This window comes from Schistocerca gregaria, chromosome 5 (genome assembly GCF_023897955.1).
Source record: "Schistocerca gregaria isolate iqSchGreg1 chromosome 5, iqSchGreg1.2, whole genome shotgun sequence".
NCBI lineage: Eukaryota > Metazoa > Arthropoda > Insecta > Orthoptera > Acrididae > Schistocerca > Schistocerca gregaria.
Genome location: NC_064924.1, coordinates 386,634,678 through 387,788,110, shown reverse-complemented (window position 1 = coordinate 387,788,110; position 1,153,433 = coordinate 386,634,678). Strand labels below are relative to the sequence as shown.

At 41.6% G+C, this 1,153,433-nt stretch overlaps 7 protein-coding genes and 1 pseudogene across 9 annotated transcripts; 4 read left to right on the top strand and 4 right to left on the bottom strand.

Moving 5' to 3' along the window:
* Window positions 1-19,439: 19,439 nt before the first annotated feature.
* On the bottom strand, window positions 19,440-22,794 carry LOC126273142 (probable ATP-dependent RNA helicase DDX23). The gene has a single exon (XM_049976598.1). The coding sequence runs from the start codon at window positions 22,546-22,548 to the stop codon at window positions 20,107-20,109; it is 2,442 nt and encodes an 813-aa protein (XP_049832555.1). The 5' UTR covers window positions 22,549-22,794; the 3' UTR covers window positions 19,440-20,106.
* An 84,113-nt stretch (window positions 22,795-106,907) lies between these two features.
* On the top strand, window positions 106,908-163,857 carry LOC126273143 (damage-control phosphatase ARMT1-like). Its single transcript, XM_049976599.1, has 6 exons — window positions 106,908-107,859; window positions 108,847-108,952; window positions 119,603-119,832; window positions 124,715-124,880; window positions 143,582-143,753; window positions 163,119-163,857. Exons 1-6 carry the CDS (start codon window positions 107,735-107,737, stop codon window positions 163,697-163,699), a joined length of 1,380 nt encoding a protein of 459 aa, XP_049832556.1. The 5' UTR covers window positions 106,908-107,734; the 3' UTR covers window positions 163,700-163,857.
* Window positions 163,858-195,163: 31,306 nt separating this feature from the next.
* On the top strand, window positions 195,164-243,536 carry LOC126273144 (KICSTOR complex protein ITFG2-like). The gene is made up of 5 exons (XM_049976600.1): window positions 195,164-196,306; window positions 216,603-216,898; window positions 217,092-217,289; window positions 242,776-243,019; window positions 243,182-243,536. The coding sequence occupies exons 1-5, from the start codon at window positions 195,953-195,955 to the stop codon at window positions 243,317-243,319; spliced, it is 1,230 nt and encodes a 409-aa protein (XP_049832557.1). The 5' UTR covers window positions 195,164-195,952; the 3' UTR covers window positions 243,320-243,536.
* Window positions 195,387-195,878, top strand: LOC126273145 (mitochondrial inner membrane protease subunit 2). The gene has a single exon (XM_049976601.1). The coding sequence runs from the start codon at window positions 195,387-195,389 to the stop codon at window positions 195,876-195,878; it is 492 nt and encodes a 163-aa protein (XP_049832558.1).
* A 34,752-nt stretch (window positions 243,537-278,288) lies between the features above and the next one.
* LOC126273063 (atherin-like) lies at window positions 278,289-779,044 on the bottom strand. Its single transcript, XM_049976469.1, has 8 exons — window positions 778,672-779,044; window positions 752,239-752,821; window positions 738,475-738,655; window positions 360,488-360,654; window positions 353,615-353,847; window positions 344,118-344,247; window positions 291,421-291,615; window positions 278,289-278,599 (listed from the first exon to the last, which is right to left on the bottom strand). The coding sequence occupies exons 1-8, from the start codon at window positions 779,029-779,031 to the stop codon at window positions 278,472-278,474; spliced, it is 1,977 nt and encodes a 658-aa protein (XP_049832426.1). The 5' UTR covers window positions 779,032-779,044; the 3' UTR covers window positions 278,289-278,471.
* Window positions 779,045-790,414: 11,370 nt separating this feature from the next.
* On the bottom strand, window positions 790,415-801,132 carry LOC126273355 (atherin-like). Its single transcript, XM_049976904.1, has 3 exons — window positions 800,895-801,132; window positions 790,812-791,500; window positions 790,415-790,612 (listed from the first exon to the last, which is right to left on the bottom strand). The coding sequence occupies exons 1-3, from the start codon at window positions 801,130-801,132 to the stop codon at window positions 790,415-790,417; spliced, it is 1,125 nt and encodes a 374-aa protein (XP_049832861.1).
* Window positions 801,133-849,526: 48,394 nt separating this feature from the next.
* LOC126274334 (5S ribosomal RNA) lies at window positions 849,527-849,644 on the top strand (annotated as a pseudogene).
* A 121,604-nt stretch (window positions 849,645-971,248) lies between these two features.
* LOC126271940 (RNA-binding protein 25) lies at window positions 971,249-1,151,948 on the bottom strand. Of its 3 annotated transcripts, XM_049974363.1 has the most exons (19): window positions 1,151,828-1,151,948; window positions 1,141,624-1,141,818; window positions 1,135,704-1,135,807; window positions 1,102,756-1,102,856; window positions 1,102,627-1,102,670; window positions 1,097,221-1,097,476; window positions 1,096,607-1,096,744; window positions 1,093,506-1,093,703; window positions 1,073,246-1,073,340; window positions 1,069,074-1,069,154; window positions 1,037,092-1,037,330; window positions 1,035,285-1,035,624; window positions 1,017,257-1,017,423; window positions 1,016,953-1,017,103; window positions 1,006,758-1,007,166; window positions 1,006,244-1,006,393; window positions 998,904-999,061; window positions 979,469-979,615; window positions 971,249-971,655 (listed from the first exon to the last, which is right to left on the bottom strand). In XM_049974363.1, exons 3-19 carry the CDS (start codon window positions 1,135,805-1,135,807, stop codon window positions 971,563-971,565), a joined length of 2,871 nt encoding a protein of 956 aa, XP_049830320.1. In that variant the 5' UTR covers window positions 1,141,624-1,141,818; window positions 1,151,828-1,151,948; the 3' UTR covers window positions 971,249-971,562. The 3 variants fall into 3 exon arrangements, with proteins under 3 accessions (XP_049830320.1, XP_049830318.1, XP_049830321.1); XM_049974361.1 differs by lacking the exon at window positions 1,141,624-1,141,818 and having other exon boundaries at window positions 1,151,828-1,151,940; XM_049974364.1 differs by lacking the exons at window positions 1,141,624-1,141,818; window positions 1,151,828-1,151,948 and adding an exon at window positions 1,135,383-1,135,537 and having other exon boundaries at window positions 1,135,704-1,135,793.
* Between the last annotated feature and the right edge of the window lie 1,485 nt (window positions 1,151,949-1,153,433).

The following is a 1,153,433-nucleotide window of genomic DNA, read 5'->3' as shown; positions in this document are numbered from 1 at the left end:
ATGCCGATGCTGATACCCACATGACCCTCCCCCCCCTCAGGTCTCATAAGCTGTAATCCATACTGCAGGAGGGAGGGGGGTGGGGGGGGGGGCTGTGTGGCATCAATAGGTCACATCAACCACACAAATTAAAATCTTTGGAATATTAACTGCTCTGACAAGCTGCCATGTTTAGTTCAGTCTGCCTTTGTATTTGTACTTCATGCAGTGTTCATGTGTATCAGTCTTTATGGTAAAATATGTGTGTATATAGAAAACTTGGGAACTGTTTATTATGTATATTACGATCTGTATCCAGAATCCCATAAAATCAGGCACTTTGCTCATTTGTTCATGTTCAGGGTCATCTGTAAGCACTTGCAATAATTGTCAATCCTCTGCATTTCACTATAGCCATTGGAATTGTAACCTTCCTATAAAAAATGGTATTGTCCATACAAAGCCTCATGGAGCTTCTGACATGAATCATTTATATATTTTGTTAGGTGTAAATGCCATACAGCACTCCCTTCAGGTACTCCTAAAAATTTCTTCACGTCTGTCAGTTTGTCATTTAAAGAATGACATTTTGAATTCTATCTGCAAGTAAGTCTTGAATCCAATAACACATCTTGTCTGATATCTGGAAATCTCTTATTTTGTTCATTAACCCTCGAGTAGGCACACTGGTGCACAGATTGCGCCAATTTATATAATCGGCGTATCCAACGTGTTGGCAACAATGGAGACCTTTGAAACTCGACGTATTCCTTCATTATTGTTCTGAGGACTGTTATGTGCAGTGCAGTAATTGTCAGTGCTAAGGAATTTGTTAAACAGAGAATTTAGTCTAGTGCTGTCACTTCTGGTGCACTCAGTGCGCCATGCAACTGGTCATGTAAGCATTTTTTACATCTTTGAACATAGTTCAATATAAATTTTTATTGTAGGGTAAGAAAGTGCTTAACTAACAAGGAACTCAAATGGCTCTTGACTGAAGATCCAGATTTTATGAAAGATGTAGACACTACATTGGATAATGATACTGATGAGGAAGTGGAGCCAGCCGCGGTGGCCGTGCGATTCTAGGCACTTCAGTCTGGAACCGTGTGACTGCTGTGGTCGCAGGTTCGAATCCTGCCTTGGGCATGGATGTATGTGGTGTCCTTATGTTAGTTAGGTTTAAGTAGTTCTAAGTTCTAGGGGACTGATGACCTCAGATGTTGAGTCCCATAGTGCTCATAGCCACTTGAACCTTGAACCTTTTTTTGAGGAAGTGGAGTTAATTACTCGTAGTGACCATGAACAAGAGTATGAGTCAGATAAAAATGAAGACAAGAACTGTCAATCAGATTCTATTGGTGATTGGTGTATGGGAAAAGACTAAACTTCTAAATGGAGAAAAAGTACTAGCTCTGACACAAGCAAAGCGAGAAGAAAAATATTCTAAAATTTTTTATGTTAACTGAATCTTCCATTGGTTTTTGGTAGAATAACATTATAATAAATGAAAAGCACTTATTTGCTTTTGTTCTACAGTATTACTTTTATTGTGTTACCCAGTTTTCGGCTTACAAGGCCATCATCAGGCATTTGTCCATCTGACAGTGTTTGTTCTACAGTATTACCTTCATTGTGTTAACTGGTTTTCAGCTTACAAGACAATCATCAGACATTTGTCAGTCTGATGATGGCCTTGTAAGCCTAAAACCAGTTAATATAAGAAAAATTAATACTGTAGAACAAAGGCAAACTAATGCTTTTCACTTGTTGTAAAAAATTTTCCTGCACGCAAGGCTATTGCCAGGGGTGTAACAACTGAGATTTCTGGATTCCTCAAGATAATTAACATACAAATGATCAATACTACTGTGAAATATGCAAACAAATATATTGAGCTCAAACCAGAATTTTCCAAAAAGAGAGAAAGAGACAAAAAAGAATCGATGAGAAGTGAAATACTGGCACTCCTTGGGTTATTGTATCTCTTCGGAAAGAAGAAAGCTAACTTCACAGATGTGATGAAACTATGGAATACCAATGGATCAGGAATCGAAATTGGAAGAGCTGTGATAAGCTACAAGCGATTTATATTCTTGCTGCATTGTATTTGTTTTGATGATAAAAGCACAAGAGAAGAGAGGAGAAGATCTGATAATTTGGCTGCAGCACGTTCGATTCTGGATAAGTTGTAACCAATTGCAAAACTACATATAGCATCAGAGAGTCTGTAACCATTGATGAGAAACTTCAAGCTTTTTGTGGTTGTTGTGGATTTGTACAATATATCCCCCAACAAACCCACCAAATATGGCATTAAGATATTTGGGTTTTGTGATGTGAAAACTTTTTTTACAAGCAACCTTGAGGTATATAGTGGAAACAGCCTGAAGGACCTTATGCAGTCTCAAATTCAGCATTGGAAATAGTTCACAGACTTGTAAGCCATATAGAGGGATCCAACCGAAATATAACTATGGACAATTGGTGTACAAGTTTCCCCTTGGCTATGTCGCTACTAGGTGAAAGGCTTATATGTATTGGGATACTCAGAAAGAATAAATAAGAAATTCCCTTCGAATCGAGTACCTGGTTCATCCCTCTTCAGATATAGAAATGATTTGCCATTGGTTTCATATGCACCAAAGAAGAACAAGGTGGTTTTGGTGTTGTCAACTATGAATGATTCAGGTACTATTGATGAAGATTCACAAAATTCAGGGATTGTGTTAGATTACAATGCCACTAAGGGTGGCATTGGTGCAATTGACCAGATGTGTGGCACATATCTGTGACTCATATAATGAGAAGGTGGCCTTTGGTAATCTTTTTTGCTCTAATGGACATGACTGGTATCAATGTTCAGATCCTTTTTTAATCAAATGAACAAAATTGAAAGGTTGCAAGAAGAGTATTTCTGAAGAACCTGGCTTATGGCCTCATGAAACCCCATCTACTAGAAAGAGCCAAAATTCAGAGCATTCCCAAGGACATATCGTTGTTCCTTCAAAGGTACTGGACAACAGATGAGCAAGTTGAGAAGCATTCACCTAAGAAATGGGGGCACTGCATTTTGTGGAGGGGTCAAGAATATTAACACAACAACAAAGTGTGATTCTTGTAATAGTTTTGTTTGCAGGAACATACGAGTATTAGTTATGCCTGTGAAAAGTGTCAAGTTACACCTAGAGACTCAGATGAATCTTGACATCTCTTAAATTACTAAGTAGTGAACATGGCCTGTCTGTAAGCTGTTATAACATGGTTTCCAAAGGCATTCACCACAAATATGTTAAATTTCAATGCTGACAGCGAAATACAGATTTATTTATTTATTTATTTTTGTAGCACTATACCATTTATGTGTTTTGATCTATATCAACTTTTCTAAATACAGTATAATTAACAGCCATATTAAATAACAAAACATTCTTTCCCACTGTAAGAGAGCAACAGTGTATAGACATTTCTTGGCTAGATATGTAACATTATTTCTTAGTATTTTCCACTGTGCCCCTAATAAATTATTTGTATTAATTTCAGAAAAAATTGTTATTTTGATATTATTAATCTCATTTTGAGTAATACTATATCTACCCTTAAAAACTATAAACTAATTAATATCAATACTAGTGTGAGAGCATATGAAAATAACTATATAACTGAGCAACAAAAGTATATTAAAAACAAAGATTCCAAGACTTACCAAGCGGGAAAGCGCCGGCAGACAGGCACATTAACAAAACATACAAACACACACACAGAATTACTAGCTTTCACAACCGATGGTTGCTTCTTCAGGAAGGAGAGGGAAAGACGAAAGGATGTGGGTTTTAAGGGAGAGGGTAAGGAGTCATTCCAATCCCGGGAGCGGAAAGACTTCCCTTAGGGGAAAAAAAGGACAGGTGTACACTCACACACACATATCCATCCACACATACACAGACACAAGCAGACAAATATGTCTTTCCCGCTTGGTAAGTCTTGGAATCTTTGTTTTTAATATATTTTTCCCATGTGGAAGTTTCTTTCTATTTTATGAGCAACAAAAGTGGCGCACAAAATACACTGCATGATTGCTTATGCAATAAAAAAAATGCACACCTGTGGAGGGTTAAACAACAATGTCCTCTAAATGTCAAGGAACACAGCATCAACCTGGGTGCTATTGTCTGTTGGATCTGGTTTTTGCAAGATCCCTGTTTGTGGAATCCATGTCAATTTTGACAGGAGGAGTTTTTTTGCTCTCCAAAAAGAAGAACAAAAGTTAAATGAGATGTTTCAACTTTTATGGTTAAGCTCTTGGACAGAATAATAGATAATAATAAAAGATTTCCACAGGTTTGCTGGGTGTGGCCATAAGCCCAGCAAACAGTTCGGAATTCGAACACAAAAGGAAATTTGATTATAAGAAACCAACAACCTTTATTTGAGTCATAGAATGACAGTAGAACAACGACAGGGCATAATCATTTAGTAAGTTGTACAAGAGAGATGTATGGACCTGCTGAATGACATGCTATTTAAATGAGATGCAGGCATATTGATGGAGGTGTAGTAAGGTGGTGGTTATTACACAAACACTCAACAAATTTGTAGCTGTTGTAAGATCTGATGAAAAGTGATAACAGCAGCAGAGTGGAGCTCAGAAGATGCTGTGTGTTAGTGGAGTGGCAACAAGCATTAAAGGTAACATACACAGTGGTAAACAAATGAAAATATCTACCAAACTGGAAAGGCCACAAATTGTGTTTTAAGTGCTTCAGTTGCAGTGAAAGACAGGACATATTAGGAAAAACTTTCTGAGTATATGGGAAAGGAAAAAGTTTAAAGATGATGCACACATACCTGGCAGTGTTTCCACATTTACCAGTAAATTTCGTAAATATTAAATTTGATACGACGTTTGAGAGTGTAGATGCAGGAACCATAGATCACTTAATGTATGACTGTGTGTGTCTTTCAATGTGTTAGACTCTTCCAGCATTTGGCAAAGCCACATTGATAACATCATGATGAATGTTGTTACAAGAAGAAAAATTAACTCCAAAGTTTCGGTAAATCATCATAGGCACAAATATCACTTGGAAAATAAAGCTGTTATAACATTGGTTGTTGTAACCTGTTGTAACCATGACCATTCTGGTCATGGGGTGGCCAAGAATGTGCAGTGGGACCAAATGGAGAGCAACCCGTAAACAAACAAATGAACAGAGAGGACGGACAACGAACAACGATGGACGATGGAGAGAGAGACCTTATGACGACAACACACAAGAAGCATTGGAGTGATACAGACAACCAAATCAATCCAAAACGTCCACTAGTAATGAAAACAAAGAACGGTAAACATGCTGTCTATTGTTGAGACCATATGTCAAGACTCCCGCAATGATTACACTCGTTGGCTGAATGAGAGGCAGGTGCTTAAATACTCTATCAGGGGTACCACTATTGGCCGCTGGAACCACGTGTTCCACTGTGGTGCCCTCACTAAATGTGGGACAGGAGGCACACGCCACCACAGTTTAGGGCGCGATGATGCAGAGATCTCTAGGGGTCTTCGACCTCCACGACGTCTGGCGAGGATTCAAATTCCATGGCGTGCAGTACCAGATTAGTGACTATGTTGTTACAGTGAATATTAAGGAAGGTAGGAAAATATGTTTTCTTAGCAAGGGCGACAGGATACAAATGGCAGAGTATTTGAAATGTCAAAGTCAGGTACTTAGTTGTGACCATCGAGTTGTGGAATGCAAATGGATAAAATTCAAAAGCATTGTTCAATGCATCTTAGACCAATATATGCCAAATAATGTTTTAAGTGAGGTATAACATATTTTTGTTAAAATGAAAATGATTTATATGAGCTTGCTGCAGTTGAAACTCATTAAAATAGAATCACTTCAGATGGGTGGTGTACCTCTGGTACTTAACTTTTTCCTCCTCATGTCCTGTAATTCTTCACAAGAACAGAATTTTAATGTATAAGTAATCCATTCAGCTTGCTAAGTGAATTGAGTAACAGACACACATTTATTCACTGGAGCAACAAAAAATACATAACAACCAGAAAAAATGGAAGTCATATCTGATTTCAAGAATAACTGCAGGACAGGTGCACATATTTTTAGGCCTATATCTCTGATGTCAATCTGTAGGAGAATTATGGAATATCTTTTACACTCACGTGTTATGATAGTTTGGAAGAATGAAAATCTCCTCTATAAACAATGACAAGGATTATACAAATAAAGATTTTATGAAACTAAGGTTGCTTTGTCCACCCATGGGATCCAGAGCTCCATAGACATTGGAATACATGTTGATGCTGTGTTCATTGAGTACAGGAAGGTATTTGATACAGTTATGCATTGTCTTTTAGAGAACAAAATACAAGCTCACTGGGTATCGGACCATATTTATGACTGGATTCAGGACTCCCCTGCAGATAAAACGCAACATGTCACTCTTAACATTACAAAAATCAACAGATGTAAACGTGATTTCAGGACTACCCCAAGCAAGGGTGACAGAACTGTTACTGTTTACAGCATATATAAATGATCTACTGGATAACGTCAAATGTTATTTATTTATTTATTTATTTATTCGTGGTCCATAGATCCAGTATACAAGAGAATTGTATGGATACGGAACAAGTCATAATTATACATGAAAACAGTAGCCTAATTATAGATGCTAATAGATAAAATTGCAATATGTGTAAAGGAAGAAAATATGTTAACAATTGCAAGTTTAGGCAATTCCTAAAGTAAAACAGAAATATAAAACAATGCAATAATAAAATTATTCCATATTAAGTTATAATTTTTCTCGAAGTAAAGTACATTGTTATTTTGACACAGGTCATCATATTTAGTTACAAAGTGGTAACAGCAAATATTACAAGACAATGTGCCATATCTGAGTTACAATACAGGAGTGTTTATGTCAAAGAACTCATCAAGAGGGTAAAAAGTGTTCCAGAAGACATTCATTTAATTTACTTTTAAATTGTTGCATTACACTAGTAATATTTTTTATGTCCATGGGAAGTGCCTTAAACACATTTTTTCTTGAGTAGTGTACATCTTATTGCACTAGGCTCAAGTTTTTTCCATCCACATGTAAGTCTTGTTTTGATCTTGTGTCATAGTCATGATAGTCACTGTTGGTTTTGTGCACAGTTAGGTTCTTAACTAAAAAGGACATATATTGTGAGATCACTGTTGATATTTTGTGTATTTTAAAAAGATTTATGCATGAATGATTTCTACTCACTCCACTTAGAATTTAGATTGCTCTTTTCTGAGTGACAAATACTTTATTTGCCATTGGTTGATTTCCCCAAAACATTATGCCATATGACAACAATGAATGAAAATAACCAAAATAAGCAGCCTTTACAGCATCAGTATTTTCAGTCACTATTATAATATGTAGAGCATAAGTTGGTGAACTAAGTCTTTTTCTCAAGTCCAGAACATGACATAACTAATTTAATTTATTGTAAATGTGGGGGCCTAAAAATTTATAAGAATATACTTGAGGTATATCTTGATCATTACAGCTTAGACTTAAGTCTTCCTGCATGTTGTGAGACCCACGGAAATGAGTGAACTGGGTATTTTTTAAGTTGGGCCATTGCAGGTGTATCATTTATATACATTATTGAACACAAAGTTGGCAGACGTTGCAACGTCACTGCCAGGTGTTTTTTCAACTAAAAGAAATGTAGCAACTGCAAAGAAAGTAAATTTGGTAGTACCTTTTGTACAGTGTGGAAGGTCATTAATAAAAATAAGAAAGAGCAAGGGGCCCAGCACAGAAACTTGCGGCACTCCTATTTTCCAACCAAATGAGGCTATTGTGCCATCTCAATAATTAAGCTATACACTCTGCTTTCTATCGGTTAGGTATGATTAAAGCCACATTCCCATTTTGCCACTTAAACCATAATAGGCAATTTTTGAAAGGAGGATTTCATGCTTCACACGCTCAAAGGCCCTGCTTAAATCACAAAATATACCAACTGAAGCTAATCTATTGTTCAGTGCTTCTAATACATTATTAGTAAACGAAAATATAGCATCATCATTTGACAGGCTTGCTTGGAATCTGAACTGACAATGGCTAAAAGCCTTATGGATGTTCAGGTGCTCAGAAGCTGCAAGAGGCTGTTCACAGACAATGTAGTTGTCTATAAGAAGGTAGTGATGCCAGAATACTGTAGTGATTTGCAGGAAGACCTAAAGAGGATTGATGACTGGTGCAAGGACTTACAGTTAACCCTGAGAGTAAATAAATGTAACATACTAAATATACACAGGTGAAGAAGTCCGCTACTATTGGCAACAAATCACTGGAAAGAGTAGCCACCAAAAGATATCTGCAAATAACCATCCAGAGTGACCTAAAATAGAATGAACACATTAAACATATTTTGGAAAAAGTAATAGTAGGATAAGAAAATACCAGGTAAAGATTAATTGCAAGAATGTTAGGGAAATGTAATTCAACAATGAAAGAAATGGCTTGCGAAATACTTGTTCAACTGATTCTTGAGTATTGCTTATTAGTATGGGACCCTTACCATGTTGGACAAATAGAAGAAATACAACAAAGAGTGCCACATTTTGCACAGCATCATTTGTGGCAGATGCTACCCGACAGGCATTCTGCATCCCAAAAGAGATTTAATGTTGCAATTATGGAAGAGTACATTCTGGGAAAATCTAAGCAACATATAACTTTCTTCCACATACATCTCATGAAGTGACCGCAATGACACAATCAGCTAATACAGAGGTTTATTTACAAACATTGTTCCCAAGAGGAAAGAGATGCAAATTTACTGGTAGCACAAGTACGATCCACCAGGAGCAATTAATTGTGCAGATTTATGTGAATTCATGGAAAACTATTCTTCAAGAGGTTGAAGGTATTTTATGTACTTTACTTGCAAATAGACATGATTTCATATGGTTCCTTTCTGAAAGAAACTCTTACTACTGTTGAAAGTTTCCAAGAGGTACTGCAAATTGCTGACAGTAAGCATGGTCATCTCATAAATTTCTTTTGTTATGATGGTGGTCACAAAATTGACAATAAAAAGCTGCATATTATCAGAAATCTATTGATACATTATCAGTTACTGTGAATCTCTAAATAACAACTTGTAATAAATAGTAAAAAATAACCACTGCACTAAAATTCCATAATGCTCCAAACAAGGACATGTCTGTCTCATTGGTCACTATCAATGACAAGCTAGTTAGTAACAGTACTGAAACCAAATTCCTAGAACTTTGGCTGCAGAGCAATGTTAAATGGAATAAGCATATTGAATACCTTAATGCAGAACTGAGAAAGATTTGTTGCCTTCTTTGCTCACTAAAATCATGCTGAAGAGAGAAAACAGTAATGAATGCATACCATGCCAGCTTCCATTCTTGCCTTAAATGTGGAGTCACTTCCTGGGGAAAACTCTAAAGCAGATAACAGCACATTCAAACTACAAAAAAGGGCTATTAGAATCATATTTCAATGCAAACCTAAAGAGTCTTGAAAACCTCTGCTTAAGATATCTGGTATTATTCCATTACCATGTGTATACATTATGGAAACCCTTATATTCATTAAAATAAATGTAACAGGTAAGGACTGCACACAATCTGTGATATATATGACTATTTTACCAGAAAAAACTTACATATAACCCAAATTAGCACCTCTCTGTGCCAAAAAGGTCCTTTAAAAAAGGAAGTTAAACTTTATAACAAACTTACTGAAAACATAAAAGCTATTACTGAGGTCCAAACCTTTGGGAAATCTCTAAAGTCATATTTACAGCATAACTGATTTTACTCCATTGAAGAATATTTAAATCTATGAAGTGTGCTTTATACACTGAAGTGCCAAAGAAACTGGTATAGGCATGCATATTCAAATACAGAGATACATAAACAGCCACAAAACAGTGCTCCGGTTGGCAACACCTATATAAGACAACAAGTGTCTGGTGCAGTTCTTAGATTGGTTACTGCTGTTATAATGGCACATTATCAAGATTTAACTGAGCTTGAGCATGGTGCTATAGTCAGTACACGAGCGATGGGATACAGCATCTCCAAGGTATCGATGAAGTGGGGATTTCCCCGTAGGACCATTTCACGAGGGTACCATGAATGTTAGGAATCTGGTAAAATATCAAATTTCTGATATTGCTGCAGCCAGAAAACATCCTGCAAGAATGGGACAGAAGCGCAACCCTTCCACAGATTGCTGCAGATTTCAAAGCTGGGCCATCAACAAGTACCAGCATGTGAGCCATTCAATGGAACATCATCAGTATGGGCTTTCAGAGCCGAAGGCCGCTCGAGTACCGTTGATGACTGCATGACACAAAGCTTTATACTTCATGTGGACCCGTCAACACTGACATTGGACTGTTGATGACTGGAAACATGTTGCCTGGTCGGAGGAGTCTTCTTTCAAATTGTATCGAGTGGATGGATGTGAATGGGTATGGAGACAACCTCATGAATCCATGAACCCTGCATCTCAGCAGGGGACTGTTCAAGCTGGTGGAGGCTCTGTAAAGGTGTAGGGCATGTGCAGTTGTAGTGATATGGGACCCCTGATACATCTAGATATGACTCTGACAGGTGATACATACAAATGCATCCGGTCTGATCACCTGCATCCATTAATGTCCATTGTGCATTCTTACGGACTTGGTCAATTCCAGCAGGACAGTGCAACACCCTGTACATCCAGAATTACTACAGAGTGGCTTCAGCAACACTCTTCTGAGCTTAAACACTTCTGCTGGCCACAAAAGTCCCCAGACATGAACATTATTGAGTATATCTGGGATGGCTTGCAATGTGCTGTTCAGAAGAGATCTCTACCCCATTGTATTCTTATGGTTTTATGGACAGCCCTGTAGGATTCATGGTGTCAGTTCCCTCCAGCACTACTTCAGACATTAGTCGAGTCCATCCCCTGTTGTGCTGCAGCACTTCTGTGTACTTGCAGGGGCCCTACACAATATTAGGCAGGTGTACCAGTTTCTTTTGCTCTTCAGTGTAAATACTTAATGCATAAAGTTTGTTATTGAAATCTTAAATACAATGTTCAGTGAATAGCCTCAGAAAATGAAGGAGACAAGAAGTTCAAACAAACTATCTTTACTGGCATTCAAATTAGTCACCATTAGCTACAACACACTTCTTGCATTGGTTGTGAAGCTTTTGGAAACGGTCAGCAAATGCTTGTTTAGGAATCATGTGAAGCACCATGATCACACGCTGTTGGGTGCTCTCATTATTACAGCAAACTATCAACAGACCTGGTGCTACCAATACACACCTGAGACAAAGCGACAGTTGCTGGTGCAGTGTTCATCGTGTGCCTCGCTTCCCAAAAAAATTCATCTGACAAAATCCAAAATTAAGATGATGTTGATTGCCTTTTTTGACAGCAAAGACTTCAGTAATCATGAATTTGAGGGAGATGTTACCAGTTTACTAAACACTCTATGTAGGGGAGAGTAGTACTTAGTGAAACATTTTACTCAGTGGAACATCCCATTTAAGCTGCTTCTAGTCATATTTTTTTCCTTCCTGTGGATATCCCTATACGTTGACCTGTATCTGAGACACGTTTGGCTGGTGGAAAATTTGGTGAGCAGTATTCTTCTTTACATGTTATTGTATCTGTTTGGTAGTTATGAATTCCAATTAACAAATAATTATAAGTTCAATATTTTCCATAATACATGCAGATAAGAAGAACTTGGTAGTTTGTGATCATATATACAGTGTTAGCTACATACTAACCATTTTTAGATGTGGTATATGAATCTTAACTAATTTTCTTAGTTTACACTATCTTTAATATGCAGTTAAACACCCATGAAGTGTACACAGTGAAACAGTGCATACTTACGGATGCTGAGAAATTCAGGCCTATGAAAGTTCGTACAGTTGCAGAATGTTCTAGTGAAAGTTTTCTTAAGGCAATGACACCAACAAATGTAAAGTTTTAGAAGGTATGGAATTGATCCATTTAATGTCAACATCTTCAATAAGTCATATTTCTTTATGTCTGCAGTTTCAGACCCCCTCTAAATTCAGATAGTGTGCCTAATGCAGTACAGCCATTGCATTCAAAGGGAGGTGTGAGCCCTCTGAACACTTAGAAAGATGATGTGCAAAATGGTGAGTCAGTTAACCTTAGTGCCAACAAATCATACATCTTACTGAAGGTGTTTCATAATTTACCAGAAGACACACAAAACAGAGGAGCGTCATCTTGACTCGAGGACCTGAGGAGATGAATACTGAAGAAAATAACTTTTAAGAAAAGGGTAAAGTTAGATGCAAATGAGGAAAAAGTGCTTAGAGACAAACACACAGAAAGCTAAATAAAGTGAAAGTAAAAGAACTTCAGCCAAAAGTGATGAACAAGGCAATAAAGATGTCTCATCTAATGAATCCAAGGGCAGTTCATCACTAGCCAGAAGCAGAAGACACAGTCTGTATATTACATAAAGACATTGTGATGGTTCTTCCTTCAGCTTTGCCTATAGCTACCAAAAGATTATATTCTATGTCCAATCAGTTTTTGTAGACTCGATGTTCACTGAGCAAAACATATTGTAGCTTACACTTTGTAATTATATTTAACATTATAATAATGATTTGTGTGTGATATAAGCTATTCCAGTATTAATAATGAAAAAAATCATAACTGTTTCACTGAGTACTATACGTGGTACACGGCCAAACATTTGCAGCATATTCTTAAAATTGTTAGCTCACTTGTTACTTACGCACCACATTATCTTTCGTTTAGTCCAAAATGTCAGCAAAGAGTTGTCCTTTTAAATGCATACAAACATTTTGTCCCATAAGGAGTAATTTCTACAAAAGCATCAAAAATGTAATTTTTGTTTCACTGTGTACTACTCTTCCCTCCTACCCAGGTACCACACCTATCCTGTCTGAATGGAGTGGCTCCAAAATTTTATTCTACATAACATTATGGAAAGAAAGTATCCAAAATAAACCTACATAACTGTATGTGGTTGCTAACTGCAAACAACATTTCGATTGTATGTATAAAGTTGTGAACATGTGCACCCCATCAATTATCATTCTCAAAACTCTGATTCCTTCCAGTTTACTTAGCATTTGTGGGAAGTATGTCCCTGCAAAAAACTAACTCCCATGAAAAGACCCAATTTTTGTACGGGTGTTAGTGCCCCTCTCCCCATGGTTCAACTGAACATGTTAACTAACCCACACGTCAACCAATGACAAAAAAGCAAAGATATCCAGATACCACATTACAACTTCTATATCTCCATGAAAAATGGTTAAATATAAACATTTGGGCACATCTGTGAAATATTGAGTGGAATAATGTGGCACCACTGTGCTTTACAGGGACATACATTGAGTAAAACAGTATTCTTGAACAACATATCACAGCAGGCTGCCTAAAATTAAAATCCTGTGATGTTGCCATACTTTAGGCCAGTGATATTATCCCCAATACACATATTCTAATAGTACTGTGCACTAACAAAGCTAATTGCTACTACAGTGGCAATCCAGTAAGAAACAGATGAGCCCTACAGCCTCCCAGTATATGCTTAGTCTGTCTATTGCCCTCATGAATGGATAGAATCGAACTAACAGAAATTAATGAAAAATTGGCAGGGCTACATTGAATGGCATAAAAAAAAGACAGGGACAACACTGAGACATACCTGATTTTTTATGACTTGTCAGGACAAAAATGTGTGACTGTATTGTTACTCAACACAAATGATAAGTTACCAGTTCTAATAAATTTTCTGTAATAAAGGCAGTACAAAATCCAATGGAAAAATTGCAGTTTTGGGATTTCACGCGTGTGCATGCTCCTGATATCTGTCGATCTTATGGTGAACCAGCTTTTATCTATATATTCAGGCCCACATTTTACATATTAACATTCATGAAAAGCTGTCTCGCCAATTTCTTGGATATTCATTTTCATATGGGCCCAAAGCACAAAGCATAATGCTGTTGTTTAGTGCTGCTCAACTGGTTGGCAACATATTTGGTGTCTGCATCATGTAAATAGTAGAACTACTTCGTAATCGGAGGCATATTGGCAGTTTTATCCCAAGGTCAAGCCACATAACGTACTTAACGAAAATGATGATAACGAGGTCCATAAAGTGTTAAAATAGGTCACAATTGTGAGTGTATGCATCTATGACTGTTCTTTATGTTCTGATTCTAGTTTAACATCAATTACAAACTTAACAATAGTCAAAAGACACTGCACGGGCTTAAGTATGGAAATTCTGTGAATTAACATTAATAATACATGTAATCCTGAACATGAAGCAGGTACTTTTTAAGGAAATATAGGACACAGACTTGATTAAAAAACAAGTCAAACCTGCGAGACTGGTGGTTTGTCTTAGAATTTGATTTTCACAAGCAACTATTTTCCTTGAAACTTGCTGTCTGTGCTTTGGATCCATATGGTTCTCGATGCCCCAGTTGTTTGAGTCCAGAATGATAGTGTAAAAAGAAACAAAAACAATGAAAAACACAGATATAAAGTCAGGTTTTTCCGCCTTTTTGTGCCTTCACCTGTAAGTTTTCAGGTTATTTAGTACGCCAGTAAAGTCACTATAAATAACAGGATCATAACTATTACTTCTGCTCAGTCAAAATTTAATAACAATCTAGACATCCTTTAAAATATTTTGTCTAAACGATTAATGGAAAATCTCATATAAAGATGTGAAACAAATACCTAAAAATCTTTGGCTTCCCTCTGACAACCATGCTTCCATCCTTGTTACCCTCCCTGTTTTCCTTCCCCTGTTGCTTCATAACCTGGGTTGTAAGTAACTGAATCCACTTTCCCTTCTTCCCTTTCTTTCCCCTCTCTCCTCCCTGATGAAGGAACAAAGTTCCAAAAGCTAGGAACGTAAATTTTCTGCTGTTTTGTGTATCTATTGGCTGTACTGAGCTGAGGTACGCACTGGCCAGCCCCTCTATTTCTTTTTTAAAATATTTTATCTGTAAGTTCTGTATGTCCTGACATTCAACACAACCCAAAGAATGTATAATAGATTTCTTCTATAAGAGTTCAGCACCTACAGTTGGGCAACTGCAGACTGGGCCTGCCACACAGAGAGGCTGCCATGGTAATCACTTTCTCATCAGACCTTACCAGCACCCAGATTCGCTGGTGCTTAATACTATTTGGAAAAATTGTCATTGTTATTGTGCAGATATGCTGTTACTGTTCCAGTTTCATGTCGCTCATGCTTGTCTATGGGTGAGTGTATCAGATTGGCAGGGAACGAGCAGGAAATTGTAGGGGAAACTAGCACTTCTCAGTCACTATACAGAATGTTCACTACTCCTTGTTAACTAATGAGGATTCAGTGCCTACTATCCCACAGGTGTCAGGGCAAAAGTGGTTGGCTTTGTTGTTGTTACCACTTCAGAGGTGACTTTCAAGTAGCAACCAGGCTGTATGTGGACACCACAGTTGTTGCTGTGACTTCTAGCTCTGCAATTTCGTGTACAAGAGAACAGTAACAGGTCATTATAGCATCTTCCAGGGCTTCTACAACAAGAATAGGGCATCCCAAACTAGATATGAATACATGGACAATTGAGATTTGGGAGAGGCACATCTCAAATCCCCCCCCAGTCATCAGCCATATTGATTTAGGTTTCTGTGCATCCCTTGAGGCAAAGGAAGGGCCAAGTGTGGCTGGCTTCCCAATATAAATTTGTGTTCCATTGTTAATGAGCTTCAACACATGTTCAACTCTCCTTTAACAATAAAATTGTAACAGCAGAAGCTATTGTTCAGAGGATATGATGGAGCTGGTGAGAAATCATGACACAGCAGAAAAAGTGAAGTACATTGGAAAGCCTAAAAAGAAAGTGGAAATTGTCACAGTAAGCAAATCAATTGTACATACATTAATTGCACAGGGGAATGAAACTGCAGGTGAAAACTCACAGGATATTGAGCATATCCTATAGAATAAGTATAGTCAACCTCCTACTGCCTATCCTAAAATAAGTATAGTCAACCTCCTACTGCCCGATACTAGCAGTTACCAGTATCTTAAGAGTGGAGCTTCTGAGGCAGAACATTGTTTCATACTTACCAGGTGAATCCAAAGCAATAGTCAGAAACCAGAGACCTGCTCAAAAGCTTAGAAAACAGTTAAAAAACCCACTTCATCTCCAGTACAGGGATAGTGCGGTGGAATAATGAAAGGACACTAAGGATTTTTTTGGCTTGATTACTTCCTGTAGTTCTGAAGTAAGGTAGACAAACAGACAGCACGAAGTTATGGAGGTGGGCTATATAGCTGAGGAACAAGCATCAGGCTAATAGATTTGACATTTGGTACCTGCATCCTGACACCTGATTACTACTTAAGGCTCAAATAGAGGCACTAAAACACTTTCATGACCCTGTCAACCACCATCATCTGTAAGGCCTAAGAAACATGTAAAACAGAAATTACAAGGTAACAGACACTTCAAATAACATTTGACTTGTAGCAGATGGACCCACCACAAACAATGTGTACAAGATAGCAAAAAACAAAGACAGCTACTCATAAGCTACAGTGGGTACTTGGAGGCACAAATGAACTAACACATAACACCACCAAGTACAACTGCTAGCAAACTGAAACTTCCTGGCAGATTAAAACTGTGTGCCGGACTGAGACGCGAACTCGGGACCTTTGCCTTTTGCGAGCAAGTGCTCTACCATCTGAGCTACCCAAGCACGACTCACGTCCCGTCCACACAGCTTTACTCCTGCCAGTATCTCGTCTCCTGCCTTCCAAACTTTACAGAAGCTCTCCTGCGAACCTCTCGGTCCGGCACACAGTTTTAATCTGCCAGGAAGTTTCATATCAGCGCACACTCCGCTGCAGAGTGAAAATCTCATTCTGCTAGCAAACTGTTTAGACTTTTAACATATCCTAATTCATATTACCTTGCAAGAAAGGCAAGAGTGCTTACTATATGTGGTTAAGAAATGACAAATTTTTAGGTCTTCATAAGATTCCATATTCCATACATGATGCACTAATCACTTCTTTTAATCTCCAACCTTAATAAATCTACAACCAGTGCTGTCCTAAATTTGTTGTTGCCAGACTGCAAAACTGCTCAGCTAGTAGTCCCACATACACTTAAAAATCTTACTGTCCACCAAACGTCTCTTCTCATTTCACTCTTTGACATCCTAGGGAATTTTGTAGGATTTCGTATTGTTGAAGTCTTACTAAATTCCCTGCAGACAACACCATTCCACTTTAGAGCTGCTCTGCTTCCCATAGCACAATCCACCAATACCTGTGTATGGTAAACCTTCCAATATGTAGCACAATCCACCCACGGAGGGTAAACCACATACACGAGATGAGAAAACACACACACCCAAATATATGTACTGTGAACATAAGTTGGCAGACAAGGAGAAACAGTAAATGCTAACTTAACAGTAGTTCAATGTATTGGTGCAATAGATGGAGTATTTTAGTTACTTTCACTTTCCAAAAGAGATCACACTCACTTAGCCCCCCCCCCCCCCCCCCCTCCACCTCTCAGAACTGTCAATGCAATTTGGTATCAAGTAACCTCCCACAGTCCACCTGACACTTTAACTAGATGGGTGGTTAAATTGTTATAAGAAGCTTACTTTAAATGTTGTACTGTCTTCTCCTTGAGTTCTTCACTGCCTGAAGCTTGGGGATTATCAAAAATACTTTAAGGACACAGAATGAGCTGTTTTTGCAAAAGATGTAGTGTGCATTGGAGTTTTGTGTGAAAATGATATACATGGGCACCCAAAAAATGTAACTGTTACAAAACATTAAATGCCATTTAATTTCAATGGAACGAATATACGTTACAGGCCTATTTTTGAGGCAGCCTATCAGTGCAACCTCTTCTCAAGTCTGATTACCTACAAGCCTTTGGATTAAATGAATCTTTGCCATTACATATGAGTGTCTAGCCGAGCTGCGATAAAACAAAATGATATGCAAAGAAATCTTAAGCTTCAGACTGGGGCAAGGACACAAATAATTTTTATGTAAAGAAAATGCCTGCCAGATACAGAGTTTTGAGTTTGAAGATAAATGTATGCCAACACTTTATTTTCTTGAACAATGGCACGCTGCCCGTAAAACACTATTTCATCCTTTCATACAGTTACCAATTCACTAATAGTGTTGCTAAAACTGTTACACATTAACAATGCAACAGTAAAAATTATACATTAATAGTTTTGTCAACTGTTTTCTTCATGTTTTCCTACTGTGAATAAAACTGAATAGCCATTACTGGCATGGTCATATGCAATACCACAACAAAGAGAATGAAGTAAGTTCAAGACAAAGTAAAACAACTTCACACAACAATCTGCCATCAAAAAAACTAGCACCCTTGCACTGATCTGATGGCACACAAACTTGAAACATACTTCTGATAGAAGCAAATACGAAAATATTCTACGACATGGAAAATTCGAAAGACTTACATTAATATGCAGAAATAACTACCACAAAAAGCACTTTCACACCTGTTAACAAATGAATTTGAGTTAATAACATGTCTGCTAACACTCTGTCATTCAAAGCCTTTGATCTTGTTTTCCCTCACAGATAAGACAGAAAGTAACTATTAATACAAATATTTATTGGCATTAGACAAAGCTTATTTTACTGTGTACTTCCCTCAGTGATGCAAAGTAATCATGCAACTGTAATGTTTCCATAAATTCAATTAACTAATAGAAACATTAAGTACTTTTAATTTAGTACCTAATACATCTTGGCTGTTTGTTAATGTCAAGCCTTCTAACTCCTGATTATTACTGCGACAGAATATACTCCATACTGAACTTAAATGAGGGTGCAAACTTTCCTTGAAAAATAGTTCACATTCTGTATTTTAGATTCATGTATAGTAGCAACCATTCTGGATTTAATTCACCACATTATACTTAAAAAGTAACATACTGACATTAAGCATGACAGCTTTCTAATTAGGAGAAAGCCATTGCATAATACATAACTGTTGAGCAGTGTCAACATCCTGACGTCTCATTTACGGGTTATACTTTATCAGAGAAGAAAAGGAAAAGACTATAAAGTAAACAACAGATTTAATAAGTTTGCAGCATAAAATATTATATACATAGATAGCAAATACTTCCTTTACTTAAATACCTGCAGCTCTCAAAAGCACAGCAAACTAAAGAACATATCAATGGGAATAAAGTAGCACATTGAAAATCATAGGGCCTATAATCAAAATGAAGAATAATTGACACACTCTATTTATTTAACATGTTATGAAGATGGTGGTGGTGTTGAATCCAATTTAAAGTCCAGAAAAGTTGCACATTTTATTTTCAATCAAAAACAAAAAAAGGAATCCACACAACTTTATGGAACAAAAATAAAATAGTGCAGTAGAACAGTTATGAAGACTGAAACTATGTTTAACATAAATGGAGAAATATCAAAACTTGGTAGTCACAAAGGAGCTGTCCCTCTGATACTCTGGACAACTATCAACTTATTAAGAGCAGCCGGGCATTTTCCCCTTTTTGTTCACATGCACGTTAACTGAGTGTTGTTAAACTTAAAACGTATAACGCTATGAATCATTAATCCCTGTCATTTCTCCTTAAACTTAAATTTGGTTGCACAATGTTGTCATTACATGAATGTCATGCTAAATTGTAAACACACCACAAAGAACAGTATTCATCATAACTACCAAATGCCATTCGAAGATATATAAAAATATTTTCCAGTACTTTTTCAATTTAATAAGAAATCACAAAACAATAAACATCAAGTGTCTGTTGAAAACAAAAAAATAAATGATACAAAACTATTATACAACAGATGTTTTGTACAACAGTGTCATTTCTGCTGTAGTGCACAACAGACACACAAAATTATTATACAACAGAGGTTTTGTACGCTATAACACTGACACTTCCTTTGTAGCAAACACACACAACAACACAGTAGTTCACACATAATTATGCAAATATTTTTTCTTCTCTTCGTTTCTTTGTAACTACAGTTCCTGGTTTGTGTTGTGCATCTGGATGGTTTAACAATTCTGGTGGGCACGTGGATATTGGACTTGACAATATAGTCTGTTTGAGATCATAAAACAGATCAGAATCATCCTTGGTGCAGAATGATATGGCCATACCATGTTTTCCAGCACGACCTGTTCTGCCAATTCTGTGGGTATACTCCTCAATACTTTTTGCCATATCGTAATTTATAACCATTGATACATCCTTTATATCAATACCTCTTCCTGCAACATTAGTCGCAACAAGAATGTCTTTCGTGCCACTCTTAAGGCTAGCTAACGCATATTCACGTTGTTCTTGTCCTTTGCCTCCATGAAGAGTACAAGCACTGTATCCCAATTTCTCAAGACCTTTTGCCAGAACATCAGCACCCTTCTTCTGGTTGACAAAAATGATAACTGGTGGAGTTACACCACGTTCCAGTATCTCCAGCAACTTGCGGCGTTTATCGTTTTCTTGAAGTATATACACAACCTGCTCCACTCTTTCAGTTGGCTTGCCTGCAGATCCAATATATACAACTGCAGGCCTCCTCAAATAAGTCCGTGCCAATCTCTCTACGGCAGGTGGCATTGTAGCTGTAAACATAACTGTCTGCCTGTATTTCTTTTTTGTGTTATAGTTAGCCAGAAGCTTTGTTTCATCCTCAGCATCTTCTGTATCAGGTTTCAGATTTGTCACAGGCATGTAATCCAGGATTTTCTGGACATCTGGTTCAAAACCCATGTCAATCATTCGATCAGCTTCATCTAAAACAATATACGTACACTGATTCAAGACTAAATACCTGTTCTCCAAAACATCTATAAGACGTCCAGGAGTGGCAATCACTATTTCACACCCCATTCTCAATCTGAAACCTTGTTCCTCTCTTGACAAACCACCAACAACAACAACTGTACGTATACCTAACGGCTGACCAAATTTGTTAGTTTCCTCCTCAATCTGCTGGGCCAACTCACGGGTGGGTGCCAATATAATTGAGTATGGTCCTTGATCAGCATCTTCCACTCTCTCAATTTTTGGCAGAGACTGTATCCACATCAACAGTGGTATGAGGAAGGCCAAAGTTTTACCAGAACCTGTTTCTGCAACACCTATAATATCACGGTTCTGCAAGCCAATGGGAATTGCCTGCCTCTGGATAGGTGTTGGCTCATTATAACCAACTTTCTCAATAATTTGAAGTATTTCATTGGGAATTCCTGATTCCTTCCAAGTTCTAATAGGATCTGGTATATGACCACCTTTGATAGTAATGTTATAGTCCTCTCTAAATATTCGCCAGTCTCTCTCTGTCATTTCGTCTTGCGATTTTTCGGACCAATGACGGTCATCCCACTTCTGTTTCTCTTCCTTCTTTCGTAATTTTTTCAATCTTATTTTTTCTTGTTCTTTTTCTGCTTCTGTCCTGCGTTTTTCCAAAAGTTCTCCGTAAAACTTGGACTGGTCGCGCTTCTGCGCCTTTATGTCAATTCCAGCTAAATTTCCACGTCCAAAAAACTGAACTTGATGACGTTCTTTGTACAAGGGATTGTAGTCCACTGATGTGTCTTCTGATGCATCCCAATCAAACACAAACTTCCGATCATTAAGTCTCCTGACTCGTCGTTTTTTCTTGATTAGACCAAGATAACGTTCCTTGATGGCTTCGACCTCTTTCTCTTTATCTTTATTATACTGCGTGTCTTCTTCTTTATCCTTTTTTACAGGTTCATGTCGTCTATAATCCTTGGACCTATCTGAATCTTTGTCTTTTCGTTGAGTCTCAAACGACTTTACAGCTTCTTTGCCAAATTCCATGCGTTTTTTTCGCTCCTCCTCAAGTTTTTTCTTGATTGAATCCACTTCTTCTTGTCTTCGTCTTAGGGCTTCCATGGCTCTCTCTTCTTTAGTTAAAAATTTTGGCTTGCTTCTTGCTTCCTCCTCGGCCTTCTTTTTGGATAACAACTCTTCCAGCGACAATGGCTCCTTCTTCGCATCGTGTTCGTGTGATCCTTCCTCATCTTCTTCTTTAAGTTTGGAGTCATCACCATCTTTCTCTGTAGCTGACCGATCTTTGTCCGGCCGTCGTTTTGCTCGATCTTTCAGTCTGTCAGGTGATAAACTTCTCGATTTCTTGCTTCTCTCCTTTCTATCTCTATCCTTGTCTTTCACATAGCCCTTATCCTTGTCGCGTTCTCTCTCTCTTGCCCTGTCTTTTGCACGGTCCTTTTCTTTTAATCTGTCTCGATCCTTGTCTAACCTATCGGCACTGCGACTTCTACGTTCCCTGTCTTTATCTTTCCTCTCACGACTACGGCTACGCCGTTCTCTATCTTTTTCAGTTCTGTCACGACTTCGACTCCTGCGTCGCCTGTCTCTATCGTACACCATTGCACAGTGAAGTATAAATCCAATGCACTTAAAATCACGAAAAAAATCAAAGTCCCCTTGAGGCTTATCACATGTTAGCGGATATACAGCAACATCATGGAAAAACACTACCACATTAAATGTCCTATGCTCACCAATCTATTTAACAACACCACATTCAAGAACAAAACAAACTAACTTCACCATCAAACCAAAGATTAATGAATAGTGGTTCAAAGTTCTTCCTTGAGGAAGATACCTTACACCGCTGTGAACATGGAGATGTGGCTAGTAACGATAAAAGACTAACTGCTTCAAAGTTTAATGTTATCCACAAAAGAGATTGCACTACTTGGAGTAGTTGGAATGTCTTGTTTCCATTCTCTTGCATCCCAAATATTCAAAAAATTCTGCTCCTGAATAGATATAATGATCTAATATGTATACCCTTGGGGTTTTACAAAAGAGTGTGAATTATGATGTGATTTTTACCTTATATGGAAGACTATTGTAATTTTGTATACCATTGTTCGTGGTGGAGGTTTTGTTTTCTTACAGACTAGAAACGAAACTTTTGCTTTTGTTTTGAATCATGCTCATGGACATTAAAATTTTCATTTATGTTTTTTTGAAATATTTCTAAAATACAGGGTGATTAATTTAAAGTTAACCTTTCGAACTGCTGTAGAAATAACACAACTAGACAGAATGATGTCAAATTGCAACGGAATATTATCGGAGATGGGGGGAGACATATGGCAGAAGAAAAATAAATAGCTACAAAATGCAGCAGTAGATGGCGCTGTAAGCATCCTAATTTAATAGTGGTTGACTAAAACTGACAAATGAATTATACATACATACATCAATTCCGAAGACATATATTTGATGTTAAACAAACTATACTACTCAGTGTGAATGGTTGTACAGGTTGTGATGTCCGGAATTAAAAAAAAAGGGAAGTGGTAATTTTTTGTTTTTGTTTTGTTGAAAGGAAAGAAAGAAAAAAGGGTGAATAAAGGTGAAGGGAAGTGGTTCTATTTTTACTGGAATGAACTTATTGATGGACATCACAAAAATTTATTTTACCTATTTTTTTTTCAATCATCGAAGAAGACAACACAACACATATAAAAGAAATCATCACACTAATATTATCCACAGAATGATCGTTTCACAAGACACTTTCTAGCTCGACTGACTCTTAAGACTGAACAAGAATCGACTGACTCTACTCTCTCTCTGGACCACAGCCTCTTCACGTCCCTCTGGACCAGAGATTTCAACTGTGTTTAGCACGCCGATTATTTAATTAATCGTACAGCCGCTGGGCGCGCGCTTGGCGCGTCATTTAAATGGGGTTAAATGCACACCGCGAGAGGCGTGGGCTAGCGGTGTCTTACAGGTATCGCCACAAGGTCTAAAACTGTTAGTTACGTAAGCTCATCCACCATGGCAAGGTCATATTACATCAAATTTGGAAAAATCCGTTTTAATTGTCTTGAGGCCAAAAACCGCATAGAAAGCATCGCTCAAAACAGTTTTTAATGGTTCTGAGGCCGCATAAAAAGCATAAATTAGATCAGTTTTTAATTATCATGAGGTCAAAAACTGTGTAGAAAGCATCAATCAAAATCAAATCGCATCATTAATTTCCTTGTTCAATATGCTGTCCACCGTTTTCTGCAACAAGTTGAAATGGAGAAACATCATGTTCCACAACTATTCGAAATGTTTCCAGGGTCATGTTTAGAATGCGTGCCTTCAATACAGCTAAGTTTGCAATCGGTACACGGAACACAACATCTTTCAGATAGACCCACTGCTAGTAGTCACACTGATTAAGATAAGATGATTGGGATAGCCAAGCTGTAGGGAAATGGTGGCTGATAATTCTAGCATTTTCGAAATGGCGCTTCAGCAGCTGCTTAAATGGATTTATAATGTGTGGAGCTGGTCCATCTTGTATAAAAATGATCCTATCCAAGCTGTGAGAGAGCTGAAATGACGTGGTTGTGCAAAAGACACTCATAGTGCTTACCAGTGATGGAACACATACCAGGACCAGAAGCACCTGTCTCTTCGAAAACATATGGCCCCACGATAAATGATGCCGTAAACCAACGCCACACAATGACCTTTTCAGGATGAAGTGGTACTGGTTATTTTGCGTGTGCATTTTCCGTTGCCTGTATTAGACAATTCTGTGTATTGACATATCCTGTCAGATGGAATTGGGCAATGTCTGTCCACAAAATCTTCCACAGCTAATCATTGTCCACTTCCATGTGAGTAAAAAATTCTAAAGCAAAGGTCTCTCTTGTTGGCGGGTGAACAGGAAGAAACTCATGCACATGGGTCATACTGAATGGATAGCAAAGAAGTATGTTTCATAGGATTTTACGCACCTTGCCCGCGGCTATGTTCAATGTTCGGACAATTATCTATGCAGTACACGTTTGCACACCACTATTCATCTCCTCCTGCACTGCTGTGCCCACCGCTTCCACTGACGTCGAATCAATTCGTTTCCTCCCTCCACCAGGTTGCACTCCAAAAGAACCCATCTTTTCGAATTTCTGAATGATTTTCTCCAGGCCCACGGCAGAGCCCTTCAGTGTCCGGAACTTCTGCAAAGCACCATGTGCACAGTTGTCATTCATGTAATATAGCTTTACAAGAAGAGCGCGGTCATTCATTGAGACAGACATAGCGAACGTCGCAAACGCGAAAAGAGGAAAGCCGTGTACCTGGCGTGTTTATGCCAACTTCAATGGGTCGTACGCATGATAGGTTTTTTTCATTTACGTATTCTGAACATTTATTGATCAATTTTCACACTATTTTTTTATTTCTTCTGCCATACGTTTCCCCCTTCTCATATAATTTTACACTGTAATTTGATATCATTCTGACCAGTGGTGTTATTTCTACAGTGTTTTGAAAGTTTAACTTTAATTAAAATCCCCCTGTACTTACAGAGTTCTAGTTTTTACATACAGTGAAGTAGAAGGACTGATGACTTTTGAAAGAGGCGTTTGTCGAGCATATTGGATTGCTGTTACAGTTCTTTCTTTGTTAATAAGTAAGCTTAGCAAGATGGCGGCGCGTGTACAAGTGCTAAGAAAAAGCTCCGCAACTTTCGGCATTTTAGAATCAATCAAGTGTATATCGTGTGATGAAAACATGCTAAAAGGTATCAGATTAAGTTCGGAAGCACACAGATGGTATCATTTACAGTGTATAGCGCAGGTGATCACAAAAAGTAACATGTGTAACTGTGAACCTTACTGTAACGATGAAAAAGCAGCAACGGAAATGCGTTGTTTACGACCAGAAGAAAACGTGTTAAAAGTACTGGAACAGGACATCACAGCATTAAGGGCATATACCAGTAAGTTGGAACATATGGCACAGTGTTTATCAGTGTTTGCAGAATCAAAACGTAAGGACAATTACGATAGCATAGGGTGGGAGAAACACTCTCGCCAAAATCTTTCATCGAGCCAGTCCTTCCTAACCAATAAAAACAGATACGGGTGCTTAAATGCAGACAGTGAATCTATAGATGTGCATCAGCATACATTAAAGACTGTTTTAAGTGACAAATTACACGCTAAAAACCGCAATCTCGTGTTTAACTATGGGCGAGAAAAATGTTACGAGAATATAAACAAAACTCCCGTTGAAACAAGTGCTCGGGAAAATATTATCATAAGCAAAACAAAGCATGGGGTATCAAATCGTAATAGCATAGAAATTGCATTATATGCAGACAGTCACGGCAGAGGAATTACCGAAATTTTGCACAACAAGTATGGACTGAAAGTTACAGGATACATAAAACCGGGCGCTCATATGCAAGAAATCGTTAAAAATTGTATGCCAAAAATCGAAAAGAGTGCGTCACAGACCAAATGCATTATAATCCTTTGTGGTGCAAATGATGTTTATAAAAACGAATTAAAAGAGGCAACTCGCAGTTTAAGCCTTACTCTAAATCAAATACAGAACCAATCTGTTGTTGTCATGGGCATTCCACACAGGCATGATCTAACTGCATCATCCTGTGTAAACAAAGAAATACAGAAACCAAATAGGATATACAAAAAAATTTGCAAATCGGCGACAAATGCGTTCTATCTCGCCACAGATGATTTAGAAAGAGCTCATTTCACAAAGCATGGGATACACCTAAACAAAAAGGGCAAAATATATTTGAGCCAAAAAATCAAGGATTTTCTGAAAAATGCATCAAATAGTAGGACTGAGGGATCGATTCCTCTACTACCACAAGGATCAACCTCAGAACCTGCAGCTGCAGAAGCTAGATTACAAACAGAAGCAGAAGTAGCAGCAGCTGCTGTTTTGCTCGCTACAGAAGAAACAGAAGAGCCAGCAGCAGAAACTGGAACCCAAGTAGATGCAGAAAAAACAGAAACAACAGCTTTGACGACTGCAGAAGAAACAATAGAAACAGAAAAAGATGATGCAGAGAGAACAGCTACAGAAGGTGAAAAGAATGAAACGCCATCAGTGGAAGAAGACACAGCAGAAAGTAAACCAAGACCATATCCATATGTCATCACACCTCTTGTAAAAACAGGATATCAAACTACATCACAGAACAAAATTCCAGCCACTCACAAGACTACAAGATCATCATCCAGATCCGAAAACCTACAGCACACAGCCAGGATTTTCAGTGGCAACACATGAAAGGACCTCACAGATAAGATGCCAAGAAAATGCCCACTCCAAAACAAGTATCATCACAAGTGAGTTACAAAACAAAAACATAAATTCAAATTTAGTTGTATTTCATCAGAATGTACAATCATTGTCAAATAAAATAGATGATATTCAGGTATTGTTAGAAAATGAATTAAAAGATACATCATAAATGTGTCTAACAGAACACTGGTTCGATGAAAGAAAACTTCAAATGGTGGTTTTTCAAAATTATGTACAGGTAGTCATTATTGTAGAAATAACTACAAACATGATGGTAGTTGCATTTATGTAAGAAAAAATATACATTTTGAAACAATATATATCCCTGAGGAAATAGTTAAAGATAAAGATGCACATGTATCAGGAGTTGAAATACTAGATGCAAAAATAGCTGTAATTTGTTTGTATAGAGCACCAACTGGTGATATGAACAACTTGCTAAAAAGTTTAGAATCAGTGCTTAACAAGCTACTCCATAGAAACAGAAGTATAATTCTATGTGGCGACTTCAATATAGACTTTTCAAAAGAGTCCAACCAAAAAACAGATTTTCTGAGCCTCCTGTTAACCTACAACTTGCAACCTACCATAAAAACCCCAACACGGACCACAAAAAATTCCTCCTCTACAACTGACCAAATTTTTATAAATGTGCAAATAAAATTTCTCGCAGAAACACTTAACACAGGTTTTGGGGACCACACAGCACAGAAACTTACTGTTCAGCTACAAAACCAACTTAATCTAAGGACAGGCTTAACAAAAATGGGTAGATGTTACAGTGATGAGAACATAAATTACTTTTTCTGTTCATTAAGCAAAGAAAACTGGGAAGAAATATATAAATGTTCAAATACTGATGATAAATTTGAGAGCTTCATCAGGAACTTCACCTACTACTTTGAACTTTGCTTCCCCCTTAAAAAAAAGAAAATACAAGTAGAAAGTATGAAAAAAACTGGATTACCAATGAAATACGAATATCAATAAACAAGAAAAGGCTACTTCACAATTTGTCAAAAAAACACGTCTCCAGAGTTTGATACATATTTCAAAACCTACAAAAAAAATTCTCAATAGGGTTATAAAACATGCAAAAAGAATAGGAAATGACAGTTCATAAAAAAACTCTGAAAATAAAATGAAAGCCATGTGGAATGTTGTAAAGAGGGAAACAGCAGCACAACAAAATCAATTACAAAATATTAACGTCTCTGAAGGTACAGATATATTATCAGACCCCAGAAAAGTTTCAAATAAATTTAACTCTTACTTTACACAGGTAGCAGAAAATCTCGTTCAGCAAAACCTAAAATATACAAAAAGAAATAAATTCAGGTGCAACCCAAATGAAAAGTCTCTATTCCTCTATCCTACTAATGAGAAGGAAATGTTAAATATAATAAAGGAGCTCAAATCAAAACATTCATTTGGTGTAGACAATATTCCCGACTTTATCATAAAAAATGTGCACCCTCCATAGTCAAGCCTTTAGTCAACATCTGCAACTGTTCACTATCAGAAGGTGTTTTCCCCCCAAAATTAAAAATAGCTAAGGTTAAGCCCCTCCATAAAAAAGGGAAAAAACAGTTGTATCAAATTATAGACCCATATCACTCCTATCTGGCTTTTCAAAAATAATGACGAAAATTTACTACAAGAGGTTAATAAATTTTATAGAAAAAAATTATTATTTTTCAGAGCCGCAGCACGGTTTCCGTAAATCCAAATCAACTGAAAGTGCCATTTTCACATTCCTTAATGAAGCTCTAAAAGTAATTGATAATAAAGAACATATTTCTGCAGTCTTTTTAGACCTCTTAAAGGCGTTTGATGTTATAAGTCACAACATCTAGCTTACAAAACTGGAATACTTAGGAATCAGGGCACCAGCCCTTGAGTGAAAGAAGTCCTATCTACAAAACAGAGAGCAAATAGTAGAACTTGAATTCCAAGAAAAGAATAATGTTTACTCCTCTTACTCGGAAAAACTCTGTAATAAATATGGTGTACCACAAGGTTCCATACTGGGACCAGTCCAGTTTTTACTGTTTGTAAATGACCTGGAACCAACAAGCCCACATCAGAAGTATGTTAAATTTGCAGATGACACAAATGTTTTAATAAAAGGAACGACTGGCCAAGAGTTACAAGACGAAATCAAAATGTGCACCTCAGATATTTCAAATTGGTTCTCTGAAAATGGTTTAATAATAAATATCCAAAAACAGTTACTATGCATCTCCACACAGTACAGAATAAGTATCCACAAACACCACCGATTGAGTTATCCACTAAAACTCTGGAAAATGTAAGTGCTACAAAGTTCCTTGGAATATGGATCCAGCAAGATCTGAAATGGGTTGAACACACAAAGTACATAACAAATAAAATGAACACTATCTGTTATTGCATAAAAATTCTCTCAGGTTGCACGTCAAAGGAAACAGTAAAAAATGTCTACTTTGCCAAAGCAGAATCTCTTCTCCACTACGGCATAATCTTCTGGGGAAACACAGGTGCTAGCAAAAGTTGTTTCACAGCCCAAAAGAGAATTGTACGAGCTATGCAAGCCTTTGTTCAAAAAACTAAAAATACTTCTACTACCTTGTTTATACATTTTGCAAGAAATAATTTTCATTAAGAAAATGCTAGATGATACAAATCAACTTGTACTTAAAAACCAGAGTGTACACTGCCACAGTACAAGAAGAGACCAGGACATACATGTCCAACATTCGAATACAAAACTAAAACAAAATGGACCACTCCAAGCAGGGAACAAACTGTACAACAAACTACCAACTGATATAAAAACAATCAAACATATTCCAACATTTAAAACAGCTGTCCAAACCTACCTTCATCAGAAATGTTATTATAGTATTGATGAATATCTAGCAGACTAAAAATATAAATGTTTAGATCATTGTTGGAGACCTAATTTGTATATCCTTGTTAAACAATAGAATTGTATGCTTCCTGTATTGAAATCAAACAGATATATAACTCATATTATGTAAAGTATGTATGTAAATTGGAAAACATGTAAAAATTTACTATAGTATAAACATATAAATCTGTTCACTCTCTGTTTTTTTCCTAATTTGTACAGACTTGATGTTGAACAATTCGCAATGTAAATTATGTATGTATACGTGCATATTTTAGTTTATAAAATTGACTTGTCCAATATCAAAATGTACCTTGTGCAAACACGATCTAAATGGACCAATAAAAAATAGAAAATAGAATAGAATAGAATAAAATAAGTAGACCAGATGGTGTACTACCCCAAAATATAATTATGTGTAATAGGATGCTATGGAGTTTAGCAAAGTAGATAATTATGACAGTGCTAAAACTTGTTTTAATAGAGAGTAGTCATAGACTGTAACATATTCTAATTAGTGTTCCATTTATTTTGTACAGATTTGTATATCATTTGAAGTTATTTTAAAGCCATATACCTAAAACTTTCTTTGCGGAGTAGATGAAATTGTGTTTGGGTTTATTGTCACATTGGTGTTGCATGCATAGCTTTTTAAACAGAATTTTTGTATTTTTTGTGTTTATTGGTAGTTTACTCACTGTAAACCATCTATTTAGTTGTCCCTAATTTTATTTATAGCTGCTTGTTGCTGATGTGGTGTGTTTCCTATAATAAGGATGCTTGAGTCATCTGCAAAAAAAAGGATTTGTTTGTGACTTAATGTTTAGCCCTAAATCGTTTATGTACAGGGGAAAGGGAACTGTTCCAAGAGTGTATCCCTGAAGGACTCCTTTTTTTTAAAAGTTTCTGCATCTGAGAAATGTACTTTAGAATTTTCTTTAGTTTGTACGTCATTTATATATTCTTTTTCCTGTTATCAAGTACAATGTGAATCATTTTAGTGCAGTGCTTCTAATGCCATATACTTGGAGCTTGTCCAACAATATGTTGTGGTTCAGCATATCAAAGGGTTTACTTATGTCTAAAAAAATGTCAGTGGGACTTCGTTATTTGTCTACCATTTGCAAGACATTTTGTATAAAATCATAGATTGTACTAGTAGTTAATTTATTTTCATGAATATATGCTAATCATCAGTGATAACTTCGTTTTCCACTAAAAATTTCTAACCTCTCATACATAACTTTTTCTATGATTTCACAAAAGCCTGATAATACCGTAATTGGTCTATAGTTTTCTATATTTGATTTGTCTCCTTTCTTATGAATAAAAGTTGAACTGACTATATCTACAAGAGGCAGTGAATTTTTGTGATACATTGTTTTATAATACAATCAAGAATACCATTAATTGCTGATGACAACTTCTTAAGAGTTCATACAACACCAATAATTTCATCTGGCGTTGTTCCACAAACATAGATTAGAGACGAACATGACTGGACTTCGTTTTTCTGCTTCTTTCTAGCACCTATTTTGTCACTGACTATTAAATTATTGGTGAAGTCTGTATAGTAACATCTGAAAAGAGTTGCCATTGGTCGGATCAGTTAAACTCTTGTTCTCATCGTTCAGAGTAATATTTTCCTTTTTAAGGGACACTTTATTTGCTCTCTTATTTACCATACTGCTTGGCTTTTATTTGCTGGCTCTGTTATGAACCTATCATTGCCTATTTTTTGCCTGACGTATCAGTCTTTTGTAGATTTGAATGTATTTCTGAATGTAGCTGTTCAGACGCGGTGGTACGTTGTAACATTGTTGGTTAATTTGTTGTGAAGGCGGTGCTGCTATTCATGACCATGAAAGTGGGATAACAGCTGTGAGCTGTCTGGGGAAGTTAACCTTGCATTACTGAGCAACTGTTTCACCAGGTATCCAGTCTAGCTTACCAAATTCCCAACCAGACTAACATTAATTATAATCTTTTAATAGTCATACAACAACCGGTGATATACACTCCTGGAAATTGAAATAAGAACACCGTGAATTCATTGTCCCAGGAAGGGGAAACTTTATTGAAACATTCCTGGGGTCAGATACATCCCATGATCACACTGACAGAACCACAGGCACATAGACACAGGCAACAGAGCATGCACAATGTCGGCACTAGTACAGTGTATATCCACCTTTCGCAGCAATGAAGGCTGCTATTCTCCCATGGAGACGATCGTAGAGATACTGGATGTAGTCCTGTGGAACGGCTAGCCATGCCATTTCAGACTGGCGCCTCAGTTGGACCAGCGTTCGTGCTGGACGTGCAGACCGTGTGAGACGACGCTTCATCCAGTCCCAAACATGCTCAATGGGGGACAGATCCGGAGATCTTGCTGGCCAGGGTAGTTGACTTACATCTTCTAGAGCACGTTGGGTGACACGGGATAAATGCGGACGTGCATTGTCCTGTTGGAACAGCAAGTTCCCTGGCCGGTCTAGGAATGGTAGAACGATGGGTTCGATGACGGTTTGGATGTACCGTGCACTATTCAGTGTCCCCTCGACGATCACCAGAGGTGTACGGCCAGTGTAGGAGATCGCTCCCCACACCATGATGCTGGGTGTTGGCCCTGTGTGCCTCGGTCGTATGCAGTCCTGATTGTGGCGCTCACCTGCACGGCGCCAAATACGCATACGACCATAATTGGCACCAAGGCAGAAGCGACTCTCATCGCTGAAGACGACACATCTCCATTCGTCCCTCCATTCACGCCTGTCGCGACACCACTGGAGGCGGGCTGCACGATGTTGGGGCGTGAGCGGAAGACGGCGTAACGGTGTGCGGGACCGTAGCCCAGCTTCATGGAGACGGTTGCGAATGGTTCTCGCCGATACCCCAGGAGCAACAGTGTCCCTAATTTGCTGGAAAGTGGCGGTGCGGTCCCCTACGGCACTGTGTAGGATCCTACGGTCTTGGCGTGCATCCGTGCGTTGCTGCGGTCCGGTCCCAGGTCGACGGACACATGCACCTTCCGCCGACCACTGGCGACAACATCGATGTACTGTGGAGACCTCACGCCTCACGTGTTGAGCAATTCGGCGGTACGTCCACCAGGCCTCCCGCATGCCCACTATACGCCCTCGCTCAAAGTCCGTCAACTGCACATACGGTTCACGTCCACGCTGTCGCGGCATGCTGGCAGTGTTAAAGACTGCGATGGAGCTCCGTATGCCATGGGAAACTGGCTGACACTGACGGGGACGGTGCACAAATGCTGCACAGCTAGCGCCATTCGACGGCCAACACCGCGGTTCCTGGTGTGTTCGCTGTGCTGTGCGTGTGATCATTGCTTGTACAGCCCTCTCGCAGTGTCCGGAGCAAGTATGGTGGGTCTGACACACCGGTGTCAATGTGTTCTTTTTTCCATTTCCAGGAGTGTATATATATATATAAAGAGAATTTAAATAAAAAGAAATAAATCAGTTTATATTTGGAAATTTATTTTAATATTGATCATTAAAATTTCAGCATATTAAACTTGATTCATAACTAAACTGGTGCCTCATTTAGGATTGTGTAAATGTGAGTTTGTAATCTTACGGAACACATCAAATAGGGAGCCAAGTTCGGGAGACTACATACAACACTTCATTCATAAAATAACACACGAAGAACGTTGAAGCATATGCTAGAGGAAATTAACCACAACCAACCGATTCAATTTCCACCCAAAGAAATTATGTTCGTAGTGCAATCCTGTCCGTCATGTAATTACCACGCAGTGGTATACTAAATTCATACTAACTCTCTGTGAAATCTTCCCGAAAAGAATTGTTGAGGGCTACTTTGATTATTACACCACATGCTTCATGTGGTCAACTTGGTTTACACAAAGAGTGTAACTCCACAATAATTTTGATAATTAAAATAAATTAGATCGAAAAGCAATTTACAAAAAAAAAACTCGAACTGGTTACTATCGTCTAACTATTAACCTGATGGGTCAAACAATTGTATAAGTACGTGGTACAGGTCTCACAAAGTACACCACACATGGGTCGAACATAAAGAAAAGTTGCTATATTGAAAAATATTGTCAAGACAAGACGTAATAATCTCACGCACATTCACATTTAAGATTGATGATCTTAGTTAGAGTTACTGATCAACACATGGTTTCACTTTACTCACAAAGTAGTGACAAAGCAACTACTGGAATATATTCTGAAGTTCACACTCGAATTACACTGCGTTGCAATTTAAGATAACATTAGATATTTTAGAGCTAAACCTGAAATAAAGGTGATTAAATTTTCAATTAGACTGAGCTTAAGAAATCCATTGTTTTGCTGACTTAGCAGACACGTGCTTAGCCGGAGATCTTAACACTTCAGACGCTCGCCGTGGACAGACTGACCTGGCCTGCTACCAAGCGTGCTTCACAAATACAAAAACGGAAGTGACCAGAGAGGCAGCTCCCTATACCAACATGACAAGGGATGGACAGGACCATACTAAGAATAGAAACCTCTTTGCTTCTAGAAAGCATAGCTACCTATTCCGGCGTCGGTCCTACTGTTCTCTAGCAGACAGGCTTGTCTGCTACCATCAAGCATGCAACTAGAAATACATTTGCTCATTCATCCTCTCACACAGAAAGGAAGGGGGATGACAGTATCTTATCATATACAGTATATAAAAGAAAGCGGATGTAGGTTCCGTATGAGACTGTGTGACATGAATTACATATAAACTGTGTTTTAAAGTGTAGTAGTGTGACATATCGTTCTTGTTTATGTGTAAAAGTAACTCGCTCCACTACTCAGTCTCCTCACAGATAGTCAGAAACGCGACAGTAAATTTAGAAGAGGAAAGTGCTATCCGTCTGCCTGACTAGACTGTAAAATTTTTGCATTTCTCTTATGGCCGCGATCGATTCACAGGTACCGCCTCCATGTCTCACCTCCGCCACACACATCTCGCCAGCTACAATTTACATCGCTACACGAAGCAAACAGGGTAACATACTGCCACTCCAGCACTATCAAGGCATACAGATCTCAAGCGCCACTTGCCCTCAACTGCACCTATAGACAGAAACTTCAATAGATTTGATCAATCAAAGTCTGCTCAGCGTCTGATCAATTCAAATTGCGTCATCCACATTTTTAGGGTCAGAGTTAAAACGTCTTAGCCAACTCAGGATCATTGTCCAGTGTAGTCTTAAACCACCTGTTAATTGTTCATGGTATTCAATCAGTAACATGATTATCGTAATTTATGTCTTTTTTTAGAAATTGAATGTTGTTTGTACACTAAAATTATGCCAGCACAATCAATCATTTAAACAGTCCCCACCAGCATCACCTTTCAAGCCAAACACATGTTGCACAAATCAAGCATAGGCTGGACACCAGAGCTTTCATAGTGCTCCAGGGCCCTGCTCTCCAACTGCGGATCTGTGTGGCAACTATACTACAGGAATGCGTGAAAAGGCCATAGCTGCTCACAGTCAGTACAAGCTAGCTGCCCATGGTATGTGTCAACATGAAAACTTACCGATAGCAAATTCTGGCAATGTGTGTGGCAAGAACAGGTGCGAGTCAGCAGAAAACAACAGCAGTGTATCTGAACCACTGTACGTTACAGAAGCGTTTCCAGGATTCCGTTTCTGTGAACCGTGCGCCAAGTGGGACTAGCTTAACACAAACTCGTCAACGGCATGTTCATAAGTTTATTTGGCACTCTCCATTCGGTTTCGTTTTCCTTTTTATCGCATCCATGAAGTGCATGACACCCCACTATCATGAAGAAATTTCTCTCCATTCCCATCAAGTGTTCATTGTTCACCCAAAGTCATGCTCTCAGGTCATGTGCTCATCACTGAGAAGTGTTCAGGATAGTGTTCGAGTGAAACTGTTGTGCAAACACTTTACTGCGACCGCTAGTTGCAGATATTGCAATTCAGATTTCGTTTTTGTCAGTTGCTCATTTACTCTTTAGTGTCCAATAATAGCAACCTAGTGTCCAATAATAGCAACCGCCCCCCATGAACCATGGACCTTGCCATTGGTGGGGAGGCTTGCGTGCCTCAGCGATACAGATGGCCGTACCGTAGGTGCAACCACAACGGAGGGGTATCTGTTGAGAGGCCAGACAAACATGTGGTTCCTGAAGAGGGGCAGCAGCCTTTTCAGTAGTTGCAGGGGCAACAGTCTGGATGATTGACTGATCTGGCCTTGCAACATTAACCAAAACGGCCTTGCTGTGCTGGTACTGCGAACAGCTGAAAGCAAGGGGAAACTACAGCCGTAATTTATCCCGAGGACATGCAGCTTTAGTGTATGATTAAATGATGATGACGTCCTCTTGGGTAAAATATTCCGGAGGTAAAATAGTCCCCCATTCGGATCTCCGGGTGGGGACTACTCGGGAGGACGTCGTTATCAGGAGAAAGAAAACTGGCGTTCTACGGATCGGAGTGTGGAATGTCAGATCCCTTAATCGGGCAGCTAGGTTAGAAAATTTAAAAAGGGAAATGGATAGGTTAAAGTTAGATATAGTGGGAATTAGTGAAGTTCGGTGGCAGGAGGAACAAGACTTTTGGTCAGGTGAATACAGGGTTATAAATACAAAATCAAATAGGGGTAATGCAGGAGTAGGTTTAATAATGAACAGGAAAATAGGAATGCGGGTAAGCTACTACAAACAGCATAGTGAACGCATTATTGTGGCCAAGATAGACACAAAGCCCATGCCTACGACAGTAGTACAAGTTTATATGCCAACTAGCTCTGCAGATGATGAAGAAATTGATGAAATGTATGATGAGATAAAAGAAATTATTCAGGTAGTGAAGGGAGACGAAAATTTAATAGTCATGGGTGACTGGAATTCGTCAGTAGGACAAGGGAGAGAAGGAAACGTATTAGGTGAATATGGACTGGGGCAAAGAAATGAAAGAGGAAGCCGCCTGGTAGAATTTTGCACAGAGCATAACTTAATCATAGCTAACACTTGGTTCAAGAATCATAAAAGAAGGTTGTATACATGGAAGAATCCTGGAGATACTAAAAGGTATCAGATAGATTATATAATGGTAAGACATAGATTTAGGAACCAGGTTTTAAATTGTAGGACATTTCCAGGGGCAGATGTAGACTCTGACCACAATCTATTGGTTATGACCTGTAGGTTAAAACTGAAGAAGCTGCAAAAAGGTGGGAATTTAAGGACATGGGATCTGGATAAGCTGAAAGAACCAGAGGTTGTACAGAGTCTCAAGGAGAGCATAAGGGAACAATTGGCAGCAATGGGGGAAAGAAACACAGTTGAAGAAGAATGGGTAGCTCTGAGGGATGAAGTAGTGAAGGCAGCAGAGGATAAAGTAGGTAAAAAGATGAGGGTTGCTAGAAATCCTTGGGTAACAGAAGAAATATTGAATTTAATTGATGAAAGGAGAAAATATAAAATTGCAGTAAATGGAGCAAAGCGAAAAAGAATAAAAATGTCTAAAAAATGAGATCGACAGGAAGTGCAAAATGGCTAAGCAGAAATGGCTACAGAACAAATGTAAGGATGTAGAAAGTTATATCACTAGGACTAAGGAAAATTAGAGAAATCTTTGGAGAGAAAAGAACCACTTGTATGCATGTGAATAGCTCAGATGGAAAACCAATCCTAAGCAAAGAGGGGAAATCAGAAAGCTGGAAGGAATATATAGAGGGTCTGTACAAGGGAGACGTACTTGAGGGTAATATTATGGAAATGGAAGAGGGTGTAGATGAAGATGAGAAGGGAGAAATAATGGTGCATTAAAAATTTGACAAAGTACTGAAAGAATCAAGTTTAGACAAGGCCCCAGGAGTTGGCAACATTCCATTAGAGCTACTGATAGCTGTGGGAGAGTCATTCATGACAAAACTCTTCCATCTGGTGTGCGAGATGTACGAGACGGGCGTCAGAAAGGACGGTGTAATAATTCTAATTCCAAAGAAAGCAAGTGCTGACAGCTGTGAAATCAGTTTAATAAGTCACAGTTGAAAAATACTAACATGAATCCTTTACGGAAGAATGGAAAAACTGGCACAAGCCGATCTCAGGGAAGGTCAATTTGGATTCCGGAGAAATGTAGGAACATGCGAGGCCACACTGACCCTACGATTTCTCAAAGAAGTTAGGTTAAGAAAAGGCAAACCCACATTTGTAGCATTTGTAGACTTAAAGGACGCTTTTGACAATGTTGACTGGAATACTCTCTTTCAAATTCTGAAGGTGGCAGGGGTAAAATACAGGGAGCGAAAGGCTATTTACAATTTGTACAGAAAGCAGATGGCAGTTATAAGAGTCAAGGGGTATGAAAGGGAAGCAGTGGTTGGGAAAGGAGTGAGACAGGGTTGTAGCCTCTCCCCGATGTTATTCAATCTGTTTATTGAGCAAGCAGTAAAGGAAACAAAAGAAAAATTTGGAGTAGGTATTAAAATTCATGGAGAAGTAATAAAAACTTTGAGGTTCGCCGATGACATTGTAATTCTGTCAGAGACGGCAAAGGACTTGGAAGAGCAGTTGAACGCAATGGACAGTGTCTTGAAAAGAGGATATAAGATGAACATCAACAAAAGCAAAACGAGGATAATGGAATGTAGTCAAATTAAATCGGGTGATGCTGGGCGAATTAGATTAGGAAATGAGACACTTAAAGTAGTAAAGGAGTTTTGCTATTTAGGAAGTAAAATAACTGATGATGGTCGAAATAGAGAGGATATAAAATGTAGACTGGCAATGGCAAGGAAAGCGTTTCTCAAGAAGAGAAATTTGTTAACATCGAATATAGATTTATGTATCAGGAAGTCGTTTATGAAAGTATTTGTTTGGAGTGTAGCCATGTATGGAAGTGAAACATGGACAATAACTAGTTTGGACAAGAAGAGAATAGAAGCTTTCGAAATGTGGTGCTACAGAAGAATGCTGAAGATTAGATGGGTAGATCACGTAACTAATGAGGAGGTATTGAATAGGATTGGGGAGAAGAGAAGTTTGTGGCACAACTTGACTAGAAGAAGGGATCGGTTGGTAGGACATGTTTTGAGGCATCAAGGGATCACAAATTTAGCATTGGAGGGCAGCGTGAAGGGTAAAAATCGTAGAGGGAGACCAAGAGATGAATACACTAAGCAGATACAGAAGGACGTAGGTTGCAGTAGGTACTGGGAGATGAAGCAGCTTGCACAGGATAGAGTAGCATGGAGAGCTGCATCAAACCAGTCTCAGGACTGAAGACAACAACAACAACAACAATAGCAACCGAAATCGATCTGCGAAATAAAGGATTTCAATCTTCATGCCCTATGCTGCCAAGTATCCAGAATATATTGACAATAATATGGTCCTGGTGCAAACGGTTCCCAATGGAATTAGACATCAAGAATATTTATGGCAGACATGAGCTTCATCAGTTCCCTTCACCAAATCGTCAACATAGCCTATCTCCTGGAACTAGTGTGTGGGTGTAACAATAAAGGCGACTCAATGCATGACTGACACGTAAGTGGCAATACCAACATGTTTCCAACTTAACCATGTTCCTCCAAGGTCCTTTTCAACGCTTTTCTTCCCTCCAAGAAAGCAGTTTCCACGCTATTGTGTGGAACGAAATATGATTCATGAGAATAAAGTAGTCATATAGGAAGATAGGTAACTGTATTTTCAAGGCCGTTTCACTGCACACATCAGCTAATTCATTAAAATGAAGGTCGTTTTTCCCTATATATCTGAGGACATATGGAACGATTGTAAAATTTGGTGTACTGGAAGTTGAGCACAGAATAGCTTCTCTACTATGAAACATTCCACGAGCATTTTTCTTCTCCTGATATGCAGTGGCATCTTTTGTGCCAAGAGCATTGGTTCTTGTAGAGTTCATCATTCTTAAGCAGGTGTGTGTATAGCGGTATGAGAATTTGTATAATTTGCGCTTTTAATTGTTGGTCATTTATTTGTAAAATATACATTTGTAGTCGAGTCTGTAGGAGGTAACAAAGCAGTTCGGAAGTAACAGCACCAATAGGTGTGCTTCCACCATGTAGTAGTAAGGGATCTCATAACATTAAGAATCTGGTCACTGTTTTCAATTAAATCATTGATATGAGCTGCCCATGTAAGTTTGCTGCCCAGCATCATTCCTATGAGTCAGACATTTGCCCTCACCTGTCTAACTTTATCTTCCACTTGTATTAAACAGCTTCATCGTCACACTGTTTCTGATGAGCCACTGGCTTAAGTTCTTCAACAGTGACTTAAGTTTATTTACACCTTCCTGTAGTACTGCATGGAAGGTGAAAAGAAATATGTCAACTGCAGACTGAGTGATAGCAAAGGTCATACCTGTTTAAAATAAGGTTACCAAAAGAGATCCACAGAACTATTGTCCAATATCCTTGATATCCTTTTGGTGTAGAAACTTGGAATATATTATGAGCACAAACATATTGACGTATATTGAACAAAACGACTTCCTCCACGTCAACCGCATGGCTTTCGAAAACACTGATCATGTGAAACCCAACTCCGACTTTTCTCACATGATATCCTGCAGCCCATGGATCAAGGCAGTCAGGTAGGTGCAGTATTTCTCGATTTCTGAAAAGTATGAGCACACCTACGCTTATTATCAAAAGTACAATCACGGGGTATCAGACGAAATATGTGACAGGATTGAGGATCTTGATAGGAAATCTTGTTGATGTTATCTTGGAATCTTACCAACAGATGTAGAAACAACTTGAAGTTTTGATGATGAAAAAAAATTAAGAATATCTATTATGTAACAATGAATGATTGGACGAAAAAATGGGGAGAAGAAATGACTTTAAATATTTATGTTATTTACTGTCTCAGTATGAACTTTGTTGTAGAACCCCTTATTTACGTGTGGTAATAAAAATTCATTTAGACAGAATTAAGCACATTTAAAATTACGTGAACCTTAGCAACCCTCTCATGCTGATAAATTCAAACTAACTGATTAATAACATTTATTTGAAACTTATTTAAATTATTTTTTTTACATATTTCGGCCTTGGCACACATTTTCTAGATGCAGTGGGTTTTTAAATATTTACTGTATTCTTCCCCGGCGTTAGCTATGGAACACAAGACTGTCTCTGTTAGCATAAAATGGTTAAATATTGCCAAGCCGACCTGAACGTTTAATTATCATTGACAAAACACACTTCACTATACGTTTAAGTTATTTGCTTTCGAAATGGAAAGAACCAACAGATTAACAACTTCAATGTTAATTATCCGCCTATGAATGCACAAATGTAAAACCAGTAATAAATTCAGTCAGCCTCAGGATCGCTGTAAAAGAAAAATATTTCGTAATTCACTGCTAATTTTACCTGCTCCAGATTTACAGGTTTGGTTAATTTTATAGTGGAACAATTTTTTTAAATGTGCCGCCACTGCAAATCGTTCGGTCGCGGCACAGCCCAGCAACACCAATGATAATCGCTAAAAGTGTTGAAAATTCTTTAAAGAAATATTATAGATGACATGGGCAAGCTAATTTACATTAGTAATACACAATTTTGATAAATTATAATGCATTTAGGCCATGACAATAATCAAAATTACACACCTTTTCAATTTCTCTTCTAATGGCGGCTAAATATAGATACAGACAAAAGAAGTCTACTAATTCACATAATGCTACGTCACAGGTTCCTCTCTCTCTCAGCTCTAGAGGAAGACGACAAAGAATACACATTATGGAGCGCTTTTTATACTACTGCTGATTTTGAATATCTCTTTGTAATCTTACAACATTATTTTCATCTGTGGCTGTGTTTTACATTTTTTTCATCGCAAATATTAACATATTTCGTCATTACATTATGAGTATAGAAATATTACAATCACAAATACATCGAGAATATTATTACAGAAAATATTACAATAATAATCAACATCATTTACACAAAATTAAATAATATTTTTTGTTAAACAATTACAGTAGATACGGATTGCTCCATAGCGGCGTACATAGTACAATTAAATGTTATTTCATTTTATTAATAATGTGTGTGCTGCCAGGGAACGTTACATTGCCCCCTGGCAGCATTTGGCAAAGAGTTTCTATACTTTGTCACAATTGTTCCAGTAATGTTCTTTAGAATTCTGTATTTTTTTATGGAATGGCTCTTTTAACTAGTCCCAGGGTTATATATGTTCATGGCTCCCCCATTTGGGCGAAGGTAGACAGGAATCCTGGGCAAAACTGTGCCGAAGCCCAGCCATCCCAGTTAGTCCATGATTAATCTTGTCTCTTTAATAGTAATTGTTTTGAAATGATTTAGCAGTCTGTCATCAATGGTTACATAATATCACAGTCACATACAGTTCAAAGAAAGTTTGTTGTTTGAGTTTAACAAGTCGTAATTATCATTTTGCGATATACTGCAAGGTCACTTGTCCTAGGATATATCACTTCGTTTTTTGAAATCATTTAGTACAAAATTACTTTTCATAATGTTCTCACTACCTACGTGCTACAAATCCATCTGCTACACTTGTTAGTGTTCATTTTCCCTCATCTATTTACGGTTATGCATAATAAGTGTTCAATGTTTGTCAAAAACCGAGTTCATTGACATGTTACGCTGGTTGTGTAAATATTTTGGAATATGTCAATAATGCTGTAGTTGGTGAGCGGTGCGGAGTGATTGTTGAGCGGCGTTCGGCGTGGCGCGTCTGCTCCGTGTAGGTCACCGCCCCCGGTGTTGACAGCTACGGCGCGGAGAGGCGTGTGGCTGTCTGGTGTGCTGCGGCCGCTGTATGGCTGAAGTAGCCGGATGCGCGTTGTATATCAGCTCGCCCGTGTGCACATCTTTTTGGAGTGCTCCAGCAAACATGCAACAAGTTCACAAACAGTGTACTATCCTTATGGGCATTTTTCCTGCTGTGGGAAAGAACGCACACGGTTATTGTCAGTTATTATTCAGTAAGCCTTCACTAGTCTGGTTTGCACAATGTTTCGTTGTCACAGTAACGCGTTTTATGGGCACACAATATTTTTCACCATGTCATGACTTTTCATTAGTCACACGCAAGTTTTCACCTTAGAACAAAATGTATCTCTGTAGTCAATGCGCTTTCCTGACATCCCTTGACACACAAAGAATATTTTTTTTGTACACACGCACACTACAAGTTATAGTTTGACACTAGCTTGGTCCACCGTCTATTATCGGCTCACTGTTCGTGTCGTGTTAGTTCCTTGTCCATTTGTACACACGGCGATGATACAGTTTCTTATTGCTTGTTCGGAACAACCTCGTGACGTATTGCTCCAGTTTCAACAGTCACTGTCTGTCTCTGCCACACAATACTGCACTTTTGTTTAAGTTTTTTTCAGTTACAATGTCCGTTGTGCAATTTTTTGTAACAGCACATTCGTAACTTTGTTTGCTGTTTACCAAGGTGTGTGATAATTGTGTACATGGTAATAAATATTAGAATTTCGTATTAGTTTGCCCAAAAATCATCTATATTAATGTTCGAGTAGATTTTATTTGTGCATTCCAGCCGATTTCCGGCATATTGTTTAATAACTCCTTTGAAAATATGTCCCACTTTACTTGCAAGGTCCTACGTAACTACAGCGTAGTCTCTGTAAGCTAAAACTGATTTGGACTGTATCAGGTTAGTTCTTTTTTTACTGATTTAATCTGCACATGCTTCAATTGAAGCTTTTTTGTGCGTAGCTTTGCGTTACTTAATTTTGCAATAAGTTTGCCTCCCATGGTGCCCTCAGGTCACTACTGGATGCATTACTCTCTTTGATAATACTGGCTTGAAAATAAAATTTTCAGGTTCTCATATTATTAATGTTATTCCGAGACCGGACCTGTCAATCTGACAGCTACCCACACACACACACACACATATATATATATATATATATATATATATATATATATATATATATATATGTAATAGAAAAGACTGTACCAAGAAATATTTCAAGTTTGACACACATATAGAATATTATGCAGTACACAAACTAATCACTACTAAAATGTTCCTCCTGACTGATCTCTGCCACAATTTAACACTAAAAATAATTGCACTAATCAGGTTATCTGTGCAGACATTTAGAGCATGTTTAAACTAACACTAATTAAAAAGAAGACCTAACACAAATAATCATAAACAAAAGAGAAAGTCAATCATATTCTTATAACAAAATACTTCTACACTAGTACATTACCTCTACAGATCACATCATTAATGTTCATTCATTTCCAAAAGAATGGTGTACCTCTTTACATTCACATCCTTACGAGGATACAGTCCCCTTACTCTCCCTGATTGGGGGGATTTACTAAGAGATAGCTACTATTTCCTTCTTGGACCAAGGAATGGAGTATGAAGCTCGACAGTAGGTTTTGTGAGGCTCCACCTCGATATTGTATTGATATTCCTTAACAATTCCTGGTCATTCTGAAAATACATCTGCATAGTCAGATAATAACTGTACCAAATCCTGCTGTTGCATTGAGTTCAAATTTTCGGACTGTGATACTTTGTTCACAAATGCGTCCACATTTGCTTTTAATTGATCACCTTGTACGTCTGGGTAATAGAGATTTTGTCCAGAGAACGATTGTCTAAATATAGTATCTACTGACTCCTACATGTCATGTTAATAGCATTACAATTACGCCCAGGTACCTCTTCAGATCTGAGCATGGACAATTCTATCCTCCTACCCTTGTTCATCAAACTTAATTTTCCCCGAGAAAGGTCGATTACTGCGTCACTTTCTCTCAAAAAATCTACCCCCAAAATGCAGGCTACCTTTAAATCCTTTACTATCAGGAACGAGCACGCTATGGCTTCTTCCCCTATATACATCTCTACCCGTACTTCGAGTTTAATTATTTGTCGCTGTGCACTGATGGCTCCAGTGACTTTGCAATTGTTCACAGGAAAAGTCAGCATACGCATTTCTTTCCCCAGTACTCTGAATAAGTCCATACTCATGACACTGACAGTAGCACCTGTATGTACTATTGCTTGCACATCGATATTGTTAATTTTGATCTCTATTATCGCTTGTACTTTGTCTTTGTGCTCTTTTATGCACGTGGGTGGTTCAGTTATTAATTCATGTCCCATCTGTACCCCTTCATTATGCCTGAGGATACAGATTTCCGATGTTTTGTTCTGTGTCGGGCTGCTCTCGCTCCAAACCTCAGCTGTCGATGGAGAGCGTATCTCGGCTGAATCTAGTTTGTTGGATTATTACTGGTGGATGGGTGTAGCTGCTCTGTGTCGCTGACCTCCACTATGTGTAAGTTGTGTTGCGTCGGCCGCCACGGTTGCGCAATTGGTGCATTTTGTGGTGGCGGTCGGTTATTGTCATATCTTTCACTGTTTTGACGGTCCGGACTGGACCTCTGGTTCTGTGGCCAAGTTCGGTTTGCATCGTTATAGGTATTGGTGTTCCACGGCCCCCTGACATTTTTCCATCTACACTCCTGGAAATTGAAATAAGAACACCGTGAATTCATTGTCCCAGGAAGGGGAAACTTTATTGACACATTCCTGGGGTCAGATACATCCCATGATCACACTGACAGAACCACAGGCACATAGACACAGACAACAGAGCATGCACGATGTCGGCACTAGTACAGTGTATATCCACCTTTCGCAGCAATGCAGACTGCTATTCTCCCATGGAGACGATCGTAGAGATGCTGGATGTAGTCCTGTGGAACGGCTTGCCATGCCATTTCCACCTGGCGCCTCAGTTGGACCAGCGTTCGTGCTGGACGTGCAGACCGCGTGAGACGACGCTTCATCCAGTCCCAAACATGCTCAATGGGGGACAGATCCGGAGATCTTGCTGGCCAGGGTAGTTGACTTACACCTTCTAGAGCACGTTGGGTGGCACGGGATACATGCGAACGTGCATTGTCCTGTTGGAACAGCAAGTTCCCTTGCCGGTCTAGGAATGGTAGAACGATGGGTTCGATGACGGTTTGGATGTACCGTGCACTATTCAATGTCCCCTCGACGATCACCAGAGGTGTACGGCCAGTGTAGGAGATCGCTCCCCACACCATGATGCCGGGTGTTGGCCCTTTGTGCCTCGGTCGTATGCAGTCCTGATTGTGGCGCTCACTTGCACGGCGCCAAACACGCATACGACCATCATTGGCACCAAGGCAGAAGCGACTCTCATCGCTGAAGACGACACATCTCCATTCGTCCCTCCATTCACGCCTGTCGCGACACCAATGGAGGCGGGCTGCACGATGTTGGGGCGTGAGCGGAAGACGGCCTAACGGTGTGCGGGACCGTAGCCCAGCTTCATGGAGACGGTTGCGAATGGTCCTCGCCGATACCCCAGGAGCAACAGTGTCCCTAATTTGCTGGGAACTGGCGGTGCGGTCCCCTACGGCACTGTGTAGGATCCTACGGTCTTGGCGTGCATCCGTGCGTCGCTGCGGTCCGGTCCCAGGTCGACGGGCACGTGCACCTTCCGCCGACCACTGGCGACAACATCGATGTACTGTGGAGACCTCACGCCCCACGTGTTGAGCAATTCGGCGGTACGTCCACCCGGCCTCCCACATGGCCACTATATGCCCTCGCTCAAAGTCCGTCAACTGCACATACGGTTCACGTCCACGCTGTCGTGGCATGCTACCAGTGTTAAAGACTGCGATGGAGCTCCGTATGCCACGGCAAACTGGCTGACACTGACGGCGGCGGTGCACAAATGCTGCGCAGCTAGCGCCATTCGACGGCCAACACCGCGGTTCCTGGTGTGTCCGCTGTGCTGTGCATGTGATCATTGCTTGTACAGCCCTCTCGCAGTGTCCGGAGCAAGTATGGTGGGTCTGACACACCGGTGTCAATGTGTTCTTTTTTCCATTTCCAGGAGTGTATTATTGCTTGGTGGGCCTGTTTCATATCGGTCATGGAACCTCCTTTTCCGGTCATTGTTCACCGGCGGATTATTGCCGTTCCGGTCTCTACCTCTATTCCAGTTTTGTACATAATCTTGTCTCCTATTGTTACCTCCGCTGTTTCCATTATTTGGCGGAGACGTGTTATTTCGACTATTTCTGTAACCATTTCCGTTACTTCTAGCCTGTCCAGAGGCTGCCTTAACATCCTTCTGAATCAGATCAATTGAGTCCAGAACAGACAAGAAATGTTCCATGTCGTTCTCCAGTACGTGTATAAGTTTTTACTTTACGTGTATCGGCAAGTGTGATTTCAAAAGTCTGATCAAATCCCGGGATGAAATCTGCTCGGCCCAGTAACGGCTCTTATTAATGTATTTCTCAAAATATTTTCGCAAATTGCCTAATCGTGGAGAATACGGCTCTGGATTATATATACCTCTTTCCGCAATCTCTCCTGAATACATGTTGACCAATATTTGGCCAAGAATGCCTTTTCAAATTGCTCATATGTGTCGCAACTGTCAGCTGCCTCGGTTGCCCATAATGCAGCCTCTCCTTGTATGTAAGACATAACGAACTGTATTTTCTGTGTATGGCTCCAAACACTAGGCAAAATGTTTCTAAATCCCTTGATAAATACTACAGGGTGAACAGATTTCTTCTCTGTTGTAAAGATCTGGAACTGTCGGTTTTTAATCAGGCTTTCTTCAATCACTATTTTGGAGTGACATTTGTTCGTTTCGCTAACATTGATTGCCTGTTCTGTCTCGCAGTCGCAATTTTTCACTGCTATATTTATATGCCTATCATTGTTGGACCTGACTGGTGTCACACATACCTGTGCGTCGCCGTGCAACAAGCTGTTTTACAGCTCCGCAAGACGACGGTTGACATTCCGCTGCCACCGCGGAATGTCAGTGTGCACCGTCCATTTTAGGTCCTGCACATCTGCACTCGAGCCGAAGTCTTTGGCCACAATTGCGGCGTGCACTTTCTCGTCTATTGCTTAATTGAGGTCGGTGTCTTTTGCCTCCAACCAGTTCGTAAATTCCTTTTCAATTTTGTTCGGATATTTTCTGCTCTTTTGCTTGACTTCTGCCAATTTCTAATTTTTCCATCCTGTTAGCCAGTACACTGATTTCATCTACGATACTGGCGTTAGCCACCTGGATATTATCTACTCTTTCGCTCAGTTCTTGCACCGCTTTTGGTATTGTTTCATAGTTTTGTCTCAAACTAACAATCTCACTTTGCATAGCTTCCAAAGATTGCATTAACTGCAAGTCTCTCTCATGCTGGCGTCGATCACGCTCTGCTTGTTCATGCATAAACGTAGCTTGGAAATTGAACATGCGCTCGAACATAACTCTTAATGATTGCACTTCTGACACCTCACTACTCTCTGGTCCATGTCTAGTACGTGTGGGTGGCACAGTGTTTCTACTTTCAACCGAATCACTGGCTGGCAGTGGCAACATTTCTTGCACTTCTGCCCCCAGATTCTTACTTTGTACTTCCTGAACTACGCCACTAACATTACCTTGTGCCCCACTTTCTAACTTGGTATCACTGTTTGCTAACTGTTGTTCATTATCCATGTTTATATTTTTCAAACTACGCAATCTAACCATAGTCAACAAAAGAAACAAAATCTGAACAAAATATCCTAACACTCAGATTTTTCTGACATAATCACACAAGAAATGGCCATTTGTTGAAACGCACTTATATACTACGATGACTAACTACACAAATGTCCTGTTATTTAAAAAAACTAACAACAAGCACACCACTAATGGTCCGAGAACACCGCACTGAGGCTACTTTACTACCCACAGGACAACTACACTGTAGCTTTACCTTTTGGTGATCTATATGGGTGCAGCTGCCCCCTGGAATTGTGGTAAGTAATTAATTTTTTGATATAAGGAGCTCTCTTCTTCAGCTTGCCTCTGGGTATATAGTGTTCTCATGCAAAAAATCATATACAGGTATTACCACACAATATTGGTTAGGCAATACATACACTACATGAAAAAATTATTAATAGTTCTCCAACAAAGTTCGACTACAATAATTCCCTAATTATCTCATGGGTATTTTGTAGCGACTCCTTATTCGGGCCCCACGTTGGGCGCCAGTTTGATGATGAAAAAAATTAAGAATATTTATTATGTAACAATGAATGATTGGACGAAAAAATGGGGAGAAGAAATGACTTCAAATATTTATGTTATTTACTCTTTCAGTACGAACTGTGTTGTAGAACCCCTTATTTACGTGTGGTAATAAAAATTCATTTAGACAGAATTAAGCACATTTAAAATTACGTGAACCTTAGCAACCCTCTCATGCTGATAAATTCAAACTAACTGATTAATAACATTTATTTGAAACTTATTTAAATTAATTTTTTTTACATATTTCGGCCTTGGCACACATTTTCTAGATGCAGTTGGTTTTTAAATATTTACTGTATTCTTCCCCGGCGTTAGCTATGGAACACAAGACTGTCTCTGTTAGCATAAAATGGTTAAATATTGCCAAGCCGACCTGAACGTTTAATTATCATTGACAAAACACACTTCACTATATGTTTAAGTTATTTGCTTTAGAAATGGAAAGAACCAACAGATTAACAACTTCAACGTTAATTATCCACCTATGAATGCACAAATGTAAAACCAGTAATAAATTCAGTCAGCCTCAGGATCGCTGTAAAAGAAAAATATTTCGTAATTCACTGCTAATTTTACCTGCTCCAGATTTACAGGATTGGTTAACTTTATAGCAGAACAATTTTTTTAAATGTGCCGCCGCTGCAAATCGTTCGGTCGCGGCACAGCCCAGCAACACCAATGATAATCGCTAAAAGTGTTGAAAATTCTTTAAAGAAATATTATAGATGACATGGGCAAGCTAATTTACATTAGTAATACACAATTTTGATAAATTATAATGCATTTAGACCATAACAATAATCAAAATTACACACCTTTTCAATTTCTCCTCTAATGGCGGCTAAATATAGATACAGACAAAAGAAGTCTACTCATTCATATAATGCTACGTCACAGGTTCCTCTCTCTCTCTCAGCTCTAGAGGAAGACGACAAAGAATACACATTATGGAGCGCTTTTTATACTACTGCTGATTTTGAATATCTCTTTGTAATCTTACAACATTATTTTCATCTGTGGCAGTGTTTTACATTTTTTCATCGCAAATATTAACATATTTCGTCATTACATTATGAGTATAGAAATATTACAATCACAAATACATCGAGAATATTATTACAGAAAATATTACAATAATAATCAACATCATTTACACAAAATTAAATAATATTTTTTGTTAAACAATTACAGTAGATACGAATTGCTTCATAGCAGCGTACATAGTACAATTAAATGTCATTTCATTTTATTAATAGTGTGTCTGCTGCCAGGGAATGTTACATTTCTCACATGATATCCTGAAGCCTATGGATCAAGGCAGTCAGGTAGGTGCAGTATTTCTCGATTTCTGAAAAGTGTGAGCACACCTACGCTTATTATCAAAAGTACAATCATGGGGTATCAGACGAAATATGTGGCGGGATTGAGGATCTTGATAGGAAATCTTGCTGATGTTATCTTGGAATCTTACTGACAGATGTAGAAGAAACTTGAGGTGTACTCCAGTGAAGCGTGTTGGGTGCCTTAGATATTCATGTTGTATATTAACGATATTGGGGAGAATATTAATAGTAATCAAACCCTTTTCACCAATGATGCAGTTATCTACAACAAAATACAGTCTGAACGAAGCTGTAAAATATTCAATCAGATCTTTCTAAGATTTCAAAGTCGTGCAATGATTGTCAACTTGCTTCAAATGTTCAAAAATGTAAAATTGTGCACTTCAAAACACAAAAAACTTTGTATCCTATGAATATAATATCTGTGAGTCATAAATGGAATCTGTAAAATCATATAGGTGCTCTAGGTGACACATAGTGTGTGTTGGGGCTTATGGGCGCTCAACATCGAGGTCATCAGCGCCCAACACATAGTAGAGACGTGAAGTGGCATGATCACACAAGCTCAGTTGTGGTTAAAGCAGGTTATTATCCTATCATCAGGTGGTCTGTGGTCGTCCCCTCTACACTAGTGTCTATGAAATGTGGAGTTTGGAGGTCATATGGGGACTACTGTGCACTTTACGCCAGAACTGTGCCAGACTGACAGCCAGAAACTTTGTTGCAGGATTATACTTATGCTTTAAGTGGAGCTACTATGTCAACGTCCACTGTACTGTACAAAAGCTTACAATCAAACTCCAGTAAGAGAGGAGGACATACCAAAACCGGCTACCATCGCTACATTTAGGTTCTTTGAAAGTATGTACATGATCTTTGACTTATGGAATGCTGCTCAGACATGGCAGCAGTTTATCGATTCGGTTCTGCAATGCCTGTTGTTTTGCATACCTGGATGATATTCTTAACTTTCCTGCCATTGAAGTTTGCAAACGTTTAGAGCAGTAAAATGTGGTTCTGAACAGTTAAAAATGTTTCCAGAATGACATTTTCACTCTGCAGCGGAGTGTGCGCTGATATGAAACTTCCTAGCAGATTAAAACTGTGTGCCCAACCGAGACTCGAACTCGGGACCTTTGCCTTTTGCGGTCAACAGCTTTACCAACTGAGCTACCGCTTTACTTTGCAGGAAGTTTCAGTTAAAAATGTGTTTGGGCAATCTGAGATTATCTTCCTGGGCCACCAAATTTCATCTGTGGGCTCACTGCCGCCACCATAATAGATCAAAGCCATAATGCAGATACGAAAATCGAAGACCATTAAAGAATTACTCCGGTTTCTGGGATGTTGAATTTTTATGGCCAACATCTACCATATTCAGCAGAACGGTCTGCAAGTTAGACACAACACCCCAGATGTGTCGATTTATGCAATGAGCTCTAAATTTGAAGCCGCAAAACAGTCTGATGAATGTTACACCTTCTTGCACACCCCAAGCTTGATGCACTCTTAACATTAGTACTGGATATGAGACAGACAGGTTATTATTGCTGCAGTGTTGCAACAATGGTCAGATGACTCATGGCAACTGCTTACACAGTGGTCACACAAGCTGTCACCATCACAGCAGAAGTGGTGTACCTATAAGCGTGAGATTCTTGCTGTGTATGAAGCAGTTAAGTACTTTTGACCACAGTTAGAAGTAAGAGAATTCAACATCTACTGTGACCATAAACCGTTGTCATATGCCTTCAAGTGGAACAGGTATAACCACCTGGAATTCATTGCCCAAATTCAGCACAGACATCAAGTGCATATTGAGTATTGACAAATGTAATTGCTGATTACCTCTTGCATGTCAACAGTGTGTCACATACCTATGGTGCAACGTTATGAAGTGTCTCGTCACATGCATGCACCTGTCAGTGATTTCCCAGATACAGCGTTACGTTTCACGCAAATGCACATCATAGGACGACTGCTTCCATCGAAAAGCCAGTTCTACTTACTAACTACGATAGACCGTTTCACTCGTTGGCCGAAAGTCGTGCTAGTAGGCAATGTTCCAGCAGAAACATTAGCTTCAACTTTCATGTGGATGTGGTTAGCTAGGTTTGATTGTACTGTGCACATTAAAGCAACCGCAGACGACAATTTAAGTCTGATTTGTTGGTCCAGCTTGGAATAATCTGTTAATATGTGCACCATAAGATCACCTGCTATCATCAGGCGAGCAATGGCATGATCGAATGATGACAGCATTGCTTCAAAGCTACACTTATGCATCATGGCGCCAACTGGATGACCACACGTCCAACAGCTCTCCTTGGTAAGTTCCACTTACAAGCCAGGCATGAATTCCTCCATAGCAAAGCTGGTTCATGGGAAGCATTATGTCTCCTGGGAGAATTTATTGACGTGAATTTTCTGAAATCTTCATCTCAATATCACCCAGACTTAAAAATGTTTGCAGCACCACAGAGAACACATCTGCCTTCACAAAGCCTCTAGACATGGTACACCACCTAGTTATGTACATCATGAATTGGACAATTGCTCGTACATAATGCTACATATGGACTGATTGAAACCACTGTTACGCTCTCCTTACACTGTTCTGCACTGTGTCAGAAGAAAAGGTACACAAATGCTACAAGGCTAATCTGGAAAGTAGGGTAGTAGTGGGACAAAGAGAGTGTCGCCCCACTCCGCATTGTTGCAAAATTTATTCAAGATGGTGGTGTTAGATGTAGCAATATCCCAATGGTGTCATGGTGGGAAGTTCAAATTTTGACGGGAAAATAGATCAATTGGGATACCTCCACTATAATTACCCCCTTCAGCTCCTTCCTCCTTCTCCTCCCCCAGAAAATGGCGGGAAGTCCAAATTTTGTTGGAAAAAAGATCACTTGGGCACTTCTACTAACCTAAGAAAATGACGGGAAAATAAGTCACTTGGGCTACCTCCACAAACCTAAGTCATCTGACTGCCACCTCTTCTTTGGAATTGGTGGGAAAAGGAATCAACCTGTGCTAGGCTGTTGAATAGGTTGGACATAAGTCTTTATTTTGCATGCAGTCTTTATTTCAACAATCTGAGGCAGTAACTCCACCCAGTGTGTTCAACATGAATTTTGGAGTCCAACTGATCTAGTACAGATTACCGCTACCAGAGGGCGCTGTCGTCCTTCCGTGACGAAATTCAATATAGTGGTCTGTGGGGAAAATGGCTGGAAAATGACTCAGCCTGTTCTGGGCTGCTGGATAGGAAGCACTGTACTTATTTTGGAACAATATATTTAGGGATGGATTTCACGTAGTATATTTATTACACTGATTCAAAACACTCACCCTGGCGCCATTGGGGGTCACATTAAATAGTCTACAAATCTACAAACTACTCGTAAATCATCGAAATAGTCAGTACACTGATGTACAGACAAGCAAACAACTCGTAAATTGTCAAAATAATGCATGCAAAAGGCTCTGTAAACACGCTGGCTAATCGTCAACTGCCGAAATTATGTACTGCACAGCCTGCACACCTGTTCACGAAATAATGAAACCAACACTAAAACAACATGTAAATTGACAAAAGTAATGCATGTGTAACGCTGTGACAACATGCTCACAACGTTTAAATAGCTGAAAATAATGCAGTGCACAAACTCTCGTTGCATGTAAAAAACGCTTTTGAACTATCGTCAACAGCAGCATATCAGGAAACTCTCCCTACAAAGGTCCCACTGGACGGCGCGCTCATGCCGGTCACATACAGGAGACGTCTCTGGGCCACGTGCACATGTTTACCATTGCTGGCGCGATGCCTCTCTACCTGCGATCCAGCGAAGATCTAATTGCCGAGCGACTCATCATTGTAGGCGCAGATAAAAGGTTGTCAGTGTTATACTAACGTCACAGGTCTATGTAAATAATAGCCAAGTCTCTCTCTCTCTGAACGCCATTGTAAAAATCCTATGCAATGCTTCCCAGAATAGCTCAGGGTGCATTGTTCCTAGTGATCCTAATGGAACATGCAAGAGGTGTCTAGCATTGCACATGTTTACCTGCCCAGCTTGGCTGACACATCGCCACAAAATGTTCACATAGCGACTCACCATCATTGGCACAGCTAAGAGATTCTCAATGTAAAACTGGCGTTGAAGGGCTAAGTAAATAAGAGCCAAGTCTACCTCTCGGAAATAGTAAAGTGCCACAGAAATAGATAACAGTCGCTTTTGTAAGAGCTTTCGTGATCTCTCAGTTTGTCTGCACTGAAAATTTTTGCCCTAAGTGAACCTGTTTACGAAAATAGCCGACAAACTGATATTTCCACTCACAAACACTGATGTCGGTGATGTAACAGATTCCATATCATTCTTATAATTTATAAAGTCATCTAAGGTGTTTCTCACGTCTAGAGCAACAGCAAAGGTGTCTTCCACCCGTCTTTCATCTGCTACATGTGCACACCACAATCGATGTTCTCTCAACTACATAAAGGCTCGAAATGTGCAGAAGCATTCAACTGGGCAATTTACATGAGCGGGAATAATGGTGCAGTGCAAACACACTTCAATATTGAATCTTCACAAATCTCCATGTGATCACGACAGCTGTCTAACACATACTAAGTATTAGTTCGCTATTCGGCCTTCAAGAGGTCGACACGGTTAAGTTAGCTACATTCCTGCATCCCAACAGGCCACTCGATTCAGACAGAGCTTACTGTTAGCCGGAAACATGAATCATTTCCACCACAGACCACTGGCGCTGTGAGCCACGCACAATCAGACAAAATAATTAAAGGAAATGGGCCACATATATATTTTATCACTATACTTACAGTTAAATATTACGATTGCGGTCTCAATTGGACAAATTCTGCAATGGGCAAAGTATCGGAAATACACCCTGCTGACGGCTGTGGCTCTGTAAATAGAAATATCTGTTTCATTCTTTTGACTAGACATACTTTCCCCATTGCTATCACAATATTCCACGTCAACTCCATACCTTGCTTATGACTGGACACAATCATTTCTTTTTCACACATGTCAAAACACACACACATACTTTACAAGCCCGATGTTCAAGGTGAAGCTATCATGAATTCCCTTCTACTAAGTATAATACTCATCCAATAACTGATTACTGACTATACGAAATAATATCGATCAAAAATCAGCGATGGCTGACCTGTCCCATAAGTTTTTCTTGCGAATGGTACCACTGTGTCTTAGAAAGAGAGGCGTAATGGTCTTACAAACCGCCAGATGTTAAAAACACGATCGCAACAACTACTATACGTTACAGTCACAAATGATCTTGGTTCTACAGGTGCACACAAGTATCCAAGATAAAATCTATACTGGCTTTATAAATCAAGGTATGGCATTACCGGACAGTATATTATCAGACCAACAATGCAGTCACACGTTGCCGGAGATGCAACCTCGTGATAAAATCACCAACTTTAGAAAGTGATTTGGCTAAGGAACATGGTATGAAACCAGTATTTGCAACTTCCTCATGCCGCTTCTAGATATTTCTTGTATTTGTAAGGCATTTTGTCTTGATGCCACATCAGAGGTTCAGTGATATAGTCGCTGAATTATAGGCCATGGTTGAGTGAGAAGGATCCCAAACAGTAGATGGTGTGTTGATTGAGGTCGTAAGAAATGTACACTAGCTTTTCAAATCTGTAGTACCATCCTTTTGGTAGAAATGACGTCCATGATTTGGAATCAAATCTATCCCTTCAACCATGTACCTGCATTGTATCTGATGGAGAGGCCCTTTAATGATTACAGCCACTAGTGAATCATATTTCTGCCACTCCCATATCTCAAAACGAGTCACCTCTTTCGAACCTTTCTGCTACAGTAAAATTTTAGATAGCCCCTGTGCCTGTAACTGCTGACATTTCTGCAGCTTTGCGCGTGTGATCGTTCCAATTTGCGTAGGAACTGAGCAGAAGTCGCAGAGAACGGTACCTACCACCTTCTGCAACCCATGTAGAATCAGAGTGACCTGAGTTAGTGCGACACGACTGTGTTTCGACCATTCGGTGGGAAGGGCAACATGTTGTCATATCTCCACCAACAGTGTACGATGTGTAAGGCCAGTGCCAAACGAAACCTGCTCTTGCAACATGAGGTAGTATAAAAGACAGTACAGGTAGTGGGAGAAGGGCGGAGTTTCTGCTACTGCCCTGTGGTGCATCCCCAAATTACAAACAGGTACCGCTGACCAAAACAGATCCACGTTCCTCAGGGCCCATTCAAGTCTATCACCCCAACATGCTCTTTGTTTTTCTATACCATTCAACTGAGAAGAATTACCAACTATAAAAACTCCAATAACTTCATCAGATAGAGAACTCGTGGAAATTTGATAAGATTCAATATGGACGTGTGTTTGCAATGGACCATTATTCCCTCCCATGTAAAATGTCCGGTTGATCGCTTCTGCACATTTCGTGCCTTTATTTAGTTGAGAGAACATCGATTGGGGTGTGTGCATGAATCAGGTGAAAGATGGGTGGAAGACACGTTTGCTGGGGCTCTAGACGTGAGAAACACCTTAGATGACTTTGTAAATTATAAGAATGATATGGAGTATCGCGTAAATGGTATAGTATTCTGGCAAACCACGTGAAAATACATGTGTTCTTGTAATCCCAGAGTCTGGAGATGGGTGTAGAAAGCAAACAAGCAAGCAGGTTGGGGGCCAGAAACAATGGCACAGGACACGAATTGTGTGTTCACTACATCGATAAGGTACATGGAGATCGGTTTCACGCTGAAATATTCAATCTTCCATACTCAGTGGCAGAACAGTGTAATTTAGCAAGAGTCTTTCCGTATTTGACGATCTGTAGGCCACTTTTGCAGGGTTTAACTGTTAGTGCAATATGGCGATATGTACAAGATAGTTTTGCCGCTGAAAATCACGTCTGCAGAATGAAAAAGGCAGACATTGCTTCCAGAGTGGCAGCATCAGTAATTTGGTGGGTAAATTCAGTAAGATCCAATCAGAATGCTCGATTCATTCACAAGACATCCCTTGTGCTGTGATATAGGAGCCACTACTAAGCAGTGATAACGTTTGTGTTTCGGAGGTGTTTGTTGAAAGCAGGACTTAACTATTTCCAGGAAGGGTAGCACATGCCGGACGGGGTGCCACGTTAGGACTGTAACACCACAGCTCTTGTGCTGTATGGATTTATTTTGCTTTTGTTTCATTTAATATTACATCGTTACCCTTCTGTAAATGTGTTTGATTGAATAGATAACACAGAACTGTATACTCCTTTGTTTGTAAAAACTTTGATGTCTTGATTTGATGCTACGCAATGTAGTATATCTGTCATTTAAATTCTTTGCCCAATTTGGAGGGAACAAAACTTACTGTATATAATTGTGATTTTGTGTGAATAATTTTTTTAGAAATGTCAATGCGTGGAAATTTTATGTTTTATTTAATGCATTTGGTTGCTGTTATGTAAACTGCTGATCCTCACTTAGAGTTCTTAGTTAGTTTGTATATAAAAGCTGTTGCGGTTCCCCTCGGGAACGGAACTGTGTAGAGCGCGCAAATAGTGGTTGGCCCATGTAGAAAAGGTGGAACAAGAGTCAGTCAGGGACGAGCTACGAGTCGGGGACGACCTACCAAACTGTGCACTGCCATGTAAATGTTGCATATTGTGCTGGTCCTGAGAGAGGAATTTTTTCTGCTACTTTCCAATGCCTCGGATGGATGGATAAATAGCTGGAACTATTCTGGAATTTGCGTCTATCATCGCCACCAAGAAATGACAGAGTCCAGCAATTCTACCTGCAATTCCACCTACCGACATGCAATCGCCACCACATTGCGCAATCACTTGTAATTATGTAATAGGCGTATTTAAACTGTTTTAGCATGTAATTATCTGAACTGTTTCTTATTTAAATTGTTTTGTTAATTAAATTGCATTGTGTATTATTGAGAAAGAGCGGGAAACCGCGCATAGATACATTTTGAGAAAGAGCGGGAAACAGCGCGCAGTAATACATCTGTAATGGTAGCAGGGATTGTCTGCACCAAAAACCATTGTTGGCGGCGAGACCGCATTTTTGTAGCATTGAGCGTTGGAAGCGAGCAGTTGCGAGTAAGATGTGAGACGAGGCAGTCGTAGCTAGCGAGACATGAGAGGAGGTCGCTGTAAGCGAGGTATGAATTAACACTTTGAAAGAAGCGGTGTGCTCGCCAGCCACTCGCTATATGTAGCGCAATGCTAGTTTTTAAGAATTTTTGTAAAGAACTATGCCCCTTGTAATTGTTTGTCAAGATCGTTCTCAGAATATAGTTATGTAATTTTGATGGAAAATTAGGTATGTAGCGCAACGCTACTTTTTAAGAATTTTTGTAAAGAACTATACCCCTTGTAATTGTTTGTCAAGATCGTTCTCAGAATATAGTTAACTTCTACCAGATTAAATGCATTAAGAATTTTCTATCCCAAAATCATTCACGTAAATGCTTTACGGAATTTATTGTTATCTTAAAAGAAAAGTCTAAACTGAGCTTCAGCTTTTATCAAATCTAAATTAACTTCAACTTAAAGAATTCCAGTCACAAAGTATTATGAAACTCCACCAGCAGCTTATAATTATGTTAAAGAGAAGTAAGTATATTCATTCCACAGTTTGCTGTAGCAGTCAGATGGCGATCTAGTATAAATAATTAAAGGTAAGAATCAGTCTTAATAATTTCAGGTAACGACTGAGGGCCACGGCGACAACACATTTTATGTTTCGTCGTAATAATCAGCAGGTAGTCTTGACAGAGCAGCAGTTAAAAGATTTTAAGAGACGCAGCGTTCAGTCAGCAAGCAAACGTTCATCAAATATTAGACGGGAAGGTTTCACTTGGCGATATCCATTCAGTACGACATTTTAGTGAATCTACTGTGGATATGAATATACTGACTTTGATAATAGTGTGAATAAGTTACTGTTAAGTGGCGCAACGCATATACTAAAGTGTATAACTTTTATTGACAGGTCATCGGCAATTCTGTTTGCTTTATTGATTCGGCGTTGAAAAGTGTTTGTTCAGTGTTGAATCCGCTTTGAACAGTGATATATTTTGTTGCGTGTGATGATTATAGACAATGTCCCGCAGAATAATTACTCGTTCTCAAACTGATAAAACTTTTTGTTGCGTGTGATGATTATAGACAATGTCCCGCAGAATAATTACTCGTTCTCAAACTGATAAAACTGTACAAAATACTGACGAGAGATTCTTTTCTGGAATAGGCAGTAATAATACGTGTGAAAACCCTGATTCTGAAACGTTAGGTGAACAGACATTTAATAACTGTAACAATATGGAAGCGTTTAACGAACAAGTAACTTCAGAAATGCCCACAGACAATGAAACGGTAGTGCAAAATAATTTGGCATTAAATGCAACAGACGGTACACAGTCACAAATTCCGCATAGTAGACATAACAGTTTCAGTAACGAAACAACTACAATGCAGTCAGACAGAGAGACTCCATTAAGCACTGATTTAGATTCAAACGGTACACAGCTACACAACCTGCGTAGCAGATCCAACAGTTCTCATGACCAAAATTCCGAAATTACGGAAAACGTGACGCAGTCACAATCATCTGAGGATGTTCAAATGAACACAGATCTACAGCCTTTAACAACGAATACAAATACACACAGAAGTCAATCCGAAACGGATCCAATAATGGCATTTTTGCTACAAATGAGACAAGACATGAATCAAAACTTTAACAGAGGGTCACAAGAATTAGAAAAAAGGTCACAAGATCTAAAAAACGAAATTAAGGCAGAACACGCACACACAGATCAGAAATTAGACAACATGTACCAAAATCTAAAACACGAAATCAAAGTAGAAATTCAAACAGTCGCTGAAAAATGTTCACAATCAACACAAGAATTACGCGACAAAATTCAAGAAATATCCGATAACCAAGCAACATTTGCAGTTAGTATACGGGAAACAATGACAGAAAACTTTGCTAAACAAAACGCTCAGATTGATGAACGTTTTAACAATCACACAGAAAACTGTTTGATACGTCACCGTAAACTGGTGCGATCGCAGGATAAAGAACGAAAAGAATTACTACAAACAATCACTAAACAGCGTCAGGACGACAAAAAGAAAGTGTTTGCCCAGGGCAAAACATATGTAGACAATCACATACAGTCGATCTCGGAAGAAATCGAAACGGTCAAAGAAACAAATAATCAAATACAAGACAGGCTTACAGAAATCCAAACACAGACAATCGATGTGAAAACTTCTACAGACACTGAAATCCAGAATGTTAAAGATAAATTAATAGAGGACGTTCAGACACTAACTGACAAAATAGAACACATAGAAATTAACCATGACACAGAAAATTTAAAGGCAGATTTTAAGAAAGTCACCAAAAGCAACCGTAAATTACGAAACGAACTGACAGAAAAGATCAATGAACTCACTACAAGAATAGATCTTTTAGATACTAACAATGACGAGAGATCAGACGACACTGCACCAGTCCCAGTGCAACAGAACTCTAATAGTAATAACACGCCATTGACAAATATACAACAAACTATCACAGATCTAAAATCGCGTAATGATTCATTGCATCAGCAAATAAATTCTCTACAGCAAGAGATAGCGTACGCACAAGAAACCGCCGCACATAATCATTTTCAACAGAACACACACCGTTACGAAATGCCTCAGATCCATAATACATATAATGTTGGTAGACTTCAGAGAGTAAGAGATTTTACCCAGGAAGAAAGACACCCGAATCCATATTCAAGACAATACGACAACACTTACACACACAGACATGACAGTTTTGATCACAAACATTTTCTTTCAGTTAGAAAGTTTAAAACATTTAAAAACGACAGGGCGCAAATACATCCGTTGGATTTTATCCAACAGTTCAGGGGAGCACTTCCACCATCATGGCCAGTACAACATAAGTTAGAATTTATTGTCAGTTTTCTTGAAGGAGAACCAGCACGACGAATGCGACCAATTGCTAGACAATGTTTTTCCGTAGAAGCATTTGAGGAAGCATTTTTATCAGCATATTGGTCTGACACTACACAAAACAGCATCAAAGATCGGCTACTTAGTTTGCCAAACTTTGAAAATTCTACCTTTCCAACAATCACACAATTTTTCGAGTACATGGTGGAACAGAACCAGTACCTCAGCGAGCCATACAGTCAATCGGCATTAATACAGCTTTGCATTTCAAAACTGCCCAGAGCTTTGAAAGTGTCATTACTGACAGGGCAACAAAAGGACAATGTATCCGCTTTTAGAGACATCTTACAACTATTAGAAGCACACCAGGCAGACTACGCATTTGTTAACAAAAATTTTTCACGACAGAACGGAAAACAAACAAACTCAGCTACTTTTGAACAAACACGATTTGGTAATAACAATCCGAGTAAACGCTTTCGCAGCGAAAATGACAACGAAAACAGGAGTAATGAAAAACATTATACTGACACGGTAAATTTATATTCAGGACAGCAACAGAATCCGAGACTTAACACGCAACCGAATAGGTCAAATTTCCATATGAATCATCGCTCAGATAATGCGACCGGGGAAGGCCATTACGCGGGTCGACCGCAAAATGAACAAAAACAAACGTTTCTACGGGGTGCAGGTGGGCTGCCGTACAGTCACAGTTATAACGACAGGAGAAAAGAAAACGAACACAGACCGCCGAGGACGTTCCACAATGACAATTTTAACGGAAACTACAACAGGGCCCAACAGCTGCGTTACTGTATGAATGTACCAGACACCAGATTTCATCCACCAGACACTGCTAATAATCAAAACGGCAGAACTGTACAGTTGATAGAACACATACCAAACTCCCAAGCTGAAAATCACATATCGGAAGAATTATGACTAGAGAAAACCTGCAATGAATCTCTTAATGTCGATACTATGAAATCACACAGAGAAAACATAACGACCGAAAATGCCATTACATTTGACGACGTGAGAGACACATTGTTACAGGAAAAACCAATCCTACAGAAAACAATATATCACCCAATAATAGAGATAAATTTACAGTCGCACAATATTTTAGCGATAATTGATTCAGGTTCACCTATGTGCGTAATTAACGAAGACACATTTAACAGATGCAATAGCAATAATGATTACCCAGTATTTCCTTTAAACAGAACGAAGGTCATGGGAGCTTTTGCAGGAAAAGGCATTGAAGTTAAAAGACAGACACAATTAACATTTGTTTTTGCAGGGGAAACGTTCCACAGTGATTGTTGGATAGTTCCGAATTTAACAACAGACATGATATTAGGAATAAATTTTCTTGTTCAGTACGATGCGAAGATTGACTTCAAATCGTCATACCTCACACTACAAAAGGAAAACAGGGAAGTGATCGTAAGATTTCAAAACACAGTATCCTCCGAAGAACAAAATATGCACAGGATCGAGATTATTACTGATTCTCAAGATAACGATTGTTATATCGCACTATACACGAACACACTTAATAATGACTTGGTAGAGGAACAGGAGTACAATATGTTCGAGACAATTACACGCAAGGTAGACAATAGTGTAGCAAAATGCGACGCAGAACGCACAGAACTTGAAAATATTCTGGTACAACACAAAGCAGTTTTTGCCAATGTTCCAGGAACAATGACAGGATTTATGTACGAATTTCAGGTGAAACCACACGAGACTTTCAAAGCAAAGCATTATCCAATCCCACACATACACACAGAAGCAGTTAAGAAAGAATTACGAGCAATGATCGATCAAGGAATAATAGAACCAGCAGCCAGCCAATATATAAATCCACTACACATTGTTGAAAAGAAGGATGGATCACTACGTTTAGTTTTAGATTCACGTCAAGTTAATAAAATAATCATTACAGAAACCGACCGACCACAGACGTTAGAAGAGTTACTGCAAAAATTTCATGGCACCTCCATTTATACTACACTCGACCTCAAATCAGGGTTTTGGCAAATCCAACTACACCCAAATTGCCGAAAATATACGGCATTCCTTTGCTTTGGGGAATGCTATCAATTTTGTAAACTTCCGTTTGGACTAACGATTTCGTCTGCCGCCTTTATACGAGGCATGAATACTATTCTACCACAAGATCTGAAAAACAAAATTACTACATATGTCGATGACATTTTAATTGCAGCAGAAAACTGGGAACAACACAATCATACTCTTCAACAATTACTGAATACATTCGAGCAGAATGGTATAACTATAAACTTGCGTAAATCTGAATTTGGTAAAGCGTCAATAAAATTTCTAGGGCACATTATCTCACAAACAGGTATCGCACCAGACCCTGACAAATTGCAAGCACTGAAAGACATCGACGTGCCAACAAACAAAAAGGAACTTCGGAGCTTTTTAGGTCTTATCAATTATTTTAGAAAATTTATCCACTACAAAGCATTAGACACGCCCTTGCTATACCAGCTTACAAGTAAAAACACACTTTGGTCATGGAATGAAGACGTTGAAGCTGAATTCGAGAACTTGAAAGAAGCATTATTAAAAGCACCTTTGTTATCACACCCTGACCCAACACAAAACTTTTCAGTTGCAACAGATAGTTCAACCACAGCACTAGGAGTACATATTTTCCAAGAAATAAAGGAAGAAGATAAGACAGTCGTGAAACACATTGCTTTTGCAAGCAGGATACTTTCTCCAGCAGAGCGCAATTATTCTGTAACAGAATTAGAGACACTATGTGTAATTTACGCTTTTAAGCGATTCCGTCATTTTCTATATGGCCGACATACAACAATATATACCGATCACCGAGCAATCCAGTTTTTATTGTCAGCAAAACTTACGCACGATAGATTAAGCCGCTGGAAATTATACTTACAAGAGTTTGATTTTACCATTATACACATTCCAGGCACGCAGAATACTGTTGCCGACGCATTGTCGAGGTCCATTCACAATAAACGCACGGAGAAAGAAAATACCTTTTGCTACAACAACCATAGTATTATGTATATTAAACAAGTAGCTTTCGAAAACTTTATATCAGCAGCATTACAGGATATAGAGAGAGAACAGCAGAAAGATGAAACACTGAAAGAGATTGTAACGCTTTGGAAAGACAGAAGTAACGCTAAAGTCAGACTTCATTACACTGTACATCAAAATATACTCTTTATTCGATCATACCGAGACGGTAATAATTGGCTTTTATGCATTCCGGAAGGGATCGTAAATAAACTGATATGGTATACACATCTAAGTTATGGACACTACGGAGCGAGGAAATGCTTTCTGATTCTGCGACAAAATTGCCACTTTAATAACATGGAAAAACACATAAGAAAAGTAATAGCATCATGCAAGATATGTCAAAAAGCTAAATCATCAACAGTGTCACACATTCCACCATTGTATCCCATCATACCGGTTAAGTTAAGACACAAGGCAGCAGTGGATCTTTTCGGTCCAATCCCCAGAACAAATAATGGTTATAGTTATATTTTTGTAGCTGTAGAACTAACATCCAAATTTGTAACATTTTCTCCACTAAGGAAAGCAACAGCAAGAACAGTATCAAGAGCGTTTGTAAGAGATTTTCTATCAGTAGTAGGACGTGTACAGAAGGTTATTTCGGATAATGGTCCGCAGTTTAGGTCAGACGTATGGAAGAAAATGTTAGAAAGTAAGAACATAACACCTATTTACATATCAAGATATCACAGTTCTTCCAACCCATCAGAAAGAATAATGAAAGAGATCGGGAAGTTATGCAGAATTTATTGTCATAAAAGACATACAACATGGGATAAATATATTTTACAGTTTCAAGAAGTGATAAATGCAATACCCAATGAATCTACGATGCTATCACCAACCGTAATACTGACAAATAAAGACCCACCGAACAAAATTACCGAACTAATTACTTTTCCTAAGACGCGTAGGCTTCGACATTGTGAAATAATAGACACAGCATTAGCAAACACTAAAAGAGCTGCAGATCGGCGGAAGAAACAACAGAAGCAGGTAAGTCGACTACAGAAGTACGAGATTGGCGACAAAGTACTGATTCGCACTCATTTTCTTTCCAACAAAGGTAAGCACAGATGCCGTAAATTCGAACTTCTGTATGCAGGCCCTTACAGAGTTCGTAATATTCCACACGCTAATGTAGTGCATGTGGAAGCGCTACGTAAGAAGAAATCATTAGGGAATCATCATGTATCCAACGTGAAACATTTCTTGACTTAAATTTTTGCATTTCAGCTGACGAAAGGACGGCATGACACGTAAGTATGCAACAATGGTAGTTTCAGCGCGCTTCAGTAACAAACAAAGCCGCGATACGCAGCGGGCCGCTAATATTTCACCGTACCTTAAAGAACACAGCAGTACTTAATGATGCTACGCCAGCCAAGACAAATAAAAACACGAGAAACATTTCCTAACTTAAAGAGAACATGCAGACAACGACACGACGTATGAATTTGTGCACTGAGAGCTCATAAATGAAAGAAATTTTTTTTATAACGTGACATAATTACTTAAGAAAATGTCGATTTTTGCAATAGCTAAACTGATAATATAGATCGTTCATTAATCAAAGTCATGCCGTGCACTGACGATAATTAATACTGAATGTTTTATAATAAGTCATGCCGTGCACTGACGTTAATTAATGCTGAATGTTTATAACAGGTTATGCAGAGAGTTGACACAGATGCAGAAGAAGAATGTGTATGTTATGTTAGTATATAAGAAATGTATAATGTTAAGAAATAATTTTGCTAGCATGTGACACATTGCAACACTATGGATGGGGACCACACATTACAATGTCTAACCAGAATAATGTTTACCTTAATTTTCAGCTGCAAAAGAATACTTTAAATAATTTTATGACAGTAATTTTATTGTATATTATGACCTGACATTTGACGACTCATAACTGACGACTACACCCCTGAATGGAAGATAAAATTTTAGGACAGTAAGTCAAGAAATCCATTGTCAACAAAATTTATAATTAATGATGTAAGAAACTAAGATATGTAAATACAGAATAAGTAATAATGTACTTGTCTATAACAAATCTGTATACTATCAAATACTGAATAAGTAGGAACTTTTATGTCTTTTATATATGGGAATAATTTTCTGGAAGAATTCTTAAATTAAAACTACATATTGTTACAAATTACGACACAACATATTTTGTCATAGGGAAAATTATTTGGTAGTCAAATTATGGTACCAACAATGTCCGTGAACTCATTGCCAAAACAATTTTACCCGTACCTTAATTCCTGTGCATCCCCATGGTTATTGAGCACAGAATCAGTGAATTGTGAAACACGTGACTTCAACCAATGATGTTCTCGACGAGGTGTTTGCATACCTAGATGCACACCACAGCCCGATGTATGTCAATTGGTGCCTGCATACCTAGATACACACCACAGTATGATGTATGACAATAGGTGTTTGCATACCAAGATGCACACCACCAACCTTAATGGAACATTGGAGATGGAACTTAATCCTGATGTGGCTGTGGCAACTCAGGCTATTCGACGACGTACTTAGTGTTTGGGTACACTAAAACTATGGAGCAAGGCGATGATGGAACCACATGGCGAAACCTGGTGTTGTGCTATGTGAGGGAAAGGAACAGACTTTTGAGTGCATTCACAGACAGTTGCCAGTGCTTTGACCATGCTATCCAATTCCTTTTGTACCTTCCTTAATTGTGGTACTAAGAGATGCCAATTTGAATTAAATGTTTCATAATGTAAACTTTCAATTGCTTCATATGATCTGTATATTGATTTTCACATTTACTCTTATTCTTGTTGTTAAATTTAAGGGAACCAAATTTTACTTGATGTACAATTCCTACTAAAACCCTTTCTATGTACATATTCTCTTTATTAGAGATAGACAAATCATTTCGTATGACAGCATTTGTGTATACACTTTGTTCAAACTATTTTCTATAATCAAATTTTATACTTATGTTGAGTCCATATGACTCAACAACGTAGTAAAATTTTAAGAAAGCCGAGTAGCGGCATATGTAATTATGTAATAGGCGTATTTAAACTGTTTTAGCATGTAATTATCTGAACTGTTTCTTATTTAAATTGTTTTGTTAATTAAATTGCATTGTGTATTATTGAGAAAGAGCGGGAAATCGCGCATAGATACATTTTGAGAAAGAGCGGGAAACAGCGCGCAGTAATACATCTGTAATGGTAGCAGGGATTGTCTGCACCAAAAACCATTGTTGGCGGCGAGACCGCATTTTTGTAGCATTGAGCGTTGGAAGCGAGCAGTTGCGAGTAAGATGTGAGACGAGGCAGTCGTAGCTAGCGAGACATGAGAGGAGGTCGCTGTAAGCGAGGTATGAATTAACACTTTGAAAGAAGCGGTGTGCTCGCCAGCCACTCGCTATATGTAGCGCAATGCTAGTTTTTAAGAATTTTTGTAAAGTACTATGCCCCTTGTAATTGTTTGTCAAGATCGTTCTCAGAATATAGTTATGTAATTTTGATGGAAAATTAGGTATGTAGCGCAACGCTACTTTTTAAGAATTTTTGTAAAGAACTATACCCCTTGTAATTGTTTGTCAAGATCGTTCTCAGAATATAGTTAACTTCTACCAGATTAAATGCATTAAGAATTTTCTATCCCAAAATCATTCACGTAAATGCTTTACGGAATTTATTGTTATCTTAAAAGAAAAGTCTAAACTGAGCTTCAGCTTTTATCAAATCTAAATTAACTTCAACTTAAAGAATTCCAGTCACAAAGTATTATGAAACTCCACCAGCAGCTTATAATTATGTTAAAGAGAAGTAAGTATATTCATTCCACAGTTTGCTGTAGCAGTCAGATGGCGATCCAGTATAAATAATTAAAGGTAAGAATCAGTCTTAATAATTTCAGGTAACAACTGAGGGCCACGGCGACAACACATTTTATGTTTCGTCGTAATAATCAGCAGGTAGTCTTGACAGAGCAGCAGTTAAAAGATTTTAAGAGATGCAGCGTTCAGTCAGCAAGCAAACGTTCATCAAATATTAGACGGGAAGGTTTCACACTGTAATGGAGTACTATAATAATGTAAAGTGAAGGATCAGCTAAATGGATGCGTTAGTGTGCTCAAATATAAGGTAATTTATAACTGCATTTATGTACCTACCTTGATTTTTCTCCTTATCATAACACCTCTCAGGTTCCTCTCCGTTTGAACTAAAGTGATTTCCGAGTGTCCCTACTGAAAGAACATTAACAGTGTTTTTGATAATTAATGCCTCTTGAACATAAAAAAAGAAAGTTAATGAAAGTAATTTTCCTAATAAAACTGCTTATTAATGCATTGTTGCCAACTTCAAAGTAAGAGTTTGTAAGACTGAGGCTTATAAAGTTTTGCTTCGTAAATGATCTCATGACTGCCTCTTGTAAATCACAGAAGGTGAGTCAGTATCTTACATATATGTTAATTCTGTGTCTCAATGTAGTAAAAGTGGAAAACTGCAGTGTGGAACGTTATATACTCAAGTTTGCTAAGTGTTAATCTCTCTTGTATATTAGAAGTGCTTATTAATAATATAACAGGATACACGGTTTGTCTATTGGGTTAATGCTTGGTAACAAGTAACAGAAAGACCAATAATTAGGAAAACCTTAATTTCTTTAATCAAATGATAGTGAGGAGCAACCTGTAAGTGGATTCAAATTAACTTCCATTTTAAATAGTAACGTACTTAACTGAGAGAGACTTAACCTATATCCAATTAATGATTCTGCAGTTAATAGTAATAACGTTATAAAGACCATTCAGTTTGTGTAAGCCCTGAAAGTAATAGTGTGTTTCAGTATCTGTTATAATTTTGCAAATAGTTTGTGCTGCTTTAACTGTTAGTTTCAATCTTACCATACACATATGTGTCAAGAGTTCACTTCACTTGCGTGTGACAAAGTATAGGTTGTGTTTATCCATTCAAGTTACTAATAACTATTTTCTTGAACGAGAATGTTAATCATTCTCTTGCCTAGTTAGGCTGGCGACCGTTTTCTTTACCTGTTAAACAGTGCAGATAGGCAAAATTTTGTTTGTTACTGTTCAAATATTTCCGTAATTCTGACTTTCATTTCCGATAAGCCACCTCCGTTAGGTACAACACGGTCAACACAACAAAATTCCTCCCAGAGGGTAACACTGCTCTGTTGCGTTATACCATAATTGCTTTAATAATATTGTTTTATTTCACAACCTGCTTTAAGGTTATGGTACAGCAGTAGCAGACGGTAGTGTTATAGGACCATCAGGAGGAATGCATTCAGCATCAGTCTGGGCTATTTTCGTAAACAGGTTATGTTAGGAGAAGTATTTCCATGCAGACAGACTGAGAGATCACAAAAGCTCTGTACATCAATATAACGCATTGTTTCGATGATTTACGAGTAGTTGGCTGGTCTCTAGACTACTTGCTGAGTCACAAGTGCGCCAGGGTGAGTGTTTTGTATCAGCGTAATAAATAAACTACTTGAAATCCCTTCCATAAATAAATTGTATGCATTATTTCGACAGTTTTTAATCAGAAATCATGTCTGTAGAGTCTTTTACATACACTATTTTGACACTTTACGTGTTGTTTGCGTGTCTGTACATCAGAGTATTGCATTATTTCGGTAATTTACGAATAGTCTGCAGGTCTGTATTCTATGTACTGCATTATTTGGACAGTTCAGAATTAGTGAGTTTGTCTGCAGATCGTTTTACACGCGTTGTTTTGACAATTTACGAGTTGTTTTGGTGTCTGCACATCAGTTTACTGCAGTATTTCTGTGATTGATGAGTAGTTCGGACGTCTGTAGGCTATTTAGTGTGACCCCAAGCATGTCAGATCAAGTGTTTTGTATCAGTGTAATAAATATACTATGTGAAATCCATCCCTCAGTAAATCGTCCCAAAATAAATCCAGCAACCTAGAACAGGCTGCGTCCTTTTCTTGCCAATTTTCCAACACACCTCCATCTTGAATATGTCACAGAAGGTACGACAGCGCTCTCCGGTGGGGGTACTGTGTACTAGGTCAGTTGGACTCCAGACCTCATGGTGAACACCTGAATGGAGCTACTACCTCACATTGTTGAAATAAAGACTGCATGCAAAATAAAGACTTATGTCCATTATATCCAACAGCCCAGTATAGGCTGCATTTTTTCCCCACCAATTCAAAGGAAGATCTAGCTGTACGATGACTTAGGTTAGTGGAGGTAACCCAAGCTGCTTATTTTCCTGCCAATTTCTTAGATTAGTGGAGGTAGGCCAAGTGACCTTTTTTCCCACAAATTTGAACTTCCCACCATTTTATGGGTTATGGTAGGGGGGAGAGAAGTGAAAGGGTTTAGGTTAGTGGAGGGATCCCAATTGACCTATTTTCCCACCAAAATGTGAACTTCCCACCATGACTTCAATGGGACATTGCCACATCTAACACCGTCGTTTTGGATAAATTTTGTAACAATCCAGGGTCGGACGATGCTCTCTTTGTCCTGCTGCTAAGGGTTACAAAAATTTCTTGAAGTAGAGAAAATGGATTTATTTCTACAAAATTTACATGGACAATAACATAGGTCTTGCATTGTTTTTCCATGTAATCACCACTTACATGAATACATTTTGCCATATGTGGTACGAGTTTTTTGATTTCTGGTCATAGACGTCTACTGCCGCTTTTTTCAGCCAGTTCGTCACTCCGATTTTCAACTCGTCGACGTCGGAAAAGTGTTTTCCTCAAAGGAAACAGAACGTATGGTAGTCACTAGGTGTGAGATCGGGGCCTTGAGAGGGGTGGCTTAAAACATCCTAACCAAATGATGTCGACAACACCTGTGTTGCATGACCTATGTGTAGACCCACATTGTCATGATGGAGACAGACTCTCATTGCAAGCATTCCGCTACGTTTGTTTTGTATGGCTGTGCGAAATTTCTTCATGGGCTCACAATATCTTGCAGCATTTATTGTTTCACCTCTTTACAAAAAATCACCTTACAGCAACCCTTTTCTGTCCAAAAACACTGACACCATGATTTTCAGCGCTGTGTGCTGAGTTTTGAATTTTTTTCTTAGATGAAAGAGAATGAACATGGCGCCACTGCATTGATTGTCGTTTTCTCTCTGGAGTATGGTGATAAGCCAAAGTTTCATCTGCTGTCACTATAGAGTTGGAAAAAGCATCATATTCAGTCTCAAATCGGTCAAGAAATTCGCGAGCTGCACTGTGTTCATTTTGTGTGCCTAAGTAAGCATATTGGGCACCTATGCGCACACTACTTGCGATAATTTAGTCTGTCAGTTGCGATTTCATGAATAACAGTTCGTGAAATGTTTGGACAAATTGCATGCAGGTCGTCAATTGTCGAACGGCGGTCAGAAAGAAAATGTTCTTCAGTTTCCTGCACCACATCATCAGTCAGCATGCTCCCAGCCTTGTGCACACCTGACAGTAAGCCAGATGAACGTTTGCACTTGATGAAGGTCTGCAACTCTGTGATCGAGAGCTACAGCCACAAGCTACTAACTATCGACGTAGGCCTCACCATCCCCTTGAAATGAAGACTGTTATTCGCCAAGTTTTTATTAGACGCCCACTTCCTTGCTCACTATTCATTAACAGCGGATTTGAGGAAAGCAAGATTACAGAACACATTCCTTTGCAGCACAATAACCAGAATGTGGAGAAAATCTGTGTATGGCACAAGTTAGTGGATTATTGACAAAGCCAACTCCTACAACAGCCTACAGAAGAAGTCTCATATTGATTTACGGATACTGACACAGTGTAGTTGCTTCAGACACATGATTTGCATCATATTTGTATCGCATACAGCCAAATCGTTCCACAGCATTCTCGCATAATTGCCCCAGAGCGCCTAGCAAAAATGAAGGCCATATTCGAAGAAATGCTCCAAGCTGGAGCAACCTATCGTGCTCACAGCCAGTGATCTTTATCTTTGCACCTCAATCATAAGAATGACAGCTCATGGTGCCACTATGTTGATTGTGGCCCTTTAAACGCCAGGACTGTTCCACACAGGTACCCTAATCAAACGTTCAAGATTTTACGTGTTCATTAGCTGGCTCAAAACTATGCAGCATCACTGATTGTAGTAAAGCGTACAACTAAACATATATATCGCATATTATGGCATTTCAAACACGGTGGTAATTTCGCTCATTGGTCTATCTGAATTTTCATTTATGTCATTTCTTCTCAAAAATACAGCACAGCCATGCCAAAATTTTGATGATAAGGTGCTGAAAGGACCTTTTCATAGGGGTGGAGAGATGAAGGGGAGAGTGTCATGCCTATAGAAAAGTGTACATAGGAACACATTATGTTTCCAGTCGGTGTTTCAATCTAGTGACCGATTTTAGAGTCAAATGAAGGGGTATTCACTAAGACCAAAGACTCTAGATTTTTCTGTTGTTTATGTTCTTGTGGGAAATCAGTTTTTTTGTGCAGCATTTGTAAATATTTCTAGTTTTCTAGTTATACATATTAAGTGTTGTTCAACATATTAAAGCTCCTTGGAACATATTGTTAATTATTTAGTTACAGAATTTCATGATGACTGACATACTATGTACTTTTAAAACTAGTTTAAAACTAGTGTTGACGATTAAGTCACACTTTATCATTTGTGCATCATCTTGTACCTTGAAATGGGAGAATGTATTTTACTATAGAACATGTGACATTTGCAAATGTTCCTTTAATGTATCAAATATTATACTAGCCTTGAAGCAGAAATTTGTTTTAGTTTCCAATAGTTTCTGTTTCAAAATGAATTTTACTTGTAACTAGTTTTTGATAAAATTTCTCCTAAATTTGACTTCATTTGCTGTTTCTTAGCGTGTAACAGTATACTCTAGTTAAAATTACTTTGTGATTGGTGGATTTCAGTGGTGGGGGCCAGAGTTGCCAGCATGTAGCCAGTAACACATCACAAGGTGCTGCATGTACTCATATGTACAAAACATTCAAGAAATAGCCACATGTTGTGCTCAAGAAAGAACTACAATTGGACCAACACACTGAAATCTTAGTCATAAAGTAATTTTAATCGGAGCATTAATGAAGCAGTCACAATATTTTCTTCATTCGAAAAACCTTTATATTTCAATTGAATGTTTCTTCCTAGGAAGATGACCATGTTGCAATGTGGACCACTTTTTTCACATTTGGAAAAACCTTAGTTTTCTGGAATAGTTTTTGTAATTAAAGAAAAAGACAATAGCACACAAATTTGAATGATATCATTTAAAAATGGAATAAGAAATATTTTGAACTACTATTACAGGCCTGGCTACAGGCGAAAGTCTGAAAAATGTTTCAAGGTTCAACACATTGCCCTAATCGATGGGCATAAGCTACATCCATTGTAGACCTTTCTATCAGCAATCAACAGTAGTAAGTGTACAGGGGATATCTTTTAAGTTACTCTCAGTTGTCAAGTTATTTATTTTCGTCATTCTTTGACAGTCAGTGGGGGGAGATATATGATTTGTTGATTTATAACATGTGTGGATAAAACCCCTAAGTCACGTTCGCAAATTTTCTTCACTGATTACCAGTTTCAGCTCATAATTGAGTCATCCTCAGATCGATATGAAATGTTGTTCAGATTAGATTAGTTTGGATTAGGACTTGTTTCATAGATCATGAATACAACGCTTCGTAATGATGTGGAATGTGTCAGGTTAATAAAAGATGTCTGTACAAGATATAACATTACACAAAATATTACATGACAGTTACTTTTTTATGTGTGGGGTGGGGAAATTACCTACTTACTATATCCAAAAGTTCATCTAATGAGTAGAAAGAGTTGCAATTCAGAAATTCTTTTAATTTCCTTTTAAATGCTATATGTCAAACTGTCAGACTTTTGATGCTATTAGGAAAGTGACCAAAGCCATTTGTGGCAGCATAATTTACTCCCTTCTGAGCCAAAGCTAGATTTAAACTTGAGTAGTGAAGATCATTCTTTCTCCTAGTGTTGTAGCCATGTACACTGCAATTACTTCTGAATTCGTTCAGATTCTTAATAACAAATTTCATAAGTGAATGTATATATTGTGAGGCTAAAGTGAAGATCCCTAGCTCTTTAAATAAGTGTCTGTAGGATGATCTTAGATGTGCTCCAGCAATTATTCTGATTACAAGCTTTTGTGCAATGAACACTCTTTTACTCAGTGATGAGTTACCCCAGAATATGATGCCATATGAAAGCAGAGAATGAAAATAGGCGTGGTAAGCTAATTCACTGAGATGTGCATCACCAAAATTTGTAATGACCCTAATAGCATAATTAGCTGAACTCAAAAGTTTCAGCATATCTTCAGTGTGTTTTTTCCAGTTCAACCCCTCATCAATGCATACACCTAGAAATTTTGAATATTTTACCTTAGCTACCTATTTCTGGTGGAAGTCTATATTTATTAATGGTATCATTCCGTTTATATACTGTGTTTTGTCAAAGTTTAATGAGAGCCCATTTGTAGAGAACCACTTAATAATATTCTGAAAAACAATTACAACAGTTAGTTCTTGTCTGTTGGCTGTGATAGCTATCCTTGTATCATCAGCAAAAAGTACCAGCTTTGCATCTTCGTTTACATAGAATTGCAAGTCATTAATATAAATTAAGAACAGCAGAGGACCCAAGACTGAACCTTGCGGTACCCCATTCTTGATTGTTCCCCAGTTTGAGAAATCACCAGTTTTTTTGCATATTATGTGAACTGCTTATTTCAACTTTCTGCACTCTTCCAGTTAGGTATGATTTAAACCATTTGAGCACTGTCCCATTCATACCACAGTACTTGAGCTTATCTAGAAGTATTCAATGATTTACACAATCAAAAAAAAATCCCAACAGGTGACTTCCGGTTACTCAGAGCGTTTAATATTACTTTAGTGAAAGTATACATAGCATTTTCCGTTGAAAAACCTTTCTGGAAACCAAACTGACATTTTGTTACAACTTTATTTTTACAAAGCTGTGAAGCTACTGTACAATACATTACTTTTTCAAGAATTTTGGATAAGGTAGTCAGAAGAGAGACTGGGTAGTAGTTGTTGACATCAGATGTATCCCCTTTTTGATGCATTGGTTTAACAATGGCACACTTCAGTCTATCTGGGAAAATACCCTACTCCAGAGAGCTATTACATATGTGGCTAAGAATCCCACTTACGTCTTACATACATGCTTTTATTATTCTACTGGAAATGCCATCAATTCCATGTGAGCTTTTATTCTTGAGAGAGTTTATTATCTGCCTAATTTCAGAAGGAGAGGTGGGTGGAATTTCAATTGTATCAAATTGTGGGGGTAAGGCCTTTTCCATTAACTGTCTTGCTTCTTCTAATGAACATTTGGATCCCATTTTATCTACAACTTTTAAAAAATGATTATTCAAAATGTTTTCGACTTCCGGCTTGTTGTTTGTCAAGTTTCCGTTCGCTTTGATGGTAATGCTGTCGTCCTGTACTTTAGGTTGCTCAGTCTCCCTTCTAATAATATTCCGAATTGATTTGATTTTGTTATCAGAGGTGTTAATCTCAGACATGATTCTGGACTTTTTAATAACCTTTCTTAATGTAGCACAGTAAATATATAATATTTGGCTGTTTCTGGGTCATTGCTCTTTCTCCTTTTGTGGTTACAAGATATTTTTATTCCTTTAGTAAATCTAGGTTTTTACATGGTTTCTTATAAGTAGATTTAACTACTTTCTTGGGGAAACAGCTTTCAAATTCCCTTACAAGTGTATCATGAAATAAGTTATATTTTAAATTAGTGTCAGGTACCTTGTACACCTCATCCCAGTTTATCTGGTGAAGATATTCCCTGAAATATCTAATTATTGAGTCATTGATTGAACATACAACTTTGGAAGGTAGTTTTGAATTACTGAATGGATGCTCAGACAGGCATAGTATATCTATTACATTATCAGATTCAATGTCATCTAAACAAACAAGGAGCTCATTTACTTTATTCTTCAATCGCAGAATATTTTGGTGATAATGGTAACATTATTTTTTACTTTACTTTTGTGAGAATCTACTTTTTCTTTAATTCACCAATATTTTGGTTAAATACGGTAACATTATTATTTACTTTACTGTTGGAGAATCTTGTGAGTTTTGGATCTCTTTAGCACCTGCCTGCCTGAACTTCTCATTGGACACTGATATTAGTCTTAAAAAGAGGTACATCCATGAGTACTAGTGTCCCCCCTTATGGATCCCACTAACAACCCTGCCAGTTTATCCTTCCCTTTCCCGCTGAGGTCTAGGCCATGCCTTGTGAAATCCCCCTTATCAATAGCCTCGATAGCAACCAATGCAATGTCTCACAGAGTGGCCACCGTACACAACTGATCCAATTCCATATTTACCCTCCCGACAGAGCGGTTCAACTGGGGCTGATCATGCGGCATGAAAGCAGGCACCAGCCCAACATTGGTATGGGTCGTTGCAGAGGCTATTTTTACCAGGTCACACCCAGTACTGTAGCCCTGATCCCTATCAATAATGTTTCCCACTCCACCCACTATCATCACATGATCCTGCTTTGAGAAACCCTTGCACAAGGAACCTATATCCTCTACCACCTGGCTAAGACATGTACTTGGCTTGAAAAAGTTTGTGACCTGGTACCTGTCACCTAATTTTTCCTGCAAAATCTAGTCCACACCTCTTCCATGGCTGCTACCTAGCAACAGAACTCCTGCTGCGGTTGTGGTGCCAGTACCGGAAAATGAGAGAGACGATTGTACTCTTGCCATTCACCGCAATGTCTAAGTTGGTTACCTGGAAACTAAGGTTACAAGAGATTTACCTGTAGCTTTAGCATGGAATATCCATGGGGGAAGTTGGTACCGTTGTCGTGTAGTGGGAAGCCAGCGAAAGGAACAAACATTCCCAACAATCAGTAGCTCGTCGATTAGTGTTCTGGTGACTGTTAGAAATGAGTGTTCTCATTGCGCCTCCCGCCAAATGTGAAGTGCGCGCTGTAATTCGCTACCTACATGCTAAGAATATGAACGCTGTTTCATTTTTCAGTTTATGGATAGGATGTAATGTCAAGGCAGCATGTGACGAAATGGGTACGGAATTTCAATTTTGGAATGACGAAAACTAACGATGAATACAGAAGCGGAAGGCCTTCTGCTGTGACTGATGATGTGGTGCAGGAAACTGAAGAACATTTTCTTTCTGACCGCCGTTCGACAATTGACGACCTGCATGCAATTTGTCCAAACATTTCACGAACTGTTATTCATGAAATCGCAACTGACAGACTAAATTATCGCAAGTAGTGTGCGCATAGGTGCCCAATATGCTTACTTAGGCACACAAAATGAACAGTCAGTGCCGCTCGCGAATTTCTTGACCGATTTGAGACTGAATATGATGCTTTTTCCAAGTCTATAGTGATAGCAGATGAAACTTTGGCTTGTCACCCTACTCCAGAGAGAAAACGACAATCAATGCAGTGGCGCCACGTTCATTCTCTTTCAGCTAAGAAAAAAATTCAAAACTCAGCACACAGCGCTGAAAATCATGGTGTCAGTGTTTTTTGTTCAGTTTGCGATCTGTTATGCCTAATCCAGGTCACAACTGTCCTTTAGATAGGTACATAGATTTGTTCATTTTCAAGCTTGTTGTCCAACATTTCCATAATACCAACCCCAGACTGCAGGTAATACTGACATTGTAGCACTGTAGTGTGTCAGGATCTCAGCTGTTTGCTAGATCCTCCTTGTTCCTGCTGTGCAGAAAACTGTCACCAGCCATGGTAATGCAGTAGTTAGTACACTGGAGTCACATTTGCAAGGACGATGGCCCAAATCCAAGTCTAGCCATCTTGATTTAGGTTTCCTTGAGTTCTCTAAATTGTCTTAAGGCAAATAGCAGATAGGTTCCTTTAACACTGTGTGGGCAATTTTTCTCCAGCTTTCCCCTATCCCAGCTTGTCCTTTGTCTCTATTGACCTCATTGTCTACTAGATGTTAAACACTAATTTAATTTTCTTCCTTAAAGGCTGTCTGGCTACCTGTTTAACAGTAACATGTAAACTCCAAAGCCCTTCACAGCAATTGGGCAGGTGGTGTGTAGCGGTGGAGATGCCATCCTGTGTCGTCTCTTTGGGCGAATTTGGTGTCCATTGTTTAGAGTCGGCAGGTGCGTTGTCTACCAATGATGTCACAGCAACTTCTGCTAGCATCTACAATGTTGTGTATATTTTACTGGCCACTGTTAGCAATTTGTTTATTGATTGATTTTCATCCACTGCATTTACGATCATAGCCAAATATGCCACTTCAAATTGTCTGAAACTGTAATTATGTCTATCACACCTTGACGGTGATGCCAAAATTATGAAGGGATTTTGTCGCATCTTATTTCTTAATTAAGCACCTCTCTGATCCTTCGAAATGGCAATTTAGTGCAATGATTAATTAATTCAGCTTTCATAGCAGTGTAAGCCTGATGATGTGGTGGGTGCACAATAATGTCTGATGCCAACACCCACTAGTCTAAACTGCTGATCTTTAGCGTAAATTGTTCATGATCATTGGTAAATTGTTGGTGAACGAAAATATTTCCTGTGACCATGAACCAAATTTCTGGTTGGTTATGTTTGAATAGTGAGGTCCATACCTGGACATGCATTGGAGAAGAGCTTCTGGAGTTGACATAAAGGCAGTTCGTTGCTCCTTGGTGCAGTCACAACATGGAAGAATTTGCTGTTGCTTAACATCACCACCTGCCATAGCAGAAAGATCAAATACAAAATAATATGTAATTGGCATTGTTGTTTGTGCTCATTGAGCTGAAATGGGGTTGTCTACTGTTTCACTGTTTGGCTCTTTGCACTGCACTGTGTTCACTTTTTGCATTGCAGAAGGAAGAGCCTAAAATTTTGGATTTCATCGCGACATTCTCGAATCTTATCACTGATGATACTAAACTTTTATTTCAAGCCACCATATTAAACTGTCCACAACATAACCTGACCACTTCTATACTTATATCTTCATTGTTGGTATCTCCTGTTATATGGGTATTACATAAAATACATAGAAATGTAGTGTAAGGAATTACTTTTTATTTTGGGCAACACAGATACACATTCATAAGAAAAATCAGATACTCGACAACTGAGAGTAGCTTCAAAGATAACAAACTGCCAAAGTTAATTCTTGTGCCAGTTAGTTAAGTTAGTTTTTGGGTCTATCATTTCATAAATTGTTATTTTTATGATGGTGGACTATGTAGTCGTAGGGTCTATCTGCCAATTGCAAACAACTTCATTTATTTCAAAATTACTGATTCGGTTGAGAGCCCCACAGAAGAACATAAACAAAGAGATATTACATTGCTCCAAATTTCTCACTCAGAATCTTTTCTGAAAACTCCTTTTCTTTTTTCTGATTAATCACCATTTTTCATTACCTGGGAGGGGATATCGCACTTGTAAACTGTTATCTGTGGAATTCTTCAAACTCGTTACACTAGTTTAATTCAAACTACTATTTTGTACTTTGTGAAGCTTACTTTTTTTATAAAATCATTTAAAACAGAAAATTTCTCTGCTAACTTCTTCACAGTTCAGATTTTCAAACAAATTATGGGGATAGTTTTGAGATGCTTTGGGAAAGATGTAGGATACAAAAAAGGGCAAGGAAAGAGAAACATAAGGACATAAACATAATATCTGTAGCAAGTCGCTAAAAAAACACATTAATTGTTTTTTAATAGTGGCTGTTTCATATAGTTTTGTAGGAAATGTAAAAACATGTCTCTATACTAGCCTCAGTACACTTCACTACAACAATATTCAATTACCAGAGTTCCAAATCTCATTACATAATAAGCCTTACTGAAACATAATATGCAGATACATAGGCATAAAAATAAAAACATATAAATCCATGTTATGAACTGTATTTCATGCTGTACACTTTTTATAATTGTACACATTTCATTCTGATGCAGTAGTTGCGAACAATAACATTTGTATTTGTTCAGACATACACAAATACAAACAATCATGTCAATTTCAATAACACTGTCAAATTACATTTTACTGATGATCTGAGATTTTTTTTATTTTGTGGTGTGTGATGGATGGAATTCTTGGTAATATTCCCCATGATTTTCACCTAATAATTACTGAGAAACCATTTAAGACCAAGAATGTAATGGTATCTGGTATCCTTCTTGTACGCTGATATATTGTTTTTAATGCAGCTTTAGTATACGGGATCTGGGATGTCTTAACAACAACAGTGCAATGACAACAATAATGCAATTATTTCTTTATTTATTACTATCTATCTATTTATTTTCGAGTTCTGTAGATCCTTTATTTGAGTGTATCATTAGGATCTAGAATGTGTTAGATTATTACAATAATAACCATATATAAATGGCCATCAGATTTACAGTTTAAAGCACCTGTAATCAGATACATGTGGTTCAAGTGTTCAAACGACAATATTAAATTATAATAGTAATTATTGTTACACAAACAAATCATAAGACTTACATTTTAATTCATATAAAACGTACTGTCAACAGCTGATATACAGTGTTACATAGTAATTTTTATAGGAATGTTTAAAACTAAACACATTTCACTAATTGTTAGAAATCTTCAAAAAATTCCTGTGAGCAGTAGAAAGAAGCATTCAGAAGCTAAAGTTTTAGCTATTTTTTTAAATACAGTCTTATCCTCAGTGACTGATTTAACATGAACTGGAAGTTTATTGTATACTTTTATGCTTGAAAAATGTCTTCCATTCTGTACCACACTGTGATTTTTTATGTCTTTGTGAAGATCACGTTTACTTGTTGTATCATGATCATAATGTTCAGTGTTTGCCCTGTTCATTGTCTGGTCATTCTTCACAAAGCTTGTTAGTGGAAAAATATATTGGTATAGCATGGTGAGGATTTCCATCGGTTTGAATAAATTTCTGCAAGACTGTCTAGAGTGCACTCTACCATAATTTTGATAACCCTATTCTGCACAATAGAAAATATTTGATCATTACTGGTTTCCCCAGAACATGATTCCTTACATCATATGTTGATGGAAATATCCAAAATATGCAGGTTTTATTGTTCCCAAGCCACAAACAGATGAAATTGAGCAAATGGCAAATGCTGCTGAATTCAGTTTTTTTACATAGGTCAGTGATGTGAACTGACAGTATAGAGTGTTGTTAATGTGTAATCCCAGAAATTTAGAAGACTCCACTCTCAGTCTTTCTGTCTCATCACAGTTTACTAAAATATTTTCCAGTTTTTTGTTTGCTGTTTGAAACTGAATGAACTGAATCTTGTTAAGATTGAGGGGCAGGTTGTTAGAAGTGAACCAGTCTAGAGCTTGTTTGAATACAGTGATCACAGAGTTCTCTAGACTTTAGTTTGATACTTTGTCTATCATAATGGTTCTGTCATATCCAAATAGGATGGAGTGTGTTTTTGTGCCCTACACCATGTCAGATTATTGATAAAGATGAGGAAAAGTAAGGGACCAAGCACTGAGCCCTGTAGTACTCCACATTTCACAGTATCCCTGTCAGACCAGGTGGGTGCCACTGCAGAATTATTCAGTATCACCTTCTGCTTTCTGTCGCCTAGATATGAGCCCTACACCAAGTCAGATTATTGACAAAGATTAGTAAAAATAAGGGATCAAGCACTGAGCCCTGTGGTACTCCACACTACACTGTATCCTAGTCAGACCACTGCAGAATTGTTCAGTATCACCTTCTGCTTTCTGTCATCTAGATCTGATTCGAGCCACATCCCTACTTTACAACACCCCTGCTTAACTGCATAAACCATAGCAGTCAGTCTTCATAATGTACAGAGTCGAATGCTTTAGACAGATCACAAAAGATTTCAGCTGATTAAATTTTATTGTTTATGGACTCAAGCAGATGATTGAGAAATGAGAAAATGTTGTGTTCAGTTGAAATACCCTTTTGGAAACCATAGTTATTTTTATTAAGGATATTTTGTTTATTAAGATGATCCATTATTCTCCTGAACATAAGTTTCTCTAGGATTTTAGAAAGCCTTGTTAGAAATTAAATTGGCTGGAAGTTTGAAACCTCAACTTTATCACCTTTTTTGGACAGAGGCTTAACAATTGCACATTTGGGTCTGTTGGGGGCAGTATCGTGGTTTCTAGACTCATTAAATATGTGACAGAGAACTTCACAAATGAATTTGGAGTAGTGCTTCAGTATTTTATTTGACACGTTATCTGCTCTAGAAGAACGTTTATATTTCATTTGGCTTATTACTTTCTCAATCTTGTCAGTTGTAATATTAAGCATATGCATCTGACTAGTTAGTGCTGCCCAGCTTTTTGAAGAGGGGTCATGTCTTCAAGCATTGATCCTTTACAACCAGTTTGATCCTCCACTGTCACAAATGGTTGTTGAAGATATTGGGAACTATTTCACTATAATTTTCCATGTTTCCATTATGACACACTTCAATAGTGTTTGCATCTTTTGAAATTTTTCCTGTCTCCAAAAAGTGTTCAAATGTGTGTGAAATCTTATGGGACCTAACTGCTAAGGTCATTAGACCCTAAGCTTACACACTACTTAAACTAAATTATCCTAAGGACAAACACACACACCTATGCCCGAGGGAGGACTCGAACCTCCACCAGGACCAGCTACACAGTCCATGACTGCAGCGCCTTTAGACTGATAGGCTAATCCTGCACAGGTTTTCCTGTCTCCCTGTTGACCACTTTCCAAATAGTTTCTATTTCAGATTTGATAAATATGCTCTTGGATTTTTTCAAGTAGAGTCTTAAGGCTGCTACAGTATAATTTGTACCACTCTCTATCCTGAGGTTTGTTAGAATTTCTAAGTGCAACTTAAAGAATTCTCTTCGTTTTAAAGGCTGTTTTAATTCCCTTGGTGAACCACTGTTTCCTGTAGTCACTCAAATTGAATGTTTTTAAATTCTCTTAGGAAATACCTGTTTGTGAAGTTCTAAGGAATGACGAGATACGTTTGAAGTTCTCTAGCTCTATAGATACAGCAATAAGGAATAGCGCAGTAGACAGTACAGTTGAAGAGGAATGGACATCTCTAAAAAGGGCTATCACAGAAGTTTGGAAGTAAAACATAGGTACAAAGAAGGTAGCTGCAAAGAATCCATGGGTAACAGAAGAAATACTTCAATTGATTGATGAAAGGAGGAAGTACAAACACGTTCCGGGAAAATCAGGAATACAAGTCGCTGAGGAATGAAATAAATAGGAAGTGCAGGGAAGCTAAGACGAAATGGCTGCAGGAAAAATGTGAAGACATCGAAAAAGATATGATTGTCGGAAGGACAGACTCAGCATACAGGAAAGTCAAAACAACCTTTGGTGACATTAAAAGCAACAGTGGTAACATTAAGAGTGCAATGGGAATTCCACTGTTAAATGCAGAGGAGAGAGCAGATAGGTGGAAAGAATACATTGAAAGCCTCTATGAGGGTGAAGATTTGTCTGATGTGATAGAAGAAGAAACAGGAGTCGATTTAGAAGAGATAGGGGATCCAGTAGTAGAATCGGAATTTAAAAGAGCTTTGGAGAACTTACAGTCAAATAAGGCAGAAGGGATAGATAACATTGCATCAGAATTTCTAAAAACATTAGGGGAAGTGAGAACAAAACGACTATTCACGTTGGTGTGTAGAATATATGAGCCTAGCGACATATCATCTGACTTTCGGAAAGGCATCATCCACACAATTCCGAAGACGGCAAGAGCTGACAAGTGCCAGAATTATCGCACAATCAGGTTAACAGCTCATGCATCGAAGCTGCTTACAAGAATAATATACAGAAGAATGGAAAAGAAAATTGAGAATGCCCTAGGTGACGATCAGTTTGGCTTTAGGAAAAGTAAAGGCACGAGAGAGGCAATTCTGACGTTACAGCTAATAATGGAAGCAAGGCTAAGGAAAAATCAAGACACGTCCATAGGATTTGTCGACCTGGAAAAACCGTTCGACAATATAAAATGGTGCAAGCTGTTCGAGATACTGAAAAAAGTAGGGGTAAGGTATAGGGAGAGAAGGGTCATATACAATATGTACAACAACCAAGAGGGAATAATAAGAGTGGACAATCAAGAACGAAGTGCTCGTATTAAGAAGGGTGTAAGACGAGGCTGTAGCCTTTCGCCCCTACTCTTCAATCTGTACATCGAGGAAGCAATGATGGAAATAAAAGAAAGGTTCAGGAGTGGAATTAAAATACAAGGTGAAAGGATATCAATGACACGATTCGCTGATGACATTGCTATCCTGAGTGAAAGTGAAGAAGAATTAAATGATCTGCTGAACGGAATGAACAGTCTAATGAGTACACAGTATGGTTTGAGAGTAAATCGGAGAAAGACGAAGGTAATGAGAAGTAGTAGAAATGAGAACAGCATGAAACTTAACATCAGGATTGATGGTCACGAAGTCAATGAAGTTAAGGAATTCTGCTACCTAGGCAGTAAAATAACCAATGACGGACGGAGCAAGGAAGACATCAAAAGCATACTCGTTATGCCAAAAAAGGCATTTCTGGCCAAGGGAAGTCTACTAATATCAAATACCGGCCCTAATTTGAGGAAGAAATTTCTGAGGATGTAAGTCTGGAGTACAGCATTGTATGGTAGTGAAACATGGACTGTGGGAAAACCGGAACAGAAGAGAATCGAAGCATTTGAGATGTGGTGCTATAGACGAATGTTGAAAATTAGGTGGACTGATAAGGTAAGGAATGAGGAGGTTCCACGCAGAATCGGAGAGGAAATGAATATGTGGAAAACACTGATAAGGAGAAGGGACAGGATGATAGGACATCTGCTAAGACATGAGGGAATGACTTCCATGGTACTAGAGGGAGCTGTAGAGGGCAAAAACTGTAGAGGAACACAGAGATTGGAATATGTCAAGCAAATAATTGAGGACGTAGGTTGCAAGTGCTACTCTGAGATGAAGAGGTTGGCACAGGAAAGGAATTCGTGGCAGGCCACATCAAACCAGTCAGTAGACTGATGACCAACAAAAAAAGGATATACAACATAAAAATGTGTAATAAATTCATTCAGGAATTGGTTAAATTTATCATTTACATTTTAGCCTTACATCCTGTATCCCATTCCAACTGCTGCAAGTGTCTGCTGAGGAATTATAGATTCTCCCTCTTGATGATTCTAAATGATCTACTTGGTCAGAAAGGCCATTTGAGATTTGTGTTGCCCACGTGTTATCCATTCTGTTACTGTCTACAAATATATTGCCAATCAGACTTGTGCAGTCCTTTGTCACTCTTTTGGAAAGTCAACAACTGACCTCAGATTAAAATGGCTCATTACAGTCTGTTCTAGCATAATTACAGGTAAGAAAATTTACATTAGTCACCAAGCATGATAATTTCTTTGGTTTTTGAGAACAGGCTAATTAAATATGATTCTACTTGCTTCAGGAATATACTAAGCTTTCCTGTGGGAGCTCTGTAAACAGTAACCATGTAAATAGGCGGAGTATTAACATAGCGTTCAGTGCAAGAAGTCTCAAAATGTTGATGAACACTAAAATTTCTTACATCTGTAGACTTTTCCACGATGTAGTTGTATGATATCAGTCCGTTCCTTCAAATGATGTTCAGTAAAACGTAATATATGGGCATTGTTCATTGCAACATTGTCATTAATGCAAACAGACAAGTGGCTCAATTTTTTTCTTAGACCCATTATATTCTAGCGTCGTTTCCTAAATTCTTTGTTCTGATGTCACTATTTTGTTTTAAATTGTAATTAGAAAGTGTATATGTAGGTTTCTGAATATAGTTAGTTCCGAAACTGCAGCTGGGTACCAAAAATTCTGTGAAATTGTGCATTTTCTGGTTCTTGAGCTTCTTCTGCTTGCCTCTGTTACTGCTGATGATTGTGGAGAGCCATCAGGAGGGTAAGTGTATTGCACTGCTGAAGATTCGGATGGGGGGAAGGGGAAGGACTAATACCTGTGAAAGGTTTACAACCATTGATGGAAGCTCAACAGCAGATGAAGTTTCTGACACTGCTGCTGATGAATGCATGGGGATGGTAGTTATGGGTTTGATAGCTACGTTTTAAGATTCCATGGGGACTGTTGCTGCACTTGAAGTTTGTGGTAATGACCCTGTTGATTCTTCCATTGTCTGTACAGGTATGGTTGTTTCTTGCACTGCTGCCAGGGGCATCAGGTTGTTGTTTACTTTACTTGCAGACAGAACAGTTTTTATTATTTTGGCTCCATAGCTCCGTTACCCTTGTTATTTCAGTGCAGACCATAAGTTACTATATAATCTCTAACAGAGCTGTCAGCTGGTTTGAAAGTGGCATTAGGAAATCGTTTACAGATTTTTGTAATTTCCTGTTAGTGATAGTGATTACAATATTAACACATGTTTTTCTATTAAGTAAAGCCTCTTTCTTATAGCCACAACAAAGAAGGTAATATGTGGGTTGTTTCGAAGTTTATCTTTAAAAACCCTCAATGCTCACCTATGTCCCTTACAGTAAACATCGTTTGCACCTCCTATGACAGAACACTTGCTTCCATATTGCAAGGAGCTTTCACATTCTTTAGAATTTCTGATAAACGCACACCTGGTTAGACAGTTCCATTTATGTCTAGTCTTTGTTGAGCATTACGAAAAATTTTAGTGATTCATCTACCATAGCAATCTGCAAAAGGATTTTGTGATTTTTGTTCAGTATGTGGTTATATGCATGACTGACATTTTCGTCCACTTCTGTTCGAGATATCTCATTATCTACCCAATCACCAATTCTTATTGTTGTTCCTTTTCCTTCAGACTTAGAGACTTGATGTTCAAGAATATCAAATTTGTTCTCCATTGGTAACACACATTTCTCAACCCTTTGCACTAAATGAGCAGAGTTCTCGAACTTAAGATATCTTCCCTGTCAGTTTTCGTACTGCAAATGTTCTTCGATGCTGAGTTATGTTAATACTGATTTAATATTCCGCTAACAGTTTTCTGTTACTGAAACTTCTTTTCTGAGTGCTTCTACCATACGTTCTTCCAAACCAGTTTCAAGTTTCGTGTTCATGATTTTTGATGGTTACAGCCTATTAAACAGCAATCACATGAGTGATTTATCGTATTTGAATCCGCCAATAAGATAAATGAACCCAAAAATGCATCACTGGACACATGCGAAAACTTTTTGTCACTGTTTTTTTTTTTCACACACCATACAGTTTAAGTTAAGAATATTTGGAAGTTTAACAGAATGGTTTACTACTATGTCTACACGTGACATCCCAAAGTAATAACAGCAATGGGATGTCAAAAAGAATTTGTGTCTGCCTTCTCATCATAGGTCACAATGGAAGTATGGGGCCCAGGTGGGTATCAGGATTTTTGTTAGTGCAGGTTGCCTATATGAGGGAAAAGTATACAGTTGGAGGCAAACCTATTGTTCTCTTTTGCTTGAAAGGTACTTAACCTATTGTTCTGCTAAGAGGATTACCCGTCCTTTCGATTGACAGGTCCCTAACATATTACTTGGTTAAGTAGTTTTCCAAGAAACCCTTCCCACTATCCCTTTCCCTCGACCTCCCCCTCCCTCTCCTACTCCATCATCCCTCTGTGAACTCCCCTCGCCGATACAATCACAGTTTTGATATCAATTTGATTTACTAATTAATTAAATCGATCAGTTAATTAGTCTTTCCTCTCTGGGAAAACCCCCCAGCCTTCCCTCTCCCTCACATATCCGGAAATTGGCGGAAAAAGACTCAGTTCACTGGCCCTTTAGTGGGAAATTAATTGCAGTGTATGGAATATTGTTTAAACAATCCATGCATTGTGTGCAATATTGTGTATTTAAACGGTTTATGGGATGCAAGGCAGAGTGTGAAATATAGTTTATTTATTTATTTAATGATTTTGCCGGGAAATCGATTGCAATGTATGGAATACTGTTTAAACAATTGAGACAATGTGTGGAATATTGCTTATTAAAAACAATTTTTGTGATACAAGCTGGTGTGTGGAATATTTTAACAACTGCAGTGCTTTATGAAAAACCATCGCAGTTGCTTAAATATTCTCGCTACCCACGCAGGTTGTCCAGAGTTGGGATGCACCACTGCATTGCTGTCAGCTGTCAGCTCCCATCTCAAGTGGTATGTATGCATGAACAGCCTGTCAGATACCAGCTCACGGGAGCCATCCACGACACATGCACAGACACACACATGCAGTTAATAGAGTAAACGTGTTGCAACTGCAGACTATGTGATGCATTCGAGTGCATTGTTATACTATACCGTCCAACGAGAAAGATAGTGTATTTGCGCTAGATGTTGACAGGTGCAATAGATTTACAATGAATTTTAGAATATGTGGCGATAGGTGATGTCATGATCACATGGGCAGAAGTGACAAACTCGATAAAATTATGAAAACGATGTAAAATATGTATAAAATGAGGGAAAATATCCCAAAATGAGAGACAAATTGAGGGGGTACTTGTGTATCTTCTGCCTGGAAAAGGAAAATTCCTGTACATGGTTCAAAATGGCTCTGAGCACTATGCGACTTAACTTCTGAGGTCATCAGTCGCCTAGAACATAGAACTAATTAAACCTAACTAACCTAAAGACATCACACACATCCATGCCCAAGGCAGGATTCGAACCTGCGACTGTAGCAGTCACGCGGTTCCAGACTGAAGCGCCTATAACCGCACGGCCACACTGGCCGGCTCCTGTACATGGAAACGAATATGTGGCAGTCAGAAAATATGAGAAAACGTTGACATGAGAACATTGGAAATCAGGAAAACAGTCATTTTCCTTCGACAGCGATAACATGGCTCAAATATAATGTTTTAACAGCGATGACAGCTAAATGCAGAGTAATAGATTTATGTATGTCGGATCACAGGCCCAGGAGTGACCCCAATGTTATTGGCAACCACCATATAGATTTTTATAAAGTGTCCTTAGCTAAACAGCGTTGTATTAGCAACTGTGTGACTGCAATACACAACTACAGAATGGATCGTGTGCTTCACCCTGTGCAGGACAGTTTAGCTGTTTAAACCTTAACAAACAGTATTTACGATGTACTTGTTTGTACTCTTCAGCAATCACAACCGTGCGGTGTTAGCTAAGAAATACCTTGTAATTAGTTGCTGTACGCTTTTTTTATTAACATTCTACTGTATGTCTATTGAGGTAATAGCGATACACGCAGGTTGACTGCTGTCTTTGATACTTTCCTGGACAAAAAAGAGAAGCATTTGTCTCTAAACTGCCTTGCATCTGCGTTAATAGATGACAGAAAGTGGATGGTGTTATGATTGAGATGGGGTAGTAACGAGGTATGGCAGTGGTAGACTGATGATGCCTTCTGGAGAGAGGGAGAGGTTGCCTGCAGGTCATTCATCAGGCATTTAAACATTTTTTCCGTTTTTCTCTTAGAGTGCATCCGTTGTGCTGATTAACCTGCGTTCAACTCGTATAAAGCAGAGTATTCTACGTGTGACTTAGAACACTATCTGTCGGCAATCATTAATGGCATACCTATCAGCCATCAGAGGACTTCCATCTCATTTGTGATGATAAAACATGTCCACCTTACTTCGGAACCCTCCTCTAGATGAATGAAGATTTGTGCAACGTACTCCACTTCTCTGCTGAATCTTGTGCATAAAATCGAGTCTCCAGTTTCATACAGGTACAAAACGATTGTTACGATACTTTTCACGTTCGTCCTATCCTAAATGCATGTATGTGGATCATTGGGGAGAGGGCAGGTCTTAGGATATTTTAATAGGTTTTTGTATAAGATAGGCAAATATACTCACTGAAAATCAAACAGCACATGGATTTGTCAGCAATATGACCATATAAATATGGAAAAAATGAAAAATGGCATAAAATCGGTAAATTTCGAGGAAAACCTGGTATAATCACGAAAAATTGATGTGAAATACATAAAAATTTTGGGATATACGATGAAAATGTAAAACATCGAATACCTAGTAAATTAGAGAAACTGACTGAGAAAACATAAAATTAGAGAAAAATAATATGAAATGAATACTGGGTAAAATCGATAAAATTCGGTGTCCTGGAGATGTTGAGTAGACTGATGCTACATATACATGCTTAATAGTGGAGAGAGGAGGCACTCTAGAGACGTGGCGTCAAGGTGAAACAGCAATATTATCCCGCACATGAGCAATACAACCTAATATCAGACCATGATTCATGTATGCAAGATGAAGGTTACCAGGGCCAGTGGTGAACTGGGATAAGACTGTCACATCTCCTCTGGCTATGGATCGTTGTGTTTATTTCCTTGTAAGATGTCACTATTTCTTTGTATGCATTTTCGGCTGCCAATGATCATTTTAAATTCAGCTGCAAATTAAATTGAGGACAGTGTAGCAGGGAAGGTTTGTCAGAATAAATGCTAGGATATCTTTCAATATCCAACTTTTCCTAAAAATGCGAGAATGCTGTGTGACTCCTATCTGCATAGGGAACGATGGGCAGTCGTATTCATAAATTATACTCTTTGGTCAAAGTGATAGAAATATGTTGATAGGGAAAGATGTGCGGTCGTAATCATAAATTACACACTTTGGTCAAATATGTAGATCGATATAGGACTCTGTCTGGCATACTGTAGTGTATATGTTCAAGAATTAACCATTAATGTACTGGAATGTCATCTACGATCATCTGGAAACTAGTATATGGTACTCCCAAAGTAGAGGAGGGGTGGTTTAGCGATATATAGAAATTGGGAAGCATGTTGTTGTGTCATTGGTTAATGTTGAAATTGCGTAAACACTGGTAAAATTGCTAAAATTGATGGCACTATGAACTGTGATGCTTATTACAGTGAGTTATCCCATTGCAAAGGTGTCTGTTCAATCCCATCTGTCCACTGGTATGATGTTGATTACCACATCATGATTGACTGACATCACTTGTTTGGGTGCAGTGAGGATTTTGGTGGAAGCAGCACCTTCTAGGTACGACCTGCATCAAAAGGTGAATGCATATACGACTACAATATGAGGGATCAATCGAAACGGGACACTGAGACGTCAGCTAACATGTCACTGCAGAAGATGAGATTAAATGTAGAGGTCATCAATCATCTTTGTACAGTTGGCTTGTAAGTGGCGCACAATACAACAAACTCTTCAGTTTCCAAATGTTGTGATGTCTTCCCCATTTTTTGTCAATAAGAAACAACCCCTCTGGATTTTATTTCAATCAGACTGTGTGTTGTGCAAGTTCATAATTCATATCGTGTGACGTCGAGTTTAGCATCTGACACAGACCTTGGGATGGTGGCGGAAAAACAAATGTACGGCGGTGTACAAAGATGTAGTCATACACTGCTTGGATGTGTTACAGCAGAAAAAAACCGTGTATCAAACAACAGCATAGGGACCCTCTCTTGTGACTGACAGTCTGTGGGACATGGTCCTCCTACAGTGTAGGTGACAAAACTTTACACTGGTAGTAGAAGCAACTTCAATCACTAGCCTCTTGCTCGAGTAGACCAATACCTGTATCTTTAACGGAATTCTCACATATGATCGTGTTGGCACACAGGCGGTATTTGTTTCCCAATATATCAGAAGAGAATAAGATGATAATATCTTATCGACTTCTCTACCGGGTGATGTTAGTGGGGGCTTTATAGTTTGCAGCTTTGCTCTGTATTATGGTAAAAAATAACAATGATAGAGAGAATGTTTAGGTGACAAACATGAATGCACCCAGATCTCCTTTGGACTTAAGTACTTGTATGTAGTTTAGAGATGCAGTCCAGTGCAGTAGCAGAATACTCATCTTTCTTCCAGTTGCTGTATGATAAGGAGTCTTCCTAATTTTCCCAGTAATAAACACCATTGTGAGTATTCATTCTGTCTTTTCCACTACCTCGCGTTGCAGTAGAAAGCTTCATTTGGCGCTGGCCTTACACACTGTACATGGTTGGCTGAGCTATGACAACATTATCCCATTACCACTGAGCGGTTAAAACATGGTCCTGATGCATTAACACAGCTCACCCTGTTCCTTCACTGGATGCAGAAGGTGGTAGATATAGTGCTCTCTGGCTTCTTCTCAGTTCTGACTTAAGTTGGAATGATCATATGGATAAAGCTGCAGGAAAGGTAGGGCAGAGACTGAGGAACAGTTACAAGATGCAGAGGGACTTTATAAAAAAACCACTCTGGCGTTTTGATGTATGAGGTTCTTAGCAGGTAGGTTTCAAAAAGGTGACTCATTTCGAGATATGAGTGCGCCACAAATATGATCCACTAGTTGCTGCAATCATTAAAAGATGTATCCATAGGATCCAATGCAAGTACGTGGTTGAATGGAGAGACTTGACTGAAAATCACCGACAGCATTTGGAAAGCACAACACTATCAGCAACTCTCGCATGTGCCTGTAGAACCAAGACCGTTTCTTTTGCAGGGTGACAGTAACATAGTCATTTTGATCATGTCTTTAATAGTGCAGTCCTTACATGAAATGTATGTTTCCAATGGTAGAATCCTTCTGTGTTCATCTTCAAATGTCAGTCCTCAGTAGCGTTCCTTAAAAAGAATGTCGACTTCCCTCCAGAGACTGCCATATGAACTACCTGGTGAGCGTAATCTGACTGACGGAAAGAAATTAATGGCCTTGCAAAGCGAGTCTCATGATTAATTAAATTAATTATTCTATCAGTTTGAACCATGGTCCTTGCCATTGGTGGGGAGGCTTGCATGCCTCAGCAATACAGATAGCCGTACTGTAGGTGCAACCACAACAGAGGGTTATCTGTTGAGAGGCCAGACAAATGCGTGGTTCCTGAAGAGGGGCAGCAGACTTTTCAGTAGTAGCAGGGGCAACAGTCTGGGTGATTGACTGATCTGGCCTTGCAACATTAACCAAAACGGCCTTGCTGTGCTGGTACTGCGAACGGCTGAAAGCAAGGGGAAACTACAGCCGTAATTTTTCCAGAGGGCATGCAGCTTTACTGTATGGTTAAATGATGTTGGCGTCCTCGCAGATAAAATATTCCGGAGGTAAAATAGTCCCCCATTCGGATATCCGGGCGGGGACTACTCAAGAGGACGTCATTATCAGGAGAAAGAAAACTGGCGTTCTACGGATCAGACCGTGGAACGTCAGATCCCTTAATTGGGCGGGTAGGTTAGAAAATTTAAAAAGGGAAATGGATAGGTTAAAGTTAAGATATAGTGGGAATTAGTGAAGTTCGGTGGCAGGAGGAACAAGACTTCTGGTAAGGCGAATACAGGATCATAAATACAAAATGAAATAGGGGTAATGCAGGAGTAGCCTTAATAATGAATAGCAAAATAGGAGTGCGGGTAAGCTATTACAAACAGCATACTGAACGCATTATTGTGGGTAAGATAGGCATGAAGCCCACGCCTACTACAGTAGTACAAGTTTATATGTCAACTTGCACTGCAGATGATGAAGAAATTTGAGAAATGTATGATGAAATCAAAGAAATTATTCAGATAGTGAAGGGAGACGAAAATTTAATAGCGATGTGTGACTGCAATTCGGTAGTAGGAAAAGGGAGAGAAGGAAACGTAGTAGGTGAATATGGATTGAATCTAAGAAATGAAAGAGGAAGCTGCCTGGTAGAATTTTGCATGGAGCACAACTTAATCATAGCTAACACTTGGTTCAAGAATCATAAAAGAAGGCTGTATACATGGAAGAAGCCTGGAGATAATGACAGATTTCAACCAGATTATGTAATAGTAAGACAGAGATTTAGGAACCAGGTTTTAAATTGTAAGACATTTCCAGGGGCAGATGTGGACTCTGACCACAATCTATTGGTTATGAACTGTAGATTAAAACTGAAGAAACTGCAAAAAGATGGGAATTTAAGGAGATGGGACCTGGATAAACAGACTAAACCAAAGGTTATACAGAGTTTCAGGGAGAGCATAAGGGAACAATTGACAGGAATAGGGGAAAGAAATACAGTAGAAGACGAATGTGTAGCTTTGAGGTATGAAGTACTGAAGGCAGTAGAGGATCAAGAAGGTAAAAAGACGAGGGCTAGTAGAAATCCTTGGGTAACAGAAGATATATTGAATTTAATTGATGAAAGTAGAAAATATAATAATGCAGTAAATGAAGCAAGCAAAAAGGAATACAAACGTCTCAAAAATGAGATTGACAGAAAGTGCAAAAGGGCTAAGCAGGGATGGCTAGAGGATAAATGCGAGGATGTAGAGGCTTTCTCACTAAGGGTAAGATAGGTGCTGCCTACAGGAAAATTAAAGAGACCTTTGGAGAAAAGAGAACCACTTGTATGAATATCAAGAGCTCAGATGGAAACCCAGTTCTAAGCGAAGAAGGGAAAGCATAAAAGTGGAAGGAGTATATAGAGGGTCTATACAAGGGCGATGTACTTGAGAACAATATTATGGAAATGGAAGAGGATGTAGATGAAGATGAAATGGGAGATATGATACTGTGTGAAGAGTTGGACAGAGCGTTGAAAGATCTGAGTCGTAACAAGGCCCTGGGAGTTGACAACATTCCATTAGAGCTACTGACAACCTTGGGAGAGCCAGTCCTGACAAAACTCTACCATTTGGTGAGCAAGATGTATGATACAGGCGAAATACCCTCAGACTTCAAGAAGAATATAATAATTGCAATCCCAAAGAAAGCAGGTGTTGACAAATGTGAAAGTTACGGAACTATCAGTTTAATAAGCCACAGCTGCAAAAAACTAACGCGAATTCTTTACCGACGAATGGAAAAACTAGTAGAAGTCGACCTCGGGGAAGATCAGTTTGGATTCCGTAGAAATATTGGAACACATGAGGCAATACTGACCCTACGACGTATCTTAGAAGCTAGATTAAGGAAAGGCAAAACTACGTTTCTAGCATTTGTAGACTTAGAGAAAGAGTTTGACAATGTTGACTGGAATACTCTCTTTCAAATTCTGATGGTGGCAGGGGTAAAATACATGGAGCAAAAGGCGATTTACAATTTGTACATAAACCAGATGGCAGTTATAAGAGTCAAGGGTCATGTAAGGGAAGCAGTAGTTGGGAAGGGAGTGAGACAGGGTTGTAGCCTATCCCCGATATTATTCACTCTTTATATTGAGGAAGCAGTGAAGGAAACAAAAGAAAAATTCGGAGTAGGTATTAAAATACATGGAGAAGTAATATAAACTTTGAGGATTGCCGATGACATTGTAGTTCTGTCAGAGACAGCAAAGGACTTGGAAGAGCAGTTGAACGGAATGAACAGTGTCTTGAAAGGAGGATATAAGATGAACATCAACAGAAGCAAAACGAGCATAATGGAATGTAATCGATTTAAGTCAGCTGATGCTGAGGGAATTAGATTAGGAAATGAGACACTTAAAGCAGTAAAGGAGTTTTGCTACTTAGGAAGTAAAATAACTGATGATGGTCGAAATAGAGAGGATATAAAATGTAGACTGGCAATGGCAAGGAAAGCGTTTCTGAAGGAGAGAAATTTGTTAACATCGAATACAGATTTAAGTGTCAGGAAGTCATTTCTGAAAGTATTTGTATGGAATTTAGCTATGTATGGAAGTGAAGCATGGACGATAAATAGTTTGGACGAGAAAGGAATAGAAGCTTTCCAAATGTGGCACTACAGAAGAATGTTGAAGAATAGATGGGTAGATCACATAACTAATGAAGAGGTATTGAGTAGGACTGGGGAAAAGAGAAGTTTGTGGCACAACTTGACTAGAAGAAGGGATCGGTTGGTAGGACATGTTCTGAGGCATCAAGGGATCACCAATTTAATATTGGAGGGCAGTGTGGAGGGTAAAAATCGTAGAGGGAGACCAAGAGATGAATATATTAAGCAGATTCAGAAGGGTGTAGGTTGCAGTAAGTACTGGGAGATGAAGAAGCTTGCACAGGATAGAGTAGTGTGGAGAGCTGCATCAAACCAGTCTCAGGACTGAGGACCACAACAACAACAACAACATCAGTTTGATAACAATGACGTGCCACTGATGGTTGAAAGCGATGGTTTATGTACAACAGATGTGATTGTTGACTTGGAGTGTTAAACAGGCCTTTTTTCCGTTGCGACGATATCTTTTAATGATATTTGCATCTCCTACACAGGGAGGGACCACCATCGTAATAAAATCATATTTATTGCCGAATTAACAAAGTGAAATGTTGTGTAAATCTGATATTTACGAGTTCTCTGTGCTGTTACGTTAAGAGACTTCGTGTGTGGCAGGGCATTTCGTTACTTCAAGGGACTTCGAAGGTGAGGAAACGTCCAGTGATAGAGGGAGATCTTAGCACTCCTGTCATGAGCCTCTAATGAGTTTAATAATCTAGTCCTGTGAAGCATGACTCAAGAGATAAGAAAATGTTTTTCTTGCCTGATAAGAAAATACTGCGAGTAAATGTAGCCTAGGCTATACTATTATAGGATTTTCACAACCATTAATGATACTGTGTGAGAACGTGTGTATGCCTCGATTTCTTCTGTCTTCAAAAATAACTCGTACAAATGGGAGAAATCTACATTTCACATGAGAAATTCGAGTTGTATGGTCAACAACATCACTGCCTTAGATTGGGTAATGTGGATTTTTTAAACTGGTGTATCTATGTCGGGATAGAAATGGTTCAAATGGCTCTGACCACTATGCGACTTAACTTCTGAGGTCATCAGTCTCCTAGAACTTAGAACTAATTAAACCTAACGACATCTCACACATCTATGCCCGAGGCAGCATTCGAACCTGCGACCGTAACGGTCGCTCGGTTCCAGACTGTAGCGCCTAGAACCGCACAGCCACTCCGGCCGGCTCGGATAGAATTGTTCAGAGCTACTGTATATGTTCAAGCTGCAGCTGCCTGTTTTGCAGTGCACCATGGCTGGCTGCAAGGGTGGTCACGAGGCTTCGGCGACCGGAAATTGGAAATTAGCTCAGTGTGTGATGAGTACAAAGAATTCTCCAACCTGTCTGATCTTGCCAACGGCAGCGAGGGCTGGCGAAGTGACCAGTGTGCTCTGTGAGCGCGACAGAAGGGGACGTGTGTATTGCATGAGAGAAGATTCCAAATGACATTTGTTTTTACTAGACATATTGATAACATCCGAATTCCTTCCACTCTAGTCATGACCTTGTTGGCCGGGATGGTGCACTCTGGCATACATGTGCGTCCATGGCTATGGCTGTGATCGCGGCGGTAGTTTTCACCGATCCCTGAGATTTGGCGGCAGTGGCATATGAGGGGGTTTTACGCTATGTGTGGACATTGGGGGCGTGAGCGTGTGGGATGTGAGAGTGTTTCAGTGATCTGTGACATCTGGCTGTGGCAACTATAGCTACTGACTGTATCATGGTTTAAGTGTACCATGCTTAATGCATCTCAAATACATCACAGTGGATTCAGTCTTGCAGTGGTATTTGCTGTTGTCTCTATCCTGTCGTGCAGTTGGCCTTATTCCTTCTGAATGTAATGCAGAGAACCTATTTAGGAATTCGATAGTGTTTTAAAAACGAAATCTCGACTTCAAATTCCTAGTTGATAGCGCTCTCTGACATCCAGCCATGACAACTTATTACTATGGACTGTATCGCGATAAGTGTGTCATGTTTGGTGCTTCTCAATACATCACAGTGGATTCTGCCTTTCAGAGGTAATTCTTGTTGTTGTTGCTGCTTCTGTTGCTTTTACCCATCACATGGTAGACCTTTTCCTCCATCCTTCTTTGTCCTGTTGTAGCAGAGAAATTCAGTCAACTTAGGAATTCCGTAGCTCTTTAAGAAAGGCAATACACTTAGCAGACCTGTAGTGGTGGGGAACTCTATAACTGTGACAGTATAATTTCACGTCGGAATGTGAAATTTCAACTATCATTTCATACATTTCCACTTCCAATCGTGACTTGAAGTAATAATAGGTTTGGATTATTTAACGAAATTTCTCATCAAAAAGATAACACTATTGTTTATGCACACAAACTACTGGGCAGTGTCGATCTTTTTTATTTTTAGTAGTTTTTACATGTGTGAAACGAATTATTTAAATGCTAAATTAACGATTTAATTAATGATTCCTGTGGTACATCTTCTGAAGCAACGTTTGTGACATCTTCAAGATGTGATATCCCGACCCAGATTTAATCAGTTCTGAAGCAGTTTGTTAAATGCACCACAAGAAAATGCGCCAGGAAGAGTGGGGCAGGTTGGAATCCACAGCGGAGTGAAATATCCCATGCTAGTTCCTATCTCATCTGATAAGCAAACTACAGCTCTCTCTTTGTATGCAAGGATCTTTTCTTAAAGTGTATTTCCAGTCAGCCTGCTACAAGTTTTGTGACATTGTCAATTTGTGTGTGTGTGTGTGTGTGTGTGTGTGTGTGTGTGTGTGAAATAGCTACTTCATGTTCCTTACATCCCCTGCATCATGATCATGTGAGTGGAAGTTAGTTATTTATTATGTTCAGCAGTATTTCTGGGTTGATCCCCTGTCAGGTACTTGCTTTGGATAGAAGGCATCTCTTGCATGTGCTAGTATCCAACAGGTTGGTTCATGCATACAGACCACCTAATATGGAAGCCAACAGCTGACAGTGGTGCAATGATCCCATTGGTGCTTCCAAATACCTCTGATGCACCGCAACCCCAGGCACTCTGCACAGGTGGCGAGATGAGAGAAAGTTTTTCAGATACATTTAAGTGACCTGTGCATGTGTTTCCTTACATTACAAAAATGAAAATGCCTCACAATTTATTAAATATTCCATACATCACCTTGTACCCCATTAATAGTTAAAACAAATAATATTCCACATATTGTCTAAATTGTTTGAACAATATTGTATACACTGCAATCGGCTCCCTGCAAAATTCTTTAAATAAATAAATAAACTATAGTCTGTGTGCTATCTTGTATTCCATAAATTGTTTACATATACAATATCCCATAAATTGTCTAAATTGCTTAAACAATATTTCATACAGTGAAATCGATTCCCCACCAAATGGCCAATGAACTGAGTCTTTTTTCGGCATATTTCCGCGTAGGCGATGGGAGGGTGGTGATGGGGGACTTCCCAGAGGAGGACGATTTAATTAATTGATAGATTTAATTAATTAGTCAATAAAATTGATATCAACAGTGTGCTTGTATAGGCAAGACAAGTTTCTAGATGGATGAGGGAGTAGAAGGTAAAGGGGAGGAGGAGGAAGAGGGGGAAGAGGAGGGTTTCTTGGAAAACCACTTAACCAGGCAATATCCCAAGAACCTGTCAATCAAAATGACAGATCATCCTCAGGGGGTCATAATCCTCTTAGCAGAACAATAGGTTAAGGACCTGTCAATCAAAAGAGAACAATAGGTTTGCCCCTGAATGTATACTTGTCTCTGATGTAGACAACCTGCACTAACAAAACGGCCTGTTCCTGGCCTTGTCCCCTACTATGATGTAGCTCATCAGCATATACATGAAACAATTTTTTTGACATGTATTAGTTTAAAACATTACAAATAGTACAGTGAGACATCTATGGGAACACATACCATCTATCATAGTTTTTCATGCCCAGAAGCATGTAACAGAAGAGAAGGCAAAAGAAAGAAAACAATCAAACTTAAAATAAATATATTGAACATAAACTGTAATTTACATTGATAAACACCAGAAGTACAGAAATGTTCTGATAATGTATTTTATTGTTTCTTTATTTCACAAGTTGTCTTCATATTTGTCATTGGTTGTTAATGATATTATGTCGATAGACTTCTTTCATAATCAAAGACAGTTCAATGCCTCTCCCCTTCACTTTATCATATAATCTATGTGAAATGTTCATATTAACTGTTAGTTTCTTAGAGTCACTTTACGCCCAGTGTTTGACAGCTGTTGGAAAAGCACTATGTCACAACTCCACTGAAACAGATTACATTCACAATACACAGTGTTGGACTTTAATCTTCTCTGCAGCACAGTGTATATACGTGTTTACGCTATATGGCGAGTGACTTTGACACACCACCTTGGAGAGTGTTCACAGCTTCATCATCAATTACATAGTCACACTTCCATTGATAAAGTTTTATCTACAAGCCACATTTGATGAACCAGATAGTCCAAAACAATGTAAGACTGAACCAGCAGCACAGCTAGCACATACACACGTCTATTAAATGTGTCACAATGGATGTTAAAACAGCAAACTTCACAAACCCATAATACGTTTGTCATTAGGAATAGGCTGTCCTCAACAAAGATCATAACAAATCACACTTTCACTAGACTAAACACTGACTTAATACACCAAAGTGAACTTTAAGAATAAAACAAGTAAACTTATTCAAATTGTCTGCAATCACACCTCTTTTTATTCAAGTAACATATTTTCAAAATGAAGTCCCTGATTCATTACTTTTTTTGAACAGTTGAAAATCAGACCCAGAGAATAATGATTCTTTACCATTGTAACTATTGGTCCATCACATGTCACCTCTGCACTGAGCATCTTCTAAAAAATTTTAAAAAAAGTAACAGAGCACAATCACTCCTGGTCTTGACAGGGTTGTAAACAATTACTTTATTGTCCACCACTGCAGTTGACTGGTGACTTATGCATATAACTACTATTAGAAAATTTAATTGCCATGCCCCTGTAACATTATTCTAGCAGTACAGACACCTATGAAAAATTGTCAAACTTAACAATTTGTAAATTACTTAAATGTAAACAAAAACCATTCTCATCAATGTGCAAAACATTTTTTACACATTAACACAAACTTGAAAAATGTACCTGTACTATGCTACTGATTATGATAGTTCATGTGATTATGGAAAAATATTTATTTACAAGACAAGGCATGACTCATGTTCCATGTGTTTGTATCACAATACAGATATGGTCCTTTCATTTTTCTCATACTGGGAAAGCTAAGTAAATATGATCTGGATAATGGAAAAATATAATACCATATGGACTGATTTTACTAATACCAACTCTTTATTTTTTTAGTTAATTGATAACAACTTGGGATAGCTTTGAACCAAAATTAAGTCACAGGTTTTATAATCTCAGATCTCAGTAATTTTTTTTAAATATAATTTTCTTTGTGAACACACATTCACTACAGTTCACTACCTTGGATTTCTCTGATAATAAAACACATCGTCCTCTCTAAGATAGTGAGTCGTGAGCTGTGTGGTATATCCGTTTGACAACCTTTCTTTCACACTGTGTCAGAGGAATAAACTTCTCCCAATTCTGACATGTTATTGCAACAATCTAAAAAATATTTTCTATGAATTCTGTCTTTCATGTCTCTTTGTTGTCTAGTTTATAGATGAGGTTTCTTAATCCTAGTTTGTGAGGCTTGGATTTCAATTCCATATCATTCTCAGCTGTTTGGAAAGATGCAGGTCTTATGAAAGGTAATTACATCGAACGCATTTCTGTTTTTATTCCGATTGTGCAAGGAATACCGTGATGAAACACACAACACACGTTATTATACACGGTTAAAAATCTTTCGATCGCGAAGCACGCACCGCCCGCCCTCCCTTTTCCACTGGACCGCACAGGACGCTACCGCACACGCTCTCAGGAGTCGGGATGCACTGGCATCCCCCACGAAGTGACGACGCGGCCGTCAGCTGTCTAACCAATGTGCAGGTGTCAGTTCAGGTCCCGCAAGAATGAAGCGATGGCATCCCTTTGAAACATGACACCTGAGAAACACCTGTCGAAATACGTGTTCACCTAGGAGCCATTGCTGGCGTGCTGACCGCAGCGTTGCAGGTCCAGCACTGAGAGGGATGTAATAGAACAGCCCGTCCATTACTTACCAGAATAACACCGAATGCATTCTTCCGGATGGTCCTGACGAGGCACCACATATTCCCTTCCTGGAAACCGTGACATCCTGCTTGCAACATACGACTCAGAAACGGTAAACGTTCTCACCGCTAAAAGCCGTCACCATGTCTGTGCACGCTAGTGATAAAAGCATTCTTGTTGTTTGGAAAGAGAGCACTGGCTAAGCACAGACGGGAAAATCGGAACAATTACGTAAACAGAATTCGAAGCACTTTCCTACAGAAGAGAAAAATGGCTGGAATTTTCGGTGTCCTACAGCTACTGGTCTGGAGATGTCGTAATGCCATAGTGGCGGATGAGTGACGACATCCCCGCCACAGGTAGTCTGCTTCAACTTGTCTTTGAACACTTATTTTCTCAGAAGTTGTCATAGATATCTTGCCTCCATCTTGTTCGAATCAGTTTGGTGTAACTACAATTACATATTAGGATTGCTACCGCCATCTGACACCAAGCAATGTACTAAATATGTCTTCTCTTCTCGACTGTGGTTCTGGAACGAATCTCAGTATCTATAGCGCACACAAATTTTCACGCTAGAAAAAAAAAATATCTTTCATTACCTTACGACTATCGACTTACTGAGTCTATACCTCCTTCACGATAGGACACACAGTCATTTTCTCTGGACATGCCTGAACACAAGACACTGTAACTTTACACTGCAACATATATGCATTTCAGACAAACAGTGCAGATATCGTTTATATGTGTACAGCACCTGAAAAAATTATGACATGATCACATTCACACCAGCTACGTGTCTCGATTCTTTTCAGTTCTAGGAAATTATTTAACGTTTAAATTTGCCAGTCAGCACTTCCGGATGGTGATTCACCCTGTCAAGACTCTCTCAAACAAGTGTTACGAAGTACAGGAATCCAGCACTATGTGATAATGAATACCTCACCCGCGGATGTAATGCTTGGAAAGATATCACCAACGCTGGTTGGTGTATGGTAAGGACATCACTATCGATAGAACAACAAGGTAAATGCATGGGCAAGCTTAGGGTGTCGATGAGGGGACACATTGTTACACCTGTATTGCCCATCCTGTTTGTGCACTATAGCAAGTAGAAGAGATTGAGAACAATAACCGATTATAGATTAAAAGTTTATGAAAGACACTGAATAGATTTAAGTTATTGCATTTTTGTTTGTAACCCTATGTTGTACACTTGCATGTAATAGTGGATTATATACACATCAAAAAAAGTTTTGCATTACCTTGGTTCCAAGAGTTCCAGGACCTGTACAGAAAATTTGAGTAGAGATCAACATAAACATAATTTCTGCCCTTTCTATTGCTCATGAGAACCGCACATTGCATGTTGTATCACCATACTTAGAGACCTTCAGAAGTGGTGGTCCAGATTGCTGTACACACCGGTACCTCTAATACCCAGTAACACGTCCTATTTCACTGATGCATGCCTGTATTCGTCATGGCATACAATCCATAAGTTCATAAAGGCACTGTTGGTCCAGATTGTCCCACTCCTCAATGGCGATTTGGCATAGATCCCTCTGAGTAGTTGGTGGGTCACATCGTCCATAAACAACCATTTTCTGTCTATCCGAGGCATGTTCGATAGGGTTCATGTCTGGAGAACATGCTGGCCACTCTAGTCGAGTATTGCCGTTATCCTGAAGGAAGTCATTCGCAAGATGTGCACGTTAGGTGCGCGAATTGTCGTCCATGAAGACGAATGCCTCGTCAATATGCTGTCGATATGGTTGCACTATCGGTCAGAGGATGGCATTGACATCATACAGCCATTATGGTGCCTTCCATGACCACCAGCGGCGTACATCGACCGCACATAATGCCATCCCAAAACAACGGTGAAACTACACATTGGTGCACTCACTGGACAATGTGTCTAAGACGCTCAGCCTGACCGGGTTGCCTCTAAACACGTCTCTGATAATTGTCTGGTTGAAGGAATATGCGACACTTATTGGTGAAGAGAACGTGACGCAATCCTGCGTGGTGCATTTGGCATGTTGTTGGGCCCACATGTACCACGCTGGATGGTGTCTTGGTTGCAAAGATGGACCGCACCATGCATTTCAGGAGTGAAGTTGCACATCATGCAGCATATTGCAAACAGTTTTTGTCGTACCACGACGTCCTGTGTCTGCATTAAAAGCATTATTCGACATGGTGGCGTTGCTGTAAGGGTTCCTCTGCGCCATAATCTGTAGGTAGTGGTCATCCACTACAGTATTAGCCCTTGCTCGGCCTGAGCGAGGCATGTCATCGACATTTCCTGTCTCTCTGTATGTCCTCAATGTCGGAACAACATCGCTTTGGGTCACTTGGAGACTTCTGGACGCTTCCCTGGTTGAGAGCCCTTCCTGGCACAAAGTAACAAGGCGGACGCGATCAAACAGCGGTATTGACCATCTAGGCATGGTTGAACTGTGGACAACATGAGATGTGTACCTCCTTCCTGGTGGAATGACTGGATCGGATCAGCTGTTGGACCCCCTTCTAATATGCGCTGCTCAAAAATGTTTCAAATGGCTCTAAGCACTATGGGACTCAACATCTGAGGTCATCAATCCCCTAGACTTAGGACTACTTAAACCTAACTAACCCAAGGACATCGCACACATCCACGCCCGAGGCAGGATTCGAACATGCGACCGTAGCAACAGTGCGGTTCCGCATTGAAGCGCCTAGACACGCTCGTCCACAGCGGCCGGCTGGCGCTGCTCATGCATGGTTGTTTACGTCTTTGGATGGATTTAGTGACATCTCTGAACAGTCAAAGTGACTGTGTCTGTGATACGATATCGACAGTCAACGTCTGTCTTCAGGAGTTCTGGGAATCGGGGTGATGCAAAAGTTTTTTTGATGTGTGGTTTACATTCATTAAATTAACACTAATGATGGATAATTAGGTGAACATATTACTGTCTGTTAGAATGGCGTACTAAAACTAACTATCCTGTTCCTTTGTCTTCATCAGAAAGAGGCAGGCAAAAGAAAAGGAATCCACAGAAATATTATTGTTTTTTATCTGAGACCTATGTAATAGTAGGTTGTATTTATTCATTTCTAATAGCTATATTTGTGTTAAAGTTATTGATTTGATCCATAATCCCATTGAAGGCGGTAAATAAAAAGATATTACAAACCTAACTTTCCTGTCACATCTGAGGAGAACATATACAGCAGCAGTCTTGACTTGAAGCATGTCTGACTCATACACAGACTGAAGTTAATGCTTGCTGCTGCTCCCTTCAACACACAGACGAGACGGCACTTTTTAATTTTCGACTGCATTTTGACATTGTCGCTTGTCAACACTGCTGATATTGTGTACCTTTGGAAGACACTTTACTGGTACACTTTCGTGGCGTAACCAGGAGCCAGGTATCAGTAAGGCGTCACGCTTTCTGTTTCCAAATAAAATTATTGCCTACGGTAGTATCCTCTCTATACAAATTACTCTAATATCAACTTTGTCTGCCATTACAGCTGATTTATCCAAACTTGAATCTTAACTAACAGAATCTTGCAGATTCGTCGCTGTGAACTGTGTCCGTTACAACTGATTTATCCATTTCATTCCTTCAACAGTTGTTTTCACACACTTTTTTGTGTTTTAACCATTCTCTTACCAGCGGAACACAGTTGTTGCCAGCCAATATGCAATGGGCTTTTGAAGTCACTTTTTAATTTTTCTGTATTTTCATCTAATTTTATTTTAGATGCCGGGACTCTATTATCCTTAGGGGCCCGGTAGTATTGTCATAGTTGCCTCAGCCTAGCTACGCCCCTAACGGGGGTTGTTGTTGGGCATATAATGAATCATGTGTGTTATATTATGATAAAACCGTGACTGTGGGCATCACCCCTCGTCTCGAGCAAACATCAAGCTGTTATTGGTGAATGTATTCATTCAGATTAACTTCTTCACGAACCCCAGGAACGAGATGTGGGGGACCGTCCGCTGCAGTGTATGCTCATAATACTGGTTCTTGAAACCTTGTATGCAGGCTTTCGAAGGACAGCTGGGGTCTTTTTAGTTCTTTTCTATCAGGTGTTGCTTAGAGTGAACAATCTGTTGACAGGACAGTTAACTTGTTAACCTTTGTAATTTATAATTAGCTCGTAACTATTAACAGGTTCTTCTCTTTGCTGATGATAGAAAGAGTCAAGAATAGCTGCAGCTGTTTTTAGCTAGTAGTACTGGTCATTTTCTTCCTAATAATGTGCACAGTCCTTCTGCTGACTTATATTGTACCACGACCTCCTATGAAAAAGTCGTGATTGTACGTATTTCTTAAATAGGCAACTGACAACTTCCGTCGTAATTGATAGCTTGCAAAGAAGTGTAAAGATCAACCACACTTGACGTCACCTATGACCTTAACCTGAGCCCAATATAAAGCAAATCTCCCACATCATACATGCGAAATATCGCGTTTTATGATTTTTTGCTTCTATTGTTGACACTCTAAACAATAACTCGTATGGTTGCCAACCTCAGAACGTACGAAGAAATTATCCCTGAACCAAAGAATAGCGACCAGTACCAAAAAATTACGCTGCTGAAGTTGCGTCATGTTTGTTTACAATTGTGTCGTCTGCAAGTGTGAAGCTCTATATTGTTTTCCCTCCTGAGTTCATTAGTATTGTTGGCACGTGTTATTTGAGTTTCGTGTTTGTATGCCAAACAGAGTAGGCATTAGAACTAGACTTGCGCTTCGGAAGCAAAGCTGCAGATGTACGGTATCATTAATTTCGTTTTTTTCTAGACGCGTGTGATTTGATAACAAGAACGTTACATAAAGATCGAAATGCGTGCATATGCAAAGACTTTTCTCAGGTTTAGGTCGCTGGACTGATGCAGTTGTTCGAGTGGCTTTTTAACTTTTTGCATATTTGTATTTTATTTGCAATGCGTGCGAATGAAGATTGCATTGATGTGGAAACTCCACCAGGTGTGCCACTCAGCGCTCAGTATATGAGGTAAATTTAATTTACTTGTTATCTCAAAAATCGTGCATTACAGTGAGTGTGACCGTCGTTATTTAAGAGTTCTTATGTGTCCTTCCTGAAAAAAAAAAAAAAAATGCATATAAAGAATTACATATTTCTACAGAAGTCTCGAAGAAATATTTCTCTGTATTTAGTCGCGTTTTGAAAATTTCCTGTACGGTTTGGCTTGTGAGGACACAGAATAGAGATTGTGGTACCTGCTATAACTGTAAGAAAATTCGAAATCAAGTGGGTACAATCCAAACACAAAGCTTTTGGGAATGAATATTGATTGTCCAACGACGTGAAATAAACACAAGTAGATACAGACAAAGAGAATGTCATCAACCATTACACTCATATCATCAGTGTTTAACAGCCAGTACCTTGTGGTGGAGTGCCGTTTCTGTAATCACTCAATTCTGACATATGAGATTCTATGAAATGCTTAAAACATGAACACAGGGATTAAAACTAGGTGATAATTTGTCCAAGGAGATGGAAGAGAATTGTAGTAGGCCTACATATATTTGCAGTCAAAGCAGGAATTTTAAATATTATGTACTACACAGTTAAGGATTACTAACAATAAGAGGATAAAAAAAGGTGATTGCTGGTGTGTGTGTTAACCAAACTTGTTCCAAGTATGTAAAATTTAAGAGAACTACACAGTAGGTATAATTGACAGTCAAAGACATGGACCTCAGTTTTGTGATATTAAAGGCTTATGTTCTTTCTGTAATCCTGATTTTTTTACATTTTTTGTAGTTTTCGTAAATATTATAATGTAAATGCTGAGACGATTCCTCCAACAATGTCATAGCCTACAACTTGTCCTGCCCTCTGCTCGTTAGACACTCTTGTCTACATACCATATATTACTTATGTTTTCCTTGTATTAAGTTGGCAGATCCCGTATGATTGTAGAATCCTTGGACAAATACATTAGTAATACTGAATGCAATTTAAATTTTTCAGGAGTTTTGCGTATGCAACAGTGAAGGATCGGCTACCCGTTATATTGACCCAGGTCATTGATCATTTAGTGCGAGACAAGGAAGAAATCATTAAAGAACATGGAGAGGTAAAGTCCTTGAAGCAGTCTCCATTTCTTTTGTTAACATTATTTTTTTGTTATACACCAAAATTTTACCTGGATAATCATGCACTTAGCAAAATTTGTCTTTTATTTGGAAATTAGAGTAAGATCAACTAACTTAAATTCTTGAAGCTATATGACTTAAGAGCATAGCTGTGCTGTAACATTCCATGCATTTTTTTAAAGAAAAAAATGTTAATGATGTAATAATTATGGCAAAGAATGATATTCAGTGACGAAAATTTTGTGGGAATACATTATTTGTATGGAGATGACTACATCATGCTGCAATGCAGTTGTTTTGGAAAGTTTTAATCCTGGAAAAAATTGTTAGGATATAATTATCAGAAACTTCTATTTCATACATGTCTGCAGCCCCTATAAAAGACACTGTTCATATTAAGCAATAATAAGAAATTAGTTAATCAGGCAGAAACTTGTTTACTGGTCTCAAATAGGTACTAACTGAATGACAGTAGTTGCTCTGTATTGTAGGCCCATAACTTCAAAAGAAATGTTGTTAATCTAAAATAAAATGATGAAATAGGAATGAGAATGGAGTTTGCATCAAATCATTGCTGCTGATTTGCAGTCATTGGGTTGGGTTGATGTGGTCCACAACAGCTTCCCCCTCTTATATAGGGTACCTTAACATGTTGTTTGCCCTCTACAAATGCTTCTGGTGCCACGAAAGTTGTTCCCTGTTGTTCTTCCATATATTTATTTCTTCACTGATTCTGCAGAGAACCATCTCATCTCTTTTATTATCAGCTCACTTTTTCAGCATTCTTCCATAGCAGCACATCTTGAATACTTCAGTTCTCATTCTTTCTGGTGCGCCAGTTTGTGCTGTTGATTGGAAGTGTAATGTGCAGTGCTGATGAGGGCAGTAGACCGATGAGAAGAAAACAAATCAGAAAGCTAGTGGCATAAAAGGCAGATAACAATGCCCCATCATGACATATAGTATCTGCATGAGAGTGATGAATGCTAAAATAGACTCGGATAACTCCTTGTTGCAAAAGGCAACTAAAAGGAGTCCCATCGTAGGTGAGTTAACACATTGATAGCACCTGTTATCAGGACAACTAAGATGCATTCTGTGATGTGCAACACTTTCATTTCCCGTGGAGATTCCACACACCCCACATTTGTGTTGATTTATGTGGACACCCAAAGGCTACCATTATAGTAAATTTGTTATGAAGGAGATGATGGTTCATTATGTAACAGCATAATAGCCCACAGACATTGCGGTCTACTACCAATGCCCGTGCTGTAAACTCCCCATGAATGTCCATTCCGGGATGTTAGGACTCTGATGTATGGCAGATAGGCACTTTTGTAATGGGTGGCACTCATGGAGAGGGGATACAAATGAAGTGAGTAGCATCAGGGTAGTTCATCTGCAGTAAAATGAATCAGACTGTCCAGATGAGTTACTGTGTTCACATGGTCACCTCAGATAGAAAACAGAATTATAGGGTAGAGAAATATAACCCAGTAACTTTTTCGTCTTTGGGCACTAAACACCACGGAAGAGAATTTAGTAATTTACCCAATACTTATCATACCCCATAACTGGCATAAAATATTTCACAACAACGGAGCTAGATGTGAAAAACTGAGAAAAAGACACGAAACGAATCTGTTGATCAAAACACTGAACACTAAGAAATTACAGACAATTCACACCTGTGACAATCTTAGAAGGTTACTAGTCACTATCACTCCTTACAATAAACTTAATACCTTAGGGTCTCATCTTTCATTAAGACCTCAGTTTACAAACTGACAAAATAGTGCAATAATGTGGAGTGACAGGGTTATACTCAGAGTGTTGCATTTAGAGAGTATCAAAAGATAACAGAGGGTATTGCTACTTTGATCTAGACCAATACCTTTGAAGGGAATGTTATACCCAAGATGGTAAAGGTTATAGTATGTAAGGGCAACATTAAATTTCATGTTTTCACACCTGTTAAGTGCCTGAGTTTAGGATATACATCTTCCCACACAATTAATGATTGCATGTTGCAGAGCATCAACACATCAAGACAGACCTTGAGAGCAACTAGTCTGTTATACTGCCTGATAAAAAAGGCAAAGCACAGATAAGACATAGTTGGGTGTCAAAGTAACTTTGTATGCACTCATACACCATTGGTGAGTACATAAATGATTAGAATTGCAGTTCTCTGTGCGGTGTAGAACAGTCACCAGATTGCATTAGGGTTGTTTGCATGTAATGTTGTCTACAAGGGGCATAAACAGTGTCAGATATTGAGGAATCTCAGTGAAGGACATGGAGATGCTGCACACTTGGGTGAGACAGTGGTATCAACACCTGACAAAAAATGAAAGAGAGCTCATTGTAAGTGCCCATTTGGCCAGTTGATTGAATCATGCAATATCCACGTTTGTGAGGCACTCCCATGTGGCAGTGGCCCGATGTTGGACTGCATGGAAAAGTGAGGGCAAGGATACGCATCGTCAAGGTTTTGGTCAACCATGTCTGACCACCACAAGGGAGGATTTACCATACTGTGCACCAGGCACATTATAACACTTTCACTACCCCACCCACCCTCTGAGAACATGTTATAGACTTCTTCAGGTTTCTGTGTCATCCCACACCATTGGTCAGATAAGCTTTCAGGTCAATACTAGTAATGATTGAGGGATTTCTGATAGCACAATGACAAATCACAAACACCCTCATGTGTTAACACTGTAGTGTCCAAGTCCAATCATAACTTGGGCTACAGCACTGTGTTCAAAAGACCGCGCCAGAGTGTAGCTCAGGCCACAATTTTGGTGGTGTGCGAGCAACCTGTCACTTAGAAACTGGACTCGTTTCATATGAGAACAGTGTACTGACATCTCACTACCTGTCTCTGGACAGGTACTGCCTTCTGTTGTCAATTTCTAGAATTATTTTGAAAGAAACTAGCGAATTTAAAAGTTGCTGTTGTGAACGATTGAGCCGATATGTGATCACATTGCCATTATTTTGTGTAAGTTCACATTAGATGTACTCATTAGATGCCCCCCCCCCCCCCCCCCCTTCCATTGAACCATGGACCTTGACATTGGTAGAGAGGCTTGCATGCCTCAGTGATAACAGATTGCCGTACCATAGGCCCAACCTTGATGGAGGGAGGGTAGACAAATGTGTCTCTTGAAGAGGGGCAGCTGCTTTTCAGTAGGTGCAGAGGCAACAGTCTGCATGGTTCACTGATCTGGTCATGTAACATCAACCAAAACGGCCTTGCTCTGCTGGCACTACAAATGGCTGAAAGCAAGGGGAAACTACAGGCGTAACTTTTCCTGAGGGCACGCAGATGTACTCTACGGTTAAATGATGATGTCATCCTCTTGGGTAAAATATTCCAGAAGTAAAATAGTCCCCCATTTGGATTTCCGTGTGGGGACTACTCAGGAAGACGTTATCAGGAGAAACAAAACTGGTGTTCTACGGATCGGAGCATGGGATGTCAGATTCCTTCATCAGGCAGGTAGGTTAGAAAGTCTAAAAAGGGAAGTGGATGGGTTGAAGTTACATATAGTGGAAATTAGTGAAGTTCGGAGGCAGGAGGAACAGGATTTCTGCTCAGGTGAATACAGGGTTGTAAGTACAAAATCAAATAGGGCTAATGCAGGAGTAGGTTTGATAAGGAATAAAACAAAAAGGAACGTGGATAAGCTACTATGAACAGTGTGGTGAACACATTATTGTAGCCAAGATAGACACAAGGCCCACATCGACCACGGTAGTACAAGTTTATATACCAAATAGCTCCGCAGATGAGGAGGAGACTGAGGAAATGTATGATGAGATAAAATAAATTATTCAGATAGTTATGGTAGATAAAAATTTTGTAGTCACGGGGGACTGGAATTCGATAGTAGGAAAAGGAAGAGAGGGAAAAGTAGTAGGTGAATACGGACTGGTTGAAAGGAATGAAAGAGAATCTGCCCGGTAGAATTTTGCACAGAGCATAATTTAATTATAGCTAACGCTTGGTTTAAGAATCATGAAAGAAGGTTGCACATATGGAAGAGACCTGGAGACACCGGAAGGTTTCAGATTGATTATATGATGCTAAGACAGAGATTTCGGAACCAGATCTTAAATAGTAAGGCATTTCCAACAGTAGATGTCGACTCTGACTACAATTTATTGGGTATGAACTACAGATTAAAACTGAAAAATCTGCAAAATTAAGAAGATGGGACCTGGATAAATTGAAAAAATCACAGGTTGTTCAGAGTTTCAGAGGAAGCATTAGGGAGCGACTGACAAGAGATGAAATAGTGAACGTAGCAGAGGATCAAATAGGTAAAAAGATGAGTGCTAGTAGAAATCCTTGGGTAACACAAGAGATATTGAATTTTATTGATGAAAGGAGAAAATATAAAATTGCAGTAAATGGAGCAAAGCGAAAAAGAATAAAAATGTCTAAAAAATGAGATCGACAGGAAGTGCAAAATGGCTAAGCAGAAATGGCTACAGAACAAATGTAAGGATGTAGAAAGTTATATCACTAGGACTAAGGAAAATTAGAGAAATCTTTGGAGAGAAAAGAACCACTTGTATGCATGTGAATAGCTCAGATGGAAAACCAATCCTAAGCAAAGAGGGGAAATCAGAAAGCTGGAAGGAATATATAGAGGGTCTGTACAAGGGAGATGTACTTGAGGGTAATATTATGGAAATGGAAGAGGATGTAGATGAAGATGAGAAGGGAGAAATAATGGTGCATTAAAAATTTGACAAAGTACTGAAAGAATCAAGTTTAGACAAGGCCCCGGGAGTTGGCAACATTCCATTAGAGCTACTGATAGCTCTGGGAAAGTCATTCATGACAAAACTCTTCCATCTGGTGTGCGAGATGTACGAGACGGGCGTCAGAAAGGACGGTGTAATAATTCTAATTCCAAAGAAAGCAGGTGCTGACAGCTGTGAAATCAGTTTAATAAGTCACAGTTGAAAAATACTAACATGAATCCTTTACGGAAGAATGGAAAAACTGGCACAAGCCGATCTCAGGGAAGGTCAATTTGGATTCCGGAGAAATGTAGGAACATGCGAGGCCACACTGACCCTACGATTTCTCAAAGAAGTTAGGTTAAGAAAAGGCAAACCCACATTTGTAGCATTTGTAGTCTTAAAGGACGCTTTTGACAATGTTGACTGGAATACTCTCTTTCAAATTCTAAAGGTGCCAGGAGTAAAGTACAGGGAACGAAAGGCTATTTACAATTTGTACAGAAAGAGGGCAGTTACGAGAGTCGAGGGGCACAAAAGGGAGGCAGTGGTTGAGAAGTGAGTAAGACAGGGTTGTAGCCTATCCCTTAAGTTATTCAATCTGTATATTGAGTAAGCAGGCTAGGAAACCAAAGAAAAATTTGGAGTAGAAATTAAAGCCCAGGGAGAAGAAATAAAAATTTGGAGATTTGCTGATGACATTGTAATTTTGTCAGAGATAGCAAAGGACTTGGAAGAGCAGTTGAATGGAATGGACAGCGTGTTGAAAGGAGGATATAAGATGAACAACGGCCAAATCAAAATGAGGATAATGGAACGTAGCTGAGGGAATTAGATTAGGCATTGAGACACTTAAAGTAGTAGATGAGTTTTGCTATTTGAGAAACAAAATAACTAATGATGGACGAAGTACGGAGGATATAAAATGTTCACTGGCAGTAGCATGGAAAATGTGTTGAAGAAGAGAAATTTGTTAACATCGAATATAGATTTGTCAGGAAGTCCTTTCAGAAAGTACTTGTATCGAGTATAGCCATTTATGGAAGTGAAGAATGCTGAAGATTAAATGGGCACATCACATAACTAATGAGGAGGTACTGAACAGAATTGGGGAAAAGAGAAATTTGTGATACAACCTGACTATAAGAAGGGATCAGTTGGTTGGACACATTCTGCGGCATCAAGGGATCACTAATTTAGTGCTGGAGGTAAGTGTGGGGGGAAAAATTGTAGAGAGATACCAAATGATGAATACAGTAAGCAGATACAGAAGGATGTAGGTTGCAGTAGTTACTTGGAGATGAAGAGGCTTGCATAGGATAGAGAAGCTTGGAGAGCTGCATCAAACCAGTCTTTGGACTGAAGATCACAACAACTCATTAGATTTTGCATTTTGCTGTTATTCTGCTACAGATATTTCATGTTTGTTGAGTGAGTACAAGATTTTGGAAGGACAAGAAGAAGAAATCGCTCAGTCACTTATCTTGCACTTGTTTTTGGAGAGATAATCATACTTTCTGTCATCATAATTTTAAATTTGCAACCTATCAAAGAACTAATGTAAATATGAAAAAGAAATCTTGAAACTTGGTCTTTTTTGTAGTATATATTATTCTTTAAGACATGTCAATTACATATGTACCAGTAACACTTTAAATAATGGCATAAATGGCTGGTTGTTAAAATGTTAGCTCTCACGTGACAATGTTATGATATCATTTTTCAACAGAACAATGCTCATTCACACATGGCACGTGTGTCTATGAACTGTCTGCATGATGTTGGAATACTCCATGGCGAGCAAGTTACTCACATCTGTCCCTGATGGAACATTGTGTGACAATCTCAGATGTTAACTTTGTCCCAGTGCCAGTATTCAAGGTATCAAGGATCAGTTACAACAGCTTGCCTCAGGAGAGGATGCAATTGTGTTATGACACCCCTCCCACCCAAATCAGTGTAAGCATCCAGGCCAGTGAGGGTACAACATCATACTAATAAGTGGTCTTATACTGTCAAATTCTTTGTAAACTTAACTCAATATTGTAATCGCTGCAGTAACATCATAGATCCTCCCAAAGTGTGACATTTCATTTCCTCCTTTCCTGGGTGTTTCACGTTTTTGTCAGGCAGTGCAGATGTAAACTGCCCAGAAATACACCATGCTTCATTTACTGACTTGTCCAGCATTCAAGAATGAGAAAAAGATTAAGGCACACAAAATGCCTGACTGCATACCATATTATGTTACTAGAGAGCAGGACGAACTGCCATGCGCTATCAGTATGTTACCAAACTTCGATAACACAGTAGCAAAACTTAACAGGATGTAACAAAAATACACTGTCTAACATTCCCAACTATTTGACCTAGAATAGGGGTGGAATATTATTTTCAAGCAGAAGTAGGATAGTATCCGCTCAAAAAGTATTACTGAAAACACTTCCACACAAGTATTGAAATCAGGACATGCACGGGAAAATTCAACTTTACTGATGTGACTCTCACAAATATACATTCATTTTGAAAATATTAGGTATATAGTCTGTTTTTCATGTTGGTATTCTGGTTCCTGTGAGTTTATTCATCAATTATCATTTTTTTATTTATAGTTCACATTTGCTGTTTGAGTTTACATATTGTAATTTTGTCATTTGGAGATAGTGAGTGGAGCTGTAGATGCTAGAAAACGGAGTTCCAAATGGAGAATTTGGAACATTTCTGACATATTCTTCTATTTGATTTCAATAGAGGGGTGACAGCAGTGGAGGCAGCCAGAAACATTTGCCCCCTGTATGGAGTAATGGGTCATGCCATTGGACACAGCATGGCAAGAAAATGATTTTCTCATTTGAAGGTGGATTGTTTTGACATTAATGGCTCTTCACATAGGGGTGTGATACAGATTGTTTAAACCCATTAATCCACAGCGAAGCAATGAAAAATCTGGCATGGAATGTAACCATATTATGAAAAGGATAGTTGCTGCTCACCATGTAGGGAAATGCTGAGTTGCAGAAAGGCACAAAAAGCCTGACACAAAATGAGCTTTCGGTCAACAAGGCCTTTGTCAGACACACACACACACACACACACACACACACACACACACACACACACAGTCTCTGGCAGCTGAAGCCAGACTGTAGGCTTGTAGGCTTGTTCAGACTGTAAAACTGTCCTCATCGAATTTTTCAATAGAATAACAACAGTGAACACATAGTGTGTTGTGGGGCGATCACAATGCTCTAGAAATAATTCAAAAGCCAAGATGGCTTAAATACTGTGTGTGTTTTGGGGAGATCACTCTGTTGTAGAAATATTTCAAAAGCCAAGGGTTTCAACACACTAAAGGTGCCATCATTGGGTCTGAATGTTGCTTAACATGTATAAATCATTTGGATATAACGATACGTGAGGCAGACCAGCTGATATAAAATCATTGTCATGGAAATAAAAAATGGAATAGAATGACCATGAGAGCAGTTGTTTTTTAATTTTTATTTCTACTACAATGATGTTATTCAGCTGGTCTCCCTCATATATCGTTATATCCAAATGATTTATACATGTTAAGCTACATTCAGCTCCGATGATGGCACCTTTAGTGTGTTGAAACTGGTCATCTAGAAAACAGTATTTGAGCGATCTTGGCTTTGGAATTATTTCTAGAATAACAGCACTTTTCCACCAGAAGAGTAAAGGGAAATTTTTTCAGTTAACCACAATTCGTGATAAATATGTCAGTGTCATATTAGTTTTAGCCCCATACACAATGCTTGCAGAAAGTTTAGGGTCGGTATAAATACTTTTGGAGATTTAATGTTTTTATTTTGCAGCAGGGCAAAGAAAACGCTATACCTGTTCTTCCAACTACAGTGTTATCTTTCTCTAAAACTTCTGGTTCTTCAGCTATGAAATTTTTCCTTACAGCATAGCTACCACAAAAATAATACTAACACAACCTCGAGAAAATTTGTACTTATTTGCTCATCTCTCAGACTAATTTTTCCCACGTAAATTTTGGCAGTTTCATTCTATGATAGCTCCCCTTTGGCAACACTCACACCAATTCTTTTTTGAATCCACAGCCAGAACCAGATTAATTTCTGAGTAGATAGTACATATACATTGTTCACATAAATAAATTGCTTTAACAATATTATAATTAAAATTTATTTACATTGGTCAGCCAAAACATTATTACCACTGTCCACAGCGAGGTTGGATGCCGCCTGATGCATTGCGGGGGTTGTGACTTGGTAACAGAAGTATGTAAGTGAAGCAGACACGGATGGGGGATCAGCCTAGTGAAGATATGGGATCCATTCAGATAAGCAACTTTAACAAAGGGCAGATTATTATTATGTAGACCCTGTGAACAAGTATCTTGAAAATGGTGAATCTGGTTGAATGTTCATGTGCTGTTATCATTAGCATCTACAGAAAGATGTACAAGGACTACAGCTAGGCACTAAATGATTGGACGCCCATGACTCTTCGAAGGTCGTGGGGTTTTGAGGCTTTTCTGCTCTGTAAAGCAGGATAGATGGTGATCTGGTGCATTTTTGCCAAAAGAGCACAGTGCTGGTGCAGGTACAAGTGTTTCAGAGCACACCGCTCATCGTACACTGTTGAACTAAGAACTTCGCAGCAGCTCACCCCAAGTGTTCACATGTTGACCCAATGACATCATCAATTACAATTGCAGTTTACAAGGGGTCATTTAGATTCAATCGTCAATCAATGGAAACCTGTTGGCCCTTCTGGTGAATCACATTTTTGCTGGTCATCTCCACAAACATTGTTATTGAGATGAGTGGTGGCGCAAAATGTGCAGTGCACCTTGGACACAGGCTGGTGGGAGAAGTATTGTGCTATAGGAGACATTCTCCTGTGCTTGCATGAAACCTGTGGTAATAATTGAAAACACGCTGATGTCGCGAACCACCTGCATCCCTTCATGTTTGATGTCTTCCCCGACTGTGATGTCATTTTTCAGGAGTATAATTGTCTGTGTGACAGAGCCAGAACCATGCTACAGTGGTTTGGGGAGCATGAACTCATGTTGATGTCTCAGTGGCCAAATTCGCCAGATGTAAATCCTATAGAATCCATCTGGATTGCTATTGGGTGCCATCATCACATATGCAAATCAGTGGTTTGTCATTAATACGAATTACTCTGTTTAGTCATCTTTTTCATACCACCAGAAAGCTATCAACAAATTGTTGGATCACTCATACACAGAATCAGTGATGTATTTCATTCCAAAGATGGAAAAAAAAAGCTATCAAGCATGTGGTCGTGATGTTTTGGTTTATCAATGTATTTTAGTTTTGTGTAGTGCTTCTCAGTAATGAGCAAACATTTCAGATGAATGTGGTGTGAATTTGTTCATCAGCAGCTGAGTAAATTAGTAGTTGTGATATATGGTGTAGCACATGGAGAAAAAGTATTTCTTGGTATTATTAAACATTTTTATTTGAAGTGTTGGATAGCTGACACTTCAGAACACTGTACTGGTTGGAGCGCTGCACAGATGTTGGGCACTATTTATTCCTGGGATGCTAGATGGAATCCTTGTCACTCAAAATGAAACTTGATGACTCTAGTGTGCAATTGTCAGAGGAAATTAAGATGTGAAGTGAAGTTAGTTGGTTTGCCTGTCAAAAAAATGTGTGTGTGTGTGTGTGTGTGTGTGTGTGTGTGTGTGTGTGTGTGTGTGTTTCATAAGATTTAACAGCTGCTTAAATTTATTAGCCTTTGTTCTTTTAAATGGCACATAACTAGTTGCTTATATCTTAAAATAAGACATTATGAAATTGATACTTAGCAGACTAATTATCCTTATTGTGTTGCAGGTAGCAAGAGAAGAGCTAAAAACCGTCATTGGTGCATTTTCACAGTTGAAGAATGAAATTCAGACAAACAAACCACTGACACCACTTAAATCAAATAGCTCTGACATTAAAATCTGGAATTCAGTCCTGGAAGAAGAAACAAAAAATAACAAACACAAGTGGTTCAATAGTGACTGGCTATTTTCAGAATGCTATATGTACAGGAAAGTGAGAGAAATATTTGAATTAAGGTGAGACTGATGTACAGTTTTATAAATGAAAAAAAAAATGTCGAGTTCAGTCGAATAAAGAGGGTTTCTACAACCATCAGTTGAGCGTGGTTTGAAGCATTTCATTCTATGTTATGTTTATCTTTTCAGTTTTCATAGCTGTTAATCTTTTACCTGGCATTAACATATAGATACTGGAAATTAAGGGGGTAAATAGATTTAGATTACGTTTTTCAAGGTATGCACATATTGTTACATTTAATAAAATCTTGTTATATCATGATAATGCTCAGAACATGCCAGAAAAGGTATATCTGAATGTTAAAAAATGATCATTTCACTGATGGTGGAGAGAACAGCCACCATTTTTTTTTCTTTAGAGATCACAATTTTCAGACACTAGAAAAATAGCTTATTTGAAAGCCTTAGTCCTCCTCTTGAAGCAAACATTTTAGTTTTTCTGAAAAAGTTTAATATTTCAAACATTATTCATATCATAAAACTTCATTTTCTACTGAGTTCCAATATTAAAATGCTATCCTGTCAAAATTCTACTGTTATAATATTGTAGTCATGACTTTTCTGATTTCAAAATTATATGCTTTCAGTAAAGTAACATGTTAGTTTCTTAAATTTCCAAATTATAAAATGTAACTTTCCGGAATATCTTGGCTATGGATATCCCTGTGCACATTAAATCTTCCCTCTCTAAAATAGTACCTGTTATCATGAAATTTTCTAATTATATAGCTTTTGATGAAACAGATTTTCTTCACTGTTTGTTATATGTTTCAGTTTTCCTGTCTTTTATGTTAGTATGTAAAATTTAATAGTCATGTATTTTACCATGATATAGGTTTTTTAACACATACGTATATAAGTGGGTGTTGTTTACAAAGCAGCAGTTAATCAGTGTTTGGTGATGTTACCCTTAAGGAATATAACAATTCAGTCAGTCACCACCCAGTAATCAAAATGGGTACATCTGTAGTGAGTCTGCCTCAGTGCAAGCACAGTGTAATGCTCTCAGTCAATCATTGCAACAGTTGCGAACTTTGTGAAACTTTTCCTGGTTGCTGCAGCTTACCAGTATGTGTTATGTTGATGTTCATAAACACAAGAAAGCTAATCATTGAAAGTAAATTTACGGTTAATAAATGTGAAGAGAAGTGAAAAGAAAATTCTTTGGTATTCATCATCTGGATTTGCTGCACCTGCATTTGCAATGTTTGCCAATAAAATTATTGGGTATACAGTCTGCCTGTATGCAAAACACTGTTTTGTTTGTAGTACTCAAACATTTTTCAGCTGCTTCGTGTCATTGTGTTCCTTTATTCAAATCTGTGAGATGTAAGCATGTCTTAAGTGATAACAAATCTACAAAAATTAGCTCGGCAATCAAATGATGATAATATGTACCAAATAAACAAAACAGTGAATGCATAAGGAATCCAGAGAGTGAAACTTACAGTGTATTTCATTTATGGACATTGAATCAACATTCCTGACTTTTACATTAATGTAAATGAACAATTTTTCAACATATAAATAAACATAATTGAACACTTGGTTAAAACAGGGCGTAATACAGCCCGGGGCAATTGGGAAATGTAGAAAAATCTGGGAATTTTTTCATCTGTGAGAAATGAGGGAAAACACAGAATTTTTTTAGATTTCTGGGAATTTTTCATTGTTTTCTATTAAATTTTTGCAATTTTGACTGGTAAGAACTCATACTCTAACAGAGAATTTTACTTTAGCCCACTACTGCAGAATAATACTGCAGCAATAAAACATAAATGAGAGAGCAACACTGAAATAAAGCTTCAGTTGCAAAGAAAATGCATCATATACAACAAAAAAACTGTCTACACACATGCATCTGTTGTCAGCAAAATGTCACAGACGATGCAATACTTCGTAACAACAAACTGCTTTTGATGTGTCTTTCTCTTGGGGCTCGTTTTGATGAGTGTGACATCACAACTTGTTACATTTCAAAGAGTTGGTGGGAATATTTGGTGAATGGCAGTTTGAGAAGCATTACTGTCAGACTAAATTTCCTTTTAAGCAAGTCAAATTATGTTATGCCCGAGAGTGTGCGATGAATTTCTTAAATCTTGGAACATTAGACTGTCATTCAAAATTTAACACTGTGGACGAGGCACTAAGAAAAATTTTGGGCCAAAAAGACCAGTCATTTATGCCATTACTTAAAATTTTACTGGCACATTTGTCTTTCATATCTTAAAGGGTAACACATGCTAATAAAGACCAAGTTTAAAGGTTAGTTTGTCATATTTCTTTTAATTCTTCCATACTGGTAAATATTATATATGACAGCTTAGCTTTTCTTGTAACTGTATGTATGTGTATTAATTTAAGCAATTAACTTTTCTCATTTGTGTGTTTATGTTGCTTACTAATGATGTTGCTATTGGCTGATTACAACACATGTCCTTATTGCTCTGAATATCAGCTGTCATCGGCTAGTGCAGTCGCATGACATGAGCTATAATTGGCTGACAATCTAGATTTCAGCACTTAGTAAGCTATTGTACTGTATTTGGTGGAATTTGTGTTTATACAGGGTGTCCCACACAAACCTCCCTGATTTTGAGGACCCAGGAGAGAAAAACCACAGTAGATATGACAATGAAAAATGCACCATATTGTAGAGCATCGCAAAGAAGTTATATTCCCATGTTAGAAGTGCCAAGTATCGTCGACAGATGCAGCATGGTCACATGAAGTGAAAATTGTGACTCCACAGCAGTGCGCGCAAGCGGTAGTGTGGTATGCAGAAACAGAATTGCTGATTACTGTGCAAAGAAATTATCATTGTGTGTATAAATGTGATCCACCGGATGTGGAAACAGTTAAGGAATGGTATAGGAAGTTTCTGGCGACAGGAAGTGTTCTGAAACATTCTGGTAGTGCATGTTATGGAATTTCAGAAGAGACAGTGGAGGGCATCAGTCAAATGTTTGTCAGGAGCCCATGTAAGTCAGTTCGTCAAGCATCTAAGCAACTTGATATGCCTTAACCAACATTGCATCGTGTAGTTCACCAGTATCTTTGTATGTGTGTTTACAAAGTGCAAATGCTGCAACATCTGACGTCGAATGACAAACCACGCTGACCACAGTTTGCTGCAGCATATTGATATGGATGCTAGCTGCCTGGAAAGATGTTTATTCTCAGATGAGGCAACCGTTCATCTATCACGAAGAGTTGATAGACATAATGTTTGGATTTGGGGTTCGCAACACCTGCATGTTGTCATTGAACATATTCATGATAGCCCTAGACTAAACTTCTGGTGCGGGCTGATGCATGACAGGATTGTTGGACCATCCTTCTTTGCCAAACAAACAGTGAATGGGTCAGTGTATCTGGACATGTTGGAGCAGTTTGTGTACCCTCAGATACAAGATTTGCAACCCAACATTATTTTTCAACAAGATGGAGCTCCTCTGCATCGGTCAATGGCTGTTCGCAAGTTTCTGGATAGGAAATTTCCCAGTCATTGGATCGGACGTGGAGGGCCCATTGCGTGGCCACCATGTTCACCCGACATTACGCAGCTTGATTTCTTCGTATGGGGATTCATGAAGGACCACGTGTATGCAACCAAAATGGACAATATTCTTACGTTTCGACATTGTATCACTAATGCAATTGCAACAATAATGGAGGAAATGTTACAAAGAACTTAGCAAGAAATTGAATATAGGCTCGATATTCTTCGTGCTACAAATGGTTCACATGTAGAGGTGCATTGGTGATAAATAAATAAATTCTCTGAGATGCTCTACAATGTGGTGCATTTTTCATTGTCGTATGTACTGCGGTTTTCTTTTTTCCGGGTTCTTTGAAATCAGGCAGGTTTGACTGGGACACCCTGTACTTTCTCATAATACGAAAATAAGCACTGTAAATGTTGCCACAAATCAAAGATCTTTGCAAAACACGTTGTTTCTTGCACGGTTTTGTTTCCTAAAGTGCCAGGAATTTCTATGCCGGAGTAAAACCTTCATTTTTCAAAGGACTGATTAAAGTTTTACAGTGTCGAGGGAAAGCATATTGTCACTTTAAATGGAAAAAAAATGCACCTGGGAGAAAGTGTATTTTTAACTGAGAAATCCAGGAAGAATCTGGGAACTTTTTTCTTGTCCGCAAACTATACAAACATGATAGTTTCGATATTTTTTTGTAAATGGTACCAACTCTACTCTGAAACAGTAGTGCATGTATTATGTGCACTCTGTGTGCCATAATGCATACAATTATATCAAAAGAAAATTTAGTCAAAAAAAATTAAAAATTATTTACATCTATGTGATTACTGTGCATTTCACAATTGAGTACCTGGCAGAGGGTTTGCCAAACCACCTTCAAGATATTTTTCTACCATTCCACTCTCGAATAGCTACAGGAAAAACGCACTCTTAAATTTTTTTGTGTGAGCGTAGATTATAATTCCTCACTAAGTAGATAGGCTCCAACAAAATATTTTCAAACTCTGAGGAGACAGATGGTGACTGAAATTTCATGAGAAGATCCTGCTACAACAGAACAAATGTTGCCACCCCCATTCGCATATCATATCCATGGCACACTCTCCCCTAATTGTGACACACAAATTCTGGCCAGTATTTACTTCAGGTGGCAAATTGTATAGTGCTGCTGGTAGACGTATATAAAAGTATAAAGAACACATTATCTAGTTTTTGAAACTAACAGTGTCTTTGTTGGGAAGCAGAGGATGATATGTTGAAGAACTGTTAATTCTGAAAGCATGAGAGAGAGAATTACAATATTTTTTTCAATTACCTGCGAATACCTTCCAATGGACTGTGCTGTTACTGAAATGATCTTTGTGCTGAATTTTATTTTTCAGTCAGTCTCTTACTGCCTTTGATCCTTTTCGTAAATCGAAGGAATCTGGACTCCATAATTCAATCCATTCAATTGTGATTTTATCAGATCATATGAAAAAACAGTTGGAAGAAGTTGACCAGCTGAAGAGGAGTGACGTAAGACAAGCATTGCAGCGAATTGTTTATGTAAGTTGTGCAGTTGCAACTTTGTTTAGTAAGAAATGTTTAAAAATAGTATGTGGTTATATTTTGCTTACAGCTGTCGTAAGTGTTAGCTAATACTTATGTCATACATTTTAAGTCTTTTAATGAAACTCTTCCTAAAATATTTTATGTAGCCACTAATGATACCAGTAGCATGTAAAGTAGTGCACATTTGTATATCTCAACACTGAGGACGTGAGACTATTCACATTACTAACAAATTATTTGTTATGACATTTTCTTGTTTAACTGTTTTTTACCTTGACATGAGTTGTGCCATGATACATTCTGTCAAAAAAAGACCTGTGGCATTAGATGCACAGTTTACTTCATAAGTGCATTGTATCCTTGTGCTCTGCCACAAGGCAGATGGTTGAGCTCCTGCAAAGCTTCATTGTAAACAACACACTGAAATGTTTTAAACAGAGTGAGGAACTAATATAAACATACATATCTCAGATGGATTATATTTTGAAAGTAGTGACCACCAATTGTTTTACTTGCGAAGGTAAACTGTATACCCAGCCGTAGTGGGAACTAACTTAGTTGCATAGTTAGGTACAGCCATGCTTCCAATTCAAAGTAGCATTCATTGTTCCTACTCTGTGAGCACAGAGAGCAACCACAGAAAATACATTCATGGGCAGCCAGACCAACTTGCTGTTTGTCATAAATTTTGCTGACAATGAGAAGGAAGGTAAAAGGTGTGATAACGTCAACATAGAGGCCAAAGGAAGGTGTCAATTTCTGTGGCAATATAAGTATTGCAAAGAAATAATCATCTTTGCAAAAACTTTGTAGTTTTCGTCACACAGAATTGGATTTAGAGGCCAGCAAAGAAACTCTGAGAAACACTATTTGATGTATGGTATTTAATTTTAAAAGATGCTGGGATGAAGAAATCTTTACACATGTCTGAGAGAATACATAAAAAGAGTGTATTTCATTAGATTTTTTGTGAAAAAATGAAGCTTCAGAATTAAAAAGGCCAAAGGTTTATTGAAACAAACCATGGATTCAAAGCTGATAGACTGTGACTATGTGTTGGCAAAGTGAGTGTACAAATAATATTTCCTTACAACAGTGGCAATCAACATTTTATTGTTGTGAATGGATGCAATTTCAGATCATATTCACTTCTGTTCTATGCCTGTAACAGGAAAACTTCAGATTGCCATGTAGAAATGGACAGAAAAAAACTGAAAATATGTAGAGACGTTAATTAAGGACCGTCTCATGTTTTTGCATAAACAAAATTTTGTAAGAAAGTAGTTCCCCTCCTACTATCAATGCAGCATCTAGACTTTAATCCTATAGAACTGGTCTAGAATCTTGCAAAGAATAAGATTCTTAGTCTTAGGTTGGCAAGCAACAAACTGATATAAATTACTCTTGTAGTAACACTTACTTCTTTAGGCTGGGCTACTTCAGTAAATTACTTTTGTAATAATATACTCTTTTAGAGCTCAATTTCTATTTACTTCTTTTGTTGTAACTAAAGCAGTAACGTGTTTTTACTAAAGAAGAAAGCCATTTCTGCACACTGCTGGCATGTGCTTTACATTCCCTCTCGGAAAATATTGATTGTCAGCAGACATTATTTCATCACCTTATGCATAATTTATGTTCGTCGCTATAATTTTAGAAACTAGAAAGGATTATTAAATTGAATTATTAAAATTGGAAAATCTAAATGCTGTTGTACTAATTGATGATAAGGTCTGTGTATTATGAAAAAGAAATGTGTATTAATGGATGAATCTATTGTTAACCCTGTCATCTACAGCTACCAATGTCCATTGTTGGTTGGTGACACATATTCATTTAAGTGCCAGTTTGAGATACGAGCTAGCAGCAACCTGGAGGTAGCCAAGAAATGTTCAAAAACATACCAGAAAATGAAAAAGAGCAGGTTCCTGAAATAATGAAAAAGTATGATTCCAACAAACTAAATAGGAAAAAGGATGCTTGGGAAAAAATACATGTTGAATACAATGCAGAAGCTCTCACACAAAGATCACTAGAACAGCCTAAAGCAATTTGGAAGGAAATGAAAGTGAAAGCAAGGAAAGTGAAAGCTAGAAGTATACGAGAACAATTTCAAACTGGTGATGGAGTAGTTGAGACGGAGGTCAATAATATGAAAGTGAAAGCAAGGAAAGTGAAAGCTAGAAGTATACGAGAACAATTTCAAACTGGTGATGGAGTAGTTGAGACAGAGATCAATAATATAAGCCAAATGGTTGTTGGTATGATCCCACAAGTTTTCGAGGCGATAGCTGGAGTTAAGGATACAGGGTACTTTTCCGGCTCAGTGTTATGTAAAATCAACACTTATTTCTTTCAGGCACTGTTTATAATGTATATGTTTTACAGATTTTTGCTTAGGGTTATTAAAAAAGTTACAAAGAAATTGATGCAATTTTTTTTCCAAAATGCTTCCTCAAATTTAGGTACCGTTTAATCCAATGTTATACATATGAAGGAGACCAAATTTTTAGGAGATATGCATGACATGATGGCTGAGGTACTAGACCTATTTAATTCCACCTATTATGTATATTACAAGGATAAAAAATATCATCTCTTACATTTTAATATTTATAATTTTTTTCCTAAGAAAAATAATATTTTTTCTATAATTTAGTTGATTTTGCAATAAAGCTTAGGTCTAAGACATAAGTATGGCCTATTGCAAGTTACAGAAAAAAATTAGAACAATGCTTTATAAACGTTAGGAAATATTTGTACCTGAATTCTGAAAATAAAACTTGCAGGAAATTGCGAATGAAGATATGAGTGCAATTAAACTGTGCCTCAGAACTTTCCTGAATCATAGTCTTTCTGCAGCATTTCTTCATCTTCAAGCTTCCTCTTGTCATTCCTTTTAGCACTTCTTGCTTCTTTGGTGACTTGAAGAGTGACACTTTCAACTTCATGCACCCGTTGTTTGTCACACGCAAGCAATTAATCTTCCATATTAGAGCCACATTGTATGCCTCAATTTCTCAGGACTTCCACCCTTCTTATCGCTCCATCATTGAAACATATCACTGCATCTAGTGCACCAATGTATTTTGTCGTACAAAAACATTCTTGGGTATTCTTTCCCATATTCAGCAGTTGAAACTTTCATTTTTATTCTGAGTACCCCCCCCCCCCCCCCCTCACTCCCTTCCCCACCCTCCCAAATGAAGACATTTATTAAGCAAAACAGGGTCCCTCAGGTCTTTAAGAATTGCTTTCATTTCATTTATGGCAGGTCAGGAATAGATTGCTTTTGATGGTATATTTGACCACTTTCTTTTGCTTTTTGGTAACCACACCAAGAATCTGCTCCTTTAGGCCTCTTACACATGGGCAATTTTCAGTAGTGCTGCTGAGCAGCGTGTGTCTGTGCCCGCATTTTTTTTTCTCTGCTTAGCAGTGCTGCTGCTGCGCGTAATTGGCACTGTTGCTGTGTACATCCCGCTCAGTCGATAATATGGACTCGATGAAGAAGTATTGGCTCTGGCTTTGCTGATCAAAAGAAAATTCAGGTGCGAACGTCGTAAACATAAATACTGGCAACACCAAATGTGCACCATTTTTACAATATACAGACACTTCTATACTGCATACAGTGATTTAAGTGAAGACAGTGCAAAGTTCTTCAACTAATTCAGTATGTCAGTACTGACCTTTGAGGAACTACATCATTTGCTGAAAACACGTATTTCACACCAGAACACTTGCATGAAAAGCAGTATTTCTGCAGAGGAAAGGTTGGCCATCACAATAAGGAAGTACAAATAATTGATTTAAAATTGTTTTAATTTAACAATTTGTGTTACATAAAAAATAGCAATATGTGTAGACATCCTAAAACAAATCTTCCTACACTGATGATCAGAAAATTGAGATGGTGATTTCAATGACGCCCTTTGTGCTGAATGAGCCAGTTGTTCCTCATAAGTGGGCACAGAAGCAGATGAGCCATTTTCCACAAAGTGCATTCCACTTACATTTCCCTGTGATTTTCCATGAACGGTATCGTTGGTAATGTATTTTTGCAACACACTCATTAGTTCGAATTTCGCATTAAATCGGTTTTTATCAGGTGTGGCCTTGAAATGAGGTAGCAAAGACAAGAGAAATAATCTATCAAGATCTTCCTTCATCAATGTTGATTTCTTTTGAACACTTTCTGCAAGGATCCAAACAATTTCTGCTCTTCTGAAAGTTTCTTTTTTTTAGGGGGGGGGGGACACTAAAGCCTGAGACATTAGGAGATGGTTCCTTATAAGTGCTTGACTCTTCATTTGTCATATTGTCTGTCTCTTTCTCAACAGGAGGTTTAGTTCCACACACAAGTGCTAAAAATGAAAGTTGCTTGAAGGAAATGTACTGCTTTCTGGCATCTGCCACTAAACTACTCTTCACTTTTTTCTGTTTTTACAGCTCTCGAGTGTACGAATATCTTACTTTTTTCCACCTCTATTGCAGCTGTGGTGCTAAATAAAAAGATTTCTTATCCGATATCTTGTATCTTGCATCAGGAAATACATTCACAGATCTACATTACACATACAAATGTGGAGGTTCTACAATCTCAAGCATAGTAAAGGACACTTGTCAAAATATTTGGAATGTTCTGAAAGAGTCTACATTTTCGATGCTTCCTGAAGAGGACTGGTTGAATATTGCAGAAGGTTTCAAGACAAATGCAGATTTTCCAAACTGTATAGGGACAATAGATGGTCAGGGTGTATAAGACCTGGGAAAACTGGGAGGTCTGGGAAAAACCCATGAATTTTTAGAATTCTGGGACTTTTTTGTTGTTTTAGTTTTCAGTTACATTTTTGTAATTTTGACTGGTAAGAACCGATCCTCTAGAAAGTAAAGAATATCCCTGTATCACTACTGCAGAATAATATTACAGCAGTAAAACATGAATGAGAGAAAAAATAAAAGTTAAGTCGCAAAGGAAATGTGCGTATACAACAAAAAACAGAACATACAAGCATCTGCCAATAGCAAAATGTGTCAAGGGCTTTAGAAAGATTATGCAGTGCTTCGTAACAACAAATTGCCTCCGATGAGCATGATGTCACAACTGTTTACCTTAGATTCGTTTAAGCAGTTGCGAACGCGCTCTTGCGCGTACGCTGTTGAGATTCATATGAGTAGTACCTTCGCCCGCTTCTGGATACAGAAGTGTGGCTGTTAGCTGTACAAGCAGTAGCAGCGAACAGCCAGGTGCTACCCGGATAAATTTTACTAGTGCGCCCAAGCTGCTGCCAGATGCACTCATGCGCAAAAGGCCTGGATCTAGGGGGTTGAAGGGGGGGGGGGGGGGCGTTTGATATTGGTACTCCCTGAATATATTTTGTCGTGTTATAAAAAATGACCATTTATGCCAAACAGTCTTTGATGTATGTTACAATGGCTGCAATATTAGAAAGGACTATTTCATTTTATCTATCAGACAGTGACAAAATAAACGTAATCAGATTAAGAAACCACAACAGTCGTGGGTACTATTTATATTAAGAGCTTTTCAGTATTAGATAATGACATTTTGAGTTTTCATGTAGCAAAACATTTGACGAACTTTGATGAGGTAATAGATCCTTTCGCAGAAAGGAAAGCACACCATGTACAGTTGTAGCAAGATAGAGAGAAAAAATAGCTAGGACCTAAGGATTGAAGAAATGTATACTGTCTTGCGTGTTTCTTGCCTTTACTGTTTTTATGTATCCTATATTTAATTTTATGTCACACAAAACAGCAAGTTATTAGGTAATAGGCAATAAAGAGTGCAAATTTTCTGAAGAGTTATTGTTCTCCCTGTTACAAATCATGCCATCTAGAATTTATTGTGAGGTTTTTTCTAAGAGGGGTAGGTTGTCAAACCTGTCCTGAATATAGTTTGATGGCATCCATTACAAAATATACACGTTTGAATTCCACAGAACGAAATTCATTGACGTACAATAGAATAATACTCTGTGAAGGGCCATGGCGCTGCACTTTGGCACGTCTAAGACAAAATAACATGTCTTACATGCCTTCGAACATGTATGTTTTATTATCAGACTCTTCAGAAAGATGTGTGCTACAAAATGAACATATTTTTGAAAAGTCCTATCTTGAACACCCGCGAGAGGGGATAGGGGCACTTCTAGTACTGCCCCGGTTTGGAAATATCGTAAATCCGCGCAGAGCTATCTGAGTTGTAGTGGAGAGGTGGGTCGTCCCCACCTGACTCGTGTTTATGTTTAGTAATTTTGCTGTTTCCTCTCCGTTTACTGCTCTCGCGTCAAATATAAACGGAACAGATTTCTGTAGCCGGTAACTGTCAAGTGAATTAAAATACATTCACATAATGTCGGAAGGCTAAAATGTGTTATTAGTATTAATCACCTTGCAGGACAATGAACTTTTTTGTCGGTTTGCTACAGAAATTTGCCTTTTATTAATCTTTTCCGCTGAGTGTTTAATTCGACACTATTGTCTAGTTTCGACTGTTCGCAGCATTTCAAGTGCATGTTGTCAGTTTTTAGTATATATGGCATTATGCCATAATAAAGAACCAAACATGAGAAAATTTACATCCCGAAAAGCACACTGAAAAGCCTACTTCATTGTTGAGGCCTACTTCATTGGGAATCTGGACATATGAATATGCACTTTAAGCCAGATCATGCATTTTAGTGTGGTTTACAAAATTCCCATGCTTTTGGAGTATCCTCTGATGTCTTATTTCTTTTATGACATAATATAAGATCTATTAATGTTTTACATGTACAAACATATTACTTCCCACATCATCGTAGCTGTGCAAGCCCGGTGACGCCTATCTGGCGCTCTGACAACTGCTGGAACAAACCTGTTTCTAACAGGTCGCAGGAAAATATTGCGAATGGTGGTTTGAAAAGCGTTACTTTCAAAGTAAATTTCCTTTTACACAAGATGAACTATTTGCGAGAATGTATGATGCAGTTCCTAAATCAGAGCGTTTGACTCGCATTTAAAAATCAACTCTTTGATGACGAGCCAGTTAGAAAAATTTTGAGCCCACAAGATCAGACATTTATGTTGTTATTAAAAATTTTATTAGCACATTTGTGTATGTAACACGCGCAAAAAAGATCAACATTATATGTGAAAGCTTAGCTTCTCTTGCACCTCATTAATCTTTGAGACAAATATTATATATGAAAGCTTTGCTGTTCTTGTAGCAACACTATGTATATTAATTTGAACCGTAACTTTTCCTCTTTGTGTGTTCACACAACTTGACAGTGATGTAGCTATTGACTGACTGCATCACGTGTCCTATGCTCTGAATATCAACTTGTCATCGGCTGGCGAGATCACATGAGATGAGCTATGACTGGCTTACAAAGGAGCATCACAATCTCGATTTCGATGCTTCGGAAAGTAACATGCGGTGTTTAGTGGAATTCGAATTTAAATAATTGAAAATATGCAGCATACATGTTACTGCATATAAAAGATCTTTCCAAAATGTGTTTTTTCGTGTGAGTTTCGTTTTCGAAAGTGCTGGGGAATTCTACACCACTGTATAAAACCATAACCATTCAAAGGATTGATAAGTTTTACAGTTCCGACGGAAAGTATACTGTCACATAACATGGAAAAAGTGTATTTTCACCCGGGAGAAAGTGTATCTTTAACCGGGAAATCTGTGAAAAATCCAGGAATTTTTTTTCCTTGTCCACGTACAAATCATGATGGTAGACACATGCATTTGATTAAGCCCCAGCATAGTGGCTCAGTTTAACTACAAACACTTTTTCTCAATTGCGTTATTAGCAGTTTGTGATGCAAATTATAATTTTGTTTACATAGATGTCAGGTCTTACAGCAAAAGTTCAGATTCACAAATCTTTAAAAACAGTACCCTATTGAATAAGATAAGAGACCACAAACTGAAAATTCCTAGACCGACACCAATATGTGCTGGAGGAGGGCCACTGCCATTTACATTCGTTGATGATAAAACATTTGGTTTGACAGAATATACACTCCTGGAAATTGAAATAAGAACACCGTGAATTCATTGTCCCAGGAAGGGGAAACTTTATTGACACATTCCTGGGGTCAGATACATCACATGATCACACTGACAGAACCACAGGCACATAGACACAGGCAACAGAGCATGCACAATGTCGGCACTAGTACAGTGTATATCCACCTTTCGCAGCAATGCAGGCTGCTATTCTCCCATGGAGACGATCGTAGAGATGCTGGATCAAGTCCTGTGGAACGGCTTGCCATGCCATTTCCACCTGGCGCCTCAGTTGGACCAGCGTTCGTGCTGGACGTGCAGACCGCGTGAGACGACGCTTCATCCAGTCCCAAACATGCTCAATGGGGGACAGATCCGGAGATCTTGCTGGCCAGGGTTGAGCACGTTGGGTGGCACGGGATACATGCGGACGTGCATTGTCCTGTTGGAACAGCAAGTTCCCTTGCCGGTCTAGGAATGGTAGGACGATGGGTTCGATGACGGTTTGGATGTACCGTGCACTATTCAGTGTCCCCTCGACGATCACCAGAGGTGTACGGCCAGTGTAGGAGATCGCTCCCCACACCATGATGCCGGGTGTTGGCCCTGTGTGCCTCGGTCGTATGCAGTCCTGATTGTGGCGCTCACCTGCACGGCACCAAACACGCATACGACCATCATTGGCACCAAGGCAGAAGCGACTCTCATCGCTGAAGACGACACGTCTCCATTCGTCCCTCCATTCACGCCTGTCGCGACACCACTGGAGGCGGGCTTCACGATGTTGGGGCGTGAGCGGATGACGGCCTAACGGTGAGCGGGACCGTAGCCCAGCTTCATGGAGATGATTGCGAATGGTCCTCGCCGATACCCCAGGAGCAACAGTGTCCCTAATTTGCTGGGAAGTGGCGGTGCGGTCCCCTACGGCACTGCGCAGGATCCTACGGTCTTGGCGTGCATCCGTGCGTCGCTGCGGTCCGGTCCCAGGTCGACGGGCACGTGCACATTCCGCCGACCACTGGCGACAACATCGATGTACTGTGGAGACCTCACGCCTCACGTGTTGAGCAATTCGGCGGTACGTCCACCCGGCCTCCCGCATGCCCACTATATGCCCTCGCTCAAAGTCCGTCAACTGCACATACGGTTCACGTCCACTCTGTCGCGGCATGCTACCAGTGTTAAAGACTGCGATGGAGCTCCGTATGCCACGGCAAACTGGCTGACACTGACGGCGGCGGTGCATAAATGCTGTGCAGCTAGCACCATTCGACGGCCAACACCGCGGTTCCTGGTGTGTCCGCTGTGCCGTGCGTGTGATCATTGCTTGTACAGCCCTCTCGCAGTGTCCAGAGCAAGTATGGTGGGTCTGACACACCGGTGTCAATGTGTTCTTTTTTCCATTTCCAGGAGTGTATGTAAAGACCCTGTGGTGGAAATAATTTGCCAATCACCAAAAAGATATAATTATCGTTTACCACGAGTGATATGTTTCATAGAGAGTACATTTGGAATACTCAGCAACAAATGGAGAATCTTACATCGTCCACTCAATGTTTCAATTGATTTGGTCTCAGATATAATAAAAGCATGCTGCATATTACATAATTTCATTCGTCGTAGAGATGAGTATACATTCGAAGACACACTGAACATCGTTGGACTACATTGAGTCGAGGAAGCCCTAATGCCGAGAACAAGGAACAAATCAGCCGCTGTTATGAGAGATAAATTTGCTTTCTTCGCAAGTGAAGAAGGTGCAATGAGTTGGCAATTAAAGAAAATTTGATCTGGGGACTTGTAATATTTGTACATAATAATGTAACATATTGTTGATATAATTCTAAATACGTACTTTTTGGTTTTTGGGATCTGTTGTTTAATTTGCAAACCCTGGAATAAACAGGTCACACAATTCTTCCCCTGCTCTGTGTTTCACAATCCAGTTGCTGTATACACTACATCTTGAGTCCCAAATAGCAGGACGCATTTCTACCTCAGTATCAAAACTCATGGTGCTGTGAGAATGACTGATACACTAATGAAATGCCATGTGTGAAAGGTAACAGGCGTGAAAACGCCGCTGCCAGCAGTGGACAGCCACTCATGCACAGATGGTCGCGCGATTGCCCCTTGCACTGGCATACAAATTGCCATGTGTGTAAATGTCCCATCAATTTGCGTTATGGAATGCTGACTGCTACTGCCGCCTTGCTCAGCAGGGTTGTGGGAAATCGCGCGTGTGTAAGGGGCCTTAGGGCAAAGTCTGTGAATAGGATGGTCATCTGTGGACAACTTATGAAAGTAACATTGAACTCATTAATTTTATTGAAAGCTTTAGAGTCCCCATTGCCTAGGTACTTCGTATATCTAACGTTATAAATGGTACATTATTTAAAAACAAAGGTGATGTAACTTACCAAACGAAAGCGCTGGAATGTTGATAGACACACAAACATACACACAAAATTCAAGCTTTCGCAACCAACGGTTGCTTCATCAGGAAAGAGGGAAGGAGAGAGAAAGACGAAAGGATGTGGGTTTTAAGGGAGAGGGTAAGGAGTCTTTCCAATCCCGGGAGCAGAAGGACTTACCTTACGGGGAAAAAAGGACAGGTATACACTTGTGTGTGTGTGCGTGCTTGCGTGCCCACACACACACACACACACACACACACACACACACACACACACACACATATCCATTCGCACGTACACAGACACAAGCAGACATTTGTAAAGGCTTGTGTCTGTGTACGTGCGGATGGATGTGTGTGTGTGTGTGTGTGTGTGTGTGTGTGTGTGTGTGTGTGTGTGTGTACACCTGTCCTTTTTACCCCGTAAGGTAAGTCTTTCCGCTCCAGGGATTGGAATGACTCCTTACCCTCTCCCTTAAAACCCACATCCTTTCGTCTTTCCCTCTCCTTCCCTCTTTCCTGATGAAGCAACTGTTGGTTGCGAAAACTTGAATTTTGTGTGTATGCTTGTGTGTGTATCAACATGCCAGCACTTTCGTTTGGTAAGTTACATCATCTTTGTTTTTAAGTATATTTTTCCCACGTGGAATGCTTCCCTCTATTATATTCATATCTTTATAAATGGTACTTCCTATATCTAACGTTATAAATGGGCACTGACCTCTGAAATATTTTTAGAGCATCACACTCCATACCTCCACTGTAACCATTATAATTCTTAGAACACTGATGTTCAGTACATCCTTCAGTGTTACCGTGGCAGGTGTGGTAGCACTCAACATCAACATCTTTTCCATTCTCCAGAGAGGTAACACTTACAACACCATTCAATGAACGATGTCCTCGATGTTGCCATGTCCCATCAAGTGCAACGGCAGTGTCCCTTTTTCCACTAATATTTACAGTTTCTTCTACTGCATGTTTCATAGATGCTTTAGACACAACTCTCAAGGCACCTAAAAGTATTTTTATGTACTTGGAGGAGGAGGAGGAGGAGGAGGAGGAAGAAGGTCCATCAAAACTTTGAGCAGCCTTTTTTCCTTTTCCTGTTGCACGCATTGCATACACTAACTTCAGATTTGCATCATGTGAATTATGCACAATGTTCAAAGTCATTTTCAAGGTAGATTTAGTGCAGGATCTACGCAGAAATGTGACACTAAACCCTTCCTGCTACTTTATTGTTCAGTTGTTTCCAGACAGCCTACACTATCACATTGTTTACATTTTGCCGATTCCTTTATCAAAGAAGATAAGACGCCCACATCAACAACAACAAATCCACTACAAACAATTTTATTGTTAACACAAAAATTTGAATCGCCAGGAGGTGTGCCTTGTGGGAGTTTCTTCCCTGAAGAACTGATACATAGGTTACTTTCAACAGTGTGGCTTGCTTTGTTTGTGAACTGGTTACCACGGACTTTCCTTTTATTGAATTTCTTGATGCGTGGCATAGTTTGTATTTATTGCATACTAACAGATATGTACTTCCACAAATCTATTTAGTGCTTGGGCATCAAACATTCAGTAACACTCGAACTGACTGCTTCAGTGAAACAAAAGTAAATGCTAGCAAAGATAATCATTTACTGACACTAGAAACCTGTACTGTTACCAACATATACAATGTATCACACGTATAATCGCTGGAAACAGAGAGTTCACAGCTCTTTTCGAAATAATATTGGTTTGTGTAACAGAAATAAAGGGGGCATGGCGGCATACATGACGGTAACTTTAAAATTGGTATATATAGGTAATTTTTCATTTGAAACCCTATAATGTATATATCAATGTAATCAGAAGCCATAAAAAAAGTTTCGATTTTTCCACCATTTATAAGTACCCTAAATCCTTAATGACACATCTGAAGATAATGCAATACTTTCAAGCAACTTCAATAATTGCTCTGAAAGTAGCAATGAAAGTGCTGAAAGTTGATCTTCTCTGGTGGGAGCTTATCAGAGGATGCACCCAGCAAAAGTGGGAGAGAACATGTGATTGTAGTTAAGAACCGAGAGTTGTTGAAAAAAGCAGATGAAATTCAGTGCATTTAATACAAGAGGGATACAATGTAAAAATGTTATTAATAGAAAGACGAAGAGAAATCCTGGAAGAAGAGCTCAGCCTTAAAATGGAAATTATGAGTAAGTTCAGGAATGTAATGGAGAAATCTTCAGGTTTCAGTTCTTCATTCAGTGTGCTCGAGAAATTTGTTTTTTTTTTTTTTTTTTTGGAATGAATAAGAAAATATTCATATGTATAAAACATCTTTTATTTCCTTGATATTTTTTCAAATGGTTAATATGTTCTTGTTTCTTGTATGGCATAATATTTGTGTTTTATCATTTCAGCATCAGTACTAATTTTTGTTAATACCATCTTCTAATATTTAGGTAAATTTGCAATATTATAAAAAGTCTTTTTTTTTTAGAAATAATTGAAACATTGTATGACTTTGTATACTCAATTATGTAAAAAAGAAAGATAGAGAAAGAAAGAACATAATTACAAAATTACACAGAAATAAAATGAGTCACTTTTCACTCCATTAGTGACAGTCTGGTGGCATATTTATTTATTTACGAAGGAAAAATCTATACACTAACTTCTAATTTTACTAGCAATTTAGGTACAATTTTTATTAAAGTAATTAAATATAATAGACCTCCTGACAGCTGGGCCTGCAGCATCTGTTTCTGGCTGAAATGCACATTGTTCAGTGTCATTCACCTCCACAGCATCAGGATGAAACACATCTCTAACTTCTATTCCAAAGTTGTGTAGAACTGCAGCAGCCATAATAACATTCCCACACTTGTTTGGTATAAATCACATTGTTTTAGTGAGAATTTGGAAACATTTCTTGAAAACACCGAATGCTCGCTCTATTACACATCTGGTAGCAATATGGGCGTTATTGTAGCGCTTGCCTCGATATGACTGGGTGTTTGTGTTATCCTCATCATTCACAAAAGTGGCGAGATTGGGCTGAGCAAAGGTTGGGACTTTGTAACGGGTGCTGATAACCGCGCAGTTGAGTGCCCCAAAAGCCAAACATCATACTGTAGCACCATTTGGCTCCTATGTGGGCTCAGAACACAGGCATCATAAGATGTTTGGAGAGAGGATATCCACTATCTCCAAAAAGCAACCCATCGTATTGTCCATTTTCCAATTCTGCAGCAACTCCACTATTGTCACAAATGTGTGCTTCATGCATGGAACCTGGCCAATGGCTTACCACGTTCAGAATCTTCATATTGACATCACAGATGATATGTGTATTGATAGAAAATAAATTCTTGTTATTTCTGCTTGTGCTCCAGAAGGACAAAGTATGGGTATTTGTGCACAATCTATGGCCCATATGACATTTGGGAATCCATCAGTTTTATAGAATTCTTTGGTATATTTTCTTGGCTCTGTGGCATGGACACATACAGTGGCGTTAAGGCAATTACACTGTATTCACACTGTTAAAAGCTTTTCCAGCAGCAGTACGATGGATATTAGTGAGATCCCCTGCTATTATTTGATAAGTACCTATGCAAAATATTTGCAGTCCACAAAGAAGTTTCAGCCTATACAAAAATCATGGTTCCTGTAAGAATTATGCTGCAGTAATGGCTCCGAAACCACTGTCGCTATACATCACAAATGGGTCTCTTCTCTCCAATACAACCCTCATTCTTGAAATGTTCACCTCTTCCTCCATCTCCATATATTCGTTATAGCCAGGTAAACCATAGAATTCGCCGCGTAAAACACAGAACTCAAAGATCCCACATTACTCTCTTACTTTACCCTTACTACAATCTAGGAGTAAATTTTGGGATTATTTCTTCCTTAAGTTACTAACATAGTAGCATACTCTTTAATGGTGCTCTCCACCAGTAATGAAGTAGATAAATTTACATCGGAAGTAAATGGAAAAATTTACTCCAGAAGTAAGCGAAAAATTTACTCCTGGAGTAATTTATTCCTTTAGTTTAGTCTATCGACTGGAAGTCATAAATTTCCTTCTCTTTTAGTAACTTACTACTTTAGTTTTACTTACTCCTGGATGGTGCTCGCCACCCTTAACAGATCAAGCACTCACCCTCTAAACTGAATAAATAAAAGCTGATGCTTTGCTGCTAATAAATATAAGTCATGCAGCATGCAACCTGTTGCAAAACCGACAACATAATGCTATTTTGGCAACTTGTGCGTCAATCTCACAACTTTTATATTCAAGAGACATTTTATTTGGCCTCATTAGGCTGAGTTGATCTCCTTCCAGACCTTTCCACTATAATCTGGGAGACGAGTCTTTGGTACTGACCTCTCAGTAGTGTCGATCTGTTGCCTAGCGACCACAGGTAGCTAGCCAATAATGGACTGCACTCGAGCAGGTAGCAGGTGCCATGTTGCTGCTCTGCGAACCAGGCAGGCACGTGATAGGAATGTACCAGTGAGTGCCTCACATGCAATTGTGCTGTTGTTTCATTGTGTGTGTTCAGTTCATAGTTTATTATGTTTTTAGTGTTATTTGCTTCTGTTTCCTTTTAAACAATGTCTAGTGCAACAAGTAGTGCCAACCCAACAAGTGAAGTGAAATGGAGGAAGAAAAGTATGCTACACAGCCAGGTCTGCGAGTGTTTGTTGAGGGAATACTTTGTAAAAGAGAAGGAAAAAAACTGATCCCTTATTTCTTTTTGCTCATGCTGTTAAGAGCACTGCAGCAGCATTAAAAATAAGTGAGAAATTGTTCTAACAATAGGGAATGAGTAGTACAGTATAAATTGTGGTGAGAGTGGCACAACAAGGCTTAACACACCAGGAAAGAAGCGGCTGAGAAAGAAGTAAGTGACAGCTTTGGACGATTTTGAGAAAGATGCTGTTCATCATATACATAGCTATTATAAGAGAAGGAAATATCACACTCTATCTAAATTGCTATTGTCACTTCAGAAAGAAGATCTCTATAACTGAAGCTGAAAGACATAGGCTTCAGCTGTTGAGTGTTTCATGGATGCAAAATATTGGTGGGAAGAGCAGATGTAGTTGCATGGCGGTGCAGATTAGAAAGGGCAGATGAAGTTGCATTATTATGGGTGTGTGATTCGAAAAAATACTGTGGATAGATTAAACTTGGGTTGATGCCAGCCACTCATTACATAAAGGGTGGAGTGATGGAACACCCAAGGGGACCATGGCAATGCATAGAAATATAAAAGTTTCATTGGGTGACAAAAATTTTCCAACAGTAAAAAGAAATGCTGTAATGGTCATTTTTCAGATTCCAGAGCCTTTTCACACAAATATCATGACAAAAAATAATGTGGAAATTACACAAGTACTAATTTATTATATGCCGCAAAGTTATATTAAGAACTGAATAAATGCTCAAGAATTGAGCACTGAAAAGGGACACCTTTCGGTAGGAGAGCATGAAGGGGCTGAGCCACTGTGGCTGCATCGGGACAAAATTTATGGTAATATGTAGTCTTTCCAAGCAAGAAACTCTTTGACATTGGTAGGATGTGGAAAAGCCGTAATGGCATCGACATACTGGCATAAAAGCTTGATGCCAGCAGGCGAGACTTCAAAATTGAGATAGACAACAGAGTACTGAAAATACAGTGATTTTTTTCCATGTTACATTTCAAACTGGCTCCCTGCTGCACAGTGAATGAGGCACAGAGGTTCCACAAGTGTTCTTTTGTTGCAAAACTGGAAACCACAAACAATACCATTCAGGTAATTAATGCACCCTGTCATGGACGTTGTGATTTTTCCAAAAATTGTTGGATGTGAGGGATAGGAATCAGTAATAGACTGTGAAATTACACCCTTCTTGAAATCACCCCAGAGACAAAGGTTGCCACCAGGTTCTGCAAAATCACCATCGGAGTAGACCATTCACCAGAGGGGAGAGGCATTATAACACACAAAGACGTAAGTCTATTGAGTTCTAATTCTATATGCTCTCATAAAGCTATTGGGAAATGTGTGTGAGAAAAGGAGGGGGGGGGGGGGGGTTCATTGTGATGTGAGCCTTAAAATAAGTAGCACACTCCATACCTTCCAAAAACAGGGAGGAACATTCCAAGCAGAGCATGTCCAGTTGCTGGTACTGAACTGATACCAGGTGAACTTTGTCTAAAATAGGGAAGCCAAAAATTTTGAAGGCGTCTAACCCAAGTTTTCAGTATTGGCATCATCCACCACTAGAAAGGTCAAAGGCTGAACAACTGTTTTACACACTATGGGAGTATTTATTGTTTGTTGTAACTCACCAACTGACAAGAGACGGGACAACGCCAGTGATCCAAGGTCCACACAGGTTTGAGAATTTAACAAATTCACCACTACACTCTTGTCCACTTTCATTTTTAACATTTTGTCCATAACACATACTTCAATATAGAGTTAGTTTGGGGCCACCATCACTCGGGAAGCAGTTTGCATCCATGTTTATTTCTGATGAAGGAGGTTGAGAGTTGCACACAGTTGCAATATGCCCCCCCCCCTTTTTTTTTTTTTACAGTGGTTGCATGTTGACTAAGGCTTTGGGCACATGGCCCATTCATGTTGAGCATAATGATAAGGGTGCAAAGGGAGAGTAGCACACAGCCACTGTTGTGACACTAACTGCTGTTGCTGTTTAGCATGGCATTGTCCAATGCATTGTGGAGACCACAGTTGCATGGCTCTGATGTCGTCTTCTCCCCGGTGAGCTAACTGACAGCGTCCGAGGAGGTGAAGCAATGGCATCTATCTGATTTCCTGCTTCCCTACATACTTGAAAAGACTGGATAATGTTCAAAATCTCTGTGAGAGAGGGGTTTTCACATAATAGAGCATATTCATGAATTTCTGTATCAGACAACAAACTGGCAATGATAGCTAAGCCCATGAAGTTCCACTGCCCAAGCTTTGTACAGCTGATGCTGCTGCTTTTGATAACGGAAGAACTCTGCGTGAGCAGCAATAACAAGTATAGAGCAACCGACTTATTTCATCAAAAGAGGTGGTAAACTCAAGCAGGGATCCATGACAGAAAGAAAACCTTATTCACATTGGGGTTGGCAACTTGGAAATGTTCCCAAAGACATTTTTCATATGTGTCCCAGTCTTCCACATAATCATTATATGGAGCAAATGGTGGGGTTACGCCAATAGGGATGAACCCTGACACTTCAACGATGCTGCCAAATTGTTTAGTGCCACAGAGAAAGCCTGGTGCTATTGGTGAGAGCTCACTGGTGTTCAGCAAGAGATTGAAGAATATCTTCCACTTGCATAATGAACTGAGAAGCGAAACATGCAGAGTAGAATATACATAATATCAGAATTCCAACCAACAAACTTTTATTCTGTTTTCGCATGCAGGGATATACTGAGACACTGAGTGAAGTAGTACTTAGTACAAACATGCTTAACCAGGAATCACACAGTCTAACATGACTATCAGGTAAACGTTAATTTGCCCATGGGCCCCGGCATGCCGGTTTGTATATCACGGTTAGGCACACGTTGCAGCACTTGCTGCAACATATGTGCTGACATGCGGCCACCTCATTAAGCTGGCCATGGAGGCATGGGCTGTTTTAATTATACATGCTCATTGTGTAAGGTTACAACAGGTTGATTTTATCTACTGCGAGCAGTTGTCCATCATGATTTGACACTCCATTGAGGATTTGACTTGCGGTGATACACCTGCTCCTGCTTCTGTCAATGGAGATATTGTCAGTTAGACTGTTACGTGTACCTGTTGCTCAAGTGGAGTGTTCTAGTTGTCCCCTACTTTTATTTTTAGTTAAGGCATTAATACTGAAATCACTAATTATAATGAAATACTTGGTTCATTCCTCTTTAGAGGCTTTTCCTGTCAATTTTTTTGAGTTGGAGTTGTCCCTGTACATTTCATGTTTTTCTATATGGTATATTGGACCAAAAGAACACCTGAAAATGTGAAATTCTCCATTAAATGGCATGTTGTTAAATTCAGTGTGCCCTTTATTGTAGTTGTATAAACATGGTAAACTGATTTATCATCCTCAGACCTTCCACTCACTTTTGTTGCTGAGATTACTAGATAATGTTAATCATTCTTTTGTGTGTTTTTGGTATTTTGTCATTAGAGAGCCCTTTAACTATGTAATTTTTAAATTAACTTATTTTCTGCCACAGCTGAACCTCTGGGGTAATCGCTTTGACCTATCTCTGTCAAAAGGTGTTCAAATTCTCATAACAGAAAATCCTCTTACATATGCTGAAAACTTCAAAGATGATATCTTAGTAGATGAGTCTGATAAAATATGGGAAGTTTTATCTGAAGCTGATGAGCAGAATAAACTTGTAGGTGAGTTTTCATCTGAAATCATTATTTTTTAAATTTATAAAAGGAATAACAGTAAAATAAACACTCATCCAAATCATATCATAATAATTTTGAAAATAATGAGGTTTTTTTTTTTTATTAAGTGTGCCATATTACTTTCAACCTCATCAAAACTAATGTGTAAATATAGAATATTAATGTAGAGGAGGAGAGAATATCATCTCATTACCCTTCATTAAAGTTGGACCACAGGAACAAGATGGTAGATGAATGAACAAAATGAGCTGACTTCGTAGTTTTTAGATTTTTTACTCTCTTTTTTTTTCCACTGTCCAATGTCTTACAGTTTACCCCAGTTCTTTCACTATCAGCTACTAATGTCTGCTTTTTAGTAGTCCCCTTCTAATTCAGTAAATGGAGTACTGATTCTTTGTTTCTTTTAAAGACATGTAATAGCCATCTTACTGTTGTGTTTTCTGTGGTTTCCTGCTTTTAACAGAGGTTCCTTTATAAATCATGAAAGCCATGTTGTGTTTAGTTTGGACACAGTAGTAAAAAAGTGAGAAGCAGCTTGTGTTTAGTCAAAACATGAGTCGGCAAGGGGAGAGAGAACATACATAAATGAAATTGAGAGAAACAAAAAATTTTTTTTTATTTATCTGCTGATGTTTTGACTTGTTTCCTATCATCCTGCTCTTTCTATTTGTCAGCATTTTCCATACATTCCTTTTTTCGCCAATTCTGTGCAGAACCTCAATTTTTACATCGGTCCATGTAATTTTCACCAACCTGCCGCAGCACCAAATCTCAAAAGTTTAGATTTTCTGCTTTTCCAGTTTTAATACAGTCCGTAATCATGATTCACTTTCATACAATGCTGTGCTCCAAACATACGTTCTCAAAAATTTATTTCTTAAATGAGGGATGGTGTTTGATACTAAGAGACATCTTCTGGCCAGGAATGCTTTCCTTGCCTGTCCTAGTTTGCTGTGTATATCCACCTTACTGTGTCGATTACATGTTATTTTGCTTCCAACATAGCAGAATTTCTTCACATCTTGGCCACCAATTTTGATGTTAAGTTTATTGCTAATCTGATTTCTGCTACCAGTCATTACATTTGTTTTTGATTACTCTCAATCTGTATTCTGTACTCTTTAGACTGTTGATTCCATTGAAGAAGTCCTATAATTTGTCTTCACTTTCATTGAGTATAGCAATGTCATCAGCAAATCTTATCAAAAGACAAGTCATTGTTGAACATTGTTACCAAAAATCTTGTAAAGTGATGGACTGATTTACTTCATATTTTTACATGATAGTCTAATAAACATTCAGATGGATGTAGGTTATATTTTATTTGAACATCAATGTATATGTTTTCTGTTAAAACCAATTGCAATAAAGAAATTGCTATGCTGTGCTCTGAAAATAAGCAGTTTCATTTTCTTTCTCAGAGTCAGTCTTGAGTACGATAGCAGGGCATTTAAACCATTAGGCAAATCACTTCTCACATATTTATGCTTTTTCCTCATACTGTATTTTACACAAAAATTGTATACACGACAGTGTGCTGTTTTGATTTATTCCTTGCAGTTGGTTTTGGCAGAAAACAGAAAAGTTGTGGAGAGAAGTCTCTCTCATACTATTTTTTACCAGTGATCCCAAACGAATTACCCAATCATTTTAAGCAGTTCATTTCTGAATCAAGGTTTCATTTGCAATAACAATAAACAAGGCTGAAAGTCAGACAGGGGGGAAGAAGAGATGGATTGGACAGGGGGGTGGAGGAGGAAGGAAATGGACATTGAGAGGGAGAAAGAGAAGATGGGCAGAGGGGGAGGGGGGGAGATTGTGGCATATATTTAATTACTGTATACATTTAGCAGGTTCAAAGCATTGCTGGTACACTAGTATTGTACATAACACACACACACAGGAATTATGAGGTTTAGGAAAAGGAGCATAGTTTAGGAAAGTTGCTCAGAACCCCAGGTCATGGAAGACTTGCCAGTTACATTGTATTTTCAAAAATTGATTATTTCTGTTGATATCTTATTTTTCTAACAATTTCAAACGTATTGCACTGTTTTATCTTGTCGAATGCTTTCTCTAGGCTTGACTATTTTTATGCCCTTCTCCCATTACCAAGCACAATAATTTCCTCCCACACGCCTTTTTTTTTTTTTTTCAAAAGTCAAACTGATCATTGTCTAAGAACTTTACAGTTTTCTTTTCTGGTCTTCTGTATATTATTGTTATCAGCAATTCGATGAGTTGTTAAGCTGATTGTGCGGTATTTGTCGTACTTATCTGCCATGCTCTCTTCGAGATTGTGTTGATGACATTTTTCCGAAAATCTGATGGTATGTCTACAGTCTTCTAGATTCTGTATACCAACTTGAAAGGTAATTTGGTTGGCATTTCCCTCAATGATTTTAGAAATTCTGAAGGAATGATCTAAGCCTTCTGCCTTATTTGATCACACATCTACCAAAGCTATGTTACACTCTGACACTAATACTAGATCGCCTGTGACTTCTATATTGACACCCACATCATTTTCTATCAAGTCATCAGACTAGCCTTCCACCTTGTAGAGGCTACCACTGCACTCTTTCCACCTATCCAATCTCTCTTGTGTTTGACAGTGGAATTACAATGACATGTGGGATTATGATTGCAATCTTATGTTGCTGTACTTTAATGGACTGTCTACTGAGGTACTCGTTATCACAGCCTTAGATTAGTTAGTTATTTAGTTAGTTACGTATTCCATAAGTCATTTGACTGAGTATTTTATCAAAATGATGTTTACCTGATATGTATGTATATACAGAGTGATTTTTTTCCCAGCATGTACAAATTCTAGGGACTGATTGATGAGGTAATACGGAACTAAAAAGGTCTAATGAAATTATGTCCAGAAATGCATGGTTTCCTCACTAGAGACCATTTATTCAGTTACACATTGCTACAGAGACTGCAGTCTGATATGCACTGCACCACGCAGCCACAGTTACAGTATGTGCTGAAAATGGTTTCCATGTGCCTCAATGCATGCATGTTTGTGCCGTAGCATATTCTGTCTCACACATTCACATTGGCCAGGCTGCATCTGAACAGTATCAAAGGCAACGTGAATATTCGGCTCCACTGTCTCCACATCTGGAATGGACTCTGTGTACATGATACGTTTGCGATCGCATGGGTTGAGATCCAGTGAATGAGCAGGTCCCGAGACTGGACCCCCTCATCTGATCCATTGACCAGGGAAGACACAATTGAGATGCATTCAGTTTAATGACAAAGTGGGCTGGAGCACCATCGTGTTACAGCCACATAACCCTTTGAACCATCAGTGGCACTTTTTCCAGTAGGGGAGGCAAAGTCCGCAAGAAACACTGATAGTTCAGGCCTGTTATGTATTGTGGAAGGAAGACTGCTCCCAAAATGTGGTCACCAATTATCTTGGCCCAGAGATTCTGGCTGCACCAATGCTGATGATTCGCTGTCACCATACCATGGGGGCTCTGCATGGTATCGCACAGGTGATTGTTATGAAAGTTGAATATACCACTCCGGATAAAGGTGACCTCATGTGTGAATAGGATGGATGACACAAACCACAAACCCCCAGAATGTTATTTGCATGGTGAAGAAACCAGTGACAAAACTGCTCCCGAAGTGGGAAGTCTGTCGCTAGTAAGCCTTGCACATGCTGTAAGTGATAAGGGTAGTAACAATTGTCATGCAGAATGTTCCATGCAGTCATCTGGCTTACCCTGTATTGATGGGCCAACTTCCTGGTACTGATGCGGCAGTCACGTTCCAGTGTTAATCACATTTCCTTCCAAGTCTGGTGTCTGAACATTTTGGGTACATCCTTCATGATTTCCTGCTTCCTGAAATGACCCTGTCTCACACAAACAGAACACTGTTGCAAAGATTGAATGCTGTGATTGTTGTCTGCAGGGATAGGTCTCCTAACACAACCGTGCTGCCTACTGCCCATTGCCATTTGCCTTTCTGTAAGCAAACACCACGTCGGCAAACTCTCGATTTGAATACAGAACCATTGTTTACAATGCTGTATCACATCCACTACATGGTGAGTCAGCAAGAGAAGTGAATTGGACACAACATTACCAATTACAGTGGCAGGAGAGGGCATGACGTTTGAAGAACAGTACCACATTCTAGGAGGAAAACATGCATACTGTAACGGGGTGCATGGTACAGTGGGTATTAGACCGCAGTCTCTGTAACATTCTATGACTGAATAAATGGTCTCTTAGCATGGAAACCATACATTTCTGGATATAAGTTCATTAGACCTTTTTTGTTCCTTATTCTCTCATTGAGCGATCCTTATAGTTTGTACACTTCAGGAAAAATCACCCGGTGTATGTTAATAATGTTAACATAAACAAATCTCATCATTCCTCAGTACTTCAGTATCCCACATCTCTCTGCATCGATTCTTCTGGGCAGTTCCTGTAAACTCCAGTCTACTTGTGAGTTTTGATCAATGTGCCACTGTTACTGTCTGAAATTTATTTTAGAACTCAATTAGTCTTTCTCCTTGCTCAGTCCTGCTACTGAGCCGATATTCTCCTGTAAGTCTGTTTTCTGTTCCTTCCCCTATTAATGTTTTCCAATCCCCCATGTTTGCTACATTGTCGTCTCCCTTGAAATACAAAATTACATGTTTAATAGCTTCATATACTTTATTTCTTTGTCTTCTGCTTGTGATGTCGGCATGAACACATGGGCTATTGTTGTTGGCAATCTGATGAGAAATACCCTATCACTGATCTGTTCACTCTCTGCCTTATCTTCTTATTCATAACAAACCCAACTCCTATCATATCATTTTCAGCAGCTTTTGATGTTACTCTATACCCATTGGACCAGAAATCCCCGTCTTATTTCTCTTTCACTTCACTGACCCAGACTAAATCAAGATTTTTAGCCTTTGCATTTCCCTTCTCAGATATTCTGGCTTCCCTATCATGTTCAGACTTCTGAAATTTCTGAGTCATAGAATGCTACCTATTCACATGGTTACCTCACCCTTTTCAGTCTCCTGTCAGAGATCCCAATGGGGGACTAATCTGGAATATTCTACCTATGGAGAGTTCATGAGGACACTTCTACAGTTGCAGGCACATGTGCTGTGGTTACACATTGTGTATCTTCAATGCAGAGGATTCCATTACCTTTTGCATATTCGTGCCATTGACCTTTTAGGGGCAGTTTCCCACAGCTAATGCAAGTGCATAAAGTGTGAAATAACCATTCCTACAACTGAGCTGTTGTGTTCATACAGGAAATCGAAACATCATCCTTATATGCACAATTCCTTGTTTAAGAATCTTGCCATATTTCTTGTTGGTGCAAACTCAAATGCCTTCTCATAGCATGACAGTGACATCAGTTCCTCGAACTGGACATATTCAAGTTTCCGAATAGGTGACTCGAATATGGTGCTGACAATGATGTCGCATCATAGTTGCACCCCAGTGTACAACATCTTTGTTTGCATGTAAATTTATTGCACTCTGACGTGAAACTAAAATGTAGAAAGGAAAACTGCTAAAAAAATTATGTTGAGTGGGATCCAAGCAACGCTGTTTGAATTGTCCAGGGTGTGATGCCAACATGTGGTTTATAATTTCCTTATGGACAGTACATTTATTCCTCACAAAAGTGTTCTCTCTCTCTCTCTCTCTCTCTATCTATCTATCTATCTATCTCTCTACGTCTATCTCTCTCTCTACCTCCAGAGCAAGCCACCTTACGGTGTGTGGCAGAAGGTATTTTCTGTACCACTGTCACTTTCCCTTTTTCCTATTCCAGTCATGAATGGTTCATGGGAAGAAAAATTGTCGGTAAGCCTCCATGTGTCTCTCTGATTTTATCTTCATGGCCTTTTCTTTATTTACTGTTCTCTCGTTAAGTGTTTGAGCAAAGCTACACTTGTTCATCCCATATCAGAAATTTTAGTTACAGCTCCCAGTTCCAGAAAATATATTTGTCATAAAAAAATAAAGATTTAATAAGGGAGATATTTAAACTATAAATTTTAAAAGTTTGTGGTTCATGGTGTGGGTTCCTGTAGTCATGTCCTAGTTCATGAACCACGGGCAACGTATGAGTGGCCAAGTAAGTGGTCCCAACAGTCGGGATACCAGTTACTTTGGAATAAGGCTGGGCATCTTGGACATATTCTGAGTCGTGATCACCTTTGTGCTCATACGGCAAAGACTACCAAATCCACCGGTTAGTCCCTCAACCCTTAGGGGTAAAATTCAATGGGACTCGGGGCAAGTAAGGCTAGCAACCTGCTTCCCCGATACTTTAAATATGATGCTGACAACAATCAGAGCAAAATGCCTCGGACCTTTGGAGGTGACGGAGTCCCACCTCTAACTGACAAACCAGGGACTCCTAAGATACGACTTGGCAAACAAATGGTAATGAGATGGGGAGCTATTAATATCAATGAGGGCTACTCTGGGAAGAAGGTAGAGCTGGCAGAGGCTGCAAGTAAAATGGGGCTGGGCGTTTTAGCTGTTAGTGACATTCGGGTAAGGGGTGAGAAAGAAGAGGAAGTGGGAGAATACAAGGTCTACCTGTCAGGGGTCAGAGCAGGAATAGCACAATGGGGTGTAGGGCTTTACATCAGGAAAGAAATGGAACCCAGCATAGTTGCAGTAAGGTATGTAAACGAACGACTGATGTGGGTAGATTTGACAGTGTCTAGCAAGAAAATTAGGATTGTGTCAGTATATTTGCATTGTGAAGGGATAGATCAAGATAAGATGGATAGTTTTTATGAGGCACTCAGTGATGTAGTTGTTAGAGTAAAGGACAAGGACAGTGTTCTGCTCATGGGTGATTTTAATGCCAGGATTGGAAATCTAACAGAAGGGTATGAAAAGGTTATGTGTAAATTTGGAGAGGATATGGAAGCCAACAGGAACGGGAAACAACTCTTGGATTTCTGTGCCAGTATGGGCTTAGTAATCACAAACTCCTTTTTTAAACATAAGAACATTCACCGGTATACTTGGGAAGGCAGGGGAACCAGATCTGTCATTGACTATATAATAACAGTTCAGGAATTCATGAAGGCTGTGAGGGACACACGTGTATTCAGGGGATTCTTTGATGACACTGATCATTATTTAATCTGCGGTGAAATTGGGATTGTGAGGCCGAAAGTGCAGGAGGTCAGGTCCATATGTATGAGGATAAGAGTGGAGAAACTTCAGGATAAGGAAATCAGGCACAAGTACATAACAGCGATCTCAGAAAGGTGCCAGTTAGTTGAATTAGTCATTGGAAAAGGAATGGACAAGGTACAGGGACACAGTACTAGAATTCGCTAAAGAATGTCTTGAAACAGTAGTGTGTAAAAGTAGGATGAAGCAAACAGCTTGGTGAAATGACACAGTCAAGGCATCCTGTAAAAGGAAAAAGAAGACATATCGAAAATGGCTACATACTAGAACTCAGGTAGACAGAGAAAGTTATGTTGAAGAAAGAAACAAAGCCAAACAGATAATTGCAACATCCAAGAAGAAATCTTGGGAAGACTTTGGAAAAAGGTTGGAGACTATGGGTCAGGCTGCTGGAAAACCATTCTGGAGTGTAATTAGCAGTCTTCGAAAGGGAGGTAAGAAGGAAATGACAACTATTTTGGACAGGTCAGGAAAACTGCTGGTGAATCCTGTGGATGCCTTGGGCAGGTGGAGGGAATAGTTTAAAGAGTTGCTCAATGTAGGTGAAAATATGATCAGAAATGTTTCAGATTTCGAGGTAGAATGGGATAGGAATGATGATGGAAATAGGATCACATTTGAGGAAGTGGAGAAAATGGTCAATAGATTGCAGTGCAATAAAGCAGCTGGGGTGTATGAAATTAAGTTGGAACTCATCAAATACAGTGGAACGTCAGGTCTTAAATGGCTACACACAATAATTGAAATGGCCTGGGAGTCGGGACAGGTTCCATCAGACTGGACAAAAGCAGTAATCACACCAATCTTTAAACATGGAAACAGAAAAGATTGTAACATCTACAGAGGTATCTCTTTAATCCGCGTTGTGGGTAAAATTTCTCAGGTATTGTTGAAAGGAAAGTGCGAGTATTAGTTGAGGACCTATTGGATGAAAATCAGTGTGGGTTCAGGCCTCTTAGAGGTTGTCAGGACCAGATCTTTAGTTTAAGGCAAATACTGGAGAAGTGTTATGAGTGGAACAGGGAACTGTATCTATGCTTTATAGATCTGGAAAAGGCATATGACCGGGTTCCTAGGAGGAAGTTATTGTCTATTCTACGAGATTATGGAATAGGAGGCAAACTTTTGCAAGCAATTAAAGGTCTTTACATAGATAGTCAGGCAGTAGTTAGAGTTGACAGTAAATTGATTTCATGGTTCAGAGTAGTTTCAGGGGTAAGACGAGGCTGCAACCTGTCTCCACTGTTGTTCATATTATTTATGGATCATATGTTGAAAACAATAGACTGGCTGGGCGATATTAAGATAGGTGAACAAAAAATAAGCAGTCTCGCACATGCGGATGACTTAGTTGTGATGGCAGATTCGATTGAAAGTTTGCAAAGTAATATTTCAGAGCTAGATCAGAAATGTAAGGACTATGGTATGAAGATTAGCATCTCCAAAACGAAAGTAATGTCAGTGGGAAAGAAATATAAGCGGATTGAGTGCCAAATAGGAGGAACAAAGTTGGAACAGGTGGACAGTTTCAAGTACTTAGGATGCATATTCTCACAGGATGGCAACATAGTGAAAGAACTGGAAGCGAGGTGTAGCAAAGCTAATGCAGTGAGCACTCAGCTACGATCTACTCTCAAGGAAGTCAGTACCAAGACTAAGTTATCTGTACACCGTTCAGTCTTTTGACCAACTTTGTTGTATGGGAGTGAAAGCTGGGTGGATTCAGGTTACCTTATCAACAAGGTTGAGGTTAGGGATTGAAAGTAGCTAGGATGATTGCAGGTACTAGTAGATGGGAACAATGGCAGGAGGGTGTCCACAATGAGGAAATCAAAGAAAAACTGGGAATGAACTCTATACAGATGAAGCAGTCAGGATGAACAGGCTTAGATGGTGGGGTCATGTTACACACATGGGAGAAGCAAGGTTACCCAAGAGACTCATGGATTCAGCAGTGGAGGGTAGGAGGAGTCGGGGCAGACCAAGGATAAGGTACCTGGATTCGGTGAAGAATGATTTTGAAGTAATAGGTTTAACATCAGAAGAGGCACCAATGTTAGCACTGAATAGGGGATCATGGAGGATTTTTATAAGGGGGCTATGCTCCAGACTTAACGCTGAAAGGCATAATCAGTATTAAATGATGATGATTTTAAAAGTGTATTTGTGATGAGTGCCCAAAGGCATAAACATATGAAAATTACTTCAATTTCCACATTGTTGTTTTCATTCATTGTCTCTTTGCGACAACAGATGAAGCGTCATTACTAACAGGAAATTTAGGTTTTAAAATATTTGTTAATATTTGCGCAATACTTGGTAACTACGATGAACATTAGTTCAACATTTTAGATTTTGTGTTATATAGTCCCTGAATACGAATTCAGAAAGTATAACCTGGAATGAAGCTACAGAAACTAGTGTTAACCACGTGATTGATTGTCTGGAAAGTGTTATGTATTAACCTGCTGTATCCTCACCATCTGCAGGCACTGAAAGCAGTTGACTTTTTTTTGCATAGGTACACTTTTGCAAATTGTTTATTCATCAGCTTGTCAACCCTTGTTTTAGTGCAACTATATTGTTCATTCACGAGGCATCAATCCAACGCAGTGAGATTGAAAAAGAAATAAAAGATTTTCTGTTCATTTTTTGGTTGTCATTATTGGTGACTATTTATTACAGCCTCACATTCTGAACCTGCAATATTTTCTTGTAGAGTATGTTTTCAAATATGCTGGAAGAGATCCCTTTCTCAGTGCAGAGTGTCATGTATGCCACACACAGTGGTGTTCCTCCTCATTTCAGTGCTCTTGTTCTTGCAAGACATCCTTCATTCCTGTAATCCTTCTGTCCTCAATCTCCTCTAACAGGAAGCATACTTAACACATCCTGCACCCACACCGTCCTGCCTGCAAATTCCCTTTCCTATGTGGTGTCACCTGTCTCCCAATCCACTCCTCCTTGCCATTGTCAACATGACAGACTCATGAATGTGTCATGTTCCTATCCTATGCACTTAATGTCTCTTCCTCTCACATTCCTATCCCATACATTGGCTGGTTCCTCTGAGCAGCGAGCCGCCCTACACTAGTCCTCGCTCCCCCATGTCAGTCAACCTGTAGAACTGCAGTTTATATGTATATATACACTAGCTGGTTCCTTAAAGGAGGATACATCCAAAAGCAAGTGAAGTTTTCAATCTCATTTCTTTACCTGTTGATGCCTCAACAACTCTAATACTTTGTGAATTGTTCTTTGCTCCAAAATTATTTCGATGACAAGTGGATAATAAGAGAGGGATAAGTTCCCTCTGCTCTATGATCTCTGGATGTAAGCTCACTAGACTTTTATTTGCTGGAGCATTTTAAAGTTATTGTGTGTCAAAACCAGGTGAAAAATGCAGAGCGTTTTTGTGGTCATACTGTGGACGGCTAAGATATCATATGCAATATTCTGCGATACATCAGCACATCCAGGATTCAGTGTGATGGAAGGCTGATCATTGGAAATGTGAGGCATTTTGAATGTCTCATATAAGAGAGAATTTCATGTGGTATGTTGATATCTTCTGTTCCTGTGGATTTTCCATTATTAACATACTATGAAGAGCTGTATGAATGAGTTTCGATGAGAAAACAAAGTGTTTCTGGACACTTGTTCCTGTAATACTTTTTCTTCTTTTGTGTATGTGGAATGAATCCTGAAATTTTGGCTGTAAATTTTTTTTATACTTCATTCCCCTGCTAGGCAGCTCCACCTTGCAAAACACATTCATATGTTATAAACAATTTGGGATTCCCTTGTCTGAGGAAAAGAGAAGAAAATATTTGATGGTCCAGAACTTTACAATGATACGGCAAGGATGTCACTCAAGGTCCTGTGTGTGAACAGCCATAATTGGACAGGATAAGATGTGTTTATAGTTCTGTTGCTCTCTGGTGATTAGGTTTTTGTCTTTTCTGTATTGTTGGTGGTAGTTCATGGCATGGTAATGTGTGCTATAGATGTAAATTTAACCAGAGATTCCTATAAAAAAAAAAGGTTAAATATGTGTTGTTAATGGGAAATCAATAGTCCCTAGTCTTGTGTAAAGCTGAATAGCAACATAGCTCATGTTCGGGAAAGGACTATCATAATAAAGATGGATAGAGCTGTACTTTCCATCATTGCAGAAGGTAGCTGCTTGTCATTTACTTTTGAGTAGACAAACGTATTCCCTGTCTTTCCCTTTTCTTTCTATTCCGTGTGCAAGAACCCTGGCTATTTATCTTTATTTTGTTTCCCTAGCAGAAACCTGAACTTAGGCAGTATGTTGTAGCTAGTGCAGTTTTCAGTCCCTTTTATGCGTAGTGACAGTTCATCACCTCTACTTCTCAATTTTATGTAAATAATGTTCAGAATGACACCTTAGATATTCGGGAATCCAGCCGGATGTTTGCGTCGTTCTCGCACGATATTTCAACAGCGTGCCTCGCTGTCTTCTTCAGGTGCTACCTGAGACTCAGGTACCCCCATGAAGAAGACAGCGAGGCACGCTGTTGAAATATCGTGCGAGAACAACGTGAACATCTGGCTGGATTCCCGAATATCCAAGATGTCAACAGATCGCCGGGAAAGCATGAAGAATTACAATGTTCAGAATGTTTCCTTAAGCTGCCCTGTTTCATATTATAGTGCTCAGGATTCTATATTTCCTTCCGAAGTCATTCCCTTACAGATATTGACCAATACTTGATTAAGAAAACTCTTTTGAGTTCTTTGTAAGTTTTTCATTATTGTCTGTTTCAGAAGCCCAGGGGGCCCTATCCCCTTGGATTTAAGCTGGGATAAATCCCTATCCCCTTGGATTTAAGCTGGGATAAATTTAAGCTTTTGTTGATCATTCCTTGTCTGGGGCCACACACCCCTAAATCCTCTTATGAATACAACCAGGTATGGTGGCTTTTTCTATTGTAAAAACACCTGAAACTACCTGTGCTTTAAAAACCCGTGTAGCAGCAGTATAGAAGTGTAGCAACAGTCCTGCTTCAACATGATCAAATGAACTAATTTGTGTAGGGAGTGTCAAGTCATGTATTCTCTCTATGCTGTTAATCTTCTAATGTTTATTTCCAAATACATCACCCTTGTGATACTTATTGGTGATAAGTTGTGGACGGTGTCCTTTATTGTTTCTCTCTCTTGACATAGGCCATTGGCCTGGACATTTACTTCTTCCCGCCACTGTGGTATTTAACACTTTAATTCAGGTTTAATTTGTATTCATTCATTCTTTACTATATCGTTAGATATACTACACTCGTGCACCACTTGTTAGCATACATTTTGTGGAGCAGCACACATTTCAGTGTTGACTGATTCATTAATGTGCATCTCTTGCAGCCCTAAGTGCAGGACAAAATGTCATTTGGAAGTTCTTGGCATTTTCCATCAAACCTTTTTTTTTTTAAATCTTACCCTCTTGCTCCACAACTGAATTCTGGAACTGAGTTATGAGCTGTTGCACTGATTTTTCCATTACAGTTTGTGCCATCTGTAATGTGCCCACTTCATCCAATAATTGTTTTGTTATGTCCAGGATACATATATATGCTTGTTTTAAGGAAGGGATTTTGGAAATTTATGTTGACCTGGTCGGATTGTTCTTTTGTGTTTGATCAAAATTCTCTTTCACCTGTGCATCCTAACTTTTCGCTAAACATTCAAAATTATTTTTCATTTGATCTGATTGTTCCGTAGATACCTGATCTAACATTTTAATTATTTGGTCTGATTATTCGGCATTATTAATGTAACACTTATAACAGCATCTAATTTTTGGAATAGCATTAAGAACACGTCTGCAGTTGCAGGTGTTCACTGAGTTGTTTCAATTGGGGTTGAATGTACATATACTTCTATCTCGATGACTGCCGTGTATGTAATTTCAACGTTCAGCTCTGACGTATTGCTGATTTTGATATTTTCTTGGCTCTGTATTTCTTCTAGCTGATCCGTATTGTCTACTTTGCAAATTTTTGTTCGAACACAATTAACAGTTTTGAAAAGCAGTGTTACTCACTCCAATTGGGTTGTTGTTGTGGTCTTCAGTCCAGGGACTGGTTTGATGCAGCTCTCCATGCTACTCTATCCTGTGCAAGATTCTTCATCTCCCAGTACCTACTGCAACCTACATCCTTCTGAATCTGCTTAGTGTATTCATCTCTTAATCTCTCTCCACGATTTCCCCCCCCCCCCCCTCCCCTTCCCCGGCTTCCCTCCAATGCTAAATTGGTGATCCCTTGATGCCTCATAATATGTCCCACCAAGCGATCCTTTCTTCTAATCAAGTTGTGCCACAAATTTCTCTTCTGCCCAATTCTCTTCAATACCTCCTCATTAGTTATGTGATCTATCCATCTAATCTAGAGCATTCTTCCATAGCACCTCATTTCGAAAGATTTTATTCTCTTCTTGTCTAAAGTATTTATCGTCCATGTTTCACTTTCATTCATGGCTGCACTCCATACAAATACTTTCAGGAAGTTTTCCTGACATTTAAATCTATACTCGATGTCAACAAATTTTTCTTCTTCAGAAATGCTTTCCTTGCCTTAGGCAGTCAACATTTTATATCTTCTCTACTTCGACTATCGTCTGTTATTTTGCTCCCTAAATAGCAAAACTACTTTACTATTTTAAGTGTCTCATTTCCTAATCTATTCCCTCAGCATCGCCTGACTTAATTCGACTACATTCCATTATCCCCATTTTGCTTTTGTTGATGTTCATCTTATACCCTTCTTTCAAGACACTGTCCATTCCATTCAACTGCTCTTCCAGATCCTTTGTGGTCTCTGACAGAATTACAGTGTCATCGGTGAACCTCAAAGTTTTTATTTCTTCTCCATGGATTTTAATACCTACCCCGAATTTTTCCTTTGTTTCCTTTACTGCTTGCTCAATATACAGATTGAATAACATCGGGGAGAGACTACAACCCTGTCTCACTCCCTTCCCAACCACTGCCTCCCTTTCATGTCCTTCAACTCTTATAACTGCCATCTGGTTTCTGTACAAATCGTAAATAGCCTTTTGCTCCCTGTATTTTACCCCTGCTACCTTCAGAATTTGAAAGAGAGTATTCCAGTCAACATTGTCAAAAGCTTTCTCTAAGTGTACAAATGCTATAAATGTAGGTTTGCCTTTTCTTAATCTAGCTTCTAAGATACGTCGTAGGGTCAGTATTGCCTCACATGTTCCAATATTTCTATGAAATCCAAACTGATCTTCCCCGAGGTCGGCTTCTACCAGTTTTTCCATTCGTCTGTAAATAATTCGCATTAGTATTTTGCTGCCGTGATTTATTAAACTGATAGTTCGGTAATTTTCACATCTGTCAACACCTGCTTTCTTTAGGATTGGAATTATTATATTCTTCTTGAAGTCTGAGGGTATTTTGCCTGTTTCATACATCTTGCTCACCAGATGGTAGAGTTTTGTCAGGGCTGGCTCTCCCAAGGCTATCAGTAGCTCTAGTGAAATGTTGTCTACTCCTGGGGCCTTGTTTCAAATTAGGTCTTTCAGTGCTCTGTCAAATTCTTCACCCAGTATCATATCTCCCATTTCATCTTCATCTACATCCTCTTCCATTTTCATAATATTGTCCTCAAGTACATCGCCCTTCCACCTTTCTGCTTTCCATTCTTTGGTTAGAACTGGGTTTCCATATGAGCTTGTGATATTCATACATGTAGTTCTTCTTTCTCCAAAAGTCTCTTTAATTTTCCTGTAGGCAGTATCTATCTTACCCCTAGTGAGATATGCCTCTAAATCCATACATTAGTCCTCTACCCATCCCTGCTTAGCCATTTTGCACTTCCTGTCGATCTCATTTTTGAGACGCTTTTATTCCCTTTTGTCTGCTTCATTTACTGCATTTTTATATTTCCTCCTTTTATCAATTAAATTCAATATATCTTCTGTTACCCAAGGATTTCAACTAGTCCTCGTCTTTTTACCTACTTGATCCTCTGTTGCCTTCACTATTTCGTCCCTCAAAGCAACCATTCTTCTTCTACTGTATTTCTTTCCCCCGTTACTGTCAATCGTTCTCTAATGCTCTCCCTGAAACACTCTACCATCACTGGTTCTGTAAGTTTATCCAGGTCCCATCCCTTAAATACCCACCTTTTTGCGGTTTCTTCAGTTTTAATCTACAGTTCATAACCAATAGATTGTGGTCAGAGTTCACATCTGTCCGTGGAAATGCCTTACAATTTAAAACCTGGTTCCTAAATCTCTGTCTTACCATTATATAATCTATCTAAAAACCTTCCAGTATCTCCAGGCCTCTTCCATGTGAACAACCTTCTTTTATGATTCTTGAACCAAGTGTTAGCTATGGTTAAGTTATGCTCTCTGCAAAATTCTACCAGGCGGGTTCCTCTTTCATTTCTTACCCCCTTTTCATATTCACCTACTATATTTCCTTCTTATCCTTTTCCTACTATCGAATTCCAGTCACCCATGACTATTAAATTTTCATCTTCCAACACTATCTGAATAATTTCTTTTATCTCATCATACATTTCATCAATTTCTTCATCATCTGCAGAGCTAGTTGGCATATAAACTTGTACTACTGTGGTAGGCATGCGCTTTGTGTCTATCTTGGCCACAATAATGCATTCACTATGCTGTTTGTAGTGGCTTACGTGCACTCCTATTTTTTTTATTCAGTATTAAACCTACTCCTGCATCACCCCTATTTGATTTTGTATTTATAACCCTGTATTCACCTGACCAGAAGTCTTGTTCCTCCTGCCACCAAACTTCAGTAATTCGCACTATATCTAACTTTAACTTATCCGTTTCCCTTTTTAAATTTTCTAACCTACCTGCCCAATTAACGGATCTGACATTCCACGTTCCGATCCGTAGAATGCCAGTTTTCTTTCTCCTGATAACGCTGTCCTCCTTAGTAGTCCCCGACTGGAGATCCAAATGGGAGACTATTTTACCTCCGGAGTATTTTACCCAAGGGGACGCCATCATCATTTAACCATACAGTAAAGCTGCGTGCCCTCAGGAAAATTTTGTGGCTGTAGTTTCCCCTTGCTTTCAGCCGTTCGCAGTACCAGCACAGCAAGGCCATTTTGGTTATTGTTACAAGGCCAGATCAGTCAATCATCCAGACTGTTGCCCCTGCAACTACTGAAAATTCTGCTGCCCCCCTTCAGGAACCAGACGTTTGTCTGGCCTCTCAACAGATACCCGTCTGTTGTGGTTGTTGCACCTACAGTATGGCTATCTGTGTCACTGAGGTATGCAAGCCTCCCCACCAACGGCAAGGTCCATGTTTCATTGGGGTGGGGGGGTCTACTTGGGTATGCATGCATATATAGTGTTTTTTGTCAGTATAGCAGAATCCAGGCAGCCATTATTGTTCGTGGAGTAGCATCACTTTGTGCAGTCTTCCTGGTCCTTTTTCTTGGATTGCATCTGCAAGGTGTGTCAGTTCTTACATTAAATGTTAGCAGTGATAGAAGCAATTTGTAGTACACCACACTGTCACTGTTCCACTAGATGTATAACATTGCCTTTTGTGGATGTGCACAAGTTCTTGTATGGGGAATCACTTTTTTGTTTGGGCTCAGCTGTTTGTGTCTTTCTTTTTCTTTTATTAGCATGAAGACACCATTTCTCGTCACCAGTAGCAGTATAGGATAGGAATGGTTGGTGATGTTCATGAAACAATTGATGATGAGGAAGCAGAGATGCATATATGGCCACCCGCAGATTTTTCTGATTTTGTACCCAATTTTTGAACCATTCCCACTGCATGTAAATGCTGCTCAGTAGTGGAATTCTTGCAGTTAATCACATTTGCCAGTTCTGAAGTACAGTGAACGGTGTCTGTGGTCCTCAAGGGACGTGGCATGTAGTAATTCTTTTCAAATGTCTTGATTGCTAAGTACTTTATTTATTATGCATTTTGAGTAATCATTATCACGTAAGTGTGGCCAAAATTAACACAACAGACAAAATTTAAAAGTGTGCATAGCCTCCCTTCTCGTTAAAAAACATAGTTTCTCCTTATCAACAATCTGATTAAGCACACTTTCTTCCTTTTGACTAATGAAGTCATTCATTTTTAAGGGTTGCTACCATTCAGACTAGGTGCATAGTAATTCCTTGGAAACATCTTAATTGCTAAAATTTTATTTATGCTGCAGTTTGAGTAATCATCAGCAGATAACTGTTGCCAAAATGAACACAAAAGGCAAAATTTAAAATGAACTTTCATAAAAGCATGGATAGCTTTCCTTCTTATTAAAAACCACAGTTTCACACTTTCAACTGCCTGACTAGGCAAAATTTCTTCCATTTGACTGATGAAGTCATCCATTTTTGGTGTGTGACCATTCAGACCTGGCACATGATAATTCCTTGGAGACGCCTTGATCAGTAAATTACTTATGATGTGTTTTGGGTAATCATCACCATTAGGACTTGGCATGTGGTAGTTCCTTGGAAATATCTTTATCACTAAATACTTTATTTAGGATGCATTTTGAGTAATTATCATCAGATAGGATTAAGAGAAGATTCAAAGAAAAGCACAGTACTTAGGAATGACTAATGAGCTCATTTAGTAAACGTAGAGGATCATAGAGATTCTCAGAAAACTCTAGAACCAGCAGCTACAACAGAGGTGTTTCGCATCATTGAGATATTTGCTGTTCAAATTTGGAGAGCAGCAGTATCTACAACAGTAGTGTTGTCCGTCACTGAGAGGTTTAATGCTAAAACTCTTTAAGAGCATTTGAACTAAGAAAAGACAAGCAATTTACTGCTTCCTCCTACATTATCTTGTGAAGTGTCTGTGGCATTGAAAATGAGAGAAATTGCATTTCATATAGAACCTTGCTTACTGTCATTCTTTTTCCATGAATTGAACAGGAATGTAGGGAAATGATGGTAGCACCTGAACTACCCTCTGCTGCACACGGTGAGGTGGATTGTGGAATAATGCTTATAGGTATAGACATACTGATACAACTGTAAAGAGTAGAAGGGTGTGGTCACAAAGAAAAGGATTAAAAATACTCATAACATAAAATAAAATAGAATGAAAAGGAAATAAGAAAAGGATCAACAGTGATTTAAATAACTATTTAATGTGTCTGATGAGAAAATAAATTGGTCATCAAATAACTGAAGTAATTTGGACAAGCAAGAAGTTTCTGCATGAAGAGATTTGATCTAGACCATTGTTGCTGTGAAGTTAGACAAAAGGTTTGCCTTTATTATGTTGTCAGTAGGCGAATGTGTGAAATTTTAGCTTTTGAGCTTGTCATGTTGAGCAGTGTACATGGTTGTGTCACTTCGGTTTTACTGGCAATTTATTTTCGACATTTACTTTTTAATAGCTAACTAAGGGAAACTGTTCCACTTAAATATGTTATTTTCTGCTATTCGTTATCATACTAATTATATATCTGCCATCTTAACTGCTTTGTAATGACTGATGTCAGTGAGATACAAAAGCTACCATAATTACGTGAAGGAATTGAAGAAATGACCGTTTAGGTTATGAACTTGCACATCAAACTCAAAATATGTGCTGGGTAGGGGCAAGAACCCTGATTTTTGTATTTCACGGACAACGCCCCTATTTGTTACATGAGAGCACACTACACAACCCTTCTTAAGACATCAGGCTGTTGTTGTTGTCCATTTGAAGCTGCAGAATAAGTTTCTTTTTAGATCTATCATGGAATTTATATGGAACTTATCACAAAAGTCATCCTATTTGAATGTATGTTTCCTTTTTTCTTTCGTTTTAGTATAAACTAATGGCATACCAACCTCTTGAATTCCTTACCTAAAAGCAACTAGAAGCATTAAAATGCAATTATATGAATTAAAATTTTTTTGCTTGTTAAAAATAAAAATGGAATTCCTATTACTATGAATTGTTTGTCAGTTGTTTCAAAGCTACAGAATATGTACTAGTTACAGACCTCTACTGATACTATAACGTGACTTGTCTCAGTAGTAAATTTTATTACAGGTGTTATATTGGATGTGATAAGTGTTTGTTTGGCGTCTTTTTATGTTTTTCTCATGAATTTTAATTTCTTTTCAGACATTGTACTGGATAATGCAGCTTATGAGCTGTTCACAGATTTCTGCCTTGCAGATTACCTGATCACTGCATCACTTGCTAGCAAAGTACGCTTTTATGTGAAGGCTATGCCATGGTATGTTTCAGATACAGTGGTGAATGACTTTCACTGGGTTATAAAAACCTTGATCCTTCATGATTCAAAAAATGTATCTGATTTAGCGTCAAGATGGAAGAAATATTTGGATAGTGGGAAGTGGGTAATAGAAGTTAAAGATTTCTGGACTTTACCCTACAGTTACAATAAGATGCAAGAAATACGACCAGAACTGTATGCACAACTATCACAAGCTCAGCTAGTTATTTTTAAAGGAGATCTTAACTACCGTAAACTTGTTGGAGATATTAACTGGCCTCCAACAGAGACATTTTGCAATGCACTTCAAGGCTTCAATCCTACAAATGTTATAACATTACGCACTATAAAAGCAGATACAATATGTGGTTTGACACCTGGACAGGCAGAAGACACAGCAGCAAAAAATGGTGATTGGCTGATAACAGGAAAGTATGCAGTTATTCAGTTCTGTGGTAAAGCATGAACTCTAATCTGTTTTATTACTTGTTAACTATGGTCTTGTCTGTGATATGGCTCTGAGAATTTTTATATTCTTTAAGAGCTTTAATTTTGTATCTTTTTGGGTACTGGCTGAATTTATTTAGTATAGTGTTCTTGAATAAAGTATATTGATTCATGTGAGAGTGAATACTTTCTTCTGTTAATATAAGAACCCTATTATAGCGGATATACAGTCAGCAAATGTAGGGGCATGCTTTACTTACATCAGGTGTTACATAATTATTAATTCCACATTATGACCAATATTAAAAATTACAGGACCTAGAGAAAGAAAAAAAATTTAATGTTGTATGTTAATTTACATAATCCTTTTTATCACCCTGTGCTGTTTCGTTTTATACAGATTTTATTTTTCTTCACCACTTTATGGTGTCATATCTTGTTCTGTTAATATGGCATCCTTTTAACATAGATGATTTTATAAGGTATGCAAGTTATTCCTTAAATAAGTTCTTGGATTGTAAATATACCTGGAAATTCCACAGTTCATCTGTATAATAGTTTCAGCTTCTGTTACACTGCTTGGTTTTACTAGGTCACTATGTTTAGCACTATTAAGGTAAGATTTCAGTTTGAATGCTAGTAATACCTCCTATGCTGTTGGGAATATCTGTGCACTGCAGATAAACCCTCCTCCCTTTTTCTTCCCAACTACTGATTGTCTGTCCTCATTTTTTAAGATTTTAACTGAACGTTGAGTCACTTCTGAAGCATACAAGAGACACTTAAAACATTCATAAATTACAAATGTAATTGAAAACTGTCTCTTTTATTGCATTCCTATTAACCCTAGGGAAAATTACCCTCTCGGAGTTAAAACCTTCTACTATCATTATGTGCACTAGTTACTTCCATCAGTTTTGTAGCAGTTGATTACTGACTGCTACATGTGTGAACAAATTGTTATATTGCTGTTACACCATAATGTTTAGTCTTAATTTTATTAATTAAAGTTATTTCTTGTGGGGAAAAGATTGATTAGGGAAGAGAGTAGTCTAGACAGTTTTAAACCACCATTGTGTGTCTGATTTTCTTAAACTCGTGGAGAGTATTTGAGATTTTTCTTCAACACTGCATTGAGGGTGGCATGAGGCACATTTGCTATTGTATAATCTGCCAAAGAAAGATTTTAAGCATAATGTGGTGCTCTTTTCCCTAGAAGGTATCAGTGCACCAGTTTCATGCCTATTGGTTTACAAAATAACACAATGTTTTCAAAAAATTTGAAGTGCGATAATTTTTTCAAAGTAAATATACACTTGAGTCTCCCTTGCACCACTTCCATCATCTTTGTCTCTGTAATCCTCACAACAGATTCATCCCTCCCATCCTGGGCTCTTCCATTACATTCCCCAACCTATCTGACATTCCTCCCCAAGAAAGCAATAGTTCTGAAAGCTAGGATAGTTTAAATGTGTACCAGTACAGCAGTACTAAAAAATTTTCCTTCCAAATGTAAGTATTGACCAGAGTTAGATGTAAGAATGTAAGCTCTATTTAAACATATGTTCTGGTGAGCACTACTAATTTCAGCTTTTTAAGTCATTATCAAATGCATCCAAATGGTAGGCTTCACAAATTTTATTGAACGGAATACAGGAATTACCAACTCCCAGCCATGCATGCCCTGGTGGAGAAGCCAATTCTTTGTATGCACTTAATATTAGTCTACAGAGGTGAAACCATTTATGTTTCATACAAGAAATTATGCAACTGGACCTTACATTCTTACTTGTTTAAGTTCACTGCAGAAAAAGAAAATTATTTAAAGATATGTGTTTCAGTAAACAAGTGCTGTACTACAAACACACAGGTTTCGTGTTCAGTCAGCCTGAGGGTTTTTTTCTGTTTGTTACTTTATCTTTTATCTGTGGCAATTACTTGTGAGTTGCGTTGTCAAATGGCATTGTTAAACTGCATTCCCATATGTACCTGGCTGGTAAGTCTGTTCAGATAGCAGAGGAAGGCATGGGCATGCCATCGCCAACAGGACCATGCCAAATAAAGCACCATGCCAAATAAAGCACTGGTGTTCAGAGCAACTTTCAAAATTTACAGTTATCAGCAGTTTAAACTGTTCTTAGTCTTCATGTACTACAGTTATGGACATAATATTATCATGTATTTGTCTCAGAAAGATAGAAAGCAAATGACAGAACAGCACTGAAGTAATATGTGGAGTATTTCATGGTTTATTTCCTTTCACCTTAGTGTCTCTCTCTCTCTCTCTCTCTCTCTCTCTCTCTCTCTCTCTCTCTCTCGGTAAAGGTGTGAAATGCTTAGGGTCCAAAGTTAAGTATCTTTTGCCCACATGAAGATAATGCAGTAGTTTTCACAAGTTGTATTTTATAGCTGTATATACATAATAAACAAAGAAATTTATTTAGTTGGGAAAAAATTCATTTCCTTGAGAAAGTTAGGTTGTTTCTCATTAAAATCTAAAAATCTTGTGCATAAACGTGTAAATACATTTATTAATTTAATATGAAAGTCAATGTTACACATTTCATTTTTCTGTGATGTAAAATCAAACAATGGAAATTCCAGGTTGGAATATAAACAATACACAGAAAAGATAGATTGCTAATTACCATAAAGATGACATATTAAGCTGCAGACAGTCACAATTTAAAGAAACTTACTCATTAGCTTTTGGCCACAGCCTTCATCATCAGAAAAAAAGATAACACACATACAACCCCCCCCCCCCTTTCTCTCTCTCTCTCTCTCTCTCTCTCTCTCTCTCTCTCTCTCTCTCTCTCACACACACACACACACATACACACACACACACACACACACACATTCACACAAGCAAGCACAGCTCACACAAGCATGACTGTCATCTCCAGCAGCTCGGAGCTGGTTCAAGCTGCTGGAGATGACGGTCATGTGTGTGTGAGGTATGCTTACTTGTGTGAATGAATGTGTGTGTGTTTCTCTGTCTTTTCAGATGAAGGCTGTGACTGAAAACTAATGTGTAAGTGTCTTTTAATTGTGCCTATCTGCAATGTAATGTGGCATCTTTGTGGTAAATAGCAATCTATTTTTCCTTACATTGTTTCTGTAATTCAAGGTTGATTTCCTGAGGAACACATAACTAATGAAATGTAGTGATAATTGATTCTAAATGTGTTGTTATACATGAATTCCATTATCCTACCTTTCTTTATCAGTATAAGGTTGGCACTTTCCTTTTTTTATCAGTATAATGTTGGTGCTTTGAGGTTTATAATTCAAAGAGCAACCAACCACAAGTATGGTTTAAAAAGATTCATTTGAATTAAACTATGACTGGTTTTGTTTTTCCTACATATCCATCTTTCAGATGGTTGTTACAGGATTCCTTGCTTTCTTGCTTAAATCCTTTTGACCTCTGTCAGAACATGTTGATGGGAGTCAAAAGAGAACGACTTCTGTAGTAGATATTACCAAATAGTGAATAAAAAACTTCCTGTCTATCTTAGTGCAGCAAACTAATAACAAACACAGAACAAGGCCCCAGCAAGAAAACAACAAAATCTGTGACAACGTCTGAAAATGGATTTGTATGAAATCTGAAACAGATTGTGGTTTGATTCAGATAAAACTTTTTAAACTGTACATATGGTTGGTTGCCATTTCAGCTATAAACCTCATAATATTGCAGTCACATTTCTCAAAATGTCAATTTTCAATAAAATAAAGTTGGTACTTACTGTAATGCTGTAGAATTTGTTGGTTTTTATTTGTAGCCAGGACGTTTGTACTTGTATTCATATTTTCCACTTTCATGTTTACCTTTCTTACATAGATTTCATTTTCCAAATAAGCCCTATTGAATTAGTCAGCTCTGCTTTATAACAGTGGAGGGCACTCTAATATAACTTAAATTTCAGCATAATATACTGGGACATTTTCTTCTTCATTTATCTCCTGTCGCACACTGTTATGAAAACCTGATAGCATGAATGGTTATTTTGTTACTCAGTATTTCATTTAAGATAAAATAGAGTTCATTGAACATTAATGAGCAATTAAAATATTGTAATCTAGTTCTATGTTTCACATATTTTATAAAAATATGCCTATATTGACACAAATATGTCAAAATTACATCACTGTGTGTCAAGTATGTGTCTAAAATACTTGAAACTCAACAGGAGGGAGGATCTAAATATTCAGTTTTGGTAAATTCTATCTAGTCCATTGCAACACCACAAATTATTTGTGTTAATTTCTTGCTTAAGTTTTTTTGACCTCTGTCAGAACATGTTGAGAGGGGTCAAAAGAACTAAATCTCTAGTAAATATTACCAAATAGTGAATAAAAAACAACCTGCTTGGAGGCAAACAGGTTTCCTCAACTAAAATATCTTGTTTTATTATTCACTTTCTATCAAAGTTCCAATATTGGACATTTATTATCCTGGAATCTAAGAAACTGTGATTATTAATAATCAGATATGCTGTTTCTCTTATCACAATATGTAAAAAGTCATAGTTCTGTAACGAATTTTCACTGTCATTGTGAGTGACTGTATTATGCTTCATTCTTCAGCAACATTAAAGTAATTATCAGCAAATATTATTACTTTAATCAGTACACAAATGTGAATTAAATTTTTTCATGTTTGAATCATGGAAGAAAACCTTATATAGTTGCTGTTTAACAGGAGTTGCACAATAAATATGTAGATTAATATGTCAGATCAATAAAAATATAAGTAACACTACTGATCAGCTGATTGGTTTTCAGTAACTGCTGCACCAACGCTTTCATCTGGTTAGTTGTAACTCGGGAATGCCCTAAGTAATCTAGCCTTGGAACAGTTGCAGATGATACAAATGGAAAGAAGTGTAAGAGATTCAAGTCATGAACTGAACAATAAAACGAAGAATGTATTTAAGGGAATCTACTCCTGATTCATTACTGTTATGCTGAGTCTTATGATAAATATCAGCACGTCAATAAAGACAATGTTGATGTCCCCCCGAGCCCCCCCCCCCCCCCCCCCCCCCCCCAACAAACACACATGCATTGTAATGCTGTAATATTTATTAAGACTTCTTCTTACATTAGCTATGCACCTAGTTGTATCCTATACAGTTATATTTAATGTTGACTTTGAACAAGATGCCTTCAATAAGTGTCACAGAATAAATGGAAAAAAAAAATATTGCCTTCAGTCAACAAATTTATATTTGCAGTGCGCACTATGGAGATGATGTCAGTGTATCAAGTTTCTTACATAACATTCTCCTTAGGCTGATGTTCTATTCCCTAGTAATGGTGGTATGATTGATGAGATGTAGGAATCCTGTGTGGTTTTTACTTAGTGATAGTGTGGAAGCTGTCATACAAACATCACATCCATGACCTGTGAAAAATTTAATTTCCATACCCTTTTATAAGGAGGATTATGTAGGGAAACAGGTATGTCAAGATGTATAAGACAATGTATTTCCCCTTGTTGAACATATCAATACTGAATGATATTGTTATCAAACTGATATTGAGCTCAGAATGAAAGAGGACGAAGTCCACGAAACTCTGGCAGAACTTTGCAGAGCAGCTGCTAATAGCTGACTCCTTGCATAAGGGGAAGCGAAACAGGACATGAAGCTGAGGTCTTTTTCCCAGTGAAAAGTGTACCCACGGAAAAGAAAACTGCTCCCTCTGGAAGAGGGAGGGCAGTGTAGTGATTTCAGGTTTGAAAGTAGCAAATGTAAAGTGGCACTTATGAGTGGACAGGTGCATCAGGCTGTAACATGTGAACTCAGTGTGATTATTTATCATTGTATAAGACATTGTAATAACTTGATTTGTGCATATTTTGTAAAAAATTTTAGTTGTATGAAAACACAAATAGAGTATATGGTGAAAAAATAAAAATGTTAGGGAAATGGTTTAATATATGAAAGAAGGGAGGGATGATGGGGTAGCAGTAGATTCACTACTTTCCTTGTTACTTGCTGTACAAAACTCATCAGATTGTGAAGGCAGCCCAAATCTATTGATCACCTTGCAGAGCGTGTACAGAGATATGACGCGGCTGATGTTTTTCATCTCTGAAACACAGTATCTTTATGATTTGAAAAGTAAAACTAACTATACCTTTATATTCATATCATTTATACCTTTATATGTTTTGACAGTTCTTTCCAGATTACAGGGTAGCATATCTCATGAATAATTTTTTTATCATCCAACCTGGAACAGAAACTGAGATGAGATATGTAATATATGTGAGGGGCTTGGGCATTTCTTAGTCTCAAGTGTTGCAATCCACATTTTAATCACTGGCATTGTGTTCACTTTTATGATCTTATTCTCGTATTCTTCTAACCCAACAACACTGTAATTTATTGCTCTAGCAATACAAGCACAAGGAAGACAAGGTACACAAATGAAACAAGTTACAAAACAATTAACAACACACAAGTGGTGGCGGAACCTTGCAATCTGGCCTACATAGACAATAGTTCCTACAGGAGATGCAGCCATCAGGCTGTGCATGCATTTGCTGTTATACTAGAAGCCTGGGTGGCCTCTAGTGGCTGAGTCAAGTACAAACTTCACATGCGAACAATGATGTGGTCCACAACCACAAACAAAATTGGTATTTACAGCACTTATCTTCCTCTGCCATATGGTAGGATAGGTGATGCTGGTGTACCTTCCATAACTGAGTCCAACACCAAGGAAGGAGACTGCTGTGAAAGCAGTGAACCAGGCGGCAACTGCTGTGATGGAGGCGGCTGCAGTGGAGGCATCGGCCGTGACAGTGCACGAGCCGGGGTCCCCCTGTGGCTCCTGATAGCTGAAGGGGGCAACCACAGCAAAGGACACAGTTGTGACAATAACAGAAGCTGCGTTGGAGAATGCGAGGGCACTGGCTATGATGTGGGAGACGGCCGGGCAGATGGAAGCAGAGGGGCGGCAGAGTTGCGTATGGTGCACAGCCACTTACACGTGGTCATAGCTGGTTGATGTGTTCCAACGCCCTCCCTTTAGTCATGTGGATGACAAGGGGGCATTGGCCACAGGCGCTCTTCATCAGCACCCATTTTGGCCAGCAGCTGAACCCATGAGCCCAAATGGCTGTGCCAGGCTGGAAGCGTTGCAGTGTCGGTACTGGTGGATGGCCAGGTGTTGGCTGAATTGATGCAGCAGAGTCCTGGGCTAATGAGTACACAACACCTCTGCTGGTCTCTTTACCATCAACAGGGGTGAACCCATAAGAACTGAGGAACCAGTCAAGAATTACTTCCGGTGACACATCCAAAATATATTTTCTCATCTGAGTCATAAATAATCTTTCTGCTTCCTCATTCGATTAAAGGTGGAAAGGAGGAGCCATGACATGGCAAACATCACCTATATTATTATTTTTTTTTAACGAAAATTTTCAGATTCCAGAGATATTAACTGGGCACTGTAGTCTGTAACTAACACATACGGACGACCTTCCATTGCAAAATTTTTGAAAAAGCTGAAGTTGTTGCCACTGCAGAAGTAGACTGACAGTGCTCCACATACGAAAACTTAGAATAAGCATAAATTAAAGCAAGACAGTATAAATTCAGAAAGGTCTCACAAAATCTACATGAATTAATTTTGAAGGGTGCTGTGGATCTGGCCATGGTTGCAAAGAAGCACAGGAAGCCACCTGATGGTGGCGCGATGTGGGCAGGCTGTAACAATTCATGCTCTTTCCCTATCAATTCCTGGCCAAAAAACATGTCTGCATGCTAATGCTTTTGAACGAACACACCCAGTGGTCCATATGTAATAAACGCACAACCTCACACTGAAAGAGGGACTTGACTACAACCCGGGGACCACTGTCCTCTGTAGCTAACGGTAGCATTCTTTCTCAAACAGAAAGGCAATTTTGTAATACAAAGTAATTACTCAAAGGAACGGAATCAAAGCCTGGTGGTTTGTCTGGGCCGCCATGTTATACAAAAGAAACAACTTTATTTAAAACTGGATGTGTGGCTATTGCGGGTTCAATTTTTAGTGCTAGTAATAGAGAAACAATCAACAACCTTTTGAGCTTCCATATGTAAATTAAAACAAAAGTAATTCCTCTTTATCAAACTCTGGATGTGGAAAAATCAGCAAACGTGGTGATACATCAGCATTTGCATGTTGTCACAGGTTGAAAGTGTATCTCAGAATTGTACTGAGACAGTAAGAGTGCACCGCTGTAAGTGGCGTCTGTCAGGGATCCCGAAGGTTTACAAAAAAAAGACGTCAGTGGTTTGTGGCCTGTGATCAGATGCAACTTAGACCCGTATAGAAAACCATGGAAAAATTTTTTTGAGCATACACAGTTGCTAAAGTCAATGTCTCCATATGAGAGTAATGCTATTGCACTGAATTTAATATGTAAAGGCATATGTACTTGGGCATTCAGATCCACCTGTATACCTATGAGCAAAGATGGCGCCAGGGCCAAACTGAGACACATCTGTTGCTAACACGAGGTGCTGGCCCAGCCAGAAAGTGACCAAAAAAGATACCGACTGCAGCTTAGATTTCAGCAACTTGAATGCCTGATCACAAGCTGGGGACCAGTGGCGAGGAACATCTTTACATAATAATGGATGGAGTGGTTGTGCCACACCAAAAGGTAAATGCTGGTATTGATAAAGGCCAGATGGGAATTGATAAGAAGAAAGCATTTAGATTCCTCATCGAATAGCAGCTGTAAATATGCTTATGCCAAGTCAATCTTTGAAAAATAATTTTGCTCACAGCTCATCAGGGTGGAGCACAGAGTAGGTATCAGTGATTGACTATGCATTAAGATTTTTTTTTTAAAGTCACTGCAAAGGCATAATTTATCAGTAGCATCACAAACTATTTTATCTGCCTAGCATTTGTTATAAACATTTCTCACAAAATAAAGACGACCGCTAACTCCATGTAGTTCTGCTGCCCACACCCACTATGATTGTTATAGCTACTTTTGGGTGCGGTAAAACTCCACATGAGCAGCAATAATGTGAGTATGTTTATAATGTGAGAGGTAGAAAGTAACTCACACAGCTGACTAAAAGAAAGATTTGAAAGATTCTTGTAAGGGGATCAGCTGAAACAACTGATACATACAAAGTGAAATTCATGACAAAAAAATGGCCATGCACAAGTTTACATGTGTTACCCCAAATGCCTGGAAATGATGCTGCAGGCATTTTTCATAAGCATCCCAGTCTTCTGCTGCATTGCCATACACAGGGAACAGTGGTAGATAAATTGTTGGTGGGGCCGTCAGTTGTGCCATTGTAGTTGTTAAATTGGAAATAGCAACCGTCAGTGCCTGCTATTGCTCAAGAAAAGATGAAGAACTGCCTCCATGGAAATTAAACTCAAAGGACCAATGACTGAGGTGGAATAGAATACCATACTCATAGCCAAGAAGTGTTATAACCCAAGAACACCGTAATTTATTGCTTGACCAATACACACACACATGGAAGACAAGATAAATACAATTGGCAATACACAAGTGGCCAGTGGAGGCTTGTGCTCCGACCTACATACAGAGGGCCCAGAAAAATTTAGACACCGTTTGATAGTTAATATCTTGGGAACAAAATGAAATATCGTTGCAGTCTTGCGTGGTAGTGTAGTCCATTCTTTTCTCAACAGAACTTGGTGTGCATTTTCCTGCAGATGACAGTGCAGCAGTGAATGAAGTAAGAGTGTTGTCTGAGCAATGCAAGGCTGTATTGAAGTTGTACTGGAAGTACGAAAACGTGATGGTGCTACAACGGTAATGGCATAAAGTATATGGAATTCAGCCACCAACACCTATAACAATTTATTGTATTTGGAATGAATTTGAAGCTGATGTTATTGTTCAGTATTTGCATAAGGAAAAATTAGCAGCAAGTCCAGCTTCCAGCGTTGCTGGGCATTTACTAGGTCACCTAAAATATCTGGGGAGCAGGGTGCATATGAAAGTGGGGTAAGCCGATCAAGTGCACGACAAATTTTGAAGGCCGCAAAGTGGAAAGTGTACATTCCAAGATTAATGCAACTATGAATGAGGACGACCTAGATTGAAGGATGGAATATTGCGAGTGGTTTGAAGGCATGCTTCACGAGGACGAACGGTTTGCAGGGATGGTTATCTGGTCTGATGAGGTACAATTCAAACTTAATGATACTGTAAGCTGCCACAGCTGAAATCCACATGTTCATGTGGACAAATACTTACCTACTGGGTTTCAGTGTGTGTTGTGGCCATCACGTGGTTTAATTGGCCCATTTTTCTTTGAACATACTGTAACAGGTGAGGTGTGTCTTCACATGCTGCAAACATTGATTTTACCTTCCATCCGAGACGGGTTTGGAAATGAAAGATTTTTACTTACAACAAGATGGTGCTCAACCTAACTACCACAGAGATGTCAAAGCCTACTTGGATGATGGATTGGTTGAAGAGGAGCTGCTGAGTACTCACCATGGTCTCTAGATCTTACACCTCTGGACTTTTACTTATGGGGGAGACCTTGAAAAGTGAAGTTAATAAACAGAAGCCAGCTACACTGAATGAGCTATGAGATACCATTGAGGCATCCTGTGCAGCTATCACACCAGCAGCACTGACATCCATAGTTCTGTCAACAGTTCAGCATCATCGAAATTGTTTGGCTGCTTATGGGGTTCACTTTGACTACACAAAATAACCTTCCCCCTCTGCAAGAATTGTAATGGTATGTCATTTTGTTCCATTAATATTGACTGTCAAAAGAGTGTCTACATTTTTGCTGGACCCCTCTGTACACATTAGTTCCAACAGGGGGCGCAGTCGGCAGGCTGCACAGGCTACTGCTGTGGTATTAGCAGGACAGATGGCCTGTAGCGCCTGAATGAAGAACTAACTATGAATCAGTGCACACAAAATTGGTAGTTACAACACATATATTGTAAAATTGTCACCAAACTTGGTTCATATATCTGGCATGTAGAATCGTGTAAATATCACTTTATACATGCTATCTATAAATGAAAATAGACTGAAGAGATACTGTGGAAATCGTGTATAAAGTTTTTAGTGCAAGCAAAAAATGTAATCGAGTATTAGCAAGCAGAACATTTTCTTCAATGCACTGACCAACAAACTCACAACAGGCCTTCCCTTCCCTTCCCCTCCCCTTTTGCTACACATCTAAGTGAAAAATAGACCTTAAGCAGCAGCAGCATACCAAGATTATTTCATGGAGAGCTCATATTATCCAACATTTCTGACGATTACATCCAAGTTTCTGTGTATCAGTCATGCATAACTAACTGTTCAGCAACTGAGACAGACCTGCTGATCAGCAAGTGTAAAATTTTTTGCCAGTATTGCCTATTATATCTTTTCAGACCACCTTATTTCTCTGCATGATTTGTTCTAACAGTGCAGGTGCTGCTAATTATTGGTAGTCAGCCATCTATAGTAAAAATTTGGTTGTGCATGGAGCTCCAATATACCTTTGATTAATGAAAAGTATAGTTTGTGCATTTACTTATTTGACAGGCAGAGAGAGAGAGAGAGAGAGAGAGAGAGAGAGAGAGAGAGAGGCTTAAATATTCCCCTATCTTGCATCATTCTACGGAGACAGGGTCAAGAGAGTTTTCCAGCAGCCAGCGAAGAAGATCGGCTACGAATCTCATTTAAGTCACTTTGATGAAAGAAGGGGGAAGTTTGTATGTCTATTTCTCGCTTTAAATTGCCGTCAAAAACGTTACAACTTTTACCTGCAAACAAGCAAAATCTGGTTACGTAAATTTATTTTCTTCATGCTGATAAAACTGTATACCTATCCTCTTATGCGTGTATTTAGCTTTGTTGTTAATAATAAATTACTACAGAGCCTTGAACAGAGAACTGGACCCAGTAATTGAAGTAGGGTATAGGAGAACTATTTCACACCATATATATCACTCATCTTCACATGTAGCAAAATTCTAGAAAGTGTATTACATTCAAACATAATTACCCACTTGAAACAAGTAACATGTCCATATATCTCAAAAACATCAGCCTTAATTTGGAACCCGAAGTCTTTCATGGCTGCATGACTGGATAAAAGCCTTTCGGTTTTCAAGCCGCATCAGTCCCAATAAAATTCTCGAGCTTTCGATTTTGCACCACTTGACCTTGTTGCATACAGGATATTTATGGTAACTCAGCTGCTACGAGAAATGATATGTCTGGTCGTCATTTGTGATATTTTAAGTGCTGTGGGTAGAAATATCCACTGTGCTAAAGAAAATATTGACACCATATTTGTAACTAAGCTGATAACTTATTAGTCCTACCTGTATGCAAAGTTATCCAAATACAAAAGAAAAATGTTTCTTTGCCTCGGTGTGATACTTTAATGGATTAGTAGACAAAACTGGCTGCACAGACTTTTCAAGGATAAGGTGATTTTCTGTGGTGATGATGTGATAACTGATAAAAATTTTAATGGCTTCTAGCGAGATTTTGACAATATATTATTCACCTATTATGAACTCTTAGCTTTTTATGTAGCGCATATTCTGCCGAAACTGCAGAAGAATATACTTGTTTGACTAAATACACACTGCTCAAAAGAATTAGGGGAACACATGTATCAACATCCAGTATGTGAAACCTATTTTGATACAGGTAGTACATGCGGTCGTATTGCATTGCTTTAGATCTTCCCTTTCGATGTGTTGTTGTGGTCTTCAGTCCTGAGACTGGTTTGATGCAGCTCTCCATGCTACTCTATCCTGTGCAAGCTTCTTCATCTCTCAGTACCTACTGCAACCTACATCCTTCTGAATCTGCTTAGTCTAGTCATCTCTTGGTCTCCCTCTACAATTTTTACCCTTCACGCTGCCCTCCAATACTAAATTGGTGATCCCTTGATGCCTCAGAACATGTCCTACCAACCGATCCCTTCTTCTGGTCAAGTTGTACCACAAACTTCTCTTCTCCCCAATCCAATTCGATACTTCCTCATTAGTTATGTGATCTACCCATCTAATCTTCAGCATTCTTCTGTAGCACCACATTTCGAAAGCTTCCATTCTCTTCTTGTCCAAACTATTTATCGTCCATGATTCACTTCCATACATGGCGACACTCCATACAAATACTTTCAGAAATGACTTTCTGACACTTAAATGTATACTTGATGTTAACAAATTTCCCTTCTTCAGAAACGCTTTCCTTGCCATTGCCAGTCTACATTTTATATCCACCCTACTTCGACCATCATCAGTTATTTTGCTCCCCAAATAGCAAAACTCCTTAACTACTTTAAGTGTCTCACTTCCTAATCTAATTCTCTCAGCATCACACGACTTAATTCGGCTACATTCCATTATCCTCATTTTGCTTTTGTTGATGTTCATCTTATATCCTCCTTTGAAGACACTGTCCATTCCGTTCAACTGCTTTTCCAAGTCCTTTGCTGTATGTGACAGAATTACAATGTCATCGGCGAACCTCTACGTTTCTATTTATTCTCCATGGACTTTAATACCTACTCCGAATTTTTCTTTTGTTTCCTTCACTGCTTGCTCAATATACAGATTGAATAACATCGGGGAGAGACTACAACCCTGTCTCACTCCCTTCCCAACCACTGCCTCCCTTTCATGTCCCTCGACTCTTATAACTGCCATCTTGTTACTGTACAAATTGTAAATAGCCTTTCGCTCCCTGTATTTTACCCCTACCACCTCTGGAATTTGAAAGTGAGTATTCCGGTCAACATTGTCAAAAGCTTTCTCTAAGTCTATAAATGCTAGAAACATAGGTTTGCCCTTCCTTAATCTAGCTTCTAAGATAAGTCGTAGGGTCAGTATTGCCTCACGTGTTCCAACATTTCTACGGATCCAAACTGATCTTCCCCGAGGTTGGCTTCTACTAGTTTTTCCATTTGTCTGTAAAGAATTCGCGTTAGTATTTTGCAGCTGTGACTTATTAAACTGATAGTTCGGTAATTTTCACATCTGTCAACACCTGCTTCCTTTGGGATTGGAATTATTATATTCTTCTTGAAGTCTGAGGGTATTTCGCCTGTCTCATACATCTTGCTCACCAGATGGTAGAGATTTGTCAGGACTGGCTCTCCCAAGGCCGTCAGTAGTTCCAATGGAATGTTGTCGACTCCGGGGGCCTTGTTTCGACTCAGGTCTTTCAGTGCTTTGTCAAACTCTTCACGCAGTATCGTATCTCCCATTTCATCTTCATCTACATCCTCTTCCATCTCCATAATATTGCCCTCAAATACATCGCCCTTGTATAGACCCTCTATATACTCCTTCCACCTTTCTGCTTTCCCTTCTTTGCTTAGAACTGGGTTTCCATCTGAGCTCTTAATATTCATACAAGTGGTTCTCTTATCTCCAAAGATCTCTTTAATTTTCCTGTAGGCAGTATCTATCTTACCCCTAGTGAGATAAGCCTCTACATCCTGACATTTGTTCTCTAGCCATGCCTGCTTAGCCATTTTGCACTTCCTGTCGATCTCATTTTTGAGACGTCTGTATTCCTTTTTGCCTGCTTCATTTACTGCATTTTTATATTTTCTCCTTTCATCGATTAAATTCAATATATCTTCTGTTATCCAAGGATTTCTACTAGCCCTCGTCTTTTTACCTGCTTGATCCTCTGCTGCCTTCACTACTTCATCCCTCAAAGCTACCCATTCTTCTTCTACTGTATTTCTTTCCCCCATTCCTGTCAATTGCTCCCTTATGCTCTCCCTGAAACTCTGTACAACCTCTGGTTCTTTTAGTTTATCCAGGTCCCATCTTCTTAAATTCCGACCTTTTTGCAGTTTCTTCAGTTTTAATCTACTGGTCATAACCAATAGATTGTGGTCAGAGTCCACATCTACCCCTGGAAATGTCTTACAATTTAAAACCTGGTTCCTAAATCTCTGCCTTACCATTATATAATCTATTTGAAACCTGTCAGTATCTCCAGGCTTCTTCCATGTTTACAGCCTTCTTTTATGATTCTTGAACCAAGTGTTAGCTATGATTAAGTTGTGCTCTGTGCAAAATTCTACCAGGCGGCTTCCTGTTTCATTTCTTTGCCGCAGTCGCTATTCACCTACTATGTTTTCTTCTCTCCCTTTTCCTACTACCGAATTCCAGTCACTCATGACTATTAAATTTTCGTCCCCCTTCACTATCTGAATAATTTCTTTTATTTGATCATACATTTCTTCAATTTCTTCGTCATCTGCATAGCTAGTTGGCATATAAACTTGTACTACTGTAGTTGGTGTGGGCTTCGTGTCTATCTTGGCCACAATAATGCGTTCACTATGCTGTTTGTAGTAGCTTACCTGCATTCCTATTTTTTTTTTTTATTCATTATTAAACCTACTCCTGCATTACCCCTATTTGATTTTGTATTTATAACCCTGTAGTCACCTGACCAGAAGTCTTGTTCCTCCTGCCACCGAACTTCACTAATTCCCACTATATCTAACTTTAACCTATCCATTTCCCTTTTTAAATTTTCTAAGCTACCTGCCCGATTAAGGGATCTGACATTCCACGCTCCGATCCGTAGAATGCCAGTTTTCTTTCTCCTGATAACGACATCCTCTTGAGTAGTCCCCGCCCGGAGATTCGAATGGGGGACTATTTTACCTCCGGAATATTTTACCCAAGAGGATGTCATCATCATTTAATCATACACTAAAGCTCCATGCCCTCGGGAGAAATTACGGCTGTAGTTTCCCCTTGCTTTCAGCCGTTCACAGTACCAGCACAGCAAGGCCTTTTGGTTATTGTTACAAGGCCAGATCAGTCAATCACCCTGACTGTTGCCCCAGCAACTACTGAAAAGGCTGCTGCCCCTCTTCAGGAACCACACGTTTGTCTGGCCTCTCAACCGATACCCCTCCGTTGTGGTTGCACCTACGGTACGGCTATCTGTATCGCTGAGGCACGCTAGCCTCCCCACCAACGGCAAGGTCCATGGTTCATGGGGGGAGGACTTTCAATGTATGCAACAAATAAAGGCATTTGGCATCTGTCAGCCATGCTATGCATTATAGTGTTGGGTGACTCCTCAGAAGGAAGTGAGTATCAGTGTTCCAGTGTTCTCTAGTGAGGTACACAAGTGGCAGTTGTCATCTGTTAATGTTGTATGCAACCAAGCACAGACAATACAACATCTTAACGCAGACGCAATTTGCAAGGGCTGTCTGTTTGATCCGAGAAGGATGGACTTTCTGTCATGTTGCTGTAGATAGATGCCAGTGTCTCTCCATTATTATCCATAGGTTGTGGACATGCTACAGTGAGACAGTACCCAAGGTGAGTTGTACTAGGTCACTGAAGCAGTACGAACCCAATTGAAGACCAATATCTGGCTATCTCTGCATTGTGGTGTTGTTCAGCTGCCACCAGAGCACTGCAACATGAATCTTAGAAGTTTCACTGTAGCTGCTGTGTCTAATCAGACTGAAAGGAACAGGTTATAAAAAAGGATCTTTCCACCCAGACACCCTGTTTGAGAACATAGCTTGACACAACAGCTCACAATTAGTTCTGTTGTTCCCACATCAACTGGCGACTTTGTCAGTGGTGAAACTTGTTATTCACAGGTGAGTTCACATTTCCTCCAATGTAAAGTGATGATCATGATCATATGTGGAGACACCATAATGAGCAGTATGTGCCAAATGCTGTCCAAGAAATTGACAGATTCAGCCAAGGTTTTTGATGGTGTGGGGAGACATAAGTGTTGACCACTGTACAGATCTTGTCATTGACCATGATTGCCTTACTGTCAGGCAGTGTATTCAAGAGATCCTGTTGGAACATGTGGTGGCTGCTACATACAGTAGTGGCCCTGAATTCCTTCTCATGTGTGTGATAATGCAAGGACCCATGTGGTGGATGCTACGAGAGATATCTTGTGATATCTGGACATTAGAGTAATGGACCCTACCTAAATCACATCGAGCATATGTGGGACATGCTTGACATACATATTTATGGTCATCCTGTTCCATCACAGACTTTCAAGGGTTCTCATTGAAGAATGGGGACATATATCACAGGGTGACCTCTGTAGACTTTTACAAAGCATGCCGCATAGGTGTCAAGCAGTGATAAACGCTCACGGAGGGCATATGCGTTATTGAATCTCTTAAAGTCCTATGAAAAGCACCCAGGACAATGGGATGAACAATTGTTTCCACTTTGTTTTTGGTATTTGTCAGCCATTTCAGTTGTTTTTATGTAAAAGAACAAGGATGTAATGTTTTCTTGTGTACTTAATTTGTGAGAGATTAACAGAAAATTTGGTAATATACCCAGTCCTCAATAATTGCTCAGTAGAGTATGGCAGATTGCAAAACTCATGTTCCTCTAATTCTTTCGAGTAGAGTACATATTTTTTCTATTCCGAACCCTAGTGGGCTTTTGCAGAATGCTTTGCTTCTCCTCAGCCAAATCACAGCAAACTGGGAGTGGGACAATTGGGTTCCCACTTAAGTGTGTTTGGGAAGGAATTGGCATTTCCCAGATGAAGAAACTCTCATCCTGCAGCCCCTAAAAAAATGTGTTTCTGGAGCTGTTTTGCCAGACAAAAAAATAGCAAGATGGCTGTGCGGTTTTAGTTAGGAGTGTTAGTAAGAAAGTGTTGCCTCATTTTTTTTATTTTATAAGAAAAATAAATGCCATATACACGAAAAATCCAAAGCAACTGGTACACATGCCTAATATCATGTAGGCCTCTGCGAGCACTCAGAAGCGGCGCAACACGATGTGACAGGGACTCAACTAATGTCGGTAGTAGTGCTGGAGGGAATTGACACCATGAATCCTGCAGGGATGTCCATAAATCCGTAAGAGTACAATGGGGTGCAGATCTCTTCTGAACAGCACGTTGCAAGGCATCTCAGATATGCTGAATGATGTCCATGTCTGAGGAGGTTGGTGGTCGGTGAAAGTGTTTAAACTCAGAAGAGTGCTCTTGGAACCACTCTGTAACAATTCTGGGTGTGTGGGGTATTGCATTATCCTGCTGAATTGCCCAAGTCTGTTCGAATGCACAATAGACATGGATGGATGCAGGTGATCAAACAGGTTGCTTACATATGTGTCACCTGTCAGAGTCTTATATAGACACATTGGGTCCCCAAAATCACTCCAACTGCACATACCTCACACCATTAAAGAGCTTCCATGAGATTGAATAGTCCCCAGCTGACATGCAGGGCCCATGGATTCATGAGGTTGCCTCCATACCCATACTCGTCCATTCGCTCGATACAATTTTGAACGAGACTTGTCCAACCAGGCAATATGTTTTCAGTCATCAATAGTTCAATGTTGGTGTCGAGATGCTCAGGCATGGTGTAAAGCTTTGAGCTGGGCAGTCACCAAAAGAACATGAGTGGGCCTTCGACTCTGAAAGCCCGTGTCGATGATGTCCCATTGAATGGTTCACACGCTGACACTTGTTGGAGGCCCAGCATTGAAATCTGCAGCAATTTGTGGAGGGGTGGCACTTCTGTCATGTTGAACGATTCTCTTCAGTTTTTGTTGGCCCCGTTCTTGCAAGATCTTTTTCTGGCTGCAGCAATGTCAGAGATTTGATGTTTTACTGGATTCATGATGTTCACAGTACACTCGTGAAATGATCGTATGTGAAGATCCCCACTACATCGCTATCTTGAAGACGCTGTATTCCATTGCTCGTGCACTGACTATAAGACCACATTCAAACTCACTTAAATCTTGATACCCTGCCTCTGTAGCAACAGTAACCGATCCATCAACTGTGCCAGACACATGTTGTCTTATATAGACATTGTCTACCGCAGCGCCGTATTCTGCCTGTTTAAATATCTCTGTATTTGAATACTCATGTCTTTTCCAGTTACTTTGGTGCTTCAGTGTACATAGAATAAGAGCTACCACATTAACATTTAATTTGTCGCTTTTCAATATAATCATCTTTTTCCACAGTTTTTTCCCCATCATGAAACTAGAGCATGTATACCAGTGTGATAAAACTTATGGTCCTAGTGCCTCAGCCAATGGTGCACCGAATTTTTTGCATCTCCAAAGCGATGTCCCCAACTTAATGAAGGTACAAAATAGGAAGCATTACTTTGCGACTGGCCCTAGTACATTTTGAATAATCCATGTAATACAAATAAAGTAAACCGTACAGTGAAAAGTGGAGTGAGGCGATGACATAAGCCCAGTTATATTGGCGAATGGCCAGCTTTGATTCACTGTTAGTAAATTGAGAACTAAGGAGAGATTGCATCGTTTACTACTAAAGAAAGAAAGATCGGAACTGAGTCAGATGAACAGGAAATATCGAGTACACTGTGAGAAAAATAAAGACATGAATGGTCATGTACTTCTTTAATTGGTGAAAATTGAAACTGAATTATTGCAAATATTTTATGGTTCGCTCATAGATAGATGCTGCATTTCTGGTAAAGATCCGATAGGGAAAATTTGCGAATGGAACAGAAACTACAATCTCTCCCCCTATTGCAGTGGTGATCAGACTGAAGTGAAAACACCAAATAACCCTAAGAGCTAAGTTTTTCTGCTCATTAACAGACAAAAATACATGTAGGGACATAAATATTTTAAGAAGTGATTAATTTTAATTTGCGTTGGAGAATTCAGCCACCTGCTAACTAAAATTGGCCTCTTACCCCAGGGGTAGAGGAGTAACCAATGCGGGTGTGTGAGAGAGAATACTTTATTGTCTGTCTTCGAGTACCAGTACCAACAATTGATGAGCATGCGCGACTCCTACCAATCAGCTGGTACGGTATGGTATAAACTGGATACGTTAATAATTTAGATTTGTGAATGCTCATTACAGAGGCGGTTATCTTCAAATGTGGTATGTATTTGTAGCAAGGAATGTGAAATTAAATTACTGATGCTGTAATGCAATGCAATGACTTGGACAGAAATGACATTTATATATTTAGCACCTATTAGTATTTGAGTCTAATATTGCATAATTTGTTTAAAGTATAGTTATTGTTATTAACCAATTAGATTATCTGCTCACACAGGCAATACAACACATTGTCAGCCAATTGTAATGTTAAAACTTTGGAGTCGCTGAGTGTGGTAGACATCTGAAATAGAGATTTGTCAACACAAAGTGTTCCAAATGGTACCAAACAGTCGGCTTCCAATGATACGTCATTGGGGGTTGGAGGCCAACTTATCGCGATAGTCTAATGCCTCGTTTTTAAAATTTATGGCTCCATATTAAATACATTTTTGCCCATTAAGTTGTTATATATTGTCATCCCCATTTACTGTGGAGTCCATGTGTATAATTCCAACTGGTGTGTGGGTACTATAAATTTATTTTTATCTCTCTTGTAATGTGTGTAGTTAAAATGATTCTCCTCAAGTAATTTTTGTCTGCCGTGTAGGGAGATTATAATTTCATAAATGTATATGGAGGTAACAATTATGATTTATAGTTTCCAAAATAATTGGTGATGAGACGCTTTTTGCTGTGCAGCGCAAATGTTTTTGACAATTTTCTTTTGCAGTTTCAGTATTTGAGATACTCTACTTGAATTTCCCTAGAAAATGTACTGTATCTAATAACAGGTTCAAGATAACTATGATACACAATTCTTCATATACTCAAGTCAATGGAATTTGTTAGTATTTTGACTACAAATGCAAAACTGCATAGTTTATTTGATAGAAAGTCAATATGTGTATCCTACCTTAAGTTCTTGTCCACATGTAGTCATAGGAATTTGACTGTGTCAACTTCTTCCATAAGTTGATTGTTGTATTTTAAGTTCCACACATTTTGAATGTTTGGTTTTAAAGTGTACCATTTGAGTTTTTTTCAAAGTCTAGTATCAATCCATTTAACTAGAACCAGTTTTCTAGGGTATCCAGCTTACAATGCAGCTCAGAATTTTTTCTGCATCGTCATCTTCCACAAAAATGGAAGGATCACCTGCAAACAGAACTGATGGGGAATTTGTACTTATGGGTAAGTCATTTACGTAGAATAGGAACAGGCCTGGCCCCGAAATGGAGGCTTGAGTCACACCTTGTGATACTGTACTCCATTTAGTACAATGATCCACAGCATCTGAAGTGATATTTACCATTGGTTTTCTGTTGTGTAAGTATGATGTGAGTCAGTTTAGAGCATTGTCATTAATTCAGTATTTGTCTGCTTTATAGATAAGCAAGTCATGGTTCACAGAGTCAGATGCTATTGCGAGACCACAGAAGATACTTAAACTTTACGCGTCTGATCCAACGATTTTCATATATTTTCAATAAAGTTAATCACTGCATCCAGAGTGTTTTTTCCTGGTTGAAATCCTAATTGATTACATATATAATTTTTTACAATAAAATTTTCATCCTGTTTACAGCTACTTTTGACAGAACTGGAAAAATAGAAATAGGGTGATAGTTTTCCATGTGTTCCCTCGACCCTTTCTTATTAAGAGGATCAGACTTTGGCATACTTCAAATCACTGGAAAGCATCCTTGTGCAAAAGATTGGTTGAATATTTTAGTTAAGGGAGGTGTGCTGTTATGTTACACACTGTTTTAATTATATTATGTTACATACTATTTTAATCACTTTAGTGGGTATCCCATCTCACTCAGCAGAGTTTTTTATTTTGTAATGATGAAACGAGGTATTCCAAAAAAAGTTGGAACCATTTTTTAAAATCTATAAATTTTAATATTGTTTACAAAACAACCTAATCCCCTTCAAAACACTCTCCATTACAATTAATATGTTTGTCCCACCGGTGCTTCCAGTGTTCAAAACATTATTTGTAGTCAACTTTAGAAATGGCTGGCAGGTCCTCCCTCTTCAATGTTATCAAATCAGTGTCCTTTCATGCCTCTTTTCATGTGTGGAAATAAGAAAAAGTTGCTTGGACCAAGGTCAGACGAGTAACATACGTGGGACAGCGGAACGATGTCAATTTTGGCCAAGAACTATCTAACTGAGATGGGTATGTGTGCAGGTGCGTTCTTGTGGTGGAACCAAAGTCACAAGCCGCAAATCGGCTATTGCGCAATCTACTTATTCGTATCTCAGCACAGGGAATTTTCTCAATATTTTCATCGATTTGTCCTGTTGATGGACGTCCTGAACGAGGTTTGTCGTCAATCGTTAAATAGCCATTTATAAATCGAGCCACGGGAGTGCAAATTTAGCCTCTCTCTCTTTTCTCCGCCATGATGAATCTGGAGCTATGTCATCTGGCAGCTACTGCAATTTGTATACAACGGTGTCGCTCTGCGTTTCTATCGAAGGCGTACATGTGAGTTCGTGTTACATGTTAGTTTGTGTGTAATTCTTGTCCTGCCAAGTGTTCAGTTGGAAAGGAATTGTCCCGTGTGTCTTGTAGCTTCGTTTTTGGAATTATGTCTACAAATACGTCATATTGTGCAGTTGCTGAATGTAGTAATAGTGGACGCAAGAGTAAAGGCGTAATTTGTCATCGTTTTCCAAAAAATGTTGAACTACAGCGTAAATGGATTGCTCGTAAACGAGAGAAAAAATTAATGTTAATAGTGCAAGAGTTTGTTCTGGACATTTTTGTGAAAGCGATTACAAACGAGATTTGCAGAATGAATTGTTAGGTCTACCTACACGGAAACTGCTACAGGATAATGCTGTTCCGCCTCTAAAAATACCAAACTGGCACGGAAATATATTCGAAGTTCCAGGTCCCACCGAGCGAGGTGGCGCAGTGGTTACACACTGGACTCACATTCGGGAAGACGACGGTTCAATCCCGCGTCCGGCCATCCTGATTTAGGTTTCCGTGATTTCCCTAAATCACTCCAGGCAAATGCCGGGATGGTTCCTCTGAAAGGGCACGGCCGACTTATTTCCCCATCCTTCCCTAATCCGATGAGACCTATGACCACACTGTCTGGTCTCCTTCCCCAAACCAACCAACCAACCAGGTCCCAGCACCGCGAATGTTACCGGTAGCGTTCTAACAGAGAGAGAACGTCGCTGTGACACTAGATCAGTAAAAAAAGAGCTCTCTCAACGTTGAAAACTTTATCTCCCAAGAAAAGTAAGCTGGACAAATCCAGCAACACAGACGTTTTTAATGATCTGCTAATTTCACTTAAAGACCAGGAAATTCAAGAACTGAAGAAAAAATTGGTTAGTTTGAAGATTGAAAATGTTCGACTAGAACAAAGAATTAAGTCCATCAAAGAAATTATAAAGCAAGCTACATCTATAAAATGTAGTGTGTCTTACACTAAGAAACACAAATGTGTATACTAGGATGTGAGAAGTACACTTTTTCAGTGTTTCACACCAGGACAAATTCGTTGTCTGTTATAGAAGAAGAAGCAAGTAAAATGGTGCTCAGAGGACATTGCAAATTGAGAGCTTTGTCTCCTAAAGCATATGCCTATCTGAGGAGGAAGAATTATCATTTTCCCTGCAGATCAACACTCCAGACATGGACGAAACAGTTCAAGTGGCGACAAGGTATTTTGAAACCAGTTTTGGAATTAATTAAAGGTAGGTCAGAAATGTTCACACCATTAGAGGCGATTGGCGTCCTAAGCTTCGACGAGATGAGCATTGACGGTCCTGTGGCTAGCGATTCGTCCGAAGATGTAGTACTAGGACTACACAACAATGTCCAAGTCGTCCTGGTTCGCAGCTTGTTTTTAAAGTGGAAGCAACCAGTATATTATGACTTTGATGTTGCAATGTCTAGTGATTTGTTGCAGGATGCCATAAAAGAACTTGAAACAGCAGGAATCCATATCGTAGCTGTTTTGTGTGACATGGGACCAAAAAATATGAGTGTGTGGAAGCAAGTTGGCGTGTCTACATCCAAGACATTCTTTTCAAACCCTGTTGATCATAGCAGAAAAGTCTGGGTTATTTTTGATGTTCCATTATTAAGAAATCATTTTCTTGATGATGGAGTCACTTTGCCTGATGCTACTGTGATTACAATAATGGTTATAGAAGATATTCTTCGACATCAGAAAGGCGATCTTTCGATCAATCACCACATTTCGGAGGTTCAGCTTAACGTTAGTGGACGTGATGGCCAGAATGTCCGAATGGCTGCACAGATATTTTCACGTCGCACTGCCCAAGCTGTGAGATATGTTCTGGATAAAAATCGCGAAGGAAGTTTCATTGAGCTCCTGAACGATGTTTTCGATGTGCTGAATTCGAGGTACCCTCAAGATGAGAAAGCTCCCCTTAGAAGTGGTTACGGGTTTAATATCACAAGTCAGGAAAACTCTCTAAAAATATTTCTTGAAATGTGTTCTAATATGCGAGTAGGAAAAAGAAACAATCGTCTCCCATTTCAGAAGGGATTCATTATATCAATAAATTCACTTTTTGTACTTTGCAATGATGTGACAAATTTCGGAGCTACTTACATGTTGACAGCCAGACTTAATCAACATAATCTGGAAAATTTCTTTTCCAGAATCCGTGGCCTTGGTGTCTTCTACAACAATCCCACACCTTTCGAGATGAAAAACAGAATTCGTTTATTGATACTGACTGGAAGTGCAAGTGAAATACCATTGTCTTCTGGTGCTTCGACTTCAGAAGACAGGAATGAGAATTCTGCTTCTGAAAACTACCCGACACCAGTTGATGAAACTGAGGAAGATTTTGAACGTTTTCTCTCGAGATTTATATGTCAGAGTAACTGATAAATCATTTGACGTCGCTACAGATGACGAAAACTTGCTCTTAGATTTCGAGCTCAGTGATTCAGTGTGTACCAATGAAGACGTGAATGATAATGCTTTAAAATATCTAGCAGGATATATAGCGTTCAAGTGCAAAAACGTTGACAGTTCTTTGGGAAATACAGCAGGGCAGTGTGTTGTTGATACAGAATTAAGTCTCAAGCAAGACTGGATTACTATTATTTCAAAATGGGGGCTTATTTCTCGCTCTACTGACTGGTGTGTTAAAATACGTCAGTTAGAAACGATAATTCCTGCTTTTCATGGATCTAATATTTCTCATTGTAGTAGAGTGATGGCAACCTTAGCAGATCATATAAGTGTGAAATTTCCCGAACTTAATAGCAAAATAGTTCAATTATATGTCAGAACAAGAACTTTTATACGGATTAGGCATTTTAACAAAAGTGCCAAAATAATGCAATGAAACGGAATTCGGCAAGGAAGTATCGGCCCTGGTCAGTGTCGCCTTTAGCATCTTCGACGTAGCTTCTGCATCAGCTTTGTAAGGTAAGTTTGAAGATTACTATCTTTTTATTTACAAAAACATGTGTAAAAATAGTCGGTACCCAATTGTAAAACGTTTACCGTAGTCAGATGCCTAAAACACGAGCATGAATGCGGATACGAACATCGGCCACTAATTTTGCGTGGCGATATATCATCATAGCTACTAATATTTAACGCATTTCTTTCGGAGACCTTGTATATAATATTAACATGAAGTGTGTTTAACCCTGTGAACGCGAAACTTAAAGTTATTTGAGAAGAGACGTGAAAACAATTATTTTGCAACCTCCCGCATTCTACAAACGAAGACTGCTGCGGTCTGGCTGCCGGGGGACGTAACAAGACGCTGACCAATGAGAGTGCACTAAGCCAATCTGGCATACCTTTTTTATTCTATGTTCCTTGAATCGAGCAAACCAGTTGTACATGAGTTTTTCCCATAGCTTCATCTTGGTAAGCTGTTTTCAACGTTAACACAGTTTCAACATCATTTCTACCGAGTAGAAAACAATATTTCACAGCAGAATATTGTTCACTTAAACTTGCCATCAGAAAAATGAAAATACCACTAGCAAAAACAATCACTGCAAGTGCATAGAACAAGCCAGGTCGACAACACAGGCGGCACTGAACTGACAATGAGTTGCGCTATAAACACCTAGTGGCAGAAATGCGTTATTCCTTTTTTTTTTTGCTAGCTCCTCCTACAACAATCTCCACATCCTGTATTGTCACTTCTATAAAATCCTTAAGATACCCAGCTTCTTGGTGGAGTCCAAAGGTATCGTATCGCGAAAGCATTACGGAGATGATAGATAGACTCTGCAGGAGACACGCTCAGTAGCTCGGTACGGGCTTTTGTTAAAGTTTCGAGAACGTACCTTCACCGAAGAGTCAAACAGTATATTGCTCCCTCCTACGTATATCTCGCGAAGAGACCATGAGGATAAAATCAAAGAGATTAGAGCCCACACAGAAGCATACCGACAATCCTTCTTTCCCCGAAAAATACGAGAATGGAATAGAAGGGAGAATTGGTAGAGGTACTCAGGGTACCCTCCGCCACACACCGTCAGGTGACTTGCGGAGTGTGGATGTAGATGTAAATGTAGATCTAGATATTTACTTTAGTCTGACAGCTCTGCTACATCAACATCTGACTTTCCACATTTATGAAGAATTCATTTAAACACTCTGACATTTGAGCTGGATTTACAATAAAGCTATTATCTACTTTAATCCTAGATATTTCATTACTATAAACTATTAAAACCTAACTCTGATTTGATAATGGATTATACCGCTTCTGTCTTACTTTTATGTTGTGAACTTATTGTTTGCCATTAGGTTGGCTGTCTTCACAACTTAATTAAATACAGCTTTATAATAATAGTCATATTCAATAAAACGTCCGTTTTTATTATATTTCAGTTCATTGTGGAGTCTCCTCTTTCTGGCACTAGAAATTTTTGTATTCTGAGTTATCCATTTAGGTTTGTTAGTCATTTTGTTACATATGCATTACATTTTTCAAGAAAGCTACATAAAACATTGTTAAAGTTACTATTATTCGAAATACAGCTGTTGGAAATCAATTGAGTACCTCACAACTTATTTCTAAATGTAACTGAATTTTTGTCATTGTCTTCCCTTTCCATATGGCTTTTGCTGTATGAAATTCCTTTGTTAATTTTTAGTGGTTCAGTAAATAATGCAGAATGGTCAGCGATTCCTAAATCTATGTAAAATTTATAAACATCTTCAAATACATGCACTACTGGCCTTAAAATTTGCTACACCACCAAGATGACGTGCTACAGACGCAAAATTTAACCGACAGGAAGAAGATGCTGTGATATGCAAGTGATTAGCTTTTCAGAGCATTCACATAAGGTTGGCGCCGGTGGCGACACCTACAACGTGCTGACATGACGAAAGTTTCCAACCGATTTCTCATACAAAAACAGCAGTTGACCGGCGTTGCCTGGTGAAACGTTGTTGTGATGCCTCGTGTAAGGAGGAGAAATGCGTACCATCACGTTTCCGACTTTGATAAAGGTCGGATTGTAGCCTATCGCGATTGCGACATTGCTGCTCAAGTTGGTCGAGATCCAATAACTGTTAGCAGAATACAGAATTGGTGGGTTCAGAAGGGTAATACAGAACGCCGTGCTGGAACCCAATGGCCTCGTATCACTAGCAGTCAAAATGACAGTCATCTCATCCGCATGGCTGTAACGGATCGTGCAGTCACGTCTCGATCCCTGATTCAACAGATGAGGAAGTTTGCAAAACAGCAACCATCTGCACGAACAGTTCGACGGAATTTGCAGCAGCATGGACTATCAGCTCGGAGTCCATGGCTGCCGTTACCCTTGATGCTGCATCACAGACAGGGGCTCCTGCGATGGTGTACTCAACGACGAACCTGGGTGCACGAATGGCAAAACGTCATTTTTTCCAATGACTCCAGGTTCTGTTTACAGTATCATGATGGTCGCATCCATGTTTGGCGACATCGTGGTGAATGCACAATGGAAGTGTGTATTCGTCATTGCCATACTGGTGTATCACCCAGCGTGATGGTATGGGGTGCCATTGGTTACACGTCTCGGTCACCTGTTGTTCGCATTGACAGCACTTTGAACAGTGGATGTTACATGTCCGATTGTTATGACCCGTGGCTCTACTCTTCATTTGATCCCTGCGAACTCTACATTTCAGCAGGATAATGCACGACCGCATGTTGCAGGTCCTGTACGGGCCTTTCTGGATACAGAAAATGTCCGACTGCTGCCCTGGCCAGCACATTCTCCAGATCCCTCACCAATCGAAAACGTCTGGTCAATGGTGGCTGAGCAACTGGCTTGTCATAATATGCCAGTCACTACTCTAGATGAAGTTGCATGGGCAGCTGTACCTGTACACACCATCCATGCTCTGTTTGACTCAATGCCCAGGCGTATCAAGGCTGTTGTTACGGCCAGAGGTGGTTGTTCTAGGTACTGATTTCTCAGGACCAATGCACCCAAATTGCGTGAAAATGTAATCTCAGTTCTAGCATAATATATTTGTCCAATGAATACCCGTTTATCATCTGCATTTCTTCTTGGTGTAGCAATTTTAATGGCCAGTAGTGTAATTTGTTAGTATATTATCAATAGAGGTGCGTTAACTCTAGTGGGCTGCATGAAGTTTATTTTGAAGCCGAATTTTTTGTTAACTCAATGAATTTGGGCACATCATTGCTTTCAACTATGATATTGGTATTGAAGTCAGCAGCTATTACTATCGTTTTCCTTTTTTATTTACTGAGATTTTCAAGCAGGCAATGAAATTTCACCAGAAAACTCTTCAATTGCATCTTTCTCTGGTACCATATGAATAGAAACTACTTTGACATTCAGGTCCCTTAACTCGATACAACAGCTTTCAAATATACACTCTTCATTCAAATGACTAAAATCATTTCTTATTTCATATTTTATATTAGAATGAGTAAGAATGCATGAGCCTCCATGAGATTTCTCTCATCTACAAAATTTTCAATTTCATGAAGCATATCAAATGTAAGGCAATGGTCATTGAGGCAAATAGCTTTGATATTTTTATATTCAGAGAGAATAGTTTGTAATTCTTCTACTTTATGACCATTGCTTGAAAAATCAGCACTTAGACCATTTATATTCAAGTGCATTACGTAGGGACATTGTTTCCTAATTGTGGTCTTAAGCATACTCTTTCTTGAGTACAATTTTGGGCTTGCCGTTTTCGTCACCAAACACTGTTTCTCAACCCCATGATTTCTTACAAGTTTCCTCTAATTTTCAGAATTTTACATCTGTCAGCGAATATTTTAGTAAGACTTTTGGACCCTGACCTGCTTAAATGAAGACCATACCTACACAAATATTTATTGCTTAAGAACTTATTCGTATTTATGAACACAGCTTCTAGATCGTTACAGTTTTCGTTTAAATCACAGTTTATTCTCTCTATATATCGACCACTGACTGATCTTCTGTAGATAATACCACTGACCACGATTATAGATGATTTGTAAAGGTTAGTGGGTGGCAGGGGAGTGGCATTTTAAACTAAAGGCTACACTCACTTTTTTAAAAAAAATGTTAAGGGGAGTGCCTCCACACCTACATCTGCATGGTGATAATTCAAAGATCAACTGTCACCTCTGCTTCGGTTACTATCTAGAAAGATGTCTGCTGAAAATGCAACAAAAGTGCTTTTAATTTTCGCTTAGTTTATTAACTTTCAGAGAAACGTCATGAGTGGTGAATTTTTAGTAAAACCTACATTTCTCTTGTTATGTTAAAGTTTGCTTCTTTTCTCAAAATACAGCTGAGTTTACGAAGTGTCACCTCACTAACAGTTGCTAGAGAATTCTAAAATAGCGGTTTATTAAGTGCGTGAAAGTAAGTTCAATAGCTTAACTATGAAAAAGCTCATCCTCAGTACAAAAATAAACGTGTAATGTCTGTACTCAGCTGTTCCAAAATTCACAGCATTTCTCGTTTAACCAGCTATCGAGGGCCTTTAAAAATTACTTTCTTTCATCCAATTCATCCAAAAGATCTGTAGTTAGTGGAATACCACAGTAGATAATGATATTTTGTATAATAGTCATGCGGAAAGATACCCTCCTCTTAGTGTGCTATCATTTGCCAAAATCTCATTTCGACATATCCAACAGTTTATGAAATGAGGAATGTTGTGGATGTTTCATTCTGGCTTAATAGCTGGCACACGCGAACACAAATGAGTGTGCTACATCAGATCAATTTTTTCGAAATTGGCGGCACTAAGAAACCTTCACCCAAGTCTAAAAAAAAATTCATTATGTTAGCTAAAGTTAATAAGCAGCAACATATTGTGCAATATGCACCAAGCGCAAAATCATAGAGACCCTATTTTCCAGTGCAAAGTTTTTCGAATTGCATGCAATGTCTTCCTCAATTGCAAATATCTCAGTAACTATCACCATTAATGAAATAACGGGCACATCTCCATGAATCTGAAACAATTATTTTCTGTAAACTCGTTTGAGAAAGATTGAAGGGTTGATTCTGTCATCACCTTCCGATCAAATTGATAATCTCGCCCAGCGCTTTGGACGAAAATTGGTCACTGCACATCGGCCACCGTATCCTGAGCAGACTCTACATACAGTATGTGACGTATGTGACCTGAGTTGCCGCTCCACATTGTCAGTATTGGGTCTTGAGCAAAATAGTTCGACTACTAGTGCTTCTATGGAGACTGCTGACATAAGATTAGACATATACAACTTCTGTCACAGTGGTTTATAAGCGTTATTTTTACATGATACCCACGCATGACACAAGGAGAAGCCATATTAAAGGCGTAAGAACTTGCTACACTGACTACAATTGTTGAGTAAGCAGCAGGTGGGTAGCAAAAATGAGATTTTGCACTGTTGAATTATTATTTTTTAGCTCATTTTATAATACCGCACTGGTTGTGCAGATGTTATTGAACATACAGGAAGGGTGTAACACAGATTACTAGCAAACAAATAAATATATGCACATTATTACAATAATTTAGTTGATTACATGTAAAGGAAAACTTTTAAGTATTTGGAAATTAATGTACAGAATAAAAACAATTGTTTGCCTTAAATATCTGAAATATGTAGGCCATTATAGTCACGATCGGAGTTGTTGACGCGTGAAAACAACGTAAGAATCTCAAATGTGAGAACCTAGGAAAAAGTATTGCTGTGCGTAGTCAGCTGACAACAAACCCCTCCAGTAGATATTGAAATATAGCAATACGCCGTGATGTAATACTAAACAGACAAAGCTGATGGACGGGACAACTGCAATTAACTTATTAACCAGTAGCAAGAAATTCTTTTACGAACATCTCTACAAAATTCTTCAAAAATTTCATTGGTGTTGTTGATTGAGCGCCTAGGACAAAATTATTTGATACAGTAAAAAAAAACACTAGTTCTGATCATTGTTTCAATAGTGTGGTACACCTTTCGAATTCGCAAATTTTTTTGCAGCAGAGAAGTTTTGTGTGGTTCTCCTAGTTCGTGGGAATTTAAGTGGGGTAATGTTACCAGTGCATGGTGGAAAATGTGGATTGTGGGAATTCAAAATGGCCATGTAAACATTAGCTGACTAGCTGTGATAAATGTGATGGTCACAAGTGTTAACTTAAGTGACGTCATTAAACAAATTTATGGACAAATGGGTTTCAGCTAAAGTCTTTAATTTTTGCAGTCTGTTTTTTGAAAGATTTTGAATTTTTATTTTCTCTGTGATTTATGACATACAAGTAGTACCGTATTATTTCATTTTAGGTTATTTTTTATTTTGCTGCCTTTTTAAACATCTCATATGAAACTACGTTTGATCTTGCGATCTGTTTTATTCGGAATTCCTGTTGGAATTACACTTTTCGACTCGGTGGGGTATGTTGCAAGAGTCGAAGGAATTTCGATGCAGCCTTCATTAAACCCTAATTGTGATGAAGTGGACTATGTTTTCCTCAATAGGTGGGCAGTTAGAACCTATAATATTGCCAGAGGCGAAATTATTTCACTAATTTCGCCCAAGGATCCAGATCAGAAGATAATTAAAAGGGTTGTTGGTATTGAAGGTGACGTGATTAAGACGTTAGGGTATAAGAAACCTTACGTTACGATCCCCGAAGGACATTGTTGGGTAGAGGGTGATCATACAGGTCATTCTTTGGATTCAAATTCTTTTGGTCCCATATCAGTAGGATTAGTAACAGCGAAGGCATCTCACATAGTCTGGCCACCACATCGTTGGCAGAATCTGAAGCATGACATTCCTGAGGGACGAAAGCCACTAGGACTGAAGTAATACGCATTCAAACAATAATTTTGTGCTGCCACTAGCGTCAGTTACAGTAGAGAGAAGTCAACCCTAGTAGTAACATGAGAGCTGTTTGTTTTGTGAATCGCTTAGAATTCGAGTTATCTGGTAACGTTTTTCCAAATGCTATGACACTGGGAGATGTTGATAATGATAGCCATCATGAACTAATTCTTGGAAGCACTGACGGTAATTTATCAATTTTTAAAGCAGAAAAGAAATGGCAGACAATTAACGGTTTGGGAATGATAACAGCAGTTTGTGTTGGTGACCTTTTCAATTGCGGAAAAAATGCTTTGGTACTAGTGTGTGGTGATGGATGGTGTCAAATATTTTTTGCTGGTCTTACAAAGAGTGATGGAACTAGTCGCAAACTGGCATTAGTACACGTTCAAAGAATACCAGCAAATACTAAGGTTTGTATTTATTTGATTGCTAGATGTGTGGTGCAGACTAACACAGTTTCGAAAAAGAGCCTCTGAGTGAACCATTGCAGTTATTTAGATGATTAAGCATAGTAGTAGTAATTCAGAAATTTGACTTTAACATGAAAAACTTTTTGGCAAAGAAAATAAATGTAAGTGACAGTTCTGAAGTATTTTATTCATAAGTAGCATCCATAATAAAATACATTAAATAACTAAGGGAATAAGATTTTTTAAACTGACTGAAATGTGTCAGAATCATATTCTTGAGAGCTCTTTTTACAGAATTCAAGGCTAAAGTGCGTTTACAGTGTAGCTGGTTCTTATGGTAGGATTGCTTGCATTTTTGGCACATTGCCGGGGGGGGGGGGGGGGATACTGTAGATAGTACCATGTCTGCACTTCTGAGATAATTCTGGTATTGCAGTGTTGCATAACAAAATTCTTTTTAGCCCATCTTGGTGAGATATTTATCTGAGCTGAAATATTAAAATAACTGAGGGAAGTAGCAAACACTCAGCTGCTCTCCATACCCAGTAAGGATATTTTTAAATAAAAGTGATCTACATTAAAGTGAATTTGCTCTTGCAAGAAATGGTTATTCAACTCACTTGGTGTAACCTGTCAACAAATAACTTGGACAGGCTGGGGTTGTTGCGTTTCACATTACTACGGGAACTTCAAATTAAAGTAGTGTAGGAGAGCTATGACACCAATAAAATAAAAGCTGTAGGTGTTTCTTTGCCAAAATATGTACTTTGCTTACCATTGTGATCTGTGTAGTAATAGTCTTGTATGATGCAGCTTCTGCCTGCCTCATTGGATGCTCTTCGTGTTCCTTTTATTGCATATTTTTACTCTTTATCTTCTGGGGCAGTGCACCTAAGGTAAATAAAGCATCTGTTTAGCTTTATGAATATTGCTTGAAGCTGATAATGAAACATCTCACACAAGAGTTAAAGCAGCTCAGAATTATTACTCACTACCCAGTGCATATACTACTCAGTGAGTTTTCTTGCTGTCAGTACATATCAGTTCCAACTGAAATTTTATCTACACAGTCACAATACAATACCCATATATAATTTTCATGTAGATTTTGTGCCCCCTTGTCCACATTTCAAAGTGGAGCAATGTAGTATTGTGCTAAGGTGTTTAACAAGGTCCATCTAACATAAAGAAACTGGTAGGCCTAATCATATCTAACTAAAAAAAATAAATACAATAGCCACTGTTTTTTTTAAAAAAATTATCTGTAGATTTACATTCAGTGTTTGCATGCTTTGTTTGGAATACTATTACAAAAGCCAAACTGAAAAGTACTTTAAAGAGTTTTGCCCAGTTATGAGTTAATATTCTGTCATAGGCCTCTTAAAAATATTGAAAACTGTTAGGATTGAAATGGGTATGCTTTTGAAGGTAGAGTGCCTATTTCTAGTTTTATAGATGGGTGTCATTAAGATATATTCAATTCATTCACAAAGTGAGTCATAGACAAACAAGATCGAAAGAACTATAGAAACAGGTTACAGAGAGAGTTAAATTTTGCAACAACTGGCTGCTTTATGAATATCTTCCCTGTGTTGTTTCTCAGTTTCACTCGAAACATAGTGAAGAAGTCATTATTTTTGTTTTTTAATACAAATCTTTTCCCCTATGATCCCTAGATGACACCAGTAGATTTGCATTGTTAATATTTGACTAACATGGTCAAAAAATATTGTTTATTGGTTTTATGTCTAAATCACTGAAGATTGTTACATGTAAAAATAAATTGTGGTGGCTGTTGCACTTTGCCTTGCATTTGCCTTGGAGAATTTTACTGTGACAAATAATTCAAAACTGGACGTCAGAAGCACTAGGTGTCCTTAGCTAGAACTGTCTGACAGTAAATCAGCATTAAAGTTTCGTAAACAGTGTTTGTCCACTTACGTGAGCATAGCCTTATTAAAACTGCCTCTGGAAACACGGAAGTGTCCGATCCCGCCCGTCTGCTGCGTACACATTATGAGGACGAAAATACATCAAAAAACACACACACACACACACACACACACACACACCACACGTTCCACAAAAACCTAATGACACCAACGGGAAATAGGGGTTTTTTGGGTGGGGACAAACTAAATATAATCAAATTTAGACACCCACCCCCACACAAAGCCACGCATAATGACGAAAAAACCGACACCACAAAACTCCCCAAATACTACTAAACAGAATATCATCTGGAATCAGACACTTCCCTTGGCCTATATAGCTCTACACCAGCTCCGGATCCCATCTCCCAATACAAATACCAACATACACTGCCACATTGGGATCGAACACTTCCCTTGACCTATATAGCTCTACAGCAGCTCCCGATCCCATAAATTGGGATCGAACACTTCCCTTGACCTACATAGCTCAACAGCAGCTCCCGAACCCAATACAAATACCAACACATACCTCCACACATGGGGATCGAACACTTCCCTTGACCTATATAGCTCTACAGCAGCTCCCGATCCTATAAATTGGGATCGAACACTGCCCTTGACCTATGTAACTCAAACACATCTACCAATACCAATACCAACCTTCACAGCCACACATTTCAATAAAACACTTCCCTAGACCACAACACACAACCTGAAAACAAAAATAAAAACTTGCCACAAAAAAGTTCTAGCGCCACAAACTAGGTTGGTCACCGTAGTCGCGCATGCTCGGGGGGGCGCGCGCGCACACACACACCAACCAAAAAATAATCAACCAAAAGAAAGACCCAACCCACGCACACATCAACCGCCCCCCCCCCTCTCTCTCCCAAGAACTGACTTACAATCCCCACATCCCCTCTATCATATTGGTGCAAGCCTCCGTCTCATGATTTTTGAACTCTAAGCTATGGTTAACTACTAAATGATGGAATCCCCTCTTACCCCAGCCCCTATACGAAGAATATGCAGCTGAAACTACTGTGGACCCCAGTTCTATATACTCCTGAATTAACCCCACTAATTTGGCCTTAGACCTCCCTTCCACAACCCTAAAAACACATTCAGAACAGCCACTCCCCGGAACAACAGCCCCCTACACCCAGAGACCAACCACGGACTTACCCCTCCCATACTTCCTTTCCCCAAACTGCGACTCTTCCACCTCCACAACCACCCCATGCCCCCCCCCCCCTCCCCCATCCCCAGCTTACCCCTGTACTTAATGAACTCGGAACACACTTAACGGCAAAAAGAAAACCAATCAAGCACACTCCTCTCACTCACACCAGTTTCATGCGTGCATAAACTGTGTGGCGATCTATAACAAAAGTAGTATGTCACCAGCATAATCTCGCGCATGCCCAACCTAGACTTCTCGACCCAGGTACCGCACTGTATAAAGCGCCAAATGTCGTCTTTCCGACCGTCCCTGGTCCGAGACGCTGGAACTTTAGCCAACTTCATTTCTTCACCGCAAATACAGCATTTGACAACCTCGGCAATTAAGCCGAAAAGCTGCAAAAACTTAATGAGTTCTAGAAGAGTGTTCCCCATCATAGCCCTAAGACGTGCACTGTTAATTTTGTATGTCATATCCATTCCTGAACAAAAAACAACAACCGATTAAATTTAATAAAAATACCACACAACGTACAGTGAACGACACTAAATTAACCTTCACACAAAACCACAAAATCATTAACTCACTGAAACGAATTCCACTACCAGCACACTTACTCTGCAGCTCTGCCCTGTATATGAATTTACCCTAACTAAAGGGCAAGGAGACCCATTGAAATCCACCGGGATAGGATGGATACTACTTCTGGTAATTAACTGTGCAAGTCAATTAGCCCCTTAGCAGAAGTATTTATATACAAACCATACAATGTGTGATATGATTAAGTGAGATGTACTCCATCAGTTACACGTGTATGTCAATGTTCCTCTCCCATGAGCAGTTTTCCAAGCTCTGCATTAAAATGTTCCACAGAATGTTTGGAGGGCCTATTATACAGTGAAGAGGATGACATGGTCTTTGCACAAGTATTCGGAACCTTCTCAACAACGTGCCTGTATCACCCTCAGCTGCAGACATGTAACTAATGGTATTGTCCAAACTGATGCCAGAACTCCCTGCTATTATCGAATGAACTTCTTTCCCAAGAGCTTTTCCCAAATAGCTGAAATCATAGGTGACATTGCTGAGCCATGCACTTGACTTAAAACCACTGCTTACCTGGTAATCACACCTCTAAGAGTTCCATTGCTTTCAGCTGTATACTCACAGTTAAGTGCTAATACCCTGTACAAAATATGTTTCTATGATTTGCTTTCTTGTGGGGTTTATGAACCTCAATGAATTAAACCATATTTATGGACCTCAGTGAATTAAACCATAATTGTTAGAATGCAGAGAATTTTTAGTTCTTCATGGGTGCAGTAACTAAGTTATGACATGGCCACAGTCGTACTGTATTTTTATGGCTTCAGAAATTTTCTAGTAGTCTACTGAATGATGGAATTAGAAAGTAGTCATTTAGTTGTTGAGTATTGTAAATGACTTAAAAGTAACCAATGGTTTCTTAAGACATCTATTATTTGAGCCCATTTAGATGCAAAAACCCAGTCAGTTGGTCAGTAGCAGTTTCATATAATAAAAATTTCATTTGTTGTAAGGCATGTTTTAGCAGTACACAAAAATAAATTGCTGAGATGTTTAAGTGCTTTGCTTTGGAGACAACTAGGATTTGGAGGTGATGAAATATGGTGAATCCTATTTTGTTGTGTATCTATTAGATATAGTCAATTTTGTTGGATTTCATTGGATTTGCAATGATTAATTCTGAGATAGCACATTATTATGTTTGACTGTGAAGTCGATTTTTTTCTGTACACTGAAAAATTTTGAAATTATGGTTGAAATTTATTTTAAATTAAGTGCTAATAGATATTGTTGCAATATACAGAGTCCAGAGGCAAATGGAAAACTTATCTTCACTGTGAGAAAAAAAGTTTTAGTGAAGCATATAATGATACAAAGTTTTGTCTCCACTCTTTCTGTGCTACTGCAAGGAAGCACATTTCATCAGACATTCATAAATTATCATGGGTTTTTGTTGATGTGGTTTCATAAGATTGTTGAGCATTGGACAAGTGACTGCTTAAATGTGTGTTTGTGGACTGTAAATAGCCTAACCTTGTCTTTGTGGTCCCTACAGGCACAATATGTAATGTGGGGTCAGTACTATATCCCTTATATTGTTTTTTGTGGAACTTTGTAAGTAGGCTTTAGCAGAATTATTGGTATCTTTCAAGTGTCTGCCAGTTCAGGCTTTTCACCATTTCCGTGACACTGTATTAAGTCAGACAAACCTGTCACTATTTGTGCTTTTCTCCTTTGTGTATCTTCAATATACTGTGTTAGTTCTACTTGGGGTGGGTCCCACATATGTAAATAGTATTCTAGAATGGGCCTCTCTACTTCATAGACTGCTTGAATTTCCAATCAGTGACCTGGTTTGTCACTTGCTTTACTTATGACTAGGTCTATGTGATCATTCAACTTCCTATCCAAACAAAATTTTGTATATAGCGGATGAAGTACTTAGTTCAATAACTTTTATTATGTAGCAGTCTTCCTTTTAGTATGCCTGTATGCCACTCAACACCACCTCTATGCTGTGAGTGCAACCTATCTTTTTCATATTCTTGTTAGTTCCTCACAGATTACATTTGATCCTCCATGTGATGATATTTTTGTTAATCAGTATTGGCATTATATAATGTCAAATGCTTTTTGGAAGGCAGAAAATCTGCATCCGTTTGATTGCTTTGATAAATGGCACTCAGGATCTCACATTTGAAAAGTGTGAGATGTTTTCACAGTGGCATGGGAGATGATAATCTATTTGGGCTACCTCTTTACATTTGAGCTCACAGTATTCCTTAAAGTTTTATGACAATTTGATGTCATTGGTGTTGGGAATATTTTTGTGTAAGAGTTCTACTACTCTGTGTTATGAGTGTGACCTGCAGTTTTTTCCAATTATTGGACACTTTCCTTTTGTGCTGTGAATGTGCAGTATGTTATGGTTGAAAGAAAATCAGATTCGGCCATGAATTCTGTATAGAAGGTGAGAGGGACTCTATTGGGCATTATTTGCATAATTTTTCACTCCTTTTTGCAAAGAAGTATCTATGTGACTTAAAAACTTTTTCTTATCAAGATGCATTCCTGGATACCTGCAATTTAAAAGTTACATTTCTGGTTGCAGATAGTGAAAAATATTGAAGGAGATACTTAATCTCGGATAACTAAAACTGAATAAAAATTATATTTCATGTCTACCACTTGTCAAGGTCATATCTCTGTAAAACTGTTCATTTATGCTCAATCAGTGTTAAGAAATCAAAAGAGTGGCAGAATTTTGGGAAACAATACTGGGTAATAGACCATTATGACCAGCAGTTTCGTATGAATCATGAATGAGATAGCCTATTGTTTGTCAAAAAGCCAAACATTTGCTTGAAACATATGTTAACACAAGTAGTACTTATGGAGTCATACTTTGCAAAATAGAACTTCATGTGTTATACATTCTACCCTTACCTGACAACGAAGTGTAAATGTGAAGTTTCAGTGAACTGATTAAATACTAATGGAATGGAACAGTTTACGTATTGGATGAGGATAACATGTGGATGTGCTACATCACCTTCTGTGCATCCACACTGTAGTATTGGTGTCAAAAGCCACAATTATCACTTTTTGCCATGAGCTGTTCCATTCTATTGTGTATTGATCTCTTCATTGTAAAAGACAGGCCTGGCCTCTGTGAGGATATCCCTTTTGTAACTATAAGGTAATGGCAGGAACAATAATTATCAAAGTACAAACAGCAACTAGAATAAGTAGAAAGAGTAAACTAGATAAATATTCACCAAGGAGGAACATGAAACATTTTGCCCTGGGTAGGAAGTGTGTGGAGGAGCTGTGGCTAACATTTGGGAAAGTATTTGATGGAGTGCTGGAGAAAAACAGTTCTTGATATCCACCTCCGTAGCGCAACGGTAGTGTTACTGCCTATCACGCAAGGGGGCTCAGGTTCGATTCCCGGCAGGGCATGGGGTATTGAGTGTCCTTCATCATCGACACGCAAATCGCTGAAGTGCTGTCAACTAAAAATACTTGCAATACAGCGGCTGAACCCTGAAGGGGATATCCTGGCCAATAAATGCCATACGATCTTTCATTTCACAGTTCATGATGTGAGGATATAAGAATAACAGACAGAGTTGATGACCACTGCATTTTTAACAAACATATAAATAAATAATATGAAGTATAGAGCTGTAGGTAGATATACTAAATAAAATATGTTTGGGTATCAAAGGGGCAATGTGTGAAGCCATCAAGGACTTCCATAGTAGAATCTTATTTAAAGACCTTTCTCAAAAAATTCCATTTTCAAGTATTCCATTACAAAGGAAGATGTAAAAGTAACCCCCCCCCCTCCCATTTTAATTTTTACATCATTGGAAATATAAGTGATACAGGAATTATTAGTATCTGTGTTGCTTAGAAGCATCTAACAGATGAATAAACAAATTAATTAAGTTTCCCAGAACTCAGTAAGACCCTCTCAGATTCTTTACAGAAACTGTAGCTATGTTAAGCCTTCTTTTAACCATAATATATCATGGACCCACTGAACAAGAAAATTTGCACAGTGCTTACAAGAAAGTGCAGGTCACACCTATCCACAAGAAGGGTAGCAGAAGTGATCCTCAAAACTACTGCCCATAAAGCCAGGTGCACACCAGGGAAGTACAAGGTGTTATCCAAAATTTTCGGGACTAGTGCTGCCATCTGTTGAAAACTTTACCTTTGGACTAATGGTCACCATCACCCTCGAAGTAGTTCCCATCAGTCCTGTTCTTTGAGGATGTTTATCACTGCCAGCAACGCTTCTTGAATCCTCTCTAGAATGTCGAACTGACGTTTTACGTTTTGGGAATAGCGCGAAGTCACAAGGAGCTAAATCTGGCTAGTACGGTGGGTGGGGTACAACTGTCATGTTGTTTTTTTGCCAAAAAGGTCCTGGTGAGCAAGGACGTGTGACAGGGCGTGTTGTCATGATGCAGCAGCCAGTTCCCTTGACGCCAAAGTTTGGGCTGTCATCACCGCACTTTTTCAAGGAGCCGTCGCAAAATGTCACAGTAGCATACGGAATTCACTGTTTGGTTGGGTGGGATGAATTCTTGTGCTCAGTTCCCTTGGTATCAAAGAAAATGATGATCATGCTCTTCACTTAGCTCTTCACCTGCCTCGCTTTTTTGGGTCTTGGACAGCCCAGGCTCTTCCACTGGGATGATTGTTGCTTTCTCTCTGGGTCATAACCATAAATCCAGCTCTTGTCGCCAGTGATAACCTGTGATAAGAAGATTGGATCATCAGATGCGGTCTGACGAAGGTCCATGCACACTTCAACATGCTGTGCCTTCTGGTTGGCAGTCGAGATCCTTGCCACAAATTTTGCGGCGACATGATGCAAGCCCAATCCATCAGTCAACATTCATTGACATGTTCCATAACCAATACTCACATCATCCGCAAGGTCGTGAATAGTTTGACGTCGATCCACATGAACCAGTTGTTGGAGTTTGGCCATAATGTCTGGTGTTGTGTGGCTAATGGGCCATCCAGTGTGAGCATCATCTTTGATGACAGGATGGCTGGCCCTGAACCGAGCATGCCACTCAAACACACGTGTACGGCTCATGCTCTGTCCCCCAAACATTTGTTGAATCATAGCAAGGGTCTCCGTAGCACTTTTCCCAAGATTCACACAGAATTTGATAAACATGCGCTGTTCTGTTCGCGGATCCATCAGAAAATCTCCACTCACCAAACACAGAGTATTACAGAAATCACTGTGGACATGCAACGTGTCCTCCCAGCTGAATGCCACTCTGCACACTGACTCATCAGATATACAGCTCTCGCCACCTAGCTATGCAAAGATCTACTACTCCTACTTTCCAAATGGTAGCACCAGTCCTGAAAATTTTGGCTTCTACCTCATATGTTGTGAACCATACTGTTCATGCCGCACATAAATAATGTGGCAGACAAGGTTAATTAGCAATCTTAGACTTTTTGCAAATGATGCAGGTATCTATAATGAAGTACTGTTTGAGAAAAGCTGTACAAATATTTAGTCATCTCTTGATAAGATTTCAATGTGGTGCATGGATTGTCAACTTGCTTTATAAGTTCAAAAATATAAAACTGTTCACAGATAAGATCAGTGAATTCGTACAAATACTTGGATGTAATAATTAATGAGGACATGGAGTAGAATGATCATACAGGCTAAGTTGTATGTAAAGTATACAGCAGACTGCTTCATTGATAGGATGCTCAGAAAATAAAATTATTGTACAAAGAAGTTTGCTTACAAAACGCTTGTGTGACCCATCCTGGATTATTGCTCAAATTTATGGGACCTGTGCCAAATAGAAATGATGGGGGCAATTGAATGCATACAGAAATAGGAGGGGTGGGGGGAGGGCAGCATGAATGGTCACAAATTTGATCCACAGCCACAGGATAGGGTCACAGAAATTTTGAGGAACCTGAAATGGAAGACACTTGAAAAAGCCACTTAAAAAGTTTCAAGAGCTGATTTAAAGTGAGAAATCTGAGAATACACTACAGACCCCTATATACTGCTGTTACAGGAACTGGAAAGACAAGGTTAGCCTAATTATGTTGTGCTCAGAGGCACGTAAGCAGTTGTACTCACACACTACATACAAATTCATTCATTCAGTTATTGTGTTCCACAAGAAACTGGGCCCTTCCTGCCCGTGGAAAAGTAAAGTTATACATTGACAAGCAGAAGCAGCTGCTGCTGGTTAATGATGTAAAGTATACTAGCAACAAATTATGGTTAGTGCTAATCTACTCAAATTGATAATGATACTTGCTTCTAGAGTACTGTATGTAAGAATATCAAAAGAAAAAGTTACTTTGGGGAGGGGGATAAAAAGAAAAAGAAACTAACACTATTCCTCCTACCTTATTACTTGGCAGATGTTTTTAGTTAATACTTCAAAAAAAGCATTTTTGTAACTTTATACAGACCGCCATCAGCTGTGGGTGTACTGGCATAGTCACGATCTGTCTTAATACAAGTATTAGAATTACCCACAATTTACATTATTGGGTTGAAGTATTCAGGGCAGGGATGTTCATTCAGTCTCCATCCAGATCTCCACTGGCAACCTTTGATAGACTTTTACACCAGAATATATAGGGGTTGGACAAGAGTATTGAAATGCCTCAAAAACAATGCATCACCATGTCTGACGAGGTGTAGGAAGCCAATTGCCATTCAAAACAATATCCAGTCATCTCAATGGATAAATACAGGTACTGTATGATTTTATAGGGAATATCATAACTTTCTTCCTGCCAAATAGTGGGAAGTTCAGGTAATGATGATGGAGCTAGATAGTGATCACATACTCTTCTCTCCAAAGTTGACCACAATGGCTGAATAATATTGATGTGTGGAGACTGTGGTGCCCAGAAGAAATGGGAAAGTTCATCCTTGTGCTCAAAAAACCAGTCTTGGATTATACGAGCTCTGTTAACAGGGACCCTGTCGTCATGGAATGGAGAATCAACATTGGTGAACAAGTATTGTACCATGAGGTGGACCTGGTCAGCCAAAATTGGCACACGGTATTCCTTAATCATAATCTGATCTTGCAGAGCAACCATGGAGCCCATGGAATACGATGTATGGCTGTCTAAATTCACACCGAATCCTCACCATGTTTCATTCTTGGGATGTAAATTTGGTCAGAATTCGGAAACGGTGTGGAGAAAGACTCATCTGACCAAATAAATTTCTTCCATTGCTCCATAGTCCAGGTTTCATGACTCAAACAGCACATTTTCCTGTTACTGGCATCCATGTGTCTGATGTTGTTTTGGAATTCCTGTTCACCTTGCAGTTTCCTACTTATGGAACTGACAGAGCTTGCAAGTGTAACATTCATTTCTGCAATGGCTTTTGCAGCTGCTGTTCTCCAATTTTTTGTCACAATCCTCTTCAATGAAATTGGATCACTCAACAAACACTTTTTTGTGTTCTAATTTACCAGGTGAAGTTTTTCCTCTTTTCTTGTTTGCTGTATAAAGCCTTGATACAGCACCTATTGAAACACCAAACACTTTGGCTACCTTGTTTGTGAAAGCACCTACCGTACGAGCACCAACAATTTGCACATGTTTGGATTCACTTAGCCCTGAAATAGTGCACTCACGACTACACAGGACACTGTTCAGACCAAGACTGGCCTTTGAAACATATTGAGGACATTGCATATGTGCTATCCATGATCAAATACAGCAACACAAGCCGCAGAATAGGCTAGCATTTATGTATAACTGTGTATTTCTCATGCTGTTTGCATATTTTTGTCCAGCTGCAAAACTCTGTTCTGAAACATAGAGAGGAACGTGTAGTATAGATGGTAATTATTTCTGCTTCTAGTATTTTGATCATGGATTGCTGAGTTCATCCTAAATTTGCTCTTGTTATTAACCCCAAATATCATTGGGGATATATGTATTGTTGTATAAGTGTAAGAATCCCTAGGTCACTGAAGAGACTGTTATCAACTTTACACAATATTCTATTTGCACACCTCTGTTGAACAAATAATTTTTTCAACATTGGTACAGTGTCCCAGATGCCGTAAGACAGAATTGAAGAAAGTTTTCAAAGTATGCTAGTAGTCCTGTATGTAGGTCAACACAGTGACTTGTCAACATGCTGCTGCCCACCTCAGTTTATTATCTGACTTCACACTTTGAGCCTCATCCAGTGTGTATCCATTGATATCTAACTATGATACCTATGAGTCACTTTTATTTGTTTGGCACTGAATAATATGAGTTTTTGCAATATTAAGGATTAAATTGTTGGCTGTGAACCAGTTGTAAACTTTTTCAATTATTCTCCCACCTGCGGTGCTATGGATGTGTTTGGGTCCTTTATCAATATCCTTTAGTTTTGCTCCAACGTGACAGGTGATGGAGTATGCATTTCCTGTGTAAGCAGGTCTATTGGATATGCTTTCCTTGGACCCCGTATTTTGAGCTACTGTTTACGAGGATTTCATGGTATGTAGTAGACAATCATTTGAACTTCACACCCTGTCTTCCTACAATTGTCATGCGGGACTGCAGTATAATTTACATTACCAAGTTTATTTGTTTAATGCCCAACATTCCTCCAAATTGTCTTTGGCTTGTTCTTATAGTTTTGAATATTTTGTGCATAGTACAGGATTTTTGCCACTTTGTTGACATGGTGAAAAAATTTCCATTCTGTTCATAGCACAGTTTTAAGTCGTGATTAGAGCAAGTCCCTTGCATTAAATAATGCTCTCTCTTCATAGTTCAAGATATTTTGATCCCAGATGTTAGTCACCATTTTTCTCAGCTTCCATTGTCAATGTTGCAGTCCCATTGCGAAGGAAAACAGTGTTCAAAATGTGGTAAGAATGGTTTTTAAGAAAGAAGGAAAAATTTTTAGTCTGCTGTGTGTCCTTGGTAAACTTCTTCCCATTTTTCATCATGTAAATTCTCTCCGAATAGTGTAACTGACTCAGCATTTAAAATTCTCTGAAATTTTGCATCTTCTTTGTTTGTTAAACTTGATTGGTAGGGATACCTTGTTGTTGTTGTTGTTGTTGTTGTTGTTGTTGCTGTTGCTGTTGCTGTAGTTGTGGTCTTCAGTCCTGAGACTGGTTTGATGCAGCTCTCCATGCTACTCTATCCTGCGCAAGCTACTTCATCTCCCAGTACCTACTGCAACCTACATCCTTCTGAATCTGCTTGGTGTATTCATCTCTTGGTCTCCCTCTACGATTTTTACCCTCCACGCTGCCCTCCAATATGAAATTGGTGATCCCTTGATGCCTCAGAACATGTCCTACCAACTGATCCCTTCTTCTAGTCAAGTTGTGCCACAAACTTCTCTTCTCCCCAATCCTATTCAATACCTCCTCATTAGTTATGTTATCTACCCATCTAATCTTCAGCATTCTTCTGTAGCACTACATTTCGAAAGCTTCTATGCTCTTCTTGTCTAAACTATTTATCGTCCATGTTTCACTTCCATACATGGCTACACTCCATACAAATACTTTCAGAAACGCCTTCCTGACTCTTAATTCAATACTCGATGTTAACAAATTTCTCATCTTCAGAAACGCTTTCCTTGCCATTGCCAGTCTACATTTTATATCCTCTCTACTTCGACCATCATCAGTTATTTTGCTCCCCAAATAGCAAAACTCCTTTACTACTTTAAGTGTCTCATTTCCTAATCTAATTCCCTCAGCATCACCCGATTTAATTTGACTACATTCCATTATCCTCGTTTTGCTTTTGTTGATGTTCATCTTATATCCTCCTTTCAAGACAGTGTCCATTCCGTTCAACTGCTCTTCCAAGTCCTTTGCTGTCTCTTACAGAATTACAATGTCATCGGTGAACCTCAAAGTTTTTATTTCTTCTCCATGGATTTTAATACTTACCCCAAATTTTTCTTTTGTTTCAATATACAGATTGAATAACATCGGGGAGAGACTACAACCCTGTCTCACTCCCTTCCCAACTACTGCTTCCTTTTCATGCCCCTCAACTCTTATAAGTGCCATCTGGTTTCTATACATATTGTAAATAGCCTTTTGCTCCCTGTATTTTCCCCGTGCCACCTTTAGAATCTGAAAGAGGGTATTCCAGTCAACATTGTCAAAAGCTTTCGCCAAGTCTACAAATGCTAGAAACATAGGTTTGCCTTTCCTTAATGCAGCTTCTAAGATAAGTCATAGGGTCAGTATTGCCTCATGTGTTCCAATATTTCTACGGTATCCAAACTGATCTTCCCCGAGGTCGGCTTCTACTAGTTTTTCCATTCGTCTGTAAAGAATTCGCGTTAGTATTTTGCAGCCATGACTCATTAAACTGAGCAGGAGAGCTTCTGTTAAGTTTGGAAGGTAGGAGACATAGTACTGGCAGAAATAAAGCTTTGAGGCCAGGGCGTGAGTCGTGCTTGGGTAGCTCAGGTGGTAGAGCACTTGTCCGCGAAAGGCAAAGATCCCAGGTTCGAGCCTCGGTCTGGCACACAATTTTAATCTGCCAGGAAGTTTCACTGTGTTATATGTTTCCAAGTCTTTTTCTGAAGTACGGCAGTCTAATGGGTGTTCTGTGCAGGATTCACTGAAGTCTGTGACCTGGGACTTTATTCTTCTTCGTGTGTAGCCACTCCCCCTTTCTACAATTTACATCTAAAGTAACAAGGTTTTAATTTGTATCCATCTAAATGCACCTGCACAGTTTTTGTGACTTCCAGAGGATGTTCTGTTATGCATGACACACCTGTAAGAATACCTTTCAGGTTTTCAATGTCCTGTACTCATATGAGAACCAAACTTATCTTGTTGAACAAGCTTCTTATGTATTGGTGGGAAATGCTCAATATATCATGATTGTTTACCATTTCACTTTCAAAGCTGCCATTTTTTTTGTTTCTCTTTATTGTTCCAATGGTGTCTTTAGTTGTTCAACAGCATTGTCCTTAGGAAACATTTACCGTAAAAATAGGGTCAGTATTGCCTCATGTGTTCCAATATTTCTACGGTATCCAAACTGATCTTCCCCGAGGTCGGCTTCTACTAGTTTTTCCATTCGTCTGTAAAGAATTCGCGTTAGTATTTTGCAGCCATGACTCATTAAACTGAGCAGGAGAGCTTCTGTTAAGTTTGGAAGGTAGGAGACATAGTACTGGCAGAAATAAAGCTGTGAGGCCAGGGCGTGAGTCGTGCTTGGGTAGCTCAGGTGGTAGAGCACTTGCCCGCGAAAGGCAAAGATCCCAGGTTCGAGCCTCGGTCTGGCACACAATTTTAATCTGCCAGGAAGTTTCCTGTACTCATATGAGAACCAAACTTATCTTGTTGAACAAGCTTCTTATGTATTGGTGGGAAATGCTCAATATATCATGATTGTTTACCATTTCACTTTCAAAGCTGCCATTTTTTTGTTTCTCTTTATTGTTCCAATGGTGTCTTTAGTTGTTCAACAGCATTGTCCTTAGGAAACATTTACCCTAAAAATTTTTTTGAAATCACAGAGGTTGAACAGACAATTGAAACAAAATGAAACATATGACAGAATTGAAAGTACAGATGTAGATGGGTTAGGCGACACACTTGATTTTCTTTATCTATTTAATATGATCTGATTAGAGCTATCAGGCCCCCTCTTACATCGGATGAAGGTTTCACACGTATAATATCTGTTTTACATCATAGTTGCCTAAGAAAAATAATTTCAATATGACAAGTGGTATTAAATTTCTCACTGTGTCTGAAGTGGCAATATAGTGGTGGTGGTGGTGGTGGTGGCAGATATAGAAAGAATTTATAAGTGTACAAAAAATGTTTTCTGATATAGTGAGATCTGGGGAAAGTAAATTTAAGGAGACTGCATCAGTGAAGAAAACTTGGAAACGAGGGAGATCTAAATAGTCTTCATGGGTTTGCCACTGGATCACGTTAATTCCACAATATTTCCTCAGAGCACTGTGGTGTGTACAAGATCCCTTGTCAGTGTGGAACAGCGTAAATAGGCCAGACATGCCTCACGGTACAAGAACGCTGCAATGAACATCAGCGTCATATATGCCTTCATCAACCGGAAAAGTCGGCAGTTCCAGAACACGTCTGGATACAGGACACCACATGATTTATGAAAAGACAGAAGTTTTATCCCCAGCATCATCTTTCTGGGATTGCGTCATTTCAACTGAGAACAGCCTGGAGCCCTGCATTGGCTGGTATTAAATCACGACTTGAAAATCAAAATTCTTCGATAACAGGCCTGTCATAACACTGGCCTAGTACAGCCATTGGTGAGTAATGTCTGGCCACACTGTTGATAAACGCAGCGTACAGCGCACGTCCGGGAGAGCCGCTCTGAGATTTTCGGCAGAGAGAGTTTGAATAGAGCAAATCAATGCGCATGCGCGATTTCCGCTGCTGCGTATTCTTCGTGTACGTGTTCTGAAAACAGGGTGTCGGTGTGTGGATACTGTCAGTCGTACCTAGCCACGAGCAAGGTTTAACCAACTGAAGATGTCAGACAGTTGCTCCGAGGAAATATTCTGGAATTCACATAATGTGATCCGGTGGCAAACCCGTGAAGACTATTTACAACACATCTGCCAGGAAAGCTTGAAGGGTCACATGAGGAAGATCTAGTTAGAAAGAAATATGTAACTGGGTAATGAGTGTGTACAGTGGCAATGCTGATATCTTCTTGCACATGCTCTGTCCACTTTAGATTTTCATCTATTAGTGCTCGTAGATTCTTTGCTGTAAGAGAGAAGTTGATATTTGTCCTGTTTAAGCTTAAAAATGGTAAGGATTCCTGATATTTCATGCTAATGACCCTAGAACGGCCAAACAGTACTGTTTGGGTTTTGGATGGGTTGACGTTTAACCATGTATCCTGTACACATTTTGATAGTGCACACAGGTTGGTATTGAGATTCTTGATAGCTGTCTTTAGGTTTCTTGGTTTTGCACTTGGGCACAACTGGAGATCATGAGCATGCATGTGGTATTTGCAGCAGTACAAAACTGATGACACATAATCTACACACAATGAAAAGGCTATAGGACATAATACTGAACCTTGGGGTGCCTGATCCTACGTGCCTCCATTGTGACTTTATGGTGCAGGACATGGTATTGGCAAGACGTCAGGTATGAGCCTAGCCATTCCATATTATTTCATTATTTTGGTCATTCCTGGGTTACTGATGTGACATTTGTGCAATTTACATTGAAATTTTTACATGGAAATCAGAAATAGATAGACCTGAATATGACAATGTACAGCAAAGGCTTGAGAATGTGAGCTGTTTCAGTTTGCCACTAAGGAAAGTAATGGGAAGTGGTGCTGCTGAAACAGACCTTTCACTTTTCATGGGATAAATCCTTTGCTTATACGAGGTGTGATCGAAAAGTAACAGACATGTTTGTTTCTCTCAAAGAATTTTTATTTGCCAACATCAGCTTTGTCCCCTTCAAAATAATCCCCCTCAGGTATAATACGCTTGGGGCCAGCACTTTTTCCAATCTTGGAAGCACTTCTTCTTTCTTTATGGTGTCCAGGTTCTTCATCAATTCTGTTTTTATCTCATCAATGGTGGTAAAACAATGACCGTCCATGGTTCTCCTCAGCGTCAGCAACAGAAAGAAGACGCAGCGGTCCATGTGTGGCAAATATGGTGACCAAACACACTTAAGAGTTTTGTTTTTTGCCATAAAAATTGTGAAGAAGCATTGAAGTGTGAGTGGTAGCCATATTGTGATGCAATTTCAATGGGTGGTTTTACCACAGTTCTGGTTGTTTTCTTCAGATTGATATGTGCAAACAGCACATAACTTCCAGGTAGTATTTCTTATTGATTGTATGATCATGAGGCAGAAACTTGTGATTCACTATCCTAGAAAATAGTAAGAGAAGAAACTTCACATATGATCAAATTTGTTGAATTTTCTTCAGTTTTGGCTCTTCAGGCAGTTTCCATTGGGATGATTGGGCCTTGATTTTGACATAATACCTGTATTCCATTGTTTTGTCATCTATTATAACCTCCTTTAGAAGTTCTGAATCAGTGTTGACCTCATTAGCAATTCCGGAACGATGTATCATGATGTCAGTTTTGGTCGAAATTCAACAGTTTCATAACAAACTTTGGTGCTACATAAAAAATTGCTTGGCAGTAGCCAAAGGATATGCTGACATCATTAGCAACCTCTCTGATGGTGATTTGATGAGTTTTCCAGAAAAATTTTCTTTAGTTCTTCCACATTATCAACCATAACTGATGTGCTAGGGTGTACAGGGTAGTCATAATCCATAATCTTCAATGTCTTCTTGACCCTCTTTGAAACATTTATATCATTTTAAACTCTTGTCTTACTAATAATGGATTCATCAAAAGCCACACTCAACATTTCAAATGTGGCGCTGCCAGCAATTTCTTTGATCCATCTGTTTCCAAAGTAAAAAAAAGTTCACTGAGCACTCAAAACACGTAGAACCTTTTCAACTGTCAATAATAAAGTAAATATTCAAATGAGTTGAAAAAGGAAACTTACATCAGGAACACACATACTAACAAGATTTTTTGAAGATCAGGTTTATAATGCCTGCAAAATTAAAAAAAAAATATTGTTTATTGCTCACACCTTGTATACCAGTCAGTAAAGGTGCCATCACTCACATTCATAGGTATACAACTTGCTGATCTCAGTAACTCATACCTCAGCTTTTCCTGGACCTTTGAACTAGTATTTAGACATTGTTTTACCTGTAAGGCAGTTCTTGCCTTCAAATTATTAGTCACAAATCTTGTTCCCTGTTTCTAACCCTCATTGCAGTGCCTGTACCTGGCAGAGAAGACAGTCCAGCTAATACACACTAACTGTACTTCCTTCTACAGCGGGAGAGGCACGTATTATTCTGCTTTGTACAAGGGTGTGTGAGAATTTGTGGCTATGAACAGACAGATCAAGCTGCAAAGGGGACCTGCAGGGAACTGAATGTGGCACAGTATGCCATTTCACTGCAGGCTGTGCCATTCCCCTGCAGACTAACATTTCACTGGTGAGTTGAAGTTCCATGCAATTGTGGGAGGAGGGGTGACTGGCAGTGATGGATGATAGACTGCTGCTGATAAAGCCAAGTATCCAGCCACGACATTCCTCCTGCTGGTCACTTCAACGGGATGAAGTGTCCCTGACCCCCTGTCCCCTCACACATTTCTTCCTGCTCTGATGAAAGTACCACCTGGGGTGAGATGCCGTGGTATACAAATTACTACACACTACATTTTAACTGTGTGCATTTTATGTAGTGATAAGTGGGCAGAAGCAAATTTAGATGGGGATCTGCTCCGTATATTAGCTGAGGACATCACGAGTGTTGTCAGGCTTTTAAAATTTTGTGAAGTATCTGGACTCTGGCCTAGGCTTTAGCCTGGAGATTTTAGTATGTTGTGGAGTGCCTGGGCCATCCCTTTTATTTCACTGATAAGGTAACTGCAGATATCTGCTGCATTCTTTTGATTCTTTCCACTGTTTTTTCTCCTTGGGGTGTTTTTTTATGCTTTTACTTACAGTTCATCTTTAAAAATTTTTCAATCTTTGTTGATACTGGTCTCATGAAATTTTAGTTTGGGCACTAAAGACTGTGCTGCTGTGGGTCCTCACCATCACCACCACTGTCTTTGATGTCGTCATCTTGATCATGTTCCAAATCCCTGCAGATAACGTGCTCCTAAAACATCAAAAATAACATTTACCTGGTTATCTTTTGTCAACCAAACCATGTTTTTAGCAAACATTTGATTCAGATTGGCATTTAGTCATATTAACATGTAAAACTGTTTTTAAATCACCATGTTCCATACCTCGGTCTTTGATCTCCAATCTTTATTGTCACCTTTGAGTTTAACTGTTGCAATTGATGATCTTGGTGTCATGAAATCAAGCATATAATGAGATATTTTTGGCTGAGTGTTTCTGAGATGTCAGGGTTTTGTTGTTGAGAGTGACGACTTTTTTTAAATGGTGATTTTCATACAGCTGTTGGTCACAATTGGTGGGCTGCAGACAGTTGTGAAACACCCAAAGTAGAGTGAGCTCTGTGAAGTTTGAGGGGCAAGGTTTAACTTATTTGATGTGTATTTTCCAATAATGGAAAGGAACTTCTTTTTCACGTATTGAGTTCTAATATCTAAATATTAATCCCCGTAGTTTACATTATGGCAAATGAAAAACTTTGTTGTTAGGTATTGTTTAGTTACCTTTTATGCTATATTATGCTCATTTATTTAGACAGTAGTTAGCTGTTTTGGTAGATTATTTTTACTTGTTCTCTTGGACAGTCAGTTGACACCAAAACCTTTTGAAAATACACTGAATGCACACCAACAAGTGTCACTCTGGCAATGTTCTCTACTGTGTAGTAAGTATGGAGAGCAGCAATTACAATTATGTTGTAACACTAATTGTTATAGTGTCAAAAATAATTGGTAAAAGGTAGGAAAATTGTGAGATTGCCAGTAGGAAACTAATAATACTTAGAATCATATCAATAGTAATTACTTTTGATTCTATTCTCTTAACTTTGTCAGGTTGCTTTGATAAGAGACATAGATGGTGACGGATGCAATGAGCTTGTACTGGGATTGACAGATCGTGTTGTTCGTTCATATCGTTGGATTGTTCAAAATGCAGATATGAGTAATCCTGAAAATGGAAAGCTTCTGTGCCTGAATAAGTGGGAATGTACAAATCAAATTGGCACAGTGACTTTGCACCATTATGGGGAGGATGGTGCCCCATGTCTCCTTGTTGCACAGCCAGGAGGTACTTATATGAAGATAAGTTGCCTCATCCGTGAGAGTGAAGATGCAGCAAATATAGATAGGTGTGCTATATTCTGATTTTTATTTGAAATTTGCTGTAAGTAGTTGTGCAAAAATGTAATGAGCTTATTCTAACAATAAAGTGAGGGCATTTCTTTTCCAATAATATATTCTGTATTAATTCAATATTTGTTTGTATGGTGCCGTTTTATAAGATCTACTTAGTAATTTCTTTTTGTTTTGTTTCGTTGACAGTGAGGACCTACTAACATCATCATTAGTGGATTACCACCCTTTAGCATCTTCTCACATGCGTAATCCAAATGTGTCAACAGAAATTGTGGGAGATATTGAACCTCCTGAAGTAGCAAAGAAGTCACCAAAAATCAAGAGATATGCTGTTGCAACTCTGGATGGTACACTGATGCTTGTTGAAGATGAAGAAATATTGTGGTAGTTAATATCTTTGTGAAACTCACTTACATATTTATTCATTTTGTGGGTAGGAAAAAGAAATATCAATAAAATTGGTGCATATCTTTTGTTTTTGGTGCATGTAGCTGATGAGTGTCAAGTGCATGCTCAGCATCCTCATTTGACCATCTGTTAGATAAATGTCTATTCTGATGTCTTATTTTTGTGCTACACATTGAATCAGAATTTTAAATAGTTTCATTGCAATTTACCATAGTGTTCTTGAAACAAATAACAACAATGGAAATATCCTAATATAAAGTATTCAGTTATTTCAGTCTTGAAGATGAAGATCTGAGTATTGCAAAGAGTGTGGGTGTTCTTCTTCAGAGCTGTTAAGAGTTATTAGAATGTTCAATTGCATATATGTCAGGCAGTGGCAAAACGATGAACAGAGGTGCAACAAGAATTCTGAATAATGAGCGGAAACCAGTGAGTGAGTGGTTACATGAAATTTAATGTGTTTAGGCAGTGGAAGTGACTTGTGAATAGTTACTATGAAATACCTACATCTATATACATACTCCATAATCCTTATGGGAGTATCTTGTACCACTGCTAGTCATTCCCTTACCAGTTCTACTCACAAATGGTGTGAGGTGAATAATAACTGTCGATATGCCTCCATACTAGCCGTAATTTCTCTTATCTCGTCTTCATGGTCGTTATGGGAGGTGTATGTTAGTGGCAGTAAGATCATCTGCAGTCTGTCACAAATGCCAATTATCTGGACTTTCTCAATAGTGTTTAGTGAAAAGAGTGTTTTCTTCCCTCCAGGCATTCCCATTTGAGTACATGGAGCATTGTCCTAACACTTGCATGTTGTTTGAATCTACTGGTAGTAAACCTAGCCACAGAATTGCTCAGACATCTTTCTTTAATCTGAACTGGTAGAGATCCCACATGTCCAATGTCCACTGCCTCAGGATACTAAGGTCCAAGTGCTCAGAAACAGTGTACAAGTGTAGAGTGAGTTGCTCTTGTATGAATATGTGTTAGTTTTCTATTTCTGAATGAAGACTTCCTCTGAAAGCTGAAATATTTCTAGTGCTCACCCCCTGAATGTGGTGAGTAGCAATCTATCCTTTACACATGGTTTTTATACTAAGATATTAATGTTGATGTATACCTGTCTTCACAAAGAAGTAACATAATTAAGATTTGTCAGTTGTTTATGTTGCACAAAATTTTTGAGGCTTGCATGGCCATTTGTTGACATATTGCTGATTGGATTCTGTGTGTGATTGTTTGTTTTAACATTATTCTGCAATTTTCCCAGCATGAGTGGCTGGCATTGCGTTCTCCAGAGCACGACAGATTTCCTTCCCCATCCTTCTTTAAACCTAGCTTGTGCGCTCTCTCTCTCTTAACAGTTCATCGACAACGAGGCTATTAAACACTAATTTCCATTCCCTCAATTGCTTGTGGTGTGGAGTTCAACCCGTAACTGGAGATATAATGTACCTGCCATGCCAAAGTCTGAGTGCTTTTTGATGGTAGTTACAGTGTGGTTCTCCCCTTACTACCTGAAAAGGTCATTCGCTGCAAAGTACAAAAGGGACAAACTCATAGTGTTGCAAATATACCGTGTACTGTACAGGAAGTCTGGACGCTCCATCAGTATAAGGATTATTATACATAAATTGTATTGCACATTGGGACATATAGAAAAAAATGTCCATGGTGTGTCATGCACTGTATGAGACTGAACATACAAAAAAATTAGCTGACATAAGGGTTCTTGCTGTGAAGATGAGGTACTATGCCTGCTTGGTGAGAGAAGCAGTGGAAATTCGCAAATGCAATAGTTTAAACAAGAAAGAAGAAAGTCTCACCCCAAACAGATCCTGGGTTCCCATGCTGCAGCGAATGGCCCTTGCATGTAGCAAGATGAGAACCACATCAGTAATGACCACAGAAAAGCCCTTAGACATTGGCATAACAGGTCATGTAATCTCAGGCTGTGAGCTTTACTCCAGTCTGCCACCGCCAATTAAGGATTAACCTTTGACAATGCCAGCCACTTGGGCCGGCAAAATGTGTGTGGCAGAAGACAATAGGCAATAAATTTGTAATGCACTTCAGTTTTGTACTGTGTGTGCATTATCTATTGGAAGAAGTAATATGCCTAAAAGGCAGAAACTATTTCAATACATCCATTTGTGGTGCTTGTTCAGTGTTTGAATTAATCAAAGTTACTGCACCCCCAAGTCTGTAACTAGACAGATAAGTTAAAACAGCATTAGTCCTTTCCTTGTTGACCCAAAATTTTTAAACCAAACTTTCTTTTTTTTTAATATTACAAAGTTTCTTCCTGTATTTTTGGTTGACACAATATTACTGATTTTCGTGACATATTTTGAGAATAGGACTCTCATTCAAAGGGGGGAAATTTTTCACTTTTTTCATTCTTATAACTCCAATTAATCTTTAATAAAATGAATTCCCCAAATATGTTCATAAACTTTTGTAGTAGAAAAAGTTGATCTCATTCCTCTCTCTTGCTTGTACTGAAGATCTGAACTTGATTCTGTAATTCATCATCTTCAACCGTTACAGCAACAGTGGCAGGTTCAATTTCTGCTCTTGGCCATTTGTTTTCAACATTCCAGTTTATTTTTAAATTCTTTTCTCATATCCTTTTCTTAAATCTTAACCTTATTAGTCTTTTTTTTTAAATTCTTGTACACTTTTATAGTCCATTGGAACCACCCTCTTCCTTTATTGAAATTCAGATATCACCAGTTCCCATATGTTGGATGCATAAGAAAATCTGAAGTTCACATCTCTTTTTATTTTCTCCGCTTATTGATACAATTTTTGTATGGGTTCCTCATTCCCCTCAAATCCTTTATCTTCTGGTATCTCATTTAATCTTTTACTCAATCACCCCTTATAACTTCTAACTTACAATCAATAATTGACATCAACATCATTATTAATGCCACTTGTAAGCTTTCTGCCTCTTTGTATTTCTTCCATCAGTCTCCTTTTATCTAATAAATAAAAAAAAGTGTTGGTCACATGTTCTTTGAAAGCTCTTCACGTATTACAGCCCTGATCCAACTGTTCACTAATTTCTCCTTTTTCAGTGTGTTCTATAGAGCCTCTTCAAAAGTTGATTAGATTAGAAATGACCAGTGGCCTTACCCAGTTTGGAGTTCTGGTTCCTTTTCTAATAAATAGTCTTCTACTGTTCTGTTTGATCCCACTCTGGGGAAGTAAACTCTTCCCAAATAAATCCAGACATCTTCTTCTATTCGTGCTCATCATGCAGTGTCACCAGTTGCCATATCTTGATTTTGATCACAATGTGGCTATAATCGACGCTAAAAAAATGTGAAAAATAAGTTACAATAAGGTAACAAGCATGCCTTATTAAATATACAGTTGCATAAGCTTTAAATGTAAGTTAATCATAAAATGTATACCAGTAAATGTAACGTAAAACATTGAAAACAATTGTATATGCACATAGTCCCAACTGGACTATTCATGTCGGATGGTGAGTTCACACTGTGTCTACTGTTTGTGATTACAACTCAGCTATCTTCAGTGTATGTCATATCAACTTACAGTACCTTCCTTACATGTATGTTGCATTGACAAAATGTATTAACTTTATTTTAACATCACAGGTCATGTGTGTTATCATTTTATTTATTATTTTATGCTTTGTAATAACTGATGTATATAAAACAAATAAGATGGTTGTAACTAAAAGCAATGACGAATGTTTTACAGTTGTAAATGGTGGTAACTAAGTGAACTCTCTAGTGGCCTCAGCGACTGCTGCACATTTTACAATTGAACATTATTTAAAAAATACGAAACATCTTGTTCAAATACTTAAGTTAATACAAAGTACTGTTAAAGGAAATCAGACAGATAAGAGTCGTGCTAAAAGACATCATGCCATCAGCAGAGTTTTGAAAGGCTAGGGACCCATCTCCTTTAAAATGTCCTTGCTTATGAGTTTCATAACGAATCCATTATAATTTATACAATTTGGTGTTAAAACTAATAAACCATTGACTACGCCATGTAATAATTTGAGAAATACATTACATTTGTCTCCAGAAACTCTTATGCGATGTAGGAGAAATTTAATCATAATTAGGTTATTATCATCATTTGAGAGTGTCTGTTGGGTTCAGGGCATAGTAGCCAAATCCCAACTATTTTTAAATTGTTCCCAAAACTGAGAGCTTCTCATCGCCAACTTCCCTTTATGCAGCGTCACACAAGACAATGCTTGATGGCAGGAGATAAACTCTTTAAACAGTTCCATACATCTTCCCTTCTCATGTAAAAGGAGCATCCTCATTGTGAAGACCTAACTGGTGCATTGTGCCCACTTGCAAGAGGTGCCCAGCAAAATTAGATTTCTTTGCTGCATTTTTGTAATCTAATGCGACATGTTTGCTAAACCTGTCTGAACCAGTTTGTCCCACATAGCAAGCTTTGCAGTCAGGACATTCAATTCTGTAGACACCTGACCTACGGATAAGGTTTCCTTTTTCAACATTTTTTTTTTTTTTTTAAATTGTACCAATGTTCCCCTTGGTAGAAATTGCCACTCTTGCTTTTTGTTTTCTAAATGCTGAAGCTACCCTGTCACTAATTGTACCATAGAATGGTAAACAAATGTACTTGTTATTTTAATCATCACCTACATCAAAATTATTGTCATTCTTCCTTTTGTTCATACTATTTTTGTTGTACATATTGTTGATGTAATTATGCAGGTAGTTGTTGACCGTAGTGCTGCATTTTATTGTATTCAGCTCAGCTTCATGCCCTGCACTTAAAACTAGAATTTTTAACAACCAGTTAATGGTGCATGAAACTATATATGTACATGTGTACTCTGCAGATCATTCTTAATTGCCTCACAGTGTGTTCATTGAACCACCTTCGGATTAGTTTTTTGTTATTCTACTCTTGAACAGCATGCAGAAAAAATAAATACCTTTATCTTCCTGTGTGAGTCTGATTTCCTTTGTTTTATTATAGTGATCATTTTTCCCTAGGGGGGCCAGCCTCAATAAAATATTTTGGTATTTGCAGGAGAAAGTTGGTGATTGAAATTTATTGAGAAGATCCCATCGTAGTGAGGAACATCTTTGTTTCAATGATGTCCACCCCAAATCCCTTATCATGTCTGTGACACACATTACCATATTCCTCAATAATACAAAACTTGCTGCCTTTCTTTGAACTTTCTTGATGTTCTCCTTTAATCCTGTCTGGTAAGGATCCCACACCACACAGTAGTACTCAAAAAGAGGATGAACATGCCTAGTGTAGACAGTATATGTGTTCTTTCCAATTTAAGATGTTTGTAAGTGGAATTCCAAGGTATTTAGTTAAATTTACTGCCTTTAGATTTGATTGATTTATCATATACCCAAAGTTAAATGGATTCCTGTCAGCACTCATGTGGATCACCTCACACTTTTCATAATTTAGGATCAATTGCAAATTTTCACACCATAAAGGTATCTTTTTGGAATTTGTTTCTGTTGCCTGATAACTGTAGTAGATGATAAATGACAGCATCACCTGCAAACAACCTAAATAAATATAAATCATTTACAAAGATAAGGGACAGAGGGCCTATAACACTGCCCTGAGGAACGCCAGAAATAACTTATGTTTCACTTGATGACTTTTCATCTACTACTACGTGCTGCTACCCCTCTGACAGGAAATCATGAATTCAGTTGCAGAACTGAGATGATATTCCATAAGTATATAACTTGATTACAAGCCATTTGTGAGTTGAGTGTCAAAAGCCTTCTGGAAATCTAGAAATATGGAATCAATTTGAAATCCCTTGTCAGTAGTACTCAACACTTAGAGTGAGCGAAGAGGTAGTTGTGTTTCACAAGAACGACATTTCCTAAATCCGTGTTGACAGTGTGTCAATATAATGTTCTCGTCTAGGTAATTTATAATATCTGAATACAATATAAGTTCCAAAATCCTGTAATTTAGTGGATACTCCTATTGCTTTTCTTGACTGTTGGTGGGACTTTACAACTTTCCAGTCTTAGGGTATGTATCTTTTGTCAAGCAAGCGGTTGTATGTGATTGTTGAATACAGAGCCATTGCATCAGCATACTATGAAAGGAACCTAATTGATCTGGAAAACTTGCTTTTGTTAAGTGATTTTAGTCGCATCCCTACTCCGAGGACACCTACTTCTAAGTTACTCATGTTGGCAACTACTCGTGATTCGAATTTTGGAGTATTTACTTTGTCTCCTTTTGTGAAGGAATTTTGGAAGGCTGTGTTTAGTAACTCTGCTTTAGCAGCACTGTCATTGATACTATTTCCATTGATATCACACAGATAAGTCATTGCTTGTGTCTTCCCACTAACATATTTTACATACAACCGAAATCTCTTAAGATTTTCTACCTGATTTCGAGACGAAGTTTCGTTGTGGAAACTGTTATAAGCATCTCACATTGAAGTCCTTGCTAAATTTCGAGCTTCTGTAAAATCTTGGGGATTTTGCATTTATTTAAATTTTGTGTGCTTTTTTAATTGTTTCTGCAACAGCGTTCTCACCTGTCTTGTGTACCATGGGCGGGCTCAGCTCTGTCATTTGTTAATTAATTTGGTATAAATCTCTCAATTTCTGTTAATATTATTTCTTTGAACTCAAACCACATCTGGTCTACATTTACACTGCTAATTTGAAGGAGTGAAGAATATCTCTCAAGAAGGCATCAAGTGAATTTGTATCTGCTTTTTTGAATAGATATTGTTTGTTATTTTTTTGAAGGATTTTGGAGTTGTGATATTCAGTCTTGCTACAAAAACCCTGTATTCACTGATCCTCGTGTTCTTTTTGATGCTCATTATTTGTTCAGGATTACATGTGGCCAAGAGGTCAAGTATGTTTTCATAACCATTTACTATTCGAGTAGGCTCATGAACTAATTGCTTGAAATAGTCTGCAGAGAATGCATTTAGCACAATTTTGGAAGATGTTTTATGCATACATTTGGATTTAAACACATACGTTCGCCGACATATTGAGGGTAAATTGAAGTCACCACCAACTTTTAATTGTGAGAGTTAGGTACTTGTTTGAAATTGGACTCAAATTTCCTTTGAACCTTTCATTACTTGTATTCTCTGAGTTTGGAGGTTGGTAATTGATCTAATTATTATTTTATTCTGCTTGCCAAGAATGACGTCTACCCATACTAACTCACAGGAACTATCTACTTCAATTTCGGTACAAGATAAGTTACTTCTAACAGCAACAAAAATGCCATGGCCAATTGTATTTAGCCTGTTCTTTCTGAACAGGGCCTTTTGCAAAAATTTCAGCTGAACTTATCTCCGGCTTTAGCCAACTTTCAGTGCCTCTAACAGTTTGAGCATCAGTGCGTCCTCTTAGTGCTGGGAGCTCTACTACTGTCCCAACACAGATACAACAATTTATAACTGTTATACCAATGGTTTCTAGACTTGCATTATTCCTGTGTTCAACCTGCTCAACCTGCACCCTTTGAGACTGAAGCCCTTTTTGTATTTCCCTGAGATCCTCTAACCTAAAAACTGCCCAGTCCATGCCACACAGCCCAACTATACCATGTAGCTAACTCCTGCATGTGGCGGTCTCCTGACCTATTTAGTGGAACCCAAAACCCCACCACTCTATAGCGTAAGTCGAAGAATCTGTAGCCTACATGCATGCAGAACTGTCTGAGCCTCTGATTCAGACCCTCCATTAGGCTCTGTACCATAGATCTGCAGGCAATCTGGTCAACTATGCTGTAAATGTTGAGTGAACTCTGCTGTCATCTTGCAGGCAAGGCTAGTAGCCTTTACCTCTTCTGATAGCTGCTCGAAACCAGAGAGAACCTCTTCTGATCCAAAGCAACACACATCATTGGCACTGACGTGAGCCACCAACTTCAGTTGACTGCACCCTGTGCTCTTCATAGCATGTGGAAGGACCCACTCCACATCTGGAATGACTCCACCCGGTATTCACATGAAGTCACACTGGCTTTCTTCCTCTCCTTGGCAGCCATGACCCTAAGGGCCCCCATAATGCGCCAGACGTTGGAGCTCCCAACTACTAGTAATCCCTCCCTCTGCGACTGCCTAGCTCTTGCAGAGGCTGATAGATTTTCTCTGAAACAGGACAAGTGACTGCTTCTGGCTGAGGGGCAGTGTCAGCCACGGACAGCACCTGGAACCTGTTTGTCAGACTAACAAGGGAGGCCGTATGTTCAGCCCCCTGGGAAGTCTTTTGCAGCCTGCCCCATCCCAAGGCGACCTACCACTTGACCATGGGTGAGGGGTCAGCCTCAGGGCAAGCAGTAATAGGGCTGGCCACCAGTGTGGACCAATTAGTGGACTCGTGGGTCATGCTGGATATCCCTACGGCTGGCCCACAACAGTGATGCTCATCCACTGCAGCCTCAGGCTGTGTAACCGAAGCCAACACAGCCTGGAGCTGAGAGCGAAGTGTCGCCAACTTGGGTCACATCTCCATACAGGAATCACAGTCCTGATCCATAATAAAGACCATGGAAAGCTGTACTATACAGACAAACAAAGGGATATTGACACATGCTGCAGAACTCTACTGTAGACACTGACAAAGATGCTAGAAGTATGTTTTGTGGTGACTGGGGAGGTTTAAGTTGTAATTTATGATACTGTTGGTATGGGTGCCTTTTCTGCAAATCCCAGAGGTATGTTCCTTGTGTAAAATATTGTTGTTCAAATCTCAAAAGTTAATTGATCTGTTTGACTCCATCTCACATGTTTGATTTTCCTACATAGGCCAATGAATTTGTCAATAATTTTTTCAACACATTTGTCGCTATCTCTATTCGTTAGCAAGGTATCATCATTGTATATGATTTCGTATATTAGTCTATTTGTCAAATCTGGATTGTCTTGGAAAAAGTTATTCTCTGAATGGTTGGTAAAAATATCGGCTAAAAGACCTGAAAGGGAGCTCTCCGTACTTAATCTACCTCTATGTAAAAGTATATCCTTATGGAGTTTAAAGTAATTATACTCCAGAAGTAATGTAAGCAACTTGTACTCAATGATTTAATCATTGGACAATTGTCAACATGTTCAATAGCCTGCATAGAAAAATCAGATTGACATGTGAGATGGAGTCAAGTAGATCAATTAACTTTTTAGACCTTAATATTACTCTCTTAATCGAGAAGCATGCTTTGGTATTTACAGAAAAAGCACTTGTACCAAAAGTATCATAAATTACAATTCAAACCACCTCATTCAGCCCAAGAAAGCATACTTAATTTTCACCATCAATCTGTTGTTAAAAATTCCACTTTCAAGTACAGGGCACGAAGCTGAAATGAATACAATAAAATATATTGATAAGGTCAACAACTAGTCACATAATTATGTTGCTGACACGTATAACAAAATAGTGAATAAAAGGCACAAGGAAAATAGTTTCAATGTAGTTTATGATGGCAATAACAAGTACATTTACTTACCATATTATGGCAAAATTAATGACAGGGTGGTCTCAGTTTTTAGAAAACAAATGGTAAATGTGGCTTTTCTGCTACGGGTAATTTGGGTAGAATTTTAAGACAATGTTGGAAAAAGAAATATTATCCATAGGTCACATGTTGATAAAACTGAATGTCCTGACTGCAATGTTTGCTGTGTGGGACAAACTGATAAATGACTGGAAGCAAGATTCAGCGAACACGTCACTTTAGATTGTAAAAATCTGGCAGACAAACATAACTTCGCTGCAACTGGACACAGTGCACTAGTTATGTTCTCACACATGAGAATGTTCCATCCATATAAGAAGAAAAGATGTGTGGACCTGCTGGAGGAGTTTGAAATCTTCTGCCATCAAGCATCATCTCATGTGACCCTACTAAAGAGCAGGTGGCCATGATTAGCTCCCACTTTGATTACACTCGTCCTAGATCACAGGTGAGAACAAAGTTCCCAGAGACAAATGTAATTCTTTCCCACATTTTTAACACCAAACTCACAAGAGAGAACATTTTAAAGCAGACAGATTCCTGGCCATTCAACATACCGTTGATGGTACTATGACTTTTAGCACCACTCCTGTCTGTCTGAATTCCCTTTCTTGTATGTAATATGTTTTAATGAAATTTTATTTTTGTAGGTATTTGAACAAGTGGTTTCGTGTTTTTAAAATTATGTTCATTTGTAAAATGTACAACAGTAACTGGCTATTTCACACAGTTACCACCACGTACAACTGTAGAACATTTCTTTTATTTATGTAAGTATTTAAAAATTGTAAAGTAAAAAATAAAATGATAAAACATATGAACTGTGAAGGTAAAATAAAAAATGCATCACAGTGTAAGGAGAGAATTGTAAATTGATATGACATACACTGAAGCCAGTTGCATTATAATTGTAAACAGCTGCCTCAGTGTGAACTGGACATCTGACATGAACAATCCTGTTGGAACTATGTGCATATACAGTTGTTTTAATGTTTTACTTACATTTACTGGTATTTATTTTATTACTGACTTGCATTTAAAGCTTATGCTACTGCACACATAATAGGCATGCATGTTACTTCGCTGTAACTGATTCTTCACACTTCTTAGCACTGAAAATGGCGACACAGTGACTGAAATCTAGATATGCAATAAACATCATTGCAACTGATTGCTGTACCTTTTACTACATGGAAAAAAAGAAATGTTTCAAAATTAGTTAAATTAGATATAGTTCTGCTATATCATTTTGTGTGATCCACACAGTAACAGACAGACCAGAAGATTGATTCTGTTTTTTTTTTTCTACACTTATTCTCCACAACTACATTCCATTGTCATGCTAAACAACTCTATGAAATGCAGTAGAAGTTGATGAATTGGATATAGTATTAGCCAAACTTTTAAGTAAGTGTAATTTATAGAATGAAGTACTGCAGATAGTGCAGATGCTGGTGACAGTAATTCAGAATGAACTATGTGTATACTTTTACTTCCCAAAGCAGAAACTGGTATGAAGATATGCAAGAACAATCATTTATCAGCGTGAAGTAGTTTTTGTTTACTTGTATCTGAGGTGATGCACTGTCTGACAGCATTTACATTGCCACTCAGGACATGCAATATGACAATTTGTCGCAACAGGACGATAAAAGTTGACTTTTCAGGAAGATTCTTTGCTCTTCATAGTACTACATGTGGTCTGTTTTGTTAATAAAGAAACATGTTATGGTGACAGATAAAAGGTTAGGTTAGGTTAGGTTAGGAGAGTTTGGAAATAATGTTACAAATGCTTATCAAATATCTGCACACTGTACACAGTAAAAAGCACTAAATTTTGTGTTATCATTTGTAGGAACAAGACCACAAAGGTTATTTCATCTCTGCTCACTATTGCAATCTACATCCACTTCAACATGCTTACTGTAGTAAAGTCTTGGGTTCTCTGTACAAATTCTGCTCCCACACATCCCTGCATTATTAAATTAACTATTTTGTGATACCTGAAGATATGGCCCATCAATCTGTCCCTTAGTTCTGTCATTAGTCATACAATCTACACATGTTACTTTCCGAATTCTTCTTTAGTAGCAAATTCCAAAAGCTTCTATTCTCATTTTGTCTTTCCTTAGACTTCTGAAATCCAAACAAATACTTATGGAAAATATTTCATAATGTGTCAGTTTACTTTATATATTGAAATATTTTTCCCCTTTCATTAAAAAGTTTTCCTTCTACTGCCAATCTGCATTTTTCATTCTCTTTGCTTCTGATATTCTGTCATTTTGCCACCCAAACAGCAAAACCCAGTTTCTCTTTGCAGTGAATCATTTCCTAATCCAATTCTCATTGCATCATCTAATTTAATTTGACTACACTCCGTTACCCTTGCTTTCCTTTAGTTGATATTTATCTTATAACATGTATTAATCATCATATTCCAAGTGATTTATTGTCTCTGGCAGAATTGTAATCCCATTGACAAACCTCAACAGGAAAGTTCTCATGCTCAAATTAATTTTGAGACTGAGAGCTGGCTAAACCCAAAGTGGAAAGTTCTGAGATATTTAGCGAGTTGTGGGACGTATAAATATTCCCTCTTTTGAGGTGAAAGTTGAGTATGACAGTGAAGCTGTCTGGTCATGTATAACAGGTGTAGGTGAAACCTAGTTAATTGTTGGATATTTTTACCGGCCACCAAATTCTGCTGTGGCAATTCTAAATTCATTCAAGGGAAGTCTACGGTCAGTGGCACCTAAATACCCAGATCACGCAATACTAATTGGAGGCGACTTTAACCTACTGAATATAGACTGGAATGTCTATGGATTCATTGTGTGGGGTACAGGCAGTGAGTCATGTGAAATACTTTTGAACACATTTTCTGAAAACTGTCTTGAGAAGCCATCTCAGCAGCCCACATCCAATGGAAATATCTTAGACCTTGTAGCTACAATTAGGCTGGACCTTAATGACAATGTCAGTATAGAAATCAGGATTAGAAATCATATTGTCATTATAGCAAGTATGACTACTGAAGTTAATAAATCAGTCAAGACAACAAGGAGAGTGTTTCTGCTAGATAGAGCAGATAAGCAGTTATTAGCATCTCACTTAGACATTGCCAGTAAGACGGAAGTAGAAGAATTATGGGCAAAGTTTAAGCAGATTGTAAATCGTGGTCGGAGAGTTATGTGCCTAGTAAGTGGATGGAAAAGATCCATCATGGTTTAATAATGAAATTTGGAGGAAGCAGAGGCTGTTGCACTCTTAGTTCAAAAGAGAAGGCACAAATGAAGACAAGGGAAGGTTTGTAGAGTCACATGTCTGTGAAAAGATTTATGCATGAAGCATGCAACAACTACCACTGTCACACCTTAGCAAAAGATCTGGCAGAGAACCCAAGAAAATTCTGGTCTTATGTAAAATTACTAAGTGGGTCTAAGGCTTCCATTCAGTCCCTTTTTGACCAGTATTGTGGCAATTGAAGATAGCAAAATGAAAGCTGAAGTTTTAAATTTCACATTCAAGAAAATGTTCACTCATTGACTCCTTACCTCGCCTGTATTTATCGTGAATATCTCACCTTGCACCAAGTCCCAAGTTACTGGAAAAAAGCGTAGCTGACTCCAGCATATAAGAAGGAGAAAAGAATGGACCTGCAAAATTACAGACCAATATCCCTAACTAGAGTTTGTTGCAGAATCCTTGAAAATATTCTCACTTTGAATATAATAAATTTTTTTGAGGCTGAGAAGCTTATTTGTATGAATCGGCATGGTTGTAGAAAGCGTCACTCATGCAAAACTCAGCTTGCCTTCTCTCACGTGATATACTCAAACAGTGGCTTAAGGGCAACAGGCAGATTCCATATTTCTAAATTTCCAGGAAGCATTTGACATGATGCCCCATTGCATGATGCATCAAGATGAGAGCATATGGAATAAGTGCACAGATATGTCAGTGGCTCAAAGACTTCTTAAGTAATAGAACCTAGTACGTTGTCCTCAATGGCGAGTGTTCATCAGAGACAAGGGTATCAGTTGTTGTTCTCTAAGTAAATAAATGATTTGGTGGACAGCAGGAGGGGGGGCGGCAGGAATCTGTGGTTATTTGCTGATGATGCTGTGGTGTACAGTGAGATGTCGAAGTTATGTGGCTGTTGGAGGATACAATACAACTTAGACAAAATTTCTAGTTGGTGTGATGAATGGCGGGTAGACTTAAATGTGGTAAAATGTAAGTTAATGTGGACTAGTAGGAAGATTAAACTTGTTATGTTCAGATAAGTATTACTAGTGTCGTACTAGACATAGTCAAGTCGTTTAAATAACTGGGCATACCATTGCAAAGTGATATGAAATGTAACGAGCTTGTGAGAACTGTGGTAGGGAAGGTGAGTGGCTGAATTTGGTTTATTGGGAGAATTTTAGGAAAGAGTGGCTCACCTGTAAATGAGACCGCATATAGTGTGCTTGTGCGATTTATCCTTGGCTACTGCTCCAGTGTTCGGGGTCTGTACCAGGTAGGAGTGAAGGAAGACATTGAAACAGTTCAGAGTTGGACTGCTAGATTTGTTATCGGTAGAGTCGAACAACAGTAAATGTTACGGAGATGATTCAGCAATTCAAATGGGAAAGCCTGGAGGGAAGGCAATGTTTTTTTCAAGAAACACTATCGAGAAAATTTAGAGAACTGACATTTGAAGCTGATTGCTGTACGAGTCTACTGCTGCCAACCTACATTGTGCGTAAGGACCATGAGGATAAGATATTAAAAATTAGGGTTCATATGGAGGCGCATAGATAGGTATTTTTGCCTCATTCTATTTGTGATTGGAACAGGAAATAAAATGCCTAATAGTGGTACAGATTACCCTCCCCCATGCAGCATACTGTGGCTTGTGGAGTATCTATATAGATATAAATGTAGTGTATTTGAAGATAAGAATTACTCTGGTTATGCTGGTTTCTTTTAATGAAGTATTACAATCTGGTGCTGATCATTTATTTCCTTGCTTCAGACACAGTTACAGAAATAAGTAAATCTCCCTTAATAGTATGCAGACTTTTAGGATCAAACTTAATCGGAGCTTTTGCAGTGGAGTCACTATGAGGGATGAGGTGCACAATCACATCCTAAATGAGTGATTTTGCATACGAAATTTTACAGTTCTAACACGTCGCTTTGCACTTTGTGTGCGAGACCGTGCAAGCCCACCACCCAGGCAGCATGATTGTGCTTGTTGTTTACTACACTGATTAAACTGTAGCCTAGCCACAACATGATGTGTCTACTGACCATACTGTAGCTGGTTAACAGAGTAGAGAAATCATTGAAAGAAAAACCACTTGGATCCAAGAGTGTTTGTAATTTCTGCACAACTTTGTGTAGGTGAATACTAGAAGACAAAATTAAAGCACTTCCAGAAATGCCATAAACAAAACATTACAGTTGAAAATGGTGCAGGTAGACTTCCCAATGCTCTGCAGATTTATTGAAGGCAGTGAGCAGGAGTGGGGACACAGCCATACCCACCAACTGATGTGGTATGTGCTGCTGAGAGATGAGCTGTAGGATAGCAGCTTGCTGTTCTTGGCACATTTGCTCTTGAGCTGCAAAGAATTACTGTTGTAGTGACAGCTGTTGCTGCCAAAGTTCCACAAATGTAGGATCTGTAACAGTGTCCAAATGTGTTGCTGAAAACATGGTAGGGTAAGTCCTCTTTGCAACTGAATTGTTTGCTCCTCCATGTGAACAAAGCCAAGTTCATCCTGAGCAGGATACTGAATGAACACCGAGAAAGAAAAATAGGAAGTGAAGCTCCAAAGCTAGGTTGGTTTCCATTTGGTGGCTAGATGTGATTGACAACTAGAGCCAAGATGTGGATCATTATTAGCCTGAGGCTGTCATTTGCTCACGCCATGTGACTTGTTTCTGAGTCTGTGGCGGTGCTCTTGCTCCTGAGCTGTAACGTCTCAGAGCCACTGTTGATATCATTAACTGGTGCAGATATTAACGGGAGGATGGAGTTTGCACTATTTGGTGGTCCTAATTTAGGTTTTTCTCTGTTTTCATACGTCATTTCAGGCAAAACCCAGCAATGTTTCTTCAAGGTGACAGCTAATCACCTGCCTTACACTCATAAAGCACTTATAAATCCTTCATGAGTGTGTATTATGAGCTACTTATTTTCATTGTGTTCTGATGACAGATCCTATATCATTGAGAGATGATTTGTGAATAAATAAATCAAATAACATCAGATAATTAGTCTAGGTACAAAAATTGGCAGTTGTGGTATAGCATAAATAAATGTAAATTAATATAGATAAAAAATCCTTATATCATTTTACTACATAATAAGAAATCAATCACTGAGGCACCCTAACCCTCAAGTGTCTATGAGCATAAGTTGGGGGCATTATAAAGTGTACTGTGTTGACCTATCCATGGGGGAGGTAGATGTTAAAATATGGTTCATTGGAATATGGTAATCTTGTAACTCATCCGTAGGAAAGGCCGAAAACCTCGTTTGACTAATTCTTCAGTTTTAATAATTAGTGTGGGACCATTATGAAGGTAAAATATCAGAAGAGACAGAGAAGAAGCAAAGAGGAATTGCCCACTACTTTATTTTTAGTTAATGTGTGAGTGTCACAGGAATGCTCAACAAATGCCAGTGGGTAACTGTAACAGAAAGGCACAGTGCATACCAGAGAATCTTCTGTATGAATCAAGAAACTTGTGACTTTCTTCAATTTTTCTCTCATGTTATTGTTGCAAGGGGGGAAATTGGAGAAATTTGGGTGTGTACTAAGGTGTTTGAGAGTTTTTCTTCTTGCACACTATCTGCAATTGAAATAACAAGGTTCAAAATGATTCTTGTACACTCCGACAGACATCGTATTGTGGTTTGTGGATTATAAGTCTAGAGGTAAGAATGTCATCAAAACACTGATGTTAGGCAGCAGCAACAGACCATCCAGGAAGCCATTATCATTTTATTTAAATCCAGTTATGAATTATATTAGTTATATTATTATATTATATTAGTAGTATGAAAAACTAAGAACATTACTTTTTCACTATGTCAATTTTTGATTTATCTCCAAAGATATGGATAATGCTGTTAAGATAATTACATTTCTACAATTCATGAAGTCAATCTCTTCTTTGCTGTATCCTTAATCCTCTTTATTAAAAAGTGAAACCCCACCATTCTGATAATAAATCTATTTCATACTGGAACATTTGTAAATGAATTCCACAGATTTTATCATCATTTTCTGGGAAATTGAGCTTGCCTTGCACTATGATAAGAGTATTTAGTAATTCCTCCTGTCTCCTATAAATAATGTAAATTCCCTATAGTACAAATACAGTTATTGCACAGGTACATAACAATGTTTAGTTTGTAATATCAGGTGCATGTCAAGATTATAAATAACCTTCAAAACTATTGTTTTAACTCAAACTGCAAACTCCTTAACTGTGTGTTGGATGTATTTTTGTATTACCATTCTAGTGTCATACCTTTGGTCATTATTTTTTGCTAATGAACCTTTCCGTGCCTTGCAATTTCTAAATGTCTTTGGGAATTGTATATGCGTCCTAATCTCATTCTCCTTCCTCTCTGCCCACGTCTCCCTCCCCCCCCCCCCCCCCCCCACTCTCTGTCCATCACCACCTCCTTCTCTATCTGTCCATCCCCCCCCCCCCCCCTCTCTCTCTCTCGTGTGTGTGTGTGTGTGTGTGTGTGTGTGTGTGTGTGTGTGTGTGTGTGTGTGTGTGTGTGTGTGTCGACTTTCATCCTCTCTATGGCCATTTCTTCCTCGCTCCCTCCTCCACCATTATCTGTCCATCTCCTCTTCCCTCATCTCTCTGGTATTATGCCTTGGTTACTGTTGTTGCTAATGAATCCTTGATTGGAAACTGAAGTCACTTAAAACGAATGGGTGAGTTAGTTGGGATCATTGTATGGGTGTATGAGAGACCTCTCCTGCTGCTGGACCTGAGGGGATAGTGGCTTCAGTGACAGAACTTCACACTATTTTATTCTGCAAATGGGTATAATTACAAAGTTTTGGGTGATTCAGATTCTGTAGTGATATTATAATCATAAATCAATAAGCCATAAATACAACTTTCCAGTTTTCTGTTAAAACTGATTGTGAGGAAGAAAATGAAACAGCACATAGTTTTGTATAAAATATTGTTTAAAATTATGTATGAGGAGAAAAAAATATGTGGAAGTAGTAGTTTGTCTAATGGTTTAAATGCCCTACTATAGTAGTTAAAACTGTTTGTGGGAAAGAACTGGAAACCACACATTTTCACAGCACAGTATAGTACAGCATTTTCTTTCCCACAGTTGGTTTTCACAGAAAACCTGTACACTGTTGCTTAAAAAGATGTATAGTGTATATTTGTCTGTATGTTTGTTAGCATATCATGTAAAAATTTCAAGTAAATCAGTCTAGAAATTTTCGAGATTTTTGCTACTGTCATTTCCTCCATACATATAATCTTTGTGTTATTTCATAGACAGTGTAGGAAAAGATAGATTCCTACATACTGTAAAGATGACTTATTAAGTTTCAGGCAGATGCAATTTAAGACACCTACTTATTAGCTTTCAGCCACAACCTTCATCAAAAAAGAGAAACACACACCATTTGTTCACACAAGCAAGCACACCTCATGCACAAATGACCACCAGCTTTGGCAGCTAAGGCCATAATGGCATTCTGGCTTCTGTTGAATAAAATAAAGGCTTATCTAGTTTTGAGGGTGTCTCCAATAGACTATCAAAAATTTGTTCCCATGTAATAAGCCCAGTCTTATATGAAATATGTAGTGCATCACTAACTCGAGTCTTTTTTTTTTTTTTCCAGGGAGACTGAAATAAGCTGTTGTTAATCCCCTCTTTATGAAGGGTAATGAGAGAGATGTCAATAATAACCAACATGTTTGACTGTTGACATCATTCTCCAAAATTTTTGGAGAGATGATGTTTTCTAGAATAGTATATCAGCTTAGCAACAATAGTATCTGTAGCAGATCACAATTTGGGTTTTAGAAGGGTTGCTGTACTGAGAATCCGGCAGGCAATTTTTGCGACATCTCTAAGGCATTTGCCTGCATGTGTCACAGTATTCTCGTAGATAAATTGAAGTTTATGGGACTGAGGGTATAGCCAACCAATGGATAATGTCATATCCAGCCAAAAGAATGCAGTAAGTTATACTTAGCAATTCAAGCAGTATAGTCCATTGACATAATTCTGACTCAGGAGAAATCACACATGAGGTTCCACAATGTTCAATCTTAAGTCCATTACTGTTCCTCATGTACGTGAGCGATCTTCCATCTAGTATACGAAAAACAAAATTAGTCATTTTTGCAGATGACACTATATCATAATCAATCCAAACATATGTATAGAAATGGAGAACAGTTCTTAAAAGTATCATTGACTGGTTTTCTGCAAAAGGTCTCACCTTAAATTTTAAAAAGACGCAACATATTCAGTTCTAAACATCTAGAGTTATTCATCATTGATAAGTGTAACACATGGTGAGGAAATAATAAATAGAGTAGATACTTCAAAATTCTTAGAGTCCATGTTGATGAGAATTTAAATTAGAAAAAAAATAAATTTGGAACTCCTAAAACAACTTAGTTCAGCATATTTGTGCTTAGAATCATTGGCAGTCTTGGGGGCAGACAAATAAATAAGCTCACATGTTTTGCAAATTTTCATTCAATAATGTCAGTTGAAATAATGTTAGCAAAATATTTCATCAGTTCTTGGTGTAACAACATTATAATAAATGGAAAAACACTAGTTTGCTTTTGTTGTACAGTACTGTAGAACAAAAGCAAACTAGCACTTTTCATTTGTTGGAATACTGTTCTGGAATAATACAGCTTTAAGGAAGAAAGATTTCATTGTGCAATAACATGGTGTTAGAATAGTATGTGGTGCACACCCATGATCATCTTGTAGACATACGTTTAAGGAGATGGACATTCTGACTACAGCTTCACAGTATATTTATTCCCTCGTGAAGTTTGTTGTTCACTACAGTTCAAAAGGAACACTTAGTTACATAATTACAATGCCAGAAGGAAAAGTGACATTCATTACTCCACACTAAGGTTGTCTTTAGCACAAAAAGGGATGCATAGTGCTGCAACAAAAATTTTTGATCACTTACCCAGTGATATAAAATGTCTGAAGGACAGCAAAGTAAAATTTGATAACAAAGTGCGAAAGTTTCTCCTTTACAATTACTCCTATTCCATTGAAGAATTTCTGTTACTGTAAAGTGTAAAAGGTAATCCATATATCTTTTTTTTTGTTAAAAAAAAGAAAAACGTAGAAATTTTTATTTGTAACCGCATGTACAAATTAATTGGCATTGTGAACGTAAAAGGACTCATTCCACATCCTTATGATTTATTGTGAAAAATGATCCATGGAACATGTGGCTAACTAACTAATAACTAACTAACTATGGCAGTCAATGCGGTGCATAGTTCATGCAGTGCGATGACCACTGTGTTCAGATGTTGCTGTGGTCAGCGCATCTGCATAGTAAGCAGGAGACCTGGTTTGAATCCTGATCCAGTTCAACTTTTCCCATTGACTTAATCAATACTCCCTGGCAGCTAATGTCATTAATTCTTTTATGTCTTGATTTATAGTAGCTGCAGGATAAAAATGGGGTCTGTTCTTTCGGACATATCTGAAAGAACAGACACCACATATATGTATATAGTTTTTTATGTACCTCACATGATGCTATTACTTGTGTAAGATGGTAGCTTTAATTCTACCGGACACTCTACTACTAGTCATCTGCAAACAAATGAAACTTTGCTGCCTCAGCTCAACCCCTCCATTTCTGACTGAGAATCTCTACGTATCACATTATTTAGTGTGTTACGGTTTTATGATGTTTTAGTATTGTTGTGTTAAAGTACTTTTTCTTATTGTGTTGTGAAACACGCATTTTTGTATAGCTTATCAGTCAAGCATGAAGTTTGTGCCACCATTTAACGTGTTGTTGTAGCTATGTGGTGGTCATTTGTTTTGTTTCATGTTTGTTTGGGGGCAGCAAGAGATTTAAAGTGTTTTTAGCATTTGAGATGGTGTACATATAAAATTAATTTATGGTACAGGCTATTACTGAATTTGAGAATTTTTAGATAAGTTTCTGAGTTTGCTGGGTGGTGGCTCTGTGCTGCCAGATGATCAGCAAATGTTGAGTGGGAGCTATAATTTTTCAATGCTCTGAGGTTTTCTGTACATCTGATGTTAAGATGTTAGGCCCATGTATACAGACTGACACCAATTACATGTTAATTGGTATATACCAAAGTGGCTATATTTGTTGGTGTTTGGGATAGGTGTTCCAACTCTGTTCTTTTTTGTGTTGTTAGTTTGGTGTGCTACATTGAGGCCTTGTCTCCTTAGTTCATTGCCCACCCTGTGTATAAATTTGTTGTTATATGTCATAAGGTGTCATTTGTTGTTTGCTGTCTGCTGATTTGTAGGATTTTGCATTGTGGCTGCGTGTTTTGTGATAATATCGTCTGTTTCTGTATTCTGTTGTTTATTTTATTTGCTGTCTTTGCATCATAGCCACTCTCCTGTGCAATTTCCTTTATTGTGTTTAGTTCTTGTATGTACTCATGTTTGTTCGTAGGTGTTCTGTTCAGTCTGTGTGGTAAGCATCTGAAACTGGATTGTTTTTGGATTGTGGGATGATTGGATTGGATGTGAATAATTGTGCTGGTGGTTGTAGGTTTCCTATAAATTGCGAACTCATGTTTGTTATTTCTCTTGTGTATTACGGGTAGAAGAAATTCAATGTTTCACCCGCCTGTGTCTTAGTAGTGGACTGCATTTGTGGAGGAATAGTGTTTATATCATCATGAAGTTCTTTTATCTTTTAGACAAATTATATCATCTACATATTTTTTACTGCTGTGGTTTATCAATTTTGTTAAAGATTTGATTTCCTGTGTGATTCATGAACATGTCAGCTAGGAGGCCACCAAATAAGCAACAAACATGAATTAACAATTTATAGGAAACCCAGAACCACAAGCACAATTATTCACAACCAACTGAATCACTTCACAATATGTAAACAAGCCAGTTTTAGATATGTGCTATGCTGACTGAACAGAACACCTGCAATCAATCATGACTACTTGGAAGTAGTAAATACAGTGAAGCAAAATGAATAATAGACTCGCTACTATGCAAAGGCGGTAGATGAAATAAACAAAAATACCAAAATAGGCAAAACATAATCAGGAAACATGCACTCAGATACAACACAATCCACAACAAACCAGCAGATAGTAAGCAACAAATGGTTTGTAATGACTTACAACAATGAAGGTAGACACAGGTTGGACAGCACATTAAAGAGACAATGTCTCAACATAGCATATCAACCCAACAACACAATTCAGAAAGACTTGGAAAATACTGACAAATATCATCAGTCTGTCATAAATCAGTGAACCTGTAATTGCTGTCAGTCTGTGTACATGGACCAAAGCTGTAGGAATTGTAAAACTAGATGCACAGAACACCCAACATTCGCTGATCACCAGAGAGCACAGAATCACCACCGAATGAAAACAGAAACTGATTTAAGAATTCCCAAATTAACAAAAGAAGAAAATTATCGCATCCACAAATAAATAATACGAGAAAAGTAAGTACTATGGAGGAACATTGTTGAAGAAGCCAAGGCGCGTGCGCACACACACACACACACACACACACACACACACAAACTGGATGTTTGATATGGCAGCAGCACTTTAAATCGCATTCCAAACCCCTAACAAACATGAAACGAAACAAATGAACACCACATAGCTACAACATAATGTGAAATGGTGGCAGAAACTTTGTGCTTGATCGACTGTGCTGTGCTGTGTAGTCATACAGTGTGGTTGGCACACGTAAGACACAGCTGCCGCCTTCTCAAGCACTGTGTGTCAGTGCTCCAGTGGCATCAGCGCAGCATACTTCAACGTGCTCACAGTGGTGGCACCACAAGAAATCCCACTATCATACTGCTGGAGTTGACAGAGCCAATCAGGATGCAGCCCCCAAGTGATTAAGTCACTTTGTCGCAGCCCAGAAGGGGAGTTGTCTTGTGGGCCTCCTGGAGTATGTAGCAGATCTCCTCTCAGTCGCAACACTGTTACTGTCTTTATGGGAGATGAACCTTGGCTATGAACCTTGACATGAGTGATTACACTGAGATATGTTTCACCTTGTTTTCAGAATAAATCTTCGAAGTTGTAATTATTTCCAATTTCCCATTTGGTAGTTCTTTCCTGGGACACATCAAGTTGTATGTTTAATGACAACAGAAAAAGAAATAAGAACTTTAATGCAAAACATGCAAATAAAAAAACACGACGACATTGAAAAACTGTAAGAAGCATGCTAAATAATTCTATGTCTAGTGATTCTCAGTAGCAGAGTCTTCCAATGGAGTTTATGTATCATCTCCATAACGCTTTCGCGATTAATAAACGATCCTGTAACGAAGCGCGCTGCTCTCCATTGGATCTTCTCTATCTCCTCTATCAACTCTGTCTGGTACAGGTCCCACACTGGTGAGCAATGTTCAAGCAGTGGGCGAACAAGTGTACTGTAACTTACTTCCTCTCCAGTATTTCCTGTTGTGCACAGACTTTGAATTTACTCGCTAAATTTTTGCAATCTTTTACGAAGGTTATTGTTTGCCAAAAATTTAAAAACATTATTTGGGACATGTTTATTGGGAATACTTAATACATATTTAAAAAAAAAGCAATAATTTTCATATGAGGTTTACATTTTTTTTATACAACACTATTTCCTTAAATGCTTGCTGTAAACAAATTACTTGACCTATTTCTGAGCTGCAGTTTTTTTTAACAATAACAAATGATAAATTTCAAAAGAGTTGTGATGTAACCTCTGTGTAGCGTCACCCTATGGTTACATGCAAAACGAAAAGGCAACAGTTGCACCACCCAGTTACTGAACATACAGGTTGCAGGTCACACTATATCAGTACCTTCGCAGTTGGGATTTGTGCTCCCCCCCTCTCACCCTCTGAAAAAAATACCCCAGTATCATCTTCCCTGAACTCCTTAGCTGGGAACTGAACCTTCAGCATATTCACCATTCTTGCAATCCCCGTGGCCTTAAAATTTGTTAGTCTCCTTCTCACTCCCTTATCCTTACTCTCTTGTCCTCTGCCACACCAACCCTTTCCAGTCCTAAACTTGTACTTCTCATCCCTCACTACCTCCTGCCCCCTCTCCCCTGGCATCATGCCTCATCACATGGCTCCAGTTACTTTCCTGTCCCTCCCTTGCTTCTTAGCACCTAACCCTTCCTACCATCCAGCTAACTCATACCTATCTCCTCATAGTGACACTAGAAAAAGAGGGATAGCTCAAAAGTGAATAACATCTCTGTACTGTTACATGTTTCTATGTACTAATCTTAATGTCTTTTCCCATTTTTTTTATATCTTTCCTAACTGTGTTTCAGACTACTTTGCTAATGCTTCTAAGTCGGTACTCAAGTTAAGATGTATTGAGTAGACTTTTAATAAGTTTATTGCTTTACCAACAGCTACCCCTTCACTTATTCCACTAAATAGTAATCTTGTCCATCCCAGTGACTAATGCAAGCAGTTCATTTTATAACCCCATTTGTTGTCACTTGCAAGTTCTTATATGATACTGCTAGCTGCAGTTGTTATGTATAAATTATTTAGTCAAAGGTGGCTTCTACATACTTATTCACATTTGTGTATTTATAGCCAGTTGCTAATGTTTACATCACACTGAAATCCTAGAAGGAAATGCACATTAAAAGTTTACCATTTTGTTGTTGGTAATTCCACTGTTAACAAAAGTCTGAAATAGCAATTAATATTTTCTCATAAGACATCAGTGTGTAATGTGGACAGTAGTGACTCTAATTCCTTGATGAGCAGTTGGAATTACTTTCGTATACACTGATGGGACTCACTGTATTGTGCTATATGATCTGACTGTTAAGAATCCTTTATCCAGTCACACATAATTCATAAATGAATTTTGCTTAATTAGTCATTGATGATGTACTTTACCAAAATCACATATTAAGTAATAACCTATGTTTTAGATGGATAAGACAAACTTTTTTCCAAGTCACTTGTTATAATTTTTTACTTGTCTGATGCATGGCATAATTTGGCCAAAAGCAGAACTGGTTCAGTTGCATATTTTATATAGAACTTCACAGCCATGTCTGTGAGCTGTTGGGCATTGTTGATTTTAACAATTTTCATTGCTTTTTAGTGACACTAGTGCTGGTGCATATGTGACTTACTTTCCCAGTGAAATAGAATTACTTGATTTGCAAAATGACACTTGAAATTAGAATTCAGCAGTTTTGCATTTGTTCATTTTGTCAAATAGATCATTGAGAAATGTCAGACATATGCCCAAAATATTTCGAATTTTAGGAACGATCCTATAATAAGGTTATACTGTGGCAATCATAGACCTTTTGCATTGTCTTTGTGGTAGTAAAAAATGCAAATTTTTGCCCTTTTTTATGCTGATTGTGCAGCAGGTGCTGTTATGAAAGAAATGTTTTAGACTTTCTGCTAAGCTCAGAACATATGCTAAAAGCTGTAATGATTTCCACGCTTTGAATGTTTTCTTCTTCAGAGCAGATACGGTAAACAGGAAGTACTAGAAAGCAGATGCAGCATAATTAGTGTTAGTAGCTCCTGCTCTGTAGAAGAACATCTGTCTGAAAGTGTAACAGTCATCACCACTTATTGTGCACCTCTCCACTAAACAGTGAGCATTTGGGTAATATTGTATGTAATTTTTTCCTCAGGTCCATTCAAGTTGATCATCAGTTATTTTCATTAACAAAGCTCTCTCTAACGGGTGGAAATGGAGGAGGAGATAACATTGTTGCCTGTTCTTGGGATGGACAAACTTATATACTGGACCAGGAGAAACAGAGTGTTCGCTTTCAACTTGATGAACATGTCTGTGGTTTCTGTTCAGGCTACTATTCCATAACCCTGGACCATCCACCATCCCCCTGTCTAGTTTATACCACATTTACTAACAAGGTAGTGTAAAATGAATTTTTAATGTATGTTTTTGTAAAACTTATGTTAATAATATTTTTATAGTTTTATGAGGTTTGTATTAAATAAAATAATAGTACAGCATGATTTAAACATCATGTAAGATGCTACAAATATAGAAAGTTCATTTATTTTATGTTGCAGATATATGTGTACTATGATGTAAAGATTCCTGGCATGGTGATGAAAAGTTGTGTCCCGTATGGAAACATTGGCTTGAAACTAGACAACAAACAAAGAAGGGAGTTAACGGAATGGATACTGTATGGGAAAAAGAAATGATGCTACATGAAGAAAATAACTCCTATCCTGGTTAGGAAAAAAAAGAGACATACCTTTTTTTTTGCTGGTTAAAAGTAATGTTACATGTGATAACAGATGCCTTTATTGTTAACACTAAATATCTAAAGTTTGTTGATATTCAGTGTATTTTACTTTTGTAAATTCCAGATGTTGAACTAAATATTATGGAATAAAATTATATTTATTTTGCATTATATTTATTGTTTTTCATTCGTAAATGAAACATTTAGGTGGGATGCATAAATAATAACAGACGCATTTGGTTTAACTGAAGTGTGTGTCCCTAGTTCCATATATAAATGTTCAGCAGTTATAATCAGATACCAGGCTGAGTTCCATTTATGAAACTTATGGGCATTTAATTCACTCACTAAAGAAATTCCTTACAAAACCTTAGTCTGACCAGTTCTTGAATTTGCTAGTTGGAGGCCATTCTCAGGTAGCATTAATAGATGAGATAAAAAAGATCCAGAGAGAAGCAAGTCAGTTTGTCTCTTGTTTATTTAATAAGCGCAAGAGGATCATCAAGGTTATTATCCAAACCTAGTGGTAGAATTTACAAGAGAGGCAGCGTGCAACACACAGAAGTTTACACCTAAAACAATAAGGCCACATGCTACAAGAACAGTCAAGTAAAGTATTACTTCCTCTCATGAAAAGACAGTATCGGCAAAATCAGAGAAATTTGAAGTTATCTAGTCTTATTGACACTTGTTCTTCGTGTACACAACCCATGAATGTAACAGCAAAAGGAAGTAAATGACAGTGATATTCTAAGCATCTTTCACTTTTTATCATAAAGTGGTTTACAGACTATGGATGTTAGGTCAAAGAGCTACATCAGATACTCATAAGAAAATAGTTTGGTTAAAAAGTACATTCACTGAGGTCATCCTTCATTACTGCAATGATCTGTAACTATTAACAGTGATACTGTTCTCTGCACAACAGGGAAGCCATATAGATAAACATATCCGCTAATAAATAGAATATGACTGGGTTTCAAGCCGTGTCAAATGGTTAACTGTCTACGAGCTTTTGGCAGAGATTTGTCTGCCACTGTCAACTGGTTGACAGTCATGTGAATGCCACTACTGTGCTGCTATAGCTATGCTGCTACCAGTGATGTTACTGGTGCCCACTCTCGCACCATATATGGCAATTTTTTGGTTGTGTGACTGCCGTGCCCACTTCAACTTCCCAATCACAGGATTCCATGATGTACTCAGCTGCAATCCGCCATCTTTATTGAGGGTATGAATTTTTTATCTCTGTTGCGTCATTTATTATGGTATCCCAGAAGCAGTTGGTATGTTTAATAAATAATAGAAGTATCGTCAAATGCAATTCGGTGTCCGTTTTCTAGTGTATGCTCTGCAAAGCTGATTTTTCAGGATAGTGTAGGTGGAAACAACTTTCATGTTCTATGCAGCACACTTCAATAGTGTGGACAGTTAAACCAACATAAAACTTCCCACACCCACATAGTATTTTGTATATTCCAAGTGTTCTGAGGCCTACTTGTCTTTCACAGGCCTGAAGACTTGAGTCGATTTTATGTTCCTTCAGAAGCTGTCTAATTTTCCCTGTGATTATGTGTAGTTCTCCAGAACGGAAACACAGTTTGGTTACTCCTAGGATTTTTATCTGTCACTTATCACTTCTTTCATAGCTGAAGGGTTTATTAATGTGCCATAATTGGTGAGATAAGTCAGTTCAGAGGTTAGAGGGAGCCAACTGCATTTCACCTCATACAACACTATGTCTAGTGAGGCACTGTGGTATTAAAACCAATATTTTGATGGATAACAGCTTTACTATTTCTTGTGTTTTGTAAGTAGAGTACCACTACACCAATATTCATATTTAAATTTCTCCCATATCACTATCATTCCACATTTATATAACAAAATTTCACTGTCATAATCATGTTGCCCCCCATGAACCATGGACCTCACCGTTGGAGGGGAGGCTTGCGTGCCTCAGTGATACAGATGGCCGTACCGTAGGTGCAACCACAACGGAGGGGTATCTGTTGAGAGGCCAGACAAACTTGTGGTTCCTGAAGAGGGGCAGCAGCCTTTTCAGTAGTTGCTGGGGCAACAGTCTGGGTGATTGACTGATCTGGCCTTATAACACTAACCAAAATGGCCTTGCTGTGCTGGTACTGCGAACGGCTGAAAGCAAGGGGAAACTACAGCTGTAATTTTTCCCGAGGGCATGCAGCTTTACTGTATGGTTAAATGATGATGGTGTCCTCTTGGGTAAAATATTCCGGAGGTAAAATAGTCCCCCATTCTGACCTCCGGGCGGGGACTACTCAAGAGAATGTCGTTATCAGGAGAAAGAAAACTGGCATTCTACGGATCGGAGCGTGGAATGTCAGATCCCTTAATCGGGCAGGTAGGTTAGAAAATTTAAAAAGGGAAATGGATAGGTTAAAGTTAGATATAGTGGGAATTAGTGAAGTTCGGTGGCAGTAGGAACAAGACTTCTGGTCAGGTGACTACAGGGTTATAAATACAAAATCAAATAGGGGTAATGCAGGAGTAGGTTTAATAATGAATAAAAAAAATAGGAGTGCGGGTAAGCTACTACAAACAGCATAGTGAATGCATAATTGTGGCCAAGATAGACACGAAGCTCACACCTACTACAATAGTACAAGTTTATATGCCAACTAGCTCTGCAGATGATGAAGAAATTGATGAAATGTATGATGAGATAAAAGAAATTATTCAGGTAGTGAAGGGAGACGAAAATTTAATAGTCATGGGTGACTGGAATTCAAGAGTAGGGAAAGGGAGAGAAGGAGACATAGTAGGTGAATATGGATTGGGGGAGAGAAATGAAAGAGGAAGCTGCCTGGTAGAATTTTGCAGAGAGCGTAACTTAATCATAGCTAAAACTTCGTTCAAGAATCATAAAACAAGGTTGTACACTTGGAAGAATCCTGGAAATACTAGAAGGTATCAGATAGATTATATAATGGTAAGACAGAGATTTAGGAACCAGGTTTTTAAATTGTAAGACATTTCCAGGGGCAGATGTGGACTGTGACCACAATCTATTGGTTATGATCTGTAGATTAAAACTGAAGAAACTGCAAAAAGGTGCGAATTTAAGCAGATGGGACCTGGAGAAACTTACAGAATGAGAGATTGTAGAGAGTTTCAAGGGAGAGCATTACGGAACGATTGACAGGAACGAGGGAAAGAAATACAGTAGAAGAAGAATGGGTTGCTTTGAGGGACGAAATAGTGAAGGCAACAGAGGATCAAGCAGGTAAAAAGACGAGGGCTAGTAAAAATCCTTCGGTAACAGAAGAAATATTGAATTTAACTGATGAAAGGAGAAAATATAAAAATGCAGTAAATGAAGCAGGCAAAAAGGAATACAAACATCTCAAAAATGAGATCGACAGGAAGTGCAAAATGGCTAAGCAGGGATGGCTAGAGGACAAATGTGAGGATGTAAGGCTTATCTCACTAGGGATAAGATAGATACTGCCTACAGGAAAATTAAAGAGAACTTTGGAGAAAAGAGAACGACTTGTATGAATATTGGGAGCTCAGATGCAAACCCAGTTCTAAGCAAAGAAGGGAATGCAGAAAGGTGGAAGGAGTATATAGTGGGTCTATACAAGGGTGACATACTTAAGGACAATATTCTGGAAATGGAAGAGAATGTAGATGAAGACGAAATGGGAGATACAATACTGCGCGAAGAGTTTGACAGAGCACTGAAAGACCTGAGTCGAAACAAGGCCTCCGGAGTAGACAACATTCCATTGGAACTACTGACGGCCTCGGGAGAGCCAGTCCTTACAAAACTCTACCATCTGGTGAGCAAGTTGTATGAGACAGGTGAAATACCCTCAGACTTCAAGAAGAATATAATAATTCCAACCCCAAAGAAAGCAGGTGTTGACAGATGTGAAAATTACCGAACAATCAGTTTAATAAGCCACAGCTGCAAAATACTAACACGAATTCTTTAAAGACGAATGGAAAAACTAGTAGAAGCCAACCTTGGTAAAGATCAGTATAGATTCCGTAGAAATGTTGGCACACGTGAGGCAATACTGACCTTACGACTTATCTCAGAAGAAAGATTAAGGAAAGGCAAACCTACGTTTCTAGCATTTGTAGACTTAGAGAAAGCTTTTGACAATGTTGACTGGCATACTCTCTTTCAAATTCTAAAGGTGGCAGGGGTAAAATACAGGGAGTGAAAGGCTATTTACAATTTGTACAGAAACCAGTTGGCAGTTATAACAGTCGAGGGACATGAAAGGAAGGGAGTGAGACAGGGTTGTAGCCTCTCCCCGATGTTATTCAATCTGTATATTGAAACAAAAGAAAAATTCGGGGTAGGTATTAAAATCCATGGAGAAGAAATAAAAACTTTGAGGTTCGCCGATGACATTGTAATTCTGTCAGACAGCAAAGGACTTGGAAGAGCAGTTGAATGGAATGGACAGTGTCTTGAAAGGAGAGTATAAGATGAACATCAACAAAAGCAAAATGAGGATAATGGAATGTAGTCGAATTAAGTCGGGTGATGCTGAGGGAATTAGATTAGGAAATGAGACACTTAAAATAGTAAAGGAGTTTTGCTATTTGGGGAGCAAAATAACAGATGATGGTCGAAGTAGAGAGGATATAAAATGTAGACTGGCAATGGCAAGAAAAGCGTTTCTGAAGAAGAAAAATTTGTTATCATCAAGTATAGATTTAAGTGTCAGGAAGTCGTTTCTGAAAGTATTATGGTGTGTAGCCATGCATGGAAGTGAAACATGGACGATTAATAGTTTAGACAAGAAAAGAATATAAGCTTTCAAAATGTGGTGCTATAGAAGAATGCTGAAGATCAGATGGGTAGATCACATAACTAATGAGGAGGTATTGAAAAGAATTGGGGAAAAGAGGAGTTTGTGGCACAAGTTGACAAGAAGAAGGGACCGGTCGGTAGGACATGTTCTGAGGCATCAGGAGATCACAAATTTACCATTGGAGGGCAGTGTGGAGGGAAAAAATCATAGAGGGAGACCAAGAGATTCAGAAGGATGTAGGCTGCAGTAAGTACTGGGAGATGAAGAGGCTTGCACAGGATAGAGTAGCATGGAGAGCTGCATCAAACCAGTCTCAGGACTGAAGACCACAACAACAACAACAACAACAACAATCATCATGTTGCACAGTTTTTTGCAACGGTTTAAATTGTGGTTGTTTCATTAATATTGAATTATAATGTATTGCATTGTAACATCGTGCCCTTCTTTCATGCCTTTTGCAATCTTTGAAATTTCACCCAAAAAATCCGTGTAATTGTTTGTGCACTACCAAAATAGGCAAATTGTTTAGCCATGATTGCCATTATCAATGATCAGTGGTTTTTTTGTGATGACAGTACACATCCATGCTGCTTCTGTAAGTTTTTTAATGTTATCTGTCCACCTTCCATTAGGTAGTCATCTCAGCCATTTCTTAAATCTTGAAACCTAACAGAAGAATTGGTTTATCAACCATCTATTCACCTAACTATAAGTCCCATGCACCTCCATTTAACTTTTATTATAGTTATAATTATTTCATTCTGCTCTAGTCTATTCTCTGATCTCTTAGTTAATTTTCCTACACCATGTAGAAATTTAAAATGTCTCTCTTTCTATCACTCAAACTGCAACTGTCAGTTTTTTTAATGGTATCAACAGGAGAAGTCTCTCTCTCTCTCTCTCTCTCTCTCTCTCTCTCTCTCTCTCTCTCTCTCTCTCTCTCACTGCTGTGTGTCAAAACTGGTGGCTCACGAGGACTGTGAACTTTCTTTCTTTCTTTCTTTTTTTTCTCTTACACATTAAAAGGCTTTTTTTGAAAACCCTATTTAGCTTACAAAGAGCACTCCAGAGTGGGTCATATCTGCTCATCTTTTTATTTTGGTAACTATCCATTCAGTTTTCTTTTTTCAATTATCCTAAATAAAAAGCCCCATTAATTTATTCTATGATTTCATTATTAATTTAAACTATTTCATTTTGTATGTGTCAGTTGTAGATTATTTTAGTTGATTATAATTTATTTTAGGCTAGCTGATGGCTTGTTCTATAAAGTATTTCTATTTGCGATTTAAGTTTATCTGCACTTGAGGCAAACGGCAGAATAAGGTGTTTCAGATACATTTCATTAACATGTATTTTCTCAGTGTAAGACTACGAAAAATTCTGTTGGACAGCTGAGAACAGCTTGGATGACTTGGAAGCTCCCTGTCTGACCCACTTTCAATTCTGAATTTCTCACTACAGTGATGAAGTCTAATGGAAACTGCAGGAATGGTGTACATATTCTTCAGCAATAGTAACAAAGATTGGCTCAATGCCTTGTTTCTGTTAGTTCAGATTGAGACAAAAGATCAATAAAAAATTCTATTAATATTATTATATTATTCATATTTATTTGTTGCATTATAATTTTCTTCGCAGCTGGCAAATGTTTTGGTGGGTCCAGTTTTAAACACAGCTTTCTATTTACTTGATTAATATTCAATGTGTTTCCAGTGTGGCTGTTGATAATTTTAGTGAACAAATCACTTATTTGTCTTGTTTGTTTCCTTTCTTGTGAAATGGGACAAATACAGCATTTTTCCATTTTTGTGGCATTGTCCTCTCTTTACAGGTATTCAGTATTTTTTGCACTACTTTGACTCCAGCTTTTATGATTTTTGCTAAATCATTATTTTTTTTCAGGTAGTGATCCTTTCTAATGTCTCAAGTGATATTATACATATCATCTATCAATTTCTGAAATGTTGTCATTTTAATTTTAACTATCTGTGTTTCAGATTCATCTCTTGAATTTTCTCCCAAGATTACTTTAAATGTTTGTAAATTCCTCCCTGTTTTTAGTTGCTGTGCCATTTATCTGATGAAATTTGTTGCCTGCTCCCATATTAGTAGCTTTGAATTTTGGAGAAAGTAAAGGCACCAACAAACACTTTGCATACTTGATGCACTGAATGGTCAATAGACATATGAACAAGACTGAAAATGTTGCTCAGATTTTGAACTAAATCCTTCTTTTCAGAGTTACCACTGGAGAAAATGTGTGCACCCCCCACCCCTCCCCCTCCCCAAAATCCCTCTGCACCCACCTCACTCACACACTATTTCAGTCTCTCTGTTCTGGCTGATGGATGACTATGTTGTACCAGCACTGTGGCTCATCTTGGATCAAGAGAAGTGGGCAAGGAGAGAAAGGAGATAGTGTAGGAGGCAGAGGAGGATAGGAAGGAAGAGTGGCTGGAAAGGAGAGGCAGCAAGTGAACTGGTTAAGAATGTATTGGTGAGCTTCCCATGGCACAGGCAGGGGCTGTTGTGTATGTTGCAAATGGCATGGATGGGTGGATTAGCATGGGAAGACAAAACATAGGGCGAGACTGTGGAGATTGTGGTGTGAGTATAGAAAGATTGAAGTGAGGTATATCAGGGACAAGGGCCAGTGATGATTGAGGCAAGGAGGACTGTAGGATTGAAGAATGTGTTGTAAGGACTATTCTCATCAATGTAGTTCAGAGAAGCTGTAATTTTTGGAAAAGGGGAGAGATGGGAAGCTTGATGGCACAGATTATGAAGCAACTGTAAGGTTTTTTGTTTTCTTTGTATTTGTTTTCAGTTTTTCCTCTTGCCAAATTTCACGATCACTTGAAACTCTAAAATCATTTTGTACTGTCACACTTCGCATAATTTCTTTGTTGTTTGATAAAATTAGTGAATTTCATGTTTAGTTGGTCCTTGCCAAGACCATTTTTCTTTGTTGTCTTTTTGACGAATGTAGCAAATATGTTATCCTTTTCATCAGTTTCTACACTCCTGGAAATTGAAATAAGAACACCATAAATTCATTGTCCCAGGAAGGGGAAACTTTATTGACACATTCCTGGGGTCAGATACATCACATGATCACACTGACAGAACCACAGGCACATAGACACAGGCAACAGAGCATGCACAATGTCGGCACTAGTACAGTGTATATCCACCTTTCGCAGCAATACAGGCTGCTATTCTCCCATGGAGACGATCGTAGAGATGCTGGATGTAGTCCCGTGGAACGGCTTGCCATGCCATTTCCACCTGGCGCCTCAGTTGGACCAGCGTTCGTGCTGGACGTGCAGACCGCTTGAGACGACGCTTCATCCAGTCCCAAACATGCTCAATGGGGGACAGATCCGGAGATCTTGCAGGCCAGGGTAGTTGACTTACACCTTCTAGAGCATGTTGGGTGGCACGGGATACATACGGACGTGCATTGTCCTGTTGGAACAGCAAGTTCCCTTGCCGGTCTGGGAATGGTAGAACGATGGGTTCGATGACGGTTTGATGTACCGTGCACTATTCAGTGTACCCTCGACGATCACCAGAGGTATACGGCCAGTGTAGGAGATCGCTCCCCACACCATGATGCCGGGTGTTGGCCCTGTGTGCCTCGGTCGTATACAGTCCTGATTGTGGCGCTCACCTGCACGGCGCCAAACACGCATACGACCATCATTGGCACCAAGGCAGAAGCGACTCTCATCGCTGAAGACGACACGTCTCCATTCGTCCCTCCATTCAAGCCTGTCGCGACACCACTGGAGGCGGGCTGTACGATATTGGGGCGTGAGCGGAAGACGGCCTAACGGTGTGCGGGACCGTAGCCCAGCTTCATGGAGACGGTTGCGAATGATCCTCGCCGATACCCCAGGAGCAACAGTGTCCCTAATTTGCTGGGAAGTGGTGGTGCGGTCCTCTACGGCACTGCGTAGGATCCTACGGTCTTGGCGTGCATCCGTGCGTCGCTGCGATCCGGTCCCAGGTCGACGGGCACGTGCACCTTCCGCCGACCACTGGCGACAACATCGATGTACTGTGGAGACCTCACGCCCCACGTGTTGAGCAATTCGGCGGTACGTCCACCCGGCCTCCCGCATGCCCACTATACGCCCTCGCTCAAAGTCCGTCAACTGCACATATGGTTCACGTCCACGCTGTCGCGGCTTGCTACCAGTGTTAAAGACTGCGATGGAGCTCCGTATGCCACGGCAAACTGGCTGACACTGACGGCGGCAGTGCGCAAATGCTGCGCAGCTAGTGCCATTTGACGGCCAACACCGCAGTTCCTGGTGTGTCGGCTGTGCCGTGCGTGTGATCATTGCTTGTACAGCCCTCTCGCAGTGTCCGGAGCAAGTATGGTGGGTCTGACACACCGGTGTCAATGTGTTCTTTTTTCCATTTCCAGGAGTGTATTAACATATGATAGTTGTCATATCTAGTATCACTTATCAATTACTGTACCTTTTCATAAGAATCTTTTCCCTTTCACCAAAAAGAGAGCACGTAAGTGTATATGCACTTAAGGTGTTTTAAATCCATCTGCACAACTTTTGAAAAAGCTTATTTTGTTTACCATACACATTTTGTGTCCTGTCATAAACATCACTATTACACATAAAACTCTCTTTATGTTTCCATGAAAACCACGTTATGTGCTGCAAGTGAAAGTGAATGAAAGGCCAGTGCCAAAGGTAGGAATACATGACAAACTTGATTGCTGATGACACTTATGGATGTAAGCTCAAAACAAATGAAAATGTAGTAAGTAATAAATGACAGTTCAATAGATCCACAACCAAATCAAAATATAATAGATATGATCAATAATTCCAGACCATTGATGATGATTCAAATCAATAAAACAAAATGTTTGTGGTAAAATAAATACACAATTTTACTAGTGCTGTAGATGGATTTTACATACTTAAAGTAATTATACAGCAGTTACACATGCCATGGCCATTCACATGAAACAATTAGTGCATATACTTGAATGAATTCCATAGAATATCTTCTGTTTATTTTTTAAACAAACGTTGCATTCCTTCAACATCTGTAATATTTTTAATTTTCTTGTTTACAATAAAGCCTGTAACTACATTCATTCCCTGTTGTAAGGAAACAATTAGCTCATTATACGCCTGCATTGTTTTCATTTTTTTACCACACTTCTGAAAAAAATACTGTTTCCAATTTAATGTTATTTAACTCCTCCTTCAATACTACTAACCTACTGCTTTGCGTGGATCTCAAAAGTTCTTCAATTTGTGTTCACTAAATAAAAAGTGGTGATAACAGTTGGGGTTTTAACCTCCATGTTATTATTATGATAGCCATATTTTACAAGCAGTTGGGTTATCTCCACGGCCTGAAGCCACTGCTCAAGTTTCCTCAGTCTACAACTTTCAGTAGTTTGTTACAGAGTCAGAATATTTATGTCCCAGTAACTCACATGTGAAATTAGTGTCTATGGCAGCCGTACTAATTTTACACTAACTTGCCAGGGTCAGGCGGGACTGCTGGGACACATGAACAGTGCTGAACCTCAGCAGAACTGTGTTCACAATAGTCTTAACTCTGGCCTGAGTGCTTCTAATCTCTGAGCTGATGATCAAAACAACCATTTCACGTTCATTCCAGGTGTCAGTAGGAAACTCCTGTTGATAAGTCATTTACTTGTTACTCAGTGTTTGTGTCCCTCATGATACATTCAATCTAGAGGCTGGAGGACTTTTGCTTCCCACATTGCCTGCAGTTAATGAGCAGCCCATACACATTTGTTGCCCATAAAGTGATTCATTAAGATTATTTCTTTATGAATATTATTATCTGCGACACATGAATGACTGGATTGGGTGTTGAGATCTATAGCGGAATCGGCAAATAAGATCTGTGGTAATGCCTCAGTGTTGTTACAGTAATGTAGATGATTATTGTTTTTGGCTGCAGCCATGAATGCAGTTGAAAAGTAGCAACACCACTGGTAGCTGCCAGAGATCTTTTTATGCCGACTCAACTATAATCTAGTCAATTAGCTTTCTCCTCACTATAATGTAACTAAGTGCCTTCCTCTCAGCTCTTAGTAGAGTCACCATTGGAAATAAATTTATATGTTTATCACTACTAGTGCAGCTATTGTTGAAATACTTACTGAAGACAGAGTTAGCTTGTAAAATGTTTGTGATAGGTACCGGTTATTAAACTTTATTTTCAAAATTTTGAGTACATTTTATCCACCATAGCTCTACAAGATAGAGGCAATTATATAAATTGTGTTACTAGTTACTTTCAGAAATTTTTCAAAAGTTAGAATGAAAATGAAGGGTAAATTTACAACCACCTGAAACAAAAATGTGATGTATTGGAATAGACAGCATAATACAAAATACAAAAACTACAGAACATATGGAGAAAGCACCTCAGCAACAGACTTGTGAAAACTTTGTTGTGCAAATAAGAAACATCTTTCAAAACTTAATTTAAAAAATGTTTGTCCAAAGGCAAAGACCATAGAACTGAAAATTTGTGGTAACTCATCTATTCTACGAAAAGGGAAGCAAAACAGATACAAAACAGTTACTGGGGACTCTATGTCTCCGATCTTCTTGAACAACACTGCATTATTCTGAAATATTAAAGCTGACTGTAAAATGAAGTAAATTTAAATGGTGAGAAAATATCAAAGAGGGTGGTTAACTCCGCTCTTGACCTCAATTTGGCAGTGGTCATTAATTCAGGAGAACAGATGGTTGACGCTCATGCCCATATAAAATGCTGTGCAGAAATTGCAGCAGAGCTGGTATGGCCGCTTTCATAGGCAGCCCTGCCTGTGGTAGATAGTATAATCATGTAACAGGATTGGAGTAGGATGTATTGGACGGGTGTATTGTTCAGATCTCACTTACGTATCTTAAGCCATCGGCACATGGACCGTGCATCTGAAAGTTGAGCATTGAGCATGCCGAGTTTCTGATGTCATTGGAATAGCACATTCAGGAGTTTCTCCGAACATGCAGAGCAATATCTAGCATGTCAGATATTCTGAATGTGCATCTGAGTGTTGACCAATCAAATGACACAATGCCACCTATGTCACACGCCTGCCGTCTTTCTTCGGCACAGAACTGTGAGGTGGCATATTGGCATTCAGTTTAAGCCTATACGTATATATGCCATTTCTGAGCACTGGCAGATTGAGAATCCATGAAAACCTGTTGTTAACTGTGTGATTCGTTGCAATAAAATAATGAGAAAGTTCATATTTGTAGCAAAATAATTATTGTAACTTGTGTATTATGAGAGTATGCCATTTGAAGGCAGTGACACACTGAGGATCCACCAAAAACAAATTGTGCTTGGTACAACTTGTTATAATTAAATTTCATTTAGTAACATAATTATGACTAAAGCTTTAGTAAGTGGCAACATGTTAGGATCAATCGTAAACGAACTGTTGTCTGTTTACCATAGAGAGTAGTGTTAATGATTCACAGTGAGATGCGTGACAGGGTGGTGGTTCGTGTCTTGCCTCATTTAAATATTTTTTCCCTAACATTCGCGTTTTTAATATGTTCTGATGCTTTATTATTAGTTTAATGTAAGCATATACTACAATATTTGCTGTTATGTAAAAATAAGTTCACCTTTCTTTGAGGAGTGAGTTTGTTCGACTGGCTTCATCTACAGGACAGCTTGCGCTACTTGTATAAAGATATTTTATTCCTTTTTCTGTTAATTTTCATAATTCACATGTTGTAAAGATTCTGCTACTGGGTAGGAACAATGATCAAGTAAGAATGACCTTAGGTTTGTACTAAAATGTGCGAATGACAAAATAATGTTTATCTTATGTGGAGAACTATTGCAAATTTGTGGTGCACTGTTTGTAATTGAACTTTTACAATCTTTTGTCCTTATTGATTGACCATGGTACTTTCCTTTTTGTCTTGAAACATGTACATGGATATTGAAGTTTTTATTTGTGTATATTATATATAGAACAACGTGACTAGCTTATGGACAATGGAGGAAATGTGCGTTTTAATAGAGCTAACATGGGAATTTTAGGTGCACTTGTTGAGTAAACAGTGTGATTTATGAACTAAAAAATCCCACAGCTGCTGCTGGAGTGTGTTGCAATCGTGTATACCATGTTGGAGCCCACTTACCATATACACAAGTCACATCGTTGCTGAGCGTTCAGCAGCACATTGAACTTGGCATGCTCAACGTTGACGTTCAACACCAAGGCCTGTGTGCCAACAGCTTTATACAGGGATATGACAGTGGAGTTGGTGTGGCATAATGGTGGATGAGGTTATTGCATAGATTGGGTGGATGGTGAAACACCACGTTGAGAGGTGTGGGAAGGAGTGTTGGTAGGATGTTCCTTATTTCTGGGGACAATGATAAGTAGTCAAAGCCTCGGTGAAGGACATGTTTCAGTTATTTCAATATGGGATGATACTGGGCACTGAGAGGGTGCTTCTTTGCAGCTGCTTTCTAGTGATGGTGGGAGGACTGAGGTATGAGAGGATGTGGTATGGGAAATCTGTGTGTGACTAGGTTTGGGGGATATTGGCTTTGAAGGTCTTAGACGTTCGGTACACTGGACAAGGAAATATTTGTCACGGCAGATACGCCGTCCATGCATGGCCAGACTTTATGGATGTGATTTTTTGCTGTGGGAGGGATGCAGCTATTGAAATGCAAATACTGTTAGCAGTTAGTGGGCTTAATGTGGAGAGAGGTGTGGATGGAGCCATCAGAGAGATGGGTCTCTAAGCTGCTGTAGAACAGGTGAAACAAAGGGAGAGAGATGTTGAGACTGTGGAGGAATAAGGATAGAGTTCTTGGTCCTGGGACCAAATGACGAAGGCATCATCAATGGAGGTTAACTAGACAAGATAATTGGGTGGCTATGAAGTTTTTCTCTAGATTAGCATAGGAGGGTGCCTCATGGGTGCCTTTGGCTGTGCCCCTCAAAGGAGTGGTTGTAGTGTGTGAGGATGCGATTAGTTGGATGTATAAGGAATGGGGAGGTGAGTTTGGAATCTGGAAAGACATTGGGAGAAGTAGTCTTCAGTTGTGGCAAGGTCATGCTCAGGAACATATTGGTGTGTAGGGAGGTGGTCTCAACAGAGATGAGTTGGGTTCATTTGGTTAAGGGAGTGGGGATGACTGAGAGTTTGTGAAGGAACTGGTTCGTCTCTTTGATGTGGGCAATGGGCTGTAGGTCATCTGAAATGGTATTATTGTGGCAGCATTTCTAGGTGGAGTAGTCAGACATTTGGCAGATACCTTCTGTCAGATAATTGCTATGATTCATCACAGCAGTGATGAAGCCATTGTGAGCAGAATGTTGATTGAATCAGTGTCTGTTTTGAGGTAACAGGCAGCTGTTCTTTCTGCCATTGGGAGGTTTGTGTTCCTGAGAAGAGATGGGGGGAAGGAGAGAGAGGCAAGGAATTCCTGAAAGGTAACCAGGGGTGGTAAGGTGTTAAAGAGGGAGGATCACAGTTGAATGTTGGCATCAAGGTTCATTGCTGGATTAGGTTTGAGGGATTGGTAACAGAGAATTGTTTATAGTGTAGGGACTGAGAGAAGAGTTGGTTTTTGACAAGTCCAGTGTGACTTTATTGTGGGACTAAACGTGAGGTATTCAGATATGACTAAAACTTCTGTAGGATTGAAGGTCTGGTGGCTAGATTGACAGCAGTGGTTTGTGTTTGCTTAGGTTCTGGGTTTCGTGGGTCATTGGAAGAGAGTTTTGGTGAACGTGGCAGATGGAAAAGGTCAGCAAGGTAGGATCTGGCCATTATGAGGAGTTGACAAGGGAGTTCTCTGGGGTTAGGATACGTGTCAGTTCGAAGTGTTGCTCTGACATGGGATGAGATATCCATAAATTTGAGAACTTATGAAACTGATATGTGAAGTATCCTCCAAATAATGGAAGGCAAGAGTTTCATTTTCGGATATACACTGTATACTGTTATGTGCAACCACAATTAACTATACTTAGTTGTGGTTGTACAGAACAGTATTGTGCACAGGGATCAGGGCTGCCTATGACATGGAGATTTGTTCCTCTAGTTTTCAGGTTAGTGAGGGGTAGATTTGCATGCATGCTCTTTGGGAAGCTGTTGGCTCATGGAATGCCACACTGGACATATTGGGGGCCGGGGGAGGGAGGGAGGGAGAGAGGGAGGGAGGGAGGGAGGGAGGGAGGGAGGGGTGGAAGATGTTGGTCACCCTGATGTCCCAGGTGGTCTGCTCATCAGCGTACCTGATGACAGCATTGTTGTTGTGCACTGACATATTGTGGCCATTGAGTACAGGAAACTACTGGTACACCCATTGTCTGTCATATCGACAAATACATTAGGAAAAGCAAAAGAATTACATTATTGTTGTGACTATTCCTGTTTACCTTTATGTTACAGCATAGTGTAAAAAACTCTCCTTCTTTCATTTGCATTGTATCTTCTTCAGTTTTTACTGCCTTGTGATTATAGCATTTTTTGTACCTGTTTTTACTTTTTGTGTATGTTGTATAGCTTTATCTACTTTTTATGCCAATATTTTAAGAATAAATCATTCATTCACAAATTTGTTACCCATGTTTCCTTACCATCAGATGAAATACAGTTAGTCCTTGATAAATCTTTGTAGATATTTAGTGTGGTCTGCTTGCTAGTCATAAGCATACCATGCAATATTCTGAATGGTGCTACATTGTCCACCTAGGGTAAACTGGGTGAGCTGGCACAGTGGTTAAGGCACTGGATTTATTGGGCAGCTACCTCCCCCATTTTAATGTGCACCATCCCCTTTCAGATTCTCCCAGGACCTGTCAGAGAGGTACCCTCTTGGCTGATCTTCATAACAAGCTTAACATCTTCTGCTTAACATTGGAGCACCTACTTTCCTTTTTGACTCCTCACCCACCTCTTTCCATTTAGATCTATCCTTCTGCACTGCCCAGCTTGCCCATCATCTTGAGTGGTCCATTTTTTCTGACACCCACTCGAGTGATTATTTCCTGTGTGCTATCCATTTGCTGACTCGTACCCCATCCGTGTGCACTCCCAAATAGTAGCTTACTAAGGATGACTGGCAGCTTTACTCCTCCCTTGCGACCTTCGAAGAACAAGATTTCTCCAGTTGTGATGACCAGGTGGAATATCTCACAAATGTTATCCTTAAGGCTGTAGAATGTTTCATTCCTCACACTTCCTCTTAACCACATCACCATGTCATGTCCAAGTCCCTTGGTGGACTGAGGCATGCTGCGACACAATTTGCGCATGGAGACATGCTCTTCACATTTTTAACTGTCATTCTACAATGGCAAACTGCATTCATTACAAACAGATGCTTGCAAATTGTTGTTGCATATTTCAGGATAGCAAAAGAGCTAGCTGGATTTCATACACTTGTTCTTTTAACGATTCCACACCTTGTGTGGGGCAACCTTCAGTGGCTCTCTGGGACCAAGATCTATTCCCCAATTTCTGGCCTGACAGTAGCAGACAATGTCATCATGGACCTTATTGCTATCTCCAACACCTTGGGCTGCCATTTTACAGAAGTTTCAAGCTCTTCCCACTATCACTCTGCCTTTCTCCATCGGAAACGAGCAGAGGTGGCTCGGGCGATACCCTTGTCTTCTCCAAATCGTGAGTGCTACAGTGCCACTTTTAATTTGAGGGAGTTAGATAATGCTCTCTGTTCATCCCAATCCTCTGCCCCAGGGCCAGACGCCATCCACATTCAGATATTGCAGCACCTTTCTCTTGCGGGCAAGCACTTTCTGCTTAACACGTACAACTGCATCTGAGCGGATGCTGGCTGAAGCCACCGTCATACCCATACCTAAACCCGATATGGACAAAAACCTTTGTTTTAGCTACTGCCGCCTCCCTCTTACCAGTTGTGTTTAAAGGTGGTGGAACGAATGAGTCATGCTCAGCTGGTATGGTGGCTTGAGTCTCGCAATTTATTGATGGATACACATTGTGGATTTTGAGCGCGGAGTTCTGCAGTTGGCCGTCTTGTTACTTTGTCATCCCAGACTGTGGCTGTGTTTTTCGATTTGGAGAAGGCCTGTGACACCTGCTGGACAACTAGTATCCTCTGTACTCTTTACATATGGGGCTTCCGAGGCTGCTGCACTGTTTCCTTCAGGCATTTTTAAAAGACTGAATTCTCAAGATGTGTGTGAGTTCTGCCTTTTTGGAAACCCTTATCAAGGAAAACAGTGTGCCTCAGAGTTCCGTTCTGAGTGTTGTTCTCTTTGCTATCACTATTAATCCTATAATGGCTTGGCTCCCGCCAGGCATCTCTGGTTCCCTTTTTGTTGACGATTTTGCCGTCTATTGCAGTTCTCCATGGACTGTCTCATTGAGCGGCGTCTTCATTAATGTCTTGATCATCTTTACTCCTGAAACATCATCAGTGACTTTCATTTTTCCACTGACAGAATTGTCCATATGAATTTCTGGCAACGCAATTGGTTTCTCCCACTATCTTTACATCTTGGGCCTGTCGCCCTTCCATTCATTGAAACTATGAAATTCGTGGGGCTCATGCTCAATTACGCCCAAGTTTTAACTGTCCATTTTTGAACTGTATACATTCCTGCTTGGTTTGCTGTCTGAGTTATCAGCCATTTTAGCAAATTAAATGTGGGCTGTCGACTGCATTTTACTTTTTATCCACCTAAGCAATATGGTGAAGGCCATCTAATTTTTAGTTTTAGACCTCTGTTTCTGTATGGTGTCTTTTATAGCCGTTTTTCCACATGCTTGTTTTTAGCTGTCACCTATTATGTCAGTTGGGACTGATGTATAGTCATTTTTTAACTCCTCTCTGTCTTTGTGTTCTATAGTTTTGACTTGGGCATGTATGACCCCAGTTGTTTTTTGCATCCTAAAGCAATACAAAACCAAAACCCAAGGCACTGAACTTACTTTTGGAGGAACAGGGTACAAATTCTTCTCTTACATCCATATTTATACAGGGTTTCCCAGCTATCTAGTCCACCCAAAATATCTCTGGAACAATAACAGCTATAGGAAAATGACTTTCACCGGTATCAATGTAGGGCTGGGGCCCATGAATGTACATATTTGGAAACATTCTAAAACAAAAGCATATATGTTTTTTCAAATGGACGTCCTATATTTTTTCTTCAGCAATCCACAGCATGACAAAGCACATACACAATGGCGTTGATTGCATCGCAATATTCCCATTACATCCCGAGATAGTGAGACACGAATTTGACGCTTGAAGCACTTGACATGCACTGCTAGCGCACATCCTGAGGCTCATGTGTGAACCCCATGCTGCCCGTAATCACGATGATTGACATGTGTAATCACACCTCCATACTTATCAAGAGGTCCGAAATGAATAATACGGTCTGCTGCCATCAACTCTCATAAGCACATAATGGTTTCCCTCTTGCACGTTTTACGTATCTATGTACACAATATGAACCAGTACCGATCGGTGTACACCTGTCAGGTTGTCTTATTTATCCTGCACACCAAAATAAGGTTTATCTAATGACCCATTGTGGCTGTCACGCAGGGCCTGGCTCTACCTAGTCAAGTATCCAATGTAGTTCCCACTACTGCCACAGTTACCACTTCGCCTTGTTTATGATTTGCAACCCATGCAAACTCCTGTACGCCACCACCCTCCAAGCATCCCATTTGTTGTTGCTTTGGCGTGCAGTACACTGCTTGCCAGTGTAGTCGTGCATCAGAGTGTAGACGTGCATCATAGTGATCTAATGACGGCACAGAGGTAGTACACATTTTGAAAAAACTTTGTGTTGTGGAACTTATACTGTACAGTATAATGTACACACATGAAAATACGGTTGAAATGCAGCTTATCTATGGAGAATGTACATTGACGGGAAATACATTATGAGATTGCTTGTTTGTTGATAGTACTGTTAGCAAACATGATTTTAATTTAATATGTCTGTTTTCTACCCTACTCTACATACCTGTACTGTACCCTGTTGTAGGTGGACGAAATGCTGTTCAGGCAGAACGACTGTACAGAAGATGATTCCCTGACAAGCCATTGCCTTCGCACCAGATGTTTAGTCGTATCACATCTCATCTACATGCAAAGGGAAGCTTAAACCCAAGACCTCGACCTAGAACACACACAGATGAACGTGCTGAAGTTGCTGTGCTCATTACCATAGCTCTGAATCCTCAAATCAGCACACGTCAAATTGAACGTGAAGTTGGTGTGTCGAAATCAAGTGCACAGCGTATTCTTAAACGTCATAAATTTCAACCTTACCGTGTTCATTTACACCAGGATCTTCATGGAAATGACTTCCACAATAGGGTAACATTTTGTCGGTGGGCTCAGCAAAAACTTATGACTGATCCAATTTTTTTTGCAGATGTTATCTTTACCTACGAGGCATCATTCTCCAACAAAGGAATCGTCAATTTGAGGAATATGCATTATTGGTCTGCAGACAATCCAAAATGGCTACGTCAGGTAGAGCATCAACATCCGTGGAAAGTTAATGTTTGGTGTGGGATTATTGGAGGTACTATTATCTGACCTTTCTTTGTAAATGGCATCCAAAATGGCAGACAATACTCCAGATTTATACGACACAGTCTTCCTGTTCTCTTGGACACCGTACCTCTGAACCAGAGAATGGTCATGTGGTATCAGCATGACGGATGCCTGGCACATAACGCCTTATGAGCATGATGATTTCTGAACTGTAAGTTTCCTGGTAGGTGGATTGGACGAGGTGGCCCAGTTAGGTGGCCTGCCTGATCTCCGGACCTTACACTGCTGGATTATTTTCTTTGGGGAGCAGTGAAGGATGCTGTTTACCAACATGAACCAACAACACCAGAGGACATGAAGCAATGCATTATTGATGCTTGTACAGTCATCAAAGAGGAAACAGTAGCACGAAGTAGGGCATCCTTCATCCGTAGAGTGACCCTATGTAAGCAAGCCAATGGGCATCATTTTGAGCATGAGACGTGAACGCTATGTTTAGTATGTAGCGCTGGTATCACAGTGAAAGTTTCTACAAAGGGCCATTTTGCCCAGTGATGTTAAGAAACATTTCTTTGTAACAATTTGTCATTTAACACATTAGATAAACATAACATTGATAATTATGTGATAATAAAACTAATTGGTTAAACATGTTTACATTCATGTTCTATGTCCTACCTGAACTTCCCAAATCAAAACAGTTTTACCTAAACAACGATAAAACTTTTAGTCCACTTGCTTGTTTCACTAAAACCATCAACATGAATTTTACTAGAACAAGTGAATGATTAACTGTCACTTGCACTAGATCTACAGTAAAGTAAAGTTTTAACGTTGAACGGCATTACCTTTTTAGTAATGGATTAACGATAAGCGAAGTTAACTTTGTGACTAACGTTGCGGTACACAGATATGTTATAGAACTGCATCAACTCTAGCCTATGGGATAAATACCTGCTGGAATGTACGACGTTAATGCAGGATGGCAGCAGACTGTATTATTCGTTTCGGACCTCTTGTTAAGTATGGAAGTGTGATTACACATGTCAATCACATCACGATTACGGGCAGCATGGGGTTCATGCCTGAGCCTTAGGACGTGCGCTAGCAGCGCATGTCGGGTGTTTCAAGCATCAACTTTGCGTCTCAATATCTCGGGATGTAATGGGAATATTGTAATGCAATCAACGTCATTGTGTATGTGCTTTGTTGTGCTATGGATTGCTGAAGAAAAAATATAGGAGGTCCATTTAAAAAAAAAGATAAGTTTGTGTTAAAAAACACACATGCTTTCATTTTAGAATGTTTCCAAATATGTACATTCATGGGCCCCAGCCCTACATTGATACCGGTGAAAGTCGTTTTCCAATAGCTGTTATTGTTCCAGAGATATTTTGGATGGACAAGATAGCTGAGACACCCTATATATTACTGGGGGTCCCTCAGCTGATTAAAGTGATTATCCGATTAGTGTCTTTGAAAAGGATGTGGACTTTTCTTTCATCTTTCACCTGTGAGAAACAGTGCTTCATTTTTAATGGCCATGTCATTAGGGTAAGGAATATTTCAACTTTAACTGTACTTTAGTTCCCATGTCGTATCTATACATCCTTGTGTTATCTTTAGTTATCATTATGTTAAGAAAGTCAGGATCAGTGTTGGCATTGCCCATAAAGTTTTATCAGAAGTCAAGTTCCATTTGTTTCTATTCTGCCAATAACACCTTGCATAAGAATTTCACAGACACTGTACACATTATAGTATGTTGAAAACAAAGATTCCAAGACTTACCAAGCGGGAAAGCGCCGGCAGACAGGCACATTAACAAAACACACAAACACACACACAGAATTACTAGCTTTTGCAACCGATGGTTGCTTCTTCAGGAAGGAGAGGGAAAGACGAAAGGATGTGGGTTTTAAGGGAGAGGGTAAGGAGTCATTCCAATCCCGGGAGCAGAAAGACTTCCTTTAGGGGAAAAAAAGGACAGGTGTACACTCGCACACACAAACACACACATATCCGTCCGCACATACACAGTATGTTGATGTAAATAAAGAGAAAGAAACTTCCACATGGGAAAAATATATTAAAAACAGATATTCCAAGACTTACCAAGTGGGAAAGTGCCGGTAGATAGGCACAATAAATAAAACACACAAACACACACACAGAATTTCTAGCTTTCGCAACCGACAGTTGCTTCTTCAGGAAAGAGGGAAGGAGAGGGAAAGACGAAAGGATGTGGGTTTTAAGGGAGAGGGTAAGGAGTCATTCCAATCCCGGGAATGGAAAGACTTCCCTTAGGGGGAAAAAAGGACAGGTGTACACTCGCACACACACACATATCCATGCGCAAATACACAGACAGAGACAGACATTTGTAAAGGAAAAGAGTTCGGGCAGAGATGTCAGTCGAGGCGGAAGTACAGAGGCAAAGAAGTTGTTGAAAGACAGGTCAGGTATGAGCAGCGGCAACTTGAAATTAGCGGAGGTTGAGGCCTGGCGGATATCGAGAAGAGAGGATATACTGAAGAGCGAGTTCCCATCTCTGGAGTTCGGATAGGTTGGTGTTGGTGGGAAGTATCCAGATAACCCGGACGGTGTAACACTGTGCCAAGATGTGCTGGCCGTGCACCAAGGCATGTTTAGCCACAGGGTGATCTTCATTACCAACAAACACTGTCTGCCTGTGTCCATTCATGCGAATGGACAGTTTGTTGCTGGTCATTCCCACATAGAAAGCATCAAAGTGTAGGCAGGTCAGTTGGTAAATCACGTGGCTCTTCCTTTGATCGTGTACACCTTCCGGGTTACAGGACTGGAGTAGGTGGTGGTGGGAGGGTGCATAGGACAGGTTTTACACCGGGGGCGGTTACAAGGGTAGGAGCCAGAGGGTAGGGAAGGTGGTTTGGGGATTTCATAGGGATGAACCAAGAGGTTACGAAGGTTAGGTGGACGGAGGAAAGACACTCTTGGTGGAGTGGGGAGGATTTCATGAAGGATGGATTTCATTTCGGGGCAGGATTTTAGGAAGTCGCATCCCTGCTGGAGAGCCACATTCAGAGTTCTGATCCAGTCCCGGGAAGTATCCTGTCACAAGTGGGGCACTTTTAGGGTTCTTCTGTGAGAGGTTCTGGGTTTGAGGGGATGAGGAAGTGGCTCTGGTTACTTGCTTCTGTATCAGGTCGGGAGGGTAGTTGCGGGATGCCAAAGCTGTTTTCAGGTTGTTGGTGTAATGGTTCAGGGATTCAGGACTGGAGCAGATTCGTTTGCCACGAAGGCCTAGGCTGTAGGGAAGGGACCGTTTGATATGGAATGGGTAGCAGCTGTCATAATGGAGGTACTGTTGCTTGTTGGTGGGTTTGATGTGGACGGATGTGTGAAGCTGGCCATTGGACAGATGGAGGTCAATGTCAAGGAAAGTGGCATGGGATTTGGAGTAGGACCAGGTGAATCTGATGGAACCAAAGGAGTTGAGGTTGGAGAGGAAATTCAGGAGTTGTTCTTCACTGTGAGTTCAGATCATGAAGATGTCGTCAATAAATCTGTACCAAACTTTGGGTTGGCAGGCTTGGGTAACCAAGAAGGCTTCCTCTAAGCGACCCATAAATAGGTTGGCATACGAGGGTGCCATCCTGGTACCCATGGCTGTTCCCTTTAATTGTTGGTATGTCTGGCCTTCAAAAGTGAAGAAGTTGTGGGTCATAGTATGTGTAGTATTAAAATTATATTGGTGTGTACATTAGTTTTAAAGAGCTTGTATAAGAAAGACCACATCATCGTTCATAAAAATAAAGGATAAGATTATTTTTGTTGTTAAAATGAAATCTTTTTAAAGCAATGACTCATACTCGTCAAATACTCTTAGGTAGACTAGTTTGAATTTCAATGAAAAAGCATCTGCTCACTTAATAAGATGTTGCTTTAATCAAATGCATCTGCCCTATGTTCTCAAAATTGAACTTGAATTTTTGCTGTTGTTTAAAATTTTTCTTAGCTTCTCAGATGGCCTCAATTTGGTGGTGTGTTAAGGAATCATTAAAAAAAATTACCATTTATTTGTCCACACTAACTTGAGACATACTACAGCCAATTGCTGCAATGCCACAAGATTCTCTAATGTTTCTCTGTTACCAGATTACTACTACTGACTCTGCTGTCAATATCTGAATGTCCAATATTGATATTATCTTTTTGCCTTTTCTTGAGAGGACCCTGCCTACATTGTTTCTGCAAACTGTGCATACCACAATTCATGTGCCCTCCTTGTGTGTTGTTTCAAATATTTAAGGCTCAAAATGTACCCTAATTGTTGATTTTGTAGGTAAACACAGTTTACAATCAAAAATTATTTGTTTTTATGATTTGGATCAAAGATTAACGAATCACTTGAATACAATTTTATTCAGGTTGACAGTGTTAAATTTCTGAGATCACAACTCTCTAACAAATTCAGTTGGGAAGCATATACCACAGAATTGCTGTAGTGCCTGAATAAGTCTATATCTGCAATGTGAATGACGTCAGTTCAATTATTTTTATTCTGTTATGTCATATGGGGTCATATTTTGGAGTAACTTGCCAAACTGAGGAACATTTTTTAGAGTGCAAAAGCATGTAATAAGACTTATTTGTGGTGTAAATTCAAGAGCTTCATGTAGAAACCTGCCCAAGGAACTGTGTACTCTAACCACTGCTTCTCATTGTGTTTATTCCTTAATGGAATTTGTTGCAAATAATGTGTCTCTGTTTCTAACCAATAGTTGAGTACATAGTATCAATACTAAGAAAAAGAATAATCTAGATAAAGACATAAAATCACTTACTTTTGACCAAACAGGGGTCCAAACTCAACAACACACATTTTCAATAAATTACAAGCAACCATTAAAAACTTGGTTTTAGATGAAGCACAGTTTAAACAGAGTTTCAAAAGATTTTTTGGTATGCACTCCTCCTGCCCTATAGATGAATATCTTATCAGGGTCTGTTAGACAACCATAAGTAAAAACGTCTGTTAGATTTCAGTTTTGACAGCACTTGGTCACAACAATCAAGATTATGTATTTTGTGTATGATAAATTTATTAAAAGTGCATGAGTATGTTTCATTCTGACAGTGTATTAATTCTATAAATATTAACAGTTCCAGTTTTACTATATTCACGTATCTTGACAATCTTCTGACATGATCAGGGAAGTGAGTATTATATTAGAATGTTTTAAGTTTTTCATGTCCCACACCTGTGGGAATTGTCTAATTTTTGGACCAGTGGAACAAAAACTGAATCTAATCCAATCTAATCAGTTGTAGAGCTCTAGAATATAATTCTATAATTGTTTACACAGTCAGTCTGCTAACAGTAAGTAGTACTTAATAGAATCTCAGGGAACAAACAGCAAACTCATAATTATTCATGCTTGCACTCAGTTCCTTGGTTCGTACACATGCACCCTGGCATATCCACCTACATCACCCAAATTTGTCAGACAGCATTTCTGCATGTGGTGTGCATCATTTTTGTTGTAAATAGTAGGTACCTAATTAATGATTAATGGACTCAAAGAATGTTATTAGGAGTTAAAGATTCTATTACCATTTTAAATATAAATTAAAAACTTAATAGCTAACTCAAAAACTTTGTTAATTGAATATTAATGGGTTAATGGTCTTGGGCCTAGCTGTCATCACAGGCTTGCAGAGTACCATGTGAGAATCTCAAGGAGTCTGAGACAACTCTTCTGCGTCCTCATCTGAAGGTGACCATTTTGTACAGTTGTATGTGTATCATATAAGTGAAATATTTGAAATTATAGGTCTTCATATAATCATCTGGCAAGTCAGTTAAAAGGTCAAAAGAATGCTGGGGCAGACACTGGACATAGTAGACCTACTTATGAAAACAGAAATGACTTTGCCTTTTCTCAGTGGGTCAGCATATCCAGTATTCTGACGCAGAAAAAACATATTTTTTTAAAACTATTTCATATGTTTGATGTTTTGGTGAGACATTGTGAACATCAAAACAAATAACTAACAGATGTGGTGATAAAATATGTTAAGTACAAGAGAGAATATACAAATTCCACACATTTGTTTGTAGCTCGTCCCTCTACTCAGAACTCCCAAACAAGGCTGTAAAGTCTTTATTGGGATATCTGTGATGTCCTATAACATATCATATTTATCACAATAAATCCAAATTTATTAATTTTCATGCTCCATAGGTTCAAAAGATCTTGATTTGTTGTGTAATACATCAAGAAATTTACAATTAAATATTTTACATTGTAGTTAATCTATCTTTAAACTTCTTTTTCAAGCACTCTGTTTATACAGATCAAGTATCAAGTATAAGAGGCAATCAAATTCTAATATTCAGTGACACCTTATTTGATGTTCTCCCATTTGATTTCCCTGTATTTTTTTCATCTATTGTTATGTGGAGTATCAAAGGCATTATTCTTGTTTGTCTCTAGTAGATATTCATTAGTAAGATAAAAAAAAAGGCTTATGGTGTGCAGCAGATTGTATAGTAGCAAACCTGTGAGGCTGTTTTCTCAAATTGGATTTGTTTTGTTATTGCCTACCATTTCAAGATTTACTGAAATGTCTTGAAAATTAGATTGAAGTATTAGCTCAATTTGAAATCTGCATCTATTAATGGCATAGTGTAGGTGAGATGCAGTTCAAGTCCCCATTGGGTTTTCTAGTTTCACCATTGTGGATCGTTTCTACTTTTGGTCAAGTAATAACCTTTTCATTTAATTAATAGCTGTCTCCTTCATACTCAGCATCCTCTGTGACATATGGAGCTGTAATGTAGACAAATTATTATTTTTTGGTAACCTTGGTTGTGCACGTTTCTATGAAAGCCAATTTTTGGATTGCAGAAGAAAAATCAAGCTTTGCAACTTTCCTAGTAGCAAGAGCTAATATCTATGTGATTACAGCACTTGTATGGCAAATGATGAGAGTACCTATTTAAAGGTAAGAAAAAAATGGATTAATTGCAGCAGGAGTGCTTAGTGATATTTTGTAACTTTTTGCCATAGATGGAAGACTGTAATGGGCTAAAACTGTGCAGGTCAATACACTGAGAGCCAAGGAACATAATATTAAGAAAAAATGGAAGTTAATTTTAAAGTGAGTCAGTACAGTGAACTTCCATGAGCCAAACTGATAAGATCAGAATGCACATTCATGTTAGGTTGCAGAGTGACAAACTGTTCTGATTCATGTCCACACTAAACCTTACACCTTATTTTCTCCCAGTATATCCCCCTGCGGGTTCGGGGGTTAGAATAGGCCTGCAGTATTCCTGCCTGTCATAAGAGGCGACTAAAAGGAGTTTCAACTGTTTTGGCCTTTAATGTGATGGTCCCCATTGGGGTTTGACCTCCATTTTTCCAAATTCAACAGAAGTACGAGCCTTTTGGGGAAGGACACCTTATGTGGTGCACCATCAGTCCTCTGTGCCCTAAGACCTTGGCACTCTTTATCGTCTTGGCATCGTAGCCGAACCCTCCATCCCTCATTTTGGGCATACACACCTGATGGATTGTGTAAGTTACACCCTTAGTGCATCACCATCTGCACCCACGATCACTATGGACTACCCATGGCACCCAAATTACAGCACGGTAGCCAGCCCGTTGTGGTGGGGTCATCATGTACCCTCTAGGTTGTAATCCCCTGACAACAAAGGGATCGTACTGCCGATGGCTGAGCTGAAACCTCCCCATGTAAGCCAAGGAGTAGATGCCTGTCTCTCTGGGGCATCGGAACTCCCGGCAATGGCCATCCTGCCAGGTGGCCTTTGCTGTGGCTGGGTGGCACCCGTGGGGAGAGCCCCTGGTCGGAGTGGGTGGCATCGGGGCAGATCCCGCGCAATGAAGCAGGTGAAATCTCAATCTGGTGGTCGCCCAACCGCCAATGTCTCTAAGCCTGGTAAGGTAGAATTTAACGCTGTGACATATAACCCCAAATCGTTCCCTTCCCTAGCCACACCATGGGAGGAACGTAGGGCTGCAGACACACAGGAGCCGTATTCACCACGATACCTTGTGTGGAGCGGAACTGATGGGGATTCGTTTTTGGGGACTAAGCCTCTTTTCTTCGTGCACAATCTCGAAGATAAGTTTGGGGAAGTGTCGTCTCTTTCCAAAATGAGGAGCATGGCCATTCTGATACAAGCAGCTTCATCTGCACAGTCACGGGCATTACTCGCCTGTGAGAAGCTCAGTGATATCCCTGTTACCATCACTCCCCATAAGTCCTTAAATTTAGTCCAGGGGATTATTTTTCATAAAGATCTTCTGGTCCAGTCTGATGACGAGCTGCGGGAGAACCTGGCACGACGAGGTGTACACTTTGTCCATCGTGTCTTTAGGGGGCCCAAGGATAATAGGGTCGCTACCGGTGCCTTTGAGGGCGACTGCTTGCCTGAGAAGGTCAAAGTCATGATCTACTGGTGCGATGTCAAGCCCTATGTCCCGACCCCTATGCGATGCTTCCAGTGCTGGAAATTCGCACACGTGTGCTCCAGGTGCACTGCGAGCCCCACATGTCGTGATTGTGGACAACCTTTGCATACTAATGCTCCATGTGCTCCACCTCCCACCTGCGTTAACTGTGGGGAGCATCATTCTCCCTGCTCACCACTGTGCAGTCTACCAACGAGAGTGGAAGATACAAGAAATTAAGACCTTGGACCATTTAACTTACCAAGAGGCAAAGAAGAAGCTAGAACGACTCAACCCCACACCTATGTAGAGGAGTTATGCTACCGTCACACTGCCGCCACCAGTTCCTGCAAAGACTCCCTTCTCCATTGGCCCACAGAGAAATCAAGTTACGCCTGTCCCACTGCTGGTACGGGCCACTCTCTCTTCCACTACTCCCGAAACACCCAGTTTGGGAGCAGTGTGGCCCGAACAACCGAGGACGTCAGTCCCCATCTCTCAGCCAGAGAAGTGACAGCCTTCTCCAGGTACTCAGCCGGAGAAGTGACAGCCCTCTCCGGCTACTCAGCCAGAGATGCAACAGCCTCCTCTGGCCTCATTCATTCAGAAGGGGTCCCTTGGGGGAGAGAAGAGGAAACTCTCAAAAAAGAATAAGGACCCAGTGGTTCCCGCGCCACCACTTACTGTCACTTCAGCCTCTGAGGATGAGGTCAAGCTCTTTGTGTCCTCTGATGACCTGGATCTTGCAGTCTCATCAGAAATGATGGACGTTGCGACGTCAGTCACTCAGTCGGTGGCAGCATGTGACTCTGCGAAGTAATTTGCCTTTTCAGTGCCTTCATGCCCCTACATGACACGCTTTGTACCATCCTCCAGTGGAACTGTGGCGGTTATTTTAGCCATCTACCTGAGCTACGCCAGCTTATAAGCATGACACCTGCTTTCTGCATTGCCCTCCAGGAAACCTGGTTCCCGGAAATGTGGACCCCTGTCCTTCGTGGATACAGGGATTATTACTACAACTGTAGCACTTACAATAGGTCAGGTGGAGCCGGCGTGTATGTCCTTACCTCTGTATGTAGTGCTCCTGTGTCCCTTCAAACATCGTTGGAAGCTGTGGCTGTCCGCGTAAGGACTACCCAGGACATAACCGTCTGCAGTGTCTATCTCCCTCTGGGTGGTACAGTCCACCTGACCGAATTAGCTGCACTTGTCACCCAACTCCCCACGCCTTTTCTTCTCCTGGGGGATTTTAACGCCCACAATCCCCTGTGGGGAGGAACGAAGATTACTGGCCGAGGCCGAGAAGTGGAGAATCTCATCTCCCAACTCGACCTCTGCCTCTTAAACACTGGCGCCGCCACACATTTCAGTGTGGCGCATGGCACGTTCTCAGGCATAGATCTGTCGTTGCGCAGCCCAGGGATTGTACCATTGGTACACTGGAGAGTCCATGACGACCTGTGTGGTAGTGACCATTTTCCCATCTTCCTTTCACTACCCCAGCGTCGCTCCCCTGAACGCTTGCCCAGATGGGTATTTAGCAAGGCAAACTGGGAAGTGTTCTCCTCTGTTGCCACTGTTGACTCTCTCCCCCACGGTACCATTGATGTGACAGTTGAGACACTGACTGCAGCGATTGTTTCTGCTGCAGAACGTACCATTTCCTCGTTCGTTAGGGTGCCCCCAGCGAAAGTCAGTGCCTTGGTGGTCGCTGAAGCCATTAAAGAGCGTCGGCGGGCTCTTCAGCGACATATGCGGCACCCGTCTATGGAGACCCTCATTTTCTTCTAACGTCTCCATGCTCAGGTCCGGAGGCTCATCAAACGGCGGAAACGGGAGTGCTGGGAGAGGTACGTTTCCACCATTGGTTTCCGTACTTCACCCTCCCAAGTGTGGATGAAGATTCGGCGCATCTATGGATTGCAGCACTCTACAGGTGCCCCGGGGCTTTCCATCAATGGGGCGCTATGCACCGATGCCGATGTAATCGCTGAGCATTTCGCTCAGCACTATGTTCGGGCGTCTGCGTCGGGGAATTACCCGCCTGCGTTTTACGCGATAAAACGCCGGCAGGAAGGCAAACGGCTTTCTTTTGCTTCTCGCCAACCTGAGGAATATAACGCCCCATTTAGTTCGTGGGAACTCCGAAGCGCCCTGGCACAGTGCCTCGATACAGCCTCTGGGCCAGATGGCATCCACAATCAGATGCTCAAACACCTGTCCCCGGACTGTCAGCGATGTGTTCTTGCTACCTTCAACCACATATGGGGCGATGGTGTCTTTCCGCCGCAGTGGCGAGAAAGTACCATCATTCCGGTGCTGAAGCCTGGTAAGGACCCGCTTAATGTGGATAGCTGTCGGCCCATCAGCTTGACACACACTCAGTGCAAGCTACTGGAACGTATGGTGAGTCGACGGCTGTGTTGGCTGCTCGAGTCTCGGGGTCTTCTGGCTCAATGCCATAGCGGCTTCCATCAGGGCCGTTCCACGGCCGATACTTTGGTCTTTCTCGAGTTTGCAATCCGCACTGCTTTTTCCAGGTGCCAACACCTCGTCTCCATCTTTTTCGACCTCTCCAGAGCATATGACACGACGTGGTGGCACCATATTCTCGCTACATTGCACGGGTGGGGTCTCCAGGGCCCTCTCCCCATTTTTATTCAGAATTTTTTATCTGTCCGGACATTCCGCGTTTTACTTGTGAAACGTCCTCTTAGAACAATTATACAAAACTGTGCTTAAACTGACACACAATATTTTTAGCGCAACGCAATCTGACTTTTAATACTCCCTATAAAAGAATGGCCCTGACTAACTTTAACCTATACCTTTCACAAATCACTTACCTCACCAAAAATCTTCGTTACTCGAACTACTGCAATACAGCGAGCGTCCCTACTGCCAGCTTAATAGTCATAATATATATATATCAGTTCATGACATCCATTCTTACAAATTTCAAAACTCCGCCATCTCTCCCCCCACGTCCACCACTGCTGGAGGCTGACCTCCAACTGCGCAACGCTACGCGCTGTTAACGTCCAGCTGCCCAACGCTACAATGGAGAGTATTACAACAATGCCAACCAGCCACAGACTGCACACAGCACAGCCAGCGATTTTCATACAGAGCGCTACGTGGCGTTACCAATAAGAAAACCTAAACAGCCTACTTACACTTGGCACATCCCATAGTTCCCTTCATGTCCAGGAAAACGGCGTACCACAGGGCTCTGTACTGACTGTGCCACTTTTCCTTGTTGCCATTAATGACCTTGCAGCAGCAGTGGGGTAGTCTGTATCACCCACGTTATATGCTGACGATTTCTGCATCTTTTTCAGCTCCTCCACCATTAGTGTTGCAGAACATAGGTTGCAGGTAGCCATACGCAAGGCGCAGGCATGGGCCCTCGCCCATGGGTTTCACTTTTCTCCTGCGAAGACTTGTGTTATGCACTTTTGTCGGCGTCGCACTGTCCATCCTCACCCTGAGCTCTATCTTCAGGATGCCATGCTCAGGGTTGTTGACACTTACTGTTTTCTGGGATTGCTGTTCGATGCCCGGCTTATGTGGCTTCCACATATTCGTCAGCTCAAGCGTCAGTGCTGACAGCATCTGAATGCCCTCCGCTGCCTCAGCAACACAACTTGGGGTGCAGATCGTAATACGCTGCTGCAGCTCTACAAAGCCCTCGTGCTGTCCCAACTGGATTATGGGAGTGTGGTGTATGGCTCGGCGTCGCCCTCAGCGTTGCAGCTGCTGGACCCCGTTCACCACTGTGGGGTTCGACAGGCGACCAGCCCTGTTAATAGCCTCCTTGCTGAGGCTGGGGTTCCTCCACTTCCATCCGGCGGCAACAACTGTTAGCTAACTATGCTGCACACGTCTGTTGTTCGCCCCATCACCCTAACTGCCGTCTTCTTTTCGCTAATGTGGCAGTCCATATCCCACACCAGCGGCCGCAATCAGGCCATACATTTGGGATCCGTGTTTGGTCGCGCCTTAGTGAACTCGAGTCTTTTCCTCTTCCATCTGCTTTCCAGGTCCGCCCACATACACCACCTTGGTGTATTTGTCGGCCGCAGCTTCGGCTGGAACATTCCCGATGGCCAAAAAATTCAGTTCCTCCTGCAGTCTTGTGCCGCCAATTCCTTGCTCTCCTAGGCGCATACCATGACTCGGAGGTTATCTATACCGATGGCTTGATGGTTGATGGCCATGTGGGGTACACTTATGCTCATGTGGACTATGTCGACCAGCGCTCCTTGCCAGAAGGCTGTAGTGTTTACACCGCAGAACTGACAGACATTTTTCGTGCCCTTGAGCGTATTTGTATCAGCATTGGAGAGTCCTTCGTTATTTGCAGTGACTCGCTCAGTAGTCTGCAGGCTCTTGACCAATGCTACCCACGCCATCCCATTGTTGGAGCCATCCAGGGGTCCATTCACGCTCTTGAACAGTGTGGTCGTTCGGGGGTGTTCATATGGACCCCGGGACACGTTGGGATAGCGCGAAATGAACACGCCAAGTTAGCCAAAGAAGCTACCCGCAAACAGACGCTGGAGATCGGCCTCCCGGCAACTGTTCTCCGATCGGTGTTGCACCGTCGGGTCTTTGGGACGTGGGGAGACGAATGGCGCACTCTGTCTACACCCAACAAGCTGCGGCAAGTAAAGGAGACCATGACTGTGTGGGATTCCTCCATGTGGGCCTCTCGCAAGGATTCTCTTGTTCTGTGTAGGCTCCGCATTGGTCACTCTTGGCTGATGCATGGTCATCTGCTGTGTCGAGAGGACCCCCTCATCGTCGCTGTGGTGCAAACATGACGGTGGCCCATATATTGTTGGAATGTCCTCTTTTAACCGCCCTCAGGCAAACTTTTAATCTCCTGGGTGATTTATCATCTCTTTTAGGTGACAATGTCTTTATGGCAGATCGTGTTTTAAGTTTTATTCAAGTAAGAAACTTTTATAGGTCCCTCTAATTTTATTGCGTCACCCTCTTTTGTGCTGTATCTTTTACTTAGTTTTGTGTTGTAATTCGACTCCACCCTAATCTTTTAGACTGGAGGTTTTAACGTATTGCAGAGTGGCTGGCTCATCCTATTATTTCCGTGATCAGCCAGCCACAGTGTTCTGCTGTACAGTTTTCATTCCTTCTGCCTTTCTTCTACATGTTGTTTTTGTTGCTGTGCTCCGTTTTCTATGTTTTCTTACCATCGACCTTGGGGCTTTTCTTCCCCTGGAATTTTTATTTTAGTGTTTCGCCTGACTGGTGGATAGTTTCAATATGCTCTGTGTTTTTATGAAACAAGGGACTAATGACCTTTGCAGTTTGGTCCCTTTAATCTTTAAATCAACCAACCAACTCCCAGTATACAAAATGTTGAAACAACTCACAGAAATGAAGCTGGGTAGCATATGCAGCACCCAACGATGTTTTGACATGTGTTCATCTGTTGAAATATTGGCAGTTGTAAAAGATGCAAGCCGGCTGCATTCTCGTAAGTTGTTTGAACAAAATTCATTGGATTTGTTATGTGGCTGTGACAGGCCCGGAGGCCTGTGTTCCTCCATGCATTGTGGAACATGAAAATTCTTGGTTTGCGAGTTATTCTGAACTTGGTTTCACACTGGTGTTAGTGAAACTGCTGCGTGCATTATATGTAGAAACGTGCAAACTGATTAATTTGCTGTTTTAAGTGTGCAATCATTAAAAACTGGACTTTTTATAAAGACATTGGATTCTGAATTAATAAATGTACTGAATAAAATTTCACTGACAAGAACTATAATACAGTTTTATGCTTGAGTTTTCTGATGACTTGTTCAGTTAAGATAAATTGTCATCAACCGAAAGGTTGATTTGAACACTACAGTGCTTTACTAGGCACGGCTCTACTGGAAGTGGTAGGCCATTATCCTCCTTTGATCTTTGAACTGACTTACACAGCCAGGTATAGGGCAGTTATAAAGTTTAATATGGGCTGAAAACCACAGCGTAAACTGTCATTTTCACATTAACAAACATTGCCAAGGGTAAAAGAAAGAGAAAAAAAAATACTTGCTAGGACCAACCAGGAATCAAACCCAAGACCTTTGGATCTGCAGCAGGCATGGTTTAAGAAAATAACAGGGTTCCAAATTTAACACATTCAAAAAAAAAAAAAAAAAAAAAAAAAAAAAAGAACGTGTAAACGTGTTTGTGTGCACAGAGCAGTAGTGTGAGATATATTAGTTTAACGTGCTTTTCGTTATGAAAAACATTACCGATATTCAAAAATATTTGTGTGTCCCCCATTAAGATAAATTCCTTTCAAAAATATGTGTGTCTTTCGAAAAGATGTCCCATGACAGTACCTTGAGGTATACCAGTATAAATTGTACTCAGAAACAGTGAGTTTTCACTCCTATGTCACTGAAAATGAGAGGCTTTGGCATTACAGCGTATGCCCGATATTTCGCGTCATCTTTATTTGTTTCAGTCCCAATGCTTTCTGTTGCCGTTAGGCAGAAATCAATGGTTACTAATTCTTTTTACTTTTAATATCTTATTAAATGAATGGTTCCCATTTACAGGGAATTAATTAAGTGGCTTGAGTTATAACTTCTAATATATTACCAGTTTTAGCTTGTTTGATTGAAAGAGATTATTTGAAATCTCCTGATTGACGAGAAGCCTTTCTTATCACGTCTCTGCCACATATTTTGCCATGAGGCCAAGAACGTGACGTTTTTAAGATGACAAATGCTGTGAAAAATGAAACCTAATAACATTTTAGCAAAAATAATTATCTACATTGAATTATGTAGCAGATTTGTAACGCTTGTTTGGTTTGTATGTCGTGATTGGATACTGCATTCTATTAGTACATTCGGCATGTAGGAATAAACCTGTCAATGAGCAACAAAATGTCTTTCGTTATTAACTAATCGTGAATTATTTACAAAAAAAAAGAGAGACGGTGATGGCTCTAGATTATTCAAATGTTAGCTTTGTAAGCTTAAAGAAAGACATAACAGGAATGATTTATATGATAAACAGGTTAATTTATTTGACGACACAATTATTCAAAATGTTTATTAGAGCAATTGCGTACACATATTTTCAAATGAATTTGTGTGGTTACAAAATTTGTCGTTGTGCGTGTTGCTACTTTTATAGTAATTCTGTAGTACAAAAATAATGTCTGAGTGTTTGCGAAGTGACGTGAGGCAGAATCGGGTGGCTAGCGCCGAGCGCGCTCCACGTCGTGGTTCTGACGAGCGGCCGTCGCCGCCGCAGCAGCAGCTGGCGCCACGTTCGCTGCTCCTTGCTCCTCATGCACCGCCTGAGCCTCTAACCGCCGGTTCTTTCCTGCAACACACACAGCGACTGATCAGATTCGTACAGGTTAACGATTAAGCATTAAACATACGTCTTCCAGCAAAACCTTTAACCATACACGTGTAGACTAACGATCGCGAGGAAATTTGTGTTTCGCAGGTGCTATGTTGTTCCAGAAAGAGAAGGTCGTAAATACGAGGAGCGGTCGAAGAGTTTCTAAAATCCCTCATCCGCCCTGTCCTCTGCTACGCCCATCCGGCCTGGATCTCCGCCCCCCCCCCCCTACCTTTTATAAATCCCTTCAAATCCTTGAACGCCATGCTCTCCGCCTCGCCTATCGCATCCGTCTGCCCTCCCCAACGCGGATCCTGTACGATCTCATTCCTTTCCCCCACCTCCTCCTTTTCCTTGGGAAAGGATACGGATCCTGTACACCTCCCGCAAACTCGACCCTCCTCACCCGCATGTCTCACCCATCCTCTCCCAACCCCACCCACTGCCACACCTGTATTCCCACGTCCCACCAGGTCTCCATCTCTCCACCCTCCTTACCCTCTCCAAAGGTGGCTTCCGGCAGCTCCCCCTCCCTGATGAAGTCCTCCTCCCCTCCATCTACCCCTCCTATCAACTTTGATCCTACCCGCCCCCACTTCCTGTGGCCTCTCCACTTGGCACCCTCCCTCCCTTCTCTCTCCTTTTCCCCCATCCCCTTCCTCCACCCCTCTTCCCCTGGGCTCCCCCCTTTTTTTCCTCCCCTCCCCCTGTCTCCCTTGCCCATGGCATCTGCCCTCCCCTCTCCCTGTCCCATTCCCCTTCCTCCTCCCCCTCCCTTGGCAGGTCCTCGGACTCGCACACGCTCAGTGAACATTCGCGCGCCGGAGATCATCGCCATCAGTGTCTCGTGTGTGAGCCTTCGTTTTGTGTTCAGTGTCCTTTCGTCGTCACGCCACCACCGTTCACGTGTGCCGTCGCAGTCATCAGTGTTATGTGCGCTGTGTCACCAAGTGTTAGTGTTTTTCTCATCCAGCGTGAACGGCTTCATGTTTACTGTTTTTTTTGTATCTACATTTTTTGCCCGCCGTTTTTATTGTATTGTCTATGCCACCTATATGTCATGTTATTGTACCACTCAAGGCTCAAGAGCAGGGTAATATGCTGCTGCCAGCCCACTTTGTATTGAGGTGATTAAAATTACAATAAAGAAAAAAAAGAAGAGTTTCTAGCCCGAGGTATGTACCATATCGTTCGCACAAACACCACCACCTCCTTTTATGAAGACCCTGAGTGGGTATGCAAATCAAATTTCGCGTCTCCATTTCGTTAGTTTTGCCGCTAGGATGCGTTGTACACCGCAGTTAAACAAAATGGCGAATATCGGGAGGCTCAAGAACCGTGCTGTGATTGAATATCTTCATTTGAAGTAAATGTCGTCCAAGGAAATTGAGGAGGACATGTGGAATACACTTACGGACAGTGCTCCGTCATATGCAGCCGTGAAAAACTGGGTGTCCAGCTTCAAACGTGGAAGACTGCGTGTGGAAGATGCGCCAAGGAGCAGAAGGCCTGTCACCGTTGTCACAGATGAAAGAGTGACTGCAATTCGCGATACGATTTTGCAGGATCATCGAACAACGTTGCAGCACATTGAAACCACATTTGGAATATCCCATGGGCGTCCGCTTGATATTGTTGTGGATATTTTGGGAATGCAGAAAGTTTCATTTCAGTGGGTCCCGGAAGACTTGAACGCAGATTGAAAACGAGAGTGTGCACAGTGTTGGGAAGAAATCGTCCACCAATTTGAAGCGATGAAGACGATTTTCCTGCAAGGTATATGACAATAGACGAAACGTGGATTCACAACTTTGATTCTGAGACAAAGGAACAGTCATAACAATGGAAACAGCTTACACCCCGTACCTCAAAAATTCCTGGTGCAAAAATCAGCCGGTAAGGTGATGACATCAGTCTTTTGGGATGCAGAAGAGGTAATTGTGGTGGATTACTTGCAAAAGGGCGTAACAATCAACGCATCTTACTATTGCATCCTTCTGCGCCATTTGATAGAAGAGATACACGGGAAATTGGCGCGCGCGTTCTTTTGCATCAGGACAACGCACCGGCGCACAAAGCCCTCGCAACTCCGGGAGCTGCGTGACTGCAGGTTCTAATCATTACGCCATCCGCCATATTCTCTAGATTTGTCTCCAACAGACTTTTCTTTTTTCCCAAACCTAAGAAAAGACCTCAAAGAACGGCGATTTGACAATGACGATGCAGTGATTGATGTTGACAGCGCTTGGTTGGAATCGAAATCCAAGATCTTTTATTTGATTGGTTTGCAAAAGTTATCTGAGCCTGCCCACAAGTGCATTAGTGTACACGGGTAATATTTTGAAAAATTAATTGGTATTATAAAATTTCTGTCATTCTTTATTTGTTAGGCTAGAAATATTTCGCACGCCCCCCCCCCCCCCCCCTCCTGTGTCGCAAGCAATTTTATAGGTACTGCTTCTCGGAAACAAATTCGTTGTACTTCATTCGGCGACAGTTTGTGAATAGTGCTCTTATTTACAGTAGACCGCTATATCAATGGGCCGTAGTTAAACCACTTATTTTTGTGATGACACTATTTTACAAACCCTTTGGGTCATATCTTAATAAAAATATTATTTGAAAAAGAAGAATGTGTGGATGTAGATTCAAAAGAAGAGGAAATGAAGTAAACTTTATGAAACTAAACATACGAGGTGGTACCCAAAAAAACAGGAATTATTTTTTTAAAAGCTATATATTTTCAAATTGTTTACAAAGGAACCCTATTCTTTTCAAAATACTCATTATTACAACTAATACAGTCGTCCCACCGGTTCTTCCACTGTTCGAAACATATTTTTAGTCACTTTTAGGATTGGCTTACAGCTCCTCCCTCGTTTTTTTTCTTCACTTGACTACTTCAATATTGTTAAATCGGTGTCCTGTCATGTCTCTCCTCATGCGTGGAAATTAGAAAAAGTCCCGTGGAGCCAGATAAAGCGAGTAACGTGCATGGGGCAGCGGAATCATGCCATATTTAGCCAAAAACTGTCTAACAGAGATGGCTGTGTGTGCAGATGCGTTGTCGTGGTGGAAGAACTAGTCTACTGTCTGCCACAAATCTAGTGGTTTTTTTTTGACAAACACAGAGCTCCAAGATAACCCAATAATCTCTGACATTTGATCGACGGTCTGCGAGCACAGGCCATCGAATTTTTTCCAATATTTTCGTCGATTCGGGCGATTGATAGACGTCCAGAAACGAGGTTTGTCATCAATAGGCATTTTGAAATCGAGCGAACCACTCGTACATTCGAGTTTTTCCTATTGCGTCATCTTGGTAAGCCGTTATCGACTTTATAACAGTTTCAGCCACATGTTTACCGAGTAGCAAACAAAATTTCACAGCTGCTCGCTGTTCACTTAAACTTGCCATCATAAAAAACGAAACAAGAACAAAAGCAACGCTAGCAAAAACTATCACTGCAGACAGACAGACAGAACAAGCCATGTCGACAACACAGGCGGCACTGAACTGACAGAGTTGCGACTTTACGTGCTTGGCGGCAGAAATACGTACTATACAAGCTCCGCCCACAGCAACGTTATTCCGGTTTTTTTCGGGTACCCCCTTGTAACAATGCCCTGTGCTCAAAACAGTACTGACAAAATTTCAGCTAAAAGAGTCAGGAGAGTTGCACAAAACTTGTTTTGAGCGATATTTTAATACGCAGGTCAGGAGTGTAACTGTTAACAATGTAATACCAATTTGTTGAAAGTTTCAGGCACTCATTACCGAAAGTTTGTCGCACTAGGAGACTGTTATACAGTACGCCCATTTAATATTGTCTGATAGTAGCTTCAAGGATGCGGTTTGATGCACTCACAAGCAAAAATTGATGTCAAACAAAATACTAATTTCATATTGCCAGTAAATCATGTACATATCTAAGTAAATTTAGGGGAGGGGGTGCATAAACTATATCTCACCATCATAGATTTTAACAGAGGTTGGGAAAGTGCCGCCCCCCCCCCCTCCCCCGCCCAATCAATTTTTTTCGTTGATAGCCTCTTGATCTGATGCCACAAGCAACGAAATTTGTGGTGACAGAGTTGCCAAAATTGTACCACTTTTGAGAGTTTATTTATTATATATTGAACGGTAAATTATTATTTAAACGATGTCATCTTGAACTCATTGGAGTAAGAAGGGGATCTGTCAGACCCCGTGCGCCGTTCGCAGAGGGACGCCAAATGATCTCCAACATTCCCAGAAAATATATTCTTATTAAATTCTGTACATTAAATTACTATGTGTGTTTCTGTAAGGAGGGAGGGGGCGTTAATAAAGTGTAGTGTCGTACCCTGGATGCCGGGGAGGGGTGGAGGGCGGGTACAGGGTGCGCCAATTAAGTGTTGTACCTCGGGCGCCAGGATGTTGTTCTTGGTATCTGATTCAAAGAACGGAAATTTGAGGAAAGTAAATACACTAAACACAGTTTTCTAAACGTTTGGAAGTGGTACAAACTGGTGCATACATTGTACCACCCTTACAGTTAATGTTCCTGAGCTGAAAGATATGCCTTAGACTACATTTAAGGAAATGTTCCACATTTTAGTTTTTACATCACTATTTACAGGCATTGCAATACAACTTTTTCCCTCCTTTCCCCACCCCTGCACACTTCACGCGAATCCACGTTTCATATTTCGTGCAGTGACCATTTCTTCCATTCATTCTTCTTCGCACGATTCGCTATTCCAATTCTCTATTTTACTGATGAATTATTGTGGTGGCCTCCACGCAGTCTCTCTTCCCCTTGACTGGTGGAGTTATAATTCGATATTTCTTTTTCCTTTGTTTCGGTTAGTTTTTCTTGGATGGACTCTTTCATCCCACTTTGTTGCTTGCCATGCAGACCTGAATACAGATTCGTGATTGTCTCAAAGCTAAGGTTATTTCATGTTTGGTCATCCACAAATAAAACATTATGTTGGCAATTACCTTATAACAGTAATTCTCTTCGCCATGTACCCAAAAAGTTAGATTAGAAAATCGCAAAATCAACATTGTCGTTAGACGTTCTGTTCCTCAACACACAGAATATATAATAATATATAATAATGTATTATTATTATTATTATTATTATTATTATTATTATTATTATTATGTCGCGGCGGTTCTAGTGAAAGACAATGATTCATGTTTCACAAATTAGTATTCCAGAGATCTATACATCATTTGAGAATTTCATGTGGTGATAAAATGTAACGCAAGATTAAGGTCATAATATATTGCAGTAAGTCGCTATACTGAAGCTCTTACAGAAAAGATATATGCTGGTGGAATCGTTGAGCTGAGCTAGTATGTTGTTTATGTACATCGAGGCAAAACAAGAGCTATAGATGGTGCTGTGTCAGCGAAAGTTACAATCTTCAGCTTTCCAACTATGAAGCAGGGTGAATGTTGTATAAAATGACAACATTTTGGTAATTTCCACAGGTGTCTTTTTTCAGTTGTGCCGAGCAGAGACTCGGTATGTTTTTTTTCTGGATGCCAAGAAAGCTTGTTGGACAGACAGCAATCGGGATCTGCGCTCAAAACAGCTATTGAAATTGTCGAAATTTTGTGCAAAATTACTAACGAACAAGGCTGCAAGCTGAGAAATCTAAGATCAGGTTGTACTATGTTTTCCAGCTAGCCCACGTGAGCCAAGTCATAGATCGAGAATTGTATTTTATACACTAAAAGATGATTGGGTCCAAAATGTGGAAGAACGCATTCGAATAACGAGGAATTCCTCGACGTAATTGGTGAATTAAGCTAATACATTGAAACTTACAAGGAAGTGTAATCAGTGTGCCACACCAGACTCGAACGTAGGTTCTGTGCATTTCATGGACAAGTGCTCTGCTAACTGAGCTATCATAGTTAAATTTCACTTGCGCCATTGCCTCATCTCCTGCATTCCAAACTTCACAGAAGTTCTCCTGCATTCCTTATGGGTCTAGCACTCCCGGAAGAAAGTCAAAAGTCCCAAGTTTGAATCCCGGTCCGGCACAAAGTTTTAATTCGCCAGTACGTTTAGAACAGTGGCACATCCCGCTGCAGGGTGAAGCTGATGTATTATTCATTCATGGAATCAGGGGACGGAAACAAAGGAGTCCTGCAAAATGAGTGTGTAGGGTGCCTTCTCACAAAAATAGTTAGGGCGTTCTGTAACATCAGTGAGGTTAAATATATGGGGCATTTAACTACAGTGTTCCCTTCTCTTTCCTATTCACAGAAAGAATTCTGGAACTCAGTCTGGAACCGCGCGACCGCTAAGGTCGCCTAGGGAATGGGTGTGTGTGATGTCCTTAGGTTAGTTAGGTTTAAGTAGTTCTAAGTTCTAGGGGACTCATGACTTCAGATGTTAAGTCCCATAGTGCTCAGATCCATTTGAACCAATTCTGGAACAGATAAGGAAATGTCTCTCTATATTGTATGTAGTAGGGAGACCTCTGCGGTCTAACAAAAGGCAACGATCAAAACCTTAGAATGTGATATTACTTATATGGCAACAACAGCTACAAAATAAATTTCCGTGTAATGGCTCACCCGTCGGCTATTATGACCGTGCATGGCGAAGTCAGTGGAGCCTACAAAAGAGGAATCGCCGTATCTTCAGGGTAGTGCTGCGCACTTTCGCCTAGCGCTTTTCTACAAACTATTCCTTGTCTATGATACTCATTTTAAACTTTTTGAAATTTTTCGCCTCCTCCTTCGCATTCTCCTCTTTGCAGACGCTACCTTCTCCAACGGTGCTCATGCGCTGCAACAATCTGGGGCCGCGACACTCCCTAGCTCTTGGGGAAAGGATACGCATAGTGTATTCATGAAGTTTTCTTTCAAGAAAATGATTTAAAAGTCGGCATTACGTAGAAGTATTTTAACACTAAAATATTATTTATATAGCGTTTGTATATATACTATATACTATTGTACATCTTTTTTATATGAGTTCAAGCGGCTTCAAGGCGCGGTGTACAACGAGAATGAGCGAGCAAGCGTGAATTCCTTTGACGGGTCATTCCCGCTCCCCAATCCCGCACGACAAACTGCTTTTTGTATTTTCACTATTAACGTGTCCAAAACAGTTTTTTTAGTATAGGTCTATTGTTTCCTTCATCTGGTGTGGACTTAGTTTAATGTATTCAGTTAGTGTAAATAACTTTTAAAAGACCGTAAATATGGAAAATATAATTGTCAATTGTTCCTTAGTTTTCCTCTTTCGACGCATAGACCCACAACATTTAGGGTTTTTCTGATGAACATAATTACGAGGTCTATCCAGAAACTAACAGGCGTCTCGGTCTGTTGCGGGGGTGGGGGGGACTACATTCGCCATCTTGGTGCCATAACGTCCCTACACTCAGTACGCTTCAGCGGTGGTAGCGTGTGGTCTGTGTCTCTTCTTCTTTCCTTTCCGTGACGTGTCAGAATGTGCGCTTCAATAGAAAATCCCGCCGCTTATGATGTGCGTTCTGTGATTAGGTTTTTGTTGGCAAAAAACTGCATACCAATTGATTTTTATCGCGACCTTTGTGATGTGTACGGAAAAGGAATAATGAGTGAAAGCCGAGTGAGGCAATGGTGCACTTGTTTTAAAAATGGCCTTAGTAGTGCTCATGATGAGGTTCGCAGTGGTAGGCCTAGCCTTGACGAACCGGTGATGAAAATCAACGACAAAATTCGTGAAAATCTTAGTTTCGCGATTACGGAACATTCGTAACATTTTACCCAAATTTCATGGAGTTTGGTGTATGACATTGTGGCGGAGAAGCTTGGTTGCCGCAAATTTTATGCTTGGCGTGTTCCCAAAATCCTAACGGAAGACACCAAGAAACAGAGACTGGCTGCAGTACAAACCTTTCTAGTCGCATGATTTAATTTAAAAAAGCAAATCATTTGAAATGTTGATAATTTGAAATGGAGATTGCTTCGCAGGGTATATACGAAATCTATGCCGTTCATAGCCGGCCGCAGTGGCCGAGCGGTTCTAGGCGCTTCAGTCCGGAACTGCGCGACTGCTACGGTCGCAGGTTCGAATCCTGCCTCGGGCATGGATGTGTGTGATGTCCTTATGTTAGTTAGGTTTAAGTAGTTCTAAGTTCTAGGGGACAGATGACCTCAGATGTTAAGTACCATAGTGCTCAGAGCCATTTTAACCATGCCATTCATCTCTTGTAGTTGTCATCGACGTAAACAAAATCGATATATGCCACCGTGACAGTCGCATCTTCATCATACGCTTGCAAGCGTTCTTCCAAATTTCAATTGTATCGGTTTATAGAGATATGAAATGAACGCCGTGTAGCCTGAATCGTAGGTAAAGCAGGTGGCAGACTTCGGTTCGCTGGCAGGACACTGGGAAAGTGCGGTCAGACTACGAAAGAGATTGCTTGTAAATTACTTGGTTGTTCCATCTTAGAGTACTACTCAAGTGTGTGGGATCCATGCGGCATAAGATTAACAGGGGATCAGAAGACACTGAATGTGAAGAAAGAAGGACGGCACGAATCTTCACAGGTTTAATTGATCCACGAGAAAGCGCCACAGAAATGCAAAAAAAACTTTAACAGAAGGCTGAAGATAGGTGCCCATTATAACGCGTAAGCCTAGTTGTTAAGTTTCAAGAATCAGCATTAAGTGAGGAATCAGAGCCTTTACTTATCACCTCCCTAGTGACTGCGAAGGCAAGGTTAGAACAGCTACAGCGAGTAAGGAGGCCAGGCCTCTTCAGGAGGAGGCTACATAAATAAGCCTTAGCACTCGTGCTCGCTCGCCGCCTGGGCAGTGAGCTCTCACGGTAAAGTGTGGCTGTCAGACATTATCTAGCACAGGGGATGTGGGAACAGTACAGTGCCTTCAGAGGATTGGCAATATGTTAACTTTGCTGTAGTTTTAAATGCAGGCGTGTATACATAATAGCATAATGCTTCAAGCGGAGAGTAGAAGTTTTAAAATCAACGGACAGGTGCATTATGGCCGGGTTTAGAACTTCAGTGCGACGTCAGACACATCATTATCAATTTATAACACACCAGTGAAGGATGCCTAGCTACTAACTAAAAACATCACCCGAACAGGCCCCAGAAGGCCGAACGGTACCGACCGACCACCATGTCATCCTCAGACGATAGTCGTCACTGGATAAGGGCTGAGTCCACCTTGCTTGCCAACAGTGCTCGGCAGACCCGGGCGGTCACCTATCCAAGTGTTAGCCAAGCCCGACTGTGCTGAACTTCGGTGGTCTGACGGGAACCTGTATGACCACTGCAGCAATGCCATTGGTATGGATAGCTACAGCTAGAACTGATAGACCTGCAGTGTGACAGGCATTTTAATGATAGGTTTCATTAGTCTTGTAGACTCCTACAAAAATTTCTTCAACATAAATTTCCACAACTTCATAACTTTGCAGCTACAGTTACGTCGATGTTTGGACCTAAATATTGGCGCGGGCAACTTTTTTCCACAATGAAGGGAACGAAATCTATCCACAGAAGATGACTGAAAGTCTTCAATTTAAACGCTTATCGTCGAATTAGTAGTGCTCAGAAAGTGACAACAACGTTGATATTTTATTGAGAAGCAAAATAACTAGTATTCATTGACATGCAGGGTTTCTGTGTGCGAATAAAATAGTCACAAAATACATACTGATATCAATTTAAGCTTAGTCCGGAAACGACATCCATCATAAGGCTACACCAATCGTAACAAATAAAATGTTTTTTACTTAACTGCACCATGTTAGTTCCTTCATTAATTAAAACAACTAAGTTTAATTTCATTGTCATTTCTCGTCAGTGGAACAGTCTTAGGAAATAAATTTGCCACGAAAGGTGCTAAATTACCACCGAGAAGCGATACATCTCTATGGAACTTTTAGCAGCCTTAGAAGAGATCGTTGACAGCAGTTTCTTGAGCCGAGCTGCACTGTTCAGATTCGTCCTCCCCTGCTCTCCACTTCCCCTCCCATTACTCGCCGGAACCGCTTGGTGAGGCGTTAGAGTGAGCCAGCTTGCAAAGCAGATCGCTGAACAGGAATGATTGAAGCAATCATTCTTCCAGCACTGTACACGCGACTGGCATGGGAAGAAATTTTAATGTGTGGTGTGATGGAAAGTACCCTATACCATGCACTTTACGTTAGTTTGTAGAGTATCGATGTAGATGTAGACGTATAACCTGTTACCAGAGGTACTACGCCATTAAAATGGTAGGGTTGTAGGACATTGAAGTACAAAGTAGATGTGTTGCTTTGATTGACCTGGAAGAGCGGTAAATTAAGTCTTGTACATAGTTTATGTCCCATAAACCGTTCATTTTAGCTGGCGAAGGAATGATAGGAGGGGGCGGCTGGCACTGCGGAAAATAATGGAAAGATGAACATCCGAAAACCAAAATGGCTACAGCTCGTTCAAAATCTCCATTACTGTACTACAGTCTATCGCTTGAGCCTTGTTCCGCAGGGTCAGCTATCGTTAATCGGATTTGGCATGTTCATTTGTAAGAGGTGGCTGGATGCCCTTCCTGCCGCCACCCCATACTCCCTGGGATGGAAATAGTGTACCCCAACTGTCTGCGTCGAGTGGTATCCATGGAATAGTGCGAATGTGTTCAGATGTCTGCGAGCTATGTAACTGAGGCGGAACAAGGGGACCAGCCCGGTATTCACCTTGCGGGATGTGGAAAACCGCCTAAAAATCACATCCAGTCTGGCCGGCACATTGGCCCTCGTCGTTAATGCGCCGGGCGGATTGAACCCGGGGCCGGCGCGCATACCAGAGTCCAGGAAGCAGTGAGCTAGCGCTCTCGGCTACCCTAGTGAGTCCATTGCTGTACTACAGTGACGTCCTCGGCTTAGTAGAGCAACTCGACGTGGCACGGATTCAACAAGTCTTTGGAAGTCCCCTGCAAAAAATATTGAGGCTTGCTGCCGGTATAGCGTCCAGAATTGCGAGAGCGTTGCCTGTGCAGGATTTTGTGCGAGAACTGACCTCTTGATTATATACCATAGATGTTCGATGAAATTCATGTCTGACGATCTGGGTGGCCAAATAATTCCCTCGAATTGTCCAGAATGTTTTTTAAATCAATCACGTGCAATTGTGGCTCTGTGACACGGTGCATTGTCATCTATAAAAATTTCGTCGTTGTTTGGGATGATGAAGTGCATGAATGGCTGCAAATAGTCTCCAAATAATTCAATTGGACCAGAGGACTCTGTCCATACCCGATGTAAACACAGCCCACACCATTATGGAGCCACCACCAGCTTGCACAGTTCTTTGTGGGGATGCACCACAGTCGAAATGTACCATCAGCTCTTAGCAACTGAAATCGGGACTAATCTGACCAGGCCACGGTTTTCCAGTTGTCTGGGGTCCAATCGATATGGTTGCAAACCCAAGAGAAGTGCTGCACGCGATGTCGTGCTCTTAGAAAAGGCACTCGCGTCGGTCGTCTGCTGCCACAGCCCGTTAACGCCGAATTCTTCCACACTGTTCTAACTACGGAAAAGCCGTTGTTAATTGAAGGTCGTCGGCCACTCCGTTGTCGTTGGGGAGAGGTAATGCCCGAAATTTGGTATTCTCCACACTCTTGACTATTTGGATCTCGGAATACTGAATTCTCCAACGATTTCCGTAATGCAATGTCAAACGCGTCTGGCTCCAACTACCATTCCACGTTCACAGTCTGTAAATTTCCGTCCAGCGTCCATAACCAGGTCGTAAAGTACCCTACATACGAATCACCTGAGTACAAATGACATCTGCACCAATGTACTGCCCTTTTATGTTACCGTAATCTGTTTATGTACATATCGCTGGCCCATGACTTCTGTCATCTTAGTGTACCAGGTGATCTAAAAGTCAGTATAAATTTGAATACTGAATACATCACGGAATAATATAGATAGAGAGGCACAAATTGATACACATGCTTGGAATGGCATGGGGTTTATTAGAAAAAAATAATACAAAAGTTCAAAAAATGTCCGACAGATGACGCTTCATCTGATCAGAATAGCAATGATTAGCATAACAAAGTGGGACAAAGCGAAGATGATGTTCTTTACAGGAAATGCTCAATATGTCCACCATCATTCCTCAACAATAGCTGTAATCGAGGAATAATGTTGTGAACAGCACTGTAAAGCATGTCCGGAGACATTGGCGTCGGATGTTGTTTTTCAGCATCCCTAGAGATGTCGGCTGATCACGATACACTTGCGACTTCAGGTAACCCCGAAGCCAATATTACCACGGACTGAGGTCTGGGAACCTGAGAGGCCAAGCATCACGAAAGTGGCGGCAGCACACGATCATCACCAAACGACGCGCGCAAGGGATCTTTCACGCGTCTAGCAATATGGGGTGGAGCGCCATCCTGCAGAAACATCGTACGTTCCAGCAGGTGTTTATCAGCCAGGCTGGGGATGATGCGATTCTGTAACATATCGGCGCACCTCTCACCCGTCACGGTAGCAGTTACAAAACTAAAATCACGCATTTCCTCGAAGAAAAAAGGCCCAATAACTTTTTTTTTGTTCTAATAAAACCCCATGTCATTCCAAGCACGTGTGTCAATTTGCACCTCTCTATCTACATTATTCCGTGGTTTATTAAGTTTTCAAATTTATACTGACTTTTTGATCACCAGGTACTTAGGAATCTCTGCCATCTACGTACTTGTGACTTAAGAGAGGCCGTGCGGCCGCGCAGTGCTACGGCGAGAAGGGAGGAAGAGGAGGTGACTCACGTGCGAGGCGCAGTATGATGAGCCCCCACCAGATGCTCCAGCCCCAGCCGACGAGGCAGAAGACGACGGTGAAGAGCTGGCCCACGGCGATCACCAGGTCCACGCAGCACGCGCCGACGCGCGCCTGCGGGTCGTCGCGCACCGAGAAGCGCGGCTTGCCGAAGCACAGGCAGAACAGCCCGCTGCTCATCGTGCCTGCAGAACACCACCAGACACAACCACTCAGTCGCAGGCCACACTTTGCAATTGAAAACCGTTTTGGAAAATAGATCCAGGTCAGCTTTTCAAGCTTGCGAAACAATAATGTGCGTAATAAATTCTTAGCGAGACATCCACAACGTTTATTTAGAGTAATACACTACTGGCCATTAAAATTGCTACACTAAGAAGAAATGCAGATGATTAACGGATATTAGAGACAAATATAATATACTAGAATTGACATGTGATTACATTTTCACGCAATTTGTGTGTATAGATCCGGAGAAATCAGTACCCAGAACAACCACATCTGGCCGTAATAACGGCCTTGATGCGCCTGGGCATTGAGTCAAAGAAGCTTGGATGGCGTGTACAGGTACAGCTGCCCATGCAGCTTCAACACGATACCACAGTTCATCGAGAGTAGTGTCTGGAGTATTGTGACGAGCGAGTTCCTCGGCCACCATTGACCAGACGTTTTCAGTTGGTGAGAGATCTGGAGAATGTGTTATCCAGGGCAGCAGTCGAACATTTTCTGTATCCAGAAAGGCCCGTACAGGACTTGCAACATGTGGTCGTGCATTATCCTTCTGAAATGTAGGGTTTCGCAGGGATCGAATGAAGGGTAGAGCCACGGGTCGTAACACATCTGAAATGTAACGTCCACTGTTCAAAGTGCCGTCAGTGCGAACAAGAGGTGACAGAGACGTGTAACCAATGGCACCCCATACCATCACGCCGGGTGATACGCCAGTATGGCGATGACGAATACACGCTTCCAATGTGCGTTCACCGCATTGTCGCCAAACACGGATGCGATCATCATGATGCTGTAAACAGAACCTGGGTTCATAAAAAAAATAACGTTTTGCCATTCGTGCACCCAGGTTCGTCGTTGAGTACACCATCACAGGCGCTCCTGTCTGTGATGCAGCGTCAAGGGTAACCGCAGCCTCGGTCTTCCGAGCTGATAGTGCGTGCTGCTGCAAACGTCGTCGAACTGTTCGTGCAAATGGTTGTTGTCTTGAAAACGTCGAGACGTGGCTGCACGATCCGTTACAGCCATGCGGATAAGATGCCTGTCATCTCGACTGCTAGTGATTTGAGGCCTTTGGGATCCAGTACGGCGTTCCGTATTACCCTCCTGAACCCACCGATTCCATATTCTGCTAACAGTCATTGGATCTCGACCAACGCGAGCAGCAATGTCGCGATACGATAAACCGCAATCGCGATAGGCTACAATCCGACCTTTATCAAAGTCGGAAACTTGATGGTACGCATTTCTCCTCCTTACACGAGGCATCACAACAATGTTTCACCAGGCAAAGGCGGTCAACTGCTGTTTGTGTATGAGAAACTGGTTGGAAACGTTCCTCATGTCAGCACGTTGTAGGTGTCGCCACCGGCACCAACCTTGTGTGAGTGCTCTGAGAAGCTAATCATTTGCATATCACAGCATATTCTTCCAATCGGTTAAATTTCGCGTCTGTAGCATGTCATCTTCGTGGTATAGCAATTTTAATGGCCAGTAATGTAAAATTCACTATCCGCATTCGATTATATTCCTCTAGAGCAGCCTGCTCAGCTCCTGTCACTATCATGAAGTAAAAGGTCTGATAATGACGAAAGTGCAATAGATAGAAACCGGTCACCAGTTTAAATAAAATATCTATGCGATCAAGGCTGTTTTTAGCCAATTTTATTGATGCACTTGTGATCGCTGTTTTCGTAGAACAATGTTCCAGGAAATATGTTATTTAGATTCCAGAATGAGATTTTCACTCTGCAGCGGAGTGTGCGCTGATATGAAACTTCCTGGCAGATTAAAACTGTGTGCCCGACCGAGATTCGAACTCGGTACCTTTGCCTTTCGCATGGTTCGCAGGAGAGCTTCTGTAAAGTTTGGAAGGTAGGAGACGAGGTACTGGCAGAAGTAAAGCTGTGGGTACCAGGCGTGAGTCGTGCTTCGGTAGCTCAGTTGGTAGAGCACTTGCCCGCGAAAGGCAAAGGTCCCGAGTTCGAGTCTCGGTCGGGCACACAGTTTTAATCTGCCAGGAAGTTTCATGTTATTTAGATTGTTCATGGTGAATAAAATCCGGTGCAATTGAAATTTCAAAGTGCCTTTATTTGGATAAATGTATGTGCTCTACACGAGTTTCAGGACTTTAATTTCATCTTCAGGTGCTATTGAAACAATTTATGAAGAGTAAATAGCATACTAAACAAAATTAATCAATATTAAAAGGACCGTTGAGGCTGTAAATCATCACTGATCGTGCCTTAGTTGCATACGACCAAATTGTACAGGGCAGTACAGTGAAAAGTAGCATCCCGCTTCCCCCTTGAAAATGAATGCAATATTTCGACTTCTGAAGTCGAGTGAGCAGCCACAACAGCGGACAGTTTTATGCAGTAATCGATTGTTAGCAGCATTCTGTCAGCATTTCTATCTATTTCGTCAGTGAAGTTAGCCGTTTCTTTCTGCGGTCTGCAAAATCATTTTCTGGATAGAAGAAAGAATTGACTTTGTGAAAGCGTATGTGAAAACAGGTTCGATTAATGAAACTCGCGAAATTTTCGGGGTCAAGTATCCGGTCGGATAGAGCACTAGCAGCAAAGAGAGTAATACTGAGTCTGTACAAAAAATTGGCGCACTTACGGATCTGTGCAAAATGTAAAACGTCAAAGAACTTCTACAATTCGCACACCAGGAGTTATGGCGCACGTTCGCCGGAGAATTATTCGGAGCCGAAAGAAGTCTACGCGTGAATTGTCCCTGCAGTCGCATCTAAGTAGGAGGAGTTGCCGGTTGATATGGAAAAGTCTTAATTTGAAGCTATATCGTATAACGATTGCACAGCAATTACAGGAGGACGATAGTCAGAGACATGTAGAGTAGTGCACGTGGCTTTTGTATAATATGAACGATGGTTTGTTAGACCGTTCCTATTACATCATCTGTGATGAAGCATGGTTTCATTTTTTCGGTCATGTGAATTCACAGAACACGAGGTACTTGGTAACGGATAGCCAAAACATCGTGTTTTAGCAACCACTTCATGATGAAAAAAATCGGCTTTTGGTGCGGCGTAACAGGAACACGCATCATTGGACCGATATATTTTGACGCTACCCTGAACACGGTTGCATATACTGACAGTTCTGATACATTTTGTGCTCAAATCACTGAATATGAAAGACAATACTGCTTTCTCAGCAAGACGGGGCAACATGTCACATGTCTGAGGTATCCCTTGAAAAACCCCATGATGTCTCCACTGAGCAACGAACAGTCAGCAAACATTTAAGGTCACCATGTTCGCCCTCTCTAACAATATGTAATTTTTTAGTTTGTGGATGCTTGAAGAGCAAAATCTGTGAAACAAATCCACAAAACAGTACATGAACTGAAAGGCGTATCAGCCATGAAGTTGCCGCCATCGATGTCCGAACTTTACGCCGGGCGTATCTGAATTTGCTTAGACTTGCACCTTGGTGTATTGGTGTTGCAGGGCGCCACTTTCAGCATCTTCTATAAATGTATTTTTCAGTGTTTTTTGTTGTAAATAAACGGTAAATGAATTTCAGCTCTCCGTTTCTGTAATTTCAGTGCGTTTCCTTTAAACATTCATGGGCTACTTTTATTGCGTCACCTTTTACAAGACCTGTAGACAAGTTAACAAATTTATCCAGTATTATGAGTGAGCCTGTGCGATGAGACATGAAAACTGAGGGGTCTGAGCCGTGCGTGGCTCGTGTTCCCGCCGTCATGTATTTTACACCCTGTTTTTAACATACTTCCCCTCGCTACGTTAATTACTACTGACACTGAGTTGCTGCTTTGTCTGACCGTGACAGGTGTTAGCAGCACCTACCGATATATCCCCTCTCGTAGTATCTTTGCTCGACTGCTATTACTTCCCGGTCGTTGTCTGTCGTAAGGGAGTTGGGGTCTACCAGTCAGTTGGAACGCGTCTGGAGCGCAGTCCGGACCTGCCACACGCGGAGTTGCACTGTGGCACTAGTGCAGTAGGGTTGCAGCAGCAGTGAGGTCTGCGTCGACATGGCTCGCCCGACCGTTGCCGCCACGCATCACTTTAGCCGGGCCACGGTCTTGCTGGATCGTCGGTCGGTCGTCCTACCGGACGAAGCGTTTTGGCTCGCCGATCGTTCATGAGTCAGCTGTGTCTATGTGCATCGACTCCCGACTTGTCTTCATATGTGTTTAGTTAGTGTTGGATACCGTTCAGGTCTTTGTGCAAGTGTTTGTCAGGTTGTGTGTGTAGTTGACGTTACTTCCATTGACTACTATTTTATATGTTGTCAGATTTCCGAATGGAGTCGGTCGGTTAGTGTGGACCAGGAGGGATCTCCGTGCGGTGCTGTTGGCTGGGTCCGCTGCCATTCCCTGCGCGGTGTCGAAGCGTGTGTAGAGCTGTCCGATCGCTACAAGCTTCGTGGGTCACCGACCTAGGACGTCAAAGTTGAGTAGCGATTTAAACTACCCCAGCCACGTCCATCCATCTTGTGGTGGTTCGTTTCGGTGGTTCGCTGTTGGGGAGGTTTTCCTGTGAGCGACACAGTGTTTCTACTGCTGAAATTTAGCCACCATGCGGTGCAATTAACCATATTGGTTGACTGCAATTAAGGCAGTGTTCTTCTGGGTGAAGTTAACTATATTATCGTATTTCAAATTCAAGTGTGCCAGCGGAATTTTCTGCCTTCTGGTCGTTAGTGTTTCGGTTACCTGCCCTGGCCACTAACGTAATTTCAGGTAGCGTCCTCTCCTCACCTGTTGTCGCTGTCCAACAGGGTGTGTAATTTTGACAGCTAATACATACTCTATTGTGGATTATCACGTTTGTAACATCTGGTGTTTGAGTTCTCATGTGCTGATTGATGGGGAAGCAAGTCATTGTGTCGGTCGGTCCGTGGCTGTCCCTTGGTTGGGTTCGCACGAATTAAGTGTAGTTGGACTCGCCACCTGTCTCGCCTAAGTGAACGAGGGCACACCGATCCATTGGAGACTCCTGAGTGCCGTTCTCTTCACTATCCTTTTGGCAGTGTTAATGTTATAATTAACTGTATTTTATATTTTTAATTTGGCAAGGTTAGTTGTGGGCCTTCAGTCCTGGAAACACGTTCTAAGAGTTTCCTTAAAGTCCAAACATTATCGCCTTCTGCTCTTGAAAGGTTATTGTAATTTCCTCTGAAATATTTTACAAGCTATTGTGGGCCTTCCGCCGTTGGAAATTTTTAAACTTAATGTACTGTTGAAATATATATTTCCTTAATTTGCAGATTTTAACTTTGCGCCCTTCAGCCATGTTATTGCCTTTCTCTTCCTGTGCACCTTGTGGATCATCAGTCCTGTTAGCATTTTAAAACACTGTGGCCTTCTGCCTTCTGTAATCATAGTATATTTGGAATTTTGAGGATTTAATTCGGCGGCCTTCATCCGCTCTGCATGCTGATCTCGTTTATGTATACGATTTATCTTAATCGTAAATTTAACTATCTTTTCAAAATTGAACTTATTCTAAAGCATCTGTTTGGTGGCCTTCAGCCGCGAATAAAAATTAATTCTTTCAAAAGTATACTCGTGAACTAAATGATGATAAATTAAAATTGTGAAATGAATCCGACCGCAACTCCCTTGGCTCTTTCCACAATCCTAATTATCCTGTTAGCCCTGTGTGATCTAGCGGGCATTTCAGGATCGACAGGTAAGAATCGAGGTAAACGGGACTAAATCCATAAATATCCACTCATAGACTGCTCCTTACTGGTGTTGGTGTGTGTGTGTGTGTGTGTGTGTGTGTGTGTGTGTGTGTGTGCGCGCGCGCGCGTGTGCTGGAGTTGGGAGTACTCGACATACGGTTGACTATGCCCGATGTTGGTTTTAAGTCCATGCCTCGTCTTTGGCGGTTGGTGGTAAATCAGTGTGAGTGCATTTTTATCGATTTAGTCTTGTTTTTTTTTCGGCGAAACCCTGTTTACCTCGATTCTTACCGGTCGAACCGCAACAGGCTCTCTTATACTACTGGATGGATTTGTTAATTTTTCTGTATAACTTGTGCATTACGGTCGTGCGTAATTAAGGTAGGTTCTACTGATGTTCTACAGCCTTAACAGCCCTTTTAATGTTGGTAGCTATCGTTTTTGTGTCCTATTTAGTCTTCATTAATTGTTGCAGTATCATCTGAAGATGGGGTTAGTCCTGAAACCCGGGTAGTGCTCATGTCTTTATACAAATAATGGAAATCTGAAATCAAAGCTGCAGCGGTTTTTATTCACCATGTTTAACAAAGTAAATGTTCAAGAGCAATAACCTGTCAAATATCTGTACCCTCTAACTAATGCAAGGTATCAACTCTCTTATTAAAATACTCCGGTCTATTATTCCGTGGTCGACTGAATTTCTTGGAGAGATCCGGCGTTTCCTTCCAATCTGCCTAGAACATATGAGAGCCACATGGTCTACACAACAAATGCTTCGGACAGATCACAAACTGATGACTTCGTAACAAAAATAGCCCCTGTTTTTTAATTCGTTTTCGAAGTTTTGAGCGCAGTCTGGTAGCTATGCCTGGTTTAATCAAATTTCGCAGAAATAGAGCATTTTGCAGCTCGCAGAAAAGTTGATTCTGCGGAAACAACCACTGTCAAAAACGTTTCCGACAAATCGACCTTTGTCATCTGATGTCGGTTATTTTTTGTGAAAGATGTTAATGTGAGACTACTGTTCAGTACGTTAGTTTTTCGAATATTTTGGAAAAATGCTTTTAAGGAAAGTGGTTGATATTTAACTTTTTCTTGCCACCTGTCTTATAAAGAGGTTTTACTATGAAGTATTGTAATCAGCCTGGAAAAATATGTTGCCTATTAAATCGAAACAACTTTTCAGAATTCTGTTTGAAATTCCATCAACAGCTTATGAACTTTTGTTTTATAGTTGTCTTAATTTTACCGAAGAGCGTCGGTCTACTTACAGCTCCTTAAAATTTTTCTGGAATGACATTTTTAATGTATTCTGTTGCTTCTTCAAATTAACCAATTAATCCCACTTGTTACATTTAGACAGTGGTTAAAAATTGTAACTTGTGAATTATCGCCAACATTGTCATTCGTTTAAACGTGATAGTATCTTCTCCTGATTGGTCCTCCTGTGTCTCATTTCACAATATCCCACAAAGTTCTAATCTGACTAGTGTCAGATTAGCGGTCTGCGTGGCGTCACCTGGGGGAGGTGTGTTGCCTTCCGAAACTGGGTTAAAACCGCCAGGAGACCCTCTGATTCCTGGAAATCTTCAGACACGTCTGAAGTGCTCTTGGCTCAGAGGAACCTGAGTGGGGCGGGGACCGCAATGTCCTATCCCGTGGCCTTGACGTGGCCCTGGCGCTCAGTAGCTCCCTCGATAGGAGTGAAGCTAACACGGGAAGGGCCGTCCATGCATGACGTTAAAAGGCTAGCCCTTAACTGGGTGCAATCCTCACGGTCTGCACTGGCCCACCGTGAACTAGCAAAAGCGATGGGTGAGACGTGGTCGGTCATGATCCCCCGGTACGTGTGGAGACCCCCATGGGGAACGTAACTCGGGCTTGAGTGCCGCACCGTCTCGATGATGTCGAACTCCACAATATAAGACCCAGTCATGTCCATCTTTGGGCTGTGGATTCGTGAGGGTTGTCGTATGTCAAGGAAGGACGTTAAACTCCCGTCATGGTAGGACGCAAAACGCCCCCAACCCAGGCGAAAGCAAAGGGTGCATGGCGCAGGGGTAGCTGCGTTACGGGAGACACTCCACCTGTCTCCCTTGAGTTGAGCTCGGTGGTCGGGCGAGGGTATGAGGGTGAGCCTCACGGCTTTCCTGGGGCCCTGCAGTCCGGCTGCCGACGTTCCTCACGTCCTGGACGACGTTAAAAGTCTCCCAACCCAAGGCGAAAGCAAGGGGTGCATGGCGCAGGGGAAGCTGCGCAACAGGGACACAACATCTGTCCCTGGGGAGGGGAGGGTCGAGTGGGGCTGCTCGGGGGTGGGTGATGGCGCCTTTGGCGACTCCCCACCACTGGGTAGCTTCTGCTCCCCTCCCCTCCCCTATTTTTACGCAGGGCACAGACCATCAGGTGCCCTGCATGCTGGCGACCTCTTTTGTCGGCGTGGGACCTCGGCGCGATTCGGCAAGGGTGCTTCGCCGCGCCTCTGGGTAACCGAGGCGTGGTCTGCCAAACCCAGATGGTGGTGACATCGTCTGGGCCAGGTTAGCTGGGTCCAGACCGCCGAAAGACTGGGTGACCGGCCCGCCACCTGAGTAGGAGCGGGTCCTTGACCGAAAGGTGGAAGCTCGGGCGAGTAGGCGGCGAAGGGCGAGAAGTGCATCCGCTTCTCCGGAGTGCGGGGTGCACTTGCCGGTGATCGCTGGGTGAAATCGTCGATGAGGAGGCCGCTGAAGAGGACCAGTGCGTTGGAAACGGTGCGCTGAACCTGACAGCTCAGGAATGCTCTTGACCTAGGGGCGAGGTTGGTGAGCGAGCTGTAGTTTAGTCCCCCCCCCCCCCCCCCCCCCCCCATGCCAGAGGAACCGGTCCGGGGAAAGAGACGGGTTCCCAACCCTTTTTTTTCGCTTGTCCAATGATGATGATGGCTACTAACGAGACAAGCGAATTGAGTGCGCCTGCGAGGCTTTCGACGATAGCTGATCCCTCGCCACAGGAAGGCCTGGGTCAGGCAATGGAAAAATGCAGTATGGAAAGGCATCTTAGATTAAGCCAGTTCTTGGACCATAATGTCAAGAACGGTAAAATTAGCCAAACTGCGGTACAGGCACTGAAAAACGAGTTGGCGGCATGGGCAATAGCCAATGCCAAACTCGAAGGACGAATAGAGGAGCTTGAAAGGGAGAATGAAAGGCTCCGGAAACAGCCTGCTAGGACATGGGCCGGGGTCGCGGCGCAAGCTGCATCCAAGCCCCCCACAACTAGGGAAACTATCGTTAAGGTGTCCAAGCGGCCGGAAACAGCGGTCTTTTTGAGACCAATGCCTGGCCAGGACATTAAGAAGGTCCAAGAAGTATTCGCGACTTCAGTCAACCCGGTAAAGGAAAAAATTAAAATTAATAGGATTAAGGCAACAAAGAATGTAGTGATTGTCGATGTTGCCACTGAGGAGGACAAAAACAAGCTTTTAGCAAATCAACAGTTATGTAAGGCAGTCAGATGTGTACCCCCCCGTAAGAAGAACCCCTTGGTCATTCTTTATGATGTGCCAAAGTCCGTAACGGACGAGGACCTATGTAAGACAATCTATGAGCAAAACTTTGACTCAGAAGGTAACATGGAAACTTTTCTAAAAGACTTTAAACTTAGATTTAAAACTGGGCCTAAGGATAAAGATACAGTCCACCACGTAGCAGAAGTTACAGGATCCCTCTGGAGGAAATTGACAATTATGGGCAGGGTCTACATAGGTTTTCACTCCGTTAATGTTAAGGACTACCTTGTTGTCCCCCGGTGTCAGAACTGTGGGGACATTGATCACATTCACAAATACTGTAGTAGGAAACCTGCTTGCTCCGGATGCGGAGAGGAGGAACATATGAGGAAGGAATGTAAAAAGTCCGTGGTGTGCATTCCATGCACACGGAGAGGAAAGAAAACCTGTGGTATGGCAGGAAGAAACTGCCCGACCTACAAACTGCTAGAGCAGAGACTTATATCTCGAATTGACTATGGCTGATGCTGTTAACATAAGAAGGTCGAACATCAAAAGGAAGTCTCCCAGCAAAAGAAAAAGGGACGCTGAAAGGGCAGAAAGATTTAATAAATTTTTGAAGTCTCTAAAACAAATGCAAGAACGAAAAGCAACGATGATTGACTTCAGTACACAAACTGACTCTGATCCGAGATTCAAAGAGATAAGAGAAATAATGCAAGAAATAAAAGAAATTGAGGTAATTGTAGCCGACTTCTGGGCTGCAAGTGAGTCTCCACCCTCAACATCTCCAGCTCCTCACTCAAAATTAAACCCTGAAGCTGAAACATTCGTTTCAAAGCTTGAATTAAAAGGGACACAGAAAGTAAAAATGGTTGATCTTTGTATTCAAACAGAACCTGAAGAAGAAAATGAGGAGCATGACGAAAAAGCAGCTAACCCAAGCTCACAGCCTCAATCACTACCCGGAAGGAACAGTACTGCTCCTGTCCCAAGGAGTCTTCCAACTTTTACCCTGCAAGACAGCACAGTCACAAGCACCACTACGAGCACAAGTATGGCACAGCTGCAAGACGATAAACCAGCTGTAGGAGCGGACCCAAGATGGGTTTATCCCAACTTGGAGTTCGCGATGCAGCTGTCGCGTCTGGAGCAACCAGCGATCCTCACTACAGCGTTGAGGCACGTCGTACGCACAGGTCATAAACATGGCAGAAAGGTCACCTTCACGACGATGGAGGCTGTAGATAGAATACAGCTGAAGTCAGTGAATCTTCCCACTGAGTTCGGAGCCCTGCGTGACCTGCTGAAGAAAGTATTTGAGAGAAGAGGTGAAGAGTTCAAGCTGGACGAAATTTACGCACAGGCTGTCCTAGCTAATGGTAGAATTGCATCCGACTTTAACAAACCATGGCCTGAATGTTACTTTCGCACTTATTTTCCTTAATGACAACCCTAAATTCAATCACGGTAGGGCAGCTAAACACTCATAATAGTCGGCTGGTCATGCAGGAACTCCGGAAAGTAGTGGAGGAGAGGAGACTAGATGTAGTCTGTCTACAGGAGCCATACTACTGGGCCGGGCAAATATCATTCATGTCGACAACATGGCAAACCATCTTTACAGGAGAGGAGCCAAGGGCGTTAATAGTAATAACAAATAAGGCCCTTAGAGCCACAAAAATAGCGCAACTCTCTGATTGCCACTGTAACGTCATCGAGTTGCAGTCACCCGCCGGGATATTATATATTGTTAATATGTACTTTCAGTACGGGGGAAATTTCGAACATTTCATAGAACATCTCTCTAGGGTAATGATGGCGTTACGTGGGCGTAAGGTAATAGTCACAGCAGACATGAACGCGAAATCCCCCCTATGGTACAGCGGCACCAGGGACGAAAATGGTGAAAGGGCAGAGGAAGCAATAATGGCGTCTCAGCTGGTGGTAGTAAATAAAGCAGGGAACCCCCCCACCTATGCGGGAGGAGGGGGACAAGGCACCAACATCGACGTGACGTTAGCAACACCGAATGCCATAAACCTCATCCACAGCTGGAATGTGATAGAGCACGCTACCACAAGCGATCACAACTTGATTACTTTTTGCATAGGAGATGAAGAGTGCCGCTGGGACCTGGGGTGGGAGATTCAATACAAATTTCACAAGACAAATTGGGAATGCCTGGCTCAGGAGTGTGATGTTCCTCCGTTGCCTGAGGGTGGCCTGGATGTCGACAGGTACGCCGAAGAACTGGTAGGCTCCATCGTTAGGGCGGTAAAGGTCGCTGTGCCAACCAGGAAGAGGGCCGTGGCGGCCTCACCATCACCATGGACTGCCGAACTGGAAAGTATGCGTCGGTCTGTTAGACGGGCGAGGAGGTATTACCAGCGAAGTGCCGTCTGGCAAGAGAAGCAATACTGGTTGCAGCGTTACAGAGATGAAAAAGAAAATTTTCAAAGGGAATTAAAGGAAGTAAGAACAAGGAGTTGGGAGAAGTATGTGCTAAATCAGCTCGATACCGATCCCTGGGGAATACCCTACAAACTCGTAAGGGAAAAGGTTAAATCCCCCGCGGTTCTCTCGACCATCCGAGATGGAGACCGAGTGACAGAGTCGTGGCAGGAAACTGCTGAAGTTCTCCTGCGCACTCTGTTACCGGACGATGACGAACATGATGATGATGACTCTCAAAGGCAAATCCGCAGGGAGGATTCTCTAGAATATACCAATGATACTAGAGTGTACCCTTTCTCGGAAGCAGAAGTCGCAGCACACATCAAATTATTAAAGAAGGGGAAGGCGCCAGGACCAGACGGTATTGTAGCGGAGGTGGTACAGTTCCTCGCCCCACAGCTGGTGGCTCCTCTAACGCAGCTCTTCAATGAGTGTCTCACAGCTGGGAAATTTCCGAGAGTATGGAAGACAGCAAATGTAGTAATCATACAAAAAGGAAAGGACAAGGACCCCATGGATCCCAAATCCTACAGACCTATATGCCTGTTAGACATCATGGGGAAGCTGCTGGAGAGGCTGCTGGCGGACAGACTGACCGCACACAGGATGCTGCGTGGAATGAGTGACAGGCAGTTCGGCTTCAGGCCGGGGCGATCAGCGTCTGACGCAATTGCCCTGGCGGCTGAGGTCTGTGGCTCATCCACGCACAAGTATGTCGTAGGCATCATGGTGGACATCAGTGGCGCCTTTGACAACCTCTGGTGGCCCTCGCTCTTCTCGCGTTTGCGTCAGATGGAGTGTCCGGCGCCCCTTTATGGCTGTCTGAGGAGCTATTGCATGGACAGGGAGGTTTGGCTATCATCGCCTAGCGGGAGAGTAAGTAAGACCTGTACGAAGGGGTGCCCCCAGGGATCGGTCCTGGGGCCACTCTTTTGGGACGTAAACATAGAGCCCCTGTTAGATTACAACAATGTAGAGATGTGCTAGACGTGATAGCCTACGCTGACGACCTCCTCCTGCTGGTAGGTGGCCGTAGCCGAGAAGACTTAGAGCCAAAAGTGGAAAGGTCAATGCAAGTTCTCCAGGAATGGTGCCGAGAGGCAAAAATGAAAATTGCACCACACAAATCAACATATCTTCTACTAAAAGGCAGTCTGATAAGAAATCCAACTGTCAGGATTGCGGGAGCCCCAGTTCTTCGGCGACGCGAAGCTAGGTATCTTGGAGTAGTAATAGACGAAAAATGGAATTACGCAACGCACATAGAAACGATTGCACAGCGCGCGATAGAAATCCTTAACAACTTAATAAACATAGGACATAAAAGATTTCACTTACCCCCCACCTTATAAAATTATATCACAATAGTATTCTGACTTCCTTAGTAGGGTATGCCAGCGGGGTCTGGGCACACAGGCTCACGAGGGTGGCGCCTGCCATGGCCGTGAGGAGGGTGCAGCGAAGTATGTTACTAAGGTCTGCTGGGGCATATAGAACTACTCCTGGGGGGGCGTTGCTAGTTATTATGGGATTATGTCCCCTTGATATAAAAATTAGGGAGCAGGCAGCGTGGTATTGGGTAACAAAGGGGAAAATTGAAAAGACTAGGGAAATCATGGGTGTGCAAGTAGGGGACAAATATGCAATCAAGAGAAGGGGGGAGGAACTATGGCAACGTCAGTGGGAAGGGGAAGGAACAGGGAGACGAGTTTTCGAGTTACTTCCAGATGTCGCAGAAAGGTTAAAAATGGGACACTTTCAGCCAAGTAGGGGTCTGCTGCACTTCCTGACAGGACATGGGCCATATCCGGCATACCTTTGCCGATTTGGTAAACAGGCGACACCAGCGTGTGACTGTGGTGCTCCGGAAGGAACACCCGAACACGTCATCTACAACTGCACGTTGTATGATGGCGTGGCAAGTGAACTTAGAGCGCAACTTCCTAGCCAAGATACATATACCTTGCTGCGGCGTGCCGACACATTCAAAGTCCTCAACAGTCTGGCAAATGAGATCTCGATGAAAGTCATGAGGGACTTTATTAGGGCAAGAAATTAATCAAGTACCAAACCGAACTTGACCAAGCTGCACCTGCACTACCGCCAGGCGCGGATCTGGCCAGCCATTTCGTGGCTGGAATCCGCCGCGTCTTTGGACAAGGACGGCAGGTGCATTACCCGGACCTGGAAATATCGCACAACTCTTTTTGATTAGAAAGTAGCTTTAGCAAGAACTAGAAATACTAACATACAAACAAGGTAGGGACTGCAGTGAAGTAAGAGTCGTAGCCAGCCCAGTGCCAGGGGCACGCCCACTGGGGTTAGCTCGGTGGGCAGGCAAAATAACAGTAGGTTTGTATGTATAACTTCTGGCACATACTGTAACACTGCAGATCACACTAGTTAGTCATGTAGGGTAGTCTAACAAGTAGCTTATTAATCATGCCCGTAGTTAGTGCCGTACAAGTAATACACTGCCAAGTAGTAGTATGTATTAAGGACCCACTAATTATTTGAGGTAGTGGGTTAATAGTATGGGAATAGTTTTTTGTATTTGACTTTTGTATCATTTTTTATTTATATATATTAAGATGTTGTATAATTAAAATTAATGTTGTGTCGTATTATTAATAAAGGTTTTTTTTAAAAAAAAAAAATCTGACTAGTGTCGCCTGTGGTCGGAATTCTATCATTGTGTTTATAAAGTAACGAAAGTGAGGTTTAAATAATCTGACATTTATTCGTATCCAGATTCTTAGTTATTATCTGAACACTATGAATAACGCTTTGAGGAAAAGAGTATGAAAAATTGGTTCTGAAATTTTAGCCACAGAACTGACCATACCAAATGCTGCATTGTAGCTACGAATATTATCGAAAAAGTACATAAGTCCTCTTTAACTGTTCGATCATTTGAAGTGCGTCCTTGATACAGTGCATTGAGTAATAAATTTTGTGTTAACGGCGTCAAACTTTTCCCTTATGACAACACAATGTCAATGCCTTTGTATCACGTTAAGTAAGCTCAGATGCGAAAAGTTTGGCATTACAAAATTTGCACTGTAAATTCATTAAACCGCAATTATAGCCCTCAAAATTATTTGTAATTACGTGCAGTGCTCATTTGAATCTATCTCTGAAAACAATGGAATTGTCATTATCATTGTCCACGTTATTCCTGTGTCTCTAGTTATTCGTCTTGCCGTCCGACCCGTTAATGTTCTTCTTAGAGGCATAGTCTAAAGCAAGTACAGTTTCCGTATTATAAGAGAAGTTGCAGCTATTCAAAATGAAGAATCTGGAAACAAGAAATTTACTTCAGATTTTGTGGTAACGGCGACACATGAACAAAAAATTAGTTCCGTTTACTCTTAGACAAAAGCAAGCGCAAAAATGACGTCAGTATATGTTATGTAGCGTCTGTGTTGACACCGAAGGATTCGTTACTACGATCTTTTGTTTTCCTCTGCTGACAACGACTTAGTAGTTGTGACACTGTAGCTACCCGGTATGTGTGTTTACTGGAAATGAACCATATGCAACTTTCAAACATCCTTAGAATGCGATTTTACGAAACGTTGTTAGTTTCGGGTGTAATTTCTTCCATAGCACCTTGCTTGGTACGATGGACTGTAGGAGTGTGAGAGGGTAGAGGAAACCTTTTCTCATGAGTGTCTATTTCTTTTTTACCTTTCGTAATGACTACGTACATAATGATCTTTTTTGTGCACGTCTATGGCAAAGTACCTCTCGAATTATATAAGTTTTACTGGTATCCTTGTATAATATTAAAAATCAGCGCTTTAATTTTAAATGTTCACGTGTTAATATTATGATTATCTACATTTTTAACTTCTGCCATGAACTGCATATCCCTGGACATTTCATTTCAGTGACCTTCCTTAAAATATTACAGTATTTTTTTTTGTAGAATGCAAAAAATATTGGATCATGCCTTCTACAGTGCTTTATAATAATTAATATACATTTGTAATATAAAACTCGTTTCTCCTCGTAGAGTATATATTAATCCATTTACGTATCCATGCCTTCCTTGTTTTAGATAGTCTTTTATGGATAACGTTTTAGGTACAAATTTACTATGAAATATATTGAATTTCAGTAGTGGACTACGGTATGACTTTGACAATAATAAAAGCTATAAGATATCCTTTGCAGATGGCGACGCAACACTGGGTTTTTAGAAATTCATTTCAACACGACATAACAACCCGGAATATCTTAACAACGACATTTTCAACCATGAACGTTTACGTTTTCCAATGAGATAGATGCCACAGACATCGATCACTACAAATACTCCACCTCATTCCAGAACTTCTCGTCGACGGCTATAAAGAGGGGCACAAGTCTGTCATACACTGTGTGATCAAAAGTATCAGGACGCCCCTAAAAATATACGTTTTTCATATTAGGTGCATCGTGCTGCCACCTACTGCCAGGTGTTCCATATCGGCGACTTCAGTAGTCATTAGACGTCGTGAGACGACAAATGGGGCGCTCCGCGGAACTCACGGACTTGAACGTGGTCAGGTGATTGGGTGTCACTTATGTCATACCTCTGTACGCGAGATTTCCACATTCCTTAACATCCATAGGTCCACGTTTCCGATGTGACAGTGAAGTGGAAAAGTGAAGGGACACGTACAGCACAAAAGCGTACAGGCCGACCTCGTCTGTTGACTTAGTGACCGCCGACAGTGGAAGAGAGTCGTAATGTGTAACAGGCACACATCTATCCAGACCATCATACAGGAATTCCGAACTGCATCAGGATCCTCTGCAAGTACTGTGACACTTAGGCGGGAGGTGAGAACTTGGATTCCGTGGTCGAGCCACGCATCACGCCGGTAAGAGCCAAACGACGCCTCGCTTGGTGTAAGGAGCGTAAACATTAGACGTTTGAACAGTGGAAAAACGTTGTGTGGAGGGACGAATCACAGTAGACAATGTGGCGATCCGATGGCATGCGTGGGTATGGCGAATGCCCGGTGAGCGTCATCTGCCAGCATGTAGTGGTGGTGGTGGTGGTGGTGGTGGTGTGGTCGTGTTTGTCAAGGCGAGGGCTTGCACCCCCTTGTTATTTTGCGTGGAACTATCACAGCACAGGCCTGCTTTGATGTTTTACGCACGTTCTTGCTTACCACTGTTGAAGAGCAATTTGGGGATGGCGATTGCATCTTTCAACACGGTCGAGCACCAGTTCATAATGCACGGCCTTTGGCGGAGTGCTTACACGACAATAACATACCTGCAATGGACTGACCTGCACAGAGACCTGACCTGAACATAGAAAAACTTTGGGATGTTTTGGAGCTCGACTTCGTGCCAGGCCTCACCTACCGACATCGATACCTCTCCTCAGTGCAGCACTCCGTGAAGAATGGGCTGCCACTCCCCAGGAAATCTTCCAGTACCTGATTGAACGTAGTCGTCAAAGCTAAGGGTGGGCCAACACCATACTGAATTCCAGCATTACCGATGGAGGGTGCCACGAACTTTTAAGTCATTTTCAGCCAGGTGTCATGATACTTTTAATCACATAGTGCAACATTTCCACGGAAGGAACACTTCAGCAATCCAGCAGTATAGAGTTGTTCTAAGGATTTGTACTTTTCGTGCGCCGGAACACTGCTGTGTTGTTCGTCGACGTTGTCGAGGACACTGTTAGCAGTCTTCTGTTGATCTTCTCCTGTCCGTCATTAGTAATCTACGTGGCCTCAGTACACTGACGGCACTTAGGCTGCTCGGCACCAATTCCACCATTTTTAGTGACGAATGCTGCATCTAGTTCCACATCTGTATCACTGTAGCCGTCTTAATTTCAACTGCAACTGAGCGACCGTTACATTATGATGTGCGTTCCACTGTTAGTACTACCGGCACTCATAGTGGCCTTTGGTCTTTCAGTCGACATCTTCCGCACCTCCCTGCTTTCTTTAGATTTCAAATTGTTAGTATCCCCAATATCACAGGATCATCAACTCAACGAACTCCTACCACACGTATTCCTGTACAAGTACATCAATAAAAGTTAATACATCAGCACCAAGGACCCCGTGGACTGTTGCTGTAAGTCCCAACAAGCTTTATCAATGCGACCAACTCCTAGCCGCAGTCCCATAGGCGGCCTTGGTTCTTTCACTTCAGATCTAATGCACTGGATCTCAGCCCTTCCTTCTCAGACCTTCCTTCCATGCCAACTAGATCCTACATTCCTTGAATTCGGAATTCAGTCACTCAAAATTAAGAAGTACCGCGTGCCTATAACAATGAGACAGTTCACCACTCATAATGACTCAGTTATAATAAAATTATCCAAAGCAAAATTCCATTTACGTCTTACCTCTGAAATAGTTAGCATCATCTTTGGGGCCCAGATTTCTCTCGTCACACTTTTCTCATGCCACACTTTTCTCATAGGCTGTAAACAGTCACCACCTCTACTGCGACTTCGAATCGTCGCAAGGTGTGATCAAAGTAGTAGACCCTTAAATTGTAGTGGAACAGGTCGAAACAGGAAATTAGCTTCAGTTTCGGCGTGAAAATCCCAAAGCTCTTACAAGGGAGATTTTCCTTCGCGCACCCCCCCTCCCCTCCTCCTCATTTTTAGCGGTAAAATTGCCCAGAGGACAGCCCGTCAACAAGGGAACACAGATTAAGCATGAAAACAGGAAGAAGGTGTACTGAACTGTAAAAAACGAAGCAAAAGTGAACCATCCAAGCTCAAGATGTTCAACATCGAGCGAACTGCAAGAACCACGGCCTCGTGGTTGTGTGATCACAGTACTGGACTGCAAAGCGGGAGATCAGTGTTCAAATCTACATCATGCCCCGTTTTTTTACACAAAATTATGAACTTTCAGTCTGGTCATTGACGTGTCTGTTCTTCTTCTGTAGGCTCGTAAATTTTCGGGCTATATATTGGTTATAGGATATGAGTTACGTGTTAACAATTATATATTACCGTCGCAAGTAAATGTGACGAATTGAGAGAAGACGAGATGCCGCATACACCTCTCACAGGAATGAAAACAACAAACGTTCGAAAACGGAACGCAAGAGGATTAACATGTGGTACTTATGCAGAATAAATAGGAGGTACGTAGGTCTGGAGGCAGCTTCCTAACGCATCACTGTTGCAAACGGACGTTACTCCACGACACACATACATGAGAGTACAGCGAACAGACAAGTCAATCACCGATCGGACAGTTCATAATTTTGTGGAAAAAAATGGGGCACGAGGGAAATATGAACACGGATTTCTTCCTTCGCACTCCAACGTGTGACCACATAATCACGACGCCGTGGCATGATGTTGCACATCTAAAGCTTCGACCGTTCACTGTTTATATTTTGCTTCGTTTCTCATAGTTTAGTACACCTTCTTCCTGTTTTCATGCTTCACCTGTGTTCAGTTTTTGACCGGCTATCCACTGGGTCATGTTAACTGTAGAATCTGACGGGGCTGCAATGATGAGTTCCCCTTCTTAGAATCAACAAAACTCAGGTCTTACTTTTCTTATTCGAATTTTCCCTGAATCCGCCCCACCATCACTCCCTTGGTCACAAATGGAACACAGTATGATTTTCCATTGTCAACACAGACATGAACAAATCCAATCTGAAGTTCAGGTATACCAACACATCAAATATCTAACCCATAATAATCATCTTAGCCAACTGTAAGAGGTCATTTACCTGTCCAGCCTGAAAAACTCATACCTCCTGAAACTATATTCCGTATTGTAACACATTAAAAAAAATCACCGTTTGTAACTCTGACATCTTGAACCAAGTATCAGTACCTTATCAGTCAATATTCATCTCTGTGCCCAGACAACTTACTTTTAAAACAAGTTCCACTTAGACCTCCATTATTCAGTTCATGTAAACGCATCTCTAGCCCCCTTTCTTTCACCTAACCATAATACGGCATGATGCTGAGCAATATCCTGTACAACAGAATAAGAAAGTTACTTCGTTTCGTTGCTACGTATTAAAATACGAAAGTGATAAGAGCCAGATGAAGCATCTGCCGTCAAGAGAAAGGCTCGTTTGGGAACCCGAACGTAAGTGTTGGCACTGATAACATGTGTGAATTCCTTCAGAGCTGAGCGGGTTAGCCGCGTGGTCTTGGGCGCCTTGCCACGGTTCGCGCGACTCTCCCCGTCAGAGGTACAAGTCCTCTCTCTGGCATGGGTGCGTGTGTGTGTTGTTCCTAGTGTTAGTTAGTTTAAGACTAGGTTATTCAGTGTGAGAAATCACGTGCAGTCTCGAAGAAAAAGGCAAGTGCAACTCTACCTACAATTAATAGGAATTCACAGGCATTTTGTGAAACTAAAATGTTCATTACCGAACAATGTAACTGCGATTGACGGAATGACTTCCCACTGATCTGAAACAGTCGATAGGCACATTGCTCCCATACGGCGTGCAGAAATCCTGTGCTGTCAGTGGAACTGAACGTGACAGCCTACATTAATATTCCAGGAAAAGCAGGGAGGTTTAGTCTGTAAACTAAAGAGCGCAAAGGGCTTGTGGTGGGGTATTATTTCTCCCGCAAGAACGCTACAGCTTCCACCAGGATGACTGAGATTAGATTTCCCCCTCTTGCTGTGTAGAACAGTGTGCAGAGGTTTACTTAATATCTGTCCGTATGCTTTCTTAGCGATGGTATTATAACTCCATTTAGCAACTTATCTCTGTGTTCAATGCAGTGTTAACACACTTCGTGGAAATGAACGCCTTCCGGGAGCGTCTGCACGCTTTGTTGCCAAGGATTCATAATGTGGGCTGCTGAAGGATCGGTGGAACTGTGAAATACGCTGTCGTGGCTTGTTTGACGTGCCATTGGACACTGCCGGGAGGCATGCTCACAGGGTGCGGTCTCTCAGACCATACAAAAATTTTCAAATTCACTCTCCAAGGCCAGTTCTAATGGAATGCTTCTCCACTGCCTCTACCTTCCTTACATCGCCAAACTTACAATGATTCGTTGTTGGTTGCATTACTCATTTCTTTTTGTTGCTGTCACGAGTTAGTGACACAAGTTGTGGTCTCCTAGTCAGCACCTCGTGAATTATGTGCTGGTTTTCTACAGTATAGTGCAAAATGTATTCGCAGGATCATGACAGTTTTAACGATCCTAAACTTGATGAAATTGTTAATCAGTGGATGGATGAAGATGACTGTGATATAGCTCACGGGATAGACAAAAAAGATGATTGTGAATAGCCAGTGATCAGTCCTGCTAGCAAACAGGTCGGTGATTTAGAGGAGGAACTTCAGAACAACTGTGATAGGGATATTTCTGTTTCTATATTAAAACACTTCAGTAGTTAGCCGGCCGCGGTGGTCTCGCGGTTCTAGGGGCGCAGTCGGGAACCGTGCGACTGCTACGGTTGCAGGTTCGAATCCTGCCTCGGGCATGGATGTGTGTGATGTCCTTAGGTTAGTCAGGTTTAAGTAGTTCTAAGTTTTAGGGGACTAATGACCACAGCAGTTGAGTCCCATAGAGATCAGAGCCATTTGAACCATTTGAACTTCAATAGTTAATATCAAATTGCACATAAAGAAAAATGTAGACTACAGCACTGAATGTCAACTATGGAGACATTCTTTTTGTACCTCTCGAGAGCAATTATGTGCAAGTTTACACACTGGAATTTAGTTTTATGTGAACATTTACTTGCTACAGAGATATTACAATGTTTCGGAATGTGAAATTAAGTTCTGAAACAATTTGTTTACGAGCATCTTCTAAAAAATGCTCGAAGTATGTCATTTTGTATGATAAAATGTAAAATATGGAAAGCATTATTTATTGCAATAAAATCAACAAGTATTTAAACAACACTTAATTAACTGTAAAAATAACTTATATAACACAAATTAAAAATTTCAACTTTTATTTATTTAATAGTATGGCTATGGCAGACAGTTCGCCGGGTGCCAGTCTTTCAATTTGACACCACTCTGTCGACGTGCAGTGGATGAGGATGACAGGATGATGATGATGATGACAGCACAACACCCAGTCCCTGGGAGGAGAAAATTCCCCGACCCAGCCGGGAATTGAACCCGGGCCCAGAGGACTGACAATCCGTCACGCTGACCATTCAGCTACAGGGGGTGGACAAAATTTCAAATGATTTATGCCTTAATTCTTGGACTAAACATGGAGGTCCCAGAGACCTCACCTCATACTATACGTTACAGAAAAGTCACCTCATGAGTCAAGAGCTAGGGTAGTCTCTGCGGTTGTGGTGACTACTGTGTCCGGATGGCTTATTGGTCAACACGTCTGCCTAGTAAGCGGGAGGCCTGGCTTTGAATATTGGTCCGACACAAATTTTCAACTTGGCTCATTAATATAAATCAGTGTGCTACACTAATAACAGTAACACAAGAAACGCATATGGACAGAATGTACTTCAATCTGTGCAGACTATTCTACACTGGTACAGGGAATTTTGATTCTTAGTCATCTTGTACGACAGCCATAGCATTCTTCTACGAAAGGCAACTTGATCCACCTCGAGGCAACTCACTTTCCAGTTTCCGGACAAACTACCTCCCCAGTATTTCATGTTCAATTCTCTTACGTGATAAGACAAAATAACTCCACTGAGATCATGTTTATACAGTGGAGTTGTTCTCAGTTTATTGAGTGTTTATTCGCAGTTAAGTGAGCTTTTATGTAAAATAAGTTACTATGAACAGTGCTTGAGAAGTATTCTATTTTTAAGTGTGATATTGTCGGTGACCTATGTGTTGTTCTTGAAAAAGGGGTTGGACTGGTAAATGTGACACCTTGCTGCTGTCTGTCGTTGGTAGCATATTGTAAAACTGTGTAACCTCCTTGTTCTCACTTTGTGGTGAATTAATTATTGATGAGAAAGTTACTCTCACCAGTAGTTGTCTTACTGGTGGACTGCATAAATGCCCTCCTCTCAGAAATTTCTGGTACTTGCATTGAGTGAAGTCACCTATCACACATCCACATCACGTCTTGCAACGTGAGTGTGAATATATTGGATGGAATGTGACTGACCATGTTGACGTCTAGGACAGTAATCTGCTGTAATGTATTACGTGACTTATTTTGAAATATCTGGAATTCCGTAACACCTAGGTGACCTAATTCTTTTGCAAAGAGAGTCAATTTGAGTCTTTTAGCCTCTTTAGATATTTGGCTAGCTGGCGGTGGGTAATGGGTTTCATACCCCCATGCCATGAAATCTATTTCAGCCACTGATGGTGCCAACACTTGGCACAGGCTCTTCAGTTTGGTAGACAGTTGACAGCTCCATCTGTTGAGCTTTCTTACTGCACAGCTCACTTAACAACTGCAAATAAGTACTCACTTAATAACTTGAAATGGTCTCGACAACATAAAAACGAGCTCTGTGAAGTCATTTTGTCTACTCACATAAGATAACTGGATAGGAAATGCTGGGAAGGAGTGGTTTGTCTGTAAACTAAGAAGTAAGTGACTCGTATGGTGGGGCAAGTTGCCTTTCCCGGAGGAACACAAAAGTTGCAGTACAGGACGACTAAAAATCAAGCAATGTAGAACGGTGCAGAGATTTACTCTTAGGAATTCGTATCTGTATTCAATGTAGTGTGAACACATTTCGCGGAAAAGAAAAACCACCCCGCGAGTGTCTGCACACTTTGTGGAGTATCTGCACATTTTGTAGCCAGTGAGCTGCGAAAGGGTCAGTACTACTTCAAGAAATATCCTGCAGTGGCTTTTGTGACGTACTTGGGTAAGACAAGTGGGATAAGCGCCTACTCGCTCTGGAGTTCGCAGATCTAAAAGATCTACAAAGGAAGTGCGTGATCACAATCTATCATGTGCGTACTTCCCACGCTCCCACCCCCTCCAGCCCGTCACATGCCCAGAACACAATTTACCCCTTAATACGGGTACTGCACTTACATGTTTTACACGCATTTGATATTTGTTCTTAACTTATTTTATTTGACAATAAACATGGATTCTATACTGTTAAAACACTATTTTTAATAATGTGATTTTTTCATCCCCCTACTATTTAGAAACTATTAGTTCTAGAGAAAAATGAATAAGACTTTTTTGTGGAAAATTTAACGTAGTTTAAATTTGTATTGAGAAACATTTTCATTAGAAGCTGCGCTTTTTGAGTTGTTCAAGAAAAACAAAGTGGCCAAAATAGCTTCCCACCTCATAGCCATGCTCAAACACCATCAGACAACTTTCAGTATGTTGTTCATGGCGCTCTCTCATACTACTGCACAAAAATTTGCTTCTACACGATTTTCCCCCTAATTTTCCTTCTTTGACTCGACTAAAGGCAAAGAAAAGGTTTTGAGAAAGATATTTTATGAATTTAAGGCTAATTTGAAGGCTATTGCTTGAGAAGCTGTGGTATCCACATTTAGAGGAGGAGGTAGCAACAATCTTGATAACTATAAAGAAATCGGGCTTCCGAACTTCGGAAACAAAACTTTCAATAAGATGGTTACCAGTCGCCTATGATCAGTATCGAGACAATCTTTTTTGAATATTGTAGTGGCTAGATCCAGTACTGATGACTTTCTAGTAATGAAACAGATCACTGAGAAAAGTAAAAGAACTGCAGCACCAACATCTTGTATGCATGTACAGACAGGCGGAGAAGCAACCTCTGGGAGATAATGTATGGAAAAGGAAATTCTAAAGAATTTGTATTCATGAACAACCTCTACTACAAAACTTCTTTCAGTATGTGCTCAGGAAATTCAGTTCAGAGTGCACTGACAAGAGTGTACGTCGAGACTACAGTAGCGTCGGCGGAAGAAAGTCCCTGGTGGTTGTAAGTGCGCTTGGCACGGCTGCTACGTCACACACCTGCCTGCCTCAACCAATCACGTAATGTGATTCTGTATACGTCTTTGTGGCAATGCCTCTGTGTTTCGCAGTGTTATCTGCAGTGCTTGATTTGTGACGATACGCATTAGGGGTTTCTGACAAAAAGAAAAGATTTAAAATAATGGGTTCAAATGGCTCTGAGCACTATGGGACTTAACGTCTATGGTCATCAGTCCCCTAGAACTTAGAACTACTTAAACCTAACTAACCTAAGGACATCACACAACACCCAGCCATCACGAGGCAATGTCTTAACACACTGAATTTTTTTATAAAGGGCAAAAGCCGGTGGTAGGTCACAGTAACGGAGCAGCATTTTTGATTTTTTTTACAAATCGAGCACTGATTTCATGTATTCCTCAGCGATTATTGCGGTTAATTAATTCAGAGAGAACCGGTGCGGCCCTCCACACAGTAGTCGTTAGGGGTCCTTCCTTGCGGCTGCCCTGCGGCGGACGATTTCTGCCAGCACGCAGTGACTGGAGCTCTCTGACTGACTGGTCCGACCTGCAACAGCAACGCTTCCTCCCAAGGCTGACTACAACGGATGTTGGGGATGGCTTTAACCCCCTAACCATTTTAACAGAGACGCTCAAACGTTCATCAGCCTGAAGTTTTAAATATGTGGAAATAAATGTTTAGAACGGCGTTATCTGGTTGAAATAGAAACTTTAATCTTTTGACTTGAAGCACCTGAAGATGCAAACTCAATTTACGAAACCGGTCGTTTTCTCCAATAAAGAATTCTCTTGTTTATCCAAACACCTTTTCTGAATTTTTTTCGCTTTTACGCGTAATGTCAAATATTTAACACATTAACTCATTTGTGAAGTAATCAGACGTTTGAAGCTGCTTTACTCATGGGAGTTCCATTCTTAACAGAATCTGGTTTTTACTGAGGGAAGACTATTGTTTCGCCTTCACTTCACAGTTGACAGCTGGCAACAGCACTGCCATCTATCAGGTATCCCCTTTCGCCTACTCTAGTATAGTGCATCACGTCTGTCAATTCAACTTATGTATTGGAAACGCTATCTGAGGATGAAAGGCACATGGTTTAGAAATAAGTTTTTGTAATGATCTGAATAACCATAGTTTAATCATGGGTCTCATGTGAGCACTTTGCAAATTATCAAGTAGTTTCTGGCTTTAGAGTAACAATATTCCATTCCAAGCTTCATTTCATGACATAGTTGAGATTGCATTAGCCGACGTGCGACGTAAGAAGTGGTGCGAGAGGCAGACAACAGATGATACAGAGAGAACCAATCCCGTGAGCAATTGTGCCAGATTAGTAAGAGGATAATCTAATTGGCTGCCAAGGCAAGAGACAGCAGGCCAAATCTTTAATTTTCATTTATTAATGTTTTCCAAAGTGTAACTAAGATTTAACTGTCTATCATGCTAAATATCCCTCAATAGTAGGTTATCATCCACTCACTTCAGATGTAGCTTTAATAACAACTTTAATCAACATTAGAATGTTGCTATTTAGATGACGCACTCTTTGCATCTTCGGCTACGCCAAAAGCGCGTGCCGAGCGAATTGATTCACGCTGAGCAAGTGAGGTGGAAGAATACCTGCCGGCCGCTGTGACCGAGCGGTTCTAGGCGCCTTCAGTCTGGAACGGCACTGCTGCTGCGGTCGCAGGTTCGAATCCTGCCTCGGGCATGGATGTGTGTGATGTCCATAGGTTAGTTAGGGTTAAGTAGTTCTAAGTTCTAGGGGACTGATGACCTCAGCTGTTAAGTCCCATAGTACTTAGAGTCATTTGAACCATTTTGAAGAATGTCTGTGGTCTTTGGATAGCGTCGTAATCAAAACATCTATAGTCCTGGGTTAGAAATCCGGCACTGCTTAAATTAGATTAATAATCAGCACTGGTGGCCGAAGACTTCCAGCATAAGAAGTCACCCTCATTCTGCCAACGGCCGTGTCAAAGAGGGTGGAGGAGCGGGCAGAGGTCTTGTCCTTTGGGTGGGAAACAGCCCGCAAGGGTGGAAGAATGAGCAATAATCAACGGCATGAGGATGTAGAAGGCAATGGAAACCATTACATTAAATACACATAACGTGTATGCATAAGACATGTGACCGGTAACTGAAAAAGTATCATGATGACCTCTCCATTGGCAAAAGATTCAGGAATAGTCTCCTATTCGGATCTCTGGGAGGGGACTGCCAAGGGGGAGGCGATAATGAGAAAAAGACTGAATAACCATCGAAAGAATAGCGTTCTACAAGTCGGGGGTGGAATATGAGAAGCTTGGACGTGGTAGGGAAATCAGAATATCTGAAACGGGAAATGTAAATGCTCAGTCTAGATATAGTAGGGGGTCAGTGAAGCGAAATGGAAAGAAGACAAAAATATCTGACCAAATGAGCTGGGAGTTATATCAACAGCGCCAGAAAATGGTATAACGGATGTAGGATTCGTTATGAATAGGAAGATAGAGCAGAGTGTGTGTTACTGTGAACAGTTCAATGATAGGTTTGTTCTTATCAGAATCGACAGCAAATCAACACCGTCAACGATAGACCAGATATACAGGCTGATGACGCAAGCTGAAGATGAAGAGACAGAGGAAGTATACGAGGATATTGAAAGGGCAATACAGGACTTAAAGTGAGATGAAAATCTAATAGTCAGGGGGCATTGAAATGCAGTTGTAGGGGAAGGAACAGAAGAGGTTACAGGAGAGTATGCGCTTGGGACAAGAAATGAGAGAAGAGAAAGACTAATTGGGTTCCATAATAAATTACAACTAGTGTTAGCGAATACTCTGTTCAAGAATCACAAGAGGAGGTGGTATACGTGGAAGAGGCCGGGTGATCCGAAAATATTTCACTTAGATAACATCATAATCAGGCAGAGATTCCGAAATCAGATACTGGATTGCAAGGCGTATCCAGGAGCAGATACAGACTCAGACCACAATTTAGTAGTGATGAGGTGTAGGCTGAAGTTTAAGAGATTATTCAGGAAGAATCAATTGGTAAAGAAATGGGATACAGAAGTACTAAAGAATGACGAGATACGCTTGAAATTCTCTAACGCTGTAGATACAGCAATAAGGAATAGCGCAATAGGCAGTGCAGTTGAAGAGGAATGGGCATCTGTAAAAAGGGCAATCACAGAAGTTGTAAAGGAAAGCACAGGTACAGGAAAGGCAACTGCGGAGAAACCATGGCTAACAGAAGAAATACTTCAGCTGATCGATGAAAAAGGAAGTAAAAAAAAAGTTCAGGAAAATTCAGGAATACAGAAATACAAGTCACTGAGGAATGAAATAAATAGGAAGTGCAGGGAAGCTAAGACGAAATGGCTGCATGAAAAATGTGAAGAAATCGAAAAAGAAATGATTGTCCGAAGGACTGACTCAGCATATAGGAAATTCAAAACTAGCTTCAGTGAAATTAAAAGCAAGGGTGGTAACATCAAGAGTTCAACGGGAATTCCTCTGTTAAATGCAGAGGAGAGAGCAGATAGGTGGAAGGAGTACATTGCAGGGCTCTATGAAGATTTTTCTGATGTGATAGAAGAAGAAACAGGAGTAGCTTTAGAAGAGATACGGGATCCAGTATTAGAATCAGGATTTAAGAGAGCTTTGGGAGAAGGAATAGGTAAAATTCTATCAGAATTTCTAAAATCATTGGGGAAAGTGGCAACAAAACGACTATTCACGTTGGTTTGCAAAATGTAGGAGTCTGGCGACATACCATCTGACTTTCGGAAAAATATCATCCACATTACTCCGAGGATTGCAGTAGTTGACAAGTGCGATAATTATCGACAAACAGCTTACCAGCTGATGCATCCAAATTGCTGAGAAGAATAATATACAGAAGAATGGAAAAGAAAATTGAGGATGTGTTAGATGACAATCAGTCTGGCTTTAGGAAAGATAAAGGCACCATTGGGGCAATTCTGACCTTGCGGTTGATAACAGAGGCAAGACTAAAGAAAAATCAAGACGCGTTCATAGGACTTGTCGACCTGGAAAAAGCGTTCGACAATGTAAAATGGCGCAAAATGTTCGAAATTTTGAGAAAAATAGGGGTAAAGCTGTACGGAGAGACGAGTAATATACAATATGTACAAGGGCCAAGAGGGAATAATAAGAGTGGACGACCAAGAAAGAAGTGCTCGAATTAAAAAAGGTGTAAGACCGTGATGTAGTCTTTCGCCCCTACGGTTCAGTCTGCACGTCTAAGAAGCAATGATGGAAATAAAAGAAAGATTTCGGAGATGACTTAAAATTCAAGTTGAAAGAATATTAATGAATTGACTGCCTGAAGACATTGCTATCCTGAATTAAAGTGAAGAAAAATTACATGATTTGCTGAATGGGATGAACAGTCTAATGATTACGGAATATGGACTGAGAGTAAATCGAAGAAAGAAAAAAGTAATGAAAAGCAGCAGAAATGAGAACAGCGAGAAACTTATCAGGATTGATTGTCACGAAGTAGATGAAGTTAAGGTACTGTGCAACCTAGGCAGCAAAACCAATGATGGACGGAGCAAGGAAGACATCAAAAAGCACTGACGAAAAGGGCGTTCCTGGCCAAGGGAAGTCTACTAGTGTCAAACGTAGGGCTTAATTTGAGGAAGAAATTTCTGAGAATGTACGTCTGGAGCAGAGAATTGTATGGTAGTGAAACATGGACTGTGGGAAATATGGAACAGAAGAGAACGAAGCTTTTGAGATGTGGGGCTACATAAAGATATTGAAAATCATGTGGACTGATAAGATAAGGAATGAGGAGGTTCTGTGCACGATCGGAGAGGAAAGGAGTATGTGGAAAACATTGGCAAAAGAGAAGGGACAGGATGATAGGACATCGATTAAGACATCAGGGAATGACTCTGGTTGGAGGGATCATACGGTACTGTTCGGCGTAGAGGAGACGCACGATTAAGATCTGAGTTGCGCTCTGTATAGAATGATCTTAAATAATCACATATCTGAGAGCATTGTGAATCAGAGTAAAGAATTACACTGACTGTGACTGTAATTTCTGAAATGTATTCAGTCTATCAGAATTGTAAGTATTACGTAAGAGGGTTATCCGTAAACTATGGTCACAAGGCATGTAGCTTTTGCTTGGAATGTCCGTGGGCGAAGTTGGTACCACTGCCGTGTAGCGGGAAGCCAGCGGAAGGAACGAGCATTCCCAACAATTAGGAGCTCGTCGATTAGTGTTGGGTCCTAAAGTCCCTCTTTTGCTTTTGACCTTTATTTCCTAATGTTAAATCTGAAATTTTATCCAGTCAATGACTGTTAGAAATTAGCGTTCTCATTCCCTCTCCTGCCAAGTGCGAAGCGCGCGCTGTAAATCACTACCTGAATGCTAAGGGCATGTACGTCCTTGCGATTAATTACGAGATAGTTTCAGTTTATGGAGACCGTAATGCCATGGCACAATGTGATGGCCGCCCGAAGTGGCTGAGCGGTTCTAGGCGCTACAGTCTGGAACCGCGCGACCGTACGGTCGCAGGTTCGAATCCTGCTCCTGGTATTGATGTGTGTGATGTCCTTAGGTTAGTTAGGTTTAAGTAGTTCTAGGGGACTGATGACCAGAGCAGTTAAGTCCCATAGTGCTCAGAGCCATTTTGAACAATGTGATGGAACGGGTACGGAATGTCAGTTTTGGAAGGACGGAAATTCACGATGAAGACAGAAGGCCATCTGTTTTGACCGATGATGTGGGGCGGAAAAGTGAATAACACCTCACTGATCGCCGTTTGACAACTGAAGACCTGCATGCAGTTTGTCGAAACATTTTACGAACTGTTGTTCATGAAATCGTAACTGGTCGACTTAAGTATCGCAAGTTGTGCGCGCTATAGGTGCCCAAGATGCTTACCGAAGCACACAAAAAGAACCGTCGGCGCCGTTCACGAATTTCTTGACCATTTTAAGACTGAAGGCGAGGCTTTTCTCAACTTTATGGTGACAGGAGATGAAACTTGGCCTTATCACCATACTTCAGAGAACAAGCGACAAATAATGCAGTCATGCAACACAAGAGCTGTTGACTTCTTTTGGTTGGGATGTTTTAAGCCACCCCTCTCAAAGCCCCGATCTCACACCTAGTGACTATCTATCATCTGTTCACTATATTGAAGGAACACCTGGAAAACACTTTTCCGACGACGAATATGGTGATTATGCGGGAAAATAAAACAAGACCTATAGTATAATGCATGTAAATTTTGTTAAAATAAATTCATTTTTTGTACTAAAAAAAACTTTTTTAACCTTATTTTCCGGATTAGCGTCGTATATGAACTGTGTGACAAGTGTGGCTTTGTAGGCGTGCATTTGTAAGGAGTTTTATAAGCAGTTTGTCGATTTGTCTGCTATGTGATTCGCGTGGTAATTAAAGAAAATCCTCTGGCATTCGAGATCGAAATTTTATTGCGTTTAGAGCCTTAGTTAGTTTACTAACAAATCTTACAGCCTCTTCTCAAGAAAAACGACCACGCGACCTAAGCGCTAGGTCTGCACAGGGACAAGGACATTTTTAGAAGACACCAGGTTGGTGGACAATAAAAGAACCTCAATGTTTTGCCTTGACGCGGCAGAGTATGAACACGCCCCTCGTATTTCCAGCTTTTCTAGTACAAATGGGAACAGTTACATGATATTTAGGTAACTCGTTGGATTTAATGATTAAATTGGAAAAGCGCATGTTGCATTGGATTGCATTTGTCACATTCAGTTGTTACAAGCCTTTGATTCATGCTGCATTCGTTATTCATTTCACTGTACCTCCTTAAGTTTAAAGCACTCAAGATCCGTTACAAGGAACTCTTTTTGGATCACGGAAAGTAATAAAACATATATTTGAAATTTCACTGTGAGTTGAGAAAAGGGTATGATATTGTGATATATCGCAACTCCTCTACACGTTGGTTGTTGATAAAAAAGTTAAACTATTTCACAGGTTCATCTTCCTTAGTTCTTTCACCATTTGGAGAAATTAAAATTAAGTACAAAAATGAGACACTTAACAGAATGTGATAAAAGTAGAACCATAGAAAACAATGTAAGGAAGGGAACTATTCTGAAATTTTACTAGACTATGGCGATACCAGCTGACCTTCGTCCGTGTTGAGACAAATTTGGAAGAAAAGCAAGCAGAAACGAGGTTTCTTCGATTGTCAGTAAGGAGGAGATTCAGAGGGTGCTAATAAATCAGCTGCTGAGCCCCCCCCCCCCCCCCCCCCCCACACACACACACACACACAAATGACAACTATGAGAAATTGGTAGAATATCACCGTACAGTATCACATCATCTAGGATGAAAGGGAGATCCATGTTTACCAAGATCACTGTATATATTTCAGTAGAGGAGGCATCCGCAAAGTGGGTGGGTCAAAGACCAGATGCAGAGATCAAAATCAAACTTCGTAACAAGTAGACGCCGATGAATGTAAGACATAATAATGATACTTGTTCAGCATAATTGGGTTCTAAAGTCCCTCTTATAGTTTTAACCTTTATTTTCTAAAGTTAAATCGGAAATTTCTTCCAGAAGGTTTGCATTTGACGATTGTCATGTGAAGATGCAGACTTACTGTTAAACGATTTTATTCGCCAATTTTCTAGTTAAACCACAAACACTATGCCCTGTTCTTCGTCCGTTGCCTACAGTAAGATCCAGTAATTACGTCTTCCAACAATGGGCAATACAATAAAAAGGTTTGGACTGCTGATTTTCACTATCCTCCTTAATTCGCTCGCAGAGTGAGGTGTTGCGTGGAATGCGGCCGCTGGTGTAAAGAACCCTCTGCATTGAGCCACTGACGCTATTGATCCAGGAAATTTGTCGCTGGCGAATGCGTCTTCCTGTTACGGATGGTTGCGCCAGTTCGACTGATAAAAAATGTCGACCTATATTTGAAGTTAAAAAAAATAAAGGTTCGTTCAGGTGATTCATATCTGATAAATGATAGCGTGTTGTGTCTTCATTTCAAACATTACGACCATTGCTTTTATCAGCTCACTTACCGGCGCAAAAAAGAGTGCGCTAATGGCTTCTGACCAACTAATGTCTATTCAACCTTTGTAGACAGAACGGAAATCATGCCGCGTCACTATTTCCTACACCATCGCTTCTGGTGTCGAAAAAATTTTGTCCTATCTTTCCTTCTTGGTTTTGTTGTGACCTTAGGCCGAAGACTCGCTTGATGTAACTCTCCACACTAGTGTAAGCTGTGCAGGTCTGTTCACCTCTTGAACAACTACTGCAAGCAACATCCATTTGGATCTGCTTACTGTATTCCCGTCTCGGTCGCCCTCTACAATTGCTACCCCCTTCCTCCCACACTTCTTTCCACTCACAAACTGACTATTCCTTGATGCCCCAGTATGTATCGTATCAAACTATTCCTCCTTTTAGTCAAGTTGTGTCATAAATTTCTTCTTTCCCTAGTTCTGTAACTCATTAGTCATTCGATAGACCCCCTAGATTCAACATTCTTCTGCACCTCATTTCAAAAGCTTCTATTCTCCTTTTAAGACATTTTCAGCTCTTTAAAAATTGTTCGTGGTGCAGAGCTGAGCTACGAACGAACGAGCCACTTCCGCGGCGCATTCAAACTGCTTTAAATGAAACCAATCATACCGCAAAGACGCGGACAGGTAACAGTGAACTAAAATTATTTCTTTCAGCTTTCGAGATTGCAGGCAGAGCAGCAGATTTTATGATTTGTTTTACAGGTGGACGCGGGCTGCGGATGATGTTATATTATTAACAGCGCAAAAAGATAATTTACCTTCTTGGCATAAAAGAAATTTTGCGCTGCGTAGTTCTGGTCTGGCAAACACCATAGTAAAAGCATTTTTTCTCTGATAATAGTCTCACGTTCTCGTGTTAGTCGTGGTACTTATTGGTGTTTTAACGTTAACAAAAATTCAGTGCAAGATTTTGATGTTGAACAAACATTGCGTACTGTAACATCAGTATTGATAACAAAATAATTTTCGATAACCTTTACAATAACTGTAAAGTAAGATATATATGTTGAGCTTTATAGCGAGTTACAGTAACGAAACAATGTTCCTTTTATATAAAGCCAGATCCAGAATAATAAGACCATAATATATTTTATTTTGTTGAAAATTAATGATCCAAAGCAAGTGACAGCACAGCATCCCTAAAAAGTATTTCAGCGCTCTTTTCGTAGCAACATATTTTATCTCATCCATTTATCAATATATTAGTTGTTACGCGAGCAATAACAAGGAGATCGAAAGTCGGAAGGCGTGTTTCTACATCTGAAAGATGCTGTCTATGTGAACTTTCGCGTCAGTCGCTTAAGAATGCGCTAGTACAGCCACTGTGAAGATGAAAATCAGCTTTGTTTTAAAAACACGCTGTAACGGTCGTGAGCGTTGGTTACCTTTGAGACTGGACGTGGTAAGTTGATGTTAGTCAAGAAGGTCTTTATGGTGACAAACACGCCATTTTCAACAAATCACTGAGTTTGACCGAGGTCGTGTAATAGGGCTGTTCCTTTGGCGATCTTGCAGAAAGATTGGCAGGTACGTAGCCACTGTACGCGATTTTTTTTTTTTTTCTTAAAGGCTCTGAGCACTATGGGACTTAACATCTATGGTCATCAGTCCCCTAGAAATTAGAACTACTTAAACCTAACTAACCTAAGGACATCACACAACACCCAGCCATCACGAGGCTGAGAAAATCCCTGACCCCACCGGGAATCGAACCCGGGAACCCGGGCGTGGGAAGCGAGAACGCTACCGCACGACCACGAGATGCGGGCTTGTGTTTGGCGTATGGCTGTATCTGCAGCAACATTGTGAGCAGCAGTTGACACTACAATTATACAACGAACTGTTACAAATCAGTTATTTCAGGTACAGCTTCGAGCCAGACGCTCCGTAGCGTGTATTTCGCTGACTCCAAACCACCGCCATTTGCGATTCTGTGGAGTCTAGCGAGAACTCATTGCAAGGCAGTGTGGAGGCCTGAAAGCTGCCTCTGCCTCGGTTGCAGTGATGGCAGTGTGTTGGTTAGGAATAGGCCAGTTAAGGCCTGCAGTCAACCTATTGCTTGCTGGGCACATTGGACCTACGCGTAGAGCCATGGTCTGGGATAAGATTCTGTATGACTGCAGGAGCACTCTCGTGGTTATCCCATGCATCCTGACTGAAAATCTGCACGTCAATCTGGCGAATCTACCTCTTATGCTGCCACTCATAAACAGCATTCCAGCGGGTGTTTTCCAACAGGATAACGCTAGCCTACATACCGCCTTTGTACCCCAACAAGCTTACAGAATGACGACATGTTGTCTGGGCCTATAAGATCACCAGACCTGACTCCAATCGAGCACATATGGGACAACAAACTGACATCCGGCACTTGTAGAACACATGCATGTACGACTGCATGCTTACATTCAAGGTTCTGGAGGTTGCTCCGGTTATTAATATACTAGAATTTCACTTTGCAGTGGCTTATCTCGCGCTTCAATTAACCTGCGCTCTTTCAATGTTAATAAATTAAATACGTTACCTAGAGAAACGTTTCCCGAAATTTCATTATTCTACACTACTGGCCATTAAATTGCTACACCACAAAGATGACGTGCTACAGACGCGAAATTTAACCTACAGGAAGAAGATGCTGTGATATGCAATCGATAAGCTTTTCAGAGCTTTCACACAAGGTTGGCGCCGGTGGTGACACCTACAACGTGCTGACATGAGGAAAGTTTCCATCCGATTTCTCATACCAAACAGCAGTAGACCGCCGTTGCCTGGTGAAACGTTGTTGTGATGCATCGTGTAAGGAGGAGAAATGCATACCATCAAGTTTCCGACTTTGATAAAGGTCGGATTGTAGCCTATCGCGATTGCGGTTTATCGTATCGCGACATTGCTGCTCACTTTGGTCGAGATCCAATGACTGTTAGCAGGATATGGAATCGGTGGGTTCAGGTTCGTATCACTAGCAGTCGAGATGACAGGCATCTTATCCGCATGGCTGTAACGGATCGTGCAGCCACGTCTCGATGTCTGAGTCAACAGATGGGTACGTTTGCAAGACAACAACCATCTGCACGAACAGTTCGACGACGTTTGCAACAGCATGGACTATCAGCTCGGAGACCATGGCTGTGGTTACCCTTGACGCTGCATCACAGACAGGAGCGCCTGCGATGGTGAACTCAACGATGAACCTGGGTGCGCGAATGGCAAAACGTCATTTTTTCGGATGAATCCAGGTTCTATTTACAGAATCATGATGCTTGCATCTATGTTTGGCGACATCGCGGTGAACGCACGTTGGAAGCGTGTATTCATCATCGCCATACTGGCGTATCACCCGGCTTGATGGTATGGGGTGCCATTGGTTACACATCTCGGTCACCTCTTGTTCGCATTGACGGCACTTTGGACAGTGGACAATACCTTTCAGATGTGTTAGGACCCGTCGCTCTACCCTTCATTCGTTCCCTGCGAAACCCTACATTTCAGCAGGATAATGCACGACCGCATGTTGCAGGTCCTGTACGGGCCTTTCTGGATACCAATAACGTTCGACTGTTGCCCTGGCCAGCACATTATCCAGATTTCTCACCATTTGAAAACTTCTGGTAAAGGGTGGCCGAGTAACTGGCTCGTCACAATACGTCAGTCACTACTCTTGATGAACTGTGGTATCGTGTTGAAGCTGCATGGGCATCTGTACCTGTACACGCCATCCGAGCTCTGTTTGACTCAATGCCTAAGCGTATCAAGGCCGTTATTACGGCCAGAGGTGGTTGTTCTGGGTACTGATTTCTCAGGATCTATGCACCCAAAAAATGTAATCTCAGTTCTAGCATTTCTTCTTGTTGTAGCAATTTTAATGGCCAGTAGTGTAAATTAATTATTTTTTTGGTGTCGCGATCTTATCCGTCAGTGTACATTCACAAAATACTCCCCGACAAATTTATATTCGATATTTGATAAATTTCTCTCTTTCGGTAATGCTTTTCTTGCTTTTGCCTGTTTTCATTTAATGTCCTCTTTACTTTGGTCATCATCAGTTATTCTGCCGCCTAAATAACAAAACTCTTTCATTACTTTTAGAGTCTCAATTCATAATCTGATTCCATCCTCATCGCATGATATAATTCGATTACATCCCATTATTCTTGCTTTACTCTTGTTGAGCTCACCTGACAATTTCTTTTCAAGACTCGCTCAATTCCGTTCAGCCGCTGTTCTATGTATCTAAAAGAATTACAAGGTGACTGACAAATCTCAAAGCTTTTATTTCTTCTCCCTGAACTTGATACCTCTCCCACATTTCTCTCGGCTTTCCTTACTACTTGCTCAATGTACATATTCATTAAGATCGGGGATACTTCCTTCTTGCAGTGAATCGGTCGATTACACGTTTCCACTGGAAGCGACACGGCAAAACCACGTGCGCCAAATAAAAGCATTTTAGCCAGAAACGGCTTCCTAATCCTTGTGTCTCAAATTAACAGCAACATTCTGAAGCTAGAAAAGATACCTTTTTCTGCAGCATACTTAAATGTGATATTTATTGTCTAAAGTATTAGTATGCTGTATCGGCACCCAATGGCATTTTAACTTGACGGACTGTATTTATTTCTGATTATAAGCGTCACCATCAACTGAATCGCAGTTATACGGTGCTTATTACAAAAGTACTTGCGGTTTGTCTGCTGTAGGTAAGCAGCAGCTTCTTCGCATTACTGCCGAACTGTTTTTGAATTTCTTTACATGAATAGCAAGCCATGAGCGAAAAGAGAGCATCTTTAACGCTTGGTGCTCCACAGCTTCCAGATATTTTTTAAATGGCATCTCCCATACGCTATGACCCGCTTTAGAAATATTTTATTTGCCAAAACCCGATTTCAAGTTCATAAAGCAACATCAGTGGCATCTGATACACAGGAACAAATAACTGTATGTACACCGATTTCTACAAAATGATAACTGTGCACGTAGTAGCAGTATAATAAGTCTACTTACAATATGCATCTCTACAGGAACGACATGCATGTCAGTTGATAAGAAAGGTCCTGAAATCTGTCCTACAACATAGTATACAAGTTTTAATGTACACTCCTGGAAATTGAAATAAGAACACCGTGAATTCATTGTCCCAGGAAGGGGAAACTTTATTGACACATTCCTGTGGTCAGACACATCACATGATCACACTGACAGAACCACAGGCACATAGACACAGGCAACAGAGCATGCACAATGTCGGCACTAGTACAGTGTATATCCATCTTTCGCAGCAATGCAGGCTGCTATTCTCCCATGGAGACGATCGTAGAGATGCTGGATGTAGTCCTGTGGAACGGCTTGCCATGCCATTTCCACCTGGCGCCTCAGTTGGACTAGCGTTCGTGCTGGACGTGCAGACCGCTTGAGACGACGCTTCATCCAGTCCCAAACGTGCTCAATGGGGGACAGATCCGGAGATCTTGCTGGCCAGGGTAGTTGACTTACACCTTCTAGAGCACGTTGGGTGGCACGGGATACATGCGGACGGGCATTGTCCTGTTGGAACAGCAAGTTCTCTTGCCGGTCTAGGAATGGTAGAAAGATGGGTTCGATGACGGTTTGCATGTACCGTGCACTATTCAGTGTCCCCTCAACGATCACCAGAGGTGTACGGCTAGTGTAGGAGATCGCTCCCCACACCATGAAGCCGGGTGTTGGCCCTGTGTGCCTCGGTCGTATGCACTCCTGAATGTGGCGCTCACCTGCACGGCGCCAAACACGCATACGACCATCATTGGCACCAAGGCAGAAGCGACTCTCATCGCTGAAGACGACACGTCTCCATTCGTCCCTCCATTCACGCCTCTCGCGACACCACTGGAGGCGGGCTGCACGATGTTGGGGCGTGACCGGAAGACGGCCTAACGGCGTGCGGGACCGTAGCCCAGCTTCATGGAGACGGTTGCGAATGGTCCTCGCCGATACCCTAGGAGCAACAGTGTCCCTAATTTGCTGGGAAGTGGCGGTGCGGTCCCCTACGGCACTGCGTAGGATCCTACGGTCTTGGGGTGCATCCGTGCGTCGCTGCGGTCCGGTCCCAGGTCGACGGGCACGTGCACCTTCCGCCGACCACTGGCGACAACATCGATGTACTGTGGAGACCTCACGCCCCACGTGTTGAGCAATTCGGCGGTACGTCCACCCGGCCTCCCGCATGCCCACTATACGCCCTCGCTCAAAGTCCGTCAACTGCACATACGGTTCACGTCCACGCTGTCGCGGCATGCTACCAGTGTTAAAGACTGCGATGGAGCTCCGTATGCCACGGCAAACTGGCTGACACTGACGGCGGCGGTGCACAAATGCTGCGCAGCTAGCGCCATTCGACGGCCAACACCGCGGTTCCTGGTGTGTCCGCTGTGCCGTGCGTGTGATCATTGCTTGTACAGCCCTCTCGCAGTGTCCGGAGTCTGACACACCGGTGTCAATGTGTTCTTTTTTCCATTTCCAGGAGTGTATGTTACTTGTGGTGTCACCGCCAGACACCACACTTGCTAAGTGGTAGCCTTTAAATCGGCCGCGGTCCGGTAGTACATGTCGGACCCGCGTGTCGCCACTATCAGTGATTGCAGATCGAGCGCCGCCACACGGCAGGTCTAGAGAGACTTCCTAGCACTCGCCCCAGTTGTACAGCCGACTTTGCTAGCGATGGTTCACTGACTTCTACGCTGTCATTTGCTGAGACGATAGTTAGCATAACCTTCAGCTACGTTATTTGCTACGATCTAGCAAGGCGCCATTATCAGTTACTATTGATATTGTCAATCATGTACCGTCAAGAGCGACGTTAATCATTAATGGATTAAAATTAAGTATTCCACCAGCTACGTCCGTTTTTCTTATGTCTAATTTCCTTGTCCTGTCCCAGACCTCACGCTAGCCTGCGTGAGCTACAACGCGTGCATTTCGTCCTCCTCTAGGAACACGGTGTTGACTCTCCGGCCAATCACAACATTGGCGACGAGAGTAAAAGTGTTCTTATCTAAATTGTCCTGATTTACTTGTGTAATGGCTTCGCCACAATCTCCAAATGTACTGTCAGAATTTTATCGCTTACAGAATCAGCAGACGCAGGCCTTACTGGATGCCCTTGGACAGCTCGTCCAGGGTCAACGTACGATGCAAAATGATGCGGCAGCAGCCGCTTCACCGCTAACGCAGCCACAACACTCTGTTGCACCCACTTTTCGACCTTTTGATGTTGCACTGGAAAGCTGGACGGAGTGATCACGCCAATTTGGATTCCATCTCGCCGCCTACAGAATTCAAGGTAACGAGCGGCAGCCTTTTCTCCTTTCCTCTGTCTGGGTACAAACGTACCGTGTGATAGTCAACTTATTTCCCCGGCGCGACGTAGCAACCCTGCCCTACGAAGAAATTTTGTCTGCATTAGATGCATATTTCAAAGAATCAGTCAATGTAGTTGCGAAAAGGTATACCTTCTTTCGTACAAAACGTACAGCACGTCAGACTAATCGGGAATGGGTTGCAACCTTGCAAGGCCTTACTAAGGATTGTGCTTTTGAGTGTCAATGTGGACTCCCTTATTCAGATACTATGGTACGTGATGCAATTGCACAGAACGTTTCTGATGTCCGTATAAGGGAACAGATTTTGAAACTAGTCAATCCCTCCCTTCAACAAGTGATGGACATATTGGATCGGCAGGACACACTTGACTTTGCTCAGGACTCATTTCAAACTTCGCCAGCAGTGTGTCAGGTTAACCGGCCCGCCGGGCGAGCTGCACGGAGCAGTAAACAGCGCTCGGCCCGGCCGCGCCGCTGCCGCCAGACACTCAGCCACGTGTGCCGCGCCTGAATGCAAATGCAGTGATCAACTTATGCCCGCGGTGTGCTACTAAACATTCGCGTGAGAATTGCCCGTCACGCCAAGCTATTTGCTTTTATTGTAATAAAAAAGGACATGTTCAGAGTGTTTGCCAGAAAAAGCTCAGATCGGAAGCTCGAACCTGTTCCAGGCCCTTTGCTTCGCGCCGGAATCGGAATCGAACCAAGGATACTGAGGCTCGCGAAACTTCGCCCATGGAAATTCATGTAGTTCATTCCACTCCGCGCAGTGCCACTCTCTCTAACAGTGACTGTGTTCGTCCCAAAAATAGTGTGCGTCGACATCGCCGGAATTTCCGTCGAGTAGCAAGTGATTATGTACCAGTGTCAGTTCACGTTGCACGAGACAGTCGCTCTTGTCGTCAGGAGTACAATAAACTTTTTGTAGACTGGGACATTAACGGCAAAAAGATACCATTCCAGCTCGATACAGGAGCTGCAGTTTCACTGATCAATCAAGACACTTACAAACTGCTGGGCACACCTCCGTTTCGTGCCGCAAATGTTAAATTACTTAGCTGTTCAGGACAAAAGATCCCTGTGTTAGGACAGTGCAGCCTTCTTGCAACATACAAAGGACAAACAAAACTTGTGTCATTTTACGTCCTTCGTTCTTCTTCTGCAGTGAACTTGTTTGGTTTCGATTTATTTCAGTTGTTTAACTTGTCTATAGTAAATCAGGTCCTATCAGTGAACCAGACTGTGCCTTCAGACAGTGTTTCTCGTCTATGTGAAGAATTTGCAGACATTTTTGCACCGGGCCTCGGTTGCGCTAAAAACTATAAAGCACATTTGGAACTGAAAGTAAACGCGCAACCGAAATTTTTCAGAGCGCGCAATGTTTCCCACGCATTGCGTGATGAGGTCGCAAAAACATTACACCATTTGGAATCACAAGGTGTAATTGAACGCGTGCAGGCTTCTCTCTGGGCATCATCCTTAGTAATTTTGCCAAAACCTTCCGGAAAGTTGAGACTTTGCGTGGACTTCAAGGCAACAGTGAATCCACAACTAGTGATTGCAACTTTTCCATTACCCTGCCCGGAAGATCTTTTTGACAAACTGTGCCCGGGTAAATAAATATTTTTCGAAGTTGGACCTAGCAGATGCGCACTTGCAAATACCGGTGGAAGAAGAATCCCAGTGGGTTTTGGTGGTTAACACGCATCTTGGTTTGTATCGATTCAAACGACTGCCATTCGGGTGTGCATCCGGCCCTGCATTATTTCAGCAATATCTGCAAACTGTTTGTGCGTCGGTCCCTACTGCAGCAAATTATCTGGACGATATTGTGATCTCAGGGAAGATGGAAGAAGAACATTTGGCCAATCTCAGAACATTATTTCAGGTCTTGCGACAAAATGGTATTCGCTAGCGGAAGGACAAATGTTGGTTTTTTGCTCGTGACTTGCCCTACTTGGGACATGTACTCAATGCCCAAGGCATACATCCCAGTCCCACACACCTCCGTGCCATACAAGACTTGCCTTCGCCGCAGAATTTGAAGCAGCTATAGAGTGTGCTGGGAAAAATTAACTATTACCACCGCATGCCTCTTCCATTTCAGCTACGCTTCATCGCTTACGCCGTAAAGGTGTTCCGTTCGTCTGGACGACGGAATGCGAACGCGCCTTTCGCCAGTTGAAATCGGCGTTGCTTTCCAATACTTGCCTTACGCCATTGGATCCCCAGAAGCCCCTTTTGTTGATGCTGGATGCATCGGATTTCGGGATCGGTGCTGTGCTTGCGTACAAAGATGGATCGCACGATCGTCCTATTGCCTTTGCGTCCAAATTGCTCTCGTCTGCTCAAAGAAATTATTCACAGATCGAGAAAGCATTGGCTCTCGTATTTGGTGTTACAAAGTTCCATGATTTCTTGTATGGTCGTCACTTTACCCTAATCACAGACCACAAACCTTTGACATCGCTTTTTCATCCGACTAAGCCTGTACCTCCACGTACAGCGCAGAAATTAATTCGCTGGTCTATTTTCCTCTCGCAGTACCGCTACGATATCTTGTATCGGTCCACTGCTAAGCACGGAAACGCCGATTCGTTGTCCCGCTTGCCTGTTGCTGAGGATGGGGCATTCGATTCCTCCGAACTTGCTTGAATGTTCGTTGATGCGGAAACCGATGATGTGGTCGAATCGTTTCCGATTGATTTTCGTCGTGTAGCTACAGCCACAGCTGCCGACCCTCTCCTGGCACCCGTTCTGCGTTTTGTTGCTACGCAATGGCCCTTGTCAAAGTCACGGATCGGGGACCCGTTGGTTCGATGTTTTTTTTGTTCACAAGGAGAGACTTTTTGTACGACGTGGTGTTTTGCTGTTGCGTTCTGATAATGATCAGTCCCGGGTCGTGGTACCACGTTCGTTACAGCCCTCTGTCTTACAGCTTCTCCACCAAGGACATTGGGGTATAGTGAGAACGAAACAACTTGCTCGTCAGCACTGTACTTGGTTCGGAATTGATGCCGCGATTACGAATATGTGCTCTTCTTGCATGGTGTGTGCCGAACAACAATCAACACCACCGCGGAAATTGTTTGCATGGCCAAAAGCCACTTCCCGTTGGCAACGCTTACACATCGATTTTGCTGGTCCATTCTGCAATGCTCGATGGTTGGCTGTGATAGATCCATTCAGTAATTTTCCTTTTGTTGTCCGGATGTCTTCCACGACGTCATCTGCCACCATCCAAGCGTTATCCGCTATCTTTTGGATTGAAGGTCTTCCACAGACTATTGTTTCCGACAATGGCCCACAATTCATGTCCGCAGAATTTGTCATTCTGCAAGGCCAATGGTATTCAACATCTGACGTCCGCGCCGTTTTCGCCACAGTCAAACGGTGCCGCTGAACGATTGGTCCGGACTTTCAAGTCACAGATGTTGAAGTTGAAAGAGTCGCATTCTCGGGAGGACGCGTTATTGCTCTTTTTGTCCTCATATCGCTCTTAGACCCGAGAGGGTCGCTCGCCGGCTGAGTTGCTCCACGGTCGTCATCATCGAACCTTGATGTCTTTGCTACATCCGTCACATCAGGTTCCTGTGCAGCGGCAGACACCTGCTTTTGCTCCAGGCGACTTTGTCTACTATCGCCACTATCGAGGTTCACGGCGGTAGCTCGATGGGCGCATTCTTCGCTGCCTCGGCAGCGCTATGTATCTGGTTTTGGGGGCCTCTGGTGAGGTGCGTCGGCATCTCAATCAGCTGCGCCTCTGTCGTCGCACGGGATCTGCCGCTCGCTGTCTGCTTTCAGCGACGATGCCGTCCGGTCAGCGCCCCGGGAACCCATCTACTGGCTCGCCTCAGCCCCAGGTGTTACCGACGTTGCCTTACATTGTGCCCCATGGCGACGCGGCGGCGACGCCGCCGCCGCCGTCGCCGCCGCCTGTTCTCCCGCCGGCGACGCCCGCAGTGGACGCGTCACTTGCAACCGCCGGCAACTCCCTGGGTCACGCGCCGCCGATCGCTTCCCGTGACCAGTTGTCCGCCGACATGGAACTCTTGACCGCTCCGGACCACATATCGTCTTCGCCCGTCGGGTGCCCCGGCGCGATGGAGGTCGAACTGTCGGCCCCTCCTGTCTCTCTACGGGTGCATACACCGCATGTTGGCGTTCACCCTGGAGCAGGTTTTCAGGCGTTTCCTAGCTCCCCGCGGTGCGAATGGCAGGGTGCGGGTGGCACAGCCTCTCCTATTGTTAGGCTCCCCACCTCGTCGCATACGTCAACATAGGGTCCTCCCCAAGGCGGGCGGAAGCCTTATGCCACAACCGTACGCCGATTTGCGGGGGAGGAATGTGGTGTCACCGCCAGACACCACACTTGCTGGGTGGTAGCCTTTAAATCGGCCGCGGTCCGGTACTATACGTCGGACCCGCGTGTCGCCACTATCAGTGATTGCAGACCGAGCGCCGCCACACGGCAGGTCTAGAGAGACTTCCTAGCACTCGCCCCAGTTGTACAGCCGACTTTGCTAGCAATTGTTCACTGACTTCTACGCTCTCATTTGCCGAGACGATAGTTAGCGTAGCCTTCAGCTACGTTATTTGCTACGACCTAGCAAGGCGCCATTATCAGTTACTATTGATATTGTCAATCATGTACCGTCAAGAGCGACGTTAATCATTAATGGATTAAAGTTAAGTATTCCACCAGCTACATCCGTTTTTCTTAAGTCTAATTTCCTTGTCCTGTTCCAGACCTCACGCCAGCCTGCGTGAGCTAAAACGCGTGCATTTCGTCCTCCTCTAGGAACACGGTGTTGGCTCTCCGGTTAATCACAACATTACTATTGACAAATCTTAGCAAGCTACAATTCTTGATAACGTTTGGCATAACTGTCATGTAAACATGGAAATGACTGGTCAAAGAATATCTATTACCTATCTCTTTTTATTTCTAAGGTTATGTTTATATCTACCCGTGACATGTATTAATATATGCAAATTACAATTATTTTCTGTAGTTTGCATAGAAAGGTAGAATAAACATAAAGGATAAAACTGGAAAATAATTCAACATATCACGTCAAATTAGACAATTTTACAGGCAGGACAGATTCCAAACCAAAATTATCCGGTTAAAACACTGTTGAAATTTTGTATAGGCATCTCGTTCCGTAACGCTCTTTCTTCATTAAATATGTTGTCAAAAATCATAATTTATATATATGAATGCTGATCATAGAAATAACAAAAGACAGGTAATAGAGACTCTTGGACCTCTCAGTCCCTTGTTTACACTATATGACACTTACGTCAGACATTATCAAGAATTGTCTCTGTCCGACATTTGTCAGCATTAACATACATGACAGTCTTTATAATATGTTATAGGACAGATTTCAGATCCTATCGTATTAAATTGCATGCATGTCATTGCTGTAGAGGTATGCAATGTACAGTATGTTAAGTAAGATCGTTGTCGGGTTCATCAGCAGAAAAATGTATTTGACAATAAACTAAAACATATACATAAATCATATACGCTGAAGACCCAGAGAAACTGGTACACCTGCCTAATATTGTGTAGGGCCCTCACGACTACGTAGAAGTGCCGCACCACGACGTGGCATGGACTCGACTAATGTCTGAAAGAGCCCTGGAGGGAACTGACACCATGGATCCTGCAAGGCCGTCCATAAATCCTAAGAGAAACACGGGGTGTTGATCTCTTCTGAATAGCCCGTTGCAAGGCATCCCACATATGCTCAATGTTCGTGACTGGGGAGTTTGGTGGCCAGAGGAAGTGTTTGAAGTCAGTAGTGTTCCTGAGCCACTCTGTAGCAATTTTGGAAGTATGGGGTGTCGCATTGTCCTGCTGGAATGTCTGAATGTACAATGGACATGAATGGATGCAGGAGATCAGACAGTATGTTTACGTACGTGTCACCTGTCAGAGTCGTATCTAGACTTATCAGGGGTCTCATATCACTCCAGTCCCCTGCTGACTTGCAAGGTCCATGGGTTCATGAGGCTGTCTCCATACCCGTGCTTGTCCACCCACTCGATACAATTTGAAACGAGATTCGTCCTACCACGCAACGTGTTTTCAATCATCAACAGTCCAATGTCTGTGCTGACTGGCCCAGGCGAGGCGTAAGGCTTTGCGCCGTGCAGTCATCAAGGTTACAAAAGTGGGCCTTCGGCTCCGAAAGCTCATATCGATGATGTTTTGTTGAATGGTTCGCACGCTGACTCTTGTAGATGGCCCTGCATTGAAATCTGCAGTAATTTGCAGAAGGGTTGCACTTATGTCACGTTGAGCGAGTCTCTTCAGTCGTCGTTGGTCTCGTTCTTGCAGGACCTTACTTAGCCTCACCGACTGTAACACCACGTTCAAACACACACAGCTCTTGATAACCTGCCGTTGTAGCAGCAGTAACCGATCTAAGAACCGCGGCAGACACTTGCTGTCTTATATACTCGTAGGAGTTGCCTACCGCCGCGCCGCATTCTGCCTGTTTATATATCTCTTTATTTCAATATGCATGCTAGACCAGCTTCTTTGGCTCTTCAGTGTATAAACGAAAGGAAAATACAATTGCAAATAATAATATGTCCAGTCACCCGCAGCGTCTGTAATTGCTTGGCATCTCCAAGGTATGCTAGAAACCAAGTTTCCCGCGTATTCACGTGGAAGAGTCCTCCAGATGCGTCGAATTTGCGTTGAGAGTTGTTTCAATGCGAAGATCTTTTTCCTTCGCACTTCTTTTTTATGTAAATCCATACATTTTCTATAGGATTAGCGTCAGCCGAATGTGAGGGCCACTCCAATACCCGCACCCTTCTCCTTTTTCCAGCCTCTGCGGCGCTTCGGAACATTGTCCTCCTGTAGTGTCCAGTCTTCATTTTTGTCGGTGAATCAACGTTTGGCAGTTGGCGTAAAACATGTTTTATAAACGCGACGCGTAGCCTGCACTCATGTCTCTTCATGCGTATCTCATTCAAAAATTCAAAGTGAATTAATTCTTTATGGACACTGCATGAAGGTTCAAATAGTTCAAATGGCTTTAAGCACTATGGAACTTGACATATGTGGTCATCAGCCCCCTAGCCTTAGAACTAGTTAAACCTAACTAATCTAAGGACATCACACACATCCATGCCGAGGCAAGATTCGAACCAGCGACCGAGGCAGCAGTGCGGTTCCAGACTGAAGCGCCTAGAACCGCTCGGCCACAGCGGCCGGCTGCATGAAGGTGAAACTTTCCTCTGTTAGGTTGTGAAATAACTAAGGCGATATCTTTTATTACACTACTGACCATTAAAATTGCTACACCAAGAAGAAATGCAGATGATAAGCGGGTATCCATTGGGCAAATATATTATACTAGAACTGACATGTGATTACATTTTCATGCAGTTTGGGTGCATAGATCCTGTGAAATCAGTACCCAGAACAACCACCTCTGGCCGTAATAACGGCCCTGATGCGCCTGGGCATTGAGTCAAACAGACCTTGGATGGCATGTACAGGTACAGATGCCCATGCAGCTTCAACGCGATACCACAGTTCGTCAAGAGTAGTGACTGAGGTATTGTGATGAGCCATTTGCTCGGCCACCATTGACCAGATGTTTTCAATTGGTGGGAGATACGGAGAATGTGCTGGCCAGGGCAGCAGTCGAACACATTCTGTATCCATAAAGTCCCGTACAGGACCTGCAACATGCGGTCGTGCATTATAGGGTTTCGCAGGTATCGAATGAAGGGTAGAACCACGGGTCGTAACACATCTGTAATGTAACGTCCACTGTGCAAAGTGCCGTCAATGTGAACAAGAGGTGACCAAGACGTGTAGCCAATGGCACACCATACCATCACGCCTGGTGATACCCCAGTATGGCGATGACGAATACACGCTTCCAATGTGCGTTCACCGCGATATCGCCAAACACGGATGCGACTCTCATGATGCTGTAAACAGAACCTGGATTCATCCGGAAAAATGACGTTTTGCCATTCGTGCACCCAGGTTCGTCATTGAGTACACCATCGCAGGCGCTCCTGTCTGTGATGCAGCGTCAAGGGTAACCGCAGCCATGGTCTCCGAGCTGATAGTCCATGCTGCTGCAAACGTCGTCGAACTGTTCGTGAAGATGGTTGTTGTCTTGCGAACGTGCCCATCTGTTGACTCAGGGATCGAGACGTGGCTGCACGATCCGTTATAGTCATGCGGATAAGATGCCTGTCATCTCGACAGCTAGTGATACGAGGCCGTTGGGATCCGGCAAGGTGTTCCGTATTACGCTCCTGAACCCACCGATTCCATATTCTGCTAACAGTCATTGGATTTCGACCAACGTGAGGAGCAATATCGCGATACGATAAACCGCAATCGCGATAGGCTACAATCCGGCCTTTATCAAAGTCGGAAACGTGATGGTACGCATTTCTCCTCCTTACACGAGGAATCGCAACAACGTTTCACCAGGCAACGAAGGTCAACTGCTGTTTGTGTATGAGAAATCGGATGGAAACTTTCCTCATGTCAGCTCGTTGTAGGTGTCGCCACCGGCGCCAACCTTGTGTGAATGCTCTGAAAAGCTAATCATTTGCATATCACAGCATCTTCTTCCTGTCGGTTAAATTTCGCGTCTGTAGCACGTCATCTTCGTGGTGTAGCAATTTTAATGGCCAGTAGTGTACTCCTGTATCCATTTCTGCAACCTGCACCTCTGTTTAGTATCTTGAAAGTTCTTCCCTGATCCCCCTCCCCTCATTTCATATCAGAGCGTTTAATTTGTATCACACTTCTACAGTACTACATCTCAAACGCCTCTTTTCTCGTTCTCTTTTTTCCTCAATTAACAACTTACTAGCACTCGTCGCTGTAGTCCAGAAGAACATTCACAGAAATTTCTTTCTCAAATTTAAAGTCTATGTTTGGTACTGGTCGACTTAAATTGGTGCAGAATGTTCTCTCTGCCTGTGGTTTCCCGGTTCATACGCCCTTCTTGCTTCGTCCATTATGCATTATTTTGCTTCCAAGGTTTTAGAATTCCTTCACTTCATCTACCACATGGTCCTCATTTTCATGATAAGATTGTCACTATTCTGATTTTTGCACTTCCTCAATAAATCTGTCTTGCTTTGATTTGCTCTCAGTCCATATTCTATGTTCAGAAGACTATAAATTCCATTCCACAATACTGTAATTCTTCTTAATTTTCACAGAGAATGACTATACGTATTATCAGCGAATCTTAACACTGATATCATTTTGCCTTAAATTTTATCCCACATATGCTTCTCCGTCTACATATTTGCCGCCCTCTGGTGCTAGGCGGCTCCGAATTGTTGCGTGTAACTTGGCGATGTGTAGCCTAACTATGTCGATGCGTGAGAAAGAACATGCTGTAATCGAGTTTAGAATTCGAAGAGTTCTTTCACACATGGAGTTCCCACTCCTTCGGCATGAGAATGCCAGGCTAGAAACTGGCGCTGCGACATCTGGAACAATTCATCGCCTTGGTTTCACTCTTGTCGATCATCCTCCATATTGTCCCGACTTAAGCCCATCCTATTTTCACCTGTTTCCAAATCTTACGGAACACCTTCGAGGACTTCACTTTGATAGTGATGAAGTCGTGCAAGCAGAGGCGAAGTTGTGACTCGATCAACAAAAGTGAACATTCTACAGTGACGGTATCAAAATCTCTCGTTGGGAGAAATGTAAAACGTTTTAAGAGCTTTTACATAAGAAAATTCAGGAAGCATTACTTTTCAGCCACCCTAGTAAGAGGTCACAAGTGAAGGTCCGTTTCCACATTCTAGTCCTCTGTGAATCCTGCGATACACTTTGTAAGGCAGAGATAGTCTTTCGTTGCTTTTAGCGTCGTGACGTTTACTAATCAGTACTGGGTGGCGCTTCTTTATCTGTGAAATCCATTCTGTTTCGTATGTGTAGGTCTTTATTAGGTAGTCTTGAGATCTGCTTTCTCCGGACTATTGGATTCAATTATGGGAGCTTTACACAGAGATCATGCTCTGTAACGAAAGTAACCTGACCATGTGCCTAATAGGAATACGTGTCGGCTATACCTTTCATGTATTAGAGCTATGTAACTAATGTATGTTTGAAATGTTAATGGCACGAGTCAAAGAACTTCGGTTTATTTCTCCTTTTACATGCAGTACATTCCCCTAACAATGCCTACGTTCGTCCAGTCTCGTTTAACAGTTTTATTTGTTTCACATTCACACTGAAGCAATCATTGCCTACTTTGTGTTTCGACATTAATTAAACAGACCATCGCTGATCACAAAAGCCCTTTCCATTCAAGTTCTACTTTCAGTACTGTAGGTTTCTCCACGACACCCACTGATTCTCAAACACGATACTGTTTCAACCACAAATCTCTTAATAATTACACCCTCGCATCTTTCTGCTGTGTAAATAAAATACTTGTCTTCTGCAAACCGACGTAACACTTAACTATTTGTTCTTATTTATATCAAATTCTGCAAATTACTTACACGTGGCGTGGCAGCACGCCCGTGTGGCCGCTCAACACCGACTCTTTTGTCCATGCCAACACGGCGAGTGAGCACTGGCGATGCGGCAGTATTGCAATATTGTCATTCAGCACCAAGACAGTCCTTCCTCATAGAAAAGGCGCGTTCGGCTCCGGAAGTTCCGGAAACCAGCTATAAATAAGGACTACAATACTGATACGTTATGACAGCAAAGATACACTGTGTGATAAAAAGTATCCGGTCACCAGGCTGAAAATGACTTACAAGTTCGCCCTCCATCGGTAACTCAGGAATTCAATATGGTGTTGGCCCGCCCTTAGCCTTGATGACAGCTTCCACTCTCGCAGGCATACGTTCAGTCAAGTGATGGAAGGTTTCTTGGGGAAAGGCAGCCCATTCTTCAAGGTGTGCTGCACTGAGGAGAGGTATCGATGTCGGTCGGTGAAGCCTGGAGCGAAGTCGGCGTTCCGAAGCATCCCAGAGATGTTGTATAGGATTCAAGTCAGGAATCTGTGGAAGCCAGTGCATTACAGGTATGTTACTGTCGCGTAACCACTCCGCCCAGCCCGTGCATTATGAATCGGTACTCGATCGTGTTGAAAGATGCACTCGCCACCCCCGAATTACTCTTCAATAGAGGGAAGCAAGAAGGAGCTTAAAACATCAATGTAGGCCTGTGCTGTGATAGTGCCACGCAAAACATCAAGGGGTGCAAGCGCCTTCCATGAAAAACACGAGCACACCATAACACCACCGCCTCCGAATTTTACAGTTGGCATTCACACGCTGGCACGCGACGTTCATCGGGCATTCGCCATACCCGGGCCCTGCCATCGGAACGCCACATTATGAACCGTGATTCGTCACTCCACACAACAACGTTTTTCCACTGTTCAATCGTCCGATGTGCACGCTCCATACACCAATCGAGGCGTCGTTTGGCATTTACTGGCGTGATGTATGGCTCATAACCAGTCGCTCGACCATGAAATCCAAGTTTTCTCACCACTCACCTAATTGTCATAGCACTTGCGTTGGATCCTGATGCAGCTTGGAATTCCTGTGTGATGATCTGGACAGATGTCTGCCTATTACACATTACGACCCTCTTCAACTGTCGGCGGTCTCTGTCAGTCAACAGACGAGGTCGGCCTGTAGGCTTTTGTGCTGTACGTGTCCCTTCACGTTTCCACCTCACTAACACATAGGAAACAGTGAACCTAGGGATGTTTAGGAGTGTGGAAATCTCTCTTATAAACTTATGACAGACGTGACACCCAATCACCTTGCCACGTTCGAAGTCCGTGAGTTCCGCGGAGTGCCCCATTCTGCTCTCTCACGATGTTTAATGACTACTGAGGTCGCTGGTATGGAGTACCTGGCAGTAGGTGGCAGCACAATGCACCTAATACGAAAAACGTATGTTTCTGGGGGTGTCCTTTTGATCACATAGTGTAGCAACACAGACAGGGCGAGACATCTCCCCTCTATGTCCGGTAGCATCTTTTCTAAAGCTACTGTTCTTACATCGTGTTACATAATGTGAGTACGATACCATTTCTACTAGACACGTAAGAGAGACCAACAAATCGTACAGCGTCATTCACTGTGTTGCCATGGGCGCGTCCGAAGACGATAGCTCATTTTTGCCATTTTGACACGTCTGTTCACCGAGCAACTGCGCTGATACTACACAACACAGTAACACTTGCAATGACACTCACACACACACCCACCCACCCACACACACCCACACACACACACACACACACACACACACAAACGCGCGCTACTTCTCCGTCACGACTTATGTCTGTGGTGGAGAGTCACGTGGCCTCTAATCTATAGCGCTCCTAAGCGCCACTGTATAAATTTAAAGTAGCTATTATTTTTTCCCGCAGAACTTATTCCCCATTCAGCACAACATCGTTCATGGTGTAGTTAAAATCCTAGAACATAATATTATCAAAATGTGTAAGACGTACCCAGACCAGGTATGATGACGTTGCAGACGAGGCAGAACCAGGCGAGTGGCACGGGCAGGATGGGGATGGCTGCGCGCATCAGTGACGTGTGCTCCACCAGCGACGGGTCGATCTTGGGCCCCGTGTCCAGCTGCGGCACATCAACACCGCCAGTCATAACAGCAGTAAGTCCCTAGCAATACTGAGTTCTGATGCAGTTTCTTATATCATGTCACTCTCGAATTTGGTGCCAAAAGAAAGTCACAGAGCTATCATATTTGCATGACAATTTTTATGAAGATTATTCATATGGTAATACACTGAAGTGACAAAAGTCGTGGGATAGCGATACGCGCGTATTCAGATGGTATAAAAGGCAGTGTACTGGAGGGGCTTTCATTTGTATCCAGGTGGTTCATGTGAAAAGGTCCCGACGTGATTATGGCCGCACCACGGGAAGTAACGGACTTGGAATGCGGAGTTGTAGTTGGAGCTAGACCCATTGGACGTTCTATTTCGAAAATCGTCAGGGAATTCAATATTACCAGATCCACAGTGTCAAAAGTGCTCTGGGAATACCAAATTTCAGGTATTATCTTTCATCACAGACAAACAACGCAGCGGCCGACGGCCTTCATTTAACGACTGAGAGCAGCGGCGTTTGCTTAGAGTTGTCAACGGTAAAAGACAATCGACACTGCGTGAAATAACCACGGAAATCAATGTGAGGCGTTCGACGAACGTATCCTATAACATTCCCTGAATTTTATATATATATATATATATATATATATATATATATATATATATATATATATATATGCACTGATTACGTATGTGGACCCTGAATAATAATAGAATAGAGACAATTAGGTTATATTTTGTATTTGTAAAGAATTCAGTAGTGGATTTGTGAAATAATATCTGTGTCTGAAACCATCACAGAAAAGAATTAATAAAGAAAAAGTCAAAGATTTCATGGCAATCAGCCATTGTATAAATAGTAGTACAAGAATAATAATGACATTGTCGTCTTCTTGGAGTCACGTACAGAGGAGGAACCTGTGACGATATGTTGAGCGCGAAAATCCGCTACGACAGCGCGTCGAAATCTGGTGGTAATGGGCTATGATAGCAGACGACCGACGCGAGTGTCTTTCCTAACAGCACGACATCGCCTGCAGTGCCTCTTCTAAGCTCGTAACCATATCAGTTGGTCCCTAGCCGACTGGAAAACCGTGGCCTGTTCAGATGAGTCCCGATATCAGGTGGTAAGAGCTGATGGTAGGGTTCGAGAGTGACGCAGAACCCGCGAAACCATGGAGCCAAGTTGTCAACAAGACACTGTGCAAGCTGGTGGAGGTTCCATAATGCCGTGGGCTGGATGTTCGGCTACTTTGAAACCATTTGCAGCCATTCAAGGACGTCACGTTCCGAAACAACGATGTAAGTTTAATGGACGACAATGCATGTCACCGGGCCGCAACTATTCGCAACTGGTTTGAAGAACATTTTGGACAGTTCGAGTGAATGGTTTGGCCACCCAAATCACCCGACATGGCTCCCATCGAACATTTGCGGGACGTAATCGAGAAGCCAGTTCTTGCATAAAATCCTGCACAGGCAACACTTTCGCAATTATGGACGGCTATAGAGACAGCAGGTGAATATGGATTGGGGCTACGAAATGAAAGAGGAAGCCGTCTTGTAGAATTTTGCACAGAGCATAACTTAATCATAGTTAACACTTGGTTCAAGAATCATAAAAGAAGGTTGTATACATGGAAGAATCCTGGAGATACTAAAAGGTATCAGATAGATTATATAATGGTAAGACAGAGATTTAGGAACAAGGTTTTAAATTGTAGGACATTTCCAGGGGCAGATGTGGACTCTGACCACAATCTATTGGTTATGAACTGTAGATTAAAACTGAAGAAATTGCAAAAAGGTGGGAATTTAAGGAGATGGGACCTGGATAAACTTACTAAACCAGAGGTTGTACAGATTTTCAGTGATAGCACAAGGGAACAATTGACAGGAATGGGGGAAAGAAATAAAGTAGAAGACGAATGGGTAGCTCTGAGGGATGAAGTAGTGAAGGCAGCAGAGGATCAAGTAGGTAAAAAGACGAGGGCTAGTAGAAATCCTTGGGTAACAGCAGAAATATTGAATTTAACTGATGAAAGGAGAAAATATAAAAATGCAGTAAATGAAGCAGGCAAAAAGGAATACAGACGTCTCAAAAATGAGATCGACAGGAAGTGCAAAATGGCTAAGCAGGCATGACTAGAGGACAAATGTAAGGATGTAGAGGCTTATCTCACTAGGGGTAAAATAGATACAGCCTACAGGAAAATTAAAGAGACCTTTGGAGAAAAGAAACCCACTTGTATATCAAGAGCTCAGATGGAAACCCAGTTCTAAGCAAAGAAGGGAAAGCAGAAAGGTGGAGGGAGTGTATAGAGGGTCTATACAAGGGCGATGTACTTGAGGACAATATTATGGAAATGGAAGAAGATGTAGATGAAGATGAAATGGGAGATACGATACTGCGTGAAGAGTTTGACAGAGCACTGAAAGACCTGAGTCGAAACAAGGCCCCGGGAGTAGACAACATGCCATTTGAACTACTCACGGCCTTGGGAGAGCCAGTCCTGACAAAACTCTACCATCTGGCGAGCAAGATGTACGAGATGGGTGAAATACCCTCAGACTTCAAGAAGAATATAATAATTCCAATACCAAAGAAAGCAGGTGTTAACAGATGTGAAAATTACCGAACTGTCAGTTTAATAAGTCACGGCTGCAAAATACTAACACGAATTATTTACAGACGAATGGAAAAACTGGTAGAAGCCAACCTCGGGGAAGATCAGTTTGGATTCCGTAGAAATGTTGGAACACGTGAGGCAATATTGACCCTACGACTTATCTTAGAAAAAAGATTAAGGAAAGGCAAACCTACGTTTCTAGCATTTGTAGACTTAGAGAAAGCTTTTGACAATGTTGACTGGAATACTCTTTTTCAAATTCCAAAGGTGGTAGGGGTAAAATACAGGAAGCGAAAGGCTATTTACAATTTGTACAGAAACCAGATGGCAGTTATAAGAGTCGAGGGATATGAAAGGGAAGCAGTGGTTGGGAAGGGAGTGAGACAGGGCTGTAGTCTATCCCCGATGTTATTCAATCTGTATATTAAGCAAGCAGTGAAGGAAACAAAAGGAAAATTCGGAGTACGTATTAAAATCCCGGGAGAAGAAATAAAACTTTGAGGTTCGCCTATGATATTGTAATTATGTCAGAGACAGCAAAGGACTTGGAAGAGCAGTTGAACGGAATGGACAGTGTCTTGAAAGCAGGATATAAGATGAACATCAACAAAAGTAAAACGGGGATAATGGAATGTAGTCGAATTAAGTCGGGTGATGCTGAGAGAATTAGATTAGGAAGTGAGACACTTAAAGTAGTAAAGGAGTTTTGCTATTTGGGGAGCAAAATAACTGATGATGGTCGAAGTAGAGAGAATATAAAATGTAGACTGGCAATGGCAAGGAAAGCGTTTCTGAAGAAGAGAAATTTGTTAACATCAAGTATAGATTTAAGTGTCAGGAAATCGTTTCTGAAAGTGTTTGTATAGAGTGTAGCCATGTATGGAAGTGAAACATGGACAATAAATAGTTTGGACAAGAAGAGAACAGAAGCTTCCGAAATGTGGCGCTATAGAAGAATGTTGAAGATTAGGTGGGTAGATCACGTAACTAATGAGGATGTATTGAATAGGATTGGGGAGAAGAGAAGACTGAGGCACAACTTGACTAGAAGAAGGGATCGGTTGGTAGGACATGTCCTGAGGCAGCAAGGGATCACAAATTTAGCATTGGAGGCCAGCGTGGAGGATAAAAATCGTAGAGACAGACCAAGAGATTCAGAAGGATGTAGGCTGCAGCAGGTACTGGGAGGAGGAGGAGATTAGTGTTTAACGTCCCGTCGACAACGAGGTCATTAGAGACGGAGCACAAGCTCGGATTAATGAAGGATGGGGAAGGAAATCGGCCGTGCCCTTTCAAAGGAACCATCCCGGCATTTGCCTGAAGTGATCTAGGGAAATCACGGAAAACCTAATTCAGGATGACCGGACGCGGGATTGAACCGTCGTCCTCCCGAATGCGAGTCCAGTGTGCTAACCACTGCGCCACCTCGCTCGGTAGGTACTGGGAGATGAACGAGCTTGCACAAGATAGATTAGGATGGAGAGCTGCATCAAACCAGTCTCAGGACTGAAGACCAAAACAACAACAACATATAGACAGCATATTTCTACAGGGAACTTCTAACGACATATTGAATTTATACCACGTCGGTTGGTGCGCTACACCGAGCAAAAGGAGGCCCGAGAATATGTCAGGGGGCATCTCATGACTTTTGTCACCTCAAAGTATTGTGTATTTATATTACAACAACACAGCGGGTGTGAATTATCGTGTTTCTCGATTATCCGTGAATATCTCTGAGGCCTTTTTTTTTTTTTTTAAAAAAAAATAGAAAACTAGGCATGAAGTATTCCGTAGTAACCAGAAGGAATATTTTCATTTAAAATCCACTTTTGTGCAAGGGAGTCACTTTGTCTGCCTGAAGACGATGCGGGGTCCAGATCTCACTCTGATAATCGAGAAATTGCTGCCTGTATACAGTAGGTTGAGGTGTAAGTGCAGATATAGTGATCATTGTTACCTTAACATGTACCCATTTCAGTGTTACTTACCCCGCAACAGATTACGTAATTTACTGTCTGATGTTTTCTACACAGTCATAAATGCACGGCTAAGTGGACTATGTCTGTCGGTAGACACTAAGCATTTAGCGTCCACGCTTGTCCTTCGTTTTCTGGAGTATTGCTGGGCGATGTTGGCTGTGCATTTGATAGGACTGATGGAGAAAATCGAAAAAGTTCAAAGACAGGCAGGTCGTTTTGTATAATTACGAAATAGGCGAGAGAATGTCACGGGTATGATTCGTGAATTGGGTGGCAATCATTAAAAAGACCGTTTTTTGCTGCTACAGGATCTCCTTATAAAATTTGAATCACCACTTTTCTCTTCGAATCCGAAAATATTTTGATGGTGTCCATCTACAAAGGGTGAACTGATATTTGTAATAAAATAAGATAAATCATAGCAAGCAAGGCAAGATTTAAGTGGACATTTTTCCCGCACGCTGTTCGAGAGTGAAACGATAGAGAAATAGCTTGAAAGTATCCAGAATGAGATTTTCACTCTGCAGCGGAGTGTGCGGTGTTACGACACTTTTCTGACAGATTAAAACTAACTGTGTGCCAGACCGAGACTCGATCTCGGTCCCCAGTTCGAGTCTCGGTCTGGCACACAGTTTTGATCTGTCAGGAAAGTTTCAGCTTGAAGGTAAAGACACCTACCTGTGAACTGCAGAATAGTCATGTAGACGTATGTGTTGGGAACAACCCCATTGTATTTGAGGGAGCTGTAGAGGGCAGGCAGAGACAGTGATTGGAACATATCCAATAAGTAACTGAGGATATTGGGTGCAAGTGCTTCTCTGAAGTGAAGATGAGATGAACATGAGAGGAATTCGTGGCGTACCGAATCAGATAAATCTGAAGGCTGATGACCTAAAACTAGGTCATACGAAACAATGCGTGGACACCAGTCTTCTGCTCAAGTTATTACATCCTTTTGAACAACATTTTTGGGGTATCAGTATCAGTGAGAAAAAAAGGTTACCACAGTTGATTCTAAAACTTTGAAAGTGTACAAATTTTATTGGAGAATATTTTAAGATACAATGAGACCATTTGTGCCACGGACTTTTTTTTAGATGGGCATAAATGGGGGCTCGTAAGCGCGCACTTACGCGTTCCAAGTTCAATAACCAGTTATTGGACGAGGGGCTTCTCATAAGTAACGCAACACGTTTTTTCCTTTATCAATTTCAGTTGAAAAAATTGGGAATTTGTTGGGGATATTTCCACTTCAGCCCCAATAATTGACGAATTTCCGATAGAAGGCGGGACTATACGTAGCCTTCAAAACGTCGTCTGTAATGGAGCTGCGTTCCAAGCAGATAACTATAATCGAGTTTCTTTTGGCGGAAAGCCAGAGCATAGGAGATATTCATAGGCGCGTCCAGAACATGGAGAGATGACAGTGAACAAAAGCACGGTGAATCATTGGGCGAGACGTCTGTCGCAGAAAGATCGCGCAAAGCTGTCTGATCTCCGGCGTGCAGGGTGGCCGCACGCAGCTGTGACTCCTGTAATGGCGGAAACTGAAACTGAAGAACGGCTTCAGGATGTTCGTCGCTTCAAAGGTGCAAACGAACATATCCCTCGCCATGGCAACGCAAGGCCTCACACAAGTCAACGCACCCGAGAGAAGCCCACAAAACATCATTGGACTGTCAGCTTGAATCTGTGTGCCGGGCCGAGACTCGAACTAGGGACCTTTGCCTTTCACGGGCAAGTGCAGTACCATCTGAGCTACCCAAGCACGAATCACGTCCCGTCCTCAGAGCTTTACTTCCGCCAGTACCCCGTCTCCCACTTTCCCAACTTTACAGAAGCTCTCCTGCGAACCTTGCAGAACGAGACTACTGGCCATTAAAATTGCTACACCGAGAAGAAATGCGGTTGACAAATATATTATACTAGAACTGACATGTGATTACATTTTCACGCAATTTGGGTGCATAGATCCTGAGAAATCAGTACCCAGAACAACGACCTGTGGCCGTAATAACGGCCTTGATACGCCTGGGCATTGAGTCAAACAGAGCTCGGATGGCGTGTACAGGTACAGATGCCCATGCAGCTTCAACACGATACCACAGTTCATCAAGAGTAGTGACTGGCGTATTGAGACGAGCCAGTTGCTCTGCCACCATTGACCAGACGTTTTCAATTGCTGAGAGGTCTGGAGAATGTGCTGGGCAGAGCAGCAGTGGAACATTTTCTGTATCCAGAAAGGCCCGTACAGGACCTGTAACATTCGGTCGTTCATTATCCTTCTGAAATTTAGGGTTTCGCAGGTATCGAATGAAGGGTAGAACCACGGGTCGTAACACATCTTAAATTAACGTCCACCGTTCAAAGTACCGTCAATGTGAACAAGAGGGGACCGAGACGTGTAACCAATGGCACCCCATACCATCAAGCCGGTTGATACGCCAGTATGGCGATGATGACGAATACAGGCTTCCAGTGTGCACAGAACCTGGACTGATCCGAAAAAAATGACGTTTTGCCATTCGTGCACCCAGGTTCGTCGTCGAGTACACCATCCCAGGCGCTCCTGTCTGTGATGCAGCGTCAAGGGTAACCGCAACCACGGTCTCCGAGCTGCTAGTCCGCGCTGCTACAAACATCATCGAACTGTTCGTGCAGATGGTTGTTGTCTTGCGATCATCCCCATCTATTGACTCGGGGATCGAGACGTGGCTGCACGATCCGTTACAGCCGTGCGGAACAGATGTCTGTCATCTCGACTGCTAGTGACACGAGGCCGTTGGGATCCAGCACGGCGTTCCGTATTACCCTCTTGAACCCACCGGTTCCATATTCTGCTAACAGTCATTGGATCTCGACCAACGCGAGCAGCAAGGTCGCGATACGATAAACCGCAATCGCGATAGGCTACAATCCGACCTTTATGAAAGTCCGAAACGTGATGGTACGTATTTTTCCTCCTTACACGAGGCATCACAACAACGTATCACCAGGTAACGACGGTCAACTGCTGTTTGTGTGTGAGATATCGGTTGAAAACTTTCCTCATGTCAGCATGTTGTAGGTGCAAATGGTTCAAATGCCTCTGAGCGTTATGGGACTTAACATCTATACTCATCAGTCCCTAGAACTTAGAACTACTTAAACCTAACTAACCTAAGGACAACACACAACACCCAGTCATCACGAGGCAGAGATAATCCCTGACCTCGCCGAGAATCGAACCCGGGAAGCCGGGCGTGGGAAGCGAGACATGTTGCAGGTGTCGCCACTGGCGCCAACCTTATGCGAATGTTATGAAAAGGTAATCATTTGCATATTACAGCATCTTATTCGTGGCAGTTAAATTTCGCGTCTGTAGCACGTCATCTTCGTGGTGTAGCAAATTTTAATAGCCAGTAGTGTAGCACTCCTGAAAGAAAGGATATTGCGGATACATGATTTAGCCACAGCCTGGGGGATGATTCCACTATAAGATTTTCACTCTGCAGCGGAGTGTGTGCTGATATGAAACTTCCTGGCAGATTATAACAGTGCGCCCACGGAAGGCAAATGTCCCGAGATCGAGTCTCGCCCTGACACACAGTTTTCATCTGCCAGGAAGTTTCATATTAGCGCACACTCCGCTGCAGAGTGAAAATCTTATCATTGGACTGTTCCTCCTATTTACCCTAAAGCCCGAATCCGGCACCTTCCGATTTCCACCTGTTTGGCCCAATGAAGGATGCGCTGCACTGGAAGCAGTACGAGGATAATGGAGAAGTGATGGCTCCGATGACGTCCAGTAATGTGGGACCGTACAAGCAAACAGGCCCTCACAGTAAGGTGGCTTAAGGTCGTCGTATTGAATGGAGATTATGTTGAAAAATAGAATTTTGTTGCTAGAAGAGTGTGGAATTGTTGTGTACATAGTTCCGCGTAGTCAGCGTGTATACAACTTTCCCACTAGAGCGCGCCCCGCTAAGCACAAGAGCGTAGGCGCAGCGCTCGTCCGTCTCCGCACTACGAGATGGCACTGCCTTAGAGACGAACCAAATTCTGCTTCCGCCGATCCGCGTATTAATATGTAACGCAGCCAATGAGATTGCTGCTAACGAAGAACCTTTTTTCCTCGCGGATCACACTCGCGCAGTGATACCTGAACGCGCGAGGTATTATAACAAGTGTACAGACCTCCGATTAGTCAGTCTGCATTAGTCTGTACCAGTCTATAGTCAAGTTTCAGTCTGCGCCTAATAAGATTATCATATTTCTGTACATAGCCATGAAGAGAAATGTATAGACACTTTGTCAAGTATCAGAGATATGTGAGAATAAGATTAAGGTACCAAGACAAAAGGAACTTCAGATTGTCAATTGTAAACAGCATCCAGAATCAAGTTACGTAATATCTGTGCTCTTTATTATTTTAATAATTGTGTGTGAAAATTAATCGAGTTCTGTTTAAAGTTGGTCACCGTCAATCTACTACTCTAAGCGTGCAAGTGGCATTTATACCGTCTGATCTAACGGCAGAAAATAAACACGCCACGATAAGACCACGAGACATATTGCTGACACTCGCCTACTTCGTTAGAGCGACAAGTCATATAATCTGATGGTGTGTGTACCGAAGGTCTTACAGTACGCACACCACAGGAATAATATGGTGTATTGGAATACTGAATAAAACTAATCTGCTTTCAGAAAAAAAAAATACATCGCGTTACTTATTGAACGGCCCTGGCAGTAGTTAGGTGGAGATGTGTGGAGCGGATACCTCGTGTGCGTCGCCGACGCTGCTGGTCTTCTTGGAGAGCTGCGAGGTGCTCTTGCGGTGCTCGAGGCGGCCGCGCTGCGGCTGCTTGGGGGCGCAGCAGCAGCAGCGGCAGCGCGAGCCGGGCTGGCAGCAGACCACGTCCAGGCACAGCAGCGAGCGGCAGCAGCGCCGGCACCGACCGCGGCACCCGCCGTCGACCCCGCCAGCCGCCGGCCTCCCAGCGGCGCGACCCTCTGCGCACGTAACAGCTGACGCTGTACAACGCCAGGTGACGCCACAAGGGCTGCCACTTACTTACAAGGGAACCTCCCCATCGCACCCAGCTCAGATTTACTTGTAAGTTGGCACAGTGGATGTTGTTGTTGTGGTCTTCAGTTCAGAGACTCGTTTGATGCAGATCTCCATTCTACTCTATCCTGTGCAAACTTCTTCACCTCCAAGTACCTACTGCAACCTACATCCTTCTTTATCTGTCTAGTGTATTCATCTCTTGGTCTCCCTCTACGATTTTTACCCTCCACGCTGCCCTCCAATACTCAATTGGTGATTGGTGATCCCTGGATGCCTCAGAATATGTCCTACCAACAAATCCCTTCTTCTAGTCAAGTTGTGCCACAAACTCCTCTTCTCCCCAATCCTATTCAGTACCTCGTCATCAGTTAAGTGATCTACCCATCTAATTTTCAGCATTCTTCTGTAGCACCACATTTCGACAGCTCCTATTCTCTTCTTGTCCAAACTAGTTATCGTCCGTGTTTCACTTCCATACATGGTTACACTTCATACAAATATTTTCAGAAACGACTTCCTGACACTTAAATCTATACTCGATGTTAACAAATTTTTCTTCAGAAACGCTTTTCTTGCCATTGCCAGTCTACATTTTATACCCTCTCTACTTCGACCATCACCAGTTAATTTGCTCCCCAAATAGCAAAACTCCTTTACTACTTTAAGTGTCTCATTTCCTAATCGAATGCCTTCAGCAGCACCCGACTTAATTCGACTACATTCCATTATCCTCGTTTTGCTTTTGTTGATGTTCATCTTATATCCTCGTTTCAAGACACTGTCCACTCCGTCCAGCTGCTCTTACAGGTCCTTTGCAGTCTCTGATAGAATTACAGTGTCATCGACGAACCTCAAAGTTTTTATTTCTTCTCAATGGATTTTAATTCCTACTCCGAATTTTTCTTTTGTTTCCTTCACTGCTTGCTCTATACACAGATTGAATAACATCGAGGATAAGCTACAACCCTGACTCACTCCCTTCCCGACCACTGCTTCCCTTTCATGCCCCTCGACTCTTTGTAACTGCCATCTGGATTCTGTACAAATTGTAAATAGTCTTTCGCTCCTTGAATTTTACCCTGCCACCTTCAGTCTTGTAATTAGGAATAAAATCCTCCATAGTGGCGTCCTGTGTCTAGCACAGAAAAGTAGAGGTTTCTTCCGATTGCTCCATAGTGCCTCATGAAGGCGACTCCCTTGGCGCTCTTGCAGAGGAGCAGGCTCTGTACTGAGTTTAATTGTCTCCCATCCCTCTTCATAAAATAGCACAAACTTGACGTCACGCGGTACACGCTACAGAGTCGTATACACTCAACAGAAACACTTAAGAAACAAAAAGCACATCTCAAGGAAAAGTGCATCTTGCGCAGAGGAAGCAAATACCTAGGAGTCTACAAACTAACAAGCCATACGATTCATTCTTCGACTATTATATTTACGAGACGAATTTGTCCTATCAGAATACTATCTTCAGTGGAACTTTTGATCATCCGACTGCTGCCTCGTAATTACCAGTGAAGCGGCCATTGACAATAGGAAAACACTAGGCACAATCCAACAATACTGACATCGTCATCCACTTGACACAAAAGAACATTGCGAAGAAACACTATATCTGGGTGATATCCACTCCGAAGCTCCCAATTCTAATAATTGGTGCATTGAGACTGACAAGAACACTGAAGTTTAGAACACAGTAAAAGATGATCTCACTAAAAATAGCGAGGATAAGGACTCTACGTAACCTAAAACTACACCACCCTCCCAACGTACGTTCATCTTTACAGGAAGTACCCATGATTTTGTCAGATGTGACGCCTATAATACAGAGTGCCTCCCAATTTTTTCGGCAGTGTTATGTACTCTGCTGTCGATATTATTATGCAAAACTGTAATAATGTTCTATTTATTTGTAATATGAATACGTCACATGTTGTCTTAACTAACGTAGAATTATTAATGTCAAAAACTGTTATTTTACCGGGTAATCACCAACGCCAAAGAGTAACAGCTATGTAGAGAGCATAGTCCCTGGTCGGTGGGACGTGACGTAAGAGAGCCTGCGAGGTAATAAATATTCACAGAGAGCAGAGTGATGGATATGGCTGCGTGCGCAGGTAGCGTCTTCTGTGAAACCACTTCATATATGTATTGGGAGGCACTGTTCCGTGGCTAGTTTGGGCAAATGAAGGAAACACTTACAACAGCAAGTAGCTGCCCCTGAATCTGCCGTGGTTAATGCAAGGGCGCTCGTCAATGTTGAAGTTATTCTAGCATTATCTATACTGTAAGATCGTATAAAATCATTCACGTTGTGTAAGAACTGTGATGCATTGTTGCTGGTAAATGTTTCGGGGTATAAGGGCTGGTCCACGGAACTCTTATGTTCCTAACATTTCGCCCAGAACTGCTCTGGGCATCTTCAGAGGCGTTGCTCTTCCGTTGAATCTTGGCGACTATGTATTGGAACTGAGGTTTATGGTCTCCCAACTCTCATCATCAAGTAGCACAAACTTGACATCACGCAATAGACGCTGCACAGTCACCTACAGTCAACAGATACACTTAAGAAACACATCTTGGACTAAACGTTAGGAACAGAAGAGTTTCGTGGACCACGATCTTATACCCCGAAAGGTTTACCGACAGAAATGTCATATGGTCGAGAAAGCCTTCATTCTATGGTCATGTGGGGCATTATCTAGTGTATGATTTTGATCATTTTTCAAATAATAAGTGAGACAATAGCGTTTTCCTGTTATATTCCTTAACCTATGTCATTGTAACCTAGGCAGGGTCCAAACGTTTTCAGTGTGTGCTAATCCGAATGTCGTGTGTGACAGAAAAGAACTGAATAAATAAATTAAAATCTTGTCAGTTTGCTTTGCTACTTAAAATTTATTAAATGTCGTTATTAGACACGCATCATACAGTTAACTGCTTGACTTGTATAACAATCAGAGGCACTGTTCACTGTGAGTCTGAGAAGCTTAAATAGCAATTATACACAACATTTCTGAACATAATTATCCTTGAGTGTATTGGCTTGGTTCAAAGTTCATTGTCAGAAATGTGTTGCAATTCTCATAATCAAGTACATGATTAGTTTCCAGTCAAATTAACTTTCAAAACTGATAAGGAATCTTATTACAAACTGTTTCATTAAACTACAATTAATTTGTGCTTTCTCAAAAGCTGCTAGTATCGAGTAATCAGTAGCGTGAGATTACGCAAGATTCGTATTTACAATAGTAAGCTTCAGTTCCACTAAATTCAGCGTCGTATATTTCAAAGCACCTTCCAAGTTATTTCGTTTAACTGCATTGTATTATCAGAAGATATTTATGTAATATTCACTCTTATTTCTAGCATGTAGTTTTAACCACGTGTATGAACGCCTTCTGCTTCCTCGTGATTATTTCACTATTAGTTCAGACATCTACTTTTCAGGTCATTACTGATTTATCGAACAGTAATTGCCCTACCGGGCTGGCAACCGTAATTATTAATCATCTTAACTGTTTCACTTGTGTTATTGTCCGCTCCGGGTAACAGAGTGGTCAGGGCGACAGAATGTCAATCCGAAGGACCCGGGTTCGATTCCCGGCTGGATCGGAGATTTTCTCCGCTTAGGGACTGGGTGTTGTGTTGTCCTAATCATCATCATTTCATCCCCACCGCGCGCAATTCGCCGAGGTGGCGTCAAATCGAAAGACTTGCACCCGGCGAACGGTCTATCCGACGGGAGGGCCTAGTCACGTGACAATTACAATTTTACTTGAGTTATTGTGGCCTAGTAGATTCTTGTGGTATCCCATTTCTTTTAGTACATCTACATATTCATCTACATACATACACCGCAATCTATCATACGGTGAGTGGCGGAGGGTACGTCGTATCACAACTAGCATCTTCTCTCCCTGTTCCACTCCCAAACAGAACGAGGGAAAAAATGACTGCATATATGCTTCTGTACGATCCCTAATCTTTCTTATATTATCTTTGTGGTCTTTCCGTGAAATTTAAGTTGGCGGCAGTAAAATTGTACTGCAGTCAGCCTCAAATGCTGGTTCTCTAAATTTCCTCAGTAGCGATTCACGAAAAGAACGCCTCGTTTCCTCTAGAGACTCCCACCCGAGTTCCTTAAGCATTTCCGTAACACTCGCGTGAGGATCAGACCTACCAGAAACAAATATAGCAGCCCGCCTCTGAATTGCTTTTACCGAGCGAGCTTGCGCAGTGGTTAGCACACTGGACTCGCATTCGGGAGGACGACGGTTCAATCCCGTCCCCAGCCATTCTCATTTAGGTTTTCCGTGATTTCCCTAAATCGTTTCAGGCAAATGCCGGGATGGTTCCTTTGAAAGGGCACGGCCGATTTCCTTCCCTAACCCGAGCTTGCGCTCCGTCTCTAATGATCCCGTTGTCAACGGGACGTTAAACACTAACAACCACCACCACCAATCTGAATTGCTTCTATGTCCTCCCTCAATCTGACCTGATAGGGATCCCAAACGCTCGAGCAGTACTCAAGAATAGGTCGTATTAGTGTTTTATAAGCGGTATCCTTTACAGATGAACCACATCTTCCCAAAATTCTACCAATGAACCGAAGACTACTATCCGCCTTTCCAAAAACTGCCATTACATGCTTGTCCCACTTCATATCGCTCTGCAATGTTACGCCCAAATATTTAATCGACGTGAATGTGTCAAGCGCTATACTACTAATGGAGTATTCAAACATTACGGGATTCTTTTTCCTATTCATCTGCATTAATTTACATTTATCTATATTTAGAGTTAGCTGCCATTCTTTACATCAATCACAAATCCTGTCCAAGTCATCTTGTATCCTCCTACAGTCACTTGACGACGACACCTTCCCGTACACCACAGCATCACCAGCAAACAGCCGCACATTGCTATCCATCCTATCCAAAAGATCATTTATGTAGATAGAAAACAACAGCGGACCTACCACACTTCCCTGGGGCACTCCAGATAACACTTACCATCGAGGACAACGTACTGGGTTCTATTACTTACGAAGTCTTCGAGCCACTCACATCCTTGGGAACCAATCCCATATGCTCGTACCTTAGTTAGGAGTCTGCAGTGGGGCACCGAGTCCAACGCTTTCCGGAAGTCAAGGAATATGGCATCCGTCTGATACCCTCCATCCATGATTCGCAAGATATCATGTGAAAAAAGGGCGAGTTGCGTTTCGCAGGAGCGATGCTTTCTAAAGCCATGCTGATGCATGGAGAGCAACTTCTTTGTCTCAAGGAAATTCATTGTATTCGAACTGAGAATATGTTCGAGAATCCTGCAAAAAAAAAAAAAAAAAAAAAAAAAAAAGATTTTAAGGATATTGGTCTGTAATTTTGAGGATCCGTCCTTCTACCCATCTTATATACAGGCGTCACCTGCGCTTTTTTCCAGTCGCTCGGGACCTTACGTTGGGCAAGAGATTCGCGATAAATGCAAGCTAAGTAAGGAGCCAATGCTGTAGAGTACTCTCTGTAAAACCGAATTGGAATCCCATCAGGACCTGGCGATTCATTTATTTTCAACCCATTCAGCTGCTCGACTACCCCAGGGAAGTCTATCACTATGTCCTCCATACGGGAATCTGTAAGAGACTCAAACGGCGGTATGTTTGTACTATCCTCCTGCGTGGAAGGTTTCTCAAATGCTATATTCAAAATTTCAGCTTTCGTTTTGCTGACTTCCGTTGCCAGGACAGACTGACCGTGAGTGACTGGATGGAAGCCTCCTACCCGCTTACCGATTTTACGTAAGACCAGAATTTCCTTGGGTTTTCAGCAAGATCTTTTGCTAAGGTATGACGGTGGTAGCGGTTGAATGCTTCGCGCATCGCTCTTTTTACAGCAGCACGAATCTCTACTAATTTTTGCCTGTCATCATTCTCCCGATCTTTCTTGTACTGCGAGTGCAACTATCTTTGCTTCCTGAACATTCTCCGAATTGCGCTGTTAAACCACGGTGGGTCTTTTCCGTCCGTAACTCCCTTTTTCGGCACATACTTGTCCAATGCGTGATTTAAAATGTGTTTAAAATTTGCCCGTAATTCTTCCACGTCCATCGTGCCGGAAGTAAATGAAGTCAATTCATTTACTAAGTGGGATGCTAACAACTGCTTATCTGCTCTTTCTAGTAAGAATACTCTCATAGCCTTCTTGACCGACTTTTTAACTTTCGTAACCACAATCGTAATGACAACATAATGATCACTAATCCCTGTCTCAACACTGACACCGTCGATGAGGTCTGGCTGTTCGTTGGCTATCAGATCTAAAATATTCCAATGACGCGTTGGCTGTCGATTTTCGGATAATGTGTTCAAAAGTAATTCACACGACGGCTTGTCTGTACCACCTGTAATGAATCCATAGACATCCCAGTCTATGCTAGGTAGGCTGAAGTCGCCTCCGACTAATATAGCATGATCCGGGTACTTCTGCTATACAGAATGTAGACGGATTAGCGAAGGGGTGAGGGAGAGGGGGGGGGGGGGGCGAGAGTCACAGGCCGTGTTCAGGGAGAGGAGACACGCACCTTTTTTCCTGCCGGCGCAGCAGGCGACCTTGTCCCAGGGCGCGCAGAAGAAGCGCCGCAGTCGTCCGCCGGCGGGGGCGCCGTTGGCGTCGGTGGTGGTCCTTGGCGGCTGCAGGCTGGCCTTCTGGGGGCCGCCGATCACAGACGCCGGCTGGCCAGCCGCCGGCCTGCAACACGGACACCGCCTGTGTCACCAGGGTCCTGCCTTTTCCCACGTCATTCCGTTACCACGTCCACAGTTTACAACCATGAAGGATAGCAAACAGCGAAACTGTAGTTTGTAAGTAGGAACAATACACTATCAAATTTACACGTCGTTTTGGGAGCGCCATAGATGAGAAATTTGGTACATAGTCAGCAACAATGGCTCGTATGCGCTGGGCATTAATTAGAAATGAGCTACGATGACGTATTTACATTTACGTGTACCTACATATTTCGCAAGCTAATGTATGGTGCAGTTCGGAGGGTACCTTGTACCACTACTTGTTATGGCTTTTCCTGCTCCACTTGCAAAAAGGACGAGAAAAAGATGATTTTCAACAGGGTGGTCCATTAATCACGACCGGGCCAAATATCTCACGAAATGAGCGTCAAACGAAAAAACTATAAACAACGAAACTTGTCCAACTTGAAGGAGGAAACCAGATGGCGCTATGGTTGGCCCGCTAGATGGCGCTGCCATACGTCAAACGGATATCAACTGCGTTTTTTTAAATAGGAACCCCCATCTTTATTAAATATTCGTGTAGTACGTGAAGAAATATGAATTTTTTAGTTCGACCACTTTTTTCGCTTTGTGATAGATTTCGCTGTAATAGTCACAAACATATGGCTCACAATTTTAGACTAACAGTTGGTAACAGGTACGTCTTTTAAATTACGTATGTACGTTTGAACAGTTTATTTATTTCGGTTGTTCCAAAGTGATACATGTACTTTTGTGAACTTATCATTTCTGGGAACGCATGCTGTTACAGCGTGATTACCTGTAAATAAATAATGCAATAAATGCTCAAAATAATGTCCGTCAACCTCAATACATTTGGCAGTACGTGTAACGACATTCCTCTCAGTAGCGAGTAGTTCGCCTTCCGTAATGTTCGCACATGCATTGACAATGCACTGACGCATGTTGTCAGGCGTTGTCAGTGGATCACGACAGCAAATATCCTTCAACTTTCCCCACAGAAAGAAATCCGGGAACGTCAGATCCGATGAACGTGCTCTGACGACCAATCCACCTGTCATGAAATATGCTATTCAATACCGCTTGAACCGCACGCGAGCTGTGTGTCGGACATCCATCATGTTGGAAGTACATCGCCATTCTGTCATGCGGTGAAACGTCGGTAGAACATTACGTAGAAAATCAGCGTACATTGCACCATTTAGATTGCCATCGATAATATTGGGGCCAGTTATCAGTCCTCCCATAATGCGGCACCGTACATTAACCCGCCAAGGTCGCGGATGTTCAACTTGTCGCACCCATCGCGAATTTTCCGTTGCTCAGTAGTGCATATTATGCCGGTTTACGTTACCACTGTTAGTGAATGACGCTTCGTCGCTAAATAGAACGCGTGCAAAAAATCTGTCATCGTCCCGTAATTCCTGTTGTGCCCAGTGGTAGAACTGTAAACGACGTTCAAAGTCGTCGCCTTGCAATTCCTGGTGCATAGAAGTATGGTATGGGTGCAATCGATGTTGACGTAGCATTCTCAACACCGACGTTTTTGAGATTTCCGATTCTCGCGCAATTTGTCTGCTACTGATGGGCGGATTAGCCGCGACAGCAGCTAAAACACCTACTTGGGCATCATAATTTGTTGCAGGTCGTGTTTGACGTTTCACATGTGGCTGAACACTTCCTGTCTCGTTAAATAACGTAACTATCCGGCGAACGATCCGGACACTTGGATGATGTCGTCCAGGATATCGAGCAGCATACATAGCACACGCCCGTTGGGCATTTTGATCACAATAGCCATACATCAACACGATATCGACCTTTCCTGCAATTGGTAAACGGTCCATTTTAACACGGGTAATGTATCACGAAACAAATACCGTCCGCACTGGCGGAATGTTTCGTGATACCAGGTACTTATACGTTTGTGTCTATTACAGCGCCATCTATTACAAAGTGAAAAAAGTGGTCTAACTAAAACATTGATATTTCTTTACGTACTACACGAATATGTAATAAAAAAGGGGGTTCCTACACTCCTGGAAATGGAAAAAAGAACACATTGACACCGGTGTGTCAGACCCACCATACTTGCTCCGGACACTGCGAGAGGGCTGTACAAGCAATGATCACACGCACGGCACAGCGGACACACCAGGAACCGCGGTGTTGGCCGTCGAATGGCCCTAGCTGCGCAGCATTTGTGCACCGCCGCCGTCAGTGTCAGCCAGTTTGCCGTGGCATACGGAGCTCCATCGCAGTCTTTAACACTGGTAGCATGCCGCGACAGCGTGGACGTGAACCGTATGTGCAGTTGACGGACTTTGAGCGAGGGCGTATAGTGGGCATGCGGGAGGCCAGGTGGACGTACCGCCGAATTGCTCAACACGTGGGGCGTGAGGTCTCCACAGTACATCGATGTTGTCGCCAGTGGTCGGCGGAAGGTGCACGTGCCCGTCGACCTGGGACTGGACCGCAGTGACGCACGAATGCACGCCAAGACCGTAGGATCCTACGCAGTGCCGTAGGGGACCGCACCGCCACTTCCCAGCAATTTAGGAACACTGTTGCTCCTGGGGTATCGGCGAGGACCATTCGCAACCGTCTCCATGAAGCTGGGCTACGGTCCCGCACACCGTTAGGCCGTCTTCCGCTCACGCCCCAACATCGTGCAGCCCGCCTCCAGTGGTGTCGCGACAGGCGTGAATGGAGGGACGAATGGAGACGTGTCGTCTTCAGCGATGAGAGTCGCTTCTGCCTTGGTGCCAATGATGGTCGTATGCGTGTTTGGCGCCGTGCAGGTGAGCGCCACAATCAGGACTGCATACGACCGAGGCACACAGGGCCAACACCCGGCATCATGGTGTGGGGAGCGATCTCCTACACTGGCCGTACACCTCTGGTGATCGTCGAGGGGACACTGAATAGTGAACGGTACATCCAAACCGTCATCGAACCCATCGTTCTACCATTCCTAGACCGGCAAGGGAACTTGCTGTTCCAACAGGACAATGCACGTCCGCATGTATCCCGTGCCACCCAACGTGCTCTAGAAGGTGTAAGTCAACTACCCTGGCCAGCAAGATCTCCGGATCTGTCCCCCATTGAGCATGTTTGGGACTGGATGAAGCGTCGTCTCACGCGGTCTGCACGTCCAGCACGAACGCTGGTCCAACTGAGGCGCCAGGTGGAAATGGCATGGCAAGCCGTTCCACAGGACTACATCCAGCATCTCTACGATCGTCTCCATGGGAGAATAGCAGCCTGCATTTCCGCGAAAGGTGGATATACACTGTACTAGTGCCGACATTGTGCAGGCTCTGTTGCCTGTGTCTATGTGCCTGTGGTTCTGTCAGTGTGATCATGTGATGTATCTGACCCCAGGAATATGTCAATAAAGTTTCCCCTTCCTGGGACAATGAATTCACGGTGTTCTTACTTCAATTTCCAGGAGTGTATTTTAAAAAACGCAGTTGATATCCGTTTGACCTATGCAGCGCCATCTAGCGGGCCAAGCATAGCGCAGTCTGATTTCCCCCTTCAAGCTAGACGAGGTTCGTTCTTTGTAGTTTTTTCGTCTGATGCTTATTTCGTGAGATATCTGGCCCACTCACTATCAATGGGCCACCCTGTATATGCCTCTGCACTAGCCCTTCTTTCTCCTATATCTTACCTTCGTGATCCTTACGCGAAATGTCTTCTGTGCGGAGGGAATGAATGATGATTATTCCGTAGTATCCTTGTTAGGAAAAAAGTAAGACTGGTCCTCAGCAATATTGTCACGCAGTTACTAGCGCGCGCGGCTAGTGGGCTGTGTTGCCGGAACGCAGGCGCCATTGGGACAGAGCATTTCGCGTGCTAAATGCCGTGACTAGCGCAGCGCTCTGGCCGCCGTATCAGTGGCGCATTACCGCAGATTCCTATCACTCAGCGTGGGATGAAAAAGCTGGCCACTGGACGAAGGCCTCCGAGGCCGCAGCTGCACTCGGCTCGTTAATCACGCGAATGCCTTCCGGTCGCCAACAACGGCGAGCCTAGGGGCGAGCGAGCTGCGCTTAACCAGAAGCCACGTGGGCGTGGCTAATGCGCAACTTCACCGATAGCTGCCGATACACGCTCCCAATTACCAAGATTAATGGCACGTCGTGATAGTAACACGTCGGACGCAGTGCGGCGTTCATCGTGGCGCTCTCTGTCGCTCCTCCCTTAACTGCGGATGATTTAAAAAATCATGCGGTGTATTTCTCATACAGCAAGCTCACGATTATTCAGGTGCGCATTATCCGACTGGCGAACTGTCTCAGTATAGTTGTGAGATTTAGAAAAAAAAGAAAGACGTGAGGTGTGTTGTAGTCTTTAATCCCAACACTGCTTTGTTGCAACTTTCCACACGAGTGATTTCCGAACTAGCCTCTTCATTTTATGGCGTTTATGTTGCAATTCGAATCTTGTTTTATTACATCGTGTCTAAAATATGTTAGGATTTAATATTTGCGCTGCTGTCACTATGAGCGAGCTGGAACGGGTGAGTATCCACTCCATATGTAACAGGTGGCCACAGAGCGTGGGAGAGGTATGAGAATATGCCGCTTTCTGCTGGAGCGTCGACAGAGAGCAGTGACTGAAGTTTCTCATACTGAGCAGATGGAAGGAGAGATCTAAAAGGTGGTCGGAAATTCCCGTTACAGACTTCTATGACATGTAGAGAGTAATGAATACATAACATTTTGAATAGGAACCCATGTCCGGAAACGTATCGTTTCCGTTCTACGACAGTTTCAATGCAGATGATTATCTCATCCACCCCCACGTGAGGAATGTACTTAAACGTGACCCATTACAATTGTTGCAATCCATTTGAAAAGCATACTGACTCGTTCCGTTATTACGTACGCATTTGCATTACAACTTACACCTTATGGTTGAAATTAGTCGACAACAACAAGAACCCAGCATCTACGGCACCAGCCGAAACGTACAGATGCATTACAACAGCGTTGTTAGACACATTGTACCTCCGAAGTATGTTCTGGTACACTTTTTCCATCCCACCTGCTGTCTCTTCAATTTCTTGTGCAGCGACCAGAACTCTACCGGCAGATCTTCCTCTGTCTCTACAGGTGTCTCATAAATTAGGCCCCACAAGAAGTAGTCCATAGGGGTTAAATCCGGCGATCGTGGCGTCCACGCGGTTGGACCACCACGGCCTATCCATCTTTCCCCATACCGTATGTTGAGATGTTTCCGAACAGCCAGTGACAAGTGAGGTGGTGCTCCATCATGCTGAAACCACATTTCCTGACGGACATTCAATGGCCAGCTTCCAAGAACGGATCCAGTACGTGTCGTAGGAAGACTAAGTATGTGGGACCCGTGAGCTTTTAGGTATGGTCAAATCACACGACCGTCCAGACTACCTGCCCACACGTTAATTCCAAACCTGTCCTGAAATCCCTGAACATGCGTGGCATGAGGGTTTTCGTCCACCCAGACATGACTATTTCGAGCACTCAGAACGCAGTCCGTTGTAAACCTACATTCATCTGTGAAGAGAACTCGACGTGGAAACAGGGGCGCGTCGATGCAACGGTACAGGAACCATGTGCAGAAGACAACTCGTTGTGGAAAGTCTACTGGTCCCATAGGGTGTACCCGTTGTATGTAGTACGGATGTAATTGTTGCTCATGCAGGGCGTCCAAGACGGTACTGTGGCTAACAGCCATTGCACGCGCTATTGTTCGCGAATTCGTTGACTGGCTATCTTGAATGCGACGCAGTACACCTTCTTCAAATTCAGGAGTGCGGCGTCGCCGTGGAGCACCGTAGCCCTGCCTCCCCACGGTGAAGGTACCTGTTTCTCGTAGCCGTTGTGTAACTTGGACAAACAGTTTGTGCGATGGAGTGTGACGGTGCGGAAAACGTTCGTGATAGAGCCGACTAGCAGCTCTACCGTTACCTACAGCTTCGCCATACACAAGGAGCATGTCTGTGTATTCCGCAAACGTGTACTGCACCATGTTTCCTCTGTCGGTAATGCACAGGTATTGACTCGGTCTCACAGCAAAGCAAATAGTGACATCTGGGGATCGTTTGGCGTAGTACATGTCATCGTGCCTACCCTGTTGCATACCAGGACAGGGAACTCTGAGACGTTCCTCTTTCCCAAACTAGACGTTGACGAGGTACACATCTGAATTGAAACTGTCGTAGAACGGAGACGATACGATTCTGGACACGAGTTCCTATTCAAAATGTTCTGTACTCATACGCTCTACATGTCCTAGAAATTTGTAACGGGAATTTCCGACCACCCTGTATATTTAACTTTGAAAGACTTTTCACGGCCAATGCTCGCGTTAATTATTACGAGCGACGTTCGATAAATAACGCATCACATTTTTATTATGAAAGCAGGGTAGTTTTCTTCAGGATTGCAATACACTATATTATTTTCCACTCTTTTGGCTACAAACTCCTATTTTTGAACTTAATCTTCGTTCAGTGCGACGGGCTTCCACCACCTTACCGGGAGAGCCTGGCACCACTCCACTGGTCGACGTGGGAGCCAACGCCTTGCTGCATCAGTAACCTCCCCATAATCCATGTATTTCGTCCCGTGGAGTGCATCCTTCATTGAGCAAACAGCTGGAAGTCGGAAGATCCGAGATCCGGGTTGTAGGGTAGAACAGTCCAATGACGGTTTGTGAACTCCTCCCAGGTCTGCAGATTTGTGCGAGGCCTTGAGTTGTAACAGAAATGAGAATTTCGTTTGCATTTTTTGTGGTGACCAACACGCTGAAGTGGTTTCTTCAATTCCCTGAGGCTAGCACAGTAGCTTCAGAATTGACCGTTGCACCATAAGGGAGGGCATCAGACAGGATAGCCCCTTCGGAGTCCCAGGAGACCGCCGCCATTACTTTACCGGCCGAGGGTGCGGCTTTGAACGTTTTCTGCGGAGGTGACGTGGTGTGGCGTCACTGCATAGATTACCATTCTACTTCCGGGTCGAAATGATGAACCCTGTGCAAGTGGCGGACAAAATTTTTTTTACGATCAGCCTCGTAACTTGCAATAATTCCACACAGATGGTCCTACGTTGTTCTTTATGGTCTTCTGTTAGGTGGTACACTTTTGGGTACCCCAAATGGCGGACAAGTGTGTCAGCACTACCACAGCGATGCCAACAGACGCCTCGCCCAACGACTCACCGTGTTTTTGTTCACTACCACATCTCCGAAGCCATTCTGCAAGTGCCTATGAACATCTGCAGTTCTCTGGTTTTCCGCCAAAAGAAACTCAATGACAGCCCTGTGCCTGGAAGCACCTCCTATTTCTAACGCTACGTATAGCGCCTCCACCTACGGAAGTTCACGAAACTATGGGAGCTGAAGAGGAAATCGTCCACGTCGTCCCATGACTGGATGCCTTCTTTGCCCGACCCTCCAGCCAGTTATGTGAGTCCTGGGTTCGTCGAGAGTGTATCCACGATCCTGTCAGTCGTCTTGGGCCGAGTATATCAGTCCAGGAGCTAAACTCACTGTGCTGTAGTGGGGACACACGTCTATCAACTAAGCCAAGGTCGCTGTGAGCTGTTGTCACACTGTCTCAGCATTCCACCGCCTCAGCGCGGACTAATTCGCTACTACTGGCCGCAGTCAGCACCAGCGTCTCAGCCGACAGCCTACTTTATGAGAAGTGTTGAATAATAATGTTACTGCACCAGCAACCGTACTCGCTGCGGTGCTGGAAAATCTCATCCGCAAAGCGTCCTGCACACGACACGCTGGGGTCAGAGGTGACCATCCTGCTGTTCTGGTCTCAGTGTAGCAGGCAACACAAACACGGCACCACTACATTTCCTGTCTTTCACATTCCAGGATTACTTCTAGGAAACCTCCATGATATCTCAACGACGATCACCAACGTATTTACTGCGCTTTAGAAGTGCGTTAGTGAGGTAACTGGGCGAAATTTTCAGTTCGAGGCCAGAAGAATTAGACTGCATGAAAATCAAAGGATCCTTTTACAGCTGCGGTTTTGCACATAACCTTGAATGTGATCGTGACGCAGCGGTGTGAATAGTGAGTAAACTGAAGAAAGACGAAGGTAATGAGAAGTAGTAGAAATGAGAACAGCGAGAAACTTAACATCAGGATTGATGGTCACGAAGTAGATGAATTTAAGGAATTCTGCTAGCTAGGCAGTAAAATAACCAATGACGGACGGAGCAAGAAGAACATCAAAAGCAGACTACCTATATCAAAAAAGGCATTCTTAGCCAAGAGAAGTGTACAAATATCAAAAATGGGCATTAATTTGAGGAAGAAATTTCTGAGAATGTACGCCTGGAGTACAACATTGTATGATAGTGAAACACAGACTGTGGGAAAACCGGTACAGAAGAGAATCGAAGCATTTGAGATGTCGTGCTACAGACGAATGTTGAAAATTAGGTGGACTCATAAGGTAAGGAATGAGGAGGTTCTACGAAGAATCGGAGAAGAAAGGAATATGTGGAAAACACTGATAAGGAGAAGGGACAGGATGATACGATATCTGTTAAAACATCAGGGAATGACTTCCATGGCCGGCCAGTGTGGCCGAGCGGTTCTAGGTGCTTCAGTCTGGAGCCGCGTGACCGCACCGGTCGCAGGTTCGAATCCTGCCTCGGGCGTGTATGTGTGTGACGTCCTTAGGTTAGTTAGGTTTAAGTAGTTCTAAGTTCTAAGGGACTGATGGCCTCAGATGTTAAGTCCCATAGTGCTCAGAGCCAATGACTTCCATGGTACTAGAGGGAGCTGCAGAGGACAAAAATTTCAGAGGAAGACAGATATTGGAATACATACAGGAAATAATTGAGGACGTAGGTTGCAAGTGGTACTCTGAGATGAAGAGGTTAGCACAGGACAGGAATTCGTGGCGCGCCGCGTCCCACCATTCAGAAGACTGACGACTCAAAAAGAGAAAGTCAGGTGAGTTTGGTTGGAGGGGTCATACGGTACTATTTGGCGTAGGGGAGCCGCACGATTAAGATCTGAGTTGCTCTCTGTATAGAATGGTCTTAAATAATCACATATCTGCGTGAACAAAAAGTGTGCTTCTTATGATTTGTTCTTCTCTGTGTTGGAGATGTGACTGGTCCTCTAAACAACAATTTCTCAGTAGTATTGTACTGTATTGTATGTTAACCGGGGACCTAGAAACGACGGAGAGGCTCCGTCCCCCGCATCCGCAGTGGTCCACAACCTCACGACGACCACCGCAGTCCGCTTCACCCCTCCGCCGCCCCACACCATACCCAGGGTTATTGTGCGGTTCGGCCCCCGGTGGACCCCCCAGCGAACGTCTCACACCAGACGAGTGTAACCGCTATGTTTGCGCACGTGGAGAACTTGTTTGCGCAGCAATCGCCGACATAGTGTAACTGAGGCAGAATAAGGGGAACCGGTCCGCATTCGCCGAGGCAGATGGAAAACCGCCCAAAAACCATCCACAGACTGGCCTGTTCACCGGACCTCGACACAGATCCGCCGGGCGGATTCATTCCGGGGACCAGGCGCTCCTTCCCGCCCGGAAAGCCGTGCGTTACACCGACGGCCAACCGGGCGGGCATTTCTCAATAGTAAGCTTTTGCGAAGTGCCGAACATGGGCAGACTTATTTAGAGCTTGCTTGAACATTTCGTAGAGTTTCGTGCACTGATCTGCAGCACACTGAAATAAGTAAACTGGGGCTGTCAGATTGTGCGAGATGGGAGTCCCACTTCGAATCAATGAATTTTTCCTAGAGTTATAAGCCACGCCTCCCTTTTCTCACTCGGTCCAGCCCCACACACGTCCACTGCACTTTACAGGAGAAGTAGGGCTCCTGTTTAGTTTGACGACCTATGCCGCTGATGTTGGGTGAGAGTCAGAGAAAGGATCAGACGAGTTGGCGCGGCTCGAGAGTCGTTCGCGCGGCAGGCGGCGTGGTCGGTTCTCGGTTGGCCGTCGCGTGTGCGGCGCGGCAGCTCGCCAGCTCAAACTTTATCCGCGTGTCGGCCAATTACCGCTTCTGGGAGCGTGCCGCCGCACCGCACCGCGGCGCAGCGCTGGCTGTGCCGGGGAGATTAATTCCCCCGCCACACGACTTACGTGAGAACGGGGCGCGTCCAGGCCTGCATAGCGCGCCGGCGCTAGGTCAAGGCGCGTGTCTGCCGCCGCCGCCGCCGCCGCTGCGTTAATGCAGTCTCTCGCGCCGCACCTCCCGACCTTCAGCGTCTGCACTTGTTTATCATTCCATCATACATAAATGACCTTGTGGATGACATCGGAAGTTCACTGAGGCTTTTTGCAGATGATGCTGTGGTGTATCGAGAGGTTGTAACAATGGAAAATTGTCCTGAAATGCACGAGCATCTGCAGCGGATTGACGCATGGTGTACGGAATGGCAATTGAATCTCAATGTAGACAAGTGTAATGTGCTGCGAATACATAGAAAGATAGTTCCCTTACCATTTAGCTACAAAAGAGCAGCTCAGAAACTGTAAGCAGTTAATTCCATAAATTATCTGGGAGTACGCATTAGGAGTGATTTAAAATGGAATGATCACATAAAGTTGATCGTCGGTAAAGCAGATGCCAGACTGAGATTCATTGGAAGAATCCTAAAGAAATGCAATCCGAAAACAAAGGAAGTAGTTTACAGTACGTTTGTTCGCCCGCTGCTTGAATACTGCTCAGCAGTGTGGGATCCGTACCAGATAGGGTTGACAGAAGAGATAGAGAAGATCCAACGGAGAGCAGCGCGCTTCGTTACCGTGTCATTTAGTAATCGCGAAAGCGTTACGGGGTTGATATACTCCAGTAGAAGACTCTGCAGGAGAGACGCTCAGTAGCTCGGTACGGGCTTTTGTTGAAGTTTCGAGAACATTCCTTCACCGAAGAGTCAAGCTGTATACTGCTCCCTCCTACGTATATCTCGCGAAGAGACCAAGAGGATAAAATCAGAGAGATTAGAGCCCACACAGAGGCATAATCGACGATCCTTCTTTCCACGAACAATACGAAACTGGAATAGAAGGGAAAACCGATAGAGGTACTCAGGGTCGCAGGTTTGAATCCTGCCTCGGGCATGGATGTGTGTCATGTCCTTAGGTTAGTTAGGTTTAAGTAGTTCTAAGTTATAGGGGACTGATGATCTCAGAACTTAAATCCCATATTGCTCAGAGCCATTTGATCCATTTTTGAACCACCTTCACAATTCTTTATTGTTCCAATCTCGTGTAGCATGCGGAAATAATGAAAACCTATATCTTTCCGTACGAGCTCCGATTTCCCTTATTTTATCGTCGTGATCCTTCTTCCCTAAGTAGGTCAATGTCAACAAAATATTTTCGCATTCTGATGAGAAAGTTGGTGACTGGAATTTCGTGAGAAGATTCCGTCGCAACTAAAAACACCTTTGATCATATCCAGTCCAAATCCTATTTCATTTCTGTGACATTCTCTCCCATTTTACCGCGATAATACAAAGCCTGCTGACCTTCATTGAACTTTTTCGATGTACTCCGTCAGTCCTATCTGGTATGGATCCCACACCGTGCAACAGTATTCTAAAAGCGGACGTACAAGCGTAGTGTAGGCAGTCTCCTTAGTTGGTCTGTTACACATTGCACCTTTTATCGACGCCGTATATTCGAGGCATTCACAATTTTCATTTTTGGTGAAATGTTGGAGCAGAACGAATGCAAGACTACCTGGAAATTAGTTTACAGAGAAAACCTGCGAAGTAGCCCTAAGTGCCTGCAGGCAGGCAAGCACTTGACACCCCTCTAATGATAGTTGCGTGCCTGCAGGCGTCTGGAGCAACTTCGCAGGTTTCTCTGCAGAGGCAAATTTTTAAAATTCCCAAAAAATGTGTGTGCATGCCACCAAGAGTATTGTTGGCCTATGGGGGTCTTAGAGGGACCCTTTGCCGTTGAATTCACGCATATGTGAACGTCACAGCCCTCCATGTTCACGTCACATGAGGAGGTGAAGCGGGAGAGCTGAAAAAAGCATAAGTACCCTTTGCTGCTTCAGATCACGCCCAAATTTCGTCGAATGAATTTAAACGGTCCCTAATGGTTCCAACCTGTACATCGGGAAAAAAAACTGCAGCCTCACTGCATTCCAAAGGGGGCACATGAAGTTCAATGGGATTGCAGCACCACAAGGTGCTAAGAGAGGGGTTGAAATGACTGGGGGTGACAGCAGCGTGAAAGGTTCACAAGAAAGTCGTTCTGTTGCACATTGCACTCATAACTGTCTTTCACTGCCCAGAATTGTTCATTGACGTCCTTTATGCAACCATCCGAAGCCTTTCCGTGTCGATTCTGAGCGGCTGTCTGTCTAAAATATTTTCCTCGGCTACCCATAAGAAATCACATGGTTTCAAAGCTGGGTGTCGCTGTTCTGTACTCCGTCGCAGAGGCGTCGAAAGAAGGGATGAAATGTGGATAAAAGGGTGGGAGGGGAGGGGTAGTAGCAACCTTCCCACTGTGTGACACGTCGACGGTTGCGTTGGGCTGAATTGTGGTGAATTATAGTGCCAATGTGACATCATCCACCTCACACGTCACATGAACTTCTGAGCTCTGGGATTTTTTTTTTCATATGTTTGAAGCGTCGCCGAGCTCGAGGGTTCAAATGGTTCAAATGGCTGTGAGCACTATGGGACTTAACATTTGAGGTCATCAGTCCCCTAGAACTTAGAACTACTTAAACCTAACTAACCTAAGGACATCACACACATCCATGCCCGAGACAGGATTCGAATCTGCAACCGTAGCGGTCGCGCGATTCCAGATTGAAGCGCCTAGAACCGCTCGCAGGGCTCCACGCTTTTCTACCATTACAGAGGAAGGTTGTGAACACTTTTGAGCCGAATTTCAAACTTCTGCTTTCCAATAGAAGAGAATTATAGGGCTCCGAAGAAGTGGTCCATTGATTCCGTTGCGCAGCGTTCTTTTCTTCCTGTTTTTTTTTTTTTTTGTGACTTTCAACAACTTTTGTGAAAAGACGAGAGAACGTGATACGTAGCTAAGGCGACCGTGATTAGCCTCTCTCAGGAACCTACAAACACTGACTCAAATGGACAATTGTCAATTTATTCAAATACGCTATTGAAAATGTACGAAAAGTCACTGTTACATCAAACGCAAACACAACACAAACTGAAAATTAACCAACACGTCAACACAAACTACATCCTTGCCTACAGCATCTCCTAGGAATTTTCAGAATAGCACGCACTCCGCTGCTGAGTGAAAATTCGTTCTGAAAGTATTTACCTGATAGCTGCATGTCCTACATATCTCATTTCCGCTGTATTTCTGGTGTGGAACAGGTCAGGCGAACATAAAAGTTTATTCTTCACAGACAGTCACATGTTAGTCATTCACTATTATCACTTTCGACAGTTAACAGCAGTCAGATAAAAAACTGATGTTGCAAAACATTAATACTGTATTACGTCATGATCAATACGTTGTTGGCCGGCCGGTGTGGCCGTGGGGTTCTAGGCGCTTTAGCCTGGAACCGCGTGACCGTTATGGTCGCAGGATCGAATCCTGCCTCGGGCATGGATGTGTGTGATGTCCTTAAGTTAGTTAAGTTTAAGTAGTTCTAAGTTCTAGGGGACTGATGACCACAGATGTTAAGTCCCATAGTGCTCAGAGCCAATGCGTTGTTAAATTGGCAGTAGCAGATGTAGCGGTAATAGTTATCAGTCTGAAAACTGGTTACATGCAGATCTCCGCGCTAGACTTTAACGTGCAAGTCTGTTCATAGCTGCGTAACTAATGCACTTTTCATTATTTGAACCTGCTTTCTATATCCTAGCCCTGGTCTTCCTCTATAAAATTTAGGCCCTCACACTTTTCTCAGTTACCAAATTGGAATCAAGGCTTATCCTTTGAACCTGTCACTTCTTTTAGTTGAACTGTGGCACAGCATTTTTTCTCCTTAGTTCATCTCTTCAGTAGCTACTCGAACTCTGAATAAATTTGACCATTTTTATGTAGCATAGCGTATCGAACTCTTCTATTCTTGTCTTGTCTCTACTGCTTGTCGTCCATATTTCACTTCCATATAAGACTATATTACAAACACGTCCAGAGAAACTAACGCTTAAATTTACATCATACGTTACCACATCTGTCTTTTCAGAACATTCTTTCTTGCTGTTGGCAGTCTACATTTTATACCCTCTTTAGTTCCTTCATGGTCTGCTACTTCGCTGCCCAAATAGCATAACTCGGCCACTACTTTCAGCAGCGTCTCATTGCCTGATCTAATTCCATTACGCCCGACTTAATTCTGCACTCAAACACCTTTGTTTTTGACCATCTCGTAACCACTTTTCAAGAAACTATCTATTCCGTCCAACTGATCTTCCAATGCTGCCTCCGATAGATTTAAAACGTCACCATACAACACGAAAGCTATTATTTCTTCCTGTTAACTTTAATTCCTTTTCAAAAGTTTTCCTTTTACTGCTTACGCAATATACAGGATGTACCACAACTCAAACGACAAAATTTCGAAGATTGTGCAGGCATACCTTCTGAGTATTTCAGTATAAAGGACTCACGGTCTCCGGCGGCTCGTTATAGCGTAATCTCGTAAATATGATGTGTAATCAGCATTGTTTCAGTGAAAATATTATTAGACCACGATATCATTTCATCTGGGAGCGAGGGCGCTTAGGTCGGCTTATCACGAGTTTCTATCTCGTTATTTCACAAGGACACGCTGAAATACTTTATAGTATCTGCTAAACTGTCTTGAAATCATTCACAGTGCGATAAACTGAGTCAACGCTCTAAATGCTTACTATAACGCCACCACAGGTTTCCGGTAACATCGTGCAGTAACACCGTGACCGGGTAGTAACTTCACAACAGTGATGAAGCCTGTAATATACAAAGACTGCACGGAAAGTAAGCTCCGATCGATCGCGAAATGGAAACCTCTTTGATAATAAAAATGCTTTATTTGCTTGCAACAGTTAGTTACGCTTTCCAGCTACTTCTCTACGTTGTCATCTCTCCGACTTAGACATCTGTCGTAGCTTTGTACCAACTTTCCAATACTCTCCTCATAGAAGGCGTCCCTCTGTGCTTTCCGCCAATGGTCTATAGCTCACTGACTGTGCCAAAATGTTGTCTTCAAAGCGCCAGCGATTCATGTGAGCAGAAATGAAGCTCAGAGCCAGCCAGTTGTAGGCTGTATTGCGGGTGATGAAACACTTCCCATCGAAAACGCTGCAGGAGTATCTTCCTTGCCCCTGCAGGGTACGGCCGAGAATTGTCTTGAAGAAGGAACCGCTGTAACGTGGGCTGCATGCCATCAGGTGGTATCTCTGACCAGGCCTTCATACTTGGCAGGAGACACTATTTCCTAGGCATCTTTACGTGCTCACTGCACACTCAGAACTGAAAAGAGCGGCGTAACGCGATAGACGGCCGCAACAGATACTAACCAAAACATCTGTGCAAAGCTTCATCGGATTTTCACAGTCGTTTCCATTTCGTGACCGACCGGAACTTACTTTCCGAATAGCCTTCTTACGACAACCAAGTTGTACAAAACAACAGTTGCAGAATTATTGCGATGTGGTTGCCATCGTCGTTGTGCCGTTCCTCCATGCTGTTCTACTGTAGTGTGTATAGTGCATGCCTTACCTCATCAATAGACCTACCCTTTTAAAAAATAATTCTTTTAGAGCGATGCTTTTTGTGCTTTTCAGATCGGCCTGTTAACTGTTTCCACTTTATGCAGTGTATTTTTTTATCTATCTAATATTTTTTTCCGATTTGTTATCTGGTTTATCATAATTCGTGTTTTTTAACTGTGACATATTTTTTTCACCTTGTGATCAAGTGTTGTTTTCGTCATGTCGAACGGATGTATCTGGCTCTCCAATCAGTGAACCCATAGACTAGGTGCATATCGGCCAAGTCTTCATCAGTAAACCTATCCACATTATCGTAGTGCATCGCTGTTAATGCTCAACTAACACTGTCGGAAAACAAAACCCCAGACTGAAGCGAGCAGACTGAATGTAAACGTGACGGCAACAAATTAGAGAGGACATTACTGTTGTTATCTTTTACAGGTACAGAGAACAAATGGAAACAACACGCACAGTGCATGCCGTCGATGTTTGCACTGTTTGTACTATTTTCAGTTCAATACGGATAAAAAGCTGCCGTATTTACGCGAATCTAGTGCTCACTTTTTTTTAACATACGAAGTTCTCAAAATTGGGGTGCGCATAAGATTCGATGGCATATTAGATCCGAGTACAAACTTGAATCGTCCACCGGGAATTCTTACCCTACGCGATCGGAAGTAGAAAAACATTTATTAAACTCTAGCAAGAAAATATAGGTATGTTATCTGTGAATTAAAGTTAAGAAAACGTAAATCGGGTAAGAGGTTATCGAATAAAAAGAGCTGGTTGGTATATATTTTCGGTTATGAATTCTATTTGCAAGCATCAGAACAAAATCCATTACGGCCACAAGAGGAAATTTTCTTTACTCGTCCGTTCAAATAGAACGTGTCCTTTTTTGTTTGTTTTTATTTGTTCGTTGAAATTTAGGTACTCTCCCGTATATTACATTGTTGTAGTTCTCAACCTCGTTTCGCTATTGTTGGCCTACTACAGTACTTCGCATTGTATTCGCTTTAGGTGGTCACGAAGTGGAAGGCAAACAGAGAAGAATATCGTATGAAGCTGCTTTCAAGATTAAAGTAATTCTCTATGCCGAAAAGTATGGTAAAAGAAGGGCAGGAAGAGAGTTCAGTGTAGCTGAGACTAATTTTCGCTTATGTAAGAAACAGAAATTGGGATTATTTGCAACTACCTCTACTAGAAAGAAATTCACTAGACCTCGCAAAAGGTAGACATCCTGACGTTGAAGTAAATGTTTTGGAATTCGTCCGAGAAAGGAGGAAGAATGGGCAACCTGCGACCAGTGACAACATTTGTGATCGCTTCCATGGTTTTTTGACCGACATGTGGCCGTGCATTGTCGTGCAACAGCAAAACATCCTGCTTTTGCCGGGGTGGTCGAACACGACTCAGTCGAGCTCGAAGTTTCTGCACTGTCGTCACATAATAAATTATGCATCAGAATTTATGCTGGTTCCACTAGGCATGATATCCACAAGCAAGAGTACTTCGGAATCGAAAAACACTGTAGCCGTAACTTTTCCAGCAGAAGGTGCGGTTTTGAATTTGTTTTTTCTTCGGTGAATTTGCATGATGCCACTCCATTGATTGCCTCTTCGTCTCTGGTGAAAAATGATGGAGCCATGTTTCATCACCTGTCACAATTCTTCCAAGAAATTCATCTCCACCATTCTCGTACAGTTCCAAAAGAGCGGGAGGAGGAAATGAATCTATTTCTGATGTAGACTCTTGCGAGGATTCCAGTAATGATGAAATTACTGAATAATGATTAGTAACGCCTGTAATTTACAGTATGTTTCTTCGCATGTCATGTAGGTAAACGAGTTAGGCATTACCGTAATGAGTTACTTAAAAATAAATTGGTGTTGTTTTTTTTACAATTCATATATATATTCAGTATTGTTTGAAATAAAGTTGGCATTATAAAATAAATGTCAACAATGCAAAAATACTCTAGTAACGATGTGCTACAATTCTTTGTTTTATTTACTTTTTAAAATTGGGGTGAGCATTACAATCGATGGCGCATTAGATTCGCATAAATACGATAACCTCCCCATGAACCATGGACCTTGCCGTTGGTGGGGAGGCTTCCGTGTCTCAACGATACAGATAGCCGTACCGTAGGTGCAACCACAACGGAGGGGTATCTGTTGAGAGGCCAGACAAACGTGTGGTTCCTGAAATGGGCAGCAGCCTTTTCAGTAGTTGCAGGGGCCCTGTAACACTAACCAAAACGGCCTTGCTGTTTTGGTACTGCGAACGGCTGAGAGCAAGGGGAAACTACAGCCGTAATTTTTCCCGAGGGCATGCAGCTTTACTGTATGATTAAATGTTGATGGCGTCCTCTTGGATAAAATATTCCGGAGGTAAAATAGTCCCCCATTCGGATCTCCGGGCGGGGACAACTCAAGAGGACATCGTTATCAGGAGAAAGAAAACTGGCGTTCTACGGATCGGAGCGTGGAATGTCAGATCCCTTAATCGGGCAGGTAGGCTAGTAAAATTTAAAAAGGGAAATGGATAGGTTGAAGTTAGATATAGTGGGAATTAGTGAAGTTCGGTGGCAGGATGATAAAGACTTTTCGTCAGGTGAATACATGGTTATAAATACAAAATCACATAGGGGTAATGCAGGAGTAGGATTAATAATGAATAGGAAAATTGGAATACGGGTAAGCTACTACAAACAGCATAGTGAACGCATTATTGTGGCCAGGATAGACACGAAGCCCACGCCCACCACACTAGTACAAGTTTATATGCCAACTATCTCTGCAGATGATGAAGAAATTGATGAAATGTGTGATGAGATAAAAGAAATTATTCATGTAGTGAAGGGAGATGAAAATTTAATAGTCATGGGTGACTGTAATTCGACAGTAGGAAAAGGAAGAGAAGGAAACGTAGTAGGTTAATATGGATTAGGGATAAGAAATGAAAGAGGAAGCCGCCTGGCAGAATTTTGCACAGAGCATAACTTAATCATAGCTAACACTTGGTTCAAGAATCATAAAAGAAGGCTGTATACATGGAAGAACCCTGGAGATACTAAAAGGTTTCAGATAGATTATATAATGGCAAGACAGAAATTCAGGAACCAGGTTTTAAATTGTAAGACATTTCCAGGGGCAGATGTGGACACTGACCACAATCTATAGGTTATGAATTCAGATTAAAACTGAAGAAATTGCAAAAAGGTGGGAATTTAAGGAGATGGGACCTGGATAAACTAAAAGAACCAGAGGTTGTACAGAGTTTCAGTGAGAGCATAAGGGAACAATTGACAGGAACGAGGGAAAGAAATACAGTAGAAGAAGAATGGGTAGCTTTGAGGAATGAAATAGTGAAGGCAGCAGAGGATCAAGTAGGTAAAGAGACGAGAGCTAGTAGATAATCCTTGGGTAACAGAAGAGATACTGAATTTAATTGATGAAAGGAGAAAATACAAAAATGCAGCAAGTGAAGCAGGCAAAAAGGAATACAAACGTCACAAAAATGATATCGACAGGAAGTACAAAATGGCTAAGCAGGGATGGCTAGAGGACATATGTAAGGATGTAGAGGCTTATCTCACTAGGGGTAAGATAGATACAGCCTACATGGAAATTAAAGAGACCTTTGGAGAAAAGAGAGCCACTTGTATGAATGTCAAGAGCTCAGATGGAAACCCAGTTCTAAGTAAAGAAGGGAAAGCAGAAAGGTGGAAGGAGTATATAGAGGGTCTATACAAGGGCGATGTACTTCCGGACAATATTGTGGAAATGGAAGAGGATGTAGATGAATATGAAATGGGAGATACGATACTGCGTGAAGAGTTTGACAGAGCACTGAAAGACCTGAGTCGAAACAAGGCCCCGGGCGTAGACAACATTCTATTGGAACTACTGACAGCCTTGGGAGAGCCAGTCCTGACAAAACTCTACCACCTGGTGAGCAAGATTTATGAGACAGGCGAAATTCCCTAAGACTTCAAGAAGAATATAATAATTTCAATCCCAAAGAAAGGAGGTGTTGACAGATGTGAAAATTACCGCAGTTTAATAAGTCACAGCTGCAAAATACTAACGCGAATTCTTTACAGACAAATGGAAAAACTGGTAGAAACCGACCTTGGGGAAGATCAGTTTGGATTCCGTAGAAATTATGGTACACGTGAGGCAATACTGACCCTACGACTCATCTTAGAAGAAAGATTAAGATAAGGCAAGCCTACGTTTCTAGCATTGATAGACTTAGAGAAAGCTTTTGACAATGTTGACTGGAATACTCTCTTTCAAATTCTGAAGGTGGCAGGGGTAAAATACAGGGAGCGAAAGGCTATTCACAATTTGTACAGAAAGCAGATGGCAGTTACAAGAGTCGAGGGGCACGAAAGGGAAGCAGTGGTTGGGAAGGGAGTGAGACAGGGTTGTAGCCTATCCCCGAAGTTATTCAATCTGTATATTGAGCAAGCAGTAAAGGAAACAAAAGAAAGGAAACAAAAGAAAAGTTCGGAGTAGGTATTAAAATCCATGGAGAAAAAATAAAAACCTTGTGGTTCGCCGATGACACTGTAATTCTGTCAGAGACAGCATGGGACTTGGAAGAGCACCTGAACGGAATGGACAGTGTCTTGAAAGGAGGGTATAAGATGAACATCAACAAAAGCAAAACGAGGATAATGGTATGTAGTCGAATTAAGTCGAGTGATGCTGCGGGAATTAGATTAGCAAATTAATCACTTAAAGTAGTAAAGGCGTTTTGCTATTTGCGGAGCAAAATAACTGATGATGGTCGAAGTAGAGAGGATATAAAATGTAGACTGGCAATGACAAGGAAATCATTTCTGAAGAAGAAAAATTTGTTAACATTGTGTATTGATTTAAGTGTCAGGAAATATTTTCTGAAAGTAGTTTTATGGAGTGTAGCCATGTATGGAAGTGAAACATGGACGATAAATAGTTTAGACAAGAAAGGAATATAAGCTTTCGAAATGTGGTGCTACAGAAGAATGCTGAAGATTAGATGGGTAGATCACATAACTAATGAGGAGGTATTGAAGAGAATTGGGCAGAAGAGAAATTTGTGGCACAACTTGATTAGAAGAAGGGATCGGTTGGTAGGACATGTTCTGAGGCAGCAAGGGATTACCAGTTTAGTACTGAAGGGCAGCATGGTGGGTAAAAATTGTAGAGGGAGACCAAGAGGTGAATACACTAAGCAGATTCAGGAGGATGTAGGCTGCAGCAGGTACTGGGAGATGAAGAACCTTGCACAGGATAGAGTAGCATGGAGAGCTGCATCAAACCAGTCTCAGGACTGAAGACCACAACAACAACAGCAAATACGATAAATGGTGAAAGAAACCAATCTAAATGCAATAACTCTAACGAGCCGCCTGAGATCGTAGGTACCTTTGACCAAAACACTCTGAAGATATTCCTGAATGAACTCTGAAAATTTGTCAGTGCAGTTCTGCTTTAACCCTCTGTAGACTGAATAACATTAGGGATAGGCTAAAACCATGTCGTCCTCTGTCCTCAATTACTGTTTCTCTTTCGTGTCCTTAGAGGGCTGTAATTGCCGTCCGGTTTCAGTACAAGTTGTAGACAACCTTTACATCCCTGTTTTTTTTATCTCTGCTACCTTCAGAAATAGAGAAGTTTGTAGTCAACGGCGGTAAAAGCTTTGTTTAAATCTACAAATGCTTTAAACGTTGATGTGGCTCCCTTTAGTCTATCTTCTACACAAGTCGTCGGGTCAGTATGGATCCTTGAGTTCTTATATTTGTCAGGATCCGCAGCTAATCTACTACCGGATCGGTTTCTACCAGCCGTTCCATCCTTCAGCAGATAATTCTTGTCATTATTTTATAACCACGACGTATTAAACTGTGGTTTGGTAATATTCACAACTGCAGCTCCTGCTATTTTTGGTACTGGGATTATTGCACTCTTGTTGAAGTCAGCTAAACTTTTACAGTTATGCAGCCGACTACTTATTTTCGTTCAAGAATTTCTTTGCATTGTAGTAGCAGTTGGTAAATAGAAAGAACTTTAATCTGCGTTCTAATTCTCTGTTGCTGTTTATCAGGCATTTTAGGTTTCTGGATGGATCGTCAATGAGTTTTACAGCTGTTGTTTGCACTCCATGCTGTGCCAAAGTTAAAGACATTAGAGGACATTGCAAGTTATGTTCCCATGTGGCGAGTTTGGACTGAGCAAAGGTTGGGAATTTGTATGGGTGCTGATAACCGCGCAGTTGAGCGCCCCACAAACCAAACATCATCATCCAATGAATTATTGACAATTAATCAGATCAGAGATTGTCTGTTGTGCGATAGCCCTTAATGGTTTTTGCTACTGCCGCTAGCGAAGAACTGTGGGCAAACAAAAGTACAAGAGTTAGCTTGAAAGTACTAAGCAGCATTCTGGAGTAACTCTTAATTGCAGCAGGATGTTTGTGCGTCACTAAAAACACTTGATGGAAGGCGCAGCAGCGAGCTTATTGTGGAAATTCTCCCAAGCTCCTGCGACATGAGAAGTTTTCACTATTTGTAGCATATCGTAACTCTTGCTTCAGGGGAGATTAATTACAAAGCGTGACAAATATAGTGTCGAGACACTGTCCGCTTAACTAAACAGAATGGTTTCTAAGAAAGCAACTCTGTCACGGCATAGCTGTGACGAGACTAATGGTAAACTCTGAATACAATGGACGAACTTTCCGGTCCTATCACAGGCAGCTGCTGCGTTTGCAGCCTAACAGAATGTTGTCTATTAATCACTTTTCTTGCGGCAGTATGCTGGATTCTCCGGTATATGGTACGTGTTCTATACGCTCCCTCTCTCTGACACACACACACACACACACACACACACACACACACACACACACACACACGTTCACATTAGTCTACCGCACATTATAGAAGCAAGGTATGTATTAACGACAATTCAGATTTTCATTTCTCAGTTATTTGAGTTGCAATAACACCTTTCCAGACAGTTTACAGTACAAATTACTGTACGCATTTGGTCTCAGAGAGTAAACTAAGCCAACAAGCATTACATGTACTTACGAAATGGTCACAAATAAGCGAATTTCAGAAAATGCAATGATATATTTTCAGTAACTCATAAAAGAAAAGAAAATTAATATCGAGTTTTTCATGTGGGTTTCTTTCATGTTTTACGGACAATACTCACACAGTGTTGTTTAATATGAAATATTTCATTCCTCAATGCTAATTGCATTTGCGTTAATAGAACATTCGATAATATCAAACGTCTTAAGCTGATGTTATTGGTCAATAAAAAATCAGCCACAACTAATAATTATCTATGTGGTCCTTACCTACAGATACATTGTTTCCTGTGGACAGGTGTACTGCACCTTGCGCTAATACCATAGGAAGGCATCATTTTTACTTTTCTAGTATTAAACAGTAATAGACATTTAGCACCATAGCGTACCTGGTAGAAAGACGCAACTTGTACTTTAGTAAAATTAAACTGTAACACACTTGTAGCACCATACGTACCTGATAAATTAGAGCAGCTGAAAGTCAGATCCAAAGCTAAAAGTATTATCTGTTGTGGATACAATATATAAAACAATGGACTAATATTTATTCACTGCGCTCGATCACTTCAAAATTACATTTACACAGTTTTCCTTTGCCATTAGCGATTCTAACTAAAACTGGTTAGATGTAAATTCAGTTTTCTATACGAATGATGACGCACCTCGTAGGTTACAGCAATATTTACACCCTTTGCAGTTTATACGCGCTGACGAGATAAGCAAAATAGGAAACTACACTTAAGAAATGTAAGTCGTATCTGTATATGACGCGATGCTGGAACCATACAAAAATCATAAGCCATGTCATAGTGATACACCATCTTACACAATGTAATTTAGATGTTTCGGTAGGCGAAATGCGGCAAGCGTGTCGTTTCGTACAGTATCTGATTATCATCTTGGATCTCCCGACTGGTAATGGAGAAATAAGAGCTGCCTAAGTAAAAGTAATTTAGAAACAGGGTTGTAGTGATTATTCATCAACGATTTCTTATGTTCCTGTAACGGCGTATTTTGTTGATTATATGCGACAAATAGGACGGGGAGTTGCATTTTTTGTGAAATAATTATTTTGGTTACTTCTCGCTTTCGTGGATTACAAGCTCATATAAAAGTAACTGTGCTGTTGACCGTAAAAATAAGGTACAGTAAAGAGAAACTCCGTCTTCGTATTGACTGCAGTCCAGTGATTGTAAATGTTTCATGCTTACTTTTTATAGCTGCATAATGCGGCCCAATCTTGCGAGGGTCTACGGGCATACTGGTTACATTTAATACATACTTTTGAGATGGCTTTTTGCTGTGATTCATGGTGTTATAAACAGACTGGATTACAATATAATATTCTTTCTACGGCAGAAGGCGGCATTTATTTGTCAATGAATTGTCTGGTACGGCTACAGTTGTAAATATTCCAAAATGAATTGCGGTAGAAACTTTGAATAATTTAAGACATCATATCTATGACTGTTTGAACTGAAGTTTTCAAACAGTGAATTACCGTCACTGATGATACCGTAGGGTTGCAGAAATATTTTCGAGTAAAAACGTATAATATTTTTCATTATTTTGAATTTGTGAAGGTACTGGTCATATATTAGGAGAAAAATTAAAATATATCATTTACTATTTCATAAAAAAAATATATTCGAGATGTAACTCGTTTCAGGCATATATGCTCTTCTCCAGAAATTTACGTTCACATATAAAGCACTACAATTGTTAACACCATAGCAACTGCTGATGCACTGTACAAGAATTAATTATTTCGTTATTAAGACCACTTTTGGTTTGCTTTAAACTGACGTATTTAGTTAGAAGGACCAAATGGATGGTCTTCCTGCAAAAATTGTCAGTATTGGGTAGAAATTAATGCCAAGTGCTTACTTACGTTTATTCCAAACTCATCGCGTTGCATTGTGTTTAAAGTGAAGAATTATTTGGCCATCAAATAGCGCGTAATAATTCATTTGACACTCACTTTTTGCATCTTCCACACGAAAGCTGTTCATACTTACTTGCTTACAGTTTTAAAGCGAACATGTGTCGTACGTGTTGTAGAAGTGGCATAAAAAAATTATATTTGTAACGTGCCAGTGATAAATGTTTGCGTCTATATTTATGTGACTCCTCTGTGATTCAACAAGTAAAATAGCAGAATTCCATTCCAATAATTTTACTATTATCTAGTGTGCACGGATCGTAAAAATGTATCTATTCTAAACAAAATCCGTAGCAAATGTAAGTACGTTGCTGTTATACTACTTGTAAGGCCCATATCCGACACTTGTGTGATTAAAACAGTAAATGAACAATTATGAAGGGGCCACACATGGGAGGCACGTGAAATGAATCAGTCTTCGCATAAAATTTCGTCCAACGCAACGAGGATTTCAGAGTAAAAACACCGCAGTAAGGGTGAAAAGACATTCAGCTTTAACTTCTATTGCGTGCTGACAGCAATTTTTGCAAGTAGAGCGTACATATCGCCTCTCCTAACTGAATGAAACGACTCAAATTTAACAATCGTGGCTCCGACGGCGGAATAATTGTAATTGGTGACGACATGCAGTTGTCTGAAGAGGGGCATATATGCCTGAAAACGGTCATGGCTCGAACAGAGATGTAAATTAAAAAAATAGTGACCTCTTACATAAAAGTTTTTCCGAGTACACCTATAAGGTAAACTATTACTAAAACATGATAATATTGTACTTGGCTCCTGTCGGAAACACCGATGACGTTGCAATAAAAACTACTGTGGCGATTAAGGAAAACGAATCGCCATGTCAATGCTTTCAGGTAGTTGTGCATGTACTATCAACCGCGATTACGCACTGACTCACGTTAAACTGAACGAGGCACTCTGATTCGCAAGTGCAGTGATACTGTGGTGGACTAATAATAGAACGGTGATAGCAACAACTCCTACACCCTCCCCTCCCCAACACCCGCCACGGCGGAGCATTTTTTATATGGGAGACAACGATTTGGAGTTAATAAAAAGAAGTGCATCTCGCCTAACGAGAGATGTGCAGCGCGTGGAACGGACAGAGCAGAGAGAGACGGGGTGGGCTACGTTACCAGGCCTCGCGGTGGCTGCGGCGGTCCCAGTCGTCGGCGCTCGCAGCGCTGTCCTCCGAGTGCAGCTGGTAGCCGTTCATGTTGGCGCGCGCCGCGGGAGCGCAGCCGCCCACCACGAGGCTCAGGAAGCGCCGCTCCGGAGACCTCTGCCGACAGCCGGCGCGCGCTCAGTCGCGACACCAGCGCCGCCGGCCTGCAGCGCGTGCGCCACCGCCACCGCCACCGCCCCTGCCCCAGCCGCAGCGAGCCAAGCCGAGACAAAGCACCCACTGGCTACCAGCGCGCACGTGCCAGCGCAAATCGTGCAGTAGGCTTTCGTCAGGTAGATGCCAAGCAAGGTGGCGAGCTGGGCCGTTCTAAGGCCCAAGCGATACATGCCGCCGCATCGGCCGCCAAGCTGACAGGGGCGCCAGAAGCGCTCATGCAGAAAATTTGAATGCAGGGTGTGTCATAAAAAAGGAGGGTCAAGAGTATAGTCTGACAGTGAGGGACTTTTTCGTATTGTCACTTCTAGCGTGTCTCATATCTACTGCTATTTCTGTCGTGAAAGTGAACTAACAAATACATCTACCCAAAGAATACAATTAGATTATTTTAATTTTGTGATACGGTACACTACAGCATCGTCAGCCTTCCGCGGTCTAACTGTGTTGGTGAGCCAGTAAATACAAACCATAGGGAAGTGACTCTGCGTTACTGCAATACGCTTTGGAGGTGTGGCGGTGGGACTGGATATAATGTTTTTTTTCTTTTCTTTGTTGAGTTGTGATTCCCCCTGAAGGGCGCGGGCTGACAGCAGCTTATTACGCCGCTCTTCAGCCTATAGAATTTGTTTTAAGAGATGAAGATAATAAATAATAAAAGTTGGCGATAAAATCGGTGACTTAAAGGTAACATGGCGGAAAATTGTGGAACTTAAAACATATAACAAAGGGTTGACAATGCTAATAAAATACACAGGACGCAAAAAAAGTAGTAGACAGACAATTAAAAAACACGGCTCAGTCTGGTTTCTGTTCGCAAGAGATAAAAAATTCACACCGAGTGACAGCATGATTTCTGTTCGCAACACTTTAGAAAGACGCACAACATTGAACGCTCACTTTAACACTGCACTAAAAAGTTGGCACAAATATGACATACCACAGCCGAGAGCAGGTGGGGGGGAACTGGGCAGATGATGCGAAAATAAAAAAATGGGGGAAAGGAGAGGAAAAGAGACCGGGGGGGGGGGGAGAGAGGAGGTGAAAAATGGATAATGTACTGTAGAGCATATATATCTTCGCTTGATATATATATATATATATATATATATATATATATATATATATATATATATATATATATATATCAAGCGAAGATTTTATGGCTATTAGGCTATGTCAACTTAAAATGTGCTGACTCATTTATATGTCGTTGTCATAACTATTAAATAAACTGGTGATGCTGTTACATAGTGCGACCACACATATCCCTATGTCATAAAACAACATAGTCTGTATACACTCACATTCGTTAGCCCATCACTAATCACATATGTACTAAACTGCCTATGTGACTAGTGATGGGCTAACGAACATGAGTGTCTACAGACTATGTTGTTTTATGACATGTGGATATGTGTGCTCGCACTATGTAGCAGCGTCACCAATGTATTTGATACTAATGACAACGATATACAGGGTGGTCCATTCATCGTGACAGGGCCAAATATCTCACGAAATAAGCGTCAAACGAAAAAACTACAAAGAACGAAACTTGTCTAGCTTGAAGGGGGAAACCACATGGCGCTGTGGTTGGCCCGCTGGATGGCCCTACCATAGGTCAAACGGATGTCTACTGCGTTTTTTATGTAGGAACCCCCATTTTTTATTACATATTCGTGTAGTACGTAAAGAAATATGCATGTTTTAGTTGGATCACTTTTTTCGCTTTGTGATAGATGGCGCTGTAGTAGTGACAAAGATGTGGCTCACAATTTTAGACGAACAGTTGGTAACAGGTACGGTTTTTAAATTGAAATACAGAGCATAGGTACGTTTGTACTTTATATTTCGGTTGTTCCAAAGTGATAGTGTACGTTTGTGAACTTATCATTTACGAGAACGCATGCTGTTACATCGTGATTACCTGTAAATACCACATTAATGCAAAAAATGCTCAAAATGAAGTCCGTCAACCTCAATGCATTGGCAATGCGTGTAACAACATTCCTCTCAACAGCGAGTAGTTCGCCTTCTGTAATGTTCACACATGCACATGTGTCCATATGGGGCAGGGCAATGAAATCATAATAAAGAAAAAAAAGACATATAAATGTGTCAGCTCATTTTAGGTTGACATGGCCTAATAACCATAACATCTTCACTTGATAATGGTCTACGACCGAAATTGCAATCGTAAAATATCGAAAATGTTACAGTCTCTGGCGTAAATATGATGTCTTTTATACAGTTCTTCGTGTCTTTGGTCGGTATCTGCATTTGATATATATATATATATATATATATATATATATATATATATATATATATATATATATATAAAATCATCATTGCCCTTACTATTAAATAAACTGGTGACACTGTTACATAGTGTGAGCACACAAATCCATATGTCATAAAACAACATAGTCTGTAGACACATTCGTTAGCCCATCACTAGTCACATAGGCAGTTTTGTACATATGTGATTAGTGATGGGGTAACGAACATGAGTGTCTACAGACTATGTTGTTTTATGACATATGGATGTGTGTGCTCGCACTATGTAACAGCATCACCAATGTATTTAATAGTACCGGCAGAGGTTTGAGTCCTCTCTTGGGAATGGGTGTGTGTGTTTGTCCTTAGGATAATTTAGGTTAAGTAGTGTGTAAGCTTAGGGACTGATGACCTTACCAGTTAAGTCCCATAAGATTTCACACACGTTTGAAAATTTTTTGTATTTAATAGTAATGACAATGGCCTATAAATGCCCCCCCCACCTTCTCCTTTCCTTGAACACATTCGCACGCTATATATTGTCCGTCGCCTTGATCCCACTCACCCTCTGGTGTCTCCCTTCCTCTCCACCCCCAGCCCGTTACCGCGCCTTTACCGTTGTGTCCCACCGCCTCCCCACCTCCACACCCTCTGACTCCTTTCCCAACGCAGCTTCCACCATTTACCCCTCCTGGATGATGAGCTTTGCCCTGACATCTACCCTTCCTACCAACTCTAACCCCATTCTTCCTCCTGCCTCCTCCTCAGGGCTCCCTCTCCTCCCCCTCCCTTCTCCTCAGCAGCTTTCCCCTCCTACTCCCCCTCCCTCTCTTGTGCTCCTCTTCAGTGTCTCTGCACCCCCCTCCTGCCTTGTCTTCCGCCCCTACTCTTTTTAACCCACCCCCTCCCCTGCTACACCTTGCTCTCTCCTCCTTTTCCATCCTCTCCAGCCTCTCCCTCGGCAGGTCTCACCTGGTAGTTTTATTCTGCATTATGTGTGCTCCAAGTGGGTTTAAAGTGTGTTGTCCTGGAGTGTTTTTAATACTATGGCCAACTTTTAACCTGTGTGTGTGACTTCAGTGTCTTTTTTGTGTTCTACGACTCGCCAACTGTTTTTTTTTTTTTACTTTGTCGACTTTTTAAATCCCCCCCCCCCCCCCCCCCTCCTATGAACGTCTCCATGTCAATATATTTTTACCTCCATTATCTCTCCTTACTCTGTTTTATGTCCCTCTTTTTTATTGTCTTTATATGTAACATTTTATTCTTGTATTAGCTGTCATGTCACTCAGCTGAAGACCGGCAGATTGTGCCGCTGACAGCCCATATAGGGCAGGGGAATGAAATCACAATAAAGAAAAAAAGACATATGAATGCGTTAGCTCATTTTAGGTTGACATGGCCTAATAACCATAACATCTTCACTTGATAATGGCCTAAGGCCGAAATAGCAATTGTGGAAAGAAGAAAGTGCTACAGTCACTGGCGTCTTTTATAAAGACCTACATGACTGTGAATCCCAGGTATAAAAAGCTAATTACACAAAAAACTGTAAGTAATCAATTACTTGCATAAAAATGAGACGTGAACTGTTTTATAGTCTACAAATATCACATATCAAAACAAAACTGTATCATTCTAGATCCCCTTAAAGTAAAGGGTGAATCGCATCTGGAAGAAATAAAATATATTGCATCAAGAAATGGCAGTTTTTATGTACGAAACGAATATCCTGTGTTGTATTTAAGTTTTCTTTTTGTATCTGGTGTATGTATTTAATTTTCAATTTCCTACCTTTCAAAATTTAAGTCTGTTATATTTGAAATTGTTTGTACATTATTGTTGTAACATTACTATAAACCTGTAGAACAATGAGAAATCCACAGAATTGTCCAGGACAAAAAATACTGAATTTTTTGATTATTTCTGACAAATGTGTATTTGGAATACATCATCATATACAATTGAATTTGGTACTAACGATACGTTTTGCTGTTAGTCTAATGTCGAAATGTATAACAAAATAATGGGGAGAGGGGATTTCGAAAAAAGTAACGTTTGCGACAAATATGGATGGATCATTGTAACTTAAATTAAAAAATACAGTATATACCTTGGGTGGGTTTACGTGTAAGTTCATAAGGGTCAAATTATAGTGATGTTGATACTGACTATAGTCCAGTGAGGAACTCGTGCCATTCTCAGGTCACTCAAGTAGTGAAGATACGTTACACACTTAAAACTACGTAAACTCGGCTAAGAAATGTATAAAACAGTCTCTTGTGCAGTACAGTTATATGAGTCTATGGTCGTATGCGAATGTGAAGTAATTACATTACAGTGTACTGTGCTTCCATCTAGGGAGTAAAATTTAAACTGTATCGTGGAGTACACACAACCATAGATAGACATGCTTTTGATCGGTTGTTATAGCAGAGTCAAGAGACAAAATTTCGATGTGAAGAAAGTGAAAAGTGACAGTTTATACACCTCTGATACTTTAATATGAGCTACAACAAATTGTAAAAAAGTTTATAGTCGAACTGTATCCGAATAACCAAGCACAAGAGCAATGTAATACAGTTTCAATACAAACACAATGACGACAAATCAATATACTATACTTACTGTAAAGTAAGGTTCTCTAAACGAGTTGGGTAACGGCCATCTGAGCTTCACAACATTGCCCTAAACTTCAACTATCCCAGAGGACGACCACTGAATGGTCCAAAGAAGAAAGACCCTGAGTCAGTTCCTCCTGTTTACCGTGATTTTTACATGAATTTCATAGCTGTTACACATTCAGCTTCAGATTCCTGTTGTGTTGTCAGAAATTGAATACAAGACCTCAAAATTCTATTCAAATCGCCCATAGCGTTGCCTCTTAATAGCACAAAGCATTTTACTTAGACGAATGAAACAAGACTGTTGTACAGGTAGCATCTGCGATGAGACACTTAAGTTGTCCATTTTTATTACACTTTCTAGTACTGGACACAGATTTATTTCAGGTACCTGATGTGTACTTTTTGTTTGAAGAGCCAATAAAGAACGCCGAATATGTGTTAATGACTCATTTACTACCCTTAAATCCCAACTGATCTGTTGTCTACTGCTGAATGTCTCGAAATTCGTTGTTGGTTCACTCTGGCACAGGAACCTCGCTAGTAGCGGAAGCTGGTACGGGTGCAAGCACACCATAATAGAAGCAAAAACTTTGCAGTGAGCGTGGGTCCTCAAATGAGCCATTTGCAGAGTAACTGTGTTATGTGTTCATCAGCAGCCACTGACGTCAGTATCAAATGAAGAGTGGAAATCGAAAACGTTCTAAATGCGGTTTCTTCACAAAACGCGTTTTCAGTGCTGTTGTGTTCTCGGTACTCTGTTGCAAGCCCCTAGACTTGGCACAAGTGCCAAATGTCTTTCAAACATGCATTATTAGATGGCGCATGGTCTTTGTTCCAAACTGCTTCCCTCTGGAGTTCTAAAATTGAGTCCTAGTTAAAGGAGAGAAAAATGTCAGTATAATGATTTTATCTAAGGGAAAAATTGTCAGTACGTGCACTGAAGAACTGTAGGAATTATACGTGACCTTATTGATACGATAGTTCTCTGTCGTATCATACAGAAACTTGAATTTATCTTTTCGGTAGCATATATAAAAAAAATTTTGCACGCTTATCAAGCCGGCCGAGGTGGCCGAGCGGTTCTAGGCGCTTCAGTCCGGAACCGCGCTGCTACTACGGTCGCAGGTTCGAATCCTGCCTATGTCATGAATGTGTGTAATGCACTTAGTTAGATTTAAGTCGTTCTAAGTTCTAGGGGACTGATGACCTAAGAAGTTAAGTCCCATAGTGCTCAGAGCCATTTGAACCATTTTGAAAGCTTATCAATTTTCAACTATTTTCGTGACAAATTTTGTAAATTTAACTACGAGTTTTCTTTATACGTAACATACAACTTACATAATTTATTCTGAACACGTGGATATGAAACTATGTTTTTTACATGCCTGTCTCATACGGAAAGTAAAATAATTTGAAAATTATGCATTTAAGATGTTCCATTGGTAAAATAAAGAAAACCAGAAATTTGATATTTTCATTCCATCCACTCAGTTTACTAGACTGTTTTTTTTTCATTGAAACTAGAACAATACAATCAGTCCAGTTCATCCGGCGTTCAGTGGAACAAGCATCAGGAATTACCTTAAATAGAAATGAACTGTTTCTTCTTGTAAAATTTAGCACTATACTAAGATACAGAAATTTCTTTCCCTTTTGACCTCATTTTAAAAGAAAAACAACCATTTTTACTATTACTAAATTAAATTTACTTTTAAGTTCTTTCCAAAAGCCATGGGAAAGGCAAATAAAGTCTGAGGGACCAGATGTGTGGACAAATGATATGTTGCTTATGTGGAAAAATGTTCTGGAACTGGCCCTGGTCATGAGATACAATAAACGCTGTCCCTGGTTCAATAGCCACAGTTGGAAAAATTTTTCGAAAGCGCAGAGAAAAAATATCTTCATATTTCAACGAGGGCAAAGCACTGTTAAGGCTTTCTGAAAGCAGGAATGGGTGATGTTGGAAAGAAATTGATATCGCGATTTCATTATCGACATCTAAAAGTAGATGTTTTTAAAATCTTTAGATTTGGAATTCCTCTCTCTTTTTATTACAGTCTGTATTTCATGCTGGACCGGAATAACAGATTACACAGAGAAATATAAAAACACTGCTAATACCGTGACAGCTTTACTTTACTCCTGCGTTGTTATTCGCCTACAATTACGGGTATAACCAACATACTGTAGAAATTCTGTCTACTGCACTACAATGATATTTACAGCTGTCATATGTTGTAATATGGAAACTGACTAAATGTATTTTTAATACATTTGTTTATTTGACTTTTAAATTCTCCGCTAAAACGCTTATGGTGGCCGCATGACATAGCTGTGATGTCACGAGCCAGCAACAATTCCGTCGGACGCTATGGTTCTCAAGCTGTCTTGCGCGTATCCCGCCATATTTCTTATTATGTTATCTGAATGCTCCCCCTCCCCTCCCCTAGTTTCAAGAGCTCAACACTCTGTCTCGTGAGAGGAAGGAATACATTTGTAACGTTGCACATGCGTACTCTTTTTTTAATTTCCTTCTAAAATACACTCCAAGACAAAAAATTGGGCACCATGAAGGAATTATCCGAACGAGACGAAAATCGGTAGATGTGATGTTCATGCACAGACAAACAAATTATTACAATTTCAGAAACGTTGAATAATTTATTCAAGAGTTTCAGAAACTGAGCAAGTCAGTTATGCAACATCTCTAACAATCAATGTCAAACGGAATAATTGCTTGCATAAGGGCCAGAGATGGACCAAAGCGTTACTGATTTACCCAATTTGTGAAGTTCTTTCTCTTGAATAAATCATCTAAATTTTTGAAACTATAATCATTTGTTTGTCTGGATATGTACATCACATGTATCGATTTCCGTCCTATTCGGATAATTCCTTCGCGGTGCGTCTTTTTTTGTTTTAAAGAGTATTCAGTTCAAATGTAATAGTAAAATAATGAATAAAAGCTGCTGCTGAATAATGAGAGGGGAGTTAAGTGAAAAATATCCTTTTATTAATGAATTTCAAAACAGAAGAATGTTCCACGTTCACTGCTAAGAACGCCAGAGCCGCTACCCAGCGTCGCGTTCCTGGGACTGCAGAGCCAGAAGTGCGGTGGAGGCGTGGAAATATCGTTTTATTTAGAGGAACAGCATCCACGATTAGCGGTAGTTTGAAAAAAAAAAGCAACAAAGATATGAGATTGTAAGAGTCAGTCACTGCACTGTGTTAATTCTATATTGACTGATTCATAGTTGTGCTAGGGCTGCTGCAATTACACTACCGGAAAAAAGTAGTACACCTGGAAAGAAGTCGATTTTGATATGATGACGTATGCCACTTGGGATAAGGTAGATGTACTGGTAACGGTTTCAGTGTTGTCTGGCAACAGATAGCGTAGCGACATAGCTACCAGAGCGCCATCTGTGTCTGCCCTTTAATAGGGAATACTCACGGCTAGAAGGCTCAGTGTGGTGCAAACGTGTGAAACAAGTAGGTAATCACCCTACGGAGACTCCAAATGAGCGGGTTTGAAAGAGGTCAAATTCTGGTCTTCCGAGTGGGAGAATAGTCCTTTCAGAGAATTGCCACACAAACTGGACGTGCTGCGTCATTTGTGCGACTATGCTAATATCAGTGGTCACGTGAATATTCTCATACGTGTAGACGAGGTTCTGGAAATCCACGCAGTACAGGATCGTCGTATTGTAAGGGTAGCAGTGGCAGAAGGTAAGAGGGCTTGTGGCCCGCGCGGCTAGCATTGCGGTCTAACGCACTGCTTCCCGAGCGGGAAGGCGAGCCGGTCCCCGGCACGAATCCGCCCGGCGAATATGTGTCTAGGTCCGGTGTGCCGGCCAGCATGTGGATGGCTTTTAAGGCGGTTTTCCATCGGCCTCGGCGAATGGTGTCTGGCTCCCCTTATTCCGCCTTAGTTACACTATGTCGACGATTGCTGCGCAAACACTGTTTCCACGTACGCGTACACCATAATTACTCTACCACGCAAACGTTTGGTGTTACATTCGTTTGGTACGAGACGTTCCCGGGTGGGAGAGGGTGTTCCACTGGGGGCCGACGCGCACAATAACCCTGGTTCGGTGTGAGGCGACGGTGGGGTGGGGTTGTGAACCACTGAGGGCTACTGCGGGTCGAAGCCTCTCCGTCGTTTCTAGGTCCCCGGTTCAATACACAATACACACACACAACGGGGCTTGTAAACCGTAACAGCCGACCGGAGTGGCCGTGCGGTTCTAGGCACTGCAGTCTGGAACCGCGTGACCGCTACGGTCGCAGGATCGAATCCTTCCTCGGGCATGGATGTGTGTGATGTCCTTAGGTTAGTTAGGGTTAAGTAGTTCTAAGTTCTGGGGGACTGATGACCTCAGCAGATAAGTCCCATAGTGCTCAGAGCCATTTGAACCATTTAAACCCTGACATGTCCGTGCCAACATGTTCTGCTGCGAGCAGGTTATTACCAGCGGGACCAAGGGCACGCAGCCCTCTAGTCCGTCTTCCACCCATGCCACAAAATTGACGTACAACGCTTGATTGGTATCACTTGCAAGATGGAATGGAGCACTGTGGTCTTCAGCGATGAAAACAGATCGCCTGCAACAAAGTGATTGTCGTTTGCGGGTATGGGTAGAACCGGTGAGCGCTGTCTCCAAGAGCGTATTTATCCAAGACACAATAACCGAATCCGAGGCCTTATGGTCTGGGATGCGATAAGTTACAACTTTCGTTATCATTTGGCGTTTCTGAACAGGACGCTAACGAGAACTCGGTACGTGCAGAGTATTGTTAAACCCATGCTGCTACCATTTTTGCAACAGGAGGGTGATGTCATGTTCTAACAGGATAATGTTCGTCCACACACTGTCAGTAAAGTCAACGTATTCTGTAAGACGCGCAGGAGCTTCCCTGGCACCGTTCGAAATGGTCTAGCAGTTGACGTCACCGCTGGAGCTCTCGTTTGCCGCACGATCTAGTGCCGTCTGTTTGTACTATCACGATAACGGGTTTTGCCGCTGTTATTTGTGATACACGCAAACCTTCCTTCTGAACGTTCTGAGTTCATCAGTCCCCTAGACTTAAAACTACTCAAAACTAACTAACTTAAGGACATCACACACATCCATGCCCGAGGCAGGATTCGAACCTACGGCCGTATCAGCAGCGTGCTTCCAGACTGAACCGCCTAGAACTGCTCGGTCACAGCGGCCGACAGGTTTACCGTGGTTTCCCTAAATCGTCCTCTCTACGAGCAGCTGTAGTGCATAAGCACACATGCTGCTTTGAACTAATAAGTTGCCAATGTAAAGCAAAGAGACTTGAAATATACTAAGAAATGTGGCAAACCACTTAGAAATTTCACCGCATGGTCCGTTCAGTAACAAGCTTTCAATATTCAGATCAATTCTTACCTTATAGCAGAAGTAGCTTGTTTATGAATAGAAATTAAACATCTGAAATATAGGTAAGACGGCTGGGATTATGTTACCATATATTAAATTATGCCTCTTTGCGCACTTGAATTACGAATGGTCAGCACCGTGAGAGCTTTCCGTTCAATGACATCGTTGCTTACGTTGAACATGTAAAAACAAATACAACGTCACAAAGTCGCCGTTGCAAAGACTGACTAAAGGAAACAACACAGACTTGTACACACGACCGCAGCCCAGGGAATAGCTCCAAAAAATTTAAAATGTTATTTAATACTGTGGTATGCGTTCTATTATAATCGTAAAAGGCGTAATTGTTTTTTATGGGCTTCGCTCGGATGCATTTTTCAGCGGACAGCTAATGTGAATAAAGTCAGCATTCACCCCTCAAACCAAGCGCTTCCTCGGGTTAAATCCCGAGTGACACCAAGTCAAACGATTGGCACTTCAAGTACCAAAGCCGTGAGTCTTTTAAATGAACGGTTAATACAGTTTTAGGAATTCCATTGTGGATGCTTTATTTCACTGAAAGGAGATATGGACTAAAGACCCATAAAATGTGTGGGGCTTCTTTTTATTAAATGTTATTCAAGATTTGCCTCCTGTCCCGAGCGTTGAAGTTCATATAATATGACTCAGATGAACCACCGCCAGCATTGCACTGAACAAAACTGATTCGGTCAGAAGCCTTGTAGGAAAAGAAAACAAAAAACGCTTTCAATTACCCTGTGTACCACAGTGACGTGACTCGTGCGTTTGCGTGCACATTCCTCACAGAACGAACCTTAGCTATTTTTATTTCACTTGTCAAACTTCATTTGCTATTTCATCGTCATGGCTGTGGGGACTGGTACTGGGGGTGTTTGTCATTTTAATGATGACAGCTCCCCTGCAAGATTGTTAATAAATTTTGCAGCATGAATTACTGCGAGAAGTGCAGCAAGGGAGTCAATGAGGTCGTAGAAGATACCGACAGGGATGTGAAGCCACGACAACTCCAGTGCTGTGGCCAGCTGTGCTAGGCTTCTCGGATGAGCATCCATGTCTCGAACAGTCCGACCGAGCTGGTCCCACAGATTCTCCATTGGGTTTGAATTCGAGGAATTTGGTGGCGAGGAGACTGCGGTAAATTCATCTTGGTGCTCTTCGAACAACGCACGTACACTGCGAGCTGTGTGACAGATGCGTTCTCCTGCTGATAAGTGCCATCATGCCGAGAAAAAACAAACTTTATGTAGGGGTGGAAATGATCGCCAAGGATACATGCATACTTGTGTTGATCCATTGTACCTCTCACAATGACGAGATCACACAGGGAATACTACGAAAACATTCCCCAGACCATAACGCTCTCTCTTCCGGCCTAGACCTTTCCGACGTCTGTCGCAGGGTGTTTGCATTGAAACGCTTCACGCAGTACACGCCAACGACCATCAGTCTGATGGGGCATTCTTATGAAAAGGCCACTTGTCGCCATTCAGTGGACGTCATGTTGCGGTATTAGCATGCAAATTACAGCCTTCGTCGGCGACGAACTGCAGTCAGCATGGGTGCTTGAACCAGGCGCCTACAACGGAGGCCTATACTCACCAACGTTCGCTGAATGGTCGTTGAGGGGATGCCTTTCGTTCACCCCTGTAATCACTATAGTTGCCTCGGTGCCTGTTTTGGATCGCGTCATTTTCCCATGCACAATATACTTTAACCAGGGCGGCACCCTTGGACCGAATGCCAATGATAATACAATTTTGGACGTCAGATAAATCGCTCCGTTTCCTCAGTGTGACAGCGACTGCATTATTTCAGCGTCCCCCGGACACGTTTTATTTACCCTCCGCTTTTTATGGTGTATGTGAGTGGTTGTGGCGCATTGAAGTCGAACATAGACGGTAGTCACATTGATGTTCAAAATGGCTCTGAGCACTATGGGACTTAACTTCTGAGGTCATCAGTCCCCTATAATTTAGCACTACTTAAACCTAACTAACCTAAGGACATCACAACCAGCCATTCCCGAGGCAGGATTCGAACCTGCGACCGGAGCGGTCGCGCGGTTCCAGACTGTAGCGCCTAGAACCGCTCGGCCACCAGTGCCGGCTACATTGACGTGACTGGACCCTATATATAATGTAAATGAGTCCGTCATTCAGTACTACCGGCTTTATAAAGTTATAAACTTCTGTTCAGAATTCTGAAACCTTTTCTTGTTTCCTGTTTTCATACATTCTTGCTGTGTATGTTTTACCTGTTTCCGTGTTTTATAAGATTTCTTAAATGTTGTAATGACTGAAATTGCCATTTTACTGGGCAGTGGGCACGTCCAACGACATTCAGAAAGTTTGGTTCCAATATTGCTGAGCCGTTGAGTGGTACTGTCCTAGCTGTATATGGGCAATAGATTCTTATATTAGCTCTTTACTTAAATGTTATTTGAACGCAATACAATATTTTTAACTGCACTGAAACAATGTTTACAAAAGAATAATTATACGTTTGCATTAGACAGTGCACTTGAAATGTAAAGGGTACGTTTTGCATTGTGAGACCGAGTAGGCTTCTGGTTAGAGTCACATTTGTAAATTCAAAAAGGGAAGCAACATTTAAGTACTGGTGGATAATCAGTTCCATTTCTAAAATAATCTAAGTTCCTGAAAAGTGATTACAACATATGCTTGGTACTAAGCAATACTTGTCAGATTTATTTGGACATATAATGTGACTTTTTGTTTTGAAAATGTTTTTAAAAATTTTTATTGCTCCGTTAGCTAACTTTGGAGCGACTGTGTTGTTTGCAGGAACTTTATATTGTATACAAAGTGCACCAGATACTGCAAGCTAAGTTCTGGCAGGTGAGTGCTGGAACGCTGGCTCCTGTGAAAATATGATATGATTACGATGTAATACACTTCATCTGAGCCCAGTTATTTTCACCAGTGTCATAATACCAGCGCCAAGCAGTACCTGTTACACAATATAAAGTTCCTCTAAACACGCACTATACAGGGTGAATCAGCTGCCCCTATCGATGTCATTTTATACAACTCACATTCTACATCTGGCCTTCAAAACGTCTGGCGAAATTTTAATGTTCTCTTGCTCGCTACTCGCAAACTGTTTGTCCTACAGAAACAAAATGAACAGGACCGTTTTGTAGGAATTTTAATGCAGTTAAGTTTTGTACTGGGATATGTTTTCGCTGGAGGTTATGGCTTTCTATTTATTCAGGGGAGATAGATAGATAGATAGATAGATAGAGAGAGAGAGATGGATGGATAAATATTAATTGACTAAGCGGGGTGGCTAAAGAATCTGTTTTCCTTGCAGCTGCAGTTCATAAGGGCTTCGCGTTCAGTACGTAACGCAACTAACGGCCAGGGTACTTCATATACAACAAGCGTAAAGCAGGGAGTAGCAATCACAGCACTAATATTCTCCAAATGTGGTGAAGATCATACTGACTTATCCTACATTTCGCACGAATTATTTTGCAGAGAGCCGCTTGGAAATAAAGCCAGTTCACATTAGGGCAGCTGTGAGCTATTTACTGCTTTAAGTAAGCCAGTTAGTGACACATACTTTCCTATAAAGGGCTTTAAATGGTCTTATGTACGGCAAACTTTATAAAATGTGAGGCGATAGGCGTTTGAGAGAAGTGCCCGCGACATCGTTTGCACTTAGAGAAGTCATTAATGCAATGAGTCAGGGGTGGGTTACGTTTCACACACAGTGTTACATTATTGCCGCAGACAGGTAATTGGGTAACACTGATTTTCAAATATAAGGAGGATTGTGTATAGAGAAAAGCCACATACCAAGACAAGAGGCAGAACAGCCCTTCAAATTCAGAGAAGACTATGTTAAGGTCTAATTTCGAAAGAAGGCAGCATACATTGCAAATTTTAATCTGTTTATTTCAGACGATTTCGCCTACTGTGTACCTGTCTTCAGAGCAGTTATATCTAAGTCATGATGATTCATCGTATATAAAATCGCATATGATACCATGGTGACATTACCGGTAACAAATCATTGAATTTAATGATTTATCGTATATAAAACCGCATATGGTATCACAGTGACATTACAGGTAGCAAACCGTTGAGTTCAGTGGTTTATTATCTGCAACATCAGTGTGGTACTGCGTGCGATTTCATTTACGACAGTCGTCATGACTTGGATATAACTGCACTGAAGATAGCTACACAGTAGCCGAAATCGGTCTGGAATAAAAAGATTAAAATTTACGACCCAAGCTGTACTGTCTCTCATCTTTTATCTCATTAATTAGGTCGTGGAGTAGTTTTCCTGATGTAATCAAACCTGAAGGCTGTGTTTGGCCGACGTAAAAAGAGCTGACAATGAAATTCGACGGCAGTGATATGATGATCTAACCTGATTTTCTCGGTTTAGCTTCACTTTATCAGTCTTGATTGATGACAACGTCAACAAGTGTACAAACATCTTTTCTTTATTTGTGTGTGAGGAATGTTTCCTGAAAGTTTGGCCGTACCTTTTTGCAACACCATATATAAAATTGAGCTCTGTCTGCTGAATGATTCATTATCTTCACATTTTATATGGAAATAATTATTAAGCATTCAATATAACCCTTAAATATGGTACTCTCCAGTCCAAATTGTAATACTGTTGATTTTTAAGTGATGCACTGTCGCTTAAGGCGCTGCTACCAGCCACACAGCGGTGTACTGCGGGTTGCTGCTCTTTCTATAAGCCAGGAACACACAGGAACACAACCGCGGGGGACTACGGCTCAATCAATAAACTAACAACTGTAATACAAAAGCCCCCAAACAAAAAAGGTTTAAGCCGAAAGCAGGATAGTCGAAAGGCTATGCCTATGGCAAAAGCTGTGGCAAGTACATGAAAAACACAGGAAACTGAGGAGATTGCTTCTGATTTCTACATTTCTTTGAAGACTGGCGATAGCATGGATGATTCCTACCCCTTGGGGGGTTTATATCAGATTGTATTGTAATGACTGATGCAGCACATGTAGGCGGAGGAGACTATATCTAGGAGGAGGAAAAAGGAATTCATATAGCCACAGATATGTCTGCAACATACAAAAAGTACTCGAAAGTGACGTAGAAGTTATGGCTCGAGTAGGTGTACAATTAGAAAATCGTTTTTAAATTAGGTGGAAAAGACATTTATCTTATTAATAAGAGTGTTAGGGAAAGTGCAATGTCATCATGTTGCTACTGGACTGAGAAATATCAGACAAGGTCCGGTTGACGTTCATGAAAACAAAAAGGCAATGATTATTTTTTAATAGTGCCAATAAACTGAGTAAAATTGTAAACAGTTTCTACCCATTGCTGGGTGACGTGTTAAAATAGGAAAAACAATGAAGAAATTTGTATAGTTCACTCTGAAATATCACTGCAGAGGAATCCTGAATATATATAGGTATCGTTCTGTGTGTTCGTTATAGAATTTTAAACCTCAAACTTCTGTCTTCATTATGCTTAACAATATCACATGTGTATCATATTCTGGATCAGCGGCATCATATTTCAGTATTACAGTCCAAAAAATGATATTTTTTGTAGTCTGCATTTTTAACTTCGAAGAAGTAATTACAGTGTCACTGTAAAACGGCTTATACTCTCGAGAATTTACATTTTTTTCCCAACAGTTACGATTCTCATTTAAAGAATATAGACTCATTCTGAAGTTGGTTGCACGCCCGAAATTATATGGAACTATTTTATTTCAGATTCTAAGGAAAAACAAAGATGATTAACAAAATGAAGGACCTCAGGACTATGTAATTATGTATAACAAGCCGTAGATGGAAAGACCATGGGAAAGATGACTAGCCGGGTCAATCGCAGCCTCAGTGCTTGAAAACGCTGAATGGAGGAATATCACTGAACGCATGGATGACAATCAAAAGGTTTTTCCGAATTATTACAGTGTTAACAATTGATGACATGGACAAAAAACCTATAACTAGATGGTGTTTTGTGGAGACTCAGTAACTAGATTACGCGGATAAACACTCTATAACTACACACATGATCATAAATTAAGGATAATGCTGATACATAGTGAAATAACACTCTGGTGGGTGGTTTGTGGGTTTAAATTACCTGGGTGTATGACCATGCGATGCATTTGACCTGCTGTTGTCGCACGGTGGCGCTGTCAGTAATCCACATACGCAGAGGTGTGCTGATGCATGTCAGAGCACGGCGCAGCGATTAAGTGTGCAGGCGTTGTCAGCCGTGCTAATGGTGACTGTGTTGCAAATGGCTCAAAGAACACATACTGATGACGTTATGAGGGGTAGAATACTAGGGTGACTGGAGGCTGGTAAAACACAGCAGGTCGTAGCACGGGCCCTCCGTGTGCCACAAAGTGTGATCTCAAGATTATGGCAACGATTCCAGCAGACAGAAAACGTGTCCAGGCGCTACAGTACGGAACGTCCACAGTGTGCAACACCACAAGAAGACCTATATATCACTATCAGTGCCCGCAGACGGCCACGGAGTACTGCAGGTAGCCTTGCTCGGGACCTTACCGCAGCCACTGGAACAGTTGTCTCCAGACACACAGTCTACAGACGACTGAACAGACATGGTTTATTCGCCCGGAGACTAGAAAGGTGCATTCCACTGACCCCTGGTCACAGGAGAGCCCGTAAAGCCTGGTGTCAAGAACACAGTTAAGACAGTAAATGGTCAATGGAACAGTGGTCCCAAATTATGTTCACGGACGAGTCCAGGTATAGTCTGAACAGTGGTTCTCACCGGATTTTCATCTGGCGTGAACCTGGAACCAGACAACAATCCCTTAATGTCGTTGAAAGGGACCTGTATGGAGGTCGTGGTTTGATGGTGTGGGGTGGGATTATGATTGGTGCACGTACACCTCTGCAGGTCTTTGACAGAGGAACTGTAACAGGTCAGGTGTATCTGAACGTCATTTTGCACCAGTATGTCCGCCTTTTCAGGGGTGCAGTGGGTCCCACCTTCCTCCTGATGGATGATATTGCACGGCCCCACAGTACTGCCATCGTGTAGGAATACCTCGAAACAGAAGATATCAGGCGAATGGAGTGGCCTGCCTGTTCTCCAGACCTAAACCCCATCGAGCACGTCTGGGATGCTCTCGGTCGACGTATCGTTGCACATCTTCAAACCTCTACGACACTTCAGGAGCTCCGACGGTATTGGTGAAAAAATGGGAGGGTATACCCCAATAGCTTCTCGACCACCTGATCCAGAGTATGCCAACCCGTTGTGCGGCCTGTGTACGTGTGCATGGTGATCATATCCCATATTGATGTCGGGGTACATGCGCAGAAAACAGTGGCGTTTTGTAGCACATGTGTTTCGGGACGGTTTTCTCAACTTGTCACTAATACCATGGACTTACAGATCTTTGTCGTGTGTGTTCCCTATGTGCCTATGCTATTAGCGCCAGTTTTGTGCAGTGCCACGTTGTGTGGTACCACATTCTGCAATTATCTTTAATTTATGAGCATGAGTGTAGATAGTGCTTTGTCATGATAGGATATTACATCTTGGCTGAGAACTAGCAACATACAGCGCTCCTGTAAACAAGGAACGGAAACTTGTGATTGCCATTGAAAAGTCAGTGTTGAAACACGTTTTAGTTTCCGTGCGTCAAAGAAGATATCAGAATATATACGCTGCTCAAAATAATTAGGAAAACGTGACTTGGGGCGTCCGTTACACTCCATTGAGCTATAACTGAGCACTGTGAAAGTTACCAAATTATACCTTTATCTTTCACAACTTAAGTATACAACAAAACATCATTTCGTCCTCGTTCATTTACACAACAAGAACTGAAATGTTTGACAAGGGGTCGCAAACAAACTGTAAACTTCCATTCATCCTGTCATACTGGGTGCTTTACGTTGAACTTCGAGAGCTTCAATAACTTGTAAGCTGTCCGCTAGCGTTTATCGCCGCCTGATACCTGCGTGACCTCTACGAAGGTCACTCTGTGGTAGCCTTGTCCTTGAGAGTATTTGGAGAGTCTGTGGGACAAAAGAACGACCACGAACACGTCTGTCAAGCATGTCCTACACATGCTCGCTAGGATTTAGGTCAGGATGCGCCGCTGGTACTTCAACGTCCTGGCTCCCTAGGACACCCCCTGACGCCGTCACAAGGTCCCTGGCATGGGACACTTATACTCACTCCCTTCTGAGGAGTCACCTGGTACTGTAATGCGTAACACAGCCGATGGAAGGCGAATGACTTGAGCTGTTGCATATGGTGGAAGCGAAGATCTTAAGCTATGCAGTGACATCACAGGTACCACCTGTATCAAAATAAATGTAGCATACCGGACGCTGGTACATTTGGTCTCTTAATTCTTTTGAGCAGTGTAGTTATCTTTATTGATACATGAAAGGTCAGATTTCGCAACAAGGTTTACATTAATAGTCCCCTTTACTGCTTTAAAAAATGGCTTCTCATTTACTTTACGATTTTTCTAGCATGCTATTAAGTTTTGTAGCTATACACTTTGTTACTTTTCTACATAGTAGCTACATAACTTCTGATGTAAAATGCTTGTGCTGTTGGTCCCTGAAAAACACAGCCGGCCGGTGTGGCCGAGCGGTTCTAGGTGTTACAGTCAGGAACCGCGTGACTGCTACGATCGCAGGCTCGAATCCTGCCTCGGGTATGGATGTGTGTGATGTCCTTGGGTTTGTTAGGTTTAAGTAGTTCAAAGTTCTAGGGGACTGATGACCTCAGATGTTAAGTTCGATAGTGCTCAGAGCCACTTGAACCATTTTTTGAAAAACACGAACATTTCCGTCACGACATTTTCTTCGTATGTATATCAAGTTCTTCAAAAAGTATTAGAAGAATCAGGTACGTGCTGCGTGGTGGGCTGTGGTTACTACTCCAGCATTAGTGTGGAATTCTTGTGATATCGGTACGCGAGAGCAGAAAACGACGGAACACTTCTCCATCCAGAGTTACCAACTCCATATTTGTTTACAGAGCGAGTATAGCTGTTGCTAGCGTGTTCTTGGTTCATCTGGCTATAAAGTTGATTTGCATAATGGATCTTTTACAACAACGTATACACTGTTATTAAAATCAGCAGACTATTTGTGGAAAAAAGATGGTTGGCATGACATTTTAGAATGAATCTTCGTCCAAATTGATTCAAGGTGCTATCCAGTTTTTGGAGAATAACCCCATAAAAATGAGTAAACTTACTTTACATCTTAATTTCCACCGTCGTCTTTAAAGTAGTCCCCTTGTTCTTGTACGCAACGCTTCAAGCAATTTTCCCATTGCTGGAAACAGCAGTGGAAGTCTTTTGACTGAATCGTGTTCAAAATTAGTTGTGATTACCCTTGGATGTCTTCTATGGAGCCCAAACGCCACAATTTCAATTTCATTTTCAGAAGAAGAAGAAGAAGAAGAAGAAGAAATCACAAGGGGTTAGATCAGGTGAATAAGGTGGTTGAAGGACGGTTGTCATGTTGTTTTTTTTGCCAGGAATTCCATCACACTGATCGAGACCTGTGCACGTTCATTGATACTATGCAGCAACCAGTCTTTGTTACCCCGTCTCTCAAGCACTTTGCGCCTAACATCTTTCCTTAGCCGCTCAAAACATTACTGTAGAACTCCCCAATTACTATCTGGGCACATGGAAGATAATTCTATGAATAAAAAAATCTTTGACTTGGTGTTGCTGCGCAATTGGCTCACTTTCTTGGGTCTTGGGACGCGGAGAGTATGGTGTCTCCAACACCGAATATTGCTGTTTCGTTTCTTAGTCATAACCGTACACCCATGATTCATCGGTATTTATGGCCGTGGGTGGGAAATTTCTATCGTCTGAAACTGTCGTCTGCACTTCAGTCCACTCCTGAAACATATAGTCCCGTAGGTATGCATTCAAAAGTTAAACAACGAACTTCATTGCAATTCGTTTCATGTTCAATTCATGAGCTAGAATGCCTTGACAGGTTCGGTATGAAGTTCTGTCTATCTAACAAACACCATGGTTTCTCTGCCTTCTGTCCTTGTGGGTCACTTCACGCACTTTAGCGAAAGTTTCTGGAGTTTTGCATGATGGCGGTCGGTCAGATTGTTCGTCATCCTCCAGACCCCCGACACCTTTAAATCATTTAGACCATTGGAATGTTCTTGCCTGGCTCAAAGCTTGCTCTCCAAATGCATCGCTTAGCATAGAGTGGGATTCAACTGCAGTTTTGCGGAGCTTACATAAAAAAGATGCAGATCTTTTTATTTCTTCAAGTCAGCTCTTTCGGAGTCCGCAGACATATAGAATACTGTGTAAAGTAACCAGCAACAATGTTCACACCGATGTTTTCACAACGACGCCACGTGGCACACTGACAGTTTAAAGACTCAGGTAGAGGCACCTCGAGGCGGAAGTTTGCACTGCTCTTTATTTGGTCACAGAATTCAAATTAGCGGAAACTTTCAGTAGCATTTCGTAGGTCTAATTTGTGGATGAACTTCGTGGGTCTCCACTGGTGGCATCTACTCTAAGGTGCACGCCAACATTGTTTTGGAATTCTACCTCCTTCACTGGAGTTATGTTTTAAAAATTTAAGCTTCCGTCCGTTGTGATACGTAGATTTGCGAGAAACTTAAGTTCCTAACTTACAACGAATTACAGAAGATACTAGAGCCCCCCTTGCGTTTCTGCTCCATAAAAACGCCTCACGTCTCCACTGTCACTAAACTTGAACATTCCTTGTAAACGTAGGTTTCCGCGGCCGTTGTCATAGTCAATAAAATTCTTCTGGGTTTGTGATCACATTGTCAACTATTATCAGATAGCAATACAGCCTGAGGAAGGCGACTTGCAATAGTTGCCAAAACGTCGGAATTTTATAGTTGACAATGCGGTCACAAACCCAGAAGAATTTTATTGACTTGAACATTCTTTGTTTTCCCGCTCCACTCTAAAATTACCTATCTTTATAGTAATGATCATCGCGGATTAAATTATGCATTACTGGTCCCATGGAAACTCGGGCAAAATCTATTAAGAGAACTTCAAACTATAACTGATATTACTTCATCGTAAATCCAAAGTTATTACCTGTTAAATTCTGTATTATCTTTCAGTAAGTATAATAAATCTATTAAAGTAGTCAGTGACATTGAGCAAGTCAGTTGGGCACTTTCCTGCAGTTATTAATGGTCACTGCCACCTCGTATTCCATTTCAGAGGTACAGATGTTGTGTTCCTCTCATCTATTGTTGATAAGGAATCCTTCTTATGACGACTGTGACACACGAAATCAAAATTAATACACCTGCAGCCGTCACTTTTGCATTTATTTTATTTTTTCCACTAGTTTTGAAGTTACATTTTTTCCACTAGTTTTGAAGTTACATTACAGTATCTTCAGGCTGCAGCAGATGTTTTAATTTTCATTTCATATTGAACAGCCAAAGTCCTGATAACTATCCATTTCAAGAATAGACATTAAAAGCTTCTGACATCCAGATTTTTTTTTTACGAGGATCTGATATACGTTGCTACATACTTTGACACGCTTACTGCTTTACACTTGGTAATTATACGGTCAATGAAGGCTCAACCAACGTTTGAGTCGTACCATAAAGAACAGTTGCAATTTACATGCTATGAGAGAAAATCACGGTTGTGATGATACATTTCAAACGATGAAAACCGCAAAATCAAGGTCAAAAAGATTTATTAATTGCGACTAGTTTCATGACATTACAGTTACGTCTTCAGGTAACAGGTTTGTTACCTGAAAATGTGACTTTAATGCCACGAAACTTGTTATAATTGTTACCTGAAGGTGTGAGTAATATCATGAAACTAGTCGTGATTTATTAATCATTTTGACACAGCTGTTGCAGCTTTCATCATCTGAAATAAAGTACTTAAAGAACGAACAGCCTGATTGGAAGGACTTACATTAGGGACGTGTAAATCAATGTCGTATAAAGATGAGAATTGTTTGCTATTACGTTATGTGCGATGACAAACGTAGTGGTTTTCAGGTCCTGATAAAAGCTTGCTGCCGCTGACGCACTATTCAAACAGTAAAAGTTTGTACGTAGTTTTATAACTTTGAACTGATAACACTGGGAAACGAATCTGTACCTAGCACTTGTCACAGATGGCTATGTATTCGCGAATTGTTCGCGTTGACGTTGGCCGGTGAATGACAGAGTAGGCTTCTATATTTGGAGGTCACCCTTCGACACGCAAGGTCATCAGACTCCCGGTGGGCAGGCAGGCAGTTCTGTGTATTTCGTGACACACCAAGCGCCAAATAACTCGTCTTTCAGGCTGGTTAGAAATTACCATGGTCATTTGTGCAAGCTGTGACTCAAGGTATGGATGCAGTATACAGTTTTCATTGTTACGGATTTTTCAGCGAGAAACTACGTAAAAGAGATGGCTTTATGTTCTTCAGCCGAGCCGTTGTTTAAATTATACTTGTGGCTGGTTGCTGCTATAACTCATAAACTTTATTGAATTTCGACGACAGATCCAACCATTTTCGAACAGGAAATTAACTGACGTAAGAACGTGCCAAGAAAACAGTGTTCGACGAAAAATGTTATGAACAAACTGATGGCCTGGCGATGGCTAGTTCGTTATCGACCGTCGTGGCTAAACTACGCATTGAACAGTTCGAAGCCTAGAAACTAGAATTAATCAAGTTCAAACGGTACGTGGATGACGTGTTTGTGGTGTGGTCACATGGAAAGAAAGAGCTTAAATAGTTCCAGAAACGTTAAGCAGTATCCATCCCAACGTAAAATTCAGGATGGAACTTGAAAATGAGGGCTAACTACCTTTACTCGACGTGTTAGTTAAGAGAAGGTCTAATGGTTCCCTAGGTAATAGAGTATGTAGAGTACCCACACACACAGATCTCAACCTCTGCGCCTGGAGCCATCGCTATCCATCACAAAGAAATTTCTTGCTAACGACTATTGTCTTGTCTAACACTTTCAGACAAGGAGAGCCTTGGCAGATTTGCAAGTACTAATAGAACAAAGGCACAATGAGCTCTGAACGTTGTGCAAAACTGGTTTAGGAAACAGGATCTAGGGGTCAGTCTCGGGAAAACTGTCGTACCGTTCGCGAGAAAGAATAACCAGGACACGTAATGGCATCTTAAGCTCTTTGAAGATTTCTGCCAGTAGAGGGGGTAGTAAAATATCGAGGGGTAACCATAGATGAGAAAATATCATGGACCCCTCTCATAAAGAACATATGTTCAAAGGGAAAAGGTGCTCTTACGTGTACTAGAAGGGCCTGTGGTAAAAAAAAATTGAGGTCAAAGTTACAGTAGTATGTGCTGCATAATTCTCTCCTCCCCCTCCACCCCCCGTCACTGTAATATGACATACGATAAACTGATAAATAATGGGGCTACAGTTTGGAGGAATAGAGTTGAATAGACGAGGGCTGCTAGAGAGCTTGGGACGATGTAGAGGCCTGCTTAGCTACAAGAATTAGCAGCATATTTACTGCGTGATGGAGCCCTTGCTGCGATGGAGAGCCTGCTGGACATGTCCACATTACACCTGTGTGTTGCAATGAAGGCAGTGGCAGGAGCATACAGGTTAAAAACTGGAAGCGTTAGAGCAGCTAAATTGCAACACCAATATAATGCACGTAGTAAATATAGTAATAATCGAGGAAACGCCAGCTGGCTATACAATAAAATGGTTCAAATGGTTCTAAGCACTATGTGACTTAATATCTGAGGTCATCAGTGCCCTAGACTTAGAACTACTTAAACCTAACTAACCTAAGGACATCACACACATCCATTCCCGAGGCAGGATTCGAACCTGCGACCGGAGCAGCAGCGCGGTTCCGGACTGAAGCGATTAGAACCGCTCGGCCACGGCAGCTGGCCGGCTATACAATAACATCTAGCTGCTTCAACAAATGTTTCAGCGTAACAACAGTTGGAAGTAGGGAGCAGCGGAAGAACACACCACGATACCGTACAGAGGACAGTGTGGTTTACTAACCGGCAGAAAACGGACGAAGGCGCTAGGGCACAGCCTAGGGTAGAAGGAGCAGTCTCTCTAGGGAAACTGGCCACGGTATTCCAGACGAAGATATCATCAATCAGAGTGTGCACTAGAGGACAATCCGCGTAAGGTTCATGCCATCTACATTCAATGAGGCAGCCAGGAGCTCAGAAATCTATCAGATCCTACTATGAGATCAAATATTGTTGCAGAATGTCACAAAGCCATTGGAGGCTAGTGGAAAGCTACAGGGTAACCCTGCTATGGGTCCCTTGTCAGTCAGGAAGCTGAAAGGCTGGCCAAGACAGGTGCGACGAGTCCATTTGTTTTATCGGAACCTGTCCTCACCATTACTAAAATCAAAACTGCGGTGTTGGATCAGAAGGCAGTAGGTAGAATATTGGAATAAGACCCAGAAACAAACCTATGACAAGCTAATAACGCCAAAGCCATACCCTAAGAGGTTCTGCGATCCTGGGTTTGAACGGAAGATAGATTAAGTTCATGGTAAGTATAATGACTGGCCATAGGAACTGCAAAAATCACCTGAATACGTCGGATATAGAGGAAGAAGCCCATAAGTGATGAGGTGAGTAAAGCGGCCACATATAATCTCCCTATGCGAAGCTCTGGAAGTCAAAAGACGTGGAATATTCGTGTCATTAATTCACGAAGAAATTACGCCTAACAAAGAACTAGTGAAGTGTCTCCTACCGCTCTGTAAGACTAATGGCTGGCTTTACTAGAATGTATGGGACAGAAATTGAAGAATAAAGTCCATTTCCGTTCGGGCAATGCTACTGTTGGTTTGTCTTCCTATGAAAATCAACTCGAATCAAGACCACTGTTATTTTATATGCATGTGTGTATCCTCTGCAGATCAAATCAAATCAAATCAAATCAAATCGAGAGGTTCAGACTGAGCCAAAGAAAGAGAGGATAAGAATCGCTTTTGTACCTTATGCTGCCCCCGTATTCGGAAAGATGGGTAGACTACTACCGACAAATGGTATACAATGCTTTTTCTCGGGTCAAGAAAGATAAAAAAGTTCTTCCTAAAGTTAAAGACAATCTAGGTTTCTGAAAGACGGATGTGTACCGCATTACATTTGAAGGTGGAATGAATATGCTACGTGGAGGATTGTATTTGGACAGTCGAGAAGAGAAGCAACGAACATCAGTGGCACACCTGCCTAAAACAACGAAGTTAATTAGCAGTCGCCGAACATTACCTGGAATATCATCATGAAATAAAATACTACGACAGCAGTAAGATGGTGCAAACACCAAGTTTCTGGAGCAGCGTAATGAAGGAGTTTATCGAATTAAAGACGTCGGAAAACCTAATAAACGTGGATACCGGTTTAAATTTATAGAAGGTTTGTGATCCAGCATTCAATTTACACTGACGGAAAAAAATCGCAAGATCAAGGAGGAGCTGCACGACATAGAAAAATGTTGATAGGCATGTTTCTAAATCTGAAAGATGATGTCTGTTCAAATTTCGCTCCATTCGCATAAGAGTGGCGCTAGAAAATCAGGTTTGCTTTAAATACGCGCTGTAATGTTCGTGAGCGTTAGTTACCATTGAGTGAGTTGATGTTTGTCAACAATGTATTTAAGGCGACAAAGACGGCATTATAAACGCCTCACAGAGTTTGAACGAGGCCATGTGATAGGGCTACGAGAAACTGGATGCTCCTTCTCCGATACTACAGAAAGACTTGGCAGGAATGTAGCCACTGTACACGATTGGTGGTAGCAGTGGTCACGAGAACGTATGGTCACGAGAAGACCGGGCTCTGAACGGCCATGTGGGACTCTTGTTCGGCGCATGGCTCTGCCGCATCATACTGCATCTGCAGCAGCAGTTTAAGCAGCAGTAGGCGCCACAGTGATACAACGAACTATTAACAATAGATTACTTCAAGAACAGTGCCGATCCAGACGCCCTATAGTGAGCATTCCACTGACCCCAAACCACTGTCCCCAAACCACCGTCACCAAACCACCGCCACTTTCGACTTCAGTAGTGTCAAGCGAGAGCTAATTGGAGGGCAGGATGGAGGTCTGTTGTGTTTTTTGGTGAAAGTTAGTACTGCCTCGGTGCCAATGATGACTGTGTTTTCGTTAGGAGGAGGCCGGTTGAGAGCCTGCAATCAACCTGTCTTCATGCTGCACACTCTGGCTACACCTGGAGTTCTGGTCTCGGGTGCAATTTCGTGAGACAACAGGAGCACATTCGTTGTTATTCCACTCAACCTGGCTGCAAATTTATACGTCATTCTGGTGATTCGACCTGAATTGCTGTTATTCATGAATTGCGTTCCAGGGTATTCTACATCTACATCTACATCCATACACCGCAAGCCACCTGACGGTGTGCGGCGGAGGGTACCTTGAGTACCTCTATCGATTCTCCCTTCTATTCCAGTCTCGTACTGTTCGTGGAAAGAAGGATTGTCGGTATGCCTCTGTATGGGCTCTAATCTCTCTGATTTTATCCTCTTGGTCTCTTCGCGAGATATACTTAGGCGGGAGCAATATACAGCTTGACTCTTCGGTGAAGGTATGTTCTCGAAACTTCAACAAAAGCCCGTACCGAGCTACTGAGCGTCTCTCCTGCAGAGTCTTCCACTGGAGTTTATCTATCATCTCCGTAACGCTTTCACGATTACTAAATGATCCTGTAGCGAAGCGCGCTGCTCTCCGTTGGATCTTCTCTCTCTCTTCTATCAACCCTATCTGGTGCGCATCCCACACTGCTGAGCAGTATTCAAGCAGTGGGCGAACAAACGTACTGTAAGCTACTTCCTTTGTTTTCGGATTGCATTTCCTTAGGATTCTTCCAATGAATCTCGGTCTGGCATCTGCTTTACCGACGATCAACTTTATGTGATCATTCCATTTTAAATCACTTCTAATGCGTACTCCCAGATGATTTATAGCATCAACGGCTTCCAGTTGCTGACCTGCTACATTGTAGCTAAATGGTAAGGGATCTTTCTTTCTATGTATTCGCAGCACATTACACTTGTCTACATTGAGATTCAGTTGCCATTCCCTGCACCATGCGTCAATTCGCTGCAGATCCTCCTGCATATCAGTACAATTTTCCATTGTTACAACCTCTCGATATACCACAGCGTCATCCGCAAAAAGCCTCAGTGAACTTCCGATGTCATCCACAAGGTCATTAATGTATATTGTGAATAGCAACGGTCCGACGACACTCCCCTGCGGCACACCTGAAATCACCCTTACTTCGGAAGACTTATCTCCAGTGAAAATGACATGCTGCGTTCTGTTATCTAGGAACTCTTCAACCCAATCGCACAATTGGTCTGATAGTCCACATGCTCTTACTTTGTTCATTAAACGACTGCGGTTTCACGAAAATGGGCGTATTAGTGTACCACCTTTTCACATTTGCAATGGTTTATCTCTCGCTTACATTAAATTGTGACCCTTCAAAGTTAATCATTTAAATACTATAAAACTATTCCCAAAATTTCATTACTCTATTTATTTCAATTACCCTTTGGTGTTACCATTTTTTTCCTGTCAGTGTAATAAGATTTCGTCGGCCATCGCTGAGAGAAAGTGCGTTTTATGGAAGATCAATGTGGGCCCCGAAAGACATAATAGCATCAAAGGGCGCAGTAGGCGTCGGGAATCGAACTCATAATAACGGTGCAAGACCAACAGTAGCTGACAGTCTAGATCCAGTCCAGGCAGCGAGTACGCATAACAGCACAACTCGCAGCACCTGAAGAAGGCGGCTGCGTAGGTCGCCGACATACTATGCATAAAATGGAAACAACTCTACGGAACACCCGGACGATCACAATCAATCACGCCAAGAAAGCCTAAGGGATGGATTTATGGATAAATAAAACATCTAAGAATTAATAAGTCCTCATAGGGACCCCTCGAAATATTCTTCTCTTACTTCTCATACATGAGGTTGGCCTGGATATTATTTCGATAGAAACGTGCTGTCACTTCAGCGTATGTATTTTTACGCTTTGACAAACCAGCATTCCTACAAACACAGGTGTTTGACAAGGTGAGACCTTGAAACGCTCTGCGCCAGGCACTTAAGGAGGGATGCGTGCTAATGATATGCAGCGAACTGGCACGAGGCGTCTCTTTCTTCATTTGCTCTTGTTTTTACAACTCGGGGATGTGCAAATTTCCTGTTCCATATCCAGCGAAGTAACCTAGTACGAAGCGTTTCTGTGTGTTTAACAGAATCCATGGCGTATAAGCTCAAGTTTGATGTTTGCGTTGAATCAGTAGGCAAATATGACTAGAAAGAAAAGCTCAAGATGTAGAGTTCATTTTTCTGAAAGAGCAAAAGTTTCACGAAAATGTTTACGATCTACTTGATGCTCTGGAAGAAGCGGTGAAGAATGACACTGATACAGCTGTACCAAGAAACATTCCGACATGATATGGTGTAAATGAATTTGGGAACAGGGATAGGAGAAAACACATACAAATAAAATATAGTACCTGCAAAACCAGAAAAAAGGAGGTAGTTGAAAATAGGACCAGGAGCCAAAAATTTGCAGTGCAGGAATTTTAAATTCTTTTTGAAGGAGGACATTGAAAACAAGGAAGAAAGTAAAGAAAGGGTTCACAACTGCAGGATGAAAGCGTAAGACGCGAAAATTTACTGTGGCTGTCATTGAGTGTCTGGTTGAATGTGAATGTGTATGTTTAGACTTCCGTGAAGTGGACAGTATAGTACAAAGCACGTAACTTGCCTTAAGACAGTGTATGACCATGTTCTCATGCTTCTTTCAATAAGTTCATCGTCTTGTCCCTTTCAGTGAGCACTTTTTAAGAATAAATAAAAGCGAGGCTGCAGAACGAGGAACAACCAGTGCGAACTGTATATGGAAAGTTGCATTAGAAAGAATGCGAACCCTGTTTCATAGAAATACATGAAGCACAAACTACAGAACGGTACGGGGCTTGGACGAAATTTCAGAGGCTCTACACACAGCTCACGCCACAGTATGAAATATTGCCGTCAGGAATCTGATGTATCTTAAATAAAGAGTGTCAACGAACCCACAAGAAACAAAACACTGCTAGAAGACAGGGTACACAGGTGGACATGTTCCGAATATTTTACAGAACTCCAGAAGTCGTTATTTGGCCAATGGATAGCTCAACACAGAGGAAAATATTGAGAAAAACGGATAACAACGTTAAAGATTGACGCAATCTACAAGGTATTCGAAGACTAAGTCAAAGGGAATTAACATCGTTGAACAAAAGAGCCCATAGTCGAAATAGTATTCAGGCACTAACCCATAAAATGAAGACTAAAAAGTTCGTTTCATAAAAGTTTTCAGAATTAGCTGCAACTCAGCATCAGATGGTCGCTAGGTGACTTCAAGTCGGTCACGGGAAAATAAAAATCAAATCATCACAAAGGAGACTATTTGCAATTACTACTAAAACCCTTTGTTCACAAGAATCACAACGTTCCACATCCACAATGAATAGGAGTTTTATTTAGCTTGTTTCGTATTTCATTATTTTTGCTTCACTTTTAGTTATAAATTTTGGAAAAGAGTTAATAAAACAATGATCTTCAGTTTATTTTTTTCATTTTGAACAGCCATTTTTTACTTTACTAAGAGTAGTTACGTGAGATACTGTATGAGAAATGCATCGGTTTGCTCACGCAAATGTCCACCTGTTTTCCTGTCCTATTTTGTAAACGAACCAAAGAGTTATTCCTCAACATACACTGCCCAGTCACTTTAATGTGACGACAAGTCAAAATCCTGGATAACCACCTTATTCAGTACGGACCGCTGCATGACGTACATGAGCAGATTGAATGAGGTTTTGGAAAGTACGGACAGGGATGTGGAGCCATGTCGACTCAGTCCCGTGGCCAGCTGCGATAGGTTTCTCGGTTGAGGATCTACGGCTCGAACAGAACGATTCTCGAAAAAAAATGGTTCAAATGGCTCTGAGCACTATGGGACTCAACTGCTGTGGTCATCAGTCCCCTAGAACTTAGAACTATTTGAACCTAACTAACCTAAGGACATCACACACAGCCATGCCCGAGGCAGGATTCGAACCTGCGACCGTAGCAGTCAACGGTTCCGGACTGTGCGCCTAGAATTACGAGACCATCGCGGCCGGCGAACGAGTCTCGATTGGGTTTAAATCCCGGGGGGGGGGGGGGGGGGGGTTGGTACTCAGCCATGTGCTCTTAGAACCATGAACGTGCAGTGCGAACTGTGTGACACGATGTTGCATTGTCGTGTTGGTAGAAGCCTTCGTGCCGAGGAAAAACAAACTGCATATGGGGGTAAACATGGTGCCCTAAGGATAGATGCGTACTTGTGTTGATCCATTGCACCGTCCAGAATGACGAGGTCACCCAGGGAATGCCACGAAAACATTCCCCAGACCGTAACGCCCCCGCCTCCGTTCTGGATTCTTCCGGCGGCTGTTGCTGGGCGCTTGCTTTCAGACGTTTCACGGCGAATGAGCATAAAACGTGATTCATCCTGAAAAGACCGCGTATCGCTAGTCACTGGAAGTCTAGTTGTGAAACTGGGGTGAACAATAGTCACCAAGGGTGCATGAACCAAGCTCCTGCGGCGGAGGCCCGTACGCAGCAACATTCGCTGAATGGTCGTTGAGGAGACACTGTTGATAGTCATCTTAGGTATTAGCAAACCGCTTCAGCTGTCCATTATTACTGGATCACTACCGGTTTCGTGGCACTAAAAGCCACATAGTCAAGTGAACATAAATCTAAAACATTGGCACTGGGTAGTGACCTGCACAACGGCTCACATTCCCTTTCGCACTCCAGTGTGCGAATCAGCATGCTTTCCGCTATGCCGGAGAACACACTCTGCACTGTAAAATCACAAGTAATAAATATATTTCCATACAACGCCGTTTCACCGTCGCCTTGGGGCATATGACAGTTCCTCACCCCTGCTCCTGAGATCTGCCTCCTGCACCGGTAGCGGCACCACCTCGGCCTCCACGCTCACTAAAAATCCTGACCTGAGTCCTGACCACTGCAGTGGTCACAGTTATCAACACGCACTTTCGTCTGCGTTGTTACTTAATGCATGATATTTTTACGCTTTCCCCGATTGCGGTCTAAATGTTCGATATGTTGCTTCTTGAAAAAACAAAGACTTCCGTTCCTTTGGTTACGGAAGCACACGCCATACGAGCGCCAACAGTTGTTCCATTCGAATTCACTGAGATCCAACAGATCAACTAGACAGAACGAGTGACACTTGCAACGTATTAAGAACGTTGCACAGGTGCCGTACCATTCGTGATCAAATATAACAGCGCAACCTGCAGGCTTGGCTATCATCTCCATGTACACTATGTGATCAGAAGTGAATATGGTGTTGGCCCACCCTTAGCCTTCATGACAGCTACTACTCTCGCAGGCATACGTTCAATCAGGTGCTGGCAGATTTCTTGCGGAATGGCAGCCCATTCTTCACGGAGTGCTGCACTGCGGAGAGGTATCGATGTCGGTCGGTGAGGCCTGGCACGAAGTCGGCGTTCCAAAACATCGGAAAGGTGTTCTATACGATTCATGTCAGGACTCTGTGCAGGCCAGTCCATCACAGGGATGTTATTGTCGTGTAACCACTCCGCCATAGGCTGTGGATTATGAACAGGTGCTCGATCGAGTTGAAAGATGTAATCGCCAAAACATCAATGTACGCCTGTGTTGTGATAATGCCACGCAAAACTACAAGGGGTGTAAGTCCCCTCCATGAAAAACACGACCACACCATAACACCACCGCCTCCAAATTTTACTGTTGGCGCTACACACGCTGGCAGATGACGTTCACCGGGCATTCGCCATACCCTCATCCTTCCGTCGGATCGCCACAATGTGAACCGTGATTCGTCACGCCACACAACATTTTTCCACTGTTGAATCATCCAATGTTTACGCTCCTTACACCAAGCGAGGCGTCTTTTGACATTTACCGGCTTGATGTGAGGCTTGGGAGCAGCCGTTCGACTATGAAATCAAAGTTTTCTCACCTGCCGCCTAACTGTCATCGTACTTGTAGTGGATTCTGATGCAGTTTGGAATTCCTGTGTGATGGTCTGGATAGATGTCTGCCTTTTACACATTACGACCCTCTTCAACTGTTGGCAGTCTGTCAGTCAACAGACGAGATCGGCCTGTACGCTTTTGTGCTGTACGTGTCCCTTCACGTTTCCGCTTCGCTATCACATCGGAAACAGTGGACGTAGGTGTGTTTAGATGCGTGGAAATATCGCGTACAGACGTATGACACAAGTGGCACCCAATCACCTGACCACGTTCGGAGTCCGTGAGTTTCGCGGAGCGGCCCATCTGCTCTCTCACTATGTTTAATGACTACTGAGGTCGCTGATATGGAGTACATGGCAGTAGGGTAGGTGGCAGCACAACGCACCTAATATGAAAAACGTAGGCTTTTGGGGGGTGTCCGGATGCTTTTCATCACATTGTGTATATTCTAGCATGTATATCTTGCGGTGTTTTCATATTTTTGTTCAACCCCTTATGCATGCCCCTACAAAGGAGGTGGACGTAATACTGAATTAATTTGCATGACTGTTCTCTTGACGCCTAAAACCGACACCAACAGACAATGTTTATTGCCTAGTAGGTGTTGACCCACGATATGCGTCGAAAAGTAGGTGCTGGCGTTGAAAGCGAAATGGTTAATCGACATCGTTTACACTTACTCAGCACCATCACTTGCCAAGATCCTGGTTGAAATCCACGTGGATTACACCTGATGAATATCTACCGCCTGGATGTGCTTTAGAATGAGCGAACAGGCTAAGGCCAGGTGTTGGTAAGTGAAGTGACGCCTACTCAGATGGGGATATTCCGAAGGACCGATAAAATGTGACTGGAATAGACACAGTTCCTGCTACCCTGAGTCATGCAGTGACGAATAGGTGACGAGGGTTGAAGGCTGTGAAATTGCCGTTGCCCAGTTCCGGGCGAAGATCATTTATTTTCCTCCTCGTTTGCTCATTTGGGTACAACATGTAAGTTGTAAATTATGTAAATTTTTGTTTCAACAGTATCACAAAATACTGCACAGTGCGTGAATTAGAGTTCTGTACGGTTACTGGCTTGAGTGAGTAAACGGCCATACCCTGATCTCAACTCTGATATTACTATGGTTTTGTAAATATAAACTGTGGAAGCAGTTTCTAACGATTCCTGTAGCTTTTTCAGGACCTCTATGGATATGGTACACAATCACACGGAATATTCTGATGTCCAGTTCGATGGAAAAATCAGGTTCTTCTAGGGGAATATTCTTTACAGGGTCGTTTTTGGTAACTAGACTGACATTTCTTTCCAGGACAGAACTCTTTTCGTAGAACGGATAGGCACGATAATATCAAGATCCATCCAGATTTCTTTTACGTGCATCGTGTACGAAAGCAGTCATTTCTCCATTCGTACGTGAAAGAATAGGAGTGGGAGTCGTTATTATTGTTATGCTGTACTCTCCACCATTCATCCACAATGGTTCTGCGCAGTGTTCAGGTATATGCATGGAGCTGTAGAACTGTAATGCTTTCTTGAAGAACGTATGGGGCGTAAAATGTACAGAGCTGCGCGGGGAATAAGTTCGTAAGTAACTGCTTCTATTTTTCTTGGATGCGTGGAAGAGCTCTCTACCGGAGGCTCTTAAAGTGCAACCACTATCTGATAAGTGTCGTTACACCGTCGTAATAGGCAACAACACGATACCGGTCTGGGTCGTAAAGTCAGACCAGGAAACTAGCCGTGTTCAAATTACCATATCTGCGCAGTTCGCTCTTGTTCAGTGACTGGCCCCGTAGCTGCCCCTCTCGTTTGCCGGTTACAGAAAGGAAGACGCCGCACAGGTATTAACGCCAGTCAGGATGGGAACTTCGTCTCGTGTGCGACGTTTCATTAGTAGCAATTAGATCAAATAGGAACTTTTCTTCGATGCAACCCTTCCCTCTCTACATTTACATACGTGGAATTTGTTCTGGACCAGCTTGAGTTATCGGAGTGTGCTAAAGTGTATTAATATTGTCCAAAAGTGCTTCTGTGAAGTCTAATATATTTTGTGTGAATTTCTGTACAATTTTAACTTGTTCTTTGTGACTGATGTTTCGCCTTATGCGCACATGGTACATACACTAATAAACCAAAATATCATGATCACTGCCCACCGCAAAGCTGGATGCCGGACACATGACGCCGTAACATAAGCATGTAAGCGTAGCAAATAATGACATGTGATCACTATAGCGTAAATTCGCGTTACAAATGGGGAAATCCGTTGAGATAAGCGACATCAATGAAAGATCCTGCAAGAAAGGGACCAACGACAACTGAAGAGACTTGTTCAACTCGACAGAAGTGCAAACCTTCTGCAAATTGAAACTTCCTGGCAGATTAAAACTGTGTGCCCGACCGAGACTCGAACTCGGGACCTTTGCCTTTCGCGGGCAAGTGCTCTACCATCTGAGCTACCGAAGCACGACTCACGCCCGGTACTCACAGCTTTACTTCTGCCAGTATCTCGTCTCCTACCTTCCAAACTTTACAGAAGCTCTCCTGCGAACCTTGCAGAGCTACCACTCCTGGAAAGTTTGGAAGGTAGGAGACGAGATACTGGCAGAAGTAAAGCTGTGAGTACCGGGCTGAGTCATGCTTCGGTAGCTCAGATGGTAGATCACTTGCCCGCGAAAGGCAAAGGTCCCGAGTTCGAGACTCGGTCGGGCACACAGTTTAATCTGTCAGGAAGTTTCATATCAGCGCACACTATGCCGCAGAGTGAAAATCTCATTCTCTTCTGCAAATTGCTGCTGGTTTCAATGCTGGGTCATCAACAAGTGTCAACGAGCGAACCATTCAACGAAACATCATCGATATTTGCGTTAGGAGCCGAAGATTCAGTCGTGTACCCTTGATTACTGCACGACACAAAGCTTTACGCCCCGCTCGGGCACATCATCACCGACATTCGACTGTTGATGACTGGAAACATGTTGCCTGGTCGGGCAAGTCTCGTGTCAAGTTGTATCGTGCGGATGGAGACACCCACATGAATCCATGGACCCTGTATTTCAGCAGGGCTCTTCAAGCTGGTGAAGGCTCTGTCATGGTGTGGGGTGTGTGCAGTTGAAGTGATATTGGACCCCTGATACGTCTAAATACGTCTCTGAAGGTGACATGTAAGTAAGCATCCTGTCTGATCACCTGCATCCATTCATGCCCATTGTGCGTTCAGACAGACTTCAGCAATTCCAGCAGGACACTGGACACCCCACACGTCCAGAGTTGCTACAGAGTGGCTTCAGAAACACTATTCGGAGTGTAAACACTTGCGCTGGCCGCCAAACTCCTCAGACATGAACATTATGAGCATATCTGTGATGCCTCGCAACATGCTGTTCAGAAGAGATCTCCACCCCTCGTACTCGTACGGATTTATGGACAGCCCTGCGGCATTCATGGTATGAATTCCCTCTGGATCTATTTCAGACAATAGTCGAGTCCGTGCCACAATGTGTTGCGGCACTTTTGCGTGGAAGCGGTGGCCCTATACAATATTAGGCAGGTGTACCAGTTTCTTTGGCTCTTCAGCGTATTTCTGATTAACTTCTTATGTCTGAGGCCACGTAAAGTTTTTCAAAGGGGTTCGTGGTCACCTTTGAGTGTAAAACTATTTGCTGATTAAGTGTACTATTACAATTTAATCTGCGAGATCATTATAAAACGCAGTATTGAGGAAATTCTGCTTTTGACATGTGCTGAAGCACAATTTTCGCAGTGCTACACTTAATAATCGACTCACAGGTGGATTTATGTATAAATCGTTTTACACTCAAAGGCAACCATGATGGTCCTTAATTAAGTTGTTATGAAGTATGATGAAATAAAAGAAATTATTCAGATAGTTAAGGGAGTGGTTTCTGCTCACTCCATATTCCCCCCCCCCCCCCCCCCCCCCAGCCGGAGGTTCGAGTCCTCCCTTCGATATGGGTGTGTGTGTGTGTGTTGTTCTTAGCATAAGTTAGTTAGGAATTCACACACATTTGGACATTTTTTTATCAAGAAAGTCATCGTTGGTTTTTTTTACAGTATTCCACACAAAACTCAACTCGTTTTTCCTTTTCTCTTTCTCTTAAAGGTCGTAACAGTGTCAAATTATTTGGTCTGAATCACAGATTTTTTCGTAAGACCTTCCACATTGTAACGCTAGGCATATTCAATTCTACACTCCTGGAAATTGAAATAAGAACACCGTGAATTCATTGTCCCAGGAAGGGGAAACTTTATGGACACATTCGTGGGGTCAGATACATCACATGATCACACTGACAGAACCACAGGCACATAGACACAGGCAACAGAGCATGCACAAAGTCGGCACTATTACAGTGTATATCCACCTTACGCAGCAATGCAGGCTGCTATTCTCCCATGGAGACGATCGTAGAGATGCTGGATGTAGTCCTGTGGAACGGCTTGCCATGCCATTTCCACCTGGCGCCTCAGTTGGACCAGCGTTCGTGCTGGACGTGCAGACCGCGTGAGACGACGCTTCATCCAGTCCCAAACATGCTCAATGGGGGACAGATCCGGAGATCTTGCTGGCCAGGGTAGTTGACTTACACCTTCTAGAGCATGTTGGGTGGCACGGGATACATGCGGACGTGCATTGTCCTGCTGGAACAGCAAGTTCCCTTGCCGGTCTAGGAATGGTAGAACGATGGGTTCGATGACGGTTTGGATGTACCGTTCACTATTCAGTGTCCCCTCGACGATCACCAGAGGTGTACGGCCAGTGTAGGAGATCGCTCCCCACACCATGATGCCGGTTGTTGGCCCTGTGTGCCTCGGTCGTATGCAGTCCTGATTGTGCCGCTCACCTGCACGGCGCCAAACACGCATACGACCATCATTGGCACCAAGGCAGAAGCGACTCTCATTGCTGAAGACGACACGTCTCCATTCGTCCCTCTATTCACGCCTGTCGCGACACCACTGGAGGCGGGCTGCACGTTGTTGCGGCGTGAGCGGAAGACGGCCTAACGGTGTGCGGGACCGTAGCCCAGCTTCATGGAGACGGTCGCGAATGGTCCTCGCCGATACCCCAGGAGTAACAGTGTCCCTAATTTGCTGGGAAGTGGCGGTGCGGTCCCCTACGGCACTGCGTAGGATCCTACGGTCTTGGCGTGCATCCGTGCGTCGCTGTGGTCCGGTCCCAGGTCGACGGGCACGTGCACCTTCCGCCGACCACTGGCGACAACATCGATGTACTGTGGAGACCTCACGCCCCACGTGTTGAGCAATTCGGCGGTACGTCCACCCGGCCTCCCGCATGCCCACTATACGCCCTCGCTCAAAGTCCGTCAACTGCACATACGGTTCACGTCCACGCTGTCGCGGCATGCTACCAGTGTTAAAGACTGTGATGGAGCTCCTTATGCCACGGCAAACTGGCTGACACTGACAGCGGCGGTGCACAAATGCTGCGCAGCTAGCGCCATTCGACGGCCAACACCGCGGTTCCTGGTGTGTCCGCTGTGCCGTGCGTGTGATCATTGCTTGTACAGCCCTCTCGCAGTGTCCGGAGCAAGTATGGTGGGTCTGACACACCGGTGTCAATGTGTTCTTTTTTCCATTTCCAGGAGTGTAAGCTGGCACGTCTCGTTGATTCACTCAGAGTACGAATGTAAGACTACCGAACTTGTTCAGCTGCTGCGTCGGAGAGTCTAGGCCGACCCTGACACGGTGTTCTCTTTGATTCACAGCTAATTTCGGTGAAGCTATTGTAGCAATTAATAACAGTTTGTCTTTGAGGTGGTGGCATGCGATATTTAGTCCTGAGTGCAGTAGCAAATTTGGATTCATGAAATCGCGTAAACACTGCGCACACTGTGATCCGTTATACGACTCCACGATGACTATTGGGATAGCTCACATCACGCTTGCTACATAGTCGGAACGTCGAGAACTAACTGTGTTAGACGGCAATAAAACTTGAAGATATACTGCATTGAGTGTTGTATCAAATGTTGCTGTGAGTTATTTACCCTTTTCACAATTAAAGATTACTTTTGTGTAACTAATTTATAAACAATCTGTATAAATACAGTGCTTGACCGTAATAATGTTTTTAAGCAACGTTAGGTTCGTCTTGCAGTTTCAATATAGTCTGACCTGAATTTAGTATCTTTGACTTCAGTATCATGGCTAGAGGTTCTAATTTCGAAAAGATGCTCGACACTGGCAACGAGCCGTGGCGTATATTGCAAAATAATGGACGTTTCCACTGTCAGTGCATTCGGGCGGACGACGGTTCAATCCAGTCTCCGGTCATCCTGATTTAGGTTTTCCGTGATTTCCCTAAATCGTTTCAGGCAAATGCCGGGATGGTTCCTTTGAAAGGGCACTGCCGATTTCCTTCCCAATCCTTCCCTAACCCGAGCTTGCGCTCCGTCTCTAATGACCTCGTTGTCGACGGGACGTTAAACACTACCCACCACCACCACCACTGTCAGTGCCAATTTGAATGAAATCCTTTAGAACACTAAAACAATTAGAAAGTGGATGTTATTTTTGCCCTCTTCAGGGCAACTAAACTGAACTCTATAATATCGTCGTCATCTTCTGGTATGTCACTGGAGGGATGGAAGTCAAGATAGTTGTGGAGGAGTGGTTGTACGGAATTTTCTTGAATGTGCTGCTTTAGCAGGTGTTTGGCAGGCACCAACGAAGCGACAGTTCGTTCCTAGGGCAGCGTTTTCTCTAGCGAGACACATGGCTCTTTTATGATAACTTGTTTAAGTTGGTGAACTCGTGGAAATGCTGGCTGACGAACTCACACGGCCTGTCTCTGATACGCAAATTGTGATTGGTCTCCAGTTCTCAACAACGCAGACGTTACCTCATTCACAGATTTCGTAAACGCCTACAGTATGGAGAGGGTCTACGGCAAGCTACGTGGGCCTCAACAGGTCTCGGGTACTGCGGCTACTCTGAAACGTAGGCTTCCCTGCGATGCAGCAGCGTGCCTACGCGGTCGCTGATGACACTCAGATTCATTGGAGACAGAGTACGCCCTGTTGGGCGCTTACCTTGCGTAAGAGGCCCATTGACGACCGTTTAGACAAAGTACTCCTCGAGGGCAAGAGCCACCCCTCAACAGGTTGATTTCGATCTCTCCAGTGTCGTAGCAAACTATGAACGGTTGTCACCTGATAACCGACACAAACTTTATATATAATGAAGACCATCCCAAGAACCAATTAGTTCAATCTCCATGAGGAGGATGGCTCTAAAGACGGTTGAAACGTCGGGTTTATAGTTGTTATAGCGATTCATGACGATGTTGCCTAACACCCAACATGGTTTCTACATCTACATCCATACTCCGCAAGCCACCTGACGGTGTGTGGCGGAGAGTACCTTGAGTACCGCTATCAGTTCTCCCTTCTATTCCAGTCTCGTATTGTTCGTGGAAAGAAAGATTGTCGGTATGCTTCTGTGTGGACTCTAATCTCTCTGATTGACTCCTCGGTTAAGGTATGTTCTCGAAACTTCAACAATAGCCCGTACCGAGCTACTGAGCGTCTTTCCTGCAGAGTCTTCCACTGGAGTTTATCTATTATCTCCGTAACGCTTTCGCGATTACTAAATGATCCAGTAACGAAGCGCGCTGCTCTCAGTTGGATCTTCTCTATCTCTTCTATCAACCGTATCTGGTACGGATCCCACATTGGTGAGCAGTATTCAAGCAGTGGGCGAACAAGCTTACTGTAACCTACTTCCTTTGTTTTCGGATTGCATTTCCTTAGGATTCTTCCAATGAATTTCAGTCTGGCATCTGCTTTACCGACGATCAACTTTATATGATCATTCCATTTTAAATCACTCCTAATACCTACTCCCAGATAATTTATGGAATTAACTGCTTCCAGTTGCTGACCTGTTATATTGTAGCTAAATGGTAAGGGATCTTTCTTTCTATGTATTCGCAGCACATTACACTTGTCTACACTGAGATTCAATTGCCATTCCCTGCACCATGCGTCAATTCATTGCAGATCCTCCTGCATTTCATTACAATTTTCCATTGTTACAACCTCTCGATATACCACAGCATCATCCGCAAAAAGCCTCAGTGAACTTCCGATGTTATCCACAAGCTCATTTATGTATACTGTGAATAGCAACGGACCTACAACACTCCCCCGCGGCACACCCGAAATCACTCTTACTTCGGAAGACTTCTCTCCATTGAGAATGACATGCTGCGTAATTCAGAATGAATAATTTTGTTGAGATATGTTTTTGGAAACAATATTAAGTGCCGTTTGTATTATCTGTATTTCCTGACAGTGTCCACTAATGTTAGACTAGTTGTCATCGCAATTCGGGAACGAGTTTTCCCAAGATCACCCTGAGAAAATCTCTGTTACGCTGTGTTACGATAATAACCTCCAAGGAAGAAGAAGGCGGAATTGATTACTCGTGAATTGGGAATGGTTTTATGAAAAACTTTGTTAACTGCCTGACATGCGACACCAGTTCACATACCGCTTTTAACTACGTAGTGTCGACTGTGTCGGCAAAGAGCTTGACTGGGCGTGTGGAGTGCCTATACAACCTTTCATAAACAGGGCAAAACACAACGACGTTTCAAAAATTTGGGAGACTGTAGAGGATGACATTTTGAACGTTTTTTGTATAAGAAACCTATAGCTGGTAATGTCAGAAATAGTTTCTACAGACGCCATTGGGCTGTTCAAAATCCACTCACTATCTGTACGAAAAGTTACCAGTGAATATGTGGGCTGTAATTCATGGAGATTTTTTAGCATATAGTTTGTATAGAGCATGGTATTTGAAATTTCTCAACAATGCCTTGCCTCAACTTCTGTAGGACGTTTCGTTGCAGTTGCGCTGTAGTTTGTGGTTTAACACCGATGGTGCTCCAGCGCACTTTGATCGTTGGGCAAATCTCACAGCCAACTTCAGACAGACAGTAATTAGAATGGGATGCCCAGTCCCTTGACCTGTGCGCCTCCCTGGCCTCACCACTCTTGACATTTGCCCCTGGGGCTATGTAAAATCCTTTGTGCACTCAACGCCAGTAGGAGCACTACCTGAACTAAAAAGCGCGTATTTACAGCGTCTGATACAATCAGAGGTGAGCGCTAAATCTTACAGAGAATCAGAGAAAACATGTTTCGTCGGTGCACATTATGTAACGAAGTTGACGCTCGTCGCCGCCCGCGGTGGTCTAGCGGTTCAGGCGCTCAGTCCGGAACCGCGGGACTGCTACGGTCGCAGGTTCGAATCCTGCCTCGGGCATGGATGTGTGTGATGTCCTTAGGTTAGTTAGGTTTAAGTAGTTCTAAGTTCTAGGCGACTGATGACCTCAGAAGTTAAGTCGCATAGTGCTCAGAGCCATTTGAACCATTTTTTTTTGACGCTCGTCACATTTACTTTACAGTAGTGAAGCCAGAGATTCGGCCTACAATACTACAGTAGTCCAGTGTTTCGTTCAGCCTACCGAAACCGTAGAAAGTGCATATACCTGTAAAAATTTTATTTCATATTTCTGGCTACATTTTCCTGATATCAGAAAGCTGAAAATTTCATTACCTACAATTTCCCAAATTTTTACAACGCCATTCTATTACATCCTATATAACTTACTTGAATACAGATCTGAAGATTGCTGTACCTACCAGAAACTGGTAATAATAGGACGGCAATGTGAAATGTATGCGGCCCAGCAATAAAAAGCTCTCTGCTGTGTTTAAGAAATGTATTTGTTTTTACACGTAGTTACTATTTAGTTGGGTGCACCTAGTCCAAATATTTTCCAGTACTTTTTGGTTCTGAAGTGAGTTCTTCCAAAGCCAGCAAATATTCTTCTACGATTCCTATTGAATATTTATTTAAAGACGGAATCTGGGGAAAGTAAGAGTGCCAAATCTGGTGAATGAGGTGGATGTTCCAACAATAAGTGGTAATTCTGTTGTGCTCTCATCGCGGAATCATTTTCACCTGAAGCAGCATTACTCGTTGAGAACATTTGTTCTGACGCACGTAGCTTGTCAAGAACGGTTTTTCACCTCTTGTTCCAGAAAACTTGTGTAGTATTCTCTAGTTTTCACTTCATTTCTTGACATAATAAGAATAATCCACACTGCATCGCAGAAAAGCATGAGACGATAAAACCACATCTTTTCCACCCTAACATAATGGCTCACAAAATCATGTGTCATTATTACAAACAAATTCGTTTTCGCTCTTTTGATCAGCATTCAACAAATGCTCCAATCATCTAGGTCAGTGCCTTCTTATAGTCAATTATTCATGTCATATGTATTACGCTCTTTCAGATGCCTTCAGCGGATGGTGCAACAATACATGTCTCGATGTCTAAACCAGTGGTCGCGGATTTGAAACGACCGTCATATGGATCGTCATCGTGAGACGTAGTACCGCCTTAGAATTTGTGAAACTGTTTCTGCTGTTGCAAATGCCTGATCTGACTTCAAACAGGTTGTACAGGAAACAAAAACAGTGGACATTCTTCTTCAAGCTGGAATACCTTGCCTGAAAAGGCACAGAATGTGATCCGTGGGACGGCGAAGTTTAAGAACGCTTTTGATGTGGCGAGGCGATGGATGTGAGTTCCATATTACGAAGAGAAGCCTAACAGCAGCATCACTTCATTAAATTTCAGAACGGATCCAAAATTCTGACTTCCAGCTAGATTACCGAAGGGACATCAGTGATATAAATGGACGCTCATGGTGCGCTGAAGTCCTCCTATGTTTCACGGGTAGCATGGATCAAGCCTTCATAGTACCCCACAGAACGTAATAGAGAGATCGGTGCCATGCAACACGCTCCCCTCTACCAATCCATCGCTTTGGGTAAGTGGGGACCAAATCGCTTCACGTATCTGCACCAAAGTGAGCTGCAGTTCCATCGTTTTGCAGCTGCATTACCAGACGAATTCCTAAATGTATCTCATCTAATAACATAGGGAGCACATTTGAGAGAAATGATGTAAATCAGTCGTATGTGAGTTGCATTAGGTGTGACCCAATTATCAGATCACAAATTATCCATGTCCAAATCTTCACGCTGAACCTCTGTTAATTACTTTTAACCACTTGGGTACACGAGATTTCACTGGCCCAGGTGTGAGTGCTGTCTGATTTCATAAGCGCATTTGCGGTCGTCGGTTAACAACAATAAAGTTGGTAACTGTAGTTGGAGTAGGCAGCACTATGCAAACTATACTTGTCGTGAGTTGTCCTTGACTACTATTGCCTGGAATTTCTACAGATGATGTGGACCATCCCGAATGATACTGTTCGAAATGAGCATGGATGACCAGCACCCACTTTCGATTCTAATACTGGACAGAAACGTAGAATAATTGATGCAATATTTTCACTGTAAATACCAATTCATGGCACAGTTCTATCCCTACCTCGCTTGCCTTTTGGCGCCAGTGCTGGTGTTTCATTCAGCCACGGCAGAGTGCGCCTGGAACAGCAAAATAGTAGCTCGCAGTGTTATGGTGAGGCATCGAGCGGCTTGCTCTCACCATCCTGGTGTACGAGAGTGAACCGGCAACATCTACGTGGAGTCAGCCCTGTGGGTGAGGGGCGTGGATGTTTGCAGAGTACAAATCTTTGTGTTTCACACCAGAGCCTCGCATGACGTGCCGGCTGAGCTTGTTTCTCTACTGATATGACTGGCCCAAGCTGTTACCATGATAGTGGACCCATGTATGCAGGAAGTGACAGCCTCTGTCACCAGAATACAAAGACAATACGAGGAAGTATCAAGACGGTTAGAAAGCAACACAATTAGCAACTTCCGGAAGGAGCAACCGGCTAGATGAAGTGAAGCAGGAAGTCATGGAGAAAGCATCGAGGCAGACCGGTGTACTTGCAGTTGGGGATAGAGGCGGCGTGCTGTCAGCAGAGTGCATCATTCCATTCTGAAGCAGCGGACTCTGCTTGGCTTTATGGACCTGGTCATGCGTCTGGTATCTTGTAGTGCAGACGAGTGTTTAAGGGTTGGCCAAATTACTTTACCGAGAGAGCTGAGGCCACTGTAGGGCCTAGTATATTAAAGTTGGAAGAGTTTATTTTTATTGCTTGAATCTCTCCTTGTTTTCGGCCTTCACTGTTTTGTTGTTCTTATTTATTGTGTCCAGAAGAGGTTACCTTGGGCTGGTGTATTCGATTGTTAATTTTCACTCTCTTATTGATTACTTGTTTAGTGTTAGTGTGTCAGCCTTTATTAAATATATTTTACGGTTTGATATTATGAGCTAAGATTGTTTATTGTGTGTTTCCTTGTTCTCCTTTTACTTCTGAGTTATTAATTTTAGTATAGTACATCTTATCCCATCCATTGTAAATTTGGCGAAATTCAAGTAGACAGATGATTTTACCGTGTGTTCTATTAAGTTTCGCTCTTTGGTAAACTGAATGCTGAATATCTCATTTGTGTCATATTGTGCATGAGCTCGGAGTTTTTGAATTTGATAAATAAATATACTAAAATGGTGTGAAGGATTTACACCCACACAACCCTTAGCTACTTTTCATTCCCACCGTTTCCTGCATCACATATTGAAGAGTCCTACTGTAAACGCAATAAATTTCTCAATATAGTACTGTTTGATGAACAGTACAATCTACCAAGCAAACAGAACACTCTTTACTGTATGCGCGTGCTACAATTTTGAAAATACCACAAACGGAAAATACTATACCATCGTGCGCCTTGCTGGTCTCCCTCAATCTGGTCTCCCTTAATTTCTACGATCGTGAACGATGCATAATATTTCCTTAGCGAAACCTTCCCGCATAAAATCATAATCTCCTTTTCACACCATGTTTACCATATGTAAGCAGGACATTGGTCATTTCAAAACTTTTGTGCTGGCGCATGTCTCAGTGCTATCAATGACGTTAATTACTGATAGACAGCGCAACTATCCGATAATAAAACAGTACGATCCACAAATGGAGCATATGGACATGAAGGACATTAGGCGGAGTCCTTACATCCAGCATGTACTGATAGCTAATGGGCTGCGTAACTATTCAGGATCCAAACACAATCCGAAGAAACTTTGGCACGACAGTTCTCAAACATCGACGTCCCATAGGTGCTCAACTATAAATTTGAGCACAGGGATTCCTCTTCCAAAGTGACCAGCATAACATAGTGGCGTCTGAATTTTTTCCTTTACATGATGTACAAATCAAGGCCTTAGGATGACTATCACTTGGAGATGAAACGTAAAAATAAAATAAAAAGTAAAAACTTACGGCGTTTCTGTTTATCCATTCGACAAGACACAAAATTAATACTAAAAAAGAAGAAGAAGAAGCCGTATAAGGAAAACTATTCTATATAAACTTGTCGTGCGTTATTGTACAGCATATACCAACACAGCAAAAGGAATTAATCGTAGTGATTCACGTAGTTACCTACCAGTACGTATGTGTGATGATATCGTACGCTTGAATGAATTCTCGCTCTTTGTTCCACAAAGAACACGTTTTTATTTCAAATAGAATGGTATAAATAATCTAGTGAAAGTAGTGTCCTTTGGCAGTTACAACCTCTTCCCAATTTTCGCGTAACAAATGGAATCCGCTAAAGAAAAAAAAATCAGTTTTTTTAAGTGATCCACGCATGGAGTCAGTTTTCGACATCATTAAAAGATGAGACCTGTCATTCAGAAAGATCATGTTGCATGGTCCGGAACAAATGATTACGAACGGGTGGTGGAATATGGCCGGTGGGTGAGAGGTCTCACCGAAATCCCTTCAAACTTTTCTTCACTCTATTTTCATTAAGTGGTTTGGAACTGCTATGAATGAGAATGACTTTGTCATGTCTCTGAGCACATTGCGCCCGTTTGCGCAACTGAAATTAATTGTGCCTCGTAATGCCCAGCATTCACCGTACGACCCAGATCCAACAGCACATGGTACACCGCACCGACCAGGACGAATTTTGTCACTAACCTCAAAACCGTTTCTGAATCGTTCAAACCAACATCCGCACGTTGTTTCCGACAGGGCATGTTCTCCATATGCTTCCACTAGAAAACGATGACTTCCCGGAGCAGATTTCTTGAGATGAAAGCAGAAGACATCTTGAGCAATAACCGCTTGGCTGCTTTCGCAAATAACTTATTTAACGACCAGTTTCGTAGCCTAGAAGTCACATCACTAGGTTAAATCTGTTAAATTAGAAAAAGCGTTCGCTGCGGTTGTGGAAGAATTATAGTTATAATCAGTCGTGAGAAATAGAGCAAACAACTTAACATGGCGAATCATGACATTAAATTTGCAACATGGACGGTACCGATCATTCTTTGTCCGTTAATAAATGACGCAATTAGCGGATCGTCAGGTAAGCGCAAAGTATGGGTCCGCATTACTCAAGCGAGCCTAAATTTTTTTTGAAAACTATAAGAACCGTCAATAAATATCCTCCCAACCTAACGCGATAAAAGGCTAATAATGGGGTAGAATACCCAGACAAAAATTAAAAATTAAAACACCTACCATGAATGCGAGACTGACGACGGAACGCCAGTTAACCATTAAATATAGAGACACTATCCATCTAGAGTTCCTGAAAATGAATGAAAATATGGGAAGTATCAACAAGAAGCTAGTTAATAATACAAACGGTATAAAGACAAGAACCATAAATACAGGAGACTGCAATGCATGGAGATACAGGGGGGAAAGTGCCCAGCTACGGATTGACCAATGAGCCGTTTAATGTACTCTGGAAGGACTGTGTGCTATATATAATGGTTAATAGGTTGTTTTAAGTCTAATATCGTCCGATCTGGCTTCGTGGTAGCTGTTTTTAATTTTTAAATTCTGACTAGGTGTTCTATCCCATTATTGGTGTTTTATCGCATTGGGTTGGGAGGATATTTCTTGACGGATCTTAGAGTTCTTAAAAAAATTTTAGGCACCCCTCAGAAACCGTTGACCCACACTTCACGCTTACCTGACGATCGGCTAACTGCGTCATTTATTTATTCGTGGACAAGGAATGTTCGATCCCATCCATGTTGCAACTTTAATATCAAGATTCATCATCTAAGTAATTTTCTCTATTTCTCGCTATTGATTATTGCTATAATTCTACCACAATTGCTGCTAACGCTTTTTTTAATTTAACGGATTTAACCTGATGATGTTACTTCTAGGTTACGAAACCGGTCAGTAAATAAATTATTTACAAGAGCAGCCAAACCGTTATCATTGAAGATGTCTCTACTTAAGCACAAGATAATGTGAACGAACAAGGGTAATGCTTTCCGCCAATGCTTTCTATAGTTCCCAAACCCGAAATAGTCAAGACTCTAAAAAGGTGTTCCTTGCTCTCCACTCGAAAGCCACACACATTTATGAAAGCCTAATGTTTCTTCAAATAAATCAGTCTCATGTTGCTATCAGCTACGCTGCATTAGTACGATTACTTCCCTCTCTTCATCAAAAGCAAAGATTAATTCAAAATCCAAATACAATATTCAGTCAAACCTCAATAGATGGAAATCGTTATGACATTGGAGTAAGAATACTTTAGGTATTGCGATAATGTGGACATGCATAACTGTAAGCCTTGACATTGTAAGGTGAGGCACAGAATCTGTTTTGCACTAGTTTTATACTCTTCACAGTAATGCTTTGATCAGCATTTTAATATTGACAAGTTACGCTTACGAGGGCCTTGACCAGTTCACCACTTGGTTCCTTCATATAAACCCCTCCAAGACCCAGGCTATCATCATATTCTTTCCATCTCCATGATTTCTACCTAACCATTTACGGCCATCCTATCCACCTCACTCCTACCCTCAAATATCTTGGCCTCACCCTCAACCGCCACCTCACCTGGACTTCCCATCTCCTCGAAAACCAAAACAAAGCCCACAACAGACGCTGCCCCCTGAAACTCCTGTCTGGCCAGACATGGGGACTGCATCTTTCCACCATCCTTCACTCCTACAAATCCTTGATCCACCTCATCCTTTGTTTTGCCAGCATCGTTTGGATTTACACTCCTCCCAGGTTCTATAAAGCCCTCCAAATCCTAGACTGCCATGCACTCTGCCTCACCTTCCGTATCTGCCTTCTGCCCCCCATGCACATGCTCTATGATCTTTTCCTTGAACACATCTGCATCCTGTATATTGTCCGCCGACTCGGTCCCCCACCCCTTGGCCTCCCCCTTTCTCTCCACCCCCAGCCCGTTGCCGTGCGTTTACCGTTGTGTCCCGCCCTCTCTCCATCTCCACACCCTCCACCTCCTTTCCCAACATTATTTCCAGCACCTACCCCTGCCAGATGTTGAGCTTCGCCCTGACATCTACTCTTCCTACCAACTCTAACCTCACCTTCCTCCTGCCTCGTCCTCAGGGCTCCTCTCCTCCCCCTCCCTTCAGTGTCTCTGCACTCCTTCCTGCATTGTCTTCCCTCTTCATGTGCCACTCTGCCCGTCTCCTGCATCTTGGTGCGCCTCCTGCCCACTTTTCCCCTCTTCCTCCCCCTCCAGCCCACTCCCCCCTCACCACAACTTCTTACCCTCTTTTTCCCTCCTCTCCTGCCTCCAGTCCCACAGGTCTCTACTAGCGGTTTTTTTAATTCTTCGTGAGTGCTCTGTCGTTTCTGGTGTTTCTTTTAAGTGTCTTGTTCTGTGTGATTTTTATCCTGTGACCGATTTTTAACTTGTGTTTGCCTCCAGTAGTTTTTAAGTGCACTTTGATTTGCCAGCTGTGTTCTTTTAACTTTCGGTCGACTTTTTAACTAATGCATGTCCTCATCTTAGTGTCGTCACCACTGATTTTCTCCAAATTTAAGGCATATGCAGGACGTGTGCAGAAATAAATGTGACAGCAGGTGGAGCTCTGGATGGGCGCAAGTTTAGGAACAATACCATTTTTGGCGGGGATCGAGCGAGGCACGGGATATTTATGTTACCATACTTCTCAGGAAGAGCCTGGAGCAGCGGAATGACAGGGTCATTGGGTTGGGTCCCTAAGCAGAAACTTTTTTTTTAAATTATCAGTTTTGACATTACTTACACTGCAAGTAAATCGAAATAATACTCAATGCGTTGTATTCATCAACATTTTCATATAAGAAATGAAAAGAGAAGACAAGGTAAATTTGGGATTGCAAAAATGCTACTATCATTTTTAGCCAAGCACTACATATACTATAAATTCAGAGGAAAGTGGTGATGATGAGTAGGCGCAGTTCCCTTATTGGCAACGATATTGTTGTGGTTAACACTGTACTTAGGTACTATTCACTGTGTAAGCACGACTTGAGGATGATTGTTAGTCAGTAAAAACCAGTTATTATCTAGTTGTAATTACATTATATTGCGGCCAAGGTCAATAAAATTTATGACAGACCTACAGGTGTTACAAAGTTTTGAGTTGACAGCTGTGTCGTTGGTGACTTTGATGGATGCGAAACAGTGTGGCAGATGATGGGCAGTGGATTTTCGTTAGTCACTGGACAGAGTTTGAAGAGGCTGTGAGATGCCGATCGTTAGACCACGTTAGTTGTAAAATGGAGAGTATTGTATACATTTGGCAAGGCACTTTTGTACCTCGAAAAGTTTTCGCTCCTGGGAATTTGGAAAACATGAGAAACAAGACTCATCCGACTAAATTACTTTCTTTCATTGCTCTATAGGCCAGGTTTTGTCGCCTTTGCACCATTTTTTTTCCTATTACCGGCATTTGCTAACTGCTGAGTGGTTTTGGAATTTCAGCTCGATTGCTCTATAGGCCAGGTTTTGTCACCTTGGCACCATTTTTTTCCTTTTACCGGCATTTGCTAACTGCTGAGTGGTTTTGGAATTTCAGCTCGCCCTGCTTATGGAAGACTCTTCGTGTTGTTTTGGTGCTGACAGTGTTCGCGAATGCAACACTCAGTTCTGAAGTGAGTTTTGCAATTTTCGTCCTCTTTACTGAAATAAAACAGCTCACAGTACAAGTTTGGCTAGCTTCTCATTTACGTTCAAGCATGCATTTCTCGCGGTGTCTGCAAATCTAGTGGGCAGTAGAAAGCACTTTGTTTCATGCTGGCCTGTGTATTTTATATTTTTAACGTAACTGTTTCTTATTTTAAAACCAAATACAAGCATAATTAGGAATTTTTCTAGTAAGCGACGTAACAATGTATTGTTTTTGCTATGAGAAGCTGGGAAATAATCATAATAATTGTGTGTTTATAATAATAATAATAATAATAATAATATGTAGATAACATATATATGTATGATGATATGTATATTTCTATTAGTTTTGAATGGTGGTCATTGTTTCGTTATTGAATGTGTATTCAGTAGTATATGACGTCATGGAAAATATTTAAGGGCGATTAGCAGCGTGCACATAGACTTTCGTCCGTAGCCTGTCGTCGTTGAAGTGTTCTTCTTTTGCGAATGGTACTGTATCGGCGGATGTGCTTGCTAGCAGTCGGGATAATCTGGGCGCCGAGGCAGCAGCTGTCTTAGTTGAATACTTTAAATTTTCGTTGGCCTTAGAATACTTTGGTGGCTATCGGTGGCTGGCAGTAAGCACATAACATGTCGGACTAGAGGCATCTGAGAACTTTAATTATTTTGGTGGGAATAATATTGAGACTCGCATGTAATAGGCTTGTTACTGGTTTGCGCAGTGGCTGTTTAGAATAACTAACTTTAGTTTTAAGTTGCGATCAATGGTGAGAAATTATACTGTCGTACTTTCAGTATTTGCTTACGAATTTCATTACTAATGACCTGTAAAACGAACTTTGCACTTATGTGTAACGTAGCTCTGTTGGACTGCACTAATTATTATTTATTTTTGTTTTCATATGCATTCAGAATTTTGTCAGGCTTCCTTTCACAAATGTGAGAACTATTTTCAATAAACATCAACTGGACTTGGACGATAGTTATTCTGTTTGGACAACATTATTAATCCCATGGAATTTATCCATGCAGTTTATTTATTTATAAATTTATTCGCTAACTTGCCTACAACGCTACAAAGAATAACGATCACTTCTTTAACCCTTTGAGGCCCTGGTGGTTTCTGCCCCAAACCCCAGTTTTATTCATTTTGTTTTGAAGTGTCAGTGTTTTTAACATGAACCAGTGATGCCACGAAAGCGCTGGCTCAAGGCTTTCGTAGCATCGGTGGTTCATGCTACAGACACTGATACTTCAAAACAAAATTAATAAAATTGTGGTTTAAGGCAGAAGCCACAGGGGCTCAAAGGGCGAAAGCGCTGGTGTGGGACTGAGCCCTACAGCAGTGAAGCGACCCAAGACAGTAGTGTAGGCCCTAGGTCGTACACAGCCCACACCAAGAGCATAGAGTTATAAAACGGCTAGTGCAGTTATGAGCTACTTGTGTACAAATTTCTCTACACAGTATTACTAGTTGCTTAAGAGTTATTTTTAAGGATAATTACTAGTTATCGTTGACTGTAGAGAAGAAGAGTATCTTTAACTTTAGTTTGTAGTGCTTCGGAGGGACGGTCCCTACTTCTACACTGTCCATTCCTGATTGCTCCGTGATTGTGAAAATACTCATGTTCCGGTGGAATCCAATTTACATTTTGTAACGGAGAGCGTCAGTCGTGTGCACGAGTCAGAAAAGCCTTTCTCTCGAGAAACTGGAATACGGTCGATTAGCGCCATAACAGTTCTTGAACGTTTACTAAAGATCAGCGATGAAGTGAATTCAGATTGCGATCAAAATCATTTACCGTTGCCTTCTGATAAAATTGAGAGGCGAAGTGTCACTGGCTGAGATGATCATTTTAATTTACATTTCACTTGCATTCCCAGTGGGTAAATAAAAGGAGACAATACGAAACGTCGCCGATCCCGATCGCAGGTAAGATAAATGGCTAATGGCTCTGAGCACTATGGGACTTAACATCTGAGGTCATCAGTCCCCTAGAACTAGTTAATCGAAACTAACCTAAGGACATCACACACATCCATGACCGAGGCAGGATTCGAACCTGCGACCGCAGCGGTCACGCGGTTCCAAACTGTAGCACCTAGAACCGCTTGGCCACACCGGCCGACGCAGGTGAGATAGATAAAGTCCGTATTGAGAAGGCTCGTTTATACTTCACAAGCAGCAGGTACGTTGGTGAAATGAGTGGTGTACGTCCATATTTACAGCTCGGAAAAAAGCCGAATTACGCGTATCATGAATACAAGCTGGACAGAAAATTCTTAAATCGATTCCTTAGCGCTGGAGAGATGGTATCGCCTGGGTCACGCCGGTGTCGCGTACCGCTCTCACGAAAGCTCCGCCAACAGCGCACGCGGCTGTTGAGTGTTAAGAGAACGGAGGACAGAAGGAAGGTTAAAGTTTAACGTTCAGGCTACGGCGAGGTCAAATAGACTGTATTACTACCCGCTCAGCATTCACCTCAAGATATTTAGGGAAAACACAATGAACCTAGATCAGTACAAACTTTGCATACATGGCACCCCAATGGTACCATAAAGTCGTGAATTAATATGTCATTTATACCGACTTTGGAAACTTTCATTAGATAGTTTTAATTCGCCTAAATAGGTAAAGGAACAATTCAGATCAGATGTAACATGTCTTATTTCCTAATCATTCGTTTTGCCCCAAACTGACAGAAAGATAAAACTTTTCAAACGGAGCTGAGTGGTGTCTATGATGTATATATTTAGACTGAACTGACAAATTAAAATTTGTACAGAAGTCAGGTTTCGAACCCGGGTCTCCTCTTCATAGGCGGATGAGCCAAACACTACGCCATTTTGGCACAGTGGCCGTGCATAGCTTGACGAACTACCCTAACACGCATCCCTCCTCACTCAAAATTCTTCTTTATGCCTCAGCCGACTTGGTATTCCTACTAAATTATAACAACATTTCTGAGGCTCTCCACCTGTATCTTACATGATGTTCGAGACTTGAAAAGACCTCTGGAACCACATAGTTTCCCTGTCGGTAAATTGATATACCTGACCAAACTTAAATTCTACTCCTCACGAAGAAGTCACCCTCTGGATAGCGTACTACCAGTCAGGTTCTGAAACGCATTCCTTGTTATTGAGAACGAGATGGAACGAATAGGCTTGCTATACCCATTCATCCCATATATCCTCTTCGTGACTGCAAAATTCGTTAAATATTGAGAACACTGAATTAAGTCGGTCTGATAACCGGCTGTCAGAGATTGTGGCATTAGGAGCCTAATTTGTTACTGAATATTCAGATTAAACTCAATAAGATTCTGCGTAGAAGTTAGCTTAGGACAATTGATCACAGCCTTGTGATCGGAAACTGCACGGCACAGCATGCAATAACGAGCCAAGTCATTGTGACCACCAGCTTAATAGCGTATTGATCCACTTTTGGGTAATTTCCAAGAATGATTGCCTATCGAAGTCGCTGGGTCCAAACGATACATATCGAACGTGCGATCGTAAATTGATCAAGCGACTCTGGTGGCGGGCGTTATGAGTATGTTTACGTTGGTCACTACAGCAGCGACAAAATAAGAGCGTTACAAAAATACTTGTAATTGCAAAGGAGACGACTTACCTTACTCGTCGTCGGTGTTATCGTCGTGTGAAAGTCCATTACGGTGGTCTGGCTGGGTACTTTGGAAGAGCCGAACCATGTATTCTTCCTGATACTCGTTCGTTTTCCGCACTGTCCGCAATGAAAGTGTAACGGTAGTTCAGCATCGAAACTGTTCTTACGAAGTTTTACACACTTCGCACCCCACAGTCAACACAGTTTCTTCTTCCCTCGTCCGTTAGTACTCCATGTCTGCGACAAAAAGTCGAACAATTTTCTACGCTGGATGAACATGGAATTAGATTCTTCCATGTGAGAGAGTCCGCCGAAGAAACATCGAAAACACCAGACATCCGACTCACTAACGACATAAATCGTCTGAGTTTCCCTACCAACTTACAAATAATTCGCAAAGGTATGTAATTTAGAGCAACTAAGGGAACGATGGAAAACAGATAAAAATGACGATCACAAATAATTGGCCACAACGCCCACCGCCGGAGTCGCACGATCGATTTACGATCGCACGTTCGATATGTATCGTTTGGGCCCATCGACTTTGATAGGCAATCATTCTTGGAAATTTCCCTCTTTTGCAACGCAATAGAGCAGCTATTCTGCGTGTCAGGGATTTGACAAGTCCTTGGTAGGTTTCCAGATGTTTACTCACAGGTCACAAAGCTTCTGTAAATTACTGGCGCCAGATAGCGTCCCAAATATCGTTCCGTCGGGTTAGCGACAAGCGAGTTCGGTGAGTTTGCTCCTCACTGTGACACTATTAATTTTGGAATTGCGGACGGACAGTTATTCTGTTGCAAGAATCCAACGTCGTTGGGGAAGTTATCAAGGAGGAGGAGATGCAGGTGGTTTGCAGTGATGTCCACGTGGTCAAACAGCTATTACTGTACCTTCGATTTTAGCCAGACGGTGCCATCGACGCTCTGGTGAACGTCCCCCACAGTGCCTGGCGCGCTGCACGTCCCGAGGAGCCGTTTGCCTAAATGACGACTTGTCTGGACACAACCATCGATCTGGCGTGACAAGAAACGGGATTCATCGGACCAGGCGACACGTTTCCAGTGATACACAGTCCAACCTCGATGATCTCGTGCACAGGGCTAATGCAATTGATGACGTCGTTGAGTCAAGAAGGGAACACTTGTCTGCTTCGGTGCTTCACATCCAACAAAGAGCGGTGAATGGTGTGCTCCAAATCCCTTGTGGCTACGGGGACTGATGACCCCAAACCATCCAACAAACTTGTGCCCGCACCGGCGATTTACTTTGTCAGGTATGCCGCAGACAGCGGCCTGCCCTGCTTTACGGAGAAGGAAAGCCTCCGATCTGTACGTTCTGTTACGATGCGTGGTCGTCCTACACCTTGTTCCCTACTCGTGGTTTCATCTGCTTTCAACCAGTCACCATAGTAGCACACATTTAACCAGCTGCGCCGTTTCCGAGGTGCTCGTTTCCAGGCGACGGGCTGCCCTTTGTCGAAGTGGCTAATGTCACTGGATTTCCCCGTCTGTGGCCTATATCATCGTCGTAATGTTTGCCCAATTGTTTCAACATCGCTTATAAACAAAATTGCTTCCATGCCACGACGCGTCGCTGCTGTTAATCGTCCCAAAGGTGGACATACCGGCTATTAGGTAGGTGGTGATAATGTTCTCGGTGATCAGTGTAAATTAGGATGGCCGGACGCGGGTCTGAGCCGTCGTCTCCCGAAAGCGAGTCCAGCGTGCTAACCACCGCGCCACTCGCGTCATCGTATTCAGATCAAACATCTCGTGCTGTTCCTGCTATTAATGCTTTTATCGGGAAAAATGTTACAAAATTTGCTACTGATCTGATTGTTCCAACAAATGTCCAGGATAGTGATTTTCAGAATGACTTTAACAAATGCCTAGGTGGTTTCCCCTGTAAGTTCGCAATCGTTTCCCTCTCTCTACACTTCTGTGTGTTCCTTCTGAAAGTACTTTGCCGCCTAAGAGTCAATGAACTAAGCTGTTCGGCTAGAGATGACGACGGGCTGTAGTGGTCTGCTGTGCCAGTGGCGTCGTTTTTGAAGTCAGCAAGGAGGAACATTTTGGTAGTTATTTCTCTTTCAGCTGTTAATGTTGCCTGTATAAAACCAGAAATTACATTTCTCTTACAAAAACCGCTGATTTTGTACTAATGAGGGAGTTGGTTCCTGGTTTTAGGCTTTCCACAAATTTAAGATCGTTGACAACCCGGGTCATCGATGTGGCGGTCGGGTACATCGATCGCCTCCCAACAGCGGCATCAGCCAATCAGAGAGATGTATCCGGCGGCACGTTAGTAAGGATTCTAGCCAGATGCATTGACTATCCTCGGGGAAACCTTTCAAGAATAATGTGAGACCTACGGTGCGTGTCACTCAGTGACCACGATTTCATACAGATCGGCGCTGTTAAGAAGAATGATTTAAGCTGCCTGGATGTAAGTAAAAAGCTTCTACCAGCAACGGTGAGATGCTTCAGGACGGCACAGTCTTCTCTCGGCGGGAAAACGGTATAAGGAATGGCTCCTATAAAAAATCACCATAAAATGGTAATTTACGAATCGACTGCATGCAGATATAGCGGAACAGACCAACTCGCAGTCACAATCGCTAGACTGCGGTCGATAACCACAGCGTAGAAGTGTCTGGTGGGGAGAATGTCACGACCGTCAGTCGCAAGGGAAAGGGAGGCTGTCACATACAACCTAGCACTTAGTACTAAAGGTGCACAAATAGCTTGGATATCTCAATGAAAATTTTGATTCTGCAGCCGGCAATATTTATAGTAACTTTTCCATTATTGTTATCGATACAGTTTCATTAGATAGCCATTGAAGACGTGTATATTTCTACGTCAGTCGTGAAGTTGTATGTCACTAATTACGCGCTCCAGTGGTTAACCATTATCATCACATGGAGGGCGACTTTCGTATGGTTGTTGTTAGTGATAAGTACGTCGTGTTACATTCCGCTTGCCCACCGTTTCCGTTAACAGACTCCAACGAAGGCGATGTGGCCTTAGAAGCTCTGATTTTGTCCTACTTACAGGTGAGGATCAAGCAGTCACTTTGAATACTGGGTGATTGTAGCTAATCATGTGGGTGTAGGTGAACAGGAAGCACAGTACCGCAATCGTTGCAAAGGGTAGAACCCAATATCGTCTCTCTAATTACGATTTATTCAGCATTCAAGATTTACAAAACACCCGATAACGAATATTAAGCCCTGAAATCGGAGGGAAAGGAGTGCACTAGAGTTCGATGTCAAGTCCACATGTTATCAAGAAGCAGTACAAATAAATGTTACATTTTTGTAATTATTGAAGCCCATATAAGGTTAAGACGCGTGAGAGTGAGATGTCTAGCAGCGAGGAGCAACAGTGGAGTATGATGGTGTGTTGTGTAGCCTGTAGGCCGTAGCATCTCGCGAGTGGCGGCTGTACAGGACCTCACCTGTGACGGACACGGACGTCACGTGTTGGCTGCTCCAGAATACCTACTAAACTGAGGCTGAGTGACCCCGATGGGTCCTAGTTAAGAAAGTCGGTCGCAATAAGGTAACAGCAGACTGTCAGGGTATGCTCTACTTTCTATTGCCACCCTAAACGACCGTTCCTACACAGGGGTTTGACAGCCTTACCTGCAAGTTCTGAGGGAAGTGTGTAAGGCTTCCATTACCTGATTGGTCATAACCACCAATTGCCTTACAGGAATGTATTCCTGCGCTCCTGCCGTTCTACAAACCAAGGAGCTGCTCTAAGTGTCACCACAATATTGGTCATCATCAATATTTATAGTTTGAAAGGTGTTGCCCTAAAATTAACCTAGCTCAAAACTACTCCTGTACAGAGAGAATAATGTTAAGTAATTTCCTTCTGACTCTTTTCTCGGCAACGCATAAAAATCGAGAGGTAGGTTTTTTATTTTAATTTATGGTTTACTTCCCTAATCCATATCCATACTAACATTACAAATGCGAAAGTAACTCTCTCTGATACATTTTGTGTGGAGGTAGCCTGAACGCTGAGGAAGAAGTAGGCTACTTTAGAAAGTGTGAAGTACAACGTATTTATTGATTTGAAGAATATAACTTGAAATTTACTTTTTGACTTTTGAACTTCTTCGTACTCGTGGAAATGTTTCTGTTGTTTGATATGTTCTACATAATACAATTTAACGTAGTGAATATAATGCTTATACAATCCTCTATGTACTTAATCCATACTTCCATACTAATACCACTATTATTAATTGCGAAAGTAGCTGACTCAGATACGTTTTCACGACACTACTGCTGAACCGATTCCGGTAGTATTTGTTACGGAGATAACTTGAACATTGAGGACGACCACGGGCTACTTTCGAAAGTTATGTCTTTTTGAGTGTTGACAACATTTTTAAATACGGTATATGTGAGTGGGATGCAGACGACTCTGGCGCGAAGATGGCGACTCTTTGTGTCTAGAGACTACTCCATGATAGTGCAAATCCAATATTATTGTGAGCATGGTTTATGATTTGAGTTCCTATATGGCATGGCCCAGCTGTACAGTTTTGGTCGAGAAACAACAACAATATCGAACGGATAGCCCGAGAACCATATTTAAAACTATTGCTATAAGCCTCCCACCTCGTTAGCTTGCTACGCAATTGCCAGGAGCCCACATCAAGATGGCCCAAAGAGTCACCTGCACACGCAGAATCTCCACCACCTACCAAAGACGAAATCCATAGACATTTTCAGACTCAAGAATAACAGGGCACTTCCAGCCGGAGTGGCCGAGCGGTTCTAGGCGCTTCAGTTTGGAACCGCGTGACCGCTGCGGTCGCAGGCTCGAATCCTGCCTTGGGCATCGATGTGTGTGATGTCTTTACGTTAGTTAGGTTTAAGTAGTTCTAAGTCTAGGGGACTGATGACCTCAGATGTTAAGTCCCATAGTGCTCAGAGCCATTTGAACCAATAACAGGACATCTGGAGAAGATTGCAGAACTATTGAACAACATAGGCCCACACACACTTGACAAGCTCACACAAATCATCATAGACATCTGTAAAATGGAAAAGGTACCTGAAGAATGGAAATGTGCACTGACAGAACAGATGTCAATAACTGCAGAGGGATTTCTCTCCTTGAAGTCACCTACAAATTCTATCAGCGTGCCTTCTTCAAAGAACACGAAAACAGCTTGAAAACAAAATTGGTGACTATCACGCCGGTTTCCGATCGAGGCATTCTTGTGTTGAGCAAATTTTCAATTTGAAGATGCTATTGAAATATACAGCAAGCCGAAGTTCTCCCATCATCTGTATGTTCGTCGACTTCCAGAAGGCATGTGATTCGGTCGATCGACAGCCCCTCTTTAACATCTTAGAAGAACAAGGAATTGATCGAAAGACATTAAGACTCATCAAGGAAACATCACGGGCACGAAGTCGAAAGTGAAATTCATGGGCGAATTGTCAGAGCCCTTTGAGATAAAGACCGGTGTGCGACTAGGTGATGGATTGTCACCACTGCTCTTCAATCTTGTCCTGGATAAAGCTATCCGAGAATGGGAGAAAGAACTGAAAATCCAGGGCTACTGGAAACCCATTCAGTTCGGACGAAAGAATGATGACATCAAGGTAAGTTGTTTAGCTTGCGTAGACGACCTAGCGGTATTCGTGGCCTGCGAAGATACAGCGATCGAACAGATTGAAGTCCTCAAGGAATACGCTGAGAAAACTGGACTACAAATTTCATTCGAGAAGACCAAGTTCATTTGCACTGAATTCGACATTCAGGAACTGAATACAAAATAATGGCAGACCACTCGAGTTCCACACTTCAAATATCTCGGTGAGATAATAGAACCAACAGGGTTGAAAAAGGAAGCACAGAAAGTTCAGCTCCAAAACTCAAACGAGTATATGGGAGAACGTGTGAAATCTACAGCAAGAAATGTGTGTCCATTCATAAAAAGATCAAACACTATGATACAGTGATTAAACCCGAAATGCTGAACGCGAGTGAAACTTTGGTACTTAAAAAGAATGCGATCTGGAGAAAATCTTGGAGGAGGAAAGAAAGATCATGGGGAAATTTCTGGGACTAGATAAAACAGAAGAGGGGTATAGACTCAAATCGCACAAAGCAACAGAAGAACTGTCCGACCTTGCCGCAGATATCAGGAAACGAAGGCTGAAATTCTATAGCCACATACATAGACTCCCATCGTCAAGGCTAACTCCTAAGATTATAGCATACACTGAAAAACTGAAGAACATTCCTTGCATAGAAGTAGTCAAATATGACTTGGAAAATTCACAGATAGGAAATTGGACATACTAGGCAGGAAACTTTACCCTCAGAAGATAAACAGATGAGTAGTAAAGCCAGAGGAAGAAGTCCCTCAAAGATCAGGGGCCAAGTGGTCCGAAGAAATAAAGAAAGAAAGAAAGCACATAGGCCCACCGAAAGAATGAACGTTATATGGGCTATTAGAAAGGCGAATCATAAATCAGGGTCCATATGAACATAATACACTACTGGCCATTAAAATTGCTACACCAAGAAGAAAAGCAGATGATAAACGGGCATTCATTGGACAAATATATTATACTGACATGTGATTACATTTTCACGCAATCTGGGTGCATAAATCCTGAGAAATCAGTACCCAGAACAACCACCTCTGGCCGTAATAAAGGCCATGATACGCCTGAGCATTGAGTCAAACAGAGCTTGGATGGCGTGTACAGATACAGCTGCCCATGCAGCTTCAACACGATACCACAGTTCATCAAGAGTAGTGACTGGCGTATTGTGAAGAGTCCGTTGCTCGTCCACCATTGACCAGACGTTTTCAATTGGTGAGAGATCTGGAGAATGTTCGACTGCTGTCCTAGCAGTCGAACATTTTCTGTATCCAGAAAGGCCCGTACAGGACCTGCAAAATGCGGTCGTGCATTATCCTGCTGAAATGTAGGGTTTCGCAGGGATCGATTTAAGGGTAGAGCCACGGGTCGTAACACATCTGAAATGTAACGTCCTCTGTTAAAAGTGCCGTCAATGCGAACAAGAGGTGACCGAGACGTGTAACCAATGGCATCACATACCACCATGCCGAGTGATACGCCAGTATGGCGATGACGAATACACCCTTCCAATGTGGGTTCACTGCGATGGTGCCAAACACGGATGCGACCATCATGATGCTGTAAACAGAACCTGGATTCATCCGAAAAAAATGACGTTTTGCCAGGTTCGTCGTTGAGTATACCATCGCAGGCGCTCCTGTCTGTGATGCAGCGTCAAGGGTAACCGCAGCCATGTCTCCGAGCTGATAGTCCACTCTGCTGCAAACGTCGTCGAACTGTTCGTGCAGATGGTTGTTGTCTTGCAAACGTCCCCATCTGTTGACTCAGGGATCGAGACGTGACTGCACTATCCGTTACAGCCATGCCGATAAGATGCCTATCATCTCGACTGCTACTGATACGAGGCCGTTATGTTCCAGGGGAGAAGAGAAGTTTGTGGCACAACTTGACCAGAAGAAGGGATCGGTTGGTAGGACGTGTTCTGAGGGAGCAAGGGATCACCGATCACCAATTTCGTATTGGAGGGCAGCGTGGAGGGTAAAAATCATAGAGGGAGACCAAGAGATGAATACACTAAGCAGATTCAGAATGATGTACGTTGCAGTAGATACTGGGAGATGAAGAAGCTTGCACAGGATAGAGTAGCATGGAGAGCTGCATCAAACCAGTCTCAGGACTGAAGACCACAACAACAACAATGTTCCAGCACGGCGTTCCGTATTACCCTCCTGAACCCACCGATTCCTTATTCTGCTAACAGTCATTGGATCTCGACCAACGCGAGCAGCAATGTCGCGATACAATAAACCGCAATCACGATAGGCTACAATCCGGCCTTTATCAAAGTCGGAAACGTGATGGTACAGATTTCTCCTCCTTACACGAGGCATCACAACAACGTTTCACCAGGCAACGCCAGTCAACTGCTGTTTGTATATGAGAAATCGGTTGGAAACTTTCCTCATGTCAGCACGTTTTAGGTGTCGCCACCGGCGCCAACCTTGTGTGAATGCGCTGAAAAGCTAATAATTGCACATCGCAGCATCTTATCCCTGTCGGTTAAATTTCGCGTCTGTAGCATGTCATCTTCGTTATGTAGCAAGATTAATGACCAGTAGTGTAGGTATCTGACGACGTTTCCTAAGAGATATTATTGAGTGTAACTGAGAACTAGATCAAAAACGCTGACTGATCAAGTACGAATTGCAGATTATCACGGCCACGGACAACTACGAGAGAAGTAACAAAGGAAACTCTCCGGAAACTACGAGAGGAAATGTACCGAGGATGAGAAAACGACGCCTCGAATCGGGGATCAAGAGACAAGTGCATTAAGATAAAATTCCGAATTTCTTCCCAGATCCAACATATAGGAAAATACACTGGTTTAACAGGCAGTATTGTCATTGTCCTGTGTCACCTTTGTGACACAGAAACAGCGGCAAGGGTTCCGAGGAAAGGCTTTCCAAGCGGTAAAGAAAGGCTGTATGTAGGTCAACTTAGCATTAATGGTCGATAGCGAATCTTCATATTCAACGAACGGATAACGCCCAGAGACATCGTAATCGGCGCTTTCACACGAGTACAGGGGATCCTCCAGTCGCGTGGTGCGTGCACTTCATTCACTCATTCAGCGGACCGTATTCATTGCTGTTTCATTGATGCGTGTGCGTCCGTGTCAACGGCAAAATAATAAAAAGGTTTCGTGTTTTATTGAAGCAGAAATACTGTAAAATTTGCATTTAACTACTCATTACCCGAAGAACCAGAATACCTGAATTTTACGAGAACGCATTTCTCACATTCACGCAAAGGTGATAGGGTGTTGACAACACTTCTTTTGTGATTAATTAATTATTTCTCAAATTCGTAAAGGACAATTTACGCCGCTTGTTCCACGTGGCACTGTCAGGAGCAGATATGGAAGCTCTTCAAGATATTGTGTGAGAGATCTTACCAGCTCATACTCGTACGGAGTGTAAGGATGTGCCTCTAGTCAGGTAACTTGTTAAGGAAACGGCTGAATGCACCAATAAATTAGTTCTGATTCAAAACAGACTCAGTTTTGAGAAGATGATTGAAATTTCCACTCTGGATTATTCTCTGCCGAAACTGACTTCATCTCCACACCATTTTCTCAGTAGTGCTTCATGTCTTGATATTTTACGAGGAGTATGTCATGAAAGAGAGCAGTTTTCTGGAGGAGGTGAAACTCAATACTAAAAACAATTTGACAAAGTGTTTTGTCATGCAAGGTGTGCTATTTACGCTTGGCACAGCTTGCCTTATGTAATATCTTCACATCCTCCCCTGTCTTCAGATAGGCAATGTGGATTCTCATCTCTCGGGTACTTACACACAGGTGAGCCCCTCAAACTTTTAAGGTGCTGACGAAATTGTTGCAACTGAAGATCTTCGTTTCCTTGTGCTGACTATAGTAACTGAAGAACCGGTATTCGTTTCATCTGTAGCTTTGGTGCTCTGCACTAACGCTCTCAGTGGCTGCTATATCTCTATCTGGCACTAAATGCTACTTTTTCATGGAATTTCATGTTACTATAAGTGGTCATCACTTTAAGATAAGTGTTAATAAAACAAATGTGTTCATCAGTCTCTGATGGTTTGGCAAAACGATCGAAAGTAATTTACTACAGGTCATCGCTTTAAAGCTTCTTGTCATTAATTTAGCGAACCGACGCTGATTTCTCCTGCCAAAAGAAACTTCTATATTAGCACTCCTTCCGTAAATGACGTCTTTACTGTTCTTTGTGGAATCTGGAGGTGGAAAAGTGGGTGGCGGGAAGGGCATTGCCAGTGTGTAACGATACGTCCTCGTACATTTAAGTTTTGCTGCTCGGAGTCATACTTTAAATGTGAATGTTTCAAGAGTTTTGGGTGGCTGTCTCATACAGTGATATAATGCCTAGAAGGAGACCGCAGGTAGCACGGAATATTTCCTAGTAATCAGATAGCACACGTTTCGGAACACAGACTCTTGTATCAAACACAGTGATTTTTGTCCCCAATACCCATCATTCATTGATATTTTTGAAAACATCAATAGTCAAGTTATTAATCTGTTGGCCTCATAATACTACATTACTTGTGCGGAATGCGTAAGATGAGGTTGAGTTCAATTTATTGGCCGAGGTCTTTGTGCAAAACCTAGCAATTTTGTTTTTGACTGCTTTTGTCAAATTCTGGAGGGCAGTATACACTTTGTTAAACTATCCATCACAAATTCAAAGCGAGCAATTATATATAATTAGTTTCTGATATATGTTCCACCAATAAAACTTCCACACCATGGCGCTTATGCCTGTGGAATGATAAGAAGATACTATTTTATGTAAAGGATGCAAATTGCAGTCTTAAAACGTAAGATATTTCTCGAAGTCATCCTCTTTGAAAAATTTTCAGAACTTCCTCGAAATGTTGTAGCTTTCGGAAGAAGGTGTTCGATACCCGTTGGTTCACAGAGTGCCAAATCATTTCGCTGCATTAGTGCTCATACCCGTAGCTACCAAGATACTGGAGCGCTTATGTTTATTAGTCGTACTGTTTCCAACTTTAACAGCAGTCGAGAACTTCTGAAAAGGGGAATATTATGAATCTTGGGCAAGACTTTATATTAAAGGATTTGCTGTGCTACATGAATACTGAGCAAATGGCACGACGTTCTCCGAGATGACAGTCTTGTTCTTCGTGTTCTTCACATTGCAGATTTTTTGCCAACATTTTTCGAGCATATTTTATAGCTCCACATCACAGCGAATGCATTTGATAAAGGATAAATAGCTGAGTAAACGAATTTCAACGTTTCTGTGAATAAAGCTAGGAACGTTGAGAAAATAACAAAATACTCTTTCTTTTCGATACAATCCCTTACGTAAACCCTGTTTCCATAGCTTCAACGGTTTCGAATACGTCACCAGTTTACTGTTCTCCGTATTGAACACTTAAATTTACTTTAATTCGTCTGCTTCACACATTGTATAGCGTCTTTAGAGGTATCCGTGCTGTATGGATCTGTGTGTGCATGTGAGTCTGTGCGCGCGCGCATGTGAATGGCTCGTGGATGTGTGTGTCTGGTGTGCGACCGTCTTGGGAATTCTATAAAGAAGGCAATTTGCTGATTCAGTCGCGTTTAACATCAATATTTACTTCAGCATGATGACGTTTCGGCAGCGTGTTGCCATCATCTTATTCAGATCCAGCAATTATACACTATTTGGAGTGACTACATGCGCCACAAGTATGATTTATTATTATTATTATTATTATTATTATTATTGGTTGTACCAGTGAGATAAGGTGGCAAAGTTGTGCCGAGAAATTTACATTGGGTTACATGACATGTTAAAATAACAGGTTAAAATAAATTCCTAGGAAGAACTCCGCCACAATAGTAATAAGAAAACATCGTACCTGTGGCGTATGTAAATTAGCGGTATGGTTGGTGCCTTGAAAATGAACATCAAAAAAGGAAACCAACACTTATCGAATGTAGTCCAACTAAATCGAGTAAAGCGAAGGCAATTGGATTAGCAAATAAGACCTAAAAGCAGTAAACGAAGTTTGGTATTTGGGTAGGAAAGTAAATGAAGATTGCCTGTGTAGAAGAGATATAAACTGTTGACTGACAGTACAGGAAAATGAGAAAGTATATTAACATCGAATGCAAATTTGAGTGTTCGGATGTCTTCTCTGAAGCTGTTTGTCTGGATTACAGCCTTGTACAGCAGTGAAACGAGGACCACAAAAAGAGAGAAGAATAGCTTTTGAAATGTGACGTTTCGACAGAACTCTGAAGATTAAATGGGTGATCAAATAACTCGTGAGAGGAAATGGATCGAATTGGAGAGAATAATTTATGGTACAACTTGAGTAAAAGAAGGGATCGGTTGACAGGGTACATTCTGAAGGAAGAACGATGAAGAAAAGAAATCGGACATGCCCATCAGAAGGGCTCATCCCGGTATTAGGTTTAAAATATCAAAATTATGGAAAACCTAAATATGGATGGCCGGACGGGGATTAGAACCGTCGTCCTTCCTAATAAGAGTCCTGGGTCTCACCCACTGATCCACCTGGCCCAGTGACACAGAAAACTGACGGTCTGGTAGTGAACATAAGCATGTGGGGAGACGGAGGGTTGACTATAGTAAGCACTTTCATATGAAAGTACATTGTAGTGTTTACGGAAACCTGAACAGATTTCATTAGATACAGTAGCGCCGAGAGCTGCATCAAACCAGTCTTCGGCGTGAACAACAACAACAACAACATGAGTAGATATCCCGTAAACCGACTCGTTCCACATGATTTCGGTAAAAGAATCATTCATATGATTTTGGAACATGTCACTAACTAAAACACCAACAATAACTACAACAACAATAATTAATAGTATGCACCTGAAGGTAACTGCATGCTTTCGAAATGTGTGGTGCTGAAGTAAAAATTGCTGTTAAACGCAACTGAAGCAGTAAATACTGTTGTTTATAACGATAGCCTGTGGTTTCACATTAAGGTGGAAAAGCCTACGTCAGAGCGAGACAGCGACTGCAGCTACATGCTTTTGTAAAGGGAAGTGCACGGGAGCTAGAGCCTACACGTGGAGGACAGTTGAAGATAAGGCTGCTGCGACGCTCGACGCCACCGCGAGAGGAGACGAGTGCGCATGCGCGGAGCAGGCAGCAGGCCGCTTCCGGTGTCAGAGGCAGGACTCACTTTGCCGGTCATTCTGGCCGCCGCCCTCCGGTCGCAGCTCCCGCGGGCAACTGCCGCCGCCGACGGCCGCCCGCCGCCTCCGGAGCCGCCCCTGGCTCGATATCGGGGGCGGGGTCTGGCTCAGCCCCACTCCTGCTGCGCGCGCCTGCACGCGAATGTCCCGTTACAGACTCATAAGGGAACTGATTTGCGCCTTTCCTGCCGGCCCACTGCACGCACTGCTTTGCGGGGAAAAGATTAAAAACCTTGCCGATAACAAACCCGAGAAAGCCGCAGGGAACAAACTGCACCTTGTTTCTAAAACGACCTCAGGAGTAGCTCACAGCGTGTGTAATTCCACATAATCAAAGTATGTAAGCAGTGTACGGGATTCGCTTGTGCACTATAGCAGATGGAAAAATTGATATGAACCCCCGATATAAACACCTCATTGGCTGAGTCTGGTTTCTAGCTTACGTGTGACCCCCTGACATAACGTTTCTTTAACGTCAGTGTATTAAACACACTGGACAAAAAGTTGTCATTTTCAGGACGGATCGCAGTAACATCGTTTAACGCCGGCTCTAGCCTCATAATATCTACATCTACATGATTGCTCTGCAATTCACATAATGTTCAAATGTGTGTGAAATCTTATGGGACTTAACTGCTAAGGTCATCAGTCCCTAAGCTTACACACTACTTAACCTAAATTAACCTGAGGACAAATACACACACCCATGCCCGAGGGGAGACTCGAACCTCCGCCGGGATCAGCCGCAAAGTCCGTGACCGCAGCGCCCTAGGCCGCTCGGCTAATCCCGCGCGGCTTGCAATTCACAGTTAAGAGCCTGGGAGAGTTTTCATTGAACCATCTTGAAGCTATTTCTCTACCGTTCCACTCTCGAACGGAGAGTGGGAAAAACGAGCACTTAAATCTTTCTGTGCGAGCTGCGAGTTCTCTTATTCTATCATAATGATCATTTCTTCCTATGTAGGTGGGTGCCAACAAAATATTGTCTCAGTCAAAAGAGAAAGTGGTGTTTGAAATTTGACCGCGAGATCCCGCCGGAACGAAAAACGACTTTGTTTTAATGATTGCCATGCCGGTACACGTATAGGGTCCGTAGCTCACTCTCTCTCTCTCTCTCTCTCTCTCTCTCTTTCTCTCTCTCTCTCTCTCCCTCTCCTATTTTGCGAAACTACAAAAAGAGCTACCCTTCTTTGAACTTTTTCGATGCCCACCGACAGTCCCATCTGATGCGGATCCCACACCGCTCAGCAATACTCCAGAAGAGGGAGGACAGGAAGACATGCGTGATGCAAGCAATCTCTTTAGTAGATCTGTTGCACTTTTTAAGTGTTCTTCCCCCACAACATTATCTATTTGATCGTTACAGTTTGTATTATTATTAAATGCAATTCATAAGTATTTAGTCGAGCTTACAGCCTTTCGGTTTGTGTGATTTATGTTGTAAACGCAATGTACCAGATTTTTTTTAGCACTCATGTTGATGACTTCACACTTTTCATTATTTTCAGTTAACTGTCACTTTTCGCACCAAACAGAGATGTTGTATAAATAATTTTACATTTGGTTTTGATCATATGATGACCTTACAAAATGGCAAGTGACAGCATCATCCACAAAAAATCTATGAGGGCTACACAGATTGTCTGCTAGGTCGTTTACGTAGATCAGGTACAGCAAAGGGCCTATAACACTCCCGTGGCGAACGTCAAATATTATTTTATATATGACGGCCAATGATCCCTTCAGTGCAGATGCATACCACACTCGAACACGTACAGGAATAAGTGAAACGCCACGAATAATAAGGGTAATGGGCAGGGGCACTACGTCAGTATTGTGTGGATAATTGAGAATTTGGGTTTTGTTGTTGAATATTGAGCTCCCTTCTGAGCTACTGACAGCTTTAATAATGGGTAGTAAATGCAGTTAAAATGCCTGTCTCCTTGAAGATGTGCCTTCATGACGACCGCAGGTGAATCCCATATATCAGGCGGATGATTCGTTTGTTTCAGAGACTAGCAATTATATGAAGAACAGAAGCAGCTAACCTTAAATGTTTGAGTAGCTCAGTAATACGCTTATTTCAGAAAGGAAGGAAGAACCATTAGAGTTTAACGCTCCGTCGACAACGCGGTCATTAGACGCGATCACAAGCTCGGATTGTGTGAAGAATGGGGAAGGAAATCGGCCAAGCTAAGGAACCATTTCGGTATCTCCTTTGAGCTATTTAGGGAAATTACGGAAAAGCTAAAATCAGGATGGTAGGTCGCGAATACGAGTCAAGCGTTTTAGTCACTGAGCCAAATGTGTTCAAATGTTCGTGAAATCCTAAGGGATGAAACTGCTGAGGTCATCGGTCCCTAGACTTACACACTACTTAAACTAACTTATGTTAAGAACAACAGACACACCCATACCCGAGGGAGGACTCCAACCTCCGTCGGGAGGGGCCACGCAATCCGTGACATAGCGCCTCAAATCACGCTGTCACTCCACGCGGCAGTCACTGAGCCACCTCGCTCCGTGCTCTTTTCAGAACGAATTTTCATTATTGTGTACACCAAAAAATTGGAATCTTCTATCTAGTTTACTGACCCTGCTCATGTGCCATCAGTTATTTGTGTGACTTATTTGTTATGTTTTACCAAAACTGACAGAGTCCATTTATTTGATAATCATAATTACGAACCAGTTTTGTTCTTTCTTTCTAATGAAATATAACAGTAGTATCGTCTGTAAAAAGTATCAATTCTGCTTGTTGAATGGTCAGAGGAAGGAATACGAGTGGAGCCTAAATTGAACCTCGCGGGACTCTCTTCGTGATTTCTGCCCCGTCACTAAAATTTTCTCGCTTTCAACATTGTTTGAATTATTCAGCACAACACTTTGCAATCTGGTGGTTAGTATGATTTACAACTGTTGTGTCTAAGACTATGGAATGAATAAAACATTGCTTTTTCTGAGATAGTAGCATGAGATAAACAGTCGTTCGCCTGGGAAAGCTCACAAAAAATAACGACTAACGATATATTCTGATTTAAGGCTCTTAATACTTAGTACGATGTTTGAGGCATATTCTGAATATCAGTGTTCTCGACCACGTTTCAAATTATGAGGTGCTGACAAGAAGCAGTCTGCACATCCTATACGAAATTGTCACACAAAATTCTTACAACACAGATTCAGTAAATTTACCGAGCGCGGTTTTACGAGAACCTTGGCAGCCTCCTCCAGTGGATTCACATTTAAGATCACCAAGTTTTTCTGTTATATTTTTTGTATGGGCTATAGCAATCTGTTATGATCCTAGCAATGCGTCTCTGAGTTTGTTCAGAGTCTGTTGTAATGCTTATTCGATATAAGAACTCCACACACTGGAAGAAATAGAACTGGTCGCACTAGGGTTTTGTATGCGATTTCATTTACAGATTCACTGCATTTTCGTGTGTCACTACCAACGATTGAAAGTCTTCAATTCGTTATTATAACACAGATTTTGATGTGATTATCCCATTTCATACTGTCTTCTAGGATCTCTAAAAATTTATGTATTGGATATTCTCTTGTTTTTCGCCATTAATCTTGTTAAACGTAGGCCACGGTAGCCGAGTGCTCAACGTGACAGTCAGTCATGTTGGGGGGGGGGGGGGGGGGGAGAGGGGGGTTGGCGGTTTCGATTCCCAGTACTACCAGGTAGTTTTCGTTGGTGTGAGGACTGGACCAGGGTGCACTCAAACTGATGATACCAATTGAGGAGCTGGCTGATTAGCGGCTCCAAGGTCAGAACGTCGTAAACAGCAGTGAGTGCTGTCTGATGACCCACCATACCGCATCCGATGACGAATAGCTGAGGATGCACGACTCTCGGTCGACTACCGCGTGGTCTTCAGGATCTGATTATGGGATTCCCTTTTCCGTTTTTAATCTTGTAAACATATATGGTCGGGTTGTTTACTTTTTTTACATGCATTGTCTCACACTCATTCTTATTTAAAGAGAGTTATCGTTCATTATATCAAGGCTTTCTGAATTTCCTTGCGTCGCCCAATGACAATACATTGGTGTCCAAAATTTAAGCAGCAACCGCTATTTCCCTGTCCTGTGTCTAATTCACGGTATAATCATATAAACTGTCAAGAGATGTCCGTACAGTCTTGTTCTGCACGGAAGGTGGCATTCCGGTCAATGGACATCCAAGCCAGTGATGACGTCCGGTCACCTATCAAACGGGGTGTGTACCGGGTTGTGCCATATTCGCAATCGCTGTGTATACAATCACAGACGGGCCTAAACACATGGCATAAAGAAGACGACAAGCAGACATCAGGAGAGCAGGGCAGTCGCAAACTGACGTAACCCGATGGTTTATGTTAATCGTTCTGTTGTCTCTTTGATAGTTTATAGAGACCGAAACAGTATCCTAAAGATCAAGTCACGGCAAACGATGTGTGACATCAGAAAGAGATGCCGTTATTTGGCTGTATCTGGCATCTGAGCTCGCAGCAGCCACTGGAAGTGTTGTATCGAGACAAACGGTAACAGAAGGCTTCGGCAGAGAGGTCTTAATTGTCGGAGACCTTCTGTATGTGTACCTCTGAAGCTTCTTCACAGAAGGAAACGTCTAAAGTGGAGTCGTCAACATACCACCCGGACGTCAAACAGTGGGCTAATGTTCTTTTCACTGTAGAGTCCTGATTTTGTCTGGAGAGTGGTTCTCCAAGCATGTGGAAGGCTCGTGTAACACGATTTTGGGACCCAAGCATTATGGTAAAAGACTCATATTGAGGAGGATCCCTAATGTGGTGGCCAGGGATTATGATGGACCACTTGAACGCTTCTTCATGAAATAGTACGGGTGAAGTGGCAAGGCTTCACTACTGTCAGGTACCGTGACGAGACCTTGGCACCTCAGGTGCCAGTGTTGCGAAGTGATGTTAAGCCAGGCTTCGTACTGATGGACGATAATGCTCGACCTCATGGAGTGCAGGTGATTGATGTTTTCTTGGAAACGGAAAATGTTGCACGCATGGCGTGGCCTGTTAGCTCTCCAGATTTGTAACCCATAGAGCATGTCTGGGATACAGTAGGGAGACAGGTTGTGTCACATCAGCGTACACCAACAACTCTCCATGAGTTGCGAGCAGCTCTGCAGGAAGATTGGACGTTATTGGCAAAATGGTTCAACTGGCTCTGAGCATTATGGGATTTAACTTCAGAGGTCATCAGTCCCCTAGAACCTAGAACTACTTAAACCTAACTAACCTAAGGACATCACACACACCCATGCCCGAGGCAGGATTCGAACCTGCGACCGTAGCGGTCGCGCGGTTCCAGAATGTAGCGCCTAGAACCGCTCGGCCACCCCGGCCGGTCGGACGTTATTGCCTCAACATGAGACTTATGACATCATTCACAGCATGCCCCACCGTTGTTGGGCCTATATTGCTGCCAGAGGTGGTCACACCCCATACTGAACATATTACCCAGTTGTCAGGATATATGCGCAATCCATTAAGTTGAAAATAGAAAACGAAGAACGTTTTTGTCTACCGTTATGCTAATAGCAGTTACTTATGTTCTGCATTTTTCACATTGTTTGTACTTTACTTTACTATCATCTCTTTATATTGCTTCGTGGCAAAATAAACTCATCCTTGCAAAGTTTCCGTTTGTTGCTTCAATTTTGGACACCTGTGTATTTTCGTATTGTAAGGTGGCGTGGTCTCCTGACCTTCATTTCTTACATATTCCGACCCCACCATCGTATTCTGCGTATCAAGACATTTCATTCGAGACCAAACTCGATAGGGTAGAGTCAATTTTACGTATTTCCATTTAATCGAAATAAATCGCAAGTGCGCACATGGATTAAAAAGTCGAGGCTGGCGTAGACAAACATTCAAGACACGACGGCCACAGGAGTTTTTGTTTGGTGGAGGCAACCAGCCTGCTGGAATGTTCATAGGAGCGTGAGTTACCACTCAGCTGCGCCGGCCGGCCGACCACTCACGGACCAAAACAGTTATTGCCAGAGAAAAGGGACAATGGCCTGCCTGTTCACCTTAAAAGCAAAACCCTCTGTATTGTTTGGGAGAGCCCCAGCATACGCAAATTTATTGATAGACCTAGTGAGCAGTTTCAGAGTTCTCACAAGTGGACAGTAAATGCCTAATGCAGATGCTATATATTTCCGGATTGGTCTGCTTAATTGAGCGTCAATCTCCCGTTTGTAAGAGTAACACTGATTGGTGAACTATTTCTGATACAATGAGCTGGAGGAGTGAGGAAAAGATAGCAGATGATACACCCTTTCTCTTTTTGCGTGGAGGGAAGTCGTAGTGGGGACGCTCTTGTAGTCGGAACATGTAGCGGGAGTGATTGCGCTCGTGCGTGTACACAGAGAGCGAGGAACAAAGTCTCTACACAGTACGGTACTCAGAGAGTACCTCTGTCGCTAGCGAACTGGAGTGATACTCTATATTGCGTCGCTCAGATTAAGCGTTTGTTCACTGTGTTGGCCGCGACACTTAATGTGCGGTGTGAACACAGACACAGTATTGGTTAGTGACTGCAAGCAAACATTGAGTGGCATCGCAGTGGACTGGTTGTCTGACCGGTGTACCACGCCAATAGTTAGGCTAGGGGCAGATAGGAGGTCTTGACTTCATCAAGGAGTAGTGAGAGTTCGATTGGCGAAGATCAATCCAGATAGAAAGAGATAGTTTTGTTATTTTTCAGTGGCGAACGACGCAGGCAGCAGTCATCGCAACTCACGGTATTGTGCGCTACAGCGTAGGCGAGTCCCATCTTTCCTTAATTAGAAACAACATATTTCATTCACGTCACTCCAATACACTTCTCACCCGACAGCCTCGACCGTACCTAGAAAAATTCAATCGCATAATTATTCAAGTTGAGTAGGCGCGGCTTTTAGCCATTCTGCCGAGTAAATAACATTCTTAAAGAAAAGGGATAAAAGAGGTTTCCCACACTTTGTATATAACTGTCATTAACAAGGTTCCTATCCATAAGAGGTGACCTATTCCGAAAATAAACCGGAAATTTGTCTATCAGTTTATAAATAAAAGTTTCATTTGATTTTTCTTAAATTTTCCAGTAAATAATATCTTCCGTTCGTTTAATGTTTTTCTTACACTAACTAGAAGTACTACAGTACCCAAGTATCCCACTAGTTATGTAAGAAAATAGGATATTTTTGTGTCTTTTCCTTACAGCGGACGACTCCAGAAGATATTTATTGCTGAAAGTATTTCAAGCATTTCTTTATGGTACGTTGGAGCGTCTGTCTGACTTCTGTAGTAGTGTGGGGTGGAAATCTTCTTGCACGAGCCAAAGGGTACTTGTCATATCAATCCGTTGCGCAACTCGTCAACGTAACACTCACACACTTACAGTATGGACAACAGCATAATCAACGGACAATCTGACAGTGCTACTGATCCTGTCTGATAATTATTCTATACAGGGTGTTTCAAACAACAACTTTTATTGGACACAAAATGTTCTCCAAAGATTTTGGGTGACACTAGGTGTCTTTTTATTGAATTCTCCGGTCCTGAGACGACGAGATTTCACGAAACTATCTGGGTCTCCTAACCAGGTGTGCTGCATCTTCATACTGCCTACCCTAGTAAACTGGTAGAGCGATTTTCAACAAGAAAATCTTAAGAATGAATGTCTCAAAGCTAAGAAAGATATTATAAAGCCTGATAATTTGCTCGGCCTGCCCCTTTCACGCAGAGCACATCACTGGATGATAGGCAACACACAATGCATACGTGCGCCGCAGAGTGCTTCTGCCCTGCCGCCTCTCAGGGGCATATGCACTTATAACAGGCGCCTAATGTCGCTGGGAAGAGCCAGCGAACCTTTTATTCCAGTGAAGTGATCTATCACCGCTAGACGTTTGTTGCAAGGACTTCGAAAGACCCTGTGTGTATTGAGAACATTCGATGCCCTGGTACCCTTACCTGAGGCAAATTCGATATTATTTTCGTTTCTGTGGAACGTTCGCCGTCCAGCATAAAGCACTGGTTTCTATTTGTCACAAATTAGTTGAGTCAGTTGCATATTTGTGCAGATACTCTGTATGATCTAAGCTAGCATAGTAGTAGATAATGTGGTACAAGTTCAATACCTTTCGAAAATCTAAGATGGAAGCTGTCTACATCTCTTATACTGTCAATCCAAAGGGCTCAGTTTCGATTCCCGGCTGGGTCTGAGATTTTTCCGCTCAGGGACTGGGTGTTGTATTGTCCTAATCATCATAATTTCATCCCCATCGACGCGCAAGTCACCGAAGTGACGTCAAATCGAAAGACTTGCACCAGGCGAACGGTCTACCCGACGGGAGGCCATCGTCACACGACGTTTCATTTTCATGCGAATGGTTTTTCCCAAATCCTTGGTGATTCTTTAAAGAAGATTGTTTATCTCTAGGAATTTTACAGTGTTTTGTAGGGCACTGCACTATATTTGTTTCTAATTGTGTGTATCCGACCTTTTTTCCTTTTTGGTAAACACGAGTAACCTGTGCTGTTCTCCCGCCACACAGAACTACTTTGCACAAGAGGTTCTCGAAAAATATGAGCCGGGAAAAGAGTTGATTCCGGAACGCTTTCAGCGTAGAACTCGAATGGGGTTCCATAAGACCCTGCTGCCTATTTTGCTTTAATAATGTTACTGATCAGTTGGGGTTTAGGAAAGGTAAAGGCAGCAGAGAGGTAGTTCTAACGTTGCGGTTGATAATGGAGCAAGACTAAATGAAAATCAGGACACATTCATAGGATTTGTCGACTTGGAAAAAGCATTCGACAGTGTAAAATGGTGCAAGATGTTCGAAATTTTGAGGAAACTAGGGTTAAGCTATAGGGAGAGATGGTTAATACACACCTAAGACAGGGGTGTAGTCTTTCGCTCTTACTGTTCAATCTCTACATAGAAGATGCAATGATGGAAATTAAAGAAATTTTCAAGAGTGGGATTGGAATCAAAGGCGAAAAGATGTCAATGATAAGATTCGCTGATGAATTGCTATCTCAGCGAAAGTGAAGAAGAATTACAGGTCTGCTGAATGGAATGACCAGTCTAATGAGAACAGAGTACGGACTGAGGGTAAATCAAAGAAAAACGAATGTAATGAAAAGTAGCAGAAATGAAAACAGCGAAGAACTTAACGTCAGGACTGATGGTCACGAAGTAGATGAAGTTAGGGAATTTCTACTACTTAGGCAGGAAAATAACCAGCACCGGATTGAGTGAGGAGAGCATGAAGAGCAGATTAGCACTGGCAAAACGGGCATTCCTGGCCAAAGGAAGTACTAGTGCCAAACATAGGTCATAATTTGAGGAAGAAATTTTCTGAGAATGTTTGTTTGGAGCACAGCATTGTATGTGGAGGTCTGCACAGAATCTGAGAGGAAAGGAAGATTGACAAGAAGAAGAGACATCTGTTAAGGCATCAGGGAATAATATCTAAAATGCTAGAGGGAGATGCAAAAGGCAAAAACTGTAGGAGAAGAGAGAGGTTGGAATACAACCAGCAAATAACTATGGACGTATGTTGCAAGTGCTTCTCTGAGATGAAAAGGTTGGCACAGAGAGGAATTTGTGGGCCGCATAAAACCAGTCAGAAAGTACAAATAGATGAAAAAGAGAGAAGGACATTTATAAGAACTGCATGTCTTGATCTGTAATAGGGTTTATACATGAGGGGCCAGAGCATATCAGTGAAATTGTGAATTTTGTTACTACAGGCAATATCAGCAGAAGTGCTGCAGAAAGCCCCAGCTGCTTTAGTATTTTGGCCAATTTTTGGATTATTACTACTAAGTTAAAAGGAATTTTTTGGAATATCAGCAGAGTTGTAGGTATACAATCTGAATGTTCAAAATACAATATTCTGGTTGTGACGGCAGTCTAGTTCGAAGAAGAACTAATGACCTTCTACGAGGGTTGGAACTTTAATAGTGGCAACTATTTATTTACAGCTCGTTAAAAATAGATACGTGTTTCAAAGTTTTACTGACCTTCAAAGTAGCCACCAGCATTGTGTATAACCCATTGCTTGCGATGTGGAAGTCGTAGGATACTCTTAGGTGTGCCAATAGTGTTGACAGTTCGAGCGGGGCGGTCTATTGCCCGACAAATTTGTAGCATTTCTGAAGTGAATGATGTAAAGTGTTTCCTTCAGTTTAGAAATCGAGTTGAACTCACGAGGGATTAAGGCAGAGGTGTACAGTAGGTGGTATAGCACTTAGCAGCACGATCAGGCAAACAAATCAGTAACAGTTTGCACTGTACGTGCTTAAGCATTGTCCTGCAAAATGATGGTCAGGTCCTGCAGAAAGTGTCATCACTTTTTTCTCTAAGCTGGTCGTAGGTTGTGTTCCAAAAATGAACTTCGTGTTCAGCGACAGTTATCGTTTCAGCATCATGGTACACCGCCACGCTTTCGGATGAATGTGCGCAACTATTTAAATGAAGTGTTTCCAGGGAAATGGATTGCTCGTGGAGATTCAGATTCTCTTCTCCACGTTCCCCTGACCTTAATATTCTACATTTTTGTTTGTGGGGTCACTTAAGGACATAAGTTTTAGTACTCCACCCCTGGACGTACATGATGTAATCGCTCGCGTGCACACCGCTTCGGCAATCGTGGGTGCGAGTGTATTGCGTAGGATCCAGCAAAGTATGAACCAGCGAGTGGCGAAATGTTTGCAAATGCAAGAGAGTCACTCTGAACATCTTCTATAAAATGAACGTTGCTCATACGTGTTTATACTGGCTCTGTGAAGATAAACCCGGAAGCCGAACGTACAGAATGGAATTATTGTGCGTGGCATATCTCGCCATACACTCGACTATCGCTTAATTGTCACTACTGCGATGTTTCCACAGTAAATAGTGGCAACCTTAATCTGTCACTGTACGTTTTGGTCCCAGATCTGCCTTCTTTCGTCCTGTAGGATGTTTGATTTCTTTTAACCAGTAAAAACTATAACGGATGATTAGCTTACGTAGGGTCTTCATAAAGTAAGTTACATATGTCGCCCGCTTAAAGACTATTGTGAAGAAAGTGTGGCTCATTGTCAGAAGAGAGTACATGTTCCGGTTTTCCTGCAGGTGCAGTTCTGCAGCGGTACGGAGAAAAAGGTGCATCTCACTGTGCCACTGAAATAACGTGGTAACTGGAAGTGTATCCAAAGTTGAGATACGCGGTGTAAAGTGCGATTCTTGTGGGCAACATGTCTAAATTGCACACTAATTCACGGCAAAATTCTGGTGGTATATGGACCAAATGTCGCGATCAACTATAGTGTAAAAGTGGCGAACAGTCTGACCAATTCTGCACAGACATCGTTGATACGAGCAGAAAGGAAGGACATCTACATCGACCACAGATGACAATGTCCAGACAATCTTACGGGTACCTGATTTGCTGAAATTGTAGATTTTCTGACGAAAGGGCCTTCACATAGCCGTTCACGATGGGTCCATGGCCAAGGAGCTGATTTCTGTCGTCGTGTAACTGAACGGTTGGTGGAGAGTTTACAGAGCCTTAGTGACTATATTAAAAAATAGTGTCATGTACCTGTGTAAATATGAAGGGTAGTGCAGCATTCAGTAATAGTTACTTGGCCTGCCATAAGAATGTGTGACTTACTTTTTTAAGTCATCTCGTACATTTACTTGCGGTGTAATGTATGGTTTAGCGCCATTTACAGTTGAAGATAAGCATCTTTTCAGCGCTATTAACTGGCAGCACCATTAGTACTCGTATACGAAAACTCGAAAACTTGTGACCAAATAAGTTCCACTGACGTAACGGGAAAACCTCTAAACACGTAACACCAAAGGCTAATTCTGCAATTCAGCCATGGTAATCCTAGAATACGTAACGTTTTACCAAAAGGGTATCTCACAAGGTGCAGTGGATGCTACATCTGCATCTACATACAGTCCCTGCAAAACCACTGTGAAGTGCATGCCAAAGGGTACCTAACATGCTACTACATGTTAGAGAACGAGTGAAGAATAGAATGGCCTCTTAAATACATCTATCTCTAAGCCTGCTGTAATTAATTTTCTCTGGACGGTCCCTATGGCAGTGATTCGTAAGTGGCTGGCGTATATCTCTAATTCTTCACATAATACTGGCCCATAAAATTTTGTAGATTGGCTTTCGAGGAATAATTTGCATCTATCTTCATCATTCCCGATGCTTTCCCTTCTCTGCCTTTTCTTTGTAAGTTCAATATCACTTGTTAGTTCTATTGGGAATGGGTACCACAAACCTGACTAATACTCAAAGACGAGAAGCACAAGTGATTTGTAAACGGTCTCCTTTCTAGACTGACAGCATTTTCCGAGTATGCTGCTAATGGACTAAAGTCTGCCATTAACCCGATGTCATCATCCCATTTCATATCCCTACAAATTGTTACACCCAGGTATTTGTAGGATTTGACTGATTCTGTGAATCATTATTACAGAAGTCATATAATACTACGTTTCTACGTTTCTTCGTTTGCGTAGTGCACTATTTTACGTTTATGTATGTTTATAGCAAGTTAGCATGCTTTACACCACTTTAAACTTTATTTGCGCCTCTTATCACACAGAACTTAATCATTAAAAAAACTGCGTCATCCGCAAAAAAATATGTGGTTGCTATTAATATTGTCTACCAGGCCATCAATTAATGTAAACAACATGTGTCCAACACACTTCACTGCAGCACACCTGAAGTTACACTACTGGGCATTAAAACTGCTACACCAAGAAGAAATGCAGATGATAAACGGGTATCCATTAGACAAATATATTATAATAGAACTGACATGTGATTACATGTTCACGCAATTTGGGTGCATAGATTTTGAGAAATCAGTACCCGGAACAACCACCTCTGGCCGTAATAACGGCCGTGATACGCCTGAGCATTGAGTCAAACAGCGCTTGGATGGCGTCTACAGGTACAGCTGCCCATGCAGCTTCAATACGATACCACAGTTCATCAAGAGTAGTGACTGGCATATTGTGACGAGCCAGTTGCTCGGCCTCCATTGACCAGACGTTTTCAATTGATGAGAGATCTGAAGAATGTGCTGGCCAGGGCAGCAGTCGAACATTTGCTGTATCCAGAAAGGCGTGCATTATCCTGCTGAAATGTAGGGTTTCGCAGGGATCGAATGAAGGGTAGAGCCACGGGTCGTAACACATATGAAATGTAACGTCCACTGTTCAAAGCGCCGTCAATGCGAACAAGAGGTGACCGAGACGTGTAACCAATGGCACCTCATACCATCACGCCGCGTGATACGCCGGCATGGCGATGACGAATACACGCTTCCAATGTGCGTTCACCGCGATGTCGTCAAACACGGATGCGACCATCATGATGCTGTAAACAGAACCTGGATTCATCCGAAAAAATGACGTTTTGCCATTCGTTCACCCAGGTTCGTCGTTGAGTGCACCATCTGTGATGCAGCGTCAAGGGTAACCGCAGCCATTGTCTCCGAGCTGATAGTGCGTGCTGCTGCAAACGTCGTCGAACTGTTCGTGGAGATGGTTGTTGTCTTGCAAACGTCACCATCTGTTGACTCAGGGATCGAGACGTGGCTGCACGATCCGTTACAGCCATGCGGATAAGATGCCTGTCATCTCAACTGCTAGTGATACGAGGCCGTTGGGATCCAGCACGGCGTTCCGTATTACCCTCCTAAATCCACCGATTCCATATTCTGCTAACACTCATTGGATCTCGACCAACGCGAGCAGCAATGTCGCGATACGATAAACCGCAACAATCCAACCTTTATCAAAGTCGGAAATGTGATGGTACGCATTTCTCCTCCTTACACGAGGCATCACAACAACGTTTCACCAGGCAACGGCGGTCTACTGCTGTTTGTGTATGAGAAATCGGTTGGAAACTTTCCTCATGTCAGCACGTTGTAGGTGTCGCCACTGGCACCAACCTTGTGTGAATGCTCTGAAAAGCTTAACATTTGCATATCACAGCATCTTCTTCCTGTAGGTTAAATTTCGCGTTTGTAGCACGTCATCTTCGTGGAGTAGCAATTTTAATGGGCAGTAGTTTACTTCTACTCCTGCCGACGGTCCCCATCCAAAATAAAATGCTAGCGCCGGCCATTGACAAGGGCGGTTTCTCGAATCAGACTCAGGACAAAATCACTCCCCGGAAGCAAACCCTTATCGAATGTCCACTCCTCCGACCATTCATCCCTCCGGACTTATAAATGATGGATAAGAACTGCCGGCTGTGTTGACTTATTATCTTACATCACACCTGAAAGCAGGAGAGTTTCCTGCTGCTAGGATATGAAATATGGCGCTAGCGAAATACGGCCAAAAGAAAGTCCTCCTCAAAAGATTTGGATGCAAAAGTTTTCCTTTTTAGAATCCAGCGGGGCGGAGCGTTCAAGTAAGGTAAGGAATGCACAGGCTGTGGGGACAGCGAACGAATACTTTATCGTAGTGGCTAAGATGAGAGTTTTAAACTGTGAATGTTTTAAACGGAAGCGTTGGTGGAAAAATTCACATGTTCACTGAGGTTACCGAAGTCGTGGAGTACCTCCTAATATCGTGTCGGAGTTCCTTCCAGGTGTCGTGTATCAACTCGACATGGCTTGGTCTCAACAAGTCGTTTTAAGTCCCGTGCAGAGATAATGAACCATGCTGCCTACATAGCCGTCCATAATGGCTAAAGTTTGCCGGTGCAGAATTTTGTGCGCGAACTGAGCGTTCGATTAAGTCCTATAAATGTTCGGTGGGATTCATGTCGGGTGATCTGAGTGGCCAAATCATTCGCTCTAATTGTCCACAATCGCGAATAACTGTGGCCCGGTGGTATTGTACATTGTCATCCATAAAAATTCCATTGTTGTTTGGGAACATGAAATCCATGGCTGCAGATAGTCTCCACGTAGCCGAACATAACCATTCCCAGTCAATGACCGATTCAGTTGGAGCAAAGGACCAGTCCATTCCATATAAATACAGCCCACACTATTTTGAAGCCACCACCAGCTTGCACAGTGCCTTGTTGGCAACTTGGGCCTACGGGTTCGTGGGTCCTGCACCACACAGGAACCCTACAATCACCTCTTACCAATTGAAACGGGACTCATCTGACCGGGCCACGGATTTACATTTGCCCTTGGTCCAACTGAAATGGTCCCGAGCTCAGGGGACGGGCTGCAGGCGATGCGTTAGCAAAGGCGCTCGCGTCGGTCGTCTTGTGCCATCAACGGCAAATCCCGCGTACTGTCCCAGCGGATACGTCCGTCGTACGTCCCACATTGATTTTTGCCGTTATTTCAAGCAGTGTTGCTTGTCTCTTAGCACTGACAACTCTACGCAAACGCCGTTGTTCTCGGTCGTTCAGTAAGACCGTCTGCCAGTGCGAATACTGTTGATACTGCGGATATCGGAATATTGAATGCCCTAACCATTTCCCAAATAGAATGTGTGATGTGTCTAGTTACAGCTACATTCCGAGCTAAAAATCTGTTAATGCCTGTCGTGCGGCCATAATCACGCCGGAAACCTTTTCACATGACACACCTGAGCACAAATGACGGCTCCCACAACGCACTGCCGTGTTATTTCTTGTGTTCGCAATACTACCGCCATCTGTATATGTACATATCGCTAACTCACGACATTTATAACCTTAATGTGAACATATCAAAGGATACAGTCTTTCGTCCACCTTGAGTAATTTGTAAAAGTTATAAAAACTTAAATGTTTGCCCAGGCGATGTTTTGAATACCATTTCCTTACACTGACAGTCTGGCGTTTTATCCACCACGCCAATTTACTCAGTCTACATGCTAGCTTAGTGTGCAGCTGAGTTACGGATTCTCTCTAATGCTGCGGTGGCTATAGTTTCGCCATGACGGTCAAGACGATTCCAAATATCAGGAACTATCAAAAACGGTGGAAGCTCTGTGAGGCAGACTGGTACGTGATTACGCTGTAAAGAACAACGACGCTATAAAGAAATCAGACAAAGTGCCGAATCGAGTGTGTATCACGACAAGTTTTGCTCTCCTGTGGCAATCTTTTCAACTTAAACATTTACTTATGGTAGAGGCACGCTTGGTACCTGATAATCAGACCACTAGCACTAGAACTTAATGTACATGGATTTAAAATCAAAATCAATTGTACTTTATAGCTGTGTGCACAGCTTCACACTGTTAATGGAATAAAATAAACAATAGCTGAAAAAAGCAATACGGGTGTCCGAACTAGGAATTAGGTGAGAAAAACATAAAGCTAATATCCCTGCGGACATAGTCCTGCTGGTGCCATGTACGCTAAGATAAGGTGAAGTTGGCGAGGTCAGTACTCTCACATCGTGCAGTCAGGAATAACCCTCACACAATTTGCAAGCGATTAAGCGTTGATGAATAAACAGATGTCCAGTAAGGTTTTTGACTATCAATTTACTTCCATGTCACTGATTTCTCATTTGTTTTTTAAATGCTCCAGTACGACGAATAGTGATGGCAGTGTGTCAGAAGGATAATCTTGTGCCAACTTACAAGTGATTCGACTATATTAGCGAAGTTTTTCTTCTATCTTGGAGGTGATATTTATCAGATTGTTCGGCGCCTCTATGACTATTCGTAGTGCGTCATAGGTTCCAGGGGTCCACTATGGATTTTTCGTCTTCTCGATGTGAAATCAGTGCTTTGCGTTCACCCTGACTTTTCTCAAGAGAATATCAGACACTGCCACGATTATTTTGAATACAATGAACGGTTCCGTTCAATATTTTTCTCTCATTGGGTGATACAAGACTCTGGAGAAGTATTATATTCCCGGAGGGCGTTATCCACGGCGTAAAACATATGTGTAGTATCAGCTATTGCAACAAGCCTATGCAGCTGGAAGAAAGGAACATTCTTCAGGAAGTTTTGGTGGAGGAAATTCAAGTTTCATATTTTTGCAGACTGATAAAGGGAAATGTCATAGAAAGGAACACAAAGTAGAAAAATATTACGAAAGTGCCCTTACAAGCTGCTTCACAAGTCTAATTTGGTATGTAGTGCTGGAAGCAATATTGATTTTCGTGATATACAGGCGAGTCATGCCAAATGTTTTTAGTGTACGGGATAAAAAGTCTACCATTTTGTGAAATATTCATACGCCAATGGTTTTGCTTCGCCCGGCTACACCATTCACAATAAAAAGCATCGTACTCTCGTCTAGACAGCATGCCTTCTTAAAATTCACGCAACGGAAAACAACGTAAACATTATTCCATGATGATAAAACTGTACCTGATAACAGAAAACTAAGAACCGTTATGAAGGTAGAATATAAGAGGCCGTCAAATGAAAGCGAGGGAGAAGAAAATATATAGGTAAACTGTGTAGTATTTTAAAAGTAATCGCCACAGCGGTTACATTTATCCTACTGTGAGACAAGACCATCAGTGGCTTCATGGAAAAATGTTTGGTGTTGATAAAATCTTCCAGGGGTGACAGCCGAGTAAATGTGTCGTTCTCCGGCAAGTTTCTTACTTGCCATCATCAGACGAAGACTGAAGATGGCACGTAAGAAACTTGGTCAAATGTTGTCGGAGAAAGACACATTGACTCGGGTGTCAACCAGGGAAGATTTCATCATCGAGATTCGCCGAGAAAGCCTGCATTCTCATGTTTGATGTTGCCTACGGAACAATCATTGTACACACTGGTGTTCTTCTTTGTACAAAACAAACTGATGGCAAGAAATGTCTTTGTTCACGGTTCCAAAAATATGGAAATCGCAGGAGGAGGGATTGGGACTGTATGGTGGATGTATAATAGCATCCCAGCGAAATTTCTGCCGCATAGTTGAAACAACATTGGCAACATATGGGCCTTGAAGACATTCGTGGCTTTGTGGACGTTAACAGCAAGTACTTCTTACTGAATTGCCACCAGGAGAGCGGTTTTGAAATGCATTGAGTGTTTGACGCTTGCGCACACTGGCCAAGAATTAAGAGTGTGAGGATAACAGTGATCCGATTTGACTGAAGAATAATATAAATATCGGGTTTCGTTCGGTAATGAACAGATTTTGAGCTAGCATATTTGAGCACTGATTTCTGAAAATGCTTTCATTTATGGTATTCTGTGATCGAAGGCTTGAATAGAGCAACTTTTCTCTTTAGTACCTCCCATAAATTTGCTCTCTCTGTATGTCGTAACTGCCACACATTCATGTGGCGCAAATGTAATACTCTGGATTGTAATCAATGGACTCGCATTCAGGAAGATGGGTTTAAATCCTCGTTCAGTCATCCATTTTTAGGTTTCCTGTGTTTTTGATCAATCGATAAGGTGAATGCTGGGATGGTCCCTTCGGAAGAACACTGCCGCTTTCCTTCGCCACTTTTGCCCAATCGAGTTTGCATTCCCTCTAAAATTACATTATTGACTCAACGTCACTCCTAAGTGACAGTGAGTTGAGAAAAATTCAGATGGTATTTGAGAGAAATGATAAGTCAGGTTATATGTCTGCAAATTTTCGTGGCCGTTGTTGGGAATATTGAAATACGGTGTGTGATCTGGTCGTCGAGTTGAAACTTCCTGCAACACTCCACAGCAGAGTGAAGAAAGCTTTACGTTATAGAACTAGAAAAGGAGGAGATGGCCTAGTTTCCCAAGAGATATCGCTGTCATCTATTGTTCAAAGATTTTATAGAGTTACTTAATGAGATATTGACAAGGCCGTGAGGTAATGTCGACAAGAAGTTGTCAGGACAACTGTGATCAGATAGTAACTACGTTGTGTATAGAACAAGGTGCGACTAACTTCACTCATTAGTGAAATCGGCTTAGTACTGCAGACGAATTCAGAAAAATGTTGGCTTTAAAAAGGATTTACCTATAAATTACAAAGGGGCTTCACACGTAAAGGAAATAGTACTCGTAAGCTAAGATCAATTCCTGTACCACTTCCGAATAACAAAGGCACATCGAACTATATTTAAATAAATCCGATATTCATATTAGAGATCCAGCACTGGCTCGAGGGAAATTGCAAGTGACAGTTTGAAACTGAACATCTGGCCGTCACCTGTCATGTCTCCAGCACGTATCCCAAGACTCCAAAATGTTTAGAGACTGCATTAACAAGCAACAGAGAAAGTTTAAGATGTTAGTGCTTCATGTGAGCTACATAGCCTCTTCACAAGATCCTGAGCCATCGGTCCTGGGGAGCAGATCGGGCGCGTCTGCTGCAGTTTTATAGGGCTTTCGTCCGATCGCGTCTTGACTATGCTTGCACCATGTATGGGTCAGCAAGGCCTTCGTATCTGAAGATCCTTGACGCAGTACACCATGAGGGTATCAGGCTGGCCACTGGTGCCTTTCGTACCAGTCCCATCCCCAGCCTGTGTGCTGAGGCAGGGGAACCGCCGCTCGCCATCCGGCGGAAACTCCTCATGGTGCGACGGGTGTGTCATTTCCTTGCCTGTCCTACCTCCCCTGCGTACCCTACCGTTGCCCGACCGCCTATGGAACGTCTCTTTTCCAGTCGTCCCAGGGCAACAAAACCATTTGGGATTCGTGCCAAGCATTTGCTTGAGTCCCTTGGTGTGGAGCGTGTGGCCCCCCAACGACAAGGTTTTACTCGCCTGCCTCCCTGGTTGCTCCAGAGGCCCAGCATCCTTTTAGACTTGTCGGAGAACCGGAGGAACTGCACTCCGGCGTTTGTTTTTACCTCCTTATTTTACGATATTTTAAACCAGCATCCGGACCATGTACCTGTATTCACAGATGGCTCTAAACAGGGGGACACTGTTGGTTGTGCTGTTGTTTTCCCTGATCGAGTCGTCAAGTTACGGCTTCCTGCGGTGTTTACCATCCTCGATGCCGAATTGTTTGCAATATTGCGGGCATTGGAGCAGATGAGATGTGTTCCCAGTATTAAGTTCCTCATCTGTTCTGACTCCCTGAGTGCCCTTCAGACCATTCAACACTTGTACCCAGCGGATACGGTCGTCCAGAACATCCATGATGCCCTACTCCACCTGCAACGGCAGGGGAAGGAGGTTTCTTTCTGCTGGGTGCCGGGGCACGTGGGTATTAGGGGAAACGAACTGGCGGATGTGGCTGCCAAAGATGCATGTTCCCTCCCTCACGTTGTTGAATGTGCCGTCCCCCTCCATGCTGTAACCTCCCTTTTGCGTTTTCGTGTTATGCATCAATGGGAAGAGGAGTGGTTGGCAGTTTCTGACAATAAGCTGCGTCTGGTAAAGGCCACTACGCGACCATGGCGTACGTCCTACCAGTCATACAGGCGGGATGAGGTTCTCCTCACTCGCCTCCGCATTGGACACAGTCCCTTCACGCATGGTTTTTTACTCCGGCGGGAGGACCCCCCAATCTGCAGTGCTTGTGGCGTCCAGATTACTGTCCGCCACATTTTACTTGACTGTCTTTTATTCTCTGACCAGAGGGCGGTGGTTTCCTTGCCACCGGATTTTCCCTCTATTTTGCAAGACGACGCAGCGACTGTGGTTAAGGTTTTACGGTTTTGTGTCCTGTCCAATCTGTTGCCTCGGATTTTAGGGAGAAGGTTTTAATGTGCTGCTGGGTGACTGGCTCACCCAGTTTTTAGGTAAGAGGTCCGCCAGTCACGATTACCTCCTTGTTTCACTTCGGTATCTGTTCTCTTTTCCTTGTGTTTCCTTTCCTTTTTTAGTGTGTTTCTTCTCCTCTTGTTTTGCCTCTGTATGTGCGCATTTGGAACTGCGTCAGGCCTGTGTCTTTTAGCCGTTCTCCTTGTTCGGCGTCCGTCTTCGTCCCTTCACCGCCTGTGTTCCTGTTTCTATGCGCTTGGGCGCTGATGACCACGCTGTTTAGCGCCCGTAAACCTCAAACACACACACACACACTCTTCACAAGTGGCCACAGCTTTTGTTACTGAAGAGCGCGTGAGTGACAATTTCTCAGATTCCAAAACCTTCCTGACGTGATTCTTGTTTTCAATGCTCAAGAGCAACTGACATCGTTACGACTATTACTGTCTGTTAAGTGAGTCAGGAAAATAGCCTTTTTATGTAAAACAGAAACACACGCTCTGTTTTTTGCACCACTTGTTGAAGCCGCATGACACAGTTCTGCGCATTGCTATGATATACACGAACACTAAAATTTACGTCTCTGAACTCTGTGTAACAAGTTTGGTAAAAGTGTTAATACGGATGTGATACCATTTTTGTTCTTATTTCAGAATGGTCAGATGACAGTAAAGGACAGAAAACACTAATAATTGAAAAGAGAAAATAAAAATAATCTGAAATATTAGTAATAATAGGTCGAGAGTACACAAAACTCTCATAATGCTAAATGTTGTTTGCAACAAACAGGAGATTCATGTTCACAACTAGTCTGGCACACACGACGCATTTGTCACACTCCAAGTTCAGCATTTACAATGAAATTGAATATCATTTTTATCAATGCATTTCCAATATTATTTTTGGTCCTATTTATCAACACTGGCTGTCAAAGATATTCAACAACGCAGTGCATTACACTAACTTAAATAACTCCTTTATTGACTATAACCTAACTCAAAACACCGCCCTTACATTTAAATACACAGCCTGACAAAAATAGAAAATTTTTGAATGTTGGGCTCCATAAGGTTCCCTTTCTGTGCAGCGACCGAGGAATATAAAATTACATATAGAATGGCAGATGGCCATTGATACCACTATTCGGTTTCGTCATTATGACAAATAAGTTTCATTTCCTAAATTTGTGTGAATAGAATCATAATTTTAGCGAGTTTATCTCTTACAATTTTGACGATCGTAGTTTTGACGTATATATTTAATTTGTTATCATCATCTCACAAACAATTTTTCAGACTATTTCACTTGTTGTAATTATTTAAATTAGTATTATCAGTTACCATCGCTGTATAATTTTTTGTAATGTGATGTATTCCTTATTGCTTGTCTTTAAATTACTTTTGTATTTTACGTAGAGGGCGCTAATTGCATCGTTGCGCCACCTCATATTGTCTTGTTGTAGTGTTGACCTATGATGTGCCACTTCATCATAGAAATATGCTACGGACAGTACTTCTACTTATGACATGTGTCGGTTAGAAAAATGGTATGTTATGACTTTGAAAGTTTAATTTCAGACATCTGTATATGTTGTAATTGATGTATCTATGTTTCACTGTCAATTTTTTCGTTTGTTAAAGCAGTTGTTGTTTATGACCTGTCTCTTGTATTTGTTTTAGCACGGATGATGACTGATATCAGACGTAATCGATTTGCAAACAAGATAAATAGCGACTGGTTCCTACATTCCTTATAAAAATAGAAAAGCGCGCAGAAGACATGACCGGATGTCAATGTAACTACGCACACGTACATGCTGTCGTCCGGTATGTAACTAATTAGGACTGAAATTTTCTGTGACAAGCAGAACGGCCACCAGAATGGGCTAGTGTTGTTCAAGTTTAGTGGTGTTTTTGGGCTTGGTAAGATACACTACTGGCCATTAAAATTGCTACACCAAGAAGAAATGCAGATGTTAAACGGGTATTCACTGGAAAAATGTATTATACTAGTACTGACATATGATTACATTTTCACGCAATTTGGGTGGATGGATCCTGAGAAATCAGTACCCAGAACAACCAACTCTGGCCGCAATAACGGCCTTGATACGCCTGGGCTTTGAGTCAAACAGTGTTTGGATGGCGTGTACAGGTACAGCTGGCCATGCACCTTCAACACGATACCACAGTTCATCAAGAGTAGTGACTGGCGTATTGTGACGAGCCAGTTGCTCGGCCTCCATTGACCAGACGTTTTCAATTGATGAGAGATCTGGAGAATGTGCTGGCCAGGGCAGCAGTCGAATATTTGCTGTATCCAGAAAGGCCTGTACAGGACCTGCAACATGCGGTCATGCATTATCCTGCTGAAATGTAGGGTTGAATGAAGGAGGGATCGAATGAAGGGTAGAGCCACGGATCGTAACACATCTCAAATGCAACGTCCACTGTTCAAGGGGCCGTCAATGTGAACAAGAGGTGACCGAGACATGTAACTAATGGCACCCCATACCATTATGCCCGGTGATACGCCAGTATGGCGATGACGAAATCACGCTTTCAATGTGCATTAAGCGCGATGTCGCCAAACACGAATGCGACCATCATGATGCTGCAAACAGAACCTGGGTTCATCCGAAAAAATGACGTTTTGCCATTCATGCACCCAGGTTCGTCGTTGAGTACACCATCGTAGGGGCTCCTGTCTGTGATGCAGCGTCAAGGTTAACCGCAGCCATGGTCTCCGAGCTGATAGTCCATGCTGCTGCAAACGTCGTCGAACTGTTCGTGCAGAAGGTTGTTGTCTTGCAAACGTCCCATCTGTTGACTCAGGGATCGAGACGTGGCTGCACGATCCGTTGCAGCCATGCGGATAAGATGCCTGTCATCTCGACTGCTAGTGATACGAGGCCGTTGGGATCGAGCACGGCGTTCCGTATTACCCTCCTGAACCCACCGATTCCATATTCTGCCAACAGTCATTGGATCTCGACCAACGCGAGCAGCAATGTTGCGATACGATAAGCCGCAATCGCGATAGGCTACAATCCGACCTTTATCAAAGTCGGAAACGTGATGGTACGCATTTATCCTCCTTACACGAGGCATCACAACGTTTCACCAGGAAACGCCGGTCAACTGCTGTTTGTGTATGAGAAATCGTCTGCAAACTTTCCACCGGCGCCAACGTTGTGTGAATGCCCTGAAAAGCAAATCATTTGCATATCGTAGCATCTTCTTCCTGTCGGTTAAATTTCACGTCTGTAGCACTTCATCTTCGTGGTGTAGCAATTTTAATGGCGAGTAGTGTGGCGTGAACGACATCAGATGTTGTGCAATCATTGTGAAGGACACCCGACAAAACTTGCGAGGGCCCTCATTGTAAGTGTCCATTTCGTCGCATGGTCGAATAGTGCAGTTTCCCTATGTGTGGCGTTCGGATGTGACAGAGGTCTGATATTGGACTGCATGGAAAACAGAGGGCACGTCTGGCCATCACTAGAGAGAATCGCCGTATTCTGCACCAGGCACATCGTAATATCTTGACATATGTTTACCACCCGGAATGGAGTAATATATTCTGTGTCACCCTGTAACATTGTTCGGACAGAGGAACAACTGGACCAGGGTATTACCAATCCTTCCATAGGCTGCCGTTAACGCCAAAAGTCAAACGGCTGTGTTTGAAGTGGTACCAAAACGGGCATGCATGTCTGTTAGCGAATGGTGTCATAATGTGTTCAGCGATGAATAGAGGTTATGCTCTACCCCGGATGACTATCTTCGGCGACTACCTGCGGAGAGATCCCGTTCTTCCGATATCTTTTGAGACACACAGCGATATTACACCTGGCGTTATAATGTTGGGACCAGTCATGTATGACGTCAGATCATGGCTGGCTGTGATTGAGGGAAAAACGGTACGTCATAGATGACATGCGGCTTCAGCTATTATCTCTCTTGGAATAGTATCATGGTGCCATTTTTCAACAGGATAAGGCTCGTCCAAAGGTGGCAACCGGTGTTGCGTGACGTTGAGGTACTCCTGTGCCCAACCAGATCCACAGACCTATCTCGGCAGCAACATGTGGGACCAGCTTGGACGTCAACTGCCAGTAACCAGGATATCAGGGACCAGTTACGACAGTTGCGGGTCAGTTTGCTTCAGGACAGGATACAGCGTCTCTCCCAACCGAATCTGTGCAGGCATCTAGGGCAGACGCGGTACCACATCGTACTGGTAACTGGGCTCATATTGCCAAGTTCTTCGTAATTCTGACTCGATTCTATAACCACAGGAATAGCACCACTTACGTTCTCAACCTGTGATGTTTCATTTGTTTCCTTCTCCCTTACTAGTTGGTCCACTTCTTTTTTCTCAGGCAGTGTAATAGACACAAAAGCAGAAATTTTACTTAGAGGTATTACTTTACGCATCCATATATCCAAATATAACTAAGAAATTTTTTAAAGGTTAATTCAGTGATTTACGAAATAGTTCACAGGCACAATATCTCAGCAAGCGACCACGTTGTCATCTTCAGCGCACCTGAAGATTCATAGGTAAGTGATGGCTTTGTTAGAAATTATCAAGCCTACGTGCAACGTTTTCTTCTGACATAAGTCAGTACTAAAGAGGCTATGATCTGAAGGTGTTCCTTCAACTTAGTAGTGCATTTGTTAACTTCATTATTCGTTTACAAACTTGTGTGTTCATTCATTGGATTTGATTTACGGAATATAAATGATCTTTCTGATGAAAATACAGAGTAGAGAAATTGTGTTAATTAGTATACACGTGCTTATACGTCATTCCCTTATTTTACAAGGTGTACAACCTTGCTTCCGCCGGTTTTCCCCAACATTTGATTCTTTAATGAAACAAATTGGTTACACACGTATGATTCGAAGTGTTTTCCATCGCTGGCCACTACTTTATCCCATCTTACTGGCGGTGTACGAATCCTCCGTCGAAAAAATTGTTCATCTTTTGAAGCGATTCACGAATCTATCCTATTTGTGACTTCTTCATGAGATCGGAAATGTTGGTCAGCCAGGCCATGCGCCATTGATCTTAACAGGTGGTAGTCAGAGGGTGCAATGTCTGGAGAATACGGCGGGTGGGGTAGGACTTCCCATTTTAACGTTTCCAAGTACGTTTTGACCTCTTTTGCAAATTGGGGTCTAGCGTTGTTATGCTGCAAAATCACTTTATCGTGCCTCTCGTTGTATTGCTGCCGTTTGTCTTTTAATGCTCTGCTCAAACGCATTAATTGCGTTCAATAACGAGCACCTGTGATTGTTTCACTTGTAGGACACGACGCTGAGCTGGTCCCGCCAAATGCAGAGCATGATCTTGGAGAAGTGGTTTGGCCGTCACCGTGGAAGCATTGCGTTTAGTTTTATCGTAGTGAACCCATTTTTCGTCCCCGGTCACAATGCGATGCAGAAATCCCTTCCGTTTTTGCCTCTGAAGCAACTGTTCACAAACACACAAACGCCGTTCAACGTCTTTTGATCTCAGCTCACACGGGACCCAAGTTCCTTCATTCTGAATCATGCCCACAGCCTTGAGATGTTTTGAAATGGCTTGCCGTGTCACTCCCACTAATCGTGCCAATTCTTCTGGAGTTTGACGCGAGTCTTCACTCAGAAATGCCTACAATTTTGCATCTTCGAAAACATGCTCTCTACCACCACTGTAACGGCCTACCGCGTTAAAATCACAGTTCTTGGAGCGTTGAAACCACTCACGACACATTCTTTCACTAACAGCGTCCTTACCATAAGTACTTGAGAGCATTCTATGAGACTCTGTTGTCTTCACATTGAAACAAAACAGTAACACCTCCCGCAAATGACGAGAATTAGGCTGCTAAACTCACATTTTCAATCAGGAACAACTTTATGATGCAGAGACAGTTCGACTAATGTTTAAATGAGGTTATGTTGACCGAGGTTCAAGCTAACTGCCTGAGGGCTGCGATCTGTTTCTTTCAATCGCTACTTACCGTTGTCGCCTCCTGACGGCAAACAGTGGAAGCAAAGTTGTACACCTTGTACTCCCAATGATTATTGTAACTGACTTTTTGATTTCTGAATATACTGAATGATGTCAGAGAATTTCTGTGTGTTTGGCGTCCACTGTACAGTGTCCACAGTGCTGTTTAGTGATGCTGATTCCGTGATTCTTGACATATTTACGTAATAAGAACTTAGAACTGAGATCGTGAAGAGAAGCACACGACTAATATCCATTTACGAAATGGAGTGGAACAATTAACGTATAGAAGGCCTCCCTCAGCTTGGAAAGCCTGTTTGTTTTATGAACGTCAGCTTTCCTTACACCCTCCTGAGATTGTTAAAAAGAGACGCCAACTAAGTTGGAAGAAATGTTAGTATTTGCTCGTTCCAGTTTCCGAGGATTTCCAATCAGGTGTTTTGCGAACATTTTTTAATGATTAAACTAATTTGTTTGGAAATTCACTACAAAAAGTAAGATGAATTCATTGGTTAGTGACTTCAACTGTAGTTATAGATCAGTTACGCGTAATCGTGCAAATATTAGACCTTCCGTGTTAGCCGAGCAAGTAAAACAATAATCATTCATAGTAAACAACTAGATATATAAAATATCGTTTGGTCTCAACTTTCAGCACATGTTGTAACATGATAATTTTATCTTTCATAGCGGTAATAAATGCTGCGTACGGGGAAAAAAATGTGGAACATTATTAGTTCATCAAGTAAATACCCTCATGTGCTGCGTGTAGGTGTACAGCTGCCGTTTTATTTGCAGTATACAGTAGATTTATTTTGAACTGAGATTGGCAACAAGTCTTCTTAAGCTCAATGAGAAGGCTATACCATGGCATGAGGTATTAAAATTATTTTGGCAACCAAAACAAGAGTGTTAATATTTAATGCCGATCTGGTCGCAGATCACCTTACATGCTTCTTGTCTAAAGTGACAAAAGCCTATAACTATCCGTGGTGTCATTCTTTCTATACACTCAGCATCCCTTATTAATCCTATCTGGAATGGATTCCACCCAATTGGGAAATATTCTGAGACAGCACACACGTGTGCTTTCAAGATAGACTACATTTTCTCAGTATCGTATCTCGGAACTTATGGACCCGAGTCTGACATCTACTTTATTTACAATCTAGCCCATGTGATCATTCCATTTCATATCACCATAAATTACTATACCCAAGGGGAAGTCAGAATTGACTGAATCCAAATGTGACTCGTTGATACTGCAGTCATAAGATGCTACTTATCAGCTTTTTCTACAGTGCGCAGTTTTACAGTTTTGACCATTTCATCGTATTTACGTTCACACTATCTATTTTTCCCTTCATACACATCTTTCTTTACTCCATATTTCATTCTGCTGAACTGGAAAAGGAAATGTATCTAATAGCAAAAAAGAGTAATGATCTATAAACTAGCATACTAATAAGGAAAGTTATTAAAAGCTCCAAAAGTATGTGTATTTTTCATTAACAAAAAATCTGCGGTAGAATGTTGTGGAGAAAATAGGACCCAGATGCTCATTAGAAAAGGCAAAGCTATATATGGGGGAGGCAGCTCCTATGCAATTTGATAAAATTGAAATTCTACCCACCTCTACTTCTGCAGTTAGGAAAATGATAAACACAATCGAAAGTAAAAGCTACATGGAAGTGATGGTATCTACACCAAAGCACTAAAAGCTTGTTCCCAATAGATAAGCGAGATTCTCAGCCATATATATAATAGCTCACTGAAACAGGGCAGTTTTCCTGATAGATTGAAATATGCTGCTGTTAAACTCTTCCACAAAAACGGGGATAGGTCTGATGCCAACAATTACCACCCAATCCCTCTTCTGACAGTTTTGTCAAAAATTCTTGAAAAAGTAATTTATTCAAGAGTAGTTCCAGATATCTGTAAAAAGTACTAACAAAATGCCAGTTTGGTTTTCAGAAAGGCTTTTCAACCGAAGATGGTATATATGCTTTTATGGATCAAATATTACATTCTCTGAATAACTGAATAACTGGGACTTTGTGTGATCTCTCAAAGACTTTGATTGTATAAATCATGAAATTCTTCTGGATAAGCTCAAGTATTTTGGTATGAATGAGACAGTGCATATATGGTTTAATTCATATTTAACTGGAAGAGTACAGCAGGTTGAAATAAACAGTTCACATAATGCGCAAAAATCAACACGTTCCTCAAACTGGGGATGTGTCAAGAATGGGGCTCCACAAGGCTCAATCTCGGGTCCCTTATTGTTCTTAATATATACACTCCTGGAAATGAGTGTCAGCCAGTTTGCCGTGGCATATGGAGCTCCATCGCAGTCTTTAACACTGGTAGCATGCCGCAACAGCGTGGACGTGAACCGTATGTGCAGTTGACGGACTTTGAGCGAGGGCGTATAGTGGGCATGCGGGAGGCCGGGTGGACGTGCCGCCGAATAGCTCAACACGTGGGGCGTGAGGTCTCCACAATACATCGATGTTGTCGCCAGTGGTTGGCGGAAGGTGCACGTGCCCGTCGACCTGGGACCGGACCGAAGCGACGCACGGATGCACGCCAAGACTGTAGGATCCTACGCAGTGCCGTAAGGGACCGCACCGCCACTTCCCAGCACATTAGGGACACTGTTGCTCCTGGGGTATCGGCGAGGACCATTCGCAACCGTCTCCATGAAGCTGGGCTACGGTCCCGCACACCGTTAGGCCGTCTTCCGCTCACGCCCCAACATCGTGCAGCCCGCCTCCAGTGGTGTCGCGACAGGCGTGAATGGAGGGACGAATGGAGACGTGTCATCTTCAGCGATGAGAGTCGCTTCTGCCTTGGTGCCAATGCTGGTCGTATGCGTGTTTGGCGCCGTGCAGGTGAGTGCCACAATCAGGACTGCATATGACCGAGGCATACAGGGCCAACACCCGGCATCATGGTGTGGGGAGCGATCTCCTACACTGGCCGTACACCTCTGGTGATCGTCGAGGGGACCCTGAATAGTGCACGGTACATCCAAACCGTCATCGAACCCATCTTTCTACCATTCTTAGACCGGCAAGGGAACTTGCTGTTCCAACAGGACAATGCACGTCCGCATGTATCCCGTGCCACCCAACGTGCTCTAGAAGGTGTAAGTCAACTACCCTGGCCAGCAAGATCTCCGGATCTGTCCCCCATTGAGCACGTTTGGGACTGGATGAAGCGTCGTCTCAAGCGGTCTGCACGTCCAGCACGAACGCTGGTCCAACTGAGGCGCCAGGTGGAAATGGCATGGCAAGCCGTTCCACAGGACTACATCCAGCATCTCTACGATCGTCTCCATGGGAGAATAGCAGCCTGCATTGCTGCGAAAGGTGGATATACACTGTACTAGTGCCGACATTGTGCATGCTCTGTTGCCTGTGTCTATGTGCCTGTGGTTCTGTCAGTGTGATCATGTGATGTATCTGACCCCAGGAATGTGTCAATAAAGTTTCCCCTTCCTGGGACAATGAATTCACAGTGTTCTTATTTCAATTTCCAGGAGTGTATATTAAAGACTTATCACTCTATATTCACAAAGATGCAAAGCTAGTTCTTTTTGCTGATGATACAAGTATTGTAATCACATCCAACAAAATTATTAAGTGGTTCTCTGCAAATGGTTTATCATTAAATTTTGATAAAAAACAATGTATAAATTTCTGTACAGTAAATGGCACAACACTATTAATATTCCAAAATTTTGGGTGTGTGTGTTGTTGAGAGATTGAGTTGGAAGAAACACATAGATGATCTGCTCCAACGTTTGAGTCCAGATACTTATGCTATTAGAGTTAAGCAAATTTTGGCAATAAACGTACAAGTAAATGAGCTCACTATGCGTATTATCGTTCACTGCTTTAGTATGGCATCATATTTTGGGTAATTCATCATTAAGGAAAAAAAGTATTCATTGCACAAAAGAGTGTAATCAGAGCAATAGCTGGAGCTTAGCCAAGATCATCTTGCAAACATTTATTTAAGGAACCAGGGATATACACAGTAGCTCCGCTATATACAGGGCGTCCCAAAAAGAATGACCCGATTTTAATTTGTAATAATATTGAGACAAATGTCACTAGATAACTGAAACAGCACTAGACGTAATCGGAATGATCTAGAGTATCACAAAAAAACCGCTAGATGTCGCCACGAGAGCTGATCTGGAGCGTGCAGCCAGTCTCGCGCAATATGGCGTCTGCGCAACAGAAGGCGTATTGTGTTGTTGAATTTAGTCGTACTCAATCAGTGATCGCAGTACAGTGGGTGTTTCATATTCGATTTCGTGCTAAACCACCATCATCAAAGAACATTCGATGGTGGTATCAACAGTTTGAAGAAACAGGGTGCCTCTGTAATGGCAAAAGTCTTGGCTGGCCACGCGTTGATGAACAAACAATAGAACAAATCCGATTAGCATTTAAGCGGTGCTCCCGCAAGTCTACCAGTCGTGCTAGCCGAGAACTTGTGTTACGTGCATGACTGTGTGGTGTGTGTTACGGAGTCTTTTAGCCCTCAAACCATACAGATTATAACTGGTACAAGCTCTTCGAGGTACTGACAAAGTGATGCGAGTGGACTTTAGCAATGCTATTCTAGAGGACATGGAAGATGACACTTTTATGTCATGGTTGTTATTCAGCGATGAGACGACTTTCCATATTAGCGGTAAGGTTCACTGTCATAATCTCCGTATTTGGGGGCTCGAAAATCCTTATGAAACAATTGAACACGAACGTGATTCAGCAAAAGTGGACGTTTTTTGTGCCGTTTCGCAAAGCAAGGTTTACGGACCCTACTTCTTTGAGGAAGAAACTGTAACAGAACAATAATATCTTGCAATGCTACGGAACTGGTTATTTCCACAACTTGACTCTTACAATTTCATCTGTCATCAGGATGGAGCACCACCACAATGGCACAACAACATGCACAGTTTCCTCAAAGCCAACATCTACATCTATATGCATACTCCGCAATCCACCATACGATGCGTGGCGGAGGGTACCTCGTACCACAACTAGCATCTTCTCTCTCTGTTCCACTCCCAAACAGAACGAGGGAAAAATGACTGCCTAAATGTCTCTGTACGAGCCCTAATCTCTCTTATCTTAACTTAGTGGTCTTTCCGCGAAATATAAGTTGGCGGCAGTAAAATTGTACTGCAATCAGCCTCAAATGTTGGTTCTCTAAATTTCCTCAGTATCGATTCAAGAAAAGAACGCCTCCTTTCCTCTGGAGACTCCCACTCGAGTTACTGAAGCATTTCCGTAACACTCGCGTGATGATCAAACCTACCAGTAACAAATCTAGCAGCCCGCCTGTGAATTGCTTCTATGTTCACCCTCAATCCGACCTGATAGGGATCCCAAACGCTCGAGTAGAACTCAAGAATAGGTCGTATTAGTGTTTTATAAGCGGTCTCCTTTACAGATGAACCACATCTTCCCAAAATTCTACCAATGAACCGAACACGACTATCCGCCTTACCCACAACTGTCATTACAGGCTTTTGCCACTTCATATCGCTCTGCAATGTTACGCCCAAATATTTAATCGACGTGACTGTGTCAAGCGCTACACTACTAATGGAGTATTCAAACATTACGGGATTCTTTTTCCTATTCATCTGCATTAATTTATATTTATCTATATTTAGAATTAGCTGCCATTCTGTACACCAATCACAAATCCTGTCCAAGTCATCTTGTATCCTCCTACAGTCACTCAACGACGACACCTTCCCGTACACCACAGCGTCATCAGCGAACAGCCGCACATTGCTATCCAACCTATCCAAAAGATCATTTATGTAGATAGAAAACAATAGCGGACCTACCACACTTCCCTGGGGCACTCCAGATGATACCCTCACCTCCGATGAACACTCACCATCTAGGGCACTGTACTGGGTTCTATTACTTAAGAAGTAAGAACATGCCTCAATGTTGGATAGGGCGTACAGGACCGCGAGAACACGCTTTACACACTCGGCTCCTAGGTCCCCTGACTTAGCACCATGTGATTTTTACCTGTGGGGATACGTTAAACAATGTGTTTATGTTCTTCCCTTACCTAGTGACACTGATGAACTGAAAACCAGAATATCAGAAGACACATTTCGCTCAGTTTGGGATGAATTCGGCTATCGGGTAGATGTCGTCCGTGGAGCCAATGGAGGACATATTGAACATTTATGTTAGTTTTTTAAACTTATGTCTTTTCTGAGTAATGTAGTATGCAATTTGTTGGTGTTAAGCCATTCTTCCTAAAAAATAATTCTATTTAAAATCGGGTCATTCTTTTGGGACGCCTTGTATATCAGCAAATGTAAAGTTTGTTATTAATAACCCATCACAATTCAAAATAAATAGCAATGTGTATAGCTTCAACACCAGAAGAGTGCCTGATCTTCACTACTTTTGGTTAAATTTGGCATTGAAAGTGTGGTGTACATGCTCCCACAAATAGCATTGATCATTTACCTGACAGCTAGCCAATCAACAATTTAAAAAATTAAAAGAATTTCTAAATTACAACTCCTCCTGTTCAATAGATGAATTAGTAATCTTACAACTAAAAAAACCCTTGAATGTTGCATGTTAAGAAACCTTTTGATAAACTGACACATTACTCGTCATTATGAAGTGTCGTATTCCTGACCAATTGAGCAAGTACACTACTGGCCATTAAAATTGCTACACCACGAAGATGACGTGCTACAGATGTGAAATTTAACCGACAGGAAGAAGATGCTTTTATATGCAAATGATTAGCTTTTCAGAACATTTGCACAACAACGACACCTACAACGTGCTGACATGAGTTTCCAACCGATTTCTCGTACACAAACGGCAGTTGACCGGCGTTGCCTGGTGAAACGTTGTTGTGATGCCTCGTGTAAGGAGGAGAAATGCCTACCGTCACGTTTCCGACTTGATAAAGGTCGGGTTGTAGCCTATCGCGATTGCGGTTTATAGTATCGCGACATTGCTGCTCCCGTTAGTCGAGATCCAATGACTGTTAGCAGAATATGGAATCGGTGGGTTCAGGAGCGTAATACGGAACGCCGTGCTGGATCCCAAAGGCCTCGTATCACTAGCAGTCGAGATGACAGACATCCGCATGGCTGTAACGGATCGTGCGGCCACGTCAACAGATGGGGACGTTTGCGAGACAACAACCATCTCCACAAACAGTTCAAGGACGTTTGCAGCAGCATAGACCATCAGCTCGGAGACCCTTGACGCTGTATCACAGACGGGAGCGCCTACCATGGTGTCCTCAACGACGAACCTGGGTGAACGAATGGAAAAACGTCATTTTTTCGTATGAATCCAGATTCTGTTTACAGCATCATCATGATCGCATCCGTGTTTGGCGACATCGGGGTGAACGCACATTGGAAGCATATATTCGTCATCGCCATAGTGGCGTATCACCCGGCGCGATGGTATGGGACGTCATTGGTTACACGTCTCGGTCGCCTCTTGTTCGCATTGACGGCACTTTGAACAGTGGACGTTACATATCATATGTGTTACGACCCGTGGCTCTACCCTGCATTCGATCCCTGAGAAACCCTACATTTCAGCATGATATTGCACGACCGCATGTTTCAGGTCCTGTACGGACCTTTCTGGATGCAGAAAATGTTCGACTGCTGCCCTGGCCAGCATATTCTCCAGATCTCTCACCAATTGGAAACGTCTGATCAATAGTGGCCGAGCAACTGGCTCGTCACAATACGCCAGTCACTACTCTTGATGAACTGTGATATCGTGTTGAAGCTGCATGGGCAGCTGTACCTGTACAGGCCATTAAAGCTCTGTTTGCCTCAATGCCCAGGCGTATCAAGGCCTTTACTAGGGCCAGAGGTGGTTGTTCTGGGTACTGATTTCTCAGGGTCTATGGACCCAAATTGCGTGAAAATGTAATCACTTTCAGTTCTAGTATAATATATTTGTCCAATGAATACCCGTTTATCATCTGCATTTCTTCTTGGTGTAGCAATTTTAAAGGCCAGTAGTGTATCAATCTAATCGAATCGTCAGAAGAGAGCATGTCGGAAGAGGGAGCGTTATGGTCTGAAGAATATTTTTGTCGCTTTTTCTGGGTAATATCGTCTATCTGGAAGGCATCTATCCTTGGAACCATATCCACCCTACACGCAGATTGCTTTTCCTCTGCACAATGGCATTTACCAGCAAGACAATGCAACATTTCACACAGTTCACAGTATACATGCGTTGTCTGAAGAGCATTAGGATGAGTTCACGGTACTCCACTTGCCACCAGACTCCCCAGATTTAAATCCAATCGAGAGTCGGTATTTTCGGACCACGGATCATCAACTGAGAAACCTAGCACAGCTGGCCACGACATTGGATTAGATATGACTGCACATCCCTGTCGCCACCTTCCAGAAGGTCACTATCCTGGTCCTGCACATCTTGCAGTGGTCCACCCTGCGAAAGGTGGTTATTCAGGCATCTGGCAGGTGGTACATTGATCCGACTGGACGGTATAGTATAGAGCCTCACGACAGTACCTTCCAACGCGAAAAGAATTTGCTAGAGTGTAGGTGGAAAGGATTTTTTTAACCGGTCCTCTACTTCCAAGCATGTAGTTCAGACGCATACATGAGGAGTGAGTTTTGCTTATACATATTTTCGACACGTAATCAAGCGAAAAATATTTGTTCAGGACGGCTGTTGGGCTTATCGAAATGTCTCGACAGGATGGTTTTCACACAGCCATATCTGCTGCAAGCTACACTCCTGGAAATTGAAATAAGAACACTGTGAATTCATTGTCCCAGGAAGGGGAAACTTTATTGACACATTTCTGGGGTCAGATACATCACATGATCACACTGACAGAACCACAGGCACTTAGACACAGGCAACAGAGCATGCACAATGTCGGAATTAGTACAGTGTATATCCACCTTTCGCAGCAATGCAGGCTGCTATTCTCCCATGGAGACGATCGTAGAGATGCTGGATGTAGTCCTGTGGAACGGCTTGCCATGCCATTTCCACCTGGCGCCTCAGTTGGACCAGCGTTCGTGCTGGACGTGCAGACCGCGTGAGACGACGCTTCATCCAGTCCCAAACATGCTCAATGGGGGACAGATCTAGAGATCTTGCTGGCCAGGGTAGTTGACTTACACCTTCTAGAGCACGTTGGGTGGCACGGGATACATGCGGACGTGCATTGTCCTGTTGGAACAGCAAGTTCCCTTGCCGGTCTAAGAATGGTAGAACGATGGGTTCGATGACGGTTTGGATGTACCGTGCACTATTCAGGGTCCCCTCGACGATCACCAGAGGTGTACGGCCAGTGTAGGAGATCGCTCCTCACACCATGATGCCGGGTGTTGGCCCTGTGTGCCTCAGTCGTATGCAGTCCTGATTGTGGCGCTCACCTGCACGGCGCCAAACACGCATACGACCATCATTGGCACCAAGGCAGAAGCGACTCTCATCGCTGAAGACGACACGTCTCCATTCGTCCCTCCATTCACGCCTGTCGCGACACCACTGGAGGCGGGCTGCACGATGTTGGGGCGTGAGCGGAAGACGGCATAACGGTGTGCGGGACCGTAGCCCAGCTTCATGGAGACGGTTGCGAATGGTCCTCGCCGATACCCCAGGAGCAACAGAGTCCCTAATTTGGCGGGAAGTGGCGGTGCGGTCCCCTACGGCACTGCGTAGGATCCTACGGTCTTGGCGTGCATCCGTGCGTCGCTGCGGTCCGGTCCCAGGTCTACGGGCACGTGCACCTTCCGCCGACCACTGGCGACAACATCGATGTACTGTGGAGACCTCACGCCCCACGTGTTGAGCAATTCGGCGGTACGTCCACCCGGCCTCCCGCATGCCCACTATACACCCTCGCTCAAAGTCCGTCAACTGCACATACGGTTCACGTCCACGCTGTTGCGGCATGCTACCAGTGTTAAAGACTGCGATGGAGCTCAGTATGCCACGGCAAACTGGCTGACACTGACGGCGGCGGTGCACAAATGCTGCGCAGCTAGCTCCATTCGACGGCCAACATCGCGGTTCCTGGTGTGTCCCCTGTGCTGTGCGTGTGATCATTGCTTGTACAGCCCTCTCGCAGTGTCCGGAGCAAGTATGTTGGGTCTGACACACCGGTGTCAATGTGTTCTTTTTTCCATTTCCAGGAGTGTATAAACTAGACCTCACTCAGGTGAACATTTTTGAATTACTGTTGCCCTTCTTATCATTAACTGTATCGTTAAAGTACATTTACGCAGATACATTAATCGCTATTCACTCAGCACATGTGTTAGCAGATCAAAAAGCGGAGGTCACACGCTCACCACACATCAAGATAGCAGAGAAATAGAATTATCTCCGTAGGCCATGACTGATAGAGGAAATCAGTGTCTGAAATCCGTCAAAAATTTTTCTCCATTGTTGTAATATGATCGATGAATTATAAGTTATTGCTAAGTTATTAGAAAAAAGTGGTTGTAAAACAGGTAACTCCTGTGTAAGTGATTTTTTGTAACTTCATATGTACGTTAAGAATTTCACACAACACCTTTGACCATATATAAACGTGTTCTGATTGTGCAGCTGAAGATTATATTCAATGAGACTCTAGTGTCAAAAGATGTCAAAGTTTCAATGTTAGCCCTGACAAGTATACGCTCTGAATCAAATCTAGAGCGAAGATTTTGTGCAGGTATGTGTGTTTTTAATCTGGTTTTGGTTGAATACTCCTACAATACAAATATATCACAGTTGCAAAAAGTTTGAAAATGGAAGACACTTGTTAATCATTCAGTTTTCATAATAATTTCCTCCATTGAAGATTATGCCACTGTGAAGTGTTTCAGACTTTACAAAGAAGCAGCTCAAACTTAAAAGAATAAGTGATAGAAGACGGAAAAATTGTTTCACAGTTTATCTGGAAGTCACTAGATTTGATCCGCTTTTTAACTGACAGCCGATTATTCCCTCAGCAATGACTGAGGTCGGAAGGCTGCAAACGTCCATCAGGACTCAATTACACCTCAGACAGATCAGAGAGAATGTGCTGTTATCGATGGGGAAAAATTACAGTTATCAAACTAATGATGAACTGATAAATTTAAGAATGGAATCACATATAAAAAAAGGTAAAAAATAGTACAGTGCAGGCGTTCACGGCCGGATAACTTACGCTGTATGGGCATTAGACCAAGGTCTAATCCACTGAACTATCTTTGAAAGATTGTTACTTTGTCTGACGCTGTCAAGTATTTATGTAGTACGCAACAGCTGCAATATTATCTTTAAAAAGTTCTTTGGCTTACAGTCAGTTTCCAATAGTTACTGAACGGGAAGATTTGTTAGTGACTCTGGCCATTTGCAATTCACAAAATTTTTGCCGTGCTCGGATCGTAGAAACAGTTTGTTTTCTCTACAGCACACGCCTTGCTGGAACTAAATGACATCCACTTGCTGTGGCAACGAAGGTTTGTGCAATGATTATCGCATTTGGCATTCAGTAGTTTGAAACGTTTTTAAAAACATCGCCATCGCCTTTGTCTGTTAAAATGTTTATTCATAAAATCCACCATTGTAATTTCGGTCAATAACTACTATCTAATACAGAAATAATTTCGGTATCCGATGATGCACAAACCATTTGGTGCACTGCACTTGAAAAAGCTCAATGGCAGAAAGTACAAAAGTAGATTTTAGGAATAAGGATTTTTAAACGGTGAAAGGTGATGATAAGGAAGTTACAAGGTTTAGGACTGATGAGCGTATCTAATAATATTTCTTCCGGAGTTACAGCAACATTTGAGATTACTAGCAGGTGTCTACCTTATAGATTATTGTACCTCAAACGCGGCGTGAACACCCATGGCTCTGAGCACTCTGAGACTTAACATCTGAGGTCATCAGTCCCCTAGACTCAGAACTATCTAAACCTAACTATCCTAAGGACATCACATACATCCATGCCCGAGGCTGGATTCGAACCTGCGACCTTAGCAGCAGTGCGGTTCCGGACTGAAGCGCCTAGTAATATGTAGTGAGTTAACGAGCATTTCGCTCTCATTTAAGTATGTGATCGAAGAGTCATCCTTCGGCAATTGTGAAACGAACCCTGCCGTCCAGGACCGGATGCCACAAAGAGCACAGATTCAACACGAGATGGAGAAACTCACAGGCGTCTATTGTCTATTGAGGCCTAAGCGCTGCAATGTGCGAGTGAGACAGACGAGAACCTACGTCATAGTGAAACCCAGTAGAAGGCTTTTGTGGCCAAGGAGACGTAACAGCGTTAAATATGGCGGACCCAACATCGGCGATGAAGGGAAACATTTATGGAAACTATTTAATTCTGTAATAGTTCAGGGAATGAAGCCACAGCAACTTTAATCTGCCATCCTCCATAAAATTTCATGGTGATCCCAATAACAATTTAATATTGATCATATCTATAATAGTTTAGGATTTACTGTTAAACTGAAATTAACAAATTTTGCAACAAAGACCTGAATGCTAAAATATGAACGCTTTGGACGATGTTATCGATCGATATTTCATATAGAGGCGTATCATTAAAATGACAAACGTTGTAAATATCAATTCTGTAACTTTATTTGTTTAAAAGGTATAGTAAATTTAAATTATCAGTATTTTCAGTTTTGTATCACATCATCATTTCGTCGACACAAAACACATTGAACGATGTGAGCATGACATCTTATTGAATCATTAGGTAATACAATATTTGTTGTAAAGCTTATGCATAATAGTTACTTTTGTTCTTAATTTATTTATCAGAAAGCACATTGTTGCAAGGCTACTGGCCGTGACATTCAAAGTGAAGTACGAAATTGTATTGGTTTTATGTAAAATAATTTCACGTTTATTATGTAATGGACATTATTGTTACTTTATTTACAACGTGAAAGTGGTGAAACTTTGATTATCTAAATGTGTTAAAATGTAAAGACATGTAGAATATACTGTAGACAATCAGATGGACGGCTTCAGGAAACGGAACTGCGCTAGTCAGTTGAGCGAAGATGTTCGCGGTCGGACACGGGCAGAGAGCAGTTCTGGTCTAGACACCAAAGAGTACAGTTTGGCTGGAGACACCAAAGGGTACAGTTCGGAATGAGACGCGAAAATGGACAGTCGGTCTTTGGGTAGCTAGGAAGTGAAACGACTTAGAAAAGTCCGCGTCGTGTGGGATCACGAAACTTAGTCTCTGAGCGGTGAGCAGCCGCGCACTTGGTGCGAACGCTAGCTTTTCGCGTAGTTAACGAAGTATTTCGTGATGAGACTGTGAATGACCGAACTGTGTCAAATGGATATGAGCTCAAGTGTAAGAGTAACTCGAAATACGACAGCTCTTGCTATTAGTTTGCTTTATGAACAAACATTATTCTAACCAAATCGTGACTGTGTGGCCTACATCATTTATGGGCCGTTAATTTAGTTCGCGATATTATTATTACCGCTATTGTACGTTATGTTAACATTGTATTTCGCAAACTTGACATCAGCCAGGCAATTTAACCAAAGAGTCACAAGTGTCTGATTTAGGGCATGTAATGCGACACGTGCGGTTCAACCCCTAGACGAGTTTGAGCCAAAACATTTCGGCGAAGAGGAACCGCATGTGAGCCCGAACATCTTTGGGGATGTTAGCTCGCAATATGTATAATGGATTGTACATGCAAGAGTGAACATACAAGCAGTCACCCACCCACCCACCCACACATACACACACACTTTGACGTACAATCCATGAAGGTAAATACCCCGCTATTAATCTTAAATGTTGTAACTCTGGACACAGTTATTAGTTGATACGCTCAATCAGCCTACACCTTGTAACTTCCTCATCGTTATATTTCAAAGTTTACATATATTAGCTGTCGACATCGCCATCAGGGATAATTCGGGTTGAAAGAAGATATCGAAGAACTTCAGAGGCGAGCCGTTAGACTCGTTACCGGTAGGTTCAGTCAGCATGCAAGTTGTACGGATGTGCTTCGCGAACTCAAGCGGGAACCCCTGGAGGGAAGAGGACATTCATTTCGAAGAACACTACTGAGAAAGTTTAGAAAACCGGCATGTGAAGCTAACTGCAGATGGATCCTACTGCCGTCAACATACATTTCGCATAGGACCATGAAGATAAAATACCAGAAATTAAGGCTCATACGGAGGCCTATGATGTCGTTTTTCCCTCGCTCTATCTGCGCGTTGAACAGAAAAGGAGTATGTATGTATGTATATGTAGATGTAAAAGTTGACCTCGGAATACGTTTCCAGTGACTTAACTAGAACCACACGACGCTTCGTGATCTTAGCTTGCATAACTTTTGTGTGAAGAGGACTGTAATTTCGAATGTTCGGATGAGAGCTCCTATTTGTATTACCACCGTTACCTATGATTTTAGTAATCAACTATCAGAAGGACGATACTGGTATTAAATCATGCTCATTATATATGAAGATGACCGTTGTGTTACATCACTTTAATATTTAATTATCACGCCACTGACTACAATTACAATGGATTACGGTAACATTAAAATGTGACGTAATTCGAAAGAGTTCCACTCATTAACACTTTGTGGGACAGCTAAGTAAGACATTGTTTTGAACTGCACTTTAATCTCTTTATCGTACTTCATGTTCTTCTATGTAGCAAGCCCTCGCTCGGCCAGGGTGGGGGGTGGGGGGAAATGCGGAAAGAAGAGTAATGAAGAAATGGGAGAGTTACAATGATAATACTATATGCTATCTGTTTGTCGTTTTCCCGATTTCCACAAATCGAGTTCGTCACCCATTGTGTGTGGTAAGAAGAGATTAGCTTAAGAAACTGTGTATTTGGATGCTTCTGCTGTAGTACTAGTATTTTATGAGCTGGGTAATGTTATTTATAACGATTAATTAATGATGGATGCCCGGATAGATATGAGTGCGATTCTAAAACACCTTAATCTTGCATTTTAATAAACAGATTGATAAAATAAGTCATACTGCTTCTTGTAACTTCAGGTGGCTTCTATAATAGCCTAGGGGAGATAATGCGGCCAGAGAGAAAGGAGGTGCGTATTTTTAAGCGCAATTGTCCGCCATGGATCGAAATTGCAATTTGCTACCCTCTTTGTCAAGCAGGAACGAGGGTTTCCTTTCAAAGCTTCCCAGAGCAATAAATAAAGTAGAACAGTTTTCTCCAGCACTATAGGATGACGTTGTGACTATCGTTTCTTTTGTGGCAGTAGAACTAACGAAAATGAGGGAGCCTGTGAGAAGCATATCTAACGTGTAGCTTTAAATAACATGACCTGATGAAATAGTATCTTTGCGTCAGGTAAAAAATATAAGACTAAGTTACAAATCGTAAAATGATATGTAAACTACAATGATACCGATTGACAGACGAAATAATTGCTCTGTGTAACGCAAAATGAAGTGAATTATCTCCACTGGACTAATTTTTTTAAGGACAGCACAGTCGCTGTTAACTGTAGGAATTATTTTTTTCACAATTACAACTTCGCCCTGAGCTATTTTCAAGTGGCAGTGCAAAATATTTGGCGTCAGCACATGTCAGACTGTAATATCCTCTGAAATGTATACATGTCATCGTCAAAAATAGGACTTTTCACTGTAGAAATGTAATGTACATCGTTTCACGATGTACAGAGCTTCGCGATCATCTGATGTTACTGTATTTTTAAGTGGAAAGACCTGTTTTTGATGATGGCATGTATACATGTTGGAGGATTTAAATTCTGACACGTGCAGAAGTAAGCCACTTGAAAATGCTTCAAAGGCCGAAAGTGCAAATGTTAAATAAATAATTCACGCAATCAAAGGCGAATTCGATGTTCCTTAAAAATTTTACATGACTGTGACCTCCGACCATGAAAAGTTAATTTATTTGTTAATTACCTCCTCCGGTTAGAAAAAGAAAATAGAGTACGCTGGGAACTGCAAATTCGTGGAACAGGTCTGTGGGTAAAAAAATACAGAGGGCAGATTGCGTTTCCAGAGAATCACTTCGGCCACTTGTTTCTGCGACATGTAGATATGTTGCATGGCGTACTAAAGTTTCAATTAAATAGCATCAACCCACTCATAAATTTTATTTTAACGGCATTCGTACTTAGTTTACGGTAGATGGTTGTTAATTTATCTCACCTGGCATTGATGGGTGCCCCATTTCCAAGTAATAATGCAAGTGAGTCTAGGTAAACTACTGATTACTGAGTGATCTCAGAAGATGACTATGAAAGGTCATATTAAAACCTGCTGACAGATGCAAACTGTGCTCTGGAACAGAAATTACTGTACTGCAGTACAGTAATTCCCGTTACAGAGCACAGTTTTAATCTGTATCTTTATCAAACACGCCATGTCTCGACTAAGTGTTTAAATTTGTCATGATTTCTCTCTTACTTTTTTACAGTCCCGCCGTTATCTGTATTACTAAACGGTTGACCGGTCCATGGTGCATAGTCCTAATCGTATCAGCTTCCCCTGTTACAGGTTTGACATCGCAAGACACATACTACAGTTAGAAACTGTGTATCTAACTTCAGACAGTGTAACTCATGGCGCGCAAATTACCCACACTCCCCGTAAGAGGATGAAAGAAAGAATCTTAATCGCTTACTACATTTTCGTTGTTCACGCTGTAAAACTTCAGCATCAACCATCTCGTTTTAATATATTAAAGCTTTACGACTAACTATTCACAACATATTTTGCATACCCTTCGTATACTATTAAATGTACCTGCAAAATTATATCATTGCACGAGACATAGTTCAGGTTATATGACGCCATAAACATTGAGGTGCGTAAAAAACTAGCCTCATGTAAAGCATTGCGCAAATTACGTAGACTGTTGTCATCCACTTCTTCTCGTTCACGGAGTTAATGTTACATATCTAAAACATATTCCCATTTGTAAAGTAATCAGACGTTTGAAAGTATTTTATAGATGGAAGTAGGGGTTTATTGCGTTTACTCGACACACAGCTTTGACCTACGGGTTACGGAGGAGAATGAGTTCGAAAGAACCGTTGTGTTGTTTCTACAATGCAAGTGCAACGTATGTTGTCGTATATACTACTGAAAAGAGTCAGCTCTCAGTATAGCGTACAACGTGCTGCAGATGAAGACCTTATTCTAGAAACGATGAATTGTCATGTGTAGTTGGGTCTCCGACCTGCTAGTGATTGTAACGTGAGAGCTTCCGCTTCGGCGAACGGGCGGTGCGTCACCCCGGATCGAACCCGCTTCCCGGATTAAGGGTAAACGGCCCGGCACAATGGCCACCCAGATGTGGCTCTGGCCGTCTTTCTAAGTCCACGTCCGCAGAGATGAAGAACGAACAAGTGTACTGAGTGTTGTTTACAGGATTTCAGATATGTTGCGTACTGTACGTTTCAGCCCTAGCGAAACTATAATTTAGTGTGTGTTTTGGCGTTAAGAAGCAACACAAACACATAATAGATGAACATGTCAATAACGACTCACAGTCCCCGATTTTGACATTAGCAGAACAGCTGAATCAGTTGATAAAACGATGATAGTTACGCGTGACAAATAATGGCGTTTTGTGGCACAAAGCGATTCTTTTATGCGATAATATGTAACAAAATCCGATTTAGATGCTTTATCTTATTCTTGCAGCCACGCTCTTGGATGTATGTTAGACTATTTTTCAGTAAGCTCTTAAACGTTGTTACAGACTTCTCAACATTTCTCCATTCTTCTCTGTTGTTCGCTATCCGACTCCCTCGCCTTAAATAATCTTTTGCATTTTCTACCGTAATTTTCTGGGCCTTCCTCATGCACTTCTTCCTGTTGGTTTTCCATGTAAGACCTTCACTGCTCTTCTTCCTCGTATTCTTTTCCCATACCCTGCGTACCGTATTGTATCTTTTTTCTTAATTTCTATTAGTATTCTTGGCGCTCCATCTAAGCGATACAGTTCGCCTTTTCTTTTACACCTTCATTCTGAGTTTCCATAATACTGGTTCACGTATTATCCTCTTCCACATTTGTAGCAATATTTCTACCCACATTGTTTCATGTGTCTGCTTCTGCTGTTACCACGGTCTAACTATGGCCATATATTCTTATTTTTAAAGTCCCAGTGCACGTGATACGCTGGAGTGCCTAATGACTTAGGTTACCTGCAGATAATTGTTCTGCTCCCTGATTAACTCGCCTCCTCCCTGTCTTCTCAACAACACCACGAATTTCGTTTTTCCTTCATTAATTTTAAATATCATCTTTCCTGCTATTTATTCTAATCGTAGAGAGGTTTATTTACTTTCTCATCACAATTTCTCTATGGTCTGCATAAGCATGACATTGACGTATTCTATTACAAATACTTCCATTTCGATAGATCGCGTTTAATTCTTTCATTACTGTTCCCAGGGCTATAGGAAAAAGAATTGTTGAGAGTAGACCGCTCTGAGGCAGCCCTCTTTTGTTTCAAAAACTTTATTGTAGATTTCCTTCAACGTTGATTTCACTAAATTTGTGTTTGACACCCTTGGAAAGTTTATCGGTTTTCGCAGGATTCTAAGTACTCTGATTACTTTCGATAGTTTCCACACTTTTTTTTAATCTTACGCTTTCTTAACAACAGAAGTACCGGTCTTCACTGTGCCCTTGAAATACCACGCGGGTATATATTTTGACCCACATTCGGAAACCACCGTTTATTTGTATCTGGGTGGAGTTTTGGGTGTCACGATGTCAACAATGTCTTCAGGAAGACTCTAGAGTGTGACCAAAGGATAATTTTGTCTCTAAAATGAGGGTCAAAAAATACTGTTTCCATGAGTACGAATAGTATTTTTACTTTTACATACTTGTACAGACATATAAGTACCGAATATTTGTAAGATTCTAGAATAGAGCACGTGACTAAAATGTTCTTCGTGTTTTATTGCTTATTGCAGTCAAGGAACAAAAACATGAGAATGAAAAATTTCACTCTAGAATTATAAATATTTGAAAATAATTAGGAACAAAGAAGTGGACAGAATTTTCTGAGCTGGGATGGGCTCAGAGTGCAGACATTCGACAAGAGTTCTGGCTTGGCAGCTTTTGCACACATATTTGTTGCACAATGAAACATTTGAGATGTTTTATTCTCCTTTTGTTCTTTCCAGGAAACCTGAATTTGACAAAGCTTTCTGTTTCCTTGTATGACAACGCCTGTACCGAGTGCCTGCGAGGGGAGATTGACTCGTCTCTGCAGTTTGAAAGGGCCAGAAAGCTCATCTGCTTCTCTCAGGATAAAATCTCTTCTTGAAATCTTCTTGGAAGCAAGTATCTTTAAAAAAGTGTGAGAATTGATCATGGGAAGTTCAAGAATGTTGTAAAAGACATGTACAGGCTGTCGGTGGGCTCCCGCTCGAACACTGTAGAGTCTAGTCATTTGGTCAACTACACTCCTGGAAATGGAAAATAGAACACATTGACACCGGTGTGTCAGACCCACCATACTTGCTCCGGACACTGCGAGAGGGCTGTACAAGCAATGATCACACGCACGGCACAGCGGACACACCACGAACCGCGGTGTTGGCCGTCGAATGGCGCTAGCTGCGCAGCATTTGTGCAACGCCACCGTCAGTGTCAGCCAGTTTGCCGAGGCATACGGAGCTCCGTCGCAGTCTTTAACACTGGTAGCATGCCGCGACAGCGTGGACGTGAACCGCATGTGCAGTTGACGGACTTTGAGCGAGGGCGTATAGTGGGCATGCGGGAGGCCGGGTGGACGTACCGCCGAATTGCTCAACACGTGGGGCGTGAGGTCTCCACAGTACATCGATGTTGTCGCCAGTGGTCGGCGGAAGGTGCACGTGCCCGTCGACCTGGGACCGGACCGCAGCGACGCACGGATGCACGCCAAGACCGTAGGATCCTACGCAGTGCCGTAGGGGACCGCACCGCCACTTCCCAACAAATTAGGGACACTGTTGCTCCTGGGGTATCGGCGAGGACCATTCGCAACCGTCTCCATGAAGCTGGGCTACGGTCCCGCACACCGTTAGGCCGTCTTCCGCTCACGCCCCAACATCGTGCAGCCCGCCTCCAGTGGTGTCGCGACAGGCGTGAATGGAGGGACGAATGGAGACATGTCGTCTTCAGCGATGAGAGTCGCTTCTGCCTTGGTGCCAATGATGGTCGTATGCGTGTTTGGCGCCGTGCAGGTGAGCGCCACAATCAGGACTGCATACGACCGAGGCACACAGGGCCAACACCCGGCATCATGGTGTGGGGAGCGATCTCCTACACTGGCCGTACACCTCTGGTGATCGTAGAGGGGACCCTGAATAGTGCACGGTACATCCAAACCGTCATCGAACTCATCGTTCTACCATTCCTAGACCGGCAAGGGTACTTGCTGTTCCAACAGGACAATACACGTCCGCATGTATCCCGTGCCACCCAACGTGCTCTAGAAGGTGTAAGTCAACTACCCTGGCCAGCAAGATCTCCGGATCTGTCCCCCATTGAGCATGTTTGGGACTGGATGAAGCGTCGTCTCACGCGGTCTGCACGTCCAGCACGAACGCTGGTCCAACTGAAGCGCCAGGTGGAAATGGAATGGCAAGCCGTTCCACAGGACTACATCCAGCATCTCTCCGATCGTCTCCATGGGAGAATAGCAACCTGCACTGCTGCGAAAGGTGGATATACACTGTACTAGTGCCGACATTGTGCATGCTCTGTTGCATGTGTCTAAGTGCCTGTGGTTCTGTCAGTGTGATCATGTGATGTATCTGACCCCAGGAATGTTTCAATAAAGTTTCCCCTTCCTGGGACAATGAATTCACGGTGTTCTTATTTCAATTTCCAGGAGTGTATATCAACTCCACCCTTGGTTTCATTCTAAAACTACGCAGTGTGTTGAAGTTTCTTCTCAGTATTTTCATTGACCCGACATCCAGAATAAGGATCTTTCTTAGTCTTTTTCCCTTGGCATACGAGAAAAGACTGTCGCCCTACTTACAGAAGTTTTTATTTATTTAGCGTATGGCTAATACAGACATATCATGAAATTACATATACATATGTACATATTGACACACAAGAAACTTAAGTTTGTCTTTACAACTGAATATCCAGTCCTTCAATCCAGCGCACTGCATCTGGAGTTGCTAGCAGGAAGTCCTCTTTGGCGCCGTCATAGACTCGAATCCTGCATTCACTGACAATGTGGTGAACAGTCTGGTATGGAGCCCCGCAGTCACAAGCTGGATCAGACAGCTTCTTCCACTTAAAGAGAGCATCCCTGAATCGCCCATGGCTGGTACGGATCCTGTTGAGAGTAGACCAGATCTTGCGTGGTAAGTCGAATCCACTTGGAAGTTTAGCACCTAAGAATATATTATGCAGATGCACATCTGTCACTGCTTCCCACCGACCATTCCATTCTTCAAGAGTTTTGAAGTTCTTAGCAACCATGTCAGCAGTATCACACAGAGTTGGATGGCGTAATTTCAGTCTCTTGCGATTTAAAAGTGGCAGGTCGCTATGCACGGGTAGGTTAGAATTCCTGGAGATCTTGTGGAATTCTCTCATAAGGGCAGTACATCTGCGTAGATCAGGAGGCATTATACCGGTTAACAGTGGAAGCCAATAAACTGGAGTAGATCTGATTGTGCCAGATATTATGCGCATTGTCGTATTCAGCTGGGTATCAACAAGCCTTGTATGATGACTGTTCATCCAAACAGGTGCACAATACTCAGCACTTGAGTACACCAAGCCCAGAGCTGAAGTTCGGAGGGTGGTTGCTGAAGATGCCCAGGTAGTTCCGCATAGCTTATGGAGGATGTTGTCTCGAGTCCTCAGCTTTTGAGCTAAGTTAAGAAGGTGTTGTTTGAAGCATAGTGTACGATCCAGGACGACGCTAAGATATTTTGGGTTTCAATCGTGACGAAGAATTCTGCCTCTGAAACTTACTTCCAGTTTTACGTTCACCAATTGGTTATTTAGATGGGAGCAACACACTTCTGCTTTACTCACTCTGGGTTGGAGTCTCCAGATTTTGAAGTAACTGTCTAATGCAGGCAGGTCTTTGGCTAGAATCTCTTCTGTTCTCTTCATCTCCTGATGTTTGACGGCTAGAGCCAGGTCATTGGCATAGCAGTATTTTCTGGACGAAGTGTCAGGTAGATCAGATAGATATAGGTTGAACAGTAAGGGTGAGAGGATTGATCCTTGAGGCAATCCGTTGTTCAGCTTCCTCTCCTTACTTATGTTGCTTCCAGTGATTACCTGGAACTTCCGATCACTTAGCATGCTGTTAATCAGTCGAGCCATTGTTCTGCAGGATATGATGCGGAGAAATTTGTAGATAAGGCCTTCCCTCCACACAGTGTCAAAGGCGGCAGTTAGATCAACAAATGCCACAGATGTTTCCTGCTTCATTTGGTATCCTGACTCCATGAAGGATGTGAGAGACAATACTTGGTCGCAGCAGCTGCGCCCTGGTCTGAAGCCTGCCTGATCAACTGGAACGTTCTCTAAGAGAGCGCTACTTATTCTGTTATATATTAGCCGTTCAAAAAGCTTGTAGCAGCAGCTGAGTAGGGAAATGGGGCGATAGTTTTCTACCTCGTTGCTGGGTTTGCCAGGTTTCAGAACAGATATTATCTTCGCCTTTTTAAACTCAGATGGAAGTTGACCAGTCAGTAGGATGTCAGTGAAGAATTCTTCCAGCCATTTCTTAGCTTTTCCTCCCATATGGATCAGGAATTCTGGATGGATACCAACGGACCCAGGTGCCTTAAGAGGTTTGAGGTCCTTCAGTCCAAAGTCACTTATAGAAGTGCGTTGCGTAGAACGCTCTGTTACGGTCGCAGGTTCGAATCCTGCCTGGGGCATGGATGTGTGTGATGTCCTTAGGTTAGTTAGGTTTAAGTAGTTCTAAGTCGAGGGGACTGATGACCTCAGATGTTAAGTCTCATAGTGCCTAGAGCCATTTGAACCATTTTGAACGTAGAACGCGTCATGTAACCTCTTTGACTGATCTCCAAAGAGTGTCAACTAATCTTTTTCCTTTTTGTTTCATCTCATCCGCCAAATTCACCGAGTTGAAGAGTTTGTCAGTCGTGCTGTTACGACCACAGCTGAGGAAAAATGGCTCTGAGCACTATGCGACTTAACTTCTGGGGTCATCAGTCGCCTAGAACTTATAACTAATTAAACCTAACTAAACTAAGGACATCACACACATCTATGCCCGAGGCAGGATTCGAACCTGCGACTGTAGCGGTCGCTCGGTTCCAGACTGTAGCGCCTAGAACCGCAAGAGCTGAAGAAAGGCTGTGCCAACTTCATAATGACATGGTGGCCACCACCCTTGCTCGGATCACAAGTTTCGAGTTTGTCACTGTAGAATGAATTCATCCAAAAAAGTATCTCTTGTCAACATCACACAAAAGCCGGTATTTTACCCCCTACTTACCAGGTTTACTCGGCAAGTACTGCAAGAATGAGCACCTGCACTTACAAGGATACAGCTCCTGGACGACAGTCATATTCTCGCCTGCAGTCCTCAGTAAATAGATTCCATATTTCTGAAGCAAGGTAAAATTTATCATTTTTATGGCCTCCTTGGTAACAAAGAATCAAACCTAAGATGACTGCATGTCACCAGTCTATAGGGAACCGAAAGTTGCACTGATGTACTGCATCGTCCAACCACCGAATTCTTCATGTTCCAGTTTATTTTGACCTAAACTGTCATAATATATCCCACCATATCATGAATAACGTCGAAGCATGCCCAAAAGCCGGCGTTATTGATATCAAATTGCGTTAAATTGTGTGTGCGTGCGTGTGTGTGTGTATATATATATATATATATATATATATATAAAAATGACCCACGTGGTACTTCAGGTATACTTCTAGGTGGGCTAGGAGGATGAAATTTTGGCGTGTTGAACAACCCCTTAACTGATTACAAGTCACGGGAGCTTTTAGTCTTGCGATATTTGTGGAGGGAGTTAGTGCCCTCAACAAACCCTCATGGGTCAAAATTAAGCCACGTGGTGCTAAATTGTTTTTCTGCATTAAATAATACCGGATTTGTACAAAGCTGTTGGGTCAAAATTAGGCCACGTGGTGCTCCTAGTGTTAAAGTCGACATAAATTCCGTGTATCTTAAATATCTGATTTTTACAAAGTTGTTGTTCATTTAATTTTCCTATGCCACTTTCACATATAGCCACTTTCTACTGGGAGAGAAATGCACACAGATTTCTGAACATGGAAAACGAAATTAGAAATCAGTATTCTGTGTGAGGCTTGGGATATAACGACTGCTGGTAAATGTCATCTATTCCCAGGCACTAAGTGGTTGTATCCCAGTTAGGAACAAGCAGAACCTTGGGCATGTTCCCTACTTTTCGCGGGAGTATGGAGTAATGACAGGGAAAGTTGCACTGATGGCATGACTACTACAGGCAAATCGTGTGAGATGTATCGTTGTAGCAGCTCGATGCGTCATCGCACACAGGGAGCCATGTGTTTTCTTTGTCAAGAAATGACTAATTATGTACGCTTTCTTCAGCTCGCCCACAACACACGTTGTTCCACGGTTGACAAAAGACGCAGAGGTCTGCTTTTAGCTCCTATTCACCGTGTTCGCAGTGTTTACAAGTCGTGCTTGGCCTGAACTTACGATTTTCTTGTATTGTTCTTACCCGTTGAATCAGCGTTAGGCTCTTTCTTCATAAGTGATAAATCCTTGATAATTATGTTGCTTCAATTTGTAAGTTTCGGTGTAATAAGTCGTTATCATAGTTTTAGAATTTTATTTCAAAACATTTGGGACATTAATTTTCACTCGATCGCAACAGGCTATTCTAATTTAATAGATTATCAATGAACTGTTCCTGCTATTCTCCATTTTCAGAACAGCTTGCAGTATATTGTACTTTAATATTTTCTACTATCTCTTCCCAGCGTGTACTGTACATTCCACCACAAATTGTTACCTACTACTTTCTTTCTTCTGCCAAAGTCCATATTCGGCTCACTCTGTTAGCTGAATACCTTACGAGGAGAAGCCACACCAGCTGACCATTAGGCACACTTGTCGAGTGTCTATGAAGTAACTCTTGTGGGAACGTTTGACCCACTTCGCTAGTGATTTCGAAAAAAGTTGAAGTCATATGACGCGATGCAGGATACGTTTCGTGTCCGGTGGAATCGTTAGAACACTCGAAAATAACATTTTATTAGATGTCTCAGTACCACAACCTAAAGATTTACGGAAAACTGAAGAATTATTGATTTCGATACCTTACATGTATAGACTGCTGATGAGGAGGGGTCCTTTTGTAACTGGGGCAGGGGTCAAGGGATATTAAGTTCTGCGTTCCGATTGTAGTCATCTTCCAAGTGCTTGGGTTACAATACACCTCTGACAAGATTTTTTATCCTTTGATAAGATAATAAAAATTCTCGCGAAATTTATACTTTATTTAACGTGAAATTTTTGAAATTCTGTGTTACAGTTAAAAAGTTTTGCTTACTGTTGTATTGATGCGGGTGTTTAACTGGCATAGCAAAGTATGATTTCACGGTTATGGACTATAAAAATCAGTCGACCTGGACTGTGGTACTCACTCTGGTGAAGTGCACACCCCAGAGCCTTCGGTGTGATTATAATGTCTTGCGACAAGTTCACAATGCCACCAGAAAGTTGCAAAATCGTCACATCGATAACAGCATCATTGAGCTGGTGCCATAAAGATTCATAGCTTTGTAAATAATCTTAAATCAAGCCTGGTTTTCATCTCATATTGAGCGGTAAATACATGTGTAGGAAAATGCCATTCAACCACTGTGCTGCAGATGAGCTCTCTGCTCCTCGCGCTTCTATGTGGTATACTATTCGCTCAGTACGAAAGACAGAAAGAAGTGAAAGGCAGAGAGAGAGTGAGAGAGAGCGAGAGAGAGAGAGAGATTTGCCAGCAATAACGGAAAAACACTTTTGTCGCTCCTTCATCTTCACATTCCTTAAAAATAAGTCAATATGAACATATCCGCTGACCACTTTTTTCTTACATTCAGAGTGACCCAAAAGTCCGTTAAAATTCTAAACCTCACTAATCCATGGAATAATGGAGGTAGAGAAGTAAAAAATGACACACATGACTGAAATGACATGGGATTTTATTGAAACCAAAAACGAGTGCAAAAACTGGCCAACAGATGGCCCTGGACAACAACACGTTGGTGACGCCGCACGAGAACCATGCATAAAATGAGCGGTAGCGGGAGAGGGAGTCAGATCATCCATAGCTTGGCTGATAAACACCTGCTAGGAGGGATGCTAAAAGACATCAGACGGCAGTTTCTCACCATACCTTTCCCTAGAGTACAGGTATTGTTAATAAATGACGGCCAACACGTTGAGCATTTGTCATAAGGAACATCGTCTTTGCTAAAAACTAATTGTTATGGTAATTATTGTTTTTGTGTCATATAAAGCACCATCTGTTTGCCCTTTTTTGCACTTTCTTTGTTTCAATTAAATCCCATGCAATTTCAAGCACGTGCGTCAGTTTTTATCTCTAGTTACATTATTCCGTGAAGTATGAATTTTGAAATGTTAACGGATTTTTGGGTCACCTTGTACAATAAATTTTACATTGTATATAATAATAATAATATAAGTGTTATGATAGCTTTCATTTTGTTGCCAAAGAATAAAAAAAATGGTCAGATGTATAATTTAATCCCATGGCCACAGAAGCTGACTGCATGTACTTATTTTAGTGCGTTCTACTTATTCCGCCTTGCTTGAAATGAACGTTGCGTCCATTTTTTCGGAAACGGGAGCTCAGTGATTTAAACGCTTTCATAAAACTGCCTCGCAGGGTATGGCTTGCCCTTGTTAAGCCGACGATTTACTGAATCACCGTGCTTAATTTATATTCAACGGTCGACGATACTTACGCAGAGGAGAAGTCATGGGGTACAGCTGAAGATGTACTTCAGCTGACCTGTATTGTAATAAGATAGTAGTGTAAGAAGACAGTAAAGCTTTCGACTACTGGACCTTCCTCCTGCGCGAATACAGGTATGGTAATTCCGCGTGGCTAGGGCCTCCCGTCACGTAGACCGTTCGCCTGGTGCAAGTCTTTCGAGTTGACGCTACTTCGGCGACTTGCGCGTCGAGCGAATACAGGTGAAAAAAACCAGTAATATAATGCATTTTAAAAAGGGATTTAATGTACATTTAAATGTTTTTATTTACGTATTATAACATTAGGTGTAAAATATACTTCATAAATGCTTTTATTTTTGTTTCATGTCAAGGGCACGAGCGATGGAACATTCCACCGGCTTCCAAGGTTCAAATGGCTCTAAGCAATATGAGACTTAACATCTGAGGTCATCAGTCCGCTAGACTTAGAACTACTTAAACCTAACTAACCTAAGGACATCATACACATCCATGCCCAAGGCAGGATTCAAACCTGCAACCGTAGCAGCAGCGCGGTTACGACTGAAGCGCCTAGAAGCGCTCGGCCACAGTGGCCGGCCCGGCATTTGCCTGGAGGGATTTAGGGAAATCATTGCCATCAAGGACAACAAACCTAGACGTAGAAGATAGTCGTCGTATCGCTGCGCTATAAGGGCGACGCGGATGACAACAAGAGGGGTCTCGCTTTGGAAAAAAAAATAAAAAAAATAACGGGGTATACCAGACCATCATCCCTTGTTGTCGAGCTGTATGGCGGGCTATAGTCAGGTTGGTATCCCACCGTTGTCCCGGGCTTCTCAGACACATCTTCACCAGTTGTCGTCTCAGAAGACAATTTTAATGTAGTCAATAAGACTCTGGGACGATGACGTGTCTGGAGACGACCCGTACAGCGGCGGGATATCAACTTGACTATCACTCACCATATGGCTCGATAACCAGGAGTGATGGTCTGGGTTGCCATTTCGCGGCACCCTTACAGTACGTACTTCGACGATCTTCTACGCCCCGTTTCGTTGCCCTTCATGGCATGCCACTCTGGGCTTACATTTCAGCAAGATAATGGCCGACCGCACACAGTGATAGCTTCATGTTTGCCAAACCCTACCTCGGCCAGCAAAATCGCCGGATCTCTTCCCAGCTGAGAACGTTTGGACCTTTGTGAAGAGGACCCTCCAAGTAGCGGGGGAGGGGGAGGGGAGGGGGTTTGACGATATAAGGCACCAATAGGACAGAACTGGGCACGATATCCTTCAAGAGGACATTCAACAACTCATCAATTAATGCTAAGCGGAATAACTGCTTGCATAAGGGCCAGAAGTGGACCAGTGCGTTACTGTCTTTCCGAGGTTGCGAAGCTCTTTCTCTTGAAGAAATCATCCAATTTGCATGAAATTGGATACCGATTTCCGTCCCATTCGGATAATTCTTGCGTGGTGTGTCGTATTCTTCGTTTTTTAGAGTGTACACTGAACCCAATCAAGTGCGTGTGTATGAAGAGTTGAATATAGACAGCCAGGTGATGGGAGTTCGACTGTCGAAATACGTAGCTGGGATCACATTCCAAGCAAACATAATCGACGAGAAATGTTAAATATTGACGTAAGCTTCCCAACAGAACGCGTTGGTTCGTTTATTGCCAGACTAGTTTCGGACGCACATGTTGCAGATGATTGCCAATAAGACACACAATTAACTAATTATATGACAGTAATTTGGAAATTGTCGTTGTCAGTGTTGATGTGCTTTACGTCCAAAGACGAGCACGTGCCGCTGATACTAGTCCGGCAATATATCTCTGTGGGATTAGGTGACGGAAGCCGCCGTCACACGCTACTATATTGATATTAATCATTGTTCCAGGCTTTGCAGCAATCATCAGATCTAAAAATTAAGGCTGCAAAGCTGAAACTGGTTATCAATTTTAGTAAAGAAGCATGTGAGCAATACATTGACTTTTGTAATCTAATCCGATACAATGGTTACAGGTCTCCTCTGAAGGTGCAGTTTACATAAGTATTTCGGACCAATAACTACAAGCTGCACAGCACCATATGTGCAAGACGAAGAGAAGATCTTTTAGCGAAAATCGTGTGATGATCACAAGAGAAAGTGATACTGAAGACAGAATGATGAAACACAATATCTGAGAGGTCGACATGACGAAATTTCTGTGGTGCCTTTACCTATCGAAATTGACCACCGTAACTTGCGGTTAGGCGAGCGCGAAGGCTACCGCAGCATTCCTTTGCGAAAACCTGGAAAGGTGCTGAGCCGATATGACGAATATAACTTTACAGGACAGGAAAACAGGGATTATTCCAAATATCTGCCGTAAGTGATTAATGGAAATCATGGAAAACCTAAATCCGCTTGAGCGAACGGGGAATTGAAACCCAATCCTCCCGTATGCACCATCTCGCTCGGTTTACAGGAGAGGACTAACTTAATTTGAAAGGAGCAGATGGGCATACGGTCACCATCTGGCAGAGTGTTAAATAATATCATGTGAAATAAATAGTCGGGAATCGGAGTTACTGTTGTACAATGGAGGCGGCAACATTATTTCTGGTTTTAAGCTCACCTTACCAAATACAAGTCATACTACTAAACGAGCACACTGACCTCTTTGGAACCCTGAAGATTTTGTAGAAATGGTACCAGGTGATCATATAGCGCTCCAGTGCTGAAGTAAGTCATGGCGGTTAAATGGAATGTACCAGTCAGTGGAATAAGCGCAATAAGAAATGTAGTCGTGGACACGTAACTGAGTGGCATAAAGGAGCAATAGTGTTTGGATGCGCCCATGACAAATCTTCCGTGAAGCTGCCCTATTTACTAATGTATCAACGCTTATTGATCAACGTGTCTACAAGGAATGGTGTACCACTCACGGTTACGTAACACAGCGTAAGAACAGTGACCGTATGAAGATACTAAATGACAGGGATCCGAGACAAATGTCACGCTTTGTCAGTGGCAATCGGATTGCGACATGTGGTCCGGGTGGGGCATAAATATGGTAGGAAAGTCACCTTCTCGGTGATGGAGGCTGTTGACAGAATACGGATTAAATCAATGAATCTCCCCAACGACTTCGGAGCCCTCCAAGTGAATACAGGTCCACTTCAATCAAATGCCGAGAGAACATTGCAAAGAGTTCTGCACAGAAAGCACATTTGTAGTCATATACGAGTACATCGGGAAGGCTACTGCTCATCCCGGCAAATAAAACTGCATGACTTCAAAGGGCGAAGAAAAAATGAAATAGGGCAGTAGTTGAGTGGAGGTGTGCACTGTGGTGCGATGAGTCGCGGTTTTGTCTGTTTTACGAAAATAAAACCATAGAGTGTACCCACAACACAATGAGTCATGTAACCCACAGTGTGTGGAGAATGTCGTTCTAGCCAGAATTGGATTTTTGAGATTTTGTGTGTGTCTTTTCTGCCATGACTTGGAGCTAGTCCTCAAGTCACTCTCAACATCAATCAGGATATTTATTTCAACAATCTTGGTGATCAAGTGGCCTATCTTCCACATCTTCAGGATTATGCTATGAATAATCTCGTCTTCCGTGATGACGACAGCTGCGTATACAGGACAGCACGCTTACATTCCTGTCCCGACGAAAGCTCACACACGCTGTTGCACATTGACTGGCCCGCTAAATCACACGATCGTGATCCCATAAGACATGTCTGGAACTGTATGGATCAGCGGGTGAACATCCCAGACTTTTGGCACCTCTGCAGCGCTTAATCGTCAGTGAGTGGCTTTAGATGGATACAGAGCCGTGCCGGAAGCCGATAGCTCGCGTCTGCGTTCCAAGTGGGCTGTTCTCTGGCGAGTGGGGGGCCTGTAAGTTATTGAGTCTTTGACGGCCGCGAGTGCGCTCTCGGTCTGTTAGAGATGTATCAGCGAGCAGGAAGGAAGTAGCGTGGCAAGAAAGCGGTCGGAGGTGTCCAGACACTGACAAGTGGCCTGGGGAGGAGGTGGGGCAGTGTCGACGTTCCGGAGAGTCCTGAATTATTCGCTGTGCTGGGCCGTCGGATATGCGGGGAGTTCCTGGCGCAAGTTGGAAAACAGAGAGTCAGGGAACCAGAAAAGTGCGACAAGGCGGGGCCGGGAGATGGTAACTGGTAGCAGGTGGACCGTTCCAGGCCAAGGGGCGTATTTTGCTGTTGCCATCCAGCTAGCCAGCCGTTGTGGCCGAGCGGTTCTAGGCGCTTCAGTCCTGAACCACGCTGCTGCCACGGTCGCCGGTTCGAATGCTGCCTCGGCCTTGGATGTGTGTGATGTCCTTAGTTTAGGTTAGGTTTAAGTAGTTATGAGTCTAGGGGACTGATAATCTCCGCCGTTAAGTCCCATAGTGCTCAGAGCCATTTGAACCATTTGAACCATCCAGCTACAGGGACGGAGCCAGCCAACAACTTGCAGCCAGAAGCAGCCTTCCTGCAAACCTTCATTTACACTACTGGCCATTTAAATTGCTACACCACAAAGATAACGTTCTACAAACGCGAAATTTAACCGACAGGAAGAAGTTGCTGTGATATGCAAATGATTGTCCTTTCAGAGCATTCACACAAGGTTGGCGCCGGTGGCGACACCTACAACGTGCTGGCTTGAGGAAAGTTTCCAACCGATTTCTCATACACAAACAGCAGTTGACCGACGTTGCCTGGTGAAACGTTGCTGTGATGCCTCGCTTATGGAGGAGAAATGCGTTCCATCACGTTTCCGACTTTGATATTGATCGGATTGTAGGCTATCGCGATTTCGGTTTATCATATCGCGACATTGCGACACACGTTGGTTGAGGTCCAATGATTGTTAGCAGATGTGGAATCGGTAGAGTCAGGAGGGTAATACGGAACGCCGTGCTGGATCCCAACGGCCTCATATCACTAGCAATCGAGATGAGAGGCAACTTATCCGCATGGCTGTAACGGAATGTGCAGCCACGTCTCGATAACTGAGTCAGCAACTGGGGACGTTTTTAAGACAATAACCATCTGATCGAACAGTTCGAAGACGTTTGCAGCAGCATGGACTATCAGCTCGGAGACCGTGGCTGACGTTACCCTTCACACTGCATCACAGACAGGAGCACCTGCTATGGTGTACTCAACGACGAACCTGGGTGCACGAATGGCAAAACGTCACTTTTTCGGATGAATCCAGGTTCAGTTTACAGCATCATGATGGTCGCATCGGTGTTTGGCGACATCGCGGTGAACGCACATTGGAAGCGCTTATTCGTCGTCGGCATACTGGCTTATCACCCGGCGTGATGATAGGGTGCCATTGGTTCCACGTCTCGGTCACCTCTTGTTCGCACTGACGGCACTTTGAACAGTGGACGTTATATTTCAGATGTGTTACGACCCGTTGCTCTACCCTTCAGTCGATCCCTGCGAAACCCTACATTTCAGCAGGATAATGCACGACCGCATGTTGCAGGTCCTGTACGGGACTTTCTGGATACAGGAAATGATCGACTGCTGCCCTGGTCAGCACATTCTCCAGATCTCTCACCAATTGAAAACGTCTGGTCAATGGTGGCCGACCAACTGGCTCGTCACAATACGCCAGTCACTACTCTTAATGAACTGTGGTATCGTGTTGAAGCTGCTTGGGCATCTGTACCTGTACACCCCATCCAAGCTCTGTTTGACTCAACGCTCAGGCGTATCAAGGCCTTTATTACGGCCAGAGGTGGCTGTTCTGGGTACTGATTTCTCAGGATCTATGCACCCAAATTGCGTGAAAATGTAATCACATGTCAGTTCTGGTATAATATATTTGTCCAATGAATACCCGTTTATCATCTCTATTTCTTCTTGGTGTAGCAATTTTAATGGCCAGTAGTGTAGAAGAACGGGTGAGCAGCTTCTCGAATAGAATTACCTTCTCATATGACGTGGTTTTTATGTCGCACAATCATCCTTGTGCGTGTCCGCCGCCGTGTTTGTCTAAGCGCGAGCTTGCTAGTGCATGGTGTTTGGGAAGTGAGCATGTACTGTATGACGCCAAGCCATTATTATTGCGACTGGAATCTGTCGTTACGTTAGGCTAAGCTCAGTATCCCGTGGGGTTACTGATTCACTGTTTCCCCTCTGATGTGTATGTGCATTAACCTTTTTGATGCGTTACAGATTTGATGTTCCTTGTTTTATGGCTTAGCATCTACCGCTGAAGTTTAACTGTTTCCTTCTTAGCGCTCATGAGGGAGTTATTTACTAATTATTAAATTACCTTTTGTTTGCTTTGTGTATGAGAAGCTTTTCGTTAGTCATGGAAAAATAACTGCGCTTTCTGTCATGTGTTTTGGGTACTCTCATGTTTGTGGAATTGTTGCTCAAGAGTGGAAGCGTTGGTTGAATTATGCACACAGTATTTACTACATAGTGGTTTTTCTTTCTGAACTGTCGAGAGAAAAATAAATTACTTGGCTTAGCCTGTGAATCACTGAGGTCGGCATATTGCTGCAGTATAATTATATGTATCTGTTCTTTGTTAAAATTTGTATTTTATGTGTTTCAGAACAATTAATTAGGGTGCCTCGGCCAGACTATAGTCAGGTGTGCCTATACCCAATGACGCCAGGGTCAATCTTGTTTACCGTTCTCGGTTCCGGAGCCGATCTCATGCTTTAGTATCTCATTTTTAGGAATTTATTACACTTTATTAATGTGTTTTGACGTTTATCGTTTAATTCAGGTATTCAAAGTACTTTCTGCTGTGTTGAAATTTAACTGCTTATTCTGCTGTTAGAAAATTGATGTGAGTTAGAAATTTGAATTACGCTGCAGTTTTCCTGTTAGTATTTTACAGTTGATTTAAAGCTAATCTCTGTTCAGTTTAAAACTTAAATTATAACTGATAAATCTTAAACAAGAAATTGGTTTTTTGGTATTCAAATATTCACTATTCAGTTTGAAATGTAAGTCGTTGTTGCTGCAGTCTTAAAAAAAATTACTGCACTGCTTCTTGTCTGCATTTGTTTTAAATTCGTCTTTTCTTATTAATAAGTGCTGTACAGGCTTATAGTCCGTAACAAAGGTTGTTCAATGCCCCACTGATCCAGTCCTTCCACGTCCCAGCCCATAAGCGCAGGAATTACTCACGCAACACATACCTCATACCTGATGAAACTTTGCTACTCTATTTGTCGCCATACTAGAGGCTGTGATAGACGGTACTGAACTGATGTCTCGTGGGGGTATGAGCTGATTGTTCGGAGCCCTCAAATCGCTTGTCTTTGTTCGACGGAATGCCAAGTGTGCGACAAGAGAAGCCTGTAACTCGGATCTTCATGATTCTAGCATGGGAGCATAAGCGCTAATAACCTACACTGAAGAGAGCCCCCCCCCCCCCCCCCCCACCGAGCATGCAGAAGTGCCACAATACACCGTGGTATGGACTTGACTAACGTCTGATGAAGTAGTGATGGGAGAGAATTGACACCATGAACCCTGCAGGGCTGTCCAGAAATACGAGGGGGTAGAGATCTCTTTAGCTCAGCATTTTTATAGGCATCCCAGATGTCCTCAATAATGTTCACGTCTGGGGAGTTTGTTGGCCAGCGGAAGTGTTTAAACTCAGAAGAGGAGACACTGTAGTAATTCTGGACGTATGGGATTCTGGAGGTGTCGGGTGTCGCATTGTCCTGATGGAATTTCCCAAGTCCGTTGGAATGCAAAAGGACATGAATGGATGCAGGTGCGCAGACAGAATGCTTACGTACGTGTCACTTGCCAGAGTCGTATCTAGACGTATCAGGGGTCCCACATCACTCCACTTGCACAGGCCCCACACCATTGCAGAGCCTACACCGGCTTTAACAATCCCCTACTGACTTGCAGGGTTCATGGATTCATGAGGTTGTCTCAATACCCGTACACGTCCGATACCTGATACAATTTGAAACGAGACTCGTACGACCTGGCAACATGTCCTCAGCCGCCAACAGTCCAATGTCTGTGTTCATGGGCTCAGATGAAGCGCAAAGCTTTGTGTCGTGCACTCAGCAAGGGTACACGAGTGGGCCTTCGTCATCGAAAGCCCATTTCGATGATGTTTCGTTGAATGTTTCGCACGCTGACACTTGATGGTCCAGCAGTGAAATCTGGAGCAATTTGCAGAAGTGCTGCACTTCTGTCACGTTGAACGATTCTCTTCAGTCGTTGGTCCTGTTCTTGCAGGATATTTTTCCGGCCGCAGCTATGTCGGAGATTTGATGTTATACCGGATTCCTGATATTGGCGGAACATTCGTGAAATGGTCGTACAGGAAAATCCTCACTTCATTGCTACCTCGAAGATGCTGTGTCCCATCTCTCGTGCGCCGGCTGTAACACCACGTTCAGACTCATTTAAATCTCGATAACCTGCCATTGTAGCAGCCGTAACCGATCTAACAACTGCGCCAGACACTTGTTGTCTTATACAGGCAGTGCCGTATTCTGCCTGTTTGGATATCTCTGTATTTGAATACGCATGCCTATACCAGTTTCTTCAGTGTACAGTACCGGCGGGTGAGAATGTAAACGTGTGTTGGTACGCACTTTGAAGGCTGTGCCCGCGGCGCAAGGCCGGACGTGGGTCGCGTGCTCAGCTGCGGCACGGGGCAGCGACCAAGGCTGGCTGGTCTACCCGGGGCGCGGGGCGGCCAGCAGTCGCGGCTGCGGCTGCGGCTGCGGCCGGCTATCGACCGCCTGCCGTGTCGCGGCTAATCTCCCTGCATATTTCTTACGTCCCTCTTCTTCTACCTGCGCACTCGATGGACGCTACTCGATTTACCGCTTTAATTCGGCTTGGAGATGATCTGTAAAAACTGCCTGCCAAAAAGTGAAGCAATTTTGTTATACAATGACATGATGGGGCCCGTGGCTGTTGTTTGAAGATAAATGTTAATGGTGTTAGGACAGCAACCAACCACAAATTTACTTTCAGTTCCTTTATTCAAAGGGTACCGTTACCGGTTTCGAATCGTTGTGATTCATTCTCAAACGGTTTACACGCTTTCTTTATGACATGACATGTGTTTTTTACAGATTAATTGTCCTAAAATATAAATAATACATAATTATAAACATGCCATACACATATGGTTGCGTTACAGATTTTCGTTGCATGTGATTTACGTGAAACGTCAGTTTGGGGTGTTTGTTTTCATAACATTCGTGCAACAGATGTAAATGCATCCCACAGCATTCTTATTATTGCAGACGTAAATTGTTCTCACTGAACACTTTAGATTTGTCACTGAGAAGATTTCAACCACGCACCACATGTTTTGATACATACAAGAGCTTACATACATATGAGTATCACAGATGCTATGATGTCATATAAAGTTGATGTCTTCTGTTTGGAAAGGATCATATATTCATTTACGCAACTGTAATGCCTTTTACACTAGTACAGAGACATTGAATTTTTGACTTATTGTTAAATTAATTATAAATGTCTTTGTACTAATGTAAAAGGCATTGAATTTTTGAGTTGATATTGTTAAATTAATTATAAAAATATATAATCCTTTCCAAACAGAGGACATCAACTTCATATGTTACGATATATTATAGCATCTGTGATACTCATATGTTTGTAAGCTCTTTGTATGTATCAAAACGTGTGGTGCGTGGTAGAAATCTTCTCAGTGACAAATCTAAAGTGTTCAGTGAGAACAATTTTTAAGTGTGCAATAATAATAATGCAGTGAGAATGTATTTGCATCTGTTGCACGAATGTTATGAAAACAAACACCCCAAACCGACGTTTCACGTAAGTCACAGGCAACGAAAATCTGTAACGCAACGATCTGTGTGTAGAGTGTTCATAATTATGTATTATTTATATTTTAGGACAATTAATCTGTAAAAAACACACGACATGTCATAAAGAAAGCGTGTAAACCGTTTGAGGATGAATCACAACGATTCGAAACCGGTAACGGTACCCTTTGAATAAAGGAACTGAAAGTAAATTTGTGGTTGGTTGCTGTCCTAACTCCATCAAAAAAGTGAAGCAGCTAGAAGACATGGTCGGATGTAAATTAACTTCATACATGTACATACCGTCGGCGGCTATGTAAATGATTCGAGTTACAATTCTCTGTGATAGGTAGAAACAGCCAACAAGTGCATCAGCGCTGTTTGTATTTAATCTTGTTACTACACCTGGTATTGTATACAGCGTAAATCAGCAGCTAATATTGCGAAATGGGAAGTGCTCTTGATGTGCGGTTTTCACAGAATGGATAAGTAGTCAGGGTCTTGCATTGTTAGCCAATCAACAGATTACAATAACATTTAGAAAATGTACGTTTATGCAAACATGCACTTTTTTAAATGGAATAATGCCTATTGATATAAGCAAATCAAAAGTAAGGTAAATTTGGTTATTGGTATTTGTTGCAGGATTTTAGTGCGGTTCAAATGGCTCTGAGCACTATGCGACTTAACTTCTGAGGTCGTCAGTCGCCTAGAATTTAGGACTAATTAAACCTAACTAACCTAAGGACGTCACACACGTCCATGCCCGAGGCAGGATTCGAACCTGCGACCGTAGCGGTCGCTCGGCGCCAGACTGTAGCGCCTGGAACCGCACGGCCACTCCGGCCGGCTGCAGGATTTTAGTGCGATGCGTCTACGAGATACTGTATTTTGAAAAGTTCCTACACCGAAACTTGTACAATGCCTTTGGTAGCACACACTAAAGAACAACCAAGTGCATACGCTAGTTATGTGGATGCTGGCCAGTAACGATACAAATGACCATCACAAGTTGTGTTTAAAGTGACTGCCGGCAGCACCAATGCTAGCATTTCAGCGGAGATGTCCGAGGACGCTGCAGTAATACATCGTTGCATATCATTGGGTGTAGTTGGTATGTCCTTGAAGAGAGCGTCTTTCAGAAGAGACAAAAAGCCTACAGGCGTCAATTCCGGAGGTGGGCCGACCAATGTACAGGTGCTCTGAGTCCAATCCAACGATTTGGAAACAATTCGTGAAGCCGCCCTGTCCAATATGAGCTCGACAGCCGTCATGTTGATGCCACAGATTCCTCCTAGTCTCCAGCGGAACGTCTTCTAGCATTCGCGCAAATGTTGTGTTAGGAGGCTGCGATGCTTGTGCGCGTTCAATGTTTCATCTATGGAAAACGGACCTATGAGCTGATAATCCACTATCGCACACAATACGTTTACATTCCATGGACCCTGACTTGTCACCTGGCGAAGACGACGGGGCTTGTAAGCAGAACAAAGATGCATGTTCCGGCGGTGACTTGTAAATGTGTCTTCATTATTAAACAAGATAAGTGATACATCTGAAGTATTCTGTCATAATGACCATGTGCAGAAGTTAACACGATTCTCACAATCATTTGCATGCACCTCTTGAGGGAGAGAGAGGTGATAGGGATGGAGCCTACGTCTATGAAGAATGAGTAGGACACTTGCCTGACTCACGCCACTTCATCATGCGCGGGAGGTAACTTGCGGATCAACTGCAACAGCAACAGGAACATTAATGTCCCTCTCTTCTGTCGTCCGCCTCTTCTGTCTTTGTCCTAATACATAGGACAAACAAGTAGAAATTTCCGAGCGAGGTACACAGAGCACACGAGAGTTTTAAAGAGTGACAGCACACACTCCACTCTCGCAGAACGCCTAATGAAGAAAAACCATAAACCCAGTATCGAAAGAGATCTACACATCCTGAAACACATCAGCATTTTATACCAACAACTAACAATAGCAGAAAATATTTACATACAAAAGGCTGTAGTTGAAGCGAAAAGCGCAATAAAGGAAAACAGAACACTTTGCAACAACACACTCTTTACCGCTGTGAGAGAACTGACCCAGGACACGGAACAGAAGGCACACACACACGCAAAAGAACCACTCCCCCTTCACACACAGAGACAAATATTGAACAGAAGTCGTCAGAACTCCCGCTACAATTTTCATAACCTTCTTGCAACATGCGATACATTTCTCGCCACACACACGAACAGCAAGTTGGCGTAATGTTTTGGATTACGGATGAAGTGTGAAACTTACGTTTTCTTGTACATAAAAATAGCTGCAAGCCGTCCAACGAACGTGAGTACACGACAAACTAAGTAACAGCCTGGTACCCACCAAAACTATATCCAGAGCACTACAGCAATCCCCCGCTGACACACTAAGTTCACGGTTTTGTATTTGTTTGCCAACAGCCGCTCACACAGTTACAGGTGACATGATTAATGCCGAGAAAAGCCGGCGACAGAAAAACACAGAAAATGCGCCGCAAACAGCGACGACAATCCTAAAACCATGCTGTAAGGTATTATAAATTCAGAAGTGTGTTCCTGAAGCCAGTCTGTAGCAATTCTGGACGTGTGGGCTGTCGCATTGTACTGATGGAATGTCGGAATGCGCAATGGACATGAATGAATTCAGGTGATCAGACAGGATGCTTATGTATGTGTCAGCCGTCAGAGTCGTATCTAGACGTATAAGGGGTCCCGTATCACTCCAGCTGTACACGCCCCACACCATTAGAGGGCCTCCACCAACTTGAACAGTCCCCTGGTGACATGCAGGGTTCACTCATTCATAAAGTCGCCTCGATACTCGTCCATCCGCTCGACACAATTTGAAACGAGACTCGTCCGACCAGACAACGTGTTTCCAGTCATCAACAGTCCAATGTCTGTGTTGACGGGTCCAAGCGAGGCGTAAAGCGTTGTGTCGTGCAGTTATCAAGGGTACACGAGTGTGCCTTCGGCTCTGAAAACCCATATCGATTATGTTTCGTTGAATGGTTCGCACGCAGACAGTTGTTGATGACCCAGATTGATATCTGCAGCAGTCCGCGGAAGGATTGCACTTCTGTCACTTTGAACGATTCTCTTCAGTCGCCGTTGGTCCTGTTGTTGTAGGTCCGCAGCACGTGGTCTCGCGGTCGCGTTCTCGCTTGCCGAGCACGAGATCCCGGTTTCGATTCCTGGCGGGGTCAGGGATTTTCATTTGCCTCGAGACGACTGGGTGTTTATGTTGTCGTCAACATTTCAGCATCATTCATGCAAGGGGGCGAGACTGGACTCAGCAAAGATTGGGAATTTACACAGGCGCTGACAATCTCGCAGTTGCACGCCCCACAATCCAAACATCATCATTGCCTTTCTTGTAGGATCTTTTTCCAGCCACAGCGATATCGCAGATTTGATGTTTTACCGGATTCCTCATATTCACGATACACTCGTGAAAAGGTCGTACGGAAAAAATCCCGTGTCCCATCGCTCGTACGCCGACTATAACACCACGTTCAAACTTGCTTAAATCTTGATAACGTGCCAGTGCAGCACCACTTACCGATGTAATAAGTGCGCCAGACACTTTTTGTCTTATATAGGCGTTGCCGACCGTGGCGCTGTGTTCTGCCTGCTTACATATCTCTGTATTTGAGTATGCATGCCTTTACCATTGGCGCTTCAGTGTACAATGCCAGCGGGTGAGAATGTAAACGTGTGTAGGCACGCCCTTTCAAGGCTGTGCCCGCTGAAGTAAGTTTTCGGAAAAAGTTTTATTTGAAGCACAAAAAAAAACACAACATATTTTTAGTTCTCATGTTTTTTTCTCTATGAAATTGTTCTCAAACGTTTACAGAGAAATTATTGGTTAAAAATATTTGATTATTTCAGACTTTAAGTCTCAGGTCACAGCCTGATGATTGGTTGGTATCCTTTGTTATTGGTCATATTCCTTGCTTCATAAAGCAGAAGTTGACAGTATGAAACTGTGGTCATGTATTAAATTGCGTCCCTGAACGATCTGTAGAAGTATTTGCAACTATTTTGTATTCTTCCGTAAGAAATTTCTGAATTCCAATCAAAAAATTGTGCGAATATATTTACGATCTATCTTAAAAGTGTCTAAATCTCTTTCTCGCTAGTGGAGATTCGTTTACGTCTTCTGTATAATTTGAAAGTGTCCAAACAAATAATATCTTTCGTCTCACCACGCAGAGAATTACGTTTGCGTCTATGATTGATTCAAGAGGAACAGGAAGCCTAAAATTGAATCATTTGCTGCGCAGCTGCAAAAGTTTGTTTATATAAACAAAAACATGCATAAATAATTTAAAAGTACAGGTTTTGCACTACTATGTCTTTTTCCATTTGTTTGCTGGGCAGTTGTTCAGAAACGATTGCACTCAGTTGGATGTCACTTAGGTGTGACCTCTGTTCGCTCCTTCTCTCTCTTTGGTAAGACTGGTCGCTGCATGAGGGTGACTTTTTATGCCGGAGGTCCTCGTCCGCCATTGCTGATGATGGTGATGACTCGGTTCCAACCCGGGACCGAGTACATTTTGATTAGTAATGAAAGATGCTTTAGATCGGCAATATGTTCAGACACAGTTTTTTAAACAATTAAGAGAAAAACTAAACTATTATTTTCGGCAAAAGCAAAATGAAACTTCCTGTCAGATTAAAACTGTGTGCCGGACCGATTGTGGAACTCGGAACCTTTGCCTTTCACGGTCAAGTGCTCTACTCTCTGAGCTACCCAAGCACGACTCACGCCCTGTCCTCACAGCTTCAGTTCCGCCAGTACCTTGTCTCTTGTGAGGACGCGGCGTGAGTCGTGCTTGGGTAGCTCAGAGAGTAGAGCACTTGACCGTGAAAGGCAAACGTTCCGAGTTCCACTCTCGGTCCGGCACACAGTTTTAATCTGACAGTAAGTTTTATATCAGCGAACACTCCACTGCAGAGTGAAAATCTCATTCTGGAAAAGCAAAAATCTCCTGCAGACGTCACAGCGAGCGTTGAAATTAAGTTACAGATAAACTTCCGCATGTCGCCTGTTATTTGATTGATTTGATTAGTTTCATACAACAGACGCGAGCATGCTGGGACATTTATTGCCGTCGAGGCAATACGTTATACGTTTAAAGCACCGCTCCATACCATGGTGTGAATTCATCCAAATTACACGTACATCTACATCAATATGCATACTCCACAAGTCACCTATGGTGTGTGGTGATGGGTACTCTGTCCCCCTACTACTCATTTCCCTTCCTACTCCATTCGCAAATAGTTATGGAAAAATGAATGTCCCTAATCTCTCTAATTTATCTTCATCGTACTTACGCGAAATGTATATTGGTGGCAGTAGAATCGTTCTGGAGTCAGCCTCAAATGCCGGTTCTCTAAATTTTCTCAATAGTGCTTCTCGAAAAGAACGTCGTCTACCTTCTGGAGCTACCCATTAGAGTTCTTGAAGAATCTCCGTAATACTTGCGTATTGTTCGAACCTACCGGCAACAAATCTAGCGGCCAGGCTCTGAATTGCTTCGATGTCTTCCTTTAATCCGACCTGGTGTGTATTCCCCTTCACTCGGACAGTAGTCAACAATGGGTCGCACTCGTGCCCTGGGTCTGGCCCGAAGTTGTTCCGACGCCCTCCCACCTGGAACAGCCGGGTAGTGGGACACTTTCTTCCATTAAAACCCTCTCCTATCATCTATTAGCTTCTTTTTAAATTTAAATTGTTTGTTTTCCTTAATTTATGTCCATTTTATTGTAGTAGCAACTCATCATTGTTACTCTTTTTTATTGCTCAAGAAACAAGAAAAAAAATGTTATAAATATGGAACAACGTATTGTAATATGCAAAATTGTAAAATAGATGATCTGCCCTTAAAAATAGGCAGCAGCTCTTTCAATATGCAGTACATGTAGTGAAATGACATGAAATGAAATCAGTGCCCAGTATGTGGTCTCGTTTACAGGAGAAGCACACTTTCCTAAAATTCTCCCACTCAATCGAAGCGGACCACTCGCCTTCCCTAGTAAAATCCTTATACGCTCATCCCATTTCATAGTGCTTTGCAGCGGTACACCTGGATATTTGCCAGCGACTGTGGCGTTCTAGGCGCTTCAGTCCGGAACCGCGCTACTGCTACGGTCGCAGGTTGGAATCCTACCTCGGGCATGGACTTGTGTGATGTCCTAGGTTAGTTAGGTTTAAGTAGTTCTAAAGTCTAGGGGACTGATGACCTCAGATGTTAAGTCGCACAGTGCTTAGTGCCATTCATTGAACCTGGATATTTAATCGACGTGGCTGTGTCAAGCAGCGCACTACTAATGCTGTACTCTAACATTACAGCTTTGTTTTTCCTAGTCATCCGCAGTAACTTACATTTTTCACCATTTAGAGCTAGCCGCCATTAGTCACACCAACCTGACATTCTAACTCATCTCGAATCCTCCTACATTTATTCAACGATAGTATCTCCCCATACACTACAGCACCATCATCAAACAGCCGTAGAATGCTCCCAGATCATTTACGTACATAGAGAATGAGAGCGGTCCTGCCACACTTCCTTGGTGATGATACCCTTGTCTCTAATGAACACTCGCCGTCATGGATAACATATTGGGTTCGGTTACTTAAGAAGTCTTCGAGGCACTCGCGTACCTGCGAACGTATTCCGTATGCTCGTACCTTCGTTAATATCTGGCAGTGGGCCACAGAGTCAAATGCTTTAAGAAAGGCTAATAAAATGAAATGCACCTGTCACCATTCATCCTTCGTTCCCAGGATCTCATGTAAGAAAAGGGGAATTTGAGTTTCGGACGAGCGATGCTTCCTAAAACGGTGCTTATTTGTGGACAGACGCTTTTCCCTCTGAAGGAAATATGTTATGTTCGAACTGAGAGTATGTTCAAAGATTCTGCAGCAAGCCTATGTTAGAGATGTTGGTCTGTAATTTTCGGGTAAATGCACCCGTGAGCTAGGGGTAGCGTCTTTGACTAGTAATTAAACCATCCTCGGTCCCGGGTACCAAACCCGCCACCACTTAAATTTACAGCGAATCGGCAATGGCGTCCGAAGACTCCCGGCTTAAGAACGGCGTTATCAAAGAAGGCGGAGGAGCGGACAGAACAACAGAGCACTCTTTGGCCTTGGGTTGGGAAGCTGGCCCCAAAGGCGGAAGAATCACCAAAGATAAACGGCATGAGGTCGCAGAAGGCAATGGAAACCACTGCATTAAAGGCACATTACGTTTATCCACAGGACATAAGGCCTGTAATTGAAAAAATGTCATGATGATCTCTCCATAGGCAAAAGATTCCGGAATAGTTCCCCATTCGGATCACCGGGAGGTGACTGCCAAGGGGAGGTGACCATGAGAAAAAGACTGGATAATCAACGAAAGGATAACGATCTACGAGTTGGGGCATGGAATGTCAGAAGCTTCAACGTGATAGGGAAACCAGAAAATTTGAAAGAGAAATACAAAAGCTCAATCTAGATATGGTAGGGGTCAGTGAAGTGAAATGGAAACAAGACAAGGGTTTCTAGTCAGATAAGTGTAGGGTAATATAAACAGCAACAGAAAATGGTATAAGGGGAGTAGGATTCGTTATGAATAGAAAGGTAGGACAAAGAAAGTGTTAAGTGAACACTTCAGTGATAGGGTTGTTCGTATCAGAATCGATAACAAGGTAACACCGAAAACGGTAGTTGAAGTATACATGTCGATGTCGCAAGCTGAAGACGAAAAGATGAAGAGAGTATATGACGATACTGAAAGAGTAATACAGTACATAAAGGGAGATGAAAATCTAATAGCCATGGGGGACTGAAATGAAGTTGTATGGGAAGGGCCATCATAGAAGCTGAAAGGAAAACATAGGCACAAAGAAGGAACTGCGAAAGAACCGTGGCTAACAAAAGAAATACTTCAGCTGATCGATGAAAGAAGAAAGTACAAAAATTTTCAGGGAAATACAGAAATACAAGTCACTGAGGAATCCAGTAAATAGGGAGTGCAGGGAATCTAAGGCGAAATGTCTGCAGGAAAAATGTGAAGAAACTGAAAAAGAAATGATTGTCGGAATAACTGACTCAGCATATAGGAAAATCAAAATACCTTCGGCGAAATTAAAACCAAGGGTGGTAACATTAAGAGTGCATGGGGAATTCCACTTCTTAATGCAGAGGAGAAAACGGATACGTGGAAAGATTACATTGAAAGCCTCTATGAGGAGGAAGATTAGTCTGATGTGATAGAAGAAGAACCAGGAGTCGATTCAGAAGAGATAGAGGATCCAGTATTACAATCAGAATTTAAAAGCGCTTTGGAGGACTTAAGGTCAAATAAGATAGAAGAGATAGATAACAGTCCATCAAAATGTTTAAACTCATTTGGGGAAATGGCAACAAAATGGCTATTCACGTTGGTGTGTTGAATGTATGAGTCTGGCGACACACCATCTGTCTTTCGGAGAAACATAATCCACACAAGTCCGGAGACTGCAAGACCTCACAAATTCGAAAATTATCGTACAAACAGCTTAGCAGCTCATGTATCCAAGTTGCTGACAAGAACAATAAACAGAAAAATGGAAAAGAAAATTAAGGATGTGTTAGGTGAGGATAAATTTCTGCTGTACGACAGGTAAAAGCACGAGAGAGTAACTCTGACATAGCGGTTGATAATAGAAGCAAGCCTAAAGAAAAATCAAGAAACATTCATAGGATTTGTCGACCTGGAAAAAGTGATCGACAATGTGAAATGGTGCAACATGTTCGAAATTCTGAGAAAAGTAGGGTTAAGCTATAGGGAGAGCTGGGTAATATAATGTATGTACAAGAACCAAGAGAAAATAATAAGAGTGGATGATCAAGAACGAAGTGCTCGGGTTGAAAAGGGTGTAAGACAGGGATGTAGTCTTTCGCGCCCACTGTTCAATCCCTACATCGAAGAAGCGATGATGGAAATAAAAGATAGAGATAGGTTCAGGAGTAGAATTAAAACTCAAGGTGAAAGGATATCGAAGATACGATTCGCTGATGACGTTTGCTATCCTGAGTGGAAGTGAAGAAGAATTACAGGATCTGTTGAATGGCGTGTGTAGGATCGATGGTCACAAAGTAGGTGAAGTTAAGGAATTTTGCTACCTAGGCAGCAAAATAACCAATGACGGACAGAGCAAGGAGGACATCAAAAGCAGACTGGCAGTGGCAAAAAGGGCATCCCTGGCCAAGAGAAGTCTACTAGTATAAAACATAGACCATCATTTGAGGAAGAAGTTTGTGAGATGTGCGTTTGGAGCACAGCATTGTATGGTAGTGAAACATGGACTGTGGAGAACCGGAACAAAAGAGAATCGAAGCATTTGAGATGTGGTGCTACAGATGAATGTTGATAATTACTTGGACTGATAAGGTAAGGGATGAGGAGGGTCTACGCAGAATCGGAGAGGAAAGGAATATGTGGAAAACACTGACAAAGAGAAGGGACAAGATCATAGGGCATTTGTTAGATCAGGGAATGAGTTCCATGGTATTAGAGGGAGCTGTAGAGGGCAAAAACTGTAGAGGAAGACAGAGATTGGAAGACGTCAAGCAAATAATTGAGGACGTAGGTTGTAAATACTGCTCTGAGATGAGGAGGTTGACACAGGAGAGGATTTCGTGGGAGGGCCGCTTCAAACCAGTCAGAAAACCGATGACTCAAATAAATAAATAAATTGCGGATCCGTTCTTGTACCCGTCTTATATAAAGGAGTCAGCTGCGCTTTTTTCCAATCGCTTGGGACTTTGCGCCGGGCGAGAGCTTCGTGATAAATGCGAGATAAAGGGCCAGTGCTGTAGAGTACGTTCTGTAAAACCGAACAGAGAGTGCATCAGGATCTGGCGACTTTCTTGCTTTCAACTCTTTCAGTTGTTTCGCAGCACCAGTGATAATTTCTACTATGTCCTCCATACGGAAATTGTCAAACGACAGTATGTTTGTACGATTCTCCTGAGTGAACGATTTCTTAAATTCGAAATTTCAAACTTCTGCTTTCCTTTTCCTCTCCTCTGCTGCCATACCAGTCTGATTTACGAGTGGCTGGATAGAAACCTTAGGCCCTGTCAGTGGTTTTGCGTAGACCAAAATTTTCTCAGGTTCTCGGCAATAGCTATTGCTAAGGTATAAGGCTGGTAGTCGCAGAAGGCTTCGTGCTTCGATCTTTTTATAGATGGAAAATATCTCTATTAACTTTTGCCTCTCGTCATTTGCGCGTTCTCTTTTGAACAAAGAGTGTAGGCTTTGCTTCCTCACCATTTCCAGTATTCCGTTGTAAAACCAAGGTGGGGCTTCTCCGTCCTTTATCCACATACTCGGGACATACTTCTCCAGAGCATAATTTACAATCCGTTTAAACTTTGCCCAAAATTTCTCTACGTCCATCGTACTGGAACTAAATGGTATCAGTTTATTTTCTAAGTGGTATTCTAACTGCCATGTCTAGCAAAAGTAATGCCGAAGCCTTCTTGGTTGATTTAATTACTTTAGTATCCATAGTCATTAAGATATCAAGATCACTAATCCCTGTCTCTATACTGGCGCCGTAGATTAGGTCAGGCCTGTTTGTAGATATCTTGTCTAAAATACTTCCATAGCTTACGGGCTATTGAACTAGCTACTTAAGACAGTTTGCGAAAAACGTGTACAAGGGAAGTTCGCATACTGTCGCTCTGCGCCACATGTAAGTCTTGCTCTAATCTCGCTAGGCTAAAGTAGTCTCCAACTAATATTTTATTACCTGGGCATTTCTGCATTACTGACCGTAGATTTTCCGTCAGTGACTCTCAGACCGTCGCAGCGGAATCGGATGGCTGGTAAAGACATCCAACAATTAATATGATTTCACCTACACCTGTTATAAGCGATCAGATAGCTTCACTTCTCAGGACAGAAACGTACAAAGAAGTATGAGCTGACATCAAGTCCTGCGTCATTCTATATTTTATATAGCGTTTTCAATGTAACGGAAGCTCCTAGGTAACTAAAGAGATGTATCGCCCTGAAATGTGCTTGACACATAAGAAGCCCTAGAATTTTTTATGTAACATATATTATTCGCATTATTTTGTAAGACAAAATGTAGAGATTTGTTCCAGTGCCTTGTTTTCTGTTGCGCCGTCCTAGTATCGCTCAGTTTGTCACTGCTGTTCAAGATACGGAGATACTTGGATATTCATCCACTGCTGAGTAGATCCCAAAAATAAGTATTCACTTTGCTGTTCGTAAGTGATTTTTGACGTTTTTAGGGCTCTACCAATCATAAGGAATATCAAAAATAGAACAAAGGCTTCATACAGCGTGTGGAGTCATGTGTACACTCATCAGTGTCGGTCTTAAGTGTATTATTAGTGATCTGGTAAGCACTGGATAAAGATTAAACTATACATAACGGTCACATGCCGTCTGCGCGACTTCATGTCGTACCTTAAACTTCATAAACTTGGCCCCGTTATCCGACCTAAGGCTGATTACAAACTAAACAGTTGTGTCTAGTACCGTTTCCAAATGACATATGTATGTATGTATGTGTGTTTAAGAGAGAGAGAGAGAGAGAGAGAGAGACAGGGAGGGAGAGAGAGAGGGAGAGGGAGAGGGAGAGGGAGAGGGAGAGGGAGAGGGAGAGGGAGAGGGAGAGGGAGAGGGAGAGGGAGAGGGAGAGGGAGAGGGAGAGGGAGAGGGAGAGGGAGAGGGAGAGGGAGAGGGAGAGGGAGAGGGAGAGGGAGAGGGAGAGGGAGAGGGAGAGGGAGAGGGAGAGGGAGAGGGAGAGGGAGAGGGAGAGGGAGAGGGAGAGAAGAGAGAAGAGAGGAGAGAGAGAGAGAAAGAGCACTATAGGTAAAGGATAGGAAGAGGGCTAGGGGATAGTGAGGGAGGGAGCGTGTTTGAGAGCGGGAGGAAGGAGAATATTGAGGGGGATAGGGAGGGGGGAGGGAGGGATTGAGAGAGAGATATGGTTTTCCAATCTGGTAACTAATTAAGAAATTTCTCATTTTCCTAAGCAGTTTATTGATAACTGTCAACATATTTGTCAACCAAAGACCTAGGTATCCCTTTGTCTGAAAATTCTATCAACAATCGCACGAGGTGCAGCGTCCATCGATGCTCTCCTTGATTATTCTGCAGCTCTGCCTCTATCATAACGTATTGTGGATGAATGGAAGCAACCCACTGACAACTAATTCTGGATTATTCATAAGTGTCTCTGGGCTTTCAGAAGACGTCTGGTCAAAAAATACAAGACGTACAGAAATTAGAAACATTCTAGCGATTAGAGAACAGCTCATAGTTTTTAACTCACACCACAGGTGCTTAATATGCGCACTGTCTGTGACGCGGCGAGCGTCAATACGTGACTGAAATCCATTGATCTCGCTGACACGATATGCTCGGAAAAAAGCGACAGGAGCTCACTTTGGAAACCAGGTCACTTGGTTGCCTATCTGCAGGCGCGAGCTGATTCGAAGCGCCAGTTTGGAGCGAATGCTTCGTCCATTCGTTCTTACACGCCTGTCCTCTAGTGCAACTACGCCACGGGGCATATTACAAATGGAAGCTAGGAGAAATTCTCTATCCTCTGATACGTGCCTTTTTTCTGTATGCCTTGTAATTTTCGCGCAAATGTCTTCTGAGACCTTAAGGTACTTACGAATAACCCTACATTACCGCGCTACTCGACTAAGACCAATACTTAACACTTAATTTTTATGGGCAGCGTTGTATTATATATTTGGACAGCCTGACGTACGGAGGAAAACGACGGAGGAAATTTTACTTGAACAATGTTAGTTCTCACGCCTGGTACTGACACCGCTTACAACTTCCGGTCTAATAGGCCGTGGCCGGTGTGTAGAACGTTCTCCAAAGGTTTCCTCTCCGATTGCGGGAGACATCTTCGGAGGTAAGAGGGCGACCTGCAACCAGAAATCGAGAGAGCGCCGAATATATGTGCAGTGTGCAGAGCATCAAAGAGCATTACGTGACGTCGGTTATGAGGTTATCTCTGGTAGTGTCAACATTCTCGACTGACAGTAATCGATCGTTATTCTTACGTGCAATGTTGCCATCTAGATTTTATCTAATTTAACACCTTCCTTTTTTCTGTTAAAATTATTACGATTTACATAATTATCAATAGCCCCTCCATACATACGGCAACATAATGCGAGATTTTCGATATAAAGCTCGTCTCAGTGAAGTTTATTTCATGATCAAACTCTTGGTAAAGATGCTCCACTACGGCCGATTTATCCGTATGTCCCATGCGGCAATTCCTCTCGTGTTCAACCAGGCGGCTGTTAATATTTCTTTTTGCGGTGTGTGAAGAAACCGTTATTTTGCCATAGATATATATATTTATCTTGTTTTTTTCCCCCTGTGTTCATATATCTTTGGTGTTGTAGCGCATTTTTTTTTGTCCTGTAATATAGAGATAAAAGTTGTTTTCTAGATGTAATATGTAACTGGAAATTATTATAATTTTTTGTAAGTAGATAAATATGTTTAGAGTTTATTGATTGTGAAAAGCTTTAATTTTTTATGTTTATCGTTTACTGTAATACGTTTGGTAGAAAATAGTTATGTGAAGATATATGTAATTTACTAGATGTTGTATAAACTGTGGGCGATAGTATTGAGAGGGAGAGAGAGCAATATCGATAGTCGATCCAACAAAGGGGTTGTGTATTGTTGGGTCGCTAGAGAGAGGCGGACACATGTTTTACTGTGGGAGTTGTGACTTTTACGAACTGGTGAAGATTGAGTTCGGTGGCAAGCGATGTACTTTTTGAATGACTGTTTTATACCAGTACGTGATATGATAATAGCGAGTGTAGAAACTGGGCGAAGTAAATACTGAGACTGTGCCGTGAGACGAAGTAACTATGACAATGCAACCGAGTATGGGTGGTATTGTAGCTTTGTGTCTGTGAATTGAACTGCACTTGTATTTTGACTGTGTGTTCGTACATTCAAGTACTGTGAACTTACATATTTATTCGCGTTTCGATGAACTGTCGGGCGCCTATAATCAGTAACAGTCGTTATGAACTTATGCGAACTGTCTATTGTGTGTGAGTACATTCCCGCCCAGGAGGGTTTTTCGCGATCGCGGCAGTCATAATTCGAATTGACTTTCTATAGAATTCGCCGTCGGCAAGTTTTATAAACTATGTGTGGCATAAGTAAACTTAAATTGTGTGTGCCAGAAACATTAATACTATGCACATACGGACATCTGTAACAACAATTACATCGACCAACCTGTGGCCTGCAAAACGCCACTGTAATCACATTTGCAGCTTAATGAATACCACCGGCCTCCCGATTACGAGGAAAAATCATCAGCTGCAATCACACGACCGTGGGAGCCGATCTCCGGGTTTCACCAGAACCAGCCAGCTGCCGTCGATATCGCGACCATCGTCACAACACACAACATAAGATTTAAAAGCAGCGCTCTCCTCTCAGAGACTCAAATTTATTGCAAACAAGTTTAATTTCCTTCTAGCTGACATACACGTAACATTTGTCGTCTTTAGAATAAAAGTGTTCCACACGCAGTGGTGTGTTCTATGTAGACATTGTTGACTTAAATTAGCAGTAGCCATTTCCCTTTTAATTATTTCCATTTTTTTTACATTTTAAATCCGCTGCCGCTGCATGTGTATTTTTTATAACTTTTGGAGGGTATGTGTCTAAATTCGTGTGCCGTAGCATTTACCAGAAGTGTTGTAACGCTTTGCTACTTGGACAAGGGCGCCCGCCGTTAATTTCTTATACGTTGACCAATGACAGCGAAGCTCGCTTGCTATTGGTGCTAACATTCTATAGTGGGTAATTCAAAGGTGGGTAGCCGTAAAACCACACGGGTTGTGATTACTTTGAATGAGAGTCGTGTAAAATTGTGGGTTCATCACTCAACTTTGGTATTCTTTTGTTTATTGATGTTAGAAACATTTTTTTGTCAATGTCCTTAAATCTTATTTAATATGGTTACTCTATGCTAAACTGGGATAAATGCACGGTCAGATATTGTGTTGGGAAGTAAAATTTGGAGAAACTTCTATTTAGATACTACTTGATTTGGACTGCATTAGTTAACACGGTACTTTTCGGGTATTTTAGCGATACTTAGTGACACGGTAGAATCGCAGTCGTCACAGATGCTTGTATAAACCTGAACACAACTACAATAAATTTTATTTGCACCCGGAGTAGCCAAAGGATATCTCACATCTTTACTCCGGGTGTGTATAAAACTGCTTGTAGTAGTGATCAGATCGTATACTGCCACAAAAAGAAATATTAGCAGACGTCTGATTAAACATAAGAGGAATTGCCGCCTGAGGCATACGGATAAATCGGGCGTGGCGCAACATCTATACCAAGACGGTGATTATGAAATAAAAATCACAGAGACGAATGTTATACCAAAATCATCGTATCGTCATGCCCGTATGTATAGACAGGCTATTGAGATTTACGTACGCCGTAATAATTTTAACAGTAAGAGGAAGGTGTTAAATTAGTTCAAATTTGGATATCAACATTTCATCCTAAGAATGACGATCGATTACTTTCTGTGGAGAATGTTGACACTCCCAGAGAGAAGCTCATAGCCAACGTCACGTGATGCAGGGTAGTGCCCTGTACACTGCCCAGATATTCGGCACTCCCTCGAGTTCCGGTTGCAGTTCGCCATTTTGCCTCTGAAGATGTCTCCCGCAGTCGGAGAGGAAATGTTAGCAGAAGGTTTTGTGTTTCGACCACGGCCTATCAGCCAGGAAGTTTTAAGTGATGGTTGAGGAAGTGCTTGTTTCATTCGGTTAATGACGGCATTTAGTGCCCGCAACGAACGATCCACATGTGTGGTTATTTATTATCTTTGAATATCGAAATCTGATAACGGTTGTATTCCTTGGGCTTATTTTCTTCTTACAGCAAGTGGTGTGGGGCTATATAGATAGATGGCAGACAAATCAGGACACTCCCGCGGTTTGATGGTTTAAGTTACGACATTCCATTAGCCACACCTTCTCCTGTAAATACAATGACCCTAGTCATGATGAGAAATTCTGTTTCTATATTTTATCGTAAGGCACATATTTTTTGACTGATTTATCGTTGATAGGTCATCAAAGTTTTAGTCTGATGCGTTTCTTGATAATTCACATAAAGAAGGGAGCGAAATATCATATGGTTACATTATTGTCTAAGTTGAGTCCATAGGTACCCTTACCTGAGTTGCCCTTAACAGCCCTCTCGCATGATCTTTGTACCAGAATTCTTAAAATTAAAACAAACAATAATTCTGAAACTTCCTGGCAGATTAAAACTGTGTGCCCGACCGAGACTCGAACTCGGTACCTTTGCCTTTCGCGGGCAAGTGCTCTACCACCTGAGATATCGAAGCACGACTCAGGCCCGGTACTCACAGCTTTACTTCTGCCTTAAGGTAGGAGACGGATACTGGCAGAAGTAAAGCTGTGAGTACAGGGCCTGAGTCGTGCTTCGATATCTCAGGTGGTAGAGCACTTGCCCGCGAAAGGCAAAGGTCCCGAGTTCGAGTCTCGGTCGGGCACACAGTTTTAATCTGCCAGGAAGTTTCAGAATTATTGTTTGTTTTAAGGTAGGAGACGGATACTGGCAGAAGTAAAGCTGTGAGTACCGGGCCTGAGTCGTGCTTCGATATCTCAGGTGGTAGAGCACTTGCCCGCGAAAGGCAAAGGTCCCGAGTTCGAGTCTCGGTCGGGCACACAGTTTTAATCTGCCAGGAAGTTTCATATCAGCGCACACTCCGCTGCAGAGTGAAAATCTCATTCTGGAAACAATAATTCTGTTTCGTCGAAAACTGACGTCATGAGAGTCTGACTGTGTACCAAATACAGGTTGAATCTTGCAAACAAGTAAACAACTAACCGGTATTGTGACTAGTTATTCTTTTCTTCTTTCCAACAATCAAGCAGTAAATAATAATTATATTGTAACGTTTTTGAATACACATCTGCGATGACAGTAATGATTATAATAAGTATATATTCACTAGTGTTGCGGTTTGCTTATAGCTCGACTGAAGATGAAACAGTATAATTTCGAAATAATTATGTGAATGAAATGACATCAAAAGAACATCTTAAAGGATTATCCAGTAGCAGTATATTCATGAAATACAGCTAAATGCCCCTAGGATTCCACCCAAGATGAAACACAGCAATATTTCGAGTTAACAAATTAACTTTTTTCTGCCATCAACCTTCTGACTGATTTGATGCGACCTCCCTTCATTTCCCATCTTCAAGTCAGAAAATCACTTGCACCATACGCCCTCAATTATTTGTTGAATGTATTCCATCTTCTGTCTTCCCCTACTGTTTTTACCCCCTGCAGCTCCCTCTAGTAGCATGGGAGTTATTCCCTGATGTCTTAACCGAAGTCCTATGCACCTGGCCCTTCTTGTTGTCAGTGTTTCCGTATGTTCCTTTCTTCACAGATTCTGCGAAGAAGTTTCCCATTTCCTGTCTCAACAGTACAGTTAATATTCAACATCCGTCTAAGGCACCAGAGTCCACATGCTTCGATTCTCTTGTTTTCTAATTCTCCTACAGTCTAGGACTCACTTCCGTACAACGCTGTCCTCAAAAAGTACATTTTTCAGAAATACATTTCTGTTATAAAACAAATTTCGATACCAATAGACTGCCCTTGAACAGTAATGCCGTTTTCGCCTTTCCTAGTCTGTTTTTTATGTCCGTCTGACACGTGTCGTTTCGTTTTCCAAGGTAGTCCTTAAGTACCTGTACTCCTTAAGTTCCTGTACTTTGTGGTCACCAATTTCGATGTTAATTTTATCGCTAACCTCATTTATGCTGCCCCTCATTACTTTAGTCTTTCTTCCATTTACTTTCATTCCACATTCTGTACTTATTAGACTTAACTCCATTCAACAACTCGTGCATTTTTTCCTTATTTGCACTGAGGTTAGCAAGGTCATTAGCGAATCTCGTCAATGATATCTTTTAACACTGAGTTTTAATCCCCCACGGACTTTCCTTTTATTTCCGTCATTGCTTCTTCAATGTACAGATTGGACAGTAGAGAAATAGACTGCAGCCCTGTCTTATACCTTTTTAATCGGAACACTTCTTTCTTGTTCTCCTATTTTTTCTGATCCCTCTTGGTTCTGGTACAAGTTGCATATTATCCGTCTTTCCCTATGCTTACTCCCACTTTTTTCTGAATTTTGAACTTTTTATACCATTTTACACTGTCGAACGTTTTCATACATCGACATAACCTTAAATATTCTTAAATCTTGCTTTCATTATCAAACACAACGAGAGAACTGCCTCTCTCGTGCCTTTACCTTTCAGAAAGCCTAACATATTGCCATCTGGCAGATTCTCAGCTTTGCTTTCCATTGTTATGTGTGTTATTCTTTTCAGGAACTTAGATGCTCGTGATGTTAAACTGTTAGTAAGATAGGTCCCTCTCTTATCTGTCCTTGCTTTTTTCGGGAATATATTTCCGGAAATCTAATGGTATGTTTCTGGACTCAGATTCTACAAAGCAACTTGAATAGTCACTTAGTTGCCTCTTTCCCCAATGATGTCAGAAATTCCAAAGAAATGTTATGCCTACTGTCTTATTTGATCGCACGTTTTCGAAACCTATGTTACACTCTTGTTCTAATATTGGGTCAACTATGTCTTCCTCTTCTCCTATCACATCATCAGACACAAAAGTCTTCCAATCGCAGAAGCTCCCCCCCCCCCCCCCCCCCCAAAGTACCCTTTTAACCTGTTCGCTCTCACCTCTGCGTTTAACCTTGTAATTCTCATTGATCTTTTAATGTTTACGCTCATGCTTTCAAATTCAGCGAAGGATGTTTTCGCTTTTCTATACGCTGGTGCAGTCTTTTCAACGACCAGATCAGTTCATTAATCTTAAAGTATGTTCTGCGCACTAGCAATTTGGCATGTCAGTGGACACGAATGGGCACAAGACCGTTAATCATTAATTACTGAAGTTAAATTTTCGAGTAACGGATTACCTTCAAGTTAATTAAAAAAACGTTAGCGGACCTACGGACTCTTTAACTTACGTTTACTTTCTTTGCTTCTGTTAATCACTAATTAGGTACTTACTATTTATGACAAAATCGACGCCGCGCCGCCCGAAGATACCGTGTTCTGTCAAGTTCGGATCAAGCAGTTGTGAGGCTACGCCGGAGTGAGCGCGATTGATGTAAACTGTCGAGTGCGAAATAACTAGCTGTTGGTTGTTTATTGTTCTCCGTTTACTGAGTCCGGGTTAAGTACTGCTGTGGAAACTACATCATGGTTTCGGATTCTAGCTCTACAATTGACGAAAACCCGTGGCCACTTATAAATGATTACGTTAATTTTGTATCCAGCTCGGGAGAACACTTTTCGATTGTGAATCGAGCTTGCCAAAAGAATCAACAATCATGAATCACACTTCGACCCTTAACGATTTGGAGCAATACAAAAGGAGAGCACATGAATCGCGGTATTTATGGTTTTAAGAACCGGTGGCGACAAGGTCCGTTCGTGGAAAGCCAAATAGAAAAATGAAACATGGCCATTCATATATCGACAGCGGAGTCAGTACCAATAATCCGGTTAAAACAATACGTTAGAGAAGCACTGGGGAGTCTTTTGGCATTGCAGTAATTGGCAGCGGTGTTACTGAAGCTAGTGTGGACCAATGCAGAATAAACGTTTTTGTTATGAACATGATTCCTTTAGGTCCACAATGTCCCACTTGAACTTTCCTATCCAAAACTTTTCTTATTTAAGTGACGGTAATAAGTTCGATTCACTTTCTCATTTCATTGCACTCACAACTTAAAGTTTACTATTACGAGTTAACGATTAACTTTCGATAAATAACCTATAAAGCATAGCATTAACGTTTAACGAAGTTAATTTTTTTTACTTTTGAATACATCATGGGAAATGCAGTGATCAATGTCTTACAAATATTTACTATTAAAAAGAGTCTTGATCACGATTTATTTATCAAGGTGACCTGTTTCGACCACTACTGTGGTCATCTTCAGACCATTGAGTAGGAACCTCTTTCTAGTGATTCTCCAACAGAAGGAGGTTCCTACTCAGTGGTCTGAAGATGACCACAGTAGTGGTCGAAACCGATCACCTTGATAAATAAATCGTGATCAAGTCTGTTTTTAATAGTAAATATTTTTTTTCGTAACGGATTAACGATTAGTGAAGTTAACTTTTTGATTAACGTTGCCCAACTACGTCAGGAAGTATAGGACATACAATAGAACACATTTTGTTCAGTACAAAGTGTTAGAGTGAATGACGTCCGGAGATACATCATTATCTGATGTGTGTGTCTTCATGGTTTAGGAATTTATTGCCGAATACTGCAGAAAGGTAGCAATTAAACTCTACAGGCACGTTTACTGAAAGAAAAATTAAGCATTTTGATTGTAAATCTCTTGATGGCACTAACGTAATTTCTGTAGGAAACAATACACTCAGAAGACGTAGTTGCTTCGGTGAATAAGAATACGGTGGAATACACAGAATCCACAAAGTTGCGAAAATATAACGTGTTTCACTAATACCAGCATATAAAATACTTTTCGGTTAGTGAGAGTAAAGTTGCGGCGTTTGGCTTGGAGTATATTTTCTGTCACAGTAAGGCCGTAAGATCTGATCCACTTGAGACATTAAAGAACGGGATTGCGTATGCCTTTGATGAAGTAAGTTTAGAATATCACGGAAACATAATAAAAACTGCGCTAACCAAAGTTACACTCGACTTCTTTATGTAATGCGGCGTTAGGTTCATTAAATTGCCACTTTTGTAGGAATAGACATTGTTAAGAATGGACTGCGCCTTGGCAATTAAAACGTTAAATTTGATCAGTACTTCAGACAACTTAGTGTTTTTATAAATAAGACGTTTATGATGGGAATGTCATTTCTCTGAAATCACTAGACAGCATGGGAGTGCTGGGAACGCATTTCGAATCATTGCTAGCACGGTGACATGCCGTAAAGTCTTCCTCGACGCGCTGCCAATGGCGTCTGCGGGCTAGAACGTAACGACATCTGCTTCTTGTAGTTCGCGCGCCAGCTGACAGATGGCAGACGAGCGTTGCCCACTGTTGGATCCAAGCGCCTAAATCGATTCATTGCGCAGTATTGGCTCTGCTACAAACGGCATTTTTGCGATTAACAAATTTAACAATGACTTTACCATGTATATACTCGTAGTAATTACGTAATGACGTTTCTGAAAGTTATTAGCACAATCGTAACTTACACCGTCGGTAAACAGTGGATAATTTTCATACTGTACACTGTCATCTGACCGAGCTATTACTGGAGTAGGTATCCTTGACTTTCAACAGAATACCCTGCCACCTCCGTTAAATTTGTAGAATAAACTCAAAGTATTTTGTTAGGGCTTATAATTGGTAGTTAAAGTAGGCAACCATTTTATTGTGGCCAAGAATTATATTTAGTGAATGTGACCGCCTGTGCATATTTTTACGTTTTATAATGAGCTGAATGAAGAAATTTGTAGGGTTATGAAGTTCTTATTTAAAAGTTTTTCTTATTCCCTTAGTCCAAAGTATAAAGCTGAAATAGTCTTCAATAAACGTAGTACTGGACTGGGGCATTCCAGAAATTTCAAATAGTAATTCATAGCTACATAAAAAAAAATACTATTAAGGAAAATTCTGCTGATACTACTCAAGGTGTCTTCAGAAATGTCAGCCAAGTTGACAAATGTTTAATATACCTGCTTTCACGGATGGAACCACGGTCTCGAAAATGAGTCGAGAATTGTAAGCCAAGAAAATACTTTCACAGAATACGACAATTTAAGATTTGCTGTTGGTCTGAAAATGACGATGAAAATTCAAATAGACTATTTTTGTGATAATTTTACTTATTTGCACAATTTGCACGCGTTTCCACGTTCATTGTAGTCTTTGAAAGTGCCGTCGTCCAGCTTCTACGAGGGAGTGACACCGTCGCACAAAGTCCTGTGCTCAAACACTATGGCAAACAGCGAGAAGTTTTAGTAGCAGATTCTTTTCACCCTCGAAGGGTGTGTCGTATGAAACATTTCACATGCTACCACAAGAAGAAATTAAATGGATTCATATGGAGTGAAGGAGTGGACGACAAAACAATACGTTACCTCCTCTCATATCCACCCTTCAAGCACGTCCTACGTCTAGTCACATTAGGCTATAGCACAATTTTATCAGCTCCATACATAACAAATTACATCATGCGAACGACAACACGTGACTTCCTGCATTCCACTGGCCGACTTGTCCCACATCACATCTGGCATCTAAATTTACGTGTCAGTCGTTTTCAGACCACTATTCATCATCCCAAATCGATACTTTTGTTCTTCTTCATAAAACCTGAAATTTTGTGTCATCATCGCTCTGTACATGTTAGAGAAAAATTGCACCAAATTTATTTTAAAAATATATTCTGATAATATTAGAAGCACGAGTGCTTCGGATTAATTGTACTGGACGATTTCCTAACGCATGACAGTCAGAACTACACACATTTAATGTTTTACGAGAAAATGTATTAGTCAAGAGAATCTTCTATAATTAAAGGACTGCAAAAAATTTAAAGCACTCTATTTAAAAGGGAAGCTCCCTCATAACCAACCAACAAAAGACTTAAAGCATTTCAGACAATTGTATTCATGTATACTTGTGACTGTAGGCCACTCGAAACCAATATTATTACAATTTTGAAATTGCCAAAATTGTGTACAGTGTACTGAAGAAAAAAACTCTGAAACAGTTCAGTAATCAAGTAAGTTGGGAGACATATCCATTACATCATAAGAGCTAAGAGGTAATGTCAAGCACAAAAGACGATAGGGAAATAGGCGTTTCTGAGATCATAGATTAGAACCAAATAAATTGCTCAAAAGCGTGTTCCACCATTTGAAAATCTGCGAATGCGTGTGGGCTTAGATTCAAGAAGAGTAGGAAATTAAACAATCATTACGAGACTGAAGCAATAACTAAGACTAATACGGCCTGTTAGAAAGTTGACGTCTTTATAGATCTGTGATACCAGTGCTAACTTATTATGTTACCTGGCACTTGCTAGATATGATATTTTCGCGTAAAAGAAATAATCTCGCGGTTTACTGGCACAAATTCATGTTGTGTATAAGATGAACTTTATAAATACTTGTGTGGTGGCTGCTCTTTCGTACGCGTTCTTAAGAATAGACATCACACATGTAATTGTCCAGATACACCTCGACGGGCATACGACTGACTTAGTGTGAATGAATACCACCGTTCGCCCGACCCTTCCTGGAATATCGTAAGGCTGTGAGCAAAGGAGAAATGAACAGGATCACAACGTCAACGGTGAGCGGCGCTTGGGAATTGGAGACGGATGGGAAGCGTATCCGTGTGACCGAAGCGGTTAGGGCAACCCCTCTAGAAAAGCGAAGTAGCCAGTTTGGAGTCCTCGTTCAGTCACAAATTTTCAGATGTAGCTGCTGAATTATTTCAACGCCCATAACAACTACTCGTATCAACCTCTCTTTAGTTAAAGATGAACTTTTTCGAGGCTCATAAGGCATCCGCATAACAGCGCTACATCGCGGGAGGCCTATACCACAAGCCGCAGGGGCTACATGGCGAACAACACTACTGCGATTCAAAGCGCAGGCCTCGCCTACAGGCGGCAGAGGTATTTGAGGGTGAAGTCAACACGGACTTAACCGCTTCCGCAAAGTCACTTTGCTCGAATTTAAGTTTCACTGGAACTTTTTTTCTGAGTCATCAGTCTTCTGATTTGATTAATGCGGTCGGCCACGAATTCCTCTCCTATGCCAACCTCTTCATCTCAGAGTAGCATATATTTCTTCAATTATTCGCTGGATGTATTGCAATCTCTGTCTTTCTCTACAGTTTTTGTCCTCTACAGCTCCCTGTATTACCATAGAAGTCATCCCTGATGTCTTAACAGATGTGCTATCATTTCTTCCTTCTCCTTGTCAGTGTTTTACACATATTCCATTCGACTCCGATTCTACGCAGAACCTCCTCATTTCTTACCTTATAAGTCCACCTAATTTTCAACATTCCTCTGCAACTCCACATGTCAAATGCTTCGATTATATTCATTAACATACATTGCTGTACTCCAAACGTTCATTCATAGAAATTTCTTCCTCAAATTGAGGTTTATGTTTGATACTAGTAGACTTCTCTTGTCCAGGAATGCCCTTTTCGGCAGTGCTAGTCTGCTTTTCATGTCCTCCTTCCTCCGTCCGTCATTGGTTAATTTTCTGCCTAGGTAGCAGAATTCCTCAACTTCATCTACCTCGGGACCATCAATCCTGATATTAAGTTTCTCGTTGTTTTCATTTCTGCTACTTCTCATTAATTTCGTCTTTTTTCGATTTACTCTCAGTGCTTATTATATATTCATTAGACCGTTCATTCCATTCAGCAGATCATGTGATTCTTCTTCATTTTAACTGAGGACAGCAATGTCACCAGCGAATCGTATCATTGATATCCTTTCACCTCGAATTTTAATCCCACTCCTGAACCTCTCTTTTATTTCCATCATTGCATCTTCGATATACGGATTGAACAGTAGGGGTGAAAGACTACATTCCTGTCTTACTACCTTTTTAATCCTAGCACTTCGTACTTGGTCGTTCACTCTTATTATTACCTCTTGGCTCTTTTACTTCTTATCATCTGTCTCTCCCTATAGCTTACCCTTATCTTTCCCGGAATTTCAAACATCTTGCGCCATTTTACATTGTCGACTGCTTTTCCAGGTCGACAAGATTTTTCTTTAGTCTTGCTGCCATTATCAACCGCAACGTCAGAATTGACTCTCTCGTGCCTTTACCTTCCCTAAAGCAAAAACGTATCCTCATCTAACACATCCTTAATTTTCTTTTCCATTATTCTCTATATTATTCTTGTCAGCAGCTGGGATGCAAGAGCTGTTAAGCTTTTTGTGCAATAATTCTCGCATTTGTCAGCTCTTGCAGTCTTCGGAACTGTGTGGATGGAATTTTTCTGCAAGTCAGATGGTATGTCGCCAGTCTCATACAGTCTACACACCAACGTGAATAGTCGTTTTGTTACCGCTTGCCTTGATGATTTTAGAAATTCTAATGGAATGTTATCTATCCCTCCTGCCTTATTTAATCTTAAGTCCTCCAAAGCTCATTTAAATTCTGATTCTAATACTATCTATCTATATCCTAATCCCGCTCCAGCTATTGCCGGGTCTGGGTGCTGACGAGTCCTCTCCATTTGGCTCGGTCCTCCCACCACTTTTCTTCCTCCACTTGCTGCCAGGTCACACCTCTCCTTTCAACAGATATTCTCACTCCAATTTTCCACCGTGTTCTTGGGCGCCCTCTATGTCTTTTCCCATCAATCTTTAGCTCTTCCATGATTTTGGGGAGTCTCTGCCCATTCATCCTCTTAACATGCCCATACCATCTTAATCTCTTTCTTTCAATTTCTTCTCTCATACTTTCTTGTTTGAGGTCCTTTCTAATCTCTACGTTCCTTACTCTGTCCATTCTTGTTTTGCCCTTAACTGCTCTGAGAAATTTCATTTCCCCTGCTTGCAGTCTGCTTCAGTCCCTTTCTGTCATTGTCCATGTTTCTCCACCATAGGTGACAATAGGGATGTAATAATTCTTATACATAAGGAGTTTTGCTCTTTCTGAAACTTCATTATTCCAAATCAGATGTTTTATTGTTTGGTAGAAATTGCCTCCCTTCTGCAACCTCCTATTAATTTCGTTAGCTATTCTTCCATCCCTAGATATTTCACTCCCTAAATAAGTGAAACTTTCTACCATTTTGAGGGGTTCTCCATTCAAGGTAATATTTCCGTTGATTCCTTTCTCTCTTCCAAATACCATTATTTCACTCTTATTTATTTTTGATCCATACCTTTTCATTATTTCCTTCCTCGCATCAAGCTGTAACTGTACATCTACCTCTTTATCACCCCATATTACCATATCATCTGCAAAAATCATCTTTTTGTCTTTTTCTTTTACTATATCTTTAACTGCCCTATTCATTCCCTCCATCACGACATTAAAAAGTGCAGGAGATAGAATACTTCCTTGCTTAAGTCCTTGTCTTATTTCGAAGTATTCAGAGCTCCCCAATGGTGTTCTAATTCTACAATTGTGGCCTCTGTACATTGTCTTTATAACTTTAATGTATCCATCTTCTATATCAATCTTCAGTTCTTCCCATCTCTCTTAAATCGACTGTTATTTCTTCTTCTATCACATCATATAAGTCTTCCCCTCATAGAGACCTTCAGTGTATTAATTACACCTATCCGCTGTCTCTTGTGCATCTAACAGTGGAGTTGCCGTTGCTCTCTTAACGTTACCAACCTTGCCTTTAATTTCACCGGAAGTTGTTATGACTTTCCTATATGCTGAGTCAGTCCTCCCATCAATCATTTCTTTTTCGATTTCTTCACATTTTTCATGCAGCCATTTCATCCTAGCTTCCCTGCACGTCCTATTTATTTCATTCCTCAGTGTCTTGTATTTCCGTATTCCTGAATTTCCTTGAACATATTTGAACTTCTTTCATTGATCAGCTAAAATATTTCTTCTGTTACTCATAGTTCCTTCACAGTTGCCTTCTTTGTACCTATATTTTTCTTTCAGACTTCAGATCTCCATTCCTCTCAACTGCACTGCCTTCTGAGCCATTCCTTATTGTTGCGTCTGCAGCCCTAGAGAACTTCAAGCGTATATCGTCATTCCTTAGTACTTCTGTAACCCACTTCTTTGCGTATTGATTTTTTTTAATGGCTCTGAGCACTATGGGACTCAACTACTGTGGTCATCAGTCCCCTAGAACTTAGAACTACTTAAACCTAACATACCTAAGGACATCACACACATCCATGCCCGAGGCAGGATTCGAACCTGCGACCGTAGCAGTTGCGCGGTTCCGGACTGCGCGCCTAGAACCGCTAGACCACCGCGGCCGGCCGCGCATTGATTCTTCGTGATTAATCTCTTAAACTTTAGCCTGCTCTTCATCACTACTACATTGTGATCTGAGTCTGTATCTGCTCCTGGGTACTTCTTACAAACCAGTATCTGATTTGGGAACCTCTGTCTGACCACGACGTAATCTAACTGAAATCTTCCCATATCACCCGGTTCAAATGGCTCTGAGCACTATGTGTCTTAACAGCTGAGGTCATCAGTTCCCTAGAACTTAGAACTACTTAAACCTAACTATCCTAAGGACATCACACACATCCATGCCCGAGGCAGGATTCGAACCTGTGACCGTCGCGGTCGCGCGGTTCCAGACTGAAGCGCGTAGAACCGCTATTATTAGCTGAATTTTATTACAGAACTGAATTAGTCTTTCTTCTCTCTCATCACTTGTCCCAACGCCATGCGATTCTGTAAATATATCTTCTACTCTTTCCCCTACAACTGAATTCCAGTCCTCCATGACTATTATATTTTCATCCTCCTTTACGTACTATATTACCCTTTGAATATCCTCATATACTTGCTCTATCTCTTAATCTTCAGCTAGCGACGTCGGCATGTATATCTGAACTATCGTTGTCGGTGTTGGTTTGCTGTCGAATCTGATAAGCACAACTCTATCACTAACTGTTCACAGTAACACACTTTCTGCCCTACCTTCCTGTTCATAACGCATCCTACTCCCGTTACACCATTTTCTGCTGCCGTTAATATTACCCTACACTCATCTGACCAGAAATCCTTGTCTTCTTTCCATTTCACTTCACTGACCGCTAATATGTCTAGATTGAGCCTTTGCATTTACCTTTTCATATTTTCTAGCTTCACTATCACGTAAAAGCTTCTGACATTCCATGCCCCAAGTCGTAGAACGTTATTCTTTCGTTGGTTATTCAATCTTTTTATCATGGTCACCTCTCACTTGGCAGTCCCCTCCCGGAGATCTGAATTGGAGGGTTATTCCGGAATCTCTTACCAATGGGAAGATCATCATGATGTTTTTTCAGTTATAGGTCTCATGTCCTGTAGATACAAGTTATATGTTTTTAATGTGGTGGTTTCACTTTAAATGGCTTTTAACAGCATTTAGGCTGGCGCACGGCTACGGCAATCACGTTCTCCACAGAAGACCTCTTTGATCAATTGCCCGTACCGCTACCAAGGCTCTTCAGTCAGAAGCTTTCGTGGAGTCACCCCGCGACTTTTCGTCCGAGGCTAGAGTACTCACTGGGAATCTTCTCCATTGCGACGTGGTGCAGGCAGCTGTCATTTTCGAACTGCTTCGAACTTGGCCTCTACAGCTAGTATATCCTGGACTGTTTTTTTCAGTGTTTTGTGTGTATCTATCTATACATTCAGTTCCTCGTAAACCAATATATTGATTGTAGTGGATCATGGTTCACAGGATTTATATCTCTTTATAGTTCAAAGACAGGGATTTACTTGTGAACTGCTATTTGTGCGATGAAAAAGATTCTCAGAAGAAAGAATAAAGTTTATGTTCATTATTATAAGCCGGCTGTTGTGGCAGTGCGGTTCTAGGCGCTTCAGTCTGGAACCGCGTGACCGCTACGGTCGCAGGTTCGAATCCTGCCTCGGGCATGGATGTGTGTGATGTCGTTAGGTTAGTTAGGTTTAAGTAGTTCGAAGATCTAGGGGACTAATGACCACAGATGTTAAGTCACATAGTACTCAGAGCCATTTGAACCATTTTTTCAGTTTCGTAAACACCTTTTTCATTGTCTACTTGGGTCTTAGATGTTCTGGCACATTCAGATCTAATATTCAATTCCAGTTATCGGTTTACATCAACGCTTTCTAAAGTCTTAACTCAAGAGATAACAAAATTAAAATAAAAAATATCAAAAAGACAGAAGTCACGGTTATAGATAAGAAAGGTGGTGTAAGCAGACTGACAAAAATAGGCAAGGGCAAGTTGAGGAAGTAACCGAACATCGCGATCTTGGTAGCAATGTGGTGGAAATCAACAGATGTGTCAAGGAAATCAAGAGAAGAATAGCAAAGGCCCAGAGTGCCTTCCAAAATAATAACCTTCTGCTGAACAAATACACCTCATCTCGAAGTTGCAGAAATGTGGTCCCGGAGGAGAATAACAAGCGACCAGACCCACATTCAGAAAATCGGGTTAAAGCTTCTAGTGATATGACCTCGGATATGTTCGGTGAGTTGTTACCGGGACAAAAAGAGACACTAGAAATGTAGAGGGTAAATGTGACGTGGGCAGGTGCACGCTTTGTAGCTGCAGGCAGAAGTGGTACGGCGTACGTCAGCTTGGCAGTCAGTGCGCAACAAATTGCACGGTAGCGGTAAGCGATTAAGTCTCCTGTTGCTAGCTCGCTATTGCGCATTGAAGATATCTCGTTCCAGATCATGGCGCGGGCAGAGCGTCAGGCGTGCACAATAAGCCAAATGAATGTGTCCGGCCACGCGAACTGGAACACGTCACTGCTGAATGACGCCGGACCTCCAACTGAGACTTTACCTGCTATCGCTGCATGTCTGAGACTGCTTGGCCTAAGACACACGCATTAAGTAATTATTAAAGTTTATTTAAAATGGTACTATTCAAAGTAACAGGAGCTTTCACAGAATCATTTTATCCTATCACAACTGTATTAACGTACTATACATCATTGCTTTGCAACATTGTTATTATGTGTGCCCAAAAATTTGCTACTGTGGGCACACAAGGAACGAACCTGCGTCAAGCACTCTAGAGACGCCATGACGACGCAGACATCAATGAGAGGATTGTTTTGAACACCACAGTGCCGTACTAGACTTGCTGTTACTGGCGATGGTATGCTTTTGCCTTCCTCCGACCTTTGACCTGGCTTACTCTGCCGATTATAGGGGGAACACAGTTTAACGTGGATTTCGATCCACTGTGCAACTCAGCATTTGAAGCAGTCATCACTCTTTAACGTGGATTTTGGTCCACGGTGCAACTCAGCATTTTTGACAGCAACAAACACTACTAGAGGGAAAAGAAATGAAAAGTGACGTAAAAAATCCTATGTTTGATAGAGGATCGAATTCGAGAGCTTCGGATTTGTAGTCTGGTACTTCACACTTTTTGCTTTATGATTGTGTAACCAGCATGTTACAGATGATAACCTCATAGTGTAGTACATGTATAAGTATTAAAGTCTTATAAGTAATCATCAACGCAACATCCATTTACTCTCAAGCACATAAATAGTTTATCGCTCCACCACTGAATAATTTGGAGAATCCTGTCTTCAGTTTTACGAAGTTTCTTGTACTTTCCCTGAAGCCATCAGCTTTGTAATAGGGTTCTTCGTAACGTCATCTTTCCATTTCTAATTCGTCAGCAGGGCGTTAACGTTATGCGCGCAATGGGGCCATTTAGAGATATGGCTGCGAACGAGAGAAAGATATCGCATGTGCACTCTGTGTGCATACCGAGGGGAGTCATTTTAAATATGGAACGGATGCTTCTGGATGCCAGGAAAAGCACAGAACGCAGCCAACTGCAGGTGGTGACTCACGTTGGTACTAACGATGTGTGTCACTTTGGATCGGAGGCGATTGTTTGCGGGCAGCTAGCTGGAACAGTAAAGAGTGCCAGTCTTGCTTGCGAATGAAGGCGTAGCTCATCACCTGTAGCATAGTCGACAGAACCGACTGTGGTCCTTTGGCACAGAGCCGAGAGAAGGATCTGAATCAGAGGCTCAAACGGCTTTGCGACCGTGTAGGTTGCAGATTCGTCGACTTGCGCCATAGAGTGGTGTATTTACGGGTTCCGTTAAATATATGAGGAGTCCACTACACTCAGGAAAAAAACATATTTAGAGTCTGCGGTAGGCATAAAACGTCGTCCAAAATCTTACTAAATACCTTCTCAGAAATTTATTTTGAACAACTAGTTTAGGAGCCGGCTCGAAGTGTTGAAAGATGCGACAAAAATAACTGGTCTCTTAGCATCAAATAATCCTGACCAAATAAGGAACATCATGACAGATACAGGAATTGATGAGCACAGAGGTGTAGCTAAACGGAATACCGTAACAGCTAAACCCACCAAGTATACATGAAATACATCTATTTCAAAAAACAATAAAAATTGGTTTCACACAATCCTACGAGATAGTTTTCACGCCTTCCTATCGTACTGTTTAAAGGTAGAGCAGATGTGGTTTCAATTCGAATAAATAGTATCGAAGGCAATTGAGAAATATATACCGAATAAATTAATAAGACATTGTATAGATCTCCACGATACACAAAAAGGCCAGAACACTCATGCAGAAGTGACGAAAAGAGCATGCCAAATTTAGAAGAACGTAAAATCCCCAAGATCTGCAAAGTTTCACAGAACCTCGAAATTTAGTGCGAGAACTTTTAAGGTTTTATGTCAGCGTAGCCGACTTAATACCTAAAATTAAATCTACTTTCCTCTGTGAATGTACATAAGTATCAAGTATATGCTTTACACGTTATAGGTATCTTGGAAGCGGAGACACATTTACAGATATTCATTACTCTTATTTAATGGGTGCATCAACAATTGGACAGAATACAAGGCAGATGAGCACCACTATTTGGACTACATTAAGAGAAGAATGTATGCCTGAGCCCTCATCAGACAAATGGAACGAAATTAGCCATGGTTTCCAAAATGTCGCCAATTATCCTCATTGCATCGGAGCCCTGGATGGAAAACATATTCGTCTAGTAAAACGTATCAAAAGGGAATCACTTTTCTTCAATTACAAGAATTTTTTCTCCATTATTCTTACGGCCATCTGTGACACTAACTATTGTTTCACGTGAATTGATGTCAGAGGATACGGAAGGAACTGTGATTGAAATATTTTTAAAAACAGCGTCTTTTGGAGGAAAATGGAAAAAGGAAAATTAGCGTTACCCCCACCAAAGCCACTGCCAGGTACACATGACTCTCCAGTGCCATATGATCTTGTGGCAGACGAAGGCTTCGCATTAACACAACATGTGTTAAGGCCGTATGCGCGAAAAAACATGACTCACAAAAAGAAGATTTTCAATTACCGACTTACCCGAGCCTGAAGCTTGATTGAATGTACTTTCGGAATATTCAGCCACAAGTGGAGGGTTTTCACCGGCCCCTGAATGTCAATCTTGATCTAGCAGTATCTATTGTCAAAACGTGCTGCATTTTGCATAATTTTGTTCGAGTAAGAGACGGATAAAACTTTGAAGATGCCCTGTATGTTATCGGCTTCGAAAATGTGGCAGAAACTACACCTGTCAGTAAATCGGGTAATACCGTACTAGATAAATTTGCGGAATATTTTGTCGATAAAGGAGCTGTGCCCTGGCAGGAATCAAAAATTCACTGAAGACAGGCCACTTATCTCGGTGTCAGACATTTGCGGTTGTGTACAGTTTTTCTACGTGGTCAATGTTTGTACAGTGCATAAACTGAACTTGTGAATGTCTATATTTCTATAATTGTAAATCATTGTATTTTGTATAGAACTACAATAAAAACACAAGGAAAATATGCGTCTACTTACCACACTTTATCTGTTCTGCCTCGTTCAGACCTTCAAAGCCGAGTATTATATTTGCACAGACGTCTAGCCCCGTCTTCAATCGCATTTCTCGGTTCTTGTAGTCCCCTTGCGATGGATCCCATATGTGAGGCCTTCCTCCAACTTCGGCAATTAATATGTCTGTATCGATTTCACGAGAGATTCTGGAAACTTCTTAAATCACACCATGTTTACCAGAGAAGTCGAATGCTACGGCTGAAATGAGGTACTCTGGTTGTACTGCGCTCGCGGTATCCGCAGGGCTGTGCACGCACCAACTTGTTTCTGTGTATTCAACTGACGCGCAAGGGCTGCGCGGACGGCTCCGCCGCTTGCGGGCCGTCGGCGAAACTGTGTGGTGCCCCATTGGAATACGTGACTACCGACCGCGCGCGGAACGCGGAGCGCGGACCATCCGCGTAAATGTGCAACGGGCCTTACCCAGCGCGGCCAGCAAGAACGCAGCATTAATGTATTTTAAACGCTGAGGTAGCTCGCCACTGTCTCAATGACCACACCTGCTGCTGGGAGGAAAAACACCAGCTTCTGTATGGGTATCATGCTGAGTAAAAATTGTTGATGGTCAATGAGCTTCCGTGAGCCCGCACTCACCATGGCATTGGAATATCGCAACTACAGTTGCCTGAAAAGGCATTAAGGGAAGAAGTGATCTTTGGTCTACAGCTGGTGTCAGTAGTGATTGCTGCTCCACCACGTACTGCACTGAGGTGCAGTGCCGTCGCATTTCTGATGCCAGGAAGTGCTTGGCAGACTTTGTACCAGTACACTACAGCCGTGTGGTTATGGGTCAAGTACGTAAAGTGGGCTTTCTCCCCCTCCTGGTTGCCTGCCCTCACGCCACCTCACACGTTGCCTCACTACGAAATACCCTTGTCCCAACCCTCGCCGCTCAAGTACCCACACACTACATTACACCCTTACGTGGCTGCTCTCCTCCCTCTTGGGTCAAGAAGTAAAATAAGTAGCAACACTTAATGCAGTCTGTTTTAATTTAAAACACTCTGGTAAGGCAAAATAAAATCTTATCAATTTTTCTCTGATTAATCCATAAATAAAGCAGCTATGCGTCCTTACATCACAACCCAAGATACATTTTCATTAAATGCAAAACAAAACTGTTTCTTACGAGAATCTAAATTTAACTAGTGAGGTAGTCCTCTTATGTTCACAATAAAAAACATTAAAAATCAGTTAATGACAAAGCTGAATAAAATCGCAAAAAGTAAAATAGTATCCATTTGCAAGACAAAACAACGAATGGATAATTTCAGAAAAGCAAGTACTGTGAACACCTACATAAAATGTAGGTTGCTAGTGAAATGTATGTGATTAATAACGTAATGTCCTGTCTTACAGTACTTAAATCAGTTTTCTTCGTTCTTGAACATATATACCAAACTTTTTTTAAATATTTGTATCTAAAATTAAATTCTTATAAACATTAGATGTCCTGGAAACAGAAAGGGAACTCCAAGAGGAAATCTGACTGAAAAACGTAAATGCGCCGTTTTTGAGATTTACATATCAGGTGGTAGATATGAAATATGATTGTGATTCTACGTATGAGTCTTTAACTTACTTTAATCCTTACAACCATAAATTAATTGCGAATAAATATTGTTAATAATTGGGTCAACAAACTGTCGCTCTGAACCTAGTTATTCCGTCCCCTGTTCTCTCAAAGATCGTCAAAGTGCTTGTTTTATGACTGAATCCGTTAGTCAGGTGCTTCTTTTACAGGTGTTGAAAAATTCGTCATGGAGTTTGTCGAATGATCTTTTATTGGCAGCTGTTTCTGACAGCAGCCGTCTGAGGTGGCGCAGCGGTAACACACTGGACTCTCATTCCCTTCTCGAGCTTGCGCTCTGGCATTAATGATCCAGTCGTTGGTAAAACGTTAGACCCAAGAATGAGATTTTCACTCTGCAGCGGAGTGTGCGCTGATATGAAACTTCCTGGCAGATTAAAACTATGAGCCGGACCGAGACTCGAACTCGGGACCTTTGCCTTTCGCGGGCAAGTGCTCTACCATCTGAGCTACCGAAGCATGACTCACCCTCGGTACTCACAGCTTTACTTCTGCCAGTACATCGTTTCCTTCCAAACTTTACAGAAGCTCTCCTGCGAACCTTGCAGAACTAACTAAGTTTTAGTCTGCCAGGAAGTTTCGTTAGACCCTAATCTGTCTTATTTTTTTTCTGACAGCGGCGTTCTGAAGATGTAATATGCAGGTCAAATTAGCAGGCCTTTGATGCTATTTTGACTCTTTATACTACCGTATTTGGAATCTTAGTACAGTACCAAAGCAGTAGGATTCAATTAGGTTGGTAAGACCTATTGCTGCACTTCTTTCGTGATATTTCTTGGTCGTATGAAGTTTGTTTGTCAGAGCCTTATTACTTTAGCGAATCTCTCTTCATATGTAAAATGAAGTCGCAGCGTCCATCCGAACGCGTTGGGTTCAGTTTCCTTAGCATTGCCCTTGAAGCACTACAGAAATTTATGGATTCTGCCACCGTAGCATACATACTGTGGCCAAATAATATGCAGAATTTCTTCACTGTTTCTTATTGGAATTTGCGCAGCTGAATAAGTATTAAGGAGAAAAAGGACATTTTACTAATAACTGTATTTGCATATTCAAGAACAAAAAAATTTACAGCGAACACAACAGAATAATTAGCGCACACAAAGTGTGTTTACTGTCAATGGTATCCAACTTAAAAATACCCCTTTCGTTACTTGCTGTAGCTATAACTTCACCACTTTCACTGATTACTCTTGCACCCTGCATGTCAAAAGTGACTGAATTTCCTTTCTTGACAATTTCCCCTACAGACAGCAGGTTAGTTGCCACATTTTTCACATAATGAACATTGTGTGCTGTAACCATATCTGATTCACCATTTACACTTACATGTAGATCTAGTTTCCCAGCCAGGTGACACTGGAGCTTGTTGCCATCAACAGTAGATATTCCCATATGAGTCTTATCTTTGATGTCATAAAGAAGTGATTTATCTTTAACAATATGCACAGATGCACCTGAGTCTAAAATCCATTCCATATCACGATTACTCATCCCGCCAAAAGAATAAAAACATGAGAGTGCCTTATCTTTGTTATTGGTCCTTCTCTCTGGGCTATCAGTAACATACCTGTTTTGCTGAGTGTCTGATCTCGGGCTTACTTTTCTTGCACCTGAGACGCAATATGTCCCATCTTCTGACATTTATAGCACCTCACCGATTTCTTCTTCTCGTTTTTTGAGTAGAGAGCAGACGCACCTTCCTTCTCCAATGGACAACAGCTTGGAGCACTCTTTACGTCCTGCAGGATTTTCACCTTAACTCTGTCGCCTGTGATTGGTATACCCGAGCTTTCAAGTCCCATAATCATAGGTGCATACCTTTCGGGCAGTCCTGCCAACAGCAATGTTCCTAACCATTCGTCAGCGATCTCGAATCTGATGTTCCTCAGTCGGTTCGATGTGGTTATTATTTTGTTAACGTATTCGTCTACACTCTTACATTTGTCCAGACGAGTGGTAATTAACTCGCGTAATAATCCTACTTTTCTCGTAAGACCACCATCCTCGAATGCACTTCGTAAATTGTTCCAGACTTCTTTCGCTGTAACAGCTTTAATAATTCACCGAATCAATCAGTAATATCAATTTTGATTTAGCTTTCCTATCCTTACTTGAATAATTCTGATCTGTGGATTTCATTGTCCCATCTACCACGTCCCACAGGTCGTCTAAACGTAAATACGCTTCTACTGCGAACTTCCAGGTTGCATAGTTTCGCGACCTATAAGTCTTTCAATCTGTGGAATTTGTGCCGCACTCTTTCTTAACGGTAACTTGCTTTGCGGAAAAAAATTGCGATCGTCTTGTAAGGATAACTCGCACTTCACGTAAATTGGAACATTTCGAATACTTTCTCCCTACTATTTTATTGATATACTTATTTCAAATGCATTCTGGGCCCATAACCTATTGGAATTTGCGCAGGAGAAAAAAGGACATTTTACTAATAACTATATTTGTACATTCAAGAACAAAAAAATTTACAGCGAACACAACAGAATAATTAGCGCACACAAAGAGTGTTAGACATTGCCAAAGAGGTCTATTTTACACAGTGCACTTTGTGCCGTCACACACGAAATATATTGTTCACACAATTCCAACATTTCTTAATACCTGGATATTTCTTGAGAAGCTTCTTAGCCTCTACAGCGCCCTTAAGGGCTAAATTTAAATTGCGATTTGATTCCAATTTGCACACAATTCTTTACACTACTCATGACTGATGCTCCGTGATAGCCTTGGCCGAAACATTTGCTCACATCTCATCTCTTCATACTTCAGTTAATTAGTTAATCGACGTTTCATTTCTAATGCAACCTTCAGCAGGGGGATGATTCGCATATCTTTACTTCAGAAGGGTTTGCAAAATAATTTTTAATTTCCCTAATTTAGCGAAAGAATTCTCTTCATTACTTCCACTTATTTCTACATTCTTCTTTCTCGTTTTAATAGTTCCTTAAATTTTTCCTTTCTTTCCTCCATGTTCCAGGGCTACGTTGTCCGCTGTGGGCGTAGAGGGCGGGGAGAATTTACCCCGTCCATCTTAGCTTGGTAATCTGCTGCTATCTCTGTCTTGTTTCGTTAATTACGCGCTGATTATTGTCTACGTCTCCTCGCAAATCGCGACATGATGCAGTTTTCAACAATACAAGGATGTCTCCTGTGACATATATCGTTGCTTAGCAATAGTTCGAGAAGAGTTGAATGGCGAGCAACATGGATGTTTCCGTCCAAGTCATGATCTTAAGAGAATCATGCAGTATAGTAAGAATACCGAGCGACAACAGCGGTCGGAAGGTAAGCCATGAACAAAAACTTGACAATGAGTTCTGTCTACTCGTGGCACCATAAACATAGGTGTAATGTCGATTGCGTCTTTCTGTGAACGCATATTACAGTCAGAGGAGGCATGTGTGTTTAATGATTAGGGAGGTCTTCTATACATACCTTACGTCCAGGATAATTTGAGGTTGGAATCCAGACATGCAGGCTGTTTGTCACGGTTAACCTATGTGCAAATTCTGTTGGACAAGCAAGAATTTTATAAATGTTGTAAATACAGACAAACCGGGGCTTCAAAAACCGAGGCTTGAAAAACCGAGGCTATATTGTACTTACGGGTCCACGGCTCTTCGTTGCTTTCTAGTGTTGGCAATTTGTTATCTTTGGTCGTAGTCAATCGGGTGATAGTATACTGTAGGCAATGAGAATTACTCGTTCTTATAACCTTGGTTGTCAAAAGTATTTGGTTGTTCTTTCGGAATATGCCGCGATTTTCGACCGGGTTGTTAGGTTGGTGCCTAACAGCAGAGTTTCAACAAAATGCCAGCTAACATCGTTTACGGAGAAAGAAAATAATGAACAAGGACTGTGAGTAACTACGCACATCTGACATGATTCGTCGTGCTCACTTGCCATCATTCATCACGAGAACTTCTACCAACAACAGCATGCAACGAAAAGATCGCAGACACAGTGACTGGAATTTTACTAAAATCGGAATACTGGAAATTATGTCTTCTCCTATGGAGCTTCCGTTCCAAGTGCTCTATGTTCATTCGTACAGATAATCTTCGATAATTCGAGTGTATCGGAAGCGTTGTTCCGAAACACGCATTTTATATGCAGATATCATAGGAAACAGTACATTTTGTTAGAATTTCTACCATATTATAGAAGGATTTCATTCACATCAAGTGTAATTTGTCGATGTCCGTTGTATATATATTTCGTAAAAATAACTTTAAGTCCTCAGTTTCATCATAGTCATGACCGCAACATTTGTCCACATGTAGTTTCTTTAGTTCTATGGATCTAATTTTTGAGTCCTAATACAGTCTGATATTTGACCTGAATAAAGGACGTAAATTATTCGTATATCTTCAGCTGTTAAGGATTTTCAAAACCATCTTTAACTATTTTAACACAGAGAGAGACTTAATTTGACTGATCGATGTTTTCCAGTTTGGCTTTCAGTTTTAATTGGAACTGATTCTTCTTTTCGTTTCTTTCTTTCGGTTGCCAGGATTTCCTTATCCCAGGGGGCCCCATGACGAGGCCTCGGTTGCCTCAGCACAGTTACGCCTGTGTTTAGTTGGTGCAGATGCTTCCATTGTGATCATACACTTCTGAATGACGAAACGAAGTAGCAGGCTTTTTCTCTATGAAGAACCGGGAACCGGAAGCGAAGTTGAGCTCCTGGTGCTGAACACCGGCGTATTACAATTGAGTCGACAGCGGAAAAAGTGAAAATCAGTCTTGATTTAGTTTTCAACATGTCACAGGACGTTTTGAATGTGACAAAGGACGCTCCCATAGGCAGCGGCACCTGAGTCACCCTGTAATTATGAAATACTGCCCATGAAAATCCTAGATAGGTAATGAGGACATTTATGTAGTTATCTACAGTTACACACCTTAAGCCACCGTGTGGCGTGTGGTGGAAAGAAAATTCCTATTTTTTACCTGGATTGTAGATTGGAAGTAGGAGATACATGTTAAGTAAAATAACGTTTTTGACTTATTATAGAAAGTGGGATCTTGCAATTTGTAAGTAAAACGGCTAATATTTACAGTATATTCTTGTGGCGTCCATGAATCACATTTTCTTGGAATTCTCCCAATAAGTATGAGCCTTTCTCATAGCTAGATGTGCACCAAAAATATCTGGTCACCTTACTATGGGTTGTGTCACCCTTCGCTTCTATACCCGTTCGAACTCTGGTGAGGACACTTTCAGTGAAGTGTCTGAATGTCTGAGGAGGAATGTTAGCCAATTCTTCCTCAAGAGCCTAAACCAGTACAGGTACTGATGCTGGAAGCTGTGGGTTGGAACGAAGTCGTTGTTCTAACTCATCCCATAGGTGTTCGACTGGGTTAAGGTCGAGACTCTGGGCAGGCTAATCCATTTCAAGAACGTAATTGTCAACGAAATATTACATCACAGATTTCGGTTAATGACAGCGTACATTGTTATGATGGGACGATGATCAGTCTCCGAAGAGTTCCTCTACTGTATACAGCACACAATGTTGCAAAGTATGCCCACATATTTCACATTTATAGCTTAAGCGCAATAAGGGAACCACCACCACCCCCCCCCCCCTCCCCCAACTACGAAAAACTTCCCCATACTGTAACACGAACTTCTCTGTACTTCACTGTTGGCACTACTCAACGTGACAGGTAATGTTCTCCAGGCATCCGCCGAACCGAAACCATTCCATAGGACCACTACATGGAATAGCCTGATTCATCACTCCATATTACTCCTTTCCTGTCATCCACTGTCCGACGGCGTTGCTTTTTACACGACATCCAGTGTCCATTAGCACTGAATACACAAATACGTGACTTTCAAGAGCTGCTCGAAAATTGTATCACATTATTTTTAACTCCCAGAGCACAATCATTGAGCTAGTTGGGCTATTCTTATCATTTTGGAACTCAGCAGTGATTACCTCCACTGATTTCATGCTATTTTTTACAACAACCATCTGCAGAGCTCCGCGGTCTATGTCTGTCAGTACACGATGTCTACTCTGGTCTTGAGTTAGCTGTGCTTTTTCCTTCTCGTTTCTACTTCACAATCACATCACTAACAGTCGACCTGGGCAGCCTTAGAAGGTTTAAACTTACTTGATGGATTTGTTACGCTGATGATATCGAACGACTGGTTCACATTCGAAGTTACTGTGACTTTCTCCGTATGGACTACACAATACTTCGCGGCTCTTTTTTCATACATCTAAAAAAGTTTTGCATCACCCCGGTTCCGAGAGTTCCGGAACCTGTACAGAAAATTGGAATAGAGATCAAAATAAACATCATTTCCATCATTTTTATTTCTCAAGAAAAACACACACCACATGTTGTACCAGCGATACCTTCGGAAGTGGTGGTCCAGGTTGCTGTACACACCGGTACCTCTAATACCCAGTTGCAGGTCCTCTTGCATTTATGCATGCCTGTATTCGTCGTGGCATACTATCCACAAGTTCATCAAGGCACTCTTGTTCCAGATTATCCCACTAACGGTGATTCGGAGCAGATCCCTCAGAGTGCTTAGTGGGTCACATCGTCCATAAACAGCCCTTTTCAATCCATCCCAGGCATGTTCGATACGGTTCATGTCTGGATAACTTGCTGGCCACTCTAGTCGAGCGAAGTCGTTATTCTGAAGGAAGTCATTCACAAGATGTGTACGATGGGGGCACGAATTGTCGTCCATGTAGACGAATGCTTCGCTTATATGATGCCGATATGGTTGAACTATCGGTCGGAGGATGGCATTCACGTATCGTACAGCCGTTACGGCTCCTTCCATGACTTCCAGCGGCGTACATCGGCCCCACATAATGCCACCCCAAAACAGCAGGGAATCTCCACATAGCTGCACTCGCTGGACAGTGTGTCCAAGGCGTTCAGCCTGACTCGGTTGCATCCAAACACGTCTCCAGCTATTGTCTGGTTGAAGGCATATGCGACACTCATCGGTGAAGAGAACGTGATGCCAATCCTCAGCGGTCCACTAGGCATGTTGTTGGGCCCATCTGTACCGCGCTGCGTGGTGTCGTGGTTGCAAAGATGGACCGCGCCACGGACGTTGGGAGTGAAGCTGCGCATCATGCAGCCTACTGCGCGTCCTGTGGCTGCACGAAAAGCATTGTTGAACATGGTGACGTTGCTGTCAGGATTCCTCCAAGCCATAATCCGTAGGTAGTGGTCATCCACTGCAGTAGTAGCCCTTGGGCGGCCTTAGCGAGGCATGTCATCGACAGTTCCTGGCTGTCTGTACCTCCTCCATGTCCGAACAACATCGCTTTGGTTCAATCCGAGACGCCTGGGCACTTCCCCTGTTGAGAGTCCTTCCTGCCAGAAAGTAAAAATGCCTATGCGATCGAACCACAGTGTTGACCGTCCAGGCATGATTGAACTACAGGCAACACAAGCCGTGTACCTCCTTCTTAATGGAATGACTGGAACGGATCGGCTGTCGGACCCCCTCCGTCTAATTGGCGCTGCTCATGCATGGTTGTTTACATCTTTGGGCGGGTTTAGTGACATCTCTTAACAGTCAAAGGGAGTGCGTATGTGATACAATATCCACAGTCAATGTCTATCTTCAGGAGTTCTGGGAACCAGGGTAGTGCAAAACTTTTTTTGATGTGCGTATATTGGTGTGTCCGCCACTCGCGACGTATTGCGGTCAATACCGCTTTGCACTGTGGTGTCCGGATACTTTTGACCATATACTGTATATAATCGTTCAGTCTAAGGTTACTCCTGACAAACTTCTAGGTACTTGAAGGTAGAGATTGTTTCCAGCGACTAATCGGCAGTAGCGTTGTCAAACGATAACCCATATTTTCTATCTAATTTCATCATATGTTTAGGGTCCGCTGGCAACCTTTATACCAGGCACTCATCATCTGCAGGCCTCTGTGTATTTCATAACAAGTTACCCCCCTGAAACTTCCTGGCAGATTGAAACTGTGTGCTGGACCGAGACTCGAACTCGGGACCTTTGCCCGAGTTCGAGTCTCGGTCCGGCGCACAGTTTTAATCTGCCAGGAAGTTTCATATCAGCGCAAACTCCGCTGTAGAGTGATAATTTCATTCTAAGTTACTCCCCTGCACACAACTCCAGCGTCGGAAAATATCCTCATACCCAAGCAATCACAATTTCACGTGGAAATTAACGAAGTTCTTGCACAAACATACCATCCCGTACGCGGATGGATCATAGACGATTTTGGCTTGTGATGTAATCAGGACTCATATTGTTACTCTGCAAATAAAACCAGGAAGGGGTCTACCATTGGTCTGTAACGTGGTCTAAAAGCCATTGTTCCGACAGGAAACTTTGTCTGCTGTGACGAACATTGAAAGGTAATGGTATGACTAGTTAACATGCGTAACCTTCAAGGAGCCATCTGCGCATGGTATGACGTCACCGTTTCTGTGGCAGAAGGGCACATTTTATATGGGGTAGGGCTGTTGTCATTTTCTTCCGTAACAATATCAATAGTTACCAGTCACCGCTGCAAGTCCTATTAAAGTCGTCAATCATGTGATGAAAATTGTTAGTTAGCACTGTTAGTGAACATCAGAAGAACCAAGATACAATAACTGCCCTCTTCTCTCTGTATCTGTACTGTGACTTGGGCCTTCTCCGATGTACAATTATACTTCAACTGCAGTTTGTTTTGTAAATGATGCCTAGCCACCGTTCGATAAAGATGGCTATCCCAGATGTTATTCCTCATACTCACCGCACAGCATAAAGTCTCGTTATTCTCTCTAATGGGAATGTTTCATCAATTTGTAGACTTAGCAAGCGCATTACAGAGCAAGTGGTTTTCATGTGTAGTTTCATGCAACACTGAAACCTACTTGTAAGGTGTCAGGCAAATCCAACACCTTCCATGAAAACCCTAACATGATAAGCAAATCCAGTAGTATGTCACATGGCTCCGAATAAATCGTGGCATTAAATTAACCAAAGTAATACGAGTAACAAGTGAGCAAATGGAATACCACAGACTAACACAAGAATGCCTAAATGCATGTCGTACCTTCCCACCGTGAGACCGACGCAATTCCGAGGGGAGAAACGAGAACAGAAGCCGAGAGCAGAACCGTGTTAAGCTAGAAGGCCCTACGATAAGGGACGGACTGGACACCCACGTCGCCAGACTACCTCTAAGACTACCACCTGCACGTTTTAGCGTGAGACTTTTTCGCGTCTCTGTTACGTCAAGGACCATCCCCCAGCCCATGTTAAAAGCTAGAGCCCTCCAGAAAAACAGTATAGATCTTACGATAACACAAAAAGGTCCACTACCACCCGCAAGTTTTAGCGTGAGACTTTTTCGCGTGTCTGTTACATTAGGACAACCCTCCAGCCCATGTTAAAAGATAGAGCCCTCCAGAAGAACAGTATAGATCTTACGATAACGCTAAAATGACCACACCAGCTGCAGGTTTTAGCGTGAGAATTTTTAGCGTCTCTGTTACGTTGCAAACTTTAAAACATTGCCCCTCCACGAAAAGTATAACGTTTCTCATTGGATAGACAGAATTTTTGTAGGCGGAGCTTAAGGTTAACATTGAGACCGAGATTGGTCAGATTAAAACACAGCCAGATAGTTTTTTTTTAAAAAAAACAACTTCGGTGAATTGCAGTAAGGAGAAGTTAGAGTAGAGTAGGTTCCGAGACGGCGAGCTGGATGGCTGCTGCGTCGGCCGCCGCCCCTCTGACGAACACCGACAAGGTAATGAACGCACGCGATGCCGCATAGCAGCGCATAAAGCTTCACTCAGAACTGCAGAAGTTTCATCTGTTACACCTCCTTTTTGCGTAATACTTGTGTCGATCGTCAATTAAAGCTCATGGTATTCACATTTGCCACTTGAAGTAAAAATCTGAAACGCGATGATGTTTCTGTTATATAGTCATTCAGAACCCACATCAGCCACTGTAATTTACAAGTTAGATGAGTTATTAATAACTGAGGGTCACTGTAGACCATTTTGATAGTTTTCTCTTTTGTGAAACTTAATTTAAACCTAGATTATAGATGTGATATGGCATAGGTCATCCTTCGATCCATTGTAGAACTTGGAAACCCACTCAGGGAACATTTTTGTTGAACATAGTTGGTTTTTACCATCCTGTATTAAAACATTTCTTTTCATCAATAGTGCAATTTATAAACGATGTTTTGTGAGTAGAATAAAATTTCCAATGGTAAACTTAACTACTTTTTCGACGTTATTTTACCAGCTAACTAAAAATAGGAAAGCCTTGAACCCCTTCCACTAAATTTCGTCAGTATTAAGATTCTTTTACAGGGAGTGCAGTGGAGCTGACGCTGAGATCATATAGTATGTGGTTATATCATCGCTAGTCTCACTGAACTCTTCTGAATTCTACATGTCATGTGTGGTCTAGCATCTCCTTACCAGCAACAGGTCCCAGGTTCAAACTAGTCAATTCCCTAAAAAACACACTCAGAGCGTCGTTGCGCGAAAGTGGTAGGGAGACACGATATAGAGCAAACAGACACCACCATGAATGTTTAGATACTCAGATTACTTTCAATTCCTCAACGTTTCTCGATGTTATTGCGAATTTTGTAACTTTTACTTCAGCTTAAAAAAAGAAGGCATACAGCACCATGAATTTTCACTCCGCAGCGGAGTGTGCGATGATCTGAAACTTCCTGGCAGATTAAAACTATGTGCCGGACCGGTACTCGAACCTGTGACCTCTCTGGAAACACTTCCCCAGGTTATGTCAAAACCCATGTCTCCGCAGTACCCTTTCTTCCAGGATTGCTAACCCCGCAAAGTATGCAGGAATACTTATGTGAAATCAGGAAGGTAGGAGATGAGGTACAGGCAGAAGTCATGATGTGAGGGCGGATGGTGACTTCTGTCTGTATAGCTCTGTCACTAGAGCACTTGCCCTCGAAAGGCAAAGGTTCCGATTTCGAGTCTCGCTCTGGCATACACTTTTAACCAGCCAGTAAGTTTCAAGTTATACAGCAATTTGAAGGTAATAAGTAACAAGGCTTCTTGAAGCGTATTTTCTGAATATTCCATTATGGAAATTTCCCAGAGAATAACATCATAACTGTACTGTTTCATTTTCCGTTCTGTTATTTCCACTGTTAGTAAAACTTCAAGCATTTCCATTTGAAAGGAACTGGAAGATATGAAACAAAGATAAAAATAGGTCACTGAAGAAGTTTGTTAAACTGCGTGTTGTAATTGAAGTAATAACGTTACCCGTATGACAGTAAAATAAGTGCGCGTCACCCTGATGAAGGGTGCCTCTAATAGCAACCAAAAAGTTGGTAACTTCATCAGATATGACACGACGCGGTCACACACCCGCAAGAATTTTATTGAAATAGATTCCTGTCCAAAAAATTGTTCAAATGGCTCTGAGCACTATGGGACACAACTGCTGTGGTCATCAGTCCCATAGAACTTAGAACTACTTAGACCTAACTAACCTAAGGACATCACACACATCCATGCCCGAAGCAGGATTCGAACCTGCGACCGTAGCAGTCGCACGGTTCCGGACTGCGGGCCTAGAACCGCGAGACCAATGCGGCCGGCTGATTCCTGTCGCGAAAATCTATCTCTTCTATAAACTGTCTAATAACTCAAATCAAAAAGGATAAGTGAAGCAATTAGCTATTGATTCAGTCGTTGTTCCAGTTTGCTTCTTTGTGGCGGCACGGACATCGGAACAAAACCCCTGTAAGCGCGCTGTTCCGCTTCATAAGCCTTCTCAAGAGCCGTCTGACTGTTTTTGAGAATTCGAATACGTCGTATCAATGACACCTAATACTGCATTAGACATTGGTATGCCATAACACCGAGGACAATAAGCGCGGTCACCATTACTGCATACCAATAGGACATCATATAGTAGTGCAAAAAGCCACAGATTTTATTAGATCCTTAAAACCAAACGGAATCTGAATAAAATCTCTAACATTGACGATTTTTATTTCAAGCTCCAGCTTGACTGTCAACTGCATTCGATTTCGACAAGGAGACACTGTCTCTAAGGTAACTTCATTACTCTTGTCATGAGTGTGTAACACCCGGTTTCTTGCAGTCAGTGCTAGCCTTATTTTATACTCAATTATTAACTGTGAAATCTTTTGGGACTCAAATGCACAGAATGCGAACATACATTCAACATAAATGAAAAGGTGTATTCGGATCATAACGAAAAATAAAAGCGATCCTCACTGAAAAGACCTTTTTATACATTAGGGTATACTAAATGCACAATGCAATTATATGTAAGACATATTCAAGCACAGTAAGAAGGAAATAAAAACAGTAATTACAATTTTATCCACAATCATGGAACAAAAGACTCGATTGTTTACCGGTGCACAATACATGGGTATTTCTATCGCTGTTAGTTTTGAAGGAGACGTTTTGAATGTTTCTTAAGCTAAATCTTCATTCCTTCACGCACTCCCACTCCCAAGACTCTTGTCAGGAAATTTCGGACCGTTTAATTTTACGCAAGGTGGAACATTCTCTCTCTCTCTCTCTCTCTCTCTCTCTCTCTCTCTCTCTCTCTCTATATATATATATATATATATATATATATATATATATATTCAATTTTCAGAAGCATAGTATCATTATAGTTATAAACGTTACGAGCAGGGGATACTGCATCACCCAGCACATTTTGTCGCTACTTGCACTTCCAGTTGCCCACAATAGACAGGGAAAATGTAATAATATGTCCTACAATAGGTTTTAAAGAGAAATTTAAGACTCAATTCTTTATAAAAGGACAAAATGAATGAGATAAAGTATAGACAATATACAAATGATTGAGATTACATAAACATACGAGATCTCTGACTGCGAGAGTCCAGTCTGGAGTGAAACACTCGTGTGTTCGTGTGTTGTATCACAGTCTCTGACCATCGGTCCAGGATACGTTCTTTCCTCCTTCCTGCTAGCAACCATTCACCAGACATTTTCGATGGCGATGTTTCACGCGGTTGTGTTAACGAGGGAAACAGTGACGGTACCGTCATTGTGCTACAGAAATGTGAAATGTATGGATGCCTTAAGCTCCAAAAGCTCCCTAATGTAGCGGTTCATTTACATATTGTCTTCTATGTGCAAGAATAGAAATCACAAGATGTAAGCAATAGCGAATAAAAACATTAAATAAGATTTTAATTTTCTATTCTACTTAACAATGGCTAGTGGGGTTGTTGGAGTACATGCTACTACTCCAGAAAACAGCAAACAGTCTCACACCATCGACGCAGACAGGTTCACATCTGTAGCAGTACTCAAGAGTCGAGCCAATACCGTGCATGAATCTGCTCGCTTTGTTATGGCCATTCTTCCCTGTTTAAATTTTGTTTTTCGGTGCATCACACTATGCAAATCCTGGTTTTCTATCCTGTACTTTGGCAGGCGGTGTGTCCAATCGGTTCTAGACGCTACGGTCACAGGTTCGAATTCTGCCTCGGGCATGGGTGTGTGTGATGTCCTTAGGTTAGTTAGGTTTAAGTAGTTCTAAGTTGTAAGAGACTGATGACCTCAGATGTTAAGTCCCATAGTGCTCAGAGCCACTTGAACCATTTCTTTTATCCTGTAGTTTGGATTAATTAAGGAGATTGTGTCTGTTTCAGTTTTCACAAAACTTCGTGTATGTCTTGGGTTGACAGTTACTCCTCAGAGTAATAAGAGTAAGAAAACCATCAACGTCAAAGTGTTTCTTCAGAATTACGTAACCGCAATTCCCGAATGAAAGATCATAGCACTTCCTAACAGTTAAAAAGTGATACAGGTTATCAAATACTCACGTCTCCAATGCTTTTAGAACGTCCATCCATAATTTATAAGGTACTGAGTAGCTGATGTTTCAGTGGAGATCATCAAAGCAGGTATCCTTTCGGCCCTTTGCGTGACTAAACAGACGAAAGTGACATAACGTTACGGCAATGTAACTTGAAAAATGTTAAAACCGACTAAGGAAATCAGATCTACTTAAAAATGCTAGCAGATATCTACCTCCGGCCTCGGTACTATAAGTACAATCATTTCATGAAATGTGAACATTATTCTCTAAAACAACCGGCACTGGCAAGAGGAACATCTTTGCCTCATACACATTACACTGTCCTTAAGTATCTCAGCGATTAATTCAAAGAGGCTATTAAAATTCACAAGGATGTTAAAATTTTTAACAAGGAAGAGGAGACCTGAAAATAAACGCCACGAAGGTCCTGTGGAGACGTTGCTCCTCCGTTGAGAAGTAATAGTACACAACCAGCACAGCAAAGACGAACAAGTTGCAGAATCGTTTACATCAAGCGATCAACTGTTGCTATCACAATGTTATTATTTTTGGAAAGAACCATTTCGAATTGTCAGGGACAACAGAAAAAGGCATTAGTAGAACAACTGCGGCAACAATGTTTCGATATAGTTTACGATACCTTATCTAAACAAATGCGATGGTAATTACTTTACTCGTACTTTTACTTTACAGGTGGCAAGGGCCTTATCGCCTGCTCTATGAGCCTCTTCCACTTCTGCCTGTGCAATGAACTGTTTGTCCAGTTGTTGTTGCTGTTCATCCTAGTTGTGTCCCCCCGAAAGTTATCCTGCCATCTGATAATGGGTCTCACCCTTTCTCTCGTTCCACCTACTGTTCTGCTGAATGCCATTCTAGGTAGTCTATTCTCTGTCATTCTTGCTATATGGCCTGTCCTATTCAACCTTCTCCTCTTGAGCACTTCAACGATGTTACGGTGTTTGTGTAGCACTCTTAATTCTTCATTTCTTCTTATTCTCCATTCCATGTTATTTTCGTCGTATACAGGTCCAAAAATTTTCCTTAGTACTTTTCGTTCGAATATTAGCAGTTTTTCTTTCTTTTTCTTTCTAAATATTAATGTTTCACATCCATATAACATCACAGGTATAATGGCCGACTGATATTAGCGGATTTTGAAGTTACTGCTAAGTGATCTTTTTCTTAGCATTTTTATGAAACTAAAAAGTGTCTTCTTTGCTGTTGATAAACGGGCATGTATTTCTATATCTGTTCCGTTGTTATAACTAAAAAGACTTCCTAAGTACTTGAAGTGGTCAACAGTCTTGAAAATGAATCCATCTACAGGCAGAGGTGCATCTTTTCTGGTTTTCTTACTTATGGACAGGTATTCTGTCTTTTCTTTATTAACCTATTATCCTGTTTTCTCAACAATTTTGTAGTAATTTTGCATCATTGTGATTAATTCTCTTTTGGAACTATTTATTAGTGCTACATCATCTGCATAGGCAAGCCATGTAATGTTCACATCCTTTAGCTGGATCCTTTGTGGACTGGTTAAGAAAATTCTCTATCGATCTTCTCTAGGACAATGTTAAATAAAATAGGTGAAATGGCATCCCCTTGTCTCAATCGAGTGTACATCTTAAAATCTTCAGTGTATCCTACCGATGTCTTTACGCGACATAAAGTTTCATCTATACACATTTCAACTAATATGATTAATTTTGATGGTATTTTAAATTCCTTAATTATAGGAGTGTCTGTCGGTGTATGCTATCATAGGCCTTTTAAAAATCTACGAATAATATGTGGACATGTACACTGAATTCCCACGCCTTTTCAGTTACTTGTCGTAGGGTGAATAAGTGATCCAATGTGGATCTGTTTCTGCGGATATCGCGTTCGTAGTCCCCAATCAATTCTTCTGTTATTGGTATCAGCCTGTTTAATAGGCAGCTCGACAAAATTTTGTAGGTGACATCCAGTAAGGCAAGTCCTCTGTAGTTATCACAAACAAGTGGATCATTCTTCTTGAATGCCATGGTAATACATAGTAAAAATATGGGTTCATTAAATAGTTCTATTGCTTGTTATAATCGAAATCTGAAGATAAACACGCAAGCTTTTTTTGTGAAAATCGCAACGTTAAGCCGATAGCTGTGACCGAACAGATGGAGGAAGATAGGGTTCAATGTAACGTCAGCAATGATATTACTAGATTCAGACAAGAATAAGAAATAATATGAGCCTTTTCCGTTTCGAAGAAACCATCCCGGCATTTATCTGGAGCGATTTATTGCAACCACGCAGTATTCAAATCAGTAAGCAGGGACGTAGATTGGAACCACTCTTCTTCCTAAAGGTTGTCCGATTCTGTCATTAATCCAAGCCTTCGCTCGGACAGTCTGGAACCGAGCGACCGCTACGGTCGTAGGTTCGAATCCTGCCTTGGGCATGGATGTGTGTGATGTCCTTAGGTTAGTTAGGTTTAATTACTTCTAGGCGACTGATGACCTGAGGAGTTAAGTCGCATAGTGCTCAGAGCCATTTGAACCATTTGAACCTTCGCTCGGTGACTGAAATGAATTATGAACCAGAGATTAGGTACACGGCAAGTTGCGTATGACTAAATTCATACTGGTGTATATTATTGCAGGGATTCAGAACGCTGTGAAATCGTCACGTCCTGTAATCGGAGAGTCCGTAATATATGATAAGAAAAGTGAAGCACCCAGAAGAGGAGGAGAAAACAAAATCTTCAGGGGCTGAGACGGAATGTGACGTTATTTCAATGATTACGATATCTAGTCAAGAACTTTAACGTATGAGCCCACTTTTAGAAAAAATGAGAAATAACTGTATTGATATTGGAAAATAAGTCGAGCTTTCAGATTTTTTCCTCCATCACATCCATATCTGTCTTAATTTTGTATTCACTTTGTACTTTGGAAGAAGTCAGTACTTTTCGATGACAATAAATGGAATTATTGGGCTGGTGAATAACTTCGTAGCATTTTTGTTTTGCATGCTGCTATTCCGGGTTTATCTGATGATGATGAGGTTCTATACTCCGAGGAGCGTAGGGGACGATGCAGGGGACCCGCACCGCCTTCTAGGCAAGGTCCTAGCGGAGGTGGTTTGGCATTGCCGTCCTCACGACCGTAATGGGGATGAATGATGACGATGAAGACGACACAACACCCAGTCATCTCGAGGCAGGTAAAATCCCTAGCCCCGCCGGGAATCGAAACCGGGACCCCGAGCGGGGGAGTGAGAACACTAGCCCAAGATCACGAGCTGTGGGTTTATCTAGCGATCGTTATTTTTTATTTGTAGCTAACTGTTGCAATTTGAGTTCACATATTGTTATTTTCTCATTTGGAGATGGGAGTGGAGCTGTGGACGCTAGAAAATAGAGTACCAAGTGGAGAAATCGAAACATATCCGACGTATTCCTCTGTTTGAGATCATTAGTTGAATTATAACAGCGGAGGTAGGCAGAAACATTTGCGCCATGCCTCGGGCATGGATGTGTGTGATGTCCTTAGGTTAGTTAGGTTTAAGTAGTTCTAAGTTCTAGGGGACTGATGACCTGAGCAGTTAAGTTCAAATGGCTCTGAGCACAATGGGACTTAACATCTGACTAAGGACATCACACACATCCATGCCCGAGGCAGGATTCTAACGTGCGACCGTAGCAGCAGCGCGATTCCGAACTGAAGCGCCTAGAACCGTATGAGCCCACTTTTACAGCGATGAGCCAAAACTTTACGAACACCTGTTTACTAGCTTGTTGTTCCACTTTTCAAACACAGTACAACAGAGATGCGGCTTGGTATGGATTCTGCGGGTCATTGACAGGATTCCAGAAATACGTGGCGCCGGATGGCTACGCTCAAGCCAAGCAGATCCCGCAAATTAGGGATAGTTTACGAGCATGCAGTTGCAGTGTTCCAGTGGGTACAGATCAGGCATATTTGCTGGCCAAGACATCACTGAGATAGTTATAAAGCCCCTCAAACCTCTACAGCCCGGTTCTGACCTTGCAACACAAACATTTATTATGCTGGAAGCTGTCATCGCCTTAGGGGGAGACTTTCAGCTAAAAGCGATGCTGTAATGTTCACGTAGTTCAATGCTGTCATGATCCCTTCGGTTACACCACACATCCCATGGAAGCCCAACTCATTGTACAAGATAGCATAATTCTGCCCCCAACGGCCTGCATCTGTGGCGCGGTGCATGTTTCGTGCAGATAATCGCCCGTATGACGGAGTGTAATGACCCAGCCATCGACCTGGTGTAACAAGAAATGCGATTCGTTTGACAGGCGGCACGTTTCTACTAATCCACGGAGGAAATTCAGTGAGGCTGTGCCCACTGCAATCATAACTGACGATGATGTTGGGTCAACACAGGAAACCTGTGGCGTGTGATTTGGAGTTTCATGTTCAACAGTGTCATTTTACTGTGTGCTACGAAACGTGCCTGCACCAGCATTGTGCCCCGTCGTCACATCTGCCACTGATTGCTGCCTATCCTGGATTACACTGTGGAGGATCTTCCGACATCTACGTCTCGTTATGAGACGTGGTCGTCCAATACCTTACTGCCTACTCGTTATTCCACCTTCCTTCAGCCACTTTCCTTATGTGCTCACGACAGTAGTACGCCAACAGGAACCCAGCTTTGCCGTTTCAGACATTCCCGTTTCCAGCCGCAGCTCTTTCTTCAAAGCCCCTTATATCAGTATCTTCGCTGTAATGACTGCCCATTCGTCTCTTTTCCGCTTAAATTTTTTCCTTTTTTTTGTATCACATGCCTGTAACACCACACCAGGAGGAGTTTAGGCCCGCGGTGGGTAGTGGTCATAATGTTTTCTCTCATCAGTTTAATAAGTATATCGACCTGCCAGGGTCGCCGAGAGCGCTAACGCGCTGCTTCCTGGTCTCGTGTAGGCGCGCCGGCCCCGGATCGAATCCGCCCGGCGGACTAACGACGAGGACCGGTGTGTTGGCCAGCCTGGATGTGGTTTTTAGGCGGTTTTCCACATCTTGCTAGGTGAATACCGGGCTGGTTCCCACGTTCTGCCTCAGTTACGCGAATCGCAGACATTTGACACACGTTTGTACTATTTAATGATTTACACTAGATGCAGACAGTTGCGATATACACATTTCCGTCCCGGCAGGGGGGAGAGGGGTACAGGGTGGCGACAGGAAGAGCATCCGGCCACCCCTTAAAATTAACACGCCAAATCTGGTTAACCATTACGGCAGACCCCACCAGTCGGGATAGATGCTTGGAGAGAGAAAGAGTGTAATAAGTATATCGTCAGAGTGTCTCCCCCCCCCTCCCTCTTAGCTTGGATGAACGCACTTATTCGATTGGAAACGGTGTCACAAAGCCACTGTACTTTTCCTGAGGTAAAATGGCCCACCAGTGCTGTAAGTGGCATTTATATCCCGAATACTGGCACTGTATGGAGCTGACATCCGAGCTGGTCCCATTCATGCTCTAGCTCTACTGGGGACAATACTAGGGGATCTTACTGCCAACGGGAGTTCCTGAAAATCACGTAGATAGCTCATAAAGACATGTAACACGTACGGACGAGCGGTTTCCTGTTGAAAAATGCACTATAGTACTGTCGCTTGAGAGGTAACGCACGACGATGCAGCTAGTCTGTAACGTACATTGTTACGTCGGAGTTCCGTCAGTCACTACCAGCCGCGATCTGATGTCATAACCGTTGGCTTCCCGTATCATGACGTCCGGATTAACATCGCAGAAAGCAATGGAAACTCAATGAAAGAAATATTTCCCCGTTCCACCGCCGTACTCACCGACGATCGTTATCCGGTTTAGACCAGATCCGTGATTCACCACTGAACACAATGTTACTCCATTCAGTCCATGTTTCCTGGTTATGACGCGATTCCAGACGCAAGCGTTTGTGTTGTGATGTTAACGACAGCCTACACATGGGTCGGTAATTCCCTAATCTGGCTTTTGCTAGTCTTTGACCCATGATGTAGGGCGATACAATGTTGCAGGGAGTACACCACTTTCTCTTACTTTTCTAGACAGCCCCGCATTGGAATTCATTCGTGTCTGTCACTGGGATGCTAACAACTTCCACAAGAAACTAATACATATAATCCACAACTATCTCAAAAAGAGAAATTTGGTTATTTGCACTCTGATGTACTTCACGTGACAGACATACAAGTTTTCCTTACTCTCTAAGCGTGACTTGTCTAAGGTTTTCGAAGTCTATGGTAATGAGTCTCCCGACGACTGACAAATTCCTTGAAAATAGAAACACATACGCTTTGTTCTTGCTGGAACCCCTTCTTGGTCAGGAAGAAGTTACACACGCAGAGATCCAGTAGAGGCATGGACGTTTGTATCTTAGTGTTTGAGTTCACATTTTTAAGGAAAATTAAACAGTATATAACTGCGACAGTCCTCCAGAGACAAAACTGGCCATTCTGATGTCGTTGAAACCATAAAGACGTCTGCCTGTGGGCTAACACATTCGACCTCAGCACCAGTACATCGTTCCATAGTTCGCTTCGTCTCGTCCGGAGTTTGTTCCTGGTTGGTATGGAGAGTCAGTTGAAAGGTTGTACCAGACTGAGGCTCGAACTTGGATTCTCTGCTTATTGGTAGTAGTCAGCCATTGGAATGTATGAAAACTGTCACTAATGTTTCCGCTTGTGACTCCCAACACTACGAGGGTCGCCGGCTGCGATGGTCTCGCAGTTCTAGGCGCGCAGTCTGGAACCGTGCGACTGCTACGGTCGCAGGTTCGAATCCTGCTTCGGGCATGGATGTGTGTGATGTCCTTAGGTTAGGTAGGTTTAAGTAGTTCTAAGTTCTAGGGGACTGATGACCACAGCAGTTGAGTCCCATAGTGCTCAGAGCCATTTGAACCATTTTTGAACTACGAGGGTCGTTCAATAAGTAATGCCCCAATTAAAAAAAAGAGCCATTAATATACATAGACAAACGTCCTTGTTGGTGCTGCACAGTGATGTTTGTTCTGTACGCCGGGTGAAGTTTCGAATCATTCTGGCTGATGGCAGAGCCGTTGTACAGCGTCAAAATGGCGTCTACAAGCAGCGTGCTGTTATTGAATTCTTGTGTGTAGAAAAAGAAACCGTGGTCAACATCCATAAACGTTTGTGTGTAGTATATGGTGATGCTGCAGTTGATAGGAATACAGCTGGGCGATGGTTACAGCCTCTGGAAACGCAGAAACAGAGCTCCGTGATCAGCCACGCTCGGGACGTCCTGCCACAGCCACTGCTCCAGACATGATGAATCGTGCGGATGCCATTATTCGTGCCGACCGGCGCATCACAACTCGACAACTGGCTTTTCAGTTGTCGGTCAGCGCTGGAAGTGCGTCTGCAATGGTCGAGACTCTCGGATATTCAAAGAAGTACTCACGATGGGTTCCACGAACGCTCACAGAGCACCACAAGATTCACCCTACAGTGCAGATCTGGCACTTTCGGATTTCCATCTCTTTGGGCCACTTAAAGGTTTCCTACGGGGAACACACTTTGAACATGAAGAGAGTGTCAGTAATGCGGTCAAAACATGGCTATGCCTATAGGACAAGAGCTTTGACCAGCAGGGAATGCATGCTCTTCCACAACGTTGGCGTACGGCCATAGAACGTGATGGAGACTACATAGAAAAATAGGACATGGAAAAGACATGAACATAATGGATATTGTCACCAAATTCTGAATCTTAGCAATAAATATGTTCTGAGAAAGAAAAAGTGGGACATAACTTATTGAACGACGCTCGTCCTATCAGAGGTTCTTCCAAGCGTAGTTTTATAACAGCACCACTAGGGGAAATAAGTCGGTTCAGCATATCTTAATGATAGATAGTGATAGTCTTATCATTTCCTGTCACTGCGTCTCCATTTATCCCCATCGACCTGTGAACCTCAGTAGATTACTTGTAATGTCCAATTGACTTCATCAGGTAAGCCTCTCACAACTAACTGTTTCTTCCAATCTCTCCTATTAGGCAATGTCCTTAAAATTTTCATGGTAAACATAGAATAGATTGATGTGTTTGTATCACTAGAAATTTATGTGTCCACTGTAAGTGCATCTGTAATATCTTCCTCAGTGTTGTTTTTGATAAGTGTAATTAGTAGCTGTCTCTCCACACTGATTTCTGTAAGCTTGAAGGGCGTTGTTTTTCTTTATGACGTATCCTTCCTCTGTCGCCAACTTACTAAAATCACCTTTAGATTGATATCACAGCAACACGACTTATAAATTATATGGCAATGACCGTCGAACGACAACAACGATGTCTTCTCCAAAACGTTCACGCACACGCTATTTGCTCCAACAGTAACCATATACCCGCTTTCCACTACGAGGCATCCGGAATGAATCTGCTAAAGCTCAAACTACAAACTTCCCTCTTTGCGACAGAGTGTTGGTGAAATTGTATTCTCGTAGAATCGTACAGGAACATATCATCATGTGTATTGTTTCTGACTGAGCCACTATATTCATAAATGCAATTACGTACAGTGAGGCTCATACACGTCAACTGCGAAAGTCTTTTTCTTACAATTCCAGAGACGTATCTGTCATACTGCTCACCTATCCCGTATCACACACAAACTTCCAGAAACAGACTCAGACAATTAACGATCAGAATGCCACTCTCAGAAGGGGTGTTGACATCGGAAAATGGGTGTGGCTTCTCGACTCTTTCTTTCTGCCTGAATTACGGTTCAGATTTTTTCATGATCCATATGCTGTCATTTAGGAATCAAATAAATAGGAAGTGAATGGAAGCCAAGGCGAAATGGTTGCAGGTAAATTGTGAAGAAATCGAAAAAGAAGTGGTCGTCGGTAAGACAGAGTCGGCGTCTACAAAAGTCAAAAGACCTTCGATGATTTTAAAATCAATGGCATCAAAATTAAGAATGCAAGAGGAATATCACAGTAAAAGCGGATATGGTGAAAGCATACACTGAAGCCCTTTGCGAGGGGAGAACATGTCTGATTATGTGATAGAAAAAGGAGTAGGAGTCGATGTGGAAGGCATAGGTGACCCAATACTAGAGTCAGATTTTAGCAGAGTTTTTGAAGACTTAGCTAACGATCTTGCGGCAGTGGTAACACCAGTTCTCGTCAGATCACGGAAGTTAAGCGTTTTCGGGCTTGGGAAGCATTCGGATGAGTCACCATCCGGTCGGCCGAGCGCTCTTGGCAAGCGGAGTGCACTAGCTCTTGTGAGGCCAATTGGGGAGCTACTTGGTAGGAAAGCAGCGGCTCCGGTCGCGAAAACTGAGAACGGTCGGGAGAGCAGTATGCTAACCACATGCCCCTCCATACCCGCATCCACTGACTGAAGCTGAGGCTCAGGATGACACGGCTGCCGATCGGTGTCGTTTTGGCTTCAAGACTGCTCTGACAAAATAATGCAAAAGGCATGAATAACATTTCTTCGGAATTTCTGATTTCGTTGGGCATAGAAGCAACCAAACGAATATTTAAGTTGGCGTGTAAAATCTATGAGACTGGAAACATACCATCAGACTTTTGGAAAACTATCATTCACACATTCCTGAAAAATAACAAGGAGGGATATGTGTGAAAATTACTGTGCTGTCGGATTAATACCTAATGTATCCGAGTTGTTAAAAACAATAATGTAACAAGACTAGAAAAGAAAGCTGAGTACCTTTTAGATCGCGATCAATTTGGCTTTATGAAAGGTAAAGGCATTAGAGAAACAGTTTTGTGTTCAAAGGAGTGTGTGAATTCCTAAGGTACCCAGACTTACACACTGCTTAAACTAACTTATGCTAAGAACAACACACACACACACACACACACACACACACACACACACACACACACACACACACCACACACACACACACACACACACACACACACATGCCCGAGGGAGGACTCTTACTCTCCAGCGGCAGTGGCCGCGCAGTCAGTGACACGGCGCCTCTAACCACGCGGTCTCTCCGCGCGGCAGACGGTTTTGTCACTGCGCCTCGTAATGGAAGCAAGGCTTAAGAAAAACCAGGACACGTTCATAGGATTTGTCGATCTGGAAACAGCATTCGACAATATGATATGGTGCAAAATTTTCGAAATGCTCAGAACATTTGGTTTAAGCTGTAGGGAAATACCGGTAATACACAATAAGTACAAAAACCAAAAGGGAACAGTAAGGGTGGAAGTCCGCGAAAGCAGTCCTCAGATTACAAAGGGCTTAAGACAGCGGTGCACAATGTATTCTTTCCTCCCTACAGTTCAATTTGTGTATCGAGAAGCAGTGGCGGAAATAGAACAGTGCTATCTTCAGTGAAACTGAAGAAGCAATGCAGGACCTAGTGAATGGATAATGAGTACAGAATCTGAAATGAAGCCAAGCCCTTATTTGTAGCGTGAACGCAAGGAAGTTATGAGGAGTAGCTGAAAATAGAAGAGCGGTAAACTTAAAATTGTTGAATAAGCAGCAAACGACCTGAAGGAACTCTACTGCCTTGGAAACAAAACAACACATGACGCATGTATCAAGCAACTAAACAGCGGACAAGTACAGGAAAAGAGGACTACCTGCCCAAATAGAAATACGTTACATCAAACATCGCTCTTAATTTCAGGGAGAAATTTCCTAGAACGAACGTTTGGAGGACACATTGTATGGAAGTGAGTCATGGATTCTGGGAAAACCGGGAAAGAAGAGAATCGCAGCGTTTGAGATATGGTGCTATACCAGGTGTACCGGTCCGGTCTGAAATGATCGTTAAGATACAAATGTGTCGATAGGTAACATTTGTTGTGAACGAGCCTTGATTTTTTGTGTTTGGTTGGTTTGACATCATATGTTTTCATCGTGTTAACAATGTCGAATTTTGTACCAGAAAGTGAGGATTTGCGGGAAGCATTAACTTTTTTGTTTTCATTTGAAAAAAGTGCTGCAGAGTCGCACTGAATGCTTGTCGAGGCATATGGTGATCATGCTCTATCAGAAGCAACATGCAAAAGATGGCTTCAACGGTTCGGAAATAATGATTGTGGTGTAGGAAATGAAGAACGTGGAAGACCGCCAAAAAAGTTCGAAGACGCCGAATTGGAAGCAATATTGGATGAAGGTGTTACTTTGAGTCAGAAGCAAATGGCAGCAATGCTAAATGTTGCACAACAAACAATTTCTGACCGTTTGAAAGCTATGGGAAAGATCCAAAAGTGTGGAAAATGGGTGCCACATGAATTGAATGAAAGACAAATGGAAAACCGAAAAACCATTTGTCAAATTTTGCTTCATCGAATTGTTACTGGCGATGGAAAATGGATTTATTTTAAGAATCCTAAACGGGAAAAATCATGGGTTAATCCGGAACAACCATCAACATCGACTGCAAAACCAGATCGATTCGGCAAGGAGACAATGGTCTGTGTTTGGTGGGATCAGAAAGGTGTGGTGTATCAAGAGCTTCTAAAACCTGAAATTGTGAATACTAATTGCTACAGATAACAAATGATCAATTTGAACTATGTATTGATCGAAAAAAGACCAGAATGGGCCAGAAGACATGACAAAGTAATTTTTTTACACGACAATGTACCTGCATACGAAGCAAAACTGGTTCAGGATACAATCAAAACACTTGGCTGGGAGCTGCTACTCCACCCTCCGTATTCACTAGACTTGGCCCCTTCCGACTAGCATTTTTTTTCATCAATGGGAAACGAATTGGCTGAGGTACACTTGGATTCCTACGAAGAAGTCGAAAATTGGGTGTCTGATTTTTTGCTTCAAAAGACGAACATTTCTATTGGCATGGTGTCCACAAATTGCCAGAAAGGTGGTATAGAAGGCAATGGTCAGTACTTTGAATAAAATGTTTTTACTTTTCAATTCAAAATTAATGTTTCATTTTCACAAAAAAACGCTCATTTCATACCGGTACACCTGGTAGATGAAGGTTGAAAATTAGAAGTACTGATAATATGACAAATGACAAGGTCCAATGGATGGATAGGGAGGTACACATGGAAAACATTCCGGGAAGAAGGGACAGGATGACAGACAGCTGTTAAGACACCAGGGAAGAACTTCCATGGCACTAGGGGAAGCAGTAGAGAGGAAAAACTGTGGTGTCACCGCTAGACACCACACTTGCTAGGTGGTAGCCTTTAAATCCTTTAAATCGGCCGCGGTCCGGTAGTATACGTCGGACCCGCGTGTCGCCACTATCAGTAATTTTTGCAGTCGCGAATTCTAAAAGTTGCCCCAGCGTTGGCAAAAAAATGGTTTAAATGGCTCTGAGCACTATGGGACTTAAATGCTGAGGTCAACAGTCTCCTAGAACTTAGAACTACTTAAACCTAACTAACCTAAGGACATCACACACATCCATGCCCGAGGCAGGATTAGAACCTGCGACCGTAGCGGTCGAAGGTTTCCAGACTGTAGCTCCCAGAATCGCTCGGCCACACCGGCCGGCCCAGCGTTGGCATATTGCTGTAGATAGTGAAGTAGAATATATTACTGATGACTAAACTTTGTCATGTCTATCTGTTGTGTGTATTAAACTTATAGAAAAACGCTACGAATTTGTGCACCAACCCAATATATTTTCATTTTTTAGGACGGCTTGGAATTACTCATAGAGCTAGGCAACGTATTGGCTGATACACCGGACTTGCCTTATGGGACAAGAGGTTCAGACCTCCTTCCGATTATCCACAACATGCAGAATGAGATTTTCACTCTGCAGCGGAGTGGGTGCTGACATGAAACTTCCTGGCAGACTAAAACTAGGTGCCGGACCGAGACTCGAACTCAGGACCTTTGCCTTTGCCCACGAAAAGCAACGGTCCCGAGTTCGAGTCTCGGTCCGGCACACAGTTTTAATCTGCCAGGAAGTTTCATATCCACAGCATGATTTCTTTTATGGCAGTTGCCGCGGCGGTTCCTTTTAAAAAAACTGGAGAAGGCCGATTTTCGTCACATCCTTGTCCAGTGCGAGATTATCCACATCCTACAGTTGCCTCGCCAGAGATAACACCCCCCACCCCTCAGCGCTCGTTTGCTTCGTTATTACTGGCTGAAAGTAAATGGCTACAGCGAGCAGTGTAGAGCTGCGGAATGATTCGACTGCAAAATACACGTCATCGAAGGTAGCCCGCTGCTGGCAGCAGCGGCTCTCTTTAAGGAGAGATCCTTAATGGCCTAATTAGCGGCGGCAGAGGGGCGGGATCAATAAGCCATCGGAAGTGGCGCCGAGTTGACGCAGCCCACCGGGCGGCTGCACGTCCTGTCGCCGAGGAGCGGCCTGCGGCCTGTTTGGCCAGGGGCCGCACCACTTCCGCGCTGGCCACTTGCTTCTCGGGAGTTCCTGCTTGCACCGACCGGCCAAGCAAGCCTGTTTGAACCTTCCAGGTTCATGCACCACGTGGTGGTCCTCTAGGGAGTTTGATATGTCGATTCTAAAGCCTCATTCCTCAGTTCACCTGTCGTGAAACTTCCAACTTTCTGCTATTTTTACTGTTACTGTTTGTTAATCAGTAAAGATGGTATAACAGCCGAGCACAGACTCGCTTGGAAATTTCAGTTAGGAATCCGTGGCAGAGTTGCTGAAAACTAAACACAATGTCGTCTGTGCTTTCGTGGAAATTACAGAGTACCAAATGGCTCTGAGCACTATGGGACTCAACTTCTGAGGTCATCAGTCCCCTAGAACTTCGAACTACTTAAGTCTAACTAACCTAAGGACATCACACACATCCACGCCCGAGGCAGGATTCGAACCTGCGTCGTAGCGGTCGCCCGGTTCCAGACTGTAGCGCCTAGAACCGCTCGGCCACTTCGGCCGGCTCTAGAGCACCCTGAGACGCGCTGGCAGGACGGAGAATTAACCTCTCTCTTACCGACAAGAATCTGATCATTCTTTTACTGGTCAACTACATTTTCTGCCAACATAGTAACAATATAACTATGCCAGTAAAGTTAGATGTTGGTCTTCTCTTTACGCTTCTACATCTGCGCCTACATTAACGGGAAAAAATTGCAACACCAAAAAATAGTTAATGAAGAGTAATTAAATTTTGGTAATAAACTTGCCTAAGTAATATTTAAGATCTTAGCATTGCACGATAGCAGGTTAATGTAAGTACGCAATAAACCATTGCAAATGTGCGTCAGTAACCTGTGTAACGGGCAGAATGTTGAATGTAAGCATGCAGACGTGCATCCATTGTGCTGCACAGGTGCTGGATGTAAGTTTATGGGATGGAGTTCCAAGCCAGTTGCACTTGGTCGGTCAATACAGGGACGGTTAATGCTGTTTGTGGATGACGCCGGAGTCATCGTCCGATGGTGTACCATATGTGCTCGATTTGAGAGACCTGGTACTCGAGCAGGCCAAGGCAACAAACATGTCGATACTCTGTAGAGCACGTTGGGTTACAACAGCGGTATGTGGGCGAGCGTCGTCCAATTGCAAAACAGGTCTTGGAAATTCTGTTCATGAATGGTAGCGCAACAGGTCAAATCGCCAGTCGTATAAGTTTTCAGTCAGGATGTGTGGGATAATGACGAGAGTACCCCTGCTACCATACGAAATCGCACCCCAGACCATAACTCCAGATATAGGTCCAGTGTCTATCATGCAGACAGGTTGGCTGCAGGCGCTCAATTGGCCTCCTTCTAACCAACACACGACCATCACTGGCACCGAGCGTGTGGCTCGAATCTGTTTTTGGAGTAACCGATTTGTAACAGCTTGTTGTATCACTGTGGTGGGAAGCGTTGTTCAAATTGCTCCTGCAGATGTGCTACGATGCACACGGCGGTCTTCCCTCTCGTTAGTTCCACGTGGCCGTCCGGGTCCGCTCTTCTAGCGACCGTATATTCTCGTGACCACCGCTGCCATCAGTCACATGCAGTGATTACATTCCTGGCAAGTCTTTCTGCTCTAACGGAGAAGTGACGTGCAGCTTCTCGTAGCGCTATTATATGATCTTGTGTGGTGTTTGTAATGGCGTCGTTGTTGCTTTAAAAGCATTCTTGAGTATAATCAACTCCCACATCTCAAAAGTAAGTAATACGACCGTTACAGCGTGTATTTAAAAGCAAACCTCATTTGCATCCTCATAGTGACGCGAAATTTGAATAGACATTCTTCAGATATAGAAACAGGCCTACTAAATTTCGTTTATGTCGCACAATTCCTTCTTTTTGTTGCGATGTTTTCCGACAGTGTATCATACGATTTTGTGGAAGTGCTAAATGTTAAACAAAATTTTGAAAAAAAAATCAAATAGGCTAACTACCGTCGAAGAATGGTAATTGGGTAGTCAGTGAATCGCTGGTTCGAATCTCGCTATTTCTTTCGTTCAATTAGAACACCTACATCATCAAATATATGCTATCACATACCTAATCATCATTTTCATGACAAAAGCACATCTTGTTCATGATAACACATCATACGCATGGTAAATGTAAATCCTAATCATTGATATTTTTATAAAAGTGTTTAAATTTTAAAAAAGTTACGAATTTATTAATACTGTTTTATAAGACATCGATATTTAAGAACATATAGGTATTTGAATGAAACCAACCAGCGATCCGTTGACCACCCGAGCACCGTTCACCAACGTTACCGAGTGATCCACGCTGCCTACCGTAAAAATCGCCTTAATTTTAGTAGGTCAAATTTCCTTAAACATCTGGAGTATTTTTTTGAGTGGCATCTAACTCATGTGGAAATACATATTTGAGTTCTGAACTCCACGTACCGTAATTATGAAAAATTACAGAAATTCGACTGCCGGTTGGTTTCTTTGTTAGACAATCCTGAATCCAGTCACACAACTGATCCGGTGCTCGGTAAGCTAGTATTTTTCCCGCCCGCCGGAAGTGTATCATACGGCTTCCGATGGCTCAAATGTCAAAATGTGTGCGCATTGCTAAGGGACCAAACTGCAAAGGTCATCGGTCCCTAGACTTACACACTACTTAAACTAACTTATGCTAAGAACAACAAACACACCCATGCCCGAGTGAGGACTCCAACCTCCTGCGGGAGGGGCTGCGCAATCAGTGACATGGCGCCTCTAAAGGCGCGGCCATACTGCCCAGCGCTTCCTATGGTTGAAGAACGCGGTGTCAATCTGGGCACCTATGTATACGCGATCTGGAAACAGTGGACGGAAAGAACAAGCTGTGTTTCGTACGATCTCCGTTTACGATATTCGTGTCGATTTTTACAGAGGAGGTTTTCGATCTCTTGAAAACTCACAATGCGCGAGCGTTTAACATGACCAGTAACTCAACAGACTGACGTCAGTGATATAGGCTTATAAATGTGTGCTGTAGTTCGACTATCGCCGGCCGCGGTGGTCTCGCGGTTCTAGGCGCGCAGTCCGGAACCGTGCGACTGCTACGGTTGCAGGTTCGAATCCTGCCTCGGGAATGGATGTGTGTGATGTCCTTAGGTTAGTTAGGTTTAAGTAGTTCTAAGTTCTAGGGGACTAATGACCACAGCAGTTGAGTCCCATAGTGCTCAGAGCCATTAGAACCATTAGTTCGACTATCCACAATGAAAACGAAAATCAGCTATGCTTTTTTCCAATCACTTAGTTCCCTTCGTTTTTCCAGCGACCTGTTGCTAGGAGGGGAAGCAATTCTTTCGCGTAATATCTACAGAGCCTCACGAATATCTCACTCAGTTCAGATATTTTTCGACTACACTCCTGGAAATGGAAAAAAGAACACATTGACACCGGTGTGTCAGATCCACCATACTTGCTCCGGACTCTGCGAGAGGGCTGTACAAGCAATGATCACACGCACGGCACAGCGGACACACCAGGAACCGCGGTGTTGGCCGTCGAATGGCTCTAGCTGCGCAGCATTTGTGCACCGCCGCCGTCAGTGTCAGCCAGTTTGCCGTGGCATACGGAGCTCCATCGCAGTCTTTAACACTGGTAGCATGCCGCGACAGCGTGGACGTGAACCGTATGTGCAGTTGACGGACTTTGAGCGAGGGCGTATAGTGGGCATGCGGGAGGCCGGGTGGACGTACCGCCGAATTGCTCAACACGTGGGCCGTGAGGTCTCCACAGTACATCGATGTTGTCGTCAGTGGTCGGCGGAAGGTGCACGAGCCCGTCGACCTGGGACCGGACCGCAGCGACGCACGGATGCACGCCAAGACCGTAGGATCCTACGCAGTGCCGTAGGGGACCGCACCGCCACTTCCCAGCAAATTAAGGACACTGTTGCTCCTGGGGTATCGGCGAGGACCATTCGCAACTGTCTCCATGAAGCTGGGCTACGGTCCCGCACACCGTTAGGCCGTCTTCCGCTCACGCCCCAACATCGTGCTGCCCGCCTCCAGTGGTGCCGCGACAGGCGTGAATGGAGGGACGAATGGAGATGTGTCGTCTTCAGCGATGAGAGTCGCTTCTGCCTTGGTGCCAATGATGGTCGTATGCGTGTTTGGCGCCGTGCAGGTGAGCGCCACAATCAGGACTGCATACGACTGAGGCACACAGGGCCAGCACCCGACATCATGGTGTGAGGAGCGATCTCCTACACTGGCCGTACACCTCTGGTGATCGTCGAGGGGACACTGAATAGTGCACGGTACATCCAAACCGTCATCGAACCCATCGTTCTACCATTCCTAGACCGGCAAGGGAACTTGCTGTTCCAACAGGACATTGCACGTCCGCATGTATCCCGTGCCACCCAACGTGCTCTAGAAGGTGTAAGTCAACTACCCTGGCCAGCAAGATCTCCGGATCTGTCCCCCATTGAGCATGTTTGGGACTGGATGAAGCGTCGTCTCACGCGGCCTGCACGTCCAGCACGAACGCTGGTCCAACTGAGGCGCCAGGTGGAAATGGCATGGCAAGCCGTTCCACAGGACTACATCCAGCATCTCTACGATCGTCTCCATGGGAGAATAGCAGCCTGCATTGCTGCGAAAGGTGGATATACACTGTACTAGTGCCGACATTGTGCATGCTCTGTTGCCTGTGTCTATGTGCCTGTGGTTCTGTCAGTGTGATCATGTGATGTATCTGACCCCAGGAATGTGTCAATAAAGTTTCCCCTTCCTGGGACAATGAATTCACGGTGTTCTTATTTCAATTTCCAGGAGTGTATAAAGAGATTTTACTAATGCCTGACAGTGTCAGGAAGGAGACGGCGATCTTAATGTGGTTTACTAAATAAAAAATTTTTAAACTAAAGACTTTTAATGCCTAGAGCGCAATTTTACTATTATAATTAAATTCAGATCATTCAAAATGTAAAGAGCGGTGAATGTGCACGACCTGTCTTGTTTACGGTGATTTTTTAAGCTACAAGTGTCTTGGTATTTACGAATGCATGTCATTGCATGACTGTAGAAATGTTGCTTTCCAATACATATCCGTTGCTATTTTACATTTTCAACGATGTAAAAATGGTTCTAGACAGCAACCGAAACTAGTTATCGTAGTTTAATTGTGACAGAAAAAATTGTGGTCCAGGCATTCAAAGTTTTTTTACTTCAAAACATTTTCATTTAATAAAGCGGCTTTAGTTAATTTTCTTTTCCACTATCATTTATCTCAGTATCTGTTATTTCGTCTTTCGTGCGACTATCGAAAAGAGGAACCATCTTACAAGCATCCGTAGTGAAACAATTTCAGATTACTGAAGTCAGTATTTCGACCTTCACTCTGTCATCTTTCGTTTGGATGCCACTATGCCCACTGAACGACTGATTACAAGATTTCGATCTGCATACTAACTTTTCGCAAGTTAAAAAGTTGTTACAGTTTCTAGTCAGAGTTTGCAAAAATGTTGCTTTCGAATTGAGTGAACGCTACTCACATTACTTTCTTGACGCTAATTTTCGCTTCATTCAGTTTTGTATGTCAGTTAGGCTTCGCTTCAATCTGTGATGAAACTCTCTTTGGTTTGGTAGCAACTCTCTGTCATGGTTGTTGTGCCAAAGTGGGTCTTCACCATCCTCAGAATCTTGCTCGGTACATACTGGTCTAAGGTCTAGTGTGCATTGCTACTGAATTTCCCATTTTTGTTCCACGTCTTCGTTCTGATAAGTAAATGTTTCATGTTGCCTACTCAAATAAACTTCAGTTTGCTTCTTATCACTCTAGTTAAACTAAAACCTTTTCCTGCCTTTCTTAGCATTCCTTCTAAAACTTGTGGTCATCAAAATTGTTTTGGGTCATCAGTCCTCTGACTGCTTTGATGTGGCCCGCCACAAATTCCTCTAAAGTGCCAATCTATTCATCTCAGAGTAGCACTTATACCTAACACACTCAGTTATGTACTGGATATATTCAAATCTCTTTCTCTCCCTAGAATTTTTGCCCCACACAGCTCTTTGTAGTACTTTTTCTATCATCACATGTCCTGTCGTCTTGATCGTTCTACTGGCAACTCTTTCAACTCGTATTGCTATCCTCACCGATTATGCGAAAAACCACCTCTTTTTTTGCTTATCAGCTCATTTAGTATTTTTAGCATGCTACTGTAGCATCACATATCATACACTTCGTTTCTCTTCTTCGGTCGGCACTATAATAGCCTTGTGATCACTCCGCCATTGTTCATATCTCTACACCACTCATCTTCGTAACTCTCGTTGCCTATAACGGCAAATGGCACTTGTTCTGACTCCTGGTTGCACTTTCTGAGCTCTTTCCAGGTCGTAACGTCATTGAATCGTTATCTTTAGTGACCAAGAGTCCTAACGCAGCGAATCTTCCTTATACAGGTTCCTCTGAATAGTCTTTGAATTTTAATTTTACCTACTGTCAGTTCACTGCACCACAGCCAACCTTTCCTTGAAGTGCAAGACTATTTTATCCTGCTTTAAGGGGACCTAAGATTGCTTTCACGCCAAGAGTCTGAAGAACTAAGAAGTTCACACTGGACATGCGTGACTGGAATTCAGTATGAGCTCTGATATGTTCCTTTACTCTGGTACTTTTGTCGCTCACAACACCGTTAACTTTCATTCGATGCATTTTAAACACTGGCCATTGCTTCTCTTTGTTGCATACCTCATATAGGTCTTTATCAAACACCAAAACCTGACTCCTGAATCTAGTACACACGGTACTATGCTACCACTCGTATTTACATTAATTATCATGTAGGCAATATTCTCCTTTTTATTCTCCCCTTGTAATAAGTTTTCCAAAGTTCATCACCGTCAATAAGTAAGGCCCTAGATAGTCTTACACTTTCCCTCTGCAACTCCAGAGCGGCCACTGCTAGTCAGTTTCTTGGTCACTGATGCTGTTCATAGTTTCACTGGAGATTAGGTTTCTGGATACACTCTTTAAATTGACCATTATCCCTTCTTCCTCTGTGATCACTGATGTCACCTTCTACATTAAATGATTCGGAAACCTCAAGTGTGTTAGTCACTTGGAGGTCTAAGAAATTATCCTCACTAGTCACTTCGCTATCTGCTCGAAGTAACTTTCAGATAAAACATTCAAAACAATTTCAGACGAATGCCTCCGTTTGGCACCAGTTTGAATCGGATGCATCTCCTACTCTAAAATTGGAAAACTTAAGTCTGCTCCATTGAAGTGTCATGTCGAGAAACTTGTTCGGAATGGTGTCCAAGTTTTCTCTGAAGCGCTCTGTTACTACAGCTCTACTGCTCCTGTGGCATGTCGTGTATAAAAGCATCCAATTTTCTTGTTTGATCCACCTTTTATTCTCACTTTTACCCAGATTATTTCTCATTTGGATTCTGTTATAACCTCACAAGATATTACCGAGTTATTTACGATATTAATACGTCGTCATCATTGGCGTCTAGAATAGCCTCGCGACATATTTTCCAATCTGAATTTAGAATTAGGCTGTTATGCACCTCTAGTTTCAGCCATCTTTCTGTTCCTTATAGTGATGCTAATTCTAGGACCTTACCATGGGTGTTCCTACAGGATGCTCCAGCAAGTAATCACCGTTCTCCTACCTGCATATATCTACCAGCATACAGAAGAAAACCGCAATGTGAGGGCGAAGATATTTGGGGAGGTGGGAGTAAGTTAACATAAAGCAATTGGTGGTCCTCGAGCAGCTCAAGGATGCCAGTTCTGAGAGTTACCCTTCGCAGTCATTGAGAAAAAAACGCTGCCTAAAGTCTCTCAAAAGCGGTGTACATAAACAATGTAACATATATATAGCAGTGAAATTTTTCTATGGCTGCCGCCGCCTCTCGGATCCCAATTTCCACAGTTTGCAGTCGATCCAGTCTCCTCCATCAAAGGTTCTACCTGCCATTGCTTCAATGATATCATCTTCAGAATTTCTTTCCACTATGGATAGAAAGCAACAGTCAGATTCCATAGTCCTAAATTTGCGGACAATGTTTGACACGGAATCCCACTGCAGGCTCTTGAAGCTCCTAGTTTACGGAATACTTTCTCAGGTGAGTGAGTGGCTCGAAAACTTTTTGAGTAATATAACCCAGGACGTTATCATCGACGGCGAGTTTTCGTCAGAGACAAGCATATCGTCAGGAGTGCCTCAGGGAAGCGTGATGGGAACGCACTTATTCTCTGCATACGAGTATATAAACGATCTGGTGGACAGGGCGAACAGCAATTTACGGCTCTTTGCCGTTGACGCTGTGGTGTACATGAAGATATCGTCCTTGAGTGACTATAGAAGTATACAAGATGACTTAACCAGAATTTCTAGTTGGTGTGATGAATGACAGCTTGCTCTACATGTAAAAAAAATGTAAGTTAATGCGGATGAGTGGAGAAAAAAACGCTGTAACGTTCGAATTCAGCATTAGTAACGTGCTAGTTGAAACAGTCATATCGATGAAATGTCTAGGAGTAACGTTGCAAAGTAACATGAAATGGAACGAGCACATAAGGACGGTAGTAGGGGAGGTGACTGATCGGCATCGATTTATTGGAAGAATTCTAGATAAGTATAGCGCATTTACAAAGGATACTGCGTACAGAAAGACCCATTCTTGAGTCTTGCTCGAGTGTTTGAGTTCCTCACCAGGTCGGATTGAAGGAAGAAATGGAAGCAGCTCAGAGGCATGCTGCTAGATTTGTTACCGTTAGGTTCGATCAGCATGCAATAAGAACGATACTTCGTGAACTCTAGTGGCAGTCCCTGGAGGGAAGACGACGTTCTTCTAGCGGAACACCATTGAGAAAATTTAGAGGACCGGCTTTTGAAGCTGACTACAGAACTATTCTACTGCCACAAAAGTACATTTCGAATAAGGACCACCAAGAGAAGATAAAAGAAATTAGAGCTCGTACGGCGACGTATAGATGGTAGTTTTTTCCTCACTCCATTTGTGAGGAGGAAAGGAAATAGCTAGTCGTGGTACAAGGCAATCTCCGCCATGCACTGTACGATGGCTTGTGGAGAATGTATGTTGATGTAGATATCTAACATCTTCCAAGCAATCCTTATTCTATGTGGAACCCATTTCCACATCCCTTAGGGGGCTGTTGTGTCTAGAATACGTTGTAAGTGACGGTACCGCAGTAGGTGCTTGTTTCGCTTGTTTTCTATGCAGTGTAGAGTTGTGCTTTCATGATCTGAACGATCATGTTCTTTCTAACATGATCAAGCCTGTAAAATCCACAACTGCATCTACAAAAATCCATCTCCTCAGCTGACAAGCGGTCGTTTTGCCTTTGAGTTACTCTGGGCCATACGTCCTGATACTTTCAACAATGGAATGATAGGTGGTATGTGTTGTTCTGCTCGTTATGTTATTGTTCCAGAGGACACCAGTTAGTTGTTTTATGGATCGCCTACCCTGGCCGATTTAACTGTTTATATTGTCCTTGTTACTACTATTGGACGTCAGTGTCACTCCCAAATATTTGAAGTTACGACACCCTTTAACAGTATTAGCACAAACTTGTATGTCATAAACAGTAGTTATTTCCACCTTCAGATATTCTGTTTTAGGTATGTTTATAGTAAGTCCCCATAACTCGTACTCTAAATGACAGAAACAATGTCTTATCGAGTGAGGTCCATAGCGCACTGGTATATAATACTCTGTTTTAAAGACCGCGCTATTGAAGAAGTAGCATGAGCAAAATATGGTTCAAATGGCTCTGAGCACTATGGGACCTGACATTTGAGGTCATCAGTTCCCTACAATTAGAACTACTTAAGTCTAACTAACCTAAGGACATCACACTCATCCATGCCCGAGGCAGGATTCGAACCTGCGACCGTAGCAGCAGCGCGGTTGCGGACTGAAGCGCCTAGAACCGCTCAGCCCCATCGGCCGGCAGTAGCATGAGCATCGTGACATTATTTTTTAAAGTACGACTCCTCTGAAATCCTGACATAATAACTGCTTTAATCTCTTGTCAACATCAACTTGCAAACAAAGAAATTAGGGGAGAGTATAAGTGTTGTAGCTTGGAGCACTTTTCAGACGTTCAACTCTGGCCAGCCCTGTAATAGAAGTTTAATATATTTTGTCATTCGTTTTGGAATTATAGCATTCACTTTATGTGTGCTAGAGTCTTTTCCCGAAATCACAAAAATTACTCCGGCAAATTACGTTTTCAAATTTGAAAAATTGTTTCAAGGTACAACATGGCCATATACCTAGGAACGAATGATCTACTCAAATGTAAAAGTTCAGTAGCGGAGCAAATTTTGTCAGTGCTGTATTAAATAGTCTATGTGTTGCATTATTACTCTACTACACACCAGTGATAAGTAAGTGCAGTCAAATTAAGAAGTATAATGGAATACCAGTTAAACAAATTTTGAAATGGACGCTACTGGCAACTACCACAATTTTCCATGTTCAAGACTGGGAAAATTCTTAAGTCATTACTGAAACTCAGTTCATACCCAAATATCACGTGTTACATGGCAGAAGACCTTCTTCCGTTTCAGAGGACAAGATGGTACATGAGTGACGAAGAATGCCTTAACCATCCAGAAGTTATGTAACTGGTTTTAAAAGTATATAACATTTAGTCAGCATAAAACGCTGTATCAGAAGAATTAACAATATCCTCCAAATAATAAGTATATATTGTACAGTACTTAAATAAATAGAGCTCGGAACACTTGCAAAAGCTTCACAAAACATAGCTTCATGTGTCACAACAATAGATGCAATAGAAGAGGTCGGAAAAATTATTTATGCCAGTCTCCAGTGCGTATTCCTTCATATGATTCTGAACACCGTCCATGAAACTTCATGTGTTGACTAGGTACGCTATCCTCCAGGTCCAGCACTCTCCCCTACTATTTCCACCGTTATATTTTTAGAAGTTAAGTAGTATTATCGTTTATGTTAGCACAATCATATCTGACCATTTTTAATGTCCTAGTATTAAATGGAACTTCAATATGACCTGGAGTAATACAGGAGCGCAAAAGTACTAAATTAGTGTTGCTCACTGATAGAAACGAAGAGTTTTCTCTCGGTAACAGGTGTCTGGACACACGTTCTATCCCTGGCAAATTTTTTGGAGAACCGCTATATTCAGGATTTAAGTAGCTTAATCAGGACACAGGTTATAAAACCAGCAAAGTCTGACTACGCAATTTAAAAACAGAGTGCACTATGTGTGGCAGACTACAAGATTCAGCTTATAAATAGTGTCTGTGGGAAATGTCCTGAGAAGGACAAAACTGTTGCACCTTTCCCAGTACAGCACGTCTCACACAACGAAAAAAAAGTTCAGTTTGCTCTAAAAGAAGAGACCATAAACCAGAGTACAATTCATAACTAAAAGCGTCTAGCACAACATTTGGCTGGTGCAAATCGTCCTACGACATTTCGCCTCTGTGATGAAACTGGACTCAAAACGTACTCTGAACTGACAACTTGCCCACTTGATTGTTTGCTTTTGATGCAACGCTACAAGGGAACGAGGTGCGGCTACGGAACTTGAAACATACTTTCAGTAACGCCGGAAAGGCAAACACTTGTGGTTGTCCGAATAATAATAATAATACTATTATTATAATGTCAAGTGACATTCCTGCTTGTGGACTGCCACGTAGTAATTCCTAATACACTCCTGGAAATTGAAATAAGAACACCGTGAATTCATTGTTCCAGGAAGGGGAAACTTTATTGACACATTCCTGGGGTCAGATACATCACATGATCACACTGACAGAACCACAGGCACATAGACACAGGCAACAGAGCATGTACAATGTCGGCACTAGTACAGTGTATATCCACCTTTCGCAGCAATGCAGGCTGCTATTCTCCCATGGAGACGATCGTAGAGATGCTGGATGTAGTCCTGTGGAACGGCTTGATATGCCATTTCCACCTGGCGCCTCAGTTGGACCAGCGTTCGTGCTGGACGTGCAGACCGCGTGAGACGACGCTTCATCCAGTCCCAAACATGTTCAATGGGGGACAGATCCGGAGATCTTGCTGGCCAGGGTAGTTGACTTACACTTTCTAGAGCACGTTGGGTGGCACGGGATACATGCGGACGTGCATTGTCCTGTTGGAACAGCAAGTTCCCTTGCCGGTCTAGGAATGGTGGAACGATGGGTTCGATGACGGTTTGGATGTACCGTGCACTATTCAGTGTCCCCTCGACGATCACCAGCGGTGTACGGCCAGTGTAGGAGATCGCTCCCCACACCATGATGCCGGGTGTTGGCCCTGTGTGCCTCGGTCGTATGCAGTCCTGATTGTGGCGCTCACCTGCACGCCGCCAAACACGCATACGACCATCATTGGCACCAAGGTAGAAGCGTCTCTCATCGATGAAGACGACACGTCTACATTCGTCCCTCCATTCACGCCTGTCGCGACACCTCTGGAGGCGGGCTGCACGATGTTGGGGCGTGAGCGGAAGACGGCCTAACGGTGTGCGGGACCGTAGCCCAGCTTCATGGAGACTGTTGCGTATGGTCCTCGTCGATACCCCAGGAGCAACAGTGTCCCTAATTTGCTGGGAAGTGGCGGTGCGGTCCCCTACGGCACTGCGTAGGATCCTACGGTCTTGGTGTGCATCCGTGCGTCGCTGCGGTTCGGTCCCAGGTCGACGGGCACGTGCACCTTCCGCCGACCACTGGCGACAATATCGATGTACTGTGGAGACCTCACGCCCCACGTGTTGAGCAATTCGGCGGTACGTCCACCCGGCCTCCCGCATGCCCACTATACGCCCTCGCTCAAAGTCCGTCAACTGCACATACGGTTCACGTCCACGCTGTCGCGGCATGCTACCAGTGTTAAAGACTACGATGGAGCTCCGTATGCCACGGCAAACTGGCTGACACTGACGGCGGCGGTGCACAAATGCTGCGCAGCTAGCGCCATTCGACGGCCAACACCGCGGTTCCTGGTGTGTCCGCTGTGCCGTTCGTGTGATCATTGCTTGTACAGCCCTCTCGCAGTGTCCGGAGCAAGTATGGCGGGTCTGACACACCGGTGTCAATGTGTTCTTTTTTCCATTTCCAGGAGTGTATTTCAGTTACAAATGTTTGTGGAATTATGGCAAATACGTTGAATGAATAGTAAAAAAAAAGAATATTTCTTTTGGTTTTACTCGTAAAAAACGAAATATTCGATAAATTAATATTTTTAACCATTGATATGGCACCAACCTTCATTTTACGAAGTTTTAATTATTCTTACTATGAAATAGAACACTTAGCACTTCCCACCACTGTATCCAGGAGATCTTGTGACTAGCTAAGCCATTTGTGTGGACGCTGCTTTAAATTATTTTAGAAGCTCCTGGAACATTTTGTATGATCTGCTTGGGGTTGACCAGAAGTTTCATGCCTAGAAAGAGTGGGAGGAAATCGGGTTGTAATGAAGGACATCATGGGCAGAGTCCACATTAGTTAACTGAGATTTGCTAATATTGAGGCAGGATGTGTCGAGGGACTCTCTGGTGGGTATCCAGCCAGCACCCATTGCTGAACAGCGTATAATTTGTTTGAGATGTTACTGTCCGAGCATCCAGTGATCACTCTCAAACTTAGTCCGAGAAAGTGCTGATTGTGCCACTTCAAACAGAATCATTTTGTTCCTCTGCAAGGCTTTAGGCATTCCGAGCTGCTCACTTACAACCGTGCAATTAAAAGTGTCTGCTCCTGGCAAGTGTGGAAGCAGATAGTCTTGACTCATGAATGGACCCTTTACTTCAGTAACTTCGAATGCAGTAGTTCGAGGACGCAACCACGTGTAGCGTAGTTAAAGTCACATCTGCAGATTATACTGATAATATATTGTCGTTGAAATGGCAAAAAATTTAAGTACTTAGCAGTACTGTAGTAAATTATAGTTAATAATAGGTAAAGATGTATTTGTAAAAGAACATTTTTAAGTTACTGTATCTATTAGGAGGAAACAAATAACGAATTCGTTACTAGGTATATGAAGTTCTGTTCACTTAATACTTGCGTAGCGAACACAATGTAACCTAACCTGTCTCTGCTGCTGAGGCAGCTAAATTTAAAAAAAAAATCGATTTTTTTGTTTAATAGGTTCTCTGGGACGTCTATTTTATTGCTGTATTCATCGTAAGTTCGCCAGAAACTCAGCTATCGAGTTGCAAGACAGCTTGTAAAGAAGTGTCCCTGAAAACCATTGACAGTGCAAATGCCTAACAGGCATTACGAAAAAATGAACGTGCTCTAAACTCAGGTATGACCAGCCTGCAACGACTTCTGTGCAAAAGCGGACAAAAAGTGTATCGAGCAAGTAGAGAAACGGATGGCAGCTTCTGCCATAGAGGGCTGCAGGACCACCATAGCCACAAAGACGATGGAGGAGGACCTCGTTTTGGATCTGGAAGGATTGGTGTATGTTGCAGGGATCACTGACTAGAAATACATCTAACTTAACCACACAAAAAATAACACAAAACCTTAAACTCATCTTTGTGGAAGCTGTATTTTCCAATTTCGTGGGAAACAATGCTTGAGAATAATACATACAATTTTGATCGGAATTTCATGCCAGAATTCTAAAGTGCATTGTCTATCAGCGTACATAGCATTTCGCAATATCTTCAAAAGTCTACTTTCAGTGCACGATTATATCTCGACATTTTGGGTGAAGAAATTGGCATTTGTTTCAACTTGTCACTTGGTGTTAGAGCAATACTTTTCAATTATCCGAATAGAAAATGTATTGAAAATGTCTTATACAAGATTATTTTGTTACAGGTTCAATAGGCCTCAGAAGCCACAACGGTACCGACGGGCCACCGTCTCATCCTCAGCTGATTGGTGTCACTGGTTGCAGATTTGGAGTAGCATATGGTCAGAACACCGCTCTCCCAAACGTTGTCAGTTTTCGCGACCGGACTGCTACTTGTGAGCCAAGCTCCTCAACTGGCCACACAAGAGCTGAGTGCAGTCAGCTTGCCAACAGTGCTCGGCAGAACCAGACAGTCACCCACCCAAATGCTAGTCAAACCCGAGAGTGCTTTGCAAAGCGATTTAGAAAAGATTGCTGTATAGTATGGCAGGTGGCAGTGGACGCTAAATAAGGAAAAGTGTGAGGTGATCCACATGAGTTCCAAAGGAAATCCTGTTGGAATTCGATTACTCGATAAATAGTACAATTCTCAAGGCTGTCAATTCAACCAAGTAACTGGGTGTTAAAATTACGAACAACTTCAGTTGGAAAGACCACATAGATAATATTGTGGGGAAGGCGAGCCAAAGGTTGTGTTTCATTGGCAGGATACTTATAAAATGCAACAAGTCCACTAAAGAGACAGATTACACTAACTACACTCGTTCGTCCTCTGTTAGAATATTGCTGCGCGGTGTGGGATCCTTACCAGGTGGGATTGACGGAGGACATCGAAAGGGTGCAAAAAAGGCAGCTCTTTTTGTATTATCACGTAAAATGGGAGAGAGTGTGGCAGATATGATACGCGAGTTGGGATGGAAGTCATTAGAGCAAAGACGTTTTTCGTCGCTGCGAGATCTATTTACGAAATTTCAGTCACCAACTTTCTCTTCCGAATGCGAAAATATTTCGTTGAGCCCAACCTACATAGGTAGGAATGATCATCAAAATAAAATAAGAGAAATCAGAGATCGAACAGAAAGGTTTAGGCGTTCGTTTTTCCCGCGCGCTGTTCGGGAGTGGAATGGTAGAGAGATAGTATAACTGTGGTTCGATGAGACCTCTGCCAAGCACTTAAATGTGAATTGCAGAGTAATCATGTAGATGTACATGTAGATGTAGATCTGACGGGAACCGGTGTTACCATTGAGACAAGATTGTTGGCCTGTCTAATACGAGGACTTTGGAAATCCTGCCGATAACCCCTGTTCCGGCTGCAAGGGGTCTGTCCAACTAGTGCAGTGGTTAAAGGAACGGTCCGTAAGCTACTAACATTTATATATCTCATACACATCTATGTGCTGTAAGATACATGTCAGCCGCATTTGATCAAACAAATGGAATGGCCGGATATTTACAATTTTTGTGTCGTCAGAATGAAGAAATGTGCAGACTGCCGCGGAGTAGTGAGAACTGGTCGACAGCTTAAGGACCTATATCTTTTTTCATGTTGGATGCTGTGAAGAAGCCAGCAAGCATAGAGATACAGTTAATCTTGGGCGCTGAAGTAGAAGTGGCTATCACTACACGATTAAAGAGAAAGAGGAGCTAATCTGAAAGCTAGTCTGGCAGTAGCACAGACACAATGAGAACAGTTGGGAGCTGTAGTTAGCAGCAGTAAAGTTAGTAATAGGGTAGATGACTGAACTATGGTCAAACCTGCCAGACCAGGCAAAAGATTCAAGAGATGTTGCAAGTCTGCTAGCTTCACTCTAGATGTCTCCAACAGTTCCATTAATGTGAAGGCCGCAGACGAAACTGTGGAAAGAACACTAGCAGTTCAAGAACTGTCTGACAAGACAAGGAAAAAAGCGCAAACCAACATTATTAGTAGAGTTTCACAAAATGCAATGAATCTCCACCTGGTAGGGAGTAGTTATGGTTGGGGAATGTCTCAACTATTGCAGAACTCCATCGATAATGAATATCAGATGAATAGAAGTTTTAAGCCTAGTGGGGTAGCGTCGCCAACAATTATTTTGGCTCTCTGGGGAAACATATCGCTAAAGAGGATCGTGTAATGATCATTTACAATGCCGGGAACAGTTTGGATCATAATCTCAGCTACACGATTGAGGGTTACTTCGGGTACATCGTGGAAATTTACTCCTCACAAAAATATGGAGATTGTGCCACCCTTAAAGCGATTTTACCTCTGGATGAATCTGTTTGCTGTAAGAGACTACTTACAGAATTAATTTTCAGAAACATTAACTGTAAGCAGAGCACTGCATGTTCAATGCTTAGGCTTTGTTAAGGGTAAATGTTTCCGAAAGACAGATGCCGAATAATACTTAAATGTTTATTTCCAGTGCCAAAGTTGTCAGAAACAGCATAATACTTCGCTTATTTTCATTCCAAACTATCATACGGAATTCATATATGTGATCTTTTTTTTTTTTTTTTTTGGGGGGGGGGGGGGTAACTTATGAAACCTAGTTAAAGTTTTCAAAGTCTAGAAGCCTATAATACGAATTATCTGTGGTGTGAAGTCAAGAAAGTTCTGCAGAGGCCGCCTCATAGAATTTTGGGTACTGGCTGCTGCTACCCAGCATATTTTTTTTTTACTGAAATTTGTCATTTGTCTGTGCGTACCACATAAGTGCTCAGAGCGCCAAGCCAGCGCAAGAAAACGCACATTGGATTCTTGCAGTCATACACTGCCTCCTACACCCCTCGAAGACTGTTGGTAAATACACCATTTTAGGAGTTCGAAACAGCTATCGAAAATTGTTTTCACGTTTAGCCTTTCAGCCAAACAGCTTTCGAAACTAAATTCAGGCAACGTTGGAGATTTTTGTTATACGGTCTCTAGGCAGGGGTATAATGGATGTTTGAATAACTAACACTTCGTCCTCTATCTCTGGAGACAGCACCAGAGAATATAAAGACTGTCTCCAACATTAGCAGACGAAATATTTGGCGGAGAAGCGAGCCTTAGGCCATGACCTAAAAACAAAAAACCAACGAAGATTCAAATACTGGCCATGAAAGCCTGCAGTGTAGACTTCAGAGTTTTTCATTGCCGTTTAATGGAATCTGGTAAATATCTTTTATCATGGGAAGACCACTCGCCCTTGAGCCACCGTAGTAGACTCAGACTACAACCTCTTTAGAAAGGTAATTGAAAGACTGCACATATAACGAACACTATGCTGCTAATGGTCCCGACAGTACGTCATCGTCTGTAAGACTTTAAAATTTCAGATCGCTGAACATATCAATATGGTATTTTAAATTAATAGGCAGACGGTATACTCTATTCGGTTTTTTCTTAAGTTCGTCAAACGATAATATACCGTCGAAACTAGATGCTGAAGAAGAGAGATTTTAATATGAAATAGGACAGACGCCTTAACGTTCTGCAAAATTATATTTATTTGGTGTCGAATTGGCATTCGGCTTCTTAGGCCATCTTCAGATGACAAGCGAATGTTACAAATAGCAATAAAATGACGCATGTCTTACACAGATATTATTGACACACAAGATACAAGAATGATAACATGTAGAGTGTTTACATAGGAAAGTATTATACTTTTTGTCACCCAGAAATCGTTACATTAACTAAAAAAATAGCCATGTGCGAATAGGACTCGTGCAGAAACGGTTCCGTTCATACTTCTTTATGTACAATCGATCACAGGAATCGAGAATCTCGACGAATTTTGCGTCTTACCGATATGAGCACTAGCAAGATACGAGTCCCAGGAATTCCAAGACTTTCGAGAGATTTTTAATTTCAAATTGAAATTTTTTATGTAAATTTGCATTTGGCATTGCAATTCCTGAGCAAAAGGGGTCTACCAGACGGACAGACAGACGGTCGGATACGATTTGACAAAATAAATAAATATTTGCGATTGCAGTCTTTCTCGAAGTATTCCACTGATGAACTCTCCTTGGGGTATCAGCCGAATGGTGGCGTCGTCCTGTCGCAACGTTTCAACGAGTTTCGTACCCATCATCTTCCGACGAAGTCTTTGAAACGTTGCGACAAGACGACGCCACCACTCGGCTGATAAACCGAGGAGAATTCATCAAAAAATATATATATATATTCTTTTCAGTGACATAATTACAAATTACCAGCATTTGTGTATTTCCTTAGTCGTACTGTGGAACCTTACTTCTTGCCAACTTTCATGTTTCTAGATCAACGGGAGTTAGTTCGTGATTATCAAAATATGTGCATAAGTAGCCGTTTCTTTTGAATGCACTAACTTAGAAGCTTAAATTTTTTTACACCGCCAAGGGACCCTAGATCTTAGTGTGTGGTATAAATTTCAACTTGATACTTCTACCATCAGAAAAAGGATCTTAGAAGTCGGACATATCTATAGACAGACAGACAGACAAGCATCAAAGCGATCCTATATGGGTTCTGTTTTTACCGACTGAGGAGCGGAGCCTAAAAAAGGAAATGCAGTTTTTTATGTGGAAATACATTTAACAACTGATGAAAAATTAAGCTCAGTTTACAATTTCAGTCTATTATTTGTAACTAGAACTTAATTTAACAGGGGGGGGGGGGGGGTAAGGAAACTGAATTTGGTCGCTTAACGCTAATCTCAGGCTGAAGTTTTGTGCCATATATTTGTTGATTCTCGGTAATTTCCGAAGGGTCATCTTTCCGGATTTCCTTATGGAATTCAAAACTTCACATTCTAATTCACATGACTGGTTTTTTATCTCCAGATTCTCTCATATTCAGATTACCCAACTGCCACAGATCTGCTTGAGTGGCCAACACGTAATTTCCCAAAGTGGTTGCATGTGATTTTATCCACAGCACTCTGTGCCAAGGGTTGCAGTTCGTCTTTAAATGAGAATTCTGGGTAGCAGCCAAATACACATGATTGAAATTGGTGATAACAGGAAAAGATGTGTGTTAGTGAAACCACGAAATCTAATTGCAGTAATATAGAGGATGAACCAGGACTCAAGCGTCCATGAAATAAATAATAATAATAACAATAATAATAATGTAATTTTGCAATAAAATACTTGAGCTAAATCTGAATAATAAACCGGCATCCGAACAACTGTGAATGAAAGTAATAATGAGCTGGAGACACAAATCGCAGTGAAACCGTGTTGCAGGCATTTTCGACTTTTGAACAACCGTTGCGATCTGGAAGTTATTGAGCCTCCCAGTTTGCTTAGATCACATATTTGCGGAATGCCGTCTTTAAGGAATGAGTACATCCATATACAAATGAGAAATACATTTTTATTCATTTACCTAAATTATTTAAAAAATCCGTCCTCATAGGTTTACATGGCGTACCTGTTCAATTTGTGTTGCATTCGATTCAGGATTACATTGCGCAAGCGTTCCCTATAAGAATGTTTTGTGCTGTAACAAGATATGTTGCCAGCGATGCAATTACTACGGGATTTCGTGCTGCTGAGACTATTTAACTGTAAATAATTGACTTAATCACACATGTTAAATGTCCAGAGACTGTAAGCTCTTGTCATTACATAAATCTGACCTATAAGGCGCGATTCATTACGCTTGGAGGTTGTGTAGTGTGTGATTAACAGTATGATATACTTGTTCGATGTTAATCTGTGTTACTTGCAACTGACTTTACCCCACAGTTGCGCTTTATGTGAGCTTGCCACCTCCTATCATTAGTCAAAAGGTTAAAAAAATGTTCAAATGTGTGTGAAATCTTAAGGGACTTAACTGCTAAGGTCATCAGTCCCTAAGCGAACATACTACTTAATCTAAATTATCCTAAGAACAAACACACACACCCATGCCCGAGGGAGCACTCGAATGTCCGCCGGGGCCAGCCACACAGCCCCTGACTGCAGCGCCTTAGACGGTTTTTTTTTTTTTTTGTTCGTTTTTGTTCCTTGTATCTGCTCGGGGCAGACGTCGCAAGACACCCGTTTTAGTTCGTCGTTGATCCATTAACTCAGTTTTTTATTACAGATGACAGCTAACCCTCTGACCGAACACGCTGAGTTACCGTGCCGGCTTTTTTTCGTTCGTTGCATCTGCTCGGGGCGGACGTCGTAAGACATCCGTTTAAGTTCGCTGTTGATCGATTAACTCAGTTTTCTTATTACAGAGGGCAGCTAACCCTCTAACCGAACACGCTGAGCTATCGTGCCGGCAGACCGCTCGGCTAATCTCGCGCGGCTTAAAAAGGTTAGATTGTGTTATTATTGTGTCACGTTCACGGTCTGGGGGTAGAATTCAAGGCTTGAAGTATGTTCGTTACCTTGGCTCGACACTAGTGGGAATTAGAGATCGAAGGATAACTAAAGCACGAGTTTAGTATTAAAGAGGATGCTGAGACTCAGCTGGTACAAATGGAGCGCGCCCCGGCTGTGCTGGACACTGGCTGTGCAGTGGCCAGTTGGCCAGTGGCGGTCCCTGTGCCATTCGATCGGCGCGCCAGGGCTATCGTGTGACGGCCGCGCCGCGCTGGCCCGGCTTGGCCCGCGTGCAATCCGAGCCGCAGGCCACAGACACGGCGACCGCACGTGACAAGCAGCTGGCGCGCCCGGAGAATCAGCTACGCAACGCGGCCGAGTTCTCACGACTCACACAGCCCACGGGCCCTTACGAAATGTTCCTCCTCACCTCCAATATGTGCTCCCTCTGTCTCAATTCAGACAATGTCTGTCACACGGCCTTCCGTGATCCCATTGCTCTTAGCATGACGAACGAAAATTCGGTTTCGCACCATTTTCATTCAGAGCGACATGATAATTACATCGCATCGTTCCTAAGGAAAATTGGTCGGAACCGAATTCTCAGTACAGTTGGTGTACTGAAATTGCCGCCCTTTCCATAAAACCGTGATCCATTGCGAACACTCGATCTCTTGCAAATCTACTGTTTTAGATGAGACCTCATTTGTAAACTATAACCTAAAATACTACGGAACAACAGTTGGTTCTTATACAACGTAACACACTTTCGGCCACTACCCAAAACTGCTTGGAATTATTCATCCCTTTCTGTATCGAGATTTTTTCTTGTATTTTCTTTATTAGCTTTCTTCGTGTGGTACAAATTCTTTTAGAACTTATTCTCAGCTTCGCTAAAAAAAATATTGGAAATCAGAACAACGTCTTATTCGCAGTAACGTAACAGATTTATTTGGGGGATTGGTTCCATGAACAAATAAGCAATGAATGAAGACTGTTGAAGGTCTTCCAAACGAAGCACAAGCATGAAATACTTCGATTCTGAGAACTACTTATAATACGATGTTTTAATTAAACGTTGATAAAGATATGTCGATAACTCTCGTAATAATATGATAAGGCAAAATCCAATTTCAGTTCTCTACTCCTTTGATCAAATATTGTTTCATTTTTATTTTGGCACTTTTCTAATAGTTTTTGCTTTGTATGTTTTCAGCCCTTCCACCTCCCTTTTGAGCCTAGGTCCAACCACTATGTTAAATACAAGATCTGTAGCGATTAGAACTGGAAGTAATCATCTTGCATTGTTGCAGTTCTTTTTATGTCCATGCTTGCTATGCAAATAGGACGAGGAACTCCGCCTTATGCAAGACACGTTTCCAGTTTTGTTTTACCCAAACATGTTTTAGCACTTTGTGTGCTATCTTCAGTGGGTTATTTTACTTTCTTACTGTACAATTGCTGTTACATGTTAACATTTAGAGAAACTGTCGGTTTATGAGGAACTTCCAACGTCGCTTGGATGCACTTCATAATCTGTGTAATGTTGTTGTTGTTATTGTTGTTGTTGTCTTCAGTCCTGAGACTGGTTTGATGCAGCTCTCCATGCTACTCTATCCTGTGCAAGCCGCTTCATCTCCCAGTACCTATTGCAACTTACATCCTTCTGAACCTGCTTAGTGTATTCATCTCTTGGTCTCCCTCTACGATTTTTACCCTCCACGCTGCCCTCCAATGCTAAATTTGTGATCCCTTGATGCCTCAGAACATGTCCTACCAACCGATCTCTTCTTCTAGTCAAGTTGTGCCACAAACTTCTCTTCTCCCCAATCCTATTCAATACCTCCTCATTAGTTACGTGATCTACCCATCTAATCTTCAGCATTCTTCTGTAGCATCACATTTCGAAAGCTTCTATTCTCTTCTTGTCCAAACTAGTTATCGTCCATGTTTCACTCCCATACATGGCTACACTCCAAACAAATACTTTCAGAAACGACTTCCTGATACATAAATCTACATTCGATGTTAACAAATTTCTCTTCTTCAAAAACGCTTTCCTTGCCATTGCCAGTCTACATTTTATATCCTCTCTACTTCGACCATCATCAGTTATTTTACTTCCTAAATAGCAAAACTCCTTTACTACTTTAAGTGTCTCATTTCCTAATCTAATTCCCTCAGCATCACCCGATTTAATTTGACTACATTCCATTATCCTCGTATTGCTTTTGTTGATGTTCATCTTATATTCTCCTTTCAAGACACTGTCCATTCCGTTCAACTGCTCTTCCAAGTCCTTTGCTGTCTCTGACAGAATTACAGTGTCATCGGCGAACCTCAAAGTTTTTACTTCTTCTCCATGAATTTTAATACCTACTCCAAATTTTTCTTTTGTTTCCTTTACTGCTTGCTCAATATACAGATTGAATAACATCGGGGAGAGGCTACAACCCTGTCTCACTCCTTTCCCAACCACTGCTTCCCTTTCATGCCCCTCGACTCTAATAACAGTCATCTGGTTTCTGTACAAATTGTAAATAGCCTTTCGCTCCCTGTATTTTACCCCTGCCACCTTCAGAATTTGAAAGAGTATTCCATTCAACATTGTCAAAAGCTTTCTCTAAGTCTACAAATGCTAGAAACGTAGGTTTGCCTTTTCTTAATCTTTCTTCTAAGATAAGTCGTAAGGTCAGTATTGCCTCACGTGTTCCAACATTTCTACGAAATCCAAACTGATCCTCCCCGAGGTCCGCATCTACCAGTTTTTCCATTCGTCTGTAAAGAATTCGCTTTAGTATTTTGCAGCTGTGACTTATTAAACTGATAGTTCGGTAATTTTCACATCTGTCAGCAGCTGCTTTCTTTGGGATTGGAATTATTATATTCTTCTTGAAGTCTGAGGGTATTTCACCTGTCTCATACATCTTGCTCACCAGCTGGTAGAGTTTTGTCATGACTGGCTCTCCCAAGGCCGTCAGTAGTTCTAATGGAATGTAGTCTACTCCGGGGGCCTTGTTTCGACTCAGGTCTTTCAGTGCTCTGTCAAACTCTTCACGCAGTATCTTACCTCCCATTTCGTCTTCATCTACATGCTCTTCCATTTCCATAATACTGTCCTCAAGCACATCGCCCTTGTATAAACCATCTATATACTCCTTCCACCTTTCTGCCTTCCCTTCTTTGCTTAGAACTGGGTTGCCATCTGAGCTCTTGATATTCATACACGTGGTTCTCTTCTCTCCAAAGGTCTCTTTAATTTTCCTGTAGGCAGTATCTATCTTACCCCTAGTGAGATAAGTTTCTACATCCTTACATTTGTCCACTAGCCATCCCTGCTTAGCCATTTTACACTTCATGTCGATCTCATTTTTGAGACGTTTGTATTCCTTTTTGCCTGCTTCATTTACTGCATTTTTATGTAATTGGCCATCAAAACACGACAAAAGTCATGAAACGTACGCTACTGGCCATTAAAATTGCTAGACCACGAAGATGATGTGCTACAGACACCAAATTTAACCGACAGGAAGAAGATGCTGTGACATGCAAATGATTAGCTTTTCACTGCATGCACACAAGGCTGGCGCCGGTGGTGACACTACAACGTACTGATATGAGTTGACCGGCGTTGCCTGGTGAAACGTTGTCGTGATGCCTCGTGTAAGGAGGAGAAATGCGTACCATCACGTTACCGACTTTGATAAAGGTCGGATTGTAGCCTATCGCGATTGCGGTTTATCGTATCGTGACATTGCTGCTCGCTTTGTACAAGATCCAATGACTGTTAGCAGAATATGGAATCGGTGGGTTCAGGAGGGTAATACGGAATGCCGTGCTGGATCCCAACGGCCTCGTATCACTAGCAGTCGAGATGACAAGCATCTTATCCGCATGGCTGTAACGGATCGTGCAGCCACGTCTCGATCCCTGAGTCAGCAGATGGGGACGGTTGCAAGAAAACAACTATCTGCACGAACAGTTCGACGACGTTTGCAGCAGCATGGACTATCAGCTCAGAGACCATGGCTGCGGTTACCCTTGGCGTTACATCACAGACAGGAGCGCATGCGATGGTGTACTCAACGACGAACCTGGGTGCACGAATAGCAAAACGTCATTTTTTCGGATGAATTCAGGTTCTGTTTACAGCATCATGATGGTCGCATCCGTGTTTGTCGACATCGCGTTGAACGCACATTGGAAGTGTGTACTCGTCATTGCCATACTGGCGTTTCACCCAGCGTGATGGTATGGGGTGCCATTGGTTAGACGTCTCGCTCACCTCTTGTTCGCACTGACGGCACTTTGAACAGTGGACGTTACATTTCAGATGTGTTACGACCCGTGGCTCTACCCTTCATTCGATCCCTGCGAAACCCTACATTTCAACAGGATAATGCACGACCGCATGTTTCAGGTCCTGTACGGGCCTTTCTGGGTACAGAAAATGTTCGACTGCTGCCCTGGCCAGCACATTCTCCAGATCTGTCACCAATTGAAAACGTCTGGTCAATGGTGGCCGAGCAACTGGCTCGGCACAATACGCCAGTCACTACTCCTGATGAACTGTGGTATCGTGTTGAAGCTGCATGGGCAGCTGTCCCTTTACACGCCATCCAAGCTCTGTTTGACTCAATGCCCAGGCGTACGGCCAGAGGTGTTTGTTCTGGGAACTGATTTCTCAGGATCTATGCACCGAAATTGCGTGAAAATGTAATCACATGTCAGTTCTAGTATAATATATTTGTCCTATGAACACCCGTTTATCATCTGCGTTTCTTCTTGGTGTAGCAATTTTAATGGCCAGTAGTGTAATTTGATTGATAACACATATTGTATTTCGCACTTAGTGCTTCTTTGACACCATAGAACGACATTACAAACCTCAAGAATAAATGGAACCGGTGGTGGGCCATTGTGGTGAGTGTGCTGGCACAATTGGTGTAGCAAGCAGACACAATGACAGCTGTAGAGTTGCACATTTTTCAAGATAGCGTTGTATTGTTGAAACCTAGCGTGAAGATGGCAACACTGATGCACCAAGATAGTAGATTGCATTTAATTAGTGTACATTGCATTCCTGAAACAGTTGCAGTGAAATCGATATGTCACACTACATATTTACGTGAAAATGTATGAATTATTGGTAGGCAAAGCGAATCGAATAAACAATCCATCATTTTGTGAACATAAACCACTAACGCTCGCACTAATAATTGCACGCAAGTAATTTCCCTGACCCAAGCTAGTAGTTCTGAGGGAAAGGAGAATTTTACGATGGCACGCCATCTTACCTGCCCCTGAAACTCTCGCCACAGGACACCTAGCAGACACAATGAGATGCCGCAGCCACTGCATAGGCCACAAGCAAGAGCAGCCCTTGTGCCTGCTTTTAGAAATGAGCTTCAGAAAGCCTCTCTACAGGAATTCGGCCAGAGATCGCAGATAAACGTCTGGAGAAACCCAACTCAAAACATTGGTGACTCTCTGTAGCCACCTGTGTTAAAACTTGCATGAAAGAAATAGCTGTTTATATCAGTACTATGTATTAGAAGTTAAACTCTACCCTACGAAAGAAACGATAGGCTACAAAAATTCTAGTGGGTGGAGATGTAACTAGTATGAATGCCCTGATTGGCCAGAAAGAAAGCGTGTGGCCACCAGCTTTGATATAGGCAGACGTCTGGCAGAGTAATTGGCTTCTTCTCTTGCAGAAAATCGTCGAGTATCTGAGCAAGGCGACTCGCGCTGGCCAGAGACAATTGCGAGAGTAATTATTTGAACACTTGTTAACAGGCTCGTCTTAACTCCTAAGGAGTTAAACTGCAAAGTCTCCTAGTTCAGAGAATCGCACCGAGCACTGACAGTTAACAATTGCGAGCGATTTGAGGGCAACGACGTACGCGCTGTTCCAGCCAATTAGCTAAGGAATAAATAAGAGTCTCAGCTTCATTGAAGGCGTAGGAAAGGTATCAGACTGGTGTTTAACAGTCTAGAATAGATTGTCATACTCACAGCTCGCGCCAACAGCCGCCACTTCTGCCGACGACGCAAGGTAATCACACGTGATCGCGCTACAGCAGCAAGTGATGTTCAATTGACACTCAGAACTGAGGTCGTCTCCGTCTCCCCTAATTTTTATACATTCAATCATGACCTCTAGTTAAACATATTCACTATTGTCGGGCTTAATTGAAGCAGAAACGCGAGATGTCTGAACTAACAAAAAGGACTGATCAGCCAATGTAGAGTTATGAATTGTTTTAATAGTGTACTTCTTTTTTATTGTTCTTTACCGACCTCCATTCAGTTTTGGGTATTTTCATTGTGCATTGTAGCGTAATTGAGATCTCTGGGCCCAATTGTACTTGATTTGTTTGAATTTTTATCGATCCCAGAGATGGTGACCAACCATCTTACCATTAAAGAACCTTATAATAGTAAGGAATTTCGCTTCACAGTTGTGAACACCCAGTGTCAATATTTTACCATCCTGTAGGTAAATTTAAGAACACTGATATGTCATGAAGTCATACTTAGAGTAAAAATAAAGCTTCATAACGAAAATCTAAGATTTTCATATTTGCTAACATATAGTTACACCTGAACCCATACATTAATTTCTGTTAGTGATAACGTTTTCTTTACAGGGAGTGCAGCGGAACCGACATTGAGATCGTTGTCTGATTACATCACTGTCCATAGTGCTGCACTCTTCTGAACTCTGCATGCGTGAGATGGTATCTTCCCATCTCCCAGGCCGTAGGCTGAACACCAAATTCCTGAAAGACTGACAGAGCGTCCTTGTGCAACTGTGGTAGTGAGATCGATCAAAACCAGTTTCACATGTGTTAGAGCAACTCATTCAAAATATGGAGCTGTAGATCAGCAATCTAGGACAATCAATGACCACAAGTATATCCACAGGAGCTATAGATTTGAGTATCTGCTGAGGGGCCTCGTATTAATGTCATTTCGAATGAACTATACGTAAAAATCTCATTGTGTGATTCACAATTGTCCTGCAATTTCCATAGCGTACAAGTAAATAATGTAGACTTGAATTTCACTGTTGTAGCTCGTAAGATGTATGTTGGCTTGAAATTACTGTGCTTTCGTAATAATGGTGTTGTACTGTTGTTTGGTATTTTCGACTATGACAGTGAGAGATGGTGGTTACGCAATGTGTCATTGACTAGGACAGACAGGCTAAGAAACAAATAGGTCAGGGAATATAACAGAGTGGAAGACCTATGAAGAAATGTAATGAAAATCATATGCATATGTGCGGGACACGTAACCTGTCGAATAGGTGATAAATGGTTCAGGGAATTTCTTTGCTTGATTCTAAGAGACAAGGAAGGAACATGTCTGGACAGGACACATTAAAAATACCACGCAGCTGTAACAAGGAGGTGTAGTGACAAAGGAAGCCTTTGTCTTACAGTAAATGCCAAATGGCTGATGATAAGTACTGACAAAATTCAGATACAATAACTTATTAAAAGTGGTAAATTCTGTAAAACTGCATTAATTGTATAATGTACAAAATACTTCTTAAATATCAAGAAACAAAGACGAAGTGTTAACAAGAAGATCTATAGAAAAGGCTGCACAGTCGACATTTAGATGTTACTCAATGGCCGTTGAATGTGCAATCGCGCATAGGACCCCACCACCATGCTGCGAGGGCAGGACCGGACAGTATTCCATAGCTTCTGATTGGAAACCTCATTCGCAACTTTGTATTGCTTCAACATACCGAACAGGTAACTACTCGATGTTCCACTGCGGCCGTGGCTTGAGGAGAAAGCTACTCTGCTTTTCCAGTCAGGGTAAGTATTCAAACGTAGTACCGCCCACTTCAATAAGCTTAGTGATCCGCTTTCCAAACGACCTTACGGAGGACAGAAGTACAGTATATCTGCGGGAATATCGGAAGAGGCATTTCTGATGCGGTCGACCATGTCTTCACAGCTTGTTGGCTCTTGCTGATACACCTTATCTTCTAAATATTCCCACAGAAAGAAACCTGGCGACGTCAAATCCGGCGACCTAATGGGCCAGTTAATAAGTCCACATCTGCTGGTGCACCGACCATTGTAAATGCTGTGTAATACCTACTATCCTTTAGTTGCGTAATGCACTGCGTAACCGTCATGCTGAAAATACGTGCGTTGTCGAACGTCCACGGTAAACTACAACAGTAGTTCCGGTAGTTCCTGTTCCAAAAACTTTCAATATTCGCGTCCATTCAACGTGCCGTCGATAAAATACGGACCATGATGGCACACCATACGTTAACAGACCAAGGACGTTGATGGTCAACTTGCTGTAACCAGTGGGATTTGTCTACACTCTAGTGATGCGTGTTACGCCGGTTAACGCTGCCATTGTTTGTGAATACCTCGGCAAAGAACGTGGTGGGGGTATTTTGAACTTGTTGGCGTTCCCCATCCGCGAAACACTACCCGATTATGTAAATCGGCGCTATGAAGTATTTACATTAATCACAAGTGGGTACCGTAATCCCGAGAACATGACACCGACAGCCAGGGTCCCTCGGATAGGTAACGCTGAAACAATCTTAAAACAGCAGTTGGTCTGAAACAGAAACAAGATACCATTTACATCCCTTTTAAGTAACGTCAGTTACTTAAAGGAGGTTAACGCTCGAGCGAACTTTATGATTTTTATTTTATTTTACCAACTGAAACAAAAATTAAGATAAAGGGGGAAACTATCTTGGACAATGTTTATTAAAAATAATAAAAGTACTTAATCAGACCCAAAAGGGGCAGCTGTACTCTTAAAGATGAACACACAGTTAAATTTCGCTTAAAACCTTAAGTACTGAATAACAGATCTGAAATTTCATAGCTGACCATTACAGTGCTTTTGCGTTAAGGTAATTTACAAGAACATAGACAATGCCTCCTTAAGAAGTGCGCTCAAATTACAAAATTCAGTACTCGCTATTGAACCAACCGGCGCTACGGGCGCCTCTGAAAATTAGTAGTAAACAGACACCACCCAATCCTTCTCGTGAGATTAAATGAACAGATATTCACCATAAAATACCATTATGCAAAAACTCCTTTGTTTTGGTTCCCAGCCGGCTGGGGTGGCCGAGCGGTTCTAGGCGCTTCAGTGCGGAACCGCGCTGCTGCTACGGTCGCAGGTTCGAATCCTGCCTAGGGCATGGATGTGTGTGATGTCCTTAGGTTAGTTAGGTTTAAGTAGTTCTAAGTTCTAGGGGACTGATGACCTCAGATGTCAATTCTCATAGTGCTCAGAGCCATTTGAACCATTTGATTCCCACATAGCTCTCCATCCACTGTGAAGCCAGATAGAAATTTCAAACCGAGGATTAACACCTCTTTCCGTGCTGTGGCGATCTTGCGGCACTGAACAACATTTTACCAAGCTGCGCCCACCCGGCTGGTATCTAGTGTCCATGCTCCACCCAAGCTCCAATGACACTTCGAGTACGCACAACGCTGCTTCTCTACAAAGAACACATAGCAACTAGTTCATATAATGTCACCGGCGTGAATCTTATATAGTGGATTATATCGGGAATTCTCCTTACAAAGTGAGCCGATAGCCAAAGAACCGACAGCCGACGCGATTCCCGCAACCTCATACATACGAGCCAGAAGCCAAGTGCCACGAGTCGGTCTCTTCTACCGCTTGAAGACTTCACACAGCCCCTCCCGCAATCTAGCGGAGAAGTAACCTCTCTGAAATCGATAGAGACCGTCTCAGGGATGTAGTAACTTCTATACATCATATCTTTGCTTTTTCTGGGACGTCTTCGTCCCAAACGTGGCTCCTAACACTTCACAGGATTTCTTCTGCCTGTCTGCCACGTTCGTCGATCTCTTTCTTATTTCCTGCAGTTTCCTCTACCACACTTTGCTGGTACTTGAAACTTTCTACCTTCTTCAATTGTTCACCGCCAGTCCTTATTTCGCTATTGTTCTGTCTTTCGTTCTAGTAGTGATCAGCATCTCATATTGGTTCACATTAAATTTCATTCCATACTATCTCACAGTTTCTCCGTAAGTATCCAGCTATTCCTGGATCTCCTCCTCCCTGTTTTCCATATCGTCAAGTCATCAATGATCATCATTGCTTTCATCTTGTCTTTTCCACTTTTTTCTGCCTCCTTACTCATTAACTCAAGCAAGACCACAGTGAAGCGGAGAGGTGATGATGCACTTCCCTGTTTCACACCACTTTTTTGGAGGAACCACTCCGTCCTTTCATTTCCCTCGTTAACACAACTCAGAATCCCACAGTACATTTCCTTCACTCCCTTCTTTTCTAGTTTTTCCCAGACCTTCGTTTTACAGACGGTGTCAAATACCTTTTCTATATCAATAAATGGCATGAAAAGGTCTTCCTCAAATTCAATGTGGTGCTCCTGGAATTATGTCGAAAAGATATGAAGATAATGAAATTAAATAAGAATAAAAAAAAGGGGGTACACGGGTCTGAAATAAAGTATTATTGTAATTTATGCGAGTGAGTAAAGTACAGAGAACCTTTAAATCCATTACATTACATTGTGAAGTCGTAATATTGTGAAGTAGCGTTTATTTATTATAAAATATTTATTGAATTGACGGGACTACTGCGGGAAAGTAGGGGTTTTGGGTTTGGAGAACTAAACTATGACACAACGAGAAAAATGAAATAAACAATAAGATATATGAAAAAGAACAGGAGTATATAATGTGGAGAAACCAACACAGAAATCGTCAAACAAACGCCAGTACACAAGTAATGAATATGCACAAAATGTAAAAAATGTTGGCAGCGATAACTAGAATTAAGCTATATAGGTCAATTCCAGTTACCGATTTCAACCACTGTACGATTTGTTATTTAGACCGTTTTTGCAACAAGTGTGTGCACTACAGTGCTACATATCTTCTGCATTCGTTATTACTCTCTTTACTATTTTTCACTTTTTGCAGTAGTTCAGCGATCAGTAAGAACTCTACAAATCCTACAAAACCCGAGTTCACAAACTTACTGCAAGCGTGTCCAAAATTATGAACTTTGGAATGGTTGGAATCGGTAACTAGAATTGACCTTCTGTATAGATCAATTCCAGCGTTTCCATATTTCATTATTTAGATCATTTTCCCGGCAGGTGTGGACACTGAAATGGAATAGGATTTCTACGTTTGTAATTGCTCTCTAAAATACTGGGAAAAGTGACAAATATTGGAATCGGTAGCTAGAATTAACGTATATAGGCGAATTCTAGTTATCGATTCCAATACTTGTTAGCTTTTGTGAATTTTATTATTAGTGTACCGGCTTTTGTTTTAGGATTGCTGTGTCAGTTTCTCCTAATTTCGTGCTACTGTTTCATACATGTTATTATTTATTTCATTTTACCCATCCAAAACCCCACTTGTCAATGGTAGTCCCTCTGGATTCAATAATTATTGTTATAAATTAACGCTATTTTGTAATATTACGTCTTCATCACCCGCTGTGCTGTAATAAATGTTATTTAAAGGTTCTCTGTGCTTTTCTTAGTTGCATAAATTGTGAAAGTAATTTACTTCACTCATACATATTTTTCTTTGGTTTTGCTCTTATTTATCTACGTTGTCTTCAGTTCATTTCGACATAATTCGTGCATAAGTAAACAACAGCGTGAATTGTGATCGTAATTTTATCGTATGCTTCATTCCTTTGTTTACGGATATCATCCGCTGCTTTTAAATATTGTCTGTATCTAGCGTCCTTGCCTCTGGTATGACGTCACTGCTCAAAGCTGACGAGTGGAATCGGACACTAGAAATTATATCCGCCTCTCCAATCTTCTGGCGTCTTCTTCTCATGCCGAAGCACCCTCATCACGTAATACAGCTACTGTTTCCCAACTTTCCCTGCTGCCTACACCATTTCGTACTTACTTCTGACTTTACGGACTAATAATTCTAGCTATTTTGAGAAGTATGTTTTAGAGTGCTTAGTACCTCCAAGTACATGTAGCACAAGCAATTTATTAATATTTATTTTCCCCTGGGCAGCAGGTCAGGCATTAAAATGTGGAATCGGCGTAGTCCTGTTCATGGCACACTTACGACCATGCAAAAAACATTAGGTGGTAAGTCATGTATTTGTGGGAAGACTTTAGACGCAAAGCAAAAACAACTAACAAGCTGAAGTGATACATATCAAGTTACCAATTATCAAAATATCCGCATCTATACCCCAAACACTTTGCAGAGTTGAAGATATATTACGTGGAACTTTTTGTATCTATTACGTATAAATTTCCATTTCGCATAAAATTTCAGTTATATTTGATCAAGAATTTTGTAATTGTCATTACAACTCTCTAATTCATTATTAGTCAACCACTTGCATATAAGCATTTTAGTTTCTCTAACGTGACATAATTGCTCATTTTACTGTTTTTAACAAACTAGCTTTTGCTGAAGACAATTGTTTTATATGCTATATTCATTTCATCTAGTGAATTATGAAATTATTACCTCAACTATTTATCTTCATTTACATTATCTACTACATCCATTAATGCTATTAAAAACGTTTTTACTTTCGTTATTAACTTTCCTTCTTTTGTTGGCAGTCTTACAGGTGTTCAATTGGAACCTTTTACTTATATACTTTTGCTGCAGTGCTGCTCGTGGTATTTAGTATTTTCGTCGTTTTTCTTACTTCAGCTTCGAAGATATATTTGCGAAGAAGTACCATCTTGTCGCAAACCAACACAGAGTGTTTTCAGTGTTAAACGACATGTATAACTATGATTTAATATAATTTGCAGATCTTTATTTTTTTGTATAAATGTAATCGAATTAAGTGTATTCTGCAACCTTGACTACATGTAATTTATACGTAAAATAGAATGATTTGATCCTATAGGAGGAAAGTAATCTGTACAAATTTTTGTTAAGATCGAAGTGATAAATGTAGACAGACAGTTGACGAAAGTAGGCTCAAGTGTAAAGAAGGATGGAAGGGATATGACAAAGTATTAGTGGAAAAATTGATCGTTTTTTGTGAGAAGTAGATGTTCTCTTAGTAATAACGAATAGACAGTGAAATGTGGTGAAGAGAATTCGAAGTATTGACGTGCAAAAAGTTGACACGATATTTGACAGAGTAATAATGAACAGAAGGGACGTGTCGTTTTATTAGTAGAAAATAGTGATAAATTTGCGGGAGAAACATAGTTTTCTTTGTAGTAATAGCTGTAAGGTGTAAAGAGGACGAGGAAATTATGGTACGGATACAGAGGAAGGAGTTAGAGCGTACAGAAGGGACGAAACAAAGAATTAACATCAAATTAACATAGGGGTATTGCTGCTGTAAAATATCAAAATTTAAGAGAAGAACATCACTTTTTTTCGAAATTATCGATGCAGAAGAGAAGACAGAAGACAAAGAAGACGCAAGAGACAAGATTCTAGAACTGAGAAATGACCAGAAGATTGCACGCAAAAGGCAGGAGTTTTTCAAGATGAAGAATCAAGACATCGAAAATACGAGAAGTGACCAGTCGCCATCACAAAAGGCGAGTAAATGCAGAACTAACAGAGACTGTGAACTATCTAATCAAAGGCGTTAGTTTGATTAGGGAAAGAGGAGAGACTGGAATTACAGTGGTAGCACAGATTGTGTTTTCGAAAAGTGACTAGCCAATGATTGTATGTTTGAAGAGATATACATCAATCAATCAACTATTGTTAAAATAAATTTACTGTGATGACTAAAGCACACCTTAAATTAGACAGTTAATTATTGATAGAGTGACGATACGCTAATAAAATATATCGCTGCGTGAGCGTTCAAATTTGTGCTTAAAACAGTGTCCGTCCAGCACATTCCTTTCTTGTTTCCTTTCTAAACAGTTTTTAAAGGTTTTACAGTGAAGGTTAAACACAAAAAAGCGCACCAGAGCGGCAGTGGAAATAATAGCTTTTCATTCCTTTTTCTTTTTTTTTATGAATTCATCCACTTTTGACGACTCATCGCCATCTTAGAATATTCCTATGGCTCGCAGACTATATAAGCTGCCACTTCTCTTGCTGTAGTCGGTTGCTGCAGAAGATGTATCTCAGTTGAGGAATCTTAAATTTCTCAGTTGGCACTTTTATTCCTGACTCATCAGTGATTATTTACACCAGAACCAATAATGAAGCAGGAGGCTTCATGTGAAGATAGATGACAGGAAAGAACTTTGAAACTGAATCCGTTAGCTTAGAATAATAAAAATGATCAAAACGTTATGTCTTAGAGTATAGTCAAACGTAGAACTTTCTCGCAGTCAAATATTTCGTCACGCCATTTAATTTAAGCAGTGAAGCCATCCTTCCGATTCCTTCCATAGTGGCATTCGCCTCTGTAGTTGACCCAAATGCTACCCACTCGGGCCAGTTCATGAACATCTCGTATCTCAACAAAGGCAGGGCTCCATGGGAAACCAGTCATGTGATCTACAAGTTGAGCTGCAACCACTGTGCTACATTCTATGCAGGCATGACAACCAACATGCTGTCTCTCCACAAGAATGGCCATCGACATAACTGTGGCCAAGAAACAAGTGGCCACCCTGTTGCTGAACACGCTGCCAAACATAACGTCCTTCACAGACTTTTCCATATGGATCCTTCTCACCAACACCGGCCTCTCTGAATTGTGCAGGTGGGAACTTTCCCTGCAATGCATCATACATTCCCTTAACCCTCCTGACCTCAACCTTTATTAGTTACTGTCTTCAACCATCCAGACCCTTCCGGGTTTCCATTCCAGCACTACACAGCCGTCATTCCACCGCCACACACAGTCTTTTTACTTCTCTCTTTTTCTGCTACACCCCCCCTCCCCACCTCTCCCCTGCCCATCTAATCTGGAGCACTTAACTCTCTGCCACCCCCACCATACTGTTCCTCCCCCTCCCCCCAGTCTCCTCCTTACCCCCACCCAGTCGACTCTCCCATCATGCACTGGTGCTGCTGCTCGCAGTGTGGTTTCAGTTGCAGTCGTGTGTGTGAGTTGCATTTGTGTGTGTGTGTGTGTGTGTGTGTGTGTGTGTGTGTGTGTGTGTGTGTGTGTGTGTGTGTCTACTTTGACGAAGACCTTAGTGGCCGAAAGCTTTATTTATTTGTGACAGTCTTTTTGTTGTGCCTATCTGCAACTCAGGATCTCCACTATACGGTGAGTCGCAACTTTCCTTTTCATAATATTGTACCTCATCTCTATCGTGTGCACTGCAGGTTTGTCAACATTGGTCCACTGCAATACCGAACTGGCAACGACACAACCTTGTTGATATTCGTTCATTACATCACGCATAATTACATTAATAGAATCTGAGCTATCCCACAGCGAGGGTAACCACACCAGAGTCGCAACAATTTTACACACCACAGTACTTTTGCGTATGTATGTGGGTGCCTATGAGAAGATCACTCTTCCGTGTTAGGTCTGTTAATTATATATATTCACTTTTTGTAAAGTTGCTTTACAGCAACAAAGGTCATTAGGTTTACAAGTCAAATGAATCATAATTACATCGTTACTTTGTAATGGGCCGCTAGAGACCATAGATGCCTTGTACCAAAAAACCGTTAGTCTCTGAAGTTTTGTCTGTGGAGTTCGTATTCACCGTGTGTGTTCTGGAGCTGGTGTCGTCAGCGCTCAGGCTGGCGGAACTCTACCGAAGAGAATGCCACACATGCTACGGCGGTGTAATGCGTGATGCATAAAGTAACAGCACGCATATGAATCAGCTCCTACAACTTCCTGGCGGAAACCCTTTTGAGCGCGGGGAGAGATTAAAACTGCTGATATGCAATGCTGTACCGCGCAGAAAATCCCAATCTTGACAAATGGAAAGGTCGAGAATGAGGTATCCAGTCATTCCAGTAAACTGACAATGAGAAAGACTTGCTCTTTGACAGGTGCGAATATTGACTATAGTCTCTTCGTTGTTAATATTTGGGAAACGTTTCCAAAACGGGAAAGATCTTAGACAATATTGGTAACTGTAATAAATTAAACAGACGGTGAGTCATTTAATAAATTAAAATCTTAATGGAATATTCTTAGAGCGTTATCGTAGGATAGCCGGAGGAAACAGAAAAACAGTCACACTTCTGACGTAAGCGTTATCGTAGGATAGCCGGAGGAAACAGAAAAACAGTCACACTTCTGACGTAAGATGTCAAGTGAACCACACTTGGAAAGAGCAACTTGCACAACGGAGAAATAAATTGATGAGTATCAAATTTATTAGCAGTGACTAACGATAATGGAAATGAACGATGGCTCAACTAAATCAACAAAGTGACCTTACTGTTGTCTAATGACGCAAGTTGAGAACATATCCTAAATTAATTTCCCATATGGTAACCACTAATGTCCGGACGTTTTATGAACATGGTTTCTAACAGTGCTTCTTTCTCGCTATTCCGTTGTTTGGCACTTATTCTCTTATGAACATGCAGTGAGTTCTGTCGTCTGTCACAGTAAAATTGCCACATCAAACAAACGCACATATTCCGATGGCCCAGTCAATTTTTAAATAATGCGTATAGACCAGTTCTACATGCACTTGACAGTGTTCATGGATTTATGTTAAACCCCTGTCGGGTCGAGTCATTTCCTTAATCTTCCAGAAAATTTCATTTCCTACAAAAATGGTTCAAGTGGTTCTAAGCACTCTGCGACTTTAACATCTGATGTCATCAGATCAGTCCCCTAGACTTAGAACTACTTAAACCTAACTAACCTAAGGACACCACACACATCCATGCCCGAGGCAGGATTAGAACCTGCGACCGCAGCAGCAGCGCGGTTCCGCACTGTTGTACCTAGAACCGCTCGGCCACAGCGGCCGGCTTCATTTCCTCAATCTTTCAGAAAATTTCAACGTTACTTTATGACTACTTTCCACTACTCGTGCTGCTATGAACATCGCCACTTCGGAAAAAACTGGTCCCTTTGACCATATACTTCAGGGGTTGTTTCACTTCTCATGTTCATAAAACTAATAACAACGCCAACTTTACAATTTTTGCGTTGATCTGGAATTGCTGAAACCATTTTGAACACAACACTAGCGCAACTGAGGTTTGGTGAACTGGCACGTCGTACAGGAACAGCTGTGCTGCAAACTGGGGTAAAATAAATAGGCTTTCTTTTTATCAGTGTTATCGCTTTATGTAACGGAAAAATACTCGTATAGTGAGCTACTTCCTATAGAACTTTTACGTGTGACATTTTTGCGTGTGACATCTCAGAAGCTTTCTATTAGTGACATAACACGCGAAGAGGAGCTACAGGAAGTAAATTCATGTTAAGAGCTGCAATAAAGGTACACACGAAATGCGTAACATGTTTCATCTGTTCTACGGCTTGATTATAGCTTTGGAGAACTGTATCAGTTTGGTGAGGAATGTGCAGTTGTGCACAGAATCCAAGCTGCGGAGCTACTGACAGCGCCTCTGGAGTGTTGTTCCACATCACAGTCAACCAATGTGACACTTCCAAGATGCAGGCATGTCGGGTTGCATGTTGGCAATGATCTGAGAAGTTATGTCCTCATAGTCAATTCCTGATTAACATAATCTTCCTTTAGATTACTGCTGACGCAATTAGGACTACTTATGTTGCTTACTGCAGAATTCTAAGTCTGAATGACTGTGCTTGCTCGAAATCCAGACATGACATCTACTGAACCGTAGGGCAGTTCCTTAGTGACTACATCTGATAACTTGCTTTAGTAGTTTGGGGCAGTACACTGTTAGCTTGCGCAGCAGCAGACGAGTCGGTAGCGCCTCGTTTCGTTAAGTGTTCCCTTCAAACTAACCCAGGAGACATCTATATTTATATGGTTTATCGGCCAGTTTCACTGACGAAAATTACTCAGGTTATCAGCCAACTAATTGTGTTTGAAGACAGTTGCCCGCGCCGACAATCCATCCAATAGGTGTATCTCTGCTCAGGTGACTAACAAGCGTTATAAATCCATGTCTCACTTTCATCACTCCACACTGATAGCACACACTGATCGTAAATATTATCGAAAATGTTGTTCGTACACGACGAACGATTCGTTTTGAAAATTTACATAGGCAAGTTAAATAAATGTGACAACCTGCCAAAAGCCTGAATAACCCTATTTTGCAGCGCGGACAGCTGCGTAACGTGCAGTAAGAGAGTCAGCGCGATTCTGGAAGTTATCGATATGGATGTGGTGCCATGCCGACCACAGCGCCGAGGCCATTTACGCTAGGTTTCTCGGTTGAAGATCAATGGCGCGAACAGCCCGATCCTGGAGGTCCCACAGATTCTCAACTGAGTGTGGGAGTACGAAAAACTCATCCTGGTGCTCTTCGAACCACGCACGTAGATTGCAAGCAGTGTGACACATTGCATTGTACTGCTGGTAGATGCCATCGAACAAAGGGAAAACGAACTACATTTATTAATGAACGTGGTCCTCAAGGATAGAGGCATACTTGATTCATTGGGCCTTCCAGAATGACGAAAAGATTTCCCAGATCACATAAAGTTTCCTGTTTCGACCTGGACCTTCCAACCATTGGTGTCTGTTTTCAGTCTTTCAGGCTGTACAGGTCATCGACAGTGTGTCCGATAGAGCGTAAAGCGTGATTCATCTGAAAAGGCCAGCAATCGCCACTGAGTGGACGTCCGTGGTATTGGCGGGAAAATTCTAGCCTTCGTTGCCGATGAAAAGCAGTCAGCAGGGTGTATGAAACAGGCGCCTGCTATGGAGGTCCATATGCGGCAACGTTCGCTGAACGCTTGTTGACGAGACACTGTTGGTGGTCCCTTGGTTCATCTGGGCGGTCGATTGTTCAACAGTTGCACGTCTGTTCGCCCGTGCAAACCTCCCAGCCATTGTACACCCCTGTCGTCTACGGCCCGTGGGGCACGACAGATGCCTCAGCGCCGGTTTGGATAGCATCGTTTTGCCACGCATGGTATACTTTAATCACGGCAACACGGGCACAGTTTGCAAACTTAGCCGTTCCGGAAATGCTTCCGCCCTTTGCCCGAAAGCCAATGATCACCCTTTTGGACGTCACATGAATCGCTCATTTCTAGCATTACGATAACGACTGCACTGTTTTCCGCGTCCCCCCGACACACATCAACTTCATATACCCTTCACTGTTAGTGCTGCCACCTGCCGTCTTTGAGTGGTTATTGCACTTGAACGCGAAAAAAAGGCGGTGGTCACATCAGTGTGACTGGAACATTAAGTTTACAGACACGACTCTCAACCTTTTGTGCTTTTCTGTTAATATCTACCGGCCGGAGTGGCCAATCGGTTCTAGGCGCTACAGTCTGGACCTCGCGACCGCTACGGTCGCAGGTTCGAATCCTGCCTCGGGCATGGATGTGTGTGATGTCGTCAGGCTAGTTAGGTCTAAGTAGTTCTAAGTTCTACGGGACTGATAACTTCAGAAGTTAAGTCCCATAGTGCTCAGAGCCATTTCAACCATTTGTTAATATCTTTTACTGTCCATACAGCGGAGGTAGTCAGGGGGGTAATTACACTCTTCGTCAGTAACGAATTTTAATGGTAACTGTTTTCCTTATTTTGAACATCAACAAGCAAATTACTTGCGATAAACACCATTTTCAGTTAATCACGGAACATTTCCGAATAGTGAAGCTTGAACCAATGAACAATTTTCACTTATGTACAATTCTTGGCATGCCTTAGCAAATTTTTGGAATGGGCAGTCAATATCACTTATGGTCTTCTCTTGCCCTGCAGACTGCATTGAGACACCATAGAAGTGAGGCTAAAAGATCCTGGTACTCGTCTGGAAGCAGCTGACACCAAATCGTTTGCAGAGCGGCAGCCAGTTCTTGTCTTTCGTGCATACAGAATCAATGGCACGGAGCCTGCGTTCCATGACGTTCCAGATATGCTTGATGAAGTTCAAACCGGGGTTCTGGAGTGGCCATCTCAGTCTTTCAACCTCTTCTGCTTGTTCCTGGTACTATTCCCGGTCGATGGGGGAGCGATGTGATGGCGCGTTATCATTTCTAAACAGCTTATAACCGTCAAGGCGTTGGAAGGCCAAATGTGGGTAAAGATGGTCTCTGAGCATCTCAACATACAGCGGGCCATTCAAAATCCCGTTCAGAGCAAATCGGAAGCCCTTTCCTTACTAGAAGAATGCACTCCAGACTATAACAGAGACACACCACCGCCTTGGACCACACGTTCTCGGCAGGCAGGACCCACGTGGTCTGCGCCACACACGGTGTATACCATCGACATTGTGCAGCTGAAATCGTGACTCGTCCGACCATTATAGTTACTCCAATGTTTCAGTGCTCAACCCTGGTTACTTGAAACAAATGAAAGCCGTTGTGCCCGATGAGGTTGGGTTAACAGTGGCCCCGGCTCCCGTAACCCATGGAACCCATGCTCCTACGGATTGTCCACTGGGAGACATGTGTAGCACGTCCTGTGTTGAAATGAGCTGTGATGTGTTGAACTGTTGCCCTTCTGTCACTAATGACGATCCGTTTCAGGTATCGCCGGTCGCGGTCGTCGAGGTCGGCAGGACAGCCGGTAGTTGGCGTGTTGTGTATTGTGACACCCTCATTCAAACATTCACGGTACACTCTCACACGGCTGAACGTATCAAGCCTAATTCTTGCACCACTGAACAAATCGAAATCCCCATCCGTCAGGCACCAACCACGATACGCCGTTAGAACGGTGGCAGCTCACGACGACATTGTATGTTACATAAATCACGTGCACAACCACTTCTCAAAATGTCTCCTACACAGCTGCAGCTAGCACAGAGGACGTGTGGTGCACAGACAACACACCTGCGCTCTCTGTGCCCCACTATCCCACGAAATTCTAGAGTTTGCTAAAATAGAACTAGCATTGTTTTAACGAGGGCCGATAGTATCCATTGTATCGGTAAAGCTCCCCATAAATATCGATTGTACTCGCAACAACTTATAGGTATGTAAGTTGCTTTAGACTGTTGTAGCAAAAAAGACGAGAGAGTGGAATGCATTAAATTTCCAGCATGGCTTACTATGGCATTGGCCAACACAAAACCGAATATAAGAAAGATTGAGGGGAATAAGTAGAATTAGTTTCTTTGTCTCATACTTTAGCCCTTTGAGTGCCAACAACAACAAAAATTAATTTTACAATTTTTCACGTCATAGAAAGCAACGAATACAAGAAAATGCCAAAACAATCAATTATTTTAATGAGGTGGTTACACGTTTAAATATAATTTAAAAAATTTTCACAACATTAACCTTTTTCATCATTATAAGTAACGAATACCAAAAGAAACCGGCATAAACAGCCAGTTGTTTTGAAGTTGTGGTTTCACTTTGGAAGCACTGGAACTTACAGTTTTATACTACACATCGTTTCATGAGATATATTTGAAAGAAATTTTGCATTTTTCCTAGACACTATCCCACATCTCGGAAGTTCCATGAACTCATAACGCCTTAACAAAATTATATTCCTAAATAACAAGCAAATATGAGCTTGTAATGTTACAAATTTTTATCAAAAGACAATAGTGCTCCAGTTGTTCAATTTTCAAACCGCTCATAACAGCAGTAGTACATACTCTTATTTGCATTTCAATAACTTTAGATATTTATCTTTACTGCCATTGATCTCCTCAGCACGATCAGTATATAAAAAAATGTCACAATTTCCTACAAACACGTAGCACGATTTCCACGCCGATCGTTGTTTTTAGTGACGTAAATGACTGCTGCAATGCACGCATTCGTAGATGTACCTCAGTATATCACTAGATGTCTCTGTCTGGTTACGGTGTTTCGCGAGAAAGACACAGGTGCTTGAAAAATAGCAAATTGGTGGTTTCAAGCTGAAACCACAGGTACTGAAGGAATTATCATACAGAAACACGTTTTATTTGTGTGAATGTTAAGTACGTATCATTTATATTTTGTCATTTTAAAGGTGCAAATGTTTAATTTTTTTACTCTAAAGTTTTATTAGGTGTCGAACTTCGTTGTTTACATTTCATTTCGTTCAAGTTTAAAGATGATTTACATGTTCCATAAGTGAGACTGTGGTGACGGTTAGATTTTCGAACTTTCAGTGTAGCATAAAAATATCATGGTGCGTTAAGCGTGCAGGAATACATTACAGAAATGCATGACAATTTACAAACTGACATAGTAAAAGAAAACTGTATATCACGAAAACGGTTATTCTCACAATTCCGAGATTCTGATACCCAAAGAATCTAAGATTACTTATTTTCCCCTTCATACTTCAAAACAATTAAAATACGGTAAGAAGTGAGTACTCAGATGTTTTCCCAGCAAATCAGTAAAATGATACGCAAGTGTCACTAGAATATTATGAACTTACAAATACACGGCTAATGGTCTGAGGAATACAAACACAGTAAAGTATATGAGAAGGAAGGGAGGAATCATAAACAACAGAATGATTGGCATGGAGAATAACGAAGGGCACAAAATATAATAAAATTATATTCCCTGATCTGAATTAATCGCTCGAGGTTGATAGCTGTGAAATCTAGTGACATCTCGTTGGCATTAGTCAGCCAGTCTGTCAGGCAGCAGCAGCAGCCGGCCGAGATAGAAGCAGCAACGGGGAAGTAACCGATTTTGTGACGTTTTACGAGATCCTAACCACGAGAGAATTGTATAGTTTCATCTGTGTGCTTAGGTAGTTTAGTTTCTGAATTTCTGCGTGTTAATTTAAAAATTAATAGATACAGTTCTCGTGTTTCTGAATGTGTCGAAAATTAAACCGATTTCGTAACGTATTACAAGTTCTTAAGCAGGAGCATGTTAATCTAATCTATTTAAAATAGTTCTAGTGTTTTCCTCACTGTCTACAGTAGAGCTCCATAATCCTTTGCTTGTCTGTGTAGTGTAGTTTACCACTGTCTTTAGTATGGTTAGGGAGTGTGATTGCTTTGGGCAGATGCAGGCCATGTTGGTGACATTTCGCTCTCAGCTCCAGGCTGTGTTGGCTTTGGTTACACGGCTTGAAGCTGCAGTAGATGGGCATCACTGTTGTGGGCCGGCCATGGGGTCCAATGGACGTTCAGCACTTCTGAGTCTGCCGATCGGTCCTCACCAGTGGCCAGCCCAGTTACTGCTCGCAATGAGGTTGATCCCTCACCCGTGATCGAGTGGGAGGTCGCCTCGAGGTGTAGCAGGTGGCAAAGACTAACTGGGGAGACCTTACGTTCGGCTCCTGGGAAGTCTGACAAACAGGTTCCAGGTGCTGTCTGTGGCTAACACTGTTTCTTAGCCAGATGCACTCGCTTGTCTTGTTTCAGAGGAAACCTCTCAGCCTGCAAGTTCCAGGCAGTCACAGAGGGTGGGATTACTGGTAGTTAGGTGCTGCAGTGTTAGGCGCGTTTTTGGGTTACTTATGGGCATGGCTGCCAAGAAGAAAGTCAATGTGCACTCCGTGTTCATACCAGGTGGAGTCACTGTAGATATGGAACGGGTCCATCTGGATGCCATGAAGAGCACAGGGCAAAGCCAACTGCTGGTTGTGGCTCAGGTTGGTACCAATTACTTGTGTCGCTTCAGATCGGATGAGACTCTCTCTGGGTTCGAGCAACTATCAGAAGTGATAAAGGCAGTCAGTCTTGCTTGAGAGATGAAAGCAGAGCTCACCATCTGCAGCATAGTTGACAGTACCGTTTAGAACCTCTACTGCAGAGACTAGTGGAGGGTCTGAATCAGAGGCTCGGACGGTTCTGAGACCGTGTAGGCTGCAGATTCCTCAACCTGTTCCGTAGGTAGTTCCGTTTGGGGTTCAACTACATACAGGAGGTGGCTACATGGGTAGCAGGGGGTGTACGGCTTGGACTGGGCGATTTTTTAGGTTAGAGGGTTTCAGGGAAACACAAAAAGGCTTCAGTCTAAAAGGGTGCAGGTCAAACACAGGAGCAACGTAGATCAAGAAACGATCGGTATAACAGTTGTTAAGTTGTGGTAGCTACGTTGGGAAAGTACCAGAGCTCCAAGCGCTAATAGAAACCATTGGAAGCTCAAATCGTTATAGGCACTGAAAGTTGACTAAAGCCGGAGGTAAGTTCAGCCGAAATTTTTGCGAAGGTCCTAATGGTGTTTAGAAAGGATAGTCTAAACGTAGTTGGCGCTGGCGTGTTTGTTATTGTTAGTGGTAGTTTATCGTGTAGCGAAATTGATGTAGATAGTAACTGTGTGTTACTAAGGAAAGTGGAATAAAATTATGATTGGATCCATTTACCGACCTCCCAACTCAGATGACACAATAGCTGAAAGGTTCAAAGAAAACTTGAGTCTAATTTCAAAAACGTAGCCGACTCATACAATTATAGTTGGTGATGACTTTAATTTACCCGCTATATTTTGACGAAAATACATGTTTAAAACTGGAGGTATGCATAAAGCATCATCCGAAATTGTGCCGAGCGCATTCGCTGAAATATTTCGAGAGTTAGTTCATGAGCTCACTCGTATAGTAAACTGTTGTGAATGAACACTTGACCCTCTTAGCAACAAATAATCCTTGAGCTACTAACGAATATCAAAACGAACACAGAAATTAGTGAATACAGGGTTGTAGTAGCGAGACTATATATTGTAACTCCCAAATCCTCCAAAAATAAACGAAAAATATACCTATTCAAAGAAGCAGATCAAAATTCTCTTGAGATCTTCCTGGAAGACAGTCTTGACTCCTTCCAAATTAACAATATACCGAAAAGTATAGGCAAGGTGTGGCTTGAATTTAGAGAAGTAGTATCAACTGCAGTTAAGAGATTTATACCAAATAAATTAACAAACGGTGGAGCTGATCCCCTTGGTACATTAAATGGGTCAGAACACTGTTGCAAGAACGCATAATCTCCAAGATTGGTGATCTTTTCAGAAGCTCGAAATTTAGAGCACACTTCTCCGAGATGCTTATAACAGTTTCTACAACGAAACTTTGTCTCTAAACCTGGTAGAAAATCCAAAGAGATTCTGGTGGTAAGCAAAGTAAACTAGCGGCAAACATAATCAATGCCTTATCTGTGCGGGAGCAATGGAAATACTATCGACAACAGTGCTGCTAAAGCGGAGTTACTAAACACAGCATACCGAAATGCCTTTACCAAAGAAGACGAAGTAAATAGTTCAGTATTCCAATCAAGAATAACATGAATAACTTAGAAGTAAATATCCTCGGAACAGTGAAGTATCACAAATCACTTAACAAAAGCAAGCCTTCCGGTCCAGACTGTATACCAGTTAGGTTCCTTTGAGAGTATGCTCCTGCAATAACTCTAAACAATGATATTCAACCACTCGCTCGACGATAGATCCGTACCCAAAGACTGGAAAGTTGCAAGGGCCAAGGAAGATAGTAGGAGTAATTCACTAAATTACAGACTCATATGATTATCGACGATATGCAATAGCATTTTGGAAAATATATTGTGTTCGAACATTAAGAATTACCTCGAAGAGAACGGTCTATTGACACTCAATCAACACGGATTTAGAAAACATCATTCTTGTGAAACACAGCTAGCTCTCTTGGCTGCGCGGTGTAGCCACGCGGTCTCAGACGCCTTGACACGGTTCGCGCGGCTTCCCCGTCGGCGGTTCGAGTCGTCCCTCGTACATGGGTGTGTGTGTTGTCCTTATGTTAGTATAAGGTAGATTAAGTAGTGTGTAATCGTAGCGACCGATGACCTCAGCAGTTTGGTAGCATAGGAACTTACCACTACCACAATTAGCTCTTTACTCACACGAAGTGTTGAGTGCTATTGACAAGGGATTTCAAATTGATTCCGCATTTCTATATTTCCAGAAGGCTTTTGACATTTTGCCTCACAAGCGGCTTCTAATCAAATTGCTTGCTTATGGAGTATCATCTCAATTATGTGACTGATTTCGTGACTTCCTATCTGAGAGGTCAGAGTTCGTAGTAATTGACGGAAAGTCATCGAGTAAATCGGAAGTGACTTCTAGCGTTCCCCAAGGTAGTGTTATAGGCTCCATGTTGTTGCTAATCTGTATAAACGATTTATGAGACAATCTGAGCAATCGTCTTCAGTTGTTTGCAGACGATGCTGTCGTTTATCGTCTAGTAAAGTCATCAGAAGATCAAAACAAATTCCAAGACGATTTAGGAAAGATATCTGTATGGAGTGATCATTGGCAATTGACGCTAAATAATGGAAAGAGTGAGGCCATACGCACGAGTGCTAAAAGGAATCCGTTAAACTTCGGTTAAACGATAAATCAGTCAACTCTGAAGGCTGCAAATTCAACTAAATACCTAGGAATTACAATTACGAACAACTTAAATTAGAAAGAACACATAGAAAATGTTGTGGGGAAGGAAACCAAAGACTGCGAGTTATTGGCAGAACACTTAGAAGATGCAACAGATCTATTCGAGAGACTGACAACACTACGCTTGTCCGCCCTCTTTTGGAATACTGCTGGGCGGTGTGAGATCCTTACTAGATAAGGTTTACGGAGTACATCGAGAAAGTTCAGAGAAGAGCAGCACTTTCTGTATTATCGAGAACTGTGGAAGAGAGTGTCACAGACATAATATGCGATTTGGGGTGGACATCATTTTTCGTTGCGGCGGAATTTTTTCACGAAACTTCAGTCTTCTTCTTCTTCCTTCTCCTTCAAAATTTTTTGTTGACACCAACCTAAATGGGGAGAAACGATCTTAATAATAAAATAAGGAAAATCAGAGCTCACACCGAAAGATATAGGTGATCGTTTTTTCCGCGTGCTCTTCGAGATTGGAATAATACTGTATTATTCTGAAGGTGATTCGATGAACCTTTCTACCAGGCATTTATGTGTGAGTATCCGTGTGGATGTAGGTGTAGATGTAGATAGATCTTATCTCTCAAATGCATTCGAGTATCGGTTTCCTAAATAGCAAACAAAATTCACACTTTACTTCACCTTGCCTTTAGAAAAGTTCGTTTTATTTGAGCCCTAGAATGAACTATCAGGCACTAAATAAAAGTAATTTGGCAGCGCTTACTTCCGCCTGTTACACTCCTTGGCATTCGTTGAGAAAACGAGATCGGTAGCAAACATGACACTGAGACGACGAATCGTATTTAAACTCTTCATAACGGAATTAGTTTTCGTCATAGGTCCGAGTTCAAAGCGGCCAACGCGGCTGTTTTCTTGTGGCGTGACTTCGTCCACACCGGCCAAGGAGTGCGTGAACTGTCTCCACATTTCCTCACAGGGTGGCATGTATCCATTTGCAAAACACATTTTTCACAGCATGACATTAACTAAAATTAGCAACACTTCAACGAGATTAAGAGTATGTATTCTAAGATGCTTATGTATTCATAAGAAGAATAAGCCATTCGCTGTATTCGACTAGTGGAAGTCGCTAGCTTTTCCAGATTCACGTAAATGCTTTCAGATACACCGTGTAACACTTCGGTAATTTTTAAATCCAGTGAAGAGAACCGTTGGTTAATTATACATTTTTCAGTTCCTTAATAGAAGACGAAATCAAGAAGAATGAATTAAAGTTAAACAATCTAGTCAACATGTCGAAATTCGAGATGGCAATTGTCTCCTTTGGAACGTAACTTATTTTTATGCAAAAAATTGAGAAGGTATTCAGCAGAGAATTATGCTGCTCACCAATTCATTGCAAAAAATAATGAGAGAAATTAGAAAATAAATAAGTTCTAAATACTGTGCCAGGGAACTGACTGGTTCTAAGAGCCGATAAGAATGATTTAGTTTCAGTCGCCACAAACACTGAGGCACAACGTTTCACTCGTGATAATACACGTACAGAAATACAATAACAATATTTTAACTGGTACAACTGTAATCAACAAAACGATTTCCCATATTTAAATTTATTAACGAGATGATAACAAAATTAAATTTATTAAAAAATTCTTAGTATTCGATATTGTTTCTTATCCGGTTGCGTTCTTCGGACCAAACGTTGCAAAGTGTATGGTAGAACTCTCTACGTTGTTGAGAAAGAAATGTCAACAACGTCAAAAAGTCTTTTTGATTTATCACTGTTTTCTAAACACGTTGTTTTGTCTGTTCATTTTTCGACTTTTTATCTCCTTCCATTACGAAGATATTTTATTGATACAAACAAAACCTCACATTCACTCTGCTTACCACGCAAACTGCGCATTAACTGCTTAGAGGAGACCGCGACGCACTGCACATGCTACTCTAGGGGAAAGAGCACTAAAAATACGTTTTGTGTAAAAATGACACTTAAGTCCCTTGACGTTCCCACTCTTCACAGGTTGTTCGTAGAAAAGAAACGGCACAGAGTCCTAATATGACTCCGCTTGAAACATGCAAACTAACATAAAACACGAACAACTCGACATGTGGATACTATGATACAGAGTAATGCTAGCCCAAACACATGACTGGGAAGTGAATAATCCCGCTGTACTGAAATAATGTGCGCTAAAATATCTATCGATTTTCTTGTTGAATCAGTAGAGCCAGTATTAATCCCTCATCAGTGTCAGTTGGATGATGCTTGCATAAAAACTGATCTCAATAACTCTCAGTGAGTTTCTAAATATAGATCTAATAAACTCCAACGTCGTGAAAACTTGTACTAAGAGTGTCGTCTAACGTTAATCTCGAGTATCTGCAATTCGGAAACGAAATGTAACTTCAAAAATCCAAAGCATTATACAGAATCTACACTTTACGGGTATTTTTTATCTCCTTTTACTAAAAGGGTGTTTTATAGATGCAAACAAAACCTTACATGCACTCTGCTTGCTATTCCTTGCTGGCACGAATGCAAAACAATGTATTTTTTTTATAGAAACAGCTTTTGTTTAACATACGTTTCTCTATAACTTAAGTAAAACTGTTCTCAAATCGAAGGTTTCTTTGAACACCACAGCACTTTACAAGGCATGGTTCTACAGAGGTTCTATGCTTCCACCTTTCTACAGCTTCTTAACGGACTCACCCAAACAGTTAAAACAGAACCGAGCTATGGTGGGACTGGTACTTTTCAGGTACACAACGGATTGCAGAGCTGAAAGAAGCAACAGGACCAACCGATGTTTGAACCCCGGGCGCTCGGATGTAGATTGACTCGAACCCACTTAGCCACCCATGCGAAACTAACGGCAACATTCCGGCGTCAACACAGGCTGCTAAAACGACCAGGACAGCTATGCGATGGGCGATCGTCATATATAAAATATGTGCAAGAACAAAGGGTTTGGAAGACCAAGGGATAACTGCTCGTATTAAAAGACTCATGAGGCAATGTTTCAGTCCCCTATATCTACTGCTCAACCTGTACACTCCGGAAACAACAACGAAAATCAATGAAATATTCTGTCCGTGGTCAGATACGCAGATGAAATTGCTATCCTCAGTAAGAAAGGCCTACAGCACCTGTTGTATGGAACGAACAACTAATTACACACAGAACACATCTTGAGAGTTAACCAAAGAAAGAAAAAGGTATTTAGAAGCAGCAGAAATAATATTAGGGACAAAATTAGGCACTGCGTAGTAGACGACGCCAAGAAATTATCCCAACTTCAAAGCAAAATAGCAGATGATGGACAAAATAGGGGGTCATAAGATGTATACTAACACAGGCACAGATTGCATTCCTCGTCCAAACAAGTCTGCCAATAAAAAACAGGTCGTTAATATTTGCGGTCTTTTTTCTCAGTTACTGTACTGTAATGTACTGTACTTTACCAAACAGAGAGGAAAAATTACGTCTTCTGCAATTGAATGTTTTACTCGCATGTACCAAACACCTTTCGCCTGTCTTAAGTCGTCTATAACATACTGAAAATTATTTGAATATACGTATTTCGATATTAGATCTGTAGCGAGCCTACTGCCAAAAATCACTACAGATCTCCTATCGAAATATGTATCATTGAACTATTTTCTTTATTTTATAGCTCAATGAAGATGTTAAGCATTAACAGGCGACGCGTGATTTGTTCACACAAATGCAACATTCAGTTGCGAAACTTGGAATATTTTCTTATCGATATGATACCGTAAAATGCAGTGAATAATAAAAATGGCGTAAGACTTCCAAAAAATTGTATGCTATCGCGTCGGAAGACAAACAGGAATATTATTCAAAGATCTGTTTGTTTCGATTTGTAGTTAACCAACTAAAAGGGAAATTATGAATTTGAAAGTGGCGACACAGTCAGTTGGTGATTTGTTCCCTCTGTGACAAACATCGGATGTGGTACTGAATCTGCTTATTTCGAACTTCATTTGGAAGTGCAATCTAAATTGTGTTTTTTTAAATTTAAGTACATTACAAGCAAATTTGGAATCCTGTTCCATTAACCAAAACTTTGGTTTTAAAGCATATTTTTCCCTGACTTTTGTTTCGGCTAATTAAAAGCTTAGGGTTGTATTTTCGAAATTTATATGGCAAATAGAAGCAGTAGTCGTCAGAGAGTCTTCAGAAGAAGATCAAGAATTTGACGGAAATAGAAGCCCACCTGCCACTGTTCTCAATCAAGGAAATTATGTTGTGATTGAAGCGTATGGAAAAACTAAGCAATTTATTAGAGTGTATGCATGTAAAATCCCTACGTAAAAGGCTTTTGGTTATATTGATATTTTAAGAAAGCTGATTAAACACTTATATTTTAACAGAAGAAAAGTCATTTTTAGTCAAGGAAATGTTCCCTACTTCCGGATGTACGACTAGTAGATTCAAAGACTTCATTTTTAAACGAAATGTCAATGACGTAATGCATTAAGAAGCCAATCAAGTTCATCAGTTTCGTGTTACAAGCAAGTAATTACACATATATCAATTATTATTTGGAAAAGAGAATTCGTGCATTATTTTTTAGTTTTCGTATTGAATAAAACATTTTTCGAATCAAATTTTGTTTTTTATTCTCCTAGATCCAAGACAAGTCCCTATTCACCCCAAAGACCAACAAATAGGTCAAACAAAACATTAATACTGCTGTTTCTATTCACCCTCCTGTGTGAGGTTAATATAAACACGAAGTTTTTATTTTTATATGCTATGAACGTATGGGCAAGATCCCAGATCTAAGTTTAAAGTTAGGCAAAAAACCTATATTCATACATAATTCCTTTTCAAAATCATCAATTTCTTCTTTTGCAGTTCAAAACTGTTTCTATTCACCGCATCTTATGGTAAACTATAATTAAATGATAAGTCTTAACTTAAAAAAGAAATATCTGAGAACATTTGTCTCGACCACAGCATTGTACGAAATTGGAACCTAGACTGTGAAAACACCGAAAGAGAATTGAAGGTTTTGTAATGAGTTTTAAAGAAAAACCATGAAAATAAGATTGACAGATAAGGTAAAAAATAATGAGGATAACCACAGAATCGGCACCGAAAATAATGTGTGGAAACCTCAGACTAGAATAAGGGACAAGATGCTGAGACAGGATGATGGTTTAGGCATAAGGGAATGATTTCCATGATACTACAGGGAGCTCTACATGCCCGCGGGTGGCATGCGGCTCGAATTAAGTATTCGTGCAGCCCGCATTTCTCATCTATATTTCACACTGAAGAGCCAAAGAAACTGGTTACCCTGCCTAATATCGTGTACGGCCCCCGCGAGCATGTAGAATTTCCGCTACACGACGAGGCATGGACGTAGTGCTGGAGGGAATAAACACCATAAATCCTGTGCGGTTGTCCATTAATCCGTAAGAGTACGGTGGGGGGGAGACGGAGATCTCTCCTGAACAGCACGTTGTAAGGCATCCCAGTTATGCTGAATAATGTTCATATCTGGGGAGTTTGGTGGCCCGCGGAAGGAGTTAAACTCAAAAGAGTGTTCCTGGAGTCCCTGTGTAGCAATTCTGGACGTGTGGGGTGTCGCATTGTCCTTCTGGAATTGCCCAAGTCCGTCTGAATGCACAATGGACATGAGAGGATGCTGGTGATCAGACAGGATGCTTATGTACGTGTCACCTGTCAGACTCGTATCTAGACGTAACAGGGGTCCCATATCACTCCGACTGTGTACGCACCACATCATTACAGCGCCTACACCAGCTTGATGGTTCAAATGGCTCTAAGCACTGTGGGACTTTTTAACATCTGAGGTCATCAGTCCCCTAGACTTAAAACTACTTAAACCTAAGGACATCACACACATCCATGCCCGAGGCTTGATTCGAACTTGCAACTGTAGCAGCAGCGCGGTTCCGGACTGAATTCACCAGCTTGAACAGACCCCTACTGACATGCAGTGTCCATGGATTCATGAGGTTGTCTTCCTAGCCTTTCATGTCTGGTAATCTGGTGAGAGTAGGTGACTATTTGGGAAACGGTTCAGACCACAGATCCAATGGCTATTGCTAGACTTCCATTTTCGGCCATTTGACTTGACGTTCAGAAAATACTTCTAAATTTGTAATGCGTTAGACTGATAGTTATCATTCACTGGGTGTCCAGAATCTAGGTGAAGTAATTTAGCACGGCTTCATGTTCTCCGTATCTGGACGTGGCGGACGTCACGATAGGTTTACAAATGATCACTATGCTAAGTTTCAGGCAATTACCAAGAGCATTTCCGTGCCTGTGCGTGTTCTAAGCTCTCCCTCGCTCCCATAGCCCAGCCATTTCCCCAAACCCTTGAACACCCAAGCTGTCGCATTTTTCCGTCTTCCTGGTAGAGTCACGCAGATAAGGCACACGTAATTAGAAAATAAAAACCGTTGCCCGGTCTTACCGCAGTGTAAAAATAAGTGGCACGCGGTCGATGTAGGCGTGCATACGGTGCCGGCGAAGGCGCGGCCGAAGCAACCGGTGTTGCGAATGACGTCATAGGGCCACGATAAGACCACGGCAGTGGCGAGGGTCGCGAAGGACGTCGGCTGCCGCTGCCGCTGCTGCTGCTGCCGGTGTTCCACTATTGTCCTCGACATCTCTGACGTCGCATTTCCCGGCTACCGTCTTTCAGATTTTCAAGCTTCATCAGCTATACCGCTACACCATGAAAAACAGATTTTTTTTTTTTTTTTTTTTTTTTTTTTGAGGGGTTTGGGGGGTCGGGATCTTCGGTCTTCTAACTGATTTGATGCAACCCACCACGATTTTCCCTACTGTACCAACCACCTCTAAGTAGAACTTATATCCAATGTCCTCAATTACTTGTTGGATGTATTCCAATCACTGTCTTCAACTACAGTTCTTACCTTTTACAGTTCCTCAAGTGCCATGGAAGTTAGCTCCATACCACTTCCTCCGGTCAATATTTTCCAGATGTTCATCTGCAAGCCAATTCTATGAGAACTTCCATGTTTCTTATGAGTCCACCTAATTTTCAGCACCCTTTTATAGGCCGGAAAGAAGGTCAACTATGGTCGTAATGCCATCTGTGTTTTTTATTACAGATCTAGATTTCGACTGAAAGTGCAGTTATCATCAGTGCGTTATAAGTAGTCATGCAGACTCAACGTAATTAGAACGACACATATTCCAGTCTAACTCAGTCCAAGTCAAACTAATGTTTGTACGAGGGTCACCCCAAAAGAAATGCACACTATTTTTTTAAAAAATCCATCTATTATTCTACATGTTTGAAAGTTTCACAGTGTGTAGATACGTTCTTTAGGAACAATATTTTCATTTCTCCACGTAATTTCCATTACTCTCAACTGCCTTACGCCATCTTGGAACCAGCGCCTGTATACCCGCACGGTAAAATTCTGGACCAACCTGTTGGAGCCACTGTTTGGCAGCGTGCACAAGGGAGCCATCATTTTCAAACCCTGTTCCATGAAGAGAATCTTTCACATGAAGAGATGATGGTCACATGGGGCCAGGTTAAGACTGTAAGGCTGGTGTTTCAGTGTAGTCCATCCGAGTTTTGTGATCGCCTCCATGGTTTTTTGACTGACATGTGGCCGTGCATTGTCGTGCAACAGCAAAACATCCTGCTTTTGCCGATGTGGTCGAGCACGAGTCAGTCGAGCGTAAAGTTTCTTCACTATTGTCACATATGATTCAGAATTTATGGTGGTTCCACTTGGCATGATGTCCACAAGCAAGAGTCCTTCGGAATCGAAAGACACCGTAGCCATAACTTTTCCAGCATAAAGTGTGTTCTTGAATTTTTTTACTTGTGTGAATTTCCATGATAACATTTCATTGACTGCCTCTTCGTCTCTGGTGAAAAATCATGGAGCCATTTTCATCACCTGTCACAATTCTTCCATGAAATTCATCTCCACCATTCTCATACTGTTCCAAAAGTTCGCTGCATACCATTTTTATTGTTTCTTTGTGAGCCACTGTCAACACCCTGGGAACCCACCTGGCACAAAACTTTTTTAGCGCTAACACTTCCAGCATTCTGCAACACATTGCCTTCCCCTGTCCCAACGTAGCGCGACAATTCGTTCAGTGTGAAGCGCCTGTCAACAGTCACCAATTCATTAACTCTCTGCACATTATCTGGAGTGTGTGCAGCACGAGGCCTGCCGCTGCAAGGACAGTCCTCAATATTGCGGTGCCCGCTTTCATCACGTAACCTGCTTGCCCACAGACTAACTGTACTGCGATCGACAGCAGCATTTCCATACACCTTTTTCAACTTCTTGTGGATATTTTCCACTGTCACGTTTTCACAGCAGAGGAATTCTATGACAACACGTGGCTTCTGACGAACGTCAAGTGTAGCAGCCATCTTGAAGACACGCTGTGACGGAGCCACTCACGAGAACAGGTTGAACTAAGTTTGAAAACAAGTGAGAAGGATGTATCTACACACTGTAAAACTTTCACACATGCAGAATGAAAACTTTTTTTTTATAAAAATAGTGTGCATTTTTTTTGGAGTGCCCCTCGTATATGCCTAAGCAAAACTGGAATATGTATCTTTATGATTACGTGTAGTCTGCAAAACTGTTTATAAATCAGTGATCATAGCTGCACTGACGTCGAAATTTACATCTGCAATAAAAAACACAGATGACTTTACAAACGATGCTGATCTTCTTTCTGTCCTGGATCATATTACGGTCGTGGGGCACAATCATTTACGTAGAATCGAGCATGTTGATCCTTTTATAGCAATCCTTTTATAGCACCAAATTCGAAACTCTTCTTTTCTGTTTTCCCACAGCCCATGCTTCATTTCCACACAACTCTGTGCTCCAGACGAATATTCTCAGAAATTTCTTCCAGATATTGAGGCCAATGTTTGATATTATTAGACTTTGTTTGGACCGGAATGCCCTCTTTAAGCATGCTGGTCTCTTTTATGTCCTTCTTGCTTCGTCCAGCGTACGTTGTTTTGCTTCCAAGGCAGCAGAATTCCACACTTTGGATACTACGCTTGCAGGTAAACTCATTTCTGATACACCCAATTACATTCGTCCTTCGGTTTTCTCATAAGACTGTTTATTCCATTCAACAAATCCAGGCATTCTTCCTCACATTCATTGAGGGCTGCAATGTCATCGGCGAATCTTGTCATTTATATCCTTTCACTCTGAAATTTAATCACACACCTGAATTGTACTTTTGATTCCGTCACTGCTTCTTCGATGTATAAATAAAGTAGAAGCGCTGAAAGTCTTCGTCCCTGTCTTACAGCCCTTCTAATCCCACCACTTCGTCCTTAGTTTTCAGTTCTTATTGTCCCCTGTTGGTTTTTCTATACGAGTCTGTCAAAAAATTCCGGAACTTTGTCCACAAAATTTTTCTGCGGTTACCTTTTACTTATTGTGTATGGTCTTCTCCCAAATACTGTCCTCGACAACTCATACACCGCTCCCAATCCCATTTCCACTTCCGAAAGCAGTCTTGGTACACCTCTTGTTGGAGCCCGAGAAGCGCAGTCTGCGAATTTTCTTTTATTTCGTCTGCGGTTGCAAATCTTTGTCATTTGAACGGGGTTTTTAGCTGTGGAAATAAAAAAAAGTCCGCAGGGGCCAGGTCTGGAGAGCATGGAGGATGAGACAGCACAGTGATTTCGCTTTTGGCGCAATAGTCACGCACGCCAGGGGTGAATGTGCGCTTGCGTTACCGCGATGCCAGAGCCATGAATTGTCTCGGCATATTTCAGGCCGTTTTCTTCTCACATTTTCTCACGCTCATAGCAACACGTGCCGATAGTACCATCCATTAACAGTTTGTCCCTGTGGCCCGAATTCAGGATGAACTAATCCTTCAAAGTCAAAGAAAACTATCAGCATGGCTTTGACATTTGACCTGACCTATCGAACGTTTTTTCGTCTGGGAGAACCTTTCCCGGCCTACTGTGAAGATTGAACCTTGGTCTCAACAGCACAATCGTATACCCGCGTTTCATCACCAATTACGAATCTCGTAAAGAACATTTCGTTCTCATCTGCATAATTAAAAACATTTCGAGGTGAGGTCTTTCTGGTCTTAACCCAGAGCCTTGAGACGAACTTGGCAGCAACGCGATGCATTCCAAGAAGTTGTGTCAGGATTTTAGGACGTAATCCAATTGAAATGTTACATTCTTCTGCAATTTCTCGGACAGTCAGTCTTCGATTGGCACGCACAATTTCGTTGACGTTCCTGACATGAGTGTCGTCGGGAGACATCGAAAGGCATCCTGAACGATGGTCACCTTTAACTCCGGTCCGGCCATTTTTAAACCGTGTGAAACATTCATAATAGCGAGTACGAGTTAAGCACTCATCATCATAGGCTTCCTGCATCATATGATGTGTCTCTGTAAAGGTTTTCTTGAGTTTCACTGAAAATTTAATGCAGACGCGTTGCTCCTTTAACTCTACCATCTCGAAATTCGTAAACTGTGTGACACAACGTTCTACCCAACACAGCACTGAAAAATAACTAACCGGCATACAACAGTGAAACTTCCGGCAGCTACACATTAACCACTGGCGTGTGCAGAGATGGGACGCCAACCGCATCGCTGTCACGAAATTACGATTGTTCTAGAATTGTTCACTACCCGTCTTTGCCTACGGCTTCCACCTTTTTTCTGAGCATTTCTTGCACCACTTTACATTGTCAAGCTCTTCTTCTAGGTCGACAAATACTATGAACGTGTATTGATTTATCTTAAGTGTTGCTTCCATTACCAAGCGCAACGTCAGACCTGCCTCCCTGGAGGCGTTGCCTTTCCGAAAGCCAAATTGATCGTCATCCAAAATATCCCCACTTTTGTTTTTCATTGTTCTGTATAATATTCTTGTCAGCAACTTTAATACATGAGCTGTTTATCTCATTGTGCGATAGTTCTCGCGCTTACCTGCCTTTGCTAGCTTTGTATTGTGTGGATGATATTTTCCCGAAAGTCGGATGTTATGTCTCTTGTCACATTGAGTCTGCAAAGCAACTTCAATAGTGGCTTAGTTTCCACTTCCGCCAATAGTTCTAGAAATCATGAAGGAATGTTATCTATGCTTTCCACGTTATCTGACCGAAAGTCTTCCACAGTTAAAACTCTGACTCTGATACTTTCATATCAACTCCCATTTCTTCTTGTATCACGTCATCAGACAGTTCCTCTCTGGTAAAAGCCCTCGAGTGATCTTTCCACCTATCCGGTCTCTCCTATGCATTTAACAGTGGAGTTTCCTTTGCCCTCTTCATGTTGACGCCATTGCCTTTCGTTTCACGAAAGGCTGTTTTGCCGTTTCTTTATGTTGAATCAGTCCTTCTGACGATCATTTCTTTTTCGTTTACTTCACGTTCTTTCTGTAGCCATCTCTCCTTGGCTTCCCTACACTACCTGCTTTTTTCATTCCCACATGACTTACATATGTGAATTCCTGAATTTCCCAGAGCATTTTTGTGCTTCCTTTTTTCGTCGATCAGTTGGAGTATTTCGTTTGTTAGCCAAAATTTCTTCGTAATTACTTTCTTGTATCTGTATTTGTACGTCCTATTTCAGTGATTGTCCTTGTTAGAGAAGTCAATTCCTCTCGAACCGAATTGGCGCTTGAGGTATTCATTATTGCAGTATCTACAGCCTTAGAGGACTTCAAACGCACCTCATCATTTCTAAATACTTCAGTTTGCAATTTCTTTCCTTATTGATTCTTTCTTCGGCTTTAGTCTGCTCTTCACCATTACCAAATTGTGATCTGTGTCTATATGTGCTCCTGGGTACACCTGACAGTCCAGCATCTGATTTCGGAGTCTCTGCCTGATTTAGTTTGGTCCGGTATGTCCTATTTGTCTGTTCTAGATGTGCTGTCATGCAATCCGGCTGCAATATTCCCTTTCCTCAAAGCTGTTTCCAAATATACCTCCTATTCATGTTATTTTTGCTATTTGCTATTACTAGCTGAAATTATTTGCAGAACACAAACAGTCTTTCTCCTCTCACATTCATAATACAGAGCCCACATTTTCCCGATCTCAAACTTCTATTCTATCCCCTACTACAACATCCCAGTCATCCCTAATCTTGAACTTCTATTCTGCCCCCTACTAGAACATTCCAATCAGGCAACCCCTCTTACGCCCTGAAATACACATTCAGTATTCTGTTAAACTTTCTCTCTCTATTCATCATCTGCTTGCAATGTCGGAATGGATACCTGAGCTATCGTTGTTGTTGTTGCTGGTTTTCTGTCGATTCTGATGAGAACAACCGTACCGCTGAACTGTTCACAGTGACTAGTCCTCTGCCCTATCTTACTATTCATATCGAATACTACCCCCGTCACATCACTTTCTGCTGCTGCTATATTTCCCTATTTTCACTTGACCAGAAATCCTTATCTTATTTTCATTTTACTTCGCTGGCCAGTCGCTACATACAGAATTCTCTGTATTTCCCTTTTCAAATCTTCTAAAATCCCTCCCACGCTCCAACTTCTGACGTTCCAGGCTCCGTTTCGTGGAGTTATTCCATCTTTTTCTCATGACCATCTTCTCATGCTGAATGGAGCCGGCGCGGTAGATCAGCGTGTTCGGTCAGAGGGTTAAGTGCCCTCTGTAGTAAAAAAATAAATAAATAAATAAAAATTTGTCTTGTGACAGCCGCCCCGAGCAAATCTAACGAACGAAAAAACGAACAAAAAAAAAAAAACAAGATAAAAAAAAGAGTGGTCAGCGCAACGGAATGTCATACCTAACGGCCCGGGTTCGATTCCCGGCTGGGTCGGAGATTTTCTCCGCTCCGGGACTGGGTTTCGTGTTGTCCTGATCATCATCCTTTCATCCCCATCGACAAGCAAGTCACCTAAGTGGCGTCAACTTGAAAGACTTGCACCAGGCGAACGGTCTACCCGACGGGAGGCGCCATCCACACGGCATTTCCATTTATTTACCTTCTCACTTGCAGTCCGCCCCCAGAGGTTCGAGTAGGAGACTAAAGCAAAGTCTTTTGCCAATGGAAAGATCATCATTACAAGTTTTCAGTTACAGGCCACATTTCCTGTGGATGCGCATAATGTGCCTTTAAAGCAGGGATTTTCGCTGTCTTACTTCTCCTCATGACGTTGATAATTGCTGATTATCTCGCCTTTTAGGGGCAGTTTCACATCAGAAGGGCAAGAGGGTCCTCTGGACGTCTGTCTTAACTTGCACCCTCTTTGATAATGGTGTTGGCAGGCGACTACTTACGTCGGAAGTATTTGGCGCCATTGCTGATGATATTTATTCAAAATTTAAGGATTGATTGGCATCGAATCTGTGACCCAGAACTGACTAAAAGTCGCTACCCCAAGACCATGGCGAACTGCGACCATCCCGTTCATCTCATAGCGAGTTAAGCAGTAGAGGGTTAAATTTTGGCTGGTATGCCACTCCACTGGCGCTACTAACTGCTGGTGCAGCAGACATTGATCCTGGTCATATGCCATGGACAGGGTCCTTGGTCGAGGAATGTGCTGTTGGGTTTGGTAGGCCGTGGTACCGGCAGTTAGCGGGAGGCAACGTGGCTGGCGAGTTGGATTTTGTAGCACTCCTGCTACACGGGCGTGGACTCGCGAAGCCGCGAGTTGTTAAGCTGGTCGCAGCCAAAGTTGTCCGAATGGATTAAGGATTGATAGCGGCGGCTACCTGCACAGATTGCAGACAATAACACCCCTGCTTGGAATACTGGAAGTCATGGCTCCTTCGCACCTGAGTGAAGTTGAATGTTGATCTTTTATTGGCACTTGGTATAGTAAGTGCACGTCTGTGTTCATGTTGAATTAGACTCATCATTTTCATTACACCGCAAACGATTGTGTGGACGGTCACCGGTCAGTGTAACTGATTTGAATCAGTTCGTTCCAGACCATATTCAATGCAAGTGTATGAATACTCCCTGTTGTTAAGTGAGTTGATGTGGTTGGGTCTGCAATATAGTTTGTGTCGAGCAGTTAAAAGAGGGTGAGCTGTGGAATTTGAATTTGCAGGTGGTTGTAGTGCACGTTGTCAATGTTCATGCAATATTAAGAAGCGTCAAGCTTGTGGCATCTATGGGTAGCCACTTGCGTAATAAGTTAACATTTCCTACATCTTAGATATTGTTTGTAGCCTTATTTGGGCAGACTACTGATTCCCTTCTGATGCAAGTTGGCAGGGTAGTTCTGGAAGTGGACGATGCGTTTTTGTTTCCTGCTCCCAGAGCAGAGATGTATTTTCTTCCTGCTGCGGCGACACTGTCGTCATCACCCGACGTCTAGGTTTGCCCGCAGTCCATCAGCTGCCTCGTGTAACCTCAAATTAAGTAAATTTGTTCGTTTTTATAGGTGCCACGGCGGAATGTTGCCCAATTAATTCCGGAACCCTTGATCTATTACAATATTGAGAGTTGCGCAAGCACACAAGCCTTAAGATGTGTTCTTCAAGTTCGAAGTTCCTTGTGACTATATTTGCCCTTTGACAACCTGTTTAAATCTCGCAGACTCTGTTTGATAGTTCTGGAGCACGTTGAGTTTTAAAGGCTTTTACTTTTGAATATCAACTGTTGAGTTTTTTTATCCCCAGTCATTAGCTAACTCTTCCATTCATTGTCAAACTTACGTGGTTCCTTCCAGTTCGCTGTGATAACTGGTAGCTGTAACTTATCACCTTTCTTGTATTTTGAGGGATTGTATGTGTATTTAAGAGTCATTATTAATGTTTCCGTCTTCCAACAGCCACGATCAGTGGCGTTACATTTTATTCTTTCTGTATTTTGGGTGGGAGTTGTCTATTTGTTTAAAGTTTTAGCCATACTTGAGAACTGTTAGTACTTTTAGCGGCAGTCATTTTTAATTTATTTTACTGGCAAAACTCGGTATGTTGAAGCAGCTTGCAGTCAAACATTGTTGGTGTGACATCTTACTTGTATTTGGGGACTTACGTATACTCCTGGTTTTAAGCCCTGTTCTTAATGGTATAGATTGTTAAATTTTTCTGTTAATGAATTTATCCTGTATAAGTTCTTTAAATTATTGTGAGGATTTCTATTCATTTTTAGCCAGGTTTTTAATTTGTAATCATAAGAATTGTTGTTAAGGAATAAAGTGTATTCTACGAAATGACAAACGACGAAATATATGGGTCCACCTCCCGTAAGTTTTTCCTTAAAATTATCTCAACTCTTTTGAGACTTCAGAGTCTTGAATGATCAACTTTCATGCTGATTAGGACTGACGTCCATCATCATCAGCAGCGCTATGAGGTATGATCCCTGCGGGCACAGATATACTCCTCTACCCTTTGCGGCATGGAAACAAACAGCCTCCGTGTGTCATTTTGAGGAAACCCTTGGCATGACTGAAACACATACTGTGGCAGTTCGTGAAGTCCCTGGTTGGAAGCTAACATAAAGTATACGTCATCACATCGCATGCGATTCACAGTCTGTTGTTGACAAATCAGGACATCGAGCAGACCAGTCAAGGTTCCATACATTTCTAAAAGTGTTTGCGGTGTAAACTGCAGTATGGAGTCTTGAATCATCCTTCAGGATGATTGAATCGCTACCCATTCCATTCACAAATCGACATCTGGGGTTTAGCAGCTAACGCGTCCACTGATATTGGGTCCCGGGTCAACTAAGAATGCTTCCTCGGATGAGGCGACAGCAACGTGTAGCAATCTCGTAATTACAGCTAATGAGCTTTAGTGATCTGCCAGGATCTTGTAACTATCTGGCCTGTTTATGAACTTCATTTAATTCCGAGATGTTGTAGGGGGAGTTCTGAAATCATAACGCGTTCGTCAAATTTTACTGTTATGGTTCTCATATGCATGGAAGTATCTTCTTCCTCGAATAGTCCTGAAACGCCATCAATTAAAATTTTAAAAGATAGTTTTTCATGTTGCTTATCTCTCTTGTAGAGTTTGGTACTGAAGTTAGATGACGAGAATCGTAGCGCAGTAGTGCTAATCAAAGGTACCAGTGACGAATCGGACAATTCTTTTCTGAATCGTTTATTTTTCTTCCGTTAATCGCACTGAAGAATAGTGTTGTAAACGGAAAAAGCTACGCCACTACGCCTGTGCAGTATTATGACCGTTAAAGGAGAAGGACCAATCCACGAACTTTTAATGGTCCATCCTGGCATTTGCGTGGTGTGGTTTAGAGAGACGAAAGTGAACTTAAACCTTGAAGGCCAAAAGAAGTTATGAACCGCACACCTCATATCCAGTGTCTCAACTCCTGCACCCGCCTTCTCGCTTGTTTCAAATGGCGTTGTTGTCCACTGCCCTTTAAGTCTTAACAAAAAGGAGCGATGTCATAACTGCAGCACGAAAATCCCGCGTTAGAGCTGCAGGAAAAGCACACACATACGAGATTCATTACAGTACCTCGCCCTTGTGCCGTCACCACGGAAAAAGTGTGTAACTGACGTCTCCTTACAAGCAGACACGCTATACGCCTTGCACAGTTTTCATTTACGTTTTCGCATTGGCTGTCGAATTGGAGCATGTGTTTTGACACTGACATCGTCAATAAATAATAACCATCCTTCCTTTCTTTTCTTCATAGACGAAACACGAGGTCTGTTTGTAGGAGCACGGAAAAATATACTTTAGCGCCTTTCTTGGCTTAATCACCCGAGATTTCAGATTTACAAATGTTTCGCTGTTCTGTTTACAAAAGCGAGCTCCCATCAGCCAGTTCTCAAATCTACAGCTGCTTGTGGTCGTTGATTGTCTAGAGTTCTAAGTCCGTAGATTAATTTTTTATTTGAAGTGATTTTAAAAATAACGAACAAAACTGTGAGTAATCTTTGTTTATTATTGTTCGGTATATATAAGAGACATCTTGCAACTGGCCTCGTCAGTGCTACCAACTTTACTTAACAAAACAGTAAAAACTCTACAACTGGCCTGACTAACTCAACACTCTGCAGAACTGTAAACGTTCAGCTGAGGCTTCTTCTTTTTTTCTTGGCAGACTGTGACGTAATTTGCAAGTCGTCAAACAAGCCCTACGTCGGAATTACGAGGTGTCTTATGAATCAAATTAATTTACGTGTATTTTTGAGTTATGTTGAGTACCAACGACATGATAATTCAGTGCATCCAAATCATATTACAAATCTTTCACAAACTGACGGCTCTGTTCGCAACTAAATTGCGTTTGTAACACCGTGATTCACTCGTTTTTAGAGTTTAAAAAATGGTTCAAATGGCTCTGAGCACTATGGTACTTAACATCTGTGGTCATCAGACCCGTAGAAATTAGAACTACTTAAACCTAACTAACCTAAGGACATCACACACATCCATGCCCGAGGCAGGATTCGAACCTGCGACCGTGGCAGTCGCGCGGCTCCGGACTGCCCGCCTAGAACCACGAGACCACCGCGGCCGGCTTTAGAGTTTACATTTTGCAAAGTGTTGCCTGTACAAACACGACTGATGCACTAATTGCCCGTAAATTCGTCGAGTTTGCATTCTACCCATCACTTGTCGCTACGAGTGCAGTGTCTTGTCGAAATGGCGACAAAGCAAGAAAAGAGTTTTTGTATATTGGAATATGCGAGAGGTTCATCTACTACAACACTGAATTGTGCGTTCGGAAAGTTTTATAGAAAAGATCTGCCATGTAAACAGAGTAATGTGCATTGGTATCGACAATGTAGGAACACTGACAGTGTCCCAGTCGACCAAGTGTGCCCGATGCCAGCATGAAGAGGGCTGGGGAAAGTTCAACAATGATTCAAATGGCTCTGAGCACTATGGGACTTAACATCTGAGGTCATCAGTCCCCTAGAACTTAGAACCACTTAAACCTAACTAACCTAAGGACATCACACACATCCATGCCCGAGGCAGGATTCGAACCTGCGACCATAGCAGTCGCGCGGCTCCGGACTGCCCGCCTAGAACCGCGAGACCACCGCGGCCGGCTTTAGAGTTTACATTTTGCAAAGTGTTGCCTGTACAAACACGACTGATGCACTAATTGCCCGTAAATTCGTCGAGTTTGCATTCCACCCATCACTTGTCGCTACGAGTGCAGTGTCTTGACGAAATGGCGACAAAGCAAGAAAAGAGTATTTTTGTATTGGAATATGCGAGACGTTCATCTACTACAACACTGAATTGTGCGTTCGGAAAGTATTATGGAAAAGAACTGCCATGTAAACAGAGTAATGTGCATTGGTATCGACAATGTAGGGACACTGACAGTGTCCCAGTCGACCAAGTGTGCCCGATGCAAGCATGAAGAGGGCTGGGTAAAGTTCAACAATGATTCAAATGGCTCTGAGCACTATGGGACATAACATCTGAGGTCATCAGTCCCCTAGAACTTAGAACCACTTAAACCTAACTAACCTAAGGACATCACACACATCCATGCCCGAGGCAGGATTCGAACCTGCGTCCGTAGCAGTCGCGCGGCTCCGGACTGCCCGCCTAGAACCGCGAGACCACCGCGGCCGGCTTTAAAGTTTACATTTTGCAAAGTGTTGCCTGTACAAACACGACTGATGCACTAATTGCCCGTAAATTCGTCGAGTTTGCATTCTACCCATCACTTGTCGCTACGAGTGCAGTGTCTTGACGAAATGGCGACAAAGCAAGAAAAGAGTTTTTGTGTATTGGAATATGCGAGACGTTCATATAGTACAACACTGAATTGTGCGTTCGGAAAGTATTATGGAAAAGAACTGCCATGTAAACAGAGTAATGTGCATTGGTATCGACAATGTAGGAACACTGACAGTGTCCCAGTCGACCAAGTGTGCCCGATGCAAGCATAAAGAGGGCTGCGGAAAGTTCAACAATGATTCAAATGGCTCTGAGCACTATGGGACTTAACATCTGAGGTCATCAGTCCCCTAGAACTTAGAACCACTTAAACCTAACTAACCTAAGGACATCACACACATCCATGCCCAGGGCAGGATTCGAACCTGCGACTGTAGCAGTCGCGCGGCTCCGGGCTGCCCGCTTAGAATCGCGAGACCACCGCGGCCGGCTTTAGAGTTTACATTTTGCAAAGTGTTGCCTGTACAAACACGACTGATGCACTAATTGCCCGTAAATTCGTCGAGTTTGCATTCTACCCATCACTTGTCGCTACGAGTGCAGTGTCTTGACGAAATGGCGACAAAGCAAGAAAAGAGTTTTTGTGTATTGGAATATGCGAGACGTTCATATAGTACAACACTGAATTGTGCGTTCAGAAAGTATTATGGAAAAGAACTGCCATGTAAACAGAGTAATGTGCATTGGTATCGACAATGTAGGAACACTGACAGTGTCCCAGTCGACCAAGTGTGCCCGATGCCAGCATGAAGAGGGCTGGGGAAACTTCAACAATGATTCAAATGGCTCTGAGCACTATGGGACTTAACATCTGAGGTCATCAGTCCCCTAGAACTTAGAACCACTTAAACCTAACTAACCTAAGGACATCACACACACCCATGCCCGAGGCAGGATTTGAACCTGCGACCGTAGCAGTCGCGAGGTTCCGGACTGAAGCGGCTACAACCGCGAGACCACCGCGGCCGGCTTTAGAGTTTACATTTTGCAAAGTGTTGCCTGTACAAACACGACTGATGCACTAATTGCCCGTAAATTCGTCGAGTTTGCATTCTACCCATCACTTGTCGCTACGAGTGCAGTGTCTTGACGAAATGGCGACAAAGCAAGAAAAGAGTTTTTGTTTATTGGAATATGCGAGAGGTTCATCTACTACAACACTGAATTGTGCGTTCGGAAAGTATTATGGAAAAGAACTGCCATGTAAACAGAGTAATGTGCATTGGTATCGACAATGTAGGAACACTGACAGTGTCCCAGTCGACCAAGTGTGCCCAATGCCAGCATGAAGAGGGCTGGGGAAAGTTCAACAATGATTCAAATGGCTCTGAGCACTATGGGACTTAACATCTGAGGTCATCAGTCCCCTAGAACTTAGAACCACTTGAACCTAACTAACCTAAGGACATCACACACATCCATGCCCAGGGCAGGATTCGAACCTGCGACTGTAGCAGTCGCGCGGCTCCGGGCTGCCCGCTTAGAACCGCGAGACCACCGCGGCCGGCTTTAGAGTTTACATTTTGCAAAGTGTTGCCTGTACAAACACGACTGATGCACTAATTGCCCGTAAATTCGTCGAGTTTGCATTCTACCCATCACTTGTCGCTACGAGTGCAGTGTCTTGACGAAATGGCGACAAAGCAAGAAAAGAGTTTTTGTGTATTGGAATATGCGAGAGGTTCATCTACTACAACACTGAATTGTGCGTTCGGAAAGTATTATGGAAGAGAACTGCCATGTAAACAGAGTAATGTGCATTGGTATCGACAACGTAGGAACACTGACAGTGTCCCAGTCGACCAAGTGTGCCCAATGCCAGCATGAAGAGGGCTGGGGAAAGTTCAACAATGATTCAAATGGCTCTGAGCACTATGGGACTTAACATCTGAGGTCATCAGTCCCCTAGAACTTAGAACCACTTAAACCTAACTAACCTAAGGACATCACACACATCCATGCCCAGGGCAGGATTCGAACCTACGACCGTAGCAGTCGCCAGGTTCCGGACTGAAGCGCCTACAACCGCGAGACCACCACGGCCGGCTTTAGAGTTTACATTTTGCAAAGTGTTGCTTGTACAAACAGGACTGGTGCACTAATTGCCCGTAAATTCGTCGAGTTAGCATTCTACCCATCAGTTGTCGCTACGAGTGCAGTGTCTTGACGAAATGGCGACAAAGCAAGAAAAGAGTTTTTGTGTATTGGAATATGCGAGACGTTCATATAGTACAACACTGAATTGTGCGTTCGGAAAGTATTATGGAAAAGAACTGCCATGTAAACAGAGTAATGTGCATTGGTATCGACAATGTAGGAACACTGACAGTGTCCCAGTCGACCAAGTGTGCCCGATGCAAGCATGAAGAGGGCTGCGGAAAGTTCAACAATGATTCAAATGGCTCTGAGCACTATGGGACTTAACATCTGAGGTCATCAGTCCCCTAGAACTTAGAACCACTTAAACCTAACTAACCTAAGGACATCACACACATCCACGCCTGAGGCAGGATTCGAACCTGCGACCGTAGCAGTCGCGCGGCTCCGGACTGCCCGCCTAGAACCGCGAGACCACCGCGGCCGGCTTTAGAGTTTACATTTTGCAAAGTGTTGCCTGAACAAACACGACTGATGCACTAATTGACCGTAAATTCGTCGAGTTTGCATTCTACCCGTCACTTGTTGCTACGAGTGCAGTGTCTTGACGAAATGGCGACAAAGCAAGAAAAGAGTTTTTGTTTATTGGAATAAGCGAGAGGTTCATCTACTACAACACTGAATTGTGCGTTCGGAAAGTATTATGGAAAAGAACTGCCATGTAAACAGAGTAATGTGCATTGGTATCGACAATGTAGGAACAATGACAGTGTCCCAGTCGACCAAGTGTGCCCGATGCCAGCATGAAGGGGGCTGGGGAAAGTTCAACAATGATTCAAATGGCTCTGAGCACTATAAGACTTAACATCTGAGGTCATCAGCCCCCGAGAACTTAGAACCACGTAAACCTAACTAACCTAAGGACATCACACACACCCATGCCCGAGGCAGGATTCGAACCTGCGACCGTAGCAGTCGCGAGGTTCCGGACTGAAGCGCCTACAACCGCGAGACCACCGCGACCGGCTTTAGAGTTTACATTTTGCAAAGTGTTGCCTGTACAAACACGACTGATGCACTAATTGCCCGTAAATTCGTCGAGTTTGCATTCTACCCATCACTTGTCGCTCCGAGTGTAGTGTCTTGACGAAATGGCGAAAAGCAAGAAAAGAGTTTTTGTTTATTGGAATAAGCGAGAGGTTCATCTACTACAACACTGAATTGTGCGTTCGGAAAGTATTATGGAAAAGAACTGCCATGTAAACAGAGTAATGTGCATTGGTATCGACAATGTAGGAACACTGACAGTGTCCCAGTCGACCAAGTGTGCCCAATGCCAGCATGAAGAGGGCTGGGGAAACTTCAACAATGATTCAAATGGCTCTGAGCACTATGGGACTTAACACCTGAGGTCATCAGTCCCCTAGAACTTAGAACCACTTAAACCTAACTAACCTAAGGACATCACACACATCCATGCCCGAGGCAGGATTCAAACCTGCGACTGTAGCAGTCGCGCGGCTCCGGACTGCACGCCTAGAACCGCGAGACAACCGCGGCCTGCTTTAGAGTTTACATTTTGCAAAGTGTTGCCTGTACAAACACGACTGATGCACTAATTGCCCGTAAATTCGTCGAGTTAGCATTCTACCCATCACTTGTCGCTACGAGTGCAGTGTCTTGACGAAATGGCGACAAAGCAAGAAAAGAGTTTTTGTGTATTGGAATATGCGAGAGGTTCATCTACTACAACACTGAATTGTGCGTTCGGAAAGTTTTATGGAAAAGAACTGCCATGTAAACAGAGTAATGTGCATTGGTATCGACAATGTAGGAACACTGACAGTGTCCCAGTCGACCAAGTGTGCCCAATGCCAGCATGAAGAGGGCTGGGGAAACTTCAACAATGATTCAAATGGCTCTGAGCACTATGGGACTTAACATCTGAGGTCATCAGTCCCCTAGAACTTAGAACCACTTAAACCTAACTAACCTAAGGACATCACACACATCCATGCCCGAGGTAGGATTCGAACCTGCGACTGTGGCAGTCGCGCGGCTCCGGACTGCCCGCCTAGAACCGCGAGACCACCGCGGCCGGCTTTAGAGTTTACATTTTGCAAAGTGTTGCCTGTACAAACACGACTGATGCACTAATTGCCCGTAAATTCGTCGAGTTTGCATTCTACCCATCACTTGTCGCTACGAGTGCAGTGTCTTGACGAAATGGCGACAAAGCAAGAAAAGAGTTTTTGTGTATTGGAATAAGCGAGGTGTTCATCTACTACAACACTGAATTGTGCGTTCGGAAAGTATTATGGAAAAGAACTGCCATGTAAACAGAGTAATGTGCATTGGTATCGACAATGTAGGAACACTGACAGTGTCCCAGTCGACCAAGTGTGCCCAATGCCAGCATGAAGAGGGCTGGGGAAACTTCAACAATGATTCAAATGGCTCTGAGCACTATGGGACTTAACATCTGAGGTCATCAGTCCCCTAGAACTTAGAACCACTTAAACCTAACTAACCTAAGGACATCACACACATCCATGCCCAGGGCAGGATTCGAACCTGCGACTGTAGCATTCGCCAGGTTCCGGACTGAAGCGCCTACAACTGCGAGACCACCACGGCCGGCTTTAGAGTTTACATTTTGCAAAGTGTTGCTTGTACAAACACGACTGATGCACTAATTGCCCGTAAATTCGTCGAGTTTGCATTCTACCCATCACTTGTCGCTACGAGTGCAGTGTCTTGACGAAATGGCGAAAAGCAAGAAAAGAGTTTTTGTTTATTGGAATAAGCGAGAGTTTCATCTACTACAACACTGAATTGTGCGTTCGGAAAGTATTATGGAAAAGAACTGCCATGTAAACAGAGTAATGTGCATTGGTATCGACAATGTAGGAACACTGACAGTGTCCCAGTCGACCAAGTGTGCCCAATGCCAGCATGAAGAGGGCTGGGGAAAGTTCAACAATGATTCAAATGGCTCTGAGCACTATGGGACTTAACATCTGAGGTCATCAGCCCCCGAGAACTTAGAACCACGTAAACCTAACTAACCTAAGGACATCACACACACCCATGCCCGAGGCAGGATTCGAACCTGCGACCGTAGCAGTCGCGAGGTTCCGGACTGAAGCGCCTACAACCGCGAGACCACCGCGGCCGGCTTTAGAGTTTACATTTTGCAAAGTGTTGCCTGTACAAACACGACTGATGCACTAATTGCCCGTAAATTCGTCGAGTTTGCATTCTACCCATCACTTGTCGCTCCGAGTGTAGTGTTTTGACGAAATGGCGAAAAGCAAGAAAAGAGTTTTTGTTTATTGGAATAAGCGAGAGGTTCATCTACTACAACACTGAATTGTGCGTTCGGAAAGTATTATGGAAAAGAACTGCCGTGTAAACAGAGTAATGTGCATTGGTATCGACAATGTAGGAACACTGACAGTGTCCCAGTCGACCAAGTGTGCCCAATGCCAGCATGAAGAGGGCTGGGGAAACTTCAACAATGATTCAAATGGCTCTGAGCACTATGGGACTTAACATCTGAGGTCATCAGTCCCCTAGAACGTAGAACCACTTAAACCTAACTAACCTAAGGACATCACACACATCCATGCCCGAGGCAGGATTCAAACCTGCGACTGTAGCAGTCGCGCGGCTCCGGACTGCACGCTTAGAACCGCGAGACAACCGCGGCCGGCTTTAGAGTTTACATTTTGCAAAGTGTTGCCTGTACAAACACGACTGATGCACTAATTGCCCGTAAATTCGTCGAGTTTGCATTCTACCCATCACTTGTCGCTACGAGTGCAGTGTCTTGACGAAATGGCGACAAAGCAAGAAAAGAGTTTTTGTGTATTGGAATATGCGAGAGGTTCATCTACTACAACACTGAATTGTGCGTTCGGAAAGTTTTATGGAAAAGAACTGCCATGTAAACAGAGTAATGTGCATTGGTATCGACAATGTAGGAACACTGACAGTGTCCCAGTCGACCAAGTGTGCCCAATGCCAGCATGAAGAGGGCTGGGGAAACTTCAACAATGATTCAAATGGCTCTGAGCACTATGGGACTTAACATCTGAGGTCATCAGTCCCCTAGAACTTAGAACCACTTAAACCTAACTAACCTAAGGACATCACACACATCCATGCCCGAGGCAGGATTCGAACCTGCGACTGTAGCAGTCGCGCGGCTCCGGACTGCCCGCCTAGAACCGCGAGACCACCGCGGCCGGCTTTAGAGTTTACATTTTGCAAAGTGTTGCCTGTACAAACACGACTGATGCACTAATTGCCCGTAAATTCGTCGAGTTAGCATTCTACCCATCACTTGTCGCTACGAGTGCAGTGTCTTGACGAAATGGCGACAAAGCAAGAAAAGAGTTTTTGTTTATTGGAATATGCGAGAGGTTCATCTACTACAACACTGAATTGTGCGTTCGGAAAGTTTTATGGAAAAGAACTGCCATGTAAACAGAGTAATGTGCATTGGTATCGACAATGTAGGAACAATGACAGTGTCCCAGTCGACCAAGTGTGCCCAATGCCAGCATGAAGAGGGCTGGGGAAACTTCAACAATGATTCAAATGGCTCTGAGCACTATGGGACTTAACATCTGAGGTCATCAGTCCCGTAGAACTTAGAACCACTTAAACCTAACTAACCTAAGGACATCACACACATCCATGCCCAGGGCAGGATTCGAACCTGCGACTGTAGCAGTCGCCAGGTTCCGGACTGAAGCGCCTACAACCGAAAGACCACCACGGCCGGCTTTAGAGTTTACATTTTGCAAAGTGTTGCTTGTACAAACACGACTGATGCACTAATTGCCCGTAAATTCGTCGAGTTTGCATTCTACCCATCACTTGTCGCTACGAGTGCAGTGTCTTGACGAAATGGCGACAAAGCAAGAAAAGAGTTTTTGTGTATTGGAATATGCGAGAGGTTCATCTACTACAACACTGAATTGTGCGTTCGGAAAGTTTTATGGAAAAGAACTGCCATGTAAACAGAGTAATGTGCATTGGTATCGACAATGTAGGAACAATGACAGTGTCCCAGTCGACCAAGTGTGCCCGATGCCAGCATGAAGAGGGCTGGGGAAAGTTCAACAATGATTCAAATGGCTCTGAGCACTATGGGACTTAACATCTGAGGTCATCAGTCCCCTAGAACTTAGAACCACTTAAACCTAACTAACCTAAGGACTTCACACACACCCATGCCCGAGGCAGGATTCGAACCTGCGACCGTAGCAGTCGCGCGGCTCCGGACTGCCCGCCTAGAACCGCGAGACCTCCGCGGCCGGCTTTAGAGTTTACATTTTGCAAAGTGTTGCCTGTACAAACACGACTGATGCACTAATTGCCCGTAAATTCGTCGAGTTAGCATTCTACCCATCACTTGTCGCTACGAGTGCAGTGTCTTGATGAAATGGCGACAAAGCAAGAAAAGAGTTTTTGTGTATTGGAATATGCGAGAGGTTCATCTACTACAACACTGAATTGTGCGTTCGGAAAGTATTATGGAAAAGAACTGCCATGTAAACAGAGTAATGTGCATTTGTATCGACAATGTAGGAACACTGACAGTGTCCCAGTCGACCAAGTGTGCCCAATGCCAGCATGAAGAGGGCTGGGGAAACTTCAACAATGATTCAAATGGCTCTGAGCACTATGGGACTTAACATCTGAGGCCATCAGTCCCCTAGAACTTAGAACCACTTAAACCTAACTAACCTAAGGACATCACACACATCCATGCCCAGGGCAGGATTCGAACCTGCGACCGTAGCAGTCGCGCGTCTCCGGACTGCCCGCCTAGAACCGCGAGACCACCGCGGCCGGCTTTAGAGTTTACATTTTGCAAAGTGTTGCCTGTACAAACACGACTGATGCACTAATTGCCCGAAAATTCGTCGAGTTTGCATTCTACCCATCACTTGTCGCTACGAGTGCAGTGTCTTGACGAAATGGCAACAAAGCAAGAAAAGAGTTTTTGTATATTGGAATATGCGAGACGTTCATATAGTACAACACTGAATTGTGCGTTCAGAAAGTATTATGGAAAAGAACTGCCATGTAAACAGAGTAATATGCATTGGTATCGACAATGTAGGAACACTGACAGTGTCCCAGTCGACCAAGTGTGCCCGATGCCAGCATGAAGAGGGCTGCGGAAAGTTTTTGTGTATCGGAATATGCGAGAGGTTCATCTACTACAACACTGAATTGTGCGTTCGGAAAGTATTATGGAAAAGAACTGCCATGTAAACAGAGTAATGTGCATTGGTATCGACAATGTAGGAACACTGACAGTGTCCCAGTCGACCAAGTGTGCCCGATGCAAGCATGAAGAGGGCTGGGGAAAGTTCAACAATGATTCAAATGGCTCTGAGCACTATGGGACTTAACATCTGAGGTCATCAGTCCCCTAGAACTTAGAACCACTTAAACCTAACTAACCTAAGGACATCACACATCCATGCCCAAGGCAGGATTCGAACCTACGACCGTAGCAGTCGCGAGGTTCCGGATTGAAGCGCCTACAACCGCGAGACCACCGTGGCCGGCTTTAGAGTTTACATTTTGCAAAGTGTTGCCTGTACAAACACGACTGATGCACTAATTGCCCGTAAATTCGTCGAGTTTGCATTCTACCCATCACTTGTCGCTACGAGTGCAGTGTCTTGACGAAATGGCGACAAAGCAAGAAAAGAGTTTTTGGTTATTGGAATATGCGAGAGGTTCATCTACTACAACACTGAATTGTGCGTTCGGAAAGTTTTATGGAAAAGAACTGCCATGTAAACAGAGTAATGTGCATTGGTATCGACAATGTAGGAACACTGACAGTGTCCCAGTCGACCAAGTGTGCCCGATGCAAGCATGAAGAGGGCTGCGGAAAGTTCAACAATGATTCAAATGGCTCTGAGCACTATGGGACATAACATCTGAGGTCATCAGTCACCTAGAACTTAGAACCACTTAAACCTAACTAACCTAAGGACATCACACACAATCATGCCCGAGGCAGGATTCGAACCTGCGACCGTAGCAGTCGCGCGGCTCCGGACTGCCCGCCTAGAACCGCGAGACCACCGCGGTCGGTTTAGAGTTTACATTTTGCAAAGTGTTGCCTGTACAAACACGACTGATGCACTAATTGCCCGTAAATTCGTCGAGTTTGCATTCTACCCATCGCTTGTCGCTACGAGTGCAGTGTCTTGACGAAATGGCGACAAAGCAAGAAAAGAGTTTTTGTGTATTGGAATATGCGAGAGGTTCATCTACTACAACACTGAATTGTGCGTTCGGAAAGTATTATGGAAAAGAACTGCCATGTAAACAGAGTAATGTGCATTGGTATCGACAATGTAGGAACACTGACAGTGTCCCAGTCGACCAAGTGTGCCCGATGCAAGCATGAAGAGGGCTGGGGAAAGTTCAACAATGATTCAAATGGCTCTGAGCACTATGGGACTTAACATCTGAGGTCATCAGTCCCCTAGAACTTAGAACCACTTAAACCTAACTAACATAAGGACATCACACACATCCATGCCCAAGGCAGGATTCCAACCTACGACCGTAGCAGTCGCGAGGTTCCGGACTGAAGCGCCTACAACCGCGAGACCACCGCGGCCGGCTTTAGAGTTTACATTTTGCAAAGTCTTGCCTGTACAAACACGACTGAAGCACTAATTGCCCGTAAATTCGTCGAGTTTGCATTCTACCCATCACTTGTCGCTACGAGTGCAGTGTCTTGACGAAATGGCGACAAAGCAAGAAAAGAGTTTTTGTGTATTGGAATAAGCGAGAGGTTCATCTACTACAACACTGAATTGTGCGTTCGGAAAGTATTATGGAAAAGAACTGCCATGTAAACAGAGTAATGTGCATTGGTATCGACAATGTAGGAACACTGACAGTGTCCCAGTCGAACAAGTGTGCCTGATGCAAGCATAAAGAGGGCTGGGGAAAGTTCAACAATGATTCAAATGGCTCTGAGCACTATGGGACTTAACATCTGAGGTCATCAGTCCCCTAGAACTTAGAACCACTTAAACATAACTAACCTAAGGACAACACACACATCCATGCCCAAGGCAGGATTCGAACCTACGACCGTAACAGTCGCCAGGTTCCGGACTGAAGCGCCTACAACCGCGAGACCAACACGGCCGGCTTTAGAGTTTACATTTTGGAAAGTGTTGCCTGTACAAACACGACTGATGCACTAATTGCCCGTAAATTCGTCGAGTTTGCATTCTACCCATCACTTGTCGCTGCGAGTGCAGTGTCTTGACGAAATGGCGACAAAGCAAGAAAAGAGTTTTTGTGTATTGGAATATGCGAGACGTTCATATACTACAACACTGAATTGTGCGTTCAGAAAGTATTATGGAAAAGAACTGCCATGTAAACAGAGTAATGTGCATTGGTATCGACAATGTAGGAACACTGACAGTGTCCCAGTCGACCAAGTGTGCCCGATGCAAGCATGAAGAGGGCTGGGGAAAGTTCAACAATGATTCAAATGGCTCTGAGCACTGTGGACTTAACATCTGAGGTCATCAGTCCCCTAGAACTTAGAACCACTTAAACCTAACTAACCTAAGGACATCACACACATCCATGCCCGGGGCAGGATTCGAACCTACGACCTTAGCATTCGCGAGGTTCCGGACTGAAGCGCCTAGAACCGCTCAGCCACCGCTGCCGGCCAACATATTTGAGGACTCTACTTCAGAGTGAGTCACAAGAACTATTAAAATTATGTGATGCAGCGTGGTGTGTACACTCCTGGAAATTGAAATAAGAACACCGTGAATTCATTGTCCCAGGAAGGGGAAACTTTATTGACACATTCCTGGGGTCAGATACATCACATGATCACACTGACAGAACCACAGGCACATAGACACAGGCAACAGAGCATGCACAATGTTGGCACTAGTACAGTGTATATCCACCTTTCGCAGCAATGCAGGCTGCTATTCTCCCATGGAGACGATCGTAGAGATGCTGGATGTAGTCCTGTGGAACGGCTTGCCATGCCATTTCCACCTGGCGCCTCAGTTGGACCAGCGTTCGTGCTGGACGTGCAGACCGCGTGAGACGACGCTTCATCCAGTCCCAAACATGCTCAATGGGGGACAGATCCGGAAATCTTGCTGGCCAGGGTAGTTGACTTACAGCTTCTAGAGCACGTTGGGTGGCACGGGATACATGCGAACGTGCATTGTCCTGTTGGAACAGCAAGCTCCCTTGCCGGTCTAGGAATGGTAGAACGATGGGTTCGATGACGGTTTGGATGTACTGTAAACTATTCAGTGTTCCCTCGACGCTCACCAGAGGTGTACGGCCAGTGTAGGAGATCGCTCCCCACACCATGATGCCGGGTGTTGGCCCTGTGTACCTCGGTCGTATGCAGTCCTGATTGTGGCGCTCACCTGCACGGCGCCAAACACGCATACGACCATCATTGGCAGCAAGGCAGAAGCGACTCATCGCTCAAGACGACACGTCTCCATTCGTCCCTCCATTCACGCCTGTCGCGACACCACTGGAGGCGGGCTGCACGATGTTGGGGCGTGAGCGGAAGACGGCCTAACGGTGTGCGGGACTGTAGCCCAGCTTCATGGAGACGGTTGCGAATGGTCCTCGCCGATACCCCAGGAGCAACAGTGTACCTAATTTGCTGGGAAGTGGCGGTGCGGTCCCCTACGGCACTGCGTAGGATCCTACGGTCTTGGCGTGCATCCGTGCGTCGCTGCGGTCCGGTCCCAGGTCGACGGGCACGTGCACCTTCCGCCGAACACTGGCGACAACATCGATGTACTGTGGAGACCTCACGCCCCACGTGTTGAGCAATTCGGCTGTATGTCCACCCGGCCTCCCGCATGCCCACTATACGCCCTCGCTCAAAGTCCGTCAACTGCACATACGGTTCACGTCCACGCTGTCGCGGCATGCTACCAGTGTTAAAGACTGCGATGGAGCTCCATATGCCACGGCAAACTGGCTGACACTGACGGCGACGGTGCACAAATGCTGCGCAGCTAGCGCCATTCGACGGCCAACACCGCAGTTCCTGGTGTGTCCGCTGTGCCGTGCGTGTGATCATTGCTTGCACAGCCCTCTCGCAGTGTCCGGAGCAAGTATGGTGGGTCTGACACACCGGTGTCAATGTGTTCTTTTTTCCATTTCCAGGAGTGTATATTCCTTTGTTTCTGCAGTAACACATAACGCAGAAACTTTATTAGGGCGTAGGAAAACAGCTAATTATCCAAGTATTAAAGAGAAAAGGAAGCGGGAAAGGAGGAACGTTAATAAAGTATAGAGAAGAGTGCCTCTCTCAAAAGATCAAACAATATGAGCAGAAGTTTACGTCCGTTACACTGCTATTAATCGCATTGTAATAACAATAAATTTTAATTCAGTGTACGGATGTCTGCATGTACAGTAGTAAGTATAAATCCTTGGTAGTTTGCTTATTATTTTTTACCTTGTAAGACAGATTGTACCCACAGGTATCCGTACATACTATCAAAATGAAATACGTGATAAAAACTACCTCATGGAGCATGATGTTTAAATTTATACCTTTTTTGTTACTAATTCTATTCGAACCACATTTTTAAACAGTATCCACTTATGCCGCTGAATGTGCTTGCAAAATTATATTATTGTCTGGCATATAGATCAGGAGGATCAGGTGATATGACGCCATAAACACTAACATGAATGAAAAAATGCCACATCGTGCATGAAGTTTTAGTACATTTATTTCTTACTACTACTGACACTCCTACAGTTGAGTCAAGGAAATCCCTGACACCTGGTGGCGCTTTTGACAGCTTTTAACTGTGAAGCACAAACGGGTTTAGACAAAAACAACAGCCGTCAGTAGAGCTATCAAAGAGCGTTGCCATAGAAACGCTTAAAAATCGCGTTGTAGATATGCGAAGCAGCAGCGCCCAGCATACAGAAACTGTACGTTTCTAATAGAAAACTAGTAAAATGAATACGTGGGCAATGCCGGGTTTATTAGCCAGTTATTTTATGAAACACTCAAAGTTTCCGTGTTCAGCGTACGTAATTCATACGAAATGGACTGACATGACATGCATTTGCATTCTGTGACCACATATGTGATCATATCTCACATGCTAGCAAGACTTTGTCTTCCAATTTCATAGTTACGTCATCAACATGTATGTTTCGCTCTATCAATCTATCCTACCTCGTAGTCCATTGTGTCAATTTATCGATCGTTAAGTTTGTGGTTCATGGCTGTCTGTAAACTAAACTCTGTAGTGACTTGACAATTTATAGGCGGGAAGAAGAAAGATTAAGAGTAACGATCCGTCTAGCACTACCTCCGAACGGACAGGAATAGTAGACGTAATAGACAGTGACCTTGTTTACATACTCATTTGTGGGGCTTCATGCCCTGTCTGTCATGGGGTTCAAATGGTTCAAATGGCTCTGAGCACTATGGGACTTAACATCTGAGGTCATCAGTCTCCTAGACTTAGAACTACGTAAACCTAATTAACCTATGGACATCACACACATCCATGTCCGAGGCAGGATTCGAACCTGCGACCGTAGCAGTCTCACTGTTCCGGACTGAAGCGCCTAGAACCGCACGGCCACTGCGGCCGGCCTGCCATCGGGATTTAGGTAAATAACAAGAAGGTTGTATGTTCATGACAGTGCTTATAATGCAGGGGGTGGTAGGTGTGGCATTGTCTGTCGTTCTTGCATGTATTGAAAATATTGTTCGTTTGTTCTAATAAAGATACGTAGTTTGGAAAGTAACCTCTCTAAGAACACGTAAAGCTGTATAAATATCCAGCCAGATCATGATAAGATTTCAAACTTGTGCAGACAATGGTAACTTTCTTCAACTGTTCACAAATGTAAATCAACACACTTTATAAATAGCAATAGTGTGTTATTCTGTGACTACAATGTCGATTGAATCACAACTGGAATCAGATAATTCAAACAAATAACTGCGTATAACAATTCGTAGGGATAAGAAATGAAATGATCATATAGATTCATTCGTAACTAAAGAAAGTGGCAAAAATCGCTTCATCTGCAGGATACTGGGAAAATGCAGTCAGTCTATTGCTTACAAAAAGATTCCTTCGTGTTTTGTCTGAAGTCTTGTAATGTTCAAGAAACCCAACACAGGTTGTCGTTAAATAACAAAACATATGTAGCTATCACTTGTTAGAGATGAATAAATACGCAATATGCATTTCACAGTCTCTATTTATGCATGCCCTGTTCTTGTTAATGCTGCTCAGAAATTCAATTTGGCCATTTGACTATCTCGTCATCTATTGAGAACTGCTTATTTCTAAGCACCTGTCGTTGTTGATACAGTTAATGTGGTCAGAGAATAGAACTTGACTTTATTATTCCCCTTGTGTTTAATAAAGATGATTTTGCTCGGACGAAATCCATAGATGGTGTTGTTGTCACGGGCAGGGCTCAAACTGAAAATTCTCCTGCTCACGCTGCATTACGTTTAAGCGAAACCACAGAAATGGCAAATGATTCTCCTGGTGAACATCAGCTGGAGCATAATGAGGAACCTTCAACAAATGCTGCTCTCATTAAGCCAGAAAAGCGCCGAATTATATCCGATTTTAACCTATTATCTAAAGAAAGTCCACGTGTGAAACACATGAAAATATCGCAGTAAGCAAAGTGCAAGTGTTTTAAGAAACTCACATATAAAAAGTGATGCTGGCTAATAATGAAGTGCACACGGTGCAAAAAGTACATTTAAAACAGCAAAGAAAAACTTCCAAAGAAGATATAGTGCAGTGTTCTGCATGTGTTGAAACTATACCGATCCTCCACAAGAAGACTACTAGTAGATAAAGTGTTGCGGACGCTACACATAACGGAATGAGCATTGCTGTAACTTTGAAGCAGGGAAGTCTGTTGATGATAAACATTGACCAACAGTTACATTAAGTTTCAACGCCATAATCCAATTTAATAATTAATGTACTGTCTTATACTTTCTAGGAATGAAAATGTATTCAATTTTTATCACTGTTATCATCTTGCCCACAGAACGAAGTCATCTTACCCCTGGATTAACTATTAAAATTGGTAAAATAATTATTACTAAATTAAAATAAGAGTTTATACCACTGGGTACTACACAATAAAATGGTGTTTTATTAACAAGATGCCCTAAAAATCCATTTTTTAAACTGATTAACCGGGATCATTGGCAACTTCTTCGGTCTCCCCTACTAAATAATTTTCTAAAAGTCAAGATTCCTTTGCACATTATGTGTGAAAGATGTGAATTTATCTTTATATCACAGAGAGCTTCGAAATTTGTGCCAACAGCCTCAAATACCCCTCCACCGAACGAGCTGGCACGGTGGTGAGCATACTGGAATAGTATTGGGGAGAACGACGGTTGTAATTCGAGTCCAGTCTTCCAGACTTAGGTTTACCGTTATTTCCCAAAATCGCTCCAGGCAAATGCCGGGATGGTTCATTTGAAACGGCAAGGCCGATTTCCTTCTTCATCCTTGAAAGTTTCCGCGCTCATGCTCTTACTCTAATGAGTGCGATGTCGACGGAACGTTAAACTTCCTTCTTTCCTTCAAATATGTCCTCTCTAAGCTCTATGGTAGTGCTGGACTGGTAACATCTACATACTCTTAACTGCCGAATAACACTTACCAGAGCATAAGCTAGCCAAAAGCCGAAGCTCCTGCCGGCACCTTCAAAATTCTCTTGGCCATTAACTACTGGATGGGAGCTTTTCTCCATTTCGCTAACGATGCATGAACAAATAATCTACAGCGAAAATGATGTACGTCATTAGGAAATCCACCACCGGCAAAATGCTTTGCGACATTCATAATGGATTTCATCGATTCGTGTAATTCCGTGAGCTTAATGCGACGGTAAAAACGCAACATTGATGTAACAGCACTTAGTGGCATCTCTGCGCATTACATGTCGCCCGAATTCGTTCGAAGGTTCGCGCAGTAGAGAATGCGGGTACTTTTCCTTTGTGACGGATGTCAGGAAGTGACCATTTTTGTTTTGGTGCATAGGTTGCGAACTTATGAGCTCCGCGTACCACCTGAAAAGACAATAGACAAAAAGCTTCAAAAAATTGAAACTAATAACCCAGTAGAAACCCATATTCCCCGAAGTAGTCATCATTAATATCAGAGTCAATCACAGCAACTATTTTACATCTTTACTTATATCAGTAATTTGGTGTCGAGCAGTATAGAGTGATGTTACGCTCTTCTCTTAGAAACGCCGTTCAAAATAATCATTCACCACATTATGTGTCGGAATTGCATAACTTTGCCCGCTTGCTCCAGTAATCCATCAGTTGACACCTCTATTTGTGAAGTACGCCACCTGTAGTGAAAGAGATACAAGTAAAAAGGCTTGGGCACTGGTAGTCAGAAGTCTTCCGGTATAAGATTTATTATCTCGTGGACAAACTGCAAATGCTAGCGCCTGCTGATATGAGCGATAGAAACTTCGTATGGCCATTTAATGAAAAGAGAATGTGCTCTTGCAAAAACCCGCTTCTCCATTCCGATGAGAGCATAAAGTGGTAGTGCTGCGCTTCCTTCAACTATAACTCAGGTGCACGTTGATATAGCGCAAAGCCCACAGTTTTGCAATCAGTCTCCAGGTTAGTCGGCATAAGATCAAAAGGAACGCCGGTATGTTCATAGAGACGCAGGCTTTTCCATAGTTTTAATGCGAGTCACAAAGAATGAATGGCAGTTGCCGGAAACCGAGATGAACATGTTGTCAAGGAACCACATTTCCATGTTCTTTATGACATGTCAGACGCACATCTAGCCGAGAATCTGCAGTATCCTTCAGGAGTATAAAAAGACTTTCACTTGTATTTTCACTCGTGGCCGAGTGTCGTCCTGTAGACATAGGCATGTGTCATTGTTTGATAGCGTGGTAGTTTGTTGATCTACACTATTGGCCATTAAAATTGCTACACCACGAAGATGACGTGCTACAGACGCGAAATTTAACTGACAGGAAGAAGAAGCTGTGATATGCAAACGATTAGCTTTTCAGAGAATTCACACAACGTCGGTGCCGGTGGCGACACCTACAACTTGCTGATATGAGGAAAGTTTCCAGCCGATTTCTCGTACACAAACGGCAGTTGACCGGCGTTGCCTAGTGAAACGTTGTTGTGATGCCTCGTGTAAGGAGGAGAGATATGTACCATCACGTTTCCGACTTTGATAAAGGTCGGATTGAAGCCTAACACGATTGAGGTTTATCGTATCGCGACATTGCTGCTCGCGTTGGTCGACATCCAATTACTGTTAGCAGAATATGGAATCGGTGGGTTCAGGAGGGTAATACGGAACGCCATGCTGGATCCCAACGGCCTCGTATCACTAGCAGTCAATATGACAAGTATCTTATCCGCATGGCTGTAACGGGTCATGCAGCCACGTCTCGATACCTCAGTCAACAGATGGGGACATTTGCAAGACACAACCATCTCCACGAACAGTTCGACGACGTTTGCAGCAGCATAGGCTATCAGCTCGGAGACCATGGCTGCGGTTACCCTTGACGCTGCATCACAGACAGGAGCGCCTGCGATGGTCTACTCAACGACAAACCTGGGTGCACGAATGGCAAAACGTCATTTTTTCTAATGAATCCAGCATCATGACGGTCGCATCCGTGTTTGGCGAGATCGCGGTGAATGCGTGTATTCATCATCGCCATACTGGCGTATCACCCGGCGTGATGGTATGGGGTGCCATTGGCTACACGTCTTGGTCACCTCTTGTTCGCATTGACGGCACTTTCAACAGTGGATGTTACATTTCAGATGTGTTACGACCCTTCATTCGATCCCTGCGAAACCCTACATTTCAGCAGGATAATGTACGACCGCATGTTGCAGGTCCTGTACGGGCCTTTCTGGATACAGCAAATGTTCGACTGCTGCCCTGACCAGCACATTCTCCAGATCTCTCACCAGCTGAAAATGTCTGGTCAATGGTGGCCGAACAACTGGCGCATCACAATACGCCAGTCACTACTCTTGATGAACTGTGGTATCGTGTTGAAGCTGAATGGGCAGCTGTACCTGTACACACCATCCAAGCTCTGTTTGACACAATGCCCAGACGTATCAAGGCCGTTATTACGGCCAGAGGTGGTTGCTCTGAGTACTGATTTCTCAGGGTCTATGCACCCAAATTGCATGAAAAATGTAATCACATGTCAGTTCTAGTATAATGTATTTGTCCAATGAATACCTGTTTATCATCTGCATTTCTTCTCGGTGTAGCAATTTTAATGGCCAGTAGTATATCTTACCAAGCCCAAAAACACCACTAAACTTGAACAACACTAGCCCATTCCGGTGGCCGTTCTGCTTGTCACAGAAAATAGTAGTGTAGAAAAGTCCCTCTATCTGTCAGTTGCTATTCATATTTTCTGGAAGTTAAAAATGTGTGCCGGGCCGGGACTGGAGTCTGTGACCTTTGCCATTCGGGGACAAGTGCTTTACCAACAGAGTTTCCAAGCACGACCCGTCCTCGCAACTTCACTTACGCCAATATCTCATCTTTTACCTCCAGAACTTCGCAAAAATTCTCCTGCATGCCTTGCGAGTCTGTCATTCCCGGAAGAAAAGATTTTGCGGAGACATGGGTCAGCCACAGCCCGGGGGCTTATATTCTGATTGAATTTTCATCCTGCAGAGTAGTGTGCATTGATACGAAACTTCTTGGTTACGGCATGCCTAGGCAGTATACAGTCTTTCAGGAGTGCTACACCCGCGAAGTTTGCTGGAGAACTTCTGTGAACGTCGGAGGATAGGAGATGAGGAACTGACTGAAGTGCAGCTGTGAGTGCGGGTCTTCAGTCGTACTTGGAAAGCTCATTTGTTAGGTCACATTCGCGAGAAAGGCTGAAGTCCGAGATTCGAGTCCCTGTCTGGCAGATGGTTTAATCTGCTAGGAAGTTTCAGTATTGTGTATCGTCAGGGTGACAGAAACGAGATCCTGTACTGTAAACATACTGCAAAATGTGTTCGTATTCTTCCACATTTAGCGTTTCCGTAACAATAAGGGCACCACATCGTAACTACGAAAAACACACTCATACCGTAAATAACACCACCACCTCCCTACTTCATTGCTGGCAATACGCTGATGGCAGGTAACGGTCTGCAGGAATTCACCAAACCCAAACCCTTCCATCGGATTGCCACAGGGTGTAGCGTGATCCATCGCTCCAAATCATTCGTTCCCAGTCATCCACTGACAAGTGTGTCACTTAGGAGTGACTACAGAAATGTGTGTCTTGCGAGGAGCTACTCGACAGTTGTAGCCCAGTCTTTTTAACACCCTATGCAAATTCATTGTGCTAGCTAAAATGCTGGTACCGTTCTGGAACTCACGAGTGATTCCTTCCAGCGATTTCGTACGATCTTTTACACCCTCCCTTAACAGTCCTCGGCGATTCCTGACAGTCAATGTAGGAGGGTTGCCTGGTATTGGTTTACATTTCCGCTTCACAAACGCATCACCAACAGTCAACGTGGACAGCTTTAGAAGGAATGAAATGTCGCTGATGGATTTGTTGCTCAGGTGAAACACGCATACAATGACAAGTTTACGTTCGAAGTCACTGAGCTATTCTGAACGACTCATCTTGCTGTTACTGCTTCCCTACTGAAAACGCAATGCTACCCGTCTCCTTTCACACTGGCAGGTCGCCTGTCGTTACATTTATTCGTTTTACAGAGAGATGTATGAATACTTTTGACCAGATAGCGTACTTTAAATCTGCCTTCCCATAATTTACCTTTGTTATTGTCCAAAGTGTATTAAAAAGAGTATACGTACTTTAAACGCATATTTTTATTGAACTGTAATACATACAACTATGAGACTTGCGACATATATACGAATTTTCAAGTTTATATTAAAGATGTTCAATGTGTCCTCCACCAGTGACACGAACAATGTTAGACTGAGACTCGAAGTCCTGCAATACTCGGGTAAGCAAACCCATCGTCGCTGATGTTATGGCAATAAGGATCCGGTGCTTCAGCTAAGTTCTGTGGTAGTATTGGTGCATGAGACTCCACAGGATGAAGTCACAGGACCTCAGATCCGTTGACCAAGGACGCCAGCTGAGAAGCACTAAACCGCCGGCTGTTTGACGACCATCCAGGGGCTCGGTAGAGTTTCATAGAGGTAGTCACGTGCTTGTCGACTCAAGCGAGGGGGTGTCCCGTCTTGTTGTAAAATGATGTTGTCCTCGTTCAGCCTCACAAACAACCAATCAAAGAAGAATGGGCCACAAACAGATTAGAGAGATATCGCACAAAACACATCGATTTTGTGTCAATCTCGTACATGTTCAGTGTGTGCGTCTGGGTACTGTAGGCCACAAATTCGAGCAGCGTGTATGTTTACTTTCCCATTAAGGTGGAAACTCTTCGCCACTGAACAAGAAGCGTCATGCGAAAGTGTTATCGTTGTCAATAGCATTATGAGGCTCTCCGGAAGAAAATTCCACACGTTTACGTTTGTCGTCATGACGAAAAACCTGTAACAGCAGTAACCAACTGACATCTCAAAATACGCGAAATTGTTGTAGATAGCTGTAACTCCCCGACTGGCACGACAAGTTGATTTTGTAGGACTACTTTGGAAAGCCGTTTAAATTCGTTCGACATTTTCGTCGGAAACGAGAGGGTGTATAGGAGTCGTTCATTCACGTACACACCCTGTGTCAATCAACCGTCGATACCATCTGAAAATTTTCCATCCATTCAGAGGATCAGTTTGGTACCTCAACTTTAAACGTCTTTGCACGGTAATTACGGAATTACACTTCGCAAACTCGAGAACACAAAATAATTTCTGCTGCGTGTCGCGGAACCTATTAAAGGCTTTATTATAACGAAGTATGCGATACCCTCCCATTTCAACCAGTTTAACTAGCAATTATGATAACAGAAAAGTAATTGTGTGTGTTAGCGATGATTGCATGACATGGCTACATGAACAGTCAACCCATTAAAATACAATTAGTAATTGACCCACACAAAAGTTAACATCACTTGAACACTGATACAGCAGATGTCATTACGTAAAAACACTATATTCAACTGAAATAATTAATATGAAATACGAATAATATTGGTCAACTGATGTATTTTGGATCTCCTTAAATAAAAATTACCCCGTGAAACCTATTTATTCACTAGGACTGTTTTCACTCACTATTCACGTATACATATCTATTTTAAACGAGAACCACTGTAGCTTTTAATAATTCACGTTATTTATTTATGTATGCAAATGAGAGAAGACAATAGATGTACCTTTGGAAAACGGCCTTCTTGCAACAAAGAATTGATCTGACAAGTTGACAAATCTGTCTGTCATTTTGATGACCAGCTAAATTATGTCACTCGATGTAAATTAATAACTTTTTTGTGCAAATTACGATAACAGACGGATGCCTGACTTATAAACCACAGCTGTTCTTAGTAGTTGTTTGACGAGGTTATAAATACAAGCAGCAAGAAACCTCGTCAGTTCAGTCTTGATAGAACTTTTGTAAAGTGTGTATGTTATTGTCTTATGTGGAAAAACAATGCAAAGATGTTGTAAAAGAAGTGTTACTCTGAACTGTGACAACGTCATTGGGTGGTCAGCGGGTTAAGATGGCTACCATGTCAATAAATAGTTGAAGTTCACTTATGCTGTCGTTCATTATTTATCAACAAGCACATCAACAACACGGGACCTCATCTTTTAACTCCTAGACGAATACATATAGAGCCAATATTAACATCAAGATACAGCAGTGAACCAGCAAGCAGCAGCAACAACTACTACAATACAATTTAATGGCGCCATCCCAGTTCTCTACATCAAGTGCTAACTAGCTTCGTATATTGCGAATATAGGAATATCAACGATTGGACGACCATTACATACGGAAGAGCCATGTTGCAACATTTGACGGTAAGTGTGCAAACAGAAGACAACTGACATCTAGCAGCAATGAATACAAAGTAAGCAATGTTTTCGTTCCTCTAAGGCCAGACGTGGCGCAGAGATCGATAGTTTCGACAACATACTACTATTAATACGTATATTCTTTTGGAAATACCCTTAAATTCTCACGAACAAATGTAAACTGCGTTTTCCTTTTACTTATGCACTGTAGTATTTTTAAACGTTTTATGATGTGATTTAGATGTAACTAACAACGTTCTTATCGTAATCAATGTAATGCAAAGTATGTAAAATATTTGGTCATATGTAAAGGAGGGGCTGAACATAATCGTGGCAGACAAATAAATAAATTTAAAAAATTTAGGGGAAGCAGACAGAAACGTAAAATGTGAATGGCCGAAGAGGGATACAACTGCCGTCTTCCGAAATGAGAGTGATGTGTCATTACCACCGTGTGAGAAGACAAAGAGGAAAGAGAAGTGTTATTAAAGGGAATCTTCACTATTTGTAGCTGTTTAAGCTAAGGACGTACGGACCAAGTGCTTTCTCACCAAACTGCGCTAAAGATAACGGTTCGAGTAATATTTAATTATTCGTCGTGAGGGTCTCAGGAAAATGACCGTCACAGGAGAGAGTAAACCACGTGGGGTAGTAATGACTGCCGCCTAAGTCGCTGTCCCCCTTTCCCCCGTACCCCCCCCTCACCCCCGCCATCCGCCCCCCTCCCCTCCCGTTTCGGCCGCCACGCTCCTCCTCCTCCTAAGACAAGACGGCATCGCGTGTCCAGCCGCCTTATCAACACATCGCTTTACATTTACGGTCACGAACTGGGTCGAGAATTGATCCGGCGAGCTGCCGCTTGTCTAAATCTTAAGCGGCGAGATCCTTGCGAGCACGCGCTCCTACGCAGGTGTGGCGCTCCTAGTGTTCGCACGGCCGCCCGTCGCGCCCCCTGCCGCTGCGGCTCCGGCTCTGCGCTGACGGCGGGCGGGAGTCGAACCCGGCCCCTCCGCCCCACCTCCGGAAACTGTGCCAGTGACTGAGGGCGGCCGTGGCACAGGGAATCGGTAGGCTTGACGGGGTGTGGAGGACGCCTCGCTTCGCTTTATGGCCAGAGGCCGGCGCCCTCACGGCCGTGCCATTCATAACGGCCGTGATGCGCGGCCCTGAATAGCCGCTGTGATCGATGCTCTAGCCGGGCACCTTTAGCGTTCAGTTCTCTGTGGACCAGCAACACACATAAAATCATTATGACAACTCCAGCACTCAGAAAGGCAGTGTTTTTACACTGGTCCTTTCACTCAGTTCGTAAGATCGTTTTGAGCGTAGCAGTTGAACTGTATTCTCTGGCGAGAAATGACTGGGACCGGCGTTGTGTGCAGGTTGCCTAGGCAGTCTACGGAAATGTTTTCTAACGTACGGTAATTACCCCCGGAGGGTTAAAGTGATATTTTCTAAGGGATAAAAACAAATGGGTTCGATTCTGTTCTAGTCCTGAAACTAAATTATGTTTAAGAGGTAGTTACTATTACTGTTATTTCGTGAGAGTGTAATGTTGACTACGTAAGTTATCAGTAATTACATCTTCTCCAAATACTAGCACTAATGCGTGAAGTAATGTGGTAGAAGTTACAGATTGCGAAACAAATGTACGAGCTTCCTCACGAATGCCACCCACGACAAACGTATTTTGTACTATGCGTTGCGCACCTGACAGTTAACTTGAGACATATACGTCACATATCTCTAATGGAGAAAAAAGAAAAAAAATAAGGCAACTTCCTCTGAATAGGCGTCGGAAGGACCAACGGTACCGACTGACCGCTGCGACATCCTCAGTCGACGGGTGTCACTGGATGCGGATATGGAGGGCCATGTGATCAGTACACTGCTCTCCCGGCCTTTCTCAGCTGTCGTTACTGGAACCGCTACTTCCCAATCAAGTAGAGCCTCAGTTCACCTCACAAGGGCTGAGTACACTCCTCTTGCCAACAATACTCGGCAGACCCGGAGGGTCACCCATGCAAGTGCTAGGTAGGTCCGACCGACAGCACTTCCATGAACTGATGAAAAGCGGCGTTACCACTGCGGCAAGTGCGTCAGCACATATCCGTAGATGCCTACTCCGAGTTGCAAGTGGTTCTTACAGTGAACCAGAAATTGCTGAATTATTCGCTAATTGTCAGCACGAGACAGCAATAACAATGTAATCGATAGTATATTCCTACAGAGCCACACAGTATTATTATTATTATTGGTAGCAGCCGTCAGACACAAAACGTTTACAGTGAGGAGCACAAAAATCTGGTGCACCTACCTAATATCGTGCAGGGCCCCCGCGAGCACGCATAACTGCAAAAACATGACGTGCCATAGACTCGACTGATGGATGAAGCAGTTCTGGAGCGAACTGACACCATGAATCTTGTATGGCTGTCCATATATCCATAAGAGTAGAAGGGCGGTGGAGATCTCTTCTGAACAGTAGGTTGCAAGCATCCAAGATATACTCAATAATGTTCGTCTCTGGAGAGTTTGGGGACCAGTGGAAGTGTTTAAACTCAGAAGAGTGTTCCTGGAACCACTCTATAGCAATTCTGGACGTGTAGGGTTTCGCATTGTCCTGTTGGAATTGCCCAAGGCCGTCAAAATGCACAACGGACACGAATTGATGCAGGTGATCAGACAAGATGTTTACGTACGTGTCATCTGTCAGAGACGTATCTGGACGTACGAGGCGTCCCATATCACTCCAGTTCCACACGCCCCGCACCATTACAGACCCTCCACCAGCTTCAACAGTCCCCTGCTGACATACAGGCTCCATGGATTCATGAGATTGTCTCCACACTCGTACACATGCATCCGCTCGATACAATTTGACCGGCTAGGCAACATGTTTCCAGTCATCAGCAGTCTAATGCCGGTGTTGACGGGCCCAGGCAAGGCGCAAAGCTTTGTGTCGTGCAGTCATCAAAAAAGGTACACGAGTCGACCTTCGGCTCCTAAAGCCCATATCAATGATGTTTCGTTGATTGGTTCGCTGGCTGACACTCGTTGACGGCCCAGCACTGAAACCTGCAGCAATTTGCGGAAGGGTTGCACTTCCGTCACGCTGAACGACTCTCTTCAGTCGTCGTTGGTACCTTTCTTGCAGGATCTTTTTCCGGCTGCAGCGATGTCATCTACATCTACATGATTACTCTGCAATTCATATTTAAGTGCTTGGCAGAGGGTTCATCGAGCCACAATCATACTATCTCTCTACCATTCCACTCCCAAACAGCGCGCGGGAAAAACGAACACCTAAACCTTTCTGTTCTAGCTCTGATTTCTCTTATTTTATTTTGATGATCTGGCTAAGCAGGGATGGCTAGAGGACAAATGTAAGGATGTAGAGGCTTATCTCACTAGGGGTAAGATAGATACTGCCTACGGGAAAATTAAAGAGACCTTTGGAGATAAGAGAACCACTTATATGAACATCAAGAGCTCAGATGGAAACCCAGTTCTAAGCAAAGAAGGGAAAGCAGAAAGGTGGAAGGAGTATATAGACGGTCTATACAAGGGTGATGTACTTGAGGACAATATTATGGAAATAGAAGAGGATGTAGATGAAGATGAAATGGAAGATACTATACTGCATGAAGAATTTGACAGAGCACTGAAAGACCTGAGTCGAAACAAGGCCCCCGGAGTAGACAACATTCCATTGGAACTACTGACGGCCTTGGGAGAGCCAGTCCTGACAAAACTCTACCATCTGGTGACCAAGATGTATGAGACAAGTGAAATACCCTCAGACTTCAAGAAGAATATAATAATCCCAATCCCAAAGAAAGCAAGTGTTGACAGATGTGAAAATTACTGAACTATCAGTTTAATAAGTCACAGCTGCAAAATACTAACGTGAATTCTTTACAGACGAATGGAAAAGCTAGTAGAAGTCGACCTCGGGGAAGATCAGTTTGGATTCCGTAGAAATGTTGGAACACGTGAGGCAATACTGACCCTACGACTTCTCTTAGAAGCTAGATTAAGGAAGGGAAAACCTACGTTTCTAGCATTTGTAGACTTAAAGAAAGCTTTTGACAATGTTGACTGGAATACTCTCTTTCAAATTCTAAAGGTAGCAGGGGTAAAATACAGGGAGCGGAAGGCTATTTATAATTTGTACAGAAACCAGATGGCAGTTATAAGAGTCGAGGAACATGAAAGGGAAGCAGTGGTTGGGAAGAGAGTAAGACAGGGTAGTAGTCTCTCCACGATGTTATTCAATCTGTATATTGAGCAAACAGTAAAGGAAAAAAAAAGAAAAATTTGGAGTAGGTATTAAAATCCATGGAGAAGAAATAAAAACTTTGAAGTTCGCCGATGATATCGTAATTTTGTCAGAGACAGCAAAGGACTTGGAAGAGCAGTTGAACGGAATGGATAGTGTCTTGAAAGGAGGATATAATATGAACATCAACAAAAGCAAAACGAAGATAATGGAATGTAGTCGAATTAAGTCGGATGATGCTGAGAGAATTAGATTAGGATATGAGACACTTAAAGTAGTAAAGGAGTTTTACTATTTGGGGAGCAAAATAACTGATGATGGTCGAAGTAGAGAGGATATAAAATGTAGACTGGCAATGGCAAGGAAAGCGTTTCTGAAGAAGAGATATCTGTTAACATCGAGTATAGATTTAAGTGTCAGGAAGTCATTTCTGAAAGTATTTGTATGGAGTGTAGCCATGTATGGAAGTGAAACATGGACGATAAATAGTTTGGACAAGAAGAGAATAGAAGCTTTCGAAATATGGTGCTACAGAAGAATGCTGAAGATGGGTAGATCACATAACTAATGAGGAACTATTGAATAGGATTGGGGAGAAGAGAAGTTTGTGGCACAACTTGACCAGAAGAAGGGATCGGTTGGTACGACATGTTCTGGGGCATCAAGGGATCACCAATTAAGTATTGGAGGGCAGCGTGGAGGGTAAAAATCGTAGAGGGAAACCAAGATATGAATATACTAAGCATATTCAGAAGGACGTAGGTTGCAGTAAGTACTGGGAGATGAAGAAGCTTGCACAGGATTGAGAAGCATGGGGAGCTGCATCAAACCAGTCTCAGGACTGAAGACCACAACAACAACAACATTTTGATGATCATTTCTACCTATGTAGGTTGGGCTCAACAAAATATTTTCGCATTCGGAAGAGAAAGTTGGTGACCTAAATTTCGTAAATAGATCTCGCCGCGACGAAAAATGTCTTTGCTTTAATGACTTCCATCCCAACTCGCGTGCCATATCTGCCACACTATCTCCCCTATTACGTGATAATACAAAACGTGCTGCCCTTTTTTGCACCCTTTCGATGTCCTCCGTCAATCCCACCTGGTAAGGATCCCACACCGCGCAGCAGTATTCTAAGAGACGACGAACGAGTGTAGTGTAAGCTGTCTCTTTAGTGGACATGTTGCATCTTCTAAGTGTCCTGCCAATGAAACGCAACCTTTGGCTAGCCTTAATCACAATATTATCTATGTGGTCTTTCCAACTGAAGTTGTTCGTAATTTTAACACCCAAGTTCAAATGGTTCAAAGGCTCTGAGCACTATGGGACTCAACTGCTGTGGTCATTAGTCCCCTAGAACTTAGAACTACTTAAACCTAACCAACCTAAGGACATCACACACATCCATGCCTGAAGCAGGATTCGAACCTGCGACCGTAGCAGTCGCAAGGTTCCGGACTGCGCGCCTAGAACCGCGAGACCACCGCGGCCGGCAACACCCAAGTACTTAGTTGAATTGACAGCCTTGAGAATTGTACTATTTATCGAGTAATCGAATTCCAACGGATTTCTTTCGGAACTCATGTGTCTCACTTCACACTTTTCGTTATTTAGCGTCAGCTGCCACCTGCCACACCATACAGCAATCTTTTCTAAATTGCTTTGCAACTGATACTGGTCTTTGGATGACCTTACTAGACGGTAAATTACAGCATCACTGGGAATAACCTAAGAGAACTGCTCAGTTTGTTACCGAGGTCATTTATATAGATCAGGAACAGCAGAGGTCCCAGGACGCTTCCCTGGGGAACACCTGATATCACTTCAGTTTTACTCGATGATTTGCCGTCTTTTAGTACGAACTGCGACCTTCCTGACAGGAAATCACGAATCCAGTCGCACAACTGAGACGATATCCCATAGGCCCGCAGCTTGATTAGAAGTCGCTTGTGAGGAACGATGTCGAAAGCTTTCCGGAAATCTAGAAACACGGAATCAACTTGAGATCCCCTGTCGATAGGGGCAATAACTTCGTGCGAATAAAGAGCTAGCTGCGTTGCACAAGAACGATGTTTTCTGAAACCATGCTGATTACGTATCTAAAGATCGTTCCCTTCGAGGTGATTCATAATGTTTGAATACAGTATATGCTCCAAAACCCTACTGCAAACCGACGTCAATGATATAGGTCTGTAGTTCGATGGATTACTCCTACTACCCTTCTTAAACACAGCTGCGACCTGCGCAATTTTCCAATCTGTAGGTACAGATCTATCGGTGAGCGAGCGGTTGTCAGAGATTTGATGCTTTACCGGATTCCTGATATACACTCGTGAAATGGTCGCACGGGAAAATCCCCACTTCATCACTGCCTCGGAGATGCTGTGTCCCATCACTTGTGCGCTGACTATAACACCATGTTCAAACTCACTTAAATCTTGATAATGTGCCATTTTAGCACCAGTAACCGATCGAACAACTGCGCCAGACACATGTATTACATAGGCGTTGCCCTCCAATGCTAACTTTGTGATCCCTTGATGCCTCAGAACTTGTCCTACCAACCGTTCCCGTCTTCTTGTCACGTTGTTCCACAAACTCCTCCTCAATTCTATTCAATACTTCCTCATTAGTTATGTGGTCTACCAATCTAATTTTCAGCATTCTTCTGTAGCACCACATTTCGAAAGCTTCTATTCTATTCTTGTCCAAACTATTTATCGTCCACGTTCCACATCCATACATGGCTACACTCCATACAAATACTTGCAGAAACGACTTCCTGACACTTAAATCTATACTCGATGTTAACAAATTTCTCTTCTTCAGAAACGCTTTTCTTGCCATTGCCATTCTACATTTTATATTCTCTATACTTCGACCATCATCTGTTATTTTTCTCCCCATATAGCAAAACTCCTTTACTACTTTAAGTGTCTCATTTTCTAATCTAATTCCCTCAGCATCACCCGACCTTATTAGACTACACTCCAGTATCCTCGTTTTGCTTTTGTTGATGTTTATATTCTACCCTCCTTTCAAGACACTGTCCATTCCGTTCAATTGCTCTTCCAAGTCCTTTGGTGTCTCTGCAGAATTACAATGTCATCGGCGAACCTCAAAGTTTTTATTTCTTCTCCATGGATTTTAATACCTACTTTTTTTTCCTTTACTGCTTGCTCAATATACAGATTGAATAACATCGGGTAGAGGCTACAACCCTGTCTTACTCCCTTCCCAACCACTGTTTCCTTTTCATGTCCCTCGACTCTTATAACTGCCATCTGGTTTCTGTACAAATTATAAATAGCCTTTCGCTCCCTGTATATTACCCCTGCCACCTTTAGAATTTGAAAGAGAGTATTCCAGTCAATATTGTCAAAGGCTTTCTCTAATTCTACAAATGCTAGAAACGTGAGTTTGCCTTTCCTTAATCTTTCTTCTAAGATAAGTCGTAGGGTCAGTATTGACTCACGTGTTCCAATATTTCTACGGAATCCAAACTGATCTCCGCCGAGGTCGACTTCTACCAGTTTCTCCATTCGACTGTAAAGAATTCGCGTCAGTATTTTGCAGCTGTGACTTATTAGACTGATAGTTCGGTAATTTTCATATCTTTCGACACCTGCTTTCTTTGGGATTTGAATTATTATATTCTTCTTGAAGTCTGAGGGTATTTCGTCTGTCTCATAGATCTTGCTCACCAGATGGTAAAGTTTTGTCAGGACTGGCTCTCCTAAGGCCGTCAGTAGTTCCAACAATGGAATGTTGTCTACTCCTGGGGCCTTGTTTCGACTCAGGTCTTTCAGTGCTCTGTCAAACTCTTCACGCAGTATCGTATCTCCCATTTCATCTTCATCTACATCCTCTTCCATTTCCATAATATTGTCCTCAAGTACATCGCCCTTGTATGGACCCTCTATATACTCCTTCCACCTCTCTGCTTTCCCTTCTTTGCTTAGAACTGGATTTCCATCTGAGCTCTTGATACTCATACAAGTGGCTCTCTTTTCTCCAAAGGTCTCTTTAATTTTCCAGTAGGCAGTATCTATCTTACCCCTAGTGAGATAAGCCTCTACATCCTTACATTTGTCCTCTAGCCATCCCTGCTTAGCCATTTTGCACTTCCTGTCGATCTCATTTTTGAGATTGCATTGCATTGCATTGCATGTGTAACAGCAAGAAATAACAAAGCAAAAAAGATGTGCTTAACACGTCAAGAACAACGGTACTAAGACCACAGCATCAAAAACGCCTGACAAGCTATAGTATGTATGATAGATATAAAGTTACCCTCAGGCACAATTAATGGCGTCATGTAAGAACGAAAATAAACAAAAAGCCCACCGAAGATTGCACATGAAGTGTTGAAACGTGTATGAGTAATAACAAAACTATGCAACTGCGTCTTTTATATATAAGGCGGAATTCCTCTCCAGTTTTTAGTAGGTAAAAATGAAATGGTCACATTGCATTGTTGGCCGGAAGGCCCCATACGGGGAAGTTGGTCCGCCGAGTGCGGGTCTTATTTCAGTCGACGCCACGTTGGGCGATTTGCGTGCCGGTGATGAGGATGAAATGATGATGAGGACAACACAACACCCAGTTCACGAGCGGAGAAAATCTCTCACCCGGCAATGAATTGAACCCGGGCCCGCCGCATAGGAGGCAAGCATGTTGCCACGCAGCTAAACAGGTATTTAGAAAAAACGACAACTTTTAAATTTATGTGATTTATCGTGTATCCCAAATTTAACGGAATCTTTTAAGTACTCATGTGAATGACTTCACACTTTTATATTGTTTAGAGGCAATTCCCACTTTTCGCTTTGTGCGGATATTTTCTCTAATTCATTTTTTTCTGAGGATATGCGCTGACGAGCTAAAATATTACGACCACTGGCCACGTGGGACTGAAGGCCGCTTGATGCGCTGTGTGCACGTGACCCGTTAGCGAAAGAGTATAATCGGAACTAGGAGGACAATAAAAGAACGGATTATGGAGCACAAATGCCACATGCGTTTAAAACTAAGTGTAAAATCTGCGATAGGGGAACGTCAGGAGAAATGCGGCCAAGATTCCAATAAAGTACGAGTGCCAGCCTAAGAATGCAACATCTGCAGAAGGAAAATTCGAGAAGCGGTTGTGATACTTTAATAACGACAGAAATTTCAACCGCCAGAAAATAGGCAGATATGCACCTGTTTAAAAAACTGTCACAAAAATGGGTTACCAGCTGCCTCATTCTACTTTCTTTAGCACCGCTAAAAATTTTCCCGAATGTTTCGGTTTGCGAACATGTTCTAGATCTTTTTAACATGCAACTCTCCTCTGACTCCCACAAGCTCTCCTAACTGTAACTCGCTCGCACCCACTACTCCATCGCTGTTAAGTCGCTCATATCCCTCCACTCACACTTGGCTATTCTCACTCACTCATTCATTCAGCCCTGCTCGATGTCATTGTATCTTTGTGTCTCTGTACCTGTCACTTTGTCCTGTCTCACAGCCACAGTTACCCTCGTTCTGTCCTACTACTACTGTTCCCTGTCACTGTCTCCCTCTTGTTCTCTCTTACTGTTTGCATTCGTTCCTTCCCATTGCTGCTGTCTTTTCTGTCACTATCTCTCTCAGCCTGTCTGTCATTTTCATAGACTCTGTCATGCATTACCACTTGCTCACACCCAGTTCCACTTCCTCTTTCTCTTTATTCTCCTCCTCTTGCAATGTCTCCTTCACTCTTTTCCTAGTACTGTTCTGTAACTGTCAACTATGTTCCACTGCTGCTGAGTCCCTCTTTTCTCTCGCACTGTCATTGTCTTCTTCGCTCTTTCTATACCACAATCATTGTTTTCCATCTTCCAATAATTGTTACTTTCCTGTCTCTTTCCTAATTCCACTGTCTCCTTCTCTCTCAGCATAAGATAGTCCGCAAGCCAAAATTTTTGAGAATTTTTTGTAGGCGCTGAGAAAGGTAGAATGAGGCAGCTAGTACCCTACTTTCCAATCTGAATCTTTTTAATATACAGGAGCATATTCGCTTTTCTTGTGCTCCGATAGCAGCATTTTTCCACTGGCTCCCTTCTTTTCCGTGATGCAGCAGGGCATGTCAAAAATGGTTCAAACGGCTCTGAGCACTATTGGATTTAACATCTGAGGTCATCGGTCCCCTAGAATTTAGAACTACTTAAACCTAACTAACCTAAGGACATCATACACATCCATGCCTGAGGCAGGATTCGAACCTGCGACCGTAGCAGTCGCGCAGTTCTGGTCTGAAGCGCCTAGAACCGCTCGGCCACCGCGGCTGGCAGGACATGTCACTTATGTGAAGAGAACATTATGGGTCAGTGACATTTTAAAAGTTAACTTATGTGAAATTGAACTAATTTTACACCTCAGACACTGATTTTATGATATGTGCACAAAAGTTTTGCATGTGCTTCAGTACTACAACATGGGGCTCCCAGAACACTTCTGATACATACTTCTCGTTGCTACGTCAATTTATAAACCTAGTTTTCCCCTCACACTTGATTTTAAGTGCCTATTTCACATGTACAAGTAGGATAACTTTGAAACTCTGTATCTCGGAAACGGATAAAAATATGAAGAAAATTTTCAAGGTTGTTCGTGATGGAGATCTTAAGAAAATTTCTTAAGCATTACAGCCTGGAATCTGCGGCTCAGTTTTGGTACTCAAAAACAATAGTTTTGGGGTGTTTTTCGATAACGGATAAAGATTTTTGAAAACAGGAAGATGACACTATAGATAAAGGCCTAGAAAATATACTCTTAAAATTTGAGCAAATTTTCTGTCGTTAGTTATGTAGACATCCGCTTCTGACACGAAAAAATGGTGAAAAATGCTTTCTCCGTTTTCTCAGAAACCACTCGGAAGCAAATGGTGCCTCCATATGTCCTGTAAGGAGCATCGTAGACCACATCTAATGCAAAAAGAACTAACCACTTTGCTCTATTTGTCCAAGGCGAAGGGAGTGTGTAGTATTCAAACTTTGACCCTACACTGTACAATAATTACAGAAAGACCATCTTTCTGTTTGGTATACAGGTGACTGCCAGCCTAAGGCTACCCTAAACATGTGACCCTCTCTTTATATTACCAATACAACCCGAGTTATGAGACTCTAAAAAATCCCGTTTTTGGGCACAGCGTTTTCGAACATATTGGTTAGTTTCAATTTCAAAATGACGGCTATACTTTTGCAGCTTCGTGGCTTCCGGCCGTTAAGGAAGTAATTACCCAGCTGGAGAGCGCAAGAAATACAAACAACTATCAGGAAGAGACCTCGGCGGCACGACAATAATATCTTGCTAAACATTCAACATAAGCTTTTCTGTGTCCAGTGACGTTGGCCCATCAATAGTAACCGAATAATTTCACCCAGTAACGCCACTTTTTCAGTACAACAGCGAGAGAAAAGTTAATACGACACTGGTCTTGTACACAGCTCAGATAACCGTGAACATTGAAAGATCCGGAAGAGAATAGCAGCAGAGAGGTCGAAATGTTGATTGTGGATAAAGAAATTTGAAGATGAAAACAACCTTCTTCAATGACAACTGCCACAAAAGGTTGGAGGCTTATGTAAATGTACCCATCTTCCCTATATCCAAAACATTTAATCACATTTAGATAATCATAACTGAAGCGAGACTTAGAAAAAATTAAGACACGTTCATAGGATTATTCGAACTATAAAATCGTTCAGCAATGAAAAATTCTGAAAGATGTTCAAAATTCTGAAAAAAACAGCAGTAAGCTGTAGAGAAAGACGGAACGGTTTAATATATTACACAATCAAGAGGGAAAAATATGAATCTAAGACCAAGAACGAAGTGCTCGGACTAGAAAGGGTCTAAAACAGGGATGCAATCTTTCGCCCCTACCGTTCAATCTCTACATTGAAGATCTAATGACGGTAATCAAACAAGAGTTCAAGATTTGGACTGAAATTCGGAGCGAAAGGATATCAGTCACAAGATTTGCTGATTACCTTGCTGTCGCGAGTGAAAGGGAAGAAGAATTAAAGGACCTGTTGAATGGAATGAACAGTCTAATGGCTACAGATTTTTAAGTGAGTGTAAATGGAAGAGTGAAGACGAACAGAAATGACATTACCGATAATCTTCCCATCAAAACTGGTGTAGTCGAAGTAGGCTAAATGAAGGAATTCTGCTGCCTTGGACGCAAAATAACACATGGGCGAAGCATGGAGACACAAAAACCAGACAAGCACAAAGAGAGCATCCCGGTCCAAAATAAATCTACTAGTACCAAATATAGGCCTTAATTTAAGGAAGAAATTTCACAGAATGTACATTTGGAGCACAGCTTTACATGGCAGTGAATCATGGACTGTGAGAAGAATGGGAAAAGAAGATAAAGCATTTGATATGTGTTGCTACAGAAGGACGTTGGAAATTAGGTGGAATGATAAGGAACGAAGAGGTTTTTCCGAAGAATCGGCGAGGAAAGGAACATTTGGAAAATACTGGTAAGAAGAATGGACACGATGATAGGACATACATTAAGGCAAGAGGCAGGGCGAACCGTGCCATCGTCTAAGGCTGCATGTTTTTGGGAGCGAAAAAAATCTTAAATTCTATTTCGGCTCCGAAACGACGAAATAAACATGACGAAAAATGGAGAAGTATGAGAATAAGTGGGTAATACAAATCGTTCATAAAATCTAGTGTCTTACTGGGAATTATCTACAATACTGTGAAACAGATGACAGATGAAGCATTGGAGTTGGCCACCTTGGTTGCGTGTTTCATAGTTTCAAAGCTTGCTAGTAGTAGTGTTGGTAACTCAATTTCTACCATATGCCTACACAACACTTGAAATGTACCAACGGCAATTTAAAAGCCCCTATAGAAGCGAAAAACTTCTTGATAAAAAATGGAGATAAATGTCAGCATACGATTGCGTAACAGTTCCTGTACAACTACCTTAAACACCTATAGCAATACCAGTGAGAAAAACGCTTTGCAACAATTACATAAAGTAAAATATGAACTGCTCGTCATATACCATAGTCTTCTGAAACCAAATATTGTGATTAAACGGCGTTTACACGTGTAATGATGCAGGGAATCCTTCCCCCACCACTCCTTCTCACTTGGATCTGCCAATAATACCATTGCATTACTCTTCTTCCTGCCACACTTCACTAAATTATTTTTGTTCTCTTTTATCTGGAACTTCTTTTACGTTTTCCCTCGTTACCTCTTCTTTTTTGGTGTTAAAGTCGCAATCTTTTGATGTTGATATTACAATAATATGGGAAAAACCTACCAAAATTTCTTTTGGAGCTGAAGAAACTAATCTGCTCTGCAAGAAATGTTTATCAAGTTTCGGCGTGTTTCAAATTGTCCGCACTGCTGTAATTTTATTCAGGACTTAACTGTAATTTTCACAACGCCAGATGAAAATGCTTTCAAAATTACCTGTTTTGAGCCATAACTCGTTAGCGTGGCCTGTCGGAAAGCACGCCTTCTCTATATCTAACGTAGCCGTTTTTCCTTTATGTAAGTAGCACTTGAGATTTATATACGTATCTTCGTATAGCAGTGGCGCCGACAATACCGCCGACAATGAAGTACTCAACTGTGATGGCTGTCAACAGGGCTGGCTCCACAATGTTGCATCGGTACTGCCACTCAATCTCCACGGCGGTGTTGTGAACTCTCTTCTCCCGGTTGTTAGCAACTGACTGTAGTTTTACTGTTGAGAAACAGCGTTCGCTCACTTCGTTAATGGACTACAACTAACTGTTAATACCTGTATATACCTGTATGTGATAAGTGTTAACGTTGATGAATACATTATCATTTTATTCCTACTCTTGGAACTACACTGAAAACCTAGTTTTTTTTCACTTTATTTTTACTGACTACCAGTTCTTAAGTAGAAGTTCGTCATTGGCAGACATTATATGTTATTGGGCAAATAATCAAAAAATTTTATTGCTGCGCGTTTGAGTCCTCTCTGAGCCACTGTCAGCTTTAACAATGGGTAATAAAGTTATTTTTCGTTCTAGTGCTGTACAAAGGTACATTACTGTTCTTCTCAAACTGATTCATTATTTATGGCGAATTTCATTAACAAAAATATGTATTCTGACGGCACATTTAAGATGCCTAGCTTCTTGAAGAGACACCTACATGACGGCCTTGGGTGAACACCACATATTAATCTTACTGCTCCTTTTTTTGTAATCAATACATTCTTTCTTAGTGAAGAACTGTCCCAAAAAATTATTGAGTGAAAATATGAAAATATGTCAGGAGGCTGATATGTTAGTTTCCAAGATTAGCAGTTAGCAGAAGATCAAAAACAGTTGAATCTAACTGTTCTAGAAGCTCAATAGTATGATTCTTCCACTGCAAGTTTTCATCAATATGAACACCCAAAAATTTTGCTCTACTTACTGACTCCTGCTCATGTGCTAAATCAATTGATGGTATGATTATTTGTTGCACAGGACTAAATGTATTGTGTTTTTAAAAAATTTAGGGAGAGTTCATTTTCACAAAACCATTTAACAATTATTTGGAGAATATCATTTACTAACTCTTTTGTTGCTTTCTGTCTAATGGGATTCAATATAAAACTAGTATTGTCTGCAAAAAGTACCAATTTTGCTTGTTGAATGTTAAGTGGAAGATCAATCACATATATAATGAATACAAATGGACTCAAAATTGAACCCTGTGCGACTCCCTTTGTGATTTTCCACAGTCAGTAAAATTTCTACCTTTCCGTCATTGTCTGAATTATCCAGCAGAACCTCTTGCATTCTCTTTGTCAAATATGACTCAAAGCAGTTGTGTGTAAAGTCATCAGTTACATAAATCTTGTTTTTTTTTCTAACAGAGTATAGTGATATATAAAACTGAAGGCCTTTGAGAGGGATCACAAAAAATTACAAAGGGCTACATATTATTATTTAAAGCTCCCACTATTTGATTAGAGTGTATAAATAGCATTCTCATTCGAGCAACCGTTCTAGAATCCAAACTGTGATATGTTAAGTAAATAGTTTCCAGTTAAGCCTGTGACTACTCTTGAATGCATTACTTTTCCGAATATTTTGGAAAAAGATGTCAGGAAGGAAACTGGACGATAATTGTTTAAGTCTGTCTTCTCACCTTTCTTCTGAAGTGGTTTAAAATTGCATATTTTAACCTGCTTCTGTTTCTGTGCACATATCACAAAGGAGATTACTTATAAAGTTGGAGCGCTTTTCAGAATTCTGTTTAAAATTCTATCAACGTCACAACAGCTTTTGTTTTTTAGAGTTTTTATGACTTTATTAATTTCGGTGAAGGATGTACGTGCTACTTCTAGCTAGTTAAAGTTTTGTGGAATGATGTTTTCAATACATTCTCTTGTTTCTTCAGCTGAACCGTTTAATCTCATATTTACTGCTACGTTTAGAAACTGATTCCTGAAAGTACCTACAACTTATGAATTATCCGCCATTATATTGTGATTTACTTTAATTGTTATGGCATCTTTTAGACTGATTTGCTGTCCTGTCTCCCACTTGACAATGTCCCATACATTTTCAATCTTAGTATCTGCATTATTTACTTCTGTCAGTACATGCATACTTCTAGACATTTTAATGGGTTTCTTTAAAATATTATGGTATTTTTTGTAGTATGCAAATAATGTCGGATCTTGACTTACTCTGGCCTTTACATAAATTTGCCTCTTCCTGTTACATGAGATTTTAATTTCCCTACTCACCCATGGCGCATTTGTTTTTAAAGGATCTTCTGGATAATTTTTTAGGAAAGCAGCTTTTAATAACTGACCAAAACTAACTATGGAATAAATTGAATGAGACATTAGGATCTCTTTCTACGTATACTTTGCCCCATACCACCTTTCTTAGCTTTCTCTTGAAACATTGTATCCTGTTATCGTTCATAAGCCTCACGGTTTTGTATGAAGCTACTTCTGTGTTGTAAGGTGTCATACTGTTTATTTCCATTAATTGTGCATCATTTTCATATTGTTCATTAGCAACTGGTTCACATTAATTGCTTCAGCCTGAGCACTGTCTACAAAAATGATATCAATCAGTGTCGTACTATTTTGTTGCACGCGAGTTGGAAAATTGACTACTGAAATTAGATTGAAACATCCAAATAGTAATTCTAGTTCATTTTTCCTGTCTGTATCTTTTTCGAAATCTACACTGAAATCTCCAAACCTACTGTTTCCTCTTTTTGACCGGTAGCTCAATAATGGATCTAGGTTTCTCATAAATGTCTGAGAGTTTCTTACTGGGAATCTGTAGCCAGTTACCATAACCAGAGAAACATTCTGCAGCAATGAATCAAAAGTAAATTCATCCAACTTCTGATAAACACAAAAACTATTTGTTTCATTATTTTTACTCTGTGTCTAACTTTTGCTTATGGTGGAACTTTTTTTACTTGTTAACTCTGCACTAAAACGATGCCAGTCCATAGTCCCTGATGTTTACCTTCTCCATCCTTCCGGTTAAATAGTGTTCAGGGAGGCACAGAACGCCTATCCCTTCAGAATTTTCTACATTTATCTAAACATACAATAAGCTTATCTATCTTGTTTTTCAACTCTCTAATATTCTGACAAAACAAATTAATTTTATTTTTTAGACACTACTAGACGTATTATGGTCTTGTACTGTTTTGATTTCTTTCAATATTCTCTGTCTGGAATCCGACTTTAACGTACAAAATGCGCTCCTTTGATTCCAGTAATCACAGCGAATTTGTCTTGAGTACTTGTGGACCCCATTACCTTTTCTGCAAAGTTCTCAGCTAATCTTTCCTTCCTCCTCCTATTTAGGTGCACGCCATTATTAGTCTAAAAAATCTAATAATCATGGGGGATAGAAGGGCAGCTGTAGGGGAAGGAACAGGAGAAATGGACATAGGAAAATATGGTATAGGTATCAGGGATGAGAGATAAGAAAGACTTATTGAATTCTGCTATAAATTTCAGATGGTAATAGCGAATACTTTATTCAAGAATCACAAGAGGAGGAGGTATACTTGGAAGACACATGATGGATTGCAGCACGATCAGGCAGCGATTCCGATATCAGATATTGAATTGTAAGGCCTACCCGGGAACAGATGTAAACTCAGATCATAATAAGGAAATGGAATATTGAAGTAATCAGGAATGATGAGACGTGTTTGAAGTTCGCTAAGAATGTGGATACTGCGATATGGAATATCACAGTAGGTAGTTCAGTTCAAAAGGAGTGAACATCTCTAAAAAGGACAATCAGAGATGTTTGACAGTCAGACATAGATACGAGGAAGGTAACTGAGAAGAAACCTTAGATGGCATTAAAAATAACATCTAAAAAAAATTGTTCCACAAGAAAATTATCCGAATGACAGATGAATCGGTAGATTTGACAAGCGAGTACATGTAGACACAAAGAAATGATTAAAAATTTAATAAAAAAATTTGATGATGTATTCAAGAGAAAGAGCATAGCCGGCCGGGGTGCACGAGCGGTTTTAGGTGCTACAGTCTGGAACCGCGCGACCGCTACGGTCGCAGATTCGAATCCTGCCTTGGTCATGGATGTGTGTGATGTCCTTAGGTGAGTTAGGTTTAAGTAGTTCTATGTTCTAAGGGACTGGCGACCTCAGCAGTTAAGTTCCATAGTGCTCAGAGCAATTTGAACCATTTGAAAGAGCATAACAAATTAAGCATATCAATAACTCATTGGTCACCTGTGGCCCTTATGCAAAAGGTTATTCTGGTTGGCATTGATTGATAGACCTTTCGGTGTGTAAGGTTGGAGCCACGAAACTCCTCTGTTCCTAATGTTTCGTTCAGTGCAGTTTTGGACGAAACAGAATAGTTTCGTGGACCACGACCTTACACCGCGTAAGGTTTATCAGCAGCAATGACATCCAGTCGTGAAAGTCTTCATTTTATCATTGATTGATGGAATTGTTATATGTACCCCTGTGGGATTCGTGCCAAACTCTGTCCAGTTGGCACGTTAGACCGTCAAAATCCCGAGATGGGTGGACAGCCCTGCCCATAATGCTCCAGACGTTCTCGATTGGGGAGAGATCTGGTGACCTCGCTGGCCACGGTAGAGTTTGGCAAGCACGAAGACAAGCAGTAGAAACTCCCGTCGTAGTCGGGCGCGAGACGAGCAATAGTCACAGTCTGGAGTCCAGGCAGCGAGGACGGGTAACAGCAAAACTCGCAGCGCCTGAGGAGGGTTGGGTGGATCGCCGAAATACTGCGTACACAATGGAAACATCGACTTCACTGAGTACCCGGATCTCACCATTCACAAACAATTAATTACGTCACTGCTTCAGAAGTGATAGTTAACATTTCGTGACTGACCTTTTTACTTCAGAATTACACAGTAACTTAATTTCTACCTCGTCGACTTGTGTTCATTCATACTTTTAGATTATAGATAGGAACCAGCTGATGGCACCCGGTCAACTGCCGCACGAGATTTCGCGGCCACATGTGAGACTCTCTCTTGCCACGGAGCTACGACAGTAGCGTTTAGTCAAAACGATAAACCGGCGGTGGTCAGGGAAGGGCAGTCATCGGCGCTATGTGCCCGAGCAGGAGGCGCGCAGCGGAGCACGCGATCCCTGCTGCCGGAGGCCGCGCCGCCTCCGGCCTTCGCCCCAAATGCGGGAGCGCCAGCCAGCCTCGTTACCGCAAGTAGGCCAGCCAGGCCCGGCCCGTGACGCACGTCGTACCAGCATGAGGTTCTTCCCCACACAGGTTCGTCTTTTAACCAAATAAAAACCACTCAAAACTCAGTTCGTACGCGGTGGCTGAGCGGTTCTAGGCGATTCAGTCTGGAACCACGCTGCTGCTACGGTCGCAGGTTCGAATCTTGCCTCGAACATGGATGTGTGATGCCAATAGGTTAGTTAGGTTTAAGTAGTTCTAAGTCTAGGGGACTGATGATCTCAGATGTTAAGTCCCATAGTGCTTAGAGTCATTTGAACCTTTTTTTTTTCAGTCTGTACGCAGTTGAATATACAGTACCTGATAAAAAGTGCCCAGACGCCCTTCGCCTTTTTCTCGTCTTGCTGGAGTCGCTTTCAGTGAGATTTCTGAATGTCTGTGGTGGAATGGCAGCCTATTCTTCCAAAAGAGAAGAAACCAGAGAAGGTAGTGGGGCTGAATGCTAGAGCCTGGAGCGAAGACGACGTTCCAACTCAGCCCAAAGACGTTCCACTGGGTTCGAGATCGGGACTGTGGGCAGGCCAACCCATTTCAGAAATGTTATTGCTCACTTATCACTGCCTCGCAGAAGTTGTTTTATGGCACGGCGCACTGTCTTGCTGATACAAACAATTATCATCTCCGAACTGTTCCTCTATTATACGCTCTACAAAACGCCGTAAAATGTGCTCATATCCTCTGGCATTTACCGTTCTTCTAAGCACAATAAGAGAACCCCACTTTAACCAAGAGGAACACCCAAATACTTTAACAATATATATGAAGTCTTCACGGGTTGTCAGCCGAGTAGCATCGTAGTTCAAATATGGCTCTGAGGACAATGGGACTTAACTTCTGAGATCATCAGTCCCCTAGAACTTAGAACTACTTAAATCTAACTAACCTAAGGACATAACACACATCCATGCCCGAGGCAGGATTCGAACCTGCGGCCGTAGCGGTCGCGCGGTTCCAGACTGTAGCGCCTAGAATCGCTCGGCCACCCCGGCCGGCAGCATCGTAGGCTTCGCCTGAAGATGATGGAGACGCATTCCATCGAAACGTTGCTACGAGACGACGATGCTACTCGGTTGACAACCCGTGAAGACTTCATATACGAAATTCGCCGAGAAACCCTGCACTCGCATATAACCTTAACAATATCTACTCTGAACTTCACTGTTGGCACTGCACATGATAACAGGCAACGTGCACCGGGCATTCGCCAAACCTGAACACTTCGGCAGGATTAACGTAGGGTATGGCGGGATTCACACACCAAATCATTCGCTTCCACCCATCCACGGCGCAATGGCGTCGTTCTTTACACCACATCAAGCATCATTTAGCAACTACTACAGAAAAGTGAGGCTTATGAGGAGCTGCTCCACCGTTGTACCCTGTTCTTTTAACTCCTGCACACACTCATTGTGTTAGCTGGACTACTAGTAGAATTTTGGAGCTCAAGTCGTCCCTTCCGCTGATTTCATGCGATATGAATCCTTCACACCAGGGACATTTCTAGATCAGTTAAAACAGGCAAGAGCTGTACCTTTGCTTAAGAAAGGTGATGCAGAAGACATAGAAAATTACATGAATAAATGCAATCTTTTAAGCGAATCACAGTTTGGTTTCCGAAGTGTCAAAAATACGGAGTCAGCCATAGCAGAATTCACAAAAGTTGTACTTGATGCTCTTGATAAAGATGAGTGCGTCACAGGCATATTTTTGGATCTTTCTAAGGCGTTTGATACAGTCGACCACAAGTTTCTATCAAATAAATTAGAAGCATTAGGAATAAGAGGGGTAGCTAATGACTGGTTTCGATCATACCTAGCAGACAGGGTACAAAGAGTAGGGGAAACACATAGTTGAAATAGATCTAAACATTTAGTAAAACACTTATCAGAACCAAAACACATTAATGTAGGGGTTCTGCAAGCTAGCACGTTAGGAGCAATACTATTCCTCATATACATCAATGACTTTCCCACTAGTGTTACTCATGGTGAAAAAATTCTCTTCGCTGACGATAGCAATATTATAGTCACTGAGAAAACAAGAGAACTCCTTGCTGTGAAAGGAAATGAAACTCCCAAGGAAGTTTATGATTGGTCAATAAGCAATAAAGTGACATTGAACATAAAGAAAACTAATGCCATGAATTTCAGTCTGAAGAGGCAAAATGGCAATGATAAATTAAATGTAGATGGCACCTCTATAGACTGTGTAACAAATGCAAAATTTCTAGGAATGAATATTGATTCTCAGTTGAAGTGGTGTGAACACACAAAGGTACTTGCAAAAAGAATGTCATCAGCACGTTATGCTCTTAGAATCCTATCATCAGTTTGTAACATGCAGTATCTTTTAGTTCCATATTATTCATATGTACACTCAATTCTTAGATATGGCATTCTTTTTTGGGGAACAAACGTACAAAATATGAACACAATTTTCAAACTCCAGAAAAAAGCCGTAAGAATAATAACCAAAAATGCTAGTCGAGCTCATTGTAAAGATCTGTTCAAAGCACTGAGGATTTTCACTGCTTCATGTGAATTCATTTACCAGTCAATTGTACACATTAAAAAGAACATTGGTAATTACTGCACAAACAGCTCTGTCCATGACCATGCAACAAGAGGTAGCCTCAACTTACATTTACTAAGAAGAAATAAACATAAAACTCAAAACAGCATTTTCTGCCAAGGAATAAAACTGTGCAATAAATTACCAAAAGACATTAAAGAAATTGTAAAAATGCATTTATTTAAAAAGCGGTAGAGAAAATGACCCAGAGATCACCAGTGTGTGTTTCTGTGTGTAGCGAGTAAAGTGATATGACAGTTCCTGTTATGCAATACTTCTTATACATTGAAGGATTACTTAGATAAAACAGAGTAGGGGTTTGATGAAGAAAATTTTATACAAATAAATAACAATAATAATGATTATAAAACATCCAACATTCCACATAACGCCTTCACTTTTTGTTTTTTCCTTCTTTTTTCCATTCTAGAAATACTTACCCCCAAGCTATGCATAGCACAATACTAACACTTCTTCCTCTTTCTGAGCTCAACATCTGACTCATTATGGAGGGATATCGACTCAGCTTTTCAGGATAACAAATGGGAAGTTGCGGTAGAGAAAATGACCCAGAGATCACCAGTGTGAGTTTCTGTGTGTTGTGAGTAAAGTGATATGAAACAATGTGTGTATAGTGTGTGCAGTGTCTGATAGTGAGATATGAGTGAACGGTGTGGCATTACATGATTTAATAAGTTATTTGTAAAAAAAAGTATTGTATACCAGGAGTAAATCGAATGATTGTGTGTAATTAGAAGTCTGTAAATACATGTGTATACGAATTAGCTTATTTTAAATTGGTCTAAACTTGTAAATACTTTGACATGTCCTATATCCTTGTATAAAGAGATCTACGGATGAATAAAGCTACTACTACTACATATTAAACAGGCGCCAAGCGCTATGCCCGACCGTCCCTGTCGGTCAGTACCTCAGGTCTGCCAGTCCAGGGCCTAGTTGTGGTTGCTCCTTCGCGTTTCCACTTCACAGTAAAATTACCAACAGTGCACTTGAGAAGCTTTAGAAGGCTCTAAATGTCCCTCATGGATGTGTTGCTCAGGTGAGATCCACTAACCAGTCCACATTCCGAGCCACTGAGTTCTCCTTCCCGGCCCTTTCTTCTTCTAATACTTCTCAGGTTACAACGCAATACTACTTGCGTCCTTTTATATCGGCGGGTCCGCCTGTCGTGACGTATAGTATTCAATTTCACATTCCATTAGAGTGTCTGAATATTTATTATCAGCATGTGCAACGTATATTCCCGCGCATCATACCAAAACATCATACTGAAGGATGTGAATGTTTCTGAAGCTTTGAAACACATTTCCGTCGTCTACAGTTTCAAAAACAAAAACTGTGATGACGAACCTACTACACAAACGTGCTAAACCATTACTCAAAAAGAGGGAATGTTGGGGTTTAATATTTCGTCAGCGATGAGGGGATTAGATAGAGGGTAAACTCAACTGCCCAACGATGCATTCCAGCATCGTGTGTACGCGGTTTAGGAGTACCATGAAAATTCTGTATCTGGACGCCCAGGTGGGAAGTAGGAGACCTCTCGGCCCAGATGCGAGTGCAGTGCTTTCAAATACTCTGCCGCCTCAGTCAGTACCATCGCCTAAATCCGGCTGTTTGCATTATTTGGACTACGCTATACTATCTCAGTCACACAAACACGTTTTCAGAAGTGCCCCGCACCTTAGATTACTGACTATCTCACTGATATATATGAAACTATCAGCCTCGATTGCGATAATTAAACAAACCTTTAACTAGGTTTCAGTCCAAATAATTGAGTCTTCTTCAGAAGCTAAACCTGACTCTATAATATGTCTACGAGGGCATGGTCTAGAAATAAAACTAAAACAGCCTGAATAGGTGTAGTCACATTTAAAAAATGCGGTACATAGGTACTCACCACCAAGCCGGAGCTTAAGTCTTGGTGGTGACTTAGTACCTATGTACCACATTTTTTAAATGTGACTACACCTATTCAGGCAGTTTTAGTTTTATTTCTAGACCATGCCCTCGTAGACATATTATAGAATCACGTTAATCTTCAGAAGAAGGCGCAATGACTTGGCCTGAAACCTAGGTAAAGGTTGGTTTCATTACCACAATCGAGGCTGATAGTTTCTTGTATACTAGATTATCACGATTTTTGACTGGTCAGCAATGTTGAAAGTACTAAAACTATCTCACTCTCACATTTTGCTACACCACATATGTTCTGCTGTATATCTTGCTGAAAGAACAAGCCTTAGTGAATTTGGAAAATACGGGGTCTGCCGTGAAGTGTACCTCGATGTCCTATGTGGTGGAGCATTCCTTGCACGAAGGCGAAGGTCCAGGGTTGAGGGAAACTTTTATTCCCGTAAGAAAATGTTTCAAATTGCATATCGAGTGATTGTAAAATTCGGAAAGAGATCCGTTAAGAAGGTCTGGATTCGTATTTCAGAGAACCGCTATGTAAATTGCAGTCGAACCTTCCACACAAGCCCCCGTTATCTTTGCATCACCAAGACCGTGGCCGATTGCCTCATTCGTCATATCCAACAGACGTATTATTTCGTCTCAAATGACTACCTTGTAGATCTGTGTACTTCAGCTGATATACTTAATAGTCACGGTTAGACGTAACGTAAATTTCTCGAATTACAGTAACTTGTAACTAGTCTAATTGACATTCCTACCAGCGTTTGGTAAATCATACCTTCATAACTTGGACTTACTTAAAACATAATATATCTTAAGCGATATTCGCGTACGGCTTCTTCAACATGCAGTGTCCTTTCAATTTTAAAAGGTTGTTTTTCATGGAATGTAATGCGATTCAGGAAAGCAGCGTCTGATAACTGAAATACAGCATCTCTGTTAGCATAAAAAGTCGCATGTTAGTAGAGTGTACGTTACATTGATCTGAAACAAGCCCTCCTGATTATGGAGATACAATGTTCCGAAATGCTATTGATTGGAATGATTAAGAAAAGTTATAGTCACTCGCATGATTCAATTAAATTATGTATATTCAACCGGAGATCAAACTTTGGCCTTTTTTTCTTTCTCTCGTCGAGGAAGAGTGTGTGGACATGACTTGATGTAGATGTTTGTGGGATCACACGAGAGACTGATAATCTACCGGTACCTTGCGTGTGATCGATACTTCATTTAAATTCCTGAGACAATTACTCGTACCAGAGTTAGATGTCAGTCAATGCATCAACAAAGTTAAGCTCTAACTAAACTATAGACTAAACAAAAATTAACATTCCTGCTTTTAAAGTGACGATACAGCAATAAAGTTTATTTAACATTACAGAAATGCAATATATGTAACATTTAAACAAACTAAAATAAAGTTTTTCTGGGCATTTTTGTCTATATTCGACTGGAACTATGGTCATACATATCTCAAATTGAGATCAAAGCTCATCGTTGTTTTCATCGTTGTCACAATCAAAAACCCACTCACTGTATAAATTGAGGGGAATGGAATCAGCACGATCAAGTCTTTTTCCGATAATAATGGATCCTCGCCACCAACTTTCCGCCAAATGTTACCACTTATGCTTTTCCGAACCTTTTGCCGTGTGCTGTTTTCTTGATTTTCGGGAAATTGCACTTTATCTCGAATTCTACTGTCTGAAAATGTTTATTCATTCGCTGAAATGGTCTTAGAACCAACACATTTACTTGTCAGTTACACGAAATTTAAAAAAGTTGATACTAAATTTTATTACTCGACATGAGCCGCCTTATTTCACCAGAAAACAAGCAGGTTTCATTGCCTGCGTCTTGCTCCATTGTCATTTATGGAAATATAGAAAGGTCCTCAACTTCCATTCTGCGCCATAGTTCCTTGGAAACCTGGGTTAAGCGTATTCATTTCTGAGAGATTTATAAAAATGCTTTATCTGTTTCCAGAAAGTTTCACATTATCTATTATTGTGGTTCGGCAAGTAAGCGAACAACAGACTGGCGAGAACTTGGACAGCAACCGAGGCGATCACTATTGAATGACAGGGCGTCCTCCAACAAGCAAGTACCCCATTACTGTACGAGGCTGTCACCGCTGGCTGCGATCTGACATCAAATGACGTCGCTTCACAAGCTGTGGCTTCCGACACACCGTATAATTCGCAGATTTTTTTTTAGAAAAGTGTTGGTAAAGGTATTTTGTAAATATTAGAAATATTGCAGTCTTATTTTAAAAATATTTTACTTTATTGACTGACCCGTAACTGAACGCTTTTTGTTTTCACCCCCTCTGAATATTTCATTTTAGCCGAGAGATGCAGATTATGCGCAATTTAGAAACCACCGATGCTGCTGGGGGATAAATGTCTTGCTAACCTGGAAACATACCTAGCAGCTATCCAGTCCTGAACATGAGCAACTAGCAGGCGGGAATAGCCTCAGAACCTTGTTCATCCACAATTAACGTGGTTCAGGTATTGTTAGAGAATGACACGGGTGGATCTTAAAACACTACTATTATAGAAGTCACATTCGGACTTAAAAAACTGATTGACTGAAGTTTTCATTTATGAATGCAGAAAAGCTCATTTTGACAAGTGTAGCCATTTTAAAATAGCCAGAAAAAAACGCGTACGATTCTTAACATGAAAATTTCTATTGACGTATCGCCTAAACTATTGGCCCTTGTTATCTGGAGGCTGACCATACCGGCTGGTCTCTCGAAAAAAGTGAAAGCGACTACTCTGCTTGGGACCTGCTTAAAATGTCTGACTCAGAGAAAAACGGTCGAGTCACTAAAGTGGCACTTCTTTTATGGTCATCCCAAATGGGTCTTCCCACCAAGTTCTAAAATAGTACTCTGGACTCTGAGTTTGTTAAACTCTGGTGGCTTTTTGCCACCAACTTAACCTCTTATTCCAGAAAAACTTTTTAATGGAAATCGACATTTATCTTTAATAGAAATCGACATCTTGACGATTTCAGAATGAAATTTTCACTCTGCAGCGGACTGGGAGCTAATATGAAACTTTCCTGGCAGAGATTGGAGCACTTTTCCGCGAAAGGCAAAGGTCCAGAGTTCGAGTCTCTGTCCGGCACACAGTTTTAATGTGCCAGGAAAGTTTCATCTAGACGACTATTTGCAGTTTATTAATACCACTGTGCATAGATTAGTGGCATTAATAAACTGCAAATAATGTATAGATGCCCCCCTCCCATGAACCATGGACCTTGCCGTTGGTGAGGAGGCTTGCGTGCCTTAGCGATACAGATAGCCGTACCGTAGGTGCAACCACAACGGAGGGGTATCTGTTGAGAGGACAGACACACGTGTGGTTCCTGAAGAGGGGCAGCAGCCTTTTCAGTAGTTGCAGGGGCAACAGTCTGGATGATTGACTGATCTGACCTTGTAACACTTACAAAAACGGCCTTGCTGTGCTGGTTCTGCGAACGGCTGAATACAAGGGAAACCTACAGCCGTGATTTTTCCCGAGGGCATGCAGCTTTACTGTATGGTTAATTGATGATGTCGTCCTCTTGGGTAAAATATTCCGGAGGTAAAATAGTCCCCAGTTCGGATCTCCGTGTGGGGACAAGTCAGGAGAACGTCGTTATTAGGAGAAAGAAAACTGGCGTTCTATGGATCGGACCGTGAAATCTCAGATCCCTTAATAGGGTAAGTAGGTTAGAAAATTGAAAAAGGGAAATGGATAGGTTAAAGTTAGATATAGAGGGAATTAGTTAAGTTCGGTGGCAGAAGGAACAAGACTTCTGGTCAAGTGAATACAGGTTTGTAAATACAAAATCAAATAGGGCTAATGCAGGAGTAGGTTTAGTAGTGAAAAAAAATAGGAGTGCGGGTAAGCTACTACGAACAGCATAGTGAACGCATTATTGTAGCCAAGATAGACACAAAGTCCGAACCTACCACATTACTACAAGTTTATATGCCAACTAGCTCCGCAGACGACGAAGAGATTGAAAAACTGTACCATGAGATAAAACAAATTATTCATATAGTGAAGGGAGACGAAAATTTAATAGTCATGAGGGACTGGAACTCGATAGCAAGAAATGGAAGAGAAGGAAAAGTTGTAGGCAAATATGGAATGGAGATAAGGAATGAAAGAGGAAGCCACCTGGTAGAATTTTGCACAGAGCATAACTTAATCATAGCTAACACTTGGTTTACAAATCGTCAAAGAAGGGTGTATACGTTGAAGATGCCTGGAGACACGTATTTTTCCTGTAGATTATATAATGGTAAGACAGAGATTTAGGAACAAGTTTTTAAATTGTAAGACATTTCCAGACGGGGCAGATGTGGATTTTGACCACAATCTATTGGTTCTGAACTGCAGATTAAAACTGAAAAAACTGCGAAAAGGTGGGAATTTAAGGAGATGGGATCTGGATGCACTGAAAGAACCAGAGGTTGTAGAGCGTTTCAGAGAATTAGGGAACGATTGACAGCAAGAGTGGGAAAAACAGTAGAAGAAAAATGGGTAGCTTTAAGAGATGAAGTAGTGATGACACAGAGGATCAAGTAGGTAAAAAGACGAGGGCTAGAAGAAATACTTGGATAGCAGAAGAGATATTGAATTTCACTGATGGGAGGAGAAAATATAAAAATGCAGTCAACGAAGCAGGAAAAAAGGAATACAAAAGTCTCAAAAGTGAGTTCGACAGGAAGTGAAAAATGGTTAAGCACGCATGGCTGCCTACAGGAAAATTAAAGAGACATTTGGCGAAAAGAGAACCACCTGTATGAATATCAAGAGCTCAGAGGGAGAACCAGCTCTAAGCAAAGAAGGGGAAAAATGGTTCAAATGGCTCTGAGCACTATGGGACTCAACTGCTGAGGTCGTAAGTCCCCTAGAACTTAGAACTACTTAAACCTAACTAACCTAAGGACATCACACACATCCATGCCCGAGGCAGGATTCGAACCTGCGACCGGAGCGGTCCCGCGGTTCCAGACTGTAGCGCCAGAACCGCTCGGCCACCAGCGGCCGGCGCAAAGAAGGGAAAGCAGGAAGGTGTAAAGAGTATATAGAGGGTCTATACAAAGGCGATGTACTTGAGGGCGACATAATGGAAATGGAAGAGAACGTAGATGAAGATGAAATTGGAGATATGACACAGCGTGCAGAATTTGTAAAAAATGGCTCTGAGCACTATGGGACTTAACATCTGAGGACATCAGTCCCCTAGAACTTAGAACTACTTAAACCTAACTAACATCACACACATCCATGCCCGAGGCAGGATTCGAACCTGCGACCGTAGCGGTCGCGTGGTTCCGGACTCAGGCGCCTAGAACCGCACGGCCACCACGGCCGGCTGCAGAATTTGACAGAGCACTGAAAGACCTGAGCCGAAACAACGCTCTGGGAGTAGACAACATTCCATTGGAACTACTGATAGCCTTTGGAGAACCAGCCCTGACAAAACTCCACCATCTGGTGAGGAAGATGCATGAGACAGGTGAAATACCCTCAGACTTCATGAAGAATATAATAATTCCAATCCCAAAGAAAGCAGGTATTGACATGTGTGCGAATTACTGGACTATCAGTTTAATAAGTTACGGCTGCAAAATACTGACACGATTTCTTTGCAGACGAATGGAAAAACTGGTAGAAACCAACATCGTTGAAGATCAGTTTGGATTCCGTAGAAATGTTGGAACACACGAGGCAATACCGACCCTAAGATTTATCTTAGAAGATAAATTAAAGAAAGGCAAACCTACGTTTGTAGCATTTGTAGACTTAAAGAAGTCTTTTGACAATGTTGATTGGAATACTTTTTTTTTTCAAATTCTGTAGAAGGTAGGGATCATGTACAGGGAGCGAAAGGCTATTTACAATTTGTACAGAAACCAGATGGCAGTTATAAGAGTCGAGGGGCATGAAAGGGAAGCAGTGGTTGGGAAGGGAGTGCGACATGGCTGTAGCCTATCCCCGTTGTTATTCAGTCTGTATATCATGCAAACAGTAAAGGAAACAACAGAAAAATCTGGAGTAGGGATTAAAACCCACAGAGAAGAAATAAAAACCTTGAGGTTTGCCGATGGCATTGTAATTCTGTCAAAGACAGCAAAGGAACTGGAACAACAGCTGAACGGAATGGAGAGTGTCTTGAAAGGAGGCTACAAGATGAACATCAACAAAAGCAAAACAAGGATAATGGAATGTAGTCTAATTAAATCAGGTGATGCTGAGGGAATTAGATTAGGAGATGAGTTTTGCTATTTGGGAAGCAAAATAACTTATGATGGTCGAAGTAGAGAGGGTATAAAATGTAGACTGGCAATGGCAAGGAAAGCCATTTTGAAGAAGAGAAATTTGCTAACATAGAGTATAGATTTAAGTATCACCAAGTCTTTTCTGAAGCTATTTGTATGAAATGTAGCCATGTATGGAAGTGAAACATGGACGATAACTAGTTTGGACAGGAAGAGAATAGAAGCTTTCGAAATATGGTGCTACAGAAGAATGCTGAAGATTAGATGGGTAATGCGCGTAACTAATAAGGAGGTACCGAATAGAATTGGGGAGAAGAGTCATTTGTGGGACAACTTGACTAGAAGAAGGGATCGGTTGGTAGAACATGTTCTGAGGCATCAAGGGGTCACAAATTTAGTACTGAAGCGTAGCGTAGAGGGTAAAAATTGTAGAGAAAGACCAAGAGATGAATACACTAAGCAGATTCAGAAGGATGTAGGTTGCAATAGTTACATGGAGATGAAGAAACGTACGCAGGATAGTGTAGCTTGGAGGGCTGCATTAAACCAGTCTCTGGACTGAAGACCAGAACAACAACATGCATAGATTCTCAGGCACCAGGGAAAAATACTCGCATACCTGTGGAATATCATTATATTTTCATCATCTCTCAGTTACCCTAGAAACAAAATTAATATTCACCTTTTTGCGTCTGTTAATTAATAAAGATTTTCATTAACTTTTGCCTTAGTGGCTTCACTTAATTACTCATGTACAGCTACAGGCATAGCCTGAAAACTACTGAAGTGCATGGAAGACGTTTCTTCCCATTGCAACAGTTATTAGTGTTCTTCCCGTTCCATTCATGTATTCATGAAGCGAGAAGAACGACTGCTTAAACATCTCCGAGCGCTCTGTAGGTAAAACAATCCTAGTTTCGCAAATCAGACGAAAACGTTACGTAGGGGTCTGTAGTATATTCCTCGATTTATCGCTTAAAGTTCGTTTCGGAAATTTTTTGTATGTATGCTTTCGCGAGACGATTTGTGTCTATCTCCAAGAGTCTGCCAGATCAGTTTTTCCAGCATTTCCGTGATGCTAAACCTTGACTCAGGCAAACTTGTGACCATTCGTCCATCACCTGTTAGTTCTACGCGGCGTAAGTCCGGCAGATGTGAGCAATATTCTAGGCCTGGTAGCAAGAATGTTTTATAAAAACAGTCTCCTTAATAGACTGATTGTACTTTGAAAGAATTTTTCCAAGAATTTTCAGACACTCTACTTCTTTATAAATAACCGCATAATATTCGAAATGTTTGAGGTTACCATCAATATAGTCTACAAGATCGTTGATATGCAACATGAACAAAAAGCATCTCAACAATCTTCACTGGCCATACCTGAAGTCATTTGTACATCTGTCGATGGCTCTCCAAAGAAGATACCATGCCCCAGCCAAGAAATCCTCAAACAAGTTTCAAATTTGTCTAGACATCCAGTCGATCGTATTTTCGGTACTAAGCGTTGTTGTCATACAGAATGTAATGCTTTTCGGAAAACAAGAAATACTGCATCTACCTGACTGGCTTGCTCCGTGACTTTCGGAGTATCTTGTGAGAGAAGTGCTAGATGGCTTTCGCTTGATCTATGTTTTCGGAATCCCTGCTGCTTGGCTGGCCGCTGTGACCGAGCGGTTCTAGGCGCTACAGTCTGGAACGGCGTGACTGCTACGGTCGCAGGTTCGAATCCTGCCTCGGGCATGGATGTTTGTGATATCCTTAGGTTTGTTAGTTTCAAGTAGTTCTACGTTCTAGGGAACTGATGACCTAAGATGATAAGTCCCATAGTGCTCAGAGCCATTTGAACCTGCTGCTTGGAGTGGGGTAGGTCATTCTGTTCGAGATAGCTCATTACGTTAGAACTCAGAATATTTTTCTTATATTCTATCATACACTAAAGCGCCAAAGAAATTGATATAGGCATGAGTATTCAAATACAGAGATCTGTAAACAGGCAGAATACGGCGCTGCGGTCACCAACGCCTAAATACGACAACAAGCGTCTGGCGCAGTTGTTAGATCGGTTACTGCTGCTACCATGGCAGTTTGTCAAGATTTAAGTGAGTCTAACCGTGATGTTGTAGTCGGCGCACGAGCGATGGGACACAGTGCCTCCGAGGTAGCGATGAAGTGGGGATTTTCCCGTATGACCACTTCACGAGTGTAGCTTGAGTACCAAGAATCCGTTAAAAGATCAAGTCTCCGACATCGCTGCGGCCGAAAAAAGATCCTGCAAGAACGGGACCAACGACGACAGAAGAGAATGGTTCAACGTGACAGAAGTGCAACCCTTCCGCAAATTGCTGCAGATTTCAGTGCTGGGCCATCAACAAGCATCAGCGTGTGAACCATTCAACGAAACATCATCGATATGGGCTTTTGGAGCTTAAGGCCCATCGTGTACTCTTGATGACTGCACGACACAAAGCTTTCCGCCTCGCCGGGGCCCATGAACACCTACATTGGATTGTTGATGACTGGAAACATGTTGCATGGTCGGACGAGTCTCGTTTCAAATTCTGTCGAGCGGATAGAGATAATGTCATGAATCCATAGACCCAACATGTTAGCAGGGGACTGTTCAAGCTGGTGAAGGCCTTGAATAGTGTGGAGCGTACTGGTTCAAATGGTTCAGGTGGCTCTGAGCACTATGGGACTTCACATGTGAGGTCATCAGTCCCCTACACTTAGAACTACTTAAACGTAACTAACCTAAGGACATCACACACATCCATGCCCGAGGCAGGATTCGAACCTGCGACTGTAGCAGCAGCGCGATACCTGACTAAAGCGCCAGAACCGCTCGTCCAGAACGGCCGGCTGGAGCGTACTCAGTTGGAGTGATCTGGGACCCCTGATACGTCTACTCTGACAGGTGACACGTGCATAAGCATTGATCACCTGCACCCATTCCTGTCCATTGTGCATTACGGCGAACTTGGGTAATTCCAGCAGGACAACGCAACACCCCACACGTCCAGAACATTCTTCTGAATTTAAACACTTTCGCTGGCTACCAGACTCTCCAGTCATGAACATTATTCAGCATATCTGGGATGCCTTGCAACGTGCTGTTCAAAAGAGATCTCGACCTCTTCGTACACGTACGGATTTATGGTCAGCCCTGCAGGATTCATGGTGTCAGTTCCTTCAAGCACGACTTTAGATATTAGTGGAGTCCATGCTACGTCGTGATGCGGCACTACTCACGGGGGCCCTACACGATATCAGGCAGGTGTACCAGTTTCTTTAGCTATTCAGTGTAAATGGATGTCAAGGACATAGAAATGTAGTTTGCGGATCACGTCTATTGATATTTTAAATTCTTAAATGTAACATAGAATATAACATCGATTATAACCCCCCCCCCCATCGAAAGTGTGACATCATACAATTTAATACCTACAGAGCAATCTGCTTTACAGTGCAGGTGTCTCCGTTGCTGGTGTGGCATGCAGAGGCCCGCTATATATAGGCAGCGGAGTTTCGGCGGCAGTGTCGGTGTGCACAGGTAAGCGAAGCGTTACATTACGTCAGGTTGAGGGTCCTTGAGGCACGCGGCAGCCGGGCCGTCAGCCGTTATCGCTCAGAGAGCGCGAGTAGTAACCGTAAATCTGCTGACCGCGGCGAACGCCAGCAATTCCATAGGGTGGTGGGCCCATTTCGCGCCTGAGCTAGCTATGTCGCTCGTGTTTCTAGCGCAGCCGCTCCGCAGAAACATCAACTACCTGGCGAAATAACACCTCCGTTCCGTTTTACTAACAGTGGTCATATTCAGTTCCTCTGAAGGAATCGCTGAAACACGCTCAAATGATAGTCTCGCCTCGTTATAGCATGAGAACGGTTCGGTCTCTTGTAGAGCAGAAATATTCTTTAATTACCTACTTTACAGATCTCTACAACATCTACAGCTCTGGCAAGATCTTTGCTTACTCTATGGAAACAACGTGATCTACTTATACGACGAAGCTTAGACTTTTAACGTCGTGCAGAGGGTCCTCAAATACCCCGTTACCCTCCTAACGTTTTTGTATGCAAGAAGCTGAAAAGCAACGTTCAAATTTGAAACTGGCACATTTGTCTATAATTAAGGACATATATTTAGGGAAAACGACTATCGGTATGCCTCCGTGTTAGCTCTGATTTCTCTGACTGCCCGTTGGAGCCTTTTCGAGAGAAGTAAGTGGTAGGAAGGGGTATGTTACCGGACTCTTCCTGGAACATACTAGCTCAGAATTTCAATAATAAACCTCTACGTGATAGGTTGGTTGGTTGGTTGGTTTATTTCGGGGAGGGGACCAAACAGATACGGTGACAATAGTTGCTCGTGACGAGCTACCTTGTTCCGGATCCTCTTGCCCTATTCTTCCCCCAACCATTACTCGCTGTGCTCAGCCCAATAGGATTAGGGAAGGACGGGGAACGAAATCGGCTGTGCCCTTTCAGAGGAACCATCCGGACATTTGCCTCAAGTGATTTAGGGAAATCACGGAAAACCTAAATCAAGATGGCCGGACGCGGGTTTGAACCTTCGTCCTCCCGAAAGCGAGTGCAGTGTGGTAAGCATTGCGCCACCTCACTCGGTTCCGTGACAGACAACACACTTCTGTAGCAACTGTCACAGCAGTTCGTTGAGTTTCTCCGTAATGTTCTCGTGCTGCATAAACGATCCCGTGGCGACATGCATCGCCCTTCGTTGTATCTGATCTATTTCTCCAATGAATCCAACTTGACAACGGTCCCAGACTGATAAACAACTATCAAGAAACGGTGCAACAAGTGTTTTGTAGGCCACCTCTTGCGTGATCTTCTACAGTTGCTTAAGATTCTTTCTATAAATCTCAGCCTGATACTTGCTGTCCCTACAACTTGTTTTATGTGGTCATTCCACATTAGGTCACTCCAGATGATTATTCTAGGTATTTTAAGATAATTACTGTTTCCACTGCTTTGTCACTATGCGGATGTGGAACTTGGACAATAGGAAAAACAAGAGTGAAGACGGCCAGAAGCACTGGAGATTTGGTGCTACAGGATTATGAATATCAGCTAGAGTAACCAATGAAGAAATTCCGAGAAGAACAGAGGAAACCAGGTATCTACGGAAGCACATCCAAACTAGAAGAGACAGTCTCGTGGGACACATTTTAAAACACAATAGTATCATTGAAACAAAAGCAGAATTAAGTTTTGACTGGAGGTATCGACGGAGACGACCAAGGATATCATACATGCAGCAGCTTGTGGATAATGTGGCATGCTCCATGTACGCGGAAATTAAGAACAAGGTAGACCGAAGAGTGTAATGGCATACTGTTCCAAATCACTCTCAGGGTTGAACAACAGAGAGGAAGAGTAAATGTAAATGTCGTGTGACTGGGGCCTCCCGTCGGGTAGACCGTTCTCCGGGTGCAAGTCTTTAGATTTGACGCCACTTCGGCGACTTGCGCGTCCATGGGGACGAAATGATGATGATTAGGTCAACACAACACCCAGTCCCTAAGCGGAGAAAATCTCCGACCCAGCCGGAATTCGAACCCAGGCCCTTAGGATTGACAATCTGTCGTGCTGACCACTCAGCTACCGGGGGCGGACAGAGGAACAGTGAAAACGCACAGTCGTGGATTTCTTCGTCTATTTATACACTATATGTTATGTTCATTTACGTAATAAACTGTTGTGAATGGAGGAAGCACGTATATGATGTTAGACTTAATTCATATCCAAAGCACGACGGGAGTTGAAAGTAACTAGAAGAAGTTAGAAATTGCGCGTCTGTCTTATCACCAGTCACCTCACGACAGCCACATAACACTGCTCGTTACGCGCCGTTGTCTGCCAGCGGTTAGCGTTCCATATGGTTTATTATGCAACTTTTACCAAGAGGCGTCTTGTTATCGAGTTTGAAATGGGCCTAACGAATTGGCTTTGGGGACTTGATTAGTTGTTTCGTGATATTATGTGGAAGAAATGTGTCACTGGAGTCGGAGAATCAGCTCAGGTGCGGGGGGAAGGAAAAGGCAAGGAGAGAAATCTGCCATGGCTTCGATGAACTAGACTTCCCAGCACTTGCCTGAAGTTATTGACAGAAACACCGTAAAAGCTAATGTAAGATCGCCAGACTGCGATTTTAACTTTCTTCTTCTGAAATAAGTCTTGGAAACCGTCCCACTTTTCTTGGACGGAAATTGCATTCCGTATAGGCGGGGATGGAAGCGTGGAAGACGGCAACTGAAAACTAGTCGAGACGTCAAAATGATGGTTGGTCAGGAACTGCGACGGCCACTTCAGGTGACAGACAAGCCATCTGCACTGCAGTGGCGGCCCGCAGATGTGAATGGCCTGTCGTTTTGTTATTTTAATACCATTAACGAGTACCATTTTGTGCTCGCACTTATTGTGGGCCTACAACCGATATCTGTCGTAGCTGTAGGCAGAAATATATGGTCTTTGCAGCTAAGCTGTTTGATAAAAATATCGCAACACTGTAAACGATAGTTAACATTATCAATAAGCAGTGTGTTTGGTTGAAATGAAATGAAACGGGCGTGTGGCTAGGGCGTCCCGTCGGGCGTACCGGTCGCCTGCTGCAGGACTTTTCAGTTGACACCACTTCGGTGACTTCCGTGTCGACAAGGATGAAATGACGATGAGGATGACACAACGCCCAGTCCCAGAGTGGAGGAAATCTGCGACCGGACCACGAATCGAAGATGGGCCCCTCGCATTGCGTTCTGCCGCACTGACCACTCCACTTTTTTTACCTCATTTTGTTCGTTGCTTCTTTTATTACAGAGGGCAGCTAACCCTCTGACTGAACACCATGAGCTACCATGCAGGTGCCGTTCAGCTATTGAGGCGCACAGTGCTATTGTTTAATAAGATGTTATTCTCTAGACAATCAGCTCAAAAACGTTAAAGTTGTGTATTTTAGCCGGCCGTTGTGGCCGAGCGGTTCTAGGCGCTTCAGTCCGGAACCGCGCTGCTGCTACGGTCGCAGGTTCGAATCCGGCCTCGGGAATGGATGTGTCTGATGACCTTAGGTTAGTTAGGTTTAAGTAGTTCTAAGTCTAGGGAACTCATGACCTCAGATGTTAAGTCCCATAGTGCTCAGAGCCATTTGAACCATTTGTGTATTTCACTTTGGAAATTGTGAGATTTCAACATGTATAAATTACTTATTCCATGTTTCAAAAAGGATATTTCGGACAAAATTGCTAATACCTACAGAAGAAGTAGGTTTATAAAAATACAAATCGGGCGTTGTTAGGATTGGATGGTAGATTCAGGTGAAGGGGACCAAACAGCGAGTTCACTAGTGCCGTCGGACTAGGGAAGGATGGGGAAGGAAGCCGGCAGTGCCCTTTCGAAGGAACTATCCCAGAATTTGCCTGAAGCGATTTAGAAAAATCACAGAAATCCTAAAACAGGACGGCCGAATGCGGGTTTCAACCATCGCCCTCCCGAATGCGAGTCGAGTGGGCTAACCACTGCGTCACCTCGTTCGGTCATTATTTTGAGACCAACAGCTTTGTCGTAATATGGGTTTCATTTGACTCTCTGTAGGTCTCTTTTTGTATAAAATGTGGTTTACGTATCTCTGAATAAATTTTAATACTTTTGTATGATTTATAAAACTAAGGTCTGCTTTTTAATGTTTCCCTATCTGGTGCATTGTCTCTGGGTGAGAACCCTAATGAAAATATGTATTGTAAATTTATTGTGCTGATCCGTAAGTTCTTTACTTTTAAAACCTGTTATTAAACATTGTACAAACACAAAAGATTTGCGCTGGTCCCGGCGGAGCTTCGAGTCCTCCCTCGGGCATGAGTGTGTCTGTTTGTCCTTAGGATAATTTAGTTTAAGTAGTGTGTAAACTTAGGGACTGATGACCTTAGCAGTTAAGTCCCATAAGATTTCACACACATTTGTTATCCTGTAAACAACTTACTTGAAACTGAATGTAACTGAAATATTATGAGTAATGTAAGATAACGTAATACACAAGTGTCACACACGTTTATTTACTCGCAGGATTTGTTCAATGTAGGGAATCAGGTTTTCTCGGTGCAGTTTTCTAGCTGAATCATTATTTAAACTACTACCTAACGATATAAAATACGGCTTTTTGCAGCGGTTAAAAGGCCTGCTGCTAGATCCGAATCCATACCTACAGAAGACTACACCAATACCTAGAACAGCCAGTAGAATAAGTAATATTTTTTTCCTTCGAAAATTCAGTGATATGCGATAAAATAATTTTTAATTAATCTAACAATATTGTTCAATCGTGTGTGAAATGTTACGGGACTTAAGAGCTAAGGTTATCAGTCCCTAAGCTTACACACTACTTATCCTAAATTATCCTAAGGACAAACACACACCCATGCCCGAGGGAGGACTCGAACCTCCGCCGGGACCAGCCGCACAGTCCATGACTGCAGCGCCTGAGACCGCTCAGCTAATCCCGCGCGGCAATCTACCAATAAGCCCGTCTTCCGAAAGTCTATCTTTTATAGAATTAGCTTGATTGAGTGTGTCCAGGTATCACATTTACTTTTGTGATACGACTAGTTTCGATAAATGTCTGACCATCTTCTGATCTGTATAGTTGCACAAGCAACCCGTTCGTATCCGTCTTCTTCCTGTTTTGCTTGTGCCTATGCCCCGCAAGTTTCACAGGGTCGGCACGGTTACCAAAGGATTTGGCAAGGTTAATTTTAAGGGGTGGCTGCATGCCCTTCCTGCCGCCGTCCTGTATCCCCTGGGACGGAAACAGTGTGCCCCAGCAGTCTGCATCTATTGCAAATCATGAAACAGTGCGAATGTGTGTCAAATGTCTGCGAGTTGTGTAACTGAGGAGGAAAGTAAGGAACCAGCCCAGTATTCACCTAATGGGATGAGGAAAACTGCCTAAAAACCACAGCCAGGCTGGCCAGCACACCAGCTCACGCCGTTCATCCGCCGGGCGGATTCGATCCGTGGCCGGCACGCCTATCCGAGTCCAGGATACAGTGCATTAGCGCTCTCGGATAAACCTGGTAGGTCAATCTGTCCTATTCGTATTGACGAAGAACTCAGTATACAGTATTCTGTTGTATACTACAACGTGGATACGTCGGGTTGCTTACGCAGCTACTCAGATACGAGGATGATCAAACGTTAATCGCAACTAGTCTCATCATAAAAATAAATGTGCAGTGATAAATTTTAACCTTCAGCACAGTTGCAAAATTTCTCACGACGAATATTAATCAACAGTGAACCTAGTATTAACTTCTGTAAGTTAACCAGAGGAGGGGGAGTTACAGATTCGAATGTTGACACAGCGATGGATCACAGCTGCAGGTCTCTGGTTGTCTGGACCGCGAGTATATGTCTTACCTTGAACCAAGCGAGCCATTTCCCTTGTGCTCGATCCTTCTGACGGTAAGTTCCTCATGCTGCAATGGGCTCAGTAACACATGCAGTGCTGATTGTGGTGAAGGAAATCATTACCGTGTTGCAGTGATGGCTGAGTGAACATAAGACGCTAAAGAGATGGAGTTCGTCTTTTGCAATGTAATATCGAGGATTGCACTGGTCCCGGCATGAAGGTCTGAGATGCTAGTGTGGACTACGTGCAATCTCATCTGGTGCTAATGATCGCCAACAGCCACTATGTGTTACCGCTTAATCTTGTCACCAAAGAAAGTCTGGAATTTCGTCCAACGGCAACTCACTCGTGATTCACAACATAAATTGGACGCCTCAAAGAAACAGTTCGTGCTAAACCTAATTAAAATATTTCTGGGAGTACTACCGTGTCGTGTTATAATGTACTTAAAATACTAAATTACTAAAAATAAACCTAGGTCTGGGCCGAGTTCCAGAAGAAAAGAGAGAACATAAACCTCCTGCAGAGTGTCTACCAGCTCTCGATGCAACAGGTCACTCACCTTGTCTTGCGCCACGGCGGGAAAATTGCATAAACCATGGGCAGGAAAGCAGCGGCCCGTGGGCAGGATACCGCCCGCGATTGGTTACAGCCCGGCCCGCTAACGAAATATGTGGAGAGAGCGAGATAAGGAACCTTCACACATTCTGTGTTATCGTACATACGTCAATATAACGGCCGTCTGAGAGCTAATATTGTCGTATTGTCAATACTATAAACATTGAGAAACGATTTTCAAATAATTCAAATGGCTCTGAGCACTATGGGACTTAACTTCTCAGGTCATCAGTGCCCTAAAACTTAGAACTACTTAAACCTAACCTAACCTAAGGACATCACACACATCCATACCCGAGGCAGGATTCGAACGTGCGACTGTAGCGCCTAGAACCGCTCGGCCACACCGGCCGTCGAGAAGCAGTTTTGATAACGACCACAAAATTCTCAGTATTACCAATAATACTAAGTATGTAAGGGCGAGTATCATAGGTTTGACAATTCGCCACTTTATTGGTCTCATTTTTCCAATGTGGCTTGTGCATAACACAGGCCATATACGCTAAGTTCAAACAGATTAGAAATTGTGGCTTAATTTATTAATTGTTAGAGAGAGAATCCATGCCTATGCGACCAGTGGTGAAAAGTATTCTTGAGCAAGTTTTTACAAATTGCTTTCTTGGAATTATTTGAAATGAAATAATAAATTAATTAAAGGAAATAGCATTGAATATTATCGAAAAGAGATGTTCTTTGATACAAATTTTTAATTGTGCAGAGTAACTGAAGTTCGAAGATGTAGCAGTTTAACGTCAGGTCTTCAATAACATTACCGGAAAATAATTGTTACCTAAAATCACGATATTTTCAAAGGAGTTCGTTTAACTTAAAGACGTGAGATACAAAAAGAATGATCCTGAACTATTTATTTGAAGTGTAAATAAAGACATTACTTTTATTACCGGAACTAAAGACAAACAATTTGTAGCGAGAGAATTTTATATCGCTGAGCAACCAGTTGCACCTCTGGATCTTAATTTGACGGCAGCTACAATTTATGAAAATTATGTTTCTTTAATAAACTTATTATAAGTTCTCTGTTATTTACACGACATACCTGGTAATAGCAAAGCGTCGAAGGTAGAAAGTGATTGCTAGCTTTGTTATCAATTATAAGACATATCCTGATTCTGCGTCATTTTAAAGCAGACAATGATGATACGGATGAATTAACGGTGCATGTAGAGACACTTTGTGACTGCCGCTATTTAAGAAGGATTATTTAATAAGAAGATAGCTTATGATAAGGAAATTTATTGAGGATCATAAATTTGTCAGACAATTCCAAATATTTATTGTGAGATTTACGTCGTTTTAATAAGGAAAGTGCAGTAAGCATAACCTCATTCACTATATTCAAATTTTAATTAGTGATTGTTGTAAGGGTGTACGCTACGTGTGTAAAGTCATAATTGTAGCGTATACATTAATGTGCTAGCTTTTAATTGTAACATTTGGATGCATTCCAAACTAGCGTTTTCACACGTACAAACAAGGTGTGCAGGAATACTGGTGTCTCTGATCACTGTTGATTCAAATGCGTGTGCGTAAATAATTGTTTGTATGAATTTAATAACTTCATAAGTGAAATCATCTTGAGCTGGAACGGACTAATCTTAGGTGAATAATCAGGGCATTTACACATATCTATAATTTCGTCGTGTGTAGTAACTATTAGCACAATGTGTCACACTATATTAGATGACGTATAGTTTGCTACGTTAATAATAACACATAGTCGCTTTAAGAAGCTTATACTGGTATCAGGCTTGTATAACTAACTACTGTTTGAGGTGAATTGCTACCCAGATTCCACTCCTCGTAAATCAGTCCAAGAAGTGGCTTACCGACTAAGATCTGCTTCTTGCTTCAGTACAAGATGCATATAGCCTCTAAGGTATAAGTAGAGCACAAGGAGTGACATTGTCTGTTAAGATTGTCTCTTCTGCACATCAACACAAAATTTAGCGGCCGCTTACTATGCAAAAACGTAAGAGTTGTTCCGTTACAGTGCAACGTCTTAAGTAAAAAACCAACATTCACGACGCATAGGTAAATGTTAACATCTGCAGATGAGATAAAGTGAATGTAATCTCAAAAACTCTTGCTTTGAGCTATTATTTGTTGGCCTGGCGTGTCGGGAAATTGATGCCACTCACACAGGTGCGTTACCCCATGAACAGTAACGCTACGGACGCCACACTATTTCAGTTTAGGTGACAGGAGCTCTGACGTCGCGTTACGTGACAGGGGCGGCCAGCTAGCTGCAGTTAAGTATATGTATGAGGTCTGCGGGTCATCAGACAAAAATGTTCGAAACTGGCAGGCTGCCTCACATACAGCACAACATTTGCAAACTAACGTATGTTTACGCCAATAGTGGTCAAATCCTACTAGCCAATGGCATCCGATTGAAAGCAGTAAAAAAGGTCATCGGACCTAAGAGAGTCAATCAACTACCGATCTAGTCACAAACAAGAAGTCATAAGATACTCTTGTTCTCTAGAATTAGGACACAGATTCCACGTCAGTATGGAAATTTCAGCAAAATTGAATAAAATTAGAGTGATAAGGCTCCTGATAGGGCGCCGGGATGTTCGGAAGAAGAATTAAAATTTTCAACAATAGTATACGTTAGTTGACTCCTCTCGAAAGTTCTCGGACGCACAGTAATTGTGCTTTAAGTCGACGGTAGGCAGCACATGTTAACTTTCTCCCTACGACGAGCGCAACATATTATGTAAGTACAGTTTGCAATAAAAAACACTGTTCAACATTTTCATCTAAGAAGGTATTACTTTCTCCGGCGGTGAAATCCTTCAGTGTCATGTTCATGATTTACAATGTTTTTCTACTTGTCTAAATATATACATGAAGAGGTGTCTGTTCTTTCGGACATGTCCAAAGAACACATACCATCGGGGAGAGCTGAATTTTGTGCCCCGACCGGGGTCTAACCCGGGATCTCCTGCTTACATGGCAACGCCCTATCCATCGGAGTCACCGAGGACACAGAGGATAGTGCGACTGCAGGGACTTATCTCTGGCACGCCTCCCGTGAGACCCACATTCCCAGCTTAGTGTCCCACAGTACACTCATAGTGCCCCTGCCGAGTATACTCATTACTCGCGGCTTTCTGCCGTTTCCCGTAAGAGTTCGGGCACTATTTGTGCATCCGCACAGAAGAAGATGGTCAAATGGCCGGTGAGCTTTAACTGTATATATATATATATATATATATATATATATATATATATATATATATGAAGATGGTATCTGTTCTTTCGGACATGCCTCCCCACCCCCCTCCAAGCATCCAAACAGCCTCTCTTTGTTCTTATCTTGTGTGCCTTCGTCGGCTAGCTTCTTTAGCTTTCCGGATACGATAACTAGTTTAGACAAGGAGGGAACAGAAGCTTTCAGAAATGCGGTGCTTCAGAATAATGCTGAATATTAGATGTGTAGATCAAGTAGCTAATGAGGAGATACTGAATAGAATTGGGGAGAAGAGCAATTTGTGGCACAACTTGACTAGAAGAAGGGGTCGGTTGGTACGACACGTTCTAAGGTATCAAGCGATCACCAGTTTAGCACTGGACGGAAGCGTGGAGGGTAAAAATCGTAGAGGGAGACCAATAGATGAATACACTAAGCAGATTCAGAAGGATGTATGTTGCAGTCGTTATTCGGGGACGAAGAGGCTTGCGTACGATAGAGTAGCACGGGGAGCTGAATCAAACCAGTCTCTGAACCGAAGACCACAACAACAACTGTAAAACACTTTGCTCAGGAACTATGATAGATTGTGGTGAGGTGCTGACTGAGCCTGGTTAAACAAGCCAAGGAACAACATGAAAAATTCGACGAAGTCCTGATGCCAGCTGAGTGCATGTCTGGTTTGTGTATGTGTGTGTGTGTGTGTGTGTGTGTGTGTGTGTGTGTGTGTGTTTTCTGGTGTACTGTGTACGAAGTGCAGTGTAGTGTAGTGTAGCGTAACGAAGTGTAGTGTGTGTTTGTGTTAGTAGTGCGTGCAGTGACCAGTGATGTGGCACCATTCAATATTTTTTAATAAGATAATATTAATGGATCATCATCATAATTTAAGACTGATTATGCCTTTCAGTGTTCAGTCTGGAGCATAGCACCCTCATAAAATTCCTCCATGATCCCCTATTCACTGCTAACATTCGAGCCTCTTCTGATGTTAAGCCTATTACTTCAAAATCATTCTTAACCGAATCCAGGTACCTTCTCCTTGGTCTGCCCCGACTCCTCCTACCCTCTACTGCTGAACCCATGAGTCTCTTGGGTAACCTTGCTTCTCCCATGCGTGTAACATGACCCCACCATCTAAGCCTGTTCATCCTGACTGCTACATCTATAGAGTTCATTCCAAAGTTTTTCTTTGATTTCCTCATTGTGGACACCCTCCTGCCATTGTTCCCATCTACTAGTACCTGCAATCATCCTAGCTACTTTCATATCCGTAACCTCAACCTTGTTGATAAGGTAACCTGAATCCACCCAGCTTTCGCTCCCATACAACAAAGTTGGTCGAAAGATTGAACGGTGCACAGATAACTTAGTCTTAGTACTGACTTCCTTCTTGCAGAAGAGAGTAGATCGTAGCTGAGCGCTCACTGCATTAGCTTTGCTACGCCTCGCTTCCAGTTCTTTCACTATGTTGCCATCCTGTGAGAATATGCATCCCAAGTACTTGAAACCGTCCACCTGTTCTGACTTTGTTCCTCCTATTTGGCACTCAATCCGTTTATATCTCTTTCCCACTGACATTACTTTCGTTTTGGAGATGCTAATCTTCATACCATAGTCCTTACATTTCTGATCTAGCTCTGAAATATTACTTTGCAAACTTTCAATCGAATCTGCCATCACAACTAAGTCATCCGCATATGCGAGACTGCTTATTTTGTGTTCACATATCTTAATCTTACCCAGCCAGTCTATTGTTTTCAACATATGATCCATAAATAATATGAACAACAGTGGAGACAGGTTGCAGCCTTGTCTTACCCCTGAAACTACTCTGAACCAAGAACTCAATTTACCGTCTAACTGCTGCCTGACTATCCATGTAAAGACCTTTAATTGCTTGCAAAAGTTTGCTTCCTGTTCCATAATCTCGTAGAACACACAATAACTTCCTCCTAGGAACCCGGTCAAATGCCTTTTCTAGATCTATAAAGCATAGATACAGTTCCCCTTTCCACTCATAACACTTCTCCATTATTTGCCGTAAGCTAAAGATCTGGTCCTGACAACCTCTGAGAGGCCTAAACCAACACTGATTTTCATCCAATTGGTCCTCAACTAATACTCGCACTTTCCTTTCAACAATACCTGAGAAGATTTCACCCACAACGCGGATTAAAGAGATACCTCTGTAGTTGTTACAATATTTTCTGTTTCCATGTTTAAAGATTGGTGTGATTACTGCTTTTTTCCAGTCTGATGGAACCTGTCCCGACTCCCATTCCATTTCAATTATCCTGTGTAGCCATTTAAGACCTGGCGTTCCACTGTATTTGATGAGTTCCGACTTAATTTCATCCACCCCAGCTGCTTTATTGCACTGCAATCTATTGACCATTTTTTTCACTTCCTCAAATATGATCCTATTTCCATCATCATTCTTATCCCATTCTACCTCGAAATCTGAAACCTTGCTGATCGTTTTTTCACCTACATTGAGCAACTCTTCAAAATATTCCCTCCATCTGCCCAAGGAATCCACAGGATTCACCAGCAGTCCAAAATACTTGTAATTTCCTTCTTACCTCCCTTTCGAAGACTGCTAATTACACTCCAGATTGGTTTTCCAGCAGCTAGACCCTTAGTCTCCAACCTGTTTCCGAAGTCTTCCCAAGATTTCTTCTTGGATGCTGCAATTATCTGTTTGGCTTTGTTTCTTTCTTCAACATAACTTTCTCTGTCTACCTGAGTTCTAGTATGTAGCCATTTTTGATACGCCTTCTTTGTCCTTTTACAGGCTGCCTTGACTGTGTCATTCCACCAAGCTGTTTGCTTCATCCTACTTTTACACACTACTGTTCCAAGCCATTCTTTAGCCACTTCTAGTACTGTGTCCCTGGATCTATTAAAATTGTTTCCTTTTACTACTAAGATTTCATAATAGATCTACGTACGAATAAAAAACTAACTAAAAATTTAGTTTCGTGCAGGTAAATATTATCTTCAATATACTGATAACTCAATAAGATTTTCCTTCTTATGAATGAAAAACACAGTATTGTGTATGTTCAACACGATTATGTTATTCTGCCAAGAAGCGGTGGAAGAATCATTTAACTGAGGTTCCTTATACTAAACAAAAAAATTACGGTGGAACTTTGGATCTGAATGGGTCTTGACTCTATGCGCATTATCCGATTGAAAGTTTATTTCAAACCATGTAACAAGCTGTAACAGATCCTTAAAAATAATAAAAAAAGCTTTGTCGTTCAAGTCAAATCAACTTCAAATGTTCTTTTTTTATTCCAGTCTTTGATCACAATATCAGTTCTTTCGACGATGACCGGTTTCAGTCAGTAATGACCATCCTCAGATCTTTGCTTCACCATGTCCTAAAGTGATAAGGGCGCAATGACATCGTCAAAACATATCAATATACTCAGCACAGCATCGTCACATAGATCTAAAATAAAGTGTAGAAGTATATTTATATGTTTTGATGATGCCATTAACGGCCTTATCACTTTAGGACATGGTGCAGCAAAGATCTGAGGAGGGTCGTTACAGACTGTGACCGGACATCGTCAAAAGAATTGACATTGTGATCAAAGACTGGAATAAAAAAAGAACATTTGACGGTATTGGATCACTGTTCATATGCGAGACTATGTCGCAGCTGGTAAAATCAGCTTCATTGGAGACTACAAACTGGTGCTCCGAGGGAAAGCAACATCGATACTATACCAATTAGCTTTCTTTTCTAATTATGTACCTCATCTTACAAGATTTAAAAGTAGCGAAATACAGAGAAATCAGATTGCTGAAAGGGCGTCTTTGCTGTGTAAAATCGTCGCTGTGCCGCAATTGACAATGGCGAACATGTTTTGCATTTGCTCCAGCCACGATATTATGACGACGATGGTACAGTTGACTACAAATAAATATCAACGCCGCTTTTCATGACTACCGCGCTAAGAGGGAGCTGTCTCCGACACGTCCCAGTTCGCACAACATGAAGGTAGCTTTCTGGGAGCACAAACTGGCGGACCACTTTCTCTTGCGAATATCGTGTATCCCGTGGTGTTCACTCCCCTACTTGGAAAACAGGAGGCGCCAGTTCTACTGAAGGCAGAGCTCTCTGACAGACGTGATGCTATAGTGCCAAACATGGATGACGAAACACATACATATCGTTTATAGCTACAATGACTGTGATTATACAGTATCTTCGCAATACAATGTCCTTCAAATGAATTCTGCGAGCCGGCATCTCGTGGTCGTGCGGTAGCGTTCTCGCTTCCCACGCCCGTGTTCCCGGGTTCGATTCCCGGCGAGGTCAGGGATTTTCTCTGCCTCGTGATGGCTGGGTGTTGTGTGATGTCCTTAGATTAGTTAGGTTTAAGTAGTTCTAAGTTCTAGGGGACTGATGACCACAGATGTTAAGTCCCATAGCGCTCAGAGCCATTTGAACCATTTTGAATTCTGCGAGTCTAAGGTTTGTGACTACGTAGCTTGTGAAGGTCTGGGTGGGTACTTGAAGCGTGCTCATATAGAAGAAGTGGTCAAGGCGGCAGACGCCGGTAAGCGGGAAATCCGGGTTCATGTACCGGTCCAGCACAAATTTTCATTTGTCGCAAACAGCTGACGTCAATGCATAGTGGCAGAAAGCGAATCTATTTCGTAACATACCTATCGTCTGCCATATCTCACAGATCATACTATGGATTCGTATGCAAGAAGAATAATACACATTCACACTGAGTCTACACTGATGTAGGCAAATGCTGAATTGAACTCTCGAATGCAGCAGCTTGTACCGTGGGTATATCCCATCCTCGACCGGACTGACCCTCCTGCAGAGGCGTGTTCAAGGAATTGGGGATACTAACTGCTGGTTCAAAATATATTGTTTTCTTAATGAAGTACGACATAAATAATGTATCTCTCATTTAGACCAACGGCACACGTCGTGGGATCTATACTAAAAAGTGGACCTCTCAGGCTTTCACGGTGTAATTGATTAATGGTGGAGTTAATTGCCTTCTGCCGAGATGTTTCCATTTTGTGCACAATACTTCTTCACGACGTGCGAGTTGTCGTTACGTATACTCTTGGACTACCCGGACCCCAACACACATTGTGAACTCTTGTTGATCTCTCGCGGCTACCTGCAGCTGAGTTAGATTCTCCACACATCCTACGCCCTCTTACGCTCTTTTCTTTTTCAGAACCCTCACTGATATTCCGTGTTTTATTAACTCAAAGTCTGACACATATTTTTCACAAACACAAAAACGTGAATAAAATAAAGGGAACCCCAAGGCTGCCGTTGTAACGTCACGAAAACATAAATAGGTGAAGACAGAAAAACAAGCTTTTGTCTTGCGCTCAGCGCAGAAACCTCAATACACATTTCCTTTCCAAGCAAAACAAGGTAACAGAAAGGGTGCTGTTCTAGGGAGTAAACACGCGAGTACGAATATTGACACATGTCAGCACGGTGGTAGTTTGTTTCAGCTCGAAGTCATATTCACCCTTAACCATTTTTTGTTACATATCTGAGCGCGTTTTACTTTCATACGTTTCATGTCTCTAAATGAAATTTTATGCGTCACCAAGTCACTGTTTCTTCCCAGTTCAGCAATTCTGTAAGTTACCGGTTTTGCCGACCCTGTAAATTCCTTCGCTACTGTTGTCTGTCACCATACCATGCCATGTCCTGTCATTTCGTGATCGCCCCAAGTACATGAGAAATACTCGCAAGGAACGCGCTTCGCATTGTTGTCACTAGAACGTAATATCAACACATTTTCATATCAACGACACATTATCCTTTTTGAAACCTATCACATTCCACTTCAGTCTTTGTTGTTTCATTGAAACAAGACGTTCCGAAAAAGACGACATTGAAAGTAATGAAATAGAATCGAAATCTATATATTCAGCTCAGATTTACGTAACTTGAATGTTTAAATATGGAGTCGTACACTGAAGAGCCAAAGAAACTGGTATAGGCATGCGTATGTAAATACAGAGATATGTAAACAATGTGAATACAGCGCTGCGGTCGGAAACGCATATATAAGACAACAAGCGTCTGGCGCAGTTTTTAGATCGGTTACTGCTGCTGCAATGGCACGTTATCAAGATTTCAGTGAGTTCGAACGTGGTCTTACAGTCGACGCACAAGCAATGGGATGCAGCATCTCCGAGGTAGCGATGGAGTGGAGATTTTCCATTACGACCATTTGACGAGCGTACCGTGAATATTAGGAATCCGGTAAAACATCAAATATCCGACATCGCTACGGTCAGAAAGAGATCCTGCAAGAACGGGACCAAAGACGACTGAAGAGAATCGTTCAACGTGACGGAAATGCAACCCTTCCACAAACTGCTGCAGATTTCAGTGAAGTTCCATCAACAAGCGTCAGTGTGCGAACCATTCAACGTAACATCATCGATATGGGCTTTCGGAGCCGAAGGCCCACTCGAGTGTCCTTGCTGAGTGGACGACACAAAGCTTTAACCCTCGCCTGAGCCCGTCAACACCGATATTGGACTGTTGATGACGGTAAACACGTTGCATGGTTGGACGAGCCTCGTTTCAAATATCGAGCTGATAGAGTGTACGGGTATGGAGAAAACCTCATGAATTCATGGCCGCTGCATGTCAGCAGGAGAGTTCTCAAGTTTGTGGAGGCTCTGTAATGGCGTGGGGTGTGTCTCTTTGAGTGACATGGGACCCCTGACACGTCTAGATACGAGCCTGACAGGTGACACGTACGTAAGCATCCTGTCTGATCACTGTTCATGTCCACTGTGCTTTCCGGTGGACTTGGGCAATCCCAGTAGGACAATGTGACACCTCACACATCTAGAATTGCTATAGAGTCGCTCCAGAAACACGCTTCTGAGTTGAAACACTTTCACTGGCCGCCAAACTTCCCAGAATGAACATTTTTGAGCATCTCTGGGATGCCTTGCGGCGTGTTGTACAGAAGAGATCTCCACCCCTCGTCCTCTTACGGAGTTATGGACAGCCGTGCAGGGTTCACTTTGTCTGTCCCCTCAAGCACTACTTCGGACATTAGTCAGTCTATACCACGTCGTGTTGCGGCACTTCTGCGTGCTCGCGGGGCCCTACACGATATTAGGCAGGTGTACCAATTTCTTTAGCTCTTCAGTGTATTAACACTTTTATACGACTAAAGAACGTACATTTGCATTTGTGTGAAAGAAGAATTCATAGCGACACGACAGATTCTTCCACTCACTTTGCACACCGTGCCTCTAAAAAACTTGCAAATGGAAATTGACCCGAGGGCGATAATGAAGGTGGCGAGTACACTGAAGGTAGAATACGCACTAAAATATATGTCTCCTAATCGCGGAGTTGGCGAAATTCGATAGCTGCTCGTAGCCTTTGTAGAAACACTGAATGTCTCGCAACTACACTCCTGGAAATCGAAAAAAAGAACACATTGACACCGGTGTGTCAGACCCACCATACTTGCTCCGGACACTGCGAGAGGGCTGTACAAGCAATGGTCACACGCACGGCACAGCGGACACACCAGGAACCGCGGTGTTGGCCGTCGAATGGCGCTAGCTGCGCAGCATTTGTGCACCGCCGCCGTCAGTGTCAGCCAGTTTGCCGTGGCATACGGAGCTCCATCGCAGTCTTTAACACTGGTAGCATGCCGCGATAGCGTGGACGTGAACCGTATGTGCAGTTGACGGACTTTGAGCGAGGGCGTATAGTGGGCATGCGGGAGGCCGGGTGGACGTACCGCCGAATTGCTCAACACGTGGGGTGTGAGGTCTCCACAGTACATCGATGTTGTCGCCAGTGGTCGGCGGAAGGTGCACGTGCCCGTCGACCTGGGACCGGACCGCAGCGACGCACGGATGCACGCCAAGACCGTAGGATCCTACGCAGTGCCGTAGGGGACCGCACCGCCACTTCCCAGCAGATTAGGGACACTGTTGCTCCTGGGGTATCGGCGAGGACCATTCACAACCGTCTCCATGAAGCTGGGCTACGGTCCCGCACACCGTTAGGCCGTCTTCCGCTCACGCTCCAACATCGTGCAGCCTGCCTCCAGTGGTGTCGCGACAGGCGTGAATGGAGGGACGAATGGAGACGTGTCGTCTTCAGCGATGAGAGTCGCTTCTACCTTGGTGCCAATGATGGTCGTATGCGTGTTTGGCGCCGTGCAGGTGAGCGCCACAGTCAGGACTGCATACGACCGAGGCACACAGGGCCAACACCCGGCATCATGGTGTGGGGAGCGATCTCCTACACTGGCCGTACACCTCTGATGATTGTCGAGGGGACACTGAATAGTGCACGGTACATCCAAACCGTCATCGAACCCATCGTTCTACCATTCCTAGACCGGCAAGGGAACTTGCTGTTCCAACAGGACAATGCACGTCCGCATGTATCCCGTGCCACCCAACGTGCTCTAGAAGGTGTAAGTCAACTACCCTGGCCAGCAAGATCTCCGGATCTGTCCCCCATTGAGCATGTTTGGGACTGGATGAAGCGTCGTCTCGCGTGGTCTGCACGTCCAGGACGAACGCTGGTCCAACTGAGGCGCCAGGTGGAAATGGCATGGCAAGCCGTTCCACAGGACTACATCCAGCATCTCTACGATCGTCTCCATGGGAGAATAGCAGCCTGCATTGCTGCGAAAGGTGGATATACACCGTACTAGTGCCGACATTGTGCATGCTCTGTTGCCTGTGTCTATGTGCCTGTAGTTTTGTGAGTGTGATCATGTGATGTATCTGACCCCAGGAATGTGTCAATAAAGTTTCCCCTTCCTGGGACAATGAATTCACGGTGTTCTTATTTCAATTTCCAGGAGTGTATATCTAGCAAATCTGCAAACAGTTATATTATCAGGATTTGACAGTATGATTAATTATTTGACAAATATAGATTTTCAAAGTTAATAGGTTTTAACTAGAGTAACGTAACGTCGCATATCAAAGGATCAACCAAAGCAAAATAAGATCGACTCCTCGCTGTCAGAATGTACTCTTATAAATCTAAAATAAAATTAAAAAAGTAGCGTAGCGGACAATGTCGCTTGCTACGATGCTGACAGTGTAAAATACAAAACATGTGTCACATGAAAATTAACAACCTTTTCAGTAATATTATCTAAACACACAATGTTCTCCTTTCCGTGCCAAGAAGTAAAGTCATTGACGTACCCGAATCTATGCTTTGTTGTTTTTATTGAGTGACTGGAATAGATAGCGGTTCCTGCACAGTTTTTAACGGGATGTTTGCTTCCTTGTTTGCCTCTTTCTAAAAACATTTAATCACCCGTACCTGATTATGAAAAACTCTGCCTACTGTGCGCAAAGACTGTGATGCTGTGATTTGTAGTAAAGAGACGGCCTCGAGAAGGCTCGAAGTGTGCAAGCGACATTCACGGAGGCGGTCGCAACTGCAGGACAGCTGGACGGACTCGCATAGAGGTCAAGAGGAGAATACGTGTCTGCGCCAGTGCTGGTTATTTTGCGCCAGATGTATTTGCAATGGAACAACAAATATTACAATGATACAGTGCAATTGTTCACAACCGATTATTTCCCAAGCGGAACCTCGGGGTGGTTTGTAGCAAAATCTAACGGAACATTTATTTATATCAACGAACACTCCAGTCCCTCCTAGAATCTCTCAGAATTCGATAAGATTTCTGTGACTTTTCCATTAAATTCTGGAAGTTAACCACTTTCTTTTCAACTCTAGTTAAGTTCCCAATAGACATTCTGAAACGACTTTAAACAAAGAGATTCCGTAACCATATGATAACGCTATAGGCCTCGAAGGGCTTTAGCGACAAGCAATTAAAATTTCGGAAACGCAGCGGGGGATTTATAGATGTGTTTCTGAAGGAAACTGATTGAAGAATCATAATATGGAAATCTGTATCGCTAATGTAAATAAGTCTTATCTTACAGGTGAATACTCTCGCAGTTCATAATGTCTTTATAATTTGTGCGATCCGAATCTAAGCATACAAGAAAATGAGTTCTTAAGTCCTAACAATAATTGACGAAATTTCTTAGAAGTCTAGTCTGCTCTGTGACTTGAGCCGGAAATTTTATTCAGCGACAAAATGCAACAGCAGTACTCACTATGGAACTGAAATATTAAATTAAGAACAACACAATGCGTGGCGGTGCAAAACATGTGCATTAGTTATAGTAAAGGAGCCGTTAAACGGGACAAAGAGTCATGTGAAAACCAATAGCGGTTGTACGTAAGCAAATCTATGCGGTTTCACAAATACACAATAGGAATTGTTGATATAGTGAAAAGACTGATAGTTTTTGTAAAGACGATGTAACATTCGAGTACTGTGGTGACAGTTCTAAATGGACTACTAAAAACCGTCTCAAATGTTACACAAAACCCCTGAAATTACTAACATTATGAACATACCTGCTTACTGAAAGTTAAGGGAGAGAAGAACTGATTTGCGTAGAGTGTCATGGATATTTTTATCCGCCTGCGCCCGAGTTTCCGAATCTACTACAAATGAAAATTTCGTTTCCAGTTTGACTCAATATGGACACGATAAAACGGTTCACAAGAAGCATGATTCCAAAATAAGGTGTCGTGCGGGAAATGCATGTAAAACACACATAGGAAACTTCCTTTTAAGCGATCTCACCCAAGTAAGAGCAGCAGCAGCCCGCCCGGTTAGCCGTGCGGTCTAATGCACGGCTTTCGGCATTGGGAAGGAGCGCCTGGTTCAAAAATGGTTCAAATGGCTCTGAACACTATTGGACTTAACATCTGTGGTCATCAGTCCCCTAGAACGTAGAACTACTTAAACCTAACTAACCTAAGGACATCACACACATCCATGCCCGAGGAAGGATTCGAACCTGCGACCGTAGAAGTCACGCGGTTCCAGAATGAAGCGCCTGGAACCGCACAGCCACACCGGCCGGCCGGAGCGCCTGGTACTCGGCACGAATCCGCCCGGCGGACTGTCGAGATCCGGTGAGCCGGCCAGTCTGTGGAAGGCTTTTAGGCGGTTTTCCATCTGCCTCGGCGAATGCTGGCTGGTTCCCCTTATTTCGCCTCAGCTACACTATGTCGGCTATTGCTGCGAAACAAGTTCTCCACGTACGCGTTCTCTACCACGCAAACCTAGGGGTTACACTCGTTTGGTGTGAGACGTTCCCTAGCGAGGTCCACCGGGGGCCGAACCGCACAATAACCCTGAAATAGTGGTTCGGTGAGGGGCGGCGGATGGGTGAAGTGAAGTGGACTGCGGTAGTCGTCGTGGGGTTGTGGACCACTGCGGCTGCGGCGGGGACGGAGCCTCTCCGTCGTTTCTAGGCCCCCGGTTGACATACAATACAATACAATACAAGTGCAGCAGCATGACGAAAGAATAGACAAGCGTCCATCCGGTACCAAGACTTAAACCAGAATAGAACAGAACGGTCTCCCTTGAGGCCAGCCATCCACTCCTAACTGAAATTCGCCCTACGCCTTCTGACTGGCTTCCGCAGTGCAAAGTCATTGACATCTGAGGGGCATACCATAGTTTGAGGTAGTACGAGTTATGCACGCAATACAGAGAAAATCAGGGAGATACAGGATTTTTGCCCCAATATGGATTCCTCTTTCGCTTAACTCGTACTACCTCAGCTTATGAGTTTGCTTCCAATGACGCACATGTGCGGCAGTGCCTATGAGGGAACAGCTGAGCTTTCAGTATACCCCTATCAAAATGACGCTCTTCGGTTGGACTGGCCGACAGTCTCACCCACGACCTGGCAGAAATTTCTGTATTTAGAAAGCAATCAGAAGACCAGGCCACAGCGCACTGGCACGCTTATGAAACAACCCGGAACGTATAGCACGCGCGATTCAGTTCAGTTTCGCTCTAATTTTCCTGACTTTGCCACTAAATTCAATTTGCCTGTGAACTGTCAGCTTTCCAGGTTTTCCAGACAAATCGCCGCACCTGTTGGGACGTGACGCCCCTGGCGGCACGTGTCCGCGGCAGAGGCGGCCTCCGGGGGCTGCGTGACGCTTTTGCGCGGCGCTGCACTGTGAGCGCCACGCGGCGTGTCTTGTCACGCGAGGCGATGGCGCCGCGATAAGGAGGCCACGCGTCGCCCAGGCCGAGCAAAGGGCCGCCGGCGCAGCCTCCCTCCACCCTCTGCCTGCTGCTGCAGCGCCTGGCCTCATTAGCCGCCTTTCTCTCGCCATAAATACAACTCTGACTCGGTGGCCCTACAAACGACCAGGACTGCACACCGGTTAAGGGGAGGTTTACTGTCTTTTGGTTCAAAAAATCGATTTTTTTTTAAATGCAGAATTGGATCCATAATAGTGTTTAGAATCCACCCCTGCAACAGTTTTTCCGAGTACGGAACGGAAATGTTTGTTATTCACGGTTGAACAAAGAAAATGCACCTGCCTGGTTCAAATGGTGCAAATGGCTCTGAGCGCTATGGGACTCAACTTCTAAGGTCATCAGTCCCCTAGAACTTAGAAGTACTTAAACCTAATTAACCTAAGGACATCACACACATCCATGCCCGAGGCGACCGTAGCGGTCGCGCGGTTCCAAACTGTAGCGCCTAGAACCGCTCGGCTACTCCGGCCGGCACACCTGCCTGAAATCGACCTTTTTCACGCACCAGTTTTTTTTCTTTCGGAGGACGAGTTATTGTACCAGTGCTTGGGAGGAAACACACAAAATTCAAATGAAAGTTTGAACGCGTGTGTTTAGAAGTCAGCCCCCAAGCATTTGCATTCTGGTGCGAATACTATGGAGATTGCTACTTTCCTGGCAGTGAGCAGCTTCAGCGAAGGATATTCAGTAATTCTGAAGACCATGACAACGATGGACTTCACCCTGGGAGTCTATTCGAATCAGCTCGCCAAGCTTTCGGACGACCTCCGGATTCAAACGGACGAAAACCGTTTGTCACCGGCCGTGCAAGCGGCTCTGGAGCAGCGCAGGATGGCCCAGATCGAGCAGAACGCCCTCTATGAGGAAGAGGAAGGACTAGTTTATGGACCCAGAATAGCATACTGAACGTACGTTGCATAATATTGCATTTATAGGTAGTCAAAACTTCAGACGCGTTTTTCTCGAAAGTACTTTTTCTTATAGCGCGGTATGGTGACTTCAAATCTACTGAACCGGTTGGCATGTTCTTTGTTTCCGACGAAGCTAATTAAATTGCCTAGTAGTTGTACCACTTTTATTCCGATCCATCAACTATAAATATTTTTACTTGACCGACAAAGTCGAAAAATCGATGAAAAATACCCTATTTTTTCAAATGCCTGCCATTTTGTTTCCTATGGTCCAAATAACTTAAGCGAGCTACAACTCCTAAGGAATCTTATTTACTTCGCTAACGTCAACTCAATTTTGATTTCAGACGAGCCAGCTGATCTGTGACATACCGCGCGTGGAGGTCTACATCGAGATTTTGTTTCGTTCCGACAGCACTTCCACCTTTGCTCTTTCACATTTCCGGTCGTAAAAATTCCAGTTTGTGGAGGAAATATCAATACACATTTTGACCAAATTTGACATTGATATCTATAACACAACCCGTGAATAAAATTCTCAGAGAACATGCTCTTTTCGGGCCAAAGACAGTAAACCTCCCCTTAAGCGAAAGAGGAATCCAAATTGGGGCAAAAATCCTATATCTCCTTGATTTTCTCTGTATTGCATGCATAACTCGTACTAGATCAAACTATGAGTTTGCTTCCAATGCAGCACATGTGCTGCAGCACCTGTGAGAGGGAACAGCTGAGCTTTCAGTATACCCCTGTCAAAATTACCCTCATCGGTTGGACTGGCCGGACAACTGCTCCCAGTGGGCACATGACAGTCGTAGAAATCTGTTCTCAGCGTTAACGCCGACTACAGTTTTAACATGAATGTGTACATTCCAAAGCACAATTTTTATATATTGATGACGTAACCTGAAGATAACTATGTTATATTTCGTGTTGCTTGAGGCTTTCCCGACGAACATGTTGTATATATGGTTCTCGGGCGAGACGTCGGATATCATAGTTAAAACTCCACAATATTTCGTCAGCGCAACTGGCCGACATCTTCAGGTGCGACGAACACACTGCTAAGGCAGGTTTTTTTCTTTATGTGATTTTAATACCAGCATAACATGTAGGCTGGCAGCAGCACAATACGCCGCTCTTCATCCAAAGATAGTACAGTGATAAAACAGAGAAGACACATGGGTTGGAACAAAACGGCGGGGAAAAACAGTAGACACATGAACATAAAACACATGAAGCCGTTCACACTCGATGACAATCCACACGACAAACTGTTGACACGAAGCACAAACACTGAAGATGTCGACGGCACTGGTGAACGATGAAGTGTGACGGTGAACACTGAACACTAAACACGACGGCACACACTGGACACTGATGGCGATGATCTCCGGCGCGCGAATGTCCACTTAGCGTGTGCGAGTCTCAGGACCTTCCTAGAGGGGAAGAAGGGTGAGGTGGGGGAGAGGGGAGAACAAGGATGCCAATGGCTGAGAAGATGGGGGGGAGGAGGAGATGGACAGGGGAGGGGAAGCCTGGGGGAGGAGTGGCGAGAAATGGAGGAGGGAGGGAAGAGGGAGAGAAGGGTGGGAGGGAGCCCAAAGGAGCAAACACAGGAAGAGAGGGGGAGGATCAAAGTCGGTAGGAGGGGTAGATGGAGGGGAGGAGGGCATCATCAGGGAGAGGGAGCTGGCGGAAGCCACCTTGGGAGAGGGTAAGGAGGGTGGAGAGATGGAGACCAGGTGGGACGTGGGAATACAGGTGCGGCAGCGGGTGAGGGCGGGAGACGATGGGCGAGATAAGTGGGTGAAGAGGATCGAGTTTGCGGGAGGTGTACAGGATCTGTATCCTTTCAAGGAAAAGGAGGAGGTGGGGGAACGGAATGAGATCGTACAGTATCCCCATGGGGGAGGGGAGACGGATGCGATAGGTGAGGCGGAGAGCATGGCGTTCAAGGATTTGAAGGGATTTATAAAAAGTAGGGGGGCGGAGATCCAGGCCGGATGGGCGTAACAAAGGATAGGGCGGATGAGGGATTTATAGGTGTGGAGTATGATGGAGGGCTCCAAACCCCACGTACGGCTGGAAAGAGCTTGAGGAGGTGGAGTCGGGAGTGTGCCTTGGCTTGGATTGTCTGGAGATGGTGGGTCCAGGAGAGTCGACGGTCGAGGGTGACGCCAAGGTACTTAAGGGTGGGGGTGAGGGCGATAGGACGGCCATAGATGGTGAGATAGAAATCAAGGAGGTGGAAGGAAGGGGTGGTTTTGGCTACAATCATCGCCTGGGTTTTGGAGGGATCAAAGGCAGGACCAGAGCCCCCTATTTATGCCAGTCTTAGGCAGTAAGTGCGCATGCGTGGAGGCGCCAAATTTGATGGCCAATAGCGACGATATCAACGGGTAGCTGGAAGGATAGCAACGCTTCCTACAGGATGAAGAACCAAAGACTTCGGCGCTCGCGCAGAGGCTGCCGCCGCTGCTCTGCGCTGCTATCGGCCGCCCCAGCGACCTCTGTCGGAAGCCTCAAGCAAAAATGCGCGTCCACGTAGGCGCCTTAATTATCCTCCCGTTGTCAACAGAATATTTATGTTGGTGGCGAATCGTCATCCGTCTTATGACCAATAGTACTCCTCTCTGCTCGAAACGATTTCAATATGGCCAGTGCTGGATCCCAAGCTGTACTAAGCAGAAAGCCCGTGTCTCTGTCTCTGTTTACAAGATTCGTCGAGCTACGTATTTCCACTGCTTCTTTAATAACACTGTCTCAGTACGAACTCGTCGATGCGAGAATTTTTGTATGTTGATAATTCATAGAATGGCCTGTGCTGAGACAATGCTCGGCCACTGCAGACTTTTCTGGTTGCTCCAGACAATTGTAGCGTCGGTGTTCAGTGCATCTCTCTTCTACAGTGCGACAAGTTTGTCCGATGTACGACATGCCGCAGCTACAAGGAATCTCGTAAACACCTTGTCTTCTTAGGCCAAGGCTGTCCTTAGATGAGCCCAAAAGAGCTCTGAGTTTTGCCGGAGGACGAAAGACATATTTAACTTTATGCCTCTTCAATAATCTTCCTATTTTTCGACTAATATCATGCTGTGAATACGTTTATGAACCTGATGATGGTCAGACGACTGAAACTGGTTGTACATTTTAACAGCAGCTCAAGGCGGTATGTCGGCCCTAGCACACATCAGACATAGGTCTTGCACCTCACAAAAGATAACAAATAGGTTGATCAACTAACTATGGAATGATACAGTGGTGCACATTAATCCACGTTTGTTACAAAGTTCCTTGCTAATATAATCAAATTACTACAGAATCTGGTCAATCACAAGAAGGACAGGAAAAAGAAAATTAACAATTATTGACATCGGAAGTGCTAGTTCAGATAGCTCTAAGTACTATGAGACTTAACATCTGAGGTCATCAGTCCCCTAGACTTAGAACTACTTAAACCTAACTAACCTTAGGACATCACACGCATCCATGCCCGAAGCAGGATTCGAACCTACGACCGTAGCAGTAGCGCGGTTCCAGACTGAAGCGCCTAGAACCGTTCGGCCATTGAGGCCGACCCGGAAGTACTAGTGTAACACTTCAATATTCTGTGAACAACTGGACAACTTGGCCGGCCGAAGTGGCCGTGCGGTTCTAGACGCTGAAGTCTGGAACCCCGTGACCGCTACGGTCGCAGGTTCGAATCCTGCCTCCGGCATGGATGTGTGTGATGTCCTTTGGTTAGTTAGGTTTAACTAGTTCTAAGTTCTAGGGGACTAATGACCTCAGAAGTTTAGTCCCATAGTCCTCAGAGCCATTTGAACTATTTGAACTGGACACCTTCCGTGAAAGGGTACAACCGTAATCTAGGCATTAATTATGAAGAGGTAAATGTATGACGGACACACAGTGACTGCCTGAATTCGGAAGAATAAAAAACTCCACATGCAAATAACATTGCTGCTCGAATCACGAGTGAGCCTTCAGTCACTCGAGAAAGGTATTAGATTCACCAAGTGTACCTAGTCCCAACACATGATATGTCTCATACCTTGCTCATGCAAGCTACGATTTCTCACCATATTCAGAACTCAACTGCGCTGAATGTAGCGAACGCCGAGCGCCGTAATCAGCTGCAGACTGCAACACATCGGCTCTCTAGAGGATCTCTTGACAAAGTATATTCTCTCTGGTTTCCTGAAATGAAGTGCTCTTTTCACAATCCCCAAAGAAATGTTCTCCATCATACCCGAAACTTAAGTATATTCCTCGCCGATAGGGAGTTCTTTCTGCTCTGCAAGGTTCCAATGTGCCAATCAAAAAGGATCTGTAAAATGCTGGCCAATGATGTTATGCATAACAAGACAAGTATCTCCCTTCGTTTTGTAGGGAGTACATTGTCCTCTTGTGGAAGCGATCTAGATGGTTGTAAAACTATAAACTGGTAGCCTAAATCGCAGGAATTCTTTTTATTCCATGATTACCGGTTTCGACGAAACTAAATCCGTCATCATAGGATCTTAGGACACATGATGTTGCACCTATATATTTCCTAAGATCCGATGATGGCGGTTTCAGTTTCGCCGAATCCGGTAATCATGGAATAAAAAGAATTCATGCGATTTTGGCTACTAGTTTTTTGTGTTATTTCCCTTCGTAGCAAAAGTTGTAAAACATTAAGAAACCGTTTCATACCCATGTCCATAGTTCTTAAGCCGTTGTAACTTACTCTACCACTTCTCAGCTAAGTTTTCTACTTCAGGCAATACGCTTGACTCCACTTCTCCGTATCTCGGAGACTGCCTTCTCCTACTCTGTTGATTCTTTCCTTAACCAATGAGAAGCCGTCTTACAACTTCTTAGGCCAGTGGTTCTCACCCATTGAAATGACCCCAGAAAGTCGAATTGCCGGCCGCGGTGGTCTCGCGGTTAAGGCTCTCAGTCCGGAACCGCGCGACTGCTACGGTCGCAGGTTCGAATCCTGCCTCGGGCATGGATGTGTGTGATGTCCTTAGGTTAGCTAGGTTTAAGTAGTTCTAAGTTCTAGGGGACTGATGACCTAAGATGATAAGTCCCATAGTGCTCAGAGCCATTTGAACCAATTGAAAGTCGACTCAATACATAACAAAGACGAAAGAATCCCTGTCCACAATGCAGATCTTTCACTTGTTACAGAGCACAGAGATACTTATTTGTCATTGACTTCCCCTGACCGACCATGCTCGGATGGCGACTCAATGGCACAAAACAAGGTTAATCTGAAATGTATTTTGGTCCGGTGGCACTCCTCGTAAAAACTGATATTCTGCACGAGTGCAGGTGTTTGTCACGTCATCTACATCTACGTGGATTCTCTGCAAATCACACATAAATGCCTGGCAGAATGTTCATCAAACCACCTTCACAGTAATTCTCAATTATTCCAATCTCGAACAGCACGCGGAAAGAACGAACTTATATATCTTCCGTGCCAGCTCTGGTTTACCTTATTTCATTATGATCATCGTTTCTCCCTACGTAGGTCGGCGTCAACGAAATATTTTCGTATTCGGAGGAGAAAGTTGGTGGTTAAAATTTCGTGAGAAGACTCCGCCGCAACGAAAAACGCCTTTGCTTTGATGATTCCACCCCAAATCCACCCCAAATCCTATATCATGTCAGTGAAAATCTTTCCTCTGTTTCGCGATAGTATAAAACGTACTGCTCTTCTTTGAACTTTCTCGGTGTGCTCCGTTACTCCTGTTTGGTAAGGATTCCAGTCCGCGCGGTAGTACTCCAAAAGAGGACCGACAAGCGTAGCGTGGGAAGTATTTTTAGTAGATCAGTAGCATTTTCTAAGTGTTCTGCCAATCAGACGTAATCTTTGGTTTGCCTTCCCCACAACATTTTCTATATGTTCTTTCCAATTTAAGTTGTTCGTAATTGTAATTCCTAGGCATTTAGTTGACTTTACTGCCCTTACACTTGATTGATTTATTGCGTAACCGAAGTTTAATGGCTTCCTTTTAGCAATCACGTGGATGACCGCACACATTTCATTATTTAGGGCCAACTTTCAATTTTTGCAGTATACAGATGTCTTTTATAAATCGTTTTGCAATTTGTTTTGATCTTCTGATGGCTTCAACAGACGATAAACGACTACATCACCTGCAAACAACCTAAGACGACTGCTGAGATTGTCTCCTAAACCGTTTATACAGATAAGGAACAGCAGAGGGCCTATAACACGACCTTGGAGATAGGCAGAAATCACTTCTGTTTTACTCGAGGGCATTCTGTCAATTACTTCGAACTGTGACCTCTCTGACACGAAATCACGAATCCAGCCGCGTAACTGAGACGATACTCCACAAACAAGTGATTTCGCTACAAACCGCTTGTGTGGCACTGTGTCAAAAGGCTTCTGGAAATCCAGGAATACGGGATCAATTTGAAATCCTCTGTCAATATCACTCATCACTTCGTCGGAGTAAAGGCATAGTTGTGTCTCACAAGAACGATGTTTTTTTAAATCCGTGTGTCAATACACCGTTCTCTTCGAGGTAATTCATACTGTTCGAACACAATATATGTTTCAAAATCCTGCAGCATATCGACGTCAATTATATGCGCCTGTAATTTAGTGGATTGCTCCTACTACCTTTCTGTGCAACTTTTCAGTCTTTGGGTGCTGACCTTATACTGTAAGATTTCAGGACCCCATATCGTGCAGGACACATTATATAAAAAAAATTGCAGGAAAGCAACGCACAGACACAAGCACTAACACTGCATAGGTTACCATCCGCTAGCTGCCTGTCATCTTGACTCAGCCCCTCACGCTTTTCTCTGAAAGAAGAGCCACAACTGCCAGTTTTGTCGGTCCGAACACCGAGTCTGGGACAAAGAAGACACCTTACCAGTCTCTCTATGATGGAGCGTCATAAGAAGAATGGAAACTGGACAGTCGCCAACTGATGTGGGCCGAAGGTTTAATGTGAATTGTTCTGTTGTTTCTCCTACATGAGCCGCGCGGGTTTAGCCGATCGGTCAGGCGCTGCTGTCATGTACTGTGCGGCTAGTCCCGGCGGAGGTTCGAGTCCTCCCTCGGGCATGGGTGTGCGTGTTTGTCCTTAGGATAATTTAGGTTAAGTAGTGTGTAAGCTTAGGGACTGATGACCTTAGCACCTAAGTCCCATAAGATTTCACACACATTTGAACATTTTTTGAACATCTCCTATATGACGACAATTTATAGAGACCGAAACAGTAACCCAAAAATCAGGTGTGGTATCAGAAACAGCGGACTGTTATTTGGCTGTAAGGGCACGATGGTACCGCCGTAGTACTCCACGACCGTGTTGTATCGAGGAAAAAGGTGTACAGGAGGCTTCAGCATTGTGTCCTTCAGTGTTGTAGGCCAGCTGTATGTCTGCCTCTGTAGCGTCTTCACAGAAGGAAACGTATAGGGTGGAGTCGTCAACACACCATGTGGATGGCTGAAAAGTAGACCAATGTTTTTTTCGCAGATGAGTGCCGGTTAGGTCTGGAGAGTGATTCTAGAAGCATTCGCATCTGGAGGGAACGTGGAACACGATTTCGGGACTCAAGAGTTGTGCAAAGAGACCGATATCGAGGAGGATCCCTAATGGTGTGCGCAGGGTTTAAGTGGACCACTCGCACATCTCTTCGTGGAATTGTACGGGTGAATCGGCAAGGTTTAACTGCTGTCAGGCATCGTGACGAAATCTTGGGATCTGATATGCGGTTGTTGCGAGGTGGCGTAGGCCTGTACTTCGTATTCACGGGTGATAATTCTCGATCTCACAGAGAACGGGTGGTGAAAGTTTACAAGGAAACGGAAAATGTTGCACGCTTGGCGTGGCCTGCTCGCTCTCCCGATTTGAGCCCCGTAGAGTGTGTCTGGGATGCACTGGGAACACAGATAGCATCACGTCAGCATCGGCCATCCACTCTCCAAGGCTTGCGAGCAGCTCTGCAGGAAGAATGGGCGTCTGATATCTTTCACAGCATGCCCGTCGTTGTCGGCCTGTATTGCTGCCATAGGTGTCACACCCCAAACTGATCACATTAACCAGTTGTCGGAATGTGAGTGCAAATCCATGAAGTTGGAAAAACGAAGAACATGTTTGTCTACCGTTATGCATACAGCAGATATTTACGTTCTGTATTCTTTACATTATTTCTACTTTACTATCACCTGTTTATACTGTTTCGTGGCAAAATACACTCCTGGAAATGGAAAAAAGAACACATTGACACCGGTGTGTCAGACCCACCATACTTGCTCCGGACACTGCAAGAGGGCTGTACAAGCAATCATCACACGCACGGCACAGCGGACACACCAGGAACCTCGGTGTTGGCCGTAGAATGGCGCTAGCTGCACAGCATTTGTGCACTGCCGCCGTCAGTGTCAGCCAGTTTGCCGTGGCATACGGAGCTCCATCGCAGTCTTTAACACTGGTAGCATGCCGCGATAGCGTGGACGTGAACCGTATGTGCAGTTGACGGACTTTGAGCGAGGGCGTATAGTGGGCATGCGGGAGGCCGGGTGGACGTACCGCCGAATTGCTCAACACGTGGGGCGTGAGGTCTCCACAGTACATCGATGTTGTCGCCAGTGGTCGGTGGAAGGTGCACGTGCCCGTCGACCTGGGATCGGACCGCAGCGACGCACGGATGCACGCCAAGACCGTAGGATCCTACGCAGTGCCGTAGGGGACCGCACCGCCACTTCCCAGCAAATTAGGGACACTGTTGCTCCTGGGGTATCGACGAGGACCATTCGCAACCGTCTCCATGAAGCTGGGCTACGGTCCCGCACACCGTTAGGCCGTCTTCCGCTCACGCCCCAACATCGTGCAGCCCGCCTCCAGTGGTGTCGCGACAGGCGTGAATGAAGGGACGAATGGAGACGTGTCGTCTTCAGCGATGAGAGTCGCTTCTGCCTTGGTGCCAATGATGGTCGTATGCGTGTTTGGCGCCGTGCAGCTGAGCGCCACAATCAGGACTGCATACGACCGAGGCACACAGGGCCAACACCCGGCATCATGGTGTGGGGAGCGATCTCCTACACTGGCCGTACACCTCTGGTGATCGTCGAGGGGACACTGAATAGTGCACGGTACATCCAAACCGTCATCGAACCCATCGTTCTACTATTCTTAGACCGGCAAGGGAACTTGCTGTTCCAATAGGACAATGCACGTCCGCATGTATCCCGTGCCACCCAACGTGCTCTAGAAGGTGTAAGTCAACTACCCTCGGCCAGCAAGATCTCCGGATCTGTCCCCCATTGAGCATGTTTGGGACTGGATGAAGCGTCGTCTCACGCGGTCTGCACGTCCAGCACAAACGCTGGTCCAACTGAGGCGCCAGGTGGAAATGGCATGGCAAGCCGTACCACAGGACTACATCCAGCATCTCCACGATCGTCTCCATGGGAGAATAGCAGCCTGCAATGCTGCGAAAGGTGGATATACACTGTACTAGTGCCAACATTGTGCATTCTCTGTTGCCTGTGTCTATGTGCCTGTGGTTCTGTCAGTGTGATCATGTGATGTATCTGACCCCAGGAATGTGTCAATAAAGTTTCCCCTTCCTGGGACAATGAATTCACGGTGTTCTTATTTCAATTTCCAGGAGTGTAAAAGCAACTTTGCTAAATTTCCGTTTGTTGCTTTCGTTTTCGACACCAGTGTATTTTATTATCTGATGGGAATACAATTCAAACAGTAAGGATTTTTTATCAGTTACGGATAACACATGAAACGTGGCAGTCCAGCGATAAAGTGACGCCGGCCGCGGTGGTCTCGCGGTTAAGGCGCTCAGTCCGGAACCGTGTGACTGCTACGGTCGCAGGTTCGAATCCTGCCTCGTGCATGGATGTGTGTGATGTCCTTAGGTTAGTTAGGTTTAAGTAGTTCTAAGTTCTAGGGGACTGATGACCACAGATGTTAAGTCCCATAGTGCTCAGAGCCATTTGATAGAGTGACGCGTATCACTCAGCGTAAATGTGAGTAAGCTAAACAGTAGTCTCACAAGTCCTATTTTCTCTCTGCGAGTTTCTCAGCACTTTGGTGCAATTTCCTGACGGCAAAACTTAGTAAAAGTTCCACGGCTGTTGCGCCCTGCATGATGATGTCGACAGCAACTCACTTTCTGAGCTGTTGCAAGTGAATATCACGAATCGTGAGTAGGTTGTCGGTATCCATCAGAATACTCGTACTTAATTTCGTATGGTTCGTAGATAAAGTTGATTGGTATCTTATTCTGTTAGGTTAGAATGTAACGACATCGTCGAAATTTTCGATACTATCGGAAATAAGACGCAATGATGAATAGATATCTCTAGTTACGCTACACATCAATCGGTTAGAGTATGGCAATCGTATTTTCATACTGAGATTCACTGGTTTCGCCAACTCACAATCAGACTGTTACATTCCAACCCAACCTAGGCCTTAGGCTACGATGAACGTCAGTCTGTCGGCACTTAGTCGTTTTTTAGTCGTCATGGAAATACCAAAATGCGTAATTACCAGGTCAGTAAAAGTTAATCTGGTGCTCTCCAAATCGAAATCAGATGTAATCAGTTGCTATCTTCTGGCGAAATAAATAATTAGATTCAGTGATTCTCACTGGCTACCACACACTATTACTCGATTAACCATCGTCAACGAACTGCCACATCAGAAAGTAACGCAAGAGCCGCTGACAGCTTAAGTGCAGTAAAGCTTCCAACATTTTTTTAATGAAGACTTGTAGATACTACTTCGGCACTCAAAATAGAAAGTTCAACAAAAATGTTTGTTTTAATTATATCCAAAACAATCTTTTGAGATCCTTCAAAGGGTCAAGCTAAAAAAGCTAAAATTTACTGTAGTTGACCATGCACTGTGTAGCTATCCTGGGAAGAATTTTTTGTGACATATAATTCTCTGCCCGCCTGTTTATAAGCATGCTCATAACCATGAACAAACGTGCAAATATATACTGGCTTAGTACAAAGTATCAGACCGGGGAAAGAAAACGGTGTCTCTGGTGGATCTACCATGTGATGGGCAATGTACAGGCCTGATCCTGCCTTGTGACCGCTAGGCTACGCTACACAGACCTGCAAGCTTATCTGGTGTTACGCTTTTTAACGTATGACGTGACCACATGTTTGCTACGATTCAATTTTACTATACATGACGAGGGCAGTCTATATTTGTCGATGCCTTAGTCGTATCGCCCAAAACCCACTTACCAACATTGTATTAGTCAATCTAAAAATGCTTTGTATTAGGCAAAACGCACGTCATAGATAAATGGAGCAATTAAATCAATTCTGCAGATAAGACTGTTGTTTTTACGACATTTGCTATGATTAACAACATTATAAATTAGAAGTCATGAAGAAACGTCCATTAACATTTTTGGATGTGAAGTGCTGGTAGGAAAGAGAGTGTTATATATGGCATGAATGTTGAATAAAAGTTTTTAGTTTATTTCCTATTTCTACACTTTGAGGAGCGCGATTTTTTTTTTTTTATTTTATTTTTTTTAGGTTCAACGAGGTTTGCTAAATGGACTTGATTTTTTTTTCACTTTCAGAGTTCCCAGTCTCAGTGTTAACTTTGTACTGTTGGTAAGTGAATAAAAATATTTTAGTGAATATTTGATGGCTTAGTTTCCTGACTACCTGGACAAGCAGAATGTCATTATGTGAAAATGTAATTGCATATCATTAACTCGATACGGATATCAGTATTCATATTCTATTAATAATATACGAGTACTAATGAAATATCCTTACCTTTTAGGTATAAAAATTATCTACTTCCAATATATTGACTGGATCGCTATAGAACGTGAGAGCAACAAACCTTTTTGTATATTTCTTGTAAATTTGGTCAAAAATGGCGATTTTAGAATATTGCGCCCTCTTGGAAAATTCCTGTGGACGCCCATGTGTCCCTGTCGTCACTGGGATGTTTGTTGCATGCAGTTGGCTGTTTCCTCCTCACCGGTACATACCTGAATTTCGCTCCGCTCAGTTCTGCATCCCCTCCTGCCGTAGTTTTCGCACCATTGACTCAACTCCACTTTAATATTTTTTTCGCATGTTCCGTGCCCTTCCTCGTCAGCACAGCCACTCGTATCATCTCGTCGTCGTCGTCAGTAAACGTAGTGAAGTTAAAAGAAAGCCATTACGACCGCTAGTGAACGCTTTTCCCCGATCTTATTGCTCAGACTGCGAGGTAACAGCTGGCACTACTTCGAACTGGAACCTGGCTGAACCCGGTCATGTGACCAAGTTAGTTCGCGCTTGGCTCGCTGTACAGCTCGCTTTGCCGAATCATGTGTACTATGACTGCCAGTCTCCGAGTCTGTCTTCACATAACGTTTAGAGGGGACCTAGCCCAGGCTGTTCCAACACTGTCCACAAGATGCGGGCACTCTCGTTAGGGATGGCGGTTATAGCTGAAACAACCGCTTTCCGGTTATATCAGTTTTTGCCACGCCAGTTTAACCTGATTGCTCCTTGGTTCGCTGTTTTTCTCAATGAGTAGTAAGTGGTTGGCTAGTATTTAAAAAATCACCAGTATTCTCCTATTGATTTTAATTTTTTGGAAACTATGTTCATAAGTCATAATGTAACCAGGGATCATATCACCATTTGGGCACTACGAACGGTCAGTGCAAAAGGGTGAAAATGTAGTTTGAAGAACTCTGTTTTTCAAGGGTTACAACCAGATAAAGGAAGATTATGTAGACACAGGCGGCAGACCTTCTGTTTTTATTGTATACTATGAGTGAAATGTTGTTAAGTTTTTAATTTATTATTCTTACCATGGTTTCCTTCCTCTGTTTGTTACACTACTGGCCATTAAAATTGCTACACCACAACGATGTGCTACAGACGCGAAATTTAACCGACAGGAAAAAGATGCTGTGATATGCAAATGATTAGCTTTTCAGAGCATTCACACAAGGTTGGCGCCGGTGGCGAGACCTACAACACGCTGACATGAGGAAAGTTTCCAACCGATTTCTCATACACAATCAGCGGTTGACCGGCGTTGCCTGGTGAAACATTGTTGTGATGCCTCGTGTAAGGAGGAGAAATGCGTACCATCACTTTTCCGATTTTCATAAAGGTCGGATTGCAGCCTATCGCGATTGCGGTTTATCGTATCGCGATATTGCTGCTCGCGTTGGTTGAGATCCGATGACTGTTAGCAGAATATGGAATCTGTGGGTTCAGGAGGGTAATACGGAACGCCGTGCTGGATCCCAACGGCCTCGCATGGCTAGCAGTCGAGATGACAGGCATCTTATCCGCATAGCTGTAACGGATCGTGCAGTCACGTCTCGATCCCTGAGTCAACAGATGGGGACATTTGCAAGACAGCAACCATCTGCACGAACAGTTCGACGACGTTTGCAGCAGCATGGACCATCAGCTCGGAGACCATGGCTGCGGTTACCCTTGACGCTGCATCACAGACAGGAGCGCCTGCGATGGTATACTCAACGAAGAACCTCGGTGCACGAATGGCAAAACGTCATTTTTTCCGATGAATCCTGGTGCTGTTTACAGCATCATGATGGTCACAACCGTGCTTTGTGACATCGCGGTGAACGCACATTCGAAACTTGTATTCGTTATCGCCATACTGACGTATCACCCGGCGTGACGGTATGGTGTGCCATTGGTTACACGTCTCGTTCACCTCTTGTTCGCACTGACGGCACTTTGAACAGTGAACGTTACATTTCAGATATGTTCCGACCCGTGGCTCTACCCTTCATTCTATCCCTGCTAAACCCTACATTTCAGCACGATAATGCACGACCGCATGTTGCAGGTCCTGTACGGTTCTTTCTGGATACAGAAAATGTTTGACTGGTGCCCTGGCCTGCACATTCTCCGGTTCTCTTACCAATGGTGGCCGAGCAACTGGCCCGTCACAATATGCCAGTCAGTACTGTTGATGAACTGTGGCATCGCGTTGAAGCTGCTTGGGCAGCTGTACCTGTACACGCCATCCAAGCTCTGTTTGACTCAACGCCCAGGCATATCAAGGCCGTTATTACGGCCAGAGGTGGTTGTTCTGGGTACTGATTTCTCAGGATCTATGCACACAAATTGCGTGAAAATGTAATCACATGTCAGTTCTAGTATAATATATTTGGCCAATGAAAACTCGTTTATGATCTTCATTTCTTTTTGGTGTAGCAATTTTAATGGCCAGTAGTGTATTTCATATAGACGCCAGACAAATACTTAATCTATTAAGGTAAGTGAAACATTGTACTTTCATTGCTACATCACTATGTCAAAATATTTCCAGACTAGGATTGATGCTATTCTGCAGTACAATGGATGTACAGCGACGACAGTGAGAAACTACCATTTAGACCAGATGGATTCAACTCTGCCTCACTGCATGTCCAGGAGTACCTTATGCCACGACACGTGTTGCCAAGGACATTATTGTCTGAGCAATGCTGTACTAATTCTTGTGCCACGTGATTGTTGCTCGTTTCTGTTGGCATTGTTATTAAAATAGCACTGATCGCTTTCCCCATGTTCTGTAATAATACAATATTTCAAACCAATGCAAATTTTATGAATAAAAATTACTTCTTTTTTTAAAAAAAGTTTTCTTTAAAAATGAAAAACTTTTGCACTGCTTCTATGGTTACTTGATATTTCGACTTTTTATTTGGTTATTAGAAAAAATTTAAAAAACACTTGTTATAACAGTGACCAAAACAAATACCAAAAAATACCAGTTATTTATAATTAAAATAACGGCATCGGTTTTAACTGGTCGGTCTTTTCCTTTCGGTAACTTCCGGGCGCCCCTCGTCTCGCTCTTAGGCAAGCTGTAGACTACACGCCAGGCGGCCATGTTACACGCATTCTGCGCACGCGCAAACCACTAGAAGTTACTTTATTATCTTGAGGTAGACAAAAGAACAACAGAAAACATCAGCATGTACATAAAACACAGTTATACCAATAATTACAATACTATTATCAGCAACATCATTATGATGCGAGGCTTGCAAGATGTCGTTAAAAACTGTAAAGACGTGAACTCACCAGTTATCAGGAAACGTTTGGTGACCAAGGCTAAAAGAAAGCATGAAATATCACCGGTCGCGTCACTTACCCATTGGTTTGCGGGACCCGCTTTCTGATATGATGGAGGCTGTGTACTCACCCTTTTGCGGTCATGAGCTTGTTGGCGCTGAGTGTCTCTGCATCGGGCCCTTCCTGCACCAGACGTTCGCTAGTGGTGATGGCACCGTTGCTGCTGCTCGCCGACTTGATGTCGCTGTTGCTGTTGCTGTTGCTCTTGCTCTTGCTGCCCTCTTGTTTCACCGAGCCTTGCTTCTCCGATCCTGTGGAAACGTACACCCGTCTCACATAGCACCAGGAGATACGGTAACTAACATTACTACACTCCTGGAAATGGAAAAAAGAACACATTGACACCGGTGTGTCAGACCCACCATACTTGCTCCGGACACTGCGAGAGGGCTGTACAAGCAATGATCACACGCACGGCACAGCGGACACACCAGGAACCTCGGTGTTGGCCGTAGAATGGCGCTATCTGCGCAGCATTTGTGCACCGCCGCAGTCAGTGTCAGCCAGTTTGCCGTGGCATACGGAGCTCCATCGCAGTCTTTAACACTGGTAGCATGCCGCGACAGCGTGGACGTGAACTGTATGTGCAGTTGACGGACTTTGAGCGAGGGCGTATAGTGGGCATGCGGGAGGCCGGGTGGACGTACCGCCGAATTGCTCAACACGTGGGGCGTGAGGTCTCCACAGTACATCGATGTTGTCGCCAGTGGTCGGCGGAAGGTGCACGTGCCCGTCGACCTGGGACCGGACCGCAGCGACGCACGGATGCACGCCAAGACCGTAGGATCCTACGCAGTGCCGTAGGGGACCGCACCGCCACTTCCCAGCAAATTAGGGACACTGTTGCTCCTGGGGTATCGGCGAGGACCATTCGTAACCGTCTCCATGAAGCTGGGCTACGGTCCCGCACACCGTTAGGCCGTCTTCCGCTCACGCCCCAACATCGTGCAGCCCGCCTCCAGTGGTGTCAATGATGGTCGTATGCGTGTTTGGCGCCGTGCAGCTGAGCGCCACAATCAGGACTGCATACTACCGAGGCACACAGGGTCAACACCCGGCATCATGGTGTGGGGAGCGATCTCCTACACTGGCCGTACACCTCTGGTGATCGTCGAGGGGACACTGAATAGTGCACGGTACATCCAAACCGTCATCGAACCCATCGTTCTACCATTCCTAGACCGGCAAGGGAACTTGCTGTTCCAACAGGACAATGCACGTCCGCATGTATCCCGTGCCACCCAACGTGCTCTAGAATGTGTAAGTCAACTACCCTGGCCAGCAAGATCTCCGGATCTGTCCCCCATTGAGCATGTTTGGGACTGGATGAAGCGTCGTCTCACGCGGTCTGCACGTCCAGCACGAACGCTGGTGCAACTGAGGCGCCAGGTGGAAATGGCATTTCAAGCCTTCCACAGGACTACATCCAGCATCTCTACGATCGTCTCCATGGGAGAATAGCAGCCTGTATTGCTGCGAAAGGTGGATATACACTGTACTAGTGCCGACATTGTGCATGCTCTGTTGCCTGTGTCTATGTGCCTGTGGTTCTGTCAGTGTGATCATGTGATGTATCTGACCCCAGGAATGTGTCAATAAAGTTTCCCCTTCCTGGGACAATGAATTCACGGTGTTCTTATTTCAATTTCCAGGAGTGTAGTTTTACAACTCTGCATTATCGTTTCTTCCATCACATACATTGTTGAAAGGATGCTACACCAATTCAGATGCTGTGGTACGCGATATGGTGGACACTTAGTACCGAAAAGTAGCTCTGTGACATCATTAAGCAAATTAAGTAAGTTCACTGATACGAAGGAAAAATAGCACACCTCTCAGAGTAGCATCTCAAATAGTTCAGTATGGGAGATCTGCATCGACCCATGTACTCCGCCGTTCACCGTATGGCACTCGGCCAAGGCTACTTATTCGCCGCTTCCTTTCATGTTTACATCACGCACGGGGAAAAATCACTGTTTGTATTCACTTGCTCACGCAGTAATCTGGCTTATATTGTTATTAGGGCGCCTCTGTAAAAATTTTGATACGTAGTATAGACGGTAGAATAGTTTCGTAGTCCTTTCTGTCTAAACTCCCGTCCTTTAGCACAATAAATAATATCAATTTTGATATGTTCCATTTTACCGCTTGTGTGCCTCAAGGCTCCGACCTCACTCTTCTCCGTAATATCATTTACATTGGCGATGTGCGTAAACCATTTCCACTTGTTCACCTCCTTCAATTCGGTTATGATACCAATTTCCTGTCCTTACCCTACACCTCAAAAATCTCAACAGTCTCACAATCTTCAATGTCGCTGGCTGATCTGGTTCTCGTTTGGTAGTATGTATCACATCCCCTAGTGCACTGTCTGACGTCGTAAAGCGCCCTGTATTCTGCCCGAGCCGTCGAATGGCTTTGATTACGATACTGTCCACGCCCAGTGCTCCCGTATGACGTCACCTTCGTTATACAATCATTTCTAAAGTAATTACAACTGTTGTACAATAAGTTTACTATTTCAGTGTAGTATCAGAACGAAAGAAGTAACATTTCCTACCTTTTCAAGAAAAATGAAGTAATTATTTTTATAGTTATTGCATATTTTTCCATGTCTTTATGAGCAGCAGTATAGAAAGTTACAAAGTCCAAATTTGTCAGAAACCTGAAATTTTGAATACAATATGTATTAATTTGGTTGAATTTTCTATATTTACAATATTCAGTGAGCAATTTCGGTAGAAACTAATGCCACGCAAAATTCAGTAGAGTATCTGTAGGTTATCTACCCATTGGGTTTCATTTAGTTTTGTTGTGGTCTTCTAACCGATGCCTCTTCACTGTAGTACATCCTGAGCAAGCCTCTTCACTTCCGAATAACTTCTGCAACCTACACCCATCTGAACATGTTTACTGTATTAATCTCTTTGTCTCCCTCTATGATTTTTACCACCTACCCTTTTCTCTAGCATTTGATGATTCCTCAATGTCCTATCAACTGATCCCTCCTTTTAGCCAAATTCTACCACAAATTTCTTTTTTCCCCAGTCATATTCAGGACTGACTCATTAGTTACATAACGTACCTATCTATTCTTCAGCATTCTTCTGTAGCACCGAGTTCCAGAAGCTTCTATTCTTTTCTCGGTTGAGCTACACTCATGTTCATAAAAAACAGAACACCTTGAGCGACTACAAATAGGACGCTCGTATTCACAGAACATGCACATTAATACATTCTGCAGAAATTATTACTGCTACGGTCGCAGGTTCAAATCCTGCCTCGGGCATGGATGTGTGTGATGTCCTTAGGTTAGTTAGGTTTAAGTAGTTCTAAGTTCTAGGGGACTAATGACCACAGCAGTTGAGTCCCATAGTGCTCAGAGCCATTTGAACAAGAAATTATTAGCGTTTCAATCACTTCAGTTGAGCGTGTGTTCTGTTGCAAGGTAGGCACAGGGTCCTCCATCGGCCCTGATAACTTGTTGCATGCGTGATGGCATTGACGCGTATGAAAGGCGAATGGCGTCCTGTTGTATAACCATCCATGCTCCATTCACGTGGTTCCAAAGGTCATCTGCGATGGTTGGTATTGGGAAGCAACATTCTACCCGTCGTTTCACCATATCCCACACATTTTCGATTGGCGACAAGTCTGGTGATCTGGCGGGTCGGAGCAAATGGTTGACATCCTGTGACACAAAGAAGGCAGCAACATGTGGCCGTGCATTGTCATGCTGAAAAATGGCTTCTGGGCTGTTGTACAGAAAGGATATGGCTACGGTTAGCAGGATGTCATTCACGTAGTTCACAATGGTCACAGTTCCCTGGACATGCACCAACTGTGATTTTTGATTATACCCAATAGCACACATCACCACAAGGCCTTGAGTTAGGGCTGTATGTCTCGTTTGAATGCAATCACTGTGATGCCGCTCCCCCTGTCTTCAGCGAATCAAAATGTGGCTATCATTTTTAAACAAACAGCACCTGGATTCGTCCTAAAACACTATCTGATGCCATTCCTGTACCCAGTGACATCGTTCCACACACTATTGCCGTCTAGCATATTTGTCAAATGTAGGCGGAGAAGTGGACGACACACGCGTAACCTAGGCGGTAGTAAACAGCGACGGACTGTCATCACCGATAGTGTACGATGTGTTACACTGTTCCATTGTTGCGCCAGAGCCAAGGAGAACGCAGATCGGTACTGCAGTGCCATTCGGATGAGGTGTCGATCTTCTCGTTCCGACCTGATCCATCTCGTCGTGTTCTACGACTTCCCGTGAACCATACTGTAAACATCCGCTGCACTGCCGAAACACTTCGCCCCATAGAGCTTATGGATGCATGATATTCTCTCATGTCAGTAATGTGCCCTCTTTCAAACCCACTGATTTGACGGTAGGGTTCGTGCATACGTCTGCGAGGTATCCTGTGCGTCCGTTCAAGTCACACAGATTCATTACCTTCGGCTTATAGCGACAACGGGAGCATCAGGCACCTTCTGCCGGTAGGTGGTGTTGTGCCGCGATATCGATGTTGACCTTGAACACTTGGACCAGCATGGTTCAAATGCTAATTACTTCTGCAGAAAATGTCCTGTGGATATGAACGTGCCATCTCCAGTTTTTCAAGATGTTCTATTTTTTCTCAACATGAGTGTATTTATCGTTCACAATTTTCTCCAATCAAATGCCTCCAGAAAAGACTTTGTATCACAAACCTATAGTCGATGTTAACAAACTTCTCTTCTTTAGAAAAGCTTTTCTTGCTATTGCCAGTATGCATTTATTCGCTGCCCAAAGATCTAATTCCCTCAGAATCACATGATTTAATTCGACTTACATTCCACTATTTTTTATTTATTTATTTATTTATTTTTTATTTTTTTCTATTCATCTTATGTCCTCATTTCAAGACACTCTTCATTCCTTTCAAGTGCTCTTTCAACAAGTCCTTTGTTGTTTCTGTCAGAATTACGAAGTCATCTGCAAACCTCGAAGTTTTTATTTCTTCTCCCTGCATTTTAAGACTTTTTTTTCCTCTACTGTTTTCTCAGTGTCCAGGTTGAAAACAACCGTGTCTCCCTCCCCTATCAACCACAACTTCCCTTTCATGCCCTCAATTATCATAAGTACCGTCTAGTTCCTGTGCAAATTGTGAATAACCTTCCGCTCCCTGTATTTTACCCTGCTACCTTCAGAATTTCAAAGAGTGTAGAAAAGTCGGAGGGTCAGTATTGACTCACGTGTTCCTACATTTCTCCGGAATCCCAACTGATCTCCTCTGAGGTCGACTCTCTTCCAGTGGTAGAGCAGTGTGTTTACTAAGCCGTCCACACCCTTGAACGAAATCTGCCTCTTCGGACATCTAGCAAAGGAATCGCGTCAAAATAGTGAATGCAGTCACTAACTCTCTCCATGCTCTGCCTCGTATGTGTAAAATTATCATAAAATTTTCCTTGTGAGCAGCACGAGACTTTGATTTTTGAACAATGTAAAGTCTTTATTCCCGGTTTATTCCGTAACGTCGTAGTGAGTTCTAAAAGACTTGTCACGGAGGAAATTTTGTATTATTTCAATTGTAAACCAACTGCAGTGAGTATAAAGGACTTGGTCGTCGTGAATGTGATTGAATCGTTCTGAGAATCTATCCAGTTTAACTACAGAAATGTGTCAGGACATATGGTAGACAGTGGTTTTTTCTTCTTCTCTTAATAACTTTTGTCACGCAGCTGCCGCGACTGATCAATTGTAATTTTCAGGAAAGACCTCTGAAAACAGCCTAAAGTAGGAAGTCATACAGGGAGACTTTTTTCCAAAATTTTTCAAGTGTCATCTCCAATCTTATGTGACGCCCACTGCAGAGTTGGAAGCATTATGGATGACCTAGATGAACAAGTAGCATACTGGCTACCTACAGGCAGAAACAGCGCTGAGAACGTCAGTAGGCCGGAGAAGTGGAGGTAAACTTTTCATCATTAACCATGTCCCCTATACAATCCGGCCGTTCGTCTTCTTGCATGCATCGTCGCAGTTGAAATAATATTGCCTCAAGAGGAACGCTTTCAAAACCCAGGCAAAAAGGCAAAAATTACAAAACAAATCACTCGCAGTTTCCATTCCTTCGACTTCTCCTTAACCATCTACGACTATACTAAAACACCTCAGACTAACGCTCCACATGAAACTGTCATGGAAACTTGACATACTAATAATCAAACGGAGAGCCCACAATAAACTAAAACGAATAAAACTGCAAACCGACCGTGTACCTTCAAAACCTTACCTTCGGCGTCCGTTCGCCCGCCCCCACATAGATACTTTACCATCCTGCCACATTATCAAACCCTCTTCCCCTTTTCTTTCACAGTGAACATCACGGTATATCATATACCACCCGCAATCTTCACCCCAACAACACCGACGTCCATTCTAACTGCTAATCCTGGTATGCAGCTATGCCAAAACTGACGCAGCCGACCAAGCGTATACCTCCATATGCTCTACAATCCTTCCCAGCTGACTTTTAACCGACTTCCTCTCCCAGGGAATGATATCCACGCCGATATTTTACAGTCTCTTCATCTTTAACTCTTATCCCTCTATGCTACTCCACATCACGCCTCCTACCTCTCTCTTTCATAGTCCTTTCCTCTTCATACCTTGGTTCGGCTCAGGAACTTCTTTCCTGTCCTATAGTACCCCCCCCCCCCCCCCCCCCGTACCTCTGCAACACCACTCACGTAACAGCTACAACTCACCTGACACTATTTGTATATACTCGAACCGTACGACCCCATATATCCTCTAACCTTTCCTCTCACAATTGGTTTTTTGGTCAATGTTTACATACAGGATGATTCCATGATGGCGTCACAAGCTTTCAGAGATATTGGAGAAGGGTAACTGTATCAATATGAGGTAAGGGGCCCTACTCCTGAAACGACCGACTCGAAAGGAATAAGCGAAAATCTATTCAAGGTCCGCCCTAGCCTCGAGCATCGCTCAAACTAAGAGTTCCAACTTTAGAACCCTGTTCACGATGTACAGAATTCGTGCTGAATATTACCCAGTACCCTCAGATAATTTCTTTTGTTGAAGAATGACGCACTTAACTTGATGACAGGGAGAGCGATTAAACTAAGCCTACGGCACAGTAATAATGACTTCCATTTGATTGCACAAATTTCACAAAATGCTACATTTACATTAATTGTGCAAAATAGTTTCCCCCAGCGACAATGTAGGCGTGGCATTGTGGCGTGAAGTTCTGTCGTACAAGTTCTATTATCACCGGTGTCGTCTGAACAGTATCGCAGGCAGCGAGAATTGTTGTCAGGAGATTATCTTCAGACACGAAAGGCGCTTGGGTCACAAGACTTTCCACATGCCCCCACAAGAAGAAATTAATTGGAGAGAGATCAGATAATCGTGCTGGCCACAAAGCAGGATCTCCTCTGCCTGTCCACCTGTCTGAGCTATTTGTCCTTAACCCTTCAGTCCAAAGCGAGGTGGGGCTCCATCATGTTGGAATCACATCCGTTGGCGAATAACAAGTGGTATATGTTCCAGAAAGGTGACTAGTGTGTCTCTGATAAATACTGTCTACACTGGTGAATTCAGATAGGGAAGAAGAAGAAACGGACTTGTATCTAATCACGACTATCCCTGCCCACACGTTGACATAATATGTGTTTGACGGCTGTTTACTGTAGCGTTGACATTCACATCGTTCCAAACATGGTTACTTGCTTCTATTTAGCATTCCGTTTCTAGTGAAAAAGATTTAATCCGTGGAAAGTACATACGCAGTAACGTGGGGAAAGACTGTAAATCACAGCAACAACCATTAGCTGAACACGATAAGAGGCCCGTAGTTAGCAGGAGTCAAAGCATGCGCTTTCAGTGGATGGTAGCGGTACGACTACATTTCACCGTAACACAGGCGGGCAAATAAAAGTGGCCTGGATGAGTAGATACATTTGGATTACAATTTTTGGCAGCACTAATGGAGGAGTGAAAGACTTACGGTTACTGCCAGCAGGATTGCGCAATTGCCCATAGAGCCGGCCAAACCTTGGAGCACATTTACACAATCTTCACACCTGACAGAGTTGTTAGCAGACGTCAGTCTGCTCCTGGCCGTAGCAGGTCACCCAGGACAATTGATCTATCACTGTGCGATAACTCTGTGTGGGGAGCCCTCAAGTCTAAGGTGTATCGAACATCCCTCATTTTCTTCAACAACTGCAGCAGAACATTTCAGATGAGACTCCAGCAATTCCAGCTTCGATCCAGCTTTAGCAACTTGCTGACCAGAGTCTAAAAGTACCAAGACATGAATGGTGATCGCTTTCACCATCTGCTGTACTCAGGTTAGTTCTGCAATTCCTTCCCTTTGCTGTGTTTCTTCGTACCCTGGAACTCTGTTCTAGGGGCCACTTTTATTTGCTCCGCCCTGTACTTGCCACTCAGCAGTCTGTGGAACATTCATTTCACGTGCAACGATCGACTGCTGATTGCAGGTGCCTTATCGACTCGAGCAAGCAAACCGTCATCTAAGTCGAGAGTCCGCGTAGATCGTCGTCCTCATCGGTCGTTGTACTGTGGTACAAATTGCTCTCTTACGCTTAGCCACTGGAACAGTCTTGGAAACATGGTGTAAGCCGGGTGTGTTCTAGGCAGATATTTGGCCCTGTACAATCTTTTCGCTTCTCTGATGCTTCCATTTGATCGGCCATACAAGCAAATCATGTCTGCAAATTCCGTCACCGTCACTGTTTTGCTATGTCACATCGACATTAGGAATTCAACTTCAAAGTACAGACTGCTGTCTACTATAGTACAGACTCTGTACACCAAGATTGATTGTGTCATTACATAGATACTATCCTTATTACATTAGTTTGAGTTAGTATCCCAACCTCCAAAACTAAGTGCTCGTTGGGACTGCCTTCCCTACAATCTTAGGAACAACACTTTCGGTGCAGGATCTCCATTTTCATAGGCATCAGAATGATTTTCGCTTATAACATTCGACTCGTTCGTTTCCGCGCCAAAGTCCTTTACATTTACCCTTCTTCATCAGCCCTTAAAGTTTGTAGAATCATCTCGGAATCACGTCTCCCACCCACTGTCGAATGGAGCTCCCCTCGGACTCATTAGGTTCTAGCCCCATTAAGCAGATTCTCCCGAACTCTTGGCAACTGATCCGTTGAATGCATCACTAGTCGTGTTGGTGTGATTTCTGTTTCCACGTTGAACGAGTAATTGTTGAGGACGCCTACGTGTTAGCACACATCTCTTACTGTCTCATACGGCTTGGGACAATACATCAGTTAAAGGGTAGTTTCGGGCAGTTTTAGGGTGAGAAGCGACGAAGCATCTCAAAGGGAACTCGGATATTAGGGATTACCACACACCCCCTGACGCCTAAAACGACTTCCCAGCAGTTACTCCGTATCTTCCTTCTGATGAACGTACTAGCGTTGGTAAGATTCATCTCAGCACACTAGACAATTTACTGCCGACAGTACTTATCTGTTGCCTGTGTACTGGACATCTGATACTACCGGGAACGTTCGCTCACCTGGTTCTTCATATTAGATGGTTTCCGATAGTTTTATGGGTAAACGCTGTGTGGCCTGCTAACAGACTTCGTTGTGACTGCAGAATGCCTCAAATACTAATGGATCTCATTCCACCGCGCGACTTGACACTGCAAACGACTGTTCTACTGTTTACCTCTTTCGTTCTAATGACCAAACTACAGGTTACTCCAGCTAGCAAGATTACTAGCACTGCCAATAACAAGTTTCCGCGGAAGTCATACACGTGAATCTCTACCGCCTTGGCCGACCGAGGTGGCCGAACGGTTCTACGCGCTACAGTCTGGAACCGCGCGACCGCTACGGTCGCAGGTTCGAATGCTGCCTCGGGCATAGTGCTCAGAGCCATTTGAACCATTTGAATCTACCGCCTTGATATTCGGGCAATGACGCCCATTAGCCGATGAACGGTGAAGTACGGGTAAGTACTACAACACAGATTGAAGCTAACATTGTGGCCTCACACTGGCACTCGCTTACGAGTGAATCTCACGAGGAAGTCGTGGCCCGACCCTTCACACTATGGCCCTGGACGAATTGCAAAGGTTGCGTGGTCTGGGCCCGAGCGGGAACAGAAACCAAAACATTGCATCGAAACAAGTGTTCTGTGCATAGTGCTGTGAAATGTGGGGAAAAAACCGCAAATTGGCATTTATAAGAAGAACACCAAAAATGCAATAGGAGCGTAATATGTATGAAATCGTCCACGCAACCTATAAGTACAGTTCAAAACATTACTACTTAATAGGAAATACCAACCACCAGAACTGTTTATAACCTATAAGTACAGTGACCAAAATGTAAATTAAATATCAAACATACGTACATATTGCAGGCTACTGATGATGCCTTGCGGAAAATAAAGGCGAAACGCGTATGGTACTTACATTGTGTTTTATTCAGTTACTGTCAGACGGTCCATAAGTAAAAATTATCAGTATGCCGTATTCAAATTTAAATATTTAATACAGAAGCCATTAGCCCTAATATTAAGTTTAATTTCAAGACTTTAGGTAGTAATAATCACTACGTTAGAACTGTTGTTCCTGTTATTTTACCTGTTCTCTTTAAATCAAATCCAGTTTTTTTAAAGTTGAGTATTTTTGGTAAGCTGTACGTTAAGCCTAACTTTTGAATTTCAACTGTTTTCTTGTGAAATTCAGTTTCAAAATTGTTGGTATTGTTAAATTCAGTTTTAAAGTTCTTTGGTAAGATAGTCGTTGGGCCTAAGTATTTATTTGTTTTAATAAGAATTGTTATAAAAAACTAACCCACTTAATCATCCAGCCCTTTCACTCACCTATGCCTCTGTTACACAACTCATTCTTGACTACTGCTCGAACGTTTGGGATATCCGAAGGTCGGCTTAAAGGAAGATATCGAAGCACTTCGGAGGTGCGCGGCTAGACTTGTTACCGGTAGTTTCGGTCAATAGGGGAGCATTACGGAAATGCTCCGTAAATTCAAATGGGAATCCCTGTCTGAAACAAAAAGATTCTTCTGCGAAACTTTAATGGAAGAAATCAGAGTACTAGCATTTTCAGGCTACAGAATGGCTCTACACCCGCCAGCGGGGTGTAAGGATCGAGAAGGCAAGATAAATGAGCCATCATACGGAACAATATAGGCACATGTTTTTTCCTCACTACAGTGGAAATAGAATAGGTCAGGTGTAAGATACCCTCCGCCTTGTACCATACAGTAGCTTCTTGAATATGTAAACAAGTTGATGTACATGTAAAGCCTGTTTTACACCAGCGAATTTCCGGTCAAAATCGACTACTCAAAGTGCAAGCACCAGGACACGAGTGTGTGTAAGACGTCAATGATCTATCGATTGTCCCGAGTATGGAGTTCTAAAATTTCGAGTATGCTGCACACTGCTCATTCGCAGAAACAACAGACTCTGGCAGCATCCGATAAAATCGAAAGTTAACCTGTTCTGGCCGAATTTTCTCGTATCATAGAACTGGATTATGCCCCTTAGTGTCTCCATTAATTTTCTGGTGTGTTGTTAGCTTTGTTCTCATAACACACTGCAAAACTGCACACTGTCCTGATAATTTTTCCTACTAGCGTTGTCTTAAAAGATAGACGTAATATCTGAAACCATGAAGGCAGTAACGTTCTAGAGAGAACAAGCTTACACTGTGCATAAATGAGATAAACGTGGTTTAATTAAAATTATTTAATCAGTGAAAAAGTCAGAATTATTCGACGAGAAAAGTAATTTTCGATGTTTTTGGCACTTAAAAAGAAAGAAAACAAGATACAAAGGCTAAAGTAAAAAGACGCTATTTACTGCGTTCTAGACATTGTTTAATGTATTTTCAAGTACATATATTTTCAAAAAATAAATGTATATGTCGTGAAATGCTCTCAGGAGTGTATAGATATTACCATGCTACCTTTGACAGTAATGTCCGCTATGAATTTCCCTTTTGCCCCTAATAAACTCTATTACTGTTGCTTCTTCCTGAAGTTTGCTACTATATTTCTATTTTTTCATAAAAAAGGACAATCCCTCATTCAGATGCCAAACTGTAAAAGAAAATGTTGCACAGAATAGAAAACAGAAGCGAAATAATATGTTCCCTAATACAAAATAGTAATGTTATCAAATACCTGAGATAGCTATTGCAACAGAAACTACCCATTGCACGCAGCATTGTTTCCTTTCCTCCACCTACAAGATAGGTATCCGTCATCTAGGTTCTGAATGACACCTCCTTTTTCCTCCCTGAATTAGGAACTTTTAGTTTTGAAAGCTGTGAGTGTGGTTACGTATGTTGGTGTGTTTCTATTGGCTGGACCTTCTACAAGTAGGTAGCAGCCAGTCTGTTCTTTGTGAAAATATTTAATAATCACTTCCTATCAATAGTTGCTAAGCCGAGTAAAAATTTAACTAACGGCTCAGAGCACTATGGGACTTAACATATGTGGTCATCAGCCCCCTAGAACTTAGAACTACTTAAACCTAACTAAACATAAGGACATCACACACATCCATGCCCGAGGCAGGATTCGAGCCTGCGACCGTGGCGGTCATGCAGTTCCAGACTGAAGCGCCCAGAACCGCACGGCTACACCGGTCGGCAAAATTTAACTAACTCACGGAACAGTTACAAGCTAGTGAACAAGGACATTGCCCCAACTGTCTTCGTCCTGCTTGCAAATGTTCTTTGAGTTGGTTAATTAGAAGAAAAAAGATATTAAATCACTTATTATGTCGCTGGTGATCACTTCGGTATCAAGAAATATAAAAGAGGATTGTGAAGATACGCGCATCATACTTCAGTGCTGTATTAGATCCCCTGAGGAACGTATCGCGTGCATAGTCAGGTTCCAGACAGATTAAAATACTCATTGGTCTCTCTTTCTTGGCATTCCCCTGCAGATGAAGGACACTTGCTCCCATCTATTTCACTATTTTCTGTGACGTTTACTACTACTAGCATCACATCATTGCATAAAAGAATGTGATGTATGCCGTTTGCTGGCAACAACATGGATTTTGTTCTTTATATTTGCAATATTTGTGCGTCTTAGTTCGAGGTAGCATTTGCCAAGAGAGTGTAGGCGATGATTTAAAACAGCACACAGTGTGGCCAGCACATGTACCAGAACGGCCACCATTAGTTAACCAAAATGACTTTTCACTCTGCAGTGGAGTGTGCACTGAAATAAGCTTCCTGACACACTAAAACTGTGCGGAGGCAGCTCTCAGGTCACAAGCAACTCTTTCGCTAACGTTGAAACGAAAATGACAACCCGAAACCGACGAGACACAGTACAGGAACGGAAAGCCACGGTGCTGCAGTAGACTCACTTGTGTTTAGCAGTGAATTGAGACGAGAAGGTAGATACTGTAAAAGAGGTAAAACTATGAACATAGCTGCTAAGGTTCATTGGCCGTGTCAGAACTATATTGGAACAAAGAAGCTCTCGGTCACAAATATTAAGTCAAAATTGACCTGGTTTTGACGCTACTATGAGCGTCGTCTTCAGAATTAGACTAACTGTTCTAAAACATATTAGGTACATAGTACATTAATAAAATTAAAATTTGTACTGACTCGAAAAGAAGCAGTACTTACAAGTCACACATTAAAATATCTAGGCCAGAAAGGCGACGTCATGAACAGTTGTGAGATGGCGAGCCGCTAAGCGCTGCTCGTACTGTGAAGAGGCTTAGGTCGGCCCGGCTGAGCCTACATACCCGCTTTGCGCGCCGCGGGCACGCCCATGTGGCTGGTCTTGACGGCGCCCGTGGCTGCCTTGGCCGCAGCCGCAGCCGCCGCCCCCGCAGCCTCAGTCTTGGCGCCGGCCCCACTCGCGCCGCCCCCTGCAGCCGGGGCTTTGCCTTCGGCGGCCGCTTTCGACGCCAGCAGCTTCTTGACCAGCGAGGCGCTGTCGACGCGCGGGCCCTGGCCGCCCTGGATGTCTGCATCGCCGGCGTTGCCGCCACCGGAGGAAGATGTCGGGTTCCCGGAGGCCTTGCCAGGGGCTTCCGCCGTCGTCGCTGCCGCCGCCGGCTTGGCGGTGGAGGCAGCCGCCTTGCCGGAGGCCACGGAGAGGCTGGCGGCGGGCATGTCGCTCTTGTGCGGCTGCGGCTGCTCCTGGGCCTGCGGTTCGGCTGCGGGGTCAGCCAGCTGCAGGGAGGGCGTCGTGGTGGAGGCCACCAGCGCGCTAGACGTGTCGGGCGTGCTGGGCGTGGCCGGTGCTACGGGGGCGGCGGAGGCGGCGGGGGCAGCAGACACGCTGATTGGCTCTGCCAGCAGCGAGGCCGACGCCAGGTGTACCTGCACACGGGCACCATACGGAACCATCCTGCCTCATTCTCATCATTCATCTTGTACTTTTTTGTTTCTTTGTAGTGTGAAAATTATCGAACAGTCAGTTTACTAAGCCACAACTGCAAAATACTAACGCGAATTCTTTACGGACGAATGGAAAAACTAGCAGAAGTCGACGTCGGAAAATATCAGTTTGGATTCCGTAGAAATGTCGGAACACGTTTCGCAACACTGACCTTACCCCATTTGTTGTTGTTGTGATCTTCAGTCCTGAGACTGGTTTGATGCAGCTCTCCATGCTAATCTATCCTGTGTAAGCTTCTTCATCTCCGAGTACCTAATGCAACCTAAATCCTTCTGAATCTGTTTGGTGTATTCATCTCTTGGTCTCCCTCTATGAATTTTACCCTCTACGCTTCCCTCCGACACTAAATTGGTGATCCCTTGATGCCTCAGAACATTTCCTACCAACCGATCCCTTCTTCTACTCAAGTTGTGCCACAAACATCTCTTCTCCCCAATTCTACTCAATACCTCCTCATTAGTTATGTGATCTACCCATCTAATCTTCAGCATTCTTCTGTAGCATCATATTTCGAAAGCTTCTATTCTCTTCTTGTCTAAACTATTTATCGTCCATGTTTCACATCCATACATGGCTACACTCCATACAAATACTTTCAGAAACGACTTCCTGACACTTAAATCTACACTCAATGTTAACAAATTTCTCTTCTTCAGGAACGCTTTCCTTGCCATTGCCAGTCTACATTTTATATCCTCTCTACTTCGACCATCATCAGTTATTTTGCTCCCCAAATAGAAAAACTCCTTTACTACTTACCCCTTATCTTAGAAGAAAGATTAAGGAAAGTCAAACCCGCGTTTCTAGCATTGGTAGACTTAGAGAAAGCTTTTGACAATGTTGACTGGAATACTCTCTTTCAAATTCTAAAGGTGGCAGGGGTAAAATACAGGGAGCGAAAGGCTATTTACAGTCCAAACAGAAACCAGATGGCAGTTATAAGAGTCGAGGGGCACGAAATGGAAGTAGCGGTTGGGAAGGGGGTGAGACAGGGTTGTAGCCTCTCCCCGATGTTATTCAATCTGTATATTGAGCAAGCGCTAAAGGAAACCAAAGAAAAATTCGGAGTAGGTATTAAAATCCATGGAGATGAAATGAAAAAGTTTGAGGTTCGCCGATGACATTCTAATTCTGTCAGAGACAGCAAATGACTTGGACAGTGTCTTGGAAGGAGGATATAAGATGAACATCAACAAAAGCAAAACGAGGATAATGGAATGTAGTCGAATTAAGTCGGGTGATACTGAGGGGATTAGATTAAGAAATGAGACACTTAAAGTAGTAAAGGAGTTTTGCTATTTGAGGAGAAAAATAACTGATGATGGTCGAAGTAGAGTGGATATAAAATGAAGACTGGCAATGGCAAGGAAAGCGTTTCTGAAGAAGAAAAATTTGTTAACATCGAGTATAGATTTAAGTGTGAAGAAGTCGTTTCTGAAAGGATTTGTATGGAGTGTAGCCATGTATGGATGTGAAACATGGACGATAAATAGTTTAGACAAGAAGAGAATAGAAGCTTTCGAAATGTGGTACTACAGAAGAATGCTGAAGATTAGATGGGTAGATCACATAACTAATGAGGAGGTATTGATTAGAATTGGGGAGAAGAGGAGTTTGTGGCACAACTTGACAAGAAGAAGGGGTCGGCTGGTAGGACATGTTCTGAGGCTTCAAGGGAGCACAAATTTAGCATTGGAGGGCAGCGTGGAGGGTAAAAATCGAAGAGGGAGACCAAGAGATGAATACACTAAGCTGATCCAGAAGGATGTAGGTTGCACTAAGTACTCGGAGATGAAGAAGCTAGCACAGGATAGAGTAGCATGGAGACCTGCGTCAGACCAGTCTCAGGACTGAAGATCACAACAACAACAACATAGTCAGTTCATCCCTCTCACCCCACATGGGAGGGGGACACTATCAGTGGTACTATTGTCCATTTAAAAAAAAATTATAATGAGAATATGCAAACAAAATTTTCGGCATCTTCTATATTAGAGTAAAAATCTAAGACAGACAGCTAAAAAAGACAAATATATACACTACTGGCCATTAAAATTGCTACGCCACGAAGATGACGTGCTACAGACGGGAAATTTTAACCGACAGGAAAAAGATGCTGTGATATGCAAATGATCAGCTTTTCAGAGCATTCACACAACGTTGGCGCCGGTGGCGACACCTACAACGTGCTGACATGAGGAAACTTTCCAACCGATTTCTCACACACAAACAGCAGTTGACCGGCGTTGCCTGGTGAAACGTTGTTGTGATGCCTCGTGTAAGGAGGAGAAATGCGTACCATCACGTTTCAGACTACGATAAAGGTCGAGTTGCAGCCTATCGCGATTGCGGTCTATCGTATCGCGACATTGCCGCTCGCGTTGGTCGAGATCCAATGGCTGTTAGGAGAATATGGAGTCGGTGGGTTCAGGAGGATAATACGGAACGCCGTGCTGGATCCCAACGGCCTCGTATCACTAGCAGTCGAGATGACAGGCATCTTAGCCGCATGGCTGTAAGTGATCGTGAAGCCACGTCTCGATCCCTGAGTCAACAGATGGGAACGTTTGCAAGACAACAACCATCTACACTAACAATTCGACGACGTTTTCAGCAGCATGGACTATAGCTCGGAGACCATGGCTGCGGTTATCTTTGACGCTGCATCACAGACAGGAGCGCCTGCGATGGTGTACTCAACGACGAACCTGGGTGCACGAATGGCAAAACGTCATTTTTTCGGATGAATCCAGGTTCTGTTCACAGCATCATGATGGTCGCATCCGTGTTTGACTGCATCGCGGTGAACGCACATTGGAAGCGTGTATTCGTCATCGCCATACTGACGTATCACCCGGCGTGATGGTATGGCGTGCCATCGGTTACTTGTCTCGGTCACCTCTTGTTCGCATTGACGGCACTCGGCACTTTCAACAGTGGACGATACATTTCAGATGTGTTACGACCCGTGGCTGTACCCTTCATTCGATCCCTTCGAAACCCTACGTTTCAGCAGGATAATGCACGACCGCATGTTGCAGGTCCTGTACGGGCCTTTCTCGATACAGAAAATGTTCGACTGCTGCCCTGGCCAGCACATTCTCCAGATCTCTCACCATTTGAAAACTTCTGGTCAATGGTGGCCTAGCAACTGGCTCATCACAATACGGTAGTCATTATTCTTGATGAACTGTGCTATCGTGTTGAAGCTGCATGGGTAGCTGTACCTGTACACGCCATCCAAGCTCTGTTTGAGGCAATGCCCAGGCATATCAGGGGCGTTATTACTGACAGAGGTGGTTGTTCTGGGTACTGATTTCTCAGGATCTATGTACCCAAATTGTGGCAACGGGCTTGCTGCAGTGGGTATACCGGTTCCCGTCAGATCACCAAAGTTAAGCGCTGTCGGGCGTGGCCGGCATTTGGATGGGTGACCATCCGGGCCGCCATGAGCTGTTGCCATTTTTCGGGGTGCACTCAGCCTCATGATGCCAATTGAGGAGCTACTCGACCGAATATTAGCGGCTCCGGTCAAAGAAAACCATCATAACGACTGGGAGAGCGCCCCTCCTATCCGCATCCTCACCTGATGATGATACGGCGGTCGGATGGTCCCGATGGGCCACTTGTGGCCTGAAGACGGAGTGCATGCACCCAAATTGCGTGAAAATGTAATCACATGTCAGTTCTAGTATAATATATTCGTCCAATGTACAACTGTTTATCATCCACATTTCTTCTTGGTGTGGCAATTTTAATGGCCAGCCGTGTGCATTTTAAAAACACAGTGCAGGATGATAAAATTCTTCTTATAAAGGCACTGAAGCACTGCACATTCACTGCAGATGTGAAGGACCTGCACTAGGCTTAGTATTACCGGAGAAGGTAGTAAGTTCCATAGGGTTGAGGGGTGTGGGTAGAAAGATAGGGGTGTGGAGGCAAGAAAAATGTGGATATGAGGTGAATAGTGGGAAATACAGTCTCTGGGAAAGAAAGAGGGTGAGCAGTAATGTGTCATGTAAGTAGGATAATGGTTGTAGTAGGAAAGGGATGGGGATGGATGGAAAGGAAAAGGAGAGAGGAGCTCTGTTGTGGAATGGGATAGATGTGGAGGAGGTAATGTTATAGGAGGGATAAATATCGGGGCAGATCTCACTGTCTGGGAGAGGGAGTTGGTTGAAACTGCGTTGGGATAGGATATGAAGTGTGTGTAGATGTGGGGATAGAGGGATATATTCGTGAAGACCCGCCAACGTACCAGGGTTGGTGATAAGAGGGTAATTGGAACCTAGTTTGTGGAGAGTACAGGACATGTGGAGGTTTTCGATGTGGGTGAGGAGGAGTGAGAATTTGATGAGATGCTACAGGAACTAAGTGTGGGAAGGTAAATGGATGCAGAAAGCGGGACGGAGTACTTGGCGTTCGAGGATTTGGAGCGACTTACAGAATTTTGGTGTGGTTGAGATCCACGCACCATATGCATAGCAGAGGATGGGCCAGGTCAGGATTCTATAGGAGTGGAGAATAGTGGAGGTGTGTAATTCCTAAGTTCAGCCTGTTAACAGTTATAGTGGTTTTACTCTATTGTGGGCCTTTCGTTAGATGGTTAGTATCCACGTTAGTTGCTAGTCGGTGGTTATCCCAAGCCATTTTAGTGTGTTCACATTGCGGATTGTCTCGTCTACGTCTACAATAGATGCTAAATTTTCATTGCACAATTTAAAGAAGAAGAAGGGAACAGTAGGGGTTAACATTCCGTTAACGACTGAGGAGAGAAAATTTTAGTGACTAGGGAGAAATCACGAAGGATTCCGCAGGGTTCAATTTTCCCAGCACATATGTTTCATATGCGGTGAGGTAATTTGGCAGTATAGGTAATTGTCCAGTAGTTTGTTATAAGCTAGCTACCACAACCACATTCAGTGTAGTGTTTCCTTGTTTTATGAGCAGATAACCTGAAATTTCGGTCTGCAGTAAGCAAGCTATGTATAATTTATTTAAACACATTAAGGTTATAGTGATGCACAAATAATTTGGTTTATTTATTTTATGAAATATGTGACGACACCGTCCTTTGAAACTCAACGGTTAACGTCACGACAATCGGACTCCATCTTGAGTTACTGATTTCAATGTCTATCAACGTTGCTTTTACATCAGCTCTACACCTCTCTGCAAGATGTTTATAGCAAATACTGGAGAAAGTATTTCACACGCATAGATGATATCAAGAAAAAAACAGGTCCATCATGGACACATTCCTCTTTTTCCTTCATAGCCTACTACGACAGCTGCGAAAAACAACCGACTAAGCAAGCTGTATTCATGTGAGACAATTGTCGTCAACACTCAAGTTGTGAAGATAAGGACTGAAGCAGTAAAGTGAATGAAACTGTGTTCCAAAGCTACCTTATCGCAACTGCAGAATTACCTTACCTATTGCAAAATTACATTCCCGTGTATGCTTCAAGGTTGTGTACAATTATGAACAGTGTAAGTAATAAGAAGAGTATAATACGTTTATAAAATGTGGCTCACTTATTTAGTTACTTAATAAAATTAATTCCAACATATTTCATTATTTTGCTCCAATAAAAGAATACGTTTCTTTAAAAATACTGCCAAATTACCTAACCTTACCCTATATGTAAATGACCTTCCACTCACTATTCGTGAAGCAGAATTGGTACGACGAAGTTTTTCTGCATGGCCATCTTCACTGCAGCTATTATAGTCAATTATAATTGGTTTCTCCCTCTTAAGGTCACTGGAATTAATTAAACTGTATGCTACATCAGACGTGTTTCGCTTTATTTGCAAAGCGTCTTCTATGGTCAATCCAAAAATATGTAATCGCAATATGATTGTATTTTGGTTATACTAGATTAAAAAGAAAAACTACTTTTATTTACAAAGCATCTTCTGGAAATACTGATAGGTAATACCGTGGGGTAACAAAAGTCATGGGATAGTGAAATGCAGATATACAGATAGCGGTAGTATCGCGCACATGAGGTATAAAAGAGCAGTGCATCGGCGGGTCTGTCATCTGTATTCAGCTAATTCGTATTAAAAGGAGTCCGACGTCATTATGGCCGCGCGACGGAAATCAACAGACTCTGAACGAAGAACGGTAGTTGGAGCTAGACGCATGGGACATTCCATTTCGGAAATCGTTAGGGAAATCAGTATTTCGAGATCCACAGTGTCAACAATGTATTGAGAATACCAAATTTCAGGCATTGCCTTTCACCAAGGACAATACCGTGGCCGACAGCCTGCTCTTAATTATCGAGACCAGCGAAGTTTGCGTAGAGTCGTCAGTGCTAAAAGACAAGCAACACTGCGTGAAATAACAGCAGAAATCAATGTCTGACGTTCGACAAACGTATCCTTTGGAACAGTGAGACGAAATTTGGCGTTAATGAGCTATGGGAGCACACGACCGACGCGAGTGCCTTTGCTAACACGACATCGCCCACCCCATCTCTCCTGGGCTCGTGGCCATATCGGCTGTACTCTAGACGACTGGAAAAGGGTGGCCTAGTCAGATTTTAGTTGGTAAAAGCTGATGGTAGGGTTCGAACATTGTACAGACCCCACGAAGCCATGGACCCAAGTTATCAACAAGGCACTGTCCAAGATGATGGTGACTCCACAATGTTGTGGGCTGTGTCTACATGGAATGGACTGAAACCTCTGGTCCAACTGAACCGATCACTGACTGGAAATGGTTGTGTTCGGCTGCTTGGAGACCATCTGCCCACTCATGAACTTCATGTTGCCAAACAACGATGGAATTTTTATGGATAACAATGCGCCATGTTACCAGGCCGTTTTCGCAATCACGGGGAGCTATAGAGGCTGCGTGGTTCAATATCTCTGCAAGGGAGTTCCAACGACTTGAGTCCAAGCCACGTCGTGCTGCTGTACTACGCCGTGCAGAAAGAGCTCGGACACGACATTAGGGGATACCCCGTGACTTTTATCACCTCAGCGTAATCTGGGTACATCTTACACGAGGACCACACTTGGAAGGCTCATTCACTATTATCACCTGAATTCACGCTTGGTATGGAATATGAGATTTAAAAAAAGTGTTGGGTTTTAACCAGGTAAAGAATTAAGCCGGCCTTAGAAGTGGAAACTGTATACTGGGGCTGTTGATTAGTCCAATACGTAAAATTAATAATTTAGATAAAGCAGGAAGATCAAAAGTTGTAATGTTGTCGTTAAATGGCGCGGTGGCGATAGAAATTCGCATAAGAGTACCTATCTACCACAAAAATTGTCTAGCAATTATAAACTTTGTGTACCGTATGTATCTCTATAGCATATCGAAACAAATCAAAAATATGTTGTAAATTTTGTTTTAACCCGTATTGCATTTCATAAGGGAACCAGCCACTATGGACTGTTGGTGAATTATACTACCAGCCTCAAATACTTTTAAAACGCTGTATTTCAATGTCAGAGCCGGTTTCGGGCATTCCACGACCATCTTGAGATTGCTAACGTTTCCGATTACGTTGTTTTCGTCAGCAGCTTGCCGTGTACTCCTGCGTTATCTCTTTGGCTTGCTATAGTTTTTACGCTTTTTGAGGACAATGCAAGTAGTAAGGTGTAGTACTCTGGCAATTCCGAGGCAACCTCAAGAGAGGTCTTACGCGTCTATTATGTAACTGATGTATCTGTGTACAGGTGCCGGACGTTACTGGTGTTCTAACGGTTATATAATTCGAGCTTTGTGAGACGAACGTGTGTGAGCTGACGGCTCGACTCCCGTTCAAACTTTCATCTTCCTACTTTTCCAACGTGTAACCGCTCCGCAGTTTAACTGCCAAATGGGGCCTGCCTCTGTGTCGAAGCGTCGAGGTGCAAAATAGTTCCGGGTACCTTACCAGACTGCATGTATAAGGGATTTCGCAAATCACGACAGGCATATATTTTCGGGAATGATCTATATGTTTCTTTATTTACTTGTCGATAGTTATAAATATGTTTGTTCTAATAATTAAATCTAATTAAAAATAGTAAGTAGTCAAATAACATGCAATTTAGTTCAAATGGTTCAAATGGCTCTAAGCACAATGAGACTTAACATTTAAGGTCATCAGTCACTTAGACTTATAACTACTTAAACCTAGCTAACCTAAGGACATCACAGACATCCATGCCCGAGGCAGGATTCGAACCTGCAACCTTAGTAGCAGCGCGGTTCCGGACCGTAGGGCCTAGAACCGCTCGGCTTCAGCGGCCGGGTGAAATTTACGAAAACTGCATGCAGGTACAAGTATTTTTTAATTGTATTACCTCTGAAATATCATGTAAATTAAATAATATGACCAGTGATGAAGAAAAATACACATTCGTCTCACAAAGCTCGAACGCTAAGCACTTGAAAACCACGAAAACTAATGTCCGGCACCGCTCTCAAATACACTATGTGATCAGAAGTATCCGGACACCTGGCTGAAAATGACTTACAAGTTCGTGGCGCCCTCCCTCGGTAATGTTGGAATTCAAATGGTGTTGGCCCACCCTTAGCCTTGATGACAGCTTCCACTCTCGCAGGCATACGCTCAATTAGGTGCTGGAAGGTTTCTTGGGGAATGGCAGACCATTCTTCAGGGACTGTTGCACTAAGGAGAGGTATCGATGTCGGTCGGCCAGGCCTCGCACGAAGTCGACGTTCCAAAACATCCCAAAGTTGTTCTATAGGATTCAGGTCAGCACTCGGTGCAGGCCAGTCCATTACAGGGATGTTATTATCGTGTAACCACTCCGCCACAGGCCGTGCATTATAAGTAGGTGCTCGATCGTGTTGAAAGATGTAATCACCGTCCCCGAATTGCTCTTCAGTAGTAGGAAGCAAGAATGTACTTAAAACACCAGTGCAGGCCTATGCTGTGATAGTGCCACTCAAAACAACAGGGGGTGCAAGTCCCCTCCATGAAAAACACGACCACACCATAACACCGTCGCCTCCGAATTTTACTGTTGTTGGCACTACACACGCTGGCAGGTGAGGTTCACCGGGAATTCGCCATACCCACACCCTGCCGTCGGATCGCGACCTTCTGTATCGTGATTCTTCATTCTACACAACGTTTTTCCACTGTTCAATCGTTCAGTGTTTACGCTCTTTACACCAAGGGAGGCGTCGTTTGGCGTTTACCGGCGTGTTGTGTGGCTTATGAGCAACAGCTCCACCATGAAATACAAGTTTTGTCACCTCCGCCTAACTGTCATAGCACTTGCAGTGGATCCTGATACAGTTTGTAATTCTTGTGTGATGGCTGGATAGATATCTGAATATTACACATTACGATCCTCTTCAACGGTCGGTGGTCTCTGTCAGTCAACAGACGAGGTCGGTCTGTAGGCTTTTGTGCTCTACGTGTCCCTTCACATTTCCACTTCACTGTCACATCGGGAACAGTGGACCTTGGACTGTTTAGGAGAGTGGAAAACTCACGTACAGACGTATGAACAAGTGACACCCAATCACCTGACCAAGTTCGAAGTCCTTAGTTCTACGGAGCACCCCAATCTGCTCTCTCACGATGTCTAATGACTACTGAGGTCGCTGATATGGAGTACCTGGCGTTGGTATCAGCACAATGCACCTAATACGAAAAACGTATTTTTTGGAGGTGTCCGGATACTTTTGATTACATAGTGTACATCAGTTACATAATAGACGCGTAAAATTCTCTTGGGATTTTCTCGAAATTCCAGAGTAGTGCTCATTACTACTTCCACATTGTGTGGTTTCAATGGCCTGCTAAAGGTATTTAAAGTTTGACGGAAATCTGTGATCCCGATGTCGTTGCCTCCCCTTCTGAGGCAGTAAGGCCGCTGAGGAATAACGGAGCTGCAGGTGAAAGCGGAAGAGGAAGGCTGTTGGGGCTTTCGTGCTAACTGCCGTCGCCACGCTAGTTTCCCTTATCCTCATCTCCAGAGTTCTCGGAGATTTCAGTCGCTCGACAAATACCTTCCTCGTGATAAGGCACGTCAACGTCTGCGACACGCACCGCTTTCGTTCTGCTCTCGTAATAAATCGGGGAACCTTCAGTTCCTACCACTTTTATGACGTCGTCACGGTCACAGTCATTTTTAGAACGTAAAGAGAGCATTTATTTTAGTCCTTCTCTGATAGCCATTGCCGTTGATCAATACGGACGTAAGTATCAAGATGATAACCACAAAATTCCAAGTCCTCTATTCTGTTTACTGTTGCTTGCTTTAGCCGTGTAACTGCCTAAGTCTACATAAGTAGGCTGATTTCGTCAGAATTTCCATCGTCACAGTAGGAAACTTTTACGCTCTGTTTCACTTAATGCGTTATTATTTATGTAAATTGGAGAGACATAGTCAGATAGATAAAATGTCAACACTTTGGATCAGTTCTGGAACTGGACTTTACATCTGCATCCATATATACATCTACATTCTTCAAGCCACGTTATCATTACTAAAATGTTCCGGGCTATTATGTCGTGATCGAATGGATTTCACTTTAAGACCCAACGTTTCGTCCCTAGCTGCGGAGGACATTTTAAAGGGGGATCGTAGCTTTTTTTGAATGTCCGATTCACACCCTGGCTCGCTACTGTCTACAGCAAAATTCCGCTACCGCGTGCTTCCGCTCAGTTGCGTGACATCGTGTATTGTGAATGCTCGAGCGCAATTGGCCATTTTCGATTGTCGCAGTCCGCTGTTATTATCACCCCCTTGGTGGAAGACTTTACACACCTTGTTCAACACCGGAATCCCAATGTCATTCAATTTCACGTCCTCCTATTTCCTACTGAAATTCCTGGGGTGTTTTACAATCTCTATGTCCTCTCTGTATATCTTTTTATGGTATCCGCTTGTGGTACACAGTAAATGAGTCCTATCAAAATAAATCTGGTGGTCTCTTGACTGCAAAGCATATTCCGCGACACCTGATCTGTCAGTCTCCCCTCCTCTGCAGTTGCCCTTGCGTTATTCTAGTCGTTTTTTGACCATTCTTTTTGTAGTACCCACCTATACCTCCCCACAACTGCACGGAATCCTATAAATTCCTGCTTTTTTCAGCGTTTGGCCGGTTTCGGTGATCTTGTATCTACCGAGTGGGTTTGTATATTACCGCTATGTTCCGCTTTTTCAAGGTTTTTCCTATGCGGACAGTAACTTTGTAAGACGTGTATATTTCTATTGTCTATTGTCAAACCACAATTTATGAAAGATGTTTATATTTTATTAATAGGATTAAGTAGAAATAATTAATATTTGTCATGTTGGAAATAGTTGTGGTAGCAGGGAATGTCTGCACCAAAGTATTGTTGGCAGGAGAGAAAAAATGGTTCAAATGGCTCTGAGCACTATGGGACTTAACACTTATGGTCATCAGTGCCCTAGAACTTAGAACTACTTAAACCTAGCTAACCTAAGGACATCACACAACACCCAGTCATCACGAGGCAGAGAAAATCCCTGACCCCGCCGGGAATCGAACCCGGAAACATGGGCGCGGGAAGCGAGAACGCTACCGCACGACCACGAGCTGCGGACGTCAGGAAAGACCGCACATTGATATAATTTAAAAAAGGGCGGGAGAGACCGCGTATGGATACATTTTAAGAAAAGAACAGGAAAAACCGCGCATTGATACACTTTGTAATGGTAGCAGGGATTGTCTGCACCAGAAAGCATAGATGGCGGGAGAGACCGCACTACAGCGTTCGTAGGAAGTCAGTAGTAGGCGATAAGTGAAGCGAGTAGGTAGCAGGTCTGAAGCGAGAGGTTGAAAGGAGCAGTGTGTCTGCCAGCCACCAGCTATGATTTACAAGAGATTATAAACGGATGTACAGATAAGGAACAATTTTGAGTTGTTACAGGTAACAACTGAGGGCCACGATGACGACACATCATCATATGTTTCGTCGAAATAATCAGTAAACCACTTTTAATAAGAAGCATTTAAATTTGTATGCGAAGATTGCACTTACTATTATTGAAAAAGAGAACTAGTTTCAAAGGGAAGATTTCATTTGTTATTATTAAACAAGAGATAGAAATCCTAAGGGAAGGTTTCATAGGTTATTGTAGAAGGGAAGGTTGCGTAACAAAAGAGATATAGAGGAGACAGGAATGTTTCAACGTCTTTAATGAAAGGCAAGAAAACTTTCGATTTCACCGGCGCTTGAGCATCCCTATGATTTCTCCGCGTTGGTCTTAACGCCTTTTTCACCTCAGCAAAGGAATAACCATTATTCAGCAATGCATTGGTGAGATGTTTTAATTCAGCGTCAAGCATATCTTGCTCTACCCGCCAACGTTTTTTATGATGCCTCGCTCTCATTGCGGGTGGTGATTTGAGTCCCGGTGTAGGTAGCGGTCTGTGTGAATGGGTTTTCGGGAAATAGTGTGGCCCAAGCCACAATCTTCTTTCTTGAAAACGAGTACATCAAGAAAATTCAGTCTTCCACCTGTCTCCTTCTGCGAGGCATCATAAAAACTTTAACGGGCGTGTGGTGAATAAATATGCCTAGGGAAAAGAAGAGCAGTAACACAGAATGCAAATGCCAGTAAGACGCATCTCGAAAGTACGAGAAGGATTAACCAAAATAGTGTCCTGCCAACACTACAAAAAATGGTTTAAATGGCTCTAAGCACTATGGGACTTAACATCTGAGGTCATCAGTCCCCTAAACTTAGAACTACTTAAACCTAACTAACCTAAGGACATAACACACATCCACGCCCGAGTCAGGATTCGAACCTGCAACCGTGGCAGCAGTGCGGTTCCGGACTGAAGTGCCTAGAACCGCTCGGCCACTTGGTCGACGCCAACACTACATTCCATCGTGTTTCATCCTTTTCACATTTCACTGTATCTAAACTTCATGGCAATGACTTACAAAAATTGTTTACAGTTCTCCGAATATTATTTACGAAAAGTGCGAAGTGATGCGCCACACCTATGCAAACATTTGTTTAAGGGAGAGGCGTCGTTCACAAACCATGGACAAGTCACTCTTCGCAATATGCTTTAATCGTCAGCTGAAATTTCACGCTGACTGAAAGAAGTGGATAAAAACAGTGGACTTCGAATGTCAACGTTTGGTGGGTATTTTTCAAGATCCATACTATTGGCTCTGCTTTGTTGACGGGAATCTAAATACACTCAAGTACCTCGAATTCCTAAGATATGCTGCTGACGCAGTTATTGGAAGACCACCACTGGCCATAAGGCAATCATTGTGGTGCTAACATGACGGATGTCCCTCCCATTCTGCACATGCAATGAGAGACCCTAAGACAACATTCGGAGAGCACTGGAACGGTCGTTCAGGAAATTCAAAAAGTTATGCATACTCACCAAACTTAACGCTTCTAATCTTTTATTTCTAGCGAAAATTAAAACAAGAGTTCTGTAAGAAAACACTAACGACTCCCGAACACGTACCTGTGGAGCAAACAATTCCAGATGAAATTCAACGTGCAGTATTGTTTCTTCAGAATCACTTCATAGCGCGTAGCAGTGCTCAAGGACAACATTTGGAGCACGTGATATGATGGCCGTGATAATAAACACACGAACCGTACCTGAGTTACGTGGTTTTCTTACATTTGGCGAAAAAAGGCAGACGGTTGAGGAGCCACACGGTTTAAAGCGTCATGTCACGGATCGCGCGGGCCCTCCCCCCGGAGTTTCGAGTCCTCCCTCGGGCATGGATGAGTGTTTTTTTTGTGATATGTTACAATACAGCATCACCGGTCTATTGCGGTCTAACTGTGTTGGTGAGGCAGTCAATTTATCCACTTTGGAGGTGTGGCGGTGGGACTTGTAGTCCCGTACCACCCTGTGACGGTGACAGTACTACATGAGTCAGGCAGAAAAATTTAGCCCAACGTGGGCAGGTATGATTGAAAAGTATTGGACGTAGAATGGGGGCTAGTCCTGCCAAACGATGCGTCCGTGGTGGGCGTGCCGGACCTATCGTTAGCCATGGTCGGAATTCGATTCCTGTAGGATGGTTAGGGGAACCGGATGTCGATGCCAGGGGCGTGGAAGTGTGGTCCCAACGTGGCTTAACCCATGGACAGTGTCCCGCAAGGCACCCACTTTCTCACAGAGCCGCCGCGCGTTGTTGCGTATGGTCGTCTTTAGGGCGACGATATCCGCTTCCTCGTGGAGAGTGACAATTCTCGTGAGTGGCGGGGCGTGCAGGCTCCACCTGACCACCTTGTTCTGCAGGCGCTGCGATGTCCGCATCCTGGTGACACTAATCGTGGCCCATGCAGCACACCCATACGTGAGGGTAGGCAGGATAACTGTTCGGTAAATGCGGAGCTTGGTATGCAGGTTAAGTTCCCTACTCCGAAAGAGCGGGTACAGGGCCCTGGTTAGCTTTTGCCCCTTGTTGGTGACATACTCCGCATGGCAGTGGAAGAGCAACTTTTGGTCCATCTGGACTCCGAGATAGGTGGTTGTCGGGGACCAGGGCACCTGCACACCTGCAATCGAGATATTTCGGCGGAGGACTGGGCGCCGTTTCGTGAAGTAAACTGCCGTAGTTTTGGCGGCATTGAGAGCTATTTTGTTTGCCCGGCACCAGGTGATGGTGGCGTCCACCTGTCGTTGGAGGCGGGCGACGACGGCGTCAGTAATGCGGCCAGTGGTGTATAGTGCTGTGTCGTCAGCGTATTGTGCAAGGTGGCACTCGGGGATGACCGGCATATCATTGACATAGATATTAAAAAGGATGGGAGATAGCACCGATCCTTGCGGAGTGCCTGCCGACAATTCGCGAATGCCAGAACGCATTCCCCGTTGAGCCACTAGGAAAGTCCTACCACGGAGGAAGTCATCCACGATCTTGACATAAATATCCGGTATAGGGGTCTGTGTCAGCATCTTGTGTACGAGGTTGTCTTGCCAGATCTTGTCGTAGGCGTTTTGCAAGTCCAGAAAAACGGCAGCTGTCGACTTGGCACTGTTGAAGCCTTTGCTGATGTGTTCAGTGATCCGTAGGACCTGAAGTTCAGCAGAGAGGTGCGAAGTGAATCCAAACTGTTCAGGACGGATCATCCCAGCTGCTGCTAGAGGTTGGGAAAGTCGGTTAAGGATCACAGATTCGAGGACCTTCGCCATAGTGTTTAGGGGGCTGATGGGCCTGTTGTTGGTGGGGACTGTAGTGTCCTTGAACCTCTTGGGGATCGCAATCAGCTTGGCTTGTTTCCACTGCGGGGGGAAAAGGCCAGATGTGAGACAACAGTTTAAAATCTTGGTGAACAAGATGAGTGGTGTGCGGGGAAGGTGGCAAAGATGTTCATTTAAAATTCCGTCCAATCCAGGGGCCGACCGGCACGTTTCCGTCGAAGGATGCGCTGAATTTCTGCCACGGACGTAAGAAGGGGAGCAGACTGGGGTGGGCGGTTACGGAAAGCAGCAACAGCTGTCAGGACTTCATGTTCTTCCTGTAGTTCGTTCGGAGAAAGGTCCTGGACCAGAGGGCGGTTTTGGGCCTCGAACGCATCTGCCAGCGTTTCCACAATTTGCAGGGTATCATATGACAAGCCCGCTGCTGTGCGAATAGGATGGGCAGTCGCTGACTTAGAACGCCGCAGGGTGCGAATGACAGCCCAGTCAGATTTTTGGTGGAGCAAGAAAGTGGACAGGATGTTCAGACCTCCATTCGGCGAGCCGGTGGCTGAATTCGCGTTGGAGGCGTCTCATTTGGCGTTTGTCCTGAGGGTCACGAAACTGCTTCCACCTCCGGCGGTAGCGGTTCTTTTGCACCTTCAGCTCTCGTAACAGAGGGGGCAAGTCGTCCAGGGGTGTTAAATTTCGAGGTGCAGTGGAGGTGGAGAGTTTCACTGCTTTCTGTATTTTGACGGTAAGGTAATCCACAGCACGGACTATATTGGCCGGTGTTGTCAAATCGAGGTCGTGTCGAGTGGTGTTATTAAGTACCCTGGCAAACTTGTCCCAATTGGTGAGGGTCACAGTGGAACGAACATCAAATGAAAGGGCAGTATTGGTGAGGTGCAAGAGTACTGGCTCATGATCAGAGACCAGTTCGTGGAGAATCTCCAATGAAAACTGAGCGGTGATGTTTTTGAAGATGGCCACATCCAGAATGTCTGGCTGGCAGTTAGTACGGACTGGGATATGGGTAGGTTCGTGGGGGCCATAGACTGATAGTGCTAAAGTATCCTCGAGGTCAAGGAGGAGCCGGCCTTTGGGGTTAGACACGCGAGAATGCCAAGCTGGGTTCTTGGCATTGATATCTGCCCCAATGATGAGCCTGTCGAAGGATGACAATGTGCGGAGGTCTGCTTCCAGCAGTGGCTTGTTTGGGCTCAAATACGCTGCTGCAAAGGTAATGGCACCAAGGCGTGTGGAGATGGTAACCGCTGTGGCCTCTATGTGTTCCATTGGCTGGAGAGTCTCTTGGGTATGGACAAGAGCTTTATTGAGGAATACAGCTCTGCCTCCACCATGGCGGTCAAGGCGGTCAGAGCGGTAACACACCAAGTTGCGAAGGCGGAAGTCGTCTGCCGGTTTGAGGTGTATTTCTGTGACCAGTAAAACATCCACACGATAGTCATGGAGGAAGGTGTTCAATTCCGTCTTCATACGTTTTTTGCCATTGGCATTAAAAATGCAAGTGACAAGATCCCGAGGGGGCTGGTGGTGGTGTGGAGGTCCATTCGCCATTACAATATCTGACTAAGCCCTTCCACTAGGGTGATGACCTTGGAGAGCCCGTCCTCCGACTGACGGATTTTTTGTGCAGTGTCACGAATAACTGCGCGGATGTGGGGTTTCGTGAAAAAGGAGATGACCTGGAGGATTTCGCGCATCTCCGCCCGAAAGGACGCATCAGTCTCCACCACTGGGGGAGGGTCCCAGGTGGTCTGCTTGCCCCTACGGCACGCAGGTGCAGATGTAGTAGTAGGCAGAGTGGGGGTAGAGGCAGAGAGCTGAGATAGAGCCACAGATGGACTGGAGTGGGCTGCAGCTGGCTCCTGTAGTAGGTGAGCAGTGGGAGCTGTCACGGAAGACAGACAATGAGGAGGAGACCGGGCTGCAGCAGCAAAGGATGTCGTGGGAGTCTGGGCAGGAAGGGGCACAGGAGCCACCGAACCATCTGGTGTCTGAGTGGCTGGTACCAGAGTGGCTGCTGATGACAGTGCACCAGGCTGACCCCGCAAAACAGGATAGTTGGTTATGTCCCGTAGCGGTGTGGGAGGTCGATTTGTTCTTGGTTTCTTTTTGGGCGGACGAGACGACTTCAGTGCCTTCTGGTAAACAGGGCACCCCATCCACGGCAGGACAGAGGTTTTGCAGTGTTGTTATCTTCAAACTATTCTCTGATGTGACAAAAGTCATGGAACAGTAATATGCACATATGCCGGTGGTGGTAGTATAAAAGCTATAAAAGGGCAGTCCATTGGCAGAGCTGTCACGTGTCTCAGGTGATTCGTGTAATGAGTTTTCTGATGTGATTATGGCGGCACGACGGGAATTAACAGAATTTGAACGCGGAATGGTGGTTGGAGCTAGACGTTGGGCATTCCGTTTCGGAAATCGTTAGGGCATTCAGTATTCCGAGATCAAAAGTGTCAAGAGTGTACGGAGAATAGCAAATTTCAGCAATTACCTCTCACCACGAACAATTCAGTGACCAACGGCCTTCACTTAACGACTGAGAGCAGCTTCGTGTGCATAGAGTTGTCACTGCTAACAGACAAACAACACCGCATTAAATAACTGCAGAAATTAATATGGGAAGTACGATTAATATATCCTGGGCTATAGCAGCAGACGACAAACGATAGTGCCTTTGCTAACAGCACGGTATCGCGTGCAACGCCTCTCCTGGGTTCGTGAACCATATCGGTTGGATCCTAGACAACTGGAAAACGGTTGGTAAGAGCTGACGTCTCGGTTCGAGAGTGGCGCAGACCCCACGAAGCCATGATCCGAAGTTGGCAACAAGGTCCTGTGCAAGCTGATGATGGCTCTATAATGGTGTTGGCTTTGTTTACATGGAACGTACTGGGACCCCTGGTCCAACTGACCCGGTCGTTGACTGGAATTGGTTACGTTCGGTTAGTCCCATAGTGCTTAGAGCCATTTTTTGTAGTGTTGGCAGGACACTCTTTTGGTTAATCCTTCTCGTACTTTCGATGTGCGTCTTAATGGCATTTGCATTCTGTGTTACTGCTGCTAAAATATTAGTTTCGTTTCTTTCATCAGTTGCTCTTCTTTTCCCTTGCCACCTTTATTCCCCACACACCCGCTAAAGTTTTTATGATGCCTCGCTCAAATAGACAGGTGGAATTTCCTTGATGTACTAGTTTTCAAGAAAGAAGATTGTGGCTTGGGCCACACTATTTACCGAAAACCCATTCACACAGACCGCTACCTACGCCGGGATTCGGACCACCACCCACAATAAAAGCGAGGCATCATAAAAACGTTGGCGGGTAGGGCAAGAAAATCAGCGAACCAGAACTGCTTGACGCAGAATTAAAACTTCTCACCAATGCATTGCTGAATAATGGTTATTCCTTTGCTGACGTGAAAAAGGCGTTAAGACCAACGCGGAGAGCGGTTCTAGGCGTTTCAGTGGGGAACCGCGCGACCGCTACGGTCGCAGGTTCGAATCCTTTCTCGGGCATGGATGTGTGTGATGTCCTTAGGTTAGTTAGGTTTCAGTAGTTCTACGTTCTATGGGACTGATGACCTCAGAAGTTATCTCCCATAGTGCTCATAGCCATTTGAACCATTGAACCATTTTTGAGCCATATCACCGGGCCACAATTGTTCGCGATTGGTTTGAAGAACATTCTGGACAATTCGAGCGAATGATATGGCCACCCTGATAGCCCGACATCGTCGAACATTTATGGAACACAATCAAGAAGTCAGCTCGTGCACCTACATCGGCAACGCTTTCGGAGTTATGGCCGGCTGTAGAGACGGCGTGGCTCTATATTTCTAGAGGAATTCCAACGACTTGTTGTGTATGTGTCACTTCAAGTTGTTGCAGTACGCCAGCCAAAAGGAGGTTCGACACAGTATGAGGAGGTATTTCATGACTTTTGTCATCTCAGTGTATGTTCAAGTCCCGTACATGTTATATCGTTAAAGTTCCCTTAGAAACTTGTTTCAAAGGCCACAGAAAAAACTGTATAGTTCCTTTAGAAAAAAAGAAAGTAGTCCTCGTAATGCGGTGACTATAAACGAGAAAAATATCTTATGAACGTCAGGATATTTGAGATATTGTAAGATATAAGTTGCCGAAACCGCTTCTCGATGTATTTATTCATTTTCTATGTATATGCCCTGGTGTGTCTTAGCCGCTTCAGCCTGTATAACAGAATCAAGTATTTCTACCTTCATTCAGTCCTCTTCTGTGACGGTGGCATCATGATCGTTCAGTACCTAGACAGATGATTTTGTACCATCAACTGATTTTATGTGGATTCAAAAATTTTCAGCGTTTTTTGGCGTCCAGGCAAGTAATAACTTCATTTCTAATACACTGAACACTTCTCACGTAGAGGTCCTTGCACTTGGTTTTCTACGTCCAGATTTTGTTTGTCAGCACAATGTTTTCTTCGTTGAGCTTCTGCTTGTCAGCAGCAATGCTGATCCATTCTGATCTACTGTGTAGCTCTCTGTGTTTCGGTTGTAACTTTCTAATATAGTTACTGAACCGTAGTGTGTTCTTCTCGCATCTCACTATCTTGCACGGCACGAAATTTGTCTCACTTTGCGCCAGAGATCTTCCACAATAGTCTGACATAGTCGAATGTTTCTTGCTGACTGCCCAGCTTCTGATTATCATCTTGTCACACATGGTAAGGAGAATCATCTTCCTACTTTCGTTTTTGTTTTCAACATGTAATAACGTCGACAAGGTCTATATGATGTTTTGAAAGCTGACTTTAAAATTGTTTTAGCATTAGTTTTTTAATGCAGCTTTAACTTATTACAGTCTATAGGAGCTATTGGCATCGTCTATAATATGAAATTAACGAGTATAAAGTGTTTTCAGTCTACTTCCCCGGTCAAATTTCAGTAAGAATAGAAGAGGCGAAGGGTTTCATCATATCTATCGACCAGGAAACTGGTTCTCGTGAGTTCGGTCTCTCTCTCTCTCTCTCTCTCTCTCTCTCTCTCTCTCTCTCTCTCTCTATTTCTTTCTTTCTTCCTTTTTTCCTTGTAGTCTGCATTGTAATCACGATGTGCCTCTCTGTAGTAACATCAAGCACCTGCTGCCCAGCAACACTATGGGTATAGCCCGTGTCTCGGATAACTTAGTCGCTACAAGCCAGAGTAGAAACCGTGGGATCCAGTTACCCTTGATGATAACAAAGTTGACGTCGTCGAGTATCTGAGGCCTTACTCGAATCAGCCTAGGAAAGAAGACCGAATACATTTTATACTAGATATCGTCGAAGAGAACTTCGTTGGCATATGAGGGAAGGTATTTTATGAAAGAAGACAACTGCAGTGATGAGACTGAGCTGAAGCAACAGGAGAACACTCGCCTAAAATTCGAAGCGCGACTCAGTCAAGATTTTGTATGTAGGCATCACATATGTGAATCCCTTAGTCTTTTCAGAAAGTATTAATCTGGATTGTAGCGTATGTGGAAGTGAAACATGAATAATGAAGAGTTCAGACAAGAAGAGAAATGAAGCTCTGAAACGTGGTATTCCAGAAGAATGCTGGATATTATATGACACAACTAAAAGAAAAAAGTAGCTGATGGGGGTTGGGGGCAGCTTAAAAGTAGATGATTGCTTGACTATAGAAAACAAGTTAAAATGGATGTAAGTTGAAGAAGTTAATGCAGAGATGAAGATGTTTGCTAAGGATAGACCAGCGTTGAGAGTTGCATTAAACAGTCTTTGGACTGAAGATTACAATAACTGTAAGTCAGCGTTCCCTTAAGGCTTTTATTGATATCTATCCAGTAACAATAAAACTGTAAAATCGATGTTCATATTTGTGTGAAAACACTTCTCTCCGAAAGTACTAGAATTTTCATGGGTTTTTCACTTGATTGTAGCTCGGGCCAGTATATAGGCTTTATTACATCCAAGCCGGAACACGGAAAAAATATTGTAATTTAAAGTTTTATCCAGAATCGTCTGCTCACCTTAGCACTTCACGACGCTTAATTATCAAGGCGCAGTGCACCAAAGAACCATTAAATGACGCTTTAATTTTGTAGTAGCCCAGACGATCAATAGGTAGTGCTGTTACGTTGTTATCTTTTTTTTTTTTTGTTAGATAGGATATAGGGATTTACTGATTTCGTTTGGTGTGTTAACTTAACGACATTGGTTTGCTTCTTCCGATGGGTTTTATTAATATTATTTGCTAATAAAAACGAATCTAATAAGTTTTCTGTGTGATTTGGGTGCCTACTCATTACATTTTTACTTTTCGTTTACAAATGAAAATGCTTAGAAAAGGGTCGAGTCTTTTTGAATACACCAGAATGGCTAAAATACTGAGGAATACACGGCCTCAAGAATCCAACGAAGATCGTGAGGCGAGACTTTCTGCAGCTCGAGAACATTAGGCTTTAACTCGTTCTTTGGAAACCTGAAAGCGAGCCATGACATAATTCTGATCGAAAGCGTCATACATTATCTCGCTCCTCAGAAACCTTTACTCTCAGTGGCGTAAAATTACTTCTCTCCAATGTAACACCACGGAAGCTGTAATTTTGATGGTAAACGGCGCAGGCGAGAAAGATTTTATGCATCGAATCCCATTTATTCCTAACAATTTCCCATTTTTCTTTCAATGTATACAATTGCTGATGGGCTTGTGTTATGCCATGACCATAAACAAAGCGGAAGTTCAGGCGCTGCATGTTGCGGGTGTGGATTTTAGAATCAGATGTGTTTCGCCTGGGTGGCTCCACATGCCCCTCTCCCGCGATAGTGAACCAGACAAGCTCTTTGTTCTTGTTTCCAATCATTCTACTTCAAATTGTAATCAAAGAAGCTTTATAAGTCAAAAATAAATCCCACTCGCACGAAGTCTCAGGTATAGTTATAAATAAATACCCAGGCAATGCTGGTTTCAACAACTAGTTTGTAATAAATTTTACTAACTACTCTGAAACCTACTTTTCCATTGCATGCACTCGGATTGTGTTCAAAAAAATTATTGGTATGAACAACTGAATTTTGTTGCAAGGAAGACATTGCGTTTAATGTTAAATAATCGCAAGTAATTGTTTTCACTAACACACATAAGGTTACGGAATGCAGCTATTGCATGTATTGTGTTATGTGTTTTATTGCTGTGTTAGGTGCACTGTAAAATAATCAGCGTTTCTTTACTGCTGTATTCAACATTGCTGAGTTATATTGTTCTTGAAGCATTACCTGAGATTAGGAAAGGTTTAAGTTTGATGGTCTGAGTCAGACACTGCCACGGGAATAAATTAGTATCTGCAACGACCTATTGTGTCAACCAGAGCATTGTCGCCTCTGTCCGAGATTTTAATTGCACCAACAGAAGTGGCAAGCGTCCTGTTTGAGTCTTTAATAATCAGTTGTCCATGTTTTATTTTAAGGCTAAATTCATAACTGTATGGAGTGGATTTGTCGTAGATCGCAGTTACCGCACTTAAGTTAAACAGTAGCTTTGTCCTGTTAACTTGCCACATTTCATTCATTTCCTAAATAGCCTGACAACAACATTACATTCTACACATCATCATCTTCGTCATCATCTTCTTCACCATCATCATCTTCACCATCATCATCATATCATGCATTAGGTCCTTCATCTGATGCTCAGTTCAAAAATGATCTTTCCACCTTTTCTTTCGTCTTCCCGCTCTGTGGAACCCTCTAGGCTTCTTCTTGTAGACCGATTATGGCAAACGTTCTTCAGTCTCATTGCTATATGAGACATATAGTTTTGATAATATTGTAAGATATTGTGATTTACGCTGTAAATCTAGCATGTCTGCGACATGTTTTCAGTTCTCGTCTCGTGATTTTATGACACCCCCAAAACTGATCGAAGAATTCACATTTCAGAGACTGGAACTCTACTTTCGTCATTGTTAGTGCGGCACCACACATCAACCCCTCTCGCCGCTACCAGAAGTGTCTTCTAGAACATCAGAATCGTTTCTTTCCTCACTTTGTTTAATAGTATTTCACTGATGGTACTGAACATTCTATTAAACTTATCCCAGTGTTGAGTTTTTCAAAATGCGAGAGTGTGTAACCAAGGTAAAGTAAATTGTATGACCTGTTTAATGAGCATATTATTAACATATAATTTAAGCGGACTTGAGGTGGAATACAGAATGCCATGGATTCTATACTTAAACTTTCCATTGTTGATGGGCCATGGGCAATGCAGTCCAAAAGTAATTTGTGAAAAAAGAAATAGCCTCACGAAATGAAATGACTCAGGTTCAGAGACGTTACTGGTCTCATAGAGATATGATTGATGTATGTAGACTGAAGTGGCGAATGAAAATTTGTACCAAAGCCGAATTCGATTCCCAGCCTTGGTACAAATTTTCACTCGTCGCTTCAGTCTACATACATAAAATTGCCTCAGACTACAATTAAATAATATAACAAAATAAGGAGCATTTAATTACAACCTGAGACCATTTTCCCTATTCTACCATAGGTTATGTTTAATGTGCCAGAAGTTCAAAATCGACCTGCTCCGTTACTTATTCAAACAGAGCTCATTGTTAATTGAAGCTGAAAGTGAGCTATTAACAGTCACAAATTATCTTATTTTCAGAGGTTTAAACCTCCATCATCAGATGGATTTATCTGATTTAACCGAACGAGGTGGCGCAGTGGTCAGCACACTGGACTCGCACTCGGGAGGACAACGGTTCAAAGCCTCGTCCGGTGATCCTGATTTAGGTTTTCCGTGATTTCCCTAAACTGCTTCAGGCAAATGCCGAGATGGTTCCTTTGCAAGAGCACGGCAGATTTCCTTCCCCACCCTTCCCTCACCCGACGGGACCAATGACCTCGCTGTTTGGTCCCATCCCACAAATTAACCAATCAACCTATGCGAATTAATACGAGACACGTATTTTTTTTGGTACTACTTTGAGGTACTGCCTACTAGCAGAAGACAAAAACAAAACAAAATTTTAGATAGGGCTCAAAGATTTGTGGACATGTTTTTGGCTGCAAAGATGAACACTAATACAAATGTCAGATTACCTCCAGTGGCTGCAGGCTGCTTTTCCTATCTTAATTACTTCACGTATAACATCACATACTGAAGTGAGAAAAGATGACTTCTAATAAGTACAAAAAAAATAATAATGTTGACAACCGTAGCAGTGTACTAAAATAATATTTGGTTTCCAGCGTCTACTACTTGACGGCACCACAGGTTACCTCAAAGTATATGGACAACACATACCTGTCCTACTAATTCACACAATTGTGGAAATAAAATAATCGTGAATGGTAACAGTTAACTTGCAGATGACATCACTGATGGTCACCACGAAGCATAACCTAAATTGGTCATAGTTAAAAATCGAGATAGTGAGCTCTTTCAGTCTTCAGAATATGAATAAACACTGCCTGGCAAGAAAAGCGAAACACCCAGAAGACATGGACGGTTGTCAGAGTGACTTTGTATAAGCACACAGCAGGTTTGTAAATGATTACATTGCGATCCTCTGTGACTGGTCACGAGAGTGTATTACTGTTTTCGTGTTTAGTGTTGTTAACAGGCTTGGTACGGTATATAGTTTCTAGTGAGCGAAAACTGTTGTGTGTTTTCCAATTCAGTACCTTTTAAGGCTTTTAATCAACGTACTTATGTGTTTTATACAGGTAATTGGTTGTTAGTGTGTTTTCTTGCCATACAAAAGTTTGCCATTTCATTAGGGTTAGAAATTGTTGCCTTGAAAGGAGACTGCTGTAAAGGTTCGCAAGTCCTACCTTGCGAGCGTGTGTGTCTGCCGTAAGTTTACTGTTAATGTTACTAACTGTGAGTGTCCACCCCCTCTGCATGATTCATGCATTTTGATTTTTCTGTTTTGAGAACTTTTGTAAACAGGGTTGTCTTTATATGTTGCAGACAAGTTAGATTCTGCGCTATTTAATGGAGTGACATTCACCTGCAATTTAGCTGAGCTTGAAATATTATACAGCGTCGCGTTGTATACGTTAAATTGCTTGCCTGTATTTGCCTTTTACTGGCGTGAAATTTTTTATAATAATTTAATAATGTAAAAGTCCTTTCCTATCGTAAGTCGTGACTTACTCGTTGAATGATTGTTGCTTTTTTTTAAATATCCTCAAGTCTTGCACCAAATTTGAATTTCACCAGTTATTCTTTGGCACCTACTTACACTTTACGTTTTGTGTATTAATTGTGATTAATAACCTTTGGTGAACCAGTAAAAATTTTACGGTTCACTGATTCCTTTGTTATATTGTTGAATGCGTTTACATAAACTTATGGTTTTTTTAGGTTCATAAACATTTTATTTTAACTGTTATTACTTTTATGTTGCAATTTCATGTACTGAAACGTTCCATGACCTTGGAGATATGCCCCTCAATTTGGTTCTACGGAACTAGACGTGTAAAATAAAATAAAATTAACTCTCGTGAAGGTTCATTTCGTTTCTTCATTCCTTTCTGGGTGCTTCGCTTTTTTGTGAGGCATTGTAGATGTATATGCAGATGTCGAAAGGGAATGGTGCAGAGCGAGTACCTGTGTCGCTGCGGCGGTGGTGACTGTGGGTTCCTCGACGGGCGCCATCGGCTGCTTGTGGGAGGCCGAGGCGGCGGGGGCGGCGGCGCCGGTGGAGGCGAGCGCGGCGGGGGTGGTGGTGGTGCGGTTGGACACGCTGGTCACCGTGGCAGTCACGCTGGACGGCGAAGCCATCGTGGGCGTCACGTACACCGCTTCGTCCGGGCGCAGGCCGGCGGCCGTGGCGGCGGCGGCGGCGGGGGCGGGGGCGGCGGGGGCGGGCTCCTCGGCGGCGTCGGCGTCCTGGGAGGCGGAGGAGGCGATGCTGGAGAGCTGCCTGCGCGCGCGGTCTGCGCGCCGCCGCATCACGGAGAGCGTCATCAGCCCGCCCAGCCGGCCCCCGGTCCGGGACGGCTGCTGCTGCTGCTGCTGGCCGCGCCGGGACACCGCCTTGCTGCCCGGCGACTGCATGCGCGACACCACGGAGGCCGTCGACGCCAGCGACGAGTGCTTGCCGCTCCCTGGCCCGACAGCACAGATATAGCCTGGCACATAGCATGTTTCGAGAGAAACACACTACCGGCCATTAAAACTGCTACACCACGAAGATGACGTGCTACAGACGCGAAATTTAACAGACAGGAAGAAGATACCGGGATATGCAAATGATTAGCTTTTCAAAGCATTCACACAAGGTTGCGGCCGGTGGCGACACCTACAACGTGTTGACATGAGGAAAGTTTCCAACCGATTTCTCATACACTAACAGCAGTTGACCGGCCTTGCCTGGTGAAACGTTGTGATGCCTCGTGTAAGGAGGAGAAATGCGTACCATCACGTTTCCGACTTTGATAAAGGTCGGATTGTAGCCTATTGCGATTCCGGTTTATCGTATCGCGACATTGTTGCTCGCGTTGGTCGAGATCCAACGACTGCTAGCAGAATATGGAATCGCTGGGTTCAGGAGGGTAATACGGAACGCCTTGCTGAATCCCAACTGCCTCGTATCACTAGCAGTCGAGATGACAGAAATCTTACCTGCTTGGCTGTAACGGATCGTGCAGCCATGTCTCGATCTCCGAGTCAAAGATGGTGACGTTTGCAAGACAACAACCATCTCCACGAACAGTTCGACGACGTTTGCAGCAGCATGGACTATCAGCTCGGAGGCCACGGCTGCGGTTACCCCTGACGCTGCATCACAGACAGAAGCGCCTGCGATGATGTACTCAACGACGAACCTCGGTGCACGAATGGCGGATGAATCTAGGTTCTGTTGACAGCATCATGATGGTCGCATCCGTGTTTGGCGACATCGCGGTGAACGCACATTGGAAGCGTGTATTCGTCATCGCCATACTGACGTATCAGCCGGCGTGATGGTATGGGATGCCATTGGTTACATGTCTCGTTCATCTCTTGTTCGCATTGACGGCACTTTGAACAGTGGACTTTACTTCTCAGATGTGTTACGACCCGTGGTTCTACCCTTCATTCAATCCCTGCTAAACCCTACATTTCAGCAGGATAATGCACGACCGCATGTTGCAGGTCCGGTACGGGCCTTTCTGGATACAGAAAATGTTCGACTGCTGCCCTGGGCAGCACATTCTCCAGATCTCTCACCAATTGAAAACGCCTGGTCAGTGGTGGCCGATCAACTGGCTCGTCACAATACGCCAGTCACTACTCTTGATGAACTGTGGTATCGTGTTGAAGCTCCATAGGCAGCTGTACCTGTACACGCCATCCAAGCTCTGATTGACTCAACGCCCAGGCGTATGAAGGCCGTTATTAGGGCCAGAGGTGGCTGTTCTTGGTACTGATTTCTCAGGATCTATGCACCCAAATTGCGTGAAAATGTAATCACATGTCAGTAATAGTATAATATATTTGTCCAATGAATACCCCCGTTTATCATCTGCATTTCTTCTCGGTGTAGCAATTTTAATGGCCAGTAGTGTAGTAAATACAGTAATCCAAGCAAAGTGCGATTTATTGCTTCGTAAGGTGGAAGTTGTGAGTATTCATATACAGATCAAACAACATTCACCGTTAATGAGACATGTGTCTAACATCGAAAATACACAAGCTTATCACAGCCAGATAAGTCAGCTGTGGCCGAACATTGTATTGATACAGGACATTCCATGAACTACAGTGATGTGAAGATTTTAATATCCATCTTTTGGGATTCTGTCTTCAAGGAAGCAATAGAGATTAGATTAGCTAATAATTTAATAATCAGAGATAATGGTTTTAATTCGGACAATACATGGAATCTGGCTCTTGTGGTAATTAATCTGCACAGAAGTCGTCATGATGTCACCGCCGCCGAAGATACATCGATAAGCGAATCAACTGTCTGTACGCCCTCGCCACAGACGCCGCATGTGTAAGCGTATCTCTTTGCCGCATACCGGCGTCTGTAACTCCCATACGCAGTACCGCCGTGGTGGAGCATATAAGGCCCTGCTTGACACCTTGTGACTTCCGCCCATCCCAGGTTCTATAAAGCCCTCCAAATCCTCGAACGCCATGCACTCTGTCTCGCCTTCCGCATCCGCCTTCCGTCCCCCACGCGCACCCTATACGACCTAATCTCCTTCCTCCACCTTCACCTTTTCCTTGAACACAATCGCACCCTATATACTGTCTGCCACCTCGATCCCCGTCACCCCCTGGTGTCTCCATTGCTCTCCACCCTTAGCCCGTTACCGCACCTTTACTGTTGTGTCCCATCCTCTCTCCATCTCCACACCCTCCGCCTCCTTTCCCAATGCAACTTCATCTACCCCTCCCGGATGATGAGCTTCGCCCTGACATCTACAAACTCTAACCGCCCCTTCCTCCTGCCTCTTCCTCAGGGCTCCCTCTCCTACCCTTCCCTTCTCCTGATTGCCTTTCCCCTCCTGCGCCCCCTCCCACTCCTGTGTCCCCTTCAGTGTCTCTGCACTCCCTCCTGTCTTGTCTTCCCTCTTCATCTCCTGCCTCACCTGTCTCCTGCCTCTTGATGCACACCCTGATTCTTTCATCCCGCCCCCTCCCCTGCTGCATCTTGCTCTCCCCTCCTTTTCCATACTCTCAGGCCTCTCCCTCGGCAGGTCCCTCCTGACAGTTTTATACTTCGTCTTGGGTGCTTCATCTCTCCAAGTGGGTTTAAAGTGTCTTGTTCTGGGGTGTTTTGAATACTGTGGCCAACTTTTAACCAGTGTGTGTGACTTCAGTGTCTTTTTTGTGCTCTACGAATCGCCCACTCTGTTTTTTTACTTTATGCCGACTTTTTAAATTGCTCCCCCCCCCCCCCCCTGAACGTCTCCATATCAGTGTATTTTTACCTCCATTATCTCCCCTTAATGTGTTTTATGTCCCCAATCTTTATCGTCTTCCTATGTATAATTTTCTTCTTGTAGTAGCTGTCATGTCACTCGGCTAATGAGCGGCGGATTGTGCCACTGACAGGGGAATGAAATCACAATAAAGAAAAAAAAAACTTGTGACCAGTCTTGCGACTCATTCTGAGGTTGCCCGGTCGATAGGCGGCAGGAGTATCAATAGAAGCAATTTTATTTGTGCGGATACATGCCCGAAATTTAATAAACTCACAGAAGGTGTTCACCAAAACATATAATTAAGTTAAAAGTTCATTTCAATAAATTCCACTTCCTACTTCAAAGCACTTTCAAATTCTGATACGAAGAGAATGATCGTATTATTTGTCTTTGGGCATTGCAGTGTGTCAATGGAGAATGTTGAAAATTTGTGATAGGCCAGGACTCGACTCGCATTTGCCTGAAAGAACAGACACTGCACATATATATGACGAGGGCGAGGTGACCCAATAATCCCTACAGGACGGATGCACAAACAACTCCGAACTCCTACGGGAATCAGTGATCGCTGATGGGCATGAGCACTACTTGAGGAGTGTGTGCGTAAGTTGGGAATTTCAGTTGGTCGTGGACCATGACTGGATGCACGAGGCGGTGCACTCGTTTCGGCAGTACATACATTAAAATTGGAAAGATACAGTGAAGATTAGCATGAACGGATACCAAATCAGTGAGGAGAAAAGATCTTTATGGCACAACTGGACTGAAAGAAGGGACAGTTGACATATCGTATGCCACCAAGAAATAGTTAATTTGGTACTGGAGGGAGGTGGGCAGAGTAAAAATTGTAGAGGGAGACCAAGATTTCACTACAGTAATGTCAATCGTGTAGGCTGCAGTATATCAAGAGACTTGCGCAGGATGGGTTAGAATGAAGAGCTGCAGAAAGTTGGTCTTCGGACTAAAGAACATCGCAACATGTATTGCATGGGAATAGAGGCTTTCTCGGCGAATTTCTATGATGATGTCTTTTCCGGTTTCCACTGCTTCCCATAGTGGACACGACAAATTCACGAATTTTTGGAATAGCTAAACGTCTGACGCAGCTACTAAAACTGCACGCACGAAGTCGAAAGCTCAGCTGAGCTGCTTCAGGAGATGCATGTGGACAAGGTTGATCTCCTGGTCAGTTTCCACGTCACGTCTCTCTTCACGCTGTTATCTCTAGAGCACTATTTGACATTACTAAGGAGACACTACGGAACTGATCATTCACCACTCGCTCACTACTACCTACTTCCACTGTGGTGGAAATTTCTACCAGCAGTAAGACGGAGTCCTTACGGGACCTCCTCTTGCGCCAGGCCTCGCAAAACTACGGAACACTTCGATGAAACGACTCTCGAAACCACGCTTCTGAAACCAAAGACGTTCTATCGATACGTGGACGACGCATACGTGGTGTGGCCGCATGCTAAAGGAAACCAGCAGGAATTTTTTGATCACCCCTATAGCAAAAATAAGTTCACGGTGTAGGTAGAAGAAAACAGATGACTCCCTTTCCTCGATATCCTGGTAACTGATGGCACGTAGGGACATTCTGTCTAAAGAAAGAAGACTCACACGGACTAATCGCCTGCAGCACAGAGAAAATCTTTGCTCTCCAACCTGCTGCACAGAGCACGAGACATTTGCTATAAGGAGAATCTGTTCACCGAGTTGCAGTATCTGAGGAAAACATTTAGAAAGAATGGCTAAGTCCTCCGCAGCCGAAGAAGAAGAAGAAAGAAAGCTATCCAGATGAAGACAGTGTCAGGATATTGGAGAAAAACGAGAATAAAACCATTTTCCGTTTGTCGGCTAAAATCAAAAATATTCTTGGCTCAATGAAAGACAAACTAGGACTACGCACACTTGAATTCTACAGTATCAGCTGCGAATGTGGAAAGCAATAGAGGCAGCGGTGTATTTCGCAGTGAAGCTCAGAATATTTGAGAAGCGTTCGCCTCGGCCAAACGGACAAATCTGAGGTGGTAGTCTCAACGAACGTCATGTGTTTTATTTGACAGAGAGAGGTGTTTTGCAGGACGAACGTGTTCTGAGACTCGATCATCAAAGAGGCATTGGAGATGTGGGTCTACGGTGATCTTGTCAACCGGGATAGCAGTGTCCACTGAGCTCCGAATGGGATGTAGCACTATCAAGAGTATGTCAAGAGCGCTCTAATGTGGAAGCCGGGAAGGCAGCGGACGGAGTAGGCAGACAGAACCAGGACGTGACGCCAGTATCCTCGAACACGTTGGGAGTCACACCCACAACCACCGTCCACCACACACCTTACGGAGATGCGCGACTGGCCCAGCGATTGCAGATTGCAGACGAGACAGAGGAGCCTGCGGTGCAGCGCCTCTAAAGATAGGAACTGGACACAAACGCGACACTCCTCCTGAAGATGACGAGTAAGAAACTTGTCGAAACGTTGCCGCAGAACGACGTCTTTAGCAGGTTCATAACCCGAGAAGACTTCATCAACATGTATTTCATTGTTATTCTACCACGAATGATACACAGAAGCACGCTAAAGCATTCAAAGTCTTCAGTGTCTGTGCTAAATATATCACCCACCTTCTTATACAGTCGCTGTCTGCCCTTCAGTCTTGGACTAGTTCGCATGCGCAGCGAAAATGTGATAAATTGCTTTGTATTCCGCAATTGGACGATTGTGAGCCGAAAGCCGTTACAGTGAGACAAGAATCAGAATTTACTTTATGTTTTCGATAAGTTTTTCAGAGAAAAATTGCTGCTACCAGTGCAGCAGCGCGTAGAGGTGACATTTGAGTGTATCAGGTATGCAGCAAGAAAAACAGACATGGTTAAAGTGCGTACTTCTGGCCGTAAATATTGCCTTCAGTAGGTTTAATATTTAGCCATCCCATGATTACCGCCTGATCTACGGTGAAACAAATTATTGAAGTGTGGCAGCAGATTAAACCTCCTTGCAAACCGTACTGAATGATCATACAATGTAGGCTTTCAGCCCGGAAGTTTCAACTGACGCACTGAATGACTTTGGAAGTCTTATTGTTTTCCCGCTGTTGCTCGCTTTTACGAATCAAAATACACTGAATTTGTGGGTCTATTACACGGTTGCTATGCCCATGCTGTAGCTCTGGGATGATCCTCCAGTGATTCGGATCCCAGTGAACGGGATAGGAATAACAGCTGCAGTTTAAATAAAATGCGCGAGTGAGACGACGTACCCTTATAAACACGAGTATTTTATCTAGAAGAGCATCGGTTTCGAAGGAACGTACCCCTTCAGCTGTCAACGGCTTTGCCGCAATGATAAAACCGGTTCCCGTCAGACCACTGAAGTTAAGCACTGTCGGGCTTGGCTAGTACTTGGATGGGTCACCATCTGGATCTTCCGAGAGCTGCTGGCAAGCGTGGTGCACTCGGCACTTGTGAGGCCAATTGAGGAGCTGCCTGACAGAAGTAGCGCTCCGGTCACGAAAACTGACAACAGTGTGGAGAGTGGTGTGCTGACCACATGCCCCTTCACATCCGCATCCAGTGATGCCTGTGGACTGAGAATGACAGCGCGGTCGGTCGGTGCCGTTGGGCCTCCAAGGCCTGTTCGGACAAAGTTTACCGAGCGGTCTAAGGCACTGCAGTCATGGAATGTGCGGCTGGTCCCGGCGGAGGTTCGAGTCCTCCTTCGGGCATGGGTGTGTGCGTTTGTCCTTAGGATCATTTAGGTTAAGTAGTGTGTAGGACTAGGGACAGATGACCTTAGCAGTTAAGTCCCATAAGATTTCACATTTTCGGACGAAGTTTAGTTTAGTATCCCGTTAGCTGTCGATTACGAATGAGTCGCAATAATTGTTATGGTACGCAACACACTGCAAGTAGGCTGTTTAGGTTTTTTATATTGGTAACGCCACGTGCGCTCGGTATGAAGATCACTGGCTGTGCTGTGTGCAGTCAGTGGCTGGTTGGCATTGTTGTAATGCTCGCCATTGTAGCGTTGGGCAGCGGCAGCTGGATGGTAACAGCGCGTAGCGTTGCGCAGTTGGAGGTGAGCCACCAGTTGTGGTGAATGTGGGGAGAGAGATGGCGGAGTTTTGAAATTTGTAAGACTGGATGTCATGAACTGCTATATACATTATGACTTTCGAACACTAGTAAGGTAAATACATTGTTTCTTCTCTATCAAAATCTTTCATTTGCTAACTATGCCTATCAGTAGTTAGTGCCTCCAATAGTTCGAATCTTTTATTTAGCTGGCAGTAGTGGCGCTCCCTGTATTGCAGTAGCTTGAGTAACGAAGATTTTTGTGAGGTAAGTGATTTGTGAAAGGTATAGGTTAATGTTAGTCAGGACCAATCTTTTGTAGGGATTTTTGAAAGTCAGATTGCGTTGTGCTAAAAATATTGTGCGTCAGTTAAAGCACAGTCTTGTATAATTTTTCTAAGGGGACGTTTCAACACCTCAGGCAGTTATTAGATGCTGCATTCTTAAGATGTTCTAACAGGACGTTGTTTGGAAGGACCAGCGGTTAACTCTAAGTTGTCAGTATTACAGAACCAACAGTTTAATAACGCATGTGGTTTGCAGAGGAATGGAAGAATTGATAGACACCGACCTTAGGGAAGATCAATTTGTATTGTGGAGAAGTGTAGGAACACGCGAGAAGATATTAACTATATGACCCATCTAGGAAATAAACTGAGAAAGGCAGCGAAAGGTTATTTACAAGTTGTACAGAAGCCAGGTGATGGTTATAAGAGTCGAAGAACATGAAAGAGAAGCATAAGTCGAGGAGAGAGAAAAGGTTTCAGCCTGTACCCTATCCCCGATGCTAATCAGTCTGTACAGAGACCAAGTAACACAGCAAAAGTAAATCAAGGTTAATAGAATGTAATCAAATTAAATCAAGAAATGCTGAGAGAGTTGCCGAAGTAGAGGGAATATAAAATGCTAACTAGAATTAGCAAGAAAAGAGTTTCTGAAAAAGAGAAATTAGAAATAATCGAAAATAAATTCAAATGTTAGGAAGCCTTTTCTGAAAGTATTTGTCTAGTGTGTAGCCTTGTCCGAAAGTGAAGCGTGGACCATGAGCTCTTCAGCCAGGAAGAGTGTAGAAGCTTTCGAAATGCCCTGCCACAGAAGTGTGTGTTAGTTTTGATCGATAGACCGAATAACTAATGAGCAGGTACTACATCGAATTGTGGAAAAGACAAAATAATGACACGACTTGAGTAAAAGAAGGGATCGTTTGATAGGATACATTTTGAAGCAACAAAGTATAGTTTGATAATTGAAGTAAATGTGTGTGTGTGTGTGTGTGTGTGTTTGTGTGTAGTCGTGGGACAGGAGATAGAGGGGATAAAATTGTAGAGGGAGATCGAGGCAGTAATTTACAGCACTTGTCGGCTGCAGTAGTTATACAGAGGTGAAAAGGCTTGCAAAAATAGACTAGCGTGGAATGGTGCATCAAACTAGTATTTGAGCTGAAGAGACACTTTTTGAGATAACATCTATCTTCAAAACATTAGCAATAGTCAGGAAGTACAGTAGAATCAAAACGTGAGATAAAAACCTGAATCCTACTGTCAACAAAGGTGAAAAATTCTGAAGGGAACCATGGCAAAAAAGTTAAATCACTTGCTTTTACTATCGATGTTAAATGAGATGGAGATTTCGATCTTTATCTCAGAGAAAAGAGCTAGGCAAATGTACATAAGTGAAATCGGTCGCAGACATATAGCAGTTGTAGAGTCCCACATTTAATCGAATACGAGATGGGGAACAACAACAAAATATTTCAGAGACGTCTTCCTGCGGTAAAATATGAATCACATTCAAAACAGAATGTTATAGATGAAAGCATTCTTTATAAATTTAGTAGAAGACTTTTGCCTTCCACACCAAACCAAACTGAGCCGCGCTGCGGCTCGCGTTGGTGCTGTTTGTAGATTTCTGCTCTCTGTTGGAGGCCAGACAGTATCGTTTAGTTGGCATTGTTGCGGTTGTTTGTCTTCTTCTCGTGCTGACTGGCGCCACTCGGTTTCGCAAGCGTTCCCTGTCCGCTAGTGGCAGCAGCGGCAGTTATTGATATGTAGTAACTGTTGCCCTATCTTTGGGGCAACGGCGTTGTTTTTCCGGGTCGTGTGATTGTGGTAGTTCGGTTGGGGACTCAGTGCGAGAACAAGCCGGGACCTTTGGCGGCGCACGTGGACTGCCGTATCGAAGGGCTGTCGTCACGAGGGTGCACGACCTCGTCGTAAACCGGATCCTGCAAGTTTTAAGATGAGTGCATTTCAATTCAAGTAGTGAAACCTCCACCATTGTGATATCTCCAGTGACTTGGGTTCGTGTTTCTGGTCGTAGTGGCCCCGAGACAAAGAGCAGCGAGTGGAGTGCTTTCTGCTCTGCTGGTAGTGGTACCTTTATCGTTCCGGGCGCTCTAAACACAGTATTCTGGGGACGTAGTGCACACCGCCGGTTCTGGCTTTGGCGTATTGTTCCATCGTTGCGTTTGGTTTATCAGACGTCAGGTAGCTTCAGCAAGATATTATGATTAGTCAATCGTTAGACTGCCACTAGTCTGAGTTACCAGCTTGTGAAGTGAACGCAACTCTTGGCTGCCTATCACACCGCTCGCGAAAGTGTTTGTTGCCGGACGTTCTCAGAGGTCGATTCCTGGAGCACCGTCTGGCTGAGTTGCTTGTTTCTTTAATTCACTTTTGCTATTGTATTTGCTGTTTTACGGTGGGTTTTAAAATTTTTTTATATTATTGCCGTTCCTGGCGTGTAAGGCCTTCAGCCGTGATTGTGATCATTTGCCTTAAAATTCTAATTTAGTATTTGTATTTACGCAGTAAGCCCTTAAAACCTTATTTACTGCCATTCCTGGCGTCTGATGCAGTCTGCTGTGTGTGTGGCGACTTGCATTTAATATTTCAGTACCTGTAATTTGTAACTTGCAGCGAGTTTTAAACAATTCTTATTTTATTGCCATTCCTGGCGTGTAAGGCTTTCTGCCCAGATCATAGTGGCTTGCTTTTAAAACATTATCTGTTGTATCTGTATTTAATGGTGATTTGCTAAATTGTAATTATGTGAAAATAGTATTATTTACACAGTTGTTTATTCCTTCATTAATAACATGTGATATTTTATTTATTGTTGAGTCTGAAATTACTGGTTTAAAATAAATTGTGTGAAACTGTAAAAGGCAATTAATAGTAACTAATTACGGCCCCATCCACAATCATAACCGAATTCTGCCTTCCCTTGGCCACCAGGTTTCACAAACTAAGCATAGATACCAGAATGAACGTTCGCTCATAATTAGTGTGTGCACGAATATAATAATTTCTCAGAGGTTAAAACTGTGTGTCGGACCAGGACCAGGACACTGAATCACTGCCTGTCACAGGCAAGTGCTCTATCAACTAAGCAATCCGGAACAGACCCTCGATCCATTCTCGCAACTATTGTTTGGGCTGTACCTCTTCTTCTACCTATCAAACTTTCCAGAAGTGCTCGTGTCCTCCTTGCGAACTAACACTGCTGAAAGAAGGGACCTGCTGAGAAGCTGAATAGCTCAGTCAGTATAGCACTTTCCTGTAGAACGCGAAGGTGCTATTCCGAGTCCGAAACACAGTTTTAATCTGCCAGGAAGTTTCCAAAGACGGAAATTCCGCAACCTGATAATCGGGAGCTTTATTTATTACAAATGTAGAGACCTGTTACTAGATATTTTTTGTCTGCAGTTATTTGCCATAGAATAAATACATTTAAAAAAAAACAGGTATGCAGTACACAGCTGCATCCATTTTCAATAAGCTGCCACTCTTAGCAGTAATCCACGCGCTTTCAAATCGAAACTGAAGAGTTTCCTCACGGGTTACTCCTTGTATTCTGTCGAGGAGTTCAGTAAAAAAATTAAGCTGATTGTTATTGTATCGCTGATTACGTTTAGTTAAACTTATAGACTGACTTTTTTCAGGTTCACGAACATTTATTTTTATCTGATATTACTTCTATGTTGTAATTTCATGCACTGGCACGTTCGGCGACCTTGGAGATTTGCTCCTCAATTTGGGCCTACGGAACATGAGGTGTAAATAAAACAAAAAGTAATAGAGAGGTTGCTGTGGTTAGACATAAAAGTGGAACACGAGTACCTGGTCGGCTGCGAGGGGACTGCACCCTGGATGCCACGGACGCCACAGCGGCCACGGACCCGGCTGCGGCGCCAGCAGCGGCTCGGCCCCTCGGAGACTGGACTCGAGAGGCCACAGACGCTGCCACCGCGAAAGAGCCCACCGCCGTTCCTCCTGCTCCGCCGCCGCCGCCGCCGCCGGCTGGTGCTCTCTGGCCGCGCGGCGACTGCAGGCGGGAAGCGGCCGCCGCCACGCCTCTCAGTGCGCCGGCCCCCGTAGAGCCCCTGGCGGCGTTGGGGGAGCGGGCGCGCCTAGCTGCCGCCGCCACGCCCGCAGCCGCGCGCACCGGTACGCCGCCACCGCCGCCGTCTCCGCCTCCGAGCTCATCGCCGTCTGCGTCGTCCTCACCTGCAGCCGGCGACGCGCCGCGTCTCTTTCCGGAATGGATGCGCGCCGCTAGTGAGAGGGCAGTAGCCACGCCTCCGGTAGCGGCCTTCTGCCCCCGAGCTGCTTCCTCCTGCCTCCGCCCTCTGGTCGCCGCCGAGGGAGACTGGACGCGCGACGCTAGCCTGGCGACGCCAGCCAGACCCGTGCCGCCGCCGCCTCTACGACCTCCGTCGCCGCCGCCGTCCTGCGGTTCCGGGGGAGCGTCGACGCCGTCCTCGCCGCCTCCAGAGTCCTGCTCCTGCGCGCCCCGCCTGCTCCTCGGCGACTGCAGACGCGACGCCAATCTGAGGGCGGTACCGACGCTCGGCCTAGCCCCTCGAGACACCGGCTCCTCGCTAGCCGCGGGCCGGCTCCCCTTCGGCGAGGAGAGCCTGGAGCGCACGGCGGCGGCGTTGGCGGCGTTCTTGAGGCCTCCGCGGCCGCTGCGGCTCCCGTCTTCGGCGGCGGGGGCCGGGGGCGGTGGCTCGCGGCCGGCCTTGGAAGCGGCGACCCGGCCCGCGAGCGCCTTCTTGAGAGCCAGGCCGCCCCGGACGGACAGCCCGTGCTGCGGCCGCTCGCCCACGCCCAGGAGCGCCGGCTCTCCCGCCCCCGCCTCGGCCTCCGCCTCCTGCGACTGCCGGCTGTCCTGCGACGCGCCGTTAGTGACGATGCTGGGCGCCGGAGCGGTCTCGTCCTCGTGCGTGCCCTCAGGGCCGGCGGCGTTGCCCGGGGAGGCGGGCCTGGACGCCCGCGGCGTGCCGTGCTTGCTGGCGGCTGGCCGGTGCGCGGGAGAGCCGGACGTCGACCTGGGGATGCGCGACGGCCGCCGGCGCTTCGCCGACGGCGACGGCGACGCCGCCCGGGAGGACGCGCGCGTCGGGGGCCGGAAACCGCGCCCGCGGAACGGGCTGACGCGACCTGCCGACACAGCTTCAACTTGTAATGCTACTTGAATTACGTAACCATTACGGCAACTCACCTGAACCTCTCGATACCAGCTATATTCTACTGTGTTTCTGTTAACTACTTAACATATTTCTGAAACAACATTCAGATCTGATATCATTAATCTACAGATACTTTGATACATCGATATGTTTATGTTACAATGATATTATTCTTATGTCTATTCTTTCTTTTGTCACTATGATCTTTGACTGACTTGTAACTCTTGATTTTTGGGCGCGTAAGCGATTATTAGTTTTTAGAGAGTCGGACCTTTAGAGAGTCAAGTCTTGGACGTCATGTTGGAAAGACGCATAACATAGTCAGCTTATAAAATGTGAACTTTTAACAGCGAGGAAGATCTTTTCAATTATGTTTTCTATCGTGAAGTGATGTTTCGTGTGTTACGCGATATTGCAACAAAAGCAATAGAAAGGAAGTGTAACTTAAATTCGGAGTGCTGATTACTTTTTACATCACCATTGTGCTAACTTTCTAATGTTTAATATTCAAGAATGGTTTGTGAAACACATCTATAAAACTTTTGAATATAGCAGATAAAACCTAGGCCTCTTTGCATCCGAGCTTGGAATTATCACCACCTAGATTTTCGACGATTCAAATGGCTCTAAGCACTAGCGACTTAATTTCTGAGGTCATGAGTCGCCTAGAATTTACAACTAATTAAACCTAACTAACCTAAGGACATCACACAAATCCATGCCCGAGGCAGGATTCGAACCTGCGACCGTAGCGATCGCGCGGTTCCAGAGTGAAGCGCCTAGAACCGCACGGCCACTCCGGCATGCTTTCGACGATTGAGCCATGATTTTACAACGAGACCAGCGTGGGAAATAAGTCAAGATAAGTTCCTAGTTTATTTATTATTATATGAAATGACTTTATTAACTGTGCTCTAATGACACCTGCCACATAATAACTTTGTTGTTGCCCGAAAATGCATTATTTAGCAACGTGAACAACACCACAAACATTATTAAATTTTGACCTTTGTTGTGGTAGGGTTGTTAGAAACTCGAGCAGGGAAACAAAAAATTCTGCCACGCACATAGTTCCATGTTTCAGTCACTCCTGCACTTGATCCACATAAATAAATTACTCAAGACATTAGTGGCCGCTTCAAAAACTGTGGCGTGTGATGATGACACAGACATCTACGTATATTATAAAAATGGATCTCCTTTAATTTACATATATGTTCCACCTCTGCTCCTAAACCCTGGATTTGTTTACTAAAGACATTTATAGCTTTCAAGATATATTAACATTGCTTCCACTTCAGTAATCCACTGTCCCAAATAAAATTTTGTATAGAGGAATTGATTCTGTACAACCTTCAGCAACCTCAATATTTTTGTATTTTTATTGTGTTGGGGAGAACTTTGGTATAAGTTACGATTAATAGCCTGCAAAAGGTATAATTGTATTGTTATATGTTAATATTCATATTGTTTTGTTATTCATCTGAAATTTGAAACCTTATTTATTATCTCATATAGAAAAGTCTAGTTACGTTCAACCTAAAGGCACATACACATTCTCGACACTCAGGAATTGCATGAGCGAGAATCTGGTTTTAGGAGACACCACACATTTTAAAAATTCACTGTTGACACTAATTTCCTTTTACACTAAGTATAATTATATTCTTTTATTAAATATACTAACTTTGGTAACCACTTGTCTCTAACAATTGATGATATGTAATGTTATCTCATCTGTAAACTTAATTTTTAAATTTTGAATAGAGGAATCTTTTTTTGTTCAACTATAGCTACCTCAATACTTCCTGCATCTAAGATTGCTTATGCAAGAATTTCGGCTTCAGTTTTTTTATTAGTAGAATTGAAATTTCAACTGAAACCTATATCATTATATTTTAATATTCATTATGCTCCTATATTTCATGCGAAATTTTAACATCGTTTATAATCTCATGTAGAGAAATCTAGTTCAGTTCAATTTTGGGGCACATGTACAGTCTTGCACTGTGGAATTGCATCAGTGAAAACTTGGTTCTTGGTTGACATCGTACAGTTTAGAATTCTTTTTCTTTGTTTGTGTATTTTTTATTTCTGTTTTTTTCTACTTTATACTTACATATTTATATTTGTTTTATTAACTATTTTGCATTGAAACATCACTTACTGAATTATATAGTGTACCAACACACAGAGCAACAGCCATGGCAGAAATATTAGAAAAAGGTCCGCCTCCCCTTGCGAGGAGCCATTACGGCTAAGAGACCTACACGCTCCCTGGCTTGTTACTTGTCTTACGTAGCACACGGCCCACCTTAGTAACCCAGGTGGTGGGCTACTCTGTTGTGTTTAATGAAAAAGAAGCCCTGGACCACTTGCAACGAAACTTGGTACACCTATCGCTTACCGTCGGGAAAGAGTTTTTGTGGGGTAAGAACCACCTACCTAACAACAGGATGGAGTCTGGGGCGAATTCCCACACTTTAATCATCCAGTATTTGAGAATGAGAGCACTTAGTAACCTGTGTGAAACTTCTTCTCGCTGACAGTCCCAACAAAATTACGAAAAGCCAAAAGTTATCGCATACTACATTTTCGCTGTTTGTACAGTAACACTACCACGAGAAGCATAACCCTTTAATTCATTACTTCTTTAGCAAAGAAATATTGAATTTAATTGATGAAAGGAGAAAATATAAAAACGCAGTAAATGAAGCAAGCAAAAGGGAACACAAACGTCTCAAAAATGAGATTGTCAGGAAGTGCAAAATGGCTAAGCAGGGATGGCTAGAGGACAAATGTAAGGATGTAGAGGCTTATCTCAGTAGGGGTAAGATAGATACTGCCTACAGGAAAATAAAAAGAGACCTTTGGAGAAAAGAGAGCCACTTGTATGAATATCGAGATCTCAGATGGAAACTCAGATGGAAACCCAGTTCTAAGCAAAGAAGGGAAAGAAGAAAGGTGGAAGGAGTATATAGAGGGTCTATACAAGGGCGATGTACTGGAGGACAATATTATGTAAATGGAAGAGGATGTAGATGAAGATGAAATGGGAAATATGATACTGCGTGAAGAGTTTGAGAGGGCACTGAAAGCCCTGAGTCGAAACACGGCTCCGGGAGTAGACAACATTAGAACCTTGGGTAAGCCAGTCCTGATAAAACTCTACCATCTGGTGAGCAAGATGTATGAGACAGGCGAAATACCCTAAGACTTCAAGGAGAATATAATAATTCCAATCCCAAAGAAAACAGGTGTTGACAGATGTGAAAATTACCGAACTATCAGTTTAATAAGTCACAGCTCCAAAATACTAACGCGAATTCTTTACAGACGAATGGAAAAACTGGTAGAAGCCAACCTCGGCGAAGATCGATTTGGATTTCGCAGAAATGTTGGAACACGTGAGGCAATGCTGACCCTACGACTTATCTTAGAAGAAAGATTAAGGAAAGGCAAACCTACACTTCTAGCATTTGTAGACTCAGAGAAAGCTTTTGACAGTGTTGATTGGAATACTCTTTTTCAAATTATGAAGATGGCAGGGGTAATATATAGGGAGAGAAAGGCTATTTACAATTTGTACAGAACCAGATGACAGTTATAAGAGTCGAGGGACATAAAAGGGAAGCAACGGTTGGGAAGGGAGTGAGACAGGGTTTTAGTCTCTCCACGATGTTATTCAATCTGTATATTGAGCAAGTAGTAAAGGAAACAAAAGAAAAATTTTGAGTAGGTATTAAACTCCATGGAGAATAAATAGAAACGTTGAGGTTCGCCGATGACATTGTAATTCTGTCAGAGACAGCAAAGGACTTGGAAGAGCAGTTGAACGGAATGGACAGTGTCTTGAAAGGAGAACATAAGATGAACATCAACAAAAGCAAAACGAGGATAATGGAATGTAGTCGAAAGTCGGGTGATGCTGAGGGAATTAGATTAGGAAATGAGACACTTAAGGTAGTAAAGGAGTTTTGCTATTTGGGGAGCAAAATAACTGATGATGGTCGAAGTAGAGAGGATATAAAATGTAGACTGGCAATGGCAAGGAAAGCGTTTCTGAAGAAGAGAAATTTGTTAACATCGAGTATTGATTTAAGTGTCAGGAAGTCGTTTCTCAAAGTATTTGTATGGAGGGTAGCCATGTATGGAAGTGAAACATGGACAATAAATAGTTTGGACAAGAAGAGAATAGAAAGTTTCGAAATGTGGTGCTGCAGAAGAGTGCTGAAGATTAGATGGGTAGATCACATAACTAATGAGGAGGTATTAAATAGAATTGGGGAGAAGAGGAGCTTGTGGCACAACTTGACAAGAAGAAGGGACCGGTTGGTAGGACATCTGAGGCATCAAGGGATCACAAATTTAGCATTGGAGGGCAGCGTGGAGGGTAAAAACAGTAGAGGGAGACCACGAGATAAACACACTAGGCAGATACAGAAGTATGTAGGTTGCAGTAAGTACTGGGAGATCAAGAAGCTTGCACGGGATAGAGTAGCATGGAGAGCTGCATTAAAAAAGTCTCAGGACTGAAGACAACAACAACAACAACAACTTCTTTAGTACTAACTGTATTTAGAACTAATTTCACATACAGGAACTGCATTTAGCACTTGACGTACCCTCAAAATTGTATCATTGTACAGCACATAGTTCAGGAGATACGACGTCATAAACATTGAGCTGCGTGAAAATGGAGTTACAGGGCGACATTCATTTGAGATACCAGCGAAAAATATGTGTAAATAAGTGTAAAATGCGTTAAATATATGTGACATAAATGTGACGTGTGCCCACGCTGGCGAAACCACGGGTAAAAAGCTCATCCTAAACCTCTGGAATTATTTCAGACAAATTTGGTACAAACGTTAGTTACGATCCCAAAAGAAGTACTGTAGGGGTAACAAGCACCATCCTCCTGTTGGGGCGAGCACCATCAGGAAGAGAGAGATGAGGGAATGGGTAAATGTACAGACAGCAAGGGGGAAGGAGGAGATAGACATAGGTAGGAGGAGGAGGAGGTGAACAGAGAAAAGGGATGGGGACATGGTGAGAGAGAGGGGAGAGTAGAATGAAAGGAAAGAGGAGAAGATGGACAGAGACAGGGAGGAAAAGATAGGCAGAGAGAGGGGAGAGGAGGAGACGAACAGAGAGAGGCTGATGAGGAAATGGAGAGGGAAAGGGGAGGAGATGGACAGGGAGAAGGGAGAGGAAGGGATGGACAGAGAAAGGAAAGAGGAGATGAAGAGAGAAAGGAAAGAGACGAAGATGGAAAGAGTGGGGGGAGGACACAGAAAGAAGGGAAGACGAGGCTGAATTAGAGCGGGGGGGGGGGGGGAGAGAGGGGGCGGAGGTGATGGAATTAGAAGATAGAAGAGCGGGAGGAGATGGTGTGAGAGTGGGGGTTGGACGAGAACGACAGTGGGTAGGGGTGGAGGAGATAGACAGAGAGGGAGTCAATTAGGAGGTGGACAGAGAGAGGGGAAAGAAGGAAATGGACTAACAGAAGACTGGAATAAATACATACCCGGGCACTGCCGAGTAATCACCTAGTATTCATATACATTTATAAAAACCATTGTAGTTATATACAGGGGTTGGACCAAAAAATCGGAACACTGGAGAAATACATGGTTGAAAATAGGGTAGCGAAAGGGTCTGCTGTTTCAAGACGCATCGTATCGAAGATTTATGCAAAGGAAGTGGAAATACATTATCTACTAGGTAACAACGAGGATGACAGTGTGTATTGAGTTATCGTGACAGACGATCAGTGGAGAGGATGGTGACGAAAAATAAGTTGATGACAGCTGCGCAAATCAATGCAGAACTGAATATCGTACTGTCGAACGCAGTCAGCTCCAAAGCCCTACGAAGGGAGCCCAATAAATTGGGAACTGGAGAGCGAGCTGTAATTCCAAAACCGCTCATCCTTGATGTAAATGACTAGGCCCCAGTTGAAACAACTCGCGTCGTCCAGGGCCTGTTTTGTGAGCACGAGAACAAATTGTTGCGTTTTCCCGTTCACCAAAGCCACAATATCTCAATATTAATAAACTTGTGGTCTACTTTGGAGAGAGGGGAGTATGATCGCTATCCACCTCCATCATCGTTACCTGCAACTATTTTGCAAGAAGAAAGATATACAATACCTTGAAAATTATACAAGACCCGTATTTATCCGTTCCAAGATGACTGGAAGCATTGTGAATGCCAAGGGTTTTCCTACACAATATTAGGCTGGATAATGCGTTATGTTTTTGGTGTTTTCATATTCTTGTCTACCTCCCCCCCCCCTCCCTAAATGTACGACTATATCATATTTTCGGTTTTACAATTTAAACACCTTTCTCTTGTTGCAATCTATAATTATACCTGTTTTACACTCGTTTCATCTTTAACGTTAATTGATCTTTACTGGCCGGCCGGAGTGACCGAGCGGTTCTAGGCGCTACACTCTGGAACCGCGTGACCGCTACGGTCGCAGGTTCGAATCCTGCCTCGGGCATGGATGTGTGTGATGTCCTTAGATTAGTTAGGTTTAAGTAGTTCTAAGTTCTAGGGGACTGATGACCTCAGCAGTTGAGTCCCATAGTGCTCAGAGCCATTCGAACCATTTGATCTTTAGCGGATTTAATCTGCAATAATACAAATTTGTTTTTGTATGTTATATTTACACATCAGAAAATAGTTGACGCTATATTAGTTTGTCTGGTCGAAATTAAAGAGAAGACACAAGATGGCTCACAATGAGACACAAAAAAAACTCTTTCATAAAATCTACATCATTTAGAAAATAGAGAAGATACACGCAGCGTACAAAACAGACAGTTCCATCCAAAGATAACATTCCGAAATTAATAACAAATATCTACATCGTTCGTGAAAATGTGTCGATGTTTTATACGTAAAGTGACACTCCGTCGTCTGCACTATGAGCAGTGAGAGGAAACGCAGATTTAATTGGGACGAACGAATAACTGTAAGTAATAATTTATTAAAGTAAAAGTGCGAATGGATAAGGGACAGAATACCTGAAGGGATAAAAAGTTGGTCAGGCAGATTTAGAAATACGATGCTGTTTGTCGACGACCAGGTTATCATACAGGATTGTGAAGACAAAACTACGAATTGCGGTACATAGATTAAAAAAATAAGGCTAAATTATAATTTAAAGATATAAACAACGAATACAAAATGAATCGCTTTTTTTATGAAAATACACCTTGAAGACTAAGATAATTAAAAACAGAATAAGTGTTCCATTTCTAGTATCTAAGATGTAATATAGCTTCTGAATTTGAGAAAGAGAGAGAGAGAGAGAAAGATAAAAAATGAAATTGACGGCTGTCAACATATACACTGAAGCGCCAAATAAATCGGTATAGGCATGCGTATAAAAATACTGAGATATGTAAACAGGCAGAATATGGCGCTGCGTTCGGCAACGCCTATATAAGACAAGTGCCTGGCGCAGTTGCTAGGTCGGTTATTGCTGCTACAGTGGCAGGTTGTCAGGATTTTGGTGAGTTCGAACATGGGTTGTAGTCGGCGCACGAGCGCAGCTTCTCCGAGGTAGTGATGAAGTGGGGACCTTCCCGTACGACCATTTCACGAGTGTACCGTGAATATTAGGAATCCAGTAAAAGAACAAATTTCTGACACCACTGCGGCCGGAAAGAGATTCTGCAAGAATGGGACCAACGACGACTGAAGAAAATCGTTCAACTTGACGGAATTGTAACCCTTCCGCAAACTGCTCCGGATTTCAGTGCTGAATCACCAACAAGTGTCAGTGTGATAACCATTCAACGAAACATCATCGATATGGGCTTTCGGAGCCGAAGGCCCACTCGTCTACCCTTGACGACTGCACGACACAAAGCTTTACGCCTCGCCTGGGCCCGTCAACACCGAGACTGGGCTGTTGATGACTGGAAACATGTTGCCTGGTCGGACTAGTCTCGTTTCAAATTGTATCGACCGGGTGGACCGGTAGGGGTCTGTAGGCAACCTCATGAATCAATGGACCCAGCATGTCAGCAAGACTGTTCAGGCTGGTGGATGCTCTGTAATGGTGTGGAGTGTGTGCAGTTGGAGTGATATGGGACCCCTGATACGTCTGGATACTACACAAACGTAAGCATCCTCTCTAATCACCTGCATCCATCCATGTCCAGTGTACATTCCGACGGACTTGGGCAATTCCAGCAGGACAATGCGATACTCCACTCGTCCAGAGTTGCTACATAGTGGCTCCAGGAACACTCTTCTGAGTATAAACACTTCCGCTGGCCACCAGACTCCCCACACATGAACATTACTGAGCATATCTGGGATGCCTTGCAAAATGTTGTTTAGAAGAGATCTCCACCCCCTCGTAGTTATAGGCAGCCCCGCAGGATTCATGGTGTCTGTTCCCTACAGCACTACTTCAGACATTAGTCGAGTCTATGCCACGTCGTGTTGCGGAACTGCCAGCCGGGGTGGCCAAGCGGTTCTAGGCGCTACAGTCTGGAACCGCGCTACCGCTACGGTCGCAGGTTCGAATCCTGCCTCGGGCATGGATGTGTGTGATGTCCTTAGGTTAGTTAGCTTTACGTATTTCTAAGTTCTAGGGGACTGGTGACCTCAGAAGTTAAGTCCCATAGTGCTCAGAGCCATTTGAACCATTTTGTTGCGGAACTGGCGCGTGCTCGCGGGGGCCCTACACGGTATTAGACAAGTTACCAGTTTCTTTGGCTCTTCAGTGTATATGCCACGACAAGAAGAACAAAAATGGCTGAAATGGCTTTAAGCACTGTGAGACTTAACATCTTATGTCATCTGTGCCCTATACTTAGAACTACTGAAACCTAAGGACATCACACACATCCATGCCCGAGGCAGGATTCGAACCTGCGACCGTAGCGGTCACGTGGTTCCAGACTGAAGCGCCTAGAACCGCACGGCCACACTGGCCGGTTCTTAGCTGTGGCCCGTATGGGGTTTCACCCTAGGATGGCGAACCGGTCCACCTACCAGCAAAGGAACAATATGAACGGCCTAAGTTAGTAGGCATGAACGGCCACATCATGTACTAGGTCGCGTCATTATAAAATACTACAGGGACTAAACTAGGGACGTTTCGACCGACTTTACAGGAAGAGGGCGGTTAAGTACATTGCCGACGTTTCGACCTACTTTGCAGCTGTCCTCTTCAGGCCGTTAGCTGTCCTGTGGAGGACCTCTACAAAGTTGGTCAAAACATCGGAAATTCAATTGCTTTAGTGTTCTATAAAGACGCAGTCTAATAGACAAAATTATTTTACTTAAAATGTGAAAGGTCTTTACAGTGGCACACCTCTGTCTTGCAGGCATACCTTCTGGAGGTGGAGGTGTCTTGGGCGGCGTGATCTCTGCGACGACGGCGAAGGCGGCCTGCTTGCCGCGGCCAGGCACGGCCGGCGCGAGGCGGTAGGCGTACGAGGTGGGCGGCGGGGGCGGCGCGGGCGGCAGCGGCGGCAGCACAGTGAAGGCGTCGCGCTCCACGTGGGGGCGGCGCGGCAGCTGCGCCGGCACGCCCACGGGCACCGACGGCAGCCGCGGGTCGGCGGGCATCGCAGCTGCGGGCGCGGGCGGCTCCTAACAGGCGCGAGGCCTGCGCGCACACACACACACGTCTGCTGGCAACCTACGGCTCCTTCTAGTCACGCACAACTTTTCACTGCCATCCGCCTTGCTTTCGCAGGGACCTATCTTCCCCCTAAGAGACAGACTATACACTGAGGTGATACTGTTGTTAATCAGTCTCATGACCACTGATAGCAATTTAAATGTGGACATGTTTAAAGAGATCCAATATATTTCTAACATAACTTGCCTTCGAACTATCTACTATATGTAGTTTTCAGAGAAGGCTTTTAGCTATGTTTCTCAGGATGTCTTCACACGTCCAACACTTACAAAACTGTAAGTATCCCAAGGAGGATGAAGGAGATCTGTTTGGTTATTGAAAATGTCAACAATCTTGTTAGCAATAAAAATAAAATTATAATTTATTCATTTCCGGTTTTTACTGATTAATAACTATCCTTAAATCAATCTTACACCTAAAGAAACAGTACCTAAGTACACTGTCGGCTATAATACCATCGTCAATAAGTGTAACTCAGATTATGCTTACTAAGGAATCTGTACATAATTACAATAAAGAGCACATCATCGTTACTCAGTTTAACATATTGAAAATTGCCTGTCCACTCAGAAGTTTCATTTTTTCTCATTATATTTTGCTTTTAGTAAATCATAATATTTATCTCTGCAATACTTTATGCGAATCTCCTATAGCTAGTTTCGATTAATCGATATCAGGAGTGCAGTAATCTCCTTACATAGACAAAAAAAACAATTTTACATCTTTGGGGAGTCAGTTTCATTTCGATCAATGACAGTCGTTGGCCGATTGCAGACCATGAGGTGCTTCTTGTTTGACAAAGTATTCGCCATTCCAGTCCACGTTCTGTTCTGGGTTCTGTTGGAGCTATAATTGAAGAGAAGTCAGTATTTGTCTGGTGGAGATCCATGCTGTTATGGAGATTCTACAACAAATAAAGAATGAGATGAGGCCGTTTCAGTTTACTTGCTGCGGTGAAGCTTAGTTAAAGAGATGAGGTTATACTGGCATCGCTTGCTCGGATTACTCCGTGAGCAGGAATAGCGCCGTGTGCTTGCGGGTAGTACAATGGAAACTCGTAGGTTGCATATGCTTAGTTGAAAACCAATTATGGCGTCACATGTTATCTTCTCATTTCGTCGTGCTGTAAGTTCAAAGTTGTAGACTCTCCTGAAGCAAAAAATTTTTCTGTTTCGTTCAAAACCATGAGATGAGACATGATATTCCGATTGCTTGTAGTGAAGCTGAATCTTGTGGTTCTGTCCAGATTTTGTTCCATGCGACGGACAGATCTCTATGTGTGATTTAAGCTGAAGATGCGATACATTATCGAAAAACCGGTTATACCTTTATCCCTCAGTAAACGAGGATTAGCAGCTACAAGCGGAATCTGCAATATTTTTTGGTCTGAATTATGAAATGACGTATGTGTGTGTGACTATTTCTGTCAATTTTTACGGGTCAGATAGCATTTCCATTACTTTTTATGGGGCTTGATATTTATACATCAAAGAATCAATTTTTTCTTGTCACTGCTTATTGGGAGTAGCCTTTGCTTTTTATCGAAACCTACGTTTTTAAACGTCAATAGTAAGAAGTTGGTCAAAGTATGGCTGTAACCTTTTAAAACCATCTGAAGACTAACCTACTGACTGTTCTATGATTAAAGCTTGCTCCAGGATGACGTTATGGATGGGAAACTTTGGTACTAGAAAACTGAGGTTTTTATCTTACGTTTTCGGTTCCATCTGAGGACGAGTCTGGTGGTCGACAAAAACATACACTTTTAATGTAGGAAACAGCCAAAGTGTAAGATTCAGTTTTTTTATTTAATTGATGACTAGTTTTGAGTTACCTGAACCCATTTTCAAATCATTCAGACAAGACAAAATGGTGTATTCCGTGATAGTATGCAAACCATGTTAATTCAATAAAAATTTTCTGGGTTTTTGAGTGCATTGTCAATACATATAAAGCTACTGATGTTTCGGTACCTGTTGCAAGCGACATTCACCTGGGTATTTTTGTTTCCTGCTGAATGAATTTTTTTTATTGGATTTCGAATCCCCACCAGAGGATGGAGGAGGGGAGGGGGGAGGCTGGCAGTCTACAGAAGAGTTTAAAACATAATGAGTAGAGAATAAACAATAAAAGCAGGTGATAAAACGCTGCTAGTTAAATCTGTAACAGAGCGAAAAGTTGCGGAAGTTCAAATATAAAAAAAAAACAAAGGTTCGGTGATGCTGACTAAAACACACAGTAGTTAGACAGCACAATTAAAAAACCATGGTGACAGTCTGGTATCTGTTCGGAAAAGAATTAAAAAAAACCTAGTGACAGGATGGTGTCTGTTCACAATACTGGCACATCACTTAAACACTGCACTATAAAGTAGACACGAAGGCAGGTGGGAAGAGAGGGGGGCTGAATGAGAAAACCTTGTTTCTTATATACTTGCAGACATGGCTGTTATCTAATATTGATGGGCTGTTTAGGATGAAGGAGAGGGATGTTAGTCTTTATTGATGTTTTTATTATTTCTTTTCTTTGGTGGAGACCCGACGTTTTGATTGGCGTTTGCATTACTGCTTGTGATTGGTGGAAATCGGACAATGGAAAACCAGCTGTGAGGTGGTGTTGTTTTCCTGCTTTCTAGCACCGGCCAAGGCACGCCAGTGCTCTTTGTATCTGCGGCCACTACGGTCTCCCTCTAGCCTGTGTGTGGTTTCTCACATGAGCTATCGTCCCGCAGAGCTGTTACTGCTGGCTATTAACACAAAAGCAAGTTAAAATTTTACGTGAAGTTTTAGTCCCTAGGTTTCCGTAGCGAATTAACCCGACACACGTGTTTTTACTTGGACATAAAAATAATAACGGAATCGGCTTCTCTATATAAATTCAAAGTTCCCAGAATAAAATCGGTCTGAAAAATATTTACAATAAGATGGACGCGGGATTGGCCCATGTTAATGCACATCACAGAGGAGGCTGGAAATATCCGCGTTGAAGGCGATGCAGTGCTATGCACGATTTATCAAGCTGTGTGTCACACGTAACAGCTCTCCCTAAGGGAGAGCAGAAGTCGGGTTTCCAGTGTTCTGCAGTAGCTCTTTCAATGTGGAGGCACTGTCTGAGTACTCCTGGCCCTTCAATTTGGCCCACAGTAAAAATAACAGTGAGCGACATTAGGCGGTCGAGATGGCCAGGCAATTACACTGCCTCTGCTGATTGTCCTCTCCTCACCGAACACGCCGTGCACTTGTACAAGGTTATCAAGGTGGCGTGTGCTGTTGTTGTATCCTTCCTCTTCTGTGAGTTGATCCACTTATGGATTAAACAGAATGTAGACATACCGATTAGCATTAACAGTTTGTTGAAAGAATCGTGTTACGATGGGGATTGGTTCAAAGGGCTCTGAGCACTAAGGGACCTAACATCTGTTGTCATCAGTCCCCTAGAACTTAGAACTACTTAAACCTAACTAACCTAAGGACATCACACACATCCATGCCCGAGGCAGCATTCGAACCTGCGATCGTAGCGGTCGCGCGGTTCCAGACTGCAGCGCCTAGAACCGTTCGGCCAACCAGGCCGGCTACGACGCGGACACCAGACACCAATCTTGAGATTATGCCACTGCTCTTCAAAGTACTAACGGGCATTTTCTGATGCATAGCGACGCGTATTCTGTGAGTTCACGTACGCTTACAGTCTGAACAACGCTTCATGTGATGAAATGAACTGAGGACCCAGAAAGTCTTTGTTATACTTCACTCAGAAGCCACTGGCAGAAATCAACCTACGTAAGTTGGTCTCGACGTCTTAACTCACGCACACCAGTAAATTTTTGAGGATACAGATGCGTGTCCTTTCCATAAGATTTCGACACGACGATCATCTACTTGCCAGTTTTACAGATTTCGTCGGACTTTGTTGCAGGCTTTCCTTCACTCGAGCAACGTTTTCTCTTGTACGAACTCTTTTAGGATAGTTACGGTTTTCATTCTCTACAGAATTCGTTTCTTTGCTACTAGGTTTTGGACTGCGGACCTTGCTGGAGGGCTTGTCAAAAGACTTTCGGTCTTAAACTCTCGCGAAAATACACTCATGCTCATAAATTAAGGATAATGTTGATACATGGTGAAACAACACCCTGGTAGGCGGTTTGCGGGTTTAAATCACCTCAGGGTATGACTATGCGGTGCATTTGACCTGCGGTCGTCGTACGGTGGAGCTACTAGCAGTCCACATACGGAGAGGTGTGTTGGTGCATGTCAGAGTACGGTGCAGCGAGTAAGTGTGCAGACGTTTTCAGATGTGCTAATGGTGAATTTGTGTTGAAAAGGGCTCAGAGAACACATATTGATGACGTTGTGAGGGGTAGAATACTAGGGTGACTGGAGGCTGGTCAAACACAGCAGGTCGTAGCACGGGCCCTCCGAGTGCCACAAAGTGTGATCTCAAGCGTCTTCTAGCAGACAGGAAACGTGTCCAGGCGCTACAGTACGGCACGTCCACAGTGTACGACACCACAAGAAGACCAATGTCTCACCATCAGTGCACGCAGGCGGCCACGGAGTACTGCAGGTACGCCGGCCGGTGTGGGCGAGCGGTTCTATGCGCTACAGTCTGGAAACGCGCGACCGCTACGGCCGCAGGTTCGAATGCTGCCTCGGGCATGGATATGTGTAATGTCCTTAGGTTAGTTAGGTTTAAGTAGTTCTAAGTTCTAGGGGACTGATGACCGCAGATGTTAAGTCCCATAGTGCTCAGAGTCATTTGAACCATTTAGTACTGCAGGTAGCCTTGCTCGGGTCCTTACCGCAGGCACTGGAATAGTTGTCTCCAGACAGACAGTCTACAGACGACTGAACAGTCATGGTTTACTTGCCGGAGACCTGCAAGATGCATTTCACTGACCCCTGCTCACAGGAGAGCCCGTAAAGCCTGGTTTCAAGAACACAGTACATGGTCATTGGAACAGTGGTCCCAGGTTATGTTCACGGACGAGTTCAGGTATAGTCTGAACAGTGATTCTCGCCGGGTTTTCATCTGGTGTGAACCAGGAGCCAGATACCAACCCCTTAATGTCCTTGAAAGGGACCTGTATGGAGGTCGTGGTTTGATGGTGTGGTTCGGGATTATAGTTGGTGCATGTACATTCCTGGATGTCTTTGACAGAGGAACTGTTACAGGTCAGGAGTATCGGGACGTCATTTTGCACCAGTATGTCCGCTTTTTCAGGGGTGCAATCGGTTCCACCTTCCTCCTCATGGATGATAACGCACGGCCCCCTCTTTGCTGCCATCGTGGAAGAGCACCTCGAAACAGAACATATCGAGCACATCTGGGATGCTCTCCTTCGACGTATCGCTGCACGTCTTCAAACCCCTAGGACACTTCAGGAGCTCCGACAGGCAGTGGTCCATGAATGGGAGGCTACACACCCCAGCAGCTGCTCGACCACCTGATCCAGAGTATGCCAACCTGTCGTGCGGTCTGTGTACGTGTGCATGGTGGTCATATCCCATACTGATGTGGGGGTACACACGCAGGAAACAGTGGCGTTTTGTAGCACATGTGTTTCAGAACGGTTTTCTCAATTTATCACGAATACATGTAGACTTACAGATCTGTGTCGTGTGTGTTCCCTACGTTCCTAAGCTATTAGCGCCAGCTTTGTGTAGTGCCACGTTGTGTGGCACTACGTTCTGCAATTATCCTTAATTTATGAGCATGAGTGTAGTTTCGCACAGGTTTCACAAGAATTGTGCTTCGTTTAACACGACAATGAACACGCGCTGTCTGCTGCTCTCACCCACTCAAACGTAATGACACAGCGAAGTACTAGACAGCATGCGGGAGGTGTGCATGCGCAGACACTTGAAAGGAACCGATTGGTGCAACTAAAATGCTATTTCCAACATTTTCTGTTGGGGGAACTTCACCTGTTCCTCCTTAACAAGGGTCAATTCCGCATCAGTCTTAAATTTTTTTCGGCCCAGTTTTAATTTGTCTATCCTGTATAAGCGAATAAACATCCGAGAAACACTAATTTAGCCCTTAGCCTTTTTGAGACACCTTCTACATCAGAGGGCCAGAGATGAGCAGTGTAGCGTCATTATCCATACACATTATAAATATTTGTGTGTATGTTTGCATATTTATATCTAGTATATTTGTATGTATTTGTGTGTGTGTGTGTGTGTGTGTGTGTGTGTGTGTGTGTGTGTGTGTGTGTTTTCCACATCTCCTCCTAAACCACTGGAGCGATTTCAACCAAACGTGGTACACATACCTTTACTGCCAGTCAAAAATCGCTGTGGGGTAAAAACTACCTACCTAACACAGTTCACGAGACATGTCGTCATAAACACTGAAATGTGTGAAAAACTGCCGCAACATTTATTGTTTACTAATAACACTCTCGTACAGCCGAGTCATATTAAGGAAATCCCTGTCACGTGGCAGCGTTTTTGACAGCTTTCAAATGCGAAGAATAAACGGGTGTAGGCCAAAACGGTTGCCGCCTATAGAGCAATGAAGAGGCGTTGCCGTAGAGACGTTTACAAAATCGCGTTGCTGGCACGGGAAGCAGCTGTCCCAGCGTGCAGAAATTGTCCAGGATCATATTTCTTAATTTTGATACTGTACTTATACATTTCTACATTACGCTTATTTCTTTGTACGATTCTTTCACAATTCAAAGGTGTTTTGTGAACACATGAAATGAAGTTTTTCCGATACTTCACTACTGTTTCCGTTTCTAACGGAAAATTGGCAGAATGACTATCCGTGCAATACCGGGTTTGTCAGCTAGTGTTTCACTAAAGCAACGAAACTTGTGGAGCATAGCAAAGCACTTCTTCCGCATGAGACAGCTAACAGCGCAAAGCGATTTACTGCTGAACGAACAATTAGCTACAGTAGTAGAAACTAGTAAAATCATATGGCATTTATTCGTAGGGGGAGTTCTGAGTGGCGGAAAACATATAAAGTTTTTCTCACGCGAGGCACACTGGACCCCCTCCTGCCAAAAGCAGATGTGTCTAAGTGTAAATGTTTCGTTTAGGTGGTTGACCCGGTGACTGAACTCGGAACCCGTTGGTTAACAAGATAAAGTGATAAGCTAAATCTGAATCTAATCACTTCGTCAGATTGACGACTTCTGATCCACCAGCCATCCATAGCGTGGTTATCGTCTATACTTGTCTTCTCAAATACTGCAAGGGTGCCCCTTCTCAGGAACCTAGAAATTAAAGCACCATTATACTTAGAATAAAATTTACACGTCACTCTTTAGTTTTTTTGTATGTATCTACAGCTACATAATTACTCTGCAACTCACACTCAACCACATTCAAGCTATTTCTCTACCGTTCCATTCTCGAACAGCGCACGCGAAAACGAACAGTTAAATCTGTCAGTGCGAAATCTGTTTTCTCATCATCATCACCATCATCATCATCGCTCTCTATTTATGTGGGCACCAACAAAATATTTTCACATTCTGCGGACAAAGTTGTGGTTTGAAATTTGATGAGAAAACCCTGCCGCAACGAAAAACTCCTTTGTTTTAACGATTGCCACCTCAATACACGTGTCACTCTCTTCCGTATTTGGGGATGATACAGAACAAGCTGCCTGCCCGCCGTCAGTCATATTTTATGGGAATTCCACACCGCACAGCAATACTCCAGAAGAGAGCGGACAGGCATAGTGTAAGAAGCCTCTCTGGTAGACCTGTTGCACTTTCTAAGTGTCCTGACAATAAACCGCAGTCTTTGGTTTGCTTTCCCCAAAACATTATTTGTGCAATCGTTCCAGTTTAAGCTATTCATAATTGTATTCAATAAGTATTTAGCTTAATTCTCTGCCTTTAGATTTGTGAGATTTATTGTGTAACCGAAATTTAACGTATTTCTTTTAGTATTCACGTGAACGACTCGACATTTTTCGTTATTGTGAGTCAATTTCCACTTTTCCCATCACACAGGTATCTTGTCCAAATCATTTTGCATTTGGTTTTGCTCATCTGGTAACTTTACTAGACGGCAAGTGACAGCATCATCTGAAAACAATCGAAGATAGCTACTCAGATTGTCTCAAACCATTCACGTAGGTTGGAAACAACAGAGGATCTATAACACTTGGGAAACGCCAGATATTGCTTCTATTTTACTCGACGACATTCCGTCATTTACTACGAACAGTGATCTTTCTGATTGAGACGATACTCTGAAAGGGCACGGCTGATTTCCTTCCCAATCCTTCCATAACCCGAGCTCACGCTCCGTCTCTAATGACCTCGTTGTCGACGGGACGTTAAACACTAACCACCACCACCACCACCAGATACTCCATAGGCACGCAATTTGATTAGAAGTCGCTTGAGAGGAGTGGTGTCAAAAGCTTTCTGGAAATCTAAAAATAAGGTATAACTTTACCAATCCCAGTGCATAGCACTCATTACTTCTTAAGAATGAAGTGTGTTTAACAAGAACTATATTTCCTTAATCAGTGTTGGCTGTTTGTCAATAAACCGTTTTCTTCGAAGTAATTCGCAATGTTCGAATACAATAAACGTTCCAAAATTCTACTGAAATCGACGTTAGTGACATGGTTCTCTAATTTGGCGAATTACTCCTATTTGCTTTCTTGGATACTGTAACAGCAGCTGTGTTTTCAGAACGAATTTGGAATTGGGTTACGCCTGTTTACATAAAGCACAAAATCTTCTTATGTCACCTTTTTGCCCAAACAAGTTTAGATTTCTGTCAACATCAGTAGGGTCATATTTTATTGAGGCCTTAATCTCTAGCCTGTTAGATTTGCAGAAGCTCCGTTAATTAGTCAGATAACTTGTCATAATTGTATCGTCGTTCTTGTCATTGTAACACATTCAAGTTGTATTGATGGAAGTGCAGAACCACTGCACATTTTATTTTTAGTCAAAAGGAAGGAGGATTAGGATGTAAGGTCCCTTTGACATATAATAGTTCAAATGGCTCTAAGTAGTATGGGGCTTAACATCTGAGGTCATTAGCCTCCTCGACTTAGAACTATTTAAACCTAACTAACCTGAGGACATCACACACATCCATGCCCGAGACAGGATTCAAGCCTGCGACCGTAGCAGCAGCGCGGTTCCGGACAAGCGCCTAGCACCGCTCGGCCACAGCGGCCTGCGACATTTATAGTCAACACCTCTCACAAGTTCAATCACTGCTCATCCCAAAAATGAAACACTATGTTTCACAGTTTCAAAATTGTAGCTCCTAATCTTCTCATAACGAGGCCACACATTTCTAGAGCCTGCGCTAACTCAAGGCCAAAAGAACCGATATGAGAACCTAATTACACTTGACGATGGTTCCGCAGGGCTCAAAAAGCATCGTGTGATGTAATATAACACAAGTATTTGTGACTGAATGGGGAGGTAACCACAGTTATTACCGTATATAGAATACCGTCATTCACGCACCTGCTAACTATCACCGCGCGAGGTGGCGCAGTGGTTAACACATTGGACTCGCATTCGGGAGGACGACGGTTCAATACCGCCTCCGGCCATTCTGATGTAACTTGCGCAGTGTGTTACATAACGTGATTTCCCTAAATCGCTCCAGGCAAATGCCGGGATGGTTCCTTTGAAAGGGCACGGCCGACTTCCTTCCCCTTCCTTTCATAATCCGATGAGATCAACCGATGCTAACTATCGATAAAATTAGACTAATATATTTCACTATCGAACTGCCAACTTTTTATGATACTTTGTAGACTAATCGTTGACGTGTCAAGTATCGCTTGGTCTGAAGGCAACACATGTCACGTACTTGTCCCGCGACTGCTGCGGCCTGCCTTGCACTACTCACGTGGACTCCACGCGGACTCTCTGGCGGCGCTGCCCGCGTAGTCGGTTCGCCGTCCGCGGCTGGTGCGCAACTGGCCACCATTGGCAGAAGGCGGCCAGCTTTCCTCCGCTAATTACGCCCCCGCTAGTTCCAGGACATGGGCGCGTCACGCTCTGTGCGGCAGGCCGGTAAGGAACGCGATACACTGCGATGGACAAGCTGCGTAGAAAACGAGCTCGTTTTAGCTGCCCTCTCCTCGGCTTCCATCTCAGACTGGCAGGAAACGTTATGTAACACACTGCGCAAGTTACATCACAGATAATCATCGCGTTTCCAACCGCTAATTAATGTGAATGTCCAGCTGTCAGTATGAAGATGGGTCGTGTATAACGGTCAAATGTTGTTACTAGGAGCGGCGTGCGGCACGATTGTGGTCACAACATTCGAGCAGTTGCATAATTCCGAAAATATAGCCTGACTTAGCCCGATAATGTTGTCCAGTTACTTTACTGACTACACGAAATGCATCCACGTGTACAGCAACAGTGCCGATAACGTTTGCGGCAGTATATTTCCCGGGCAGAACAGTTTACACGAATCACAAAATGGTTCAAGTGGCTCTGAGCACTATGGGACTATAACATCTGAGGTCATCAGTCCCCTAGAACTCAGAACTACTTAAACCTAACTACACTAAGGACATCACACACACCCATGCCCGAGGTAGGATTTGAACCTGCGACCGTAGCGATCGCGCGGTTCCAGAGTGAAGCGCCTAGAACCGCTCGGCTACACCGGCCGGCACGAATCACAGTACGGCCGCTAACTGGACGAAAGCGAGATATTATAGTGGAAGCGAGTGCGTATCTCCTACATTTGCATTCCACAAGGAAAAACAGTAGCAAGTAAAAGAAGGATCGGGCTTTGTGGAAGTGTTCTTTTTTACGTAAGTGAACTGCTTCCGAAGCTTTAACTCGTGAACTGGTTTTGGATACAACCCCTTTTCCATCTGCATCTACATGACTACTCTCCAATCCACAATTAAGTGCCTGGCAGAGGGTTCACCGAATGACCTTCAGATTACTTCTCTACCGATCCACTCTCGAAAAGTGATTGAAAAAAAAAGACTCGAATTTTTCCGTATGAGCTGTGATTTCTCTTATTATGAAAATCATTTCTTCCTCTGTAGGTTGGCGTCGCCAGCCGTTATGGCTGAGCGGTTCTAGGCGCTTCAGTCTGGAACCGCGTGGCCGCTGCGGTCGCAGGTCCGAATCCTGCCTCGGGCATGGATGTGTGTGATGTCCTTAGGTTAGTTAGATTTAAGTAGTTCTAAGTTCTACGGGACAGATAACCTCAGATGTATAGTCCCATAGTGCTCAGAGCCATTTGAACCATTAGGTTGGCGTCAATAAAATATTGTCGATAGAGTGGAGAAAATTGGTGATTGAAATTTCGTGAAAATACCTCGCGGCATCGAAAAAGCCTTTATTATGACTGCCATCCCAATTTGCGTCATATCTGTGGCACACTCTACCCTATTTCACAATAATACAAAACGACCTGCTCTTCCTTGAACTTTTTCCGATGTTCTCCGTCAAGACGGTAAATTGCAGTATCATATGCGAACAGCCAAAGAGGGCTGCTCAAATTGCCTCGTAAATCGTTTATATTAATTCAGAACAGCAGAGTGCCTATAAAACTTCATTGGGGAACACCAAATATCACTTCTGTTTTACTCAGTGACTTTCCGTGGGTTACTACTAACTGTGACCTTTCTGACAAGATATCAGGAATCCAGTCACACAAATAAGACGATACTCAATAGGCATCCAGTTTGATTATAAATCTCTTGTGAGGAACGATGTCAGAAGATTTCTGAAAATTTAGAAATATGGAATCAATTTAAAGATCTCCTGTCGGTAGCACTCATCACTTCGTCCGCTTCGCAACGACATTCCGAATCCGTGCTGACTGTGTGTCAGTAGACCGTTTTATTCGAGGAAATTCATAATACTGAGACGCAATTTTGAATAAACCAGAATAGCAATTTCTTCGAGATTTCATAAGACCAATGCTGACATGAGATACTGCATATCAGTGCAAACAGACTGAAGATCACCAATCAGTTTTTCACTGCTGGTGATACACACAGAAATTTTATGTATTTCTTCAAAATGCACTTTTCATCTGTATGCCTCTTGGTATCTGACATCTGCAAGGCCATGGTGTACAGAGTAGATCAATTCACTACGATAAGTCTGAAATGACAGCGAAATCTTTACATTACTATTTTACTGTTGTTCACCAATACTGTGAAAAACTACAGAGGGTATAGCCATGTTGTGGCTCGTGTTGGTGCCGTTAGTAGTTTGGCATCGTGTAATATGGATAGTGGCGTCTCGTTTTCTTCTTGTATTTACTGGCGCCACTACGTTTGCTAGTGTTGTCTGTCCGCGAGTGGCAGCAGCAGCTATTATCGATATCTGGTACCGTGGTACTATATTTGGAAGGATGTCAAGTGTTTTCTGGGTCGAATGTGTCGGGAGTTCTGTTGGGACGGAGCAGCAGTCGGGTCCGGGTGCGCGAGGACATGCCGCTGGCGGGACGCAGGCACTGCCGGATCGAGGGGCTGTAGTTGCGAGGGGGACAACCTCCTTGTTCACTGGACCCACGACGTTTCAGTTGAGTGAACATTAACCCAGCAGTGAAACCTCCACTATTTTGAAATCACGCCATTTGTTCGTACGTTGCTGCTCGCAGGGTCGCTGAGACCAAGAGCAACGAGTGAAGTGCAAATACTCTTCTCGGGTTTGCCGCCGAATTGTATTGTGTAACTCGCACAATATTTCGTCGATGCAACTGCTCGACATCATCAGGTGGTGGTAGCTGCTGTTATCACTGCTGCAAGGTGCTACTGATGATAATCGCACGGCGGCGACGGAATTTATCATGCCGGGAGCAGGCAATACGCGTGCGCGGGAAGATGCTCGTAGTTGGAGGAAAGCGGCGCTCCTGGTGCCCCCAACATTCAGTTCACCATGGAAGAGGAAAAGGATGGCACCTTACCATTCCTCGATGTTTTAGTCAGGAGAAAAGCGGATGGTACACTGGGACACAGCGTCTACCGCAAATCAACTCATACGGAGCTATATTTGCAGGCGACAAGTTGCCATCACACTGCGCAACGCGGTAGTGTCCTACGCTCTTTGGTGCATAGAGCACATGTAGTCTCAGATGCCGACAGTTTACCTGGTGTGCTACAACACCTGAGAACGGTATTCCAACAGAATGGCTATTCCAATAGGCAGGTACGCCATGCATTCCGTTCCAAGCAAATTCGAAGCAGGGATGTAAACGAAGATGAGGAGGCACCCACTGCAACAGCGTTCTTGCCCTATTTTGGCGGCATGTCTTCGAGAATAGAAAGAATCCTCAAAAAGCACGATATCAAGTGTGTATTTCGGCCAACAGCAAAATTGATGAATTTATTGTGCTCGGTCAAAGACGATCTTGACCTTAGGAAACGTGGTGTGTATAAAATCCCATGCCAATGTGGAAAATCTTACATTGGACAGACATGCCGAACCGTGCAAGAACGTTGCGTCGAACACCATCGTCACACACGCCTGGGGCAACCTGATAAATCAGCGGTAGCGGAGCATTGCCTGGACACGGGACATCGTATGCTGTACGAACAGACGGAAATTTTATCCCCAGCGTCATCTTTCTGGGACTGTGTTGTTAAGGAGGCCATACATATCCGTACAGCTGACAATCTTATCAACAGGGATGCAGGGTTCCAGCTAAGCGCCGCCTGGAATCCAGCACTGGCTGCCATTAAATCGAAAAAAAAGGGAAACAAGAACTTCCGATCCGTCAAGTGACGAAACGCGCAACTGAGGTTTAGTTCGGACTTTAACCACAGGAGCGTCCGGCAGCACAGTCATTGCCCACAGCGCACGCGCGGATGGCCTTTCTGCGGCCCCCAGCAGGGGGCACCAGGAGCGCCGCTTTCCTCCAACTACGAGCGTCTTCCCGCGCACGCGTATTGCCTGCTCCCGGCATAAATTCCGTCGCCGCCGTGCGATTATCATCAGTAGCACCTTGCAGCAGTGATAACAGCAGCTACCACCACCTGATGATGTCGAGCAGTTGCATCGACGAAATATTGTGCGAGTTACACAATACAATCCGGCGGCAAACCCGAGAAGAGTATTTGCAGCAGATACGTCGGGAAAGTATGAAAAGTCACAACGAGTGAAGTGTTGCCGAAATCAATTAGCTGTCCTCCACCTTTATTATTAATCATTGAACTCCTTGTGTTTATTGATGAAGTTCAACCAGCGGTATTTTTCTGCCTAGGGGCCGCTAACGCCCCAGTTACCTGCCCTGGAGGTTAGAGTATTTTCGCGGCAGTGTATCTTTCCTCGTCTTGCCACTGCTGTCCAGTAAGGCGTGTAATTCGACAGCCTCCTTTATTGTGGTTCGGATATTTTGTTCTACCTTGGTCGTTGCTTCTGCTTCCGGATGTTCTAAACACCAGATTCTGAAGACGCAGTGCTGTCCGCCGGTTCCGCCTTGCCTAGGTTATTCCATCGTTTGGTTGGTTACCAGATGTTAGGTATATTTTGTAAGAGTGCTGGTCTGCGTTTAAACTGTCACTAGTCTGAGTTGCCATACGGTTAAGTGAATACAGCTCTCGGCTGCCTGTCTCATTGTGTAAGAGGTCCATAATTAATGAGTTTGTTGCTAGCGCACTCAATCTGATGTAATTTCGGTGATGGACCTCTTACAATTGGTTACGAAAATTGAGCGACTTTCCAAGGCTGATCCTTGGAGCACTGTCTGAGGCCCACTTCTCTCTTGGTTTGATCAGATTGTGATGATTTTGTTTTAATTTAATTTTGAGTTATTACTATTGGGGTCTTCAGCCGACAACTAATTTGAATTTCTGGTCAATAATGCCTTCAGCCATGAATGCAATTTGGCTAAAGAATTTTTAATTAGATATTGTCTCTTAATAGTGAAATTTAGCTGATTGTGTTTTTTTAATGCTTTTAGTATGTTTGGAGAAGTTTGACTGTTTTTAAGAATTTGCTATCCGGGGCTTCAGTCGTTAAATTGTATTTTGAGTTATTACTATTGGGGCCTTCAGCCGACAAATAATTCGAATTTCTGGTCAATAAGGTCTTCAGCCATGAGCGCAATTTGCATAAGATTTTTTTATGAGGCGTTGTGTTTTAATAGCCAAATCTGATAATTGTTTCTTTTTGCAATTGGTTCCAAATTAAGTGTACGTGACTTTAAAAAAAACTGAGCAATCAACGGTAACTGACTAAGGCCCTGTCCACACCGAATTCTGCCCTTCCCTAAGAACCACGTCTCAGAGGGGCCGTGCGGACGATGCCTCTGCACGATGTCAGGTATCGTGCTCGTGGTGCTAAGGAAACATGATTATTCAGTGAACCGTTAATTGTGACAATTTTAAAAACGGTGGTGCACTGTTGGCCGTAGTTGCGTCCTGCCCTGATAACGGACAGATTCTCGGTATCGGATCCTGCGCCAGTCCTTGCGCCTGAGTCCTAGCGAGGGGGTATACTCGATTCCCCTCCGTGCCTCTTCTTCCCTGGACCACTCCAGCCGCAGAGTGATGTAGGAGTCAGGCGTTGAACCCAGTACTGCCGGCCTGGTAGGCCCCTCGCCTGAAGGCGCTTAGGCTCTACCGGACGGTGGCCCACCAGGAACCCTGGTCGTCGTCTTCCGTCCCACACTCACAGACTACACCACCTGGCACTGCACTGCTGCTGGTAGTCCATCAGCTCTCCCATCGCTAGTGGTTGGGGTGACACAGCGTGAAATTCGTCAGTGGAGCTCAGCTCTGTGGCACTCCACGGCTGGCTGGTTGTGCTCTGGTGGGTCTGAGACAAGACTTACTGAAACAACATGGTCATGGAACGGAATGTCGTCGACATGGACTCCTTCGTTACCACTGACTTGAACCGTTCTCCTCCACTTGGAGCTCTCTGTTCTGTGAAGTGCGGTTTACTAGCGACGACCATATGTGGCCTCGTTATTCTGCTACCCTTGCTTTAATTCTCTCTTAGCAGCTAGTTAAATTGGTCTATGAGTGTTTTCTCTAGCCGTGTCTATTGCTTGTTCCGGCATCCCGCCGAGCGAACGAGCATACGTGTTATTTTGCTTAGTCGCTGTCCTTTTCTGTTTTCTCGCTGCGTGTGCTCTATCTCACTCAGCTACTGCAGAATTACAGACTGTGCTGCCCGTCTGTCTTGCATCACCGTTCTTCCTGGTCCGCCGCTAATCGTGGCGTAATCATGCTATCTTACGTCAAGGTAGTTGAACTCTGTTACAAATTTTATAACATGGAACCGTATTACTCTGTGCCGTAACAGAACTATGAGCTTCATAAATGTGATACTATGACCAGAGTTAAGAGATGTGAAAAATATTATATAAAACAACTATAATTTTTTTTAAATTATAGTTGGCGAGTAGCTGGCGACGAACTGGGAAACACAAGCCATAAGGCTTCAAAAAGATTTACGAGTCTTAACAGCTACGTAGAATACAATTATGACGCGCTGCTACAGATCTACTTCGACATAGTGGCGCGAATGTCCGCTTTCAGACTGCGGTATTTGTATGTGTTACGTTCTATGTTCCATAAGCTAGGTTGTAAATGCACTTATCACATTTATGAAATCCATGGTTCTCTCGTTTACTCACTTCCGCACATCTGTATACAGCAAACAAATCGCGTTTATCTTCGTTCGCGTGCCATCTTCCGAATTGAAGCGGAGTGATATCGTTTCACAGCTCGGATTACGCGACTTGCCAACTGCAGTGATGTGGGCGTGAGAAAGAGGAAGCAACGCGAATAGTGAGAAGGAAGCACATACAGACAAGGACAGAGACGTATATGTCCCGGTCATACGAAATATCCTCCAAACTTTGTGGACAACACTGGCAACGCCTCTCCTATACCTCGACAAGTACCTACCACAATCTGCTCCACTAGCAATATTTATTGGCCATTCTCATTATTGATTTTTATTGTAGCCACATGTCAGCAGCGTTGACGGTAACACATTACTACAAAATACTGGCCGCGTACTCGCACCTTTACATAAAGGTGTATAATAAACAACCATCACATCGCAAGTTAACCGATATTGAACGTGGGACGATAATCGGTACAAGAGGCATGGTTCATAGCGTATCGGTGATTACACAATAGTTTGGGTTTCCAGGGTCAACTGAGTCTAGCTTGATCTTCAGTATTACAGTAACAATATTTTCACACTCGTAAACTGCGGCACTTTTCGACCACGAGCGTCTGACGAACGAACGTCACGGAGCCTCCATAGAGTCATACGGGTGATAGTGTACCGTAAGCCAGATCGACACCTCTTCCAATGTGGAACGTCAGAAACCCTTACAGCGTACGTGAGATTCATTTCTCTCGGTAAACTTTTCCTTGTACTATATATTACCATTTAGTAAGAATCATCTGAAAATCTGACGATAGAAAACCCTTTCCTCTTACCAAAAAGAACGGTGTGCCGTTGGTGCTTATACGAATATCGACTAACTTACGATCGCGTCCAGAAATGACGTACGTAACTGAACGGTAAATGCGCTTTTATGATAGTGGAGGCAAAAATAAGGTGTCTTTTCAGTGATGCGATCGCAGTCTCTTTTTCACAGCGCTAGGAGGAAATGGCACTCATTGATGAGACAAAACATTATGGCATCTACTTAACAGTGTGTTGCTCCACCCTTGGAACACAATGCAACAACCACTCTGCGTGGCAAGAATTCGACAAAGACATTTGTAGTCACCGGATGTCTACGCAACAGATCACGCAATTCTCGTGACTTAAGTGCGGGGTGTTTTGGGGCGCGGAGCTGGCGTCCAAATGCTTCTCACACGTTTTCCATCGGCGTCAGACCAGGCGAATTTTCAGGTGAATTTCGTTGTCAAGACACCAACGTGAGTTCAGTAGCATGCTCCTCAAATTACTGTTATTCTACTGGAAGATGTCATCGACATCAGGAAATATATAAAGCGTGAAGGGGCGTAAGTCCTCCGCAATAACCCTCACGTAGTCCACAGCGGTCGCAGTGCCTTCGATCACTAGCGCACGTCCCTTGGATTCCCGTATGTCCCTCACAGCACAATACTGTCCCTACTGGTCTGAACATGTGGCACGTTGATGACGGGGCAGCAAAGTGGTGTAACAAGAAATGTAATTCATCCAGCCAGGATACACGTTTACACGCATTCACGGTTCTGTCTCGATGGTACTATGCCTACATCAATCGTAATACTATATATATGAAAATAGTAATTGTTCTCGAAAGAACAAATACCATTGATGACCGTGCAGCTTCTCTAGAATAAAGATGGCTGAGCAAATGTCTATTAGGTACATTACATATGTAGATTCTGGACAGCTCTGATTGTGTGTCTCACGGGCAGCGTGCAAGGGATAAGTCCCTGCAGTCGCACTATTCATCTGTGTCCTCGGTGGCTCAGGTGGATAGAGCGTCTGTCATGTAAGCAGGAGATCCCGGGTTCGAGTCGCGGTCGGGCCACACATTTTCAGCTGTTCCCATGAGGTATATCAACAACACCTGTCGGCAGCTGAGGGTTTCAATTAATTATCATTTAATCGTAAAACTCGTTGAGACAACAATGGAACACGTATGGGGGCGTCTGCTTCTTCTTCTTCTGTGGGGCTGCAGTCCAGGATGAAACTTGGCGTTTCCAACGAGCCACATTTCAACAATGTGTGCCAAACAGTGTGCTCCGAAATACTTGTGCCTGCACCAGCACTGAACTACACAATCAGATCTGCCGCGGATCGCCGCCTCTACTGCTTTACAGAGCGGAGAAGCCACAGATCTCCACGTTCTGTGATGAGGCATGGACGTTGAAGGCCTTGTCGCCTACTCGTGATTTAAGTGTTCGTCAACCACTTTCCAAGTGTGCCCACGAGGTTAGCACGTGAACAGCACGGTAACTTCATTATTTCCTAAATGTTCTTTCCCAATACCAGAACAAATGTTAAGTCGCTTGAGTTAGTGGATTTGCTCATTTGAGAGCTATATCGTCACGTCGCTAGAATGATTCCCCAATTCGTCTCTGCTCCGCATCAATTTCCTACATGCCGCCAATCAGCATTCAGTCTTCGGTGGGAAATGGTCATGGTGTTCTAACATTCATGGTGGTGTCTGTTTGTACTATATCGTGTCTCCCCACCACTTTCGCGCAACGACGCTCTGAGCGTGTTTTTTTAGGGAATTGACTAGTTTGAACATGGGACCTGTTGCTGGTAAGGAGACGCCAGACCACACATGACATGTAGAATTCAGAAGAGTTCAGTGAGACTAGCGATGATATAACCAAATACTTAATGATCTCAGCGTCAACTCCACTGCACTCCCTGTAAAAGAATCTTAATACTAACTAAATTTAGTGGAAGGGGTTCAAGGATTTCCTATTTTAGCTAGCTGGTAAAATAACGTCGAAAAAGCAGTTAAGTTTACCATTGGAAATTTTATTCTACTCACAAAACATTGTTTATAAATTGCAATATTGATAAAAGGAAATGCTTTAATACAGGATGGTAAAAACCAACTGCGTTCAACAAAAATGTGAACGAATATTCCCTGAATGGGTTTCCAAGTTCTACAATGGATCGAAGGATGACTTATGCCATATCACATCTATAATCTAGGTTTAAATTAAGTTTCACAAAAGAGAAAACTATCAAAATGGTCAACAGTGACCCTCAATTATCTTTAATTACTTATCTAACTTGTCGTAAATGACAGTGGCTGATGTGGCTTCTCAATAACTATATAACAGAAAAATTATTGCGTTTCAGATCTTTACTTCAAGTGGCAAATGTGAACACCATGAGCTTTAATTGACGATCGACACTTGTATTACGCAAAAAGGGGGTGTAACAGATGAGACTTCTGCAGTTCTGAGTGAAACTTTATGCGCTGTTATGCGGCATCGCGTGCGTTGATTACCTTGTCGGTGTTTAGGCAGCGGCGGGCAGCACAGCTCCGCTCACCTCGCCATCTCGGAAGCAACTCTCACTTCTCCTTACTACAATTTACCGAAGTTGGTTTAAAAAAACTATCTGGCTGTGTTTTCATCTGACCAATCAGGGTCTCAATGTTAACCTTAAGCTCCGCCTACAAAAATTCTGTCCATCCAATGAGAAACGTTATACTTTTCGTGGTGGGGCAATGTTTTTAAAGTTTGCAACGTAACAGAGACGCGAAAAAGTCTCACGCTAAAACTTGCAGCTGGTGTGGTCCTTTTAGCGTTATCGTAAGATCTATTCTGTTCTTCTGGAGGGCTCTATCTTTTGACATGGGCTTTGGGGTGGTCCTAACGTAACAGAGACGCGAAAAAGGCTCACAGTAAAACTTGCGGGTGGTGTGGCCCTTTTTGTGTTATCGTAAGATCTATACTGTTTTTCTGGAAGGCTCTAGCTTTCAACATGGGCTGGGGGGTGGTCCTTTTCGTAACAAAGACGCGAAAAAGTTTCACACTAAAACTTGTGGGTGGTGTCGTCCTAATGGTTAGCTGGCGACGTGGGTGTCCAGTCCGTCCCTTATCGTAGGGCCTTCTAGCTTAACACGCTTCTGCTCTCGGCTTCTGTTCTCGTTTCTCCCCTCAGAACTGCGTCTGTCTCACGGTGGGAAGGTATGACATGCATTTAGGCATTCTTGTGTTAGTCTGTGGTATTCCATTTGCTCACTCGTTACTCATATTACTTTGGTTAATTTAATGTCACGATTTATTCGGAGCTATGTGACATACTACTGGATTTGCTTATCATGTCAGGGTTTTCATGGAAGGTGTTGGATTTGCCTGACACCTTACAGTGTTTTGACATTATTTTGCTCCAAGTGGGATCTCTGTGCAGCTATCAGATTCCTGCGTACGCAGGAGTCATTTCCAGCAGAAAACCTTCGCTTTATGAGCTGATGGAACATTATGAACGACAGTGTGATAAATAATGGTGCAACCAATTCACTAAAGGTCCAAGCAATGAGCACGACGAAGATCTACAACTACATCAATACTTCGGAGTCCATCTGACCGTGTGTGGTGGAGGGCACTTTGGTACCACTAACTGATGCCCCCTTCCCTATTCCATTCACGAATAGCATCTGGGAAGAATGAATGACGGTAAGCCTCTGTACTAGGTCTAATTCCTCAAATTTCTCAGATTTTCTCAGTGTGGTCATTTCAAGTGAAGTATGTCGGAGGAAGTAATATGTTATCCGACTTTTCAATGAAAGAGAGAGATTTCAACAGTAAACCTCTCCTGTATGATTCATTATCCAGATTTGTGGGGCGTTTAGATGTGGGCTGCATGGCAACATGAGGGCCGGCAAACACTTCAAGATTCTGGCCGACCGCGTCTGATCACCACAAGGAAGGATCGCCATATTGTGAACCAAGCACGTCGTAACTCCTTCCATCTGCGAGCGCCACCTGAAAACAAGTAATAAACTCCACACAGTATAGCCGCGGCAGCGTGGGGTACCCGCGTGGTCTTGGGCGCCTTGCCACGGTCCGCGCAGCTCCCCTCGACGAAGGTTCGAGTCCTCCCTCGGGCATAGGTGTGTGTGTTGTCCTTAGCGTATGTTAGTTTAAATTAGATTAAGTATTGTGTATGCCTAGGGACCGATGACCTCAGCAGTTTGGTCGTATAGGAACTTACCACAAATTTCAAAAAAATTCCATACGGTATTTGGTGTAATGCCTCACCATTGGTCGGAACCGTACTATGGAATTACCGTCTTATGCCCAGTTTGACGTGAACAGCACAGCAGAAATGGCTGTGTTTGAGTAATGTAGTCACCAGGAAACTTGTACTGTTGGTGAGCGGCGTCGCGTTGTGTACAGCGATGAATCGTGTCTCTGCACTATCCCGAATGACTAACTTTGGTGAATATGCAGGCGACCTGGGGAAAGGCCTCATTCCTCGAATGTTTTGGAGAGTCAAAGTGGTGTTATTACTGGCGTCATAGTGTGGGGAGATATTGGTTATGACTTCAGGTCACGTATGGTAGTGACTGAGGGATATCTGATGGCACAGTAGTATGTGATTGACACCCTGCGTTCTCATGTGTTGCCTCTCATGCAACAGTATCGTGGCGCCATTTTGAACAGGAAACTGTTGGTTCACATATGATACATGTCTCTATGAAGTGATGTTGAGGTACTCACGTGACCAGCAAGATCCTCAAACATGTTCCCAATAGAACATGTGTGGGACAGGTCGCACGTCAACGCCATCGCATTGCCATTATTCAGGCTACCAAGAGGAAGTTGTGGGTCAGTTTGCCTCAAGGCAAGATATAATAGCTTAATGACACACTTCCAACCAAATCTGTTAATGCATCGAGGCGAGAAGCGGGTGCAATACCAAGCTGACAGGTGACTTCATACTGCCAGGTTCTTTGCAAATTTGATGCGATATGTGAAGATGTGATATGATGTGGCAAAGCACTGAAAGACCTAAGTCGAAACAAAACCCCGGAAGTAAGCAACATTCCATTAGAACTACTGATAGCCTTGGGAGAACCAGCCCTGACAGAACTCGACCGTCTAGTGAGCAAGATGGTGAGACAGGCGAAATACCCTCAGACTTCAAGAAGAGTATAATAATTCCAATCCCAAAGAAAGCAGGTTTTGATAGATGTGAAAATACGTCACCGCTGCAAGTACTAACACGATTTTTTTACAGACGAATGGAAAAACTGGTAGAAGCAATATTGACCCTACGAGTTATGTTAGAAGATAGATTAAGGAAAGGCAAACCTATGTTTCTAGCAATTGTAGACTTAGAGAAAGCTTTTGACAATGTTGACTGGAATACTCTCTTTCAAATTCTGAAGGTGGCAGGGGTAAAATACAGGGAGCGAAAGGCTATTTACAATTTGTATAGAAACCAGATGGCAGCTATAACAGTCGAGGGACATGAAAGCGAAGCAGTGGTTGCGAAGGGAGTGAGACAGGGTTGTAGCCTATCCCAGATGTCATTCAATCTGTATATTGAGCAAGCAGTAAAGGAAACGAAAGAAAAATTCGAAGTAGGAATTAAAATCCATGGAGAAGAGATAAAAACTTTGAGGTTCGCCGGTGACATTGTAATTGTGGCAGAGACAGCAAAGGACCTGGAAGAGCAGTTGAACGTAATGGACAGTGTCTTGAAAGGAGGATATAAGATGAACATTAACAAAAGCAAAACGAGGATAAAGGAATGTAGTCTAATTAAATCAGGTGGTGCTGAGGGAATTAGATGAGGAAGTGAGACACTTAAAGTAGTAAATGAGTTTTGCTATTTGGGGAGAAAAATAACTAATGATGGTCGAAGTAGAGAGGATATAAAATTTAGACTTGCAATGGCAAGGAAAGCGTTTCTGAAGAAGAGAAATTTGCTAACATCGAGTGTAAAGTTAAGTGTCAGGAAGTCGTTTCTGAACGTATTTTTGTGAAGTGGACGATAAATAGTTTAGACAAGAAGAGAATAGAAGCTTCCGAAACCTGGTGCTACAGAAGAATGCTGAAGATTAGATGTATAGATCACATAACTAATGAGGAGGTATTGAACAGAATTGGGGAGAAGAGAAATTTGTAGTACAACTTGAGTAGAAGAAGGGAGCGGTTGGTAGGACATGTTTTGAGGCATCAAGGGATCACCAATTTAGTATTGGAGGGCAGTGTAGAGGGTAAAAATCGTAGACTGAGACCAAGAGATGAATACACTAAGCAATTCTGAACGATGTAGGTTGCAGTAGGTACTGGGAGATGAAGAAGCTTGCACAGGATAGAGTAGCATGGAGAGCAGCATCAAACCAGTCTCTGGACAGAAGACTACAACAACAACAATAGTACTGGTGAGAAGTGTGGGTGGTAAAAATAGTAGAGGGAGACGAAGACATGGATAAAGTAAGCAAATTCATAAAGATGAAGGTTGCAGTAATTATTTGCAGATGAAGAGGCTCGCACAAGGTAGAGTAGCGCGGAGAGCTGCAACAAACCAGTCTTCAGAGTGAAGAGCATAACAACAACATTTTAATCACTGAAATACCATTACACACCGTCTCAGATCATGAAGTTTCACGTCGTTTTGTCCTGCTGTGTACTTTACTTTTTTGTGAGGCAGTGCAGTTGTGTAAGTATTGATTGGATCGTAATAAATGTCTCCAAATAGATGCGTGATGGTTTGCTGTTGGAGCTGGCACCTTAAGTGAGCCGGCCGCGGTGGTCTCACGGTTCTAGGCGCGCAGTCCGGAACCGTGCGACTGCTACGGTCGCAGGTTCGAATCCTGCCTCGGGCATGGATGTGTGTGATGTCCTTAGGCTAGTTAGGTTTAAGTAGTTCTACGTTCTAGGGGACTAATGACCACAGCAGTTCAGTCCCATAGTGCTCAGAGCCATTTGAACCTTAAGTGATATCAAAAGGAAGAGAAAAGAGAGAAGTGACAAAAAAAAAAAAAACAGCGGAACGTGCGTCGAAGTTTGTTCAAGTGAGTGAAAAACTAATAGTAATGTACTGCGTTATAGTTATCTTTTCAATTTGTAATAAGTTTCTATGGGACCAAACTGTTTAGGTCATCAGTCCACAGGCTTACACACTACTTAAAGTAACTTATGCTAAGAACAACACACACACACACAAACACACACACACACATATGCCCGAGAGAGGACTCGGACCTCCGACGTTGGGAGCCGCGCGAGCAAGTGCAAGGTGCCCGAGAGCGCGCGGCTCCGCACAGCCTTAGCAACACGAAGTTTAACTATGATGACGGCAAAAAAATTGTCAGAAAAAAGTTTTCGTTTCAAGTGTTGGCAGAATAGACGAATGCCCAATGCATGGGACAGAGGAAAGCCAAAAGGCACTCAAACAAAAACTCCTTTTCGAAACGGGAGTGATGTCGATCACACATGAGTGATAGTACCGAATAAAATTACAAAGTAATAGTACCGAACGGTATTAATGCTTATGCTCCCCCCTCTGCACACTGTAGAGCACAATTTGGAAGGAAAAATGCAAGAATCGCCTATTTTAAAAGAACAAGTTCAATTCGGGATTAAGGCACTGAATTCACGTACGAATGGAGTGGGGTTCAGACCCTAATGGGGCCTTATAGTCTCGTATGCCACATGCTGGCATGGTTCTTATGAAATATTTCGAGCCTTACGTCTCCAACGACCTTGTCGTGGATGGAGCGTTAACCCCTAATCTTCATTTTTCATTTTATTTCCGAACTTCAAGACGAGTAAAGTTTTTGTTCTTATAGTAACTCTGTATATCTGTGTGTGTGTGTGTGTGTGTGTGTGTGTGTGTGTGTGTGTGTGTGTGTGTGATCGTTCTGATGGAAGCCTCAGTTTGCGTTGTCTGTCCTTAACATAAGTACTCAGATGTCATACTTTCGTTTGAGACGCACTCGCCTTGTCCTAGTGTGTGCCTAGACAGATGTACGCGAGTCAACATCCCCGAAGAAGTCAGCTCCCTGCAGCGGGAGAGCAGTCGCAACGCTTTCCCCTCACACCTGAGCAGCCAGCAGCGGAGAATTGCCGCTTTCGCCTGGTGTTTCGACCGGAAACTTACGTGGCTCGTAAACGCACTTTGTTATTTTCACCGGTACCTCTGTGCTCGTAAAGATATATTTAGGGTTCAGTGTTGCGCTTCTAATATTTCTACTAAGCGAAATGGGCTAGTGTAAGACACTGAACTCATATTTAGCAGGTCGACGGTTCAACTTTCCGTCTGGCCATCCAGACTCAGATTTGTCGTGATTTCCAAATCGCTTAAGGTGACGACGGAACAGATCCTATGAAAGGGCAGATTTTCTTCCCTATTTTCTCCAATCGTAACTTTTTCTTGGTCCTTAATGACTCAGTCGTGGATGCGACGTTACTGAATAATCCTTCTCTTCTTACATTCCTATCATTATGTACACTATTCGATCAAAAGTGCCCGATCACCTGCATGTCTTGTAGAGCTGACTACGAGATGTCACAAGGGGCAGATCCTCCAGTACAAAAGTAGACAGAGAAGCAGTGACAGGAGAATAGGTTGGTGACGAGAGCTCAGTGACTTAACGTAGACTAGTCACCGCACGTGAACTGAGTAACAGATCCATCACGGACATTTCAACCCTACTGCAGCTGCCCAAGTTGACTGCTGGTGACGTGACTGTGAAGTGAAAACCTAAGGGAACAATCACACATAAATCAAGACCTCAAACATTAGGAACCATCGAGCTTTCCGGAGGGTGGTTGTAAAAAATCTCATGGAATCAACGGACCAAATTAGTCGTAACTTTTTAAGTGCTAGCAACAGCGCAGCTAACACAATGACTGCGAGTAGGGAATTTAAAAGAATGGGATACAATGATAGAGCAGCTCAGGTCGTCTAAAGAGCGACGCCACTGAACTGTGAATGACAGGGAACGAGTTATTTGGAGCGATGAATCACGTCATATTTCATTTAAGGGGAAATGGAATGCCCTGTCACGACAATGCTTAATTTACTGGCTTGACTTCCCTGTTTTTCAGGAACCACTGTAGCCATTGACATAAAAATTTTACAGGGCTTTAAGCTGTATGTTCTACTCAAGTACAATAATTGCATTTCAGCCACTGCTTTCTGAAAAACAATTTTTTAATTACATTGTTAAAATTTTGTGTACTTTTTTGTACGTTATGCTAAATAATTTTAATTATACATAACATTATGTTCTTCTTTTAGTTCAGTAGACTCAGAATATGTATGTTATTACTCCCTGAAAATCTGAATACTCTACTCGAATTGATTTCTGAGAATGAGGGAAAAATGCAACGGAAAATTAAAAATTTTCATGAATGGTCTCCAAAGTTTCAAAGGACTGTAGCTCACTTAATATATGCTTAATTTTTTATTTTTAGTCATTCAGAAGTACCCTGCACCATACTGTATACCATCCTCTTGATCTTTTTCCAAGTTATTTCTTCTTTTCTTCTTTCTGGACTACTTAGTGGCCAGCTGTGCCGCATGCTCTGCTTTATCAATGCGAATCTTGCCCGTCCGTTCAAGTTCTCTGATGCAGTTTGCTCCAGGATTGATTCCCATACGCTGTAGCACTTTCAACCTACCAATGTTGCCATCATTAAAAGCAATAACAGCATCACTGATCCCCCTCTTTAGTGTCTTCATTCCAACAAGAACACTTTTTGGTAAGCGAGTCCACATAAGATTATTGAACGACTCATTGGGATTTTATGTCTGACCATACAGACACTTCTTCAGTAATTCAGGATTTGCCAGGTCTCTATAAATAAGTTTTATGATATCCATGACTGCTACTGGGATGGAATATTTATGGCTGTATGAACAGTTTGAGTACTGACCATTGCGGTAATTGCACCATGAATCAGGTCCAGGAGGGCAAAGGTGGTGTACTGGTTTTTCATCAGTTGACAGTCTGTGGAAGAAGGTGGCCCATACTACCTGCTTCATTTTCAACAAATCCTCAGTATTATTTCTAATGACCATCCCACAATACTGCTGTAGTTCATCAATCTTTTTTTTTTGTCAGCCTGCCTCTTATGGTTTTACCATCACAAAGTTTTTTGTCTCTCAAGCTTTGTTTCAACTTCTTCAACCTGGTGCCCTTTCTCTTCTGGCCATGACCTTTATAACAAAGCAATCCACAGCCTCCTATACAAAAATTACCGACTTTATTAGATCTTGAAGTAATGTACGTAAAAATTTTAACATTTCCAACCGGTGTAGATTATATTTAAAAAATAAAATATAATATTTCTCATGTGAGTTTATGGGTGATATATATATATATATATATATATATATATATATATATATATATATATATATATATATATATATATATATAATTTTATTCTGAAAATTGCAAATTTTATAATAAGATATAAAAATCCAAAATGTGAAAAAATTTGTCTTTCTAATTCCCCTTACAGGAACCTGTAAGAAGAAAAAGCGCGGAGGTGACGATTGATTGTATTAACATGACAATGCACTATGTTATATAGCAGTATCTGTGAGGCAATCGACTGCGGAAAATAACATTCCTGAAATGAACTGGCCTGCTCAGAGTCCTGGCTTTAACCGAACGGAAGACCTTTGGGGTGGGTTAGAACGTCGATACTGCTCCAGACACCAAGGTCCAAGCTCAGTACTACCTTTGGTTTCGGCTGTTGAAGAAGAGTGGATTACCATCCGTTCACAGATATTCCCCGAACACCCCATTAAAGTCTCCCCAGTAGTGTCCAAGCCATGATAAACGCGAGGGATGGACACACCCCATATTAGTTTCCACTAATAGGTGCCCGCGTTCTTTTGGTGAGATTGTGTATAGAATGTTTGTCCGATCGTCTGTCATGACGGTCAGTTCGATTTATCGAGTGTTCTTAAACACACCCGATTTCTTAGATTTATTCATGATTTTTCAAGGGACTTGGACGCTAGTTTGATCTGTCGATAAATTCTATATACAGAGTTTCGATTTACCACCTTGAGTCACTATCGATGGTAGTATACTGTGTGATCAAAAGTATCCGGACACCCTCAGAACATACGGTTTTCATATTAGGTGCATTGTGCTGCCACCTACTGCCAGGTACCCCATATCAATGACCTCAGAAGCCATTAGACATCGTGAGAGAGCAGAATGAAGCGCTCAGCGTAACTCACGGACTTCTAAAGTGGTCAGGTGGTTGGGTGCAGTATTGTCAATAGCTAAAGAGAGCTCCCCACCAGTTTCAAGTGCGAAAACCACCAGAAAACCACTAACAAAAATGCCCCTACTCTCATAATCGCTAAAATTTCCACTAATAGTTTTTTAATTATTATGAAAGAAAGCAATAAGTATATCAGTAAGTAGTTTCCTTTATTATTAAGTAATAAAATGTTCAAATGTGTGTGAAATCTTATGGGACTTAACTGCTAAGGTCTTCAGTCCTTAAGCTTATACACTACTTAACCTAAATTATCCTAAGGACAAACACACACACCCATGCCCGAGGGAGGACTCGAACCTCCGCTGGGACCAGCCGTACAGTCTATGACTGCAGCGCCTAGACCGCTCGGCTAATCCCGTGCGGCAATAAAATGTTCGCAATCATTGAATGAACATACAATAAATAAATCAACAAGTCAAGATCAGGAACATACAAATAGTTCTATATCAACAGCTAATTATTTAAATGAATTCATCATATTCAGTTAAACCATTTTTGTCTACATCATCATCATCATCGTTGGTTTCAGATGATACGATTCTTTGGTACCGATGTGCTTTACAGGGTTTATTGGAATTTGTTATTCGTTGCAGCATTTTCCTTCCAACCTCAAACCACACCATATTCTTAATATAGCATTTAAAAGATTTAACCTCATTCTATTCTTCTACTTGCTTTGTATTACATTCATACTGCTAAATAGTCTCTCAACATCGACATTGGAATGAGGCAATATTTCGAGAGTAATCGTAAAAGTCGAAAATTCCTCATATCTGGATTCCCCTTGAGCATCTTTGAAATGCAATACTTCATTCCTTTTTTTTATATAATCTTTGGTCTCGTTGCAGTTCAACAAATGAATTTGTTGCCACTGACCATCCACTCTTGCTACAAATTCCACACTTTTATTGAACTGAGCCATTATATCAATTAGATTTCCTTTTTGTAATTAAGTGCTTGATCATCACTTGTTCTGGAAATTTTATTCATCAACGTCAAATTTTCTGGTAATCTATTTTTTTATTTCTTCAATCAGACGGATGCCATATTACTTGACTTCCGGAAAGCGTTTGACTCGGTGCCCCCCTGCAGACTCCTAACTAAGGTACGAGTATATTGGATTGGTTCCCAAATATGTGAGTGGCTCGAAGACTTCTTAAGTAATAGAACCCAGTACGTTGTCCTCGATGGTGAGTATTCATCGGAAGTGAGGGTATCATCTGGAGTGCCCCAGGGAAGTGTGGTAGGTCCGCTGTTGTTTTCTGTCTACATAAATATCTTTTGGATAGGGTGGATAGCAATGTGCGGCTGTTTGCTAATGATTCTGTGGTGTACGGGAAGGTGTCGTCGTTGAGTGACTGTAGAATGATAAAAGATGACTTGGACAGGATTTGTGATTGGTGTAAAGAATAGCAGCTAACTGTAAATATAGTTAAATGTAAATTAATGCACATGAATAGGAAAAAGAATCCCGTAATGTTTGAATACTCCATTAGTCGTGTAGCGCTTGACAGTCACGTCGATTAAATATTTGGGCGTAACATTACAGTGGGACAAGCATGTAATGGCACTTGTGGGGAAGGCGGATAGCCGTCTTCGGTTCATTGGTAGAATTTTGGGAAGATATGGTTCATCTGTAAAGGAGACCGCTTATAAAACACTAATAGGACCTATTCATGAAGACTGCTCGAGCGTTTGGGATCCCTATCAGGTCGGATTGAGGGAGGATATTAAAGCAAAGAGGCGGGCTGCTAGATTTGTTACTCGTAGGTTTGATCATCACGCGAGTGTTATGGAAATGCTTCACGAACTCGGGTGGGAGTCTCTAGAGGAAAGGAGGCGTTCTTTTCGTGAATCGCTACTGAGGTAATTTAGAGAACCAGCATTTGAGGCTGACTGCAGTACTGTTTTATTGCCGCCAACTTATATTTCGCGGAAAGACCACAAAGATAGAAGAGATTAGAACTCGTACAGAGGTATATAGGCGGTCATTTTACCCTCGTTCTGTTTGGGAGTGGAACAGAGATGCTAGTTGTGGTACGAGGTACCCTCCGCCATGCACCGTATGGTGGATTGCGGAGTATGTGTGTAGATGTAGATGTAGACTTACTGTAAATGTTATGCACCGATTACGCAATATTTCTTCGTCTTCGCGTGGTAATGCTTTTTCTCTCATTTCAAGCCACTGCACAGATAACATCTTCGATCGAAGAAATCACGAATATATTGAGTAAAAATAATAACTTATTAGCAAGTAACGTAACTTCACTGACAAGCATATCTATCAGGTTGGAAATTCATCAAAGAGTTTGTTGTGGTCTGTATCTTTCGACTCGCACATTTTATTAACTCTGTTTATTTCAATTGATACTGGATGTAAAAATAAAATGTAATGAATTTCGTTCGCATAGATGGTGAGCAATAACTCCGCCATGTGACACCTTTCGCGCACTTTAGCTACGGAAAAATGTGTTTTTAGTTCTGACCACTGCGTGTATATTGTTGATACAGCGAATTCTATTGGTAACCACCTTGTCTGGCACGCTTGAACTATTTTTAACGGTTTCTGTCGATCGTTGATGGTTTTGTATGGCTCCTTGTAAAGAGATTATCTGGAAGAGGAGCGATTAAACCAATCATATATCTCTTTAATTAAAAACTCATAATATCTCGGTAAAAATACTTTTGCAGCAGCTGAAAAAGCCAGTTGCAAGGAATGACATAAGCAACGTACTAATGTCAGGTGTGGTACATCTTCTTTCAGTTTTGTAAATACTCCGTTATTTATTCCAACCACGACAGAGGCATTATCTGTACCAACGCCCTTAAATTTTCAAGTCGCAAATCGAATCGTTGAAGTGTCTTTTTTATAGCAGAGACAATAGCTTCAGAATTACACTTGTGCAGTTCAGCAAGGTCGAAGTATGTAGATTTGGTGTAATTTACTGTAATAAACTATATCAATCCCAAGTATTTATCTACAGCAATATTAGTAGATTCATTAGTTAATAAACTAAATGATTGATCTTTCCAATTTTGTTTTAGAACGTCAGTGAAATGCGGTGCTAACACTTTCTTTACAGCTGAGGTGCACTGAGTTCGGTGTAGCAATTTTAGGCTGCTTAGTTACAACCTGCAACAATTTACTTAGTTAAAGAGTGGTCAAAGATATAAAACAGATCAATGAATGACTAATCAATTTATATAAAGGTTGCTTACTTTTTTTATTTTTTGATGCTCCTTTGACATCCCTTGAGACTTAAAATCTACATACTGACACCTTAAAACTGCACCACAATATTTGCACTTAGCTACCTGACCCGAAAAAAATGTGGGTCTTGAAGCCAAGAATCCAGAAACTTTTGCATATATTGCGGTATCGGAATAGTTATACACGTATAAAGTCATGAAATAATATACATTGAGAATCACAGTTGTATAGTGCACACCACGAACGACGACAGTCGACTTACTTTTTATGCGCATCTGACATGTTGCACCCTGCGTGAGCCAGAAAGCGCCCATTGGTTATTCGAAGCGACAATGAAATAAGTGAACATCGATTGTTTGAAACCGGGTCTGCAATCCCTGCACCTCCGCAAGCCGCCTTCGCTCGTGAAATGAACTAAAAACTAGGTAATACTAAATACTGTTCATTCAACAGGGAATCCCCGCATGTAGTCTATCGAATGTGATGGTTTGTTTGATGACACATTGTAATGCGTCAGTGTTGTCTTCGCAGTGAAATTTAAATACTCCTGAAATAAAATAAAGTAGAAATAACATATATAGTAACCAACAGTTTTAGTGGAAAATCCACTAAGCTGGCAACACTGACTGGGTGTCACTTGTGTCATACGTCCGTACGCGAGATTTCTACGCTCCTAAACATCCCTAGGTCCACTGTTTCCGATATGACAGTGAAGTGGAAATGTGAAGGGACACGTACAGCACAAAAGCGTACAGGCTGACCTCATCTGTTGACTGACCCAAGAATCCTTCCAGCACCTGATTGAACATTTGCCTGCGAGAGTGGAAACTGTCATCAAGGCTAAGGGTGGGACAACACCATGTTGAATTCCAGCATTACCGATTGGCGGGCGCCACGAAGTTGTAAGTCATTTTCAGCCAGGTGTCCGGATACTTTTGAGAACATAGTGTATCATGCGGTGACTCTTTATCCGAGTCACGGGAACACGTTGGTCTGGCCGATAATGTCAGCATATGGATGGAGCACGTGCCCGCTTCTGAGCTACATCAGCTGTTGCATTAAAATGGATTGACGTAAGGACTGTAATTTTTTTATGGTGCCATCTGCAGTTCTTAATTTAAAATGATAACCAGTTCAATTTCTTCAGCATTTCTGTCCCGCTTCTCCTGGCTAAAAAAACCTGTGAGCATGTTTATGAATAATACACCTTCCTCCATTGTCTTTGCTTATACAGAATTTTTTTTTTGTTTTGTTTCAGCTGTCTCTATGACCTCCAGGCTTTAATATAAAGGCCTTCTTATAACTTCCATTTAATTAATTACAGCTTGTATTTAAATCAAAACATTTATCTCTTTACGTGCAAGATGGAGCCAACAACCAGGACCAGTTTGGGGACACGCTATGTCTTACAATTCTGTTTAAATTTAATATCATGCCTGAAGTTAGCACGTTCTTCTGTTATAAACATTCACCATCTTTGTAATAAAGGCTAGGCTGGGATGGTTTACTCTGCGGAAATCTATCGCTCCCTTACTTTTTCTATATATTACGCTAACTACACTGAAAATCTTAAATTATTGAATGATCAGTAATCACACATTATTATTTTCTCGTTTTAATTTTATCTTAAACTTCGCTTTTGGACCTTACACCGTAAAAGTTCCGCCCTGTATAACGATCTACAACAGAAACGACTAATTTCTTTTTAATTGTCACCTGTTTTATACCCTATCGTTTCTCGAGAACGTTTTGTTGTCTTTTAATTAATTTCTTTTCGTTGAGACTGTACCATAATTCGGAGCTAGAAACTAATGTTTCACGTTGAATTATAATAATTAATCCCTTGTTAGGCTTAATCTTTGAACTACTAATACTACAACAGCCGTCCTTGATGTTTACAGCTGTTTAAATTCTGTGACAATCTGAGTTGCCTCTTTATAATGTTTTGTTGTGGCCGTTACGATCCACTCATTATTGCCTACAAGATTTTTATTTTTATTTTGTTAAATACTTCGGTGCGTTAGTAATACGGTTTCGAGAACATTTATTGCTGTCAGATTATAATATCGACACGTAGTAACCAGGAAAGTTAGTATCTTTAACAACGTCGGCTTTTATAAACGTAAAATTTGTCGTCTTTTACATTCCTTCCTTGCAGAAGCTCATGGGTGTCAGTTTGCCTTATTTAATAAATAAACCCAGATAATTATATTGTAATGTCTATCATAAAGATGACGTTTTAACTTTTCCTAACCTCTGAACCAACAATGGTTTGCCTGACCAACGACGGTGTGCACGCTCGTATCCAGAAGCCCTAGTAAAATGTACTGCTTTTAACATACCGGTATTTTAGCTCTTTCTTCGTTGCCTTTAGTTTGAAAAATTGGAACTGGCTTATTGAGGTAGACCAAGATACTGCTGTAGTTGGCATCTCAGATAACTCCACACTTCTTGCATTCGGCTGTTTAAGCGCTTATCTTCAGTTTAGCAGTGCGCTTCTCGGTTTGCAACCTCGCTAACAGTCTCACTCTATGTTCTGAATCTCTCGCCATAATGAGTGTGCGGGCCATCCGCTGACGGCAGAAACCAAACATTTAGCTGCAGTTTCTCTTCGGTTGTGTAATGCGTGTATCGAATCAGAGGAACAGAGTGTCCCCCCCATGGTTATAAGAACTTGCAGCTCGGCAACTTCGCTCTCATCTTGCCTACTAGATAAGATGTCAACTTCTCAGACTCACAGATTCGCTTGTTTATTTCAAGGGGTGAAGTGACCAGAAACAATATCCGTAAACCATTAGGAGTATACCATCCATTGCGACTGCTGTTTGACACTGGGTGTAAGATCAAGTATCTCTTCGATTTTGTTTTAGGACAAACATAATAATATAAATTTCGCAGTTTTCTTACCTTTACTATAAATGAAGATTTATACTCTTTGGCACGGCATTGAGGCAGCTCTGTCGGTATTTCCTGGCAGATTAAAACTGTGTGCCGGACAGGTACTCTAACCTGGAACTTTGCTTTTTGTCGGACCTCCATACCACCTCTTCCCTTCTTCCGCTCTGTATTTACATCCTCTTCAGCGAGCTTCTCCGTTCTATTTTTAGTTTCAGAAAAAAATCCACTATGTACTGGCTATAATTTGGCTTTTAATTGTCTGTATTTTCTTAGAAACGAAGTTTGTAAAGGAAAGTTCTTCTTGAAGAAAATTAAATGTAACGTAACCTCATGAAATTAAAATTATTTTCCTTTTTAAACTCACAACTTTGTCTTAAAATAAAATAAAATAAAATATCGCATCTTCTTAGCGCGTAAATTAATTATTTTTCTCTTCCGTTAAGACAAATACCACCATCAAAAGCGGAAAAATTTTAAAGGAAAGAAAATGTTAAACTAACGTCCTCTTGGCGAGTTTTATTAGAACTATCCAAGCACGACTAAAGACCCATCCTCACAGCAGTACTTCCAGCAGTATCTCTTTCTCGCGTGCCCGGTTCGAGTCTCGGTGTGGTACCCAATTTTAATGTGACAAGATGTTTCATGTCAGCGCACTCTTCGTTACAGAGTGAAAATTTGGTATGGAAGTTCTTTTGATAGCTGAAGTTTTCTCAAAAGGAAAAACAGATGTTAAAATATTATTTCGAAAAAAGAACAAAAGCGTAAGAACACAGTTCGAACGTCTGCAGACAGGACAGTACACAGTGGCACTCACTCGACCATTCGTTGTATTTTGTGCTTCTACCTTCCACACAGAAATCTTTCTCGAATGTAGCTAATGAACTCACAATACGTTCCAGATTTATTTGATTAGCAAATAGCTGGGGACAGTTACCCATCCTGTAATGTACTGTCGCAGATAAAAAGTAAAGGAAGATCAGGTTTTCCGTCCCAGCATCGATGAGATCATCTGAGATAAAGGTTTCCTTTAAAAAAGGCCTCATCACAGCACTTGTCTTAAACAGTTTAAGGAAAAATGAAAATCTAAAATGCAAGTGGCAGGACGTCGATTCGAATCCTTACCCATCCAAATTCAAGTCCAGTGACTTTGCTATTGCACCACTTTGCTATGTTCTTAGAGGGAAGTTACATTTGTTGTGACGTTGGTGCAGGAACTGATAAATACTTCGTTCTTTATCCACTTCATCCGATTTGTGGTAATTCAACTTTAAAGAGAGGGAACGACTGAGTTTGTAACTAAAAAAAACGAGATGTTATGAAAGTCGAGAAAAGAAACTATTCCTGCAGAAAGTAGAGTATGGGGTAAAAGTTTCGTTGTAGAACCCGCTGGCATTTTCGTAGTCTATGGGCTATACATGATTGGGTTGAAAATACTCCTCGGAGACTTTTCCATAATCAAATATAAGCTTTCTGATTTAGAACGTTAAAGATGACAAAATCTGTTAAATGTGGCGCGAACATAAACATAGCGCTACGTGTCGTATCAGTCTCTTCCCGTTCTACACTGGGAAGCCAAAGAAATTGGTACGCCTGCCTACTGTTGTGTAGGGCACGCAGAAGTGCCGCAACATGACGCATGGACCTGACTCATGTCTGAAGTAGTGGTGGAGGGAACTAACACCATGAATCCTGCAAGGCTTTTCACAAATCCCTAAGAGCACAAGGGGGTGGAGATCTCTTCTGAACAGCCCATGGCAAGGCATATCAGATGTGCTCAATAATTTTCATGTCTGGGGAGTCTGTACGCCAGAGGAAGAGTTTATACATAAGAGAGTGTTTCTGGAGCCATTCTGTACCAATTCTGGACTTGTGGGGTGTCGCATTGTCCTGCTGGAATTGCCCAAATCCGTCTAAATGCACAATGGACATGAATGGATGCAAGTGATCAGACAGCATGCTTATGTACGTGTCACCTGTTAGTCGTATCTAGACGTATCAGGGCCACGCCCCGCACCATTATAGAGCTCCCACTAGCTTGAACAGTCCGCTCCTGACATGCAGGGTCCATGGATTCATGAGTTTGTCTCCGTATCCGTACACGTCCGTCCGCTCGATACAATTTGAAACGAGACTCGTCCGATCGGGCAACGTGTTTCCAGTCATCAACAGTCCAATGACGGTGTTCACTGGCCCAGGAGATGCAAAAAGCTTTGTGTCATGCAGTCATCAAAGATACATGAGTAGGCCTTCGGCTCAGAAAGCCCATATCGATGATTTCTCATTGGATGGTTCCCACGCTTACACTTGTTGGAGGCCCGACATTGAAGTCTCTATGAATTTGTGGAAGGCCTGCACTTCTGTCACGTTGAACGATTCTCTTAAGTCGTCATTGGTCCCATTCTAGCAGGATCTTTTCCCTGCCGAAGCGACGTCAGAGATTTGGTGTTTTACCGTATTCTGATATTCACGGTACACTCGTGAAATGGTCGTACTGGAAAATTCCCACTTCATTGCTACCTCAGAGATGGTGTGTCCTGTCGCTTGTGCGCCGACTGTAACACCACGTTCAAACTTACATAAATCTTGATAAGCTGGCGTTGTAGTAGCAGTAACCGGTCTAACAACTGCGCCACACATTTGTTATCTTATATAGGCGTTGCCGGCCATAGAACCGTATTCTCCCTGTTTACATATCTCTGCATTTGAATAAGCATGCCTATAACAGTTTCTTTGGCGTTTCGGTGCAGATGTGGGCAGACTGGTAAAGCAGGACAAGCGACGAACTGTGGCCGAACTAACAACAGACTTGAATGGTGGACAATGTACAAGTGTGTCTGTACGCACAGTGCACAGAACACTCCTAAAGATGCGCCTCCACGACCGACAACCCATGCATGTTCCAATGTTAATACCACGACGTCGACAACTGCGACTGAAATGGGCGCGTCACCATCGGCACTAGACGTTGGCGCAAAGGCAGAGCGTTGCGTGGTCTGATGCATTCCGGTATCTTCTTCATCATGTCAATGGGAGGGCGCGAATCTGTCGTCTTCCAGGAGAATAGCTCCTTGACACATCTACTGTGGAAAGGAGGCAAGCTGGTGGCGGCTCCATTACGCTGCCCGGAGCATTCACTTGGGCATTCTTGGGTCCAGAGGAGCTCGTGCGAGGCACCATGAGGGCCAAAGGGTATCGTAAAAAGGTTGCAAGCCACGTACACTCTTTCATGACGATCGTTTTTCCCGATGACAGCGGCATTTTTCAGAAAGATAATGCGCCATGTCACAAGGCCAGGAGTGTGATGGATTGGTTCGAGTAACATAGTGAGGAGTTTCAGTTGATGTGCTGCCCCACAAATCTCGCCAGATCTGAACCCGATCGAACCCATCTGGGATGCGACTTAACATGGCGTCAGAGCTCATTGGCCCGTCCCCGGGATTTACGGGAGCTAGGTGACTCGTGTGTGAATATGTGGTGCCAACTCCCTCCAGCGACTTACCAAGGCCTCCTCGCTTCCATGCCACGGCGCATCGCTGCTGTTATCCGTGCCATAGGTGGACACGCTGACTATTAGGTAAGTGGTCATAATGTTCTGCCTGATCAGTGTATGTGTAATCACTTCTGCTCTCAATGGATTCCCAGTGGCACTATCCAGTATACCAAGGACCAGTTACAACAGCTGTGAGCAAGCTTGCCTCGTAGAGGATACAACGGCTCTATAACGCCCTTCCCATCCGATTCAATGGGTGCATCCAGGCCAGAAAGGGAGCAACGTCATACAGAAACGTGATCTCATACTGTCAAGTTCTTTGTAAGTTGGACTGCCATTTATAATCACTGTAACATCATCTCATATCCTATATACCTGTGAAGTTACATTTTGTTTCCTCCCCCTCCTCTTCTGGGTGCATCAATTTTTTGTCAGGCAGTATAATTGTAATTAGAGATTAACAAGCCTTTCAGGCTAGCAGTTGCAGTCATATATGAAATAAGATTTTATTCTTGATTTTGTGTGTGTTGCGAGGGCGGACGAAAGATACCAAATAGACAGTAATGTTTCCCCCGATACAGTGGTACTGTTCGTAATTGAAATTAATTCACAAGTTAATAATTTTTGCCAAGACCAATTTTTCCGTTGTGAGAGAGTCATTTAGCCCAAGTTTTGGCGGCCCTCCTTACATGAATACACCAGGGAGGCGCCAGATTATTGATTCTAGCCTTTACGAGAAGTCATTTCCAGAAACGTACCTAAATACCCTGCCAAAAATGTCCAAGTAAACACGGTTAGGTTAATTATGAAGAGCAATTATGAAGAGCAGAGTCCTCAACGCAGTCGACTGTTTTCTTCGCACCTCAAGTTTCATATAATTCGCCCAGAAAATCTCTTCCTCACTGGGAGCCCTACTTGTTCTGCCGTCAAGTCATTTTTCTATGGCTAGTTAGTCTCCCGACCATATCATTCTGCCGTTTAGGCGTAATGTTGAGACGGTTTAACTGAGTGATGTGGGGGGCAGAAGTTCCATAAGAGATAGCTGTTCAGCAGGAGAAATAGTTAATGATCAAGCTGTTCGTAATGACGACCACATCCGGACCACAGACGCCCCCACGTCGCCATTAACTCTGCCACTTTCTATTGCCCTGTAACACTCTTGGTCACCCTCAGTTACGTACTTTATTTCTTAATTTTGTATTAGATTACTTAAATGTTTGGTTATTCTTGATTAGCCGAGGTTTGCTTCCGGTGTAGTTAAAACTACCTCGTATTCAGGCACTTTTGCCTCCTGTTTCAGTGCCTGTTCACCTTGTCCAAATGTGTGGTCTTCATTATTAACGTATTTGTGGGTCTATGTCAAAATACATACTGACGGAAAAAAATCACAACACCAAAACGGAGCTATAGGGCATAAACGACAGTTAGTAGGTGTGTTTCTACATCTGAAAGATGATGTCTATTCAGATTTCGCGCCTGTCGCATTAGAGTGACAACTATGAGGGTGAAATTAGGTTTGCTTTAAACAAGCCCTGTAACGGTTGTCAACTTAAGTCACCTTTGAGGTTGAGCGTGGCTTGTTGGTGTTAATCAAGATTGGCTTTAGGGTGACAAAGACGGCATTGACAACATCTCACTGAGTTTGAGAGAGGACGTGTAACAGGGCTACGAGAAGACGGGTGTTTCTTTTGCGATACTGCAGAAAAATATGGTAGGAATTTAGCTAATGTGCATGACGGCTTGCAGCGGTGATCAAGGGAATGTACGGTCGCAAGAAGATCAGGCTCTGGACACTAACGCGGCACTATCGATAAAGAAGACCATCGTGTTCGGCGTATGGGTCTGCCGCATCGTACTGCATCTGCAGTAGCAATTTAAGCTGCACTTTAGCACCACAGTGCTATAACCAACACTTGTGCCAGACACCCTGTAGTGTGCATTCCATTCAAATGGCTCTGAGCACTATCGGACTTAACGTAGGAGGTCATCAGTCCCCTAGAACGTAGAACTACGTAAACCTAACTAACCTGAGGACATCACACACATCCATGCCCGAGGCAGAAGTCGAACCTGCGACCGTAACAGTCGCGCCGATCCGGTCTGAAGCGCCTAGAACCGCTCGACCACCTCGGCCGGCTGTGCATTCCACTGACCCCAAACAGCCGCCACTTCAATGGTGGCATGCGAGATCTCATTGGAGGGCAGGGTGGAGATCTGTTGTGTTCTCTGATGAAAGCTGGTCCTGCCTCGGTGTCAGTGATGGCCTTGTGTTGCGTAGGAGGGGGCCAGTTGATGTTCTGCAACCAACCTGTCTGCGTGCTATGACACACGGGACCTACACCTCGAGTTATGGTCTGAAGTGCCACTTCGTGGTTATCGCACGCCTCCTGACTGCAAATTTGTACGTCGGTCTGATCATTCGGCCTGTTGTGCTGTCACGCATGATCAGCATCCCAGAACTGTTTTGCAACTGGATAACGGTCGCCCACATACCACTGTCGTATCACTTAAACATGCTACCGGGACAAATGTATTTCCAAAATTTCTTTACTCTACATTAATTATTTTTTGGCGCTGAGATTTCTTACCATCACTGCACATACCCGATTTTCCGAAACTATTCGTTCAAATAATACGGGAGATGTAGAACATCTAAACAAACATATTTGGTTAAAGAACATATGGCCTCCGAAATTAGCTTGTAGTGTTAGGGATCATTTTGTTAGTGGTGCTGGCGTAAGCTGTTTTGTCTGTGTCACTGACTGTGAATGTGTACTGACATTCAAATATCCACAATTCTCCTGTTTCGGCACCTGTGAATCCACGAGGTACTCTACCTTGTGCTCATGGACAACAGTTCGGTTATATGTGTGGGCTGGCAGTCTTGGTGATAGGTTGACTGGACCATACATTCTTCTATTCCCCTCAACGGAAGGAGATATCGCATCTTCGTGAAAGATGTGTTGCCAGAATAACTACCTATGAATGTTAGGCAAAGGATTTACTTGCAGCACAATGGGGTACCAGCCCATTTCAGCATTGCCGTAAGGAATCATTTGAGAGCCACCTTCGGAAACCGATAATTCAGCCGAGTTGGCCCTCTGTTTTGCCCACCCATGTCACTTAAGCTCACTTGTCTGGAATTATTCCTCTGAAGCAGCTGGTGTATGAAACCGTTGTGGAAACAGAAGAATACCACAGCGCTAAAACTGCCGTCGCTGCTGGTACCATTGCGGACATGCGAGAAATCTTCGAAAGGACACGAAAATCAATGGTCTGACAATGTAATGCATGCACAAGGTCCAGTGGTCGCGCATTCAAGCAGTTCCTGTGACTGCCACTGATGTAATTAGTATACTGAACTACCTGCTGCGTAAATCATATCTAGCATCATAAACTGTTTTCCGGGACCATATGTACCACACCGAAATATATTTGTATTGATGTTCTCCACCTCCTGTATTAATTAGTTTAGTAACACTCTGTATTTAATTGATTCTGTAGTAGATTCCAATTTAATTAGAGTTGTACCACACGCACCTGCCCTTAATGCCTTCATTCCCGACGTACTTCACTGTTACTGTGAAGTCGAATCACGCCTGTAGCAGGAGATGCATTCGATGGCTTAGGAACGGTAGCAGAGTGGTTATGGAAGTGAGGAATTGCTTCCAGTACACACAGCTGGGGACACGGTTTCACCTTACCACATATAGATGTAGATTATTGCGAGACACAGCTACCAGACAGAATACACCTACACTTAGAGCAAACGAAATAATACTTTTGTTTTAAAACCAGAGCAAAGCAGGCTTCTTTGACATGCAGTTGTCGTCTGTCGTGCATTTTAAAGTTGCTATGTAGAAACTAATTGCATGAAGTATCCCTTCATAAAGTAATAAAAATTAATCACAAAGTGTTGTGATTTGGGATGTTTTTGACGGACACCCTTTCCCTGCCGACTGTAAAATAAATACGATGTCGCCCTACACTGCCCACAAAATATAGGGGGGATGGTAGACTGCTGGGAACAGATGAATGAAAATTAAACTCTAAGAACAGTTTTTTTACAGTTCATATCACTTTTTCTCACAGGAAAGAGTAGTAGTGTTTCTGAGCTACTCCGCTACTGAAGAAAGAATTTTTACTTTTATTATGTTATATAGGGTAGAACTGGGAGCTCCTTTTACTAGTAAATTCTACTATGTAATACTGTTATTGAAAGCGTATTCTTCTGGTTATGAAAACTGCGTTAAATGCTGCTCATTACATAACATCTTCGTAAAAAAATTATACAAAATTTTATAAGAACCGGCTACAGGCTTACTAAATCCAGAATTCTTAGTACTAAAAATTAAAACCACCGCACTCGGCAAATTGGATTAAAATATCTCCGAAAACCGTTCGCAACATACATAAATAACACCCAATCTGACGGCATAAACCTCGTGCATTGTGACAGAATATATGTGCGTGTAACCGTTAAAACCACGGAAGTGAAAATCTGTTTTAACAAATCCAAAACAACGGGAAACAAGAAAACAACAACAGAGAGAAAAGTAATTTTTATAAATCGTGGTTCATGTACGCAAAACTTCCAGCCCAAGGAAATTACCAGAGTTACATAAGACAAAGTCACAAAAACCCACTGAGGATAGAATACAGAGTTCAGAAACTTGCATGGATGACACTAATATAAACTATATCTTGCACAAGTCGGAAATTACCTTCATTTTTTAAAAAAAAATTACTGCATGGGTTTTCTCGCTTCAGTGTCCATTTCAGTTAGCGGCATAACAAAACATTCAAGACTCGGCAGCTACCAGCACCGCAATTTGGTACTCCTGCACTGCCTTGGAGGCCGTAATCTAGCAGTCGGAGAATACAGATTACCTTAATCACACTGAGTGCACCACAGCGAAGAAATTAGCGCCGCTATCGTGCTAAAAATGCGACGTGCCGACCAAGGCATCTCCACCCAGTGAGTTTCCTCAGAAATGGAAGTGAAGAAAGAAACGCTTTACTGCAACGTTAATAACTACAAAATAACAGAATCATCATAAAAGATCAAAATTTAACATATTACAACTAACAGGCTAATGCAGTCCTATCACTTACATTAAACCAGTATTTTCATGAGAAAACTTATTCGTTTCATGTAATGTCTATTCTCGTTTAAGTTTTCCTTATTCACTTAAAAAGAAAGCCTGCATGGTTCCTTTGCCGATTCCTCTCCCATCATTTTGAAACTGAGGTTCCACTCCACTGATCTCGAAATAGAAGAAAAGGATGCATTTTAACCCTCCTTCGGATTCTTGTGTTTAATTTTCTTGCTTCTTCCGCTCAATATCACAGTCCAGATCAAGTAGATAACTGCACTGCTAAGTACAGGCTTTTACCTGTACCGGTGTCAGTAAGCTCAAATTTGAATCAATTCAACAATTAATTTTTACGGATACTCTCTGAGAAGAAAGTTACTGAATAATCGCTACGCAATTAAAGCAGCGACTAAAACTGGATTAATTACCATTTACTGCTTTGTAAGCAGGCCTTATATCGTAGTAACAGTCCACACATCACATTGATATGGCAGTGCCCAGTAAACTACTTATGGCTGCCTGCACAGTGAAGGGTTTATCTGCAAGGCTTTTTTATTTCCTGGAATTTCTTCCCCAAAGGCAAAACTAAAAATTGTTGTAAAAGCTATACGTACAGTTGGATTTGTGTTAGTATCCGACCAGCAGAGAATAATTTGACAGAGCTTCGTAAGACCTATTTCATAATAAGGTACCTGGAAATGACGATATTCTCTCCGATTTATTAAGACGCTTATGAGAAACGTGATGATAAAACTGTTCCATCTCTTGCGCGTGTGACTTCCAGTAGAATGTAATTCTGAAGGAGGCAGACGCTGATATCTTTGTATAGTACGGAACCATCAGGTTAATGACTCATTGTTGCAAAATCCTGACGCGAATCATTTACAGAAGAATGGAAAACTAATAGAGGCCGACTTCGGTGAAGATCATTTTGCGTTCCGTAGCAATGCAGGCAATACCGATCTTACGACTTCTGTTAGAAGACAGTTTAAGAAAATCCAAACCAACGTTTGTAGCACTTGCTGATTTACAGAAAGCTTTTGACAAAGTTGACTGAAATACACGCTTTGACATTACGAAGGTAGCAGGCATAATATACAAGGAGCGAAGGGATATTCACTATATGTACAGGAACAAGACTGCACTCATAACCGTCGAAAAATATGAACAGGAAGCAGTAGCTGAGAAGTAAGTGAATCGGGGTTGTAGCCTATGTTGTTTAATCTGTCGATTGAGCAAACATGGAAGGAGGCTAAGCAGAAATATGGAGAGGAAAACACAGATATAAAAAAGAAATAATTACAGTGTCATCGGCAGACATCGGTGATAGAAAAGGGCTTGGAAATTCCATTGAACGAATAGGACAGACGTCATAACATGTATATCGACATAAACAAAACAAGGTAATGCAATGGAATGGAATTAACTCAAACAATGCTGAAAGAATTCGATTAAAAAATGAGACACGGAAGGTAGTGCATGAGATTCATTATTTCGGTAATAACTGTGGCAGAAGCAGAGAGAGTGTAAAATGCAGATCGACAATAGCAACAAATTATAGAACCTCGATTATAAATTTAAGTGTTAGAAAATCTTTTCTGACGGGGTCTTTGTGGAGTGTAGACTTGTAAAGAAGTGAAACGAGGAGGATAAATTGTTGACGCAAGACTAAAACTAAGCTTTTGAAATGAGTTGTTACAGGAGTATGCTGAAGACTAGTTGGGTGGATCGAATAACTGATGAAGACGTACTGAATATGACTAGAGAGGAGGGAAATTTACGTCACAACTTGACTTAAAGAAGAAATCGAGTGATAAGACACACAACCGCAGGACTCAAGGAATTGCCAATTTGATAATGGGAAAAAATGTAGGGGCAGAGGTTAAAATTGTTGAAGGAAACCAAGGCTTGACTAGAGAAAACAGGCCCAGATGGATATTGTATACAACAGTGTGGAAAGATAAAGAGGCTTACACAGAAAAGACTAGCGGTTACCAGTTATCGAACTAGAGACCACGACGACAACTACAACAACCCCCTACCAGCTCCAACTTGAGTGCGCTGATGCATAGCTCATTATAGCTGATGCATAGAACAACACAGGCACGCGGTTTAAGAAAGAAGATAAGAACTGGCGATTCTCATGCTGTATTACCAAGTACATGCTGCGAAATACAGATACTAACATATGATCTCAGTGCGTGCATTGCAACTACACTGAGAGCGTTGAACGCCAAAATTAAATGTTTGCGGAAGTGTGGGTTGGAACGCAGTGGAAATTGCCAGCACATATAAGAAACACGCACAGCCACTTCAGGAAGGTGATTTCTTAGATTACGTGCGCTCGCCACTGCGGAGAGAAGGCGCGAGCGACGCTTGGTCGGTCGTTCACCGCCAGGGCGACAGCAACGCTGTCAGCGCGTACAGCGGCTGGCCTATCCACAAGGGACTCCAATTACGAGCACGCGCTTGTGCCAACAGGGTAGTTATTTCTCTACATTGCACGAAGATTTCTGAGCAGCTGAGATCAGGCAATATGTCAGTCCTTCAACGGCTGTATCGATGACTTTCGGCATTGAACACACATTTCGCGTGCGTGGACGCGCGCTCGCACATGTGTGTGTGTGTGTGTGTGTGTGTGTGTGTGTGTGTTTGTGTGTGTGTGTGTGTGTCAGTGAGTGAGAGAGAGGGAGGGAGGGAGAATCAGTTTTTTACTCATTGACAACGCTCGCTTTAGAGATCACAAAAGCAATTGCTGACAATTCCGGGAGTAAATCGGTCGTAATTTCGTTAAATAGCAGGCCATTCGCTCCATGCAAACGTTGGCAAGTAAACCAGATATGGAATAGAAATACTAATAGCTTAAGCTTATTTATCTAAAGCTAAAACTCAGATGATTGGTTTAGACATTGCATACCTTGTGAAATTCAGACATCGAAGGCACTTCAGCCGGCCGATGACGCCATGCGGTTCTAGGCGCTTCAGTCTGGAACCGCGTGATCGCTACGGTCGCAGGTTCGAATCCTGCTTCGGGCATGGATGTGTGTGATGTCCTTAGGTTAGTTATGTTTAAGTAGTTCTAAGTCTGGGGGACTGATGACCACATATGTTAAGTTCCATAGTGCTCAGAGCCATTTGAACCATTTTGAAGGTACTTCAAACAGTATCGTGGCATGCCATATCCACGTGGTACAGATACACAACATTTTTTTCTACATACAGACCAAGTCCTCGTCGAGAGAATCCGTTCCCTGGTCGCAACCATTTTCTCCCACGTGTTCTTTCAGTTTTCCGAAATCGCATGGTGTAAGCCCTGGACTTCGCTGTTAGTATCACCCCTCTTTCTGCGGCTTTGGTCAAATTTTTGGCACCATTTCGAAATGGCTGGACGCGAGACTGCTTTTGTTCCATATACACCCAGAAATTCACCGTGAATCTGTATGAAATTCAGACGTTATGCGGAAAAGAATTGTACTGTCCCGCTTGCTTCAACTTGGCGTGCATTTCAGATTGCCGCACCACTTCACTCCCACATTGTGAAGCACATGTTATCCGTACCGCAGCAGAACTGCATCTGTAGGAAACCCAGTACACGTACATTCTTTTAAAAATTTGTCACTCCTGTTTCGCAATGGTCTCACCGCGGAATGAAGTGTGCAACTTACTCTCTGTAGTGCCAAGGTAACGTAAATATTACAAAATAATAAAATATGTTAATAGCATTATGTGGGTCATTGTGTGCAACTGATTAAATTATTGAATAAATGTCGCTATTTTCAGCTGCTGGAATTCATCTGCTACAACTTGAATTCCAAAATTGCTGTTATTTGCTGTCCTCTTTTCTTTCTTTTTTTTCTTCTTCTTCTTCTTCTATTTTTTGAGGGCATCTGGCTGGTTTTCCCCCGAGTCAGCTTCTTCATCTCCGAGTAACAGATACGTTAAAAGTCCTCAACTATGTGTTGATATGTTTTATCCACTATCTTCTGCAACAACTTTTACCCTCTTCGTCTCCCTCGACGAATCTGCCGACAACTTGCTCATTTCACACCAGTTTGGAACATCTTTCTATAGCATCACACCCGTAATACTTCTATCCACTTATTTTCTGGTTTCTCATAGTTCTCTTCAACACTTCGCGTTTTCGCGAAGGCATGTTCCTCAACGTGATTCATGCACTCCAGGTCTTGCGGTGTATGCCATCCCGCTAAGCGAAGTGTAAGGGCAGCACATTCGGCGAAAGGTCTGTACATCGACGGGATCAGTTCACTCTCTGCGATCTTACATAAATGAGATACCTTTGATAAGCTTCGCTCTAACCATGACATACTTGATCACTACCCACTCTAATGAGCGCACACTATGGACTGAGAGCAAACCGGAGAAAGACAAAAGTATGAGGTGCAACAGAAATGAATTTAGCGATAAACATCAGAACTGGGCACCACGAAGCAGACGAATTGATGGACTGCTGCTACTTTGGAAGCAAACTAGCACGTTACGAACTAAGCAGGGCGACATTAAAAGCAGTCTAGCATAGGTAAAGAGAACGTACCTGACCGTCCTCTTCTGGAGTGTTGCTACACGGTGTGGGATCCGCATGATACAAGATTGACGGAGGACTTCGGAAAGGTTCAAAGAAGGACAGCTCGTTTTGCTTCTTTTTTTTTTTTTTTTTTTTTTTTTTTTTTTTTTTAGCCTCCAAACAGCGGAGAGAGTATCACGGATATGATACGTAACTTGGAGTGGCAATCATTTATGCAAAGGCGTTTTTGGTTGCTGCAGAATCTTTTCACGAATTTTCAATCACCAGCTTCCTCCTCCGAATGCAAAATTATTTTTTTGGCACCCTCATAAATAGGGACAATAATAAAAATAAGAGAAATCAAAGCTCGCACGAAAAGGTTTAAGTGTTCGATTCTCCCTCTCGCTCTTCGAAATTGGAACGGTAGAGAAATCATTTGACCAACGGCCTTGCCGCAGTGGTAGCACCGGTTCCCGTCAGATCACCGAAGTTAAGCGCTGTTGGGCTGGGCTAGCACTTGGATGGGTGACCATCCGGTCTGCCGAGCGCTGTTGGCAAGCGGGGTGCACTCAGCCCTTCTGAGGCAAACTGGGGAGCTACTTGACTGAGAAGTAGCGGCTCCGGTCTCGTAAACTGACATATGGCCGGGAGAGCGGTGTGCTGACCACGTGCCCCTCCATATCCGCATCCAGTGACGCCTTTGGATGAGGATGATACGGCGACCGATAGGTACCGTTGGGCCTTCATGGCCTGTTCGGACGGTGTTTAGTTTTTAGTTTTAGAAAAATAATTTGAAGATGGTTCGGTGGACCCTCTCCCAGGCACTTAAATGGGAATTGCAGAGTAGTCATGTAGAGGTACAAGTAGATTCAAAGCTTGGGCTTAATCTGAAGAATAAGTTTCTGAGACTGTTCGTCTGGAGCACCGTATATCATGGACACTGGGAAAATTGTAAAAGAAGAGAATCAAGGGTTTGAAATGTGGAAGTATAGAAGGATGCTGAAAACTGGGTGGACTGATAACAAATGAAGAGCGTTTCCGCCAAATCGTCGGGAATAGGAACATATGGAAATCATTAAAAAGAAGAAGGTACAGTGTGAACTGTTAGATAAAATAAAAATTGGCATATATTCAACAAATGACTGAGGATGCTGAGTGCAAGTGCTACTCTGAGATAAGGAAGTTGGCACAGCAGACAAATTTATGACGGGCGCCATCAAACCATCCTGATGACAAAAATAAATAAAATAAGACTAATTAAAAAATTCAGTATCCGATCATAGGAGAAAAAACACAACGCTGACGTATCCTGGTAAATTTAGAACTGGTTGATGGTAAAATCTTCTGGGTCAGCGTCATATCCATCTTCAATACTAGACGTTTCGATGCTTCTGTTGGGATCTTCTTCAGGATGCCACTCGTATTCCTGTACGTCTCAACACCGAAGAAAGATACTGTTCGGTGCAATTATAAACAAGTTACATACCGTACTTTTTCAGAGATATGACGTTGTTGGGTAAAAGTCTTCTGGCTGCCGTTGGTGGGCCATCATCATTGGATAAATACTGGAAACAGCTGGAGAAAGAGAGGGAGAAATACAAAATAATATTCTTGTTACACTGCCTCGATGATTTCCTGGAAGTTCCTTATTCCTCGCTATCGATGGCTGGGTGTTTACACTACCTCATCAAAAATGTACAGACACTTATTAGTCGACATTAATATGGTGTGTGTCCAGCCTTTGCTTTTACGGTGGCCTGAACTCTGCTGGGAAGACTTTCAGTGATATGTCTGGAATGTCTCTGGAGGAATGGCAGCTCATTCTTCCTCGAGAATCGAAACCTGAAAAAGAAGTGATGATGGACGCAGCGGTTTGGAGCGAAGTCGACGTTCAAAATCATCCCAAAGGTGTTCAGGTCGAGCCTCTGAGCAGTCCACTCCATTTCAGGAATGTTATTTATGGGCCATTCCCTCACAGATGCCCTTTTATGAATGGGCGCACTGTCAAGCTGATACGAACAATCACCGTCTCCAAACAGTTCCCCCACTGTACGCAGTACATAGTACTGTAAAATGTATTTATACCATCTAGCACTTGGCGTTTTGTTAAGCGCAATAAGGAAACCGTTGTATACATGGAAGAATCCTGGAGATACTAGAAGGTATCAGGTAGATTATATAATGGAAAGACAGAGATTTAGGAACCAGGTTTTAAATTGTAAGACATTTCCAGGGGCAGATGTGGACTCTGACCACAATCTATTGGTTATGAACTGTAGATTAAAACTGAAGAAACTGCAAAAACGTGGGAATTTAAGGAGGTGGAACCTGGATAAACTGACTAAACAAGAGGTTGTACAGAGTTTCAGGGAGAGCATAAGGGAACAATTGACCTGAATGGGGGAAAGAAATACAGTAGAAGAAGAACGGGTAGCTCTGAGGGATGAAGTAGTGAAGGCAGCAGAGGATCAAGAAGGTAAAAAAACGAGGGCTAGTAGAAATCCTTGGGTAACAGAACAAATATTGAATTTAATCGATGAAACGAGAAAATATAAAAATGCAGTAAATGAAGCAGGGAAAAAGGAATACAAACGTCTCAAAAATGAGATCGACAGGAAGTGCAAAATGGCTGAGCAGGGATGGCTAGAGGACAAATGTAAGGATGTAGAGGCTTATCTCACTAGGGGTAAGATAGATACTGCCTACAGGAAAATTAAAGAGACCTTTGGAGAAAGGAGAGCCACTTGTACGAATATCAAGAGCTCAGATGGAAACCGAGTTCTAAGCAAAGAAGTGAAAGCACAAAGGTGGAAGGATTACATAGAGGGTCTATACAAGGGCGATGTACTTGAGGGCAATATTATGGAAATGGAAGAGGATGTAGATGAAGATGAAATGGGAGATACGATACTGCGTGAAGAGTTTGACAGAGCACTGAAAGACCTGAGTCGAAACAAGGCCCCGGGAGTAGACAACATTCCATTGGATGTACTGACGGCCTTGGGAGAGCCAGTCCTGACAAAACTCTATCATCTGGTGAGCAAGATGTATGAGACAGGCGAAATACCCGCAGACTTCAAGAAGAATACAATAATTCCAATCCCAAAGAAAGCAGGTGTTGACAGATGTGAAAGTTACCGAACCATCAGTTTAATAAGTCACAGCTGCAAAATACTAACGCGAATTCTTTACAGACCAATGGAAAAACTAGTAGAAGCCGACCTCGGGGAAGATCAGTTTGGATTCCGTAGAAATACTGGAACACGTGAGGCAATACTGACCTTACGCCTTATCTTAGAAGAAAGATTAAGGAAAGGCAAACCTACGTTTCTAGCATTTGTAGACTTATAGAAAGCTTTTGACAATGTTGACTGGAATACTCTCTTTCAAATTCTGAAGGTGGCAGGGGTAAAATCCAGGGAGCGAAAGGCTATTTACAATTTGTACAGAAACCAGATGGCAGTTATAAGAGTCGAGGGGCACGAAAGGGAGGCAGTGGTTGGGAAGGGAGTGAGACAGGGTTGTAGCCTATCCCCGATGTTATTCAATCTGTATATTGAGCAAGCAGTAAAGGAAACAAAACAAAATTTCGGAGTAGGTATTAAAGTCCATGGAGAAGAAATAAAAACGTTGAAGTTTGCCGATGACATTGTAACTCTGTCAGAGACAGCAAAAGACTTGGACGACTTGTTGAACGGAAGGACAGTGTCTTGAAAGGAGGATATAAGACGAACATCAACAAAAGCAAAACGAGGATAATGGAATGTAGTCGAATGAAGTCGGGTGATGCTGAGGGAATTAGATTAGGAAATGAGTCACTTAAAGTAGTAAAGTAGTTTTGCTATTTGGGGAGCAAAATAACTGATGATGGTCGAAGTAGAGAGGATATAAAATGTAGAGTGGCAATGTCAAGGAAATGTGTCTCAAGAAGAGAAATTTGTTAACATCGAGTATAGATTTAAGTGTGAGGAAGTCGTTTCTGAAAGTATTTGTATGGAGTGTAGCCATGTATGGAAGTAAATCATGGACGATAAATAGTTTGGACAAGAAGAGAATAGAAGCTTTCGAAATGTGGTGCTGTAGAAGAATGTTGAAAATTAGATGGGTAGATCACATAACAAATGAGGAGGTGTTGAATAGGATTGGGGAAAAGAAGAGTTTGTGCACAACTTGTCAAGAAGAAGGGACCGGTTGGTAGGATCACAAATTTAGCATTGGAGGGCAGCGTGGTGGGTAAAAATCGTAGAGGGGGACCAAGAGACGAATATACTAAGCAGATTCAGAAGGATGTAGGTTGCAGTAAGTACTGGGAGATGACGAAGCTTGCACAGGACAGAGTAGCATGGAGAGCTGCATCAAACCAGTCTCAGGACTGAAGACAACAACAACAACAACGATGAACCGTGTCGTTTGCCACGGTTCCTGTTTTTCCCTTGGTTTGCTCCTGTTTGGGGTTTCCGCGCTTTCCTAGAGGGCGTTGCGGAGCCTCCGCCCTCTGGAATGAGGCGCGGTGTGCCGTGCCCAGGGCGAAGGAGGCAATGGAGACAAGTATTTGGCGCTGGACGACCGTTTTGCAGCGGGACGCTCAGTCCCTCTATGCTAAGTCTGGATGGGCCCAAAAACCAGGGGGGTGAGGACACAAGAGGCCGTAAATCTGTGGACAACGTTTGGCTTCCGTTTTGGGCTGCCAATAACCTCCAGAAGGTCGTGTCGTCACTGAAAGTAATATTTTTCATCTAGTTAGTGCAACTGCCCTCGTCTGGCGGGAGCAATCTCCCGGTGTTGTGGGAGCTATTAATAACTGTGTGGCAACGTTTCTCTGCTTTTTAGTTTGTGATCGGAAATTTCCTTCCGTGTGTGTTACTGCCCTCTTACATGATCGTACATTTGTACGCCATACTGACTTAAGGGGCGCATTGTAAAGAAACAAAACAAAAGAATTTTTTGGCTGTGGACCTTCTGCAAACCGTTGTTTTCCCACGGACGGCGTAGGCCAGTGTTTGGATAAGCACCTTGTAAAATGTTAAATAACCTTGTACTGTCTGGCGGAGAGAAAGAGCCAATTAATTTTATGGATGTCTGAAATGCGAGATTATGTTAATGTTCGCCAATATGTGTTTTGTTTTAGTACTTAGGCACATTTAACTTTAGTCGTTATTGTGTATATATTCTTGTGTTTAGGAGTTTAGTGTCCGAGTCACTTAAGTGCTCTATCTAATTTATTTAAGGAAGTGCTAGAGTTCCTATTTGGTATTCTGCCTAGGCACGATTGATGTCGGTTGCTCGGGCTGTCTGAAATGTTGGGCCTATTGGGTAGAGGCCGTTGTTGACTTGCTCTCCTCAGCTCCGAAGTCCCGTATTCATACTACGGTGGTGGTTCTGCTGGAATCTCGTTTGCAGAAGTTATCAATTCTTGTGAGCACAAATAAAGCTACCTTTACCTCCGTAATTTTTGTCCGCTGGCCAGCAAGCATTGGTTAATGATTAAAAATCGCCAGCCAGCCGGCGTGGCCGTGCGGTTCTAAGCGCTTCAGTTTGGAACCGCGTGACCACTACGGTCGCAGGTTCGAATCCTGCCTCATGCATGGATGTGTGTGATGTCTTTAGATTAGTTAGGTTTAAGTAGTTCTAAGTTCTAGGGGACTGATGACCTCAGAAGTTAAGTCCCATAGTGCTCAGAGCCATTTGAACCATTTTTAAAAATTGCCAACTGGTCTTCGTCCAACCTAGTGGCTCGTGTTAGACGAGTTCCCTTTCCCGTTCTGGTAAATGTTTCCTCCGCCTGGTGGAGCCATCCTCTTTCCCGAGCCAAGCTGCGGTACGAGTTCCCGAGTGTCTATTGCCGCTCAGCGTTCCAGGAGAATGAAATATGAGGTTAATTATCTACTACACCTCTATGCCCAAGGAAGGGGAATTAGAGTAGTTCTGGATAACCTAAGTATTGCACACTATTAAGATAGTTCTAGGCTTGGAGAAATTGCTGTTTGGTAAAATTTAGCCTTCTGTGTAAGTAATCCGGCGTATTCCACGATCCAACATTGTTATAGAACTGAAAGATTTGGTCTTGATAAATCTGCAGAAACGTGACTTAATTATTTGTTATTTATGTTAATTGCTTTCAATTAATCTTCTTTAATATGTGGTTATAATTCTTAATGAGTGATCGTCATTAATGGTGTAACATTTAATGTACGTCTGATTGTCCCCTATGTCACCTACTGACTTCATTCAGAGACAGAAAAAGTGATCCTTGCTCAAGTTTATGGGACTTTATTAACCGTTGATCTTTATTGTTTATTATCTTAAAAATGTTGATTAAAAAGGACTAATTTTAGATTCCTATTGTTTATTAAGTAATTCTTAAGTTATATAGCAAATATTAAGAGTGCAAATATTATCTCATTTTGCACTTGCTTGCCCTGTGGTTTACACTAAGGGTGTGACAATAAATGCAAAATCTAAAGTAAAGCATTGGGGCGAAATAATCCTTTCCCTTATCATCACTGTTGAAGATAACTGATTGTTTGTCCCTTGTTATTGAAACTGGTTGGGAGAATAGTTTGACCCCCGTAGAAAGAGTACATCACACGAAAAACAACACGCCACTGTAACACCACCACCACCGTACTTCACTGTTGCCGTTACACATTACGACAGGTAACGTTCTCCAGAGCCGGCCGCGGTGGCCGTGCAGTTCTAGGCGCTGCAGTCCGGAACCATGGGACTGCTACGGTCGTAGGTTCGAATCCTACCTCGGGCATGGATGTGGGTGATGTCCTTAGGTTAGTTAGGTTTAAGTAGTTCTAAGTTCTAGGGGACTGATGACCACAGATGTTAAGTCCCATAGTGCTCAGAGCCGTTTGTACCATTTTTTCGTTTTCCAGGTATTCGCCAAACACGAACCTTCCCTTCGTATCGCCACAGGGTACAATGTGACTCATCACTCCAAACCACTTGTTTCTCATCATCCACTGCCCAGTTGCGTCACTCCTTACCTCAAGCATTGCTTAGTGCTAACTGCAGAAATGTGTGGCCTATGGAGTCCTGCTCGACCACAGTACCACGTTCTTATGAATTCCCTATGTACACTGTGCTGGTTGGACTGTTAGTAGTGCTCTATATCTCACGAGATGTTCTTTTTGTCGATTTAGTGCGATTTTACAATCACCCCTCGTAATGCTCGATGTTCCCTGTTCGTCAATTCATTACGTCCATCTAGTCGTGGGTTAGCTGTCGTTATTGCTTCGCGTTTCCACTTCACAATCACAACTGTCGAACTGAGCTACTTTAGAAAGGTTGAAATGTCCCTCATTGATTTGTTACTCAGGTGGTAGTTGGTCCACGTCTCTGAGCTCTCCTGGCACACCTTTTCTGCTGTTACTGCTGCTCTGCTACTCCCCGCCTCCTTTTATAGACAGGCAAGTACGCCTCTCGTGATATCTAGTTGTTAAGTGCGCGTTACATATGGGTTCCGGATATTTCTATCAGAAGTCGAAAGCCTTTAGCCGTCATCTTTATTGAAATTGTATTCATTCTTCGATATTCCAAGTGCTTTCCTGACTTTCCTTCTATAAATATTGCTTCCTCCGGTAAGTACTCGTATGTTCTGAAGACCCGTATCGCCATCACATTCTCTGTAGTGCTCGTCTACTTCTGATTCTACATTTCGGAGTAAAGGCTTGTGACGTTCATACTCTTAAACGATTTTAGTTGTACCCCTATACAAGGTAAAATTTTTAAAGGTGTAGCCAGAGTCCTTTAAATAAATAGGAACATATTCTCATTTTTTTCTCATCCTGAATTTTTCCGCTGGTGCCTTTCTTTTCCCTGTTACAGCAGGGCATGCCAACTATAAAAACGAAATATATTGGTCAGTAATATTTAGAGACCTTAATTATGTGAAGCTGAAATAACGCAAAATTAATCTTACATCTCAGACCGGATTTTAGCTGCACAAAATTTTTGCATGTACTTCAGTACTACAACATGGGGTTTCCAGATGATAACGGAGACACTTTACATCATACTTGTCCTGATAAGTCACTTTAGAAACGACGTTTCCAACACACACTGGATTTTACGTGCACAAGTAGGGTAATTTGCAACCTCTCCTAAACGGATGATGATATGAAGGAAATTTTCAACGCTGTTCGAGATACGGATGTCGTCAGAATACATCGCAAAAATTACAGCCATTTGCTGCGCATAACAGTATCGGAATCCGAAGATGGATTTTGGTACCCAAAGAAAGAAGTTTTTGGAGCTTTTTTCGAAACGGATAAAATATTTGAAAACTGGGAAAAGGCTCTTATAGATAAATGCCAAGAGAATATACCGTTAAAATGTGAGCAATTTGCTGCGGCTATTATTATTTATATTTCGCCTCAAACCAAATTTTAAGCGTAGAAGTTGGGTAACTTTGTAAACGGATAAAAATATGAAGAAAATTTTCAAGGTTGTTAGAGATCAGTACCCTAGGAATATATCTTAAAAATTTCAGACATTTGCTGTGCATATCTGTCTTGGAATCCTCAGCTTGGTTTAGGGCTGCTGTTAGCGGCGAGAATATAGTGAAAGACCCGTCTTGCTGTCTTTCGAGGAAATACACTTCCCCTCGACAAACCTCCCCTATTCCCTTTTTTCGGCTAGTAAATCCTCTAGCTAACGTAATTCTACCTCTGGATAACAATACTTCGTACACTCGACTATGAAAGTCATAACTTCTGATCCATAACGAGTATTACTACAGCAATGCATCTGTCCTAAGACCAACTGCTCGTGCACTAAAGTAATAGTGCTCACCTGAGAAACTCACTACAATCAAAATACTGTCTCCTACAGATGGCAGAAAGGTCACATATCATCCAACACCCTGAATAAAGTTTATCACTAAACTGAACTACTGTAGTGGTTTTTAATCCAAAGAAAGCTTGGATGCAGCTCTCCACGCTAGTCCGACCCATGTAAGCCTCTTCATCTCTGCACACCTCTTGCGACCTGAACCCATTTGAACCCTGTAGCTGCAGTCAGATCTTGATCTCCCTCTACCCCACTCCCCCTCCCTCCCCCGCCACCACTGCCATCACCACTTCATTCTCAAAGTGACCACTCATTGATTCGTCAGGATTGACACCCATGGTCAGCGCGGCGGATCGGTAACTGAAGGGACCCGGGTACGATTCCCGGTCGCGTCGGAGATTTTCTCCGGTCGGGGACTGGACGTTGCGTTGTCCTCGCGCTCGTACCGTCATAACTGACATTGTACGACTGAAACGGCTGTATGGGCACGTCCCAAAAGCCAGCAAATCAAAAACAAGGGTGGTAGGGTCTTTGCAGTAATCAAAACGTCCTGATCCGGTTCATCATTTGGATTTGCAGCTCCTTGTGTTTACCGTGTTTGCAGTTAAAATTGTAGGATGTGAGGTCCGCTAGTTATGCAAGACACCATTTTTTCCAAGTACCCAAACATGTTTCAGCACCACTGTACCATCATCAGTGGGTTTACGTTTTATTTAATCTCTAATGTGAAACTTTTCACTAAGTGATTACAAAATTATGCCCATATTTAGTTCAAACAATAGTTCGTTCCTTTTTGTTAATACCTTTACACTTGGTGTGCATGATTGTCAGGACCACTTGTGTATTATTTATTACAGGTAGCCTGTTATCTGCAACCAAGCGATGCTGATGAGAAATTTTGTTGGGGGTTAACCTATCATCTAAACGTAATTTAGTTTGTCGCGATATTTCGCGCCTATATTCGTTTTTACTTACTTTTTCGTGTGGCAAGCCTCTTTATTCTCAGCATCATGGTAAGGTGTCGTGATGCACACGTAAATATAACACGTATTTTCACGAATAACGTCGTAAAAGCACTTTGCACTTCACCAAAACACAGTGTAATTGTGGTTGTTGTGTGCCCCAGCCCAGTAAGTGTTCATTTGTTCACCAGAGTTCGGTGCTAAATATGAATTTTGTTTACATCTTATCTTTGTGTGTGTGTGTGTGTGTGTGTGTGTGTGTGTGTGTGTGTGTGTGTGTGTGTGTGTGCACGGGTATGGGTGTATGTGTATAGGTGTATGTGTATGGGTGTATGTGTGTGTCAATATTTATAAAGCAGTGATAGACCCCATTATGTGGAATTCGATGAATAAATAGATAGAGCATTTTGAGCGATTCGGGACATGGAGTATCTTGCATACCTTGCAATTCATTGGTCTGTGTTCCCTGACATGTTCACGAAATCGAACAAACTCGTTCCTGGACAGAGAGAGCTCTTATACAGTGTGTCCTGGGCGGAATGATCAATATTCGGAGACATGACAGCATTCGAGGCAAAAATGTCTTGTAAACATAAGCGCTGAAAACACACTTTAAAAGCTATGAGCACTTGGTCATATCCACTGCTGTGAAAAACATCTATTGAATAAGTGATCGTAGCTCTTAAGGTATGCTCCTTTTGAGAGCCCAACTCTCCTGAACTTTTGCTTCGAATGATCGTTCCTGTCATATCCCTGAATACTGAACAGTCTTGCTAGGACACCCTGCATAGACAAAGCGACGAATACTACAGAAAATATTTTTATCAAACTAATAACAAAGTCCTAGAATCTTTTATAATACATAAGGCTGAATAAACTAAATTGATATGGTAAGTCCATGACCCTATTCATTACGCTACAGCTACAAACTATCAGTTTGAGTTAGTAACTTTTACCATGCGATATTCTGAAGGCTTACACCACCGATGTCATTAACTGGTGTTTAATTATAGCAAATCGTAGCAAAAACGACGCGTTTTTTATATGTCTTCAACGCGCAGTACTATCTTCACAGAAGACGACTTACAATATCAAAAGTATCAAATACGAAAAGCGTCGTTTCCTGTAATTTTTGTTGTAACAAATTTTGCCAAAAACACATTTTCCAGAGATCCTCAACGTGCCTGTGTTTTGAAATAGAATTTATTCATAGTATGTAAGTTATAATATAAAAGCCAATACATTTGAGCTTCACTCCAAACGACAAAACGATCTTGCACCTAACTGGCGAAGCTCCTCTCCTCGAAGCAAACATCTGCCATGCGAATTGTGCCTTTCACTCTTGGGAATGCTTCATAACGCAAATTGGCACATTATGACGTCACAAAAGTGGACCAGCTCCACGTCCAGATTTGCTTTAACGACCTCTGGGAGGATTGCGTGTAGGCATCTGTTTGGCCTAGAATGTTTGTGATCGACTGGAAGAGCATATTCTTTAGTTTAAATGATGTAGTCATCTAAACTGCCTCTCATGAACCCAACGGGTGACGTATATCAACTGACGCCCATGATCTTTACCCAAGAATGCACCGTAGAAAACCTCCATAACAGTTTGCGTGTTCTTCCTTTGTTCTCCTGGTCGTCTTTCCACGCAAGAGTTTTCAACATTTAGAGTTCACTTTTATTCATTTCATCATGGAACATACACTGCCGAACTTTAAAGTATTTTCGGTGTAGTTGTAAGCAACAAATCCAACCAAACTTTTTGACAATGTGTTTCATAACATATATTTTCAAAGAGGCAATGTAATTTTCGATTGAAGGACGTTATTTCGTCAAATTCACTGACTTTGAGAACTTCCATTCTACCTATAATACATAGAACGGCCTTAAAAAAATTAAAACTTGGGGAACTTCCATTGTACATATAGTATTAAACACTATAATACATAGAATAATCTTAACAAATTATGGGAAAAGAATTATATGATTACTACAGCTCTGAATAAAATTCCATGAGCCGCTATGTACACTGTCCTCGTACGAGGTAAGTTGCGGTATCGTAGGTGGAGCACGATGGATGACCTCTGCTTGTACCACCACGCCCAAGACGACACTATAAATCACCCGTACGGTCTAAAAGTCACGTGAATGTCACAGCAGCAGCTGAGACGAGTTTTCCAAGTATCCACTACAAACAATTTGCACAACACTGTTGCGGGCTATAATATGGGGTCAGAAACATGCCTATTCGAATGGTATCAAGAATAAAAACCAGAAAGAGAATAAATAAAATGTTGGCTTTCGTTATATGTCTGGAAACAAATCCTGGGCGTTGTCTCTAAGAGTTTGTCTTAACAAATATCCTCTTATATTTTGATTATGTTATGGGTTAATAGATATTTTAAAAAGATTTCATTTAATTTATCACATTAAAATAGGTATTAGCAAAGACGGAATTTCCAGTAAAATACCAAAAAAAATTATTCTGGTTCTAAAACTCTGACAATTTGTAATAATACTCTGAGTAAAGTATAAGTGAAAAATAAAACTTACAAAAAACATTCAATTTAAGAGTTTCAGTGTACTTCACATTTTTGTTTCCTGGCGTGCAATGTTTAGTAATCTAACAGAATGCTTCGATTACACTAGTTCATAGTGGTCTCCATCCTCACACATTGAACAAACATGTTTCACAAATTTAATATTATAATGTCGGCCCCATTCTTTGAGAAATGCTAAAAATTAAACATACGCCTATAACGATTGATCAAGGTGAAGCAAGACTTCGGACATTGCAGAGAACGGCGGTTCAAATTACCTCACAACTGTCCAGGTTTACGGTTTCCATGGTAACCGCTAAATCGCTTATACCAGAATTGTTCCTCTCAAAGGTTTGTGCCCCTTATCTAATGACCGCGTCTTCGACGAGACTTTAATCACTGATTTTTCTTTGCTCTCTTCCTTATCAACACCGACATATAAGAAAAAAATCCACTCTTAAATAAGGTAGGTGTTTCTGTAATCACACGTAGCCTCACAGAAAACTATTATGCCAATTTCCACAGTATCGGATTGTGATTATATATTCAACATATGACATACGGTACGATGAACAGACTTGCGCAGTCCTATCTTTTCGTTATAAAATCATTTCTCAAACAGCTTGGTAGAATTTCCTGTAGTCATGACTTGCATTTTGAGAATCTGTGTCAAGACATACGAAACCTCGCTTCCTTGCTTATTTCCTAATTTCATTAAAGTATCAGGTATAAATAATAAGTTTTTTCACATCAGAGAAGTTTTTCCAAACCTACAAAAAAATTTCAAGGAAAGAAGTTTTATTGATTATATACTTTTGAGCCCGCATCTCGTGGTCACTTCCCACGCCAGGGTTCCCGGGTTCGATTCCCGGCGGGGTCAGGGATTTTCTCTGCCTCGTGATGGCTGGGTGTTGTGTGATGTCCTTAGGTTAGTTAGGTTTAAGTAGTTCTAAGTTCTAGGGGACTGATGACCTAAGATGTTAAGTCCCATAGTGCTCAGAACCATTTGAACCATATACTTTTGACCAATTAATTGGCTGTGAAGTTAATTTACTTTTGGTCCATGTATACAACGGGTAGCTGAACTCCGTCCTTTTTCCCGGTGATTTAGTAACCATTTGTACTCTTTTGAGCAAGTAGGATTGAAATTTCGTTGTAGGGAAATGTCTTAGAGCTACGAAATTAGAAAACACAAAGGTGCGGTAGTTTGCTTTTAAAAAATTGTTAAGCAAAATAAAAAGCAATAATTGAATGATGCGTATATTTGTGTCAAATGACAGAAAATATTCTGCACAGTACTGTTAACCCACGCTTCTTATGAAAACTGCTCAGGTACTATACCTAACAAATATTGTCATTAAAAAATTGAAAAAAGACCTTTCTTCACAAGTTTTAGAGATTTCATTTTTCCAGCAATACTTTCTCCTTTATACAACAAAATATACTTCGAAGTTGGCCATTTCCAGGCTTTACTGACGGGCTCCGTCTATTCGATTAGAGCACCTTCGTCTTTTGTTTGATAATTACTGAAACACCCTTGAATAAACTAAATTTTACGAACATCAATGTAGTTTTGCAAATGAATGTATTTTACAAGCTACTTAAGTCTACATCATAATAATGCATTTGAGGGTTAGAATTGTGCTACAGAATACCTGAATCCAGATGATATGCTGAAAGATATGGGCTCGAGGAGCCCACTACTGCATGTTATGTTGACAAATATTTTAAATCAGTCAGCAGTCATCGCTCAAGCAAGGAAGGAGCGAGAATATACTAGTACCCATGATTTTGCACGTTGATTAATTAAGTGCTACAAGGATTGTTTTCCAAAACGCAAAAAGGAGAAAGTAACGTTTTCTTCACAGCTCCGCACTTCTCTCCGTATTAAATGCTTTCTTTATACCGAAAAAGACACTGCATGGGCTGCAGTAATACTGCTTTCTCAGCATATTTAACGAGACTATGGCGTAGTGTAACATATGTTCCACCAACCAGCAGTCTTCCTATTCGACGATTTTACGCTACCAGCATGTTCGTCCCAGGTACTTGTGACTTCTGTTCATATGAGTAGCTGAAGAAAAGAACACGATCTACACTGCGAAAACATTCTCAATATGTTCCCAAGAAAACGACAGTGAGAGAACCTTTTTTTTCAAAAATCGATAAGTGCTCGGTTTTTCAAAACTCTGATTTTTGTAATTACGATTGAAGCTTGTCGTCATGCATGATCTGTTGAAACAGTTTGACCAAAATCTCATGTTTTCTATTGCTATAGGGCGTTGAAAACTAGGATTTTTTGCAAAATTCGATATTTGCTATCAGTCAGTTCAAGCAAAAGCCGATAAACGCTATCTGTGCTATGGTTCTGAGAGACCTGAAGAGGGAGTAAGAATATAGGATGTCAATAACAATGTAAGACCTCAGTACTAATGCAGGACATCGTTGTCAATAATAATGTGAGAGAGTTTTTCACAAAAAAGAACATAAACTGTGGGGAAGCACTTGTCGCCAGAAAGAGCAATATAAACTAATGGTTTACACAACAAAATTTGATATTTACCACCAGATCTTAATACAGTCAAAATATGGAAACATTTCTGTAAAACGAAAAGAGAATCGGCTGGCCTACCTACTTGCTCTTTATCGAAGCACAACATATTTTCTATTACTACTATAATTCGTCAGTTTAAACTCCCCTTGCAGATACTTGCTCAACACGCAAGATTTGTTTACTAAAATTAATAAAGGAACAATAGCTGGAGAGGAGGAATCGATTAATAATAAACGAAAGACTACACAAACTTTATGCAAAAAAGTTCCGTGGAACAATGAAGCAAGAAAATCCATACATAACATAATCAGTCAATACCAAAGCTCTCCGTATTCTAATCAAAACTGGTTCGGCGGAACATTTTGTGCATTTTTATTCATACCCAAGCACAGACAAAGGAAAGAATTGCTTTTTACACCTGGCTTAAAAATGAAGGACCGGAAGGATGCAACCAAGTAGGCTCTGCTCTATTGGATTTTCTCAGAAAATCGTCCAAATGAAATTTATTTTTTTCTGCCTCTTGTACCAGTCACAATAAAAATACGTTAATGATGAGCATTCTAATGACCTTCACGGAAAAAAGAAACAATTTGATAAGCAGGTACATTATTGGTGGCTACAGATATATACCTTCTGAAAGAGTGTTTGGTGGAGTGGGAAAAGACCATTGAAAAAATGATGCCATTCAAAATAACTGCTCAGCGAACGAAGGGTTATGAAAAGACTAAAAAGAAGATATTATTGTCAGTGGCTGACAGGTTGAGGTACGGAAATCCAAAAACTGCAACCAGGAAGTGAGGGAAGCCACCACCTTGGAAAAGAACTTATCAACAGACAAATGGAGCTCTTTAAACGTACGAGGTACATTAACGCACCAGAAGGAGTAGAAGAGTTTTATAAGGACATTGTTGAAACTGGGCAAAAGATTTACAGTTTAGTATTGTTGGAGCTAGTATATTGTGTTGTATTTTAATATCATTTGCTACTATACAGTAGCATTCTTGTAATTCATATTAAAGATAAAAAAGAAACAGAAAAAAATCATTCGTATGTTAACAAAACTTTTTGCTTCCATCTTTTCATTTATGTATTTTTCAAAAAACTCGATAACTTTGTCTCTCTACGCCGATATAAAAATATGAAAATTTGAGAAAAGTCAAACATGCAGTCGAAATTGTGCCTACAAAAGCAGTGTAAATGTTAAATTACATCTTTTATATATTAAGAATTTCGGTATTATATTTAAAAATGGTCTTTACTCAAAAATTTGCTTTCTTGCGTATTACTTTTGAAAAATGCGTCTCTTACTGTCTAGAATTCTCGGCCGCTGCAGCGTAAATGTCAGATAGTGTATGGATGAGCCTGCGCAGCAGCACCAACCATTTGCCAGGAACAACAAACGTCTTTCTGATATTCTCCACGCTACATACTGTTTGTTTTCCTGTGTTAAGTTACAGTGGCATGCCATCCTTTACACTGATAAGCCAAAAAACATTATGGACACTGCTCATCACGATACCAAAGGCCGCCTGGTGATATTGTGCGCATGTGACCCACTAAGGAAACTACATTGGTGTGCAGAACTTAAAACGAAAGTAGCTTTCTGGATGATGTGTTACCACGAAGCAATATATCACGATGAAACTTGGACCATACATGGAAAGAACTGCTACAATATAGTATACAAGGTAACCGAAGGACATGCACAATCATGCGAACAGAAACTGTACTTTTATACAAAGAGAATAATACTGGCCAACGATGTAAAAACTTTTCTGCTGAAAATACCTCATTCTTGTGTTTTTTAGGGTGGGAAATCCAAATATGATACTTAAAAAACTGTATCATTCATCATTTCTTCACATTTTATAGTTAAATTTACCGAATTAAGCGACTTTTTAAAGAATTTATTCATATAGTTAAAATAATTTAAAAAGGAGGTGTAATGGATGTAGATGACATTGGTAGCGGTGCTGAAAAACACTTGCTGGCAAAAAAAGGTCGATTCTATTTTTGTGTTAACAGATGATGTTTTGTTTACTGTCAGCCTAACCTCACTTTCCCGTGCTCAGTACAATGTCTAATCGTGGTTGTAAAAACTCTGCTGGCAGTTTTTGTTATATTTATGGTGAATTTGTAATTAAAAAACACCAAAGAAACATTCCAGACTTCATGAAAAAGGTTTATCTATCATACTTTGGATCTAAGGTTGGTGATCAAGATAAATCTTGGGCGCTTCATAAGGTATAAGATCTGAGAAAATAGTCCAAAAAGGAGAAAAAAAGCCTTTACATTTTTTGTTCCTATGATCTGGAGGGAGCGAAGAAATCATTCCGATGATTGCTACTTTTGCAGTGTTGATGTCACTAGCAGTAATTCGAAAAACAAGAAGATAATAAGCTACACTAACCTTCCGTCCGCCGTCCGACCAGTAGGGCAAAGTGTAGATTTGCCAGTTCCTCAGCCACCAGATGATTTATGTTCTATTCCAATAGAAGTATTTTCTGATGTACAATCTGATTTACGAGGTGCATTCCAGTTCTAAGGCCTCCGATTTTTTTTCTAATTAACTACTCACTCGAAATCGATGAAACTGGCGTTACTTCTCGACGTAATCGCCCTGCAGACGAACATATTTTTCACAACGCTGACGCCATGATTCCATGGCAGCGGCGAAGGCTTCTTTAGGAGTCTATTTTGACCACTGGAAAATCGCTGAGGCAATAGCAGCACGGCTGGTGAATGTGCGGCCACGGAGTGTGTCTTTCATTGTTGGAAAAAGCCAAAAGTCACTAGGAACCAGGTCAGGTGAGAAGGGAGCATGAGGAATCACTTCAAAGTTGTTATCACGCAGAAACTGTTGCGTAAGGTTAGCTCGATGTGCGGGTGCGCTGTCTCGGTGAAACAGCACACGCGCAGCCCTTCCCGTACGTTTTGGTTGCAGTGCAGGAAGGAATTTGTTCTTCAAAACATTTTCGTAGGATGCACCTGTTACCGTAGTGCCCGTTGGAACGCAATGGGTAAGGATTACGCCCTCGCTGTCCCAGAACATGGATACCATCGTTTCTCAGCACTGGCGGTTGCCCGAAATTTTTTTGGTGGCGGTGAATCTGTGTGCTTCCATCGAGCTGACTGACGCTTTGTTTCTGGATTGAAAAATGGCATCCACGTCTCATTCATTGTCACAACCAGTGAAAAGAAAGTCCCATTCATGCTGTCGTTGCGCGTCAACATTGCTTGGCAACATGCCACACGGGCAGCCATGTGGTCGTCCGTCAGCATTCGTGGCACCCACCTGGATGACACTTCTCGCATTTTCAGTTCGTCATGCAGGATTGTGTGCACAGAACCCACAGAAATGCCAACTCTGGAGGCGATCTGTTCAACAGTCATTCGGCGATCCCCCAAAACAATTCTCTCCACTTTCTCGATCATGTTGTCAGACCGGCTTGTGCGAGCCCGAGGTTGTTTCGGTTTGTTGTCACACGATGCTCTGCCTTCATTAAACTGTCACACCCACGAACGCACTTTCGACACATCCATAACCCCATCACCACATGTCTCCTTCAACTGTCGATGAATTTCAATTGGTTTCACAGCACGCAAATTCAGAAAACGAATGATTGCACGCTGTTCAAGTAAGGAAAACGTCGCCATTTTCAGTATCTAAAACAGCTTTCATTCTCGCCGCTGGCGGTAAAATTCCATCTGCCGTACGGTGCTGCCATCTCTGGGACGTATTGACAATGAACGCGGCCTCATTTAAAACGATGCGCATGTTTGTATCTCTTTCCAGTCCAGAGAAAAAAAATCGGAGGCCTTAGAACTTGAATGCACCTCGTAGATGAACCAGATGATGATGAATTCCATTGTAATACAGAAAGTCTAGAGTCCAAATTGTTTACTCAGATCTAGCTTAACGATTCGGTTAGGGGTCTGGGCTTAACGAAAAAAAGCTGAATTGCTTGGCTCTAGATTAAAAGGAAATAACTTATTGGCAGTTGGAACGAGCATATCAATGTATAGAAAGAGAAAGCAGCAATTTTCCAAGTTTTTTCAACAAGAAGGCGATTTAGTGTACTGCTCAGACATTCCCAGTCTAATGAATGAGTTTGGTATTGAATACAAAAAGTAAGGATAGATGCTGTTTACTGATACATCCAAAACTAGTGATGGAAAAATTCTACCAAGGCCGCTGGATCAACAACATGATGAGGGAATACTGTTGGTCACTTCACCTAGAAGTTCAGCAAGCGACTCATCGTAGAAAAAGCTATACAAGAAGCTTGAAAGAAAAAATAGACAGAAAATACAAACCATTTCCAGCTGACAAGTGAAACCTCTATTAACATATATCATTGTTTTAAGGAGCTTACTGTAAATACAAACCATGCTTATGTCGTAACAAAGCATTTCATTAATTTCCCCGTTTACCATATAACATAGGGTTTTTATACTATGTAATAAAAAACATATTGCTCGAAAACTGTGGGTGATATGAGAAAACTAAAGCTAGATTTGGATTCAGCTCATAAAAATCTATAAAGGTCAGTTATCAAAGTAAACAAGTTCTTTAAAAATAATTCATTGGTATGTGTAATTACACTGAAGTCTCCGTGATTTATGATGGCCTGCTGAACATTACAAAAGAAGGGGCATTGTTATGAACAGGGTGTGTGATCACCAGGACGGCAGTGCATGCTCTGCTACGTGCTCGCATACTGGCCACAAGGCTGGTAAGGAGTTACTGTGGTACAGCGTACCACTCCTGGTGAATGGTCGCTGGTGCGAGTGGACGTGCTGCAGTACGTCTCCCCAAGGTATCCCACAAGTGCTCGACGGGACTGAAGTCGGGGGAACGGGCAGGTTAGTAGTCCATCACAGAATATCCTCTCGTTCCAAGAGCTCCTCTGCCTACGCTGTTCAGTGCTGTCGCGCACGGTCCTCCACAAAAATGAACTCAGGGCATAATGCACCCCTGAATCGGCGCACTTCGGAAGGGGCGCAGTATCACAATAACGTTAACTGATGGGAGCACCGAGTGCAAAGACGTCAGTACCCTCATGATACATTATGCCTCCAACACCTTGACACCTGGACCACCAAAACGATCATGTTTGACAATGTTGCTGGGTGCATCACCCGTCCCATCTCTCGCCCAATCAGGTTACATCCAGATTCACTAACTACGCAAACTGAATCTGTTCTCATTCGAGAAGAGTATGCGATCCCACTCCTCGTTGGTCCAGTCTATAAGACCATGGCACCATCGCAAAGAGTGTCGCTGATTTGTGGGTATTGTCAACGGAACACAGCCTACTAGTGGTCGGGCAAAGTGTGAGATTGCGTGCCTTGCAGTCCTGTTAAATTTGGTTGCAGTTGACCCTATAGTTGACGTGCGTCCTTTCTTGTCTGTTGCACAATACTGCAGCCATTGGCTGCTTTATTTGACCGTTGTCGACCACCTCCTCTCCTTCGGCCAACAGTGTCTGTGGTACGGAATGCTTTCCATGAACGTGAAACAATGCTGCGAGCAATCCAAACTTGTCGGCTACATTTGTGACACTTGCCTTATTACACTTTCCCAATGATTCTTCCTCTGTGAAATCATCCATATGTTGTCTCAGGGTTTTGTTGTAATGCAGAACACAACCACAGTGCACCGTAACTGCTCGCTCATTGGCATACACATTGTGTTTTCCCGTTCCTTCAACTCCTCGTGTTACGGGGACAGCCCCGTCTGGCGCTATAGTCGCAGCACGTGATGTCCAACTTTCCGTGCACGACTGGCAGACACCTGCCAACATGCTCCCGCACTTGCCTTCAGTTCCAACGAGTTGTTAATACCTTAAGCTCCCCGTCCTTAAGTTTTACAGAGCACTGTACTTAAGTGGGCCGGAGACGAACGAGAAATCATTTTATAGACAATACGGGTCAAAAATGAGAAAATCCACAGACCGAAAGGACTTACACAGAGGTCAGATTGTTATACCCCAGCATCTTGGAACGAGCATCTCGGAAGTAGTGACAAGTTGTTGGACGTCACTTCCCTCCATAGAGCGTGCAGTTCGCTGGCTTGGCTGCTCTGTAAAGCAGAGCAGTCGGCGATCTCTGGCAGATATGATGACAGAGTACAATGTTGATTCCGCCAAAAAAACCTCGAAGCCTACCGTTCGATGCACATTGTTGATCAGAGCTCTTATCCCTACTTGTTCCCATGTTGATCCAACGACATAGTCAATTTGCTGTCAGCACATAATCATCGAGTTTTGACCATGAATCAATGGAAACGTGTCGCCTAGTCGGATGAATCACGTTCCTTGTTACACTATATCTAGTGACGGTGGTGTCGGACACTTCTTCATGCAGGCGAACGGCTGCTCGAAAAATGGCACCAGTGATAGCAATCGAAGGCAGTTGTCGATCATGTGAACATTATTGCGGACCACCTACGTGCCGTCTGTCACGCCTGATGTTTTCCACTACACATCGATGGCACCTTACAACAGGATAACTGCTCGAATCACAAGGTCGCAATCACGCTACCAAATTCTCCTCATCTGAATGCAATGGAACACATCTGTGACACTTTCCGCTGCCAGCTCCACACCCACAAACCACCAACCCATAATTTATGGCCATTGGCTGCCTTGTGCACAGGCATCTGTTGCCACATCCCTTCAGGAACCCAACAAGGACTTGTCGAACCCATATCACAGCAGAATATCTGATGTATTGTATTCCAAAGGTGAACCACCGCGCCATTGAGCAAGTGGTCGTAGTGTTCGGGATCAGCAATCTACAGGGTGATTAAATTAAACTTTAAAAACACTGTATAAATAACACCATTGGTCACAATGACGTCAAATTGCAACGGGATATTATCGGAGAAGGGGGGAAAACTTAAGGTAGAAGAAAATAAATATAGTGAAAATTCATCAATAGATGGGGCTGTATGTGTCAGAATACGTAAATGAAAACGCCTGGCCGGCAGGAGTAGCCGAGCGGTTCTAGGCGCTTCAGTTTGGAAACGGGCGACCGCTACGGTCGCAGGTTCGAATCTTGCCTCGGGCATGGATGAGTGTGATGTCCTTAAGTTGATTAGGTCTAAGGAGTTCTAAGTTCTAGGGGACTAGTGACATCAGGTGTTAAGTCCCATAGTGCTCAGAGCCATTTGAACCATTTTTGCAAACACATGTCATGCGCACGACCCATTGAAGTTGGTGTAAACACGCCGGGTACACGGCTTTTCCTCCTTTCGCATCTTAGGCGTTCGCCATGACTGTCTCAACGCAGGGTCGCGCTCTGCTTGTAAAGCTGTATTACAAGAAAGATGACTGTGCACACGTCGCTCTGCAGAAGTTCCGGATACTGAAGGATTTGAAAAAAGGCATTGGTCCGATGACTGCCGTGAGTCTGGAGAAAATTATTCGGAAATTCGAAATGACGGGTTCTTTTGGTGTGCAACCTGGTAGAGGGAAGAAACGAATTAATTCGATGTCAGTGGAAGCAATGACCACAGAAACGCAGGAGGAGAAGAGTGGTGGTGTGCAAACGTGTAGTGCACGGAGAACTGCCTGAACATTGGACATACCCTTGAGCACGATTCGTAAAATCTTACGAAACATACTTCTTTGCTATCCATTCAAAATTACCCACGTGCACGAGCTGCTCCCTGTTGATCTGCCAGCAAGAGAGACCTTTGCTTCAGAATTTCTGGCTCACATGGAAGTGGACAGTGATTGGCCGTGTAAACAGACGAAACCAACTTCCATCTAACACGATATGTCAATATACAGAATTGTTGAATGTGGGCAACGGAAAATCCACACGCAAATCGACCAGTATCACTTCATCCTGAAAAGGTCACTGTGTGGTGCAGTTTTACGGCATCATTTATCATAGGGCCATATTTTTTCGAAGAGACAGGTACTTCCGGTCCTGTTACCTGCACCGTCACTGGTAAGCGTTATGAGTGCGCAACCACGTCATTCCAGCTCCCCAACAGCTTGGATGTGTGGCTGGGATCATTTTTGGGTTAGATTAGATTAATACTCGTTCCATGGATCATGAATACGATATTTCGTAATGATGTGGAACGAGTCAAATTTTCCAATACATGACATAATTAAGTTAATTTAACAACGTAATTAAGTTAATATAACAACTTTATTATTTTTTGTTTTTTTTAATTTAATTACTTTTTTGTTTGGTTTTTTTTTCTTTTTTTTCTTAATTTATATCTAAAAATTCCTCTATTGAGTAGAAGGAGTTGTCATTCAGAAATTCTTTTAATTTCCTCTTAAATACTTGTTGGTTATCTGTCAGACTTTTGATACTATTTGGTAAGTGACCAAAGACTTTAGTGGCAGTATAATTCACCCCTTTCTGTGCCAAAGTTAGATTTAATCTTGAATAGTGAAGATCATCCTTTCTCCTAGTATTGTAGTTATACACACTGCTATTACTTTTGAATTCGGTTTGGTTGTTAATAACAAATTTCATAAGAGAGTATATATACTGAGAAGCTACTATGAATATCCCTAGATCCTTAAATAAATGTCTGCAAGATGATCTTGGGTGGACTCCAGCTACTATTCTGATTACACATTTTCATGCAATAAATACTTTGTCCCTCAGTGATGAATTACCCCAAAATATGATGCCATATGCGTGCAATGAGTGAAAATAGGCGTAGTAAGCTAATTTACTAAGATGTTTATCACCAAAATTTGCAATGACCCTTATTGCATAAGTAGCTGAACTCAAACATTTCAGCAGATCATCAATGTGTTTCTTCCAATTTAATCTCTCATCAATGGACACACCTAAACATTTTGAATATTCTACCTTAGCTATATGCTTCTGATTAAGGTCTATATTTATTAAGGATGTCATACCATTTACTGTATGTAACTGTATGTACTGTGTCTTATCAAAATTCAGTGAGAGTCCGTTTACAAGGAACCACTTAGTGTTTTTCCTGAAAGACATTATTGACAATTTCATCAGTTAATTCTTGTTTGTCAGGTGTGATTACTATACTTGTATCATCAGCAAAGAGAACTAACTTTGCCTCTTAATGAATATAGAATGGCAACTCATTAATATATACTAAGAACAACAAAGGACCCAAGACCGACCCTTGTGGAGCCCCATTCTTGATAGTTCCCCAATTTGAGGAATGTGCTGATCTTTGCATATTGTGAGAACTGCTTAGATCAACTTTCTGCGCTCTTCCAGTTAGGTATGAATTAAACCATTTGTGCACTGTCCCACTCATGCCACAATACTTGAGCTTGTCTAGCAGAATTTCATGATTTACACAATCAAAAGCCTTTGAGAGATCACTAAAAATCCCAATGGGTGGTGTTCAGTTATTCAGATAATTCAAAATTTGATTGGTGAAACCATACATGGCATTTTCTGCTGAGAAACCTTTCTCTAAACCAAACTGACATTTTGTTAGTACTTCATTTTTACAGATATGTGAAGCTACTCTTAAGTACATTACTTTCTCAAAAATTTTGGATAAAGCTGTTAGAAGGGAGATTGGACTGTAATTGTTGACATCAGATCTATCCCCTTTTTTATGCAAACCTATAACAACAGCATATTTCAGTCTATCAGGGAAAATGCCCTGTTCCAGAGAACTATTACACAGGTGGCTGAGAATCTTACTTATCTGTTGAGAACAAGCTTTTAGTATTTTGCTCGAAATGCCATCAATTCCATGTGAGTTTTTGCTTTTAAGCAAGTTTATTATTTTTTTAATATCAGAGGGAGAAGTGGGTGAGATTTCAATTGTATCAAATTAACAGCCTAGCATCTTCTAATGAACACCTGGATCCTACTATATCCACAACATTTAGAAAATGATTATTAAAAATATTTTCAGCTTCTGACTTTTTGTTCATAAAGTTTTCATTCAATTTGATGGTAATACTGTCTTCCTGTGCTCTTGGTAGACCTGTTTCTCTTTTAATAATATTCCAAGTTGTTTCAATTTTATTATCAGAGTTGCTGATTTCAGACATGATACACATACTTCTGGATTTTTAATAAGTTTTCTTAATATAGCACAGAAGATTTTATAATGTTTGATAGTTTCTGGGTCACTACTCTTTCTTGCTGTCAGATACATTTCCCTTTTACGGTTACAAAATATTTTTATACCCTTAGTAAGCCATGGTTTGTTACATGATTTCTTATGAGTATATTTAACTATTTTCTTGGGGAAGCAGTTTTCAAGTGCATTTACAAAATTGTCATGAAATAAATTATATTTTAAATTGGCATCAGGTTCATGGTACACCTCATTCCAGTCTAACTGATGTAGGCTTTCCCTGAAATTTGCAATTCTTAAATCGTTGACTGAACATACTAGTTTGGAGGACTGTTTAGTACTGCTGAATGGAGCTATGTCATCTATTGTAACTAGCTGTGCACCATGATCAGAAAGACCATTCCTAACAGGCTGAGCATTTATCTGGTTAAACTTAATCTTGGTCTACAAAAGAAGTTATCTATCAGTGAGCTGCAATCCTTTACCGCCCAAGTAGGAAAATAAATAACGGGTGTCAATTTGAAAGAACCAAATAATACATCAATGTCATTTGTCCTATTACCCTCTTTCAGAGAATCTACATTGAAGTCCCCACAAATGATAATTTGCTTCCCCCTGTCTGACAGGTAACACAACAAGGAGCCCAAATTTTTCAGAAATTGATGAAAATATCCCTATGGGGACCTGTATACAGTTACAATTATAAATGTATCTTTATTTAATTTAAGTTCACAGGCACATGCTTCTATATGTTTCTCTACACAAAATTTTTTTGTTTCTATACTTTTTGCACAATGATAACTTTTGACATATATGGCAACTCCTTCTTTCCCCATATTTTCTCTAATTACATGTGCAGAGAGCTTATATCCACTTACATTTACCTTATCCATATCAGTAACAATGTGATGCTCAGACAGGTATAGTATATCTATTTCATCCTCAGCTTCTAAATCTTCTAAACAAACCAGAAACTAATCTATTTTATTCTTTAAACTCCCAATATTTTGATGAAATATACTTACATTATTTCTAATGATACTTTTATGAGAACCTTTCCTTATTCTAACATTTGCAGTACTCTCCTGTCTGAGTTTCTCATTGTGCTTAGGCCTAGTTCCTATACCAGTGGTCGCATGGTGTTCAGAGAGGGAGGTTATGTCAACTGGGTTGGGTGACTTTAATTCATCAATGCAATTACCTAGGACTGAGATACAACTTGGTGGAGATAAAATTTCTGGTGATTGGTGAAAATTTATAATTGACAGTTGTGATTGGTGATCCAATGTGCTAGAATTGTGCCGTTTAATTTCTTTCCTAAACTGAAGATTTGTTTCAATCCTGACCTCTCGTAGAACTTGACATCTTTCTGTCTTACCTGTACTAAAAAAGGTGCTGCTCCAACACCTGCAACCACTGGTATTTTACCATTCATGGCAGTGCCTCCCCCCCCCCTTAAATTTCCTGCTATTACCCCAGCCAGTTTACCCTTCCCTTTCCTGTTGAGATGTAGGCCGTGCCTGGTATAGTCCCACCTACTGAGAGAATCAACAGGAACCACACCAATATGAGCCTCCGCACCCGACCCAAGCAGCCGTTCCAACTCCAAATTAACTCTCCCAACAGAAGAGTTCAAACGAGGCCGGTCATGGCGTCTCAGGACAGGTACAAATTCAACATTGGTGTGTCTCGATGCCGACGCAATCTTTACCAGGTCACACTCTATACTGTACCCAGGATCTCTGTCGATACTATTCCCTGGCCCTCCCACAATAACCACAGTGTATTCCCTGGCAATTCCTTTACAGAGTGAACCTAAATCCTTTGTCACCTGATCCAGACTAGCACTTGGTTTGAAAAAAATTGTGACATGGTATTCTGGTCCTATTTTATCCTGCAGAAGTTGGCCTACACTTCTGGCATGAGAACTGCCTAACAAAACTTTCTTCCTTTTCGATGACTTTCCTACATTCTTTTTCAGTTTCCTATTGAAAGTTTGTTGTGTCCTATCTACAGCTACCTCTGCTTGAGGCTCATCAGTTTCTAACTGAAGCAACAGGTCAAACTTATTTCTGACATTCACCACAAAACTGTCAGACTTAGTTCTAGGCCTGTTCCTTCTGTTACCTGTTACCCCTTCCCACCTCTCTCTGCCCTTCTCCCTCCTTAAACTGTCCAGATCTTACCTAGCCTGATCTAGCTCAGCCTGAAGGGCAGCAATTTTCCCTTCCTGTTCTACTATCTTCCTATCTCTGCTGCAAATCCCACATAACCACTGATGAGCCTGACCCACTTTCCCAACACCCACGCCACTGCAGTCCCCCCAATGAAAAAACCTACTGCATCCATCACACCAAACTCCGGAACTAACGGCAAGTCAGGCAATTCTCACTCATGGCAAAAATAATACTTTAGCTAGAATAGATCAATTAAATTACCGAAAATCAAAAAAGACGTTACAAGAATTAAGCCTATTCACAAATGTATATAAGCAAGTTTCTGATTTAAAATTCTGCTGTTTTTCTGAGATCTGTATTGTCATGAAGAATGAAAAGCGTGACAGTTACTTCATGTGGGCTGCTTGAAATCAGAGGAAATCTCTGAGCAGGCACTCATACATGGTGGGAGACACTATTTTATAGGCATCTTTACGTGTTCATTGCGCGCTCAGAACTAAAAAGAGTAACGTGACACGACCGACGGGCTTACTAGAGAAGCTGCCAAAAACATCTGTACAAAGCTTCATCGGAATTTCACTGTGGTTTCCATTTCACGACCGATCGGAGGCAGTAATTGTAATGGACCAGCATAGGGAGCTACGATACGAGACCTATTTAACCTCACGATACAGAAATATTTGTCGTCATCCACAAGACGGCATTAAAATAATTCGGTGGTGACAAGTGAAAATTTGTTCTGGACCGGAGATCGAACGCGGATTTCCCATTTTACACGAATGGTCACCTTATCCGTTATCGTTATCCGAATACACCCTGCCAATGTTCAATGTTTGTGAATTCCCAAGGGACCAAACTGCATAGGTCATCGGTCCCTAGACTTACAAACTACTTAAACTAACTTATGCTAAGAACAACACACACACAACCATGCCCGAGGGAGGACTCGAACCTACGGCGGGAGGGGCCGCGCAGTCTGTGACATGACGCCCTAAACCGCCGGGACGCTCCGCGCGGCTACGCCCTACCCAAATTACCAACTTGTCGCACTCTACTTCTTCCTCATTGCTCGCAGTTTCTCTCATGATTCCCGAAAGAGATCAGATCTAGATTTCATCCACACTGAAGACATTATGAAGTGCCATCGAGGTGTAGGTATTATTATTATTATTATTATTATTATTATTATTATTATTATTATTATTATATGTGTGGTCTGTTGTTCCGTAAATGTCCGAAATAACGGATACCGCGCATATATTAGTAATAACTATTTAACAGTAGAAACGTTCGGCTTTCAGATCTGTGTGTGACCTTCGGATTGAAAAAAAATAACACGCCTATTTAGTACCTCAAACATGGCCGGGTTTGTACCTAATAAACAGCATTTGCGGAAAGTGTTACTCTTCTGTCTGTATCTCGCGAAATATGCTGTGAATAGTCATATTTAGCTAGTGATAGCTTATGGAGAACATGCTCAGTAGGACACAACCAGCAGAATCGGTTTCGATGATTCCAAGAGAACAATTTCAAGGTACGTGACAAACGTTGCCTTCTTCGGTTTGATGTACCTTGAGCGGTAAATGCTGAATTCTACAAAGCGCAGTTACTCAATTTCAATCGTGCACTTAAAAACAAACGCCCGTAATATGCTCAGAGACATGAGAAAGTCGTTCTGCTTCATGACAATTCCAAATCACGTGTTGTAAACCGAGTGACGCAAAGGTTGAGACACTTCAGTCATTTGCTATTGCCATTCGTTTGGTCCGTGGACCATGGCCTTTCTCAACAACACGTCACATCTTTATCAAGCTTGAAAACTGGCTCCGCGAGTGGATCACATCAGAAGAACCTGAATGTTTTTTATCGCAGAATCCATTTGCTACCAGAAAGTTGGGGAAAGGTTGTAGCTGAAGAAGGACACCACTTTCAGCAAATTCTCATTGATGATCTACTGAAACGTTTGAGTTCAGCTACTTATGCAATAAGGGTCATTGCAAATTTTGATGATAAACATCTTAGTAAATTAGCTTACTACGCCTATTTGCACTCATTGCTTTCATATGGCATCATATTTTGGGGTAATTCATCACTGAGGGACAAAGTATTTATTGCATGAAAATGTGTAATCAGAATAATAGCTGGAGTCCACCCAGGATCATCCTGCAGACATTTATTTTAGGATCTAGGGATATTCACAGTAGCTTCTCAGTATATATACTCTCTTATGAAATTTGTTATTAACAACCAAACTGAATTCAAAAGTAATAGCATTGTGCATAACTACAATACTAGGAGAAAGGATGATCTTCACTATTCAAGATTAAATCTAACTTTGGCACAGAAAGGGGTGACTTATACTGCCACTAAAGTCTTTGGTCACTTACCAAATAGTATCAAAAGTCTGACAGATAACCAACAAGTATTTAAGAAGAAATTAAAAGAATTTCTACTCCATAGAAGAATTTTTAGATATAAATTAAGAAAAAAATGAAAAAAAAAACAAACAAATGTGATTCTTGAGTTTCTCCCGGCGTATATGATAATCAAAATATCCACGGGTGTACTGCCGGTCAGTAGTGTCCAACGGGCACAATATTTCGGCGATCAAACATGTCGCCATCTTCAGGTGAACTGACTGACTGAGCTCCTGTGAACGCGACTGATGTATCCGAGCAAGTCGGCGGTCGCTGAACATTGTTTGTCGAAAAATCACGCTATGGAGTATGACCGCACGAGGATTCTGGTACAGACGTCGAGATACTGGGACAGCGTTGTTAGAGAGGCCATCGAAATTCGCACCAATGACGACCTCATAAACCGTGACTGTGGCTATAATCTTAGCAAGGCTTGGGAACCAGCGATTGGGTTAATCAAGAGTAAATCGAGCAAACGCATAGTTGTGACGACCACGGCGGACAGAGCCATCACACCGACGTCATCTCAGACGCCGTCGCAATCTGTTCCACCGCGCTACCGTGGCGCGGGGCGCGGACGGCGGAGGGAGCGCGCCGCGGGTGGAGGGTATTTAAATCGGCCGCCGCCGCGACCGAACCCAGTTCCCCCTGAGCAGCCATAGCGTACGGATCTCCGTGCCGGCGCGTTCACAGGAGCTCAGTCCGTCAGTTCGCCTGATGATGGCGACATGTTTGATCGCCGAAATATTGTGCCCGTTGGACACTATAGACCGGCAGTACATCCGTGAATATTTTGATTAAACAAACAAATAATTAAAAAATTAAAAAAAAGTAATAAAGTTGTTATATTAACTTAATTATGTTGTTAAATTAACTTAATTACGTCATGTATTGGAAAATTTGACTCGTTCCACATCATTACGAAATATCGTATTCATGATCCATGGAAATAGTATTAATCTAATCTAATCTCTTATACCGTCCTGTAAGAGAAATTCACATCTCAGCCGCAATCGGGTATTGAAACAAATCCAATGGTGACAAGTGAAAATTTGTGTTGGACTGGGACTCGGGTTTCGTGCATTGTACGGGCGGTTGTCTTAACTGCTTCGGCTTTCTGAGCCCAAATCCTCAACTTGTCGCACACCACGTGTGTAACGCCCACAGTCCATTACCGTCAAAGGGGGCCTCATAATAAAAAGATGTATTGAGAACTTTCACAGACAGCTTCCACTCTCGCAGGCATACATTCAATCAGGTGCTGGACAGTTTCTTGCAGAATGGCAGCCTATTCTTCACGGAGTGCTGCACTGAGGGGAGGTGTCGATGTCGGTCGGAGTGGCCTGGCACAAAGTCGCGCTCCAAAAGATCTCACAGGTGTTCCATAGCATTCAGGTCGAGAGACTGTGCAGGCAAGTCCATTACAGGGATATTAGTATCGTGTATCCACTGCGCAACAGACGGTGCATTTTGAGCAGGTGCTCGATCATGTTGAAAGATACAGTCGCCATCCTCGAATTGCTCTTCAACAGTGCGAAGCAAGAACATGCTTAAAACATCAATGTAGGCCTTTGCTGTGATAGTGCCACGCAAAACAACAAGGGGTGCAAGCCCCTTCCATGAAAAATACGATCACATCATAACACCACCGCCTCCGAATTTTACGGTTGGCACTACACACGCTGGCAGATGACGTTCACCGGGCATTCGCTATACCCACACCCTACCATCGGATCGCCACATTATGTACCGTGATTCGTCATTCCACACAACGTTTTTACACTGTTCAATCGTCCAATGTTTACGCTCCTTACACCAAGAGAGGCGTCGTTTGGCATTTACCGGCCTGATGTGTGGCTTGTGAGCAGCTGCTCGACCATGAATCCAAGTTTTCTCATCTGCTGCCAAACTGACATAGTACTTGCAGTGAATCCTGATGAAGTTTGGAATTCCTGTATGATGGTCTGGATAGATGTCTGTCTGTTACACATTACGACCCTCTTCAACTGTCGGCTGTCTCTGTCAGTCAACAGCCGAGGTCGGCCTGTACGCTTTTGTGCTGTACGTGTCCCTCCGTTTCCGCTTCACTATCACATCGGAAACAGTGGACATAGGAGTGTGGAAATCTCGCGTACAGACGTATGACACAAGTGATACCCAATCACCTGTCCACGTTCGATGTCCATGAGTTCCGCGGGGCGCCCATTCTGCTGTCTCACGATGTCTAATTACTACTGAGGTCGCTGAAATGGAGTACCTCGCAGTAGGTGGCAGCACAATGCACCTAATATGAATAACGTATGGTTTTGGTAGTGTCCGGATACTTTTGGTCACATAGTGGATGTATATTGGCTTGATATCATACGTGTACCTCTTGAAAATGAGCCTTTGTAGAAACTAACGAAAAATAATATAATATGAAAAATAATAATTGCATCTCTCGTGGAATACATAAAAAAATTCGCTTCGTACTATTCATTAAAATTCACTTCGTGCTATTCATGACTTAAATCGTGAGTGAAATTCTAGCTTGATTGACAACTGGAGAGCTTTATTTAAACAATCAGGCAACTAACAGTTGCGGACGAGATGCTTGGTTTCAAGCATTGAAAACTCACCCACAAATATCAAACCACACATTGTCGAGTTCTGAAAAATTAGAACATCGCCGGGCTACCATTCTTACAAAGTTATTTAATGTCAAGCCAAGACGCAGTGGATGACGAAAAGTTCATCGCGCAGCTGTTTATTCATTTAGCCGAATTTAATCTCTGCACGGGAGGGCCAAAACAAGCTAGTGAAGGCTTTGGCAAAATGAGTGCCCGCTTAAGCCTGCGCGGGGCCAGTAGCAACGGTGAACTCTGGGGACCCTAGGTAATCAAATGTTTAAACTTATAAATTTACTTCCATATAATTTGTGATGGTAATGGCCAATAAAATTCAGAAACAGTCTCATGTGGGGCATCGTGTCAACTGTTTTCCGGAAATCTAGAAATGTGAAATCTACCAGTTGCACTTCATCCATAGTTCGCAGTATATCATGCGAGAAAAGGGAAAGATAAGTTTCGCAAGAGTAGTAGCAGTAAAATTGGACGGACGTATAGCAGATTGCGTCAGACATAATAAACGTTGATATTGGTCGATTGTAGGACTACAGTTTTCAAAAGAATTTTTTTTTCATACCTATATGTTTAAGTAGAATCTTTCGCACAGATTAGGACTATTGTACCTAAAGAGAGTCGCACATGCTCCGCGACCCTCCTTGTCAGTGGAGCAATACTGCATAGCACTACCTACATGGAAGAAATTAAAGATTAGCAATTTTAAATTGCAAATAATAACTCTGTTTAATTTTATGTGCGCATGATCGTGCAGTATTTTTAATGCACTCGGAATAATAGATCACTGATGTAAAATTACACGTATTTTCGAATGTTTGACGAATACATTCCACGTAATTATATTTTATTAACCTACATTTTACATATTACACAACTGCACAAGAGATTTATTTACTTCCCTGATTCCACTATGGTCACCAGCGGAAATTTCGTCACGGTATTTTCGTCAGAGGTTGTTTGCTTTACATTAATAGCGTAGCTCGCCGAAAGTCATTAGGCGACGTAGACTGCACAGCTAAACAATTGGTCAACCAGATATTCTCGAGGTTGACAGATTTTCATTTCAATTAAGTTTAATGATAATCTAGCTCACTTAGTACTGCCTATGTATCGTGTTTTATGTTCCTGTAACTTTGGTTCAGTCATTGTCTATGTACAGTCTACCTTCTTTCGAAGATCTGGTTTAGAGTTTTCATTTATTAATGACTCTTAAATTTATTCAGACACGCCAGTATGTTGATTTTCTCCCGCAGAATGACTCAGTATTAATTACCAGCTTCCTACACTAAGTACGATGAAGACTGAGCTCTCCCAAGCAGCGCTGGTTGCGTGGCGTTTTAATGTATAGCTTAGTTCTATGGAAAGTGTCACGAAATTTTGTTCTGTCGACAGGCGTATGCTTTAGGAATTCATAATACTCCGCTCCGTACTTATGATCGTGAGATATAAAAATTTATAATTAAATAGCGATTCGGCAATACTTTCTATTGCAAAATGTGTATGGGATCTGGATACACGGCCTAATCCGGAACATTCCTGGCAATTGTATCAGAAGGCAAATTTAGATTCCTCGCTGGACCTTGAGGGTATGGAACGAAAATATAATGAAATGAATAACGGAATACGAGTTCCAAAAAAATCTTTTGATTTCGTTTCTTATTATTTCTATGGTTTTTTAAATGTTTTACACACTCCAATTACAAAACTTCATAATATAAAAACACGTTCTCCACGTACTGTGTGGGAAGAGAATGAACTGGTTTTCTGAACTACCAGTTCGTGAAAATGCAACATATAAATGCGATAAACACTCTGATCGTAAATCAGTTACAATGTATTTAAATGTGCAACCATAAAGCATTCTTTATTTTTACTGCAAACAAACTCTTATTCACTTAAATTGCCGGAGAATGAGACAGGTCTCTCCAATTGCTGGCTCTGTGAGGATAGCAGCTTCATCGACGTTATTTCACATAGCTTAAATCTGCGAACGTGTAACATTACAAAGTCTCAGACGACTCAGATAGTGTAACAGAATTCTAATCGCAAGATGAGCAGCCATAAATGTAACTTTCCTATTTTCTTTTAAAATCGACTGCGAGAGAAAAACAAAAAAACAAAACAACACATTGTTGTGTATACAACGTTTGTTTAAAATTACATATTTTGACAAACAATTTGTGTAGGAAAAACAATTTGTCTAATTGCTTACATGCCCTGCCATCATAGTTTAAACTGACTGCAAGACAGAAAACTAAACTGCACATTTTCATAGCACACTAAACCATTTTCTTCCTTGTAGTCGATTTTAATGGCAAACTTGTACACTGTTATACATGCTACGCCCCTCCGAATGTTTATTAGAGTATTGCGTAAAAATCTGAAGTAAATGGGTCAAGAACTATTCGAGATTAGTATTGATTTTTGGACAGTCTGCATAATTCACAGCCTGCAACTGTCAGTTTCAGCTGTACTTGCTCATAATTCGAGCGTTTGTAAAAATACAAATCAGAAGCCGTTTTACTCTTCCCCATTACTTGTTAGTGAACGCACGAGTAAGAGCTCTTCGATTATATGGTCAGTTTCAGTGTATATATGGTCTGACTAAGTAATGGTCCAAAAATGTTTCTGTTTTATGCATGAGAAACGTATTATTCGTAAGCAGGGATTTTTCCTGCTATGTAAGTATAATTAATAATAACTGTGACGCGTATTTTTTGTGTCTTGAGTAATGATGATTTTGATGCTCAGATAATGGTTCAAAACTCAAGATGCTTAGGATTTGTTTGTTTTTGAATGAAACACTCTACAGAACTGCCTCGAAAGAAGGTAGGCAAGCGAACTGTACATAGATACTGACTGAACCAAAGTTCAGGAATATAAAACAATATACTTAGGGAGTACTAAGTGAGCTAGATTATCATTGAATTTAATTGAAACGAAGAGCTGTCAGACTTTGGGAATATCTGGTCGACCAGTTGTTTCGCTGAGCAGTCTCCGTCGACAAATGACTTTAAGACGAGCTTTCCCTTTTCTCACATGTCTGTCGATGAAGTGCAACAGGCAGATTTCATACTTCTAGATTTTCGGAAAATATTTGACATTGTGCCCTATTGCGGAGTGTTTATGAATTTCATTTGCCATTACCTTCACAAATTATACTAAAGTAAAATAATAAGTTTAAAAATTTGATTGCATAGGGGCCCGATAATTCACCAATGCTACTGTCCCCGCTTGACATTAAATAACTGTGTAAGAATCGCAACAGAAAGATTTCATATTTCTGGATTTCCGGGAAGCATTTCACACGGTGTCTCACTGCAGAACATGCGGAATAGTTGCCAGATATGTGTCTGACTCGAAGACTTCTTAAGTATTAGAACCCAGTTCAAAAAATGGTTCAAATGGCTCTGACCACTATGGGACTCAACTGCTGTGGTCATCAGTCCCCTAGAACTTAGAACTACTTAAACCTAACTAACCTAAGGACATCACACACGTCCATGCCCGAGGCAGGACTGGAACCTGCGACCGTAGCATAGAAGCCAGTACATTGCCCTCAATGACGAGTCATCATCATGGGCAAGGGTATCGTCAGCAGTGCCACAGGCAAGTGTCTCTGGGGCACTACTGTTTTCTACTTACATAAATGATATGGCGGATATGCTGCACATCAATCTGCGGCTGTTTACTGATAATGCTGTCGTGTACGGTAAGTGACTGTGGCAGGATACAAGGTGACTTAGACAAAATTTGTAATTGTCAGCTAGCTTGAAATGTAGAAAAATGTAAGTTAATGAAGATTAGTAGAAAAAACAAAACCGTTGTGTTCAAGTACCCCATTGGTAGGGTGCTGCTTGACACTATCACGTAGTTTAGATATCTAGACATAACTTTGCAAAGCGATATGTAGATACTGACAGCTTTCAGATAGATTATTTAATGGTACGACAGAGATTTAGGAAACAGGTTCTAAATTGTAAGACATTTACAGGGGCAGATGTGGACTCTGACCACAATCTGTTGGTTATGACCTGTAGATTAAAACTGAAGAAACTGCAAAAAGGTGGGAATTTAAGGAGACGGGACCTGGATAAACTAAAAGAACCAGAGGTTGTACGTAGTTTCAAGGAGAGCATAAGGGAGCAATTGACAGGAATGGGGGAAAGAAATAGAATAGAAGAAGAATGGGTAGCTTTGAGGGATGAAGTAGTGAACGCAGCAGAGGATCAAGTAAGTAAAAAGACGAGGGCTAGTAGAAATCCTTGGGTAACAGAAAAAATATTGAATTTAATTGATGAAAGGAGAAAATATAAAAATGCAGTAAATGAAGCAGGCAAAAAGGAATACAAACGTCTCAAAAATGAGATCGACAGGAAGTGCAAAATGGCTAAGCAGGGATGGCTAGAGGACAAATGTAAGGATGTAGAGGCTTATCTCACTAGAGGTAAGATAGATACTGCCTACAGGAAAATTAAAGAGACCTTTGGAGAAAAGAGGACCACTTGTATGAATATTAAGAGCTCAGATGGAAACACAGTTCTAACCAAAGAAGGGAAAGCAGAAAGGTGGAAGGAGTATATAAAGGGTCTATATAAGGGCGATGTACTTAAGGACAATATTATGGAAATGGAAGAGGATGTAGATGAAGATGAAATGGGAGATACGATACTGCGTGAAGAGTTTGACAGAGCACTGAAAGACCTGAGTCGAAACAAGGCCCCTGGAGTAGACAACATTCCATTGGAACTACTGACGGCCTTGGGAGAGCCAGTCCTGACAAAACTCTACCATCTGGTGAGCAAGATGTATGAGACAGGCGAAATACCCTCAGACTTCATGAAGAATATAATAATTCCAATCCCAAAGAAAGCAGGTGTTGACAGATGTGAAAATTACTGAACTATCAGTTTAATAAGTCACAGCTGCAAAATACTAACGCGAATTCTTTACAGACGAATGGAAAAACTAGTAGAAGCCGACCTCGGGGAAGATCAGTTTGGATTCCGTAGAAATGTTGGAACACGTGAGGCGATACTGACCCTACGACTTATCTTAGAAGCTAGATAAAGGAAGGGCAAACCTACGTTTCTAGCATTTGTAGACTTAGAGAAACCTTTTGACAATGTTGACTGGAATACTCTCTTTCAAATTCTGAAGGTGGCAGGGGTAAAATACAGGGAGCGAAAGGCTATTTACAATTTGTACAGAAACCAGATGGCAGTTATAAGAGTCGAGGGACATGAAAGGGAAGCAGTGGTTGGGAAGGGAGTGAGACAGGGTTGTAGTCTATCCCCGATGTTATTCAATCTGTATATTGAGCAAGCAGTAAAGGAAACAAAAGAAAAATTCGGAGTAGGTATTAAAGTCCATGGAGAAGAAATAAAAACTTTGAGGTTCGCCGATGACATCGTAATTCTGTCAGAGACAGCAAAGGACTTGGAAGAGCAGTTGAATGGAATGGACAGTGTCTTGAGAGGAGTATATAAGATGAACATCAACAAAAGCAAAACGAGGATAATGTAATGTAGTCGAATTAAGTCGGGTGATGCTGAAGGAATTAAATTAGGAAATGAGACACTTAAAGTAGTAAAGGAGTTCTGCTATTTGAGGAGCAAAATAACTGATGATGGTCGAAGTAGAGAGGATATAAAATGTAGACTGGCAATGGCAAGGAAAGCGTTTCTGAAGAAGAGAAATTTGTTAACATCGAGTATAGATTTAAGTGTCAGGAAGTTGTTTCTAAAAGTATTTGTATGGAGTGTAGCCATGTATGGAAGTGAATCATGGACGATAAATAGTTTGGACAAGAAGAGAATAGAAGCTTTCGAAATATGGTGCTACAGAAGAATGCTGAAGATGGGTAGATCACATAACTAATGAGGAAGTATTGAATCGGATTGGGGAGAAGAGACGTCTGTGGCACAACTTGACCAGAAGAAGGGATCGGTTGGTAGAACATGTTCTGAGGCATCAAGGGATCACCAATTTAGTATTGGAGGGCAGCGTGGAGGGTAAAAATCGTAGAGGGAGACCAAGAGATGACTACACTAAGCAGATTCAAAAGGATGTAGGTTGCAGTAGGTACTGGGAGATGAAGAAGCTTGCACAGGATAGAGTAGCATGGAGAGCTGCATCAAACAAGTTTCAGGACTGAAGACCACAACAACAACATGTAGTGAAACGAGTACTTTAATACTATAGTACGGAAGGCGGATGGTCCAGTTTGGTTTATTGGCAGAATTTTATGGAAGTGTAAAGGAGACAGCATACAGCACTACTCGAGTATTTGGGATCCGCACCAGATTGGATTGAAGAAAGACATCGAATCAGTTCAGAAACGGGCTTCTAGATTTGTTGCCGATAGGTTCAAACAACACGCAATTACAGAGATGCTTCGGAATCTCAAATGCGAATCCCTGGAGCGAAGACGACGTTCTTTTCGAGGAAAACTATTGAAAAATTTAGAGAACCGGTGTTTGAAGCTGACAAGAAACATTTCGCGTAAGGAGCACGAAGATAAGATACGAAAAATAGGGCTCATACGGAGGCATAGAGACAGTCATTTTCCGCTCGCTCTATTTGCGAGTGGAACAGGGAAGGAAGTGACTAGTTATGGTACCACCTGTCACGCACCGTACGGTGACTTGCGGAGTATGTTCGTAGATGCAGATGTAGATAATCGTTTATCTTCATTATGACATTAGTGAACGATCAGTTCGGAATGAATTTCGAAACGTGGAGCGTTTCCGCGATACTGCAGACTCAATCGTGTCATCCATTGTCGTCCAAGGTGAACGCAAAACTGTGACTTAATATCTCCCTGAGATACTGATTACAACCCTGGAGAGGTGTATTACAGGAATCGGTGCGTCGACTGTCTGCCAACACGGCTGGCGTTCCTGGAATTCGTGTTCGCACGAGAGGCTTTTGTATTCCGGTTTCCTCAGCAAGATGCTATCAACACATCACCTGTGTCACCCGAATCTGATTATTTACACGCTACGTCCACAAAGACATGAATGGAGGAAAAGCACCTTTGTCCTACATGCCCTGGAAGACACGATTTTCGCCAACTAACGTTAGTAAATCAAGCTCACGCGGTTAGTTGACCGGCTGATTTCTTCGAGACTCCACTACTACTAAAGTGCTTCGTGCTATATTCTTCCACTCGGTTTTACATTGTGCTGCTGCATTTTTCGCTAACAAAACAGAGTGATGCGGCGCAGTAACAAGTTAAGGAGCACGCAAGGCGAACGTCTAGAATGTCCGTTCCCGCCCAATTCACAAGACGTTTTGCCAAATCGTTTTTTGAAAACTACTTTTGGCGACTGGCATTGCTCTAAAAAGGTTTTCTTTCCCCGACTGTTCCAACTCCAGTAGTAGAATATTACCCAAGGGTGTGGGTCTCATGCCAAATAAGAATAAGAGGGGATAGTGAACTTATACAAAGAAGGGAAGCACAAATGGTCACAGGTCTGTTCGGCCTATGGGAGAGCGTCACGGAGATACGGAAAAATCTGAATTACAAACATCTGAAAATAGACAAGCATCCGACGAAAAGCTACTTACTAAGTTCCAATGTCAGTCACGTCTACGTGTCGCTCCCATTCGGATCGCGAAGATTATACTAACTACAGTGCGCAGGGAGGTATTTAAACAATCACTCTCCTCACATTGCATGCATTAGCAAGCCTTACAAGTGGTATAATGAGAAGCACCCTACGCCACAGTAGTTGGAGAGTATAGTTACAGGTGTTGTATGCCATTGCAACTAACAAACACACAATAAAAGTGTCATGAATAACTAGTAAAAATTATCACGTTTTATCTGTGTCCTTGCATTAAGTAAGTCAAGATAAATTCAAAGGGAGTGTAATAAGAATGACAGACCTGACGTAAAATTATGAGCAGTATTTCCAACTCCCATCAGCCTAAGAGACAACAGTGCTGTAAATTAATAAGAAACAACTGATTTCTGATATGTTAAGAAGCAAACAACTGATCTTGCAGTCAAAATTCCAACCGCATACATAAAAAAGACATAAATTATTATAAGTCTTCAGTATAACATATCAATTCACAACGCCTGCACTCGATGAAAAGAAATTCGTTATATTTTTTACGTGGCCTTCAGGTTGTTCTAACGCCGAAGGAGGATTTGTGCCCAGCACTTGAGGACACAACTTCTTGCCAAGCCCACTGCACACCACATGCAAATCAAAGAAAAGCTGCTACGAAACGAAGGTCCAGCAAATAACTTTTATGACTCATAATTGAAAGTAATGTCCTACGATGGTGTCGAAAAAGCACTGTTTTCTCCGTATTAAATATTAGGAGTAAGAGACTGCAAACACATATGGCAACATTCTAGCAACGACTCACTTCTTTTGTTTCAAAAGCTGTTCATGGACAGCAGAAAATGTGTTTTTTTATCATTATTCAAACGAATGTAACATGCGTTATTTATAAATGGCATCATGTACACTTTTCTCATTATTTTCAGCCACCGATGTGGTAATCAAGTCTGCTTCAAGAAGAAATCACACAATGCATTAAGGAATGAAACCAGGGAAGATGTAGGGACGTGTATCCCCGCAGAAAGTCAAATCAAACTAAATACTTTCGTAACACTGTGCAAATAAAAGTTATCGCATTCTATTTTATATCAAAGTTCATAATTTTATAGAAATTATCAGAGTTTCTTTCACATTAAGTAGATGGTAAGTCAGAAAGTTACGTATAAAATTACCATCATACAATTTCTTACGCAGATAGGAGCCCAGAATTTTCATTAAATTGACAAAAACTAAATAAATACCGACGTGTTAGCAAGAACGTCAACTTTAGATCGTCCTTCGTGCAGCTACAGTAGCTCTCTCTGACGAATGCATCGGGGCTAGTTTTCTGTTGAAAAGTGTTAAGTCTGCGATGTAACATATGCCAACGAGCAACCTACATATTAAAAGGACACTTCCCAGTACTTGTTGCATGGCCTTCAGGTGGCAGAAACTCCCGGCTCCAGATTGGCTCCACTGTTTTGAATAGACAACCTTTTTTGTGCCACCCAATGACAAGAGCGCAATCAACGCCCTATACAGGAGACCCAACTGCAAAAATTCATCGTGGCAACTTTTAAGATTGTTAATACAGCCAAATGTACCACGGCGCCGCCCATAGAATAGGGCTTTGTATTTACCATGTAGGGGAAACAAATGTCAAATCTGTATCAGACTTCTTATTACACATTTTTACGGTATTTAAAGCCACTCTTGGACATTCCTTTCAGAGAAAGCGATATTTGTTCTTACACATCAGTGATGGTTACGAAAGTTTGAAAGTGCATACCGTATGTTTTCCGCGGGGTTTTCAATGAATAAACCAACTTCGACAGACAGATTTCCCGAGAGAAATTATTCGCACAAATTTTGGAGAATCTGAGCTGAGAAGAAGCTACGTTTAACCAGATAAAAGTCCAGAATGTAAGGTTTCCGTCGCTACTGTTCATAACAGGTGAAAGATTTACCCACAAGCATTTAAAATGAAGAAAATAAGGGAGAATGTTATAGTGTGATGAAGAAAATCTCTTTACCACGAAGCAGAAACGCAGTTTATAACTTCAAGACACAAATAGGTATCGTGAGATGGAAAAATATATTTGCTACTGTCCAGCCTTATTTCTAAGACGTGATCTCTCCGCTGAGTTCAGCAAGACAATCGACGACCCAGAAATGTAGCATTCTGTCAACTACCCCAGGTAAACTTCGAAAAATCACAAAAGGAACAATGCTAGGAGAAAAACCGGTAGAAGTAAACGATTTACAGGCAGGTCTGCAGTTTTTGCTCGCAGTAAGTGCATTGGGTGCAAGATTCAGTAACTCCCATCCCGTAAAGAAGAGCATTACCAGAAAATTACAAAAGTTAAACAAAAGCTGAGAGAGAACAACAAAGCAGAGGTCTCCCTCCAGTGACAGACCTAATGTTTACGTCTTGCGAGGAGCGTACGCAGCGACAAATGGTAGCGCCCACCACGCCGGGTCGGTTACCTGAGCGGCGAGCCTCATGGGTGCGAGGCGTGTGTATCGCGCCGCCGTGGAGGTGGTGCGCGCGCGCCGCCGGCCATGCCACAGCCTCAGCCTGGCGAGTCCGCCGCTCAACTGGACGCTCGCCGCGGCCCGCCGCGCCGCCGGACACGCTGACGTCACTCGCCCCAGCTGTTGCCCGCCCCTGCCGCAGCGGCTGACCCGCCCGACACGTCGCCACAGTGCACCCTCCATAGGCGCCCCCTCACCTGTGGAAGTCCGCAGCCAGGGGAGCGAGGTTGAGCTTCCAACGTCCCGTTCTTTTTTTTTTGTTTCTTTTTTTAATTTAGTTTCTGAGACATTAGAACAAAGTAAGAGCATATGGACTATCAGACCAATCGTATGATTGGATTGAAGAGTTCCTAGACAACAGAACGCAGCATGTCATTCTCAATGGAGAGAAGTCTTCCGAAGTAAGAGCGATTTCAGGTGTGCCGCAGGGGAGTGTCGTAGCTATTCACAATTACATAAAAGACCATGTGGATAACATCGGAAATTCACTGAGCGTCGCGGATAGCGGAACAAACACTGGCAGCAGTTACTTCTGTAAAATATCTGGGAGTATGCGTGCGGAACGATTTGAAGTGGAATGATCATATAAAATTAATTGTTGGTAAGGCGGGTACCAGGTTGAGATTCATTGGGAGAGTCCTTAGAAAATGTAGTCCATCAACAAAGGAGGTGGTTTACAAAACACTCGTTCGACCTATACTTGAGTATTGCTCATCAGTGGGGGATCCGTACAGGTCGGGTTGACGGAGGAGATAGAGAAGATCCAAAGAAGAGCGGCGCGTTTCGTCATAGGGTTATTTGGTAAGCGTGATAGCGTTACGGAGATGTTTAGCAAACTCAAGTGGCAGACTCTGCAAGAGAGGAGCTCTCCATCGCGGTGTAGCTTGCTGACCAGGTTTCGAGAGAGTGCGTTTCTGAATGAGGTATTGTAAGTAGGCTGTTTAGGTTTTTTTATTGGCCACGTAGCGCTCTGTATAAAAATCACTGGCTGTGCCGTATGCAGTCTGTGGCTGGTTTGCATTGTTGTCTGCCATTGTAGTGTTGGGCAGCGGCAGCTGGATGCTAACAGCGCGTACCGTTGCGCAGTTGGAGGTGAGCCGCCAGCAGTGGTGGACGTGGGGAGAGAGATGGCGGAGTTTTGAAATTTGTAAGAATTGATGTCATGAACTGATATATATATATATTTTGACTATTAAGGTAAATACACTCCTGGAAATGGAAAAAAGAACACATTGACACCGGTGTGTCAGACCCACCATACTTGCCCCGGACACGGCGAGAGGGCTGTACATGCAATGATCACACGCACGGCACAGCGGACACACCAGGAACCGCGGTGTTGGCCGTCGAATGGCGCTAGCTGCGCAGCATTTGTGCACCGCCGCCGTCAGTGTCAGCCAGTTTGCCGTGGCGTACGGAGCTCCATCGCAGTCTTTAACACTGGTAGCATGACGCGACAGCGTGGACGTGAACCGTATGTGCAGTTGACGGACTTTGAGCGAGGGCGTATAGTGGGCATGCACGGATGCACCCCAAGACCGTAGGATCCTACGCAGTGCCGTAGGGGACCGCACCGCCACTTCCCAGCAAATTAGGGACACTGTTGCTCCTGGGGTATCGGCGAGGACCATTCGCAACCGTCTCCATGCAGCTCGGCTACGGTCCCGCACACCGTTAGGCCGTCTTCCGCTCACGCCCCAACATCGTGCAGCCCGACTCCAGTGGTGTCGCGACAGGCGTGAATGGAGGGACGAATGGCGACGTGTCGTCTTCAGCGATGAGAGTCGCTTCTGCCTTGGTGCCAATGATGGTCGTATGCGTGTTTGGCGCCGTGCAGGTGAGCGCCACAATCAGGACTGCATACGACCGAGGCACACAGGGCCAACACCCGGCATCATGGTGTGGGGAGCGATCTCCTACACTGGCCGTACACCTCTGGTGATCGTCGAGGGGACACTGAATAGTGCACGGTACATCCAAACTGTCATTGAACCCATCGTTCTACCATTCCTAGACCGGCAAGGGAACTTGCTGTTCCAACAGGACAATGCACGTCTGCATGTATCCCGTGCCACCCAACGTGCTCTAGAAGGTGTAAGTCAACTACCCTGGCCAGCAAGATCTCCGGATCTGTCCCCCATTGAGCATGTTTGGGACTGGATGAAGCGTCGTCTCACGCGGTCTGCACGTCCAGCACGAACGCTGGTCCAACTGAGGCGCCAGGTGGAAATGGCATGGCAAGCCGTTCCACAGGACTACATCCAGCATCTCTACGATCGTCTCCATGGGAGAATAGCAGCCTGCATTGCTGCGAAAGGTGGATATACACTGTACTAGTGCCGACATTGTGCATGCTCTGTTGCCTGTGTCTATGTGCCTGTGGTTCTGTCAGTGTGATCATGTGATGTATCTGACCCCAGGAATGTGTCAATAAAGTTTCCTCTTCCTGGGACAATGAATTCACGGTGTTCTTATTTCAATTTCCAGGAGTGTACATTGTTTGTTCTGTATTAAAATATTTCATTTGCTAACTACGCCTATCAGTAGTTAGTGCCTTCAGTAGTTTGAATCTTTTATTTAGCTGGCAGTAGTGGCGCTCGCTGTATTGCAGTAGCTTGAGTAACGAAGATTTTTGTGAGGTAAGTGATTTGTGAAACGTATAGGTTAATGCTAGTCAGGGCCATTCTTTCGTAGGGATTTTTGGAAGTCAGATTGCGTTGCGCTAAAAATATTGTGTGTCAGTTTAAGCACAGTCTTGTATAAATTTTTCTAAGGGGACGTTTCATATGTCGACCCTTAGCAGAGGATACCTCACTGGAGTCTTCTGATTTTTTTCTTGTAGTATGTGTAATTAATGTAGATTTTGTTTATTGCTAGCGCGTAATTGTAGAGAGAATCTCCTTTGTAGTTGTAGTCTTTCATTGTTGTACAGTACAACAGTTGTGGCATGCATGTAGAGTTGCACCAAGTATTTCGCAGCTGCGCTTGCAATTAACTAGATATTATTTTCAGTGCTACGTTAATGTGTTCTCTTATTTTTGCTCTTCAAATTGTGCTTTTCTGTCTTGTCGTGTGAAATATTGTGACAATAATGGCGTGTGAAAAACGTAATACTAGGCTCCAAAGTAAACTGAGAAATGACAGTGAAGACGAAAGCAGTGTGTTAGCGCCACCGAGTAATGAATTAACTAATGTTTAAAGTAGTAATTTGGTAATTGTACATAGGGAAATGGAGCGGGCTGCAAACAATGGTGTAGACAGTGAAACAGTTAGTGAACAGGGAAACATTATCGATCGATCGGTCGGCAACAGCTTTCGTCAGGAATCCGAAATGATAGGACACAATCTTGCAAATACTGTACATTCAGGTTTTGCGTCCTCACCATTTTCTCAAATAAGTCAAGACACATTTTTTGCTTGTCAAAATGTGAATGTTGCCGGTGCAAATGCACTGCCGAAAAACATAGAGGAACAGATTCCAGACACTAATACATTATTTATTGCAATTAATGCAACAAATGAAACAAAATCAGAGACAAACACAGCAACAGTTAGACACAATGGAACAAAATCAGAGACAAACACAGCAAAATCTTCGAAAGTTAGACACAATGGAACAACACCAGAGACAAACACAGCAACAGTTGGACACAATGGAACATAATCTTCAAAAGTTAGACACAATGGAACAAAATCTTCGGAAGTTAGACACCACACTTGAACAAACACGTGAAGATTTAACTACTGAGTTACATAACATTGAATCGAAATGTCAAAAAATCTGTAATGACGTAAAAACACAAATTTGTGAGCATTTCCAACCTATTTTTTCGCGGCATGAAAACGCATTACAGAATCACGAAGCAGCCATAAAAGAATTGCAAACTATTGTTCGTGAAAATCACGACACCTTGCAAGCTAAAATGGACTCATTTGCATCCACCGATTTGGTTACGCAACTTGCAAGAACTCAAGAAAACTTAAAGGACTCAATAGATTCGATTTCAACACAAATGGACACTCTGAAACTTGGTTCAGAAAAACACACTGAGGAAATGTGTTCACTATCGGAGAAAGTAGCCGAACTTTCAGATCAGTTCACTAATTTATCTGCAAAGGTATATGATGATCTGAATGACACAAGACCTGTAGCCATCACTGACACAGAAGAGTATGAACAAATTAAGAAATTCAAACAAAATCAGAATCAAATTAATACGCAATACAAAAGAGAAATCCGGAAAGTACAAGATCAGTTGACGCAAGTAATACAAAAATTACATATTTCAGAGGACACTCACGCTCCAACACGGGAAGAGGAACTTAGAAATACGGAAAAGCCACAAAATAATAACACAGGGCATTTCGAAAATCATGAAGGAAATTGGCAAGGTGCACCGAATTTTGAGATGGAACCGCCGACACGACGTAACATTGACCGATATGCTACTCGCCGACACGATGATTTTGACTATAAGCTGTTCATTACTGCATCTAAATTCAAAACATTTCAGAATTCTGGCAACGACATTCATCCACAAGCGTGGCTCCATCAATTCTCTCATTGTTTTCCTCCCAACTGGTCATTAGAGCACAGATTAGAATTTATGTGTGGCTACTTGGAGAATGAGCCAGCGGTAAGAATGCGATCGGTCATTCACGATTGTCACAGTGAAGGAGAATTTTATCATGCCTTCCTCTCAGCATATTGATCTCAAGCTACCCAAGACCGAGTAAAACATAGCATCATGATGATGAAACACTTTGAACAATCTGAATTTTCCAGTCTCGTCAAATATTTTGAAGACATGTTGCATAAGAATCAATATCTTTCAAACCCATATAGCACTTCAGAACTCATCCGCATTTGCATAATGAAATTGCCTGAACATTTAAGGAATATTATTTTTGCAGGACGTTGCAAAGACGACATTGAAGCTTTTCATGGGCTCTTACAAGAATTAGAAATTGACACTGACAGTCGCGGGATGCGAAACAGGAAAACAATCACTACAGGTCACATCCGCGATGAAAGAAACAATAACTGGACACGACAAGGCCATTCTCACAACACAAATAGTGACCAAAACAGACACCATCCATATGACAACCACTGGCAGAGTAATAGTTACAGAGAAAGATGGCATTTCCGTAGTAATGAATATCACAGAGACAATCAGAGAAACAGACAATACGGGAACCAAAACAATTATTATCAAGGGAGACGGAATAACTTCAGACGCAACGGTCCAGCGCGCAGTTACGATTCAGGGAGAAATTCTCCACCACGTGACCGACCAGAAATTAATTACAGAAATTACCGACATGACGACAGACGATATGATCGTAACGACAGACCTGAATTGCATCAGAACTGGCGGGATTCAAACAGAGCAAGGCCCTCTCGGCAAGGTGAATTTGTAGAAGTTAGGTCTCCTAATCCCAATAACGACGGGCGCCAACAAAGAGTCAATGACTCACACCGCAAGCAGCCGCGTGCGCCGGCTGGCTCAGAGAAAAATAACACAGACGCTAACCTTGAGAAAAGATTTAGCATTCCTTACCGACGTATAAAACATAATTGTTTTTCAGTTGACAGTCTACGTACTAGGAAGAGTAAAGATTTACACCACATTTCACATGTAAAACCGTTTATTGAAAGATAATCTGCTTTTTAACTTAGTCTTTGCCATAAAATTTTTCACTTCACGTTACTAGTATGCTTTGTCAGACTTATAATCTGTTAACATGCAACAATGTTTGAAGTTAAATATCCAACCAAGAACCAAGAGAACTTATTTAAACAGAAATCACGAGTGCATTGTTATAGTGAACAGACGACACAGTGTTGTTATTTGTACATTCTTGCTTGTTAGTTGCACGATTACGTAACGACTATAAGGCCTACATACTTAGAACATATACTGTTAATGAGGTTTTAATGCAACATTTGGGTTTAGTTGAAAAGACATTCTGTATTTGAAGTACTTTCTGTGAGATTAAAGATGACTTAGCATTTGGTTTGTTTGACAGCTACACGATTATATCACGACGCTACTAATGTGTGACACAATTTACATTGTGCTTTTGCGGTGTATCTGTTTTATATCTGCACAGTTTTTCTGAATTCTTCTGGAAAGGAAAACATGTTTTAGTAGTAACTTTGTGGTATAGCTACAATGAGACAGCCTTTTCTGTAGCACAACAATACGTTATAGTGCAGTACTTACTTCATCACAGCAATAAGCGTAGTAACTACGATATCTATACGCAAAGCATTTCACTTTTGTTTATCATGAGGTAAGTACATTGACTTCTGCAGAACTTAGCTTTCGGAGGACGATAACTACGACACTTCCACAGCACAGAGATTATCTTACAATAACACGCACAGTTTAGCGCTACAGTGCACGTATTTGAGTGATTAATTTTGTACTTAAAACATTTATTTTTAAAGATATTTGAAGTACAATGATACAAAGGTTTTCCGTGATACATTTCATTCCATTGCTGTAATCTGTAACATCTGAGGATATAATTACATTAATCCTCAGGGAGGGTACACGCCTACTTTGTGTACCATGTGTCTGGCAAGCACAAGGAGCCCTAGCTAATATGGTATTTGCTTATACAACTTTACACATCGGTACCATATTTCTCTAACACATAAATTACACAGCTATCTGGTTATTTAACTGAGAGAGACAAACATTTATTTTACTACATCAGTGACAGATGTTTACGTAATTGCACCGCTGGATAACTTCACACTTATGAAATTGTATTTGGTCTGTACTTTGTGAACAGTTCATATTTTTTCGGAACCATTGTGATATTATGAGAGCTTTGAATGATGTATTTGGTATGGGATCATGATTTTTAAAGTACGTTTGAGGTAGATGACACTTTTGACATGAGCAGAGAAATTTTTTAGGTTTTGAAATTAGTGGAGGAAGCTACGACGATTTTGAGAATTTGACTGAGGTGTTATGATGTTATTACGATGACTATATGTATTATGCTGTTGAGGTATGTTTATGATCAATAAGATGATGCTACCGTATGAGTTATTTGATTATGCTAGTATCTGTTATGATGAGATATTGAAGAAGTGTCGACGAATAAGTTAAGGAATAATGAATAGTGGTTAGAGACTCTGGTTTGCGAACAAGGTTGTTGGAAACCAAGAATCGAACTTTAAGAGTTATGAAATGTATGTAAATGCTTGAATGTATTACAATGCCGACGAAAACGTTTTGGACACTGTTATATTAATAGAATTTTGTTTCTACAGATGTGTAACGCAAATTCTTAACCTGTGAAAATATTTTTATATGAGACTGCCACTGTAGCGGAAGCTGGTGTCGCAAATATTTCGGTAAGAAACTTAAGTGACCACCTGCACGTAATGCATCGTGGGCGCCCAGCTGGGCGACAGCCACCTGGAAACAAGCCATTAGTGTGTGCCTTTCAGAGGCACAGGTGAAAAAAAAAGAAAAAAGGGAGGCCATTATCCTCGCTATTGACATTCCTTTGTAGAAAGCACCACAAATAAGACACGCTCATTTCTTGGAAACATTCTTACATCTGCACACCTGATTATGACAAGTGTCTTTCTACGAGAGTTGAGAGCACTTCTTCTGACTTATGAAATGCCACATAGCTATTGAATGATGTTTTTATTCTTTACTTTGCATAATAGCTTATTTCAGTTGATATCTGTTTTCCAGCTGTGTTACAACATTGGTTTTATAAAATAAAAGTAAATGCATTTGCTAATGTGAAAACTTTCTGTCAACAGATCTGTTAAATAATAATTTTATGATCCACATTCTTCAAAAAAAAAAAAAAGAAAAAGGAGCACTTGGAAAGGAAAGAACAATAAGAAGGGACTAGTAAGAGGAACTGCATACATAATTTTCTTTTCAAGTATTTCGTAAATTATTTCATAGAATAAATTGTGGTGCACCACTTTAATTACATAGTCATTAAGATGTGATTATAACTTTCCCTTATCTGCATTGTTGTCTTTAGTGTACTATTTTTTCTGCTTGTGGGTTTGTCATGTTTAGGTATAAGTTATTACATTTATTGCTGCTTGCTTTGGTTACTTGCACTTTTTTGTCATTGCTGTTTGTATTAATTGTTTTGTGCTGCTGCATTGCCTTGTCCCTTAGTTTACCATCTGAGCTCAGTAGGTTTAAGTTAGCGTAAGAAGGGGTAGACTATATAAGAAACTAACTATGATGAATTGGAAGAAAAGCATTGAGAAGCTATAAGAAAATGGTTTGGCCAAAAATGTAGTGTACAGTGGATAAAAACTATTTTTGAAAGAGGATGTGAACAAAATACAGAAAGCATGCTTGGATAGGATATTTTTGGTGGAAACAAATGTTGAGATATGATGAAAGATCTACAGAATGAAGTTTTGGGTTGGACTGCAGTACCAAATGTTACACTGAAAACAAACCCTGTCCTTTCCTTCTGTTATCGCACTATGTGTTTGTGTATCCTTGTGTATTTATGTTCTACCGGTCTTTATATGTTTATCTGGTAAGACTTATGTTGCAGAATTTTTCTAATACTAAGCTACATTCACTATGATGAGGAATACTGTTATCCTCAAATATAATTTGCATTAATAACATGTTATTTACTTTGTAAAGATGTTTACACATTATTTATTCTGTTTTGTTCTAATGCTCATGTGTGAAGTTGATGTTTCAAAAGTTATTCTGATCTTTTATTTATGTACTTATGTCATAATTTTTGTAACACTGATGTATTTGCTATGTTGATTCTTTTGTAAAGCCTGTACTACTGCAAATGTTATCTGTATTGTTATGTTCTTTAAAGATGTATTTTGTACCTTTATTATTGTATTTTTATCTTATAAAATTGTAATTGACACCAGTTCATCAAATTAAGTAACTTGTAAATTACATTTCACTGCACACGTTTCTGTTGGTCATGGTATATGGACAATATGTGAGAAGTAGGGACTGATAGTGTTTGCACGTGTGTTAATAATTCAGTAAGGGACTGGATAACAGCATTGCTGGTTCTAAGGACATTTCAGAAACAATTTTTGTGAGTGCACAAGTGGTGGTTATGGACTTGCTATATTATCCGCAAGACTCTTCAATGGTGATTGTGCGCCTGCACAGTCAAACAGACGGCTGCTGGCCATCTCTACAAGGACTACAGTGGGTCTACACCTTTGATGACCCACCAATACCATTATTTCTACAAGGACTGCAGTGGGTCTGCACCTCTGGTGGCCCACCAATACCGTAATCTCTACCAGGACTACAATGGGTGTACTCTGTGACGACCTACCTACCAATATTCTTTAAAACTTCGACTGACTCTGCTGTGGGTTTGCTCTGTTGTGGCCCATTACCTGTCTGCATGTCAAGAGTCAGCACTGTCTTTCCGTTGAAACGACAACACTACTTCTTCAAGACTGCATGGAAATCCACTACTTCCGTGTGCATTTTCTTTTACCTTTCAGACTTTGAGAAAAACACTGCAATTTTACTTTGATGAATGATCAGGACTGTCTTTATGGACTGTGAGAAAATTTTAGCTTTTGGTCAACATTGTATCGATAAGTGTGTGCATTTCTTTTCTTTGTCATTGTAATTATGAAAAAAATTTTCAAATCTGTATTGGCCACTGCCCAAAACAATTTTGTAAATTTTTTTGTGGGGAGCATGGGGGCTATGTAAGTAGGCTGTTTAGTTTTTTTTATTGGCCACGTAGCGCTCTGTATAAAAATCACTGGCTGTGCCGTATGCAGTCTGTGGCTGGTTTGCATTGTTGTCTGCCATTGTAGTATTGGGCAGCGGCAGCTGGATGCTAACAGCGCGTACCGTTGCGCAGTTGGAGGTGAGCCGCCAGCAGTGGTGGACGTGGGGAGAGAGATGGCGGCGTTTTGAAATTTATAAGAATTGATGTCATAAACTGATATATATATTATGACTATTAAGGTAAATATATTGTTTGTTCTGTATTAAAATATTTCATTTGCTAACTACGCCTATCAGTAGTTAGTGCCTTCAGTAGTTTGAATCTTTTATTTAGCTGGCAGTAGTGGCGCTCGCTGTATTGCAGTAGCTTGAGTAACGAAGATTTTTGTGAGGTAAGTGATTTGTGAAACGTATAGGTTAATGTTAGTCAGGGCCATTCTTTCGTAGGGATTTTTGGAAGTCAGACTGCGTTGCGCTAAAAATATTGTGTGTCAGTTTAAGCACAGTCTTGTATAATTTTTCTAAGGGGACGTTTCAGTATCGAATATATTGCTTCCCCCTACTTATACCTCCCGAGGAGATCAGAGATTCGAGCGGACACGGAGGCTTTCCGGCAGCCGTTCTTCTCGAGATCCATAAGCGACTGGAACAGGAGAGGGAGGTAATGACAGTGGCACGTAAAGTGCCCTCCGCGATGCACCCTTGGGTGGCTTGCGGAGTATAAATGTAAATGTAGGTGTAGATGTTGGCTTTTTGCGGATGGTGCTGTAGTAAATCGACAGGTTGTAACCTTGGAAAATTGTACTGAAATGCAGGAGGATCTGCAACGAATTGACGCATGGTGCAGGGAATGGCAATTGAATCTCAATGTAGACAAGTGTAATGTGCTGCGAATACATAGAAAGAAAAATATTTTATCATTTCGCTATAATACAGCAGGTCATGAACTAGAAGCAGTTAATTCCATAAATTATCTGGGAGTAGGCATTAGGAGTGATTTAAAATGGAATGATCATATAAAGTTGATCGTCGGTAAAGCAGATGCCAGACTGAGATTCATTGGAAGAACCCTATGAAATGCAGTCCGAAAACAAAGGAAGTAAGTTACAGTACAGTTATCCGGCCAGAGTGGCAGAGCGGTTCTAGGCGCTACAGTCTGGAACCCTGCCTCGGGCATGGATGTGTGTGATGTCCTTGGGTAGTTAGGTTTAAGTGGTTCTCAGTTCTAGGGGACTGATGACCTCAGCTGTTAAGTCCCATAGTGCTCAGAGCCATTTGAACCAATAGTACACTTGTTTGCCCATTGCTTGAGTACTGCTCACCGGTGTGGGGTCCGTACCAGATAGGGTTGATAGAAGAGATAGAGAAGATCCAACGGAGAGCAGCACGCTTCGTTACAGGATCATTTAGTAATCGCGAAAGGAGATGACAGATAAACTCCAGTGGAAGACTCTGCAGGAGAGACGCTCAGTAGCTCGGTAAGGGCTTTTGTTGAAGTTTTGAGAACATGCCTTCACCGAGGAGTGAAGCAGTATATTGCTCCCTCCTACGTATATCTCGCGAAGAGACCATGAGGATAAAATCAGAGAGATTAGAGCCCACACAGAGGCATACCGATAATCTTTCTTTCCACGAACTATAAGACACTGGAATGGAAGGGAGAACCGATAGAGGTACTCAAAGCACCCTCCGCCACACACTGTCGGGTGGCTTGCGGAGTATGGATGTAGATGTAGATGTTGATCAGTCTGCTGTCTGCTTTGAAGCGGCTCGCCACGAATTCTTCTCCTGTGCTAACCTTTCAATCTCTACGTCCTCAATTACACAAATAACCTGGTATGTAGTGCTTTTGAAATAAGTTGCGACTTTTGACAGTTCAGTACAGAGCGAGTGGGGGGAAGCGTAGTTGCCAGCGTGTGCTGCGGGCGTCAGCAGGTGTCAGGCCTAGTTGACGTGGAACCTGACAGGGTCACTTGACCGCGTCAACAGCAAGCCGACGTATCTGCGATTTTTCTAAAACGACTTTAAAGAAACTATTTTGTAAAAATATTAGGTAAATTATTGCAAGAAATCCTTGGTTTACAGAGAAAAATAGGTGTCTCAATGAATTTGCATTATGTGTGTGTTAAACCCAGTTTACACGACGACATTGGGTTGCGCCACTCGTTGCGTGGAATGACTTGCAAGCTAGTGGTTTCATATATGACTGTAGACACGGCGATAGCAGTATACACTCCAGTTTCGTCGTTTTGTCGGTCCCTGAGTCGTGTCTGAAATGAAAGCTGCACGTCGCACGAGTTAAAGCTTGTTCCGGGGAATCGCTGCTTAAGAAAAATATAAGAAATGTATTTCGATTCGTGACTGAATGAAGAAAAGACTTCAGCTCGGTTGCTCAGCATCACTGAAATGTGAAATAATTTATAACGGAAGATCAAAGAAATTCTTTTAATCATCTTAGAATGTCACCAGAACCGTTCACGTTTGTTGTAAATAGAGTTAATTATGGAAAAAGGAATAAAGGTACTGTAATGCATGAAGTACTGTCGCCAGAACTGAAATTACATATCATATTGCGTGCATTACAATCGATACATGCTATAAGATACGGCTTTAGTTGGTGATGACGCTATTTCATTAACACCAATAATTATTAACATTGGCAACAATAATTATTCGAAGCACGCCGCATTAAGAAGATAGATCTGCACATTGGAAATATTTCAAAATTCTAACATATGTGAATGGAGAGCAGTGCAGCGACGTTTTAAATACATGAATATTGAATAAAGAATGCAGTTCCTGAATTTGTATAGCCTTCCCTCCTGTCAACAATATTCCTTAACAAAGAGTTGGCCAGCTCGAACGATGGGATTTTAGTTTTGTAGACAAGAGCATTGCCACAGCTAGAATTACACTTGCTTTTATTTTTCTTAATTCAGTTGTATATGTGCTCTTAACTTAATAAATTTTGCCCTGCAGCTCAGATATTGTCAATCCATCTATGTTATGATCGTACATGACGGTCTCAGCGGCGCAATATGTTGTTTATTTTTGTAACCAGCATCACTGAAATCCCACGGACACGTATGCAAAGCATAGATATCCAAAACGCGAACATTACTCTCCGTTCCCCACTTCATATTTCAGTTTGTCTACATTCTACGAGCACACATAACCTCAAAACTCATGCAACTAGTGTCGCCAAAGTTGGAACAAGCCGGAAGTGTTTAGTTTCACCAACGAGTTGCGCTAACACGCGGCACGCATGCGCAGTGGCCTGCAGCGCAGTTGCCTGCAACTAGTGTCGTCGTGTAACTAGGCTTCAGGTTGCATGTTGCTGCGGATTAAATGTAGACAATATATTCCTTAAATTCTGAAGGATAGCTGTCTGTAAATGCAATGTATGTAAACCGCTCCGTCATGAACTCGTGCGTCGGTGAAGAAAGTAGAATGAAATATTCACAAATTCCTCGTATCTCATAAATGTTTTGAGATCTCGAAATAACGTTTTGGCAAATGACAGAGCATAAAGACGAGTGTTCCGCCATATCGTTAATATGCGAAACTTACATATCTACCGCGATACTCAAGCGACTACAGATTTTTTCAGTGATTTAATGTAATTACTTAGGGCCATCGATAGCTGGCGAAATGAGAATTGATGTGGGTTTTGCAACAGCATAAGTGAAGAAGTTAAGCGTTTATTTTTATACTGAGAATGGGCTGTTTCATAAACTATTGACCTGACTTGCACTCAGTTGTTAGTTTAATAATACGCTATATCAGGAGTCCGTCGCAATTTCATCTGCATTGGAAAGTTAGTGACATGAATATTTCTAAATTCAGCTGTGTTTTGACAAAAGAAGAAGATTTTAATAGGGAAACAAGAGAAGTTACGTATTCCTCAAAACTCGTCACAGTCCTTCATGAATCAATGTCTCCTGAACTACCTGCTTCGTTTGGCTGACAGTTCAAGCCCAGTTCTGTCGTGTAACATTTGCAGTTGCTTCTTTTGTCAGCATTTCAGTCTCAGTGGGTGTACATTTCTTGTTGCTTTCTGCCACATTATTTTTCACCTAGGTCCATATACTCTGACAGATTTAAATGGGCATGACACAGAGGATGCCTGATTAAACTATGCCCTTCACGTTTAGCCAATTGGCCGATCTGGTAGCATGAAGTTTTGGCTTATACATGCTAAGATTAACTTTATCTCGTGCAACATGTCTTTGTACACAGAACAAAACATCCATTTCCTCCAGTGCATTGTTTGAGATTTATGCACTACAACAGTATATTACGGCGTTCTGTCCGTTACTATTGTCAAATTCCGAGGAATGTTTTGCAGCACAACGTTATCTTCCCATCTAGTGAATGGTGAAACACAAAACACTTCCCCACAATACACGACGCCTACAGAACATTTCAGTAACATAAAATACGACGTCACAACTAGAGCTGACGAACTTTGACGCATCTGCTGCGCGACCGCACGTGGTACTGTTTAGTCGCCGGAGTGGTCGTGCGGTTCTAGGCGCTACAGTCAGGGGCCGAGCGACCGCTACGGCCGCAGTTTCGAGTCCTGCCTCGGGCATGGATGTGTGTGGTCTCCTTGGGCTGGTTAGGTTTAATTAGTTCTGAGTTCTAGGCGACTAATGACCTCAGAAGTTTACTCGCATAGTGCTCAGAGCGATTTGAACCATTTTTGGTACTGTTTACTCATGGTTTGGCAACAGGGGCGCTTTACCGGTAGGACCGCTGGCGGCGTGGCAGGGAAAGCAGACTCGCCATTGGTGTTGCCTGGGAAACTGCGTTACGTCCCCCTCTGGTCAGCCAAACGTCAAAAGTCGCAACTAGTTTTAAACGCACTATAGGCGTGCGTATTCAAATGTTACAGTCGGCGCATGAGCGATGGGGCACGACATCTCCGAGGTAGCGATGAAGTGGGGAATTCCCGTACATCCATTTCATGAGTGTACCGTGATTATCAGGAACACGGTAAAACATCAATCTCCGACATCGCTGTAGCGGGAAAAAGGTCACGCAAGAACGAGACAAACGACGACTGGAGAGAATCGTTCAACGTGATAGAAGTGCAACGCTTCAGTAAATTGCTACAGATTTCAATGCTGGGCCATCAGCAAGTGTCAGTGAGCGAACCATTCAAGGAAACATTATCGATATGGGCTTTCAAAGCCAAAGGCCCGCTCGTGTACCCTTGATGACTGCACGGCACAAAGCTTTACGCCTCGCCTGGGTCCGTCAACGCCCACATTGGACTGTTGATGACTGGAAACATATTGCCTGGTCGGAAGAGTTTCGTTTCAAGTTGTATCGATTGGACGGACCTGTAAGGGTATGGAGACAACACCATGAATCCATGGACCCTGCATCTCAGCAGGGAACTGTTCAAGCTGGTGAAGGCTCTGTAATGGTGTGGGGCGTGGGCAGTTGGAGTGGTATGAGACCCCTGATACGTCTAGAATGTCTCTGACAGGTAACATGTAAGTAAGCATCCTGTCTGGTCACCTGCATCCATTCATGTCCACTGTGCATTCCGGTGGACTTGGGAAATTCCAGCAGGACAAAGAGACACCCCACAGTCCAGAATTGCTACAGAGTGGCTCCAGAAGAGTCTGAGTTTAAACACTTCCGCTGGCCACCATACTCTCCAGACATGAACATTACTGAGCATATATGGGATGCCTTGCAACGTGCTGTTCAGAAGAGATCTCCACCACGTCGTGATCTTACGGATTAATGGACAGCCCTGCAGGATTCATGGTGTCAGTTCCCTCAGGCACTACTTCAGACATTAGTTGAGTTCATGCCACCTCGTGTTGCGGCACTTCTGCTTGCCCACGGGGGCCCTACATGATATTAGGCAGGTGTACCATTTTCTTTGGCTCTTCATTGTATTTGCTGGATGTATTCCAATCTCTGTGTTACCCTACAGGTCTTACCTTCTACAACTGCCTCTAGTACCTTAGAAGCTACTACCCAATGCCATAACAAATTTTCTTTCATCCTATTCATTTTTCCTGGCAGTGTTTTCCATACATTCTTTTGCCAATTCTATAAAGAATCTCCACATTCCTTATCATTCCACCGAATTTTTAACACTCTTCTGTAGCACCACATCTCAGATAGTACCATTCTATTCTGAGTTTCCCACAGTCCATGTTTACTACGATCCAATGCTGTGCTCCAAACCCATGTTCTAAGAAATTTATTCCTCATATTAAAACCTATGTTTGTTACTAATAGACTCATCTTGGACAGTAATTACCTTTTTGGTAGTGCTAGTCTGCTTTCTGTGTCCTCCTTGCTCCAAACGTCATGGGTTCAAAAAAAAGGTTCAAATGGCTCTGAGCACTATGGGACTTAACATCTATGGTCATCAGTCCCCTAGAACTTAGAACTACTTAAAACTAACTAACCTAAGGACAACGCACAACACCCAGCCATCACGAGGCAGAGAAAATCACTGACCCCGCCGGGAATCGAACCCGGGAACGGGAAGCGAGAACGCTACCGCATGACCACGAGATGCGGGCACGTCATGGGTTATTTTGCTGCCTAGACAGCAGAATTCCTTGACTTACCCTCAATTCCGATGTAAAGTTTCTCGCTATTCTCGTTTGTCCTACTTTTCATTACTTGTTTCTTTCTTAGATTTACTCTCAGTCCATATTCTGTACCCCTTGGGCTGTTCATTCCACTCAAAACATCCTGTAATTCTTCTTCATTTTCACTGAGGAAAGCAATGTCATCAGCGAATCTTATCATTTATATCCTTTCACGACGAATTTTAATTTCGCACTTGTATCTTTCTTTTAGTTCCGTCATTGCTTCTTCAATGTATAGACTGAACAGTAGGGGCGAAAGACTACATCCCTGTCTTACACCCTTTTTAATCTGCCTCGTACCGTCGATGTACTTAGCAATCTCGGATAGTGGACAAGAGCACCCCTCACCTGTCTCTAATAAAAATCACGCTAATAAAACTGCAACAGTAGAAAGCATAGAAAACAAGCATGTCCAACGAACAAGAATATGCGTGTGGAAAAAACTTGTACCCGTTTCACATACAGCGTGTCCACTATCTTTATGGCTCAAAAAAAAATGGCTCTGAGCACTATGGGACTCAACTGCTGTGGTCATCAGTCCCCTAGAACTTAGAACTACTTAAACCTAACTAACCTAAGGACATCACACACATCCATGCCCGAGGCAGGATTCGAACCTGCGACCGTAGCAGTCGCACGGTTCCGGACTGCGCGCCTAGAACCGCGAGACCACCGCGGCCGGCCACTATTCTGGTGCTCCAACAAAAAAAGGAGGAAACAACCCAAATGACCATGCAAATTAATTGAAAAGAAGGATGCTGTCATGCAGTGGAAAATGTCTTATTTAGAAGAATATTAATATGGAAGCATGAAACAAAAGGATACCTCACCACACACATTGTTACAGGGAGGAGAGATCTCCTAGCTATGAACGGAAACAAATGACAGTATAAAAACAGATTTATTGGGTTTTAACATGAAAGTTACCCATCGAGAATTTAAAAAGAACCATTAGTAATACGTTAAGGGAATAAAACTCAAAGCAAAACGTTGGCACAGATGGGTAGGGAGGATAGAACACAGTTACGTTAATAATTCGCGGACGCGGCCAGTCACTACGTAAGTTGGTAAGTGTAGAAAGCACGCGGAAAGGTTGGAGTGAACACGATCAGACTGCCAAAATGCGCATTGAGAGCAACAAACGGGATGCGTGACTTAAAGACCGCGATGTCGCCTTCTGAAGGGAGCGAGCTAGATTCGCTTCTAAACTGTTTCGGCGCGTCCGACGATGTGCTATCCTACCAATGGGCCAGTGCGTACGTAAGCAGGCTGGCACCAGAACGGCCAGAAGATATGATTCCAGCCCTCCTGTGGTACTCAGAACTGAAGTAAGACGTCTTCCCGGCGGTAGCGAGGCTCGTCTCATCTCTACTGCCCAAAGCCTAAAGCAAAGTCATCACCGAACGAATACCTCAAGAGAATTCATCACTGAACGAAGACCTAAAGCGAAGAGCTTTGTCTAGGAGCTGTCTAAAACACCTCTGTCTTGCTGCAAGAACCGGAAACCGCTGCCCAGTGAGAGAACAGATTCCGAGTTCCGAAGAAGGAAAAAAAACGTAACAGCGTTAAACCACCTCCTACGCTTTTCTCTCACAGTAAACTTCAGCCAATCGCTCAGAGTCAGGAGACTTCTTCCACCCCATGGCATGGGTCAGAAATGGACAAATGAAAAACTCTACACGTACGCACAGCGCAAAGGCACTGCCGAAAATGACAGCGACAGTCAATCAGGAAAGTTGTAACTGGACCTTACTCCGAGGCATCGCAACGACGATTCAAACACCCGGAGGGAACCGCACTGGCCTAGGGGTTTCTTATCTGGCTAAAAGGGCTTTGGCGAAGACTTTCATGTTTCCATTGATGGAGGAATACGTGCTCACCATTCCTTGTGGGGAGCGTGCAGTTGGATGGTAACGCCAGACTCGCTACCTACTGAGGGGCCACTGCACAAAACGAGTGTTCAGTAGTGGAAAATACCCCTTAACAGCTAATCTCGCTAAATTTATCCCCTTGAATGAAGCGATATGTAGAGTGAGGAGGGCTATGCGAGTGGCGTTCAATGAATTCGAAAGTAAAGTTCTGTGTACTGACTTGGTAGACAATCCTAAGAAATTTTGGTCTTATGTCAAAGCGGTAGGTGGATCAAAACAAAATGTCCAGACACTTTGTGACCAAAATTGTACTAAAACAGAGGATGACAGACCTAAGGCCGAAATCCAAAGCTGTTTCACAGAGGAAGACGGCACTGTATTTCCTTCTCTAGATTGTCACACAGATGACAAAATGATAGATATCGAAATAGATGACAGAGGGATAGAAAAACAATTAAAATCGCTCAAAAGAGGAAAGGCCGCTGGACCTGATGGGATATCACTTCGATTTTACACAGAGTACGCAACGGAACTCTCCCCGCTTCGTGCAGCTGAGTACCGTAGGTCTCTAGAAGAGCGTAGCGTTCCAAAGGATTGGAGAAGGGCACAGATCATCCCCATTTTCAAGAAGAGATGTCGAACAGATGTGCAGAACTATAGACCTATATCTGTAACGTCGATCAGTTGTAGAATTTTGGAATACGTATTATGTTTGAGTACAATGACTTTTCTGGAGACTAGAAATCTACTCTGTAGGAATCAGCATGGGTTTCGAAAAAGACGTTCGTGTGAAACCCAGCTCGCACTATTCTTCCACGATACTCAGAGAGCCATAGACACGGGTTCCCAGGTAGATGTGTTTCTTGACTTCCGCAAAGCGTTCCATACAGTTCCCCACAGTCGTTTAATGAACAAAGTAAGAGCATATGGACTATCAGACCGATTGTGTGATTGGATTGAAGAGTTCCTAGATAACAGAACGCAGCATGTCATTCTCAATGGAGAGAAGTCTTCCGAAGTTAGAGTGATTTCAGGTGTGCCGCAGGGGAGTGTCGTAGGACCGTTGCTATTCACAATATACATAAATGACCTAGTGGATAACATCGGATGTTCACTGAGGCTTTTTGCGGATGATGCTGTGGTATATCGACAGGTTGTAATAATGGAAAATTATACTGAAATGCAGGAGGATCTGGAACGAATTAATGCATGGTGCAGGGAATGGCAATTCAATCTCAATGTAGACAAGTGTAATGCGCTGCGAATACATAGAAAGAAAGATCCTTTATCATTTAGCTACAATATAGCAGGTCAGGAACTAGAAGCAGTTAATTCCATAAATTATCTCGGAGTAGGCATTAGGAGTGATTTAAAATGGAATGATCATATAAAGTTGATCGTCGGTAAAGCAGATACCAGACTGAGATTCATTGGAAGAATCCTAAGGAGATGCAATCCGAAAACAAAGGAAGTAGGCTAAAGTACACTTGTTCGCCCACTGCTTGAATATTTCTCACCAGTGTGGAATCCGTACCAGATAGGGTAGATAGAAGAGATTGAGAAGATCCAACGAAGAGCAGCCCGCTTCGTTACAGGATCATTTAGTAATCGCGAAAGCGTTACAGAGATGATACATAAACACGAGTGGAAGACTCTGCAGGACTCTCAGTAGCTCGGTACGGGCTTTTGTTGAAGTTTTGAGAACATACCTTCACCGAGGAGTCAAGCAGTATATTGCTCCCTCCTACGTATATATCGCGAAGAGACCATGAGGATAAAATCAGAGAGATTAGAGCCCTCACAGAGACATACCGGCAATCCTTCTTTCCACGAACAATACGAGACTGGAATAGAAGGGAGAACCGATAGAGGTACTCAAAGTACCCTCCGCCACACACCGTCTGATGGCTTGTGGAATATGGATGTAGATGTAGGTATGTGTTAAAACATTGAGGAAAAAAGTTATGTTGTTGCTAAAACATTAAAAACGCTTTTCTTGGTTTATTTGGAAAGTTTACACTATTCATCGTTTCCACTATTTCGCACGTATTTTCAGCCTCTGACATACGAAATTCGTGACCTAACATCAAACCTTTTCGTGACAGGAATATGCATTTCATCTCATTCAAGAGAACAAATGAAGCATGTATTAAGACGAATTACACTTCAAGATGGACCTACAGGGTCCTAAATGCATCGTGTGTTGAAAAAAAAAAAACACGAAAAACTGTGGCTGAAGGCGTTTTTTAATTCATACCTCGAGTGCAAAGCAATTCTGGTCGTTCAAAAAGTATTCTAGCCGCAAGATACAATCAATGCCCTTTTTCTGAGTGATGGAAATACTGCAGATGACAGAGTTGCTAAAGTAGAGAAACTAAACTTAACCTTCCGAAATTCCTTCACCAAGAAAGCCGAAGCAAATATTCGAGAATTCGAATCAAGAACAGCTGTCAACATCAGTAACTTAGAAGTAGGCACCCTCGGAGTAGTGAAGCAACTAAATAGCTTAATAAAAGCAAGTCTTCATGTCCAGACTGTAAATCAACTAGGTATGCTGATGCAGCAGCTCAGTACAATGTAATCAAATACAACCACTCGCTCGAAGAAAGACCTGTCCAACGAAGAGCAGCGCGCTTCGTTACAGGATCATTTAGTAATCGCGAGCCAAAGAGTGAAAAGCTGCACAGGTCACACCAATATTCAAGAAAGACAATAGGAGTAATCCACGAAATTACGGGCCCAGATCATGAACGTCGATATGCAGCAGCATTTTGGAATATACGTTGTGTTCGAGTACTAAAGTTCTTGTGAAAAACAACTAGCTCTTTACTCTCACAAAGTGTTGAGTACTATCGACAAGGGATTTCAGATTGATTCCTTATTTCAAGACTTTGAGAAGGCGTTCGACACCATACCTCACAAGCGGCTTGTAATTAAAAATTTCATGCTTATGGAAAATCCTCTTACAGTTATGGGAATAGATTTTTGATTTCCTATCAGAGAGTTTACACAGTTCGTAGTAACTGACGGAAAGTCTTCGAGTAAAACAGAAGGAATTTCTGGCGTTCCACACGGTAGTGTTATAGGCCCTCTGCTGTTCCTTATCTATATAAACGATTTACGAGAGAATCTGAGCAGTCGTCTTACGTTGTTTGCAGATGATGCTGTCGTTTTAGTAAAGTCATCAGAGGATCGAAACAAATTACAAAACGATTCGGAAAAAATGTCTGTATGGCGGAAAAGTCGGCAATTCACCGTAAATATTCAGAAGTGTGAAGTTAGCCACATAAATGCTAAAAAGAATTTGTTAAACTTCGGTTACGCGATTAATCAATCAAATTTGGTGGCAGTACATTCAAATAACTTCCACGGAATTACAATTTCGAACAACTTAAATTGGAAAGAGCACATAGATAATGTTGTGGGGAAGGCGAACCAAAGACTGCGTTTTATTGGCGGAACGTTTAAAAGATGCAACAGATCCACTAAAGAGATTGCCTCACTACGGTTGTCCGTCCTCTTTTGGACTACTCCTGCGCGGTTTGAATCCTTGCGAGATACGGTTAACGGAGTACATCGAAAAAGTTCAAAGAAGGGCAGCATGTTTTGTATTATCGAGAAATGGGAGAGAGAGTGTTACGCACATGATATAGGATTTGGAGTGGACAACATTAAAACTAAGGCGTTTCTCGTTGCGGCGGGATCTTCTGACGAAATTAATCACAGATTTTCTCCTCTGAATGCGAAAATATTTGGTTGACACCGACCTACATATGAGAAATGATCACCTCGATAAAATAAAAGATATTAGAGCCCGTACGGAAAGATACAGGTGTTCGTTCTTTCCGCGTGCTGTACGAGATTGGAATAATAGAGAATTGTGAAGGTGGTTCGATGAACCTTCCGCCAGGCACTTAAGTGTAATTTATAGAGTACCCATTTAGATGTACAAGTAGATGAAAAAGGATACGGACACCTCGAAGACAGAGCAAAGCCACAGACCATAATATGTCAAACGTAATGGTGGCTGCCCGAATTATCGGTTGTGCGAACTAACATGATCATGTCGTGTACCCAGCCACACTCCACACCAATATACTTGCTGCTAAGTCCGTATGACGATCACAAATTCGACATTGGTCGCAATATTGACAGCCCATAGGGCTCCAAGCGTCATTGCACTGTTTGTGTGGATTCTTCTCCTTATAAACAAACTCATTTCCTTACACAAGGTACGTGACGTGCATGTACGATCCTACACAGCGGAGAGAACAATATCTCCGTTCCCACATGCTCTAGTCGCTTGGGGCCATATACATGACGTTGAAAAGGGGCCTCCTGAACCTATCTGTCCCATGTGTTATCTTGATCGCAGCCGGAACACTAAATCTGGCCCTTATAAAGAAAAGGACCCTGTACTCACGTCGGCGACTGGACACAACATCTAAAGAATTGTTGGTACTAAACTTAGAGCTGGCTTGTTACTCTCGCCCAATTCTTGGGAGCGGGTTAACGCTGTCTCTTGGGCTCCTACGGACCGATCTTGACGCAGTGCTACAACTAAACAAGTTTCTCAAGCTCGAACGTCTGTCAGCAAAAGGAAAACAATCACAAGAAGAGCAACGACGAGCCGTAGTCAGTCTCACGGCGAAATCAGTTCTGGAAAAGGAGTAAAATTCCGCATCAACTCCGAGTGCTATACATGTTGCTGATTTCATCAGTAGTATAGAACAAATTATTTCCACCATACCCGGCAACGATGTGAAAGACATACTCCGGGAAATGTGCCGCGCACTCACCACAGCAGTTCCACCAAAGACGATATTCATGAAAGTGGAAAGAGCTGCTATTCGAGAACTATGGAATGATCCGAAAAAGTCATTCTAGCTGCGGACAAAGGAAATGCCACGGTACTGCTTCCGCTCTGAAAATGCGGTCTGGGAAATGTTTTCGTGGCATTTCCTGAGTGATATCGTCATTCTGGAAGCCACAATGGATCAACACGAGTAGACATCTTCGTTGATCCATTATGGATCGTGGGACGACGTCTGGCATGAACTTCTTGATGCAATAATTTACCAACAGCCGTATGTATTGTTGAAATTTATTTTATTTTATGAACTATGTGCTACCAGTTTCGGCATTACATTGCTGCCATCTTCAGGACCCTGTACAATGAGTAGAAGAAATGTACTATTATAAAAAATACAAAACATACGTTAACTATTGACAGGTATCATGTTAACTATGTAAGTGGCTCAAAGAGTTATATTGTATATCATTAAAACTATATGTAACATATGATTCTGCCTATGTCATGCCGTTGTTAATAGTTTTCACTGTTTTACTCAAATACGAGGGTCAGTCAAAAAGTAATGCCTCCTATTTTTTTTCTACGTTTAATTGTCAGGAAATTTAAATGCAATTACATAGGTTGAAAACCACAACATTGAGGATCATTTTGTCATTTTTCAATGTAATCTCCGCCCATCTCTACAGTTTTGGTCCATCTTTGAACAAGGGCATGTATCCCAGCACGGTAAAAATCACAGCTCTGCTTCCTAAGCCATTGACGCACGACTGTTTTGACGGCCTCCTCATCTTCAAAATGAATCCCACGATGAGCTTCTTTTAGTGGCCCGAACAGATGGAAGTCTGATGGTGCCAGGTCAGGGCTGTATGGGGGATGAGGCAAAACTTCCCATCCAATTTTGACAATCTCGTCAGAGGTGTGACGACTGGTGTGTGGTCTTGCATTGTCATGCAAAAGAAGAACATCTGCCATTGATTTTGTTGGGCGAACTCGCTGAAGACGTGCTTTAAGTTTTTTGAGGGTTGTGACGTATTGTTGGGCGAACTCGCTGAAGACGTGCTTTAAGTTTTTTGAGGGTTGTGACGTATTGAACAGAATTTATTGTGCATCCCTGCTCCAAAAAATCAACCAGAATCACACCCTCTGTATCCCAGAAAACTGTTGCCATAACTTTCCCTGCCGATCGCACAGTTTTGAATTTTTTCTTCCTCAGCGAGCTTGTGTGACGCCACTCCATTGACTGCCTCTTTGATTCGGGTTCAAAAAAATGCACCCATGTTTCGTCCCTGGTCACAATTTTTTTCAGAAACTCATCTCCCTCCAAACGGAAGCGCTGCAAGTGTTGGGAGGCTATTGTTTTCCTTGCCTCTTTATTCTGATCGGTTAACATTCTTGGAACCCACCGTGCACAAACTTTTGAGTACCCCAATTGTTTAATAATCGTGATCACACTGCCTTTACTAAGAGAAATAATGCGACACACTTCATCTGCAGTCACCCGACGGTCACCACGAATGATGTCATCAACTTGCTGAATGTTGTGTGGAGTCACTGCACTCACCGGCCTGCCGCTCCGCTTTTCGTCAGTCAACGGTGTTTGCCCTTCAGCTTCCTTACAACGACGAACCCATCGTCTAACAGTGCTGACATCCACTGTCACAACACCATACACCTTCTTCAGTCTTTCATGAATGCGTATGGGCGTTTCACCTTCTGCATTCAAGAATTCAATCACACAACGCTGTCTCAAACGAACATCGATGTCGGCCATCTTACAAACTTCTGCTGTGCTGCCACCTGTTGACACAGAAAGTTACTACTGCAGTGGATTGCAGAAGAAGGTTTGAGGAATGGCGCCAAATTCAAATTTTTCACTTAACTTAATTTTTTTAAGTAGAAAAAAAATGGGAGGCATTACTTTTTGACCGACCCTCGTAAAGCATGATATATGAACATATGTATACGCTATTATTCATAAAACCGTAACACACAGTTGTAATAGGCCATGTAACACATCAGATGTACTGCATGCATTCGTATTTCCAGTGGAACAGTGGAAGAATTTTTTTGTAATAATAATTAACTAATATAAATAACAATAAAATAAATTAAAATACAAGAAAATGTGACAACCATGTAAGAATACATAGTTACTTACGTGTGGTCTAGGTCGTATTATGTGTGGTACGACAAACAGCTGCCGCAGTATTAACGATAAAAAGCATAAGAGAGTTTGTCTTAAAACCCAATTGCATTCACGAAGCAAGCCAATGCAATCATACTATAAAATCATCAAACACCTGGTCATCGTAGACACTTCATTAGGACCCTTATGTGGGACAATCCCTCATTGTGCTGAGCGGATTAATGCAACACCAGTAGCTGCCTCATATAGTCATGGTCAAAAAGATGATTCTCAATCTCTGGATATCAAAAAATGTCTATCTCCCTACATATAAGTCCTATACAATTATGCAGAACTATACCAAGTGGAATCGATTCAATAAAAAGGAAAGGAAGAAAAAGAGAAATATAGGAGGCCGCCTATATGTCTGAACATAAATCTCAAAATGAAATTATATCATCCCTAAGACTAAGGGTATCACTTATAACCATGTCAAATCATTCTCAGGTTGCATTAAGGCCGGGTGTAGTAGCGCATGAGATGACTATCCGGATCTTAAGTGCATCATCTACTGTCGCCATATTCTGTCTAATGACCTTAATGAGTCGGAAACTATCTGCATGGGTCAAAATGGCACGGTACCTAAAAACTGGTCAAAATATTTGACTAGTTAAAGTCAAACAATAACGGACTTATACCCATTAGCTGAGTGTCAGGAATTGCAATGTTGCATCAAGTATAAAATTGGTTAAGTGGCAACTCAAGAGTACAACGATAGGTGAACCGTACAGTAATCCAAAAGGATTAGAAAATGATGTTGGGCGCATTTGTAAGTTATGGCAGTGGACAACTTCCATGGGAGGGGAAAAATGTAGTATTGACCATAAGTGCCTTATATTGGCAAATATCAAAATAGCATCTAAGTATAGTACACAAAATTGCAAAGTATTATACTACAATCCCCATGATCACCAGCACTCAAGTATTATAAGTATCTCATTTGAAGATGTATGGAAACATTGACCTAACAATATCTATGAGATTATAAGTAATTTTGCTGGTACAACACTGATGACCTGGACCAAAGTTAAAATATAAGTCACTTTTAATGATATCTTTATGCATAAATAGGCAGCACATAGGAGTTCATAAACTAAAATAAATTTCAACAATACATTCGGCTGTTGGTAAATTATTGTATCAAGAAGTAGACATCTATCCCTGGGGACGTGTTCACACCCACACGCATTTTTTTTTTCTCGATACAGAGGCATCTGCCAGCAGGACAATGCAACATGTAACACCACACGCATGTATGTGCGTGTTTCGCAGTGCACGAGGGTGATTTTACCGTACTCCCCTGGCCACGAAATTCTCAGGGTTTAAACCCAACCGAGAATCTGAGGGAGCACCTATCTGGCTGTTAACGCAATGGATAACCGAGAAGCGTACAGCAGCTGTCCGCGGTGCTGGCGTCGCCCTGTCGGTACCTTCCAGAACCTCACGGATTCTCTTCCTCCGTGTCTCTCAGAGCTCCGCGCCGCTGTCAGCCAATTGACTGATGAGCAGATTAATGTGACTGGAGAGTATAATAACTGAAATAACTGCTAAGTGTTCTGTGACTGTTACATTGATAAACAACCGCGTCCGTAGTAACTTGTACCAGATACTGAGGGATACTGTTCGCGCACTTGGTAGCACGACTAAGCTTTTTTGACAGTTCTTTACGATTTTTATTAATAAGAGTTAGCGATAAATAACTTAACCGCAATAACTGATATCGTAAAATAACAGCTTAGCCCAGTCATCGTTTTCTGTCCTGCACTCTACACGTGAGCTGCTTCTTGTGTTAAACAATGATTTCTCAAGTTGAAATAAAGCACTTTAATAACTGCACAAGTTCACAACAATGTTTGTCCCGAAAACAACAGCTGAAAGATCATTCGTGATCACTTGAAATAACAACCTCAAAGTTTACTGGCGAGATAACAGATCCGCGGCAAGCGTCATCCAGTGTGGCTGTAGGGCGGTGTTCGTGAGGGACCGCGCCGTGTGGAGTAGCGTAGGCATGACGAAGGTGCGAAGCAGGGCAGAGATGCGGAGTGTCCTGACTTGTCTTGGCGAGTTCCTTTAGATGGACTATGACGGTAGCCGGTTCCTGGTCCGGAATTGCGAGAGCAACTGAAATGCCCTGCACTGGAACTCGAACTGCAAATGGCCTTCTGGAGTCTGTGCTTGGCCTTACATACCCAGCGAGCGAAAGTACAGGGTGAGCACAAAGTTGCACTATAATTGTTACCATCCTCCCCTCCCACCCTCCTCCGTGAAATTAATTTCACGGAGGAGGGTGGGAGGGGAGGTGTTTAGACATGTCTATATGCTGCGTCAGTCCTCCCGGCAGTCATTTCTTTTCCTATTTCGTCACATTTTTCATGTAGCCATCTCGTTTTAGCTTCCCTCCACTTCTTGTTTATTTCCTTTCTGTATGACTTGTATTTCCGAATTCCTGAAGTTCCACGAACATATTTGTGTATCCGTCTTTTGTGGATCAAAAGAGGCATTTGTTCTGTTACCCATAGTTTCTTTGCAGTTACCTTCTTTTTATGTAAGTTTTTATTTCCACCTTCTTTGAGTGTTCTTTTTAGAGATGTCCATTCCTCTTCAACTGAACTGCCTACTGAGCTATTCCTTATCGCAGAATCTATACCATCAGAGAACTGCATGCGTATCTCCTCATTTCTTAGTACCTCCTTATAGCACTTCTTTATGCGTTGATTCGTCCTGACTGATGTCAAACTTAAGCCTGCTATTCATCGCTCCTCAATTGTGACTGAGTCTATATATGCTCCCGGATTCGCCTTAAAATCCAATACCTGATATAAGAATCTTTTCCTAACCATGATGGAATCTTCCCGTATCTCCCGGGCCTTTTTCAAGTATACATCCTCCTCTTGTAATTCTTCAACAGAGTATTCACTGTTATTAGCTTAAATTTATTGCAGAACTCAATTGTTCTTTTTTCTCTCTCTTTTCTACTACCATGCCCATAGTTTCCCGTAACCGTTTCTATTACTTCTTCCCCTATAATTTCGTTCCAGTCTCATACGCATATTAAATTTTCGGTGGTTTATGTAGCACTATATTTCGACAGCTGTTATCTTCAGGTGATACCTGCAGACAATTGTTATCGCTACATCGCGCCTCCTTTTCACTTATTCCATTCCCCCACTACCTGGCCAAATGCCGCCTCAAGTAGAGTGGGGAGGGGACGTGACCGCAATGTGCTGTGCGCCAGATACTGTATTTCGACATACAGGGGATATTCAGAGTAATGTGATTAGTGGTAGTCATGGGATGGTTGTGTTTGACTATCAACAACGCAGGTAAGGCACGTGTCACGCTGGACTGTGCGTGTTCAGTACGGACTAGGCATCAGTGCAGGTTGTTTACGAACAGTGCACACTTCGTATTTGCATTCAGAGGCGTGTTGGAGGTAGTAGTAGTAGTTTTATTCATCCGTAGATCTCTTTTTACAAGGATATAGGACATGTCAAAGTATTTACAAGCTTAGATCAATTTACAATAAGCTAATTCGTATTCACATATATTTACAGACTTCTAGTTAGAGACAATCATTAGATTTTACTCCTGGTATACAATAATTTATTTACAAATAACTCATTAAATAATGTAATGCCACACTATTCACTCATATTTCACTATCAGTCACTGCACACACTATACACACATTGTTTCATAACACTTCACTCACTACATACACACACACACACACACACACACACACACACACACACACACACACACACACACACACACACACAGGTGATCCTTGGGCCATTTTCTGTACTGCAAGTTCCCATTTGCTATCCTGAAAAACTGAGTCAGCATCCCTTCATAATGAGTGAGATGTTGAGCTCAGAAAGAGGAAGAGGTGTTAGTATTGTGCTATGCATAGCTTGAGGGGAGAGTGTCTCTAGAAAGGAAAAAAGAAGAAAAATAATAAAGTGAAGGTGTTATGTGGAATATTGGATGTTTTATAATCATCATTGTTATTATTATTTGTTTGTATAACATTTTTTTTATCAAACCCCTACTCTGCTTCATCTAAGTAATCCTTCAATGTATAAAATGTATTGCATAACAGGTACTTTTTAGCTGCCTTCTTAAATGAGTGTATTTTTGAAATTTCTTTAATCTCTTTTGGTAATTTATTGTACAGTTTTATTCCTTGGTAGAAAATGCTGTTTTGAGTTTTATGTTTATTTTTTCTTGGTAAATGTAAGTTGAGTCTATCTCTTGTTGCATGGTCATGGACAGAGCTGTTTGTGCAGTAATTGCCAATGTTACTTTTGATGTGTACAACTGACTGGTAAATGTGTTCACATGGAGCAGTTAAAATTCCCAGTGTTTTGAACAGATCTTTACAATGAGCTCGACTACTATTTCTGGTTATTATTCTTATGGCTCTTTTCTGGAGTTTGAAAATTGTGTTCATATTTTGTGGATTTGTTCCCCAAAAAAGAATGCCATAGCTAAGAATTGAGTGTACATATGAATAATATGTAACTAAAAGACACTGCATGTTACACACAGATGATAGAATTCTAAGGGCATAACATGCTGATGACATTCTGTTTGCAAGTACCTTTGTGTGTTCGCACCACTTCAGCTGAGAGTCAATATTCATTCCTAGAAATTTTGCATTTGTTACACAGTCTATAGAGGTGCCATCTACATTTAATTTAACATTGTCATTTTTCCTCTTCAAACTGAAGTTCATGGCATTAGTTTTCTTTATGTTTAATGTCAATTTGTTGCTTATTGACCAATCGTAAACTTCCTTGAGAGTTTCATTTGCTTTCTCGGTAAGGAGTTCTCTTGTTCTCTCAGTGACTATAATATTGCTGTCATCAGCGAAGAGAATTTTCTCACCATGAGTAACACTACTGGGAAAGTCATTGATGTATATCAGGAATAGCATTGGTCCTAATATGCTACCTTGTGGAACCCCTATATTAATATGTTTTGGTTCTGATAAGTATTTTACTAAATGTTTAGATCTATTTGAAGTATGTGTTATCTCTACTCTTTGTACCCTATCTGTTAGGTATGATCGAAACCAGTCATTAGCTACCCCTCTTATTCCTAATGCTTCTAATTTATTTAATAGAATCTTGTGGTCGACTGTATCAAAAGCCTTAGAAAGATCCAAAAATATGCCTGTGACACACTCATCTTTATCAAGAGCATTAAGTACAACTTTTGTGAATTCTACTATGGCTGACTCCGTATTTTTGCCACTTCGAAAACCAAACTGTGATTTGCTTAAAAGATTGTATTTATTCAGATAATTCATTAATCTGTCTTTCATAATTGCTTCTATTATTTTTGAGAATGCTGACAGCAGGGAAATGGGCCGGTAATTTTCTATGTCTTCTGCATTACCTTTCTTAAGCAAAGGTACAACTCTTGCCTGTTTTAGTTGCTCTGGAAATGTCCCTGATGTGAAGGATTCATTTATTATATTTGTTAATGGGCCTTGTATAATCCCTATGCATTGTTTCAGTACACACATTGGTACATCATCTAAGCCTTCTGACTTTTTATTTTTTAGCTTTTGAACAGTTTTATTGACTTCATTCTCTGTGGTTGGAAGTAACATCATTGTATCTAGTGCAACAATTTTTGCAGGTGTTATATTTGTTTTGGGGAATTTTTGCTGTAACTTCTCTGCAATACTTGAAAAATGCTCGTTTACATAGTTTGCTAAGTGTTGTGGATCATTTATTACCTTATCCCCCTCCCTTAGCAGTATGTTATTCTGCGTTTGTTTGCCTCTCCCCGTTTCCTTTTTTATAACATCCCAGACTGCTTTGCTTTTATTCTCTGCATTATATATTATTTTGTCATTAAATGACTTTTTTGCAGCAATCAGCACCTTCCTATAAATCTTTTTGTATCTATGATAGAAATTTAAGAATTCTGGATCATTGTGAATCTTTTTCATGGAACTGAGGTGTTTAAGTGTTTGGGAGGACTTCTTAATACCTGCTGTTATCCATCTGTTTTTGTGAGATGTTGATACAGTCATGCATACTTTTGGAAATGCTGTTTCAAAGTTCAAGTTAAACAATGTGGAGAATTTGGAGAATTTCATATTCACATTGGTTTCCTTATACACTTCATCCCAGCTTTGTTTTTCTAGTTCTTTTGAAAAATCTTTTATTTTGATTTCTGATAGATGTCGTTTATAGGCTTGTACTTTAGGGAATGATTCGATGCCTGATTTTACTGTTGTTATTTGACAGAGATGGTCTGATAGTCCGAGATCTTTTACAGCTACATCACATTTTTCCCTGTCTATATTTGTGGCCACATGGTCAATTACTGATGCAGTCATTGTAGTAACCCTTGTTGCACTATTGACCAATAGGGACATGCCAAAACTTTGAAGGATATTTATGAAGGTGCTGCTGGATTCATTTATGATATTAGTGTTGATGTTTATGTCCCCACACAGAATTATGTTGACCTTTGTACTTGAGACTTTATCTAGAACTTCTGTTAATTTATTGAAAAAAGTGTCCACACTACCACTGGGAGATCTATACACACACAAAATGATTAATTTCTTGGTGATATCGAGCCCTGATAATTCAATAGCTGATATTTCAATGTGTTTGTCTTCACTTACTGTACTGAGGTCATGTCTAGATTTGAACTGTGTTCCTTTTCTGATATAAATGCATGAGCCTCCACCCCTTGAAGTAGTTCTGCAGTAAGAGTTTGCCCTTTCATACAATGATAATACTACATGTTGGATTTCTGTGTCTCTACACCAGTGCTCAGTAATACAAACTACTGTGCAGTTCAAAGATTGGAGCTCAACTTCTAATGCTTGTATTTTATTTTTTATTGATTGCATGTTTTGATGGAGGATTGTTAAGTCTGTGAAATGCCCCATGTTACTCTTTCCGATGGTTTGTTTTTCTTTGTGACATCTGGTATGTGTGATTTTTGAAGTGTTATCATCTGTCTTGTGAGTGATTGTTTCAGTATTTTTTGAACTGCTAGAGATACTCTTTAGGCAGGGGAACCTGTTGTCTGGATTTATCCTAAAAAAGACCTACTTTTCCTACCTATGACAACCGGTATTTGACCATGTGTGGCCCGAGATCCACCCCCTATACTTTCATGAATCAGCTGTACCAATCTTCCCTTCCCAGTCCTGTTTAGGTGTAGGCCATGCCTAGTGAAACCCCATCTGTTGATAGTCCCGACGGGCACCAGAGAAACATGAGCAAAGTTGGCCGTCCTCAGAGCCATCCCCAGCCCCACATTGATTCGCCTCACAGCTCCATCAAGGCGTGGCTGATCATGACGCCGGAACAGCTCAACAAAGTGTACATTGGTGCCATGAGTCAGGGAAGCTATCTTGTCCAGGTCACCACCTATTTCATATGCCCCATCCCTGTCCAAACTGTTTCCCGCCCCACCCACTATCACTACATGGTCCTCTTTTGTAAAATCCTTACATAAAGACCCTAGGTCCTCTATCACATGACTTAGCCCTGCATTTGGTTTGAAGATACTGGTGGCCTGGTACGCTGCCCCTAAACTTTCCTGTAACTGAGGGCCTACACCTCGCCCATGGCTACTACCTAGCAGCAGCACTTTCTTCTTCCTAACACTTTGTACATTCCTAGGCTTCTTGGCCTCGGTTGAAGTGTGCTGCACATTTCCTGCTCCTCGTTCTACCTGAGGCTCTTCTCCACTTAACTCTGGCAGTGGCAGATACCTGTTTTTGGTGTTGATGATAAAACTATCAGATCGCGTTCTCTTTCTTCCTATCCTCCTACCAGCTGCCAGTTCCCAACCACCCTCCTCCCCCCTATTTCCCTTGATCCTTATCAGTTCCTTCCTTGCTTCCTCCAACTGTGCCTGAAGGGCACAGATTTTCCTTTCCTGCTCCCCAATCAAAATGTTCCTACTGCATACTCTGCAGTTCCAGGAGAGAGCCTCTTCTGTTCTCCCAACATTCTCCCCACTGCATCCCCCCCAGTGAAAATATTTCCTACAAGATTGGCAACAAATCTCTCTACTCACTACCCTATAACAGCTCCCACATTTCTCACTCATGGTCAGTTTCGAAAGAATAGTTAAGTTTAAAGAATGTTTTAAATTTGTCAAGGTCGCGAGATTGTATGTCTGCAAGCAAAAAAAACGACACAAAGATCTTATGTGCGGTGGTTGTTGTTTTTCTACTGATTTAGAGATGCAAAAACAGAAGAATGAATTTGTAATTACTTTGCTTTTAGAGAATTTAAGTTATCAGGCGTGTTTGGTCAGGTTTTTAAACGTTTATAACTCGGAAAATTTAGACCTAGATCGCGTCTATCTAACTAGTAAACAATACGAAATGTGTTAGTTAAATACGATTTAGAAATGTTTAATTACACTTTTATTGCGACAATAGACACTGATGAAACTAGTAGCTGTCTTTTTTAAACGATTTTTGTACTATCAAGAAAACTTGAATAGAATTTGTTGTGTTTATGTCACGCAAAATTACGGGTTATGTCGCGATTATCGGGACCTCAGCTAAAGAACAAGTTTTTTCAAGAACAAGCTCTGCTTGGACGCTAATATTCAGTTGTATGACAAGAACGGACACTACAGCAAGTAATAAAAACAAAGAATATTTAAACTTGGCACTATTTCCTCTTAAATAAGTTATTTTAGCGGACGAAGAAAATACCTGTGATCTCACTCGGCGGCCATCTTGGATTTTAAGAGTTTAAGACCTAACATAGTTACAAGGAGAGCAGATTGTAAGGGCCCCTTTAGCTGGAACATCAGTAACCAAGACAGCCAATTTGTTGAATGTTTCAAAAGGAACTTTTTCTTCAACAGTCCGATAGCATACACGAAACATGGAAAGACATCATCATTTAAAAGTAATAGTGGACTCAAATCAAAACTAAATGACGTAGATCATCGTACGTTTACACGAATTGTGTCAAAACAACACAAACTACGGTGACTAAAGTAACTGCAGAGCTCAATGGCCATCTTCTAGACCCCATATCTATTGGCACTGTCCGCCGAGAACTCCATAAAGCGAATATTCATTGCTATTCCGAAACCATTAGTGACGACAAACAACGCAACGAAGCGTAAAACATGGTGTCAGGAGTATACATCCTGCACGGTTGATCAGTGGAAATACGTCATATGGTCCAACGAATCCACGTGTTCGTTATTTCCAACATCTGGCCGGGTTTACATTTGGAGAACGCCAAAGGAAGTCTACAATCCTGATTGCTTGATTCCAGGGTTGAGCATAGAGGTGGAAGTGTGATGGTGTGGGCTGCCATATCATGCTATTCTGTTGGTCCCATCATTACTGTCAAAGGCCGTGTTACAACCAACGATTATGTGAATTTTTTAGGTGATCAGGTGCACCCCATAATCCTAATGTTGGTCCCCAACAATAATGACACATTTCACGACGATAATGCACCCATTCACAGAGCCAGAACAGTAAAATCGTAGTACGAGGAACATGCAACTGTACTGCAGCGTCTTCCCTGGCCAGCACAGTCCCCGCACTTGAACATTTTCCAACCCTTGTGGGCGGTATTGAAGCGCAGACTAGGGAGCAGATTACCGCCTCTCTCTTTACTACAGGAGTTAGAAGAGTTTCTAATCGAAGAGTGGTATGACATTCCACTGGAGACTATACAATCATTATATGCCAGTATTCCAAGAAGAATCATAGCTGTATTACTGGCAAATGGGTGTCCAACCCCTTATTAATATACCATTCCCAAGTAAGTATAGGTTTTCACATTATTTTGCCTGTCTACCGTATGTCCGCTGCTAGTCCGACGTCTCCGCCTTGCAGGGTTGCCTACCTCTCGCCCGTAAGGGTCTCTCCTCCGGCGATTTTTCATACATTCAAGACGGGCATCACATATCGTAACACCATGCTGTATAGAGACAGAATGTTTGCACGTCGTTCGATCCAGGCTCTACCAGGAGGGACCAGCTGCGCCTCCAAACAGCGCGCACTAGGAAACCTATGGCGCAGCTATCGAAAAACAAACACTTCCCACACGTCACATGGACGCAGAAGCACAGAGTGAGAAAAAAGTCTTGCCCCGATTATAACAATTTATTACAGAATAATCGTTTGATATAATAATTTAGATTTGATGCCGTTACATAGATTTTTTTTAAGACCACTTACGTTAGTAAACCTCAATGTGTGCTCCCTTGGTACCTCGGAGATTGTCGAGGTGGATTTCCAGATCCCGCCAAGTGTTTCGTAACATGTTTTCTGCCACAGTACCCACAGCAGCTTGTATCGTAGCCTTCAGTTCGACGACGTCAGCAACTGGTGTGACGAAGACTCTGTCACTGATATGTGGAATGTCATACTGAAACGTCCCCTTTGAAAAATTTATACAAGACTGTGCTTGAACTGAAACACAATATTTTTTAGCGCAACGCAATCTGACTTTCAAAAATCCCTACGAAAGAATGGCCCTGACTAACAATAACCTATACGTTCCACAAATCACTTACCTCACAAAAATCTTCGTTACTCAAGCTACTGCAATACAGCGAGCGCCACTACTGCCAGCTAAATAAAAGATTCAAACTACTGAAGGCACTAACTACTGATAGGCATAGTTAGCAAATGAAAGATTTTAATAGAGAACAAACAATGTATTTACCTCACTAGTCATAATATATATAGCAGTTCGTGACACCAATTCTTACAAATTTCAAAACTCCGCCATCTCTCTCCCCACGTCCACCACCACTGCTGGCGGCTCACCTCCAACTGCGCAACGCTACGCGCTGTTAGCATCCAGCTGCCGCTGCCCAACACTACAATGGCAGACAACAATGCAGACTAAACACAGACTGCACACGGCACAGCCAGTGATTTTTTCATACCGAGCGCTATGTGGCGTTACTAACAAGAAAACCTAAACAGCCTACTTACAATACCAATCTTCGATCAGAACCTCTTCTAACTCCTGTAGTAAAGAGAGAGGCGGTAATCTACTCCCTAGTCTGCGCTTCAATACCGCCCACAAGGGTTGGATAACGTTCAAGTCCGGGGACTGTGCTGGCCAGGGAAGACGCTGCAGTACAGTTGCATGTTCCTCGTACTACGGTTTTACTGTTCTGGCTCTGTGAATGGGTGCATTATCGTCATGAAATGTGACATTATTGTTGGGGACCAACATTAGGATTATGGGGTGCGCCTGATCACCTAAAAAATTCACATAAACGTTGGCTGTTACACGGACTTTGACAGTAATGATGGGACCAGCAGAATACCAAAATATGGCTGCCCACACATCACACTTCCACCTCCATGCTCAACCTTGGAATCAAGCAATCAGGATTGTAGGCTTCCTTTGGCGTCCAGGATTTGTACTCCTGACACCATGTTTTACGCTTCTTTGCGTTGTTTGTCGTCACTAATGGTTTCGGAATAGCAGCTCGCCATGAATATTCACCTTATGGAGTTCTCGGCGGACAGTGCCAATAGATATGGGGTCTAGAAGATGGCCATTGAGCTCTGCAGTTACTTTAGCCACCGTAGTTTGTGTTGTTTTGACACAATTCGTGTTAACGTACGATGATCTACGTCATTTAGTTTTGTTTTGCGTCCACTATTACTTTTACATGATGCGTCTTTCCATGTTTTGTGTAGGCTGTCGAACTGTTTAAACAGTTGCTTTTGAAACATTCAACAAATTAGCGGTCTTGGTTACTGATGCTCCAGCTAAACGGGCCCCCACAATCTGCCTTCCTTGTAACTACACTCCTGGAAATGGAAAAAAGAACACATTGACACCGGTGTGTCAGACCCACCATACTTGCTCCGGACACTGCGAGAGGGCTGTACAAGCAATGATCACACGCACGGCACAGCGGACACACCAGGAACCGCGGTGTTGGCCGTCGAATGGCACTAGCTGCGCAGCATTTGTGCACCGCCGCCGTCAGTGTCAGCCAGTTTGCCGTGGCATACGGAGCTCCATCGCAGTCTTTAACACTGCCAGCATGCCGCGACAGCGTGGACGTGAACCGTATGTGCAGTTGACGGACTTTGAGCGAGGGCGTATAGTGGGCATGCGGGAGGCCGTGTGGACGTACCGCCGAATTGCTCAACACGTGGGGCGTGAGGTCTCCACAGTACATCGATGTTGTCGCCAGTGGTCGGCGGAAGGTGCACGTGCCCGTCGACCTGGGACCGGACCGCAGCGACGCACGGATGCACGCCAAGACCGTAGGATCCTACGCAGTGCCGTAGGGGACCGCACCGCCACTTCCCAGCAAATTAGGGACACTGTTGCTCCTGGGGTATCGGCGAGGACCATTCGCAACCGCCTCCATGAAGCTGGGCTACGGTCTCGCACACCGTTAGGCCGTCTTCCGCTCACGCCACAACATCGTGCAGCCCGCCTCCAGTGGTGTCGCGACAGGCGTGAATGGAGGGACGAATGGAGACGTGTCGTCTTCAGCGATGAGAGTCGCTTCTGCCTTGGTGCCAATGATGGTCGTATGCGTGTTTGGCGCCGTGCAGGTGAGCGCCACAATCAGGACTGCATACGACCGAGGCACACAGGGCCAACACCCGGCATCATGGTGTGGGGAGCGATCTCCTACACTGGCCGTACACCTCTGGTGGTCGTCGAGGGGACACTGAATAGTGCACGGTACATCCAAACCGTCATCGAACCCATCGTTCTACCATTCCTAGACCGGCAAGGGAACTTGCTGTTCCAACAGGACAATGCACGTCCGCATGTATCCCGTGCCACCCAACGTGCTCTAGAAGGTGTAAGTCAACTACCCTGGCCAGCAAGATCTCCGGATCTGTCCCCCATTGAGCATGTTTGGGACTGGATGAAGCGTCGTCTCACGCGGTCTGCACGTCCAGCACGAACGCTGGTCCAACTGAGGCGCCAGGTGGAAATGGCATGGCAAGCCGTTCCACAGGACTACATCCAGCATCTCTACGATCGTCTCCATGGGAGAATAGCAGCCTGCATTGCTGCGAAAGGTGGATATACACTGTACTAGTGCCGACATTGTGCATGCTCTGTTGCCTGTGTCTATGTGCCTGTGGTTCTGTCAGTGTGATCATGTGATGTATCTGTCCCCAGGAACGTGTCAAACATTTTCCCCTTCCTGGTACAATGAAATCACGGTGTTCTTATTTCAATTTCCAGGAGTGTATACTAGCTCTTAAACTACACCTCGACCTCGCCTTGACTGCAAATACGAAGTATGCACTACTCGTAAACAACCTGCACTGATGCCTAATCCGTACTGAACACGCACAGACAAGCGCGACACGTGCCTTACCTGCGTTGTTGATCGTCAAACAGCACCATCCCATTACTACTACTGTTCACGTTACTCTGCCTATCCCCTGCATGTCGAAATACAGTATCTGGTGCACAGCACATTGCGGTCATGTCCCCTCCCCACTCCACCTGACGCGGCATGTGGCCAGGTAGTGGGGGAATGGAATAAGTGCAAATGAGACTGGAACGAGATTGTAGGGGAAGAAGTAGAAGAAAAGGTTACGGGAAACTATGGGCATGGTAGTAGGAAAGAAAGAGAAAAAATAACAATTGAGTTCTGTAACAAGTTTCAGCTAAAAGTAGCGAATACTCTGTTCAAGAATCACAAGAGGAGGATGTATACTTGAAAAAGGTCGGGAGATACGGGAAGATTGCAGCTGGATTCCATCATGGCCAGGTAAAGATTCCACAGGTATTAGATTTTAAGGCGAATCCGGGATCAGATACAGACTCAGACCACAACGCGCAAAGAAGTGGTATACGGAGGTACTAAGGAATGAGGAGATACGCATGCAGTTAATTGAATACTCTATGAACTGCGAATGAAGCCCGACCAAGAGGCATTACATGCATTGGTCAAAGATGATAGTGCATTGAGAATGGCTAGTTTCTAGCTGAAATCCAGATATGCCAGTAAAATTTCAAAAGGACGACTGATAGTTGAAATCTATTATTTATAAGTTGATATAACAGTCGCTGCGTGCAACAGCCTTCTGAATGGAGGGTAACCTGATGAAGATCATGTATTTCTTCTTCACTTTCACTCAGGATAGCAACGTCATCAGAGAATCGTATCATTGATATCCTTTCACCTTGAATTTTGATTCCATTGCTGAACCTTTCTTTTACTTCAGTCAATGATTTTTCGATGTACAGATTGAACAACAGGGACAACAACTACGTCTCTTCTTCCACCCTTTTTAATTTGAGCACTTCGTTCTTGATCATTCACTCTTATTATTCCCTCTGGGCTCTTGTACATATTGTGTATTATCCTCCTCTCCCTATAACGTATTCCTATTTTTCTGAAAATTTTGAATATCTTACATCATTTTACATAGCCTAACGCTTTTTCCAAACCATGTGAACATACCTCGCTTTTTCTTTATTCTTGCTTCCATTATCAACCGCTACGTCAGAATTGCCTCATTGGTGCCTTTACCTTTCCTAAAGCCAAAGTGATCGTGAGCTAACACGTCCTCAATTTTCTTTTCCATTCTTGTGAGTATTATTCTTGCCAGCAACTTGGTTGCATGAGCTGTTAACCTGACTGTGCGATAATTCCCACATTTGTCAGCTCTTCCAGTCTTCGTAATTCTGTGGATGATATTTTTCCGGAAGTCACTATGTCGCCAGACTCACACATTCTTCCCACCAACGTGATAGTCGGTTTGTTGCCACTTCCCCAATTATTTTAGAAATTCTGATGGATTTATATCCATCCTTTCTGTCTTATTTGATCTTAAGTCCTCCAAAACTCTCTTAAATTCGGACTCTAATACTGGATCCCCTACCTCTTCTAAATCGACTCTTGTTTCTTCTTCTGTCTCATCAGACAAATCTTCCCCCACATAGAGGCCTTCAATGTACTCTTTCTATCTATCCGGTCTCTCCTCTGCATTTAACAGTGGAATTCCCGTTGCACTCTTAGTGGTTACTATCATTGCTTTTAATTTCGCCGAAGGTTATTTTGACTTTCGTAAATGTTGAGTCAGTTCTTTCGACAATCATTTCTTTTCGATTTCTTCACATTTTTCATGCAACTATTTCGTCTTAACTTCCCTGAATTTCCTGTTTATTTCATTCTCGTCGAGTTGTATTTCTGTATTCCTGAATTTCCCTGAACATTTTTGAACTTCCTTCTTTCATCGAGCAACTGAAGTATTTCTTCTGCTACCCATGGTTTCTTCGCAGTTCCTTTTATCAATGTTCTTCTTTCCAAATTCTGTGATTGCCCTTTTTAGAGATGTCCATTATTCTTCAATCGTACTGCCTTCTGAGCTACTCTTTAATGCTGTTTCTACAGCCTTAGAGAACTTCAAGCGTATCTCGTCATTCCTTATTACTTCCGTATCCCACTTCTTTGCTTATTGATGCTCCCTGTTTAATTTCTTAAACTTCAGCCTACTCTTCAACACTACTACACTTTGGCCTGAGTTATATCTCCCTCTTGGTAGGCCTTACAATCCAGCATCTGATTTCGGAATCTCTGTAGATCATGATGTAATCTAAATGAAATTTTCCCGTATCACACGGCCTTTTCCAAGTATACCTCCTCATCTTATCATTCTTGAACGGAGTATTCGCTGTTACTAGCTGAAATTTATTACAGAACTCAGTTAGTCTTTCTTCTCTCTCATTCCTTGTCCCAAGCCCATACTCTCCTGCAACCTTTTCTTCTACTCCTTCCCTTACAACTGCTTTCCAGTCCGCCATAACTATTAGTTTTTCATCTCCGTTTACGAACTGTATTACCCTTACAATACCCTCATATACTTTCTCTGTCTCTTCATCTTCAGCTTGCGACATTGGCATGTCGGTGTTGGTTTGCCGTCGATTCTAATAAGAACAAACCTATTACTGAACTGTCCACAGTAAAAACTCTTTGCCCTACCTTCCTATTCATAACGAATCAAGCTCCCGTTATACCATTTTCTGCAACTGTTGATATTACCCTATACTCATCTGACCAGAAATTCTTGTCTTCTTTCCGTTTCATTTCATTGACCCACCACATCTAGATTGAGCCTATGCATTTCTCTTTCAGATTTTCTAGCTTCCAAACCACGTTCAAGCTTCTGACATTCCACTCCCTGTCTCGTAGAACTTTGTCCTTTCGTCGGTTATTCAGTCTTTTTCTCATGGTCGGTAGAGAAGAAATAGGGGACCCAAAATAAGAATTAGAATTTAAAAGAGCTTTGGTGAACTTAAGATCAAATGAGGCAGAAGGGATAGGTAACGTTCCATTTGAATTTCTAAAATCGTTGGGGGCTGTGGTAACGAAACTATTATTTACGTTGGTGTGTAGAATGTATGAGTCTGACGATATACCATCTGACTTTCGGAAAAACATCGTCCAAGCATGAGCCGACAAGTGCAAAGATTATTGCATAGTCAGCTTAACAGCTCATGCGTCCAAGTTGCTGACAAGAACAATACAAGAGGAACTGAAAAGAAAATTGAGGATCTGTTAGATCATGATAAGTGGGCTTTAGGAAAGGTAAAGGCACCAGAGAGGCAATTCTGACGCCGTGGTTGACAATGGAAGCAAGAATAAAGAAAACTCAAGAAACGTTCATAGGATCTGTTGACCTGGAAAAAGCGTTGGACAGTGTGAAAATGTTCGAAAATGCTCGAAATTCTGAGGAAATAGGTGTAACGTATAGGGAAAGACGGTGATATACAATATGAACAAGAACCAAGAGGGAATAATAAGAATGGAAGACAAAGAACGAACAGTTCGCATTAAAAAGAGTGTATGACGCGAGTGTAGTCTTTCGCCCATACTGTTCAATCTATAAATCGATGAAGCAATGGCGGAAATAAAAGAAAGATTCAAGGTGAAAGGATATAAGTTAATCAGTTATGAACAGACTGAGTACAGGATATGGACTAAGAATAAATCGAAGAAAGACGAAAGTAATGAGAAGTAGGAGAAATGAGAACAGCGAGAAACTTAACATCAGGGTTGGTGGTCACAAACTAGATTAAGTTAAGGAATTCAGTTACCTAGGTAGCAAAATAACTTGTGACGAACGGAGCAAGGAGGACATCAAAAGCAGACAAGCACTGGAAGAAAGGCATTCCTGGCCAATAGAAGTCTCCTGGTGTAAAACATAGGCCTTAAATTGAGGAAGAAATTTCTGAGACTATACGTTTGGATCAGATTGTGTGATAGTGAAACATGGACTGTGGGAAAACCAGAAGAGAGGAGAATCGAAGCATTTGAGATGTGGAACTTCAGAAAAATTTTGAAAATTAGGTAGACTGATCAGGTAAGGAATGAGGGGTTCCTCCGGAGAATCGCCGAGGAAAGAATGTATGGAAAACACTAACAAGAAGAAGGGATAGGATGTTAGGACATCATGGAATAACTTCCATGGTACTAGAGGAAGCTGTAGAGGGTAAAAACTGTAGAGGAAGACAGAAATTGGAATACATCCAGAAAATAACTGAGGACGTTGGTTGCTACTCTGACATGAAGAAGTTGGCACAGGAGAGAAATTCGTGGTGGACCGCATTAAACCAGTCGGGATACTGACAAAAAATATCGAATACGCCCGGCTGGACACGCAAGAGAGTCTGTAGGAAAAGAGGATTTGTAGGAAAAGAGGATATTACGAAACTAAGTAACATGACTGGACAAGTGCGACTGATGTCAGGTACCTCCAAATCCGCGATGTCGAATTTAAAATGGGGAGCTCTGAATAACACCAAAATAGTACGTGAGTTGACGACAGAGTTAGTCCAGTACCCCAGGGATACGATGAAAACAGTAACAGTGATTTGGGAGAAATAAAAAGTCGGCTGAGTTTACTAGTAGCAGCCAGCCTATTATGAGCACTGGCGGATAGACTCAGCGATGCAAGAATGGTAGTAGGAGTCATTACAACAAGCAGTTACCGTGCAGTAGACAGACAACGAAGTTCGGTACTATTAGTGCCACAATAATTTCTGGCAGGGCTGGCAGATCTGTGCCTAGCGGAAAAATAATTTCCTGCGAAACTACAACATCTGACAGAAGTGACGGAAAAGAACTTTGCCATATTTTACAACACAGCAACTGTGGAAGTGAATTCGGACAAATCAAAGTTCTACGTTTTGGTCCGAGTGACAGTGGAAGGAATACGCAATATCGGTGTTATACAATTCACCCTTACACATTGGGTAAATGAGTACGAGTGAAGACTCGAGAAGTGTTAATAATTTATTAGCATGCCACTAGGGGACCTATACCACAGTCTCATCTACACCTACATCTACATCTACATGATTACTCTGCAATTCATCTTTAAGTGCTTGGCAGAGGGTTCATCGAACCACAATCATACTATCTCTCTACCATTCCACTGCCGAACAGCGCGCGGGAAAAACGAACACCTAAACCTTTCTGTTCGAGCTCTGATTTCTCTTGTTTTATTTTGATGATCATTCCTACCTATGTAGGTTGGGCTCAACAAAACATTTTCGCATTCGGAAGAGAAAGTTGGTGACTGAAATTTCGTAAATAGATCTCGCCGCGACGAAAAACGTCTTTGCTTTAATGATTTCCGTCCCAATTCGCGTATCATATCTGTCACACTCTCTCCCCTATTACGTGATAATACAAAACGAGCTTACTAGACTGTAAATTACAGCATCATCTGCGAACAACCTAAGATTGTCACCCAGGTCATTTACATAGATCAGGAACAACAGAGGTCCCAGGACGCTTCCCTGGGGAACACCTGATATCACTTCAGTTTTACTCGATGATTTGCCGTCTATTACTACGAACTGCGACCTTCCTGACAGGAAATCACGAATCCAGTCGCACAACTGAGACGACACCCTACAGGCCCGCAGCTTGATTAGAAGTCGCTTGTGAGGAACTGTTTCAAAAGCTTTCCGGAAATCTAGAAATACGGAATCAACTTGAGATCCCCTGTCGAAAGCGGTCATTACTTCGTGCGAATAAAGAGCTAGCCACGAGGCATCATTTTCAGAAGGTAGGAGGACATTGGATCTACTCAGTTTCTTCACTGAAAATCGTGATCATGAATTGCTATGAGAATGGGAAACCTAATGGCTCAGTGTTCAGATTACATAACGGCACATTGTTTAACGGCACAACTTGTGAGATAGCCGGGACGAAATTTCGTCTACCAGCTAGGCTCACAGGTACGACTGTACTCAGACTAATCCACTCTGCGTTGCACTGACCAAGGAAACCGTTCAAGTAATGCCAGCACAAAATCTAACCTATCTCGACAATATCCTAAATCCTGACCTTATACACTCTTTAGATAAATTAATTGCATCTCAGCAACGGAAAATTTCCACGGGAAAAATGTTTCAACACGTTCAGCAATATGAAGAGACCCGACATCGAAATGTCATAACAATAAACATTACAACCACGAGTCTTCCCATGATTCTAATAGCAATTTGCGTACTTTGCTTTAGTCTCGAACGTAGAAATATCGATTCTCAAGAGCCATCGACACATCAGATACCTGCTGAATTGTTAACTGACATAAAACGGAAAGTATACACTAACAAAAACTGTAAATTTGTGATATCCTGCAAGGACAGATATAGGAATAGCTTAGCGTAACTTTGAAAAGTGTTCAGTGAAGCAAAACTTAGGATCAGTGGTATAGAATTAAAGAACTAAAAGGGGATCCTTTTTGGTCAACTCAAACAAGCAAAAACGTTGGTGCAATGAGCACACTATACACATCTATAATTAAAAGTATGAGACTGTTGTGGAGGATAATGAGAGGAAAATTCGTAGCGAACTCTTTGGAAGAAGGGATGAGCGTTGCGCCGCAGAATGAATTCGGTCTGCACACCTAACATTTTTAAAGCGTTAGGCAAGGAGCTGAGTGCCGAGGAGCCAGCACGGGTCCGGTGAGACAATCAGAATGTCAACACAATGTCCTGTCGATTTAGCAGAAGACAGCACACCATGTGCGTATTGCCACACAATCTCTGAGCAAGGGAAGCGAAAGAGCAAACGCCGCGATACACAGTAACAGGGCAGCATGAAATAACACTCCATAACTGCAAGTGCCACTGCAATAGTCAAGCGTTACAGAAAGACCAGAACTTGGCAACCCAGAATAATTATCGATCCACCACAGTAAGGCGAGGGTCGCTGACGAGACCAATAAATGAGCGCATATTCTATTGTTCTTTGGGCCCCGCAGTGCAAAACATGTCTTCTAATGACATGGTTATTATGAATAACAGCCAGTTACACTGCTGATTAAATGGTTTTTATTTTACAGATCACTTTCGATGAACCCATTTGGGCATACTGCCACCATCAAGTGCTCTGTAAATACATAACTAAATGGTGGTCTTAATGTAGTGGTCTGTAACTACGATCAGGAAAGCTATAATACATTCGTTTGGCATTTTTACCTTCCTTGTAATATCGTTGCTGCCATGTCCTGTATTTTCGTAGAATTATTGGTTTCTCCTTAGATGTATGCTGGAGAAGTATACCTGGTATATCTGACTTAATCGGTTTTTATGTATGCTATTTTTATCTTGACGGATTGGATGACAGTGGCTCAGAGATATTACGTGCTTAAATAGTTACCATTATAAAGAAGTGTCTGGAAATTCGGTTTCTTATTATTTTTATAAGTTTGGTTCTGATTATGTCTTTGCCTGAAATTTGTTCATTTTCATGACATATTTTTATTTCTCGTAATAATTTTGTTATTGTCTATGATTGGTGATGTTTTCTTGGTGTTATTTCTTTGTTCTATACCTTTCATGTTGTTATCGTTGTTCCAATGGAAATGTGTTATTTACTATGTCTGATTTATTACTTTCCCCTTTTCCTTGTTTTACAAGGTACTTTTTGTGCTTTATGTTGGTTTGCTCATTCAGTAAATTTGGAGGTTGATGTATATTCGCTCATTTTCAGCAAGCACACCAAGTCCTCTCATCCGTACATGGATTTTTTCATCATTACTAACTTTTGTAAAGGAGCGTGTATACAATGTAAATGGCATGTTACTATAAACTTAGCTGGGTCTACTTTGGGTCCTCGGATCAATACCAGAATGCCACGTCTTGTAGACGATGACATCTCGATGTATTAAATGGACCTATATTCTTCCGTGGCTGCAGGGTTAATTTTACTCTCGACGTCGCTACTGGAAATTCTGGTAGTGGTTGGTTTACCCTAGCCATCGTTCGTTGTGAAAAGCCTCCCTTCCCGGACTTGAATCCTTCGCCGATCGAGATGTCATCGCCATAAGACGTGGCATTGTGGTATTGATCCGAAGACCCAAAGTTTAGCTATGTTTATAGTAACATGCCTTTTACACTGCACACACGCTCCTGTAGAAAAGTTAGTAATGATGAAAAAATTCATGTATGGATGAAAGCACTTGGTGTACTTGCTGAAAATGTAAGTGTAACTGGAGATATTACTCTGTACTATAATTATTAATAAAGTTAGTGCCGGCCGCGGTGGTCTCGCGGTTCTAGGCGCGCAGTCCGGAACCGTGCGACTGCTACGGTCACAGGTTCGAATGCTGCCTCGGGCATGGATGTGTGTGATGTCCTTAGGTTAGTTAGGTTTAAGTAGTTCTAAGTTCTAGGGGACTAATGACCACAGCAGTTGAGTCCCATAGTGCTCAGAGCCATTTGAACCATTTTAATAAAGTTAGTAATGATTCAAAAAATTCATGTATGGATGAATCTTTCACGGCATCATAGGCATGTGCTCCGCTCTTTAAGTAACGACGCTTTCGGGGCCTCGTGCCGTCATTCTGTCCGTGCTGGTAGAACCAGAGAGAATGTCAGTCCGTTGAGCTTCACTGAAACCGTGACAAGATGTTCGCCGATGGTCTGCCTGCTACTTGCTTGTTGATACGCAGCTAACCTGGCACAGATCACAGGTGTGGTCCGCTTGGTTCAAACGGCTCTGAGTACTATGGGACTTAACATCCGAAGTCATCAGTCCCCTAGAACATAGAACTACTTAAACTGACCTAACCTAAGGACGCCACACACATCTACGCCCGAGGCAGGATTCGAACCTGCGACCGTAGCGGTGCTGTGGTCTGCTGTTGCCGCCTACTGGGACATCTTGGATGATAAGGAGACGGGTATGACGGGAGTCCTCCTCTCGCTGATAGTCATTCGTGGATGACCTGTGAGATTACCAAGGCCTAACCTTCGTGAAAACGACATCCTAGACCACACAGTCATCTACCATCACCTAAGCATGCGACGGACCATCATCTGTGTGTGTGTGTGTGTGTGTGTGTGTGTGTGTGTGTGTGTGTGTGTGTGAATACATTTACCAGTCAGTTGTACACATCAAAAATAACATTGGTAATTACTGCACAAACAGCTCTGTCCATGACCATGCAACAAGAGATAGACTCAACTTACATTTACCAAGAATAAATAAACATAAAACTCAAAACAGCATTTTCTACCAAGGAATAAAACTGTACAATAAATTACCAAAAGAGATTAAAGAAGTTGGAAAAATACACTTATTTAAAAAGGCAGCTAAAAAGTGCCTGTTATGCAATACATTTTATACATTGAAGGATCACTTAGCTAAAACAGAGTAGGGGATTGATAAAAAAAGTTATACAAATAAATAATAATGATTTTAAAATATCCAACATTCAACATAACACCTTCACTTTTTTTCTTCTTTTTTTCCTTTCTAGAAATACTTACCCCCAAGCTATGCATACCACAATACTAACACGTCTTCCGCTTTCTGAGCTCAACATCCCACTCATTATGGAGGGATGCTGACTCAGTTTTTCAGGACAGCAAATGGGAAGTTGCGGTACAGAAAATGGCCCAGAGATCACCTGTGTGTGTGTGTGTGTGTGTGTGTGTGTAGTGAATGAAGTGTTATGAAACAATGTGTGTATATCATTATGGAGGGATGCTGACTCAGTTTTTCAGGATAGCAAATGGGAAGTTGCGGTACAGAAAATGGCCCAGAGATCACCTGTGTGTGTGTGTGTGTGTGTGTGTGTGTGTGTGTGTGTGTGTGTGTGTAGTGAATGAAGTGTTATGAAACAATGTGTGTATATTGTGTGCAGTGGCTGATAGTGAGATATGAGTGAACAATGTGGCATTACATTATTTAATAAGTTATTTGGAAAAAGAAGTATTGTATACCGAGAGTAAATCTAGTGATTGTCTCTAACTAGAAGTCTGTAAATACATGTGTATACGAATTAGCTCATTTTAAATTGATCTAAATTTGTAAATAATTTGACATGTCCTATATCCCTGTAAAAAGAGATCTACGGATGAATGAAACTACTACTACTACTACTACTACTACTACAAGAGTGCTGACGTATATGGCCGCACTGTACGCAGAACGTCTCGTGCAGGCAACCTGAACACTGCACTGCACTGCAGCTTTATTGTTCCGTGTATTCATACTGGTGAACAAATATTACGGATACGGCTCTGTTTCTAATGCCTTGGAGCGTTTCTCCAAACCATTACCCCATACTCCGTGCTTGGCCCCTGCACATAAAGCGACCACAGCTCCCCTGCAACACTTTCTTATTTTATTCGCAGTTTTTATTAACGTTTCATTAATTTTCTCTTGTATATCATGTTTCGATCAATGACAATAGTTGTGTTTCATTTCACCACATTACGAGTGTTAACACATTTCTGCAGGAAGTATTTGGTATCTTTCTGCTTTTGTTAGATCAACTGATGATGTGTAATGAGTAAGTTTTCCAGCAGAAATAAATCGCTAGAAGAATAGGAATATTCCTAGTTCCACATACCCCCCCTCCCCCTTTCTGTGAACGAACGTAAGTTGGAAGAGGAGGAGGACGACGACGTAATGCAAGTAATCTGTCAGGCTAACAGGTGCCACAGAGGGCGTTCCCAGTAGGCATTCTGAGCATTTCAGATGAAGAAATGAAAAAAGATGACTAATCTCACAAACAAGAAAATTGTTCAAACTCTCAGTTACTTTAAGCTTTACAATGTTCTACCGATAAAGGTGTACGTGGAGCATTACAGTCTATCAATAAAACATCTTTAATATTTTCGGTTCATTAAAGATAATTAAAAATAATTTCAATCATATAAAGTAAATTTTCAGAATAATTCTTCAGCACAACAGCCCACTTGAGTCCCATTGGACATGCCTATCCCACGTACATTTTTCAGAAAGCTATATGTTAATCAAACTTTTGAATACATGTCGTCCATGAGTAACTCTTTCAGGCCAAATTGCAAACCTTCAGCAGAGGATCTCAAAAACAGGGTATATGAAACGTATCATGAAAGCGTTAAATGTGCAGAAGAAGGAAAAAAATGATATACTAGGTGCCGACGCTGAATAAACGTGCAACAAAATTAAAGTTAGGTTTGTTCCTTGTCTCCTTTGCATTATAAGCCATTTACAAACATTAAAACAGTAAAACAATTTACGCTGCAGCGCCTGAAGATCGTAAGTCCAATAATATTAAATTCATAAGAGCTATTAAGACTTCACAACTTTCATTTGTGAGTTATTTATTTCCTTCTAATGTCAAATATGTTTTTCTCAGTTTGAGTATTGTGTGTGCTGGTTTCTTTCTGCAAATTGTGGTGTAGATAACGAGGTAACAGAAACGAACAATTGCGACTGATCATGAAAACACCAACACATAAATAATCCAACTACAACACATGGAATTTATTACAAATGGAATGACTAGGTAACACAAATACACTGACGGAAAAAAATCACAACACCAAACAATAATTAATGTACAGTAATGAAATTTTAGGAATAAATTTGTCTAAGTAACATATTTAACAGATAAACATTGCAAGTTCACAAGTTAATGCAAGCGCGAGATAAGCCATTGCAAATGTGAAACGCTGGTACATTAATAACCGGTGTAAGTGCCAGAATGTTGACTGCAAGCATGCAAACGTACATGCTTCGTGTTGTAGAGGTGCCGCATGTCAGTTTGTTGGATGGAGTTCCGCCGCGTGGAGTTCTGCGCGGTTTGAGGCGTCATGTCACGGATTGCGCGGCCCCTCCCGCCGGAGGTTCGAGTCCTCCCTCGAGCATGGGTATATGTGTGTGTTGTTATCAGCTTAAGTTAGTTTAAGTAGTGTGTAAGTCTAGGGACCAATGACCTCAGCAGTTTGACTCTTAGGAATTAACACACATTTGAACATTTGATGGAGTTCCATGCCTTTTGCACTTGATCAGTGAATACAGGAATGCTTAATGGTGATTGTAGATGGCACTGGAGTTGTCGTCCGATGATGTTCCATATTTACTCGATTAGAGCCAGATCTGGTGAGAGATCACGCCAAGACAACATATCGACACTCTGTGGAGTATATTGCGTTACAACAACGGTAAGTGGGCAAAAATTATGCTGTTCAACAACACCCCCTGGAATGCTGTCCGTGAATGGCAACACAAGAGGTCGAATCGTCAGCCTGACGCACAAATTTGCAGTCAGGGTGCGTCGGGTAACCACGGACGTGCCCCTGCTGTCATACGAAATCGCATTCCAAACCATAACTCCTTGTGTAGGTAAAGCGTTTATAGCAGGTAGGCAGCACAGTTGCAAACCCTCAACTGGCCCCCTCCTAACAGCAAACGGCACACAGCCATCACTGGCAGCGAGGCAGAACCAGCTATCATTAGGAAACACAACAGATCTCCACCCTGCCCTCCAGTGAGCTCTCGCTTGACACCACTGAAGTCACAAATGGTGGTGGTGTGAGTTCAGTGGATGGCACGTTATAGAGCGTCTGGCTCGGAGCTGCCCTTGACGTCCCAGATACGTAAAAGTTCGTTGTGTCACAGTGGCGCCAACTGCCGCTCAAATTACTGCTGTAGATGCAGTACAATGTGCCAGAGCCATATGCCGAACACTATTGTCTTCCCTCTCGATAGTGCCACTATGGGACTTGACATCTGCGGTCATCAGTCCCCTAGAACTTAGAACTACTTAAACCTAACTAACCTAAGAACATCACACACATCCATGTCCGATGAGGGATTCGAACCTGCTACCATAGCGGTCGCACGGTTGCAGACTGAAGCACCTAGAACCGCTCGGCCACACTCGCCACTCCAGCTGGAGCCTGGTCCTCTTGCTATCGCACATTCTCATGACCACCGCTGCAAGCGATCATGTGCAGTGGCTACATTCCGCCCAAGTCTTTCTGCAATATCATAGAATGAATATTTAGTTTCTCGTAACCCTCGTTAAAATCCAGCGAGGTGCTGATAATGGCGTCTTAAACGCATTCTTGACTAACATCAGCTCATCACATCTGAGCCGTGCGCGGGTCGTGTTCATGCCATTTACTGCTTGTCATCTTGTCACTGCGGTTACGGCATCTCGTTTCTTATTCGATTTACTGGCGTCACTAAGTTGTTGGATTGCCTGCCCGTGAGTGGTAGCAGCAGCGTTTATCAATAAGAGTACTGCGGTACTATCTTTGGAGCGACCGCTAGTATTTCCGGGTCGCGTTGTGTGGAGTCAAGAGTTGCGAGCGGACGTCAGGTCGGTTGGGGCACAGCAGCGAGCAGCTCTGTGCAGCACGCGGGCAAGCTGGGGCCGATGGCGGCGTGCTGCCACTGCCGGATCGAGGAGAGGTAGCTGCGAGGGCGACGACTGCGTTGTACACCGAACCCTGGATGTTTATGTTGAGTGGGGAGTTAACTGCTAATGCAACCTCAATCATTCTGAGATCTCGCGTTTAGTTGGGTTGGGTTGGGTTGTTTTGGGGAAGAGACCAAACAGCAAGGACATTGGTCTCATCGGATTAGGGAAGGACGGGGAAAGAAGTCGGCCGTGCCCTTTCAAAGGAACCATCCCGGCATTTGCCTGGAGCGATTTAGGGAAATCACGGAAAACCTCAATCAGGATGGCCGTATGCGGGATTGAACCATCGTCCTCCCGAATGCGAGTCCAGTGGGCTAACCTCTGCGCCACCTCGCTCGGTCGCGTTTGGTCAGCGGGTTGTTGCTCCCAGGGCCACTGGGCCTGGTGTAACGAGTGAAGTGTTTTGAGGCAGTGAAATATTGCAGCCGTCTTTCTCTATTTGTTATTCATCATTGAATTTAGTATTATTCTTATTAGTCAAGTGCATCCAGCGGTATTTTCTGCCTTTTGACCGCTAATGCCCCAGTTACCTGCCCTGGAGGTTAGCGTACCTTTCCTGGAGTGTACCTTTCCTCGTCCTGTTGATTCTGTCCGACACAGTATGTAGTTCAGCAGGCTCTTATATTGAACTGTGCATTTTTTTTTTTTAGATCTACCTTGGTTCTAGTGTTTCCTCCAGCCTTGTGTGTTTTCTGAAGACGTAGTGCTGTCAGTCTCTTCGCCTTGCCTGAAAATATTCCATTGTGGTACCGGTGATCGGCCGTTAAGCGGAATGGTTAGTCGGTCGATCGGCGCTTAAGCTTCCCCTGGTTTGAGTTGCCATCCTGTTACGTGAGTACAGCTCTTGGCTGCCAGTCTCACCTTACCTTGTGTTTGAGTTAACTTCCCAGGCCGACCCTTGGAACACTTGCTGAGAACCACTTGTCCTAATTCCTTAGATTGAGATGTATGTTTTAAGGATATTTGTAATTTTCTAGTTATTGTTGGTGTGGCCCTCAGCCGAGTAATAATTTCACTTCTTTTATAATAAGGCCTTCAGCCGTGTTACAGTTTGTTTTAAAACGAAGTATTTATCTCAATATGTACTATTTGGAATTGTCCTTCTGACTTCTGATTCAGTCTTTCAGCCGTTTATTGTTTGAGGTTATTGTTGGTGGCCTTTGGCCCTAAAATCGTGGATTTTTTTTCTGTGATAAGGCCTTCAGCCGTCATACAGACAGATGCGCGTTTTTTTAAAGAGATTGTTTTAAAATTCTAATTTCTTTAAATAAAGTTTACATATGTGTTGTGCAACCGAGAGTAACTGATTACGGCCCCACCCACAATCGTAACCTTATCCGGCCCCATCCTGAGAAACCGACTCTCAACGTCCAGTCTCAAAGATAATTAACTCTCACGACCATTAAGGCGTGGATTTGAAACAAACCTGATTTGCACCTCATAAGAGGCACTACTAGCGCCACTTTTATGTGACTTGCGAGAAAATAGAATAGACACCATCTTTCAGATGTACAAACACGCCTACCAAAATTCGTATGTCGCACAACTCCATCCTGGTGATGCAATTCTTTTCCGTCAGTGTATATAAATGCTACGAGCCCCGAAAGCACTTTTACACAGACAATAGCGAACAAAAATGGTTCAAATGGCTCTGAGAACTACGCGACTTAACTTCTGTGATCATCAGATTCTGAAGAACTTGTTCTAATAGAACTTATCTCACTAAGAGACTCGTAGGTGTTGCCACAAAACTAACCAAATTACGACTGCCTCGACAGGCTGTGTGCAAAAGAAAACGTAGGAGGATCAAATTTATCGATCGTCCTGGAACTAACGTTAAAAGAACGAACTTGTGCTCACGTTTGGTAATACAGTTTACACTTGATGTAGTGGCTTTTTTCACAGTGTTTGTTTGGTTAACGTCTTCTTCGATACATAGTTGATGGAAAAAGTTTGAACATTTGCCCTTATTGAGGTTTCGTATTTGCTGTTAAAATTTGATATAGATTTTGCTATCGATTTACAACATAAGAAACTATGATTTGTGACATAGGATGTGACTTGATACTAGCAATAAGTGTTAAAATTAACAATGAATATTGTAGTTTGCATTGCACTGTTTTCTGAAGAATTTGTAAAAAATAATTTTCAGGGTACTTCTTATAATGGTTCAAAATATCTATCTATGAAAAAAATTATAAATACGATAAATTTCGAGATCAAAGGCTAGATACGTTCATAAATATCACCTGAATTACTTTATTCAGCTTAAAAATGAAATAAATTTCAAATGTTGTCGGAATTTGGAGGGTATCGTGTATTTCGTTTGTTGATAAAAGTTCCTTTACACCTTGTTCCATTAAAGTGTGAATTGGTAACAACAAAGGACCATGTGAATCACAAAAAAATCAGTTTTATGTATGTGATTAATATAAATCTCTAAACATTTGTTAAAATTTTAAGCTTTGTAAAAGGGTCTCTTCAAGACTCTCTAGGACGAACACTGGTGCTTTTGTAATTCACTTACATATGAAATGTTGCTGTGTAAGTTGGCTTTTATAAATGGACGCGTAAATAGTTAATGAGTAGAAATAAGTACAATGAACTTGTTTTTTACTTTTTAAATTGAAGACATGCGCAGAAAAATTGTGTAACCCTCAAGTGTAAAAAAACGTAGAGATGAGTGTTGCCACCTATTGCTGCGAACGGGAACTATTAAAATTGACTTTGATCACACCCCTCAATTTCCTAATGTAATATGTAGAGGTGAGACCAATGTTAATTTGGACACTTTCCGCACACATCAACAGACGGTAACACTTATCTCTAAGCTTTGACATTTGAGGGTTAGTCTATTTTTCCACGCATGTCTTCAGTTATCGCTTTGTCGAAGTTGAGATGCCTCGTCAGTCTTTCTGACAGCTTTAATGTCATACATACAGGACGATTCAAAGGTCCAAATTGGTTCAAAGGGCTCTGAGCACTATGGGACTTAACTTCTGAGGTCATCAGTCTCCTAGAACTTCGAACTACTTAAACCTAACTAACCTAAGGACATCACACATATCCATGCCCGAGGCAGGATTGGAACCTGCGACCGTAGCAGTGACGCGGTTCCAGACTGAAGCGCCTAGAACCGCACGGCCACACCGGTCGGTACGATTCAAAGGTCATGTCCTATAGGACAAATAGGGTGAACCAGAACTCCACCGACAAACTTCCAGATATGGTAGTGTGACCAAAACAAGATAAAGATATCTTGTGAACATGGGCTCTAAAATACATACCTTAAGAACTATTAGAACTTCGCTACTGTGAAACAGATTTCATGTACTGAACAAGTGCTCATAGCTCTTACGGTATCTGCTTTATAGCTCTTGTTTAGTGTATTTTTTTTGTCTTACCTCGGTCCAAACTACCGTTTCTGGAAGTTTGTTGCTGGAGCTCTGGTTCACCCTTTTGGTCCAAGGGGCATAACTGTTGGATCTTTAAGTACACTCATTTTCTGAAAAAGCAGAACACCTTGATCGACTAAAGATAGGGCGTTCATATTTACAAGACATGAACATTGGTATGTACTGCAAAAATTATTAGCATCTGAATCACGTCAACCCCCGGGTCAACATCGATATAGCGGCGAACTGTACCGTCAAATCAGTGAGTTTGAAAGAGGGCGCGTTATTGGCATGAGAGAAAGTGATGCATCCATCCGGGAAATTGCGACTTGTGTGGGACACAGTGTTTGGCAGTGCAGCGGGTAGTGCAGAATGGCTCACGGAAGGCCGTAGAACACGACGAGATGGGTCACGTCGCACCACACAGCGCCCCCTCCAACTCCCCAGAATATCGACGCCTCATCCGAATGGCATTGCAGGTCAGATTTGTGTCCTCCTCGACCCCGTCGGCGTTTATTATGGCATGGGTTACGTACACATCGTCCACTTCTCCGCCTACCTTTGACGAATGTGCAGAAACATGCTAGACGGCAACGGTGTATGGAACGACGTCACTGGGGACAGGAATGATATTAGATAAGGTTTTCTAAAGAATCCAGATTCTGTTTGTTTGATAATCGTGGCCGCATTTCGGGTCGCCGTAAACAGGGGGAGCGGCATCATAGTGACTGCATTCGCACAAGACATCCAGCGCAGACGCAAGACCCGCTGCGTGTCCAGGGCACTGTGACAAGTGTGACCTACATGAATGACATCCTGCGACCGGTAGCCGCACCCTAACACCTCAGATGCCATTTTTTAGCAATACAATACACCCATTGTTAAAAATATGACAAGACTGCTTAGGGCAAACACGAATCACACAGTTACTTCTCCCTCGTGCCCTATTCTGGTGGAACAGGACAGACAATTATTAATTTTGGTACGAAATACCTCAAATCTTTGCAGCCCTATTATCCTAATTTTCTTTTTGTCCACCGTCTTCATGTGTTCTAGATACTGTACCATTGTTAACCCGTATGTTGCTTGTTCCTTGGATACGTTGCTTATTTATGACCGGCAGGTCGTCTTTGTTGGAAAGCTTTATTGTCTACTTCGTACGCGGTGATCGCTATTGCCGGCCATAGTGGCCGTGCGGTTATAGGCGCTCCAGTCTGGAACCGAGCGACCGCTACGGTCGCAGGTTCGAATCCTGCCTCGGGCATGGATGTGTGTGATGTCCTTAGGTTAGTTAGGTTTAAGTAGTTCTAAGTTCTAGGAGATTGATGACCTCAGAAGTTAAGTCCCATAGTGCTCAGAGCCCTTTGAACCAATTTGAACCTTTGAATCGTCCTGTATGTATGACATTAAAGCTGTCAGAAAGACTGACGAGGCATCTCAACTTCGACAAAGCGATAACTGAAGACATGCGTGGAAAAATAGACTAACCCTCAAATGTCAAAGCTTAGAGATAAGTGTTACCGTCTGTTGATGTGTGCGGAAAGTGTCCAAATTAACATTGGTCTCACCTCTACATATTACATTAGGAAATTGAGGGGTGTGATCAAAGTCAATTTTAATAGTTCCCGTTCGCAGCAATAGGTGGCAACACTCATCTCTACGTTTTTTTACACTTGAGGGTTACACAATTTTTCTGCGCATGTCTTCAATTTAAAAAGTAAAAAACAAGTTCATTGTACTTATTTCTACTCATTAACTATTTACGCGTCCATTTATAAAAGCCAACTTACACAGCAACATTTCATATGTAAGTGAATTACAAAAGCACCAGTGTTCGTCCTAGAGAGTCTTGAAGAGACCCTTTTACAAAGCTTAAAATTTTAACAAATGTTTAGAGATTTATATTAATCACATACATAAAACTGATTTTTTTGTGATTCACATGGTCCTTTGTTGTTACCAATTCACACTTTAATGGAACAAGGTGTAAAGGAACTTTTATCAACAAACGAAATACACGATACCCTCCAAATTCCGACAACATTTGAAATTTATTTCATTTTTAAGCTGAATAAAGTAATTCAGGTGATATTTATGAACGTATCTAGCCTTTGATCTCGAAATTTATCGTATTTATAATTTTTTTTATAGATAGATATTTTGAACCATTATAAGAAGTACCCTGAAAATTAGTTTTTACAAATTCTTCAGAAAACAGTGCAATGCAAACTACAATATTCATTGTTAATTTTAACACTTATTGCTAGTATCAAGTCACATCCTATGTCACAAATCATAGTTTCTTATGTTGTAAATCGATAGCAAAATCTATATCAATTTTTAACAGCAAATACGAAACCTCAATAAGGGCAAATGTTCAAACTTTTTCCATCAACTATGTATCGAAAAAGACGTTAACCAAACAAACACTGTGAAAAAAGTCACTACATCAAGTGTAAACTGTATTACCAAACGTGAGCATAAGTTGGTTCTTTTAACGTTAGTTCTAGGACGATCGATAAATGTGATCCTCCTACGTTTTCTTTTGCACACAGCGTGTCGAGGCAGTCGTAATTTGGTTAGTTTTGTGGCAACACCTACGAATCTCTTAGTGAGATAAGTTCTATTATAACAAGTTCTTCAGAATCCCAATTATAATGTAAAGATGTGACGTCGTGGACTAAGAAACTATGTAATATGGATCCAGAAATAACTATCTTGATTCAACAGAAAGAGGCAGACTCCAAGCTGACTTAGCCTTTTTTAACAACCCTGAACATGTTACGGCGAATTCCACCATATTTCCACAAGACACTGAAGCCGATAACCAGGTAAGTTAGCTTTATTTATTATGCCGTGATGCTTTTACTTTTGGACATTTACATACATAGTACGGAACGAGTAAGGTTTCTCTACTGTGTTGACGAGAATTATTGGTTACAAAAGTAAAATAGCGTCATAATGTCTCTTTTAATACTAGAGTAAATTACAGAATTTCCTGTGGAGTGCCTCCCCCTACACCGATGTGCGCCTTTGCAGTACTTTGAAAGTGCGTGAATGATGGGTAACAGCGCTGCGCAGTGAATGGGTTGCAGTGACCCAGATGTGGGGTCCGTACCGCAGCGCCTGTTAGCGGAGAGTGCTGCGGCGGGCATTAGTCGGATTTGCTCGGGCGTGTCCCGCCCTCTATCACGGGACCCCTAATAGCCCGGATTGACTAATGGCTACATACATCGCGATAGCTCCCTCGCAGCTTGTTCCGATAATGGACGAATTAAAGCTTCCTTTTTTTTCGTCGGTCGGTTGCTGCAGACGGGATTACAAACACATGACGGCACTATACCGCTCCTGCTTCCACCTTCGGCGCACCAGGCGACGCAGTAGTCATATTCTGGAATAGCAGGTTCGCTGAAACGAATCCTTTGAGAAGAACACGCCGAGTTCCTCCCCAATTCTTGTCTTACCAAATTGACGCTCGGTCGCTATCATCATCGGGGACTGATGACCTCAGATGTTAAGTCTCGTAGTGCTCAGAGCCATTTGAATCATTAGAGCTATCATCACCGTCGTCGAGATATTAAACCGTACTCTCCTTTCATTTTCCTTCTCACCTCCTGGAAAGCGTCAAAATGTAGGAGTACAAGCAACAAACAGCGGAATAAAGAGATTCCACTTGCGAGCGACTTACTACAGACTTCATATATTGAACACACCATTAGGAGCAGCTAGATGCGATACACTGATGAGCTCTTGGTTCATAAGTCAATGTCTTGTACAGGGTGAAAAGCGAATTAACTTTTACCGCACTACATTTGTATCTTTAGGATGAATCTTACAGTAGAGTTTACATCTACTCGTACATCTTTATCCCCTGTGAACGAACGGCATGAGGTAAAAGGTAAGTAAACTGAGGTGACAATGTCAAGGGAAAGCGATATGCACATATACAGGTGGCGGTAGTATCGTGTACACAAGATATAAAGGGACAGTGCATTGGCAGAGCCGTCATCCGTACTCAGATGATTCATGTGAAAAGGTTTCCGACGTGTTTATGGCCGTACTACAGGAAATAACAGACTCTGTACTCGGAATAGTAGTTGGAGATAGACTCTTGGGGCATTCCATTTACGGAAAACGTTAGGGAATTGAATATTCTGTGATTCACAGTGTCAAGAGTGTGTTAAGGGCACCAAAATTCAGGCATTACCTCTCACCCAATGCAAGGGCCGACGGCCTTCACATAACGACGAAGAGCAGAGGCGATTGCATAGGTTTTTCTTTACTAACAGACAAGCAACGCTGCTTGAAATAAGCGCAGGAATCAATGTGGTACGTACGACGAACGTATCCGTTAGGACAGTGCGGTGAAACCTGGTGTTAATGGGCTATGGCAGCAGACGACAGACGCAAGTGACTACAGCGCCTCTTCTGCGCTCGTGACCATACTGCTTGAATCCTAGACGACTAGAAAACAGTGGCCTGGTCACATGAATTCCAATTTCAGTTGGACAGAACTGATGGTGGGCTTCGAGCGTGCCGCAAACCCCACGAAACTGTGGACCCACGTTGTCAACAAGGCACTGTGCAAGCTGCTGGTGGTTCTATAATGGTGTGGGCTGTGTTCACACGGAATGGACTGGGCCCTTTGGTTCAACTGAACCGATTACTGACTGAAAATGGTTGTGTTCGGCTACTTGGAGAGCATTTGCAGCCATTCATGGCCTTCATGTTCTCAAAGAATCATGGAATTTTTATGGGTGACAATGCGTCAAGTCACTGGGCCACAGTTGTTCGTTATTGGTTTGAAGAACATTCCGGACATTTCGAGCGAATGGTTTGGTCGCCCGGATCGCCCAGCAAGGGACATAAACGAGAAGTCAGTCCGTGCTCAAAATCCTGCACCGGCAGCACTTCTGCAATTATGGACAGTTATAGAGGAAGCATGGCTTAATATATCTGCAGGGAGCTTCCAACGACTTGTTGAGTCCATGCCACATCGAGTTGCTGTACTAACTATTAGGAGTGTCCCATGACTTTTGTAGCCTCAGTGTAATCCATCAGTATCATTTGTCCTTAGTAACATGTGTGTAAAACGGGGAAAATTACAAAATTGAACTCCACGAATGTGAAGCAAGACGTAAACCCCTGAAAGACTGAGGACAACTTTTTTTAAAAAGACTGGGTTGGCACAACTAACAATTTTGTAAGAGCCAAGGAAAAACTGATTTAAGCAGATATGTTTAATAAGGATGATAGAAGGCGAAGTGACGCTCGAGATATTCAGCACAGTGGGAGATGACAGTAGAAGACGTAGAAGGCACAATATTAGAAGAAAAACACTGACAAAGTCACGTTAGACATCTGACCGGCAAAATCAAGTAAATTGTGTCCGCATTTGACCAGAAAGTAGACAAGAGATGTGTAGTATTAACTAGGTTGCAGCGATGAATGATCAAAAATCTCCTCCATATAAATCGCCTCCATATAAGTCTGATGTTTCTAATTTTATCATCATAGCTGTAACCGGAGCTAATATGGAGATAATGGGTTCCCCGATTTATGTGCACTCAGAATTTTCGACATTAATCTCTGACACGTCATTCCTGTAGCGTCTCCCAGTGAAAATTGTTTAACTTCACTGGCAGAACATCCACCGACTAAACAAAATTTTAACGAATTGTGTACCTCTTCTCTACATCATGTTTGGATCTACCGCTGTGCCGAATAGATTTTATTTCCTAGTCTGGCTCACGGCCTGCTGCAAACCTAAAGTAACTGCAACAGTATTGTGTAACTGACCACAGTAAATGCGTCTGTCGTGTGTGTGTGTGTGTGTGTGTGTGTGTGTGTGTGTGTGTGTGTGTGTGTGTGAGACAAAGAGAGAGAGAGAGAGAGAGAGAGAGAGAGAGAGAGAGAGAGAGAGAGAGAGAGAGAGAGAGAGAGAGGGGGGGGGGGGGGGGAGGTAAAATCTGGCGCCAACACACAGCCTACTCCTATCCAACAGCACCAAAGAGGCCACCGAGTTTAACATGACAATCCAACAGTTTCATATGCCCTCACTCCTCGATATACGGTACGTAAGCTTGCAGTTTAATCCAGGATTCTGATGTAAAGACTGGTGATCCGGGATTTTACACCACTCACCTTTCCTCCTCTAGCCACATGAGTAGTGGCCAACAAAGCTTTTTTTCCACCAGCAGGATTTGTACCTGTACTTCAGAGTTACGAGCCACTGCACAAGAATGCAGCTACGAGACAGGCGACCAGTTAGGCAAGATTTCCACATTGTCGGACAGTAGTCGAGAACTGACAGGTAGTGAGGTTTTCAAATGACTTTCAAGAATAAACAGCTATTCTTTAGGACTCTTCCAACGAATATAATCTGACATCTGCCTTCTCAAAATTATATTTCTGTAGCCTTTCTGCATTACATTTCCTCCATGTCAAAACATTATATATTTTACCGTTCTAGGGTAGGACAGGCCAGTATTTCATAACATGGAAACTCTTAAGTGTATTGAAGTTGGCGGTACTACTTTTGAACACTTACTCTAACTGAAGAAGTAGAGTAGTGTTCGCCTAGAGCGACGGCCACAGTGGCACGTCCTGTTCGATATGTCAGTCAAATACCGTGCTGTGAACGGAGTTTCCAAGTTATGAAATACTGGCCTGTCCTACCCTAGCAGGGAAAGTGGGGATCCCACGTACCACTGGATATTCAAGGGCCATTGAGTAGCCTAATATAAATTACGATTGTATGCCCATTTGCAGTCCTCCGATTACAGTGCTATCTGTAGCGAAACGAAGAAACTGCTAGAGACAAAATGTATGTAGATTTCGCCATAGAATCGTAATCTGCAATGAAACATGAGGGCTCCCATTGAAGATTTCAAAGTTGCTCCCCACCACCCACGCATGGGGTGGGGTGGGGGTCGAGTGTGGTATCATTGGATGTCCCCCTCCGAGAAAAACAAATTGGAATTGGAACTTTTTTTTAACCGATGTCTAGGTTTCGAGATATTTCAATATCTTCAGTTAACTTGATCACCCTGTATCTGTTATCGTTTCAATGTCATAGGGAGATATTAAGCTCTATTTTTTTCAAGGGGTGTTTCACCACTTCAGGGCCATAGGGCATGTGTAAAAAAAATACCTCTCTCTTACTTTGCTAGACACTAAAACATACTCAAAACCGATCAAAATCGAAGTGAATCCCTTGAGTAAGTTTAATAGTTAGTAGTGTAGGACTTTTTTCTGCATACAACGACGGAGCCCGGCCCGCGAGTTCTGCTTGGCGGTGTCTGTACCGCAATGGCCAACTCTGGTCGCATTGCTTTCCAATTTTAACATATTTCTATGTTTATTTTGCGAAGAGTTTTAACACCAAAATTAAGACGACACCTCTCCATTCGTCCCTCCATTCACGCCTGTCGCGACGCCACTGGAGGCGGGCTGCACGATGTTGAGGCGTGAGCGGAAGACGGCCTAACGGTGTGCGGAACCGTAGCCCAGCTTCATGGAGACGGTTGCGAATGGTCCTCGCCGATACCCCAGGAGCAACAGTGTCCCTAATTTGCTGGGAAGTGGCGGTGCGGTCCCCTACGGCACTGCGTAGGATCCTACGGTCTTGGCGTGCATCCGTGCGTCGCTGCGGTCCGGTCCCAGGTCGACGGGAACGTGCACCTTCCGCCGACCACTGGCGACAACATCGATGTACTGTGGAGACCTCACGCCCCACGTGTTGAGCAATTCGGCGGTACGTCCACCCGGCCTCCCGCATGCCCACTATACGCCCTCGCTCAAAGTCCGTCAACTGCACATACGGTTCACGTCCACGCTGTCGCGGCATGCTGGCAGTGTTAAAGACTGCGATGGAGCTCCGTATGCCACGGCAAACTGGCTGACACTGACGGCGGCGGTTCACAAATGCTGCGCAGCTAGCGCCATTCGACGGCCAACACCGCGGTTCCTGGTGTGTTCGCTGTGCCGTGCGTGTGATCATTGCTTGTACAGCCCTCTCGCAGTATCCGGAGCAAGTATGGTGGGTCTGACACACCGGTGTCAATGTGTTCTTTTTTCCATTTCTAGGAGTGTAGTTTTCTAATTCATGAATCACACTGCACAAATAGAGTACAAATACTTGGCTTCAAATCATTATGTGAAAAAGATGTGGGATATCATGAAGTGAAAGTTACGTATTTTTATTACCGGGAAAACTTTAAGAAAATTTCAGTTCGAAATTAATTCAAGTTGTATCTGAGAAGAATTAAATGTGGAAATAACGAGACCTACCTTAAATGACAATGCAAAGCGTGTTGCCGCAGCCGAACTATAAATTTATAAAAGGAGAGCTGGAGAGTCCCACAAGACAATCGATCGTTCACACAGATTCTGAAGATGTCGCCGGAACTTGCTTTGATTACATGCAAAATACGATGCTTCCAGTTATTCCCATTTAACATACAATCTATTTGCGTCAGCTTACTTACAATGTCTTCAGTATACATGATTTAAAATCTGGGAAGGCTGTATTCTACACATATGATGCAACAACTAAGAAGAGCACCAATGTAGTTTGCTCCTTTATCTTAAGTTACATAAATGAAATTGTTGCCAAAACTGTCTGGCAATTCGAAATTTTCTCTGATGGCTGCGCTGGTCAAAACAGAAATCATTGTGTAATCCGGCTCGTGTTGATATTGATAGCCAAAGGAAGATTTGATTCAATTCATCTGTATTCCCCCATCAGCGGACACAGCTACCTGCGCTTTGTGACAGGGACTTTAAGTGTCGTGAAGAGAAACGTGAAAACGACTGATAGAGTGTATTTGTCAGTGTCGTATACAGAATTAATCATGTGGGTGTTGGAGAAAACAATTCCTTTATTCCCACATACATTTAGCAATAACTGAACACTACACACATGAATGAATTGAGTAGACATGAACAGCACGGAATAACTAACAAAAGCTAAGTCAAAGAATAACTATATCACTGCACGTAAATTAACACTTCACGGAATGTTTATGAAGCGCTGTACACTTGTAGGGGTCTATTGTCAGAAATAGGTCACTACATGACTCCCCCCTTTAATGCTAACGATACCGCAGATTAAATTTCACACGCCGTCCAGCTCTTGTAACTACTTTTTTCTTGAAACCGAGCGGTGCGCAATTTGTGTCAGTGGTTGTCAGGGAGTAGTGTAGTAGCCCTCGACGTCGGTCTTGGTGTTGCAGTGATTGGTGTTCGCTGAGCGTTGTGGTGTTCATGGGGTACAGGAACACATCTTGTAGCTTCTCCTGTCTTCTCTGGTTTGTGTTCAGTGGTAGCTGTGGTGTCTGTTGCGGCCAGAAATGCAGGCTTGATACGGTCCACTGCAACTGTGGTGGGTGTACCGTTATCATTATGTGGAAAGTACTGGTATCCCTACTGACTACCAGATATGGTCCGTCATATGGTGGCTGCAGTGGTTTACGCACAGTATCATTGCGTAAGAACACATGCGTGCACTTGTCTAGCTCCGCAAAAACGAACGAGTGTCTTCCAGGCTGGTTTCTGGGCATTTTTGGTCTCAATTGGCGAATATGCTCTCTTAATCTTGTGGCGAATTCTGAGGCTGTGATGGTATCATCTGCCATGCTGTGCAGAAATTCTCCAGGTAGGCGTAACGTTTGTCCATACACCAGTTCTGCTACTGTTGCTTTCAGATCACTTTTGAATGACGTTCGTAGACCCAAAAGTACGATAGGTAGAGTCTCTGTCCAATTCGGTGTTGCGTGACATCTCAGTGCTGCCTTTAACTGTCCATAAAGACAGTCAACCATGCCATTTGACGCGGGGTGGTATGCCGTGGTGCGTATGCGTTTCGTACATAATAACGTAGCCAATGCTTTGAAAACGTAGGCTTCAAATTGCCGTCCTTGATCAGTTGTAATTCTCAGTGGAACTACAAACCGGGCAATCCAACCACGAAAAAATGTTTGAGCTATAGTTTCTGCAGTGATCTCCTTCATTGGAAATGCCTCAGGCCACCTAGTAAATCTGTCAATCACCGTGAGGCAATAACTGTAGCCTTCCGATGTCGAGAGTGGGCCGATGATGTCAACATGCACATGGTCAAAACGCTGATTTGGTGGAAGAAATGTGCCTAATGGTGCGATAACGTGCTGTGTGATTTTATTCATCTGGCACGCCAAGCATTGCTTCACAAATGCTTTACAGTCTGTGTGCATACATGGCCATACAATTTTTTTTTAACCAATCTGAGTGTGGCTCTTACTCCTGGGTGTGACAGATTGTACACTGATGCAATTGCCTGTGTTCTGAATTGCTGTGGCACAAATGGACATATCTTTCCTCTTGCTACGTCACAGTACAACTCAATGCCTGCTTCAGGAAATGTCACGAGCTGTAGCTTCAGTCCTTTCTCTTGTTGCAATAGATCACGCAACTCACTATCACATTGTTGCGCATGCGCGAGGTCGTCGTAATCAATGGCCTTTTGTCACTGCTTCCACCTGTGCGATGTCATCTGCTACTGTGGACACTGCTTCTATGCGAGAAAGTGCATCAGCTAGAACATTTAGCTTCCCTTCCACATACACAATGCTGGTCGTGAACTTGCTCATACAATTAAGTGTCGCAGCTGCCTGGGCAACGCTTTCTCTGGCTTTACCTTAAAGGCATAGGTAAGCGGTTTATGATCTGTGTAAGTCGTGTTTGAATTTTTTTACTGCTGCATAACCTGCGTACAGCTCACGGTCATATGTTGCCCAACGTTGCTGAGATGGTGACAACTTATAACTATGAAATGCAATGGGCTGCCATAACTGATCAATTTGTTGCTAAGTACGGCACCAATTGCAGTGGACGAAGCATCAACCATGAGAGCGAGTGGCGGTCGAATACCCTGTGCATTCACCAAATATCGTAAAAAGTGGACCTCTTTCTCACCAAAAACACACTTGGCAGGATTAATTACTAGTCCATGTGTGCGTAGGTGGTCAAACACTTGTGTCAAATGCTGTAAGTGCTCCTCTTCTGATGCAGACATCACCAATAAATCATCTATATACACATAGCAAAAATCTAAATCTCTTGTTAACTTCATCCATAAAACGTTGGAAGGTCTGGACGGCATTACATAGTCCGAATGGCATTCGGGTGAATTCAAATAGACCGAATGGTGTTGTCACCGGTTTTAGGAATGTCTTCTGCAGCTATAGGGATCTGATAGTAAGCTCGAACTAGATCAATGGTAGAAAATACAGTCTTACCGTGAACATTTGCAAAAAAGTCTTCTATATGTGGAACTGGGTACCTGTCTGGAATGGTCCTTGTATTGAGTTGGCGATAGTCACCGTAGGGGCGCCATCCATTCTTCTTTTTAGGCACGATGTGAATTGGGGATGCCCAACTGCTACTAGAAACTCTGCAGATACCTTGCGAAATTCCTGCTTTACCACTTTTAGCTTTTCGGCCGTTAAACGACTAGGCGTGAGTTGGCGGCCCTGGCGTGGTCAAAATGTGGTGGACGGTTGTATGCTTGAATTTTGGGAGAGTAGGTGATTGCTGTGCGATCTCGGGGTATCCTTTCAGTAATCGTATATATGGTGTGTCGCCTATGACTGCGTACCTCTAGTGGTGTGATACAACGGACTTTTACTGTTGTATGCAGACTAGTAGTCAAATCTATCAGTCGCTGGCGTCGCAGATCTGGCAGTAAGTCGTAGGACAAAAAATCTGCTCCGATAATAGGCTGTGATATATCTGCCACTGTAAATTGCCATTCAAACACACGGCGTAGCCCCAAATTAAGGAATAATGTTACTCGACCGTATGTTCTAATTTTGGAGTCAATGGCGGCGTATAGATAACAGTCGTCGCAGTTCCGGCGGTTTGCTGGATATACGGACACTTCTGCGCCTGTATCGACGAGAAACTGTAGTTTTGTTTCGCGGGCTGTCACAAAAAGTCGGCGAGTGTTTGCACTGGAAGTTATCGCTGCTACGGTGTCTGCCTCATGTTTCCACTTGCAAGGTGGCGTAGACTTTCGTGCATCATTACCAAATGTCTTGTGGTACCAGCATAAGTTCTGTAGTGATGGTGATCGATTGCGACTTCGTGACCGTCGGCGACGTGGCCGTTGGCGGTTGTGCGTTGTTTGTAATACAGCTACCTGTGCGGTCAACTCTGCCAGTTGTGATTGTAGGGAGACTAACGTCACTGGGGGCGAATTTTCTTGTTGTGGCGTTAATGTTGAGACACTTGATGTGGGATACATTTCAATTAACCTGTCGGCCTTTTGTGCCAGTCCGTTTAGACCGCCTGCACATACCGTGAGAATTTTTTAGTACCTGGCGGCAACCGATTTCGTAGCACATCATCAGTTGCAGTGTTACTTGCCAGTGTGTACAAGACTGCATCCACTGCTTGATAAATTTTAAATGTGATCCGGTGAAATGCCAAAGGGCACAAATACATTTATTTCAGAGCTACCTATACATCAGTGCTTCGCAACGGAAGTCAAACAATACCTTTGCACAGTACCGCTTTTTGGGGTTCCTTACCTCAATCGGTAAAAACGTAATCCTTACAGGGTCACTTCGTCAATAAATTCAGTTTTTCTAGCCAAGAAATCGGATATTAAGTACACCTATACTGCGGCACTTAGCTCTGATGTAAACTTCCGCTAGTACTTCTGTCACAGCGGTTAAAAAACTAACAGCGTCATCTATTGGTTCTTTGGTGTAATACACTGTCACTGTGGTAAACATCTGAATTACTACTGCAACTTTAAATTATGGTATCTTTTCTTCTGAGATCTGATATCGATGAAATAAAGCCTACCGGTATACGTTACTCCAAGCTACACTGAAGTTACCTGTGAAAACCACATGAGAATTTGTATAGGAGTTTTGGAGATTACCATTTTCAGATAGATAGATAGATAGATAGATAGATAGATAGACAGACAGACAGACAGACAGACAGACAGACATGCAGTTTTACAGTTTTATTATTACTATAGATTCATACAAAGCAAACTGCATCTTCGTAGCGTTGAATGAAGGCAGCAGAATGGCCCACATAGTTGGGAGTGGCTGATTCGTCCAGTTCAGTTGTGTCTACGTTGGTCGCCAGCGACCAGGAACCTCATCTAGAGCAGGGGCGATGTCACACAGGATGGCGACCCAGAGGTCTGCAGGCACAGTCCACCCAGCATAGCACACTGCTTTATTAGGGCGCTCTCGAAGACATTGTAATTCCCACCTAGGTCAGTGGCCAACAGCTCCACACAGGACGACGACAGCTGTGTGGCAGTATGCCCTAGCCTCCCACCATGAGACAGTCATGACTCCAGTAGTTGTTCCAGGTGTAGCCATCAGGTGGCAACACAAATGCACCTCTACCAGTGTGTGTGGCCATCAGGTAGGAGGTCACTCTCGACTGAAACCCAGTGGGACTCTGGCCGAAGATGCTCAAGTCTTCGCATCAGTGACAGCAGCAGCCTTCCACAGCAGTGGAGAGTATCAGATGGACTAGTGTCTCTTAGTTGTGGATTCACTGTAACTCGTGATACTGTCACAGCAATTGACTCCTTGCAGATAAATACCATTAAATAGAATCAAATCTGCTGTGCACTTTAAAAGTTCCCATATTTACATTGGTCGGCTCATGCCGACAACATTATGGAGCTGCAGCAATAAGTGAAATTGGCCCTATTTTCTAAGCTTGTCAGCTCTTTACACTGTATCATGGTGTAACAACTGTGGCTTTCAGCTCTTCAGCTTGGTGCTTTCAGAGGTATAGTGAGCTGAAAGCCGTTCTTGGATATCATTTAGGTGTTGTTACAGCACATTGCAGTGCTGCCAGAATGACCTTCTGATGCAGTCATTCTGCTGCAATCGCAATCTATGTTGTCTGATCGAGTGTGGTGTGGCAATGCCCCAGTTGTGTGCCTCAGTAATTGCTTTTCTCTCTGGTTACATTCTGATTGTGGCACAGCAAGCAGGCCTGCACTTCCCGTGTGTGTGGGATTTCTTTCTGTGGTACTACAGAGATGTTATCAAAAATGAAAAGTTTCGGCCACACACCCTCCCTCATCCACCACCACACCCATTCCCTACTCTTTGATGATAGGGCAAATATGCCAGGGACCCTGAAAAATCTGTCACTATACTTTTCAAAATCCAAAGCTCACTGATAACACAAAGATCGGAAATGAACAACAAGGTTCCTGAAATGAGAAAGAACTGAAAGACATTATCAACAAGCACATGTGGTTTCAGTGTGTAAGCCAGTGAAACTTTCAGCAACTACTAGGTTTCAGAAGAGTACAGGACAACACAGTACAAAACTTTACAAAAATGAAGAAATCAGTAGGAAGGCAACATTATTATGTACAAATTTTCAAGACTGTACACACCATAACACCCATCTCTGTTGACTTCCCTTTCATTGATTTTGAGAACCACAAAGAGCTGAACTATAAGGAATAGGAATTGTTAACTTATAAAATGGAATGGAACTCTACACTTTGAGAAGAAAGCAAATGAGAAATTAAAATAAATAATGAACAGAAAGCAAAATATTTTTAAGAGCCATACAAATGTGTGATACAATAAGAAAACGAGGCTGCAGAAATGATAACAACGAGCAGCAGTAATTAATTCAAATATTTAATCGGCAGCCAAATGAAAACAAGTTGGAAAAAAGTAGGTAAACTGCTCATACTTTTGGATTATAGTACACCACTCACAAAATAGCAGAAGCATTGTTGACAAACACACACACACACACAAAAAAAGAAAACTTGCTTTGTTTCGGAGTTATGCTTTGATGAGCTAAGCATGGACTGTTAGTCCATCCAGAAATCAAGTAGCAGCAGAGGTGCATGTATTTCACGTGTGTATTTCACTCTACATCAACAAAGGATGACTCTGAAAGATAGCTAGTTTTCTTTCTTGTGTGTGCCCCTGTCGACAACTCAACACTTCTGTTTTTCTGCAAGTGGTCTATTTGTTCCAAAATCATTTGCACTCTATAGGAAATTTCCTAAAGCATTCAAGTAAAGTGTTTATTATTTCAAAAGTAACTGCCATGATGTTAATACACTGATCCCACTGTGTGACGAGACAATCAATGCCTTCATGGAAAAATATTTGCAGTTGCCTACAGAAACACAATTGTACCCAGCTGTCGGACCCCTTTGACAGAAAAAATTGAAAGCCATGAATGTCTTTCTTCAGGGTTCCGAAAATATGGAAGTCACATGGAGAGAGATCAGCACTGTATCGAGGATATGTAATGGCTTCCCAGAAAAACTGCAGTGTAGTTGAAACCACCATACCAACATATGGGCATGCATTATCCTTCAAAAGAATGATACTGTCCATAAACATTTCAGGGCATTTGGGCTTGATAGTGCACTTTAATTTTTGCAAAGTGTCCATATACCGCTAAGCATTAATTGTGGCACTGTGTTTCAGGAAGTGACAGTCAATTTGCTTCTGATGAAGAGATAAACATCTCGGTACAATTATGGTTCTGTAGGCAACTGCAAACATTTTTGCATGAAGGCACTGACCATTTTATCTCATAGTGGGATATATGTGTTAGCTGTCATAATGGTATCTTTTGAAATAAGAAACAGTTTACTTACTTTTTTCCATGTCTCATTTTCTTTTTACTGCCTCTTCTACTACGAAAAGAAAAAAATTATTTCACAAAGGTAAGTAAAGTGAGACCATTAACCAAAAGTATGTGTAATGAGGAGTTGGCGGGCTTGAAACAGTACCTGCACTACTCCATATAGAGAAAAAATGAAATGCCTACAGCCGTCCTTACATTTTTTTTATTTTATTTTTTTTTTTTTAAAAAAAAAAGAGAACATATCCCCATCTTTGAGACTGGATTCAACAAATCATTTTTAAGGGGTAAATGCATCAGATGTAAAACCAACCATGGGAAGTGTTACCAGAGAATTATATGTATATTATCTGGTGGGAAGCATTGACAAGAAATTCATGAGTGATTCTTTTTAATAGACAAGTCACAAACCAAAGTTTTAGTGAAATGCAGGAACACACACCAAGGATTGACTCCTGAATCAGGATTGGCTGTTGGTCTTCCACATAAAAAAAGGAAAATATAGTGCATACATAGATGGAAAGATATTACTGTTAAAGTGCACAATTGGCAATCATAGGAAATACTAAGAACCCACATCCAGAGTAATTTGTAATGGAACAACATTCTCTTAACAGAAAAAGAATGCTAGAAATGTTCAGCTCTAGGACTACATCCATCAGAAGTAGAGGACAAGCATACGGTAATAGAGAGGAGCCATGGAACAGCAATGTGAACTTCCCCGCAAATAAAACTATATGCAGAACTGGGTCTCTAACTTTTCATGCGTAAGTGCTCTACTGAGCTATCCAAGCAAGACTCAAGCCGCTTCACACAGCTTCATTTCCATTGGTACCTATCCCCTACCTAGCCCCATCAGCCTGTAACACCAAGTTTTTACAAGGGGCATTTGAAAAGTCCATGCAAAAATAAAAACTACTTACGTGTTTAGGGTAAACCTTTTTTATTTTTCGACAGTCTCCTTTTAGACTTATACACTTCATCCAACACTGTTCTAATTTGTTAATCCCTTCTGAATAATAGGAATTATCCAAGTCTACAAAATAGCTATTAGTTGCTGCAATCACTTCCCCATTTGAATAAAATCTTTGTCCCACCACCCATTGCTTCAAATTGGGGAACAAATAGCAGTCCAAAGGAGAATAGGAGGGGGGGGGGGGATATGAAATGAGTTGGAATCCTATTTCCATTAATTTTGTGACCACAACTGCTGAGGTGTGTGCTGGTGCATTGTCGTGATGGAAAAGGACATTTTTGCGGTCCAACTGCCGGTGTTTTCTTGCAGTTCGGATTTCAAACATCCACAGTGACGAATCGACGCTTAATCCTGTGGATTCTTCCTGAGCAGCTGCAAACCGTTCTTACAACACTTCACACAATTCTGATTTTGGTCAAGCGTGAGCAATTGCGGAACCCATCTTGCGGAAAGCTTTCTCATGTCCAAATGTTTAAGCAAAATATTATGTACCTGTTCATTCGAGATGCCCACAGCACTAGCAATCTCACGCACCGTAACTCTTCTGTCATCCATCACCATATAATGGATTTTATCAATGATTTCTGGAGTCGTAACCTCCACAGGGCATCCAGGGCATTCAGCACCACTCCGAAAATTTTGAAAACAACTATAAACTGACCTAATCAAAGGTACAGAGTCACCGTAATGTTTATCAAACTTTTCTTTAGTCTACTGAGGCGTTTTGTCTTTCATGAAGTAATGATTAATCACCACACGAAATTCTTTTTCGTCCATTTTTTGACTATCACTCAACTTCCTTGATTCACATGACTGCCAATCACAAAGAAATAGACCAATATGGCTGAAACTTGGTGTGTGTTCCTTCCACAGATGTTACTAACTAAACATGACCTCGATACACGACTGTCATACTATTTCTCGGACTTTGCATCGACTTTTCAAACGCGCCTCGTTTAACAACAAAAGCTTTGGCACAAGACAGAAGGTGCAGTCATATTCAAAAGATATAAATAAAAAATTCTAAATATTGCAATTTCTGCAAAAAACTAATCGGACTTCGATGAGTGAAATACAATCAAAGTTCTGCCCGAAAAAGCGAAGTTGATAACATCTCTCTACTTAAAATATCTACAGAAAGGTACTATACATCAATTTGTGAGCACTTTTTCACAATCCATTTGATATCTTAAATGGCTTAGGAAATATGTGAGGTTCACTGCTTAGCTGAATCATCCTGTATGTAATGCATCACTTGCACAGGAAATTTTTCCAGAAAGATTATTACTTTTTGTCATCAGTCTTTTGACATGTTTGATGTGGACCATCACAAATTCCTCTCTTGAGCCACCTCTTCATCTCAAAGCAGCACTTGCATCCTAGGTCTTCAATTATCTTTTTGATGCATTCCAATCTATGTCTCCTCCCCCATCGCTGCTACCCTCTATAGCTCGAAAAGTTTCTAGCCTAACAAACAAAGAATCTGTAATTTGATAATATCAATTTATTATTCAATATAACACTCTTGTACACGAATACACTTGCGGGCACACTCAGGTAACTTCTGCAAACCAATAAAATAAAAGGTCTTAAAACTTCGAGTCCAACCAAGTGTTTACAGCATCAATCACTGCATCATCATTGTCAAATTGTGATCTTTTGAGGTCTTTCTAGGTTTGGGAAAAGAAAAGACTGATGGAGCCAAATCTGGAGAATATGGCAGATGACTTAACAATTTGAACCTGCAGTCATCCAGAGTTTCCAGTGTTGCGAGGGCCTTGTGTGCCGGTGCATTGTCCTGACGCAAAAGAACTCCATGCGCCAGTTTTCTGCGCCTTTTTTGCTTTATCTCTTCTCTCAAACAGCGCAGGATGGTGCAATAGTATGATGCATAGATAGTTACACCTTCTGCAAGTAAACCACCATAATTACCCCTTCTGCATCCCAGAAGACCGATGCCATCACCTTACCAGCTAATTTTTGCACCCGGAATTGTTTTGGAGTAGGGGGATGAAGGATGTTTCCATTGTTGTGACTGTTGTTTAGTCTCAAGATCAAAGTGGCGAACCCAAGTTTCGTCCCGTGTCACCTCGCAAGAAAGTCGTCTTCATCTGCTTCAAATTGGTGGACAATTTCTTGACAACTCTGCACATGCTCCCGTCTCTGATATACATTCTAGTCTCTTGGGACCTACAGAGATGAAACTTTGCACAGTCCCAAAATATTCACAACAATGTCATGAGCACGCCCACTGGAGATTCCAAATGTGGTTTCAATGTACTCCAACGTAGTTCAACAATCCTGCAAAATCGTATCATGAATTGCAGTCACTGTTTCATCAGTGGCAAAGGTGACAGACCTGTTACTTGGCGCACCTTCCACACTCTTTCTTCCCTGTTTGAAGTCAGACACCCAGTTTTTCACTGTTGTGTAAGATGGAACACCGTCCTTAAGTGTATTCTGCATGTCCTCTGCAATTTCCTTGGGCATCATTCCCCTGCAAATGAAGATACTCAACCCCAGCATAGTTCTTGATTATCTCAATATTCGCCAGTTTGCTTACACTTTGGAACACAATGCATTCTAACGGCAAAACTAACAAAGATAGAGCCACGAAATTTGACTTGCATACCCACAAAGGGTCACCATAAAAGTAGGTGGTGGTGTTTGTGAATGATATTTCGGTAACTATCTAAAGCTAGAAACTTTACAACCGCCTCTCACACTACAAAGGTAGTTATTCCCTAATATATTAACATATGTCCTGTCATCCTTGCACTGCTTCTCATCTGTGTTCTCCATGTGTGTCTCTTTGTCAATTCCATGGAGAACCACCTCATTTCATACCTCAATCAGTAGACCTAGTTTTTAACATCATTCTATAGCACCACTTCTAAAATGCTTCGATTCTCTCTTTTCCTGGTTCTCCCTTTTTATGTTCTCTTTGCTTGTCCGTCATACGTTAGTTTGCTTCCAAGGTTGTAAACTTGGAAGTAAAATTTCATCACCAATTTTGATGTTATGTTTATCATTATCCTCTTTTCTGCTACTAGTAATTACTTTCTTCTTTATTCGATTTACTCTCAATTCATATTTTGCTCTCAACAGACTGTTCATTCCATTCAACGGGACTTCGTAACACTGTTTTCCTTTCACCCTAAATTTTAATCCTAATTCGAAACCTTTCCTTTATCCTCGCCGTTGCTTCTTCAATAAAGGGACTAAACAGCGCACACAAAAGATTGCATCCTTGCAGTACACCCTTTCTACTACTAGCTCTTTGTTCTTAGTCTTCCATTACCATTCCATTTTGGTTCTTGTACATACAAGGGTGAGTCAAATTAAAACCTTAAATTTGTAATAACAAATCAAAATTTCAAGTTCCAACTTGGTAAGCATGCTACAAACAGCGTGCAGAATGGCCTGTAGGTGGCAGCATAGTGCAGATTCACACATACCGTTGCAGTATCAGTATAAAGATGGCTGCCCAACTTGCGACTTGCACCAGGGAAGAACAGCGTTGTGTTATTCGGTTTTTGCGTAGTGAAGGTGTGAAACCTATTAAAATTCATTGACAAATGAAGGTTCAGTACGGTGGTGCATGTCTGTCACAGCAGGAAGACGCTCCTCATCCAGGTCAGGCACAACGAGTTGTGACTCCACAGAACACTGCAGCAGTTGAAGCCATAGTGAAGGAAAACTGCCGAGTGATGGTTCAAATGGCTCTGAGCACTATGGGACTCAACTGCTGTGGTCATCAGTCCCCTAGAACTTAGAACTACTTAAACCTAACTAACCTAAGGACATCACACACATCCATGCCCGAGGCAGGATTCGAACCTGCGACCGTAGCAGTCGCACGGTTCCAGACTGCGCGCCTAGAACCGCGAGACCACCGCGGCCGGCCCTGCCGAGTGACACTGAATGACAGTGCAGCATGTTTACAGATTAGTCATGGGTCAGCACACCACAATGTGCTCTAGTTTCACAAAGTGTCTGCAAGATGGGTGCCATGGCAGCTGTCTCCTGAAATGAGAGAACGGCGTGTTGATACGTGTGAAGAACTTCTTCGGCACTTTGAACAAGAATGTGATGGCATCCATGCAAGAATCGTTAAAGGGGATGAAACCTGGGTTCACGTCTGCCAACCGGAAACAAAGAGAGCGAGCAAGGAATGGTGTTATTCCTTATCACACCCAAAGACAAAGAAGTTTTGAACAGAACCATCAGCAGGGAAGGTTAGGCTGACTTTTGGGACAAAAAAGGTGTCATTTGGAGCATTACATCCTAGAGAGACCACTGTCACCAGTGCCTCACACACAGATCTCCTAAAAAATCATCTGCGGCCTGCAATCAAATCAAAGTGACGTGGATTGCTGTCAGCAGGTGTCCTTTTGCAACACGACAATGCAAGGCCCCACACTGCTGGTACAACAGTTGCAACAATCACAGATCTGCATTTTGAGTGTCTCCCTCATCCATCATACTCACCAGCCCTTGCCCTAAGTGATTTCCATGTGTTTGGACCACCCAAAGATGCAATGGGAGGAAAGAAGTTCCGTTCCGATGAAGAGGTATGCCACGTGGTGCATGAGTAGTTGCGCGGACTACCAAAAGAATTTTTTTCTAAAGGAATTTATGCACTTTCTAAGCACTGTAGGACTTGCACTGAGCATGGGGGAGATTACGTTGAAAAGTGATACGTCTTTGTACCACTTCTGCACAATAAATAATATTTTAAAAAATATTTAAAGTTTTTATTTGACTCACCCTCTATTTCTTTTTACCTCTACCTTATTCCTATTTCTCTCATGACAAGTGAGGAAGAAAACTGAGGATCAGTTAAGTAATGATTTTCGTAAGAAAGGTGACATGGAAAACTTAAATGGTCATCAACCAATTTCCTTACTATCATCTTTAACTAAATGGTAGCCTCACCTTAAAATAGACACAATTTACGTAGCACATCAAAGTTTGGATTTCAGAAAGGTTGCTCGACTGAAAATGCTATTTATACATTCATTCACCGAATGTAACAAGCCTTAAATAACAAAAGATCACCAGTTGGTATTTCTGTCGTTTTTTAAGACATCTGACTGTATAGATCAGTTACTCTTAGAAAAACCTAAGTTTCATGGAACTAGTAGCTTTACAAGGAACTTATCTGAATCATACCTAACATACATAACCTGAAAATTTGTGCTGAATAATTCTAACAATGTTGAAAAGGTAGAATATTTTTGTGACGGGGGCAAAATCATGGAGGGAGGTCTCACAGAGTTCAGTTTTGGGTCCACTCCTATTTCTTCCACTTAACATTCATAAAGCACAACTCTCATTTTCTCAGCCATTACAAGTTTTATAATAAATAACTTTAGAGTGCAAGAAGACAAATTAATGAAATTTTTCAAAGGATTATTAAGTGGTTCCCTGAAAATGGACTCTCACCAAAATTTTGAGAAAACACTATATTCAGTTCTGTACAACAAATAGTCATGCCAACAGTTGGTGTAGCACGTGAATAGGAATCAGTAAAAAGGTCAGAATGCTCAAAACTTTTGAGTCTACATACTGACAAGTCTATAACTGAAAGAAGCATATAACTGAGCTTCAGACGATTACTATCAGTTGCTTTTGCTACTTTAGAATTTCTAGTAATGGAAACAGAAAAGTCAACCTCCTAACATCTGGAGTAGCTCAACACTTAGGAAAAAAGGTGTTTCCAAATGCCTATTTCAACATTTGGTGTGTTTTTGAAATGGTTTCCCCACATTTAAAAAAAACACTTCATAAAGAGAGTCCGCTCTTTCAGGTCAGCAATTGCAAAACCAAAAACGTAACAATGGAACTATGTTTTCCACCTATTAACAAAATCACTCAGCTCACAGCCCCATTATACGCTGTTGCAAGAAGGATGCATGGGGACACTCAACAGTATTTCAGTGTACTCTTAGCCATGTTTACACAAAATTCAAAGTCAGGTAAGTTTTGGATATTACTTCACACACCTGTGGATTAGTCACAAGATGAATACTATCAGCAATGACTGAGAAAAACTTGTTGATGGCCTTTTGTGTGCTGTGATGATATAAATGTAAAAAGAGGGTTGCGTGGAATAAAGAGCTGGATACCTGGGAGGAAAAAAACAAGCTCACATGCCAAAATAACTGACCTCTAGCAGCACCACAACCGCGCCAGCAACATGACAAACTAAATTTGGACACTGGTACCTAATGAGATATTTTAAATGAAACAGTGTAGGCACGAGCTAAATTAGCTAGTTGCTGTTTCCCAGCCATGAAAGAAATTCAGTTCTCATTAAACAAAACATGCAACTGAACTCACAGAAGTAGAACGTCATGAAGTTCTTTTCTCGTACCTTGGACAAAAAGTTTTAATAAATTCAGCAATAACAAGAATCAAACAGCATATAAGGAAGATATGAGTTTGAAATTGTCCAGCAGAAATATCACTGGAGACCCAAGCTCAGGCTGGAAAAGGAAAGTGGCCAGGTCCTTTTCGAAGTAACCATACCAGCATTTCCCTTAACTGATTTTGGGAAACCATAAAAAACTTAGTGGCTTTCAAAGTGTGATTCTAGCAATTTAGCAGTGCACTGTGTCACTTGATCTGACTAGGTTTCAAGATAGCCACAAAGCACAATAATGTGTAACATGAAAACATACACTATGGTTTACACACATAAGCAGTCAGACTCCTATCTAAGTGACTTTCTCTTTGAACAGGAGCCCGTAGTTTCATAACATTCATCACTACAAAAGGTCAGAGCTAGATGAACTTACATTATACTGAATAGTTATTCCAGAAGTACTCCCCACTGCTGATAATTCACTTCACTGCTGATAGTTCACTTCATTATGCTTGATTAAACATTTCTTGTAGTTTTTTTGTGCCCTTCTATTTATCTCAAATTTCTACTCTATAGAAGTAATTCCAAATTTCAGCATTAGTTCAGTGACAATAGACCTCAACCTTTTAGAAATGTTTCTTGCCTGAAATGTTCCATTTTAAATTAGCAGTATATATACATTTTCTTGTCCATAAATAAGTATTTTGTAGTCCCTTTTCATCTTTTTTCCCCTTTTCTTCACTTCAGCCTTGTTTCTCTAACAGTCACACTACCAATCAAAATCATAAATCAGCTTGATTGGTGTAATGATTTAAACATTATGCTCATTTATATTAGAATGCTAATGTTAGACAAACTGCTAGTTTTATGATAATTCAAAATGAAGCTATGGGGTATGATTTTTCATATTATACACTATTATCTACATTTCTAGAATTTCATGAAATGCTGAATGAACTATTTAACAATTAGTAGCTTTAAATTTTATGCCTATTTTCAGGGTGGCCACTGGAAACAGAAAAGTATTTCCCTGATAATTCCAGACATGGGGAGAAAGATGGCATCATAATAAGTTCCTGATAATTAATGGTGAGCGGAGAGGGAGCATCTTGCAATAACGACTTTATTCCCTCTCAGCTGAGATAGTTTGATCGCAGTTTTTAAACAGCGATAATTTACATGGAATAATATTTATATAATTAACATACTTCAAAACACAAAACATTTTAAAATCTGTGATTTATAAAATTCAGTAAAATGCAATCTCAATGGTAGGTTAAAAACAAAGAATTCCCTAAGATTTTATGAAATTCCTGAAATTCATTGAGATTTCCTGATTTTTCCATGGCAATGTAATTCCCCAAGAATTCTGGGTTTTCCAGCAGGATCGTCATGCTGCTTTATCAAACATGTTTTTGTTATTGTCATCAAAAGTTGATAACTTAGCACACAAAAGCAAAGGGCGAAGCACTGACCTTTGTATGCACTTATTTTTTTTAAAAAAAGATTGTTTATTACAAGATGTTCTGTATTAATAAAACTTACTGAAATAAAATAAATACACAAAATTACAAAAGTTTCTATATTGATCACAATGTGCAATCTTGAATCAAAATGAAAAAATTAAATTACAAAATTTAAATACAACCCACATTAGCATTTTTATATACATTTCACAGTCGGGTTGGCACAGTTCCTAGGGGAAGTACCAATGCACAATCCCCACAGTCAAGAAACATTATTCAGTCATCACCCAAAACACACACAAGTGGCAGAACCAGTCACTGTTCAATTCCATCTGCACTAGTTTTTCATGTCATTTTTCTTCAGTGTCTGAAGTCTTCCTACATACACTTTGTACAAATTTATTGTCTAAAATGTTCATTTTACAAGTCCTAATTTCTTTGCTTCTATTTCATATATCAGTAACCGCCACATTTTAACAACGAACACTTCCGCTTCTTCATCGAGAACCTGTCAATCAGAAAATTTTAATTAAAATACACGCTGATATGTACAGAAAACATACAGATTATGCAATGTTAGTATCAAAGGGAAAACACACTACCTGGAACATATCAGTTTACTCCTGTGTCATCACTCTTTCCTTTTAGTTACAATATCAGCAATTTTGCTAAGAAATTAAGTACAAGGGTCAGGAGTGATGATTTCCATTTTACTAATAAAAAGGTAATAAAAATAGCTACACCTTATTAACTACTATGATTCACTGCAGTTTCACAGTATGAGACACAAATTTAGGTCAAAGATAGACCAAATCATATGGAAATTGCCTAACGTATCACCCATAGCAATTGTCATTCCTTTGTTATTGGTGAAAAGAATTTTCGCTTGTTCACTTTGCATTCTGTAAAACAAATACTTGATAAAATCCATCATCTGACTCCCTACAAAAATATAAACAGGTTTAAATTTCAAAGTTTCTTCACAAAGTTGCTCATAATGAGACTGGCAGGTGTTACAGCCTGGTCTCAATTGACATCATCCCCCAGTGAGATTGAAAGAGTACATTTTTGTTACAATGTTTTAAATCAATCTCATGAACTGTAGAAACTGTGTGTGTGTGTGTGTGTGTGTGTGTGTGTGTGTGTGTGTGTGTGTGTGCGCGCGCGCGCACTAATAATGACCCAGAAAATAAACTTTTTTGCAGTAGTTACAAGATAGGCACAAGACTTTTGCATTCGAACTTCTGGACTAACATCAGCCATACAAAAGGCACCTAACTTAATGTGGATCATTTTTGTTCTCACTGACAAATAATAACCATCTTTGTAAAATACTTGCCAACAGGAAATGTACACTCAGCTAATGGTCAACTGTGTGTGGATGCCATAGAGTGGGGCAATTAAATACAAATTAATAAGCTGGACACACACTATGTAACATCTACACAGTGTGTTTATACATAAAATGTGAAAATGACACTGCAGAAACACTTATCATATCTAGAAACAATCACAAGTAACTGATTTGATCCTACTTTCTTACTATAATATAGCCTACAGGCAGTGAAGTGAGGAAAGACAAAAATGATCAATCAAAAACTAATAATAAAATCACTGGTCATGAGTGGAATAAAATGAGTAACAAATCAATTTATACATTTGATTCTGAACAGAAATACTATAAAAAGAAGATTTGGGGAGGGGGAGGGTGAATAAACAGTAAGAGCATACTTATATACTCTGTCCTCTGCTACCTACTAAGTAAAATTGTTATTTTTATCACGATGTGCTAAATAACAAATAAGAAGCAGGTAGGAAATACAAGACACAACACATTACATGAGCACAAATGCGACCACATACTAGAAAATTGTTGCAATATTGTCAGAGATAGTATCATCATCATAATATCAAGAAACTGAAATGGCTACAACAACAGATCCTCCTGAGACATGGCAACATCACAAGTCACCTGCACTGAACAAAATTAAGTAGAACTTCTTTGAGGCAACACTGAACTTAGATACCAAGCAAGACTTTCACAAATTTTCTGTATCTCTATTAATAGAGGGTTGGTTGAATTAATCAGCTCCACTTTTTTTCCTTGGGGAGGAAAAAGCAATAGTTTACAGAAGGTTAAAAAGGAAGTGGAGCTCGCTCAGACCCCAGGATGAGCAGAACAAAGCAAAACATGTCTTTTAGCAGAACTGGAATTTTGCCTCCTTGGCGAACCATCTGTCTTCTTTTAATTTTTTATTTTTAAAAGAAACAAACATTTTAAAAGTTTTACATAAAATCAACATATTTCTTGTGTCAATATTGACAGACCACTCATAAAACAAACAACAGGTCCCCGTTTCATTGCATATTAACATAACTACTGTTTTGATGTACTGAAAACACATATTTTTTCTGAATATAACATAAGCATCAATATTATGGAGAAGACTTATTGGAAAGTCGATACGCTGACACTTAAGTAAATTCTGCCTACTTGGAACTCAAAGCAAAGTGCACAAATAGTTTGAAACAATTACTAACAAAGAGATACAGGGGCTGGCCAATACTTACCTCAGCTCAGTACAGCCGGTAGAAACACGAAAAACAACCGAAAATTAAGTTCCTAGCTTTCGGAATAAATGTTCCTTTATCAGGGAGGAGAGAGGGGGAAGAAAGGGAAGAAGGGAAAGTGGATTTAGTTACTCACAACCCAGGTTATGAAGCAACAGGGAAAGGAAAACAGGGAGGTAGCAAGGATGGAGGCATGGTTGTCAGAGGGAAGCCAAAGATATTCTCAAATAGTTTAAATTTCATGGTATTAGTTTAAATTTCATGGTATTACAAGGCTGTGGAGCATGCGTGACTTTGTTGTCTCTTACATGATCAAGAAAGGTGTGCACTGTAAGTGTAGTGATCTGCACAGATCCACATCTGACATCCAGGCACACAGTTGTAAGGCACACCACAGAAATCAGCACATGCACTAGAAGTTAAACATCAATCAGAGGTCGCCACTCATGGAAAGTGCACATAGCCTCTTGTCTGTGCACTCTAATGGCCAGCTGACAGCTTTTGGAGATGGGCCCAGCCAACTCCAACTGTCACATATTTACCTCTGTATATGTGTTACTAGACTATTTTGTACCCATTATAATAAGTAGTTTTCTAGACTTAGTAAAGTTTGTTGTATCAGCCAGTGTATGGTGTTCTCTGTGGGAACAGAACACACTGGCGATGAATAGGGTTGTACCTTCATGTGCTGTGCAGTTGCTTTTCACATTTTGTTATGGTATAGAGTTTCTGATTCAAATGTTGGTGGAGCAACAGAAGGACCTTGCCACGATCATGCAACAGGCTTCGCTGGCATTGCTCTCCAAAAATTCATCTCTGACTCAGCTTTCTCCTTAATTCCTGCTGTTCAATGAAGCAGCAGAAAACTGGTAGCCATATGAACATCACCTACGGCAGCATTTTCACACCTCTCACACCACAGGTGTTGAGGTGTACACTGCCGTCATCAAGGATTTGTCCCACTTCGTATTATGTGCTACAGCAGTTGGTCCCATTGCAGGAACTTAACTTGTCTTTTGACAACTGATATTCTCTCCTATCACCATCGCATGCATGTCCTGGCCACCAGGGTTGAATTTTACCAATACAAGAAGCAGCCTGATCAGTCTTAAGGTTTAAACCTGTAGTGTAGCTTGTCCCACACACATGTAGAGGCATGCGTGTATGTTGTACCTCTTCCTCAATATGAGTGTGCAAATGATTCCATTCACACCTGTGTTGACAGTAGGTGCCTCTTCTTCCATGTGGGGCAAGCTACAGCTGCATTGCGACAAGCCACATGGCACACAAGTGGAAACACACAGCTATTGTACCTGGGCCGCAACTCTACATGGCTTTAATTAAGAGCCATTTTGTCCCAGAAGAGTCAAAAAGATTCGTCGTGAAGTAAATGCTTACATGTTCACAGAAATACCTAGAAGCACTTTTTACACACAGCAATGAAACATCCTATTGAAGTATCACAGTTACCACTGTATCTGTCAGAGCCTCTAGAGTACCTTCACTGTTTGACATTTGCTGGTATCCTGTTTAGTTTTCCAATCCTTGTTATTTGAATAAAAGGTAATACAGCTAGTTTTAAGGTCAATGTAATTTTTTGTACTAAAGTTCTGTCTGAAGCTAAGTTACCTATCTTGACTATGCAAGCTATTTAGAACGGTGTGCAACAAATTCAAGAAAAGAAACCCTTGAAATGTACCTGACCTCTAAGTTTAGTCAATTCGAAAATTTTGTTCCAGAAATAAGGTAACTGTCCTCCTGCAGCAAACCTATTCCCCAGTATGCCAGGTTCTGTATGTATATACAGAGGTGATTCCATTATGATGTTACAAACTTTCTAGGATGACGAAGAAGGATAAATGAGTCAGTCTGAGGTAAGAGCCCCTCTGCTGAAAATGAATGAGTCTAAAGTTGTAAGTAGAAATCATTCTGGTACCTCTGTCAGGATAATTCATGTACTGGTACTGTTGTGGCTAAGGCTGTGGGGTAGGCAACTTTCAGAGGTGGTAATACGGACCAACGAAAAATGTCCAGTAAACATGGGCATAAAACGCTTACCTGGGGAGCTATGAGAACTTTTTAGTCTTCATTACTGTGAAACACATCTCCTCTGTTGAAGAGGTGCTCATAGCTCTTAACATAAGTATTTTACAGTCCATGTGCACTGCACATTTTTTTTATCCATACTGCCACCGTTGAAAGTTGCTTTCCCTACAATCTTAATAAAACCAGTACCAGTACACGTACTGCACTGCCAGGGGACTCATAACAGTTTCCACTTGTAACTTTCGATTCATTCATTCCTGGTACAGGGACCTTTGCCTCAAATTGATACATTTATCCTTCTCCTTCAGCCTGGAAAGTATGGAAGATGTTTCCAGACATGGGTTCCTATGTAAAACTTGATCTACAGCCTCTAAAAGTGTGCGACATGAACTGTGAAACTCCCTGTATATACTAATGTAAGTACCTTGCACATCTTTTTCATATAGTACCCACACAGTTTCAAACTTTTATCCAATCACAGCACTAAATATGAGATGTCCCTGTGGTAGAGTTCACTGTGGAACTACTGTCACACTGCTGTCTTGGCTTCATCATTGCACACTTATTGCTGTCCTGCCAACAGCATCTTTAGTAAAACGATAAAAAGGAGTCCACTATGCGCATGTTCTGGCCTGTGTGGTGGGTAGTCCAGACTCTTCCACTGAAATGAGTGGAGCTTGTTGGTAGCTCTCATTGACACAAGTTGCCTTGCACTGTTGTGGAGAACAACCATATCGCGAATCCTTCAGCATTTCTTCTTCATAGCAGCCTGCAGACATGACAGTGTGCAACAATAACTGACAGCATTGATGGTTGCACCTAGTGGCATGAAATATAGCAGGAACAGTCCATGGTTATCCCAGAAGTCCATTAACATCACTTTCCCAACAGATGATGTGGAACAGATTTACTATTTCTTTCTTTCTTTCTTTCTTCCAGATGTTTCTCCGCTAAGGAAGTGAAGCACAACCTCTATCTTCAACAACTGACAGCAGCGCCATGCTGTAGAGTTAAAATTCTGGCATGAAATGCAGTATCCACGTTCTGTCGCCAGTAACAATATGGTCCAGGAAACTCACCTCCTCCACACACTGTTGCAGTGATTCAGGGACATTATCATTTGCTGGTGTGTCATCATGTTGTCCAGCTGCTTAGGCACACACTCACGAAACCTACCGGCACCCCAAGGATGTGTGAACAATGCTGTAAATGCACCCATACAAAATGCCGAAACTCCCAAGAAATGTCCTTGAGGTTCAGATGCCAATTCACTTTCACCATTGCATCAAGGCAGGAAATGTTCTCGTCAGTCAACAATGAACGTGGCCTGCATTAACGCTTATTGTCATGCAAATCTCCTTGCCCTTTTTGTGAGCTCCCACTACTGCCACCGCCTCCACCACCACCAATCTCTCAAAGCAAGACTTTCTCCCCATATATGTGCTGCATTTTTCTGTGGATTTCGATGGCACTTGTCTCTTGTTCCATAGAAAATGAATCACAGTTCATTGCTCATATTCCGTGGACGTCTTCAACAACCAACAGCAGCACCATGCCGCAAAGGTATCGGCAGATAAGGCTATTATGGTCCAAGAAAGGTCCACAGCTGGGAAAGGATACATTTACTTCACATAAAACGCCATTATTCAGGAATTTATAAGCAAAGTCTGTTAAAACAAAGACAATCACTTACTTCTAAGGCCCTTCAGCACTTTTTCCAATAATTTCTCCAGTGAGTACTTTCCACCCTAGAAGTGGGATTCTGGAAGATCTGCTGAATAGCCATCTATGGTTGCCATAAATCATCTTCAGATAAAGATGATTGCTTTTGTATCCCAAAAATACCAGCCGCAATATTTCTGGAAGATATAATCTATTTCGCCACGACTACCAGGTTTCACCCACAACTTTGACTGTCATTTCCTTTCTGACATAAAAAGGATTATCTATTCTCATTAACAGTAACAATATGGCTCAAATGCTACAATATGGCACAGAAAAATAAGTGGAATTCTTTCAAATGGTTCAAACATTAATTTTCAGCCAGCATTTAACAAATGTGGCACCCATCTTGCACTAAGCTCCCTCCCAGTTAATTCTGTACCTAAAATGTACTATAGTCCTACTTCCAACACAGTTACAGCAACTGTCCAATTGTATACTTTCTGCTTTCATCAGTGCATGTAGTTTTCTGACAATCAGTATATGGATAAGTTTCAACATACATAAAGTCAAATTTTAATTTTTTAACTGTTGAAACAGAAGGGGCAAATTCCTTACACCTCTTCACAAATTCTGGGTGAATTTCCACTGGTAATAGACTATCCAAAACAAAAATGTTATGAATGGTGCTGTGTTGCAGTTTACTAATTTCAACAAAATGTAACTAATTAATACCACCATATAAAAAAATATGGCACAGATCAAGTTTACTCTTTAGTCATTAGTGTTCGACATGTACTTAAATAACAAAAATAAATTTTAATTGTTATCAACATCATTACTGTCTCAGGTCAAGAACTTTATACGTTACCCTTCATAAACTAAATGGTGGCCTTTTTCCAGGTCCTTCATCAGTTTCCAGTTCTTTCATTAGAATGTTCTCTTCAAAAAGTATATTAAGGATGGTGAGAATGAGTCTGAAGAGCTTGTATGGGTCATGCAGAGTAGGTCGTGCTGGGAAATAATTGTTAAGAAAAAATTTCATATGTTGCACTATTTCCGAGATAATTAGCATTGAAGTTACCCAATCAGGCCAATGCACACACAAATTCAAGTGGACCACCAGGTACAATAAGTGTCAGTTCTCTTAGTGTATTTCAGATGATTGCTCACGAGATTGCTCATCCTTTGGCTGATTTCCATTCTTACTGCCATCCCATGCACAATTTCTGTACTGCTCTCTTGTTCAGATGTAGGAAACCAAATGAAGGCCATGTTTGGCATCAACATCTCTGGTGTCACCACATAAATTTGTGCAAGCAACAGTCTGGTTGTCTAACTTCAATGCTTATTAACTCAGAAATGGTGCTGTGATGTATCTATCATTTTATAACAATTATTTCTCAGCGCACCCTACTCTGAAACATCCTTACAGGCTTATCAGCCTATTTCTGACTATCCTATATATCCCCCCTCCCCCTTGCCCCATCACCTCACTCTGTATACAGCGTCTTGTCTTCACTTTCCAACTGTGCAACTTTTTTACTCTCATCACTAATTTTAAATCAATACAAATTAAAAATATTAATTTTCATGTTCTATCTTTATAAATGGCAGCAGGACACATATAGCATTATTGTCACTTATTTGGAATCTTGATATACATTTTCTGCAAACAGCCACCTTTAAATGATGATGTTACTACTACCACTACCACTACTACAAGAGAGAGAGAGAGAGAGAGAGAGAGAGAGAGAGAGAGAGAGAGAAATCACATACTTTATTATTCCTCAATATTTTCCCACAGATTCTCTCTCTCTTTCCTTTGTACTCACACATTTCCGTTCATCATTGATTTGCCACTTTTAATTGGCAAACAGTTTCACTACTACCAAAAATAACTGTATTTTAAAGGTTGCTTGAAGAAGTTTAAAATAATGACATAAAATTATAAGGGAAAGTACTTATTATTTTAATGTTCCGCCTTGATCACGATCAAGATGGAGCAGTATAATAAACAAGACTTCATTAATAGAACTTACCATTTGAACATCGTCCAGAATGCCTTGTGGTGCACTTCCTGCCAAAACCTTCGAACAAATGAAGTCAACTAACGTAGGTTCTGGTTCACCTATATATTCTATAATTTTTTTGTTAATCCAAGGTCGTATCCTCCTTTCCATTAGGTGCTGCAAGAAAAATACAACAATTAATAGTACACAACACCATATTATATGAAATTACTTTGAACCATAGACTTGAAATAATAATTTTTGGTAAATGTAATGAGCTTTACAATTCTTTTGACCCAGACACAAAAGCTGCATATTTCTAGTTTTCAAAATAAATAAAAGTATTTACCCAAAAATGGACCACAACTTCCATTTCTTTGCATAAATCTACTATTATCAGCAGATTGATACATTCTACAATTATCAAGAAGTTTTTATACGTTTTATTTACATATAATATTGAGGGGACAGAAATGAAAAGCCTTATTTGCCTTCTGAATATTACGGATGACATGAAATTGCAAGTATATTTATTACCTACTATTAAAAACAACTGTCCTCTTAAATAGGAACTGTTGCAAGATATCAATTTTTACTTGTATGTATAAACATGTTTCTGACGAGCATAAATTGGGAGGTTGGGGAGGAGGGAGCAGGATGGTGCTGTAAGTTATAATGATATTCAGTGTCATTAACTTCAAAATTATCATGAAATATTCACCAACGTGTTGTGCAAAATTACATTAATGAAGGGAATAGCACCGTGGTGTTCCTACTATGTTGACAAGATAATCAATGGTTTGAAAAACAATGCCTCTCCAAAAGTCAGAGTCTCGGTCTATGACTGTGGGGGGAAGGGGGAAAAAAAAAAAAGAATTACACGCAAACGAGAAGAGTAATACAAGTTTTGTAAACTGAAAACTAAAAACTTTGTATCAGACATTAGGATGAGAATCCAATGAAAAAGCACATAGTTTTTTTTGTGAGGGCAAAAGAACAGGAAGAAGCAGATGAGAAAGAAACAGATGATTGTAGTGCTGCAAAGTGACAGTGGACTGAGACATCTGGAGACATGGGCTCATATAAGGATGTAGGAATCAATAAACAGTCTCTCTCTCTCTCTCTCTCTCTCTCTCTCTCTCTCTCTCTCTGTGTGTGTGTGTGTGTGTGTGTGTGTGTGTGTGTGTGTGTGTGTGTGAAGATTTTGACTACAAATCATACACCAATGGCTTCTGTTGCAGTGTGTCAGCCTCATTCTGCAGATGACTTTTATGAAGGAGGAACAAATAGAGATTCAGGACATCAACTTGCTATTCAAATAGTAAACTGTGCCTAAAAATGTAAGAATCAGCCGTGTTTTACAGCAGGAGGAAGTAGACGGCAAATGAAACCTTTGCATAAAAGACGTACAGTGTGTAATTGTAGGAGATGTAGCCTGTAATTGCAAAAGTGCCACGATTACTTCTCTATTGGCAAAAGATTCTGTCTCTCCCCGCCATCCTCAGTCTTCTACAGCTTGAATCCCACGTGCCACAAATTCATCTTTTGGGCCAACCTCTTTATCTCAGAATAGATCTTGCACCCTATATCTTCAATTATTTGTCAGACATATTCCACTCTCTTACTTTCCCTACAGTTTTTACCCACAACAGTTCCCTCTGCTACCATAGAAATCATTGTCTGCTGTCCGAACAGATGTCCTATCATCCTTTCACTTCTTCATACATTTGTTTTTTCACAGATTCTCCAGAGAAGCAAATCCTGAACCGTTTGAATTTTTTAAATAAAATGCCACATTCTGCAATTAATACACCTTTCATCAATTTTAAAATGGTTAATAAACAATCCATTCTACAGTTTAAGAGGATTGTTGGATACTAGTAGTGTACAAACTGAGTTTTAGTATGCGCTTTAAAATTCTGGGCAACAGGTTAATATAGGACAAATTACTTGTACATGCAATGTGAATAGTAATTAATATGGTGATTGCCACTGCATATAAATATAAAACCCATAGCACTACTTGCGGTCAATGGCTAATGAAGAATCTGAATCTAATTCTTATCAGTCCCTCTACATTTTTCTACAGCAGCACACTCAAATGCTTTTATTCTGTTAGTCCATAAATCACTGCCACATAATTACGTGCTGTGAATGTGCATTCTAAGGAATTTCTTCCTCAGGTTAACGCTGATGTTTGACAGTAACAGACTTCTCTTGGCCAGGAATACCCTCTGCTTGTACTAATTCGATTTTTTGTCGTCGTCCTTGCTTCCTATGACATGTGTTATTTTGTTTCCAAAATAGTTAACTTCCTTAACTTCAGGCACTTTGTGTTCTCAAATTTTGGTAAGTTTATCACTTATCTCATTTCTCCTACTCTTTATTACTTTTGTCTCTTCTTTGGTTTACTCTCAATCCATATCCTACACTCATTAGACCGTTTGTTCCATTCAATGCATCCAGTAATAATTCTTCAGTTATGCTTAGGATAGCAATGTCATTAACAAATCTTACCACTGATATCCTTTCACTCTGAACTGTATTGCCTTTCTTGAACCTTTCTTTCATTTCCATCATCATCACTTTTATGTACAGACTGAACAATAGGGTGGAAAGTTTGCATCCTTGTTTTACACCCTTTTTAATGATAGCATTTCTTTCCTGTCTTCTACTGTTGTTAGTTCTTGTACATATAATTTATTATTCATTTCTCCACATAGGATAACCCCATTTTTCTCAAACTTTCAAACATCTTGCACTGTTTTACACTGTCAAACACTATGAACAAGAATTGATTTTTCTTAAGTCTTTCTTTTATTATCAACTGCAAGCATTGGAGAATTGAAAGCCAAAAGGCTGAAAATGGTAAAAAGGTTAGAAAATCTGAAGGGGAAAGTGCAAACGTTCAGTCTGTAGTGAAGCAAAATATAAAGAGGATATAATTATCTGCTCAGATGACTATAGGGTAATATCAACAGAATCGGAAAAAGGTATAGCAGACACAGGTTTCATTATGAATAGGAATTTGTGTGTGTGTGTGGCGGGGGGGGGGGGGGGGGGGGGGGTACTGTAAACACTCCAGTGATTTTACCTTTCACATCATAGTCAGTATCAAACCTTTTCCAACAACAATAGTTCAGTTATACATGTTGATGTCACAAGATGGGTGACAAGATAGAGTGTGAGACAAACTGAATGGGTAATTCAGTATGTTGACAGAGATAAAAATCTAATACGCTTGAGTACTTTACATGCTATGGTAAGGGAAGGAATAAAATGCAGAACAGTGGGAGAATACGGACTCAGGAACCAGAATGCATGTGGAGAAAGACTGTTATGTTCTGCAATAAATTTCAGCTAGTAATAGTAAACACACGTCTCATAATTCACAAGACGAAGTGATATACTGGTTTACTTGGGGAAACAGAAGAGAGACAGGATGACACCAGCTGCATTGTATCAAGATGAGACAGAGTCCGAAATCTGATACTGTATTAAGCTGTACCCAGATGCAACATCATGATAAAATGACGAGGAAAACACAAACACCCAGCTCCAGGCAAAGAAAATCACCAACCCGGCCAGGAATCGAACCCAGCACTCCGTGATCCAGAGGCAGCAAAACTGGCCACTAGACCACGAGCTGCAGATGTACCCAGCTGCAGATATAGACTCCTACCATAATTTATTAGTGATGACAAGTAGGCTCAAGTTTAAGAAAACCAATCAGGAGTAATAAATGAAAAGCACACAACAAAAGTAATAATGTGGAAACATTATTACTTTTGTTGTGTTATCCAGTCTTCAGCTTACAAGGCCATCTTCAGACATTTATTTTTTGGTGCTTTTCACAGAAGATTCAGTTAAAATCAGAAGGATTGTTAAGCAAATATGGAATATGTTCACACTTCTCACACGATTGTGATAACACAATAATGAATTTGACGGTGGCTGGTTTTGCTGACGAGGAATGGATGTACACAAAAAAATTTAAGATAGAACAAATGTTGGTACAAGAAAGCTAACTGCAAGGAAATTTTGTGTAATGAAAGAAATTCTTCAATGACTGACAAATTAAGGAAATGTAATCAATAGGATGAGTACTGAAGCTAAAGATAAATGGCTGCAGGAAAAATCTGAAGAACTTTATCAGGAAATGGCTGTCAGCAGAACAGATTCAGCATAAATATAAATAAAAATAACTATCAGAAAATTTAAAAGCGAAGGGGACAGTATTACAAATGCAAAAGGGAAATTCACAATTAAATGCAGAGGACAGTTTGAATTGCTGGAAAGAGTACACTGGTGGCCATCAAGGGTGAGGGGAAAAAGAAAATATCTCACGACAAGATAGAAGATGACACGAGTTTATTAGAAGTACACGGGGATTCCAGTATTAGCTTCAGAGTTTTATGGAGCTAAAGAAAACATGCAATGAAACGAGGCAGTAGTATAAGTAAAATTCCTACAGAAATTTCTAAATTCATTACCGGGAATGACAAACAGAATTTTACTCAAGGTAGTGCGTGGAACTATGAGGCAGGACACTAACAACTGGAAAGAGGAATAAGAAAAGAAGAAAAAAGAGAATCTGCAACAAGTTAGTCAGTTTCACTTTTGCAATGGTAAAGGTAATGAATCACTGCCAAATCTCATATTTCAATGACACTTGGATCATACACAGAAAGGCAATTTTGAAGTTATGCTTGACAATGGGCGTGAGACTTTAGGAAAGTCAAGGTGATTTCATAGGTTTCATTCACATAAAAAGGTGTAAAATGTTTGAAATTCTGAGAAAAATAGCAATAAGCCATAGGCAAAGACAAGGACAACACTCTGGTGTTCAAAACTAAATGACAAAAATTACTTCACTGATGAATCACCATCGAATATCACAACTCAATGACACTTGGTTCATACACAGAAAGAACTGCTGTAGTTTAGTGCAGATGGTAACCAAAAGAAATACGCAATAAGACAAGCCAAAAGAAATACGCAATAAGACAAACAGAAATGAAATGTTTGTTCAGAGACAATAATTACACTGAAGCACCACTATTTATTGATGATTCCTTCAACATGACAAACTTTGGGCCATACTTCTGATAGTATGCTGTTATGACCAGACCTTCTGAAGGCACGCTTTTTAAACTTTACTATGAATCAATGTTTGCCACTTGCTCTGACCCCCTGCAGTCACTTATGCTCAAGTGCGAAGTACTATACAAAGGAATGAGCAAGAGGTTTATGAAATACAGTTTTGACACAGGTAAAGATAATTTGTTCTGTGTGTCGATGTTCACGGTTTCTAACCTGCAGCTGGTGCCAAATATCTCTCTGCTTTGAACATTTTTATGCTGTGATTCACAAATGCAGAGCAAAGGAATGAAAAGAAAGAGTGTATCATTAAATAATTAGCATAGTACTAATCATTATTAACATTTCTGTAGTGTATTATTTTCTTTGGATGTTAACATAGAGCACATTTGCAGATGTACAATTCTTCAACATGAATGGCAAGATTAAATTTTAAATGTCAGTAACTTCATTTCATTTCACTTCATAATAATTCTTCAATTACTTAGATTTAGTCACTGATTTTGAGGTGTGTATGCAGCTGCAAAATATCAACACGTGAATACTGTTGATATAATATTGAATGACTATGTGCCTGAAGTTGACAATTAAATTCTCATATTACTATGTTTTATGTAGAACAAAGTGTTCTCAAAAATGATGTCAAAACATGTTGGACAGATGTGTCCACCTCTTTGTCTTCAATGTCAATAGGATTGGTTTTGATTATTACTCCACTGCTACAGCATTAGGTTGCAACAGTGGGGCACAGCGACTGATAAACAACCAGTACACGTGAAAGTTAAAAAGCTGTACATTTGGAAGTAATAATAATGTCGTGTGACGAGGGCCTCCCGTCGTGTAGACCGTTCGCCTGGTGCAAGTCTATCAATTTGACGCCACTTCCGCGACTTGTGTGTCGATGGGGATGAAATGATGATGATGAGGACAACACAACACCCAGTCCCTGAGCCGAGAAAATCTCAGACCCAGCCACGAATCGAACCCAGGCCCTTAGGATTGTCAGTGTCGCATTGGCCACTCAGCTACCGGGTGCGGACATTCGGAAGTTCATAAATGAGTATTATGAGAATTATGGCCCAAATTTTCATCTAATCTGGGGCTAATATCTTGGAGGTGTGCCTTTTTCTCCTTGAAATACACTATGTGATCAAAAGTATCCAGTTGTCTGGCTGGAAATGACATACAAGTTCGTGGCACCCTCCATTGGTAATGCTGGAATTCAATATGGTGTTGGCAAACAATCAGCCTTGATGGCAGCTTTCACTCTCACAGGCATATGTTCAAACAGGTGCTCAAAGGTTTCTTGGGGAACAGCAGCCCATTCTTCACGGTGTGCTGCACTGAAGAGAATTATTGATGTCGGTCAGTGAGGCCTGGCATGAAGTTCGCATTCCAAAACATCCCAAAAGTGTTCTATAGGATTCATGTCAGGAGTCTACGCAGGCCACTCCATTACAGGGATGTTATTGTCATGTAACCACTCCAAAACAGGTCGTGCATTATGAACAGGTGCTCGATCATGTTTAAAGATGCAATCGCCATCCCAGAATTGCTCTTCAATGGTGGGAAGCAAGAATGTGCTTAAAACACCAACATACGCCTGTGCTGTGACAGTGCACCGCAAAACGATGGGGTGCAATCCCCCTCCATGGAAAACATGACCACACCATAACACCACCGACTCCAAATTTTACTGTTAGCACTACACATGCTGGCAGATGACATTCACCGGGCATTCGTCATATCCACACATTGCCTTGTGATCGTCGCATTGTGTACTGTGATTCGTCCCTCCGCACAACGTTTTTCCACAGTTCAACTGTCCAATGTTTATGCTCCTTACACAAAGTGAGGCGTCATTTGTCATTTACCGGCGAGATGTGTGGCTTATGAGAAGCCGCTCGACTATGGAATCCAAGTTTTCTCACCTGGTGCCAAACTGTCATAGCACTTGCAGTGGATCCTGATGCAGTTTGGAATTCCTGTGTGATGGTCTGGATAGATGTCTGCCTATTTCACATAACGACCCTCTTCAACTGTTGGCGGACTGCCAGTCAACAGACAAGGTCGGCCTGTACGCTTTTGTGCTGTACATGTCCCCTCACTTCACTATCACATTGGAAACAGTGGACCCAGGGATGTTTAAGAGTGTGGAAATCTCACATACAGATGTATGGCACACATGACACATAATCACTTGATCAAGTTTGAAGTCCGCGAGTTCCGCGGAGAGCCCCATCTGCTCTCTTACGATATCTAATGACTACTGAGGTTGCTGATATGGAGTAACTGGCAGTAAGTGGCAGCAAAATGCACCTAATATGAAAAACATATGTTTTTGGGAGTGTCCGGATACTTTTGATCATGTAGTGTACGAGCTCAAGTTGGTGTCGTTTGCTTGTCAGACTGAATCTGCTTTCACTCAAGAAGAGTGTCCGACAACTCCTCAATGGTCCAGTCATTATGTTCTTGACACCATTACAAACAGAGCCGCTGATGCGAAGGTATCAACAGAGCATAAGGTACCGGTCATCAAGCAAAGAGACCATCCCAACGCATTTGCAGTGCCAAAGTGGAGTGTGAGACTGTGTGCCTTGTAGTCTTGTTAAATGTGGTTGTAACTGCACCTGCTGTTTGATGTGGGTCCCTTCTTGCTTGTTAAACAATGTAGTGATCATCTGCTGCTTGTAGGTGGCTGTGGTCAAACAACTCCTCTCCTTTGGGCTGTAGTGTGTGTGGTTCGGAATGAGAAACGTTGTTATGAGCAATACTGAAGTCTTAGGCTGCAGTCGTTTCACTTCAGCCTTTTTCTAGTTGCTGAAAGTTAAAATTTTAAGATTGCTCCCAGACTCATGTTCAAGAGAAAAAATAGTTCATGAATTCAACATTTCACATCGTTTAGTTAAACTAACCCAAAAATTAGTGAAAGACAAGGCATTCTTCCAGTTTTAGGAAAGAAGAAACGATTAAAAAGATCCAGCAGTTTTTAGATGATGATAAAAACAGTAGAATGTGGCCTGGTTGCTAAGATAACAAAAGAGTTGTTATAAATGAAGTTATAGTAACAAAGCAGAAATGGCTAGTGCTGTCAAATTTAAATGAACTTTATGTAGCTTTCAAAAATTCTCATCCTGAATGCAAAACTGGAAGGTCAAAATTTTGTGACCTCCACCCTAAGTAGTGTATTTTGGCTGGATCCTCAGGGACACACTCCGTATGTGTTTGTTTATATCATCAAAATGTCAAACTGATGATTGTGGGTGCAAAAATCAGTGATATTAACTACAAAGCATTACTAGATTTAATGGTCTGTGACGGTAACAGTTATGACTGCATGATGGATTTGCGTAATAAATGCCCTAGTAAGGAAACCATTATTGAATTGCTGAATTGCTTCACGAATATGATGAGGAAATGCCAGACAGTATTACCTTCAAACAGTGGGTCACAACTGACAGGGCAGAAATGATAACAGTAGTAATTCATATCTTTGTTCACAGTCAGATATGAATGTTGAAATTTTTACAGTGTGTTGCTCTAATATAGGTGTACAAACTGTGCAATAATCATATTTTTATATTCAGTCCCATCTGAGATAACAAACCCCAAACTATACAAAAAAAAAAAAAAAAATTCCAATTTCAAAAATTCATAAAAAATTAAGGAAACGTGTAAGTATTCTTGCTCTGTATGAGGCTAGTCGTGTATGATATTTAATGGGGGGGTTGGGGGGGGGGGGGAGTGCAGACTCTCATAAATCACTCCTTCTTTGTTATTTTTGGGCCTAAAAAGTTGATTTTTAAAAACTTGGATACCAAACTTTAGAGGTCATTTTGACAGATTATTTTTTAATTTAGGGTATTGTGTGCAACAAAAAATGTTGTCAATTGCAATGTTGTAACTTAACCCAGTGCAGAGATATTCATATTTTTGCTGATGTCTCTAAACTGAAACAACCTCGCGCACTTACAAACGAAAATGGCTGCCATTCAGTAAAGGTGGGGGGGAAAAAAACTGTTTTGAACTTCTCAATTATAGGGTAATCACATATAAAAAACTTGAAATATTTTAAAATAGTCAAGCAACCAACTTAATTTTTATAGGACCACTTCATATGGGTTGACCCAAACGTAATCTGATCGACATCTACATACCACTGTCCGTAAGCTTCAATTTACCTTCAGGACACTACTCACTTCCTCCTCAGCCTTTCCACAGTTCCTGGTCCCATTAGCACCAGACTCATTGTTGGTCAGTGTGGATGCAACGTCCTTATACACAAACATCTGCCATGCCTAGGGCCTTGCAGTCACGGAAAACCACCTTTCCCAATGTCATCCTGCTACCGAGCCCACTACCTCCTTCCTACTCTTCTTACACAAACACTGTCCTAACTCACAAGTATTTCACTTTCGGTACCTTCCTATGCCAACTGGCGTATGGGCTATCTGGAGCAATCCTTACAATCAACACCCAAAACCCTTCGTCTGGTTCAGACTCACTGATGGCATTTTCACGATCTGGAATCAAGGCAGGGACAATGTTTGCTCCTTCCTCCACAACCTTAACATCTATTACCCAACCCTCTTCACCTGGACAATAAGTTATGTAATTACTATTTCAAACTGTATAAAAAATTGCCAAGGTTATCTGTGAAGCCCAGAAACTAGAGCTGGAAGTTTACATTCTACTCTAGGAATAAACGTAAAGTCATGTGAGGAGTTACAAAGTCAAAACATGTTGTGCTGCAGTCTATAATTTAATAAATAATAGCATCCTGTAAATTAAATACATAAAACAACAAAAGAAATATCATCAAGGCTAGAGGAGGAACCAGACAAGTGTTGAAACATGTCTTTTGATTGAAAAACATCATCCCTCATGGTAGGCAGATTAGTAAAATGCCCTAAAGCTGCCAACATATTTGAAACAAAATATTTTATTCAACACTAATGATCAAATTTGCCTGCTTAGTCATCTTCAAGTGAACATTTACATATGTTTGTATGTTTATAGTATAATAAGGTCTTATGTTAGACAAGACAGGATATCAGAGAATACTCAAATAGCATTGCAATTTCATAAACCACACTAAAATGTGTAAGTCACCTTAAAAGTGCACATTTAAATGTGCAGATTCACGTTGAAGTACATGGTGTTAAGCTTTCCAGTGTGGTTTCTGGGATGACAATTTTATTTGAGTACCAGTACTGTATTATCTCGTGTCTGGTTCTTTATTATGGCAAAATGCCACATGTGCCAGAAAATTAGTGTGCACTTGAAATTGAGTGAACAGTTGAAACTGGCCAATACTATGGAATGAAACACTATACTGTAAACTGAATAATACTATGGAATGAAACGCTATACCGTATCTCAAATGCCCAATAGTGTGGAATGAAAATCTATATTTCAAACACCCAATAGTTTGAAATGCAACAGTATATTTCAAATAAACTGACTGCCCCTGTGGCGAAGATCAATAACAACTAAATTTCTTTAGCAAACCAACAAAAATAATTTCATTGTCCTGCAAGATGGTTAAGTTTCGTTGCTAATAACCTGGAAATAAAATAAAATCAGAACACTGAAACTGTTAACCTATTTTAATCTTCTGTGATTATACAAATATATTTTAATTTATTTGGCAGAACTGTAAATGGAGAAAAGCAGCAAAATCATGAAACAAACATGAGTCACATGGAAACCACACCCCATGACAGCTCAAAACTGTTCTGTGCACACACAAATCTGACATCTTGGGAGCACCGACTAAATTGTCACAGGAACCATCTGCCTTCTTGCTGCTACTACTCATACAACTAACAGCCACAGATCAAGTAGTTGGAAGTAAGAGAAGGTGCTGCTCTTACACGAATTCAGCTCTGTGCATGTGCACAAGTACACAGGCAACTGCTAACACAAACCTGAGATTGCACTGCATGAAGTGCTATTGTCAACCAATCATAGTTCACGTCACATGATCTCACCATCCAATGGCAGTAAATATTGAGGGCATACATAGCATCATGTAGTCAGCAAATAACAGCATCACTGTTAAGTAGCAAGAATGGCTAATCATCTAGACCTGAAATGTTTCCAAGTGGCTTGTCCTTTGAATGAGAGTCAGACATTCTGCAATTTTAGAAATCCATCACTCAGTCTCAAATGTAACGTAATTCATCTTGCATAAAAGGTATCTTACTTTGAAAGTAACACTTCTCAAACCATCGCTCATAATATTTTCTCACACCCTGTTACAAATGTAAACAGTTATGATGTCACACTTATTGAAAGCAGTCTGTCGTTATGAAATATTGACCAGTTTTCGTCCTAAAGCCTTTGACACATTTTGCTGTTAGAAGCTGCTTGTGTGAACATCATTTTTTGGTGTTGTAAATGGTGCATTTTCTTTGCAACTAAAGTTTTATTTTGGAGTTATTCTCTCATTTGGTATGTTGCTACAGAATTATTCTGCAGTAGCAGGTTACAGTAAAATTGTTTGTTTGAGTATTAGTCCCTAACAGTCAAAATTACAAAAATTTAACTGAAAACAATGAAAAATTCCCACAATTCTATCAAATTCCCAGTTCACTTCCTATATGAAAAATTTCCTGTGGTTTTCCCAGATCTCCCGACTGCTCCAGGGCATATACACCCTCTATATCCTACCCACCATTCAAAGTAGTGTTCCCGTCACCCACCCAAACTACAATACATCCTTGTCCATCCCTACTAAAATCCTGCTTCCAATTCTGCACACCATGGGTAGTCAACACATGTGCCAGACCCGTCCCATACGTCTTGCCACCACTTCCTACTGCAGTCTGGTCAGAGGCATCTTCTGCCCAATAAAAGGCAAGACCACATGTTGAAAGCAGCCTATGGTGCAATTACTGTACAGTATTCTATGTAGGCACGACAAGTAACCAATTGTCCACTTGCAAAAATTGCTCCCACGTAACTGTGGCAAAACAGCATACGTAACTAATCGGTTGCCAAACATGCTCTACACAATAACACTTATGACTTCAACACCTCTTCACTATGCGTGCCATTTGGATACTCCCTTCAGTAAAAGTTTCTCTCAACTATGCAGGTGGGAATTCTCTCTTCAGCATATCTTGAGATCTCTCAAACCCCCTGGCGCAAAACCTCCGCTAACTTGTTTCCCATTGACTCACTGTACAACCCCTGCTTCCCTCTATCCCTTGTATCATTTTCAGTGTTATACTGTTACTTCCATGCAACTAGTGCCACACAATTTTACACCAGATGTTCCAAACTTAGCTTTTATGGATGGTTCCCACATTGCACTTGGAAACTTATTTTTCTTTTATGTAGGCTGAGCAGACATCCCAGTTCTACAGAGACATTCCCAGTTTTCGATGAATGTCCTGGTTTCCTGAGAAAATCATTTGGAACACACAACTGTCCTGGCGTGCAATAATATTTGTGAAAAACAAATTTCTAGAAAAAGAACATCACAGAAATATATATTTTCACAATGCATACTGTATTTGGTTTAACCCCCCCTTACACCTAAAGAAAGAATAATAGATATGAAAAGAAAAGCAGATATTACATACCCCTGCCCCTAATGTGTCGATCTTCAACTTAATAGCCCTCGACAAATACAAAATCACAACTAAAGTAGATATTAAAGATCACCACTTAAAGCATTCTCCTAATGAGACTGCAGCCACAGAGAAGTTAATTTTGCAAAGAATGTGAGCAATTCAGTGTGCTTCAGCAATATTTATTGAATACTGTTTGCCATCTATGCATGCTCACCCTGACAGTTAGCAGTCAAACAATATGGCGGTGCATTGTTGGCAGCTTTCACTCACTCAGTAACAAAACTGCAAGTCTAACACGTCTACAGAATTTTAGAACAACTGACAACTATTCAGACTTAGAAATAAAAGTCAGCAGATTACCAACTGAACAGACAAAGTTACTACCTACTAATGTTAGCAGTCAGTGAATGTGAATATTAAACTTATTAAGTGTGGTGTCTGGTGAAAATGACCAAGCACATGTGGTCATTTAATGAAACGTTAAACAAGGAACGACAGTTGTTATTATTATTATTATTGTCGTTGTTGTTGTTGTTGTGAAAATTCGATTCATCTTGCACAGAATTTTATGATTATCTTCTTTCGAACAAGGAACTCACTCCTACAATCGATTCTTTCTTCTGATAAATATCGTGAAAGTAAATCTTGGGATGAAATGTGTAACTGCCTCTCCAATTCACAAAATGAAGATACATATTTGCTATTAGTTTTTCAGCTGCTGCATTGTCATAGGCCTGCTATTGATTTCAAAATACAATTATAAATGACAAGAAATGTAACAATAAGTGTAGCAATGTAAGTTAAATAGAAAGTATAAACCAAACTTGCAACGAATAGAATATTCAGGTGTATGCAAAATACTGAACATTCTTTGGGCTTTCTACAAATAGCCGACTATTAAGCAGAAGTATTTGCCCAGAGCCTGACAGGAAAACTTGTAGTGATGTGTTTGGTTCTCACTCATTTGTCCAAATTTACTTACTTCCCTCTGATGCCGGGTTGTCCCACACAATTCTTACCGCACTGCGTGTTTTGTTGATAAATTTAGTTTGATACACTTCGTCAATATGTAACTACAATTTACTGTACACTATACTTTCCAATTTTTTTTAAAAGTGAAACTGTGTAAGGGCTAACTAACAGACATTGATTATGGCTTTAAAAAAAACTATATGGACATACTTCACAGACAATGGAAATAATCCGCAAAGAGGAAATTACAGATCAAGATACAGATGTAAGTAAATCTTCGATGATATAAAAGCAACCGTGTGTAAGACTGAGCTGAAATACGAGAGTTGAATGAAAAGTAATGCACCCACCTTTGTTAACTGGGTTTGGATGGGAATATTTTAATAAATAAAATGCAGAAACAATCCTTAGAATGTGATCTTTAATTACCAATATTCACTTTTCCACATAATCACCAGCCAATTGGATACATTTCTGCCAACGATGAACAACTTTTCTGAAGGCATGTGGAGGAAGTCGACTCACTGTTTTCTTTTTCTGGGGCAAGTCTTTGTGTCGATATTTCATAGACTGACATTTTGTCTCCGGGTCGTAATGATGTGCCCACGTTTCGTCTTCTGTCACAATTGATTGTAGAAAGGCGTCACCTTCATTCTTGTAACATGGGAGGAGTTCCTAGCAAATTTCAAGTCTGTGCGCTTTCATTTCAGGAGTCAGCATCCGGGGTACCCATAGTTCACAGATCTTCTGATATCCAAGCAAAGCAATAATGTGACCCACATTTTCACATTTTCTTGTGAAGTGTTGATTGTGTTTGCAGTTTCTCTCTGAGTGATACGACGATTGCCCTGAATGAATGTGTCAAACATTTTGCTTGTGAAACTTGGTGGTTGCTGTCACTGGATGTCCAACTCTTTGCTTGTCATGAAAGTCAGATGTTCCCACCCAAACATGTTTAAACTTGCTCACCCAACAAAGCACAATACTCACATCAACACAATCACCATAAACTGCTTTCATTCTCTGATGAATCGTCTTTGGAGTGACACCTTCTGCTGTCAAGAATTCAATAACTGCACATTGCTTAAATCGCATTGACCGACCATCTGCGAAAGGTTCCAAACGTTACACACTAACAGCTCAACTGTTCAATGCTAAGGCTTCCCACTAATGGAGCTGTAGAGAAGAGGCTACGGAACAGGCCAGTACCTGCCGCATACCAATGCTGCTAACTGTTAAGAGTTACGAAGGTGGAGGCATTACTTTTCAGTCAACCGTCAGACATAAACCACGGAACATTAATGATCTCAAAGCAAAAAAATACCATCTCTTAATTATAACATTTGACAATGAGGCAGTAAATGTAGTAGAAAGGGCTGGTTTTAGAAGACTGACCCCTAGCGCTTTGCCATGGTATAAAATACGAAGCCACCCCAACTTTTCAGACAAAATAGTTCCAGAAATATATCATTAGGTATTTGAGAAATTAAAAGATTACTTTTTTAGAGACTGATTCTATTTCCATGACGCGTGAACTTGTAGATGTGCTTACATAATCAAAACTGTTTTTAAAGTTTTATTGCGCATTTCGATCCTGAATATAATGTCAAACATGTAGTATTGACCATCAAGCATTTTGAGGGACAAAACACAGCACAAAACATAGTGATAGCTTTACAGTAAAGTCCAGCTGGCAAAAATTCGCGTTGTTATTCATGATAATGGACAAAACATAGTAAAAGCTGTCAGTAATGCAAAGTTGGCCTTAGTGCATTGTTTCATTCATACTCTTTATTTAACTGTTAACAATTGTCTGAAGTCTCAGTCAAATGTGACTCATATTGTAGCAACACATACAAGGATCATGACTTAATTTAATTGTTCTTGCACTGCACATGAAAAACTGTATTCTATCCAAAAAGGTTTGGATCTCTCTCGGCATGAATTGGTATAAGATGTCAGTATGAGGTGGAATTCCACCTATTATATGCTTGGAATGGGGGAAAGAAATACAGTAGAAGAAGAATGAGTAGCTTTGAGGGATGAAGTAGTGAAGGCAGCAGAGGATCAAGTAGGTTAAAAGATGAGGACTAGTAGAAATCTTGGGTAACAGAAGAAATATTGAATTTAATTGATGAAAGGAGAAAATATAAAAATGTAGTTTGACAGGAAGTGCAAAATGGCTAAGCAGGGATGGCTAAAGGACAAATGTAAGAATGTAGAGGCTTATCTCACTGGGATAAGATAGATACTGCCTACAGGAAAATTAAAGAGACCTTTGGAGATAAGAGAACCACTTGTATGAACATCAAGAGCTCAGATGGAAACCCAGTTCTAAGCAAAGAAGGGAAAGCAGAAAGGTGGAAGGAGTATATAGAGGGTCTATACAAGGACAATGTACTTGAGGACAATATTATTGAAATGGAAGAAAATGTAGATGAAATGGGAGATACTATACTGCGTGAAGAGTTTGACAGAGCACTGAAAGACCTGAGTCGAAACAAGGCCCCCGGAGTAGACAACATTCCACTGGATCTACTGACGGTCTTGAGAGAGCCAGTCATGACAAAACTCTACCATCTGGTGAGCAAGATGTATGAGACAGGCGAAATACCTTCAGACTTCAAGAAGAATATAATAATTCCAATCCCAAAGAAAGCAGATGTTGACAGATGTGAAAATTACTGAACTATCAGTTTAATAAGTCACAGCTGCAAAATACTAACGCGAATTCTTTACAGACAAATGGAAAAACTAGTAGAACCGACCTCGGGGAAGATCAGTTTGGATTCCGTAGAAATATTGGAACACGTGAGGCAATACTGACCTTACGACTTATCTTAGAAGCTAGATTAAGGAAGGGCAAACGTACGTTTCTAGCATTTTAGACTTAGAGAAAGCTTTTGACAATGTTGACTGGAATACTCTCTTTCAAATTCTAACAGTGGCAGGGGTAAAATACAGGGAGCGAAAGGCTATTTACAATTTGTACCGAAACCAGATGGCAGTTATAAGAGTTGAGGGGCATGAAAAGGAAGCAGTGGTTGGGAAGGGAGTGAGACAGGGTTGTAGCCTATCCCCGATGTTATTCAATCTGTATATTGAGTAAGCAGTAAAGGAAACAAAAGAAAAATTTGGAGTAGGTATTAAAATCCAAGGAGAAGAAATAAAAACTTTGAGGTTTGCCTATGACATTGAAATTCTGTCAGAGACAGCAAAGAACTTGGAAGAGCAGTTGAATGGAATGGACATTGTCTTGAAAGGAGGATATAAGATGAACATCAACAAAAGCAAAACGAGGATAATGGAATGTAGTCGAATTAAGTTGGGTGATGCTGAGGGAATTAGATTAGGAAATGAGACACTTAAAGTAGTAAAGGAGTTCTGCTATTTGAGGAGCAAAATAACTGATGATGCTCAAAGTAGAGAGGATATAAAATGCAGACTGGCAATGGCAAGGAAAGCGTTTCTGAAGAAGAGAAATTTGTTAACATCGAGTATAGATTTAAGTGTCAGGAAGTTGTTTCTGAAAGTATTTGTATGGAGTGTAGCCATGTATGGAAATGAAACATGGACGATAAATAGTTTGGACAAGAAGAGAATAGAAGCTTTCAAAATGTGGTGTTACAGAAGAATGCTGAAGATTAGATGGGTAGATCACATAACTAATGAGGAAGTATTGAATAGGATTGGGGAGAAGAGAAGCTTGTGGCACAACTTTACCAGAAGAAGGGATCGGTTGTCAAGACCTGTTCTGAGGCATCAAGGGATCACCAATTTAGTATTGGAGGGCAGCGTGGAGGGTTAAAATCGTAGAGGGAGACCAAGAGATGACTGCACTAAGCAGATTCAGAAGGATGTAGGTTGCAATACGTACTGGGAGATGAAGAAGCTTGCACAGGATAGAGTAGCATGGAGAGCTGCATCAAACCAGTCTCAGGACTGAAGACCACAACAACAACATATGCTTGCAAGGCTAACGGAACAAAATCAGGCTATTTCACTCTATATCATGGACTCTGACACTGTCAATCTGACTGCTGCACAGTGGGATCTTTTAGAGCAACTTCTGAAACTGCTACAACATCTTGAAGAAATATCACAAATTACTAGCTCCAGATATGATTGCATTTCTGAAAGTATTTCATATGTTATTACCATTCATGCAATATGTCGATAAAATGAGCACAACAGGGCTAACACTCAAATTAAGCCAGGTGAGTTTGTCATACAACATGAGTTGCAAGAATGATTTGAAGATACCACAACAGGTAAAAACTATTTGGTGGGTACACTTTAGATCCATGTTTTAAAATGAATGTTTCACCTGACAATGCGAAGAGAAAAGTAAGCCAGTATGTTTTAATTGATAGGCTGAAGACAAACTGTGAAACAAGCAACAACCATAGCACAAATCGTCACCTATTTGGGCCAAGAGGACGAGAACTAAAGTCTAAGCCAAACTACTAACTCATCTTATGGACTGCTTCGAAGAAGTGGTTACAGAAAAACACACAGCTCATACCGGGACTTTGAAAGAAAATAATGCAGTTGCAACTAAAATAGTTCTGTATTTATGTATTAAGAACCTATCATGTCATGACAATCCATAAATATGGGGGCAAGTGAGAGAAGATAAATTTCCATGTTTGGTAAATCTTGCAGCAAAAGACATATCAGCACCAGAAAGCAGTGTTCATTCAGAGCATCTTTTCTCTGAAGCTGGCAATGTCGATGAGAAGAAAAGGAGTTCTCTACTGCTTGAAAATGCAAATAAATCAATCTCTCTGCACCATAATCTTCCACTTCTAAATTTCAATTAAGAGAATTCAGATACATAAACATTTATTATTTTTAAAAATGAGCCCACAGAATACATAATTTTTTATACCTAATTTTTCATTAACTTTTATAATATGAAAGTTGATTATGTACCTATGACTACTTTAATGATTGTAAGAAAAATACATTATTATTATTATTATTATTATTATTATTATTAAATAAATCAATATTTTCATTTTACCAATTATCTGCCTACAGCAAAACATCTTACTTAAAAATTTGGTATTCGGTCGCCCAGTACCTATGGTATGCGACCAAATATGATAAAAGTAGTCAAATTGGCCAAATAACGAACAGTATCTGAATATTTGTCACAAGTCTAGTATAAACACAAATGTCCTGGGTTTTCCTCTTTGAAATCTGGCCAGCCAAGTCATATAGCACCCTAAATATCAATTGGCTACTTCAGTGTCTAACTGGAACCACAGAGCAACAAATACGAGAAGTTCACTTCAATTAACAAAATATGGGCACAAAAGGTGGCTAAGTGTGGCCGTAAATATACTACTTTCAAATTCTGCTGGTGCCCCAGGGTCAACAAAATTCCTCTTTGCATTTTTGAATCAGCTGTTACATAACTGTACTGCTAATGCCATGGAAAACTTCTGACAGTTAGTTTCTTTACAACAGCGCCACTTCTTATGGAAATAATTATGTACCAGCTTTTGTCCAATTGTGACTCCCTTCAGAAAACACAAAACCTGTTTTTTAGAAATCTCTGGCTGAAATTGCTAACTTCAATAAACATCTTGTGAGAACTGCTTGCAGTAGAAGATGTGACTTTTTGTACAATAAAATTAATTCCTTTTACAGGCACTCAAAGAAACTGGCCACTAAACAGACGCTGTAACTTATGTTCTCAACTGATATCCTATTCCCTACTTTTAGAATTCTCACAACAGTATACTGAAGATCTATATTTAATACTGTTCCCAAAACAATAATGAATGAATTGGTAAACTCACATTGTCTACTGCCGACCAGTCTAGCTGAAAAGCAAACAGTGCTGTCTTCTCAGTGGGGATTTGGTCAATTATTGTCTTTATGTGCTTCCGTTTCTCTTCTTGAGATTTTGTGATATCTTCTTTTTTCTCCTCTTTCTTCTTCTTCTCTTCTCCGTAATCTGTAATCAGAACATACTACATGTAGTTTGCAGTTCCTTAATGTCCTATTTCTGCATCATAATTATTTAATCACTATCACATACAATTTAATATCAAGGATCAAAAAAACATATTAAACATGGGAACAATATGAACTCTGAAGAGACAACATTGCTCCAAAAACGTTGCAACTACATGGGAGGTAGACAGTATCTCTCAAAAAGCAAAACACGTTGACAGAATTAACATATTTCTAGCATTGTCACTAAACTCAAACTTTACTTTACATTCATATATCGCCCCACATCAATGAACAATTTAACAACTGGATCTAATCATTTTTAAGCATTCCTGCTTTCTTTTAGCCTAGCATGCTGCAAGTGGACCTGACATTTATACTGCTTTTTTCATTATCATGAATTAACCAAACACAATATTAAATGCCATGTTTATAAGGAACTTATACACAGTTATCAAAGAAAACAGAAAGACTTTCATTCTCTCAGATGAAGAGATGATTATATAATTTCAGATACAGCATAATGCACCAAAGTATGTGCTATTGCCCACACAAACAATGAAAAGGAATCTGCACCTATGGAATGGCTCAGAAACAATCATGACGGTCATCATTATTGCCTTCGGTCACACGGACTGGGCACTGCTAATGGTCAACATTACTTTGCACCTGAACAGTACAGGTTCAATAAGATTATCAACTGGTGCCCTAACAACTTATTTTCTCTCTTCAACAACAGCAATCTCTAGCTCTATAGTAGTTTTAATGGTACTATTTTAGCTGCAATGAGTCTCTAAAGCAAATTCCAGACACATTCAATAGAATTCAAGTCGATGGAGTGCAATGGCCATGGCACACAACTGATTCTCCCTTTGAGCACTTCTTCCACCCACTCAACTCCAAGCAGATACAGATATCCCTATGGTTGGCAATGCTAATTTCTGCCCACACTATTAACCCAGCCCACCAACATGATACTAGGACCTTTCTACACAACTTCAGGGATTATTTTGTGTTCTACATTCTCTCGAGATGTGAAATATGTTAGATGTTACCTAGGTACTGATGTACAATGTACAAGTAAAATAGTTTCTTTCTAACATGACATAAACCATGGGTGTAAATACAAAGAGATAATCATCTGGAAGACAACTGTAGGTCGATATTCTGCATCTTATTATTGTTAGACATGTATGTCAAGCTCACTGCTAGCCATTTGTTTACTAGACTCATTGTGTTCTGTCACTTGCCTTAACGTTATGTGGGCAATGGGCAATCAGTCTCTGGTTACAGTTGCTGAAGGAAAGCCTTGTCATAATCTTAAAATATCAGCTACAGTTTGAATGAGATTCCAGTCACAAAATTATACTTTTGAATCATTCCAATGCACTGGTGAGCTAAATAGCCTTTTCCCTTTTCCTGTAATAACAAACAATTGTACTTTTTATTTCAAACTGATCCAGACAACATTCTACTAAGGGTGTATCAGGATTCCTTTAGGTGTTGCCAATAGCTCTGGCAAGGGAAACTCCCCATCACACCCCTGCCAGATTTAGTGGTAAGACAGCCCAGTGGATAGCCCGTCAAAATCTGAACACAGATCAAGCACAAAAATAGGAAGGAGGTGTACTGAACTGTGAAAAAAAGAGCAAAATAAAAACAGTGAACAGTCCAAGATTAACAGGTGCAATACTGAATGTAAATGAACAGCTGCGGGGTCATGGTTAAGTGGTCACAGTGTTGGACTACGAAGCAGACATGTTCTTTTTAATTTCATGTGAGATGTCCGTCCACTCATTGAAATGTCTGTTCTCTTTCTGTAGTCATGGCAGTTGTCAAAATATACACTGGTTTTGAGTCATACGTTTCTGTTTCAAATAAACATGACTAATAGCGAGAGCAGGTGAGATACCACATAGACATCTTACAGAAATGAAAATAACAAATAAATGAATGAATGTGAACTATGTTACAACAAAGGAATTCCAAAGTCAAAACTTCAAATATGTTAAAAACATATGTTCTGACAGACCACAGAGAAACTGTGTGGTTGTAAAACTGTTGCGTTCATTTGTTTCAGCTTATGTGACAAACTATTATGTTTTCACCATTTCCTTGGAAGTGAGCACATTCACATTCATACTAACACCTAAAGCGGGCCAGGAGAAATTTCTCATTCACTTATAGGTGTACAAATTAGGTGCACCGACAAAAGATTCCTGTCATATGACACACATACTGTCACTAATGCTGAGTATGACACAACACTTGTTTTCCAGTGAAGGATTCAGTTGACTTGTCGCCTTGTCATCAAAAGTTTGTGCTTTCCATTCAAAAGTGACTTCCTTTCAACTGCTAATAGACTAGTTATGCAGAATCAGCTATCGTTATAGGTCCCTTCTTTCAACTTCGCTGTTGCAAACGGACATTACACCATGACACAGGGACAAATTTGAATACAGCAAACAGTGGGGTAAAAGAAGAAGAAGAAGAAGAAAAAGAAGAAGAAGACACTATGGAGGTTTGAACATGACATGCCCTCTTGGCAGTCCTACACTGACCACTTAACCACAATGTCCTTAGTGTTTACAGCTGCTCGATATTGCACTTCTTGTGCTTGGACCATTCACTGCACTGTCGTAACAGATAAACATCTCACATATTTCAATAGATTAACCCTTTGCACTCTATAAGGCAGACACAGGGCGGCTCCGCGCGCTCTTATTTAAATCTCCACCGCCTGGGCAGCAGTGCACTGCAGAGATTTGCGCGGATCTCTTTGTGTAAACAATGTGGCCGCTGGCCAAAAATTGGGGTATACATTAAAACAAAATGTGTGCTTTCATTCATATATTTACGTAAGATTTTACAGTACAAAACTGTCCATTGTGTGGTATTTTTTGAAACACTCTTCAGGGTGGAGAGCTGGGTTTCATGAGCATGTTTCGTAGTAATATACAGTTTCACACCTACCACCTTTCTTTTTTCTGTCTGAGCACACTGCACAATCCTTATGCTTGTTCCCAGGAAGCATGTTGATAATGTGCAACTTTCCATTCAAGCGTTCCTCATCATCAGAAGTTGAACAACGTCCTCGTTTCTGTCCTCGAGTTCTTTCTTCGGCAACTAATCCTCTTATAACACTTTTACGGAATGCTTTATGAGACGGTATTGTCAAGTTGTTTTTCTCACAGTGGTTCTTGTATAGTAAATTAGTAAATAGCTGTTTACAAAGTCCTACATCCAACAGCCAGAAGTATAGTTTTCGCCACCACTTGAAACTTGTCATTAGAAAACCGTAACTGGAAATAAAATGATCGGATCGATCAACTCCATCCATCTTTGAAGTATAATCAATAATCACATTTGGTTTCTTTATTTTTTCCCTTTCCCTTTTGTGTCTTCTTTCTATAAGTGACACTGACTTATTGGCTTTGGTGGAAAGCATGAGAACTGTTCGTTTATCTTTCCATGCTAGAACAATCATTTTGTTGTTGCGGAGGCATTTTATTTCGTGCTTCCTTAGATGCAGAGCTCCTTTCTTGGTTGTAGCTGGAAGGTTTTTGTGATTGGCCTGAATCATTCCTGTGAGATGCATGTTCTGTTTCAACAGCTCATCAGCTAATGCAACTCTTGTATAAAAATGGTCAGTGTACAAATGATACCCTGATTGCCTTGTAGCATTTCTGATATTAGCTAGCAGCTGAAGAACTATTCTCTCAGAAAAATTCAAGTGTGGACAAATCAATGACTCAGTTGTTACAGCGCCAAAATAGGGTATCAAACTGCAGATATAACCACTTGATGAATCCGAAATTACATATAGTCTGAGTCCCCATTTTGTTGGTTTTTGAGGATTGTACATTTTGAATAATACATGACCCTTGAACGATACTGTAGATTCATCAGCAGCTAAATACTGATATGGTCAATAAATTTCGAGAAACGTGCCAGACAAGCAATTCAGTACATTTGTCACTTGGATGCTTGTAACCATTCTCTTGGGGGGGGGGGGGTTGAAATGAATCACTATAGGGATTGCTCTAAAAGATCTAAAATTTCTTCCTCAGAAAGGACTGTGAAATGATTTGGGTGAAGGTCACGGTTAAAGCAGGCTCAGACATGGTAATTGGCTGTCTCTATAGGCCCCCGGGCTCAGCAGCTGTTGTGGCTCAGCACCTGAAGAATAATTTGGAAAATATTTCGAGTAGATTTCCCCACCATGTTATAGTTCTGGGTGGAGATTTTAATTTGCCGGATATAGACTGGGAGACTCAAACGTTCATAACGGGTGGCAGGGACAAACAATCCAGTGAAATATTTTTAAGTGCTTTATCTGAAAACTACCTTGAGCAGTTAAACAGAAAACCGACTCGTGGCGATAACATATTAGACCTTCTGGTGACAAACAGACCCGAACTATTTGAATCAGTTAATGCAGAACAGGGAATCAGCGATCATAAAGCGGTTACTGCATCGATGATTTCAGCCGTAAATAGAAATATTAAAAAAGGTAGGAAGATTTTTCTGTTTAGCAAAAGTGACAAAAAGCTGATTTCAGAGTACTTGGTGGCTCAACACAAAAGTTTTGTCTCAAGTACAGACAGTGTTGAGGATCAGTGGACCAAGTTCAAAACCATGGTACAATATGCGTTAGATGAGTATGTCCTAAGCAAGATCGTAAGAGATGGGAAAGAGCCACCGTGGTACAACAACCGAGTTAGAAAACTGCTGCGGAAGCAAAGGGAACTTCACAGCAAACATAAACATAGCCAAAGCCTTGCAGACAAACAAAAATTACGCGAAGCGAAATGCAGTGTGAGGAGGGCTATGCGAGAGGCTTTCAATGAATTCGAAAGTAAAGTTCTATGTACTGACTTGGCAGAAAATCCTAAGAAATTTTGGTCCTATGTCAAAGCGGTAGGTGGATCAAAACAAAATGTCCAGACACTCTGTGACCAAAATGGTACTGAAACAGAGGATGACAGGCTAAAGGCCGAATTACTAAATGTCTTCTTCCAAAGCTGTTTCACAGAGGAAGACTGCACTGTGCTTCCTTCTCTAGATTGTCGCACAGTTGACAAAATGGTAGATATCGAAGTAGACGACAGAGGGATAGAGAAACAATTAAAATCGCTCAAAAGAGGAAAGGCCGCTGGTCCTGATGGGATACCAGTTCGATTTTACACAGAGTACGCGAAGGAACTTGCCCCCCTTCTTGCAGCGGTGTACCGTAGGTCTCTAGAAGAGCGAAGCGTTCCAAAGGATTGGAAAAGGGCACAAGTCATCCCCGTTTTCAAGAAGGGACGTCGAACAGACGTGCTGAACTATACACCTATATCTCTAACGTCGATCAGTTGTAGAATTTTGGAACACGTATTATGTTCGAGTATAATGTCTTTTCTGGAGACTAGAAATCTACTCTGTAGGAATCAGCATGGGTTTCGAAAAAGACGGTCGTGTGAAACCCAGCTCACGCTATTCGTCCACGAGACTCAGAGGGCCTTAGACACGGGTTCACAGGTAGATGCCGTGTTTCTTGACTTCCGCAAGGCGTTTGACACAGTTCCCCACAGTCGTTTAATGAACAAAGTAAGAGCATACGGACTATCAGATCAATTGTGTGATTGGATTGAGGAGTTCCTAGATAACAAAACGCAGCATGTCATTCTCAATGGAGAGAAGTCTTCCGAAGTAAGAGTGATTTCAGGTGTGCCGCAGGGGAGTGTCATAGGACCGTTGCTATTCACAATATACATAAATGACCTGGTGGATGACATCGGAAGTTCACTGAGGCTTTTTGCAGATGATGCTGTGGTCTATCGAGAGGTTGTAACAATGGAAAATTGTACTGAAATGCAGGAGGATCTGCAGAAAATTGACGCATGGTGCACGGAATGGAAATTGAATCTCAATGTAGACAAGTGTAATGTGATGCGAATACATAGAAAGATAGGTCCTTTATCATTTAGCTACAAAATAGCAGGTCAGCAACTGGAAGCAGTTAATTCCATAAATTATCTGGGAGTACTCATTAGGAGTGATTTAAAATGGAATGATCATATAAAGTTGATCGTCGGTAAAGCAGATGCCAGACTGAGATTCATTGGAAGAATCCTAAGGAAATGCAATCCGACAACAAAGGAAGTAGGTTACAGTACGCTTGTTCGCCCACTGCTTGAATACTGCTCAGCAGTGTGGGATCCGTACCACATAGGGTTGATAGAAGAGATAGAGAAGATCCAGCGGAGAGCAGCGCGCTTCATTACAGGATCATTTAGTAATTACGAAAGCGTTACGGAGATGATAGATGAACTCCAGTGGAAGACTGCAGGAGAGACGCTCAGTAGCTCGGTACGGGCTTTTGTTAAAGTTTCGAGAACATACCTTCACCGAAGAGTCAAGCAGTATATTGCTCCCTCCTACGTATATCTCGCGAAGAGACCATGAGGATAAAATCAGAGAGATTAGAGCCCACACAGAAGCATACCGACAATCCTTCTTTCCACGTACAATACGAGACTGGAATAGAAGGGAGAACCGATAGAGGTACTCAGGGTACCCTCCGCCACACACCGTCAGGTGGCTTGCGGAGTATGGATGTAGATGTCGATGTAGATACGTGAAGAACTAGCCATTTCGAGCGCGTGGACTTGAACGTAATAATTACAATTTTGACTAACAGCGGCTGCTACTGTTCGACACCAAGTTCTCCAAGATGGCAGTACACTGCAGCAATAATGCCTAGTAGACTCAAAATACGTCTGAGAGCTTTGAAAAGTCGTGTCGAATGACGCTCAACATAGGAGCGAAAAACAAATTTTGTGATGTCGAGTGGCACTCGACATTGGAGTGGAAAGGGTTAAACCTCTTTTATAACTCTGTCATCATTTTGTCACAGTACTGCTCTCATCATGCCAACTGTTGGGTGCAATGCAAAGTTGGTAATCTTAGAGTTCTATTTATGCATCAATCATTTTTGTACACATAATACTTTGGAAAACATTTAACTCTGACAGCAAATTAACCATTTATAGTAACCTATATATTTGCTCTGAAAAATTGGCTGAAAATTGTGTTTTTCTTGAAATTTAAGTTTAATTTGCAAACAAAAAATTAGGGTTATAACTTTTATGAGGTAATCACTTCTTTATCTTTCTAAACCGGGATAAAAGCAACTAACCCAATGGCACCAACTTTCTCTTCTTTCCAGACCCCAAATTACTATCATCGTCATCATCAGTATTGAATACTTCTTTCACGTCAAGTTTTTTCTTCTTGTTTGGAGGTGCTGCTGTCTGCTGTTGTGGGGAGTGCCACACTTTCAAAGAAGCTGAAACCAGTAAAAATACGTTATATTAAAGTTCAATTGAAACAATGGATTTAGAGACTAAAGTGGCATTTTATGTTAGTATAATTAAAAGCAAAGTAGACTTTGGAAATTTATCAGGAGTTCATCTTCAGCATCCATCAACCCGAGTCAAAAAAATTTCAGCACAACCATCATACACAAATATGTTAAAGTATGTTAGCAAAGGGTTAAGAAATGCTGAATACATCTGACAGAGGTAGTGGCCATTGACCTTGCAATGTACAAGCCTAAAAGCATGTTAATATTCTCCTAATTACACATCTAAGGACAAAAATTACAGAAGCTTTTAAAGTTGAAATACAACATCAAGTTCAGTACAACTTACCAGCTTTATCCTCTGCTCCACTAGATATTACAGACATTTGGCTTTCTTCTTCCACAGGTGCGGGAGGTTCAGGTGGTTCAGGACTTGCATAGTTTGTGACCCTCTCTTCATAATCACGGTCACGATCTCCTGTATCGTCACTTTCTTCTACAGACCTTACTTCTGGTTCTGGTGGAGGTGGTGATGGTTCCGGAGGTGCTGACTCTATACTTGCTTCATTGGTGATATGCCTTTCTTCTTCCTCAGTTTCAACTTCTCTCTGACTTTCACGTTCTCTTTCCCTTTCCCTTTCCCTCTCTTTCTCATGGTCTCTCTCTTTCTCTCTTTCACGTTCTCTCTGTTTACTATTCTCGAGATTCACATTGATTAGGATCTTTGGCTTGTACTCTTCTTCTCGTTCACGTTTCATCTAAAATGAAAATATGTTTGTCAGAGGGAGACGATTAAATGATTCAATTTATGTTTCAAGTTATTTTCATCACAAATAGCAAAATAAACTCTTAAACAAATGGATAACCATTTCTGTTCTCCTTGGTTCTGATGTATGCACTACAGTGTGTAAAAATCTGCACAGAACAGTGTCAACTAGAGAACAAAGTCAAACAACAACAGGTACAAGAAAAGGAACAACACAAGTCTTTAAAAAAAGGAAAGTGTTGGAAGGATGCTGAGAAAGAAGAGGAAGTTCAATAAACTACCAAATGTAACATTCAACTGCGTGCCTGCAAACTGTTGTATCTTCGCAACATAAAATACATGCAAAAAAATTAAATAAACATTTTCCGCAATCTCCAACAGCCCTTCTCACTATATGCTACAGTAAATAGCATTCATTCATAGTGTGAGATGTACACTGAACAAACAAGGTCAGGGGGGAAAGAGCAAGCAAAATTGTAAAAATACTTTGTTAATACGTTCAGTTTCATCACCAAAATAAATAAGTTAATTTAATGACTGCAACACTTGCAGTCATAACTTAGAACAGACAACCTCTATTTTGCCTTTTCAGAACAGCACAGTTTGTGTAGCCATTTTCAGATGTTTAGGCAACAAATAAAATTAAAATTAAATGAGACAGACATATTTGTGTTACGAGTTAATTTCATTAACAAAATACCAAACATTTAAATAAACTACATGACAGGATACAAATGCTTACTGAATAGCAGTGACATAACATACCACTTGCAAGAATAAAGGTGTTCTGGACTAACAAGGAACCCCGTGAGTGCGAGACAGCACGTTTAGTCTTTAACAAGCCTCATTTTAAAGTTCTGTGTTAACAATTATGACAAGAAAAGATTAGCTGCTAACAATTCACTATCTCCATCAGAGGGGCAACAGAAAATAAGTATCCGGGAGGTGCAGATATCAACCTTCTAAGGGACTTATATATTACACTTCACAAACTGGACATTCAGCTAGCTATCATCTCTTAAAGAATGCATACAGAAACTTATTGGTGTTACAGGGTGATGACAACTGATGGAATGTGATAGCATGCAACCAAATGTGAAACAGCCTTTCATAGAGCTTACCGTGAAACTGGCTATCCTTTATAAGGCATAGCTGCAGATAATGTGTGAATATACTTCATAGGCACAGAAAATACAAACATCCAGAGACTGAATTTGTCCAGTGGTTCCAGGTGGTAGGAACTGCAATGCCACACACTTTTTCATGAGGGGTAGTTTGCTCTAATGGAGTATGATTTTTTTTTTATGCAGACCAGGAATCAAGTAAAAAGCAACTTATTTTGACCAGTTATTGGCCAACAGTATTGCTCATATCATAGTTGTAGTTTCTCACTTCTGCTTGCTGTGATGGAAATACTCCTTATTGCCCTTGCAAGTTCACACATGTGAGAAAGAATTGTAGGGACGGCAACACCTCAAATTTCTCACAGCACAATAAATAACTTTCCAGCCAATTTACCATCCAGATTAACAGTTGCCATTAATTGTGTACAAATGCATTAAGGCACTGATGCTAGTTTTGTCACCTCAATGTAAGTACCCGTCAGGTTTTACATCATTACCACATTGTGAAAATTTTGGTGATGTTTACAACAGTCTTCCTAACACTTTTTGGAATGAATTCATGTTATAGAGAATTATTACTATGTCTTTTAATTGTGTAATGCTACTGATGTGCTAGTTTAATTCCAGTTTAAAGTGTAGCATACTCTGTGTTAGCACAGTCTGTGGTTTGTGTGGAACATTAGTGAAATGATGAAAAATTATATAAATGTGTTGCTATGGTCCATGGATGCTTAACCACTGTTGGTCCTTTTAAAGTGAGAAACCAGCATCCCAATGCCCTAGAGGCCATGCCTGACAGCTGTGCAGCAGCAGCAGCAGCAGCAACCGTAGGTAGGTTTATTTACTTCAAGTTCCCAAGACTGATAACAATCTCTTTACACAGAATCCCAAACCTGTTGATACATTTCTATAAGTTCAGACGCCAAAGTTAGAAGAGATCTATTTTAGAATCCTCAGCTCTTGTTTACTACAAGCTATTTGAATGTTTTACAATTTTCATTAATTTGCTATAGAGCATCATTGAGGAAAAGTATACTGCTGGCCACATGAGCTCATTTCTTGGTCACCACGAATTTTGATTTTATCTTCCAGAAAGAGTTCTAAACAATTGTAGAGCATAATAAAAGATGTCAGGTTTAATTTGAATACCAATCTGGGCCCAATTTCAACGCAGCTCCACCCTGTCATCATTCTTAGTTTCTTACATGCTTACAATGCAAAACTCAATCTAGTTTTTAAGTGGTTTACGACGCAGTCTTCCTTATGAAACCTCTTTAAAAGCATTTTCAGCACTCTTAAAAACAAGTGGGACACATGGTCACTTCTGGCGTTTTTAGATAAATTGTCAGCTTTGCACTCAATTTATCAACTACTGGAAAGCAGTAGGAGAATGAAATTTTACATTCAAAGTCCTTGTATTGGTAAGTTATGATGTGCAAGGTTCCAGGTTTATCCTACAGTTAATTCCAGAGATATAAAAAGCTAAACCTACATTTTTTTTCGGGCGTGTATCTTTTTACCCAATTTTGCTACAAATTATTTATATGAAAATAGCTTAGGAATTTTTAAATTATTATTCCATTTAAGAGAGTGGAAAAAGTTGTACAAAATAGTCTAGTTTTGTAATTTTAAGAAAATATTATCAGTAATATGCCTCGAAGGTGCCTAAGACTGACAGGTCCACTGCTGATAGCTGCACTATGGGGTCAAACGATGATTATATCTACTGAAATATTGAATTAGTGATCGTAAAACTTTACCAACGTCTATTGGGAACATGTGCGAATGTTCACAAAAAAGTCAACAAAATCCGTGATGGTCATGTGGGAAATTTTTCTGAAATTGGCTCACTTGGCATTGAATGGCCCAAGGATGAAGCTAACAATATCAGTTTACCCCCAGAACCTACGTAAAAACGCAACAAGGGAACAGAAAATGGTGCATTACTTAATTTTTTTTTAAAAGTTGTTATAGTAGTAGTAGTGGTGGTACAAGAAAAAGTAGTAGAAAGTGGTATAAATGTGAACCAACATATGCAAACACCAGGAACCAGGTAAGCACAATGTCTAGCAAATAAGACAGTCCTAGGTGTTTGAGGAATTGTTTTCTGGGAAACCAGTGAACACTATTATACAACAAAGCAAAACCTTCTAAACAAAGAAGAATTAAAATCCCTTACTGGCATACAACTACTGAGTGGGTCTCAAATTTCCCCATGAGAGTGTGTACTGGGGATAGGCCCCAGATGTTGGTCTTTCCTTAGTCTTCAGCTCCATAACAATACATAGATTTCAGCAAATAAAGAAATTAATTCACTTGAATGACAAAGACAGAAGTGCAAAGATACACAAATTGAGGTTGTGTTTCGAAATTTGTGGAAGGAATTAGGCAAATTTGGTATATTTCACTAAGGATTCTCAACTGATGAAATGATGGTATGGTGTTGTGGCAAACGTTCAGCTAAGGTGTTGCTGAAGAGAAACCCTGTCAAACATGTATTGGATACAAAATTTGGAGTCTTACTAGTGAAAAATGAAACCTACCGGAACAATAAAATAGATGTGTGTGGACAGGGGAGTGTGGGGGTGCAGGAGAGTTGGGAGTGGGGGTTGGGGTTGTGAGAAGGTGAGAGGGAGAACTATTTACAATGAGAGCAAATATTATGAATCAAGTTCTTAATGAATTGAATGAACTGCCCTATCTTTTCTAGACTCCTTCAATGCACTATCTCAAGAGTTGATTGCAAAGCATTTGTTCTTTATTTGGAAATCCATCTTTCAGTTCTTTTTCATAGACAAAGTAACAAATTTCCCAGATTCCTAGCAAAATTATCTATTAAGTATGAACATCAATTTCAAAATGTGAAATCTAGGCTCCACGCATTTTAAGACTAGGACTTGTGTTTTAATTCTCTTGTTGCTGTTGACATAGATACACTCCTGTTATGCTGTTCCGCAGATGCCGTGGCAGCATATACGTGCACAGCTTGCGTTTTCCTACAGTGCTATGGAATTCTGTAAGCAGCCTGACCTACTGACTTTTCACTGGTGTGGATGAGTTACTTCCACAAGTCGGTGAATAAAAAAGTTTTGAGCATTTGTCATACAACATGTGTGGACAGGGGAGTGTGGGGGTGCAGGAGAGTTGGGAGTGGGGGTTGGGGTTGTGAGAAGGTGAGAGGGAGAATTATTTACAATGAGAGCAAATATTATGAAACAGAAAGGTTTAAGTGTTCGTTTTTCCCGCTCGCTGTTCGGGAGTGGAATAGTAGAGAGATAGTATGATTGTGGTTCGATGAACCCTCTGCCAAGCACTTAAATGTGAATTGCAGAGTAGTCATGTAGATGTGCACCTCACTGGGTACTATCATTTGCAAGAAACCTAATTCTGTTATCTTTAATTGTTTATGAGGTGCAACAATTGTTATGCCCACATTATTCACAATACGCAAGGATGTGAATAAGCACACTGTGCATGACTTTGTCTGATATAAAACCCACACACTGGAAACTCCACATTGCAATATCAACAATATTAGGAAAAGGATAGTCTTACTCACTGGATTTCTGGTCGGAACTGCCAGAGGCAGAGGTATTGTTTGTTTGTGTGTGTGTGTGTGTGTGTGTGTGTGTGTGTGTGTGTGTGTGAGGGGGGGAGGGGGGGGGCATGTAGAAGGCTTTGGCTGAAAGTTATAATGTGTAATGGATTGCCTTCACGATGAATAGCAATCTATCCTTTTCCTAATATTGCTGATATAAAATCCAATAACTCGACAACAAAATGAGACATCATTCTGCTCTCAACTTCATATGAAATTTGGATATATTACCTACGTTTTATTCACTGCAATGTATGAATTAAAATCAATCATATGCAAAGTTTCCCCAATATGTTTCTACCTCTACAAACACTCTAAAATTGCATGCAATGTTTTATTTAACTTGACAAAGTGCAGTGCAACAGATAAAGACAAGAAATTCGGTTCTTTATCGAGTGAAGTTATCAGACTGCAAGATGGACTAACACAAATTTTTTTCACCTAATGGTTTTCAAAAAATCGGACAAAACAAGTATTTTGTATTGGCTGGATAGCCATCTTTCAGCATTCGCACCAGCATTTGGCAAGCAGTACAGCTATAACAAAAGCAACTCTCAGCATGGAATGCATAGAGCGTGTGTGTAGCAACGAAAAGATTAAGATAGTGCACCAGCTTGTTCAGTCTCTGACTGCAACTAATAAGGAAACATTATTATATAGATTTTGAGGATACTCCAGTATTTTGTGGTTTGCTTCACATATTTTCCTCAGAACCTTTCTCTGCTACCTCTCCTCTTTTCAAAAACTCTCTTTTGCACAAGATTTACTTATGCAAAATAACTCACGATCATAAAAGATCTTCAATTAATTTTAACATAGTTTTTGCATGCATGAGCGAGAGTTTAGAAGAATTATTTGTACATAAAAACATCATTGTGTTAAAGTTTTCTGAAGTCTTAGCTAATTTTTTAGTTCATTATTGTGTGACATCACAACTGATAAAGTTGGCAAGAAAATGTCACAGACTAAATGCATTCTTCAAAAACTTCTTTAATAGCAGTCGCTTTATTGGAAAGAGTACATCTTTCATAATGACAAATGTAACATTTGTTATGCCATATGACTAATATATTGTTAGTGACACTCAAGTGCAAGACAGACAGCATGCTTTATCAGTGGATTTCATCTTATGCCTGGCATGGGTACTCTATCGGCAAGATCATATCAGCACTGAGCTTCCCGCATTCCACTTTACATCAATTTCACAAAAACTGCAACTGCCAGAGTCAATCAAGTCAACAGCAAAACATGTTACCATGGGCATTTCTTTTGACTACCACAGATTTTAACAGTGATTAGATGTGCCACACTCCATCAAATTAACCGTCAATTCAACACTCAGGATGTACATGCAAACAATGAAAAAAAAAATTCCCGGTTTTTCCCAGATATCCCGATTAAAAAGTATACTTTTTCCCCGGTGAAAATACACTTTTTCCATGCTAAGTGACAGTAGGTTTCCTGTAGATTTTTTCTTTGGAACTATAAAAATTATCAATCCTTTGAATGGTTAAGAACTGCTTTAGAACTTACAGCAAAAAAAAAAAGAAAGAAAAAACGGGAAAGAGAAGTTTTGGAAAGATTTTTTATGGAGACGAGGGGGGGGGGGGGGGGGGAAAAAAGCAAAAAAGAGAAAACACAAAAAAAAAGGCAAGAAGTTTTGGTACGACCTTTGATGTGCAGCAAAATATACGCTGCATATTTTCATATTACAAAAGTATAAATTCCAATTGCACCAAATACAGCATGTTAAGTTTCTGGAGCATTGAAATAGAGATTGTGATGTCCTTATGTGAGCCAGTCATATCTCATGCCATGTGATCTCGCCATCCAATTAAAGCAGATATTCAGAGCATAGGACAAGTGTTTTAGTCAGCCAATAGCAAAATCACTGTTACATACCGAGAACACACAAAGAGGAAAAGTTAATGTTTTACATTAATACACGAGGAGGAATCAAAAATTTTCGAGACTGGTGCCAACATCTGGAAAGTAGGAGTAGTAGATCTTTGCACTGCTAGGTGGTGAGATGAGTCAGTGCGTGGTGTGGCATTCAGCTGGGAGGACGCATGTCCACAATGTTTTCTGTAATACTCTGTGTTTGTTGTGTGGTGATTTCATGATGGATCCACGAGCCAAATAGTGCATGTTTATCAAATTCTGTCTTCTTGTCACATGTTATCACTGGCAATGATAGCTGGATTTACGAATATGACCCAGAGACAAAGCAACAATCACCCAGTGGAAGAGCCTGGGCTCTCCAAGACCCAAAAAAGCGAGACAGGTGAAGAGCAAAGTGAAGAGAATGATCTTTGATAAAAAGGGAATTGTGCACAAAAAATTCGTCCCAACAGTGAATTCCGCACACTACTGCGACGTTTTGCAATGGCTCCGTGAAAACATGTGGCAATGACGGCCTGAACTTTCGCATCAAGGGAATCGGCTGCCGCATCACGACAACGCGACCTGCCACATGTCCTTGCTCAACAGGACCTTTTTGGCAAAAAACAACGTGGCAGTTGTACCCCAACCATTGTATTTGCCAGATTTGGCACCTTGCGACTTCACACTATTCCCAAAACTGAAACTCAAGTTAAAAGGCCGTCGGTTCGACACTCTACAGAGGATTCAAGAAGCATCGCTGGCGGTGATAAACACCCTCAAAGAACAGGACTTCCAGAAAAGTTTGCCCAGCAACAGAAGCACTGGGACCGGTTTGTACATGCAGATGGGAACTACTTCAAGGGTGATGGTGACCATTAGTCAGAAGATAATGTTTTCAATAGATGGCAGCACCAGTCCTGAAAATTTTGGATAGCACCTCATACATAGTATAGCTACAAGAAAAACTAAGCTTTCTCATATAGTATTGGTCTCTAAAATTAATAAGCTACAAGAGAAGCTAAGCTTTCACACCTAATATTGATCTTTTTTCATGTATTATACTTTAAGATACATCACACAAATGTGCCAGTAAATTTAAAATAATGACATAAATGTCTGATCATCTGGGCTCAAAGTGGCTGGTCCTCAAAGTGTTCAGTTTTAAATGCTCCGTGATTTAAGAAATTCATCCAACTTTCTCACATGTAACATAATTCATCTTGTATAAAAAGAAATTTACTTTGAAAGTAACACTTTTCGAACCATCGTTTGCAATACTGTCTCGAGACTGTTAGAAATTGGTTTGATTCAGTAGTTGCCAAAGAGCACCAGAAAACAGGCATTAATGCATGTGCGCAGCTGCAGTGGTGTAGGAAGTCCGCATATTCACATGTATAAAGTACTAAGAGAGCTTACATTACACCATAAAAGAAACAGAACATCGGAGAATACTGTAAGAGCATCGGAATTTCTTAACCATACTAAAATGCATAATTTGGCTTGAACTGCACATTGTTTTTTTTTTTTTTTTCTAAATTCACAATGAAATAGGTCCCATCTGATATGAAGCTTTCCAGTGTGGTTTTTGGGATGTAAATTTTCTTGGAGTACCAGTACTGTACTATCTCATACTTGGTTCTTTATTATAGCATAATGACATACACACCAGAAGATCAAAATGTGCACTTGAAATTCAGCGAATAGTTGGAACTAGCCAATACTGCTGAACAAAACACTTCATTTCAAATAAATTGATTGCCTCAGGGGAAAAATTAACAAAGCAAAATTTCTTTAGCATACTGTAAAAAATAATTTCATTGTTCTACAAGGCGAATAATGCTTGACTGCTAATAACTTGGAAATAAATCAGAAAACTGAAAATAGTAATATATTTTTGCCCTACATGATTATGTGAATGTATTATAATTCACTTGATAGCTCCCAGCTGCAGAAATCTGTTTTGTTTTCATTTGACGTGAGACTGTGCACAAAGAGGAAACAGCAATATCGCTTAATGCAAACAGGGGTCCGTTGGAGACTAACCCCCTCCCCACTAGAACCCAGACAACTCTGCGCATGTGCGAATCTGGCAGCTATGGCATGGGAGAAAAATTCTCATTAGCATCTGGCTGCTTGCTGCTACTGCCAATACAGCCAACAGCCACACTTCAAGTAGCAAGAAGTGGAAGAAGGTACTGCTCATACACGAGTCAACTGCGCATCTGCATGAGCCTGCTGGCAACTGGTCAAATGAACCTATGTAAACAGTTTTCATGTCAAGCTCATAGAAAGTAGTTTATTGTTATGAAGTATTACATATCTTCACCCTAAGGTCTTTTGACACAGTTTTGCTATTTGCAGATGCTTGTGCGTGCATGGTGTTTTGTTGTTGTAAATAGTGCATTTCCTTTGCCACTAAAGTTTTTATTATTTTTTTCCTCATTTTTATATTTTATTGCTGCAGCTCCAGTAGCAGGATACAGTAACATTCATTGCTAGAGAATTATTTCTTATCAGTCAAAATTACAAAAACTTAACTGGAAGCCAAAACAAATTAAAAAATTCCCAGAATTTTGAAAAATTTGCAAGTTTCTCCTGGCTTTCACCCAGATGAAAAAATTTCCGGGTTTTTCCTGGATTTCCCAGTTCATATACACCCTGACACTGGACAGTGACAACAAGGAGTAGAGGTGTCATCCACAACCACCATCTCACCATAGTCATCCCACACTTGTACCTCAACTCAATGCGCAACATGGACACCTGAAGTATTGAAAAAGGTGAAATGGACTGACTCATTATACATTTTAGTACATGGCAATGATAATACATCCCCAACAGAGCACCACTCAAGTTGGTGACAGAGGTTTTCTATTATAGACGAAACTGAGCCGTTGATAGGTCTGATGTTCTTTCTGGGTGGTGAATGATACATGAACCTACTGTATGACAAAAATATATAGTGACTACCTCAATTTCAAGGAAAACTATCATTCCATAGACAACTGAGTGGCCTACATCTTCAGTAAGACAAAGCACCAAGGTATCAGTCCTGCACTGAGACAATAAGGTTTGAGATGGGTGTGGGAGTGTAGTACTATTTTTCATGAGTACATTTTGAAGGCAATCATTTGAATATATATCTAATCACTCAAATGGAACCTCTCAATACCCTTTCAAATTCTGCAGTTGGGTCTTCATGTTCTTCAGAGAATATTTTTAATTTAATGTCCTCTAGTTCCTCCTGCTCCTTCTGGCGATCTCTACCGTCCATTTCTATTTCTTTTTCTCTCTCTGCAAGTCGCCTCTGGAGTTCACGACCCCTATAGAAAACAATGATAACTGTTAAAGTGAGTTTCGTATCAGCAAAATTCTTGCAGCATATTTCTGTGACATTACAAAGTATTAAGTAAATTATAAACAAATATGAACATTACCACACATTTATTTGTGAATCCAAACAAGGTAATACATACTTATAAAACCTAGCATCATCTCTTTCATCATCATAATCTTCCAGGAATTCTTTGAGCTTCTTTGCTTCTCTTTCTCTTTCTTCTTCCTTTAACCTTTCCCTTTCTTTTTCTTTTTCACGTTCCTTGAATTTACGGCGTTCCCTTGTCTCCCAATTTCTAAGTCTTTCCTGTGAATTACAAACAAACAGAAAGGAATGCTACATAAATTTTACAACAGCATACTTCATATATCTGAAAACTTTAATCACAGACAAAAATAAGGATGATATTACAAGTTGTAGTCTTCAACAAAAACTGGGCAGGAGTGAGCAGGACTATCACTCTGAACCTTCTGTACAAATTTAATTTTCTCAAAATATTTAACAGCTTTAGACAAAACACGCATGAAAAGTTTTATATTTGATGAAAAACTTTGCGAGTATCAAAACATGTGACACAAATGGCTGTATCTTTTGACAGCAATAACTTGGAAGCTTCAAATTTTTTACACTGCAAAGGAACTATACACCTTAGTATGTAACATAAATTTCAACTTGGTAAATCTACCATACCTGAGGAAATTGGTTTTTAACGATCAAATGGACGGACGGAGAGACAGACAGACAAAAAAAAGTCATCCTAAAAGTGGTCCATTATACTGACTGAGGTACGTATATAAAATAGAAAGAAACTTCCACATGGGAAAATATATTAAAAACAAAGATTCCAAGACTTACCAAGCGGGAAAGCGCCGGCAGACAGGCACAATGAACAAAACACACAAACACACACACAGAATTACTAGCTTTCACAACCGATGGTTGCTTCTTCAGGAAGGAGAGGGAAAGACGAAAGGATGTGGGTTTTAAGGGAGAGGGTAAGGAGTCATTCCAATCCCGGGAGCGGAAAGACTTCCCTTAGGGGAACACACACACACACACACACACACACACACACACACACACACACACACACACACACACCCGCACATACACAGACACAAGCTGTCTTGGAATCTTTGTTTTTAATATATATATATATATATATATATATATATATATATATATATATATATATATATATATGTGTGTGTGTGTGTGTGTGTGTGTGTGTGTGTTATTGTGTTATTTTATTGTGCCTGTCTACCGGCGCTTTCTCACTTGGTAAGTCTTGGAATCTTTGCTTTTAATATAATAGAGGGAAACATTCCACGTGGGAAAAATATATCTAAAAATAAAGATGATGTGACTTACCAAGCAAAAGTGCTGGCATGTCAATAGGCACACAAACAAACACAAACATACACACAAAATTCAAGCTTTCGCAACCAACGGTTGCTTCTTCAGGAAAGAGGGAAGGAGAGGGAAAGACGAAAGGATGTGGGTTTTAAGGGAGAGGGTAAGGAGTCATTCCAATCCCGGGAGCGGAAAGACTTACCTTAGGGGGAAAAAAGGACAGGTGTACACTCGCGCACACACACATATCCATCTGCACATACACAGACACAAGCAGACATTTGTAAAGGCAAATGGTTTGGGCAGAGATGTCAGTCGAGGCGGAAGTGCAGAGGCAAAGAAGTTGTTGAAAGAGAGGTGAGGTATGAGCGGCAGCAACTTGAAATTAGCGAAGGTTGAGGCCTGGCGGAGTTCTCCATACTTTAACGTGTTTTGGTAGCAACACAACCACCTAACCTTTATGCACATCGTTGTCTACCAACCCAAGTTCACCACAGGATAAAATCTTCGTCAGACAATTGTCAGCCTCATTTTATTAATCTGCCACCACAAAACCACTCCTTTTAATACATTTACACGTAGTTTTTTCGAAATTTTCCCTAATTGCTCCATCCTTTAACGTGTTTTGGCGGCAACACAACCACCTAACCTTTATGCACACCGTTGTCTACCAACCCAAGTTCACCACAGGATAAAAACACCCTCCCACCACCACCTACTCCAGTCCTGTAACCCGGAAGGTGTACACGATCAAAGGCAGAGCCACATGTGAAAGCACCCACGTGATTTACCAACTGACCTGCCTACACTGTGAAGCTTTCTATGTGGGAATGACCAGCAACAAACTGTCCATTCACATGAATGGACACAGGCAGACAGTGTTTGTTGGTAATGAGGATCACTCTGTGGCTAAACATGCCTTGGTGCACGGCCAGCACATCTTGGCACAGTGTTACACCGTCCGAGTTATCTGGATACTTCCCACTAACACCAACCTGTCGGAACTCCGGAGATGGGAACTTGCCCTTCAGTATATCCTCTCTTCTCGATATCCGCCAGGCCTCAACCTCCACTAATTTCAAGTTGCCGCCACTCATACCTCACCTGTCTTTCAACAACTTCTTTGCCTCTGCAGTTCCACCTCAACTGACATCCTGCCCAAACTCTTTGCCTTTACAAATGTCTGTGCTTGTGTCTGTGTATGAGCAGGTGTGTGTGTGTGTGTGTGTGTGTGTGTGTGTGTGTGTGTGTGTGTGTGTGTGTGTGTGCGCGCGCGCGAGAGAGTGTATACCTATCCTTTTTTCCCCCCTAAGGTAAGTCTTTCCGCTCCCGGCATTGGAATGACTCCTTACCCTCTCCCTTAAAACCCCCATCCTTTCGTCTTTCCCTCTCCTTCCCTCTTTCCTGAAGAAGCAACCGTTGGTTGAGAAAGCTTGAATTTTGTGTGTATGTTTGTGTGCCTATCGACCTGCCAGCGCTTTTGCTTGGTAAGTCACATCATCTTTTATATACACGATCAAATATTTTCCACTGAGTAACTAAGCAACAATCCAAATACTATACAAAACAAGTGTTTGTTCACTTGTATAGAGATTTACAGTCCCGTGTGTCGCCGTCGTCTTCTTCTTATTCTTCTTCTTCTTCTTCATGAACTACGGAGCAGCTGATCATAGGTGTACATCAGTGACTGTCACATCTCCATACGCAATGAATGAGTACCCACAGGCTGGTAGTGAATAGTATAATTAAACTGACTGCTAGATAATCTGACCTGTCCTTTCAACAAATCTATAACCTGTACTTAAATTGATACTCTGTAATTTTACATTATGCCACCAGAATTTTATTTATTCAGTCAAACAGCTTTTGGAAAATTACCTAAGCAACAAACATTTCTCACTGTCAAAATCCAACTAATTGGTTCACAATAGTTTAATTTTTTTTGAAAGCGTGATACTATTTGTCGTGGCTTCAGTCCAAAGACTGGTTTGATGCAGCTCTCCACACTACTCTACCCTGTGCGACCCTCTCCATCTACAAATAACCACTGCAGCCTATATCCTTTAGAAACTGCTTACTATAGTCAGCTCTTGATCTCCCTCTACAATTTTTACCCCCTACCCCCAAGTACTACAATAGTGATCCCTTGACATCTCATAAGGTCTGTATCAACCAATCCCTTCTTTTAGTCACATTGCAATGCAAATTTCTTTTCCTCCCCAGTTTTAGTCGTCATTATCTCCTCACTGGTTATGGTCTATCCATCTGATCTTCAGCATTCTTCTGTTGCACAAGTTTCAAAAGCTTCTATTCTCTTCTTGCCTGAACTGTTTATCATCCAAATTTTCCTTCCTTACACGGCTACACTCCAGGCATACACCTTCAGAAAGAAACTTACATATTTAATGCAAACAAATTTCTAATCTTCAGAAACACTTTTCTTGCCACTGCCAGTCCCCATTTTTACATCTACTTTGGCCACTGCCAGTTATCTTACTGCCCATATACCAAAATGCATATACTACTTTCAGTGTCCTGTTTCCAGATCTAATTCCCTAAGCATCGCCTAATTTGAATCTACTAAATTCCATTACTCTTCTTTTGCTTTTGTTGCTCCTCCTCCTCTCATAATACTGTACATTCTTTTCAGCTGCTCTTCCAAGTCCTTTGCTGTCTCTGACAGAATTACAATGTCATTGACCAACCTCGAAGATTTTATTTCTTAGACTTTAATTCCTTCATCAAATATTCCTTTTCTTTCCTTTATTGTGAGCTCAATGTACAAATTGTAATGAAATGTAATGTTTGGAAAGGCTACATCACTCTCTGTTTTCTTTCTCAACCACTGTTTCCCTTTCGAAAGTATGAAGGGGGGACTGGCACAGGTGGAGTGGAGAGGGAGTGCACAGGGGGACGATTGGAAGAGGTGGGGAGATTGTGTTTGGTACAGGTGGGGGAGAGGAGGGGTGGAGAGCGTGAGGGGAGGGAAGGGGGAGATGTGAGAGGGGAGAAGGGTGAGAGTGGGGAATAGGGTGTGTGGGGAAGGGGAGGGCCCTGGCATTATTGTGCATGAAAAGAAATTCAATTCCACCACCATATGTAGCAACCACACAGTCCAAAATCAGTCCAAAAGGATCTGTTGACATGGAAATGGTGAAACTGAAGGTGAGCTGCCAGATATTGTTGTTTCATTCAGAGTAATCTAACAGGATGTCTGGGAGGTAAGTTCCTTTCTTGTAAACTGTTCCTCATAGTCTGATCAGACACAGTGGCTCCAACAGTCCTTCTATTACCTTACAGTGTTCTGGCAGCAGACATATGCCACGACAATGTAGAGATGGCCAGATATCAGTCCTCACTTGAACTTGTAATGTGGCAGTGGCCTTGTCCCATTTGTCTTACGTACTAACCTCTCCCCCTGACATGTGTTCACAGCCTATGGATGACAGACAGAAAGAAATTGGCATCTGCAGCAACACAATGATAAGTCCATCCTTCTTGGATCAAACAGACTGCCATTTTAACCTGCACTGCAATGTCACAATGCATGTACTTGGTTGAATATAACATCCACTACTGACAACAGTTATCAGTGTACCTTACTAGAAAACACTGAAACAACGGTATTCATTTCCTTCCAATGTGTCACCTCTTATTAAAATGCATATCACTGCCAACACATGGTGAATGGCTTTACTAGATGCATACATTGAAAATGAAGTTCTCAAACTCCGCTGTAAGACCACAATAAGCACCTGCGTCAAAATAGATTTGACATACAGGCTATGATACAAGTGCTTTTGAGAGTGTTAATATTAGGGAAAGCCACACACACAAGGTACAACAGCTTAATGAATATCAATGGCACAAGGGTGGTGTTCTATAGATTACACCTGTAGTGGCAAGCCATTGCGTGTCCATAGGTCAGTCAGTTAATTATACATTCAGTAAACAGCATGAGAGAGCATTAGTGTCATATCTCAATGAGGAACTTAAAACTTCCAGCACAAGGCAAGAGAATGTAGAGACTGTGTAGCTCAATTTTCAAAGAATAGTTGACCATACATTGGACAGATATGTACCCAACAGAACAGTTCATAACGGGAAAAACTGTCCATAGTATACAGTTGCCACAAAGAAACTTCTGAAGGAACAGACCATTTCATAATAGATGTAAAACAAAGCATAACACTCTAGATAGAGAGGCTGAATGAAACTGCTTTGGCTGTCAAGAGAGCAATTTATAAAGCCTTCAGTGACTACCAAGCAGAATACTGCCAAAAGATCTTTCACAAAACCCAAAGAAATTCTGGTCATATGAGAAGGCACTTTGCGGCACCAAAGTTAGTGTCCAGTCACTCGCAAATGGCACGGGAACTGAAATTCAAGACAGCAAAGCAAAAGCTGCAATTGCTAAACTTTATCTTCAAATGTTCCTTTACAAAGGAAAGGCCAGGAGAATTGTCCCAATGTAATTCTCATACCACTCAAAAGATGAGTGAAATAAGCATTGAGAAACAGCTTAAATCATTAAAACTGAACAAAGCTCCATGGGCAAATTTGATTCTATACTGAATTTACAGCTGAGTTAGACCTTTTTAACTATTATCTATCACAGACAGTTCGAACAAAAAACGGTGCCCAGTAGTCGGAAAAAAGCACACGTCACACCTGTTTACAAGGAGGATAGTAGAAGTGATTCACAAAACAACTGCCCAACATCCTTCACACTGAATTATTTTACAATTTTAGAACATAGTCTGAGCTCAAACATAATGAGGAGTCTCTAACAGAATGACCCCCTCTATGCCAACAACCATGGATTATGAAAACATCGATCATGCAAACCCCAACTCACACTTTTTTTACATGACATTCTGAAAGCCTTGGATCAAGGCTGCCAGGCAGATGTATTACTGATTGATTTCCAAAAAGCATTGACTCAGTTCTACGTTGATGCTCACTGTCAAAGTATGAAGAGTTTGACAGAGCACTGAAAGACCTGAGTCGAAACAAGGCCCCCGGAGTAGACAACATTCCATTAGAACTACTGACAGCCTTGGGAGAGCCAGTCATGACAAAACTCTACCAGCTGGTGAGCAAGATGTATGAGACAGGCGAAATACCCTCAGACTTCAAGAAGAATATAATAATTCCAATCCAAAAGAAAGCAGGTGCTGACAGATGTGAAAATTACCGAACTATCAGTTTAATAAGCCACGGCTGCAAAATACTAACGCGAATTCTTTACAGACGAATGGAAAAACTGGTAGATGCGGACCTCGGGGAGGATCAGTTTGGATTCCGTCGAAATGTTGGAACACGTGAGGCAATACTGACATTACGACTTCTCTTAGAAGAAAAGGCAAACCTAAACCTACGTTTCTAGCATTTGTAGACTTAGAGAAAGCTTTTGACAATGTTGACTGGAATACTATTTTTCAAATTCTAAAGGTGGCAGGGGTAAAATACAGGGAGCGAAAGGCTATTTACAATTTGTATAGAAACCAGATGGCAGTCATAAGAGTCGAGGGGCATGGAAGGGAAGCAGTGGTTGGGAAAGGAGTGAGACAGGGTTGTAGCCTCTCCCCGATGTTATTCAATCTGTATATTGAGCAAGCAGTAAAGGAAACAAAAGAAAAATTTGGAGTAGGTATTAAAATTCATGGAGACGAAGTAAAAACTTTGAGGTTCGCCGATGACATTGTAATTCTGTCAGAGACGGCAAAGGACTTGGAAGAGCAGTTGAACGGAATGGACAGTGTCTTGAAAGGACGATATAAGATGAACATTAACAAAAACAAAACGAGGATAATTGAATGTAGTCAAATTAAATCAGGTGATGCTGAGGGAATTAGATTAGATTAGGAAATGAGACACTTAAAGTAGTAAAGGAGTTTTGCTATTTAGGAAGTAAAATAACTGATGATGGTCGAAGTAGAGAGGATATAAAGTGTAGACTGGCAATGGCAAGGAAAGCGTTTCTGAAGAAGAGAAATTTGTTAACATCGAATATAGATTTTTGTATCAGGAAGTTGTTTCTGAAAGTATTTGTTTGGAGTGTAGCCATGTATGGAAGTGAAACATGGACGATAAATAGTTTGGACAAGAAGAGAATAGAAGCTTTCGAAATGTGGTGCTACAGAAGAATACTGAAGGTAAGGTGGATAGATCACGTAACTAATGAGGAAGTATTGAATAGGATTGGGGAGAAGAGAAGTTTGTGGCACAACTTGACTAGAAGAAGGGATCGGTTGGTAGGACATGTTTTGAGGCATCAAGGGATCACAAATTTAGCATTGGAGGGCAGCGTGGAGGGTAAAAATCGTAGAGGGAGACCGAGAGATGAGTACACTAAGCAGATTCAGAAGGATGTAGGTTGCAGTAGGTACTGGGAGATGAAGCAGCTTGCACAGGATAGAGTAGCATGGAGAGCTGCATCAAACCAGTCTCAGGACTGAAGACAACAACAACAACAACAACAACAACAACAACAACAACAACCAGTATGTGACTAGATTGATGATTTTTTTTTTGATAGGGAGGATGCAACATGTTATCTTGGATGGAGAATCATTATCAGATGTAGGAATAACATCAGGTGTGCCCCAGAGAAGTTTGTTGGAATCCTTGCTGCTCATGTCGTATATTAACAACCTTCCAGACAATATCAATAGTAGACTCAGACTTTTACAGATGATGCCTTTATCTATAAGTAAGTACTATCTGAAAAAATCTACATAAATATTCAACAAAAATAATCAATGTAATCTGAGAGAGGAAAAATCTATCATTGGCAGCAGAAGTGTACACATAAAAAACAGTTTTACGTATGCAAGCCTTCTGTGCCAGTGGCTGCTCCTTCTGGCAGAAGAGTTGAAGGAGAAGGAAGAGGGGTGCAGGTAAAGGACTGGAAGCCTTTAGTAAAAGAGGTAGAGTTCAGAACAGTCATCCAGAACCCAGAGTCAGTGGAGACTTACCATGTGGAATGAGAAGGAAAGAGTGCTGGGGACTGCACTGGATGAGACTTGGAAACCTGAGAGCTTAAAGGTGGAAGACAGGGTATTATGTACAACAGAGAGTATTGCTAAAATGTTATGCACAAGTTAATACCTAAGTGCACTTTATGTAACAAAGGTGGGAGGAGGACATCGAAACATAGAAAGCTCACAATGCAAAAGATGTAGAAACTAAAATGGAGAGAAGAAAGAAGTAGTTACGGTGAGAAATGCCGAAACAGAAGGAATTAACATAAATTAAGGCCAGCTGGGAGGCAAGAAACTAGAGCAAATTGTAGCACTAGTTCCCACCTGCAGAATTCTTTGGAACTGGTGTCGGGGAGTCCAGGCGGCTTGTATGGTGAAACAGGCATGGAAGTCACGAATCTCATGTTGTAGCGCAAGCTCTGCAACAGGACATAGTGTGTTGCCAATATACCATCAGCCTACGCCCACTTTCATCCTAACTGATAACTTGGTGCTAGTCATGCTGCTGTAAATAGGCCGAACAGTGTTTACATAAACAGTTGGTATATGATGTGTAATTTAATAAGTGGCTCTCAATTTGATAGTACATGTTTTTCCATTTGTAGTACTGGTATAGGGGAAGCGAAAAGCTATTCTAGGTGTGAAGAGCAAAATCTCAGACAGTATGGATCTCATTTATGGCATGATTTTAGGAAGTCATGGCCTTGTCAAAGTAGTTGAATAATACATTCATGAACAGGACAATACTGAGAGTGCACCCAAGTTGTCCTTTGGTGTGATCAGCAGTACCAGGACTGGAAGTGATGATCCAGGAAATAGTTGTCATCGTCACTTGTGCGCGACTGTGTACAAGGCCATAGACAACGTCAACTTGAAGACTGCTGTTATCACAGCGAACAAGGCATCACTTCTCGTGCTGTTATTGATGTACCGTGTGTGTTTTTAGGTTGTAGATTTCATTTTGCTGTAAGTCAGGGTGGTGCTACTCCACCTGGTAACTGTAATGGGTGGTTAATTGATGTGTTTGCTAGATGTGGAGGCATAAGTGAGTACCGTGTCCTTGAGAGTTTTGCCCACAGAGATGTAATCTCTTATCGTACTTTTCACTTTAGTGAAGTTGTAAGTGGTAGTAGTTATTTTAGTTCCTGTGCAAGCTTTGTTTATACAAATTCATAGTCGCAGGAAGATAGATGATGATGAGGCTGTATATTTTTGGTGTAAAGGACATGGTTGCTGTGAGATATAACACTTTTGAACTAGGCTGGTGGGTTAATTACATCCAGCAAAGGCTGGGGTAGGAATGGTGGTGTACTGCTGTAAAGAGTCTGCATTTGAACACAAACGTTTGCCTCTAATGTCAAGGCTGAATGGGAGGGAATGTTTGACATGAGAAAAGATGGCAACTGTCAAAATGTAAGTACTGTTATTTGTGAGAAGGTCTGGTGTGGACAAAAGTGTGTAGCTCATATTCGGTGAAGATGAGATCAACAACAAGGAATAGTGGCAAGCAATTCGGAATAAGACCATGTGAAATTTAATGGGGAGCCTTTCACATCGGCATGACTACTACCAAGTTGTCAGTTAGGACTAATGAATGTAGGCAGAAGGTGTATACCAGCAAGACACAATACCCCATGCCTGTTTCACCACATGTGCTGTCTGGATTCTTCCAACATACACCAGTTTATCAGAACTCCACATGTGGGAACTAGTGCTACATGTCCTTGGTTGCCGCCACCCAACTGGCCTTAATTTATGTCAATTTCTTCGGTCTCAGTATTTCTTCACAGTACGCTACACCTTTCTTCACTCCACTTAGTTTTCTACATCTTCCATTTTCTGACCTGTTTATTTCTTGGCGTCCTCCTCCCACCTCTGTTATATACAATGTCCTTCGCTTTCACTCTTATCAACTCGTGCACAATATTTTAGCAGTAATCTCTCCCTTGCATATTAAGCTCTCAGGTTATCAAATCTCATCTGGTGCAGTCCCCAACAATCAGTATTTCCTTCTATCCCACCTGGTAAGTCTCCCCCGACTCGGGTTTCTGGGTGACTTTTCCGAACTCTACCCCTTTTACTAAACCCCTCCAGTCCTTTTCCTTCACCCCTCTTCCTTCCCCTCAACCCTTCTGCTGGAAGAAGGAGTCACTGGCACATAAGGCTTGCATAGTAAAACCTTTTTTGTGTGTTCTCCTGGCACCACTTGGTGAGTAGAATTTTTTATCTATCCAATTATATCACATAAATATTGTCAGATCTTGATAAGATTTCAAAGTGCTGCAAAGTGTGGAAACTTGCTTTAAATGTTCATAAATGTAAAATTGTGCACTTCACACAATGAAAAAGTAGTACCCTATAAATATAATAACAATGAGTCACAGTTATAATTGGCCAACTTGTACAAATACGTGGGTTTAACATTATATAGGGATATGAAGTGGAACAACCACACAAGCTCAGCCATGGGTAAAGCAGTTGGTAGACTTTTGGTTTATTCGTAGAATACTGAGCAAATGCAATTGGTCTACTGAAGAGAGTGCTTACAAATCACTCATGTGACCCATTCTGGAATACTGTTCAGATGTGTGTACATGTACCAAATAGGACTAATAGAAGATACTGAAGTATACAGAGAAGGGCAGCACTAACTGACGCAGGTTTGTTTGATCTGCACAAGAGTGTCACAGAGATACTCAAGGAACTGAACTGGAACACTCTTGAAGACAGACATGAACCATCCCGAGAAACTCTATTAACGAAGTTGCAGGAACGGGCTTTAAGTGATGTCTCTAGGAATATAGTACAAACTCCTACACTCCTGGAAATGGAAAAAAGAAAACATTGACACCGGTGTGTCAGACCCACCATACTTGCTCCGGACACTGTGAGAGGGCTGTACAAGCAATGATCACACGCACGGCACAGCGAACACACCAGGAACCGCGGTGTTGGCCGTCGAATGGCGCTAGCTGTGCAGCATTTGTGCACCGCCGCCGTCAGTGTCAGCCAGTTTGCCGTGGCATACGGAGCTCCATCGCAGTCTTTAACACTGCCAGCATGCCGCGACAGTGTGGACGTGAACCGTATGTGCAGTTGACGGACTTTGAGCAAGGGCGTATAGTGGGCATGCGGGAGGCCGGGTGGACGTACAGCCGAATTGCTCAACACGTGGGGCGTGAGGTCTCCACAGTACATCGATGTTGTCGCCAGTGGTCAGCGGAAGGTGCACGTGCCCGTCGACCTGGGACCGGACCGCAGCGACGCACGGATGCACGCCAAGACCGTAGGATCCTACGCAGTGCCGTAGGGGACCGCACCGCCACTTCCCAGCAAATTAGGTACACTGTTGCTCCTGGGGTATCGGCGAGGACCATTCGCAACCGTCTCCATGAAGCTGGGCTACGGTCCCGCACACCGTTAGGCCGTCTTCCGCTCACGCCCCAACATCGTGCAGCCCGCCTCCAGTGGTGTCGCGACAGGCGTGAATGGAGGGACGAATGGAGACGTGTCGTCTTGAGCGATGAGTCGCTTCTGCCTTGGTGCCAATGATGGTCGTATGCGTGTTTGGCGCCGTGCAGGTGAGCGCCACAATCAGGACTGCATACGACCGAGGCACACAGGGCCAACACCCGGCATCATGGTGTGGGGAGCGATCTCCTACACTGGCCGTACACCTCTGGTGATCGTCGAGGGAACACTGAATAGTGTACGGTACATCCAAACCGTCATCGAACCCATCGTTCTACCATTCCTAGACCGGCAAGGGAACTTGCTGTTCCAACAGGACAATGCACGTCCGCATGTAACCCGTGCCACCCAACGTGCTCTAGAAGGTGTAAGTCAACTACCCTGGCCAGCAAGATCTCCGGATCTGTCCCCCATTGAGCATGTTTGGGACTGGATGAAGTGTCATCTCACGCGGTCTGCACGTCCAGCACGAACGCTGGTCCAACTGAGGTGCCAGGTGGAAATGGCATGGCAAGCTGTTCCACAGGACTACATCCAGCATCTCTACGATCGTCTCCATGGGAGAATAGCAGCCTGCATTGCTGCGAAAGGTGGTATACACTGTACTAGTGCCGACATTGTGCACGCTCTGTTGCCTGTGTCTATGTGCCTGTGGTTCTGTCAGTGTGATCATGTGATGTATCTGACCCCAGGAATGTGTCAATAAAGTTTCCCCTTCCTGGGACAATGAATTCACGGTGTTCTTATTTCAATTTCCAGGAGTGTATGTAATGCTTGCATACCCCCCTATGTATTGCTCACATATAGCATAGCCTACACAGTATGCAAAGGCGCATTTAAGCAATCCTTTTTCCTGCACTCGATACGTAAATGGAATGCAAATAAACCCTAATAATTGGTACAGTAAGATGTAGTCTCTGCAGTGCACTTCACAGTGATTTGCAGAGTACAGATGCAGATATATAATAAGAACATCATTCAGATTCTGGTGCGGAACTTATCCTTTTGTGATTCAGTAGTCAAAGAAGCATCAGCTTATGTCTGACAAACAATGGCCAACATGTTCCTTTTAGACCTTTACTGATATTCACTTTTAACTCACTAGTGCAAGATACAAATGTGAAACAAAGGTCATAGTTAGAAATAACTGAAGGTGGAAATTATTTTAACTGCTTTGATCATTTGTTATAGGCCACACAGTGCATTTTGTATCTCCGGAACTATAATCATAAATGACGTTTGAGCATATGAACAGCTTGGAAAGTGAGGTTATTTCATCACATGGTGAAGGAACATATTTTAGTTAGATTTGTGGTTAGATATGATGACACAACAGACTATGCTGTTGAAGGGACATAGCTCACAGGAGGAGGACTGCAAATAAAATAAGGTTAAATCAAATGCTATGATACTGTTCTCAGTGTTCAGCTGGGGTTCTTTAAGTACAAGACAACAACCTTAAGGATGCAAGCTAATCCAGAATTACCAAGAATAATGGTGATTGACATAGTTTGTGGACTGGTCTGCTGTCATAGAATCAAACAAAACTATTCATAAACTTTACCAAGAAGATGTGAGAAGTTATAAATAAAATTAGGAAAGAGAAATAATATAAAACAGTAAAACAAACTTATACTGTATACACACCAAATTTCACCACATATCATCTGATGGCACAAGAGAAAAAGAATTTCCAAGGATTCCAAGACCTAGTTAAATCTTAGTGCAGTGCACAACGCAATCACAAACACAGTTAGTTAATAATGAAAATAACACCACTACACAACAAATGCCCTTAGAGCTGTAGAAATCTTTTCTGAGATATTGAAAAGGAAGGGCACCTGGAGACAATGGTGTCTGGATTTCACAAAACCTTGGACGATTCTGAAATTATTCTATTCAACTATAAAGACAATGAACAATACATAGTACAAACTGTAAACCCATCTGCCTTCCCTCTGTAATGTACAAGATACTTGTCAAAATTTTTACAGGGTGTATACGACCTGGGACAACTGGGAAAAACCCGGGAATTTTTTCATCCAGGAGAAAACCGAGAAAAACTCGAGAATATTTCGGAATTCCGGGAATTTTTCGTTGTTTTAGCTTCCAACTATTCACTGAATTTCAAGTGCACATTTTCATCTTCTGCCATGTATGGCATTATGCTACAATAAAGAACCAAATATATTTAGAAAAAGGTGCACTTCGAGCCAAATTATGCATTTTAGTATGGTTTATGAAATTCTGATGCTCTTTAAGTATCCTCCGATGTCCTGTTTCTTTTATGGTGTAATGTAAGCTCTCTTAGTGCTTTATACACACGAACATGCAGGTTTCCTACACCACTGCAGCTGCGCACGCGCAATAATGCCTGCTTTGTGGTGCTCTCTGGCAACTGCTAAATCGAACCTATTTCTAACAGTCTCAGGATAGTACAGCGAACGGTGGTTCGAAAAGAGTTACTTTAAAAGTAAATTTCTTTTTATGCAAGATGAATTATGTTACATGTGAGAAAGTGGGATGAATTTCTTAAATCACGGAGCATTTAAAACTGAACACTTTGAGGACCAGCCACTTATAAGAATTTCAAGCCCAGAAGACCAGACATTTATGTCATTGTTTTAAATCTACTGACACATTTGTGTGATGTATCAAAGTATAACACATGACCAATATTACATGTGAAAGCTTAGCTTCTCTTGCAGCTTATTAATCTTCAAGACCAATATTATCCGTGAAAGCTTAGCTTTTATTGTAGCTGCACTATGTATATTAATGTAACTATTAACTTTTCCTCTTTGTGTGTTCACGTTACAGGGCAGTGATCTTGCTATTGGCTGGCTATAACACATGTCCTACACTCTGAATCTCTGCTGTCAAGCTGCTGGCAAGATCACGTGGCATGAGAGATGACTGGCTTCCAAAAGGACATTGTAATCTCAATTTCAATGCTCTGGAAACTAATATGCTGTATTTGATGCAATTCAAATTTATATTTCGTAATACGAAAATATGCAGTGTATGTTTTGCAGCAAATCCGAGATCTTTCCAAAAATTCTCTCCTTTTTTCATCAAAAGTCTTTCCAAAATTTCTCTCCCGTTTTTTTCCCCCCTTTCCTTTTTTGAGAAGTTCTATGCCAACGTATAAAACGTTAACCATTCAAAGAACTGTTGAGTTTTACAGATCCGAGAGAAAAATCTATGGAAAACCTACTGTCACTTAAAATGGAAAAAGTGTATACTTTTTAAATGAGATATCCGGGATTTTTTTTCCCTTGTCCATGTATACACCCTGTATTGCCAACCACATAGAAAAAATAATGCATTAAATTTTAATCAGCAGAAGGAACAAACTGATTCAGAAGTGGATAGTACAATGGACTATTTTCAAGTCATGAATGAAATTAAAAAATGGAGCAATAAGTACAAATTTAGGGTTGTCACAAGCTTCCCTAAGAGCGAAATTCCCTGATTTTCAGACAGGCTTTAGCCTTTTACCCAAACACATTCTGACATCTCAAAAATATGAATATGTAAGGACATCTGTATTTCTACCCCCCCCCCCCCCCTCAAATCGTGTGAGCTATAAAATTTTAAATGCTAATGTCAACATCTTTTGTAATGAACTGTTTTTGGATGGACAAAGTAATGACCACCGTTCTCCTTTAATTTCAATAAAGCTCAACACGTTTGGTGACAAAAATACAAATTTCCTTGGAGTTGCAACACAGATTTAAAATAAACTGCCTACTGGCCTCTGTCTCTGATTCGTCAGCCGACGTTCGTCTGATGATTTTACTGACATTTCATCAGTGCGAGTGGCTGGAATTGTCAAAGATTCACCCTCCATTGCTGGTGGTGAACTCAGAAATAAGTTTTCGTCCATAGCCTTTGTCAGAAAAGAAAAGTACGCACACATTCACTTAGGCACAACTTGTGCGCACATCACTGCCAACTCAGGCCATTGCATCAACAACATCACTGCCAACTCCGGCCATTGCATCAACAAACTCTGAGAAACAGATCCAAAGAAACCACTCCTCATGCCTCACTGCTTCTTGACAGCAGCTGCTAGGCTAGCAGCAAGAAGTGATCGTTGCACTAACTGCAAGCTGAGGGGAGTGGTAGGAAGGGGAAAAGCATCAGGAATGAGGGAGTAGGGAAGCAGCACAACTACCCAGCTGCACCCAACCACTGACGACATCTTAGAAATAGAAAGCATTCATTCAAACAATTAGACAAATTGTTTCTGCCATGGATATTCTTTCTACTTATGTATAATTTGAAGCAGCAAGATTTCCTTGTCAGAAATAATAAAGAAGGCTCAAGGTCAGGGAGAGGAAGGAAGAGATGGACAGAGCAAAGGAAGGAAATGGGTATAGAGATGGGGAAGGATATGGTCAGAGGGAGGGGGGGAGGGGGGGAAGGGAGACAGTGATGAACAGAGTGGGGGAGGAGGAGGAGGAGGAGAATGAGGGGGGGGAGGGCATGGACAGAGTAATAAGAGAAGGAGATTAGGATGTGTATACAATTTGATGATGATTCCATTCCTACTTATATAACACCAAATATATGAGCAAGGGAAAAAAATAAAATTAGGGTTTACTGTTCACTTGACATGTTGTTATGAAAGACAGAGTGCAAGATTGGATTGTGGAATGTTGAGGAAGGTATTCTAATTTTTTTTCCTCCCCTCCCTTATCCACCTTAAATGAGTTAAAGATTCCATGGAAAACCTAAATCTGGCTAGCCCAAAAGTGATTTGAATTATCATTATCCTGAATGTGAGTACAGTGTACTAGCACGTAATTATAGCACTCAGCGGGTGAGCACAGGAGTGATGGGTGCTGAAATGGAATTGATGGGCAGTGAAAAAAATATGCTGCACCAGCCAGATTAGATTGGAAAGATAGTCAATGCACAGAGAACATTATTCAAGACTTTTTTGCAAATAAAGATTCTGAGGGGAATAAAAGACATGATAAGTAGTACATATAGAAATACCCATAATTTTTTGTCAAATTTCTTTAGAAAACAATTAAATCAAAAAAGGAAAATTATGGGTTTAAAGTTCCATGCGTAGGGTAACTAGTTTCTCACATACAAACAAAAAACGGAAAGAACAATTCCTTTCTGTATACTTCATACCACTGGTAAGCACAAACAAAACAATAATCTGACTATCACCACTTTGCCTCTCCAATTATGTAGTATCATCTCCTTCTGAGCTCCTGAATTAAATATATGACACACTGCCACTATCCATTTTCAAACACACTACATAAACAATAATAAAAACCTGAAAACCTGATGATTATTACCAAGTATACTGAATATGCTTACTGACAGGGTGATCTCTTACAGCCAACAATGATACCTATATACTCACTACCGAGTGAAAAGTGGAAATATAGATTGCTCTTTCCATGCTCACCACTCAACTATTGGCAAGAATAATACTAAATCAGTTCAGGTTTTTGAAGGTTTATTTCTACATTGCCAGAGTAAATTCGAGATGTTTAAGTACCAATTTATTTCGAAGTATAACTCTCAATTTCAAGTGAAGTTGTTAAAACATTTGGTCGTATAATCCTGCATCACTGAACAACACCGAATAAAACAGAGAATATTTCTGGATTATGATGTCTAAACCATCCCCGATAAATTAACATTGAGAGGGGGGGGGGGGGGGAGGGGGTGTCCTCTCACAATAACTTCTGTTTCCACACAACTGATATATACTGGCCATGAGCAGTAGTTTGACCGGTTTTTGAACACTAATAATTTATATAATAATATTAAGTATTTTAAAATTTGTGATTTATAGCACCCAGTACAGTTAAATTCCAATGCTGAGTTAAAAACACAGAATTCCCAGGGGTTCTACGAAATTCCCTGAGATTTCCATGATTTTTTCCAGATAAAATATAATTCCTGAGAATTCAAGGTTTTCCAGGTATTCTAGAAGTACCACCGCTCTGATCTGAATGCCTTCCCACAAAATTGTTCTGGCAATGACGAAACAAAAATTCTAGAAACATTATGAAATTTGTTCTGGAAAAGCCTTTTTTCCCAACAAAGGGCAACAGTAGTTTTAGCTGCACACTTTGCAAGTAATTTTGAACTGCATTTCAGTGACAGAATATTCTCCTAGTAAATATGTTTGTACAACAAAGCAGCTGAGTCAAAAAGTAAGTAAAAAGTAACAATATTTCACTGCAAAGTCCAAAATTTTTCATCATATTATAAAATTGACTGGGTTACATGCTCTTCCTGTGGGACTTAAGCAGTAATTAATCTTCTAAAATTTTTTATTCAATCATTTATTACTAAACAGAAAGAAAGGAAACTTACTTGATATGCAGCTTCCTTCTCGCGGGCTTTTCTTTCAGCTTTTTTCCTTTCCTTAGCTTCTTCCTCCTCTTCTCTTTCTCTTGCAATTTCACGGTCAGTCTTCCTCTGGACCTCTTCTCTCTCTCTGTCACGATCTCTTTCCCTCTCCCTCTCCCTTTCTCTCTCCCTCTCCCTCTCCCTTTCCCTCTCCCTCTCCCTTTCTCTCTCCCTCTCCCTTTCCCTCTCCCTCTCTCGCTCCCTTTCTCTCTCTTTCTCCCTCTCTTTCTCCTTTTCTCGTTCACGCTCTCGTTCTCTTTCCTTTTCTCTCTCTTTTTCACGCTCCCTCTCTCTTTCCCGATCTCTAGAAAACCAAACAAATAAACAACATTAAATCATAATAAAAAATTATCTTTATTGGTCACTCCAACACAAAAAATTACTGGAAAGTCCTGTGTGTAATACAAGTAATCAAAGGAGTAGGTAGTGAATCACTGTATGATTGAGGCACTGAAGTGCTGACCGGTCACATAAACAAGACTAAATCACGCGCAATCGATATGAAATGTATCAACTGCTGAAGGGCTTAACTTAATAGTGAGTCATTCACTGTAACGCCTTCCATTATTTGTACATACAATAAATAGTTTGCATCTAATTATGTCAGAACTGCAGATGAGAAGAAAATCATAATTTTTTTTTTTTCTGAAAAATGAAACCCTCTCTCCACAAAGATAAATATAAGTAAATTATTACACTAAAACAAAATGGATCAGTAAGCTGAACTTACTTCTTTAAACAGCAATGCAATCATCTACCCACAATCGGCACATTAACCGATTTATTTTTTTCCAAATACTTCTCAAATTACAACTATCAAATAGAAAGTATGTTAAGTGTATCCTTTGTATGTGTGATTATATACAAGGTTTGTTTTTCAAACACACATTAAATGGTATAAGAAATACGAAAGGATGTTAACAAACTCCTCCCCGTAATATTTAAACGATTTAGCTTGAGGAACATTAGCTGTATGATCACAGAGTTAAGTTTAGTGAGAGTAAATTAAGAAATTATAAATAACAGAAACCAAAGTTCACAACTCACCAACATGGAGTCTGCTGTACTTTCCTAAGCACAGTAATGAACTATTTTTCAGATAGGATGTAAAGTAAGTCAGTCCAATGCATTTGCATTAATACAACACTTCCCTGTAAAATCACTACTTTAGTTTTGCACTTCTGACACTAATCTGTCAGTCAATTTTATTTCTGTAAGATAGATTACGTACTTTCTTCAAGAAATGTTGCTGTGAAGATTCATCACCATGTGAGTACAAGAAAACCTCTAAAACTATGTACTGCTGCTACGTGTCCCTACTATAGTAAAATAGTAAACACTGACACATTCCTGTAAGCCATTCTTAAATTACATATGTTGCAATATAACTTCTTCCCAAATAATTGTTGACAAATCCTGAACACTGACTCTGTGAAATTCATTGGTATGTTTCAGGTAAGATCCTTCAATATACAATTGTTTAGTGAATGAGTGGTTAATATAGTTAATGTAGTCCTTGTAAATGGAGTTGTGACTTCAAAACATGTTGGATTAAAACAGGAATATGAAACACTGTTATTAATGACAACTTATTACTAACAAGAATATTCTTAATCTTTAAGTCAGCCAAGAAAGGCATGAAAATAGTGCTTACCCTTTTCTATCTAAGATATCATAAAATACGATGTATGTAGGAAATTAACCCAAAATCACTGAATTGACATCATTTTTGTATAATTCACCTTTAAGATTTGATGCAGCCATAGTTTACCTTGAATGAGAGTGATGCCTATCTCGCTTCGAACGAGTTTTAGCAGAATAAGAGCTGTCTGGTGTTTGACTTCTTGTAGCATCCCTATTGTGGGATCTTGACCTCGATCGACTTTTGGAGACCGAGCCTCGAGATCTATTTCGCGAAGATGAAGCTGCTCTCCTTTCTTTCCTGTCTCGCTCCTCACGGTCTTGCAACTCTTTTCTCTTTCGTTCAACCTCCTTCTCTTCTTCCTGTTTCTGTGTAGAGAAATGTTTCATTTATTAAAGTTTCACATTCAGAAATGAGGTGGTGATATGCTCAATGACCACACACTATGCACACCACACTCCAAGAAGCCAAATGTATGTTCTACTCCAAGAATGTACTAAAAGTGTTTTCAAACAGCAGTTGAAAGGTCTTCACAAAAATTCAGTTGCATGTGACAGCAATGCACTGAAACTGTCACTACAATGAGGGTAACACTTAATACAGCAATACATAAAAATTGCCAGAGATGAAATACTACATAATTCAAGCCTCCATTAAAAATAATAACAATTAATGGATGCTGGAATTTTCTAATTAAAGAAAAATGAAGTAAGACAAAAAAACAGAATATTATACATTACATACATTTTGAGACATCCGCACAGAGATGCAATGGCATGAAGAAACTGGAAACCAAGAGAATTTGCTCAGAGAGAGTGTTATATATCTTCATCTTCCGTCTTCCTCAGAAAGTGATGGAAAGTAATTCAATACCAATAGTCTTAACTGAAAACATTACATAAAGGCGCAAAGAAACACTAAATATTGCAGCGTATCTATGTGTCTTTTGAGCCAAATGATCGAAAAATGCTGGCAGCAGAACAGTGTTGGATCACTGGCCACAAATTTTTACAATGAAGTCAACTCTGCTCTATACCAGCAATTTTTCTGTTTTCCATAAAATGGATAAGTTCCATATGTAACTAATTTCATAATATATATTAGCAGATATAGAAAACTACAAAAAACAATACAGAATTCTTTCTTCTAATTTACATTACGTGGAGAAAAATCAATAAAAAATAAATACAAATATACATACTCATGTCCTACATCAATCGTTTGCAATTCTAGTGTAGTGAAGTGAACCGAAACAGACTGAATTCAAAAAGTACAATCAGCTCATGAATCATGTTAGCAGTAAACAGTATGTTTTGTGAAACTGTGACTCATATTTCTTTCATTTCTTGCTGGGTCCAAAAGGAACAGTGTGTTCAATTTATGGAAGCTGTTATGGTGTGCAGTCTTAACAAAGAGGAAGGAGGGAAAATGATCTTTTGGCAAAGACGGACATAATTTCACAAATTCACTACTTATTAAGCTATTACTAACACCTAATACTCTAGTACTGTCAATGGTATAAATTTATGAACAATGAACAATGGATTATATTCAACTGGTCACCTTATTAGTAGAAATCAACTGTCTTAAGTACAGTGTAAGTAGTGATGATGTTGAGCAGCAGGCACACTTGTCGAATACGTAGAAAACTACAACCACTGATAAAGTGAATTCAGGTAATTCAGAATATTCAACAAATAAGACACAGTCTTTCTAACAAACACATTGCCCAACTGGGATAAAAGACATCATAAAGAACAAAATTTCAAAATTAATAGAGGTTACTAGCTGCTTTTCTAATAACAAACTACACGACAAAGTGGAGGCTATCAATCTAATCACTTTGAATTCAACATAATATCAGCTTTAGTGATTGCTGTAGCCCAAAAGAATGTTCCAATGCTGGAATGTTCCAACGCTGGAACGTTAGCAATGCAGTACAGGACATAACTTGAAAATAATACTACAGTTTTAAAAGACTAAACAACAAAGTGCACATAACAATTGGGATTTATAATGTCATTAGTTACTGATAATTATTTTTTTTTTTTTTTACTGAAACACATTTTACATGTCAAGATAGACTTGGAAGAGTGAAGATGCTATGCTGTAAGATGTGGTTTGCCAGTTGATGAAGTCTTCCAGAACTGGAAGCTTAACCTCAATTTGTTGTATGAAGATCAATAAGGGCAGTACTACAACCAATTAAATAGAAATTCAGCTCACAGAATTGCAAAAAAACACAAATATCTCAGCAGTGTTAACAACACAGGTTCTCAGGCTCTCCGATTTCATACTCCAAAGTGGATTTTATTGCATCTATTTAATGAAGGTGAAAGACAAACTCTTTCATGCTTCAATACAATTATCATCAAAGGGGTCGATCCACAGAATCAAAACACTGCTACAATTTCCATCGAAGATTTTACCAGTATATCATATATGCTTACTTCCCAGTAAACATTTCAGGCAGCTCTGACTTATTTTAATCATCCATACTGAAAACTCAGATGAAAGATTTGACATGCCGATACAACTTAAATAAACATGACTGGAAACAAAGAATTTATAGTATACAACCTTGAAAAATACCACAGTTTGCTAGAGGAAGTGAAAGATAGAAGTAAATATAAAATAAAAATTATGTAGCAACACAATGTTTACTGAACAACTAAAATGGTTCTTAGGGTTTAACAGAGTATTTAAAAAATACTTCAGTACCTTCAAGTGATAAAAATATTTCTGGAAAATTAATACTTTTATTATGAGTCAAACAATTCATGCCAGGAACTGAAAAACGGTTTTCTATCAGCAAAAACTTACTGCAGACCAGAATGATCCTGCCAATAACAGGCTAAGGGCCCTGCCGCACTGGAACGCCATGGCAGGTCTGCTGCCACTCTGCTGACAGCACTCAGGTCTGGCAGTACAAGACACCAGCAGAGACGCTAGAGGAATGCCTTCACTCTCCATTCAGCGGAAAAGCTACAAGCTTTATGTGCAAGTTCGAAATAAGAAGCAAATGCAGGAAAAGAAGTTCCAGGCACACCCCATCATTAATGATCACAGCGTTAACGGGTTATCTGACACACTTTATAATGATTTAAAAAATAACGGCGCAAATTTTCCAGTATACTGAGAACGTCATTCTGTTCATTTGATGAGGAGATCTCCTCAGATCAACTGACAAAAAAGTCATTGTTTTAAGGAAGGTAATCACATTGAGGAAGGGATTTTTGTGCCCTGCGTACTCGGTAGCTAACTGTTTGCTGTCTGCAGTGATAGTAACAGTTTTAGTTGAAACTGTTAAGTATACATAGAAGTGCTTTTCAGTTTTTATTTGAAAAGTATGTTATTATAAACCAAAAGTAAATTTCAAAATGTTTAGTCAAGAAGTCGAAAACATGCCCTCATTGTTTAGATATCTCTTTTCTTAAAATAATCTAGTGTGCCTGATGTATCTGGTCTGTTAGCATCACTTGCTGCAGCAGGAGATGTAGCTGTGTTATTTTGGTCTGGAAGTGGGTTTCGAGGAAAACTTACATAACTTGGATAGCAAATAGGCTTTGTCTGTGGTGTAAAGCTCTCATGATCAGAATGAAGCATTAGGAACAAGCTGAGAGGAAATTGAGGATTGACAATTTCCACTATCCCCAGCAAATGCATTATTGCAAATAGTTTGGATGTAATTGTAATCTGGGGAGGCTTATTCTTCGAACTGAGCTTCATTTATGAACCTCGAAATTCCCATCACTTGTTTTTCCAGTTTGTGATTTGAATACTTCTGAGAGGGGGTGTCCCAAGTTACTGATCTCACCTGAATCTCACAGATAAAAGAGTTGGTTTCAAAATTATCCATGCCACTCATGTGAGCAGGTAAAACTAAGTAAGGATGTGTGGCACGAGCACTTGGCAGCTCTGCTGGTGACATAGGCCACTGTGTGTTCCACTGACAGCAAAACTAGGTTTGCCGGCAGAACCTCGCAGCAGCCACTCTGCGGACAGAGCTGCCACGCTCAGGTAGATGCCTGGCGCAGAAGGCTCCATTACACCTATGCACCTGTCTGGCATCTCGCCTCTTTTGAAATGCGGTGATGAAAATTTCTCCATCTGGCAGGATAAATTGTTTTGCAGTGGAAATGCACTACTTTTCCATATAGTTCTCTTTCACTTCAATGTATTTTGTCAAATGTTCTCTAGTTAGTACATTCCATCCCTGAAGTGTGTATCTGTTCTATGTTCTATAACATTTCAGTTACAAAGATAAAATCATAGGATCCAAAATCTAGTGAGCCTGCCAAATCATATTTCAAATCCCTCGGCTTTTCTACTGCCACATAATCTTTCTTAGTAGACATAGTATACTGATTAAAGATTTTTTATTTATAATCCTGATCTTTTAATTTTTTTATTTAAAATCCTAATATTTTCTCAAAAAGTTTTGCATATTACTGTCCAATTTTGTAAAGTAATCAATAAGAACCCCCTTTTGCCCCACAGAAAACATTAGATTTATCCCTTTCATCATATGAAGCTGCCTTTGCATATTCCCCCTCCCTGGCCAGTGGCTTGCACATTTAGCTTTGATAAGTGTTGCATTAATCGAGTAAGGGGGTAGACTCATCTAACATCCATATTAACAAACTGCCACACACAATAAGTATGATTTTTAAAAATAACAGTTCAAAAATTTCTGTGTTTCTGCATTTCTTTTGACATCATTCAACATATGTAAAACCCATGCTGAACATAGCTTTCTCATGGTTCATTTAAGTAAAGCATTCCCTAATCTTTCTTGTACTACTGTACGGCATCAGCTATTTTAGGCAGTTCTTAACTATGGACTTTATAACCGTGTAGCATGCACTTTTTTTGTTGGCTTTAGTGTTTTTGAACAACTTAATGTGGATCATCCTCATGAAAAGGACAACATATATGAGTTCAACAACATATTTGCTACCCATTTAAAATTATGGAGCAGTGTTAACTCATGTAATGACATTTGGCACCATATTGTATGAATGATTACGGTTAATAGCAAGAAGTGTGGTTTAGGGTGGCCATGTCATCCAGAAACCTGTTGACCACAACAGCAGAATTTTAAATCAATGCAAGTGAGACACACGGAAAAAAGAAAGAGAAAAGAAAATCCCAATTTCCTCAACTCCTTACAGATTGTCACCAGTTTTGGAGAAATGAATGACTGGTGTTAAGTGTCATTAACGAAGAATTTTAAGATACACAGTATTAAAAACCTATCTTTTTCAACATACACAACATAACTGTTTTAAAAAATTACACTAACAATTACTCCACTGATCAAGATGACAATTTACACTTAGCAACTTGTACCCTTACAATAATGCAAAATTCCACAGCTATTATCATCTCTGTGTTTGGCTAAGAACTGTACACCGTGAATACATAACTATAACATAATTGGAAGACCAAAATAATTTGACTAGATCAATAGCAATTCCTCCAAAGCAATGACAATACCTGACAAATCATAAAGTAAGTAAGTCCATGCATTGACATCAAATGGAATGCAAATTTGCACTAATTGTGGGAAGAGTGAGTGGTAATGTTTTATCAGAGAACACTGTACTCTTGTACACAGACCTAATAATCTAATAAGCTCTCTTCCTGTCTGCTATTACTGACTACTTTAATACTAACTACACACTACGAAATATTCCATGTGTATCGTATAGTGAGAAGATAACATGGAGTTGAAACAGGAGTTGAAGGCTCTTGACACACCAGTTCCATCAATTTGCAAATACAGTACAGAATCTAGCCGAAAGGAAACATGACATCATGTTAAATTGTTGTCAACACTGCATAAGATTTAAGTAAGAGAAGGTTTCAACGGTACAATGCTTCGACAAGTCAGAAGCTGTTCAGTGATCATAACAGCAAAATTAAAGACATCAGAGCAGATATATTCCAGCCTGGATGTGAACGAAGTAGAAGAAAAGCATACAACTGCATCAATCACATAGCACACACTTATGTGAAGAATACAAGTAAAGATGTATACATCTAAATCAGAGGAACATGTGATGGCCTTGAGGGGAACAGACAAAGATATATAGACAATGAAAAAATTATCGACAATATACTTGGAAACTATTGTCTCTATATACTTCGATCCAAATGGATCAATGTTTTATCCAGTTCGAATGCTGACTATAACAATAACATTATAAAAAAATATAGATTGTTACTCACCATAAAAATGAAACACTGAGTTGCAGAAAGATACAACAAAAAGACCTTTACACATAGAGCTTTCGGCCAAAGTCCACTTCAGAAAAGAAACACACACACACACACACACACACACACACACACACACACACACCAGTGCTACCTCCGACCCCTCTGGCCAGAATGCAATCACCACCTTGAACAATAGCAGCAATCCAGAGTGGGTCAGAGAAAGGGGGAGGGATATCAGGGTCAGTTCAGGAGAGAAAACACTATCTGTCAGAGTGTGCAGGGGACCAAATGATAGAAGGATAAGCTGCCAGGTGCAGTGTCAAAAGGCTTTGAGGGAGGGAGGGAAAACAGAGAGCAGCAAAGAAGAAGAACAGAGAAGAGTAAATGACTGGTGAGTGTATTGACAAAGAAAAGCACACTTCAAAGGTGAGGTGACATGAACTGGGAGGAGGTGACAGGACATCGAGGGTGGAAACTTTTGGTTGCAGTGTATGGGAACAACCAGTTACCGTAGGCAGAGGCCGTGATAATTTCCGGAGCAGAGAATGTGTTGGAAGGATGATTCCTATCCACACACTACAGAAAAGTTGGTGGTGGAGGGAGGATCCAAGTGGTCCAGATTGTAAAGCATCCATTGAAATCAAGCATGTATATGATTTGTTCAGCTGCATGTGGGGCCATAGGGTGGTCCACTTTGCTGTTGGTCGCAGTTTGGTGGTGGCCATTCATCCTGGTTGACAACTGGTTGGTAGTCATACGAATATAAAGAGCTGTTCAATGATTGCAGCAGAGCTGACATATGACATGGCTGCTTTCATAGGGGACCAAGACTCTTAGGGGGTAGGATTATCCTGTGGCAGAACTAGAATAGGATGTGCTGGGTAGGTGGATTGGGCAGGTCTTGCACCTTGATCTTCCACAGGGATATGATCCCTGTGAAAAGATGGGATTGGGAGTGGCACAGGAATGGAGGTTGGGTGGGCTAAGGAACACCACTTTAGGAACACGTGAAGGATCTCTACTAAAGTGATGTTCCAGCACCCACCCAAACTCCACATCAGTATCCATCCATGTGCCACTCCCAATCCCAATCCCTTGCCACAGGGCTCATATCCCTGTGGAAGATGCAGGTACAAGACCTGCCCAATCCATCCATCCAGCACTTCCTATTCCAGTCCTGTCACAGACTTACTGTACCCCATCAGAGGCCAGGCCACCTGTGAAAGCAGCCTTGTCATGTAAAGCTCTGCACAGCTTTTCTCACTGATATGATTACCAACCAGCTGTCCACCAGATTGAATGGCCACCACCAAACTGTGGCCAAGAGCAAAGTGGACCATCCTGTGGCACAATGTGCAGCTGATCATAACATGTTTGATTGCAATTGATGCCTCACAACCCTTAGCATCTCAATCCTGCCTTCCATCACTAGCTTTTCACAACTGCAAGGAAGGGCCTTACAACACATTCTCCACTCTTGAAATTATCCCCAAATTCAGCCTACCGTAACCTGCTGTCTCCACACCCTCAACCTAACAGTTTCCGTCCTCTCTGCCCTACTGACGTCACGCCCCTCACCCTCATTGTGTGCTATTCTCTGCCAATGCAACCACACGTCTTTTTTATTTCCTGTTCCCTCCACCTCCCTCCCCCACAGCATCCCGATGCTGCACTTAGAAGCTCATCCTTTCTATTCCCTGGGCACCCTGCCAGACAACACACTTCTCTCCCCCAACTCATACTCTACTATCCCTCCCACTTTACTTTACTTTCCCGACCGCTGCTTTTATTTACAGCAGGAGTTGCAGTCTGGCTGGTGTGGTCGGAGATAGTGGTCATGTGTGCATAAGGTGTGCTTGCTTATGTGAATGTGTGTGTGTTTTCTTTTCTTTTCTGCTCAATATGTAATAAACTTTTTGTTATGTCCGTCTGCAACTCAGCATGACATCTCTATGGTAAGTTGCATGCTATCGTTTTCGTAATGTTGTTCTAACCTGGACTTTTCATTGTTTGAAAATGATGAGAATTCTCTTATGCCTGTCATCAATTTCAACAGCGCACACACAATCGCAAGTTATAATATTTACTCTTTAGAAGCTAATGAATGTTTTGTGCAAACGTTTTATAAGAGACAACATTTAAATTTTTGAAATCAGTTATCTATACTTTATAAAAATTAGTAGAAGATGATTTGTTTGCAGTGTTGCTTCAGGTTTGTGGTTAATTTGGAACATCATTTCCACAACACAGAAAATATTGTAAGGTAAGAATTTGCCATTATACTTAAAACAGAATATTTCTACATTATTCAACTGTTAAAAACCTAAAACAAAAAATAAAGCTATTTTTCACACAGACAAAAAAAGTGTTGGACAGATACCATATATGGCATTCATATATTCTCTCTCTCTCTCTCTCTCTCTCTCTCTCTCTCTCTCTCTCTCTCTCTCTCTCTCACACACACACACACACACACACACACACACACACACACACACACTAGAATAAATGGACTACAGTGCAGAAAAATTAACTGTTTAAAAAATAATCTGCTCTTAAAATCAAACTTTAAGAAAGGGGGAAGGAAGGGCATTTTATTGCTTTCGTTGAAATGATTTTTACTTACAGAAAGATGAACTCGTTGATAAGCGTTTGATGAAAGCTGAGTATATTGTTGAATGTTTATGCAACATGACGTACTTGATGGGCTGGGAAATATTGCACAAGTCAGGAAATAGTACAGCCCACATAGTAAAGCCAACAAGACATTATCTGTGTTACTCTTAATTTCATAAAGTATATTACTTGTAAAAAGAAATGTTAGCCCAAGTAAAGAAAGTTTTATATGTTCTGCAATTAGAATAAATAATTTTCATGACAATCACATGTAATTCTCCACCATATGAACATTGCTAATGCTGGTAGTTACTTCATCACACATAAGAAAATACAGCACTTTGTGTATAGAAAAATTATTTGTTTCTTGGGCTAACATAAAGTACATGTTACATGAATATAATACTCAGTGTGGATATACACAAGCATCAAACTGTAATAGTAACTGATCACAATTAATGATATTTACAACAATGGCATATACACAAACCACAGTCCTAAATAATGATATGTAAATGAAAAAGCATTCAAGACAACAAGAACCTTAAGTTCTATGTCAATACTAAAACATTGACTAGATACAACAAATACAGGAGAGATCTTACCGTAAAAGAGATGCATTTTTCTGGACAATGGTGTTATCTGGTTCAAAAGTAGGTCTAAATAAAGTAAAGAAAGAGTTCAAAACATACACTACCCAACCACAATCAAGTGTCAGAAAAACTGCTAAATCTCAGCAAATACTAATTAAACATCTTGCTCTGCTATCTTTAAAGATATCATGCAGCGGCTGTGAAAACCCTGCCAAATAGATAATGATGGCAAAGAGTACAAAGACTGTTGTGTCTCTCCCCCTATTTCTACTCCTACCACCTCACACACAGCGGGTAGACAGTAATGTATGTAGAGAACAGAGAGAACGCCATGATTGAAACAAATAGGTTGAAATAAATTAAAGTAGCTGATATCTTTAGCTATATGTACGCCAAAGAATTTGCATATATAATGAAAGAAGCACATGGAACAGGCTTCTATAGGATGGGTGCAAAATTTATGTGATGAAATACAGAATAAATCCCAAATTTACAATAAAAACTGAAGTGGCAGATAATAAGAGAACGTTTTATTTAGTAAAAATATTAGCAGGAAAAATATTGAAATTATTCAAAATGTAATAACTAGTAAAATGTTAGCACCTAAGAAGTTATTACTTCAGCATATTAAAACATTTGGTGTTAGAAACTTCTGAATATTCCAATTCAGTGATTATCTTCTCCGCAAAATTTTGTAGTTCATTCTAGGTCCAAAGATATTAAGTGTGGCACACAGGACTGATACATATAGCTAGAACAAAGTTTATACCATGAAAATTTCCTGCTGGCTTCTGTCTCAGGTTCTTCAGCCGATGTCTGACCATTTTCCCGGTGTTTTGCCAGTACGAGTGGCTAGCATTGTGAAAGCTTCACCCTCCATTGCTGGTGACTGACTGCCACAAGCAATGGATGGTGAAGCTTTCACAATGCTACTCACTAGTGCTGGCAAAAACATCGAAAAAACTGTTAAATGAACATTAGTCGTAGAAAGCGAAACACAAGCCAACAGGCAATTTGTCAACAAGCGGCCACAAACACCTTAACAATTTTACACCATGATCTCCGGTTTCAAAATTCTACACCTCTTATACATAAATATATAATCTGTCCGCTTGTGTGTGTGTGTGTGTGTGTGTGTGTGTGTGTGTGTGTTGATATTCCCATTTCAGTTTTATCATGGAAGTTTATATCAGTTACATTACTGTAAAAAGCAAACAAAGTGTCAGTTTAAAAAAAACTGTTAAAATTACAAAAAGAAAGAATGCTGCCCAATATTTCCAGTCAGAAAGTGAAATTAATAGTATTGCAGGTAGAAACACCTAAGGTGGAAAATATTAAATTCAGCTTTCAGAACATAAGTTTCCTTCTTCTGGGATTAAAGAGAAATTCTTCTGAAAGGGGTAGGAGGTGCAGGTAAATCAAACCGTGGATTGCAAAGGACCCACCTATTTGAAGATATCTTGCCCATCCCCCACCTCCTACTTCGCAACCAATGCCCATTTCGTCTCTGAAAATGGAAATGTACAAGTTCTGAAAGCAGAGAATAGTATTTTCTACCAGAAATATTTCTATTGGCATTAGTAGTGACTTCTGTCTCCTGAAAGTAAATACAGGCCAGCCATTCTAACTCCTTGTACTCGTAAAAAGCAAAATAATTACAAACATGATAATCAAGCTTCCTGGCAGATTAAAACTGTGTGCCCGACCGAGACTCGAACTCGGGACCTTTGCCTTTCGCGGACAAGTGCTCTACCATCTGAGCCACCAAAGCACGACTCACGCCCGGTCTCTCAGCTTTACTGACGAGATACTGGCAAAAGTAAAGCTGTGAGACCGGGTGCGAGTCGTGCTTCGGTAGCTCAGATGGTAGAGCACTTGCCCGCGAAAGGCAAAGGTCCCGAGTTCGAGTCTCGGTCAGGCACACAGTTTTAATCTGCCAGGAAGTTTCATATCAGCGCACACTCCGCTGCACAGTGAAAATCTCATTCTGGAATATGATAATCAGCTTGTAGTCCTTTCATGACCACACAGACTATGTATGTTCATCCTTACATTCAAAGATAATTCAGTATTAAAGAAACTGTCATCAAATGGTTTGCTGGCGCAATAGCTTTTATACACTACTGTATGACCAGTTCCCATTGTATTCATGCTAACACTTACCTACGAATTAGGAAACAATCAAGTGTGTTAATTACACCCTCATAACACAGAAGAAAAATATTTTGTTATTTTAGAAAGGAAGTTGGGTCCTACCTCAATAAACAGGTCACAGATGGTCTTCAGCTTCTCTTGAAATGTACACAAGGCATTATAAACGAAGTTGGTTGTATTACAGGAATGTTCACACACAAATTGTGAATGCACTGATACATTATGAACAGCTACACTTCAAAAAACAAGAAACCTGCTTTTTCTCATCTTGTCCATGACTCAAGTTTCACAAACCTGATACCCTACAAACTGGTGCTACAATAATCAGCTTTTTCCCTTCTTCTGTTGTACTAGTACGTAAATATTAAAATAATACAGGTAACTCTATGTCAATCGAATTTACATACAAAAGCAGAGTCATTACAACTACATAACTACAACAACTGCTGTGCAGAAACAACAAAAAAGTGAAATTGCTGAAAATTATATTAAAAAGCTTCTAAACAGCTTTATTTAATACCAATATCAGTTTCAAGTCATGCCTATCTTCAGGTGGATAACTTTTCCAATTACTGTAATGGATTTTCAGTTGCATGCACCAGCTTCTACAATATGTTCTAGTGGTTGGTATTTAGTCGTGCTTCGGTCCTTAGTTCTTTACATGATAAAACATGAGAGTGGTGTTGTGCCAACAGCACACACATTGTAAACAAACCACTGTGGCACACAAACACTACACTATATTCATCATGTCTGTTGCAGCCTCAGGCAAGTGAATTACATTCGACATTTTCCTTCCTCCTTGCATAGTAAACAAAAACAACAAATGTAATGCACATGGATGAGGCTGCAAAGGATATTAGGAATATTATGAAGTGTCTCTATGCTACAGTAGTTTGTTGAGAAGGTGTGAGCTGTTTATGCTGCAACACTTTTAAGCACCACCCTGATAAGGAATAAGGACCAAAGCAAGACTGAAGACCATACAGTGAACATGTTCTAGGCGGCGATAACATGCTGCTGACAAATACATTACATGTTGCATATCTTCAGATGGCTAACTTTTCAAAGCATCATAGCCTGAAATCAGTAATGGCATAAAATAAGGCTTTTTAAAATTATTTGTGGCTGGTTGCATCCTTAACAGCCACAGAGATCAATATCAGCATGGATAAAACAACATTTATACAGAAAAAGTTACAACTGAGTACATTCCAATTTGGTTTTCAAATACCTAAATATTTGTATGCCTTTACTGACCTACACTAACACATCCCAAATACAAGGAGTATTTCCAACATCTCATTTCATTTACAGACATTTGATAACTATACAACCAACCACAATATATTTTTTTACAATATGAAGTGAAAAATAAATATATTAGAAAGCTTGACAATACAATCTTGTCTCCTCATTAATAAGAGTAGAAAGCAAGATGTCAGATTTCCTTGTAAAACCTGACAATATATCACAGGAAGAATTTCTCCTAAATGACTACCATCATAATTTTACAAAATTGTTAGTGCCCAAACGAAGAGTTAGCTCTAACCACATCTAATTAAAACAGAAAAAAATAAAACTGTACTCTAGCTATAGGTTGTTTAGAAAACCATAGCACTTTACCCGGCTAGATTGAATGGGAGTTGTTACATCCTCAACTTCTTTTTACCCACGAACTGACTTAGCCCAACAAAGATAGAGGGCCTACTGTTTAACATTGACTGTTGATCATGCTGCAATTATACATTTTTGGTAAGCACAAATCATAACCAGGTGTGAAAGACCCAAGAAGCGACTCAGCAAGAGCGTAGGACCGTTTGCGCATCAAATTTCCAATTAATTAAAGTTTAATTATAAATTTCATGTTTTTAAAACACATTTCTAGAAAAAAAATACTAATAAATTCACCAATATATGAGCAAACTGTATGTCCCCCCCCCCCCCCCTGCCCCCCTTCAAAGTAAAGTTGTGAACCAATTACTAATACAGCATGTATCAAAGTACAGAAACAGATAACACCAATTAAAATAATGTGGCTTTTAAAAACAACACCAAAAATATGGATATTGTTGCTCCTTTGAAACTAATTTACACAGATAATAAATTATTTCTGTCTATATTATTCATGAATTGAAAAAGCAATCTCTGATCCAGTGCTGTGGCTCGGAAACAAGCAAAGCAGCAACCATTACTGTTCTCAAATATGGTAAGTGGTTACAGAATAAGCCCAATGTTGCTTTGTACATGAATGCATCAGATCAATTAGGGTATTGATCAATGTGAGAGAAAAGCCACCTCTAGATTTGAAAATGTTGTGGGAGTTGGTGGCCTAAATATATGTATTCTAGTATGTCACCCAACAACTGAGCTCTTTGAGACAATGAAAATGTCACACAACAGAAGTTAGAAGAACTGATGCACACAGCTATCCTCATAAAAGAATTTTCCTTATTAATAGCTTCTACTGTATGAAATCAAGTTCTCAATGTGGAATTACACTTTTTGATGCTTCAACTGCATTTGTGAAGTAACTCCATGGCTAACTGGTTGTGTCCTCAATGTTGACTGCCATTGTATCATCAACAATATTGTCATCAAGAAATTGCATCACAGTTACTCATGCTGAAGTGAGTGTGAGTGCAAGTACTGCAAACAGGCAACATCTGGGGCCCCAACAGTGAAGTAACAGTTTACTCATTAAACATATTATTAACTCATTAAAAATATTACCTATCAATCTCATGTATAACTGGCATGTCCTTCTGGCTTTCCCCACTTTTATGTTTGTAGTAAATTTGTTTTACCACAAAGATGTCAGGAGAAAACATATGTAGACTAATTTCACTGATAAGATTATTGTATACCAATATAGCCAATAATAATGGGGAAACAAGGAAAACATGTATTTAGCCTTCACAATCAAATCTAATATTTTTCTGCTCACACCATGTACATCCCTGTGCTAATATATGCAAACTACATCTAACCACAACGGAATTTCAGCACTATACATGTAATTCAAGTACCACACAGTATTAACACAGACAAAATTCTGCTCCGTACAGAAACCATCAGCTCCATATAGAAATCATCGCAACTGGCCACATTATAATGATTAATCTCAAGGTAAGTAATAAGTTTGCCAAATGACATGATTTCCAGCACACACGGAACAGTTCTAGCCTGCACTTACAAACAATTATCGTGGACTAGCTGTTAACTGCCGCTACACTCACATATTAGCAGTTTTGTTATGATGGTGAGTAAGGGAGCTACTGTACATGCAATAACATGAGCTTCCCTCACGTCTGCCTGTTGGGGTAAGCATAGATCATAGTGTACAGCCTCCCCTCTTCCTCCTCCCAAACAGTCCCAACACACAATGTGTCGGCATGCAGAGCATCACTGCTGAGCAGTGCGTACAGAAAGGCAGGAGCAGGAGTTTGCAATTATGAATTATGCAACTGAAGTAGCTCTATATTATACAACATAATACATTATGCAACAAATAGTGTGGAAGTATGGATTAAACACACTGATAATTGTATAAGCATTGCATTCCTTACTTTGAACTGTTTCAGGGTAGCACATATCAACCAATAAAAGGATTTTTCACAAATATGATAACGATCAAATGTAAAAGAGTAATTTTTTCAGGGAGTAATTATTTTTCTCTATTTAACATAATATTCTTCAAATCAGTAAGTCTCTTGTACCACACACTTTCTAAAGTAGCTTATATCCTTCGTTTGGGTTCAAGTCACCTCCATACCTAACTTCATGACAGATCAAAACTGTGTGTCAGACTGAGACTCAAACTTAGGACCTTGCCCGTGACAGGCGAAGGTCCCGAGTTTGAGGCTCAGTCTGGCACACAGTTTTAATCTGCCACGAAGTTTCATATCAGTGTACATTCTGTTGCCGAGTGAAAATTTCGTTCTACCTCCATACCAAATTTAATTGAAATCGGTTCTGTGAGTTAGTCATGAAAATGTGATGGACAGCATTAATCCCACATTTATAATGTTAGTATGGATAATACTTTCAATTACGATACCCATTTTTCCCAGTGATCAGATTTTGATTGAGTCCAGCCTATATGGTACCCCCAGCTATGCTCAAGTTACCTGTGAAAATCCCATGAAAATATGTTTAGTAATTTTGGCTATTAACATGTTCCAACAATCCGACAAGACATACTTAAATCACAGTATTTTTTCCATGATCTGATTTTCATGAACTAAATCCTATAGGTGCCCCAAGCTATGCTGAAGTTATCTGCGAAAACCCCACGAAAATTTGTCTAGTAGTTTTGAAGAAGCATTTCAAACAGACAGACTTTACAGTTTTGCAGATTTTTCATTACTGCAGATTTCATTTATACTAGAAACTATCGGCCTCATCATAAAGTGCATGTGGCCAACTAGTTATTGATAGTGGGACAAAAACGAGTTAGACACTACTTGGCCGCGTCTATTTTTTCCATAGTTCAAAACATAACTTCAAAAGGAATTTTCTATTAATTTACTAACTAGCCCTACAAAAGAGCAAAATGCCTAAAACACAGTGCTATCATTTTAATCAATAATCATCACACATTCAATCTATAACATCAAAACAAAGGCTGTTCATACATAAATGTCACTTTTGTTGTGACAGCTTTACTTCTTGAGTCAATTCTCTCAAATATTCAATGATTTCTCTCACTTTGACCTGATTTTAATTGATGATTGTTTTCTGCTCACAAATCATGCATATCTTCATAAACAGATCTTCCCATATGTCAAACATAACACTGAGTTTTAAAACACTGAGCCATGCAAAAACTACCTAACACCATAAGATAAACAAAGCTCATCAAAATAAAAATGCGTCATAATGAATTATCCTTTTCTGGTCACAGCTCATCAACAATTACAGTGCAAATAGTGTTCCATTATTTCATTTATCTTTTGTATGTCAGATTAAGAAACTACTGTACACATGTGATGTACCTCAACTGCAGGACAAAGTAACAACTTTTGTTACTTCATGTTTTAATTGTATGTAAGAGAGATTTTTATTGTTCTAATCGGTGTAGCCCTGCATTAGTATTAATAGCCAATGACATTAAGAACTGAGAGACAAAGTTGTGAAATCTGAACAACAAATCGCAACAGCTAAAGAACTTTCACATATGATTGCAAAGAACAATTATACAATGGAATATATAAGAGTTACTTAACAAACATGAGGCATGACTACCTAGTCACAGGTGGTAATACAAACAGCACATATCTGCTAGTGCAACGTTTTATGCCAACAGAATATAGTAGCACTAGTGAATAAAACAAAGAATAAAAACGGCGTGCCAATATAACTGCAGGATAACAGCAACATCTACATTATTCTATTTCAACAAAATGTGGAAAATTGATTTCTTTTGTTTTCTGTAGGATAGTATTTTATCTAAAGGACTCAGCACTGCATATAATTAACTATAAGAAATCACAATGTTTTCAGATTTAGTGGAATGGAATCTCCTATGAAGCAGCACCACATTTGTGTTTTATTTGCCCAAATCAAAATAGATTATTTCATTTGTTATCACAGTGCACTGTTATTTCTCCTCTGAAGTCTTCTCTTTACTTTCCAAACACTGTTAAACAAGATAAGCACTTATTATTCTGAACTATATTATTTTGAACAATTTACCCATACTGTAATAGGTTAAATGTGGTTAGCAAAGACACAGTTATCAGTAAAAATTAAAATTTCTCATTTTGTTTAGTAAGCTTGTTACTAATGGCTGCGTACTTGTTCCATGAAACATTAAATTTCTTTTAAATCATATTCACATTTACATCATATGTTTATTGAATAAAATACTGCAGCCATTTATTAATAACTGTGCACTACAATACTGTCGAAGAGTGTCTTTATCACTGGTGTAAAATGCATACTACTGGTAGTTTCGCATTTTGTTTTATGACTATACCAGTTACTTATTATTTCAGCTACTTTATTGAACTCTAAATATCCTGTGAAAGTCTGGCCCATCATCTCGATTAATTCTGAGCAAGAACAATATCGAGTTTACATAGCGAATGCTGATACACCTTTTGTGTGTTCATTCTTTGTATTAGAATGAAACAAAAAATAAAATATGCTAATGTTGGAATTGGTAACTTTAGAATGAGAATGCATTCTTGCATTAAGAGGCTCCTAAGAAAAGCTTAAAGACTACATATTAGTAGAGATCAGTGTCTATCCTGAAAACCATGGTATAACCTAAAGATATGGTGTTCTTAAACATGTTACAGCATCCTGTTTCTTTTAAACATGTTGCAGCATCCTGTTTATGCATAGCCACTTCAGGATGTGGGCTTTAGGTGAAAAGGAAGTTTGTAAAATGTGAGAACATGTGTTGACCAGGCTATACTGCATGTTGAGAAGTACCACGGGCTGCCAGCTTCTTATTTTAATGAATATCCTTCCATATTCATCAACACGTAACAGCACAATAACTCACTTTTATAACAAAATTAAAGTCTCCATTATAGCCTAAAACCACATGCCATGAAGATACCTGACTGCTCTCAACAAAAAGACAAAGATAAACAATAATAATGCGTGAATATATAACAACTAATGACTTCCAGCATACAGAAATTCAGAAAAATCATCAGACGAACGTTGGCCAAAGAACTTGAGACAGAAGCCAACAAGAAGTTTCTCATGCGGAAATTTCATGTACCTTCATTAGTACATCTTAAGGTCTTTTCATTTATACAGGCTCCATTAACTGGGCAGCTGTAAGTAGAAAGAAGTTGCTCCCTGCCCGTATCATTTCAAACTTATTAATTATTACTGTAAGGATAGGTGGCACAGTCTTTCCCTTTAGTGGCAATTCTTGGATGAACAACAGCAAACAGAAAACAAAGGAGGACAATCACATAACACTTGGCAAATTGAACCAAATATCTGGCAGAATTACGACATGGTGCAGTTAGTAGTAGTACCCGTCAGTATCAGAGTGTAAGCCCAGGGCAGTGACTGAAGGAACTGTCTACACAGGCATCCATTATAGCTTACTGTTAACAGCATTATGTTAGTTGGTGAGAAAGAGAAAGGAATGACAATACTGAAGGAAAAGGTGATATAAAAGTGTAAGAAAAATGTTAAAAAGAGTAAGGCAATGATGTTAAAATTACAGAAGGGGGGACACGATGCCCAATGGAGTGTAGTTCAAGTATCTACTCCGAAGAACAAAAGTAAAGTGCACCCAATAAATATCCCACTGACAATATGGGTAAATTTTTTATTACGCAATTTCTGCAGTGTTATGAAAAATGCAAAGAACATCAACTTTGTGAAAACTTCACAGTTTTTATTACACAGAACTGTAAGTCAAGGTCTGCAGCTAAAATCAGAGAAAAATTTTACTGGCTATGAGAGAGGGAGAAAGGGAGGGGGGGATGGGGGTAGAGAGAGAGAGGGGGGGGGGGGGGACTGGTATCGGTGGAGAAGACAGGACTGGGGCAGCCGGGAGTGGGGAAGGATGCAAGGAAAGGGTAGAAGAAAAGAATGGGATGCAGGAGAAGGGAAGATAGATGATCCTTAGCGGCTGTGGCGAAATGTGGATTACTTCTCGTAACAATCATAAAATTGGGAGAGGAGTGTGAATGCGTGTAGCATTTGTAATTATACTACAAAAACAATGAAAGCTTGGAAGTTGGGGTGGTTTTAAACCTGTTAATTGTATGTATGTACAACTCGTTGCTATCTGTAAGTGACTGACTCCACTACTTTTTAATTGAAGTGTTATAGGTGGTGTCTTATTCCTTTTCCTGTCTCCGAAGCAAATTTTTGTTCACTACTATACCAAAGTTTTGCAATTTTTAGGTTGATTTAACCACTAAAGACTTTTTGCCTGGCTGTATTTTGGAGTATTGTTTTTTTATTACCACACACTGCAATTGCTGATTCCCCTACTGTACTGTCTCTCTTTGAACACATTTCCTAGAATGTGACTAACCTTAGCTCCTTCAAGCTCTAATTTCGTATATGTTCTATTTGTGGTAGTTCATTTCATCAAAGGTTAAGTGTAAGTGAAAATTATGGTAGTATGATTTTAACAACAGATAACTGACTGAAAAGTGATTTCAAAATATTTGAAAAATGATGTATATTGCATAACTCAAAGAAAGAGAAATTTCATAATGAAGAGAATAATAATCTTTCAGTAAATATTCCATAAAATTTCATTTGTTCTCTTCATGTGATAGAGAGCAAGTGGGTGAAAAAAAAAATAATTTTGCCATTTCCTTATATCTGCTACACATATTCTTATCTTGGTTTGTGTTCCAGGAACACCAAATTACAAATTGGTACTTAAATAGTGGTAACTATTTATTCACAACCGACACAAAAGAGTTACATGTTTGCACCTGTTACTGTCCTTCAAAGTAGTCACCAGCGTTGTATAGAACCCGTTGCCAGCGATGTGGAAGGTGTAGTATACCATTAGCAGAGCTGGTTCTGTTGATGGTGCGAGTGGAGCGGTCTACTGCCTGTCGAATCTCTGGATCAGTTCTGGATCGAATGCCACGAAGTGGTTCCTTCATCTTCGGAATCAAATCAAAGTCACAAGGATTAAGTCCGGGGAGTATGGTGGACGGTACAGTACTTCCCAGTCCCATCGACCAAACAGAGCAGCCACAGCTTGCGCTGTATGCGGCCGCTTATTCTCGTGCAAAATGATGGGGGGGTTGCACAGAAAGTGTCACCGCTTTTTTCGCAAAGCTGATCACAGGTGATGCTCCAAAAACAAACAGTAATACTCTGGATTGACAGTCTGCTGTGGAGGAACGCAAGGCATTAGGATAACACCATTATAGTCGTACACAAGAATCACCATAACTTCAGACTGCTCCATTTGCACCATCAACAGAACAGGCTCTGCTAATGGTATACGATGCCTTCCACATCACTGGCAAAGGGTTGTACACAATGCTGGTGACTACTTTGAAGCACAGTAACAGGTGCAAACATGTAACTCTTTTGTATTGTGAATAAATAGTTGCCACTATTTAAGTTCCAACCCTCGTATATCAAAAAAACTTATGTGTTCGGTTCATAGCGATACAGAGTTTTTTTAAAAAAGACACCATGGTCACATTTGACAAAAAACTTTTTATACACGAAGTCTACTATCGTAATTTTGGCCATGTGGCTATAATCAGGTGAAGTACTGAAAAAATTGTAGTTCAGCACACACCAAAGTTTAAGTTGAAGTCTATGAGTCAATGTTATAAAAATATTAGTTACTAAAATCATTTTGGCTTCCTTCCATAGCATAAAGCTTACACCGTCGCACACTATAACACTACAGATGGTAAGTGTATATATGGTAACTGAATAATGAATAACATAGGCAGCAGAAAATGTTACTCATGGAGTTATACGTGAATGTACATAATATAAATAAATCATCAGGCTGAATTTCGTAATTGTTTTTGCAATTTTGTAATCAATTAACAAGTAGGGGGATGCTCATACAGGTTAGTAACTATTAAAACAGCTGCATGTAACACCAAGTTATCATGACAGTGAGATGATGTATCATTTATATTTCTATGGGGACTTAATAGAATTACAGAGCAGAAAGACTAAACGCAAAATCTTCACTTGGGTTATGTACGACTCTGCTGTTGCCGTAAGTCATATAACACTGGCATGAACAATGATGATGAGAATTTTTAGATGCTTCAAGAAGCAAAAGAAACAAAGTATGCTTTTAAAAAAAGTTAGTACTAAAGTTGAGTGATGAGTATTGCAACCTACCTAATGAAACACACACATCCTTTGCAGTGTTAAAACTTTACAGCATGCACAACATAAATACGACAGCATTTGCAAATGTATTTTAAAAAATATAAATTTTGTGTAGAAACACCTTGTTTTTTGTGTTGCAAACAGAAATGAGATAATTACAGAGGCTTTGACAGAGCAGTTTTCTTTCACACAAAAAGTCTAAGTAAGTTTGATATTTGATTACATATAGCATTTATGAGAGATACTTTGTATTCGACATCACCAACATCTTTCAGTACCAGAAATCGGGGAGCGGGCATACTATGAACAGGTGGAGTGGTTTTTCTATTTTTGTTTTTCTTTTTCCTTTTTTTTAATAGAGTCATCCAACAACAGCATAAAAAGACAAACAACATTATTAAAATTTTCGCGAGAATTTTCTTATTTGAATTATTATTATTCTCACAATGTAAGATCATAATACTGAGCGGCCAAATTCTAATTTGTACTGAAAAACGGCATTTTTCTGTAAGTTAGGCAACAACTGACCAAGCACTACATAGCTTTGGCAAGGATGATGGATACAACTAAGTGAGAATAATTACAAAAAATCTGTTTCCAAGTAGTCTATCCTGTGTTTAGTCAAAATTAATGTCTTTCTGTTACACCAGAATTTGGGTTGCATCATAGAACCACAGTGAGGCATTGCTCGATCACCTGCCCATTTACTGAATATTTACTTATTGTTACACAAATTTTCATCAAACACAAAAAACAAATCATATGACTCCTTAATAAGCTGAAGCTGTCACAGCCAAAAGGTTGGTTAGAACACCACAGTGATTTATCAGGCATGGTTCTACTTCAGATGGTATGTCATTGCTTTCTCTGGCCTCTGAACTGACTTACCCAGCCAATGACAAGAGACTCTGCAGCTTAATATTGACTCAGAAACGTTACGCTACTCAGCATTTTTTACATTAACATATGCTGTTAGAGGTGAAAGAGGTGAAAAGTGACAGATAAAAATTGTATAACTGTGTGGAGAGTGGACCCAAGGCCTTTGGCTCTGTAGTCTGGCACTTCACCACTGAGTGACCAAGCCACATCCTACGATTCTGAAAACTGATTCCAACACTACAAGACATTTTTAAAACCTACTGTGTCATAAGTTTAACATCTTATTTGTGAATATCAGGATCATAAATGTTTAGGCATCTATTAATGGATCCTGATGGCAGCTCCTGTTATATCCCCAAAGAAACTAAATACTACATTGGAAATCAAGTTTGATTGTAAGCATAAAATTAAATGTAAGCAATTTTTAATAAGATATCTGTAATAATCATACAAAATTGTACTGAAATAGCAGAACAGTAACTATTTGAACGTCAAAAGTGAACAATATACTTGGTGTCCCTCCTAAGAGACATAAGGTAACGGATATCAGAAATTTCATTTTTGTGATGTGTAGCTGAAGTCACCCCAAGCAAGTATTGCTTATCATCTCTCTTGTGACACCCAACATCTAAAAAACATCAGTTTGTTTCCCGTCACAAACAAAATTATTTTTTAAGTGATATTTTACATGCCCCTTCGATAGAATTGTCCAAAATTAGTGTACTGCAATATTCGTTTAGTCAATGTGTATTAACAGGGACAGTAAAATGCAAAGAATAAGCAATACTTGAGCAGCAACAGTGTCTCCCTGGCCCACACTGACTCCTACTGCCATGCAGAAGAGCTGTTCAGCCGCTGCTGAAGTACTGACTATTCTTCATGTTCTACTGTTCCTGTTAATAAATATGAATAAAACAGATAACATACTAGACTAATTTGGGACTTTTCTGTCAAATAGATACACAAAATTCCTTTTTTTAAATCATTTTGTTTGTAACTGGAAACAAACAGAAGCTTTTCATCAACACTGCTCACTGCCTGAAACGTGGTGAGAAGTATTTGTTTGGAACAACTCCAGATACACACTGCAAAACTGCAATTGCAAATATCTGGCAAAACACCAGAGAAAATGTGACTGACAACTCTTAGAAGGGGCACTTGATACAACTATTAAACACAAAATATAATTTTTTTTAGGTTCTTTCTACATGCTTCCTCTTAGAAAAGTATATGAAGAAATTGTTTTAGACTATTAACAACACTTAATGCGATTTTAAACACTAACCACAACTAAAAGAAATACAATCAAGGGAAACTAAGGCACAGAAACATTAGAAGTGAAGCCACAGCTGCTGTTATTCCTTTTCTGACTTCACTTTCACCATAAACCAAAGGATGAATGAAAACACATTTCCTCGCAGATACCCACACGAGAAAGTCACAAGCGGATCAAGTTGGAAATATTGGACCACGGCAACGCCACCAACAATATAGTGTCTTAAGAGTCCAGTGTGTCCTATTCAGCATTGAAGCAGTGTCACAGAGAAACATTAGCATTTTACTGTGCAACAATAGTGGGGGGAGGGAAGGAGGGAGAGGGGGGGGAGTGAAATCATTACAATCCTTTTGAAATTGTGGCAAAATCCACATCTGAAACATTTCAAGATGGCTCATTCTAACCACTGTGTTACCTCAAAACATGAATGGGCCATACACCTTTTCATACAAAATGGCACTAAACACATTCACTTCACACAAATCTATTTCATGCTCAATGCCCTGAAAATTAGCCATACAATAAATTCTCCATCTTCCATCCGTTATAAGCAAAATTGCTAACAACAATTTTCCTTTCATTATCTACACAAAGAGCTTGAACTAGCAGCACTTGGTATGGTTTGTAGACCAAATTTAATCTTAATGAATGCCTGGTGAGTAAGACTCTGGTTCCAAAAAGCAGCTTGTCGAATGCTCTCCATTCTTTCATCAAAAATTTGATTTCAAATTCTACTCTTAGCTTTGGAGACACACTAATGACAAAGTTCCCCCCCCCCCCCCCCCCCACAGGATAAACAATTTAAAAAACAGCTATTAAAAGCACAATGAACCACAATCACTGACACATACTTGTACAATCATCACAAACTAAAAGCCTTCTCTTGTGCAAACAGCATTTTGCTTCAGACTGAGGTTAAAAACAAAATCAATACATGGACAGGCAGATTCCTATCAATATTCAGTTGATTTACCAATACACATCTGATTCCCAGGATGTCTATTGTGTTATAATTTATAATGTTTTACAATAGGGTCTTACAAAAATTGTAGCAATAGAGAAAAAAAATTGCAAAATCTTTGAAGATTTCTTAATTTGTCTGTTTTGTGGCGTGTATGCCACAATAAATATCAATTGTTAAAAATCAAATCATTCTTTTCGAAATGCCCTACATAATGAACAAGAAAATATATAGAAGCTATTCGTCTAAAAAAAATATATTTTGAAATTCATGATTCCCTGACAAACTTCATTTCATAAATTCATTCAATTTTAATATACAATCCAATCACTGAAAACATATCACTATTGTAAAGATGAATTGGTACAGACCAAAAGAGCTTGTACCCTACTTTCAAGGAAGGATTTTCAAGATAAAGGAGACAATAAATCACAATGATCAAGACAGTGATACCTTGCAGCATGGTAACAGGCCAAACAGTCATGTAGAAATCTGTCTCGCCCCCTCCATCCTCCCTTTACACACAACTCGAAGTGGTATTTAATTTCACAAGAATCCTACATAAAAAATTTTAGCTGTCAATATGAAAAAGGGGGACAGCAATAAAATGTTTTTCACATGTTTCTGCAATCGAACCCGATTGCTGTACAGCCCACAGTTCTACTACGACTCAACACTGCGCTCTCTTGCCACTGCTTCCAACAGTTTGCAACATGGCGCACTGAACTGCCACTTGAAAACTGAATTTGTTTAGCAAGATATTATTTATATTTTATCTGTGACGTTCTTTCGAAATTGGTAAGGACTATTCACAATAATCACAACGTTCCTAAGGTGTGAACTATTATTCCTTGTAGCTATGGAAAAATATTTACATAATGTTCCAAATCAACACTGATGCAATTTTCCTAGTTTTTGCTCTTCATGCACTATGAACAGACAAATAATGACAACATCTGACAAATATTTCAGACACATGTCTTTAACATTTTTATGCCAACCCGAATAGCAACATCTCCAGAGTGATACCTGCATTTTCTGATGAATGACCATATTTTTATGAGATTTTAAACCAAGGACAGCAAAATGGATAAGCTTTCTACTGAGTGTAAAAGAAGACAATTGCAACAATGGTAACACTCGATGTGTAGTGATATATCCATAAGAGTTATGCAAAATACCTTCAATGGAAAAAATTTTTTTTAGTCTTAGTGCTCATTTGTCGTAATGATCACACTTCCAGAACAAGCTACAACGCAGTTCTTAATGATTTAGTATTTTATATTGTTAAGAAAAAATCCACAAGGGAAAGGTATTTGTTCCCACAAAATGAATAAAAGAATGATGCATGAAAAATGTAATACTTTGCTTTCCCATTTTTCCAGAGTTCAATGAATTTATCATATTTTCTTTAATGACCTTTACACATGCGTCCCAAAATTACCTACTGAACCTTGGTTTCATGATACATAATACAGATAACAAGGAACAGTATAACAACGAAAACAACCAATTACTGACAAAATTATTTAATTGGATATAAAAAAGATCTAATCACCAAGTGGCAGCAGAACACACACATAAAAAACAGTTGTAATTGGCAAGCTTTCAGAGCCAGTGGCTCCTTCTTCAGGCAGAAGAAAGAGGGGTGAAGGAAAAAGACTGGAGAGATCTGGGAAAGGTGTAAATTTCGGGGTAGGATCCATACACTCAGCACAATGTCAGTGAGCTCCCACATATTATCAAATCTGACTGGTTGTGCCAGTTGTGATCATGCAGCCTGGCACCAGGGTGCAACAAGAGAGCTAATAAAATATATGTTGCAGACAAACTCTACAAACAAACTACACAGAGATGCTGATTTTATACTCAAATTTATCTTGTTGATGGCAACTCAGCAGTTACTCAGGAGCCATCATTGGCCCTGAGTAAGAATGGTGATTACACAATTAAAAATCCTTCCACCTAAAAATGAACTGTCACAGCTGACAGGGATGAACTGCCAGTTTCCGTAACACCTGTCCACATTATCAGACAGCCGTCCACCCATCGGCCAGAGATTTCTGTCACACATTTTCCTTCCGTGCTGAATCGCTATCCTTCACTTTTACTTTTTTTTTTTTTTTTTTTTTTTTTTTTTGTCTCCTACTTCCTGTATGATGATACAACATTCATGAGAGTACGCTCCCGGATTTATGGATACTGTCGCAGACCTTGTACTGTGGAACCTCAAACAATGCTGCTAGCTGTGTTGCATGCAATGCAGAGTAAATATTAGCACAGTTGGCTCTTATGCTGTGAGTCATTATTTCAAACCCTATCATCAGCAAATATGTTTGTTTAACATTAAATAATGGAAATGCCATGCACAAATAGCAACACTGTAGGAAAAGATAGATTGCTACTTATCTCAAAGATGAGAAATTAAGTTGCAGACAAGCACAATTAAAAGGCACTTACACAAAGCTTTCAGCCATAGCCTTCGTCAGAAAAAGAGAAACACACACCATTCATTCACAGACGCAAGCACAACTCACAACTCACACACAGAAGACTGTCAAATCTGGCAGCTCAGGCCAGAATGCAACTATCAGGCGGGATGGAAGTTGCAATCTGGAAGAGGCAGGGCAGGGGAAGGGATAGCAGGGGATGGGTGGCAGGAGGGAGCGAGGAGCGCTCCCCTCCCCCCACCCATCCATACAGTGTTACCCTTTCCCCTTCTGCGCTCCCTCCAGACAGCTGCTTCCATTGCACATATAGTTGCATTCTAGCCCGAGCCGCCAGAGTTGGCGGTTGTGTGTACATGAGGTGAGCTTGCTTGTGTGTAATGAATGGTGTGTTTTTGGAAGAGTAAACTGTCATTTGACTGTGTATTACTACATTTCTCTTCTGTATAAAAACTGAAATATAGATTGTAATGAAGATAAAATTTGTAATACACCGTCAAATGACCATTTACGCTTTTAAAAAGTATTGCATGACGGTGGCTAAACACCATCAAAAACTTGAATGGCGTGCATTTCTCTTTTTCTGATGAAGACTGGCTGAAAGCTTTGTGTAAGTGTCTTAATTGTACCTGTCTGCAACACAGCATGTCATGTTTATGGTAAGTAGCAATTTATCTTTTCCAACATTGTTTATTTACTATTTATCTTTTCTAGGAGCTTCTCAAAATTTCAAAAGTTTGTAATGTTCACTCATTCTAGAATATAAACAGCAGCGACCTCCATCTATGAGGAAGTTCTGTTCTGTCTGTATATTGGTGTCTGTCAAACACTTTTTTAGTATTGACTGTGTTTAAGACATGACAATAGTAACTTAATCTCTTGTAAAGTTGTAGAACTTTTTATGATGGTCATCAAGCAAGTGCTGTGGTAATGGGGCTCCACTCCCAACCACACGGATTGATCACAGATGATACGTGTATTAATGTATAATCACATGACGTGACCGAGCAAACATCTTGGCATCGTGTATAAAATGTTTTCAATATGTCTGTCACATCAATGGTATTGAGCTGTAAGCTTTTCAATAATAACATCTGTGGTCTTCATAAGATTTACTCTTATATGTAGTCAATGATTTTGAAAAAATTAAAATGTGAATTTACACATATGACAGAGATGTTGATTATGCACTCTGCAATGTATTGAAGCAGGCACTCAATACCAGGAGACTACTAAGTAGTATCCACCACATTTTAGATTGTAATGAGAAAAATTATGCTGTGTTAATATATCAATGGTGGTATTGGAAAGGCATAGGAGGGTATCATAAAACACGTGGAATTTTACACCACTTTGATGCAAGATGTTAAACAAGAACATTTTCCTATAGTCATTTGACTCCAAAGGAGTTGATGGTGATATTAAGACTGTGTAACAACTTCATTTACGAAGCATCAAAATTAGACTGGGTAAGCGTGGAGGGTAAAAATCGTAGAGGGAGACCAAGAGATGAATACACTAAGCAGATTCAGAAGGATGTAGGTTGCAGTAGGTACTGTGAGATGGGTTCTGTGAGATGAAGCTTGCACAGGATAGAGTAGCATGGAGAGCTGCATCAAACCAGTCTCAGGACTGAAGACCACAACAACAACAACAACAACAAAATTAGACTGATATTCAAATCCAATATCATGAATGCCAAAATAACTCGTACTTTGCATTTGTAACAATATATGTAATCACTTCATTCTGGCATTATGTCTCAACTGAAATTTTTGTATCTTTCCATCTCAGACATCAAACAATTTCTTGAGGACAGCATTCCAGCTCAGAGAGAAAGAAATATTGTAGCTTAACTTCCTTTCGATGACAAAGTCATTTAGAGACAAAGCACAAGGCTCATGATATGGATGGAAGTAGGAAATCAGGCACATTCTTTTCTAACCAATTATACCAGGTTTATGGAAACTACAGAAATCCTACTGCAGAATAGTGAAATGGGAGTTTTGAAACCCCCTTCCTCTAAACACCAAGTCCAGAGAAATAAGTATACTACCTATACCTAAAAGACTAGTTGTGCATAAAAATATAATAGTTAACAGAATTTTTTCTGCCTTTTAAAAAATTAAAACTGTGATGTATTTAATATTGTTGAGACTACTGACTGACTCTTATGCTGTTCTGTAACTTTAGTTACTTCCATAAGGAAGAACATTTCTTTTGAACAGCGAAATAAGTTTCTTATAAACTTTATACAAAAATGCATTGCCACTTATTCTATACCCAACAAGATTAATTTAATTTCTGACTGATAACTGGATTGCGAAGTATCACTTACATTTTCTTCCAGAATAAAACTCTCATCAATTTCTTCACTGGTGGTGGGTTTTAAGTCCGCGACATTGAGAGTTCAATTCCTTCCACTGATATGTATTCAAATAGTAGTCAAAACACTTTAAGGACCGTTCTGCGTATCAGATTATCTCCATATTTATAGTTTTACCTGGTGCATAACGTATATCTCCATAGCAAGCTATAAAACATTCATAGTGTTCCGTATCACCTGCACTGGGAGACTGAATACACAGAGTTTTTCTTCAAGTTCAAACAGTTTAAAATGATGCTTTTCAACCATTTGCCAGGAATTAACAGATGTTTGAAGTGATCTTCAGTGACGATTGATTGCAAGACAGCTACATTTCTTGAATCATGTACAATAAGCTTGTTGTAGTACCTAGCTAGCAACATTCAGTGAAAAATCAGCTCTTTGCTGCATGTGCCACACCTATAAATATCTCCCCCTCCCCCTACCTTATGGTATTTTCCAGTGTATACTGTGAACTAAAATTTGGTATGTGGTTATTATATGATAACTATGGGAGACAAAAAATAATTATGGAATGTTTGGACACTGTATACTGGTCCCTCCCCCTCGAATATGAAATTACTGAATTGCAGCACACTACATACATATATGTAAATGTATGAAGTCTGCTTAGAATTCAGCACTAACACAGCTAAGAATCAGGAAACTTTCGTGCACAGATATGACTGCAAAAGATCTGGCACAAAAGCTTCTCACAGTTCACTGGCCTACCTTTTTTCTCTCCTTTATTCACAATTTGTGGGACTTGTAATTTTTGTAAAAAGTGACAGCATTTATTACAAGTATTTCACAGATATGAAGGAAACCAACAACTTGTATAAAAATAATATCTGCAAGTTTCTTAGAGCGACCATTTTCCACAGCAGCTATACAATTTGTTTCAAGTAAAACGTTTTTTTGCATCCTGCAAAAGGCATTTTAATTGATACCAACTAATACTTGGTTCAAATAATTCTAAGTGCTTAAGACAGTGAGCAGACATGCTTGCTACTCTCAGTTTACACATAAAAATTCTTTGACGCAATACTCTTTGTATTTCATAAATGAAATGGCCTCTGCATGATGATATGAAACAGAGTATTGGTTACGTCACTTATAGCTTTCCATAAACATTTGTTTCAGAAATTTGAACTAACAAGAAAGGCAACTGCTATTCAAGCCCTTTACAATTATTTCAATTCAAACTACAATCACCACAAATAATTTATTTTTAAAAACATTGTGTTTCTACTCAAAAAGTCCATATGCATATTGTTTTGTAGTAACTGTACAGACAGCCCGAAACAGATATTCTGTAATACCTTACGTATATTACAGGTATCTAATTTCTGACTGATACATAAACATGTAACTTGTTTGCACTTTCTACAACCGCCAAACCAGTAGGCTCATATCGAATTTATCTACTGTATATTTGGTGCTCAAATTAGAACATTCTACAACTTAGATTCTCAAGCAAGAATAATCTGTCAAAGTGTACAAACAAGTATCTGTGTAATCTAGAATAACAACTGCAGTAACTCGTAACCTGCACAGTAAAATTATATAAAACAAATTACAATAAATAGAATCTGTTTCTCGTGCAAACAAGTTAATTATTTCTTGACCTTAGCAGTATTTGTTTTTCTGCACTAGTGCTATACTCACCACCCTGATGCGCTTGTGCACACTAAACAAGGCAACCAAACGGCCTGCAACAACTCTCCTTGACATCCCCGCCGGGCTGCCTAGGTTTAAGTGAGGAAGTATACCATACGTCACGTCAACTTCACCTCTCTAACCTAACTACAGCACACACTCTTGGGCTTCAGCAGACAAGATCATACAATCAGCTCTCCACAATCTAAGTCTGGCTCTATACTGAAACTCATGGAATTAAAATGCAAATGTAGTGAATGCAGTATTTTTGGAAAGGTGTATTTCCATAAGCACCTTATTAAAAATGAGAAAAATCATTCAAATGGACAGTAGATTGTATGATCAGTTTGCTTCCTCAATATAATTTTAAGACATTTTCTTATAGAACATAAGCAACTTCAAGTTAACGGGGTAAAATTACATTTCATTTCTCCAACTTTTCCCCGTGTAAACCCTAACAATGTGTGTGAATGAGGAATAAATAAAAAAGTGAAGTATGATAAGTAAAAATGAGGTGACTGTTATTGTTAAAATCTATTTCAGTCACTAAGCTTGAATTTTTTTTAAATGAATGGGAAGTATGTGTTTCTGATAACAACAGCTTCCTTCATAGTTACTACATAAGGAAGATTGAAGGAAAAAACTTATAGCTAGTTATTCTAATAACAAGTGATATGAATGCCCGAAAACATTCTAGGCCCTATGTTCTTGTCATGGTGTAAGTGTCTGCTAAGTTGAGGAAACAATCAATTATCTACATGACCTATAAGCAGATCACAATGTTAAGTTTATATGGAGAATTAGTAAAACCTACATATGCAAATTCTACTGGCCCACAAATGCTTCATGGAATTTTTTTGAAAGGTGTGCGCCTGACAGAAGACCGAGTATGTGCTCTAAACAGGATAATACAAAACTACATATAAAATTAATATTTTTGGAAAACAGATCCCAATACTGACAGACGTCAAAACCGTAATGCTAAAAGCATAACACCTCCACAAAAAAGTATGCATATTAAATATAATAATTTTCTAAGTACACGAAATACTGCCAGTAAACAACTTTTTAAAGTGTTTATTGAAATGAAGACAATAACATTAGGAAAAGATTTTACCTTCATGATTTCTCTGAATTTTCCAATTTCTCGTGTTATTAAGTCACGTTTTCCCTCTTCTATATCCACATCATCCAACAGCTGTTGCAAAATAAAAAATTATGAGAAAATAACACTGGTACAGGAAGGAAATATTTTATAGTGAGGAGCAAATTCCACAACACAAGTGAATGCAGACAATGCTGCAAGTCTTCAAAACTTATTTATTATGTGAGAACACTTCACTTCATAACAGCAGTTAGTACTAAACATATGACCATACATCCTGGAATAGTCTAAACATTACATAATAGCCATTCTACTGTTGCCCATTTATCCAACAGTCAAAATGTGTGAATATTCATTACCACCAAGGAGAACAAAGCTATTCTACAGCATTGCTTTAAGTTTAAATTTCAACATTAAGAGCTTTTGTTGTGTCATTTTCACATCTTTGTCAGCCTCAAAAGCACCATAAAAAACCTATTGATACAACTGTTCACCCCCTGCAGCCTAAGTCCTGCTAAACAAAGGCTTTGATAATGTTATCAACCAGTAGGATGTGTGTTTTTCAACAGTTATGTAAATTACTTTTGAGGCAATTAATAGTTAACTATTTTCCCCCACTGAGGGACTAATTTTCATCCAACTGCTCTAACGGAAAAGAGACACACAGCACAAGCTCTTGGTTGAAGAAAGTGTTAAAAGTATTAGAACTACAAATTTGTGTAGGTAACTAGTTACAGATGTGAGATATTGGTAGAAATACAGTTTCATTTGCCATCAACTGTACACTGTACAACCACCAACTCCTCTTAAACTGAAAAGACAAATCAGCATTGTTTTAATGTTTGATTTCACCTGATGCGACTTCCTGTGGCGATGAGAACTTGAAGTCTTCCACTGGCTTCATTGAATTGATCTTATGGGCACTTAACAGCGAGGTTATCAGTGCAGCTTGGTCGTTGCTTTGATTCTGGATCGTACACATGGCACCAAGTTTCATCAGCTGTGATAATTATTGAAAAAAAAGTAAGTTTGGATCATTCCAGGACATGCTTCCTTGTGATCTTGTTTTTCTTCATTAGTCAACAGTCATGACACGAGTTTGGAGTCCACCGTTTTCATTCCCAAAACTTCTGCACTTAACTAATAGTCACTCCTGATACCTACGCAATTTCTTCAATGGTCCATTATCAAGCTTTGTTGATGACCGCAAGAATGTTTTCAACATTTTCATGTGTTCAGGCCATGGGAGGACAAACAGACTGAGGTTTGCATCAACTGACATTTCACCATTTTTGACACAGAAAATCATTCAAACACCCGAGAGCTCCCCTTAGTATTGTCCTTGTATGTCATTTTTTTCATTTCAAGAGTTTTGTTCAACTTTTTCTGAATAAAAAGCAGAATTTCACTGCCACAAACTGTTCACAACAAAAATGACAATCACATAAAAGAGTTTTCACTATCAGCTCTGCCGAAACTGGTCCTGATCTCTTTCAGCAACAGAACTCTGACACCTGATTCTAGAATGTTCACTCTATGCACTCCTAGTGGCAGAACATGGTACTACAAAAGCTCTGCACACCACCAGATTTGTTTCATTTCTTTTGGTTACCCTCTCATATTGAGCCACACTGCCTCTCAGATGTCCATAATTACAAAAGTGTTGCCTGTGCATGATTTTGTGGAACTGACCTCTCGATTATGTCGCATAAACGTTTGATGTGTTACAGTGTAAAGTCAAGAGCCAGCACACCAGCCGAGAACGAGAAATCTGAAGGGCTGTGAAGACGACATCACCCAATTGCATGCTGGCTGACCCTTTTCCAGGACGACAACACAACAGCAGCAGCCTCTATGTGAAGAGAACATAAGTGCCGCACCAAACTGGCTGCGGCCCAGTTCTACAGAAGCCTGAAGACTAGTGACCTGAATAGAAGCATCGTATTACTTCGCTTGTATTACGAATTGTTATACTGAAGAGATGTCTTATTTTATCTGTTGCCCTTTGCTTGTGACATATCTGTTCAACACAAATTTAAGTATTGTCATTTCCTTTTCGTAATAAAACTCATTAATACGATTTGATCTAACTGTTGTCTAGCGATCCGAGCAGGTTTCCTCGACACCTCATGTTCGATGACTAGGCAGGATTCAACATGATGGGATTTATGTTGGGCGATCTGAGTGGCCGCCAAATTGTTTGCTCTAATTGTCCAGAATTTTCTTCAGACCAATTGTGAACAACTGTGGCCTGGTGATGGAGCTTAATAGTCAATCCAAATAACACTTGGGAACATGAAGTTCATGAATGGCTACAAATGTTCTCCTAGTAGCCAAACATAACCATTTCCAGACAATGATTGGTTCAGTTGGACAGGAGGATCCAGTCCGTTCCATGTAAACAAAGCCCACACCATTATGAAGCCACCATCAGCGTGCACAGTGCCTTGCTAACAATTTGGGTCCATGGTTTACACTGGTCGGCACCAAACCCAAACCCTACCATCAGCTTTCAACTGATATCAGAACTCGTCTGACCAGGCCAGTTTTACAGTCATCTAGGGCCCACCAACATGGTCTCATGCCCAGGAGAGGCACTGCAGGCGACATCAAGTCGTTAGCAAAGGCAACTTTTATTGTTCGTGTGCTGTCATAGCTTATTAATGCCAAATTTTGCCGCATTGTCCTAATATATACACTCATTGTACATCCCCCACTGATTTCTGTGGTTACTTGATCAAGCAATGCTGCTTGCCTTCTAGCAGTGACAACTCTACGCAAATGCTGCTGCTCTGCGTTGTTAAGTGGAGGCTGTTGGCCAATGCATTGTCCATAGTGACAGGTAATGTGCGGAATTTGATACTGTCAGCACATTCTTGACATTGTGGATCTCTGGATATTGAATTCTGTAAACATTTCCAAAATATAATGTCCCATGCGTCTAGCTCCAACTACCATTTCAGGTGCAAAGCCCATTAATTCACACTGTGCGGCCATAATCACATCGGAATCCTTTTCACGTGAATCACCTGAGAACAAATGACAGCTCTGCCAATGAAGTGCCTTTTTACACCTTGTATATGCAATACTGCCATCATCTGTGTATGTGCATATCACTATCCACTGACTTTTGTGACCTCATTATATGTATAATATATATTACTGACTTGTTATGGTTAGTTAAACCATCATCAACTGGATGAAAAAAAATAACACCTGCTAGTTTAAAATGAGAAATAGGTATTTTAAACCAACAGATTTTACAATTTTTGTTCCCATTGATGATGGTTTAATTAACTCCAACCAGTCTACAATAAATGTTACATATTTACAGCTGATGGCGAATAAAAATGCACCTCTACAAAATAGTAAGAACTAAATGTGAAAAAGAATTCATAGTCACACCACATAACCTGTCATTGGTCATTACTATTGGTTTACATTTGGAAGGAAGGCTGACATTTGATTTCTTTTCAAATTTGAGGTGGTTTGTAACAAATTACTTATTCAGTTTGATGAAGATTATGAAAAAGAAAATTAACCACTGCCCCTGCAAGACACTACAAACCAATAAATATCATTTAACTTAAAATATGTGTCTTATTATTTATTAATACACTTTTTTACCCCGAACTCCAAAACAGTTACCAAAAACTACTTTAAGCAAACACCAAATTTTACCAATTTGTCTGTAAAGGACCCCAACTCACCTTTTGTTAAGCCATATTCCAGTCCCCCAACCCCCCCCCCCCTTATTAGCCTCCCCCTTGACTGACTTCTAGAATCGCCCCTACAAAGGCGCATACATATACAATAAGCACGCACGCGCGCGTGCGCTCACACACACACACACACACACACACACACACACACACACACACACACACACACACACACACACACACACACACAACGTATTCTGTCATTTACTGGGCGTGACTTCTGCGTCACCAACTCATCTGAAAAATTATGGAATATTTTATTTGCTGGGTAAACTTCAACAATAACCTTCAGATAGTAATCCAATTGATGGTGTTACAGCCACAGCCTAGCAAAGAATTGAAGTCATAAGACATGTTGTTCACTTTTAGTGGAGACAAACTATTAATACTTTTTTAATAGAAAAGAAGTTTAGTAAGAAAAGCTGAACTATACAATCAATTTTGAAACTAAGGATAACTCACCAAAGGAGCATCTGCACTAGGTACATCTTGAGCCCCTTGACTAAGCTTCATTAATTTTTCTTGTGTCCGAGACATTTTGCGTTCTTCATTTTTTGCTAGTAGGGGGAAAAAAATTTAAGTTGAACACTGTAAAAGCATCACAGAATGTTAATATAACAACAGCAAACACACTTATTTATGCTATTCATCTTTAGTCCTAGTACACACTGAATCCTAGTATCACAATACAACAGCACACTGCTAGAGGAGCTAAAACAAAATGATGCACCCCACTAACAAAGTAGAGTATCAGACAGTAATTTGTTTTCCTCAGAAATGCCTAATGAAGTCATCACTGGCCTGACATGGTTTGTTGCAAAAACTCTTTGCTGCTAATAATGAATTACCACATAATGCTCTACTTTAGCAATGAGCTGTGACATTTTGTTTTGGCTCCTCTAGCAGCATGCTACAGTATGATGATACACCATGAATTTCAGTCTACCGTGACTGAAGGCATATACCTGCAGAGAAACAAAATATTAATTAATTAATTAATTAATTAATTAATTAATTCTAGAGGGAGGGGGTAGGGGGAGGGAGGGTTGCACGTGCTTACATCCAGGTGATGTAAAGAGACTTGTAAAAGAAAATAACACTCCTTGATATCTTTCGGGAGGGAGGAAAGGTAGGTTGGTTGGTAGGTCGATTTTGGGGGAGGGGCCCAAACAGCGAATTCATCAGTCCCAAGGGACAAAAGAGAAATTCAAAGTGAACGGCTGGATATGAGAAGCAAGGTGAGTTGAGGTTACTCTGACCTGACTGTACCTTTGGTTAAAAGGGACACTCCAGTTATGAATGTAGTTACATGTACATGTGGAACATTTGAATTTTATACAGTTACTGCTACCTCTGAAAAAAGAATGAAATATGATAAATGAAAGCTGTTTTTTTAATATTAAACTACTGGAATACTAAGTGTATCTGATGAAGCCAGAGGTCCATATGCCTGAAGAAGGAGCCACTGGCTCTGAAACCTTGCCAATTACAAATGTCTTATATGTGTATTCTGCTGCCGCTTGGTGAGTAGATATTTTTATCTACCCATTAAATAACTGCAGATCATGGAGCATATTGGAAAAAAATGCGTCATCTGGGCTCCAAGGTCACACTTGAGTCATACCAGTGACTGGCAGAGAAGATTGGGAAGTCCAGCCTTGCGCACGGAGTTTCAATGAAGCTCACAATTTGCAGCATTTTCCCCAGAACTGATCGTGGTCCTCTGGTTCTGAATCGAGTGAAAGAATTGAACCAGAAACTTCGAACGTTCTGTGAGTAGCTAGTCTGCAACTTCCTGGACTAGTGCCCTAGGTTTAGGGGTTGGGTTGGGTGTGGGATTGAAGGGACCAGACTGCTAAGGTCATCGGTCCCTTGTTCCACGATAAAATCACATGAAACAAAAACTGTCAGTTGTTAAAAACGGACAACTGAGACAAGGGACGACACAATACAAGAAAGACAGACAAAGACCAGACAAACGGAACTAAAATCACACCGAGTGTGAAGGTGGTTGGCCGACCATGAAAATAAGGAAAAGCCAACCACCAAATGACATTAAAACCCACAGTTTAAAACCACAGGCCAAAGGCCCAAGTCAATACAGGAAATAAAAGGACAAACACTCAAATCATACGATAAAAACCCCCTGCCCGAATAAAACTCAACACGAGGTCCGCCATAGCAACGTCATCACATAAAAGGGCAGGGAGGGTATCAGGCAGCGCAAACGTCTGCCTGAGTCCTGTTAAAAGCGGGCAGTCCACCAAAATGTGGACCACCGTCAGAGCTGCCCCGCAGCGACATAGCGGTGGGTCCTCCCGGCGCAACAAATGGCCATGCGTCAGCCACGTGTGGCCAACGCGCAGCCGGCAGAGGACGACAGAATCCTTCCGAGAGGCCCGCATGGAGGAGCGCCACACACCGGTCGTCTCCTTCACCGCCCGAAGTTTGTTGGGCATGGGCAGGGTGCGCCACTTGTCACCCCAGGCACCAAGCACTTTCTGGCGCAAAAGCGACAGGAGATCACACTCCATAAGGCCGAGTTCCAGAGCCGGTGAACTCACTGCCTGTTTAGCCAGCGTGTCAACCCGCTCATTGCCCGGGATGCCGACATGACCTGGGGTCCAAACAAAGACCACGGAGCGGCCGCAACAGGCAAGAGCATGGAGCGACTCGTGGATGGCCATCACCAGACGGGAACGAGGAAAGCACTGGTCAAGAGCTCGTAAACCACTCAGGGAGTCACTACAGATGACAAAGGACTCACCTGAGCGGGAGCGGATATACTCTAGGGCACGATAGATGGCAACCAACTCGGCAGTGTATACACTGTTCCCGGGTGCCAGCGACCGTTGCTCACAATGATCCTCTAGAGTAAGAGCGTAACCAGTGCGACCAGAGACCATCGAACCGTCGGTATAGGCCACGGCAGATCCGGGAAACTCGGCAAGGAGAGAAACAAAGCGGCGGCGGAGGGCCGGAGGAGGGACCGAGTCTTTCGGACCCTGTGCCAAATCCAGCCGAATGCATGGTCGGCGCACACACCAAGGGGGCAGACGGAGATTGGCCCGGAAAACAGGCGGGACAGGAAAAAACTCAATCCCACACAGTAGAGCCCGGATGCGAACCGCGATCGTACACCCTGACCAGGGCCGCCTGTCTGGAAGATGGACGATCGAGTGCGGGAACAGGAGACGGTAGTTGGGATGCCCTGGCAAGCTACAAACGTGGGCAGCATAAGCGGCCAGAAGTCGGCCGCGCCGGATCCGCAATGGAGGAACACCAGCCTCCACAAGTAAGCTGTCAACAGGGCTTGTCCGAAATGCTCCTGTGGCAAGTCGGATCCCGCAGTGATGGATGGGATCCAGCAATTGCAATGCTGATGGCGATGCCGAACCATAAGCCACACACCCATAATCAAGGCGGGACTGGATCAGCGCTTGATACAGCCGGAGAAGGGTGGACCGATCGGCACCCCATCCGGTGTGGCTAAGGCAACGGAGAGCGTTTAAATGCCGCCAGCATGTTTGTTTAAGCTGCCTAATATGAGGCAGCCAAGTCAACCGGGCATCAAATACCAGTCCCAAGAACCGATGCGTCTCTACCACAGCAAGAGGTTCACCGTCAAGGTAAAGGCATGGCTCAGGGTGAACCGTGCGACGCCGGCAGAAACGCACAACGCAGGTCTTAGCGGCCGAAAACTGGAAGCCGTGCGCTACAGCCCACGACTGCGCCTTGCGGATAGGGCCCTGCAGCTGGCGCTCAGCAACTGCAATGCCAGCGGAGCTGTAGTAGAGGCAGAAGTCGTCTGCATACAACGAAGCTGCGGCGGACGATCCCACCGCCTCAGCGAGCCCATTGATCGCAATAAAAAACAGGGAGACACTGAGGACAGACCCCTGTGGGACCCCGTTCTCCTGGACCCGGGAGGAACTATGGGACGCAACAACTTGCACACGGAAGGAACGAGACGACAGAAAATTCTGAATAAAAATCGGGAGCGGGCCCCTAAGACCCCACCCATGAAGTGTGGCCAGGATGTGATATCGCCAAGTTGTATCGTACGCATTCCGCATGTCGAAGAAGACGGCAACCAGATGTTGGCGGCGTGCAAAGGCTGTACGGACAGCAGACTCTAGGGAGACCAGATTATCGACAGCAGAGCGGCCTTTACGGAACCCACCCTGAGACGGAGCCAGAAGGCCTCGAGACTCGAGGAGCCAACTCAACCTCCGGCTCACCATACGTTCTAGCAACTTGCAGAGAACGTTGGTGAGGCCTATGGGGCGGTAGCTGTCCACCTCCAGCGGGTTCTTGCCAGGTTTCAACATGGGGAGGACGATGCTTTCTCGCCATTGAGACGGGAACACACCCTCAACCCAGATGCGGTTGAAAACATCTAGGAGGCGTCGCTGCCAAGTCACAGAGAGGTGTTTCAGCATCTGGCTGTGGATGCGGTCTGGCCCAGGAGCCGTATCAGGGCAAGCAGATAGTGCACTCTGGAATTCCCAGTCGCTGAAAGGAGCACTGTACAACTCCGTGTGGCGCGTGTGAAAGGAAAGCCTCCGACTTTTCAACCGCTCTTTCCGGGAGCAGAAGGCCAGTGGGTAATTCGTAGATGCGGAACACTGAGCAAAATGCGCTGCTAACCGGTCCGCAATCGTGTCGGAGTCAGTACACACCACTCCATTCAGCGAAAGCCCAGGGACAGAGACAGGCGGCCGATAGCCATGGAGTCGCCTAATCTTAGCCCAAACCTGCGATGCAGATGTACGGACGCCAATGGTGGAAACATACCGTTCCCAGCACTCCTGCTTCCATTGGCGAATAAGGCGTCGGGCACGGGCACGGAGCTGTTTAAAAACGATGAGGTTCTCCAAGGACGGGTGCCGCTTATGGCGTTGAAGAGCCCGCCGGCGATCTCTAATCGCCTCTGCGATCTCGGGCGCCCACCAAGGCACAGTCCTCCGCCGAGGGGACCCGGATGAACAGGGAATCGCAGATGCCGCCGCAGAAACGATGCCGGTGGTGACCGACTGAACCACCGCACAAATGGTGTCATGGGAAGGAGGTGCGATAGTGGCGAGAGAGGAGAACAAGCCCCAATCAGCCTTATTCAGAGCCCATCTGGAGGGGTGTTCAGAAGAGTGATGCTGTGGTAGTGACAGAAAGATGGGGAAATGGTCACTACCACATAAGTCGTCATGGACACTCCAGTGGATGGATGGTGAAAGTCCGGGGCTGCAGATAGAAAGGTCGATGGCCGAAAATGTGCCATGGACTACGCTGAAATGTGTCGGCTCTCCCGTGTTTAAGAGGAAGAGGTCACGCTGCGAGAGAAGAGTCTCGACATCTCTACCCCGGCCAGTAATCGCGGCGCTACCCCACAGGGGGTTATGGGCGTTAAAGTCGCCCAGTAACACAAAAGGAGGAGGCAGTTGTGCTATCAATGCAGCCAACACATGACGCGAGACATCACCATCTGGCGGAAGATACAAACTGCAGACAGTAATAGGCTGAGGCGTCCACATCCTTACAGCGACAGCCTCTAAAGGTGTGTGAAGAGGTACACATTCGCTGTAGACAGAGTTAAGTATGTAGACGCAGACTCCACCAGATACCCTCTCATAAGCTGCCCGGTTCTTGTAATAACCCCAATACCCACGTAGGGCAGGGGTCCGCATTGCCGGAAACCAAGTTTCCTGTAGGGCAATGCAGGGGAAAGGGTGACTGCTGATGAGTTGGCGAAGCTCAGCAAGGTGGTGGAAAAAAGCGCTGCAGTTCCACTGGAGTATCGCTTTGTCCATGTCCGAAAAAGGCGTGAAGGGGCCGAGGAGGCAGATCACGCCACTGGGTCACCTGCTGCCACCGATGGAGGACCAGTACAATCTGCTTCCATGGTGTCCGAGGGTCCGGCGAGATCCAGGTCCTCAGCGGACGCCTGGATCTCCACCTTACCCTCGGACGCAGAGCCTGTAGGGAGCAGTGGGGTGGATGCCACCGCGTGTTCCTTGGCCTTAGAGGTCTTCTTCTTCGTCTTGTCTCTCTGGTCCTTGGGTTTCATTGGCTGGGAGGGCTCCAGCGAGTCAGTCTCCGGGACGGAGGAGGAGCGGGAAGCCCTGCGACCAGCCGCTGGTCTGCTTTTCTTCCATTGGCCGACGTCACCCTTCCCAGAGGCGGAAACCTGGGAAGGAAGGGACCCAAGGGACCCTTTCCGTGCTATTGGAGCCGGGGAAGTTTGAGGCTTCCCCAGCTTAGAAGTGGGGACTGATGTCCCCGATGGTTGGGGGGTAGCTGCTCCTGAGGCAGGTAGTGCAGGAGCAGCAGGGAGTGAAGTGCCCCCCACCATCAAGGGGGCAGGTGTAGCATTCCGGCTCAGAGGTGGCAGTCTGAGGGAGAGCTAATGGGGCCATAACAGTAGTAGCCGCAGCGTAAGAGGCAGTCATTCGAACAGGATGGAGGCGTTCGAACTTCTGCCTGGCCTCAGTGTATGTCAGGCGGTCCAGGGTCTTATACTTCATGATTTTGCGCTCTTTCTGGAAGATCCTGCAGTCCGGCGAGCAAGGCGAGTGGTGCTCTCCGCAGTTTACACAGATGGGAGGCGGAGCACATGGAGTATTGGGATGTGTTGGGCGTCCACAATCTCGACATGTGAGGCTGGAAGTACAGCGGGAAGACATATGCCCGAACTTCCAGCACTTAAAGCACCGCATCGGGGGAGGGATATATGGCTTGACGTCACAACGATAGACCATCACCTTGACCTTCTCAGGTAAAGTATCACCCTCGAAGGCCAAGATGAAGGCACCTGTGGCAACCTGCTTATCCCTTGGACCACGATGTACGCGCCAGACGAAGTGAACACCTCGCCGCTCTAAATTGGCGCGAAGCTCGTCATCGGACTGCAAGAGAAGGTCCCGATGGAATATTATGCCCTGGACCATATTAAGACTCTTATGGGGCGTGATTGTAACCGGAACATCCCCCAGCTTGGTACAATCGAGTAACTAGGCGGAGGACGCCGATTTGATCAAAACCGAGCCCGAGCGCATTTTGGACAAGCCCTCCACCTCCCCGAACTTGTCCTCTAAGTGCTCGACGAAGAACTGAGGCTTCATGGATGTAAAGGATTCACCATCAGCTCTCGTACACACCAGGTAGCGGGGCGAGTATGGTTCGCTGGCATCCTTAGTCTTTCGTTCCTCCCTTGGTGTAGCCAGGGAGGGGAACGATTTGGGGTCATATGTAGTTGCGTTGTATTGAGCCCTGGAACGCTTCGAGACTGCTGGCGGCTGGCCGCCAGCAAGAGATGATGTACCACGCTTCATTGCGGGTCATCCGCCCTGATGCCACCTACTCCGACCAAGGGCCCTCCCCACGGGCGCCACCCAGCCTCAGCAACGACCACCTGGCAGGATGGCCATTGCCGGGAGTCCCAATGCCCCAAGGAGATAGGCATCTACTCCTTGGCATACGTGGGGAGTTAACGGCGCTGGCATCAGCAGAGCGATCCCAGTGTAGCCAGGGGGCTACAACCAACAGGGTACATGGCGGCCCCACCACAACGGACTGGCTACCGTGCTGGATTTCAGGTGATGTAGTCCAATATCGTCATTGGCGCATAAAGCGACACAGCATAGCAGACTGCAATAAACTGTACCCAAGAACAAATCCACGCCCAAGAGATGGTAGGTGAGCGGACTGCGAAGCGATGACGACAAACCTGGCTATAGATGGTAATGCATGATGGACACATCTCTCCTTGTAAGGCGCCCTTCCCCAATCAGCTCGCTCTTCGAAAAATTTAGAAGGATGGAGGTCAAACCCGTTAGGGGACCATCTCACAAGGCCAAAACGTTTGAGACTCCTTTTAGTCGCCTCTTAACGACAGGCAGGAATACCGTGGGCCTATTCTTACCCCCGAACCCACAGGGGGGCCCTAGGTTTAGGACCAGGTCCAAAAGCATGCCCCCATAGGTGAGAGTATTAAGTGTAAGTCATCCATGACTAAATGCCTTTTCTTAAAACTACTTAAAACAGATAGTTCAGAATCCCACTCAAGATGGAAATACAAGGTGTGTTCAAAAACGAACCAAACTTTTGCTGTAAATGCTGCATTTCTTATTGTACAACTTTTTAAGCACCGCCCCCTTCAAAATAGTCCCCTCTACTGGCAATACACCATTCCCATCATTTCTTCCAGTTTTGGAATGCCTTATGGAATGCTTTTTATGGGATGGTACACAGGATTCTCGCCGGATTGTCCTGTATCTCCTCTATGGTTTGGAAATGAAGTCCTTTCAACTTGTTTTTCAGTTTGGGAAACGGGAAAATGTCAGCTGGGGCTAGGTCTGGAGAATATGTTGGATAGGGCACAACGAAAATGTGGTGTTTTGCTAGGCAGCTGCAGACAAGGAGAGACGCATGAGCTGGCACATTGTCTTTGATGCAACATTCAACCCTTTGTTTTTCCACAATTCAGGCCTCTTCCTGTGCACAGTATCCCTCATGCGCACTAGGACTCCCTGGTAAACTTCCTTGTTTACCATCTGACCAAGTGGCATAAATTCATGATGGATAATACCTTTGTAGTCAAAAAACACACCAAAATCACACTGATCTTTGACCGACTCGTGCATGCTTTTCTTGGTCAAGGTGACCCTTTGCCTTCCCACTGCGATGACTGCATCTTTATTTCAGCATCATAGCCGTACAGCCACATCTCATCACCTAATATGACGTTCTTAAGAGAGTTTTCATTGTCATTAACAGCCGCAAGCAATTCCTCGCTCATTTCAACATGGGCCTGTTTCTGATCTCAGTCAACAAATGCAATAAGAATTTTGCACTGAAATGACACATCGCAAGCTTTCAACTAAAAATTTGATAGTAAGATCCTACACTGATGCCCACCTAATCAGCAACTTCCCAAAACGTTAAACAATTATTTCTGTGGATCACAGCATGAATGCTATCCACATGGCCATCATTTGTTGATGTGAAAGGATGTCCAAATTTGGAATCATCAAGGACCAACATTCTGCCCTGTGAAAGAATTTAAACGACTCGTACCACTGCGTGTGATTCATACAGTCCTCCCTGTATGCTTGGCTAAGCATTTGAAATGTCTCTGTAAAAGTTTTGCCACATTTGTAGCAGAATTCTCTCTCTCTCTCTCTCTCTCTCTCTCTCTCTCTCTCTCTCTCTCTCTCTCTCTCTCTCTCTCCTCTCTCACACACACACACACGCACACAGTTCTTCAAGCTCCTTCATTGCACTAATCTGACAAGCAGGCTTACTTCAGTGGCTGTGGTTCATTCTAATCGTCTGAGCAACATGAAGCAAATTTCAGTCTGTTGTCTAAAACTGCTGCTTGGTGTGCTCAGTAGCTGCAGTGCCCTCTCTCAGCTGGTTGGCGCGCTATTGGTTGGCACGCTATTTCAAAAGTTCAGTTTCTTTTTGAACACACCTTGTATATTAGATCTAATGGCTATAAGTAGACCTGACCTATTTGAGGATGGCCACACGGATACTGATATCAGTGACCATGACACAGTTGTGACAACAAAAACACGCAGAAAGATATTACATTTTCACTGAAGTAGGTAAAAAAGCAGTAGCGTCACACGTCAATGACGAAATTGAAACTTTCAGCTCAGGGCAGGAGCGTAGTGGAACTATGGCTCAAATTTAAAAGAACAGTTGACCTGCATTGATAGTTACATACCCAACAGAAAAGTTGATAATGGGAAGGGCCCTACATGGTGTACAGTTACTGTAAAGAAACTTCTAAGGCGAAAGAGACTACTGCATAATAAATGTAAAACAAGGCCTAGATCCTAGATACACAGAAGCTGAATGAAAATCATTTGGCTGTCAAGAGAGCAACACATGAAGCCTTCAATGACTACCCACAAAAGAATATTGTCAAATGATCTTCCACAAAACCCAAAGAAAATCTGGTCATATGTAAAGACCCTTGTTGTTGTTGTTGTGGTTGTTGTTGTTGTTGTTGTGGTCTTCAGTCCTGAGACTGGTTTGATGCAGCTCTCCATGCTACTCTATGTTGTGCAAGCTTCTTCATCTCCCAGTACTTACTACAACCTACATCCTTCTGAATCTGCTTAGTGTATTCATCTCTTGGTCTCCCTCTTCGATTTTTACCCTCCACACTGCCCTCCAACGCTAAATTTGTGATCCCCTGATGCCTCAGAACATGTCCTACCAACAAATCCCTTCTTCTAGTCGAGTTGTGCCACAAGCTCCTCTTCTCCCCAATTCTATTCAATACCTCCTTATTAGTTATGTGATCTACCCATCTAATCAGCATTCTTCTGTAGCACTACATTTTGAAAGCTTCTATTCTCTTTTTGTCCAAACTATTTATTGTGTCCATGTTTCGCTTCCATACATGGCAACACTCCATACAAATACTTTCAGAAATGACTTCCTCACACTTAAATCAATACCCCATGTTAACAAATTTCTCTTCTTCAGAAATGCTTTCCTTGCCATTGCTAGTCCACATTTTATGTCCTCTCTACTTTGACCATCATCAGTTATTTTGCTCCCCAAATAGCAAAATTCCTTTACTACTTTAAGTGTTGCATTTCCTAATCTAATTCCCTCAGCATCACCCAACTTAATTCGACTACATTCCATTTCCTCCTTTTGCTTCTGTTTATGTTCATCTTATATACTCCTTTCAAGACACTGTCCATTCTGTTCAACTGCTCTTCCAAGTCCTTTGCTGTCTCTGACAGAATTACAATGTCATTGGCGAACTTCAAAGTTTCTATTTCTTCTCCATGGATTTTAATACCTACTTTGAATTTTTCTTTTGTTTCCTTTACTGCTTACTCAATATACAGATTGAATAACATCAGGGAGAGGCTACAACCCTGTCTCACTCTCTTCCCAACCACTGCTTCCCTTTCATGTCCCTCGACTCTTCCAACTGCCATCTGGTCTCTGTACAAAAAGTAAATAGCCTTTTGCTCCCTGTATTTTACCCCTGCCACCTTCAGAATTTGAAAGAGAGTATTCCAGTCACTTAGTGGCACCAAAGATTGTGTCCCGTCACTCACAAATGGACAGGAACTGAAATTGAGGATAACAAAGCAAATGTGAAAATGCTTAACTCTGTTTTCAAGTGTTCCCTTACAATGGAAAACCAGGAAAATTTCGCCAATTTAATCCTCATACCACCAAAAAGATGAGTGGTTTAAGTGTTAGTGTCAGTGGTGTTGAGAAACATCTGAAATCATTAAAATTGAACAAAGTCCCAGCCCCTTATGGAATCCCTGTCAGATTCTATAATGATTTTGTAGCTAAATTTGACCCTCTTCTAACTACCATCTATTGTAGGTTCCTTTTTTTAAAAAAAAGAAGTTCTCCCTACCTGGAAGAAAGCACAGCTCACACACCCATTTCACAAGACAGGTAGTAGAAGTAATCCACAAAACTACCACCCAACATTCTTGACATCAACTTGTCAATTTGTTGCACAATCTTAGAACATATTCTTAGCTTGAACATAATGAGGTATCTCTGTCGGAATGACCACCTCCATGCCAACTATCACGGATTCAAAAAACATCAATCACGCGAGATCTTAACTCTCATTTTTCTTACATGACATAATGAAAGCTTTGGATCAAGGCAGTCGAGTAGATGCAGTGCTTCTTGACTTCTGAAAATCATTTGACTCAGTTCAACATCTATGTTAATTGTCAAAAGCACAGTCATATGGGGATATGAAGGAGTATTTGTGACTGGACTGAGGATTTTTTGATGGAGAGGGTGCAGCATGTTATCTTGGATGGAGAGCTTTTGTCACTGTAGAAATAACATCAGATGTGCCTCAGAGAAGTGTGTTGGAACCCTTACTGTTCACTTTGTATATTAACAACACTGTGGACAATACTACTAGTAACCTCAGCCTTTTTGCAGGTGATTCATTAATCTATACTGAATTATTGTCGGAAAGAAGTTGCATAAACTTTAGTAAGATTTTGAAGTGGTGCAAAGATTGGCAACTTGATTACATGTTCATAAATGTAAAATTGTGCATTTCACAAAATGAAAAAAAGATAGCCTATGATACGATATTAATGAGTCACAGCTGAAACATGAACTCATACAAATACCTGGGTGTAATACTCTGTAGCGATATGAAATGGAATTACCACATAGGTTCAGTCATGAGTATAGCAGGCCATAGCTTTCAAGAGATTGTTTACAAATCACTCATGCAACCCATTCTGGCATATTGCTTAATTGTGCTGGACTGTACCAAATGGGCTAACAGGTTTTTTTAATAGAGAAGGGTCGCATGAATGGTCACAGGTTTAGTTGACCCATGGGAGAGTGTCACAGAGATGCTAAAGAAATTGAACTGACAGGCTCTTAAAGATAGCTATTCTGAGACAGACAGCTTAGAAATTATCCGGAACTGTCTTTAATTGATGACTCTACAAATATACTACAGCCCCCTACGTATCACTTACACAGGGATCATGAAGCCAAGATTAGATTAATTAAAGAATGCACAGATAAACTTAACATCTACATTTACATCATACTCCACAAGCCACCTAATGGTGTGTGGCGGAGGGTACCTTCGGTACCACTATTTGATCTCCCCAACCCTGCAGTGCGTGGGAAGAATGATTGTCGGTAAGCCTCTGTATTGGCTCTAATTTCTCGAATTTTCTCCTTGTGGTCAATTTGCGAGATGTATGTGGGGGTGGAAGTAATATGTTGTCTGACTCCTCCTGAAAAGTGCTGTCCCGAAATTTCAGTAGTAAATCTCTCCGTGATGCGCAACATCTCTCTCTTAATGTCTGCCAGTGGAGTTTGTTTAGCGTCTCTGTTACCCTCTTTCACCAGCTAAATGATACCGTGACGAAACTCGCCGCTCTTCGTTAGATCCTCTCAATCTACTCTATCAGTCCTACCTGATGGGGATCCCAGATAGATGAACAATACTCAATAATCGGGTGAACCAGTGCATTATAAGCCACTTCCTTCATGGATGAGATACATTTCCTTAAGATTCTTCCGATGAATCTGAGTGTTGTGTCTGCTTTTCCCACTATCTGTTGTATATAGTCATTCCACTTAAGGTAGATATTTTACGGTAGACACGGTCCGCAGCTGTTTGTCATCAACAGTCTAGCTGTAAGGTAGTGGATTTCTTTTCCTATGTATGCGCAATATGTTACATTTATTTACGTTCAGAGTCAACTGCCAGAGTCTACACCATTCATCAATTCTCTGCAGGTTGTTCTGCAAATTTTTAAAATCTTCTGGCATTGCTACTTAGTATAAACAACTGCATGATCTGCGAATAGCCTTAAAGAGCATCTGACACTTTCTACTAGATCATTTATAAATATTGTGAACAACAACGGCCCTATCAAACTTCCCTGTGGTACTCCGGGTATTACCTTTACATCTGTAGATTTAGTTCCATTAAGAGCGACGTGTAGAGTTCTATCTGCAAGAAAGTCTTTAATCCAATGGCAGGTCTGCTCCGATACTCCGTAAGCTCGTATTTTTTCATTAAACAGCAATGAGGGACAGCGTCAAATGCCTTACTGAAATCAAGGAACACAGCATCACCCTGATCGCCGTTGTCCACTGCACTTTGGATCTCATGGAGGAACAGAGCGAGCCGAGTTTTGTAGGATCTCTGTTTGCGGAATCCATGTTGATTTTTATAGAAGAGCTGTTCATTTTCCAATAATGTCATATATCTTGAGCATAAAACATGTTCCATTATCCTCCAACAGATCGACATCAACAGTATAGGTCTATAATTGTGTAGATCTGTCTTACAGCCTTTCTTAGAAATGAGAACGATCTGCACTTTTTTCCAGACGTTAGGTACGTTTTGTTGCTCAAGCAATGTACGATAAATTACTGCTAGAAGGAGAACAAGTTCTTTCACATAATCTTTATAGTGTCTTATAGGTACCTCATCTGGTCCTGAAGCCTTTCCACTACTAAGCAATTGTAACTGCTTTTCAATTCCGCAATCGGTTATCTCAATATCTGCAATTTCGACATTCGCACGACAATTGAAAGAAGAGACCGTGTTACGATCTTCCGCGGTGAAACAGCATCGAAAGACCTAATTCAATATTTTGGCCTTCTCTCCGATATCTTCAGTTTCAGTGCTGGTGTGCTTGCTGAGAGAATGAATAACTGATTTTGACCCATTTACTGATTTTGCATATGACCAAAATCTCCTAGGGTTTTTACTCAGGTCAGTTGACAACGTCTTACTTTAAAAATCACTGTACGCTTCTCTCATTGTTCTCCTTACACTCATTTTTGCTTCGTTCAGCTTTTGTCTGGCAGCTAGATGTTTACATCTCTTGAATCTGAGCTAAAGTGCTGTTTGTTTATGTAGCGCTTTTCTAACACTCACTCAAACAATCATTCTCCCACACTCCATAAGTGAATAGACCAGGAAGACAACCTAATATCTGGTACAATGGAACTTACCCTTCGCTGTGCACTTCACAGTGGTTTGTACAGCACAGATATAGATGTAGACATTAATCTAATTTTCAACATGATTTCCAACTACATTTAGGCAATTACCGTATCATACGGCCAGCTTCTGAAATCATCCTCATATAAAACAGCCGCCATTTTGTAACTAGTCCTGTACAGATATTTTGACATCATTATCTTTCCCGTAGTGCTAACGAGCAAGGTGCTTTTTTAAGTGAAAGAACCAATGACAGTCATCGGATCCTAGCTCAGGGATATATGAAGGTAGATTAAATGGCTCCTACCTGTAAGATGCAATGAGAACTTTAGTGTAGTGAGCCTTTGGGGACAAGCATTGTCATGCAGAAAAACTGAGCCTGTTGTGACTTATGTTTTGGACTACACACTGCTCTTTCTTTAAGGTCTCTCAATAACTATCTGCATTGACTACACCACCCCGAAGCAGAAAACTGACAAAACATTCTGCCTACCTCAAAGCACAGTGTAAATAATTTACGGTATGAAATTGTTTGCTGAAACTTCAGTTTCTAGGGGGACACTTAATGCCTCTGTTCCAAACACTGTTTTGTTATGGAGTGATACGAGCAACCCATGTTTTGTCAACAGTGACAGTTTGGCTCAAAAACTTACTCCCTTCAACATAATATGTCAGGATGAATAGTCACTGCATTGGCTAACACTTGTTTTTGTGCAACTTGGTCAGCATTTCTGGAGTCCAATGTGTGTACAACTTCCGAAACTAAAAGCCAGGGGGTTTAAAACCTATGCATTGCGGCTCCCAGGGGTTTCAAGGCATCATAGTGTGAGCGTTGCAATGATTTGAGAAAATAATATGTTTTATTTACTTTCTGAGTACAGGAATAATGTACATCTAGCTGGCTAGCAAGTAGGTGTTATCGCTACAGAAGCATGGCAGATGGCAATCAAATCACACTAGGTGACGCTTTTGTTTTTAACAGTAACAATAGTCTGAAGGTTAATTTTCTTGAATGCATATCATTGCTGTTTTTTCTTCTGTGATTTGTGTTTATCTACATGGACAAATGTATTAAAAACAAAGATTCCAAGACTTACCAAGCGGCAAAGCGCCAGTAGATAGGCACAATAAATAAAACACACACACACAGAATTTCGAGCTTTCGCAACCGGCGGCTGCTTCGTCAGGAAAGAGAGAAGGAAAAGGAAAGATGAAAGGATGTGGGTTTTTCCAATCCCGGGAGCGGAAAGACTTACCTTAGGCGGGAAAAAGGATCTTGTTTCATCTTTCCTTTTCCTTCCCTCTTTCCTGACGAAGCAGCCGCCGGTTGCAAAAGCTCGAAATTCTGTGTGTGTGTTTGTGTGTTTTATTTATTGTGCCCATCTACAGGTGCTTTCCCGCTTGGTAAGTCTTGGAATCTTTGTTTTTAATATATTTTTCCCATGTGGAAGTTTCTTTCTATTTTATTTACATGGACAAATGTTTACATATATGGGCAAAATGTACACCACGACAGACAACCTTATTTAATCAGATGCTCTAGACATGATACCTATTATGATTGACAAGTCAGGTTCCACGCAACTGACAAGTGTATGTTAGTAAGACAACACTATCAGTCATTGAATCAATATGGCTAATAACATTAATTATCAATAACGGAAAATCTCATATAAAGATGTGAAGCAAATACTAACAAAGAGATAGAGGGGCTGGCCAGTACTTACCTCAGCTCAGTACAGCCGATAGATACACAAAAAAACAAGCGAAAATTTACGTTCCTAGCTTTCGGAATAAATATTCCTTCATCAGGGAGGAGAGAGGGGAAAGAAAGGGAAGAAGGAAAAGTGCATTTAGTTACTCACAACCCAGGTTATGAAGCAACAGGGACAGGAAAACAGGGGGGTAGCAAGGATGGAGGCATGGTTGTCAGAGGGAATCCAAAGATATTCTATAGTAGAATATCTAGTAGATGGTAGAGTTTTGTCAGCACTGGCTCTCCCAAGGCCGTCAGTAGTTCCACTGGAATGTTGTCTACTCCGGGGGTCTTGTTTCGACTCAGATCTTTCAGTGCTCTGTCAAATTCTTCACGCAGTATCGTATCTCCCATTTCATCTTCATCTACATGCTCTTCCATTACATAATATTGTCCTCAATTACATCGCCCTTGTATTGACCCTCTATATACTCCTTCCACCTTTCTGCTTTCCCTCCTTTGCTTAGAACTGGGTTTCCATCTGAGCTCTTGATGTTCATACAAGTGGTTCTCTTATCTCCAAAGGTCTCTTTAATTTTCCTGTAGGCAGTATCTATCTTACCCTTAGTGAGATAAGCCTCTACATCCCTACATTTGTCCTCTAGCCATCCCTGCTTAGCCATTTTGCATTTCCTGTCGATCTCATTTTTGAGACGTTTGTATTTCTTTTTGCCTGCTTCATTTACTGCATTTTTATATTTTCTCCTTTCATCAATTAAATTCAATATTTCGTCTGTTACCCAAGGATTTCTAGTAGACCTCGTCTTTTTACCTAGTTGTTCCTCTGCTGCCTTCACTACTTCATCCCTCGAAACTACCCATTCTTCTTCTACTGTATTTCTTTCCCCCATTCCTGTCAATTGTTCCCTTATGCTCTCCCTGAAACTCTGTACAACCTCTGGTTCCTTCAGTTTATCCAGGTCCCATCTCCTTAAATTCCCACATTTTTGCGGTTTCTTCAGCTTTAATCTACAGGTTATAACCAATAGATGGTGATCAGAGTCCACATCTGCCCCTGGAAATGTCTTATGATTTAAAACCTGGTTCCTAAATCTCTGTCTTACCATTATATAATCTACCTGAAACCTGTCAGTATCTCCATGCTTCTTCCATGTATACAACCTTCTTTCATGATTCTTAAACCAAGTGTTAGCTATGATTAAGTTGTGCTGTGCTCTGTGCAAAATTCTACAAGGCGGCTTCCTCTTTCATTTCTTAGCCCCAATCCATATCCACCTACTACGTTTACTTCTCTCCCTTTTCCTACAATCTAATTCCAGTCACCCATGACTATTAAATTTTCATCTCCCTTCACTATCTGATTAATTTCTTTTATTTCATCACACATTTCTTCAATTTCTTCGTCATCGCAGAGCTAGTTGGCATATAAACTTGTACTACTGTAGTAGGTGTGGGCTTCGTATCTATCTTGGACACAATAATGCGTTCACTATGCTGCTTGTAGTAGCTTACCCGCATTCCTATTTTCCTATTCATTATTAAACCTACTCCTGCATTACCCCTATTTGATTTTGTGTTTATAACCCTGTAGTCACCTGACCAGAAGTCTTGTTCCTCCTGCCACCGAACTTCACTAATTCCCACTATCTCTAACTTTAACCTATCCATTTCCCTTTTTAAATTTTCTAACCTACCTGCCCGATTAAGGGATCTGACATTCCACCCTCCGATCCGTAGAACGCCAGTTTTCTTTCTCCTGATAACGACATCCTCTTGAGTAGTCGCCGCCCGGAGATCCGAATGGGGACTATACCCGGGCCGCTGAAACAATGCACTTGACGTTTGCGTATGAAGTTGGCAACCTAACAGAGTAACAAGTGAAGAACGATAGGCGCTAGGCGTTCAGCGTGGGGCGCCAGCCAATCACAGCGCAGTGAGCACTGCTGTTACTCACGTGCTGTGACGTCAAAGTTCCCGCGTTGCCGGCTTTGTTTAGTGAATGTGTATACAACGTGAGTTGTGTGTGTTTACCGCGTGTTTTCGTTGTACTGTGTGCTATATCGTTGTGACTTTTGTTACGTTGTGAGTTTACGTACTTGGAAAATGCCACCGAAAAGACTTCGTTCACCTAGTGACAATCCTTTGCGTCGAGGGGTGCCGCTAAACAGCCAGGCACTGGAGTTGCTACGCAGAACTCTTGAGTTTTACCAGCAGGAGAAAAACTATGTAGGCATTCATGGACAGCCATCAATTCCTGCCGACAAAGTGGTGGAACGTACGTCGAAAACTCTTGGTATTAGTGCAAGAACGGTAGTAAGTAAGGGAGTATTAGTACAAAACTTGGAAGATACTGAAGTGAGCCGTAATGATTCCGAGCTGTCTGGATCAAATAATACATTTTTATCAACCCCGGGAAAGAAGAAAAAGCGGCGTAGTCCTATCACAGATTTAGATTCTTTCCAGACTGATGCAGTTCGTAGGCATGTTTATGCTTACTACAGCAGAAAAGAGTATCCGACTGTAGCTAGGTTATTAATCTCTTTAAAAGAAAGTGAACTCTTCAGGGGTGGTAAAACATCACTAAAAATTGTGCTAAAAAATATGGGTTTCCGTTACAAAACGCTAGACGGACACAAAGTACTGTTAGAGAGGGCACATATTGTTACCGCTCGTAGCATTTTCTTGCACAAAATTGTGGGCAGAGACATTCATTCCATAATTTGGCTAGACGAAACGTCGGTTAATGCCAGGGAAGCTGTCAGTAAATGTTGGACGGATAACACACCCAGCAGTAGCGGCCATCAGCCGACGGGAAGAGGAGCTAGATTAATTGTGGTCCATGCAGGCTCCTCCAGTGGTTTTGTTCCTGACGCACTTTCAGTTTTTAGATCAAAAAAGACTGGTGATTACCATGAAGATATGGATCACACACGATTTGTTGAGTGGTTCAGGAACCTTTTAAAACAATTCCCTGTCCCTACAACAATTGTAATGGACAATGCTCCATATCATTCGGTGATACAGAACAAAGCCCCAACTACAAATGATCGGAAAGAAATTGTGGTGCAGTGGTTACAGGCTCGAAATATTGCAGTGGATATGGGTATGACAAAGGTTCTGTTATATTCTCTTGTTAAAGAAAATAAGCCTACGACACCTACATACGTAGTAGACGAAATTGCCAAGGAGCAGGGTCATACTGTAATAAGGCTGCCACCATATCACTGAAATTTCAACCCTATTGAGTTGGTATGGAGTGACGTAAAAATGTATGTAAGGAACAACAACAAGTCCTTTACAATAACAGAGGTGGAAAAGCTGTTGCGTGAAGCTATTGTGACTGTGGATGCAGCCTCACGGAGAAAAAAAGTAGAGCACGTCGAGAAGCTTATACGAGCAGCACAGACAGTAGAAGGCATTATCAGTGGCCATGAACAATTAATGATTTGTCTTGCCGATGACGACGATGAAGACGGTTTTAGCGATGAATCGGACAACAGTGACGATGGCGAGCTGGATGGAATTGCGCCATTATCGCTGTAAATTGGTGAGCGAAAAAATTCTAATATTGGTTATTTATTGCAATCTCAGTTATTATTTATTTTGTAAACTACGTACATTATTGATTTTAAAGTACCAGTCGTCAGATGCTTGTTTTTTGTATTTCTTTGCTCCGTTATCGAAAAGGTGCGCATTGTTATGCTTTTACATGCATTATTATACGGTTGTTTACTTCCTGTCATTGTAGTACAACTAAAAACGAGTTTTTATATACATTGTAATTGCTCAATCGCTTGCATTTACGAGACGGGACGGAAAACTGTATCGTCTGCTGTGTGTATAGAGGCTGCTGTTGCAACATCGCTATTACAGTATAGCCAACCTAACTAGACCAAAAGCGAACTGCCAAGTGCAATGTTTCGCCGACCGGGGTATATTTTACCTCCGGAATATTTTACCCAAGAGGATGCCATCATCAATTAATCATACAGTAAAGCTGCATGCCCTCGGGAAAATTTACAGCTGTAGTTTCCCCTTGCTTTCAGCTGTTCGCAGTACCAGCACAGCAAGGCCGTTTTGGTTATTGTTACAAGGCCAGATCAGTCAATCATCCAGACTGTTGCCCTAGCAACTACTGAAAAGGCTGCTGCCCCTCTTCATGAACCACACGTTTGTCTGGCCTCTCAACAGATACCCCTCCGTTGTGGTTGTACCTAAGGTACGGCTATCTGTATCCCCTCTGTTGTGCTTGTACCTACGGTACGGCTATCTGTATCGCTGAGGCACGCAAGCCACCCCACCAACGGCAAGGTCCATGGTTCATGGGGGGTTCAAGTAAATACGGTAGTTTAAGACACTCCGTAAACATAATACATGAGTAAACATTAAGCTGAAAATGTCTTACCTCTAGTTATACACCAAAGCTCAAAAAAGGAAAGGTCATATCCCTTAACATCACTAAAATTTTTCAGCCGAATCATGTAAAGTTGAAAATATCTTACCAGCTTTTGCTCTGTCCGCCTTCGCAGATGAAGCTGCATAGTTATTCATATCTGTTTCATAATCTTCCATTATAAGTTTTATTCTCTCAAGAGCAGATTTATCAGTTTGTTTCATGTTGTCATCCATATAGTCCTCTTCATCTTCTGGTGTTTCATCTTGCAATGGGGACTTCCCTTTTATCTTCTTTCGCTTTTCAGCTGAAATTATTTAACAAAACAGCCAGAATAACCAACAAATTTTCAAACAAAAAAGCTCCAGTGCATTTTGCCATAACATATCTAATCTTTTAAAAAAGGATCTAACAAAAAAGTAAATTTACCAACAAATTTAACTTGCCCAATGCCTAATGTTCACCATGCTTTAGTTACTTTTAAATAATACTTAAGATTTACAATGCTGGTATTTGTTACTCGTTTAGGGCCTTATGCTTGAAACTATGACCATATGTGCAAGGAATCCATCTCACTCACTCACACACACACACACACACACACACACACACACACACACACACACACCCAGCAACGTACAGGTGAGCTACAGTGACAGTACGATGTAGACAGACAGAGAGAAATCATGTGTGCGTGCTAGTTAGCTTTGGAGGAGGACACTGCCCAAACTAGATGTAAAATCCTTGGGTCTTGCAATCCAACTGCCCACATTATGTAATCTACACCCACCTTTACAAATTATGGGTGAAATAATAAAACTTTTGTAATAATTAGTTTTTCCATTTAAAATTACCCACCTCATTAAATTGGCAGAGTATCCAATGAAGGTGTCAGTAAATTTGGAGGACAAGACATAAGTTTCTAATATGAAATATATCTCACAGGAAGGCAATTGTAGTATTACAACATACCACATTTTAAGTCTTATAAGACATTACGTACTATTAGACACACCTTAATTTTCAAGCTTTTTTAGAAAAAATAACATTTTTACAATTTTTATTATTAGACTGCAAAGACAGACTAAAAAAATTCTTAGTTTATAACACCAAAGTGACTTCAAAATTCCTGAAAATCATCATCTGAACTTTCTTCTTAAGACTGTGTGCCCGACTGTCTCGGTCGGGCACACAGTTTTAATCTGCCAGGAAGTTTCAGCATCACTTATGCCGCACTTCTTGAAATATTTAAAATGCCTTCTCTCATCTAGACCACGACTGTTTTATCCAATGCCACACTTGTTTGACTGTAGATCATTCCAAAGCTCCCTTTGACATGAAATAATGTTGGTTTTCATCCTCCATCCATTTGCTTCATTCCTCGCCACAACTCATGTTCGTTGTGCTGGTGCACTGCTATTGCCAGTTCAATCCACTGTTGCCAGATAGAGATATGTTTCCCATGGCATCAAATATATGGCCATTTTTAAAACTGGTGTGAAATTTAAATCACACACTGGACATTTTTATATTAGTTTCGAGTACAGATGCACCTGAATTTTGGAGGCAATTTTTCAAAGAAAAAAGTGTATCTTATAGTCTGTAAAATATGGCAGAGCATGGTACACAGGAACAAAATTCTACAAAAATAGCACGACTAACAAACTATGTAATTATCCATGACCGATCTTGTTGAAGTCCATTGCTGTTGTTTTCTTTTAACAATCTTTATACCAAATAATTTTACTCAAGTGAGATTTAACGAAAAACGACTTAATGAAACCATGAGAAAAAGCGGAAGTCTGTTTCAGTTGCAGCTGACCTGGATGGAAAACCGGAGGTGTCATTAGAGACTTTACAAACATATTAATAAACAAAAATTCAACTGGAAAATTTAATGTGAGCTGAGAAAGAAGAATCCTATTTTTGAAAAGATCCAAAAATGAAAATTTTGGATTTTACGTCATTAAAAATGAGTCAGGAAAACTGGTCTGACAAGAGAGAAGTGGAGCAGAGTGATCAAATCAGGAAAACAGCACTCTAATCAAGTCATACAATATTGGAAAAACTTGGTATTCAATTATAGATAGTAGTTCATATAGTCCAAATTAAAGTGTTGCATAATGTAGTTAAATGAAAGTTTTTGATACTGAACTAGTAAGAAATATAATGTGAACTCTGTTGTTTTTGCAAACTTACTGAATTAATGAGAGGGAAAAGAGCTTTTTTCTCTCCTTAAGAATCAGAATTTCAGCAACACCTTAGCTTTAATGTGTTGTCAGAATGAAAAAAGTAAAATACAAATTGAATTAGGCAAAGGATCAATCTTGCCTGAGAAGGTGGACATAGAAACAGAGAAGTTTGGGTGCACAATCAACTCTGAACACTGATACAATGCAGAAACGTTTTATGGGTTTATTTGCAGTCATTATTTGCACAGTCCAGTATGTAAATTGACCTTTTCTTGTGAGGGTATTCAACGACCTTTCCTTACAAATTCACGTTTCATTAGGACAATGTTAAATATGTTCCTACAATTTCTTTCCCGAACATATTCTGGACAACCATCAGACTATCAAATATGGTATGAGAGCAGTGGTAGGTGTTAAGTACATCATAACAAGTTTCTATGACATCTATAAAGAAACAGATGTCCACCTTCTCACGCAAGATTGATCCCTTTGCCTAATTCAATTGGTCTTTTACTTTTTTTCATTCTGACAACATATTAAAGCTAAGGTGCTGCTGATATTCTGACTCATAAGGAGAGAAAAAAGCTCTCTTCTCTTGTCCCTCTCATTAATTCAGCAACAGAACAGAGTTCACATTATATTTCTTATTAGTTCAATACCAGAAACTTTTATTTGACTACATCCAAGCTACCCTAGTGACATAATATTCTACTTGACACACACACACACACACACACACACACACACACACACACACACACACACACACACACACGAGGGGGGGGGGGGGGGGAGAGAATTAATTTTGAAACCCATTAATGATCAGCTTATTATTTTCATGAAACATATTGGTGCCATTCAGAATGTGTAAGCTACTTTGCCATCTTAATCCATGATTTAGGATTAGATTACAAATTCAGACCTGCCACCACAGGTAACAAGTTAATTTACAGTATTCCAGATGAGAGATTTACCTTTTTTTTGCTATTGTTACTGCCTTTTAACTATAAGCTATTACCTTTGTATTCATCAAGAACAGTTTTTGTTTTTGCATCAACTTTGACCACCAACTTTTTTCCACCGATCTCCATGTCATGAAGTAAGCGAATTGCTCTCAGGCCAGCATCTGGACTCCCAAACTCACAAAATCCAAAGGCTGAAAATTGAAATAAATTTTTATACACAATAATGAATAAAAACACCAACTGTATTATAAAGAAAATTTACTTGAGAAACAGTAAAATTACAACAAGACAGAATAACTAGCCCATATTTACCTCCAGGACATAAAACTGTAAACCTGTTTTCAGAACTGTTGGTTCCTCCCCAAAGGAGAACTGAGGAATACGTTTGGAAAGGAGGGTATTGCCCCTCAGACTCCAGTTTGAGAGGGACTCACCTGTTGTGAGGACAAAGGGACATGAAGTTGAGGAAGGCGTTTGAGATAAATACTATTTCCTCTCTGAGGGGAAAACTACCAGTTACCAAAGCAAGGAAGATATTTTTCGCTTTCAAATGTGTCTATCAGCAGTACTGGAACTCTGCCTTCGAAATGAAAGTACCAGTCAGTGATACTGTCTCCTTGTAATTTTGCAAAAAGTGTCATACAATTTGATGCTGAACTCCCATTACCTTGCACTCTCTTCCATGAGACAACGTGTCCACATGCAGCCAGAATGTGCCTTATCATTGCATCTGGAGCTCTTTCAGTTATGTTTCCCACAAATACTGTAACAGGTGGACCAGATGGTTCACTCTGTCTTTTGGTGAATGAAGCAGGTCGAACAGTTGTTGGTGCAGCATGATGTGTCACAGTTGGTTGCTGTGGTGGTCTGTACGTTCTTATTGGTGGCGCTGGCATTGGAGGCATTGGTGGTGCAGCCAACATCTAAAGTAAACAAAAATTCAGATATTAATCAAGGTGTATATTACGATGATTCAAAACTAGTTATAGCTCCATACACAACCAGAACACGCTTCATGTGACCTTGACTACTTCTACACTACTCATTTTTCCAACTTCTTGTACATTTTCATCTTGCTTCTTCTACATTTACACATATAGTCCACAAGCTATTACACAATGTGTGTCAGAGGGCAATTTAAAGCAGTACTGATGATTTTTTGTCCTATTCCACTCACACTTGGAGTAAGGGGGCACACAATATAATTTCTTTTCTGGATATCATGCAGAATGGAGGTTGCAGATTTGCTGTACGGACTCCTTCAAATACTAGTTCATCGAACAGTATTATACAAGATTTTTGTCTACTCTCTTTTGAAGGCTACCGTATTTAATGTTTGCATGCAGCCGTGTTAAACTTGTCAAAAGTTGTCAGCATTTTGACAAGTAACACCATCAGTTCCAAGGCATAACCTGCAGCCCAACCTCCTAATGTTACACAATTTAAACTCATAGGGGAAGGGAGCAGCACACTTGCAGACCATGTAAGAGGCCACACAGATAGATGAAATAACACGGGATGTCCAGGCTAGAGGTATACAAAAACATTTGTTTATATTTCAGTACATGTTAATTTTCATAGCTTTATTTGTTCAACATTGTGTACAGGAACTAAACATTTTTATGCATGTTAGTACAGTTATTTGAGGGCACATTTTGTAGCTTGACAGATATCAAAACAGTACTTCATTTCCTCCCACATGTTCATGCACTAGACAGGTGTTATGACCTCTACTGCGGCGAAGACCCGTTGTTTCAACTTTACCAGATCTCATACCATTGCTCTGTAAACGATGTCCTTGATAAACCCCCATATACTGGTATCTTAGATTGGGAGACCGAGGGAAATTGAGAAATGTGGTAACCGGCCCATGATAGTGGGGTGTAACACCATCCTGCTGGAAAACCACGTCAGGAGACACCAGTGGAACTGCATAGTTTTCCAACATATTGAGATCAATCCACACAATAACAGTTGGTGTGCCTCTTTCATACTCAATCAATTCTCCTGGAGTCTCACTTCCCCCAATATTCAACAGTTATGTTGGTTAACATTGCCACAGACATGGAAGTTAGATTCATCACTGAACAGCACTGAATTGAGGTAGTAGCTTTCTTATCTATATGACGCAACAGTTCAACAGCAAAATCACATTGCCTGCTTTAGGCCTCATGCTTAATGTGATGCAATAGCTCGATTTTGTTGAGCACACAAGCGAAGATGTTTATACAGAAAGTTGTACATCAATGAATGGGGGACATCAAGTTCCCTACTAGCTTGTCTAATGGATTTACATGGGCTTCTAGAAAATGTTTCAAGTGCATGTTCCACAGTCTCTTCATTCACTTGTGTTTCAGGATTTCTTCCAGCATTTGAAATCAAGCTTCCCATTTCTCAAAGAGTTTTGTCCCACTGATGAGTGGACTTACACGAGGGAGGATCCAAATTCCATTTTCATCTTGCACACTGCTGAACATGTGTTACTTTTTAACAGTCTACTAATCAAGCACACATGGCAGCTTTTTTCGTGGCATGAACATAGTATCTGTCAGGAGTACGTCTGCCAGCTCCAGGGTGAACATTTGTGTGCATGCTCCATACGACCAAGTGCTATTCACCTAATGGTAAGGATCATATATTAGAGTGTGTCTATCAACCTAGTATTACCCAATAGCATAAAATTAGATTACGCGCACTTGTTTGCTTATACTTCTTGCCGTGACACCCTGTGTAACACTGGTGCCACTGTTTGCCAAAGGTAACTACCACTAAGACGTATCAACAGTACACAATGAGTGGCGAGAGACAGGTTGGTGGAATGAGAGAAGGGGGTGCCAAGGGCTATGGGGTGTAAAGAGGGCTTATCTGCAATCTGCAGTGAGAGGAGACATACCAGCAACACCTCCTCCCCCCCCCCCCCCCCCACACACACAAACATACACACATAATTAAGCGCAAAGAAAGTTGCAGAGTAAAAAATGCCTTTGTGCTTGTGAGATTTTTAAGGGCAAAAAGCATACTACACATCAGTTGGAATGGCAATAATAACAAAACAAGGTAAGATAAATAACCAGGACAGCAAGCATATGGGGCCAAACAAGTGTCCCCTGAGGCACTGCACGTGATGGGAGCTGTTCTCCCCACATCCATCTCACTCCCGATCCATTAGAGCTACATGGTCAAGGCAGCTGGCAAAGGGAGGTCTCCCAGACACATACTGTAGTGGGATCCCTACAGAAAGACAACTGGGAAGGCATAATCACTAACATCAGAAAGGTTATGAATACCAGATATCACAGGTGACAAGAGTAACATTGATCAACAGCCTGCAGACTGGTCATTGAGTCAGTACCAATTAAAATTCAGTCAATAGCATAGAACATATGGCTCTGTAAATGGCTGTTAGTTCTACCATAAAAACAATACATGTTCCAAACCATAAAAGCAGATCGTGACCAGTGGGAGATGTAAAAGCATATTCCGTCCTGTCCATGGTTTTAGAATAAATGAGCAACCACCATGATACTCCTAAAGAAGAGGGAGGAATGTACAGCGAATGGTCATGGGGGTGACAAACTTTTATGTCCTCTAAACAGACCGATCACAAACTTTTATGTCCCCTAAACAGACAAGTCCTGATCTGTGCACTAACCAAGGAGGCTGTGCGGGCAAACAAGAGGGGGTTGGGTTGTTTTGGGGGAGGAGACCAGACTGCAATGTCATCGGATTAGGAAGGGAAGTCGGCTGTGCCCTTTCAAAGGAACATCCTGGCATTTGCCTGGAGCGATTTAGGGAAATCACGGAAAACCTAAATCAGGATGGACGGATACGGGATTGAACCATCGTCCTCCCGAATGCGAGTCCAGTGTGCTAGCCACTGCACCAGCAAACAAGAGAGACACATTCTAAAGAGGGTAGGCGGATATCCCAGAAGAGGACCTCGAGGTGCGTTCGAAATAATAATCCCACCTGAGGTGGGCTCAGCACCACCTGTATGCAAAACTTTGGCTGACTGGAAAATTTTTGAATGGTGGCACTCCAGTAAGCAGACTATCTATGGGATCAGTCTGTAACACACCAGTAGCCGGCCTTACACCACAATTATGGATTGGGTCTAGCAATTTCAAAACTGAGCCATAAACCTGACAATCATAGTCCAAAGGGGATACGACCAAGATCCGGTACATATAGAGGAGAGCAGCATGATTGCATTGTTCTCATCTCAGTGTAAATAAGTGACTTGCCTGGAGGCAAATAAATGTTACAAATGGTGAGAGCAGTGTGGTTTGCACTCTTACTGGGACTGCTTCCAATATCATACAAAAGCGAATACATTCACTGACGTCTGAGCAAGCTGATTTACAGACCCCTATAGATGCTCTCTCAGGGCCTGTAAGATTCCAACAGAATGCATGGTTATCTCAAAGAGTTGGAGAATAATCATCAGTTGTTTGTGTTTCTTGGAGAGCAACACAGTTTTCAGAACATGGGGAAATTAGTAGCATAGTTCCCAGTGGGTGACAGTAATATCCAATGCCTTTTGATTGGATTGTCGTGTTAAGGCTGTCCTGGTTAAGCATAAAGTGGCCAGGAGGATAACTCATTTCCCAGAATCAGTATCTGTCACCAGTGGGGATCGCACAACATCAATGAAGACTGGTTTGGAGTCTGACAGTGTGGAGGGATCTGGCATCTGTGGCGAAGTCACCAGGGCAGCCTTCACCATAGGTTTTTCCCTTTTTAATTTTCACAACTTTTGGCAGGTGGTATCCTTGTGAGGACTTACCACTGTGGGGTGAATGAATGGGAAAATGGTGGGAAAGTTGAGAGACCACAGCCCACAGCTCGTTCGGCCACTGGCCAGTATTGGGCCTCTGATCTGTAGATTTCAGGTGAGTGGCTCTGAGAGGGAGCCCTGTCACTGATAGATGATGGAGGAGGAAGTCATACACCAGGTACTGCTGCTGAGATTGGATATAATCAATCACTTCTTCCAAGCTTCAAAATCTGAGATATGATCTTTGACCCTCAGTTCTTGAATTTTGCATTCCTCAAGCAGGTTAGCACACTTCGAGGATAGTGGGGGGTGGTAGTGCACACAATGAATTTTGTGAAGCGGCCGGTCACAGTCACCATGAATCAGGTTGTGTGTGCACTTAGAATACATATTCCCGAAGTGGTGGCACTTAAAACGCCAAATGTGATACAGGTAACATAGTTTCACATCGCACAATGAACATATGATTTTTACACTTTCCTGGAAGGGAATCCCATCAAAAGTGAGAATGAATGCATCGCTGTCTTCCTTGTTGTCTGGCAGGCTTTGATTTATATAATGTACAAAGTTGATCCCCCACATTCAAAGTGTTCACATAGTTCCTTGTCTGTATTCATCCTTAAGTCCTAGTGAAAAATTTCTCTCTGTAACATGTTGACATTATAATGGAGAATGATTTTGGGGGGTTGGGGAGAGTGGAGAGGAGGTGGGGGGTTGGAGAGAGAGAGAGAGAGAGAGAGAGAGAGAGAGAGAGAGAGAGGTAGGAGGTTGGGAGAGTGGAGAGAGGTAGGAGGTTGGGAGAGTGGAGAGAGGTAGGAGGTTGGGAGAGTGGAGAGAGGTAGGAGGTTGGGAGAGTGGAGAGAGGTAGGAGGTTGGGAGAGTGGAGAGAGGTAGGAGGTGGGGAGATTGGGGAGGGGGAGAGGCAGTGGAGAGGGGATGGAGGGTGGGGAGGGGTTGGAGAGGTTGGACGGAGTGGTTGGAGACAGAGAGAGAGAGAGAGAGAGAGAGAGAGAGAGAGAGAGAGAGAGAGAGAGAGAGAGAGAGAGGTGGCTGCTTGAAGTTTCAGAGTTTTTTTGTCTATATGTAGCTAATGAGTAATGCCATATTCACAAGAAATTATAGTGTGAATATCCATATACAGTACTATTCACAATTAATTGGCAACAATATTACACTGATTCAATATTATTACTGAAACAAATTCTGTAAAAATGACCATTTCCTTCAGGTAGTACTATCTATATGGCAAAAACATAAATTAAGTATCTATTTGGCAGAAACATAGATCAGTCTTACGTGAGGTGGCATAGGCATCACAGCAGGCATTAGCGGCGGTGGACCTAGAACAAAAATAATCTCTCTTATTGCATTCTATCATCCAGTAATAGATTGTTCTACAGTAAAAAATTAAGAGAAAATACAAACCTCCTATAGGCATGTAGGGCATGGCCATTGCAGGTGCCATTGGCGGGATCCCAGGCACCATGGGTGGGCGCCCTGGATACGACATCACCATGAACCCAACACTACAATAAATGAAAAAAAAAATTGTTATAATTAAGATATAAAGACATAAAATACGTAATTTGATTAATTAAAATGCTTGCTGCAACATTCAATCAATCTTGTCAAATGCTCTTTGGAAATAATACCATTGACTCCCAATAACCATGTGTGATGCCAACAATAACAAACACTTATTAACAGTAAACCAAATAAACCATAATGGGGTCATGCGTATTTTTAACAAAAGTTAATTCTTGTAAACAACTAATCAAATATCTGAATCACTTCCAGCAAAATAATTTGGGGTGGGGGGGAGGGCGAGGAGGAAGATAGCTTGAACAGCAATTCTATGTAAGTAACTAGCTTGAACAGCAATTCTATGTAAGTAACTAGCTTGAACAGCAATTCTATGTAAGTAACATAAAGCAACACTAAAGTTGCCTAGAAACGTTTAAAACGTTTAATCCATTCAAACTCCAGTTCTCAAATCATCTAGCAGAATTATTCAGTTTATGCATTTTAGAATTAACCATCTTGAGAGAGCCTTGTCAAAAGAAAAAAAAACTGTACATAAATTTACACAAGTGGTGAATACTATATAAGATAAATATCTGCTTCTTTTTATATTGTATGTTCAGGAAATTTTTTGCCAGAATATCATAAAATAAATAAAAGAACCATTTAATTTGTAGAACTGAATGAAGGGTCTACATATAAAATGTGTCAAGTTGCAACTATCCTCTCAAGAGAAATACACAGCTCAACAAGAAAAAGTCACACACACATAAGATGTGTCAATGTAACTTTGAATGGCGATTTTCTGCGACAGGTAGAAAAGCCACCACAGGTCATTAGTATTGTTCAGGTTTACTGTTATTACCAGGCTTGGTAGGACATGTAAGGGATGCCGACAGATGTTGAGTGATCCCTGTGAAAGACATGGAGATGCTGCTTACTCTTGTGAGACAGCATTATCAGCATCTGACAATTTGAAAGGGTTCTCACTGTGGGTCTCCAGGTGGCCAGATAGTCTAATCATGCAACATCCATATTTGTGGGGCACTCACTCAGATATCACAGTGGCCTATTCTTTAGGATTCAGACTGACCACCAGAAGGGGGATCACTGTATTGTGCACCAAGCACATCATACTACTACTCATGTACACCTGTCATTTGAGACCAAGTAATGGACTCTGGAATATTCTGTGTAATCCTTCACCATTAGTCAGAGACTAGCAGCAGCCAGACTTAGCAATTAGGTCCCTGTGTAACTTAACAGCAACATCACAACACAAATGGTTGCCTTTGGAATGGTGCCATGACTGGGAAGCATGGACTGATGAATGGTGTCACATTGTGTTCAGTCAGTGAATATGGCAGAAACCTGGAAAGAGGTGCCATTGTTCCAATGATTTGGAGAGGCACAGTAGTGTTATTCTAGTTTCCATTGCCTGTGGAGCCAGCAGGTATGAATTCAGATCACAGATAGTAGTGATGGAGGGAACTCTGATGGCACAATGGCATTAGCACTCAAATGAAGTATCGTAGTGCCGTTTTTCAACAGGACAGTGCTGATCCACACACAGCATGCACATCTATGTACTGTGTGTAATGTTGAGATACTTCCATGACCAGCAAGATCCCCTCATATGCCAACTATAGGATGTGTGGGGCTAGTTCAGATGTCAGAACAGTCCCAGTATCATTATCCAGGACCAGTTACAAGAGTTGTGGGACAGCTTGTGTCAAGAGAGGATACAATGGCTTTATGATACTCTTCCCAACTGAATCAACACACGCATCCACGCCAAACAATTTGCATTGTCTTACTCATAAGAAAGGTAATACTCTCAAGTTCTTTGCAAATACAAGCTGCATTTTGTAATCACTGAAATAACATCACAAACCCTCTCAAATTGTGAAATTTTTCTTCTTCCACTTCCTCCTCCTCTTCTGATTACTTCACATTTTTAGTCAGGACTTTTTTTTCCAGATATTCCAAGCACCTGATTGACAATATAGCACTGTTTCACAATATATGGTTCCAACATGTGAACTCTAATCTGAATACATATTTAAATGGCTTGATACCAAATTAAGCCACCAACGAATATTCAGCATTCAGAAGAGAAGCAATGTTTACCAACTGTAGAATCAAGAATAATATAGGCAAGCTAACAGGCACTCACATGCGAAAAACCAAACGTTAAATCTCAAGAATTTAAAATATTTTCAAGCTGCTCTCTTCATTAGAAGAAATGGATAAGTAGAAAGCTAAAGTAGGATAAGTAGAAAGGAAAAGTAATGACCAAAAATTCCTGAAAGGAAAGTAGAACTTGTTCCAAACCAAGTGAAGAGAGAGAGACCAGATGCAATAGAGGACTTAAAAGCAACAGTGGACTAACAACTAACAGACAAATTCTGTATTACTTATAATGAGCTGCAAGCAATCAAAAGATGAGAGCTAAACATGAAATAAGAGTAGAAAAGTAGAAACAATAGTTCCACAAACCTATTTAAAAAAAAAGGTATGAAAGAGATTGAGAGAAGGTGATGAATTGAGAGAAAGAGGAAATTTGTCTACTGTTTCATAGCTTGATCCTCATTTCCTTCTAATCCCTTTCGCATGGTGAAGAAACACCTTCACAAGTTTGATGAGTGCCCTCGTCTTATTAGTTCATATATTTCTCCCTCAGTGTCATGTAAGTAATAGAGATCAGAAATGAGCTGTGTATACTCGCTTTAAACTAGTCAGCGAATCCTGCGATATCATCTCCAAACTCGACGTCTCCATGTGGCATGAACTCTACTCTTGAGCCTTCACCACCACCAACTTGTTACCGGAGTCTTTGTTGGGTACAAGTGCACTTGACTCACTCACAAAGGGAGTGAGTACATGAGTTTGCAAACATAACCACGGACTAGCATCATTCTCACTACACACGCAACCATTTTGAAAGAAATTTCTGCCATTAAACTGTACATTGCTATTCATTTATTTCATGCACTAATGTTTTCAGCTTCACAGCCATTCGCAAATGAAAGCTGAAATGCCACAAAATGTCGATCTGCCTAAATGACAGAAACAAGTTATATACCAATAAAATCAGCTGATCAGTTAGCATTGAATATGGTTCTGTTTTTACATACATTTATACAGATTAAACTTTTTTGAAGACTGCTGTAAATTTATTGTAATATTTAACATATATTCAGAGAACGTGTAACAATTACACTGAATACATTCAGGGCATTGCCAAGTATATAACAACAGTACCAGAAAACATGATATGAGGACAAACTTCAATCACTAAACGGTTATTAGTTATTGAAATAAATTACAGAAATAGTGCTCTTTTTTGTTGTAGGGATACAACAGTGACATTGCTCCTTTTTGTTTTCTAATGGCGGGGGGTGAAATAAACAAGAATACAACCATTTTAATTGCACTGGACTTCATCTGGAGCTTGAATTACAGTATGAAACTTATTCCACATACCATCATGAGTAGCATTACACTCCTGCATGCTTCAATGAGAGAGAACAAGTCTAGGAGTACAAAGTGACCATAGTGCCACAATTTTCAGACTCATCATCCTCGCGGAGCTACAATGAAGTGACCATAGAGCCACAATTCACCAACTCATCACCCTCGCGGAGCTACAATGGGAACACAAGAAGACCGTTAAGAGCTGATATTACAGGCTATGCTTTGATTTGTGAAGTATGTTACCCAAATGTCAGACTCTTACTCGCTCCGTTTCTGATCTCAAGTAAGTAAATGCTACACACACACACACACACACACACACACACACACACACACACACACACAGGCATGTGTGTGCACCCAGCAGGACACACGGGCACTGGTAAATGTTATGAATACAGTGTGTTATCAGTGAAATATTATAATGAAAACAAGGTTTTATGCAAAAGCTGTGAGAGTTAATTTTCTTTTAAAACCTATTACTCACTTACTCACGAAAATTATTTCATAAAAGAAGTCAGCATATTACTTAAAATGTTATGCACACCATATGAACTCTAATGACAGCTAGGAGGAAAAGCTAGTTTATACACAACTTAATATGGTACTAACATGCAGTACAGTCTCCTACCACGAAATTCCAACTTTTAAGAATGTTTGCAATAAAATTCATAAGTTTTGAGAATGGTGTTAGATTTATTAATAATGACATGCCCTATGAGGACAGAATTACTGAAAGAGCATCAAGCCTACAGTTATAGAACATAAGAGCAAGAGTAATCGGATATTAATAAAAGAAAAACGAGAAACCATTACAATTCAACATCCTACCAGCAATGAGGTTATAGCCTGAGTGCAGCCTCAAATGGAGAAGAAGGGAGCGAAGACAACACAACTGGAGGCCTAATAAGGTAATGGAAGAGGAGGAAACATTTAAGAACGTAGGTCACTCAGTGTTCTAGTTACAAATTTTTTTAAACTTCTTCAAATTTAAATTGATGATGCAACTTTCCACTAGTATCATCACTCACCAGTACAGAAGAAACCTCATGTAACGGTTTCCATATACCTCTTCAATCGCTGCCCATAGTTCTCACAATTCTCAGACTTGACACACCTGCTCACTGTTCCTCCACATCACTTTTACCTTCTTTCCCTGTACCATAGATACTTTGGATAAGATTATTAGGCACCTAATATGATGGTTGATCCCGGGTGAATTTTTTGAATTGTATTTGTCAAAAATATTTTTACTGATTATTTGTAGCTGTCATAAGTGACAGTGTGATAACCTGTGTTGCTATGCCTAGGACTGTCGGGCAAACCTTTTGGAATGACTACATGAGAGAAAAGAAAGTGTGTTTTTTTTGTTTTTTTTTCCCTCCTCTCTCCAGGTAAGACTATTAAGCCTAGCAGTGCCCTTGCTGTTTTGCATGAGATAGCATTTGCATCTACAAGACTTCATAACCAAAAAAATTAATTCAACACTACATGTAAAGCTTTTAGATCTGTTCTGGAAACTGAACTACTCACAGCTTGTTAAAGAAAGATAGAAGTGGATCAATATGAGAGAGAATCCATTCCAAATCCACAAATGAAATATTCAGCATGTAAAACATTCTGCTGGAGTCACACGAACTGCAACATTGCAAACCCAAGCAACTGTGCACTCTTCATAAATAACTTTTTGATTCATTTTGTGTATTTACCATCTAAACTGCTTCTTTTGTAACTGAACTCTGAGTCTTCATCTCTTTGCTGTAGTTCTTATGTTTTCATCCTTCATATGCAAATATGGACACCAATTCCAGGAAGTCACACACTTGTATTAACCCAACAACAATTTTACCTATTCCTTGCCCACATACATGGTTTTTGAATCTTTTCTTGTGAAAATGGGTATTATCAAGCACAACAATTTTACAGTGTTTTTTCCAAAGATTGCATCACTTAATACCTTCACGAAAATAGGTAAACTGTAATTAACACATCAGACTTAAAACACTGGCCAGTTTTGGTGGTTTTGGGGTGCTAAATACAATATTCATGATCATAACTGACAATACTTTGAACTGTGAGACTGCAATATCTTGTGGTTGAGAATTTACTTGGAACTCCCACAACAACTAACTAAACAGAATGGCTTACAAATCAAAGGAATTAGAGTCTGTGTCCCCTCCACCAGAGTACAATCTACCTTCCCATTAGCTAAATACTTATTATTTTATGGTTGGTGTTTGGCTACTGAGTACATTTCAGCTGTATGCAATTCTGAAATTAAAGAGCTTTGAGTGGGAAAAATTGCAATAAATGTACTTGTGAAGCTGTTACTTCTTCGGTAGTGCTTAGTTTTCATTCCACATGCAAAGCATTTATCATCCAACCATTTCATTTGGAGGTAATATACTGACTGCTATCATCAAAGAGATACTTATCAGCTTTAACAAACACACATTGCAGCTCCAGAATACTTCAAAAAAAAAAAAAAAAAACAATCCATTAACATACAACTACACAACACATCACTGTGCATAAAACATTCTAATATTATGAAAGCTGGAAATTGCTACATTGACAGAAGGTGCCACTGTAGCAAATATGTGACAGTACCCATCTCCATATGTAAGTAAGTTATTGGTACACTCAAATATTTTTAATAGAATATAAATAATGTGGATGAAAGTAAAACTATAAATGTCCCCTTTCTACACTAACACTTTTAAGTTGGCTACAAATACATCCAGGGTATATAAAGCAAATTAACAGAGCATTCACATCTATGATATTAATTTAACATGAATTTTCCCATTAGGGGAAACATTGGTGACTATGAAAGTTTCGGTCAGGCCTGGAGGCATGCTCATACAGCCTAAAGTTTAAAGCAACTGCCCACAAAAATTAGGAATCCAGGCTCAGGTCCCACTTTGGCACCTATTTACAACTGTCACAACAAATCTATTGTATGTGGTAGTGGTCTAGAAAATTCCAATAGAGAAACATTTCCCTTTGAAATGAAAATCTAGAGGTCGGTTAACTGCTTTGTCCATTGCTCAATGAACAACACATGACCAATGACATTGGATTCTCTCGGCTCTCCTTCTTGCATAACCACAATTACTCAAGTGAGCTGGTGTAGTTTTAATTCACCAATAGTTACTAGGCTCATCTGCTGATTGCAGAATTTTGAAAAAAAAAAATTACAATTCTGTTTTATTGGGAACACCAGTGAGTGCTTCTTTAGAAGATAATTTATTTTCCAGCACAATCACATGAATTTCAATACCAAATTGTCAGTTTGAGCCATCACTGGCCATCTTCAGATCTGGTAATGGCCAAGGCCAATAACTTCATAATGCCTATAGAGATGCCTATGAGCACTGGTTTTGAAAATAATTTATTTTTCTAGGCAATCACAGGAATTTCCATGTGAAATTACCGGTTTTGGCAATCATCAGTTCTGAAAATGACCCATGATGGCCAATCCAGTTATTTTGTATTAAAATTCAAGTAAACTTTGCACAAAATTTATTATAAGTCGCCGTTCCTTACATATACGTCCATGGCGATTAGCTTGCTATATTACTCTATGCATTCAGAGATTTGTTCACAATTTGTGTGTTCTTATCATTAATGCTGTCAGTAGTCTAGCCTTTGAACGGTTTGCTTCATGCACTTCAAGTATCATTAGAATAGCTGTCTGAAATGATTATTTCCAAGATGAAGAATGTCACTGGACATATTTTGCTTCTACAGTAGAACATATCCCTCCTGAACCAATTTTTTGTTTAGAGCCATTACTGAGAACATAATTACTGACTGTAAAACTAGTGTAGAAGTTTCGATTATTTCAAAATAAATGTGAAACACAATGATCTGCAATCAGACATACATGCTAGTGCATATCAAGCCAGTTAGCTTTTCAAAGTGCTATATTAACTATCATTAATTAAATCCCCTTGTTAAACAGATTTGTGATATACACACATACTAAATTATGAAATTCCAATCAAATAATTACTATTCCTCTACATTGAAAATCCATTGCTTTGCAGCTGAAAAATCAATAAACAATTTTCAAAGACTTATGTTTTTAATTACACATGGGAGCATGAAAAGGCATTATTTCAAAAACAAAGAAAAGCCCATCAGCGGCTTAAATCCATCCATTTAATCTCAATGTCTTTAACTGGCATTTTCACAGCAGTATACGGATTTTTCAGCTCACTAAAATCAACAAAAAGTGAAGATGTAATGCTTGTTTTTAGTACAACAATTATTTTTACAAGTGTCAGAACAAAGCATTGAAGACAAAAAAGAAATGATAATTTTATTACTCTCTGAAGTCATGAAATTAAAAACTTTGAACATTTTCACTGATTAAGTCCACTGAAAAACCACCTACTTTTTCTACGGAACAAAATACAATCTCCCACAAGTTGTGAATGTTTGTATTAGTTGCTTACACTAAAAACCTTACAAAACCTAGTCTTCAAAACAATTAAAGGAGAAACTACTATTCATTGCATTAATACAATTCACAGAAGAGTTTGCAGTGAACAACAAATTTAGAAAACAACCAATTAAGCTACATTTAACTGATGAGACAGAACGCCAACTTAGGAAGGGATGACAGACAAACTATAAGTTTCTAACAAAGAGATAGAGGGGCTGGCCAGTACTTACCTCAGCTCAGTACAGCCGATAGATACACAAAAAACAACCGAAAATTTACGTTCCTAGCTTTCGGAATAAATGTTCCTTCATCAGGGAAGAGAGAGGGGAAAGAAAGAGAAGAAGGGAAAGTGGATTTAGTTACTCACAACCCATGGGTAGCAAGGATCCTTGCTACCCTCCCTGTTTTCCTTTCCCTGTTGCTTCATAACCTGGGTTGTGAGTAACTAAATCCACTTTCCCTTCTTCTCTTTCTTTCCCCTCTCCCCTCCGCGATGAAGGAACATTTATTCCGAAAGCTAGGAATGTAAATTTTCGGTTGTTTTTTGTATATCTATCGGCTGTACTGAGCTGAGGTAAGTACTGGCCAGCCCCTCTATCTCTTTGTTAGTATTTGTTTCACATCTTTATATGAGATTTTCCATTAATTATTTAAACTATAAGTTTCCGAGTTCAAAATTTGGATGATCATTTGGATGCTCATTCACAGGAAACACAAAGTGAAACAAATAACCTGGGGCTATGATGGGCCAGGGCACAATAAGAAGGCAACCTCAAAAATCTGACTCTTTCAGAAGTGTTTGTGTACGATGCCATCACTAAGCAACAATCAGATACACATCTACAAACTTATTCCTTCTTCTTTACCCTATGGGTCTAGTTCTTGGTGCTTTGCTTTCGGGTCCTACAACTACTTGGCTTCTACTCTGGCTACCATTTGGGCCCCAATTTAGTTTGTGAATATTTTGTTAGCAACTTCTGCTCATATTTGTAATCCACTTTCCAAACCACAAAATCAAACATGTGCAGCTCCAGCTACTTCTGTGGTTATCAACAGACACAACTCTGCTGCTTTTGCACTGGTCCAAACTTTGTAACTACCTAATAAAATAAACAGTTTTCACTGTTTCCGTGTACAGTCCCTTTATTTTTAATACTATAATAATAAAATGTCCAAAAAACTGATGAGTAGCGACAGGAAAATTTTATAAAAATGACGACACAAAATTAACGGTTTTTAGAGAAAAACTGAAATCGGGGATTTTTATGAGAAATAGAGAAATATGTAATTTCGCGATACAAAAATGTCATAAATCTGAGGACAGAAGTTCATAGTTGCAACTGAAATCTCGGAAAGTAGCACAAATCTCGGGTCAGAAAGAGGAGCAAAACTCAGAAGAGCAAAACTCAGAAGAGCAAAACTCAGAAGAGCAAAACTCAGAAGAGCAAAACTCAGAAGAGCAAAACTCAGAAGAGCAAAACTCAGAAGAGCAAAACTCAGAAGAGCAAAACTCAGAAGAGCAAAACTCAGAAGAGCAAAACTCAGAAGAGCAAAACTCAGAAGAGCAAAACTCAGAAGAGCAAAACTCAGAAGAGCAAAACTCAGAAGAGCAAAACTCAGAAGAGCAAAACTCAGAAGAGCAAAACTCAGAAGAGCAAAACTCAGAAGAGCAAAACTCAGAAGAGCAAAACTCAGAAGAGCAAAACTCAGAAGAGCAAAACTCAGAAGAGCAAAACTCAGAAGAGCAAAACTCAGAAGAGCAAAACTCAGAAGAGCAAAACTCAGAAGAGCAAAACTCAGAAGAGCAAAACTCAGAAGAGCAAAACTCAGAAGAGCAAAACTCAGAAGAGCAAAACTCAGAAGAGCAAAACTCAGAAGAGCAAAACTCAGAAGAGCAAAACTCAGAAGAGCAAAACTCGCGAAAAATTCGGAAAAAATGCAAAGTTTGTAAAAAAACAAAATTTGTCAGAGAAACCAAAATTTGTCAGAGAAACCAAAATTTGGCAAAAAAACAATAAATTCGGAAGAGACACCAAATTCGGCGCAGAAAAACTTGTTTCGGCGCGGAAAAACTAAATTAGGTGGGAAAACTGAATGTCAAAAAACTAAATTCCTCCAAAAAACCAATTACTTGGCAAAATTGGGTAAAAAACCGAAATTCAGGCAAATACAAAATTTGATAAGAAATAACACCAAATTTGGCAAAAACAACACTGTATTTGAATATATCAACATCAACTTTGGGGGAAATTGCACTGAATTTGACCAAGACAACATCAAATTCGGCAAAAAAAAAAAAAAAAAAAGATAGTGAAAGAGCAAAAAAATAAAACCAAATGTGGCAAAAGTAACACAATGGGGCAAAAAGTAACACAATGGGGCAAAAAGTAACACAATGGGGCAAAAAGTAACACAATGGGGCAAAAAGTAACACAATGGGGCAAAAAGTAACACAATGGGGCAAAAAGTAACACAATGGGGCAAAAAGTAACACAATGGGGCAAAAAGTAACACAATGGGGCAAAAAGTAACACAATGGGGCAAAAAGTAACACAATGGGGCAAAAAGTAACACAATGGGGCAAAAAGTAACAATGTGGCAATAAGAAAGACTAAATTTGACCATAAGATAAAACAATTTTTTCCTTTCCCTATCGACAAAATATTGACAATGAATGCTAAAGAAAAAGACTGTTTGTAGAATATTAACTTCTCAATTTTTTCCTCAAAATGGAGACCAAAATCTGTTGCTTCCCAAGGTGATTCCTTCAGCTGTTCTGTTGCATTGCAATGTACAGCCCACATTAACTTTAAAAAAAAATTCCAAACTGTTCCTGAACATGGAAACCATTTAGGACTTAAGTATCCAGCAAGTTTAACAACTCACTAACTACCAGAGATCACATCATGAAGCAGTTGCTTAAAAGCTAATGACAGCCTGCTTCTTATTGCTCTTCTTCACAATGTGGATATGAAAAGCTATTAGTAAACTGTACAAAGTCTCTGAATGATCTGTCATCACTTCTCTAAAACTCTGTGTGTCAACTCCTGCCTCATCTTGCTTGATTAGGCACATGAGATATACACTTTGGTGTGTCAATGTACTTTGATGCATTACATTTCTGTTGTTGTTGTTAATGTATGTTACAATATTTGGTGTGGCTTGACAGGAAGTCTCTCTACACAAGCACATGTGCTGGAGGGAAGCACTCATTTTACTATTAAAAATTAGTTTACAGTTAGAATTAAGTTATGTATCACAATAGGCACTAGTATGTGTAGTGTTGAAGGAAAATAAAAGTGTCTTCTTAATGAAAAAGAGCAGAAAATTAGCTACTAATTTTCACTACCTGACTGTCCACGAAACATGCTGTCAAAGTATTCTGAGCAAAAAAGTTATAAAAATCACATGATAAATGCTAAAAACTCAGTTAAGTCAATGAAAATTTATGTTACATGAAATGGGCACACATTAAAATACAAAAAATTTAAGAAACAAATATAGAAAATAAATATTTAACTTATAAAAAACTGAACACAATAACTAAGAAAGAAGAATTAAATTTTTGAGGATTATATGAAGGGGTACTTTACAGCAAACATTCAGCAGTACTTATACGACTGTTCTTATCGGGCAAATAACTTTTAGTACTTCTTGTTTTACATGTAGAAGCTGCAGTAATGCTATTGCCTTCAGAACATATCAGATTTAAACATTTCTCCACAACAAAAATGTAATAAGCATTTTTTATTCAAAGATTACTGTGTCTGCAGTACTGGATAACTATGCAGTTCTTATGTACCTATATTCACTTTCATCTGAATAATACTGAAGAAGAATGCTGGAAACCAATAAAGCACTGTCCTAACAACGTACAATATCTATGAAATATGCAAACTGGGGAACCTTTTACACATAGTAATTCTCACACTGAACATGTTTTGCCTTCCTGATACTAAGTTACTGATTACTATATGTTGTCATAACCATATTTTAGTATATATTATATATAGTTATACATTCTCCACAGTGCTCATTAGCTTTTTTCTAAATGGGGAAAATTAACTGACAATTTTAGTGGTGGTCATAAATGGCTCTACATTTTAACTTTTATATTACAAACATAGCAACAGAGAGGGAAACAATATTCATTTCTACAATTATGAAGAGACTAGATTGCTACTCACTTAAAAACAAGATGTTGAGTTGAAGACAGACATAAGAAAAAGACAGTTAGATGCTGAGCTTTCATCAAAGACTTCTTCAGAAAAGAAAGGAACACATGCATACATTCACATAGGCAGACAAACCTCGCACACACATGTCTACTATCTGTGGCCACTCTAGCAAGGCTATGAGTAGCAATCTATCCTTTTCATAACCGCTGATATTCCGACCTGGACTATCCGTTGTTTGAAATAATCATCATTATCACAGAGATATAAGTATTTGTACTGTCAGTGTTTAGGATGAAAACAGAAGCACTTGTTCCATCTGTCATTGGAAACACTGCAGTAGCAATGCACACACAGAATTTCTAATCTACAAGCACAAAAATTTGGCAAGAAAATTTCAACTGCCACAAACTGTGCCAATGTAAACAACAATATATACATTATATTAAAAACAAAGATTCCAAGACTTACCAAGCGGGAAAGCGCCGGCAGACAGGCACATGAACAAAACACACAAACACACACACAGAATTACGAGCTTTCGCAACTGGCAGTTGCTTCGTCAGGAAAGAGGGAAGGAGAGGGAAAAATGAAAGGATGTGGGTTTTAAGGGAGAGGGTAAGGAGTCATTCCAATCCCGGGAGCGGAAAGTTTCCGCTCCCGGGATTGGAATGACTCCTTACCCTCTCCCTTAAAACCCACATCCTTTCATTTTTCCCTCTCCTTCCCTCTTTCCTGACGAAGCAACTGCCAGTTGCGAAAGCTCGTAATTCTGTGTGTGTGTTTGTGTGTTTTGTTCATGTGCCTGTCTGCCGGCGCTTTCCCGCTTGGTAAGTCTTGGAATCTTTGTTTTTAATATATTTTTCCCATGTGGAAGTTTCTTTCTGTTTTATTTACAATATATACATTGTTATTTATGGCATATATCTTAACTTTCATGGTCACAAACAGTGACCAAAAGGCACATCTGAGCAAAAGCCAGTCAGCCACAGTCTAAATCACAACAAAAAAGTGCCAGAACAGTCCCACACAAAATGCTAAGCTAAATACACAATTCAATGCATCAATTTTTGCTCAGCCATAATGTCCTTTGGTCATAACTCTTAATACACAAAAGCCATAGATCTGACTTACATAGTTTGCAAAAATTCTGTTAATTTCATCATCCAAAACATAAGCGTGCCATTTTTATTAATTCACAACAATGATAGTCATTGTCTTGAAAGTTCACATACCTTACAAAAGGGATACTAGGGAATATCAGTAAACTTACTGACGACGGAAAGCTGTCTTGACTTGAATCCTACTTCACAAGCATTCTTATAGGGTTATGGCACACAATCTTAACCTTTTTTTTTCCTTTCATGAAAAGAATTTGTCACACAAGGTTGGCAATCTATTATTTAGCTGATCTTTTTTCATTAAATTGTGTCAAAATATGGTGGAAAAGACTGATACACAGCAAACTGAAAAACATCAGCCAACTAATCTCTTGCTACGAAGCTATCCTACAGTAAGATATGGTTTCTCTTATGGCGATGAGAGAAAGAATGCTTTTGTTCTATCATTTCCAATAAATTTATATTCACATTCTGTTGTATCAGGTTAATAAGTAATCAACTACAAGATCATTACGGAATAAGCAAGAACTAGTTTCTGATCAAGATAGTGGCACTAATCAATGCTAGTGTCAAAGTAAGGATCTCTACGCATCCCCAAAATGATGCAAAAACTCTATTAAAAAACTAATGGCTGGACCAGTACCTCACCTCCATGCATATGTTATAATTTTAACATATAAACTGAGCACTAGAACATAGTGTTTTGCAACTACCTTACCTCTGCAGAGGCTTAAATTGTGCCCACCGAAGTTCCTTGTGCCATTTGTGTATTAGCATTGCATTCTTTGAAAATTTAAAATCAAACGCAATTCACATCTGTTTGTTCCTTTACTTTCAAAAATCATGAGACGCTCCAAAATCAATACTATTATTTACACAGACCAAATACACCTTTGTATACACAGCTTAACTGAATATACTCAGCAATACTGATAAATCCAAGCAGATATTAAGATTCAATTACATTAACCATTTAAACTGACAGCCTGTAACAGCCCACCATTTATATAAGCTAGTCATATCAATTCACTAACAACTGCAAACAAAGTTTTTTGGATTTTAACGCAGTCAGGCACTGTGAACCTACTCTATAAGTACGTATTTTATAACATTTTATTTTTTCAAGCACGACACTGTTCCCAACATTTAGACTGATGTCTGCTTCCAGTGATACATAAATACTTTATTTATTTCTAATACATAAATGCTTTATTGATTTCTGCCTATGTTATGATTTCCACTCTCCTTTCACACCAGCATCGAGGTGGAAAAGGCTATCAAAATAAGAAAGGGTGTTGATGGCTTGTACAAAAACAACCTGAATTGGTCCAACAGCTTTTAACTTTTGCAGGATTACAGCATAGACTAATGGTGACCAAACCTTAAAGCATCTTTGATTACCAATTTTTGTACATATTGTAACTGATTTGTGCAGCAATAGCATTCAAAAAGCAGGTAACCCAATGGAAAATTACAACACCAATGGAATATGTTTTTTGTAAACCATTTTGTCCTACTAATTCAAAACTAATCAGAAGATGGAATGCTGAGTAATTAACACTCAGATTTGCAGACATCTTTGTTTCCCAATCGCATTCACAAGGCGATATCAAAACTTACAGACTAACATGACATTACATTTACATTGCAAGTAGTACCACTTTACTCACAGTCCACAGTAGATTTTTCTGTTATTTCCTGAGAACCTTCTGCGTAAAACATCTAGGACTATCTTAGTAAATAAAACTGTAAGCACAAGAATTTACCTACAGCTCAAAGCATTAGGAAGTATTACAGTACAGCACACAGCAAGACAAATGAGCCAAACACATCACAGTAACAACATACTAGGTAAAGTAACTCCTTATAAAAAGTGCACTGTAATTAATCAAGTTCTATAAACAAGGTCAGGACATTACATTCATAAATGAACTTAATTTTCACATGCTTTTCCAAATCTGCAAAGTAAACTCTATGATAAAGCTGAAAGATAAATCCAACTAATAGCTTAAGGATGCACTATTGCGCGAGCTCTCAATAACTAATCTACACAATGCACAACAAAACAAAGTTTTGTTGTTTTGAGAGCTTAAAATAAATAAAAGGATGTGACCACATTATTAGGATCATGTTGTTGCGGTGGGAAGAGCGACTGTAATAAGTGCTTAACAAATAACTGTAACAACGTGAGTTGCAGCTAGTCATCTGCCATCAAAATTACCTGAAACCTTTGTGCAAATATCTTCATAATCATGTTTATCCATTTCCATGCACAGCTGTGTCAGCCACTTCTCAATTTACGTACCAGATATGAGCAATGAGCCACAAATACATTAAAAATTAACATAAAATTCTTCACATTTTGACAACATATTTCCAAAATCAATCATTCCCTAAACACTCTAAACACTCTCTCTCTCTCTCTCTCTCTCTCTCTCTCTCTCTCTCTCTCTCTGTCTGTGTGTGTGTGTGTGTGTGTGTGTGTGTGTGTGTGTGTGTGTGTGTGTGTAATATTAAACCTAAATAACAAGTAATAACGCACAATGAATTTCAACTTTTCTTCATTTTAACCATATAATTTATGTGAATTTTCATACAAACCTCAGATTTCACATCCAGGCATACTGGATACTATTACTGCAATATAACCAATGCAAGTGCTAACAAGTTTCTGTGATCATAATTATGTAAAGAAAAAATGTTGCTAATAACAGATAGCAGTAAGAAAGGTATAAATGTAACCCAAAGCAACCTGACAACAAATAAAATACTTGAAGTAAGCTAAGGTAACAGTAACTCTAGTTTCCAGCAGTTATTTGGGGAGAAAATGACTCTTGCTTCCAGTGCAACCAACATTAATAGAAAATACACTATTACTACAAGTTAAAGGACGGACTGCACTAACATTGTAACATTGTATTCACAGCATGAGACAGGGCCATACTGTTCATCCTCATTAACATAAATCGATGAAAGAATATGCCCTACATGCATGTATACTGTCTACATTAATACTTTCATAATAATGCATGCAAACAATACTGACAAATAGTAACAGTTAATGGTACAAGAAAAGCATCTCATGTGATAGTCACCAAGTAACAAAAAACAATTCTGAAAGTAAACAATGACAGTATTGGAGTTACAACAGTGAAATTTAGTTATAAGCTCAGATTGTAACTACAAATGTTTCTTTATGACTGGTTCAAACTAGTCTTCAGCAGACCTATTGATGGACATGCAAAGAGCATAGCTTTTAATGTATTGTTCTCAACTGCTCATTAGGCAATTTTATACAGGGTGTCCCATTTATCTTGCTCGCCCAAAATAAATCTTTGCTGGTGCTTTAAATGAAAAGATGTTTGAACCAACATTTTTTATTATCATTGTCTAGTTCTTGATGATGATAAACGTTTTATGCATCCCCACAGATGCACTAGACACAGGATAGAGATTAATTTTTTTGAACACAATCATGTAAATTTTGTTCACAAATACACTTATCCTCTCCAAAAGCTATTCAAAAATATATCACACTGTACCATTTTTGTCAATGAAATGTAGATAAGAAAATGATAAAGAGTACACATGTTGTGACAAAAATGAGCTGTTTACTGCCTGGATTGTACACATTATGCACCCAATGTAGTGCTGCAGTAGACGTGTGGGTTTTGCTTATGATTTCCACCGCATGTAAACAACACAGGTACTCCTAGACACACACACACACACACACACACACACACACACACACACACACACACACACAGAGCATACCAGTGTAGTCGTGCATCAGAGTAACAAACTGCATAGCAATAGTGCACATTGTAAATGCAGTTTTTGTTGAGTAAAGGTATATGGTGTACATGTATCACAATAAGGTAGAAATGCTGTTGATCTACGGAGAAAGCACATTGACAGGAAATAATTTAGTAATTTGCATTTTTATGTTCAGTAGTGTTAGAGAACATTATGAATATGTTATTATGTCTATCTTGTACTCTACTGTAAATCTGAAATCATCGTAGAAAACAACAGTCGAACCTGCTGAGGTCGCTGTGCTCACTGGCATAGCCATAAATCCTCAAGTAAGCACACGATGAATCCAACATGGAGTTGGTATCTAAATAACAAGTGCACACCACATTCCATCCTTACCATGCTCATTTAAACCAAAGACTTCATGGAAATGGCTTCAACAAGAGTGTTCAATTTTGCAATGGGCTCAGCAATGACTCCTGACTAATCCTAATTTCTTCTCATATGTTATTTTTACCAATGAGGTGTCATTCTCCAACACAGAAATCGTCAATACGAGAAATATGCATTGTTGGTCCATCAACAATGCACAATGGCTCCGACAGATAACGCATCAACATCCATGGAACGTTAACGTTTGGTGCAGAATTACTGGAGATACCATTACTGGACCTTTCTTTGTAAATGGCAACCTAAATAGCTGACAATATGCTCAATTTTTAAGATACACGCTTTCTGTTCCCTTTGATGCCATGCCTCTGGATCAGAGTGTGCTCATGAGGTGTCAGTATGATGGATGCTCTTCACGTAATCCCCTACGAGCGCAACATATTCTGGACCATAAATACTTTGGTAAGTGAATCTGGCATGGTGGATCAATTAGTTGGCCTGCCCAATCTCTGGACCTTACACTGCTGGATTTTTTTTCTGAGGGGAGCAGTCAAGGATGCTGTCCATCAAAATGTTCCAACAACACCAGAGGACATGCAGCAATGCATTACTGATGCTTGTACAATCATCACAGAGGATGTAGTAGCACGACATAGGCCTCCATCACCCACAGATAGACCCTATGTATGAAGGTCAATTGTCACCATCTTGAGCATGTGATTTAAACACCCTGTTTTTCATGTAGTACAGTGCAGTACTGCTGCATTCAATGTTTATTGGTAATTTGTAAATGTTCAAGAGGTTAAATGATTTAGTTAACAAAATGCTCTGAAATGTTATTTAAATTAGAGAAGTTATGCTCCTAGTTTTGTAGATAAAATGGTACAGTGTGCTGAATTTTTAATAGCTTTTGGAGAGGATGAGTGTATTCTTAAATAAAATGTAAATGATTTCCTTTAAAAAAAATTAAACTCTATCCTGTACCGGCTACATCTGTGGGGTTACATAAAACATATCCTTCAGCAAGAACTACCCAATGGTGTTAAAAAACATTGGTTGAAACAATTTTTCATTTAACTCATGAAAAAGAATTATTTTGGGTGAGCAAAATAAATGGGACACCTTGTACACCTATGAACAATGCAAGTGATGTCTGAAATGCATCAAAATATTCTTAATTCGCATTGCAGCTATGGTCATAACTGAAATAAATACAGGGTGAAAATTGCTAAACCTTATTTGGGGGGGGAGGGGGGGGGGACAAATGTAAATTAGTTACAAACTATCACTTGCCCACAATTTATTCAAGATGTAAACTTCACTACAGATATTCAGAATTAGGTTATAACATGTTTGATATGCCTGCCTTCATTAGGGATGATGTACCACAGATGAATAGCGAAATTCTGCATGACCTGCTGAAGTGTCCGAGCATCTACCCTGTTGATGACCTCCTGAATGGCTGTTTTCAGCTCAGCAATGGTATTGAGGTTATTGCTGTACATTCTATCTTTAACAGAACCCCACAAAAAGGAGTTGCATATGTGCAGATAAAGAAAATATGGAGGCCAATCGTGGCCCATTCTAGTGGCCTCTGGGGACACCAGAGCCATAATGCAGCCCCAAAGTGCTCCTCTAGGACATCAAACACACTCCTACTTTGATTGGGTCAAGCTCCATCTTGCATGAACCACATTTCGTTGAAATCACAGTCACTTTGGATAATGGGGATAAAAAATCAGCTTCCAAAATCTTTACATGCCATTCCGTAGTCACCATGCCATGAAGACATATCACACTGATTATTCCTTGACAGTACACTGCACACTATACAGCCATCTGTTGAACGTAAAGACTTCTTGATTGCAAAATGTGGATTCTCAGTCCCCCAAATGCACCAATTTTGCTTACTGAAAAGCACATCCAAATAAATGAGGGCTTCATCACTAAACCAAACCATATTCACATCACAGTCCTGTTTGTCAATTCTGTGGACAGTAGTGTCGGCGAAACATAACCGTTGTCACACGGCTCTGGGGCTTAATGAGTGATGGGTTTGAATTTTATGTGGGAAGAGATGCAGGTCTTCAACAACGTTTTGGCACAGCATCTCCCGATTGATTCCCACGTGTTGTGCAGCTCATCTGGTCAATTTCCTGGGGCTTCCACCCTGTTTGAACAATAGACATTGGCAACAATGTCATCACAAAGACTACCCGTTCTCTCAAACTTCCAAATTAAATTCTTGATTTTTAGCACACATGTACCTTATTGTCTTCAGCTTGAACTCAGTCGCAAACTTCCTTTGAGCAACAGTTGGGTAGTTATTGCATACATAGTATGCCTTCACATGTGCCATACGCTCAGGCATGCTGAACCAGGACATTTTCATGCGCAGATGGCCAAAAACAACAAGGAGCATGCGCCTGCGCATACTATTTCCCATCAAGCGCCGCAGTGAACAATGCAGTTTGAACGTCCTGGTGCAAACGGTTCAGAAGTTATGACGATTTTTTTAAATATAATTCAATAATTGTCGCCCTGGATCATAATAACAAAAACAAAATTTCACATTACATTATCTTGTGGAGAAGGTATTGGGGCACTACAACAGATGCTACCTGATTTTTAGAGACTCATTTACAAATTATTTATGCAATTGTTTCTCATTACTTGATCTGGCTTTTTTTTCCATTTCCTTCGGATGACATAAAACAACACAAAATCAGCAATACAATGTTTTTCTTAATAACAGTCAAATTTAAATTAAGTATATTTATCCTCTGAATGAACCACCAAATTATCATTTTGTTTTGCTGTCAGTAAATCAATAATGACCTTTCCAACATTCAATGAGTAGGTTTGTATACAGTTTTGAGAAAAGTTGCGACACTATCACACTGTAGTAGTGACATTATTTTACAAATATGAATTGCCAGAAAGAAAAAGAAACAGAGCATAAGAAATTATCATACAGGGCAAGGACTCACAATTAAAGGAGACTTTGTTGAACAATTAAACACACTTCACTGTCAAGAAAACTGTCTGAGTGTCCTGCAAGTTGTGACATCACTTGCTGCAAACAGTCAGCAGTTTGTTCATATCTCTTCATTCAGATTCTTCTATAGCATTAGTATACAAGAGGTGCAGATGCTTTCAGCAATAAATAGGCCTCAACAACACACAGTAAATTCTCTGATGCAACTGTTTCACATTATCTTGTTCACAATGTTCCTCAATGTGGCAACATGAATCTATCCTGGGGTATTCTTAAAGTGAAATGGACTGGAACCAGCGAACTACGGATTGAGGAGGAACTGAGGGCAGGGGTGGGGGAGGGGAGAGTGCATCAGAAAGAAAGAGAGGGAGAGAAAGAGTGGGAGAGATCATTTTTAATTTGTGTACAACACAGGGAGGATGGGTAAGTGTAGAACACAGTGGTGATGGCAAACTGCAGCTTTTCAACTTAAGTTGTGACGTTATGTAATAATAACAAACATGCAACAACAAAAATATTCAACCTTTATCTGCAATTTATGCCCAACTGGTGCACACAAGACAAACATTTAATCTCAAAAATGCAACAAGTTCTTTTTGCCAGGAAAAGTGACTATACTTCTCCATTTTACAACCAAAGCCAGTTGCATGCATCTACAAATCACAGACAGAGGATTATCATGGGTCACACAAAATGTTCAACAAATACATTGTCAGTGCCTTAGGAAGAAAAGATTTGATCAAAGGCAAATATGGGTACCTTTGGAGACTATTTTTTTTCTCTTTATTACACATCAAAGCAATGAAGAATATTCCAGACCATGAGGAATAATTCCTCAAATTTTCAGTGTGTGTGTGTGTGTGTGTGTGTGTGTGTGTGTGTGTGTGTGTAGTAGAAAAGGTGGAAGGACTGCTAAGAGGGGAAAAAACAGATGTATTTTGTAACACCTTACTGATTTATAAGAAATGAACAGTTTCATATGACAAGGGACAGATGTTATTTAAATTCATCAAAAATTTGGCTAGTCGCCATTCCCTCTAATCTCGCTTCACTGTAAACTTTTTTGGAAACTAATCAAAACTGATTTCTGATTCAACAACTGTAGCATATGTAAAACATTCTCGGTTTTCTTGTTTCATCAATTCGGGATAAAATCTCAAGCTTTCGATGATAGCATCCATCATCACTGTCAGCTGCAACTGACTGTCTTCACTGTTGCTGTGGTGGGCTTATATAGCCCGTGGACGGCTTCTGGTTGGTCAGCTTGTGACATTTTGGAAAGATCTTTGATGAGGAGCAACATGTACACTGCATATTTTCAAGTTACGAAGGTATAAATTCGAATTCAACCAAACACCGCACATTACTTTCTGAAGCATTGAAATCGAGACTGCGACGCGCTTTTGTGTATCAGTCATAGCGCCTGTCATGTGATCTCGCCAGCTGATGACAGCATAGGACACGTGATGTAGTCAGCCAATAGCAAGATCACTCTTAAGTAGAGTGAACACACAGATAAGGAAAGTTAAGATACATCACACAAATCTGCTAGTAAAATTTTTAATTATGACGTAAATGTCTGGTCTTCTGGGCTCAAAATTCTTCTAGATGGTCGTCCTCAAAGAGTTGATTTTTAAATGAGAGTCAAACGCTCCGTGATTTAGGAAATTCATTGTACAGTCCCACACATACTTCATCTTGCGTAAAAGGAAATTTACTTTGAAAGTAACACTTTTCAAACCACTATTCACAATATTTTCCCGTAACCTGTTAGAAATTGGTTTGTTTCAGCAGCAGAGAGCGCCAGATAACAGGCATCACTGCGCTTGTGCAGCTACGATGACGCAGGAAGCCCGATGTTTGTACATATAAAACATTAAAACATCTTGCATTATGTCATACAAGAAATCATACAAGAAACAAGATGTCAGAGGATACTTCAAGAGCATCGGAATTTCACGAACCATACTAAAATGCATAATTCGGCTTAAAGTGCCCATTCGAATGTCCAGATTCGGATGTAAATTTTCTTTAGTACCAGTATTGTATAATCTCATGTTTGGTTCTTTACTATGGCATAATGCCACACAAGCTAGAAGGTGGAAAATATGCACTTGAAATGCAGCGAACAGTTGAAACTAGCCAACAGTGTGAAATTAAACACTTCATTTCAAATAAATTGACTGCCTCAGCAGAAAAGATTAATAAAAGCCAAATCTCCGTAGCAATCCGACAAATATAATTTCATCGTTCTACAAGGTGATTAATGGTTGACTGTCTGAAAGTTGGAAATAAAACCTGAAACTAACAACATATTTGCCTTCCATAATTATGAAAATGTATTTTAGCTCATTTGATAGTTCCCAGCCACAGAAATCCGTTTTGTTTTCATTTAATGTGAGAGCAATAAATGAAGAGGAAACAGGAAAAATCACTAAACGTAAACACAGGTCATGTGGAGACTACCCACCTCCCTGCAACAACTCAGACTGCTCTGTGCATCATCCCCAGATCTATGATATTTCCGAACCAGACAATATTAGATAGGGGCACCCAGCCACACATCTGTAGCCAGAAGCAGGAGAAGGTACTACTCATACGCAACTCGACTGTGCATGCACGACAGCCTGCCCGTAACTGCTCAAACGAATCCAATGTAAACAGCTGTCACATCATGCTCATCGGAGGCAATTTATTGTTAGGAAGCATTGCATAGTCTTCCTAATGCCTTTGACGCACTTTGCTGTTGGCAGACACTTCTATGAGCACTGTGTTTTGTTGTTGTATATGGCGCATTTCCTTTGCTACTCAAGTATTATTTTTGTTTTTTTCTCTCGTTCATGTTTTGTTGCTGCAGTATTACAGGTACTGCAGATGTGGAATATAATAATATTCTTTGTTAGAGTATTGGTTCTTACCAGTCAATCACAAAAATTTAACTGAAAACTAAAACAATGAAAAATTACCGGAATTCTAAAAAATTTCTGGGTTTTTTCCGGTTTTCTCCCAGATGAAAAAACTTCCGAGATTTTCCTGGATCTCCTGGTTGTCCCGCGTTGTATACACCCTGAGAGACATTCCTTGCAGGGTTTACCTTCCCACAGAAGCGGTGGTTCCACCAGTGCAGCACTGACACTGTCTGCAACAGCAGTACATAATCGCCGACCAATCACAAGCCGTCCACGGGCTATATAAAGCCACCGCAGCAGAAGCAAAGGTTGTCAGTTGCTGCTGATGATGACGATGGAGGCTATCATCGAAAGCTTGAGATTTTATCCCAAACTGACGCAGCACGAAAACCGAGAATGTTTTACACATCAGCGCCGTAGCGAAAGACTTCGTTCTCATACAAACTGTAGCATAGCAATAACAAACTACAACTCTCAGAAACAACTATCAATTTTCAGCTTCTGCTGCTGCTACAGCTCCTCCTCCTCCTCCTCCCCCCCCCCCCCCTCCTCATTTTGACATCCAATGACTGAAGATGGACCTTCCATGGGAGGACATATAAGATTCAAGAACTACATAATTACAGCCCACACAAGGAACATTGTGATGAAATTTTATAATAAAATAGGTTGGTCATTCTCTTCTGCGGAAAGATTTCCAGGCTTTTTCAGCTTCGAATTATGAATTTCATATAAATGGTTTTTATCGTGTGCAAGGGTTTTTTTTTTTTTTTTGGGGGGGGGGGCTCCTAATGACTTGGTAGTGACTATTCTAAGTTCATTTGGCACTGAATAAATTTACTATGCCTGAGAAACAATATTATGTCCAAAACTTTTCTACAGAGTTATTCCATACAATTTAAAATTTTTAATTACAAATATCAAGTCCACTGTGAACTTAAAAGTACTTATGATACTGTAACAGATTTGACAGTGAGTGATGACAGATTACTCTCTCATGTTCTCAAACACACTACACTCAGACAAATTCCTGCTCTACATTCATACACTTGTCATTTTAACTTTCTAGTTTGCATTTTCTTCCTCCAGAAAGACTCTACAAAAAGTCACATCATTTTTTCCGCACAATGGTGTGTGTGCATCTACATTATACAAACTTTGCATTATAGTATCAGCTACCAAATCATATTGTCAGTTCTTTTCGAGAAATATTAAAATAAGTTTATAAGCACATTTTGTCTACAATAAAGAGTAGTACTAATCAGACTCAAGTCAACACTACTGCAGATTTTATGACCAGATAAAGCAGCAGATCCTGGAGCTATATTTTGAAACTGAAGCATTTCTGCTGAACCAATGTTTTAACAATTTTCCATTCCTTAGAAGCATTTTTTAGAAAAAGAAATAGTGTTGCAAAGAGTCAATTCAAACATCTGTGTATTACTGATGCAGCATTTTACAGATTTTGAGATTCATAAATCATTTTCCTCGAGTCTTCAAAATTAAGATTACGGGCTCAAAGTCTTGATAGTTCCACATCACAAGGCAATGAAATAAAAAACTAGTTTTAGTATGTAAACACTGTTCACTGGTAACCTTATAACCATTTTACAACTTATTCAACTAAAGGTCAATTTTGTCCTCCTCCTCCCACTCAAAAAAATTTAGTGATATTAAGTGACTGCCATCGTCCTTCATCCAATATTTGAATTCTCCAACTGTCTGATACAACAAACTTTCAAATTTTGAGAGGAAAACGTCAGGGATAGGGTGTTCAGATGAGAAAGTTTTTCATGCTGGTACATTTTTGAATAGACCATGGGTAGCTCTCAAATAAGAAGTGCAAATGGAAACATGCAAAAAAAGGCTGTGTTCTGCATAAAACATTTCTTTACATTACATAAGGATGTTCATAATTCTACTGGAGGGTTCTTTTATTATTCTGATCGATAAAATTATTGATATTACAGAATAGCGGTAAAAACTCTATACTTGGCAGATTTGCTACGTATACTGCTATGAGAGTTTTGGGGCTGTGTATCATCAGCTGGACAACAAAACAGTGAAAACCAACAATAATTTGTCTACAATTCTGTAAGTTTTAAGTTCTTGTCTCTACTGCTAGTGTGCCAGCTGTTACTGCCACTTGTCATTATCCATGCAGTCTTGTAAGTGTAATGCAAGTACTCAAATGAATACAAGTTGACCTGCTATCATTGTAATAGCTCAATTTATTAATTTTTATTGGTTATATTTCACAACATTTCAAACCAGAACCCTGCCACACTGTAGTTTCTCTTTGCTTGAAACAGGACACTGTGATTGTCAGCGAAGTACACGTTGGTACTGTAATAAGTGAAAAAGCAAAGCCTGAACATTCAATGCTTATCAACAAAACATATCTTCAAAAATATCCATAATTATTTAAAAGATTAACTAAAAAAAACGATGTTGCTTTTAAATGAGGGAGAACTTTTTAACTGTATGACAAATTCTGACATGTTTCAGTCACAAAAAAAGGAATGCAAAATAAACCTAGCTCCCCAGAATATATATGCATTAAAGAAACCTAGCAAGAACGGCTAGTGCACTGGATGCAATAAATGCAGCCAATCAATCCTAACCAGTATTTCAAAATCACTGTAAATTCTTTACACCTGTTTTTTAATTTCATTTAAAATTACCTATTTTCCACTCAGCTTGCTGCATTGTATATACAAGGTGTGATTCAAAAGTTTCAAGACTGATTCATTTCTGGGTAGGGGAGTGCGCGTGGACCAGTTCTGCCCGCGGAGCGGAGGGGGGGGGGGGGGGGGGCAGTTGCCTCCAGAATCCTGGAGAGTGCGCATCACTTGCAGCATGAGTACATGTCACTGATCTCGGCTGAAAGTGGGAGAGGTGAAAATGGGGCAGCACTTGGAGCAGCGTTATGCAATTAAGTTTTGCCTGCGACTGAACAAAACCACCTCGGAGATTCTCGGTATGATTCACGAGGTCTTCAAGGAAGAAGTCACATCCCATGCAATGGTTTTCTTGTAGCACAAACGTTTCAAAGATGGCCGCGGTAATGTTGAAGACAACAACCACTCTGGGAGGCCATCATCCAGCCAAATGGATCAAAATGTGGAGACTTTTAAACAATGACCATCGTCTTAGTACTAGATTAACTGCCGATGAACTGGGACTCAGTCAGAGTACGGTGTGGAGGATTGTGATGGAGAATTTGATGATGCGGAAAGTGTGTGCCAAACTGGTGCCAAAAGTTTCGTTGGTGGATCAGAACAAATGGCGCATGACTGTTTGCCAGGAAATGCTCCAACGGTTGAATGTTGATCTGAACCTTCTGGAGAAGGTAGTTACTGGTGATGAGACCTGGGTCTACAAGTACAATCCTGAGTCGAAGCGTCAAAGCTTAAAATGGCATACTGTTTCCTTGCCGAAGACCAAGAAAGCTCGCATGAGCAAATAGTGTGTGAAGTGCATGCTGATTGTTTTTTTGTGGTAAAGGAGTGATTCACAAGGAGTTTGTTGCTCGTGAACAGACTGCCACAGGTGACTTTTACACTGGAGTGCTCCACCGCTTGAGAGATCAAGTTCGCCGCATCCACCTGGCAATCAAGGGCAATTGGATTCTCCACCATGACAACATGTCCGCTTGCATGTCGCTCGCTGCCACTGAAGTTTTGGTCAAGTTCAACATGACAACACTGCCGCAGCTACCCTACAGCCCCGACTTGGCTCCAAGTGACTTTTTTCTCCTCCCCCGACTCAAGACAGACCTAAAAGGGAAGTAATTCGACTCCAGCGACGCCATCCAGCAGGCTTCGATGAGAGCCCTTGACAACAAGACACCAGAGGCCTTTCAGAAGGGCTACGAACAGTGGAAGAAGCGTGTGTTGATGCTGAAGGATTCATGGAGTAGAAGTAAAAACTTTGAGGTTCGCCGATGACATTGTAATTCTGTCAGAGACGGAAAAGGACTTGGAAGAGCAGTTGAACGGAATTGATAGTGTCTTGAAAGGAGGATATAAGATGAACATCAACAAAAGCAAAACGAGGATAATGGAACGTAGTCAAATTAAATCGGGTGATGATGAGGGAATTAGATTAGGAAATGAGACACTTAAAGTAGTAAAGGAGTTCTGCTATTTAGGAAGTAAAATAACTGATGATGGTCGAAGTAGAGAGGATATAAAATGTAGACTGGCAATGGCAAGGAAAGCGTTTCTGAAGAAGAGAAATTTGTTAACATCGAATATAGATTTATGTATCAGGAAGTCGTTTCTGAAAGTATTTGTTTGGAGTGTAGCCATGTATGGAAGTGAAACATGGACGATTACTAGTTTGGACAAGAAGAGAATAGAAGCTTTCGAAATGTGGTGCTACAGAAGAATACTGAAGATAAGGTGGATAGATCACATAACTAATGAGGAGGTATTGAATAGGATTGGGGAGAAGAGAAGTTTGAGGCACAACTTGACTAGAAGAAGGGATCGGTTGGTAGGACATGTTTTGAGGCATCAAGGGATCACAAATTTAGCATTGGAGGGCAGCGTGGAGGGTAAAAATCGTAGAGGGAGACCGAGAGATGAGTACACTAAGCAGATTCAGAAGGATGTAGGTTGCAGTAGGTACTGGGAGATGAAGCAGCTTGCACAGGATAGAGTAGCATGGAGAGCTGCATCAAACCAGTCTCAGGACTGAAGACAACAACAACAACATCACCTTGCAAACATAGATGGTGAGAGAAATACGGCAGTAGCTAGAAGAAAGGTGTTTGTCCTTACTGGGCTTACGTAGAAGTATAACAGTGGCTTCATTCCAGTGTCTGGAAAACATGCCATCTGTCCAAATGTGATTGTACATATGAAGGAGGAAGTACTTGCCAACATGAGAAAGATGCTGCTGCAACATCTGAATGTGAATATCGTCCAGCCTTGGGTAGAGGAGGGGATGAAGTGAGAGCGTGGTCAAGTTTCATCGAAGTAAAGGCGGCATTGTAGCATTCATGATTCTAAGAGGAGAAGGGACTCACCCAAGCCTCTTCCACTTGTTTCACAGGGAGGAAGATGGGGTGATGGTGGATGGAGCTTGAAATCTCCACAAAATAGCAGTCTAAGGTGTTAAAGAGATAGCAACAGGGTCCACAATGTTATCATCTGCTACACTCAGGCTGGAAATTGGGGAACAGACCTTAGTCCCAGAGAGCCTATGGAGGTTGCCCCACACAATGGAACAGGAAGTGAAACTGTTAAAAGAACTTTGCCATCCCAAAGAATCTGATGATACTGTACACGCAACTGTTTATAAAGAATATAGTTCGCCATTTTAGGATGACAGTTAAAAACACAGAGAGTGAACTCAGCAAGTGAATCACTTCGTGGCATGGCTCAGTCCACCATGGACCGGGACACTGTGCCGTAAAGAGAAAGCAGACCAGAAGACAATGCGCGAGGTTGAAGCAATTGCCGGGATGCAATTTTGTTTCTTGGAGGCAAACAACAAGCGAACACTGATTCCAACATCAGCCATAATTCCTCCTTGTTGCACCTAATGCCACTAAAGTTCCACTGGCGAAGAGACATAATGGTTCCAAAGGGAGAAGGGAACAAATGAAGGGTTGTCACCTCTGTGGTCACCAAGTGCCAGTCTTCAAAGACTCACTGCTACAGGGCACAGAGGCAGGAGGATCCTCTTCCATGAGATCTACAGAGGTATTGGCATTCTCTCTGGGTAGGTCTGCAGATACAAGGACAGAAAAACAGTAGGTGGTGCACATCAGTGAAAAGGAGGTCAGCCCTGTCAGGGTATCACACAGCGACATCGCTGAAGAGGATCCCGAAGTCAGAGAAGGAAAGACCATTTGTATTTGTTTTATTTCTTAGAGTCTTTGCGGTTGGCAGATAAAGATTCAGACATTTATTGGCTGGAAGGATATAAGAAGGCTTCACAGGAGCGTTCTTTTTTCCCTTTCCAGCCTGGTGGTTATAAAGCCGGTGATTTCACTATCGGGGGCGAAGATCTGGTGGCTTGTTCCGCAGCTGGAGGAGGAAGAGATGGAGATGCTACTGTGACACTGGGCAATTTTACAACTGCAGTGCTGAATTGGAGGTCACAAGATTGCATGGCTATGTCCTTCGTAGAGTGATGCGTAACAAGAATGGTAATGTGTCAGATGGTAAAATGCAAGGCTTTTGACGAACCAACAAATTGCGAATGACAGGGTAAGGTACTTTTACCCTCACCCAGATCTCCTGGATGCGTAACAAGAATGGTAATGTGTCAGATGGTAAAATGCAAGGCTTTTGACGAACCAACAAATTGCGAATGACAGGGTAAGTTACTTTTACCTTCACCCAGATCTCCTGGATGGGCCGCTCATCAAGATACACAGGACATTCCCAGGATGACGCTACATGGTCGCGATTGCAACTGATGCAGCAAGGAGGCGGCAGGCAAACTGATCTCATGAGCATCCCTAGCACAAGTAACAGATTTAGAGATGTTTTGACAGGACAGGCAAGAATGACTGTAATGTTGACACTGGTAGCAACAAATCAGGTTTGGAATGTACAGTCAGACTGCAATGACTTCATAGACTGCTCTGATCTTTGATGGAAGCACTACCCGATCAAACGTGAGAAAAAGAGTGCGTGTAGGCACTAATGTTTCATCAACCTTTTTCATTACCCGATGGACTGCAGTGATGCCGTGGTCAGAGTGGTAAGTTTGGATTTCTCCCTTGGTCAGACCCTCAAGAAGCCAAGTGTAAATAACACCACATGAGAATTCAGCGTTTGATGAGCCTCAACACGAACAGGCTAGCTGTGGAAGAGCGAAGCAGTAAGCAGCCCTTGGGCTTGAAAATCACAATTGGTCTCCAGAAGAAAGTACCACTATGTAAACAAGATTAGGATTTCACTGGGCCTCAACTGCATCAACAACTTTCTGAATATTAAACGGATTAACCATAGCAAAGGACTGACATCCTTCGGTATATGATACCACAAGGAACCGAGGTGCAGCTAGGAGATCCTTTGAATCATTAGCCTCATTCTATTTACGTTTAGTAGACATAGAGATAGTGACTGGCTCATTGCAAGAAAATCCTCCACAATTGCTAGCATCTCAGATGGTGTGCTCCTTCCAACTGAGGTCTCCCTCTCAAAGAGGGCTCAGCCACCTTAGGTGATTGTTCACACCTCAGGTTAAACTTCCCAAACTCCTGACACAAGCACCAATTGGCAATTTGGGAAAATAACAGCTCAGGCAATCATGCCTCTCTGGGCTTGGCCTGTACCAGCAGTTATGTGCAAACCGTATCTGTCGACCTGGGGCTGGGAATTTACACGTTACCCCTTGTCACATGTTATGCAGCAAACACTTGTACTAGGGCTTCAGGAGTGCACAGGGAGGAAAACGGAACAAGAGGAACCTCAAATGCTGATGCGGAGGAAAAAACGGATGATGGGCTGTTCTGATGTCAGGCTATTAAAACCTCAGAACACATTCCCAAAAATATCCCAGACATGTTCCCAAGGGAGGGGAAGAAGAATAGCAGGATAGACATGAAGCATGGAAAGGGAAGAGGTGCTGCAAAGGCTCGAGCCCCATGGTCGCGAAACACGAACTTGCCAAAGAGTGGTGAGGTCCCTGGAGCTTTTGCTTTACAATCTAATAATGAAAATTATAAAAATGTTATTTAAAAACACACTTAAAATTAAGATGTGTCTTAATAGTCCATAGCAGCTTACAGTCTGTAAAATACTGTAGTAACGCAGCAGTATGATCTTCATTTATTAATACGAGATCCAAATATTGCACGACATGTCTGTATTACAATAACAAACCACTCATTTGCAACAGATTGAATATTTATGTCTTTTTTTGTACCCCATGATATCAACCATCTAAACCGTACATTTCCTATATATATATAAAATAGAAAGAAACTTCCACATGGGAAAAATATATTAAAAACAAAGATTCCAAGACTTACCAAGCGGGAAAGCGCCGGCAGACAGGCACATGAACAAACCACACAAACACACACACAGAATTACTAGCTTTCGCAACCGATGGTTGCTTCTGCAGGAAGGAGAGGGAAAGACGAAAGGATGTGGGTCTTTCCCTCTCCTTCCTGAAGAAGCAACCATCGGTTGCGAAAGCTAGTAATTCTGTGTGTGTGTGTGTTTTGTTCATGTGCCTGTCTGCCGGCGCTTTCCCGCTTGGCAAGTCTTGGAATCTTTGTTTTTAATATATTGCTTGTGTCTGTGTATCTGCGGATGGATGTGTGTGTGTGTGTGTGTGTGTGTGTGTGTGTGTGTGTGTGTGGGCGCGCGCGAGTGTACACCTGTCCTTTTTTTCCCCTAAGGGAAGTCTTTCCGCTCCCGGGATTGGAATGACTCCTTACCCTCTCCCTTAAAACCCACATCCTTTCGTCTTTCCCTCTCCTTCCTGAAGAAGCAACCATCAGTTGCGAAAGCTAGTAATTCTGTGTGTGTGTGTTTTGTTCATGTGCCTGTCTGCCGGCGCTTTCCCGCTTGGTAAGTCTTGGAATCTTTGTTTTTAATATATTTTTCCCATGTGGAAGTTTCTTTCTTTATATATATATATATATATATATATATATATATATATATATATATATATAAACTACGATTCAAACACACCTAGTTCCTTAAGCTCTATACTGAAACGCAGTTGAGGCAGCATCAGGCCAATGTGACTGTCTGTTCTGAAGAACACCACACGTTCATAGACTGATTTACTATGTTCAAGTTCTTATTGATATGCAAATATTCATTCAATGCCACAACCATATGGTAAGTATAGCTTGTAAAGTACATATGTTTTTATTAAATAACTGACTCAAAAACTGTCAATATGTTCAGTGTAAATAATGGAATGACAGTGTCCCACAGATCTGAAAGGTGATCCTGATGCAGTGGTCACGGAGTAACTGACAAAACCATGTTTGCCACCTGACCATTTGTTATTATTCATGCTTCTATGAAGCAACAAACCCCAAAGATCTGACACCATAAGGCCATGCAAGTGACCACAACATTTAATGTCTGCATAAAGGATACTACCAGATAGTGCTTTTTAACTTTATGAACATTTCAGAAATGTTACAAAATGTGAGCAAATAAGTGCATGCAATATTTAGTTTACCAATACATGTAAGAAGCTGACATAGCTTGAGCCAGCACAATAAAATACTGGCATAAACAAGCAATGACATACCGTCCAGGAGACACAGGGTGGGAATGATGGACAGATGTTTGTCGTTTTATTTATCTATATATCGCTAGCTTTCAAATTTTTAGTTAAAACATTCAGCAATTGCTGTGAGATTGTCTCCAATTGACAGGATGGAATTTATGTTCAGAGCGATGGTCCTGAAATGCCAACGTTAATTAGTCCACGGCGTACGTCCATGATAATCTACCCAATATTATACTGAAAATGGGGAGCTATACATCTATGTTTTTCTAGTCTATGATGTAACGCATATGGCAGCTGCAATTTTTTTTTTAATAAAGCAAATAAACTAAACAAACATACCTTCCTGCAGATGATGTCGGTATGTAAGTAGTTGGTATGTTCCCAGCACTGGCTTCATACAGGTTCTGATTAGCCTGGATAATTCTATTGTGGTCTAGTGACATCTGTAAAGAATCAAGCATACATAATGCTTTACATTAATGAGTAACCTAAAAAAAAATCATAACTATACAACAATATGGATCATTAACACTAAATATTACAGTAATTCATTGTTAGCCTTTAAAAACTAAGGCAGGAACCAGTCTTATGGCCTGGCAGTAATAGAACTAAGGATTTGTAGACTTCCTGATGTTGCGGTCATAAATGTAATGCACAGTTATAGGTACTGAAAGCAACATGAACAGGAAAATTTTGGTAACAATTCATTCTAAATATGCAGGACGTGTATGTAAAAATCTAAAATGGAATGCACATGTTATTTACAGAACGGGTATAAATGTCATTGACTAGGTCATAAGTGAAATCAATGGACAAAAAAAGCATTCAGTTAGATGATAAATAAATAGGACTAATATTCAAATTTAATGGAAACTAATGAATTATGGATGATAAACAACTGCATGTACGTTAGTTTTTTGTTCAACTTATCATTGTCTTAGTGCTACTCATGAGCGCATTTTTTATCAGAGAAAGAAATGCAATACACTCAATTTATGATGCAATTCTGGATAAGAGTTTGTGAACCTCCAAAGTGTGAAAGAACTGTTAATTACTCACATCATCTAAAAATCAGTGTTCACTCCAAAGCTATAATTATTGTAAACTTATGCTGTTCATTCCCTTATCTACTATACCATACTACCACATTATATCAACAAAAATAATCAGTTTCTGAAACTACGATACAACTGGATGGATAATAAATTTACTCACCAAGTGGCAGTAACAGGAAACATCTATAAAAGGTAATGAAGTGTGCAAGCTTTCGGAGCTATTGGCAACTCCTCCTTGCAGAAGGGCTGAAGGAGAAGTAAGGGGAATGAAGGAAAAAGAGAAAGTTACGGAAAGTCACCCAGAACTGCAGGCTGAAGACTTAGCAGAGAGAACAAGAAGAAAGGACTGATTGTTGGTGACTACACTGGATGAGAAAAACATGAGAGCTTAAAGGTGGAGGTTAGAGCAATATGGAACACATTACCAAGAAAATATTGTGCAAGAGTTAATACGAGTCGAAAGTTAAAGTTAAATGCATTATACATCTTAGAGGTGGGGGGGGGGGGGGGGGGGGATAGGCAGGTTCCAAACGAAAGATATAGAAAACTAAAAGTGAGTGAAGAAAGGAGTAGTTACTGAGAAGAACTGCTGAGACTGACAAAATTAAAGTAAATTAAGGCCAGGTAGGTCACGAGAACCAAGTACATTAACACTAGTTCCCACATGTGGAGTTCTGAGAAATTGGTGTTGGGGAAGAGTTCAGATGGCATGTGTGGTGAAACAGGTACCAAGGTCACAACTATTATGTTGTGCTGTTGCCAGTAGGTACACACTGCCTATACCCATTCGTCCTAACGGATAATTTGGTGGTAATAAGTTACACCATATTAAAATGCTGCACAGTGTTTACATAAAAGCTGGTGAATGATGTGTTGTTTCACAGGTGGCTCCTCTGTTGATAGCATATGTTTTACCAGTTACTGGGCTTATATAGTTGGTGGCAGGAGGGTGCATAGGGCAACTATTACAGTGGATTCAGTTACAGAGGAGCATAGGGTCTGAGCAAGATATTGCGAAGATTTAAGGTGCGGAAAGGTGGGGGGCGGAAAGCTATGTTAGGTTTAGTGGGCAAACTGTCAGACAGAATGAGCCTATGGCATGATTTCAGGCAGTTATAGCCTTGTTGAAGTAGCTCATTTATAGGTACATCACGATAATACTAGGTGAAAAGAGGTACCTAAGTTGATTTTTGGAGGGATCAGCGATACTAGGACTGAAAGTGATGCCACCAGAAATCTGTTTTTGGATAAGGCTGGTGAGATAATTATTCCAGTGTAGGCTGAGGTGAGAATGGTGTTGTATTGCTGCAAAGAGTCTGCATTTGAGCAAACACATTTGTCTGTATACGGGAGTGAATGTTTGACATGGAAAGGATGGCAGCTGTCAAATATATGTACTGTTGTTTGCTAGTGGCTTTAAAATGAACAGACATGTGTCGCTACAATTTGGTGAGAAGAATGTGGCATGGAATTCAGAATAAGCCAATTTGAAATTTAACTGGGAGAATTAATTTAGAGGTTCCACAAATTTAACAGATCAACCTCACCATGAGTCCAAATGGCAAAGATGTCATCAATGTATATAAACCAAACCAGGGGCTGAAAACTTATGGGTCCCAGGAAGAGCCACTCCAAGCAACCCATAAAAATGTTGTCAAAGGAGCCACACTGGTTCCAATGGCCATGCCCCTGATCATAATTCAGTTGTTTAAGATGAGCAGGAAGGAAGTCTTAGGCTTGGATCATTTGGGTGCTGGATGAAGCAATGTTCAGCAGCAGACAGATCATGTACATGGGGGACATTAATACAGAGGGAAGCGGCATCAAAAGTGTGGTGGGTGTGGGAAAGGCACATATTTCAGATTATCTAGGTAATAGTCAGTTTCTTTAATAAAGGAGGGGAGTCTTTGTACTACAGGTTGCAGGCACTTATCAACTATAATAGATACAAGTTCTGTGGATGCTTTGAAGCCAGAAACCATGTGATGAACAAAGTGATTTGGTTTGTGGATCTTAGGAAGAGGTAGAAGGTAGGAGTGCATGATTCAGGTGGGGTAAAAGTTCTTTGGATTGAGGTTAGACCTTGTGAGGAGAGTGAGGTTTTATGGAGGGACTGTAGGTCAGTCTGTATCACAGGAATGGGGTCTTGATGGCCAATGCTGTACATAAAGGTGACACAGGTCCTCCCTTAAATATCCCGTCAGTCAAGCACCACAGTGCTAGATCTTTTGTCCATTAGGAGGATAATGCGCAAGTTTTCAGCATTTAGGAAATAAAGAGCCAGAGGACAGGTTAGGGTTATGTTGTAGGAACTTGAGCAAGGATTATAAACCAATGCTGGATCTTAGGAATTCTTAGGTTTGGAAATGGTGATTTTGAGATAGAGATGGTGGAGCGAATTGGGTTATTGGTCAGAAGTGTTCAAGGCAGGGTTCAATGTCAGGTTTGTTGTTCGAAAGCAGTACAATTAACTGCAGGACAATGGAACCAGGATGGCTCCTTCTTATGCCAACCTTTTCACGGGTCTCTTGTGTCACAGGAATGCCTCCTACATGAGCCTTCAGTGCCTGGTTTGGTTTATATACATTGATGAGATTTTTGCCATATGGACTCATGGAAAGGCTGACTTGTTAGAAGTTTTTGGAATCTCTAAATACATTATCTCCGTTAAATTTTGCATGGTCCTATTCTGAACCCACGTCACTTTCCTTGATGTTGCTTTCATCCCTACTGAGGATCAGCTGTTCACTTCTGTTCACATTAAAACTACTAACAAACAACAGTATTACTTTTTGACAGTTGTCATCCTATCCATGTCAAATGTTTCCTCCCATACAGCCTTGGCGTTCGAGGCAAACATATTTGTTCTGATGAAGACTCTTTACAACACCTTTCTCACACCTCCACTGGGCATAATTACCCCACTAACCTAATCTAGAAGCAGATTTCCCAAGCCGTCTGCTGATCCCTTCAAAAAACAACTTATTTTACCTTGTCACTAAGTAGTATCCTGGTTTTGAATGTATGAATCAGATCCTTCAATAAGGTTATGACTTCTTAAAATCATACCCTGAAAGAGGCCCAGTCCGTCTGACAGTTATCCCACTACACTACAATAGCTTTTCACTGTCGCTAACCCCCTCTCACCTCACAACTTCCGCAATATCCTGCTCAGAATCTATGCTCCTTCTGCACCCATTTCCATACACTATGGCTCCTACCCCTGTAAGACATACCCTATGCAACCTCCTACCATCACCTAAAGCAGCCCAGTAGCTGGTAAAACATATACAGTAAGAAGCCAGTTAACTAAACTTGGGTCAATCAAAACCCAGGTTATCTGAAACAACTCCACAAATCTTAATAATAAAAGGAACCTGTATTGCAGGGAAAAATGATTTGAGGTAAGATTGTCCTGGGATGCGGTTAGCTGGTAGAGGTGAGTTAGGCAGCACTGCACTGTGCTATCAAAGGGAGAGCCACCTGTGAAATGACACATCATATACCAGCTGTTATGTTAACACTGTTCGACCTTCTACAATGGTAGGATTACACCAAGTTATTGTTTAGGATGAAAGGGCATAGAGAGAGGGTACATACTTATCCTGTTCCAGAGTAAGTTCTAAATATAACAGTCGTGAACTCGGTACCTGTTTCACCACACATGCCATCTAGATTCTTCACTGACAATTTCTCAGAGCTCCACAGGCGAGTGTGTGTGTGTTTGAGGTTTACGGGCGCTAAAAAGTGTGGTCATCAGCGCCCATCCACAGGCGAAAACTGGTATTACATGTCCTTGGTTCTTGCCATCCATCTGGCCTTAATTTCTGTTAATTTCCTAAGTCTCAGCATTTCTTCTTGGTAACTATTCCTTTTTTACTCCCTTAAAGACCTATCTACTTTTTTTTACTGAATTCCATCTCTACTTCGCTTTCCATTTTCCTCACCTGGTACAGTCTCCAACAATCAGTATTACCATCTCATCCTGTCCCATAAGTCTTCCCCACAACCTGAAAGACTTTAGTGTAACTCCTCCATCTTCTAAACCTTGCTAGTTCTTTTCCTTCATCCCTCTTCCTTCCCATTCAACCCTTCAGCCAGGAAAAAGTGTTATCTCCTGTCACCATTTGGTGAGTAATTTTTTTTTATCCATCCAATTCTACAAACACTGTTATCCAATCAAATCATTGTCAGATAATTTTACAATGTGTAACACCTACTCTCAGCTTTTGCTGTCCAAAGTGAGCAAATACTTTACCACATTTTTGTTCTACAAACTGAAATCAGTTTTTTTTAACTCAAAACCAAACAGCGAAATAAATTATTCATATTAGCTGTAATGCTGAGTTTAACACTAGTTTTGCGTTCATATATGATAACAATTCAATTGTGAGTTTTCTATTGTGCCTCATTTTTATTTTGAAACTACTACTGCTTGCCTTAAAATCACTGGAATCAATTTACTGCACCTTTTGGCATCGACAATGCATAAACTATTAGTGGGCACAAAGTGTACATGGCTCCAGGTACCCAAGTTAGACAAACTTAAGTAATATTAAGAACTATAATACTGAGGTCTATTACATATGATCTCCTATTCCAGAGTCAAAGTTTGACAAGCAGATATCTATATCATCATCTTCCAAGTTGCGTTCTTTAGGTCTATAATAATCATAGTAAATTTGTAACATTTTGAGAGCACATTTCTACTGCATGCAGTCTGCAAAGAATGTAACCCTGAAAGCTGGGCACCAAGTACCTCTATTATCTGTATACCATTCAACACTTTCTCTGTAAAATAAGTCTGTCCCAACACTTGAACAATCCTGCTCTCTTGGGGGAAAAGTAAAGCATAATTCAATCTAGCACTCCTGAATGCCAAATAACTTGATGAAATGGTCTTAATTGCTTTTCTGCAAATATTTGGTCAGAATTATATTGATCTGTACAGGCAAAACTGGGCTCAGCAACAGCAAGGTTTTCATCTTCCCCGTCACACCCAATTTTAAAAGTGAAAAATGTCTCCTGGCACACATACTGAACAGCTGTAGTAACAGACTCATCTGCATTAATGTGCATCAAGTATGAATGAAGACAGATACACAATACAAGATGAATTTTCTTGAGGCAGTGAAGGTGTGACATTTGTCTAATCAGAGTATTTGATGTAATGTATAATATGACACAAAAACAAAACAAATCACCTTTTTTTTTAAAAAAAAAAAATCCAGTTACTGGCTTTGAGCCGATTTGGCTTATCTTCAGCACAGAAATCTCTCTTCAGTTACATGTAGTTTTTAGTACATTATGTGTATCATTTCACAGAAATAGCGTGTCCTTGCTTGAGCATGCACCTAAGATCAAATTCAATATGCCGTTGATGAAGACGATGATTTGAGCTGAAACATGCATTAAAAATTTGCAGCATACAATAAAGTTTGTTTCATTACAAATGTTTACACTTTTAAAACATTCCACTTCGCTAAACGAGCAAAAGTGTCATTTACAAAACCAAGTCACAAGTGTATACACTTTGAAATAAATGCATCAACAACATCATATACTAGGAAGCATTTAACCACAGTTACCAGAAAAGCAACTATTGTCCTAAAGAACCACATTTTTGTGCAAGTGATCTGACAGGAGATCACTGATATAGTTACAATAATGTTGAGGGACGAAGCATTGTACAAAAGGGCAGGAAACACATTGGTATAAATCATGAAGACATCTAATTATATTATGGTGCAAAATAAAAGTTTATTCTCCTAACGACAAGAATTAAATTTACAGAATAGCATAACTTGCTATAATATATATTAATTTTCTGGCAACCAGTTTCAGTACAGCAACATCTTCACGTTGCAGACTACCATTATGTCAGGTTGACAGAAGATCCCTTGACATCAAATAGCTCATTGTTTACAGTTGCAGCATTGGTCACATATACCATACACTAATCTGTTATCCTATACATTTTCCATCAGTCGTAAAGTGCTAAACTATATAGTCCACTTCAGTGTTCAGCACACTGTTGGGCTAAAGTTGCGTCATAATTCTGATTACAGAGTAGCTCGCCACACTCTATGAAGAACAGGGCTATCTATCACACTGGACTGAAGAATATTGCTGGAAGCTTCAACAGCATGGTGGAGCATTTAAATAAGAAGGTATACCTGTTACAGGATGAAGCCCAACATTCAGAGTCACTGGATTCACTGTACAGCATTCAGTTTGGCATTTTGAGCCCAGAACTTGCTCCCAGTTTCCTTTCAAGGCGTAACCTGATTACAGGTTTCATAAAACATCTTTGTGATTAAAAAGTGTCTGTGGCATCAGGCAGTGTTGCCAGCTAGTATGCAGCAGCCACATGCCCAAACACACAGCCACAGAGAGTGTAAAATTGTCTATGTGAAAATGTGGTGTTGAAATCCTAAGTGATATACAGAAAAAAGCTGAAGTAACAACTAAGGGAAGTGTAGCGGGCTGATTAACAAAGAATGTTGAGCCAATCTCCCACCTTGATAACACATTACAAACTTCTCCAAAGCAATTTCGGGGGCAAATCAGGCATTTCATAAAATACTGAAAGTTATACTACATTTGTTTCATTATCTGCCAAAACTGAGGACAATATCTTTTGCCCTATTGCTTACATACAGAAGAAAATCAAAATTTGATGTACTGAAATCTGTGTGCCATAAGAAGACACACAGTCCTCTAAACAGAGAACGAAGTTATGCAATGTCAGACTGTGGTTTGTCCATAGTTGAGTGAGGTCTTCATCTCTCTTCAGTGTATAGCAGTAGGTGCCCAACAGCCAAATGGTTGATTTAATCAGCCACTCTTTTCTACATCTACACTCTGAAAACCACCAAGAGATGCATGGCAGATGGTACATCTCATTGCAGCATGTATGTATGCATTGTGAAAAGAATGCTTGACTGACTCTTTGTATACAATAATTATTCTAATCTTATCCTCATGATCCCTGAGTGAGCAGTAAGTAGGAGGCTGTAGTACATTCCTAGAATAATCATTTAAAGCTGGTTCTTGAAATGTTCTTAATAGACTTCTTCAAGATAGTTTGTGTGTATCTTCAAGAGTCTTCCAATGCAGTTCCTTCAGTATCTCTGTGACACTACCCCATGGATTAAACAAACTTTGACCATTCGTGCTGCCCTCCTCTGTACATGTTCAATATTCCCTCTTAGTCCTATCGAGTATGGGTACCAAACACTTCGCCAATATTCTAGAACTGGTTGCAAGAGTTATTTGTAAACAACTTCCTTTGCAGATTGACTGCACTTCCCCACTATTCTACTAATATAACGAAGTCCACAACCTGCTTTACTCATGACTAACTCATATGATCATTCCATTTCATATCCCTACAAAATGTTACACCGAGGTATTTGTACAAGTTGACCAATTCCAACAGTGACTCTCGTTGGTATTATAGTCATAGTATACTACATTTTTTCATTTTGTGAAGTGAAAAATTTTACATTTCTGAACATTTAGAGCAAGTGTCGGATAGACCACCAGATACAGAGCACTTCATGTTCCTACTGCTAATAAGGTGAGTACACCGTTCGTTTGATATATATTTTTATGAGTTTTCAATAAAAGTGACTTATTTACAGATACCTGTGTAGTTACTAGATTATTTTTGTAATTTCTTGTGCGCTCAAGTGCTTACTAGGCCCATGCTTTTACTTTAATAACAGTGTAGTGTACAGTACCGCCATTGCTATCGACCATTATATCGTACAGGCTTTTGTTTGTTTTAGTTTGTGTAGCTCAGTGTCATTTAGACCGTTAGTGAGAGAGCACTTCAAATTCCTGGAGCTAGTAAGCGAGTACACGGTTTGTTTGTTAGATATTTTTCTGAGCTCCAAACAGGAGCGAGGGCAATCCTTCGCTCACAGCTCCAGGCTGTGTTGGCTTCCACCACACAGCTTGAGGCTGCTGCCAAGGAGCATCACTGGGAGGGGGGGGGGGTTCAAATGCAGGGATGCATAGGACGTAGAGCATGACCCACGGCCACCCTGGGTACTAGCTGCACTCAGGTTGACAACCTGTGGTCAAGTGGTAGATTATTCCAAAATCTGGCAGGCAGAAATAAGCTTTCCAAGGAGCCGATCGTAGAGCCTCCCAGGTTCATTTGCCAAACAGGTTTCGGGTGTTACCTGTTGCTGCTGATGTGTCTGAGCCGGATGTAGTCGTCCACCCTGTTTCAGAGGACGCTTCGAGGGCGCTTCTTGGCCCGCAAGGTCTGGGCATTCACAGAGGGTGGGTTTGCTGATAGTTGGGAGCTCCAATGTTAGGCGCATAATGGGGACCCTTAGGAACGTGGCTGCCAAGGAGGGGAAGGAAGCCAGTGTGCACTCCGTGTGCATAATGGGGGGGGAGAAATCATTCTGGATCTGGAAAGGGAGCTTCTGGATGACATGAAGAATACAGGGTGCAGCCAACTGCAGGTGGTGGCTCATGTCAGTACCAATGATGTGTGTCGCTTTGGATCAGAGGAGATTCTCCCTGGTTTCGGGCAGCTAGCGGAAACGGTAAAGACTGCCAGTCTTGCTTGCGAGATTAAGGCAGAGCTCACCATCTGCAGCATCGTCAATAGAATCAACTGTGGTCCTTTGGTGCAGAGATGAGTGGATGGTCTGAATCAGAGGCTCAGGCAGTTCTGTGACTGTGTAGGCAGCAGATTCCTTGACTTGCGTCATCAGTTGGTGGGTTCCCAGGTTCTGCTTAATAGGTCAGGAGTCCATTACACACACGAAGTGGCTACATGGGTAGCAGGGGCTGTGTGGATGGGACTGGAAGGTTTTTTAGGTTGGAGGGCCTCAGCAACCACAGAAAGTGCATCTGTCTAAAAGGAGACAGGTAAAACACAGTAAGTTAGTAGTAGAAACGATCAGTATTGTAGTTGTAAACTGTTGCAGCAGTGTTGAAAAAGAACCAGAGCTTCAAGCCCTACTAGAAAGCACTAAAGCTCAAATAGTTATAGGTACAGAAAGCTGGCCAACGCCAGAAATAAGTTCAGCCGAAATTTTTTCAAATGATCTAACAGTGTTCAGAAAGGATAGATCAAATACAGTTGGTGGTGGAGTATTTATTGCTGTCAGAAGTAGTTTGCCTTGTAGTGAAATTGAAGTAGATAGTTCCTGTGAAATAGTATGGGTAGAAGTTAAGTAAACTATTAATTGGATCGTATTACCGACCCCCCAACTCAAGATATAGTTGCTGAACCGTTCAAAGAAAACTTGAGTCTCATTTCAAATAGTACGGAAACAATTTAGAAAGGAAGCTCAAACACTAAGGGGGACCACGAAAAGCCAAAAAGAAGGAAATGCAAGGTAAGACCATACAGGAATAGCAAACCCACCGGAATAGCCAGGTCATCGTAAAGGGAAACATCGGGGGGAGAAAGAGTGGGGTTAGAGAGGGAGGAGCAGGCGTGGGGCCAGAGGGGGGTAAGAACCAACTACCACATACAGGGGTGAGAGTGGTAACAAGGACAAAGAAAGCAAAAGAAAATATAGACATAGAGAAGGCAGGAGAAGATGGACAGAGTAAGTGGGAAGAGGAAAATTGAGAAGCAACCCACACACACGACTGTGGCCTCAGGCAATTTATGTGGTTTCTGTTGCCAAAGACGGCAGTCTGTGTGTGTGTGTGTGTGTGTGTGTGTGTGTGTGTGTTTCAGTTATCTATTTTTGATGATGGCCTTACTGGCCAAAAGCTTTATTTGTGACAGTCATTTTGTTGTGTCTATCTGCAACTCAGCATTTCAGCTGTATGGTGAGTAGCAACTTCCCTTTTCATATTGTTTTACATTCCATGATCAACAGGAAGTGCAAAATGGCTAAGCAGGGATGGCTAGAGGACAAATGTAAGGATGTAGAGGCTTATCTCACTAGGGTAAGATAGATACTGCCTACAGGAAAATTAAAGAGACCTTTGGAGATAAGACCACCACTTGTATGAGCATCAAAAGCCAAGATGGAAACCCAGTTCTAAGCAAAGAAGGGAAAGCAGAAAGGTGGAAGGAGTATATAGAAGGTCTATACAAGGGCAATGTACTTGAGGACAATATTATGGAAATGGAAGAAGATGTAGATGAAATGGGAGATACGATACTGCGTGAAGGGTTTGACAGAGCACTGAAAGACCCGAGTCAAAACAAGGCCCTGGGAGTAGACAACATTCCATTGGAACTACTGACGGCCTTGGGAGAACCAGTCGGGACAAAACTCTACCATCTGGTGAGCAAGATGTATGAGACAGGCGAAGTACCCTCAGACTTCAAGAAGAATATAATAATTCCAATCCCAAAGAAAGCAGGTGTTGACAGATGTGAAAATTACTGAACTATCAGTTTAATAAGTCACAGCTGCAAAATACTAACCCGAATTCTTTACAGACAAATGGAAAAACTAGTAGAAGCCGACCTCGGGGAGGATCAGTTTGGATTCCATAGAAATGTTGGAACACGTGAGGCAATACTGACCCTACGACTTATGTTAGAAGCTAAATTAAGGAAGGGCAAACCTACGTTTCTAGCATTTGTAGACTTAGAGAAAGCTTTTGACAATGTTGATTGGAATACTCTCTTTCAAATTCTGAAGGTAGCAGGGGTAAAATACAGGGAGCGAAAGGCTATTTACAATTTGTACAGAAACCAGATGGCAGTTATAAGAGTCGAGGGGTATGAAAGGGAAGCTGTGGTTGGGAAGGGAGTGAGACAGGGTTGTAGCCTCTCCCCGATGTTATTCAGTCTTTGTATTGAGCAAGCAGTGAAGGAAACAAAAGAAAAATTCGGAGTAGGTATTAAAATCCATGGAGAAGAAATAAAAATGTCGAGGTTCGCCGATGACATAGTAATTCTGTCAGAGACAGCAAAGGACTTGGAAGAGCAGTTGATGGAATGGATAGTGTCTTGAAAGGAGGATATAAGATGAACATCAACAAAAGCAAAACGATGATAATGGAATGTAGTCGAAATAAGTCGGATGATGCTGAGAGAATTAGATTAGGAAATGAGACACTTAAAGTAGTAAAGGAGTTTTGCTATTTGGGGAGCAAAATAACTGATGATGGTCGAAGTAGAGAGGATATAAAATGTAGACTGGCAATGGCAAGGAAAGCGTTTCTGAAAGTATTTGTATGAAGTGTAGCCATGTATGGAAGTGAAACATGGACGATAAATAGTTTGGACAAGAAGAGAATAGAAGCTTTCGAAATGTGGTGCGACAGATGAATGCTGAAGATTAGATGGGTAGATCACACAACTAATGAGGAAGTATTGAATAGGATTGGGGAGAAGAGAAGTTTGTGGCACAACTTGACCAGAAGAAGGGATCGGTTTGTTAGGACATGTTCTAAGGCATCAAGGGATCAGCAATTTAGTATTAGAGGGCAGCGTGGAGAGTAAAAATCATAGAGGGAGACCAAGAGATGACTACTACACTAAGCAGACTCAGAAGGATGGAGGTTGCAGTAGGTACTGGGAGATGAAGAAGCTTGCACAAGATACAGTAGCATGGAGAGCTGCACCAAACCAGTCTCAGGACTGAAGACCACAACAACATACATTCCATCCTTAATTTTCCATTGTTTGAATAAATACATACCCTAGCTATGCCAGTTACGTAACTAGTATGACAGTAAAAAAACCTAGCTGTAGAGACAGCCTGATCTGTAGCTTTTCCTGATGTCTAGGTTAAGTTGGAAAATAACAGTTTTGTTGTGAGTTGGTAAAGCCAACGAATGTGATACTAAAACAAAGACTTGAAGCTTAGCCTATTCGAAAAGAAAAAAAATCACCAATAATACTTTCATCACCATATTGTTTACAGCTTTAGTCTCACCTTTCTTATGTCAGTCATCAAACCCAAAGACTCTTATCAAACATATCCATACATCTAAAAATTTTTGCTCATCGTCCCTGTTCATTTACAACCTATCTCAAAGTATATTCACAATGCTCCAACATCTAGTCACCTGGGATTTGTGAAAACTAGAACAAATCAGATGTAGGTATCACTGATCAGATCTCCACCAATCTGTTAAGACACTACTTGAGCTGTTGTAAGGAATGCCAGTGACAGAAGCATGAGCTGCAATTATCTCTGGGGCATTTGATACCGATTCCACCTGCAGCTGCACAATTCACCTAAACTGGAGAGGTTCTCAAAGCCAACAAACGGAAATAAATGGACAATAGATTACACTGACTACCTCACCTCCTACACCATCAGCAAAGCTGTGTCAGCTGCCAAAGCTTCAGAAATTGCAATGTTCCTTGTTGAAGCCAAAATTTTGAAGCACAGATCACCCCTTGTGATGATCTCTGATCACAGAAAGATTTTTCAGTTGAAACTAATATCAGAGATAATTTCACACTGTGACAAGACCCACAGGATGACAACTACCACCCACATAGAAATGGCCTTAAGGAAGCTTTAGTAACATGTTGGCAGAGATTCTCTTGATGCACGTTTACAGTGAACTGCGACTGGAATACAATGCTGTCCATTCTGACAGTCAGACATAATGTATTGAAGAGAGACGCTACAAGCTCACATTGTTCTCTCTTCTCTGTGGTCACACAGTCCAAAACAACAATGGATACACTGAATGTTGCCATTTTAACTGGATGATACTCAGAATGAATATTTAAACACCTTATCACCAGGACCACAGAACTAAGACAGTTGGCTCACACACAGGCCCTCCACACTGAGGAGAAAGACTATGAATGCTACCCAGCCAAGCACCTGCAAGTGAGCTACAGCCTGCTACGCTTGGTATAGATTTGTACTTCTGTGTGGAAAGTGCGAGTACTGGCAAAGCTACTATGTGCTACTTTACACAGTATGGTATTTTCCATCACGTGTCCGACACCAAATAAGGATTATGATCTTTCATCAATAAGACAAAAGTCAAGAGACATTGTCTATGTCCTTCATAGGAGGCCCTACTACAGTCCTGAGGCATAGGTCAACACCATGGTCTCCTCATTCAAGGAAACTGAAGCAGCGCTTTATGATCTCAAAGCTTCGATGCTCATCACAGTGAAAAGAATATGACAACATGCACCAAACATAACGATCCTCCAGACCTGCCATATGAAAACCACTAATAATATATAAATCTAGGATACTGTAGTCAGTTCCAATGAGAACTTCTAATACAGTGCATTGCTGTTTCTCAGGAGAGGGAGCAATTCCATGAGCTGTGCTGCCCGTAGTGACTATCGCCTCTAGTGGCAATCTGTGAGTCGCCGACTCCAACCTGATCACCAGCAAAATACTTGTTATTAAGTATCTGTCATTTCTGGAAAGTTCTAGAAATTCCTTGTGTTTATAATGTTTGCATATTCTGCAATACTGCATGTCAAGGACGCAGTTCCATCTGCGTGTTAATGTCCATAATAAATGTGCTTTCAGTGTAAGTGTTGTATTTCAGTGCTGCCCCTGGTTTTGTTTTTGGAGTTGATTAGGGATACAATGTGACAATACATAGGCCTCTACACTTAAGGACTCCCAACACAACAGAAAATATTCGGAAATGAAACTATCAACTTCAAAGCTAAAATACAAGTCCAGCTTCACTACATATAAGTTTGTCACAACAACCTAGGTTTAAATACACATTCACTGGTTTCACAACACACAGCTAAACTGTCACTTTCCAACCTGTTTTAGACATCGGGATATGCTATAGATCAGTCTGTCATCACTACCACAGTTCCACCTTTGTGAGACACACCTATTTAAATTAATAGTTAGAAAATGGTGTACACATAACAAACACCCGTAAGCGACAAAAGCTGAAAATTAATGGGCCAGTCACACAAAAGAAGTAGGCCTAATTTGTGTTATTTTCTCACAAGAACAAACATACGTATTTCACAAAAGATCATTAACAACATTTCAACATATGGGGTAGAAAAATGTTATTCGCACAGAATATCTGAATATGATCTACGACCTTTCTGACCACTATCAGCAGCTTTTATCTGCAGAAAGCAGATGTCTACTTTACTGTGAAAATTCCCTTCATGCAACTTTTATTTGTTTGGACAAGTGGGAGAATTTATGGATAGACAAAATTTCACATACAATTCATTTGCACATCTCTCTATCCTTAAAACACATATCCATAGACATAGAACAGTGAACCTGCATGGTTGGACTGTGCTGTTTATAAACAAATAAGTGTGATCTCAAGAAGCATATTTCCAATCATCTCAATCAATTAAATTTTGTGAAAAATACATTATTCCATTACTGGTTGAAACTGAGCTCTTACTGGGGAATTAAACCAAAAACTACGAGCATTCTCCTATATGAAAAAACTTTAATTATTTTACATCAATAGGCAAAATTCAATTTAAAGACTTCTAGCATAATGCAATTGAGTAGTATTCTAGCACAATTAATTCTTCAATCCACAAATCAATTTTCATTAATGCATACCAGCACCTTTTACAGAATTGTACAATGGCAAGCATTTTACTGAAACAGAAAGGAAGCACGAAGTACATACACAAGATATTATATTGTCTAATGCAAATGAGTGTCGAAATGCAATGTAAATAGAAAAGGTCTAGGAGGAACTACCAAAGTTTTGTCCAGCAACACATTTCATTAGTTTTCATTGACATCCACATGACAACACTTTCAAAACAATAGTTTAAATGATGAGTCTGGTACTCGACATGCAGTTGTAATACATCATCCTGCAGTTCTCAAGTTCATAATTTCAATACGTCAAAGACTGCTTTCCTTCTACAATACAAACCGCTGTTTGTTTCTTTTATGTCAGAACAGAAATACCTTAGTGGTCAAAAACGATTAATGAAAATGCCCCTTTTTCAATACAATAAATAGCCACAATAAACAATACAATAAGATATTGTAGATCATTTAACAAAGACGCCTAACTTCTGTTCATCAAATACGTTGTAAAATTGTGTACCACAAACTTCCAAGTCCGCTTTGAGTACACCAACGTTATTTGTAACAGAGTGCGATCAACTCCAAGCCCAACGGAAGGTTAGCTGACGCTCCACCGAACGGTATAACTAAGAAGCAAATATTCTTAGCGCGGGCAAGTTTCTTCTACTCTATTGTCAATCACACAATGTTATCACGGCAAAGTGCCTTCAATTCATTGTTTATTTCATATACCCGTCGTGCTGCGTTTTTTATTCTCATAGGACGAAGAATTCCTTACAGATTTGAAGTAAAACGTTGATGCTACAAATCAAAAACGAACTGGTAACTAAAATTAAACTACGATCTGGCTGCCTCCTTAACAACACGTGAGTAAACTTACGACCCATACGTTACGCATTCCTGTAATTCATTACATATACACTTAATTTACCTGAAACTGATATTATAAGCCCGTTTGCATAATAAACATGAATCACTACCACAAAAACACACAGCACTTCGTACAAATTCCAGTACAATGGCTGCCGACTACCAAGCAGAGATTCCAACGTAAACCCGCAACTACTACCATTATTATCTTTGTAAACCATCTTCAAGAGGATCAGTTACGCCGGGTTTCCAAATGCAACTTTGGCGACGCCACTTCACAACCATTTGCTTACATTAGAGTTATCGTCTGAACTATCCTAGACTAAGAGTCGTGCTCAAGACTTCAGTTCTGCCAGCATCTCTCTCCTACTTTCCAAATGTCATATAAGCTCTCCTTCATACTCTGTTAGATCAGCAATCTGAAAATAAAGGATACCACAGATTTGTGACTCGATTAACAGTTCCTGAAACGCTTTCAATTTTTGTGGAAGTTTCATAAATTCTTGTCAATGAAGTGTTATTACTTCGTCAATGTTCTTATATCTGTCGATTGCCAAGCATTTGGTTGCGTCGTCTGAGGTTTTTTTGCTTGTTGTTTTCATAAGAAAATTCATTTCCATTAAATATCATTCAAGATGTCTGTCACAATGTGTGTGTGTGTGTGTGTGTGTATGTGTGTGAGGTGTTATGAAACAAAGTTTGTATAGTGTATGCAGTCACTGATAATGACATAGGAGTGAACGCTGTGGCATTGCATTATTTAATAAGTTATTTGTAAAAAAAGTATTGTGTACCACGAGTAAATCTAATGATTGTGTCTAACTAGAAGTCTGTAAATACATATGTGTATACGAATTAGTTTATTTTAAATTGACTTAAACTTGTAAATACTTTGACATGTCCTATAACTTTGTAAAAAGAAATCTACAAATGAGTAAAGATACTACTACTACTAATATCTCATTAGTTATAAGATGGTAAGCAACAACTATAATCACCAGATCTGGTAATCAACATAACCCCAGATTGTAACACAGCAGAATTAAAATATTAATATCTATAAATTTCGAAATCTTTCTTCCAAAGCTTACAAAACATCGATATTTATTGCTCAATTTTGCTTCATTACATATTTTATTCGGCACTGCATACTGACTAGAATATTTTGAGAGACACAGAACACTGACAGTCTAAATTTAAAATTCGAAATAGCAAATTTTCGATGTTTTTAATTCCTATTTGCATAAACAACTAACTGACAAAAGATTTTAATTTCAGTTTAAAAGCATTATTTCCAAATTCATTGTTAGAATAACAGTTCATTAATTGAGTAAAAGTAATCATCGATAAAGAATTAAGTTTATTTGTAAAGAAACATTTAACTTTTTTCTTGTTTGATGCAACTGGCTATACTATAGAATAATTTAATTGTTATGGTTGAACTATATTTGTGATAGAATTACTTCTCCAACTAATTCATCAGGACATTAATGCATGTTTTGGAGTGAAAATGTTTATTTTGTCATAGTTCTCCAGTGATGTTTTAAAAAATCACCTTTACTGGCTATTTTCTAGATAAAATTCTATGTACTGTACTTAAATGCATCTGACATGCCCATGGACTAGTTTTTGTTGAGAGCATCATTTTTTATAATTGTGAATATTTA

Coding starts and splice junctions, on each gene's coding strand:
- LOC126273143 (XM_049976599.1), top strand. CDS start 107,735: ATGCAGTTGTTCGAGTGGCTTTTTAACTTTTTGCATATTTGTATTTTA. Junction 107,860..108,846: donor CTCAGCGCTCAGTATATGAG/GTAAATTTAATT, acceptor TAAATTTTTCAG/GAGTTTTGCGTATGCAACAG. Junction 143,754..163,118: donor TGAGCAGAATAAACTTGTAG/GTGAGTTTTCAT, acceptor ATTTCTTTTCAG/ACATTGTACTGGATAATGCA.
- LOC126273142 (XM_049976598.1), bottom strand. CDS start 22,548: ATGGTGTACGATAGAGACAGGCGACGCAGGAGTCGAAGTCGTGACAGA.
- LOC126273355 (XM_049976904.1), bottom strand. CDS start 801,132: ATGCCCGCCGACCCGCGGCTGCCGTCGGTGCCCGTGGGCGTGCCGGCG. Junction 791,501..800,894: donor GACACCTCCACCTCCAGAAG/GTATGCCTGCAA, acceptor CTGTGTCGGCAG/GTCGCGTCAGCCCGTTCCGC. Junction 790,613..790,811: donor CTGGAGGCGGCGAGGACGGC/GTCGACGCTCCC, acceptor CCCTCTCACTAG/CGGCGCGCATCCATTCCGGA.
- LOC126273144 (XM_049976600.1), top strand. CDS start 195,953: ATGAGAGCTGTTTGTTTTGTGAATCGCTTAGAATTCGAGTTATCTGGT. Junction 217,290..242,775: donor GAAGATGAAGAAATATTGTG/GTAGTTAATATC, acceptor TTTTTTCCTCAG/GTCCATTCAAGTTGATCATC. Junction 243,020..243,181: donor ATACCACATTTACTAACAAG/GTAGTGTAAAAT, acceptor TTTATGTTGCAG/ATATATGTGTACTATGATGT.
- LOC126271940 (XM_049974363.1), bottom strand. CDS start 1,135,807: ATGTCACTAGACCACAATAGAATTATCCAGGCTAATCAGAACCTGTAT. Junction 1,097,477..1,102,626: donor TGATGCCTATGCCACCTCAC/GTAAGACTGATC, acceptor TGTTTACTTTAG/ATGTTGGCTGCACCACCAAT. Junction 1,007,167..1,016,952: donor CAACTGCAGAATTTGAAAGG/GTATTGAGAGGT, acceptor TTTTCATTTTAG/ATGAAACGTGAACGAGAAGA.
- LOC126273145 (XM_049976601.1), top strand. CDS start 195,387: ATGAAACTACGTTTGATCTTGCGATCTGTTTTATTCGGAATTCCTGTT.
- LOC126273063 (XM_049976469.1), bottom strand. CDS start 779,031: ATGACGCTCTCCGTGATGCGGCGGCGCGCAGACCGCGCGCGCAGGCAG. Junction 752,822..778,671: donor CCACCGCCGCAGCGACACAG/GTACTCGCTCTG, acceptor GCCCGTGTGCAG/GTACACCTGGCGTCGGCCTC. Junction 278,600..291,420: donor CATCATACTGCGCCTCGCAC/GTGAGTCACCTC, acceptor TGTGTGTTGCAG/GAAAGAACCGGCGGTTAGAG.